Genomic DNA, 1,069,186 nt, shown 5'->3' on the forward strand with positions numbered 1-1,069,186 from the left:
AAAAGGCCATGATTTGTCCACACACACACACACACACATTTGTATAAAAATTTTATCTTGAACAATTTGTTGGCTAAGAGCTCGTTACTGACTGACTGAGGTAATCATGGGTTTATCTGGCAGAACTTTCCATTAAAAAGAGGGCGTACGACTCATCTGTAGGATTGTAAAAGGGCTTAAAGTTGGCAAAACTGTTCAGATAATTCCTGGAATTAAAAACAGCACTGAATATATGGTCCAGGATTAATGTTTTGCAGAGATTTCATGAGAGAACTTTATTTATTGCGCCATATAAAAAGCTTTGTGGCATGGTGATCATCCTACTGAAGGAGGCCACAGCCACCAGGGAATACCGTTTCCATGAAAGGGTGTACATGGTTTGCAACAATGCTTAGGTAGGTGGTACTTGTCAAAGTAACATCCATATGGATGGCAGGACCCAAGGTTTCCCAGCAGAACATTGCCCAAAGCAACACACTGCCTCTGCCAGCTTGCCTTTTTTCCATAGTGCATCTTGGTGCCATGTGTTCCCCAGGTAACACGCACCCGGCCATCCACGTGATGTAGAAGAAAATGTGATTCATCAGACCAGGCCACCTTCTTCCATTGCTTCATGGTCCAGTTCTGATGCTCACGTGCCCACTGTTGGCGCTTTCGGTGGTGGACAGGGGTCAGCATGGGCACTCTGACAGGTCTGCAGCTATGCAGCCCCATACGCAACAAACTGTGATGCACTGTGTATTCTGACACCTTTCTATCAGAACCAGCATTAACCTCTTGAGCAATTTGAGCTACTTTGAGCTACCCCACGTGCATCATTGAGCCTTGGCCGCCCATGACCCTGTCGCCGATTCATCACTGTTCATTCTTTGTATTTCTCCTGCTCTTTGTCCAGCAAAAAAATCACTCATCACTAAATGAAAGCTTAAAATTAAGGCCTGATTATTACAGGGGCCTTGTCGCAAGTCCGTTGTTTTTAAATTTCTGTGTTACTTTTGCTATATTTTCACACTTAAAACAATGATTTGGTAATCCTCTTGTACCACTGTCCTCTTTTGTGCTAAGAAATAAGTCTACAGTTCTCTCCCAAGTCCATTGTTGTCAGAATTAAGTCTGAGAATGATTCAGTGGGCTATAACACTTTTAATTGTGAAGAATTTACTTTAGTTGAACATACTTAACTGTTGATCAAAAATTGCCTTAAACTTATACCAGAAAAAAAAAAAGATTTAGTTTTATTTAGTAATTTTAAGGAGGGTGTACTCATTTGTGAAACACAACATTTTATCACTTTGATAAGAAAACCCTGAATATTTTCCTGAATAATTTCGACACGCTTCTTTGGAAACTGATCAAGCAGGCTACATTATAATTTACAAATCTTATTAATTTTATAAACTATAGCCTATATTTACACATAGCTACTTATTGATTAAAAAATTACAAAATGAAAATGAGAATCATCATTGAGAGAAATGAGGATTGATATTTTATCCCTTTTGAGTTTGGGATAAAATATGATGCATACGCGTTTTTATGAAATTAACCCTCTATATTAGACTAAGCTCTTCTCTTTATTCTTTATTTCTCTCAGGTCACGCGCATCATGATAACACTGCGCGCACTGCAGCCAATATCTATTATTAGTCCATTGGTTACAAGCACATCTTGCCACAAATAAAAACATAGAGGCGAGCTGTCTAATTTTGATGTAGCTCGGGTCATGTGAAGAACTACAAACAGACTCAAACGAATAACGAATTATTATTATTTATTTTTTTACAGTAACATTTTTATTTCGTGTCCGATTTACAAAAAGCAGCCGTAAACACATTCGCAGGTCTGTAACTGTTTCAAGGACACGTGCAGAGAGCTTCGAGTACTTTCCTCGATATTCACGACAAAAATAACGGTGAGTCGGAGTAGGTTAAACCTTAATCAAGGGAGTATTGTAGACTCATTATTCATGTTTAAGAGCTTTCGTGTGTGTCAGTCAAACACATGCCTGTGTTTCAGCGGGGTCACCTCTGATGTAATGATCACGAGAGCAAGACTGAGGGAAGTTCAGCCCTATAACAATGACAATGAAGAAAGCCACCTCGTTTTTTTTCTTTTCTTTTTAAAATTATTGCCAAGAGACATTACTTATTAACTTGGTAAAAGATAAAGTATGTTGGGCCACATGTGCTCAGAAATATGCAACTGTAAATACAAGAAATAGACATATTTTGACCCCTTACCAATTCATTTGACTTAACTATTAATTATACACTGAAATTTTGTTGTATTTCAAATCACTGTAACTAACTTTAATTCTGAAATGAAACGTTTTCAGAAAAAAGAACAATCTTAAAAAAATAAAAAATATATGTGATATAATGCAATATATAGTGTTTGTGTGTCACTGTTTTCATGACCTTTTTTGCTTAAATTATCTTTTACAACAAATTATATATACACATAATTTGTTGTAAAAGATAATTTAAGCAAAAAAGGTCATGAAATATATATATATATATATATATATATACACACACACACTATATTGCCAAAAGTATTGGGACACCACTCCAAATCATTGAATTCAGGTGTTCCAATCACTTCCATGGCCACAGGTGTATAAAATCAAGCACCTAGGCATGTAGACTGCTTCTACAAGCATTTGTGAAAGAATGGGTCACTCTCAGGAGCTCAGTGAATTCAAGTGTGGTACCGTGATAGGTTGCCACCTGTGCAATAAGTCCATTCGTGAAAATTCCTCACTACTAAATATTCCACGGTCAACTGTTAGTGGGATCATAACAAAGTGGAAGCAATTGGGAGCAACAGCAACTCAGCCACGAAGTGGTAGGCCACGTAAAATCACAGAGCGGGGTCAGCGCTCAGTACTCAGAACAGTACTTACCTGACTGCATTGTGCCAAGTGTAAAGTTTGGTGGAGGGGGATTATGTTGTGGGGTTGTTTTTCAGGGGTTGGGCTTGGCCCTTAGTTCCAGTGAAAGGAACTCTTAATGCTTCAGCATACCAAGACATTTTGGACAATTTCATGCTCCCAACTTTGTGGGAACAGTTTGGGGATGGCCCCTTCCTGTTCCAACATGACTGCGCACCAGTGCACAAAGCAAGGTCCATAAAGAGTTTGGTGTGGAGGAACTTGCCTGGCCTGCACAGAGTCCTGACCTCAACCCGATAGAACACCTTTGGGATGAATTAGAGCAGAGACTGCGAGCCAGGCCTTCTCGCCAACATCACTGCCTGACCTCACAAATGCGCTTCTAGAAGAATGGTCAAAAATTCCCATAAACACACTCCTAAACCTTATGGAAAGCCTTCCCAGAAGAGTTGAGGCTGGTATAGTTGGAAAGGGTGGGCCAACTCTATATTAAACCCTACGGATTAAGAATGGGATGTCATTAAAGTTAATGTGCACATAAAGGCAGGTGTCCCAAAACTTTTGGCAATATAATTTACAGTTGCACATATATATATATGTATGTACATACATATATATATGTATGTATGTACATATGTACAAATCGATCTTACATAAGTTTGAAAATGTATACATAGCCTATTTTGTATAGTTTGTAAATATATGTGTGTGTGTTTGTGTGTATATATACACTGTTAGACATTTTATTGTATTTTTGCGGTAACATACTGGCAGCACTATTGCCAGAAAGTTACTGTAACTGCCTCTTTACAGTAGCTTACCTGTACATGTGTTTACAGTATGATACCCTTACTGCATTTTCATTTTACAGTATGATGCCCTTACCACATTTTCTTTTTACAGTACAATACCCTTACTGCAACTTATTTTACAAAATCATTATTTTGAATATTTTATGAATGCTATTAAATTTAATGAATTCAAAATAAGTGACTTGAGTCCATTTACATAAGTATATTTTTCATTCACTGTCACTATCAATTACATCCATTTTATTAAAAAATAAAATAAAATAAAAAATAGACAACTGAGTTCATAACAACAAATCAAAGCAGAGATCATGACAAAATGGCAACAAAAAGCATGAACAAAACATCGCAGTTGGTCTTGGATGGCCTCCATACTGGTACACCACTGTTTGCTGATCTGAAACAAAACTGATGTCTGCGACCCACTGGATGGTCAGCATTGAGGGGAAGGTCTTCTATGAAGCTAACCAGATGCATGACTTTACCAGTGCTATCGTTGGCTTACATAGATAGATAGATAGATAGATAGATAGGTAGATAAATATAACTAATAACTAAGAATAACTGCTGTTGCACAAGTTGTTACTTTATCTGTCCATGAGCAAATTTAGATAAGAAACTCATGACCATTTCTCACATATTTTCCCTCTGTTTTGTTTCAGAAAATGTGTGAGAAATGGTCACGAGTTTCTTATCTAAATTTGCTCATCAGGCTGTCCTCTTAGTAATAGCCTATAATTACATCTTATTTACTTTCTTCATATATTTCGCTGTATTTAGTTGCCATCCCCAAACTGTTCCCACAAAGTTGGGAGCATGAAATTGTCCAAGATTTCTTGGTATGCTGAAGCATTAAGAGCACCTTTCAATGGAACTAAGGGGCCAAGCCCAACCCCTGAAAAACAACCCCACACCATAATCCCCCCTCCACCAAACTTTACACTTGGCACAATGCAGTCAGGTAAGTACTGTTCTCATAAGCAACCGCCAAACCCAGACTCATCCATCGGATTGCCAGACAGAGAAGCGTGATTCATCACTCCAGAGAACACGTCTCCACTGCTCTAGAGTCCAGTGGCGGCGTGCTTTACATCACTGCATCCGACGCTTTGCATTGCACTTGGTGATGTAAGGCTTGGATGCAGCTGCTCGGCCATGGAAACCCATTCCATGAAGCTCTCTACGCACTGTTCTTGAGCTAATCTGAAGGCCACACAAAGTTTGGAGGTCTGTAGCTATTGACTCTGCAGAAAGTTGGCGAAATCTGCACACTGTGCGCCTCAGCATGCGCTGACCCCGCTCTGTGATTTTACGTGGCCTACCACTTCGTGGCTGAGTTGCTGTTGTTCCCAATTGCTTCCACTTTGTTATGATCCCACTAACAGTTGACCGTGAAATATTTAGTAGTGAGGAAATTTCACGAATGGACTTATTGCACAGGTGGCAACCTATCACGGTACCACACTTGAATTCACTGAGCTCCTGAGAGTGACCCATTCTTTCACAAATGTTTGTAGAAACAGGTGCTTGATTTTATACACCTGTGGCCATGGAAGTGATTGGAACACCTGAATTCAATGATTTGGAGGGGTGTCCCAATTAGATAGATAGATAGATAGATAGATAGATATATTATAATTAATTTGACAGCAGTAATATTATAGGCCTCTATAACAGAGCCAACATTGGCCAATACTATAGGATTGTTTTACTTAGAAATGCCATTTATTAAGCTTTTTCAGATAATAGTTCATTATCTAAATGATTTCACCCTTTTAAAAGGTTACTAATGTCCCAGCACAAAACCAGAGGGAATTTAGAGAAAAAGGAGGCAAATATGTCCATTCATCTCCAGTCTGGTTCTTCTGTGAAAGGCAGACGTGCAGGTGAAGAAAGAAGAGAAAAGGAAGCTGGAAGTCGCATTGCATCCTCAAGTCTAAAAGGAGATGTTAGAGAAAAAAAGTCAATCATCCTTTCTCCTCCCACTTCAACATTTTCCCCGCCCACTTTCAGAAAACATCCTCCTATAGAACCCTTTGTTGACCCAGAGCTTCGCCCCTTTGTGTTTTCCACACACTGCGACACCCTCTTCGCCTCGCTTCAAGGTCTCAAGGAGGAGGGGCTTCTACTGGACTGCAGTTTAAAGCTCCAAGGCAAATCCTACAAAGCTCACCGACTGATGCTCGCTGCTGTCAGTCAAAAGGCAGAGGCATGGCTGTTATCTGGAGAGGCGGGGCTTAAGGAAGTGGAACTGGATGGAGGACGGATGACTCCTACAGGACTGAAGGCTGTACTGGACTTCAGCTACAGTGGAGAAGTGGATAGAGGAGAAACGGATGAAGTGCTGGAAGCCTGTAGGGGTTTAGGGGCCGAAAGACTCGAGCAACTGTGTGGTGGAGACGTTCTGGTCATCGGGAGCAGAGAGAGGGAAAGAAGCCTGCAGATCATACAAACACTGTGGGAGGGAAACATTGGCTGTGATATCATCATACAAGCAGACAGTGGAGACCGTTTCCCTGGTAACTATATCTCAGGGTCTTTACATTTCATTAGTTAAAGGCACAATATGTAAGATTTTTGGATTAAAATATCTAAAAACTACTAGAACAATGTTATATACTTGTGTACTTACATTATCCCAAATGTTTCCATGAATGTTTAAATCCAGAGAAATAAGCAATTTTAACCAGAACAAGAACCGTGTCTGTGTGTCGCCTATTAATTACATCATACCCACATTAACCTCGTTTTCCGGTTTTATTTTGTAGAAACCATGGAAACACCAAAGATGCTTTAATATATTATGTGTTTTAGGCAAGTAAGCAACTGTTTGGAAACATTAATTGACAGAAAACTAATCATTGTTAAATAGCTCAACACAGCAAGTCTTATTGTTTAAATCTCGTTTTCTTGATTTATCTTGAGTACCATGTTTTACCATGCCTAATATCGATGTAGCTTACTGCAGTGTGCAACAAGTGTCTCATAGCAGCCGCCGAGCGAACGCAGAGTAGCATTATAACAACTTTCAACACACAAATGTATCTAATATGATACCAACATATGCTTGACCGGAAGAAGAGGAAGCAGTTTCTGCTCACAAATCACTCGGCCCTGCTCTGCTTCATACTACAGTAATGTTAATAATCTCATCCATGAACATGATTTCTGCCAGAGTCCCATCCCAATTCTTTTCCACTGACTGTAGACGTGAAGACAACACCTCCCATGATTCCACAAAATCAAGGCGTCATCAAGCTACGCCTTTGTTTTGAATAAGTGACCTCTAGCGGCAAAAATTTACATAGTGTGCCTTTAACATTAGTTAACTACATTACTTAACATGAACTAAGAATGAACAATACTTCTAGAGCATTTATTAATCTTAATTAATTTCAACATTTACTAATACATTATTAAAATCAAATGTTGTATTTGGATTAGCTGGATTTTTATTAACTGATATTAACAAAGATTAAGAAATACTGTTACAAATGCATTGCTCATTGTTAGTTCCTGTTAGTTAATACTGTACATTAACTATTGTTAACAAATGAGACCTTATTGTAAAGTGTTACACTAAAATGACTAAAACTGAAAGAAAGCTAAATAGAAATATTTAAAAGACAATGACAAACAAAGCACATGACAAAATTACTATAACTTAAACTAAAATTAGAATTAAAAACGGAAATATATAAATAAATAAAAGCTAATTCAAAATGTTATGCTTATGTTAGCCAAGTAAAAATAGGTTTTGGAACAACACGAAGGTGATTTTTGGTTGAACTATTGTTTTGAGTTTTGTCTGCAGCAATTATGAATGTGCATAAAGTCATCTTTCATATTTGTGTTGTATACTTTATCTTGAAAACTCTCTTTTAGCCCATCGTGTCATATTAGCAGCGGGTGCGGACTACTTTCGGGCTCTCTTCTGCGGAGGGTTACGTGAATCCGGTGAGGATGTGGTGTTACTGCGCGGCGTGGCGTCCTGGGTGCTGCGCAACCTACTGGACTTCATTTACTCTGGCCGACTGAAACTGAGCTGCAGGACCGTGTGGGATCTGACAGAAGCCGCTTCACAGTTTCAGCTGCAGGGGGCGCTGTCATTGTGTTTAAACTTCCTACAGGACAACATGGATGAAACGTCTTGCCTGGATGTTTTGGCCTTGGCTGAAGCCCACAGTCTGGAGGATCTGCGCAGAAGGGCAGAGGACTATGTTTTAGCCCACTTTCAGAGGGTGGCGGAGGGGGAGAAGTTCAGGGATCTGCCTTGCGTCCAGCTGCAGCGTCTGCTGGAGAGAGATGCGCTGAATGCAGATAGTGAGGTAAGATCAGATGGACGATAAAACAAGTGAAACAATCTCACAGATACACATTTGAAGGAGAAACCCGAGAGACCAGAATATCACAGAGACTGAGAAACCACCTGGGCAACTACCAGGAATAACCATAGGAACCACATGGCAACACCCTGGCAACCACTCACAACACTGCAGTATTGTGTTGCCAAGTTTTGCACAGACAGGTGCCACTTACAATTTCTTTATAAAATATAAAAGTCTACTTTTAAATGAAAGTTAAAATTGCATCAGAGGAAATGGTTACTAGTGGGAGTGCTTAAGAAGATTATTTTAGGACATATAGGCAGAAACCAACCAACCAAATATATATATATATATATATATAAATTCCTCAAACATGTTAAACTAGATGTTACAAAACTATATGATTATGAGGTATAACTATTGTTAAGATTATGGGTTATCTGGTTAAGCACTTTCTATGCACTCAAAAACCCGTCTTTTTTGACTGTATCACAATGCAAAGAGCAGCAGGGGGCAGCATTAGCATATTCAGACTCTCCCTCTTTCCTGACAGCTGGACGTGTTCAGAGCCGTGGTCAACTGGGTCGAGGATGATAAAGACCAGAGGCTGTGTCATCTCTCCCGACTGATGCAGGGCGTTCGTTTCCGTCTCATGAGACCGGAGGAGCTGCTGGAGGTACATTACTGTTGCCAGAAGAACGAACCTGACAATCCACAGCTTTCTTCACAGCTTCATAAGGACCACTTTTGCCTCTTCTTTTCAGGTGCAGGACTGTAAACTGCTGGTCAGGAGTTCAGGAGGGAAAACGGCTCTAGAAATTGTGAATAATCTCTTACATGGTGATAAGAGAACGTCAGACTGCAAGCCGCGCACTCCAAACCAGGTACAACCTACTGAAAAAGAAAATGATTACATAAATATAATCAATAAAAAGGCAAAAGAAATTTCTTCAGAACAGCGTTATTATAATTAACTAAAACTAAAAGCATAAAAATACATTTGTTACCCTAACATAAAAAAAACTAGTTGCCAAAGCAACATTTCTCATTTTTGTTTAGTTTAACTTGATGCACTAAAATAACTAAAAATAAAATTAAAACAATACATTTATTTTTAAAAAAAAACTAAAACACACACCAAAATGACTAAAATTAACGTAATTAGTAGTATATAAAAAAATAATAGTATACATCAATTATGCTAAAATAACTGTTTTTGTCTTTTTTGTTGTCTTACTGTTTTTAAGAATATGTCTATGTAGTTATCAATTTTAAAGTTATTTTAGTACATCAAGTTAAATGAAAATGAGAAATGTTGCTTTGGCAACTAGTTTTAGTTAACTTTACTGTAACTATCTATAATACTGTACTGTATAAATATAATGTTTTAACAGATCCTCCTTTTTTGCAGTTTCAGCAATACACTGATGCAACAAATATTATTCACTCAGGGAGTGTACACAAAGAAATTAAGTTGAGATCAAAGTTCAAAAGAATTGTTTCAGTTTCAATTCAGTTTCAATTTTAATGTTGGAATTTCTTCCAAAAATTGCCTTACATCCCACAGTTTTTATGGTCTCACATCAATACACATCAGTTCTACATAAATACATACAAATAACAATACATGAATACATAAGTAAATAAGTGGCTGCAGTGCATCAATTTAATCATTTCTATTCTTCCAGTAATAATTGTGTTGCATTAGTTCATTTTGATTAAGTAAATTGAAGAGCAGTAAAAACCATGAATGTCATTTTTAAGAGGTCTGAATTAATTTGAACAATTTATTGCAACATGATCATGTCACTTTTGATGACTGTTGAATTTTACTTAGACTTTATATAATATAATAACATACATAATATAATTATGTTCTCATCTCAAACATAAATGCATTAAGTTGATTGTAAGTGCATTATTTTAGTATTTTCAATAAGGCAGATTTCCCTTTTTTCAGTGTAAGCCTGTCTACAACTAAAACTGACTTGACTTAAAGGTACACTATGTAACTTTGGTCCTTTAGCGGTTAAAAAACAAAACTGCATGCATTTTGCGGAAGAACATTGTTTTGGTTGTGCTTCGGCTCTGCGTGACTGTGCGGATGAATATGGTTATCCTACTGCTCATAAAACGTTAAGAGATATAACCAGTTTAGATGGAAAAGATCTCAAGCTGAGCTGAAGACGTAACTGTAGTTATACCATTAATAGACACAGTACTTCCTTGAAAATAAATTTCAGCACAGCGCTACAACAACCATAATGAAATGACCCTTCATAATAGATAATACTTTACAATGAACTCTGTTAGAGAGCTACATATGACAATTTACCTGTTCAATAAAATACCTTACTCACCTGTTGACTAATAAAAACGCCATCTCTGTGTTTTCGCTATTTCAGCTCTGTCACATTCTCTTTTTGTCAGCACTCTCCTCTGTTCGTCGTTTGTTTAAAACAGGTGATTCCGGAGGTTGGAGATTTAGCTGCTCCATGTTAACTAACCTATGCCACTCCCACACCATACACACATCAAAGTAGCCAGAGCAACTTTTCTCTATTTACGGATATGACGAGACACCCATGGACGAGTGATGTATATATGCAACTTCCTGCGAAATCCATCGTGTCAGGTCTAAAATATAAACACTTAAAATAGGCTTACCATAGTGAATCAGAGTAAGACAAAAACACATTTTGGAAGAAGGATTGATAATGTAATGTAAAAAATTTGTTAATTTTGAACAAAAAAGTTACATATTGTACTTAATGTAGTAGTGTTGCTTTAATCATTGTACTTCTCTTAAATCTGCATAGGTGTTGGTTCTTGTAGGTGGAGATTGTGTGAATGAGAATTTCGAGCGTCGAGAGCCGAACCTGTGCTTGTGGTTTGCCCATCGCTTCATGCGCGGAGAGGGACTTATCCGTACGATCGAGTGGAGACCTCTGGCCCGCCTCCCCGAGCCGCCACGCTTCCGCCACTGCGTGTGCGTCCTCAATAACACGCTCTATATCCTGGGAGGCCGGAAGTACTACGGTGCCCTGGACATACTGAAGACTGCGCTGAGGTGGGTCTCTTTGGATCATCTTGTGTTCAGTGATTGGAGAAACAAAGCTTTTTGAATCAACAGAACTAATTGCTTAACTAAATGATTCGCTGGTTTAAACCGCTTGAAACCCCATTGGTGATGCCTGCTAGTCAGAACGGTGTAAATGCAATAAAAACTCAGACATACAAGCATAAAACACCTTTTACAAAACAATTGCAAATGTTTAATTGAAAGTGTAATCTATTAAATCCAATTAACAAATAATTTAATACCATTAAATATGAAATGTCTTTATAATATATGTTATTTTATTAAACTGTAGGGCTTGTTTTGTTTGTTTTATGGAAAACTTGGTTAATTAGGCCAATTATTAGACTTTTAACTACAACTCTTCTTTTTTAATATACAAACCTGATTCCAAAAAAGTTGGGACACTGTACAAATTGTGAATAAAAAAGGAATGCAATTGTCACGATCACTGTCTGTTCCTGTCAGTTCCTGGACTCCATTTCCCATAATCCTCCTTGCCAATCACATGCACACTCCACACCAATCACCAGCTGCCACATACAGCTTAGCACACTACCTGGACTATAAAGGACTCACACACACACCACCTCATTGCGAAGTCTTGATTTGCCCCGGTGATCAACTCTGAGCGTTTTCTTGTGGACTGTTTACCCTGTTACCGTTGGATTGTTTATTCTCTGTGACCCTTGCTGCCTGCCCTGATCTTTGCCTGTTTCCTGGACTGTGATTGTTTGCTGCCTGCCCTGATCCTTGCCTGTACCCTGATTCTGTTTGTCTGCCGCCTGCCTCGACCATTGCCTGTCCTTGTTTATGTTCCTGCCTTTGCCCCTGTCTACCTGTGTAAATACTGTTCTTAATAAAGCTTGCAAATGGATCCCCGCTCTGCCGACCCATCATTACAGCAATGATGTGGAAGTTTTAAAATTTCAATATTTTATTCAGAATACAACATAGATGACATATCAAATGTTTAAACTGAGAAAATGTATCATTTTAAGGGAAAAATAAGTTGATTTTAAATTTCATGGCATCAACACATCTCAAAAAAGTTGGGACAAGGCCATGTTTACCACTGTGTGGCATCCCCTCTTCTTTTTATAACAGTCTGCAAACGTCTGGGGACTGAGGAGACAAGTTGCTCAAGTTTAGGAATAGGAATGTTGTCCCATTCTTGTCTAATACAGGCTTCTAGCTGCTCAACTGTCTTAGGTCTTCTTTGTCGCATCTTCCTCTTTATGATGCGCCAAATGTTTTCTATGGGTGAAAGATCTGGACTGCAGGCTGGCCATTTCAGTACCCGGATCCTTTTTCTACGCAGCCATGATGTTGTAATTGATGCAGTATGTGGTCTGGCATTGTCATGTTGGAAAATGCAAGGTCTTCCCTGAAAGAGACGACGTCTGGATGGGAGCATATGTTGTTCTAGAACTTGGATATACCTTTCAGCATTGATGGTGCCTTTCCAGATTTGTAAGCTGCCCATGCCACATGCACTCATGCAACCCCATACCATCAGAGATGCAGGCTTCTGAACTGAGCGCTGATAACAACTTGGGTTGTCCTTGTCCTCTTTAGTCCAGATGACATGGCGTCCCAGTTTTCCAAAAAGAACTTCAAATTTTGATTCGTCTGATCACAGAACAGTTTTCCACTTTGCCACAGTCCATTTTAAATGAGCCTTGGCCCAGAGAAAACGCCTGCGCTTCTGGATCATGTTTAGATATGGCTTCTTTTTTGACCTATAGAGTTTTAGCCGGCAACGGCGACTGGCACGGTGGATTGTGTTCACCGACAATGTTTTATGGAAGTATTCCTGAGCCCATGTTGTGAATTCCATTACAGTAGCATTCCTGTATGTGATGCAGGGGCCCCTAAGGGCCCAAAAATCACGGGCATCCAGTATGGTTTTCCGGCCTTGACCCTTACGCACAGAGATTGTTCCAGATTCTCTGAATCTTTGGATGATATTATGCACTGTAGATGATGATAACTTTAAACTCTTTGCAATTTTTCTCTGAGAAACTCCTTTCTGATATTGCTCCACTATTTTTCGTCGCACCATTGGGGGAATTGGTGATCCTCTGCCCATCTTGACTTCTGAGAGACACTGCCACTCTGAGAGACTCTTTTTATACCCAATCATGTTGCCAATTGACCTAATAAGTTGCAAATTGGTCCTCCAGCTGTTCCTTATATGTACATTTAACTTTTCTGGCCTCTTATTGCTACCTGTCCCAACTTTTTTGGAATGTGTAGCTCTCATGAAATCCAAAATGAGCCAATATTTGGCATGACATTTCAAAATGTCTCTGATATGTTATCTATATTCTATTGTGAATAAAATATAAGTTTATGAGATTTGTAAATTATTGCATTCCTTTTTTATTCACAATTTGTACAGTGTCCCAACTTTTTTGGAATCGGGTTTGTACAAATGTGTCATTAAATGTTTACAAATTCATAAAAACTGATCCAAGATCAGGTAAAAACCACATAGGACACTGGTTCACAGAGACCATAGTGGCAATCCATTGAAATTTTGAAACATTTCGAAACAGTTATGATATAACAAAGCCTGGTTTACTGAAATCATGCTACTTTGGCGTTATTATGTGTGCCAAATCACTGGTTTTAAACAAATTATATGCAAAGGTTTCGAAGCTTCACGAACCAGTGTTTTGAAAGCGCCCATCACTACTTGTTTGCATGCAGCCGTTTGAGAAAATAATCATCCTGTGTGTCTGTGTGCAGATTTGATCCAGCTCAGGGCAGATGGGAATGTCTTCCTGACATGTCCAGCCCCAGGGATTACTTCGCCGCTGTGTGTCACAGAGGGAAGGTGTTTGTCCTGGGTGGAAACAGCGATGACATGAACTGTCTGGACTCAGTGGAGTGTTACACACCTGACGACAACACCTGGAGGTCCACGCCAAACCTGTGCAAGTGGGGCTCACCTCATCCTGCAGTGGACATCCAACCTGGCCCACATCTAAGTGTGACGTCAGAAGCCACAAGCATGTTCAAATACGTCACCTCGTGACTCCCCATTCTGCCCTGGAAAGTAAATTTGTTGTATGTAGGTTTCTGAATGAAAAGGTTTTTAGGTGTAAGGGTAGGTTTTGAGTGGGTTTCAGGTGTAAGGGTAGATTTTAGGTGGGTTTCAGTATGTAGGTTCCAGATTAAAAGGGTTTTTAGGCATAAGTATAACGAAGGTAGGCCAGTAAGGGCTGTGTGTGTAAACCTCATTCCCCTGATCTCAAGAGGCTCAGTCCTGCCTCCTTGTTAGAGCGCCCGACTCCCATGCTGGCAGACCTGGGTTGGAGTCCTGCTTAGAGCGGGCGGTTCGAACAGGAGGGGTTACATTGGTGCCGTGACCCAGATGGGAGTGAGGTTTAGGGGGGGTGAGCGTAACGGACGTAGGCCAGCAAGAGCTGTGCATATAAACCTCACTCTCCTGATCTTAAGAGGCGCTCTAGAGACTGTGGTCTTTAGCCTTCTTGTTAGAGCGCCTGACTCCCATGCCGGCAGACCCAGGTCTGAGTCCCGCTTAGAGCGGGCGGTTTGAACAGGAGGGGTTAGATAAGGAAGTGTGACCCCCAAACCCCCCCTGCAGCTAATTTCATTGGTTAAGGTTACAGTGACGTGTAGGTTTAGGGATCAGTGTTTGGTGTAGGCAGTTGGTACTGTGATTGACATGACCAATAAAATCTTAAGAATAGGCTGCACGGCGGAGTGTCTGCTGAACTGGTTTGGGGGGAAAAAATCACTCTAATGAGAATGTAACGTACTTGAACATGATTGTGGCTTCTGACATCACACTTGGATGTGGGCCAGGTGGATGTCCACCGCAGGCTGCAGCGAGACGCTTCTCAACTTGTGTATCGCTTATTGATGTTTGATTGACTATAATAGAAACAGATTGGGTGTTTTCCGTACACTGGCTTATAAATGAAAGAATTTGATAGTAAAATTAACAAAATATCAATGCAAGTGTTTGTGCGGTATTTGCATGTCTCAAATGCTGCAGGTCATTTCACTAATGTCATTTCTGACTTGAATCAGTTGGTGTTTTGGTGATTTTTAGTGGTTGTGTGAAGTCAGTTCACCTCAAGTTCACAAAGGTGAACTAGCAAATGGACCACAGGTGTAGTTCATCACAAGGCCGTAACCCTGTTTTGATTTTTTGAGCGGACCAAACTCATTTTTTGACCAAGATATGTTGAAAACAGCTCGGTTAATGTTTTGTATCTCATCACTATCAATTATGAATCACATGATTCACTAAATGATAGCCTATATTTGTCATTCAAAAAAAAAAAAAAAAAAGAGTAGTATGCATCAGTGGATTTTGTCAGTCATTTTCATTTCTGTCAGAAATATGAAATATTTAGCTACTGAATTCACACTCGGCTTGTGCCTTCTTTGATTTGATTGGCCATCTCAACCTTTTTCACAATGACGAGAAAGGAAGTACATCCTAAAAATGTAACTTTCTTCTTTTAATCTGAACTTGCAGACAAGCAGCACAAAGAACATCAAATATAACCACTAACCAACAAAGACAAACACAATACTGCCTACAATTTCACATCAGATCTATTGTTTTAGCATTTCAAACCTAACAAACTTCATTTAGTCAACTGTTCTGCTGGAGAAATAGGGTCTCTGATTAAAATAAATGGCATTTGCTTTGATATTTTGTATCTGCAGTGACATTTCAAGTAACCAAATACTATTTGGGAACAAACCTGAAAAGTCTATTTTCCTTTGTCTGTTTACACACAGGTTGTCTCATCCTCTGGACGTGGCTCTCTGCGGTCACGCTGCAGCCGTGTTGAATGGAGAGATGTTTGTGTCTGGCGGTTGTGACTCTCGTCTGCGCTGCTATCCGTGTCTGTGGCTCTACGACCCGGTGCGTGGCTGCTCGAAACGTGCACCCATGACGGTAGGAGCAGGACGGGCTGGTCATGTGATGCTGGTTGCGGGACACCGATTGGTCGTGGCTGGGGGCTTGCAGCCAATGTTGGCTGGGTTTGGAGACCAGCTGCAGTGTGAGTCGTATGATCCCGTTCATGACTCCTGGTCGTCTTTCCCCTTTCTGCCCCGACCGCACCTCTCACCCGCAGCGGTCACTCTTGATGGACAGCTGTATGTTTTGGGAGGGTCTTCAGCCGATTCAGCCCGTGATACGTCCTGGGTGCACCGTTACGATCCTCAGGCAAAGTGCTGGGATAAACTAGGAGCGATGCCACGACCTTACGCCGATCTCGCCGCATGCGCTTTACAGCTGCCTGTCAGCCTGAAGAGCTGAGAGCAATGTCATTTTTATGAATACTGTGTCTATTAGGTTCTGGTAATGTTATATATTACTTCTATTACTCTCACTATCGACTTTGGCTTGCTTAGTTGGGTTTCTATCCAGTAACTATTATTGGTTTGACTGCAAGCAGTGATTAAAGGGCCCTCGCACCCGTGCCATCACCACCCGGTGGCTTTAGGAAAACAACACAGTGGCCAATAAGTACATAAATATAGGAGGACAATGTCAGTCATTTGTATTTGCCACACTTCCTGCTACCAGCTGGTGGCGCTATGACTATAACCAAATTTTGGTGTGTAGATGTCTTCAGGCCAGGGCACTTATCAAATATGTGAAGTTTGAGGCAGATTGGACATTGTATGCTTGAGTTACAACAACTTCCTGTTTCATGACGAAAATAGCATGATTTAGCACTCAACTAAGTGTTGCTTAAAGCAATAAGCCCCTTGAAGTCGTGGTTTACAGTGAATTTATAACAGCTAAGGGGCGTAGGCATGATGCAGAGTGGAGTGCCTAAAACCCCCTTAGCTGTTATAATTCACGGTTACCACACAATACAAATATTAAAGCCAAAAAATATATATCAATGCAACTTTCATGAAGTAAAACATTAAAAGCCTTCCTTCCGCCGGAAAAAATAGTGCCTGACCATGAACAGCAACAGAAATTACACTATTACTCCATTAGATGGCGGCAAAGATTGTCTTTATGAGCGAGTCACTCAGTCGCAAAGACTTTTATATTGAAACTTGTTGTGAACACGGAACGCAAATGACAAATGCTTTGAGTAGTGCTGTCAGTGTCAGCAGGGCACAGGAAACCCCATTAAATGTTAAAAGGACAAGATCGCAGCGGACATTCATAAACAGGTTTTTTATTATGAACATAGGACTAACCTGAAGGAAAATGCTAAATCTGAATGCAGGTAATACACTCGGCCACTCAATATCTCTCTCACAATACTCTTCTACATAATGAACAAAATCAATTGCGAACAAACATGTTTACGTTGCTAAGAGTAGTTGCTAAGACAGACGCAGCAACACACTCAGTGGCACAGCGATACTTATGTAATGCGGTCAGCTGAAATAAATAAATAACACAATAAATAAGGATAGACAGACAGACAGACAGACAGATAGACAGATAGATAGATAGACAGATAGACTATATTGCCAAAAGTATTGGGGCACCCTTCTAAATAATTGAATTCAGGTGTTCCAATCACTTCCATGGCCACAGGTGTATAAAATCAAGCACCTAGGCATGCAGACTGCTTCTACAAACATTTGTGAAAGAATGGCTCGCTCTCAAGAGCTCAGTGAATTCAAGCGTGGTACCGTGATAGGTTGCCACCTGTGCAATAAGTGCATTCGTGAAATTTCCTCACTACTAAATATTCCACGGTCAACTGTTAGTGGGATCATAACAAAGTGGAAGCAATAATTGGGAACAACAGCAACTCAGCCACAAAGTGGTAGGCCGCGTAAAATCACAGAGTGGGGTCAGCGCATGCTGAGGCGCACAGTGCGCAGAAGTCGCCAAATTTCTGCAGAGTCAATAGCTACAAACCTCCAAACTTCGTGTGGCCTTCAGATTAGCTCAAGAACAGTGCATAGAGAGCTTCATGGAATGGGTTTCCATGGCCGAGCAGCTGCATCCAAGCCTTACATCACCAAGTGCAATGCAAAGCGTTTGATGTAGTGGTGTAAAGCACGCCGCCACTGGACTCTAGAGCAGTGGAGATGTGTTCTCTGGAGTCATGAATCACGCTTCTCTGTCTGGCAATCTGATGGACGAGTCTGGGTTTGGCAGTTGCTAGGAGAACAGTACTTGCCTGACTTGCATTTTGCCAAGTGTAAAGTTTGGTGGAGGGGCGATTATGGTGTGGGGTTGTTTTTCAGGGGTTGGGCTTGGCCCTTAGTTCCAGTGAAAAGAACTCTTAATGCTTCAGCATACCAAGACATTTTGGACAATTTCATGCTCCCAACTTTGTGGGAACAGTTTGGGGATGGCCCCTTCCTGTTTCAACATGACTGCGCACCAGTGCACAAAGCAAGGTCCATAAAGACATGGATGAGCGAGTTTGGTGTGGAGGAACTTGACTGGCCTGCACAGAGTCCTGACCTCAACCTGATAGAACACCTTTGGGATGAATTAGAGCGGAGACTGTGAGCCAGGCCTTCTTGCCAACATCACTGCCTGACCTTACAAATGCACTTCTAGAAGAATGGTCAAAAATTCCCATAAACACACTCCTAAACCTTGTGGAAAGCCTTCCCAGAAGAGTTGAAGCTGTTATAACGGTGGGCCAACTCCATATTAAACCCTATGGATTAAGAATGGGATGTCATTAAAGTTCATGTGCACGTAAAGGCAGGTGTCCCAAAACTTTTGGCAATATAGTGTAGACAGACAGACAGACCACCAAGGATCAAGTAAATCCAAAACTTGACTTACGGTCAGTCTGAAAGAGAGTTTATAAGAATAACATATAGGGAACATAGACTCCCTGTGTTATACCACCGGTCACAATTGTAACCGTTTTCATTTATCTGCAGTCTGACAACAGAAGAAACCATGTATTAATATAATTTAAATATGTATGTATAGATAACCCTTTCATGATGATGTGTGCAAAAAATTATGAGCTATTCAAAAATTAACTTAGGAAACTTAACTGTCATTTCTGAGCTTTAATGTCATCATTTTTAAGATGGCAGTACCAGGAAATAAATGTGTGTGGTCACATGGCCAAACTACCCTATGTTAGACCTGCCCAGAACTCATGCAGACATCTTAAATTTGCATTATAAATGAACATGTGCTTCATAATAAGAGTTGCTTTTTAATACCACACCAAAATATGTTATGAAAAATTGTGGTCACAATTGACCAGTGGGATTAAACGGGCTAATAACTAATTCAAAATAACTAAAATAACATTACTGTGATGTCAAAGACGAGAGAGGACAAATAATCCATTTCATTTCTGTCTTGTTTTGCAGTGTAAAAAGGGCATAGGTGAATATGAACATGAGTTTTAGTATGAGAGGACCTTTTTTTTTTTTTTATACCTAATTTGACCCCATTTCATGTCTAATCGTAGTCACTGCAGGCCTGGAGGACTTCATATGCATGATGATAGAAGAACATCTGCAAAAAAAGAGAGAAAGAGGTTAGAAAGAGAAAAAGGTAAAAAGTAGCGCTGAAATTAAATGCAAGAATGTTTTGTAACAGCAGTGAAGGAAAGTTACTGTGATACAGTGTTGACTGTGAGTTGGCATCATATCAAGAGTGAGTGATGTCTTCTACATAGTGAAATAATGCAAACGCTCTCTGTGCTACTGATTTCCATGATTAAAGATGCTGCTGTTGTCTCTGCTTTGCACATGTCCGTTGTTGGCCTTTACATTGTGTGCATATAGTGCTCAGTGCTCAATGACAGTACTGAAGCTGAAAGACCTTTGAAAACAAATGATAAGAATAGAAAATGCAAACACTGAGGTGGATTTTTCCTGTGAAGCTGCTGTGGAAATACACTATACATACAGATCTAATACATTCAAATGAACATGTTTCCACAGAATTACAGCAACAATGACCAACACAGAAAAAGATGCTTTTTTTTTTTTTTTTTTTTAGAGAAATACACAAATTATGTGCTGAATAAGGGATGAGAGCAGATATAATAATAATCACGTATTTTAAAACTGCAGACAGACTCAGGACAGAAACACACGACCTCTAAAGTAAGAACAACTTCACATATTCATTCTTCAACTACAGTTAGACTTTGAGATGTTAATACTGTCTGAATAATTGTGAATCAAGTTATGCTTATGATTGATTTAATATAAGATGAATATGAGAGTATTTCAGTTTTTCAGTGTGTTTCTTCCTCAGAAATGGACCAAACTCGATGTTCCATTCTTCTTCTCATTGGTGAGTGTGTTTGGTTTGTTTTATATATGGTTTATAGTTTCATCAGGTTTGACCCTGTTATGAAACTCATTAAAGCAAACGCTCTCTTTCACAGCTCTCTGCTCTGTATCTGAATGTGTTCAGCGTCAGTATCACTTTATAAACGTGAACAAGACCTGGACTGAAGCTCAGAGATACTGCAGAGAGAATTACACAGATCTGGCCACCGTTGACAACATGAACGACATGAATGAGCTGAAGAAGAGTGTGAATGATGAAGGTGTTCAGAATGTCTGGATTGGGCTGCAGAAGACGGGTCGTGATGAATGGCAGTGGCCTTCAGGTGAACCTGCGCTCTATCTGAACTGGGCTGAAAAACAACCTGAAGGCAGAGATGATTGTGCTATGATGATGAATGGAAAATTTCGTGATTTGCCATGTAATGATACTCGTCATTTCATCTGCAACAACAGTGAGTGCAGCTGTTTAATATTACAACAACCATTCATTTATAGATGCAGAATATACCAAAAGTATTACTTTTTAATTTGATTGTGAATATAGAGTAGACTGTGGATATTTGTCACAATGTTGAGTCAATTTCTGTATAGTCACAATATTTTCCAGAAAAAAAGACTATTCATCTTTTGTTGTCATAATCCTGCCAATAGAGAGGGGAAACACACACACACACACACACACACACACACACACACTCAGTCTCACCTGGTAAAAACCATAGTAGGCCTAATATTCAATCCCAAATTCAAATAGTGGTATCTATTACTAGGTCCTAAAATAACTGCTTGCAGTTGGTTTTACTATCATAAGTGATGCAAAAACAATGCTATTGAGATTCAGATGTGATAGAACATTTGTATAAAATAAATATAGACTAATTTTTCAAATACAGAGGCTGTGTGTTGTTGCTGGTTCTTGCAACATTTTAAAGCGTTAGTTCATCCAGAAATGAAAATTCTGTCTTTAATTACTCACCCTCATGACATTCCACACCTCTAAGACCTTCATTCATCTTCAAATTAAGATATTTTTGATAAAATCCGACGGCTCAGTGAGGTCTGCATTGCCAGCAAGACAATTAACACTTTCAGATGCCCAGAAAGCTACTAAAGACATATTTAAAACAGTTCATGTGACTACAGTGGTTCAACTTTAATGTTATGAAGCGTCGAGAATACTTTTTGTGTGCCAGAAAAACAAAATAGCAACTTTATTCAACAATGTCTAGTGATGGGCGATTTCAAAACACTGCTTCATGAAGCTTTAATGCTTTACAAATCTTTTGTTTCAAATCAGTGGTTCGGAGCATGTATCAAACTGCCAAAGTCATGTAATTTCAGTAAACGAGGCATTGTTATGTGATAAGTGTTTCGAAATTTCAGTGGTTCACCACTGGGTCACTCCTCACTCCTCAAGGTCCACTTTCTGCAGTTTACTCCAACCCTAGTTGAGAACCCCTGGTTTAGAATTTGATGTTCTCCTATTGAGCATCAGAAATTCATACATCTAATATAATTGTATTTTTTTGTATTATAACCCCTGCTAAATGGAATAAATGAAAATAAATGGAAATAAATGCATTGATTGATCTAATTCATTTGTGTAACTATTGTGTACTGACAGTATAGTTTTATATAATTAATTTTCTTATAAATTTGTGAAATGCAAATCACTAATATTTGATGGAGGAAAAATATTTACATCATCGTTTGTGGTTGAGCTGCAGGTCGGGAAGCAGGCTAGAGCAGACTGCGGGTGAAATATCCAAGGCTATTTTTTAAATATCAAATAATGTTTATAATATTTATAATATTTTATTTACATAATTTCTGCATTTTAAATGACTGTTGTTGCTAGCTGCTAAGGCTGATGAGATGTGTTATCTTACCTGTGAATCATTCATCCTTATTTTTGTAATTTTTTTATTCATTAATTTATTATTTATTTTTAATTTCCTAATGTTTTATTTAACAGGCGGTGATTTCAATAAATCTGAGAGTGCTATTGCTTTGAAAATAACAAATCAAATCACTATTTTTGTTACTCATGTTGGAATATTAAATATTGTTTAACAATGAGTGTCTATTTTGTATGTTTTCCAAGTCTTCATAGTAAACGTTTGATAGCCTACAAAAATCCAGCACTTTACTACAAGACAAACAACAAAACACAAAACAGTTATTCAGGTGAAGGAAAATCTTGCAAATGACAAAAGGTAAGTAAGAAGTAAAGTCTTCTGTCCTATTTCTTTTTAGTAATAATTAGAAATTTAAGAAATAAGTTAGTGTAGTGTAGTGCATCCACTTCAGTTTGATAGTCTGAGTCACTGTTTTCCTAAACCTAAAAAAGTAAAAGCAAAGAATGACATTCCAGAATATTATGTTTATAGATTTTAATTACTGAATTTGTGTTCATCTTTAAAGTGGTTGTTAATAATTGTGAAAATAAATATTACAGTAAATATTATAATAATATAGTGAAATAAAATTGCAACTCTGATGGTGTATTATTTGCACATAGTCCTTAATCTCCATTAGAAAGTGAGTGAATATTTTTAATACATTTTTTTATTTTTTTTATTATGCTTGTAAACCGTAAATGGCATTAATAACATACAACTTTGTATACAATAGCTACACAATATGTATCAAGAATATATTCAATGTCAACAGAACACAGGAAAGTAAAATAAAAAAGTGAACAATTGTTGATAAGAAATATAACAAAGGAAAGATAATAAAAGCCCCAAAAAAACAAACAAACATGAGAGTAAGATACATTTTTTTGTGGTGGCGATGTACTTCTCAGACGTTGGTGTCACGCGTCTGTGGTGCGACATACCCCTTCTCTCACGTAAAAGTACACGACTGTCTCCTTCGGTAGGTTATCCATGCAAGGCACGATTGACTCGCTATAGTCCTTTGACTATGATCTCTGAACCCATGAACCAGTGTCTGTATAACTTTACCTGATCCCGCATCAGTTTTATACATTTCTAGACATTTTAATGGCACATTTGTATAATAAAAAGGAAGAGTTGTAGTTAAAAGTAGGCTATTTCACTGGCCTGATTAACCAAGCTCTCCATAAACAAAACAAGCCCTACAATTTAATAAAATGACATATATTATAAATTCTCTTTATATTTAATGATATTAGATATTAGGCATAATATTAGATATTAGATATTAAATTGCATTTAATAGATGACACTGTCAATAAAGCATTTGTAATTGGTAAATCGTGAGCTGTAATTGTGAAAGATATTTATGCACGTTTTTGTTGCATTTACACTGTTCTGACCAGCAGGAGTCAGTAGTGTGTGGCGTTTCGAGTGTTTCGAAACAGCGAATCATTTTGCGAATGTCAATTGGTTCAGTTGATTCAAAGTTTCAAAAAGATATCTCCCATCACTACTTGAGGGTTAAAAAGACGAAAATCTTTTGCTTTTGTGTTTGTTTAAATAGTTCATTCATCAGTAAAATATTATTGAGGTGTAAATTTTCTAAATTATTCTTCTGAGGGTCTGTTTTCCTGATTCATCAGTGTGATTCCTGTGGTTCTGTTTGCTTTGCTCCATTTTAAGAGCCAGAACGGCTAGAATCGCTGTTTCTGTTTTTGTGTACTAAATTCAGAATTTGTTGAATTTTGTGAGGGGTCAAAGGGCATCATTATATAGCCTATACATTAAACTTAATGTAACTAAACTGATGTTTTTTTTTTTTTTTTTTTTTTTAATTCCTCATTTGTGTTTTAGGGATGCTCTGTATGCTGTTGTTGCTACTTCTCTCTTTTATTGGGTCACACTTGCTAAATCTGATCGGATTTCAATCGGATATGCACAAAAATCAGATTTGGAATGACAGTCTGAACATAGCCTAAATGTGGTGTGGACATAAGCAAGCGAATGATGAGGATGCATTTACATGCAAATATATTCATGCTTTATAAACAAACAAAAAACAAACAGTAAACAGCAAGAGTATTAAGAAAGAATTTTCAAAAAAAAAAAAAATTTCTAAAAAAATTCTAAAAAAATATAACAACCCAGATAGCAAATCAACCATCAAAACAACATCAAAGTCTTAACCACCCTGCTCTGAGTCGGTCTCGAATTCCGGCCCGTCCTCTACTGGCATGCGAGGCGAATGCGCTATCAAAGCACCACATTCTCTAACGGTTGTCAGCTTGCAGTGGTTTACCTGCAAAACTCTCGCTATCTGGCCACTGTTACACACGCAATGCGAGTGGATGTTTGTTTATCACAGCTGACAAGCAACAAAATGCTTCACGAAAAACATTCAGTCATTCAGTTGATGAACGAACGACAAGGAAGCACAAAAAAATTAACGCACAGTACACAAGAGTAAATATAAAATGTTCGTTGTTAGTTGCAAACAGCACAGCGGCTCCAGACAATCAAAACCCAGTGTACTCACATGAGAAGCGGGATCAAAGCAGCCTCCGCGTCTGTTTTCAGGCCTTCCCACTTAGCTCTCTCCAGCGCTGGAAAACTTTTCTAATATAAAAGTGGGTCCTAAAGCGTTTTGCCTAGGCATAAACCTTCATTCCAGTGATATTCTTTGGAGCTCTTTTGTATTATGTCGCATTTCTCGTTCTGCAGTTTTTTATTTTATTTTCAAATCTCCCTCTTGCTTGTTCTCTCTCCTCGACCGTCATACGCCCCTAATACTGATTGGTTAGATTTTTGTTGTTGTTATCGGCCGGACTAACTTACAAACAGTGTATTTAAAATACTACTGAGTCCACCTGTGACTGCATTGAATCAACATCATGCTTGCACTCTCAGAAAATGAAACTACAACTGACTTAAAGCCACACAGCCTGAAGATAAAAGAAGACTAAATATCTGAAGATCTCAGCAGAGGAGGATAAAACAACTCCACAAATAGCATTACCGGCTTCAGTTATTACTAACCAGATTTACTTTGCATTTGTCTACAGTTAATTTTTGAGAATTAACATTGGTTTAGATGTTGATGTGTTGATCAGTATCTCCTTTAGTTGGGCAGGTTGACGCTTGGCTTTTTATGTGAGTTTGTGGTGTTTGTAACTGTGGTTACCAAAACACATAATTTGTTGCAAAGAAACTCAGAAACAAAGATGATCAGATAATACAGTTTGCAGCATCATGAATTAGAATAATCTTATTCCTGACCAAAAGTGGTTATTTGTTGTTAATAGATTATATTCATTGGCAATATTTTCTTTCAAAAGATCAGACATTCTTAATTTTGATTTTTAAATACATTGTAGGGTTTTTTTAGGCACACAGACATTAAAAAATCAGCATATGAATATCAACAATGGTGACATGCTTCATGCCGCAATGCATGCTGGGAGCCATGAGTTTTATACTCTGGTGCAGTGATGAGAATAATGACTTATTCTACTTTATGATGCTGAAAACTATATCACCTGATCATCTTTGTTTCTGGCTGTCTTTGCAACAAATTATGTGTTTGGGTAAATGCTGTTACAAAGACCACAAACTCACATAAAAAGCCAAGATTCAAACTGCCCAACTAAAGGAAACACTGATCACCACAATGGTGATAAAACATTTTCAATAAAACATCAACATCTAAACCTCTGTTAATTCTCAAAAAGAACTTCTGCTGAGATCTTGAGAGATTGTGTGTCTTTTATTTACAGTTGATTTCAGGCTGTGTGGCTTTAAGTCAGTTGTAGTCAGGGCTTGACATTAACACCCACCAACCTGCCAAATGTGGGTAGATTTCAGCTGTGAATGATACACCACAGAAGCGCTCTCTCGCGTGTGCACTCTCTCTCTGTCTCGCGTGCAATCAGTTCTCCTTTCGCCTGAAAAGTCAAATACATGCACACACAGATGTCAAAATGCCCATCATGTGGAGTATCTCGCGTGAATACAGGTCAGTTATGGCTTAAGTGGACGTAAACAGGTGGGTAATAACTGGATATGTCAGTATATTACGTCCATGCATTCAGCAGCCCAATTAAATACCTGTCTGTCATTAACGTTAATCAAACAACAAAAAATGTTAAATAAATGTATACATGTTAAATAAACCTACTGTATCTGAAAAAAGTTTTTTTTTTAATTTGCTATTGTTTTTGTTCTCCTTTGTTCTTTGTTCTCTTTTGTTCTTCTTTGTTCTTTTATATAGCCTAACAAAAATAACTATCATATTAGCCAATGCTCATATTGCCCACCCCTCTGCATTTGAAATCAAGTAAATCAAGTAAAATTACTCAAAATCAAGTAATTTAAGCATGCCAAAAGTCAACTTTAATCATATAAAATGTAATTTCCCAACAGCAAAATTGTGGCCAGTGAAAATGCTGAGTGGCTAGTAACTTTGGAAAACCACTAGCCACAGTGGCTGGTGAGCAAAAAAGTTAATGTCAAGCCCTGGTTGTAGCTGTTGTGTTTCATTTTTTTCATTTTCTGAGAGTGCAAGCATTATGTTAAACCAACATCACATTGTAACATTGATTCAATGCCATTACCATTGATTTTTTCAACATTAATTGCAGGTGCAAACAAATGCAGTTTTCACTGACACACTGACATTGATTTGACGTTGTTTCGATGGTTGCTTGCTATCTGGGAATGTTTTAATGTCCGCATTCCAGCCAATTACAATCAAGTATTTAGACAGAGGAAATAAAAACACGTTTATTCTGAAACAGCAGCAGCAGAAGATGGTGTTATTATTTCAGTGGGATAATGGGAGTCCAACAACCTGAACTAACATTATAAATGGACTTCAGGGAAATGAAAGAATGATGTGAGCACTTTAATGCAGGGTAGTCAGAGTCTTCATCTCATCTCTGTTGTTCAAATCTGCCATGGTCTCCTCATGGGGGTCAGCTCCTGCCCCGTCCCCTTTACGATTCAGCTTGACAGACATCTTGGTAAAAACAGAGATCTCTGCATTAGATCCACGGCTGGACCTGGTGCGGGTGGAGCCAGACTCTGAGTTGGTTCCTTCAAAGAGTTTGGCCATGAAGCCCAGACCAGCTTGACGGATGTGAGAACTGCCGGCAAACACATACAGGACAGGGTTTACGCTGCTGCTCATGAATGCAAACGCTGTCACGTTGGGACGGGCCACTTTTGCCACTTTTAAAACAGAAGTGGAGTTCTGCATCAGACCAATCACCTGTGAGAACAGACAACAAGAAAGAGAAATGGGACATAAAATGTGAAAAAATTGACCCTTCTTGTACATACTTAAAAAAGACGTCACATTAGCCACAGGCCCCGCCCACGAAAGTTCTGAGCGAGTTCACCGCCCTGAGCGAGTTCACAGTGAGTTTACACAGTCCACCATTGCTGCACTGACGAGAATGTCTCCAAAGCGTTTTAGGTGTTCTGTAGCTGGATGGATTAATCCACATAGCTCTCTCCATTTACTCCCTAAATCTGAGCCGCTGAAGACGAGGTGGATTAATTTTGTTTTCAAAGAAAATGATCCTCAACTCTACCGAAATTTGCGTGAATCATTTCACACCGGACTGCTTTGTGAACAAATGTCAATACAAAGGGACAATATAAAACAGAGGTTGTGCTAAAAAGTTGTTACTCAAGGATAGATCAGTACTGTTCGTGATCCAGCTTACAGCCTCCAGAGTGATACTGGATACAGCAGTAATAAAGGTGAGAGCACTTTATTACAGTTCATCGGAGCTGATTTATGGATGTAAAGTTTACCAGTTTATTAAGCACCACCCGAAAAAGCATAAGGTCTTTATATATTTGTTTACTGTTAGTTGTAACGAGTGTTTCTGTGTACTTCACTGTGTATGTTGATGATAATGCAAGGGAGAGAGAGAGAGTTTATGGATAATATTTTAATGCACACTTGCACTGTGTTTTATTAAGGTCTTACAGAGATTTTCTAGAGTGAAAATGGACGCTTCATCTATTGCGTGAAGCACAATAAATATCATAAAACTCATCTGTAAAGTTTTGGCCATCATTCGGATGGGGTCCGGTACAACAGGCTTGTACTAATATAGTGGAAGAAGACAATATAAGTTATAACCGTAATTAAACTAAACTATACCTGTTCTATCTCCATGCAGCATATATTTGCAGTTTCTGACATTATAGTGGATCCTGACTGAATCCTGACACCAGAGAATGAGCTCTTGATACTCTGCCCTCTTAGGTCGAGCGCAGCAGCTCATTTGCATTTAAAGGGCACACACTAAAACGACACGTTTTTCCTCAACCCCAAAAAGTGGCAATTTTAACATGCTATAAAAAATTATCCGTGGGGTATTTTGAGCTAAAACTTCACATACACTCTCTGGGGACATCAGAGACTTTTTTTACATGTTGTAAAATGGGGCACAATAGGTCCCCTTTAAAGTGACAGCAGCCTAATATTTCTGCTGTCTGTGTTTTTAATGTTAATCAAACAACAGAAGACAAGGAAATTACTCACTGCTCTTGATTGAATAGCTTTTGTAACTTTAATAAGGATTAATATTTAATTTATACAGTCAAATATGCTATGTTATTTTACATTTGATTACTTTATTCAATTTCTGTTTCTGAAAAATAATGTTAGATCTACCTGAAAAAAAACTGAAAAGCACTGTTTACTTTAATTGTATCTTTGCTCTATTGTATTTATTTGTGCTGTTGCTTGTAGTTTGATTATTTGTTTTTATTTTCTTTATTTTTATTTGACAGTAGTCCTTTTCTCCCTGAAAATAGCACATACCGAACTGTACCGAAACCGTGACCCTAAAACCGTGATACAAACAAACAGTGAGTAATTTGAACCGTTACACCCCCAGCATAAAACATACAATATGCTTCAAATTATTTTTCATATATGCAAATATGCGCTATTTTAACAACAATACAAGGTGATTCACACAAAGAGCAGCCTAGGGGCCCCTGACCACCTTAATTCGCCCCTAGTGGGGTGTTACTCACCTGTAGAATGTTGATTAGGTGATACGGCAGCCAGAAGACGGTAAAAGCAGCGATGATGAGGAGAATGAGGAAGTTTCCCCTTCCTTTGCGCTGGAACATAGCGGTACGCAGCCGACAGATCACAGAGATATAGCAAAACAGGATGAAGGTGAAGGGCAGCAGGAAACCCAGCACAGTCTCCCACATGTACTGAAAGATTTCATGATTGCTGTCTTTCCAGTGGTATGGTATACACACATAAAAATTTGGACTGACCATCAGCGAGGAACTGTTGGTGCAAAGAAGATGAAAGATGATGAAAGAAATTAATATTTAAAGAGAGACAGAGAGAGAGAGAAGTCAGAGGAGACGATTTAAATTACAATTATTTATAAACTGATATTAAAGATGAAACCCTCTGCTCACATTTCTCAGTATATCGGACATGCACGAAAGATTATTCTCAGTTCAGTGTACTGTTGGACTAACTGGAAAGCTGAATGAGTTGGCAAAAATAACCGGCATCATAGGATCATATACTCCTGGATATTGGCTCATTTAGAAGGGACTTTCAGGCACGTCAGAAAGTGAGTTTTGATTGAGTAACTTGGTTCTCATGCAATTTGGGGAGGAAGAAAGTTCTTTCTGAAGATGAAAAGCATGAAATGGTGCAATGTTATGATGCAAAAGGTATGAAAACAACTAATACGTTTACAGTGGGTGTAGAAATACATTTTCAAACAGTTGTGTTGTTGTGGGATAGTACATTGTCCTGAATGAAAAACCTTTTATTTCAGAAGGCACTATCCTTCTTTTTATACCATAGCAGAAAATGGTCACTTATAAACTAAAAGCCTGCCAGCATGGAGAGGTTCTTGAGACTCCTGAGACACCAGCAGCGTCAAATACCTGTTTTCTGATCAAAAGTGGCGTTTTTTATATCTGTCCTTTTATTACAATAAGTTTTTTTGACAGAAACTTTCCTTAATAATAAGCCTTTATCTGACTGAGCTCTCTTGTGCTGTAAATTACTCAAATCTTATGATAGTTTGATAATCTTCATTCAGTTTTCACACAATATTAGTTGTTTTCATTACTGTTACATCCTAGAATGTAATATCTTTTATTTCTTTTACTTTTTGTATGTTTTGTGGGCCTTAGTCCACTGGGTGGCAGTGGTGGTCGTTTTCTTTCCCCCTTCTTATTCTTCTCCTTTGTCTGAGCATGGGCACATTCAAGCTCAAACCGGTGTGCAACGTTTTGCTACGATTTCCGGGTTGAACGACATGTTTCCTGGAAACGGTGTGCAACAGTATGCAATGGGGTTTGAGATACGTTTTCTCTTGTTTGGTGGGTGTGTCAAAAATGTCAGCCCAATCAGCAGCAACATGTATGTAAACCACGCGGTATTAAAGAGACAGCTCGCACAATGGGTCCAAGTAAAGTCGTTTACAAATGTGTCCGCTACAACTGAAGATATTAGAAGACATGTCGTAAGAGTTTTATAGTAAAAACAAAGCATATAAATTCTTCAAAAATAACACAAAGAATGGCCTTCTCAGCTGCCATAGTTGCAACTCTTGCGTCATCAGAACAGGGTGTTCAATCAAAGTCCCTTTAAGACAAGTCATTTCACTCGGCGGCCATCTTTGAAACGTCTCTTGGGCATGCAAGAGCAGCTCCTATCTCTTTGAATGGGGAAACATCAAATTCTCCAAAGCTGTTTGCCAAGCTTTCGATTAAATTTCATATTTGAAATCACCAATAAAATCTGACAACAACTGTCTCATAAATTTTGTTTCTAAATGCTCGAATCATGATAAAAAAACTGTATTTTTCAGGCTGGATCAAGCTAATGCGCAGTCCTAAATGCGCGTCTCATGTGTCTCATTTCGGGGGTGCGCGTCTGACTGTTTCTATAGGAACCGGAGCTTCTAACTGCCGCTGCAGTGACGCGATGACTTTACCAATCGGCGATTGGCTCTTATTTAGAAGGCGGGACTTATTCCGCCATATTGCGCGATGCACTTTCTCCCATTTAAAACAACACGAGTGACGCGTCTTGTATTATTCTATAGTCTTTGGTTCAATGCACCACCGTTTCCATTTAAAAAACGTTTTGCAACGTTTTGTTGGGGCTGAACACAGCCCAGGTGAGAGTGCTTATCATCTGCTGATTGGTCCTCAATGAAAGGAAGTGTGTATAAATCCTGGCTGGTCTCTAGAGGTCCGTTCTTCGTACGCCGCTAACTCAGTTAGCTGAACTTGATTGATGACGATTTGGCATGATCTCAGATTGTACGGTTCTTCGACGCTCATCCTGGACTTGCTGTCATAGCAACAGGTCTGTAAGCTCAGACCTGCTCTGGAGCAGCTTATTTCATGTAAACAGGATTAGATCTTTTTAAGCGGAGGTGATACGTAAAATCTGTCCCAGCCACTGCTACTTTCTTACAAGAGTACACTAATGTGAACCAGGGACAATAATAATGAAAATAAATTTGCAAATAATATTATAAAGTTGTGTAGTCTATCAAAATATAGACACAACCAGTTTTACTCATTGAGAAATTTATTTGTGAGGGAATAATTATCTAATAATTTTATTGGAGTCTTACACAGGATACAGTCTATGCCGTGTGCGCGCATTAATTTGAACCCCGACAGCTAATATGGGAGTGGCTTGATGCGGCGCAGGAGATGATCTTGGAGAACTTGATCTTGACGATCTTGACCCTTAAGGAACTTTAACAAAGTCCCTTTAAGACAAGTCATTTCACTTGGCGGCCATCTTTGAAACACCTCTTGGGCATGCAAGTGCAGCTCCTATGTCTTTGAATGGGGAAACATAAAATTCTCCAAAGCTGTTTGCCAAGCTTTTGATTAAATTTCATATTTGAAATCACCAGTGAAATCTGACAACAACTGTCTCATAAATTTTGTTTCTAAATGCTCAATTCATGACAAAAAACTGTATTTTCCACGCTGGATCAAGCACATGCGCAATCCTATCATTTCGGAGGCGTGCGTCTGATTGTTTCTATAGGAACCGGAGCTTTTAATGGCCGCTGCAGTGACGCGATGACTTTACCAATCGGTGATTGGCTCTTATTTAGAAGGCGGGACTTATTCCGCCATATTGCGCGTTGCACTTTCTCCCATTTATAATAATACGAGTGATGCGTCTTGTGTTATTCTATAGTCTTTGACTTTAATTAATGCTGTCACGTAACAAATTTGCTTCAAAGGTAAAATTAAATTAATTGCTAATTACAAAATTGAAATAAAAATGTAAAGCCTGTACAAATAGCCTACTAGAAATCGTGAATATAGTCTAAATTGGGAATCATGTAAAAAAAAAAAAAAAAAAAAAAACAGTGCACATTTCATTTATCTATTATAACTTTTATGTCGTTTTTGTTGCTTGGCGGTTTTCTTATAAAAGGTCCAGAAATTTGTCAAGTTTTTCATCAGGTGTTTTTTTTTTAATTATATGGATGTCACTACATTGCTGTCTTGACGCCAGCCAATCGCTGCATTGCTGATCGTGGTTTCAGGTATCTGCCCTTTTTGAGGAACACAAAAACACGCAGTAATTTCAATTTAATTAAGATATTTTAATCCAATCTGCAAAGTCTTTTGAAGAACCAAATTAGCCAGAGTTCAGTTATCACGATTAGAAGATCTGGCATCTGTCAAATAATCTCAGAAGATGTATTAAGCGAGGTACGAAGAACGGACCCCAGAAAAGAGAGAGCTTGTTGACTGTTGGTTTTCTTTGTTGCTGTTGATGTGTATTACTGCTGCTGTTTCTTTGTGATTCATTACAGAGCTTATTTCATTTCCTTTGTCTGTTGTTATTCTATTGGGATCTGTTGTAAGTGACTTTTTTTATTTATTTTTGGTTAAAGCTTGTAAAAAAAAAAAAAAAGTGTTACGTTGATTTAGACACTTTTCTTGCTGAACCACAGTTGTTGTTAAACTGTTGATCTGACATTTCTCTTGTAAATATTGTATATAGACCAAACTTGGAAGTTCTGGGGAGTGGGTGCCATTTTTATTTTATTTGGAAATTGTCTGTTTAAAGTAGAGAGGGAATCAGGGAACTATTTTGTTGTTTATTTCCTTTTCTTTCTTTGAGGTATGTGTAGATTAATTCCCTATAGTTAGAGTTTTTTTTGTTTTGTTTTGTTTTTTTGGCTTTTCCCACTACTGAAGTTATTTTACACTTCCTACATTTTTGTTACACCAATAAACCTGGTTGTAATTTTTTGAGCCAAGTTTTGCTGTTGTTCATGCTTTAGTTTTTGTTAACTTTAATGTTGCTTCCCCTGTCCTAGACTGGGAGGAATGTAACATTATTTTTGCACCATTAAACATTGCACAATTTCTTTCATCTTCAGAAATATCTTTCTTCCTCCCCATATTGCACGAGAACTGTGACTTTCTTAATAATGTGGAACAACCTCTTTTCCATTTACCTAAGAAGACCTGGCAAAATATTAAACAAACCTGTCTTGATACCAGTGATCTAAAAAGATGTGGAGAAATAAAACAAACACTTTCTTTGAAAAAATAAAATCTTAATGTTTATTGTACTGAAATAGGCTACTACTGAGGTCACTTGCATAATAATTTGGAAGTGTATGGGTCATCAGTTTTGAGTAGTTAGGATTAATTATATTTACTGTATATGCCCTTAGGTTTACAGTCTTTGAATTAATTGCCCAGAATTCTTCAGTAAACATGACAAATTTTGGCAACAGAAAAGTTGTTCCTGCCATCCAAACATGCTTTAAACACAGGAAGCAGTTCAATTTGGCTAAGCAATCATTTCTGTGACCTATTTTGTGCATTTCTGACAGCTTAAGCACTTTTGAGGAAGGTTTGAAATCTGTAGATAACAGTTTTTTTTTGTTGTTGTTGTTGTTGTTTTCTGTGTCCCAATTGCATTTTGTCAATGGAGAACAAAGAATGTTTTTTTGGCAGTAACTGTAACAAAACCCCAGACAGGTTGGGCCCGAGGTGACTGCCTGTGTTGCCTGTATGGACCGCCCTGTAGCCTACATTAAAACCTTTTTTGGGGTCAGTTTTTGCAGTAAATCCCTGCAACTGTACTTTTGTTCACCTGTTACATGTTTTATACTGTTGAGAAACGTTTTTTAAATATTTTATTCATTCAGCCAGTGTTGGGGGTAACGCATTACAAGTAACTTGAGTTACGTAATCAGATTACTTTTTCAAGTAACTAGTAAAGTAACCAATACTTTTTCATTTTACAACAAAATATCTAAGTTACTTTTTCACATTTATTGACTGACAGCTCTCCTGTCCCCATGTTGAGAGAAATAAAGTGCAGAAGTGTGTGTGCACATGTGTGAACATGATGGTTATTGTAGTTCTAGACTAAATGTGAACATGCATTTTCTCATCTCACTTGCACGAAAACATTCAGTATTCCTCAAAATGAATAAAAATAGTGAAATGTAATCTCAGAATTTTATGCAAACCTGTAATAATTAAATATATTAAATTACACAAGTATACTTTATGTATTTAATCTCACTTTATTAACTAATGTCTGCTGATCTTCAATGACCTAATTCAACCATACTAATATATTTTTTTGTTTGTTTGAGCTGCGCCCTCTACTGTACAGGCGTAAATATGCATTTCCTTTAGCCTGAGGCTTATTCATTTCACTTTTTGTGTGAAAAGGCCTTTACATTTGTCAAAAATAGAACTTTTTTTTGTTGCTATTTAAAAAACAAACAAGCAAGCCCAGCCCAGGGGAGAAAAAGTAACACAAAAGTAATGCAACACATTACTTTTCATAAAAAGTAACTAATGCAATTATTTACTTTTTTAGGGAGTAACACAATATTGCAATGCATTACTTTTAAAAGAAACTTTCCCCAACACTGTTCATAGCACTTGTATGGAATATAAAATGATTCTGCTTATATAAAAGAGGCAAGCAATTGAAACAGAGTTCCTGGTTTGATGATATAGCAACACCTAGCGTCTTACTAGCGCTTGGCCATGCTTCAGTTTTTAATGCCTTAGAAGTGAGAATGTCAACTTCTGTGTTGGACCAACAGGGCTCTATCATATTATGAACGTGTGTGTTTTATTATGAATCTGCTGTGCTGAGTGACATGCAGCACCCTTTATATTTACAATACCATTGTTATTTCTTAATTCAAAGCATGATTTGTGTTGTAGTGTGACCAGAAATAAATCTCTCAGACTCACCGATAGAACGGCATGGGCAAAGCCATCAGAAAAGCCATCACCCAGATGCCCAACATGACAGACAGGAGCCTTTTCTTGGTCCTCAATCTCTGAGACAGAAACGGCTTTGTGACGGCCAGCCAGCGGTCCATGCTCATCAGGCAAATAAGGTAGATTGAGGAGTACATATTGACGCAACACATGTAATGGACCGTTTTACAGAGGGTGGCGCCAAACTCCCAGCCTCTACCTCCGGCCAGGAACCTGATGAACAGCGGCGCACTCAGGAGCACCAGCGCATCAGCCACAGCCAGATTCAGAATCAGCAGACAGGTGACGGAGCGGCGACGAACTCGACACAGGACCGACCACACCACAAACAGGTTGCCAGGAAAACCAAACACAAATGCGATGACCAGGATCGCAATCCCGATCTGATGGGAGAGGGGTAGTTTGGAAGACGACGCGAGCGTGACGGTAGTTGGAGGTGGTCCATAAAGAACTGGGGTCTCCGTAGGAACAAAAGTAGCCATTTGATTCAAAGTTAATTGTTATTTGCTGTGGAAAGAAAGTAAACCGAGAGAAAGAAATTTTAAAATAAAGACAAAATCACTTTCCCTTTTGCCTAAGAAATGATAAACAAATGTACATTCAGAAAATACATTAGGAGAAATATGCTTATAAATACAGATTTTAAACATGTTTAAACTGGATATGAACTAAAGATAAATGTTTGATTGTCATTGGTTCCATCCATCCCAGATAGCAAAATTGTGTTGGCCCACACCTGGCACACGTGACATCATGATCTGGCCCAAAACCACCACATTGTAACAAAGCACTGTTGGCCAGAGGAGAACTGGCACCCCGACTAAGCCTGGTTTCTCCCAAGGTTTTTTTCTCCATTTTTAACACCAATTTGACACTTGTCTGCCACCTAGTGTCACCTGATGGAGTTTTGGGTTCCTTGCCGCTGTCGCCTCTGGCTTGCTTAGTTGGGGACACTTGACATTTGACTTGACATTTGATATTCAACAGTGCTTTGATCTGCCTGCATTGACACTATTCTTTAAGAGCTGCTGTGCAGCCAAATAATGTACCAGTTATCAATGTAAAGCTGCTTTGACACAATCTACATTGTAAAAAGTGCTATATAAATAAAGGTGACTTGACTTGACTTGACATAGAATGATGGCACTTGGCCAGCCTGCTCCTGTTTTTTATATCTGGACCACAAGCAGGCAATAGCAATGCCATGTGTCACCCAAAAGCAGAGCAAATTAACCAGAACTGAACCTTATCTGAGCCACAAAATCAGTATCATCTCAGCCATTAACAAGCCTGTTAACAAGAAGAATAACTGAAGGAACGAAGAGAGAGAGAAAAAAAAAATGACGAGCAGAACTACAACTTACTTCCAGCCACAGCCTTAGATGAAATTAACTGAAGATAAAAAAAGACATTAAGTCTCTCAAGATCTGTATGAGTAGTCTTTCGCTGTGTTTGCAGTAATGGTGATATTGCCCAACACAAAGAGTAGTTCCTTTTTTCGATTGCCACAAAGCACTTTTCATTGACTTGGAGGCGTTTTTCTTTCTTCAAAAAAACAAAACAAAACACAAATGGGTGCAGCACAAGAGCACATGCAGGGGTTTGGACATGTGTTTTAAAAATTTGTCTTTCTCTTCATTCTCTTCAATGCGACACTCAGGGGCAAACTGGGACTAAAAAGTGGCCTTTCTGCATTGAGCAGCCCATACTGGGTCCGCAATGCAAAACGCACAACCGGCTCACTTTGCAGAGCAATTTTTAACACCGCTTACTAACTTAAAAATATATCAAAATAAAAATTAATAAAAAGTATTTTAATAACTGGCATTCTTCTTTGTTATGATTTGTCCATAGCCCCTGCTCACGATCTCATTTTATGTAATAAAGCTTCAGTTGTGCAACAGAGTGTAAAAGTTCGTTTTATGAATAAATTGTGCCACACAGGGCTGGAATGAGGTAAGGGTGAGTTGCCTACAAAATGAGTTATCACTTTTTTGTGCCTGTCACTTTAATAGTTAACACTGACATGTGTTGTTTTTCAACACCTTTTTTTTTTTCTTTTCTCTCTGCACACCACAATCTGTCGCTGTGCAATTAAATATGCTGATCATTGCAGTTCTTGCATGTTTTGTGATATTTATGGAAATCTACTTGACTGTTTTGTGAATAGGATTTTGGTTAAAGTTAGTGTAGTAGGACATTTGTGTTTTAATCTCAGTTGATATGCTACTCGTCATATTCTGTGAAAGATTTCCTGTTGAAAGGATGTGTTGACCATGTTTTAAACACATTGACTGATAAGATGCTCTGCTCATGTATCAATGCTAAATATAATGTTCTTAAAGAACATTTCAAGCATATGGATGAGAAATGTGACTTTTGGCCATATATTCAAAAAAACAGTCACCAAAATTTACTGTCAAGAAAACAATACTAACATACTTTCTTCTGTACCTTGCCCATTGTAGAAATATAAATAGAAAGATAGATAGACAAAACAGTAGCCTATAGACATGAAAAAGCCTTACCTCAGTGAGAGGACAGATAATCACACGGACTGTCTTGTAGTATGAAAGCCGCAGCTGAGAACATTAGCGTGGCAGTAAATGTATTAGAATCAGTTGAAACCAGTGACAGAAGTTTCCTTATCATAAACATCTTTTAAATAGTTTTTTTTTTTTTTTTTTTTTTTTTTTTTTAAACGTCATCGCTTCCTCTTCACATGTGCTGCTTGAGAAACTACCAGTTGCCTCAGACAGGAAAGAGAAAAGAACACTTAATAATTACAAAATTACATTGCTGTTTCATTTATTATTTTGGTATACCTTTTCTTTCTGTTGTATTTTGTCTTCCAAGTTTCCATCTTTTTTGCTCTATCCCTCTTTGTCTCTATTGTGAGTTGATTTACACAAGGAGTCCTGTGATCACTGATAATTGCAGTGTGTACTTTGATTTCCAAATGACGCACGTTTTCATAAGAGAGAGTGACCGTTTCCACAGACTGTTGTAATCAGGGTAGGACATTCACACGCAACATTAAACAAATGCGGGTGATTTTTGTGCAGTGGATTCATTTTGACTGATCTCCCCATGTTAGAATGATGTTCCTGAAACATTCCTTCAACTTAATTTTTATTAACAACTCAGCTTTCTAAGAACGTTGATTCCAAGAACATAAAAATGTCCAGCTTATGTTAATGTTGATAGAATATCATAGTATGATGTTCCTGAAACATTCTTTCAAACATTCAAACACCTGCTGGTAACAAGCAGAATCACTGATGTAAAGACAAACAACAAGAACAAATGAAGAGTTTGGTTCCAAAACACTATAAATCCATTTTGATTAAAGGGTTAGTTCACCCAAAAATGAAAACAATGTCATTTATTACTCACCCTCATGTCGTTCTACAGCCGTAAGACCTTCGTTCATCTTCCGAACACAAATTAAGATATTGTTGATGAAATCCGATGGCTCAGTGAGGCCTCCATTGAGAGCAAAGGCATTCAAACTCTCAAGGTCCATAAAGGTAATAAAAACATATTTTAAACAGTTCATGTGAGTTCTATCTTAATATTATAAAGTGACAAGAATACTTTTTATGCACCAAAAAAACAAAATAACGACTTTTCAACAATATCTATATTGGCCGATTTCAAAACACTGCTTCATGAAGCTTCTGAGCTTTATGAATCTTTTGTTTCAAATTAGTGATTCGGATCTCCTATCAAACGACTAAACTGCTGAAATCACGTGACTTTGGCGCTCCGATTCACTGATTCGATTCGTAAAGCTCCGAAGCAGTATTTTGAAATCGGTGTTTCAAATATGTTTTTAGTACCTTTATAGACCTTGAGAGTTTGAATGCCTTTGCTCTCAATGGAGGCCTCACTAAGCCATCGGATTTCATCAACAATATCTTAATTTGTGTTCGGAAGATGAACGAAGGTCTTACGGCTGTAGAACGACATGAGGGTGAGTAATTAATGACATTATTTTCATTTTTGGGTTAACTAACCCTTTAATTGTCTGTTTGTCATTACCGATTAAAGAGTATCTGGCGCCACCGCCTGGTTAAAATAAAAACAATACATTTGCCAAGTACATTGGAATTGACTGCAGCTACCCAGGGGCGTCGCTATACTGGTGTGACAAAGTAAAATATAGCTGATAAATCTTTGTCTGACAGTGCAGATTTTAACAATCATGTTATGTTTTTTTTTTTCTATCAGATGTTTAGTATCAAAGCTAGCAATGCCAGATTCGAGAATTAATCATTCTTGGTCAAACAGCTTTCAAAACTGTTCATGATGAAGTTTGATGCTGTCATGGAACAAGCAACAGCCGGCATTTTTCCTCCTCCCGAGTGCCTCATCTTCTTAATCTCCTCACGTTAATGATTAGATTTCGATGGCTTACGTTTCTTCCCCACCGCAGAAGCCACCACATGTTCATCAATGGCATCAAAATTATACATTTTTCTGTTTTTGTTGATTACAAAGTACAGACTAGATAAGGAAAACTTATCTAGTCTGTACTTTGGATGCCGGGTGTCATTATGACCACAAACCACAACAGCCACATCCGTGAGATCATTTAAATTCAGAATTACAATCATAATAAGATAAGTTTTTTTTTCAGGGTTGGAGCTAAATTCTGCAGGACAGCGGCACTACAGGACCAACGTTGCCTATCCCTGTTCTAAGTCCTAAGAGATTTCTTATCTTGTAACGCGAAACCACAAAGCAATGAAAGGGTTAAACTCTAAACCATCAAGAGTGTAAAACAGACATGCACACAACACACACACACACACACACACACAGAGGCAGAGTGAGATCAATGGATTAGTTGCAGACTGTTTCCCAGCTAGTTGAGACAGAAGATTCAACATTTAAAGAAAAAAAGTAAATAAAACCTAAACTGACACAAAGAAGATTTTGATAATGTCTAATATATATCCAAATGCAATACATAATAATAAAGGCAAGTCATTATGTCTGAAAATGCTGTTCTCAGCAACATAGGCCAATTTCAAATGAGTGTGAAGTTATCATTTGCAGCTCTTGGGTTCATGCTGACTGATTTTGGTGGTGATCGGATAAATCCCCTAAGAAGAGCATATCAAATTCCAGAACATGCGTGTTTCAAACAACTTACAATAGTGACTTCCTGCTGGACTGGCATATGACTTAGAGTGTGAAAGTTGTTTGGCCCAATGAGATCTAAAACTGTATGAAGTTTGGTTACTGTAGGTGAAAAGGGGTGCACTACAGAGCCCCTCAAATACAGTCAATACAACCCCCCTCCTCCCCCATGCAACTTGTGCCTGGCCCTAATCACCGACAATTCCAATATGCGTGCAAAGTTTCAAGAGTTTTTGAGCATGTTAACGGCCCCAAAAGTGCCTGAAAGTTTGAATAGGCCCTTATATTGCCCCTTATAGGGCTTGGGCCCTTAACAACTCCAAAAACAGCATTACCAGCTTTATTTATGGAAAAACAAAAGTTCTTTATGACCTGCAGGATTTCATGAATGAAGATTTAAAAGCGAAAGAAAAGACGAGATTCCGCTGTTTTTGTTTTTTGTAAGTTTTAATTTAAAATGTTTGTGATTTTAACATATAGCCTATGTTTAAATGTTTTGCAACTTAATTTAGCAACATATAAATCTAAAGTATTACTTTATATAAATATAAAGTAATGTATTGCTTAAAACGTTTAAATGTAGTGCATTTAAACGTGACATCTATGAAAGAGCCTGTGTACAAAGAGAATCGCAATGCTGACAAACCATGTTCAGTAACAACTTTTGGATTTGAAATAAAAATAATTAGGATAAATGTTGTGTTTATGATATACAGCCATGGGTCAGTTGCACACTGCAAAACGTAGCATGTGTAAAAGCACAATAGCTGGTGCTGCTCCTGCAACATACCTCCTGCAACACAAACCTCAGGCGAAGTATGTGTGAAAAGGGGTGTTATTATTACTAGCTTCATCTCTGTCATGCATCTAAAGAAGTTCTTATTGAAGATTAACAGAGGTTTAGATGTTAGTTCGTTTGAAGTCACCATTATGGTGTAAGACTTGATTTTCCTGCTAGGACAAAAACTGAGATCAAGCACCCTGCAATAAAGCAATAAAACTCATCTGGAGAGAAGATCTCAAAGAAATAGCACAGGACAACGCCTTGCCCTCACACATGTACAGGATGCAATAGCCCTCCCCCCAACACACACACACACACACACACACACCCTCCTTCCTTTCCCCTTGACTCAAGTCACTGAAAGTTCTCCAAGAAGTATAATGTATCTGGTGTATCTATTGTTTATTCCTTTCGTGTTTGGTATCATTTTAAATGTCTCAGTGCGATTGGTAAAACGGTCTCAATTTCACAGCAGTCACTGGTATTATGAAAAAGATTGAAAACTAAGGAGAATTCTGTTCTCCTTTTGGGTGTTGAAAAACCCACTCCTCTCCCCCAAAACAGGTGTTGGTGTAATAAATATTTACAACCCTTTTGTTCTGGTCTGTATATAAGGTAAAGTGCAAAGCAGTCATGCGGGATCATCTGTAGCCAGAAGCCCCCGTGCAGAGATGGGTGAATGTCTGAAGACATTCACACATCACTGTATGTATATGCATTTCTTTGGGTAATTGACGTTATGCATTTATTATTTCTGAATTGGCTTCTAATTGTCTAACTGTAATGTAATTGGCATGATACATTTTTACTTGACAAATAAAATATTATATTTGGTTTATTCTGTATTATTCTTAATTCATTATTTCTAGTAGATTAAAGCGAAGGTATTACCGCAAATCTGTGTTCAGGATTGATCATACGGAAGGTTTAATAGATGGAGCATAGGGCACATCAATTAAGTCCATTTCGATTTCTGGCTATCGCTGCCTTAAATAAGTTGCAGTTTTCGTAAATAAATAAAAACTATGCTTTTTTGTTACGAGTAAGCAAAGCGCGACCGACTTAAAGGTAGATATTTACCCTGCATCCAATGTTTAAGGTCAGAGCTGATGAGTTTGTGTCCGGGAAGAGCACTCAAGTCGGCCTGAAGTGACTTTTCTAAAGCGATACCGGGACTGCAGTGAACGAATAATTGAAGATATAAGATAATCAGAATAATCAAAAATCTAAATTAATGCATAACCAATGATTCATTTCTATTTGGAAACACAACCTAAGAATGAGAATCATTTGAAATTGGAGTCAGATTAAACAAGTGAAATTAAATAAACTTCACAGAGGCGCTGAAAAGACATACACGCGTTAACCTTCACCCAGGCCGTCGGATTCCGTTTTTGGGCCGATGCAGGGTTCCTTACAATGGTGATAAGTGTTTGCTTTAGTTGGCCTTTTGACCCTTGTCTTTTGTTAGTCAATTTTTTAGCAATTGCAGGTATTTTCAGAAAATTATCAACTTGTATGTTTTAATGGCGGTCAAATGGCTGTATTAAAGTGGTTTAAAGTGGCTTTTTCTGTTCTGACTGTTTTAATTATGGAGTTGAATCAGGCCACTTCCTAATGATGTCACCATTAATTAACAGTCAATATCATCTGGTGTTATTCTGTCTCGAAAACTTCTAACACCGTAAATGTGCTTTCTGAACACACTAAGGGGCTGTTTACATGATACCGTTTTCAACAAAAAAACTGAAAACTCATTTCATTTTCAAGACAACGGGCAAGTTTTTGAAAAAGATACCATTCTCATCTCCGTGTAAACTACAAAAACGCGAATCTGTGAAAACGGTGACGGCATGCACATGCGTATTTCATGTTTAGTCTATAGGCATGTGCGTTTGGTGCGAGTGCTCTGAATGCGTATGTGCGCACGCACTTAATCTTTCTTTACAAAGTGACATTGCTAACTACAAGCCTGGCATGCATAATACAGCTTTTTTGGTCATTTTTGCGGATCCATGTGAACGGGGATAGTTTTGATAACGTTGTCATCTGAAAAAACTTTCCTGTTTTTAGTACATCATTGTCATGTAAATGTAGGGGAGCGCGGGGCACAAACTAACGCGGGGTTAGTTGTAACACACGTGGTTAAATACTTCCACACACGCTAGCATGAAGAAACTTAGCGTATTTATTAGTTGCCATATCGACAATATATAGAGAAAAAATTGTGCCAAAATTCAAAAATCTTTGGAAGATATTACTGAATATTTATTTAACATTTATTAAACAGCGCTGTGTTTTTCTGAATGTCTGGATATGTTTCTTCATCTGTTTGGGTGTATTGTTTTGACCAGTGCTGTATAGCTGTGTTTTGCAGAGTGTTCATTGTCAAACTACAAAATTATTTAAATTTGAATTTCTAAAAAATGCTATTATTTTATATGAATAAAATAATTATTGTCTTTTATTGACAAAATATTTTAGTTTGTCATGTATATTTTTTTAATTAAGTCAGATAAAATTTTTAGCTGTCATATGGTCATGTTACAACGTGCCCCATCACAAGTTACAATGTGCCCCACCTATGGGGCATGTTGCCACATTTCACTTCCCTTTTTTTAGGGTAAATAAAGAAAAAAGTATACACTGTATTAATGAAACAAAGCCACATATTTTTACCAGAAATGTGTGAAATTAATGTGGAACAAAAGAAATTCCCTGAACCCTATTAATGTGGAACAAAAGAAATTCCCTGAACCCTAAGTTTTACACAAACTTAGGTCAAAAAGCGTTAGGTTGTGCCCTGATCTCCCCCTACCCTAATACTGCAGCCAGAAAAAATAAACTAAACTAACAAAGCAATTAAGGGTCAACAAAGGGTCAGCCCAACTACAGGAAACACCAATCAACACAACGGTGAATTCAAATGTTTGTTCCTCTTTCCTTCAGCGATTCTATTCATTAAAGTCAGGTGTCATCAGTAATGGTCACACTGAGCAGTGTTCATGATCAGGGGATTTTGCAGTGTAGCGTCCAAGCTTAAGCCATTTTTAAGCCAGAAAGATAGTGATCACTAATATTTAAAGGATGTTCGAAGAATGTTGTTCAAAGAATGATTTCTGCCAACATTATGAGAACATCCATCAAATACTAATGACAATATGTGGTGATTTCATGAACATTGTTTTGAAAGCATTTAATTCTAACACTTGCATAAACTTTACATAAATGTAAGAGAAAAGTTTAACTATGGGACAGGCTATGAAACTTTTCCTACACACAACCTTAATCATTTGAAGTTTGTCGTCATTCTAATGTTTAAAGGATGTTCCAAGAATGTTGTTTTAACCCTTAAATGCCTTTATCGACCCGGGACGTCATTCACTACTCTCCTCCTCATTCATTTTTTAAAGTTAGACATCAACATTCTTAGTGTTCCTCAATCAATTCATTATAAACATACTATCACTAGTGATCATCAAATCCAAACAGTTTATTTTACAGAATTTGTGTTTAAGTCTTCCATTTTTTTCACAAAACCTTTGCTCTCTAGAAACCCAGTCAGTTTGGGTTAAAATTCTTTGAATTTCAAGCATTAGCATTATAAACACTGAATTGATACCAACATATGAAATTAAATTAAGGACATGCATCAGAAAAATTGGGGATGTTGGACAAGAATATAACAGCTTGACAGTAAACTGTTTTTGCAGTGTTGTCTTATATTAATGTCCGTTAAAGTAAAACTATGTAAACAAAAAAAACACAGCCACTGTGTCCAAAAGTGGCAATTATGCATAGGCGTAATTTGCGAGTGGGACGGGTGGGACATGTCCCCACCACATTTTGCCAGGGTCGATATTGTCCCCACCACTTTTTGAAACATCTCGCGGCTGTATACTAATACAAAAGAAACATCTCTAGTTTATTAACAATTCGTTCGTTTGTGTTAAATAATAGGCGATCTGGCACTGGGATGTGTCGTTTTTGAAATCACGTTGAGTGCTCGTTGCCGCTGTTATCAGTGGCGCAACAGTTTTCTCTTTGCACTCGTGCACAGTGCGCAGTCTTCACACGGACGAGCGCTTCAATCTATCGATGTCGCGGCCGCAGACTCTATTCGTTCCGGTGAAATCACAAACAAAATGCACATAAACGTGTCTCTGCTCTTGATAAACAATCACTGATGAACATCTTTGGTTTTAATGAGAAAAAAATAAAATAAATAACAAGAGGGCGGATTAGAACCCACAACCTCTGGCATGCGGAACAAAAGTTCTACCTCTAGTCCATCAGGGCAATCTAATGTATGATGTGGATTTATGTATTTACTGACTAATGTAAATACTTTCGAGACTAACTATATATTGTATTATAGTAGATGTAAGGACGAAACTATCATATTAAACATGAGGTCTATGTCAATATGTCATTTTTGTGCATTTATTATTATAATGATGCACACACATTCCCGACACACACATTCCTGTCCCACCCACTTTTTAAAACAAAGTTACGCCACTGCAATTATGGGATAACAGACACAGCAATGCATCATGTTCTATAAGATCATCATGTTTGTAGCGTGATCCGGGGATTAAAACGTACAATATTTCAGACCTAGTGGAGTAATAGTAGCTAATAGTAAATTACTCCACTAGGTCTTAAATATGATGATCTTAACTTTATTAATTATTAATTTACTATTAATAGTAAATGTGCATAAAATGGAAATACTCAATAAAGTAGGCTATACGTTACCTCAGATGTGTAATGGTTGGATTCCACAACTGATAACATAAAACATATAAGACAATACAACATTTACTGTAGGCGTCATGAAATTTACCAATGACTTAATTTGAGACTTCTGATTTGGCTGTGAGATTCGCCGATTTTGGGTGCGTAAGATGTGATGGATTCTGTTGTCCAGTTGGCATTTTCACCCCAAAATCCAAAAAGTCTCGTCCAGTTGCCATTTTCACCCCAAAATGGCAAACAGAGAGAAAGCGCGGTGCTCGCTTTCTGTCATGAATCACAAGAATAGTTATTGTTTTTCTTAAGATTTTTTGAGTATTTCATACTTCTCATTGACAAAATGTATTTTTAAACCTAGTTATTTTATAATGTTTAATATTTAGCCAAAAACGAAGTGAAAAACGATTAGAGGAAATGGCTGATATATCCGCAAATAAATGCTACTTTGCCGCCACCTGCTGGTTAAAGTGGTAATTATTGTCTTTTTTTATTTTTAAATAAGTGTTTTCTATCAAATGTTGAATTTCCTGCATTTTGAAACGTTCGGTTTTACGATGGGGACAATCTCAGAAGGATGAACAAATAATGTTTGTGGTCATCACATTAAAAATAACATTTGAAGTGCTGGGGGGAAAAAATGCGTGTGCTTGTCTAATTACAGACACGGCGTTTTTAAACGGTCCCAATAGCTTCGTCTTTATTGCAATCAATAAAACTGGTTTATTGGAAAATTAGGTAAATGTGATATATGCATTAAAAAGTCAACCATTGATGGTTTTGTGTTGATGTACAGCGACTACAGAATGAACAGCTAACCTCCTAACTTTCCTCTTGGGGAGGAAAGTTAGGAGGATTCTAAGGGCCCACGCACTTGTGGGGCCACCAGAGATCGGTTTTATTAGTAGTAACAGTCAGTGCTTGAAGTGGGCCTGTACGCACCGGTACTTCTCACATGTTGCCGGTACTCTGAACGCCCACACCGAAACGTAGAATCAGCTGACTATTAATTAATTGTATACATCGCGCGTTCGGAGATTTTATAAGCTCTACAAACTGAACGGATCAATTGTCTGCGCAATATGACTGTGACTGAAGCCCAATTGTTTAATTTTGCATGAGTGGCGCGAGAATCACCATAAGCGCGTTCACCAGCGCGCTCCAAAAGTGTTCAGATTTGCACGACTGTGCGACGCTGATGATAAAATGTGCAACTCATTTGGATTTCTTTTGAAGATAGTAAAACGCTATATGGAGAAAGTCGAACATGATCTAAAACAGCCACTAAAATGACTGACGAAAAGAGGGGAAAACATCATCCTGCAAGCTTTTTAAACTCATTATGACCACATTTACTAGAATTTATTACATTCTGTTGTATTCATTGTGGCAAATTTTGACTAGGTGTAGAATTTATAATAGATAATCTGTTAAGGGAACAGATTTTTCACTTAAGATTTATATTACAACTGTGGCATGTTGTAGCTTCAGTTTCTAACTGTGTTGCTATTTTTCATAACAAATGCTATAAAAAGAAAGAAAAAAAAAATGGTCTTACCTGTAATTATATCCTTATTGTAACAAATGCTATAGTTAACAATTACAAGAACTATGTAAGGCCGAGTACAAGTTAGAAAGATCTTTAAATAAAATACGGACCTTCTTGAATTTTTGACTAAACAAATGGTTTTGTTTAAGAATGTATGAATATGAATATTTGATTACTGTACTGTATTTTTCTACTACATTTACATTTGCATAATAAATCATCTGCTAGTGCTAGCTACAGCCATGGGAGGTTTCTGACCAAATACTGATACCTAGTAATCAAAAGCAATAGCAAAAGTAATAGGTAATTATTAAATTGCAGACAAAGATTTTGGATAGCTATGTTGACTGGTATGTTTGGTGCGGTAGGGGCCCCAGCCTCAAATTCTTTCATAGGGCCCAAAATTGCTAGCGGCGCCCCTGGCTAACGGTTCACCGGAAATGCCCGAGCTGGCTTAACGGCAACCAGGAAGTAACCGTGCATATAGGCCCATTGTACGTTGTAAACACAAACTACTCCAAGTTTCCTTTAAGATGAGATTTACATCAATCCATTCCAATTCTACATAGATGTCATCATTCATATGGCCTCAGAGAAAAACAACGCTGCTTGCGCAAGACTCGTGCTTTTACTCTGTTGCATCATATCATTCCTTTGACACTTTTATTTCCTCTATAAGCTCAAAAAAAAAAAAAAAAAGCCAACAGCTGAAGGCAACCGAACATACTGGACCAAAAATAGAGCCGAGTCCATCTTTAATATAAGTAAATGATTACAAAACGGCCATTTACAAGGATGAAATTATGAATCGGAACACTCTGGATCACATTAAAATAATTGGAAACTTATTAACAAAAACAATGTCATATATGACATTCTGCAGAAAATTGCTGGAAATGATTGATTTATTGAGCATCATTACCTCATTTCTGAACATTGTTCATCATCTTTATGTTACAATCTAGAAATAAAAATCAAATAGTTGATTTGTCAATATGATTTAGAGTTCACGCACACACTAAAGGCTACATCAACATATATAAAAATATATTAAAACCACACGGCTGATATTCACACATCAACAACCAATCATAATTGAAGTTTCTCATTTCATTTTTTTATGCTGGGTACACACCACAATATAATCGGGCTGATTTTGGGCCGATTTCTCCCCTTCCGACAATCCTAGGTAATGTCCCGATTATCTTGATGGTCCTACAGATTATATTATCAGATTTTCCTGTGGTGTGAGGTGTGTTAAGAGTGACTGAATCTGCTCGGAAGAACGCCAGAGCCGCCCCGATGTGCAAATGTTGAATATTTATAATCAGAAAGAAATCTGTGGGGGGAATCCCGAGGACAAATGCTCTGGAGATTATCACGTGAAACGAAACAATATCCAATCAGAAAGCGAGCTGACAGAAGCATAACAAATGCAGTCATGGCGTAGCACAAAGTAAAGAACATGTTCCCGCCTTCTCCGTGACTTCACTGAAACCCTTTTCTTTCTTTTTTTTCTGTGAATTTTCTGTCAAAATCATTCCAAACACTATCATCGCAATTTCTTCCCGCCTATCATCCACCATGTTTATTCTGCAGTCTCGAGAGATTTTGCGAGATTCCCCGTGTTCACAGTCGGGACTCTGGTTGAAAACCTGTTTGTGTGTGTGTGCTGTCTTTGTCACCTCACGGCACACCACACACTATAGGAGCAAAACGGTTAAATCTAGGATTGTTTGTTCTCATGTTTGTGGTCTCTCACATTTTGAAAATCTTTTAGTGTGTACCCAGCATTAAAGGGATAGTTCACCCAAAAATGAAAATTATTCCATGATTTACTCACCCTCAAGCCATCCTAGGTGTTTATGACTATCTTCTTTCAGACGAACACAATCCGAGATATATTTAAAAATATTCTTAGTCCTCCAAGGTTTATAATGGTTGTGAATGGTAGGCCAAATTCTGAAGACAGAAAAAATGCATCCATAAAAAAAAATGAATCCATACGACTCCCGAGGGTTAATAAAGGCTTTTTGAAGCGAAGGGATGCGTTTTTGTAAGAAAAATATCCATATTTAAAACTCTATATATTCAAAGAACTAGCTTCCGGCGAAAGGATTAAGGATATTTTTAAATATATCTCGGATTGTGTTCGTCTTAAAGAAGATAGTCATATACACCTAGGATGGCTTGAGGGTGAGTAAATCGTGGGATAATTTTCATGTTTGGGTGAACTATCCCTTTAACTAAGCTCACAAAACACGCACACTGCACACACATGCAGGCATGCATCAGTGTAAAACATCACATTGAATATGAATGATGGCATTATATACACAAATGAAAATAGTCTAAACATTTGTTCATTGATTCAGACATATTTAAAATACATAAATCCTCAAACTTTGATTTACCTCATTAATTGTTGTCTCAATTAAACCCTAATTTCCTGATTGCACCCTCTTTTGCGGTCATCAGGGTTCAAATGGGCCTGAGAAACCTATCAGGGAATATTAAAAGTTAAGAAACTCTCTCTATATATTTTCTACTAATTCTCCGTTGTGACACATTTCTTTGTACTCTAATGAGTGCAATCTTTGTCATGCAGCACTGCAAATGTTATGGAAAAGTAATGAAAATTAGTTTGAAAGAAAGTAAGAGCTCTGAGTCAGTACTAACAAGCATGGACATCGAGTTCCCTCTCAATTCTCAGTACTCGACCAAGCTTGTCTGATTGGTCAGTCGTGAATCTTCGTTTACAACCATGCAAACCATTGTTAGGGGTGATGAGCAAGCAGGCTCTTTCTGTAATGGTTCATCGGTCTCTCAGTTGTGTGACACCCTCTACTGGAAAAGATCTTTGAAAGCGCTGAAATAAATAAAGCTTTCAGTATTCTGTGGAAATTTACGTGTCTGAACCTGTTCCTTGTTTAGCCCATTAGTTAATGTATAAAGATTAAAGACCCTGTGGCTGCCTCAGTCTTTGTTCAGGTGATAGTTTGAGTTAGGCACCTGTCTACTTGTTCTCTTGTGTTTTTTTTGTTACAGTTGGTACACAGTTTTTATTTTATAAGAAACTTGGATTCACTTTTATCTGTTTTAAAAGCACAAGCTGATTAACTCGCCATGAAACACTGGAACAACGTACAGCGCAACTTTGACTGTAAAATGAATTTCGCAGCCATTCGCTCACTTTCCGTTTTTCTGTTTCACAACTTTAATAATCGAGCTCGCGTTAGGGGTAGTGATGGAATCTGAGTCTTTGAGACTTTCTCCTTCATCGGTTTCCTTCTCTCGGTCTCGGCTGTTCTGATTGCTCCGCCGTCCCTTCCGCGACGACTCCAGCGCCGTTCCCTCGAACATCCGCGCCATGAAAGCCAGGCCCTCTCTCCGGATGTACGACTTTGCAGCGAAGGTGTAGAGGACAGGGTTTATGCAGCTACTGACGAAGGCCACGGTGGAGGTGAGCGCTCGCAGCAACTTCCAGATCGTATCTAGTCTACAGGAGGAAGAACATAAATGAGTCTTTAAATGAGCCGGTGTTACTGAGGTCCCAGTGCAAGTGTTTTCTTAAAGTTACTCACCTTACTTTTCCTGGAGAATTCTCTGGGTGTAACTCAGCTGCCACCTGTGTGAGAAAACACTATTTTTAGGGCGCTTTCAGATTTAAGACACTTCTGATGAAGTGTTTGATGCATAGCACACACCTGCACCGTGTTTATGATGTGGTACGGTAGCCAGAACAGTCCGAAGGAAATGATGATCACCAGAATGAGTTTCTCGCTGCGGATGCGTCTGCGAAAGCGAGTCTTGCGGATTCTGCGCAATATGCACACATAACTGCCTATGATCACAGTGTATGGCAACAAGAAGGCCAGCACCGTTTCCATACAGTACTGCATCACCACCTACAGATGAACAACAACAGTCAGGAGATATCACAGGCGCAGCAGAGAATGAAGACACTACGGATGATATTTGAATTTTGTTCTTGAAATGTACACATATTTAGAGTTAAATTAATTAACACTGCTGTTCATAAGTTTGGGGTCACTAATTTTTTTGTGAATAGGCCCATACTTCTATTCAGCAAGGACACAATACATTGATTAAAAGTGACAGTAAAGACATTTAAAATGATAGAAAGTTTAAAATAAATGCCGTTCTTTTTTAAAGGGTTAGTTCACCCAAAAATTAAAATTATGTCATTAATTACTCATACTCATGTAGTTCCACACCCGTAAGACCTTCGTTCATCTCCGGAACACAAATTAAGATATTTTTTATAAAATCTGATGGCTCAGTGAGGCCTGCATTGCAAGCAAGATAATTAACCCTTTCAATGCCCAGAAAGCTACTAAAGACATATTTAAAACAGCTCATGTGACTATGATGGTTCAACCTTAAATGTTATGAAGCGATGAAAATACTTTTTGTGTGCCAAAAAAACAAAATAACGACTTCATTCAACAATATCTAGCGATGGGCGATTTCAACACAGTCACTGCTTCATGAAGCTTCGAAGCTTAACGAATCATTTGTTTTGAATCAGTGGCTCGGAGCGCATATCAAACTGCCAAAGTCACGCCCCCAGTGGTGAACCATTGACATTTCGATACACTTATGACGCAACAAAGCCTCGTTTACTGAAATCACGTGACTCTGGCAGTTTGATACATGCTCCGAACTACTGATTCAAAACAAATGATTCGTTAAACTTCGAAGCTTCATGAAGCAGTGTGTTGAAATTTCCCATCACTAGATATTGTTGAATAAAGTCGTTATTTGTTTTTTGGTGCACATAATATTAAGGTTGAACCACCGTAGTCACATGAACAGTTTTAAATATCTTTAGTAGCTTTCTGGGCATTGAAAGGGTTAATTGTCTTGCTTGCAATGCAGGCCTCACCGAGCCATCGGATTTTATGAAAAATATCTTAATTTGTGTTCCGGAGATGAACGAAGGTCTTACGGGTGTGGAACGACATGAGAGTGATTAATGACAGAATTTTCATTTTTGGGTGAACTAACCCTTTAACTTTCTATTTATCAAAGAATCCTTCAAAAATTTGAAGCAGCAAAACAGTTTTCAACATTGATAATAATAATAATAATAATAATAATAATAATAATAATGTTTCTTGAGCAGCAGATCAGCATATCAGAATGATTTCTGAAGGATCATGTGACACTGAAGACTGGAGTAATGATGCTGAAAATTCAGCTTTGCATCACAGAAATAAATGACATTTTACAATATATTCACATAGAAAGTGGTTATTTCAAATTGTAATATTTCAAATTTGTAATTTAATAAATTGTAATTTTTTTTAATCAAATAAATGCAGCTTTGGTGAGACTTTCAAAACATAAAAAAAAATGTTACCCATCCCAAACTTTTGAATGGTAATGTATATAAGACTTTATATTGCAGAAAAACAGCACTTGTAGCACTACAATCAAGATAAAATTGTTTTAAATGGTATTTTATCATTTGACTTAAACAACATGACTAGCACAAATGTTTCATTGTTTAAAATAAATTTAAAACATTTGTTTTTATGGTACAAAAAAATAAATAAAAAGTTCCAGTCTGGAACAATATTTCAGCAGGTATTTGGTAAGAGGAAAAAAAAAAAAAAAGTTTGTTGGACACACTACAAACATAAAAATAATTCTCCGCCAAATGTTTTTGGCACAAAACACTATTTGTGGCAGGAACTTCACATAGCATGACAGTGCCATGGTGTGGAGAAGCTCTTCACACGCATGAAGATATAAAAGCAGAAGTTAAACAGTTAAAGCAGTCGCAGTCCCTTCCAATCTGACAGAGCCTGAGCAATTTTACCAAGGAGAACTTCCAGACATTGCAGGATACAGATGTGTAAAACTGATAACATTCACAGAAAGCTGAGCTGTAGCCAAAGATTCTTCTACAAGAACTGATGCATACTTAAAACCAGCAAATGCTTAAGGCTTATTCAACTTTTAGGTTAATTCAAACTGTTTTGCATATTATGCTAATCAAATCCCGACTCATAAATCCAGGTTGTAAAGCTAGAAAATGTGGAACAGTTCAGCAGGGTGAATAATATTTACAAAAGTTACCCTGAAACTGCATAAATCAGCTATGACAAAATACAGCACTATATGTGTGTTTATTATTGTCGCTATGGTAATTGTTATTGGTATTATGAAAAAACAGTTTAAAAAAAGTTTATTTTCACATGAGGAGAAGTGATGTTCAAAGATAGAAGCTTTTCATCATCCTGCCATCTCATATACACTACTGTTCAAAAGTTTGGGGTCGGTGAGATTGTTTAAATGTTTTTTTTTTTTTTTAAAGTCTCTTCTGCTAACCAAGGTTTCATTTATTTGATCAAAAACAGTAATATTGGCAAATATTATTTCAATGTAAAATGATTGTTTTCTATGTGAATACTTTTAAATGTAATTTATTCCTGTAATCAAAGCTGAATTTTCAGCATCATTACTCCAGTCTTCAGTGTCACATGATCCTTCAGAAATCATTCTAATATGCTGATTTGCTGCTCAAGAAATATTTCTTATTATCAGTGTTGAAAACAGTTGTGCTGCTTCATAGTTTTGTTGAAATCATAATACTTTTTATTTTTAACGATTCTTTGATGAATAGAAAGTTTGGATTCTAAAGGCACTTCTTGGATATATCTGTTGTGGTTTGAAATATAAGTGCAGCACAGACTCACATATCGGGGTTGTGGGTGTGTGCAGCCACACACAAAACTCTGAGGCTCTGTGCCGTTCCCAGTTGCGGTGCCGTTCCCAGTTGGGGTAACTTTCCTGTAAACCAAGACAGGCACTGAGAGTCCCAGAGCAAGAACCCAGAGTCCCACCAGCACCCGTGTAAGCGCCTTGCGGTCGGTCACCGCGGCGATGTGTTTCGGCCACACTATTGCCACCAGCCTGTGCAAACTCATCAGCATGATCAGCAATATAGAAGCGTACATGTTGGCGCAGCAGAGATAGAACAACACTTTGCACAGTGCCTCACTGAAAATCCAACTGCGTTTTGCCAAATAAACCATGAAGAAGGGCGTCAGCAGCATGAGGAACCCGTCTGCGAAGGCCAGGTTTAGGATCAGAAGGGTGGTGACGGAGCGCTTGCGAGCTCGGGCCAGGATGCTCCAGATAATGAAGACGTTCCCGGGAACGCCGAGGAGGAACACGAGGCTAAGGATGACTGCACCGGTAAATGCCCCGACGGTGTTGCTCATGATCGTTGCGCTGGGTGTTGACATGTTTAAAGATGGACTGGCAAGGGCAACTGGGATTGAGGACGGGGTAAGGAGTAAGAGAGGAGAGGACAAAAGGAGCTCGCTGTGGCTCAAAGCCACCTTGGCAATCTGAAGAGGAAAAGAAGAGAATTTTATCAGTAATGTCACTGTCTGGCTTGTTTTAAACACTGTTTATACACACCTGCATCACCAAAGTTCATTCAAAAGTATGCAGTCAATAAGTTTTTTTTATGTTTTTGAAAGAAGTCTTCTATGCTTACCAAGGCTGCATTTATTTGACCAGAAATACTGTAAAAATAGTGAAATATTATTAAAATTTCAAATAACCGTATTAATAATATTAATAAAGTCGGCGTTTTGATGTAGAACATGGAAGTGCTGAACGTAAACAGCGTATGAGAATGAACACACAAGAAAAGATATTGTTGAATAAAGTCGTTATTTTTGCACACAAAAAGTATTCTTGTCACTTCATAAAATTAACGTTGAACCACTGCTGTCACATCGACTGTTTTAACGATGTCTTTACTACCTTTCTGTACCTTTGAAAGTGGTGGTTAAATTGCTGTAAGTAAGTATTCACAGCCTTTGCTCAATACTTTGTTGAAGCACCTTTGGCACCAATTACAACCTCAAATCTTTTTGAGTATGATGCTACAAGCTTGGCACACCTATTTTTGGGCAGTTTCTCCCGTTCTTCTTTGCAGGACCTCTCAAGCTCCATCAGGTGCTTGCTATTCAGGCCAAAGAGTTCAACCTTTGTTGATCTCATGGTCTGAGAGTCCTTCAGGTGCCTTGTGGCAAACTCCAGGTGGGCTGTCATGTGCCTTTTACTGAGGAGTGGCTTCCGTCTGGCCACTCTACTATACGGGCCTGATTGGTGGAGTGCTGCAGATTGTTGTTCTTCTGGAAGGTTCTCCTCTCTCCACAGAGAAACACCATTGTGTTCTTGGTCACCTCCCTGACTAAGGCCCTTCTCCCCCGATCGCTCATGTGTCACATGATCCTTCAGAAATCATTCTAATATGATGATTTGCTGCTCAAGAAACATTTATTATTATTATCAATGTTGAAAACAGTTGTGCTGCTTTATATTTTTGGGGAAACAGTAATACATTGTTTTTGTAGGATTCTTTGATAAACAGAAAGAATTTATTTAAAATAAACATCTTTTGTAACATTATAACTGTCTTAACTCTCACTTTTTTTTCATCAATTTATTATGTCTACTGAACAAATGTATTTTCTTTTCTTTTATACATAATAATAAAAAAAAAAATCATACTTTCAAAAACATGAATTATTTAAATTAATTTGACTGGTAGTGTAGCTCATGAATATTAATTAGGTCATGCACAAATAATTAAATTTGATATTTTAACAGTCTATTAGATTTTTTCCATCTAGTAATTTTTGTATATCAAAACAAATAGCAGTACATTTACTCAAAACTGAAATGTCAGACATAACACTATGAGTATCTTTATACAAATGTAGATTTAATAATTGTGAAAATTTAATAGTAAAAGAGTGATATAATATTTAAATATTTCCCAAAACTTTGAAGTTGAAGCTACAATAATATTGTTTCATGAAGGTGTTATCTCCTGCAATAGTTTACAAAATGTCTGGAGCGACACAGTTTTTTGATCAAGTAATATTTTTGTTCCCAGTTCATTTTGCAAATATACATTATAATATACATTAAAATAAGTGACTTTAAAGGGGATCTATTATGCTCCTTTTCACAAGATGTAATATAAGTCTCTGGTGTCCCCAGAATGCGTCTGTGAATTTTCAGCTCAAAATACCCCACAGATCATTTATTATAGCTTGTCAAATTTGCCCCCATTTGACTGTGAACAAAAACATGTAGTTACTGTGTGTCCCTTTAAATGCAAATGAGCTGCTGCTCCCAGCCCCCTTTCCAAAAGAGGGTGAAGCTTTAACAGCTCATGCTTCAAAAAAAAAAAAAAAAAAAAAAAAAAAAAAAAAAAACCTGGAGAATCTTACGCAGCCAAAATATCAGAAATTGTCAATAGCGGCTTTCAGCCTCACATGTTCGAATTAGAGGCAAACATTGACTGAGAGACTCAGGAAGAAGTTAAAACTTTTAGAATACATCTGCATATTTCTGAATGGTTAGTGGATAAATTTATGTTGTTGTTGTGGAGTTAAATTCATTCATTCAACTCATTGACTAGCATGTACTTTCATGTTCATCTTTTGTGCAAATCCAGTGTTGAACTGACCCTCATTTGTGAAGCAGTCTGGCGTATAACGATTTGCGTACATATGTAACACTTCCTTCCTTCTTAAATGAAATTCAAACACGGTGTCCTCAGTGGCTCAGATGCCGGGAGTCTACTGAGACTCTTCATTGGTACATCCAATAACAGAACATTTGTAATGTTAGGCGCAGACATTGTACACCTCCAGCTGCTACAGCGAGGAAACAGAAATGGCGGACTACTGCGGCTCACTCAGGGTGTTATCTATGGTAGTAGGGCAGATCGTCACCAGTCAAGGACGGGGCTTCCCCCTAATCTTACATAAGAGTAGGGGGAAATCTGGAACTGTGTATTTGGAGAGACCGTTTATGATTTATGGGGATTATAACACATTGTGGACACACATCTGTGTTATAAAAGTGAATTTTGCATAATAGGTCCCCTTTAATATCAGTGCTATTCGATTCACCTGTGCTCACATAATAAACACACTGTAAAAAAAAAAAAAAAAAAAAAAAAAATGCCAGGAATTTACAAGATTAAAAAGTATTATTTTACAATAAAAAAAATTACAGTGAAATGAATGCATGCTGGGTCATTTTCTTACATATTATTGTGAATCAACAGCAAAATTATACTTACATCACAGTAATTTACTGCTCTTGTTTTACTGTGAATTCACATGATAAAGTTGTCTTTAATCATGCATGCTATTGTAAGAAATTATATTCTTTACCAATGTAATTGGTAACACTCATTTCAATAGCACACAGTATTTTTTTTTTTTCCTCATCACACAGTAATTTGATGGAGCATCATTTCACTGATCAACTAATATGCTCAAATGAACTTCTAACATGATTAATTTAATTTGATAATGACATCCGTTCAATAGGGCTTAGTAAGTCAGTAGCTATAAAAGCATAGAGCAATGACACTTTTCAGCAGTACTGGTTCTATTTTCCCATTAATTTCTTCCATAGGGATTAAAAAAAACAACAACAACAACAACAACAACAACAACAAAAGACCCTTCAATAAATGAGATCTAAGCCATTAACCAAATCAACCAGCGCTGAGATCAATCATGACAAAAAATATCAGAACATTAGTTAAAAAAAAGAAAGAAAAAAAAAGATAAAAAGTACTTTACGTATTTTCAGGAATGAACAACAATGTGAAGAATGTCACAATATATTATTGAATAAAGAAAAATATAAAAGTTTCAGTCATTGGTTTTTAGTATGGGCTACTATTTTACGTTTCTTGCAGAATATATCATATACAAAAATATAGAAGTAGTTTCAGAGTTTAGTGAGACTGACTTTGGCCATTAAAGTAAATCTTTACAAAATGAAAGTTATTTGGATTATGGATTCAAGAAAAGTACATAATTAATAATCTCAGAGTTCATGGTTGGTCTGTCTTGAAAGGTTTATGGGTCAATTGACGAATAAGGTTTTTAAAAGTGTAAAATAACAAATGGAGAAATAATTAATTTTGAAGTTTTATTACATTGTAAGAAAGAGATTATGTGTTTTTTAATAATCAATTAACACTGCTTTTGTCATTTTTTACAAGATGGACAAAATTTGCCACCAAAAAGTCATTCGGTTTAGCCAAAATTTCAATTTTGGTTATAACGAATGATGATATTTTCAAACAATGCAGGCTGATATCTAGCTAGCTATCTAGCAAAAGGACAATCAAACATTTTATATTTAGTACAAGTTTTTAAAATATTACAACATTTTCCATGTTTTATAGCGGCTGTACCGAATGACCTGATGTTTCGGGGCATGCGTATGAGCAAGTGAAAACATGAATTTTTTTAAATAGTTAAGAGTTAGTTACTTTGCTTCATGACCATGCGGTCCTTTGCAGGTGTCTGAATGATGTCACATCCTGTCACAATATATTGAGTGCAGATGACCAGTAATTTGCTTCTATTAAATTCAGATAAGAATGAGGTATTACTTATTGGACCAAAAACTTGTACACAGAATCTCTTAGACTAGAATTTGCATTTAGAAGGATGTACTGTTACTCCATCCTCGACAGTTAAAGACCTGGGTGTTATATTAGACTGCAACTTGCCCTTTGAAAATCATATTTCATATGTTACAAAAACAGCCTTCTTCCACCTCAGAAACATTGCTAAGATACAGAATATGTTATCTGTTTCTGATGCAGAAAAGTTAGTTCATGCATTCATGATGTCTAGACTAGATAACTGTAATGCATTACTAGCTGGTTGTCCTGCTTCCTCAATAAACAAGCTACAATTAGTACAAAATGCAGCTGCTAGAGTTCTTGACTAAAGTTTTCTTGAGGTCAAGAAAATATGATCATATAACACCAAATCTGTCATCTCTACACTGGTTACCTATTAAGTTCCGTATCGATTATAAAGTATTGCTACTGACCTAAGGCCCTAAGTGGCTTATTTCCTGTGTATTTAACCAATCTTCTATCGCCCTACAATCCATCTTTAAGTTCACAAAACTGGTTGTACCTCGGATATCCAAGTCCACTAAAGGAGGGAGAGCGTTTTCACATTTGGCTCCTAAACTCTGGAATAGCCTTCTCTTTAGCCAAGCGTTCACATAATGCATCTCATATCCATGTACTCTAGTTATATCAGATCAATTGCACATGACTATCTTTGCTTAATGTTATAAACAGCAGCTATGCTAATTCCATTTGCTTTTCTGTTTTTATCTCAGGATGCCCGTCCCGAGGTCACTGGAGTACTTCAGCTTCGGCTTGGATCCAGCCTCTTATGAAGATTTCAGATGACCAACACCTTCAGATGAAGCAAACTCTGGATCAACATGCACCATTCCAAATGTTGCTATATATCCTAATCGTTGTTAATATGTATTCATTACTTCCATGAGCTCATTGTTTCTACCTTAAATGAGTACATTGTTAGCTAACTGCGTGATTTGTATATGTACATTGCTGAAATTACAAAAAAAAAAAAAAATGGACACAGCCATCTCTGATAACAGATTACTCTAAATTGTAATGTTGACATGCATTCTCTGTAAAGCTGCTTTGAAACGATATGTATTGTGAAAAGTGCTATACAAATAAATGTGAATTGATCCAATATTGGTTACTCCGAATGACATCAATGAAAATCATTTTTCTGGACATTCTTTCTCATAACAAAGCAACATCTTCTACACATAATTTTAATACTATTTTGCACTGCGTTGATATACGATGTTATAAAATCATGCCAGAATAAAAAAAAATATATACACATTTATTACATTTTAAGACATTTTAAATGAATTGGCTGTATTGGTCTTTGGACGGTTAAACCGAATGACCTTTTGACACTTCAAAATCTTTAAAATACCTTTATATGTAGCAAAATATAATTAAAACCTTTTGGATTCAATAAAAGAGATCTAGTTGTAATACTTTACATACTTTGGATGTCATATCTTTGTTTTTTATTATTATTTAGGCCTTTGGACAAAAAAAAAAAATGACCCATCATGTCATTGACCCTTATACAGAATCATTAAAAAAATCGGTTTCTCTATGTAGAAAATAAATGGGTTTTTTATTTCCGGTACTCGACTGCTGCATATGACAGATGACTCGTTGGTGAAGTTGTTCCAGGTTCTATCCCACCCTAAAACATTTAATTTTGATAAAATTGCAGCTGAACATCAGTGGATGTATATCGAGAGTAAACACATTTAGATATTAGACACTCATAAAAAAAGGGTGCGAGCCACCGTAAATGACATTTGTAGCCTTTAGATAACAGAGCCGTACACTCAGTGCATCTCAGTGGCGGCCGGTAAAAAAGCCGTCAGAAAAAAATCATTTCCACAGAGCCACTTTACTGTACATTAGTGAACGCATTAGTACACGGCAGACGCCGACAGGCTCCTTGGTGCATTACAAAAACAATATTTTGCTAAAGTGATTACAGGAGTCTGCATAACGTGATCGTTATCTCATCACACCAGAACTACGCATCGCATCTGCCAAATTCAATATGACCACAAACCATCTGTACAAGAGGCACCAGTGCGGTACACCGAGTGAAAGAACACAGATGACCAGAACACAGATAAACTCAATGTCCATTAGAGGCCCTCAGGGAAAGGAAAGAATAGAGATGCAGACCAAGTGAAGGAAAAGTCTAGAAAACTACAAGTGAACCTGACATATAGAATTGACAATGAAAATTGTGCCAACTCAGTCTTCAGCGTGCAAGTGTTTGCATGAAAGACCCACTTACATGCCCACAAACTGTGTGTTCATCACTACAGGAAGTTTATACAGGAAATGATTTGTGAAACATGCACTAGATATTAACAACTGACATTTAATAAGCATAATCTCAAACTTTCAAACTATCTTTGACCATGCTTAACACCATTAGAAGACACTGAATTATGATATTTAGATAATATGCAGTGGTGGAAAGAGTACTGAAAATTTGTACTCAAGTACAAGTACTGTTACATTGCTGAAATAATACTCAATTACAAGTAAAAGTACTCGTGTCAAAAAAGTACTTGTGTAAAAGTACAAATTTCTCTTTTCAAAAACTACTCAAAATTACAAATTACTAATTACTTTTTAGCCAGCGATATTTAATGAATTACCAAACAATATTCAACCAAATCAGATCTAAGTAGAAAATAGCTACTTTCAACAAAGCACTTTCACCTTATTCATGAAGTACTGTACATGAATTAGTGGTCATGATACTGGAATTTCTAACTTCAATACAATACCTTGAAAATGATCAAAATTCAGTATCATTTTAAATACCATGGGGAAAACCACCACATACTGTATACTGCCATATAGATATTTTAATATCTGATTTTTATGTCCATCCATTTTGTCAAGGCAATCATTATTTTCAAGCTTCAAAAAGCACAAGACGCGTGGCAGTAATCAATTTGAATGGAGCGGTTTAATTAAAGTCTTCTGAAGAGACACGTCCGCTTTATACGATGAACAGATTTTAATTTAGGCTTTTGTTTACATATTTAAACATTGATCAATTATCATTACAATAATCTCACTTAAACATTTGCTCACTCTGTGTATTTGTGTCTTTATAATAGGGTAACTTTGTTGCAATAGCTCACACGCAGCACAAGAAAGCTTGATTTCAAACTGAACTGAATTTACAAAAAAGACAAGTAAAGAATTAGTAATAAAATAAGAAGAAATAAACAAATTACCTAAATTCAGTTGAGGTATACGAAATATAACAACACTGAATTTTTATAGGCCGTGTATGTTAAAGGGTTAGTTCACACAAAAATGAAAATTCTGTCATTAATTACTCACTTTCATGTTGTTCCAACACAAATTAAGATATTTTTGATGAAATCCGAGAGCTCTCTGACCCTCCATAGACTGCAAAGTTATTACCTCTTTCAAGGCCCAGAAAGGTAGTAAAAACATTGTTAAAATAGTCCACGTGACTACAGTGGTTCAACCTTAATGTTACGAAACCAGGGGCGCAGAAGACATTTTCAAAGTGGAGGGGACCAAATTGTAAGCAAAAGCCCAGATAGAAAGATTAGATTTCCAGATATCGGACCACCACTTCAGGCTCACTGTCGGACCACCATCATATATTAAACTTGCCTGAACATTAACCTCCTAAGCACTGGGAGCATTTTGGGGATTTCCGCCTGGATTTGGCATACCCACATACAGTGCTTTAAATTCAAAATCTTGGTGTCATTTTACAGGAAGCCCTTTGAAATTACATAAAACACTCCTAAAAGTGATAAAAAAAAATTATAGTATATGTTGTATTTAGTATACCTAAATAAAAAGTCTCCCCATAGCATTTACAGTGGTATAAATCCAATATTGCAGTGTTATTTTACAGAAAACCCTTTGAAAATACATAAACACTGCTGAAAGTGATATATATTATAGTATATTTTGTCTGTGCTATAATAAACAAACAAACAAAAGAGGTGTTTTATGATTTTGATCAGTTTTATTCTTTTAGGAGACATAAAACTCTATTACAATCTAGAACATCTCCCAGATTTGTATAATTCCTTATATGTGCATCATTTTTGTCACCTGTGTTGAGCATCACCTCAGCGTCACCCGTCTGCCTCCTGGCGATGTGATGCCAGCTGTGTCAGCTGCTGCTGCTGCTCACTAATCTTTAACAGAAACTGAAACAAAGAAATTACTGTTTACATACACAGTTTTTGCACTGTAATAATACCCATTTCACAATATCAAAATGTAGATTTACTGAAATGGCAATTCTATTCAAGTTTGCATACTTGCAGACACCTGTGCAGTGTGCAAGTAGCCTTGCCATATCCCAAACGTATAGTTTTGACATTTTTAGTTTATCATATTGGTTGCTGTTCTTTCACATTTTAAAATAATAATAATTCAATCAAAAATGAGTATAAGCATTGTAAATGCAATAATACAGCTTATACATACCAAACGCAGAGTCCTCTCCTCTCGTGCGTCCTCCCCATTGCGTCGCTGGCCGAGGCAATCATCACTTCAGTTTCGCTTTCAAAGATCTCTTTTATCGATGCTTTTCCGTTGCTAGATGTGATTATCGAAATCAAAACAGTCCATAAACTATAAATCCTCACAAAAACTTCGGTCAAGCCAGCTCGCGCGTCAGCCGGAACTGAATGTGAGAGATCAGCCTGTGTCAAATTTCTCGGTTTCTGAATGGACGGTTGACTTGATTGACATGTCCCCACGAATGCTAACTTTCAGACATGATTTATATACCATCGACATGACCTCAGAAAACGTTACCATGCTTTGATCGATGGTTTGGAGATCACATGTTTCTCCGTTCGAGAGAGCGCATTTTCTGTTCTGCACAACCGCGACAAAACAGTTGATTATTTACGAACGAAAGCTCACAGAAACGTGAAAATGGTCTCATTTGAAAGAAAATATCCTAAGCTAGTTTGTAGCTTTTTTTATACTGTTTTAGTTTGATACTGACTTAAGCAGCCCTTATCAAATGTGCGGGGGTCAGTTTCTGTCATTTTAAAACTGCGGGGGTCCTGACCCCCCGTCCCCCGTGTCAAAGGTCGCGCCTGTATGAAACGACGAGAATACTTTTTGTGTGCAAAATAAATAAATAAATAAATAAATAAATAACGACTTTATTCAACAATTTCTTCTCTACTGTGTCAGTCTCTAACACTGTTCACACAGTAAACATAGTGCAGCGCTTCCAGGTTCTATGGCAGAATGCCGGCTCATTATTGGCCGGCTTCTGCATCAGCATCACATGCATGATTCGTGGTGCTCACATGAACAGCATCAGAGAGTAACACGGAAGAGAGGAAATTGTTACATAAAGTCTTTATTTTTGTTTTTTGGTTGCTTCATAACATTAAGGTTGAACCACTGTAGTCACATGGGCTTTTTTAACAATGTCTTTACTATCTTTCTGGGCCTTGAAAGTTGCGATTACATTGCAGTCTGGGATCAGAAAGCTCTCAGATTTCATCAAAAATATCTTCATTTGTGTTCTAAAGATAAACAAAGGTCTTACAGGTTTGGAATGACATGAGGGTGAGTAATTAATGACAGAATTTTCATTTTTGGGTGGACTAACCCTTTAAGAGCCATATAATATGTTGTTTATTTAGATAAAAAGAACATCAGAAGGGTTTGACCTGTAATGTCTGTACAATGTAGTGATGCAGTTAGACAGATATGTACAAATCACACAAATGCCCCATTTTGAAAAAATACATTTACATTGTAAAGAAATTAAAGATCCACATTTGTTTGTTGAAAGACTTTCTGGTGCATTTCACTTATAGCCAATAAGATTTCCTGTAGCATTTTCATCGGTCAGGCATGGAGGTCTATTCTGATTGTTTGATAACTTTTGACAACGTTTAATTTAAGAGCATGCGGAGATACGCGACTGCACACTACACAGAGCGCGCACTCATCTGAGTGAGAGGAGAGGCAGTTCACTTGTATACTGAGTGCTCGCGTCGTTTTCTGCCTTTACAATAATGCGCTCTGGACTTTTGTAATTAAAATACGCCACTGAAACCTGCGGGTATGATTAAAATTACCGCTTGCGGGAAAGTTGTGAAATTTGGCACACAGAGGACAGTCTGAACTGTGTCCATAGCAAATTTGGAGTCTCTAACTCAATCCCTCTAGCGCCACCAGCTGTCCAAAGTTGCACTCATGTTTATGTTAATAACTTTTGAACCGTAAGGGTTAGAAACAAAATTCGTCATTTTCCATCATGAAAATTTTTCCGCCATTTTGAATTTTGGGTCATGCTGAGAACATAGATATCAAATTTGCCATAATCGGCTGAACTTCCTGCCCGCCATATTATTTTCCTTTAAAAACATACTTTTTCCAACTCCGTTGTTCCGATTTTCACAAAAATCGAACCGTATCATCTTCAGACCGTGCCGACAAAAAGTTATGGATTTCAAGTCAATACGTCAAACTGTTTTCGTATACCAGAGCAACGAATTTGAGGCTTGAAGCTGTATCTCTTGAAGCTGTATCTCTGCAATGCTTTGGCATATTGACACTAAACTTTGCATTAGTCACTGTCACCTTACTTTGACCATACCACAACAATTTGGTCACAGCGCCACCTATTGGTTGAAAGTGATGAATCATTAAATCATTATTATTGAAGGTATTTATGATTTCTCTGTCATTTTGCCTAAATATGTCTTTAATTGTTCAATGTTGCAGTAAGTCTGATGCTCCCAGCTGTGCTGGGATGACTTGTTGTGCCTTCTTTGTGCTTGGCCCCGATAATTGCTGCTTGCAGCTATATTTCAAATTGTAAGCGTACTCAGTAACAGAATGTGATTTTACAAGTAGCGAAGTATATTTCTTCGCTTAATTTGTACTAAAGTACAAGTAAAATTACAGATTTAAAAAAGTACGAAAACCCAAAAAAACTAATTACAGTAACGCGAGTAGTTGTAATTCGTTACTTCCACCTCTGATAATATGACATTATACTCAACCTCTACAATAAAAAAGTTTTTTTTTTTCCATTAATACAGTGTACTTTTTTCTTCATTTACCCCAAAAGAATGGAAGTGAAATGTGACAACATGCCCCATAGGTGGCATCGCAAGCAGAGCAACACAGCAAGTGGAATAAACACAAAAAAAAACTGAGATGAAAAATGTATTTCAGTAAGAGATTTACTTTTGCTATGGATAAATAAATGTTTAGGGATATCTTCCAAAGATTTTTGGCGCAATTTTAGTGTTGATATGGCAACTAGTAAATACACTAAGATTTGTCATGCTGACATGTGTAGAAACTTTTAAAACATTTGTGTTACAACTAGCCCTGCGTCAGGTTGTTTCCTGCTGACCCCTACTACAAACTGCCAAGAAATAATATTTCCACATTCTTGTGCAACATTATTAGTAATAGTAAAGTCATCAAAGTTACGAAATAACACAACAAGGAATTATGGGAATGATGGTGACAAACATGTGACACAACTGGAAACTTTTATATTTGAACTTCTTCATCTATACATCAAAATACATTCTTTTGGAAATAATGCTTGTTAAAAAAAGACTTACAAATTTTAAAATCCAAATTTTAATTAAAAGAGATATATTAGAATAAAAAAAAACACCTATTTCAATACGAATGATAAGTTAAAAAAGAATGATATAGAAAAACAAATATTTAACTGTAAAGGACAGCTCAAACATTTAGTAGAGGTTTAAAATAAATTTTAAAAAAATAAAACAAACAAACAAAGGGGCCAGTATAAAAAATTAAATGTACCACAAAATTAATTTCATCTTAACTATTTTATTATTTTTATTTTTTTAAGCACTTTGAATTACCGGAGTGTATGAAATGTGCTATATAATAAACTTGCCTTGCCTACAAAATACAAATAAATAATATTTTTTACATGTTTGCGCAACATTAATAGTAACAGTAAATTCATCAAAGTTATGAAATAACACAAAAAAGAATTATGGGAATGATGTGGTGACTAAAACGTGCAAAACAATTTGAAACTCTCTTATAATTAAGCTTCTTTGTCTAAAGAAGAATTAATTCTGGGTGGGTTTTTTTAACACTACTGAAAAAGGAACATGTGCGATGAGCACTTCCTGGAGCTTTCACACTATGCACTTCAAATTTTCCATTAAATAATAATGAGACTTGATTTGATACATATTGGCCCGGTTTTACAGACAGGGCTTAGCCTAAGCCAAGATTAGACCTTAGTTCAATTAATGCATTTAAGTAGCTTTTATAAACGTTCACCAGAAAAACACATTGCTGGTGTACATCTTGAGACAAAATAATGACACTGACATATTTTAATATATGTCAGTGCAAGTTACTTTCAGTTAAAACAGCTCAAACATGCATTTTAGTCTAGGACTAGCTTAAGCCATGTCTGTGAAACCGGGGGATAGGCTCTGTGTATTTGTCTACAACACTGAACTGAAGCCTGCAAGTGAAAAGGCCTCAAAGATCATGAGAAACAAATTCAGATAAGTTCCAAACGCTCTACAGATGACATTAACATGACCAACCTTATCTCTCCAGAAGACCACATCAGACATTTCAAACAATCACTGCATTCCTGCATGAGAAACTAGTACTCAAATGCATGGGCTTTATTTCTGAAAAACTTTCTCTTTTTTTTTTGCCTGCAGCCATGAGTCTTAGAAATGATGCTTGTGTAAGCAGACTTTATTTCCTCCTGACCTTAATGTGTAGTTTGTCACAAGGGCGTTTATATTTAATCATCTTTCAGGGATGAGCTGTCTAGTCTAGCCATTAATGCTGCAAAGGTTTTGTGGTTAGATTTGATGATAAGAGGTCAGGGAACATTGTCAAAATTAGTCAGTAGTCTTGAGGAGGACAAAGATTTTAATCATCAAAGCGACAGTTCACTCAGAAATGAAACCTGTCATCAGTTACTCACTCTCATGTTGCTTCAAACCTGACTTCAGTAAAAAACACAAGGGGATTGTTAAAAAAAATCTTCATGTGCTTTTAAGCATACAAAACGTTACCCGCTGTGGCTTTCAAATATCATACACATATTTAAACACGGAACATCACAATCAGCTAAATCCAATAATTCAGTCTGTTCCTCACTCAAAACTAATACAGGTGCTGGTCATATAATTAGAATATCATCAAAAAGTTGATTTATTTCACTAATTCCATTCAAAAAGTGAAACTTGTATATTATATTCATTCATTACACACAGACTGATATATTTCAAATGTTTATTTCTTTTAATTTTGATGATTATAACTGACAACTAAGGAAAATCCCAAATTCAGTATCTCAGAAAATTAGAATATTGTGAAAAGGTTCAATATTGAAGACACCTGGTGCCACACTCTAATCAGCTAATTAACTCAAAACACCTGCAAAGGCCTTTAAATGGTCTCTCAGTCTAGTTCTGTAGGTTACACAATCATGGGGAAGACTGCTGACTCGACAGTTGTCCAAAAGACGACCATTGACACCTTGCACAAGGAGGGCAAGACACAAAAGGTCTTTGCAAAAGAAGCTGGCTGTTCACAGAGCTCTGTGTCCAAGCACATTAATAGAGAGGCGAAGGGAAGGAAAAGATGTGGTAGAAAAAAGTGTACAAGCAATAGGGATAACTGCACCCTGGAGAGGATTGTGAAACAAAACCCATTCAAAAATGTGGGGGAGATGGACTGCAGCTGGAGTCAGTGCTTCAAGAACCACTACGCACAGACGTATGCAAGACATGGGTTTCAGCTGTCGCATTCCTTGTGTCAAGCCACTCTTGAACAACAGACAGCGTCAGAAGCGTCTCGCCTGGGCTAAAGACAAAAAGGACTGGACTGCTGCTGAGTGGTCCAAAGTTATGTTCTCTGATGAAAGTAAATTTTGCATTTCCTTTGGAAATCATGGTCCCAGAGTCTGGAGGAAGAGAGGAGAGGCACACAATCCACGTTGCTTGAGGTCCAGTGTAAAGTTTCCACAGTCAGTGATGGTTTGGGGTGCCATGTCATCTGCTGGTGTTGGTCCACTGTGTTTTCTGAGGTCCAAGGTCAACGCAGCCGTATACCAGGAAGATTTAGAGCACTTCATGCTTCCTGCTGCTGACCAACTTTATGGAGATGCAGATTTCATTTTCCAACAGGACTTTCCAACACCTGCACACAGTGCCAAAGCTACCAGTACCTGGTTTAAGGACCATGGTATCCCTGTTCTTAATTGGCCAGCAAACTCGCCTGACCTTAACCCCATAGAAAATCGATGGGGTATTGTGAAGAGGAAGGTGCGATATGCCAGACCCAACAATGCAGAAGAGCTGAAGGCCACTATCAGAGCAACCTGGGCTCTTATAACACCTGAGCAGTGTCACAGACTGATCGACTCCATGCCACGCCGCATTTCTGCAGTAATTCAGGCAAAAGGAGCCCCAACTAAGTATTGAGTGCTGTACATGCTCATACTTTTCATGTTCAAGATTTCAGGTTTCCAAGATTTCTAAAAATCCTTTCTTTGTATTGGTCTTAAGTAATATTCTAATTTTCTGAGATACTGAATTTGGGATTTTCCTTAGTTGTCAGTTATAATCATCAAAATTAAAAGAAATAAACATTTGAAATATATCAGTCTGTGTGTAATGAATGAATATAATATACAAGTTTCACTTTTTGAATGGAATTAGTAAAATAAATCAACTTTTTGATGATATTCTAATTATATGACCAGCACCTGTATATGAATTCAAAAGACTCAGAATATAGCGCTCAAGTCACAAATGAACAGCCAAAACACATAAAAAGTTCTGTTTTTAGTTGAAAACTGTGTCGTGTAAATGGCCCCTAAAGTGTGCTTGATGAGAAGAACCAGGATTGAAAACCAGTGGTGTTTTCACTTTTCAGGAGCTTGACAGCTGCTTTTGTTGTGTGGGGAAACAACTCAGATCAAGATCATAGATTTCCATTGAAAGAAGAAATAAAATCATACGGGTCTGGAAGAACATCATGTGGGTGTGTGAGACACAATTTTGATTTTTTTTTAGTGCACTATTGAGTTAAGGTAAGGGATCATCTGATTATGGGAGACTGGGGATGTAACACTCAACTTAACTAAAAGGGGTGAATCATTATCATAATGCAGCAGTACAAGCCATTAGTCTTTGTATATAAATATAAAGGTTTTTGTGAACTAAAACCAATTTTAAAATGAAAAAAAAAAAAAAAAAAAACAACATTTTTTATATTGGGTTATAATTTATTTGCATGCTAAATGACAATTTGACAACATGTTTCTAAATAAGTAGATTATCTTGGTTAAGATTTTATTATATTGTATTACACTCTTAAAAAAAATGCCGGGTTAAAAACAACCAAAGTTGGGTTGAAAATGGACAAACCCATCAATTGAGTTGTTTTAACCCAGCAGTTGGGTTAAATGTTCACCCAACTTGTTGAGTAGTTTTATTTAACTCAACTATTGTTTGAAAATTATTATAGTGCTTGCTTAAAATGAACCCAAAGTATGTTGGAAATGAACAATAACTAAACAATAAACATTTATTAAATTGCTTACGTTCACCTTTTGATTATTGTTGTTGCCTCTATGTGTCTGATTTTTAATTTCCAAACTATTTTGGGTCCATTTTAAGCCAGAAATACAGTAATTTTTAAACAATAGTTGGGTTAAATAAAACTGCCCAGCATGTTATGGGCAAAAATTTAACACAACCGCTGGGTTTGTCTACTTTCAACCCAACTTGGGTTTTTTTAACCCAGCATTTTTTAGAGTGTAGCTACATTAGGGCTGCACGATTAATCGTAATCGAATCGAAATCGCGATTTGGCTTAGTGCGATTATGACATCGCAAAGGCTGCGATTTTTAATTATATAAATATGTACACAGCCTGTTAAGAGCTGCTCAGTGATCAGTAGTAAATGACGCTCCATCTGAGAGCACTGCATTAGACATATACAAACTTTCCAAACATGAGAAGCCTTTATGAACTTCTTCTCTAACAAAAGACAACATTTACTGTGTTTTTACTCCAAACTCACTTCATAACGTCAGTTGAGTGTTTGAAATAGCATTTTGATTAGCATCGGATTATAAATATACTTTATTATTACGGAAATACCCGAGAAGGCTTGAAGAAAACATATAAACCATGTATTGTTGTAGTCGTCTGTTTATTTTATTAATGTTTAATCAATCAAAGTGTTCCTACCTTCTTTTTATTCAGTCACAGCGGTAGCATGATGCCCATTGGGGATTTCCTGGAACAGCGTTTGTTATATTGTGTATATTTGGAGTATTTGGAGGATCTGCTCAAGGGAGCCCTCCGGCGTCCAGTATTAAACAGACATGTTTAGCGCCAAGTAAAGCTCACTCAATCCTAATCAGTGTAAAAATAGGAAAAATAATTCCTCTCTCTAAAGAACTTTAAGGGGAACATATAATCAATATGTTTTTCTCCAGCGTACGTAAGTGTACAGAGTTTTTTTTCCACAGTGGATGCATAAGAGGCACGTAGTTCATATTAAATACATGGACTCCATTTTTGATTTTGCATACCTCCTGACAAAAATAAAGAAATTATTGAGACAGATTTTTATCATAATAATATAATATTTGATAATAAATCCTTAGACCTTTCTAATGATTTATAGACATACTGCTTGCATGTTAACAGGTAACCCCACATTTTGTCATACAAGTTTTAAATATTATTTTCTAATTATTATAGTTATATTTATAATTAAATACTAATGCTAAATACTTTAATAATGAAAGTTATTACAACAGTAATATTTCTTATTTGGTTTAATATTTTTATTTAGCAATAATGATAATAATAATAAAAATAATAATTAGTCAAAATAATATATTAGCACAAAATTTCGGGCAAAATTGTGCAGCCCTACAAACAAGCAAAACTAGCCTGGTAGTGTTTATAATTTTTTTTTTTTTCATATGTTTTATAAAATCGCATTTTAAATTGCAAATCGCAATTTTAACCTGAAAATTAGATTTTTTCTCCAAATCGTGCAGCCCTAGTGTACATTACTCAAAACTTTCACCTAAATGTAAAAAAAGTTAAAATATCATGTCTCATCAGACAAGGAGGGATGTGACATGACAAAGGCTGAAGAAAATAGAGAAATTTCAGAGAAAAAGCCAATTGTAAAGAGTGACTAAAGACACAGCATCTAAATGGGTACATTCCACCTATAAAACTGCTTTTAAAAAGTAGATTTGACTAACAAATAAATTAATGTACAAATTTTACACTGATGTTTTCTATTAGTGACAATGAGTCAGTTGTACTTAATTTACACAGATTTAAGCTGTAAATTTGAAAATAGAAAAACCAGATAAAAAAAGATAAAAATCAGAAAATCATATCACAGTTTGTTGTTCTATTCATTGAATAACCAACAGGGACAAGTTATTTCTTTGCCGTCAGTTTCATGGGAAAGTGGGACTCAAGCTGGAATTACTGGAAATATTTTTCAACTGTATAACTGCTTCCTGATAGCGAGACCAGACATGAACACTGCTAGTGTAAACATATTCCAGAAAACTTTTACATTTTTTTCCTAATTCCACCAAAACCAAAGGTGATAAGAATAAAGGTGATAACCAAAAACTGTGATAAGAAGAAAGAAAGGTAGGATGATAACGAGATTTGCTCAAGTAAAGTTCAACACACTTGGATTGACTTTATGACGTTCCCATTTGAATGTGGCCAGTATGTAATGTATGCAGTGTTTGTCTAGCATACGTCTCAGAGATTTGACATAGTCTGAGACATACACCTCAAACAGACGTGAAAATCCTCTCACACCCACTATATACACAAACACACCTTTGGTGAGACGCATTTGAGTAATGAGCGGCTGACTACACCTGTACACAGACCTGATTCTGAATCAAATCACAGCATGTACTCAGCACACACACTACACAATTAAACACACATTTGTGGCTTTGTGTAAAACTGCAGACAGATTACTTGAAATTCCAGCTTTTACAAGAATAATTACAGTGTTACTTTTGGTTTTCATCTGACTAAATCAAACACTTCATATTAAGCAGATGTTGTATTGCACAGCACTGGCTTGCACAAAGGAAGTATCATGTCTTAACACGCTTTACGCAGATGACAATATTCAAGTGACGTGCACAGAAAAAAACTGATGATAAATGTGAGATGTGTGCTGGCATGAGCCACACTTTTTTTCTTGGAGTGCTGAAAGTTCTTGCACTAAAAAGAAAAAACAAACCAAAAAAAACAAAAAAAAAACAGCATTGACTGCAACTTTGTCTGTAGCCCAAATATAGCACAGATTGCATACCGTGGCAGTGTGATGCACAAACACACCTGGAACATACAGTGATGGTCATATCATGATACTGTGTGAGAACCATATTTATGTACAGTGGTATTTTTAGGTTATTTCAAAAAGTGACATGGCACATGTCCACAAGAGTTGCATGTACATTATACTGTTTACTATGCATTTTATCATGCATAAGAGTCACATTAGGCTGCAGATCTATATTGGATTGTGTTACTTTTATTATGTTTAATTAAATGCATTTAATTATTACTGTTTATACAAAGTGATGCATTTCTTTATAATGACATATCGTTAAACGTGTTTACAGGCTTTTTACTGCAGCACACAGGGAGTGTAAGTCGAGCTGGTCGCTGGTTCTATGTCAGGATTTCTTAAAGTTTATGGAATTTATTATAAATGATTCATCCGTGCACTTAATTATTGTTTAAAATTCACGTGCCTAATAATCCTTAATTAAAATAACTTCCCCTCCCTCTTGCAGTTACTTCTCTTCTCTGATGATGAGGGCAGGACAACTTTAACTCTGGCCCTTTAAGTTCACTGTCCGGCATAGTTTACCTCCAAACCTGATCAAACTCAAAGTGTTTGATTAGGGTTGAAGCTAACGTCTGTAAGGACCAGAGTTGAGAAACCTCATTGTAGGTTGACCAGTTTCAACACCTTCTTGTTGCTGGTCCAAGATGGACTAACAGAGACCAATCAATCTACAAGCAGTTCATTCAAATCTAATTGGATTCTTCCTCTATAAATTTTACTCTATTGTATTTCTTTCCAAATGAATCTACACATACATTTAAATGTCTTCTGTAAAACATTCAAAAAGTTGCTAAATAAAGTTTTCAGATGGTGGGTGGTGCAAGCAAGATACGAGGTTCGATTCCCAGATAACGAAATGTGTATACTGAATGCTTCTATTAAAGGCAGAAATGTACATTTATATTATGCATAAAACACAGATATGGTACTGATACAGCGAATAAAAATTAAGTAATTTAAGCTAATTGACCAGCTTTCTCAACATCCCTGTCGCTGTAATCACAGTGATAATAATTAACCGTGAACTTCAAACGGAATGACTGACACAGATAAGACTTAAATGACTATTACCTTCTTAGATGTCCAGTGGCTGAAACAGCTACGAGTGAAAGCGAAGTCTATGCGTTTCCTTTTCTTTCTTTCTCAGTTCCTCCGCAGGTAATTCAGTGTTTCCTGGTGCTCTCACTGCGGTCGTCTCTCGTTCCTCTCGATAATCCACATAGTTCTGTGGCTCTTTATACATTCTGTTCAGCCTCATGTCTCGGCGTGTTATCAGTTCCTCTCTCTCTCTCTCCCTATCTGTTTGGCTGTAAGTATGGAGAGGTGGAGTTTTTCTTTCCTGTCTTCGCCTTCATCGTATCTTATCATTTGATCATCTGTGTCCTAAAATATTTCGAAATATACAGCTGTAAATGACACACTTACAAAAAAAATATAACTCGCGTGCACACACACACTCCTGCAATCAAGCCTCCACCTCTTGTCAGGAATTCTAACCTCCTGAATCAGCATCCTGCACTCGTACAGATGCTTGTATAAACTTGTGTTTGCACACACGAGTATACACATTTGCTTGGGTACTAAAGTAAACGAGACCAAGCCATTGACTTTTGTCGTGTAGTACGGTGTACATATTAGGACATCTTCACACCTCAGTCATACAACGAAAAGGCGTCATGCCTCAGACTAAAAGGCTTCAGTCATTGGACAAACCGGCATCGCGCCTCAGATTGAAAGCCTTCAGGTCTCAGGAAAAATGACTTCTTCAGGTGTCAGATCTCGTACAATTAGGCATCAGACGAAACTATCTCAGAAAAAAAAAGCATCAGATAAAAGGGCATCAGTTTTTTTTTTTTTTTTTTTTTTTTTGTATAACTTTCTATTGGCTTTTATCCCATCATAATGCAATGCTTCAGTTATCTTTTTCTTTCTCTCCCTTTTTATATTTATCTGTAACTATTCCCAAATTGATGTAAGGTGTGTGTGTGTGTTAATTTTCACATTGGTCTGCAGAAAAACAGCAATTATCTGAATTAAAATGTAATCGACTCTTTGAACAGCAGAAATAAAGCTGTTTCCTTGGTAACCTCTGTACACAATAGAGTACCTCAAGGATGACGTGTTTTTGTACGCAAAACCCGGAAGCGAGTTAGCATTTTAGGACTTCCGGTTCCATCGCCCCAAAGTCAATGGGTTTTCTGAATGGGTTTTTGCTAAATCGCCTGAAATAAGGTCTGTGGTTAACAAAGCCTCTAAATATTTTCACGTTTTGATCTATGACATAAAACACACCGGTTATAACCCGCTTGTGATTTTTTAAACTGTTATTGTGTCTTAAAAACGGCGGTTGCTAACAAATTGCTAAAAGGGACTACTTCCTTTGGCGTGGACTTTAGACGTCATCATGACAAACAGGACATTTGGACAGCATTTCTCATGAAAAAGTGGATAAGTATTCATACACAGCGCAGATCATAATCAGCGAACATGTTTATAAATAAAGTTGTTTTCTAAATAAAGTTTGAGGAAGCTTGGTGGTGGTGACGTTGATCTGTGACCATGGTGTGCTGTAGTCCGTTTATAGCCTACTGTTAAGTTTTTATATCTGATGACTTTATTTAGGCTTTAAAATGTATAAATGTTGTGTTAACTTGTAAAGATTATCTTGATAGACAAAACGTGTAAGTGTCATAACCCTTTGTTAAACACAGAGCTTATTTTTTGCGATTTTCTAAAAGTCTATGGGAAAAATGCATTGGCTTTCGAACGAGGGAACCCGTGCGCCGCTAACTTCCGGGTTGGCCTACAAAAACACGTCATCCCTGAGGTACTCTATGTAGCTGTGCTTATAACAACACAGTCTAATAGCTTGAAATATTTTTTACTTCCCTTATGAAAATTGTAGTTAACCATGTTAACCACAAATTAACCATGGTTTTGCTACACTACAGTTTATGGTATTTGTAGTAAATATATTGTTATACAAACAGTATCAATCTGACACCTGACTTCGTTTTTCCTGAGACCTGAAGCCTTTAAGTCTGAGGCATGGCGCCTTTTCGTTGTATGACTGAGGTGTGAGGATGTCCTGTAACAGTGATGACACACGGGGCAACTCTTTAAAGGGGTCATATAATGCCACTTTTACAAGATGTAAAATAAGTCTGATGTCCCCAGAGTGTGTATGTGAAGTTTTAGCTCAAAATACCCCACAGAGCATTGTTTATAGCATGTTAAATTTGTCACTTTTTGAGGGTGAGCAAAAACATTTTTGCATTTTTGTGTGTGTCCCTTTAAATGCAAATAAGCTGCTGTTCTCAAGAAGAGGGCGGAGTTTTAAGAGCTCGTGTTAGCAGCGCCGAATACCTAACGTAGACTCACTGAAAATGTCAGAAACTGTTCAGCCTTTTATGTTCAAAACGGAGTTGGACAATGATGGAGAGACTCAAGAAGAAGTGACAAGAATGCAACAGGACTTTTCTGACTGGTTTGTTGATAAATTTATGTAGCTGATGTGGAGTTAACTATCTTAAAGTCAGTGATTAGTATTTTCTGTCATGATAATCTATAAATTGCTCGTGTGGGAACTGTTGTAAGATGCCTACAGAGCCGGAGAATATATGCTGCATGAAGACAGAACAGGTATACGTTAGTTTACTTTAATTAAGGTTATAATTTGTCGTGTTGTCATCTTGCTTTTATGACATGCTATTGTATTTGTGTTACGTACTGTATTGCAATTACATGGCCTCACCCCTTTGTTGCGTGTTCTCGGGGGCAGGGTTTATGTAAATTTTAGGGTTTGTTATGTCACTAACCCAGAAGAAGCTCATTGTAGTCCCTACCAGCCATTTGTTGTAGTCCTTAAACAGAGAATTCTTTAAAAGGAAACATCTCCCTTTGCTTTGAACTTTGAGTGTTGTAACTTTGAAGATGTTGTTTATGCTCTAAGAGCAACATTACACACTAACTAAAGTTAAAAAGGTGAAATGATAATCAACCACCCCTTTAAGCAATGTTGCCGGGTTATAGATCGATTTTGCTTGGGCATTTTCCCACTGAGAATGGGCAACAAAAATGTCCATCTGGATACTTTAGATCAGGGGTGGGGAACGTTGATCCTGGAGGGCCATTGTCCTGCAGAGTTTAGCTCTAACCCTAATTAAACACACCTGAAGCTAATCAAGGTCTTCAGGATCGCTAAAGTTACAGGTTGGTGTGTGTTTTTTTCAGGGTTGGAGCTAAACTCTGCAGGACAATGCCCCTCCAGGATCAACGTTCCCCACCCCTGCTTTAGATCGAAATGTTGCCCGTTCTCAATGGGAAAGTGCCCAAGCAACATCGCTCGGCATGTTTCTAGTGTTTTTTTTCTGCAGGTTACATTACACTCAGGGTTGCCAGGTTTTCACAGCAAAACCCGTCCAATTGCTACTCAAAACTAGCCCAAAACTAAACCCAATCACGTTTCAGGGGGGTCCAGGGGATGCATTTCAGGGGCTAAATATCATGTTATTTGGGGTCTTTCCAACCCGCGGACATGAAATGCAACCTGGGGCAACAGTGTAAAAGTAGCCCAATTCCGCAGGAAAACCACAGACTTGGCAAAACTGATTACACTCGTTATACGTTGGACACTTATAACAAATGGCGATAAGATTTACGAATGAGTCTTTGAATCATTTTTTGTTTAAACCGATTTGTTTAAAATACTAAGGATACCACTGATCTAAATAATCAACATTAGTCATATAGAACAGCGATGCCCTAACTGTTGGTCATGTATCACTAGGGTTTTGAGTTGAAGGAAAGCTAATTGAATTACTTCATAAAATGTAAAATAAAATGAGAACATATTTTTAAAATAAACACAATCAAAATTTAACAATTGCGCAAACCCCCGAAATATTTAATTTGTTTACCTACATGTCATGTGGCCATTAACCAACATCAGAGTACCATAAACATGTGGTTTTATTGTTTGTTTGTTTGTTTGTTTGAAATGTTAGGCTAATTTAAAACCTTCAAGAAAATATTTTAGGGGTGTGGCAGATGGAAAAGTAGGGAATGCTTGATGTGGTGTTTCGAGATGCAAGTTTTGAACTATTTTTGTCTTACGTAGGCAAAGTCTTATGTAAGATGTAAATGTATGATTGATAGTTGTGTTATGTAAGGGTGACTTCAGATTTCAGTGAGATTTCAGGAGCTTTTTTTTTTTTTTTTTTTTTTTTTTTTTTTAATATTTTAAAATATTTCCAGAAAATACATTTAGCATAAATGTAATTCCTTTCCAGTCAGCTGTAGCTTTATGGTCAGGTTTCCTGTCAGGTTTTGTTTACATCAGGGTAAAGCTGCTTTATGAGGGTCTTGACAGGGAAATGATGTGTGGTGGTGTGATACTGTATAAGTATGTCTGAGTGCAGATTTAATGGATGGTATGAAAAAGGTCCTTTTACAATTAAAAGGATCGATGTGAATTGTGAAAGGATGACTCAGTGTGGGTTGTAACATGCCTAGAGAAATTTCATTCTCTTTCTATAGAAATTTATTCTAGTACTTGCTGGAATCTTGTGATTCCACTCACACTTGGAAATTGCTTCTCAATGTCATTGTCTGCTGCTTTGTCAGCCTCTAAATCGAGTATTTCTTAGAGTAAGCCATTTAAAAGAAGAATGGTAGCTTATCTCTCTTACGTGTGTGTGTATTCCTGATCAAAAGCATGTTATTTTATGTAAGCCTGTTTTAATGAATGATATATAGTTATAATTAAATATATTGTATAAATATATTTCATATTGCAAGAAAAAGGGATGAGTTCCCCCTTAATTCAGGTTGCACTGGCGCCATCTGCTGGACAGAAGTTCACCTTACATGGTTATCTGACATACAGTACCTTTAACTCTATTAAAGGGTTAGTTCACCCAAAAATGAAAATTCTGTCATTAATTACTCACCCTCATGTCGTTCCACACCTGTAAGACCTTCGTGCATCTTCGGAACACAAATTTAAGATATTTTAATAAAATCCGATGGCTCAGTGAGGCCTACATTGCCAGCAAGACAGTTGACACTTTCAGATGCCCAGAATGTAACTAAAGATGTATTTAAAACAGTTCATGTGACTACAGTGGTTTAACCTTAATGTTATGAAGCGACAAGAATACTTTTTGTGCACCAAAAAACAAAACAAAATAAAGACTTTTGTCAGCATCCTACCTCCTGTAGTTTGTCTCCGTGCCTCTAGAGGTCCCCTGTGTTCCCCTCTGCCTTAGTTCTTCCACATGGGTCCTTGTTAGCATTATCCAGGTCACCTGTGCCTTGTTTCTCCTAGGGTATTTTAGTTGTGTTTTTTCCCCTTGTTCCTCACTTGGTTTTTGAGTCTTGGCTGCGTGCTTCCTGCTTTGTTTCTCCAAGTTCTTCCAAGCTATCTCAAGTAAGGTGTTCTGAGTTATTTGGTTATTAATGTTCTCTAGTTTTGTTTTCTCCCCTCGTGGAGTTTTTATTTTCCCATGTGGTTTTTCCATTATCTCTTATGTTATTAATACCTCTGTCTGAGAAGAACTTTTGTTGGATTTTTGCTTAAATACTTTTTTTATTAAATCTACATTGCCTGGAGTACTGCCTTGAGTGTTTCGTTTGGGTCTTACATTACAGTCTCTGTGGCCTTGTGGCAGATATCTCAACCACCACACCAGAGACCCGAGTTCTAGCCCAGCTTGTGACAACTTTATTCACCAATATCTAGTGATGGGCGATTTCAAAACACTGCTTCATGAAGCTTCAAAGCTTTATGAATCTTATGTTTCGAATCAGTGGTTCGGAGCGCGTATCAAACGACCAGACTTGACTTGAACAGACTTGACCAGACCAGACTAGACTTGACCAGACCAGACTAGACTTGACCAGAACAGACTTGAACAGACCAGACTAGACCAGACTTGACTTGAACAGACCAGACTTGAACAGAACTGACCAGACTTGACTTGAACAGACTTGACCAGAACAGACTTGACCAGACCAGGCCTGACTTGACTTGACCAGACCAGGCCTGACTTGACTTGACCAGACCAGGCCTGACTTGACTTGACCAGACCAGGCCTGACTTGACTTGACCAGACCAGGCCTGACTTGACTTGACCAGACCAGGCCTGACTTGACTTGACTTGAACAGACTTGACTTGAACAGACTTGACTTGAACAGACTTGACTTGAACAGACTTGACTTGAACAGACTTGACTTGAACAGACTTGACCAGACTAGACTAGACTTGACCAGACCAGACTTGACTTGAACAGACCAGACTAGACTTGACCAGACCAGACTTGACTTGAACAGACCAGACTAGACTTGACTTGACCAGAACAGACTTGACCAGAACAGACTTGACTTGAACAGACCAGACTTGAACAGACTTGACTTGACCAGAACTGACCAGACTTGACCAGACTTGACTTGACCAGACTTGACTTGACCAGACTTGACTTGAACAGACTAGACCAGACTTGACTTGACCAGACCAGACTTGACCAGAACAGACTTGACCAGACTTGAACAGACCAGACTTGACCAGAACTGACCAGACTTGACCAGAACTGACCAGACTTGACCAGAACTGACCAGACTTGACCAGACTAGACCAGACTTGACTTGACCAGACCAGACTTGACCAGACTTGACCAGACTAGACCAGACTTGACTTGACCAGACCAGACTTGACCAGACCAGACCAGACTTGACCAGACTTGACTTGAACAGACCAGACTTGACTTGACCAGAACAGACCAGACTTGACTTGACCAGAACTGACCAGACTTGACTTGACCAGACTTGACCAGAACAGACCAGACTTGACCAGACCAGACCAGACTTGACCAGACTTGACCAGACCAGACCAGACTTGACCAGACTTGACCAGACCAGACTTGACCAGACCAGACCAGACCAGACTTGACCAGACCAGACCAGACCAGAACAGAACAGACCAGAACAGAACAGACCAGAACAGACCAGACTTGACCAGACCAGACCAGACTTGACCAGAACAGACTTGACCAGAACAGACTTGACCAGAACAGACTTGACCAGAACAGACTTGAACAGACTTGACCAGACTTGACTTGAACAGACTTGACCAGACTTGACTTGATTTGAACAGACTTGACCAGACTTAACTTGATTTGAACAGACTTGACCAGACTTGACTTGACCAGACCAGACTTGACCAGAACTGACCAGACTTGACCAGAACTGACCAGACTTGACTTGACCAGACTTGACCAGACTAGACCAGACTTGACTTGACCAGACTTGATTTGAACAGACTTGAACAGACTTGACCAGATTTGAACAGACTTGAACAGATTTGACTTGATTTGAACAGACTTGACCAGACTTGACTTGAACAGACTTGACTTGATCAGACTTGATTTGAACAGACTTGAACAGACCAGACTTGACTTGAACAGACTTGATTTGAACAGACTTGACTTGAACAGACTTGAACAGACTTGACTTGAACAGACCAGACTTGACTTGAACAGACTTGAACAGACTTGACTTGAACAGACTTGACCAGACTAGACCAGACTTGACTTGAACAGACCAGACCAGACCAGACCAGACTTGACCTGACCAGACTTGACCAGACTAGACCAGACTTGACTAGACTTGATTTGAACAGACTTGAACAGACCAGACTTGACTTGAACAGACTTGACTTGACCAGACTTGAACAGACTTGAACAGACCAGACTTGACTTGAACAGACTTGAACAGACTTGACCAGACTTGACTTGAACAGACTTGACTTGACCAGACTTGACTTGAACAGACTTGACCAGACTAGACCAGACTTGACTTGAACAGACCAGACTTGACTTGAACAGACTTGACTTGACCAGACTTGATTTGAACAGACTTGACCAGACTTGAACAGACCAGACTTGACTTGAACAGACTTGACCAGACTTGACTTGACCAGACTTGATTTGAACAGACTTGACCAGACTTGAACAGACCAGACTTGACTTGAACAGACTTGACCAGACTTGACTTGACCAGACTTGATTTGAACAGACTTGACCAGACTTGACTTGATTTGAACAGACTTGACCAGACTTGACTTGACCAGACTTGAAGCAGACTTGACTTGACCAGACCAGACTTGACCAGAGTAGACTTGACCAGACTTGACTTGACTTGACCAGACTTGACTTGACCAGACCTGACCAGACTTGACCAGACTTGACCAGACCAGACTTGACCAGACCAGACCAGACTTGACTTGACTTGACTTGACCAGACTTGACTTGACTTGACCAGACTTGACTTGACTTGACTTGACTTGAACAGACTTGGGACACATACACAGACCAAGGGAGAACATGAGGATCATGGGAAGCATGACACAAACAAGCAACATGAATCAAACTACAAAATAAAAGACATGAAATCATAAACATAAACACAAAACCAAAACATACGTGACAGATCCCCACCTCAAAGGGCGGCTCCCGACGCCCAACAAAACCAAAACATGACAGTCCAGGAGGGTGGTGGAGCAGAGGCAGTCTTGGGAGAGGGATGGTGGGCCAGGCCCGTGCAGGGGGACAGGCCGTGGAGCGTAGGCTCACCTGGACCGAGGAGCGTGGGCAGGCTAGGACCTTGGAGCATAGGGTCCCGGTGTACTGGAGGACCTGGGCCGTGGTGCAGCGGTGGACCAACCTCCACAGCCGCAGGAGCTTGGTACCTATAGCCTCCCCCCAAAAAATCTTTAGGGGAAACTTGGGCAGACGTGAAGTGAGGGGGCTCTGGTGTGGCAGCCTTGGCATGACAAGGCTCTGGCATGGCAGGTGTGGCAGCCGTGGCGTGAAGAGGCTCTGGCATGGTAGCCGTCTCTGGACACTGGTCAGGGGCTGGAGTCCCCTCTGGACGCTGGCCAGGGGTTGGAGTCCCCTCCGGACGCTGGTCTGGGGCTGGAGCAGATGTGTGTGCAGCCCACACACATAAAATAGCCGTGGCCATAATAGGTATGGCGGCCATCTTAGGACAAGTCTCTGATGTGGAGGCCATGTTGAAAACAGGTCCTGGCATGGCAGGCATGGCGGGAGCAGGCCCTGGCGTGGCAGGCATGGCGGGAGCAGGCCCTGGCGTGGCAGGCATGGCAAGCATGGCGTGAACAGTCTGTGGCAGGGCCGGCGTGACGTGAAAAGTCTGTGGCTGGGTAGGACTGACATGAACAGACTGTGGTTGGGCAGGCATGATGCGAACAGACTGTGCTGTGGCTGGTATAACGTGAACAGTACCTGGCGTGGCAGTCGTGACATGAATAACTCCAGACATGACAGCAGGGGAATGAAGACACTCTGATGTGGTGGACGCTGTAGGATTGTGGGGCTCCTCATCCGCAATGTCCACAGTGAAGGATGATCCACTTAACAGAAGGGCATAGTCCATATATTGTGCTAAGGGAAAAGTGAATTTTCCCCCCAGGGTGTTGAGAATGAAGGGGTTCATTTAATCCATGCCAAAAAATATCCTTCAGCGCCACGTCATTGAAGTCTATTGAATTATCCAAAGTGAACAAACAAAGCAACCAGCTGACATGAACAGACTTGACTTGAGCAGACATGAACAGACTTGACTTGGCAAAGAGCAGACTTGACTTGACTATAAGCATGACTATGGGAGAACATGAGGAGCAAGGGAAGCATGACACAAACAAGCAACATGAATCAAACTACAAAATAAAAGACATGAAATCATAAACATGAACACAAAACCAAAACATACGTGACATGGTGATTAAATCTAATGATCACTTAGCTTGGATCACATCAAACCATGCAAATTATTATTATTATTATTATACTTTGTTCTCAAATTGTTAATGTTAACAACATCAACATTGTGTGACTACGTGTATTTAGTGTGTAGCCTTACCTGTAAATTTAAATTTCTGTACAGTCTAATCTCTAATGTTAATTTGTCATACCATAATCCGCCATCAAAATGATAAGTTTAATTATTGCAGCTGCTGTGATATAGCCTACTAGCTGGGACTTGTTCTTTATGTTTACAGACGTGACATAATGACGCAATTAGTTGAATTATAAAACATTATTACAAGTTTACCGTTGTGAATCGAGTTAAGGTAAGGACACTGGCTGGTTATGTTGCTCAAAAATTGATTCTGGATAACTTTTAACCAAAAACAGTTACACCATCCCTGTCAGTGTTCCTACAGTCTTGCGTGACAAATTGGCTATTGGAAGAAGATGCTTATTAGAACTGATAATGTCAGTCATTATACATTTCTTTGTATTTTATACATTACAGCATTATATATTTTAAAGCTTGTTTCAATTATTGAACAATAATCTGGATCACTCAAAATGCAAAGGTTTAGTTTTTTTGTAATTGTTGCAATAAATAGGCTAAATAATCGTTGTAAATAGGTATCTATCTAAATAGGTTGCTATCTGACAATCGCATCAATCACAATATGCATTTTTGGTAGCTTTCACTATGAGATACAACAATATTAATTTACACATATTTACAAAATTCAGTGACCACAGGCTCATTTAATAGGAGATGTTTTACCTCCCATTATCCTTCACTGCTTTTGATGTTGGCCTCTGTAATAAAAGTAATACTGTCATTAAAACATTTATATACTGACTTTTTATTTTGAAGTGCAGCATGTGAGGCAGGAGAACAACATGGAACAGCCAATTAATTCAGAAAAAAATAACCATAAAACAGTTTTGTAATTACCTGCGGTAATGCACCTGTTCTGTTAGGCTGTAGATTATTCACTGAAATAAATAACAATGACATGTAGGCTATATGAGAAAGAAATTATGAAAATGACATTGTACAAATATGAAAGAACTTATGATCAAATATAAACTTTTAGTGACTGATGAAATAAAAATGGATATACATTACTCACATTCACCTGCAAATACTGTCTGTTGAGCTCAGCTGAAATATCAAGTAAGATATGAAGAGTGTGAAGACAGCAAAGAGAGTTTCACATTCTTCAACAATAGGAGTTGTGTAATTGAGTTCCACAAACATGTTGTCCAACCTGAATAAACTGGACCTAATCATCAGACAAGAATCCAAACCACGTGTACATATTTGATCATTTATACATTAATTTATGTATCCGAATTATTTTGTATGAATATATATTTATTTATTTATGATTCTTTTCAATGAAAGACGAGTCATCTTTACACACAAAGGACAAGAAACCAAGCTTCTTATGGCAAACCACTAATCAGCCATTGTATGTCTGTGGCACATTCATAAATGATTGAGATATTAAGAAAGAGAGAACAGAAGAGATAAAACAGATTTAAGGTAAAGTATCTGAGAACAAGGATACCAGCTCAGAGAAACATTTTGTTGCAACACCATCAACAAACCACAAAACTCGAGAGGCTACTTGCTGCAGAGCCATAACCTCCAGCTCCCTCTCTCTTGACCTACTGTGGGCATGATGGGTGGAGCTGCATCCCCCAACCACACCCTAACCCTACCCATAACCCTATCTCTCCACCCATTCAACAGGTTAAGCCAGAGAGGTGGAGCTGGAGGTCATAGATCCTCCCAAATTTTACACATTGCACCTTTAACACCAATGGTAATGCAAAAGAAAATTCTCTCCAATTCTAAAGCCATGGCAAAACATATGGTAAAAACTTATGGTGAAAAGCCATGCCATATCTTGGCCAGATGTACCCGCTATCTCCCACATTTGGCCCAAAAGTTCTTGCTACTTACTGTCCACATGTACTACAGTTCTAAAAGCTGTAGTCTTCAGGGTGACTTTTTTCAATAACATCCTACCAGTAAAACTGAGAATCAATACTTGCAACAGCTGCTGGATCTTCGTATATTAAAGCCACTTCCATGTCAAAAATTACTGGCAACTAAGTTTAACTACAAGACAGTTAATGTACGAGTTGCACGAGCGCCATCTGCTGGACAGACAGCAACATGTATAAAAAGATAAATGAAGAGTTTTTAGTATACCCTGAAATTAAGAGCTTATAAGAAAATAACTAAAATGTGATGAGAGATTTAGCCGTTGTCATGCAGGCCAAGATTATACTGTAAGAATAAAACGAGTCCTTCACAAATAGAAAAGAGAAAAATATTTTATTATTATTATTCATTTTATTATTAGAATTATAATTAATCACAGCAACAAAAAATATATACTTCATAATAAATAATATGTCTGCATGTTCATATAATTAAAGAGAAGAGAGTTAAAAACCACCATGCATTATTTAGATTTAAAAAAAAAAAAAAAAAAAGCACATACAACAACCTAATCTACAATATAATCTCTAATCTTAAAATTAAAACGAAAGAGTATACCACTATAACTGCTCTGTTCCCTCCGTACTGTTGTTCTCCTTTTTTAACAGTTTGTGTTGATGTTTCTTTGCCTTTTTCACTGCACCTTTGGCATTCTCATAGTTGAGTTTGGCTGTGTTCTTTATTGCGTCACACACTGAATCGCCTTCATCTGCCGCCTTGTATCCAGTAATTCCTCCTCCGATCGCTCCGGCAAGAGCTGCAACTCCAAAAGCGACACCTGTAGCTGCAGCGATACCTGAACCAGCTAATCCAACGCCAGCCCCTGCGGCAACAACCCCTGCCTTCACTGCTGCTGCTCCTGCAGCGATTCCCGTGACTCCAGCTGCTCCTGCTACAGTTCCTGCTTCTACCAATCCGGGAACCTTGGCGGCTTTCAGTAAAGTCACAACAGACGCCACTGCGACACCGATACCCAGAAAAGCACCGGTCAGTGTCCCTGTGGTCACTCCCGCAAGCCGAACGAGAAGTCTTTTGTGCACAATCTTTTTTGCTACTTCTCGTTTCTCTTCTGGCAACAAATTGACCTCGTTTATGTTCTTCATCTCCTCTTGAATCTCTTCCTCCACTATCTGAAGAAGCTCATTGGTGTAGCAGCTGTTCTTATTGTCCTTCAGCTTCTGCTCGATGGTCTCCAGCAGATTTTTCACCTGAACCCTGTTGCTCCTGTATCCCATTTGCCGCTTTTTCCAGTATTTACTGTCGATGACATGACAGCGGCCTCCACATTTATCAACAAGCTCCTGTAGCTTTGGACTCATCTTCACAAATTCCTCGATGGTTTGACCTTCTAGCTGTTCTCCGTGAGTGAATAACACCACTGAATGATTAAAAGTATCTTCTCCACAATACTCGACGATTTTATCCACAATCTCCATTTCTTGTCCTGTGTATCTCCCGACCTTCAGGACAATGGTGAACATGTCTGGACCCGGAGAGCTTTCAATCACGGATCTAATGATCTCGGATTTGATGGTCTCTTCATCCAATCCTGTGTCAAAGAGTCCAGGAGTGTCAATAACTGTGATCTTTTTGCCATCGACCTTCCGATCTCCACTGACACATTCAGCCGTCACAGACTCAGGTGAAGCTTTACTCTTGAAGACTTGCTGTTTGAGAATCGTATTCCCAGCGCTGCTCTTACCATCTCCAGTTTTCCCAAGAAGCACAATCCTTTTCTCAGGTTGAGACTCAGAAGCTATTTGAAAAATATGCTGTTGTTAGTAAAGGAATTGACTATTTAGTAATATATTTTAATATAATATATATTTTTTATATTTTTTTTAGTAATAAACTATGAGGTATACAGATCTATTTTATTTCTTGAACATATAGGCCTAACTATAGTATGGAAACCCATTTTCACCACGAAAGAAAGAAAGAAAGAAAGAAAGAAACAAAGAAACAAAGAAAAAAGATAAAAATAAAAAAAAATTAGGATAAAAAATTAAGATAAAAAATAGAAATGATGAGATAAAAAGTAAAATTTATGACATAAATCATATTGATGACATAAAATGTCACAATTATGCATAAAAAGTCAAAATTATGACATACTACGTCATAATAATGACATGAAAAAAAAATTATGAAATGCTACACTGTAAAAAAAATCCTAATTTATGGAAAATAACGGATTTTTTTACGGTAATTTTCTTTTCTTTTAAATTGTACTCAAAACTCTGTAAAATTACAATAAATATCTGTAAATTAACAACTCGGCAGTTTTTTTTAAGTATCTTGACATTAATGATAAAATTACAGAAATTCACATTTTAATACAGAAAATTTACTGTATTTTTTATACAGTATATTTTTCTGTTTTCTTAAATTACATACAAATGTATGTAAAATTATGTTTTTGTGTGTATGTTTTTATAATATAAAAATAATCTGTAACAAAACAGTAACAAAGCAGTTAAATGATAAAATGGTCAAATGACTGTCAGCCAAAAAAAAAAAAAAAACCCTTAAAATTTAAGTAAAATATCCTAATTTAAATAAAAAACAACAAAAAACAGTTATTTTACAGGTATTTCCTGAATTATTAACATCAGACATCTTCATTGTAAAAAAAAAAAAAAAAAAAAAAAAAATGGTAAAATGACTGGCAGCAGCAGCTGCCAAACAAAAACCGTAAAATTAAAGTAAAATTTAAATAAATTGAAAAACACTTATTTTATAGGCATTTCCTAAATTATTACATCTTAATCTGTGTCTGTGTGAGTCTACATGATCCTGTCATAACATTTTCTGCATATGTCTTCATAAAATCTTTTAACAACTCGCATTAAAAATTTAATCAGAGTTTAGGCTCTGGTGTCTGTGAATCAGGCTACTACACCATCACTAATAAGTAACCAACATCGTCAACATTTTTGCCATAACAAATGTGTATCAGAGAGACAATTAAAGCAACCAGAGAAAAGCTAATGTTAAAAAGTCAAGGGTCAAGAGATTAACTAAAGCCAACACTGACCACCATAATGGTGATATTAAACTTTATTATTTTCATTAAAACATTAACATCTAAACATCTGTTAATTCTCAATAAGAACTTTTGTATGACAGAAATAAAGTCTGAATTGTAATAAGTGAAGATGCTGTGTTTAGTGTTTAATTTTCTGTTGGGATTTAAAGGGTTTCTATATTGTCTGTTTTGTGGGTTACCATTGTGCTGAAGAGTCGAGCCTGCACTGTAAAACTGTGATGTAAAAAAAAAAAAAACCCTGCCAAACTCCAATAACATACCGTTTTCCATTAGACCAGAATAGAAAACAAAGCATTCTGGATAGCATTTGTTGTTTTCAATAAAGTAGCCTGCTGCAATATAACTGTGAATTGTCAGTGTTTAGAATCAACACACACAGAGGTCTTGTTCCAAATAATACCCTATACTAGTATCCTGTAGGGCTGGGTGATATGGCAAAAAAATAAAATCTCGATTTTTTCAGAACGACTGACTGATTCACGATTTCGATTTTGATTTTTCTTTTTTTACTGTTTAACTAGTCAACTTAAAAACGTAACTACAATATGATTCAAGTAACATTCTCTTTATTAACAATCTGGTAAAAAAAAAAGTTCCATTCCAAGTGCACCACACATGAAGTGATCAACATGGTGTGAATGTAAAACAATTTGTTAAATATCTTTGCAGAAAATATGCATGAAATATGAAGGCAAATGTTGTACAAACTTATCTTAAACAAATCCTATATACTCAGAAGTAATATAAAATAAGAAAAATGTTAAATATTTCTTAGCCAAAAAGTAATAGCAATAAATAACACCAGTAATAGGCTATTAATAACAGCAAATGCTTTGTAAAAACAGAAAACAACAGCAGCTTTCAGGCTGTCACCATCATGCAAACATGAAATATCAAACATACAGTAGTAGTCCTTTACAGGTTTTTGCATCCCATTGTGCTATTTGTCTTATTGTTTTTATGTTTGGCGGACATGTTTCAATTGGTTGCACTCGTGTCTTGCGTCTTTTGCAGCGTCTCACCCATGAAACACAATCTAAAAACATGGCGGTCAAGTTAAAAAAAAGTTCTATAACTTTGCCTTTTTTTCTCATTCCACTGCCTACGTCTAATTTTTATAACGCAATAATGCATTTTTGAATGAATAGCCGCTTAAGAATAGTGATGTGTTCTATGTTCATAGAGCGTCACATGAGAGCGGTTAATCAGGCGCGCCGACGCCATCATGAGGTTGGATCATTTTCTTCTCCTTATCATTGCTGTATTGTCAACATGTCTAATTGTAACGCTTGCTAACTTTTTTATTCAAAATAGCGATTTCTCGATTTAAAAATTAATAAAATTGAGGCAAAACATTAAATTCGAATTAATCGAAAAAATCTAAGAAAAAAAAAAAACGCCCAGCCCTAGTATCCCGATATAGTCCACTTGACAGAGTGAATCCAGACACTGATGAACACCTGCTGTTAACAAGCAGAATCACTGAAGGAAAGAGAAACAAAAGAACTACAACTGACTGAAGATATCAGGCATTAAATCTCTCAAGATCTCAGCAGAGGATGATTAAACAAGTGCACAAACAGCATTAACAGCTTCTAATTAGTTTTACTTTATTTCTGTCACACATCTAAAGAAGTTCTCATTGAGACTTATCAGAGGTTTAGATGTTGATGTGTTATTGAAAATAATGTATTCATTTGAAGTCACCGTTGTGGTGAACAGTGTTTGATTTTGTTGGGCTCTTGACCCTTGGCTTTTCAACATCACTTTGTCTTTGGCCGATTGTGTGTTTTTAAAACACGTTTATCAAGAAAAGCCAAGAGAAAATGCTGTCAGGTGATGATGGTTATGAGCTGACATTGATATAATCAACATCTAGTGCCCAGATTCACTGATCTCCAGAATCTGGTGTATATGTCGTGTTATTAAGTTTAAATTTTTGACAAACATGTGATTTTACAGCATGAGCTCCAGCAATATAGCAATATACGCACAATCATTTGACTACTCTAGCATTCAGACACACATAAACATCAAGAATCAGCATGTGAATCTCAACAATGGTGACATTAAAAGTTTCATGTTGCAATGCATGCTGGGTACCAGCACAGGACAAAACTCATCCATGACTCCCAGCATGCATTGCAGCATGAATAATTTTATGAAATGAAAATTTCTGTAAAAATGCCGTAACTTGTCAGTCATTGACCTTTTTTTTATGATTTTTTTTTTTACAGTGTATAGTAATAATTATAATAATTATTAATAATTATAGTCATAATTATGAGATAAAAGTCAAAATAATACCATACTAGGTCATAATTGTGAAAAAAATCCATAATTATGCCATAAAATAACAAAATTATGACGTACTATATCACGATTGACACAAAAAGTCAGATAAAAAGTGAAACAGATTAAAATTGAAATGTCATAATTACATAAAAAGTTAGAATTATACCATAAAAGAGATACTAAGTCATAATAAGGCTGTGACATAAAATTGGACATAAAATCTAAATTATGATATCTCATATTTCATAAAAAGTTGTATTTATGACATACTAAGTCATAATTATGAGACAAAAAGTTGAAATGATGACAAATTGAAGAAAAAGTTGAAGAAAAGTTAAAATTGTCAAAAAGTCATAATTATGAGACTCAGCTATGAGAAATATGTTGAATAAAGACAATATAAGTCTGTATATTTTATTAAAATAGTAATTCCCTTTAATAACAAAGTTATATTATGTTATATTATGTCTTTAAAGACATTAAATTATGTTATATTATGTTTTTAAAGCATAACAACACTGAACCCTATTGATTTTCCTTGCAGGGAAATTTCTTTGAGATTTTTGTCAAAATATTGTCTATGTTCAACAGCTGAACTAAAGTCATACAGTTTCAAAACAATGTGCGGGTGAATAAATAATAGCGGAATTTTCATTTTTGGGTGAACTGTCCCTTTAAGAGAGGTAGTGCGATCTGAATTTCAAAAGGTTAAAAAATCTAGCTTTTAATGTTAAATACGGAAACACTTGCAAATGTTCAAAGTCAAAGTTTAAATAAAAATAAAAAAAACTCTTCAAAATCATGTTTTATAATAAGGATTCGAATAAAAGCACATATTTTTTAAAGGTGTAATTTCTTACCTCCCATGTTGTTGTCCCGTCTTCAACTGAGGTGGTTTGATGTATAAAATTATGTTGTATTAATGATGTTTTCATCTAAAATCTTATCCAGTCATGGTTCCTGGTGATCTATCTGATCAATTAACAAAATCTACTATAAACACAAATGCCATTTGATGTCTTATCAGTGAACAGCTTGAAGAGTTTTGCTGCTCAAAACACCCTTAAATGAGTCATTTGACACTACAGACGAGCTACAGGAATTACCAGAGTGACAAGTTCTCTGTACATTTTCCCGCACCTCCTACTTCTGAACGTCACACCCTCATTTTCACAGCAAATTCCTTCAAAATTAAAGCCACAAAACTCTTCCTGTGGGATAAACACATGGTAAACATAATGTCAGCTGAGTTATTAGAAGTAACAGAATACAAAAGATGGAAGTATATATGATTCAGTTTACCTTTACCCTCTGTTTTCATTCTTTAAAAGCAGGAATCATATATAAGATGTAGTTTTCACAGGCACCAACACTAAACTTATAACGTCTATTTGTTGTTATTCAGCGTGTGTTTTTTATTTAACAAACACAACAATTTCACTTTTTTAATAAACTCTGGTTTATATTATGTCTTCAATGTATAAAAACAGTAATCTTCTGTTTTCCATTGGTCAGGAATTGTCTAGAAGATCTAGCCTTGAACTGGTGGGAGTTCAAGGCCTAAGCAAAGTCTTTAAAAGAGGTAGTATGATCTGAATGGCTAAAGGTTAAAAAAAAATAGCTTCTCATGTTAAAGACAGCAACATTTGCTATTGTTCAAAATCTCATGCTTTATGAACATATTTTCCATGACCGGTCTGGATGTTTCTTACACGTCACACATTCATCATTGGTTTCTCTGGAGACTTCATAAATAGGGTGGAGTGAATGTTGCTCTTTCTGATTAACACGCTCAACTGACGTCTCTACATTTAGCCTATAAAGCTTTTTTAAGGATGATCACAAATTAATATAAAATTAAATGTAAGAAAACATTTTAGTTTTCAAAAGAGGGAACTGACATGAGCTTCAAAAGAAGCACATATGAGTGACAGAAAAACCATTATATCTGTGTGCATTTAAAATAATTTAATTGAATAGTTTGCTTTTTCACGAGCAAACCTTTTTATTTATTTTTCCCAATATTTACAGCAATGCAATACAAGAACCATTTTTGGGTTCCCCAAAAAAACCTGCCAGTGAACAGTTCTTAAAAGAAGCCATTTTTTCTTTGAACAATATTTGAATAATCTAAAGAACCTTTTTTTTTTCACGGTAAAGAACTTTTTGTACAATGGAAAGGTTCCATGGATGTTAAAAGTTCTTAATGTAACCATAGATGCTAATAAAGAACCTCACATTTTAAGTGTAAAGACATTATAAAGCCAGATAAACAAGTCTGGTAAGTTACAGTTATGCCCTTCATACATAAATAACTGATATTAGTGACACCAGGATAATGTCAGAAACGGGCCGTATTTACAAAACATTTTATCTTACCCCTAATTCTCCTAAATAGCAGTAAAAGTTCTTAGCTAAGAGTTTTATTTTAAAACCTATTCACAAAGCTGCTGAGACCAACTTTTACTAAGGCATAGAGAGAAGTCTTAAGCTAAGAATAAGGGCGGGGTTGACCTCGTTGCTATGGATGATGTCTCTGTCAGTGATTTATTCATAGAAATATTGTAGAACCAGATATCATGTTGCCATATTCAAATAAAGATATAGTATATGTATATGTTCAGCTAAATGTCAGCCTCTTACATGTCTGCATCTCGAGTGACAAATGACGTTTTATAAACAAAGTTCAGGAGGAGCACGTTCAAATGGTCTATCTAATCAGCTTGAGACAAGGCATATATATACACAGCCGACTTACCTGCAGCTAACGGCGCACACCCCTCCCTTTTGGAGAAGCTACAGTGGCCGTTTGGCTGACACAACAAAACTGTCATCGTCATCTAAGACAGCAGAGAGTAGCCTGTGTGAAGCAATGAGGTTTCTTCTTACTTTAACAAAGAACGGTCTCTGCTTCTAATAAACCAGACGACTACTACTACTACTTTGTGCGTATTCAATGTAGTGACGATGCAAGCTGCCTCTAAAAACACCAATGAACATAGTGGCGAAACGCAATCTGTAGAGCAGTTTGTCCGCTTAGGGTTACTGTAGAAACATGCCGGCGCATAATGGCGACTTGACATGTAAGGGGACCCATGGTGTATGTGATAGAAATGGCTCATTCTAAGGTAATAAAAACATAATGGTTTATTATGTAAGGTCTTTATGCACAACTGAAAACATAGTTCTGTATATTATATTGCATTTCTGTCAATAGATCCTCCCAAATTTTACACATTGTAACTTTAATTTAGTGAAATATTAGGTTTTATACTCTGTCACAATAGTGACCGGTGGGAAACATAGTTATGAAAGAAAAACACAAACATATCCTTCATTCTTCATAATTTCTGCAGATGAAGTTGAGTTTGTTGTTTTCAGGAAGGCTGATCCAGCGCTGATCTCCTCCAGACTGAACTGCTCCAGATCTCACTGCAGACACACAGTCCTCCTCGTCTGTGCCGTTCCCTGGAGCCCAGTTGTGATAGCACACGGTCTCTCCGCTCACCCAGAACCAGAGGCCCACAGTGCAGGAGTGACGTAAACCCAACCACACCGCTGCAGTAGACGCCAGTTTAACCACATTCATCACACGACGCTGCATCTCGTCTGAATGAACCGAGACCAGATCCACATGATTCTGTCTGCAGTATCTCAGAGCTTCAGACCACGTCAGAGTCTCGTTGATCAGAATCAATTTATCTGGACACAAAACAAACCACAAGCAAAAACTAGAGAGAGACTGATCAAAAACAACATGCAGAACAAACACTGATGAATTTGTCATGTCAGACATGTAGCGTGAACTTTAAGATATCTGGAGGTGATGGATGGATTGTGTGTGTGTTGTGAGGATCTGCTCACCTTCATGACAAACAAAAGGATGTTGTTTGTTGCAATAGAAGTCTAGCCATTGTCCCAGAGTGTTCTTATTCTGTTCAACTGCTGTACAGTTTTCATCACCTCCAGCATTATTAGGTTCACCAGACTTCCAGTATCTGAATGAGGAGTCGCTCTGATCTGACCACTGCCATGAGTCTCTGACTCTGAACAGACCCATCCAGACATCATTAGATATGTGATTATCATTGATGATCTTCTGAACCTGTTGATTCTCATTCTGGTTCCTCACACTGACCAGATCAGTTTGATTCTGTCTGCAGTAACTCGGAGCGTCTGTCCAGTTCATCGTCTGATTGACAAAGATGAGTCCTGTGTTCGCTTTAAGAAAAACAAATGAAAACACATCCATGAATGAGTTTGTTTATTATTATTATTATGCTGCTTTATGGTTTGGATATGAATAAGAGCAGCAGTGGATGACACGTCATTCAAAAACTGTTTCTACAGCTGATGATACATTGAATATTCAAAGTATATTCATGAAGTTTTTGCTAATATAACATTAAGTAACATTTGTGAATATTGTGATGATTTTCAAACATTTATTACTCCATTATGTTTCCTTACATGATTCCCTGGAATATGTATTCATTACAATTTATGTTGGCCAAAACAATGGTTTGATATGAATTTGTAATATTCAGTATAAATTTTGATTAAATATCTCTATGCTTTATAATGGCAGATTCCCACTGTTATCCCATGTGACAACAAAAGATCGACATGCATTAAATTAAACTATTTTTTTCCAGTCCAATATCGGTTTGTCTCTATACATAAATGGACTTAAAGTTGTTTCCCCTATGTTTATGAATACATTAAACAGTAGAAGCAATTAGTATTGCATTAAAATTTTGTGGATCTTTTTTTAAATGTTTGTTGTCATTGTAAGGAGCTGCACTTACTGTTGTTAGAGGAATTGCAGATGAAAGTCAGGTTGTTACTACATGAATCATCATGCCATTGTCCATTTTTCATCATAGCACAATCATCTTTGCCTTCAGGTTGTTGAGGTCCCCAGTTCAGATAGAGCGCAGGTTCACCTGAAGGCCACTGCCATTTATCAACACCCGTCTTCTGCAGCCCAATCCAGACATACTGAACACCTTCATCATTCACACTCTTCTTCAGCTTATTCATGTCGTTCATGTTGTCAACGGTGGCCAGATCTGTGTATTTCTCTCTGCAGTATCTCTGAGCTTCAGTCCAGTTCTTGTTCATGTTTATAAAGTGATACTGACGCTGAACACATTCAATATAATATACACATTCAATATAAATGCACTGTACAAAATCATTCAGACAGTATTAACATCTCAAAGTCTAACAGTAGTTGAAGAATGAACATGTGAAGTTGTTCTTACTTTAGAGGTTGTGTGTTTCTGTCCTGAGTCTGATGTTTCTGTCTGCAGCTTTAAACTATTATTATTTCTGCTCTCATCCTTCATTCAGCACATCACATCATTTGTTTATAACCCCTATTTCATATTTTACTTCCTCTGTGTTTTTATTTGTCCAACTTTTTCCCCTTATTTGCATATTGGCATCTGTGTCAGAATTACTCTATATTAATATGGACCTTAATCAGAAAATTATATACTTATGAACATTCATAATTTATATGTTAAAGGTTTCATACACTTTCAAATGAAAATTAGCCCAAGCTTTACTCACCCTCAAGCCATCCTAGATGTATATGACTTTGTTCTTTCTGATGAACACAATTGGAGAAATATTAATAAATATCCTGACGCATCCAAACTTTATGGTGGCAGTGAGCGGGATCAACGAGTATGAAGCTGAAGAAAGTGCTTCCATCCTTCATATACTCCACATGGCTCTGGGTGTGTAATAAAGTCCTTCTGAAGCGAAACGATGCATTTGTGTAAGAAAAATATCCATATTTAACACCTTATGAAGTAAAATATCTAGCTTCCACCAGACCGCCTTCCGTATTCAACTTACGAAGAAAGTGTAAATCTCTCCCAGTTCAAAAAGCACACTATGTCCTTCCCAAATCAACTTACGGAAGAAGCTTAACTGACACGAATCCAGTTCCGTTTCTTTCTCGTAATTTGAATACGGAAGGCGGTCTGACGGAAGCTAGATATTTTACCTCATAACTTGTTAAATATGGATATTTTTTTTTACACAAATGCATCGCTTCACTTCAGAAGGTCTTTATTAACCCCCGCTGGATTATATAACTCGCATTACATCCCTGTTCAATTTGACATGTATGTTTGTGTTTCTCTGTTTTGGGCTACTTTTTATCTGGTTCTGTTTGAACCAAACAACTCACTAATGAGCTGACTGATGAGGGCTGAGTTAATTAGTGAAGGTGATACTGGTTACTGAGAGCCTTTAAAAACCCTCCGTTTGAGGCTCCAGAGATGAAGGAGTGAGTTTAGGGGTTATTTACACAACACTGTTTTTAACTAAAAACAGAAAACTGTTTGTGTTTTGGCAGTTCATTTACACGACAGCTGCGTTTTGGGGGGCTGAAATTTTTGAACACGGGTTTCAAAGTCCAGGTTTTTGAAAACAATACCGTTATTGTCCCCATATTAACTACCCATATAAACACATCCTCATCATTCATTTGCTTATGTCCACACCACATTTAGAAGTTCAGAATGGACAATATTTACATCTCTGACATGAAACAGAAGTATAAACAGTGAGTGTTGTTGTTCTAGTCATATTTCATTAAATTTCAAAGTCTGGATTCTTCAAATTCCACAAAGGTCGAAGCAAATGTTGTTAAATGAGAAAGGCTCTAACCTTCGGAGGATTTCCTGTTTGCTTCACCAGCTGTTCCCACCCACCGCTCATGTCACCTAGCAACTGTGACAGACAGATGCCATCAGGAAACAGCAGAAGCATTTCTAACAGACTTTTAAATACAAATATGGAACCAGAAATATGTCTATTTTTTTTCAGAAGCCAGCACCGTTTGGTGATGCATCTCAGGCTGAGACCATAGACAGTTAAAAGAAGTGTGGTTAAACTGTGTAATGTTAATTTTATCTAGTTTGCAACAATTTAGTTAACCTAGATTATTTCTCATTTTATTTAACTGCAACCATGTGATCCAATGTGGAACAGACGTAAATTTTTTGCTAAACCCAAACATCTGCTTGACGTCAAGCTCCAATGTTAGGCAGACATCAAATTTTGGTTGAAAAATAATATTGATTTGATGTCAAAACCTAATGTTGGCCATGTTGATTGGAATAAATAGGCTACCACACTGTATAAAAAAATGCATGGTGAAATGCATGGCATTGCTAAACGTTTACCATTAATGGAAATAACGGTCAATCTCAAGTCACTATAATAAGATGATTATATCTTTATCATCAGCAAGCAGCCAACATCATCTTATCACATTTTCTTTTGATGTTTTTGCCATCACAAACACAGTATACAGCAGCAGATAAAAAATAGTCATAAGAAGTCAAGAGTCAAACTTCCCAACTAAAGAAATACTGATCACCATAATGGTGACATCCAACCAAACCATAATTTTCAATAAAACATCAACATCTAAACCTCTGTTAATTCTCAATAAGAACTTCTGTAGATGTCTGTCAGAAATAATGTCAATCTGGTTAGTAATAAGTGAAGCTGGTAATGCTGTTTGTGGAGTTGTTTAATCATCCTGAGATCTTGAGAGATTTAATGTCTTCTTTTATCTTCACCTGTTTTCCTCAGGCTATGGCTGGAAGTCAGTTGTAGTTTTTGTGTTTCTGCTCATCTCTTAACTTTTTTTACTCTAAACATGTTACCTCAGTGTTTTTTTTTTTTTTCTCCGCAGTGTGGTGTTTATTCCAACCGAAATTTGACATCTGATCGACGTTAGAGCATTTGGAGTCCGACATCTTCCTGACATTGACATACCATGCCTGCTGGGAACATGATCAGACAAACTGTAACCTTATGTAAAAGATGGTTAAATGGAGATAATGAGTTATTACCTTACATTCAAATGACATTGACTGAATTTCTGGCATCAGTGAATAAATCACATTTTAATCAGTTTTAAATGAGCATCTGCTCTTTTCTCCCTAAAACAATATTTTAATGACATTTGAAGTTTTTAACTAAGGCCCTTGGTTACAAGACGCTTCCAACAATATTTCTTTTCTTAAGTATCGTCTAATATGCTGTCAAATATGTCCCCATTGTTTTATTTTTCTAAGAAAATCATAAAGGGGTTCCAAGCATCTTCTAACGCCTTATATCTGCCTTTAATAATATGCGTTATTTTCTCCAATGACATATTCATTGCCATCTCCTTAAGCCACCTCCCTATACTTGGTGCCTCCAACTTTTTCCAATGAAGTGATATAAGAAGCTTAGCTTGTAAAATACACATAAACAAAAATGTATTCAAATACTTACATTTAAACATGAACCATCAGCCTCCACCAAAGCACAACCTGCCATTTTCTTTGAAAGAATTGTAACCAACGCACCATGAATCCTGGGCTGCGACGGACCCACTAGTTCTATTCTTCAAGGCCCAGGGAAAGAAGGACACATTTGTAGGCTGCAGTTGAAAGACATTCGGACTTGGCAAAATTGAATGCAGTGATTGGCTGGCGTCAAGATAGCATTGACATTATATACAAATAACATAAATGTTCTAATAGATAATTGAAATGTGTAAATGTTTTTTACATGATTCCCAATTTGTACATATTTACATTTATATTTTACTTATTAATTTCCCTGGTTCAATAGAGCAGTCTTGTACGAAAGTAGCAATGGCCGAGACAGACTTTCACCTTTAAAAAGATGCAATCAAATCTTGTTTATGTGAAAAAAGCCTGATCCTGAGTCAAAAGAGCATTGCAACTCTTTAACCCCTATAAACTTTTCAGTCATTTTTGACCAGTCTTTTTTTTTTTATTACGTAAAAATTGTTTCCTGAATCTGAGTGGTTCAAAACTTGCTGTCTTTTTTTTTTTTTAGATATGCCATTTAAACAAACAAAAAATGGACTTTATTCAACGAGTGGACAAGTGGATGAGTCAAAAGCTTAGTAGGGTTAAACATAAAAATAAGGGTTAAAAAAGCAAATCTGAAAAAGTTACTGAATAAAAGTTGGTTATCCTCTTATATTGAACATATAATTTCTTCTATATAAATGCTATATCAATTAAACACATAACTGATATTTCATTCTGGAAGCTTGTGGACAGTTAAGTCATATTAATGTATTTCTTTGGAAGATCATAAGCTGCAAGACAGTATGAAAATAAATAAATAGTTTATTGTCTGATATTTATTTGGGGCCGTATTCACAAAACATCTTTAGGCCAAAAGTAGCTCCTAACTTGCCGTTTTAGGAGAAACTCTTAAAAATAATGGGCATGTCGGTCCTAATTTTAGGACTCCTAAATTTTTGCTCTAAGAGTATTTCACAAAGCATTTTAGTGCTAAAACTAGCTCCTAAATCTGTGAACGTTAGGAGTAGTCAAGAAGACTCCTAAGTCACTAAGACCAAATCATAAACAGTCCTAAAATGATTGTTGCTGCCAATCCACCTTAGCAATCCACCCAAAGACACTGTACACCATTGAGGCAATAGCGATAGGGCCTTGGGTGCTGAGCCTTTTCTTCATATATATATAGGCTATAATAAGCGTATTTGGCGTGCTGTCCAAGGGGATTGAGGGCTCCGAGCTTGGAATTTTGCAAACATGTAAGAGGTGGACAATTAGCTGAACATATACTAGTTTAATAAGAGACACTTAGCCTACATTTTAAAACCTTTAATTGAAAATGGCAACATTTTTATTTTAAAATCTTTATTTGAATGTGGCAACATTTTTATTTTAAAACCTTTATTTGTATATGGCAACATGATACCTCATTCTACAATATTTCTATGATTAAATCGCTGACAGAGACTCAGAGACCCATCGGCCAATCACTGTGGTCATAGCCCATAGCAACGAGGTCAACCCTGCCCTTTCTCTTAACGGAAGACTTCTCTCTATTCCTTAGTAAATGTTGGTCTCAGCAGCTTTGTGAATAGGTTTTAAGAGAAAACTCTTAACTAAGAACTTTTACTGCCATTTAGGAGAACTCTGGTTCTCTGGAAGTGGTAAGATAAAATGTTTTGTGAATACGGCCCCTGATGCCTTAACAGAAACATATGTTCACGAATATGTTAACTTGAAAACCCCAAAGCCAAATAGAATACATACTTGTTTACATATCACAATGAAACTTTATTTGTGTACACGATGCATTTGTGAATAAAAAAAAATATATAAAAATTGGTTGCTCTGGAATTATTCGCTTTCATTGTAACACATGAACTTTGACCTGCTGAAATGCAATTGTGATGCCATGTGTCAATGATAACACAAATATGACAAACATGCACTTCAAGTCACATAAAACAGCACAAAAATCTACAGTAGTTCAACACAGCAACATTAAAGGGTTAGTTCACCCAAAAATTAAAATTCTGTCATTTATTACTCACCCTCATGCCGTTCCACACCCATAAGACCTTCGTTAATCTTCGGAACACAAATTAAGATATTTTTGTTGAAATCCGATGGCTCGGTGAGGCCTGCATAGCCAGCAATGACATTTCCTCTCTCAAGATCCATTAATGTACTAAAAACATATTTAAATCAGTTCATGTGAGTACAGTGGTTCAATATTAATATTATAAAGCGACAAGAATATTTTTGGTGCGCCAAAAAAAAAAAAAAAAATAACGACTTGTATAGTGATGGAGGATTTCAAAACACTGCTTCATGAAGCTTTAGAGCATTACGAATCAGAGTGTCGAGTCATGATTCGGATTGCGTGTCAAACCGCCAAACTGCTGAAATCATGTGACTTTGGTGCTCCGAACCGCTGATTCGACATGCTCCGAAGCTTCATGAAGCAGTGTTTTGAAATCGGCAATCACTATATAAGTCGTTATTTTGTTTTTTTTGGCACACAAAAAATATTCTCGTCGCTTTATAATATTAATACTGAACCACTGTACTGACATGAACTGATTTAAATATGTTTTTAGTACTTTAATGGATCTTGAGAGAGGAAATGTCATTGCTGGCTATGCAGGCCTCACTGAGCCATCGGATTTCAACAAAAATATCTTAATTTGTGTTCCGAAGATTAACGAAGGTCTTATGGGTGTGGAACGGCATGAGGGTGAGTAATAAATGACAGAATTTTAATTTTTGGGTGAACTAACCCTTTAACACAAGACACTCATAACAAGGCAGCCGTGGTACAATCAGAAAATGCACTAATCACATTAAAAAAAATACAATTTTATGGTGTGTTCAAGTCCTCCTGGGAAGTTCGTATTTACGAGTTAGGAAGTTGTAAACACAATGTCAGGTGCGTTTTTTTTTTTTTTTTTACATTTTTCTTCAATCTATGAAGGTGCTGTAAACGGAGTCATTATATATTATATTGTAATTGTTATTTTGTACATGCAAATTAGCTAGTTTTAGTGTGGGGGGGGGGGGGGGGGGGGGTAATTAATTTCAATAAATTTACCATTTACGCTGCATCCATTGCTTATTTTCTGAAACGCCCTCAACTCAGAAACTCTGGGCTCAAAGATAATACTGAATTTCCTTACTAGGATATCAATTTTCCTTCCTAGTATATCAATTATAATAAAATAACACTGTTTCCCACTCGTAACTACGACTTTGTTGTGGCGTTTATATGAATTTAACTCGTAAATACGATCTTTCTAACATGACTTGAACATGCCGTTAATCACTATTTTCCTCCTGCTTCAGAAACCTGAACTCATTGAAGCACTGTATGCAAAATCTTTGGCTTTCAAAGATCAACGTCAAGGAAAAGATGATTATTTGCTCTCTCACGCCGTGACAAACACCAGTCGGGCAGAATACGCCAGATCCGCCAGGTAGATCAAGAAGTTGAGAGCGGTGAGAACAGCCACAGCGACCAATTTATCCCACGGGCACAAACCGTGACTGTTTCGGCAGAATTCTGGTCGGCTTGAGCTTCCCGAATATCGGCTGTCAAACTTGAAGACCGGCCAAATGATAGTGGCAGTGAGGTACATGAGAACTGCCAATAGAGCGTAGGCAGAAAGGAAGCGCGCAAATGGGAAAGGCAGGCACCCGGTGCATTCGCCGACACACAACACCACGATGGCCGCCGATATCACAAAACAGATGCAGTAGACGGCCATGCACCACTTCAGAGCGGAGTGACTTTCGTAAGAAATGGGGTCGCTGATGAACACGAATATGACGCAGGCCACGAAGGTCTCGCAAACCTTCAGCAGTCCCGGAACTGTCGCCATGTATCCGGCAACTTCTCCCGGTCGTGCCCGTGCCAGACTCACCTCCACGAAGTAAGCCACGGTGGCCAGGCAGGAGAACACAGTGGCGGCGATTCGGTGGTCCCGGGCCTCGCCGCGGCTCGAATCACCCTTCAGAAAGTAGAGAGGGAAGATGATGGATGCGGACAGGCAAAGAAGTGTGGCGTAACAGGCGAATGTAATGGGAAAGTTGCTCCAGGACACAGGGGCGCGAGACTGCAGACCCATGAGCTCCACCAGCAGAACCAGCAGGGTTCCTGCGAAGCTAAAAGCCCAGCAGAACACGCTCCAGTCGGCCATGCCACCACTGATTCCTCCTCCATGGGACGCCACACTAAATGCCACACAAGTGAACACTAGAGCTGTCAAACGTGCCCACATTAAACGGGAAGGATTCAAGACCACCAAAGGCATGATGTGTGCTGAGTGATCGAATAACTTTTTAGACGTTGAATGAAGGTGTATGAGGTGTGTCCTTCTGGTGACTCTGCAAAGGACAAAAAGAGAGGCAGATGGAGCATCTGAATCAACAAAGCATGCTACTGGCTGACAGATTTGACAGATATGCTCCGAGACCACATGCTCACTTCAGGCCTGGTTGTGTGAACATGTGGCCCGTTTGGGAGGTTCAACACTTTTAAGTGGAGCTGTGTGGCCTGTTTTCTTCACTGCATTGGCTTTACTAAAGTGTGCATTGAATTGCATTCATGCCTTGGTTACATAACCGTTAAGTACTGATCTAAAAAACAGTACAGATATGCTCTCACTGCACAGAGTGGTTTAAATGTAGCTCAGAGAACAACACAAGAAACCTGTGTGTCACAAAATATTTAACATACTTTTGAAATCTCTGATTTAATGTACATGAACACTCTTAAAGCAATAGTTCAAACAAAAATAAAAATTCTGTCATCAATAGCCACGTTTACATGCACACTTTTTTGTCATTCCGATTAAAATCATTCCGATTGAAAGATTTGGTGGACTGTTTACATGAGACGTTATCTAATCCGATATGGTGTTTACATGTGCCGGCGCTTTCAATCGGAAGGACTTTGTGACATGCGCACATTAGCCCATGTCCTGTTTGCCGCCTTTTATTCCTGTCAACAAGGAGTTCCGTTATTTCGTATGCATGCTATTTTTATGTAAAGCATTGTTCTTAATCAAGCAACAGCGTGAATTTGTAGCATATTACTGCTGGAAGGTATGAGGAAAAGACGGGTGCAGGAAGCTGACATTTTTGGTGTCTGTGCATCTCTAAGGAGCATCTCAATACTACCCCTCCCTCCGAAGAAAAGCAGAAGCGTGTAGATGAAGGTCCAGTTTTACTCCAGTTTGATTTTTCCACCGCCATTTTGCATTCTGACGACCCCTGACCTCTTGACGTGATGACGTAGATGCAAAGTAATCGGTTTAACGCGTTTACATGGCAGAACTTTTATTTTGTTCGGTTTATAGAAAGGTTTATCCCACCCCCCTCTCAAACCGATTACAATTTCATTCGGTTTGGGCATTTTTATTCTGATTGGACTTTTAAACCGATTACAATGCTCCATGTAAACGCATCTAATGACTTAACACAAAAGGAGATACTGTGCAAATGTCCAACCTGCTCTCTTACACACAATGACAGTGAGTGTAACCGGGCTGTACAGCGCCAAAAAAGCATTGTACAAGTTGTCTATATGACTTGTGTTATTATATAACAGATTTTTGAACAGATCGCAAATGTTACTTAAAATATTCCCCTCTGCCACAGCTTTCAAACCTCATTCACACTAAACTGTGTAACACCAAGTTCAGGTGATAACAATTTATATTTAGGTCTACAAAAGAGCAGTCACTCAGGACACTGTGTAAGATCTCCTTTTGTTGAGCAAAGAAAGTCATGACAGATTTTCATTTTTGAGTGTTCCTCAGGTTTAGAGCTAGTATTTTACCTCACGTGACGCATTTTGTCCAAAATTAACTTTTGTGTAAGCAGGCTATATAAACTCAAAGTAAAGACATATCTAACAAGTTAACAAACCCCTTATCAGCAGACGTGACTCAGCTACTGGTCACTTCCTCCACAGTTTACTACCCTTTTTAGACGCTTTATGTGAAACCAGCAAACAAAAATAAATGAAACATTTCTACTAGAGTTTTCAAAGCCGTTGATATTTACTTAAACCATGTATTACATCTCTGATAGTTTACTTAATTACGTAGTCTATATATTGAGCGATTTTTTTGTACTTTCTTTTTCTCTCCATCTTTATAGCAGCTAGCGGATGTGGTGAGGGGTGTGGTTGTTGCGTTTTCTGGTTCGGCTGAGGTTGAAATTATGGCAGTAGTGAACGGGGTTCGTGAGAGATAAACGTTGCGCTTTTAGAGATTTTAGCGATCTCTGAATTGAACGCATAAACAGATTTCTCGCAGAACCAATGCATTAATAAACGCTTAAAATATGCTAAATGTTTAAATACGCACGCACAATATAAATCCAACGCAGACATAAAGCACTTAAGTATATTTCAAAAAGGCGTATTTGTGTAATTGAGGCGCATTCCTCTAGCTGAAAACCGTCTACAAAAACACACCAAGTTTCCGTAAGTAACGTTACTGAATCAAGACCGATGCGAACGCAAATCCCAACAGAAATAAAACAAGTTATATAGTCATACCTTGTACTTATGTAGACAGATTTTTCCCCCTTTATTCCAGTATCACAAAGGAGAAGCGAGACCCTCTTCGTTGACGCTGCCCAGTTCTCTTCCTTAACGGGACTCACTTCATAGCTCCACGCCCATTTCCTTCCAAATTAGGTACCGTTACTGCCTTCTTACCTTTTGACCTCTCCATGCAGACTAGAGAGGGGAATTATATGCTAAAATTAGATATATGTTGGTTTTAGCATTCCATTATGTCATATTTCCCATTCTTTTCTTTACAAACAGAAAAAAAAAAAAAAAAAAAAAAACAGAAAAATCTTATTTTCTTATTTTTCGTTCTATTTTGCCTTGTCTTTTGAGTGGAACTTATTCACTAAATGCTGAGTGGTATCAGTTCTCTGTGATGAATGATCGAAACCCGTTGCTGAGGTTGAGTGCTGAATCTTAAGTAAATAATCTGAAATAAATAATCTGAAATAAATCTGAAGTAAATATTTCGGATAAGACAGTTGCAATAATGGATTGTACAATGAGAATGAGAAAAAAAGTTCAATTAGACAATGATATAGATTTACAACAGTGGATCTGGATATGTTAATTTCATTGCAGTTTGTCTGTGGTTAAACGTGACATCACACATTCACAAGTTCGCCTGCCCATTCAGTCTGAATGGTTAATGGTAAAACAAACGTGACTTGCTGTCCTCGAAGGAGGCTCGAACCCGAGGCTCAGCTCGAGCTCCGAGTTAACCCCCCCATAACAGTACTGCATAGAGGGAGAATAAGAGAAATAGAGGAGGAGATGGGGAGGAGGAGTTATGCTGGAAGAATTGTCGCTTGGATGATGCAGTGACTGCTGCTTATATACGCTCGTAATGTTTAGGGTCCTCCCGAACCTACATTTGGAACTACATTAAATTACGAATGATCACGCGTTCCCAACATGACATGGTGCGATGTCACCCGGTGAAAGTGATTTCTCCAACTACGACATGTTCCTGGATCAACATCTTTGTTGATCCTGGAACAGCATTCCATCAACCAATCAGATTTGAGGGACAAGTTTAAAGTTTATGTCAAGTTTAGGCTTGCAACCAGGGTTAGGTGCTTCTACATCAATGTTATTCACCTATCTTTCCCCTCTGATTTTAGGAATAAGTTATGGGTAGGTTTAGGGGTAGGAATAGGGTTAAGACTAAATTTTCAGACAGGAATGTTGTGTTGATCCAGGAACATGTCTTACTTGGCAAAATCACGGTGACTGACGTCATCCGTAGGTTTCTGAAGAGCATTTTTGAAGCCTAGTGGGCCTTTGCCATCTTGGCAGCGTGTCACCGCAGATAACTGAAAATGGGCAAAGAGGTGGGACGTTCGATAAATTTATTTACATTGTAGGCTATTTCTGATTTATTAAGGGCAGAGTCATGTACTTTTACAAACTTTGTGCACATGTGCAGTAGCCTACCATCTGTGCATTTATGATGCACATGCAAATTCACACATGCATGTTACCTGTATATAGCATACAGACATACACTCAATCACTTGATTATTCACTCCTCTCAAATGGGAAAACACAATCATTCACTTCCTTTTACAAGCAGCTAAACTGTCAGGTTATGTCTTTGCCCCTGTTTCTGTTAAGATGATAGGCCTATTTTCTTCTCAGACCTGGCCGTGACCAGTTTCATCAGAGACCCCTTTAGCCAGGGACACATTCAAGCTCAAACCGGTGCACAGCGTTTTGCTACGGTTTCCGGGTTGAACGACATGTTTCCTGGAAATGGTGTGCAACGGGGTTTGAGATGCGTTTTCTCTTGTTTGGTGGGTGTGTTAGAAATGTCAGCCCAATCAGTATCAACATGCATATAAACCACGCGGTATGAAAGAGACAGCTCGCACAATGGGTATGAATGTAACATAAAAATACATATTTATATATTTTGCTATTGTATTGTGAAGTGACACTTTCATAAACTTTTCTATACTCCTCTGATTATATAGGCTAATTGTAAATATTACAATATCATAGTACAACAACAGTGATCATCAATAATGATAAGCCTAATACTCACAATAAAAATAATAAGGTCATATAGATCATAACACAGAGGCAAGAAGTAAATTATACTTCACCTGAAATGTTTGTCTTTAATTTTTTTTAAATTTTTCATTTTTCTCTTTAACATTGTTTTTTCCCTCGGAAACTGTTATCATAATGATTAAAATATAAAGCAGTATAGTTTCAAAAATGAAGTTCATTCTTCTACTGCAATCACTTTCATTTCACATGAAACATGGTAACATATTTGTTACACAGCTACATAATAAATTGAGTGCAGCAGACAGGCTTTTAAAGTTTTATTATTTTATTTATTTATTTTTATACACCTAGGCTATTGTTTTGCTGTAAGACATTAATTGATCAGGTTGTGCATGCATTACTTTTGGACTTTCCAAATGATTGCAGTCTTTTATTTTCATGGTATGCTCAAATTTCTTTCTAAAAATGTCTGTGTTCTGCTAAAGAAAGGCAGTTGTGCACATCTGGGATAGCATCAGGGTAAATGAATAAAGATAATTTAATTGAACAAATGAACAAATTCTTTAAAGGATCTGTGTTAAAGCAAGTGCTATTTTCCTTTTTCTTAACACACTGTTTATAGTTATGCTGAAATTCAGTTTGGGTCAGTTTCAGCCAATTTGTGCTTTAATAAATAGCAAATTATGTACCACAATCTATTTCTTCTTTATTTATTTTTAGCCCATCTACTGAAAAATAGTTTGATATGTCTGTTTAGCCTACATTATATACTACATAGGCTACTAGAGATGTTAATTATGTATCATTTATGTAATGTATTAATTTTTATATTATAGAATTATAGCTGTAACCATTGCTGCAAATGTAAAACGGTATTGAAATGGTAGAATTATTGGTAAATGGCTTTTGTGTTCTTTCTATTAAACTTTTATCCCAATTTTGAATTTGAATTGTTTTAGTGATTGCATATAATCTGATCCATGTTTACTAATGTACTAATTTACTAATGCTCGGAGCCTCGGACACACTCGGTCTCTCGCGCGCAGGTTCGCTCGCTCTCGGACACACTCGGTTTCTCTCGTGCAGTGTCGCTAGCTCGCGGCGTTCGCTTCGCTTTTGTCCGGCGCCTAATAACAAACCGTCCTCGCGCGGCGCAAGCCAGTGTAATAAATGGGCGTCCTGTCTGAAAGGGCCTTTAGTCAGTCGTAGTCTAGTGATTTAAACTTACTTTTAGCTACAGAAATGTTACTCATGGACTTAAAGACGATAGCTTCAAACCAAAACCAAATATGACAGACTGTAGGCTCACAGCTCCCTGGTGGTCTAGTGGTTAGGATTCGGCGCTCTCACCGCCGCGGCCCGGGTTCGATTCCCGGTCAGGGAACAAATGTTTTATATCATAAATGTTTACAAAAAATCCCCACGTCTTCATAATCACAGGTTACTGAATGATTACATTTGAATGGCGTAATATATATTATTACATTCAGATAATCGCTTTCATTGTGAGAATAACAAATACATAGTCCATGTGTCAGTGTTTAAATGAGAAATTCAGACATTATGCGATTACAAAAACTATTCTACCTACACTAACAAAGAAGTTCTAAATAAAACAAATCAGTAGACAACATTGTATAAGAAAATATTTCATTTATTCAGCTTTAATTTCAACGTTTAATTCGTTACTTGCAGTTTCTTTGTGAAATTTACTAAACATTTCTGCGTGAAAATTCTTTCCACGCCATTTTTTCCAGTGTTAAACCCGTCTTGTTTTTCCAGTAAATGTGACTCGTGGACAAATTTTTTTAATTTTACGCGCAGTACCAGAATCCAACCGATAGAGGACGAGCTCGAGTCTGTTTGGCTTCCCAGTGGCCAAACATAAATCCAAGGATGATTGTATTATTCCGGAATGGCGAACGCTCGAACACTGGGATAACACTACATTTAAAGATATGCAGATCACACATTTTTGGGAAACAATGAGAGGATATCAACTTTAAGCCTCCATACAGCAAGAGACAGATGCAAAAGACGTGACTGGCCAAGATTCAAGACGTTACGGAGCCGTCTACTGATCAAATGAATCTCGCTGGCCACCAAACGAGCGTATGTATGTTGCCAAAATTCGGGCAATAATTGCACCCCAAAACGAAAGCCATCCCAGGCGGGTTTATCGCATCACCAGTGCAGAAGATCGCGTCTGGATCGGGTTATTGCACAACGCGCGCTAGCGTTCTATTGCACGCGCGTGAAGGTGAACGGCAGAGGCCGTCGGAGTCGCGCTCGCGTGCGGCGCCCGTCCGTACGCGGCGGCGGGGATGCTCGCCGTGCGGCCTCGCGTACACTGGAAGCAGCGGGTCGCTAGCGAATTGGATCGAGCCGAGCGCGCGTCCGCGGTGATTATCGAAAAAAACACAGGATTCTATGGGTTTGCGCATTGCACATCATTGTAGTAGGTGTTTAGTTGAGTGCATTGAGCTGCAGATGGTGCATGTGCAAGCAGCTGCAGTAATCTGACTGTCACCACTGTGAACGTTGCTGCTTATATATTAGTTTAGTTTAATGCACTTTATTTTTCTCCTATCACTGTGGGTTATGTGGCTGCATGCATCCTGCTCTCAAGCCTTTGGTTTTGATAAGCTCCACTTGCACTGCATTGAGATCATTCGCTCCAAAGACCAGAATAACCTTGCTAAAAACACTGAGAGCCGTAGGACCAACTGACTGTGAATCACACCGACCCTTTAAACACTGTACTCGAAGACACACAATACAAACAGCAAAGCTTTGACTCTTAGCTGATTCTTCTCATTTGGTTTTGAAGACTGATTGTGTGCAAAGTTGGTGATATCTCCTCAGTCTGTTAATTAATGTTTTTAATGCGGTCCTAAAGTAGAAAGATGATTCAGTCCTCAGGAATCTTTGTTCCGGACACCAACTGGAAGCTTCAGAGATAATACAGAAATGTGGCGTATTGATCCTGCATGTTCTCTTCAAAGAGTCTTGTTGTTTTGACACTACCAAATACGAAGTACTGAAGTTATTTCGCAGGTTTTGACTGGGCTTATGTGGACATTTCGAGTTTGTTTATTAAACGGGACGATGCTGTTGAGGAGGACCACTGTGTTTTCCCAAAAAGAACTTTGACCCTTGAAGTGGCGAAAGGACAAAACTCACTTCAAGGAGTGGAAAGAGGAAATAAAACTAACCCACACTAATGACATGATCTCAAACTGACACAAATCACTACACAAACAAACGGACAAACCTCTGACGGTTTGCAGCCATGAGTGTTCGACATCCGACCTCCACGCTGGACAGGTGGGTTTATTTTTTTTAACGACCTTTAGACCGATACCGATTGTTTTTATCTTAGTGTGTTCAGTGACGTTTTAAATCATTGTTTTATTTCCACTTTATGGAGCACAACTGTATTATTATACAATAACACAACATGCTTTATAGTAATGTTTGCCTATTCCATTCATGATTTCAGCTCTATACATCTTTATACAACTAGGTCCTCGAATATGATTTGTCGAGCGGCGTTTCCAGCGTGCTAACAAACAGTTCAACAAAAGCTAATTGGCCAATAACTGTCTGATTAGCTGGTAACGTGTGTGTCAGTTCTCAAAATCAGATTTGTGACAGTAAATAATTTTAAATCTGTGTAAATATTCTGTAATATAAGTGTTTCCATTTAATCAGTTTCCTGTACATTTGCTCATTCAATTGTTACGAATATATTGCATTATTTTGGTCGTCTTAAATGCTGGGCATTTAAACTTATTGGTTGGCCACCAACTTCAACATCTCACTTTGCAATTGCAATTTTTATTCTTTTTTTTAAAAACCTGACAGATCTGTCGAAATTATTTTCAGTGAAAACTGACATTTCACAAATGCAGTTGAATGGAGCATTAGTAGCGTAATGGTTTTTGTTTACGTTAAAGGGTTAGTTCACCCAAAAATTAAATTTCTGTCATTAATTACTCACCCTAATGTCATTTCAAACTAGCAAGACCTTCGTTCATCTTATTTTTTGATGAAATCCGAGTTTTTTTTAATTTTTTTATTCTCCCATAGAAAGCAATGAAATTACCACATTAAAGGTCCAAAAAAGTAGTAAAGACTTTGTTAAAATAGTCAACGTGACTACAGTGGTTCAACCTTAATGTTATGAAGCGATGATAATACTTTTTGTGCGCATAAACAAAACGATAGCAATAGCAATAACAGTAACGGCTTTATTCAACAATTTCTTCTCTACCCTGTCAGTCTCCTACGCAGTTGACGCAGTGCAGGCTTCCACGTTTACGTCCGAACGGCGGCTCAGTATTGGCTGACACTGTTCACGTGAGCAGCACGACGCATTCGTGTGATGCTGACTCAGGAGCCGGCCAATACTGAGCCGGCGTTCTGACGTAGAACACAGAAGCTCTGCAATGTGTCTTCAATGTAAACTGCGTAAAAGAATGACAGGGTAGAGAGGAAATTGTTGAATAAAGTTATTTTTGTTTTGTTTTGGCACACAAAATGTATTCTTGTCACTTCATAACATTAAGGTTAAAGGGTTAATTCACCCAAAAATGAAAATTCTGTCATTAATTACTCACCCCCATGTAAGACCTTCGTTCATCTTCACAACACAAATTAAGATATTTTTGATGAAATCCAATGGCTCAGTGATGCCTCCATTGCCAGCAAGATAATTACTTTCAGATGCCCAGAAAGCTACTAAAGACATATTTAAAATAGTTCATGTGACTATAGTGGTTCAACCCTAATGTTATGAAGTGACGAGAATACATTTTGTGCACCAAAAAAACAAAATAACGACTTTATTCAACAACATCTAGTGATGGCCGATTTCAAAACACTGCTTCATGAAGCTTCGAAGCCTTACAAATCTTTTGTTTCGAATCAGTGGTTCGGAGCGTATATCAAACTGCCAAAGTCACATGATTTTAGTAAACGAGGCTTCGTTAGGTCATAAGTGTTTCGAAATTTCAGTGGTTCACCACTGGGGGGTGTGACTGGCAGTTTGATACGTGCTCCGAACCACTGATTCGAAACAAAAGATTCATAAAGCTTGAAAGTCATTATTTTAGGGGGGGTTTTGGCACACAAAAAGTATTCTCTTCGCTTCATAACATTAAACTTGAACCACTGTAGTCACATGAACTGTTTTAAATATGTCTTTAGTAGCTTTCTGGGCATCTGAAAGTGTTAATTATCTTGCTGGCAGTGGAGGCCTCACTGAGCCATTGGATTTTATCAAAAATATCTTAATTTGTGTTCTGAAGATGAACGAAGGTCTTACGGGTGTGGAACAACATGAGGGTGAGTAATTAACGACAGAAATTTCATTTTTGGGTGAACTAACCCTTTAAGACGACCAGCAGCGTTGATGCAACGTCACGTAAAAGTGTAAAAATAAACTGCTTTAGGTTTCCAATTGTAGAATCTATTCTATTCTCCGTCAGCCAAGATTATTTTATTCCACTAGTGAAAGTGTTCAATAACAGGTGGGTTGTAATAAGTTAATAGTATTCAGTTGATCATGTGATCTCAACATGATGGCCCCCATGAAGCGACCCGTTTCATGCAAAATAACCCCTTTTTTTTCAAACCGGAATGTAATCTCATGTAAGCGTATGTGGTATTAAATACTGAGTGAACTTGTATTGATCTGAGAACATTAATTTAAGTATGCATGACTAAGTAAAAGTTATTGTTAAACCTAATATGAAGAAAAAATAATTAGAAAAGTCTGATTCTCGATAAACAGTTATCGAACCTCCAGATTCTATTTCCTATTTGCATAAGATTTTACCTGGATTAGCAAACAAGCGAAATCATTGTTTACAGTGAAGACACTGGCTAAATTCAAGGTTTTTGTCGCTCAGAAGGTAACATTAAGTTCAGACAGTCTTTGCTTCCTTCAGATCAGTGTCTCATATGTTCTGTGTAACAGTACAGGTTTTTCCATCCAGTGTGCCTTAGTTTCCTTGTTGCTATTTTTATCCTCTCAGCACATTATTTTCTATTACAGTGTTGTTTGTTGACTGATGAATGATGGAGTTGCTCTTTAACAGATTATTCATCAGACGTTTTGCTTCATATGATTATGACCACATCCACACGTTGTCTGTGTGTATATCTGCCTTTCTGTGCTTCTGTTTTGATGTTTGTCTGTGTGTCTTGTTCTCTGTCTCAAGCTCTTGATTTCTCTTTCCCATTGACTTGTTTTTCCTGTGCGTCAACTTCCTGTTTGTCATGTGACTGCAGGGCAGCCATTAAGAAACAAACACACCTGCCCAGGTATGATGAACCAAAGTGAAACCAAACACATGCCATCTGTCAGTCATTAACCACAGATTTCCTGTGATATGCGGTTGAGTAATGGTCATTATTTAACTGTGTCAAGACAGTTTAGTGCTGATACATGTTATTGAGCCGTCAAACACACAAGACTCTTCCATTATGTGCTTATTTAGGTGGAGTTTCATGGGCCAGAAACTGCTGCTCGTAGCGTTCACACGTCTATCACTTTCTCACTCAGTTTTTCTGTCTGTCTCATGCTGTGTATTTACTCTTTCTTTGCATTTCTCTCTTTCTCTTCTGTAATACCTTCCTTTTCTCTTTCATGCGTACTTTAAGTCCTTTTGCTGCTTGGTGAGTTTTCTGATTTTATTTTTATGTTATGTTATTTTATGTTATAATTAGTGGCAGGCCAGGCTATATATGCCTGTCAGTGAATGAAGCATGTTTTGTTTTTGTTTTTTGCATGACATTTTCCTGTAAATTTTTAGTAAATATTTCAGTGGTTGTTACATCCTTTTTTATATCATTCATCAATCAGTATGCTCTCAAGACATATACAGACAAAATACAGTATTGGTTACCCTTTCTTTATAATGCCAGTAATGGTGTGAAACTATGTGAATATGTCTAACGTCCTTTCACTTTTGGTTCGATGTAATTCTTCTTAAATTCAACAACTTTCAGTTTTATTTTGCATTGTTCTTCGATAATGTCCAATGCTCTTCATTTACTGCTTCGTATTTCCTTGATTTTTTTCAAGTTGTCCCTTTCTCCTGCTCTCTGGTGCCCAAGTTATTTGTTTCCCCTCAAGCTTGCTGTATTAATTTTGGCATCCCATTGTAAATGTTTCTTAGGTTGAGCAGTTTGACACTAGGAGACTCGGAGCGCAGGTCTTCTCCTGGCCAGCAGAGGGAGGCACTGTCTGATCTCCCCTCAGACAACACAGGTAATGCAAGATGAGCATTTACATATGCAAAAGTTAGGCATAATTATATGACATTACTTTTTTTTTTTTTTTTTGAAAATTCCTGTTTGTTTCATAGGGACAGGGTTTAGTCCAAAGATGTGTGGTTGTGCAGAGGGACAATCTGGGGTTTGGCTTCACCGTGTGCGGCGAGAGAATCAAACTAGTGCAAAATGTTCGGCCAGGTAACACATACACTCACGTGCACTAACGTATAAAAGTTTGTAGCCAGTGAGATTTTTTTTTTTTTTTTTTCTAATAAATGCTTTTATTCAGGATGTGTTAAAGTGCCTCTATTATGCTATTTTAAAGGTTCCTAATGTGGTTTTGGAGTCTCCTACAATAGGTTTACATGCATTCAAGGTCAATGAAATGCTTTCGTTTTCTCATAATATACATTGCACCTCACCTAATTTTTAAAAGTCTAAAATCGGTTCGAAGATTCATGCTGTGTTCGAAATCACCCCCCATACCCTCATTCACTATTCCCTACATTACTCCACTGAAGGAGTGAATGAAAACGAGTGAGTGAATTTGGACACCGAGTGCGTACATCAGTTTTACACTCATTATTGTGGTGCATTGTGGGATTGAATGAATGCGCTTAATAAAGTCCACTATGGTTTCGGACACCACTAAAAATGCTGTCCCCTCAAATAGTGCCCTATTTAAGGGTATGGGGGCAATTTCGGACACAGCCTCAGTCTCTCTTCCTTTCCGGCAGTCTACTCTGCTCTGATTGGTCAGATGGTCCAGTTTGTGATTGGTTGACGTGTGTTGGTACCCAAACTCCATTAACATATCTGAAATTCAGCTCTTCCTCAGCACTTGATACACAGTGATAGGTACAGTAATGATGGCGTCGATTTTTAAGTCTCATCCAAAACAGCATCTTCTCAACATGTCAACAACACAAATCACACTCTTCCAATCTCAGCTACAACTACGGTGTTTGAGGGTCAAAGTAGACATCATTCACGGGCAGCCAATGAAGACCATAGGCTGCCATTATGCAAATTTGTTACATTGTTATGTAGGTATGTAACAGGAAGTCAGACTGGAATTGCTGACGGCTCATTTCAGGCAGTTCAGAATCGATTTATTTCTTTTAGGAGACGATAACTTTTTTGTCGTGCACTTTGATCGTCGAAACTTTAGAGACTTTTACATTCACAAACAGCTATATTATACACTATATGAAAGGTAATATTCAAAAAAGCATAATAGGAGCACTTAAAATTTATCAAAAGTGGCAGTAAAGACATATAGTGTTACAAAAGGTTTCTATTTCTAAAAAATGCTGTTGTCTTGAACTTTCTATTCATTGAATCCTAAAAAAATGTATCACGGTTTTCACAAAAATATGAAGCAGAACAACTGTTTTCAAGATTGATAAGAAATGTTTCTTGAGCAGCACATTAGAATGATTTCTGAAGGATCACGTGACACTGAAGACTGGAGTAATGATGTTGAAAAGTCAGCTTTGCCTCAAGGAATAAGTTACATTTTAAAATATATTAGAAAACATAACAGTTAAATGAAATTATAATAATATTTCACTGTTTTTGCTGTATTTTTATTTATTTTTTTGTAAATTCAGCCTTGGTGAACATAAGAGACTTCTTTTCAAATCTCACTGACCTCAAACTTTTGAACAGTAATGTACCTAGATCAACCCTATCGGACAGTAAACAATTATGACAATCAAACCTGCTTCCTTCGGCCTCACAGGTGGAGCAGCGGTCAAAGCTGGGGTTCATGAAGGAGACCGAATCATTAAGGTATTCTCAACTACAACACACTAAAACATAAGTGATAATTTAATTAATAACTAACCTCATATTTGTTGTCTTTTTGCTTTTCAGGTCAATGGTTCGGTGGTTTCATCCATGTCACATCAGGAAGTAGTAAAGATGATCAAATGTGAGTCTGTTAGTTGGGCGTCTTGTTTTTGAAGTTCTGAAGTGTTTCATTGCTGACATGTGTTCTTTTCCTCGGATAGCTGGGACATATGTGGCGTTGACTCTTCAGGGCCCGCCTCCTTCAGCTGCATCCGTCCCGCTTCAGCCCCTCCCTACTGACCTCTTGCCCAATCACAGGACAGCACTGGGTGGCGAAGCCCCACCTCCTCCTCTTACTCCACCCACAGGAAGCAGTACCCCAACTCAGAGAATCACAGGACCCAAACCATTACAGGTGCATCATGCTTTTAAGACATTTGAAGGCTAGAATATATAGATGTAGATGTGGGAAAACTTGAACAGAATAGCAGAATACAGACATAAAAATGGAATTTACAGTATAACGTGGAATGTCATGGAACTTTGCAAATTTTGGATGAATAAATCAAAAGTAGGGCTGTACATTTGCGACTCTGTGAATATTAAAATGCAAATAGACAATCGAAATATGAAGTCTGCATGTTCTGTGTGTCTCTATGTGAATAGAGATCATCACTTGATGATCTAACAACTTGACTAATGTTGTTCTCCATCATTCTCAGGACCCCGAGGTGCAGAAACACGCCACAGAAATCCTCAGAAAGATGTTAGAGCAGGAGGAGGCAGAGCTACAGGTATGAGTTCAGTGTTCCTGTCACATGTGTGTGCTGTCATGCCACATTTAAACCCATCATAAATGATGTTTGCTGCCCTCACTGTGCAGAACCTTCTGGAGGAACAGTCTCGAAATCCATCTCCTTCACTTGAGGAGCGAATAGAAAGTGCCAAACGAAGAGCCAATCAAGTCAGAGTGAAGTTCCAACAGGATGTGGTGAGATTTGTGCTTAACATATTTCATTGTTCCTTGTTTATTTTTCATTTCTCTTATTTTGCTTATTTAAGTGATAAGCCACAATGGACTAGGTCAGCTAGTGTGTGTGTGTGTGTGTGTGTATGTGTATTTAGTGGTTTAGTCCACATTAAATCAAAATTGGCTATGTTTTTACTGTGTATTTGGTAGTGCACTTTACTAGTCTTGTGGTGAACAATTCATCTGCGCAAGTGAAAGGGTTAGTTCACCCATTCTGTCATTAATTACTCACCCTCATGTCGTTCCACACCGTAAGACCTTTGTTCATCTTCGAAACACAGATTAATGATATTTTTGATCAAATCCGATGGCTCAGTGAGGCCTGCATTTACAATTAAAACTTTCAATGCCCAGAAAGCTACTAAAGACGTATTTAAAACAGTTCATGTGACTACAGTGGTTCAACCTTAATGTTATAAAGTGACGAGAATACTTTTTGTGCTCCAAAAAACAAAATAACAACTTTTTTCAACAATATCTTCGAAGCTTAATGAATCTTTTGTTTTTGAATCAGTGGTTCAGAGTGTGTATCAAACTGCCAAAGTCACATGAACCATTGAAATTTCGAAACACTTATGATGTAATGAAGCCTCTTTTACTGAAATCACGTGACTTTGGCAGTTTGATACGTGCTCCGAACCACTGATTTGAAACAAAAGATTTGTAAAGCTTCGAAGCTTCATGAAGCAGTGTTTTGAAATCGCCCATCACTAGATATTGTTGAATAAAGTTGCTATTTTGTTTTTTTGCACACAAAAAGTATTCTTGTTGCTTCATAACATTAATGTTGAACCACTGTAGTCACATGAACTGTTTTAAAATATTTTAATTTGTGTTCTGAAGATGAACGAAGATCTTATGGGAGTGGAACGACATGAGGGTGAGTAATAAATGACAGAATTTTCAGTTCCACAAAAAAAGTGTGTCCGGCATGTTAATTTAAAATTTGAAAAATTTATATTTTAAATTAAAAACGTCTCTGGAATGAAATTCCTTAATTTCAATCTTTGATAGCATGTGGAAAAAAACAAACAGAGATGGCGGGAAGTTGCGTTAAAATCAGTCACCACCCTATATTTTTTATTTATTTTATTTTTTTCAAGCTATTCTTTTTTTACTCACAAATACGGCACAATACTGAAGTTGGTCGCATCTGATGTTTTCCACAATTTTAATTAGCATGCTTTACTTTAGTTAAGGCCAAATACTTTTTTTTGTGTACAGTGCATGTGATGTAAATTTTGTCAGATGGTTTTGGCTATATTATCATTACTCTTACAGATTTTTAGCATTTTGTGTCATGCATGTTGTATTTTAAGGACTGGATAAAAAGGCACACTTGGTTCCCTTGCGTTTAGGTCCGCTCTCATGCGCTTGTGGAGCACAATGTAAACGCTCAGTATAAAACATACTTGTGTTCATGTGAACCCTAGTCCAGCCTAATTATTCAGGGCTTCTTTAAGATAAATTAGTTGATTAGTTGGTTTTGAAAATACGTAGTTTTGCACACGGTCAGTTCATTTGTTTAAACCACTTCTCTTTTTCAGGATGGCACTCGATCTGAAGCTGTTGCTAACTATCTCACAGCTGGAGAAGGTCAGTGGAGTTCAGTATATTGTAAGACTGAGCTAATATGATTCATTCTCATTTTTGACGTTGTACCTGTTGTCTTTCCTGTTGAGCAGGTCGGTTATCGATGGACTCCAGTGAAGGAGACATCGAGGTGAGTTTAATTTGCTTAATTTGAGTTTTATTTGTCTCGGAAGCAAACGTCCCCATCCATTTGCCCAACCGTTTCCCGTCCTCCATCTCCCTGTTTAGGCATGTGAGAGTCCCTTCTCTTCCCCCTCCACCTTCCTCAGGAATCCCCTGCTCCGCCGGCAGGGATCCGACACGCACCCCTCAGACTCGGTGAGACGCACACTTGTTTTTCCGTAGCTCATTTGGTGTTGAGCCTTGAGTCTGACCATCTTGTGTCTCTTCAGGGAGGAAAGATGCAGATCATTGGTCCAGAAGAAGAAGAAGAGGAGGAAGATGGTTATACGATCAATGAGGTGAGAGAGTCAGTACTAGTGTACTCAGTGCATACTTCACAGTATACAGTAGGGTTTCCTAAATTATGGTTTGTACGTTGATAAAAAGGTAGTAATTACGGCGAGAAACATTGTTTGTTCATGCGCTGCTCAATTTTAAGATTTTGGGTTTGAGACGTGCTGATTCAGACTAAAGAAAGAAAACATCCAAAATACACCTTTAAATGTTTATTTTATTGCACTTTGTCTATTTGTAGGTTTCAATTACAACACATATCTTTAAAGGGCATTTTTTGAAAAATAAGTTTTTTTTTCTTCACTTCAGTTGCTTTACATACACCAAACTTAACTGTTTTATTCTCTGCGATATAATCTGAAAGGTTTTACTGAGGGCTTTGTTCATAATCCTGATTTTAGACATTTTTATGACTAAAAACATGGTGAAAATGTATTCTTGTATTTTCTGGCTGCTCCAAATTAGTCCATATTTAATCAGATAATGCCCTCTTTTGCATATTTACACTGAACCTTTCAGAAAACCTGTAATACAAAAAATCTTTGCAATTCTTATTGTAATCAATTAACTGACTGACTATGTATTACAGACATAGTAAGAGTCCGAATTCAGCATTTCATTTTCATTTTAAATTCATATATTAAAGTTTATTTGGTCAAATTTCAGACGTACGCTGGCATATAGAACTCAAAAGTACAGTTATAAAACAATTTTGGCAGTTTAAACAAACAAGTCAAAATGTCAGCCTTTTTCTTCTCTTGTTCAATGATGTCATTCTTAACTAAAACTAGTAAAATTCTTTTTCATTAATTGAAATAAAGCTGAAATAAAATTAAATATTAGATTAAAAAAATTAAAACACTTAAATGTGAAATGTTACTAAGTTGAAGTGCTAAAATGACCAAAAGTGAAATAAAAATACATAAAAAAAACCCCCACCAAAAACTAATACAAATGACAAAAAAAGTATAACAAAATTACTAAAACTTAAACGTTTTAAAAATAAAAGCTAATTAAAAATTTTAATAATATAATCAAATGTAAAATACTGCTTTTGCTTCACTGGGATTGTAGTTTACATGTAGCCATTGACATGAATGGAGTAGATTAATCTTGAACTCTTTCCCACTGTTTATAAGATGGACGGGCCGTTTCAGGACATAGAGCTGCTGAAAAGTCGTCCGGCACACATGACGGTGTTCATGAGATACGTGTTCAGTCAACTACTGGATCCCAACCCATTGGTCAGTGCTGCTTAAAAAATATTTAACGTGTTGTTTGAATAAAACATGAATTCTCATGTGTGCGTTTATGTTGATGCGCATCTAGTTGTTTTACCTGTGTGTGGAGGCATATCTGGGCTCGAGCCCGAAAGACGCCCGTTCGCTCGCCCCTCAGATCTGCTCACACTTCCTGGACCATGATGCTGTGAGTATCTGATTTACAGCAGATTCAGATGCTGATACTGATTTTCTGTATGACTGTCAATTTCTGATTCTTTTCAGCCTCTGAAGATTAAAGTCCGTGAGGAGTTTCTGACTGATATAGGTGAGATTCGGTTCAATTTTTAGAGCTCTTGAACAAAAACCTCAACTAGACTGTCTGCAAACTGATGTTAATGTGATGGAGCTTTAGTTAAAGACGTTTTTGTTTTGGTTCATCTAGAGAATCGTCTCCACGCGCAGGAGGACATTCGAGGGCCGCTCTCTGAACTCCAGCAGCAGGTGCTTCCAGACATTCAAGACCAGCTTCAAGACTACAGGTGTGTCTCCGGCTTTCATGTTTGTTCTCTAATGACTGATTCTCTCATTTCATTTGATCTGTCAAAAATTACAGGTTATTTTAAGTCTGAAATGTCCAGCTGAAACAAACAATAATCTTTTCACAGTGTTGTTGAAGCCATTGCTTGTAGTTATTTCACATCAGTTAAAGAAGTAACACACACACACAAACTGTGTTTTGGACTTTATGGGATATAAAATGTACCATGTTCTGTTATGATTCAGGAATAAGCAGATGATGGGTCTGGGTTCTCTGTTTGGAGAGAGCGACCTGCAGCAGTTAGACGGAGACCCTGTGAAAGAGAGACAGGTGGTGGACAAACAGGTGGTGGCGCTCTGGGAGATCCTGTGAGTTACACTTGAAAATGACCTCAAAGACCACATGAGCTCAACACTGCTGTGTTTTACTTGTGCTAATACATCATTCATCACTGCAGGTTATTCTAAAGACAAAATATCTATTACTTCTGGGGTATAGACAGTCATCAAAATGAGTAATTTTACTGTAATTTTATTGTAATTTTACTGTTGTTCTGTTTAAAAAAAAAAAAAAAAAAAAAAAAAAAGTGGATGATGATGATTATTATTATTATTATTATTATTATTATTAATGAATATACACTTTGTATAGTACAACAGCACAATAGTATTATTACTATAGTAATATATTTATTTTTATGACTAAATAATAATAATTATAAATACTCATTTTTATAGTACATGAGCACTATAGTATTATTAGTTTAATAATACATTTTTTATTGGTCTATTTTTATAAATTAATAATAGTAATTATTATTAGTATTTATTAATAATAATAATAATAATAATAATAACTTTTTAATAGTACAACAGTACAATAGTATTATGTATTATTATTATTGTAATACATTTCTATTTTAATTAATTTTTTTATAACTTAATGATAACAATAGTAATATTTCTATTATTAAATACTCAATTTTTATTGTACAACAGTACAGTAGTATCACTATTAATAATATAACTAATGCTGTACTATAAAATTAATAACATTCTTATTATTTGTTTTAAAAATTTAACAGTTCAATAGTATTATTACTATAGTAATACATTTCTTTGTTGGTTTAATTTTTGTAATTTTATAATAATGATAATAATTAATTATTATTATTATTATTATTATTATTATTATTATTATTTTCCTTGTTTTTATGGAACCAATTCAATGGTTATAAAGCAGCTTTGTGAATGTAGTCTGAGACAGCAGAAGCATATTTTAAATCAATATTTTAAAATATATCTTATAGTTAAGCAGGGAAGAGGAGAGGCGAGGATCTGTTCGCAGCAGTTTTATTGAAGAACACACACAAAGATGATGCAAACGGGGAGTATGTGAACAAAACAAGAAATGTAAATCCAAACAGGGAAGATGATGGTAATCCGAACAGGGAACAGAAACACAGCAACTTTACCAAAAACATTTAAAGACAACGACTGACCACATACTACTGAAAAACAGGGTTATACACTATATAGCCAAAAGTATTTGGACACCCCTCCAAATCATTAAATTCAGGTTTTCCAATCACTTCCATGGCCACAAGTGTATAAAATCAAGCACCTAGGCATGCAGACTGCTTCTACAAACATTTGTGAAAGAATGGGTCGCTCTCAGGAGCTCAGTGAATTCAAGCGTGGTACCGTGATAGGTTGCCACCTGTGCAATAAGTCCATTCGTGAAATTTCCTCACTACTAAATATTCCACGGTCAACTGTTAGTGGGATCATAACAAAGTGGAAGCAATTGGGAACAACAGCAACTCAGCCATGAAGTGGTAGGCCACGTAAAATCACAGAGTGGGGTCAGCGAATGCTAAGGCACAGTGCACAGAAGTCGCCAACTTTCTGCAGAGTCAATAGCTACAGACCTCCAAACTTCATGTGACCTTCAGATTAGCTCAAGAACAGTGCGTAGAGGGCTTCATGGAATGGGTTTCCATGGCCGAGCAGCTGCATCCAAGCCTTACATCACCAAGTGCAATGCAAAGCGTCGGATGCAGTGGTGAAAAGCACGCCGCCACTGGACTCTAGAGCAGTGGAGATGTGTTCTCTGGAGTGACGAATCATGCTTCTCTGTCTGGCAATCCAGTGGACGAGTCTGGGTTTGGTGGTTGCCAGGAGAACGGTACTTGCCTGACTGCATTGTGCCAAGTGTAAAGTTTGGTGGAGGGGGGATTATGGTGTGGGGTTGTTTTTCAGGGGTTGGGCTTGGCCCCTTAGTTCCAGTGAAAGGAACTCTTAATGCTTCAGCATACCAAGACATTTTGGACAATTTCATGCTCCCAACTTTGTGGGAACAGTTTGAGGATGGCCCCTTCCTGTTCCAACATGACTGCGCACCAGTGCACAAAGCAAGGTCCATAAAGAGTTTGGTGTGGAGGAACTTGACTGGCCTGCACAGAGTCCTGACCTCAACCCGATAGAACACCTTTGGGATGAATTAGAGTGGAGACTGCAAGCCAGGCCTTCTCATCCAACATCACTGCCTGACCTTACAAATGCGCTTCTAGAAGAATGGTCAAAAATTCCCATAAACATACTCCTAAACCTGGTGGAAAGCCTTCCCAGAAGAGTTGAGGCTGTTACAGCTGCAAAGGGTGGGCCAACTCTATATTAAACCCTACGGACTAAGAATGGGATATATGTGTATATTTATGTATATATATGTGTGTATATGTGTATATATATATATATATATAATATACTCAGACCAACAAGGGTAACCGGACACACCTGGGGATACAATCAAGGGGAACCGATGAGCAAAAGAACTACAGAGAGACTACAAACAGACACAGGAAACTAAGGCATGAAACACAATAAAAGTCTGCACAAAACACAGGGGAACATTATATTCCTAGGGGACATAAAGAAAAAGGACACCTTTTTGTCACCTTTTTACACTTGATGAGTTTGCATTGCTGGTTAATAGGCACTAGAATCTGTAGGAGAAATGTACTTTAAAGCAGTGGCAAAACTTATATAGAAGCCCACACAATTCAACATGCTCCATATCTGAAGCACCGGCCTCAAGTACAGCAGTCAGGTCAGGTGATACGGAAATATAATTAAAATGATCTAGCAGGAGTTACAAAGGTCCCGCAATCACGACGCCTTGACGTAGACCTGCTCACATGACCCAGACAGACATAGAGCAAAAGGTCACATGACAGCTGTACACACAGCATGAGGCGTCCCTCATGGACGTGTCACGGGACCCTCGCAAATCTCACTGTAAGACGCGCAACTGCTTCGCTTTTATAAATAGAGCTTTTTTTTTTTTTTACAGTTCAGGTGTGTGTGAGTGTAAATATAATTATGCTAAAATGTGTTTTCTTTCTTTACAGATCAAAACATGAGGAGGACAGAAGGTATGATGGTTACTTATATGGCTTGCAGTGATTTATGTGTAAAGATGTGAAATATAAATCAGTATTATATTATGTAATATTTACAGTTATGTTCCTGTGTGTGTGTCTGTCAGTTCTCCGCTAGCATCTGCGGTTCTTCTGTATCTCAGACACTCGGGCATTAAACTCAGAGACTCCAAAGTGTTTCCTGGCTTGATGTCCGAGAAGGAAAAGTGGCTTCCATTCTTTCCCAAAGCTAAAAAGGTAAATGTTTTCAAGTGTTCCTGAAAAATGTAGTAATTAGGCCAAATGAATGTAATGTTTATATTAAAGGGATAGTTCACCTAAAAATGAAAATTCTGTCATCATTTACTCACCCTCAAGTTGTTCCAAACCTGTATGTATTTCTTTGTTCTGCTGAACACAAAAGAGGATATTTTGAAGAATATGGGTAACCAAACAGTTGATTGGTCCCATTGACTTCCATAGTATGGAAAAAAAAAATACTATGGAAGTCAATGGCTACCATCAACTGTTTGGTTACCCATATTCTTCAAAATGTCCTCTTTTGTGTTCAGCAGAAGAAAGAAATTCAAACAGGTTCGGAACAACTTGGAGGTAGGTAAATGATGACAGAATTTTTGGATGAACTATCCCTTTAAATGACGTCCTATAATTATAGTACTTAGAGTTCTTAATGTATTGGCATATGTTCAATGCACAGCTAAGCAGCGCAAAAAGAGAGAAGGATGGAGAAGACAAGAAACGAAATCCCATACTGAAGTACATTGGGAAACCCAGGAGCACATCTCAGTCCAGTAAACAAACACACACACACATACAGTTGTTTCAGTTGTTTCACCTTTTGTTTGAGCCTGTCAGTCATTCAGTGTGTTTATTTTGAACCACATTTTCTTTGACACTTTAGTTGGAAATGCTGTACTTCATATTATTTTCGGTTTGTTTTTCTCATTGTTTGTTTTTTCATGTTGTTTTTTTTATTTCTCCAGCGTTCCATGTTCCGTTGTCCCCCACTGAAGGTAGACACCCTATTCTTTTCCATTTTCATTTACTCGTTTGAGTTACAAACCCGGTGAAATCACTTTTAGTATCTTTTAGTATGTTGTGTAACAGATAAACACATTTGTTATGTAAAACATTCCTGTTGGAGCAGGAATATTGACGACTTGTCTTGCTTTTCGTCCGTAGTTCGTCCCGGCAGCGTGCGAAACATCATTCAGCAGTTTGAGAGTAATTCAGACTCCGTTGAGGACGGAGATGTTGAGGGACAGCGATTGTCTTCCAGCAGCTTTGGAGAGGACAGCATGGATAGGTTTGTGCTTTTATCTACACTGAGAAGGGTTACTATTATAATCTTGTAATCTTGTTTGATCATACATTCTCAAATTGTGACTGTAACCACAACATGCAAATATTTGCAAATATATTCAGTTGTTCAGTCTTGTTATATATATATATATATATATATATATATATATATATATATATATATATATATATATATATATATATATATATATATATATATATATATATGACAGATATATAACATTTGATTTTAATGTTAATATTGAAATGTTTTAACATTAACTGTGATTAATAAATGCATTAGAATTTTGCATTGTTAGTTTATGGTAACTAATGGAAATAGAAAAGTGTTACCATCCAAGAATTAATATTTAATATTATATTGTTACATTGTAACACTTAACATAATTTTCATTATGTTGGGTAGTTGTTGCTTAATATGTTCATAAACTTTTAACAACATCAATATTTCAGATTAAAATTCTACTTAAAATAATTAAAAAACAATTAATATGAGCTTATAAAATATTTAGAATATGCACAATAGTGTTTTAATTTGTAAAAAATTAGTTTAAACTCAAGACATTTTCCTGTCAACTTTAATTATTTGATGTTAAGTGCATTTATTTATTCTTTTTCTCAGTCCAACCATATCGGTGCGTTTGGCTCGCAGCGAGTCTTTGAAAGCTCAGGGGGAGGGGCGTCGACGAGGAGGCGGGACGGGGGTGGAGTCTGTCCCGCGTTCCCGTAGCGACGTTGACATGGAGGACTGTGAGGAGAGGGAGGGGCCGGGACTAAGACCGTTACATCACAGTGCCTCGTCTTCAGCTTCCAGCAGCTCCGCACGGTACGAAACACGTTTACATTTATGTTTATTCATTTTGCAGACACTTTTATCCAAAGTGACTTACAAGTGAGGAATACAGCAAGCGATTCATCGTGAAGAGGCAAATAGACACAAGAAGTGCTCACAATACAAAGTTTCAGACTTTGCTTAGAATAATCCCTCCATATTCTAGCTTATGCTAAAGAAAGTGAAAACATTTTTATTTTTTTTACTCTATTTTTATTATTATTTCAGATCGTTGGAGAACCCGACACCACCGTACACTCCCCGTTCTCAGCGAAGGTGACGTCCCGCAGCACACATTCTCAGCCGCAGTATATGCACTGGTTCCTCTGTTTCTCTCTCTCATTCTCTATGGTCTGTCTGTAGGGTTGTGGACACTCCAGTGGCTCTGTTACCGGACGCTCCAGCTTTAGAAGAGGACGTGATCGACTCTCAGAACTGGCAGGAGACGGTGGAGCCGCATGTACTGATGTCACTCACTTCGCGAGAAATTGACAGACAAGCCGTCATCTATGGTACACACTTGCACATGCACACACAAAAATCAATGCCACATGCACTGATGCATGAGAGGTGTTTGCCTGACTAAAGACAGACCGGTTGGAAACCTGGTTGAAAACAGTATTTTCCAGTTATGTTTGTTGCTGTTTTGGTGCAGAAATGACACGCTTAGCAAAGCATTCATTTTTCCAGGTTCTGAAGCTCTATGTACAGCATCTGTGGCATGATGTTAATTACCACAGACAGTAATTTTAACTCAGTTTTTAGGCAGGGAATGGGTAATTGTAGTAAGCTTTGGATAAAAGCATCTACTAAATGAGTAAATGTAGCAAACATACAGTGTAGCATATCAACAAGTCTAAAACCTGTTCACACCAAGAATGCTAACTTTAATCATAGATATAAAGATAACTATATTAGCATCGACACCAGCGAACAATCTGTTCTGTTCATTATAAGTGCGAGCTGTAGTTTTGTCGTCTAGCTCTAGCATGAATGTGCACATTGTTAGCATTTTTAACCCATTGCATGGATGATTTTGTATGTTGTTAGCATGTTTTAGCCTGCTGCTAGCATGTTTTAACACATTTTTAGCATGATTTAGCATGCTGCTAGCATGTTTTAGGAGTTTGCTAGCATGTTTTAGCATGTTGTGATCATGATTTAGCAAGCTGCTAGGCACATTTCTGCTTTTAAACCCTTGGCTTTTGTTTGTAATTGTTTATTTGCATTGCAAATACATTACTGAAACTACATTGTTTTACTTTAAATAATTAAACACATCACAATTATTCTCTTTGCTAATGGACACTATGCCACAATTACAGTGATAGAGCTGAACTTGTACTGAGCCTGGAACATTTAAATTTTTTATCATGCCTGTGTTCAGCATCATTTTACGTGTGTATGTTTAAAAGGCGGTCAGCAGAAGCGGTGCTGACCTTGAATTACTAAAATGTGACATTTACTTTTTAATAACAAGCAACTAAACCAAATTTGTGCCTCACGTAAATTTTCACCCATTTTGTTGTCGGCATCTGAGTAAAGTAATTCAATCACCGAACAGTCTGACAAAACATAGTTTTCTGAACTTCTTTAATAAATGATATTAAGCCTGCGAATGTCAATAAGTATGCTAGCAGTGTGTTTACAGATGTACAGTGTGAAATCTCAATACCTGACTTCCTAGTATTAATTACCAGCCCAGGGTGAAGCATAAACTGTGGGAAATGCTAGATAACCCAGGGTTACCTTTCACTCGGATTGTCTAAAAATTTTTTGTATCAGATCCATAAGGCGTCTGTCAGGTGTGACTCTGTGGCTGTAATGAGCAGCGGTTTTCCTCAGGCGGGAGAAATGAGCTTTCTGACAGTCCCAGACATGCCCGTCTCATTATTCTGAAGCTGAGACGTAACCGTCTGTGTTTTAAGATGATATGTGTGTATGAAAACGATGCCAATCAAAGTCATTTATGATCTCAGATGACCTTAAGCCTCAGACAGCAGTGTAGCAAATGGAAGCAGCATGTTTTAATTTCAATGTTTTTTAGGAAATTGTAACCCAAATCTGAGACTGTTTTGAGACGTACATGTCATGACAAAACTCTATGCTGACTGTGTTAACAGAATCAAGACAGAATTGAAGAAATTACACTGTCAAAAAAAAAGTCACTGTTTGGATTTGAATAGGCAAATGCTATGAGTTTATGACTGGATCATTATTGCAGTGATTATTATGTTTCTAGCATGTTATATGTTTAGCAACAGTTCTTCCACCCCTAACTGATGGAGTGTGTAGCTTTTCATTTCTTAAACAAACATGTAGGAACCAAGTCCATACTCCAGGATGACAATGTCAAGATTCACTAGGCTCAAACTGTGAAAGAATGGTTCAGAGAGCATGAAGAATCATTTTCACACATGAATAGGCACCTCTGAGTCCAGACCTTAAATTCATTGAAAGTCTTTGGGATGTGCTGGAGTAGACTTTACAGAGTGCTGACCTCTTGCATTGTCAATTCAAGATCTTGACCAAAAATGTATGCACCTCTTGATGGAAATAACATCACAACATTGATTTCCATCAAGAGGTGCATCATTTTTTGGTCAAGATCTTGAATTGACAATGCAAGAGGTGAGCACTCTGTAAAGTCTCCTCCAGCACATCCCAAAAACTTTCAATGAATTTAAGGTCTGGACTCAGAGGTGCCAATTCATGTGTAAAAATGGAAAGATGGAAACACCAAGATGCACATGAAATCCTAAAGTGTGCATAAACTTATGTTCTCAATTTAAACAGATAATTTTTTTTAATCGGATAAAAACTGTCCCAATCTGATCGCAAGAAAAACATGACAACATTTGTTATTGAATTTGCGATATAGCGATTTTGTTCTATTTTGAACACTTATGATGGAAACGGTGCTTTATTTTCAAATGTTTTATGTAATGGCTACTGTTCTGTCCTATTATTGTAAAGAATACCCTAAATTTTAAAACACAAACAGATAAATTACTTTACATATCAAATCAAATGATTTAAGCATGCATTCTCTACACATAAACATAAAAATTACATGTATAGTTTAGCTGTATTATTTTATCATCAGATGGGTTTCTTATCAAGATGTTTGCTCGACCTGACATGCTTTAATTTCTCTTGTTGGTCCTGTAGAGCTGTACACCACGGAGGCGTCTCACCTGCGGACACTGAGGGTTCTGGATCAGGTGTTTTATCAGAAGATGCAGAGCGTCCTCAGTCCGGAGGAGCTATCCTGTATCTTCCTGAACCTGCGTCAGGTCTACGAACTACACGGTCAGTGGTCACGCATTTCTACCTCTGCTTGCGGTGACATATTTGCAGTGTGTTTACAAACGGAGTCATTTTTATAGCAAATCAGCTCAATTTAAAGGGGGGGTATCACACACAGTTTCTGCCAATCTCATGTTAATCTTGAGTACCTATAGAGTAGTAGTGCATGCTTCATATCTCCAAAAAGTCTTTAGTTTTATCATATTTATAAAAGATACATACGCTGTACCGAGTCTTTCCAAAAACAGCCGAGCTCTTGGAGGTGTGACGTGTGAGCGGAGATAGAGTGACGAGCTATAACGAGCACGCGCAGCTTTTGTGTAGTAATCGTCTGCAAGCTGTCAATGGTCAGCTAAACAGATGTATTTAAACACACACAATACACCACCGCATTATCCCTGTATAACTTTTGAATCACTATAATGAATATAGCGTATAGTGCATGATGAATAACGAATTTATGAATTCACTACATTCGTATTGTTTACATTATATGCACTTAGGCGCCTATTGCCAACAAAACAGACATTTGAAGCAGTTTTACTCACCACCTGCGGTTCTGACTCATGACCGGGATCATTACCGCTGTGACCGCTCCATCTTTCAGTTTCAAAGCCACGGAAAAACAAGAGATATTCTCCATTCATTTTAACCAATAAAAACGTGATTGCAACTATCAGTTTCTATGGTTATTTTAATAACAAATGTTGAGAGTGCATCAATGTAATGTGTGAGCACAAAACTCTTAGCTCCACTTAAGGCTGGGTTCTTTGGGAATCAAGGTTATCTTTCCCTCACAACCAAAAACACACTTCTTTGGTGACTTTGTTGATTTCGTGAAGTCCTATGACCTGTGCAGCACTGCCGACGACTTCTGTAAACCCGAACGCGTGTTGATGGGCGTGCACTTGCTCTCTTGCTCTGGTCGACGTGTGCAGGCGCCCTTCCGGGAGAAGTGCCCGTACAGGGAATTCCGCCCCCGTTTACGTCACTCAGGCCCATACTCGGAAAAAAAAACCCTGAATCCTGTAAGGATTTGGAAGAGAATTTTTGGCACAGAAATACCCCGTCATTCATCCAACTCGTGTTTTGAAACTTTGGCCATGTTTAGCATGAGAATCCAACTCTTTAACAGTGTAAATAAGTCAGAATACATGAAATAGCATTATACCCCCCCTTTTTCAAGCACAATATCGACGTTGGATTTGATTTTTCTTCAAAACTTAAGACAAGACACTACATGCAAAAACTTTTTCATGCATTGATCAATTTTAAGATTTTGGGCTTTTCATAACATGTCACTTCAGACTGGTGGAAAGAAAACATGCAAAATACATTTGTAAAGCGATAGTTCACCCAAAAATTAAAATTATCCCAAGCTTTACTCACCCTCAAGCCATCCTAGGTGTATATGACTATCTTCTTTCAGACGGATACATTCGGAGATATATCCTTAGTCCTCTGAGGTTTATAATGGTTGTGAATGGTTTTTTTCTTAAGACAAAAAAAAAAATGCATCCATCTATAAAAAAATGAATCCATACGACTCCAGGGGGTTAATAAGGGCCTTCTGAAGCGAATCGATGCATTTGTGTAAGACAAGTATCCTTAAGGCACAGATGAATCATTTATAATAAGTACTGCAATATTTCTTTAAATAAAAAAACAAGAATTGTCAATTTTGATCTTAAGGTCTGATGTACTATTGTTGTTTTTCTATCCCAGCGAACTTATGTGAGTCCATGAAGAAGCGCAGGGAGACGCCAATCGTTCAGGGAATTGGTGACATCATGCTGGCTAGAGTGAGTGTCTCCTTCCTTAACACTCCTCCTTTTGTTTATGAAGCATATGAGACATGCTATGTTTGTGTGTGTTCGTTAGTTCGAGGGAGAGGCTGGAGATCAGTTTGAGGAGCAGGCGTCTCATCTGTGCAGTCAGCAGAGTCAAGCGCTGGAGCTCATCAAGAACAAACAGCGCAAAGACCCTCGATTCGCCCACCTCATACAGGTAACGCATGCATCGCATCCCTGCCTCGCTTCTCCAAATCACTCATGGATAATGATCAAGCAGTGCAAATGTTCTGGCTGTATCATGTGCTGTGCTGAGACCTGACGCTGTGATGTTTGGCAGGAATGTGAGGCCAGTCCTCACTGCCGCAGGTTACAGCTGAAAGATCTGCTGGTGTCTGAGATGCAGCGCTTGACTAAATACCCACTGCTGCTGGACAACATCATCAAATACACAGAGAGTGAGTGAAACGCGCTCAAATCATTATGATGTGTTGTGTACATGCAATTCTGTCTTAGATTTAGGCTAAAACAAGGTATCGTAGAAAGCATCATTTGTGTGTGTGTGTGTGTGTGTGTGTGTGTGTGTGTGTGTGTGTGTGTGTGTGTGTGTGTGTGTGTGTGTGTGTGTGTGTGTGTGTGTGTAGTGTCCTCTCCTGACCTGCAGCTGCTGCAGAGAGCACAGGCCTGTTGCCGCGGGATTCTGCAGGCTGTTAACGAGGACGTCAGGGAGACGGAGCACCGGCATCGGCTCAGCCAATACCAGCGCAGGCTGGACCTCACGCCTCTGGAGAGACAGGCCAATCCCGCCGCAGCACAGTTCAAGGTACAAGTCTGTTCTGTGTCCTTCACACGTCCCGTACGCCTCATTAACGACTGTAATATCGTTCTTCATGCTGTCGCTTCTCTCTCGTCTTCTCACAGAATCTGGATCTCACCACTAAGAGGATGATCCACGAGGGGCCGCTCACGTGGAAAGTCAGCAAAGACAAAGCCATCGGTAAAAAATGTTCAGTGCAGATGGACGTATCAGAACAGAATCATACTGCTGAAATGAAATAAAAACCACCCTGTTAACCATAGTGTCTGCAGAAATACCTGAGTTAATATAGGTTGTTTTACTATAGTAAACTGTCCTAATGTACATTTTTGTAAAGGCAGTTTCTTTTTAAAGTTGACTTCAATTCAATTGTACAGTTTATATATATATATATATATATATATATATATATATATATAAAATATTCAGGTATGTGATTTTTACATTTTTCTTTTACAATACAATAATGTTATTGCAATAGTAATATTTATTCGGTAATTGAATTTATAGAATTTAAATAAAATTATTATTATTATTATTATTATTATTACTTTATAATTAAATTCAATGGGGAATCTTTTTTAATATTATTGATTATTATATTTATTATGATGTTATTTTACTTTAATATAAAATAAATTATTATATATTTTTGAAACTGTACATTTGAATACATTTTAAAGCAAATGATCTGTAGTAAAAAAAAAAAAAACATAAAATAAAAACATAAAATATGGAAAAATATATGGAAATATATTTCCCCATATTTTATGTTTTTATTTTATGGTAAAATATTACTTCTGCTATATATATATATAGCAGAAGTAATATTTTACAATTTTATATATATATATATATATATATATATATATATATATATATATATATATGGTAAAATATTATTTTTGCTATATATATATAATTTTACTTTTATATTTTAAATAATAAAAAATATATTAAATTATTACTTTATAATCATATTCAATAGGGAAAACTTTAAATATTATTATATTGATTATTATATTGTTTTATTTTAATATAAAATATATTATATATTTTTTGAAACTGTATATTTGAATACATTTTAAAGCAAATGATCTGTAAAAAATTATGCAAAAATATATTTCCATTTTTCCATATTCTGTTTTTATTTTACTGTACAATACTATTCATTTTTACAATATAATTTTTATAATTGAAATAATACAATTATTATTTTGAATTATGATTGTGATCATGATTATGATAATTATTATTTTTATTATTATTATTATTATTATTATATGGTCATATTGAATGAAAAAAAAAAAAAAATCTAAGCTTAAAGACACGGACTGAACACTATTTTTTTTATTTTAAATTGTGTTTTGTGTGTAATTGTTCCAGAGATCCAGGCGCTGTTGCTCTCAGATCTGCTGGTACTGCTTCAGAAGGGTCCAGACGAGCGGCTTGTCCTGCGCTGTCCGTCACGCTCGCTGGGTGGAGTTGGGGGCGGAGCTACAGACCTCAAAACACCATTCTGCCCCGTTGTTCGCCTCGACTCCTCCCTCGTCCGATCAGTCGCGACAGGTGAGAGTTCAAACGCCATACATTTATACTTGCACATATAGACAGATTCAACATTTAATCAAGTGCATTCCAGAGCATTCTTTAAATAAAACACTAAATGATATAGAGATACTTTCAAACATTTCATGAACTTTTATCTTGCAGACAATAAAGCACTGTATGTGATCAGCACATCAGAGAGACAGATCTATGAGCTGGTGGCCGGGACGTCGTCAGAGAAGAATACGTGAGTCTCAGCTGATTGCTCATTGGCTACTTTTGTTTGATTGACAGGATTACAGCTTATCAGGGAGCTTTATTTATTCCTGCTGTCATTATTATGGGTGAAATGGGCAGTTTACATAAGCAGTCTATACTGCATCTAAAACCATTTTAAACAATGCTTTTCTAGTTCTTTTCAGTGTTATTTTATCAATTTTGCATGCAGCTTTTATGAATTCATATTGGTTGAGCAAATACAGGGAATATTTGTAGTTGTAAGTCAATTTTTTCACAACACAATAAGTACAAAAATGTTCAAATAAGTGTTCAAAATCGTGTGTGTTTCATTGCTGTCGTGTGTCAGTTGGAAAGACCAGCTGGAAAAGACAATCGCTTCAGCCACTCTAGGATCAGGATCAACCAAACCAGGATCACCAGCACGGTACGTCAGCACAGCACAGCACAGCATCAGCACAGAAACAATGAAAACAGTCACGGCATCACTCTCTCTGATAAAACTGTGTCTGCTCTGTTTCAGGTCCTCAGGTGTGCCGTCATCTGCCAATCAGTTAGGTAAGTTTGACCGATGAGGGTTTTATATATCGATGTTTGGAGATTATATTTTTAATGTCAGTACATACACTACACTACAGTTCAAAAGTTTGGAGTCAGTAAAATTTTTATACTTCTATTCAGCAGGGATACATTTAATTGATCAAAAGTGAAAGTAAAGACATTTTATAATGTTACAAAAGATTTATATTTCAAATAAATGCTGTTCTATTTACCAAAGAATCCTGAAAAATGAAAAGTATCACAGTTTACACAAAAATATAAAGCAGCACATCTGTTTTCAACATTGATAATATGTTTCTTAAGCACCAAATCAGCATATTAAAATGATTTCTGAAGGATCATTGTGACCGTAAAGACTGGAATAATGATGCTGAAAATTCAGCTTTGATCACAGGAATAAATTACATTTTAACACATATTCACATAGAAAACAGTTATTTTAAATTGTAAAAAATATTTCACCATTTTTACTGGGTTTTTTTTTCTTTTTTTTTCTCAAATTAAATAAATGCAGCTCTGGTGAGCAGAAGAGACTTCTTTAAAAAAAAATTAAAAAACCTTAATGACCCCAAACTTTTGAAAGGTAGTGTTTATAATTTAATGAATATGAATATTTGTCATTTTACACAATATTTACTCCAGTAAGTAGTGTTATTATTTATCAACAAGGCTGTCTGTAGATTTTGGGAAATATGATTTTCTTAATAAAAGTTCATATTGTGAGCATTTCATCAGTACACATTATTCTGAGGAAGTAAAATATTCGTTTTTGTGATCAAAATGAAACTAAGGCCTGGGATTTCCCGGTCAAGAGTAAGAATCTTTATTGTCATTGTATGCATACAGTAGTACACAACAACAAAATGAAGTTCTCAACTCTAAAAGACGCTCAAAACAGTAAATAATAAATAACTAGTAAAATAAAAGTAACAAAAGACAGTATAAATTAAACAATACATTTTTCAATGTACTGTTTTACTCAGAAATGTCACATTATGGAGTTTTAAAGAGCGTGTCGTCATATTTTCCTGCTCTCCTCTAGACGTGTCTCTGTCGGAGTCGTCTGTGTCTCTGGAGAGGGACTCTGCCAGTGATGATGAATGTGCTCTGAGGCCCACCACACCCACAGACCAATCAGAAGCGAGCTGTCGCGAGGATGGGGACGGTTACCTCCAAACTAAAGCTGGTGTCGCAGAAGCTGCTCTTCAAGATGGTGAGCGATCCCTAGTGTTTGTATGGAAAACTTGTACTTAAAAAAAAAAAAAAAAAAAACTTAAAGGAAATATGAAGAGTTGCCTTGGCGTCTAACTTAAATGTAATAAGCTTGTTTAATTACTAAAATTACTAAAACTGGAGAAAAAAAAAAAAAAAAAAAAAAGCTAAATAGAAATCTAATAAAACTAAAAAAAAAAATACTAACACACAAAAAAATGACCAAAACTGAAAATATGAAAATAAAACCTAATTCAAAATATAAATAAATACTATAATAATATATAAATAATACTTCAATAACTCTGACTTGAACTGAAAAAAAGAAGAAATTAGCAAAAATTGCTTTATGAAATAGAAATAGAAATAGAACCGTCTGTCCAAAATAAGTACTAGTTTTGGGTTTGTTTTGCACATATAACTCATAAAACAGAACATATAAGCAGAATTGTGTTGTGAATGTCTTAACTTGCTACTAAGTGACTGAAACAAAACTCTAAAAAATGAATTTTTCTGTTGTTTTCTCAGTGGAAACCCTCCGACAGCTGATCTTCAGAGACCTGGAGGACGGATGGAGTCAAGATTCAGATGACACGCCCACAAATGAGACGGCCAATGAAAGAAGCTCTTTTACAGACAGACCGGGAGCGGAGTTGTCTGAGCCCGCCCCTAGTGAGACTCCCAGCCAATGGGGGGAGGAGCCTGTAGAAGCTCCACCTCTGGAGGTGCTGCAGCCTGCTGTTCAGGTTGTGAGGAAAGGTAAACGCTCAATGGTGATGCTAATCAACAACTGCCACAATATTATATGATGATCAGCAACTTAACATTCGTAGTTCTCTGGAACAACATATAATGTGATTAAAGTCATATTTTATGTTCAGTACAACTAAAGCTCTATGTACTTGCATGTTGTCGATCACCACAGAGGATCATTTCAACTCATCCCTCAGTTTATTAAAAGCAAAAATCACAAAGGTTTATAGAAATGCACTTACAGTAGATGTTTTTGAGCAAAGCCATGTACCAGTAAACATTAAAATACTGGCTAAATTATACTGCACTTATACTAGTCACAAGACTATACATGTCAGCATTATTAGACTAGTGGGATTAAATCGCTTAATAACATTGTCTGCAAAGTTATAACCAGTATTTCAACTCCTGACAAAATGCTCTGGAACCTTCCAGAACACTGCCTACTGTTATTACAAGTGTATTGCTGTACTTTTAGTTTGTTTTTACAAACTGAGGGACAATTTTATTATTTATTTATAAATATTTTCTATTCTAATTTTTATATAATCATAACTGCTCCTATAGCACCTAGCAACCACAGAGCAACTAATTCAGATTTTTAAATATATATTTCTGTTTATTTTATTTTTATTTCAGTTTTAGTATCGCAACTTTTCTCATTTTCACTTAAGGTTTTAATCTAATATATATATTTCATTTTATGTTAGCTTAATTTCAATTAACCAGAATGATTTTTAATAGTTTTAGTTAAAAAGGGATGTTGTGGCTGTGAAATTCTTTAAGTTGTACTTAATTGAACTCTGTATTTTCAAAGAATTGAAGAGTTTGTCTCTCTTTCCCCGCTGTCTCTCTCTGTCTCTCTGCATGTGTTCAGATCTCACTGTGATGAAGCTTATGTGATTTAACACTTTTCTCGTTCTCTCTTTTTGCTACTTTTCCACAACACACACCTTCTCTCTCTCTCTCTCTCTCTCTCTCTCTCTCTCTCTCTCTCTCTCTCTCTCTCTCTCTCTCTCTCTCTCTCTCTCTCTCTCTCTCACATGTATGGTGTTCTGGCTTCTTGTATTTGTCTGTGTCTAACTACATGCACTACATAAATGCACCTCACGCCATTGTTCTGCACACTTCTGTCACTCACACTCTCTCACACACACACACACTCACACACACACACATACTCACACACATACACACCTTCTACCTGTCTTTCACACACAGTCGTGGGTGCGGGCTGTTCTCTTCCTGACAACATCACCGATGATGTCACCGCCAGCCAATCCTCTCAGGACAGAGGTGGGGCTTAATTTATGGTACAATACCTTTGGCAGATGTATTCTGGGCCGGTTTCCTGCGAACAGTTGTGACTCGTCTTAAACTTCATCGGTTGGCTGTGAAATATAATCTAGGATGAGATTTGGTTTCAGTTTTGGAAACCGGTCCTGAATGATCTGGAATCAGTCCATCTCTCTTTCTGTTGTTCTTCTCATGAGCTTCAACGATTCATCATTTCAGCACGTTTCCTTTTGTAATCAACGGTGTGATTATGAGAATATGTGAATATGAGAGAAATGTTATATAAAATCACAGTCAACTGTGATTATTAATAGTCAGGAAGTTACGAAGGCATTCAAAAAGAATTGAATTGAATTTTTTTTTTTTTTTTTTTTTTTGCTAAATAAATGTTTTTAATGTTATTTTAGGTATATTTAATATATTAATCATATTATTTTAGTATTATTAATGTACTATTATAGAATATAAACATTTTGAATTTTTTTCATTTTTATATTTTCAGTTTTTATTTTAACTTGTTTCTTTTAATAATTTTGTTGTTTTCTCATTTTTATTAGTTTTTGCTTTAAATATTTTTTTAGTTTTTATTAGTGCTGTCAATCGATTTAAGAAAATTAACCAATCACACTTTTCTGTAATCGTGATTAATCGCACCTAACATTTAAAGTTTTTTTTTTTTGTTGTTTTTTTTTATGTTGTCATACTTTTACATTGAATCTCCAAATTAATGTAGAAACAACATAGACTACATTTAAAATATTTGTTTAATGGCATCTTTTTATGAATGAAGGCCAGTATCAGTGATATTAATGTCTCTATTAAATTGATTTTATCCATTAATTATAGCCATTCAACATTACAGTATAATTGAAAGCTATCAATTCTAATATTTAATAGGCTTTAAAAAATATAACAACTTTTAATTTAAGTGAACTTAAAATAATCTTTCCCATTGTTATAAATGTCACATTTACTGTGCCTTTAATACATCAGGGCTCAACGCTAAGGGTTTTTTTCTACTGGCCCAGTCAAACGGTTCAGATTTTTAGCTTCCCTGACAAAATGCTCAAAGTTATTGTTTTCATTGTTTTTGACCCTTGTAACCTTGTAAACAGTGCTTTAAGATTTTCAGGTAGGTCTAACTGGTAGGTCACTTTGTGAAGAAACACTACATGCCTATAGACTGAACAGTTCACGTTTTGTAATTTACATGAAGACGATAGTGGCATAGTTTTCAAAAACTTGAACTTTGAAGCCCATTTTCAAAAGTTTGCATTTGCAGGCCCCCCAAACGCCATTGTCATGTAAATGAACAGCCAAAATACATAGTTTTCAGTTTTTAGTTGAAAACCCTTAGACAATGTTTCATTGTTTCATTTTATATATATATATATATATATATATATATAATATATATATATATATAATATAATATATATGCGCTACTTCCAGGAAACATGTTTTATCTGGTCTTGCCCAAAGAGCAATCCAGCGCTCTCACAGACGAGAGCAGCACAGATGAGCTCAAAGACTCGGACGCGTCTCAGAACAGCCATCAGATGAGCAATGTGTTCTCATCGTCCTTCATCAACGAGGAAGAGGAGCAAGAGACGCCCTGCCTCTCTCCAACTGACCAGTCGCTGACTGAGACTCTGAGTCGAAGGGAAGGGCTCGGCCATTCTCAAATGAGCATCCAGCGGCATGTGATCAAGAACGTGGACGAGATCTTTAACACCATGGAGGGGCTGATGAGGAAACTGCAGCACCTGAGGGTAAAACACACAAACACACACACATACATGCATGCCCAGGCCATATTTGACCCAAATACAAAACAAAGAAAATAAAATTATATTTTACATTAAGAAATTGAAGCCTGTATTAAGCACATTTTAAGTTTTTGTTAGTTATTTTATTTTTGCATTGTAACATTATCTTTGACAGGTTTAGTTCACTTCAAATTTTAAAATTTCCTGATAATTTACTCACCCCCATGTCATCCAAGATGTTTCTGTCTTTCTTCAGTCAAAAAGAAATTAAGGTTTTTGAGGAAAACATTCCAGGATTTTTATCCATGTAGTGGACTTCAATGAGGTACAACAGGTTAAAGGTCCAAATTGCAGCTTCAAAGGGCTCTACACGATCCCAGAAGAGGAATAAGGGTGTTATCTAGCGAAACGATCGGTCATTTTCTTAAAAAAATAAATAAAAATTATACACTTTTTAACTACAAATGCTCGTCTTGCACTGCTCTCATTACGTCATGTTGGAAAGGTCACGTGTGACGTAGGCAAAAAACTCTCATTTTCTCCAACATCAAAATTGTCCGACATTGTTGTTTTACTTTTTTTTTTTTTTGTAAAGGGTGTTTGACTTAGCCTTTGAATGTTCACTTTGTAAACACTGGATCGGTACTTATGCGTACGTCACGTGTGACCTTTCCAACGTGATTACGTAAACGTGGTTCATCACAGAGCTACTGCAAGATGAGCATTTGTGGTTAAAAAGTATATAATTTTTTATATTTTTAGAAAATGACCGATCGTTTCACTAGATAAGACCCTTATTCTTCGTCTGGGATCATGTAGAGCCCTTTGAAGCTGCATTTAAATGACAATTTGGACCTTCAGTTCATTGGTAGCCGCTGAAGTCCACGATATGGAGAAAAATCCTGGAATGTTTTCCTCAAAAACCTTAATTTCTTTTTGACTGAAGAAAGAAACACATGAACATCTTGGATGGCATGGGGGTGAGTAAATTATCAGGAAATTTTAATTCTGAAGTGAACTAATCCTTTAAGCATGTTTCCATGCCAAAAAAATAATAATAATATAATGTCAAAAAACTGTGTTATTTAAATGAAGTATTTATACATTATAGTAGTTTAATTTATTATAATATAAACAAAAAAAAAATGTATTAATGCAAAATGAAATAAAATAAGATTTTTTTTTTTGTTTTGTTTTTTTGGCTTTTAAAATCATTTTATTTTGTTTTATTTTATCTTATTTCTGGTGATTTTGCGGTAAAAATGTGACTTGTTTTTAGTGATGTAGTTGCAAACAATATTATACATATATTATTTAAAATGTGCTAAAAAAGTATTATCGTTTTATTTGTTGTACAGCTCTTAATTTATGCTGATTTAATATAAATATAAATAAATGTAAAAAAAAAAAAAAAAAAAAAAATCTATCAATGCAAAGGCTGATTTTAGTGGCTGAATTGTGACCTGTATTTGTTTTTGTGAGATTCAACCTGGTATATAAACACGCTGTTGTAAAACACTAATGTTGATGTTTCTTTTCACCTGTTTTTGTAGGACATTGAAGCAGATCACTACAAACTTCTGAAGAAATTAAGAAAACCACTTCCTGCTGATAAAATGTCAAGTGATCGCGTCTACAAGTGTCCCACAGCGGTCCGAATACCATCACTGGACCGAGGAGCAGGAGATGGTGCGGATATTTCAATCTCAAAAACTGATTCTAATGAGAGTTTAATGCTCTCACCGCTGTTTTGAACACGTGTAAATCCAATTTCAAGTGCAGAAAATGTGTGTAAAGTCTGCAAATACCATGTTATATGTGATAATTAAAGTATGTCTTTGTTGTTCTTTCAGGTAAGGAGGGCGTCTCGACCGAACCAGCCCAGCCAGAAATCCAGTCCACTGGCTTCTGACGGTTTACACTGGACCTACTCGAGGACTTTCATCTCACACACACAGACTCACACAAACACACGCTTTGCACTCTATGATGTAGCCCCTTCCCAGCATGCCTTGTGCCTGGAAGCACCATCCAGGTTGAATTATGTGTTGTTTGTGTCAATTTGTGACTTAAGAAGGGACGGACGACCCTTCGGCCTGCGCTGAGAAAGAAAGGACGGAAAAAGGAAAGTGGTGATTCGACTAGCGCATTCAAGAGAGAAAATGAAATGTTATTGGTTGATTGAAGAACGTAAGTGATGCGTGAAGAACAGGAAGTGAAACGCAAGTGAAGTAGCATGGCTGAAGACATGACTCTGTCCTTCGAAGGAAACCCCAGCACTTTACCTGCTGTACGTCTGTTTCTCCTCCATTCAGCTCATCAGGAAAGTCGGCAATCCAAACGGGCGACGTTTTCCATCGTGAGCCGCGTCAAACCTGAGCCATTTCCGGCATTGACAAATTCAGGTTCTTTTGCACTGGGACCCCTGTGGACATAAACATAGGGCGAATAAGGATGTCTCACGAATATCGTTGTTTGTTAATATAGTAGCTTGTATTTGATTACGTAACACTATGCGAAAGAAGGAAAACAACAAAAGGTGAAGGTTTTGTTTTAAATTTTTCCATGTGCTATGGAAGAAATAAAATATCCAACAAACATTTGTTCTGTTTCTACGCACACTATCGCACAGCGCGTGACTGGACTCCTGTTTATATCGCACAGAAAAAAGGGGCGTGTTTATGAATTCTGACATCATGTCATGTGACTTGCAAGCTGACACATTTGTATTACGTGTAAATACTGTGAACGTTTGTCCCTCACCGTTTGCGGTAGTTAATTCGTAGCTCAACGGGTGCTTGAAACACAAATGAAGGGATCGGGAACTCTAATAAATAAAAACAACGTAACTTTTACGTTTCGAAACGCAAGCGTCTTTATAAGTGTTTAACTCGTCCACCTAACCTGCCAAAGGAGGATTGTTACCTCACCTCCTTTTAAGTTTTTGTTTATTATTCTTATTTTGTATTTTAATGATTGTTTTTGCGAGTTTATGTGCGACTGCAGAAAGTTTCTAACGTGGATTGAATTCAGAGACGTTGCTTGTATGGATAACTACTGTTAACTCAGGTGGAGAAATGTAGACGTGATTTCTCTCATTAGCTTTAACTCTTTTTTTTTTTTTTTTTTTTTTTCATGCATTTTCTTCTCTTCTTTCGTTTCTTGCCTCATTCCTCCATCGTTCCATGTTCATTCATACTCGTCAACGATTTGTAAAAGTATGCTGCACAACGAAGAAACCGTACTCGTGCGAACTACTGTACGTTGTTTGTTTTTATTTTTATTGGCATTCACTCATGTAATATAGTTCACAGCCTGTTTTATATGTTCATTTTCTGTAAAGCTCTAGTCGTTTCTTTAATTTTATTTTTGTAGATATGACAAAAGAAGTGTAAATTATTTTCTCTCCCTCTTTTTAAAAATGGCGAGATTGTTAGATGCACAGAAGGAAAATGAAAACTCATGTTAAAAGAAACCCATTTGTTTTGTGAAATTAAAAATATGTTTAAAAAAAAAAACTTGCAGTGTGTTTTTGGTGGTGAATTTAAGAAACATTTCTGCTGTTCAAAACCTGTCTGAACTGATTTACTTCTCGCATTCCAGTAACTTTATCTCTGATAATGAAAAGCTGCTTTGGAATTGGATACGACCTTTGAAAACAGATTCAAGTGGTGGAATTAATATCTTTCAATATTTTACATACAATTATATAGATTTGGCATTTCAGATACATTTGTCTATTAAGTTGACCATGAGAAAAATAAATGTAAAAAAAAAAAAAAAAAACAGCTTCACAGAAATGGTGACATTTATCTGTTTAGAATAGTTTGCATATGGCGTCAATATAAAAAAATCAGGCAATTGAGATTTGATATATAGTAAATAATTAAAAAGTATAAATTATGTAAATGTATAGCCTAAATGCATATGACAGTCATATACTGTATTTTTTTTAACATTCCAAAATGTATCAATATACAATAAATGAGGCAAAATTTAATACAAACTTGCATATCGGAAATTAGAAAATTTAATTATTTTAAATACAAATAACAAATGGTAAAACTGATACAACAAAATCTAAAATGCATTTATATACAAATCCATATGTACATATACATATATATACACATTTTGTTGGCACTTAATTTTACAGTCCTGTTCCCTATGTCTTTATAATAATTACAATAACTGGGTAATAACTAGGTACTAGACTTGAACCTACCTCTAAGCCTAACCCATGTAGTTACCTTATATTAACCAGTACGTTCTTAGGTAAGTACACTGTAAGTGCACTTACTGTAAAATAAAGTGCAACCCACATTTATATATATATATACACACACACACACACACACACACTATATTGCCAAAAGTACTGGGACACCCCTCCAAATCATTGAATTCAGGTGTTCCAATCACTTCCCTGGCAACAGGTGTATAACTTGAAGCACCTAGGCATGCAGACTGCTTGTACAAACATTTGTGAAAGAATGGGTCGCTCTCAGGAGCTCAGTGAATTCAAGTGTGGTACCGTGATAGGTTGCAATAAGTCCATTCGTGAAATTTCCTCACTACTAAATATTCCACGGTCAACTGTTAGTGGGATCATAACAAAGTGGAAGCAATTGGGAACAACAGCAACTCAGCCACGAAGTGGTAGGCCATGTAAAATCACAGAGCGGGGTCAGCACATGCTGAGGCGCACAGTGTGCAGAAGTCGCCAACTTTCTGCAGACTCAATAGCTACAGACCTCCAAACTTCGTGTGGCCTTCAGATTAGCTCAAGAACAGTGCGTAGAGAGCTTCATGAAATGGGTTTCCATGGCCGAGCAGCTGCATCCAAGCCTTACATCACCAAGTGCAATGCAAAGCGTCGGATGCAGTGATGTAAAGCACGCCGCCACTGGACTCTAGATATATAAAATTTTTAAAAAAAAATTAAATTAAATGACGAATCACGCTTCTCTGTCTGGCAATCAGATGGATGAGTCTGGGTTTGGCGGTTGCTTATGAGAACAGTACTTACCTGACTGCATTGTGCCAAGTGTAAAGTTTGGTGGAGGGGGGATTATGGTGTGGGGTTGTTTTTCAGGGGTTGGGCTTGGCCCCTTAGTTCCAGTGAAAGGAACTCTTAATGCTTCAGCATACCAAGACATTTTGAACAATTTCATGCTCCCAACTTTGTGGGAACAGTTTGGGGATGGCCCCTTCCTGTTCCAACATGACTGCGCACCAGTGCACAAAGCAAGGTCCATAAAGAGTTTGGTGTGGAGGAACTTGCCTGGCCTGCACAGAGTCCTGACCTCAACCCGATAGAACACCTTTGGGATGAATTAGAGTGGAGACTGCAAGCCAGGCCTTCTCATCCAACATCACTGCCTGACCTCATAAATGCGCTTCTAGAAGAATGGTCAAAAATTCCCATAAACACACTCCTAAACCTGGTGGAAAGCCTTCCCAGAAGAGTTGAAGCTGTTATAGCTGCAAAGGGTGGGCCAACTCTATATTAAACCCTACGGATTAAGAATGGGATGTCATTAAAGTTCATGTGCACGTAAAGGCGGGCGTCCCAAAACTTTTGGCAATATAGTGTGTGTGTATATATATATATATATATATATATACCTATACATATACCTATATGTATAAATGTGTATATGCAAATTGGAAAGATTTTAAAAGATATAATCTCAATTCAATAATAAAATAAATCTCAAATAAATAAATAATAAAAATAGTTAAAAATTAGATCCTTCCTGCAGTTTCCAATACATAAATAAATAAACATTATCAAAAAATTGGGTCATTTATTTATTTTCGAATAAAATAATTTTCAAATATTTTTTTACAAAATGAGGTCATATAATTAAATAAAGGTCAAATAAATAAATAAACAAACATGTAACAAAATATAGGTCATCCCTGCAGTTTCGAATAAATTAATAAAATAAATAATTAAATAAACATTAAATATAAGGTCATTCCTGCAGATTCAAGTAAACATAATAATGAACAAAAAATAATAAACAAAAAAATTAGGTCATCATTCCTGCAGTTTCATATATATATATATATATATATATATATTCCAAAATTTAGATCATTCCTGCAGTTCAAACTATTTAATCTAATGGCATTCTCATGACTCGTGTATTGTGTGTGTGTGGAGGGTGTGATGATGGAAGGCGGAGCAGGAACGTGGGGGAGGTCGGGTCGAGTCGGGCTTCCATTCGGGGCGTGTATCAGCTCAGGTTTGAATGGAGACGGAAATATGTGAGTTTCTGTGAAGGGAAAAGAAAAAAAAAAAAAAAAAAAAACACGGACGCAAAGTAGAGCCGCAGGCCAGAGAACATATCACCTTCATTTATCCGGAGCTCTTAAACAACAAGAAGAGGATTTTACTCATCTGCAAACTGTGAGTTTATCAAGAAAAGAGGAATTGGTTTTCTTTTTTGTATCGTGTGGATTATTGTTCTGGTGAGAAGAGATACAAAGACACGAGTGAAAGTGGTTGCTGCATGTTTGTTATTGGGGATGCAGAGAGTATCATACTTCGGTTTTTGAAACAGTTTCTCATTAATGTCTAATTTAGATGGTTTTCTATCCGGACAGTCTATTATATTCAGTGTGGTGTTGCACGATACATTTAAAGTAAAACAGTCGGCCGTAAATCTATCGTGGACTTTGCAATTAAATGCTCTGGAAAGGAACCTCAAGATTCGCTTTCATTGTTTTCTGTAAACTGGGCATTTGAATGAAGGTTTGTTTCAGAGCTTCTTTCGGACTCTTCTTTGTGTTCAGAGATCCACAAAAGCGCACGATCGGAAGAAAAGGTACGCCCAATTATAGCCCAAGACGATGTATGTTTTGAATCTTTTTGTAAGCACAATTGATAGTTTTAAACTGAAAGAAAGTGTTGGTTTTTCTGTTTAGTCGTATCTCGATGTAGTGATATTTAGCGTTATGATTCATTTTAGCGAATCGATTCGTTTCATAAACCGCTTCGTTTGAGTAATCGTTAGAATTCCCTCCCAGAAGCATTGTCTTTTTTAAACTTATATTTAACTCTTTTTAATTGTTATTTTGACATGCTTTCGTGTCTATGAATCCAACATGTCACTCGCCTCACAGTCGAGCTATTTACTGATATGGAGCGAATCGTTTCGACTGATTGATTAAAAGGATCCGGTTCAAAAGAACGATTCGTTGACCAATCGAGCATCGCTAGTGATACTTATTCACTGGATGCTGTTACATTTGATTTTAAGACAATGCAAGTAATGTAAAAGTAATATAAAAATACCCATAAATGTAATTGAGAAATATTTAGTTTATTTTTAATTGTCTGCGATTTCCTCGAAACTGAACTCAAAATGCATACTTTTTTGCGTCTGAGCTTAGTGATTTTAACCTTATACTTGCATAAATTTAATTCAAACTCGTATTTTTCATTCCATGCACGTTTTAAAAGTGATTTGTCATTGTTTTTTTATGTCGCTCTCAAGCGCAGCAAGACCTCACTAAGTAATGCTCGTACTAGATACTCTTTTATTTAAGTTTTTGTTGTATAAACCTTTTCTACTTGCATGCAGAACGTATAAAAAAAAATCGATATTTTTTCTTTATTTTGTTCGTTCACGTTGTATTTAGTTTACTGTATCACGTCGAGTGCGGTTGCATGAAGGCCCGAAAGCCTCGGACTCTCGTAGGCGCGGGCGGCGTAGGTGTCGCGCATGTCACGCGGCGGTGATTGACGCCGCCAGTCCGAGGCTTTGAGGCCCGTGCGGTTCAATGAGCTCAGATGTCTCCTGTGCCGTCTCCTAGGAGACTGTAACCCGAGAATGTGATTGAAACACTCAATGAACGCACATTTAAAACATTTTGACGTTACAATATGTTTTTGAACCTTCATAAACGAAAGTGCAGTGTAGTTGATTTTTTTTAGGCTTCAATTAGTGCCTGTAATGTGTCTTGTGACACTTGAGCATGTGTGTTTGTTCAACTGTGTTGTTGTTTAAATAGGTCAGATGAGACCTGGAATAATGGGTAACTGTATATCCAGGCAGAATACACACCTGGGACCGGTGTCTTCGTTCATAAATCACAGCTGCCACGCCTAACCTTCACACACATTACTGCAGCTGCTGAACGCACTGAATACCAGATGAACTTGGTGCAAAACCTAGTCATGCTGTCCTGGATTTATATTCAGTTGCTATGTTGTAGGATGTGGACCCTTATGTTGGTATCATGGACTTGGTCTTGAGGTCTGTCTACTTATTTTAATGATGTCTCATGTAGCTGTGCAGATGTAGTTTTTATTTAGTTTAATAATTATCAGGTATTAATCTTTACTTTTGTATATTATATTGTTGTGACGTCCATTTTCTCTTCTAAAACTGGAATATTCACTATATTGTCCATCCTTTTTGTTAGGCTATTGGTCATGACATTAAAAATAATACTCAATATCAGCCAAGTTGAGCCAACATTTCTACATTTATTTATACAACCAATAAGTTTTTTTTTGTTTGTTTTTTCAGATTCTTTCACTCATCACACCTGTAGCTGAAGTGTTTACGAGCATTTCCCACATAAACACGAAAGTGTTTGCAGCTGTGTCCCAGGTGTGGTCACATTAGTGAAATTAAAATGGTCCATTGTCTATAGTCAATAGTGTAGGGATGTATGAAGCACAGCTTGCACAAAATTCACTTTTGAACCAAGCAGCTTTCTGTTTGGTTAATATGGTGAATCCGCTCGACCAACTTGAACCGTTGCGAAATCTGCATGGGAATCTTTTGCCCTCACACGAAATATGTATTGTGGATAGTCACAGTATGTATTGTGTAGTAGGCTGTAGTTCACCCAAAATGAAAATTACTATATATAATGTTGAAAACTACTATATATAATGTTGAATATAATGTGTAATAATGCAGTGGGCGAATATTTGAATCCTGATAATGATAAATGTCTTATACCTCCTGAATCCTGATAATGCTAAATGTCTTATACCACCAGTAAAAAGGGGCCTACATTATTTAAAAATATATCTAGTCAGTGACGGAGTGCAAGCTTATTCTTCTAAAATAATTCTGTATTTTCAGCTTCAGAATCATGAATATTTTTATTCTGGTGTCAACATTGTCATGTGCACTGGGTTACCAGCACCAAGTCAAAGCCCCCAGTATAATACTAAATTTAGCGTTTTAATCAACAGTATGTTTTTTTGTTAACCTTTTACCATATGTCTTGGAGTATCGCAATAATATCATATCGTGAGTTTAGTAGCATGATATGTATCGAATCATGACATGAGGGTATTGTTACACCCCTATTCTTTCTTAAGATAGTCCTAGATTAAAATGCATGTTTTTTGAGTTGTTTTAACTGAAAGCAACTTGTACTGACAGATCTTAAAATATGTCAGTGCCATTGTTTTGTCTCAAGATGAACACCAGTAAAGTGTACGTTTATAAAAGATACTTAAATATCCTAATTGAACTAAGGCCTAATCCTGGCTTAGTCTAAGCCCTGTCTGTGAAACCGGGCCTTTATAGGAAAAAAGTCGCATCAGAATACAAGTCGTACTGGGTCAAATTTGCGTTGTTGAGAGAAAAAAGAAATGCAGTCACATTGGTATTCTATTTTAGTTCCCCTCACTCCACAAAATAAACAAAAAAAATATTTAAATTCAATATAGGCTACAGAACAAAAATGAAAAATAGAAGTATACAATAAACATACATTTTAGTGGTATTCCTTATAAACAACATTTGATAAAAAAATTTTTTAAATTAAATTACTGGTATGTGGGAAATGCGCTTTATACTGTAAATAAACTTGCCAATGATTGGCTTGTTGCATTAACCAATATTTACCGTCATTAACTGAATTAAAAAAACAAAAAAAAGGTTAGTTTGTGATTTCTGTTAGCAATGCAAGAATTGATATGTTGTGTGTGTGAATATTTAGTGTTAATTCGCTTTTGGAATATAAGCAGTTTGTTTCAGTTCAATTCCCAGCTCTACTTGATTCACAGTTTGGTCCTGAAGGACTGTGGTCTAAAGAAGAGCAGTATCCCTCCTCAGACTGATGGGTGACACATGTTCTGAATCCGTCCTGGACAAATGGTGTCTTATCAGCTCTGTAAACAACTCCTGACGGCCCACACACACTCAGCATGTGTGTTTGTGCTTGAAGAAACGCTGTCTGTCTCGTTCCGTCTCACATGAGTCTTGTTAGGAGACAGAAATGTGAGCGAGAAGAGCAAAAATAGATGTCACAGTGTCGGCTCTTATTTAGATAATCGAATTGAGTCGTTACTTTAGAACGAGCAAAACACATTGACTCATTTGTTGCAACCATGCAAAAATAGACTGTTATTTCCTAATACTGGTTTAAATTTCATACTTTCATATATGGGTGTACGAGTAAAGGTCAGGCGGCCATAGAAACGGAGCCCTTCACCCCTCTTCTGACCCATCACACATACCCCCACATTCATTCCCATAGTAACAGCCAAGCTCAGTTGCTGTGGAGATGACAGGCGATGGCTGGGGAATGTGTGTGTGTGTGTGTTATTGAGTAATGGGGTTTTTATGGAGATGCTGAGCTCCTTGTGCAGGACGCTTGGCGGAGCTTAGTTACAAAGTGTTTTTGTTGTTCTTCAAGCATTACAGAGTGTTTTAATGTCACCTGTTTATCTCAGTAACATACTTGAAGTCATTTTGAAATGATTAGGAATGCTATTATGTATGTATATATATATATATATATATTCCTCTGAGATGTTTGAGTACAATGGTATCATTCATGACATGAGCAGAACGAATTTCTGTGTAAAATCGTTGTTGCGTTTAATTGAAATGAGACAATTTGGGTGAGAATGATTTAAGAACAATTTCCACAGCCCTTGTTTGACGAATGAGGCCAAGTGTTTTTACATGAAGGTCAAATGTGGGCTTTTGTGTTTAAATATATGTAAATTAGGGCTGTGTGACATTGATGAAAATATACGATAACTTACTAAATAATATGTGTGTAAAATCAATTTAGATTATATTTGTAAGAGTGTTTCCTCTTTGCCGCTCGCGATTTACGTGTTTTACATATAACTTGAGTCTGTTAGAAACCAAAATACAAATATAATTGAGGTGCTTCATTGTTTTGGCAGTAAATTGTCAACTAACTGTCTAATACCATCACTTTCTGGGAAATTGGCTCCAATCGGGGAAGAAACTGTGGCTCTTTTTTTTCCTACTTCATAAAAGACTTGCGTCTCAGAGCGGCAGATGAAATGCAATGAACGCTGCTGTGTTCTCTTGCATTCGGATGCTTGGTGTTTGGGAATGCAATTGTGTGAGACGCTTCTAGGAAGGAATTAAATCAAATCATTTTGATGACAGACTTTGGTTCAGGCATTTCAGAAAGACCAAAACAACATTTGAGATGCTGTGTGATGGGATTGGTCCGCTGGTTAGTCCAGTTATCCATTCAAATCCTCTGAGTCTGAGAGTTTTTTTGTTGCGTATCGAGGGATTTATTCTATAAATGTGTTTCTATTGTATTTATGTGCATGTTTTCTTATTCTTATTTTTTTTTTTTATGTAATAACCCAAAATGAGTCAACCCAAAACTTTGACTTTTTTTAACTTGAGTATTAAAATCATATTAAAATTTAATGCAAGCTGTTGCGATTTATACATATTGTGTTTTTTTTTTTTTTGCATTTTCAATATTTTTAAAATTGCAATCCTTGTATTAAATATACTGTTGATAACCTAAACACAGTGTTTCGGGTTTAAAATTAACTTATGTGAGCATTTCAAGTGTTCTGTGTTGTGACGCCACTGTCAAAGATTTCGTAAAGAGCTAATTTTTCACCGTTTTCCTCGCAGGTCTGTCCTCTCCTCTCCGTCAGCCTCCAAGATAGATTCTCTCAGGAGTAAGGTGGAACTGCTGAAGTTGCCATTGACTCTGTCATCCAAATCCATCTCGGAGCGCAAGACTCAGCTGGGCGGAACCACAGAACGCTCCAGGGGCGGAGCTGGGGCCCACAAACCCCGCCCACCAGCCCCAGACATGGACAACGAGTCGCAGTACTCGGGATATTCCTACAAGTCTTCCCATTCACGCAGCTCTCGCAAGCACAGGTACATGCAAATCCCATATTCATTTCAAATGTATGTCAAATAGGGGTGGGTAATATACCGGTAGATGCGATTAATCCTACATTTTGGACTAACGTCTCTATCGCAGTTACGCTCATGTGACATTGCTGTGCTCCGCGGTCACTAAAGCTTATCGTTTGCATACGCTTTTTAGCATTGTAGTTTAAAAACAAGTGATTTTAAACAGCTGAAACACAATAAGCAGTGAAAGAGAACTCATTTTGCTATATGCGCACACTGTTTCTGAGCGCTGTCTGAGAGACGCTGGCACATTGTCGTGGAGACATGTCTTCCCTTTCTTGCCAATGAAGCTCAAGAGGCAGAGTTCCAGAAATCAAAATAAGGCTTTATTGGACAAAGCAACAAATCCAAGATGCCTGCAGGACATCTGAATTTGTCTCTGGCCAGGGTGGCCATAAGATTATCTGTTGCCTTTCTCTCTGATTGTGTAATCCTGACAGTTGATAATCAACCCTTTCTCAGAGGCAAGATGCCTCAATCTTTAATTTTAACATTTTCCAAGGACAATTTAACTCTTTCCCAAAGGCAAGATGCCTCCAAGTGACATTTATTTCACAGTCGCACCTCTTGATAATGGTTTTAAAGTATCTCCCTTGGTCTTTCACAGCCATCTTTTGTTTGATGGAAATTTGCAAAAACTGCTCAGTGGGCCACAAGACTTTCTCAGAGACTCAAATGCGTCTGACCTTTGTAATAATTATTCTCACTGCTTCATAATACTTCTGCTATAATTGTTTATTATGTATTGAATAAAAATTCTCCGACAACATGAAGCCACTCCTCATAGAGCACTGAACTGAGTTCTTTTTGCCGTATAATTGGGCCTCAGTGGTTAAATACACACACTTGCCAAAATGTCCATCTTTGCAAGTATCCTTGTAAACAGTCATTATGTCTTAAGTGAACATAAACAGTTGAGAAAGAAAACGCATATACGAAATGCAGTATATTGGATCCGTACATTTGGGACAACAGCCTAATAAACCTGCTGTTGTCTGTGTCAATGTTGATCAAACAAAAGAGAGAACATCTCTCACTGCTCTTGACTGAATCACTTTTGTCTCACTTTAAAATGTATATTTAATTTACACAGTGAAGATATACAGTGTTTTTTTTTTTTTTGTTTTGTTTTTTTTAATATACATTTGATTAGCTACTTTATACAGTTTATTTAAGCTAGTATTTTTTTATTTCTAGTGCCTTGTATTTCTAGTTTCTTGGGACTTTATAACTCACAATTGCAAGTTTATATCTTACAATTCTAAGATAAAGATTCAGAATTGTGAGATGTAACCAGTAAACTTGTAATTGTGAGAAATGAAGTTCGAATTGCAAGTTATGCTCCTGGTTTCACAGGCAGGGCCTAAGCCTAATCCTAGACTAAAATGCATGTTTTAGTTGTTTTAACTGAAAGCAACTTGCACTGGCATATCTTAAAATATGTCAGTGCCATTGTTTTGTTCCAAGATGCACACCAGTAATGTTTTTTTTTCTTTCTCTAAGGCACATTTATAAAAGCTAATGTCCTAAATAAACTAAGGCCTAACCCTGACTTGTCTGTGAAACCAGGCCATTGTGAAACTTGCAATTGCAAGAAAAAGGTCAGAATTGTAAGATAACTCACAATTACCTCTTTTATATATATATATATATATTTTTTTATTCAGTGGTGGAAACAAGCTTCCATAGTTTTTTGTGATAATGAAAATGGTGACAAGCATTATGAAATGTAAATGTTATCAGTGAAAAGACGGCTTTAGTGGCTTTTCCTCTTAAAGCTCAGTTTATTTGCTGATTGTGAAGGACAGTGCTGTATTATGTAACTTTTTTTTTTTTTTTTCCTCCTCCCCCATGGTGTTTAGGGACAGGAGAGACAGACATCGCTCTAAGAGCAGAGACAGCAGCAGTCGAGGAGACAAGTCTGTCACCATCCAGGCACCTGGAGAACCACTGCTGGACGCAGAGTCCACACGCGGAGATGACCGGGTCAGTACATACAAAACCTTGGGAAAACTAGAGATGAATGAAAATTATAAAAAAACCAAACCAAAAAAAAAACTTTAGGACACATTAAATCTAAATTAAAAACTTTCTTTGGATTTGGCTTTTTGACCAGCCATAGAGTTTAAAATTGTTCTAACATGTTAATTTCTACTCTCATTTATTATTTATTTTTATTTAATTTGCTATTATTTATTTTTGTACAGCGCTTTTGTCGTTTTGTTTTTAATGGTGCAAAAAAGTCTATATTTTTGTACATATGGGCTTTGGAAATGGCTATCTGACTTTATTGTGCTTTGGCTACAGTAGGTAGTTCCAGTGAGAACAATAACCATGCACGTCATTTCTGCAGGCTGCATCTTACTCTGTGAGATAAACAGTCACTCTTTTCATAGCTTTTGCTGGCTCTGAGACACTTGCTTGGTATTTCTCCTGCTCTTTGTCTAACAAAAAAATCCCTCATCACTGAATGAAAGCTTAAAATGAAGGCCTGATTATTTCAGGGGCCTTGTCACAAGTCCATTGTTTTTGAATTTCTGTGTTACTCTTGCTATATTTTCACACTTAAAACAATGATTTGTTAATCCTCTTGTACCACTGTCCTCTTTTGTGGTAAGAAATAAGTCTCCTGACAGTTCTCTCCCAAGTGCTTCCATTGTTGTCAGCATTAAGTCTGAGAATGATTCAGTGGGCTATATAACACTTTTAATTGTCAAGAAATTACTTCTCTTTAAATGTTTTGGTTCAACATACTTACCTGTATGTTGAACCATATTTCAGTTTATTGCCAAGGCAACATTTCTCATTTTTGTTTAGTTTTGGTTTTTCAACTAATATTTGTCTTATTTTATTTCAGCTGTATTTCAGATAGAAGAAATGTTGTTTTCTTTTTTTTTTCTTTTTTTTCTTTTTTTTTATAGTTGATGATAATATCCTTGACTCGTGCTCTATTCCAAGTCTTCTGAAATCATGCAATAGTTTTGTGCGAGTAACAGACTCATATTTAAGATGTTCCCATTCTTCTCAGTGTCTTATTGTCACTCACAGACTCTCTCTTGATTTCCTGTCAGGATGATAACTGGGGCGAGACCACCACCGTTGTGACCGGGACGTCCGAGCACAGCGTCTCTAATGAGGACCTCACACGGGCGTCTAAAGAGCTCGAGGACTCTTCACCCCTGGAGTGCCGTCGATTCGCCGGGCCCGTTCTGAGCGGCATTTTGGGCCTGTTTGCCCTCCTGACGCCTCTGGCCTTCCTCCTGCTGCCTCAGCTGCTGTGGCGTGACTCTCTGGAGCCCTGCGGTACACCGTGCGAAGGCCTTTATGTCTCTCTGGCCTTCAAGCTCCTCGTCCTCCTCATCTCGTCCTGGGCTCTGTTCTTCCGCCCTCCACGCGCCACGCTCCCGCGCTTCTTCGTCTTCCGCTGCCTCTTGATGGCGCTGGTCTTCCTCTTTGTGGCATCCTACTGGCTGTTCTATGGCGTGAGGGTGCTGGAGCCCAGAGAGCGTGACTACAGGGGCATCGTGGGATACGCCGTCTCGCTGGTGGACGCGCTGCTGTTCATTCAGTATTTGGCGCTTGTGCTACTGGAGGTGAGGCACCTCAGGCCGGCCTTCTGCCTCAAAGTGGTTCGCACCACTGATGGAGCCAGTCGCTTCTACAACGTTGGACACCTCAGGTGAGAGCGCTAACTGAGTACAGCTCACAACTACATTAACTTTTAAGGGGAAGGATTGCCATTTAAAATGAGCAAAAAAAAAAAAAAAAAGCTCCAGGTCTGCTGTGCTAGTTTGTTGGACTGCAAAATTTAGCCAAAAATATTATTTATATATCAATATGACTATATAATAATAATAATTATAATAATAGTGAATACTATTACTAAATAAAAATAATTTCTCTTGTATTATTTCATTCTAAATTTGATTTTACCATTATACTGGCTGTCTTAATTTCTTCACTTTGAAATGGCAAATCATTATATTTTGGCGGAAAACTGCAGGGAGCCCTTAAAGGGTTAGTTCACCCAAAAATAAAAAAAATCTGTCATTTATTACTCACCCTCATGTTGTTCCTCACCCGTAAGACCTTCATTCATCTTCGGAACACAAATTAAGATATTTTTGATGAAATCCGATGGTTACGTGAGGTCTCCATTGCCAGCAAGATAATTAACACTTTCAGATGTCCAAAAAGGTACTAAAAACATATTTAAAACAGTTCATGTGACTACAGTGGTTCATACTTAATATTATAAATCGACGAGAATACTTTTTGTGTGCCAAAAAAACAAAATAACGACTTTTCAACAATATCTTTTAATGGCCGATTTCAAAACACTGCTTCATGAAGCTTTACGAATCTTTTGTTTCTAATCAGTGGTTCGGGGCGCGTATCAAACTGCCAAAGTCACGCCACCCCAGTGGTGAACCACTGAAATTTTGAAACACTTATGACGTAACGAAGCCTCGTTTACTGAAATCACGTGACTTTGGCGCTCCGAACCACTGATTCGAAGCAAAAGATTCTTAAAGCTTTAAAGCAGTGTTTTGAAATCGGCCATCATTAGATATTGTTAAAGTCGTTATTTTGTTTTTTTTGGCGCACAAAGTATTCTCATCGCTTTATAATATTAAGGTTGAACCACTGTAGTCACATGAACTGTTTTAAATATGTTCTTAGTACCTTTTTGGACATCTTTACTAATTGTTAATTATCTTGCTGGCAATGAAGGCCTCACTGAGCCATTGGATTTCATCAAAAATATCTTAATTTGTGTTCCGAAGATGAACGAAGGTCTTATGGGTGTGGAATGACATGAGGGTGAGTAATAAATGACATAGCTCAAATGAAAATTAATTATCTCTTTAAGGCTTCTCTTTTGTTGATGTAATGTGGGGTTGACATGTTGTTTTCCCAAACGTGTGTTAAAGCGACACAAACTCAGAGCAGATGCAGAGATGGACACACATTATTTAATTAATAGTCTTTGTGGTTTGATAATCGCACTAAGCCATATCGCAGTATTGGTTTTATTCCAAGTAATCATGTAGCACTAGAATATAGCAGTAATAATGTGAAGAATCGATGTTGTAAAGGGTGTGTGTTTGTTCTCAGTATCCAGCGAGCAGCGGTGTGGGTCCTGGATCACTACTACACTGATTTCCCAGTGTACAACCCTGCTTTACTCAATCTACCCAAGTCCATCCTGTCTAAAAAGATGTCTGGATTTAAAGTGTACTCCCTGGGAGAAGGTACACAACACCTTTGTCATTTTTCTTTCTCCATTTTGCGTGCATTTTTCTTATCCTGACCTTTTTCCTCTGTTTTACTTCCCAAAGTGTCTGTTTCACTTTTAATCGATGAAACAATTGAGTAGTAAATTTAATTTGTTTGTATTTCCATTGATTCTGACTTGTTTTTCATTTTTCCTCCCCAGAGAACAGCACCAATAACTCAACCGGTCAGTCTCGTGCGATGATTGCCGCCGCCGCACGCAGAAGAGACAACTCTCATAACGAATACTACTATGAGGAGGCAGAGATGGACCGCAGGATCCGAAAGCGCAAGGCCAGGTCAGAGTCTTGGAAAACACTTCAAAAGACGTAGTTCTTGATAAAGTCACACATATCTGAGTGAATCTCACAAAAAAAGAAGAAAAAATTTAATACAATAATGAATATATAAACCTATATGAATCAGTCAGAATGTAGACGGAAAGTGTTTAAATATTATGAAAATAATCAATGTAAGTGTGTGTTTATATAAATTTATTTATTTATTCCTTTGATTTTTGGAGTTAAATGTGACCTGAGCATGGTTTTATGAGGTTCCTTCATGTAACTGCATGTTGTTCTGAGGTTCCTGTCTCTTAAATTGAAACTTTTGTCTGTGGAGAACATTTGCTCATAGTTGCGTTTTCTCCTCCCAGACTGGTGGTGGCAGTAGAGGAAGCGTTCACTCATATCAAAAGACTTCAGGACGATGAGGCCGCGACGTCGCCCAAGCACCCCCGTGAGGTGATGGACCCTCGAGAGGCGGCCCAGGCCATCTTCGCCCCAATGGCACGAGCCATGCAGAAGTACCTGCGTACGACACGCCAGCAGCCCTACCACAGCATGGAGAGCATCATCGCTCACTTGCAGTTCTGCATCACTCACAACATGACGCCCAAGGTGATTTAAACAAAGCAAATACACCTTTCTGCTACTGGGATACTTCCTAACTGCAACTGCACTATAGCTCACTGTTTCTACATGATGTGCAGTGAAGATGCATGCAATACCCAGCGTCTTATTACATTTCCCAATATTTGCAACATATAAGCAGACTTCACTGAGCAATATATCCCACAAAGCAACTGTCTCAACATCACTTTCCAATGCTAGAATGAACCGAAAGTTACATTAATATGATTTTTCTGTATCTCTTTCTTGACTCCTCCTTATTTTAGTTTTAATTTAAACTGCCAAAACTTTAGACATTAACAAAATTGGATTAAAATGTGAAATAGCTGATAATTATGTATGTAGTATAATACGGAGAAAAAAAAAAAAAAAAACTATTTTAAATTTTAATATATTGTTCAGCATTGCATAGGAAACGGATTTATTTATTTATCAACAGATTCAGTTTTAAGAGTTTTTATCAAAAACACTGTAAAATGATTTAAAAATTTTAAAAATAAATTTAAAGAAAATATTAAATATTAAAATAAAAATGTTTTTAATCAAATTAAAATGTTTTAAACTAATCATCTTGATAAATTTAAAGGGTTAGTTCACCCAAAAATGAAAATTATCCCATGATTTACTCACCCTCGAGCCATCCTATGTGTATATGACTATCTTCTTTCAGACGAACACAATCAGAGATATATTTAAAAATATTCTTGTTCCTCCAAGGTTTATAATGGTTGTGAAAGGGAACCCAAATTTAAAAAAAATAAAATAATGCATCCATCTGCCGGAAGCTAGTTATTTGAATTTATAAAGTTTTAAATATGGATATTTTGCTTACAAAAATGCATCCCTTCGCTTCAAAAGGCCTTTATTAACCCCCTGGAGTTGTATGGATTCATTTTTTTTTTTTTTTTTTTTTTTTTCCTTTGGTTCCCATTAACACCCATTATAAACCTTGGAGGACTAAGGATATTTTTAGATATTTCTGATTGTGTTCGTCTGAAAGAAGATAGTCATATACACCTAGGACGGCTTGAGGGTGAGTAAATCGTGGGATAATTTTCATTTTTGGGTGAACTAACCCTTTATAATGAACAAATTCATATTTTTCAAATTTCTGTATTTATATTATTTATTATTATTTTAATGAGTGTTTTGCCAGTGCACAAACTTTACTTGCATAGACAAATGATCCTTTTCCTAATTAAATTAATTTCATCATATTTTTTTTTTTTTTGTTTAAATATACTTGTGTATACGGACAGTCAATGTTTTTTTATTTTTTTTATTTTTTTTTTTTTTAATGTATTATTATATGATTGTATAATATATGTATAATATGGTCAGTGTTTTCACCTTTTTTTTTATTCAGCTTTTTCCATCACTAGTTTATTTTAAATATGGTGTGGGAAATGAATTTTTAAAAACATTTTTACAAGTATTCCAGTATAAAGAATTGGCAAAATGCTGTTTAAAGCACATTTAGTTGAAGTATAGCATGCGAATAAACATGCATTTTGATTGGTGATGTTCTTGCTCCACTGGTCTTTAATCTCTTCGTCTGACCATCAGGCTTTTCTGGAGCGGTACCTGACCCCGGGCCCCACCATGCAGTACCAGCGTGAGAACGGCAGGGGGCGGCAGTGGACTCTGGTGAGCGAGGAGCCCGTGACGTCAGCACTGCGTCAAGGACTGGTGTTCTCCCTGCGCCGCCTCGATTTCGCCCTGGTCGTCACAGTGACGCCCCTCCCCTTCCTCAACCTAGGAGAGGAGTTTATTGACCCCAAGAGCCACAAGTTTGTGATGCGGCTTCAGTCAGAAACCTCTGTGTAAGAGGAAAGTGAGACTGAGACAAGGGCAGTACAACAGGACAGAGGGACAGAACCACTCGTTTTTCTTTTAGATATCACTTTTACACAACTGTTTGTATGTCTTTTTTAAACACTACATGAACTACTTGGATCTAGAGACTGTCAGGATGACTCTAGACTGACTAACTCTTACGCATTTCAGCTGTGAATAATGATGTGTCATGATCAAATACAGTTTCACAAAACAGTCTCTGCGAGATGTACAATCCGGACCATTCTCCAGCAATTCCAGGTACCATAATATGGCTGCCCTTATCAACTCTACGCCCACGTTTATGCTTCAGAACCCATGAGAAGTGATAGAAACACTATAAGATTGTAGCTGATCAATGCAGAGCAATCAAGTGCTTTACTATTTTATGATTGTGGATCAAAAGCACATGAGAAGCATGTTTGTAACTCTACTCGGCCTTGAGCTCTGTATCTGTTGTGAATGTTTTTAAGATGTCGTATGCGTCACGTTTGCAGTACTTTATTCTTTATCCTAAATAATCGAGGGGCCTTTTATATCATTCGTTCACATTGTTCTGTACACCAGCAAACTCATTGTCCATACAGCGCGGTTTTCTTCGAAACACAGTCATGGTTTTGTTGTGTTTGGTATGTACGTCTGTCAATCAAATGTGACCTTTACATAAAAATGCAAAAACATGAACGTGTGCCAAATGTCATAACTGTGCCTGGTTCGTGCTGTGACTACAGAGCTATGCAGACATACAGAGCTGGCCGTATCTGAACCGGCCTTGGATTTCTAGTGGTTTGAGGAAACTAATGATCTCGTCCAACCCATGACTCAATCGACCTCACTGTTTACCCCCCTCTTTCACATCCTGTACATAACTCAATCTCTTTTTATACACGCGTGGACGTCAGTGAAAGGGGAATTTGACTTGATGTAGGTGGTTGATTTTCAGAACTGACCGTTTCATTATTAGGCCTGATGCATGGATATAGGCGATGCAGTTTTGTACTTTGGTTTTTTACTTTTTATCATTTTGTATGAAAGTTAAGCTAATCTTTTAACATTTTCCCTTTAAAAAAAATGGTTTGTTGTAAAGAGATTTGTAGATTTTTGGTTATTGTGTGAAAACCTTTTTGGCAATGGATAATTTTAGAACTAAAAATGTTGCAGCCTTTTTTTTTTTTTAAATAAAAGATCAACTCGACTCTAAGGAGTTTGGCTCATGTTTTGATTTTTTTTTTATGAAGCTTAATGTCTGATTACAGAATCTGTATTTAAAGTGTATTTTCAGCAGTGGTTCTCAGTGTGTAGTAGTTTTCGAAAGTTCTCGAGCCTTAATTTTGTTTTCAAAGCTTATTTTAGTCCATATCTCCTAGGCTCGCTGCAGTACTCGTTGTTACGTGGTGTTTGGCAGTACATTGATTATACTTGCCCACCGCGGCACTGCCCCTACTGTCATTTTGCTTTTTTATAAGAATAAAAACCATTTAGTTCAGTTGGAAAATGGAAGCTACAGCTATAAATTGAAAGCGTCTGCTCCACTCCATACAGCACGAGCTGCAGCAGGAGTCAGATTTCACTTATTACATGTCATGATGACAGGACTATGGTGGAGGATTTGGTTCACAACAGATTCTGAGCATCACATAATGTCTGGTCAGCACCTCTGCTCTCTTGTACGCATTATAGTGAATATGAAAGTGAAAATAAAGTGCGTATTCAAAAGTCATTTCAATACCCCGCATATTAATAGCAGTTTCCAGATGCCTGCAAATTATAGGCTATACACAAAGAGTACACCTGATGGAAAATTTAAAAGTGATTTCAATGTTTATTGATAGATATAGCCTACTTGTGTGCAAATCTCCTCTCTATGACATCCCTGTTATCTCCTTTTTCTGTATATTAAAAAAGTAACAATTATTCAAAAAAAAAAAAAAAAAACTTTGATTCCAGAAGATTTAGGAGCTAATCCATGAATTTACTTCAGTAGTTTATTTACTTGGTAAGGATTTTTAAAATATGTTTAAAACTCTTTCCCGCCCGTGTTTTTTTTTTTTTTTTTTTTTTAAGTTGTCAGCCACCGACAGCATTTTTTTTTTAACATTTTCTCACAAGTTTCATGGCCCCCAGAATATTGTTGTATGAATATCTGAACATGCATGTGAGGGACAGAGAAGTCAGGAACAAGGAACACCAGCTTTTTACTAGACAAAAATGAGTCTTTATTTGAACCCAAGAAAAAAATCAACTTTACAAACTCATAATCTTTTACAACACAAAAAAAAACAAAAAGTAACAAAACAAAAAGAAAATAAAGTCAAACCAATTCAGACAAGGAAACCAACAAACTAAAGCTGACCACCTCAAATGAACAACGCAACAGCTTATAAAGGAAAGGATGGGCCCATTACAAATTAAGAAGGAAACAAATGAAACTTTACATTTAACATATAACATCAAATAAATCAAAATAGAATCAAACAGAGAAATATATTAAATCAAAATAAAGAAAAGCAAAATGTAATTAAATACCACAAATGTAACTACATAATTAATAAAAGACATCAACTTTTCCTTCTCCCCCGGGCAACCTCAGCGAATGGAATGTCTGGGCAGAACCAATAATGCTTAAATGCTCTGTTCCGGCCAGACTCTTTTCGTGACACCAGGATGCGGCTGCAATGGACCATTTACTAGGCTTTTCCCCTCGACATTGATTGCACTGTGCCTACTTCAGAGATCACTGTTCCAAAAAAAAAAGGTGTCCAAAAGAAACATTCTGCGACTGTGTAAACAAACTTGTAAAAAGCTTTGGGTCAACAACAATCTTGTAATACTATTATGTCATAGCCCTGCTGTTCCTAACAGGACCTGTATTGTACATACATCCACTAAGTAACTAATGATTATCCCAAATATAATCATAATATTGTCATATCTTACAGGTGAAAGGTGATCCCACAGGCTCTCGTTTTGAGACTACGGCGACTGGAGCATCCGTAGGCTGCACAAAAGTCTGGCATCTTCTCCTATAAAGCCAGCAATTTCCTGTATCATAATGTAAGATGTTTTTAACAAACCAAACCAATTGGAAATCGTGTGCAACTTAAGTTATATTGAAAAGAAAGAGCAATTCTGCCTCTCCCACTGATGTAAAATTGCTGGGTAGCAGCTAAACTGTAACTACTAAGTCTCACACAAAGCTTCTTGTTATTAGCCAGCTAATAACTACAACCACATCCACAAAGATTGTAATTTAGACAAAAGATTAGTTGTCATAAAATCGTTATTGGTGTCAGTAAAACCTATATAATTGAACAGCTCTATTGTGGTCTCAGCCTTGATAACTTGCGCAAGTAGCCGTGATACACAACTATGCTGCACGATTAAGTCGTTTTTCGAAAAGAAAAGCTGCAATTTCAACATGTTCAAGCATTCAGAATTATAGCCACGTTAATAACGTTTCTAAGAAACCAAACCATTTGTAAATCCGTCAAGATTTCAGCGAGATAAGAGTATTTGTGTTCGTGCAGATCACTCACCTTACATCAGGTACCACAGAGCCCGCTAGAAAGCTTGCCTGTGACAAGATGGCCGCCGGTGATGACGTTAGAGACTCCGCCGTAAGACATCTAGCCTTTATTATGTATATCTATGGAATTTCTACCCAATAAAATATTTTAGGGGCCGTTAACACGACACCATTTTTAACTAAAACGGAAAACTTTGTGTTTTGGCCGTTGATTTACACAATGCCGTTTTGGTGGCCTAAAAGCATTTCAATGTGAAAGTTTTTAAAAAAAAAAAATAATACCATTATTGTCTCTGTGTAAACAACAAAAACACGAATCTGTGAAAACGGCGACATGCGCATGCGTATTACGTGTTCAATCTAGGTAGGGTTTTTTTTTTGTTGTTGTTGTTTTTTAAACAAAGTGACATCACCAACTACCGGCCATCTGTATGCGAAAAATTGAAAGGAAAAAAATTTCCGTTTTTTGTACATTGTAGTTGTGTAAACATACTCTTAGAGCTTTGCATATCTTGTAAAATTCATTTTCAAAATGCATGTCATTTTAAGATTGTAATAATTGACATGAGTTTTCCAGGTCTAGAAATCTCACTTTTAAAATGAGGCTTCTTCATATATTCAGGTTTATATATTTTATATATTTTGTATATATATACAGGTGCTGGTCATATAATTAGAATATCATCAAAAAGTTGATTTATTTCACTAATTCCATTCAAAAAGTGAAACTTGTATATTATATTCATTCATTACACACAGACTGATATATTTCAAATGTTTATTTCTTTTAATTTTGATGATTATAACTGACAACTAAGGAAAATCCCAAATTCAGTATCTCAGAAAATTAGAATATTACTTAAGACCAATACAAAGAAAGGATTTTTAGAAATCTTGGCCAACTGAAAAGTATGAACATGAAAAGTATGAGCATGTACAGCACTCAATACTTAGTTGGGGCTCCTTTTGCCTGAATTACTGCAGCAATGCGGCGTGGCATGGAGTCGATCAGTCTGTGGCACTGCTCAGGTATTATAAGAGCCCAGGTTGCTCTGATAGTGGCCTTCAGCTCTTCTGCATTGTTGGGTCTGGCATATCGCATCTTCCTCTTCACAATACCCCATCGATTTTCTATGGGGTTAAGGTCAGGCGAGTTTGCTGGCCAATTAAGAACAGGGATACCATGGTCCTTAAACCAGGTACTGGTAGCTTTGGCACTGTGTGCAGGTGCCAAGTCCTGTTGGAAAATGAAATCTGCATCTCCATAAAGTTGGTCAGCAGCAGGAAGCATGAAGTGCTCTAAAACTTCCTGGTATACGGCTGCATTGACCTTGGACCTCAGAAAACACAGTGGACCAACACCAGCAGAGGACATGGCACCCCAAACCATCACTGACTGTGGAAACTTTACACTGGACCTCAAGCAACGTGGATTGTGTGCCTCTCCTCTCTTCCTCCAGACTCTGGGACCCTGATTTCCAAAGGAAATGCAAAATTTACTTTCATCAGAGAACATAACTTTGGACCACTCAGCAGCAGTCCAGTCCTTTTTGTCTTTAGCCCAGGCGAGACGCTTCTGACGCTGTCTGTTGTTCAAGAGTGGCTTGACACAAGGAATGCGACGGCTGAAACCCATGTCTTGCATACGTCTGTGCGTAGTGGTTCTTGAAGCCCTGACTCCAGCTGCAGTCCACTCTTTGTGAATCTCCCCCACATTTTTGAATGGGTTTTGTTTCACAATCCTCTCCAGGGTGCGGTTATCCCTATTGCTTGTACACTTTTTTCTACCACATCTTTTCCTTCCCTTCGCCTCTCTATTAATGTGCTTGGACACAGAGCTCTGTGAACAGCCAGCCTCTTTTGCAATGACCTTTTGTGTCTTGCCCTCCTTGTGCAAGGTGTCAATGGTCGTCTTTTGGACAACTGTCAAGTCAGCAGTCTTCCCCATGATTGTGTAGCCTACAGAACTAGACTGAGAGACCCTTTAAAGGCCTTTGCAGGTGTTTTGAGTTAATTAGCTGATTAGAGTGTGGCACCAGGTGTCTTCAATATTGAACCTTTTCACAATATTCTAATTTTCTGAGATACTTAATTTGGGATTTTCCTTAGTTGTCAGTTATAATCATCAAAATTAAAAGAAATAAACATTTGAAATATATCAGTCTGTGTGTAATGAAAGAATATAATATACAAGTTTCACTTTTTGAATGGAATTAGTGAAATAAATCAACTTTTTGATGATATTCTAATTATATGACCAGCACCTGTATATATTTTTATATTTTTTCATGAAATCCTGGAGGAAGAAAAAAAAAAATGTTGAGGTTGAATTAAAATAAGAAATATATTTTTAACACTGTTGTACAGCTTGTTTGGTCTTATTTTAAATAATTTTAAGTTACCCTTTCTTAAAATGTCTAAGAACCGTCTGCTTTAAAGAAACAACTAAAAATGCCATTTACTTGCCCTCGTGTTGTTCCAAATCTGTTGTGGTTGGGTTAGTGCTACAAACTATGACTCATGTTCTATATTCCAATTCAAAGGTCATATGGTAGTGTTTGATGTTTTGAGAAACATCCATGTTCGAACAAGCCATTATTCACTGAAAATCTTACATTTTGCCACAGTTATTGTTTGCCTGCATTCAAATATGGTGCCTCAAATCAGAGCCTCATTGGATGACAATGACCTTAAAAATATCATTGGTTTTCTTTACTGGCCTTAAATCTGGCATTATGCAGCATGAACATACAAATTTGAGTTGTGTGGGTTTTTTTTTTTTTTTTTTTTTTTAATAAGCACAACAGATATCATTTACAGACAATGTATGGCAAACATGTTCTGCAAAACATCTTTTGTGCTCCACAGGTTTGGAACGACATGAGGGTGAGTTCTGCCAAATTCTGCCAATTCCTTTAAACTGCTGTTGTAAAACAGATGAAGTTGTTGTTCTTGACCTTTATCCATTGAAGGTCAAGTTCAAAGTTTCAGTTGCCAATGCACAGCAAAAACATTTAAGTTGTGAATAATGTGGGTGATGAAGAGGAAGTGTCTCGGTTCGGGGATTTTTTTTTAGGCCTGCTTTTAATGCTAATTCACATGCTAATTCTTGGAGTCATGACTGATTTCAAAATGCTGTGATGACCATTACACATTGAAGGGATGATCTCTGTTTTCTTCCCTAAGACTGTCCTTCAAAACACTGGCTTATTCGTAACGCTGCTTTTTTTGTACTTTCCATCAGTTATCATGAGATAAGCAGTGAGGAAGCACGTGTTTTTCACTTCCCCATTTCCTTCGAGTGGTGCGTTGTTGGAGGACTCTGAAGATCTCAGTCGACTGTGTTTTGAATAAGGACTACTACTCTCAGTGGCAGTGGTGTGAAGGAAATCCAACGGCTTCGATGTCAAGGACCTGTTGATTTACGTCGACAAGCCAACGAGCAATGAGTCTATGGAGAATTTTGCTATTCTGTATCGTGTGTATTCATCAAGGTGGGTTTACAGGATTTCACTCTCATATTGTTGTATCGTGTAGAGTTTGTTGTGTTAATGACATATAGTTTGGTTCTTTGGGCAAGATTGTTAAAGATTTATTGTGAAGAAATTGTTCTGTCAATGAGAAATAAAGTGAGTCTGAATTCTGGTGTTAATGATATCTACAGTTAAACCAAAATTTATTCAGACACCTTGAACATTTCATTCATTAATACAGTTTATTCACTATAGTTAAAAATAGTAATAAAATATGACAAGACCTCGGAGTTAAACTGTCAGAAAAAAATTATCTTAATTATGTCAGATAACACTTAAGCAAAACATGGTCAGGTCAAAGTGTCTGAATAATTTTTGGATCCAAGTTTTTATCAATTTTACTGGTAGTCCACTGTATGAAGAATTTTTGGGTATAATATGACACAGTTTACTTTATTTTGCTATCCTCACTCACATAAATGAACTATAGTGTCCTGCACCCACTAGTAAAAAAATATAAAAAAATTAAATCTAGTGTCTGAATAATTTTTGGTTTGACTGTAGTTTGGTCCTTTAGGCAAGAGTGTTGAAGATTTATTGTGAAGAAATTGATTGAGAAATAAAGTGAGTCTGAATTCTGCTTCACTGGAAACCAGGCGTTTCCCTTTTCTGCGAAGCAACAAAATGCTTTTATGACATGTTAGTGTGTTAACACAAATTGACTGATCTGTGTTTTTTGCAGTGTGCTGTAGTGAGGAACATATTACTGGTTACCTTGGCCAATCAGTTGTCCTAAAATCTGGAGCAGACAGAGCATGGAACCTCAGTAAAGTTCAATGGTCCATTTATCAGAACACAACATACATTGCAAGTCTAAAGGATGGCATAGTGACTATATTCAAGTTTTGGAGACATCAGGGTCGACTTGAGCTCAACTCCAAAACGGGAGATTTAACAATCAACAATGTGAAAATGGACGACAGCATGACATACACTGTGGCCCTGGTCAACTCAGAAGATACTAGGAGAAAAGTTAAAGTTCATCTCATAGTCCAAGGTAAGGAAGAGTTATTTTAAACAGTCTTCAGTGTAGTAAACCCACTCTTAAAAATAAAGGTTCCAAAAAGTGATGCCACAGAAGAACCATTTCTTCTGCAAAAAACCTTTCAGGCAAGAACTATTTATTTGTAGTGCATTTTAAAAATCTAAAGAACCTTTGTCCACTATAAAGAACCTTTTTTGCATTGGAAAGGTTCCATGGATGGTAAATGTTCTTCATGGAACCATAGGTACTAATGAAGAACTTTTATTTTTAAAAGTGTAATGACTTTCAGCCAGATTGAATAACTGATACGATGTTTGTCCTAACTCCAGAAAAACTCAAGAAACCAAACATCCAGAAAATGTTCGATTCCCACAAAGACGGCCAATGCCACGTGGCCCTTAATTGCACTGCATTTGGCCAAAATGTGAATCTGTCCTGGACACCTAGCGGCGAGTTCAACGGATCGTATATTTCTGGAAATGCTGTCGACTCTTCGTTGGTTCTTTTCATGTCATTCAGTGGCAACAGAAATGTGACACTCAACTGCACTGCCTCCAGTGGTCAACAGACAGAGACCAAACAAATGACAGTGGGATGTTCAGGTGGGTCTCATTACCAAAACGAAACACTTTGAGGAGGTTTTAAATTGTTTAAAATGCTGCATACTATGGCTGAATCCCAAATAGCACCCTAAACCCTCATGGTCTTCCTCTGAATCCACACTTTCGTGACGTAACGTCGCTTTGACTGCCGGGTAAAGTCCTCTGCGTAGCTCGCGAACTTGCGGGCTCAGCCGAAGTGCGCATAGTGGCTGCAAAGGGGGCGTTCGCGAGCATCCTTCTGAAACCTAAAATGATGAATGGGACACCCTACTGTCTCGTGGACTTAACGGACAGGCGCACACGGCAGCCATTGTATCCACAAGTGTATAGAAGTGTGCCATTATGTATGCTTAGGGTCAGGGCTTCAAAACCCAAGCACATGCACCAAATTGACCTACACATGATACCATCACAGAAGGCATGATAGGTTGCAAGAAAGTTTAAAAATTTTATTAACCAAAGTATACTTTGGTTTTTACGTGTATGCTAGGGTACGCTTACAATGTGCTTGAGGTAAATATTATTAGCATAGTATGTGCGCAGCTGTGGTTTTTGCACATAAAGTGTGTGTGACACATATCGTCACCAGCATTAAACACATTTTTCTGAAGCCAAAGTGGACTTAGAGGCTGTTTACACGACACCGTTTTCAACTAAAAACGGAAAACTTATTATGGGTTTTGGCCATTCATTTACACGACAATGGCCTGAAAACGCAAACTTTTGAAAATGTGTTTCAAAGTACAAGGTACAAGTACGTTTTTGAAAACGCTACCGTTGGCATCTCTGTGTAAACTGCAAAAACGCAAATGAAAACCGTGACATCAAGCGTATTAGGTACTTAGTCTTATTTTTCAACGTTTTCTGTGAATGTGCGAGACTTCTGATTTATTAGCCGTTATATGGAAATAATGAGAAGAATATCAAAGTGCAGTAAACTGTAAAAATAAGGCGCGTAGATGCGCGATTGGTGCGAGAGCCCTGTAAAAGAACGCGTATGTGCGACGTGCGCAGGTGTGCAGTCTTTCTTTACAAAGCGACATTACCAACTACTTGTCTGGCATGCGTAATACAGCGGGGTTTTTTTTAGTCATTTTTGCGGATCCGTGTGAACGGGGGTTTTGATAACATTGTCATCTGTACAAAGAAAGAACTTTTCCACTTTTAGTACATCATTGTCGTGTAAACGTACCCTTAGTTTTTAATGCATATTCTAACGTTGGCTACATCTAAAGTGCATGACGTAAATGTCATCATCAGCACAGTACACATGTACACTGTATGCTCAGCTCACATGTACAACTTGACAATTTGTTTTTGGTCCACAACATGGCAACACTGACCCAGGCCTTTCTCCTAATCGACACTCAATAATATCTCGGTCAACGTCTTGACCCTCAAAAAGTGTTCCCTAACCTGACTTGCTGCGCAGCAATAACCAGAGACTCCAGTTTTTGTCCTTCAAAGCTTTAATCACGGCCGGGAGAGTTCCCATCAATCCCAGAGAATCTCTCTCCGAACAAAGGAATACAGCAGGTTTTATAGGATTTCAGGTACATTTCACAGTCAGTATGGCATAATCTATTACACATTATCATCAGTCTTAATATGATTGGTTCAGATTTAAGAAAAACATCTCAGATCCTCTGCCCCGCTTACTGGCAGAGTAAATTTAGATTAGAACAACTGAATCACAAGATCATCAAAAAATATCACCGGGTTAATAGTTCAGATTACTCAACAAACAATTTTTCAAAGACTATTTTTATCCTTAGAAGGATGCTGTCTAGCCAGCACAGCAGAATTTTTCCACTTGTTACAACTCTCAGTTCTAGTGACTATTTCTCTATTTCAAAGTTAGCTTATTAGCCTGTAGAAGAAAAGAAATGTTAGTTCATTATTAAATTAGTTCAAAATTTCCATCACAGTGCTTTGAAAGGCTGTGAGTTCCGGCTGTATGCACTAAGCGTTCGTGTCAAAACTGAAGTGTAGTTTGGACTTAAGGTGTGCAAACATAAACAGTGAAAATAATGAATGTAATGAGGTGACATCTGTTTGACTTTAAAACACGTTAAAGCCTAGCAACTGCTTTAAAATTGGAATTTGAATTTTCTATGTAGTGATATGCTTTTTTGCGATACATTATTCACACAGAATTTTAGTCTCTTCCATCTTTATTTGATATTCGCCCATGTATCGATAAAAGTCAAAGTTAAAATGTTGAGCATCACATAAGAACATTTAAAGCCAGCATTAAACGCAAGTTGCACTAGTCTTTTCTTACTTATTGTGACATATCTAAGTGAAATGTCTTCTGGAACAAGAACAAAGGTAGGGCGTGTAGGGTGTCAGTAAACACTTCATCAAAGAAGTCGCTGCAAGAGGGAGGGGAAGTTATTTTGATTAAAGACTACAAGGGACATGAATAAAAAAAAAAATGATGTGCATGGATAGATCATTTAGAAAAAATATTGCGATATTACAAAGAATTTTCAATTTTCATTTCATGCTGACTAACGTATGTGCAGTGAAGTAGTAAATACAGTTCAATGCACTGAAGAATCATATGAAAAGGACTTTTAGAGCGAAAAAAGAGACATTATTGTTCCTGACAGAAGCAGTTTTACAGCCTTTAACTTTACAGCGCTGATGTTTCCACAGGGCAGGTTCAGTGAAAAGTGAGTCTACATAAATGTAAATGAAGAATTCTTTTGTTCTTTTCTTTCTAGAGGAGAAGCAGGGGTGTGAAGTCTGCACCATTTGCAGTTCCTGCAGTTCATGTGCTTCATCTGTGACATGGGCTGTGGTTTTGGTTATAGCTGGGGTTTTTGCTTTAGCATGTGCATTTACACAGAAAGGTAACTAACACATCTTATAATCAGCTTTACAATACAACATTTGCATGACTAATATTGTTTTTATGAACTATAATTTATCTTTCCTAGAAAGAATTAAAAATGCCTTCACTGCCTTCCTCAATTTCATCCGGAGTCTATGGTAATATACCACAGAGATCACAGATGTAATGGACTCAGTGGTTTGTAGCATTACTTATCCTCGGTATTTATTTTTCCACTGGTACCAGTGACAGTCCTGAATCCTGTGGTGATGAGATGCGACCAACTGGGAAAAGACACGAAGGAGGACAAACAAACTTCTTTTGCATAAGATTCAGCTAAACAGTGACCAGCATGCATGTTAATTCATAGAAAGGAGCAGATCAGACATTGTGTTCCACGAGAAAATAGTCATACAAGTTGGGAGCATCATGAAGCACAGGCTTCAGTTTACAGCAAATTATGTACGGAAGTCGTGACTGTTGGTTTGACCTCATTAGATTCTGTGAGTGGAATGCACCTGTGTGAATGATGATTTCTGTACTTAAGACAACCTTTTTAGCCACAGTAGTTATGAATCTATCAAAGACAGAAAAAAAAAAAAATGTATGATGTCTTCAAAATCCATTTGACACAAATATCTGAAGGCTTGTGCTCATTCAGTTTAAATTGACGTGATGCTTCTGGTACTAATTGCCTTTCTGTCTTTACTTGAATTAAACAATGGCAGGTTTTTTTTTTTTTACAATTTTTAAATTGTCAAGCTTCTTTCTTCAAAAATGCTTGTTTTTTTTGTAAGTTGGAAACAAGGAATGTTCTGATGAATTGTAGCAGTGAAACGTCCTGTATTTAGTTCTTGTTTTACTTTTTTCCCCATAGTTTCCCTTAGTTAGTTTCCATAGTGATCATTAACCACACCTGTTCCTTGTTAGCCTTTTCTTTTCCTGTGTATTTCTACCCCAGTGTTTCCCTTGTTGTTTTTAGTTCTGCCTTGACCAGTGTCTGGATTTATTCTGTTTTTGTCTACATCTCCCTTAGCCTGGATTTACTATTATGTTTGTTAAATGTTTTTGATGCAATTTGATCCTATTCTGTCTTTCTGAAACACCCATGTTACACAGGTGCTTCGTAGAATATTTTAGGGGTCCCATTATGGGATAATTTTATGGATTTAGGGTATGTTTACACAACAACAATTGGCGCTTTTCCACCGTTGGGTCGAACGGTTCTTAGAATGGTAAGGAACGGTTCCAGTTGTGTTTCCACTGGAGCCTGGTACGCAGGGCCGACGCGTGCCTATAGGCGAACTAGGCAGCCGCCTAGGGCGGCAAGAACAAGAGGGATTTAGTTTTTAATTTAATGTATTTTTTTTTTGAACATTCCTTTGGAATTATTTCACTTACATCAAAATGTTATCACCCGATTAGTTATTCTAAATCTAAATTATCTTTCCATTCTACCAAGTAGCTACCAATACCCGCCCGCCCCAACCAAGAGCGGCATATGGGTCTATCTGTTGATTTCGCAATGGCCAATCAGAGGTGTTTAAAGTAGCACTGAACAAAAACTATGGCGTTTTGAGCGGTGAGTGGACTCTGTGGACGCTCACAAATCCTCTCATAATAACAAACAAACTGTAGACATTATGTAAATAAGAGATTCGTTGTGCAAACAGATTCATTTATTATAACAGAACTTTGTGAGATCGCGATGAAGTAGCCTATATGACAACTTTTTAGTGATTATAGAGGGAGTGCTCTTTGCGTGCTTTCTGACATGCCAAATCCCTTAACAGTATGATTATTTTTCTGTTAAAATTAACAGTGGTTTGTGAACGTAGACGCTTTAATAACAAATGATTTATCAGGAGTGTTTATGCTGGGCTGTGTAGGTTGTGTGACGACATGTAAATTTAAACTATTAAAAGGAAATGTATGTTTTTAACCTCTATTTATAACGAAGAGCTGTGCATGCACAAGTGACCGGATTTTGAGTGTGACAGAGGTGGGTAGAGTATCCAAAAACTGTACTCAAGTACAAGTACTTGTAGAAATTTTTACTCAAAGTAAAAGTGAAAGTAATAATCTTTATAGTTACTTGAGTAAGAGTAAAAAAGTATCCAATGAAAAAACTACAAGTAGCTAGTTACTTATATATATATATATATATATATATACACACACACACAACATGTGTAACGGAGGGCAGCTAGCAAGCCTCACTCCTCTGATCTCAAGAGATGCTCTAGCAACTGACACTAGGGGTTGCAACCTTTAGCCTCCTTGATAGAGCGTCCGGCTCCCATGCCGGAGACCCAGGTTTGAGGCCCGCACAGTCTTTCACATGCATCTCAAAGATCGAGTTTAATTGTGAGTGTGAAGTGGGGGCGGGGCGGCACGACAGTGTTTTCCCTAGAGCGGCAGTTGAGCAAATGAGCAAATTCATGTTTTTGTAGTTTACACAGAGACAATAACTGAGTCGTTTTCAAAAACTTGCACTTTGAAACTCGGTTTCAAAAGTTACCATTTTCATTTTTATGCTGTTTGCAGTGCTTCGTGGGATTGTAGTTCTTTCCCCTCACTAAAGCTGTTAAGTTCACAGTCTTGTACCTTTGTGTTTTTGTCTGATTTTCAAATACTTTTTTGCTTCAAAACAAAGTTTGCAATGTTATGATTCACCTCATCGCTGGTTGGCTTGGTTCATAGCTTAAAATGCTTTAATGTAGATATTTTTGAAATCCCTATGGGAGAAATTAATGGAAAAAGTACTTCAGGAACCAGCACCTCTGAAAAAGTAAGCGGCCATACACTCTATAGAACCCCACTAAACCCTAGAACCGTAAGAGTATTTATGTGCACAGTGTCAAAGTATTCAGTACTGACACGTCTATTTTAGGTCATTGTGAGTGCTGTGTCTGTCTTCTAAATGGGAAGTGGTCAACTTTGGCCAGAAATGGAGACATTATCTCAGCAGATCTGCATATGAGTAAATTCTTCAGAAATATGGCTCCTAAAAAAGGACATTCCACTGAAACATTTACACTTCAACAAACTTCCCAGTGACGTTATTTCATTATTTTTATGTTTTATTTACATTGTGCTTCTCTTAGCCTCAATGTCGCTTTACAGAGCATAAGCAGACAAAGACCTCGCACTCGTGGGCTGTACTGGCGAGTCTCGTAAACTAGATAAGGTTTGTTTCTGAAAAGTCCCTAAATCAAGCGAAGTTGAGTTTTGGAGTGACAGTGTCAAAGATTAGAGAAGTGATCAAGTGGAATATGAGTGATAGAGCACAGACGAGGTAGGAGGCAGGAGACAAGTTGTGAAAGAGAAGTAATGGTGCTAAAGGATAAAGCAATGTTATTTTGAGCAATTAAGTGACTAACCTGTAAATGTCTGACAGTGACGTTAATATATGGAGGGGAAGTGACTGACTCTTTGCTGACCGATAGCAAAGGCTACATACTCCTACACTATTAAAAATAAAGTTTCTTTATAGAGTGCAGTAGTGCACATCCACTTTTTCAGTGGTGTTGGTTCCGGAAGGTTAAAGCGTTATAAGCCATGAACCAAACCAACTACTTGCAAAGTGAATCACAACATTATGAACTTTTTGTATTTAAAAATTGGACACAAACACAAAGGTACAAGACTGTGATCTTAATGGCTTTAGTGAGGGAAAGAACTACAATCGCATGAAGCACTGTGAACAGCATAATCAAATGAAAAATGGAGAATTATAAAACTGGTGCTTCAGGGGAACAGGCAGAGTTAGGCTGAATCCCAAATGGCACCCTAAACCCTCATGGTCTTCCTCTGAAACCGCACTTTCGTGACGTAAAGTCGGGTAAAGTCCTCTGCATGGTTCGCAAACTTGCGGGCTCAGCAGATGTGTGCATCGAGGGCGCATAGTGGCCGCAAAGGGGCCGCTCGCGAGCACCCTTCTGAAACCTAAAATGATGAATGGGACACCCTACGGTCTCGTGGACTTAACGGACACGTGCATGCGGCAGCCATTATAAGTCCACAAGACCGAAAATGCATAGAAGTGTGCCATTTGGGATTCAGCATTAGAGCTCTTCTGCCGCATTTTGCTTGTTTTGAGCCTGATTGGTGGAATTTTCTGTGCAGCATCATGGGTAATTGTGATTATTTTAAAAATACACTGAAATAATGCAGCCTAGCGCCTTCAACAGAAGCAAATACTATCGATTAACAACCTTGTAGCCCACAGTAGGGCTGTCTTTTAATGGTGTAATGAGTTTTTACGACCGGAACCGACTGTTGCACTCTATTAGCATTGATGGAACCCTTTCCATTCCTCAAAAGCTGCTTTACAGTGGAAATATGTTCTTTAGATTTTTTTTTTTTTAATGTTAAAAAAAATGGTTCTTTTAAAGGTACTAGTGGTTGAAATGGGTTCTGCAGTCCCAATTCAAAATATTGGAGGGAGTTGTTTTCCCTGCCCCCCGCCTCTGCAGACTCAACACTCGCGCGGGTTGCCAGATTGAGGACACACAACAGGAACAACTGCAATTGACAATGGAAAGCGATGAACCTTACACTGTAAGTTGTTCAGCTAATGTATCTGCGTTTTAAGAGCCTTTTAGATGGATGCCGAGGCTTTTTAGGTCGGGTAGAATCTGTGATCTCTGACCCAATTTGTTTGCTGATTTCCATGGCTGCAATATGCAGTGTTTTCTGCCAAATGGCAACCCCGGGTGTCGGAATACGCGCATTTCAAAGTAGAATAACTGTCTGTAGCATTGATTTTTGGAGAACTTCCTAAATATTTGCAAACATATTATGGTATTTTTATGCTTTAGTACAGTCAAAATTACATACAGCACCGAACTGTTCAATGGAATGTTATTTGAGGAAGCAAAACCGCTTCTTCCAAGGCATCGCTACGAAAACCCCCTATTGGAACCTTATTTTTAAGACTACATTTTAAGCAATTAAGTGACCATTCTGTAAATATCTGACAGTTAATTCTACACTGTATCTTCAATCTGACTCTTTGCTTTGCATCATAGGAGAGCAGGCAGCTGATCGACACTTGAACTAGAATTACATGATAACATGAATCTTTCTCCCAAACCAGGACACACAAAGGATCCTGCTGAGCAGCTAACTGGATCAATTACAAATGCCATGAAATACCATAAAGACATGCAGAAACAATACATATTTATTCTTGTTACAGTGCTGATTCACTTGAATTGTAGAAATGACAACTGTCGAGTGTGACGGTATGATCTGTTATTTTAAGAAAAAAAAAACCGGCAAAAATAAAGCAGTAAGCAGAGTCGCGTAAAAAAAAAAAAAATCATTCACACATCTGTGAGGTTTGATGATTTCAATCATCACTGAACTGTTATTGGTCCATTTTGTCTTTGATCTTAATATCATTGCTTTACTTATGATTTTAATGCCTATCAATAGCTGAAACTAACCAAATTAGAGTATTTATCATATTTAGAAAATGCAGAAAGTCTTTGGTTATGGTGAGCTTGCAACTTTATTATACGAAAGAAAAGTGAATGAAATTCCACTTTAAGTTAAATTAATTAGATATTACATATAATTTGGTAGTAAAACAAATTGTTGCACATTTTATTGGTGCAAATATGGGTAGGGTATGTGTATTTTGTACAACATTTGCAACTGCTTTATCACTTAATTAGAATCACCACTATTTTAAAATTGTGTCATCTGTTAGTTACATAGCAACTACTGAACAGACATTTATTTTAAAATGCAAAGTATTGGAAATAATAAAGCTCTGTAAACTGTGTCCCATCGAGTAATCAAAAGTTCTTGACACTTGTGGTCTTTACGCCTTTCACTAAATATATGCACAATATTAGCTTATAGGCATTATATTTACTTTAACTGATAGTAATGTCTTAATTATTTAATGTTTAAATAAATTTGTCATGAAAACAAATTATGACAGTAACTATGTAAATGATTATATTTCAGAAATATTTTGGAGTAATAATTTTACAATTATATTTAGAAGTTAATGCAAAACCTGCCTTGTGTGCAATTTACATGTTTTTTTATTTATTTATTTTTTTATTTGAGTGTTTATTATTATTATTATTATATCTAAAAATAAATGGCAAATGAATTTAATAGTTTGGGCTCTGTTGTTAATTGTAACCTTTAATATTATAGTAATGTACAAGAAAGTGCTCCCTCTATATAGGCTACTTTACAGCATTAGCTGAGATAGATTTTTTTTTTCTATCCTTAAGAAAATGTTAATTATAACTGAATATATTTAAATAGAGAGACATAATTTGTTCAATAAACCAAGGTTTCATAAAAAAAAATAAAAAAAAGAAAAGAAGAAAAAAGAAGCAATTTTATGTTTAGTTATCTCCCCCTTGCTGTACGGAACTTGTACCAAACCGCGATTTCAATACCGAGGTACGTACCTAACCGTCATGTTTGTGTACAGTTACACCCCTAACACATACCATTCAAAAGTTTGGGATCAACAATATTTTTTGAAATATTGACATATTAAATGGATAAAAAAAAGCATTTATATTGTTGCAAAAGAGTACTAATTCAAATAAAAGCTGTTCTTTTGAACTTTATGTTCATTTAAGAATCCTGAAAAATAAAATGTAGCACGGTTTTCACAAAAATAGGAAGAAGCGCAATTGTTTTCAACATTGATAATAATCAGAAATGTTTCTTGAGCAGCAAATCAGCATTTATGCATTTATTTCGAAAGATTTCTGAAGGATCATGCGACACTAGGGGTGGGCGATATGAGCTAAAATTCATATCACGATATTTTCCACTGTCCAGACGATATCGATATTTTATCGTGATATGAGAAAAAAAAAATTGGAATCACATTTTAGTAGACCTTAGTTATATATATATATATCTTATCTAGAGGGTGGAAATGGAATCTTTAGGCACCTCACAATCCAATCCAATTCCGATTCTAGGAGTCACGATCCGATTCCCAAAGGATTCTTGATACTTTTTTTTTCTTATTAATTAATTTGCTTATTAATTGCTTTTAATTACATATGGAATTATAAGTAGCTTACTTTGGAAATAATTAAAAGTTAAAAAATACAGTAATACACCTGTATGTTAAGAATTTTATATAGGGACATATATAAAGTTTCAAAACAAGCGAGTCGCCTAGTAGGCCTAAATAATAAAGAGGAACAACGAAACATTACAAGCAATAAACAAAGAGTGATTTCAGAACATTTACTTTCAAGAGCTGTGAGTGATTTTTCACTTTCTCAGCTTTACGGTTGTTTGATTATTACTGATGCCATAGCGGGAGGTCTAACAAGCTGCATCCAGACTATGCACAGATCTCTTTTGAAATATAAGAAGTTTCTGTCCTGTCTTTAAGACATACTGTGTTTATATCAATTTCGCGTCATAAAAGCATTTTGAGAAGCAAGTACATTTAAGCACTAGTCGCACACAGCCGCATGGACGCTTCACAAAGCGAACGTGAGAATTTAAAATCGAAAGCAGCCTTCTGTCAGTGAATTTCATATTTTAATATATAAGCCCACAGCATTCCAAACAACATAAATGATGCTTTTGTAGAGCATTAGTAAGGAAAATAGGCCTACCGGCGGGCGAGACCACAAACTGCAACCGTAACATCAAGCGAAGTGCGCGTTTCTCACAGCTCTCTCATACCTTGTGCGTGCAATGAATCCCGCGAATGTAATTTGCTTCAGCTTTTCCGAACTTCAGCAGGACTTAAAGGGTTAGTTCACCCAAAAATGAAAATAATGTCATTAATTACTCACCCTCATGCCGTTCCACACCCGTAAGACCTTCGTTAATCTTCGGAACGCAAAGATCTTACGGGTGTGGAACGACATGAGGGTGAGTAATTAATGACAGAATTTTCATTTTTGGGTGAACTAACCCTTTAATTAAAACGCTCGCTCTGCTCCATGCCATGGACACGCACCAAGCACACGCAGCGTCATTGCGCATCGGTTAAAAACTGAGCTCATAATCAATCCAGAATCGTTGCATCTATGCATCGATTTTTTTTCTCCCACCCCTATTGTCTATATGCATGCTTATTTGTTGCTGTTGTGTTTTTGAGTAGGCAGTTTGTGCTCTATTAATTTGGACTGTTTCAATGCTCTCTGCGTTTGATTACTAATGCCTGTGTAGTGAGGCGTTGGACACGGTAGCGGACAAAAAGTTAAACGTTCAGCCTCGACTCTGTATCGTCATGTTAAAAGTTGTAAAGAGTACAAAATTAAACAAAACAATACAAATGCAAAATTAGAATTCATGAATATTTAAGGGTATCCATGGTATAGCAAAATCCATATCATGGCACAACATCATACCGGTAGTCACTTTCATACCAGTATAGCACCCACCCTTATGCGACACTAGCTCTATGTTTCCAAAATTTTAATACCGTATAAAGCATTTGAGAATAAAGCAGCGTTTCCATCACATGTGTTCAAGCGAACAAAAGTGTCACTTCCTGGGAAAATGGCAAAAAATATCTGTAATAAAAATGTAAGTTTCTGCAATTGGGGAAGAAACTGTGGCTCTTTTTTCCTCTATCATAAATGACTTGCATCTCAGAGCAGCAGAAGAAATGCAATAAATGCTTTCATGTTCTCTTAAGTTCAGATGCTAGGTGTTTGAGAACACAATCGTGTGAGATGCTTCTGGGAGGGAATTAAACCAAATCATTCTAATGACAGACTTTGGCTCAGGCGTTTCAGAATAGCTAAACCAACATTTGAGATGCTGTGTTGCGAATGGTCTTAACGTTGGTTATTCCAGTTATCCAATCACATCATCTGTTCAGGGAAATTCACCTGAGTTTTTTGTTGTGCGTCGAGGGATTTATTTGGTAAGTGTGTTTCCATCGTAGTTTATGTGCACAAAAAAAAGGTGGTTGGAAACATATCTACTGAATACTGGAGTAATGATGCTTTGATCACAGAATGAATTACTTTAACATATATCATTACAATAGAAAAAAATTAAATTTGAATATTTCACAAGTACAGTTTTTACTGTATTGTTAAGCGTGAGAGACTTCTTTCAAAAACAAAAAAAATCATACTGACCCCAAACTTTTGAATGGTAGTGTGTACAGTGTATAATGTAATATCTTGGCCCAGACAGCAACATAGTGTGGCCCAGATCCGGCCCACATCTGGTACATGTGGATTACACATGTGGGCTGGATCTGGGCCGACAATATGTTGCTGTCAGGGGGTGCATTGTGAAATATGCTTTTTACAAAGACAAGTGTCCTTCATACAAAAAGTGTTTCAACATGAAATATTTAACAGTCCATTTAATGCAAGACTATAGGAGAATGGGTAACCAGATCCAGAGATGACAAAACAATACATGAACTGTCTGTCTGTCTGCCTCACTCACAGGACTTCCTGGTAAGGGGAGGAAGTGTTGGCGCTGACCGCAGGGTGACGCTGGTAGTTGATTTTGTCATACAGGGTTTGAGGCTGCAGAGGGAGTAAGAGAGTGACATTACAACAGATTCCAAAGAAATGCTTTGCAACAGTGCGGTCAACTTCTCTAAACATGCAGCAAAGCTCTTTGTGATTACCATATTCGTTTTGTCTACTGTTGGTTTTTGCATGATGCTCTATGCTACTTCAAAGAACAACATGAATCTATTGTGTTGTAAAGCATTTTTTTTCTTTTTTGGCAGTAAATACTATGAACCCATTTTATAAGCAAAAAAGATGACAACAATATTAGATGCATTCATGTTGCATGCAAGTACTCACCAAGTTTTGCGTGCCTTTCATGTCGTCCACCGTTTCATAAATGGTCATCCCGTTTACAACACTTTCAGTTCGTTTCTGTAATATAGGCCTAGATTAAATCTTATTAGCTGCTGAAAGTGTATCCTCATTTCAATGCCATTTCTATGGTTTGTATGCATGTAAAATAGATGTGCCTAGCATGTAGTGTCCTAAAAAGGTAATTTAAAATCATTGTGCACATCCACAGGAACCCGAAAAGGCGGATATCTAAATCATAAGGGCAGAAATGAGATGCTCACCTTTGCAATGCCATCAGTGTTCACGTCTTCATAGACCGTATTACCACCTTCACTTTGTTCTTTCCCTGAAAGTGTGTGAAAACATCTGTGAGACCATGAATAAAATGCTATAAAACTTCTGTTCTGTGCGTGCATGTTCACACTTGATCAACACACCGGTATGCTTCCTCCACCTGCAGCACGCGGCAACGGTTCCACTGAATATGACAACAGCGATGATACCGACGCCTCCTGCGATCAGTAAATACATCTGAAGAAAACCTGCAACACCTAAAACTGTAAGATCAATACCACCAAAATTAAGATTTAACAGTTATTCCTAAGCATCCATGATAAAGAGAGATCATCAGAGATAATTATAAAAAAAAATCTGCAAATAATCTGTGACAGCATTTTCTGCGGTGTTCTCGCTGTAATCACTTTTATATTTTTCCTTTTGGCTTTGATGCTTTCAAAATATCAGATTCAATGTTGAATGTTTCCTAGTGGTCTATATTTTATTTATTTATTTTTAAGTTTAAAATTTTAATCATATAATTGGAACACTTTACACTACGGTCCCATTATTTACTGTCAACTAACAGTCAACAAGAAATACATTTTTGTTACAGTGCTCATTAATATTTGTTAACATTAGTTAAAAACACAACTGTTCATTGTAAGTTCATGTCATCTCAAGTCCATTAAATTAATGTTAACTGATACAACTTTTGATTTTAATAATACAGGCACAGTACATTAATGTAATGTCAGGATTCTCAGGAAGACTTTGGACTCCAATGTCGGTCTGACGTTAAATTTTGGTTGAAAATGAAAATCAGGTTGACATCTAAACCCAATGTCTGTTTGACGTCAAGCTTCAACGTCAGACAGACGTAAAATCTTGGTTGGAATAAACACCACACTGTAGTTAAAAAAAAAAAAAAAAAAACCCAAAAAACTGAATTGCATGGCAGCACATTAACGGAAATAACAAAGACCACCAACTGAAGTAACATGTTTAAAGTGCGAAAAAGAGATGAGCAGAAACCCAAGAACTACAACAGTCTTCTGGCCACAGCCTTAAATGAAATCAACTATAGATAAAAGATGACATTAAATCTCTCAAGATCTCAGCAGAGTATTAAACATCTCCACAAACAGTATTACCAGCTTCACTTATTACTAACCAGTTTGACTTTATTTCTGTCATCAATGCACAAAAGTAACTGAGAATCAATAACTTTAGATGTTGATGTTTTATTGAAAATAATAGTTTGGTATCACCATTATGGTGAACAGTGTTTGCTTTAGTCAGGCTCTTGACCCTTGACTTTTTAATGTTAGTTTTTCTCTGGCTGCTGTAACTGTTTGTTTGTTATGGCAAAATTAAGAGAAAATGCAATCAAATGATACTTGATAAAGATATAATCATCATATAGTGGTCTGATTCACTGATTTCTTTCAGAGTCTAATTTACAGATCAGATTCATTTCACACTATTGATTGTAAGTCTGATTCTACAGCATAAGATCCAGCAGTGTTTTAATCAGATAATCTGAAAATTTAAAAAAAAAAAGACATTGTACACTAAACATGTTTAACCCCTGAGTCTTTTAGAGAAACAGAATCAGTGTATGAATCTCAACAGTGACATGCTCCATACTGAAATGCATTCTGGGAGCAATAGATCAGTTATGTATGATACACCCAGAATGCATTGCAAGCATGTCACAGTTACTGAGATTCAGTATTCTTAATGTTGACTTTTTTTTTTTTTTTTTTTTTATAAATCCTTCAGATTATGATTAAAACAATGCGGGATTACTTTCACAGGACTATTATAATCAATAATATGAAAATAATAATATAACCAAACAGATTCACAGAAACCAGACCACTACATGATTATATCATTAACATCAAGTAGCCAACATCATCTGATCACATTTTCTCTTGCTGTTCTTACCATAACAAACAGTTACAGCAGCCAGAGAAAAACTAATATTCGAAAGTCAAGTTTATAGTCTTTTTTACAGTGTGGCGTTTACTCCAATCAAAAATGCCCAACACTGGAGTTTGATGTAAAGACAACATTAGGTTTTTACATTAAATCAATATGAATTTTCAACCAAAATTTTACATCTGCCCAACAGTGGAGCTTGACGTCAAAATAAACGCCTCATTTAGACGTCAACCTGATTTTCATTTTCAACCAAAATTTGATGTCTGTCCGACGTTGGAGTTCATGTCATAGTTCCTGCTGGGAAGATTAATAAATGCATTTGAAGTTATTTATTTATTGTTATTTCATGTTAACTAATGTAGTTAACTAATGTTAACATATGGAACCTTATTGTGAAGTGTTACCACGACTATACTGATAATTTAAGCTATTCAGTATTTTAACAGACCTGTACCAGATGGCTCTCTGCACTCTACAGTCTTAGTAGTATGCTTGACGCTGATGGTGTTGTTGGCGGTGCAGTTGAGTGTAGCGCTCTCTGCTAGATGGAGGCTGATATTCAGGTTCTGTCCAGTCTTGACCGTATAGCCGCTCCAGCTGTAGGAGGAATTCGGATCGCCGGACGCCTGACACCAAAGATGAAACATGCAGATGTTTTTTGACGACAGCCAGGAATCATTGGACTCAATCTGTACATCTCTGATTAGATCTGTAGGAGAATAATATGCATAAGTTAATTATATTTACATTTTAAAAACAAAGGTTATTTTTTGGCATCATTGGCTCCATGAAGAATTTTTCACATCCATTGAACTTTTTTTTTTTTTTTTTTTTTTTTTAGTGGAAAAAAATTCTTCTCTTCTCCTATGACATCACTGTGAAAATTCACTTTTGGAATCATTATTTTTATGGGTGTAGTTTCCTTCATAAATGAACTATTTAACTTACAGGGTTAGTTCACCCAAAAATGAAAATTCTGTCATTAATTACTCACCCTCATGTCCTTTCAAACCCTTAAGACTTTCGTTCATCTTAGTAACACAAATGAAGATCTATTTGATGAAATCTGAGAGCTTTATGTCTCACAGACAGCTAGCTACGCAACTGACACTTTGATGCTTACAGTTCATAAAAAGATCGTAAAACTATACCATATGAAATTAGTTGTTTAGTCCAAATTTTCTGAAGAAACAAGATCACTTTATATGATGAACAGATTGAATTTAGGCTTTTTTTCCACATATAAACATTGACCAACTCACACATCAGTTGTGGTAAACAGAAGCTCAAGCATGTTTGCTTGACATGCACAAACCAATGGGGTTCATTCTTGTGTGTTACGCAGCACGTTTGAGCTTCAGCAAGAACCAACGAGGTTCATTTTCGTGTTATGCAACACATTTGAGCTTCCGCAAGAGGTTTGTTTTCATGCATCAAGCAGGTTTGGTTGAGCTTCTGTTTATGTTCGCTGGTCAATGTTTATATGTGAGTAAAAGCCTAAATTAAATCCGTTAATCATAAAAAGCGACCAAGTCTCTTCAGAAAATTTGGACTAACCACTCTAACCACTAAATAAGATTTACAGTCTACAGTCTCTTTATGAACTTTTTGAAGCATCAAAGTGCCAGCTGCATAGCTGTCTATGGAGGGACAGAAAGCTCTCAGATTTCATCAAAAAGATCGTCATTTGTGTTTCAAAGATGAACGAAAGTCTTAAGGATTGGGAACGACATAAGGGTAATTAGAACTGTCATTTTTGGGTGTACTATCCATTTAAGGTGAATGACTATGGTCTATGGACTTATTTAACTCAAGTTCTTGAATGTTTGTGTGTGTTGTTTTAGAATTTGCCATTTACATCCTAACAGCATTGATAGGATAAATATCAAGAAATTAAACTCACCATGAACATGTAGGTTTATGAATTTTGTTGGATGTTGAGTAGAGTTTGTTTTTGCAACAATAGAGAAGAGTACAGAATCCTGGAGTTTCAGATCTTTAACTGTTATACTAATATTGTCCGCATTCATCTCTAACCTTTCATAATATTGAGATTTCAGCTTTTTGATCTCATTTTTATCATACTCAGCAATTTCAATATCCTTATATTTCCACTGTACTTCAAGATTTTCTTTTGGGTAATCAGCAATTAAATCCAGCGAGTCTCCGACAGCTTTGTGCACCTCAACAACTTGATCAGTACATGACCCTACAATACACAACAAATAACTTTGGTTACATATTAATAGAAAATCATGTCATATTTTTCACATTCAACATAAGATTCATTAAACACCAGTTTGACAACAACATCATAAGAACCAATGAGAAAAGGAGCAGAGAAAGATGACAAATAAATAAACCATCAAAGGAACCTCACACCATTTGAGTTTAGAGTTTTCTGTCAGCACAGACCATCTCACACTTCTCACTAATTCACTCTTATCTTCTTGAGAACAGCACCACAGCACATGGCTGAAGAATAACTTTATTCCCACCAGATATCTGAATTTCAGACTCTAGTGCATGGCCTGTAATGGTTTGTAACATATATTTGCACAATGACTCCTGATCTGTGTCTGTATTTTCGGCTCATCAACCCCGTGACCATTCGTGCTCTGCAAAGGAAGTGTTTCACACCTCCTCCTCTGCCCACCACACTGCACATTGCTCTTTTATTTTATTTATTTACCCTGCACCACATCACCACAACAGCTGCCTATTGTTTTATAAATGTTGCACGTTTGAAATACTGTTTTTCTTCCATAGCACTAAAACCCTGAAATAACATACTTTTTTAAATCATTGATACTGGTTGCAACAGAATAACGGTCTGTTACATTTGGCCACATTCTCTAAAGATAAGGCTTGAGGTTTCCTGAGCTGAACTTTCCTCTTTTCTCGCAGATGAAACATGGATAAGACTTAAACATAACATGCATGATCATTTGCCTCAAAAATAAAGGTAAAAATACATTTCAATTTAAATATAATCATTTTAAACATGCACTGCATTAAACATATTTAGTTACATATTTAATAAACATATACCCCCAGTTTAACAGACAAAGCTTAAGCTAGTCCTAGACTAAAATTTATGTTTGAGCTGTTTTAACGGAAAGCAACTTGTACTAACATATCTTAAAATATGTCAGTGCCATTGTTTTGTCTCAAGATGCACACCAGTAATGTTTTTTTCAGGGGTAAGTTTATAAAAGTTACTTAAATATCCTAATTGGACTAAGGCCTAATCCTGGCTTAGTCTAAGCCCTGTCTGTGAAACCAGTCCTTAATGTAATTTACTTCAAGTTACTATGTCACACACACACACACACACACACAAACAAACGTATATACAAACTCATAAATATACATCTACATGTAACCAAGATATGTGCCTGTAAATATGGAACCAAGAGCAGTTTTTCAGATGCATATTAATTCCCTATACATAACAAATACAAATAAGGCAGTGTCTTACAACCTTTAACCGAGATATTTTTTTAAGGTACTCACCCTGGAGAAAGAAAACCAGGAGAACTCCTAAAATGGAGAGGCAGGACGGTTGAAAAATGTTCATGTCCGGACGTTTAGACGACAGACTGAGGCTTCTGAGACAGCAGATATCGCTAAACAGAAGAGAGAAAACGACTTCCTCACACCGACTGCTTCGAGTCTCTCAGTTTGTGTACATCTGCCCACTCTTTTATGGCTGTTCTGACACTTAACAAGTGTCTAACACAAATAACAAACACACAAACAGACCTTTGAGAGACGTCTCCTAAAAGATGCGCTTGAGGTTAAGGGGCTTTCTGGTCTCTAATTCGGTTTGCACCTCCCACCATGTTTAGTGCAAGAGCACAACTGTTTCATCAACCATCACTGCTGCAGGACATGAAATGGAGATGAAGCGTTTAGATGCGTGTTACTGTAACTTAAGTGATCAAAAGTACTGGCACCTCAACAGGGAGCGAAAGTGAAGTGAAATTCCAGTCGGAATAAGGAAGTCAACTTAAAAAAAAAGAGACTTAATGTCAAAGGTGATTAGCGTCCCTGTATATCTGTTTGCGTATACAGCAAGCTTGCTTATGTGTCAGTGAAATAATAATATTAGTTTGCACATGACTAGATACATCAAGCTGGTAAACCACAAATTAACCTTAACCACACCATTAACCACAGACAACTTGTCATTTCTCAGCGTCTTTTCCAAACGAGAATACAAAATGTACATTTGTTCAATGCATAGCCAAGACGCAAACTTTGTTGTTTACACATCAGAATAAATAATTTTAGGCAGTGTAGGATATTACAGAGTAAAACAGAGGAAGTGAAACTCACATCGACAGAGGTTTTAGTTCTAATGGAAAGTATTACTCAGATGATGGTCAGCAGAAGAGCTGGGCCTTGCCAGGAAAACTTACGGAAACGGTTTCAGCACAAAAACCTGAAAAGACATTACAACACACTGAGCAGTTTATTCTGACTTTCCATTAAGGCTTTTGTTCGTAAGAATTAAAAACTACTAATACTTAAGGAAAGAAGAAGCCAAAAGCGTGCACCTGATGTGGCCACTGCGCCACCATGTGATTTGATAATGTACAACATCATTCAGCAGTTAGCAGCAGTCTCCAAGTAGGGCTCGCTGCAGCCTGAGGTGGACATCCAACTCCGCCCACATCTATCTTGACGTCAAAAGCCACGCCCGTAATGGGAAGTTCGGATCATTTTACTGACTCGGATCTTTGAATCTCGTTCATCCAAATGAACGAGTCTTTTTCAAATAATTTCGTTAATTTCAGCAGAATATAATCAAAATGTTACATGATAATGGCCAATTTCCCATCACATCAACTTATGCGACGTTTATCACATTTAAAATAATAATAAAAAAAACTGCAATGCAAGGACAAATAATGAGAAACAGCAACAATTAATTCATTACTTTACTGGGTCTGTTAGTTCAGTTTAGCAGTCTGTTAGTTTACCTCACCATCCTTCTGCGTACCCCCTCTCTTCCACTTAGATTGCAGTCACACCTTTACCATTAAGGGGCAATATTTGCCCCCTAAATTGATTTTCCAGTGCATATCTTTACCTTTATGAATAACTTTATAAAATAATGTTTTAAATAAAAATAGAGAAATATGCAATGATGGTAAAACGAAGTGATACTTTTAAATATTAAACTAAAACCGCCAGTAGGTGGCAGCAGGTCACTGTTTTTATGAATGAGTCATCGAGTCATTTATTCAGTAACGAAGCGAGTGGTTGTAATGAATCGTTGACTCTCACGATTCGTTCAAAGCCGCAGATTTGTTCGTGAAAAACCGACGTGTGTTGTAGTTCTGCTGTGGTTTTGTTAGTACTATTATTTCGTTGCAAAATAGAGTAGATACTGACAGTACCGTGTTTAAAATGTACGTTTTGTTTTTTGACCTGTTGTATAATAATGTCATGTTTGCAGTCGTGGATATTTGGGAACATTCTTGCTCGTTATCAACATTAAATACAAGAACTCACACAAGGTATGTTTTTGTATCGAAGAAAGTTTGAGTCTTAAATCGATATCAATCCACTATCTGTGTCTATATTTGTTCTTCGTGTGAGTATGTCCTAAATCCCCACTTTTTCAAAGATGCATTGTCGAGAACGGCAGTAGCCTAACTTAGCGCGATTTAAGGCAGCAGACTGCACGCAATCTATGCGTGCTGCTTCTGTGAACGCAGTCATTTTTGACTGCAAAATTTTGGCATTTATGGCATTTTGCCAGTTAGAAATACATGATCGGTTTTAATATTATTTTAAGGTAGGGTATAATTAAATGAACTACTCAGCATTTTGTTCGCGCACCCCCTTTTGTCACCTCACGTAGGCTACCGTACAGGTACAGGTACCCCAGTTTGGGAACCACTGGTGTAGGGAAGAGGATAGAATGAAATACAATCAAATAAAATCAGTATCAACAAAATCCATCTTTGTATTTACACTTACGGTTTAATGCAGCTCAGATGCGGCATGAATGGATTTACACTGCAATTGCATAATCAGTGGATAGGGTGTAATGTATTACTAAAAGTAAAGTAAGGGATTACTCTTAAATTCTCTGTAATATAATTACAGTTAATTCTGAAGTGATTCCATTAAAAACTGTATAGACTATGCAACAATTCTATATAAAACAATAGAGGATTTAACATCAAAATTTTACATCTTATGGTAAAGTGTAATGTAACCTCCCTTTAAACGCTTTGGTCAGTTCAAGAATAATTTATGCAATTTTATATTATTTATTTGAAAGAATTAAAAGAGCAGTTTCATGTCTATCCTTATATTGTCCAACTGGTACTTTAGAAAGTAATTAGTAATAAATAATGGAATAGTTTTTAATTAGTAAAGTAACCTAATTACAATGTTGAAGACGCAATTAGTAGATAGTAATTAATTACTATTTTTTTTAAAGAATAATTTAACCAGCACTGTGCATAAATTGTTAGGAGATTAATGTTTTAAATATAACAGCTTAAATGTAGAAATATGAATTGATTGAAAAAAGGCTACTAAAACCGCCAGGTGGCAAGCCACTGTATTAATGAGTGAGTTAAATCCTTCAATCCTGTTCAAAGTGCTAATTTATTTAACTTGAATGGACAGCCTAATTTAATCATTTACTCATCTGATTCTTTATGTTCTTTCTTTGATAGAGCAAAAACAGAATGTGTCGAAAGTTACCTGTTGTTTATTGAACTGTTATATTAATGTCACATTTGTGACAGTGCAGACATTGTCCAGCTCCTGTGTCAGCATCACGCATGCGTCTTGGTGCTCACGTGAACTGTATTGGCCAATACTGAGTCGGCGTTCTGACATAAAACCTGGAAGCACCCCTGCAAACAAGCCTGCACTGGCACTTTACGGTTTTATGTCAGAACGCCGACTCAGTATTGGCCAATACAGTTCACGTGAGCACCAAGACGCATGCGTGATGCTGACACAGGAGCTGGACAATAATGAGCCAGGCTTTTTTTTTTTTTTTTGCTGTTTCTGCACAGTCACAAACTTAGGGCTAGCGTAAGGGCCCCAACAGGCTGCCAGCGCAGGGCCCCTGAGAATTTGCTCATTGGCAAAACGTTGGCCCCTTAGCGCTGGCCCTGCATGGGCAGCCCTCACTTAGCCCCCAGGAAGCCCTCACTAGGCCCACACAGAGCCCGCACTATTAATCTACAACAATAAATCTGGCAGCACAGGGTGCCAAACGTTTACCATTAATGAAAATAACGGTTAAAGATCGTTAAAAAAAGAAATGGTCTGCCAAACAAAAACTGTAAACAACACTTTGTCTGAATAACACCATAGTTAATAACTTCTTGATCATCATTCTTCAGAATATCTGATTGTCACAAAAGTGCTGGATGTCACTCTGTAATCACATGGTCATTAGCTCAATATTTAAATGTATTACTGATAAAGCCCACTTCTGATCAGTGATTAGATTTCAGATGTGATCATTGAGTCAGACCAATTCATGATGATGTCACCTGATTTTATTATGTGAAAAATATCTCCCTAAGTGTTTTCTGAACAGACCGTTAAACAGCCAAAGAAAGAAGGAAAAACTGATCACTATGATGGTGACTTCAAATGTTTCTTCCTCTGTCTTTCCTTCATCGACCTTACTCATTTACATTAGTAGCCATATGCATAAAACTTCTCATAAATGCTCTTAAGAATAGTGACTTATGAGTCAAATTTTATTAGCAAAAAGTAAGACTTGTCTAAGAATAGAAGCTTTTTATAAAGAAGCTAAAAGCAACTTCCAGCAAAGTCTAAGACAGACTCTTAAATGCTGACTAAGATCACAAGTGTTGTGGAATAAGAACAACAGTGATGAATAGACAAAATGGCCACCCTCAACCACTGATTTAACCAATAGTGAGTCTGCAAAAGTATGATGTAATAGCATCATATGATAACATTCATTCATGACTTATTACAGCACATAAAATATTATTTTAGTAACATTTTAAAGGTGAATAGCTATTTGATGAAAGAAATGAGAAGGCCATTTTCTGTATTTATGAATATTCTTGCAGAATGTTGTCCTGTAAACAATGTACATATTGAAAACTACAAAGTCTAAATGTAAATGTATGCATCGTGTCAAAAAGGTGCGATATCACAAAAACAAAGCAAAAAACAAACAAACAAAAACAAACGTGAATAATACACTGTGTAAAAGGCCTATTTCAAGCAAAGTAAAGTTTTTATATTACATTTTTATTATTTGTAGAATTATTATAAGCACTTAGAACTTGTAATAAAGTTGCTCTTTCTTTCTTTGTTAATTGAAATGGCAACTTTGAAATATTTTATTTTACAGACATAGCCTAAATAAAAGATTACTTATGAGCTGTGGTTAAATATCTCTTCAGCACATTAAACAGCAGATGGAAACTCTCAAAGCGCGACATGAAGCTTTTAGATGCATGTTACTGTAAGTGATCAAAAGTACTGGCACCTCATCAGGGAACAAAAGTGAAGTCAAAGGTCAAAGTCAAAGGTGCTTACCGTTCCTGTATCTGTTTGTGTAAACAAAGCTTAATTTGCTTATGTGTCAGTGAAAGAATAATATTACTTTGCACATGGGGAGCTGGTGAACTACAAAGTAACCTTAACCACACCATTGCATGCCAGAGACAACTACTTGTGCCATTTTCTCAGCATCTTTATCTTTTCCAAAAGAAAAGGTATACATAATGTACATTTTGTTCAATGTATGCAAAGACACATCCTTTGTTGTTTACACGTCAGAATCAGTTATTTTAGGCTGTGCCGGACATTGCAGTGCAACTGAACAAAGGAAGTGAAACTCACATCAAGTTTAGTTCTAATAGAAAGTATTACTCAGATGGTCAGCAGAAGAGTTAGCAGAAGAAGTCCTGTCAGGAAAAAGGTTTCAGCACAAAAACCTTAAAAGCCATGGCAACACACTGAGCAGTTCATTCTATCCAGGCTTTTGTTCATAAGAATTGAATATTACCAATACTTAGGTAAAATAGAAAGAAGAAGAAGAAGAAGAAAGCGTGCACCTGATGTGGCCACTGCGCCATCTTGTGATTTGATAATGTGCAACAGCTAACAACTAACTGGTGTGTGGTACTTTTGTAGATACCAGCACACTTGGGGTTAAAGGAAATGAAATGGAATGTAAAATAGCAAAGGAAGTTGCTAAAAGTAATCACATTGATTTTACAATTAGCATCAGCAGGGCAGAAACCAAGAGCATTATTAAACAGAGATTGAAGGAAAGATTGCAAAGGCAATGGGAAAAAACAAGAAAAGGGCAATGGTTTCACAGGATTTAAAGGAAAGTGGGAGAAATGAGGTACACAGGAAGGAATAAGAGAGACGAGATAATATCGCGGCTTATAGGTTTGGATACACTGGACTTAAAGGTGCTCTAAGCGATGTCACGCGTTGGCCAAAACATTTTTTGTCACATACAGCAAACATGTCCTCACTATCCGCTAGCTGCCTGTCCCCTGAACACACTGTAAAAAAACGCGGTCTCTGTAGTCGCCCCAAGCTCCAAAAACGGCAATAAAAACAAAGTGGTGCAGCCTGGACCACAAAACATAAAAAACATGCTCCAGCCAATAACCGACAAGAATGATTTTAAATGCGCGTTCATGACTGTTTCAGGAAGCACGGAGGGGAGGGGGAGGAGGAGAAAGAATCATTAAACAGAGATTGAAGGAAAGATTGCAAAGGCAATGGGCTAGCATCTAGCTAGCCTCTGTTTCGTTTGACAACACTTCGAACGTCAACAGAAAGTTACTCCGCCCAGGATCGCTAAGAGCACCTTTAACGGAACACTGTTCAAAATAGGTAAACATAACACAGGGAATAGGTTGTTTGCACATGACGTCATTGCAGCAGCGCGAATGAGCCTGGAGGGCAAGGAGTGATTTTTCTATATAGGAATCCTATCAAAAACTCAAACTTTTTTGCGTCGTTTATGGTTGCTCAAATCGTTAAAATCGAGAACCCAGAAGGTGTTTATATCGTTTACATAACATACCGTTTTGTATAAATTATTTCATTTTTTAACTTTAAAAGTTGTCGCCTTTTATAGCGTTTTGCGTCTGCTGATACTGAAATGAATATGGATACCTGCTTACCTTTTGTTTTTGACTTGGTTAAATGTTCACATTCTTCATGCTATCGTTTGCAGACACAATTTTTTCACAATTTAACAAATAACTTTTGATTATTTAAAAAGTTTTATTAAAGGAGATTTTCAAATAATGATTTTTGGCACAATGGTGCCCCCCTCTCGTGAAGCGGCCCTATGGATTGCGTACTGGATACCCCAAACCCTGGGGGAGTAATAACAATCAACAAAACAAGAGACAGGCTGTCAGGGCTGGTTGCCAACGAAGAGAGGATGCAAGATCTAGTTGAGCAGCAAAGGTTTATTGACAATAACTATAACACAAAACACTCAGGAGCAGGAAAAAAACAACAACAACTAAACATTGATGAGGACAGACAAGGGAGTGCAGGAGGACTGAGTCTTTAAAGGGAGTGCTGATGAGGATGTGCAGGTGCAGGGAATCCATGTGATGAGCTGACTGGGTGTAGGTGTGGAATCAGAGGGATGCTGGGAAATGGAGTCCGGGGGAGGTGAGACAGACGGTGACTGACACAGGCAAAGTAATAGGCCTATATATATGGGCTGTTGTTATGTTGTCTTCCTCTTTAAATGTCTCTTGTGTTGTTATTTGTCTTACACAATTGTTAGTGTCAGAACAGCCATAGAGCTGTGGACAAAAGTGCACCAACTGAGAGACACAAATAACTGCGTGAGAATTAAGGACGTCCCTTTCTCTCTTCAGTCACAGAAGCCTCAGTCTGTTGTCTAAACGTCTGGACATGAACATCTTTCAAGAGTCCTGCCGCTTCATTTTAGGTGTTCTCCTGGTTTTCTTTCTCCAGGGTGAGTACCTTGAGAAACATCTCAGTTAAAGTCTCAACAGGCTGTAAAATATTTATTTTTTAAAAAATGTTTTTTTTATTTTTTTTTATACATATAAACCTATGCATATACATATATGAAACCAAGATTCATATTTGGAACCAAGAAGAGTTTTCGGATGCATGTTAATTCCCTATATACATCAATGGGAATTAACATGCATCTGAAAATCTCCTCTTGGTTCCAAATATACATCTTAGTTGAATGTATATGCATAGGTCTATATGCGTCATATGACATAGTACCTTTAAATAAATGAAATATGTAAATATGTTTCTGTTTATTAAATAGGCCTGTGTGACTAAATTTTTAATGGAATGCTTTTTTTTTTTTTTTTTGATTTTATTTACTTTTTTAAACTTTATTTAGAGGCAAATGATCATGCATGTTGTCTTTAAATCTTATCAGTGTTTCATCTGTGAGAAAAGAGAAAAGCTCAGCTCAGGAAACCTCAAGCCTTTAGAGAATTTGGCCAATTGCAACAGACTGTTATTCTGTTGCAACCACCCTCAAACACAAGTAAGAGCACCCTCAATTGATACTGTAATAATGTATTGGCAAAACAGACTGGTAAATGCTCCAGTGCATATTTGTGTTTGCGCTCTGGAAAACATCAAATGTATTTGTATCTATAATGGCCAATCAAAGGTGTTTAAGTTAACTAAACTTAAACACCGCTCAAAACAGTTTTATTCAGTGGTAATGCAGGCTCGCAAAACCTTTCATTAACAAACAAAGTGTAGACACGATGAAAGTAAGAGATTTATTGTGCATTGTTGGCAGCTTCATTGATTAAAAAGGAAAATTGTGAGATTGCGATGAACAGGAAAAGTGAATCTACCTTTTAGTTCTTGTAAAGGGAGCTTGTTTGTAAAAGGAAGTGGTCTTGGCTCGCTTTTGAGGTTACATCCTACACTGCAAAAACAGATATGTTAAAAATGACACATGTTGAGAGTGTGCTCAGGGACTACACGTTGTGTCAAATTTAACACAGTAGATGTGCGATCCATCTTAACACACAAATTGTGTAAGGTAATTTTAACACACAAATGTGTCATTTAAACACAATAAGTGTAACTGAAAATTATCATTGCTAATTAATGTTCATACAACAATATTAAGCATTACCATCCATTTGTAATTCTACAAAATTGAAATAAAACAGACAAGATGTAAAAATGTTATTAATTTAATTTATAGTCAAATTTTGTCAGGGTAGAGAAAAATGCATTCACAGAGGCACAACAAAATGCTCTAAATCTCAATTTCATAAACTTAATTTAGATGATTAGATGACACAAATGCTTTGTAATGCTATTATCTACAATACAGTATACATTAAAGTGTTACCAACAACTACACCTTGATTGATTGACACAATCATACACAGTCAAGACTAGCAAATAACATTTCTCATAACATAAGATCAACTTATAAAATGTCAGATACAAGATAAAACTTTCCAAATCAGACAAATAAACAATTTTAAATCTGTCATAACAGTCAATTTTCAAAATCTATGGAATGCTGGTTTTCTTCATGAGACAAATGCATTTGTAATGCACTAGCCATTAAAGGGTTAGTTCACCCAAAAATGAAAATTCTGTAATTTATTACTCACCCTTATGTCGTTCCACACCCGTGAGACCTTCGTTAATCTTCGGAACACAAATTAAGATATTTTGTTGAAATCCGTTGGCTCTGTGAGGCCTGCATGGGAGCAATGACATTTCCTCTTTGCTTCAGAAGGCCTTTATTAACCCATTGGAGCCGTATGGATTACTTTTATTATGGATGGATGCATCCAATTTTTTTTTTTTGCTTCAAAATGTGGCCTCCCATTCACAACCATTATAAATCTTGGAGGACTAAGGATATTTTTCAATATATCTTCGATTGTGTTCGTCTGAAAGAAGACAGTCATATACAGGATGGCTTTAGGGTGAGTAAATCATGGGATAATTTTCATTTTTGGGTAAGCTAACCCTTTAAGTGGACTGATGTAGTGTTGTAGTCAAGACCACCAAAACCGAGACCAAGTCAAGACCAAGACCAGGGCCCATATGTATAAAACTTCTCAGAAATGCTCTTAAGAATAGTCTTAAGTTTTGACTTAAGTGTCAAAAAAGTCTTAGTAAAGAGTATAGGACTTTTTTAAGAGTAAGAGACTTTTATAAAGAAGCTAAAAGCAACTTTTAGTAAAGTATAAGACTGATTCTTAAGTGTTGTGAACTAAGGTCTACAATGATGTCAACTCAAAATGGCTGCCCTCAACCTCGGAATCAGCCAATAGTGAGCCTGCAAGGGTGAAGTCACAGCAGCACAACACCAATAATTTAATGTTATTATATAAAAAAAAAAATCATTTAAAAAGACACTGAAACGTTTGAATATTTTAATTTATTTTTAAAAATAGCTATATGTCCAGCCATATGAAAATTGACATCTTCAACCTTCAACCTTAATTCAAATATTTTTTAAAATGTGTTAAAAGATGTAAGCATATTGTGTAGCTGTGCTTGTCAATTGTTTCATGTGTGATAATGAAATGAAATTTCAAATTATTTTTGGCCAGGCTGTTATGCAAAGAAATTATGAACACATGCAAAAACAAGAGAGAACCATTGAAATATTCTTTTCAATCACCAAAAAAGGTAATTACTATTTCATTTCTACCGTTAGAGCATTGATTTGTAGAGTAGGAAAAGTTGTTACATTTAAAGTTATAAAAAGTTTATTCAAAGTCATTAAATGTATTAAAATGCATTAAACATATTAATTATTGTTTAAGTAATATTTATTAAATGTATTACATTTATATAAAGTTTTTACATTTCTTATTAGGTCAGTTACAAAAAGAATTGACAATCAAGTTCATATAATTTTATCAACTCCATGTCATCATTTAACTCCAATACATCATATCTTCATTGGAAAGCATGTCTCCTCTTCTTTGCTGCTATCTTGTTACTCCTAGGAGACCTCTCCTGCTCTCCTAAATAATTTAGGAGCTAAGACCTAGTCTTGACATTTAGGAACCTTTATGAATCATATTTATTCTTAAGTCTAGGAATAAAAGTAAAATTACATCATTCTTAGAATTTCGACACACTTAAGACTAAAATTTTACTCTGAGCGGCTTTATACGTACGGGCCCAGACTAGCACTCCTCAAATTCATCTGAAAGATCCACATTTACTGCCTAAGAAATGTCTTATTTTTAATCAATAATTACAATTAGAATAATAAGACACTATATAGAGCAGTTACCAATCAATTGAAATCACTAACAACAAAGTTCATCTTTACACTGCAGATGTGGAACAGAAGTTGCATCTGAATTGGTACAATTTACAAATGCATAAATAAATGTTAAGATTAATGTTTTAAAAATTTAATTTTGTTTATTGAACATTTGTAAAAAAAAAAAAAAAAATCACGTTTGCAATTGTGCTCATATTTGTGAAAACAGCCCTCTTTCTTGTGATATTGCTTAACTGCTAATTATATCATGTTATAATATAAATATCAAGATCTTATACAAGTACTTTTTTTGCAATCATATCTTGAATTTTGTGGGCATTTGCATTAATTTGGGTGACATTTTTGACACGATCCCTTGTTGATTTCTGACCTGGCACAATAGTAACAAAATAAATGAAATTAGAAATAAGTTATTGATTGGATTTGAAGCAGGAAGTTTTACATCCAATCAAATTAATGATGCTAACAAAGAAATCAGACAATGCAATGGCAAATTAGCGATATCCCCGCAGTTGTGGTCTTGACCAGTCTTGAAATAAAATGCTGAGTCCTTTTAGTCTGAGACCAAGACAAGACCAAGACCTTCAAAAAATGGTCTTAAGACCAGTCCTGAGACCAAGACTGGTCTCGAGTACTACAACACTAGACTGACGGCCAATTGCATATACTGCGAAGTTTCGGAAGTGACATTTACATATAAATGCTGGATTCACTTTGCACGGGACAGAAAATTACATGTTAAAATAGTAATGGATTAAAGCAATGTAAGGCAGAATAATAGATTAATAGAAAATATTTGTAGCAAAATATATATTTTTTTTCTAATTGGTAAAAGTGTTGACTTGTAAATATCTCACTGTACACTAGTGGAGCCGTTTGCTTTGCCTACGTCTGCACTTTATTAGAGCACCTTCGGTAATTTCAGAAGCACCCTCAGTGATTTCATTCTGGAACCAGGCCTGCTGCAACCAACATTGGTCAAAGACATGTGGGTTTGAAGTTCACTTCTCATTCAGTGCTATGGAATAATTTTTTTTTTTTTTTCAAACATGCAACAAGCTGTTGAGGTGATGTGGTGGAGAGTTAATAATTAAAATTAAAATGGCAAGAGTGCATTGTGGTGAAGGAGAGCACAGATGGACACAGGGTGATGAGAATAATAATACAGTGATGAGAAAATACAGACACAGATCAGGAGTCATTGTGCAAATATACATTATAAACCATTACAGGCCATAAAATTCAGATATCTGGTGGGAATAAAGTTATTCTTCAGCCTGACTGTGTGGTGCCATCCTCAAGAAGATAAGAGTGAATTAGTAAGAAGTGAGATGGTCTGTGGTGATAAACTCACAACTCAAATGCTGTGAGGTTCTTTTGATGCTTTATTTATTTGTCACCCTTATCTGTTCCCTTTTTCTCATTGGTTCTGCTGATGTTGTCGTCAAAATGGTGTTTAATGAATCTTATGTTGAATGTGAAAAATAAGACATTTTCTATTAATATGTAACCAAATTATTTGTTGTGTATTGTAGGGTCATGTACTGATCAAGTTGTTGAGGTGCACAAAGCTGTCGGAGACTCGCTGGATTTAATTGCTGGTTACCCAAAAGAAAATCTTGAAGTACAGTGGAAATATAAGGATATTGAAATTGCTGAGTATGATAAAAATGAGATCAAAAAACTGAAATCTCAATATTATGAAAGGTTAGAGATGAATGCGGACAATATTAGTATAACAGTTAAAGATCTGAAACTCCAGGATTCTGGACTCTTCTCTATTGTTGCAAAAACAAACTCTACTCAACATCCATCAAAATTCATAAACCTACATGTTCATGGTGAGTTTAATTTCTTGATATTTATCCTCCTGTCAATGCTGTTAGAATGTAAATGACAAATTCTAAAACAACACACAATCAAGAACTGGAGTTAAATAAATCTATAGTCGTTCACATTAAGTTAAATAGTTCCTTTATGAAGAAAACATGTTAATATAGATATTAACTTTTGCATATTGTATACAGATCTCATCAGAGATGTACAGATTGAGTCCAATGATTCCTGGCTGTCGTCAAAAAACATCTGCATGTTTCATCTTTGGTGTCAGGCATCCGGCGATCCGAATCCCTCCTACAGCTGGAGCGGCGATCCGGTCAAGACTGGACCAAACCTGAATATCAGCCTCCATCTAGCAGAGAGCGCTACACTCAACTGCACCGCCAACAACACCGTCAGCGTCAAGCATACTACTAAGACTGTAGAGTGTAGAGGGGAACATGAGTATTCAAGGTTCTGTGTAAGAATGCTGAATTCTTAAATTGTCTAAGGATTATATAATGTTATATTTTAAAATAAAGACCACTAAGAAACATTGCCCTAAAATGTTGCAGAAAATCCCTAAAATCACTTGCAGAATCTGTGAAAATGTTAATAATTTTAACAAAATAAGGGAGATAACACAAAATGCATGTTATTTTTTTAGTACTGTCCTGAGTAAGATATTTCACATAAAAGATGTTTACATATAATCCACAAGACAAAACAAAAAAATAGCTGAATTTATTAAAATAACCCCATTCATAAGTATGTGAACCATGGATTCTTAATACTGTGTGTGGTTACCTGGATGATCTGTTTTTTTTGTTTTGTGATGGTTGTTCATGAGTCCCTTGTTTGTTCTGAGCAGTTAAACTGAGCTCTGTTCTTCAGAAAAAATCTCCTGGTCCTGCAGATTCTTCAGTTTTCCAGCACTTTTTGCATATTTGAACCCTTTCCAGCAGTGACTGAATAATTTTGAGATCCGTCTTTTCACACTGAGGACAACTGAGGGACTCAAACACAACTATTAAAAAAGGTTCAAACATTCACTGATGCTCCAGAAAAAAACATGATGCATTAATAGATGGGGGGTGAAAACATTTGGAATTTGAAGATCAAGGTAAATTGTACTTAATTTGTCTTCCGGGAAACATGCAAATATTTTCTGTTGCTTCCGAAGGGCAGTATGAAAAAAAATAATATTCAAGCAAAATAAGAAAAATTTGGACCTCTTCATCTTGTTCAAAAGTTTTCACCCCCCGACTCTTAATGCATCGTGTTTCCTTCTGGAGCATCAGTGAATGTTTGAACCTTTTTTAATATTTCTGTTTGAGTCCCTCAGTTGTCCTCCATGTGAAAAGATGGATCTCAAAATCATTCAGTCACTGTTGTAAAGGGTTCAAATATGCAAAAGATGCTGGAAAACTGAAGAATCTGCAGGACCTGGAGATTTTTTCTGAAGAACAGAGCTCAGTTTAACTGCTCAGAATAAACAAGGGACTCATGAACAACCATCACACAACAAAAAAAACAGTCGTAGATCATCAGGTAACCACACACAGTATTAAGAATCAATGGTTCATAAACTTTTGAACTGGGTCATTTTAATAAATTCTGCTATTTTTTTGTCTTATGGATTATATGTAAACATCTTTTATGTAAAATATCTTACTCAGGACAGTACTAAATAAAAAATAACATGCATTTTGTATGATCTCTCTTATTTTGTTAAAATTTTACACATTTTCACAGATTCTGCAAGTGGTTCACATACTTTTTCTTGCAACTGTATATACACTGCCCTCCAAAAGTTTGGAAACGCCCTAGAAAAGTGGGGTTTTGGACAATATTGGCATGAATCCTTTTTAATTTGTGATAATTTGCACTGATAAGGGACAACACAAACTACGAAAACATATTTTATTACATAAACATACATAGAACAAACATAGAACATAATTTAAGTTTTTTTTTCTTTCGATTCATCAAAATATCCACCATTAGCAGCTATCTGACCTAACTGGGTTCTAATTGGTTCATTGTATTCTAAACTCAATTGGCAATCAATTGTTGAAGCTATTAAGGTGTGCTGACCCAAAAATCTTTTACAAACCTGGGCCAAGTTTAAAGTAACCAGTAACCAGGCATTACAGCTGGCAAAGGGGCATGTCTGACTTTGACATGTATATATTGCCATATGTAATCAAAATGAAAATTATTATTGTTGGTCTTCAATGATAATGTCAAGTTACTTTAATGTATTTGCACCAAAAAACGATAAGGATTTATGCTGATATCGTCCAAAACCACACTTAGCCAGGGGTGTTTCCAAACTTTTGCAGGGCAATATATATATTATATATATATATATATATATATATATATATATAAATTTTTTTTTGTTGCAAGTTTTGCATGCAGATTTTTAAAGTAAATTTCACATAGGCCTATGGAATTGAATAAAATCTACTTAACCAAGTTAAGTAAACTTAACAATGAAAATAAGTAACTAACTTGGCCAGTAAACGTTTGTTGAGTAATTTCTACTTGGTTGAAATTTACTTTGCAATATTCTGTTTAAAGTACATTTTACTTAAACATTTTACTCCAGGAACATGGTTGGGAACCCCTGGTCTTTTAGTTTTTTTTTTTTTTTTGGTTTTGTTTTTATTGCAGAATTTGAATATATACATACAGGAGGGAAGTGTGGTTGTGTTTGTTACAATGAATAATCATACATTAAAAGAACAGAAAACAAATATCCTGAGTTTACATACATCAATATGAAATAATAAAGAAAAGAAAAGGAAAAAAGAAAAGAAAAGACAGTAATTAGGTTAAATCACATCTTTAAATAAATCGTCTTAATGCATAAAATGTTGCACTTTTTTGTTATTTATAAGTCTGAAGAAACCCCTGGTCTTTTAGTACCACCTCGGATGAGGTAGATGTGATGTGTAAACACTGCAGATCACGGATTGGTCAGAGAGATTCGTCACTACCAGCGTCATTGGATTTGCGACACAAGACACCAAACCCGCTAGATTAAATAGTCAACAACAGCCACAGCCGTATCATTTGTTTGCACAACTTATTTAAACGATTGTCGCACATAACTTGACAAAAAGAAATGGCTGTGTTATGGTCAGTAGACAAGGTGGCGGCACAACTAAAATCAGTCTATAATCCCACCCACTTTGAAGCGGGACTAAACTGCAGTGGAAAAGGAAACCGAGCCAAAGTAAAGGGAGCGTGCCGAGCCATACCACGCAGTAGAAAAGCGCCTTAAGTGTCTATTACCTGATCTCTGATGAGTTTTTGTAGACCTTTTAATGAGGTATTTGTATAAGTAAAAAGGAGTAATAGTAGTTAATAGTCTCTGTTTAGCTGACCCATCCATAGAACAAAACAAGCTCTAAGTATTGATAAAATAATACATTTCATACAGACACTTAATATTTAATGGTATTAGATGATTAGTTAATTGCATCTGATAGATTATACTTTCAATAAAACATTTGCAGTGGGTTTGTAAATGCTATTTTGTGCGTGCTTGGCATAAGTTTTTGTTGCATTTACACGGTTTTGACCAGCAGGTGTCACCAGTGTGTGGTGTTTCACCGGATTTTATTGTGAAAAAACAACTTTATGTTTATGGCGTGTTCCAAACGAAAGTGAACAACTGGATCCCTTCACGAATTAAGGGCCCTTCCACAAGGCTGTTATTAAAGGGTATGTGCAATGGTAATTTTATCATTTATGGTCATGTGACCCAGCAAATACTCCTGATTCATTTCAAAGCTAGATGGTGGGAGAGTTTGAGTTATCTTACAAAAAGAGCAATTTAAGTTGTTTTGTTTGTGATATATTTCACACATTTTTTTCCATGTTAAAATAAGTTTCATATAGCCTAGGTAAGAAATGTGTTAGGTAATGCAGGGTAGCGGAGCAGAGAACTACTCACACACATATATAATGCATATTTTAAGAACTTTTTTTATATAAAATGTATATTTGCAACAGTTATGTTAGCAATAAGACATTTCTGTAATAAGAACAGCAATTAGCTGATGGACACCATGTTGTGCTGTGATGATGGGAACATCCCAGGTGAAGATAATGAGGAAATTATGTTGTCTTTCATTGCTCCCGTCACAAAGTGCATTCCAAACGGCTACATAATGGCACGCAAGTTGCCCTGCTCACTCCAAAGTCCCCACTTCAAGGGCTCTGCCCTTCGAAGGGAGTGGGGCATAGGGATGCTCTCTTCCATTTGGAATTTGCCCTGAGTGGTGTTCAAAACAAAGGATTCACTTCATGTCATGGCCACATTACTGTCGGGTGTGGCCTGTTAATTATTCCTATAGGATGTGCACAACAGAGTTGAGATGAGCAACTAAATGCCAATGACATGTAAAGATGTAAAAAGACAAACATGTAAAAACATGTAAAAGAGTCATGCTGGTCTATGTCTGGAAAGCCAGACATACATGGGACGCTTGAGGAGACCTGCTGCATAAGCCAGCAGCGATCAACCTGAAGCTTTCTCCTGCACACACTGAAGCTAAGCAGGGTTGAGCCTGGTCAGTACCTGGATGGAAGTCCTCCTGGAAAGACTAGGGCTGCTGCTGTAAGAGATGTTAGTGAGTGGGTCCTAACGCCCCAGTAGCCGCAAAAATGTACTGTAAAAAGGCACCTGTGTGGTTAATATAAACCCCAAAGTCTGGGTATAAGATAGGGGTGTAACCCTGGTGTAAAATAGTCCCCACCAAATGAATACATATGGTGAATATAGCATGAACACTTCCATAAACGATAATCAGCATTCACATGTAAATATACAAACACAATCACTACTATGTGAAGTGTCTTTTAAACAACAAATATCAAATATGCAAAGCATGATATAAATTCAGGACGCTCATACATCAATTGATCATACATTTCTTAACCAAACAATTAACATAACTAAAGTGCATAAATCCACTTACTTGGTTCATATACGCACACAACACCATTCGTGAAAAAAGAATCAAGTCTGTTTGGTTTTCACCCGCTCCATGCATGCTGAGCAATTTTCTACAAACGCTAATCAACGCCACCTGCTGGAAAAAGGCGTAGCCGAGCGTCATAACGCTGCAGCGTTGACAGCGCGCTCTAATTGGCTGGCCGCCAGTACTCTTGTCATGAGGACACAAGTGAAAATGCGTTCATAATAGGCATTTATAACACTTAATAATTTACATAATACATGCATCTTGTCTCAACAAGCTCAATAAAAAAAGGTCATACGTGTAAAACTTGAGTAATGAAGTTCAGCTAATGTGGTCTCACACCAGTGGTGTAAACAGAATTTAAGAATATTTTAAGAATATTTAAAAATATTTTTGGCTACTTTGTAATTTGACTAAGGGTATCCAATATATTAGCAACTGTTACTCTATACTCGACTACTTTTTTGAATAATATGCACTCTTTAGTCCAATACATTTGTAATGAGTTGCCTAATGCAAATACTTGTTACATTTTGCATGGCACCAAACTTTTCTACAGCAGTTTATTTTTGCTACAAAATAAGCAACATCGCCATCTACAGGGCTTTGAATGTACTATATTTTGCCGTTACTAATACTCACCCGAACTTGTCAACAAGGCTACTTTAGGTGAATGCGAGCATATAGCAGCAAGTGAATCACAGGTATGATATGAGGACATGACTGCAGCCGGTGAAGTGCAACGCAAGTAATTTAATTTTAATATTTAAGGTGGGAAATGAACTGGTACTTTTAGTATTGGGGAAAACAATGCAGGTAATGTGGCTGTTGTGCCATTTTGTGGTTAAAATGTAGTTTGTGGTTTAAAGGGTTAGTTCATCCAAAAATGAAATTTCTGTCATACTCACCCACATGTTGTTCCAATCTTCAGAACACAAATTAAGATATTTTTGATGAAATCTGTTACGACCCTGGTCTAGGTCAGGGAAGCAGCATAAATAAAATGTTCAGGAAAAATCAGTTTCAACAATTTCTTTCTCTCTTTTGTTTTTTATTTTTCGTTTAGTTTCGTCACAAAACAAAAGTAAATGAAGAAATTTCTTCAGGGCTGGGCAAGGCCAAAACAATAAACAAAACTAAACCCGAATTATTCCTAACTAAACCCTGTAAAAAAAGAAAAAGAAAATACAGTGGTCTTTACCTAAACTTCCTGGCTAACTCAACACAGGAGAAAAGATGTACACAAAAGAAAAAGGCACCCAACCCCTACCTGTTTCAATAATCAAGGAAAAATATTATATATACAATATTTACAGAGAATGGCAACACACTGCCACAATAAAGAAACGAAAAGAATTATAAACATATGAAGACAATATGATCAAAAATCAAAATGAGAGTGCTTTACAGAGGTGAATAAGAATTGGTGACAACCTTAAAGGAACACTCCACTTTTTTTGAAAATAGGCTAATTTTCCAACTCCCCCAGAGTTAAACAGTTGAGTTTTACCGTTTTCGAATCCATTCAGCCGATCTCCGGGTCTGGTGGTATCACTTTTAGCATAGCTTAGCATAGTTAATTGAATCTGATTAGACCGTTAGCATCTCGCTCAAAAACGACCAAAGAGTTTCGATATTTTTCCTATTTAAAACTTGACTCTTCTGTAGTTACATCGTGTAGTAAGACCGACGGAAAATGAAAAGTTGCGATTTTCTAGGCCAATTTGGCTAGGAACTATACTCTCATTCCGGCGTAATAATCAAGGAACTTTGCTGCTGTACCATGGCTGCAGCAGGTGCAATGATATTAAGCAGCGCCTGTGACCCCCTGCTTGCGCAGGGAGCGTGCCTTGCAACCATGGAGACATTTGTGAGAGACATTTTATAATTCATTGGAGAATAATAATTTTCAATGGGGGGGAAATCTCATTATGAAATAAATGTTTTTCTCTAATACACATTGCTCACAATGAATCATACCCTTTTATTCAATACTTTTTGCAACCTCCTTTTCCCAAGATAACAGCTCTGAGTCATCACCTATAATGCCCGATGAGTTTGGAGATCACCTGACATGAGATCAGAGACCATTCCTTCATGCAGAATCTCTCCAGATCCTTCAGATTCCCAGCTCCATGTTGGTGGTGCTTCTCTTCGGTTCACTCCACTCATTTTCTTTAGGATTCAGGTCAGGGGACTGGGACGGCCATGGCAGAAGCTTGGTTTTGTGCTCAGTGACCCATTTTTGTGTTGATTTTGATGTTTGTTTTGGATCATTGTCCTGTTGGAAGATCCAACCACAGCCCATTATGACTTCTAACAGGGACAGTCAGGTTTTGATTTTTTTCAGGGTTCCCACTCTTTTTCAGAGATCATTTTCCAGGACTTTTCCAGGACATTTTAAATTTCATGATGATGGGAATAAAATATAAGGATCACATATTCACAGCCTAAAGTAATATATTCCTCTCTCCTCTCTTTAAAAACATACATTTTATGGCTATAACCTAACTATAAAATCAGAAATACACCAAATACACACACACATCTGGTTCACTATCCTGCTAGAGAATCTCCTTAGACATAATGGTTTTTATACTGTACAAACTGTATATTCTATCCCCTTCACTATCACAGAAAACTTTTGACATTTTTACATTTAGTAAACATACATTTAGTATGTTTATTAATCCATTTCCCCCATGGGGACTGCTGGCTGGTAGATGATCTCAGGTTTTACGATCCTTGTGGGGACCATTTGGTCACACACACACACACACACACACACACAGACAGACAGACAGAGCTTCTGAAGGTAAACTCTTCACTTTATTTTAATGAACACATTATAACGACTGCCTAGGCCCTTCTTGTTAACCCAACTGCAGTCTCCAAAAAAATAAAAGGCATTATAAAAAAAATAGTTTGCAAAAAGCATCTGTCCCAAACAGACTAAACAACAAATAAATGTCCAAAATATGTACTGCATTAAGCTCCACAGTATCCTTGTGAATTTTTTTACTGTTTGAGTTGGCTCAAACTGTCTTGCAACTTTTCCAAGCTTTGTTTTAGAGCCATTTCATCTGCCTCTTTCTGCATAGTTTCAATGCTATGCATTATTTTTTGTCTTTTTGCATTGACATTTGCAATTTCTTGGTGCAGGTCTTTTCTTTTCCTCTCATTGGCAGTTTGGTCTTTCTTTTTCTTTTCATCCTCCAAGTACGGCACATATCTCATCCTTGCTCCTTTGCAGTGTGCGACAAGATTTCTTGGCAGGACTTCATGTAGTGGCTGTCCAGCCACTGCATCCTGAACCATGCGCAGTGCTACGAGAGACCTCTCTTGAAGGTTTTCAACAAGCATGTCTTTGTTGATAGAGTATCCTCGTTCCACTGCCCCTTGTCCATGAGAGAGTGTGAGCAGATGTTTAATCAGGTCCCACAAGGCTGTATATTCTGTTCTGCCACTGACAAGATTTCCAAGAAACTTGTCCAGCCTGGAAGTGTAAGCAAAATTTTGGAATTCTGCTTTATGGTGTGTGTAGACGTGTATTAAAAACATTTTGTACTGTGCAAGAACCTCATCACACTGAGGTGCAGTGTACCAACCAGCATTGAGCAAAACTTGCAAGAGTTTTTGAAACATTTCTCTTGAATTATCTCTGTTTGCGACCACGATCACAAGGTCAAGGGAGCTCAAGTGCCGCACAGCTGGGTACATTAGGGGACTTCTCTCCATCATTTTCTTGCAAGTCATGGAAAGGAAGGAGATGCATTCTTTTTTGAACAGCTGAATTTTTACAGGATGTTCCTTGAGGTTTTCAGATGCTTTTTCTAAAGCTTGCTTTGTACCAAATCCAGTGTCAAGCTGTTTGAGTGGTACATGGTTTGCTTTGTCTTGAGGATCTAGTTTCAGCAGCTGGAGAGGTGTCTTTAACTTTTCCAGTTCTTCCCTTTTGATATAGCATGATAGCAAGTCTCTCGTGGTTGACTGGAGCTCCTTTGCTAAAAAAGGGACCATTGGGGCATCGGTCTGAAATTTTTCCAAAAATGGCTTCAGCTGTCTAGCAACAAATGCAAAAAAATGGAGCTTGGCCACAAAAAGAGGGTCTGCAGTAGCCTCCTTTACTGTGCAGTATGATGCTGATGATGGAACTTTGCTTTTCGGAAGTTTCCTGTGGCTGTTGATGTACGTCTGCACTGCGGGCCAAATTTCGATTGCTCTCTCTGCAACTGCCAAGTCTTCTACCCATCGATGAGCACAGAACTTCAAAGGAAATGTTGATGTTTTGGTCATCTCAATGAAATCCTCACGTCTGGCTGGTGAGTCATGGAACAACTACCAAAGAGCCCTCCGTACATCTCCCACCTTCCAACCCGTTTCTTTCTCTCCACTTTGAAAGCTTCCATGCACAACATGCAAAGAACAGCTTCCCAAATTTAGCAACTTTGATGCATCAGGGTCTGATTGGCTCTTGTCTTCTTGGAACAGCTTCAAGAATTTCCAATTGACCATAGGGCCATCCATTGAGATCTGCAGGAGCTTCTTGGGATCAAGTGGTGAGAGAGTTTTCTTAATTTTCTCCAAAAGCTTCTCTGCCTGAGTATGTCCCATAAACTCTGAATCAAAATAGTGCACAGCTACTTTCTCTTCACGATCACACCAGTAACGGACAATAATATCCATCTGTTCCTTCTGTGTCACTTTATTCAAGCATTCATCAAATGACACAACATAGCATTGTGCCTTCCTGACATCTTTGATCAACTCCTCTTTGAAATATGGGCACAAGCCAAAGGATAAAAGGTAAGCAGATTTTGTTGCACCACATGCAAACCGTTTGGCAATTTCACTGTCTGGGAACATTTGACTAAAAATGACTGACACATCAGAGCTGGAGTTGAATGAGTAGTGTGACCTGACCATTTTGATTACCCAACGAATCTCAGCTTCAAGCACAGCTTGGCTTGAAAAGAACTTTGACAGTGTTGAGCTCCCTTGTTGGCCTCAGCATGTTGCCTCTTCATTTGTATTGGACACTTGAAAAGCTATGCTTCCCTGACAGCCACTTTCTACATCTACAGTGGTTGCCTGTAGGTCTTTGCTTTGTCTGCAAATGTCCTGTCCTCCGCCTTCAGAAGTCATTTCCCTGAGAAAATGTGTAATTTTTGTCTCCTTTTTCATTTGTGTAGCAACTTTTTACATGGCCTTGTCCTCGTTCATGACTCTTGAGTGCCGAGAGACCCATGTTACCAACATCAAAGGATTTCTTGCAAAACTTGCAATACGCCCTTTGCACATCTCCTGATACTTCCCCTAGCCAGTCCCTGAACTGGGGATCTTCTTTCCATTCCTTCTTAAACTTGCACTGCCTCCCTGACATTTGTCTTGCTTATTTCTGTAATTTAAGATCAGAAGTGTTACAGATGCAATGAAGGGTATAAAGCACCTTTACATGTTCTATAGCTTTATTTTTATTACCATCTCTTTTTGCATCATATCCTGTTCTAATTTTGTATCCGGTCATTGTACTTCATTGTCTTTTCTTTTTTGGAAAGCACACATTCTATATTTATTTTAAGTTATGTTATATATTCATATTATATTAACCAACTATTTAATAAAATGACACCAAAAATCACTAGTAATAATCTAGTGTTTTAATAAAATATCAACAAACAGTATGTCACAATTGTATAAATAATGCAACAAGTTTAATGTTTTAAAATATATACAATGTAGAATAGAAAGACCACCAGCAGGTGGCAGCAAATAACAGTCTTAATGAGTGAATCATTGGAGTCACTCTATCAAACGATTCATTCAAAACGCTTATTCATTTAGGAATGATTTTTTTTTTCTTTCTTCCTTTTAATTAAACAATACAAAACATCACAGCATTAAATCAATACAGATACATGTAAAACACAAAAAAAGAAAAATACATAAACACAGATAAGTTGCCAGGGTAATAAAACAACAACAATGCAATATAGGCTATGTAAACCTTAAGAGGACAAAAAGGATGAATAAAGAGAAACAGTTTTCATAGCTTTGGGATTAATAGAGCATTGGATGGTTTCGATATACCTGTCTAGATCATCTCTGAATATTCATTTAGGAATGAAGAAAAGACGGTCTTCATGAATGGGTCATGAATCGTTTCTCAAACGACTCGTTCAAAAACGAAGATATGAATCAAAAACGCAGATTCATTCGGCAAAGAAACGCCACTGTACTGCATGTTGCTAAGAGAAACGTTCTGCTCCGGCATTGTTTGGAACTACTATGGTTGGTGAAACAGAGCAAACAGACAATAGTTTGTCTAAAAGGGAAGTCACTTATATTGACGTCTTGTTTAGTGAACGGTTGCAGAAAATCAGTATCACGTTTGCAAACGTGCCTTTATTACATTTATATAAGTACTATTATATTACCGGCCTCCGCCTCATGTTGCAAGTCTGTGCTGCACTATGAACATGCAATTATCGCTGTGCATCGTGTCAGCATCTCATTTTCACTTCCTATATCGTTCATAAAACAGGTTTGGGAAGTTTGGGTCTGATTTGTCATGGAGATGCAAGACGTTCCAACGATTCTAAATAAAATAGACTTAACAAATCGATAACCTATTCTCAGACAAATGACGTCACGCATGCTGTAATTCGCCGTGCAGACCCCTTGCACATGCGTATCAAAATAATTACTTTACAATAATATTAACAAGGTAATTAAATATTACCTGCGTAGTGAACATTTGCTGCAAACATTCGAGCATTTAATTCCTAGCACCTGAAACCCGCCAACACGAGACAAAACTCAGCATCCCTGAACAGAGCGCTTTCTGTTACTAACGTTAATTGTTCCAATTCTTTAATGAAGAACATTTAAAAATAATAATTTTCCAGGACAAGATTTTTTTCCAGGACAATCTATGTTTTCTCTCATTTTCCATGTGTTTTCCAGGACTGGAAAATTGGTCATTAATATTCCAGGATTTCCAGGTTTTCCAGGGCGCGTGGGAACCCTGTTTTTTATCTGTTGGTATTTGATAGAATCCATTATTCCATGTATCTGATCAAGATGTTCAGGACCTCCGGCAGAAAAATAGGCTCACAACATTAAAGATACAGCCGTATATTTCATTGTACACATGGGGTACTTTTTACCCCTGTGTGCACCAAACCCATCTTAAGTGTTTGCTGCTAAAAAAGCTAATTTTTTGTTTCATCTGACCATAGAACATTTGAAAAGTAACTGACACTACTGGAACTTTAAACGGGATGGGTTCTGTTGCCACAAAACTCACATATCTGAAAATCAAAAAAACAGAAAATCGACATCAACAATTTTTACAAAGAAATGAAACGAGTAAATTTTAGTTTTAATACAAAAAATATGAAAAAATATTACATATACCGTAATTGAATTATTGTCCCAAAATGATGAGGTTTCTGAAATAGTAAAGATGACATACACTTTATTATTATTATTATTATTATTATTATTTAATAAAATTGACTCAGGTTGAAAAGAACACGACTTGTTTTAACATCCTATACATTTTTAGTTTATGTATGATTGAATGACACACTCTGTGCATTGTGTTGGCATATTTTCAAACTATATTTCAAGCAAAGTAAAATGCACATTGAAGCAGTTATACTCACAGATCTGTCCAAACATGCAAAAATACACAGTCAGTTGAACACATATCTTGAAATGATCAAATTTACCAATATTTGTGGACAGACATTTTAATGTGAAATCCTATAAATTTTTACAATGTAGATAACGTATATATTTAATGAAGTGTGTTAGCATATAATGCTAGCAAAGATCGCTGAAATGATGAATCTGTTATTAAAAATAATAATAATAATAATATGCGTAATCTGCCTAAATGCAAACATGATGCACAGTCAAGTCGACAGCATAGCGTTATATCTTACAATGATCAACGTTATAAATATTACTCTTTTTATAACTGAGAAGAACTAAAATATAAGTTCCCTTTCGTGGGAACTATCGACGCTACGTCGAATGACGTGATGGGAACCCTCTGCGTGATTGCGTCGTGAAGCACTTCTGTATCCAACCAATGATGAGACGAGACGTCAGAGGCGGGTGACGTCACGGACCAGGAAACTATAAAGCATACCCAGAACAAAGAACGCTAGCTTCTGTTGTCTTCAGCAAGCGCTCTCTGTATCTTGTGTGTCTTATTTAGTGTTGTCTGTCCCGTTTTTCTGCTCACAGTGATCTCTTCGTCTGAGGACAAGAGTTTCAAAAGCACTCACAAGACACGATATATATATATATATATATATATAATGGCGGAAAAAATGAATAAGCAGCAGTTCATCAAGTGTGTGCCTCCCTGCACGCGATTCATCTCGGGTGGGGACACACACGAGATGTGTGTTGTTTGCCTGGGAGTCGAGCATGCACAGGCAGCTCTCGAGGGGGCTGTCTGTGTACACTGCGAGCGGCTCACTCTCAGAGTATTAAGATCACGCCGCGCGCTCTTTGAGGAGGGTGCCGCGGCGAGTGTTCCCCGCGGATCTGGTCCCGCTGCTGCTGAGGCACAGCGGAGGCTGCATTCGTGGGGATCACAAATGGATCTGGTAGAGGGGGGAGAGACGGGCTCTGCCTTATCTCTCCCCTTACCTGCCAGACCCAGTGTCTCTCCTTTGGCGGTGGAAGCACGCGCTGCGGTTTCTTCCCCCCGGAGGGAGACACCGACGCTTAACATATCTTCCTCTGAGGAGGTTGACGTGGTGAGCGTCGAGGCTGGAGATGAGGACCCGCCATCCTCGTCTCCAGCTTATGAGGAGCTGCTGGAGGTAGTAACCAGGGCAGTCGATAAGCTAAAAATAGACTGGCCCGCGGAGAGAAGCGAAACGAAACCAAAAAGCAAGCTTGATGAGCGCTTTCTCCCCGCACGGTCACTACCCCAGCGTCGGGGTCTGCCGTTCTTTCCCGACCTCCACACCGAGGTGTCGAGGTCGTGGAATAGACCTGTGCAATATCGTGTGTTCAGCCCCCAAACATCCACATATAGTAACATCGTGGGGCTGAAACACCACGGCTATGGGGCGATGCCTCGGGTCGAAGAGACGCTTGCGAGCTATCTCTCGCCCGAGTCTGCATCGTCCCTTAAGACCCCGACATTGCCCACTAAGCCATTAAAGACAACATCGGGCTTGGTGGGCAAGGCTTATTCGGCAGCAGGTCAGGCTGCAGCTTGCCTTCATACAATGTCCATTCTGCAAGCTTACCAGGCTGATCTGCTGGGGGAAATAGATGAAAGCGGGGAAGCGACATTTGAGACCATACAGGAGCTCAGGAGGGCGACAGATCTAGCTCTCCGGGCCACCAAGGAGACGGCCAAATCAATTGGCCGCTCTATGGCAGCCTTGGTGGCCACAGAGAGGCACTTATGGCTCAATTTGTCAGATATAAAGGAGAAAGATAAGAACATCCTCATGGATGCGCCGCTGTCTCCTGTGGGCCTATTCGGCGACGCAGTGTCATCTGTCGTCGATAGGTTCCAGGAGACACGTAAACAATCAGCGGCCTTCCAGAGATTCCTTCCCCGCCGTATTCATCCCCCTGGGGCTGCTGAGCGGGAGCAGCCTCAGCCGATAGCTGGCTCCTCGGCGCACAGAGCGCAACAGAAGGCCAGTGTGGCCACCCGTGCTCCCCCGCAGAGAGCTTGGGGACCGGGGCGGCCAGCACAGGCGAAGTCTTCCGGGGGTAGGGCGGATCTGAGGACCGTCATTATTTCCCGGAAGGCTTCAAAAAAGAAGTCCTGACGCCAGCTGTCCGGGACTTACGAGGGCAGCCCCTCCCGGAGAGGTTCGGGTATTAAAAAATCTGGTACCTGTTCCCCTTCGGCGCCCTCAGGGGGCCGTTCTGCCAACCCTGCCACCCAGTGTGCGTCAGGGCGCAGCGGCCTCCACCGATCCTCCGAGGAGGGTCGGTCATCACTTGATTCGTTTGTCTGCCGGTGCGCCGTGTCAGACCAACGAGCCAAGTGCTCAAAAAACATCAGAGGCCAGTCTCGAGAGACTGGTTCCCTTAGTAGAATTTATGGAAGAATGGAAACGTCTCCCGAACATTTCGAAATGGGTGCTGCTCATTGTAGAACAGGGTTACAAAATACAGTTTGGCTCTCGGCCGCCCGGGTTCAACGGGGTTCTTCCAACAGTGGTGACCCCAGAGCAGTCTCTGATTATGGAACAAGAGGTTATGACACTCTTGCAAAAAGGAGCTATAGAAAGGGTTCCTCCTCCCAGCAAGCTGTCAGGGTTCTACAGCCGCTACTTCATTGTTCCAAAGAAGGATGGAGGATTACGTCCGATCATAGATTTACGTGTGCTAAATCGATCTGTACAAAAGTTAAAGTTCAAAATGCTTACACTCAAACAGATTATCCCACAGATCAGGTCCGAGGACTGGTTTGTGGCGATAGACCTGAAAGACACATACTTTCATGTATCCATCCATCCTCATCACAGGAAGTTCCTCAGGTTTGCTTTCGGGGGCGAAGCTTACCAATACAAGGTTCTTCCCTTCGGCCTATCTTTATCACCCCGCACGTTCACGAAGTGCGTGGATGCAGCTCTGGCTCCGTTGAGACTCCAGGGCATCCGCGTGCTGAACTATATCGACGATTGGTTGATATTAGCTCAAACAGAACGATTGGCAGTTCAACATCGAGATGTTGTTCTGTCGCACATGAAGAAGCTTGGGCTGAGGCTCAACGCCAAGAAAAGTGTGCTGGTCCCGAATCAAATTACCAACTACTTAGGGGTAGTGTGGGACTCTACCACGATGCAGGCATATCTATCCCCTGCTCGTGTGAGTTCCATTCTCGGGGCCGTGAAAGGGGTGAAGTTAGGCCAGTCACTCACTGTAAAACAGTTTCAGAGACTGTTGGGTCTTATGGCAGCTGCGTCCAACGTGGTAACTTTTGGCCTTCTGCACATGAGGCCCTTACAGTGGTGGCTCAGGACCAGGGGGTTTTCTCCGAGGGGAAATCCTTTTCGCATGATCAAAGTCACGCGGCGATGCCTTCGTGCTCTGGTCATGTGGAAAAAGCCTTGGTTCCTGTCCCAGGGACCTGTGTTGGGGACTTCTCGTCGTCGTGTAATGCTTACGACGGATGCTTCCCTCACGGGCTGGGGGGCGATCATGAGTGGTCGCTCGGCTCAGGGTTTATGGGAGGACCATCAGCTCTCCTGGCACATAAATCGGCTGGAGATGATGGCGGTATTTCTTGCATTGAAACACTTCCTCCCAGACCTGAGGGACCATCACGTGTTGGTCCGCACGGACAACACGACGGTGGTCTCATATATCAACCATCAGGGGGGTCTGCGGTCTCGCCGACTTTGCAACTTGGCCCGTCGGATCCTCCTGTGGGCCCAGGGAAAGCTCCTCTCATTGAAAGCAGCATATATTCCAGGGCATCAAAATGTGGGAGCGGACGCCCTGTCGAGGCAGGCGCCGACGCCCGGGGAATGGAGACTCCACACCGAGGTGGTGGAGCTCATCTGGAAAAGATTTGGTCAAGCGGAAGTAGACCTATTTGCTTCGGGAGAGTCAACCCAGTGCCCACTGTGGTACTCCCTAACGTACCCAGCACCTCTGGGGCTGGACGCTATGCTACAGACGTGGCCGAGGCTACGTCTGTATGCATTTCCCCCGGTCGCTCTGCTCCCGGGAGTTCTGGAAAAAGTACGCCAGGAAGGGGTCAGCCTAATACTGGTGGCTCCGTACTGGCCGACCAGGATATGGTTTGCGGACCTAATGTCCCTGTTAGACGGCTCTCCATTGGAGCTTCCTCTCAGGCAGGATCTCCTGTCTCAGGCGGGCGGCACAATACTCCATCCCCGCCCAGAACTATGGAAACTGTGGGCCTGGCCTCTGAGGGGGCAAGGCTCATAGAGGCTGGTCTCCCAACCGAGGTTGTGGAGACCATCCTTCACTCCAGAGCTCCCTCCACAAGGAAGCTATATGCATATAAATGGAAGTTGTTTTCTACTTGGTGTAGCCAACGAAATACGGACCCTGTCCAGTCATCTGTTAGCCTTGTGCTTCAGTTCCTTCAAGAAAAATTCTCGGAAGGATTATCTACTTCAACATTGAAGGTTTACGTAGCAGCTATCTCGGCTTATCATGCTCCGGTAGGGGGTTGCTCGGTGGGTCGAGACCCTCTTGTCATACGCTTCCTCCGTGGCACGCTGAGGCTGAGGCCTGCAGTGCGCACAAGAACTCCAGCCTGGGACTTGGCTATAGTGCTAGAGGGGCTAGCTGAGGCTCCCTTCGAACCACTAGAAAAGGTGTCAGGGAAATTCCTCACTCTAAAAACGATATTTCTTCTGGCAATCTCGTCTCTTAAAAGAATAGGAGATTTACAAGCACTGTCAGTTGCTCCTTCGTGTCTGGAATTTGCGCCTGGTATGGTTAAGGCTTTCCTACACACTAGACCTGGCTACGTGCCAAAGGTCCCCACCAACGTCCCAGGTCCTATTGTGCTCCAGGCTTTTTGTCCTCCTCCTTTTGTAGATCCGGATCAGGAGAAACGCAATCTGCTTTGCCCCGTCAGGGCCTTAGATACATATGTCCACAGAGCTGCCCTGTGGCGAAAAACAGACCAGCTGTTCGTATGTTATGGGTCCCCTAAGAAAGGGGGCCCAGCATCTAAGCAGAGGATGAGTAAGTGGGTGGTCGAGGCCATCTCACTTGCCTATGAAACGGCCGGACAGCCATGTCCTCTAGATGTCCGTGCTCACTCCACCAGGGGTATGGCGGCCTCCAAGGCATTAATGTCAGGAGTATCATTGAATGATATATGTGATGCAGCTGGTTGGTCGTCCCAGCACACATTCATCAGGTTTTACAACCTAGACATGAGCGCTACTCCGGGTTCCTCGGTTCTGTCCACAAGATCGCAGACAGGCACTCGGTGATACGGCGTAGTTGGGACAGCGTTCCCATCACGTCATTCGACGTAGCGTCGATAGTTCCCACGAAAGGGAACGTCTCGGGTTACTGGTGTAACCCTTGTTCCCTGAGTAAGGGAACGAGACGCTACGTCACGTTGCCGTACCCCCAGCGTACCTGGGAGCGTCTTGCTTCAGCCATAATTCAGAAGCTAGCGTTCTTTGTTCTGGGTATGCTTTATAGTTTCCTGGTCCGTGACGTCACCCGCCTCTGACGTCTCGTCTCATCATTGGTTGGATACAGAAGTGCTTCACGACGCAATCACGCAGAGGGTTCCCATCACGTCATTCGACGTAGCGTCTCGTTCCCTTACTCAGGGAACAAGGGTTACACCAGTAACCCGAGACGTTAATTCGCCTTAGAAAAAATGTGCCTTCATGCTAAAACTAAAAAAACAAGATCGAATAAACATAAAAATGGTTGTTGAAGTTTAATAATTCGTTAATAAACATATCTTACCTTGAAAACATCCACATCTATGCATCCAAATCCTCCTTTTCACCGAGTCAGACAGTAGATCGATTACATGAAGAAACAGATGACACTGAGACAAACTAAATCCAGAAGAACTGTGGCCGTGTCTCCAAGATGCTTGAAGAAATCGACCTGCAAAGCTACAGTACTGTGAGAAGTTTTAGGCACTTGTGTAAAAATGTTGTAAAGTGAGGATGCTTTCAAAAATACTGTCATAAATAGATTTTATTTATCAATTAACTTCTGTTAACCAAATCAAATCAGTATTTGGTGTGATCACCCTTTGCATTTAAAACAGCTTTTGTCCAGGTACACTTGCGCACCATTTTTCAGGTAGCTTTGCAGGTCGTTTTTTTCGAGCGTCTTGGAGACACAGCCACAGTTCTTCTGGATTTAGTTTGTCTAAGTATCATCTGTTTCTTCATGTAATCAGACGGATTTGATGATGGTGAGATCAGAGCAGTGTGGATCATACCGGCTGTTGTCAGACTCCTTGTGCAATACAGCTTGTTTTACTTTTATACAATGATTGATAGAATAAACAGGGAATCCAATGGATCTGTCATTAAATACTGGCAAATTCTGGATTTTGTCCATCCATTTTTAGTTGACTGAAAACATACTGTCTATAATATGATCAGATAATAATCTTAAACTGCTTTGCTGTCACAAAAGTGTTTTTGTATGCATTACCATATTCCACGTGTAAGACTTTGTAGCAATTTGTCAACATTTAAAGTCCAATGTGATTTATTAACATCAACAAATATTAATAAATACTAGAAAATGTATTGCTCATTGCTAGTTCATGTTAGTAAAATAACTAATGTTAACAAATGAGACCTTATTGTAAAGTGTACCCATAAAATATACAGATGGCATTATGATGCTTTGTTCTGTTAAATGTGTAAAATATTTATTAATAAATTTATAAATAACAAAAATGACATGAATTTTCTAACCCTAACAATCACTTTCATAATACATCTAAAGCTGTTCAAAACTGCAATCAATCCAGAATAATGTATTGAGTTATACTTTAGGCCATAACACACTGGTATAAGCATAATTTATCCGCTCACATAACACGACTACAAAATCAAGGCTTTGTTTGTATATTCAACTATTATTTGAATAGACACACAAAGATATATATAAAGTCAAATGTTATCAGACAATAAAATAAAACATGGACAAAACTCACATTTACCCAGTATCAGGGTGCAAAACCTGTTACTGAAAGTTAAAACCTTTGGGTAAAGTATCCTGCAACCATAAAGCATTTAACATGTGAGAATCAGCAGTGACCGAAGAGTAGTTACACAGACAGATGTGGCGTGTGCTTCAATCAGCCCAAAACAACTTCTGAATGAAACACTTCACAAATCCCTCCGCGATCTTCCTTTCATTAAAGCCACTGTCAAAGTGTTAATTCAACACATGGGGGGAAAGCCAAGTCGTTTACCACTATTACTTTACATAAACCACGTGAAATGTATAAGCAACCTTCTCCTTTACCGCGTATACGCTGTGGATTTGATCTGACGGTGCTAAAATAAAGGTTAACTCGTTACGTGTTTTGGGCTCCAAGTAAAATTCAATACCTCTGCTCGATGTATATGTTGTTTTTACTTCCCAAAACTATTTTACCACTTCAGTTTTTGCTTCAAACGTGAACGGAGAAAACACAAGCACCGTCTGCTTCTGAAGGAGCTCAGAGAGAGCAGGGAAAGTTGAGTCTACGTGGTTCTCATGCTGTGGTTAAATGCGTAGCTCTGACCAGCAGCGGCTCATTGTTGATCACAGTCAGTTTGTGAGAGTCCAGATTTGTTCCGAGAAATCATGGCAGAAGAAACCGCTTCAGCAGCTGCGGCAACCAAAGCGGCCAAGAAGAAATCAGCAGCTAAACGCAAGAGAACAGGCCCAAGCGTCGGCGAGCTCATCGTCAAGGCTGTGTCCGCATCTAAGGAGAGGAGCGGTGTGTCCCTCGCTGCCCTGAAGAAAGCGCTCGCTGCCGGTGGCTACGATGTGGAGAAGAACAACTCCCGCGTCAAGATCGCCGTTAAGAATCTGGTGACTAAAGGTACCCTGGTCCAGACCAAAGGGACCGGCGCCTCCGGCTCATTCAAGCTCAACAAGAAACAGGCCGAGACCAAGACAAAACCCGCAAAGAAAGCTGCTTCTAAAGCCAAGAAACCCGCAGCCAAGAAACCTGCTGTCGCTAAGAAGCCCAAAACTGCAGCAACAAAGAAACCCAAAACTCCAGCAGCAAAGAAGCCCACCGCTAAGAAATCACCTAAGAAGGTGAAGAAACCAGCCGTTAAAAAGGCAACAAAGAGCCCCAAGAAGGCAAAGAAACCAGCAACTCCTAAGAAAGCAGCAACTCCTAAAAAACCAACCAAGAGCCCAAAAAAGGCAAAGGCAGCCAAACCCAAAACGGCGAAACCTAAAACATCCAAGCCTAAAAAGACAGCAGCCAAAAAGAAATAAACTCAGCCCTTTCCCCCATGTGTTTTATCAAAAAGGCTCTTTTAAGAGCCACCCACTAATTCATAGTAAAGAGCATTATTTCATCGGTCGTCTGTTCAATGAAAGTGTAATTGTCTTTCCTTTGTTACAAGTGAAAACAAATTAATGGGCCTGGGATGTTCATGTTGTGCAAATACATTTGGACCTTAATATTGATAAGTTGATGTTATTGATAAAGTCTGAAGTATCTCTAGTATGTTTTAAATTGTATACCAGTAAAATATTAAATTATTCTGCTTCATGACCGACGTGTTTAACTTTTAATCACACTATTATTTAATTAAAACTACACATTAAGGTAATGGACAAGAAATAAAAAATGAATGAAAAAAAAGTTTGAATAAAATACATTAAAAGGAAGCTAAGCTTAGCGGCATTATATACTATTTATAATATATAATACCGTTTTAATGTGACATGAGGGATATCAGTAACAAAAACGGGGTTGGGTTTGGTGTTTGGAAGTAAGTTCACTGATTGGCTGGGAATATGTTCAGACATCAGCCAATAGGAGACTGGCACGCTTTCTTTTAAAAGTCATCTCACAACGGTCAACAGCATTATCTTTGTTACTTTTGGTGGTCGAAAAACAAACTGTAAGCAGCAATGAGTGGACGAGGAAAAACCGGTGGAAAGGCTCGTGCCAAGGCCAAGAGTCGCTCTTCCAGGGCGGGACTGCAGTTCCCTGTTGGCCGTGTTCACAGGCTTCTCCGCAAAGGCAACTATGCCCAGCGCGTTGGTGCTGGTGCTCCGGTTTATTTGGCCGCTGTGCTCGAGTATCTCACTGCTGAGATCCTGGAGTTGGCTGGAAACGCCGCTCGCGACAACAAGAAGACCCGTATCATTCCTCGTCACCTGCAGCTGGCGGTGCGCAACGACGAGGAGTTGAACAAGCTTCTGGGTGGCGTGACCATCGCTCAGGGTGGTGTGCTGCCCAACATTCAGGCCGTGCTGCTGCCCAAGAAAACCGAGAAGCCCGCGAAGACCAAGTAAACTGACAAGAAGTTCTCTTCAAACCAAAGGCTCTTTTAAGAGCCACCAAATTTCTCCCCGCGAGAGTAATTTCATTCATTGAATCTTTATTTGAATTTTTATTTAATCTAGTCTAGAAAAAAAAAAAATCAGATGGCTGTTCACGAACCTACATTTCTTGTACTCATCAGCCTTAACAATTTTTTTTTTTTTTTTTTTTTGCCAGATAGTTTATGTAAACAAAGACTTTATTTGACGTTCCATTCATAAATAAGTTTCAGTTGTTATTTTTATCTTACAAGACTTCACTGAAAATACATATGATCCATGCTGTTTAAGTAAGCTATTTTATTTTTTGTATTTAGGTTTGTATTTAGGTTTTGAAAAATGTGTATAGATTTACTAGCATGGCTAAAAATAACTATCTTTAACTTGGTGATATAAAAGAATCTTTAACGTGGTGATATAAGTATCTATATGAGAAACAAGAACGTTTGGGCGGGAAACAAAAACTGTCGTGTCTTGTTTGAAAACAGGTGGCGCACAGCCATTGGCCAGCTACTATAGGCAATAACCAATCGAATGCCTCTGAAGTAAGCCGTCCAATGAGCGCATGGCAGCCCTGTGCTTTAAATATATGCACTGTGCTCCAATGAACTATTCATTCGTTCGTTTTGTTCTAAGCAGCGGAGATCATTTAAAACAATGGCGAGAACCAAGCAGACCGCTCGTAAGTCTACTGGAGGAAAAGCCCCGAGAAAGCAGCTGGCTACTAAAGCTGCTCGTAAGAGCGCACCAGCTACCGGTGGTGTTAAGAAGCCTCATCGTTACAGGCCCGGTACTGTGGCGCTGAGAGAGATTCGCCGTTATCAGAAATCCACTGAATTGCTGATTCGCAAACTACCTTTCCAGCGTCTGGTGAGAGAAATCGCTCAAGATTTCAAGACGGATCTTCGCTTCCAGAGCTCAGCTGTAATGGCCCTGCAGGAGGCTAGCGAGGCCTATTTGGTCGGTCTGTTTGAAGACACCAACTTGTGCGCCATCCACGCCAAAAGGGTCACCATCATGCCCAAAGACATTCAGCTGGCCCGCCGCATTCGCGGAGAGCGCGCTTAAATCCACAGCTGCATCAGTCATACAAACCCCAAAGGCTCTTTTAAGAGCCACCTCAAAATATAAAAGATGATTTCCATTTTAAAAAAAAAAAAAAAAAAAATTCATGGAGCTCTTTTGAATAACTTTTCTTTTTTTTCTATTAATCTAATTTAAAAGCAAATTAACGGAAGTAAATGATTTAAGTATTCAGAAGTGTTTAGCATTATACTTCAGTTATTTGCATATCTATCTATCTTACCAATGTTACTTAAACCCAATTTATTTCCACAATCTAGACTGAACTGGACTTGGAAAGACGTAACAAGTGACGACAACTGGAACCGCCCATGAATGTAGTTTCAACTAGGTCCGCTAGCTGACTATAAATAACTCTTCTGCAACGTTTTTCTATATTCGGTTGTTGTGGTTTGAAGAACAGTATCTGCAGACATGTCTGGAAGAGGAAAAGGTGGTAAAGGACTGGGAAAAGGAGGCGCTAAGCGTCACCGAAAGGTTCTTCGCGATAATATCCAGGGAATCACTAAACCCGCTATTCGTCGTCTTGCTCGCCGTGGCGGAGTCAAGCGTATTTCTGGCCTGATCTATGAAGAGACTCGCGGTGTGTTGAAGGTGTTTCTGGAGAACGTCATTCGTGATGCTGTTACTTACACTGAACACGCCAAAAGAAAGACCGTCACCGCCATGGATGTTGTGTACGCTCTGAAACGACAGGGACGCACCCTGTACGGATTCGGAGGTTAAATCCTTCGTGAAGAAGGAAAATCCAACGGCTCTTTTAAGAGCCACCCACTTTCCCCCGTAAAAAAGCAAGTTTCTATGTGGTTAAGTAATTAGTCTTACTAAGATTTTAATAAGTTCATGGTGATTAAATTAGCATTGCATTTAATACGGAGTCTTGTGGGGTTGTGCAGTTTTGTCATTTTATCAGTTTATTTTATTTATATATATATATATATATATATATATATATATATATATATATATATAAAATGTATATGTGTCTCTTTCAACGTATGCAGTATAATCTACAAAATTATAGTGAAATCGTGTTTTTTACATTGAGAAATAAGCACTTTCTGCTTCTAAATAAACGCTATATAATACAGAATCCTCAGCGTACGTAGTCAAAGAGCTATGAAATTATTTACACTATTTCGCTTATTCTGAAAAATGCAGCAAAATGAAACAAAGGAATGGAGTTGGATGTGGGGGATAGTAGTTGTCGATGGGCGTGGTTTACATTTTAAAGCTTCTGATTGGCTCACCTACAAGTCAAGCAACGTTTAATGTGGCCAATGAAATCATTCTGTGGGTTGGTCCACGAAGACTCACAATCACACAGGTCCTTACTTCCCTTTTGAAATTAGCATGGGCAGTGTATAAAAACCCGCGTGTAGTAAAACAACGTTATTGTTCTTTGTGTGTCTCTGAGTGAAGTATCATGCCTGAACCAGCGAAGTCCGCACCCAAGAAAGGCTCGAAGAAGGCCGTCACTAAAACGGCCGGCAAGAGTGGAAAGAAGCGCAAGAGGTCCAGGAAGGAGAGTTACGCTATCTACGTGTATAAAGTCCTGAAGCAGGTTCATCCCGACACCGGAATCTCCTCCAAGGCGATGGGAATCATGAACTCTTTCGTCAACGACATCTTCGAGCGCATCGCCGGTGAAGCGTCTCGTCTCGCTCACTACAACAAGCGCTCCACCATCACATCGAGAGAGATCCAGACCGCCGTGCGTCTGCTGCTGCCCGGTGAACTGGCCAAACACGCCGTGTCTGAGGGCACAAAGGCTGTGACCAAATACACCAGCTCAAAATAAAGCGATGTGATCTGATCAGCGAACCCAAAGGCTCTTTTAAGAGCCACCCATTTTGTCTCTTAAAAGAGCTTAGAAACGCCGCTTTTGGGGCAGCAAAACAACCAATTTGTCGTGTTTTGCTGTAGATATTTTGAAGGTTCTAAACTATCTGATGTTTTACGTAAGAGGTATGCTTCTATCCACCGTTTCACAAAGCTTGAACTAGACCTAGACTAAAATGCATGTTTGGGTTGTTTTAACTGAAAGCAACTTCTACTGAAATATTTTAATGTCATTTTGTCTAAAGCTGTACACCATAATGTTATTAGTGTACGTTTATAAAAGCTACTTAAATATCTTAATTGAACTAAGGCCTAATCCCGGCTTAGGCTAAGACCTGTCTGTGAAACCGGGCCTAAAAGATTTAATTTTAATGCAAAATTGTTCTTTATTCAGCACTGAATTATATTCATCAGCTGACTCAACAAAACAGCCATGTAATTACAAACAGGAGGCAGATGAAGTGAAGCCTGTTGAAACATTTAAAGAGAAACTTGCTCTCCTAAAAACAGTTTTTTGGACAACTTTAAAGCCCCCTTTTGTAGCTTTGTTTAGAAACAGACTGACTGGACCAGCCAGGGAACAGTAATACAAACGTCAAAGACATACAAGTTTAAAAGTTTGTGTGAGCAGATTCACAAATGTTTAGATGTTTTTGTTAATCTGAAGTATTTGAGGGCCCTCTTTACAGCCAAGCTCTTGTGGAATATAAGTCCTATGGTGGAAAGGATTCCTTTGAATATTTTATATTATTATTATTATTATTAGCTACCACTGTTGCTGTTGGAAGTCTCTTTTACTGTTAAAATGTCAAAGAACCATGGTGTTCCTCACATTAAATGAATTTCAAGATATTTATGACGTCTTTGTCTCAGCTTTACTGAAAATTATTTTGAACTTAATCATGTTTGTGAGTAGAAACATCTCTGCTGAAATCTCATCACTCTGTCAAAAATGTTCTTTAAAGAACATTTTTATACTAAGGCCTGGTATAAAATTGCTGTCAAATGTATACAGACCTATAGTTTTAACAGTGAGTTTTGTGGCACTAAAGGACAAATTTCATTATCTTACAATGAAATGGCATGAAAATATGACATAAGAAATTGTTTTAGGCTTAGATGATGGTTTACAAATGAGGATACAAATGTAAGACAACATTTATTTCACACTTATTGGCATATGATATATGACAAAACTTTGGTCTGTATGTTTACAAATTACTCAAACAAGTGAAACAGAACAGGCAACTGGTAACCAAAACCAATAAAACTGAAGAACAGAATCATTGTCATGCTTTCACTATTGGAAGAACAAACATCACAAAGTCATGATTAAGTCATTGAAGCTTGTTCTTTTAAGGATATGACAAATCTAAATAATAACAACAACATGGTCGGTTACCAAATAAAAGCAGAACAACACTAAAATATTTCTCAAGCTTAATGACAAATGATATAAGGTCAATCAAATATGCTGACAGAAATAAAAGTATGTAAAATGAATATTCTGAATCTTTTAAAACATGTTAATATCAGATTGAAGTTTCTTCCTCTGTTACGGCGTACTGATTTTGGTCTTCAGCAGATGGGACTGTGAAATACACAAAAAACATTTATTTCCAACTCAGAAAAAGACAGCGAGAGAGAGAGAAAACAGACAGAAGTTTTACCTCTTGCTCTGTAACATTTGTAAAGCAGCACGACTGTCGCTATCAGATACTGACAAGCTGCCAGAAGAAAACTGAGGACTTTGAAGACAGAAATCTGACCTGAACGTGACACTGAAAAAGAGAAACACAAGCACATTACTGAGCAACATTGCTCTGTATTAAAGGCCCACTAGAGATTAATAGATTTTTTCTACCAACTAAACTTGCTTTGGATTACTTCTACACACTTCTACATACGTCTATTATTTCGATTACTTCATTATCAGTGATGGGTTTAACACATTACAAGTAACTTGAGTTATGTAATCAGATTACTTTTTCAAGTAACTAGTAAAGTAACGCATTACTTTTTCAGTTTACAAAATATGTAAGTTACTTTTTCAAATAAGTTTCACATTTATTGACTGACAGCTCTCCTGTCCCCATGTTGAGAGAAATAAAGTGCAGAGGCGTTGTGTGCGCTGTGTGAACATGATGGTTATTGTAGTTCTAGACTAAATGTGAACATGCATTTACTCATCTCACTTGCATGAAATCATTCAGTATTCCTCATAATTAATAAAAACTGTGAAATGCAATCTCAGAATTTTACGCAAACATACCTATATTAAATTACGCAAATACTTTATGTATTTAATCTCAGTGTCTTTGCTGCTGACCTTCAATGATCTAATTCAACCATACTAATAAGCAAAAATTACTTTAAAATTGATTTAGAAATAAGAGTGTTGAATGTTCTCCTGTATCCTATTCTTCTTTAATCCAGAATAGCAGCACAGCTGAAAGGTTTGTTTGAGCTGCGCCCTCTACTGTACAGGCGTAAATATGCATTTCCTTCAGCCTGGGGCTTACTCATTTCACTTTTGGTGTGAAAGGGCCTTAACATTTGCCAAAAAATATAACTTTGTTGTTGTTGTTGTTGTTGTTGTTATTAAAAAACAAAAAAGCAAGCCCAGCCCAGGTGAGAAAAAGTAACACTAAAGTAATGTAACATTACTTTTAATACAAAGTAACAAAGTAATGCAATTAGTTACTTTTTTAGAGAGTAACGCATTATTGTAATGCATTACTTTTAAAAGTAACTTTCCCCAACACTGTTCATTATACATCAATATTATTGTTTATGTGCTGTAATCAAAACATTAACTCTCATTCATGTCCTTAATGAGCAAACAAGGCTTAGAGATGAAATGTAGGCCAGAATTCTTAAAAACGAGACTGTTATGCAACTTTTGTATATTAACCCTGTATATTGATTGATGGTCATTTATTTTAATGTTTATATAAACTCCTCCTCACCCCCGAGAAGGGCTGACACTGACCACCCATAAGCACATTTACCCCTGGTTTCACAGACAAGGCTTAAGCTAGTCTAAAATGCATGATTGAGCAGTTTGAACTGAAAGTAAGATGCACTGGCAGATCTTAAAATACATCATTGCCATTGTTTTGTCTGCACACCAGTAATGTTTTTTTTTCTTTTTCTAGTGAACATTTATGAAAGCTGCCCTAATTCAGGGGTTCCCAAACACATTCCTGGAGCCTCCCCAACACTGCACATTTTGCATGTCTCCTTAGTCTGACACACCCATTTCAGGTCTTGGAGTCTCAACTAATGAGCTGATGATCTGAATCAGATGTGTTTGATTAAGGAGACATGGAAAACATGCAGTGTTGGGAAGGCTCCAGGAATGTGTTTGGGAAACCCTGCCCTAATTGAACTAAGTGAAACTGGGCCTTAGATTCCTTCCTTGCAGATTTCAAATGAAAAAACAAACAAACAAAAACACATTTAATCTATGGACAGTCACATTCTGGCAGGAATATCATTTAACTATAGGATGTTGGTTATGAGGTCTTGAAGATTTCACTTGTAATCCATTACAAAAACAGCACAGTATTTAGTTTATTTTGTATGATTTGATTCGATAGATACTTTTGTTTATGTGAGTTATGTGAAACAATAAACACTGATGTCAATAATTGATTGTTCTCCAGCAGAAATAAGAGCCAGAGACTCTCATCGAATCTCATCAGATGCTCATGAATCAAATCAAATCAAATCAAATCCAGTGACTCTCACCTCTGACTGAGATCCAGCTGTGGAGTGACTGTCCTCTCTCTGTTTTACAGTAGTAGAAACCCTCATGTGACTTTGAGACAGTAGTGATGCTCATCTCTCCTGTCGTCTGATTCTGGACCAGTGATCCGTCTTTATAGAAATCAGCGCTGAGGATCGAGGAGTTTGTAGATCGATGTAAACAGTGTAGAGTCAGAGTCTCTCCCTCAATCACAGGATCAACAGAACTCACCAGAATCACTTCACCATCTACAAACACAAGAAATGTGTGCTTAATACTGTAAATAGTGAGAATCAAGCAAAACAATTCATACTCAAAATACTGATATTATGAACTGATTATGCTTCCTGTGCTTTAGTCTTGAGTAGTCTATCCCGATCTCATGAGAAAACGCAACTATTTTACGAGGTGACAATTTTGTATTAATTCATACAATGTTTTTTATGGAAACGCATGTTTTGATTTTTAGAAAAAAGCAAGCATGGTCATCCTCTAAACTTAACCATCAGTGGGGCGCAAGAAGATCGTATGAAAATGTACAAATGAGACTGTACCAATTCACACTCATTAGCCATCATGTTGCCAAAATGTGAAATGGTTACAATTTTTAATGTTAACCACTAGCATAAAAATTGTGTGGACTTTGTATTTAGAATTTAGATTAGAATGAGTGCAGTTGTTGATTAGAAACAGGACTCACCATGTACAGTGATGTTTTGAGGATGACGTTTCTCTCCAGATTCAGACTGACACCAGTACACTCCAGTGTCAGATGTGCTGAGAGACTCGATTACACATGCAGATCCTGTTTGTGTTGAACAAGTTTTTGTGTCTTTGTCTGTGTATCTTCTCACTGTCCATCCAGCAGAGTTACTCTGATCCTCACAGCTCAGAGAGAGAGAGTCAGATGAGAAGTGTTGACTTCTGCTGGGATTGATGACTAGAGACACTGAAGAAGAAACACCTGAAAAGAGAGTTAATTCAGTGAAATATATGATGTTTGTGTCATTTGAGATTCACTTACAGGGACACAAATATTAAATGAATATTTATAACAATCTGTTGTAAAATAATATTCTAAAATATATCAATTAAAAATGTCTATTATATTATATTTTAAAATGTAATTTATTCATGTGATCAAAGCTGAATTTTTAGTATCATTACTCCAGTATTTAGTGTCACATGATCCTTCAGAAATCATTCTAATATGCTGATTTGCTGCTCAAGAAACATTTCTCAGCATTATCACTCAACTGTGATAATTTTTTTTTCAGGATTCTTTGATCAATAGAAAGTTCAAAAGAACCACATTTATTAGAGACAGAAATCTTTTGTAACATTATAAATGTATTTACTGTCACTTTTGATCAATTTAATGCATCCTTGCTGTATAAAAATATTAATTTCTTCCAAAAATAACTAAATTTTTGAACAGTAGTACATTACATTTAATGTCAAATTAATGTATGCATTACTGCAAAAAAAAGTTTTCAATATCAAAAATTAATTTGCTTCTGGTCTAAAGATTATGAGAAATTTGGTGAAGAAAAAATACAAAATAAATTGACCTGTTGCTGGTGCTAAAGAAGCAATATGTTTCTATGAGACAAACAAACAAACAAACAAAAAAACACTTTATTCAACAATTTCTTCTTTACCCTGTCAGTCTCCTATATAAAGTCCTTATTTTTGTTTTGTTTTTGCATACAAAAAGTATTCTTAGCGCTTCATAACATTAAGGTTAAACCACTGTAGTCACGTTGACTATTTGTCTTTATGTCTTTACTACTTTTTTGGACCTTGAATGTGGTAATTTAGTTGCTTTCTATAGGAGATAAAAAAAAAAAAAAAACCTGAGGGTGAGTACTTAATGACAGAAATTTCATTTTTTGGGTAAAGTAAGTATTTAATTTTCTAGGTGTCTGGTCACTGGATATTCTCAGACATTGGCTGTCATGAAAACATGTTCAGATGATTGTTGACTGGTAACTTAATACATCAAATGAATGTTGAAAGATGTTTTGACTCACCAGTGACCCACAGTGGCTGTGTGCTGCTGTTGTGTGTGTAATAGGCTGGTCGTCCTCTCTCTGCTCTGCACGTATAAACTCCTGTGTGCTGTAGAGCAGCAGGACTGAGAGTGTAAGATCCTCCAGCTCCTCTGCTGCTGTCTGACAGATGATCATGATCTCTGAACCAGCTGAACGTCCAGCCTGTAGAGGAGCCTGAAACCTCACAGATCAGAGTCACTGATTCTCCTTCAGTCAGCCACGGCTGTGGAGACACTCGCACTGCTGCCTGAGCTTCAGCTGAACAAAACATCATGAGTTACAGAGCCATAGAGAAACTGATGGAGAAGCTGATCACAACAAACACAAACTCACCTGATACAGTCAGTGTAACAGCATCACTGCGCTGAGAGCTTTGAGTGTTTATCTGTCCTGTACAGGTGTATTTACCACTGTGAAAGTGATCAACACTGCTGATGTTCAACTCTTGTGTTGAGATTTGGTTGAGAGTGTTTTTATATTGGTTGTTGGTTCCCCCTATTTCCCATCTGTATGTCCACTCAGTGTCTCCTCCCCACTTTATATCACATCTGAGAGTGACTGTTTCTCCTCTGAACACTCGTTCATCAGGTCGTACCGTCAACACAGCTTTAGGACTCTCTGGACAAACACAGATTATTACATTTATATTTGATTCTAAGTTTTAGACGTTCTGCAGATATTGTCTCTGATCTGTATATTGAATCACATGTTCTCTCTCTCACCTGTAACATTGACCCACAGTGCATCACTGTAGTTTGTGTAATAAACTGGTTTCCCTCTTCCAGCTCTACACCAGTACTGGCCTCCATCAGACACTGAATCAATCTTCAGTCTGTAGGAGTTTGTTTGTGTCTTCTCTGTCTCAGGGTTCAGTGTGTGTTTGTACCAGTAAAAGTCCCAGTATCCAGTGGACGGATCCATGCGACAGGTCAAAGTCACTGTGTTTCCTGTCAGTGCAGCTCCTGCAGGATCTGATGTGAGTTCAGGCTTTGGCTTTAGACCTGCAGGAGAACAAGAACAGATTCAGATCCTCAAGAGTCAGAGTTCACCTGTGTTTGACAAATCATTGAGTATTTGTCTGGAACAGTTGAAAAACAGTCTAAAGAGAGTAAGTGTTGAAACAAGGATTTTACAGCATTACACGGATCTATTTAAATTCAGATTCATTATATAAAGATCTAGTTTGCTTGTAGTTTGCGTTGATTAGATGAAATGTTTACAATTATTAATATAACTTTTAGTTAAACATTGATATTCATATCCAGTCTACATGTATGTGTCATGGTTTAAGTGTAACAATAATCCAAACAAAGATGCGTGACGCAAAAAGACGATGAAATAACATTAAACAAACACCAGAAACTATGAAGCAATTCACACTAGAACATAACGTAAACACAAGACCAGGAACTAAGGGGCCGTTTACACAATACCATTTTCAATAAGAAACTAAAAACTTTTTGTGTTTTGGCCGTTCATTTACACGACAAGGTCATTTTGGGGGATGCAAACTTGAAAACACAATTCAAAGTGCAAGTTTTTGAAAATGATACAGTTATCGTCTCTGTTTTTACAAATTCACCTTTTTGTAGTTTACACAGTGACGTCATGTGCATGCGTATTAGGCCTACATGTTCAGTCTATAGGCATATAGTGTTTCTTTACTAAGTGACATCGTCAACAACTGGCCTGTGTGGGATTACACATTTAAGATCTGTTTAAGATCTGCTGATACATCCTGACATAACTTCACATGAAAAACTAAAGTGGGCATTCAAGGTGAACACAATCTGTTTACTGATTAGATTAAATATAGTTTCCGGTGAGGGGATTCTGCAAGTCTCTGATCTTCCTACTCACTGTAAAACATTTTCAGCTGGTTAAACTTAGAAATGTAAGTTCACCTGCTGCCTTAAAAATATGAGTTAACTCAACTTGAAAATAAGCTTTGTTTCAACTCAAAAATAGTCAAGACAACGCATTAAGTTAAAATTTAAACTTAAAATAATGCATTGTCTTGACTATTTGTGAGTTGAAACAAAGATCTTCAAGTTGAGTTAACTCACATTTTTAAGGCAGCAGGTGAACTTTCATTTCTAAGTTTAACCAGCTAAAAATGTTTTACAGTGAGAGCCAAACTATGAATGTTGACATAGTCTTAGTTCTCGTGACCAGGTGCTGTTTATACCATTTGGGGGTCACAGTCAGGGGTAATTTCCTGTATTGTCTTTAGACGGTTTTATTTTAGTAGTCACTAAGGCTGTGTGTAAGGTCAACACTTTTAAGGACTGCCCACTGAATGCCTATAAAATACAATGTCAGACTTGACAACTGCAGCAACCAACAGCATGTTCTCTATAAAGAATCCTGCTGAAGATACACTGAGTCTCCTGGTCTTCGCTGCCAAGTTTTCCGTATAAATAATACAGCATTTTAGTTGTTTTATGGATCTGGAACGTTGAATTTGAAATGTGATGAGGTCATGTGACAGTTGGAATTGTTTATTGTTGAATATTGGGATCCGTCTTTTTAGGAGGACAATGATGTTCAACTCACCCTTCACAGAGAGAGAAACAGAGCTTGAATGTGATGAGTTTGGTCTTCCATCTCTCTGTCCTCTACACCAGTACTGATCCTGATCAGACTCAGTAGCTCCTCTGATAGTGAGAGTGTCTCTGTTTACAGTATAACGCTCAAATGGGTTTAACATTACACTGTATCTGCTGCCTTTATACCACTCATATCTCCAGTTACTGTAATAAGGTTTTATCTCACACTTCAGATTGACTGTCTCTCCAGTGAACACAGATCTGTCTGGTGTCACAGTCAGTGCAGGTGTGGGTAAATCTGTGAAGAAACACAAAAGTGTTCATATTTTGTTTATATCAACTAAATGAGAATTCTGCTGATCACTTTAAAATCTTGTAGATTCTGTATAAATTCACTTTATTTCCACTAGTAAAGGTAGTGACTAGTTCATCTGTTCCTTTGTGTTTGATGAGTGATTTCTTTTGAACATCTGGAGTTTATTTTCCGCTGTAATACTCAGTAAAACGATCTGAGCTTTTATGTCTTTTTCTGGTCACGTACAAAGCGCAGAGTTTTGACTTGTATGTTTCTGTGAATTGTTCTGTTTATTTATTTGTTTTGTTTTTTTCATAACATTAGTGATCAGAGATGACAGTAAACTGTCAGTAAATCTTCGAGAGGTTTCATGTTTTGTTTGTAAAGCGTGTTTGTCTCTGGACAGTAATGTTTGTGTTGTGCTCAGATCTAGTTACTCGTGATCATCTCAGGTTCATGCTGCTCAGAAAGACTGATGTGCTGTGATGTCATGATGATGCAGACTAAAATACTCTTCTTAGTCATGTGACTTCATTCATATAAAATCATAGGACTCTTTTTATGATACATTTATGGTGCTTTTGTGTCCTTTTTGAATAGCGATCAGTGCATTATTAAAAAATATTGTTTTGTTCATAAGGAAGAAAGACATATAGATCTGGAACAACATGATGGTGATTAAACGATGACAGTATTTTAATTTTCAGGTGTTGAGCTGATGATGAAACTTTGGTGTGAGTGTCGGATAAAATAAATCTTTATTCTAATGTTTGATGAACTGTAAATCATAATCAGGAACAAAACAATGACAAGATCTTCTTATCAAATCACAGCTGTATTTGTATAAAGACTCACAGATTTCCGTAAGTTCAAACAGCAATTAAGTAATTAAATACAAAAATATTTTTATGGAAATAATAATATAACAACAACAACAACAACAACAACAACCCTTTAATGTTATTGAATAGATGGAATTGAAGTGTAATTAGCAACCATTAACACAGAAGTATTTTTAGCTGTTGTTCAGGTCTGTGTTCACATGCGTCAGACAGACGTCTTTATCTGTTATATCATGTTTCTCTGTTTTATCAGCACTGAGTGTTTTTAAGATCACACTTCATGTAAAAATACTTCAGCTTTAAAATGCTTTTTCAGATCTCCATTCAGTTTCATTCTGTTTTGCTCCTTCAAATGGTTTTGAACACAAGATCAGAGAGAACTAGGCATACATTTCCTGAAGAAAATGTGAGCGGTGCTTACCATTGGCAAAACTCAGCACTCAGTTGCTAGTGTGGCATGGATGGTTGCTAGGGTGCTGCTAGGCTGTTGCTAGGGTATCCTGGATGGGTGCTAGGATGTTGCTAGGCAGTTGCTAAGGTATTCTGAGTTGTTGATAGGGTGTTCTGGGTGGTTGCTATGGTGTTTCTAGGTGGTTGTTAGGGTATCTTGGGTGGTTGCTAGGGTGTTGCTATGCAGTTGCTAAGGTATTTGTGGTGGTTCCTATAGTGTTGCTAGGTGGTTGTTAGGGTATCTTGGTTGGTTGGTAGAATGTTGCTATGCAGTTGCTAAGGTATTTCTTGTGGTTCCTATGGTGTTGCTAGGCAGTTGTTAGGGTGTTGCTAGGTGGTTGCTGAGGTGTTCTTGGTGGTTGCTAGGGTATGGCTAGGGTAACTTAGGTGGTTGCTAGGGTGTTGCTATGCAGTTGCTAGTTGTCACAGATGGTTACTATGGAGTTTTATAAAGTTCTTAGCATGTTATTAGCATGCTTTAACACTTAGTTAATGGTTATTAGCATGTAGCTATTCACTGCTAGCATGTTGGAAGTCCTGTTTGGAGCCGACCTCTATCTCTATACGATGTTCTGATGCAGAGATACAGGTATTGCTAGATGGTTGCTAGGGTACTCTATTTGGTTGCTAGGGAGTGGCTTAGCAGCTGCCAGTGGTGATACTCCAAAGGCTGCTTGTCAGTATGAATGATATAAACCAAACCTCATGCCTCTCTGACACTGTGATCCAGAGTTATGTTCAGTATAACATTCCTAAGTAATTTACCATAGTAGGAAAAACAAGAATGTGCAATCCCTGTTTCATGGGCCGTCTCTTCACCATAGTGTGCCTGTGGGTCAATTTTGAAATCCTCGCTCTGATCGATGACCCGTCAAAATTTGTAACAATGCAAAGTCTATGGGACTTTTTTGCCCCCTTTTTTGCCGCTGTGTGAACATCGTACACCAGATCATTTATAAAAGATACAGCACACACACCTCTCCTCAATAATCCACATGATTTGACGCCTCATTCATGGGTCGATGACAAACGGTGCGGGACGAGTTACGAGCCGAAGTTTTGTGTGGAAGAATAATAATAAGTACTCGAGAACAATGAACAAACTTACAGGTAAGAACCACTAATGAAACAAAATTAAGCCCTCAAAAGAGGAGTGACAACTGTATTTATCATCAGTGTGAATGAAACATCTGAGAGTGAAAGACTCTTGACTGGTTGTGATCATGATCATGTAGAGAGAGTTTATGAGGACAATGATGTTCAACTCACCCTTCACAGAGAGAGAAACAGATCTTGATCGTGATGAAACTGATCTTCCATCTATGTGTCCTTTACACGTGTACCGACCCTGATCAGACACCACAGCTTTCACAATACTGAGAGTGTCTCTGTTTACAGTGTAACGCTCAGACCTCTGTAACATTGAACTGTCTTTATTCCACTCATATCTCCAGTCACTGTGATCAGACTTTATCTCACACTTCAGATTGACTGTCTCTCCAGTGAATACAGATCTGTCTGGTGTCACAGTCAGTGTAGATGTGGGTAAATCTGTGAAGAAACACAAAAACACAAAGTGAATCAAGCAGCTCTTTCAAGTTTATACATTATTTTATCTCATATTTCATATCATATATTCTGGTTTGCTGTTGTACTGTCATTAGTTTTCTCATGTGTTTTGAAGAGGCTCCGGCTCCATCACGTCCTCAGACAAACACTGATCAGACACACCAGCTGTGAAACTGAACTGTGTTTCCATCTCTAAACCAGCTGTATCTACTGAATGTTTCCTCCTCCCTGTATGTCACATGTGAGAGTGACTGTCTCTCCTCTGAACACACGCTGATCTGGCGTCACTTTTATTATAGTATTCTAGTCTGAATATTTTAGTCTGAAAAACTGCTCCAATGACACTCTCAGGCCATGAGAACTCTGTAACATCGTGACCCCAGTCTGACTGAGGACAAATGATCAAGTGTCCAAGCTTGTTTGCTGACAGTTACATTTATCTGCAGATGATCTGAAGGGCAGCAGATCACTGGAATGAACTGAACATGTCTGGAGGATATAGATGATGTACTATGAAAGATCTGTGATCCTAATCAGCCTTGTATTCTCTGTCACTCACACCTGTTTGTAAACTCTCAACATAATCTGACTGGAATTATGATAGGTGAGACCAACTAAACTCAAATTCACCAGGTTGTCTAATAAATCTCCTTGGGTTAAAGTGATGTGATGAAATGATGAACAGACTCACCTGATACTGTCAGTGTAACTCCATCACTGAACTCTGAGTACTGTGGGGCTTTAGGCTGGGTTCCTCTACAGCTGTACACACCAGCATGAGACCAATCCACAGATGTGATTTTATAGTTCTTGTCTTGTCCTGCGCTGTAATAGATCTGGTCTTGTCCTCTGCTGTAATGATCTTTATACCAGATGTACCGCCAGACTCCTGTCTCCTGTATGTCACATGTGAGAGTGACCGTCTCTCCTCTGAACACACGACCATCAGGCTGAACACGCACTACAGGTTTGGGTCTCTCTGTGCAAAGAGCAAACAACACACTTCATGTTTGAATGATTTTAAACTCAAAATTAGCTTTCACTAAAAAAAATCTACAAAGCGAAAGAGCACTTACCTCTCACTGTTATCTTAATTGTATCACTGAGCTCTGTGTAGTAGTTTCCTCTCTCTGCTCTGCACTGGTATGTTCCTCCATCAGAGACTCTCACAGAACTGATTGTTTTAGTTGAATGATCAATGGATTCAGGGTTTGAATCTTTCCTCCAGAGAAACGTCCATCCAGTTGACTGTCCCACGTCACAGCTGAGAGTAACTGTGTCTCCAGTGAACACTGAACTCTGGGGCTTTACAGTCAGAAATGGCTTCGGTTTATCTGTAAGTGTACAGTGATTCAGTGTTGAATTCTTTTTAGGTGTTATTAGTCATATTTTTTCTTTTTTGTACAGTAAACTATGTAATTTATTTTAAATTTAAAGGGATGTTTTTTCCCCCTTCTGCTCCCTCTAGTGGCAACAAACAGAACAGCAAAAATATAGATTTGGAGAAGGAAATCCCAGTGCTTTCAATGTAGCCAAAGAATAATGTTTCAGTCTCAGGTAAGTTCAGGTGAGTATTAACAGGTCATGTGACAGACAAGTTTACGGATAAGTAAACAGATAACCTTTACTTTTAGTTCTAAAACCTGAGGTAACTTTCGGGGTCAGTAACCAAAGCAACTTTTCTGAAAATAACCTGCTCTGGTTATGTTATATATGCAATTTAATTATAAATTACTATTTTCATATAATGCAATGTTTGTTTTATTTTACCAGGTTATTTTATTTTAATCTGACACATCAAGGATCTGCAACTTTAATCAGTCTTTCTTTTTTAATTTATACATTTAGCATTGGAAAATATATAATTCTTGTTTACAGTAATAAATATTTAATAAAAACAAATTAAAGTTTAAAACATAAGTTTAAAAAATAATGACTGCAAATATGCTTCTGTCACTGCCATATATAGAGTGTTTTTTCCCCCAGCTTGATGAAAGACAAAAACACTGACAACCAATCAGAATCCATCTGTCTTTAAAGAGCTCAAAGCATTAAAGTAGCAGACGACAAAACTGCAATGCAGGGATAAGAAACGAGTTGAGCTACAACTATTGATTTTAAATGATCATTAAACAGATCTGAATATGAACAATCACATTATACAATCAATGTAACAACATCACTGATGTCTGATCTCTGTGAGTCTGATCTCTCTCCACTACAGCTGTATTCACCACTGTAAAACACATCAGCTGTGAAACTGAACTCTGCTCTTGTTGTTGTGTATGGATAGAAAAGGTTTCCATCTTTAAACCATATGTATGTCCACTGCATGTTTCCTCCTCTCTGTAAGTCACATGTGAGAGTGACTCTCTCTCCTCTGAACACACGCTGATCTGGCTTCACCTTCACTGCAGGTTTTGGTCTCTCTGTATTAATACACATTTGAGTAATGTAGGAATTGAGGATGAACCAGACAAATTAATCTTCCAGATGATTCATTCAAACATAACTCCATACAAAACTCATCTCAACACTCCAGATCCCAAATCAACACGCAGAACACAAAATCAGAGAATCTGTCATTTGCAGCTCCATTCAGTCTACAAAACCCCCAGCTAAGTATGTTTATGGCCACACATGCTTCCTAGCTAAGGAAGAACGTTGTCAACTTGGGACAATAAACTCCAAGACTAACTGTCGAAAGACAGCACAATTTGGGCCACAACAAGATAATGGCAGAGGTTGTTTGATCCCTGAGACGGAGATAATACAGGTCTTCTTCTTCTGAGTGACCTCTGAGTGACACAGAATTGAAATCCACAGAAAGCCCCACAGAGACTCTTTTATAAATAAACTGCATCAAATTGTTACAAAAACAATTCTAAACGGACTTGTAATCAAACATTGTTCAACTGCATAATTCTATATTATGTCTGAAACCTATACTTGTGACTATTATGCTCAGATCACTCACAATTCATGTAATTGTTATAACTATTGAATGGTTGATTGAAAGTGTGATTGGTATGAGTGTAAATCTCTGTTCATAACTTAAATTTTGGCTTGAATGAAATCTGTGTAAAATGTATCATATTATTTTTAGAGAAATCATGTCTAAACTGTGCTCTCTGTACTCTCTGAAAGTTAAGAGACTACAGATAACATTTAATGTAGGATCAGGGGAGGAGAAAAGCCACCTCTGAAACAAAGATGACACCTAATTGGTCAGAAATCCTCAAAGAGGTTGGACAAACACCTCAGTTTGAATATTAAGTACACAAAGACAATTTAGATGAGACAGACAATGGAAAATAACAATGACGAGCAGACGATGAAGACAAGACAAAGGCAGATCAAGACGATAAGAAAAATAAGAACAAGCAGCTTCATTCAATCCATCCAACTACTCTCGTCTCACTCACTTTCCTTTCTTTTACTTAGTTTCCTTTCTTTTCCGTTGAGAGTCTTGTGTTTTAAGTTAAGTTTTGCCCCAAAATTTAATCAACGACTCTACAGTCTTTGCCTGCCTCAAAACTTCAAACTTCAGACTCCACTCCTCTGCCAGCACACCAAAACGTGATTGGCTTCTCACGACATCAATCCAGACCCGAAAAGACCTGCAGCGGATCCTGGTTCATTAACTGCATTCTCTCTCTCTGCAGATGAACAACTCAAGATCATTTACAAGATGACAAGATCATCTGACCAAAGCAAAACTACATTTGGGCAAAGACTGTCAGATTTTGACTAAAGGCAAACATTAAAAGACAATTCCATCAAAATGTTAGTAAAGAATGACATTTAAGTGTAGCATCCGTTCACACATGACATGTTCTTGATTTCCATCTGTGTTTGTTCAGGTCTGTGTTCACAAGCTTCAGACAGATGTCTTTAGCTGTCATGTCTCTCTGCTTTATCTGCGCCATTTATAGTGCCATGAGCACTGTGTTTGTAAGATGCTTTTAAAAAATACTTTCACTTTAAAATGTGTTTTGGGATCCCTGTATTCAGTTTCATTGCTTTGTCTAATTGATTTGAAAATAAGAACATACTATCCTGTGTGAACGGCCCCATATAAAGGAGATTTTTGAAAACATGCAGTTTGATGACTGTAATGAGACTTTATCTCACATGTCTGACTAGCTGTCTCTCCAGTGAATGCAGTGGAACCTGATGTCATGGGCACTGAAGATGTGTATAAATCTGTAAAGAAAGAAGGCAGAGTTCTTTTACTGAACTAGTCAGAAAACATGATCTGATGATCCGATTTCCTATAATTGTGTAACACTGATGTTAAAGAGGAGAGGTGTGGAGAGGACTCCCAGTTTGCTCCTATTGGATAGGCTTGATCACCAACTTGCTTGACTAGAAAATACTTCTTAGCAAACTTTTAGTCACAATGGTGCCAACCTGCATTGTTCCAGATTCAAGAATTTAAAGAGTATATGTTTAACAGGAGTTAGTTATGTTCAGTTTCCAGTGAAGGATCCAGCACGTTGTAGGCAATGGCTAAAAGCTGCAAAGAATCATAAATATAATGGAGAGATCACTGTTATTGAAAATCTGAAAAACCTCTTTGTTTGCAGTCTCCATTTTTTAAAACTGAATGACAACAAAAAGAGTTTTAGGTTAAATGGAGTGCAAAAAATGAAAGAAACTGCCATTCCGTGAGGTAATTTAGAAGAAGAAGAACGGCCCAGTTCCCCGAAGTAAAATGCCATCTTGTACAGACAGAAAGGCTGTTGCCATAGGCTGTTCCATTTTACCATGTTTAAGTAGTTTACAAAGTATACAATTTACAGTGACAATACAATAACTATTTTGTTAATAACCCTCTGTTGATCCAATTGTCTGTGGGCGGCGATACAAAAATGCAGAAGTACAATCTGTAGTTCAGGAGTTTACACGCACATGTAATGAGATATGGTAAAGTATGCATATTTGGAGTGCTGTCCGAGAGGAGGGCTCCAAGCTTGTTATTTGGCCTGAACCCAGAGTACTCTTCCCATCCTTGACTGAGATAGGAACCAGCCAAAAGTGTGGCGCTGGGGTGGTGGAGGGATGCTGCAAAACTGTCACTGGACAGAGGTGAGAGACGGCTATATATATTCAGGCCTCTTCTCGCACTGTTTGGTTGGATTACCCGAATGTGCTCCTTCCAAACTTTGTTAAATAAACTTCAATTTTCATCAAATGTAACGTTCAACGTTTGGACACAGGCGAGGATTGTACTGCGGACCCGTTCGCCACCTTGGTCAACGCAGTGCGATCCTCACTCCCACAGCCTGCCACAAGCACTGCTCCCACAGTCCCGGCTGATCTCCTTTACGCCATTCGCCTTGCACTCCAGCACCTGCTGCTTCTTCTCCAGCTGCCTCTGTCAGTCCCATGTCCCGACCAGCGACATTCACCGGTGCAGCGGAGGATTGCAGCGGGTTTCTTCTACAATGCTCCCTCTATCTGGAAGCCCAGTCTCAGTTGTTCACTACCGAACGAGCCCGGGTGGCATTCGTCATTTCACTGCTCGTCGGACGAGCGCTACAGTGGGCACAACCTCTCTGGGAATCCAATGCTCAAGTTACAGCATCCATTAACTCCTTCTTCGCCCACTTCAGGGAGGTATTCGGACAATGCATAGCTGAACTTTCTGTACACAACCAACTTTTCAATCTACGCCGAAGCGATGAATCTGTGAGTATGTATGCCCTCCGTTTCCGCACTCTGGTGACCGCTAGCGGCTGGAATGAAACGGCTCTGATAACCGCCTTTCGCCAAGGCTTGAATCCAAAAGTCAAACATCTCATGGTTGTGTACGATGATACTATGGGCTTGGAGAACTTGATCCAGAAAACCTTCCGTGTTGCCCAGCGCTTTTCTGCATGTGCACTCAACACACCCGCTGCCAATCCTTTGCCCACCACACCATCTGTCGCCCTTCCAGCACCTGAATCCATGCAGGTTGATACTAATCGCCTGACCCGTGCGGAGCGTCAGAGAAGAATCCACCAACATCTCTGTCTATATTGTGGGGGAGAGGACCATGTGAACTTGACCTGTCCCGTCCGACCACCGCGCCCAGTGGTGAGTACTATCCAACTGCCCGCTCGTATTGCACCTCTCACAAAAACGCCTATACACATCCTTAACTCTCATATCTGTGTTTCAGCGCAAGCCCTCATCGATTCCGGCTCCTCAGGGAACTTCTTCAGCAACCAGATTCTCCAGAAGTTAAATGTACGTCGCAAGCGTTGCCAACAGGATCTCCGTATCCACACCATTCAAGGAAACCTGCTGGGCTGTGGTCACGTTCGACATTTCTCCCCCACACTGATGCTCCGCATTGGCTGTCTACACTCTTAGGAAATCACATTCATGGTACTGGAAGGTTCCACCGCGGACATCATCCTGGGATGCCCCTGGCTCACTCAACACCAACTCTTACATCCAATGGAACACCGGTGAGATCCTCAAGTGGAGTGACGAATGTCTTCAAAAGTGTTTATCTCCTATTAGAAAATCTTCCTCGATGCTACAACCATCTTCTTCCAATTCAAACGTCCTTCCTGTCCTCTCTACCTCCATCGAAAGTCCTGAAACAGACCTCAAAGTGGAAATTCCTCCTGAATACCAGGCGTTCTAAGATGTGTTCAGCAAGCGGTTGGCAACGCAACTACCACCTCACTGGCCATGGGACTGCGCCATCGTCCTGCTGCCTGGGGCTACCCTACTCAAGGGTAGGGTTTACCCTTTGTCCATCCCGGAACAGAAGGCCATGGAGGAGTACATCCAGGAGGCACTTAAACAACGATTCATCCGACCCTCAACATCCCCTGCCGCTTCAAGCTTCTTCTTTGTGGCCAAGAAGGACGGAGGCTTGAGGCCGTGCATTGATTACCGACACCTGAACTCCCAGATAGTCAAGTTCAGTTATCCCCTTCCTCTGGTCCCGGCGGCTCTGGAGCAGCTACGTGGAGCTCGCATCTTCTCCAAGCTGGACCTGGAGAGAGGTCCTCAAGAAGCTCCGCCAACACCATCTCTACCTGAAGCTGGAGAAGTGCGAGTTCCACACCACCTCCGTTCACTTCCTGGGCTACATCATTGACCTACATGGCATCCAGATGGACCAGAGGAAGGTGGAATCCATCCGCAACTGGCCTTTACCCACTACCATCAAGGAGCTACAACGGTTCCCGGGGTTTGCAAATTTCTACTGTCACTTCATCCGTAACTACAGTCTCCTCAGTGCACCCCTCACCTCGCTCCTCAAAGGCCGGCCCAAGTCTCTGTCCTGGACTCCATCTGCATTCCGCCAGCTCCAAGAGGCCTTCCTCACCGCTCCGATCCTGGTCCATCCGAACCCTGATCTTCCGTTCACCGTCGAGGTCGACGCATCCTCGACCGGGGTAGGGGCGGTGTTGTCACAGCGGCAGGGTGACCCACCACGACTCCATCCATGTGCCTTCTTCTCCAAGAAGCTATCCCCGGCGGAGCAAAATTACGACATCGGAAACAGAGAGCTTCTCGCCACCAAGTTAGCTTTGGAGGAGTGGAGACACTGGCTGGAGGGAGCGAAACATCCATTTGAGGTAATCACCTACCATCGCAACCTGGAATATCTACGTGATGCCAAATGGCTAAACCCTCGTCAGGCCCGCTGGGCCCTCTTCTTCACTAGATTCAACTTTACAGTCTCCTACCGCCCAGGAACCAAGAACTGCAAAGCCAATGCCCCATCCCGGCTGTATCAACCTGATCCAGATAATCCCGATCCTGAACCTATCCTCCCTCCAGCCATAATCGTCAGCCCGATTCAGTGGTCCATCAACCAAAGCATCTTGAACCAGCTCTGCCGGGAGGTCCTGAGGGGCTTCTCTACGTCCCACCGGTCCACCGTCAGCCCCTCATGGACTTAGCTCACACATCTCCGGGCTCTGGACACCCAGGCAGTGCACGTACCCTCTCGCTTCTGCGGCAACACTACTGGTGGCTCTCCATGTCTCAGGATATCTCCCGCTACATCAGAGGTTGCTTAGTCTGTGCCGTTGCCGACACTCCTAGGAGGCTCCCTGAGGGAAAACTGGTTCCACTGCCTATACCCCGTAGACCTTGGACACATCTGGGCATAGACTTCATGACAGACCTACCCTCCTCAAACGGCTTCACCTGTGTGCTTGTAGTAGTGGACAGATTCTCCAAGCCTTGCAAACTCATACCCCTCAAGGGCCTTCCCACTGCATTCGAAGCCGCCGAAGCATTGTTCCATAATGTCTTCCGTCATTTCGGCATCCCCGAAGACATTGTTTCCGACCGAGGACCTCAGTTTATATCCAGAGTGTGGCAAGCCTTCTTCAAGCTCCTAGGAGTGTCCATCAGCCTGTCTTCCGGTTACCATCCACAGACCAACGGCCAGACTGAGTGCAAGATCCAGAAGGTCAGGAGATACCTGAGAGTCTACTGCCACCGGAACCAGGACAGCTGGAGCCAATTCCTACCCGGGGCAGAGTACGCCCAAAATTCCCTTCGGCAGACCACCACCGGGCTCACCCTGTTCCAATGTGTCCTAGGCTACCAACTTCCTCTCTTCTCCTGGTCGGGTGAGCCCTCGGAGGTTCCAGCTGTCAACCACTGGTTCCAGCAGAGCGAGAGAGTGTGGGACTCAGCTCATGTCCATCTCCAGCAGGCAGTCTGAAGACACAAGAGACACGCTGACGCCAGAAGAGGCCCCACTCCTCAATACCAACCTGGCCAGAAGGTGTGGCTCTCGACGCGGGACATCAGTCTCCGGCTGCCCTGCCGCAAGCTAAGTCCCCGGTACATAGGTCCCTTCACCATACAGAGGCAGCTCAACGAAGTCACTTACCGGCTTAACCTCCCAGCACAGTATCGTATCTCACCTTCATTTCATGTGTCCCTGTTAAAACCCCACACTGATCCCATGCCTTCTCCATCCACAGATTCTGGTGACGATGCGGTACCTCCTCCTCCCGACATCGCTGAAGAGGAAGCCATCTACCGGGTGCGGGCGATCCTCGACTCCTGACGATGGGGTCCCCAGCCGGAGTACCTCGTTGACTGGGAGGACTATGGCCCAGAGGAACGTTCCTGGGTCAACCGTCACGACATCCTCGACCCCTCTCTCCTCACTCAGTTCCACGCTGATCACCCCGACCGCCCTGCCCCCCGGGGTCGAGGGAGCATCCGGTCGTCGCCGCATCCGGTTGTCAGGAGCCGCCCTTGGAGGAGGGGGTACTGTCATGGAGTCACAGCAGGAACCATCGTCACCAGATCTTCACGCTCCACCTGCTCGTTCACGATCCCCTGAGTTTTGATCACCTGCACCTGCACCTCATCACCAGACACACTTAAAAGACGCTCACTCCCTGCACTGTGTCTGGTCTCGTCAGACTTACATGGACTGCTTACCTGATACTTACCAGCGTCTTCCCGCGTCTTCCTCTCATCGTCTTCTGTCTCCAGTCGTCTGCCCCTCACTGTATTCCAAATCTGCAAAAGAGTTCTCTCATTATCTTCAGCTAAGTGACAGTTTCAAAGTGCTTGTTCATCTACTCACCTGCATTCAACTATCCCTGTGTTCATGCCGCTGTCTTAATAAACATCTGTGTACACTTACCCATCTGCCTCCATCTGTGTCCTGACAAATACATTGAACAAGTATTTTTTGTGTTTCTGTATAAACAGAAATACAATCTGACGTGCTGTGATGTCAGACTGATGTCGACTAAAATAATCTCGTCACTTTAGTCTGTTCTTCATATACTTTGATATGAATTTGACCTGGAATATATCACACCAGTCATTTGGACTTCATGATATCAAGATAATACTATTCATAACAATTCATTATAAGAATGATCAGCACATTATTGAAAAAAAAAAATAAAAAATCTTTCTTTGTTCTACAGAATTAATAAAGTCGTACACGTTTGAAGCAACATGAGGGAATACAACTGATGATAGAATTTATATCTTTGGGTGAACTAACATTGGAGCTCAGTTCCAATGTTAGGTAAAGTATATGTTCATGTTGGGTAAAGTATAATTTTAATGTTTGGTAGATGGTTCATTCTCTCTCTGCAGATGAAGAACTCAAAATTATTTACAAGATGATCTGACAAAATCAAAACTACATTTGTGCAAAGACTGTTAGATTCTGACTAAAGGCAAACAGACATTAAAAGACAATTCCATTAAATTTGTATAAAATGTTAGTAAAATATGATATTAAAGTGCAGGGTCCATTCACACATGACATGTTCTTGATTTGTTTGTTCAGGTCTGTGTTCACAAGCGTCAGACAGATGTCTTTAGCTGTCATGTCTCTGTGCTTTATCTGCACCTTTTATAGTGCCATGAGTGCAGTGCTTGTAAGATGGTTTGTCAATTTAAAAAGTACTTTCACTTTAAAATGTATTTAGAGATCTCTGTATTCAGTTTCATAGCTTTGTCTAATTGATTTGAACACAAGAACATACTATCCTGTGTGAACGGCCCCATATGAAGGAGATTTTTGAAAATGTGGTTTGATGACTGTGATGAGACTTTATCTCACATGTCTGACTAGCTGTCTTTCTTGTGAATGCAGGGGAAACTGATGTCATAATCACTGAAGATGTGGATAAATCTGTAAAGAAAGAAGAAGGCAGAGTTCTTTTACTGAACTAGTCAGAAAACATGATCGGATCATCTGAGTTCCTGTAATTGTATAACTGATGTTAAAGAGGAGAGATGTGGAGAGGAGAGTGATGGTCTCTCCTCCATCAGAACACTCACTACAGGTTTAATATCATTCAACTTTAGATAATATCTAATATTATATTAATATTGAAAATGTGAGTTAAAGTTTTTGCCAGGAAAATATTAACTAAATTTGCTGACAGAAAATGTTTTCGTTGAAAAATAAATGAGTTGTTTTTTCCCTTTGACCCAGTTTCCCAGTGTGTCTGATTATTGATTACATTCACCTGTTCAGTTAATTATCTTATTAACTCTCCTTGTTATTTAAGTCCAGTGTTTCCTGTGTTCTTTGTCTGGTGTTGTCTATTGTATGTGGATGCTTCTTACCTTTTCCTACATTTTTCCTCTGTGGATTTATTAAAGTGGATTTATTCCTGAACTCACCCTTGTTGTACGCTTTCCTGTTAGCAGCCACCCGTGACATATAGATTTTAAATAAGCATTCAAATAAAGAGTAGCATTAGTTCTGGCAGGTCATATCAGTCAAGCTTGCATCAGCAGACTTTCAGCTAATCTATGTCTATAGGAATACGATGCCTATCACAGCGTCCCTATTTATAAGGTCCATTTAGTATTATGAGCAGCTTTATCGTGTTGCGCAGGAGCAAATTATCCTCCTTTATCCCCAGCTCCTCCTATTGACCAGTCAGGACTTGGCCTTCTTATATTACTCTTCGAATAAGACTCATTTTTCTTAAATTATGCTGTACATTAAGTTACTGAACATTAATGATATCTGCAATATTTTTATGTTGGTTCTGGGTTATTGCTGCTCTCACTCTCTGCTCTTATCCATGCTATAGGCTGCATGGATGGGGAGGGATTTCTTGCCCAGAACCATATCACCAGTCCAAACTGTATGAATATGAACACTCACCTGTTACAGTCAGGGAAACAGCAGCACTAAATTCTGATCTCTTTGCTTCACAGCTGTAATTACCACTATCAGACACAGCAGATGTGATGTTGTAGACTCTCTCAGTGCTGTTTGGGATTAATAAACCATCTTTAAACCAGCTGTATGTCCACTGAGTGTCTCTTCCTCCTCCCTGTAAGTCACAAGTGAGAGTGACTCTCTCTCCTCTGAACACACGCTGATCTGGCGTCACCTTCACTACAGGTTTTGCTTTCACTGAGTTAACAAATACAAGCAAATACTGATAGATTAAAAATCAAGCAATATAATCTGTTTTTAGTTGTTTTTGCAGTGTGTGGTTGGATACAGACAGATGTCAGTGTTAATCTTTGGTCATTCAAGGCTAATTCAAACTGCACTGACAGATACAGACCAATGGCAACAGACGTTTGTCATGTTTTAAGGGATCAGAGTGTTACCCCTGTCGGTGTCTGTTGACAGTCTTTGCTTGTTTTGATATGTTCAGTTTGCAATTGGGTTGTAGAATGTCTAAAAAATGACATGTTGTATACTGGTGATTGTCTGCATTGGTAAGTGTCTGTCGGTGCAGTGTGAATTAGCCTTTAGAAATAAGGTTATTTGTCTTAGACATATTCATATTTATTTTTTGTTAAAACAGAGATTTGATAATATATGAAGGAATGATGACATTATTTACCTTGAGTGCGTCCAGAGTGCCTGAATAACAGCATCAAGACTAAACATAGAAAAAATACAGAAAGGAAGCATTTATTATATTAAAACAATGGGAGTATTTAGACACAGGGAGTATTTACAAAACCTGATGAACTGAATGAAAACTTTGACATTTATGTGATTTAGCTCTGTTCATAGCCATTTATGATAGTCCCAATGGCAGTTCTTGACTTCTGAGAAACAGAGGACGACATTGCACTTTCTGCAAAGTTTCTGTTCTCCCTGTGTCTAAATGGGTTTTAGACACAGGGAGAACAGAAACTTTCTGTAAATACTCCCTGTGTCTAAATGGGTTTCCTCCAGGTTCTCTAGTTTCCCCGACAATCCAAAAAACATGCAGTATAGGTGAATTGGAGACGCCAAATTACGCTAAATACGCGCGTGTGTGTTTGATTCCCAAGCCATGTAATTGATAGGTTTGGAGAAAGACCTGGCAACCCAGAAAAATCATTGTCAGAAAATTCATGGTGTATGGCCACAGAATCGGGTGTCGAGTCGGATACGACTGAAATAGTGATAGATATATAAGCTGTTTTTCACATGGGGACCAAAAAAATTCCCCACAAGATCAAAACTTTCTGCTATCCTTGTGGAGACACTTGGTCCCCTCGACGTTGTTTACCAGGACCACACATGCTCCACTTTTCATTTAAACCAAAGAGTCCCATGGAAGCTGCACAGATCTTGGCCTGGATGACAGACATCTCAGTATGATTGACAGAACACCACCCTAACTCAACATAGCGAAGACAAAACCACTTAACCATAACCACATCGCAAAGACGGCACAGTCATGCAGGTTTGCATTTTACAACATCAGGAAAATCAGGCCCTTCCTAACTGAGCTGCACAAGTCTTTATCCAGGCCCTTTCAATCTCTATATTATTGTAAAGCTCTTGTGTGCATGTAAACATTTGAAACTATCTGTCTCTTATCATTTATAAAATATAACTGATCCTGTTTTCTTTTGGGCTTTGCTTGTTTGCCCTAATATCTACTTGCTGCATGAGGGACAGGTGACAATGTTCTGGAATGTGGGGGCTTTAAATGCTATTAGCATGATAAGTAGAGAGTAGAGAAAGCTAGCGAGATATTGCATGAATTCTGTGAAATGTGTGAATTCTTTAAAATGTGTAATATGACTGGGATATGGAAAATAACCAGGTTTTTTTTTTTGTTTTTTTCATTTCAGAATACCACCAGCCAGGAAAGACTGTAATATCTACAAAGTGTATGTCACTGATAAGTGTATGATGTCATCAGAAAAGGAAACCCAGTGACCATCCATCTGATGATTATGTTGACATGCATAATGTCATTCAAGAACACAGACAATGCCCTGTGACAGATATCGATGGCTGACTAAGGATTTTGTCAGTCCCCAGTTCCCAACACTGATTTTTAAGGTCAGGATATCACTAATGGTATAAAGACACTGTGGTAAAGGACACACCAACACACTTTGCAGAAAGTGCAATGTCCTCTGTTTCTCAGAAGTCAAGAACTGCCTTCAGGACTATCATAATTGAAAAGGGCTATTAACAGAGCTAAATCACATAAATGTCAAAGTTTTCATTCAGTTCAACAGGTTTTGTAAATACAATCTGAACATATTTTTTATACAGTTGCAAGAAAAAGTTTGTCAACCCCTTGCAGAATCTGTGAAAATGTGCAAAATTTTAACAAAATAAGAGAGATCATACAAAATGCATGTTATTTTTTATTTAGTACTGTCCTGAGTAAGATATTTTACATAAAAGATGTTTACATATAATCCACAAGACAAAAAAATATCTGAATTTATTAAAATGACCCAGTTCAAAAGTTTGTGAACCATTGATTCTTAATACTGTGTGTGGTTACCTGATGATCTACGACTGTTTTTTTGTTTTGTGATGGTTGTTCATGAGTCCCTTGTTTGTCCTGCAGATTCTTCAGTTTTCCACCATCTTTTGCATATTTGAACCCTTTACAACAGTGACTGAATGATTTTGAGATCCATCTTTTCACATGGAGGACAACTGAGGGACTCAAACACAACTAATAAAAAAGGTTCAAACATTCACTGATGCTCCAGAAGGAAACACGATGCATTAAGTGAAAATGCATGATGCATTAAGGGGGTGAAAACTTTTGAACAGGATGAAGAGGTCTACATTTTTCTTATTTCGCTTGAATATCATTTTTTTTTTTTCATTTAGTACTGCCCTTCGGAAGCAACAGAAAATACTTGCATGTTTCCCGGAAGACAAATTAAATACAATTTACCTTGATCTTCAAATTCCAAATGTTTTCACCCCTCATCTATTAATGCATCATGTTTTTTTCTGGAGCATCAGTGAATGTTTGAATCTTTTTTAAAAGTTGTGTTTGAGTCCCTCAGTTGTCCTCAGTGTGAAAAGACGGATCTCAAAATCATTCAGTCACTGTTGTAAAGTGTTCAAATATGCAAAAAATGCTGGAAAACTGAAGAATCGGCAGGACCTGGAGATTTTTTCTGAAGAACAGAGCTCAGTTTAACTGCTCAGAACAAACAAGGGACTCATGAACAACCATCACAAAACAAAAAAAAAACAGTCATAGATCATCCAGATAACCACACACAGTATTAAGAATCAATGGTTCACATACTTATGAATGGGGTTATTTTAATAAATTCAGCTATTTTTTTTTGTCTTGTGTATTATATGTAAACATCTTTTATGTAAAATATCTTACTCAGGGCAGTACTAAATAAAAAATAACATGCATTTTGTATTATCTCCCTTATTTTGTTAAAATTATTAACATTTTCACAGATTCTTCAAGTGGTTCACATACTTTTTCTTGCAACTGTATATATATTTTTTTCATACAAATATGACTTGTCCAATTATGAATATTTTGTGATTATTAGTATAAGGCTACTTTTATGGGGCTACATAAGCAGTACAACCTGCAAAATGAACCTTTAGATGTTCTCTACATTTGCTCATAGTGAGTGAAATCACTGAAATTCTGCTGCCCAACAGGCCCAAAGTTGCAATATTACATTTCCCTAAAAACTTACTAAAATGTAAAAAATGTAAAATCCCATTTATTTCTGCATTTCAGGTCTCAACAAGTAAAAGGTGATTTTTTTTATTTTTTATATTTGGGTCTTTGAGGGTTAAATGAATCCTGCTAAATAACATTTAGGAAAAAAAGAAATGTTATATGCTATATTTCCTTCCCTGTTACAGCCTTCACTCTTCTAGACCAGGGGTTCTCAAAGTGAGGTCCGTCCCATACCTGTCCCATAAATATAGGGCACTGTGATTCCGCAATTCGGAAAACTCACGGACGGAATCGCGGAATCCGGTCATAAAAGTGGAATTGACAGTGTAACGTGGAATGCCACACAATTTGTTAATTTTGGATAAATAAATCAAAAGTAGGACTGTACACTTAATTAAGTTGCGATATGTACTAGCATCTGTGAATATTAAAGCTCAAAAAGAATTCTGCGCGTCTCTGTGTGAATGAGCAGTTTCATCACATAGCCTACTCAAGCACGCAGATTGCTCGTGGTTTTTAGCTTCTGTCTTCTTACTATATAAGGACATGAACACCTTAATCTCCAGACCTGCTTTGAGAGTTAATTCACTTCACTTGATAAAACGATCATCAAAAACTCAAAAGTTTTTATGACAAACCGTCAAAATAAAAGTTCAGTTAAACTTGAAGAAATTATAACTGAAATATATTACTATTGTACAGTAGAATGCACTTCTCACAGTAATAATAATAATACAATTATTAAAACTTTATTTTTAAGGAATAGTCACAATTTTCTTCCATGTTTGAATTTTAACAGTAAAAATCAGTGGTTCCCAAACCTGTCCTGGAGGACCCCCACCCCTTCACATTTTGTATGTCTCCCTATTTCTGACACACCCGTTTCAGGTCTTGCAGTCTAATGAGCTCATGAGTTGAATCAGGTGTGATAGATGAGGGAGACATACAAAATGTGCAGAGCCGGGGGTCCTCCAGGAAAGGTTTGGGAACCACTAAACCTCTGTTGTGCAACACTTTTTTTTTTTTTTTTGCTAAAAGAAAGAAAGAAAAGAATTTGCTAAATTTTCATTTGATTATATTTTTAAAAGATTGGTCTTCATTTCATTACTTCCTTTTTTGATAATAAATTTGTATTAAAACAAAAAATTTAAATTTAATTAAACATTTCGTAGGGCCCTGTTTTTGCAAACATTTTAAAAATTAAGTTGCTAAAGTTTTATGAATTCAATTGATTTTCAATTGACATATTCAACTTTGTATTTTTAGCACTTCTCTTATTGCTTCCTTAGGATAAATGAATATTTGTATGTTGCTTTAAAGATTCTAAAGAATAAATGTAAAAATAACTAGAAAATACAATCAAATACTCACAGAGGATGAGGGACAGCACACTGGACCCCATACTGCCACAATACTGTGTTCAAAACCAGATGCTTCCTTTATTTAACAGTCATTTCATACTTCAAGGAAGAGGGAGGGTCTTGAGAGGTAGAAAAAGACCTATTTTAATAGAGATATTTAACTTCTCTTTTAGTGCATTCATGTACTAAAAGAGACCAGAAATCCACAACATTTTGATCTGACTGGCATACCTGCTTGCAGTCCTGACCTCTGAGAATGTGTGGTGCACGATGAAGCACAAAACATGGCAACGAAGGCCCTGTACAATCGCACAGCTGAAGACCTGCATAATGGATGAATGGGGAAAGATTCCAATTGCTAAATAACCAACTTGTGTCTTCAATGCCCAAACACTTAATAAGTGTTATCAAAATATATAGTGATGTTACAGTGGTTTATATTTAAAAAAAACAAATAATGTGTTGTTGTACTTTCAATATAAAACAGGGTGAATAGAATTTATTAGTATTTATTAGTCTTTTTGTTTTTATCGCTATTTTGCACTATCCCAGCTTTTTTGGAATTGGGGTAGAGGAGGGGCAGCATATCTATATTCTCTATTAGACTGAATTTGAATGCAGTCCATGAATCACCTTTACCTTGTGAATGGATGTGATGTGCATCTGTCCCTTGATCAGCGCTTGTCATAGAAAGCTTATGTCCAGAATTCAGAGAAAAGTGAATTATTTAACATTTAGTTTAGGTCTTCTCTTTCCTGTGAAAGCTTGCGGTTGTTTAATGGATTTCACAAACTTACTATTAAATAGCAAATAAACACAATATATATTTGTATTAAATTTAAATAAAAATATCAAAATTTAACAACAAAAATAATAGTAAAACAATTATGACCAGACATGTCCATCACATTTATTCAAACTGTCTGAATTGAGGCTTAACTACAACAAGATATAAAACAAGTTAATTTGTATTCCATTCATGTATTATTAATGAAGTGAGAAGCGTATTATATAAATAAAAAAACGCATTGTAAATAAAAAATGTATTCTATGAAAACAAAACTTGATACCCAAACAATGAAGTTGCTCGCTCAGACTGTCAAAGCTACAGAGCTGGAGCCATAATCACTCAACTCTATTCTCATGCTTCTGATACTCTGGGTCCTGTTGAATATTGGTGCTGTGAGGACATAACTTTCAATATTTATACGCACACCTGAACATTGGAATCATCTGCCTGACTCCTGATCACATTGTGCTCTTGAGATGAAGTCCCCAGCGGCTTTGGACAAACAGACCTGTATCACAGATACCTCATCCAGAGCATGTGAAAAGCATGTAACTATTTTGGCACCCATAATAACCGTTTACAGCATTCAGTCAACAATCACGTTTATAATAACTCTCAATGGCCCACTCTAAATTTTATATCCATTTTATAATATTTGGTACTTATCAAAGTAAATATCCAATGTTCTAAACATAAATCACGTATGGTGTTGGTTACTTATTTAAAATATATTTAAGTTAGAATTTAATTTGTGTAGAACTGCAGCTATATTGAACAGTGCATTTTCTGGGTGAAAATAACATGAGCTGGCAGTTGCATTGCACCACTGATGCATGATGTGTGAAATAATAATGTCTGACATTTAGTAGCTGTAGAAGACTAAACAGTTTTTTTTGTATGTTTTAAACTCTTTATATTCTCTTTGCAGCTCATTTTAAAAAGTGGAACTGAGAGAGCATGTGTACACTAAAGGTTCCCAAATAGAGATCCAAATGTAAGAGAAGAGATGATGCAGTTACTGACTGAGCTCTTAAACATTCTCAGTATCCAAGTTTTAAACCCCGGAGTTAAATATACAGAAATGCTGACCATCTAACAACCAGATCTACACATACTGTGTGATCCTGTGAACAAAACATTTAAAAACAGAAAAGCTGTGACAACAGTTCGAAAATGTGTGATGTGAAAAAAAAAAAAAAAAAAAAAAAATATATATATATATATATATATAACCAGACTAACTGGCTGACTGGTCTTAGCTGGCCTCCCAGTGTGGTTTACAGTTATCAGAAGTGAAGATCAGTCAGTCAGACACGTGTGCGTCAAGCTGCTCAAAACCACTTCCGAATGAAGTGCTCCACAAGACCCTCAGCGAATGTTCCTTATTGAAATCATTGTCAAAACATTTATTCAAAACACAGAGCTAATTTACCACCAATTAGCCTGCTACATAAAAGAACATGAAAGGTGATCTGACGGTGTTAAAATGAAAGTCACCTGTTTTAGTCTCCAAAATAAAGTACCTCTACTTGATGTGAAGGTTATACGGAGCCCCAGACATGACATGCAGGAAAAAAATAGTAGGCTAAAAATCGTGCACACGATTTACTAATTCATTCCCTCAATTTACTAAATCGTGCGCACAATTTACTATTTCTTGCATGTCATGTGCAGGGCTCCATAAGGTTATGTTTACTCCAAAAAACTATTATACCATTCCAGTTTTTCTTCTTCTTCTTCTTCTCTTGGTTAATGGTGGATTGCAAACAACTTTTAGGTGCATTCTACCCCCTACTGTACAGGAGTAATGTAATTTAAAGTGTTCTCATATTCTGCTCATCAACCCTGTGTCTTTAAGAAATTTAAATTGTGCCTTCCTGGTAATTCTTATCCCCTCTCCCTCTCCTTCTGTTTCCAGTATTCCCATCAGATTCCACTCCCGCCCTGCCTCCTGAACCCTATCTTGAAACACCCATCTTTCCACCTCATATAATATACAGTGCAAAATGACATGTTCAGCATTTTCTTTAACCCCACAGTTTTCACTATTCCTTTTCCCCATTAAAAACAAGGTGCCATTCAGTCGTGATCCTCTCTCAGTCTTGTCATTATAATTTCCTCCTATCATTTTTAATACTGACAGACTTTTGTATTTTATGATAACCCCTTCCATTCCTGCACTGTAAAACATTTTCAGCTGGTTAAACTTAGAAATGTAAGTTCACCTGCTGCCTTAAAAATGTGAGTTAACTCAACTTGAAGATAATCTTTGTTTCAACTCACAAATAGTCAAGACAATGCATTATTTTAAGTTTAAATTTTAACTTAAAGTAATGCGTTGTCTTGACTATTTTTGAGTTGAAACAAAGCTTATTTTCAAGTTGAGTTAATTCACATTTTTCAGGCAGCAGGTGAACTTACATTTCTAAGTTTAACCAGCTGAAAATGTTTTACAGTGTGTCTTCCTCCCACCATTTCTGCCATATTTCAATACCTATCTTTACTGCTTTTCCTTATCCTTTCCCAAGTGGAATTGGAACTGTTATTTCCTTTTTGTAATGCCTCTTTTTCTATTTTGTCTGCATTCTCGTGTCCTTTCACTCCCTCATGTGCTGGCACCCAACAAAAATGAACATATGCCACCCTGATGTAATCTTAACAAACTGTGATGAAGTTCTATAAATAGGTCTTCTCGGACAGATGCCATTGACTGTATGCTTTTTATGACAGATAAGGAGTCTGTGCATAACACCATCCTGTCAGATGACCTCTTCAAACCACTGTAATGCAATGATGGCTGCCACGATTTCCGCTGTATACAGTTAACTGGTTAGTCTAATTCTTGGTTAAAACTCATTACATCAGATCTATGTGAAGATGAGTGTTAAAGATACTGCTTCCCACCTTAAAGATCATCAAATCTAACACCAAACCAAACCATACATGATTTGAAAAGATTTAAAACTTTTATAAAAATCCAGATGCTTATTTGTTTAGTTTGTTCTTCATTGTAAAATGACCCAGCTCTCTGTGCCCCACCTCCATTTGCGTCTAGATGAAATGCGCAGATGACACCACAATTGCTTACCTTGTTCATGATGCAGATGAGTCTGCATACGGGAGGTTGAACATTTGGCTGTCTGGTCATAACAGCCTGAAGCTGGACATGCTCAAAACAGTGAAGATGAGAGTGGACTTCAGGAGGAACCTGTCTATTCCCCTTCATAAAATGCACAGTGGCAGCAGTGGAGCTCTTTAGGTTTCTTTCTCCCAGGACCTGAAGTGGGACACTTTTCTAGAAAAAGGCCTAGCAGAGGTTGTAGGCCTATACCTCCTGCCCCAACTGAGGAAGTTTAACCTGAACTGCTGATTCAGTTCTACTCAGCTGTCATTGAGTCTGTCCTATGCCCCTTAATTACTGTCTGGTATGGTTCATGGTTCAGCTCCCAAACTCGATGAAAATACATTACAACAAATACTCAGGACGGCTGACAGAATCATTGGTTCATCATCTTAAACTTGTATGCTTCCAGAATGAGCAAACGGAGAGACAGCAAACTCATTGAGCAGTCTTTTTAACCTCTTCAGGTCGTAAACCCGGTACCAGGTCTGGAATTATGCAATTCTGATCATCCTTTCATATTTAAAGTCTTGATGGAACATTGAAACTATCATATTAGCAGACATTTACAGTCAACAGACGTGAATGAAGAGACACCAGAACTCCTGATTGATTTAAATATACACTTGTGTAAAGCAGGTGTGATTTTTTAATTTTTTAAATGTTTTATTTATTTACTTCACTGTGGGTAAGGGGCTGCTTCAAATTTTGTCATGTCAATTTCAGGTGGAAAATAAGGTTAAGAGTTTAAGAGATTAAACTTACAGAGCATTGTCCACCAAAGCTATAAGACACAAGAAAAAAAAATTACACTCAATTACGAACACCTATTTGTCACCCATAGAATCTCTATGAGTACATTATATAATTCATATTAATTTATACCAGCCATTGCACAGCCCCCATGAGCATTGCCTTATTTTTTTGTCCTTATAATTACCAACACATTCATTATTTCTATACCTTTTTTTGGGAACACAGCTTGACTCAGGCAAGAGAGTCAATGATGGGTTACAGTCAGCTGACAAATTTATTTGAAGATAAGTTTTATAACAGGCATATGAATGAGAAACTGTTCTTTCTACTGACACATAGTGATGAGATTGCAGCACAGATATTTTTTTCTCAGGATTTGATTGTTGAGACAGAGACGTCACTATTATCTGATAAATTTAAAATATTGAATGTGTGAAACACTAGTTTTATTGTATTTTAAACTAACAGATCTCCACTGGCAATATTTCTATAAAATGACAATGTCCAATTTTTTATTTAAAAATAATAATAATAGTACTAATATATGATAAAAATGCCAGAACCCTTTGTTTATGATGCTCATTTCAGATGGAATATCTTTAATAAGACAAAACAGATCAAGTCAGTTTCCAAACTTTTGTGAGCATCTGTTGTCACCTTTCTGTTATTAATCTCAGTTAAAACAATAGAATCATCCACGTATGTACAGTTTTGCCCTCAACCTTCTAAGATTAAGAAGCAGAACATTTATGAATCTGCTCATTTTAAATAAATGAAAAGACACTAGTGGACAAACTCAGACTTGTATGAATGTTACTGTGCTTTATTGTATTCTGGCTGCCCGTCCGTTTCTAAATAATGAAAATGTGGCAAGGTGCTTTATATTTGTGCCAAAGTCGTGTTAATATTTAGCACGCCAAATAACTTAATCCACGCTCAAAAGTAACTACAGGATGTTTAGTTTCATTAGCCAGCTTAAAATAAAACAAGAGTACCTTAGAACACTACTTAACTAGTACAAAAAAAAAAAAAAAAAAAAAAAAAAAAAAAAAAAAAAAAAAAAAGTGCAGAAAAACAAACCCTTTTAAAAGAGAACATAGGTGGCTCTTAAAAGAGCCTTTGGGTTCGCTGATCAGATCAGACATCGCTTTACTTTGAGCTGGTGTATTTGGTCACAGCCTTTGTACCCTCAGACACGGCGTGTTTGGCCAGTTCACCGGGCAGCAGCAGACGCACGGCGGTCTGGATCTCTCTCGATGTGATGGTGGAGCGCTTGTTGTAGTGAGCGAGACGAGACGCTTCACCGGCGATGCGCTCGAAGATGTCGTTGACGAAAGAGTTCATGATTCCCATCGCCTTGGAGGAGATTCCGGTGTCGGGATGAACCTGCTTCAGGACTTTGTACACGTAGATAGCGTAACTCTCCTTCCTGGACCTCTTGCGCTTCTTTCCACTCTTGCCGGCGGTTTTAGTGACGGCCTTCTTTGAACCCTTCTTGGGTGCGGACTTCGCTGGTTCAGGCATGATATTTTGTTCACAAAATTGAGCTGAATAAGTTTACGTTCTTACAGGCGGTTTTATATACACTGCCCTATGCTAATTTCACACGGGAAGAAAGGCCCTCTGTGATTGTGAGTCTTCGTGGACCAACCCATAAAATGATTTCATTGGCCACCTTAAACGTTCCTTGACTTGTAGGCGAGCCAATCAGAAGCTTTAAAATGTTAATCACGCCCATCGACAACTACCATCCCCCACATCCTACACCATTCCTTTGTTTCATTTTCTCGCAATTTTTCGGAATGAATATATAGTTGAATGTTAAATATAGTTCTTTGACTACAAACGCCAAGGATTATGTTATTTTAATATAATTTAAAAGCAATATAAACACCTCAAATTCACTATAATTTCATAGACTATGATGTATATATATATATATTAAGACATGCATACACAAATGCAGGAAAAAAAATCCACTGCTTGATTGTGGGAATAAATGTGGTTTAAATAAACGATGAAGTAAATTTATAAAACATACTCACACAATAGTAGTTTAATACTAAAAACAGGGCTACTTCTGAACACTTAAACCATCAATCACTTACCTTAACATGAGCCAACAACCACTGATATTAGGAATTGTTTGGATATTATGTACGTATTTGTCTTCCTTTTCAAGCTTAATTTTTAGAGGATTAAATTTAAACCATTTTGGCTTACATTCACCGATGTATAAAATAAACCACCCTCGTATTGCTTTTAGTTTTGAATTATAGAAAACAAAGCATTTTACTTCAGCAAACTTCCTTGTAAAATGCACTTATACATTTGTGTAAAAAAAAAAAAAGGAAACTCCTTCAGAGTTAATGAGGTGGCTCTTAAAAGAGCCTTTGGGTTCGCATGACTGATGCAGCTGTGGATTTAAGCGCGCTCTCCGCGAATGCGGCGGGCCAGCTGAATGTCTTTGGGCATGATGGTGACCCTCTTGGCGTGGATGGCGCACAAGTTGGTGTCTTCAAACAGACCGACCAAGTAAGCCTCGCTAGCCTCCTGCAGGGCCATTACAGCTGAGCTCTGGAAACGAAGATCCGTCTTGAAATCTTGAGCGATTTCTCTCACCAGACGCTGGAAAGGCAGTTTGCGAATCAGCAATTCAGTGGATTTCTGATAACGGCGAATCTCTCTCAGCGCCACAGTACCGGGCCTGTAACGATGAGGCTTCTTAACACCACCGGTAGCTGGTGCGCTCTTACGAGCAGCTTTAGTAGCCAGCTGCTTTCTCGGGGCTTTTCCTCCAGTAGACTTACGAGCGGTCTGCTTGGTTCTCGCCATTGTTTCAAATAACTCGACTAAGTACTTCTTTCAACAACAATACAAATGAATAAAAACTTCACTAGAACACAGCGCATATATAATGCTGCCCACTGGACGACGTAACTTCAGAGGCATTTGATTGGTTATTGTCTGTCTATAAATGTCAGTTGGCCAATGGATGTGCGCCTCGTGTTTTCAAACAGGAAGAGACAGTTTGTGGTTCCCGCGCAAACGTGCTTTATTGTTTCTGTTTGTATATGAATAGGCGAAATCAGTTTAAAATTTGTTAATCAGAAACTGATTGTTTCTTTAAATCTTATTGAATGTGCAGAACTGGACTTGTGGAACTAACTGAAAAAAGCTGTTACTATTACCATATTAAATATTTTACATATTTGTGCGTATACATCAATATACCAGTTGGAATCTTTTTAACCATGCTAATAGCTACATGCATTTAATACGTTCGTAAAACAAGTGCAGTGTCACTGTATAAGAATAAAATGTTTTCTTTTGAATCAACAGCCTGATTTTCCTGTTGTCACTGTAAGCTGCTTTGAAATCTGTATTATATAAAGTGCTATATAAAGGTGATTTGGAGTAAAAGAACTGTCAATTGACGAACCCATCTGAAACGTTCAAAACGCTTTATTTTAAATATATGGTTTATAATCAGACAGGTTTAAATACAAATAAAAAAATGGGACAAATAAAATCACTCTTCCAGGGACAAATTAGGTGGCTCTTAAAAGAGCCTTTGGTTTGAAGAGAATCTCCAGTCGGTTTACTTGGTCTTCGCTGGCTTCTCGGTTTTCTTGGGCAGCAGTACGGCCTGAATGTTGGGCAGCACACCACCCTGAGCGATGGTCACGCCACCCAGAAGCTTGTTCAACTCCTCGTCGTTGCGCACCGCCAGCTGCAGGTGACGAGGAATGATACGGGTCTTTTTGTTGTCGCGAGCGGCGTTTCCAGCCAACTCCAGGATCTCAGCAGTGAGATACTCGAGCACAGCGGCCAAATAAACCGGAGCACCAGCACCAACGCGCTGAGCATAGTTGCCTTTGCGGAGAAGCCTGTGAACACGACCGACGGGGAACTGCAATCCCGCCCTGGAAGAGCGACTCTTGGCCTTGGCGCGAGCTTTTCCACCGGTTTTGCCTCTTCCACTCATTGTAATTTACAGCTGTTATCCTTTTACTAAACAAAGTAACAGTGATACTTCCGACGGCTGCGTTCTGACTTATAAAAGAAAGCGCGCCTGTCTCCTATTGGCTGAAGTCTGAGCACATCATCAAGCCAATCAGTGAACTTCCCTCCAAACCAATCCAATCATCTTTCTGCTACTTACAAAGCCATAAGCACACGTCACGTAGTAGTACTACTCTCAGCTACTATTCAACCATTTTATGAATATCCATCAATGTCCAGTTCCGTTTAAAGAATTTAATTCTGTTATAAAGGCGATTCCTGATGGATTAATATGTCTGATGAAAGCTTCCCTTACCTATGATTCATGCTCAAAACAACTTTCACAGTTATGTTTGGGAGGTGTTTCGCTTTTAAGTAAAGAATGTAATAATAAATTTATTGGTCAACTTTCTCAATCTCGAAACTCAGTTTCTCCAAAAGGGGGGGGGGTCTAAAATAGATAACATTCAATGGAGGAAAACATGGTTATTACCATATAAATACTGTATACCCAATAAAGTGAAAGAAGTGCATTTTAAAATTTTGCGTAATATATAATGCTTTTGTGTCGACATTTTGGGATGTAGCTGATATATGCACCTTCTGTAAAAACGAAAATGAAGATGTCATTTATTTTTCTCATGTAATGTTTCATCACTTTTCTGGAAAGATTTGAGTTCCTATTGTTTTTCTAAAGTTATTATGAACTGCAATTTACACATTAAGGATGTTGTTTGCTTTTTTGAAAACCAAAACAAATCTTTAGAATCTGTTAACTTTCTTATCCTTGTGGCAAAATTCTATTTTCACAAACAAAGGTTTCTTAAGAAAATACCTACTTTCATAGATTTCTTATGTGAAGTAGACCATTTAATCAAATCACTAAGAATAATTAATAACAAAAATTGTATTTATTTTTTGAAGCGATATAATGAGATCTTTCATGTACCATGATTAATACTTTCTTTTAAATCCATTTTTCATTATTTGTTCTTTTCCTGCCTTTCTCTGTTCTTAAAAAAGCTATGTAAATGCTTCTTTATCTTTTAATAGTCATTGTCAACTTTTTTTTCTTCTCTTCCATGTTCAGATGACATTGGTTGTATTGTTGATACATTCTGTGTAATCTATGCAAAGTTGTATTTTATTAATGTCATCTTTGAATTGTTTGCAATAAAAAAAAGCTGCTATTCAACCATGAGGCATGGTTGAATAGTAGAGAGTAGTACTACTACATTAGCTTCCTTTAACGTATTTCATTATTTAAATACTTAATTTCTTCAGTTTTTATTTCTTAATTTTCATTGTTTTTCGATATATTGTTTTAATCAGTAGGCCCTATGTCCAATTTATGACTGTAAAGCACGTTGAATTGCCATTTTTTTCCATTTTATTGTCTGGTTCGAAACATAAATTAAAGTCGGTCTTGAAGCAGTGTAGTTTCAGAATTTACTGGTATTTAAAATGTAAATGTCTACACACATACTCAAGATATTCACATTCTCATCAAATTTAATGTCTAAATGTATTTGCACGTGAACAAAAAGGCCATATTTTGATCTAACACTAACTTGATAGTGTAAAGCTAATGGCACGATCACTGGAGAAGACCGATGAAATAATGCTCTTTATTATGAATTAGTGGGTGGCTCTTAAAAGAGCCTTTTTGATAAAACAAGGAAAAAAGAATTATGTTATTTATTTTTTGCTGCTGCCTTTTTAGGCTTGGCTGCTTTAGGTTTCGCCGTTTTGGGTTTGGCTGCCTTTGCCTTTTTTGGGCTCTTGGCTGCTTTCTTAGGAGTTGCTGGTTTCTTTGCCTTCTTGGGACTCTTTGTTGCCTTTTTAGCGGCTGGTTTCTTGACCTTCTTCGGCGATTTCTTAGCGGCAGGTTTCTTTGCTGCTGCAGTTTTGGGTTTCTTTGCTGCTGCAGTTTTGGGCTTCTTAGCGGCAGCAGGTTTCTTGGCTGCGGGCTTCTTGGCTTTAGGAGCAGCTTTCTTGGCGGGTTTTGTCTCGGTGTGTTTCTTGTTGAGCTTGAAGGAGCCGGAAGCGCCGGTCCCTTTGGGCTGGACCAGGATGCCATTAGTCACCAAACTCTTAACGGAAATCTTGACGCGGGAGTTGTTCTTCTCCACATCGTAGCCACCGGCAGCGAGCGCTTTCTTCAGGGCAGCGAGGGACACACCGCTCCTCTCCTTAGATGCGGACACAGCCTTGACAATGAGCTCGCGGACGTTTGGGCCTGTTCTCTTGCGTTTGGCTACTGATTTCTTCTTGGCCGCTTTGGTCGCAGCAGCTGCTGAAACGGTTTCTTCTGCCATGATTTCTCGGAGCAAATCTGGACTCTACAATGAACCGTTGCTGGGCAGAGCTGCGCATTTAACCACAGCATGAGAACCGTGTAGATTCAACCTGCTCTGTTCAGTGTCTGTGCTCCTCCACTAACTCCTTTCTCTTGTGTTTTCTTCTTTCATATGTGGAATAAAACTGGAGTTGTAAGATTGTTTTTACTCTACTAAATTATGTACACATCAAGTAGAGGTCTTGAACTCTATTTGAAGACTAAAACACGCGACAAATTAAGATTTATTTTAGCATCGTCGTATCAAATCCAAAGCGTGCACCGGTAATGAAAAAGGCTGCGTGCATATTTCATGTAATTTTGTGTATTAACAGTAGTAAACGATTGAGTGTGTCATCTTGGTTTTGAACTAGCAATTTGACAATGGCTTTAATGAAAGGAAGATCGCTGAGGGACTTGTGGAGTGTTTCATTCAGAAGTGGTTTTGGGCCACATCTGTCGGTGTGTGGATCATGTATTTTCATCTGCAGTTACTACTGCCCCTCACATCTATCGCTGCTTTATGGCTTCAGAATACCAGAACGAAGCTCAAACTCAGCACAGACACTGATGAATCATTACCTAAACAAACAAAACTAATGAAATTACTGATTCACTTTGTAAGACTTAAAGTTTTGTATTTGGATGGAGTAATTGTAATTTTTAAAAAATACATTTACATTATTATTACAACAGAACTATCAAGACCAGTTTTAAATAACATTGTTTTAAGGCTGTTGGGCAAGCTCAGACACTTTAGTAAGTTTTGATTGAAGCATAAAAATACCATAATATGTTTGCAGATATTTATTAAACATGCTGAGTTCACATACTCGTTTCTCTGAAAACCATTGCTACAGTCAGTTATTTTACTTTGAAATTTGCGTTCCGTGTCGGAATTTCTGTTTTTGTTTCCGTCTGTGCAAGACCGCACGTTGCCAATTTACCCAATAGTATTTCGCCACCCCGGGTTGCCAGTTGGCGGAAAACACATGCAGCGAATTGCAGCCATGGAAGCCAGCGAACAAGCTGGGTCAGAGATCACAGATTCTACCCGACCTAAAAAGCCTCAGCATCCATCTAAAAATCTCTATGAACGAGCATATTAAGCATATTAAAACGCGATATCAACTCATCCTAAATCAGTAAATCAACTAATTATCTTACAGTGTGCAAGTCTCCTTGCCTTCCAATGCCTTCCTGTTGCGTGTCTTCAAACTGGCAACCCGCGAGAGTGTCGAGTCTGAGCCAAGTACAGGTCTCTGCGGAAAAAAAGAGGGGCGTCTCCCAATTTTGTGGCGTTTTCTAACTGGGAGAGGTGTTTTTAATCATAGATATACATAATAAAGGCTAGATGTCTTACGGCGGAGTCTCTAGCGTCATCACCGGCGGCCATCTTGTCACAGGCAAGCTTTCTGGCGGGCTCTGTGGTACCTGATGTAAGGTGAGTGATCTGCACGAACACAAATACTCTTATCTCGATAAAATCTTGACGGATTTACAAATGGTTTGGTTTCTTACAAATGTTATTAACGTGGCTATAATTCTGGATGCTTGAACATGTTGAAATTGCAGCTTTTCTTTTCGAAAAACGACTTAATCGTGCAGCATAGTTGTGTATCACGGCTACTTGCGCAAGTTATCAAGGCTGAGACCACAATCGAGCTGTTAAATTATACAGGTTTTACTGACACCAATAACGATTTTATGACAACTAATCTTTTGTATAAATTACAATCTTTGTGGATGTGGTTGTAGTTATTAGCTGGCTAATAACAAGAAGCTTTGAGTGAGACCTAGTAGTTACAGTTTAGCTGCTACCCACAGGTCCGTAGCCAGCCTATTGAAAGTGGACCTTTTTGCAGTTTTTCTCCTCCTTTTGTATTTAATTATGAGGTTCAAATACTTCATTTTGGTGACCTTTTATGCACTAATTTGTGCTGGATTAGCTTGTCTGCTGGTATCTTAACGAGCACGCTTTTTGATGCACCTAAAATATTTACTGCATTGTTGTCAAATTGCTTCCTCATGTACCACCTTTGTCAGTCCATACACAGTTCATAAGTTTAAAGACCACACTAACAACAGAACAGATTTAATGAACTTTACTGAAATATTAATAATAATTCTTCTCATCATCATTTCTTGACTCTCTGTCAATGCCTCTTTGCTGTATAACGCTACAGACATAACACTCTCACACAGGCATCGTAAATCAATTAATATACTGATCATTCCAGATAATTTACCTCAAGCGGTCTGCTTTGAAGTTCTCAGAGGAATAAGACGCGCACCGAAGGAGAAGCATTTCCATTGGCGCCAGTCTGCCGGTATTGGCCAATCACAAAAGTCGATATTGCACAGCCAATATCACTGAATATCCCACTATAGGCGTTTCTCAATGTCAAGGATACTTCCTTGGCAGGACTGGTCCTTCCAAGTCACTTCCTTCAGAGGCTAGGCGAGGCTCATCTTTAGCATTCGGAGAACACGTAAATGGAACAGACTAGCAAGTGCACGTCATTGCGTCATTACGTCAGTGAAAAGGCAACCAAGCTAACAATTGTTAAATGACGGTCCAGTTCAGTTAGCCATCAATAACGTAATTTGTATTTGTATAATTTATAATATCAATACGGTAGTAATTTGTACTGGCATTTAAACGTTAAACTTTATTTATCTGACATATTTACTACAGTTATGTTTGGTAACGTAAATATACTTACATTTGAAAGCATATTGCCCGCTAATGTCCGACATTTAAAAAAAATTTTTTTTGAACAAGATCGCAAAGCTAAGCGCATAGGATTGTGGGTGATTTGAGAGCGCGAAGAGCGCGAAGGCTACACATATGCATCCCTTCCTGTATATGGGATATTTTTCGAACGAAGGACTCAGTCCTTGTTTGAAATTCCGAGGATCCTCGACATTGGAACAGTCCTTCGACGGATGTCGATGACGTAGCATCCTCGAAATTCTGGCTTCCGAGGATCCTTCCTTGACATTGAGAAACGCCTACAATGTGTTTTATTATTATAATTACGCTACGTTTATATGGTTATTATATTGTAGACTATTGAGTGGATAAAATATAGAAATCCTTTTAATTAAAAAAAATATATATATATAACCCCTCCCCCCCCATCATTCAGAGGCGATGCTTCTTCACCGTTGCTTTGAAAAGTGTATTGCGAGAACTCTCTCTGAACTGCACGCGCGGCGCGCGCACACACACACACACACACGTCCCCCCCTGCCTACGGGCATGACCCAGCAATTTTACATCAGTGGGAGAGGCAGAATTGCTCTTTCTTTTCAATATAACTTAAGTTGCACATGATTTCCAATCGGTTTGGGTTGTTTTAAAAATCTTACATTATGATACAGGAAATTGCTGGCTTTATTGGAGAAGATGCCAGACTTTTGTGCAGCCTACGGATGCTCCAATCGCCGTAGTCTCAAAACGAGAGCCCGTGGGATCACCTTTCACCTGTAAGATATGACAATATTATGATTATATTTGGGATAATCGTTAGTTACTTAGTGGATGTATGTACAATACAGGTCCTGTTACACAGGAACAGCGGGGCTATGACATAACAGTATTACAAGATTGTTGTTGACCCAAAGCTTTTTACAAGTTAGGGTTTACACACACAATCGCAGAATGTTTATTTTGGACACCTTTTTTTTTTTTTTTGGAATAGTGATCTCTGAAGTAGGCACAGTGCAATGTCGAGTGGAAAAGCCTAGTAATTGGCCCAACCCTGAAGAAGTTGAAGAAGAATGTTTAAATCACGAGAAACAACTTATGTCGAGATAAAGAGAAATGCCTGCCTGGATAGCCTATATGGAAACATTTTACTATAATATATTCACATATTTTGAAGAGTATCAACTATTATACAAGACCTGTAGCTTATAGCTCAAGAAGGCGAAATATATGATTTATGCAAGTTTTTCTACTCCATTTTTTTGTTTGCTTAATTATTTTTTTATTATTATTATTTTGCATAAACTACGAATTATAATGACATGGGATGTAATTTTGTCACAATACGGCTACTGTATTTTACATAGGCTATACATTTTCGTCATTTGTCTGAGCTTATCCAATCGGCATCATTTGAGGTTGGACATGGCCCAGGTGAAAATATACTATAGTAATTGATAGTAAATACTATAGTGTTTTTGAACCATACTATAGTAAATTGTAACTGTATATATTATAGTATTTACAACACTTTGTTAATGAATGCTACAGCATAGGCTACTGTAGTATAGTTTTTACTACAGTAAACTGTAGTGTATTGTAGTATAATATACCCTATAGATTAAAGAAAACTTATTACAGTATTGGGTAACGTAATTTGTTTATATTACTATAGTTGTTATATTACCACAGCAACTAGCCTAATAGTATTACCACAATAAATTAATTCAAGTACTTTACTATAGTATGGTTCAAAAACACTATAGTATTTACTATGAATTACTGTAGTATTTTTTAACCTGGAGGGCTACAAGAATTATCATTAGTCAAATAGTTTCTTAAGGCTAGATATTTCGCCTTCTTGTGCTACAAGTCTTGTATAATAATTGATGCTCTTCGATATGAATAACGCAGAAGAACACAACCAATGGCACGCAATCAACAGCCTATTTTATTTAAATCTCTCGCATGCCAAATTTCATGTGCATAGTGTAAATCTTCGTCATAAAAGCTATTAAAGTGACAAAACTACTGCACTATAGTCAACAGACGAGCAGAGAGAGCCGAATACGTAGGCTAGACAGTGCTTTACATTTGGTGATTTATAATTAACTTTAATTCTAAGTGTAATTGTTTTTTATAGACTATCAACCACACAGAAACACATGACTGCCTCAGCGTATATTGTATAAGTATGATCTTTATATGCATTAATGAGACTATTTACAAGCATTAAAATAAAGAAAACGAGTTAACCTGAAATGATGACTTGGAAAACTTTAAACTTGATAATCATTTTATTGACCACAGACACTGTAGCCACAACCTGATGGCAAAACTAAAACAAATCAAGTGACCAACAGATTCATCAAATAGAATAGCGAATATTAGCTAATAATAGTTATCGCTAGAAGTGAGTGGAAGTACATTGCTTGGATCTTTTTACAACGGGCTAGCAAGCATATTCACACAAAAGAAATGTTAAACATCTGCTAGTTTACAACAATACACTTACATTCATATACAAGACATATCTCTTATTGTTTTTCCGGAAATCTCCCACTTGATTTGAGCAAATCAGGTAAAGAGGTTGAAAAACACCTATTTCCACGTAAAAACACCCCAAAATTGGGAAACGCCCCTTTTTGTTCCGCAGAGACCTCCTCAGTCTGAGGAGGAGGGGGAGGGGCAAACAATATTTTGAATATGAACTGCAGTACCCATTTCAACCACTAGCTGTCATTCTTACATAGAGCATCTTTAAGGAATTATTATTCTCTCTGCTAAAACTGTATGACTGTTGGATTCATACATTGGGAATACAAGGATGATTTCATTCAGAGTGGGTTTAGAGGTTCTTATTTGAGTTTGGATAGTGCATTTTCATATAAATACTCAAAAAGAGGGGCGCTTGTTAAGGGGTTAAATAATTTAGGGCAAAAAAAAAAAAGTATGTTAAAAAAAAACGCTTAGATGTGCATTGCAGTGCTGAAAATGGCAAGATGACATTGAAATTCCCACATGACATTCTCGTGGACTGTTTGTCTCTGATATTGCACAAAAAGGCAACAGCTCCATCTAGATCTTCCAACTAAAGTTTAGAATGGTTTTAAAAGATATGATGCAATAGTTTAACTGAATTACTGAACAAAGATCTGCTACATGAGTTAAACTGATCGTCTCCTAAAGACACCTTATTAAGCATGGTTTGAAAGGGTTCTCAGATCAAGTTAGATGCATGGCCTTCCAGCTATTATACCAAAGCTGCTGTTTTTGACAATTCCAAATTGAGAGGCATTTACTGTGTGTATGCACAACATACCGATAAAAATGTGCTTCAGCAAACTGAACAGCAGTCAAGAACAGTTATATGGCTAGCAGGAAACACCTTTGTGCTGTATTATATATATTTTTAATTTTGTAGCTCAAACAGAAGGCTTACAGTATTACTCTAGCAACAGCAAGATCATTGGTTTGATTCCCAGTTAATGCATGATCTGATAATAAATGTATACCTTTGTAGCAAATTAGCTCAAAACAAATATGATAATTAATCATAACTAGTTACAATTAATTATAAATATTTGGATCAGTTAATAAAATTAACTTAATGTAATAAAATTAATATTACAATCAATTAACCTGTTTGGCCAATGAACAATGTTTATTAATTCTTAGAAATATTCATTTCCAGGTTATGGGAAATAACAATCTTATGTACAGTACTACTCAGAGCCTGTAGTCAGGATCGGCATAATTAGGGACTCCAGTATATGAGCATGAAACACAGACAACTTTACGTGTGACATGAAAAATACTTTATTAACTAGACTAAACACTTAACTACTCTAACATTCACACACATACATGCATAGTTTAGCAAGAGAAAGAGAGAGCTGAAGCACAATACAGGAAAGCAAGAAGTTACAGCATTGTTTGAAATTCAGCAGATCAACAGCTTTGAGCAAACCATCAGTTTAGTTTTAACATGCCCTTCTTTAAAAGGAGTAAGGATACTTAATGTATCAAATAATGAGACTAAGTTTGATACTTGCATGTCTCGCCCATTTGAATTAAAACTGTCCTGATGCAATTTGTGGAGGCTCCAGTTGAACTACTGTCTTGATGAAAGAGAACCATTTGAATTCAAAGATCTTTAGTGAATGGAAGGTCTAGGCCGGAGCCTGGCACAAGCTTGAGGCAGTTGTAGCCTAATGGTTAGTGAGTCTGACTGGTAACCCAAAGGTTGCTGGTTATTCCAGCACCGTTAGGAAATGACTGAGGTGCTCTTGAGCAAGGCACCAAACCCAATTACTCCCTGGGTGCCAAAGCATAAAGGCTGCCCACTGTTCTGGGTGCATATCAAGGTTTGCTCTGTGTGTGTGTGTGTGTGTGTTAGTTTTCACTACTCTGCTCCTAATGTGTGTGCACTCACCTGGATGGGTTAAATGCAGAGGACAAATTCCAAGTATGGGTTACTTTCACCTTTCACTTAGAAGCTTCTAGCTCCTTAGCATCGTCTTCACATCAGCATTTTTTCAGTACAGGAAAAGAGAGACTGTGAAAAAAAAACAGCCTTTTCTCAGAGTCACAGAGAATTCGCGACCCCTGATATATGGGCTTCGGTTAATTTCGGTAGTGCAGTACAAACCCTGAGAATTGTATTGAATGTAGAATGGCATGTATATTACTAATATGTATGTATATTGTAATTATTTATTGTAATATGTTATTCATCTCTTTATTGCAGACCACACAGACAAATACAAAGTAAAGATGAGAAATTCTGAATCCTGTGATGTGTTTTTGCTGACACCCTGGGGTGAGCACAATCTCCTGATCAGCCCATAGTTTCAAACTCCTCTACACCAATCCTTTCTGCTACTGACAACCCTCAAGCACACGTCACGCAGTAGTACTACTTATCCTCTTAGACTTATTTTAATGTATAATTTCATTATGTTTTAATTTATTTTTTAATTATTTTATTTCTTAATCCCCCGGTTATACAGACAATGTTTAAGTTAGTCCTAAACTAAAATGCATTTTGAGCTGTTTTAAATGAAAGCAACTTGTACTGAAGATCATAAAATATGTCACTGTCATTGTTTTGTGTCAAGATGCAAACCAGTAATTTTTTTTTTTTCTTTTCTAGAGTACATTTATAAAATCTACTTAAACAAGGCCTAATCCTGGCTTAGCCTAAGTATTATGTAGAACACTTTGAATGACCATTGTGTATATACTGTGCTATATAAATAAACTTTGACTATTCATCACTTTATTCTGTTTTTAAGCAATACTAATACTACTACTATTAATCATAATGATGTGTGACTAAAAGTTAAACAAGTCAGGCTTGAAGCAGAATAATTTTATAGTTTACTGCATAAACATCTACACAGACAGATACTTCGGATTTCATCAATAAAACATTCTCATTCTCATATCAATATTAACATAGAAATGTATTTGCACAATAACATAAATGGGCCATTATTGTGCTGTTATGGCAACATTTTGGAAAGCCAATGACAATCGGTTATAGAGCCCATCATTCTATGGATGTGAGGTCTGGGGCCACTCACAAACCAAGAGTTCAATGGGACCAACACCCAATAGAGACTCTGCAGGCAGAATTCCACAAAAATATACTGAGTACAATGGAAAACTCCAAATAATGTCTGCAGAGTGTCACGATCCCAGTTCTGTTTTGTATGGACTCTTGCACCACACTAACTTTTGCACTTCACCCTGGACTACATTTCCCATCATCCATTGCACTGATTACACACACACACACACACACACACACACACACACACACACACACACACACACACACACACACACACACACACACACAGCTGCAGCCAATCACACCCTACATAAGCCATGCACTTCCTCTCTCTCTGTGCTGAGTATTGTTTAGTGTTTATGCTGTTTAGCGTAGGTACTTTATGGAGCCAGTTCCCAGTCCTTGTTTTGAGTTTCTAGTTCTAGTCTCATCTTGTTTTCTGATTGCTTGTTTCTTGATTACCTGCCTGTCTTGGACTTCTCTCTCGCCTTGCCTTTCAGACTCTGTTTGTGCCTCTCTTGGACTATTGCCTGTTTCCCCTGGATTATTCTTTAGCCTAGCCCTCCTGGATATTGTTTGCCACAGAATGACCACGCTTCTCCCTGGATTACTCTTCTGTCTTGCCCTCTATATACCTGTATGCCATTGTCAGACCCTTGCCTGTTTTGACCATGTTTTGGAATAAAGCCTCCCATTGCAGTCCCTCCATAACACAGAGCAGTACTCACTTATAATTAAAATGAAAAAAATTGCATGCCCATCTAAAAAGTAGCAAGACATCACGAAGCCCTATCTGACCCCAGAGAGAAGCCCCCTTAATCACAACTTAACACGTCTAGCTAAAACCCAAAACAAAACCCGCACAAAAACATATCTAAAACACTGAGCAGAAGCAACAACTCAGAGTAAATTATGTTTTCTGTCCCTAAACAGAGAGTAATTTGTGAGTTTAAGTTTGTAGACCCATCTGCTTGTTTAACTCTTTTGATATTTTTCAGCTGATGTTTAGCTCTGCTGAAGCTGTTGCTGTCTCATCGCATGTGGTTTTACACGTCCAAGGCCTGTTGTCACTTTGCTGTTTTTTTTTTCCAGAAACACTTTGGTAAATGAACCATCGTGAACAGATCTGTCTCTTATAAGTTATTACATTTTGGCAATGAGGATGAAAACAAGGAAAAGATGTTTTTGAAGAGGAAAGAAGTTTTTGAAAGATGAAGAAGCTGAATCGGTACAAGTTGGAAAGGAATATGGCCAACATGGTAGGAAGTTGGAACAGTCACACCATTTGATATTCAATCTCAGTCTTGGGAAGAATATTGTGAAATATTGCAACATTCAAGGCAAATGGTATTACAGAAGCAGCCAAGCAAAAAGCTATATTGTTGAGCACTGTAGGAAGTCAAACATACAGTGTGCTGACGAACTTATTGGGCCCAGTTAAACCAGGAACAAAGAATTTTTGGTGAATTAGTGGAATTACTGAAAGACCATTTCAACCCAAAACCCAGTGAAATTGTACAGCAGTTTAAATTCAATTCAAGATCAAGAGAAGAGGGGGAAACTACTTGAGTTAGTGGCAGTATTGAGGAAATTGGCTTATGATTATAAAAATGGAAAACAATTGACAGAGATGCTTCGGGACAGACTGTTACTGTATGTGGCATTAATGATGACCTTATTCAATGTAGACTTTTGGCAGAAGCAGATTTAACATTTGAAAATGCATTGAAAGTAGCTTAAGCAATGGAAACGCCCAATAAGGATGTGAAGTATTTGCAAGCTCAACGCTCAGAAACATCCATTTCAATGAGAGTGAATAAAACTTAAGTAAAGCAAGAAGATAGTCAAAGTAGAGCATGTTACAGATGTGGGAGTTTGCAACATTTGGCCAATGAGTGCAGATTTATTTCTGAGAAATGTCACAAACTTGGGAAACAAGGACATACAGTATCTCACAGAAGTGAGTACACCCCTCAACATTTTTGTAAATATTTTATTATATCTTTTCATGTGACAACACTGAAGAAATGACACTTTGCTACAATGTAAAGTAGTGAGTGTACAGCTTGTATAACAGTGTAAATTTGCTGTCTCCTCAAAATAACTCAACACACAGCCATTAATGTCTAAACCGCTGGCCACAAAAGTGAGTACACCCCTAAGTGAAAATGTCCACATTGGGTCCAATTAGCCATTTTCTCTCCCTGGTGTCATGTGACTCGTTAGTGTTACAAGGTCTCATGTGTGAATGGGGAGCAGGTGTGTTAAATTTGGTGTTATCGCTCTCACTCTCTCATACTGGTCACTGGAAGTTCAACATGGCAAAGAACTCTCTGAGGATCTGAAAAAAAAAAAGAATTGTTGCTCTACATAAAGATGGCGTAGGCTATAAGAAGATTGCCAAGACCCTGAAACTGAGCTGCTGCACGGTGGCCAAGACCATACAGCGGTTTAACAGGACAGGTTCCACTCAGAACAGGCCTCACCATGGTCGACGTGCTCAGCGTCATATCCAGAGGTTGTGTTTGGGAAATAGACGTATGAGTGCTGCCAGCATTGCTGCAGAGGTTGAAGGGGTGGGGGGTCAGCCTGTCAGTGCTCAGACCATACGCCACACACTGCATCAAATTGATCTGCATGGCTGTCGTGCCAGAAGGAAGCCTCTTCTAAAGATGATGCGCAAGAAAGCACACAAACAGTTTGCTGAAGACAAGCAGACTAAGGACATGGATTACTGGAACCATGTCCTATGGTCTGATGAGAGCAAGATAAACATAGTGCTGGAAAAAAATGGTGGCCACACAAAATATTGACACTTTGGGCCCAATTTGGACATTTTCACTTAGGGGTGTACTCACTTTATATGACAGTATGCAGGGTAAAAAGTTCCACCAGAGAAACAAACTTTCAAGGGGGAGAAAGACGCCAGAGGAGGACAGAGATTGCATTATTTGAGCAGAGATGAAAAATTTGCATCTGATGAAGAAGGTATTTTTACAGTCCCAAAGTTTGTTCCACTGACTATCATATTGGCTGTTAATGAGTCAAATTTACCTTTTGAAGTGGATACAGGCTATGGTGTGACTATGGGTCAAATGTTTGGAAAAAACCTAAAATTCCAGAAATAAAGACCTGTTGTTTGAATTTAAAAACATATACTGGCCAAGCTTTAACAGTGTTAGGTTCTGCGCAGGTGGAAGTCAGACAAAATGGAACAGTTACCGGTAGTGGTGCCCAAAACAGAACCCAGTTTATTGGGCACGGATATTCGGATATATGTGCCTGCTTCGCGATCTTACACAATATATAAAGTATCCCCTCTAGCCAGCGGGAGCCAGAACAGTCGACACAGGTCAATATTCACCATTAACCAAACGTTTTTCACCTGCCTTCGCTACCAGACAAGTCCGACTGATGCACATGATCAAACAGACATGTTTCTCGCGGTTACTCCTACTTGTATTTAGCCTACCTATTTACCATTATCGTATATTTTATTCTGCCATTTAAATCCGGAGCACGAGTCTCTCACTGTTTTCATCTACCAGACACTCAGTTTGATGCATGAGAGCAAACAGATAGTGCAACCATTTACTTATTTGCCTATCTACGTGCCATTTTATCTTATATTTTATTTGCTATTTTGTCCACAATGGAGAGTGTCTTGTGGCTCCTACTAAGCGTCGCGCCAGCCACAGCTATAGGGTATATGTCGAACGTTACATGACCAAAGCGGAAAACTGATCTCATTGCATCCGCTTGTCAGAGAAAGTGTTAACAGCAGTATGAACTGATGGCATATCCATGGACTTTTAAGGTAATCAGCGAAAACTACCTAGTTCACACTGTTATAGGTGTTTTATTCTATTAAATATCTAAACGTTAGAGTGAAGAAGAAAAATTAAAGAAGCTTTTAAATATCAATCTGCATATGCGGGGGACATCAGTTCATCTTTGCTTGCTCCTTTTAAGTTATCTTGAATATAACAGCTAATTTTTTCATGAAGCACATACAAAAGACCTAAACCGGAAGCGATCCGATCTGTTTTACAGAATATGGAAGTTAGATTGCGTATTACCCCTGTTGCTCCTGCCACAAGATCTCTCACTGTTTACATCTACTAAACACTCCAATTGATGCACGTGTGCAAACAGGCAGTGCAATCCTGCTCTTATTTACCAATTTGTCATCTTATCTTATATTTTATTCGCTCTTTTGTCCATAATGGAGCACACGTCCCATCACCCAAGCGTTGCGCCAGCCACAAATTATTATTACTAATTTAAGTAAATGGTTGCACAACGCTAAGCTGTGGCTGGCATGACGCTTAGTAGGAGCCACAAGACTCGCTCCATTGTGGACAAAATGAGCGAAGAAAATACAAGATAAAATAGCACATAGGAAAAATATTAAATGGTTGCAGTTTGGATGCTTTCATTGTGATTATCCTGGCTGGGTTTATAAAATTGACAGGATATCTTTACTTGGGGCATTTGGAAACGAAGCTTGCCTATTTCCAAATGTAATCACGTGCATCTCTGATGATTATATTGTCCATGTGTTGAAAAAAACATAGATTAAACACACTTGCTACAGAGTACAGACACACCCCAAAACCGGAGGCATTATAGCGTCGTCAGCGGCACTGAGCGGAGTTTTGATGGTGTAATGGACACTCACCGTAACGCGCCCTTTAAATAACAAAAACAAACAAACAAACAAAAAAATCCTGCACCATTAGGCTTGTTCTACTTCATGCAGCACCGCAAAGATTGGCTGCCGCCTGACAAAAGCAATGCATTCTGGTTAGAAAATTTGTCCGACTTTGATCGGCGCTGCAGCCGCCTTACAATCACGTGCCATCAAAGTACCGTGAGAGCAAAATGAGACCAGCCGCCTAGGTCAGGCGCTGCAGTTTCTCAAACTTGGCTGGGAAAGCCTTGATGATGACACACTTTATTCTCATTGGTCAGATTCTGTGATGACAAGGATGACGTGTGTTGCATGTTTTTTCTTAGACAAGTTCCTGTATCTTGATATTGGATATCTGATATTCAAACAAAACACACAAAACATTAACAAAAATTAAGATTACGCTATCTAGTAAATATATATTCTTATTTCAATCACATCCACTTTTTTGGCTACAATCAATGCAAAAATTGCGTGCATGGTCTGCCATGAATGACGTTGGTTCAGCACACTACTTAAAGCACAAAGTGTCAGACCTGACGGCCGTCTCTGTACTCCTCCCCCGCCTGCAACCAGCAGATCTCGCCAGCCGGTGGCAGGCTGGTGTAGTTCATCTTGAACAAGCCTATCGACTTTAGACCAGGTTTTTGTTGGTCAATGGCACAGTCGTTTTTAGTTGCCTCAAAATAGCAACATGCCAACAATGCGGCTGAACACACCTCGTTTTCAGACCAACACACCCATGGCCGCGTGCGCGCTGGACGTGAAAATGATAACAGTGTCGGGCTGAAACTAGCAAAAAACACTTGCATCACACCTGGAGTCGCATTGCGCCGTGTGTATGATAGGGCCCATGTTTAAACAAAAAAGAAGAAAGATGCACTCACATAAAATCATTTATGAACAGGTGCTAGAGCAAAGCATAAAGTGTAAAAAGACAATGTACAGTCGTGGTAATCAATGCGTAATCAATGCTTGGAGTTTGTCAGAATTTGTGGGTTTTTGTTTGTCCACCCGCCTCTTGAGGATTGACCACGAGTTCTCAATGGGATTAATGTCTGGGGAATTTCCTGGCCATGGACACAAGATTTCAATGTTTTGTTCCCCGAGCCACTTAGTTATCACTTTTGCCTTATGGCAAGGTGCTCTATCATGCTGGAAAAGGCATTGTTTGTCACCAAACTGTTCTTGGATGGTTGGGAGAAGTTCCTCTGGGAGGATGTTTTTGAACCAGTCTTTATTCATGGCTGTGTTCTTAGGCAAAATTGTGAGTGAGTCCACTTCCTTGGCTGAGAAGCAACCCACACATGAATGGTCTCAGGATGCTTTACTGTTGGCATGACACAGGATTGATGGTAGCGCTCACCTTTTCTTCTCCGGAAAAAGCTTTTTTTTGGATGCCCAGAACAATTGGAAAGGGGATTCATCAGAGAAAATGACTTTTCCCCAGTCCTCAGCAGAAACTCCTGATATGATTGTAAAGGGTGTACAGTAGTCCATAACATTTACATTTACTCATTTGGCAGACGCTTTTTTCCAAAGCGACTTACAAGTGAGGAATACAACAAGCGAGTCGTCATGACGAGGCAAATAGACACAAAAAGTGCTCACAATACAAGTCTTAGGCAATGCTCAGAGTATCATAAGCTACAATAGAGAGGGATTAGAGGAAGTGAAAGGATAGGTATAAGAATTTTTTTTTATTTTTAAGCTGAGGTTAAGTGCTCACGAAAGAGATGAGTTTTCAGTTGTCTTTTGAATATTGCCAGGGATTCTGCATTCCGGATAAAGGCAGGAAGATCGTTCCACCAGCAAGGAACAGTGAACGAGAATGTCCTGGAGAGTGATTTCGTGCCTCTCTGTGATGGTACCACAAGCCTTCGCTCCTTTAATGAGCGTAGGCTTCTGGTAGGAATAAGGCATTTATATAAGAAAGTGCTATATAAATGCCTTATTTGTTTTATTTATTGCTTTAGTGAGAAAATGACAGAGATCGTCTTTAGTTTAAGAGGCCTGAATAAAGAGTTGAGCTCATCGTTGTGGTTTAACTTCTGCTCTATTTCTGCTCTGTGGTTTTAAGCAGAGTAGAGGAAATATTTATGCTTTTTTCCACATCCTTACTTTCATAAGCTTAAAATACTCTAAGAGCAAAAGATTCATAGCAACATGTACAAGGAACATGCCTGGAAGTTTCTAGTATGCCTAATTAGACCTTGATTAGCTGGTTCAGGTGTGTTTAATTGGGGTTGGAGCTAAACTCTGCAGGACAGTGGCCCTCCAGGACTGAGTTTGGAGACCCCTGGCCTAGATGAACAGAGCTCTACTTGCATGCATTACATAACAGAGATTAATATTTTAAAATGGATCTCGTTTTCTCTTTCTTCATGCATTTCTGTGTAGTTTTGTCTCCTCCTCCCTCGTCTCTTCTTGAAGTGTTAATGACTGTTTAACAGGAAGTGTATGTTTTAGCACACAGCTCTGTTAAAACAGTCCATTAATGTGACAGTATGGGGTCCAGTGCACTGCCTCTCATACTCTGTGAGTATTTTAATCATATTCTATACTATGTTTCTGTTTTCTGCACAATGCTTTTAGCTAAAGATAAAATAATGGTTGTGCTCAGGGAGTATATTTTATATATATATGCTATATTTCTTTAAAATGCCATTTTTAATATGTAATGCAAATAAGTTTTGTATTTTTAAATTTAAAGGTGTTTTCAAAAACTCCAGTGGTGTCTCGGCCCAATATAACACGCATGTCCACACCCTAAATGATCAGACGCCATAAAAGAACTATACTAAGACCTTTGTTGTTCCCTTTCTGGTTCACTTTAAAGGAACTGGGGTTGGTTCATTTAAGTTGTACAAAATACTAATAATTTGGTACCTAAATGTCCAAATTATTTTTGGGGCCACTATAAAGGCACAATTAATTTGATGTCAAAACAGTCAAACAGGAAGTGATGTTGTGTGTCTCAAACACTTTGACCTAATTTGGTTTGGGCTTCTGTAGCTTGTTTTGTTCCAGTGAAGAATCAGTGGTGTGAAACGTTAATCACATTAATGTTAATATTTGCTTGTAACGTGTGTATGCGAGTGTCTTTACAAAGAGAATTTTTATGTATTGTGATTTAATAATGTCATAGAGGTGTGAAAGGTTCTATATATTATTAAATGAGCAGAACACAAACAGGGGAAGCAAACAGAGGGAATGATACAAAGTAGATATGGATCATAAATAGAAATAGAAAAGCAAAATACAAGAAGAGGGACCAAAACACCTGAACTTCAGAAACAAACAAAACAAGTGAAGGACTACATTGCAGAAGCACTACTGAAACCAGTCTGACAAGACATTAGTTGATGAGAATAACATCATATGTTGAATGTTGTGAAGCTCAGTGATTCAAACTGCTTCTCTGTTGTTGAGCATCAGTGAATCATCAGTGAATCGACTCTCGTATCAGTTCACGAGTCCTGTGATGTCATTGTGTGTGATGATGTTAAATGCTGGAGAATAAACCATCAGTTCTCACCTGGATGAGCATCAAAACAGAAAAACACTTTACATTGTGATTTACATTGTGTTGAATGAATGGAAATGCTTCATATCTGTGTTTCTTCTGCTTTTAGTGCTGATGTCCTTCGTCCACTCTGGACTTAATCAAGATGCTCAAGGTACTGTGCAGTACCTTTTTTAATTAATGTAAATTGTGTTGTTGTATTTATTTGTCTACATGGATACCTCAAGATCCCACATTTGTCTCTGTTGTTTTATGTTCATATTTTGCTGTCATATCCACAGAATCTGTCTGTGTAGGAGGTCCTCGGGCTGCTAAAACAAACAAACAAAAAAAATCAGTCAGACCAGTGGTTCAGTACTGAATCTCATCTTTGTCTGAGAGGCTGAGAACAAACACTTATAGAAGTTAGACACAAATTCTCAATTTTGCTGAATTATTATTACCTCATCAGCTCTTTAAAATAAGTGATGATTTATTCTTTTTGAAACCTCCGACTGAAAACAGCCCCACCTGCCGGTCAGAACAGGAACTGTTCAACAGCTTTATAAACACAAACCACACAAAACAAGGGCTTTAAACACAGACTTATCAGATAATTTCACACAGATTATATCTCTTATTAGTTGACTTTACTAGAAAATTGTGTGGTAACCCGTTGCACTAATCCATTTTAGTTTTTACACAGGATAAAACTACACAGGTTATTTTATATGAACATTCAATCTTAAGTGGTGCAGTAGACAAATCAAGTTTACATTAGTAGTCTTTACTGAAATTCATTAGTTCACATTATTAATGTTTTTGAGCATAAGTTTTATAAAATAACTATTAGGTTAAAGAAATTATTTTAAGTAGAAATAAATGTTATATTTAAGTAATGTCTTATAATTTTATAAAATTATACTAAAATTTAGATTTTTTTGTATTAATTTGAAGAAATTAAACAATAAAATTTCAATGTTTTTTTCTTTTTTATTGTTGACCAAACAACAACAACAGGAAATACTTCAATGTACTCAACTTGTCAACCAAAAAGACAAGTAAAACATTTTTGCATAAGCAAATCTTTTTGCTTAACAATTAGGGATGCACCAATACCATTTTTTGAGTATGAGTACCGATATTTTTTTTCTGGTACTCACTGATACCGATGCCTATACGTTTATTAATTTCTCTTTTTTTTGGTGATGTTGCAATTTTCCAAGCACAGTATGTAGGACAGCTTATTTATTATTACTCTAATTAAAAAAGTAATACATTTTTATTATTTTATATATATATATATATATATATATATATATATATACAATTTTTATATAAAAAGAAATTTACAAACATATTACAAACAATACAACAAATACTATAGAGATACAAATTAAATAAACTTGTTTTCCAGATACAGTAGGTTTATATACCATGTATACATTTATTTACTATCTTTTGTTGTTTTATTAACATTATTGACAAATATTTAATTAGGCTAAGGTCCCTTTAAGACCGAATCCATGGATAGGCCTACTGACACATATCCTGTTTTCACCCAAATGTTTACGTCCGCTTAAGCCATAACCGACTGCATGAGATACTCCACATGATGGACATTTTGACAACTGTGTGTGCATTTGACCATTCAGGCGCAAGGAGAACCGATCGCGCGCAACAAAGAGAGAGCGCACGCGAGAGAGAGAACACTTCTGGTCTGTGTCATTCAGCGCGATTCCGCCTATCCCGCCTTCACAAATCGATAACGAATTGTGATTGAAAGCATGCAGTTCGCAATGTGTGTGTTGTCATCATTAATTTTGAAGTATTTCCACACCTCTGAGGCTGACATTGTGGCACGGAAAATTCTGTCAGTTACGTCACGTGAGGTATCGGTCGTTGGTATCGGGGGTATTTTTACGAGTACGAGTACAAGTACATGAGCTTGGTATCTTCCCGATACCGATACTGGTATCGGTATCGGTGCATCCATGAACACACAGTATTCAACAATATGCAGACAAGCATTAAACAATGAAAATTAGGGAAAAAGACCGCACGCACACACTCCAACTGGTGACAACTTTTGAGTTGACAACTTAACTTGTATCAATAGAGCAACAATATGCCGTTTTAAACATACAGTACACTTTTAGCGCAGAACACTAGTAAACTTTAGAGCACTTACTGCAGTGACTGGACCATCTGAACAAGAATCCGTTCAAAGATTCACATTGTGCTTCTTGAGAACAAAAACAGTCAAGGTAGCTTCTCACAATTCCTTTGTGAAAATCAAATTGTAAGTTGATTTTTTAATGTTTGTAAGCTGGGTTTTAGTTCACTGTGGCCCAACATGAGAAGTACTTGTTGGATGAACTGGAATGTGTTCTTCATTGATTTGGGGTAGTTGAGATACAGTGCATATGAAAGTCCAAAGAGAATGCACACAGCTTTTGGCAAGACTTTAATACCTTCCATCACAACTTCTCCCTCAATGATGATCTTAATTGAAGCTGGTTTGAGATGAAGGGAAGATGGGAGCACAGCACCTTCATGCTCAACAAGGGGGATCCCAAAGTCAAGGTGGCGAATTGAGTGATCATCATTGGAGTCCTAGCAACAGAGCACATTCATGACATTTATTACATACATTACATAACCATCAATAATGTTAAACAATATAGTATTGTAATGAGACGACATGAGGGAATGTGTGAAGTGGTTGAAGAATATGACTGCTGTAGTACATTAAAGGGTTAGTTCATCCAAAAATTAACTGTCATTTACTTATTTACCCTCATGTAATTTTAAACCCATAAGACTTACGTTCATCTTCAAATCAGAAATAAAGATTATATATATATATATATATATATATATATACACAGTGGGTACGGAAAGTATTCAGACCCCCTTAAATTTTTCACTCTTTGTTATATTGCAGCCATTTGCTAAAATCATTTGTTCATTTTTTTCCTCATTAATGTACACACAGCACCCCATATTGACAGAAAAACACAGAATTGTTGACATTTTTGCAGATTTATTAAAAAAGGAAAACTGAAATATCACATGGTCCTAAGTATTCAGACCCTTTGCTGTGACACTAACTCAGGTGCTGTCCATTTCTTCTGATCATCCTTGAGATGGTTCTACACCTTCATTTGAGTCCAGCTGTGTTTGATTATACTGATTGGACTTGATTAGGAAAGCCACACACCTGTCTATATAAGACCTTACAGCTCACAGTGCATGTCAGAGCAAATGAGAATCATGAGGTCAAAGGAACTGCCTGAAGAGCTCAGAGACAGAATTGTGGCAAGGCACAGATCTGGCCAAGGTTACAAAAAAAATTCTGCTGCACTTAAGGTTCCTAAGAGCACAGTGGCCTAAAATAACGAAGGAGTGGCTTCACAACAACTCCGTGACTGTTCTTGAATGGCCCAGCCAGAGCCCTGACTTAAACCCAATTGAGCATCTCTGGAGAGACCTAGAAATGGCTGTCCACCAACGTTTACCATCCAACCTGACAGAACTGGAGAGGATCTGCAAGGAGGAATGGCAGAGGATCCCCAAATCCAGGTGTGAAAAACTTGTTGCATCTTTCCCAAAAAGACTCATGGCTGTATTAGATCAAAAGGGTGCTTCTACTAAATACTGAGCAAAGGGTCTGAATACTTAGGACCATGTGATATTTCAGTTTTTCTTTTTTAATAAATCTGCAAAAATGTCAACAATTCTGTGTTTTTCTGTCAATATGGGGTGCTGTGTGTACATTAATGAGGAAAAAAAATTAACTTAAATGATTTTAGCAAATGGCTGCAATATAACAAAGAGTGAAAAATTTAAGGGGGTCTGAATACTTTCTGTACCCACTGATATATATATATATATATATATATATATATATATATATATATATATATACACATATATATATATATATATATATATATATATATATATATATATATATATATATATATATATATATATATATATATATATATACACAGTGGCAAGAAAAAGTATGTGAACCAGAATCTGTGAAAATGTGCAAAATTTTAACAAAATAAGGGAGATAATACAAAATGCATGTTATTTTTTATTTAGTACTGTCCTGAGTAAGATATTTTACATAAAAGATGTTCACATATAATCCATAAGACAAAAAAATAGCTGAATTTATTAAAATGACCCAGTTCAAAAGTTTGTGAACCATTGATTTTTACCTGGATGATCTACGACTGTTTTTTTGTTTTGTGATGGTTGTTCATGAGTCCCTTGTTTATTCTGAGCAGTTAAACTGAGCTCTGTTCTTCAAAAAAAATCTTCAGGTCCCAAAAATTCTTCAGTTTTCCACCATCTTTTGCATATTTGAACCCTTTACAACAGTGACTGAATGATTTTGAGATCCATCTTTTCACATGGAGGACAACTGTGGGACTCAAACACAACTATTAAGAAAGGTTCAAACATTCACTGATGCTCCAGAAGGAAACACGATGCATTAAGAGTCAGGGGGTGAAAACTTTTGAACAGGATGAAGAGGTCCAAATTTTTCTTATTTCGCTTGAATATCATTTTTTTTTTTTCATTTAGTACTGCCCTTCGGAAGCAACAGAAAATACTTACATGTTTCCCAGAAGACAAATTAAATACAATTTACCTTGATCTTCAAATTCCAAATGTTTTCACCCCCGGCTCTTAATGCATCATGTTTTTTCTGGAGCATCAGTGAATGTTTGAACCTTTTTTAAAAGTTGTGTTTGAGTCCCTCAGTTGTCCTCAGTGTGAAAAGACGGATCTTAAATTCATTCAGTCACTGCAAAAATATGCAAAAAATGCTGGAAAACTGAAGAATCTGCAAGACCTGGAGATTTTTTTCTGAAGAACAGAGCTCAATTTAACTGCTCAGAACAGACAAGGGACTCGTGAACAAACATCACAAAACAAAAAAACAGTCGTAGATCATCCAGGTAACCACACACAGTATTAAGAATCAATGGTTCACAAACTTATGAATGGGTTATTTTAATAAATTCAGCTATTTTTTTTTTGTCTTGTGGATTATATGTAAACATCTTTTATGTACTAAATAAAAAATAACATGCATATTGTATTATCTCCCTTATTTTGTTAAAATTATTAACATTTTCACAGATTCTGCAAGTGGTTCACATACTTTTTCTTGCCACTGTATATATATATATATATATATATATATAAAACAAAAAACAAACAAAAAAAAAACAAAAAAAAAATGATTCATATGGATTTATGTTGCCTTTATGACATTTTTAATGGAGGGACAGAAATGTCTCCAGTTTTATTATAGATACCTTAAATTGTGTTCTTAAGATGAACAAAAGTCTTATGGGTTTGGAAAGACATGAGGGTGAGTAAATGACAATGTCAGAAGGAGGTTAGAAAGACCAAGTTTCAATGGTTTAAAGGGTTAGTTAACCAAAAATTTAATTTCTGTCATTAATTACTCACCCTCATGTCGTTCCAAACCCGTAAGACCGTTGTTCATCTTCGGAACACAAATTAAGATATTTTTGATGAAATACGAGGGTATCTGATCCAAACATAGGCAGCAACGTCATTGCACCTTTTTAGGTCCAGAAAGGTATTAAAGACATTGTTAAAATAGTCAACGTGCCTGCAGTGGTTCAACTTTAATGTTATCAAGCGACCAGAATACTTTTTGTGTGCACAAGCAAAACAAAAATAATGACTTTATTCAACAATTTCTTCTCTTCTATGTCAGTCTCCTGCGCAGTTGACATAGTGAATCACTGTCAAGTGGACTATTTTAACAATGTCTTTAATACCTTTCTGGACATCAAAAGGTGCAATGACGTTGCCGTCTGGTTCAGAAACCCTCGGATTTCACCAAAAATACCTTAATTTGTGTTCCGAAGATGAATGAAGGTCTTACGGGTTTGGGAGGACATGAGGTGAGTAATTAATGACAGAAATTTCATTTTTGGGTGAACTAACCCTTTAAGCTCTATCCACACATTTTATCAAACACAAGGACTATCAGTTAAAGGATTATGTTGTCATGGTCCTTTGAGAAAATAAGTTACTTACAAAGCATGGTTTGAAGAAGTTCATGGGGTTGTCACCAAAGACATTCAGAGGGATCCCTCTGAGCACCAGTGATGAAATAACAGTTGGCTCTTGAGTCTGTTGGGTAATAAAATAAAAAACAAAGTTACATAGCTAGAATAACAAGAAATGATCTACAAGAAAGCTGAACCAATAAAACACAATTTTGATTGTATTGGACAACCAATACAGTATCACTTATTGTGACGTTTTCATTACTGTAAAAAACAAAACAAAAAAACAATGCAACAATGCAGTGTATAATGGATATGGACTAACCCTGGTTTGTTGTGAAAGCGGTGTCAACAGCTGTCCAACATTCCCTCTCTTAGATCGAAATATATCAATTAGATGAAGACTGTGTCGATCAATGTTTTCACAGAATTCCTGCTTGAGGTTCTTTCCCACAATCCTGTTAAACTCCATGAACACCTGCAAAATAGAAAAAAATACAGAGCAGTACATTTAAAAACTAAATTATACTGTGGTCGAAGGTACCCATGTTGTGTGTGAGAAAGATTAAAGGGATACTTCACCCAAACATGAAAATTTGCTCATCATTTACACACCCTTATGCTGTCCCAGGTGTATATGAATTTCTGTCTTTCTTTGGATGAACACTAAGAAAGATTTTCATAAATCATTTCTGTGAGCTTATGTAATGCAAGTGTACGGGACAGTAGTTGATGCTTCAAAAACCACACAAAGTAAACACAATGGTAATTCATACAAACGGATTCAGAGGTTAAATATTTTCTAGAAAATGTTTTGTTTGTGTTCATCTGAAGAAAGAAAGTCATACATCTGGGAAAGCATGAGGGTGTGTAAATGACACTGAACAATAACATCAAATAATAGAAAGATAGAACCGATATAAAGTTGGTTTGACGTTGGACGTTCGAGATTCGTCAGAGATTCAGCTTCGAAAACACTTCAATAGATCAATAACGATTCAGTATAAGTACAAAAAACAAGTTGTGTTCGAATTGTTTTAAAATGTAGAAGAGAACACACAATGTAGTTTATGTGTTTAATCTGCTTTGCTGTATTAGAAACCTATACATTTTGTGATGTAAAATAGCAGATAGGGACCGTCTACAAAGCACAAAACGAAGAGGAAAAATGCTCAATTTTTCCATCCATATGCTTTACTCTTAAAAAAAGACAATTAAACTGTGCACACAAAGCTTTGAAACATACACACACACTCACGTGGTAAAAACACTGTAAATGTTACATATTAGAAAGAATAAAAGTAGTGGTAATAGTAATGTTATTAAGAAATAGAAGTTTTACATTGAGTAAAAATATATTTCAATCCCAAATTCATATAGTGTGATCTATTAAAAAAACTGCTTTCAGTTGGTTTTACTATCATAAGTGATGCAAAAACAATGCTATTGAGATTCAGATGTGATAATAAATTTGTATAAAATACATATAGACTAATTTTTCAAATATAGAGGCTGTGTGTTGTTGCTGGCTCCTAGAAGAGCAGTTTAAGGTTGGTTTTATTCACAGAACTGTAGCACAAGGTGCTATTGATATTCAAAGAAAGACATAAACTCATTGAAAATAAACAAGTGTTTATTACAACTTCTAAAGCCTCCTAAAGACTGAGCGGTATTACTGCCCCCTAAAGGAACATGTTGCAGTTGTTTTGACTGAGTTTGATATTCAAAATTTAAATAAATTTATTTAAAAATCATACAGTGTTCAATCTCAATTTCACAGGGTGTGTCTTGTTACTTGGACCAAAAAGAACATTTCTATTCATATATTTATGTGATTTGTAATTCAGGATAAATGCTATTGAATTAAATTCAAGCATGTTGATAAATTCACTTTAACCAAAATTAACAAAGCTTATTAGCTATTTAAAACATGCTATAATCCAACAACGGCAAACAGGCTTTCCAAATAATCTAAATAAATATTTACATAGTATAATTGTAGTAAAAATATATCTCTTACATGTGTCCCGCAAACTCACATCTATGTCCTGTGACAGAGCAATAACCAGGTGTTCACCTTGCTGCAATTGTTAGGTAAAAGAGCTATTTACCTCATCCCAAACATAGTTTATTTGTTGGTGTAATTTAATGATTTTTAAATGTTAAATAACATTTTTATTTCTGTACAATCAATTAATTTGAGATGTAACCACATGAAGCACATTATTTAGGTTACCATTTTTGCAGTGTGCCAATCAGCGTTACGTGTGATTGTGTGTGAACATTATATATATATATATATATATATATATATATATATATACTGAAAAAAATTGTGTGGGGAACCATACCATAGGCGATTATTTAATTGGATAATAACATTGTTTGTTTTTTTGTTTTGTTTTGTTTTTCGTTTTTTTAAATAACATGTTTTCTGCTATAGTTCTGTGACTTAAAACAAAAAACTTTTTTCTGTGACTTTTTTTTTTTTTTCCGTCGCTGGAATATTATCACCAACAGCACACACTTTGGAATTTAGATGAAAAACTGTGTGTATTTTAAATGAATTTATTAACAGGCTTGAATTTAATTCAATAGCATTTATCCTGAATTACAAATGACATATATGAACAGAACTCAAATTGAGATATTTTTGTTTAAATCCGATGGCTCCGTGAGGCCTGCATAGCCAGCAATGACATTTCCTCTCTCAAGATCCATTAATGTACTAAAAACATATTTAAATCAGTTCATGTGAGTACAGTGGTTCAATATTAATATTATAAAGCAATGAGAATATTTTTGGTGCCCCAAAACAACAAAATAATGAATTATAGAGTGATGGCCGATTTCAAAACACTGCTTCATTAAGCTTCGGAGCGTTATGAATCAGCGTGTCGAATCAGCGGTTCGGAGCGCCAAAATCACGTGATTTCAGCAGTTTGGCGGTTTGACACGCGATCCGAATCATGATTCAACATGCTGATTCATGATGCTCCGAAGCTTAATGAAGCAGTGTTTTGAAATCGGCCATCACTATATAAGTCGTTATTTTGTTTTTTTGGCGAACCAAAAATATTCTCGTCGCTTTATAATATTAATATCTTAATTTGCGTTCCGAAGATTAACGAAGGTCTTACGGGTGTGTAACAGCATGAGGGTAGGGTGACCACCATCAAACAAACCAAATGTGGGATGATTACTAAGTTTGTGTGGGACAATGTGGGTCATGTTACACTAAAACACAAGCTGAAGCTGTTATATAATGTCTAACTTAATAAAAACATTTGTATTCTGCCTTTCAGCTGATAAAAATACTTTGTTCTGTAGTCCCTTCCAGAAAACACCATTACATCACAATGTAACATAACGTCTTTATTTTACATGATTCAGATTCAGTTGCTCCTCATATGAAGTTGTAGTTGGAGGTCTTCATCTCTCCTTCACCAGGAGCTTCATTCTGCTTTCTATGGCGAGTCTGAGGTGTTTGTCTGAGGATGTAACAGAGCCAGAGCTTCCTCAAAACAACTGACATGACAAAACTAATAAACAGCAAAACAAAACAAATACTATGAAATATGATATAACAGTGTATAAACTGTATAGTTTTGTGACACATTTACAAAATATGATTCTTTTAAATTCTACTTTTCGAGTCACTTTATGTTTTCGTCTTTTTTCACAGATTTACCCACACCTACACTGACTGTGACACCAGACAGATCTGTATTCACTGGAGAGACAGTCAATCTGAAGTGTGTGATAAACTCTGATCACAGTAACTGGAGATATGAGTGGAATAAAGACAGTTCAAAGTTACAGACGTCTGAGCGTTACACTGTAAACAGAGACACTCTCAGTATTGTTGAAGCTGTTAAGTCTGATCAGGGTCAGTACCGGTGTAAAGGACACATAGAAGGAAGATCAGTTTCATCACAATCAAGCTCTGTTTCTCTCTCTGTGAAGGGTGAGTTGAACATCATTATTCTCATAAACTCACATGTACAAAAAATCCCCAGTGTTAAATTAACACTGCTCAGTGTACAAATGTCCACAATACAGTTAAAATAACACTGAAGCAGTGTTATAGTTAATGAGATAATTAAGTAATTCAATTAGGTGATGATTGACCATTATTGTAGACAGCTGATGTTATTAAGCAGAATCACTGAAGGAAAGAGAAACAACAGCAGAAAAAAAGAGACGAGCAGAAACACAAGAACAACAAATTACATTCCAGCATTAACAGCTTCACTTATTACTAACCAGATTGACTTTCTGTCACACATCTACAGAGGTTCTTTTTGAGAATTAACAGAGGTTTAGATTCTTAATTATTTAAGGGCACCTATTATGCCCATTTCTACAAGATGTAATTTAAGTCTCTTGTGTGCCCAGAATATGTCTGTGAAGTTTCAGCTTAAAACACTTCACAGATCATTTATAAATGTTGCAAATACCCATTTCTGACTACAGTCAACAATAGGCATGTGCCTTTATATCCAAATGAGCTGATGTGCCCCGCCCCTTCTCCACGATCACAGTTCCTGCCTTAAAGGATTAGTCCACTTTCAAATAAACTTTTCCTGATAATTTACTCACCCCCATGTCATCCAAGATGTTCATGTTACGGAAAAAATTTAACTGTCGCTGCGTTCATTCCGTAAGTTGAATAGGGAAGGCGTAGGACATACAGTGTAAGCTTTTTGAAGAATACAGAAATGCGGTTTTGGTGGAGGCACTTAGAAGGCGAACGTTTGTTTATATAGAGCATATGCAGTTGTATTTTTTTCGAAAATGACCGATCGTTTCGCTAGATAAGACCCTTATTCCTAGTCTGGTATCGTTTAAAGCCCTTTGAAGCGGCACTGAAACTGTCATTTTGACCTTCAACCGTTTGGAGGCCATTGAAGTCCACTATAAGGAGAATAATCCTGGAATATTTTCATCAAAAACCTTAATTTCTTTTCTACTGACGAAAGAAAGACATGAACATCTTGGATGACATGGGGGTGAGTAAATTATCAGCAAATTTTCTTTCAGAAGTGAACTAATCCTTTAATCGGATACTCTGCCAAATACTAACAAGACATCTGCTTGGTTTTGATTATCATCTGTATCGCGATCACTCTCACGAATAGCATAGTTCTTCTTTCATCATTAAAGTTTATTATGTTGATGCGTTTTAAAGCTGTATCAGTTTAAACTTCTAATGGATCGTTTTCTGAGCGCACTTATCTGAAGCACATGCACACAGACAGCTGGCTGTCATACGTCAAGTCTCGTGAGTAACTTCTCTTTCACATTTTTTTTTTTTTTTTTTTTTTTTTTTTTGTGTCAATCACCTTTACACACTGCCTCCGTAACTTTCATCCGTCATACAAAAAAAAAAAAAAAAGTATCGGGTTCAATTTTCTGCGTTTTTTGACAATTCAGAGCCACCGTACAAGCAAACGCCAAAATTCAGAATGGTGTCTGACAAGTTGATCCACTTCGTCTAGGAGCACAAAGCACTGTATAACAAACAAAGTGCGCAATACAAAAAAGACGTAATATAACAACAGATTGTGCCAGTATTGCTAGCAAAGCATCAAACTGAGCCACTAACACACTGAAGTAAATTTTGAATCGCTCGGGATAATCCCGCAGCTCCTTGATAAGGAGGTGGAACTATCCTTCATCTCTACGCAATCTCAGGATTGAATTGTAACGGCTCCTGAAGGTTTTCTTTTGATTAAAAGAATCACGCTTCAACTGATGTCTGAACGTTTAATGTCTTTGCAAAAGTCAGCATTACGCCATCTTGGCCTTATTTCGACACCATTTGAACATCGTGACACCCTTTGGATATCGTTCGACATCTTGACATCTTTACATCATGACACCGTGTAAAACTGAAACAAATAAAATTATATTTAGATACATAATGTGTGAGTGTATTTCTGTCCATTTCACAGTTTACAAGTTTGTAGCTTATTAAAATAGTATCAACACACAAAGCACATTAACTTGCGAATTAATAGATGAAATCCAAAAAAATAAACAAACATACCGTGTGCGCCTTTAATCAGAAATCCAGGAGACAATTTTTCCGAACTAATATTCTTCTCTATCAGACACCTCTAGTTCGTGTACATCCCCTCGTGGTTCTGATATTATGGAGATAGAATCGTTCCAAAATTCCAGATAAATAGATTATGATCCACAAATAAATGTAAAGAGATTCACAAATAAATAACCATATGCACAAATAAATAGAATGAGATCCACAAATATATGTCAGGAATTTCACAAAAATGAGTTAAATTCACAAATAAATAAAACGAGATTTGCTAATAAAAAACATTTACAAATATGTTTTTATGTCACAAGCACAATTCTGCCTGGCATTCATTTATGAATCACCACCTGTACATTTGTAAATCAGTTTCTGCACATTTGTGGATCTCTGCATGCATTTGTGGATTCTTAAAACCGTTCTAGCATTATGGAGATAAAATCGTTCCATTATTCCAGATAAATAGATTATGATCCACAAATAAATGTAAAGAGATTCACAAAAAATAATCGTATGCACAAATGAATAGAATGAGATCCACAAATATATGTTAGGAGTTTCACAAAAATGTATTAAATTAACAAATATATAAAATGAGATTTGCTAATAAAAAAACATATTCACAAATATGATGCACAACTCTGCCTGCATTTATTTCTGAATCGCTTTCTGCGCATTTGTGAATTGCTTTCTGTGCATTTGTGGATCTCTGCACGCATTTGTGGATTTTGAAACATTTCTGGTGTCAGGACCGCAGACAAATCGACAAATAGGTCGACTCCACCCACCGACTACTTCAGCCAATCAGATAATGGCCACATTGCGCTGGCCAATCGCAGCACACTCTCGCTACAACCAATCACGTTTTGCTTTACAATTGTGGGCGGTCACGTTCATTATATCTATGGTCTGGTCAAGTCACCTTTATTTCTATAGCGCTTTACAATGCAGATTGTGTCAAAGCAGCTTTACAGTGATAACTGGTATAGAATTTTTGGCTGCACAGCAGCTCTTAAAGAAAATGGTGTCATTGTCCAGCTTAAGTAAATTCAGTATTGATTCATTCTGTTGTAAGAATCAATAGTTATTATTTTAGTTAATTTATCTATATCAGCACTGGAGTAAACAGTGATGTCATCATCCAGCTCAGTTCAGTTCTCATACAAGGGTGTCGATGCAGGCAGATCAAAACACTGCTGAATATCAAATGTCAAGTGGTGGTCTCGTTGGCTTAGAAAGGAAGTATAGGGTTCTTAAACAATGGTACTCTCTCTACAACCAATCACATTTGGCTTTACAATCGGGGCGGGAACAGACTCTGAAAGGAGCTCCCTCAGCTCCTACTATTCCACCATGGGCGCTTCGTCATTTTGGTCATACAGATAAGAAAACTGTAAAGGGTCTACTTTTATTTCTGTAAACTCACAATAACAGAAAACTTTGTGCATTTGTAAAATGAAAACAACCAGGATGTGCATTCTGTCGTCTCTGTGATCTTGAGCACGTAACAAACATGAACCGTACTTCCCTCACAGACATGAGAAATATATCTAGAAAGCTTGAAATGTCAAACCAATTCAAATGGAAAATATATATTCTCAGATTATGTTATCTGTATGAAACCTGCATTGCGTCCACTACTGCGGATATGACGAATCAGCATCGTAGTCTTCATCTTTGCAGCTGAAAACAGAAAACATTAACAATAAATTATTAAAATGTTTAGAAAGTCTCCTTGCTGTTTTTTCACTAGACACACATAATCATTACGTTTGTCGGTGCGCTGTGGCAAGTTTTATGCGTGCGCTTGAGCGCTGATTAGGCCATGTATTATATATTGGTTTATTATATGATTTATTATGATTTTCAGTTTCCCATTTTACCTATGTGGTGTGGTGGTAATTTTCTTACTGTGGTGGTCCACCAGTTAAAGGAATGTAGAAGAAACACTGTAGTATTGGCTGTCTCAATGTGTGTGTGTATGCCAGTTAACCTTACTATTTGCGTGTGGACCATGTATGGCGCTAAATACATTTTTCCAGTAAAGCATAATGATTAAGGGGGGCCTCACACAAAGAGCAGTCTTGGGGCCACTGACCACCGTAATCCGTAACACCACTTAATATTAGTTGTTAATTTCACATGCCAATACTATTGTAGTGCTGTGATACTATAAACAATTTTATTAAATCATTATGCAGAAAATGTTTTAAGTTCATGCAGACTCACACAGACATCAAGAATCAGCGTATGAATCTCAACAATGGTGATAATAAAAAAAAAATTCAGATCAACTCTGAACGTCACAAAACAAGCTACTAAAGCTCTGTGCTCTGGCTGAAAACATTCTCTGCATAATGACTTAAAATCAGAATACCAGGTTATCATATTTTGATTCCACAGTGTTTCAAGGTTACAAAAAATCATATGAAATTAACAGTTAATATATGCAGAAATTTGACATTGTGATATCACTGAATCAGGCCACTTTATGATAACTATATCATCAATAAGCAGCCAAAATCATCTGATCAGAGATTCACCTGCACTTTTTGCTATAACAAACATGCATTAGAAACAAACAGTTAAAGCTGTCAGAGAAAAACTAACATGAAAAGGTTAAGGATCTTGAGAGATCTTGTTGCTGCCAGTCATTTAAATCAAATCAGGAAATACCTGTAAAATAACAGTATTTTTTTCTAATTTAAAGACAATTTATGTTAAAGTTTTTTGCACTTTATTTAAATTAGGATATTTTACTTTAATTTTATGGTTTTTGTTTGGCAGCCGCTGCTGCCAGTCATTGACTATTTTTTATGATATTTTTTTTAAAGTGAAGGTATTTTGATTATAATAATTCAGGAAATACCTGTAAAATAACAGTGTATTTCAGTTTATTTAAATTAGGATTTTTTACTTTAATTCAATTTAATTTACCTTCATTTGACCGTTTTATCATTTAACTGTTTTGTTACAGTTTAATTACTGATTATTTTTTTTAATTTTACATACATTTGTTTGTAATTTAAGAAAACAAAAAAATACAGTACATTTTTTGTAAAAAAAAGTGAATTACTGTAATTTTTCATTAATGTCATAATACTTAAAATAACAGTCGAGTTGTTAATTTACAGATATTGATTGTAATTTTACAGAGTTTTGAGTATAATTTAAAATAAAAGAAAATGACTCTAAAAAAATCAGTTATTTTCCATATATATATATATATATATTGTTTTTTTTTTTTTTTTACAGTGTATATGATGATAGACTACGCAACATTATAATATTATTTGCAAATTTATTTTTAAATCATTATTAATGTCCCTGGTTCACATTAGAGTGCGCTTGTAAGAAAGTAGCAGTGGCTGAGACAGACTTTAAAAACCTCCGCTTAAAAAGATGCGGTATAATCCTGTTTACATGAAATAAGCTGCTCCCGAGCAGGTTTGAGCTTACAGAACTGTTACTATTGTAGGAGAATTTTACAGTTAAAGACCCAAAAGGCCAGATATGATGAATGAAGACCTGGAGTCAAAGTTGATCATTGCAAATTCAACGTTTCAGATCCGTGAAAACAACTAGAAATGCTGTATTATTATTACCAGGTGTAGAAACTCAGAAGTGAAGACCAGGAGACTCAGTGTATCTTCAGCAGGATTCTTTATTGAGAACATGCTGTTGGTCTCTGCAGTCGTCAAGTCTGACTAAGGGTTGTGCATTGTATTTTATAGGCATTCAGTGGGCAATCCTTAAAGGTGTTGACCTTACACACAGCCTTAGTAGTGACCACTAAAACAAAAGCACCTAAAGACAATACAGGAAATTACCCCTGACTGTGACCCCCAAATGGTATAAACAGCAGCTGGTCACGAGAACTAAGACTATGTTAACATTCATACATAGTTTGGCTCTCAGTAGGAAGATCAGAGACTTGCAGAATCCCCTCACTGGAAACTATATTTAATCTAATCAGTAAACAGATTGTGTTCACCTTGAATGCCCACCTTAGTTTTTCATGTGAAGTTATGTCAGGATGTATCAGCAGATCTTAAACAGATCTTAAATGTGTAATCCCACACAGGCCAGTAGTTGGCAATGTCTATACGCCTACAGACTGATCATATAATACACATGCGCATGACATCACCATTTTCACAAATTCATGTTTTTGTAGTTTACACAGAGACGATAACAGTATCATTTTCAGAAACTTGCACTTTGAATCGCGTTTTCAAGTTTGCGTTGTCGTGTAAATGAACGGCCAAAACATAAAAAGTTTTTAGTTTCTTATTGAAAACGGTGTCGTGTAAACGGCTCCTTAGTTCCTGGTCTTGTGTTTATGTTACATTCTAGTGTGAACTGATTTATAGTTTCCGGTGTTTATTTAATGTTATTTCATCGTCTTTTTGCGTCACGCATCTTTGTTTACATTATTGTTACAGTTAAACCATGACACATACATGTAGACTGGATATGAATATCACTGTTTGTAGTTAGTTATATTAATAATTGCAAACATTTCATTTAATCAACACAAACTACAAGCAAACTAGATCTTTAAATAATTAATCTGAATTTAAATAGATCTGTGTAATGCTCATGTAAAATACATATTTTTCAACACTTATTTTCTTCTGTATCCACTGTTGCAGACAAATACTCAATGATTTGTCAAACACAGGTGAACTCTGACTCTTGAGGATCTGAATCTGTTCTTGTTCTCCTGCAGGTCTAAAGCCAAAGCCTGAACTCACATCAGATCCTGCAGGAGCTGCACTGACAGGAAACACAGTGACTTTGACCTGTCGCATGGATCCGTCCACTGGATACTGGGACTTTTACTGGTACAAACACACACTGAACCCTGAGACAGAGAAGAGAGAAACAAACCCCTACAGACTGAAGATTGATTCAGTGTCTGATGGAGGGCAGTACTGGTGTAGAGCTGGAAGAGGGAAACCAGTTTATTACACAAACTACAGTGATGCACTGTGGGTCAATGTTACAGGTGAGAGAGAGAAAACTGTGTGATTCAACATACAGATCAGAGACAATATTTACAGACTATCTAAAACTTCAAATAAATGTAATAATCTGTTTGTACAGAGAGTCCTAAAGCTGTGCTGACGGTACGAGCTGATGAACGAGTGTTCAGAGGAGAAACAGTCACTCTTAGATGTGAGATAACGTGGGGAGGAGACACTGAGTGGACATACAGATGGGAAATAAATGGAACCAACAACTTGAATATAAACTCTGCCAATCGATGTACAAAACAAGAGTGCTGCACCAGTGGAGTCAATAAATGGAAACACAGAGATGCTGTCAGTCTGTGCTCAACACAAGAGTTGAACATCAGCAGTGTTAAATACTTTCACAGTGGTAAATACACCTGTACAGGACAGATAGACACTCAGATCTCTCAGCGCAGTGATGCTGTTACACTGACTGTATCAGGTGAGTTTGTGTTTGTTGTGATCAGCTTCTCCATCAGTTTCTCTATGGCTCTGTAACTCATGATGTTTTGTTCAGATGAAGCTCAGGCAGCAGTGCGAGTGTCTCCACAGCCGTGGCTGACTGAAGGAGAATCAGTGACTCTGATCTGTGAGGTTTCAGGCTCCTCTACAGGCTGGACGTTCAGCTGGTTCAGAGATCATGATCATCTGTCAGACAGCAGCAGAGGAGCTGGAGGATCTTACACTCTCAGTCCTGCTGCTCTACAGCACACAGGAGTTTATACGTGCAGAGCAGAGAGAGGACGACCAGCCTATTACACACACAACAGCAGCACACAGCCACTGTGGGTCACTGGTGAGTGTTTATGTTTGTACTCATCCATATTTGTATTTCATTGCTGTCTCTATATTCATATTCTGGCACAAAGTGTAAAAACAATCCTAAACCAATGACAACCTCAAAAACCTGCTCTCACTTTTTTCCAAATCTCAGTCTAAACCAGATAAGACACACTATCAAATACACACTCATAATAATGTCCTTCTTATTTCAAACTGTATTACAAAATAAAGTTTTGTGCTTATGATGAATCATTTTGTCGTATTCATCTTTTAGGGACAAAAGCATCTGCTGAATGAATAAATTTAACCAGAAAGGTCATCTAACCAAAGAGATCATCTGTGATTCAACACTTGTGATATGAAGCTTGCAACTGATGTTAACAGATTCACTGTTTGGCTACTATCAATTCTGCTTAGTGCTAATATTCATCTTAATTGTACTTTATTACCTGTTAGAGATTATTTTATTACACAAACACACGTGTGCTGTCAGTTTTTAATGAGATTTTCTTCTTTTCAGGTGTTTCTTCTTCAGTGTCTCTGGTCATCAATCCCAGCAGAAGTCAACACTTCTCATCTGACTCTGTCTCTCTGAGCTGTGAGGATCAGAGTAACTCTGCTGGATGGACAGTGAGAAGATACACAGACAAAGACACAAAAACTTGTTCAAATCAAACAGGATCTGCATGTGTAATCGAGTCTCTCAGCACATCTGACACTGGAGTGTACTGGTGTCAGTCTGAATCTGGAGAGAAACGTCATCCTCGAAACATCACTGTACATGGTGAGTCCAATCACACTTACAACTAGATGAAACATAATAAAAAAAAACAATCTGTCCAAGATTAAAATTAGAATAGAATTAAGAATTCAGTCATGAGATTATGTATTAAAGGAGCTCCTAATATGCCCCTTAGTATTTTTTTCCCTACTATGGTAGTCAATGGGGGGCAAGATCTGCTTGGTTACAAACATTCTTCCAAATATCTTCCTTTGTGTTCAGCAGAACAAAGACATTTATACAGGTTTGGAACGACTTGAGGGGGAGTAAATGATGACAGAATTTTCATTTTGGGGTGAACTATCCCTTTCAACTAACTGAAAATAACAGAATTATTATTATTTTTATTTTTTTTTCTGCACAGTGCATATCGAGATTTTAACTCTGTAATAAAATAAAATACACTATTATTCAGAAGTTTGGGATTTATTTTTTATTTTATTTTGGAAAGATGTTTGTTCACCAAGGCTGCATATATTTGATAAAAAATACATAAAACACTGACATATTATTACAATATTATAAAAATAACAATTTTCTATGTTTTTATTCCTGTATTTATTCCTGTGATTCAAATCTGAATTTTCAGCATCATTACTCCAGTCTTCAGTGTCACATGATCCTTCAGAAGCTGCACTGCTTCATATTTTTGTTGAAACTATGATCATTTTTTTTTTCTTTGATTTTTTTTTCTTTTTTTTTCTTTTCTTTAGAAAGTTTGAATAACAGCATTTATTTGAAAAAGAAATCTTTTGTAACAAAAAAAATTTTGGTCAATGCATCACATTTGATAATGCATCCTTGCTGAATAAAATAATCAATTTCTCAGATTAATGGTTGGTAACATTTTGTCCCTCCACATCTTAATAATAATTGAAGTATGGCTGATTAAGTACAGCCTGTATCATCACTAGCATCTGCTGATGTATTTCTTGTGTTTGTAGATGGTGAAGTGATTCTGGTGAGTTCTGTTGATCCTGTGATTGAGGGAGAGACTCTGACTCTACACTGTTTACATCGATCTACAAACTCCCCGATCCTCAGCGCTGATTTCTATAAAGACGGATCACTGGTCCAGAATCAGACGACAGGAGAGATGAGCATCACTACTGTCTCAAAGTCACATGAGGGTTTCTACTACTGTAAAACAGAGAGAGGACAGTCACTCCACAGCTGGATCTCAGTCAGAGGTGAGAGTCACTGGAGTCTGTAACTGTGAGATGATTTGATTTGATTCATGAGCATCTGATGAGATCATCTTATAAACAAAATCCCACAATTCAGTGAAATCAAGCGTTTTTTTAGCTACAGCATTTAAATAAAATCGGATCAAACATGTTAGTGACTTTCCTGTCAAAATATGACTTTTCATAAATTATTATAATTTTTTATTATTATTATTATTATTTGAAAGCCAAAAGAAATGAATCTGATTTTTTGAATGTTGCTCAATAATGTTCTTGTGTTTCTGTTTTTCAGTGTCACGTTCAGGTCAGATTTCTGTCTTCAACATCCTCAGTTTTCTTCTGGCAGCTTGTCCGTATGTGGTAGCGACAGTCGTGATGCTTTACAAATGTTACAGAGCGAGAGGTAAAACTTCTGTCTCTCTCTCTCTCTCTCTCTCTCTCTCTCTCTATTTCAGTTTCTATTTCTATTTTCAGCTTTATAAGCATGACTGTACTGTATATCATGTTATAAGCATAGCTCACAGTGTTGCCAAAGCATGAATATATATATAGATAGATAGATAATTTAAAAAGACTAGATCATGTTGCATGTAGCATAGTAAATAAATAAACAAAATGAATAAAATAAATCTAAATGAATGAATAAATACAGTGGATCTCTCTAGAGAGTTAACCGTCTCTAACATTGCGAATGGCTAACACATATTTAGCAGCTGTGCTGTCATCTTCTCCAAGTATGAAGGGCATTTTCTCAGTATCACTAAGTTCAATGAATGATGGAATCAGTGCTTCAAATCTGGGGAGAAATGTTTCTCTAACATTGTGATATTTAATACAGATGAGTAGAAAGAGTTTCTCATCCTCTAATTGCTGTAGGTCACAGTGTCTACAGATCCTCTCTCTCTCTCTGTCCATGTGTGTTTACATCTCCCTCTCTCTATTTCTAGATCATGCTCACTTAATCTGTATTTGAAGAGAATTTGTCTTTTTTTAAATTGTTTAATTAGGAGATAATTTGCCAATTTAGTGGTTCTATTTAGGTTCAAGTAACATGGAGTTTATTTTTTTGGGTCAAAAAGTGCTTTTAGTGATTCATCATGAGTGTCTTTCAAATTTTTGTCAGTTTCTTTAATAATAGTTTTGGGGTTGCAGCTGTAGTCAGTCAGGAATTGAGTTTCATGGACTAGTTGAAGAGGGAGTGTGTTTAGAGGACGAGGTTCTGGTGAGGTTTCATAGGTGATTAGGGCTTTATATGGACTGAATCAGGATCAGACTGATGCAGGTGATGCCAGAACTGAACACATCTCTTCTGGATCTCAATGTTCAGCAGGTACCAAGCCTAATTCAGCCCTGCAGGCATCATTGGAAGTGCTTCTATGGACCCCTAAAATGTTTTTAGCCATTTTTAATTGTACTTTATCTTTTTCTGAAGTTTTATTCCAATTTTTAAAATTTAGTACTGATCCCAAAATTTCACATCCATATAAAATAAGTGCTGTGCTGTAGGACTGTCCTTTATACTGTAAGTCAACTGGTGTTTGTTTCCCTGAGATCTGGCTTTCTTCTGGAACAATATGACTCTGGTTTTGTCCAGATTGACTGTCAGAACTACTTGTGACAGAACTGTTCCAACTGAAGCCCCTCAGCTGTGCGGGGCAGCAGGACCAGATCATCTGCATACAGCTGACCTCTGACCTCTGTGTGGTGTAGAGTGAGACTGGGGACAATAGAGTGCTCCAGTGCTGATGCCAGATCATTTAGAGTATGTAAAAGTTAAATCGGACTCAGACTGCAGCTCTGTCTCACTCCACGTCACTGCCGGAAAAACGCTGTTCTGTGATTATTGATTTTCACCGCACATTTACTGTCAGTGTAGAGAGATTGTATAAGATCGAAAGTGCCAAATTGTAGGAGTTTGTACAGTAAACCATCATGCCAAATTGAGTCAAATGCTTGTTTTAAATCTTTAAAACATGCAAATATTTTCCTTTGTTTGTCCTTGATGTTTTTGTTCATTAGAGTATGAACAGAGTAGATGTGTTCGAATGTGTGCTGTTTTGGTAAAAAGCCAATTTGTGCTTTAACTATTTAAAATGTTGTGTGTTGAGATATATGTGACAATGATACTGCAGAACAGTTTTCCTAAAGCACTGCCCACACTGATGCCACAATAATTATTGGGGTCAAATCTATCACCTTTTTAAATATGGGGGTGATCAGTCCTTCAGACCAGATCTCAGGGAAGTTACCGGACCATAATTTGAAGATTAAATAATTTGGCTAGAGCTTGTTATCTTGTCCAAAAGATTTCTTTAATTTAAGATTTTTAATATGTTCTATAATTTCAGACATTGTTATACAAGGATCATTTTTAATTGTTTTCTTTAAGTCTTCTATCTTTCCCTTTATTTTACTCGGAGGATGGTTACGGTCAGTTGGATCAATTTTTTTGATAAAGAATTTCAAAGTAAGATTTCCAAATTGTGCCATTCTGGAGCGATATCTCTTAGTTTTTTTATATAGGTTCCAGAAAGTGTTTCATCAACTTTGGTTTTTAACACTTTGACGCGTACGATCACACCGGTGTGATTAGAACGTTCACTGCATCACGTGATCAACTGCCAAATTCAAATGTGCTTGCGCGCTTTGGCTGGCCTAAACAGAGACAGAGGCGCGCAGCACTTATATCACAATTGTGCAGTGTTTTCAACCACATAATGTTTATTTTAAAATACACATAAGTACTGACAAAACAATATATTTAGAGTTTGTAAAATACACACTGATGTCTATGGAAGCGGCAATAACAATCATTTCCATAATAATTAGACGACACATTTTATTCATATCAGATACACACTGTGTATGTAACTTAAAGTTTACTCTATTCTTCCCCCAGTTCACCGGCTCACTTACTTTCATGTACTTCGGGAGAAGTGGATGAATTCACGTGTTGTAAATCCAACAGATCCGATTCTCTGCGCGGCGCAAACTAACATGGCGGCGCCTATGGCTCAACTAACGCGATCGTATTTGTCAATCGGAATATCAGATCTTTCATGCTATCGTTAACAAATTTGTGAATATTTCGAATAAAAAAGGAAAAATGTAATAAAAGCAGATCATCAGTCATACAGCGCTATTGTGACTGCTGTGTGTCATGTAACAAGCAATGACGCGTCACCATGGAAACAATAAAGCGATACGTTCTAAATAACGGTCGCCTTGAAAAACTCACGCTGGGGGCTCAGCCAGAATATTTTAAACTTATGTGTGAAAGGGTTATTTTTTTATTTTTCAAATTAGACTTGTAATTTTTCAGACAGTCTGAGTAAGTAAGCCGTGTTTGACTGGATGGATCTTTGTGCTTTTAGTTAGAAAGTCTCTTTAGTTGTTTTCTGAGACCTGCACATTCATTATCAAACCAAACATCCTTTCTTATTTTCTGTTGATTTGTTTTATGTTTGCTTTGCCGTTTAATGTTTGGTAGAGTTGCCCATGTTTTGAATGTGTAATTAAAATGTTTTGTTGCTGAATTTATTCCTTTAACGTCTAAGGTGAAATCAGTGGACATAAAGTCATCCAGCATTTTTAATATCGTTGGACTGTTCATGTGTTCTTTGAATTGTTCCATTTGAGTTTGAGTTTTTCAGATTCGAGTGGAGAAGTTTTGGTCCTTTCACATGGTGGTTTCAGATAAAGCACTGTTTGGCAGTGATCAGAAATCAGGAGTTGAAGTCTGACTGTGAATACATTAATAAAGTTTGGATCAATATCTGTTATTGAATAATCAAACACACTGGTTCCTAATCTGGAGCAATAACTGAATCTACCTAATGTATCTCCTCTATTCTGCCATTAATGATTTATCGCTCTAAACCTGTACAGAGTTTTAACATTTGCTTTCCGTTCATGTTGACTGAACTATCACAGCTGTTTCTTGGTGTGAAACTTGACGAGGAATGAAATCTGATGTCATTGAGTATGTGGCCATTATCTACAATATTTACATAATCACTTTCTCTCCCTGTGCTGGCGTTTAAGTCTCCGCATATGAGGATATTTCCTCTGGACTGAAAGTGAAAGATGTCCGTCTGTAACTTTGGAAAACTTTGCTCTTTATAATAGTGAGAGTCATGAGGTGGAATATAGACAGACAGAGGTAAAGTTTACACTGTGATATGACTGATTTCATTTCAAGCCAAATAGATTAATTTTCAAATGTTTCAAATTGTCTTGTGCCATGTAGGGTAAACATAAGCTATTGATTTCAGTACAAGAAGTTATGTTAAAATAAAATATTAATCTCTCACACAGTAATATTTAATTTTATTTTAAATGACAAAAGCATTATAATTAAGATGTACATCATTAAATGCAAAAAGTCTGGCTGTGCTTAATGGGTACATTGTTACCCTTTAAGCACACCCCTGTTGCCATTAAGCTCACAACGTGTTTTATTAAAAATTCTTGTTTATTTTAAACAACCTTTTTAAACAATTGAAGGTACACAGTCAATCACAAAAAAACAAACAAACAGAACACTAAAATCTAGCAACAAGGCATTCAATTTGATCAGTTATATATTCTAATTCATGACCGGTGTTTTGCTTTGCTCTATCCTCTGCGCTTCCGCGTTCATCATTACGTCATGCGTCAAGTCAAGAGTTCACTCTTTCACCGTAAATCGATGTGTACGGCCGTCTGTCGGAAGCTAGTTATTTTAGTTTTTAAAGACTTAAATATGGATATTTTTCTTACACAAATGCATCGCTTTGCTTCAGAAGGCGCTTATTAACCCCCGGAGCTATGTGGATATCTTTTATTATGGATGGTTGCACTTTTTTGGGCTTCAAAATCTCATCCTCTATTTACTGTCATTATAAAGCTTGGAAGAGCCAGGATATTATTTAATACCAAAAATGTTAATATATCTCCGATTGTACTAGTCTGAGGATACACCTAGGATAGCTTGATGGTGAGTAAATCATGGGCTAATTTTTATTTTTGGGTAAACCAACCCTTTAAGGCTGTGAAAATAAGTTATTAATCATTTTATAAAGATTAACTTAAAGTGACAACCATCAGTTAATATTTAAAGTCTGTTTATAAAGTATTTACATAGACGTTTAATGTGGATGAGCTTAAAGGGAGCACACTGAGATTAAATTGGAGCAGCAACAATTTTTAATTAACAAATATTACATTAAATTTAGAGGACACGATTTTGATAAATAATCTAGGTCATGTATTAAGTTTATACATATTTTAATATGAACAACTATCATTGACAATATCTATGAAATTATACTTTTTCTTATTGATGTCACACTGAAGCTGTGTGATTTTCATAGTAGTGCACCCTTTAAGCTCACCTAAAAATAATATGAAGTCTTTAAAAATTGCAGCAGTTTAAAACCACAGACCATCAATAAACTGTAAATGTATAATATTATGGATTTAAAAGTACAAGCCAGTAATGCCTGAAAAGTAATATATTAGTGTAGCAACAATCTTAGTAAGCTAACTATGTTCTGTAGCATCTGCGCTATGTTGCTAAAACTATCTTTTGGATCTAACTGTAATAATTTTCCACATGCAGGTTCCAGGTTATACTATGCAAAAGTCTAAACATTAATCTCTTAACTTTGCAGTAAGTAGTTACAACTACCCCCCAAAAAAGGCTTAACCACATTAAAAATGCACATTTAAGAGGCTCCTCTTTTGGTGAAAGTTTTCAGACAGCTTTCAAAATGGCTGCCAGACAGTGTGAACACATGGACACCCATATCTCAGTGTGCAATGGTCTGATTTTCTTGAAATTACAGGAGGTATGTAGTAACAAACACATCAATTGGTTAAGACATCAAGTAGGATAATACATAATTTTTTCTTTTTATAATCTGAGCTCAAAGATGGTAGTGTGCTTAATGGGTACTTGAGCTTAATAGGTACGTTTACCCTAGTATTCACAGCCACATTTTATTTTAGATTTTTTTTTTTTTTTTAATGAAGGAACAACAATTTCATTGTATCCTATTGGACAATGTAAAGTCTCATTACGACAGCACGTCTCATGAAAGATACTGATGTCCATATCTGTTACACTGCTGAGTAAGTCTTGGTCTGCAGTCTTGTTACCAAAAGTAGAAGAGTGCAGACCCCCTGTAATCCAACAACTGATTTTAAATGACTTCATGGATAGATTTTTCTGTAATGTGTGTTTGTGTGTGTATATATACATGTGTATAAATGTGTGTGAGTTATGCAGGCTATGTCATCAGTCTGGAGCAGATGATGTTCAGTAGATGTTCAGCAGCTCCAGGGTTTTGTGGTTGTTGAACTGCCGCTGCGTAGCTCTTGTGTTGTGATGGAGGTCCTGTGGCCGATCTGGACTCCTCCTAGATCAAGGTCTCTAGCTCTTGGTGGCCGAGAGCTTCTCTTGTCATTGGATTTTCTGCTGTTTCTTGTTGTGTTTCCAAGGTCACTCATGGATACTTTTGCTCCTTGCATGTTGAGATGGTCATACATATGATGAGGCTTTATGTGTTTGTGATGGGCGAGATGAACATTAGGAATAAGTGTGCAACTTCTGGTGAGTTCCTCATTGTTTCCATGAATCACGTGGACTGGTACATCAGTGTGTGGCAGTAGTGAAGACAAAGATATTTTAGCCTCTGGGAAACGTTGTGTGGCTCTGATGCACCTCTCTGGTCACAGGAGCACATCTCTCTCTCTCTCTCTCTCTCTCTCTCTCTCTCTCTCTCTCTGTGTGTATTTTTCTGAGTGGGACATTCATGTTTTTTGCATATTTCACAGTTCCATCTGATGAAGATCAAAGTAAGTACGCCGTAACAGAGGAAGAAACTTCAATCTGATATTAATCTCTTTAAAAAGGCTCATCATACAGGTAATTCTGTCAACATGTTTGAAGGTTTTGTCAGCATTTATTTGTCCTTAAAAATGGTTTGAAAATATTTAAGTTTGTTCTTTTATAAGCTTCATATTTTTTTTTTTTTGTAATATGTATTTGTCATAACCTTTTTGCCTGAAAAGAGAAACGGTTTTTCATGCTTTTATGGAGTGCGATAGTCCGAAGCCTTTATTATTGGTTTTGCAAAACCTGTTTAATTCCTTTAACAAAGTGTTTTGTATGATATAACTTTTATTTTTGGTTTTAAATTTCTTAAAAAAGAGGAGTTGACTGAATTTTAAAACTAGATGGCCAAACTAGCCATCTGAGCAGGACAAATAAATTTGAAAGGTTGTCAGGGGAAGATGTAGTGTTTGTTCTTAAATATGCTTAAAGCAAGAGTATTAATTGATTTTCATTTTTATAAAAAGTTCTGTTAGCGTTTGAGATGAAATGGAGATTAAATGGAGTGTTGTGTTGTTGATGACAAGCTATTTTTTTCTTTTTACTAATTTGTTGTCATTTATTTTTTCTTTTGATGGTTTCCTTTGTGCTTATAATTAAGTTTTGGGGAAAAAAAGTGTATCCATGAAGTGTGAATTGTAATAAAATCACTTTTAAAATTCAAATTCTCTTTCTTTCTCTCTCTGAGTGTTTTTTCCCCAATCAATTCACATATTCTCTCACTGCATGACAGACATGTCTACCGGTCTTATATTATATAGGCTAAATCAATATTAACAGATGATGGTCATTAAGGGAAGCAATAACTGCAGTGAAAAACAATAAATAACAAATAACACAAGACATGTCCATTTAAATGTTGAAAATGTGTGTGTGTCTGTATGTGTGTGTGCGGTGCATTTCACAGTTCCATCTGTTGAAGTTCAAAGTCAGTACGCTGTAAAGAAGAAACTTCAATCTGATAATACGTTTAAAAAGACACAAACCGTTACCTCTGTCAACATGTTTAAATGCTCTGTCAAGATATGGTTTGAAAATATTGTAGTTTGTCCAACTTTTATAGACTTCAACAGTGTAATATAATTGCAGGGGAGCGGGAAGATGATTTGGGTTGGGGGTATACAGAAATGTTATATAGAATAAAGAAATATTATATAAAACACGTCAACGCCACGAAGAACAACAAACAATCCCTGAGTACACTGGTTTAAATGGAGCATACAGTAGGCCTACATTTTTGACAGAACAAACTTACAGTAATGAAACCAGGAATGTATTTGTGATAGACTGTTACAAACAAGGGCTATTGAGGCAATAAACGACCCTGCACGGTGACAGGAAATAAACGGTGATGAATATACCGTTGTGAATATACCTATACCTTACACACAGACTTGTGCTCCAGAGTGGAGTGCAGTGGGAATCGGCCAGTAGGTGGCGACAAGTCACTGTCTTAATGAGTGAGTCACTGAACAATTCATTTAAATCAATTTGTTCAGAGATTCTTTCAGGAATGAAACATGTTGCTCCAACCAGTAACAGAACTTATGTGGCTTTGTTTAGAACTATTTTTATTGAAGTAGCAAAAACAGACAATATGTGTCTGTAAGTTACTTAGGCTACTTAATATTAACTTGTTTATTCCGTTCTCTCATATCAATATCACGTTTGCAAAATTCTTTTTCCAGGGAAAAACAGCACTCTTGCTCTTTACTTTTATTGTTTAATGTATCATTAGGATTATGTATCATTACAAATATAAAAATCAGGAACTCATGCATCCCCCCCATCCCCCCCAACTTAATTTTTAGGTGCATTTTTGTTCATTTTGATGGCATTTTGCCACAGGCCCTGTTAATTTCAGTCCTTGTGCATCAATCAAGGTCCAGAAGAAATAAAATAATAGACTAATCTCGTTTTGAGAAAGTAAACTATAAGATTAAAACTATAAGATTTAAAGGGTTGTAGCCCACTAACAATTTACAGTTAAATTCCTCACTGGGGTAATTATTATTATTTTTAATTAAATTAAAGGTGGACTCAGTGTTATTTCAAACACACTGTTTGGAAGTTAGTCGGCCGATACCAACAACAAACGTCTAACCAATCAGCATTAGGGGGCGTATGACAGTGGAGGAGAGAGAACGAGCAAGAGGGAGATTTGAAAATAAAAAAAAACTGCAGAACGAGAGATGGGACACAATACAAAAGAGCTCAAAAGAATATCACTGGAATGAAGGTTTATGACTGGGCAAGTGCTTTAGGACCCGCGTTTTTCTTCAATACAATATTTTTTCCATCATGTAAATGAAATGTTTTTACATTAAATTAAATCGTACTATACATTACTTAAAGTACTTTTTAAAGCTAATTACAACAGAACGTAGGTTTAACATCAGAAAAACAACATAACATTTTCAATTAACAGTATATAAAACAACAAAACATTTTTTTATACACTTTCATTCGGCTGATCAGGGAGACCCTGGTGGAGCTGCTGGACCTGGATGCGCTCCACATTAGAGACCCTGGTTTTGTTTTGTTTTGTTTTGTTTATTAAGATCCCCATTAGCCACTGAAACAACAGTAGCTATTCTTCCTGGGGTCTTCTCAATATTCATTACGTGTTTTACTTATATTTTTTACACCATTCACACAACTGCACACACAATAACAGTATACAAGACATACAAGAGTTCACAGCAGCTCAATGTCAAAGAAAAGAAAAACTCAAAAACAGCTCATTTTCTGGTATCATTATACACTACAATACATATTCTATAATTACAAACAAAACTAAATCATTAGGTTCAACATCAATCTTCCTAAAAATCAAAATACACAATTATCAGTAATCACTGTGTGAACAAGAAAAGTTTTAACTTCTTTTGAAAGCATTTTTTATTATTTTCCAGCAACAAAAATCTTGGTAATGAGTTCCATGCCACCATAGTACGATAAAACACTGACCGCTGTATTTGGTGAGTTCTGCATAAAGGCAGCACACATCGCATCTCACCTGTTTGTCTAGTGCAATAATTATGTGTATCATGCATAGCAGTCACTCTGGTTCTATATGGACAGCTCAAAACAATTCGGGCTGCTTTATTTTGAGCAACCTGAAGTCTGTGTAAATTATTTTCACTTGTATTTGACCAAACAACTGAGGCATAATCCAAATGAGAAAGCACTAATGACTGAACCAGTTGTTTTGTTGTCCAACAAGGAATGAACTTCCTACAATGTGTAATAATGGCCATACTTCTACCCATTTTTTGTAAAATTTGGTTTATTTGACTGTTCCAAGACAGCTTACTATCAACAATTACACCTAATAATTTAGTTTCTTCTACTTGTTCAATCAAAGTATCTCCAGATAACAAATGTAATGTGGGTGTCATTTTTAGAAAATATTTTGACCCAGCTGCCATACATTTTGTCTTTTTTATATTGATGACTAATCTATTAGCACTAATCCATTGTGTAACTAAGGTCAATTCTTTATTTAAGATATTATTAAGTTGATCTACTGTTCTTGCAGATGCATATAGTGTAATGTCATCTGCATATATTGCCATGGTGGCATGTTCCATCACCAAGGGAAAATCATTAGTAAAGATAGAAAATAAAAGGGCCCTAAGCAACTACCTTGGGGCACTCCACAACTCATCTCTTCAACCTCAGAATAACTGCCATTAAAATACACAGTGTACTCTCAGTTACTGAGATAACTCTCTATCCATTTAATAGCGGTTGGTTCAAATCCATAACAACATAATTTTTTAAGTAATATACTATGATCTAAAACATCAAACGCTGCACTTAAATCCAAAAAAACTGTACCAACCAAATTTTTGTTATCAATTTCCTGCAACCAATGATCGGTAATCTGAGTCAATGCTGTAGTCGTGGAGTGACCCATTTTATATGCATGCTGATAAATTGTATTTAACCCATTTACTGCAAAATACTCCTGTATTTGATCATATACTACTTTTTCCATAATTTTACTTATTGCAGGTAACAAACTAATTGGTCGACTATTTTGACCTGAAAATGGTTCTTTATTATTTTTTATTAAAGGTATAATTTTTGCTGTCTTCCACTGTGATGGAAATACACATTTCAATAAACTTAAATTGATTATATGAGTAACAGGCAAAACAATTAAATCTGCCACCAACTTTAACAACTTGACCTCAAGGTTATCAAAACCCGAGGGTTTATCTTTACTTGCCCGTAGTAATTTTATAACGTTGTCTTCTGTTACTGTCTTAAATCTGAAATTACATATTTTAGACTTCATTATAATATTTCTTATTAATCTATATGAAATATTCCTATCTTGTCCAAACTCCATGGCCTGTCTCAATCTTTTTATTTTGTTTTTAAAAAATTGGCCCAAGTAATTAGCAATATCATATGGTTTAGTGAGACAAATCCCATCAGCCTCCAAACCCTGGTAAGGCCTCTGCCAGCGGGACATCATCTGGGATGAGTGCATATTTCCACTGTCCACTGCGTTGTCTACCAACAGGTTTGTTGCTCAATCGACGGCTGCCATGTCACCGAGATATTTTCAGAAAGAGGGAAGAATAAAAGAAATGAACTCAAATCAAACAATAAAATATTTCAACATGCAAAACAGATCTATGGTTCATTCAAATTTTGTCTTGGGCATCGTAGCTTTATAATTGTGTTGCCTGTTACAAATAGTCATGGTCAGCAGGTATATTTTAAGATATGTCAGTGCAAGTTTCTTTTAGTTAAAACAACTGAAACATGCATTTTAGTCTGGGAATAGCTTAAGCCTTCTCAGTGAAACCGGGGGCATAACATTTTTACTGTTTCTATTATATAGTGTACATATTTTTTTCAACAATATGTAATATCTAAATCAAACTGTAATATCCATGATGTCCAAAACGTCAGTTTTTCATAAATACAGTGTTTGTCTCTGAGATGGAGTGGAGTTGAATAAAATCCTAAAATACTGTACTTTAAATTTAGACTTAAATACAGAGTAAATGTATAAATGTGAAAATATATTTTCACAGTTAACATTACATTTAACATAAGAAATAAACAAGGTTTACTAATAGTTGCTAACGATATAAAACTGACATTACACAGTTTAACCATACATATTTTACCTGTTCATATGGTCCAGTGTCCAGGCGTTGGCATTGAAGCATGTTAAAATCTAATAGAAAGTCATAAAACTTTTCTGCATCCATTTCCCTTTTTAAACTCAAAAACTTCCTCTGTCACACAACTGCTAGGCCATGTAATGATGCTCGGCTCATTGTTGCCAAGTCTGAAATTGGGCTACTATTACACTGTTGCCGTGATTACGCTACTTTTGGTATGGTTTTGTTGTGCAGACCTGGCAACCCTGCAACTCAGTGAGACCTTCCTCCACTCCAAACCCTCACCCCTTTCACGCACTTCGAAGCTGGGACACAGCTTCGGAGTGTGAGTTTTGGAGGTGGAGCAATGAAGAGAGGGGTGGGTTTGTTTGGGTTGATTTCAAATATCAACAGTGTTCAACAACGAATTTGAGAAATTGCATACAGCACCTTTAATGGGTTTGCTGATTTAAAATGTATTGATTTCTTTATAAAAAAGAATATTGCGTTGATAAACCTGTGTACTTCCTGTGCCCTGTATATTTGTTATAACCATAGACTGTTCAGTGACGTTATCATGTCTTTGTGTTGTATATTTCTAGAAGATCTTGATTGGCTTGTTCAGGCATTTCATTAGCAGGCATGCAAACACATCATAGATGAAAAAGATGAGAAAGATGCGAGACATCCCATACTTGACTCTTGACTCTTTCTTAGCGTTACAAATAAAAGTGAAGCAAAATTATAACAAGATGGGTGAGCACATTTATCATCTACTATGGTTCTCATCACACAGTCATGTACTTCTTCTACGTCATCACTGCATAAAGCGTGTTGAGTGAAGTGATCAGTCTCTTAAAGGGCACAACACACAATAATGTGATGCATGTAAATAGTTTTGACTGTTACAGATTCCCCACCAGAAGGAAAAAGGCTGTCCCCAGCCATACACAACATAAGGACAACATTTAAATCTAGCCCCATACATGGAAACTTGGAAATCCATCAACCCATATTATGTTTCACACACAGAAGGCAATAACTGGCATACATGTCAGTACGAGCTACACATTACAGTACGCTCTTCAAAGACACATCACATAGAAAAGGAAAGCTTGTGAAACCAAACCATACATGTAAAATAACAATTTTCCTTTTTTTTTTTTTTTTTTTTCCAACAAGATAACATGAAAACACTTGAAGACCATACTTTACAGGTCCTATTCCTATGCCAGAAAAGAACATCTCAATAGTAACATTTAAACACATAAGACATTCAGACCATTAAACACATTCCTACTTTAGGTCCAAACTGTCAGTATGATACTCATTAGTCCATTTCTTATCTGACCACCCTGAGGTGATTCTAGGGACCAATATAGGTCTGAGATTGAAGCGATGGGCCTGTAGGTCAATGTCAAAGTCAAGAAGTTGCGCATATCATGTAGATTTGTTAATGTCAGTGTCATTCAGTGGTGGATAAAGTACTCAAAAGCCATACTTGAGTAAAAGTATATTGAATTAGCGCAAAGCAGATTTGTGGGATATATCGGTCCCAGGTGGTGTGTTAATCATCCACGTATGCTCGAATTGCGGGTGATATGCAGTTGTGAGGCGATGTTGAGTTCCCAGGGCAGCGAGCACCCGTTCAAATAGGTCGCTCACAAAAGGGGAACCCCTGTCTGAAATGAGGTAAGCGGGCCCCGTGACGAGAAAACACTTGGCATTTTTACTCATAACTTCATGAAACATGCACAGATCGTAGAAAATCATTATTTAATGCAGATTCTCATGATTAAAATGAGTCCATAATCTCTTGCGTCGATCACAAAATATTCCTCATGGAAGAACAATTTTAAAAATGCCCATTAGGGGGCGTCAAAGGCTAAACAAAAAGGCTACCTTGGTTCCAAATGCTGTAACTTTCGATTACTTTATGCTATCACCACAAAATTTGACCCAGATGCAGCTCATATGTAGTAGAGCTTCATCAAAAAAGATTTTCCTCTTATCTTATTTCCTTACTGAATTACTGCATGTCAAATAAGAAAGATATGTAAAATTCTAATAAAGGTCGCTGGTGCATTGCACAGACCAAATGGAAGCACACAAAACTGAAACAGCCCACAATGTGAGACAAAAGCCATCTTTGGTCTTGAGTCCTCCACCATGGAGACTTGCCAGTATCCCAGAGCAAGGTCGATTGTGGCCTACTGGCATAACAATGCAATACGATCATTTTTTGAAGCGTAACATTAGTTTCAAAGGTCATTTACTCATTTTGATCACTGCTGCAAAATCAGTGTTTATATCTGGCCAGGGTCTGCTAAAATTTTCCAGATGTGGTTCATTGTTTCGAGGTGGTTCTTTCCTTTTTACACTGGGGTTCACTGTTTCTTGGGTCTGCGCTTTTCCCTTCAAAGCAATTTGTTTCTTAGTGACGGTTGTGTTGTTCAAGCCCGAAATGCCCGATCATGTTTGTAGCGTGATCCATTAAAACGTACAATATATATATTTCAATTCAGACCTAGATACTATTATTACTATTACTCCACTAGGTCTGAAATATATTGTTCGCTGCAAACATGATGATCTTAAATTTATTCATTATTAATTTACTATTAATAAATGTGTAAAGTTGCATAAAATGGAAATACTCAATAAAGTAGGCTAACTACGTTACCTCAGATGGTTGAATGGTTGGATTCCACAACTGGTAAAATAAAACATAGCCTATATAAGACAATACAACATTTACTGTGGGACCCATACAATTTACTGGTGACTTAATTTAAAAACCTGTTCTATTGCGATTCTGAATTGGCAGTGAAATTCGCCGATTTTGGGTGCGTAAGATGTGAAGGATTCTATGGTCCAGTTAGTATTTTCACCCCATAAAGGCAGCCGCGCTACCGGAGCGCCATCTAGTGGCTGTTACCCAAAAAGTATCAAAGTGTCGCCTCTTGGGTTCTAAGCTCTTTGATGAATCATTGAATCACGAACAATTCGTTCAAAGCCGCAGATTCGTTGCTGTGTGTTGTAGTTCTGCTGTGGCTTTCGTTTGAGCTATTATTTCATTGCAAAATAGAGCAAATACTGACAATATTGTGAAGAACATCACTTAATATTACCCTTTTGTTTGTTGAAATGTTGTATAAAATCAATATCATATTTCCAATCGTGTGGATATTTGGAGTTGCATTTTTGCTCGTATAATATTATCAACATTAAAAACAAGAACTCACAAAAGGTATGTTTTGTATCAAGAGTTTGAATCTTAAATTGATCTCTATGCACCTTTTGTGCCAGGATATTTGTTCAAGTGCTAAATAATCTACAGGTACATTGTCGAGAACGGCAGTAATGTAGCGCGATTTGCTCAGGCAGCAGACTCTGCACACAACCTGCACCCATTTGCACGCTGCTTATGTGGAAATGGACGCTGTCAGATTTGGTAAAGATGCGGCATTTTGATTGGATGTATTTATGTATTCATGTAGTCATGCATTTATGACATTGTGCCTGTTAGAATATATATGGTCGGTTTTAATGTAATTTTAAGGTGGGGAAGAATTAAATGAACGGCAACATTCGGCATTTTGTTCGCGTACCCCCTCTGTCACCTCACGTACCTCCAGGGGTACGCGTACCCCAGTTTGGGAACAGCTGCTTTAATAAATGTCAGAAAAGCATACATTTCCATAAAATACAAAGTCCCATAAAACAAAGTAAAAATAATCATAACCAATAGAATATATTACATTTACAGTATTTAGAATGGGTCACAATAAACTTATCACAACACAGGTCTATGTAATACATGTCAGGAAATGGAAACGATAGAATATGTATTGATTAAATGTATCACATATAAACAGGAAAGAATTTAAATAAATTTATAAGAGAATCACAAGCTTTGGGAAGCACAGAAGTAGCCTCTATTAAAAAAAATAAAAAATAAAAATAAATAAATAAATAAATAAATACTGGACCAGAACCTGGTAGAATAATAAGTACAATAATGAGGTTCCTATAGTAAATAATAATAGTAATACTTTTATAATACTATACAATCGTCATAAATAAAGCAAATAAAGCTAAATTACATTTAAACTGAATTGGATTTTCCAGTCATGTCTGGTTTTGATGAACACACCTAAATAATAATAATAATAAAAATAATAATAATAAACATTTATTTGTATAGCACTTTTCATACATAAAATGGCACTCAAAGTGCTTCACAAGCATAAAATCAAATAATACAATCACACAATGTCAATATAAAAATATTAGAAAATAAATATAAAAGGTTATAAAGCAATTGGCAATACACTTTGACCTCAATATCAATATAAAATAATATAAATAAAACAACTATAAGAGAATCAGAAGGTAAAATAAAACATAAAACAGATCTAACACACAACTTATTGTTAACGATAAGCAACTTTAAAAATATATACTTAACTCACTTTTTGAAAATATGATTGCTGGTAGCCTCTTTTACTCTTTTACATTTGGTAGACAATTCCAAATTTTTGGAGCATAGTGGCTAAAAGAAGTACCACCAGATCGTTTATGATTTACTGTATAATGTGCCAGAATATCTTATATCAGCAGACCTTGTACATTTTTTTATGTTCAAAACAAACAGAAACAATTAGTTGGAAATGGACTTTCACAGAGTTATTGAGATGGCTCTTAAAAAAAAATAATAATAATAAAAATAATAATAATAATAATAATAATATTAAGCTTAACAAGATAACGAGTTAACAAGTGGGCATGGTCCAATGAGTGTCCATGGTAACTAAGAAGGGGAGCAGCAAGGGAACATGAGGTGCACAAACAGAGATCATGACACATTGCACGTAGAAGCACAGTTTCAAAGAAATTTTCTTTGAAAAAGTGAGATAATGTTGTCATAGAATTGTTTTAAATAATACAATTTTGTTAAATGCCTGACATAGTTTAAAAGAATTTGGGTCTTCTTGGGTCCATTCGGAAAAAGCACATTTATCTTAAATTACCCGAGACCCAAGGCCACTGATACCAAACCCGACTCAGCAGGACCAGATCTTCTGCATACAGCTGACCTCTGACCTCTGTGTGGTGTAGAGTGAGGCTGGGGACATTAGAGCGCTCCAGTGCTGATCCCAGATCATTTAGAGTATGTAGATGTTAAATAGAGTTGGACTCAGACTGCAGCTCTGTCTCACTCCACGTCCCTGCCGGAAAAACGCTGTTCTGTGATTATTGATTTTCACGCACATTTACTGTTGGTGTACAGAGATTGTATAAGATCAAAAGTTTTTCCGCCGATACCAATTTGTAGGAGTTTGTACAGTAAACCATCATGCCAAATTGAGTCAAATAATTTTTTTTTTTTACTTTTCAAAACATGCAAATATTTTCATTTGTTTGTCCTTGATGTTTTTGTTCATTAGAGTGTGAAGAGAGATGTGTGCTGTTTTGGTAAAAAGCCAATTTGTGCTTTATTTAAAATGTTGTGTGTTGAGATATATGTGACAATGATCTCCACATGCTTTCTTTAATATAAGATTTTTAATATGTTCTATAATTTCAGACATTGTTATAAATTTCTCCAATGGATTTTGATAATTTTTAATTGTTTTCTTTCATCAATTTTTTGATAAAGATTTTCAAAGTAAGATTTACATTTGGAGTGATATCTCTAATTTGGGTTTTTCAGGTTTTTTATATAGGTTCCTGAAAGTGTTTTGATCTACTGATTCATCAATTTCATCAATTTTAGTTTTGAATATTTTTCTCTTTTGTTCCACAATAGTCTTTTGAAAATTTTCATATTATAAAGCGACGAGAATACTTTTTGTGCACCAAAAAAAAAAAAAAAATAAAGACTTTTCAACAATATCTAGTGAAGGCCGATTTCAAAACACTGCTTTGAATCTTTTGTTTCGAATCAGTGATTCAGATCGCGTGTCAAACTGCCAAACTGCTGAAATAATGTGACTTTGGCAGTCCGAACCATTGATTCAAAACAAAAGATTCGAAGCAGTGTTTTGAAATCGCCCATGAGTATGTGCCCATTATCTACAATATTTACATAATCGCTTTTTCTCCCTGTCCTGGCGTTTAAGTCTCAGCATATGAAGATATTTCCTCTGGACTGAAAGTGTAAGCTGTCAGTCTGTAACTTTGGAAAACTTTGCTTTTCAAAATAGTGAGGTGGAATATAGACAGACAGAGGTAAAGATTACACTGTGATATGACTGATTTCATTTCAAACCAAATAGATTAATTTTCAGTTTTAACAATTATAATTGAATGTTTCAAATTGTCTTTGTGCCATATAAGTATTCCACCTGAGTCTCGGCCACATTTTATTTTAGATTTTTTTTCAATGAAGGACAACAATTTTATTGTATCCTGTTGGACAATGTAAAGTCTCATTGCAACACCACATTTCATGAAACTGATGTCCATATCTGTTACACTGCTGAGTAAGTCTTGGTCTGCAGTCTTGTTACCAAAAGTAGAAGAGTGCAGACCCCCTGTAATCCAACAACTGATTTTAAATGATTTCATGGATAGATTTTTCTGTAATGTGTGTTTGTGTGTGTATATATATATGTGTATAAATGTATGTGAGTTATGCAGGTTATGTCATCAGTCTGGAGCAGATGATGTTCAGTAGATGTTCAGCAGCTCCAGGGTTTTTTGAACTGTCGCTGCGTAGCTCTTGTGTTGTGATGGAGGTCCTGTGGTCATTCTGGACTCTGCTGGAGGATGGAGGGATCTTAGTGACTGAGAGCTTCTCTTGTCATTGGAATTACTGCTGTTTCTTGGTGTGTGTTGTGGGCTGTGCGTTTCAGCACTCTGGTGAAGACTTTCACTCCATGCTTGTTGAGATGTACATGGTGTTACATGATGAGGCCGTATGTCTTTGTGATGGGTGAGATAAACATTAGGAATAAGTGTGCAACTTCTGGCGAGTTCCACATTATTTCCATGAATCACGTGGACTGGTACATCCAACGATTTTATATGTTTTTTTGCTAAATCGTATGTATTTTATGAGTTGCCAAATTCGTATGAATTCATACGAATGTCCTACCCCTAACCCCGCCCCTAAACCTACCCATCACTGGGGTTTAGACAAATCTTATGAATTCGTACGACCTAACTCGTACGAATTAGCCACCTCGTAAAAATACGTACGAATTGGTCGTGAGATATAGCAACAATCACACTATGCTTTGATTCTGGGTTATTGTTGACAAATTGCAAATTTTTCCACAGATTTTTAACTGGTCCTAGGCTTTTACAGAAGTCACGTTTTTAACAAATGGAAAATAGATGGAAAATATGCAGACATTGCCGAAATGTAATATGCTAACAGATACACTGGATCATGTGTTCGTTATATCAATCATCTTGGCTCAAACCCCCTTGCCTTCGGCCGCCTACTGTCGTCTACATTAAAGGCAAGGCTTTCGGCATCTCAAACTAGCCTAATAACAATGGCAGAAATGGAGCGATACTGAAACCAGAGAGCAACTCACAATCTGTGCAAATGCCGAAATGAACCACCAGCAACTGCCGCCAGGGATCAGGCGCTGCAACTGTTTATGAGAGAATAACTCAAATAAGAGCAGTCGAGCGGTACATGAAAATAAGCCTACATTAGATGTCTCGTCGTGGTTTCACTTTGTATTCACTGGACTGTCCATAATGTGTGTGGCAGTGTGAGAGAACGCAGTGTGAGAACAATTACCGGAAGAACTTGAAGTCATTTCAAGAAGGCCTAGATCAGGGGTCTCCAAACTTGGTCCTGGAGGGCCACTGTCCTGCAGAGTTTAGCTCCAACTTGCCTCAACACACATGCCTGGAAGTTTCTAGTATGCCTAATTAGACCTTGATTAGCTGGTTCAGGTGTGTTTAATTGGGGTTGGAGCTAAACTCTGCAGGACAGTGGCCCTCCAGGACTGAGTTTGGAGACCCCTGGCCTAGATGAACAGAGCTCTACTTGCATGCATTACATAACAGAGATTAATATTTTAAAATGGATCTCGTTTTCTCTTTCTTCATGCATTTCTGTGTAGTTTTGTCTCCTCCTCCCTCGTCTCTTCTTGAAGTGTTAATGACTGTTTAACAGGAAGTGTATGTTTTAGCACACAGCTCTGTTAAAACAGTCCATTAATGTGACAGTATGGGGTCCAGTGCACTGCCTCTCATACTCTGTGAGTATTTTAATCATATTCTATACTATGTTTCTGTTTTCTGCACAATGCTTTTAGCTAAAGATAAAATAATGGTTGTGCTCAGGGAGTGTCTGAATTCATAGTTTCACTGTTTATTGTTTAAATTCAGTGTGATGTTACATGTTGATCAGATAAAGAGTTTTAGAAAGCATGCATTTATCTGTGCTGCATGTGAAATGTTGTTTGTTGTAATTCTCTTTCATCCTATTTCAAGTAGTTCAGATAAATCAGATGTATTTGTTAATATGCATTTGTGTTGTATGTTGCTCTTTAAAAACTCTCCATCAGAGGCTGAGAGAGATTGAGAACAGTAATCGAACACACAATCAGCTTCTCTATCATGTTTTATTATCACACTTTAAGTGTCACCAGCCAAGAAATGATGCTCAGTTTTTTCTCAGAACTAACTTCTTTTTATGAGACACTTTTTCAGTTACTTTTAACCAGTTGATCTTAATGTCATATTTAGTGGATGTAGGAAATCAGGTCTTCTCAAGATCATTCAGGAGTCAGAATAACCACAGGTTTACATCAACATATGAGCCTGTTCCACTAACACTTGACAGCCAAAAAGTGTCTAAGACAACATGTTTCCATAAATTATTTTGATAAATGTTTTGATTGAACTTTGCTTGTGCTATATTTCTTTAAAATGCCATTTTTAATAATGCAAATAAGTTTTGGATTTTTAAATTTAAAGGTGTTTTCAAAAACTCCAGTGGTGTCTCGGCCCAATATAACACGCATGTCCACACCCTAAATGATCAGACGCCATAAAAGAACTATACTAAGACCTTTGTTTTGGGTCCTTTTGTTGTTCCCTTTCTGGTTCACTTTAAAGGAACTGGGGTTGGTTCATTTAAGTTGTACAAAATACTTAGGTACCTAAATGTCCAAATTATTTTTGGGGCCACTATAAAGTCACAATTAATTTGATGTCAAAACAGTCAAACAGGAAGTGATGTTGTGTGTCTCAAACACTTTGACCTAATTTGGTTTGGGCTTCTGTAGCTTGTTTTGTTCCAGTGAAGAACCAGTGGTGTGAAACGTTAATCACATTAATGTTAATATTTGCTTGTAACGTGTGTATGCGAGTGTCTTTATAAAGAGAATTTTTATGTATTGTGATTTAATAATGTCATAGAGGTGTGAAAGGTTCTATATATTATTAAATGAGCAGAACACAAACAGGGGAAGCAAACAGAGCCTATCGACTTTAGACCAGGTTTTTATTGGTCAATGGCACAGTCGTTTTTAGTTGCCTCAAAATAGCAACATGCCAACAATGCGGCTGAAAACACTTCATTTTCAGACCAACACACCCATGGGCAAACAGGTGGCCGCGTGCGCGCTGGACGTGAAAATGATAACAGTGTCGGGCTGAAACTAGCAAAAAACACTTGCATCGCACCTGGAGTCGCATTGCGCCGTGTGTATGATAGGGCCCATGTTTAAACAAAAAAGAAGAAAGATGCACTCACATAAAATCATTTATGAACAGGTGCTAGAGCAAAGCATAAAGTGTAAAAACACAATGTACAGTCGTGGCCAAAAGTTTTAAGAATGACACAAATATTAATTTTCCCAAAGTCTGCTGCTTCAGTGTTTTTAGATCTTTTTTAATCAGATGTTACTATGGTATACTGAAGTATAATTCAAAGCATTTCATAAGTGTCAAAGGCTTTTATTGACAATTACATTAAGTTTATGCAAAGAGTCAATATTTACAGTGTTGACCCTTCTTTTTCAAGACCTCTGCAATTCGCCCTTGAATGCTGTCAATCAACTTCTGGGCCACATCCTAAATGATGGCAGATCATTCTTGCATAATCAATGCTTGGAGTTTGTCAGAATTTGTGGGTTTTTGTTTGTCCACCCGCCTCTTGAGGATTGACCACGAGTTCTCAGTGGGATTAATGTCTGGGGAATTTCCTGGCCATGGACACAAGATTTCGATGTTTTGTTCCCCGAGCCACTTAGTTATCACTTTTGCCTTATGGCAAGGTGCTCTATCATGCTGGAAAAGGCATTGTTTGTCACCAAACTGTTCTTGGATGGTTGGGAGAAGTTCCTCTGGGAGGATGTTTTTGAACCAGTCTTTATTCATGGCTGTGTTCTTAGGCAAAATTGTGAGTGAGTCCAGGAAGTGTATGTTTTAGCACACACAGCACTGTTAAAACAGTCCATTAATTTGACAGTATGGGGTCCAGTGCACTGCCTCTCATACTCTGTGAGTATTTTAATCATATTCTATACTATGTTTCTGTTTTCTGCACAATGCTTTTAGCTAAAGATAAAATAATGGTTGTGCTCAGGGAGTGTCTGAATTCATAGTTTCACTGTTTATTGTTTAAATTCAGTGTGATGTTACATGTTGATCAGATAAAGAGTTTTAGAAAGCATGCATTTATCTGTGCTGCATGTGAAATGTTGTTTTGTTGTAATTCTCTTTCATCCTATTTCAAGTAGTTCAGATAAATCAGATGTATTTGTTACTATGCATTTGTGTTGTATGTTGCTCTTTAAAAACTCTCCATCAGAGGCTCAGAGAGATTGAGAACAGTAATCGAACACACAGTCAGCTTCTCTATCATGTTTTATTATCACACTTTAAGTGTCACCAGCCAAGAAATGATGCTCAGTTTTTTCTCAGAACTAACTTAACCAGTTGATCTTAGTGTCATATTTAGTGGATGTAGGAAATCAGGTCTTCTCAAGATCATTCAGGAGTCAGAATAACCACAGGTTTACATCAACATATGAGCCTGTTCCACTAACACTTGACAGCCAAAAAGTGTCTAAGGCAACATGTTTCCATAAATTATTTTGAGAAATGTTTTGATTGAACTTTGCTTGTGCTATATTTCTTTAAAATGCCATTTTTAATATGTAATGCAAATAAGTTTTGGATTTTTAAATTTAAAGGTGTTTTCAAAAACTCCAGTGGTGTCTCGGCCCAATATAACACGCATGTCCACACCCTAAATGATCAGACGCCATAAAAGAACTATACTAAGACCTTTGTTTTGGGTCCTTTTGTTGTTCCCTTTCTGGTTCACTTTAAAGGAACTGGGGTTGGTTCATTTAAGTTGTACAAAATACTTAGGTACCTAAATGTCCAAATTATTTTTGGGGCCACTATAAAGTCACAATTAATTTGATGTCAAAACAGTCAAACAGAAAGTGATGTTGTGTGTCTCAAACACTTTGACCTAATTTGGTTTGGGCTTCTGTAGCTTGTTTTGTTTCAGTGAAGAATCAGTGGTGTGAAACGTTAATCACATTAATGTTAATATTTGCTTGTAACGTGTGTATGCGAGTGTCTTTATAAAGAGAATTTTTATGTATTGTGATTTAATAATGTCATAGAGGTGTGAAAGGTTCTATATATTATTAAATGAGCAGAACACAAACAGGGGAAGCAAACAGAGGGAATGATACAAAGAAGATATGGATCATAAATAGAAATAGAAAAGCAAAATACAAGAAGAGGGACCAAAACACCTGAACTTCAGAAACAAACAAAACAAGCGAAGGACTACATTGCAGAAGCACTACTGAAACCAGTCTGACATTACATTAGTTGATGAGAATAACATCATATGTTGAATGTGAATGTTACATTGTGTTGAATGAATGGAAATGCTTCATATCTGTGTTTCTTCTGCTTTTAGTGCTGATGTCCTTCATCCACTCTGGACTTAATCAAGATGCTCAAGGTACTGTGCAGTACCTTTTTTAATTAATGTAAATTGTGTTGTTGTATTTATTTGTCTACATGGATACATCAAGATCCCACGTTTGTCTCTGTTGTTTTATGTTCATATTTTGCTGTCATATCCACAGAATCTGTCTATGTAGGAGGTCCTCGGGCTGCTAAAAAAAAAAAAAAAAAAAAAAAAAAAAATTAGTCAGACATCAGTCAGACCAGTGGTTCAGTACTGAATCTCATCTTTGTCTGAGAGGCTGAGAACAAACACTTATAGAAGTTAGACCTAAATTCTCAATTTCGCTGAAGAGTTGTATTATTATTACCTCATCAGCTCTTTAAAATAAGTGATGATTTATTCTTTTCGAAACCTCCGACTGAAAACAGCCCCACCTGCCGGTCAGAACAGGAACTGTTCAACAGCTTTATAAACACAAACCACACAAAACAAGGGCTTTAAACACAGACTTATCAGATAATTTCACACAGATTATATCTCTTATTAGTTGACTTTACTAGAAAATTGCGTGGTAACCCGTTGCACTAATCCATTTTAGTTTTTACACAGGATGAAACTACACAGGTTACGTTATATGAACATTCAATCTTAAGTGGTGCAGTAGACAAATCAAGTTTACATTAGTAGTCTTTACTGAAATTCATTAGTTCACATTATTAATGTTTTTGAGCATAAGTTTTATAAAATAACTATTAGGTTAAACAAATGATTTTAAGTAGAAATAAATGTTATATTTAAGTAATGTCTTATAATTTTATAAAATTATACTAAAATTTAGATTTTTTTTTGTATTAATTTGAAGAAATTAAACAATAAAATTTCAATGTTTTTTTTCTTTTTTATTGTTGACCAAACAACAACAACAGGAAATACTTCAATGTACTCAACTTGTCAACCAAAAAGACAAGTAAAAAATTTTTGCATAAGCAAATCTTTTTGCTTAACAATTAGGGATGCACCAACACCAATTTTTAAGTACGAGTACCGATATTTTTTTTCTGGTACTCACCGATACCGATGCCTATACGTTTATTAATTTCTCTCTCTTTTTTTTTTTTTTTTTTGGTGATGTTGCAATTTTCCAAGCACAGTATGTAGGACAGCTTATTTATTATTACTCTAATTAAAAAAGTAATACATTTTTATGTGCTTGTCACAAACTTAAAGAACAAAAATTAAATAAACTTGTTTTCAAGATACAGTAGGTTTATATACCATGTATACATTTATTTATTATCTTTTGTTGTTTTATTAACATTATTGACAAATATTTAATTAGGCTAAGGTCCCTTTAAGACCGAATCCATGGATGAGCCTACTGACACATATCCTGTTTTCACCCAAATGTTTACGTCCGCTTAAGCCATAACCGACTGTATGAGATACTCCACATGATGGACATTTTGACAACTGTGTGTGCATTTGACCATTCAGGCGCAAGGAGAACCGATCGCGCGCAAGAAAGAGAGAGAGCACACGCGAGAGAGAGAGAGCACTTCTGGTCTGTGTCATTCAGCGCGATTCCGCCTATCCCGCCTTCACTAATCGATAACGAATTGTGATTGAAAGCATGCAGTTCGCAATGTGTGTGTTGTCATCATTAATTTTGAAGTATTTCCACACCTCTGAGGCTGACATTGTGGCACGGAAAATTCTGTCAGTTACGTCACGTGAGGTATCGGTCGTTGGTATCGGGGGTATTTTTACGAGTACGAGTACAAGTACATGAGCTTGGTATCGGTATCGGTGCATCCATGAACACACAGTATTCAACAATATGCAGACAAGCATTAAACAATGAAAATTAGGGAAAAAGACCGCACGCACACACTCCAACTGGTGACAACTTTTGAGTTGACAACTTAACTTGTATCAATAGAGCAACAATATGCCGTTTTAAACATACAGTACACTTTTAGCGCAGAACACTAGTAAACTTTAGAGCACTTACTGCAGTGACTGGACCATCTGAACAAGAATCCGTTCAAAGATTCACATTGTGCTTCTTGAGAACAAAAACAGTCAAGGTAGCTTCTCACAATTCCTTTGTGAAAATCAAATTGTAAGTTGATTTTTTAATGTTTGTAAGCTGGGTTTTAGTTCACTGTGGCCCAACATGAGAAGTACTTGTTGGATGAACTGGAATGTGTTCTTCATTGATTTGGGGTAGTTGAGATACAGTTGTAGAGCCCTTCTAAATTTAAGGTATTATTTTTATAAAAAAAATCTTTATGGGAGTTTTTATTAAAAAGAGAAAAAGTGTTATAAAAGTTATTTGCTTTTGTGATTATGAGTATTTGAATATTGGAATGTGAATTCACATTTGGGATTGCAACCATTATTTTTTTTCATCATCTTTTTTCTTTTGAGGGTGAAGTTATTTGCAAAGTAATTCATATCTTGTTAGCGTACAAAGTTTTAATGCGGTTGAAATTTAGGGGAAAATGACAGAAAACGTATTTTTATTTTATTGGATATCTGTTTAACCAATGAGGTGCTCTCATGGTGACCCCTGGAGTTCGAGGGGCGGAGAAAAAAGAATACAGCCTGATGTCGTCGGTAGAGAGTTAAGTGAGGATTAGTAACAAAAAAAAGACTGAGCTTAACGATTTTAAAAGTTAAGAGACTGTAAGAACTGAATATCCAAAAGATTGAGTTCAGAAAGGGATTTAACTTTGCTTTTGAAAAGCCGATTGAACTGAAAAAGTGATCGAAAGTGTCTGAGAAGTGTGCACTGATGACGGAGTGATCGGAAGGAGAGATCAAAGGTGCTGTGTTGCTGAGGCAAATCGGGATTCGTTCGTGGATGGAGGAGTTCGTCTGGACATGTTGATCATCGTCGCTGGATGTATCCAGTTTGTGGCTGTTCTTTCCTTTGTGCTTCCTGATTTGGGGTCGGTAACGATTTCCTGGAATCGCGTTTTCTCTGGACCTGTGAGTACTCCGTGTGGTGTCAAATTACAACGAGCTCCAACATAGCGCGCCAACGAACAAACTAAAATCCCAGCTGGGTAGAGTACATTACTTTGGGTTTATTGTGGTTTAATGTGATTTTCTGGACTTGTGTGAGTGTGAATTGTGATTTCATTGATTGAACTTCATTTGAAGAGAAAGGAAAAAAACAACGAATCAAAAGAGTTCCAGTTTAATAAATGCATGTTTATTGTTCAGTTCACATTCTGGTGTTTTTGCTGTGGAGAAAGGAAAAAACGTATGGTCCTGGTTATTTACATTTGGTAATGTTGGACCACAGTAACTGAAACTTTAGTCTGTAGTTACTTCCACGGTCTAATTATAAAACACTAAACTGACACTAATAGTGGTATCTGAATATCTGGGGGTTTTTTTTGTACATTAAGTAAATTTAGAAATGTGCCTCTCACCAGGTTATTGTTAATTTAGAAGTTCCCCTAGATAAAATTCTTACATTTGAGCCATAATTATTGATGAGAGGGCTACATTTTTGTGGGGGCTCGTCCGGGATCATACAGATTATTCAGATTGTGTTTTAAAAACCAGTGAACTTGTATGTTCTAAAAAAATTAAGAGTGAATCATTTGCATACTGTGTTTCTTTGAGATTTTTGTCTAAAGAGCTTTAATGCTAAACAGCCATTACCTGTTTTTCTGAGCACGTATTGTAAATGACACAAGTGAACAAAATGGAGGTTAGCGAGATTATTGATTGGTGCAGAGAGAAAGATGTTGAGCTGGATAGAGTTCTTATTCTGAGCAATGTATCTGCAGATTGTGAAGACAGAATAATCTATAGTGTGCTGGATGCTGTTCTGGGAATTGGAAAATGCAAAGTGCTTGATCGTCGCTCTGATAAAACTAAGCGACTGCAGTTTGTCTTGCTTGAAACAGCTGATAGCATTTTCAAGATGTCTATCCCTGCAGAATTTGGAGGACCTGAAGTAGGCTGCTGGTGCTGGTTCGAGAAGACTGGCAACCCATCTGCTACTTTCAGTGACTATCTTAGTGCACTAGAGTCTGCGTTTGGCACTACTGAGGATGCTTCAGATTTGATGTTAAAGTTTCGGAGCACGTATCAGAGTGAAGGAGAAAAGCTCTCAGCCTACATACTGAGGTTGGACAGAATGCTGCATAGTATGCTGAGGAAGAAAGGTATCGAGTACTCTGCCATGAATCATCTTCGAATGCAACAAATAGTCAGAGGTGCCCTTTCCAGTGACCTAGTGGCTATGCGCTTGAGAATGACCCATAAGCTGTGTGCCCCTCCTTCCTTCAATGAATTAATGAAGGAAGTAAGAGAAGAAGAATCTCTGTTGAAAAACAGGAGTTCAGCACAGTCCAATGTAGCTGTCTCTGTGGTATCCCCTTCAAGAAATGGGTCATCTACTAGCCCTAACATGGGCGATTCAGAGGTAGAAAAGCTAAAGAGGGAGATAAGAGGACTTAAGAACGAGGTATCTCGTTTGGCAGCAGCAGCAAAGGAACCTATAACTCATGATCGTCCTGCCCTGCACAGTCTAGCTGTGACTGCAGAGAGTAAAACACCAACCAGACCAGTTAATAAAGCCAATGTCTTCTGTTACAGATGTGGAGAAGATGGGCATCTAAAGCGTGACTGTACAAAGGATGAAAATCTCAGGAGAGTTAACCAGCGACTCATCAAAATGAGACAGTCGTCGGGAAACTTCTCCGGGGCTCAGTAGAGGAACGGCCTGAAGCTCCGGGAAAGACACGTTCCACAAAGTGCAAAAGAGTCAAAGTTGAGCCAGCAGTTCTTCCGAGCGGGTTAGTGGGACCTAGCTCTGTTCTTCCTATCCAGGTGGAAGGGATCTATGCTAAGGCTTTGCTGGATAGTGGATCACAAGTCACTCTGCTATACAGATCTTTCTATGAGAAATACTTGAAACATCTGCCATTGACACCAATAGAAAATTTGGAAGTATGGGGATTGAGCATGCAGCGGTACCCATATGATGGCTGTTTGTCTTTAAGGCTGGAGTTTCCAGGATCTGTGGCAGGAGTGACGAAATCCATAGATGCACTTGTGCTGGTCTGTCCCGATCCTGTCATGAAAGGAGATGTAAATATTCTGGTGGGAACAAATACATCTGTGGTGAAGAAGCTGGTAGAAGCATGCAGAGAGAGAGTAGGACATGAGTTTCTTCACACCTTGACTGTCCATCCTGAGATGAAGAATGCTTATGCACAGATCATTGCTATTGAAAAGTGTGACGATGACGACAGTAGAGGGACTGTCTGGTATCTTCGCTCTAAACCGGTGAAATTGCCTCCAGGGGAGAGTACTAGGGTTTATGGGATGCTGAAATATCCTGCTGCTCCTCCTGGTAAGACCCTGTTAGTAGATAAGCCGGAGGAATCACGATTTCCTGAGGAACTGCTAGTAGCGGCGGAAGTGCAGTCTACTACTGTTGTCCAGTCAAAAAGGATTGGAGTTACAATCAGAAATGTCTCCTCTCGTCCAGTGATGATTAAAAGAGGAATGCCCATCGCTCATGTGTTTCCAGTCGAAGTCGTGTCTACAGTCTCTAAACCCAGAGAGAATAGTGGTCAGACTAAGCTGAACAAGCATTCATTTAACTTTGGCGATTCCCCTGTCTCTGAAGAATGGAAACAGCGGTTGGCCAAAAAGATGTTGGAGAGGAAGGATGTCTTCTCATGCGATGAATTTGATGTGGGATGTTCGAAGAGTACCCAACACCACATTAGACTGACAGAGGATAAGCCTTTTCGTGAGAGGTCTCGACGGCTTGCACCTGCCGACATTGAGGATGTTAGACAGCACTTGGAGAAGTTGAAGGAGGCTGGAATTATTGCAGACTCCAGAAGTCCTTGCGCTTCACCTATCGTCGTAGTCCGGAAAAAGAACGGCCAGATAAGGATGTGTGTGGACTACAGAACGCTGAATCGTCGAACAATCCCTGACCAATACACCGTTCCCCGCATTGAAGATGCTTTTGCCTGCTTAAATGGAAGTCAGTGGTTCAGTGTATTGGACCTTAGGAGTGGATATTACCAGATCCCACTGAGTGAAGAAGATCAAGAGAAGACTGCTTTCATTTGCCCAGTGGGGTTTTACCAATTCCAACGGATGTCACAAGGGATTTGTGGGACTCCCTCGACCTTCCAGCGAGTGATGGAAAAGACGGTGGGAGATATGAACCTTTTGGAAGTGTTGGTCTACTTGGATGACCTCATTATCTTTGGACGGACTTTGGAGGAGCACGAGGAGAGGCTACTCAAGGTGTTGGATCGGTTACAGAGCGAAGGACTGAAGCTATCCTTGGACAAGTGCACTTTTTGCCAGACGTCTGTCAGCTATGTTGGACACATTGTGTCTCAAGATGGTGTCTCAACAGACCCCTCAAAGATAGAAGCTGTAAAATCTTGGCCTCGACCGCAAAATGTGTCAGAGCTCCGTTCTTTCTTGGGTTTCTGTGGATACTACAGAAGATTCGTGAAAGACTATTCTAAAGTGTCCTACCCTCTAAATCAGTTGTTGCAAGGGTGTCTGCCTGCTGCAAGCTTGAAAAAGATCAAAGCTGGACCCGACCCAGAACGAGTAGTGTACAGAGCCTCTGATCCATTTGGGAGTAGATGGTCTGATGCTTGTGAAGCTGCTTTTAATGAGTTGAAGGTGAGGCTTACCCAGGCTCCTGTGTTAGTTTTTGCCAACCCCCAGCTTCCGTACGTCCTACATGTTGATGCTTGCTGTGAAGGGTTGGGCGGCGTTCTGTACCAGGACCAAGGACAAGGGTTAAGGCCTGTGGCTTTTGTCAGCAGAAGTTTGACGCCTTCTGAGAAGAACTATCCAGTCCATAAACTTGAGTTCTTGGCGCTAAAGTGGGCGGTCGTTGACAAACTACACGATTACCTGTACGGAGCTAAGTTTGAGGTTCAGACAGACAACAACCCGTTAACTTATGTTCTGACTACAGCCAAGCTGGATGCTGTAGGACATAGGTGGCTGGCAGCCCTCTCAGCATACGATTTCAGTCTCAAGTACAGGCCTGGGAGACAAAATATCGATGCTGACGCCTTGTCTCGTCGTTCGCAGAGGAGAGTGAAGGACCAGGAGTGGACTAATATATCATCATCTGGAGTGAGATCCCTGTGTATGCTGCCAGGGCAGGACAAGTCCAACTGCTTTGCAACTGCCAGCAGGATTGTCACGTCATTGGGAGGATCTCCTAAATCAGTCCCCAGAGCTTACTGTAACTTAGCCACTCTGCATACTTCTATGATTCCAAAACTGAGTTCTGCGGATCTGTCACATGCTCAGCAGGAGGATCCTTGTCTTGGAGAGATATGGAGAGCACTTAAAGGAGGAGATCTGTCCAAGATCAGGAAGGAAGCTCACAAGGACCTTTCCTTGATCATGAGGGAGTGGGACAGATTAGTAATGGAGAATGGCGTGATGTTTAGGTGCACTCAAGCCCCAGACAAACCTCGTCGTAAGCAGTTGTGCCTGCCCAGGAAGTTCCATGAAGTAGTTCTCAGGTCGCTTCATGATGATTCTGGACATCTGGGTTTTGACAAGACCTATGGCTTGGTAAGAGAGAGATTCTACTGGCCACGGATGAAGGTTGAGGTAGAGAAGTACTGCCAGACATGTGCCAGATGTGTCCAGAGGAAGACTCTGCCAAAGAGAGCAGCGCCACTGTCACACTTATCCAGTGATGGACCTATGGATCTTGTATGTATGGATTTTTTATCCATAGAGCCAGACTCTCAGAACATCTGTAATGTCCTCGTCATCACAGACCACTACACGAGGTATGCGCTGGCGTTTCCGACTAAGGACCAGAAGGCGTCCACAGTTGCAAAGGTTCTGTGGGAGAAATACTTCATTCACTATGGTCTGCCTAGACGGATGCACTCGGATCAGGGAAGGGATTTCGAGAGCAGGCTCATCCATGAGTTGTTTGACCTGTTAGGAGTGGAGAAATCCCGGACAACACCGTACCATCCCCAGGGTGATCCACAACCTGAACGGTTCAACCGGACACTCTTGGACATGTTGGGGACCCTGGATCCAAGGCAGAAACAGCAGTGGAGCCGTCACATTGGACATCTTGTACACGTGTACAATAGCAGCCTGAATGAAGCCACGGGATACTCGCCTTACTTCCTTATGTTCGGAGCCAGATTGCCCATAGATCTGAGTTTTGGTGTGTCTAGTGATGGTACTTCCACTAAGTCTTACCAGCGCTTTGTCAAGACCATGCAGCGGGAGCTGAAGTCTGCATACGAGCTGGCGGAGGAAAAAGCTGGAAAGAAAAATGCAGGAAATAAGAGAAGATATGATCAGAGACTGCATTACTCTCACCTGGTTCCTGGAGATAGAGTCCTGATTAGGAATCTTGGATTGCAAGGGAAACACAAGTTGGCGGACAGATGGAGTGCTGAGCCCTACATTGTCCAAAGTCAAATGCCGAATTTACCTGTGTTTCGTCTTAAGCCAGAGAGTGGAACTGGACTTGTCAAGATTCTGCATAGGAATCACATTCTTCCTGTTGGACAAGGGTTGAGACAGCGTCAAGTTCCTGACAGTGTCTCGAAACCCAGGAACAGAGTTCTGAGGCGAAGGAAGAATGTTAAACAGAGTCAGAATCCAGGGCAGAAAGCGAAGGATGCACCTGTAATACAGGAAGCAGAAACCAGGGTTGATCAGAATGCTGATGAGAGTTCTGATAGTGAGAATGAAATGTGTGGAGTGTGGTTTCCTTTACCGGAGAACCGGCAGTTGACTCCTAAGAGAATAGAAACCTCTCAGAAGAATGCAGTAGTTTCTGAGAATGTCACAGAGAATGTGGAACACTCTGATGCACGAGTTGAGATTCCTCAAAGAGTTGAAACAGATGAATCTATAGAGTCTGGTTCGAGACTTCTATCAGAAACTGATTCTGTCAATTTGCAAGATGTGAGTCTTGTGTCAGATCTCTGTGATACTGTTACAAGTCCTGTGCGAGACCTAGTGAGTGTGGATCAGAGTGATGTAAATCAGACTATCTCTGATAATGTATCTGAAACTGGTAGGAGGTCTCAAAGAGAGAGAATTGTGCCTAAGAGGTTTACATATGATACTCTTGGGGTGCCTAAATTTGAGCCTGTCCTCGCTCAAACAAAAGCTGTAAACCCTGTTAGATACTGTTCTACTGCATACTTGTGGATGAATGTGCCCTCAAAAAGGTTGAGTACCTGTGCAGTTACTTTAAGCCCAAATTAAGTCATTGCTGTTCAAAGGTTGACTCATAAGTGATTTTAACTTGCTCGTTTACTTTGGGAAATATGTGCTGTGCATATGTAGTTGTTCAATATATTGAATGGTAACTGTACAAAAGGGGGTTCCTATGGTGATACAAATTTCTTTATTGTGCAAATGGATATGTTTTCTTTTATGTTTTCCCTCGTTATGAGGACATAACGATTCTTGGTGGGGGGAGAATGTAGAGCCCTTCTAAATTTAAGGTATTATTTTTATAAAAAAATCTTTATGGGAGTTTTTATTAAAAAGAGAAAAAGTGTTATAAAAGTTATTTGCTTTTGTGATTATGAGTATTTGAATATTGGAATGTGAATTCACATTTGGGATCGCAACCATTATTTTTTTTCATCATCTTTTTTCTTTTGAGGGTGAAGTTATTTGCAAAGTAATTCATATCTTGTTAGCGTACAAAGTTTTAATGCGGTTGAAATTTAGGGGAAAATGACAGAAAACGTATTTTTATTTTATTGGAAATCTGTTTAACCAATGAGGTGCTCTCATGGTGACCCCTGGAGTTCGAGGGGCGGAGAAAAAAGAATACAGCCTGATGTCGTCGGTAGAGAGTTAAGTGAGGATTAGTAACAAAAAAAAGACTGAGCTTAACGATTTTAAAAGTTAAGAGACTGTAAGAACTGAATATCCAAAAGATTGAGTTCAGAAAGGGATTTAACTTTGCTTTTGAAAAGCCGATTGAACTGAAAAAGTGATCGAAAGTGTCTGAGAAGTGTGCACTGATGACGGAGTGATCGGAAGGAGAGATCAAAGGTGCTGTGTTGCTGAGGCAAATCGGGATTCGTTCGTGGATGGAGGAGTTCGTCTGGACATGCTGATCATCGTCGCTGGATGTATCCAGTTTGTGGCTGTTCTTTCCTTAGTGCTTCCTGATTTGGGGTCGGTAACGATTTCCTGGAATCGCGTTTTCTCTGGACCTGTGAGTACTCCGTGTGGTGTCAAATTACAACGAGCTCCAACATAGCGCGCCAACGAACAAACTAAAATCCCAGCTGGGTAGAGTACATTACTTTGGGTTTATTGTGGTTTAATGTGATTTTCTGGACTTGTGTGAGTGTGAATTGTGATTTCATTGATTGAACTTCATTTGAAGAGAAAGGAAAAAAACAACGTTTTCAGTTTAATAAATGCATGTTTATTGTTCAGTTCACATTCTGGTGTTTTTGCTGTGGAGAAAGGAAAAAACGTATGGTCCTGGTTATTTACATTTGGTAATGTTGGACCACAGTAACTGAAACTTTAGTCTGTAGTTACTTCAACGGTCTAATTATAAAACACTAAACTGACACTAATAGTGGTATCTGAATATCTGGGGTTTTTTTTGTACATTAAGTAAATTTAGAAATGTGCCTCTCACCAGGTTATTGTTAATTTAGAAGTTCCCCTAGATAAAATTCTTACATTTGAGCCATAATTATTGATGAGAGGGCTACACAGTGCATATGAAAGTCCAAAGAGAATGCACACAGCTTTTGGCAAGACTTTAATACCTTCCATTACAACTTCTCCCTCAATGATGATCTTAATTGAAGCTGGTTTGAGATGAAGGGAAGATGGGAGCACAGCACCTTCATGCTCAACAAGGGGGATCCCAAAGTCAAGGTGGCGAAATGAGTGATCATCATTGGAGTCCTAGCAATAGAGCACATTCATGACATTTCTCATTACATAACCATCAATAATGTTAAACAATATAGTCTTGTAATGAGATAGACACATGAGGGAATGTGTGAAGTGGTTGAAGAATATGACTGCTGTAGTACATTAAAGGGTTAGTTCATCCAAAAATTAACTGTCATTTACTTATTTACCCTCATGTCATTTTAAACCCATAAGACTTACGTTCATCTTTAAATCAGAAAAAGATTATATATATATATATATATATATATATACAGTGGGTACGGAAAGTATTCAGACCCCCTTAAATTTTTAACTCTTTGTTATATTGCAGCCATTTGCTAAAATCATTTAAGTTCATTTTTTTTCTTCATTAATGTACACACAGCACCCCATATTGACAGAAAAACACAGAATTGTTGACATTTTTGCAGATTTATTAAAAAAGGAAAACTGAAATATCACATGGTCCTAAGTATTCAGACCCTTTGCTGTGACACTAATATATTTAACTCAGGTGCTGTCCATTTCTTCTGATCATCCTTGAGATGGTTCTACACCTTCATTTGAGTCCAGCTGTGTTTGATTATACTGATTGGACTTGATTAGGAAAGCCACACACCTGTCTATATAAGACCTTACAGCTCACAGTGCATGTCAGAGCAAATGAGAATCATGAGGTCAAAGGAACTGCCTGAAGAGCTCAGAGACAGAATTGTGGCAAGGCACAGATCTGGCCAAGGTTACAAAAAAATTTCTGCTGCACTTAAGGTTCCTAAGAGCACAGTGGCCTCCATAATCCTTAAATGGAAGACGTTTGGGACGACCAGAACCCTTCCTAGAGCTGGCCGTCCGGCCAAACTGAGCTATCGGGGGAGAAGAGCCTTGGTGAGAGAGGTAAAGAAGAACCCAAAGATCACTGTGGCTGAGCTCCAGAGATGCAGTCGGGAGATGGGAGAAAGTTGTAGAAAGCAACCATCACTGCAGCCCTCCACCAATCGGGGCTTTATGGCAGAGTGGCCCGACGGAAGCCTCTCCTCAGTGCAAGACACATGAAAGCCTGCATGGAGTTTGCTAAGATGGTGAGAAATAAGATTCTCTGGTCTGATGAGACCAAGATAGAACTTTTTGGCCTTAATTCTAAGCGGTATGTGTGGAGAAAACCAGGCACTGCTCATCACCTGTCCAATACAGTCCCAACAGTGAAGCATGGTGGTGGCAGCATCATGCTGTGGGGGTGTTTTTCAGCTGCAGGGACAGGACGACCGGTTGCAATCGAGGGAAAGATGAATGCGGCCAAGTACAGGGATATCCTGGACGAAAACCTTCTCCAGAGTTCTCAGGACTTCAGACTGGGCCGAAGGTTTACCTTCCAACAAGACAATGACCCTAAGCACACAGCTAAAATAACGAAGGAGTGGCTTCACAACAACTCCGTGACTGTTCTTGAATGGCCCAGCCAGAGCCCTGACTTAAACCCAATTGAGCATCTCTGGAGAGACCTAAAAATGGCTGTCCACCAACGTTTACCATCCAACCTGACAGAACTGGAGAGGATCTGCAAGGAGGAATGGCAGAGGATCCCCAAATCCAGGTGTGAAAAACTTGTTGCATCTTTCCCAAAAAGACTCATGGCTGTATTACATCAAAAGGGTGCTTCTACTAAATACTGAGCAAAGGGTCTGAATACTTAGGACCATGTGATATTTCAGTTTTTCTTTTTTAATAAATCTGCAAAAATGTCAACAATTCTGTGTTTTTCTGTCAATATGGGGTGCTGTGTGTACATTAATGAGGAATAAAAATGAACTTAAATGATTTTAGCAAATGGCTGCAATATAACAAAGAGTGAAAAATTTAAGGGGGTCTGAATACTTTCTGTACCCACTGTATATATATATATATACAGTGGCAAGAAAAAGTATGTGAACCACTTGCAGAATCTGTGAAAATGTGCAAAATTTTAACAAAATAAGGGAGATAATACAAAATGCATGTTATTTTTTATTTAGTACTGTCCTGAGTAAGATATTTTACATAAAAGATGTTTACATATAATCCATAAGACAAAAAAATAGCTGAATTTATTAAAATGACCCAGTTCAAAAGTTTGTGAACCATTGATTCTTACCTGGATGATCTACGACTGTTTTTTTGTTTTGTGATGGTTGTTCATGAGTCCCTTGTTTATTCTGAGCAGTTAAACTGAACTCTGTTCTTCAGAAAAAATCTCCAGGTCCCAAAAATTCTTCAGTTTTCCACCATCTTTTGCATATTTGAACCCTTTACAGCAGTGACTGAATGATTTTGAGATCCATCTTTTCACATGGAGGACAACTGTGGGACTCAAACACAACTATTAAGAAAGGTTCAAACATTCACTGATGCTCCAGAAGGAAACACAATGCATTAAGAGTCGGGGGGTGAAAGCTTTTGAACAGGATGAAGAGGTCCAAATTTTTCTTATTTCGCTTGAATATCTTTTTTTTTTTTTTTTTCATTTAGTACTGCCCTTCGGAAGCAACAGAAAATACTTAAATGTTTCCTGGAAGACAAATGAAATACAATTTACCTTGATCTTCAAATTCCAAATGTTTTCACCCCCGGCTCTTAATGCATCATGTTTTTTTCTGGAGCATCAGTGAATGTTTGAACCTTTTTTAAAAGTTGTGTTTGAGTCCCTCAGTTGTCCTCAGTGTGAAAAGACGGATCTCAAATTCATTCAGTCACTGCAAAATATGCAAAAAATGCTGGAAAACTGAAGAATCTGCAGGACCTGGAGATTTTTTCTGAAGAACAGAGCTCAATTTAACTGCTCAGGACAAACAAGGGACTCATGAACAAACATCACAAAACAAAAAAACAGTCATAGATCATCCGGGTAACCACACACAGTATTAAGAATCAATGGTTAACAAACTTATGAATGGGGTTATTTTAATAAATTCAGCTATTTTTTTTGTCTTGTGGATTATATGTAAACATCTTTTATGTACTAAATAAAAAATAACATGCATTTTGTATTATCTCCCTTATTTTGTTAAAATTATTAACATTTTCACAGATTCTGCAAGTGGTTCACATACTTTTTTTGCCACTGTGTATATATATATATATATTTATATATATTAACAAAAAAAAAAAAAAAAAGATTCATATGGATTTATTTTGTTGCCTTTATGACATTTTTAATGGAGGGACAGAAATGTCTCCAGTTTTATTATAGATACCTTAAATTGTGTTCTTAAGATGAACAAAAGTCTTATGGGTTTGGAAAGACATGAGGGTGAGTAAATGACAATGTTAGAAGGAGGTTAGAAAGACCAAGTTTCAATGGTTTAAAGGGTTAGTTCACCCAAAAATTAAATTTCTGTCATTAATTACTCACCCTCATGTCGTTCCAAACCCGTAAGACCGTTGCTCATCTTCGGAACACAAATTAAGATATTTTTGATGAAATACGAGGGTATCTGATCCAAACATAGGCAGCAACGTCATTGCACCTTTTTAGGTCCAGAAAGGTATTAAAGACATTGTTAAAATAGTCAACGTGCCTGCAGTGGTTCAACTTTAATGTTATCAAGCGACCAGAATACTTTTTGTGTGCACAAACAAAACAAAAATAATGACTTTATTCAACAATTTCTTCTCTTCTATGTCAGTCTCCTGCGCAGTTGACGTAGTGAACCACTGTCAAGTGGACTATTTTAACAATGTCTTTAATACCTTTCTGGACATCAAAAGGTGCAATGACGTTGCCGTCTGGTTCAGAAACCCTCGGATTTCACCAAAAATACCTTAACTTGTGTTCTGAAGATGAATGAAGGTCTTACAGGTTTGGGAGGACATGAGGTGAGTAATTAATGACAGAAATTTCATTTTTGGGTGAACTAACCCTTTAAGCTCTATCCACACATTTTATCAAACACAAGGACTATCAGTTAAAGGATTATGTTGTCATGGTCCTTTGAGAAAATAAGTTACTTACAAAGCATGGTTTGAAGAAGTTCATGGGGTTGTCACCAAGGACATTCAGAGGGATCCCTCTGAGCACCAGTGATGAAATAACAGTTGGCTCTTGAGTCTGTTGGGTAATAAAATAAAAAACAAAGTTACATAGCTAGAATAACAAGAAATGATCTACAAGAAAGCTGAACCAACAAAACACAATTTTGACTGTATTGGACAACCAATACAGTATCACTTATTGTGACGTTTTCATTACTGTAAAAAAAACAAACAAAAAAAAACAATGCAACAATGCAGTGTATAATGGATATGGACTAACCCTGGTTTGTTGTGAAAGCGGTGTCAACAGCTGTCCAACATTCCCTCTCTTAGATCGAAAGATATCAATTAGATGAAGACTGTGTCGATCAATGTTTTCATAGAATTCCTGCTTGAGGTTCTTTCCCACAATCCTGTTAAACTCCATGAACACCTGCAAAATAGAAAAAAATACAGAGCAGTACATTTAAAAACTAAATTATACTGTGGTCGAAGGTACCCATGTTGTGTGTGAGAAAGATTAAAGGGATACTTCACCCAAACATGAAAATTTGCTCATCATTTACACACCCTTATGCTGTCCCAGGTGTATATGAATTTCTGTCTTTGGATGAACACTAAGAAAGATTTTCATAAATCATTTCTGTGAGCTTATGTAATGCAAGTATACGGGACGGTAGTTGATGCTTCAAAAACCACACAAAGTAAACACAATGGTAATTCATACAAATGGATTCAGAGGTTAAATATTTTCTAGAAAATGTTTTGTTTGTGTTCATCTGAAGAAAGAAAGTCATACATCTGGGAAAGCATGAGGGTGTGTAAATGACACTGAACAATAACATCAAATAATAGAAAGATAGAACCGATATAAAGTTGGTTTGACGTTGGACGTTCGACATTCGTCAGAGATTCAGCTTCGAAAACACTTCAATAAATCAATAACGATTCAGTATAAGAACAAAAAAACAAGTTGTGTTCGAATTGTTTTAAAATGTAGAAGAGAACACACAATGTAGTTTATGTGTTTAATCTGCTTTGCTGTATTAGAAACCTATACATTTTGTGATGTAAAATAGCAGATAGGGACCGTCTACAAAGCACAAAACGAAGAGGAAAAATGCTCAATTTTTCCATCCATATGCTTTACTCTTGAAAAAAGCCAATTAAACTGTGCACACAAAGCTTTGAAACATACACACACACTCACGTGGTAAAAACACTGTAAATGTTACATATTAGAAAGAATAAAAGTAGTGGTAATAGTAATGTTATTAAGAAAAAGAAGTTTTACATTGAGTAAAAATATATTTCAATCCCAAATTCATATAGTGTGATCTATTAAAAAAACTGCTTTCAGTTGGTTTTACTATCATAAGTGATGCAAAAACAATGCTATTGAGATTCAGATGTGATAATAAATTTGTATAAAATACATATAGACTATTTTTTCAAATATAGAGGCTGTGTGTTGTTGCTGGCTCCTAGAAGAGCATTTTAAGGTTGGTTTTATTCACAGAACTGTAGCACAAGGTGCTATTGATATTCAAAGAAAGACATAAACTCATTGAAAATAAACAAGTGTTCTAACTAAACTTTAAATGCTGTGTGTTGTTACTGATTCCTAGAAGAAAAATTTAAGGCTGGTTTCATTCAAAAAACAATAGCATAACGTGTTATTGAAAGCAACAATTACGAAAAATCATGCAAAGCCTCCTAAAGACTGAGCGGTATTACTGCCCCCTAAAGGAACATGTTGCAGTTGTTTTGACTGAGTTTGATATTCAAAATTTAAATAAATTTATTTAAAAATCATACAGTGTTCAATCTCAACTTCACAGGGTGTGTCTTGTTACTTGGACCAAAAAGAACATTTCTATTCATATATTTATGTGATTTGTAATTCAGGATAAATGCTATTGAATTAAATTCAAGCATGTTGATAAATTCATTTTAACCAAAATTAACAAAGCTTATTAGCTATTTAAAACATGCTATAATCCAACAACGGCAAACAGGCTTTCCAAATAATCTAAATCAACATTTACATAGTATAATTGTAGTAAAAATATATCTCTTACATGTGTCCCGCAAACTCACATCTATGTCCTGTGACAGAGCAATAACCAGGTGTTCACCTTGCTGCAATTGTTAGGTAAAAGAGCTATTTACCTCATCCCAAACATAGTTTATTTGTTAGTGTAATTTAATGATTTTTAAATGTTAAATAACATTTTTATTTCTTTACAATCAATTAATTTTAGATGTAACCACATGAAGCACATTATTTAGGTTACCATTTTTGCAGTGTGCCAATCAGCGTTATGTGTGTTTGTGTGTGAACATACAGGTGCTGGTCATATAATTAGAATATCATCAAAAAGTTGATTTATTCCACTAATTCCATTCAAAAAGTGAAACTCTGTGAACAGCCAGCCTCTTTTGCAATGACCTTTTGTGTCTTGCTCTCCTTGTGCAAGGTGTCAATGGTTGTCTTTTGGACAACTGTCAAGTCAGCAGTCTTCTCCATGATTGTGTAGCCTACAGAACTAGACTGAGAGACCATTTAAAGGCCTTTGCAGGTGTTTTGAGTTAATTAGCTGATTAGAGTGTGGCACCAGGTGTCTTCAATATTGAACCTTTTTCACAATATTCTAATTTTCTGAGATACTGAATTTGGGATTTTCCTTAGTTGTCAGTTATAATCATCAGAATTAAAAGAAATAAACATTTGAAATATATCAGTCTGTGTGTAATGAATGAATATAATATACAAGTTTTACTTTTTGAATGGAATTAGTGAAATAAATCAACTTTTTGATGATATTCTAATTATATGACCAGCACCTGTATATATTTAAGGGCACCTATTATGCCCATTTCTACAAGATGTAATTTAAGTCTCTTGTGTCCCCAGAATATGTCTGTGAAGTTTCAGCTTAAAACACTTCACAGATCATTTATAAATGTTGTTGACTACAGTCAACAACAGGCATGTGCCTTTATATCCAGATGAGCTGCTTTGCCCCGCCTCCTCTCCACAATCACAGTTCCTGCTTAATCGGATAGTCTGCCAAATACTATCAAGACATCTGCTTGGTTTTGATTATCATCTGTATCGCGATCACTCTCACGAATAGCATAGTTCTTTCATCATTAAAGTTTATTATGTCGACGCGTTTTAAAGCTGTAATGGATCGTTTTCTGAGCGCGCTTATCTGAAGCACGTGCACACACACAGCTGGCTGTCATACGTCAAGTCTCGTGAGTAACTTCTCTTTCACATATTTTTTTTTTTTTTTTTTTTTTTGTCAATCACGTTTACGCACTGCCTCCGTTACTTTCATCCGTCATACACAAAAAAAAAAAAAAAAAAAAAAAAAAAAAAAGTAAAAATGTATTGGACAGATTGTGCCAGTATCGCTAGCAAAGGATCAAACTGAGCCACTAACATCCTGAAGGGAACTTTGAATCGCTCGGGATAATCCCGCAGCTCCTTGATAAGGTGGTGGAACTGTCCTTCATCTCTACGAATTGAATTGTAACGGCTCCTGAAGGTTTTCTTCTGATTAAAAGAATCGCTTCAGCTGATGTCTGAACGTTTAATGTCTTCTTTGCAAAAGTCAGCATTACGCCATCTTGGCCTTATTTCGACACCATTTGAACATCGTGACACCGTTTGGATATCGTTCGACATCTTTACATCATGACACCGTGTAAAACTGAAATAAATAAATAAATAAAATTATATTTAGATACATAATGTGTGAGTGTATTTCTGTCCATATCACAGTTTACAAGTTTGTAGCTTATTAAAATAGTATCAACACACAAAGCACATTAACTTGCGAATTAATAGATGAAATCCAAAAAAATAAACAAACATACCGTGTGCGTAATATTCTTCTCTATCAGACACCTCTAGTTCGTGTACATCCCCTCGTGGTTCTGATATTATGGAGATAGAATCGTTCCAATATTCCAGATAAATAGATTATGATCCACAAATAAATGTAAAGAGATTCACAAAAAAATAACCATATGCACAAATAAATAGAACAAGATCCACAAATATATGTCAGGAATTTCACAAAAATGAGTTAAATTCACAAATAAATAAAACGAGATTTGCTAATAAAAAACATTCACAAATATGTTTTTATGTCACAAGCACAATTCTGCCTGGCATTCATTTATGAATCACCACCTGTACATTTGTGAATCGGTTTCTACACATTTGTGGATCTCTGCATGCATTTGTGGATCTCTTGCTGCACATTTGTGGATCACCTCACGCATTTGTGGATTCTGAAACAGTTCTAGCGTTATGGAGATAAAATCGTTCCATTATTCCAGATAAATAGATTATGATCCACAAATAAATGTAAAGAGATTCACAAAAAATAATCGTATGCACAAATGAATAGTATGAGATCCACAAATATATGTTAGGAGTTTCACAAAAATTTATTAAATTCACAAATATATAAAATGAGATTTGCTAATAAAAAACATATTCACAAATATGTTGCACAACTCTGCCTGCATTTATTTCTGAATCGCTTTCTGCGCATTTGTGGATCTCTGCACGCATTTGTGGATTTTGAAACATTTCTAGTGTCAGGACCGCAGACAAATCGACAAATAGGTCGACTCCACCCACTGACTACTTAACCCTTTGAGCGGTACGGTCCCAAAAAAAAGGAAAAACAAAATAATAGCGATCCATCTGTCATACAGTGTTATTGTGGCTGCGTTCAGCGCTCGTGACACGCAAGACGCGTCGCCATGGAAACAATAAGGGCAAACGTTCTAAAATAACGGTCGCCTTAAAAAAACTCACTCTGGGGGGTCAGTTAGAATAGAAAGGGTTAAGCCAATCAGATAATGGCCACATTGCGCTGGCCAATCGCAGCACACTCTCTACAACCAATCACGTTTTGCTTTACAATTGTGGGCGGTCACGTTCATTATATCTATGGTCTGGTCAAGTCACCTTTATTTCTATAGCGCTTTACAATGCAGATTGTGTCAAAGCAGCTTTACAGTGATAACTGGTATAGAATTTTTGGCTGCACAGCAGCTCTTAAAGAAAATGGTGTCATTGTCCAGCTTAAGTAAATTCAGTATTGATTCATTCTGTTGTAAGAATCAATAGTTATTAATTTAGTTAATTTATCTATATCAGCACTGGAGTAAACAGTGATGTCATCATCCAGCTCAGTTCAGTTCTCATACAAGGGTGTCGATGCAGGCAGATCAAAACACTGCTGAATATCAAATGTCAAGTGGTGGTCTCGTTGGCTTAGAAAGGAAGTATAGGGTTCTTAAACAATGGTACTCTCTCTACAACCAATCACATTTGGCTTTACAATCGGGGCGGGAACAGACTCTGAAAGGAGCTCCCTCAGCTCCTACTATTCCACCATGGGCGCTTCGTCATTTTGGTCATACAGATAAGAAAACTGTAAAGGGTCTACTTTTATTTCTGTAAACTCACAATAACAGAAAACTTTGTGCTTTTGTAAAATGAAAACAACCAGGATGTGCATTCTGTCGTCTCTGTGATCTTGAGCACGTAACAAACATGAACCGTACTTCCCTCACAGACATGAGAAATGTATCTATAGAAAGCTTGAAATGTCTACTTTTAATCCAACCAATTCAAATGGAAAATACATAATCTCAGATTATGTAATCCGTATGAAACCTGCATATAGGCACATCCACTACTGCGGATATGACGAATTAGCATCATAGTCTTCATCTTTGCAGCCGAAAACAGAAAACATTAACAATAAATTATTAAAATGTTTAGAAAGTCTCCTTGCTGTTTTTTCACTAGACACTCATAATCATTACATTTGCCGGTGCGCTGTATCAAGTTTTATGCGTGCGCTTGAGCGCTGATTAGGCCATGTATTATATATTGGTTTATTATATGATTTATTATGATTTTCAGTTTCCCATTTTACCTATGTGGTGTGGTAGTAATTTTCTTACTGTGGTGGTCCACCAGTTAAAGGAATGTAGAAGAAACACTGTAGTATTGGCTGTCTCAATGTGTGTGTATATGCCAGTTAACCTTACTATTTGCGTGTGGACCATGTATGGCGCTAAATACATTTTTCCAGTAAAATGATTAAGGGGGGGCCTCACACAAAGAGCAGTCTAGGGGCCCCTGACCACCTTAATCCGCCCCTGCATATGTGGGACCGTACTCTCAGGGGCACAGAAATGAAAGTCACATATGTGGTACCGCTCAAAAGGTTAATAGAGATGAGCACAAAAATGACCAAATTTCCTCCCGTTTGTTGCGCACCACTTGTCATGTCCCTATTCCCCACCAGTGGGGCGTGCCCCACACTTTGAGAAACGCTGGATTAAATTGTTTAATATTAGTTGTTAATTTCACATGCCAATACTATTGTAGTGCTGTGATACTATAAACAATTTTATTAAATCATTATGCAGAAAATGTTTTAAGTTCATGCAGACTCACACAGACATCAAGAATCAGCGTGTGAATCTCAACAATGGTGATTATAAAAAAAAAATTCAGATCAACTCTGAACGTCACAAAACAAGCTACTAAAGCTCTGTGCTCCGGCTGAAAACATTCTCTGCATAATGACTTAAAATCAGAATACCAGGTTATCATATTTTGATTCCACAGTGTTTCAAGTTTACAGAAAATCATATGAAATTAACAGTTAATATATTCAGAAATTTGACATTGTGATATCAGTGAATCAGGCCACTTCATGATAACTATATCATCAATAAGCAGCCAAAATCATCTGATCAGATTTTCTCCTGCATTTTTTGCTATAACAAACATGCATTAGAAACAAACAGTTAAAGCTGTCAGAGAAAAACTAACATGAAAAAGTCAAGGGTCAAGAGCCCAACTAAAGCAAACGCTTACCTCCATAACGGTGACATCAAACTTTTTTTTTTTTTTCAATAAGACATCAGCATCTAAATCTTTGTTAATTCTCAATAAGAACATTTGTATAAAAGAAATAAGTGAAGATGAGAGATCTTGTTGTTGCCATAATCAGGAAATACCTGTAAAATAACAGTATTTTTTTATCATTTAAAGAAAATTTATGTTAAAGTTTTTTGCACTTTATTTAAATTTTACGTTTTTTGTCTGGCAGCCGCTGCTGCCAGTCATTGACCATTTTTTAGGATTTTTTTAAAGTGAAGATATTTGATCGTAATAATTCAGGAAATACCTGTAAAATAACAGCTTTTTGGTTTATTTAAATTAGGATATTTTACTTTAATTCTACGGGTTTTTTTGGCTGCCATTCATTTGACTGTTTTATCATTTAACTGTTTTGTTACTGTTTAATTACTGATTATTTTTGTAATTTTGTTTGTAATTTAATTTTTGCAGCATTTGTTTGTAATTTAAGAAAACAAAAAAATACTGTAAAAAAATACAGTAAATTTTCTGTAAAAAATATGTGAATTACTGTAATCATAATACTTAAAATAACAGCCAAGTTGTTAATTTACAGATATTGATTGTAATTTTACAGAGTTTTGAGTATAATTTAAAATAAAACAAAATGACTGTAAAAAAAAAAAAATCAGTTATTTTCTGCAAAATTAGGATTTTTTTTTTTTTTTACATTGTATATTATGATAGACTACACAACATTATAATATTATTTGCAAATTTATTTTTAAATCATTATTATTGTCCCAGGTTCACATTAGGGTACGTTTGTAAGAAAGTAGCAGTGGCTGAGACAGACTTTAAAAACCTCAGCTTAAAAAGATGAGGTATAATCCTGTTTACATGAAATAAGCTGCTCCCGAGCAGGTTTGAACTTACGGAACTGTTACTATTGTAGGAGAATTTTACAGTTAAAGACCCAAAAGACCAGGGGCCGTATTCACAAAACATCTTAAGGCTAAAAGTATCTCCTAACTTACCGATTTAGGAGAAACTCTTAAAAATAATGGGTGTGTCAGTCCTAATTTTAGGACTCCTAAATTTTAGGATTTTAGGACTCCTAAAACTAGCTCCTAAATCTGTGAAACATTAGGACTCCTAAGTCACTAAGACCAAATCACAAACAATCCTAATGGCCATTGCTGCCAATCCGCCTCAGCAATCCACCCAAAGACACTGTACACCATTGAGACAATAGCGATAGAGCCTTGAGTAATGGACCTTTTCTTCGTAAATGCAATAAATATTTTGATTTATAGATTTGATAGAAGTGTATTTAGCGTGTTATCCAAGGCGATCAAGGGCTCCAAGCTTGGAATTTATTTAGCCCAAATCCAGAGTTCTCCCCTGTAACCCCAGCCGAGAGTGAGGAACGGGGTGGTGGAGGGATGCAGAAAACTGTTGAGTTAAACAAGGTGAGTCAGCTCTCGTCTGTGTATAGGGTGAATTAAGGTTGATTGGGACATTTTTTCCAATTCATCTCAATGGCAAAAAGTGTCCCAATCACCCTGAATTTACCCTACATACCTCCTCTCAAGCTGATTAGATAGACCGTTTGAATGTGCTCCTCCCAAACTTTGTTTATAAAACATCATTTGTCGCTTGAATTCTGCAATCTCTTCAGATGCAGACATGTAAGAGGCTGACAATTAGCTGAACATATACTAGTTTAATTAGTGACACTTAGTGTACATTTTAAAACCGTTATTTGAATATGGCAACATGTTACCTCATTCTAAATATTTCTATGATTAAATCACTGACAGAGACTCCTCCCCCATCAGCTAATCACTGTAGTTCGTAAGCCTGTTGACATCATCCATAGTAACGAGGTCAACCCCGCCCTTACTCCTAGCTTAAGACTTCCTCTATTACTTATAGTAAAAGTTGGTCTCAGCAGCTTAGGTTTTAAGAGAAAACTCTTAACTAAGAACTTTTACTGCCATTTAGGAGAACTCTTAGGGGTAAGATAAAATGTTTTGTGAATACGGCCCCAGATATGATGAATGAAGACCCGGACTCAGAGTTTAAAAAATAAATGGAAGAAAATTTTACTGAAGAATAGTTTGCAGTTTCATCAGCGGAAGCCAGCTTCAAGTCTCACAAGGAGTTCGTAGGAATTCACATTTCCACAACAATTACTCTAACAGAGTCTACTAACTACGTCATTACTTCAGGTTAAACAATTTTTTTTTTTGTTTTTGTCCATGTGTGGAATTTTCCACACATGGACAGATAGTCAGAAGCATATCTCCATTCATCACGATGCTGGCGCTCGGATTCTGGATTTAGGCACAGGATGTCCTTCTAGGTCAGTTGTCCACTAGCACCCATAAAGGACCTGCACAGAACACTTACTGTAGCGCACATACAAAGATACACATGATTCACAGCTTCTTCGAAGCTGAAGTTGGCCCAGGCTCCAACTCTAAACAGGAAAGTTTCTCAAAATATACTGATAAGTTGTACTTTGCTCTCAGTGAAAGGTACAAATGAAAAGGAAAATAAATGCTTTAACATTAGTTGAAGAAGTCATTCACATAATTTAATATTTAGGGAGATAAATGTTGATTAATAACTTGATTATAAATCACTCAAAATATATATATTGAAGCGGCAATGGATTCCAGAATCCACCCCCTTCACTATGACAGCAAGTCCAGGATAAGTGTCGACGAACGTTCCATTCGGAAGGGCTCATCCCTACACCCTAATCCCTTCAAAGGGTTTACCCTCCGGAGTAAGAACTTCGAAGGGATGAAGGGTGTAGGGGTCAAAAAAACAATTTTTTTGGAACGCACTTCTGCGTCATCTTAATGAGACATTCAAGGAGGCGCCTTCGTTGCACATTTTGTACGCTGGTTGACCCCCCCAAAAAAACGCTCTGAACGATGAATAGATTGTGCAAGCTGCATCTTTTGTTTGACGTTAGTTTATTTATTTTTGGTTTATCGCACCCTATTATATATTGTGTCTGTGTATTTGAAACATTTGAATAGACTGATAAGGGTAGCTGTAAAGTGCAGCGTCGTTTTGACCATAATATTGTTCCAAATCTAACTTGTATAAATGTTACAGTAGTATAGAAAAATACTATACATATTTATTAGGTAAAATCGAACTCTGAGCCTCCTGTACCCATTCTGTGATGCCCTGTGCAAAGGATCATGGGGGCCCGAAGTGTTCATCAGTTGTACACTTCAAAATCCTTCATTCTGAAGGGCCCTTCGAAGTAGCCAGTTTTGAGCACTTCGGTTTGGAACGATCCTTCAATATGGCGGCCATGATTGTTTTCCCTCCGAAGTACCCTTCGGGGGGCAATATATCCCGTTTGGAACACACCGAATGTCACAGCTCACTCAGGGCGGGTCTATGCTAGAACAGCAGTGTCCGTCAACAATCGTGGGAGGGGCCTGTTCAATTAAGTGACGTCACTTTGCCCAGAATCTGCGAACGGCTTGTTCTGAGGCAGAGCTTATGATTTATGGGGATTTAAAAACAAGCACTGGATGGATTTTTATCATTATAGGGTGGTTTTGTACATACACTGCCAACACATATTTATGTTCAAACACCATGTAAAAGTGAATTTTGCATAATAGGTGCCCTTTAATTTCTAATTAACTGCAACACTGCTTCAGTGTTATTTTAACACTCTGTAGTGTGGACACATATGAACACTGAGGGGTGTTAATTTAACACTGGGGATTTTGCTGTATGGCCATTTATTCAGATGAACTTACACTGAATTACTCATTTATCTGGATTTTACTGTTAATGATTTGACATGATCCAGGATTGTTAGGTTCTTCGAAGCTCGTCCTGGAGTTGCTGTCATAGCAACAGGTCTGTAAGCTCAAACCTGCTATGGAGCAGCTTATTTCATGTAAACAGGATTAGATTTCATCTTAAGCGAAGGTGATACTTAAAGTTTGTCCCAGGACTCCCAGCCACTGCTACTTCCTTACAAGAGTACACTAATGAACTAGAGACAATAATAATTTAGAAAAGTGCCATTAGAAAAATGTTCTTCACCTATAAGAAACTTTGATTGATGCTGTCATGTAACAAATCTGCTTCACAGGTAAAATTAAATGAATTGCTAATTACAACATTGAAATAAAATGTAAAGCCTGTACAAATCCTAGAAATCATGAAATAATGGAAATAATTGAGAATCATGTAACAAACTGTACACATTTCATTTACCTATTATAGTTTTGTTTTGCTTTAGTCGCTTAGCTGTTTCCTTATAAAGGTCCAGAAATTCATCAAGTTTTTCGTCAGGAGTGTGATGTTCTTAATGATGTCATTACTTTGCTGTCTTGCCGCCAGCCAATCGCTGCATTGCTGATCATGTTTTTGAGTATCGATATATCTGCCCTTTCTGATGAACACAAGAACACACAGTAATCTCAGACAACTTAATGCAGATATTTTAATCAAATCTGCAAATTCGTTTGAAGAACCAAATCAGCCAGAGATCAGTTATCAGGATTAGAAGATCTGGTGTCTGTGAAATCATCTCAGGTGTATTAAGCAAGATATGAAGAACGGACCCCAGGAACTCAGACGATCAGATCATGTTTTCTGATTAGTTCACTGAAAGAGCTCTCTCTTCTTCTTTCTTCACAGATTTGCCCACACCTACACTGACTGTGACACCAGACGGTCCTGTATTCACTGGAGAGACAGTCAATCTGAAGTGTGAAATAAACTCTGATCACAGTGACTGGAGATATGAGTGGTATAAAGACAGTAAAGACAATAATGTGATGTTAGAGAAGCCTGAGCGTTACACTGTAAATGGAGACACTCTCAGTATTCAACGAACTGCTACATCTGATCAGGGTCAGTACTGGTGTAAAGGACTCATAGATGGAAGATCAGTTTCATCACAATCAAGCTCTGCTGTTTCTCTCTCTGTGAAGGGTGAGTTGAACATCATTGTCCTCATAAACTCTCTCTTATGATCACACATCCGATCGAGAAACTGTGGTTTTGTTCAGAATGGAGCTGCTTACTAAATTCAGTACAGTATATTCTCTGTCTGTCCGTTTCTTAATAGTATGTGTGAAACAGATCACATTATGCAACAATAAATGTTTTAAATTGTCACATGACTGTATTGCAAGTTTAAATCAGCACTCCTTTTCACACTCTTGACTTTAGTAAATACAATCTGCAGTTATATGTGAATACAAAAGAATGTACATGTAGGCTAGATATGAATATCAGTGTTTCATTTAGTTTTTACTAATAATTACAAACATTTTGATGTAATTAATACAAACTGAGATTTGTTTTACATAGAAAATAGATGTTTTGTCTGCATTAATGTGCACATTGAAGCTCCAATAGCAATTGGTTATTCTTTTGATGATAATTTCAGCTTTATGTGTGTCAGACACATTTTCAGAAGCACAGCAAAATCACCAGTGTTAAATTACCAACCCTGGTGTATATATGTCACAGACATGCCAGGCTCTACACTCACCCAATCACATCGCACTCCCTCTCCTGAGTACTGACAAGCTACACCTGACGCTCATTCACACTCATCACCACAGCCACAATAAAGACACGCCAGTTCACTCAGTCACTGTCCGGTCTCGTTTACACATTCCAGTGTTTACTTACCTCCAGGACTCCCTTTGCTCGATTACTTACCTGTCTCCAGCGTCTTCAGTGATCCCTTGTGTCTCCTCGTCTCCTGTGCATCTCCTGTGTGTTCGTCTGTTCCACGTCTCCCGGCATCCACGCTTCCTAGAACACACAGACAAGTATCAGTTCCAGTTCATCGGCTCATCGACCTTATCATCTGCCATTACTCACCTGCACTCTGCTCACGCTCTGCTTTACCAGAAATAAACCTGTTAACCCTTACCTGTGTCTCCGGTCCCTTCTGTATGTAACAATATATGAGTCTCATCCACAGGTGTTAAAAACTAACACTGAAGCAGTGTAGGATCTACGCTTTGTAGTGTCAGCTGTTGAATTGTTCATGCAGTTCATTAAATGGTTCACTTTACAAGTGATGATTGACCATTAGTGATGAACACCTGCTGTTAAAGGGGTGGTTCACTGTTTTTTGTCTAGGCTTGATTGTGTTTATGGGGCACATTTTAACATGTCTTAATGCTTCATTTTTTTAAAAATGCTGTATTTTTCATATATTTTACCTTTATTCTACACCGCTGTTTCCATTGTCATTTGAACGGCCGGTTTGACTTCCTGGTTCTATGATACCACTCCCTCCGAAATAGCAATGGGCTCAGATTGGTTAGCTGGCCCAGTGTATTGTGATTTGCTGAAGCGTCTGGAAACGCCACGCCCCTTACCATTAGTTGTTACATGTGCTTTGGTGGAAATATAAATAATGGCGTCTATATTGCCGTATCAAATTGAGCCCAAATCAGACCCAGATAGCAGTAATGATGAAGAGGGTCAAGCAGAACCTCTGCAAGCACGTTTTTTAAAGGACGTTTCTGAATGGTAAGTATTTCCGTTTGTATTTGTGTCAAAGTGTTTAGATATGCTGTCACTTGTAAATGTTACTGCTGTTTATGTTAGCTTTTAATATACGGTTTTATCCTGATTAAAGCTTTACTGTAGCTGAATACATGACTGAGTAGCAACTATACCTTTGTAAATCTATAGTTTAATTTATAGATGATCTAATGTTGAATCACATTAAACCTGTAGTGAGTTTTCAGATGGAGGAGAGACCATCACTCTCCTCTCCACATGGGGTCCGTTATATGTATATGGATTACTCATTTATCTGTAAGTAAGTAACACGTGAAGGCCAAGTATGGTAACCCATACTTGGAATTTGTCCTCTGCATTTAACCCAGTGCACACACATTAGGAGCAGAGTAGTGAGTAGTGAACACACACACGCACACACACACGCACGCACACACACACACACACACACACACACACGCACACACACACACACACACACTGCAAACCATGATACACACCCAGAGCAGTGGGCAGCCTTTTTTATGCTTTGGTGCCCGGAGAGCGATTGGGGGTTAGGTGTTTTGCTCAAGGGCACCTCAGTCATTTCCTGCCGGTGCTGGAATCGAACCAGCAACCTTTGGGTTACCAGTAGGACTCACCAGATAAGGGGCTACGACTGCCCCTTATCTGGATTTTACTGTTGATGATTTGACATGATCCAGGATTTTTAGGTTCTTCGAAGCTCATTCTGGAGTTGCTGTCATATCAACAGGTCTGTAAGCTCAACCCTGCTGTGGAGCAGCTTATTTCATGTAAACAGAATTAGATTGCATCTTTATATAAGGTGATACTTAAAGTCTGTCCCAGCCGTTACTTTCTTACAAGAGTACACTAATGAACCAGAGACAATAATAACTTAGAAAAGTGCTATTAGAAAAATGTTCTTGACCCATAAGAGACTTTAATTGATGCTGTCAGGTAACAAATCTGCTTCACAGGTAAAATTAAATGAATTGCTAATTACAACATTGAAATAAAATGTAAAGCCTGTACAAATACTAAAAATCATGAAATAATGGAAATAGTTGGGAATCATGTAATAAAAGAGTACACATTTCATTTATCTGTTATAGTTTTATGACGTTTTAGACGCTTGGCTGTTATAAAGGTCCAGAAATTCAAGTTTTTCATCGGGAGTGTGATGTTCTTAATGATGTCATTTGCTGTCTTGCCGCCAGCCAATCACTGCATTGCTGATCATGGTTTTGAGTATCGATATATCTGCCCTTTCTGATTGACACAAGAACACACAGTAATCTCAGACAACTTAATCCAGATATTTTAATCAAATCCGCAAATTCGTTTGAAGAACCAAATCAGCCAGAGATCAGTTATCAGGATTAGAAGATCTGGCGTCTGTGAAATCATCTCAGGTGTATTAAGCGAGATATGAAGAACGGACCACAGGAACTCAGACGATCAGATCATGTTTTCTGATTAGTTCACTGAAAGAGCTCTCTCTTCTTCTTTCTTCACAGATTTACCCACACCTACACTGACTGTGACACCAGACGGTCCTGTATTCACTGGAGAGACAGTCAATCTGAAGTGTGAGATAAACTCTGATCACAGTGACTGGAGATATGAGTGGTATAAAGACAGTAAAGACAATAATGTGATGTTAGAGAAGCCTGAGCGTTACACTGTAAATGGAGACACTCTCAGTATTCAACGAACTGCTACATCTGATCAGGGTCAGTACACGTGTAAAGGACTCATAGATGGAAGATCAGTTTCATCACAATCAAGCTCTGCTGTTTCTCTCTCTGTGGAGGGTGAGTTGAACATCATTGTCCTCATAAACTCTCTCTTATGATCACACATCCGATCGAGAAACAGTGGTTTTGTTCAGAATGGAGCTGCTTACTAAATTCAGTACAGTATATACTGTATCTGCCCGTTTCTTAATAGTATGTGTGAAACAGATCACATTATGCAACAATAAATGTTTTAAATTGTCACATGACTGTATTGCAAGTTTAAATCAGCACTCTTTTTCACACTCTTGACTTTAGTAAATACAATCTGCAGTTATATGTGAATACAAAAGAACGTACATGTAGGCTAGATTTGAATATCAGTGTTTAATTTAGTTTTTACCAATAATTACAAACATTTTGATGTAATTAATACAAACTGAGATGTGTTTTACATAGAAAATAGATGTTTTGCATTAATGTGCACATTGAAGCTCCAATAGCAATTGGTTACTCTTTTGATGATAATTTCAGCTTTATGTGTGTCAGACACATTTTTAGAAGCACAGCAAAATCACCAGTGTTAAATTACCAACCCTGGAGTATATATGAGTCTCATCCACAGGTGTTAAAAACTAACACTGAAGCAGTGTAGGATCTACTCTTTGTAGTGTCAGCTGTTGAATTGTTCATGCAGGTCATTAAATGGTTCACTTTACAAGTGATGATTGACCATTAGTGATGAACACCTGCTGTTAATGAACAGTTTAGATACACAACTGATGTAAAGCCAACACACACACAATACAGCAGCTTTGGATATAATTCAACCTCTTAATACCTCATGACAGGACGATTAAAACAACTTGTTCCCATAATCACTTATAAAAGTTTGTGTGTAAAAGTTGTTCATTCAGATTTAGTGGTTTAGCTCTAGTTAAAGTCAGTTTGAAATGTTTAAAATGTGAACAGTGTTTTAACAAACTCATTTGCATAGAAGAAGAGTGATGCATACATACCATTACAGAACAAAAATATATGGGAATATACTGCAAAATATAATGCGATATATTACATAATACATTTCCATATATGGGAACCTAGTGCTTATATTTTCCAATATACTGCAATATGTGCATTGACCATGTATGGCTATATATTGATACATAAAAATATTGAGAAATTGTTACGACCCTGGTCTAGGTCAGGGAAGCAGCATAAATAAATAAAAATCAGTTTCAACAATTTCTTTCTTTTTTATTTATTTTCTGTTTAGTTTCGTCACAAAGCCAAGAAAATAAATGAAGCAACTTCTTTAGGGCTGGGCAAGGCCAAAACAATAAACAAAACGGCCACTAAACTAAACCCGAATTATTTCTAACTAAACCCTGTAAAAAAAAAAAAAAAAAAAAGTAAAAAAAAAAAAATACAGAGGTCCTTACCTAACTTTCCTGGCTAATTCAACACAGGAGAAAAGATGTACGCAAAAGAAAAAGGCACCCAACCCCTACCGCTTCAGTAATCAAAGAAAATATTATACAGGTGCTGGTCATATAATTAGAATATCATCAAAAAGTTGATTTATTTCACTAATTCCATTCAAAAAGTGAAACTTGAATATTATATTCATTAATTACACACAGACTGATATATTTCAAATGTTTATTTCTTTTAATTTTGATGATTATAACTGACAACTAAGGAAAATCCCAAATTCAGTATCTCAGAAAATTAGAATAGTACTTAAGACCAATACAAAGAAAGGATTTTTAGAAATCTTGGCCAACTGAAAAGTATGAACATTAAAAGTATGAGCATGTACAGCACTCAATACTTAGTTGGGGCTCCTTTTGCCTGAATTACTGCAGCAATGCGGTGTGGCATGGAGTCGATCAGTCTGTGGCACTGCTCAGGTGTTATAAGAGCCCAGGGTGCTCTGATAGTGGCCTTCAGCTCTTCTGCATTGTTGGGTCTGGCATATCGCATCTTCCTCTTCACAATACCCCATAGATTTTCTATGGGGTTAAGGTCAGGCGAGTTTTTTTGCCAATTAAGAACAGGGATACTATGGTCCTTAAACCAGGTACTGGTAGCTTTGGCACTGTGTGCAGGTGCCAAGTCCTGTTGGAAAATGAAATCTGCATCTCCATAAAGTTGGTCAGCAGCAGGAAGCATGAAGTGCTCTAAAACTTCCTGGTATACGGCTGCGTTGACCTTGGACCTCAGAAAACACAGTGGACCAACACCAGCAGATGACATGGCACCCCAAACCATCACTGACTGTGGAAACTTTACACTGGACCTCAAGCAACGTGGATTGTGTGCCTCTCCTCTCTTCCTCCAGACTCTGGGACCCTGATTTCCTAAGGAAATGCAAAATTTACTTTCATCAGAGAACATAACTTTGGACCACTCAGCAGCAGTCCAGTCCTTTTTGTCTTTAGCTCAGGCGAGACGCTTCTGACGCTATCTGTTGTTTAAGAGTGGCTTGACACAAGGAGTGCGACAGCTGAAACCCATGTCTTGCATACGTCTGTGCGTAGTGGTTCTTGAAGCACTGACTCCAGCTGCAGTCCACTCTTTGTGAATCTCCCCCACATTTTGGAATGGGTTTTGTTTCACAATCCTCTCCAGAGTGTGGTTATCACTATTGCTTGTACACTTTTTTCTACCACATCTTTTCCTTCCCTTCGCCTCTCTATTAATGTGCTTGGACACAGAGCTCTGTGAACAGCCAGCCTCTTTTGCAATGACCTTTTGTGTCTTGCCCTCCTTGTGCAAGGTGTCAATAGTCGTCTTTTGGACAACTGTCAAGTCAGCAGTCTTCCCCATGATTGTGTAGCCTACAGAACTTTACTGAGAGACCATTTAAAGGCCTTTGCAGGTGTTTTGAGTTAATTAGCTGATTAGAGTGTGGCACCAGGTGTCTTCAATATTGAACCTTTTCACAATATTCTAATTTTCTGAGATACTGAATTTGGGATTTTCCTTAGTTGTCAGTTATAATCATCAAAATTAAAAGAAATAAACATTTGAAATATATCAGTCTGTGTGTAATGAATGAATATAATATACAAGTTTCATTTTTTGAATGGAATTAGTGAAATAAATCAACTTTTTGATGATATTCTAATTATATGACCAGCACCTGTATATACAATATTCACAAAAAAAAAAATGGCGATACAACTGCCACAATAAAGAAACGAAAAGAATTATAATGGAATGAAAACAATATGGTCAAGAATCAAAAGTGAGAGTGCTTTACAGAAGTGAATAAGAATTGGTGACAGCTTAAAACAATGTACACGATTTAGATCTCACTGATCACAAGTCAACTATGTCAATAACACCTCAGTAGCTACAACACGCCAACACCACTCTCCCCTCTGCCACGTCTGCATCCCGGGCGTTTTTTAAAAGGAACGTTCCACTCGAGTCCACCAATCCGTCTCGCCTACGTCCAATCAAGGCGGAGCTACCTGAGAGCGAGCGAGAGAAAGAGAGCGAGAGAGAGCGAGAGAAAGAGAGAGAGAGAGAGAGAGAGAGAGAGAGAGAGAGAGAGACGAGCACACACGTCTCCACACACAGGGAAAAAAAGGGGGAGGAAAAACAACAATACGTCTTCTGACGTAACAAAATGAAGACAAAAATAGCATTAGTTTTATCCTTTATTATGTACATATTTTGCACATACATGTTCCCATATAAATGTAAATGTATATACACACATATACACACATTCATGGAAAGAGTTATAGCAGATTTTTAGTTCCCAGCATGCTTTGCATCTGACTGTTAAAGAAGAGTAAATGTTTAAATTTAGTATTATATTAATATAGTGAGAGATCTGTTAGTATTTAATGTTTTATTATTTTGGAATTTAAAAAGTTTTCTGGTATATCTGAGTTTTTGGGGTTACCATTGTGCTGAAGAGTAGAGCCTGTGATGAGGTTGATGATTGGCCGAACTCTAATAAGAATATAATTACTTTATTTAAAAAGTAGTAGCTGTGCGTTCTTTATACAGTGATAGTCTCTTTACTAAATACTTTAGTACATGCAGGAGTGCTTGTTATTGTCAACTAGCTTGAAATTATGAAATGTTTATCATGTAACTAATAATAAAATATAAGAAATATATTTTATATTTGTGTTTGTTTATACGGAGCCCCTAAAGGGACCTTTGCAAAAATAAAAAATATACAGAGTTTCGCGTGTGCACGAGAAACTTATGGCGTGCACGCGTTACAATTTCCAGTTTGTGTATACTAAAACCTATTTCATTTGTGTGTCACTGCCTATGAAGAAATCAAGAGTATGCATGCACATGAACTAATAAAGATCAATTTGCTTAAAATTATGAAGAAAATGCGAGTAGCCTATGGATGAATTAATAATGATCTATTTGCTCAAAATTATAAAGAAAAAGAGAGTATGGACGCGCATGAATTATTAAAGGTCTGTTTGCTCAAAATTATGCAGAAAATGTGAGTATGGATGAATTAATAATGATCTATTTGCTCAAATTATGTAGAAAATATGAGTATGGATGTGCATAAATTAATAAAGATCTATTTGCTCAAAATTATAAAGAAAATGAGAGTATGGATGTATGAATTAATAACGATCTATTTGCTGAAATAAGGCTTTCGTAGGGCCTCATGTCTGCTTTAAATCCGGGAAACCGCGACATGAATAGCTGTGTGCATTGTTCTTTTTGCCAAGTTTTTTTTTTTTTTTTTTTTTTTAAAGGCTGATACAGTAAAAAAGTGCTCAAAATGTGGCTTTCGTTAGGGAAGTGTGTCATATTTCAAGGACTTATGTCCATTTTAACGTATTTACTTCTGTGGCATCCAAGAAATCGCGCTGGGAAACGGTCTCAGTGTGCATTGTCATAATGCACGTTTAATGGTTCATGAAAAAACATTGGTACAGTAAAAATGATAAAACTTTGCATTTCGTTAGGGCAGTAGGCCATATTTATATTATCCCATATAAAAATACTGGAACTGTAAAATGTAAGTCTACTAAAATTTCGTATTTCACAAGATCAAACGCCCCTTTATTAAACCACTTTGTCGGATTTGACGCATCCTTACAGGTGGCAGAGAAATGCTTATTTTCTTCATTCAGTTCTAACAGCGCTTATTGCGAGCAGAGCCATAGACATAAAGGACTTTAGATATAAAGGAAGGAACATGTTCAAAAAAATTAAAACGAATAATTAGCTGGATTCATCCTAGACGATCTGGTCTAATAGAGCCAGATTTTGAGCAAATACAGCTTTATTAGTTCATGTGCATCCATACTCTCATTTTCTTCATAATTTTCATGATCTTTATTAGTTCATGTTCATCCATACTCTGGCTTTCTTCATAGGCAGTGACGCACAAATGACATAGGTTATAGTATACACAAACCGGAAATTGTAGCGCGTGCGCGCGCGAAACTCTGTCAATTTTTTATTTTTGCAAAGGTCCCTTTGGGGGCTCCGTATGTTTGTACTGCATATAATGTAAATGTGCAATATATTTATACACGTCCTACCATATCTGATCACATGTGCATCTATATGCTATGAAGTGTAGCCTATTACTGAATATAAAATTACATACATTATGATATATTAGTAAATATACTGTCACATATTTTTCAATATATGAAAAGTGGCAATTCCTTATGTATTATTCAGTATATTGTAATATACTAACACAATATATTATTCTGTATTTTTCAAATATACTGTTAAATAATATATATTGATCATTCATATAAGTATAAGGAGGAAATATTTTCTTTGCGTAAGAGTATAGACTTTACCTGAAATCACCTGATTTGATATTGAGATGTTGTAAAGTATAAAAGATTTCAGAAGAGGCTCTTAGTCAAGTAATCATGAGCTGTTGTTAAATAACAGTGTTGTGGAAAGATAAGCAGATATTGTCTCTGAAAACGATTTTGCATGGGAATAGTTGAACTGTCACATGTGCATGTGGGTACCAGTGCCAAACACAACAATGGCACCCAGCATGCATTGCAGCATGGATCTTTTGATTTAGAAATGTTTGAGTACCTCCATTGTTGAATTTTGTATGATGACTGCTGAGGTCTAAGCCTGTAAGAGACTAAACATCTGGCTAAGTGTTTTTCATCACCTCATGACAACAGTATTTCATCACTGTAGTTCCACTATATTATATATTTTAGGAGAACTGTAAGGTTCAAATCTCACATTAACTTTAGCATTCAAAATGCAAATGACCACTTTCCTTATTTATTTTATTTATCTGCATACTGAATTGTGATTGGTTGGTCCTTTTTGCAAATATTTAACATTCTATAACTATCATGGCAAAGTGACAGAATTTGCAATCATTAATTTTTCAAACTTGTGTTTTAATCTTTAAACTTTAATTACTTTCATTAAACTTGACTCCTCAAAACACATGAGAAAACTAACGACAGTACAACAGCAAAACAGAATATATGATATGAAATATGAGATAAAATATAAACTAGTTTTGTAAAACATTTACAAAATAGTTTTCTTTGAAAGAGCTGTTTGAGTCACTTTGTGTTTTTGTGTTTCTTCACAGATTTACCCACATCTACACTGACTGTGACTCCAGACAGATCTGTGTTCACTGGAGAGACAGTCAATGTGAAGTGTGTGATAAACTCTGATCACAGTGACTGGAGATATGAGTGGAATAAAGACAGTTCAATGTTACAGAGGTCTGAGCGTTACACTGTAACCAGAGACACTCTCAGTATTGTTGAAGCTGTTAAGTCTGATAAGGGTCAGTACTGGTGTAAAGGACACATAGATGGAAGATCAGTTTCATCACGATCAAGCTCTGTTTCTCTCTCTGTGGAGGGTGAGTTGAACATCATTGTCCTCATAAACTCTCTCTACATGATCATGATCACAACCAGTCAAGAGTCTTTCACTCTCAGATGTTTCATTCACACTGATGATAAATACAGTTGTCACTCCTCTTTTGAGGGCTTGATTTTGTTTAATTAGTGGTTCTTATCTATAAGGAAAAGCATCACTATTGTTCTCTTGAATACTTATTATTCTTCTTCCACACAAATATCTTTTATAAGCGATCGGGTGTACGATGTCAAATGTCAAAGAGGGGCGGGCTCATTTTACTCAGGCAACCAATCAATCTCTCAGGATCACTGTTGAAGCTATCAAGCCACGCCCTAGCAACCACATAGAGCGCCCTAGCAACCATATAGAGCGCCCTAGCAACAAGTGTCATAGACTTCCATTCAAAGAGATCAAAGGAATATCTTTGGATTGAAGTGTCATAGAATCATGAGGGTGAGCTCGTTTGACCCGGGGCAGCAAACAGCCAATCACCAATCACCTTCAACACTTCCTAGCCATGCCCTAGTAACCATTGACGAGCACCCTAGCAACCCAAACCCAAAGAGGGATATCTTTAAATCCGAATGTCATAGAGACATGGGGTTTGGTTTATATCATTCATACTGACAAGCAGCTTATTGAGTATCATCATTGTCAGCTGCCAAGCCTCTCCCTAGCAACCAAACAGAGTACCCTAGCAACCGTTCAGCAATACCTGTATCTCTGCATCAGAACATTGTAGAGAGATGAAGGTCGTCTCTTTTGACTCATTCTAGCAAACAGACTTCCAACATGCTACACATGCTAGCAGTGAATAGCTAAGTTATAAATCAGGCTAAGAACTCTATAAAACTTCATAGTAACCATCTGTGACACCTAACAACTCCATAGCAACACCCTAACAACCACACAGGATACCCTAGCAACCACCAAGCACACCTTGTCAACTGCCTAACAACACCCTAACAAGCACCCTGGATACCTTTGCAACTGCCTAAAAACACCATAGCAACCACCCAGAACACCCTAACAATCACCTAGCAATGTCCTAGCAACCACCCAAAAATATCATAGTAACCGCCTAGCAAAGCCTAGCAACCACCTAGAATGCTTTAAGTACCACCTAGCAATGCCTTGGCAACCACACAGAACACCTAGCAACTGCCTAACAACACCCTAGCAACCACCCCAAGTACCTTAGCAACTGCATAGCAACACCCTAGTAACCACCCAGAATACTCTAGCAACTGCATAGGAACACCATAGCAACCACCCAGAACACCCTATCAACCGCCTTGCAACAACTCAGAATACCTTAGCAAAACCCTAGAAACAGCCTAGCAACATCAACAAGAATTACATAATTTTTTATGCTAAATGTACACATTACAACAGAAAGATTGGCTGAACTAGAAGATCCACGATGTGTCAGAGAAATAAGTAAAATAAGTTAAAAAAAAAAATAAAAAAAAATATATTGTTTTATATGAAAATAGTACTTTACAGTTAAATTACATATATAACATAACCAGAACAGGTTATGTTCAGAAAATAAGTTGCTTTCTGCTGCTTACCCTGAAAGTTACCTCATGTTTAGAACTGAAAGTAAAGGTTATTTGTTTACTTATCCGTAAACTTACCTGGATCTGTCACATGACCTGTTAATACTCACCTGAGACTGAAACATTATTCTTTGGCTACATTGAAAGCACTGATTTCCTTCTCCAAATTTATATTTTTCATGTTCTGTTTGGTGACACTAGAGGGAGCATCCCTTCAAATCAAAATAAATGACATAGTTTAATGTACAAAATATAAATAAATAAAAAGACTGAAGAATATGCCCAATAACACCTATAAATGAATTCAACGCTGCATCACTGTACACTTACAGATAAACCGAAGCCATTTCTGACTGTAAAGCCCCAGAGTTCAGTGTTCACTGGAGACACAGTTACTCTCAGCTGTGACGTGGGACAGTCAACTGGATGGACGTTTCTCTGGAGGAAAGACTCAAACCCTGAATCCATTGATCATTCAACTATATCAGTCAGTTCTGTGAGAGTCTCTGATGGAGGAACATACCAGTGCAGAGCAGAGAGAGGAAAATACTACACAGAGCTCAGTGATACAATTAAGATAACAGTGAGAGGTAAGTGCTCTTTCAGTTTGTAGATTTTTTAGTGAAAAATAATTTTGAGTTTAAAATCATTCAAACATGAAGTGTGTTGTTTGCTCTTTTCACAGAGAGACCCAAACCTGTAGTGCGTGTTCAGCCTGATGTTCGTGTGTTCAGAGGAGAGACGGTCACTCTCACATGTGACATACAGGAGACAGGAGTCTGGCGGTACAACTGGTATAAAGATCATTACAGCAGAAGACAAGACCAGATCTATAAAATCACATCTGTGGATCGGTCTCATGCTGGTGTGTACAGCTGTAGAGGAACCCAGACTGAAGCCCCACAGTACTCAGAGAAGAGTGATGAAGTTACACTGACAGTATCAGGTGAGTGTGTTCATCTTTCATCACAGTCACTCTCACATGTGACATACAGGCAGGAGGAAACATTCAGTGGAGATTCAGCTGGTTTAGAGATGGAAACACTCACAGTTCAGTTTCACAGCTGGTGTGTCTGATCAGTGTTTGTCTGAGGACGTGACGGAGCCGGAGCCTCCTCAAAACACATGAGAAAACTAATGACAGTACAACAGCAAAACAGAATATATGATATGAAATATGAGATAAAATAATGTATAAACTAGTTTTGTAAAACATTTACAAAATAGTTTTCTCTGAAAGAGCTGTTTGAGTCACTGTGTTTTTGTGTTTCTTCACAGATTTACCCACACCTACACTGACTGTGACTCCAGACAGATCTGTATTCACTGGAGAGACAGTCAATCTGAAGTGTGTGATAAACTCTGATCACAGTGACTGGAGATATGAGTGGAATAAAGACAGTTCAATGTTACAGAAGTCTGAGCGTTACACTGTAAACAGAGACACTCTCAGTATTGTTGAAGCTGTTAAGTCTGATCAGGGTTGGTACACGTGTAAAGGACACATAGATGGAAGATCAGTTTCATCACAATCAAGCTCTAATTATTTCTCTGTGTCTGTGGAGGGTGAGTTGAACATCATTGTCCTCATAAACTCTCTCTACATGATCATGATCACAACCAATCAGGGGGACTTCAATTTTATGTTGAACAAAACTCTGGTTCACAATGTCAAAGAGAAAAGGAGGTGGGCTTATTTTACTCAGGCAACCAATCAGTCTTTCAGGATCACCATTGAAGCTATCAAGCCATGCCATAGCAACCATATAGAGCACCCTAGCAACAAGTTTCATAGACTTACATTCAAAGAGATCAGAGGGAATATCTTCAAATCCGAATGTCATAGAGGTATGGGTGTTGGTTTATATCATTCATACTGACAAGCAGCCTATTGAGTATCACCACTGACAGCTGCCATCCACTCCCTAGCAACCGTTCAGCAATACCTGTATCTCTGCATCAGAACATTGTAGAGAGATGGAGGTCGGCTCTTTTGACTCATGCTAAACAAGACTTCCAACACATGCTAGCAGTGAATAGCTACATTCTAATAACCATTAGCTAAGTCATAAATCAGGTTAAAAACATACTAAGAACTCTATAAAAACTGCATGGTAACCATCTGTGACAACTAGCAACTGCATAGCAACACCCTAACAACCACCCAGGATACCCTAGCAACGCCATAGCAACCACCAAGAACACCTCAGCAACCGCCTATCAACACCCTAACAACCACCCTGGATACCTTAGCAGCTACCTAGCAACACCATAGCAACCACCCAGAACACCCCAACAACTGCCTAGCAATGTCCTAGCAACCACCTAACAAAGTCCTAGCAACCACCCATAATGCTATAGGAACCACCTATCAATGCCTTGGCAACCACACAGAACACCCTAGCAACCGCCTAGCAACCACCCCAAGTACCTTAGCAACTGCATAGCAACACCCTAGTAACCACCCAGAATATCTTAGCAACTGCATAGCAACACCATAGAAACCACCCAGAACACCTTAGCAACCACCTAGCAACATCCTAGCAACCAACCAATGCCACCCTCTCAACCGAGTGCCGAGTTTTGCCATGGCAAGCACCGCTCTAGTTCTCTCTGTTCTCGTGTTCAAAACCATTTGAAGGAGCAAAACAGAATGAAACTGTACACAGAGATCTCAACATGTTTTGTATTTAATTACTTAATTGCTGCTTGAACTTACTGGAAATCTGTGAGTCTTTATACAAATGAAGCTTTGCTTTGAGTTTCAGACGATCTTGTCATCGTTTTGTTCCTGATTATGATTTACAGTTCATTTGACCAAACATTAGATTTAAGATTTATTTTATCCGACACTCACACCAACGTTTCATCATCAGCTCACCTGAAAATTACAATTCTGTCATCGTTTAATCACCATCATGTTGTTCCAAATCTATATGCCTTTCTTCCTCAGAACAAAAATATTTTTTAATAATGCACTGATCACTATTATAATGAATGACATGATGAACTTTGAGTTCAAAAAGGACACAAAAGCACCATAAATGTATCATAAAAAGAGTCCTATGATTTTATATGAATGAAGTCACATGACTAAGAAGAGTATTTTAGTCTGCATCATCATGACATCACAGCACATCAGTCTTTCTGAGCAGCATGAACCTGAGATGATCACGAGTAACTAGATCTGAGCACAACACAAACATTACTGTCCAGAGACAAACACGCTTTACAAACAAAACATGAAACCTCTCGAAGATTTACTGACAGTTTACAGTAGGGGTGTAACAATATATCGTGTCACAGTATATCGCAATACAAAAATGCAACAATATTTATTGTGGATAGTCACAATGTGTATTGTATATAGCTCACCCAAAATGAAAATTACTGTGTGAGGAAAATATTCAAGTTTACAGAGTTTTAGTGTCAGCACTACATTGAACTACAATGTATAATGTTGAATATAATGTATAATAATGCAATGGGGGAATATTTGTGGGTTCTGATAATGCCAAATATCTTTTGTTACCAGTAAAAAAGTGGCCTACGTTATTTTAAATATAGTCAGTGATGGAGTGCAAGCATATTCGTCTAAAATAGTTTTGTATTTTCAGATTCAGAATCATGAATATTTTTATTCTGGTGTCACCATTGTCCTGTGCGTTGGGTTACCAGCACCAAATTCTATTTCCACCTCAAATGTAATACCAAATTTAGCATTTTAATCAACAGTACATTTTTGATATTATCGCAATAATATCGTATCGTGAATTCAGTATCATGATATGTATCATATCGTGACATGAGAGTATCGTTACACCCCTAGTTTACAGTCATCTCTGATCACTAATGTTATGAATCAAACAAACAAAATGAAAACAGAAACAATTCACAGAAACACACCTCTGTCAAAACTCTGCGCTTTGTACGTGACCAGAAAAAGACATTAAAGCTCAGACAAAGTTCATACTGTCCAGATATTTCACAGCATAGGATATTTGGGACATATGGATAGGATTTATGTATGGGATCCAACATATAAGATCATTTTTACAGAATCTATAAGATTTTAAAGTGATCAGCAGAATAAGCATGAAACCATTTAGTTGATTTAAACAAAATATGAACACATTTGTGTTTCTTCTCAGATTCACCCACATCTACACTGACTGTGACACCAGACAGATCTGTATTCACTGGAGAGACAGTCAATCTGAAGTGTGTGATAGAGACTTACAGTAACTGGATCTGGAGAAATGGTCTGACATATGACTGGAGAAATGACTGGACACATGAGTGGACACATAAGTGGAGATATGAGTGGTATAAAGGCAGCAGATATAGTGTGTTACAGACGTCTGAGCATTACAGAGACACTCTCACTATCAGTGGAGCTACTGAGTCTGATCAGGGTCAGTACTGGTGTAGAGGACAGAGAGGTGGAAGACCAAACTCATCACAATCAAGCTCTGTTTCTCTCTCTGTGAAGGGTGAGTTGAACATCATTGTCCTCCTAAAAAGACGGATCACAATATTCAACAATAAACAATTCCAACTGTCACATGTCCTCATCACATTGCAAATTCAACGTTTCAGATCCGTGAAAACAACTAGAAATGCTGTATTATTATTACCAGGTGTAGAAACTCAGAAGTGAAGACCAGGAGACTCAGTGTATCTTCAGCAGGATTCTTTATTGAGAACATGCTGTTGGTCTCTGCAGTCGTCAAGTCTGACTAAGGGTTGTGCATTGTATTTTATAGGCATTCAGTGGGCAATCCTTAAAGGTGTTGACCTTACACACAGCCTTAGTAGTGACCACTAAAACAAAAGCACCTAAAGACAATACAGGAAATTACCCCTGACTGTGACCCCCAAATGGTATAAACAGCAGCTGGTCACGAGAACTAAGACTATGTTAACATTCATACATAGTTTGGCTCTCAGTAGGAAGATCAGAGACTTGCAGAATCCCCTCACTGGAAACTATATTTAATCTAATCAGTAAACAGATTGTGTTCACCTTGAATGCCCACCTTAGTTTTTCATGTGAAGTTATGTCAGGATGTATCAGCAGATCTTAAACAGATCTTAAATGTGTAATCCCACACAGGCCAGTAGTTGGCAATGTCTATACGCCTACAGACTGATCATATAATACACATGCGCATGACATCACCATTTTCACAAATTCATGTTTTTGTAGTTTACACAGAGACGATAACAGTATCATTTTCAGAAACTTGCACTTTGAATCGCGTTTTCAAGTTTGCGTTGTCGTGTAAATGAACGGCCAAAACATAAAAAGTTTTTAGTTTCTTATTGAAAACGGTGTCGTGTAAACGGCTCCTTAGTTCCTGGTCTTGTGTTTATGTTACATTCTAGTGTGAACTGATTTATAGTTTCCGGTGTTTATTTAATGTTATTTCATCGTCTTTTTGCGTCACGCATCTTTGTTTACATTATTGTTACAGTTAAACCATGACACATACATGTAGACTGGATATGAATATCACTGTTTGTAGTTAGTTATATTAATAATTGCAAACATTTCATTTAATCAACACAAACTACAAGCAAACTAGATCTTTAAATAATTAATCTGAATTTAAATAGATCTGTGTAATGCTCATGTAAAATACATATTTTTCAACACTTATTTTCTTCTGTATCCACTGTTGCAGACAAATACTCAATGATTTGTCAAACACAGGTGAACTCTGACTCTTGAGGATCTGAATCTGTTCTTGTTCTCCTGCAGGTCTAAAGCCAAAGCCTGAACTCACATCAGATCCTGCAGGAGCTGCACTGACAGGAAACACAGTGACTTTGACCTGTCGCATGGATCCGTCCACTGGATACTGGGACTTTTACTGGTACAAACACACACTGAACCCTGAGACAGAGAAGAGAGAAACAAACCCCTACAGACTGAAGATTGATTCAGTGTCTGATGGAGGGCAGTACTGGTGTAGAGCTGGAAGAGGGAAACCAGTTTATTACACAAACTACAGTGATGCACTGTGGGTCAATGTTACAGGTGAGAGAGAGAAAACTGTGTGATTCAACATACAGATCAGAGACAATATTTACAGACTATCTAAAACTTCAAATAAATGTAATAATCTGTTTGTACAGAGAGTCCTAAAGCTGTGCTGACGGTACGAGCTGATGAACGAGTGTTCAGAGGAGAAACAGTCACTCTTAGATGTGAGATAACGTGGGGAGGAGACACTGAGTGGACATACAGATGGGAAATAAATGGAACCAACAACTTGAATATAAACTCTGCCAATCGATGTACAAAACAAGAGTGCTGCACCAGTGGAGTCAATAAATGGAAACACAGAGATGCTGTCAGTCTGTGCTCAACACAAGAGTTGAACATCAGCAGTGTTAAATACTTTCACAGTGGTAAATACACCTGTACAGGACAGATAGACACTCAGATCTCTCAGCGCAGTGATGCTGTTACACTGACTGTATCAGGTGAGTTTGTGTTTGTTGTGATCAGCTTCTCCATCAGTTTCTCTATGGCTCTGTAACTCATGATGTTTTGTTCAGATGAAGCTCAGGCAGCAGTGCGAGTGTCTCCACAGCCGTGGCTGACTGAAGGAGAATCAGTGACTCTGATCTGTGAGGTTTCAGGCTCCTCTACAGGCTGGACGTTCAGCTGGTTCAGAGATCATGATCATCTGTCAGACAGCAGCAGAGGAGCTGGAGGATCTTACACTCTCAGTCCTGCTGCTCTACAGCACACAGGAGTTTATACGTGCAGAGCAGAGAGAGGACGACCAGCCTATTACACACACAACAGCAGCACACAGCCACTGTGGGTCACTGGTGAGTGTTTATGTTTGTACTCATCCATATTTGTATTTCATTGCTGTCTCTATATTCATATTCTGGCACAAAGTGTAAAAACAATCCTAAACCAATGACAACCTCAAAAACCTGCTCTCACTTTTTTCCAAATCTCAGTCTAAACCAGATAAGACACACTATCAAATACACACTCATAATAATGTCCTTCTTATTTCAAACTGTATTACAAAATAAAGTTTTGTGCTTATGATGAATCATTTTGTCGTATTCATCTTTTAGGGACAAAAGCATCTGCTGAATGAATAAATTTAACCAGAAAGGTCATCTAACCAAAGAGATCATCTGTGATTCAACACTTGTGATATGAAGCTTGCAACTGATGTTAACAGATTCACTGTTTGGCTACTATCAATTCTGCTTAGTGCTAATATTCATCTTAATTGTACTTTATTACCTGTTAGAGATTATTTTATTACACAAACACACGTGTGCTGTCAGTTTTTAATGAGATTTTCTTCTTTTCAGGTGTTTCTTCTTCAGTGTCTCTGGTCATCAATCCCAGCAGAAGTCAACACTTCTCATCTGACTCTGTCTCTCTGAGCTGTGAGGATCAGAGTAACTCTGCTGGATGGACAGTGAGAAGATACACAGACAAAGACACAAAAACTTGTTCAAATCAAACAGGATCTGCATGTGTAATCGAGTCTCTCAGCACATCTGACACTGGAGTGTACTGGTGTCAGTCTGAATCTGGAGAGAAACGTCATCCTCGAAACATCACTGTACATGGTGAGTCCAATCACACTTACAACTAGATGAAACATAATAAAAAAAAACAATCTGTCCAAGATTAAAATTAGAATAGAATTAAGAATTCAGTCATGAGATTATGTATTAAAGGAGCTCCTAATATGCCCCTTAGTATTTTTTTCCCTACTATGGTAGTCAATGGGGGGCAAGATCTGCTTGGTTACAAACATTCTTCCAAATATCTTCCTTTGTGTTCAGCAGAACAAAGACATTTATACAGGTTTGGAACGACTTGAGGGGGAGTAAATGATGACAGAATTTTCATTTTGGGGTGAACTATCCCTTTCAACTAACTGAAAATAACAGAATTATTATTATTTTTATTTTTTTTTCTGCACAGTGCATATCGAGATTTTAACTCTGTAATAAAATAAAATACACTATTATTCAGAAGTTTGGGATTTATTTTTTATTTTATTTTGGAAAGATGTTTGTTCACCAAGGCTGCATATATTTGATAAAAAATACATAAAACACTGACATATTATTACAATATTATAAAAATAACAATTTTCTATGTTTTTATTCCTGTATTTATTCCTGTGATTCAAATCTGAATTTTCAGCATCATTACTCCAGTCTTCAGTGTCACATGATCCTTCAGAAGCTGCACTGCTTCATATTTTTGTTGAAACTATGATCATTTTTTTTTTCTTTGATTTTTTTTTCTTTTTTTTTCTTTTCTTTAGAAAGTTTGAATAACAGCATTTATTTGAAAAAGAAATCTTTTGTAACAAAAAAAATTTTGGTCAATGCATCACATTTGATAATGCATCCTTGCTGAATAAAATAATCAATTTCTCAGATTAATGGTTGGTAACATTTTGTCCCTCCACATCTTAATAATAATTGAAGTATGGCTGATTAAGTACAGCCTGTATCATCACTAGCATCTGCTGATGTATTTCTTGTGTTTGTAGATGGTGAAGTGATTCTGGTGAGTTCTGTTGATCCTGTGATTGAGGGAGAGACTCTGACTCTACACTGTTTACATCGATCTACAAACTCCCCGATCCTCAGCGCTGATTTCTATAAAGACGGATCACTGGTCCAGAATCAGACGACAGGAGAGATGAGCATCACTACTGTCTCAAAGTCACATGAGGGTTTCTACTACTGTAAAACAGAGAGAGGACAGTCACTCCACAGCTGGATCTCAGTCAGAGGTGAGAGTCACTGGAGTCTGTAACTGTGAGATGATTTGATTTGATTCATGAGCATCTGATGAGATCATCTTATAAACAAAATCCCACAATTCAGTGAAATCAAGCGTTTTTTTAGCTACAGCATTTAAATAAAATCGGATCAAACATGTTAGTGACTTTCCTGTCAAAATATGACTTTTCATAAATTATTATAATTTTTTATTATTATTATTATTATTTGAAAGCCAAAAGAAATGAATCTGATTTTTTGAATGTTGCTCAATAATGTTCTTGTGTTTCTGTTTTTCAGTGTCACGTTCAGGTCAGATTTCTGTCTTCAACATCCTCAGTTTTCTTCTGGCAGCTTGTCCGTATGTGGTAGCGACAGTCGTGATGCTTTACAAATGTTACAGAGCGAGAGGTAAAACTTCTGTCTCTCTCTCTCTCTCTCTCTCTCTCTCTCTCTATTTCAGTTTCTATTTCTATTTTCAGCTTTATAAGCATGACTGTACTGTATATCATGTTATAAGCATAGCTCACAGTGTTGCCAAAGCATGAATATATATATAGATAGATAGATAATTTAAAAAGACTAGATCATGTTGCATGTAGCATAGTAAATAAATAAACAAAATGAATAAAATAAATCTAAATGAATGAATAAATACAGTGGATCTCTCTAGAGAGTTAACCGTCTCTAACATTGCGAATGGCTAACACATATTTAGCAGCTGTGCTGTCATCTTCTCCAAGTATGAAGGGCATTTTCTCAGTATCACTAAGTTCAATGAATGATGGAATCAGTGCTTCAAATCTGGGGAGAAATGTTTCTCTAACATTGTGATATTTAATACAGATGAGTAGAAAGAGTTTCTCATCCTCTAATTGCTGTAGGTCACAGTGTCTACAGATCCTCTCTCTCTCTCTGTCCATGTGTGTTTACATCTCCCTCTCTCTATTTCTAGATCATGCTCACTTAATCTGTATTTGAAGAGAATTTGTCTTTTTTTAAATTGTTTAATTAGGAGATAATTTGCCAATTTAGTGGTTCTATTTAGGTTCAAGTAACATGGAGTTTATTTTTTTGGGTCAAAAAGTGCTTTTAGTGATTCATCATGAGTGTCTTTCAAATTTTTGTCAGTTTCTTTAATAATAGTTTTGGGGTTGCAGCTGTAGTCAGTCAGGAATTGAGTTTCATGGACTAGTTGAAGAGGGAGTGTGTTTAGAGGACGAGGTTCTGGTGAGGTTTCATAGGTGATTAGGGCTTTATATGGACTGAATCAGGATCAGACTGATGCAGGTGATGCCAGAACTGAACACATCTCTTCTGGATCTCAATGTTCAGCAGGTACCAAGCCTAATTCAGCCCTGCAGGCATCATTGGAAGTGCTTCTATGGACCCCTAAAATGTTTTTAGCCATTTTTAATTGTACTTTATCTTTTTCTGAAGTTTTATTCCAATTTTTAAAATTTAGTACTGATCCCAAAATTTCACATCCATATAAAATAAGTGCTGTGCTGTAGGACTGTCCTTTATACTGTAAGTCAACTGGTGTTTGTTTCCCTGAGATCTGGCTTTCTTCTGGAACAATATGACTCTGGTTTTGTCCAGATTGACTGTCAGAACTACTTGTGACAGAACTGTTCCAACTGAAGCCCCTCAGCTGTGCGGGGCAGCAGGACCAGATCATCTGCATACAGCTGACCTCTGACCTCTGTGTGGTGTAGAGTGAGACTGGGGACAATAGAGTGCTCCAGTGCTGATGCCAGATCATTTAGAGTATGTAAAAGTTAAATCGGACTCAGACTGCAGCTCTGTCTCACTCCACGTCACTGCCGGAAAAACGCTGTTCTGTGATTATTGATTTTCACCGCACATTTACTGTCAGTGTAGAGAGATTGTATAAGATCGAAAGTGCCAAATTGTAGGAGTTTGTACAGTAAACCATCATGCCAAATTGAGTCAAATGCTTGTTTTAAATCTTTAAAACATGCAAATATTTTCCTTTGTTTGTCCTTGATGTTTTTGTTCATTAGAGTATGAACAGAGTAGATGTGTTCGAATGTGTGCTGTTTTGGTAAAAAGCCAATTTGTGCTTTAACTATTTAAAATGTTGTGTGTTGAGATATATGTGACAATGATACTGCAGAACAGTTTTCCTAAAGCACTGCCCACACTGATGCCACAATAATTATTGGGGTCAAATCTATCACCTTTTTAAATATGGGGGTGATCAGTCCTTCAGACCAGATCTCAGGGAAGTTACCGGACCATAATTTGAAGATTAAATAATTTGGCTAGAGCTTGTTATCTTGTCCAAAAGATTTCTTTAATTTAAGATTTTTAATATGTTCTATAATTTCAGACATTGTTATACAAGGATCATTTTTAATTGTTTTCTTTAAGTCTTCTATCTTTCCCTTTATTTTACTCGGAGGATGGTTACGGTCAGTTGGATCAATTTTTTTGATAAAGAATTTCAAAGTAAGATTTCCAAATTGTGCCATTCTGGAGCGATATCTCTTAGTTTTTTTATATAGGTTCCAGAAAGTGTTTCATCAACTTTGGTTTTTAACACTTTGACGCGTACGATCACACCGGTGTGATTAGAACGTTCACTGCATCACGTGATCAACTGCCAAATTCAAATGTGCTTGCGCGCTTTGGCTGGCCTAAACAGAGACAGAGGCGCGCAGCACTTATATCACAATTGTGCAGTGTTTTCAACCACATAATGTTTATTTTAAAATACACATAAGTACTGACAAAACAATATATTTAGAGTTTGTAAAATACACACTGATGTCTATGGAAGCGGCAATAACAATCATTTCCATAATAATTAGACGACACATTTTATTCATATCAGATACACACTGTGTATGTAACTTAAAGTTTACTCTATTCTTCCCCCAGTTCACCGGCTCACTTACTTTCATGTACTTCGGGAGAAGTGGATGAATTCACGTGTTGTAAATCCAACAGATCCGATTCTCTGCGCGGCGCAAACTAACATGGCGGCGCCTATGGCTCAACTAACGCGATCGTATTTGTCAATCGGAATATCAGATCTTTCATGCTATCGTTAACAAATTTGTGAATATTTCGAATAAAAAAGGAAAAATGTAATAAAAGCAGATCATCAGTCATACAGCGCTATTGTGACTGCTGTGTGTCATGTAACAAGCAATGACGCGTCACCATGGAAACAATAAAGCGATACGTTCTAAATAACGGTCGCCTTGAAAAACTCACGCTGGGGGCTCAGCCAGAATATTTTAAACTTATGTGTGAAAGGGTTATTTTTTTATTTTTCAAATTAGACTTGTAATTTTTCAGACAGTCTGAGTAAGTAAGCCGTGTTTGACTGGATGGATCTTTGTGCTTTTAGTTAGAAAGTCTCTTTAGTTGTTTTCTGAGACCTGCACATTCATTATCAAACCAAACATCCTTTCTTATTTTCTGTTGATTTGTTTTATGTTTGCTTTGCCGTTTAATGTTTGGTAGAGTTGCCCATGTTTTGAATGTGTAATTAAAATGTTTTGTTGCTGAATTTATTCCTTTAACGTCTAAGGTGAAATCAGTGGACATAAAGTCATCCAGCATTTTTAATATCGTTGGACTGTTCATGTGTTCTTTGAATTGTTCCATTTGAGTTTGAGTTTTTCAGATTCGAGTGGAGAAGTTTTGGTCCTTTCACATGGTGGTTTCAGATAAAGCACTGTTTGGCAGTGATCAGAAATCAGGAGTTGAAGTCTGACTGTGAATACATTAATAAAGTTTGGATCAATATCTGTTATTGAATAATCAAACACACTGGTTCCTAATCTGGAGCAATAACTGAATCTACCTAATGTATCTCCTCTATTCTGCCATTAATGATTTATCGCTCTAAACCTGTACAGAGTTTTAACATTTGCTTTCCGTTCATGTTGACTGAACTATCACAGCTGTTTCTTGGTGTGAAACTTGATGAGGAATGAAATCTGATGTCATTGAGTATGTGGCCATTATCTACAATATTTACATAATCACTTTCTCTCCCTGTGCTGGCGTTTAAGTCTCCGCATATGAGGATATTTCCTCTGGACTGAAAGTGAAAGATGTCCGTCTGTAACTTTGGAAAACTTTGCTCTTTATAATAGTGAGAGTCATGAGGTGGAATATAGACAGACAGAGGTAAAGTTTACACTGTGATATGACTGATTTCATTTCAAGCCAAATAGATTAATTTTCAAATGTTTCAAATTGTCTTGTGCCATGTAGGGTAAACATAAGCTATTGATTTCAGTACAAGAAGTTATGTTAAAATAAAATATTAATCTCTCACACAGTAATATTTAATTTTATTTTAAATGACAAAAGCATTATAATTAAGATGTACATCATTAAATGCAAAAAGTCTGGCTGTGCTTAATGGGTACATTGTTACCCTTTAAGCACACCCCTGTTGCCATTAAGCTCACAACGTGTTTTATTAAAAATTCTTGTTTATTTTAAACAACCTTTTTAAACAATTGAAGGTACACAGTCAATCACAAAAAAACAAACAAACAGAACACTAAAATCTAGCAACAAGGCATTCAATTTGATCAGTTATATATTCTAATTCATGACCGGTGTTTTGCTTTGCTCTATCCTCTGCGCTTCCGCGTTCATCATTACGTCATGCGTCAAGTCAAGAGTTCACTCTTTCACCGTAAATCGATGTGTACGGCCGTCTGTCGGAAGCTAGTTATTTTAGTTTTTAAAGACTTAAATATGGATATTTTTCTTACACAAATGCATCGCTTTGCTTCAGAAGGCGCTTATTAACCCCCGGAGCTATGTGGATATCTTTTATTATGGATGGTTGCACTTTTTTGGGCTTCAAAATCTCATCCTCTATTTACTGTCATTATAAAGCTTGGAAGAGCCAGGATATTATTTAATACCAAAAATGTTAATATATCTCCGATTGTACTAGTCTGAGGATACACCTAGGATAGCTTGATGGTGAGTAAATCATGGGCTAATTTTTATTTTTGGGTAAACCAACCCTTTAAGGCTGTGAAAATAAGTTATTAATCATTTTATAAAGATTAACTTAAAGTGACAACCATCAGTTAATATTTAAAGTCTGTTTATAAAGTATTTACATAGACGTTTAATGTGGATGAGCTTAAAGGGAGCACACTGAGATTAAATTGGAGCAGCAACAATTTTTAATTAACAAATATTACATTAAATTTAGAGGACACGATTTTGATAAATAATCTAGGTCATGTATTAAGTTTATACATATTTTAATATGAACAACTATCATTGACAATATCTATGAAATTATACTTTTTCTTATTGATGTCACACTGAAGCTGTGTGATTTTCATAGTAGTGCACCCTTTAAGCTCACCTAAAAATAATATGAAGTCTTTAAAAATTGCAGCAGTTTAAAACCACAGACCATCAATAAACTGTAAATGTATAATATTATGGATTTAAAAGTACAAGCCAGTAATGCCTGAAAAGTAATATATTAGTGTAGCAACAATCTTAGTAAGCTAACTATGTTCTGTAGCATCTGCGCTATGTTGCTAAAACTATCTTTTGGATCTAACTGTAATAATTTTCCACATGCAGGTTCCAGGTTATACTATGCAAAAGTCTAAACATTAATCTCTTAACTTTGCAGTAAGTAGTTACAACTACCCCCCAAAAAAGGCTTAACCACATTAAAAATGCACATTTAAGAGGCTCCTCTTTTGGTGAAAGTTTTCAGACAGCTTTCAAAATGGCTGCCAGACAGTGTGAACACATGGACACCCATATCTCAGTGTGCAATGGTCTGATTTTCTTGAAATTACAGGAGGTATGTAGTAACAAACACATCAATTGGTTAAGACATCAAGTAGGATAATACATAATTTTTTCTTTTTATAATCTGAGCTCAAAGATGGTAGTGTGCTTAATGGGTACTTGAGCTTAATAGGTACGTTTACCCTAGTATTCACAGCCACATTTTATTTTAGATTTTTTTTTTTTTTTTAATGAAGGAACAACAATTTCATTGTATCCTATTGGACAATGTAAAGTCTCATTACGACAGCACGTCTCATGAAAGATACTGATGTCCATATCTGTTACACTGCTGAGTAAGTCTTGGTCTGCAGTCTTGTTACCAAAAGTAGAAGAGTGCAGACCCCCTGTAATCCAACAACTGATTTTAAATGACTTCATGGATAGATTTTTCTGTAATGTGTGTTTGTGTGTGTATATATACATGTGTATAAATGTGTGTGAGTTATGCAGGCTATGTCATCAGTCTGGAGCAGATGATGTTCAGTAGATGTTCAGCAGCTCCAGGGTTTTGTGGTTGTTGAACTGCCGCTGCGTAGCTCTTGTGTTGTGATGGAGGTCCTGTGGCCGATCTGGACTCCTCCTAGATCAAGGTCTCTAGCTCTTGGTGGCCGAGAGCTTCTCTTGTCATTGGATTTTCTGCTGTTTCTTGTTGTGTTTCCAAGGTCACTCATGGATACTTTTGCTCCTTGCATGTTGAGATGGTCATACATATGATGAGGCTTTATGTGTTTGTGATGGGCGAGATGAACATTAGGAATAAGTGTGCAACTTCTGGTGAGTTCCTCATTGTTTCCATGAATCACGTGGACTGGTACATCAGTGTGTGGCAGTAGTGAAGACAAAGATATTTTAGCCTCTGGGAAACGTTGTGTGGCTCTGATGCACCTCTCTGGTCACAGGAGCACATCTCTCTCTCTCTCTCTCTCTCTCTCTCTCTCTCTCTCTCTCTCTCTCTCTGTGTGTATTTTTCTGAGTGGGACATTCATGTTTTTTGCATATTTCACAGTTCCATCTGATGAAGATCAAAGTAAGTACGCCGTAACAGAGGAAGAAACTTCAATCTGATATTAATCTCTTTAAAAAGGCTCATCATACAGGTAATTCTGTCAACATGTTTGAAGGTTTTGTCAGCATTTATTTGTCCTTAAAAATGGTTTGAAAATATTTAAGTTTGTTCTTTTATAAGCTTCATATTTTTTTTTTTTTGTAATATGTATTTGTCATAACCTTTTTGCCTGAAAAGAGAAACGGTTTTTCATGCTTTTATGGAGTGCGATAGTCCGAAGCCTTTATTATTGGTTTTGCAAAACCTGTTTAATTCCTTTAACAAAGTGTTTTGTATGATATAACTTTTATTTTTGGTTTTAAATTTCTTAAAAAAGAGGAGTTGACTGAATTTTAAAACTAGATGGCCAAACTAGCCATCTGAGCAGGACAAATAAATTTGAAAGGTTGTCAGGGGAAGATGTAGTGTTTGTTCTTAAATATGCTTAAAGCAAGAGTATTAATTGATTTTCATTTTTATAAAAAGTTCTGTTAGCGTTTGAGATGAAATGGAGATTAAATGGAGTGTTGTGTTGTTGATGACAAGCTATTTTTTTCTTTTTACTAATTTGTTGTCATTTATTTTTTCTTTTGATGGTTTCCTTTGTGCTTATAATTAAGTTTTGGGGAAAAAAAGTGTATCCATGAAGTGTGAATTGTAATAAAATCACTTTTAAAATTCAAATTCTCTTTCTTTCTCTCTCTGAGTGTTTTTTCCCCAATCAATTCACATATTCTCTCACTGCATGACAGACATGTCTACCGGTCTTATATTATATAGGCTAAATCAATATTAACAGATGATGGTCATTAAGGGAAGCAATAACTGCAGTGAAAAACAATAAATAACAAATAACACAAGACATGTCCATTTAAATGTTGAAAATGTGTGTGTGTCTGTATGTGTGTGTGCGGTGCATTTCACAGTTCCATCTGTTGAAGTTCAAAGTCAGTACGCTGTAAAGAAGAAACTTCAATCTGATAATACGTTTAAAAAGACACAAACCGTTACCTCTGTCAACATGTTTAAATGCTCTGTCAAGATATGGTTTGAAAATATTGTAGTTTGTCCAACTTTTATAGACTTCAACAGTGTAATATAATTGCAGGGGAGCGGGAAGATGATTTGGGTTGGGGGTATACAGAAATGTTATCTAGAATAAAGAAATATTATATAAAACACGTCAACGCCACGAAGAACAACAAACAATCCCTGAGTACACTGGTTTAAATGGAGCATACAGTAGGCCTACATTTTTGACAGAACAAACTTACAGTAATGAAACCAGGAATGTATTTGTGATAGACTGTTACAAACAAGGGCTATTGAGGCAATAAACGACCCTGCACGGTGACAGGAAATAAACGGTGATGAATATACCGTTGTGAATATACCTATACCTTACACACAGACTTGTGCTCCAGAGTGGAGTGCAGTGGGAATCGGCCAGTAGGTGGCGACAAGTCACTGTCTTAATGAGTGAGTCACTGAACAATTCATTTAAATCAATTTGTTCAGAGATTCTTTCAGGAATGAAACATGTTGCTCCAACCAGTAACAGAACTTATGTGGCTTTGTTTAGAACTATTTTTATTGAAGTAGCAAAAACAGACAATATGTGTCTGTAAGTTACTTAGGCTACTTAATATTAACTTGTTTATTCCGTTCTCTCATATCAATATCACGTTTGCAAAATTCTTTTTCCAGGGAAAAACAGCACTCTTGCTCTTTACTTTTATTGTTTAATGTATCATTAGGATTATGTATCATTACAAATATAAAAATCAGGAACTCATGCATCCCCCCCATCCCCCCCAACTTAATTTTTAGGTGCATTTTTGTTCATTTTGATGGCATTTTGCCACAGGCCCTGTTAATTTCAGTCCTTGTGCATCAATCAAGGTCCAGAAGAAATAAAATAATAGACTAATCTCGTTTTGAGAAAGTAAACTATAAGATTAAAACTATAAGATTTAAAGGGTTGTAGCCCACTAACAATTTACAGTTAAATTCCTCACTGGGGTAATTATTATTATTTTTAATTAAATTAAAGGTGGACTCAGTGTTATTTCAAACACACTGTTTGGAAGTTAGTCGGCCGATACCAACAACAAACGTCTAACCAATCAGCATTAGGGGGCGTATGACAGTGGAGGAGAGAGAACGAGCAAGAGGGAGATTTGAAAATAAAAAAAAACTGCAGAACGAGAGATGGGACACAATACAAAAGAGCTCAAAAGAATATCACTGGAATGAAGGTTTATGACTGGGCAAGTGCTTTAGGACCCGCGTTTTTCTTCAATACAATATTTTTTCCATCATGTAAATGAAATGTTTTTACATTAAATTAAATCGTACTATACATTACTTAAAGTACTTTTTAAAGCTAATTACAACAGAACGTAGGTTTAACATCAGAAAAACAACATAACATTTTCAATTAACAGTATATAAAACAACAAAACATTTTTTTATACACTTTCATTCGGCTGATCAGGGAGACCCTGGTGGAGCTGCTGGACCTGGATGCGCTCCACATTAGAGACCCTGGTTTTGTTTTGTTTTGTTTTGTTTATTAAGATCCCCATTAGCCACTGAAACAACAGTAGCTATTCTTCCTGGGGTCTTCTCAATATTCATTACGTGTTTTACTTATATTTTTTACACCATTCACACAACTGCACACACAATAACAGTATACAAGACATACAAGAGTTCACAGCAGCTCAATGTCAAAGAAAAGAAAAACTCAAAAACAGCTCATTTTCTGGTATCATTATACACTACAATACATATTCTATAATTACAAACAAAACTAAATCATTAGGTTCAACATCAATCTTCCTAAAAATCAAAATACACAATTATCAGTAATCACTGTGTGAACAAGAAAAGTTTTAACTTCTTTTGAAAGCATTTTTTATTATTTTCCAGCAACAAAAATCTTGGTAATGAGTTCCATGCCACCATAGTACGATAAAACACTGACCGCTGTATTTGGTGAGTTCTGCATAAAGGCAGCACACATCGCATCTCACCTGTTTGTCTAGTGCAATAATTATGTGTATCATGCATAGCAGTCACTCTGGTTCTATATGGACAGCTCAAAACAATTCGGGCTGCTTTATTTTGAGCAACCTGAAGTCTGTGTAAATTATTTTCACTTGTATTTGACCAAACAACTGAGGCATAATCCAAATGAGAAAGCACTAATGACTGAACCAGTTGTTTTGTTGTCCAACAAGGAATGAACTTCCTACAATGTGTAATAATGGCCATACTTCTACCCATTTTTTGTAAAATTTGGTTTATTTGACTGTTCCAAGACAGCTTACTATCAACAATTACACCTAATAATTTAGTTTCTTCTACTTGTTCAATCAAAGTATCTCCAGATAACAAATGTAATGTGGGTGTCATTTTTAGAAAATATTTTGACCCAGCTGCCATACATTTTGTCTTTTTTATATTGATGACTAATCTATTAGCACTAATCCATTGTGTAACTAAGGTCAATTCTTTATTTAAGATATTATTAAGTTGATCTACTGTTCTTGCAGATGCATATAGTGTAATGTCATCTGCATATATTGCCATGGTGGCATGTTCCATCACCAAGGGAAAATCATTAGTAAAGATAGAAAATAAAAGGGCCCTAAGCAACTACCTTGGGGCACTCCACAACTCATCTCTTCAACCTCAGAATAACTGCCATTAAAATACACAGTGTACTCTCAGTTACTGAGATAACTCTCTATCCATTTAATAGCGGTTGGTTCAAATCCATAACAACATAATTTTTTAAGTAATATACTATGATCTAAAACATCAAACGCTGCACTTAAATCCAAAAAAACTGTACCAACCAAATTTTTGTTATCAATTTCCTGCAACCAATGATCGGTAATCTGAGTCAATGCTGTAGTCGTGGAGTGACCCATTTTATATGCATGCTGATAAATTGTATTTAACCCATTTACTGCAAAATACTCCTGTATTTGATCATATACTACTTTTTCCATAATTTTACTTATTGCAGGTAACAAACTAATTGGTCGACTATTTTGACCTGAAAATGGTTCTTTATTATTTTTTATTAAAAGTATAATTTTTGCTGTCTTCCACTGTGATGGAAATACACATTTCAATAAACTTAAATTGATTATATGAGTAACAGGCAAAACAATTAAATCTGCCACCAACTTTAACAACTTGACCTCAAGGTTATCAAAACCCGAGGGTTTATCTTTACTTGCCCGTAGTAATTTTATAACGTTGTCTTCTGTTACTGTCTTAAATCTGAAATTACATATTTTAGACTTCATTATAATATTTCTTATTAATCTATATGAAATATTCCTATCTTGTCCAAACTCCATGGCCTGTCTCAATCTTTTTATTTTGTTTTTAAAAAATTGGCCCAAGTAATTAGCAATATCATATGGTTTAGTGAGACAAATCCCATCAGCCTCCAAACCCTGGTAAGGCCTCTGCCAGCGGGACATCATCTGGGATGAGTGCATATTTCCACTGTCCACTGCGTTGTCTACCAACAGGTTTGTTGCTCAATCGACGGCTGCCATGTCACCGAGATATTTTCAGAAAGAGGGAAGAATAAAAGAAATGAACTCAAATCAAACAATAAAATATTTCAACATGCAAAACAGATCTATGGTTCATTCAAATTTTGTCTTGGGCATCGTAGCTTTATAATTGTGTTGCCTGTTACAAATAGTCATGGTCAGCAGGTATATTTTAAGATATGTCAGTGCAAGTTTCTTTTAGTTAAAACAACTGAAACATGCATTTTAGTCTGGGAATAGCTTAAGCCTTCTCAGTGAAACCGGGGGCATAACATTTTTACTGTTTCTATTATATAGTGTACATATTTTTTTCAACAATATGTAATATCTAAATCAAACTGTAATATCCATGATGTCCAAAACGTCAGTTTTTCATAAATACAGTGTTTGTCTCTGAGATGGAGTGGAGTTGAATAAAATCCTAAAATACTGTACTTTAAATTTAGACTTAAATACAGAGTAAATGTATAAATGTGAAAATATATTTTCACAGTTAACATTACATTTAACATAAGAAATAAACAAGGTTTACTAATAGTTGCTAACGATATAAAACTGACATTACACAGTTTAACCATACATATTTTACCTGTTCATATGGTCCAGTGTCCAGGCGTTGGCATTGAAGCATGTTAAAATCTAATAGAAAGTCATAAAACTTTTCTGCATCCATTTCCCTTTTTAAACTCAAAAACTTCCTCTGTCACACAACTGCTAGGCCATGTAATGATGCTCGGCTCATTGTTGCCAAGTCTGAAATTGGGCTACTATTACACTGTTGCCGTGATTACGCTACTTTTGGTATGGTTTTGTTGTGCAGACCTGGCAACCCTGCAACTCAGTGAGACCTTCCTCCACTCCAAACCCTCACCCCTTTCACGCACTTCGAAGCTGGGACACAGCTTCGGAGTGTGAGTTTTGGAGGTGGAGCAATGAAGAGAGGGGTGGGTTTGTTTGGGTTGATTTCAAATATCAACAGTGTTCAACAACGAATTTGAGAAATTGCATACAGCACCTTTAATGGGTTTGCTGATTTAAAATGTATTGATTTCTTTATAAAAAAGAATATTGCGTTGATAAACCTGTGTACTTCCTGTGCCCTGTATATTTGTTATAACCATAGACTGTTCAGTGACGTTATCATGTCTTTGTGTTGTATATTTCTAGAAGATCTTGATTGGCTTGTTCAGGCATTTCATTAGCAGGCATGCAAACACATCATAGATGAAAAAGATGAGAAAGATGCGAGACATCCCATACTTGACTCTTGACTCTTTCTTAGCGTTACAAATAAAAGTGAAGCAAAATTATAACAAGATGGGTGAGCACATTTATCATCTACTATGGTTCTCATCACACAGTCATGTACTTCTTCTACGTCATCACTGCATAAAGCGTGTTGAGTGAAGTGATCAGTCTCTTAAAGGGCACAACACACAATAATGTGATGCATGTAAATAGTTTTGACTGTTACAGATTCCCCACCAGAAGGAAAAAGGCTGTCCCCAGCCATACACAACATAAGGACAACATTTAAATCTAGCCCCATACATGGAAACTTGGAAATCCATCAACCCATATTATGTTTCACACACAGAAGGCAATAACTGGCATACATGTCAGTACGAGCTACACATTACAGTACGCTCTTCAAAGACACATCACATAGAAAAGGAAAGCTTGTGAAACCAAACCATACATGTAAAATAACAATTTTCCTTTTTTTTTTTTTTTTTTTTCCAACAAGATAACATGAAAACACTTGAAGACCATACTTTACAGGTCCTATTCCTATGCCAGAAAAGAACATCTCAATAGTAACATTTAAACACATAAGACATTCAGACCATTAAACACATTCCTACTTTAGGTCCAAACTGTCAGTATGATACTCATTAGTCCATTTCTTATCTGACCACCCTGAGGTGATTCTAGGGACCAATATAGGTCTGAGATTGAAGCGATGGGCCTGTAGGTCAATGTCAAAGTCAAGAAGTTGCGCATATCATGTAGATTTGTTAATGTCAGTGTCATTCAGTGGTGGATAAAGTACTCAAAAGCCATACTTGAGTAAAAGTATATTGAATTAGCGCAAAGCAGATTTGTGGGATATATCGGTCCCAGGTGGTGTGTTAATCATCCACGTATGCTCGAATTGCGGGTGATATGCAGTTGTGAGGCGATGTTGAGTTCCCAGGGCAGCGAGCACCCGTTCAAATAGGTCGCTCACAAAAGGGGAACCCCTGTCTGAAATGAGGTAAGCGGGCCCCGTGACGAGAAAACACTTGGCATTTTTACTCATAACTTCATGAAACATGCACAGATCGTAGAAAATCATTATTTAATGCAGATTCTCATGATTAAAATGAGTCCATAATCTCTTGCGTCGATCACAAAATATTCCTCATGGAAGAACAATTTTAAAAATGCCCATTAGGGGGCGTCAAAGGCTAAACAAAAAGGCTACCTTGGTTCCAAATGCTGTAACTTTCGATTACTTTATGCTATCACCACAAAATTTGACCCAGATGCAGCTCATATGTAGTAGAGCTTCATCAAAAAAGATTTTCCTCTTATCTTATTTCCTTACTGAATTACTGCATGTCAAATAAGAAAGATATGTAAAATTCTAATAAAGGTCGCTGGTGCATTGCACAGACCAAATGGAAGCACACAAAACTGAAACAGCCCACAATGTGAGACAAAAGCCATCTTTGGTCTTGAGTCCTCCACCATGGAGACTTGCCAGTATCCCAGAGCAAGGTCGATTGTGGCCTACTGGCATAACAATGCAATACGATCATTTTTTGAAGCGTAACATTAGTTTCAAAGGTCATTTACTCATTTTGATCACTGCTGCAAAATCAGTGTTTATATCTGGCCAGGGTCTGCTAAAATTTTCCAGATGTGGTTCATTGTTTCGAGGTGGTTCTTTCCTTTTTACACTGGGGTTCACTGTTTCTTGGGTCTGCGCTTTTCCCTTCAAAGCAATTTGTTTCTTAGTGACGGTTGTGTTGTTCAAGCCCGAAATGCCCGATCATGTTTGTAGCGTGATCCATTAAAACGTACAATATATATATTTCAATTCAGACCTAGATACTATTATTACTATTACTCCACTAGGTCTGAAATATATTGTTCGCTGCAAACATGATGATCTTAAATTTATTCATTATTAATTTACTATTAATAAATGTGTAAAGTTGCATAAAATGGAAATACTCAATAAAGTAGGCTAACTACGTTACCTCAGATGGTTGAATGGTTGGATTCCACAACTGGTAAAATAAAACATAGCCTATATAAGACAATACAACATTTACTGTGGGACCCATACAATTTACTGGTGACTTAATTTAAAAACCTGTTCTATTGCGATTCTGAATTGGCAGTGAAATTCGCCGATTTTGGGTGCGTAAGATGTGAAGGATTCTATGGTCCAGTTAGTATTTTCACCCCATAAAGGCAGCCGCGCTACCGGAGCGCCATCTAGTGGCTGTTACCCAAAAAGTATCAAAGTGTCGCCTCTTGGGTTCTAAGCTCTTTGATGAATCATTGAATCACGAACAATTCGTTCAAAGCCGCAGATTCGTTGCTGTGTGTTGTAGTTCTGCTGTGGCTTTCGTTTGAGCTATTATTTCATTGCAAAATAGAGCAAATACTGACAATATTGTGAAGAACATCACTTAATATTACCCTTTTGTTTGTTGAAATGTTGTATAAAATCAATATCATATTTCCAATCGTGTGGATATTTGGAGTTGCATTTTTGCTCGTATAATATTATCAACATTAAAAACAAGAACTCACAAAAGGTATGTTTTGTATCAAGAGTTTGAATCTTAAATTGATCTCTATGCACCTTTTGTGCCAGGATATTTGTTCAAGTGCTAAATAATCTACAGGTACATTGTCGAGAACGGCAGTAATGTAGCGCGATTTGCTCAGGCAGCAGACTCTGCACACAACCTGCACCCATTTGCACGCTGCTTATGTGGAAATGGACGCTGTCAGATTTGGTAAAGATGCGGCATTTTGATTGGATGTATTTATGTATTCATGTAGTCATGCATTTATGACATTGTGCCTGTTAGAATATATATGGTCGGTTTTAATGTAATTTTAAGGTGGGGAAGAATTAAATGAACGGCAACATTCGGCATTTTGTTCGCGTACCCCCTCTGTCACCTCACGTACCTCCAGGGGTACGCGTACCCCAGTTTGGGAACAGCTGCTTTAATAAATGTCAGAAAAGCATACATTTCCATAAAATACAAAGTCCCATAAAACAAAGTAAAAATAATCATAACCAATAGAATATATTACATTTACAGTATTTAGAATGGGTCACAATAAACTTATCACAACACAGGTCTATGTAATACATGTCAGGAAATGGAAACGATAGAATATGTATTGATTAAATGTATCACATATAAACAGGAAAGAATTTAAATAAATTTATAAGAGAATCACAAGCTTTGGGAAGCACAGAAGTAGCCTCTATTAAAAAAAATAAAAAATAAAAATAAATAAATAAATAAATAAATACTGGACCAGAACCTGGTAGAATAATAAGTACAATAATGAGGTTCCTATAGTAAATAATAATAGTAATACTTTTATAATACTATACAATCGTCATAAATAAAGCAAATAAAGCTAAATTACATTTAAACTGAATTGGATTTTCCAGTCATGTCTGGTTTTGATGAACACACCTAAATAATAATAATAATAAAAATAATAATAATAAACATTTATTTGTATAGCACTTTTCATACATAAAATGGCACTCAAAGTGCTTCACAAGCATAAAATCAAATAATACAATCACACAATGTCAATATAAAAATATTAGAAAATAAATATAAAAGGTTATAAAGCAATTGGCAATACACTTTGACCTCAATATCAATATAAAATAATATAAATAAAACAACTATAAGAGAATCAGAAGGTAAAATAAAACATAAAACAGATCTAACACACAACTTATTGTTAACGATAAGCAACTTTAAAAATATATACTTAACTCACTTTTTGAAAATATGATTGCTGGTAGCCTCTTTTACTCTTTTACATTTGGTAGACAATTCCAAATTTTTGGAGCATAGTGGCTAAAAGAAGTACCACCAGATCGTTTATGATTTACTGTATAATGTGCCAGAATATCTTATATCAGCAGACCTTGTACATTTTTTTATGTTCAAAACAAACAGAAACAATTAGTTGGAAATGGACTTTCACAGAGTTATTGAGATGGCTCTTAAAAAAAAAAAATAATAATAAAAATAATAATAATAATAATAATAATAATATTAAGCTTAACAAGATAACGAGTTAACAAGTGGGCATGGTCCAATGAGTGTCCATGGTAACTAAGAAGGGGAGCAGCAAGGGAACATGAGGTGCACAAACAGAGATCATGACACATTGCACGTAGAAGCACAGTTTCAAAGAAATTTTCTTTGAAAAAGTGAGATAATGTTGTCATAGAATTGTTTTAAATAATACAATTTTGTTAAATGCCTGACATAGTTTAAAAGAATTTGGGTCTTCTTGGGTCCATTCGGAAAAAGCACATTTATCTTAAATTACCCGAGACCCAAGGCCACTGATACCAAACCCGACTCAGCAGGACCAGATCTTCTGCATACAGCTGACCTCTGACCTCTGTGTGGTGTAGAGTGAGGCTGGGGACATTAGAGCGCTCCAGTGCTGATCCCAGATCATTTAGAGTATGTAGATGTTAAATAGAGTTGGACTCAGACTGCAGCTCTGTCTCACTCCACGTCCCTGCCGGAAAAACGCTGTTCTGTGATTATTGATTTTCACACATTTACTGTTGGTGTACAGAGATTGTATAAGATCAAAAGTTTTTCCGCCGATACCAATTTGTAGGAGTTTGTACAGTAAACCATCATGCCAAATTGAGTCAAATAATTTTTTTTTTTTACTTTTCAAAACATGCAAATATTTTCATTTGTTTGTCCTTGATGTTTTTGTTCATTAGAGTGTGAAGAGAGATGTGTGCTGTTTTGGTAAAAAGCCAATTTGTGCTTTATTTAAAATGTTGTGTGTTGAGATATATGTGACAATGATCTCCACATGCTTTCTTTAATATAAGATTTTTAATATGTTCTATAATTTCAGACATTGTTATAAATTTCTCCAATGGATTTTGATAATTTTTAATTGTTTTCTTTCATCAATTTTTTGATAAAGATTTTCAAAGTAAGATTTACATTTGGAGTGATATCTCTAATTTGGGTTTTTCAGGTTTTTTATATAGGTTCCTGAAAGTGTTTTGATCTACTGATTCATCAATTTCATCAATTTTAGTTTTGAATATTTTTCTCTTTTGTTCCACAATAGTCTTTTGAAAATTTTCATATTATAAAGCGACGAGAATACTTTTTGTGCACCAAAAAAAATAAAAAAAATAAAGACTTTTCAACAATATCTAGTGAAGGCCGATTTCAAAACACTGCTTTGAATCTTTTGTTTCGAATCAGTGATTCAGATCGCGTGTCAAACTGCCAAACTGCTGAAATAATGTGACTTTGGCAGTCCGAACCATTGATTCAAAACAAAAGATTCGAAGCAGTGTTTTGAAATCGCCCATGAGTATGTGCCCATTATCTACAATATTTACATAATCGCTTTTTCTCCCTGTCCTGGCGTTTAAGTCTCAGCATATGAAGATATTTCCTCTGGACTGAAAGTGTAAGCTGTCAGTCTGTAACTTTGGAAAACTTTGCTTTTCAAAATAGTGAGGTGGAATATAGACAGACAGAGGTAAAGATTACACTGTGATATGACTGATTTCATTTCAAACCAAATAGATTAATTTTCAGTTTTAACAATTATAATTGAATGTTTCAAATTGTCTTTGTGCCATATAAGTATTCCACCTGAGTCTCGGCCACATTTTATTTTAGATTTTTTTTCAATGAAGGACAACAATTTTATTGTATCCTGTTGGACAATGTAAAGTCTCATTGCAACACCACATTTCATGAAACTGATGTCCATATCTGTTACACTGCTGAGTAAGTCTTGGTCTGCAGTCTTGTTACCAAAAGTAGAAGAGTGCAGACCCCCTGTAATCCAACAACTGATTTTAAATGATTTCATGGATAGATTTTTCTGTAATGTGTGTTTGTGTGTGTATATATATATGTGTATAAATGTATGTGAGTTATGCAGGTTATGTCATCAGTCTGGAGCAGATGATGTTCAGTAGATGCTCAGCAGCTCCAGGGTTTTTTGAACTGTCGCTGCGTAGCTCTTGTGTTGTGATGGAGGTCCTGTGGTCATTCTGGACTCTGCTGGAGGATGGAGGAGAGCTTCTCTTGTCATTGGAGTTTCTGCTGTTTCTTGGTGTGTGTTGTGGGCTGTGTGTTTCAGCACTCTGGTGAAGACTTTCACTCCATGCTTGTTGAGATGTACATGGTCTTACATGATGAGGCCGTATGTCTTTGTGATGGGTGAGATAAACAGGAATGAGTGCGCAACTTCTGGCTAGTTCCACATTATTTCCATGAATCACGTGGACTGGTACATCCAACGATTTTATGCGTTTTTTTGCTAAATCGTATGTATTTTACGAGTTGCCAAATTCGTATGAATTCATACAAATGTCCTACCCCTAACCCCGCCCCTAAACCTACCCATCACTGGGGTTTAGACAAATCTTATGAATTCGTACGACCTAACTCGTACGAATTAGCCACCTCATAAAATACGTACGAATTGGTTGTGAGATAGCATTGGTACATCAGTGTGTGGCAGTAGTGAAGACAAAGTTATTTTAGCATTGTGACATTGTGTGGCTCTGATGCACCTCTCTGGTCACAGGAGCACATCTCTCTCTCTCTATCTCTCTCTCTCAGTGTCTTTTTCTAAGTGGGACATTAATGTTTTTATGTGTATTTCACAGTTTCATCTGATGAAGATCAAAGTCAGTACGCCGTAACAGAGGAAGAAACTTCAATCTGATATTAACCTCTTTAAAAAGACTCATCATACTGGTAATTCTGTCAGCATTTATTTGTCCATAAAAATGGTTTGAAAATATTGTAGTTTGTTCTTTTATAAGATTCATATTTTTATAATATATATATGTATTTGTCATAACATTTTTGCCTAAAAAGAGAAATGGTTTTTCATGCTTTTATGGAGTGTGATAGACTGCAAAAACTTTTTGCAAAAACTGTCCAATTATTTAAATGATACAACTTTTATTTTTGGTTTTAAATTTGAAATTATTAAAGGGGTCATTAACTGCATTTTTGATTATATCAAACAAACTGTAATAACAGACAAAGCAATAGTGACCACGTAATACAACAGTTACTCACATTACTGTCGCATCCAATATAGTTAACACAGCATTGTCTTTTAGTTTCAATCTTGCTGGAAATCCTGCGTCAAATTGTGCCTTGTTTGCAAACAAATCTGCGGTAAAATGAAGTGAACGAAGGACCAAGTTCTTATTGACGCGGTCTGGAACTTCATCAAAAATAAAGTTCATCCACTTTTTCCTATTGTTGGGATCAGAAGAAAGGCAATGCAAAGACTCTATTACGTCATAAAGTGTCACACTCCAGAACCTGTTGTTTTGGCAGACTGGCTTCAATATAAGCTTTCAATATAAGTTTTTAGACTAACAAGAAAGTTTTGAGTTCTGAAACTTACAGCATTTTGTTATAGTACAGTGACTTATTATGTCAAAAGATCAAGATTTCCTTGGTAGCCTACTAATGTGGTAATTTGAATTTTTTTGGGGGAAAAAAATGTGTATCAATGAAGTGTGATTTATTGTAATAAAATCGTTTTTAAAACTCAAATTCTCTTTCTTTCTCTGAGTGTCTTTTCCCCAATCGATTCACATACTGTATTCTCTCACTGCATGACAGACATGCCTTTACTGCCTGTCTTATATATTACATAAATCAATGTTTTCAACAGATGATGGTCATTCAAGCAATAACTGCAGTGAAAAAACAATAAATAAAAAATAACAAGACATGTCCATTTAAATGGTGAAAGTGTGTGTGTGTGTGTGTGTTTGTCTATTTCACAGTTCCTGTAGTGTCTTTCCATTAAGTCGCTGTTATTGGTAATAGGAGTGAGAAGGTGTCTGACGCGAACAAACAGTGTCCATGCAGATGGATGTAAAATGCAAACAGTGTCTTTCTTTATTGTGCTCCAATGAATAAACATTGCTTCCAGTTAGCTTCCTGTGGTGTCATTCTTTTAAGTTCACAGCATACAAATATCAAGTCCATACCTTGTAGAACCATAATCCACACTGCACGCTATTCTGCAGTGCGGTCAAAAACATCTCAGGTTACGTATGTAACCATGGTTCCCTGAGAACAGGGAACGAGACACTGCGTTTGAAATGCATATGGGGAACGTCATCATGTGAACCAGTGTCTGAAAGCAATATCAAATCTCACCAATCCTATTGGCCGGCGACAGCCTATGACGTCATCATAGACGCGACCCGGAAGTATAAAAGGAGCGCCTAGAAGCAGTCAGTACCTTATCGTCTGAAGGGACTGTTCAGCAGGCAGCCCTGATGCATGGCAGGTAACGCAGTGTCTCGTTCCCTGTTCTCAGGGAACCATGGTTACATACGTAACCTGAGACGTTCCCTTTCGAAAGGGAACTCTACACTGCATTTGAAACGCATATGGGGAACGATATACCCACGCCGCCATGTTTGAGGGGAGTGCATGCCAAAGATGGCTAGACAGACGTCAGAACTAGCAATTTCAACTGAAATGCCAGAACCACTCCCCCTACGGGTCATACATAGGCTGTCAGTGACTGCATTCCCTATGGCCAGCAGCCCAAGCTATAAGCCTCAATGAGGCCTTCCACAGAAGGCCTACCAAGGCTCAAAGGTTTCTGGGACCAAACTTCTTTTCAGAGAAAAGAGGGTACCTCTAAGGGAATGTGGCCAGGGGGCCCAAAGGAACCCTAGCCAGTCACTTATCAGGGGAACAAAGTCAACCCTGAATGCCACCAGGGAGGCACAAAATCATGGAGGCCCAGGAAGGGGCCTGCAACATGACATAATTCTATATCGTGTAGAAATATATCACTGCAGCCTACGGCCAAACATGTGAAACTACATGCTTAAAGGGTGGCCTGTGAAGGCCACACACCTAAAGCAGCTCACTTGCTGATAAAGCAAGATCCCACAAACATGGGAACTCGTTCAGATTGAAACTGAGTTAAACTAGCAGATAAGACTGTAGAGCGCCCACATAACAGTCTACCTCAACACATTCCGACAAGCAGTGTACTCAGTAAAAACACTTTTTACTCTTTAAGCAAGAGGAGTACAAACTTATGCCATCATGCTCTGAAGGAGGCCCAAAAAAGGGCCTACGACTCCAGAAAGACACGTAGCGTCAGCTCGTGGCAGTGTCTAAGCTCTAAGGGAGCCAATATGATAACCAAACTCTCCAGTGAGGTTAACTAATTTAACTTGACCTGAGCTAATTTAATTCACACATTCCACCAGGCAATGTACCCAGTAAAAACACTTTTTACTCTTTAAGCAAGAGGAGTACAAACCTACGCCATCATGTTCTTGAAGGAGGCCCGAACAGGGCCTGCAACTCCAGAGGGACACATTGCGTCAGCTAGTGGCAGTGTCTAAGCTACACATAAGCATAGATCTGCCTGGGGCTTAAACTCAGCCTCTAAAACTCTCAATAGAGAGGAGGCAACTCTGAAATAAACTCTATAAAACAAGAGCTCAGAGGAGCGATGCTCAACCCAAGCCAAACAATGTCAGGCGTCCCCGAAGGCCGACGCTTAACATAGATCTATCTGAAGCAAAGAGTGCCAATCTCTAATATAAACTCTAGCTATGACCAGAGGAGAATAGCTACTCTATCATATGGTGGTTGTAAAGATGGCCATATAGCCAACACAAAGATAACCAACCTAATGGGAACTTCAGGGCCTTAATTTTCCCCTTCTATTTCTTTTTACACACCCAGGAAGAAACTATACAGGAAAACTAAGGTCAATATATTTAAATATATAAATATAGACCAAGCTTACTCCCTGCGGCTCGAAGAACGTAGACTTACCATCATAGAAGGATGGAATCTATGGTTTATTCAAGCCTGAAAGAGCCCCTTCACTATCAAGCCAAAAACATTTTTATCATGGCCCCATCCCTCGGCCTGATTGTAAAAAGTGCCTAGGTAAAATATCATTACTCAAGAGGTGGAAGAAGAAAGGAGAGGGTAGATGTAACTACCCTCATGGAGAGGAAATCAATCACTGACGCTGCTGGCGTCTGTAATTGATTACCTCCCTCAAATCTTTCTTCTTCCTAGAGTCCCGCCTTCTCTGGGACCTACTCCGAGGAGGAGAAGGTGCCCGAGAGGCGATACTGGACTTCTGGCCCTGTCTCCTATCCTCTGATCGGGATGGGCCAGGACCTCCTGTCTGTCTGGGCCCAGAAACGTATCTAGGCGGTATGCAGGTTTTAAACGCTGCCGTTGATCCAGATCCTTCAGCAGATCAGCCTGGTAAGCCTATAACACTGCCATCGTGTGTAAGGCAGCACCAGTCTGACCCGCTGCCGCATATGCCCTACCATTCAAGCGAGATGTAATCTTAAGGAGCTTTGAAGGCAGGACCGGAGCTTTTAATGTCTGTGAACTTGAAAAGTTCAAAGCACAAAGTGAAGATATATTGATGCATATTGTATTACCGGTATCGTTGTCTACAGATGAAGTATAATAATAGTAACATTGATTCATCTTGGAGAGAGTTTCATTGTGTTGACTGTCGTAACCGAACGCGACACGCAGTCTGAATGCTGAATGGAGAATGACTGACAGCCGCAGCGGAGGGAGGCATTTACGTGAACTTTAACTTAACGACTTAAATATTTATCTGTACCTCAAATTAAACTATGGAATGGCTTCAGAACACTTGGAATATAGTGCACGGAAACTTTATGCTGCTTTTTAAATGTTTTTGTGCCTTTTGTGGAGCTTAACAATATCACAGAATAGTACAAGCACAATATCGGATTTGGATCAGTCCCATGCGGCCGATACCCGATCCGGCAAAAATGGCAGTATCGGAGCCGATACCCGATCTGAGTATCGGATCGGTGCATCCCTACTTGTAAGTATCTGTGTTTTTCATTTTGACATGCGTTCATTATTTATGTACATCATGTGTTATCATGTGTAGGAGCTGTGACATTTTAACGGGACTCAGAGTAAGCCATTTTGTGGTTAGATTAACATGCTACATGCACATGTACAGTATGTTTACTTGTGCCCTAAAGCTCTCTAATTATCTACATACAAGTGGGTAAACATGAAACCTGTGCACCCTATTATTATTTGTTATGGAAGCCTTGTATATCTTTTAATCTTTTGATCATTATGATATGAAAATATGAGTTTTTGATTTGGCAAGGCAAGTTTATTTTTTATAGCACATTTCAACAACAATTTTCAAGGTAATTCAAAGTGCTTTACATAAAACATGGAATTTATGAAAATTAATCAGGTTGTTTTATAAACCAAAAAACATTGTTAACCTTTTTTATTTAACTTTTTTTGTCAATTTTTTATTATTTTAAGTTGTAAAATGTTCCATATATATATATATATATATATATATATATATATATATATATATATTTTTTTTTTTTTAATTGTTTATTTGTATTGTATTTGTAAAATTTAATTTTCATTATTTTTTATCATTTTGTATTATCTTGAGTTCTTTTTCTAAATAAAACTTTTATATTTAATTTGTTTGGATGGATTGTCATTTATGAGAACCTGTTATGTTTAAGTGAAAACAATCCTTTAACCATTATTTTGTTGTCTATTACATGTATAGATGTAGTCATTCATTAGCTGTATATTTGATGACTAGTCTACTCGGGTTATGGTTAGACGTCTATTAGATTTTCACTGACAGCCCAAATTCAGCCTTGTTTTAGCCTAGACCCATATTCACCGTCTATTAGACATAAATATGTAGTCGTCTAATAGCCGTGTAATTGAGGAATAGTCTATTCTTGGGTTATGGTTAGACGTCTGTTAGATTTTCACTGACAGCCCAAATTTTGCCTCGTTTTAGCCAAGACGGCCGGGCTATGTTTTGACGGCTATTAGACGTCTATTAGACATAAAATTGCTTGCTGGGTAGTGTTGGCAGTGAGCGAACAATCTGTGATTGATTGGTTCTGACTTGCAGTATTTGCGTGTTCAGATGAGCAGGAAAATACTTCTGCTACAAATTATTTGCTAACATATGTTATTTGTCCAATTCAGTGTATATTGTATGCATTAAATTTATTGTTAAATAAACAAAATAACTGGTAAAAAACAAAACAAAAAAAAAACACTTTAGTATCGATATTTTAATTTGAGTATCGATACTTTCAATACTCAACGTCAGTGTCGATATTTCGATACTTAATATCGATCTGTCCATCCCTAGTCAATATCGCTCTTGGAAAAGGGAACGAATAATTGCCAGAACGCCAGCTCAGCCGCTGCCAGGTATCAGGCACTGCAACAGTTTATAAGAGAATAAGCAAAATAAGAGTTTCACTTTCTATTCACTGGACTGTCCGTAATGTGTGTGGCAGTGTGAGAGAACACAGTGCGAGAACAATTACCGGACGAACTTAAAAGTTATTTCAAGAAGGCCTAGATGAACAGAGCTCTACTTGCATGCAATAACAGAGTTTAATATTGAAACATGTTCAAAATGTTGTGTTGCGGATAACAGTGAGTTTAATGCTAATGTTGCACTTTATTCATTTTTGTGTTGGAAACTGTTATGGGATGTTCGGGTTGAATATGGGAAGAGGCTCCTCCCCTGTTGTGTGTGTAAGGATAAGCAGAGAGGAGGGGGTCAGAAGAGTGCCTCGTTGGTTCAAGTGCGGTTCTCTTTTCTAGTCGGGGTGTGTACGGCTTGGGTTGTGGCCGACAACAGCTCAAATAAACACCCATTTTCACCAGAACGCCTCGTTCTTGTCTAAAAACGCTATAATATTTTAAAATGGATCTCGTTTTCTCTTTCTTCGTGTATTTCTGTGTAGTTTTGTCTGTGTAGTTTTGCGTCTATTCTTTAAGTGCAATGACTGTTTAACAGGAAGTGTCTGTTTTAGCACACTCAGCACTGTTAAAACAGTCCATTAATGTGACAATATGGGGTCCAGTGCACTGCCTCTCATACTCTGTGAGTATTTTATTTTTTTTATTTTTTATCATATTCTATACTATGTTTCTGTTTTCTGCATTTAGCTAAAGATAAAATAATGGTTGTGCTCAGGGAGTGTCTGAATTCACAGTTTCGTGTGATATTACATGTTGATCAGATAAATAGTTTTAGAAAGCATGCATTTATCTGTGCTGCATGTGAAAGATGGAAGCGCCCTGTACAAACTGCTACTTCCATGTACTTTTTGTTGTAATTCTCTTTCTTCCTATTTCAAGTAGTTTAGATAAATCAGATGTATTTGTGTTTGAATGAATAAACTCTCCATCAGAGGCTCAGAGAGATTGAGAAGTGACCGAACACACAATCAGCTTCTCTTATCACTTTTTATTATCACACTTCAAGTGCCAAGAAATGATGCTCAAGATTTTCTCAAAACTAACTTCTCTTTTTTTTATGAGACACTTTTTCAGTTACTTTTAACCAGTTGATCTTAGTGTCATATTTAGTTGATGTATGAAGTCAGGTTCTCAAGATCATTCAGGTGTCAGAATAACCACAGGTTTACATCAACATATGAGCGTGTTCCACTAACACTTGACAGCCAGAAAGTGTTCCATTATGACATTTCCATAAATTATTTTGAAATGGTTTAATTGAAAACTTTGATTCTGCTATATTTCTTCAAGATGCCACTTTTGATATATAATGCAAATATATTAATACATTTTTAAATTTAAAGGTGTTTCCCTCCAGTCGGTTATCAGTCCAATATCATGCATGTCAACAAATGATCTCAGACCCCATAAAAGAACTCATAAATGAAATATACTTAGACCTTGTTTTGAATCCTTTTGTGGTTCCAATGAGTCCCTTTTAGGGATCATGAATTGAGAAATCAACTTTTCCTTGAGCTTTTGATATATAAGAGTATATATATCATATATAAATAACATTACCTTTAAAAGGATCCTTATGCTAGGAATATGGTTATATATTTTCAACAATGTGAACGTCTCAGTTGAGCATTATTTATTTGCACATTTCACTGTGGATTCTTTGGTAAATCAATCGCATTTCAGTGCCGGCTTTGCAAACAGACTTTTACGATATGCACTCGACAGTAATGAAACAACATGTAAGTAACATGTTAATTCTAATGCCTGATCTGATATGTAATGATTCATGTACAGTCAGATGTTCTTTGTCTATGTGTCAGTCAATTAAACCAGTGACAAAATGGTCAACTTCACGTTGTTTCTCTTAGTAGGATGAAAATAATCTGTTATTAAACAGTGATTAAATTATATATAGAAAGCAATCAAAGAACGCTCCCTTTACAATCGCTGGAGCTGTCAATCAAACATCGCAAGTTTAACAGTGACTGAATCCACGACTTCACGTTTACAAATAATTAAATAGAGTAAAGTTATGCATATTTGGCGTGCTCCAAGCTCGGAATTTTGTCCCGAACCCATTCTTACCCCAGTTGTGGTAAGAATAGATAGAACTAGAAGTGAGGAGAAGGGGTGGAGAAGGGATGCTGATAAACTGTCAAACGAACGGAGGTAAGTCTGCAGTATATATACCTCTTGTCGTTTGAGTTGATTAAATGAATGCTCTCTACTTGTGCTAATTAGGTTAATTATTCAAACCTGCTCCTCCCGAACTTTGTTAATAAAACATCATTTCTGGACTCGCGCCAAAACTCACGTTTTATTCAACAAATCTCTTAGTTACATCACGTTATAATGCCATAGATCTGAATATAATGCTATAATCAGCACTGTTCACAATTAGTTAACCTTGAGAGCTGTAATAGTAAAAATGTGCTGAAAGTTTTTCACTTGCAGCTGCTTCCCTTTCTGGTTCACTTTAAAGGAATTGGGGTTGGTTCATTTTAGTTGTACAAAATCACCCTAAAAGTCCAAATTATTTTCGGGGCCACTATTGTAATGCTCAGTTCAAGGAAGACAAAGATGATAAGAAATAACACAAGGTTTATTTAAATAAATCAGGATAGACAGCCAACTTGCGAGATAATGTATAAACATGAACAATACCGGACAAATGAAGAGTGCACAAGGAGGAACTTAAACACACAGTAATAATGCCAAAATAACAAACATCTGTGATGATCATCAGTGTCCATAGTAACTAATGAGTGGGAAACAAATACAAAGAAGCACAAGTGACTAAAGAAAGCAAACTAGAAGTCCACGAAAGCAAACTGAACAGAACTGTAACAACTATAAAGTCACAATTAATTTGATGGTTCCAACGTCAAACAGGAAGTGATGTTGTGTGTCTTAAACACTTTGACTTAATTTGGTTTGGACTTCTGTAGCTTGTTTGATTCCAGTGAAGAATCAGTGGTGTGAAACTTTAATCATATTAACATTAACATTTGCTTGTAATATGTGTAAGCGAGTGTCTTTACAAAGAGAATTTTATATAATAATGTCATAGGGGCATGAAAGGTGCCTCATATTTATACACTTTTTAGTAGTATCTTTCATGTTTTGCAAAAAGTCAGCAAAACACAAACAGGGGAAGCAAACAGAGGAAATGATACAAAGTATATGGATCATAAATAGAAATAGAAAAGCAAAATACAAGGAGAGGAAGCAAAACGCATATGAAACTTCATAAACAAACAAAACAAGCGAAGGACTACATTGCAGAAGCACTACTGAAACCACAGTCTGACATTACATTAGTTGATGAGAATAACATCATATGTTGAATGTTGTGAAGCTCAGTGGTTCAAACTGCTTCTCTGTTGTTGAGCATCAGTGAATCATCAGTGAATCGACTCTCGTATCAGTTCATGAGTCCTGTGATGTCATTGTGTGTGGTGATGTTAAATGCTGGAGAATAAACCATCAGTTCTCACCTGGATGAGCATCAGAACAGAAAAACACTTTACATTGTGATTTACATTGTGTTGAATGAATGGAAATGTTTCATATCTGTGTTTCTTCTGCTTTTAGTGCTGATGTCCTTCATCCACTCTGGACTCAATCAAGATGCTCAAGGTACTGTGCATTACTATTTTTTTTTTAATGTGAATTGTGTTGTTGTATGTGTTTGTCTACATGGATACATCAAGATCCCATTTGTCTCTGTTGTTTTATGTTCATATTTTGCTGTCATATTCACTGCATCTGTTTGTATAGGAGGTCCTTGGGCTGCTAAAACACTGAAAATCTCTGAAATCTCCTGTTTAATTCCATCCATCCATCCATCCATCCATCCATCCATCAGTTCCTGGAGCCTCCCAATGCTGAATCTAATCTTTGTCTGACACACCAATTTAGTTAATTTTTTTTTTTATTCTTATACGATTCTTCCATGATCCACATATTTTTATGTGAATTTTGAGATATTGCATAAAAAACTCTGGATGGAAACATCAAGATGCGCATAAATTATGTGTACAAAAAACTTCTGTGTTCAATTATGGCAGATCATTTGTGTTCAATCATGGCAGACGTGCATAAACTACTATGGAAACACATTTACTGAATAAATCCCTTGATATGCAAAAAAAAAAAAAAATACTCATGTGATTGAAGTTAGCATAAATACAAAGTATCAAATTAAACTAGACAATCATATACTTCAGGTCATGTAAGTAAAATAATTGTATCTACTATTGAATTTAATGATTGCTAGGCAAAAAATTATTTTGATGAAAAATGTTACTTTTTTTTGCTCAAATTTTCTCACAATCACACAAATTTGCTCACAATCACACAAAAAGAAGATGGGAGTGTATGATACTGATGACATTACATGGCTCTTTTCTGACCTGTCAAACTTACAGTGTTACATCTAACCCCGTGTTACAACACTCACCGCTCTCCCTAACATATTGAAGCATTTTAAAATGTTATATTATATTATATTATATTATATTATATTATATTATATCAGTTTAAATACTTAAATTAGTTGTAATAATGTATTATATAAAGACTTGAACTGTTCTGTGTGAGATTTTTGTAACATTTTTTTTTTTTTTTTTTTTAATAAAGGTGAGGTGAGACAAATTAGGTGACCCAGTGAGATATAGATTTTCTTGGTAAATGTGCTTAATTTAGTGACTTCTGAATTAAGTGCTTGTTTTCAAAAATATGATTTAATATCACTAAGTTACATCAAGGGTCAAATCAAATACACTGTTAAAATTTTAGTGTGAAATTACAGTATATTCCAGGTTAATTAATATTACTTTTCTTGTATCTAGTGCACTCTTGGAAATTTCTTGTAAAATCTACAGTACTTTACTACTATGCAACTTTAGTCAAGTTTTTACAATTGTACAGTAAAAAAGCTTGGCTTTACTGTGAGTTTACAGTATTGTAAAACAAAAATTACTGTAAACAATATTATACTGTTTTTCTACAGTACATATGTACAGGTACCCAGCATGCAATGCAGCATCAATAAATTATACTGTAGAGTTTTTTGATACTTGCTGGTTTTATCTGTTCAGCTAAACTTATTTTTGTTTCACTTTTATCTTTATTATTATTATTTGTTGAGTGTCACCATTGTTGTGTTTTGTATGCCGAGTATTAATGTCTGTGTATCATTAGGTAATGGAAGAAAAAAAATCTTGTGATGCAAGATGATGTCACATCTTTCAATGATGAATGTCAGCAGCTGCTTCACTGTCGTGAAATATCCATCTACAAACAATTATGAATTAGAAGTAATTGGTAAATCTTCATGCTGATAATAGTATAATTTGACTAACTTATAATCAGCAAATTAGTTTATTTTATATTATAGCTTGTTACTGTTTTAACAGTTTTCATTTGTCACATTTCTGCCTTGGCTAGATCACAAGTTTGAATATATAATGTCCAAGATCCCAATGGAACACTAATCACCATTATAGTGACTTCAAAACAATTTCAGTGGTAAACAATATAATTTCTTAAAGTGACATGATTAAAGACAACTTTATCATGTGAATTTAATCCTGTAAATTACTACCATTTTACGGTGTAGAAATAGCACTTTCATTTCCCACGCTCTGTTTGGCTGCTTTTTAAAATTTAATATGAAATAGAATAAGACCTTCCATTTATAACTCTGTACAGAAGGAATAAAAATTAATGACAAATTACAGTAATTCACATTTTTTATACAGAAAGATTACTGTATTTTTATACAGTATTTTTCTGTTATTTACATACAAATTTATGTAAAATTACAAAAATAATCTGTTATTAATACACTAACAAAACAGTTAGATGATAAAGCGGTCAAATGACTGGCAGCAACGGCAAACCATAAAATTAAAGTAAAATCTCATTTAAATAAACTGAAAACACTGTCACATGACTGACAGCAACAGAACATTAAACACTAACAGATCTCTCAGCATCCTCACTTATTACAATTCAGTTTGACTATTTCTTTCATACAAAACTTTTAGATGTTGATGTTTTATTGAAAATAATAAAGTTTGAAGTCATGGAGGTACCGTTATGGAGGTAATTGTTTGCTTTAGTTGGGCTCTTGACCCTTGACCTTTCTGCTGTAACTGTGTGTTTCTGAAGCACATTTGTTGTAGCAAAAGTTGTGAGAGAAAAAAAAAAAGATCAAATGGTGGTGGTTATTTATTGATGATTCAGTCATCATGTAGTGGCCTGATTCACTGTTCTCACCCAGAGTCTGATCTCTGAGTAAATTAGCTGTTAGTTTTGTAGCTTTACAGCAGCCTTGTGATATAAAATTATCAGATAAAAAAAAAAAAAATCAGATATTCTGAGTTTTTTTATTCATTATATATAAAGTGTTTTCAGCTTTGTCTTTTAGATTCACACAAACATCAAGAATCAGCGTATGAACTTCAACAATGGTGACAATCAACAAAAAGCTTTTTTGTGATGTTCAGAGTTGATCTGTTGAGCTGAAAATGTCACTATTGTTGAGGTTCATATGCTGAACCTTGATGTCTGTGTGTCTACATGATCCTGTCTAAATCATTTCTGCATAATGATTTAAGACTTTATGGTATGCAATATGATATCACTGAGGAAAAAATTGGACACTTTAACTGCTTAAAATTGGACACTTTAACAATATCAATAAACATTTTCATTCATTTTTAATTTATTTTTTAAAAGTTTGTTTTTTCAAACTTTATTATTTTCAATAAAACAAAAACATCTAAACCTCAGTTAATTGTTAGTAAGAAGTTTTGAATGAAAGAAATAAAGTCATACTGGTTTGTAATAAGTGAGGTTACCATTTTTTGAGGTTACCATTGTGCTGAAGATTAGAGCCTGTACTTCAGTCAATAATGAACACTTTAAGCAAATGTTTTCACTTACTGTAACACTGTTTTGCACGCTGATACTGAGTTTGAGAGTTTTGAGTCAGTGGCTGCATCAGCTCCTCCCCTGACAACAACAGAGTGTAAACATAGGTTTAAATTCAATTCAAAATCAAGAGAAGAGGAGGAAACTGTACTTGAGTATGTGGCAGTTTTGAGGAAATTGGCTTATGATTGTAATTATGGAGAAAAATTGACAGAGATGCTTCGGGATAGACTGGTATGTGGCATAAATGATGAATGTATTCAACGAAGACTGTTGGCAGAAGCAGATTTATCATTTGAAAAGACATTGAAAGTATTGCCCGATTCTGTTCACGTGATGATGACACAGGAGCTGTCCAATAATGAGTCAGCATTCTGATGTAAAGTAATAATAGTAATAAATATAAATAAATAATAAATAATAAATAATAACATTACAGATTGATCTGAATAAACAGGGTATGTGCAACTTTGGTGTATAAGACAGCAGGCTAACTGTAGCTGTATTTTGTGCGAATGATATAAATTATAATGTGATTTTGTAGAAATTGTAATCAGGTGCTAAAAAAAGAGTACCCATTAAAATGTCTTTACATTTAGACCTGATCATGGAACAATGCACAGTACAAGCGCAGCGTTGAGCTTCTTGAGTCTGTTTAGTAAGGAGCGTTTGGATTGGTGGATTAAAAGCTCACAGAGATTGGCTAAACAGAACATCTTCCAAAAAAAAAAAAAAAAATTATGAATCTTAACCTGCCAGGAAGGTCTCAAAAATACTGCACACAAATTCAAAGCAGTCCATGCAAGTGTGACGATTTGCAAATGCAGATTCAAGAACTTGATATATACATATTTGTGTAAATATTTTAAATTTATTTAGGTAAGATGAATTTGTGTGAGCATTTGGACAAATGTTTAAGCTTGTACTTATGAATTTGTTTTGAATTTACGAATCTGATTTTGAAAATGTGAATTGTGGTGTGCATTTATGAATTTTGTTTTGTAAATATATTATTTTTTAGGCTGATCTGGCTTGATACTTTAAATACAGACTTATCAGATCATTTCACACAGATTATTTTTCTTCTGATCAGTTAAATAATGTTTGAATTGTGTTCTCTCTCCTTTGAGATACTTATATTGTTTATGATGTTTGTCAGTGGATAGTTTTCCATCGACACTGATGTCAAATTTTACTTTTAAATCTGCTGTTTTAATCTATTTCAGTAATATAGGGACATTTAGCCCTCCTAAAATGTTCATTAGCCACCCTTCCCATAAATAAATTAAAATATCATCAATATCAGCTACTTACACTGTGATTTTTTTCTTTTGTGTCAACTGTTGCATTGCTTCTTAACGTCAACATGAAACGGAAGTTGTGATCGTTTTTCTTCCCTGTTGTGCCGTATATCCGAGTGAAACGGCTTCTGGAACAAGAACAAATGGGGCGGGACATGATTTTGTTCATGGAGAATTGATTGGTTGTGGTTTGCTATTGGTGGATCTCATTTGGTTGTCCTGCCCTTGAGCCAGAAAACACATCATCAGAGAAAAGAAGAGATGTCGCTGCAAGAGGGAGGGGAAGTTATTCTGATTAAAGATTATGAGGCACATGAATTAAAAATAAAATGAAAATAAAATGATGTGCATGAATAAATCTTTTATCATGAATACTTAAAAAATATTCATCACTTTTGATTTCATGGTGGCTATAGTGAGAGTGACAGCTGCATTTTATAGCTGAAGTAACTTAAAACTCTCAGGACTCACATCAGCATTAAACAGTATCTGTGAGTGAACAGAAACAGACTGGAAAACTAGTTCAGTGTGAGTTCATGCAGTGAGAGTCACTCACACTCATGTCTTGTGTGTGTTTGCATGTTTTTGTGGAGGTTTTGGTTTATTATAAAGTCATGTCAATTGTAACAAGACTGTCCAGTGTTATGGATGTCTCCATCTTTGATATTTACTTTAGTCACCATCATGATGGTTAAAGAGTTTTAAGTCACTTTATGTTTTCGTCTCTCTTCTCAGATTCACCCACACCTACACTGACTGTGACTCCAGACAGATCTGTATTCACTGGAGAGACAGTCGATCTGAAGTGTAAGATAAACTCTGATTACAGTGACTGGAGATATGAGTGGTATAAAGGCACAAACAGTGAAATGTTAAAGGTTCCTCCTTACACTGTAAATGGAGACACTCTCAGTATTCAACAAATTAAAACATCTGATCAGGATCAGTACTGGTGTAAAGGAGAGAGAGATGGAAAATCATCACAATCAAACTCTGTTTCTCTCTCTGTGATGGGTGAGTTGAACATCATTTCCCTCTAAAACTTACTCGACTATGTATGATCAGGTGTGTAATTGTGAGACTGTGGTTTTTTTCAGATTGTAAAATCTTATACTGATTATTAAATACAGCACATTACTGTATATTCTACCACCTGTTTCTCAAAAGTACATGAAATACATTATTCAAGGATAAACTAACTGTAACATGCATTGGTGTCACATGACCTCATAACACTTGTTTTTAATTCAGTGATTAATGTCCAGTTATCAGCTCAAAAATTTAACCCCATCCATCAAATGAGCTTTACATAAACCGGCAAACTTACTAAGAGTACTTGACTAGTATTGAATGTTAAACATTACCAGGTGAAAAAATAAAACATATGCATGGATCATCAATCATTCACGATAGGATCAATAATATGCGTTTAGTAAATAGACTGACAAAGTTTTTTATGGTGTGATACAGCAAGACAGTAACTTTGCACTGCGATTTGTGGAGGTTCTGTTTTTTATTATAACAATTTGTAAATTGTGGTTTTCCAGTATTATAGATATCTCCATCTATTCTCTATCTAATGATGTTAATAAGTTCATGATGTAGTTCATGAAGTCTTCAGACAGTCTGTTGAAGATTTTGTGATTCAGATTCAGTTGTTCCTCATATGAGCTTTTACCCAGCTAACAGGGTAACAAGGAATGTTCTGGCAAGGTTTTTTCAAAGATATGAACAAATGTTCTTCCAGTAACATTAATAGAACATTTGTTCAACATTATCTGGTCTTTAATTATGTTCTCAAAGGTTAGTATAAAAACATTATTTATGAATTTTTTGTAGAAGGTTTTTTTTTTTTTTTAAATGTACTCAATGTTGAGAGAAAGGGTGCTTGTAACATCCTTTAAACATTTAGGCAAGACAATTTTATTTATATAGCACATACGCAACGGTATTAAAAGTGCTTTACATAAAAAGGAATTAAAATAATCATAAAATAATCACAACCGATGCATAAGAAATAAAAATAACAATAAAAGCAGAGAATATATATATATATATATATATATATATATATATATATATGGTAATACTTTACAATAAGGTTCATTAGTTAACATGAACTAATAATGAACTGCATTTCCACAGCACTTATTAATCTTTGTTAATGTTAATTTCAACATTTACTAATACATTAAAAATCTAGGAGTTTTATTTGTTATCATTAGTTAATGCACTGTCAACTAACATGAACAAACAATGAACAGCTGTATTTTTATTAACGTTAATAATCCTGTAACAAACATATTGCTCATAGTTAGTTAATGTTAGTTAATACATTAACTAATTTTAACCAATTAACCTTATTGTAAAGTGTTACCAAAATGATTAAAATGATTACTAAATTCAGGACGTCCCTATCTGAATGGAGTAGCAACACACTAGTAGCAACACACTGGCTTTCCCAGTGTCTCTTCACCCCTGATGGAGTGCAAAAAGTTATACACCTGCTTTACACAAGTGTATGTTTACACCATCCACAACTCAGAGTCCTGGTGTCTCTTCACTCATGTCTGAGTGCACAACCAGAGCTATCACTCTCCAATTCTCTCAAACTTTCCCACCAGACAAAAAACAAACAAACAAACAAAACCTTTTAAGAATAAAAATGAAGATACATAAAATAAAATAAAATAAAATAAAATAAAATAAAATAAAATAAAATAAAATAAAATAAAATAAAATAAAATAAAATAAAATAAAATAAAATAAAATAAAATACAACAAAATGAATCAAGGAAAGGCTCTAGTGAAAGTGGAAAAAAAGAATAAATGATTTAAAATGAGATGAGGTTCTGCATTAAAATGAATATAAGGGACAAAAAGTACAGCACAGAAACAGTGCTCAATCCGGAAATGCAGTTAAACAGTTTTGAATTTACCCTAGGTGTTGATCTGAAAGCTCTGTTTGGTTTGTATTCTACCAACATATTTGCAATGTATTTTGGTCCGAGGCCATTATGGGATTTGTTTACAATTAAAAGTACTTTAAAATGAATTCTGAATAAAACTGGAAGCCATACTGTAAGTGTTCAGACACTCTTTGTAGATGTTATAATGGATTTCTAGCATTGTTTTTCGCTACATACATTCAGTTTTCCTGCATTTTCTTTTCATGCATTGCACTACTGTTGTGTTTCTCCATGTTGTCTTATGCTTGCTTTTAATTTTCCTGATCACAATTTTATCAAATGTTGTATTGATTTTAGAATTAAAGTTGTTAAAGAGAATATCAACAGATTTGACATGTAGATTTGGTGTCATGGAAGTAGTGTTCATACAGAGAATGTTAAGGTTCTCATTTATGTACTGCTTTTTGACTGTTGCATATCTGGTTTCAGTCATATCGAATGCTGACATAAAGACAATGCAGAAGTGATCAGACAGTGCTACAGCCTTTATAACTGTAACGGATGGGAGCGGGACAACGGAGTTGAAGTTCCACGTGCAGGCTTTAATAAACAGAATGAGCGTAGTCGTACAGGCAGAGGGTCAAACACCAGCAAACAGATACAGAAAGGCAAGGCAAAAGAGTAATCCAAACACAGGCAAAGGTCAAGACAGGCAGCAAACGTCCATCAAACAAGGAAACAGTCCAGAGTCAAAACACAGGCAAGGCTAGACAAGGACAAGGAACACGGAGACAAGGTAGAATACAAGGAAAAATCAATACTCAGCCCTTTGTGTCTGTGTCTTTGTGTGTGTGTGTGTGTGTCTGTGTCTGTGTGTGTGTCTGTCGGTGTGTTCCAAACGGGATATATCGCCCTCCGAAGGGCACTTCGGAGTGAAAATAATCATGGCCGCCATATTGAAGGGTCGTTTCAAACCAAAGTGCTCAAAACTGGCCACTTCAAAGGGCCCTTCGGAATGAAGGATTTCAAAGGGTACAACGGATGGACACTTCAGGCCCCCATGATCCTTTGCACAGGGAAGTTGTTTGTCATCACAGAATGGGTACAGGAGGCTCGGAGTTCGATTTTACCTATAAATGTATGTATAGTATTTTTCTGTACTACTGTAATATTTATACGAGTTAGATTTGGTACAATATTATGGTCAAAACGACATTGTACTTCAACAAAAATACTTTATACCTCCCTTTATCAGTCCATTCAAATGTTTCAATTACATAGACACAATATAAAATATGGTGCGATAAACCAAAAATAAATAAATAAATAAACTAACGTTACACAAAAGGAGCAGCTTGCACGATCTACTCCTTGATTGTCTCATTAAGATGACGCAGAAGTGCGTTCCAAAAAAAGAGTTTTTTTGACCCCTACACCCTTCATCCCTTCGAAGCTCTCACTCCGGAGAATAAAGCCTTTGAAGGGATTAGGGCATAGGAATGATCCCTTCCGAATGGAACGCAGGGACAGTGTGTGTCTGTGTGAGTGCAGCTTATAAAGGGTCACTGATGGGAAACAGGTGTGAGTGCATGATTGGTTCCAAGGTGGGGAATTGTGGGAAATGAATTGTGGGAAATGAACGAATATTTAAAATAGCTAACAGTATAGAAACATTATTTGTTTCTGGGTCTACATCAAGGTTGCAGTGAGGTCTAATAGGTTGTAGATTGAATGCATTTGCCCTACGATTTACACAGGTCGTAGTCTCTTAGTTATCAGAATAGAAGTAGGAAGAGCTACTGGCACTTTGGGTTCCCACTTACTCTGGAATATTACTGCCATTGTAGTGGGAACCCGACACACATATCACTCAGTTTAAGTTGTTTTTTCCGGGACTCACAGAACTTGTTGTTTTTTTCCTCGGCTGGAACAGATGAAGGGGGTTCAGGGCTTGTCGCTGTGGCAGAGGCCGGAGGACTCTGTTACGGGGAGAAGGTGGAGGGGGTGAGCCGGGTGGGCTGGCTTTGGTGGTTGTGGGGCCCGCCGTTTTTTCAGTGGAATCTGACAACTAACTTCAAATGAATAAGGTTGTGTTTGCTGTTTTAAAAGAACATCCTTGGAACATGGGACAGTTTTGTTAGCCTGTCCCACAGTTATTGTTCCTAACTTTTCTCTTAAATTATGTAAAGTTTAGTGCTAGAATTAAACACTTTCAAAACAGTGTTCATGAAATCACCACATATTGTCATTAGTATTTGATAAATGTTCTCATAATGTTGGCAGAAAACATTTCTTTGAACATCATTCTTCGAATGTCCTTTAAATATAAAGGCCCACTAACTTTAATTTTGGATTCTAGACAGCAAAATCCCCTGTGTTTAATGAACACTCAGTGTGACCATTACTGATGACACCTGATGTTATTGAGTAAAATCACTGAAGTAAAGAGGAACAAACATTTGAAGTCACCATCGTGGTGATTATGTACTGATTTTAAGGACGCAAAGTAATGTAGTGATTGATACAGTACTCATGTCACCGCTGACATTGTGATTTTTGGATCACACGTCAATTAAGGTGTAGTTATGAGTACATCAGATGACCACCTTCCCCCTCTCTTATAATGGGGCACCAGTCAATGTCTTTTACCAAGGCAGTATGAGAACACTTCCAACTGGAGGCTGTTCAATCATTTTTGAATTAATGTAAAGTGGTGGGTGTTGGTCAGCTGATTGTCTGAAATATTGGTGAGATTTCTAACTTGTACAGCTTCTTCTGTATTATCAGCACAAGGAAGACACAATTGACCCTTTGCTGGGAGTTTGACTGACAGGCGATCTAACCAATCATAACGCCGAATCTGCCATTTTGTCTGACAAAGCAGGCAGGAGTTAGAAGATTAACCTCTGTGGCCTTGAACTTGAAAAATTGTGTGTACTTACGTCTTTTCACATTTGAAACAACATTCCTTCTCATGTTCATTCATGTTTATTTGATGCTATAAATTAACTAGTAAGAAGAGATAATCGGTTCACGAGCCACTTGAGCTGAGGCACTACAACAATCTGTCACGACACATTAAAGAGCCACAAAATTTCGAATTTCTTCAAAAATTACACAGTTTGAAAGCTAGAACTTTGTTTAATATCATAAGTAACCTGCTCTGTCTTGTGTTGTCAGTGTCGTCTTTGCTTTGCGATGTATTTTTCACTCTGTGTGGTGTGACCACGGCTTGTTGGACAAAGCAGCGGGTCTTTGCGAAGGGTCAATTGTAATAAAATAAATTTTATTAACAAAAGATAAACAAGAATAACTAACACAACTACTAAATGAATACCATGAATGATAAAAGAATAAAGTGCATAAGATCCATAAAATGCAAGTGATTAAGTTGGATGTGGCTATGGAAGAGTTACATTATCTTATGGAAAGATAAACTGTTGTTTCTCTTAAACTAATGGAGTGAAGAACCTTATTATGCATCAAACAAAGTTTATTTGTTATTAACTAGCATCAGCTATATTACCTCTAATGTTAAATAGAAAATCATATACTGATAATAAACAACAATGCCAAGGTCTCAGCAAAGAGGTTTGGTAAAGTGATATTTATGTTCCACGTAGTTGAGTGAGCAGTCTGATGACGATGATGTTTTCCACTGGTTGCGCTGGGTGACAATGCAGTGGGGAAAGGAGCCAAAAAACATTTCAACAGCCTTGAACACGAAGCTCTGTGGGATGTGGATCTCCTGGAGCACCAAAGGATCTTAAAATCTGGAATGTGCAGATGAGGCCCTGGAGTAGGTGCAGAAGGTCCTTAACAATCTAGAACACTCAGACGGTGGTACAGTTGTAGCGTCTGGACCAATCAGACACACAATTATTCATTATATTTAATGAATTACCCAGAAACTCACTCTCTCACAAGTCCTGTTAATTCCATCCCCCACAACTGCAACACAGAGACAGAATATGTGTCCTGTTGAGAGAAAGGGTTCTTGTAACATCTTTTAAACATTTAGGCAAGACAATTTTATTTATATAGCACATACACAACATCTTATGCTAATATCTTGCTACAGAACAAAGACTCGTAAAAGTTTCCCTCTGAAGGGAAAACTCCTTATTGACTCACACACCTCAAGAGGGTGTGACATCTTCAGCCTTTAAAATCACTGATCACAAGATCACACTCTCTTTTCCTGTACTGAAAAATGCTGATGCGAAGATGATGCTAAGAAGCTAGAAGCTTCTAAGGAACCCCAAGCTTGTGCCAGGCTTCGGCTTAGACCTTCCATTCACCAAAGATCCTCTGAATCCAACTGGTTCTCTTTCATCAAGACAATATCAGCAAAGATTCAACGGGGGCTTCCACAAATTGCATCAGGACAGTTTTATATTCAAATGGGCGAGACATGCAAGTATCAAACTTAGTCTCATTACTTGATACACTGAGTATCCTTAAACTAAACTGATGGTTTGCTCAAGGCTGTTGATCTGCTGAATTGAAAACAATGTTGTAACTTCTTGCTTTCCTGTATTGTGCTTCAGCTCTCTCTTTCTCTTGGTAAACTATGCATGTATGTGTGTGAATGTTAGAGTAGTTAAGTGTTTAGTCTAGTTAATAAAGTCTTGTTCATGTCACACGTAAAGTTGTCCGTGTTTCATGCTCATACTGGAGTCCCTATTCATGCCGATCCTGACTACATGCTCTGAGTAGTACTGTACATAAGATTGTTATTTCCCATAACCTGGAAATGAACATTTCTTAGAATTAATAAGCAGTTAACACTGAGTGTTCATTGGCCAAACAGGTTAATTAATATAATAAAATTAATATTACAATCAAGTTAATTTTAGCTGTAACAGCTGTTAACCAATGATATTACAGCTATTTTTTTTATAAGTTTAGCCACACGTTTTCCACGATTAACTCCCACTCCCCTTGTCTTTTGTCTAATTATGGAATCCTGCCAATTGACCATATGCATGGTTACTTCCTGGTTTTCGTTAAGCCAGCTTGGGCATTTCCAGTGAACTGTTAGCTGTCATTCTCTACTCGCTGTACATTGACATAGGGCCATTGCAAGAACATAATAGAATGGTGGGCATTTCTTTTTCATAGGGGGGCACACATTTTTATGATCTGAGAAACAGACCAAAACAAACACCAAAACAATAACATCCCATATTTATTATTACTGAAATAGACAAAGTTCACACAAGATAGTCTATAATTAGACCAAACTACACCAAAAATGAAACCTTTTTGCATTATGCCTATATATTTTGCAAACACAAGGCACAAAAGCATTCAATTCCTCAAACAACACAATAATAAAAACGTTACCAAATAGCAATAAAAATATACAGCATTTGTAGCATACTGATGTGTAACCATAGCATACTGATGTGTAACCAAGACATTTATAAATGGAGCCTAATTATGTTTCAAGTTCCGTAATTGTGCATTAAATATGAATTTTCTGATCATAGGCGGAGGGTGAACCAACTCAACGGAAAGTCTTAGGAGATGTGCTTCCCATTTAAAAACACATTTAAATAGATTTCCTTGAAATAGTTTCAAGTTTCTTGCCACTGCACAACCTACTTATCTCAACATAAACACTGATCAATTATTTATTAATAAAGCATCTACGTTCACAAACCACTGTTAACAGATTACGTACGCGGGATTTTGCATGACAGAAAGCGTGCAAAGGGCGCTCCCTTTATAACCACTAAAAATCTCACTCATTTTATTTCATCGCAATCTCAAGAAGTTCTATAACAATAAATGAAACTGACTGCACAATGAATCTCTTATTTACATAATTATTTGTTATAATGAGGGGATATTTGCCAGCGTGCAGAACTCTGAATCCACTTGCCGCTCAAAATGCTAGAGTTTTTGTTCAGTGCTAATGTAGTTGTGTCCTGTGTAAGTCTGTGTACAACACCCAGAACCATGTGTTCCCATGTTTATTACTGTATAGAATGTGATTGTCACAGGTGTTAAAAGAATAATTCATTGCATATATAATAATGCATATACATCCTGTAAGGCATAGGGTTAGGAGAAGGTAAGCCTCGCCCAGCCACTCTGCCTAATTTCTGATTCATATTTCTGAAGAAAATGTGTTGTTTAAAGTTACCGTTGGAGAGATTAGTGTTCCTGTGAGCTAAACGCTGCAGAAGACATTTGGTTATGGAATACATGAATTGCCAAATCCACAGAAATAAGGATTTTGCTTTCAATCATAAGTATGCCGAATGACCATACAATTAGGGAGGCACGTTCTGTCATCTGGGGGGGCATCCCCTTCACTCAGTTTCACTTTTGAATAAATATTAAACTTTATCAAATCTAGCTTCAAACAAAGTCCAATAGAAGAGAGCGCATCTTAAGGTCCTGATATACTCACGGCAAAGTTGTTTTTCATTCTTCAGTTAGGGGTAAAATGTGTAATAAAGATGTATGTACATCAGGGGTCTACAAATGGTCACACCTTTAGTACAGTGGGGGAAGTTTTAATCTTCTGATTGGTCAGTTTGAATGTCTCACATTTGGGTTTCAGTCACGTGGTCAAAGAAGGGATAAAAGAAGATTGTTGCTCTGTCTCTTTTTATTCTCTGCCTCTTTTCTCTGCCTCTCACTCTCTGGCCCTCTCTCTCTCTATTTCACTCTCTCTATCTATCTCTCAGGTAACTTTTTATATACACGCTGGGTACGATTAATGGTAAATGATTTTATCATCTCATACATCTATTTTCAGATAATCAGATATTGTCATTAAACCCTTTCAATTACAAATGATGTGCTAACTAGTTTTAATTTTTAGCATTAACATTAATGTGCTCCCTATTGCAATACAATATTGTCACACTATAGCAATGCTCTCCCACATATTTTGCTATTATAACTGCACTTATTTCCGTCATTGGTATAATAGCAGTAGGGTGGTAATAGACAAGAAATCTGTGTCAGTGCCTCATTTCATCAGAAGCACAACTTTATTTTATAGTATAAATTGGCTACTCAGTGTGTTCATGTTTTCAACCACAGAGATCTCTTGACTCAACACATGAAAAAATTAGTCTTTCCACGTGAAAGGCAGAGCCTCAGCGCAAACTTCCTATTATGCTATTGTCACAGACCAATAGAGACAGAATGCATTTATGCCACGCCCACACCGTGAAGCTGCCTCTTTGTCATTTCTTGCTTCTAAGACAGAACAATGCCTAAAAGCTGCTGTGTGACAAGGTGTACAGCAAACAAGCTAAGGGACAAAAACATGTTTTTATAAGCTATACTGAACAGTAAAAGCCAGCCTTTAAAGAGACAAAAGTTGATACAGGCAATACGACGTGAAGCATCAGCAGGAAGAATGGGTAAACTGTGGGAACCTGACACTCAGTATGCCTCAGTATGCCTACATGTACAGTAAACATTTTGTCACTGGTAAGTCAAATATCCAAATGTCAGTTTTATATATTATATTTCCTGTCGCGGATTAGTGGGCGTTCCTCTCCAGTGGGTGTAGTTCTCAGAGCAATATGACATGTTGCACTCTGTCTCAATTGTCTGTATCCACTTTTGTGTCCTTAAACGCTCATTTTTTTGGGGTCGACAGCTTATAAAAACTTAGTTCTGGGTTTTTGCTGTACACCCTGTTACATAGCAGCTTTTAGACATTGTTCTGTTTTTTGTTATAAGTCAGAAATGACAAGGAGGCAGCTTTACACAATACAAAGTCAATGGAGAGGGTTGGATTGTTTTCCTCCCCCGGTGAGCGTGGTTGTCAGATTATGATGCATGTCGCTCTGTCTCTATGGTAGTACGAAGGTGTTTTGCAGCTGGAGCGAACTTTTCCTGAGAGTTTGCTTTGGCAAGCCATTTTGAACTCACAAAACAAACACATAATAAACTTTGTTTTGGCCTGATTTTGTTCTAAATGATGTCACATCAGTTCGTTCTTCAATTTCGTTTGAAGTATATGGGTGCCTTAAGGGAAAAGTATACAGTCAAGGTGCTCTATGGTCTAGAGTTTGTATAGTCCATCAAAGAAAACCTGACCATGGCCTTCTTTCAAATTAAAAAGCCAAAATCTAAAAACTCTCGAACACATTTCGGCCCATGTCTTCCTCAGGGAGAGCAACACAACAAACTAAGCAACAGGTGAAACCAGTATCATTCATTAAGTCATCTGATTAGTTAACAGTTGTCATGTGACCAACATCTCTTTACAGCATTTAACATTCACCAATACGTATTATTTCCAACACTGAAATAAAAATGTAAAGCCTGTACAAATACTATCATGAAATCATGAAATAATGGAAATCATGTAACAAACTGTACACATTTCATTTATCTATTATAGTTTTATGTTGTTTTGGTTGCTTGGTTGTTTCCTTATAAAGGTCCAGAAGTTCGTCAAGTTATTCATCAGGTGTGTGATGTTTTTAATGATGTCATTACGTTGCTGTCTTGCAGCCAGCCAATCGCTGCATTTTGATCATGGTTTTGAGTATCGATATATATGCCCTTTCCAATGAGCACAAGAACGTGTAGTAATCTCAAACAACTTAATCCAGATATTTTAATCAAATCCGCAAATTTGTTTGAAGAACCAAATCAGCCAGAGATCAGTTATCAGGATTAGAAGATCTGGCATCTGTGAAATCATCTCAGGTGGATTAAGCGAGGTACGAAGAATGGACCCCAGGATCAGATCATGTTTTCTGATTAGTTCACTGACAGAGCTCTCTCTTCTTCTTTCTTCACAGATTTACCCACACCTAAACTGACTGTGTCACCAGACGGTCCTGTATTCACTGGAGAGACAGTCAATCTGAAGTGTGAAATAAACTCTGATCACAGTGACTGGAGATATGAGTGGAATAAAGGCTACAGTGTGTTACAGACGTCTGAGCATTACACTGTAAACAGAGACACTCTCAGTATTGTTGAAGCTGTTAAGTCTGATGAGGGTCAGTACTGGTGTAAAGGACACATAGATGGAAGATCAGTTTCATCACAATCAAGCTCTGCTGTTTCTCTCTCTGTGAAGGGTGAGTTGAACATCATTGTCCTCATAAACTCTCTATGATCACATGTCCAATCTAGAAACTGGTTTTGTTCAGAATGAAGCTGCTTACTGAATTCAGTGCAGTATATACTCTATCTTCCCGTTTCTTAATAGTATGTGTGAAACAGATCACATTATGCAACAATAAATGGTTTAAATTGTCACATGACTGTATTGCAATTTTAATAACACAACTGCAGATTGTATTTACACCATAAAAACAAATTTGTTCAGTTTACTTAATTCAATTGTGTAAACTTGTTGCCTTAATTCAATTAAGTAAGCTTAACTTAATTGTATCAAGTTGCATCTTACTTAAACCATTTAAGTTTTGTCAACTTAATTCTATCTGTGATCTGAGGAAGTGTACTCCCAGAGTGCATTGCGGCATGAATAAAGTAATTGCTTTGTTTTACTGTTTGTGGCTTTATTTTACAATTTTATTTGCTGTCTTGTGTCAGTATTACCCCAACAATGACAGCAAATAAAATTGTAATGGTCTTATTAATTAAAAAAAAAAGTTACCATTGTTGTGTTTTGCATGCTAAATGTTGATGTCTGTGTGTGACTCGAGTAAGGTTGATTGCAAGACACTAGTACAACTAGAGAAGAATCATCCTCTTAAAAGTTTGATGTTTCACAATATATACTGTATGTTAGCTATACAATATAATAAACCAAAATTCTACATGAAGTCTGAATCAGTTATTGGTTTAGTGCCAAATTAGGTCACTTTTTAAAAGAAATCTATTTAATGTTTCTCTTTCTTTGAAACCACAAATAACTGTAATTTCCTGTTTGGAAATCAATTGGAATCAATTGGAAGAGAATTATAATAATATAAATAAAGTGCACAACTAAAGAAAACACTAAATGATGTTTTATTAACAAGATTCGGGAGGAGCAGGTTCAGATAATTAACCTAATTAGCACAGGTGGAGAGCATTCAGTTAATCAACTCAACCAATAACAAGAGGTATAAATATAGCAGACTTCTGTTCATCCAGCCTGGTCTCATTGTTAATACGTAGGTATTAATACGTAACTTTCAAAGACACAAAACGTACATTTTTGTACGTTTAGAAAGGTGCTAAAACGTACAATATTGACGTAATTATGGCACTAAAACGTAAAAATACTTACGTTTTTACAGCGAAAAAACGTAAAATATTTACGAATCTTATCATGTCTTAAAGATATATGTATAATTTCCCTTTTATCGTTTTGTAGATAAATGTAAGATCCCTAAACCCCATCCCGAACCTAAACCTACCCATTTTATACAGAATGTTAAAAGAATAAAACATAATGTGCAGAAATGTGTAGGAAAATGACAATTTTAGTAAAAATATAACATTAAAACGATATTTTGAGCCACTAATCCTACACCTACCCATAACCATTTCTTTAAACTACCTACTAATATAAATAAAATAATGACAGACAAACAAGCGTAATCACAATAATTTATTTTTTGACGAAAATGTCAAAAGTGGTACCAAAAGTACTTCAAATGATGATGAGTTCCAGACACAGTCCTCTCTGGCGGTAATAGTTTTTTATAGGGTACAGAGCAGAATTTAATTTATTAATCCATGAAAATATGATGAATCCGGCTTCTCTCCGTGAAGGCGCGCACTCATTTCAAATGTCAATCCACTGAAACACGGCATGTCGTAATCTGTGACGAAGCAGGGTAGAACCAATGAGCGTTCGATATCAGTGCCGTAAACCATGTCGTAACGCTTCTCGAGGGTGGCGCTTCTTTCAAATTTGAATCATAACGAGCGCGAGCTTTGACTGTGACGATCGCTGTTCCTGAGAATCAAAATGAAGATCGATGGATAAAGGGCTGAATTTGGATCTGTTCCTTACAAACATATGGATTCTAAAGATTGGGAGTACAGCGAACAAATACAATTGATGTGATTTGTGAATTTATGTTGTGTTTTGGTGTATCTTATGGTTGTATTGTCAGTCGCTGCATAGGAGAAAACGCCTTCTGTGTCGCACAGCAAACAAACTAAATATTACAAAATGGTTAAACTATTACAGAAAATTTATTCATAAGGTTTTAAATTGTAGTCTTGTTTAACATTATGCAATCCTCCGAGCAGCACAAGTCACGAACAGAAATGTTATTTCATATTAAGTAGATGAGTAAACTGCTTTCAATAAATTCGACTAAAAACAACATTAAATCATTAAAGCCACGATTTTAATATTAATACATGGGAATTCATATACATGCATTTTACGTTACATGATTTACGTTTTTATTGCTGTTAATACGTAAGTATTTTTACGTTTTAGTGATATAAATACGTCAATGTTGTACGTTTTTGTGTGTATGAAAACGTAAGTAAATGTACGTGTGGTAGAACCACAATTTACGTAAAAATACACACGTATTCTTATGAGATCACGTTGGTTCATCTGAGACTTTATCAGCATCCCTCCTCCACCCCATCTCCTCACTTCTAGTTCTATCTATTATTACCACACTGGGTGGAGGACTCTGGGTTCGGGTCAATATTCAGTGCTCAGAACCCTCCCCCCGGACAGCACGCTAAATACGCATAACTTTTATTCTATTGAATTATATGTACATGTGAACTCGTGAATCACTAAAATGGTGAGAAAAAGTTTAGGAAATCAACATGAATTTATGGTCAACTTACCTGATGTTCTCCCAAAAGTTTTAGTTGTATTGATAATTTAAAGGGTAGGTAACACACACAGTTTCTGCCAATCTCATGTTAATCTGGAGTACCTGTAGAGTATTGCATCCTTCATATTGGCAAAAAGTCTTTAGTTTTATCACATTTATAAAAGATAGATATGCTGTACCGAGTTTTTCCGAAAAAAGCCGAGGTCCTGGAGGCGTGCCTGCCGTGGGCAGAGCTAAAGAGTCACGAGCTTGCGCAGCTTTTGCATAGAGATTGTCTGCAAGTTGCGACATCATTATAAATAAAAAGGGAACAAAAGCGTTCATGTTGTTTACATTTCATGCACTTGCGCGCCGATTGCCAACAAAACACAGACATTTGATGCAGTTTTACTCACCGTCCGTGATCTGCAAATCCAGTATTGAACTGGGACTTGTTTACAAATCATTCATCACTGAATTTCCGAGAACAAACAAACATACGTGCACAACTCCATTGCTGCCCCGGAAAAACAAACTTCATCCACTGTTCCCTTAACGCTGGGTTCTTTGGGAAGCTGAAAAAGCTATTCAAGTTATTCATCAGGTGTGTGATGTTTTTAATGATGCCATTACGTTGTTGTCTTGCCGCCAGGCAGTCGCTGCATTGCTGATCATGGTTTTGAGTATCTGATATATCTGTATTAGCTTAAAATACCCTACAGTTCATTTTTTATAGCATGTTAAATTTGTCATTTTTTTGAGGGTGAGTAAAAACGCTCCGTTTGTGTGTGTCCCTTTAAATGCAAATGAGCTGCTGCTCTAAAAAGGGGGCGGAGTTTCAGGAGCTCTTGTTAAGGGGGCGGTAATGCACCAAAACACTGGATGCCAACCGCTGTAAAACAAGAAGAAGAAGAAGAAGGAGCTCCTGTTAACACTTAGCAGCGCCTCAAATTACCTCACGCAGTTGCAGACACACTGAAAATGTTGACATGCATCCTCTGTAAAGCTGCTTTGAAACGATATGTATCGTGAAAAGTGCTATACAAATAAATGTGAATTGAATGGAATTGAAATAGAAGGACAAAGGATCGTAAACTTTCCTTCCGAAAGCTTAAGTGACCATTGGCTCACTGACCGGTGGAGGTGGGACCTCCACATAGAGTTAAAGGCAAATTCACAGTGATCTCTTCTCTTCTTGCTTCTACTGCTGTTTTTTCTGGTTAATGTGCGTGTGGTACTTTTTATCCCTTTGTGCACCAAAGCAGGTGGGTTTGCTGCCAAAATACTATTTTTTTTAGTTTCATCTGACTATAGAACCAGGTCCCATTTGAAGTTCCAGTTGTGTCTGACAACTGAATACGCTAGACTCGAGATTGTTTATGGATGAGCAAGGAGGATTTTTCTTGAAACCCTCCCAAACAACTTGTGGTGATGTAGGTGCAGTTTGATCATTTTTTTAGGCTTTCTGACCCCAAGACTCATCTATTTTCTACAATTCTCCAGCTGTGATCAGTGGAGAGTCTTTGTCCAGTCAAATTCTTCTCCTCACCATGCATGGGGACAATATAGACACACATCCTCTTCCAGGCAGAGTTGTAACATCTTTCATTGATTGGAACTTCTTAATTATTGCCCTGATGGTGGAAATGGGAATTTCAATGCTTTAGCTATTTTCTTACAGCCTTATAGACTTTCTATTTTGTGAAGCTCAACAATCTTTTGCTGCACATCAGAACTATATTCTTTGGTTTTACTCCTTGTGATGAATGATTAAGGGATTTTGGCATTTGTGTTTCCTGATATTTATACTCCCGTGCAAAAGAAGTCATGGCTGGACAATTTCATGCTCCTAGTCACCCTGGTGTGCTTAAAAAAAACATGTAAATATTAATGGGAATATATTTAGATATTTTTATTCCATAATTTTGGCTAACATGTTTTGGAGAAAAAACATTTATTTCATAATGTGATTCCCACCCACACGCCCACTTTCAATTCTTTTACTTCAATGAAAGGTTATATTTTTGCAAATTTTTTGAATGAAAGATCAAAAGGATAAACAATGAAGATTTATTTTCACAGCCATCTGCGATCATATTTACCAAGGGTGCCAATAATTTAGACCACACATGTATGTTACATTTTATATACAGTATATATATATATATATATATATATATATATATATATATATATGTGTGTGTGTGTGTGTGTGTGTGTATTATTGTAATATATTAACAAAATATATTAATCTGTATACTGTTAAATCATTTAATATATTGATCAATTAAATGACGTTCATATATAAGGAAATATATTTTCTTTTCATAAAGGCCTTCATCTGAAATCACCTGATTTGATACTGAGATGATGTAAAATTTCAGAAGAGACTCCTAGTCAAGTAATCATGATCTGTTGTTAGTCAATAGTGTTGTGGAAAGAAAAGCAGATATTAGCATGCAGTGGTGTAATGTAACGAAGTAATAATACTTCGTTACAGTACTTAAGTATTTTTTGGGAGAGTCTGTACTTTACTTGAGTACCTATATTTCTGACAACTTTTACCTTTACTCCACTACATTTCCTAAATAAAATGTATACTTTTACTCCGATACATTTTCCCAAAGCATTTTCGTTACTTACTACAAAATAAAGTCGGAAGAACACAGACTGCAAGCAAGCATGTGCAAACAAGTGCTTGACATAGTCTGATCAGTGTTTGTCTGAGGACGTGACGGAGCCGGAGCCTCCTCAAAACACATGAGAAAACTAATGACCGTACAACAGCAAAACAGAATATATGATATGAAATATGAGATAAAATATAAACTAGTTTTGTAAAACATTTATAAAATAGTTTTCTCTGAAAGAGCTGCTTGATTCACTTCATGTTTTTGTTTCTTCACAGGTTTACCCACATCTACACTGACTGTGACTCCAGACAGATCTGTATTCACTGGAGAGACAGTCAATCTGAAGTGTGTGATAAACTCTGATCACAGTAACTGGAGATATGAGTGGTATAAAGGCAGTTTAAAGTTACAGACGTCTGAGCGTCACACTGTAAACAGAGACACTCTCAGTATTGTTGGAGCTGTTAAGTCTGATCAGGGTCAGTACTGGTGTAAAGGACACATAGATGGAAGATCAGTTTCATCACGATCAAGATCTGTTTCTCTCTCTGTGAAGGGTGAGTTGAACATCATTGTCCTCATAAACTCTCTTTAATCACACAACCAGTCAAGAGTCTTTCACTCTCAGATGTTTCATTCACACTGATGATAAATACAGTTGTCACTGCTCTTTTGAGGGCTTGATTTTGGTTAATTAGTGGTGCTTGCCTTTGGAGTATCACTACTGGCTGCTGACAAGCCACTCCCTAGCTACCAAATAGAGTACCCTAGCAACCGTTCAGCAATACCTTTATCTCTGCATCAGAACATCATATAGACATTGAGGTCGGCTCTTGTGACTCATTATCAAACAGGACTTCCAACATGGTAGCAGTGAATAGCTACATGCTAATAACCGTTAGCTAAGTGTTAAAGCATGCTAATAACATGCTAAGAACTCTACAAAAATTCCATAGCCACCATCTGTGACAACTAGCTACTGCATAGCAACACCCTAGCAACCACACAGGATACCCTAGCAACCACCTAGCAATGCCCTTGCAACCACCAAGAACACCTCAGCAACCACCAGCAACACCCTAACAACTACCCTGTTTACACTAACAACTGCCTAGCAAAGTCCTAGCAACTACCCAAAATATTATAGCGACCACCTAGCAATGCCTTAGCAACCACGCAGAACACCATAGCAACCGCCTAGCAATGCCCTAGCAACCACCCAGAAAACCTAGCTAACACCTAGAAACAGCCTAGCACCCACCTCAAGTACCTTAGCAATTGCATAGGAACACCCTAACAACCACCGAAGATACCCTAGCAACCACCTAGCAACACTATAGCAACTACCCAGAACATCCTAGCAACCGACTATCAACATCATAGCAACCACCCAGAACACCCTAGCAACTGCCTAGGACCCTAGAAACAACTCAGAATACCTTAACAGCACCCTATCAACACCATAGCAACCATCCAGGATACCCTAGCAACCACCTGGCAACACCCTAGCAACCACCAATGCCACCCTAGCAACCGAGTGCTGAGTTTTGAGACATGACAACATGAAATACTTAATGGCTGCTAATTACAGTTCAGTTCCATTTATTCAATAGCATTAAAGTTTTATTATTATTATTATTATTATTATTATTATTTCCATAAAGATATTTTTGTATTTAATTATTTAACTGCTGTTTGAACTTACTGGAAATCTGTGAGTCTTTATACAAATGAAGCTTTGCTTTGATTTTCAGATGATCTTGTCATCGTTTTGTTCCTGATTATGATTTACAGTTCAAACATTAGATTTAACCACAACAAATTCCTTGTGTGTTTGTGCACACTTGGTGAATAAAGCTCATTCTGATTTATTTTATCTGACACTCACACCAAAGTTTCAACATCAGCTCACCTGAAAATTACAATTGTCAGTGTTTAATCATCATCATGTTGTTTTAAATCTATATGCCCTTTTTCTTTATTCAAAATAAATGACATAGTTTACTGTACAAAAAGAAGACAGAAGACTAGTGAATATGACCAGTAACACCTATAAATGAACTCAGCACTGAATCACTGTACACTTACAGATAAACCAAAGCCAATTCTGACTGTACGTCCCCAGAGTTCAGTGTTCACTGGAGACACAGTTTCTCTCAGCTGTGACGTGGGACAGTCAACTGGATGGATGTTTCTCTGGAGGAAAGACGCAAACCCTGAATCCACTGATGAAGCAACTAAAACAATCAGTTCTGTGAGAGTCTCTGATGGAGGAACATACCAGTGCAGAGCAGAGAGAGGAAAATACTACACAGAGATCAGTGATACAATTAACATAACAGTGAGAGGTAAGTGCTCTTTCAGTTTGTAGATTTTTTAGTGAACACTAACTTTGAGTTTTAAAAAAATCAAATATGAAGTGTGTTGTTTGCTCTTTTCACAGAGAGACCCAAACCTGTAGTGCGTGTTCAGCCTGATGTTCGTGTGTTCAGAGGAGAGACGGTCACTCTCACATGTGACATACAGGAGGCAGGAGTCTGGTGGTACAGCTGGTATAAAGATCAAGATTACAGCACAGGACAAGACCAGATCTATTACAGTACAGGACAAGACCAGATCTATAAAATCACATCTGTGGATCAGTCTCATGCTGGTGTGTACAGCTGTAGAGGAACCCAGATTAAAGCCCCACAGTACTCAGAGAAGAGTGATGGAGTTACACTGACAGTATCAGGTGAGTGTGTTCATCTTTTCATCACGTCAAATGATCAAGGAGATTTATTATAACCAGGTAAATTTGAGTTTAGTTTGTCTCACCTATCATAATCCCAGTCAGATTATGTTGAGAGTTTGAGTGACAGAGAATACAAGGCTGATTAGGATCACAGATCTTTCAGAGTACATCATCTATATCCTCCAGACATGTTCAGTTCATTCCAGTGATCTGCTGCCCTTCAGATCATCTGCAGATGAATGAAACTGTCAGTGTAGCAAACAAGCTTGGAGACTTGATCATTTGTCTTCAGTCAGACCGAGGTCAGGATAGAAATTATGTTATAGAGCCACAGTTTATCTGTTCTCATGGTCTGAGAGTGTCATCAGAGCAGTTTTTCAGACTAGAATACTGTAGTAAAAGTGACGCCAAATCAGCCTGTGTTCAGAGGAGAGACAGTCACTCTCACATGTGACATACAGGGAGGAGGAAACATTCAGTGGAGATTCAGCTGGTTTAGAGATGGAAACACAATTCAGTTTCACAGCTGGTGTGTCTGATCAGTGTTTTTCTGAGGATGTGATGGAGCCGGAGCCTCCTCAAAACACATGAGAAAACTAATGACCGTACAACAGCAAAACAGAATATATGATATGAAATATGAGATAAAATATAAACTAGTTTTGTAAAACATTTATAAAATAGTTTTCTCTGAAAGAGCTGCTTGATTCACTTCATGTTTTTGTTTCTTCAGAGATCTGTTCACCAGACAGATCTGTATTCACTGGAGAGACAGTCAATCTGAAGTGTGTGATAAACTCTGATCACAGTGACTGGAGATATGAGTGGAATAAATACAGTTCAATGTTACAGATGTCTGAGCGTTACACTGTAAACAGAGACACTCTCAGTATTGTTGAAGCTGTTAAGTCTGATCAGGGTCAGTACTGGTGTAAAGGACACATAGATAGAAGATCAGTTTCATCACAATCAAGCCATTGACATCATTGTCCTCCTAAAGAGACGGATCCCAGTATTCAACAATAAACAATTCCATCTGTCACTTGACCTCATCACCAAATTTGAACACAAAAGAACATACATGTAGAGTGGATATGAATATATCAATGTTTTTACTAGTTTTGACTAATACTCACAAACATTTTTGATGTAATTCTACAAAAACTACAATCAAAGTAGATCTTTAAATAATGAACTGTTTGAGTTGATAATGAAGGATGTTTTGAGTTGATAACAGTGATCATGATACTATGCGTATTAATACAGAGAGACCAAAACCTGTAGTGAAGGTGAAACCAGATCAGTGTGTGTTCAGAGGAGAGAGAGTCACTCTCACATGTGACACACAGGGAGGAAGAAACATTCAGTGGACATACAGCTGGTTTAAAAATAGATCAGTGATGTCTAATGATAATTTAAAATCAACATTTTAACACCCATTCTGTTCTGTATCCACCGTTTCAGACAAATACTCAATGATTTGTCAAACACAGGTGAACTCTGACTCTCGAGGATCTGAATCTGTTCTTGTTCTCCTGCAGGTCTAAAGCCAAAGCCTGAACTCACATCAGATCCTGCAGGAGCTGCACTGACAGGAAACACAGTGACTTTGACCTGTCGCATGGATCCGTCCACTGGATACTGGGACTTTTACTGGTACAAACACACACTGAACCCTGAGACAGAGAAGACACAAACAAACTCCTACAGACTGAAGATTGATTCAGTGTCTGATGGAGGCCAGTACTGGTGTAGAGCTGGAAGAGGGAAACCAGTCTATTACACAAACTACAGTGATGCACTGTGGGTCAATGTTACAGGTGAGAGAGAGAACATGTGATTCAACATACAGATCAGAGACAATATCTACAGAACATCTAAAACTTTAAATCAAAAATAAATGTAATAATCTGTGTTTGTCCAGAGAGTCCTAAAGCTGTGCTGACGGTACGACCTGATGAACGAGTGTTCAGAGGAGAAACAGTCACTCTCAGATGTGATATAAAGTGGGGAGGAAACACTGAGTGGACATACAAATGGGGAAGAGAGGGAACCAACAACAAATATAATAACACTGTCAACCAAATCTCAACACAAGAGTTGAACATCAGCAGTGTTGATCACTTTCACAGTGGTAAATACACCTGTACAGGACAGATGAACACTCAGATCTCTCAGCGCAGTGATGCTGTTACACTGACTGTATCAGGTGAGTTTGTGTTTGTTGTGATCAGCTTCTCCATCAGTTTCTCTATGGCTCTGTAACTCATGATGTTTTGTTCAGCTGAAGCTCAGGCAGCAGTGCGAGTGTCTCCACAGCCGTGGCTGACTGAAGGAGAATCAGTGACTCTGATCTGTGAGGTTTCAGGCTCCTCTACAGGCTGGACGTTCAGCTGGTTCAGAGATCATGATCATCTGTCAGACAGCAGCAGAGGAGCTGGAGGATCTTACACTCTCAGTCCTGCTGCTCTACAGCACACAGGAGTTTATACGTGCAGAGCAGAGAGAGGACGACCAGCCTATTACACACGACACAGCAGCACACAGCCACTGTGGGTCACTGGTGAGTGTTTATGTTTGTGCTCATCCATATTTGTATTTCATTGCTCTCTATATTCGTATTCTGGCACAAAGTGTAAAAACAATCCTAAACCAATGACAACCTCAAAAACCTGCTCTCACTTTCAACCAAATCTCAGTCTAAATCAGATCAGACACACTATCAAATACACACTCATAATTCTTTTTTCAAAATTTAGTTCAAAATAACGTTTTGTGCTTATGATGAATCACATTGTTGTATTCATTATTTGAAAAGATAAAAGCGTCTGTTAAAAAAAAAAAAAATGAATAAGGTAAGAGATCTTTGAACTCTGTGATTTAACACTTGTGATATGAAGCTTACAAATGATGTTAACAGATTGTTTGGCTACTATCACTTCTGCTTAGTGCTAATATTCATCTTAATTGTACTTCATTACCTGTTAGAGATGATTTTATTACACAAACATGTGCTGTCAGTTTTTAATGAGATTTTCCTCTTTTCAGGTGTTTCTTCTTCAGTGTCTCTGGTCATCAATCCCAGCAGAAGTCAACACTTCTCATCTGACTCTCTCTCTCTGAGCTGTGAGGATCAGAGTAACTCTGCTGGATGGACAGTGAGAAGATACACAGACATAGACACAAAAACTTGTTCAACACAAACAGGATCTGCATGTGTAATCGAGTCTCTCAGCACATCTGACACTGGAGTGTACTGGTGTCAGTCTGAATCTGGAGAGAAACGTCATCCTCGAAACATCACTGTACATGGTGAGTCCAATCACACTTACAACTAGATGAAACATAATAAATAACAATCTGTTCAAGATTAAAAATTAATAGAATTAAGAATTCAGCCATGTGATTATGTTTTATAGGGCACCTAATATGCCACTTTTTACAAGATGTAACTGAAAGTCTCTGGTGTCCCCAGAATGTGTCTGTGAAGTTTCAGCTTAAAATACCTCACAGATCATTTATAAATCTGTGTTGTAAATACCAGTTTCTGACTACAGTCAACAACAGGCAGTTTTCATGCATGTGCCTTTAAGTGCAAATGTGCTGCTGCATGCCCCGCCCCCTCTCCACGATCATAGTTCCTTCCTCTTAAACATGGAAAAAGTCAGATTTTCATGGTATGTCCCCAGAAGATATATATCAGAATTATTTTTTTTCCCCCCACACTGAATATCAAGATTTCAACTCTGGAATAAAATATACTACATTACCATTCAGAAATTTGGGATCAGTGTGTGTATATATATATATATATATATATATATATATATAAATAATTTTTTTTTTTTTTTTAATGTAATTACATAAACATGTACAATTAATTTAAAGATTTTATAAACTGTTAAACTTGTGCAATTTTGCTAATACAATTGGGAAACTTTGTTTTCAGTTGACAAGCAATATTACCCCAACAAGCAAATGTAAACATCTCAATTGCATTATCTGTAAATTTGCAACAAACAAATGTATAGAAGTCTCATTTTTGATTACAAGCCTAGAGAACATTTCCAACTCAGCCTCGTTAAGAAGTGCTTATTTAAAAAATAGTTGTTCCATATGGCATTACAATAAATCCACATCCACATATTACCATGAAAAATACTATTTTTAAAAAATGTATGAGAACATAATTAAGTGCATACATTTCTGTCATTCATTTGGCAAAAAATGGTTTTGTTGACTATGCATTTTACCTTTGAAATCTAAGACAAGGATGGGTGACCACCCGTCCCGCTTTGCGCTGTACCGCACAGCATTTTCACCTCTTGTCCCGCACGTCGCATATTGAGAAAATGTCCCACATTTTCATCAGTCTGTTGGTTTTTAATTATCATATTAAGAAAACATGCGTGCGTTCTTTTGCTTTTTTAAGAAAGCATTTTATTTTATTTTTGCTGCGTAGTTTTTCACCTATATTTAACAGCGCTTCGACAGACGTCACATCCCACCTTGCACAAATACAACAGCCATTTTTTAAAGGGTTAGTTCACCCAAAAATGAAAATTCTGTCATTTATTACTCACCCTCATGCCGTTCCACACCCTTAAGACCTTCGTTAATCTTCGGAACGCAAATTGAGATATTTTTGTTGAAATCCGATGGCTCTGTGAGGCCTGCATAGGGAGCAATGACATTTCCTCTCTCAAGATCCATAAAGGTACTAAAAACATATTTAAATCAGTTCATGTGAGTACAGTGGTTCAATATTAATATTATAAAGCGACAAGAATATTTTTGGTGCGCCAAAAAAAACAATGTAACAACTTATATAGTGATGGCCGATTTCAAAACACTGCTTCAGGAAGATTCGGAGCGTTATGAATCAGCGTGTCGAATCATGATTCGGATCGCCTGTCAAACCAATGCCACTGGAAGGCAAGCCTGCAACGTTTAGCCAAAAAATAATGTAATAAAATAATGTAATGGCTACCGCTGGGAAGGAGACCAGAAGCTGTTTTTGAATGGATGTCAATGGATGAGAGGCTTCACTATGCTGATTAAACAGCTTTTGTGGGAAAATAGCTAATCATTTAATTAATCGACAGCCTGTTTGCTAATCTTCAGCATGTTTTACAATAAAAAATACTTTCGTTGGGAACTATATGTAGATTTCAGCTTGATAAAAATGTATTTTTTCAAGAGAAAGCAGACTGTTGCGACTGATGTCACTGCCATTACACGATAGGCTGAGAGGTGCCGTTACGCTTTCTCCAATGGTAAGAGATACAGACCCTCTTATCTCCCTATAATAATACGATCTCTGTGTCAAACCACCAAACTGCTGAAATCACGTGACTTTGGCTCTCCGAACCCGCTGATTCGACACGCTGATTCATAACTCTCCGAAGCTTCCTGAAGCAGTGTTTTGAAATCAGCCATCACTATATAAGTCGTTATTTTGTTTTTTTGGCCCACCAAAAATATTCTTGTCACTTTATAATATTAATATTAAACCGCTGTACATGAACTGATTTAAATATGTTTTTAGTACATTAATGGATCTTGAGAGAGGAAATGTCATTGCTGGCTATGGAGGCCTCACTGAGCCATCAGATTTCAACAAAAATATCTTAATTTGCGTTCCGAAGATTAACGAAGGTTTTACGGGTGTGGAACACCATGAGGGTGAGTTATTAATGACATTATTTTCATTTTTGGGTGAACTAACCCTTTAATATGGGGATCGGCTGGAAATAGTGACCTCTTCTGGATTGATTTAGTATTAACATTATAATCTGAACGCAATCTTTACATTATTTGCTTTTCAAATGTCCAGTGGGCCACATTTAAAGACATTGCGGGCCGTATGCGGCCCATCCCTGCTCTACAGCCTTCAATGTCACAAGATCCTTCAGAAATCATTCTAATATGCTGATTTGCTGCTCAAGAAACATTTCTGATTGTTATCAATGTTGATAAAACAGTTGTGCTGCTTCATATTTTTGTGGTAAATTTTTGGTCAACGCGTCACATTTGATAATGCATCCTTGCTGAATAAAATAATAAATTTCTCAGATTAACGGTTGGTAACATTTTGTCCCTCTACATCTTAATAATAATTTAAGTATGGCTCTGATTATATATATATATATATATATATATATATATATATATATATATACAGCCTGTATCATCACTAGCATCTGCTGATGTATTTCTTGTGTTTGTAGATGGTGAAGTGATTCTGGTGAGTTCTGTTTATCCTGTGATTGAGGGAGAGACTCTGACTCTACACTGTTTACATCGATCTACAAACTCCTCGATCCTCAGCGCTGATTTCTATAAAGACGGATCACTGGTCCAGAATCAGACGACAGGAGAGATGAGCATCACTACTGTCTCAAAGTCACATGAGGGTTTCTACTACTGTAAAACAGAGAGAGGACAGTCACTCCACAGCTGGATCTCAGTCAGAGGTGAGAGTCACTGGAGTCTGTAACTGTGAGATGATTTGATTTGATTCATGAGCATCTGATGAGATTCGCCATACGATTATTATATACGAGTCTCTGACTCTTATTTCTGCTGGAGAACAATCAATTATTGACATCAGTGTTTATTGTTTCACAAAACTCACATGAACGAAAGTGACTATCAAATCACACACAAAATATACACCTTATAAACAACACAATTCAATGAAATCAAGACTGTTTTTTAGCTACAGCATTAGAATAAAATCAAATTAAACAAGTTAGTGACTTTCCTGTCAAAATATGACTTTTCATAAATTATTATTATTATTTTCATTTAAAAGTAGAAAGAAATGAATCTGATATGCTCATATGTGCTCATATGTAGTCAGTGTCAAACATACATTTTGATTCTTTTTTTTTTTCTTTTTTTTCTTTTTTATCTTACATTAAAATGAATAACTTATATTAATATACTATTCTGTCATCATTTACTCACCCTCATGACTTTCTTTCTTCTGTGGAACATAAAAGAAGAAATTTGGAATATCTATCTGTGTTTTTGTCCATATAATGAAAGTGAAAAATCCTTCAAAATATCTGTCATGTTCCACACAAGAAAGAAATTCTTACAAGTTTGAACAACAAGAGGGTGAGTACATTTTAGCAGAATATTAATTTTTGAATAAATTCCTTTAATACAGAGTTTCAAAAGGGACATGATGGTGGAATAATATGAGACAGGAGGAAAAATATTTCAAAGCTTTTGTATTCGCTCGCAGAACTGTTGTTTTGAAGCCCTTAAGAGCTGTGTAGTGTTGCTCAGTATGTACTTGTGTTTCTGTTTTTCAGTGTCAAGTTCAGGTCAGATTTCTGTCTTCATCATCCTCAGTTTTCTTCTGGCAGCTTTTCTTCTAGTAGCGACAGTCGTGCTGCTTTACAAATGTTACAGAGCGAGAGGTAAAACTTCTGTCTGATCTGTCTCTCTCTCTCAATTTCAATTTCTATTTTCAATTTCAGCTTTATTAGCATGACTGTATATCATGCTATTAAGCATGGCTCACAATGTTGCCGAAGCATTAACATATTCGATTAATTAATAAATGTATAGATCATGTCGCATGTAGCATAGTAAATAAATGAACAAAATACATCTAAATAAATGAATAAATACAGTGGATCTCTCTAGAGAGTTAACCGTCTCTAACATTGCGAATGGCTAACACATATTTAGCAGCTGTGCTGTCATCTTCTCCAAGTATGAAGGGCATTTTCTCAGTATCACTAAGTTCAATGAATGATGGAATCAGTGCTTCAAATCTGGGGAGAAATGTTTCTCTAACATTGTGATATTTAATACAGATGAGTAGAAAGAGTTTCTCATCCTCTAATTGCTGTAGGTCACAGTGTCTACAGATCCTCTCTCTCTCTCTGTCCATGTGTGTTTACATCTCCCTCTCTCTATTTCTAGATCATGCTCACTTAATCTGTATTTGAAGAGGATTTGTCTTTCTTTAAATGTTTAATTAATAGATAATTTGCCAATTTAGTGCTTCTATTTAGAACATTGGATTTTATTTTGGAGGTCAAAATGTGTTTTTAGTGATTCATCATGAATGTCTTTTAGGGTTTTGTCAATTTCTTTAATAATAGTTTTGGGGTTGCAGTTGTAGTCAGTCAGGAATTGAGTTTCATGGACTAGTTGAAGAGGGAGTGTGTTTAGAGGACGAGGTTCTGGTGAGGTTTCATTGGTGATTAGGGCTTTATATGGACTGAATCAGGATCAGACTGATGCAGATGATGCCAGAACTGAACACATCTCTTCTGGATCTCAATGTTCAGCCCTGCAGGTGTCATTGGATGTGCTTCTGTGAAAACCTAAAATGTTTTTGGCCATTTGTGGTTTTTCTACTTAAGCTTTATTCCAATTTTTAAAATTTAGTACTAATCCACAAATTTCACATCTATATAAAGAATTTTTTTTTTTATTATTGAATTATATAATTTTATCCAAGTTTTAATGGGTAATTTTAATTGACCGCATCGTAACTTTATAGCATAAAAAGCCCTCCGAGCCATTTTGCTCAGTGTTTTGAGGTCAGTGTTTCACTCAGCAGGACCAGATCATCTGTATACAGCTGACCTCTGACCTCTGTGTGGTGTAGAGTGAGCGCTCCAGCACTGATGCCAGATCATTTAGAGTATGTAGATGTTAAATAGAGTCGGACTCAGACTGCAGCTCTGTCTCACTCCACGTCACTGCCGGAAAAACGCTGTTCTGTGATTATTGATTTTCACCGCACATTTACTGTCAGTGTACAGAGATTGTATTTCCTTTGTTTGTCCTTGATGTTTTTGTTCATTAGAGTATGAACAGAGTAGCTGTGTTCGAATGTGTGCTGTTTTGGTAAAAAGCCAATTTGTGCTTTAACTATTTAAAATGTTGTGTGTTGAGATATATGTGACAATGATACTGCAGAACAGTTTTCCTAAAGCACTGCCCACACTGATGCCACAATAATTATTGGGGTCAAATCTATCACCTTTTTAAATATGAGGGTGATCAGTCCTTCAGACCAGATTTCAGGGAAGTTACCAGACCATAATTTGAAGATTGAATAATTTGGCTAGAGCTTTAATCATTCTGGAACTGCCGAGTTTAAGCATGTCATTACTAATGTTATCTTCTCCACATGCCTTCTTTAATTTAAGATTTTTAATATGTTCTATAATTTCATACATTGTTATACATTTCTCCAGAGGATTTTGATAATTTTTAATTGTTTTCTTTAAGTCTTCTAGTTTTCCCTTTATTTTACTCTGAGGATGGTTAAGGTCAGTTGGATAAATTTTTTTGATAAAGAATTTCAAAGTAAGATTTCCCAGTTGTGTTATTCTGGAGTGATATCTCTAATTTGTTTTTGTTTGTTTTTTTTCAAGTTTTTTTATATAGGGTCCAGAAAGTGTTTTGATCTACCGATTCATCAATTTCATCAGGTTTGGTTTTTAAATATTGCTCTTTTTCCCACAAATTAGACTTGTAATTTGTCTGAATAAGTAAGCCATAATATTTGACTGGATGGATCTTTGTGCTTTTTGTTAGAAAGTCTCTTTAGTTGTTTTCTGAGACCTGCACATTCATTATCAAACCAAACATCCTTTCTTATTTTCTGTTGATTTGTTTTATGTTTGCTTTGCCATTCAGTGTTAGATAGAGTCGCCAAAGTTTTGAATGTGTAATTTTTTTGTTGTTGTTGTTACTAAATTTATTCCATTAACATCTAAGGTGAAATCAGTGGACATAAAGTCATCCAGTATTTTTAATATCGTTGGACTGTTCATGTGTTCTTTGAATTGTTCCATTTGAGTTTGAGTTTTTCAGATTCGAGTGGAGAAGTTTTGGTCCTTTCACATGGTGGTTTCAGATAAAGCACTGTTTGGCAGTGATCAGAAATCAGGAGTTGAAGTCTGACTGTGAACACATTAATAAAGTTTGGATCAATATCTGTTATTGAATAATCAAACACACTGGTTCCTAATCTGGAGCAATAACTGAATCTACCTAATGTATCTCCTCTAGTTCTGCCATTAATGATGTATCGCTCTAAACCTGTACAGAGTTTTAACATTTGCTTTCCGTTCATGTTGACTGAACTATCACAGCTGTTTCTTGGTGTGAAACTTGACGAGGAATGAAATCTGATGTCATTGAGTATGTGGCCATTATCTACAATATTTACATAATCACTTTCTCTCCCTGTGCTGGCGTTTAAGTCTCCGCATGAGGATATTTCCTCTGGACTGAAAGTGAAAGATGCCCGTTTGTAACTTTGGAAAACTTTGCTCTTTGTAATAGTGAGTCATTAGATGGAATATAGACACACAGAGGTAAAGTTTACACTGTGATACACTGTAAAAAATGAATGTGATTTTAATGGTAAAATATTGTAAAAACGCTATGAAGAAAAAAAAAAATGTAAATAGGTTAACAGTTCCCATACTACATACAAGGAAAAACTGTAAAAGCTTTTTTTAGACATTTTATTTAATTTTCACAGTAAAATGCTGTAAATTTTTACAATTTTTAGAAGTAAAAAAGAACAAATCAATGTATAATTTACAGTCAAAAACTGTAAACTGATATTCCCACAATTCCCTGTGTGACACTTCACATTTGAAAGTATTTTGTTTAAAAAATCATGTTTCTTAATAGTTTTTATCAGTTATGTACATTAGGTTTTTATGTTACATCTTCTGTTGTTTAATGAATGTTTATTGCATTATGTAAGTGTTGTGGGTTACCATGATGGTGTTTTGTGTTTGCATGAATGACTCTTTGCACCTTCTTTATATTAGTATATACTTCAGCTCGTGGAAAAGCTATCTGTGATTAACTCTGATTCTTCATGTGGCTTTCTCTTTTACCACCTGCATTATTATGGTGGTTGTCAGTATATGTTAAAGGTACAAAACAGATTTTAGTAGTAGTGTGGATTGTTCAATTTACTGGTTTACATTCAAATTTTCTTGTTTACAAATTACAGTTTTATACTGTAAAATTTACAGTTTATCCTGTAAATGTGTTTAGAGTTTTTCTGTATTTTTTTTTTTTTTTTTACAAAATTATTCTGGCAACCACAGCTGCCAAAATTATTTTGTAAAAACTATGGAATAATTTTTAGTGTATGACTGATTTCATTTCAAGCCAAATAGGTGAATTTTCAGTTTTAACCATTTTAATCAAATGTTTCAAATTGTCTTTGTGCCATATATCATATATAAGTATTTCTCAGTCTCAGCCACATTTTATTTTAGGTTTTTTTTTTTTTTTTTTTTTAATGAAGGAACAACAATTTCCTTGTATCCTATTGGACAAAGTAAAGTCTCATTACTACGACAGCACGTCTCATGAAAGATACTGATGTCCATATCTGTTACACTGCTGAGTAAGTCTTGGTCTGCAGTCTTGTTACCAAAAGTAGAAGAGTGCAGACCCCGTATAATCTAACAACTGATTTTAAATGATTTCATGAATAGGTTTTTCTGTAATGTGTGTTTGTGCGTGCGTGTGTGTGTGTGTGTGTGTGTATTTGTATAAATGTGTGTGAGTTATGCAGGTTATGTCATCAGTCTGGAGCAGATGATGTTCAGTAGATGAGGTTTTGTGGTTGTTGAACTGTCACTGCGTAGCTCTTGTGTTGTGATGGAGGTCCTGTGGCCGGTCTGGACTCTGCTGGAGGATGGAGGACTCTTGGTGACTGAGAGCTTCTCTTGTTATTGGAGTTTCTGTTGTTTCTTGGTGTGTTTTCAAGGGCTGTGCTTTTCAGCACTCTGGTGAAGTCTTTCACTCCTTGCTTCTTGAGATGTACATGGTCATTCATACGATGAGGCCGTATGTCTTTGTGATGGGCGAGATGAACATTAGGAATGAGTGCGCAACTTCTGGCGAGTTCCTCATTGTTTCCATGGATTGGTACATCAGTGTGTGGCAGTAAAGACAAAGTTATTTTAGCCTCTGGGAAATTTTGTGTGGCTCTGATCCACCTCTCTGATCACAGGAGCACCTCTCTCTCTCTCTCTCTCTCTCTCTCTCTCTCTCTCTCTCTCTGTCTCTCTCTCTCTCTGTCTTTTTCTGAGTGGGACATTAATGTTTTTATGTGTATTTCACAGTTCCATCTGATGAAGATCAAAGTAAGTACGCCGTAACAGAGGAAGAAACTTCAATCTGATATTAACCTCTTTAAAAAGACTCATCATACTGGTAATTCTGTCAGCATTTATTTGTCCTTAAAAATGGTTTGAAAATATTGTAGTTTGTTCTTTTATAAGATTCATATTTTTATAATATATGTATTTGTCATAACCTTTTTGCCATGAAATGAGAAATGGTTTTTCATGCTTTTATGGAGTGCGATTGAAGCCTTTATTTTTGTTTTTGCAAAAACTGTTCAATTCCTTTAACAAAGTGTTTTCTATGATATATCTTTTATTTTTGGTTTTAACTTAGTTAAAAAGGAGTTCACTGAATTTTATTTTAGGAAAGGCCAAACTAGCCATCTATGTGCAGGACAAATAAGGTTGAAAGGTTGTCAGGGGAAGATGTAGTGTTTATATTCTTAAATATGCTTAAAGCAAGAGTATTAATTAATTTTCATTTTTATAAAAAAAGAACTGTTAACGTTTGAGATGAAATGGAGTGTAAATGGAGTGTTGTGCTGTTGATGACAAGCTATTTTTTTACTACTTTGTTGTCTTTTTTTGGGGGGGGGGGGCGGGGGGGATTTAGCCTATATTTTATATAGGCTAAATCAATATTTTCAACAGATGATGGTCATTCAGGGAAGCAATAACTGCAGTGAAAAAACAAAACAAAAAAACAAATAGAAATAACACAAGACATTTAAATCCTGAGTGTGTGTGTGTGTGTATGACATATCAGGACACAAATTTGTACTATGACATGGGTATTACAAGGAGAGGGTGACTTATGAGGACATAACCCCATGTCCCCATTTTTCAAAAGGCTTATAAATCATACAGAATGAGTTTTTGTGAGAAAGTAAAAATGTGCACAGTTTTCTGTGATGGGTAGGTTTAGGGGTAGGGGGATAAAAAATACGGTTTGTACAGTATAAAAACCATTACGCCCATGGAATGTACCCACAATTCACAAAAACAAACCTCTGTGTGTGTCTATTTCACAGTTCCATCTGTTGAAGTTCAAAGTCAGTACGCTGTAAAGAAGAAACTTCAATCTGATAATACGTTTAAAAAGACACAAACCGTTACCTCTGTCAACATGTTTAAATGTTCTGTCAACATATGGTTTGAAAATATTGTAGTTTGTTCTACTTTTGTAGACTTTAACTGTGTAATATAATTGTAGGGGAGCGGGAAGATGATTTGGGTTGGGGGTATACAGAAATGTTATGAATAAAGAAATATTATATAAAACACGTCAACGCCACGAAGAACAACAAACAATCCCTGAGTACACTGGTTTAAATGGAGCATACAGTAGGCCTACATTTTTGACAGAACAAACTTACAGTAAAGAAACCAGGAATTTGTGATAGACTGTTACAAACAAGGGCTATTGAGGCAATAAACGACCCTGCATGGTGACAGGAAATAAACAGGATGAATATACCGTTGTGAATATACCTATACCTTACACACAGACCTGTGCTCCAGAGTGGAGTGCAGTGGGAATCGGCCAGTCATGGCAAGTCACTGTTTTACAGTTTTTCTCAGTCGCTTTGGCACATTTCTCAGAACAGAACTGAAATTCTCAAAACTACTTGTTCAACATTCACATCATCTAGTCACTTGTGCACATCATAAAAGCAGTGTCTCATTCTTTTGAACAGTTACAAATTGCAAATGCATTGGTACATTCATACAATTGATTATGTACAATTTTCTGCTATTTCCTACATTATCAATTGTCAATGTCAAGTTGCTCAAAATGTATTATATGGTTCTCTGTTGAATAGTCCTACCCCTCAAAACATCTAGACATTAGTTCATTGCATAAGTCATTAAATGCTAATTAGATGCTGTTTGTATGAATTGTTTTGAGAAATGAACATAGTGTTTTGCAAATTTTAAGGCTGATCTGAGAAATGTGCCAAAGCAACTGAGAAAAACTGTAATCAGTAAGTCACTGAACAATTCATTTAAATCAATTTGTTCAGAGATTCTTTCAGGAAGGAAACATGTTGCTCAGACAAGTAACGGCACTTATGTGGCTTTCCATATGTGTCTAAACTGTAAGTTATTAACTCTTTGTTTATTCCGTTCTCTAATATTGATATCACATTTGCAAAATGTTTCAAACCTATTTAAATTCTGCACAGAAAGCTATATTTTAAAGCGATATGGAGAAGATTAAGAGGAGAAACAGTTAGAGATTAGGAGGAAACTGTGGTTTTACCGAGCTTAATGGCTCTGGCCGAGCTGTGATATAAACAAAACACTACTGGCTTTTTTTTTAAAAATTAAAAGAGGAGAGGAGCTGTTCAATATGTCCTGCCTCGTCTTCCTGTTTCAGTGGAAATTACATCAACACACTGAATAACGCTGAGCGTTTCAAGGCACTTCAGTGGGCCTTTACAAAAAGGTGTGCCAGTCTCCTATTGGCTGAAGTCTGAACATATTACCAAGCCAATCAGTGAACATCCCTCCAAACTCCAAACCCAACCCTTTCTGCTACTGACAACGCTCAAGCACACGTCACGCAGTAGTATTATCATTCTCATATCAATATTAACATAGAAATGTATTACAGAGAGTAAATTGTGAGTTTGAGTCTGTAGACCCATCTGCTTGTTTAACTCTTTTGATATTTTTCAGCTGATGTTTAGCTCTGCTGAAGCTGTTGCTGTCTCATCACATGTGGTTTTACATGTCCAAGGCCTGTTGACACTTTGCTGTTTGTTTTTGTTTCCAGGAAAACTTTCAGCAAATGTTTTCACTTACTGTAGCACTGTTTTGCACCCTGATACTGAGTTTGAGAGTTTTGAGTCAGTGGCTGCATCAGCTCCATCCCTGACAACAACAGAGTGTAAACATAGGTTTAAATTCAATTCAAAATCAAGAGAAGAGGAGGAAACTGTACTTGAGTATGTGGCAGTATTGAGGAAATTGGCTTATGATTGTAATTATGGAGAAAACTTGACAGAGATGCTTCGGAATAGACTGGTATGTGGCATAAATGATGACCATATTCAGCATAGACTGTTGGCAGAAGCAGATTTAACATTTGAAAAGACATTGAAAGTATTGGCCGATGCTGTTCACGTGAGCAGCATGACGCACGCGTGTGATGATGACGCAGGAGCTGTCCAATAACGAGTCGGCGTTCTGACATACACGATCTCACCATGAACTCTGCAGCATTCGACAGCCAATATGATGGACACAACCAGAAACATGAACAGCATGCCAGCAGAAAACTGAGAAGTTTGTGGAAAAACTAACCGACAAATTTATACACAAGCAACAAAACATGTAAACGTTGCACTCTTATGCATTTACAAATATGTGCTGATGCATCTTCACCTCTGACTGAGATCCAGCTGTGGAGTGACTGTCCCTTCTCTGTTTTACAGTAGTAGAAACCCTCATGTGACTTTGAGACAGTAGTGATGCTCATCTCTCCTGTCGTCTGATTCTGGACCAGTGATCCGTCTTTATAGAAATCAGCGCTGAGGATCGGGCACCAGAATCACTTCACCATCTACAAACACAAGAAATGTGTGTTAATTATATGCTGACAAAAAAACAAGACAAGACAACAAACAAACAAATGCATTATTTTTTAAATTCTGTTTTAACAAAAAAAGAAGAAAGATGCACTCACATAAAATTCTTTATGAACAGGTGCTGGAGCAGATCATAAAGTGTAAAAAGTATACATAAAAAAACACTCTTTATAAAATGGATAGTTCCTGTCCTTGATTCTGATTGGTTGATTGGTTCAAAGCCATTGTAAATGACCTACTCTACAAACCAAAACCTAAATTCATGGTTTCATGTTGCTTCCCAGCTAACAGAATTTTGTTATAAGAACATTCTCCAAATATTCAGTGTTGGTTCTGTGAATGCAAAATATGTCCAGTTTTCTTGACGTTAGGGGAACGTGTTTTAAAAGGTATGACATTCCTCAAACGTTCTTTCAACTTAATTTTGATTTAAAATTCAACATTCTAGGAACGTTGATTTGTAACATTCCAAGAACATAAAAATGTCCAGTTTCCTTAATGTTAGTAGAATGTTATTTAAAGGTTAGTATGATGTTCCTGAAACATTCTTTCAATCATTCAAACACCTGCTGTGAACAAGCACTGAAAGAAAGAGAAAGAAGACAAACTATGACTTTCTTCAGTCACAGCCTTAGATGAACTGAGGATAAAAGACTCTCAAGATCTGATTAAACAACTCCAGAAACAGCATTACCAGCTTCACTTATTACTAACCAGACTGACTTTATTTCTGTCACACGTCTACAGAAGTTCTTATTGAGAATTAACAGAGGCTTAGATGTTGGTGTTTTATTGAAAATGTTTCATTTGAGGTCACCATCATGGTGATCAGTGGTTGCTTTAGTTGGGCTCTTGACCCTTGACTTTTGTTGAGTTGCTTCTGTTTCAGCAATTGCACAGGTTCATGGATAATGTTTCTGCATTGATCAAGCAGATCAACATGTCTGTTGTTTTAATGACAGACAAATGACTGCTTTTTTTGTAATTGTTGACTTAAGAAATTGAGGCATTATTGAAGAGTATAAAACTTAACCAATGTAAAAAAAAAAAAAAAAAGAAAAATTGTAACATCACTGTTGCATTTCAGATGCTGAATGTTGGATGTCTATGAGTGTATAAATAACACTGTCATTGTTAACTTTTTGTTTAAAACATGATTTGTGCCATTTATACACTCACAGACATCAACATTGGCATATGAAACACAACAATGGTGACATTGTCACATCCACGCCTTCCCGGACTCCGTTTCCCAGAATCCTCCTGTTCCGCACTCCTGTTTGCACTTCCCTCATCAGTCTTCCCGCCATCTCCCCGGATTCCCAGCACCTGTTGTCCTCGTCAGCACTCCCTTTAAGTTGGACTCACTCCCTGCACTCCTGGTCCGTTATATTGTTTGCTACATGTGTGTAAAGCTGTCGTTTCTGTCCTTCTATGATATTAAAGCCCTGATATTGTGGATTTCCGTATTTCGCCTCATCCATACAGCATACACCGTAACAGAATAACGGACCCAACCGCTGGAAATCTACATCTCAAGATGGGCTTATTCTTCATCTCCGAGATCCCTGTGTCTCCCGTGCCTCCAAAGCCAGCTACAGCATCGGATCGCCTTTGTGGGTGCCGGCAGGACGGTCGCCCGCTGGAGAGGTATGTGGAGGAGTTTGTCGAGCTTGCTTATTTGGCGAATTGGCCAGATGCCTGTTTGAACGCCTGTTTTCTGGCGGGGCTGGACGAGGACACGATCCGTTTTAAAGAACCTGCCTGCTATTTTTCCCTAGTTGAAGCAATTAATCTGATTTTGTTCCTAAATTGTTCTGATTTTGTCATTGAGGAGGTTCTTGATAAGTCGTGTGATCCTCGTCCAGTTCCTCAGAAACACCGGCGGCCTGGCCAGTTCGCCAATCGCCGCTTCCCTCCGCCTGCTCCTCCAGTGGGCATTCCCCTGGTGTCCTGCCGGACCCAAAACCCCGGAAGGCCGAAGAAAGATCCTCTGCGGGGCCGAAACGGCCAAGAAGAAAAAGGAAGAAGGCCGCCAAGCAGCCCCAGTCTCCTGAGTTTTCTGTCTCCGCGCAGTCCCAGTTTCCTGAGTTTTCTGCCTCCGTGCAACCCCAGATTCCTGAGTTTTCTGCTTCCAAGCAGCCCAAGTCTCCTGAGTTTTCTGCCTTTGCACAGCCCATTCCAGTGTCAGTGGGTCTTTTGGTGGAGTATGAGGGGATGGACTGGACCCCGTTTTCAGATCCCTCGCCAGCCCTCGCTGCCCCAGAGCCCCCCCCGGCTCCTGCCGCCGCCGAGCCAGCCGCTCCAGCCGCCGCCGCCGCCGCTGCCGAGCCAGCCGCTCCAGCCGCCGCCGCCGCCGCTGCCGAGCCAGCCGCTCCAGCCGCCGCCGCCGAGCCAGCCCCAGAGCCCGCCCCGGCTCCTGCCGCCGCCGAGCCCGCCCCAATAGCCGCTGAACCCCCTCCAGTAGCCCACGAGCCCTTTGAACCCCTGAATCTCCCAAAATATTTTTTTTTTTGGGGGAAGGGTATCTGTGGGTGGGAAAGATGGGGGTGGGCTAGGAGACCCTCCGTGGCCTGCCAAGGCTCCTGACCCGCCGTGGCCTTCCCTGGCTCCTGACCCGCCGTGGCCTTCCCTGGCTCCTGACCCGCCGTGGCCTTCCCTGGCTCCTGACCCGCCGTGGCCTGCCAAGGCTCCTGACCCGCCGTGGCCTGCCAAGGCTCCTGACCCGCCGTGGCCTGCCAAGGCTCCTGACCCGCCGTGGCCTGCCCTGGCTCCGGACCCGCCCTGGACCCGCCTGCACACCCCGCACCTGCCTGTAGGTCTCCAGGGCGCCCACCCCCCCTCCCCGCTGTTTCATCTGAGGCGTGAGGACACGCCTTCCGGGGAGGGAGAGGTAATGTCACATCCACGCCTTCCCGGACTCCGTTTCCCAGAATCCTCCTGTTCCGCACTCCTGTTTGCACTTCCCTCATCAGTCTTCCCGCCATCTCCCCGGATTCCCAGCACCTGTTGTCCTCGTCAGCACTCCCTTTAAGTTGGACTCACTCCCTGCACTCCTGGTCCGTTATATTGTTTGCTACATGTGTGTAAAGCTGTCGTTTCTGTCCTTCTATGATATTAAAGCCCTGATATTGTGGATTTCCATATTTCGCCTCATCCATACAGCATACACCGTAACAGACATGCTTCATACCAGCATACAAAACACATTCATGGTTCCCAACATGCATTGCAGCATGAATAAATTATGCAGCTGAATTATGTTTATTATTTTTTTTGGATTGTCACCATTGTTGAGGTTTGTGTGATGAGTGCTGATGTCTAAGTGTGTTGTATTTGACTTTTAAATGGTTTTGGACAATCTTACATAAATCACTTCAGTGTCACAAATGATTTTTTTAATCACATCATTTGAGTTTATTACTTTCTTCTCAAATAACGTTTCAATTCCAAAAATAAGCAAAACTACAGAAAAAGCAGTTGTTTAACTAACCTTTTAAATTACATTCTACTAACATTAAGGAAACGGAACATTTATGTTCTTGGAATGTTACAAATCAACATTCCTAGAATGTTGAATTTTAAATCAAAATTAAGTTGAAAGAACGTTTGAGGAACATCATACCTTTTAAAACACATTCCCCTAAAACTGGACATTTTTTACGTTCCCAGAACCAGCACTGACTGTTTGGAGAATGTTCTTATAACAAAATTAGCTGTTAGCTGGGTTATTGCTTTACATTCGGTCTTCCGTTTGATTGAGCATGCTGTAACGTTTTGGTTGCTGCTCCCAGATGCTGAAATGTAACAGTGAACTCCGTGAACACTGATCAGTGTTTATGAGTCCAATCTACAGAGTGATGAAAGAAACACAAGCAATGCTGGAGTCAAAAGAACACATTTAGGGTGTTTACACGACAATTATCTAAAATAGAAAAGTCTTTCCTTTGTGTTTTGTACATACAGATAACAACGTTGTCAAAACAATCTTTATGGAGGGCATGGGTGGGAGAAAATGAAATATTCACTGTTACAGCACAGCCTGGTCTCATTGTTAATACGTAGGTATTAATACGTAACTTTCAAAGACACAAAACGTACATTTTTGTACGTTTAGAAAGGTGCTAAAACGTACAATATTGACGTAATTATGGCACTAAAACGTAAAACAGCGAAAAAACATAAAATATTTACGAATCTTATCATGTCTTAAAGATATATGTACAATTTCCCTTTTATCGTTTTGTAGATAAATGTAAGATCCCTGAACCCCATCCCGAACCTAAACCTACCCATTTTATACAGAATGTTAAAAGAATAAAACATAATGGGCAGAAATGTGTAGGAAAAGGACAATTTTAGTAAAAATATAACAACAAAATGATATTTTGAGCCACTAATCCTACACCTACCCATAACCATTTCTTTAAACTACCTACTAATATAAATAAAAGAATGACAGACAAACAAGCGTAATCACAATAATTTTTTTTTTTTTTTTTTGCGAAAATGTCAAAAGTGGTACCAAAAGTAGTTCAAATGATGATGAGTTCCAGTCACAGTCCTCTCTGGCGGTAATAGTTTTTATAGGGTACAGAGCAGAATTTAATTTATTGATCCATGAAAATATGATAAATCCGGCTTCTCTCCGTGAAGGCGCGCACTCATTTCAAATGTCAATCCACTGAAACACGGCATGTCGTAATCTGTGACGAAGGTGAGAACCAATGAGCGTTCGATATCAGTGCCGTAAACCATGTCGTAACGCTTCTCGAGGGTGGCGCTACTTTCAAATTTGAATCATAACGAGCGCGAGCTTTGACTGTGACGGGCGCTGTTGCTGAGAATCAAAATGAAGATCGATGGATAAAGGGCTGAAATTGGATCTGTTCCTTACAAACATATGGATTCTAAAGATTGGGAGTACAGCGAACAAATACAATTGATGTGATTTGTGAATTTATGTTGTGTTTTGGTGTATCTTATGGTTGTATTGTCAGTCGCTGCATAGGAGAAAACGCCTTCTGTGTCGCACAGCAAACAAACTAAATATTACAAAATGGTTAAACTATTACAGAAAATTTATTCATAAGGTTTTAAATTGTAGTCTTGTTTAACATTATGCAATCCTCCGAGCAGCACAAGTCACGAACAGAAATGTTATTTAAGTAGATGAGTAAACTGCTTTCAATAAATTCGACTAAAAACATTAAATCATTAAAGCCACGATTTTAATATTAATACATGGGAATTCATATACATTCACACTTTACATGATTTACGTTTTTATTGCTGTTAATACGTAAGTATTTTTACGTTTTAGTCCTCTAAATACGTCAATGTTGTTTTTGTGTGTATGAAAACGTAAGTAAATGTACGTGTGGCAGAACCACAATTTACGTAAAAATACACACGTATTCTCATGAGATCACGTTGCACAGCAACACTATCTTGCACCGGACTCTTTCAGCTCATCATTTAAGATGCATTGTGCATTGGAGGTGGTGGATGAGGAGAGAACCCTAATATGATTGTAAAGTGCTTTGGGTATACAGTAGTACGTAAGAAAGCGCTATACAAATGTCTCATTTATTTGATTTACTGCTTTAGTGAGAAAATGACAGAGGTCGTCTTTAGTTTAAGAGGCCTGAATAAAGAGTTGAGCTCATAGTTGTGGTTTGACTTCTGGTCTGTTTCTGCTCTGTGGTTTTAAGCAGAGTAGAGGAAATGTTTATGCTTTTTTCCGCATCCTTACTTTCATAAGCTTAAAATACTCTAAGAGCAAAAGATTCACAGCAACATGTGCATGTCATTTTCATTAACTTCCCCTTCTTAGCAAACCATCTGTGTTCAGGAAGGCCTGAATGAAGCACTTCTCACTTCTGAATGTAACTGCTGTCATGTTCTACTCTCCTTTTAAAAAAGAAATAAACATTTTACATTTTGTTGTAGTGAATCATCAGTCCATCCAATCTGAATCACTTTAGATCTTGTGTGTGAGAGTATGCAATTCACTTTCAGTCATTTCTATGTGTTGGTGTTCATATTGAGCCTCTGGCAGTTTGAATGTACTAAAAGAGAAGTGAAATATGATCCCTGTTTGTTTTCTTCATATTTCTATAGCAACAGTCACACTGTTGACAAATTGCAAAGTCTTCCACGTGAAACATGGTGATGCAATACTTTAACGACAGAAAAGTGGTTGCAGATTTTTAACTGATCCTAGGCTATTACAGATGTAAAGTTTTTAACAAACGTAAAATAGATGGGAAATATGCAGACATTGCCGAAATGTAATATGATAACAGATTGGATCACGTGTCCGTAATATCAATAATCTTGGCTCTTCTCAAAAAGGGGGGGGGGGGGGGGGGGGGGTTGTGGGTTTCTCCCTCAGCCGAAATCGCATTCCGGGGGGCAGAAATGGGAACGCGGGGGCACCGCGATGCGACCGCAAAGGGCACTTTCACTTTCACGATCAAAGGGGCAGAGGCTGTCATCATCCGTTTCAGCCTGTGAAAGTTGAAGAAGAGCTTTTTCCTGGTCTTCCTCTTTTAATATCAGAAAGCAGAGCTCTTCCACTAAACCCTTTGAAGACTTTTGGTTGTTGTGCAGCCATTCAAGTGCAGTGCAGAGGTCTTCTGCGATCTTTGGCTCCTTCATGAGAGAAGGGTACAAACAAATGGGATGAAATGTTAGAAGTGTATTTAACAATACTTTGTGTTGTAGTCAGGATGTAGCACAGCATGCATAATAAAGTTTTGACATTCTGTTTTTCTCATGTTTATATATTGAAGACATAAATCATACCTGTCACTAATGAAATTAATCAATTATGTTCAGTTTTAATTTTTTTTTTTTAATAAAAAAAAGGCAAGCAATTCACGTGGCTTTTCACGCTGCACTTAACCCTGCGTTATCGTCGTCCTAAACACAACTTTTAAGCGTGGGTAAAGTAACGCTCCACATATTGCTTGTATATTTACATGCTTTTGACAGTCACAGAAACATTGTGCATTGTATATAAATAGAAAATTCAGCACTGGAAAGAAAAAAAACAATAAATGCTGACAGAAAATGCAAGAATTGCAGTGCAGAAAATACTGTTTAATTATTTTATTGTCTGAAATGTCCATTCAGGATAAACTTGATAGTGAAGTTGACTATATGTATATGAGGATGTGCAATGCCTAAGCATTTATGTAAACATATTGTGTGCTTTGTTCATCCAATCAGTGAAACTGACACTGTAAATATGCAAATAAGGACGTTAACCCAGGGTTTAGTAATGTACAGTGTGAAACGCTGCGTATGAATACTCAGAATTAATTGTTAACCTCAGGTAAATGATGATCAGTGTGAAACGTGAATCATGATGACCCAGGATTCTGTTTACCTGGGGTTTACAATCACACAGGGTTAACTATTTCAAGTATGAAAAGCCCTCATTTTTGTTTTTCATTCTAATGAAAAGAGAAGTTCACACATTTTTTTTTAAAACTTTTAACTTTCCCTTCTTTTTCTTACCATTAACATGAAGATCCCACAGTCAATACAGCAGGTCAATGGAACATTCTAAAACAATACAAAAGCATTAAAGGGTTAGTTCACCCAAAAATGAAAATTCTGTCATTAATTACTCACCCTCGTGCCGTTTTACACCCGTAAGACCTTCGTTGATCTTCGGAACACAAATTAAGATATTTTTGTTTAAATCCGATGGCTCAGTGAGGCCTACATAGGGAGCAATGACATTTCCTCTCTCAAGATCCATAAAGGTACTAAAAACCAGGGGTGATTCTAGGGTCAAAGCTTTAGGGGTGCTGAGCACCCAATGAGCCCCACTGCCACCACCCACCCTCTTTTCACACAAAAACAAAAAATATGTTACAAAAAGTAAATGTAATATAGGCTACTTAATGCCAATAAGTTAGTATAGGAGTATGAGTAGTTACTGTTTTGCTTGCCACTATTCACTATATGTCAATTTATTGTTGTTGTTTCCTCACCTGGTTCTTCCTGCATGCTCTCCCTTTCCCTTTCTCCTTCTCCATCTCCCTCTCTTTCCCTTGGCACTGACAATCATACACAAATATATTGTAGGCAGGAGAGTTGAAGTCAGTTTGTCATGTCACAAAAATGTTATGGAGACCATTTACAGATTCTAAGGATATGATCAAAAGGCACACAGAGGCGTGTCATTTTAAATGTCTTTATTATTATTATTGGGCTTAGAAACTTTTTTTTAAATGACAAATTCCTTTCACAAGAGAAGCTGTATTCTCCATTGTGGGTTTGAAATAAAAAAAAATAAAAGCAGGGGACCATTGCCTAGATAAGTAATTTGATACAACAACAGCTGGTTTGCATTATCTGTTACTTTAGCTTGCTTAACACTTTTCAGAAGAACAAAAAAAACAAAAAAACAAAAAAAAAACAAGACAGAGGTCATTATGGACTGTCCCTAGTCTCTCACCTGAATCTGTCTTTTTTTTTTTTTTAAAGAACTGTCGTATGTCCATTGCTCACTGGCAGGCCACACACACACACACACACACACACACACACACACACACACACAGAGAATGAGAGAGAGTAATGCTAGGAGTTCAGGAGTTAAGTCTGGTTCAGGTTAAATCCTCTGTGTGTGAGGAATGAATAAATACAGCAAAAGAAAAACATTAAACTTTCTTTTATTGTCTAGTTTGATAGTCAGCCACAACTGAAAAATAACAGATATAAATCTAGGAATGAATAACAATTCATTTAAAAAGCCACAGTGAGTGTTTTCACACATACTGGTGTTATACAGTGATATGTCGTTTGTTTTCACTCTGGTCCAAACGCCAGGGCTTCATGTTTCCATTACGACTGACCAGAAAAGACGCACGTGACGTCATGTTTACATGACTCCCGATTGTTAAAATGAGTATCAAATTAACGATAAACTTTAACAACAGAGACACACGTACGCACTACACAGGTACGCAGTTTATTTGTCCCGCTGCTGTTTTTGTTTCACGCTCTAGCAGTTAATAAACAGAACTGCATGCGTCTTGCGGAAGAACATTGTAACCGGCGCTACTTCTCTCCGTTTATGACTATGGACGAGTCACTCAGGTCCTGTGCTACTCCACAGCGGCGGCGACCCGCTGGACTAAAATAGTCCGAAAATAAACACTTATTATAGGTGTACCATGGTGATTCAGGATACTGACTCCAGTACTCACCGATATGGTTTCGGAATCGGAACAACTCTAGGTAAAAGGAAAGAAGTGTGAGACACAGTTTTGGAGCAACTTAGTTGATTCACAACACTACAAAACGGGTTCTCCCTCTGCGTGTGTTTCGCGCTGGATGACGGTCGTGCTGAGCGGTGCAGGTACAGAGGAGAAGTAGAAGAAGAGAAGAGGGGGGCACCATTTGCTAAGGGTGATGTTTTCATTTTCATCCTTAACACATATATTTTAAACCAAACTACGGAGTATGTTTTGGACATTATTTAACCTTGTAAAAGACGAACAAAAGTTTTAGAATAACAACACTTCTTACTCCAAGTTTTAGGTGTGGCTGAGCTCCTTTTTAGGGGTGCTGGGCTAGCCTCGCCCATGCTAAAAACATATTTAAATCAGTTCATGTGAGTACAGTGGTTCAATATTAATATTATAAAGCGACGAGAATATTTTTGGTGCGCCAAAAAAAAAAAAAAAGGAAATAACGACTTATTTAGTGATGGCCGATTTCAAAACACTGCTTCAGGAAGATTCGGAGCATAATGAATCAGCGTGTCGAATCATGATTCGGGTCGTGTGTCAAACCGCCCAAACTGCTGAAATCACGTGACTTTGGCGCTCCGCACTGTGGATTTAAATAACCATAACTTGCTCAGTTTTCTACCGATTTTCAAACTGTTTGGTTTGTTATAAACGTCAGAGATGTACTTATGACACTGCATACTTATGAATAATTATAACCATGGACTTCCAAATGAAAATAACATTGAACAGAACAGATACGTGCAATGAATATACACACGCACAAGGTATTTATGTTAAATCAATATATAGGCTACTAAAACTCAGTGTACAGAATGGCAACATGAGATAGTAATATTCATATTATAAATGTGTACATATATATATATATATATATATACACACATTTATAATATGAATATTACTATTATAATAAAATAATTTGAATTATTACATGTTTATTTTAACTTCTTCAGGGTTGGGCTATTTACTAGGCATTGCACTGTGCTGACTTCAGAGATCACTGTTCCAAACAAAAAAAAAGTGTCCAAAAGAAACATTCTGCGATTGTTTAAAAAAGTTGTAAAAAGTTTTGGGTCAACAACAATCTTGTAATACTATTATGTCATAGCCCCTACAGGACCTGTATTGTACATACATCCACTAAGTGACTAACGATTATCCCAAATATAATCATAATATTGTCATATCTTACAGGTGAAAGGTGATCCCACGGGCTCTCGTTTTGAGACTACGGCGACTGGAGCATCTGTAGGCTGCACAAAAGTCTGGCATCTTCTCCTATAAAGCCAGCAATTTCCTGTATCATAATGTAAGATTTTTTAAACAAACCAAACCGATTGGAAATCATGTGCAACTTAAGTTATATTGAAAAGAAAGAGCAATTCTGCCTCTCCCACTGATGTAAAATTGCTGGGTAGCAGCTAAACTGTAACTACTAGGTCTCACACAAAGCTTCTTGTTATTAGCCAGCTAATACAACCACATCCACAAAGATTGTAATTTAGACAAAAGATTAGTTGTCGTAAAATCGTTATTGGTGTCAGTAAAACCTATATAATTGAACAGCTCTATTGTGGTCTCAGCCTTGATAAGTTGCGCAAGTAGCCGTGATACACAACTATGCTGCACGATTAAGTCATTTTTCAAAAAGAAAAGCTGCAATTTCAACATGTTCAAGCATCCAGAATTATAGCCACGTTAATAACATTTGTAAGAAACCTAACCATTTGTAAATCCGTAAAGATTTCAGCGAGATAAGAGTATTGTTTTCGTGCAGATCACTCACCTTACATCAGGTACCACAGAGCCCGCCAGAAAGCTTGCCTGTGACAAGATGGCCGCCGGTGATAACGTTAGAGACTCTGCCGTAAGACATCTAGCCTTTATTATGTATATCTATGGTTAGTCTGGCGCTGTCGTCCTCAGACTGTCATGACGTGTGTTACAAATCCTCATGTTTCTGTGCTTCCCCTGTGACCTAGTTTTCCCCATTCTGTTTCATTAGTTCATTTGATTCACCTGTGTCTTATTATCTCTCTAAGTTCCCTTTGTTTGCTTCTTGTATTTAAGCCCTGTGTTCATCCTCATTCCTTGTCCGTTTTCGTCCTTGTATGGTTGTGTTATTCCTACGTGTTATCATTAAAGCCTGTATTCATCTACTCTTCTTTGTTTCGCCTGGTGTTTGAGACCTACTGTAACAGAAGAACGGACCTATACCGAAATGGATTTACCGGCTGTCCAGCTGCTATACATCGACCAGGAGCAGCAGTCCCTCGAGACCCACACCCAAAGGTTTTTAGATCTGGCGTGCCTTACCTACATCCCGGACGCAACGCTGAGTGTTTTTTTCTACATAAGCCTCAGCGCGAAAGCAAGAGCTCGTCTGCCTGGTGTGGGTCCTCGGGGGAATTTTGCCGAGTACGTGGAGTGGGTGCTGGTGAACTGTGATTCTCCATTTACCATCGACATCGCTGATAAAGTCACCAGCCCCGCTCCCCATCCAGAGTTCAGCCTGCCTTCACCCAGCGACACGGACAACAAGCCAGAGCCCACTGCAGATGGAGGTAATCAGCCTGCCGCGAGAAACGAGCCGGAGCTGACAAGTGGGACCGAGCTTCACATCGCCTCAGAACTGGAGTCAACGTGGGCCAACGTGGGAGTCCTCGTGGAGTTCGAGGGGATGGAGTGGAGCCCCGCCCACATTCCCACCACAGAGGGTGAGCAAGCGCTGGACAATTTGTTTTCTTTTTACGATGACTGTATTGTAGAGGAGGATTCCCTGAGTCTCCTTTCCCCGCTGGTTCCATCCCGCCCAGAACTGTCCGTCTCCCCGCTGGTTCTGTCCAGCCCAGAACTGTCCGTCTCCCCGCTGGTTCCGTCCAGCCTAGAACTGTCCGTCTCCCCGCTGGTTCCGTCCAGCCCTGTGTCTCCGGTGTTCCCTCCCAACCTCCCTCTCCCGCCTCCTCTCCTGCTGCCGTTCAGTTCCTCTGCCCAGTCGCCGCTGTCTCACGCTGGCACCTCAGTTTCTCCTTTACCAGCCCTCTGTGGTGTGGATCCACCTCGGGCCAGCCGTTCAACAGCGCCGTCTGGATGCCTGGACCCCTTAGCTCCGCCTCTTGCCTCCGATCCAGTCTCTCCACCTCGGCTCGTCGTCCAGACTCCTCCGCCATGGCTCCTTCCCCCCTCGGCTCCGCCTGGGACCATCGACCATTCGGCTACACCGGGCTCCCTCGAACCTCCGGCTACACCTTGGTCAGACGTCGCCACGCCTTCGCCACGGACTTACAAGTCGTCTGCTGCGCGACGCCTCTCCACCCCTACGGCTCCGTCTGGCTCCGCCCTCCCTCCGGTTCCGCCTCAGTCCTCTGTCGCTCCAGTTCCACCTCAGACCTCTGGCACCCCGGCTCCTCCTCAAGGGGTCGTCGCCACGTCTCCCTCGTGGCCTCCGAAGCCTGCGGTGTCGTGCCTGGTCGTCGGCCATCCATCTGCGCTCTGGGCTCCTTCTCCATCGGCTCCGTCTCCATCAGTCATCCCCACGGTTTCGTTGAGGAGGTTAACACCATGGCTCCTCCCTCCCTCGACTCCGCCGTGGATCATTATCCTGGCTGAACTCTGGAATTTCCATCTGCTCATCCTGCTCCTGGTCTTCCCCTGGCTCCTCCCACCCTCCACGCCCCCTTGGACTGTGTTTTCTGTTCCCTGGACTCTTTTCTTGTTTTTTGTTTTACTCCGCCCTCCTCCAGAACCCCCACCCTCCCTCCTTAGTTGGACTCTTACGGCGCGAGGACGTGCCTATCCGGGAGGGGGCGAACTGTTACAAATCCTCATGTTTCTGTGCTTCCCCTGTGACCTAGTTTTCCCCATTCTATTTCATTAGTTCATTTGATTCACCTGTGTCTTATTATCTCTCTAAGTTCCCTTTGTTTGCTTCATGTATTTAAGCCCTGTGTTCATCCTCATTCCTTGTCCGTTCTCGTCCTTGTATGGTTGTGTTATTCCTACGTGTTATCATTAAAGCCTGTATTCATCTACTCTTCTTTGTTTCGCCTGGTATTTGAGACCTACTGTGACAACGTGTGGTTCTGCGGTTCTGCAGTTGGTTATTTTTGGAATGAACCACCAGCAGCCGCCGCCAGGTATCAGTAACTCAAATAAGAGCAGTCGAGCGGAACATGAATAGGCCTACATTAGATGCCTCATCGTGGTTTCACTTTGTATTCACTGGACCGTCCGTAATGTGTGTGGCAGTGTGAGAGAACGCAGTGTGAGAACAATTACCGGAAGAACTTGAAGTCATTTCAAGAAGGCCTAGATGAACAGAGCTCTACTTGCATACATTATAACAGAGTTTAATATTTTACAATGGATCTTGTTTTCTCTTTCTTCATGTATTTCTGTGTAGTTTTGTCTCCTCCTCCCCCCCCCTTCTTGAAGTGCTAATGACTGTTTAACAGGAAGTGTATGTTTTAGCACACAGCACTGTTAAAACAGTCCATTAATGTGACAGTATGGGGTCCAGTGCACTGCCTCTCATACTCTGTGAGTATCATATTCTATACTATGTTTATGTTTTCTGTACAATGCATTTAGCTAAAGACAAAATGATGTTTGTGCTCAGGGAGTGTCTGGATTCACAATCTCGCTGTTTATTGTTGTCTGTTTTTCGAATTCAGTATGATGTTACATGTTGATCAGATAAAGAGTTTTAGAAAGCATGCATTTATCTGTGCTGCATGTGAAAGATGGAGGTGCTCTGTACAAGCTGCTACTTTCATGTACTTTGGCTTGTTTTTGTTGTAATTCTCGTTCTTCCAATTTCAAGTAGTTCAGATAAAGTTAATATGTTAATATGCATTTGTGTTGTATGTTGCTTTATCTTTAATTAAACTCTCCATCAGAGGCTCAGAGAGATTGAGAACAGTGATTGAACACACAATCAGCTTCTCTATCACTTTTTATTCTCTCTGCCTGATTAGGGTTAGAATATATATATATATATATATACACACACAGAAGTATTTGGACACTTAAATCACTCTGAATTGCATTGCATTAGACATAATATATCAAACCAAGTGGCTTCTGCCAAGAAATGATGCTCAATCTCTTCTCAGAACTAACTTCTCTTTTTTTATGAGACACTTTTTCAGTTATTTTTAACCAGTTGATCTTAGTGTCATATTTAGTTGATGTATGAAGTCAGGTCTTCTCCAGATCATACAGGTGTCAGAATAACCACAGGTTTACATCAACATATGAGCAATGCAATCGATCTGTGTGAAAACACCCTTAGACTTTGTTTTGGGTCCTTTTGTTGTACCCGTTCTGGTTCACTTTAAAAGGAACTGGCATTTGATTCATTCAGTTGTAGCCTACAAAATCACAAATGTCCAAATTATTTTTGGGGCCACTATAAAGTCACAATTAATTTGATGGTTCCACTGTCAAACAGGAAGTGATGATGTGTGTCTCAAAGACTTTGACCTAATTTGGTTTGGACTTGAAAACCAGTGAATAGTCAGAGATGTGAAACGTTAATCATTTTAATGTTAATATTTGCTTGTAACGTGTGTACGCGAGTGTCTTTACAAAGATAATTTTTATGTATCGTGATATAATAATGTCATAGAGGCATGAAAGTTGCCTCATTCTATATATTATTAAATGAGCAAAACACAAATAGGGGAAGCAAAGAGAGGGAATGATACAAAGTAGATATGGATCATAAATAGATATAGAAAAGCAAAATACAAGAAGAGGGAGCAAAACATACAAAACTTCAGAAAAAAAAAAAAAAGAAACAGCAAAGGACTACATTGCAGAAGCACTACTAAAAACCACAGTCTGACATTACATTAGTTGAAGAGAATAACTTCCTATGTTGTCTGTTGTGAAGCTCAGTGGTTCAAACTACTTCTCTGTTGTTGAGCATAGGGATGCGCGGTATACCGGTACTGGAAAAATACATGGTATTTCAAACGGTACGATATTATGATTTTGCTCATTTCGGTATATGCTGCTGTTCCGAAGTTCACCGCTAGGTGGCAGTGTGCTACCCAAACTGACGCGAAACCGGCAAATGTGACAACATAGAGGAATAAAATGGATAAAGCAGTTGAATCTCCCTCAACACGCCCAAAACTAATAATGAGAGCAGTAGACACATAATTTGAAATTACTTTGCTTATAAAAATGATGAAGAACCATCAAACTTTGCCAAGCACCTGTCACTTGCTCATCCTGACTTACAAGACGAGATCGACAGGTCAGTGCGTCATTCAAACGATCAAATTTAGACATTTATATCAACGCAAGTTACATAAGATCATATCGTTAAGATAACACGAAAGCTCCAGCGTGCGTTTGAACCAATGATGTTTAGATCTCATAATATTTGTACTTAAGTTTAGGTAGTTCTAACAGTAGTATTCAGGTACAGAGATGCTAGTTAAAGAAATTAAGTAAAGTAAACAAATGTAAAATAACACTGAATAGTCACTGTTAATACATTAAATAGGTAAATCCATACAATTAATGTAAAGTCACAAACGTTATTTAGTGACAGACAGCAGCATGTATTTTTGGCTTCACAGATTCGATAATAGGCTACTACACATGCGATGATACCAGACACGTGCACACATATACATAAAAGGGGGCTTGAGCACCTGAGAGAAACTGCCCTTTTTTCTAGGGTGCTTTTTTTTTTTTTTTTTTAACAAATGAATATATATTCCTGTTTGCGCACAGCTTCTCTGTCAAACAAATATATTTACTGAATAAAAAATACTATATATATATAGTATTTTATATATATATAGTTCGGCTATATATCAGTTCGAGTTCACGTCATTCATTCCCCCATGCACGCGCGCCCCGCCCCACTCGTGTTTGCTGCTGGCTGATAACTTGTGACAACTATGCTCGGGAAAAGACAGCAGCTGTCTGGCGATGAGAAGCGAAAAAGAAAAAAACCCTAGAATCCCATGCATCTCTTTCAGGTAGCCTATGTATGTTCACAAACATGTGAAAGTTTTGGCTATTTAAGGGTGAGATTATTTATACGTTTAACGCCGCGTTAATAATTTGACCACCAGCAACGCATCTGCTTGATTTGATACTAATGCAATTTGTCATATTATAATTTCAATTATTTTAATGTGCTATGCACTGCGTTTTGAACTTTGGTAAAGATATCTGTAGGGCTGTCAATACCGGAAGAGGAGCATTCCACGGGCGCGAATCCATGAACCGCATTATTAGACAGTTTTCTAAGCATGCACGATTTATTAAAACCATTTAAAAATCATAATACAGCATTGCATAATGCTATCATTCCTAAATCTACGCTTAGTTACACAGGAGAATATGTTACATCAATAAAAAGTTTAAACCCTTGCTCTGAGTGTGCATGTTTGATGTCCACATATTCTTGTTGAAGAAATGACAGTGGATGTAGCATTTCTATAATAAAGTGGCCGATTATTATTATTTTTATTATTTAACTAATGTTATATTTTTAATTATGCTGGTTGGCCAAAAACAAGGATTTGATCGTGCTGTGTAAGAACAACAATCACCAGGCTTTTGGCGCCCTCTGCAGGCATTTGTTATAATACATATTGTGCACTTATAACATTTCAGGGAGAAAAAAACTCTTAGGCCCAGTTTCACAGACAGGGCTTAGCCTAAACCAGGATTAGACCTTAGTTCAATTAGGATATTTAAGTAGCTTTTATAAACATACACTAGAAAAAAAAAAAACATTACTGGTGTGCATCTTAAGACAAAACAATGGCTCTGACATATTTTAAGATCTGTCAGTACAAGTTACTTTCAGTTAAAACAGATCAAACATGCATTTTAGACTAGGAATAGCTTAAGCCTTGTCTGTTAAACCGGGGGTCAATGTGTTTAAATATGCAGATTAGCTTGTTTTGGTTAATTTAGAAGAAATCTACAGATGCAAACAGACGGGGGGTAGTAGGTTTAAAACAAACACCATCTAAATGTGTATTTTGGAAGTTTTCTTTCCATTAGAGTAAAAGAAGACTTGGAAGCAAAAATAGACCAAAATCTTAAAATTGTCCACAACATGAAAGAAGTATTCCAATAACACCAAAAGAATTAAAACGATTTATTGATTTGTGCAAAATAAACAAATTATCAGTGAAACTACATCCTTCTCCTTATGCAGTTATTATTCTAAATATATATAGCTACTTGAAAATAGTAGCGTAGAAAACACACACTGTGGCAGAGTTTCCTTTGCTGTTTCCTGCTCTTGTGATAAACCTAGTGAATACTAAAGAAGACCATGGTCTCTGTGTGAACTGATTATTTTGTAGAAATCTGTGGGTAACACTTTAGAATAACTCACGCTATGAAGCATTAGTTAAGCATTAGTAAGTAGTTCATCATTTATAAAGCATTAATAGAGATTAGTAAGCAGTTTATAAATACACCTATAAATGCTTTGTTCTTGATTTATAAGCATATCTGTAATGTGTTTAATAAATGTATTTTCATATTTTATTAATGATCAATTTATCATTTCTAAATTAAGTATTACATTATTTACAAACCATTTCTTTAGTTGTCGTCAGTGTTTCATAAGATCATTTATAAAGTGTAAGTAAATTATTAATAAACAATTTAAATGTACATTTATGCATCTTATTATTTAGACATATAGTAATACTTACTCCGTGTGTTAATAAATGCTTTATTGACACATATTTCTACTGCAATTCATGATTAATTCAGGTAGTTATAAAACATTTAGTAGTTGTCAGTTAACTATTTTTGTGAGCTCATCTAAAGTGAGCACTATTCGTGCCTCGTAAAGCTTTTATAAAGGAGATTTAAGAGATACAGAACATAGACACATTTATTTCAAGGAAAAAAAATAAATCTTTATGATAGGTAACTTGATTAAAAGTAAACCTCTGCAATTTCAAAGAAAATAAAAATCCCTGTACTCTTCCAGAAAGCATAACTGTGCAGTAAAATGAAACTAAGCTTTTGCAATCTGATATAAAAATAAATTTCTGTAAAGTGTAAACATTGCTGAATAAAAATTTACCAGTGCCAACACTGGATTACAGGAGTGCCAAAATACAATAATAATGTAATAAAATATTTCATAGTGTCAAAACTACCTCAGTACTAACTTTAAAACATTAGAGAACAGCAGTGCAGAAGATCACTGAGCCTTTAAATCTCCTTTGTAAAGCTTTACGAGGCATGAATAGTCCTCACTTTAGATGAGCTCACAAAAATAGTTAACTGACCACTTCTAAATGTTTTATAACTACCTGAATTAATCATGAATTACAGTAGGAATATGTATTAATAAAGCATTTATTAACACACTGAGTAACTATTACTATAGGTCTAAATAATAAGATGTATAAATGTACGTTTAAATAGTTTATTAATCATTTACGTACATTTCCTAAATAATCTTATGAACCACTGTCAACTCCTAACTGGTTTGTAAATAATGTTATACTTAATTTAGAAATGATAAATTGATCATTAATAAAGTATGAAAATACAATTACTAAACACATGCTTATTAATCAAGAACAAAACATTTATAGGTGTATTTATAAACTGCTTATTAATGTCTATTAATGTTTTATAAATGATGAATTGACTGTTTACTAATGCTTAACTAATTCTTCATAGTGTGCAGTTATTATAAAGTGTTACCAACTTTTTAAATTCACAGACATAACCAACTGTGTTTATGTGAATACTTACTAAGATGGACGTTTTTTAACAATTTTGTGTGTATTTGACCGTTTAAGGTAAAACAACTCAATTTGGAATGCGCAAGCTCTATACAGGCGGCTTGTGTGTGTGTGTGTGTGTGTTGTTTGTTGTATAAGCGCAAAGAAGCTCTCTCAAAGAGCTCCCAAGTACGTTACTACTGAATGATAAAATCGCTTGGATGTTCAAAATGGGCAAGGTTTAAAAAGGCGTGGGCAAGTGATTTCCGTCAGCGCATATGTACTTAAAGTGCTCTATTTTCGTGCACTAATTTTGTACTAAATATACTAAAGATTCTTCTTTAGTACTTCTTAAGATAATCTTAAGAACATGTAAGTGTACTCAACTGTGCTATTTTGAAACACCATGAAATATGAACTAAAATGTGCTTTTAATATGCTATCTCTGTATTTAAAAAATGTATTTAGTTAACACTTGTAGTACACTATGGGTTCAAGTATACTATAAGTGGTAGCCAATTAGTGATTTGATGTGATAATCTGTGTTGATTAATTTGCTAATAAACATTTGTGGTAATTTCCCGCTTTGTAAATGCGAAACCTGTGAGAATGAGCAAAATTATGTGCAATACTCCAGCCAAAATTTAGACCCTGTATGGTATCGATTTAATACTGATATACCAGTATTAGATTGTGGTACCGTACCGGAGCCAAAATTGTGGTATCGGATCATCCCTAGTTGAGCATCAGTGAATCATCAGTGAATTGACTCTCATATCAGTTCACGAGTCCTGTGACAACATTGTGTGTGATGATGTTAAATGCTGGAGAATAAACCGTCAGTTCTCATCTGGATGAGCATCAGAACAGAAAAACACTTTCAGTTCATGTAGAATAAACTCTAGACATGTTTCAGTGTGTGATTTACATTGTGCTGAATGAATGGAAATGCTTCATATCTTTGTTTCTTCTGCTTTTAGTGCTGATGTCCCTCATCCACTCTAGACTCACTGAAGAAAAGGATTCTGGATCCATTCAGGAAACAGCTTCTGAAAGGACTTCTGAACCCAATCAACAAACAGAATCTGGAAATATATCTTCTGAAGGTACTGTGCATTGCTACAGTATTTTTTATTTTTTTAACTAATATGAACTGTGTTGTTCTATTTATTTGTCTACATGGATACATCAGGGGCCGTATTCACAAAACATTTTATCTTCAATTCAATTCAATTCTTCTCTTATTGTCATTGTAACATACATACAACGAAATTATAAACTTTCCAATGTATACGTAAACAAAGTGCTTATGCTATTGCACATAAGTGATAAATATAAAGTGCATAGATGTTATTGTCATGAATGCATGCTCTTGAATGTCAGGAATGTGTTGTAGTTGGGCATTGTTTTTTCATTTCAGAGTTCAGTAAGGTAACAGCTTTTGGATAAAAACTGTTCATGAATCTTGTGGTGCGTGTTTTAATAGACCTGTAGCGTTTTCCAGATGGTAACAGTTCAAACAGATGATGGGCAGGGTGATGTGAATCCTTCAGAATGTTGTGTGTTTTCTTCAGGCAACGTGTGATGAATATGTCTTCCAGGGCAGGTAACTGTTGGTTTGTGATGATGTTCTCTGCAGTCTTTGTGACTCTCTGCAGAGACTTTTCGTCAGCTGCAGAGCTGCTTCCATACCACACCAGCATGCCATGTGTGAGTACACTGTTCAATGGAACAGCGATAGAATGACACCAGAAGCTGCTGTGACAGGTTAATCTTCCTAAGCGTTCTTAGGAAGTACAGTCGCTTTTGTGCCTTCTTGACTAGCACCATGATGTTTGTAGTCCATGAGAGGTCCTCTGAGATGTATGTTCCCAGAAATTTAAAGCTTGACACTCTTTCCACCTTCTCCCCATTGATGTACAGTGGTGTGTGAACATACTGTTTCTTTCTGAAGTCAATGATGAGTTCTTTTGTTTTCTTGATGTTTAGAGACAGATTATTCTCTGTGCACCACACCATTAACCTCTGTGCCTCCTCTCTTACCACTAAGAGTTCTCCTAAATATCAGTAAAAGTTCTTAGCAAAAGTAAAAGTTTCTCTTAAAACCTATTCACAAAGCTGCTGAGACCAACTTTTGCTAAGGAATAGAGAGAAATCTTAAGTTAAGAGAAAGGGCAGGGTTGACCTCGTTTCTATGGATGATGTCAGCACACTTACTAACTATGACCACAGCGATTGGCTGATAGGGGAGGAGTTTCTGTCAGCAATTTAATCATAGAAATGTTGTAGAATGAGGTATCATGTTTCCATATTCAAATAAAGGTTTTAAAATACAAATGTTTACATATTCAAATAAAGGTTTTAAAATACAAATGTTTACATATTCAAATAAAGATATTTTTTTTAAATACAAATATTTTCATATTAAAGGTTATAAACATTAAACATTCAATTAAATTCAATCTAAGTGTCATTAATAAAACTAGTATATTGTCAGCCTCTTACATGTCTGCGTCTCGAGAGATTGCAGAATTCAAGCGACAATTTATATTTTATAAACAAAGTTTGGGAGGAGCGCGTTCAAATGGTCTATCTAATCTGCTCGAGAGGAGGTATATATACACAGACGAGAGGCGAGAGGCGACTCACCTATAGTTACCTCGACAGTTTTCTGCATCCCTCCGCCACACCATTCCTTACTCTCGGCTGGGGATACGGGGGAGAACTCTGGGTTTGGGCTAAATTCCAAGCTCTGAGCCCTCGATCCCCTTGGACAGCACGTCAAATACACTTATTATATTTTATTTTTACTCTATTCGATCATTTGTAAGTGTGAACTCATGAAAACAACTGCCACATGTAATCGGATATTATTTATTTATTTATTAAAGATTTATTTTTGGCGTCTTACCGTAGATTCAAATCTATAAATCAAAAAATATATTGCATTTATAAAGAAAAGGTTCAGCACCCAAGGCTCTATCGCTATTGCCTCATTGGTGTACAGTGTCTTTAGGTGGATTAGGATTGTTTGTGATTTGGTCTTAGTGACTTAGGAGTCCTAATTGTCTACTCCTAAACTTTCACAGATTTTAGCACTAAAATGCTTTGTGAAATACTCTTAGAGCAAAAATTTAGGCGTCTTAAAATAAGGACTGACACGCCCATTATTTTTAAGAGTTTCTCCTAAATCAGCAAGTTAGGAGCTACTTTTAGCCTTAAGATGTTTTGTGAATACGGTCCCAGGATCCCACATTTGTCTCTGCTGTTTTATGTTTATATTTTGCTGTCATATTAACAGCATCTGTTTGTGTAGGAGGTCCTCAGGCTGCTAAAACACTGAAAATCTCTGAAATCTCCTGTTTAATTAAATCAATTAATTAATCAATCAATCAATCAATCAATCAATCAGACCAGTGGTTCAATACTGAATCTCATCTTTGTCTGAAAGGCTGAGAACAAACACCTATAGAGGTTAGACATAAGTTCTCATTTTCGCTGAAAAAAAATAAGTGATGATTTATTCTTATTAAAATCTCTGACTGAAAACAGCCCCACCTGCCGGTCAGAACAGGAACTGTTCAACAGCTTTATAAACACAAACCACATAAAACAAGGGCTTCAAACACAGACTTATCAGATCACTTCACACAGATTATTTGTCTTCTGATCCGTTAAATAATGTTTGAATTGTGTTCTCTCTCCTTTGAGATACTTATGTAACCCGTTGTATCACTCAATGGGCACAGTAGCATGACAGTATAGTTAATGTCTAAGTTCTTAAGGAGGATTTGAGACAGCAGTTTCACTACAAATTGTGAAAGAAGAAAATGGTTTGTATCAGTACCATTAATTGAAAATAGTTTAAAGTTTGCAAACATAATCAACAGAACTAAAGGAAATACAATCAGGCCTGTTTGGTATGACCAATAAAAGAAATGTTTCCCCAAACAAAGTTCAGAAAGTCTTTTCCTTGTGTTGTTATTTGTCCTCTGATGGTATGGGTTTGGCGTTTGCTATACTGAACAGCCAATCAGAGTTCTCTCTCTCTCCGACGGCCCGACGCCGATTCAACATGTCGAATCGGCTGAAAAAAGCCGACGAGGACCAACTTAACCGACGGTGCGGAACACACTAAGAAAAATTAGTCAGCCGACGCACAAAAACTGCCTGACGGCCGACCGTCGGCTTGGTGTGTTCCGGGCTATACATTTAATAAGGTTGCCCCTGGACATCAGTTTACGGGGGTAGGCTAAAGGCTATCACTGCTTAATAGAAAAAAAGTTTGTTTCTGTTGCTGTCAGTATTGTTTTTGGAAGTTACATTAAAATGCAGTTAGCAAAAAAAAATGAGTGCACGCAACAGGTGCTGCTTGAAAGAGCATGATGTATCTGTGTATGTTTAATGCATGGCGTGTGGGTTTCACTAGCTCCATTTTCACACATTTTCACACATTTTGATTGATATAATTCTGGATATTTCCAGTTGAAAACTTAGCCTAAGACGTGATTAATAATAAGACCACACCGAGAGAACCCATTATAATCAGTGATGCTGTGACTGTCACTTCTTGTATTTCGGGCACACCACAAGGTGTCACTGTTTCCTCAATGCTTTGCCCTTGCCTACTCTGAGCTCGGCTGCTATGTCTGAGGTAAACCACGCCCTCCTCATTACCCTACGGACAAAGAAATTTAAAAATATATAAATGTAAAAATAAAGAAATGTGGCAATAAAGAAATGTTGAAATGAATAAATGTGGAAATTAACAAATATGGAAATAAATAAATAAATAAATATGGAAATAAATACTAATCGAAATGAATAAATGTATAAATAAACAAAAGAAGAAATAAATAACTGAAAAAAATAAATATGAACATAAATATAGGTTAATAAATATATACATTTTATTTTTGTTTTTTGCTTTTCTATGTACATTTATATATTTATTTATCTATTTATTTTTAATTTATTTTAATCCATATTCACGGGGGTTAAACAACATGTGATGCAGTTGATTTTAACAACCCATCTGATTTATCTCCAAATGGTTTTTGTGACAAAACTATCCTTTATATCTTTGTCACAACATGCATATTTCAATATTGTCTCATCAGTTAGTTAGGCCTATCAATCATATTTCTTACCGTAAACCATTAATTGAACACATATGACTGATTACAGAGCAGCAACGGAGGAATAAAACACTCACCGGAGTTCCTCGAAATAAAAGTACAAAAAGATGTCTCCTCCCCTGGATTCCACAAAAAAAAAAAAACTTAAACTCTTTTTCTTCACACTCCATTACTCTCTTTTAAAATATCCGCACTCTGAATCAACAGTCTTTTATTTCCGCTCTTTCTCATTTGTAAAATGGCTCCTTCCTTAATTATTTCACTCATCATGGAGAAGCACCCTCCAGTGGAGAACAGCACTCACTACAACAGTCCTAAGACTAAGGCTGTGTCTGAAATCTCCCCCTAGACCCTTAAAGGAACACTCCACTTTTTTTGAAAATAGGCTCATTTTCCAACTCCCCTAGAGTTAAACAGTTGAGTTTTACAGTTTTCGAATCCATTCAGCTGATCTCCGGGTCTGGCGGTACCACTTTTAGCATAGCTTAGCATAGATAATTGAATCTGATTAGACCGTTAGAATCTCGCTCAAATGACCAAAGAGTTTCAATATTTTTCATATTTAAAACTTGACTCTTCTATAGTTACATCGTGTACTAAGACCGACGGAAAATGAAAAGCTGCGATTTTCTAGGCTGATATGGCTAGGAACTATACTCTCATTCTGGCGTAATAATCAAGGAACTTTGCTGCCGTACCATGGGTGCAGCAGGCGCAATGATATTACGCAGCGTGTCTCACAAATGTCTCCATGGTTGCAAGGGACACTCCCTGTGCAAGCAGGGGTCACATGCGCTGCGTAATATCATTGCGCCTGCTGCACTCATGGTACGGCAGGCTAAGCTATGCTAAAAGTGGTACCGCCAGACCCGGAGATAGGCTGAATGGATTCGAAAATGGTAAAACTCAACTGTTTAACTCTAGGGGAGTTGGAAAATGAGCCTATTTTCAAAAAAAGTGGAGTGTTCCTTTAAATAGGGCACTATTTGAGGGGACAGCCATTTGTAGTGGTGTCTGAAACCCTAGTGGACGATGTTGAGTGCACTCATTCAATCCCACAATGCACCACAATAACAAGTGTACAACCGATGCACGCTCAACAGCTAGAGAATACCCATAATGCACTGTGAGAGTCGCGCACGGAATGAATTTCCACGGCTCGCCAGGAGATGGCTCCCGCAACTGAATCAATCATCCATTCATTTTCCAAACCGCGCTGGTCCAGTATATTATCATACAGGTCTAAATTCCTTTTTAATTGATCATTAAATCATTTAAAAGGTTTGAACATGCTAGTTCAACATAAATATTCATTACTACTGGAGCTGCCAGTTTGCTACATTTCAAAAGATTATTAAACAACAGCACAAACTATGTGAAATCGGCAGCCCTTCCAGTGCACTCATTGTCCGAATTCACTCACTCCTTTCATTCACTCCTTCAAGTGGACTATATTAGTGGAGTAATGTAAGGAATAGTGAATGAGGGAATAGGGGGCGATTTCGAACACAGCATTAGGGTCCTGGCCTAAAGACATCTATATGCCAATATTCAGTTAGTCATAGCGCCACCTGCTGGCAACAGGAAATAGCATGCTTCACACTGTAATTTACTCCCAGAAACACGTTTGTATATGCCACAAAGTATCAAACATACTACAATAAAGAGTTTTCTACTGACGCTTCAGACCATGATGTCAAATTTTACTTTTAAATCTGCTGTTTTAATCTATTTCAGTAATATAGGGACATTTAGCCCTCCTAAAATGTTCATTAGCCGCCCTTTCCATAAATAAATTAAAATATCTGTCAATATCGGCTACTTACTGTGATTTTTTTTTTTTTTTTTTCAATATAACTTTTCCATTGCATTTTAACGTTGACATGAAACGGAAGCTGCGATTGTTTTTCTTCCCTGTTGTGCCGTATATCCGAGTGAAATGGCTTCTGGAACAAATGTAGGGCGGGACTTGATTTTGTCCATGGAGAAATGATTGTGTGGTTGTGGTTTGCTATTGGTGGATCTCATTTGAGTGACAGGTTGTCCCACCCTCGAGCCAGTAAACACATCGTCAGAGAAGAGAAGGGATGTCGCTGCAAGAGGGAGGGGAAGTTATTCTGATTAAAGATTATGAGGCATGTGAATTAATAAAATAAAAATAAAGTGATGTGCATGAATAAATCACTTATAATGAATATTGCAATATTCTATTAAAAAAGGATTTGTCACTTTTGATTTCATGGTGGCTATAGTGAGAGTGACAGCTGCATTTTATAGCTGAAGTAACTCAAAACTCTCAGGACTCACATCAGCATTAAACAGTATCTGTGAGTGAACAGAAACGGACTGGAAAACTAGTTCAGTGTGAGTTCATGCAGTGAGAGTCACTCACACTCATGTCTTGTGTGTGTTTGCATGTTTTTGTGGAGGTTTTGGTTTATTATAAAGTCATGTCAATTGTGACAAGACTGTCCAATGTTATGGACGTCTCCATCTTTGCTATTTACTTTAGATAACATCATAATGATTAAAGAGTTTTAAGTCACTTTATGTTTTTGTGTTTCTTCACAGATTTACCCACACCTACACTGACTGTGACACCAAACACAACTGTATTCACTGGAGAGAGAGTCAGTCTGAAGTGTGAGATAAACTCTGATCACAGTGACTGGAGATATGAGTGGTATAAAGGCACAAACAGTGAAATGTTAAAGGATCCTCCTTACACTGTAAATGGAGACACTCTCAGTATTCAACAAATTAAAACATCTGATCAGGATCAGTACTGGTGTAAAGGAGAGAGAGATGGAAAATCATCACAATTAAACTCTGTTTCTCTCTCTGTGATGGGTGAGTTGAACATTATTTTCCTCTGAAACTCACTCGACTAAATGTATGATCAGGCGTGTAATTGTGAGACTGTGGTTTTGTTTCTGGTTTTGTTTTTGTTTCCACCTGTTTCTCAAAAGAATGTGAAACATTATAAACAAACTGTTACGTGCATTGGTGTCACATGACCTCATAACACTTTATGTTTAATTCAGCGATTAGTGTCCAGTTATCAGCTCAAATTAAACCCTATCTATCAAATGAGCTCTACATAAACTGGCAAACTTACTAAGAATACTTGGCTAGTATTGAATATTAAACATTACCAGGTGAAAAAATAAAACATATGCATCGATGAATCATTCACAATAGGATCAATAATATGCAGTAAATATACTGGCAAAGTTTTTTTATGGTGTGTCGTGATACAGCAATACAGTAACTTTGCCCTGCACCCGACTTGTGTTTGTTGCATGTATTTGTGGAGGTTCTGGTTTATTATAACAAAAACTGTGTGAACTGTGATAAACTGTAACTTGTAAACTGTGATTTTCCAGTGTTATAGATATATCTCCATCTATTATATTTACTTTAGTCACTGTCACTATATGGTTATGGGTGATATTAATTGATTAGAATAGAATTGATGAGAATAGAAGGACCTGAGTGAGAGAGTTCAATACAGACGAGTTTTGTACTGAAGTCAGAGAATAATGTGACTTACAGACAATGATGTTAAATGAGTTCATGAAGTCTTCAGATAGTCTGTTGAAGTTGATTCAGATTCAGTTGCTCCTCACATGAGCTTTTACCAGCTAACAGCGAATGTTCTGGCAAGGTTCGCTCAAAGATATGAACAAATGTTCTTCCAGTAATGATAATAGAACGTTTGATTAATGTTATCTGGACTTTAATTATGTTCTCAAAAGGTTAGCACAGAAACGTTATTTATACATTGTTTGAAGAATTTTTTTTTTTTTTAAATGTAAAGTTGGAAGAAAATGTTCTTGTAACATTTTTTAAACATTTAGGCAAGACAATTTTACATACACAACGGTAATTCAAAGTTCTTTACATAAAAAAGGAATTAAATAGATGCATTAGAAATGAAAGTAACAATAAAAGCAGAATAAAAAAATGATTAAAACGATTACTAAATTCGGGACATCCCTATCTGAATGGAAGTGTTTCGGTTTGTGATTTTACGCTAGTAGCAACACACTGGCTTTTCCAGTGTCTCTTCACCCCTGACGGAGTGTGAAAACTTATACACCTGCTTTACACAAGTGTATATTTACACCATCCACAACTCAGAGTCCTGGTGTCTGGACTTAAAGGTTCCAGCTGCAGGTGGCATAATAGCTAAACACCAACTCACCATGTTTTGAATTTACCCTAGGTGTTATCAACAGGTATGATCATTTGGATCTGAGAGCTCTGTTTGGTTTCTATTCTATCAACATATCTGCAATGTATTTTGGTCTGAGGCCATTATTGGATTTGTTTACAATTAAAAGTAATTTAAAATTGATTCTGAATAAAACTGGAAGCCATACTGTAAGTGTTTAGACACTCTTTGTAGATGTTACAATGGATTTCTAGCTTTGTTTTCTGCCACATACGTTCAGCTTTCCATTTACTGCATTTTCTTTTCATGTGTTTCCCCATGGTGCCGTACGCTTGCTATTAATTTTCCTGATCATAGCAGGTGCAATTTCATCACATGTTGTATTGATTTTAGAATTAAAGTTGTCAAAGAGAATATCAACAGATGTAGATTTGGTGTCATGGAAATAGCGATCATACAGAGAATGTTAGGGTTCTCATTTATGTACTGCTTTTTGACTGTTGCATATCTGGTTTCAGTCATATCGAATGCTGACATAAAGAAAATGCAGAAGTGAGCAGACACAGCCTTTGTCGTGCCTGTCAACATGATTCCCAGATACTTAAAAGACAACTCTCCAACTTAAGTGATACTTGTTTACACTGAAAAACATCTATTCCACCACCTTTCTTTCTAGATCTGCAAACACCCATGAAGGTGAAGTTTGAAGGGGCTGACTCATTTAAAATTGTTGCACTGCAGTTGTTGTCTAGCCAAGTTTCATTTTTAAAACATAAAATCTAGGTTGTATGTATTAGATCATTGACTAAAAATGAGTGAACGAATATTTAAAATAGCTAACTTTAGAGTATTTGTTTCTGGCTCCACATCAAGGTTGCAGTGATGTTTAATAGATCATAGATTAAATGCATTTGCCCTACGATTCACACAGGCCTTAGTCTGTCTCTTACTTAGAAGTAGGAAGAGGTACTGGCACTTTGGGTTTCCATTTACTCTGGAAACCTCTGTGAATATTACTGCTGTTGTAGCAGGGACTCAACACACATATCACTCAGTTTGAGTTGTTTTTTCCGGGACTCACAGAACTTGTTGTTTTTTTCCTCGGCTGGAACAGATGAAGGGGGTTCAGGGCTTGTCGCTGTGGCAGAGGCCGGAGGACTCTGTTACGGGGAGAAGGTGGAGGGGGCGAGCCGGGTGGGCTGGCTTTGGTGGTTGTGGGGCCCGCCATTTTTTCAGTGGAATCTGACAACTAACTTCAAATGAATAAGGTTGTGATTGCTGTTTTAAAAGAACATCCTTGGAACATGGGAAAGTTTTTTTTTTTTTTTAGCCTGTCCCGCAGTTATTGTTCCTAACTTTTCTCTTAAATTATGTAAAATTTAGTGCTAGAATTAAACACTTTCAAAACAGTGTTAATGAAATCACCACATATTGTCATTAGTATTTGATGAATGTTCTCATAATGTTGGCAGATGTTATTGAGCAAAATCACTAAAGGTAAGAGGAACAAACATTTGCAAATGTTGTGATTAGTCTGTAGTAATTTTACTTTCGCCCATCTAAGGACACTAAGTAATGTAGTAATTGGTACTCATGTCACCGCTGATGTTGTGATTTTTGGATCACACGTCACTTAAGGTGTGGTTATGAGTACATCAGATGACCACCTTCCCCCTCTCTTAGTATGGGGTATAGTCAAGGTCTTTTACCTATGAGAACACTCCCAACTGGAGGCTGTTCAATCATTTTTCAAATAATGTAAAGCGGAGGGAGTCAGATAATTTGTCTGAAATATTGGTGAGATTTCTAACTTGTAGAGCCTCTTCTGTATTATCAGCACAAGGAAGACACAAATGTAATAAAATTCATTTTATTAACAAAAGATAAACAAGAATAACTAACACAACTACTAAATGAATACCATGAATGATAAAAGAATAAAGTGCATAAGATACATAAAATGCAAGTGATTAAGTTGGATGTGGCTATGGAAGAGTTATGTTATCTTATGGAAAGATAAACTGTTGTTTCTCTGAAACTAATAAGCTGAAGAACCTTATTATGCATCAAACAAAATTTATTTGTTATTAGCATCAGCTATATTACCTCTAGTGTAAAATAGAAAATCATATACTGATAATATATATTTAGAACTTGGTCAGTCTGCATTTGTCTCTGGCATGGAGACTCGGGACAGGCTGTAATCACAGACCAAGACCTTACAGGAATGAGTCTCTAGATGGGTGAAGGGCAGAAACTGCATGTGGACCAAATTCCTGTCCTTCCCGGGCTTGGTACCAGGTCTACTTCTTGCCCTCTAAGAGGTGTCTAGCTGTTGTTCTAGCATCTTTATCTGTTGGCGATGTACAGTTTGTTTGTGTTCTCTGCCAAGATCCATTTAAAATGTAGCAGGAGAGGGGCTCGGCCATAAACTGTGCCCTGGAATGTGCTGTTCACCACAAGTGTTTCCTGTAGTTGGGCTCGTGACCCTTGATTGAGTTTAGTTTTTCTCCGGCTGTGTTGTGGAGAAAAGTCTTCTCTTTCTTGTAAATTAAAAAAATAAAATAAGACTTTATTGGACAAAGCAACAAAGCAGAGATGCCTGCGGGACATCTAATCTGTCTCTGACCAGGTCTCCACCTTTATACACTCTTCTTATCAGCTGTTAACCAATGGGATTACAGCTTCAAAGTTTCACCACACCTGTTTCCCACAATTAACTCCCATTCCCCTTGTCTTTCATATAATTATGGAATCCTGCCAATTGACCATATGCATGGTTACTTCCTGCACTCTAAAAATGCTGGTTTAAAAACAACCCAAGTTGGGTTGAAAATGAACAAACCCAGTGGTTGGGTTAAATGTTTGCCCAATATGCTGGTCAGTTTTATTTAACCCAACTATTGTTTAAAAATTACTATATGGTTGGCTTAAAATGAACCCAAAAGTTTGGAAATTAAAAATCAGACACATATTTACTAGAGGCAACAATAATAATGAAACTGTGAACGTTTATTAATAAGCAATTTAATAAATGTTTATTGTTTAAAATTTTCATTTTAAAGTGAAGTAATCCTTTAACAGTTGTCATGTGACCAACATCTCTTTAACGCATTTAACATTCACCAATACATTTTATTTCCAAACTCAAAAACACCACTTCAAATATCACTGACAAAAATAAATAAATAAACAAATAAATACATTAAAAAATAAAATAAAATAAAAAAAATCACAAGAAAGGAGTAAAATTAAGTCCTCAGTCAATCATGAATATATATTAGCCTTTAGTTTATAATTCCAAAACGTCTCTCTTTGATTCAAGTTCTCTATTCCCTTTCATAATAGTACTATTCACATGATCAGTACCTAGTATTATAAGGATAGATGGGTTACTATTATGCATTAGTTTAAAATGTTTTGCCATAAGATATTCTTCATTACTCCTCCTGATGGCATATTTATGTTCAGCCAATCAATCCAGTAATCGTCTTTTTGTTCTCCCAGTATAAAACACCTTACTTTGAGGACATTCCAGTCTATAAGTAACATGAGTAGTTTGACAATTAAATAAATGTTTAATAGAATAGATATTGCATGTTTGTACATTTAAAAAATTCTTTACTTTAAAAAATTCCCTACATTTCCTAAAGTACTTATTTAAATTTTTTCAGCAATTATACTGTATTTTGTCACAAAATAGACTTTATTAGAACGATTTTAATTTTGTTTTTTTTTTAAATATCATAATTTGTATATAACAGATAGGATTATTTATTATGTATGTTTATGATTAATATGAATGATATATCAACATTAATCTGTCTTGTAATGTCTAAAAATATATAATGGTTATCTGCCTAACCAGCTCGGATAGTGTATGGAATATTATTTTAATAGGTTACCCAAATTTTATAAGCATGGATGTGTCTGCCACCACATGCTGCTTTAAAGGTGCATTTTGCCTTGCGTTCATCATAACCCAGCTAACAGTATTTGTTATAAGAATGTTCTCCAAATATTCAGTGTTCGTTCTGGGAACGTAAAAAATTTCCAGTTTTCTTGACGTTAGATATAAAATTCAACAGAACGTTGATTTGTAACATTCCAAGAACATAAAAATGTCCAGTTTTCTTAATATTAGTAAAATGTTATTTAAAGGTTAGTATGATGTTCCTAAAACATTCTTTCAATCATTCAAACACCTGCTGTAAACAAGCACTGAAAGAAAGAGAAAGAACACAAACTACGATTTTCTTCAGCCACAGCCTTAGATGATGTTACATGTAATATGTATGTGTATTTATTAATTATTTGCCTGCCTTTTAGGGGCAGGAAAGGTGATTACTTTTGTCTTGTCTAGCAGATTCCTTACAGCTGCGGACCATTATCATGTGCTTAAAGGAAGCCAAGTTGCCACACTTCAACGGCGGAACTTGAGATGCCGTCCAGACATGGAGTTGCGCTCTCTTGTGTTTTTCCCTTTTTTATTGTCTTGACTAATTTCTCCCACACTTTGTTTATATTCATTCTTATTTAAACTCCCCTATTTGACCGAGAGTTGTGTTATCCCTCTTTTGTGTTATGGCAGTGGCTGTAACAGATGAACTGAAGATAAAAGACATCAAAGGGGACCTATTATGCAAAATTCACTTTTGCATGGTGTTTGGATATAAATGTGTGTTGGCAGTGTGTGTACACAACCACCCTATAGTGATAAAAATCCACCCACTCCTTTTTTTTTGTTTTAATCCACATAAATCATAAGCAGTGTCTCAGAAGAAGCCGTTTGCAGGTTCCTGGCATTGTGATGTCACATTAGCCACAGGCCCCGCCCACGAATGTTGACAGACACTGCCGTTTTAACATAGAACTGCCCTGAGCGAGTTTACACAGTCCGCCATTGCTGCGCTGACGAGAATGTCTCCAAAGCGTTTTAGGTGTTCTGTAGCTGGATGGATTAATCCACATAGCTCTCTCCATTTACTCCCTAAATCTGAGCCGCTGAAGACGAGGTGGATAAATTTTGTTTTCGAAGAAAATGCTCCCTCAATTCTACCGAAATTTGTTTATGTCTATACATGTATATACATATATATTATGTATATACAAAGGGACAATACAAAACAGAGGTTGTGCTAAAAAGTTGTTACTCAAGGATAGATTAATAAACTGATCGTGATGCAGCTTACAGCCTCCAGAGTGATACTGGATACAGCAGTAATAAAGGTGAGAGCACTTTATTACAGTTCATCGGAGCTGATTTACAGATATAAAGTTCACCAGTTTATTAAGCACCACCCGAAAAGGCATAAATTCTTTTTATATTTGTTTACTGTTAGTTGTAATGAGTGTTTCTGTGTACTTCGCTGTGTATGTTGATGATAATGCAAGGGAGAGAGAGAGAGTTTATGGATAATATTTTAATGCACACTTGCACTGTGTTTTATTAAGCTCTTACAGTGATTTTCTAGAGTGAAAATCTTATGTGTGAAGTACAATAAATGTCATAATACTCATCTGTAACATTTTGGCCATCATTCGGACGGGGTCTGGTACAACAGGCTTGTACTAATATAGTGGATAAAAACAAGAAGACAGTATAAGTTATAACCGTAATTAAACTATACCTATCTCCATGCAGCATATATTCAGAGTTTCAGACATTATAGTGCGTTTGACTGACTCCTGAAACCGGAGAATGAGCTCTTGAAGCTCTGCCCTCTTAGGCCGAGCGCAGCAGCTCATTTGCATTTAAAGGGCACACACTAACACACTCTGGGGACATCAGAGACTTATTTTACATCTTGTAAAATGGGGCAAAATAGGTCCCCTTTAAATCTCTCAATATCTGATTAAACAACTCCACAGCATTACTAGCTTCACTTATTACTAACCAGTAGGGGTGGGAGAAAAAATCGATCCATTGTGATTCTCTTTCCAACAATTCTGGAGTTCTGAGCTTAGTTTTTATTCAGATGTGTGATGCTGCTGAGTGTGCTTTAGAAATACTCGGATTCTGCTTGCTTCCTCACACACATACACCACTCGAACCTTCCGTAAAATAATCTTTCATAAAGTTCGGAAAGGTTGAAGCGAATTACGACAATCGCGGGCTTCACTGCACAGGATGTGAGAGACACGCACTTTGTGTGATGTTACTGAGCGCGGTCTCACCCGTTGGTACTTTCCTTACAAATGCTCTACGAAGGCATGTCGTTTGGAATGCAGTGGACTTATACATTTAAAATATGAAACTCACTTACAGAAGGCTGCTTTCAATTTTAAATGCTGACTCTTTGTTTGTGAAGAGTGCTTGCCCATGCGGCTGTGTGCGAGTCCGTGCAAGTAGTTTAATTTACTTGCGTCTCAAAATGGTTATATGACGCAAAATTAATGAAAACACAGCCAGTTTTGTCTTAAGGGATTAAATGGATAGGACAAACCACATTACTTATTATATTTCAAAAGAGATCCGTGCATGAATGCAACTTATTAGATCTCCCGCTGTCTGAGATGTAACAATCCAACGACAGTAAACATGAGAAAGAAAACGTTCAGATAATCTTAAATACTGAAAGCACTCTTTGTTTATTGCTTGTAATATGTTCTGTTGCTCCTCTTTATTATTTGCTACTTTCTTGTATGTTTTGAAGTTATATTAGTTTAAAATTCTTAACACAATTGTTTTAATTTTTTTCAATTTGTAATTATCTTAAAAAGTAGGTCTACTTATAATTACTTATGTAAGGATATGTAAATGTAAGGATTTTAAGGTTTTTAAGTTGGTAAACTAATTATTTAATAATAAAAAAAAAAGTAGATCAAGAATCGTTTTGGAATCGGACCGTGACTCCCAGAATCGGAATCGGATCCGATCATGAGGTGACTAAAGATTCCCACCCTTACTAAACAGACTGACTTTATTTCTCACACATCTACAGAAGTTCTTCTTGAGAATTAACAGAAGTTTAAATGTTGATGATTTGTTGAAAATGTTTTGTTTGAGGTCACTATCATGGTGATCAGCGTTTGCTTTAGTTGGGCTCTTGACCCTTGACTTTTGTTGAGTTGCTGCTTTATCAGCAAGTGCACAGGTTTATGGAAAATGTTTCTTCATTGATAAAGTTGATCAACATGTTTGCTTTAACAGTCAAGTGACTACATAAAAGTGGTTTAAAAAAACTACTTTTTCAGAGGTTTTGCTTACTTTTGGAATTGAAACTTTATTTGAGAAGAACGTAATACATTTGTAACACTGAAGTGATTTATGTAAGATTGTCTGAAACTATTTAAAAGTTAAATACAACATACTTAGACATCAGCACTCATCATACAAAACTCAACAATGGTGACAATAAAAAAAATAAAAAAAATTCAGCTGCATAATTTATTCATGCTGCAGTGCATGCTGGGAGCCATAAATGTGTTTTGTATGCTGGCATGAAGCATGTCACCATTGTTGTGTTTCATATGCCAAATGTTGATGTCTGTGAGTGTATAAATGGCACAAATCATGTTTTAAACAAAAAGTTAATGACAACATTAATTATACACTCAAGGGAATCAACATTCACCATCTGAAATGCAACAATGGTGTTACAAATTATTGTTTTCACATTGGTCGAGTTTTATACTTCTCAATAACACTTCAATGCATAAATGTTTTCCATAAACCTCCGCAATTGCTGAAAAAGAAGCAACTCAACAAAAGTCTAGGGTCAAGAGCCCAACTAAAGCAAACACCAATCACCATGATGGTGACCTCAAACAAAACATTTTCAATAAAACACCAACATCTAAACCTCTGTTAATTCTCAATAAGAACTGTAGACGTGTGAACATCGTTTTAAATCAAAATTAAGTTGAAAGAATGTTTGAGGAACATCATACCTTTCAAAAAAAAATTCTCTAACGTCAAGAAAACAGGACATTTTTTATGTTCCCAGAACGAATACTGAATATTTAGAGAACGTTCTTGTAACAAAATTCTGTTAGCTGGGAAGTTACTGAAAGACCCAAGTGATAACTTTTTACCCATTCAGCCCTATATCCGGAGAGTGTCTTGCGTTCAGAAGGTGGACGTGAGCTCGAGTTATTGTTGTTGTTTTTTTTTTGTTTTTTTTTAATGCAGATTTAAGGTGCATGTTCTCAAGATTCTATTGCTATAGAAACAAAGAGCTAAGATGCAATCCGTGCAAATATGCTATTTCTTGTGAAATGTATTTCATTATTATTGCTATTAGTATTATCCACACTGCAAAATGCTTGTTTGTTTAATTATTGAAGTATGTATGGGCCTACATAAAAAATACGGGACAAATTGTGCCCTGTATTGATTTGATATGGGACGCATCATTTAATCTTTAAACAGGACGGGTGGCATTGTGGCAACCCTACGATAGCAGCAATCCATTACTGAGGATGCTCAGGGTTTGTGGGGATATTGTAAAATGTTAATCCATTTCTTTGTGATTTGCTGTTATCACAGCCCACAGCACAGCAGATACGGCATGTTGCAACTCGGTCCTACAAATGGCGCCCGTACCACTGTGTGACGTCACATGAAATCATGAATAAGGGGCTTTCGCACCGGAGGAACCTTTTCATAGTTCCTAGAACTATTGGCTGAAGTACCCGGAAAAAGCTCTGTAAACATATTTACTTGAACATGAAAAACATCGATAATGGCATTAACCAAAAATGTTCATTAACTGAGTGATATTTAAAAGTGATTTCAATCATTTTGACAGACAATAAATATTGTATTTGCCTGCTTTATAAATATTCCAGTAAATTTTGCTAGGGATTAAAAGTGAAAAGGGGAGACAATTACATTTTAAATCATTCTTGTGAAAACAAACCTGGAAATAGACGTGAGGATTTGGGGAGAAAAGTTAGAGATTATTAGTGCATTCCAGTCATTATGTGATATACAGGTGCATCTCAATAAATTAGAATGTCGTGGAAAAGTTCATTTATTTCAGTAATTCAACTCAAATTGTGGAACTCGTGTATTAAATAAATTCCATGCACACAGACTGAAGTACTTTAAGTCTTTGGTTCTTTTAATTGTGATGGTTTTGGCTCACATTTAACAAAAACCCAACCAATTCACTATCTCAACAAATTAGAATACTTCATAAGAGCAAAAAAAAAAAAAAAAAAAACATTTTTAGTGAATTGTTGGCCTTCTGGAAAGTATGTTCATTTACTGTATATGTACTCAATACTTGGTAGGGACTCCTTTTGCTTTAATTACTGCCTCAAAGCCCAGGTTTCTTTTCTTTGCAACACTGCTTCAGTGTTATTTTAACACTCTGTAGTGTGGACACATATGAACACTGAGGGGTGTTAATTTAACACTGGGGATTTTGCTGTATGGCCATTTAATCAGATGAACTTACACTGAATTACTCATTTATCTGGATTTTACTGTTGACGATTTGACAAGATCCAGGATTTTTAGGTTCTTCGAAGCTCGTCCTGGAGTTGCTGTCATAGCAACAGGTCTGTAAGCTCAACCCTGCTGCGGAGCAGCTTATTTCATGTAAACAGGATTAGATTTCATCTTAAGTGAAGGTGATACTTAAAGTTTGTCCCAGGACTCCCAGCCACTGCTACTTCCTTACAAGAGTACACTAATGAACTAGAGACAATAATAATTTAGAAAAATGCCATTAGAAAAATGTTCTTCACCTATAAGAAACTTTGATTGATGCTGTCATGTAACAAATCTGCTTCACAGGTAAAATCAAATGAACTGCCAATTACAACATTGGAATAAAATGTAGAGTCTGTACAAATACTAGAAATCATGTAATAATGGAAATAATTGGGAATCATGTAACAAACTGTACACATTTCATTTACCTGTTATAGTTTTATGTCGTTTTAGACGCTTAGCTGTTTTCTTATAAAGGTCCAGAAATTCATCAAGTTTTTCGTCAGGAGTGTGATGTTCTTAATGATGTCATTACTTTGCTGTCTTGCCGCCAGCCAATCGCTGCATTGCTGATCATGTTTTTGAGTATCGATATATCTGCCCTTTCTGATGAACACAAGAACACACAGTAATCTCAGACAACTTAATGCAGATATTTTAATCAAATCCGCAAATTCGTTTGAAGAACCAAATCAGCCAGAGATCAGTTATCAGGATTAGAAGATCTGGCGTCTGTGAAATCATCTCAGGTGTATTAAGCAAGATATGAAGAACGGACCACAGGAACTCAGACGATCAGATCATGTTTTCTGATTAGTTCACTGAAAGAGCTCTCTCTTCTTCTTTCTTCACAGATTTACCCACACCTACACTGACTGTGACACCAGACGGTCCTGTATTCACTGGAGAGACAGTCAATCTGAAGTGTGAAATAAAGTCTAATCACAGTAACTGGAGATATGAGTGGTATAAAGACAGTAAAGACAATAATGTGATTTTAGAGAAGCCTGAGCATCACACTGGAGACACTCTCAGTATTCAACTAACTGCTACGTCTGATCAGGGTCAGTACACGTGTAAAGGACTCATAGATGGAAGATCAGTTTCATCACAATCAAGCTCTGCTGTTTCTCTCTCTGTGGAGGGTGAGTTGAACATCATTGTCCTCATAAACTCTCTCTTATGATCACACATCTGATCGAGAAACTGTGGTTTTGTTCAGAATGGAGCTGCTTACTAAATTCAGTACAGTATATACTCTATCTGCCTATTTCTTAATAGTATGTGTGAAACAGATCACATTATGCAACAATAAATGGTTTAAATTGTCACATGACTGTATTGCATGTTTAAATCAGCACTCTTTTTCACACTCTTGACTTTAGTAAATACAATCTGCAGTTATATGTGAATACAAAAGAACATACATGTAGGCTAGATATGAATATCAGTGTTTTATTTAGTTTTTACCAATAATTACAAACATTTTGATGTAATTAATACAAATTGAGATGTGTTTTACATAGAAAATAGATGTTTTGTCTGCATTAATGTGCACATTGAAGCTCCAATAGCAATTGGTTACTCTTTTGATAATAATTTCAGCTTTCTGTGTGTCAGACACATTTTTAGAAGCACAGCAAAATCACCAGTGTTAAATTACCAACCCTGGAGTATATATGAGTCTCATCCACAGGTGTTAAAAACTAACACTGAAGCAGTGTAGGATCTACTCTTTGTAGTGTCAGCTGTTGAATTGTTCATGCAGTTCATTAAATGGTTCACTTTACAAGTGATGATTGACCATTAGTGATGAACACCTGCTGTTAATGAACAGTTTAGATACACAACTGATGTAAAGCCAACACACACACAATACAGCTTTGGATATAATTCAACCTCTTAATACCTCATGACAGGATGATTAAAACAACTTGTTCCCATAATAACTTAATAAAAGCAAGTTTATGTCTAAAAGCTGTTTATTCAGATTCAGAGGTTTAGCTCTTGTCAGTTTGAAATGTTTAAAATGTGAAGTCACCATTGTGATCAGTGTTCCCTTTTGTAGGGCACTTGAACCTTGGTTTATGATAAATTATTTTAAGGTCAGCCATTGCAACAGTGTTTTAACAAACTCATTTGCACAGAAGAAGAGTGATGCATATAGACTTCACCTGAAATCGCCTGATTTGATATTGAGATAATGTAAAGTGGAAAATTCACTGGTTTCATCTGTTTGGTAACACTTTAGAATACTGATCCTTCATTAATGAATAACTGCACAGGAACAAATGAGTAATGCATTATTAACATTCTACTGCCTATCATTAACTAACAAGAAACTCTGATTAATGAGTTAGTAAGTAATAGTGCTCAGTTGAAGGTGGTAGTTCATTATTAGCTAATCAGTAACTACTATTTTTTTCATACCTCCCAGAGAACTACTAAAAACTACTATATACAGGTTCATAATTAATGTGAATAATGCATAATGTATAATTAATTATAAAGTAAAGATCATGGTAACCCTTTAGTAATGAGTGAAGTATTACCAAATCCTTACCCATCTAGATTTCAGAAGAGACTGCTAGTCAAGTAATCATGAGGAGCTGTTGTTAATCAATACTAGCCCGTTTACATACACACTTTTTTGCCATTCTGATTGATGGATTCCAGTTGACTGTTTACATGGGATGCTATCTAAACTGATCTGGTGTTTACATGTGCTGACGCTTTCAGTCGGAATCATTTTGTGACATGACACACACAGCTTGTCGGATCAAACTAGTACTTTTATCATTATGAACTTTTAGTAAAGTAGCATTTCCTGGAATACTTTCACTTGTAATTCAGAAGTAGTACATCGCTGTATTGATAGTTTAGGTTAACTGACTTAATTCTTTCCCTGATGCTAGTAAAGAGGCCATGAAGTGATGCTAAAGAAACTTACCAGAAACGCTAACATTAGCCTCATCTGAGGTCTCCACATCAGGGGCTTCTTGAAAGCCCACATCCACTCTGTTCTTTTAACATACTGATTAATATGTATGTCTCCATTGCACTCCAGTTTGATTTCGCCACCACTGCCTTTTTGTATTCTGACGACTCACTCCCGATACATCTAAACTAGGCATGCGCAGAAGGATGTACACTTAAAGTAATCGGATCAGCTCATTTGTATTGTGGAATATTTCATTTGATCGGTTCATGAAAAGGTTTATGAAAAGGTTCTCAGCTTAACATATAAAACATAAAGGAGAACAAAAATAACACACTTGTTCACTGTAAGTCTCATGATTGTTTCAGATGGTCTAATGTTGAATCACATTAAACCTGTAGTGAGTTTTCAGATGGAGGAGAGACCATCACTCTCCTCTCCACATGGGGTCCGTTCTGCATACATGGGTTACTCATTTATCTGGATTCTACTGTTGATGATTTGACATGATACAGGGTCTGTAAGCTCAAACCTGCTCATAAGCAGCTTATTTCATGTAAACAGGATTAGATGGCATCTTTTTAAACAAAGGTGATACTTAAAGTTTGTCCCAGTCACTGCTACTTTCTTACAAGAGTACCCCTAATTACCCAGGGACAATAATAATTTAGAAAAATGCCATTAGAAAAATGTTCTTGACCCATAAGAAACTTTTATTGCTGCTGTCATGTAACAAATCTGCTTCACAGGTAAAATGAAATGAACTGCTAATTACAACATTGGAATAAAATGTAAAGTCTGTACAAATCCTAGAAATCATGAAATAATGGAAATAATTGAGAATCATGTAACAAACTGTACACATTTCATTTACCTATTATAGTTTTGTTTTGCTTTAGTCGCTTAGCTGTTTCCTTATAAAGGTCCAGAAATTCATCAAGTTTTTCGTCAGGAGTGTGATGTTCATAATGATGTCATTACTTTGCTGTCTTGCCGCCAGCCAATCGCTGCATTGCTGATCATGTTTTTGAGTATCGATTTATCTGCCCTTTCTGATGAACACAAGAACACACAGTAATCTCAGACAACTTAATGCAGATATTTTAATCAAATCTGCAAATTCGTTTGAAGAACCAAATCAGCCAGAGATCAGTTATCAGGATTAGAAGATCTGGTGTCTGTGAAATCATCTCAGATGTATTAAGCAAGATATGAAGAACGGACCACAGGAACTCAGATGATCAGATCATGTTTTCTGATTAGTTCACTGAAAGAGCTCTCTCTTCTTCTTTCTTCACAGATTTACCCACACCTACACTGACTGTGACACCAGACGGTCCTGTATTCACTGGAGAGACAGTCAATCTGAAGTGTGAAATAAAGTCTAATCACAGTAACTGGAGATATGAGTGGTATAAAGACAATAATGTGACGTTAAAGAAGCCTAAGCGTTACACTGTAAATGGAGACACTCTCAGTATTCAACGAACTGCTACATCTGATCAGGGTCAGTACTGGTGTAAAGGACACATAAATGGAAGATCAGTTTCATCACAATCAAGCTCTGCTGTTTCTCTCTCTGTGGAGGGTGAGTTGAACATCATTGTCCTCATAAACTCTCTCTTATGATCACACATCTGATTGAGAAACTGTGGTTTTGTTCAGAATGGGGCTACTTACTAAATTCAGTACAGTATATACTGTATCTGCCCGTTTCTTAATAGTATGTGTGAAACAGATCACGTTATGCAACAATAAATGGTTTAAATTGTCACATGACTGTATTGCAAGTTTAAATCAGCACTCCTTTTCACACTCTTGACTTTAGTAAATACAATCTGCAGTTATATGTGAATACAAAAGAACGTACATGTAGGCTAGATATGAATATCAGTGTTTCATTTAGTTTTTACCAATAATTACAAAGATTTTGATGTAATTAATACAAATTGAGATGTGTTTTACATAGAAAATAGATGTTTTGTCTGCATTAATGTGCACATTGAAGCTCCAATAGCAATTGGTTACTCTTTTGATAATAATTTCAGCTTTATGTGTGTCAGACACATTTTTAGAAGCACAGCAAAATCACCAGTGTTAAATTAACAACCCTGGAGTATATATGAGTCTCATCCACAGGTATTAAAAACTAACACTGAAGCAGTGTAGGATCTACTCTTTGTAGCGTCAGCTGTTGAATTGTTCATGCAGTTCATTAAATGGTTCACTTTACAAGTGATGATTGACCATTAGTGATGAACACCTGCTGTTAATGAACAGTTTAGATACACAACTGATGTAAAGCCAACACACACACATACAGCAGCTTTGGATATAATTCAACCTCTTAATACCTCATGACAGGATGATTAAAACAACTTGTTCCCATAATCACTTAATAAAAGCAAGTTTATGTCTAAAAGCTGTTTATTCAGATTCAGAGGTTTAGCTCTTGTCAGTTTGAAATGTTTAAAATGTGAAGTCACCATTGTGATCAGTGTTCCCTTTTGTAGGGCACTTGAACCTTGGTTTATGATAAATTATTTTAAGGTCAGCCATTGCAACAGTGTTTTAACAAACTCATTTGCATAGAAGAAGCGTGATGCATGCATACCATTACAGAACAAAAATATATGGGAATATACTGCAAAATATAATGCGATATATTACATAATACATTTCCATATATGGGAATCTAGTGCTTATATTTTCCAATATACTGCAATATGTGCATTGACCATGTATGGCTATATATTGATACATAAAAATATTAAGAAATGAAGACAAAAATAGCATTAGTTTTATCCTTTATTATGTACATATTTTGCACATACATGTTCCCATATAAATGTGAATGTATGTACACACATATATACACACATTCACGGAATGAGTTATAGCAGATTTTTAGTTCCCAGCATGCTTTGCATCTGACTGTTAAAGGAGAGTAAATGTTTAAATTAAGTATTATTTCATGTGTTTTTCTCAATATTAATATAGGGAAGATCTGTTAGAGTTTAATGTTCTATTATTTTGAAATTTAAAAAGTTTTACAAACTTTAAGTAGTTTTATTAACTTGACAATATTACTGTGAACAAGAATTACATAATTTTTTATGCTAAATGTACACATTACAAAAGAAAGATTGGCTGAACTAGAAGATCCACGATGTGTCAGATGAGAATAAAATAAGTAAAAAAACAAAAACAAATATTGTTTTATATGAACACATATTTTATATACACACATATATACACACACTCACGGAATGAGTTATAGCAGATTTTTAGTTCCCAGCATGCTTTGCATCTGACTGTTAAAGGAGAGTAAATGTTTAAATTAAGTGTTATTTCATGTGTTTTTCTCAATATTAATATAGTGAGAGATCTGTTAGTATTTAATGTTCTATTATTTTGGAATTGAAAAAGTTTTCTGGTATATCTGAGTTTTTGGGGTTACCATTGTGCTGAAGAGTATAGCCTGTGATGAGGTTGATGATTGGCCGAACTCTAATAAGAATATAATTACTTTATTTAAAAAGAAGTAGTTGTGTAGTATTTAAAAGTAGTATTTAACTCTGTGGCATCCAAGAAATCGCGCTGGGAAATGGGCTCAGTGTGCATTGTCATAATGCACGTTTAATGGTTCATGAAAAAACATTGGTACAGTAAAAATGATAAAACTTTGCATTTCGTTAGGGCAGTAGGCCATATTTATATTGTCCCATATAAAAATACTGGAACTGTAAAATGTAATTCTACTAAAATTTCGTATTTCACAAGATCAAACGCCCCTTTATTAAACCACTTTGTCGGATTTAACGCATCCTTACAGGTGGCAGAGATAAGCAGATATTGTCTCTGAAAACGATTTTGCATGGGAATAGTTGAACTGTCACATGTGCATGTGGGTACCAGTGCCAAACTCAACAATGGCACCCAGCATGCATTGCAGCATGGATCTTTTGATTTGGAAATGTTTGAGTACCTCCATTGTTGAATTTTGTATGATGACTGATCAACCTGATCAACCTTGTGATCATGATCATGATACATGATCATGATCACAACCAGTCAAGAGTCTTTCACTCTCAGATGTTTCATTCACACTGATGATAAATACAGTTGTCACTCCTCTTCTGAAGGCTTGATTTTGTTTAATTAGTGGTTCTTATCTATAAGGAAAAGCATCACTATTGTTCTCTTGAATACTTATTATTCTTCTTCCACACAAAACTTCGGCTCATAACTCGTCCCGCACCGTTTGTCATCGACCCATGAATGAGGCGTCAAATCATGTGGATTATTGAGGAGAGGTGTGTGTGCTGTATCTTTTATAAGCGATCGGGTGTACGATGTTCACACAGAGGGCAAAAAATGGGTGAAAAACTTTGCATTATGACAAATTTTGACGGGTCATCGATCAGAGCGAGGATTTCAAAACTGCCCCACAGACACACTATGGTGAAGAGACGGCCCATGAAACAGGGATTGTGCAAATCATTTTACACTGAACATAACTCTGGATCACAATGTCAAAGAGGGGCGGGCTCATTTTACTCAGGCAACCAATCAATCTCTCAGGATCACTGTTGAAGCTATCAAGCCACGCCCTAGCAACCACATAGAGCGCGCTAGCAACCATATAGAGCACCCTAGCAACAAGTTTCATAGACTTCCATTCAAAGAGATCAAAGGAATATCTTTGGATTGAAGTGTCATAGAATCATGAGGGTGAGCTCGTTTGACTCGGGGCAGCAAACAGTCAATCACCAATCACCTTCAACACTTCCTAGCCATGCCCTAGCAACCATTGACGAGCACCCTAGCAACCCAAAGAGGGATATCTTTAAATCCGAATGTCATAGAGACATGGGGTTTGGTTTATATCATTCATACTGACAAGCAGCTTATTGAGTATCATCATTGTCAGCTGCCAAGCCTCTCCCTAGCAACCAAACAGAGTACCCTAGCAACCGTTCAGCAATACCTGTATCTCTGCATCAGAACATTGTAGAGAGATGAAGGTCGTCTCTTTTGACTCATTCTAGCAAACAGACTTCCAACATGCTACTCATGCTAGCAGTGAATAGCTACATGTTAATAACCATTAGCTAAGTTATAAATCAGGCTAAAAACATACTAAGAACTCTATAAAAACTTCATAGTAACCAACTGTGACACCTAACAACTCCATAGCAACACCCTAACAACCACACAGCATACCCTAGCAACCACCAAGCACACCTCGTCAACTGCCTAACAACACCCTAACAACCACCCTGGATACCTTTGCAACTGCCTAAAAACACCATAGCAACCACCCAGAACACCCTAACAACCACCTAGCAACGTCCTAGCAACCACCCAAAAATATCATAGTAACCACCTAGCAAAGCCTAGCAACAACCCAGAATGCTTTAAGAACCACCTAGCAATGCCTTGGCAACCACACAGAACACCTAACAACTGCCTAGCAACACCCTAGCAACCACCCCAAATACCTTAGCAACTGCATAGCAACACCCTAGTAACCACCCAGAATACTCTAGCAACTGCATAGCAACACCATAGCAACCACCCAGAACACCCTAGCAACCGCCTTGCAACAACTCAGAATACCTTAGCAAAACCCTAGAAACAGCCTAGCAACATCCTAGCAACCATCCATGCCACCCTAGCAACCCAAGTACCTTAGCAACTGCATAGCAACACCCTAGTAACCACCCAGAATACCCTAGCAACTGCAAGACCATAGCAACCACCCAGAACACCCTAGCAACCGCCTTGCAACAACTTAGAATACGTTAGCAAAACCCTAGAAACAGCCTAGCAATCATCCATGCCACCCTAGCAACCGAGTGCCGAGTTTTGCCATGGCAAGCACCGCTCTAGTTCTCTCTGTTCTCGTGTTCAAAACCGTTTGAAGGAGCAAAACAGAATGAAACTGTACACAGAGATCTCAACATGTTTTGTATTTAATTACTTAATTGCTGCTTGAACTTACTGGAAATCCGTGAGTCTTTATACAAATGAAGCTTTGCTTTGAGTTTCAGACGATCTTGTCATCGTTTTGTTCCTGATTATGATTTACAGTTCATTTGACCAAACATTAGATTTAAGATTTATTTTATCCGACACTCACACCAAAGTTTCATCATCAGCTCACCTGAAAATTACAATTCTGTCATCGTTTAATCACCATCATGTTGTTCCAAATCTATATGCCTTTCTTCCTCAGAACAAAAATATTTTTTAATAATATTTATCGTGGATAGTCACAATGTGTATTGTATATAGTTCACCCAAAATGAAAATTACTGTGTGAGGAAAATATTCAATTTTACAGAGTTTTAGTGTCAGCACTACATTGAACTACAATGTATAATGTTGAATATAATGTTTAATAATGCAATGAGTATTTGTGAATATTTGTGGGTTCTGATAATGTCAAATATCTTATTCATCTAAAATAGTTCTGTATTTCCAGCTTCAGAATCATGAATATTTTTATTCTGGTGTCACCATTGTCCTGTACGTTGGGTTACCAGCACCAAATCCAAGCCTATGCATTTCCACTCTCAATGTTATACCAAATTTAGCATTTTAATCAACAGTACATTTTTTGTTATCCTTTTACCATATGTCTTGGAGTATCGCAATAATATTGTATCGTGAGTTCAGTATCGTGGCATGTATCGAATCGTGACATGAGGGTATTGTTACACCCCTGGTGTAAACAAAGACACTCTCAGTATTCAGCAAACTGCTACACCCTCCTACATCCATGGAGGGTGAGTTGAACATCATTGTCCTCATAAACTCTCTCTTATGATCACACATCCGATCGAGAAACTGTGGTTGTGTTCAGAATGGAGCTGCTTACTAAATTCAGTACAGTATATACTGTATCTGCCCGTTTCTTAATAGTATGTGTGAAACAGATCACGTTATGCAACAATAAATGGTTTAAACTGTCACATGACTGTATTGCATGTTTAAATCAGCACTCCTTTTCACACTCTTGACTTTAGTAAATACAATCTGCAGTTATATGTGAATACAAAAGAACGTACATGTAGGCTAGATATGAATATCAGTGTTTCATTTAGTTTTTACCAATAATTACAAACATTTTGATTTAATTAATACAAAATGAAATATAGAAAATAGATGTTTTGCATTAATGTGCACATTGAAGCTCCAATAGCAATTGGTTACACTTTTGATAATAATTTCAGCTTTTTGTGTGTCAGACACATTTTCAGAAGCACAGCAAAATCATCAGTGTTAAATTACCAACCCTGGTGTATATATGAGTCTCATCCACAGGTGTTAAAAACTAACACTGAAGCAGTGTAGGATCTACTCTTTGTAGCGTCAGCTGTTGAATTGTTCATGCAGTTCATTAAATGGTTCACTTTACAAGTGATGATTGACCATTAGTGATGAACACCTGCTGTTAATGAACAGTTTAGATACACAACTGATGTAAAGCCAACACACACACAATACAGCTTTGGATATAATTCAACCTCTTAATACCTCATGACAGGACGATTAAAACAACTTGTTCCCATAATCACTTATAAAAGTTTGTGTGTAAAAGCTGTTTATTCAGATTCAGAGGTTTAGCTCTAGTCAGTTTGAAATGTTTAAAATGTGAAGTCACCATTGTGATCAGTGTTCCCTTTTGTAGGGCACTTGAATCTTGGTTAATGTTAAATTATTTTAAGGTCAGCCATTGCAACAGTGTTTTAACAAACTCATTTGCATACAAGAAGAGTGACGATGGGAATATACTGCAAAATATAATGCGATATATTACATAATACATTTCCATATATGGGAATGTAGTGCTTATATTTTCCAATATACTGCAATATATGCATTGACCATGTATGGCTATATATTGATAAAAATATTGAGAAATGAAGACAAAAATAGCATTAGTTTTATCCTTTATTATGTACATATTTTGCACATACAGGTGCTGGTCATATAATTAGAATATACTCAAAAAGTTGATTTATTTCACTAATTCCATTCAAAAAGTGAAACTTGTATATTATATTCATTCATTACACACAGACTGATATATTTCAAATGTTTATTTCTTTTAATTTTGATGATTATAACTGACAACTAAGGAAAATCCCAAATTCAGTATCTCAGAAAATTAGAATATTACTTAAGACCAATACAAAGAAAGGATTTTTAGAAATCTTGGCCAACTGAAAAGTATGAACATGAAAACTATGAGCATGTACAGCACTCAATACTTAGTTGGGGCTCCTTTTGCCTGAATTACTGCAGCAATGCGGCGTGGCATGGAGTCGATCAGTCTGTGCCACTGCTCAGGTGTTATAAGAGCCCAGGTTGCTCTGATAGTGGCCTTCAGCTCTTCTGCATTGTTGGGTCTGGCATATCGCATCTTCCTCTTCACAATACCCCGTAGATTTTCTATGGGCTTAAGGTCAGGCGAGTTTGCTGGCCAATTAAGAACAGGGATACCATTGTCCTTAAACCAGGTACTGGTAGCTTTGGCACTGTGTGCAGGTGCCAAGTCCTGTTGGAAAATGAAATCTGCATCTCCATAAAATTGGTCAGCAGCAGGAAGCATGAAGAGCTCTAAAACTTCCTGGTATATGGCTGCGTTGACCTTGGACCTCAGAAAACACAGTGGACCAATACCAGCAGATGACATGGCACCCCGAACCATCACTGACTGTGGAAACTTTACACTGGACCTCAAGCAACGTGGATTGTGTGCCTCTCCTCTCTTCCTCCAGACTCTGGGACCCTGATTTCCAAAGGAAATGCAAAATTTACTTTCATCAGAGAACATAACTTTGGAGCACTCAGCAGCAGTCCAGTCCTTTTTGTCTTTAGCCCAGGTGAGACGCTTCTGACGCTGTCTGTTGTTCAAGAGTGGCTTGACACAAGGAATGCGACAGCTGAAACCCATGTCTTGCATACGTCTGTGCGTAGTGGTTCTTGAAGCACTGACTCCAGCTGCAGTCCACTCTTTGTGAATCTCCCCCACATTTTTGAATGGGTTTTGTTTCACAATCGTCTCCAGGGTGCGGTTATCCCTATTGCTTGTACACTTTTTTCTACCACATCTTTTCCTTCCCTTCGCCTCTCTATTAATGTGCTTGGACACAGAGCTCTGTGAACAGCCAGCCTCTTTTGCAATGACCTTTTGTGTCTTGCCCTCCTTGTGCAAGGTGTCAATGGTCGTCTTTTGGACAACTGTCAAGTCAGCAGTCTTCCCCATGATTGTGTAGCCTACAGAACTAGACTGAGAGACCATTTAAAGGCCTTTGCAGGTGTTTTGAGTTAATTAGCTGATTAGAGTGTGGCACCAGGTGTCTTCAATATTGAACCTTCTCACAATATTCTAATTTTCTGAGATACTGAATTTGGGATTTTCCTTAGTTGTCAGTTATAATCATCAAAATTAAAAGAAAAAAACATTTGAAATATATCAGTCTGTGTGTAATGAATGAATATAATATACAAGTTTCACTTTTTGAATGGAATTAGTGAAATAAATCAACTTTTTGATGATATTCTAATTATATGACATATAAATCAGGGTCCCAGAGTCTGGAGGAAGAGAGGAGAGGCACACAATTCACGTTGCTTGAGGTCCAGTGTAAAGTTTCCACAGTCAGTGATGGTTTGGGGTGCCATGTCATCTGCTGGTGTTGGTCCACTGTGTTTTCTGAGGTCCAAGGTCAACGCAGCCGTATACCAGGAAGTTTTAGAGCACTTCATGCTTCCTGCTGCTGACCAACTTTATGGAGACGCAGATTTCATTTTCCAACAGGACTTGGCACCTGCACACAGTGCCAAAGCTACCAGTACCTGGTTTAAGGACCATGGTATCCCTGTTCTTAATTGGCCAGCAAACTCGCCTGACCTTAACTCCATAGAAAACCTATAGGGTATTGTGAAGAGGAAGATGCGATATGCCAGACCCAACAATGCAGAAGAGCTGAAGGCCACTATCAGAGCAACCTGGGCTCTTATAACACCTGAGCAGTGGCACAGACTGATCGACTCCATGCCATGCCGCATTGCTGCAGTAATTCAGGCAAAAGGAGCCCCAACTAAGTATTGAGTGCTGTACATGCTCATAGTTTTCATGTTCATACTTTTCAGTTGGCCAAGATTTCTAAAAATCCTTTCTTTGTATTGGTCTTAAGTAATATTCTAATTTTCTGAGATACTGAATTTGGGATTTTCCTTAGTTGTCAGTTATAATCATCAAAATTAAAAGAAATAAACATTTGAAATATATCAGTCTGTGTGTAATGAATGAATATAATATACAAGTTTCACTTTTTGAATGGAATTAGTGAAATAAATCAACTTTTTGATGATATTCTAATTATATGACCAGCACCTGTATAACATAAACAGAACAGGTTATGTTCAGAAAATAAGTTGCTTTCTGCTGCAACTGAAAGTAAAGGTTATTTGTTTACTTATCCGTAAACTTACCTGGATCTGTCACATGACCTGTTAATACTCACCTGAGACAGAAACATTATTCTTTGGCTACATTGAAAGCACTGGGATTTCCTTCTCAAAATCTATATTTTTGCTGTTCTGTTTGGTGCCACTAGAGGGAGCATCCCTTCAAATCAAAATAAATGACATAGTTTAATGTACAAAAAATAAATAAATAAAAAGACTGAAGAATATGCCCAGTAACACCTATAAATGAACTCAACACTGAATCACTGTACACTTACAGATAAACCGAAGCCATTTCTGACTGTAAAGCCCCAGAGTTCAGTGTTCACTGGAGACACAGTTACTCTCAGCTGTGACGTGGGACAGTCAACTGGATGGACGTTTCTCTGGAGGAAAGACGCAAAGTCTGAATCCACTGATGAAGCAACTAAAACAATCAGTTCTGTGAGAGTCTCTGATGGAGGAACATACCAGTGCAGAGCAGAGAGAGGAAAATACTACACAGAGATCAGTGATACAATTAAGATAACAGTAAGCAGTAAGTGCTCTTTCAGTTTGTAGATTTTTTCAGTGAAAGCTAATTCTGAGTTTTAAAAAATTCAAATATGAAGTGTGTTGTTTGCTCTTTTCACAGAGAGACCCAAACCTGTAGTGCGTGTTCAGCCTGATGTTCGTGTGTTCAGAGGAGAGACGGTCACTCTCACATGTGACATACAGGAGGCAGGAGACTGGCGGTACATCTGGTATAAAGATCATTACAGCAGAGGACAAGACCAGATCTATTACAGCGCAGGACAAGACCAGATCTATAAAATCACATCTGTGGATCGGTCTCATGCTGGTGTGTACAGCTGTGGAGGAAACCAGACTAAAGCCCCACAGTACTCAGAGTTCAGTGATGGAGTTACACTGACAGTATCAGGTGAGTCTGTTCATCATTCATCACAGTCACTCTCACATGTGATATACAGGCAGGAGGAAACATTCAGTGGAGATTCAGCTGGTTTAGAGATGGAAACACTCACAGTTCAGTTTCAAAGCTGGTGTGTCTGATCAGTGTTTGTCTGAGGATGTGACGGAGCCGGAGCCTCCTCAAAACACATGAGAAAACTAACGACAGTACAACAGCAAACCAGAATATATGATATGAAAAATGAGATAAAATAATTAATAAACTAGTTTTGGAAAACATTTACAAAATAGTTTTCCCAGAAAGAGCTGTTTGAGTCACTGTGTTTTTGTGTTTCTTCACAGATTTACCCACATCTACACTGACTGTGACTCCAGACAGATCTGTATTCACTGGAGAGAGAGTCAATCTGAAGTGTGAGATAAACTCTGACCACAGTAACTGGAGATATGAGTGGAATAAAGGCAGTTCAATGTTACAGAGGTCTGAGCGTTACACTGTAAACAGAGACACTCTCAGTATTGTTGAAGCTGTTAAGTCTGATGAGGATTGGTACACGTGTGAAGGACACATAGATGGAAGATCAGTTTCATCACGATCAAGCTCTGTTTCTCTCTCTGTGAAGGGTGAGTTGAACATCATTGTCCTCATAAACTCTCTCTACATGATCATGATCACAACCAGTCAAGAGTCTTTCACTCTCAGATGTTTCATTCACACTGATGATAAATACAGTTGTCACTCCTCTTCTGAAGGCTTGATTTTGTTTAATTAGTGGTTCTTATCTATAAGGAAAAGCATCACTATTGTTCTCTTGAATACTTATTATTCTTCTTCCACAAAAAACTTCGGCTCGTAACTCGTCCCGCACCGTTTGTCATCGACCCATGAATGAGGCGTCAAATCATGTGGATTATTGAGGAGAGGTGTGTGTGCTGTATCTTTTATAAGCGATCGGGTGTACGATGTTCACACAGAGGGCAAAATAGTGGGCGAAAAGTCCCATAGATGTTGCATTATGACAAATTTTGACGGGTCATCGATCAGAGCGAGGATTTCAGAACTGCCCCACAGACACACTATGGTGAAGAGACGGCCCATGAAACAGGGATTGCGCAAATCATTTTATACTGAACATAACTCTGGATCACAATGTCAAAGAGGGGCGGACTCATTTTACTCAGGCAACCAATCAATCTCTCAGGATCACTGTTGAAGCTATCAAGCCACGCCCTAGCAACCATATAGAGCACCTTAGCAACAAGTTTCATAGACTTCCATTCAAAGAGATCAAAGGAATATCTTTGGATTGAAGTGTCATAGAATCATGAGGGTGAGCTCGTTTGACTCGGGGCAGCAAACAGTCAATCACCAATCACCTTCAACACTTCCTAGCCATGCCCTAGTAACCACTGAAGAGCACCCTAGCAACCCAAACCCAAAGAGGGATATCTTATAATCTGAATGTCATAGAGACATGGGGTTTGGTTTATATCATTCATACTGACAAGCAGCCTATTGAGTATCACCATTGGCAGCTGCCAGGGCCACTCCCTAGCAACCAAACAGAGTACCCTAGCAACCGTTCAGCAATACCTGTATCTCTGAATCAGAATACAATCTGCAGTTATATGTGAATACAAAAGAACGTACATGTAGGCTAGATATGAATATCAGTATTTCATTTAGTTTTTACCAATAATTACAAACATTTTTGATGTAATTAATACAAAATGAGATGTGTGTTACATAGAAAATAGATGTTTTGTCTGCATTAATGTGCACATTGAAGCTCCAATAGCAATTGGTTACTCTTTTGATAATAATTTCAGCTTTTTGTGTGTCAGACGCATTTTTAGAAGCACAGCAAAATCACCAGTGTTAAATTAACAACCCTGGAGTATATATGAGTCTCATCCACAGGTGTTAAAAACTAACACTGAAGCAGTGTAGGATCTACTCTTTGTAGTGTCAGCTGTTGAATTGTTCATGCAGTTCATTAAATGGTTCACTTTACAAGTGATAATTGACGATTAGTGATGAACACCTGCTGTTAATGAACAGTTTAGATACACAACTGATGTAAAGCCAACACACACACATACAGCAGCTTTGGATATAATTCAACCTCTTAATACCTCATGACAGGATGATTAAAACAACTTGTTCCCATAACTACTTGTAAAAGTTGTTCATTCAGATTTAGAGATTTAGCTCTAGTTAAAGTTAGTTTGAAATGTTTAAAATGTGAAGTCACCATTGTGTTCAGTGTTCCTTTTTGTAGGGCACTTGAACCTTGGTTATATTATATTTTCCAATATACTGCAATATATGCATTGACCATGTATGGCTATATATTGATACATAAAAATATTGAGAAATTAAGACAATAATAGCATTAGTTTTATCCTGTAGTGATTTTGGATAAGTCTCACATGAGGGCACCACAAATGTAGTTATTTATGGTCTTAAATATTAATATTAATATTGAGTCAGATGATTCCTTCCAATATTTCGGGGCAGCAGTCAGGATTCTCACTTTAACAATAAAGAACAATCATGACAGATTGTTGACTGAATTAGAATTTTATAAATTGGAGGAAGTTTATCATCTGACCAATCTGAAGGATTTAGTGAGATTCGGGCGAGCTTGTAGAGCCTCTGATTATCAACACAAAAATGACACAGTTTGCAATAAAATGAATTTATTAACAAAAAGATATACAAGAGTGAAATATCACACTCACTAAATACTACGAAGGAAAATGACTAAACTACTAAGAAAATTGAATCAATAATCAAACAGAAACTACAACACAAATGGATGTTAACAAAACTGAATGCCAAGTAGATGAGCAACGGATTGGACGAAGCAATGAATGGGTAATTAGCAGTCTATGAGGGAGTCAATTGTGGTCTTTCTGGATGCTGGTATTAAAAATAGTAAATAAGCATTTACTATGACTACAGATAACGTGTCTAATGTATCTATCTGTGCACGCTGACCCTAGATAAACAGTCTCTACACAAATAGCAATCTCATTTAGCAACAACCTAATGCCAAGGCCTTTGGGAAAAGGTTTGGTTATCTTATATTTACGTTTCACTTGGTCGGGTGATCAGTCCGGGAATGGGAAACGTTGTCCACTGGTATCCTTCCGTGTGCAGTGGGAGACTGGATTGCTTTCCAACAGCTGCAGAGCTGCACTGAGTGCTGGAGGTCTTTGTGTAATCCAGAGAACCGTAGGTCAGATGGTGGTCGGTCCGTAGGATCTTCTGTAGGTTGGAGGTACTTGAGTTATGCAGGTCGGGAGTCAAAGTCCTCTGCAGAAGCACTCGGGCTGCTTGAAGATCCGTGCTGTGAAAGGTTTACTCGCAAGAGTCTCACCTTGGTCGTGCTGTTGTTCTTTCCTCGTCAGGTCAGAAACTCAGAACGAGGGTTTGTTCAATTGGGGAAACTTTTATTCCTTCCTGTTGGGGAGGGGATTACAAATCCCCACCTTTCGTGATGTGGTGATGTGATTGGGTCACAGCATTCCAGGTGTCCGTCCCTTAACATGCCCACCTTTCATCTTGTGAAACTTGTTGTATGTCCCAAAATACACAGTTAAATAAAACAATGTCTTTAGGACCTTGGAAATTCTTTTTCTTTTTCAAACCTTTCTCAAAGTCCTTGTGGCAGTGTTCTGAACTCGTAGAGTCCAAACTTGATGTGAATTGGTTGGGGTATCACACTTCTGTCTCAGTGGGTGCAGTTGCATTTGGCTTTTATTCCATGTGTGGTTTCCACTGTGTATGCACAGCTTCCTGGATGAGTAAAAGGATGTATAGGACATGTTGCTTACAGTTTTCCTGTCCATTTTTGGTGACTTCAAGCCAATATGTTTAGAAAATGTCTTTCTTTCTGAGCATTTCTTTGTTCTTGCTGTGCTCTAGCCAGAACCAGTTTGGCAGCCCTAAGAGTCCATGGTCATTCACACCTTGAACTCAGGCATGGACGCCTGAGGTGAACAAAGGCAGCTCGTGATGAGATTAGCCTATCATCAATGGGCCGTTGATGTCATCTTTCCTGTCCTCCACCTTTGGCAGTTCTGATTACAATAGTCATTTAGTTGAGGGTGTTGAGGGTCCTATCAGACTCTTTTGTATTAATCAAAGTGGGACAAAAGAATGTCTGTTGTGAAGCTCTGGTGCCATCACGTCTGTTGTTCACTACAATCCTTTTTTGTGTACATATATTGCACATACATGTTCCCATATAAATGTGAATGTATTTGCACACATATATACGCACATTTACTGAATTAGTTACAGCAGATTTTTATTTCCCAGCATGCTTTGCTTCTGACTGTTAACAAAGAGTAAATGTTTAAATTAAGTGTTATTTCATGTGTTTTGCTCAATATTAATATAGGGGGAGATCTGTTAGTATTTAATGTAGGGTTGTCAATAGATTTTTTTTTTTAATCGCCCTTAATCGCGATTAATCGCACACTTATTGTGAAATTAAGCATACACCATTTATCTTGTTTAACATGTCCATTTTGCCATCATTGCCTATATCCAGCAAACCATCAGACTGAAGTGTGATTTTCACAAAACTGTATTTTTCAGCTTTTTTCAAGGTAAATTTTTTTGTCTTTCCAAAAAAAGGACACCGAATTATATGATTTCATATAATTCATTTATGTAGGCTACACCAAAGCACCCATAAAAAAAAAATCAGAGCAAAAAAAAAAAAAAAAAGTTTCAGAATTCAGTGTATAGTATGTGCAACAGCAAAGAGCTTGTTTACATTTAAGACAAGTCAAGTTGCGAAACTGAACAGGACCACATGGAGATGCCAAAAACCCTAAACCAACCGCCTTGACCTGCATATATACTAAAAGTACACAGCGACATGCACAGGACAAATCCAAACATTATCCTGAATTTGTGTGAAAACAACATGAATGTAATGAAATGTGTCTGTGCATAAATACAATGTGCAATCAGTGCGTCGAAACCTCATACATGATTTGTTTGCGCATCAATATAACGAACTTACACGTGCCTCTGTACGTCACCGCAACCATCTTTGCTTTGATTGCAATCCTCATCCATCAAAATTTTACTATCGAAATGCTTTATCCAGTTGAGAAATCATCTGGCCATACAGCGGTGGGATGTTTCGACGTTCTGTTCAGTGAGGAACAGCGCGATGCGGGAGAGATAGGACTAACTGCAGAACCACAGAACCATACGTCATGACTGTCTGAGGACGACAGCGCCAGACTAACAGCCTGAGGCCGGAAGTGGGTGGAGCAAATTTATCTTCGTAGGCATTGCTCCATTTGGAGCTTTTTAAAGTTTAAAACCATGTTAAAGTCCCCGTGAACCGGAAGTTGCAAACGACTTTTCTCCAGTGTTGTGACGTATTTCCAAGTGAAACGGAATATTGAATAGAGGGCAAGGTTTTATTTTAGCGCTCCTCCTCTCCATCTCTCGCTCATAGCAGACTGATGGTCGGAGGGGAGTGGTTTAAGCGTTTTCAACCCAAGCCTTCAAACTGATGTTATTAGAGAAGGGGCACCGTTGGAGAGGGGAGAAGCATTTTCAGATTTTGATTAAATATTACGAAGCCAAACAATTTTTTTGTGTGGATTGACTTGCACGGATGAATTGTTCACCACAAAACTAGCAATTTGAGCTAACAAAATAAATAAGGTCAATTTTGATTTCATGTGTACTTCAATGTCAAATATTTTATTAAAACGATATAAATGAAATGATAGATACTCGCATTGTGTTAATAGCTTAATCATATACACACAAACACATAAAAGTTACGAGATATACAGTGGGTACGGAAAGTATTCAGACCCCCTTAAATTCTTCACTCTTTGTTATATTGCAGCCATTTGCTAAAATCATTTAAGTTCATTTTTTTCCTCATTAATGTACACACAGCACCCCATATTGACAGAAAAACACAGAATTGTTGACATTTTTGCAGATTTATTAAAAAAGAAAAACTGAAATATCACATGGTCCTAAGTATTCAGACCCTTTGCTGTGACACTCATATATTTAACTCAGGTGCTGTCCATTTCTTCTGATCATTCTTGAGATGGTTCTACACCTTCATTTGAGTCCAGCTGTGTTTGATTATACTGATTGGACTTGATTAGGAAAGCCACACACCTGTCTATATAAGACCTTACAGCTCACAGTGCATGTCAGAGCAAATGAGAATCATGAGGTCAAAGGAACTGCCTGAAGAGCTCAGAGACAGAATTGTGGCAAGGCACAGATCTGGCCAAGGGTACAAAAAAATTTCTGCTGCACTTAAGGTTCCTAAGAGCACAGTGGCCTCCATAATCCTTAAATGGAAGACGTTTGGGACGACCAGAACCCTTCCTAGAGCTGGCCGTCCGGCCAAACTGAGCTATCGGGGGAGAAGAGCCTTGGTGAGAGAGGTAAAGAAGAACCCAAAGATCACTGTGGCTGAGCTCCAGAGATGCAGTCGGGAGATGGGAGAAAGTTGTAGAAAGTCAACCATCACTGCAGTCCTCCACCAGTCGGGGCTTTATGGCAGAGTGGCCCGACGGAAGCCTCTCCTCAGTGCAAGACACATGAAAAAACACCTGAAGGACTCCAAGATGGTGAGAAATAAGATTCTCTGGTCTGATGAGACCAAGATAGAACTTTTTGGCCTTAATTCTAAGCGGTATGTGTGGAGAAAACCAGGCACTGCTCATCACCTGTCCAATACAGTCCCAACAGTGAAGCATGGTGGTGGCAGCATCATGCTGTGGGGGTGTTTTTCAGCTGCAGGGACAGGACGACTGGTTGCAATCGAGGGAAAGATGAATGCGGCCAAGTACAGGGATATCCTGGACGAAAACCTTCTCCAGAGTTCTCAGGACCTCAGACTGGGCCGAAGGTTTACCTTCCAACAAGACAATGACCCTAAGCACACAGCTAAAATAACGAAGGAGTGGCTTCACAACAACTCCGTGACTGTTCTTGAATGGCCCAGCCAGAGCCCTGACTTAAACCCAATTGAGCATCTCTGGAGAGACCTAAAAATGGCTGTCCACCAACGTTTACCATCCAACCTGACAGAACTGGAGAGGATCTGCAAGGAGGAATGGCAGAGGATCCCCAAATCCAGGTGTGAAAAACTTGTTGCATCTTTCCAAAAAAGACTCATGGCTGTATTAGATCAAAAGGGTGCTTCTACTAAAGACTGAGCAAAGGGTCTGAATACTTAGGACCATGTGATATTTCAGTTTTTTTTTTTTAATAAATCTGCAAAAATGTCAACAATTCTGTGTTTTTCTGTCAATATGGGATGCTGTGTGTACATTAATGAGGAAAAAAAAATGAACTTAAATGATTTTAGCAAATGGCTGCAATATAACAAAGAGTGAAAAATTTAAGGGGGTCTGAATACTTTCCGTACCCACTGTATATATATATATATATATATATATATATATATATATAGCCTATGTGTGTGTATTAAAACCCCCTTGTAACCTTATATTTTAAAAGTTTATCAATTTGTTTTGTCTTAAATGATTAACTGAATATAAATTGAACACTAAAAATTATAAACATTTATTAATTTGTCATAAAATGTATATTTTACTCAAGCATTTCAGAATGAACCATTGTTTTTCATAATATATAATACACATTACACAGTTGTACACTAGATTGCATGAATTAAGCAAATTCAGATCCATCAAACCCAAAAACAAAACACAAAAGTTTATTTAATTTTAATAAAATGTACTTTTCCCCCTAAGTAGCAAAAGCATTATATAGCTACTAGCTGTGCTTTGCTCTAAAAAATTACAAAATCAAACCAAAGAGTGTAAATTGAACAGCAGGTACATGATGACAAATTAAACCTTTTAAAAAAAAAAGAATCAAATCTCCATAAACATGCAATTAATTACAAGACTCTTTTTGTCCAGACACTCATTAAGAAAAATGTCAATATCATCCTTAATTTGGAAGCAAAACACTAAAGGCTCTTTGGCCAGTTGTCTGTCATCATCCGTTTCAGCCTGTGAAAGTTGAAGAAGGGCTTTTTCCTGGTCTTCCCCTTTCAATATCAGAAAGCAGAGCTCTTCCACTAAACCCTTTGAAGACGTTTGGTTGTTGTGCAGCTATTCAAGTGCAGCGCAGAGGTCTTCTGCGATCTTTGGCTCCTTCATGAGAGAAGGGTACAAACAAATGGGATGAAATGTTAGAAGTGTATTTAACAATACTTTGTGTTGTAGTCAGGATGTAGCACAGCATGCATAATAAAGTTTTGACATTCTGTTTTTCTCATGTTTATATATTGAAGACATAAATCATACCCTGTCACTAATAAAATTAATAATAATAATAATTATTATTATTATTCACGTGGCTTTTCACACTGCACTTAACCCTGCGTTATCGTCGTCCTAAACACAACTTTTAAGCGTGGGTAAAGTAACGCTCCACATATTGCTTGTATATTTACATGCTTTTGACAGTCACAGAAACACTGTGCATTGTATATAAATAGAAAATTCAGCGTTGGAAAGAAAAATACAACAAATGCTGACAGAAAATGCAAGAATTGCAGTGCAGAAAATACTGTTTAATTATTTTATCGTCTGAAATGTCCATTCAGGATAAACTTGATAGTGAAGTTGACTATATGTATATAAGGATGTGCAATGCCTAAGCATTTATGTAAACATATTGTGTGCTTTGTTCATCCAATCAGTGACACTGACACTGCAAATATGCAAATAAGGACGTTAACCCAGGGTTTAGTAATGTACAGTATGAAACGCTGCGTATGAATACTCAGAATTAATTGTTAACCTCAGGTAAATAATGATCAGTGTGAAACGTGAATCATGATGACCCAGGATTCTGTTTACCTGGGGTTTACAATCACACAGGGTTAACTATTTCAATTATGAAAAGCCCTCATTTTTGTTTTTCATTCTAATGAAAAGAGAAGTTCATACATTTTTTAAAACTTTTAACTTTCCCTTCTTTTTCTTACCATTAACATGAAGATCCCACAGTCAATAGAGCCGGTCAACGGAACATTCTAAAACAATACAAAAGTATTAAGTTATTCCTGAAAAGATTTGACAGATATAACAACACACCATCTGTATAAGTAGCTTATGTGTTTATGAAAGTCTTATGAAACTAACCTTGTTTTTGATCAGCTTCCACTGTCCTGGGGTGATTCTGCTTGTCAGTTTACTGCATTGCAAAATCAAAACAGAAAAACTTAAATATATAACCATAAAAATTTTATAAAAGAGACAAGTTTCGTTGTTCTGAAGTCAAAATTGCTACTTACTGCGTTGCAAAAACAACATTTTAAATTCAGAATACAAAAAAAACGTTCATACCTCCATGGACAACAGCCTTTTTGAAGTGAAATTGAAGGTGTGCATTCAACTTGTGCCGTCTGGTTGGTTTAAGAACACTGGGCAGTGGAAATGTTGCAGCACATCTTGCATCGCTGTAAATGAAGTGAAGCGGAGCATCGCCCAATACTAATATGCCTCTAAAAATCCACAAAAACATTGGTCAGTATTGTAAAATGTAACCAATGAAATGAAATACAGCACCAACAACAAAGTAAAATCACAAACCATGAATATGTAACCACCCAGGTGAAAAAATACTACAGTGAATACTATAGTGTTTTTGAACCATACTATAGTAAATTGTAGTATACTGTATATATTATAGTATGTACAACACTTTCTTAATGAATGCTACAGAATACTGTAGTATTAACTATAGTGAACTGATAAACTGTTATAAATACTGTAGTATACTTTATATTATTATTATTATTTTTTTTTTTTTCAGTAAACTGTATAATATACCCTAAAGTTGTAGAAAACTTAGTACAATATTGGGTAAAGTAATTTGTTTATATTACTATAGTTGCTATATTATCACAGCAACTATAGAATTGCCACAATAAATTAAATCAAGTACTTATAATACTATAGTATGGTTCAAAAACACTATTGTATTTACTATAAATTACTATAGTATTTTTTCACCTGGGCGCAAGCAACCTGAGACGATTTGTGAAATATCAAAAGACGCGATAAAGTGACTTTGAAGCCCATTTACAAAAAATTTGAGTCGTGTTAAGTGTTAACGGTCGATTAAATACACAGCAAATAAACGTGATCGATTAAAAACACAACACAAAGAAACTTTTTACCGTGTTCTCTTCTTCCGCCATTGTTTGTCGCTAACTCCGCCCACATCCGGCGTGAGACTATTACTCCGCCCACATCCGGCGTGAGACTATTACTCCGCCCACTTCCGGCCTCAGGCTGTTAGTCTGGCGCTGTCGTCCTCAGACTGTCATGACGTATGGTTCTGCGGTTCTGCAGTTGGTTATTGTTGATGCGGGAGGGCTCGCGCTCTTCACATACAATGACACAATATGAATAGAGAATGAATAATTCTCTGTTCTCTCTGTCATCTCTGATATAATCGGCATGGACTTTTAAGATCGTCTAACTGCGTGACGTAAAATTGCGTTAATGACGCAGTTTCACATGCTTGAGTTAAATTACATTTAACGCGTTAAGGATTTTGAATTAATCGCATGCGTTAACGTTTACGTTTAGCGTTAAGATTGACAGCCCTAGTTTAATGTTCTACTATTTTGGAATTTAAAAAGTTTTACAAACTTTAATTAGTTTTTATTAAACTTGACAATATTACTGTGAACAAGAATTACATATCTTTTGATACTAAATGTATAAATTGAAAAAGAAAGATTGACTGAACTTGCAGATCCACTATGTGTCAGATGAGAATAAAATAAGTAAAATAAACCAAATATTGTTTTATATGAAAATAGTACTTTATAGTTAAATTACACACACACACACACACACACATGTATATATATATATATATATAAAACATAAACAGAACAGGTTATGTTCAGAAAATAAGTTGCTTTCTGCTGCTTACCCTGAAAGTTACCGCAGGTTTAGAACTGAAAGTAAAGGTTATTTGTTTATTTATCCGTAAACTTATCTGGATCTGTCACATTGGCTACATCTCTTTCTCAAAATCTATATTTTTGCTATTCTGTTTGGTGCTACTAGAGGGAGCAGAAAAAACATCCCTTCAAATCAAAATAAATGACATAGTTTACTGTACAAAAAAACAAACAAACAAAGACAGAAGAATACTGAAGAATATGCCCAGTAACACCTATAAATGAACTCAACACTGAATCACTGTACACTTACAGATAAACCGAAGCCAATTCTGACTGTAAGTCCCCAGAGTTCAGTGTTCACTGGAGACACAGTTACTCTCAGCTGTGACGTGGGACAGTCAACTGGATGGACGTTTCTCTGGAGGAAAGACTCAAACCCTGAATCCACTGATCATTCAACTAAAACAATCAGTTCTGTGAGAGTCTCTGATGGAGGAACATACCAGTGCAGAGCAGAGAGAGGAAAATACTACACAGAGCTCAGTGATAAAATTAAGATAACAGTGAGAGGTAAGTGCTCTTTCAGTTTGTAGATTTTTTTAGTGAAAGCTAACTGAATTTAAAATCATTCAAACATGAAGTGTGTTGTTTGCTCTTTTCACAGAGAGACCCAAACCTGTAGTGCGTGTTCAGCCTGATGTTCGTGTGTTCAGAGGAGAGACGGTCACTCTCACATGTGACATACAGGAGGCAGGAGTCTGGCGGTACAACTGGTATAAAGATCATTACAGCAGAGGGCAAGACAAGAACTATAAAATCACATATGTGGATCAGTCTCATGCTGGTGTGTACAGCTGTAGAGGAACCCAGACTGAAGCCCCACAGTACTCAGAGATCAGTGATGGAGTTACACTGACAGTATCAGGTGAGTCTGTTCATCATTCATCACAGTCACTCTCACATGTGACATACAGGCAGGAGGAAACATTCAGTGGAGATTCAGCTGGTTTAGAGATGGAAACACTCACAGTTCAGTTTCACAGCTGGTGTGTCTGATCAGTGTTTGTCTGAGGATGTGACGGAGCCGGAGCCTCCTCAAAACACATGAGAAAACTAATGACAGTACAACAGCAAACCAGAATATATGATATGAAATATGAGATAAAATAATTAATAAACTAGTTTTGGAAAACATTTACAAAATAGTTTTCCCAGAAAGAGCTGTTTGAGTCACTGTTTTTGTGTTTCTTCACAGATTCACCCACACCTACACTGACTGTGACACCAGACAGATCTGTGTTCACTGGAGAGACAGTCAATCTGAAGTGTGAGATAAACTCTGATCACACTGACTGGAGATATGAGTGGAATAAATACAGTTCAATATTACAGACATCTGAGCGTTACACTGTAAACAGAGACACTCTCAGTATTGTTGGAGCTGATAAGTCTGATGAGGATTGGTACACGTGTGAAGGACACATAGATGGAAGATCAGTTTCATCACGATCAAGCTCTTATGTTTCTTTCTCTGTGTCTGTGAAGGGTGAGTTGAACATCATTGTCCTCATAAACTCTCTCTACATGATCATGATCACAACCAGTCAAGAGTCTTTCACTCTCAGATGTTTCATTCACACTCAGTGGCGCAAAAATGGGGTATGCAGTATATGCAGTGCATAGGGGAGCCGCGCGGAGGGGGGCGCCATTGTGCCAAAACTTCTTTGAAAATCTTTTTGAATAAAACGTTTAAAATAAACTTAAAACTTATGTTTGTTGAAAAATAATGTTTGTTTAGCATTTTAAGTTTGTAAAAATATATATATATATATATTATTATATTAAGTGATATCAACTGCTCACCATTTCGACAAGAGCCGTTGCTCTGTTACGGACAGTCACATGTCCAAAATGGACAGAGGAGGGAAGCGGTTTGGGACACAGAACAGAAAACGTAAAAAAGAAATTGAAAAACAGTGTCTTAAAATGAGGACATCGATGTCCATGTGGATAACAAGAAATTGGTAAGCGTAACCTATATCACTGTAAGTCTTTGATGTCATACCATGTCATACGATCTGTCTGCGTGTAGCGCCGCTTCAAATCTTTTATGAATGGTTCGCTGAATCACTTTTTTTACGTTCAAAACGCAGATTCAGAAATGAAACACTGCCGTGTGTTGCGTGAAGACGAACAGTTCTGCTTTGTCTTTATAGTTTCATTGGCAAATTTGAACAAAACAGTCAATATGTTGTCTAAAATAACACAATATAAACTTATTTTAAACACGTATAAAATAAGTATTGCATTTTGCACTCATTTTATTTGGGACAAAAACAGCACTCGTGTAATATTGAAATCCGTTACTTTTGTGATACTGCTTAACTCATATGATAAATATGAGACAAAAACTCAATAAGGGGCATTTTTGCTCCAATATCTTGAGTTTTATAGACATTCTAACTGCATTCTGTAAGCTCTATTCATCGCATAGTGAGTTGTTGCCCTGCGTTATATTCCTTATATTCCATCAGATGACCTACATAGGTTTGGGGCGGGGCAAGACAGGGGATATAGAGTGGCAAGAATATTGAAAAATGTGAGAAAATGTGAATCCTTTGGATTTTCTGGATTAACTGATCATATCAATTGATCAATGTCATATTCATTAAAGTCACAAATAGACAAAACACAATGTAGTTAACATAACATACAAAAATAAAATTATGTCTTTATTTAAAATCCCATTAATCTTTTGAAAAAAGTAGGCCTAAGTGAAAAGTTTAGATTGGGCAGTTTAACTGCTCAAGACAAACAAGGACTCATGAACAACATCCACAACACTAAAAAAAAAACATGTGGGTCATCCTGGTAAAAAAAAAAAAAAAAAGTCACAAGTTCTGTTCAATAAAGGCATTAAAGAAAATTATTGTTTGTGTTGTAGTGTGTCACATTGTGTTTCGTCTATATATGTGGTGTGACTTTGATGAAGATCAGATAACAATTTTATGATAAATTAATGCAAATTAATATGTTTTCTTGCCACTGTACTACAGAATATATATATTGTGTGTGTGTGTATGCTAGTGCCTGGTAATATTATATAATATGTAATATAATTAGGCTAATATATACGATTATATACCTTTGGTTCTTTTGTTGTTGTTGTTGTTGTTGTTGTTGTTTTTTTTTTTTGGGGGGGGGGGGGGGGGGGGGGGGGGGCAACCATGATCTTGCATAACCTTCAGCAAATGTGCAGTTGCGCCCCTGTTCACACTGATGATAAATACAGTTGTCACTTCTCTTTTGAGGGCTTGATTTTAGTTAATTAGTGATTCTCACCTATAAGGTAAAGCATCACTATTGTTCTCTTGAATACTTATTATTCTTCTTCCACACAAAACTTCGGCTCGTAACTCGTCCCGCACCGTTTGTCATCGACCCATGAATGAGGCGTCAAATCATGTGGATTATTGAGGAGAGGTGTGTGTGCTGTATCTTTTATAAGCGATCGGGTGTACGATGTTCACACAGAGGGAAAAAAATGGGTGAAAAACTTTGCATTATGACAAATTTTGACGGGTCATTGATCAGAGCGAGGATTTCAAAACTGCCCCACAGACACACTATGGTGAAGAGACGGCCCATGAAACAGGGATTGCGCAAATCATTTTATACTGAACATAACTCTGGATCACAATGTCAAGGAGGGGCGGACTCATTTTACTCAGGCAACCAATCGATCTCTCAGGATCACTGTTGAAGCTATCAAGCCACACCCTAGCAACCGCCTAGCAACACCCTAGCAACCACTAAGAACACCTCATCAACTGCCTAACAACACCCTAACAACCACCCAGGATACCCTAGCAACCACCTAGCAACGCCATAGCAACCACTAAGAACACCTCAACAACCGCCTAACAACACCCTAACAACCACCCAGGATACCTTAGCAGCTACCTAGCAACACCATAGCAACCGACCAGAACACCCTAACAACCACCTAGCAACATCCTAGCAACCACCCTAAGTACCTTAGCAGCTGCATATCAACTCCCTAGTAGCCACCCAGAACACCTATCAACTGCCTAGCAACACCCTAGCAACCACCCAAAGTACCTTAGCAACACCATAGCAACCACCCAGAACACCCTAGCACCCACCTAGCAACATCCTAGCAACCATCCATGTCACCCTAGCAACCGAGTGCCGAGTTTTGCCATGGCAAGCACCGCTCTAGTTCTCTCTGTTCTCGTGTTCAAAACCATTTGAAGGAGCAAAACAGAATGAAACTGTACACAGAGATCTCAACATGTTTTGTATTTAATTACTTAATTGCTGCTTGAACTTACTGGAAATCTGTGAGTCTTTATACAAATGAAGCTTTGCTTTGAGTTTCAGACGATCTTGTCATCGTTTTGTTCCTGATTATGATTTACAGTTCATTTGACCAAACATTAGATTTAAGATTTATTTTATCCGACACTCACACCAAAGTTTCATCATCAGCTCACCTGAAAATTACAATTCTGTCATCGTTTAATCACCATCATGTTGTTCCAAATCTATATGCCTTTCTTCCTCAGAACAAAAATATTTTTTAATAATGCACTGATCACTATTATAATGAATGACATGATGAACTTTGAGTTCAAAAAGGACAAAAAAGCACCATAAATGTATCATAAAAAGAGTCCTATGATTTTATATGAATGAAGTCACATGACTAAGAAGAGTATTTTAGTCTGCATCATCATGACATCACAGCACATCAGTCTTTCTGAGCAGCATGAACCTGAGATGATCACGAGTAACTAGATCTGAGCACAACACAAACATTACTGTCCAGAGACAAACACGCTTTACAAACAAAACATGAAACCTCTCGAAGATTTACTGACAGTTTACAGTAGGGGTGTAACTATATATCGTGTCACAATATATAACAATACAAAAATGCAACAATATTTATCGTGGATAGTCACAATGTGTATTGTATATAGTTCACCCAAAATGAAAATTACTGTGTGAGGAAAATATTCAATTTTACAGAGTTTTAGTGTCAGCACTACATTGAACTACAATGTATAATGTTGAGTATAATGTATAATAATGCAATGGGGGAAAATTTGTGGGTTCTGATAATGTCAAATATCTTTTGTTACCAGTAAAAAAGTGGCCTACATTATTTTAAATATAGTCAGTGATGGAGTGCAAGCATATTCGTCTAAAATAGTTTTGTATTTTCAGATTCAGAATCATGAATATTTTTATTCTGGTGTCACCATTGTCCTGTGCGTTGGGTTACCAGCACCAAATCCTATTTCCACATCAAATGTAATACCAAATTTAGCATTTTAATCAACAGTACATTTTTGATATTATCGCAATAATATCGTATCGTGAGTTCAGTATCATGATATGTATCATATCGTGACATGAGAGTATCGTTACACCCCTAGTTTACAGTCATCTCTGATCACTAATGTTATGAATCAAACAAACAAAATGAAAACAGAAACAATTCACAGAAACACACCTTTGTCAAAACTCTGCGCTTTGTACAAGACCAGAAAAAGACATTAAAGCTCAGACAGAAGTTCATACTGTCCAGTTATTTCACAGCGTAGGATATATGGGACATATGGATAGGATTTATGTATGGGATCCAACATATAAGATCATTTTTACAGAATCTACAAGATTTTAAAGTGATCAGCAGAATAAGCATGAAACCATTTAGTTGATTTAAACAAAATATTAACACATTTGTGTTTCTTCTCAGATTCACCCACTTCTACACTGACTGTGACACCAGACAGATCTGTATTCACTGGAGAGACAGTCAATCTGACGTGTGAGATAGAGACTTACAGTAACTGGAGGCAGAGAAATTATCTGACACATGACTGGAGATATTACAATACACATGAGTGGAGATATGAGTGGAGATATGAGTGGTATAAAGGCAGCAGATACAGTGTGTTACAGACGTCTGAGCGTTACACTGTAAATGGAGACACTCTCACTATCAGAGGAGCTACTGAGTCTGATCAGGGTCAGTACTGGTGTAGAGGACAGACAGATGGAAGACCAAACTCATCACAATCAAGCTCTGTTTCTCTCTCTGTGAAGGGTGAGTTGAACATCATTGTCCTCCTAAAAAGATGGATCGCAATATTCAACAATAAACAATTCCAGCTGTCACATGTCCTCATCACATTGCAAATTCAACGTTTCAGATCCGTGAAAACAACTAGAAATGCTGTATTATTATTACCAGGTGTAGAAACTCAGAAGTGAAGACCAGGAGACTCAGTGTATCTTCAGCAGGATTCTTTATTGAGAACATGCTGTTGGTCTCTGCAGTCGTCAAGTCTGACTAAGGGTTGTGCATTGTATTCTATAGGCATTCAGTGGGCAATCTTTAAAGGTGTTGACCTTACACACAGCCTTAGTAGTGACCACTAAAACAAAAGCACCTAAAGACAATACAGGAAATTACCCCTGACTGTGACCCCCAAATGGTATAAACAGCAGCTGGTCACGAGAACTAAGACTATGTCAACATTCATACATAGTTTGGCTCTCAGTAGGAAGATCAGAGACTTGCAGAATCCCTCACCGGAAACTATATTTAATCTAATCAGTAAATGGATTGTGTTCACCTTGAATGCCCACCTTAGTTTTTCATGTAAAGTTATGTCAGGATGTATCAGCAGATCTTAAACAGTATCTTAAATGTGTAATCCCACACAGGCCAGTAGTTGGCAATGTCTATACGCCTATAGACTGATCATATAATACGCATGCGCATGACATCACCATTTTCACAAATTCATGTTTTTGTAGTTTACACAGAGACGATAACAGTATCATTTTCAGAAACTTGCACTTTGAATCGCGTTTTCAAGTTTGCGTTGTCGTGTAAATGAACGGCCAAAACATAAAAAGTTTTTAGTTTTTTATTGAAAAAAAGTTTTTTATTTTTATTTTTGTCGTGTAAACGGCCCCTTAGTTCCTGGTCTTGTGTTTATGTTACATTCTAGTGTGAATTGCTTTATAGTTTCTGGTGTTTATTTAATGTTATTTCATCGTCTTTTTGCGTCACGCGTCTTTGTTTACATTATTGTTACAGTTAAACCATGACACATACATGTAGACTGGATATGAATATCACTGTTTGTAGTTAGTTATATTAATAATTGCAAACATTTCATTTAATCAACACAAACTACAAGCAAACTAGATCTTTAAATAATTAATCTGAATTTAAATAGATCTGTGTAATGCTCATGTAAAATACATATTTTTCAACACTTATTCTCTTCTGTATCCACTGTTGCAGACAAATGCTCAATGATTTGTCAAACACAGGTGAACTCTGACTCTTGAGGATCTGAATCTGTTCTTGTTCTCCTGCAGGTCTAAAGCCAAAGCCTGAACTCACATCAGATCCTGCAGGAGCTGCACTGACAGGAAACACAGTGACTTTGACCTGTCGCATGGATCCGTCCACTGGATACTGGGACTTTTACTGGTACAAACACACACTGAACCCTGAGACAGAGAAGAGAGAAACAAACTCCTACAGACTGAAGATTGATTCAGTGTCTGATGGAGGCCAGTACTGGTGTAGAGCTGGAAGAGGGAAACCAGTCTACTACACAAACTACAGTGATGCACTGTGGGTCAATGTTACAGGTGAGAGAGAGAAAACTGTGTGATTCAATATACAGATCAGAGACAATATTTACAGACTATCTAAAACTTCAAATAAATGTAATAATCTGTTTGTACAGAGAGTCCTAAAGCTGTGCTGACGGTACGACCTGATGAACGAGTGTTCAGAGGAGAAACAGTCACTCTCAGATGTGAAATAAAGTTGGGAGGAGACACTGAGTGGACATACAGATGGGAAATAAATGGAACCAACAACTTCAATAAAAACTCTGCCAATCGATGTACAAAACAAGAGTGCTTCACCAGTGGAGTCAATGAACAGAAACACAGAGAAGCTGTCAGTCTGTGCTCAACACAAGAGTTGAACATCAGCAGTGTTGATCACATTCACAGTGGTAAATACACCTGTACAGGACTGATGAACACTCAAAGCTGTCAGCGCAGTGATGCTGTTACACTGACTGTATCAGGTGAGTTTGTGTTTGTTGTGATCAGCTTCTCCATCAGTTTCTCTATGGCTCTGTAACTCATGATGTTTTGTTCAGATGAAGCTCAGGCAGCAGTGCGAGTGTCTCCACAGCCGTGGCTGACTGAAGGAGAATCAGTGACTCTGATCTGTGAGGTTTCAGGCTCCTCTACAGGCTGGACGTTCAGCTGGTTCAGAGATCATGATCATCTGTCAGACAGCAGCAGAGGAGCTGGAGGATCTTACACTCTCAGTCCTGCTGCTCTACAGCACACAGGAGTTTATACGTGCAGAGCAGAGAGAGGACGACCAGCCTATTACACACGACACAGCAGCACACAGACACTGTGGGTCACTGGTGAGTGTTTATGTTTGTGCTCATCCATATTTGTATTTCATTGCAGTCTCTACATCCATATTCTGGTACATGGTGGAAAAACCATCTTAAACCAATGACAACCTCAAAACCCTGCTCTCACTTTCCTCCAAATCTCAGTCTAAACCAGGGGTCCGTTCATCGTACCTCGCTTAATACACCTGAGATGATTTGACAGAATCCAGATCTTCTCATCCTGATAACTGATCTCTGGATAATTTGGTTCTTTAAATGAATTTACGAATTTTATTAAAATATCTGGATTAAGTTTGAGTAAGTAAGTAAGTCTGAGATTACTGTGCGTTCTTGTGTTGTATTGATACTTGAAACTATTATCAGTAATGCAGCAATTGGCTGGCAGTAAGACAGCAATGTAATGACATTATAAAGAACATCACACACCTGACAAGGTTTTCATGGACCTTTATTAAGGAAACAGCCAAGTAATCAAAACGACATAAAATATATATTACATAAATGAAATGTGTACAGTTTGTTACATGATTCCCAATTATTTCCATTATTTCATGATTTCTATATTTGTAAAGGCTTTACATTTTTAAATTTCAATGTTGTAATTAGCAGTTCATTTAATTTTAGCAGTGAAGCAGATTTGTTACCTGACATAATTAATTTTAAAGGTCAAGAACATTTTTCTAATGGCACAGTAAACAGCATTTTTTAAGTTATCTGTATCTCCTATGCTGCATGGAGCAACTCGCGTAATAGCTGTTCAAATTAATTCACGGCATCGTGTGTAAGACTTCAGTAAAATTATTAGGTAATTATTCCCTCACGAATAAATCTCTTAGTGAGTAAAAATGGCTGTCTATATTATGACAGACTACACAACATAATAATATTATTTTTAAATTAATTTGCAAATGATTATTATTATTATTTAAATTATTATTGTCCCTGGTTCAACAGGGTACTCTTGTAAGAAAGTAATGGCTGGGACATACTTTAAGTATCACCTCTGCTTAAAAAGATGTGATCTAATCCTGTTTACATGAAATAAGCTGCTCCCGAGCAGGTTTGAGCTTATGGATCTGTTACTATGACAGCAACTCCAGGATGAGCTTATAAGGACCTCACAATCCTGGATCAATTTTATTATCAACAGTAAAATCCAGATAACTGAGAAATTCATGTACGAAGAACGGGCCCCAGATCAGAAACACTATCAAATACACATTCATAATAATAAGGCCTGTCTTATTTTAAACTTTAGTGCAAAATAATGTTTTGTGCTTACGATGAATCACTTTGTTGTGTTTATCATTTGTAAGGACATAAGCATCTGCTAAATGATTACATTGAGCTGAATAAGGTCAAAAGATCTGTGATTCAACACTTGTAGCTTCCAACTGATGTTAAAGGTTTAGTTCACCCAAAAAAGAAAATTCTGTTATTTATTACTCATCCTCATGTTGTTCCACACCTGTAAGACCTTTGTTCATCTTTGAAACACAAATTAAGATGTCTTTACTACTTCTCTGGACCTAGAATGTGGTAATTCTGTTGCTTTCTATGTGAGATAAAATCAAAAATATCTTAATTTGTGTTCTGAAGATGAACGAAGGTCTTACGTTTGGAACAACATGAGGGTAATTAATGACAGAAATTTCATTTTTGGGTGAACTAACCCTTTAACAGATTCTCAAGACAGACTCTCAGACTATCACTTCTGCTTAGTGCTAATATTCATCTTAATTGTACTTCATTACCTGTTAGAGATGATTTTATTACACAAACGTGTGCTGTTAGTTTTGAATGAGATTTTGCTCTTTTCAGGTATTACTTCTTCAGTGTCTCTGGTCATCAATCCCAGCAGAAGTCAACACTTCTCATCTCACTCTCTCTCTCTGAGCTGTGAGGATCAGAGTAACTCTGCTGGATGGACAGTGAGAAGATACACAGACAAAGACACAAAAAATTGTTCAAGACAAACAGGATCTGCATGTGTAATCGAGTCTCTCAGCACATCTGACACTGGAGTGTACTGGTGTCAGTCTGAATCTGGAGAGAAACGTCATCCTCGAAACATCACTGTACATGGTGAGTCCTGTTTCTAATCACATCATCTACTAATGTAATAATCTATATTCAGTCCCACTTTATATTAGGTGGCCTTAACTACTATGTACTTACATTTAAATTAATAATTTCATACAATGCACTTATTGTGTACATACATGTTTTTTAAAAATACTTGCATGTAATTGCATCTGTTATTAATTTCTGTAATTACGTTTATAATTAAATTCTTGACCCATCCCTCACAGCTTAACCCACCCTTAAACCTACCCTTAACACCAAGCCTGTCCCTAACCTTACCCATGTCCCACCTCAATAGCAGCAAAAGTGTTTTGCAATACAATATGAATGCAATAAGTACATTGTACTTATTTTTTGATGTAAGTACATAGTAGTTTAGGCCATATAAACCAGGATCCTAAATTCTAATTACAGTCTACACACATTTTCCACTAATTGTTTTCTATACAGCTGATCACAGACTTCTATACAATTTTTAAGGTTTTTCTACACGTCTATTATAGTGATGTTATATTAACCTGCTCTTAAAGGCGGGGTAGACAATTTGTTTTATTAACACTTTTTGTTAAAACTCTTCACATCCTGATAGCAATCAATAATAGAAGTGGTCTAAATATTAAAACATGTACATATATCTTCAGTGGAAGTCTCAGAATCAAAAATTGTTTGTCCAGTCATTGCATTCGGTCCATCAACCTGCCTGTCAACATATGAATTTCCATACCAGACATCATACGTCATCGTGTTGTACATTAAGGCAATGCAGAGTTCTAGACAGACAGCCACCGAGCGCCTAAACAAACAGCAGCCTTCTTTTCCGATTCCTCCTGAGGAACTTTTCATGTTCATCAGGCAGTCTCTTCCCATATAAATTGGCAGATTAAGCTGCAAAATGGACCTGATTTTATGCCAGTTGTTAAAAATCTGATACACAACCAACAAACTGTCATGGAAATTTGTAACTATTTTGCATTTTGGCAAACTGGTGGCTAATGCGTATTAATTTGTACAATCACATTAATATGATCTTATTGCACGCCACTGACGGTTAAGTTCAAGGATGGACCCTCATGCTTATTTTTTAATTTTTATTTTTTAATTAAATAAAATTCATACAAAACAATCATGAGCTCATAAAACAGTTCTCATGAGATCGGGTTGGAGTACACAACACTAGTATAAAAAGCACAGGAAGTATAAAAGTACAATTCACAATATCAGTATTTTGCTAATGTATTGTTTTGCTATTCTTATTTTTTACAGTATTAAGCACACATTTCTTGTGTTTGTAGATGGTGAAGTGATTCTGGTGAGTTCTGTTGATCCTGTGATTGAGGGAAAGACTCTGACTCTACACTGTTTACATCGATCTACAAACTCCCCGATCCTCAGCGCTGATTTCTATAAAGACGGATCACTGGTCCAGAATCAGACGACAGGAGAGATGAGCATCACTACTGTCTCAAAGTCACATGAGGGTTTCTACTACTGTAAAACAGAGAGAGGACAGTCACTCCACAGCTGGATCTCAGTCAGAGGTCTCTGAAGAATCAGTGATTTTATGTATTTTTGTAAAATGATCATACAGTATCATATGTTACTCACTAATAGATCTGTGTGTTTGTCACGTTCTCCTCAACAGCTCCTCAATCATCTTCTCTTCTGGTCATTGGTGTTTCTGTAGGATTGAGTTTTTTCTTGTTGTTCCTCATCTCACTGGTTCTGCTGTGGAGACACAAAAACAACAAAGGTTTGGAGCAGTTCATGACATGTTATGATACTAAACCACCAACAAGTGAAGTTATTAAACCTAATTTCGGGAGGAGTACGCCGGCTACGCCAATCTAATCTTCTAATTAATACCATTGAGACAAATTCTTTCGCCATCCCTCCTCTTCCCCTTCTTGTATATTTTTGCCTATGTAATGGGGGGCAATCGGAGCTAGAGTAGAATATCCTCTCTGAGCCCCTCTAGCAGACAGTAAGCCAAATCTGTTTACCACTTACACTAAGATTATATGGGCACACATGAAATGGAAGATACAGTTTCTGAAGCCTAGACAGTCACTGCATGTTTATTAATAAAAAGAGCATTTAATGCATTTAATCTAGAAAATATGTGAGTGAAAATACTCTTAAAGTCAACATAATGATCTTTGTCTCTATTATAGATCATCACCGTAACACTCAACACACATCAGTCCCAACTCGATCTGGAGAATCTCATATGGAAAACTCTCCTCTGCAGCCTGGTCAGACTTTATTTCTGACCAGACTTTATTTCTGACCCGACCCCCCCCCCCCCCCCCCCCCCCCCCCCACCCCTTACTGCCTTGCTTTTCATCTTTTTTCTTCAAATACTTGTTTTCTGTCCTGCAGGTTCTGATCACATTTATGATGACGTGACTGCAGTGAATAAGAGAGATAAAGGTTGAGCCTTAAACCTTATTATAAAACTCAATAACAAGTGATTTAAAGGGATAATTCACACACACAAAATGAATTCTGTCATCATTTACTCACTCTCATGTCGTTACAAACCTGTATGACTTTCTTTATGCTGTGGAACACAAAAGAAGATATTTGGAAAAATGTCTCACTGTGTTTTCCATACAAAGTGGTCCAATGTTGTTTGGAACCCAATATTATTCAAAATATCATGTTGAACTATCCCTTTAAGCTTTTATATGTGTATATTTATTTTTTTCTGTTCGACTGGTTTTTATCTTTTGTCCTCAAAATGCCTGTTTGTTGTCCAGCAGGTTCTGATCACATTTATAATAATGCGACTCCACTGAATAAGAGAGACAAAGGTTGAGCCTTAAACTTTATATAAACACTTATATAAGTTTAAGTTTATAAGTTTATAAGTTTATATCATTTAATTCAACATATATCATTCATGTTGGCTTGTCTTGTTTGTTTTAGAGCCACTGGAAGACGTCACATATTCAGAGGTCACTGTTAAGAAAAACATACCTGTGGATAAAGGTTAAAACCCTCTTCACTACACCTGGACAATAAAGTCATCAGTCATTAACCAATTATATTGATGGTGTCTGTATTTATATAACATAAAATATGAATAGATATTTTCATGATTTAACTATTTTTTCCAGATGATACCACAGCAGATCCAAATAATGTGATGTACTCAGAAGTCGGAACAAAAGTAAAGAAATTCAAAAGCAAAGGTGAGATCCTGTTTCTCTTGAAGTACAATATTATTTTTCGAGCATGTTCTGCATAATCTGATTGATTTTCTGTTCTGAATTAGATATTAATACTGCAGGACCCAGTGATTTGACTTACGCACAGATCAATATACAGGACAAAAAGAAAAGCAAAGGCAAAGGTAAACGCACAACAAACTGCTTCTAAACACAACGGTCCGAATGAATCACATTTAACTAGATATAATATATAATGCTTCTATAATATCAGGAAACCTTTTTACAGTCATAAACAGAACTGATAAAGCCAACTTCAGTTTGGAAATGTAACAACAGCCAGAAAAATCACATGTGTTTGTGATTGACATGTGTCTGTGTTTACTGAAATGAATGAAACAGAGCATTTCAAAATTAATATCAGAGATGATCAAAACAGGCCTGTACTGAGAGTCAGATAATCAAGCTGCTGTTTTTCCATGACAGGCGCTGGACTTGGTGATGTTTTGATTGAAATGAAATCTAAGGAGAAATACAAAGGTAAATAAAGAGATGCTCTGAAATATATAGCAGGTTAGAGATCATGTGAAAACAAAATATGTAAAAAATATATATATATATTCTTTAATATACAGAACCTGCTAACATGAATTAAAATAAAGTCTAAGATCTACACAGACCAGCGTATCTCAATTCTGAAAATGATATTAACAATTTTAATCAATATATTACTTATGTGGTTTAATTGTGGTTTGACAGGTTCTGTTTTCTCTTCATATTATCATGGATTATCAGTTATTAGTGTAGTTGCAGATGTATAGCGTTATGTTTATTCGCTCTGTTTCTGTTCTGTTGTTCACTATCAGGAAAGAGCAGCGAGTCTGGAGACACTTTATACTCTGAATTGAACCACAACACAGATAGAGGTGAGAGAAACACAAAGTCAAACATCATCACAGTTAAGGTTAATGTTTTGACGTTAACAATTACACATCAACAGATCAGAATGATTCAAAAAGTCATGTGGCTCATTGAGGAAATGTAAAAAAAAAATTGTGTTCTTCAGGTGCTGATGCTGAAGTCAGTGATGCAACTTATGCTCAAGTTTTAAAGAAGAAAGGTCACAAAAACAAATAAAATGTAAGAATTGTTACAACTGTACAATGATTTTACAATAACTGACAATTAGTTCACAATTTGCACTTTCATGTAGAATGTAAATATGCTTTAAGTGATTCAGTTCAGTTATTTGTGAGGATCAGCGGTTCATCGTGATCTTAAAACTGTAAATCATCAACAGCATGAGCTCAAATCAGAGGTTTGCATTATCCACATTACTTGAATAATTCATCAAACTGGATTCTCTTTTTAAAGGTCCCAGAGATCAGGGAAGAGAACAGATGCCAGAAGAGAAACACCAGCAGAAGAAATGATTTCATTCAAGTACAGGTGCTGGTCATATAATTAGAATATCGTGAAAAAGTTCATTTTTTTATTGTAAATTATTTTAAAAAATGAAACTTTCATATATTCTAGATTCCCTACATGTAAAGTAAAACATTTCAAAAGTTTTTTTTTGTAAATTTGTTGATTAGAGCGTACAGCTAATGAAAGTCCAAAATCCAGTATCTCAAAATATTAGAATATTTACATTTGAGTTTCATTAAATGACCATCCCTACAGTATAAAATCCGGGTATCTTTTGTTTTTTGAAACCACACTAATGGGGAAGACTGCTGACTTGGCAATGGTCCAGGAGACAATCATTGACACCCTCCACAAAGAGAGTAAGTCACAGAAGGTCATTACTGAATGGGGTGGCTGTTTACAGAGTGAAATATCAAAGCATATTAAATGCAAAGTTGACTGGAAGGAAGAAATTGGGTAGGCAAAGGTGCACAAGCAACAGGGATGACCGCAAGCTTGACAATACTGTCAAGTAAAGCCGATTCAAACACTTGGGAGAGCTTCACAATGAGTAGAATGAAGCCGGAGTCAGCGCATCAAGAGTCACCACACTCAGACATCTTCAGGAAAAGGACTACCAAGCCACTTCTGAACCAGAGACAATGTCAGAAGCATCTTACCTGGGCTAAGGAGAAAAAGAACTGGACAGTGAACAGTGGTCGAAAGTCCTCTTTTCAGATAAAAGTAAATTTTGCATTTCATGTTGAAATCATGGTCCCAGAGTCTGAAGGAAGACTGGAGAGGCACAGAATCCAAGCTGCTTGAAGTCTAGTGTGAAGTTTCTGAAGTCAGTAATGATTTGGGGGGGCCGTGACGTCTGCTGGTGTTGGTCCATTGTGTTTTATCAAGTGCAAAGTCAATGCAGCCATCTTCCAGGAGATTTTGAAGCACTTTATGCTTCCATCTGCTGACAAGCTTTATGGAGATGCTGATTTCCTTTTCCAGCAGGACTTTAGCACCTGCCCACAGTGCAAAAACCACTTCCAAGTGGTTTGCTGACCATGATATTACTGTGCTTTATTGGCCAGCCAATATGCCTGACCTGAATCTATGGGATATTTTCAAGAGAAAGATGAGAAACAGTCGATCCAACAATATACAGATGATCTGAAGGCTCAATAGTGCCTCAGCAGTGCCACAGGCTGATCACTTCCATGCCACACTTCACTGATGCAGTAATTTGTGCTAGGAGCAAGTCATTTGCTGTAATATGTCCTGCCGATCAAGTATTGAGTGCACAAAAGAACATACTTTAAAGAACTTGAACTTTTCTGTTTTGCAAATCCATTTTTTGATTGATTTTAGGAAATATTCTAATATTTTGAAATACTGGATTTTGGACTTTCATGAGCTGTACGCTCTAATCATCAAAATTTAAAAAAAAAACTTTTGAAATGTTTTACTTTACATGTAGGGAATCTAGAATATATGAAAGTTTCATTTTTAAAAATAATTTATAATAAAAAAATGAACTTTTTGATGATATTCTAATTATATGACCAGCACCTGTACATGCTTGAATGAAAGAGAATTGCACTGTATACTGTATTATCTGTAAAAAAAAAAAAAAAAAAAAAAAACCTTATGTAAGCAAATATATCCATGTATAATATATAGTAAAACATTTTCTAGTGAGCATTCATGTTTAATATGTTACCTGTCTTATCAAATATAGCCTGTGTTTTTGCAAAGATTTTTCTTATAGCATATACTGTTATCTAATTTTCATTTTTTTTCATACATGTTTTTGCTGCAGTTAATGAAGTGGGAGATTTCTATTTGATAAATAAAGACATTTAAACATTTTTAATAAAGACATTAAATGATTTTTTTTGCATGAGTTTTCACATTTGTTAATCTAAGGTCACAAGGGTTAAAAATGTTATTAGATTGTTGTTATTCTTATGAACAAAAGTAATGACTGAACGATTGAACCAATCAGATTAGGTTTTGGGTTTTGGGTCATGTGACGTACTCTGATTGGTTCAATCGCATTTCATTCATGATAGAAAATGTGTTCGTAGTTGGTATATGCCATTTAAAAAACTAGAAAAGCTGTGCAGTTTCACAAAGCCTTCATTATAATGCACAGAAATGGAAAAAAAAACATAAGCCTGTAACTCGCATGTCCCTGAAATGATTGTTTTGCTAAATTAAGCTGGTCTTTAGGCTAGCGCACGAGCGACCCCACAACATTTCAAAAAATTAATTGGTTGATTATCCAAAGCAGGAGGGTCAGGTCTTCAGGTAGAGGAATGAATTATGAATTAAATGTTTTATGATATTTTGATTATTTCATATCATATAGTATGAGAAAGGAAATAAAAAAAGAATGTATCAGTATTGTTATCAGTGGAGACACACTTATTATAGTTGCAGAAGGTGTTACTGGTCATGCAGTTGTATGATAAATGACACCGCATTAGGCTAATGTGTCTGCCGTGTTATTTTTATGCGTGTGAGTGTATGAAGCTTTCATTTTCTTCACTACATTGCAAAGCATCCCAGACAGCAACATAGTGTGGCCTAGATCCGGCCCACATCTGGTACATGTGAATTACATTCGAACCAGATGTGGGCCGGATCTGGGCCGACACTACGTTGCTGTCAGTGATCAGACTTTATTTCAGAGAAACAATCTGTTCCTCGTTATTTTAAAGAGACGAAATTGAGATCTTTTTATATGCACCTGCTATGATTCTGAAAGAACGCGCCTCGAGTCTGTTGCTATAGTAATGAACGCAACTTTCACAACTGACTGACAGATAAGCGTGTTTTTATTTCAGTGCTGTTGTTTAATGTTGTGGTTATTTCAGCAAACAGTTTCATAAATTCAGCTTAACAGCATTCAATAAATTCACATCCTTGAATAAATGTGTGTTTTACTTCTGTTTCAGTTTCAGGTGCGGCCAAAATTAGGAAAACACATTTCGACTGAATCTTTTGAACCGATTCTTTTAAATCAACTGGTTCGCAATAAATACTGAAACAATAAATGTTTATTTTTGAATTCGACTGATTTATTCTAGAATATTTAACTTGCAGTAGCTAACAACTCAGTGATTCAATGATACGGACATAGCGAGTTAAATTAAAAAACAGCTGAATTTGTCTCAGATTCTTAGATTAAGTGTGCTAGATTTTATTTGTGCTGCACACCTCTCTTTTAGAGTTTTGTAACTGGATTGATGACATTCGCTCATCAATCAATGCACTGCTCTGACCTTCACCAACTATGAACACATTTTCTATCATGTATGCATTGCATATGAAAAACGATTGAACCAATCAGAGTGAGTGTGCAGCCAGGTGTACCTGAAACAGCCCACCCGTGGAAAAAAGACAAGAGTCCTGATCAAATACACTGGGTGGAAAAAAATACCATCATGCTACACTTTTAAAAAAAAAAAAAAAAAAGATGCAAAGCAGCTTGCTTGGTTTTGATTTTCAATATGAACATGGACTGTAAAAATAAGGGCCTCATGATCATGGTTTTAAGGAGGAGGTGTCAAATTTTCCATAGACTGACTGTCCTGTAACATGCATGTGTGTCTCTCAAATGTGTACCGTTCAGTTAATTCCATTCCTTCAGGATTGTTCAATCCTATATTTTGTTTTGTTGTATTTTGTTTAGCATTGTAGTAGCTCGAACTAGAGTGTGGTGCTCGCAACACCAAGGTCATGGGTTGCATGAACAGATGTAATTGAATGCAATGCAAGTCACTTTGGATAAAAGCATCTGCCATACATGTAATATTATAATTGGTAAACCAACATATTGTTAAACATTTAAAATTTGTTTTTTGTGCATAATTTTTCCTATAGGTTATGGCAAAGGTATAAACATGTTTTATCCCCTGAACCTGTTGTTGATAGTATAACCATAAGTCTGATGATCAGGAAGGAAAGTTTTCTGTCAAGAGGGGGACGAACACCAGCTGTTGTACCATAGTAAAATACAATGGCAGAGTTGTTGAGGAACAAAAAAATATCTTCATCCTCAAGAGTTGTTCACACTGGCAAAAGTTATGAATCGGTGCTCTGGATAAACCTCTCAAATGGATATACAGGCCAAAAGGCAGAACAGGCAACATGCTAAACTATGTACAGCCCCCAAATGGCAAGAAAAGCAAGACACTAGCCAGAAACCGTCCAAAAACAAATCCCAGATGCTGCCATGAGACGTCCTGGGCCAGAGGGAATGCAAATGTGGTGTTAGAAGCAAGATTGACTCAAATCAACCAAGTGAGGTGGGAGAAACCAGAGCGTGGGGGTTACAAATGAGACAACTGAAAATGTACAACAAAGTCTTACCACAAAACAAATGGCTTCCCAAATGTGACAACTCCAGTGAGTGTACTGTCCTGTGCATTTACGACAGCTGGTACTTCCTCCTGTTTAAGAAACATGAACATTATAAGATAATGCTGCTGTGTTTCAAATGTTCCTGAATTAATTACCAGTTAATTGGTAATTAATCTGTTCATGCAACCAACCTCCCAACCAACCATCATGAACTGCTGTCTATGTCTTTCATGTGGTGTTAGCAGTGCAACTCTATTCTTTTTCCTCAATATTATGATGAAATGTTTTGAAACCTGCTGTCCGTTTCTATTTGACCCTGGCTTCTCTCTGCTCTCTGAAGATCATCATACATCAAGAAAAGGAAACACTTCTTGAAACATTTTTCAAAAAAGGGAAATTTCTTCCTGAAGCTGTCTTGTAAAGTCTTTACACCATTTCTAGCTACAATCTTTGAAGAACACAACCACTAAACAGTGGAATATTAAAGAAGTTGGGTAAAGGCTGTTACTGCATCTCTTTCCAGGTTAGTCTTTCAAATAACACTGTAACAAACACGAGAAGTGCTGCTCACTCGAAGTCAAAGTTTATTGAGCTCGCTGTAACTTTTAAATAGCAAAAGTCTAGGGCGTTAAGCCAATATAAAACAAAGGAAAGCTAAATTCATGTATTGTCTCATCCAGATCAAAGAAGCATTAAGGAGTGAATAACTCCTTATAGGCAAGAATAGAACAGTGTGGCTCTTATAGGAAATAACAAGGCACTCCTTAAAAGGTGTATGTGACTACAACAAATTAAAAACAGGAAAAGAAGAACTTAAACAGGATGAGAGATCAAGGAGAAACAAAGCAAAACACTTTCTTCTTAACACACACCTTGCACAAATCTAAACCTAGTGTACACGGACATGCACAACAAAACACTACCAAACATGGTTCAATTATAATATGCAAAACATTATATTTTGTTTAAAGAAAAGCAAACCAGAACAGAGTGGTGCAGCATATAATCACTTCCGTCAATCTCCCTACAAAATGCAAGGCTCAGGGAAACACAGACCATTACATATTGTGCTTGTCCAGATTTGGGGTTCATAACCTGCAGCAACACACAAAATTCTGTACTTTTACCCACCATTCAGGATCAACGGGAACATAAGTCAGAGCAGCGGCCGTGTCTATAAAGACATGATGCTGTTTTAGTCAAGCATTTTATCGTACATCATGCACATTTTAAATGCTTTATTAAATAGAATCCAGTATTAAAATATTTAATACACAGCAGAAAAGATGGATTAGCATTTAATACTTGTAAACCTGACAGAATAAGCTCTGATTTTGTACAGGATGTGTCTCCTGAGACTCTGGATGGGAAGATCCGTTGGGTGTGGAAGAACTGTTGAAGCTGGGAGAGGGTTTCGTCCCTTTAACTACTGTTGGAAGAAATATTAATACTAAGATTGATCTATTATTCATACAATTTACCTGCTTTAATACAGAAATATGAATTTTACAGCATTTAACCAGTCAAATCAAGCAGAAAGTAGAAAAGATGGAGAACTGCTTTATCTCTTACTTGTCTCCTGGGTCACACAGTCAACAGCTCAAACTCTTTTTTTTTTCTGAGAATCCATTACCTGCAGATGAGGAGAGGAACCATCTCCAACTTCTGCTGTGAAGACATAATAATGCAGATTTTACTGGGGCCATAAACATTTAAATCTGGCCACGTTTTTTCAAGCTTCAAGAAGTATATACTAAACAATCAGACACTTAAAAGATTGTTATACACCAGCTGTCTCCAACCCTGATTCTGGATGTCTACCTTCCCGCAGACTTCAGCTCCAACCCTGCCTGTGATTTTCAGGTAGCTCTGAACACCATGATTATCTGCTTCAGGTGTGTTTGATCAGGGTAGGATCTGAACTCTGCTGGATGGTAGCTCTCCAGGGGCAGGGTTGGAGTTCCTTGTTTTACACAGTATAGAAAACTCGACACAATGTTTAAGTTAGGAAACATTAAACCCTTCATTGGCTGATTTTTAGTGAAGGTTAGAAGGCTGTGGAAAGCTTCATATTCTCTAACCTGGTTGCTTATTTCTCCTGGGTTGCTCTTTTTTGGTCTTTTTATCCATTTTCTCATCTGCCTGGTTAACGTTGCTTACCATTTTTAAGAGAGATACACAAATAGGAAACACAAATCAGGATTAATACTTATGTATTAATACTAATGAAATTAATGCTTGGTAATCTGTGAATTAATGGACGTCGGGGCTAATTGTCACAGTGGAAGTCAGTCAGATGTTTTTCTCTGGCAGTGTTTTTTCAAAAATTTTGCCTTTTTGTGAATGTATATATATAGAATTCCAATATTTTTTATTGCTTTTTTGTAATATGTGTTTGATAACAAGCAAAAAGAACAAAAACACATAGACAATGAGAGGGTAAGAGTCAAAATGAACAGGGTACAAAGGGGCTAAAGTCACACCTTAATAAAAATGTGCTTTTTACTACTCCCATATTTATAGAAAAATATATATGTTTTTATTGAACATTAATGGAGCAACAGATTTTGTGTGAAATTAAATCATAAAAGTAATTTGTTTGTTTAAAAACCTTATAAATGTATGAGGTGGCAAGGTGAGTCTTTTACCCCACACACGGGGTTAAACCAGTATGGGCCAAAGGCACAAATTTACTAAAATACATTAGCTAAAGTAATATGTTTCGCATAATGTCTAAGGTAATACATGTTCAAAACAACCACTTAAACAAAGTTTGTACTATTTTCTGTTTATTTTGATTAATTTATTTTTTGTTCATTAAATATTGTCATTAAAATATGCTAATTTTAAAAATAAAAGATTAGAAAAAAATATTTCAAAAAATAAAGATTCTGAAAGCATTGAATGAGATCCCATAATAATTTAATATAGCTTTACAACAGGGTGCCAGTAACAAAAAAATATATTTTATTATATAACATGATTAATATCATATTTTTAAATATGATGGTTTCATTATAAATATGGTGGACACCCAATTTAATATATAATATTTACCATCTGAATCTAACTGTCAACAAATGAAAAAGTCAGACAGCTATTTATTATGTTAATTATTGTGCCTTTAGCCCCAGCAGCAGGGGCACCTTTTACCCCAAATACCTTCTTCCGTTATTAAAAAAGAAATAACGGAATAATGTTGCTTTAATTAGCTTGAACAAATCTAAAAAGACCTTTGGCTCAAAATACAGTCAATAATTTTATCGATTCTCATTTGCTACATAAATCGACAACATTTTAAGAACATTAAATATCAGATCAATTTAACAGCGAATCAACTTGGCAAGTGGCCAAATTTCAAGGATCAGCCAAATTTCCATGTGCGTCACCAAAAGTGGTTGTTAAGAAAAGTGCTGAGCTGAAATTTTGTGCCATCTAATGGTTTAAAAGAGAATAAATGCGCCTTTTACCCTGATGTGCCTTTAGCCTCGTTGTGCCCGATGTGTTTTTACAAGACAAATGAAAATAGAAATACAAGGTGTTGTTTTGACACTTTTAAGAGAATATCACAGATCTTACATTATCTAATATCTGCAGAGATGGAAATAGACATATTAAAAGTGCATCACCTAATCAAATCTGATGGACCTGATTAGGTGGGATACACCCACTCGATCTTACAGCACAGAAGAGAAACCAAAGGTTGGAAATAATCAAATAAATGACTAAAGAAGTCAATAACATCAATGGCTAGAATTAATAAAGAAGAGATTAATAAGATTCATAAAAAGGAATAGTTAATAAAATAAATAAATCAAAAGAATAAATTGAATAAATTTGAATACAAATTATTTTGCACTCACTAGTGTTAAATTATACTAAAAGAAAAGATAAAATGTATGCTTTTATCTCAGAAATAAAAATATATCTTACATTTCATAATAAACTCAACCAAGCTCAGTGATGACTCGTTTTCTATCATCTCTCTCTTTTTTCTTTTCTTTTTTTATTTATGAATTGGAATTTGTGCAAAGGATTGTTGGTAATTGAAGGATGCAAAAGATACACTTGATGCATTGTTCAAAATGAGCTGAATGAAGGACGCAAAACTAAGGCTGTCTTCAAAGGATCCTTTAAATTTAGATGTTCTTTGATGAAGTTTAATGGCAGCTGAAATATACCGCCTTACTATGCACCCTATTCCACCACTGGTGCCCCTTCATGAAGCCCCTGCAAGATTCGCTGGACTGACACCAGAAGTTAATCTCAAACATGTGAACAGGCCTTCATGGTTCATGGTTTTCTCGTATAGATTTCAATGAATTTTGATTGCTACCAGTTTTCATATTCATTACTGTATTTTCTCTTTGTAGGTCAGATTAGTCACAGCATCAGAAAATCAGAAAATACACTGAAAACACCCGTGACCTGACCTGAACTGTTCAAAATACAGTCATTACTTTTGTTCGTAAGAATAACAACAATGTAAGAACAATATTTTTAACATTTTAAACCCTTATGACCTTAGGTTAACAAATTGAAACATGAAAAACTCATGCAAAGATAATGTTATGTTTTTATTTATCAAATAGAAATCTCACACTTCATTAATTGCAGCATAAAAAAAAAAAAAAGAAAGAAAACAATATATATGCTATAAGAAAAATTATCTTATCTTGGCAAAAACACAGGCTCTATTTGATAAGACAGGTAATGTGTTAAACATAAATGCTCACTAGAAAATGTTTTACTATATATTAGTTTTAATTGTTTACACAATATGTGTACAGATAATATAGTGCAATTCTCTTTCATTCAAGCATGTACATAAGCATTTGACTCAGATTCATTTCTTCTGCTGGTGTTTCTCTTCTGGCGTCTGTTCTCTTCGCTGATCTCAGGGACCTTTAAAAAGAGAATCCAGTTTGATGAATTATTCAGGTAATGTGGATAATGCAAACCTCTGATTTGAGCTCATGCTGTTGATGATTACCGTTTTAAAATCACGATGAACCGCTGATCCTCACAAATAACTGAACTGAATCACTTAAAGCAGATTTGCATTCTACATGAAAGTGCAAATTGTGAACTAATTGTCAGTTATTGTAAAATCATTGTACAGTTGTAACAAAATTCTTACGTGTTTTATTCTTTTTGTGACCTTTCTTCTTAAAGACTTGAGCACAAGTTGCATCACCGACTTCAGCATCAACACCTGAAGAACATAAATGTCATGATAAAGTGCAAGATTTTTACACTTCCTCAATGAGCCACATGATTGAATCATTCTGATCTGTTGATGTGTAATAGTTAAGATTAATGGTTTTGACGTTTAACAGTGATGATGTTTGACTTTGTGTTTCTCTCACCTCTATCTGTGTTGTGGTTCAATTCAGAGTATAAAGTGTCTCCAGACTCGCTGCTCTTTCCTGATAGTGAACAACAGAACAGAAACAGAGCGAAGAAACATAACGCTATACATCTGCAACTACACTAATAACCAATAATAATTACACTTTATTTTGATGGTGGCCTTTAGACATTCTGTTGACCATAAGTAACGCTGCACCTACATGTCAACTAACTTTCATTAGAGTATTAGTAGACTGTAGTAGACTGTAGTTAGGTGTTAGGGTTCGGGTTAGTAGAATAAGTTGACATTCACTTGCAAAGTTACTTCTAGTCAGAATGTCTGTTGAGGATCATCAAAATAAAGTGTTAGCAGATATTAAGCAGACAGTCTTCTAATACTCCAATGAAACTTAGTTGACATGTAGTTGCAATGTTACTTATAGTCAACAGAATGTCTAAAGGGGACCATCAAAATAAAAGTGTTACCCTGATAATAATATGAAGAGAGAACAGATCATCTCAAACCACAATGAAACTTTATTATCAGGTTCTGTTAAAATATTATATATTTTACATAATTTTATTATAACCTGCTATATATTTCAGAGCATCTCTTTATTTACCTTTGTATTTCTCCTTAGATTTCATTTTAATCAGAACATCAGCAAGTCCAGCGCCTGTCATGGAAAAACAGCAGCTTGATTATCTGACTCTCAGTACAGGCCTGTTTTGATCATCTCCGATATTAATTTTGAAATGCTCTGTTTCATTCATTTCAGTAAACACAGACAGATGTGATTTTTGTGGCTGTTGTTACATTTTCAAACTGAAGTTGGCTTTATCAGTTCTGTTTATGATTGTAAAAAGGTTTCCTGATATTATAGAAGCATTATATATTATATCTAGTTAAATGTGATTTATTCGGACAGTTGTGTTTAGAAGCAGTTTGTTGTGCGTTTACCTTTGCCCTTGCTTTTCTTTTTGTCCTGTATATTGATCTGTGCATAAGTCAAATCACTGGTTCCTGAAGTATTAATATCTAATACAGAACAGAAAATCAATCAGATTATGCAGAACATGCTGGAAATATTGTACTTCAGGAAAAACAGGATCTCACCTTTGCTTTTGAACTTCTTTACTTTAGTTCCGACTTCTGAGTACATCACAATATTTGACTCTGCCGTAGTATTGTCTGGAAAAAAACAGATATTCCTGAAAATATCTATTTATATTTTATGCAATATAAATACAGATACATACAGACAGATAAATACAGATTTGTTCTCTCAACTTAATTTTTTTGCGTTATCTTTTTACATTGACTCAGTTAAGTTGTATTACTTAGAGTATTTCAACTTAAGGAATTTGCAGTGAAGATTTTTAAAAAAAACCTTTATCCACGGATCTCTTTTTCTCAACAGTGACCTCTGAATATGTAATGTCTGAAGATGGCACTGGATCTGGAAAGAGTCAATCAAGGATTTAATTATTTTTTATGATACATGTGTAGATTTTTTATAATAAGTTTTAAGGCTCAACCTTTATCGCCATTATTCACTGCAGCCACGTCATCATAAATGTGATCTGAACCTGCAGGACGGCAAACAAGTATTTGAGGAAAAAGATGAAAACCAAGGTAATTATAAAGGGAAAAAATAAATTAATAAATAAATATAAATTATTTGTTATTGAGTCTGACCAGGCTGCAGAGGAGAGTTTTCCATATGAGATTCTCCAGATCGAGTTGAGTCTGATGTCTGTTGAGTGTTACGGTGATGATCTATAATAGAGACAAAGATCATTAGGGTCACTAAAAGAGTATTTTCACATATTTTGTTTACATGCATTAAATGCTCATTTTGTTAATAAACATGCAGTGATTCAGAAACTGTATCTTCCATTTGTTGCTGTTCATGTGGTTTAGTCATTCATAACATGAACTGCTCCAAACCTTTGTTGTTTTTGTGTCTCCACAGCAGAACCAGTGAGACGAGGAACAACAAGAAAAAACTCAATCTTACAGACACACCAATGACCAGAAGAGAAGATGATTGAGGAGCTGTTGAGGAGAATGTGACAAACACACAGATCTATTAGTGAGTAACATATGATACTGTATGATCATTTTACAAAAATACATAAAATCACTGATTCTTCAGAGACCTCTGACTGAGATCCAGCTGTGGAGTGACTGTCCTCTCTCTGTTTTACAGTAGTAGAAACCCTCATGTGACTTTGAGACAGTAGTGATGTTCATCTCTCCTGTCGTCTGATTCTGGACCAGTGATCCGTCTTTATAGAAATCAGCGCTGAGGATCGGGGAGTTTGTAGATCGATGTAAACAGTGTAGAGTCAGAGTCTCTCCCTCAATCACAGGATCAACAGAACTCACCAGAATCACTTCACCATCTACAAACACAAGAAATGTGTGCTTCATACTGTAAATAGTAAGAACAGCAAAACAATACATTAGCAAAATACTAATATTATTAATTGCATTGTACTTTATGCTTCCTGCACTTTTAAAGTCATACAATGTTTTGTAAGGAAATATGCAAATTTTTAGAAAAAAGCAAACAATGAAGGTCTACCCCTGCATCAGTGGGGCAAAAGATCGTAAAAACACAAATAAGACTGTATAAATTCATACGCATTATAGCCACCAATCTTCCAAAATATAAAATAGTTACAAATTGCCATGAGAGTGTTGATTGTGTATCAGATTTTTAACCACAGGCATAAAATCAGGTCCATTTTGCAGCTTAATCTGCCAGTTTATATTAGAAGAGACTGCCTGATGAACATGAAAAGTGACCAATCACATTTTGCTTTGCTTTTATGTACTATTTAGTGGCGTGCTCATCTAACATAATAATAATAGATATACGTGGAAAAACTCAAATAATTCAAATAATTGTGCAGGAGTCAGCCTGTGATCAGCTGTACAGAAAACAATTAGTGGAAAATGTGTGTAGACTGTAATTAGAATTTAGTTTATTACATTAGTAGATGATGTGATTAGAAACAGGACTCACCATGTACAGTGATGTTTTGAGGATGACGTTTCTCTCCAGATTCAGACTGACACCAGTACACTCCAGTGTCAGATGTGCTGAGAGACTCGATTACACATGGAGATCCTGTTTGATTTGAACAAGTTTTTGTGTCTTTGTCTGTGTATCTTCTCACTGTCCATCCAGCAGAGTTACTCTGATCCTCACAGCTCAGAGAGAGAGAGTCAGATGAGAAGTGTTGACTTCTGCTGGGATTGATGACCAGAGACACTGAAGAAGAAACACCTGAAAAGAGGAAAATCTCATTAAAAACTGACAGCACACGTTTGTGTAATAAAATCATCTCTAACAGGTAATGAAGTACAATTAAGATGAATATTAGCACTAAGCAGAAGTGATAGTAGCCAAACAATCTGTTAACATCATTTGCAAGCTTCATATCACAAGTGTTAAATCACAGAGTTCAAAGATCTCTTACCTTATTCATTATTTTTTTTTTTTTTTTAACAGACGCTTTTATCTTTTCAAATAATGAATACAACAATGTGATTCATCATAAGCACAAAACGTTATTTTGAACTAAATTTTGAAAAAAGAATTATGAGTGTGTATTTGATAGTGTGTCTGATCTGATTTAGACTGAGATTTGGTTGAAAGTGAGAGCAGGTTTTTGAGGTTGTCATTGGTTTAGGATTGTTTTTACACTTTGTGCCAGAATACGAATATAGAGAGCAATGAAATACAAATATGGATGAGCACAAACATAAACACTCACCAGTGACCCACAGTGGCTGTGTGCTGCTGTGTCGTGTGTAATAGGCTGGTCGTCCTCTCTCTGCTCTGCACGTATAAACTCCTGCGTGCTGTAGAGCAGCAGGACTGAGAGTGTAAGATCCTCCAGCTCCTCTGCTGCTGTCTGACAGATGATCATGATCTCTGAACCAGCTGAACGTCCAGCCTGTAGAGGAGCCTGAAACCTCACAGATCAGAGTCACTGATTCTCCTTCAGTCAGCCACGGCTGTGGAGACACTCGCACTGCTGCCTGAGCTTCAGCTGAACAAAACATCATGAGTTACAGAGCCATAGAGAAACTGATGGAGAAGCTGATCACAACAAACACAAACTCACCTGATACAGTCAGTGTAACAGCATCACTGCGCTGAGAGATCTGAGTGTTCATCAGTCCTGTACAGGTGTATTTACCGCTGTGAAAGTGATCAACACTGCTGATGTTCAACTCTTGTGTTGAGCACAGACTGACAGCTTCTCTGTGTTTCTGTTTATTGACTCCACTGGTGCAGCACTCTTGTTTTGTACATCGATTGGCAGAGTTTTTATTGAAGTTGTTGGTTCCATTTATTTCCCATCTGTATGTCCACTCAGTGTCTCCTCCCCAATTCATATCACATCTGAGAGTGACTGTTTCTCTTTTGAACACATTTTTATCAGGTTGAACCATCAGCACAGCTTTAGGACTCACTGTACAAACACAGATTATTGCATTTATTTAAAGTTTTAGACATTCTGCAGATATTGTCTCTGATCTGTATGTTGCATCACACTATTCTCTCTGGCCTTGTTTCCACCTGGTATTAAAATGCGGTTTGGTCGATCGGATCACAAGTGGACAATGCTAAATACAGGAGCAAACAGGGTGTAAAAATGCTTTGAGCTTGTCCACTTTCGACCACTCCCAGAGGCAGTCCAAAACACATTAGACTGGATTGCTTTCGTAGTGGAAACGCTCATTTATTTGAAGTTTTACATGTTCTGCAGATATTGTCTCTGATCTGTATGTTGAATCACATGTTCTCTCTCACCTGTAACATTGACCCACAGTGCATCACTGTAGTTTGTGTAATAAACTGGTTTCCCTCTTCCAGCTCTACACCAGTACTGGCCTCCATCAGACACTGAATCAATCTTCAGTCTGTAGGAGTTTGTTTCTCTCTTCTCTGTCTCAGGGTTCAGTGTGTGTTTGTACCAGTAAAGGTCCCAGTATCCAGTGGACGGATCCATGCGACAGGTCAAAGTCACTGTGTTTCCTGTCAGTGCAGCTCCTGCAGGATCTGATGTGAGTTCAGGCTTTGGCTTTAGACCTGCAGGAGAACAAGAACAGATTCAGATCCTCGAGAGTCAGAGTTCACCTGTGTTTGACAAATCATTGAGTATTTGTCTGAAACAGTGGATACAGAAGACAAAAACTGCTGAAATACAGATATTAGATTATAGCATTAAACAGATCTAAATATGAACTACATCAAAAATGTTTGTAATTATTAGTAAAAACTAAATAAAATGTTGACATTCATATCTGCTGTGATGTCATGATGCAGACTAAAATACTCTTCTTAGTCGTTTTTGTTTCAACAATTGTGTGTCTTTTTTGAGCCATTTTTGACCATTTCCTTCATTATAATAGTGATCAGCACATAACTAAAAAACAAAAACAAGCAAAAAAAAAAAAAAAAACCCAACAACAACAACGTTTTGTTCTAATGAAGAAAGACGTACAGATTTTGAAGAAAGAAAGGGTGAAGGAGATTAAATGATGACTGAATTTTCATTGTGTCGGATAAAATAAATCTTAAATCTAATGTTTGATGAACTGTAAACTATAATCAGGTACAAAATGATGACAAGATCGTCTGAAAAGCAAAGCAAAGCTGCATTTGTATAAAGACTCACAGATTCTCAGAAAGTGCGAGCAGCAAAAAAGTAATTACGCATGAAAAGATGTTTTATGTTTATTAAAAAAAAAAAATACTGAATGGATGGAATAGTGTAATTAGCAGCCATTAACACATTTTTAGCTGTTGTTCAGATCTGTGTTCACATGTGTGAGACGAATTTAGCTGTTTTGTCGTGTCTCAGTTTTATCAGCACTCTTGTCATGAATGTTGTATTTTTAAGGTCACACTTCAAGTAAAAAATGCTTCAGCTTTAAAATGCATTTTCAGATCTGCATTCATTTTCATTGTTTTGCTCCGTCAAGTTGTTTTGAACACAAGAACAGAGAATTATTTAAAATCAAGCCCTCAAAATAGGAGTGAAAACTGTATTTATCAGCAGTGTGAATGAAAAAAAGACTCTTGATTGGTTGTGTGATCATAATCATGTAGAGAGAGTTTATGAGGACAATGATGTTCAACTCACCCTCCACAGAGAGAGAAACAGCAGAGCTTGATTGTGATGAAACTGATCTTCCATCTATGTGTCCTTTACACGTGTACTGACCCTGATCAGACTTAACAGCTTCAACAATACTGAGAGTGTCTCTGTTTACAGTGTAACGCTCAGACCTCTGTAACATTGAACTGTATTTATTCCACTCATATCTCCAGTCACTGTGATCAGAGTTTATCTCACACTTCAGATTGACTGTCTCTCCAGTGAATACAGATCTGTCTGGTGTCACAGTCAGTGTAGGTGTGGGTAAATCTGCGAAGAAACACAAAAACACAAAGTGACTCAAACAGCTCTTTCAGGGAAACTATTCTGTAAATGTTTTACAAAACTATGTAGTTTATACATTATTTTCTCTTATATTTAATATTATATGTTCTTGTTTGCTTTTGTACTGTCATTAGTTTTCTCATGTGTTTTGAGGAGGCTCCAGCTCCGTCACGTCCTCAGTATTCTAGTCTGAAAAACTGCTTCGACGACACTCAACAACAGATAAACTGTGGCTCCATAACATTTCTATCCTGACATTGTTCCCTCTGACCGTTTCATTCAGCTGCAGATAATCATTAATGAAGTTAACCAAGATTTTCAGACTTGAACCTTACATTTCTCTTAAAACACTTCTAAAAATATATCACACACACACAAGGCTGAAATTATCAGCAAAAGAATACTGATGTTGGAGCATAATGCAGACAAAACTTCCGTTTTCTATGCATTTTTGTTTTAATTACACCAAACATGTTTGTGATTATTGGTAAAAAATAAAAATGATACACTGATATTCATTTCTAGTCTGCTATAGTCTTTTGTATTCACACAACTGCAGGTTGTACAATATTTATATAATTTAAGACAGTAAAAAAGAGTGCCAAATTAAACTTGTAATGTGATGAGGTCGTGTGAGAGTTTGAATCATTGTGGCATAAAATGATCTGTTTCACATACTATTAAGAAATAGGTATAATACAGTATAATATGCTGAATTCAGTAAGCAGTAAGATATTTTCCATTGTGAACAAAACCAGTCTCTCGATTGGATGTGTGTTCACAGTAGAGAGAATTTAGGAGGACAATGATGTTCAACTCACCCTTCACAGAGAGAGAAACAGATCTTGATTGTGATGAGTTTGGTCTTCCATCTCTCAGTCCTCTACACCAGTACTGATCCTGATCAGATGTAACAGCTCCAACAATACTGAGAGTGTCTCTGTTTACAGTGTAACGCTCAGACTTCTGTAACACACTGTATCTGCTGCCTTTATACCACTCATATCTCCACTCATGTGTCCAGTCATTTCTCCAGTCATGTGTCAGACCATTTCTCCTTTTCCAGTCACTGTAAGTCTCTATTTCACACTTCAGATTGACTGTCTCTCCAGTGAATACAGATCTGTCTGGTGTCACAGTCAATGTATATATGGGTGAATCTGTGAAGAAACACATATGTGTTAATATTTTGTTCAACTAAATGGTTTCATGCAAATTCTGCTGAAAACATTTAAATCTTGTAGATTCTGTATAAACTGACTTTATTTCCACTAGTAAAGGTATTGACGACTAGTCAAAACCTGCTTCGACAACACTCCACAACAGATAAAAATTGTGGCTCCATAACATCATTTCTATCCTGACTCGTTCTGACTGAGGTGATCAAGTCTCCCACTGACAGTTTCATTCATCTGCAGATGATCTGAAGGGCAGCAGATCACTGGAATGAACTGAACATGTCTGGAGGATATAGATGATGTACTCTGAAAAGATCTGTGATCTTAATCAGCCTTGTAATCTCTGTCACTCACAGCTGTTTGCAAACGCTTAACTATAACATAATCTGACTATGATAGGTGTAAGTAAAGTAAGCTAAAATTTGCCTGGTTTTCTACTCAATGTCTTAGGGTTAAAGTGATGTAATGAAAAGATGAACACACTCGCCTGATACTGTCAGTGTAACTCCATCACTGAACTCTGAGTACTGTGGGGCTTTAGGCTGGGTTCCTCTACAGCTGTACACACCAGCATGAGACCAATCCACAGATGTGATTTTATAGTTCTTGTCTTGTCCTGCACTGTAATGATCTTTATACCAGATGTACCGCCAGACTCCTGTCTCCTGTATGTCACATGTGAGAGTGACCGTCTCTCCTCTGAACACACGAACATCAGGCTGAACACGCACTACAGGTTTGGGTCTCTCTATGAAAAGAGCAAACAACACACTTCATATTTGAATTTTTTAAAACTCAAAATTAGCTTTCATTGAAAAATCTACAAACTGAAAGAGCACTTACTGCTTACTGTTATGTTAATTGTATCACTGAGCTCTGTGTAGTATTTTCCTCTCTCTGCTCTGCACTGGTATGTTCCTCCATCAGAGACTCTCACAGAACTGATTGTTTTAGTTGAATGATCAGTGGATTCAGGGTTTGAGTCTTTCCTCCAGAGAAACGTCCATCCAGTTGACTGTCCCACGTCACAGCTGAGAGTAACTGTGTCTCCAGTGAACACTGAACTCTGGGGCTTTACAGTCAGAATTGGCTTCGGTTTATCTGTAAGTGTACAGTGATTCAGTGTTGAGTTCATTTATAGGTGTTATTGGTCATATTCTTCAGTATTCTTCTGTTTTTATACACTAATCTATGTAATTTATTTTTAATTAAAGGGAAGTGTGTCTTTTCTGCTCCCACTAGTGACAAGAAACAGAATAGCAAAAATATAGTCTAGAATTTGAGAAGGAAATTCCAGTGCTTTCAAAGAATAATGCTAAAGTTTTGGGTAAGTTCAGGGAATATTAGTTATAGTTCAGAGTATTAAGCAGGTTATGTGACAGACTTGAGGTAAGTTTATGGATAATTAAGCGGATAATCTCAACGTTTTAGCTTTTTTTATTAAAATTATAAATATCAACAAATGTTGAAGCAAGAAGGCTAAATTTAAAAAAAACCTTATTCAGCCATATTATCTTTGCAAGCACAGACTGTTTTTTTTAGTTCAGTAAATTTTTCTTTTTTAATTTATTGAAAACATCAAAAACAATATAATTTGTGTGCACAGTAATATAATATAGTTTAATCAGTAATAAAAAATATAATGATTGCACAACTGTCCACTAGGCAACAATCTGCACTAAGGATGTAAATTGCAGATTGAAAAGAGAAGTACGACACGCTGCTTCTTAGCATCTGTTTCCATGGAGATGTGTCTCATTTCGAAGGCTGCGTCATCTGGAGGATGCAGTAACCGTTATAAAATTGACTGTTATTCCTAGTGAAGTGTAAATTGCTGTAGCTTCCTTATTTGGAATGTAGCGGTCAGTTTACTGAAATGAAAATGACTTTCAAAATGAGACACAGCTGACTCCAGGATTTGGTGCTCTGTTGAGATCAAGAATGTCTTTGTGTGTTCGACATGAGCTCTGAGTTGACTGAACTTACTCCCAGCGGGAATTCTGGAACCGATAACCACGAGTGAGAAAGGTTTAGGTTAATCAACACAGTTCAGGGTTTATGGGACGGTAAATTAATCCTGCTTTCTGGAACCGTCTGTGCTTCTGTCACTTTACTGTTACTGGTTAAAGGTTAAATATTTGCAAAAAGGACTAAGCAATCACAATTCTGTATGCAGATATGCAAAACAATCACAATTCTGTATGAAGAATAATAAGATCAGAAGGAAAGTGGTCATCTATTTTGAATGCTGAAGTTAATTGTGATTTTCAGACTTGAACCTTACATTTCTGCTAAAACACTTAAAATATATCTAAAAATATCATACACATAAGGCTGAAATTATCAGCAAAATAATATTGCTGTTGGAGCTTCAATGTGCACATAATGCAGACAAAACATCTGTTTTCTATGCAAGACATTTTATTTTTGTATTAATTACATCAAAATATTTGTAATTATTGATAAAAACTAAATGAAACTCTCATATCTAGTTTATTATTTTGTATTCACACAACTGCAGGTTGTACAATATTTATATAATTTAAGACAGTAAAAAATAGTGCCAAATTAAACTTGTAATGTGATGAGGTCATGTGACAGTTTGAATCATCGTGGCATAAAATGATCTGTTTCACATATTAAAAAACAGGTATAATACAGTATAATATGCTGAATTCAGTAAGCAGTAAGATAGTTTTACATTCTGAACAAAACCACAGTCTCTCGATTGGATGTGTGATCACAGTAGAGAGAATTTAGGAGGACAATGATGTTCAACTCACCCTTCACAGAGAGAGAAACAGCAGAGCTTGAATGTGATGAGTTTGGTCTTCCATCTCTCAGTCCTCTACACCAGTACTGATCCTGATCAGATGTAACAGCTCCAACAATACTGAGAGTGTCTCTGTATACAGTGTAACGCTCAGACGTCTGTAACACACTGTATCTGCTGCCTTTATACCACTCATATCTCCACTCATGTGTCCAGTCTCTCCAGTCATCTCTCTGGTAATTTCTCCAGATCCAGTATCTGTAAGTCTCTATCACACACTTCAGATTGACTCTCTCTCCAGTGAATACAGATCTGTCTGGAGTCACAGTCAGTGTAGATGTAGGTAAATCTGTGAAGAAACACAAATGTGTTCATATATATATTTTTTTTTTTTCAACTAAATGGTTTCATGCAAATTCCACTTGAGAACTTTAAAATCTTGTGGATTCTGTATAAACTGACTTTATTTCCACTAGTAAAGGTAAAGTTAACCTCCTCCTTTGTTTTTGATGAGTGATTTTTTTTTTTCTTTAAACATCTGAAGTTTATTTTCTTCTGTAATACTCAGTAAAATGATCCAGTATGTCTGCTGAAATAACTGGACAGTCTGAACTTTCTCTATCTTTCTAGTCATAATGTGAAGAGTTTAGACAGTGACAGCCTTTTTCCCCCTTTTTTTCTCTTTCTGCAGAATATCAGTGATCAGAGATGTCTGTAAACTGTCAGTAAACAGAGGCTGCATGTTTTGTTTCTAAACTGTGTCTCTGGACAGGATGATGGAGACTAAAATTATCTTCATGATTTCTGTCATATAGAGTCATTAGACTTATTTTATGATACATTTATGGTGCTTTTGTTTTCTTTTTGAACTCTGAAAGCTCAGAATCTCACCCATTATAATAGCAATCAGCACACTGTTAAAAAACGTTTTAAAGAAAAACATACAGATTTGGAGGACATGAGGGAGATTAAATGAGGACAGAATGTTTATTTTCAGGTGAGCTAATGTTGAAACTTTGAGTGTGGGATGAAATAAATATTAATTCTAATGTCTAATGATTGACAGTTGATAAACTTTCAGTCATAATCAGGGAGAAAACGATGACAGGATCATCTGAAAAGTAACACAAAGCTGCATTTGTATAAATACTAATAGATTTCAGAAGTCCAAGCAGCAATAAAAAGATGTTTAATGTTATTGAATGGACTTAAAGTGTAATTAGTGACCATTAAAGGAACACTCCACTTTTTTTGAAAATAGGCTCCTTTTCCAACTCCCCTAGAGTTAAACAGTTGAGTTTTACCGTTTTCGAATCCATTCAGCTGATCTCCGGGTCTGACGGTACCACTTTTAGAATAGCTTAGCATAGTTCATTGAATAAGACCGTTAGCATCTCGTTAAAAAATGACTAAAGAGTTTCAATATTTTTCATATTTAAAACTTGACTCTTCTGTAGTTACATCGTGTAGTAAGACCGAAGGAAAATTAAAAGTTGCGATTTTCTAGGCCGATATGACTTGGAACTATACTCTCATTCCGGCGTAATAATCAAGGAAATTTGCTGTCGTACCATGGGTGCAGCAGGCGCAATGAAATATTGTTTTGAACACAAGAACAGAGAGAACTAGAATGTACATTTCCGGCACTGAGCAGATGCTTCAGTGTTTTTACGATTGCAGAAGAGCCAACCACCACGTCTGAACCATGTTCTGGTGCTGAGATATGGGTTATTTATGTGTTTGTACAGTTGCTAGGTTACTCTTAAAGGTTTCTAGGGTGTGTTTATACCGTTTATTGGGTGATATTTAAAGACTGCTTGCCAGTCTGAGTCAAAAAAAAGGAAAAAAAAATTCTACAATATTCTGGTGCTGAGATATGGCTTTCTATTTTTGTTATACAGTGGGCGTGTGTAACGGTGTGTAAAAGTGTTAGATTGATGCATAAATGGGGACAGCGCCATCTGTCTGCTGCTTGATGGCATATAGCACGTGAAATAGGGACCGCCCACAGCAGAGATAATGAGACATGCTGTGGGTAAGTCGCACGTTTTCAGCAGCCGGAGAATTATAAGTTAAAATGATTAAAAACACATAACTAACTGCTTTATTGCTGATTTATCCTGCAATGAACTTCTTGTAGAACTGTTGATATGTGTTTGGCGTCGAATGTGGTGTTTTATGTTGAGTTATTTTTAGTTTGTATTACGAGGCCTAGTCGTAATTAATTTGTGCGTTGTCTTTGTTTTATGTAGAAGTGATTTTAATTCTCCGTGCAGTTTCCCTTATTTCTACGTGTTCTCCATTGTGCAGGTATGTTGTAAGATGTGTGTTTTCGTGTTTAATGTATTAATTAATTGTTCAAATGGAATTGTATATGTTCGCCGCTAGGTGGGGATGTTTACCCTTCGAATTGAACTTAATTGAATTGAAATGTTCAGTTTTTCATTTATTTGTGATCAATTCATTGAAATATCTATTTAAGTTGTCAAATTGAAAAATTGTTAACACGATACGATCACAACGCATAAAGATTTAATTTATTTGAAAAGACTAAAAAAGAAAGAACTGTTTTAAATAAACAGCAGAGATGAGACATGCTGTGGAAGTGATTTTAATTCTCCGTGCAGTTTCCCTTATTTCTACGTGTTCTCCATTGTGGAGCTTAGCAGTAAGACCACCCAGGCAAGACCGTCACACGTGGCTATGAAGTTATGTCATGTCACTACTTATTAGCTGCTTATAGGGTGTTCTGGGTGGTTACTAGGGTGTTGCTGTGTGGTTGCTAAGGTGTTCTGTGTGGTTGCTAGGGTGTTATGCAGTTGCTAAGGTGTTCTGAGTTGTTGCTAGGCAGTTGCTATGGTGTTGCTAGGTGGTTGCTAGAGTATCCCAGGTGGTTGCTAGGGTATTCTGGGTGGTTGCTATGGTGTTGCTAGGCAGTTTCTAATGTACTCAGGGTGGTTGCTGGGGTGTTGCTAGGCAGTTGCTAAGGTACTCAAGGTGGTTGCTAGGCGGTTGCTTGTGTGTTGTGGGTGGTTGCTAAGATAATCAGATAGTTGCTAGGGTGTTGCTATGGTGTTCTAGGTGGTTACTAAAGCTTTGCTAGTCGTTTGCTAAGGTATTCTGATGGTTGCTAGGGTGTTCTAGGTGGTTGCTAGAGCATTGCTAGGTGGTTGCTTGAGTGTTGCTATGGTGTTTTGGGTGGATTCTATGTTGTCGCTAGGCTGTTGGTAGTTGTCACAGTTGGTTACTATGGAGTTTCTGTAGAGTTCTTAGCATGTTATTAGCATGCTTTAACACTTAGCTAATGGTTATTAGCATGTAGCTATTCACTGCTAGTTTGTGTAGCATGCTGGAAGTCCTGTTTGCTAGAATGAGTCAAAAGAGCCAAACCTCCGTCTCTCAGCGATATTCTGATACAGGTATTGCTGAACGGTTGCTAGGGTACTCTGTTTGGTTGCTAGGAAGCAGCTGCCAGTGATTATACTCCTAAGGCTGCTTGTCAGTATGAATGGTATAAACCAACCCCCATGCTTCTAAGATATCCCTCTTTGGGTTTGGGTTGCTAGGGTGCTCATCAATGGTTACTAGGGCATGGCTAGGAAGTGTTGAAGGTGATTGGTGATTGGCTGTTTGCTGCCCCGAGTCAAACGAGCTCACCCTCATGATTCTATGACACTTCAATCCAAAGATATTCCTTTGATCTCTTTGAATGGAAGTCTATGAAACTTGTTGCTAGGGTGCTCTAAATGGTTGCTAGGGCATGGCTTGATAGCCTGTGCAAAATGAGCCCGTCCCCTTGTATCTATGACACTGTGATCCAGAGTTATGTTCAACATAAAATTTCTATGCCATTTACCATAGTAGGAAAAACGTGTGCACAATCTCTGTTTCAAGGGCCGTCCCTTCACCAGTATGTCAATGGGGCATTTTCGGGTGGCTCTTACGCCTCATGGGTACAACTTATACACCATTGCGAGGTATATATTATATCGCTTATAAAAGATACAGCACATCTCTCTTCAATAATCCACATGATTTGACGCCTCATTCATGGGTCGATGACAAACAGTGCGGGACGAGTTACGAGCTGAAGTTTTAATCAGATGAAGAAGAATAACTAGTTTGCAAGAGAACAATAGTGATGCTTTACTTTATAGGGAAGAATCACTAATTAAACAGAATAAAGCCCCCAAAAGAGAGATGGACTGTAACGCTCAGTCAGGAAGAAAAATGACAACAAGATTCAAGCTGTTCAAAGCACAGCTGCATTTGTGCAAAGATTTCCAGTAAGTGCAGGCAACAATAAATTAAATACAAACAAATATGTTTTTGTAAGTATTTTAGCTGTTGTTTAATGCTTCACTGTTTTACAGCACACATGCAGGAGCGAAGTGTTTTTATGAAACAAATCCACAGCAGAACCCAGCTGAAAAAAAGTACATTTCTATAACGTACTTAAAGTGCTCTATTTTCGTGCACTAATTTTGTACTTAATATACTAAAGATTCTTCTTTAGTACTTCTTAAGAACATCTAAGTGTACTCAACTGTGCTATTTTGAAACACCATGAAATATGAACTAAATTGTGCTTTTAATATACTATCCCTGTATTTAAAAAATGTATTTAGTTAACGCTTATAGCATACTTGAACCCATAGTGTACTACAACTAAATACATTTTTTTAAATACAGGGATAGTATATATATATATATATATATATATAGTTCATATTTCATACTGTCTCAAAATAACACAGTTGAGTACACTTAGATGTTCTTAAGATTAGAAGTACTAAAGAAGAATTTTTAGTATATTAAGTACAAAATTAGCGTGCAAAAATAGGACACTTTAAGTACATTATGGAAGTATACTTTTTTTCACCTGGGAACTGTTGTGAGCTTCAGAGCAACTGTGTTTCATTACTGAATGAATCAGCTGCTTTGAACAAACAGGTTGAATAAATGATTCTGTGATTCACTCATTAAGTGATTTGCTGCCACTCACCTACAGATACACATATTTATGCAGTTGTAATTGTAGCAATTCAGATGCAACTTCTGTGCCACATCTGCAGTGCAAAGATTTATTTTGTTGTTAGTGATTTCATTTTATTTGTAACTGCTCTATATAGTGTCTTATTATTCTAATTGTATTTATTGATTAAATATAAGACATTTCTCAGGCATTATATGTGGATCTTTTAGATGAATTTGAGGTGTGCAGGTCTCATGCTTGACTGGGTTTCAACCCCTCAAAGTCTTGGTCTTATCTTGGTCTCAACAGGGAACGTTCTCATAACTTTGGCTAATGTTCTTGCAAAGTTCTCTCAAAGTTATGAACAAATGTTCTTCTCAAAAGGTTAGCATAAAAACGTTATTTATACATCATTTGTAGATGGTTTTTTAAATGTCCCTTTGTGAAATCGACATATTATCATTAGTATTTGATGAATGTTCTCATAATGTTGGCAGAAAACATTCTTTGAACAACATTCTTTAAACGTGTATTAAAAATTAACGATCACTAACTTTTTGGCTTAAGTCTTTCATGCATGAATTATTAATTCACAAAGTAATATTTTTTTAATGTTTGTTTTTATTTTTAAACAAGTGAAAGTGCCAAAACTTTTTGTTTTCAATATAGTTCATTTTGAGGGAGTTACATATCTGTCCACTGCAGTGGATACCACACATCAGCGGTATAAAAACTGATTCAACAGAACTCAATGTTTGGTCTGAAAAAAAAACAAAAAAACAACAACAACAACATTTACTAAGAGCAAATGGTGTGAATACACATGAGAACATTAACAACAACAATAGAGAGGGGTGGGGGGGGGAGCATTCTGTCTCTCGAAATTGTATTAATTTAAAAATGGCCAACTGTTATTTAAAACAATTAACCAGTATCATACTTATTTGATTTGCCTTCTTCCATCAATAAAACTATTAATAAAATAGGTATTATTCATTATAAAATTTACACTTTTATATGACTTAATAAATAAATACTGTAAGCATTGAAATAAATTATAAAATCTGAAGACTATTTAAAATAGTTTTTAATAAAACTATTCAAGTGTAAATTATATAATAATTTTAACTAAAACATACAAAATAAGGCAGAATCTAAATATAGGCCCAATCGGCACAATATACCCTTTGGCACATAACGTTCGGAGTGGACAGATGTATTTTCTGTTAAAGAAAAAAAATAAATAATATTATTTCGCTAAAAAAACAGTTTTGTACCTGTCTTTCTAAGAATAAAAGGATTTAACACTTATTCCTGAGGTACTTGGTGCATCTCCTCTTCTCTTCGCTATTTTGAATGTATGATGCAATATCTCAAAACAACAAAGAGATACAAAGACAATATTTAAATGGAATTAATGCTTTGGGGGTTCACCACTTGGTGGTTGGGACATGGTACAACAACTTAAACGGTTCAGAATGGCTTCCAAATATCTGTCCACTCTAGTGGACTCCATGCATGAAAGGGGTTTTAAACAATGGCTTAATGTTGGATGTTACAGCAAAATCCCCCGTGTTTAATGAACAGAGATCAGTGTGACAATTACTGATGAAAGACAAATTAACAAGGGTCAAGAGCCCGACTAAAGCAAACACATTTAAATGAAATCTTCAACATTTAAACCTCTGTTAGTACTTCTGATGAATGACAGAAATACAGTCAAACTTTAATCACTTAATTATCTCATTAACTGCAGTTGCTTCAGTGTTACTTTGACACTCTTGGCCTCATATAGACATCGATGTTCATTTAACACTGAGGATTTTGCTGTGTATCACGTCACTATAACATTCTCCATTGTAATAATTAGTAAAGTTTTCGAGGAGGACTTTACTGTGAAGAATGTTGAGTTGTTAATAAAAAAATAAAAAAAGTTGAAATAATGTTTCAGGAACATCAAACATTTAAATGACATTCAAAATTAAGGAAACTGGACATTTGAACGTTTCCAAAACCAAAACAGAATGTTTGGAAAACCTTCTTAGAACAAAACAAAAATTCTAAGAACAAATAATGTGCTGGGAACACATTCTGGTCTTGGTCTCAGTTTGTGGTCTCGACTACAACACTAATTATCTGTAAGTCACGTCATTCTCTCTGACTTCAGTACAAAACTCATCTGTATTGAACTCTCTCGCTCAAGTCCTTTTCTATTCTCACCATATTGTGACTATAACCGTTATCCATAGTGACAGTGACTAAAATAAATATGAAAGATTGAGATGCCCATAACACTGCAAAATCACAATTTACATGATTTTATAATAAACCAGAACCTCCACAAAACACGCAACACAAGATGTGTGCAGTGACAGAATAATGACTAAAAGTGAATTTCTTCAGTCCTCTTATAGCAACAGATGTGGATAAGTGTTGAAATATTAATTTTAAACGATCATTAAACAGATCTGAATATGAACACTCACGTGATACAGTCAGTGTAACAGCAGCACTGATGTCTGTCTGTGAGTCTGATCTCTCTCCTCTACATCTGTATTCACCACTGTGAGACACTTGAGCTGTGAAACTGAACTCTGCTGTTGTTATGGAAACCCTTTCTATCCATACACATTTAAACCACTGAATGTTTCGTCCTCCCTGTAAGTCACATGTGAGAGTGACTCTCTCTCCTCTGAACACAGGCTGATCTGGCGTCACCTTCACTACAGGTTTTACTGATAAACATAGAAGTAAATATTGAAAAGCATTGCAGTATCAAGATCACTATCATGAACTCAGAACTTCCTTATAAGAAAAACACTATTAAATAAAAAAATTATAGTCCGTGTAAATTGTAATAATTACATCAAAACTGTATGTATTGGTAAAAACTAAATGAAACTGATATATTTATCCAGTCTGTCCTTTGTATTATTTTTCTACCTGTTCTGACCAGTAGATGGTGCTGTTTACAGTCAGAATGTTTTAAAATATCTGAAAAGAAATTGGGAATCTCTGTCTTTTCTCAAGCCTTTATCTCTCCCAGCCCTTCAAACCAAACCATACTGAATGAATAAAGCTAAGCATAGTTGGTGCACAAGATCTTAATGACACAGTCATTGATTACAGTGAACATTACAACTGCAGCACCTCAGAGACTTGAACAAAACTCTCACTGTGCAGAACTCATTTCTGTTTTATACAGTGGATTATGATCTTTTGAAATCAATGTCTGACTGAACTATGTTACAACTGCAAGACTGTTTGATTGATTGAATAAATATCCGATTTCTGTAATGTTTTTGCAGAATAAGGAACTACAGTTAGATGATTCTGTGAAATGTGCAAAACATGGACATAAAACATCAGCAAAGAGGGAGAACAATTGTGGGATCTTGATGTATCCATGTAGACAAATAAACAACTATAACACAATTCACATTAGTTTAAAAAAAATCAATTTTACTGTAGTACTGCACAGTACCTTCAGCATCTTGATTGAGTCCAGAGTGGATGAAGGACATCAGCACTAAAAGCAGAAGAAACAAAGATATGAAGCATTTCCATTCATTCAACACAATGTAAATCACACACTGAAACATGTCTAGAGTTTATTCTACATGAACTGAAAGTGTTTTTCTGTTCTGATTAGGGCTGGGCGACACAGCTAAAAAAATTATCACGATATAATGTTTCATATTGATCGGTATCGATAATTATTGAAAAAATTTTAATAGAAAAAAAAATGTTTGAATTTAACCAATGCATTTTTAATTAAGGCAAACAACAAATAATTTTTAAACAAAACTAAATAAAATGTAAACAAATCTTTCTTACATTTTATATGAAGATTAAATAAATAAGTGTTAAAGAAACTTAGAGCTGCACAATTCTGGATAAATTGAGAATTTTTTGTTTTGTTTGTTTGTTTCAAACCGAGATCACAATTCTGAATGTCAACTAAACGTCAACTAATGTCAACTAATAATGTAATTTACTAGAGGTTCTGACAAAATATTAATTGCTGCAGTCTTTTTTAAAAATTTAAATATATTTGAATTAATTATTTAAAAAAATCTGTTTGGATGTATGATTCAATTACACGCCCATAAATACTCTTGTTTCATTACTGGATGAATCAGTGTATTTGAAAGAATCTGTTGAATGAAGATTCAACGTCAAATACATTTTTAACAGTCACTTATCGCCACCTGGTGGTGAAACAATGTAATCGATTAATGCGTCATTTTCAGCGCTTCAAGTTTCTTTCAAAAGCTGATTTGCTCTATTTTGATCGATAACATAGACATTAGTGTTTATAAATGAACTATAAACTTTTCTCTCAGTATTTCTGTGATAATTTGAATATTTGTAACACAGAAATAAAGATACTATGTGGTTAAAAACACTGTTTGTGCAGCTGTTTATACCGACATGACAACTGCTCTCTCAAGACGAACTTTGAAGCAGATCAACTGTAAGACGTAAGGAAACCATGAAACTGCCTCAGACGAGCTGACATGTCCTTTTGTATTCACAATCCCCTCGTCGCCGGCAGGTACAGCACTCATTTTCATGTGTCTCTGTGTTCTGATCTCACATGGCGATTGCGCAGCTGAACTCCACAGCAAGGGATGGAGCGAGCTTGAGAGTTGTTCATGCAACCGAACTTCATGTCTGTTTACATTTTAATGCATTTAAGTGAAACTATAGCGAGAGTTATATCGAACATTTTTTTCTATCGTTATCGAATAAGACGTACCGTCGATAAATATCGATACCGTTTTAATGCCCAGGCCTAGTTCTGATGCTCATCCAGGTGAGAAGTGATGGTTTATTCTCCAGCATTTAACATCACCACACACAATGACTTCACAGGACTCATGAACTGATACGAGAGTCGATTCACTGATGATTCACTGATGCTCAACAACAGAGAAGCAGTTTGAACCACTGAGCTTCACAACATTCAACATATGATGTTATTCTCATCAACTAATGTAATGTCAGACTGTGGTTTCAGTAGTGCTTCTGCAATGAAGTCCTTCGCTTGTTTTGTTTGTTTCTGAAGTTTCATATGCGTTTTGCTCCCTCTTCTTGTATTTTGCTTTTCTATTTTTATTTATCAATTTTATATAATTCTGTTTGCTTCCCCTGTTTGTGTTTGCTCATTTAAAAACAAACAAACAAAACAAACAAACATGAAAGACACTATAAAAAAAGTATATAGAATGATGCATTTACATACATGTTAAAAGCAAATATTAACATTAATATTTCACACCACCGGTTCTTCACTGGAACAAAACAAGCTACAGAAGTCCAAACCAAATTAGGTCAAAGTGTTTGAGACACACAACATCACTTCCTGTTTGACTTTGACACCATCAAATTCATTGTGACTTTACAGCAGCTGCAAAAATTATTTGGACACTTAGACACTGGTTTCACAGACAGGGCTTAGATTAAGCCAGGATTACCCCTTATTTCAATTAGGACATTTAAGTAGCTTTTATAAACGTGCCTTAGAAAATCACATATGCATCTTGAGACAAAACAATGACACTGACATATTTTAAGATATGTTGGTGCAAGTTGCTTTTAGTTCAAACAAGTCTGGGACTAGCTTAAACCTTGTCTGTGAAACCAGAGGAGAGTGTTTTTATAGAACAGCTCAGATTAAATGAACCAAACCCAGTTCAGTAAAGTGAACCAGAAAGAGAAGCAGCTGCAAGTGACCTCAATGCTTTTGATGTTCACAATGTAAATGGACTTAAAAAAGGACTCAATCGAATCACAAAAGTAGACTTGTTTTGATATATTTTGCAGATTTAATTATATATATTTTAAATGTGGCCTAAGAGCATTTTCACACCTAGTTTATTTGAGCGCTCCAAGTGCTCTCGCCTCGGTTAGAAATAATTCATACGTCAACACAATAGATGATCTCAGTTCCCACTAAAATGACACAAAAACAAACCATATTCAGAACACATTATTTTAATGTGGGTGTGGATTGCTTGGGGTGCTCAAACATTTGTGTTGACGTATGAATTATTTCTAACTGAGGCGAGAGCACTTGGAGCGCTCAAATAAACTAGGTGTGAAAATGATCTTAAACCACATTTAAAAATGTATCAATATATTTGCAATGTATCAAAACAAGTAACATTTAAATAAATATAACACAAACAGTTTTCAATCAAGACATTTCTCAAAATAGTTTATTAGCTTTTCAAAATATGAATGAACAAATATGTTTAATATGAAGACAAAAGTCTGACTGTAAAGCACTGGTGGAACATGAAACCTGTGGTTATTCTGTTTGACACCCGTCTGAACCGACTTCATACAACCACTAAAAATGAAGTTCAGACCAAGTGGTTAAAAATAACTGAAAAGTGTCTCAGAAAAGAGAAGTTTGTTCTGAGAAAAGCTTGAGCATTATTTGTTGGTTGATGCCACTTGGTTTGATAAACTGGTTTGACAATAAGTGGCCAAATACTTTTTTTGCAAATCATTTTCTATAAGAAGAGCAGAGAGAATGAAAAGTGTTAGAAATTGTGTGTTCAGTAGGGTTATAACTTTTTGACTATTTTTCAAATAAAAGATTTCCTGTATCATAAATCGATGACCTTTTGCTTAATAATAATAAGGCCCTAATTTCTCTAAGTTAAAAAAAGGGACAGATAAAAAATTGGAACAAACATATAACAAACATTACTGCTTATAAGTAGCACTTTTAAAACTTTCTAGAACTTTCTGGAACTTTTTTCTTTTTCTTGGTCTACATATCTATATATCTATATCTATCTATCTATCTATATATATATAAATATATATATATATATATATATATGAGAGAAGGAGAGAGAGAGAGAGAGAGAGAGAGATTTGAATTTTAACAATCCTTTATTACAAAAATGAATCACAATACAATTAATTTACAATATTACAAAAAGTGTGTAAAAGACAAATCTCCTTCAAAAACAGCACAAAGCTTCATTGCAACACCAAATACCTTCAAAGGTAACAAGATCGTCCATATATTTATAATAATTAAAATCAACCAATATTCTAGCCTTCACCATATTTAAAAACAGCACAACAATATTCTGCTCCACATTTTGATCAACTTTCTTTTTTCTACTTAAATAAATAGCCAATTTTGCTTGGCCCAAAACAAAGTTCAGTAACTGACAAACAGATCTGTTTTTCAACACATATTTAAAACCCAAAATAAATAAATCCATGGAAAAAGTCTCATTACAGCTAATAAAAATATTCCTTAAAACCAAAAACAAAGGTTCTAATCTATTCCAGTTCACAAAAGCATGGAAGATGGTTTCTCTTACATTGCAAAAAGGACATTCAGCACTAACTTCAGGATTTAAGATTGAAATAAAAGAACTGACAGCAACAGAGCCATGAAGAATGAAGTCACCCGTCTTCTTGATCAACGGTGGTTTATATAGTGCTCTCCACTCAGGCTTTCTGCCCTTGTTTAACTTAAAAAAAATTGCACCATGGAGTATCAATTTTCATATTCAACATATTTTTTATTAAAAATAATCACACAATACAAAGCCTTTCCAGTGCTTGAAAAAAAGTCTATACACACGGATCCAACAGTTTCTAGAAAAATTCCAGAAAATCCTTCAAGGTTCATTGAATAAAACAAGCAAGGAAAAGAGTCTTCAGGATTTGGTTTACAGACCGTCACAATACTCAGTCAACAAAGTCTTTTCCGTTGGTTTAAGAGCTGCCCACCATTTCATCAATAGCTGTGCAACTACACGTGTTGACCTGATTCTCCAATGTTGAGCAATCGCTTCTTCATTCTTGAAATCGAGTCCTGATATTTCCAGTAACTGGCCCAAAGTTATTACTTACTGCTACCAATGAGCATCTTGTTAAGTCCTGGGAAAAGTCCATTTGCAGACACATCCAGGCATGCTCCACAAATGAAGGGCTCCTCTAAAAGCCAGTGAAGAGACTGTGGACCTTCTGCTTGTTTAAAAACAAAAAGACTCCAAACCTTAAAAATATTTCTGTAAAACACTGGCAGGCCAGAAGTGTTCAATTTCATTGGGTCCATAAGAAAAAGAGTCTTATCTAAACCCAGACTCCCAGGATTATGTAAAATGACATGCGCAGCAGCACACCATTTAAAATCAGTTGAGCCAACTAGTAGTCTTTGTACAAATTGCAAATGAAAGGTTGCTATTCTACTTTGAAGGTGTATTAAACCGTGTCCACCCTCCTCCTTTGGCAAATAACACATTCTGTGGGACCCAATGAAATTTTTCCCAAAAAAAAATATCTACTAAGAATTACTGAATTTTTGTTAACAGATATAGAGGAGGATCAACACAAGCAAACTTGTGCCACAATGAAGATGCAACCAAGTTGTTTATAATTAAAATATGCCCTCTATATGACATCTTTGGCACTAAGCATTTCCATTTGTCCAGATGACCTTTAACCTTTTCAATGACTCTTTCCTAATTTTTCTGTACTGTTAACTCGTCACCCAGAAACACTCCTTAAATATTTAAAACCAAATTTAACCCAACTTAAACCTTCAGGAAGTTTTGGTTTCCCATCCGCCCATTTACCCAATAATAAAGCTTCACTTTTACTCCAGTTTACACTTGCAGAAGATAGACCTTTAAAAGTTAAGTAAATTTAAAAGAACCTGAATGTCACTTTACATGCTAATCATAATTATAACATCATCTGCGTATGCTGATAAAATAAAATTACTTTTACAGTTTGGCAAACATATACCGTAAAGTTTGCCCCTAATTTGTTGTAAAAGAGGCTCTATAGCCAAAGAGTAAAGCATACCAGACAAAGAACACCCCTGCCTAACACCTCTTTGAGCTTTAAAAGGAGCACATAAACCACCGTTCACCTTAAGAATACTCTCAACGTCACTATAAAGAAATTTAATATAATTAATAAAACTCTGACAAAACCCAAAAGCTTCTATAACTCTCCACAAATAACAATGCTCGACACGGTCAAAAGCTTTCTCCTGGTCTAAAGAGATTAACCCACAATCTAAATCTAACATCTTGGAGACTTCTAAAACATCACGGACCAATGAAATATTATCAAATATTGATCTACTGGGAACATAGTAACAGATAACACCATCCATCACTCCTGCTAGCCTATTAGCCAGGCTTTTAGAAAGCAGTTTATAATCACTACAGAGTAGTGATACAGGTCGCCAACACTTAACGTTTGTAAGGTCGCCTTTCTTAGGCAGGAGGGTTAACACTGCTCTACAGCAGATCATTGGCAACTGACCTTCAGCCAGGCTTTCATTCAACACCTCCAGCAGGTCCTCTCCCAACTCTGACCAGAAAGACTTATAAAAGTCAACAGGCAGGCCGTCGATTCCGGGTGCTTTTCCGGACACCATTGCTTGGAGGGCTTTGTATAGCTCCCCCGTGCTCAAGGTGCCTGAGATCTCAGCATTGGCTTTTTCTGATACCTGGGGCAAATCGTTGAAAAATTCACTGTCACTCCTGTAATCCACCCCAAGTTCATTTTTATACAATTTCTCATAAAAACAAACTGCTTTCTTACGAATGTCAGCAGGGTTTGTTAGTAGTCCTCCAGACTCAGAGCGCAAGGCATGGATGGCCCTACTCTGACCATTCTTTTTCTCTAAATTGAAAAAGAATTGAAAAACTTGGATGAAGCATCCATTTGGTCCACACTCTGGAACCAACACCTCACCAGAGCCCCCCGTGTTTTAACACCCAGTAAATCAGCCAACTGTGTCCTTTTACTTAATAAAGAATCCAAAAAACTATGGGCACCAGTTGACTCAGCCAATTCTTGAAGTTTTAAAATGTCAGCCTCCAAGATGTTCATATTTAGAGACGCATCCCTAGTGACGTTTCGAGTATATTGTAAACAGAATTGTTTTATTTGGACTTTCCCAAAATCCCACCACTGTCTTAAGGATTTAAAGGAATTCCTTGTGGTTCTAAACTCATCCCAAAACAATTTAAGCATTTTTAAAATACTTGTCACTTAACAAATTGGTATTCAACTGCCAATATGCACTCCTTGTCTTAATGGAAATTAAAAACACAGAACACTGCACCATACTGTGATCAGAGAAACTCACTGGGGTAAATAAACCCTTCTTACAATATTACAGTGATGCTTAAAAACATAAAAATCGATCTAATCTTGCCAGAGAAATCACACTGTCACGAATATGAGTCCAGGTATACTGTCTTTGTTTCTCATACAACGGTCTCCAAATATCACATAAATCATGCATCTTAACAAGCTGAATTAACCGATTATGAAAGGTCAAGTAGGGTTCAACATGATTCCTATCCAAGTTTGATACCGTACAGTTAAAATCACCACCCAAGAATAAATATTCTTCCACAGAACATTTTTGCAAAGCAGAACACAAAGTATTTAAAAATAGCATTCTTTCTACTGATGAAGTTGGAATGTACACACACATAAAAACAAAAACAAAATGCTCTTACTTTTAAAAATCTACCTTTGACTACTTCTTCAACCTGGTAAGAATGTGGACTGAAACTTTTCCCAAAAAGGATGGCAACCCCTCCGCTAAGTGAGGTGTTATGACTCAATACAGAGACTCCATCCCACTCCCCTGATCGATCAGCAGCATTCTTTAAGTCACTATGCGTTTCTTGCAACATAACAACATCTATCTTCTTCTGTTTAACTACCTCAAATATTTCAGCTCTTTCTCATTTCTCTTGCCCCATTTACATTCAAAATCGCAATATTCACTTCACTCACGTTTAAAGAAAAAGAAAGAGAGAAGAAACACAGCAGCACTCCACACACACACACACACACACACACACCACTAGCCAAGCTATTATGCTTTCTCGCTAACTTCGTTTGCATTGTCAGAAGTGAGTTTTTTTTTTTAAACGATATACTTCCTTGTTTGTAAACAAGCCCTCCGACATAAAAGACCTAGTTTTGTCCACAAACTGTTTTGTGTCGGGAAAATACTCATCAACACACACCCTTCTCTTATTTTTTGTAGCTCTGAGAAAGAGCTTAATATCGTCCAATTCATAACTGCGACCAGTGAAGTCACTCTGAGAAACTGACGCTAGAATCAGAAGACTCACTGCCACTTTCCATTCCGTCCTCACCAAAAACATCTTCCACGTCTGCTTTCTTAGCTCTAACAGCATGAAGGTCACTAGATTTCTTCCTTTTAGAAGGGATTTTAAATTCACTCTGCTCTGCCTCCATTTCAATGCCATCACTGAACAAATTAGGCTGCAAAGCTTGCTGACTTTCTTGTCCGTCTTCGTAACGGATTTACAAGACTGAGTATTTAAGATTTCACAATTTACCGATCTGTTTTCATCATTCATATTGTTGGGGTCAGTCACCTGAATTGCCTGAAATGTGGAGCAGAATATTGTTGTGCTGTTTTTAAATATGGTGAAGGCTAGAATATTGGTTGATTTTAATTATTATAAATATATGGACGATCTTGTTACCTTTGAAGGTATTTGGTGTTGCAATGAAGCTTTGTGCTGTTTTTGACGGAGATTTGTCTTTTATACACTTTTTGTAATATTGTAAATTAATTGTATTGTGATTCATTTTTGTAAGAAAGGATTGTTAAAATTCATATCGGGACATAATTCTCATCAAAGTTTCATCACTTATGAAAGGCGGAACGCTGGACAGCAGCACCTTTTTGGATGGCATGGAAAGTGGGAGATCAGGAGTAAAGAGATTGTCAACAACTATTCCAGTCTCAACCAACTCATTTGCTTTTTCAACAGAGCTAAGAAAAATGACAATGGCACTGTTCATTCTAGAGGCTGATATGTTTTCATGCCCCACAACTTCTCCGACAGCTAAACAGCAATCCTCCACACTCACCGCGGACGCCACTTTCACACCATGACGCCGCGTGAGTTTATTTAAAACCTGCGACCGTGGGGCCGTCATGCTGCCCGCAAAAAAGACGGTAGCACACGGCCCAACCAAACAAATAAATAAACCAACACTTGATAGCAGTAACCCAAGCAGAAGGAAAGAGAAGAAAAAAAGGCTCACTCACAAAACTCCGACCATCACTCACGCCACTCACGCTCAGTCACACCGGAAGTGAGAAGTGAGAGAGAGAGAGAGAGAGAGAGAGAGAGAGAGAGAGAGATAGATAGATACTACCTTACAGAAGAGCAAGGCTATCTGGACCAAGTGAGATTTCAGCAATCACATTAAAGAAGAGGAAGTGTGGCTTTAGAAGAATCTTCATTAGAAGAAAAGTGCAGAATGCCACTCCAAATGCAAATTATTGGACAGTACCAGTTTCTTGGAGCAGAAATCAATAGAAGAAAGGAAGAATAAATTAAAATTATGGAAGAATAAATTGAATGTGTCGGATCAAGTGATACAAACAAAGCTTTTAAATTAATTAAAAGATTAATGATGAATGTGTCAGGAGGGGAAATATGATGTCCTGAAAATTTTTGATATCACAAAAGTAAACGGCCAATGGTGCGATCAAAGTGATGGAGGAAATGTATGCTGTCTGCAGAAACACAGACTAACTGTTCAATCGCTGTTCTCAAGCTCTCTGAGCCTCTGATGGAGAGTTTATTTAAAGATACAGAAACACACAACACTAACTCATATTAACACAAATACATCTAATAACTACTTGAAATAGGAAGAAAGAGTATTACAACAAAAACAACCAAAAAATGTGCTTACAGGGCTAACATTTTCACATGCATTATCACACAGATAACTGAAACAATGTATTAAAACAGGGTGAAACAATGTATTAAAAAACTAAACAGAAGATATTATAGAATATGATCAAATACTCACAGATGAGAAGCAATGCACTGGACCCCATACTGTCACATTATCGACTGTTTTCTGTTGTGAAAACAGACACTTCCTGTGTTTGAAAGAAGTGATGAGGGAGGAGGAGACAAAACTCTACTCAGAAACGCAGGGAGAAAGAAAAGAGAGATTCATTCTAAGATATTTAGCTACTAATGTAGTGTGTTCAAGTAGTTACAGCTCTGTTCATCTTGAAAATCCTATTTTAGAGAAGTTCTAACAGTGACTGTTCTCACACTGCGTTATTTTGTTCATTCACCCTGCCACAGTCACACCACAGACAGACAGTGATTAACTGAAATCACCACATGATATCTAATGTCTACTCATTTAAGGCCCGCTCTACATCATTATCTACATTATCAGTTAATGAAATATATCATTTTTTAACCATAAATTTAAGTTCAGTTTCATAAAACCTAAAATGTTGCTTTTTTTTTTTTTTTTACTGTAAAGTGCTGCCAGTTTTTTTTATTTATTTATTTATTTTTTTTATGTATTTATTACTTGTTTATTTTTTATAGTGTGGGCACCTGAAAAAAAAAAAAAAATGTCACTAAGTTGTATTTTCTCAATGTGACATTATTATTTTGGGAACTCGTCAAAGGCATTTTCTGTTCCCCAGCACCTCCGTATGGCCCTCAATATAACAGGCCTAGACTTGATGGACCTAAACAAATGGTTGGAGTAATGAAAGCTACTAACCCTAACATAGAGGAGCTATGACTTTTTGTGTTAAAAAAAGAAAAAAAAAGAAAAAAGTTGACAGGGCCCTGGAAAAATGAGTCCTGACCTTTTAAAAAGTTCACTTAATGTGTGTTAACAGACCCTGGAACATACATGCTCCCGTTGACCAGCGATCTGCAGAGTCAAGCAGCACGATTGTGTTCCTTGCTGCTAATAAAGTGGATGAATTTGAAATAGCTTGTTTGTTTAAAGCTTGTTTTACATGAGGATTGATAGAATAAACAAATAATCCAGTGTATCTGTCATTAAATTCTGGCAAAATTCAACTGCTTTGCTGTCACCAAAGTGATTTTGTATGCATCACCATATTACACCTTGAAGACTTTGCAGTAATCTGTCAACATTTGAAGCCCAGTGTGATTGTATCTATAGAAATACTAAGGTAAACAAAGAAATTCATTATAGAATATTTCACTTCTCACTACTACATTCAAACTATCAGAGCCTCAATATGAACTCGTATGTACAAATGAACATGAGTAACTTATTGATCTGTGGGTGTGAACATTCACTACGAGGCACTTCAATCTCTTAATAAATATTATTTTAACACCACATGCTTTTTAAAACCCTGTTTAAAAAATGAAATGAAATGTGGAGGATTTTAACTGTGACAATATTGACAGGCCAGTTTACGGTCAGTATGCGACAGAGAGCAACCATTAAAGACGCAATTGTATGTCGTGATAGTATGTCCCAAAGTTGTGTACTCTTTTGCTACACACTCAAAATTATGTACTTTTTTTTTTTTCATAAAAAGAGTACACACTTTTAGGGCATAGTATAAGCAAGCGAATTGGCTACGTGCACAAGCGTAGTGACGAACTTCCGCTGGCGCCAGAAGTCGGCATACCGGTTTCCGGTTTACTTCCTGTCTTCATCTGCAATAGTAAACAAGCAAGATTGAGTGCTGCTGTTGTACGGAAAAAGAGATATAATGTGCGTGACTCATCTAAGTTTCAAAGAACTGAGGGTGGATCTACGGAGCACTGCTGTGCTGTGTGCCACTTTGCTCTGCTTCAGGTCAGTATAAAGGCCAATTCACACCGCACTGACAAACGCCAACGAAGAAGTTGGCCTTTGGATTTAGAATTCTATGAGAAAAAAACTGTCATGTTCAAACTGCCCCAACAAACACCGACAAACGAGTCAAGTCTGACTGGGAAAATTCCACAACTACATAGCCTATGTGTAACCATGTTGACAATATTGGCAGGCCAGTTTATAATATTAATAATATAGTATCATATATATATTCATTGTATTAAAGTATTGAGGCAAAATAAAAATACTAACCTGAAATCCGAAGCGCTATAGCCATTGATCTGATCGCAACCTGTTGCGTTGCGGTTGGTATACACCGGTTTTTAAACTTTTTTATTTATGTGACCCATAACATAATTTGAAACTAAACTGAAGGTAAACCTGCTTTGCTCTCATGGTGGTTATACCTCTCTCTGTCGGTGAAGTCAAGCAGTGCTTTTGCTGAATGGCACGGATTGACCAACGCCAACAGGGGTATCACACCTATCCAACAAACGAGTTTGTTGGCGTTTGTCGGTGCGGTGTGAATTGGCCTTAACAGCCATTTGAGCTTCCACCGCTTCCCGAAGGACACCAACCTTCGTGCGCGCTGGCTGCACAAAATAAGGAGAGTAGCGTGCAATGACAATGTTTATTGGAGTATAAATAAAGATGTTTGTTTTAATTGTATCTACATCAGTCTGCATGCTGTTACAGTCAAAAACTGTGCTTCACTGGCTGGATTCGTCGTGGAAATTATTTCTACGTTAATCGTTGGATTCGTTTGGACTTGCTTGGACTTTTTCTTCTCACTTGCTGCATTTGTTGCTGGATTTACACTGTACGCTCGTCTTGCCAGGACTGATCAACTGGAATATGTTTGTTGTTGCAACATTACAATGGCCATATGAAAGTATGTGTGCACACAATGGGGTAAAACGTAATTCCAGTGCATTGGTTGCAAAAGACTGAGTGATGTTTTTTTCACAATTGTTTGCAAAATGTAAAATGAAGAGTGTTCGAATTCTGATAGGGTTACTGAGTCAAAGCAAAGTTTGCCTAGTGTTGAAAATGAGTATGAAAGAGAAAAGACCAGTTAAATTAACAGCTAAAGCTTTATGGACTATGATCATATGCTGTGTCTTCAAGATATGGACTTTGTTTATACATGTATGTGAAGAAGGAAAACTTACAAGAAGTCATTTTGAGACAATGTTTATTGGAGCATAAATAAAGACATTTGTTTTAATTGCATCTACATCAGTCTGCATGGACTCTTGACAGTGCCCTGATCTTTATTAGAAACTGAGGAGTTAATACAATTGATATTACAATTATCACCAAAAAACGAACAGACTGCCTTTAAAAATAGCTTCTATACTAACGTTACACTAAAAATGAACACGTCGCTAACTAGCTTAGCCGCTATCTGACGGCACACCACATTAGATTAAACCACTTACCCTCGTAGTTATGCAAATAGCTAGATATGTAGAGTTTAAAACCTTTGTCCCGCTTGCTTGTTGGGAGCAGGGGACCAGGCATCAGCGATGCGATAAACATCGCTGATGCTTATTTTAGGCAAATCCTGGAGACATCACGTAAAAACAGACATTTTGAGCGTCGCGCAAGTAAACCGGAAACCGATATGCCGACTTCTGGCGCCAACGGAAGTTCGTCACTACGCTTGTGCACACAGGCAATTGGGACGCAGCTCCAGTGCCGAATTTGTGTTTGGTGCATCACTTAAATTGTTCCGTGTATGTGTCTCTTAAATATCCGCATAGTTCCTTAACCAGAGCTCAATCCCATATTGTCACACAAAGTCGATAACGTGATTTTGATTCATATTGGATAGATCATTGGTAATTGGCCACAACAAGATTTAAAACATGTTCATTTCCTTTCTAAAATGAGGGTAGTTTAGAAGTGAGAAGTGGTGCTTCGTCCAGGCCTTCCTGAACACAGACAAGATTACTAAAAAAAGGGAAGTCAATGAAAATTACACAGACATTCTGTGAATCTTTGCTTTTGTGATAGCATTTTGAGGTTTATGAAACTAAAGATGCAGAAAAAGCATAAATGTTTCCTGTACTATGGTTAAGCAGAAACAGAACAGAAGTCAAACCACAGCTGTGTTCAACTCTTAAACTAAAGATGCTCTCTGTCATTTTCTTACTAAAGCAGCTAAAGTTAACAATGCACAAATGACAATATACATCTTCAATGATGAGCTAAACGAAGCACCTGCAACACGTGAAATTGTAAATTATGTGTTTTGCTGTAAGAATTTTTCATTTTTTACAACAGTGGCCTCTGAAAAGTTAAACCCACTATATAAGAACAGCTGCTTTTAGAAACAACCCGCAAAATGCTTTGACTTCCGCTACAAGGTACTATTGCTAAACCACCAGAGAGAAACATCTGAACTCGCAATGATGACATTATTTATAGGGCTGCCGACGTTTTTATTTTCATTTGTATGGTTATTAAACCTCTCTCTTTCTCTCTCTCTAGGCTATAGGCTATATAGGCTCTCTCTATATATACAGTGGGTACGGAAAGTATTCAGACCCCCTTAAATTTTTCACTCTTTGTTATATTGCAGCCATTTGCTAAAATCATTTAAGTTCATTTTTTTCCTCATTAATGTACACACAGCACCCCATATTGACAGAAAAACACAGGATTGTTGACATTTTTGCAGATTTATTAAAAAAGAAAAACTGAAATATCACATGGTCCTAAGTATTCAGACCCTTTGCTCAGTATTTAGTAGAAGCACCCTTTTGATCTAATACAGCCATAAGTCTTTTTGGGAAAGATGCAACAAGTTTTTCACACCTGGATTTGGGGATCCTCTGCCATTCCTCCTTGCAGATCCTCTTCAGTTCTGTCAGGTTGGATGGTAAACGTTGGTGGACAGCCATTTTTAGGTCTCTCCAGAGATGCTCAATTGGGTTTAAGTCAGGGCTCTGGCTGGGCCATTCAAGAACAGTCACGGAGTTGTTGTGAAGCCACTCCTTCATTATTTTAGCTGTGTGCTTAGGGTCATTGTCTTGTTGGAAGGTAAACCTTCAGCCCAGTCTGAGGTCCTGAGCACTCTGGAGAAGGTTTTCGTCCAGGATATCCCTGTACTTGGCCGCATTCATCTTTCCCTCGATTGCAACCGGTCGTCCTGTCCCTGCAGCTGAAAAACACCCCCACAGCATGATGCTGCCACCACCATGCTTCACTGTTGGGACTGTATTGGACAGGTGATGAGCAGTGCCTGGTTTTCTCCACACATACCGCTTAGAATTAAGGCCAAAAAGTTCTATCTTGGTCTCATCAGACCAGAGAATCTTATTTCTCACCATCTTGGAGTCCTTGATGCGTTTTTTCATGTGTCTTGCACTGAGGAGAGGCTTCCGTCGGGCCACTCTGCCATAAAGCCCCGACTGGTGGAGGGCTGCAGTGATGGTTGACTTTCTACAACTTTCTCCCATCTCCCGACTGCATCTCTGGAGCTCAGCCACAGTGATCTTTGGGTTCTTCTTTACCTCTCTCACCAAGGCTCTTGTCCCCCGATAGCTCAGTTTGGCCAGACGGCCAGCTCTAGGAAGGGTTCTGGTCGTCCCAAACGTCTTCCATTTAAGGATTATGGAGGCCACTGTGCTCTTAGGAACCTTAAGTGCAGCAGAAATTTTTTTGTAACCTTGGCCAGATCTGTGCCTTGCCACAATTCTGTCTCTGAGCTCTTCAGGCAGTTTCTTTGACCTTAATGATTCTCATTTGCTCTGACATGCACTGTGAGCTGTAAGGTCTTATATAGACAGGTGTGTGGCTTTCCTAATCAAGTCCAATCAGTATAATCAAACACAGCTGGACTCAAATGAAGGTGTAGAACCATCTCAAGGATGATCAGAAGAAATGGACAGCACCTGAGTTAAATATATGAGTGTCACAGCAAAGGGTCTGAATACTTAGGACCATGTGATATTTCAGTTTTTCTTTTTTAATAAATCTGCAAAAATGTCAACAATTCTGTGTTTTTCTGTCAATATGGGGTGCTGTGTGTACATTAATGAGGGAAAAAAATGAACTTAAATGATTTTAGCAAATGGCTGCAATATAACAAAGAGTGAAAAATTTAAGGGGGTCTGAATACTTTCCGTACCAACTGTATATATATGTGTGTGTGTGTGTGTGTGTGTATACACTGTATATAAAGGTAAAACAACATAATACAGTCCTAAAAGAGGCAAAATCTTATGGCCTTGGTGGAAACAGTGTGTCATTTTGAACTGAGTTATAAAACATTTGCATCTTAGGAAGATACACAGACAGATGTGGCATGTGCTTCAAGCTGCCCAAAACAAATTCTGAATGAAACACTCCACAAGTCCCTCAGCGATCTTCCTTTTATTAAAGCCACTGTCAAAGTGCTAATTCAACACATGGAGGAAAAACTTGTGTATGAGTATGATGTGTATATTGTCTACCACTTCACTTTTGCTCCAAACATGAGCAGAGAAAACACGCAAGTGACGCGACCAAATCGGCCAAGAAGAAATTAATAAATTAATTAATAAATAAAAACTTTTTTATTTATTATAAGGAACTAATCCTACCTGGACACTTCCCTCACATCTGTCACGGTTCGCAGGTCTGTGGATTCCTGTTCTGTTGTTTTGTGTGTGTGTGTGTGTCTTGGCTGTCACGTGTGTTGCTGGGCAACTCACGAGCACTGATTAGCGATCAGCTGCAGCTGCGGCTCGTCAGCGCTGCTATTTAGTGTCTCTGTGTTTGTTCGTTCATTGTCGGATTGTTCTGTTTGCTCACGCTGTGTTCCTTGCAGTTCTCTACCTTTCGTCTCCTGGGTTCCAGTCGCTCGGTTCAGAGTGGATGTTTATTTCGTCTTGGAGTTCCTGCCTCTGTTCGGAGTGGATGTTCATCTGTCAGAGTGTTCTTCGTTGGATTGCGTTTGGAGATCTACCCATTGTAGTCCCTGTGCTGCCAAGGACCAGCTGCACCACGACTTTCCTGACCATTCACGTTGTACATTCTCTTTGAGAGTTTTGTACTTAATAAAGGAGTCTTTCACTTGCAATTGAATCTCGCGTTATCCTTCCTGACCTAACAATCCGACCAAGATGGATTCAGCAAGTGGTGAGTGGAGAAATGTCATTGCTAATAACAATGTTCATATGGATCAACAGGATGAACAAATATTGGCTACGGGTCGTGCGGTGCAAGCCTTGGTGGCACAGGTGTCGGAGGTTACTGCCCAGCTCCAACGTTTAAGATCTGACATCAACGGAGCGCCCACTGTGCCTACCTTGCCGTCTGTTTCCCCTTCCGTGGCGCGATCGGATCATCACGTCGAGCCTCGTCTTCCACCTCCTGCTCAGTATGCTGGTGAGCCACATTTATGCCGAGCTTTTGTCTTTTGTGCTTGTTGTTTTTCACTCTTCAACCCACGTCTTTTCCTACGGAGCAGTCCAGGGTGGCGTTGATGATCAGACTGCTTTCGGGACGTGCTGCGCTCTGGGGAACAGCGGTGTGGGAGAGTCAATCACCATGTTGCGCCTCGTTCCAGTCCTTCACTGGGGAGTTAAAAAGAGTGTTTGATCAATCCGTTTCGGGACGTGAAGCGGCTCGGAAACTGACGGATCTGCAACAGGGTAATCGATCAGTTACTGACTATTCCATTGATTTCCGCACCCTAGCGGCAGAGACCAAATGGAACGAGGAGGCACAGTAGGACAACTTCCTGCATGGGTTGGCTGACCGTGTCCAGCGGGAGATTGTCGGGTTGGATTTGCCCACAACTCTGGATGGACTGATCGAGTTGGCGATTAGAGTGGACAGTCGTCTGCAACGTCGTGATCAACAAAGACATTCATGTTCTTACCCGGAGGTGGAGTTCGCCGGTGACACGGTCAGTCCCATTTTAGATCTTGAACCCATGCAGGTGGGCAGAACCCGGCTAACCAGGGAGGAGAGGGATCATCGACGGACCAATGGTTTATGTTTATACTGCGGAGCAAGCGGGCATTTTGTTACAAGCTGTCCGGTAAAAGCCAGAGCCCGTCAGTAGACTTGAGGTTATTGACGGGTGGAGTTTCCTTCGAGAAATCCTCTACAGCTACTCTCCTTCCGGTCAGACTACAATGGGCCAACGCCTTCCATACCTGCCAGGCTTTAGTGGACTCAGGAGTGGAGGGCAGTTTCATTGACGCTTCGCTGGCGGCTCAGCTGTTTATTCCGGTGGTTTCGCCTACCTCCTTTCAAGCACTCAGCGGGCAGGTTATGCCGTCAGTCACCCAGAGCACCGTGCCCATCAAACTCATCACCTCCGGTAACCATACGGAGGAGATTAGACTACTTTTAATCAATTCCCCTCTGGCTCCTGTGGTGTTGGGTCATCCCTGGTTGTCACTTCACAATCCCCACATTGACTGGCAACAGAACACTGTTTGTGCTTGGAGCAGTTTTTGTCATGCGTCTTGTTTGGTGTCTGCCTGTTCTTCCGTGTTGTGTTCTGTGTTTCAGGAGGAATCCATGGACCTGTCTAACGTGCCCAAGGAGTACCTGAACCTGAAGGAAGTGTTCAGTAAGTCTCGAGCTGCCTCTCTTCCTCCGCATCGTCCCTATGACTGTGCCATAGACTTATTGCCAGGTACATCTCCGCCTAAGGGCAGGTTATACTCGCTTTCCGTTCCGGAAAGGGAGGCCATGGAGAAATATATTTCTGATTCTTTGACAGCCAAGATCATCCGCCCTTCCTCATCTCCTGCGGGCGCGGGGTTTTTCTTCGTGGGTAAGAAGGATGGTTCCCTGCGACCTTCACGGCAAAGAATACGTATCCTTTGCCGCTGATGTCTTCAGCTTTCGAGCAGTTGCAGGGAGCTTCCTTTTTTACTAAAATAGGTCTGATACACCTATAATAGCAGTTCTGTATGTAAAATTATGCATTACATTCTATCTGCATGGACAGATTGAGTATTTAGGGGGGTATTATTTTGGCAGACACATTTTGACCCACCTGCCAGGATTTTACCCCCTTATTTCTTCTGTCTGAATACCCAAAGAGTCAGAGTTCTTCACACTGTGGTTCAGTTTTCCCTTATATAACAAGTCTGTCTGTGATCATGGGCATGATTGCATGTATAAAACAAGTACTACAGCAAAAAATATTATATATATATATAAAGCAGTCAAAACATCCTTTTTTCAAGCTCTGGAAAGATTGTTTGAATTCCATTTCTACCACAACTTCACTTTAATCTCTCTATCATTTATTAATTTCAAATATTTTAAAAATAGCATTAATGTGTAACATGGCTTTATTTTGAGAGACTATTCAGAGAGGCAATATTAAGTGTCTGAACTGTCTGAATCTGAACTGTAACAAGAAAGGTTTTTTTTTTTTTTTTTTTTACCAAAAATGATAAAGAACACAGAGTTTGTTGTGCCTGTTTGTAGGGCTGCACAATTTGGCCAAAATGTTGTTTTTATCCATATGACTAATTCTGATATTGTTATTACTAAATAAAAACATTAAACAAAACAGTAATTATTGTTAATGGTTATCAATATATATTTACATAAAACTGCAACATGACCTGTTAACATGCAGGAGGGCTAACTGTAAATGTTTAGAAAGGAATAAGGATTTATTATGAAATTATGATTATGATCTTTGACAAAAAAATAAAAATTGTCAGAAAATGGAATGCATTCACTGAGAAAGAGAGAAAAACTCAGAGAGAAGTATTATTATTCCTATTTTTACCCAGAATATTTTAACAGAAAGGTGTTGTGAGATTAGTGAGTGCATACATGTAATATAATGTTTCATTCATACAGGAAATCCCTATTATGAACAAAGGTATACACTTTCGCGTAGCTGAATAAAACACAGATAGAGACATATCTGTACGATTGCGGCTAAATGGTTTATTGTTCTTCAAGCTATATTTGGTATTTTTATATGAATAAACTATAGATGCAATGCAATGCTAATCAAAAGCCTTTATCACTTTATAGAATACTATATAAGAATGATTTTGCCTCATTCTGTGATGTGAAACCACATCAGTATATATATATATAAAGAGGGCTTGTTCCCCACAATTAAATGACAACAGTGTGATGTATGACATACAATGCTGGATAGATTCACAGAAGAGAACATAATCAGAGCAGTGAGACCCAAGATTTGAGATGTGTGCAGTTACATATCTCGGCTTTTGCCAATAAAATCTAATTTTGACACCTGGAACCCCAGCTTAGAGAGACTTCTTTAACAAGAGAGAAACAGTGCATGCCACAACACAAGCTCCTTGTGAGTATTAATGCTGATATCTGCTGAGTAAAAAAAAAAAAAAAAAAAAAATCTAATAAAAATTCTTCAGTTAACTGCATCTCTGACTCCTGGTCTTCAGTCAGTGGTTCTTGAGTCTTAACTGTAATTCCCCTACTCTACACTATGCATTGCAATAGAAAATGTATCCTATTTAAATTCAATTTACAGGAGAAATTCTGCTAATTCTGTAAATACACCAAATAACCGTTTAACTAATTAAATTGAAGGCTTCTCTGAAATACTTTGCAAACACAGTACCAGTCTGGGAACATTACTAGTTTTAACATTTTCAAATAAGTCTTTTATGCTTAATGCATGCATGCATTTATTTGATCAAAAATAAAAAGGTAATATTGAGAAATATATAACATATATTTAAAATTATGCTTTTCTATTTTAATATATATTAAAATAGGCAGGCACGGTGATTTGTGAATGGCGATTGTTGTGGTGCTTATTTTGGAACCTGCTATACTTTTTTTTTTTTTTTTTAGAATTCATAGATTAATTTACATTTAGAAAGAACATAATTTATTAAAAATTTTTTCTAACAATATAAGTCTTTACTTATGTCTATACTTTTATCAAATTAACACATCCATGCTAAATAAAAGTATTAATTTCTTTCATAACAAAAAGAAAGAAAAAAAATCTGACCACAACTTTTGAACAGTACTGTTGTAACACCCCTGTGACTGTCTGTTTGGTTTCTCCCGTTTGTCTGCCCTTATTTGGAGTTCCTGTCATTATCGTCATTCCCGTCACCTGTGTGTAATTCATTAGTGTCCTTTATAGTTTGGTTCTGTTCATGTCTTTGTCAGTCTACAAGGTTACTTTGATGTGTTCCTGCCTTCTCTCTGTGGATTACCCTCATGTGGATTACAATTAAAGACTCTTTACTTTGAAGCTCGTCGTATTGCGCCTTCTCTATTACGTACACCGTGACAATTGTATATTGTTTCAAAGGTTTACATTTTAAGTAAATACTGTTTTATTGTTTGTTTTGTTTTTTAAAATCAATGAATCCTTAAAAGTATAAAAGCGGTTATACAAAATATTAAGCAGCACAATTGTTTCCAATATTGATAATAAAACAGCAAATTAGAGTGATTTCTGAAGGATCATCTGACACTGAAGACTCGAGTAATGGCTGATGAAAATTCAGCTTTGCATTACAGAAATAAATTATATTTTATAAAACAGGTAGTTCTGGTCCTTGATTCTGATTGGCTGAGCCATGTTCTAAGCTGTTGTAAATTACACTACAAACCTACACCTTTGTTTACGCTGGTCAGCAATCACTTTGTTGGAACCATAACTGTTTCTGAGGAACTACATTGTTTGGTGGAAGAATACTGTTTTTATTTATATCATTACACTTTATTTTCTCTGTTTTTGTTGTGAAACCTTACTACGTATATGGAATAAATGTTTAATAAAAGCAGTAAGCCCCGTGAAGCCATGGTTTGCAGTGAATTTATAACAGCTAAGGAGCATTGTTAGCCACGTCGCAAGCGGAGGCTTATTGATTGGGGCTTATTGCTTTATTATAGTATATTAAAATAGAATTTTTTTTTTTTAAAGGTTTTTTATTTTCAATTGTAATATATCACAATATTACTGTTTTTTTCTGTATTTAATTCTCTATATTTTTGTTCAAATAAATGCAGGTGTTGTGTGTAATTATGACTTCTTTCAAAACACATTACAAATTGTTATTTTTCCCAACTTTTGACCAGTTCTGTACATTACACATACCGCTGTTCTGAAGAAGAGTGACAGCTATCGCTTTCGTCAGTTCTTCCACTCCTTCTGGTGTGTTAAGGAAATCAATTGGCTCCTCTCTAAGTATAAATTCAGCAAACTGAAAAAGGAAAATAATAAAAGAAGCAATTTTATTTTAAAGGAAAATAAAACATAAATTTGACTTTAGCAGACCATGTACACCACAATTAGGAACTTAATTGTGTTTCCCGAGATCATACTTTAGGGCATTGACAGTTTAGGACAACGACAAAGTTTGCTATTTAAAACCACTTACTTTTAATGCAAAGACACCGCAGGATGTGCCATCTTGTTGTTTTGGGTGAGGCAGCTTACCACAGGACCACCTTGAAAAATTGCATCCCTTTTGTCGCATAAAAGCCCTTAACAAATGCAAATCATTTATATTGTGATACCAGACCAAATCTTTTTTTTCTTTTTTTTAATAGAAATACTGTAGAGATCAGTTTTGCACATCAGAAGCACATTTTTGTGATGAACATCTTCAAATACCTTGTTACATCCTGGCATTTTTTCAGTTTTGCTGGACTTTCTCCCAGAGGATCAAGGAACAAAGCCTTCATTTGAGATGGCAGCATAACCTATAAAGATTTTAAACAGTGATAATGTAGATAAGAGAAAACAAGACATGTTATTTTCATGGTTTAAAAAAAAATCTGTCTAAGAAAGAACGCTGCTTGGAGTCAAAGTCCCTTTAAGACAAGTCATTTCACTCGGCGGCCATCTTTGAAACGCCTCTCGGGCATCCTGGGCATCATGCCGCTCCTATCTCTTTGAATGGGGAAACATCAAATTCTCCAAAGCTGTTTGCCAAGCTTTCGATTAAATTTCATATTTGAAATCACCAATGAAATCTGACAACAACTGTCTCATAATTTTTTTTTCCAAACGCTCAAATCATGACAAAAAAACAGTATTTAGGCTGGATCAAGCTAATGCGCAGACCTAAATGCGCGTCTCTTGTGCCTCATTTCGGAGGCGTGTGTCTGACTGTTTCTATAGAAACCGGTGCTTCTAACGGCCGCTGCAGTGACATGATGACTTTACAGGTCGGCAATTGGCTCTTATTTTGAAGGCGGGACTTATTCCGCCATATTGAGCGTTACACTTTCTCCCATTCAAAACAATACGAGTGACATGTCTTGTGTTATTCTATAGTCTTTGTTGGAGTAGCTTGAGCTGCTTGGAGTAATATCATAGTCTACAGATGTTTTCAATAAACATTTGCTGGCTGAGTGCTGGCCAGACATCTCAAAGAGATTCTTTCATTAATTCCCCAAACATGTTAACAGACCATTTAACTATTATATCAGATCCTAGTACATTATAAATATTGCAGTAATACCTGCATAACACATGCAAATTGAAATTTTTCATTTGTTTACCACAAGTGTCCAATGGTGGTGGTCATTCACAATACCTATGAGAGACTTGTACATTTTGGGATCAACCTGAAATAATAAAAAAAGAGAACTGAAATGTGTTCTGAATTTCATTTTTCATATTGGTACATAAATAAAACAGTGCAAACCAACCTTTAATTTAGATTTTTTTCCATTCCAAATGCTGGTCATCTCGAATGTGTCGATTTGGAAGGTTTGTTCTTTTGACTGTTCATTGTGACGCCTCACAAGAAGTCTCATGTATGCATTAATAACCTTAAACAAGGAATCAAAACAGTGTGGGATTAGCAGTGGAAGTTAAAATTTGATATGTACTATTTCAATCGCAGAATATCTTACCTCGCTTTCAAGCTCATTATTTGGAGCAGTTTTATTAATGTCTGCAAAAAATATTTTATATGGCCCAATTTTGGAAAGCAACACATACATTTTTTCCTGCCCATGCCTCTTGAACAACTGTATTGATAGAAAAAAATAGTAAATGTGAAAAAAACATGACTTAACTTTCATTAGTTTACATCTTTACTTTAGTTCTGATGCTGACTTACTGCTGACACGATTCTGCTGTACTGCTGTTGTTGTGGTGGTAGGTGATAATGTCACAGATTCAGCAGCGGAGTCAGGTGAGGCAGCCACTTTGGAGACGGAAGGTGATGATGGTAAAGATGCAGCTACAATGACAGGAGATGTAGCAGTTAGACAAGTTTTTTGTGATGCAGTTGCTGCTGTTGATCTTCCGGCCACAATCTTGTGTGGAATGCGTGGCTTCTGCTCAGTATACAATCTCAAGTGGTCAATATTGATTTTTGGCAAAATGGCCCCTCTCTCATCTATCAGATCAGCATTCTTGCCTTCAATGTTTTTAATTGTGTATGGACCTAGAAAATTTGTATCCAATTTTCTGCCTTTTCTCTGCTGACTCCGAACTTTACACCTCCATACTTTGTCACCCACAGTCAATTTTACTTTCTTTGCTTTCTGTTCTTTCCTTGTCATTCATTTTTGAACCTGAGCAGTGTGGGTAAGAGCAGTCTGAAGAACTTCATCAAGTTTCAGGACACCCTCAGTTGCTTCTAGTTAAAAATAACTAATCATCTCAAATTCATGTAGGCATAGTGAAAAATAAATATAATAAAAAGAATTTAAAATACATTTATTTCATGCTTAGTATACTACGAATACATGTACATATTATGTACTTAATAAAAATATGCTGCAATATGCTGTGTACTAAACAGGTATATTTAAAGTCTGCTAAATTAGAACAACTAATTTTGTACTTACTGCACTTTAATTGTTTGGAAGTAGTGCTGAATTCCAACTAAATATATACTTAAGTATATTTAATTGTACTAAATTGGAACTATTCCAAGTATTCTTTAGGCACACTTTAAATATTTTGAATTTAAAGAGTGATATTATGTAAAGATCATACAATCCTCATCAATAGTGACATTAGAACATATCTTAGGCTTAATTTTAAGGGAAAGTAATACCCCAAATAAAGTTTCATTACAATTTTTATATCAGTAAATCTCCAGTGATATGTCAGTAATTATGTTAATAGACTTGATCTATACTTAGTATAAATTAAATGCATTTTAAATCTATTACTTTTTTACTAGGGCAAGTTCATACTGAATGCAATACATACACATAAAAAAGAAACAAATCACTGAAAACAATGAACACCCACCTGATATTCTTCAGGGATCTCAGAGGGGTATCATGCCTCGCGACCAAACATCATATAAAATGGAGATAGTTTGGTTGGCATCTGTTTTTTGGTCCTTAGACCAAACATAACTGCATCTAGGTGTTGGTCCCACTGCTGTGGTTTTTTGGAGACCAATTTGCTGAGAGCCCTTAAACATTTATTTCACATTAAAATAGTTTTAGCAGAAGATATTTATAAATATCTGTGCATTCCACATTTGGTTTATAACAATTTTTACAAATGCTATTCTAACTTTAAAATTGTTACGTATACAGAAGGGGACAGCGACACAGGAATACAGGTATTGAAGTTTATTAAACAACAAGAATGATGACAGAGTGCAGGTGAGTGAAGACAGGTTAATGCGTTGGCAGGTATTGATGAAGAACTGATACTTGTCTTGGTTTTGCAGGATTGGCAGACGGATGACAGACTTGGAGCTTGAGCAGACACAGATGAACTCACGAGAGACGAGGAGTCGAGGGAACACACAGGAGACAGGTAAGTATCTTCGGAGGAGTCCTTGAGGTAAGCAGAGTGGTAAGTACCATGTGCAAACGAGACCGGACAGTGACTGAGTGAGAGCGTGAGCCGTTTGTGCTGCTGGTGATGAGGGTGCTGATGAGCTGCAGGTGTGAGTGATTAATATTTTTGGTGATGACGTGCGCTGTGTCTGTGAGAGTGTAGAGCCTGGCGTGTCTGTGACAAAAATAACAAAATAAATAAATAAAAATCTTATAGGCTGATGTAAATAATAATAATAATAATAATAATAATAATAATAATAATAATAATTAAAGGATCTTTGTACAAAAAAAAAAAAAAAAAAAATGTACATTTAGTACCTCTGTATGGTCCCATTCATTTTTTCGACCAAACTATTAGTCTGGGGATGGTACGGTGAGCACAAACGGCTCTTGATTCCAAGTATTTTGGACACATTTTTGTTGATCTGATAATAGAACAAAAACATTAATTTTTAATTACAATCAATTTAAGTAAACATTTTTCAAAACTATATTTTAGCACTGTATGATATCGAACAGCTTTAATTTACCTGATTAACAAACTCTCTTCTTTGGTCCGTAAGTATGCGTTTTGGGGCCTCAAACTGGTAAAAAACTTAATTATGCAGTTTGTGACCTCCACTGCAGACTTACTTTTAAGGGGATAAGCCTGTGGCCATTTGGTCATGTAATCAATCATGACACATATATATTGATGACCACTGTCTGTGCAAGTAAGTTTGCCAATTAAATCCATCCCCAAAAGTTCAAATGGTTGTGTGACCTTGAAATGTAAAAGAAATGTAATAAAAAAGGACAATTTATAAAAATAAAAAATAAAAATATTCAGTAAATTATGTAAATATTCTGTTGCGTACATGTGCAATTAAAAATAATATAGTGAGGGTGGCAGGGATAGACAGACAGATGATAGATACCCCTCAGATCTGATTTGTGCCACCTCAGATTCAATTTGACCCACTAAAAAAACCCACAAAACTTGTTGATTTTAACCATTCGATTTGGACGATCACCAGTGTAAATTTTCACTGCTAAATTTAAATGTCCTTTTATGCCTGTTTTTTTTTCTGTCCACAGTGTGAACCAATGCTGCTGGCATGAAAAAAAAAAAAAAAAAAAAAAAAACTTTTATTAAAATTCTGAATGCATTACAGATCTCCTAGAATGCGTGCAAAGTGTGCTCCCTTTATAATTTCAAATGCACTGAGCCTGTCACTCATCTCAGTTCATCGGTTGAACAGACAATTGTGATTGGCTACACAGCTCAACAACGCTGCAAACGTTGTAAATAGAATCACCTGATGCTCTCCAGAGCGCAAATGCAAATAAGTACAGAAAAGTTTACCAAATATGATAATAATACAGCTTTAACTAAGGGTGCTCTTGGTTTTTTTTTTTTTTTTTTGTGAGTGTTTAGCTAGGCCTACCTAAACTGGGCATGACACAATAAACTGCTTTCCTTATGGATTTAGTATGGAATGTTATTTAAATACGGGAACAGTTGGCAGTCCTACTTTGCATGTTTTAAACACTTAGATTATGTTCTTACTTTGGCCATGCATTAATTGCACGTCCTTGAAAGAGTTCAGTTTGCTTCTCATGTAATGTCCGTGGCACGATGACAACGACGGTGGTCAAATAAATATATTTCGATTGTTTGATCAAAATTATTGCTAGGAACAATTCAGTTGTCCCCTACTAAATTCTGCATTCTTGAATTGAATATAAGCTGTTTCAACCAGGGAAATCATCAGTAGGCTATAACAGCCTGTAAAGATTGTGTCAGTTATGTGACATTTACCTCAGGAAGATAAAAGCTTATCTATAGAAAATCATATCGCAAAACATACATTTTATTACAGTAGTAAATACTTATTACATTATGTGCAGTTATTACATTATGAGGTGCTACTACTGATCTATAATAAATAAGTATAAGAAGTCATTTTATAGATCAGTGGGTGCTACACACTGAGTATTAACATTTTACACACTAATTTCTTGAAATGAAATTAGTGTAATGCTAATGAAATTAACCATGTCATATAATATCTGTCATTCAAGACTGTATCCTAATTACACATGTAACACTCCTACCGTTTTACGCCTCCTCTTCGACACACAGCATCATCTCACCAGAGGCCGAGTCCTGTTTGGTCGATTCTTCACGTGATCATGTGGTGGACGAAACATGACGCTTTCATGTTGTACAGCAAGAAGCTCAATAACGAAATAATGAAGGGCACAATTTTAATAGTGTTTCATTTGTATTTATTTGTTATTTAGTGCTAATTGTATAGTTTTTTTTAGCTTATTGACAATGGTAAACTAAGTTTTAATATATTCAACAAATTATAGAGCAATTGCAGGTAAAGTGGGCCACTTTTTGTAAAATGCAATTTAGATATCCAGATGTTTTTTCTTTTCTTTTCTTTATTACTTTAGTTAACTTTAATGTCCAGCTATAATATTTCAATCTGAATATGGTTCATATAAAGTGTTATTTGTATAGGCTGGTTTATTGGAGAAAGTGATGCAGTATATAGGCTATAGTAAATTTAGGGAAGTAAATTATTGAGCTGTCAGCAGAAATATGGAAAAGCACAAGACATACTTATAAGGAAACAGACAGAACAGACAGTATGCCCCATGATTTGTCATTACATCATGGCTAGATCCCAAAACATAAGAGGTAACATAAAGACACTATGTTAAGAGACATATTACAAGGGACACACAATGTTATAGAATCTTACAGGTATAAACATTTTTAGATCATGCACTCCAGAAAAAAAAATATTTTCAGTTAAAGTGGTATTTAACAAATCCAAAAATATATAACATACAGGTTATGAATAAAATAAATCATGTAAATCCTCATCTCAATTCATGTGTGAAATTCCAAAGAACTGATGTTGTTTTCAAATTAAATTTGATTAAATCTGAATATCAGAATTTTCATAAATCAGAATATTAACAAAATGAACTCAACAATATGTTAAAAATGCGACTATAACACAAGAAACAACAAATTCTAAAAAAATAATATGAACATTTGAAATGGTAACTATATGTAAACATGTTTTTCTATGTACTCTAAACACTTTAAATGAACTTTAATTGTGTCCATATTTTAAAACTTTATATTCTGCATCTACATTTTGCTCCTCACATCCTTTTTCATTCCACAGATTGAACTGAATGCCTCAAAATCTTTTCTCTCTTTCCTTTCTTCCAACTCTGACTTGAATTTCCTGACTGCAGACTCATTTTTGTTTTTTAAAAATATAAATTTTACATGTCAGCTATAAAATAACCAGTGAATGTCAATTTATTTAATGAATTTGTGTGTATTAACTGAAGGTTAAAGGTCAGCCCGCTTTACCTGATTCCCACTGGCCCACTTTATCTAACACATTCAGCCAAAGTGGGACAGCAATATTTAAACACCTTACATTTTACAATTTACAGAATCACAAAGTCAAGTGTAATTTGCAAACTACAACAGCACACAAATAAAAAGTCAAATAAAGTCCAGGATAAAGAGCTTTGGCTATTGACTCTGATACATTTACAATATTTGTATAACACAAACCTCATTTAATTACTTAAAGGGATGCTGAGGGGGATTGATATACAAGGGATACATGAAAACTAACAAACACACTGCACAGGAACACATAGCGCACTTTTATTAAAATATAACCAAATTTATTTATTAATTTATTTACATAAAACATAAGCAATTGGCCATTTACGAGATGGTCTTCAGTGCAGGTTGGATCCAGATCCAACTCCTCCCACCTTATATATCCCTAGACTGCAGTGAGGGGCTACTGGAATTTACGGGCATCCAGTCAGACGAATGAGGGAGGGGGGTTGTCAGAAATATATCATTTCACACAAAGTATTGTTGTGGTGTAGGTGTATCAGACCCATTTTAGTGACTCTTTAAGTATTCAGACAGAAGAAATAATGGGGTTAAAATCCTGGCAGGTGGGTCAAAATGGGCCTGCCAAAATAATACCACCCTAAATACTCAATCTGTCCATGCAGATAGAATTAAATGTTTCACTTTACATACAGTACTGCTATTATAGGTGTATCAGACCCATTTTAGTGACTCTTTGGGTATTCAGACATAAGAAATAAGGGGGTAAAATCATACTCAATCTGTCCATGTAGATAGAATGAAATGTATAATTTTACATACAGTACTGCTATTATAGGTGTATCAGACCCATTTTAGGAACTCTTAAAATCCAGGCATGTGGGTGAAAATGTCCCTTTCCAAATAAAACCCCTAATGCAACATATGCATTATTTTAGTGCATAATTTTATTGGAATATCATACATGTTTCAGTGGAAATTAACCCATTATTTGAATTTACTTTGGAACATAATATTACATTAAGGCTCATACTGAATACAGTAGGCTAATGTGTAATTTTTTTCATCATTACACAAAAAAAGGTTCGTATTGATAAATTAAATTTCTTTTGTAAAGCATAACACGTTAATGTAAAATTCAACCAGTACATAGGTTGTCTAAGGAGACAAAGAAAGAAAAAAAAGAAAGAAAAATGGGAGAAACTCTATCGAAGCGTCAACAAAATATATGCAACGTACATTCTCCTGTCTCGTTAATGATTCAGTTTGAAAAGCAATGAATCACATTTCTGAGTTTACACTGCCATCTACAGGAAACTGCATAAGTGTTCATCAAATTGAACGTTTGGAGTTTGGATCAGTGAAACATTTACCTAAATTTCCGTGTTTTAACTGCCATCTACAGGAAACACAACGGTACTGTCCGCGTGCACGCGAAGAGGGGGTAGTCTGCAGCCGGTGGGTCGGAATTGGGCACAACACCTGTTCTCCGGTTTATTTGGCCGCTGTGCTCGAGTATCTCACTGCTGAGATCCTGGAGTTGGCTGGAAACGCCGCTCGAGACAACAAAAAGACCCGTATCATTCCTCGTCACCTGCAGCTGGCGGTGCGCAACGACGAGGAGTTGAACAAGCTTCTGGGTGGCGTGACCATCGCTCAGGGTGGTGTGCTGCCCAACATTCAGGCCGTGCTGCTGCCCAAGAAAACCGAGAAGCCAGCGAAGACCAAGTAAACTGACAAGAAGTTCTCTTCAAACCAAAGGCTCTTTTAAGAGTCACCCAATTTTTCCGTGAGAGACTGATTTCTTTAATCCAATCACTATTTAAGTTGATATCAACCCAAAATACAATTAAATACGTCGTTGTACTTTTTTCGTTACGCATAAAGGCTTTATTAACGTCATTAGATTTGCAAGTTCCAAGTATATGGGTCATTCCTGGGATTTTTTTTATTTTTATTTTTTTTAAATAAAATACATAGGTTCTTTAGAAAATTTATTATAGACTAACATCCTTAGACACAACCTCCAAAAAATATTTTCCCACCTCAGGCATTAAAGACCTTTTTATTAATAATAATAAAATCAGATGGAAATGCCTTTATTCTCAACCCTGTAGGGACAAAAGGGAATTGGTTTTAAAAAGGTTTTACACAAAACTTGTTATAGAACAAACATCTACTTACTGCTCATAAGTGTCCCTCATAACAGTTTAGTAACTACAAATGTATCATGATGATTTTTACATTTTCCCCCCAAAAGAATAGATGAGAATGTTACAGGGTTGAAGATTGTAACTGGTTTGAAGGGAGGCATTGCCTTCACTTTTATATTTTTAATTTAGTCTCTTTCTCATATTGTGCTCTTCTTTCTGGTTCAACATATCTGCTCATGTTGCTGTCATTTCTGACAGGGTGCTAGTCAGTGTTTAAGTGGACACATTACATCAAATATTCTATTTATAACAAAATTATGAGTTGTCATGATATGTAAGTATATCTTTACTGAAACCATGACTATTTTATATATATTTTAATTAAAATTATCCAGAAGTGAAAAACTCAACCCTGCCAAACCCGAAACAATTATAGATGTGAATTTATTTTAAGCACAAAATGGCCACTGCTCCTCATGCAGTGTACAAGAGTAGACTGTATATGGCAGCAATGAAATACTTATGGATTAAAATAAAATTTTGAAAAATTATGATTTTCCATCTTTATTTTATGTGATGTGGTTGAGTTGTTAAGCGTGACAGCGGTGAGACGTTATATCAACGCATTGTTTTGGATTATATGTGCTATGAAACAACAATCAATGGAATTTAAACTGATCCCTTTACTTAAATATGTCTATATTTTTTAATTCTTACAATTTTGCTAAGGATTTTTAAATTTTCATTTTATATAGTTAGTTATGACATATTTTTCCTCAGTAAGAAGACTTGGAAAGATGTAACGGGTAACGTAAACTGGAACCGCCCATAAATGTGGTTTCAACTAGGTCCGCTAGCTGACTATAAACCCCTCTTCTGCAGAGATCTTCATTTTCTTGTTGTGGATTGAAGAACATTATTTGCAGTCATGTCTGGAAGAGGAAAAGGTGGTAAAGGACTCGGAAAAGGAGGCGCTAAGCGTCACCGAAAGGTTCTTCGCGATAATATCCAGGGAATCACTAAACCCGCTATTCGTCGTCTTGCTCGCCGTGGCGGAGTCAAGCGTATTTCTGGCCTGATCTATGAAGAGACTCGCGGTGTGTTGAAGGTGTTTCTGGAGAACGTCATTCGTGATGCTGTTACTTACACTGAACACGCCAAAAGAAAGACCGTCACCGCCATGGATGTTGTGTACGCTCTGAAACGACAGGGACGCACCCTGTACGGATTCGGAGGTTAAATCCTTCGTGAAGAAGAGGAAAAAAAGCCAACGGCTCTTTTAAGAGCCACCTACGTTTTTGCATAAAGAACGTTTTTTTTTTTTTTTTTTTTTTTTAATGGTGAAATTAATTAAGCTTTCAAATTTTATAATAGCTTCATGGTTGTTTGTTTTTTGTAAATTGTAAAGAAATTGAAACTAAGAAATTCAATATTCTATTCTATGTTTCTTCTATGATTGTGCTTTGCAGTCAAATAAACTACAATTTAACAGGTTGAGCGTGTGGTTATAGTGCAGTGTTTTTTTGTTTTTTTTCTTTAATGTAGTTAATTAACGCTTGTTCTTGCATTCATATATGCATGTCTTTTAATGTAAGTATAGTGTATTCTTGATCACATTCACGTTAAGTAATAAGTTGTTTCTGCTTCTAAATAAACGTTAAAATACAGAAACTCCAGCGTGCGTAGATAAAAAGCTTATTAAATTACTCACAATATTTCAGTGGGGGATGGTAGTTGTCGATGGGTGTGATTAACATTTCAAGCTTCTGATTGGCTCGCCTACAAGTCAAGGAACGTTTAAAGTGGCCAATGAAATCGTTCTATGGGTTGGGCCACAAAGACTCAAATCACAGAAGGCCGTTCTTCCCTTTTGAAATTAGCATAGAGTAGTGTACAAAAACCCGCCTCTAACACTACAGTTTTATTGTTTTTTGTGTGTCTCTGAACGAAGCATTATGCCTGAACCAGCGAAATCCGCCCCCAAGAAGGGTTCAAAGAAGGCCGTCACTAAAACTGCCGGCAAGGGAGGAAAGAAGCGCAAGAGGTCCAGGAAGGAGAGTTACGCTATCTACGTGTACAAAGTCCTGAAACAGGTTCATCCCGACACCGGAATCTCCTCCAAGGCGATGGGAATCATGAACTCTTTCGTCAACGACATCTTCGAGCGCATCGCCGGTGAAGCGTCTCGTCTCGCTCACTACAACAAGCGCTCCACCATCACATCGAGAGAGATCCAGACCGCCGTGCGTCTGCTGCTGCCCGGTGAACTGGCCAAACACGCCGTGTCTGAGGGCACAAAGGCTGTGACCAAATACACCAGCTCAAAATAAAGCGATGTCTGATCTGATCAGCGAACTCAAAGGCTCTTTTAAGAGCCACCCATGTTGTCTTTCAAAAGAGCCTTGATCTTACACTGTTGTCAAATAAAAGTGAAGGAACTGTTATCAGTTCCTCACTGTTTATTGCTGTTAAGCATCAGTCTGGTTTAGTAAATGAATTAGAATATATGGTTGCACTTTTTTACAGTACGTGTTTATAGTGTACTTACCAAAAAAAAAAAAAAAAAAAAAAAAAAGACTGGGTAATATGAGGTAACTATGTAGCTGGTTCATTATAAAATGTAATTAATATAGTTAACTAACTTAATTTATTTTTTTGTGATCTCATATTTGTGTTTTGAGTTACAATATGACACAATGTACATAATTCTAGTGGGAACCATTCATGCAGAATATTGTTTTATATGGGGCACATATTGGTGACTCACGTGATGCCTCGTGAGATATGCGAACAGCGCCATCTTTAGAAGCACATTTGCCACTGACGGGGTCGGTTGTGCTTTCTTTCGCTCTTCAAACGAGAGTGCTGCTTTCTCCGTGCTGTGTGGGCAGACTGAAGGGGAAGACGTGTGTGTGTGTGTGTATCCCCCCAAAAATAATCATTGTGCTTTGTGTTTCTGCAAGCCTGTTTCTTCAGAATAAACATCCTGAGACGTCTTCCATCATTGTTGTCTTGCCATTGAGAATAACAAAACACAACCAGAGTAAAACTGCTACAACTAGTTAGGGGTAGGTTCAGGGGGACCTAGTTATTACCCAGTTATTGTAATTACTGTAATAATTACATTGTATGTACATGGGGAACAGGACTGTAAAATAAAGTGCTACTGAATATATAGATGTTTTATGACTGATGGGAGGAATTTTAGAACAGATAGTAGAAAAACTAAATTTTGATTGATTGTCCGTGTTATTCCAAGTAATCGTTTTATTTATTTTAAAAAGAGTAAGATGAAATGTATTGATTCTAACAACATTTGGTATTCAGCAAATGTGGTTTTAAAATGCAAAACATTTTCAACATTTAGCTTTGAATATTGTTTTTCTTCTGCACAATCAGCTCTTTAGAAAGCCCTTATGAGACAGCAGCGATTCTCATCTGATTCTGAAGCTCTGATTCTGAAGCTCTGATCCATCTGCTCCTGAAAATCCTCTCAGCACTACTGTTGAACTTGCAGCTGTAGAGGATGATGATGATGATGATGATGATGATGTGAAACTTGTGCTCCAGTAGTGCTGGGATTTACAGACATGATCATGTCAACATTCACATCTTCCCCCTCATGAATCACAAACCACAGATCAGATTTCCACTGAGAGTAACGTGTGTTGTACGAGACATTAGTGTTCATTAGTTTAGAAGAAGTTTACTGAAGTGAGAAGCCTTGACCATGATGTTCCATGAGAGAACATTCTAGTGTATACTATTTGATAATTGTTATTTTATCTTAGAAATCTGTTCATGCTTTTGCATGTATTTTCTTTCAATCATGTTTGGGTCATTAAAAACCCCTGGACTATTCAGACATTTCAAATAATCAGTCAAGTGACTGAAAAACAAACAGTTCTTCCAAGGTCCAAGTTCAGAGTAAAATAAATAAAAAATCATGTGGTTTATTTGAACATGGTCAATATTTGTGTGAAATGTTTTCAATAAACATTAAACAAATGTTAATTTAAGTAATTTATTGATTAGTCTGATAGTTTAAGCCTTGTCATATTTATAGAACAGTTGTTGAAGTTCTGCTCTCTTAAAATGACACAATGAACCTGCTGTTCTTCATATTTAATACAGTTTTAATCTATCAGATATTAGTGACGTCTCTGCTCCGCTTTTACTGACAATCAAGTTCATGTTTGTGAGAAACATCTGAAATCTCATCACAGTGGAAAAAACATTTCTCATGCTGTTATAACGGCTGTCAAATATGTTTTATTTAGTAGTTTTGTTCGTCCCTGAGAGTCTTTAAAGGGAAACTATCAACAAAGAATATGAATGATGAAATGCTTTCAAAATATTTAATTTCAAAAATTGCAAAAAAAAAAAAAATAATAATAATAATAATTTCAGCAGTTATTTGTTTATACAGAACATACAGAATAAAACATTTTTACTAATTACTCAAACAATGATCTAGAACAGGCATCAGTATCACTGTCAAGCTTTCACTATTGGAAGAAAAGAATAACAACACAAACATGACAAATATATTACAAATTACAAACCGCAAAATTTTCAAACCGTGTTTAAGGAAAAATAAATGCTGACAGAACATTCAAACATGTTGACAGAATTAACAGTATTTTTAAACATGTTAATATCAGATTCAATTTTCTTCTTCTGTTACGGCGTACTGACTTTGGTCTTCAGCAGATGAAACTGTGAAATAAATTATTGCTTCAATGAATGACCATCATCTGTTGAAAATATTGATCTATATAAAAAGACAAACAATATGGTATGTCTGTCCATGAGGGAATATGTGCATTGATTGGGGAAAAGACAAAGAGAGCGTGGAAAATGTATGTGTGTATTATATTTGCTTTATTTTATTTATATATTTCTTTTAAAAGATATTCTTAAATACATCATACTATTTAATATATTCTTCTTGATCTGTCATTTCAACATATAATGTTTGTCTTATATGAAATAACAAAAGTGATTAATTAATCGGCTCATATTCCTTAAAAATCACATGTTGGATTATTTAAGGCTGAGGTCCTCCATTTCTGGTATTAAGAGCAAACAGACTTCAAAACAGAAATTCAGAATTCTGACATTATAATAATAACAAGAAACATGGAATGTAAGAGCTTTGTCCACTGGCTGCTCAACTGGATTCAGAGAAATTGTTCTTTCAACCAAACTAAAAGGAGTGACTCAGGGCAGAGATTCACAGGCACAATCAAATCTATAAAAATCAGGAAAGTTTACATTTGGTTAAAAATCCAAAAAGATATGGTCTCTCCACAGACCGTCACATACAGGTGCTGGTCATATAATTAGAATATCATCAAAAAGTTCATTTTTTTTATTATAAATATTTTTAAAAATGAAACTTTCATATATTCTAGATTCCCTACATGTAAAGTAAAACATTTCAAAAGTTTTTTTTTAAATTTTGATGATTAGAGCATACAGCTCATGAAAGTCCAAAATCCAGTATTTCAAAATATTAGAATATTTCCTAAGATCAATTAAAAAATGGATTTGCAAAACAGAAAAGTTCAAGTTCTTTAAAGTATGTTCTTTTGTGCACTCAATACTTGATCGGCAGGACATATTACAGCAAATGACTTGCTCCTAGCACAAATTACTGCATCAGTGAAGTGTGGCATGGAAGTGATCAGCCTGTGGCACTGCTGAGGCACTATTGAGCCTTCAGATCATCTGTATATTGTTGGATCGACTGTTTCTCATCTTTCTCTTGAAAATATCCCATAGATTCAGGTCAGGCATATTGGCTGGCCAATAAAGCACAATAATATCATGGTCAGCAAACCACTTGGAAGTGGTTTTTGCACTGTGGGCAGATGCTAAAGTCCTGCTGGAAAAGGAAATCAGCATCTCCATAAAGCTTGTCAGCAGATGGAAGCATAAAGTGCTCCAAAATCTCCTGGAAGATGGCTGCATTGACTTTGCACTTGATAAAATACAATGGACCAACACCAGCAGATGTCACAGCCCCCCCAAATCATTATTGACTTCAGAAACTTCACACTAGACTTCAAGCAGCTTGGATTCTGTGCCTCTCCAGTCTTCCTTCAGACTCTGGGACCATGATTTCAACATGAAATGCAAAATTTACTTTTATCTGAAAAGAGGACTTTCGACCACTGTTCACTGTCCAGTTCTTTTTCTCCTTAGCCCAGGTAAGATGCTTCTGATGTTGTCTCTGGTTCAGAAGTGGCTTGGTAGTCCTTTTCCTGAAGATGTCTGAGTGTGGTGACTCTTGATGCGCTGACTCCGGCTTCATTCTACTCATTGTGAAGCTCTCCCAAGTGTTTGAATCGGCTTTACTTGACAGTATTCTCAAGCTTGCGGTCATCCCTGTTGCTTGTGCACCTTTGCCTACCCAATTTCTTCCTTCCAGTCAACTTTGCATTTAATATGCTTTGATACATCACTCTGTAAACAGCCACCCCATTCAGTAATGACCTTCCGTGACCTCCTCTCTTTGTGGAGGGTGTCAATGATTGTCTCCTGGACCATTGCCAAGTCAGCAGTCTTCCCCATTAGTGTGGTTTCAAAGAACAAAAGATACCCAGAATTTATACTGTAGGGATGGTCATATAATGAAACTCAAATGTAAATATTCTAATATTTTGAGATACTGGATTTTTGACTTTCATTAGCTGTACGCTCTAATCAACAAATTAAAAAAAAAAAAACTTTTGAAATGTTTTACTTTACATGTAGGGAATCTAGAATATATGAAAGTTTCATTTTTTAAAATAATTTGCAATAAAAAAATGAACTTTTTCACGATATTCTAATTATATGACCAGCACCTGTATTCTTGTGTGATACATATTTACCCCTGCGGCTGAATCTCCCTATTACAATGAAGAAACCTTTTCCATCCTGCAAGATGAGATCTTCCATTTCCAGACAAAAGGAAATGTGTTAAATCAAAGAGAGATCAGACAGAAGTTTTACCTCTCGCTCTGTAACATTTGTAAAGCATCACGACTGTCGCTAACAGATACGGACAAGCTGCCAGAAGAAAACTGAGGATGTTGAAGACAGAAATCTGACCTGAACGTGACACTGAAAAACAGAAACACAAGAACATTATTGAGCAACATTACGGAGCTCTTATGGGCTTCAAAAAGTTTCTTGAGGAAGTTGTGAGCGAATACAAAAGCTTTGAAATATTTCTACTCCAATCTCATATTATTCCACCACCATGGCGCTCTGTATTAAAGAGATAGTTCATTCAAAAAATAATATTCTGTCAAAATTTACTGCAACTTTATGTTGTTCAAGCCTGTATGAATTTCTTTCTTCTTTTTTCACTTTCATTCTATGGACAAAAACACAGATACATTTTTCCCAAATATCTTCTTTTATGTTCCACAGAAGAAAGAAAGTCATGAGGGTGAGTAAATGATGACAGAATAGTATATTAATATAAGTTATTCATTTTAATGTTTAAGGGGTAAGAAAAAAAAAAGATTCTCCTCTTCTGATCAAAAATGACACTGACCACATATGAGCACAATCAAAATCATTCTTTTTCAAATGAAGAAAAAAAATAAAACACTCTTGATTTCATTGAATTGTGAGATGTTGTTGTTTATAAGGTGTTGATTTCACTATTTAGTATATTTTGCAAATGATTTTTGAGTTTTGTAAAACAATAAACACTGATGTCAATAATTGATTGTTTTCCAGCAGAAATAAGAGTCAGAGACTCGTATATAATAATTGTGTGGCAAATCTCATCAGATGCTCATGAATCAAATCAAATCATCTCACAGTTACAGACTCCAGTGACTCTCACCTCTGACTGAGATCCAGCTGTGGAGTGACTGTCCTCTCTCTGTTTTACAGTAGTAGAAACCCTCATGTGACTTTGAGACAGTAGTGATGCTCATCTCTCCTGTCGTCTGATTCTGGACCAGTGATCCGTCTTTATAGAAATCAGCGCTGAGGATCGGGGAGTTTGTAGATCGATGTAAACAGTGTAGAGTCAGAGTCTCTCCCTCAATCACAGGATCACCAGAATTCACCAGAATCACTTCACCATCTACAAACACAAGAAATGTGTGCTTAACACTGTAAATAGTAAGAATAGCAAAACAATACATTAGCAAAATACTAATATTATTAATTGCATTGTACTTTATGTTTCCTGCACTTTTAAAGTCATACAATATTTTGTAAGGAAATGTGCAAATTTTTAGAAAAAAGCAAACAATGAAGGTCTACCCCTGCATCAGTGGGGCAAAAGATCGTAAAAACACAAATAAGATTGTACAAATTCATACGCATTATAGCCACCAATCTTCCAAAATATAAAATAGTTACAAATTGCCATGAGAGTGTTGGTTGTGTATCAGATTTTTAACCAGAATTTTTTCAAGATTTTTTCAGAAATTCAAAAGACATAAATGAATTTAATGAATACTTTGCTAATGTTAATAATTATATGTTAATAAGTTAGCAAATTACATAAAAGAGTCTAATTACAAGAATAATGGAGTTAATAAATATGTTTTCAATGTTTGTATCAGAAGTGAACAAAAAAGAAATATTGCAAATTGTGAAAGGTTTTAGAAATAAAAGGTCAAAAGATTGGACAGATATGTTATTAGTTAAAAACACTATTGAGTGTATTGCTTTACCATTAACTTATGTATTCAACCAATCTTTTAAAACAGGTGTATTCCCAAATAATATGAAAATGGCAAAAATTATACCAATTTTCAAAAGTGGAGACCGTCATTTATTTTGTAATTATAGGCCTATCTCACTGCTGTTACAATACCACCGGTGTATAAAGCACACGAACGAGGAGATAAGGATAAAGTAAGTTTTTACTTGAAAATCCAACAGGAGAATACAGGAACGACACCCGACAACATACTGAACAGAAACAGGAACTTAAATACACTGATTGATGAACTCAAATGACGAACAGCTGTGATGAAAGTGATTAGTGTCCAAGGTTACAGATAGTGGCGGGAAACTAGAACAAAGGAACACGTGACCGATGAAAACAGACAAACTGAAAGTCCATGTGACTGTGACATTACGCCCCCTCCCGGAAAGGTGCGTCCTCGCGCCGTAGAGAGAGGGGAAGATGAAGATAGGATGCTGAAGACGATGTAGGAGGCGGCTCAGGAGGCGGGCGGCTAACCGGGAGGAGGCGGAATACAGGAGTCCAGGGTGGTGCAGGTGGAGGTGAAGTCCGGGAGATGGCCTTGAACAGGGGCTGCAGGATGTTGTGCCAGGCACCAGCCAGGGTAGTGCCCCACAGCGGCGTTGATGGAGGGAGGAGCCATGGAAGGTTGTTGATGACCGCCATGGGGAGGACCGCAATCAACGACGGCGAGGATGTAGCCCACCGCGTAGCCGACGAGCTGAGGTGGTGGAGAGATGGTGATGATCCAAGCGGCCGCGACGGAGCTGCAGTGACGACCTCCTGAGATCGAGGAGTGGATCCGGAGGTCTGAGGACGCGTTGGAGCGACCGAGGGCGGAGACAGAGCCTGAGGTAGGGTGGAGCAAGCCGTAGTGGAAGGGGTGGAGGACCAGAGAGCAGCGGACGGTCCGTAAGTCCGCAGCGGAGGCGAAGCGATGTCTGACCCAGGTGGAGCCGACGTGCCGAGGGAGTCCGGTGTGGCCGAAAGGCCGATGGTCCACTCCGAGGTCGAGGGCGGAAGGAGCGCAGGTGCAGGAGTCAGGGCGATGGAACGAGGCAGCTCGAAACCTTCCGAGGCTGGAGGCGGAGCTTCGGGCTCCTCGTGCCCAGGAGGAGACGGATCCCGGCAGGCCCGAGATGGTACCACGCTACTGAGAGGAGGTGGTATCGAGGGACTGAAGGGAGACGGAGATGACTGGATGGCACTGATGGCTGTGGACTGGGAAACAGGCTGGAGTTCCATGTAAAAATCCAAGAGCAGTGGTGAGTCACAGGAAGGTTGGTGATAAGGTGGGAGAGGCACGCTGGACGGGACCAGCTGGACAGGAGACAGTACAGGGGCAAGAAAAATGTCCTCTCCACACCTTAAATCCAGCAGTGTTTCAGCACAAAACTCACTCAGTAGCGGAGGGGTGGGCGGGGCTCACTTCCGGACCCTCGAGGTCCACCAACACTCCCTCGGCGATGGATGGTTCGGCTGGCTCACACACCTGGTCAGGTACACACTGCTCGGGCTCCGTGGCGATGTGACCCCCGATCGCTCTTGTGTGCGTGGGCGGCTCAATCGCGGCGTTCTCCGTCGTTCTACCTGCAGTGGGCTCAGGTTGTATATCTTCGCCGTCTGGGTGGTTCTGGCTGTGCACTGGCTGGGGAGTGGGGCTGGCGGCAACTTCAACGGTGAATAGTGATCCGCAGGATGTCAGCACCCACTCCACATAGGACGCGAAGCTCCCTCGAGGACCCTCCCCGGACAGCTGTGCACGTGTGGTGTTGTTTAGTCCGACGTACAGGAACGTGCACAGGCAGTAGTCCGGGAAGGTGGTCTGATGGGCGAGATCCAAAAACAGTTGTAAATGTCTCTCGAGGGAGCTTTCTCCCTGCTCAAGGCACATAAGTCTCACAGGTGCGTCCATGGTGAAAGCAGGGGATAGAAACGGAAACAAAACACTGAACACAAAAACAACAAAAAAAAATTCCTACAGACAAACACGTCGCTTACTGTTTCGGTCGGGTGTTCTGTTACAATACCACCGGGGTATAAAGCACACGAACGAGGAGATAAGGATAAAGTAAGTCTTTACTTGAAAATCCAACAGGAGACTACAGGAACAGACAGGAATGTACACCACGTAGACACTAACGACACCCGACAACATACTGAACAGAAACAGGAACTTAAATACACTGATTGATGAATTCAAATGACGAACAGCTGTGATGAAAGTGATTAGTGTCCAAGGTTACAGACAGTGGTGGGAAACTAGAACAAAGGAACACGTGACCGATGAAAACAAACAAACTGAAAGTCCATGTGACTGTGACAACTGCTATCTCAATTTTCTAAGATATTAGAAAAACTTTTTGTTAAAAGAATGGATAATTTTATAGAAAAATATAACTTACTGCAGGAGGAACAATATGGTTTTAGGGCAGGCAGACCTCAATGGCAGTAACGCAATTAGATGATGATATTACTTCTTCAATAGACAATAAAAAATATGCAGTGGGTGTTTTTGTCGATTTAAAAAAAGCTTTCGACACTATTAATCATAAAATATTGTTGAATAAGTTGGAAAAGTATGGCTTTAGAGGGCCCGCTTATTCTTGGTTAGAGAGTTATCTTGACAATCGGTACCAGTATGTACACTTTAATAATGAAAACTTTGAAATGTGTAGGGTGACATGTGGGGTGCCCCAGGGGTCGTTGATGGGTCCTAAATTGTTTATTTTATATATAAATGACTTTTGTAAAGTGTCTGATTTGCTAAAGTGTGTCTTATATGCGGACAACACAACTTTATACTGTTCTGATGACAATTTGCACCAGCTTCTCACAAATGTATCGAGAGAACTATTTCAAATTAAACTGTGGTTTGATGCAAACAAACTATCTTTAAATATTACCAAAACCAAATATACTATATTTGGTAATCGACATATACATAATATTACAAACTTAAAGATTGATGATGTGGTTTTGGAAAGAGTAATGGAAATTAAATTTCTAGGAGTAATAATAGATCACAAATTATCCTGGAAACCACACATAACACATGTATTGTCAAAAATGTCAAAAACTATTGCTATATTACATAAAATCAAGTATTTCCTGAACAAATTTACATTGTATATTTTGTATTGTTCTCTCTTAGTACCATATATGACCTATTGCATTGAAATTTGGGGGCATAGCTATAAGTCAAATACTAAATATTTACTTTGCAAAAAAAAAGCAATTAGGATTGTTAATTATTCCTCATTTAATGAATCAACTAAACTAATATTTCTTAAATTTAAAGCACTAAAATTTTACAACTTAGTTAGTTTTAACACAGCTTTGTTCATGTACAAAGTTAAAAAACAAATTATGCCAGCAAATATATTGTGTTTGTTTAAAATTAAGGAAGGTAAATATGATTTAAGAGGAAAGGATATGTTTAAAAACCAGTGGTCAGAACTAATGTAAAAAAGAATTGTATTTCTGTTCAAGGGGTTGATTGGTGGAACGGTCTAAATGACGAACTTAAGAGAAGTAATATTATTTTACAGTTTAAAAAAATGTTCAAATCCAAAATAAATATGAATTATAAGATGGAAGCTTAAGTTGTGTATTGTAATGTGTAAAAAATTTTTGTAAACTGTAATGATGGAATTGTACATCTAATATCAGTTGGAGGGTATGTGACGCTGTAATAAGGGTAGGTGTAATAAGCCATGGCTTCAGCCTACACCTTTACGGTTGATTCTGTTTATATTTTTATGTAAGTAAATCATACATTCATATGTTATGCAACTGAAATAAACATTTTTTTCATTCAACCACAGGCATAAAATCAGGTCCATTTTGCAGCTTAATCTGCCAAATTATATTAAAAGAGACTGTCTGACGAACATGAAAAGTGACCAATCACATTTTGCTTTGCTTTTATGTACTATTTAGTGGCGTGCTCATCTAACATAATAATAATAGATATATGTGGAAAAACTAAAATAAAAAAATTTAAATAATTGTGCAGAAGTCAGCCTGTGATCAGCTGTACAGAAAACAATTAGTGGAAAATGTGTGTAGACTGTAATTAGAATTTAGATTATTACATTAGTAGATGATGTGTATATATTTAGAAATATATCTAGATATATATTTAAAAACAGGACTCACCATGTACAGTGATGTTTCGAGGATGACGTTTCTCTCCAGATTCAGACTGACACCAGTACACTCCAGTGTCAGATGTGCTGAGAGACTCGATTACACATGCAGATCCTGTTTGTGTTGAACAAGTTTTTGTGTCTTTGTCTGTGTATCTTCTCACTGTCCATCCAGCAGAGTTACTCTGATCCTCACAGCTCAGAGAGAGAGAGTCAGATGAGAAGTGTTGACTTCTGCTGAGATTGATGACCAGAGACACTGAAGAAGAAACACCTGAAAAGAGGAAAATCTCATTCAAAACTGACAGCACAGAGACTGCAATGAAATACAAATATGGATGAGCACAAACATAAACACTCACCAGTGACCCACAGTGGCTGTGTGCTGCTGTGTCGTGTGTAATAGGCTGGTCGTCCTCTCTCTGCTCTGCACGTATAAACTCCTGTGTGCTGTAGAGCAGCAGGACTGAGAGTGTAAGATCCTCCAGCTCCTCTGCTGCTGTCTGACAGATGATCATGATCTCTGAACCAGCTGAACGTCCAGCTTGTAGAGGAGCCTGAAACCTCACAGATCAGAGTCACTGATTCTCCTTCAGTCAGCCACGGCTGTGGAGACACTCGCACTGCTGCCTGAGCTTCAGCTGAACAAAACATCATGAGTTACAGAGCCATAGAGAAACTGATGGAGAAGCTGATCACAACAAACACAAACTCACCTGATACAGTCAGTGTAACAGCATCACTGCGCTGAGAGATCTGAGTGTTTATCTGTCCTGTACAGGTGTATTTACCACTGTGAAAGTGATCAACACTGCTGATGTTCAACTCTTGTGTTGAGCACAGACTGACAGCATCTCTGTGTTTCTGTTTATTGACTCCACTGGTGCAGCACTCTTGTTTTGTACATCGATTGGCAGAGTTTGTATTCAAGTTGTTGGTTCCATTTATTTCCCATCTGTATGTCCACTCAGTGTCTCCTCCCCACTTTATATCACATCTGAGAGTGACTGTTTCTCCTCTGAACACTCGTTCATCAGGTCGTACCGTCAGCACAGCTTTAGGACTCACTGTACAAACAGATTATTACATTTATTTAAAGTTTTAGATGTTCTGCAGATATTGTCTCTGATCTGTATGTTGCATCACACTATTCTCTCTGGCCTTGTTTCCACCTGGTATTAAAATGTGTTTTGGTCGATCGAATCACAAGTGGACGACCCGAAATACAGGAGCAAACGGGGTGTAAAAATGCTTTGAGCTTGTCCACTTTCGACCAATTCCAGAGGCAGTCCAAAACACATTAGACTAGATTGCTTTCATAGTGGAAACGCTCATTTATTTAAAGTTTTACACGTTCTGTAGATATTGTCTCTGATCAGTATGTTGAATCACATGTTCTCTCTCACCTGTAACATTGACCCACAGTGCATCACTGTAGTTTGTGTAATAGACTGGTTTCCCTCTTCCAGCTCTACACCAGTACTGGCCTCCATCAGACACTGAATCAATCTTCAGTCTGTAGGAGTTTGTTTCTCTCTTCTCTGTCTCAGGGTTCAGTATGTGTTTGTACCAGTAAAAGTCCCAGTATCCAGTGGACGGATCCATGCGACAGGTCAAAGTCACTGTGTTTCCTGTCAGTGCAGCTCCTGCAGGATCTGATGTGAGTTCAGGCTTTGGCTTTAGACCTGCAGGAGAACAAGAACAGATTCAGATCCTCGAGAGTCAGAGTTCACCTGTGTTTGACAAATCATTGAGTATTTGTCTGAAACAGTGGATACAGAAGAGAAAAACTGCTGAAATACAGATATTAGATTATAGCATTAAACAGATCTAAATATAAACTACATCAAAATGTTTGTAATTATTAGTGAAAACTAAATAAAATGTTGACATTCATATCCAGTCTATAAGTATGTTCTTTTACATTCACATATCACACAAATGTGGATTATACATTTACATCAATAAAAGGCATTTAAAATCTTGTAGATTCTGTATAAATTCACTTTTTTCAATTAGTAAAGGTAATGACTAGGTAACCTGTTTCTTTGTGTTTGATGAGTGATTTTCTTTTGAACATCTGGAGTTCATTTATTCTGTAATACTCAGTAAAATGATCCTGTATGTCTGCTGTGAAATAACTGGACAGTCTGAATTTCTGTCTGAGCTACAATGTGTTTTTGTCCTTTTTGAGCTCTGAATGTTTCAGTCACTGTTTCCTTCATTATAACAGCGATCAGCACATTACTAAAAATAGATTAAAAAAATAAACAGTTTTGTTCTAAGAAAGACATACAGATTTTGAACAAAGAGGGTGAAAGAGATTAAAATGATGACTGAACTTTCAGGTGAGCGTCGGATAAAATAAATCTTAAATCTAATGTTTGATGAACTGTAAATCATAATCAGGTACAAAACAATGACAAGATCGTCTGAAAAGCAAAATAAACCTGCATTTGTATAAAGACTCACAGATTCTCAGAAAGTGCGAGCAGCAAAAAAGTAATTACACATGAAAAGATGTTTTATGTTTATTAAAAAAATGTTAATGTTATGGATGGAACTGAAGTGTAATTAGCAGCCATTAACACATTTTTAGCTGTTGTTTAAATCTGTGTTCACATGTGTCAGATGGATTTAGCTGTTTCACAAAAAAGTATTCAGCTATATTGCAAGCAGACTACTTTTTAGTTCCTTTTTTATTTATTAAAACATCAAACAATATAATAGTTTAATCAGCAATAAAAAATATATTAAAGTTTAAAGATTAAAATATAAGTTTAAAAAATTATGATTGCAGATGCGTCCAGTAGGCGACAATATGAAATAAGGATGTAAATTGCAAATTGAAAGAAGTACGACACGCTGCTTCTTAGTGTCCGTTTCCATGGAGATGTGTCTATTTCGAAGGCTGCTTCATCCGGAGGATGCGTTTGTCGGCTGCATACGTCATTAAGGATGTCTTATTTCAGGACAGTAACCATTATAAAATTGACCGTTATTCCTAGTGAAGTGTAGATTGCTGTAGCTTCCTTATTTGGATTGTAGTGGTCAGTTTACTGAAATGAAGCAGCCTCATGACGTTCAACTTTAGAAATGAGACACAGCTGATCGAGAACAGCCTGTGCTTCTGTCACTTTACTCTTACTGGTTATAGGTTAAATATTTGCAAAAAGGACTAAGCAATCACAATTCTGTATGCAGATAAATGAAAGAATAAAAAGATCAGAAGGAAAGTGGTAATTTGATTGCTGAAGTTAATCGATATTTTCAGACATTTCTCCTAAAACACTTCTAAAAATATACATAAGGCTGAAATTATCAGCAAAATAATATTGCTGTTGGAGCTTCAATGTGCACATAATGCAGACAAAACATCTGTTTTCATTTCATTTTTGTACTAATTACATCAAAAGTGTTTGTAATTATTGGTAAAAACTAAATGAATCACTGATATTCATATCTAGTCTGCATGTTTATTCTTTTGTATTCACACAACTGCAGGTTGTACAATATTTATATATTTTAAGAAAGTAAAAAAAGAGTGGCAAATTAAACTTGCAATGTGATGAGGTCATGTGATAATTTGAATAATTTATTGTGTTATAATATGATCTGTTTCACATATTAAGAGATTAGTATACAGTTACAGTATATAATATGCTGAATTCAGTAAGCAGTAAGATAGTTTTACATTTTGAACAAAACCACAGTCTCTCGATTGGATGTGTGATCACAGTAGAGAGAGTTTATGAGGACAATGATGTTCAACTCACCCTTCACAGAGAGAGAAACAGAGCTTGATTGTGATGAGTTTGGTCTTCCATCTCTCAGTCCTCTACACCAGTACTGATCCTGATCAGATGTAACAGCTCCAACAATACTGAGAGTGTCTCTGTTTACAGTGTAATGCTCAGACGTCTGTAACACACTGTCTCTGCTGCCTTTATACCACTCATATCTCCACTCATGTGTCCAGTCTCTCCAGTCATATGTCAGATAATTTCTCTGCCTCCAGTTACTGTAAGTCTCTATCTCACACTTCAGATTGACTGTCTCTCCAGTGAATACAGATCTGTCTGGTGTCACAGTCAGTGTAGATGTGGGTGAATCTGTGAAGAAACAAATGTGTTCATATTTTGTTTATATCAACTAAATGGTTTTATGCAAATTCCGCTGAAAACTTTATAATCTTGTAGATTCTGTATAAACTGACTTTATTTCCACTAGTAAAGGTAAAGTTAACCTGCTCCTTTTTTTTCTTTTTTGATGAGTTATTTCTTTTGAACATCTGAAGTTTTTTTCTTTTGTAAAACTGTAAAATGATCCAGTATGTCTGCTGTGAAATAACTGGACAGTCTGAACTTTCTCTGTCTTTCTGGTCACATGCAATGGAGTTTAGACAGTGACAGCCTTTTTTCTCTTTTCTTTCTCTTTCTGCAGAATATCAGTGATCAGAGATGTCTGTAAACTGTCAGTAAACAGAGGCTGCATGTTTTGTTTCTAAACTGTGTCTCTGGACAGGATGATGGAGACTAAATTATCTTCATGATTTCTGTCATATAGAGTCATTGGACTTATTTTATTATTCATTTATGATGCTTTTGTGTTCGTTTTGAACTCTGAAAGCTCACCATCTCATCCTTTAATAGCAATCAGCACACTGTTAAAAAAAATGTCCTAAAGAAGAAATACATACAGATTTGGAGGACATGAGGGAGATTAAATTAATTTTTATTTTCAGGTGAGCTAATATTGTAACTTTGAGTGTTGGATGAAATAAATATTTAATGTTTGATAGACAGTTGATGAACTTTCAGTCATAATCAGAGACAAACGATGACAGGATCATCTGAAAAGTAACACAAAGCTGCATTTGTATAAAAACTCAAAGATTTCAGTAAGTCCAAGCAGCAATAAAAAGATGTTTAATGTTATTGAATGGAATTGAAGTGTAATTAGTGGCCATTAACACAGAAGTGTTTTTAGCTGTTGTTCAGGTCTGTGTTCACATGCGTCAGACAGACGTCTTTATCTGTCGTGTCTCTGTTTCATCAGCACTTCATGAGTGTTGTGTTTTTAAGATTACACTTAAAGTTAAAAATACTTCAGCTTTAAAATGCATTTAAAGCATCTCAGATCTCCATTCAGTTTCATTCTGTTTTGCTCCTTCAAAAATGGTTTTGAACACAAGAACAGAGAGAACTAGAATGTACATTTCCTGAAGAAAATGTGAGTTGTGTTTGCAGTGGCAAAACTCGGCACTGAGCAGATGCTACAGTGTTCTTCACGATTGCAGGAGAGCCAACCACCATGTCTGTACGATGTTGTGGAGCTGAGATATGGCTTCTTGATGTTGCAATTTGGTTGTTAGGGTGCTCTAAACTGTTGCTAGGGTGTGGCTACACAGTTACCATGGTGATATTTACAGACTGTTTTCTCACCCAAAACAAAAGACCCCCATACCCTCATGTCTGTACCAAGTTCCGGTGCTGAGATATGGGTTATTTATGTGTTTGTACGGTTGCTAGGGTACTCTAAATGGTTTCTAGGGTGAGGTTATACAGTATATGGGGTGATATTTAAAGAAGACTGTTTGCCAGTCTGCCAGCCATGTTTCTACAATATGCTGGTGCTGAAATACGGCTTGTTATTTTTGTTATGCGGTTGCTAGGGTGCTTTAAGTGGTTTCTAGGGTGTGGCTATGAAGTTATGTCATGTCACTACTTATTTGCTGCTTGATAGGGTGTTCTGAGTGGCTGCTTAGGGAGTTGCAAGGCAGTTGCTAGGGTGTTCTGGGCAGTTGCTAGGGTGTTGTTATGAAGTTGCTAAGGTGTTCTGAGTTATTGCTAGGTGGTTGCTAGGGCATTCTGGGTGGTTGCAATGGTGTTGCTAGGGTGTTCTGGTGGGTTACTAAGGTGTTGCTAGGCGGTTGCTAGGGTGTTCTGGGTGGTTGCTATGGTGTTGCTAGGGTGTTCTGGTGGGTTACTAAGGTGTTGCTAGGCAATTGCTAGGGTGTTCTGGGCAGTTGCTAAGGTGTTCTAAGTTATTGCTAGGTGGTTGCTAGGGCATTCTGGGTGGTTGCTATGGTGTTGCTAGGGTGTTCTGGTGGGTTACTACGGTGTTGCTAGGGTGTTCTGGGTGGTTGCTATGGTGTTGCTAGGCAGTTGCTAGAGTGTTCTGGGTGGTTGCTAAGGTATTGCTAGGCGAATGCTAGGATATCCTGGGTGAGAAACAGCACACCTCTCCTCAATAATCTGCATGATTTGACGCCTCATTCATGGGTCTATGACAAATGGAGCAGGACGAGTGGCACGCCAAAGTTTTGTCCCGATGAAGAAGAAGAATAAGTTTGCAAGAGAACAATATGCTTTGCCTTTGGCAAGGACCACTAATAAAACAGAATCACCACTAATTAAACAACCCTCAAAAGAGAGATGGACTGTAACACTGTCAATGTCAACAAGATGGTCTGTCCAAAGCACAAGCCCTTCAAAAGAAGAGTGAGAACCGTATCATCAGTGTGAATGTAACACCTGAGAGTGAAAGACTCTCGATTGGTTGTGTGATTATAGTAAAGAGAGTTTAAGAGGACAATGATGTTCAACTCACACTTCACAGAGAGATAAACAGCAGAGCTTGATTGTGATGAGTTTGGTCTTCCATCTCTCAGTCCTCTACACCAGTACTGACCCTGATCAGACTTAACAGCTCCAACAATACTGAGAGTGTCTCTGTTTACAGTGTAACGCTCAGACGTCTGTAACACACTGTAGCCTTTATTCCACTCATATCTCCAGTCACTGTGATCAGAGTTTATCACACACTTCAGACTGACTGTCTCTCCAGTGAATGCAGGACTGTCTGGTGTCACAGTCAGTGTAGATGTGGGTAAATCTGTGAAGAAACACAGAGTCAAACAGCTCTTTCAGAGATAATATTTTTAAGATGTTTTGGAAAGCTATGCAGTTTATACTTTATTTTATGCCGTATTTCATAGTATTTGATCTGTTTTGCTCATTTTCACCAATAACATTTGAGCACGATTCTGAACGTGATATTGATTTAATACAAATGTTCAATAAACAAGAAGTTAAAATTAAGTGACTTACATTTTAGAAACAATTTTAAACAGAAGGTTTTTTTTTTGCTATTTCAGCAAAGGAAAAAGTTCCAAACAAATCCACAGCAGAACTGTTGTGTGTTTCGGAGCAACTGTGTTTCATTACTGAATGAATCAGCTGCTTTGAACAAACAGGTTGAATAAATGATTCTGTGATTCACTCATTAAGTGATTTGCTGCCACTCACCTACAGATACACATATTTATGCAGTTGTAATTGTAGTAATTCAGATGCAACTTCTGTGCCACATCTGCAGTGCAAAGATTCATTTTGTTGTTAGTGATTTCATTTTATTGGTAACTGCTCTATATAGTGTCTTATTATTCTAATTGTATTTGTTGATTATATATATAAGACATTTCTCAGGCAGTATATAAGGATCTTTTAGATGAATTTGAGGTGTGCAGGTCTAGCCTTGCTTCACTCGGTTTCAACCCCTCAAAGTCTTGGTCTTATCTTGGTCTCAGGGAACGTTCTCATAACTTTGGCTAACGTTCCTGCAAAGTTCTCTCAAAGTTATGAACAAATGTTCTTCCAGTAATGTTAACATTGAACAAACATTCTGTTATCTGGTCTTTAATAATGTTCTCAAAGGTTTAGCACAAAAATGTTATTTATACATCATTTGTAGAAGTTTTTTTTAAATGTCCCCATAATGTTGGGAGAAAACGTTCTTAGAACAACATTCTTGGAACATCCTTTAAACATTTAGAATGAAAACTAACTTCAAATGAATAATGTTGTGTTTGCTGTTTTAAAAAACATCCTTGGAATGTGGGAAAGTTTTGTAGCCTGTCCCACAGTTATTGTTCCTAACTTTTCTCTTTTATCTAAAGGTTATGCAGGTATTAATGTTTAAACACTTTCAAAACAATGTTCATGAAATCGACACATATTGTCATTAGTATTTGATGAATGTTCTCATAATGTTGGCAGAAAACATTCTTTGAACAACATTCTTCAAACGTGTATTAAAAATGAACAATCACTAACTTTTTGGCTTAAGCCTTTCATGCATGAATTATTAATTCACAAAGTAATATTTTTTAATGTTTGTTTTTATTTTTAAACAAGTGAAAGTGCCAAAACTTTTTTTTCAAGATATTTTATTTTGAGGGAGTTACATATCTGTCCACTGCAGTGGATACCACACATCAACGGTATAAAAAGTGATTCAACAGAACTCATTGTTTGGTCTGAAAAAACAAAAAAACAAAACAAAACAAAAACAACACTCTTAAAATAGATGTGCAAAAAAATGTACAAGAAAAAATATGATTAAAATCTGGATAAAATCTTATTCCACTGAAAAACAGTTTTGTACCTGTCTTTCTAAGAATAAAAGGATTTAACACTTATTCCTGAGGTACTTGGTGCATCTCCTCTTCTCTTCGCTATTTTGAATGTATGATGCAATATCTCAAAACAACAAAGAGATACAAAGACAATATTTAAATGTTATTGTAATGCTTTGGGGGTTCACCACTTGGAGGTTGGGACATGGTACAACAACTTAAATGGTTCAAAATGGCTTCCAAATATCTGTCCACTCTAGTGGACTCCATGCATGAAAGGGGTTTTAAACAATGGCTTAATGTTGGATGTTACAGCAAAATCCCCCGTGTTTAATGAACAGAGATCAGTGTGACAGTTACAGATGAAAGACAAATTAATTAACAAAAATCAAGGGTTAAGAGCCCGACTAAAGCAAACACATTTAAATGAAATCTTCAACATCTAAACCTCTGTTAGTACTTCTGATGAATGACAGAAATACAGTCAAACTTTAATCACTTAATTATCTCATTAACTGCAGTTGCTTCAGTGTTACTTTGACACTCTTGGCCTCATATAGACATCGATGTTCATTTAACACTGAGGATTTTGCTGTGTTTCACGTCACTATAACGTTCTCCATTGTAATAATTAGTAACATTTTCGAGGAGGACTTTACTGTGAAGAATGTTGAGTTGTTAATAAAAATAAAAAAAAAGTTGAAATAATGTTTCAGGAACATCAAACATTTAAATGACATTCAAAATTAAGGAAACTGGACATTTGAACGTTTCCAAAACCAAAACCTTCTAAGAACAAATATTTGTTATCTGGAAACACATCCTGGTCTTGGTCTCAGTTTGTGGTCTCGACTACAACAACAATTATCTGTAAGTCACATCATTCTCTCTGACTTCAGTACAAAACTCATCTGTATTGAACTCTCTCGCTCAAGTCCTTCTATTCTCATCATATTGTGACTATAACCGTTATCCATAGTGACAGTGACTAAAGTAAATATCAAAGACTCCCATAACACAGAAAATCACAATTTACATGATTTTATAATAAACCAGAACCTCCACAAAACACATGTGTAGTAACTGAATAATGACTAAAAATTAATTTCTTCAGTTCCTTATAACAACAGATGTGGTTGAAATATTAATTTTAAGTGATCATTAAACAGATCTGAATATGAACACTCACCTGATACAGTCAGTGTAACAGCAGCACTGATGTCTGTCTGTGAGTGTGATCTCTCTCCTCTACAGATGTATTCACCACTGTCAGACACTTCAGCTGTGAAACTGAACTCTGCTGTTGTTGTTTTGTATGGATAGAAAGGGTTTCTATCTTTAAACCATCTGTATGTCCACTGAATGTTTCGTCCTCCCTGTAAGTCACATGTGAGAGTGACTCTCTCTCCTCTGAACACACGCTGATCTGGCGTCACCTTCACTACAGGTTTTACTGATGAACATAGAAGTAAATATTGAAAAGCATTGCAGTATCAAGATCACAGTCATGAACTCAAAACATCCTTAGGAGAAAAACACTATTAAATTAAAAATCTAGTTTGCTTGTAAATTGTAATAATTACATCAAAACTGTATGTAAGTATTGGTAAAAACTAAATGAAACTGATATATTTATCCAGTCTGTCCTTTGTATTATTTTTCTACCTGCTCTGACCAGTAGATGGTGCTGTTTACAGTCAGAATGTTTTAAAAGATCTGAAAAGAAATTGGGAACTTCTAGTGTCTTTTCTCAAGCCTTTATCTCTCCCAGCCCTTCAAACCAAACCATACTGAATGAATAAAGCTAAGCAGAGTTGGTGCACAAGATCTTAATGACACAGTCATTGATTACAGTGAACATTACAACTGCAGCACCTCAGAGACTTGAACAAAACTCTCACTGTGCAGAACTCATTTCTGTTTTATACAGTGGATTATGATCTTTTGAAATCAATGTCTGACTGAACTATGTTACAACTGCAAGACTGTTTGATTGAATAAATATCAGATTTCTGTAATGTTTTTTGCAGCATAAGGAACTACAGTCAGATGATTCTGTGAAATGTGCAAAACATGGACATAAAACATCAGCAAAGAGGGAGAACAATTGTCTTGATGTATCCATGTAGACAAAAAAAAAAACAACAACTATAACACAATTCATATTAGTTTTAAAAAGAAAATCAATTTTACTGTAGTACTGCACAGTACCTTCAGCATCTTGATTGAGTCCAGAGTGGATGAAGGACATCAGCACTAAAAGCAGAAGAAACAAAGATATGAAGCATTTCCATCACCTCAACACAATGTAAATCACACACTGAAACATGTCTAGAGTTTATTGAACTGAACTAAACATGAAAGTGTTTTTCTGTTCTGATTAGGGCTGGGCGATACAGCTAAAAAAAAAAATTATCACGATATAATGTTTCATATTGATCGGTATCGATAATTATTGAAAAAATTTTAGTAGAAAAAAAAAATGTTTGAATTTAACCAATGCATTTTTAATTAAGGCAAACAACAAATAATTTCTAAACAAAACTAAATAAAATGTAAACAAATCCTTCTTATATTTTATATGAAGATTAAATAAATAAGTGTTAAGGGGAGACACTACAGGCAAAAACACTGTTTTTTCAGGCACCTGTCAATTTTGAGATTTTGCACTTTTTGGCTTTTCATAAAGTGTTTTTTCAGACTGGTGGAAAGAAAACATCCAAAATACATTTTTAAGTCTATATCTTATAGCACTTTATCTATTTGCGTCTATAGATTTCAATTACAGTAAATATCTTTAAAGGCCGTTTTCTCAAAATGAGTTTTTTCTCCTGCTCTGAGTCAGAAATCTCCACTTCAGCAGAACTTATATGCACCAAACTTTACAGTTTTATTCCTAAGGCTTTTACAGAGGGATTTGTTGATATATCATTCCTATCCTGAGTTATAGGTCCTTTTACTCAAAAAAACATGGCGAAAATAGATTTTTTAAGGCTATTGTCAGCATTCTCTAATTTACTAAAGCACAAAATAAGATATCCAGAATCCCCTCTGTAAAAGCTCTTTCATCTAATATGTCAACAAATAGAACCAAGAATTTTAAACCTGGACCTTTCCAATTTCCAGATTTTGTTTTTGGAAATGTATGCAAATTAGCATATATTTAAGTATATAAGGCCTCATTTGCATATTAAAACATAAATTTATTCAAAACTTGTAATACATTTTTTTCTTATGTTTATGCCAGTAATAAACTGGAGAAGTTTCACAGTGATATCTTCTAATTTAAAAAAAATCCCTATTCACCTGTAGTGTCTCGCCTTAAAGAAACTTAGAGCTGCACAATTCTGGATAAATTGAGAATTTTTTTTGTTTGTTTGTTTCAAACCGAGATCACAATTCTGAATGTCAACTAAACAAAATAACGTAATTTACTAGAGGTTCTGACAAAATATTAATTGCTGCAGTCTTTTTTAAAAATTTAAATATATTTGTTTGGATGTATGATTCAATGACACGCCCATAAATACTCTTGTTTCATTACTGGATGAATCAGTGTATTTGAAAGAATCTGTTGAATGAAGATTCAACGTCAAATACATTTTTTAACAGTCACTTATCGCCACCTGGTGGTGAAACAATGTAATCGATTAACGCGTCATTTTCAGCGCTTCAAGTTTCTTTCAAAAGCTGATTTGCTCTATTTTGATCGATAACATAGACATTAGTATTTATATCTGAACTATAAACTTTTCTCTCAGTACTTCTGTGATAATTTGAATATTTGTAACACAGAAATAAAGATACTGTGTGGTTAAAAACACTGTTTGTGCAGCTGTTCATACCGACATGACAACTGCTCTCTCAAGACGAACTTTGAAGCAGATCAACTGTAAGACGTAAGGAAACCATGAAACTGCCTCAGACGAGCTGACATGTCCTTTTGTATTCACAATCTCCTCGTCGCCGGCAGGTACAGCACTCATTTTCATGTGTCTCTGTGTTCTGATCTCACAACTGAACTCCACAGCAAGGGACGGAGCGAGCTTGAGAGTTGTTCATGCAACCGAACTTCATGTCTGTTTACATTTTAATGCATTTAAGTGAAACTATATCGAGAGTTATATCGAACATCTTTTCTATCGTTATCGAATAAGACGTACCGTCGATAAATATCGATACCGTTTTAATGCCCAGGCCTAGTTCTGATGCTCATCCAGGTGAGAACTGATGGTTTATTCTCCAGCATTTAACATCACCACACACAATGACTTCACAGGACTCGTGAACTGATACGAGAGTCGATTCACTGATGATTCACTGATGCTCAACAACAGAAGCAGTTTGAACCACTGAGCTTCACAACATTCAACATATATTATGTACTAATGTAACTAATGTAATGTCAGACTGTGGTTTCAGTAGTGCTTCTGCAATGTAGTCCTTCGCTTGTTTTGTTTGTTTCTGAAGTTTCATATGCGTTTTGCTCCCTCTTCTTGTAGGCCTATTTTGCTTTTCTATTTCTATTTATCAATTTTATATAATTCCCTGTTTGCTTCCCCTGTTTGTGTTTGCTCATTTAAAACAAACAAACAAACAAACAAACAAACATGAAAGACACTATAAAAATGTATATAGAATGATGCATTTACATACAGTGGGTACGGAAAGTATTCAGACCCCCTTAAATTTCACTCTTTGTTATATTGCAGCCATTTGCTAAAATCATTTAAGTTCATTTTTTTCCTCATTAATGTACACACAGCACCCCATATTGACAGAAAAACACAGAATTGTTGACATTTTTGCACATTTATTAAAAAAAGAAAAACTGAAATATCACATGGTCCTAAGTATTCAGACCCTTTGCTGTGACACTCATATATTTAACTCAGGTGCTGTCCATTTCTTCTGATCATCCTTGAGATGGTTCTACACCTTCATTTGAGTCCAGCTGTGTTTGATTATACTGATTGGACTTGATTAGGAAAGCCACACACCTGTCTATATAAGACCTTACAGCTCACAGTGCATGTCAGAGCAAATGAGAATCATGAGGTCAAAGGAACTGCCTGAAGAGCTCAGAGACAGAATTGTGGCAAGGCACAGATCTGGCCAAGGTTACAAAAAAATTTCTGCTGCACTTAAGGTTCCTAAGAGCACAGTGGCCTCCATAATCCTTAAATGGAAGACGTTTGGGACGACCAGAACCCTTCCTAGAGCTGGCCGTCCAGCCAAACTGAGCTATCGGGGGAGAAGAGCCTTGGTGAGAGAGGTAAAGAAGAACCCAAAGATCACTGTGGCTGAGCTCCAGAGATGCAGTCGGGAGATGGGAGAAAGTTGTAGAAAGTCAACCATCACTGCAGCCCTCCACCAGTCGGGGCTTTATGGCAGAGTGGCCCGACGGAAGCCTCTCCTCAGTGCGAGACACATGAAAAACCGCATCAAGGACTCCAAGATGGTGAGAAATAAGATTCTCTGGTCTGATGAGACCAAGATAGAACTTTTTGGCCTTAATTCTAAGCGGTATGTGTGGAGAAAACCAGGCACTGCTCATCACCTGTCCAATACAGTCCCAACAGTGAAGCATGGTGGTGGCAGCATCATGCTGTGGGGGTGTTTTTCAGCTGCAGGGACAGGACGACTGGTTGCATTCGAGGGAAAGATGAATGCGGCCAAGTACAGGGATATCCTGGACGAAAACCTTCTCCAGAGTGCTCAGGACCTCAGACTGGGCCGAAGGTTTACCTTCCAACAAGACAATGACCCTAAGCACACAGCTAAAATAACGAAGGAGTGGCTTCACAACAACTCCGTGACTGTTCTTGAATGGCCCAGCCAGAGCCCTGACTTAAACCCAATTGAGCATCTCTGGAGAGACCTAAAAATGGCTGTCCACCAACGTTTACCATCCAACCTGACAGAGCTGGAGAGGATCTGCAAGGAGGAATGGCAGAGGATCCCCAAATCCAGGTGTGAAAAACTTGTTGCATCTTTCCCAAAAAGACTCATGGCTGTATTAGATCAAAAGGGTGCTTCTACTAAATACTGAGCAAAGGGTCTGAATACTTAGGACCATGTGATATTTCAGTTTTTCTTTTTTAATAAATCTGCAAAAATGTCAACAATTCTTTCTGTCAATATGGGGTGCTGTGTGTACATTAATGAGGAAAAAAAATGAACTTAAATGATTTTATCAAATGGCTGCAATATAACAGAGTGAAAAATTTAAGGAGGTCTGAATACTTTCCGTACCCACTGTACATGTTAAAAGCAAATATTAACATGAATGTTTCACACCACCGGTTCTTCACTGGAACAAAACAAGCTACAGAAGTCCAAACCAAATTAGGTCAAAGTGTTTGAGACACAACATCACTTCCTGTTTGACTTTGACACCATCAAATTCATTGTGACTTTACAAAAATTATTTGGACACTTAGACACTGGTTTCACGGACAGGGCTTAGATTAAGCCAGAATTACCCCTTATTTCAATTAGGACATTTAAGTAGCTTTTATAAATGTGCCTTAGAAAATCACATATGCATCTTGAGACAAAACAATGACACTGACATATTTTAAGATATGTTGGTGCAAGTTGCTTTTAGTTCAAACATCTTAAACATGCATTTTAGTCTGGGACTAGCTTAAACCTTGTCTGTGAAACCAGAGGAGAGTGTTTTTATAGAACAGCTCAGATTAAATGAAGCAAACCCAGTTCAGTAAAGTGAACCAGAAAGAGAAGCAGCTGCAAGTGACCCTTAATGCTTTTGATGTTCACAATGTAAATGGACTTAAAAAAAGGACTCAATCGAATCACAAAAGTAAACTTGTTTTGATATATTTTGCAGATTTATTTATATATATTTTAAATGTGGCCTAAGAGCATTTTCACACCTAGTTTATTTGAGTGCCCCAAGTGCTCTCGCCTCGGTTAGAAATAATTCATACGTCAACACAATAGATGATCTCAGTTCCCCCCTAAAATGACACAAAAACAAACCATATTCAGACATCATTTAATGTGGGTGTTGATTGCTTGGGGTGCTCAAACATTTGCGTTGACGTATGAATTATTTTTAACCGAGGCGAGAGCACTTGGAGCGCTCAAAAAAACTAGGTGTGAAAATGATCTTAAACCACATTTAAAAATGTATCAATATATTTGCAATGTATCAAAACAAGTAACATTTAAATAAATATATAACAAACAGTGTTCAATCAAGACATTTTGAGATATAGTTTATTAGCTTTTCAAAATATGAATGAACAAATATGTTTAATATGAAGACAAAAGTCTGACTGTCAAGCATTGGTGGAACATGAAACCTGTGGTTATTCTGTTTGACACCCGTCTGAACTGACTTCATACAACCACTAAAAATGAAGTTCAGACCAAGTGGTTAAAAATAACTGAAAAGTGTCTCAGAAAAGAGAAGTTTGTTCTGAGAAAAGCTCGAGCATCATTTGTTGGTTGATGCCACTTGGTTTGATAAACTGTGTCCATATGACAATAAGTGACCAAATACTTTTTTGCAAATCATTTTCTATAAGAAGAGCAGAGAGAATGAAAAGTGTTAGAAAAGCTGATTGTGTGTTCAGTAGGGTTATAACTTTGACTATTTTTCAAATAAAAGATTTCCTGTATCATAAATTGATGACCTTTTGCTTAATAATAATAATAATAATAATAATAATAATAATGATAATAATGATGATAATAAGGCCCTAATTTCTCTAAGTTAAAAAAGGGACACCCCAGATAAAAAAAAAAAAAAAAAAAAATTGGACTTTCTAGAACTTTTTTCTTTTTCTTGGAATACACACACACACATATACATTATATATATATATATATAATATATATGTATGAGAGAGAGAGAGAGAGAGAGAGAGTCATTGAGTTCCATGAGAGATGGTCACACTTGAGTTGAGCTCCAGATAAATTGCGAGAAAAATGAGAAAATTTTGCTAATAACCTAGAGAAAATAGAAGATTCAACATAAAACATTATCTAGACAACATCTAGACAAAGCTTTTGTTGAATTAGGACAGTTTTTTTTTTTTTTTTTTTTTAAACACTGTCACCTGAATCTGAGGAAAATTCAAGAGGAGATAATCACAGGACAACCCTCTGCAGAAGAGGATATTCATGTTTGAAAGGATAACATCAAGCAACAACAACAACAACAACAACTACTAAGAAGAAAACTTACAGGAAAAGAGAGGTAAAGACATTTGAAAAGACAGTGCTATTTATCTCTCATTGGATATTTGCTTGAAAGAACAGCACAGAAAAACATTTTGGACACAACAGGAATTTTGCAGAAAGGAATTTCTTTTTTTTTCTTTTTTTTCTCTCCATCTTCACAAAATCAGTGAAAAGTCATATTTTGGCTTATTTATTATTTTTTATTATTATTATCTTCACTGAGAGAAAAACAAAAAACTGGCAGTTATTTCAGTTGATTCCGTTTACATTCTAAATCAACTATGGCCAGTACATCATCTTGGCCCCGCCCCTTCTGCCCTCAGAAGAGTTCTGAAGCCTCCAGAGCGTTAGGCCTAAACAACACCCATATGTGGAGGTCATCGCACTGCACTATCCCAAAGATGTCACAAATGAAACAGCACGTAAAGTCTACAAAAACAAAACACTGACTGACAACCCAGAAACACTTTTTGCAGACCTACATAAAGATGGCAGCATAAGTAACCTGATATTCTATACCAACAAGCCCTATGCATGGCACAAGGCCATCATTACACATTACCCCTCTGCTGGAAGAAAAGGCATCTGTGGGGGTTTCCAGCTAACAATAAGAAACGAGGAAGACACAACTACTGCCAACGTTAATATCTACAAAACGGGTATAGTGGTGATAAAGAGCATCAATGGGCTCTTCGAACAAGACTTCCTCTGCATCAAAGACAGAGCACAGAAAGAGACCATTACCAGCGACCAACTAATCACTCCTTAGGAGTCAGTCTCCCACACCATCCACACAGATGAGGATCAGACAGAACAGAGAGACCCTTCGAGCATAAACCAGACCAAAGACCCCCATTCACACTGCTATTGCACTGACATGAGGGAGAGGTTCACAGAGCTAGAGGGAGAAATGGTACAGCTCAAGGAGATGATCTTTTCCTTGCAAAAAGTTCAGACAACAGACCAGACCAGCAACAGCCCCACAGCCAAGCACAGAGAAAAGGACAGCCTCAGGAGAGAGCTGTCTACACTGCAGACTGAAGTGAAGGAACTCCAGCAGGAGAGAGAGGGGCTAAGGGCCCAGCTGGAGACACTGGAAACACTGTTCTTACAACAGACTGAGATACACAGGGCACAACTAACAGCAATGAAGATGGAAATAAGAGAACTGAAGCAGGACAGAGGAGCACAGCACAGCGAGTTCAGCTCATCAGAGGAACCGGTGGAGCAGGACACCCCTCACCCTGATCACAGCTCCCAAACAACAGAGATTCAGCACAGCCAGAATCCTCCTCTCCCATCAGACACTTCCCTCACATCACACTCAGACAACCTCTCCACACAAAGAGAAGTAACGCTAAAACCAGAGGTTGCTCTTAATTGATTCAAATGAGAAATTTATTGATGAAAAGAAGCTCTTTCCCAAACACAGAGTGGCCAAACTCTGGTGTCCGAACACTCAGAGTGCACTCAAATCGCTAAGTGTGGACAAACTGGGATCCCCAAACCATGTAATAATCCACACCGGCACAAACGACCTGAGAGCCCAACAGGAGAGGGTGGCTACATCACTACAAACAGTGATTGAAAAGGCCTCAACCACCTTCCCACATGCTAAAATTACCATCTCCACACTGCTGACCCGAAAACACTTCCACCCTGACACTATCCAGTGGGTAAACGCCAACCTCTCCCGTGCCTGTGCACTTAAACCCAATGTGCACCTGGCACACCACACGCCTCTACGACCATGTCCATCTGTACAAAACAGCTGTTCCTGTCTTCGCCAAGACCCTAAAAGATGTGGCCCTGAATCGGAACCGTAACAGCACCCACAGGAGCAACAGAGTCCAACAACCTCCACCCAGACCTGTAAGAAAGCACAGTGTACCCCCAGAGAGAACATCCAGAAGACTTCCGTCACGACAACAGCACTCTCACATGCTGAGACCATACCAGCCAGCACCTGAGCATCTTCTCCCAGCCCTCACATCCTCACATTCAGTGAATCAGGCCAGACCAAAGCCTCTCCTACCTACCCCCTACCCCCTTCATACACAGCAGGCCCCTGGCAGCCACAGCTATGCTCAGATAGTGAGCAGAAAACCAACAACAGGACCAGTGTAAGCCACAACAACAGAGCTAAGAGACATCTGTCAGATGCTCAACCTCATCTGCTCACACCTACTGTCATAGGTCAAAACTTATCAACAAAACTAAGACCCTATGGACAGCAACGCATTTATAATATCATGTTGGAATATTCAAGGCCTGAGATCATCTACCTTTGGCCTCAAAAGCAGAAACACAGATTTCAACTTAGAAATAAAAAATTCAGACATCATCATCCTGCAGGAGACATGGAGCAGAGATGGACCCACCGGCTGCCCCAAAGACTACAGAGAATTCATCATCCCATCCATTAAACTGCCTGGAGTGACACAAGGAAGAGACTCAGGAGGCATGCTTATTTGGTACAGATCAAATCTTGCCCATGCCATCAAAGTAGCTAAAAAAAGGACAATTCTATACATGGTTAGAAATTAATAGGACAGTCACCGCAACAGAGAAAAACATCTTGCTTAAATCCTTCCAGCAGAGTCTCTGTATTTTAATGAAGATAGTTTCTCCATTCTTGAAGTAGACATTAATTACTACCAGTCACAGGGAAGCGTACTGGTCTGTGGAGACCTAAATGCCAAAACAGGTGAAGAACTGGACACACTTAACTCTCAGGAGGACAAACACCTGCCTGGAGGTGACGTCCTCCCCCCACCTATACACACACGAAGACACAACTATGATAAAACAACAAACAAAAGCGGAACACATCTTCTTCATCTGTGTCGCACACTAGGTATGTACATAGTCAATGGCAGACTAAGAGGAGATTCCTACGGTAGATATACCTACAGCTCACCATTTGGTAGCAGTACAGAAAACAAAACTGGAAACAAAATGGAAACAAAACTGTAAAGATACATATCCAAGTACAATTAGTCAACCAAAAATTCAAGTCCTATTAGATCAATTCCTTGCCACTCCTTTCCTGCATAACAGTGAAGGTACAAACCTAGCAGTAGACAAGCTGAACAGAATATTTGAGGTCTCAGCAACATTATCAAACTTAAAAACCACAAAAAGAAAAGCAAAAAGACCACATGCCACTGAGAAATGGTTTGACAATGACTGCAAAATACTTAGGAAAGTAGTAAGAATCCTATCAAACCAGAAACATAGAGATGCTGACAATGAGAACATCTGTCATCTCTATCATGAAAAACTTAAACAATATAGGAATACTTAAGAAAGAAAAAAGAACAAAAACACAAAAAGTCAACTCAGAGAAACTGAAGAATCCTTAGAATCCAACCACTTTTGGAAACATTGGAACACACTAAACAAATCTTACCATCAAGAACTAGCCATCCAGAATGGAGATGTTTAGATAAACCACTCCTCCAACCTTTTTAGTAATATAGACAACAATCAGGAACAAAATGCAATGTACGAAAAACTAAGGGTTTTAGAGTCAACCACCAAAGACTACCAGAACCCCTTAGACTCTCCAATTACACTAGCTGAACTATTAGACAAAATGCAAACCCTGAAAACCCAAAAAGCCTGTGGTGTTGATGGCAACCTAAATGAAATGATAAAATATACAGACCACAAATTCAAATTAGCCATCCTTAAGCTCTTCAATATCATCCTTAGTTCAGGTATATTCCCCAACATTTGGAACAAAGGCCTAATTATCCCAATCCATAAAAACAGAGACAGATTTGACCCTAATAACTACCGTGGCATGTGTGTAAACAGCAACCTAGGTAAACTTTTCTGCAACATCCTAAACAGCAGACTAACCCATTTTCTCAGAGACAGAAATGTCCTGAGCAAGTGTCAAATTGGCTTCCAACCAAAATATCGCACATCAGACCATATATACACTCTCCATACCTTAATCGATAAGCAAATCAACCAAAACAAAAGCACAATTTTCTCATGCTTTGTTGACTTCAAAAAAGCTTTTGACTCCATTTGGCATGAAGGTCTTTTTCTTCAGTTAATCCAGTGTGGCATCGGAGGAAAAACATCTGACATCATCAAATCAATGTACACAAACAACAAATTTGCTGTTAAAATTGGTAACAAACACACAGAATTCCTCCCTCAGTGTCGTGGAGTGAGACAGGGCTGTAGCTTAAGTCCTGCACTGTTCAATATATACATAAACGAGTTAGCGAGGGCTCTGGATCGGTCTGCAGCACCTGGTCTTACTCTACTAGATACTGAAGTCAAATGCCTCCTGTTTGCTGATGATCTGGTGCTGCTGTCTCCCACTAAAGAGGGTCTACAGCAGCATCTACACCTCCTGCACAGCTTCTGTCAGTCATGGGCCCTGTCAGTTAACCCCAAAAAGACAAAAATAATGATTTTCCGAAAAAGACCCAGCCGACAAGACCAACATCATAGTTTTAAATTAGACAACATGCTCCTTGAGCACACGCAGAACTACACTTACCTTGGCATAAATATTAGCAACACAGGGAATTTTAACAAAGCTGTGAACGACCTGAGAGACAAGGCACAGAGAGCTTTTTACGCTATTAAGAGAAATATCAAAATTGACATCCCAGTCAGAATCTGGATAAAAATAATCAAATCAGTAATAGAACCCATCACGCTCTACGGGTGTGAAGTCTGGGGCCCACTCACAAACCAAGAGTTCACTAAATGGGACAAACACCCAATAGAGACTCTGCAGACCGAACTATGCAAAGTTTTGCTACGAGTACAGCGCAAAACCCCAAATAACGCCTGCAGAGCAGAATTAGGATTTTACCCACTTATAATCACAATTCAAAAAAGGGCCATTAAATTCCATACCCACCTAAAAAATAGTGATAAACAGACCCTCCATCACAAAGCCCTGAACTACCAAGAGCTGACACCAGGAAGAAACGCCCTCGGCCAGTTGGTTTTAGAGCTGACTACACAAACCAAAGCATATCTGACTGAAAATAAAAACTTAGCCAGACCAAACCAAATAATCAAAACACAAAAAGAAAAATACCTAAAACATTGGACAGACGCAACAGCCCTACAAAGTAAATTGGAATGCTATTTGGCCCTAAATAGAGAATATGAATTGGCAAGATACCTGAGTACAGTGAGCGACGCTAAACTGAGAAAAGTCCTGAACATGTACAGACTCAGTGAACACAATCTCACCATAGAGACAGGCAGACACAGACAGACCTGGCTACCAAAGGAAGACCGGCTGTGTCCCCACTGCACAGAGAATGAAGTGGAAACAGAACTACACTTTCTGACATCCTGCCCTAAATATGCACAAATTAGGGACACTTTCTATCCCCATTTCACAACTCACCACAAAGACTTCCAACAGAAACCAAATATGGACAAACTCCCATACCTGCTAGGAGAAAGCCCAGCAAGCTCAAACCTGGCTGCCAGGTATGTGAGGTCCTGTCACGACGAAAGAGCCTCCAGCGGGACAGAACTACCAACACACTCACTATATGCCCAGAGACACTTCTATAAATATTATAAGATTGAACATTTTTATTGCAATTTTTTTATTTCTATTTTATTGCTAGATTTTTTTTTTTTTTTTTTTTTTTCTCTTATTTTCTTTTCTTCATCATTATTACATATATTTATTTATTTTTATTGTACAGTGTTATTAATGCTTTGGCAATGTAAAGATTTCTTTTACCATGCCAATAAAGCTATTTGAATCAGAGAGAGAGAGAGAGAGAGAGAGAGAGAGAGGATACTTTTTGATATTTGCTTCGGTAGCAATATATAATGTCGCACAAGATAAGTGATACTACCTTACAGAAGAACAAGGCTATCTGGACCAAGTGATATTTCAGCAATCACATTAAAGAAGAGGAAGTGTGGCTTTAGAAGAATCTTCATTAGAAGAAAAGTGCAGAATGCCACTCCAAATGCAAATTATTGGACAGTTCCAGTTTCTTGGAGCAGAAATCAAAGGAAGAAAGGAAGAATAAATTAAAATTATGGAAGAATAAATTAAATGTTTCGGATCAAGTGATACAAACAAAGCTTTTTAAGGTGCTGAAGATTAATGATGAATGTGTCAGGAGGGGAAATATGATGTCCTGAATGAAATTTGATATCATAAAAGTAAACGGCCAATGGTGCGATCAAAGTGATGGAGGAAATGCTGTCTGCAGAAACACAGACTAACTACATCTTCGATTTATTCTGAGCAATAAGCAGTGATGTTCAGTACACTGTACAAGTATTAGGACATTTGTGAGCTCTTTCTTGTCATAATATGTGCAATATGCATATTAAATAAAGTTCCAAATGCCAAAAACATATTTTTTTTTTTATTTTTTTTTTTTTTTTAATTTCGGGGTCACCTTTTCTAAAAGGATATTGAAATGAAAGTTAATTTCTTTGTTTTTAGGCAAAAGTTCGAAATAAAGAACAGGAAAACAAAGTTGTATTAAAGTTATAACTCTAGCGTTCAATCGCTGTTCTCAAGCTCTCTGAGCCTCTGATGAAGAGTTCATTTAAAGATACAGAAACACACAACACTAACTCATATTAACACAAATACATCTAATAACTACTTGAAATAGGAAGAAAGAGTATTACAACAAAAACAAGCAAAAAATGTGTGCGTACAGGGCTAACATTTTCACATGCATTATCACACAGATAACTGAAACAATGTATTAAAAAAGGGTGAAACAATGTATTAAAAAACTAAACATAAGATATTATAGAATATGATCAAATACTCACAGATGAGAAGCAATGCACTGGACCCCATACTGTCACATTATCGACTGTTTTCTGCTGCGAAAACAGACGCTTCCTGTGTTTGAAAGAAGTGATGAGGGAGGAGGAGACAAAACTCTACTCAGAAATGCAGGGAGAAAGAAAAGAGATTCATTCTAAGATATTTAGCTACTAATGTAGTGTGTTCAAGTAGTTACAGCTCTGTTCATCTTGAAAATCATATTTTAGAGAAGTTCTAACGGTGACTGTTCTCACACTGCGTTATTTTGTTCGATGTCGATAACGTGATTTTGATTCATACTGGATAGACCAGTGGTTCCCAACCTTTTTTAAGCCAAGGCCCCCCTCCTCTCCAAATCAATACTGCATGGCCCACCCCCCAATTTTTTTTTAATTCACCAAAAAAAAAAAAAAAAAAACATTTGTATTGTGTTATTTTTTTAAAGAAGAAATTCAAAATATATAAACCTTCAATGTTCTGTTTTGCAAACATACTTTGCAGACATTCTTTACAACTTAAAAGTATTTACTCTGCTCAGTTATACAGTAACTTAAATAAGCTCAAGTCAATGAAAATTACACATTCTGTGAATCTTTGCTTTTGTGATAGTATTTTGAGGTTTATGAAACTAAAAATGCAGAAAAAGCATAAATGTTTCCTCTACTATGGTTAAGCAGAAACAGAAGTCAAACCACAACTGAGTTCAACTCTTAAACTAAAGATGCTCTCTGTCATTTCCTTAGTAAAGCAGCTAAAAATAACAATGCACAAATGACAATATACATCTTCAATGATGAGATAAACGAAGCCCCTGCAACACGTGAAAATGTACGTGATGTGTTTTGCTGTAAGAATTTTTCATTTTTTACCACAGTGGCCTCTGAAAAGTTAAACCCACTATATAAGAACAGCTGCTTTTAGAAACAACCCGCAAAATGCTTTGACTTCCGCTACAAGGTACTACTGCTAAACCACCAGAGAGAAACATCTGAACTCGCAATGACGACATTATTTATAGGGCTGCTGACGCTTTTATTTTCATTTCTATGGTTATTAAACCTCTCTCTCTCTCTCTAGGCTATACAAAGGTTAATATATACAAAGGTAAAACGACATAATACAGCGCTAAAAGAGGCAACATCTTATGGCCTTGGTGGAAAGTGTCGTTTTTAACTGAGTTATAAAACGCCTCTGTAAGCTGTCTCAGGAAGTTACACAGACAGGTGAGGCGTGTGCTTCAAGCAGCCCAAAACAATTACTTCTGAATGAAACACTCCACAAGTCCCTCAGAGATCTTCCTTTTATTAAAGCCACTGTCAAATGGCTTGTTTCCACTGAACGGTTCGGTTCGGTTCAGTACGGTACGCAATTTTTTCCGTTTCCATTGTCAGAAGTTGTGAATGGTACCCTAATTCCGTACCGTACCACTTCTTTTGGGACCCTTCCATTGTATGGAGTGCCAAGGGCCTTCGCCAGAACAAACGGAGTGTGGGGGGGATTTCGCTTTCTTAGGGGGGCACATATTTTTATGATCCGAGAAACAGACTCACCAAAACAATATCCCGTATTTATTATTAATGAAATAGACTATATTAACACCAAAACACAAGATAGTCCATCCTAATTTGACCAAACTACACCAAAAACTAGAGAATGACTCTGATTTTATTACATTTGGTGTAAATGGGGATCGATAGTGGATAGGCCTTGCACTGTTGAGGCTCGTGCAGCTCATCTCGAGCAGAAATGGAAACAAATGAGAACAGCACACACAAAGAAACTCAGTTAACATGTGGTAAAAATTCAAAATGTGGAGTTTTTATATTTATAACATATGATACAGTTAAGCAACATCACACGACCAATGTCCTCTCGATTACGTTATCATCACGATTTAAAATGCGACATTGATTTCACGACAGTCAAATAAACATGTAGTTAATACTTATTATATAAGACGCAATAATGACTATTTTTGCTCTATTTCAGCAGCGAAACAGTTCCAAACAAAGATAACAACAGAACCATTGCGCACGCACCGCACAGCAACACTCAGCCGTCTTTCTTTACTGAATGATTCAGCGTTTTGAACGAATCGGTTGAATCAAAACGGTTCAATGACCCATACATATACAACTGCCTCATTCTTGAATCAATCGGCCGTTTGAACGAATCGTTTGAATGAATGACTCAATGACTCAATCATTAAGGCGGTCAAATGCCGCCACCTACTGGCGTTTTAGTTTCATGTCATTTTCTCCCCAATGTTTCTTAATTGTATTTTCAAAAAATATTTAAAACAATCTCTTATTCAAAGCAGCTGTCATTTATAAGTGTCATTGATCTGATTAATAATAGCTCTGTGTCTAATTATTCAAATTGAATTTATTGATCAAGTAAAAAAAATAAAATAAAAGGAAAGATACAGCATACATTTAATAAGGTTTTGGGAAAATACCCTTTATAAAGGTTTAAAAAAAAAAAAAAAAAAAAAAAAAAGCCATCGGTGTAAATATTACAAAAATGCAGATTTAAATGAGATATTGCTTCAGAATAAGTTATATTTACACCACACACACAAAAAAAGTCCTGCATTTGTAGCATATTGATGTGCAACAAAGACTTAGAGTGTAGGCTGCTCACCATTAAAATAGTTGAAGGTGACAGTCTCAAGTGATAGTCATTTATAAATATAGCCTAATTATGTTTCAAGTTCCGTTTTGTGTAATAATGCGTTTTCTGATGATAGGCGGAGGGTGAACCAACTCCAGGGTAAGGAGATGCGATTCCCATTTAAAAACACATTCAAATAGATTTCCTTGAAATAGTTTTAATTTACTTGCCACTGCACAACCTACATATCCCAACATAAACACTGTTGATAAATAATTTGTTAATAAAGCGTTTACGTTCACAAACCACTGTTAATTTGATTGCGCGCTTTCTGCCAAATCCCGCGTACGTAAAGAGCACTCCCTAAATCTCACTCATTTTAGTTCTTCGCGATCTCGGATAATGTGTTATTTAAAGATACCGTTGTAGAGACAGTGTTCCTGTTGTCACGAATGTGGCTCCCTCGGCCCTTCCTCCGGACCGCCGATTTGCCTTGGTGATCATTTCTGAGCGTTTTTCTGTGGACTGCTACCTGTTATCGATTGGACTGTTTATTCTCTGTGACCCTTTGCTGCCTGCCCTGATCTTTGCCTGTTTCCTGGACTGTGATTGTTTTGCTGCCTGCCCTGATCCTTGCCTGTACCCTGATTCTGTTTGTCTGCCGCCTGCCTCGACCTTTGCCTGTCCCTGTTTATGCCTCTGCCTTCGCCCTGTCTGCTCTGTAAGTCCTTTTAATAAAATAGCTGCAAATGGATCCACATTCTGTCGACCCATCATTACACCTGTGAGATAAATGCTGCTGAAGGCATTTCTTTATGGAATACAGCACTGCCCCCTAATGCCAGAGTCTGCCAATATTAAAAATAAATAAATACATAAATAATTATACAAAGAAATGTAAAAAAGCAAAAATAAATAAATGTATAAATAAATATACATAGAAAAGCAAATAATCAAATAAAAAAAAAATTATACATTTCCTTATTTATGCATTTATTTTTTTGCTAATTTATTTATTTTTGATTTATTTATACATTTATTCATTTCGATTTTTATTTATTTCCAGATTTATTTATTTATTCATGTATTTATTTCCATATTTGTTAATTTCCACATTTATGTATTTTTACATTTCTTTGTCTGTAGGGTAATGAGGAGGGCGTGGTTTACCTCAGACATAGCAATCGAGCTCAGAGTAGGCGAGGGCGAAGCGTTGAGGCCACAGTGACACCTTGTGGTGTGCCCGAAATACAAGTGTAGCCTGTTGATAATGGAATGAATGACTTGGATAGGTATATGGCCAAAATCTTATATCACGGGTTAAGTCATATAATATCACCCTAACTGTACTGTGTGACAAGGATAGGCTACTCTTTATTCTGGACATGGCCACAGAACATCATCTGGTCTGGAAATGTCCTGGGCTGGCAAACATGAACAGCAACATCTTCAACAGATCTGATAACAGGGAGTCTGAAATGGAAGCGCTTAATATTTTCCATTATTAAACATTTGGTGACGTGAATGAATGCTGATAAGAGCTCGTGTTTGATTGAGATTCAGACACCGGTCAGAACATGGAAAGGAACCAGCGCACATGTAGGCTACAGTGAAGTCGACGCAAGCATATTGATCAATGCATTTGAAACGAGACCACAGAATCACTTCATATTCATATTTCCTATTTGTACATGCACCACATGTGATAAACGCTTAAAATACTACGCATATTTCACGTCGGTTACAGTAGAACATTGTCGCGTCACTTCCCGTGTGGACAGTCACAGCATCACTGATTAATATGGGGTTTTCTTGGTGTGGTCTTATTAATCTCACGACTTAGGCTAAGTTATCAACTGGAAATATCCAGAATTAAGCACAGAGACATCAATAATCAACATATGAATCTCAACAATGGTGACAATTAACAAAGCTTTTTTGTGACTTTAGTAGCTTGTTTTGTGACGTTCAGAGTTAATCTGATTTTTTTTTTTAATTTTATTGTCACTATTGTTGAGATTCATACGCTAATTCTTGATGTCTGTGTGAGTCTGCATGACCTTGACAAAACATTTTCTGCATAATGATTTAATAAAATTGTTTATAGTATCACAGCACTGCAGTAGTATTGGCATGTTAAATTACAACTAATATTAAACAATTTAGTCAGAGACCAGACTCTGGTATCAGTGAATCAGACCACTTTATGATGACTACGCCGTCACTTAAAAAGTGACCAACATCATCTGATCTGAGTTTTTCTTGCTTTTTTTGCTATAACAAACATGTATCAGAAACACACAGTTAAAGCAGCCAGAAAAATAATAATGTTAAAGGGTCAAGGGCCCAACTAAAGCAAGCACTGACCACCATGGTGACTTCAAACTTTATTGTTTTATTTAATAAAACATCTACATCTAAACCTCTGTTTATTTCATACTTAAGTTCTTATTGAGAATTAAGTCTAGATTGTAATAAGTGAAGATGCTGAGATCTTGAGAGATCTGTTAGTGTTTCATGTTCTGTTGAGATTTAAAGGGTTTCTGTATCGTCTGTTTTGTGGGTCATCATTGTGCTGGAGAGTAGAGCCTGTGCTTCAGTCCAGGATGAGCCAGAAAACATTGGTCTTGTGCTGCATGTTGCTTTATTTCAGAGGCAATAACATATAGTTACATTCATTCATTCATGTGTGCTCTTTCTGATTAAGTGCAAGAGATTCACATTTTACAGTGTGTGTTTTGTTAGTAACAATTCAGGATATACCTGTAAAACAACAGCGTTTTTTTTCCCTCTAAGAGTGTTTTGCACTTTATTTAATTTAGGATATTTTACATTTATTTTTCAGACTTTGATTGGCATTTTTTTTTTAAGATTATGTTTTGCAGTGAAGGTGTTTTATTGTAATAATTCATGGAATACCTGTAAAGTAACAATGTTTTTCTGTAAAAAAAAAAAAAAAAAAAAAATTAACGAAAATTTCTGTTAAAGTTTTTTACACTTTCTTTAAATTAGAATATTTTACTCAAATTTTAAGGTTTTTGTTTGGCAGCCAATAATCAGTCATTGACCATTTTTTTACAATTTATTTTTTTACAGTGATGCTGTGACTGTCCACACGGGAAGTGACGCGACGCGACAAAATAACCGATGCCTCGTTCTATTTTGGATCTTTGAAATATGCGTAGTATTTTAAGCGTTTATCACATGTGGTGCATGTACAAATAGGAAATATGAATATATATGAATATAGCCTTTAAAAGCTTTAAAATTATTTAATGTTTAAAATGATCTAACCTGTTTGACGGTAAAGATCTTGCTTCCTCTGCCTGATGCTCACATAAAGAGTCTCAATTGTCTGCTGGAGTCCCTGTTGACTGCTTGCATTCTCCTTACTTGTTGCTAAATATTGATAAGATATGCTTTTACAATAGAAATAAGCATGTACATTATGATTACATCAGAGGTATAAGGATGAGGCTTAATTTAAAAAAAAAAAAAAAAAAAAGTAGAAACAGAAAAGTCATAGACAACACTACAGTCAAAGTTCTGTTACTGAAAGGGTTAAAACAATAAGTACAGTGCTAAAGTAATCTAAAATATGCCTACCTGTATCAGCCCACTGCTGGATTTCACTGGTCCAGTCTGTAAGCGTGTCATCTGTTACTGCAAACTCTGTCTTTAGTGCATCAAGGTTTAAGGACTCCTCCTGAATTTGTGCTTTTGTCTAATGAACAATACCATAAAGTGCATTTGTTAAAAGATAAAAACTAATGACAGATGCATACATGATTAATGACCCTTTTCAAACTGAAAAACAAGATATAAATTTTTTTATTAATACATAAACTTGGTCTTGGAATTCACAGTTTTGACTTTATAGTTGCCACTTGTCTACTGAACCACAGCAAATACTACAGCAAAATTAAACACTAAAAGACTACAGCTGTCACCTGTAAAAGAGAAAAGCAATTTAGAAACATACCTTTATTAATCTTCGGGACAGCACGTTTGCAAGGTTGTCAATTTTGCGTTGATTCCATGCCATGGCCTGGATAGTAATAATGTCTGTCCTAGCTAAACAATGTAAAATAATATAAATAATCGATAGCTCCCATTAATGTTGCATACTATTTTTTCCATTTTGGTTTGTTTAGAAGACTGATATGAAAATGATGTTGGACTTGCATTAACACCGCTAGGGATGATCAAGTGTCAGGTAAAAGTTTAATACTAATGCCATTCAAAAATGAACGGATTTTTTGAGGCCCATTTGGTAACTTTGCATTGTATATGTTTGTAGTTATGCACTTACCTCCTTTGGTCATGCATTTACTGCATATAGCAGTTCTCGACAAGAAGCTGTTTACTTGTTCCACCTCTTCACCCAAGGTGGTGCCTGCTCCTTCTTGGTTTCGACCACCCCACTTAATCTTGTGCATGGAGATCAAATATTTAACAAATAAAACAACCGTATCTTTTAGAATATACACACAATTTCACAATTACTGATCATAAATACACAAGTCACAAATTGGTACCCTCATGTTCTGGAAAACAGTTTACCTCACATTTCCAAGAGTGGGCCTTTGCATGCATCACTGACAGGAATGGCTTCATGTGCAGGAGAGGAGAAAGCTCTGGACAATCATTAACAACTCTCTGCAGGTATGGCCAGTACTTGCATATTACATCAGTGCACATGAACTGAACATTCCTTGGAGTCAGCTCCTTTTGGAGAAACAAAGGATATGCAAATATTTCCCCCCTCATCATGTTCAGACTTCTCAGCAGCACACCATGCCGACAGACAGCCACCTCCATCCCCTCCTCATCCAGCTTGTTGATTTTCTTTGGGATGGACTCCCATGCTGCAGTCCACTGACTCGATCCACAGACACCTTTTCCAGGGGACTATCAAGAGGAGAAAGAAATGTGATGATCCAACAACATTGTATTAAATGATGTATGTGGATAAATGTCTAAGGAAATATGTGGGGAGAAAAATGCCAACAGACAGACATTTCAAATGACCACACGTTGAATTTTTGCTTTACTGCAAGCCATGCGAGATAGAAAGATATGACAACTCAATGCATTGGTCTTAATTTTGCTATTGTGTTTACATGAATATGTCCATTGCTATTTTTTGTTCAGGTTACACAATTTTAGAAAGCACTATGACAAAACAATACAACCTACGTGCTTTGTCTTCTTATTAATGTAGTCCACGAACTTGGAAACATCTTCATCCTCACAGACAAAGACACCCTTGAACAGAGCATGATCTTCAGCCTTGAATATAATTACATATTTATTTAATGAATAGCTAATTGGCATTAAATATTATTTTAATGCTTTTCACACTGATATAGAATTTCTCCTACCCTCTTTTGAAGCGATACAATTTCCTGTTACCATCTACTGACACAGCAAGCATAAATGGAGAACAGGCTGGACAGTCAAACACTTTCAGTCCACAGAGCTGATCAATTTCGAACTGGCAGTATCTCCATTCGAAAAAACTTCTTTGAAAAGCATCTGTGCAGATCTTTCCATCCTGTAAAATAACACACACACAAAAAAACATAAACCTTGTAAGAAATGGCTCACTCCCAAACATGAAAAGATGAAAAAAGGAAATGATTCAGTAGTTCATTCAATTAATACTCGGCCAAAGAACTCCGTCCGCTGTTCCAATAAACTGATGAAGGACTGTCTAGAAAGTCCAGGAGCAGTCAATTTCATGTGGTCATATGACACAAACACATAAATTTTATACAGTGTTTCACAGCTTGCTGTGGCAGGCCAGTAACCTGACTTGATCAGTTGTGGGATGCTGGTCGTTCTGCTCATATGGCATGTTGAGCATGTGAAGGTTGGCAAGCTGACATTGTAGCGACCTATTGAAATAATGTATAGTATAAAAACAAAATAATCAATAAAATAATGTTGTTGTTTTTTTTATACACTGGACACCATCAATTCCAATGAGAATAGCCTTTTTACCTCCTGACACCACAATGGTATCAGTGGCACAGCTGCAAATTTGATCAGGTGTCTCTAGAGGCAAAAGGCAATCTGGAAAAAAAGTAAGGCTAGAAAATTCAACCTTTACCAAAAATACCATAGCTGCGTTATTATTATGATTACATGGAAATTCACATGATAGATTCACATGAAGGTATTATAAATTCTAAAACAACTGAATTACATGCCTTTTTCCTCAAAATGGAATTGGCCTTCAATATCCACCTTCACCAAAGCTGACGGGGATATGGCCCGAAAGAATCCTTCTACATCTGTCTCTCGGTTGTGCAGTTTCCTTTCATGGGCCAAAATATCGCAGTCTGCACAGTACAGCTGTTTAGGAACACAGTCTTTACAGCGGATAACAGATCGCTTCAGTTGGCAGTGCTGGCACTGTCTGATCTCCGTGTACTCAGCTGTTAATAAAGATTCCACCATCTCTGGCCTCAAAGCTGCCCACTTCTTTTTAGTCTGGGCCATGCGAACTGACCATGTGTTTCAGGAAGTCGGATTTGAGCACTGAATGTCTCCAGTATCAGCCAACAGATCCTCTACCTCTTGATGAAGAGTTTCTGAATTAGAAAAAAACTAAAGTAATTATAGTGTTCATGGCAGTTGGTTAGACCGATCATTACAAAGCAGTGATTATACTGAGAACTCTTTAAACAATACAAATATACACACCTATATCTTCAACTGCTGGCCATACAGTGTGAGAAGGCAGTGATGGAATTTCACTTAAGAACAATGAAACAACAAAAAGTCACTAATAACTCTGCATGACTAGTTATTTTGAGTGTTGATGTCATTACTCACCATGATCAATGTCTACTTGCCCAGACTCCAAAGATGACGACATAGCTGGACTGTTAATCGTTGTAGCTAAAAAACAGATTAAGATTAATAGAAACATACAGAATAGACAAATTATGATGCTACTCATTATGAGAGGAGAAACATGTATAAGCTGCAAGAATACATTGTGCAAAATATAACAAACGTACCTTTGGAAATGTTTGCCTTGGTAAGTTTTGGACTTCTTCGTTTTGGCACAAGCAGCCCAAACTCATCCCTCTCTACAAAAGAGACTGGTTTGAGACGAGTGCTACAGGCTTGTTTGGTCTTTTTTTTCAACTAGAAAAAAAAAAAAAAAAAAAAGGACTTTTTTTTTTCTCTTTTGGAAATTCATGTTGAAACAAAATGCTAAGATGATCGTAAGCTAGGTCTTTGAAATACATTAACAGATAAAAATACAGCAAATTAATTTGAATCAAAAAGTAGTTAAATGAAAACAAAACAAAAAATTGAAATGAAATGCATTCAACATTACTGGTGGAGGGTTGAAAGTTTGTAGAAAAGACGTTGGGTTAATATGTTGTAGGAAGTCTATATGGGAGGAGTAGTGTGGGATCTGAAGTAACTGCAAGATAGAAAAAGAAATGCTGAATTACAATTTTTGCATATTAAATAAAAGGTATTAACAGCATGGCAAGTACTGCAATAACTGTGCTTTTACTACACATATCAAGGTAGAACTACAGTTACTGAGCTAAACTACAAAATAGTAATAGAAGTACAGTGGTGGTCACTACTTCTATAATTCCACCAATATGAACATAATAAACTGATCGAAGCTAGCTAACGCTAACTCTAGCGTTTACCCTAGCTAGCGATATATGTTCAACTTTTTGGAACAAAACTTAGTAAGAGATGGCAGATAAAATCCAGCGAGCATTATGGAGCCGATCTGATTAATAAATAACATATAATGGACTTTATAGAACATTAAATAAGGACAGCATATGACAGACTACTTACTGAGATGTGGCACGTGTAACTGCTGTTTAATATCGCGATACTTTCCAATCGAGAGTTGGGTCACGCTTATTCAACGCGAACAAGAAATCGTACTATACAGTACGATTTAAACACGTAGTAAGTCGTGCGATTTAGTACGAATTCGCCTTGACGAGGTTGTTTTAAATGCAGTGAACAAATCGTATGACCCAGCTCGTACGATTTAGCCACTTGGTTAATTTGTACGAATTCGCCGTGAGATAGGGTTGGAAATAACAAGGCACTCCTTAAAAGGTGTACGTGACAACAACAAATTAAAAACAGGAAAAGAAGAACTTAAACAGGATAAGAGATCAAGGAGAAACAAAGCAAAACACTTAACACACACCTTGCACAAATCTAAACCTAGTGTACACGGACATGCACAACAAAACACTACCAAACATGGTTCAATTATAATATGCTAAACAATGAAAACACCTTGACATCAAAACACAATCAAACATTTTGCAGTGACCACTGTAAAATTGTGCATGTAAACGCACCCATTTACATAATGAACAGTGGCTGTTCTCTAAATGGCCATTCCATAAATGTTTTATTAACAGCAGCCATACCTACAATGAAGGACCGTGTGAAAATCCTCAAGAATCTCAAAGGCATTCATCAGACAATCAGAATGTGATGGAAATGACATGCTCCGGTTCATGATATACAGTGGGTACACACACACACACACACACACATACACACACATATATATACAGTTGGTACGGAAAGTATTCAGACCCCCTTAAATTCTTCACTCTTTGTTATATTGCAGCCATTTGCTAAAATCATTTAAGTTCATTTTTTTCCTCATTAATGTACACACAGCACCCCATATTGACAGAAAAACACAGAATTGTTGACATTTTTGCAGATTTATTAAAAAAGAAAAACTGAAATATCACATGGTCCTAAGTATTCAGACCCTTTGCTGTGACACTAATATATTTAACTCAGGTGCTGTCCATTTCTTCTGATCATCCTTGAGATGGTTCTACACCTTCATTTGAGTCCAGCTGTGTTTGATTATACTGATTGGACTTGATTAGGAAAGCCACACACCTGTCTATATAAGACCTTACAGCTCACAGTGCATGTCAGAGCAAATGAGAATCATGAGGTCAAAGGAACTGCCTGAAGAGCTCAGAGACAGAATTGTGGCAAGGCACAGATCTGGCCAAGGTTACAAAAAAATTTCTGCTGCACTTAAGGTTCCTAAGAGCACAGTGGCCTCCATAATCCTTAAATGGAAGACGTTTGAGACGACCAGAACCCTTCCTAGAGCTGGCCGTCCGGCCAAACTGAGCTATCGGGGGAGAAGAGCCTTGGTGAGAGAGGTAAAGAAGAACCCAAAGATCACTGTGGCTGAGCTCCAGAGATGCAGTCGGGAGATGGGAGAAAGTTGTAGAAAGTCAACCATCACTGCAGCCCTCCACCAGTCGGGGCTTTATGGCAGAGTGGCCCGACGGAAGCCTCTCCTCAGTGCGAGACACATGAAAGCCCGCATGGAAGGACTCCAAGATGGTGAGAAATAAGATTCTCTGGTCTGATGAGACCAAGATAGAACTTTTTGGCCTGAATTCTAAGCGGTATGTGTGGAGAAAACCAGGCACTGCTCATCACCTGTCCAATACAGTCCCAACAGTGAAGCATGGTGGTGGCAGCATCATGCTGTGGGGGTGTTTTTCAGCTGCAGGGACAGGACGACTGGTTGCAATCGAAGGAAAGATGAATGCGGCCAAGTACAGGGATATCCTGGACGAAAACCTTCTCCAGAGTGCTCAGGACCTCAGACTGGGCCAAAGGTTTACCTTCCAACAAGACAATGACCCTAAGCACACAGCTAAAATAACGAAGGAGTGGCTTCACAACAACTCCGTGACTGTTCTTGAATGGCCCAGCCAGAGCCCTGACTTAAACCCAATTGAGCATCTCTGGAGAGAAGTAAAAATGGCTGTCCACCAACGTTTACCATCCAACCTGACAGAACTGAAGAGGATCTGCAAGAAGGAATGGCAGAGGATCCCCAAATCCAGGTGTGAAAAACTTGTTGCATCTTTCCCAAAAAGACTCATGGCTGTATTACATCAAAAGGGTGCTTCTACTAAATACTGAGCAAAGGGTCTGAATACTTAGGACCATGTGATATTTCAGTTTTCCTTTTTTAATCAGCAAAAATGTCAACAATTCTGTGTTTTTCTGTCAATATGGGGTGCTGTGTGTACATTAATGAGGAAAAAAAATGAACTTAAATGATTTTAGCAAATGGCTGCAATATAACAAAGAGTGAAATTTAAGGGGGTCTGAATACTTTCCGTACCCACTGTATAATCACTTTAGCGCTGACACTCACGTTCAAGTACTGCTGCAGGCTGTCTGTTAGACAAGCTTGAGGGAGGATGACCAGCGAAAGGTAGTTGGATTCCTCCGTAAAACTTTTCTGAAAACCACAGCTAAAATAAAAGAACGAGCATAAACACTTAAATGCTACACATCTTTTGAATGAGCATGTGCAGGTGGGGCTGTGTGATGTCATTACCTGTCGCAGGCTTATGCACTTGATCTCTGCCCACAGGGCAAGTGTATGTGGGCCAATACGTCTTCAGAGTCTCACTCTCCTCTTTTAGACAGGACAGAAAAGTCACAAGGAACTCATGTGCATCCTGAGAGGGGAAAAAGAAGGACAGTTGAAAAGCTGCAAAGTTAAATCCAACTCATGAACACATCAACATATGTTTGCAAGACATAAAAATACATATTTAAATTGTTCACTGCTGAAAAGATCAACATGAATTTTGCCAGGTGCAAATTTGTGATTTAAAGCGGTCCACTAACCAAACCTGTCTGGTTTCTCTCACAGGCTTCCGAATTTAGGGAGCACATGCTATATGAACTCTGTCTTGCAGTGCCTCCTCCTCGCTGTCCAACAAAGTACTGACCCACCGCAGTGCTGAACCCTGCGTATATTCAACGGACTGGATTCCAAGACTGGCCATCATTTCTTGAAGGCTAAGAAAACCATCATACATTGTAACCTATAGTGCATTGTAAATGATCCACATGACACAGGTTTCCGTTAAAGATTGTATTTTGTTTAAAGAAAAGCAAACCAGAACAGAGTGGTGCAGCATATATTCACCTCCGTCATTCTCCCTACAAAATGCAAGGCTCAGGGAAACACAGACCATTACATATTGTGCTTGTCCAGATTTGGGGTTCATAACCTGCAGCAACACACAAAATTCTGTACTTTTACCCACCATTCAGGATCAACGGGAACATAAGTCAGAGCAGCGGCCGTGTCTATAAAGACATGATGCTGTTTTAGTCAAGCATTTTATCGTACATCATGCACATTTTAAATGTTTTATTAAATAGAATCCAGTATTCAAATATTTAATACACAGCAGAAAAGATGGATTAGCATTTAATACTTGTAAACCTGACAGAATAAGCTTTTGTACAGGATGTGTCTCCTGAGACTCTTGACGGGAAGATCCGTTGGGTGTGGAAGAACTGTTGAAGCTGGGAGAGGGTTTCGTCCCTTTAACTACTGTTGGAAGAAATATTAATACTAAGATTGATCTATTGTTCATACGATTTACCTGCTTTAATACAGAAATATGAATTTTACAGCATTTAACCAGTCAAATGAAGCCTTGTGCATTAGGAGTACAGTAGAAAAGATGGAGAACTGCTTTATCTCTTACTTGTCTCCTGGGTCACACACAGTCAACAGCTCAAACTCTTTTTTCTGAGAATCCATTACCTGCAGATGAGGAGAGGAACCGTCTCCAACTTCTGCTGTGAAGACATAATAATGCAGATTTTACTGGGGCCATAAACATGTAAATCTGGACACGTTTTTTTCAAGCTTCAAGAAGTACTAAACAATCAGACACTTAAAAGATTGTTATACACCAGCTGTCTCCAACCCTGATCCTGGATGTCTACCTTCCTGCAGACTTCAGCTCCAACCCTGCCTGTGATTTTCAGGTAGCTCTGAACACCATGATTATCTGCTTCAGGTGTGTTTGATCAGGGTTGGATCTGAACTCTGCTGGATGGTAGCTCTCCAGGGGCAGGGTTGGAGTTCCTTGTTTTACACAGTATAGAAAACTTGACACAATGTTTAAGTTAGGAAACATTAAACCCTTCATTGGCTGATTTTTAGTGAAGGTTACAAGGCTGTGGAAAGCTTCATATTCTCTAACCTGGTTGCTTATTTCTCCTGGGTTGCTCTTTTTTGGTCTTTTTATCCATTTTCTCATCTGCCTGGTTAACGTTGCTTACCATTTTTAAGAGAGATACACAAATAGGAAACACAAATCAGGATTAATACTTATGCATTAATACTAATGAAATTAATGCTTGGTAATCTGTGAATTAATGGACGTCGGGGCTAATTGTCACAGTGGAAGTCATTCAGATGTTTTTCTCTGGCAGTGTTTTTTTCAAAATGTTTGTCTTTTTGTGAATGTATTTATATAGAATTCCAATATTTTTTTTTTTTAAATGCTTTTTTTGTGATATGTGTTTGATAACAAGCAAAAATAACTAAAACACATAGACAATGAGAGGGCAAGAGTCAAAATGAACAGGGTACAACGGGACTAAAGTCACACCTTAATAAAAATGTGCTTTTTACTACTCCCATATGATTTATAGAAAAATATATATGTTTTTATTGAACATTAATGGAGCAACATATTTTGTGTGAAAATAAATCATAAAAGTGATTGGTTTGTTTGTTTTTGTTTAAAAACCTTATAAATGTATGAGGTGGCAAGGTGAGTCTTTTACCCCACACACGGGGTTAAACCAGCATGGGCCAAAGGCACAAAGTATTTACTAAAATACATTAGCTAAAGTAATATGTTTCACATAATGTCTAAGGTAATACATGTTCAAAGCAACCATTTAAGCAAAGTTTGTACTATTTTCTGTTTATTTTGATAAATTATTATTATTTTGTTCATTAAATATTGTCATTAAAATATGCTAATTTTAAAAATAAAAGATTAGAAAAAATGATTTAAAAAAGTAAAGATTCTGAAAGCATTGAATGAGATCCCATAATAATTTAATATAGCTTTACAGCAGGGTGCCAGTAACAAAAAAATATATTTTATTATATGACATGATTAATATCATATTTTTAAATATGGTGGTTTCATTATAAATATGGTGGACACCCAATTTAATATATAATATTTACCATCTGAATCTAACTGTCAACAAATGAAAAAGTCAGACAGCTATTTATTATGTTAATTATTGTGCCTTTAGCCCCAGCAGCAGGGGCACCTTTTACCCCAAATATACCATAGTCTTCTTTTACTTATTCTTCTGCTATTAAAAAACAACAACAACAAAAAACTGTTGCTTTAATTAGCTTGAACAAATCTAAAAATACCTTTATCTCAAAATACAGTCAATAATTTTATCGATTCTCATTTGCTACATAAATCAACATTTTAAAAAACATTAAATATCAGATCAATTTAACAGAGAATCAACTTGCTGTCCGCAAATGGCCAAATTTCAAGGATCAGCCAAAGTTCCATGTGCATCACCAAAAGTGGTTGTTAAGAAAAGTGCTGAGCTGAAATTTTGTGCCATCTAATGGTTTAAAAGAGAATAAATGCACCTTTTACCCTGATGTGCCTTTAGCCTGATGTGTTTTTACAAGATAAATGAAAACAGAAATACGAGGTGTTGTTTTGATACCTTTAAAACTTCTAAGAGAATATCACAGATCTTACATTATCTAATGTCTGCAGAGATGGAAATAAACATATTAAAAATGCATCACCTAATCAAATCTGATGGAAAATACACCCACTCGATCTTACAGCACAGAAGAGAAACCAAAGGTTGGAAAAATTCAAATAAATGACTAAAGAAGTCAATAACACCAATGGCTAGAATTAATAAAGAAGAGATTAATAAGATCCATAAAAAGGAAAAGATAATAAAATAAATAAATAAAATAAATTAATTAATCAAAAGAATAAATTTGAATAAAAATAATTTCGCACACACCAGCAGTTTAGTGTTAAATGATTCAATTACACTAAAACAAAAGATAAAATGTATGATTTTATGTTAGAAAATATATATAATGAACTCAACCAAGCTCAGTGATGACTCGTTTTCCATCATCTGTCTCTTTTTCTTTCTTTTTTTTTTTTTTTGGTGAATTGGAATGTGTGCAAAGGTTTGTGGGTGATTGAAGGACGCAAAGGATACACTTGATGCATCCTTCAAAATGAGCTGAATGAAGGACGCAAGGACTGCCTTCAAAGGATCCTTTAAATTTAGATGTTCTTTGATGAAGTTTAATGGCAGCTGAAATATACCGCCTTACTATGCACCCTATTCCACCACTGGTGCCCCTTCATGAATCCCCTGCAAGATTCGCTGGACTGACACCAGAAGTTAATCTCAAACATGTGAACAGGCCTTCATGGTTCATGGTTTTCTCGTATAGATTTCAATGAATTTTGATTGCTACCAGTTTTCATATTCATTACTGTATTTTCTCTTTGTAGGTCAGATTAGTCACAGCATCAGAAAATCAGAAAATACACTGAAAACACCCGTGACCTGAACTGAACTGTTCAAAATACGGTCATTACTTTTGTTCGTAAGAATAACAACAATGTAAGAACAATATTTTTAACATTTTAAACCCTTATGACCTTAGGTTAACAAATTAAAACATGAAAAACTCATGCAAAGATAATGTTATATTTTTATTTATTAAATAGAAATCTCACACTTCATTAATTGCAGCATAAAAAAAAACATAAAAGTAAAAACAATATATATGATATAAGAAAAATCATCTTGGCAAAAACACAGGCTCTATTTGATAAGACAGGTAACATGTTAAACATAAATGCTCACTGGAAAATGTTTTACTATATATTAGATTCAATTGTTTACACAATATGTGTACAGATAATACAGTGCAATTCTCTTTCATTCAAGCATGTACATAAGCATTTGACTCAGATTCATTTCTTCTGCTGGTGTTTCTCTCTTCTGGCGTCTGTTCTCTTCGCTGATCTCAGGGACCTTTAAAAAGAGAATCCAGTTTGATGAATTATTCAGGTAATGTGGATAATGCAAACCTCTGATTTGAGCTCATGCTGTTGATGATTTACAGTTTTAAGATCACGATGAACCGCTGATCCTCACAAATAACTGAACTGAATCACTTAAAGCAGATTTACATTCTACATGAAAGTGCAAATTGTGAACTAATTGTCAGTTATTGTAAAATCATTGTACAGTTGTAACAAAATTCTTACGTGTTTTATTCTTTTTGTGACCTTTCTTCTTAAAAACTTGAGCATAAGTTGCATCACCGACTTCAGTATCAACACCTGAAGAACATAAATGTCAGGATAAAATGCAAGATTTTTACACTTCCTCAATGAGCCACATGATTGAATCATTCTGATCTGTTGATGTGTAATAGTTAAGATTAATGGTTTTGACGTTAACAGCGATGATGTTTGACTTTGTGTTTCTCTCACCTCTATCTGTGTTGTGGTTCAATTCAGAGTATAAAGTGTCTCCAGACTCGCTGCTCTTTCCTGATAGTGAACAACAGAACAGAAACAGAGCGAATAAACATAACACTATACATCTGCAACTACACTAATAACCAATAATAATTACACTTTATTTTGATTGTCGCCTTTAGACATTCTGTTGACCATAAGTAACGTTGCACCTACATGTCAACTAACTTTCATTAGAGTATTAGTAGACTGTAGTAGACTGTAGTTAGGTGTTAGGGTTCGGGTTAGTAGAATAAGTTGACATTCACCTGCAAAGTTACTTCAGGTCAGAATGTCTGTTGAGGATCATCAAAATAAAGTGTTAGCAGATATTAAGCAGACAGTCTTCTAATACGCCAATGAAACTTAGTTGACATGTAGTTGCAATGTTACTTATAGTTAACATAATGTCTAAAGGGGACCATCAAAATAAAGTGTTGAAAATTTATTATCAGGTTCTGTTAAAATATTGTATATTATTTTACATAATTTTGTTTTCACATGATCTCTAACCTGCTATATATTTCAGAGCATCTCTTTATTTACCTTTGTATTTCTCCTTAGATTTCATTTTAATCAGAACATCAGCAAGTCCAGCGCCTGTCATGGAAAAACAGCAGCTTGATTATCTGACTCTCAGCACAGGCCTGTTTTGATCATCTCTGATATTAATTTTGAAATGCTCTGTTTCATTCATTTCAGTAAACACAGACAGTTGTGATTGTTGTGGCTGTTGTTACATTTTCAAACTGAAGTTGGCTTTATCAGTTCTGTTTATGATTGTAAAAAGGTTTCCTGATATTATAGAAGCATTAATTATTATATCTAGTTAAATGTGATTCATTCGGACAGTTGTGTTTAGATGCAGTTTGTTGTGCGTTTACCTTTGCCCTTGCTTTTCTTTTTGTCCTGTATATTGATCTGTGCGTAAGTCAAATCACTGGGTCCTGCAGTATTAATATCTAATACAGAACAGAAAATCAATCAGATTATGCAGAACATGCTGGAAATATTGTACTTCAGGAAAAACAGGATCTCACCTTTGCTTTTGAACTTCTTTACTTTTGTTCCAACTTCTGAGTACATCACAATATTTGACTCTGCCGTAGTATCGTCTGGAAAAAATAGTAAATTCCTGAAAATATCTATTCATATTTTATGCAATCTAAATACAGACACATACAGACAGATGAATATAGATTTGTTCTCTCAACTTAATTTTTTGAGTTATCTTTTTACATTGACTCAGTTAAGTTGTATTTTTTGTGAAGAGTTTTTAAAAAAAAAAAAAAAAAAAAAAACTTTATCCACGGATCTCTTTTTCTTAACAGTGACCTCTGAATATGTAATGTCTGAAGATGGCGTTGGATCTGGAAAGAGTCAATCAAGGATTTAATTATTTTTTATGATACATGTGTAGATTTTTTATAATAAGTTTTAAGGCTCAACCTTTATCGCCATTATTCACTGCAGCCACGTCATCATAAATGTGATCTGAACCTGCAGGACAGCAAACAAGTATTTGAGGAAAAAGATGAAAAGGGAAAAAATTAATTAATAAATAAATATAAAATATTTGTTATTGAGTCTGACCAGGCTGCAGAGGAGAGTTTTCCACATGAGATTCTCCAGATCGATTTGAGTCTGATGTCTGTTGAGTGTTACGGTGATGATCTATAATAGAGACAAAGATCATTAGGGTCACTTAAAGAGTATTTTCACATATTTTGCTTACATGCATTAAATGCTCATTTTGTTAATAAACATGCAGTGATTCAGAAACTGTATCTTCCATTTGTTGCTGTTCATGTGGTTTAGTCATTCATAACATGAACTGCTCCAAACCTTTGTTGTTTTTGTGTCTCCACAGCAGAACCAGTGAGACGAGGAACAACAAGAAAAAACTCAATCCTACAGAAACACCAATGACCAGAAGAGAAGATGATTGAGAAGATGATTGAGAAGCTGTTGAGGAGAATGTGACAAACACACAGATCTATTAGTGAGTGAAAAATATGATACTGTATGATAATATTACAAAAGTATATAAAATCACTGATTATTCAGAGACCTCTGACTGAGATCCAGCTGTGGAGTGACTGTCCTCTCTCTGTTTTACAGTAGTAGAAACCCTCATGTGACTTTGAGACAGTAGTGATGCTCATCTCTCCTGTCGTCTGATTCTGGACCAGTGATCTGTCTTTATAGAAATCAGCGCTGAGGATCGGGGAGTTTGTAGATCGATGTAAACAGTGTAGAGTCAGAGTCTTTCCCTCAATCACAGGATCAACAGAACTCACCAGAATCACTTCACCATCTACAAACACAAGAAATGTGTGCTTAATACTGTAAATAGTAAGAATAGCAAAACAATACATAAGCAAAATACTGAAATTGTGAATTGCATTGTACTTTATGTTTCCTGCACTTTTAGAGTCATACAATATTTTGTAAGGAAATGTGCAAATTTTTAGAAAAAAGCAAACAATGAAGGTCTACCCCTGCATCAGTGGGGCACAAGAAGATCATAAAAACACAAATAAGACTGTACAAGTTCATACGCATTATAGCCACCAGTCTTCCAAAATAGTTACAAATTGCCATGAGAGTGTTGATTGTGTATCAGATTTTTAACCACAGGCATAAAATCAGGTCCATTTTGCAGCTTCATCTGCAAATTTATATTGGAAGAGACTGCCTGATGAACATGAAAAGTGACCAATCACATTTTGCTTTGCTTTTATGTACTATTTAGTGGTGCGCTTAGCTAACATAATATTAATAATAATAATAATAATAATAATAATAATAATATATGTGGAAAAACTCATTCAGATAATTGTGCAGAAGTCAGCCTGTGATCAGCTGTACAGAAAACAATTAGTGGAAAATGTGTGTAGACTGTAATTAGAATTTAGTTTATTACATTAGTAGATGATGTGATTAGAAACAGGACTCACCATGTACAGTGATGTTTCGAGGATGACGTTTCTCTCCAGATTCAGACTGACACCAGTACACTCCAGTGTCAGATGTGCTGAGAGACTCGATTACACATGCAGATCCTGTTTGTGTTGAACAAGTTTTTGTGTCTTTGTCTGTGTATCTTCTCACTGTCCATCCAGCAGAGTTACTCTGATCCTCACAGCTCAGAGAGAGAGAGTCAGATGAGAAGTGTTGACTTCTGCTGGGATTGATGACCAGAGACACTGAAGCAGAAAGACCTGAAAAGAAGAAAATCTCATTCAAAACTGACAGCACAGAGACTGCAATGAAATACAAATATGGATGAGCACAAACATAAACACTCACCAGTGACCCACAGTGGCTGTGTGCTGCTGTGTCGTGTGTAATAGGCTGGTCGTCCTCTCTCTGCTCTGCACGTATAAACTCCTGTGTGCTGTAGAGCAGCAGGACTGAGAGTGTAAGATCCTCCAGCTCCTCTGCTGCTGTCTGACAGATGATCATGATCTCTGAACCAGCTGAACGTCCAGCCTGTAGAGGAGCCTGAAACCTCACAGATCAGAGTCACTGATTCTCCTTCAGTCAGCCACGGCTGTGGAGACACTCGCACTGCTGCCTGAGCTTCATCTGAACAAAACATCATGAGTTACAGAGCCATAGAGAAACTGATGGAGAAGCTGATCACAACAAACACAAACTCACCTGATACAGTCAGTGTAACAGCATCACTGCGCTGACAGCTTTGAGTGTTCATCAGTCCTGTACAGGTGTATTTACCACTGTGAAAGTGATCAACACTGCTGATGTTCAACTCTTGTGTTGAGCACAGACTGACAGCTTCTCTGTGTTTCTGTTTATTGACTCCACTGGTGCAGCACTCTTGTTTTGTACATCGATTGGCAGAGTTTATATTCAAGTTGTTGGTTCCCTCTATTTCCCATCTGTATGTCCACTCAGTGTCTCCTCCCCACGTTATTTCACATCTGAGAGTGACTGTTTCTCCTCTGAACACTCGTTCATCAGGTCGTACCGTCAGCACAGCTTTAGGACTCACTGTACAAACAGATTATTACATTTATTTAAAGTTTTAGATGTTCTGCAGATATTGTCTCTGATCTGTATGTTGCATCACACTATTCTCTCTGGCCTTGTTTCCACCTGGTATTAAAATGCGTTTTGGTCGATCGAATCACAAGTGGACGTCCCTAAATACAGGAGCAAACGGGGTGTAAAAATGCTTTGAGCTTGTCCACTTTCGACCAATTCCAGAGGCAGTCCAAAACACATTCAACTAGATTGCTTTCATAGTGGAAACTGAACTGTATGTTGAATCACATGTTCTCTCTCACCTGTAACATTGACCCACAGTGCATCACTGTAGTTTGTGTAATAGACTGGTTTCCCTCTTCCAGCTCTACACCAGTACTGGCCTCCATCAGACACTGAATCAATCTTCAGTCTGTAGGAGTTTGTTTCTCTCTTCTCTGTCTCAGGGTTCAGTGTGTGTTTGTACCAGTAAAAGTCCCAGTATCCAGTGGACGGATCCATGCGACAGGTCAAATTCACTGTGTTTCCTGTCAGTGCAGCTCCTGCAGGATCTGATGTGAGTTCAGGCTTTGGCTTTAGATCTGCAGGAGAACAAGAACAGATTCAGATCCTCGAGAGTCAGAGTTCACCTGTGTTTGACAAATCATTGAGTATTTGTCTGAAACAGTGGATACAGAAGAGAAAAACTGCTGAAATACAGATATTAGATTATAGCATTAAACAGATCTAAATATAAACTACATCAAAATGTTTGTAATTATTAGTGAAAACTAAATAAAATGTTGACATTCATATCCAGTCTATAAGTATGTTCTTTTACATTCACATATCACACAAATGTGGATTATACATTTACATCAATAAAAGGCATTTAAAATCTTGTAGATTCTGTATAAATTCACTTTTTTCAATTAGTAAAGGTAATGACTAGGTAACCTGTTTCTTTGTGTTTGATGAGTGATTTTCTTTTGAACATCTGGAGTTCATTTATTCTGTAATACTCAGTAAAATGATCCTGTATGTCTGCTGTGAAATAACTGGACAGTCTGAATTTCTGTCTGAGCTACAATGTGTTTTTGTCCTTTTTGAGCTCTGAATGTTTCAGTCACTGTTTCCTTCATTATAATCGTGATCAGCACATTACTAAAAATAGATTAAAAAAATAAACAGTTTTGTTCTAAGAAAGACATACAGATTTTGAACAAAGAGGGTGAAAGAGATTAAATGACGACTGAATTTTCGGATAAAATAAATCTTAAATCTAATGTTTGATGAACTGTAAATCATAATCAGGTACAAAACGATGACAAGATCGTCTGAAAAGCAAAATAAAGCTGCATTTGTATAAAGACTCAGATTCTCAGAAAGTGCGAGCAGCAAAAAAGTAATTACACATGAAAAGATGTTTTATGTTTATTAAAAAAATGTTAATGTTATGGATGGAACTGAAGTGTAATTAGCAGCCATTAACACATTTTTAGCTGTTGTTCAGATCTGTGTTCACATGTGTCAGATGGATTTAGCTGTTGTCTAATACAAAAAAGTATTCAGCCATATTGCAAGCAGACTACTTTTTAGTTCTTTTTTATTTATTAAAACATCAAACAATATAATTCGTGTTCACAGTAATATAATAGTTTAATCAGCAATAAAAAATATATTAAAGTTTAAAGATTAAAAGATAAGTTTAAAACATTATGATTGCAGATGCGTCCAGTAGGCGACAATATGAAATAAGAATGTAAATTGCAAATTGAAAGAAGTACGACACGCTGCTTCTTAGTGTCCGTTTCCATGGAGATGTGTCTCATTTCGAAGGCTGCTTCATCCGGAGGATGTGTTTGTCGGCTGCATACGTCATTAAGGATGTCTTATTTCAGGACAGTAACCGTTATAAAATTGACCGTTATTCCTAGTGAAGTGTAGATTGCTGTAGCTTCCTTATTTGGATTGTAGTGGTCAGTTTACTGAAATGAAGCAGCCTCATGACGTTCAACTTTAGAAATGAGACACAGCTGATCGAGAACAGCCTGTGCTTCTGTCACTTTACTCTTACTGGTTATAGGTTAAATATTTGCAAAAAGGACTAAGCAATCACAATTCTGTATGCAGATAAATGAAAGAATAAAAAGATCAGAAGGAAAGTGGTAATTTGATTGCTGAAGTTAATCGATATTTTCAGACATTTCTCCTAAAACACTTCTAAAAATATACATAAGGCTGAAATTATCAGCAAAATAATATTGCTGTTGGAGCTTCAATGTGCACATAATGCAGACAAAACATCTGTTTTCATTTCATTTTTGTACTAATTACATCAAAAGTGTTTGTAATTATTGGTAAAAACTAAATGAATCACTGATATTCATATCTAGTCTGCATGTTTATTCTTTTGTATTCACACAACTGCAGGTTGTACAATATTTATATATTTTAAGAAAGTAAAAAAAGAGTGGCAAATTAAACTTGCAATGTGATGAGGTCATGTGATAATTTGAATAATTTATTGTGTTATAATATGATCTGTTTCACATATTAAGAGATTAGTATACAGTTACAGTATATAATATGCTGAATTCAGTAAGCAGTAAGATAGTTTTACATTTTGAACAAAACCACAGTCTCTCGATTGGATGTGTGATCACAGTAGAGAGAGTTTATGAGGACAATGATGTTCAACTCACCCTTCACAGAGAGAGAAACAGAGCTTGATTGTGATGAGTTTGGTCTTCCATCTCTCAGTCCTCTACACCAGTACTGATCCTGATCAGATGTAACAGCTCCAACAATACTGAGAGTGTCTCTGTTTACAGTGTAATGCTCAGACGTCTGTAACACACTGTCTCTGCTGCCTTTATACCACTCATATCTCCACTCATGTGTCCAGTCTCTCCAGTCATATGTCAGATAATTTCTCTGCCTCCAGTTACTGTAAGTCTCTATCTCACACTTCAGATTGACTGTCTCTCCAGTGAATACAGATCTGTCTGGTGTCACAGTCAGTGTAGATGTGGGTGAATCTGTGAAGAAACAAATGTGTTCATATTTTGTTTATATCAACTAAATGGTTTTATGCAAATTCCGCTGAAAACTTTATAATCTTGTAGATTCTGTATAAACTGACTTTATTTCCACTAGTAAAGGTAAAGTTAACCTGCTCCTTTTTTTTCTTTTTTGATGAGTTATTTCTTTTGAACATCTGAAGTTTTTTTCTTTTGTAAAACTGTAAAATGATCCAGTATGTCTGCTGTGAAATAACTGGACAGTCTGAACTTTCTCTGTCTTTCTGGTCACATGCAATGGAGTTTAGACAGTGACAGCCTTTTTTCTCTTTTCTTTCTCTTTCTGCAGAATATCAGTGATCAGAGATGTCTGTAAACTGTCAGTAAACAGAGGCTGCATGTTTTGTTTCTAAACTGTGTCTCTGGACAGGATGATGGAGACTAAATTATCTTCATGATTTCTGTCATATAGAGTCATTGGACTTATTTTATTATTCATTTATGATGCTTTTGTGTTCGTTTTGAACTCTGAAAGCTCACCATCTCATCCTTTAATAGCAATCAGCACACTGTTAAAAAAAATGTCCTAAAGAAGAAATACATACAGATTTGGAGGACATGAGGGAGATTAAATTAATTTTTATTTTCAGGTGAGCTAATATTGTAACTTTGAGTGTTGGATGAAATAAATATTTAATGTTTGATAGACAGTTGATGAACTTTCAGTCATAATCAGAGACAAACGATGACAGGATCATCTGAAAAGTAACACAAAGCTGCATTTGTATAAAAACTCAAAGATTTCAGTAAGTCCAAGCAGCAATAAAAAGATGTTTAATGTTATTGAATGGAATTGAAGTGTAATTAGTGGCCATTAACACAGAAGTGTTTTTAGCTGTTGTTCAGGTCTGTGTTCACATGCGTCAGACAGACGTCTTTATCTGTCGTGTCTCTGTTTCATCAGCACTTCATGAGTGTTGTGTTTTTAAGATTACACTTAAAGTTAAAAATACTTCAGCTTTAAAATGCATTTAAAGCATCTCAGATCTCCATTCAGTTTCATTCTGTTTTGCTCCTTCAAAAATGGTTTTGAACACAAGAACAGAGAGAACTAGAATGTACATTTCCTGAAGAAAATGTGAGTTGTGTTTGCAGTGGCAAAACTCGGCACTGAGCAGATGCTACAGTGTTCTTCACGATTGCAGGAGAGCCAACCACCATGTCTGTACGATGTTGTGGAGCTGAGATATGGCTTCTTGATGTTGCAATTTGGTTGTTAGGGTGCTCTAAACTGTTGCTAGGGTGTGGCTACACAGTTACCATGGTGATATTTACAGACTGTTTTCTCACCCAAAACAAAAGACCCCCATACCCTCATGTCTGTACCAAGTTCCGGTGCTGAGATATGGGTTATTTATGTGTTTGTACGGTTGCTAGGGTACTCTAAATGGTTTCTAGGGTGAGGTTATACAGTATATGGGGTGATATTTAAAGAAGACTGTTTGCCAGTCTGCCAGCCATGTTTCTACAATATGCTGGTGCTGAAATACGGCTTGTTATTTTTGTTATGCGGTTGCTAGGGTGCTTTAAGTGGTTTCTAGGGTGTGGCTATGAAGTTATGTCATGTCACTACTTATTTGCTGCTTGATAGGGTGTTCTGAGTGGCTGCTTAGGGAGTTGCAAGGCAGTTGCTAGGGTGTTCTGGGCAGTTGCTAGGGTGTTGTTATGAAGTTGCTAAGGTGTTCTGAGTTATTGCTAGGTGGTTGCTAGGGCATTCTGGGTGGTTGCAATGGTGTTGCTAGGGTGTTCTGGTGGGTTACTAAGGTGTTGCTAGGCGGTTGCTAGGGTGTTCTGGGTGGTTGCTATGGTGTTGCTAGGGTGTTCTGGTGGGTTACTAAGGTGTTGCTAGGCAATTGCTAGGGTGTTCTGGGCAGTTGCTAAGGTGTTCTAAGTTATTGCTAGGTGGTTGCTAGGGCATTCTGGGTGGTTGCTATGGTGTTGCTAGGGTGTTCTGGTGGGTTACTACGGTGTTGCTAGGGTGTTCTGGGTGGTTGCTATGGTGTTGCTAGGCAGTTGCTAGAGTGTTCTGGGTGGTTGCTAAGGTATTGCTAGGCGAATGCTAGGATATCCTGGGTGAGAAACAGCACACCTCTCCTCAATAATCTGCATGATTTGACGCCTCATTCATGGGTCTATGACAAATGGAGCAGGACGAGTGGCACGCCAAAGTTTTGTCCCGATGAAGAAGAAGAATAAGTTTGCAAGAGAACAATATGCTTTGCCTTTGGCAAGGACCACTAATAAAACAGAATCACCACTAATTAAACAACCCTCAAAAGAGAGATGGACTGTAACACTGTCAATGTCAACAAGATGGTCTGTCCAAAGCACAAGCCCTTCAAAAGAAGAGTGAGAACCGTATCATCAGTGTGAATGTAACACCTGAGAGTGAAAGACTCTCGATTGGTTGTGTGATTATAGTAAAGAGAGTTTAAGAGGACAATGATGTTCAACTCACACTTCACAGAGAGATAAACAGCAGAGCTTGATTGTGATGAGTTTGGTCTTCCATCTCTCAGTCCTCTACACCAGTACTGACCCTGATCAGACTTAACAGCTCCAACAATACTGAGAGTGTCTCTGTTTACAGTGTAACGCTCAGACGTCTGTAACACACTGTAGCCTTTATTCCACTCATATCTCCAGTCACTGTGATCAGAGTTTATCACACACTTCAGACTGACTGTCTCTCCAGTGAATGCAGGACTGTCTGGTGTCACAGTCAGTGTAGATGTGGGTAAATCTGTGAAGAAACACAGAGTCAAACAGCTCTTTCAGAGATAATATTTTTAAGATGTTTTGGAAAGCTATGCAGTTTATACTTTATTTTATGCCGTATTTCATAGTATTTGATCTGTTTTGCTCATTTTCACCAATAACATTTGAGCACGATTCTGAACGTGATATTGATTTAATACAAATGTTCAATAAACAAGAAGTTAAAATTAAGTGACTTACATTTTAGAAACAATTTTAAACAGAAGGTTTTTTTTTTGCTATTTCAGCAAAGGAAAAAGTTCCAAACAAATCCACAGCAGAACTGTTGTGTGTTTCGGAGCAACTGTGTTTCATTACTGAATGAATCAGCTGCTTTGAACAAACAGGTTGAATAAATGATTCTGTGATTCACTCATTAAGTGATTTGCTGCCACTCACCTACAGATACACATATTTATGCAGTTGTAATTGTAGTAATTCAGATGCAACTTCTGTGCCACATCTGCAGTGCAAAGATTCATTTTGTTGTTAGTGATTTCATTTTATTGGTAACTGCTCTATATAGTGTCTTATTATTCTAATTGTATTTGTTGATTATATATATAAGACATTTCTCAGGCAGTATATAAGGATCTTTTAGATGAATTTGAGGTGTGCAGGTCTAGCCTTGCTTCACTCGGTTTCAACCCCTCAAAGTCTTGGTCTTATCTTGGTCTCAGGGAACGTTCTCATAACTTTGGCTAACGTTCCTGCAAAGTTCTCTCAAAGTTATGAACAAATGTTCTTCCAGTAATGTTAACATTGAACAAACATTCTGTTATCTGGTCTTTAATAATGTTCTCAAAGGTTTAGCACAAAAATGTTATTTATACATCATTTGTAGAAGTTTTTTTTAAATGTCCCCATAATGTTGGGAGAAAACGTTCTTAGAACAACATTCTTGGAACATCCTTTAAACATTTAGAATGAAAACTAACTTCAAATGAATAATGTTGTGTTTGCTGTTTTAAAAAACATCCTTGGAATGTGGGAAAGTTTTGTAGCCTGTCCCACAGTTATTGTTCCTAACTTTTCTCTTTTATCTAAAGGTTATGCAGGTATTAATGTTTAAACACTTTCAAAACAATGTTCATGAAATCGACACATATTGTCATTAGTATTTGATGAATGTTCTCATAATGTTGGCAGAAAACATTCTTTGAACAACATTCTTCAAACGTGTATTAAAAATGAACAATCACTAACTTTTTGGCTTAAGCCTTTCATGCATGAATTATTAATTCACAAAGTAATATTTTTTAATGTTTGTTTTTATTTTTAAACAAGTGAAAGTGCCAAAACTTTTTTTTCAAGATATTTTATTTTGAGGGAGTTACATATCTGTCCACTGCAGTGGATACCACACATCAACGGTATAAAAAGTGATTCAACAGAACTCATTGTTTGGTCTGAAAAAACAAAAAAACAAAACAAAACAAAAACAACACTCTTAAAATAGATGTGCAAAAAAATGTACAAGAAAAAATATGATTAAAATCTGGATAAAATCTTATTCCACTGAAAAACAGTTTTGTACCTGTCTTTCTAAGAATAAAAGGATTTAACACTTATTCCTGAGGTACTTGGTGCATCTCCTCTTCTCTTCGCTATTTTGAATGTATGATGCAATATCTCAAAACAACAAAGAGATACAAAGACAATATTTAAATGTTATTGTAATGCTTTGGGGGTTCACCACTTGGAGGTTGGGACATGGTACAACAACTTAAATGGTTCAAAATGGCTTCCAAATATCTGTCCACTCTAGTGGACTCCATGCATGAAAGGGGTTTTAAACAATGGCTTAATGTTGGATGTTACAGCAAAATCCCCCGTGTTTAATGAACAGAGATCAGTGTGACAGTTACAGATGAAAGACAAATTAATTAACAAAAATCAAGGGTTAAGAGCCCGACTAAAGCAAACACATTTAAATGAAATCTTCAACATCTAAACCTCTGTTAGTACTTCTGATGAATGACAGAAATACAGTCAAACTTTAATCACTTAATTATCTCATTAACTGCAGTTGCTTCAGTGTTACTTTGACACTCTTGGCCTCATATAGACATCGATGTTCATTTAACACTGAGGATTTTGCTGTGTTTCACGTCACTATAACGTTCTCCATTGTAATAATTAGTAACATTTTCGAGGAGGACTTTACTGTGAAGAATGTTGAGTTGTTAATAAAAATAAAAAAAAAGTTGAAATAATGTTTCAGGAACATCAAACATTTAAATGACATTCAAAATTAAGGAAACTGGACATTTGAACGTTTCCAAAACCAAAACCTTCTAAGAACAAATATTTGTTATCTGGAAACACATCCTGGTCTTGGTCTCAGTTTGTGGTCTCGACTACAACAACAATTATCTGTAAGTCACATCATTCTCTCTGACTTCAGTACAAAACTCATCTGTATTGAACTCTCTCGCTCAAGTCCTTCTATTCTCATCATATTGTGACTATAACCGTTATCCATAGTGACAGTGACTAAAGTAAATATCAAAGACTCCCATAACACAGAAAATCACAATTTACATGATTTTATAATAAACCAGAACCTCCACAAAACACATGTGTAGTAACTGAATAATGACTAAAAATTAATTTCTTCAGTTCCTTATAACAACAGATGTGGTTGAAATATTAATTTTAAGTGATCATTAAACAGATCTGAATATGAACACTCACCTGATACAGTCAGTGTAACAGCAGCACTGATGTCTGTCTGTGAGTGTGATCTCTCTCCTCTACAGATGTATTCACCACTGTCAGACACTTCAGCTGTGAAACTGAACTCTGCTGTTGTTGTTTTGTATGGATAGAAAGGGTTTCTATCTTTAAACCATCTGTATGTCCACTGAATGTTTCGTCCTCCCTGTAAGTCACATGTGAGAGTGACTCTCTCTCCTCTGAACACACGCTGATCTGGCGTCACCTTCACTACAGGTTTTACTGATGAACATAGAAGTAAATATTGAAAAGCATTGCAGTATCAAGATCACAGTCATGAACTCAAAACATCCTTAGGAGAAAAACACTATTAAATTAAAAATCTAGTTTGCTTGTAAATTGTAATAATTACATCAAAACTGTATGTAAGTATTGGTAAAAACTAAATGAAACTGATATATTTATCCAGTCTGTCCTTTGTATTATTTTTCTACCTGCTCTGACCAGTAGATGGTGCTGTTTACAGTCAGAATGTTTTAAAAGATCTGAAAAGAAATTGGGAACTTCTAGTGTCTTTTCTCAAGCCTTTATCTCTCCCAGCCCTTCAAACCAAACCATACTGAATGAATAAAGCTAAGCAGAGTTGGTGCACAAGATCTTAATGACACAGTCATTGATTACAGTGAACATTACAACTGCAGCACCTCAGAGACTTGAACAAAACTCTCACTGTGCAGAACTCATTTCTGTTTTATACAGTGGATTATGATCTTTTGAAATCAATGTCTGACTGAACTATGTTACAACTGCAAGACTGTTTGATTGAATAAATATCAGATTTCTGTAATGTTTTTTGCAGCATAAGGAACTACAGTCAGATGATTCTGTGAAATGTGCAAAACATGGACATAAAACATCAGCAAAGAGGGAGAACAATTGTCTTGATGTATCCATGTAGACAAAAAAAAAAACAACAACTATAACACAATTCATATTAGTTTTAAAAAGAAAATCAATTTTACTGTAGTACTGCACAGTACCTTCAGCATCTTGATTGAGTCCAGAGTGGATGAAGGACATCAGCACTAAAAGCAGAAGAAACAAAGATATGAAGCATTTCCATCACCTCAACACAATGTAAATCACACACTGAAACATGTCTAGAGTTTATTGAACTGAACTAAACATGAAAGTGTTTTTCTGTTCTGATTAGGGCTGGGCGATACAGCTAAAAAAAAAAATTATCACGATATAATGTTTCATATTGATCGGTATCGATAATTATTGAAAAAATTTTAGTAGAAAAAAAATGTTTGAATTTAACCAATGCATTTTTAATTAAGGCAAACAACAAATAATTTCTAAACAAAACTAAATAAAATGTAAACAAATCCTTCTTATATTTTATATGAAGATTAAATAAATAAGTGTTAAAGAAACTTAGAGCTGCACAATTCTGGATAAATTGAGAATTTTTTTTGTTTGTTTGTTTCAAACCGAGATCACAATTCTGAATGTCAACTAAACAAAATAACGTAATTTACTAGAGGTTCTGACAAAATATTAATTGCTGCAGTCTTTTTTAAAAATTTAAATATATTTGTTTGGATGTATGATTCAATGACACGCCCATAAATACTCTTGTTTCATTACTGGATGAATCAGTGTATTTGAAAGAATCTGTTGAATGAAGATTCAACGTCAAATACATTTTTTAACAGTCACTTATCGCCACCTGGTGGTGAAACAATGTAATCGATTAACGCGTCATTTTCAGCGCTTCAAGTTTCTTTCAAAAGCTGATTTGCTCTATTTTGATCGATAACATAGACATTAGTATTTATATCTGAACTATAAACTTTTCTCTCAGTACTTCTGTGATAATTTGAATATTTGTAACACAGAAATAAAGATACTGTGTGGTTAAAAACACTGTTTGTGCAGCTGTTCATACCGACATGACAACTGCTCTCTCAAGACGAACTTTGAAGCAGATCAACTGTAAGACGTAAGGAAACCATGAAACTGCCTCAGACGAGCTGACATGTCCTTTTGTATTCACAATCTCCTCGTCGCCGGCAGGTACAGCACTCATTTTCATGTGTCTCTGTGTTCTGATCTCACAACTGAACTCCACAGCAAGGGACGGAGCGAGCTTGAGAGTTGTTCATGCAACCGAACTTCATGTCTGTTTACATTTTAATGCATTTAAGTGAAACTATATCGAGAGTTATATCGAACATCTTTTCTATCGTTATCGAATAAGACGTACCGTCGATAAATATCGATACCGTTTTAATGCCCAGGCCTAGTTCTGATGCTCATCCAGGTGAGAACTGATGGTTTATTCTCCAGCATTTAACATCACCACACACAATGACTTCACAGGACTCGTGAACTGATACGAGAGTCGATTCACTGATGATTCACTGATGCTCAACAACAGAAGCAGTTTGAACCACTGAGCTTCACAACATTCAACATATATTATGTACTAATGTAACTAATGTAATGTCAGACTGTGGTTTCAGTAGTGCTTCTGCAATGTAGTCCTTCGCTTGTTTTGTTTGTTTCTGAAGTTTCAAATGCGTTTTGCTTCCTCTTCTTGTAGGCCTATTTTGCTTTTCTATTTCTATTTATCAATTTTATATAATTCCCTGTTTGCTTCCCCTGTTTGTGTTTGCTCATTTAAAAACAAACAAAAAAACATGAAAGACACTATAAAAATGTATATAGAATGATGCATTTACATACATGTTAAAAGCAAATATTAACATTAATGTGATTAAAGTTTCACACCACCGGTTTTTCACTGGAACAAAACAAGCTACAGAAGTCCCAACCAAATTAGGTCAAAGTGTTTGAGACACACAACATCACTTCCTGTTTGACTTTGACACCATCAAATTCATTGTGACTTTACAGCGGCTGCAAAAATTATTTGGACACTTAGACACTGGTTTCACAGACAGGGCTTAGATTAAGCCAGGATTACCCCTTATTTCAATTAGGACATTTAAGTAGCTTTTATAAACGTGCCTTAGAAAATCACATATGCATCTTGAGACAAAACAATGACATTGACATATTTTAAGATATGTTGGTGCAAGTTGCTTTTAGTTCAAACAGCTCAAACATGCATTTTAGTCTGGGACTAGCTTAAACCTTGTCTGTGAAACCAGAGGAGAGTGTTTTTATAGAACAGCTCAGATTAAATGAACCAAACCCAGTTCAGTAAAGTGAACCAGAAAGAGAAGCAGCTGCAAGTGACCTCAATGCTTTTGATGTTCACGATGTAAATGGACTTAAAAAAAGGACTCAATCAAATCACAAAAGTAAACTTGTTTTTGATATATTTTGCAGATTTAATTATATTTTAAATGTGGCCTAAGAGCATTTTCACACCTAGTTTATTTGAGCGCTCCAAGTGCTCTCGCCTCGGTTAGAAATAATTCATACGTCAACACAATAGATGATCTCAGTTCCCCCTAAAATGACACAAAAACAAACCATATTCAGAACACATTATTTTAATGTGGGTGTGGATTGCTTGGTGTGCTCAAACATTTGTGTTGACGTATGAATTATTTCTAACCGAGGCGAGAGCACTTGGAGCGCTCAAAAAAACTAGGTGTGAAAATGATCTTAAACCACATTTAAAAATGTATCAATATATTTGCAATGTATCAAAACAAGTAACATTTAAATAAATATAACAAACAGTGTTCAATCAAGACATTTTGAGAAATAGTTTATTAGCTTTTCAAAATATGAATGAACAAATATGTTTAATATGAAAACAAAAGTCTGACTTTCAAGCATTGGTGGAACATGAAACCTGTGGTTATTCTGTTTGACATCCGTCTGAACTGACTTCATACAACCACTAAAAATGAAGTTCAGACCAAGTGGTTAAAAATAACTGAAAAGTGTCTCAGAAAAGAGAAGTTTGTTCTGAGAAAAGCTCGAGCATCATTTGTTGGTTGATGCCACTTGGTTTGATAAACTGTGTCCATATGACAATAAGTGGCCAAATATTTTTTTGCAAATCATTTTCTATAAGAAGAGCAAAGAGAATGAAAAGTGTTAGAAAAGCTGATTGTGTGTTCAGTAGGGTTATAACTTTGACTATTTTTCAAATAAAAAGATTTCCTGTATCATAAATCGATGACCTTTTTCTTAATGATAATAAGGCCCTAATTTCTCTAAGTTAAAAAAGGGACACCCCTTTTTAAAAAAAAAATAATAAAAAAAATGGAACAAACATACAACAAACATTACTGCTTATAAGTAGCACTTTTAAAACTTTCTGGAACTTTTTTCGTGGTATATATATATATATATATATATATATATACCATATATATATATATATATGAGAAGGACAGAGAGAGAGAGAGAGAGAGAGAGAGAGTTTGACTGAATCAGAAATTAAATGTCTCCTCTTTGCAGATGATTTAGTCATTCTGTCAAAAACAAAAGAGGGACTACAACAACTCCTCGACATCATAGAGACATTTAGTCAAACATGGGCTCTTAAAATTAACCTAGTAAAGACAAAAATAATGATTTTTCAAAACAGATCCAGGTGTAGGGAAAATAGATACACCTTTGGAGCAGGAAACCAGGTCCTCCAACACGCCTACGAATACACCTGTCTGGATCTAAAACTGAGTTCAACAGGGAATTTCAATCTGGCTGTGAAAGAGCTGAGAGCAAAAGCAATGAGAGTTTTCTACATGATTAAAAATACAATTCGACATGAAATTCCAATCCAAACCTGGCTGAAAATCCTAAAAGCAATAATTGAACCAATTGCTCTATATGGCAGTGAGGTATGGGGACCCCTAAAAACCCAAGATTTCCCAAAATGGGAAAAAGAAGAAATTGAAACTCTGCATACTCAAATTTGTAAAAGCATATTAAAAGTAAACAGAGCGACACCAAACAACTCATGCAGAGCTGAATTAGGACAATACCCTTTATTGATAACCTTCCAAAAAAGAGCTCTAAAATTCTACCAACACCTTAAATACAGTGATCCAAACTCATACCAGGCAGAAGCTCTACAGTGTCAGGAGCAAAACCTGATCAGGAGCGCCTTATCACAGCTGGTGCTGAAACTACTGCCAAACCTACACAGCACAATCCGGCCCAAACAAATTGTTCAATTGCAGGAACAAAATTACATCAACTATTGGAAAGATGCCACTAAATTACAAAAAAAGATGGAACTCTATTTACAACTAAAAAGAGACTACAAACCAGCAGAATATCTTAGCTGTGTTAAAGAACATAAAGTTAGAAAGACCCTAACCAGATACAGGCTGAGTGATCATAGCCTAGCTATAGAGAGAGGACGGCACAGGCAGAGATGGCAGCCGCGAGAGCAGAGACTGTGTTCACTGTGCTCTCAGAGAGAGGTGGAGACAGAAGAACACTTCCTGCTGCACTGTGACCACTATCTCAGCATTCGATCGGACTATTTTACTAAATTCCAGCTACTAGAACCAAAATTTATGGCATCTTCAAATACAGAAAAAATAAATCAAATTCTGGGAGAAAACAGCAAATTGATTGCAACAGCAGCAAAATACGTAACAGCTTGCCACAATCTAAGAGAGACAGCAACCAGTGGACAAAACTAGAATCAGAAATATTCTTAATGTTTGTACAGTTTTTTTTTTTTTTTTACATTGTCTTATTCTTTTTTTGTTGTTGTTGTTATTTCTTGTATGTATATTTATATGTTTATGCATTATATAATCATTATTTGTTCATTGTAATGGCCACTGCTTTGGCAATACTGTGTAAGTCATGCCAATAAAGCGAATTTGAATTTGAATTTGAGAGAGAGAGAGAGAGAGAGAGAGAGAGAGAGAGAGAGAGAATTTTTTTTGAATTTTAACAATCCTTTATTATAAAAATGAATCACAATACAATTAATTTACAATATTACAAAAAGTGTGTAAAAGACAAATCTCCTTCAAAAACAGCACAAACACCAAATACCTTCAAAGGTAACAAGATCGTCCATATATTTATAATAATTAAAATCACCATATTTTAAAACAGCACAACAATATTCTGTTCCACATTTTGATCAACTTTCTTTTTTCTACTTAAATAAATAGCCAATTTTGCTTGGCCCAAAACAAAGTTCGGTAACTGACAAACAGATCTTTTTTTTCCAACACATATTTAAAACCCAAAATAAATAAATCCATGGAAAAAGTCTCATTACAACTACTAAAAATATTCCTTAAAACCAAAAACAAAGGTTCTAATCTATTACAGTTCACAAAAGCATGGAAGATGGTTTCTCTTACATTGCAAAACAGACATTCAGCACTAACTTCAGGATTTAAGATTGAAATAAAAGAATTGACAGCAACAGAGCCATGAAGAATGAAGTCACCCGTCTTCTTGATCAACGGTGGTTTATATAGTGCTCTCCACTCAGGCTTTCTACACTCGTTTAACTTAAAAAAAATTGCACCATGGAGTATCAATTTTCATATTCAACATATTTTTATTAAAACTAATCACACAATACTTACACAAAGCCTTTCCAGTGCTTGAAAAAAAAAGTCTATACACACGGATCCAACAGTTTCTAGAAAAAAATCCAGAAAATCCTTCAAGGTTCAGTGAATAAAAGAGCAAGGAAAAGAGTCTTCAGGATTTGGTTTACAAAGACCGTCACAATACTCAGTCAACAAAGTCTTTTCCGTTGGTTTAAGAGCTGCCCGCCATTTCATTAATAGCTGTGCAACTACACGTGTTGACCTGATTCTCCAATGTTGAGCAATCGCTTCTTCATTCTTGAAATCGAGTCCTGATATTTCCAGTAACTGGCCCAAAGTTATTACTTACTGCTACCAATGAGCATCTTGTTAAGTCCTGGGAAAAGTCCATTTGCAGACACATCCACACATGCTCCACAAATGAAGGGCTCCTCTAAAAGCCAGTGAAGAGACTGTGGACCTTCTGCTTGTTTAAAAACAAAAAGACTCCATACCTTAAAAATATTTCTGTAAAACACTGGCAGGCCAGAAGTGTTCAATTTCATTGGGTCCATAAGAAAAAGAGTCTTATCTAAACCCAGACTCCCAGGATTATGTAAAATGACATGCGCAGCAGCACACCATTTAAAATCAGTTGAGCCAACTTTGTACAAATTGCAAACGAAAGGTTGCTATTCTACTTTGAAGGTGTATTAAACCGTGTCCACCCTCCTCCTTTGGCAAATATAACACATTCTGTGGGACCCAATGAAATTTATCCCACAAAAAATCTACTAAGATAGCCTGAATTTTTGTTAACAGATATAGAGGAGGATCAACACAAGCAAACTTGTGCCACAATGAAGATGCAACCAAGTTGTTTATAATTAAAATACGCCCTCTATATGACATCTTTGGCACTAAGCATTTCCATTTGTCCAGACGACCTTTAACCTTTTCAATGACTCCTTCCCAATTTTTCTGTACTGTTAACTCGTCACCCAGAAACACTCCTAAATATTTAAAACCAAATTTACCCCAACTTAAACCTTCAGGAAGTTTTGGTTTCCCATCTGCCCATTTACCCAATAATAAAGCTTCACTTTTACTACAGTTTACACTTGCAGAAGATAGACCTTTAAAAGTTTTAATTAAATTTAAAAGAACCTGAATGTCACTTTGCCTGCTAATCATAACATCTGCGTATGCTGACAAAATAAAATTACTTTTACAGTTTGGCAAACATATAAAGTGAAGTTTGCCCCTAATTTGTTGTAAAAGAGGCTCTATAGCCAAAGAGTAAAGCATACCAGACAAAGAACACCCCTGCCTAACACCTCTTTGAGCTTTAAAAGGAGCACATAAACCACCGTTCACCTTAAGAATACTCTCAACGTCACTAGAAAGAACTTTAATATAATTAATAAAACTCTGACAAAACCCAAAAGCTTCTAAAACTCTCCACAAATAACAATGCTCGACACGGTCAAAAGCTTTCTCCTGGTCTAAAGAGATTAACCCACAATCTAAATCTAACATCTTGGAGACTTCTAAAACATCACGGACCAATGAAACATTATCAAATACTGATCTACTGGGAACACAGTAAGTCTGGTCAGGATGGATAACACCATCCATCACTCCTGCTATTAGCCAGGCTTTTAGAGAGCAGTTTATAATGACTACAGAGTAGTGATACGGGTCGCCAACACTTAATGTCTGTAAGGTCGCCTTTCTTAGGCAGGAGGGTTAACACTGCTCTACGGCAGCTCATGGGCAACTGACCTTCAGCCAGGCTTTCATTCAACACCTCCAGCAGGTCCTCTCCCAACTCTGACCAGAAAGACTTTTAAAAGTCAACAGGCAGACCGTCGATTCCGGGTGCTTTTCCGGACTCCCTGGATGGCCCTACTCTGACCATTCTTTTTCTCTAAATTGAAAAAGAACTTGGATGGAGCATCCATTTGGTCCACACTCTGGAACCGACACCTGACCAGAGCCCCCCGTGTTTTAACACCCAGTAAATCAGCCAATTGTGTCCTTTTACTTAATAAAGAATCCAAAAAACTATGGGCACCAGTTGACTCAGCCAATTCTTGAAGTTTTAAAATGTCAGCCTCCAAGATATTCATATTCAGAGACGCATCCCTAGTGACGTTTCGAGTATATTGTAAACAGAATTGTTTTATTTGGACTTTCCCAAAATCCCACCACTGTCTCAAGGATTTAAAGGAATTCCTTGTGGTTCTAAACTCATCCCAAAACAATTTAAACATATTTTTAAAATACTTGTCACTTAACAAATTGGTATTCAACTGCCAATATGCACTCCTTGTCTTAATGGAAATTAAAAACACAGAACACTGCACCATACTGTGATCAGAGAAACTCACTGGGGTAAATAAACCCTTCTTACAATATTACAGTGATGCTTAAAAACATAAAATCGATCTAATCTTGCCAGAGAAATCACACTGTCACGAATATGAGTCCAGGTATACGGTCTTTGTTTCTCATACAACGGTCTCCAAATATCACATAAATCATGCATCTTAACAAGCTGAATTAACCGATTACGAGAGGCCAAGTAGGGTTCAACATGATTCCTATCCAAGTTTGATACCATACAGTTAAAATCACCACCCAAGAATAAATATTCTTCCACAGAACATTTTTGCAAAGCAGAACACAAAGTATTTAAAAATAACATTCTTTCTACTGATGAAGTTGGAATGTACACACACATAAAAACAAAAACAAAATGCTCCTACTTTTAAAAATCTACCTTTGACTACTTCCTCAACCTGGTAAGAATGTGGACTGAAACTTTTCACAAAAAGGATGGCAACCCCTCCGCTAAGTGAGGTGTTATGACTCAATACAGAGACTCCATCCCACTCCCCTGCCCAATCAGCAGCATTCTTTAAGTCACTGTGTGTTTCTTGCAACATAACAACATCTATCTTCTTCTGTTTAATACCTCAAATATTTCAGCTCTTTCTCATTTCTCTTGCCCCATTTACATTCAAAGTCGCAATATTCACTTCACTCATGTTTAAAGAAAAAGAGAGAAGAAACACAGCAGCACTCCACACACACACACACAGACACACACACACACACACACACACACACACACACATCACTAGCCAAACTATTATGCTTTCTTGCTAACTTCGTTTGCATTGTCAGAAGTGAGTTTTTTTTTTTTAAACGATATACTTCCTTGTTTGTAAACAAGCCCTCCGACATAAAAGACCTAGTTTTGTCCACAAACTGTTTTGTGTCGGGAAAATACTCATCAACACACACCCTTCTCTTATTTTTTATAGCTCTGAGAAAGAGCTTAATATCGTCCAATTCATAACTGCGACCAGTGAAGTCACTCTGAGAAACTGACGCTAGAATCAGAAGACTCACTGCCACTTTCCATTCCGTCCTCACCAAAAACATCTTCCATGTCTGCTTTCTTAGCTCTAACAGCTTGAAGGTCACTAGATTTCTTCCTTTTAGAAGGGATTTTAAATTCACTCTGCTCTGCCTCCATTTCAATGCCATCACTAAACAAATTAGGCTGCAAAGCTTGCTGACTTTCTTGTCCGTCTTTGTAACGGATTTACAAGACTGAGTATTCAAGATTTCACAATTTACCGATCTGTTTTCATCATTCATATTGTTGGGGTCAGTCACCTGAATTGCCGCGGACTCTCAGCGGCTCCCTCTTCCACTGCACCTGTCTCTGCCACAGGTGGAAACACGTTTGACGGTCCAGCCTTAACCGACTCGCCATCACTGCCAATGTCATTAATCGGCAAGTTATTTTCTTTATTTTTACCAGGACAGGCACGGATTAAATGTCCCACTTCACCGCAGTTAAAACATTTCATCTTTTCCGTTGTAGCATAAATAACAGTCAAAATCATCAAGTTTGATATGCAGAGACAGATCTAAGTCCTCATCATCCTTTATGATCATATAAACGAATCGTCTAAATGAAACCACATGCTGTAAGAGAGGCGAAGCACTACCGATTGGTATCATTTTAATGGGCGAGACCACTTTACCATATCGAGACATAATTCTCATCAAAGTTTCATCACTTATGAAAGGCGGAACGCTGGACAGCAGCACCTTTTTGGATGGCATGGAAAGTGGGAGATCAGGAGTAAAGAGATTGTCAACAACTATTCCAGTCTCAACCAACTCATTTGCTTTTTCAACAGAGCTAAGAAAAATGACAATGGCACTGTTCATTCTAGAGGCTGATATGTTTTCATGCCCCACAACTTCTCCGACAGCTGAACAGCAATCCTCCACGCTCACCGCGGACGCCACTTTCACACCATGACGCCGCGTGAGTTTATTTAAAGGGATCTCCTGGTGTTAAGACTTGTATGGCTTAATATAATGTAAATGATGTCTCTTACTGAAATATGTAGTAGAAAACCCATGAAAGATTTACGTTATTTAAAAAATCCATTACATATTTGGACAATGGGCGGCGCCATTTTGTTTGCGTTCTATGTCCATGACATTAAATGGTTGCACAATGTCAGCTTCTTACATTACTCTATGGCTATTTTTACTGCAACACAACTCGGAATATAATATACGATGCCACATTGTGCAGCTTTTGGTTGTAATTTTCAGTCGATGAGCCACAAGAGAAGCGATGTAAGTGTTTACTGCTTTACTAGAGATAAGAAGAGGAGAAAAGAATGGCAAGTTGTGAAGAATGTGGACGAATAAAACTTCCTAAAGATCCGCGTCTTTGGGTCCGTTTACACTTGGTCACTTCATACGTTTTCTCTGATCGGATAGCTATCCGATCGTGAAAACACCAGGTCTAAATGCCTCCCGAAACGCACTCGAGACGGATATAAATCCGATCGCTCAGACCACTTCAGGAGGTGGTGTGTAAATTTAACTCCTCCCAAAAATACAATAAATAAATAAATAAATAAAAATATAATAATAATAAATGTGTGAGAGCGTGTTATAGGTTAAATAATGCTGCCCGCAAAAAAAAAAAAAAAAAAAAGACAGTCAAGGTCAAGGTACATAGCACACGGCCCAACCAAACAAATAAACCAACACTTGATAGCAGTAACCCCAGCAGAAAGAAAGAAAAAAAAGGCTCACTCACAAAACTCCAACCACTACTCACGCTCAGTCACACCGAATGTGAGTGAGTGAGTGCGCGAGTGCGCTCTGAGCAGATAACTCAACTTGATACTTTTTGATATTTGTTTCAGTAGCAATATATAGCTAATGTCGCACAAGATAAGTGATACTACCTTACAGAAGAACAAGGCTATCTGGACCAAGTGATATTTCAGCAATCACATTAAAGAAGAGGAAGTGTGGCTTTAGAAGAATCTTCACTAGAAGAAAAGTGCAGAATGCCACTCCAAATGCAAATTATTGGACAGCACCAGTTTCTTGGAGCAGAAATCAATGGAGAAAAAAAAGGAAGAATAAATTAAAATTATGGAAGAATATATTGAATGTGTCGGATCAAGTGATACAAACAAAGCTTTTTAAGGTGCTGAAGATTAATGATGAATGTGTCAGGAGGGGAAATATGATGTCCTGAATGAAATTTGATATCATAAAAGTAAACGGCCAATGGTGCGATCAAAGTGATGGAGGAAATGTATGCTGTCTGCAGAAACACAGACTAACTGCATCTTCGATTTATTCTGAGCAATAAGCAGTGATGTTCATTACACTGTACAAGTATTAGGACATTTGTGAGCTCTTTCTTGTCATAATATGTGCAATATGCATATTAAATAAAGTTCCAAATGCCAATTTTTTTATTTATTTTTTTTATTTTATTTTATTTTTTTATTTCGGGGTCACCTTTTCTAAAAGGATATTGAAATGAAAGTTAATTTCTTTGTTTTTAGGCAAAAGTTCATCGAAATAAAGAACAGGAAAACAAAGTTGTATTAAAGTTATAACTCTAGTGTTCAATCGCTGTTCTCAAGCTCTCTGAGCCTCTGATAAAGAGTTCATTTAAAGATACAGAAACACACAACACTAACTCATATTAACACAAATACATCTAATAACTACTTGAAATATGAAGAAAGAGTATTACAACAAAAACAAGCAAAAAATGTGTGCGTACAGGGCTAACATTTTCACATGCATTATCACACAGATAACTGAAACAATGTATTAAAAAAGGGTGAAACAATGTATTAAAAAACTATATAGAAGATATTATAGAATATGATCAAATACTCACAGATGAGAAGCAATGCACTGGACCCCATACTGTCACATTATCGACTGTTTTCTGTTGTGAAAACAGACACTTCCTGTGTTTGAAAGAAGTGATGAGGGAGGAGGAGACAAAACTCTACTCAGAAACGCAGGGAGAAAGAAAAGAGAGATTCATTCTAAGATATTTAGCTACTAATGTAGTGTGTTCAAGTAGTTACAGCTCTGTTCATCTTGAAAATCCTATTTTAGAGAAGTTCTAACGGTGACTGTTCTCACACTGCGTTATTTTGTTCATTCACCCTGCCACAGTCACACCACAGACAGACAGTGATTAACTGAAATCACCACATGACATCTAATGTCTACTCATGTAAGGCCCGCTCTACATCATTATCTACATTATCAGTTAATGAAATATATCATTTTTTAACCATAAATTTAAGTTCAGTTTCATAAAACCTAAAATGTTTTTTGTTTTGTTTTTTGCTGTAAAGTGCTGCCAGTTTTTTTTTTTTTTTTTTTTTTTTTTTTTTAAATGTATTTATTACTTGTTTATTTTTTATAGTGTGGGCACCTGAAAAAAAAAAAAAAAAAAAAAAAAGTCACCAAGTTCTGTATTTTCTCAGTGTGACATTATTATTTTGGGAACTTGTCAAAGGCATTTTCTGTTCCCCAGCACCTCCGTATGGCCCTCAATATAACAGGCCTAGACTTGATGGACCTAAACAAATGGTTGGAGTAATGAAAGCTACTAACCCTAACATGAAGGAGCTATAACTTTGTGTTAAAAAAAAGACAAAAGAAAAAAGAAAAGAAAAAAGTTGACAGGGCCCTGGAAAAATGAGTCCTGACCTTTTAAAAAAGTTTACTTAATGTGTGTTAACAGACCCTGGAACATACACGCTCCCGTTGACCAGCGATCTGCAAAGTCGAGTAGCACGATTGTGTTCCTTGTTGCTGCAAAATTCAACTGCTTTGCTGTCACCAAAGTGATTTTGTATGCATCACCATATTACACCTTGAAGACTTTGCAGTAATCTGTCAACATGTGAAGCCCAGTGTGATTGTATCTATAGAAATACTAAGGTAAACAAAGAAATTCATTATAGGATATTTCACTTCTCACTACTACATTCAAACTATCAGAGCCTCAATATGAACTCGTATGTACAAATGAACATGAATAACTTATTGATATGTGGGTGTGAACATTCACTACGAGGCACTTCAATCTCTTAATAAATATTATTTTAACACCACATGCTTTTTAAAACCCTGTTTAAAAAAAATGAAATGGAGGATTTTAACTGTGACAATATGATTGACAGGCCAGTTTACGGTCAGTATGCGACAGAGAGCAACCATTAAAGACGCAATTGTATGTCGTGATAGTATGTCCCAAAGTTGTGTACTCTTTTGCTACACACTCAAAATTATGCACTTTTTTTTTTTTTTTTTTCTTCACAAAAAGAGTACACACTTTTAGGGCGTAGTATAAGCAAGCAAATTGGGACGCAGCTCCAGTGCCAAATTTGTGTTTGGTGCATCACTTAAATTGTTCCGTGTATGTGTCTCTTAAATATCCACATAGTTCCTTAACCAGAGCTCAATCCCATACTGTCACACAATGTCGATAACGTGATTTTGATTCATACTGGATAGACCAGTGGTTCCCAACCTTTAAGCCAAAGCCCCCCTCCTCTCCAAATCAATACTGCATGGCCCACCCCCCAATTTTTTTTAATTCACAACAAAAAAACACGTTTGTATTGTAGTGTTATTATTTTTTAAAGAAGAAATTCAAAATATATAAACCTTCAGTGTTCTGTTTTGCAAACATACTTTGCAGACATTCTTTACAACTTAAAAGTATTTACTCTGCTCAGTTATACAGTAACTTAAATAAGCTCAAGTGAACCTGCCAAGTCAATGAAAATTACACATTCTGTGAATCTTTGCTCTTGTGATAGTATTTTGAGGTTTATGAAACTAAAGATGCAGAAAAAGCATAAATGTTTCCTCTACTATTGTTAAGCAGAAACAGAGCAGAAGTCAAACCACAACTGAGTTCAACTCTTAAACTAAAGATGCTCTCTGTCATTTCCTTAGTAAAGCAGCTAAAAATAACAATGCACAAATGACAATATACATCTTCAATGATGAGATAAACGAAGCCCCTGCAACACGTGAAATTGTAAATAATGTGTTTTGCTGTAAGAATTTTTAATTTTTTACCACAGTGGCCTCTGAAAAGTTAAACCCACTATATAAGAACAGCTGCTTTAGAAACAACCCACAAAATGCTTTGACTTCCGCTACAAGGTACTACTGCTAAACCACCAGAGAGAAACATCTGAACTCGCAATGACGACATTATTTATAGGGCTGCCGACGCTTTTATTTTCATTTGTATGGTTATTAAACCTCTCTCTCTCTCTCTCTCTCTCTCTCCCTCTCTTTCTCAAATTCAAATTCAAATTCAAATTTGCTTTATTGGCATGACTTACACAGTATTGCCAAAGCAGTGGCCATTACAATGAACAAATAATGATTATATAATGCATAAACATATAAATATACATACAAGAAATAACAACAACAACAAAAAAAGAATAAGACAATGTAAAAAAAACAAACAAAAAAAAAAAACTGTACAAACATTAAGAATATTTCTGATTCTAGTTTTGTCCACTGGTTGCTGTCTCTCTTAGCTTGTGGCAAGCTGTTACGTATTTTGCTGCTGTTGCAATCAATTTGCTGTTTTCTCCCAGAATATGATTTATTTTTTCTGTATTTGAAGATGCCATAAATTTTGGTTCTAGTAGCTGGAATTTAGTGAAATAGTCCGATCGAATGCTGAGATAGTGGTCACAGTGCAGCAGGAAGTGTTCTTCCGTCTCCACCTCTCTCTGAGAGCACAGTGAACACAGTCTCTGCTCTCGCGGCTGCCATCTCTGCCTGTGCCGTCCTCTCTCTATAGCTAGGCTGTATCTGGTTAGGGTCTTTCTAACTTTATGTTCTTTAACACAGCTAAGATATTCTGCTGGTTTGTAGTCTCATTTTAGTTGTAAATAGAGTTCCATCTTTTTTTGTAATTTAGTGGCATCTTTCCAATAGTTTATGTAATTTTGCTTTTGCAATTGAACAATTTGGGCCGGATTGTGCTGTGTAGGTTTGGCAGTAGTTTCAGCACCAGCTGTGATAAGGCGCTCCTGATCAGGTTTTGCTCCTGACACTGTAGAGCTTCTGCCTGGTATGAGTTTGGATCACTGTATTTAAGGTGTTGGTAGAATTTCAGAGCTCTTTTTTGGAAGGTTATCAATAAAGGGTATTGTCCTAATTCAGCTCTGCATAAGTTGTTTGGTGTCGCTCTGTTTACTTTTAATATGCTTTTACAAATTTGAGTATGCAGAGTTTCAATTTCTTCTTTTTCCCATTTTGAGAAATCTTGGGTTTTTAGGGGTCCCCATACCTCACTGCCATATAGAGCAATTGGTTCAATTATTGCTTTTAGGATTTTCAGCCAGGTTTGGATTGGAATTTCATGTCGAATTGTATTTTTAATCATGTAGAAGACTCTCATTGCTTTTGCTCTCAGCTCTTTCACAGCCAGATTGAAATTCCCTGTTGAACTCAGTTTTAGATCCAGACAGGTGTATTCGTAGGCGTGTTGGAGGACCTGGTTTCCTGCTCTAAAGGTGTATCTATTTTCCCTACACCTGGATCTGTTTTGAAAAATCATTATTTTTGTCTTTACTAGGTTAATTTTAAGAGCCCATGTTTGACTAAATGTTTCTATGATGTCGAGGAGTTGTTGTAGTCCCTCTTTTGTTTTTGACAGAATGACTAAATCATCTGCAAAGAGGAGACATTTAATTTCTGATTCAGTCAGGGTTGGGCCGGGGGCAGTCGAATTATTTAATGCTTTGGCTAATTCGTTTATATAAATGTTAAATAGTGTGGGGCTCAATGGGCAACCTTGACGGACTCCTCGTTGTTGGGAGAAAAATTCTGTCCGTTTATTCCCTATTTTTACAGCACATGTATTGTTTTTATACATAGTGCTGATCAAATCAAATGTTTTCCCTCCAATCCCATTTTCCAGTAGTTTTAGGAAGAGTCCTTCATGCCAGATTGAATCGAAAGCCTGTTCAAAGTCAACAAAGCAAGCAAAGACTTTGGTTTTGTTTTGGTATACATGTTTATCAATGATGGTGTGGAGGGTGTAAATATGGTCAGATGTTCTGTGCTTGGGCAGGAATCCAATTTGACTTTTATCCAGGATTTTGTGGGTTTTGAGAAAGTTCTGCAATCTCATATTAATAATCGAACAGAATATTTTCCCCAGGTTGCTATTGACACATATGCCTCTGTAATTGTTTGGCTCAAATCTGTCTCCTTGTTTAAGGATTGGTGTAATCAGGCCTTGATTCCAGGTGTCGGGGAAATATCCTACACTCAAAACAATGTTGAATAATTTGATTATTGCGGTCTTGAATTTGTCATTGGTATATTTGATCATTTCATTTAATATTCCATCAATGCCACATGCCTTGTTGGGTTTTAATGCATGTAGTCTATCTGTTAGCTCGTTTATTGTAATTGGGAAGTCCAGGGGATTCTGATTGTCTTTAATTTTTTCTTTCAGGATTTCTAATTTGGTTTTTATTTCATTTTGAGCAGGATTTGTTTTGGTTGTTTTGTACAGATTTTCAAAGTGTGTCCTCCATATGTTCCCGTTTTGAATGGCCAATTCTTCCTGTTGTGGTCTATAGAAAGTGTTCCAATTGTTCCAGAAGTTACTGGTATTTATTGACTCCTCCATTGCTTGAAATAATTGCTCTGTATGCTCTTCCTTTTTTGCTCTTAGAGTTTGTTTGTAGACTTTAAGAGCTTCATGATATTGATGGCGGAGTTCTTGATTGTCTGGGTCTCTGTGTTTTCGATTGGAAAGATTTCGTACTGTTGTTCTAATACTTTTACACTCACTGTCAAACCACTTTTCGTTGGTGTTTTTTGGTTTAATTTTTGATGATTTTTTCAAATTGCACATGGATGCTGATTGGTGGAATATGTTGGTGATGTCATGTAGTGCCAGATTTATGCCTATTTTATTTTGTGGATATGTGTTAATTATAAATTTGTCCAATAATAATTTGATAGTTTGACTTTCTATTGCACTTTGATAATTTTCTGTGCTGTTTTTTGTCCACTTGTATGATTGTTTCAGCTTTAGTAAATGAGAGGGCTGTCTGTGTGATTCATTAGTTTGAGTTCGTTTTAGATATAATGTAATTTTACAGTGGTCTGACAGAGGTGTTTGAGGGCTGACTGTGAATGCTCTGAGATGCACTGGGTCAATGTCTGTAATGAAATAATCTACAGTACTGTTGCCCAGAAATGAATTAAAGGTATAACAGCCAAAAGAGTCTCCCCGAATGCGACCGTTTATTATATATAGACCCAGTGATTGACAGAGTTCTAGTAGGCTTTTTCCACTTTTGTTTGTGAATTTGTCATAGTTATTTCTGAGGTGGTATGGGGGAAGAGGGTGGCTGGAGTTTGTAATATATTTGTCTCCCTGTGTGTTGACAAAGTCTGGTTCAATTCCAGTTCTAGCATTTAAATCGCCACATATTAACACATTTCCTTTTGTCTGGAAATGGCAGATCTCATCTTGTAGAATGGAGAAGGTTTCTTCATTGTAATAGGGAGATTCAGTCGGGGGTAAATATGTAGCACACAAGAATATGTGACGGTCTGTGGAGACAGTGTCTTTTTGGATTTTTAACCAAATGTAAAATTGTCTGGTTTTTACAGATTTGATTGAGTCTATGAGTTCTGTTCGGTACCATATCAGCATTCCCCCCGAGTCTCTGCCCTGAGTCACCCCTCTTAGTTTGGATGATGGTAGGACTATTTCTCTAAATCCAGTTGGGCAGCCAGTGGACAAATCTTTTATATTCCATGTTTCTTGTAGTATTATAATGTCAGAGTTCTGGATTCCTTTTTTGAAGTCTGAATGTTGGCTCTTAATACCAAAAATGGAGGACCTTAGTCCTTGAATATTCCAACATGTGATTTTTAAGGAATACGAGTCCATTATTTAACTGTTTTTGTTATTTCAAAACAAGACAAACATCAGTATATTGTTGAATTGACATATCAAGAAGAATATATTAAATATTATGATGCATCTAAGAATATATTTAAAACAAATTGAGAATTAAAGTAAAATACATAAAATAAATATCATATTCTTATTATATTTTTCCCAAGAATATATTAAATAAAATGAGATTTCTAAGAATCCCTTTTAAAATAAATATATAAATAAAAGAAACATAATGCGCACACACACACACACGCACACACGCACAGAGTACATTTCTTTCTTTCTTTTTTTTTTTTTTTTCCTTCCTCTTCTGAGTCACTAACCCATGAGGTGAGAGCACAACAGAGTCAGCATGTGCTGGATGTTTCTGAGGTCTCTGGATGAAGATGAGGCCTGCTGGCTGTCGACTGTGCTGGTGTTGGATTGGATCAGTGATCGGCTGACTGCTTCAGCGTAGCTCTGGCTGTCCGAGTGCTGTTCCTGCTGATGTTCATGTGAATGAGAAGGCGAGGAGGCTGCAGGCCTGGTTATGTGAGGTTTTCCAGGGGGAAACATAGAGCCTCTCATTGGGATTCTCTGCTCAGAGTTGAAGTGGTGCTCATCTCTCTCTCTCTCTCTCCCTCTCTCTCTTTCTCTGGCCCTCTCTCTCTCTCTCTCTGGCCCTCTCTCTCTCTCTCTCTCTCTGGCCCTCTCTCTCTCTCTCTCTCTCTCTCTGGCCCTCTCTCTCTCTCTCTCTCTCTCTCTCTCTGGCCCTCTCTCTCTCTCTCTCTGGCCCTCTCTCTCTCTCTCTCTCTCTGGCCCTCTCTCTCTCAGATTCAGATTCAGATTCAAATAGCTTTATTGGCATGGTAAAAGAAATCTTTACATTGCCAAAGCATTAATAACACTGTACAATAAAAATAAATAAATATATGTAATAATGATGAAGAAAAGAAAATAAGAGAAAAAAAAAAAAAAATCTAGCAATAAAATAGAAATAAAAAAATTGCAATAAAAATGTTCAATCTTATAATATTTATAGAAGTGTCTCTGGGCATATAGTGAGTGTGTTGGTAGTTCTGTCCCGCTGGAGGCTCTTTCGTCGTGACAGGACCTCACATACCTGGCGGCCAGGTTTGAGCTTGCTGGGCTTTCTCCTAGCAGGTATGGGAGTTTGTCCATATTTGGTTTCTGTTGGAAGTCTTTGTGGTGAGTTGTGAAATGGGGATAGAAAGTGTCCCTAATTTGTGCATATTTAGGGCAGGATGTCAGAAAGTGTGGTTCTGTTTCCACTTCATTCTCTGTGCAGTGGGGACACAGCCGGTCTTCCTTTGGTAGCCAGGTCTGTCTGTGTCTGCCTGTCTCTATGGTGAGATTGTGTTCACTGAGTCTGTACATGCTCGGGACTTTTCTCAGTTTAGGGTCGCTCACTGTACTCAGGTATCCTGCCAATTCATATTCTCTATTTAGGGCCAAATAGCATTCCAATTTACTTTGTAGGGCTGTTGCGTCTGTCCAATGTTTTAGGTATTTTTCTTTTTGTGTTTTGATTATTTGGTTTGGTCTGGCTAAGTTTTTATTTTCAGTCAGACATGTTTTGGTTTGTGTAGTCAGCTCTAAGACCAATTGGCCGAGGGTGTTTCTTCCTGGTGTCAGCTCTTGGTAGTTCAGGGCTTTGTGATGGAGGGTCTGTTTATCACTATTTTTTAGGTGGGTATGGAATTTAATGGCCCTTTTTTGAATTGTGATTATAAGTGGGTAAAATCCTAATTCTGCTCTGCAGGCATTATTTGGGGTTTTGCGCTGTACTCGTAGCAAAACTTTGCATAGTTCGGTCTGCAGAGTCTCTATTGGGTGTTTGTCCCATTTAGTGAACTCTTGGTTTGTGAGTGGGCCCCAGACTTCACACCCGTAGAGCGCGATGGGTTCTATTACTGATTTGATTATTTTTATCCAGATTCTGACTGGGATGTCAATTTTGATATTTCTCTTAATAGCGTAAAAAGCTCTCTGTGCCTTGTCTCTCAGGTCGTTCACAGCTTTGTTAAAATTCCCTGTGTTGCTAATATTTATGCCAAGGTAAGTGTAGTTCTGCGTGTGCTCAAGGAGCATGTTGTCTAATTTACAACTATGATGTTGGTCTTGTCGGCTGGGTCTTTTTCGGAAAATCATTATTTTTGTCTTTTTGGGGTTAACTGACAGGGCCCATGACTGACAGAAGCTGTGCAGGAGGTCTAGATGCTGCTGTAGACCCTCTTTAGTGGGAGACAGCAGCACCAGATCATCAGCAAACAGGAGGCATTTGACTTCAGTATCTAGTAGAGTAAGACCAGGTGCTGCAGACCGATCCAGAGCCCTCGCTAACTCGTTTATGTATATATTGAACAGTGCAGGACTTAAGCTACAGCCCTGTCTCACTCCACGACACTGAGGGAGGAATTCTGTGTGTTTGTTACCAATTTTAACAGCAAATTTGTTGTTTGTGTACATTGATTTGATGATGTCATATGTTTTTCCTCCGATGCCACACTGGATTAACTGAAGAAAAAGACCTTCCTGGACTGTGATTGTTTTGCTGCCTGCCCTGATCTTTGCCTGTTTCCTGGACTGAGATTGTTTTGCTGCCTGCCCTGATCCTTGCCTGTAGCCTGATTCTGTTTGTCTGCCGCCTGCCTCGACCTTTGCCTGTCCCTGTTTATGCCTCTGCCTTCGCCCTGTCTGCTCTGTAAGTCCTTTTAATAAAATAGCTGCAAATGGATCCACATTCTGTCGACCCATCATTACACCTGTGAGATAAATGCTGCTGAAGGCATTTCTTTATGGAATACAGCACTGCCCCCTAATGCCAGAGTCTGCCAATATTAAAAATAAATAAATACATAAATAATTATACAAAGAAATGTAAAAAAGCAAAAATAAATAAATATATAAATAAATATACATAGAAAAGCAAATAATCAAAAATAAAAAAATATTTATACATTTCCTTATTTATGCATTTATTTTTTTTTTTTGCTAATTTATTTTTGTTTTATTTATTTATACATTTATTCATTTCGATTTTTATTTATTTCCACATTTATTTATTTATTCATGTATTTATTTCCATATTTGTTAATTTCCACATTTATGTATTTTTACATTTCTTTGTCTGTAGGGTAATGAGGAGGGCGTGGTTTACCTCAGACATAGCAATCGAGCTCAGAGTAGGCGAGGGCGAAGCGTTGAGGCCACAGTGACACCTTGTGGTGTGCCCGAAATACAAGTGTAGCCTGTTGATAATGGAATGAATGACTTGGATAGGTATATGGCCAAAATCTTATATCACGGGTTAAGTCATATAATATCACCCTAACTGTACTGTGTGACAAGGATAGGCTACTCTTTATTCTGGACATGGCCACAGAACATCATCTGCTCTGGAAATGTCCTGGGCTGGCAAACATGAACAGCAACATCTTCAACAGATCTGATAACAGGGAGTCTGAAATGGAAGCGCTTAATATTTTCCATTATTAATCATTTGGTGACGTGAATGAATGCTGATAAGAGCTCGTGTTTGATTGAGATTCGGACACCGGTCAGAACATGGAAAGGAACCAGCGCACATGTAGGCTACAGTGAAGTCGACGCAAGCATATTGATCAATGCATTTGAAACGAGACCACAGATTCACTTCACATTCATATTTCCTATTTGTACATGCACCACATGTGATAAACACTTAAAATACTACGCATATTTCAAAGATCCAAAATAGAACGAGACGTCGGTTACAGTAGAACATTGTCGCGTCATTTCCCGTGTGGACAGTCACAGCATCACTGATTAATATGGGGTTTTCTTGGTGTGGTCTTATTATTAATCTCACGACTTAGGCTAAGTTATCAACTGGAAATATCCAGAATTAAGCACAGAGACATCAATAATCAACATATGAATCTCAACAATGGTGACAATTAACAAAGCTTTTTTGTGACTTTAGTAGCTTGTTTTGTGACGTTCAGAGTTAATCTGATTTTTTTTTTTTACATTTATTGTCACTATTGTTGAGATTCATACGCTGATTCTTGATGTCTGTGTGAGTCTGCATGACCTTGTAAGAATTGAAAATATCTAAAGATATTTTAAAATGAACAAAGACATTTGCTTTACTGTCTCAACCCCCTCTCTCTTGCTACAAGGGCCATTTGGAAGGCTCAAAGGTGTTGACAGTGATCAAGCCCTGTAGGCCAAGATGTGTGTACATCGGGGGTCTACAAATGGTCACACCTTTAGTACAGTGGGGGATCTTCTGATTGGTCAGTTTGAATGTCTCACATTTGGGTTTCAGTCACATGGTCAAGGAAGGGATAAAAGAATATTGTAACTGTTGCTCTGCTCTCTTTTATTCTGTCTCTTTGATTCTTGGCTTTTCTTGGGCACTCTCTCTGGCCCTCTCTCTCTCTCTCGCTCTCTCTTTCTCTTTCACTCTCTCTCTCTCTCTATCTCTCAGGTAACTTTTGACATACATGCTGGGTACGATTAATGGTATATGATTTTATCATCTCATACATCTATTTTGTAATTATTTTAAGTGTAACCATAATCAGATATTGTCATTAAACCCTTTATATTACAAATGATGTGCTAACTAGTTTTGATTTAGTGTTATCATTAATGTGCTCCCTATGGCAATACAATATTGTCACACTGTAGCAACGCTCTCCCACATATTTTGCTATTATAACTGCGCTTATTTCCGTCGTTGGTATAAGTTGCAGTGGGTGGTTATAGACAAGAAATGTACAGTTTTCTGCCATCTTGCTGATAACGTTTCTTTAGTCGCTCGGCAACCCTACAGCCTGAACCCCTGTAGGAGGTCCACCCTTACAACTGCGTTATTTTGTTCGTTCACACTGCCACAGTCACACCACAGACAGACAGTGATTAACTGAAATCACCACATGACATCTAATGTAGGTCTACTCATGTAAGGCCCGCTCTACATCATTATCTACGTTATCAGTTAATAAAATATATATTTTTTATACCATAAATTTATGTTCAGTTTCATAAGACCTAAAATGTTGCTACCATTTATTTATTTATTTATTTATTATTATTTTTTATTTCTTTCTTTTTTTTTTTACTGTAAAGTGCTGCCAGGTTGTTGTTTTTTTTTAAATATATTTATTACTTGTTATTACTAGTGTGGGCACCTGGAAAAAAAAAAAAATGTCACCAAGTTCTTCAAATCTTTAAAAAATTCCAGTCTGGTTTCAGAACACGACACAGCACTGAATCCGCTCTGCTGAAAGTACAGAACGATATTCTCTTGTCCCTTGATGCGAAAAAGCCTGTGCTGCTGGTAATGTTGGACCTTACTGCAGCATTTGACACCGTGGACCATTCAGTCCTACTGAGACGTCTGGCCCAACAGGTTGGCCTTCAGGGAACTGTGCTGCAGTGGTTTAGGTCATATTTAACAGATAGGACATTCTCTGTTATGATTGATGACCTTTCCTCCTCTTCAGTTCCTATGACCTCTGGTGTGCCACAGGGATCCATTTTGGGCCCTGTTCTATTCTCTCTGTATATGCTGCCTTTAGGTTCAATTATTTCAAATCACAATGTCCTTCCATCTGTATGCAGATGATTTACAAATCTATCTGCCAGTTGTCCCCAATTCTTCTGACAGTCTTGAATCCATAAACAGATGTTTAGATGACATCAAATTGTGGCTGTCTCAGAACTTTCTTTGTTTGAATGAAGACAAAACAGAATGTATTGTTTTTGGCACATCCGACCTGCCCAGCGTCTCAGCTCCTGGTCTTGTTGCGTTGACCCCCCATTTTAATCACGTTGTGAAAAATTTGGGGGTGAAATTAGACAGCAGTCTAAAATTTGATAAGCAAATTGATTCTGTGGTCAGGGCAAGCTTCTTTCAGCTCCGCCTCCTAGCAAAGGTTAAACCCTTCTTGAGCCGTTGTGACTTGGAGAAAGCTATCCATGCTTTTGTTAGTTCCCGCATAGACTACTGTAATGCGCTCTATGTGGGAGTGAACCAAGCTGGTCTTCACCGTTTGCAGCTTGTGCAAAATGCTGCGGCCCGCCTGCTCACTAACAGTCGGAAACACGAGCACATCACACCTGTCCTATGCTCCCTGCACTGGCTTCCTGTCCAGTTCAGAATTCATTTTAAAATTTTGACATTTGTTTTTAATGTAGTCAATGGCCTTGCACCTTCCTATTTGTGTGAGATTTTGAGCCCTAACGATCTACGATCTGCTGGGCAACATCTGCTAGAGGTCCCCCGGTTTGTTCAAAGCCAAACTTAAAACCCACTTATTTGGAATGGCTTTTAACAATTAGTGGCCTTGTGACACTTCTCTTTATTTTAATGTTGTAATGTGCTCTGCTGACCTATTTGTAACTATTATTTGTTATTATCATTATTTTTTTTTGTTTTGTTTTGTTTTTAATGTTGTACAGCACTTTGGTCAGCTTTGGTTGTTGGAAGGTGCTATAGAAATAAAGTTTGATTGATTGATTGATTGATTGATTGAAGTTCTGAATTTTCTTAATGTGACATTATTATTTTGGGAACTCGTCAAAGGCATTTTCTGTTTCCCAGCACCTCTGTATGGCCCTCAATATAACAGGCCTAGACTTGATGGACCTAAACAAATGGTTGGAGTAATGGAAGCTACTAACCCTAACATAAGGGAGCCATGACTTTTTGTGTTAAAAAAAAGAAAGTTGACAGGACCCTGGAAAAATGAGTCCTGACCTTTTAAAAAAGTTTACTTAATATGTGTTAACAGACCCTGGAACATACATGCTCCCGTTGACCAGCGATCTGCAAAGTCGAGTAGCACGATTGTGTTCCTTGCTGCTAATAAAGTGGATGCATTTGAAATAGCTTGTTTGTTTAAAGCTTGTTTTACATGAAGATTGATAGAATAAACAAATAATTGTATCTATCATTATTAAATCTATCATTAACTAAATCTATCTATCTATCATTCCTGTCCTTGATTCTGATTGGTCAATAGTTGTGTTTTATTCACAATAAAACACGGCTATGACGCTTTACCCAACTGTTCTGTGTATCACTACACAACACCCTTAAAGACAGTCTTTGCCGCCATCTAATGGCGTAATAATGTAACCTCTGTTGCTGTTCACGGTCAGGGACTATTTTTTCCGGCAGAAGGAAGGCTCATAGTAAGAGTTTACTTCATGAAAGTTGCATTGTGACATACTTTTGGTTTTAATATTTGTATTGTGTGGTAACCGTTTTATAAAAGCAATACTCAAGGCTAGTGCTGTATCGTGAATAAGTCACTCCGCTTCGCATCGTGCCTACAACGCCCTTCAGCCGTGACTTATTCACGATACAGCACTAGCCTTGAGTACTTTATTGCTTACTTAAATTCCGGCAAACTTCAACTGCTTTGCTGTCACCAAAGTGATTTTGTATGCATCACCATATTACACCTTGAAGACTTTGCAGCAGTTTGTCAACATTTGAAGCCCAGTGTGATTGTATCTATAGAAATATATAAGGAAAGTAAACAAAGAAATTCATTATAGGATATTTCACTTCTCTTTTACTACATTCAAACTATCAGAGCCTCAATATGAACTCACATGAGTAACTTATTTTTTTGTGGGTGTGAACATTCACTCAAAATGAAATGAAATGTTGAGGATTTTAACTGTGACAATATGATTGACAGGCCAGTTTACGGTCAGGATGTGACAGAGAGCAACCATTAAAGACGCAATTGTATGACGAGATAGTATGTCCCAAAGTTGTGTACTCTTTTGCTACACTCAAAATGATGTACTTTTTCTTCACAAAAAGAAGACACAATTGGGACGCAGCTCCAGTGCCGAATTTGTGTGTTCCTTAACCAGAGCTCAATCCCATATTGTCACACAATGTCGATAATGTGATTTTGATTTTGAAATGTAAGATTTGATTTATATTGGATAGATCATTGATAATTGGCCACAACAAGATTTGAAACATGTTTATTTTCTTTCTAAAATGAGGGTAGTTTAGAAGTGAGAAGTGGTGCTTCGTCCAGGCCTTCCTGAACACAGACAAGATTACTAAAAAAGGGAAGTCAATGAAAATTACACAGACATTCTGTGAATCTTTGCTCTTGTGGTAGCATTTTGAGGTTTATGAAACTAAAGATGCAGAAAAAGCATAAATGTTTCCTCTACTATGGTTAAGCAGAAACAGAACAGAAGACAAACCACAACTGAGTTCAACTCTTAAACTAAAGATCCTCTCTGTCATGTAATAATAATAATAATAATAATAAAACAGCTAAACGCAAGAGAACAGGCCCAAGCATCGGAGAGCTCATCGTCAAGGCTGTGTCCACATCTAAGGAGAGGAGCGGTGTATCCCTCACCGCCCTGAATTTCTACATACATGTTTGTTTGCTCATACCAGTAAACTAAAACTATTCTGTTGCTGAAAATATACTATTATTCAAGACAAAATAAAGCCACCCATTAAAAGTAGGCCTAGCGGCATTAAATAATACTACGTGACATGAGGGTTGTCAGTAGCAGAAAGGGGGTTGGGTTTGGAGTATGGAGGGAAGATCACTGATTGGCTGGGAATGTTTTCAGACTTCAGCCAATAGGAGACTGGCACGCTTTCTTTTAAAAGTCATCTCACAACGGTTAACAGCATTGTTTTTGTTACTTTTGATAGTCAAAAATAAACTATAACCACAATGAGTGGACGAGGAAAAACCGGTGGAAAGGCTCGTGCCAAAGCCAAGAGTCGCTCTTCCAGGGCGGGACTGCAGTTCCCCGTCGGCCGTGTTCACAGGCTTCTCCGCAAAGGCAACTATGCTCAGCGCGTTGGTGCCGGTGCTCCAGTTTATTTGGCCGCTGTGCTCGAGTATCTCACTGCTGAGATCCTGGAGTTGGCTGGAAACGCCGCTCGCGACAACAAGAAGACCCGTATCATTCCTCGTCACCTGCAGCTGGCGGTGCGCAACGACGAGGAGTTGAACAAGCTTCTGGGTGGCGTGACCATCGCTCAGGGTGGTGTGCTGCCCAACATTCAGGCCGTACTGCTGCCCAAGAAAACCGAGAAGACCGCGAAGGCCAAGTAAACTGACAAGAGGTTCTCTTCAAACCAAAGGCTCTTTTAAGAGCCACCCAATTTTTCCGTGAGAGACTGATTTCTTTAATCCAATCACTATTTTGATATCAGTTGATATCAGCCCAGTATACAATTAAATACGTTGTACTTTTTCCATTTTGTATAAATGGCTTTATTAACTTCATTAGATTTGCAAGTTCCAAGTATATGGGTCATTCCTGGGATTTGGTAATATTTCATCCTGGAATTAAAAAAAAAAAAAAAAAAAATATATATATATATATATATATATTTTTTTTTTTTTTTTTTTTTTAATAGGTTCTATAGGACATAAGTTCTTTAGAAACTTAAAGGGTTAGTTCACTCAAAAATGAAAATTCTGTCATTTATTACTCACCCTCGTGCCGTTTTACACCCGTAAGACCTTCATCTTCGGAACACAAATTAAGATATTTTTGTTTAAATCCGATGGCTCCGTGAGGCCTACATAGGGAGCAATGACATTTCCTCTCTCAAGATCCATAAAGGTACTAAAAACATATTTAAATCAGTTCATGTGAGTACAGTGGTTCAATATTAATATTATAAAGCGACGAGAATACTTTTGTGCACCAAAAACACAAAATAACGACTTGAACTGATTTAACGGCATGAGTGTGAGTAATAAATGACAGAATTTTCATTTTTGGGTGAACTAACCCTTTAATTGTAGACTAACATCCTCAGACACAACCTCCATAAAATAATATTTTCCCATCTCAGGCATTAAAGACCTTTTTATTAGTAGTAATAATATCAGATGTAAATGCCTTTATTCTCAACCCTGTAGGGACAAAAAGGAATTGGTTTTAAAAAGGTTTTACACAAAACTTGTTATAGAACAAACATCTACTTACTGCTCATAAGTGTCCCTCATAACAGTTTAGTAACTACAAATGTATCATGATGATTTTTACATTTTCCCCCCAAAAGAATAGATGAGAATGTTACAGGGTTGAAGATTGTAACTGGTTTGAAGGGAGACATTGCCTTCACTTTTATATTTTTAATTTTGTCTCTTTCTCATATTGTGCTCTTCTTTCTGGTTCAACATATCTGCTCATGTTGCTGTCATTTCTGACAGGGTGCTAGTCAGTGTTTAAGTGGACACATTACATCAAATATTCTATTTATAACAAAATTATGAGTTGTCATGATATGTAAGTATATTTTTACTGAAACCATGACTATTTTATATATATTTTAATTAAAATTATCAAGAAGTGAAAAACTCAACCCTGCCAAACCCGAAACAATTACAGATGTGAATTTATTTTAAGCACAAAATGGCCACTGCTCCTCATGCAGTGTAGAAGAGTAGACTGTATATGGCAGCAGTGAAATACTTATGGATTAAAATAATTTTGAAAAATTATGATTTTCCATCTTTATTTTATGTGATGTGGTTGAGTTGTTAAGCGTGGCAGCGGTGAGACGCAAAACATCACTTTCACCAAGATATGTCCATTTATATATGCTTGCTCTCTACATTTTCACAAAGGTAAGTTACAGATTTCTGTTTTCTAAAGTAGCAAACATAATATCAATGCATTGTTTTGGATTATATGTGCTATGAAACAACACTCAATTAATGGAATTTAAACTGATCCCTTTACTTAAAAATGTCTATATTTTTTTAGTTCTTACAATTTTGCTAAGGATTTTTAAATTTTCATTTTATATAGTTATGACATTTTTCCTCAGTATCCATACTGGATTAAAAATTTCTGACTACTTTTTACAGCGGTGGTCCTATGTTATTTAGCTAAAAACCTTTTCAGGTCATTGCAGGTCACCCTGCTTAAAGATTATGGAGATGACCCCAACTGGACACCATCCCTACATCAGGGCCACACCAGCAGCTCCATCAGTCACACAAACCCCAAAGGATCTTTTAAGAGCCTCCTCAATAATTTTTTTTTTTTTTTTTTTTGAAGGTCTTGTGAATAAAATAGTCTCTTTGTTTATTTTTATTTTTTCCTATTAATCAAATCTAAAAGCAAATTAATGGAAGTGAATAATGGTTTAAGTGTCTTTCTATTTAGTTAAATGTATGTGTGTGTGTGTGTATATATATCACTTAATTAAACACTATATATTTCCTCTATCAAGCATCGGAAGACTGACCTCGACTTAGAAAGATGTAACGGGTAACGTAAACTGGAACCGCCCATAAATGTGGTTTCAACTAGGTCCGCTAGCTGACTATAAACCCCTCTTCTGCAGATTTCTTTACTCTTTTGTTGTGGATTGAAGAACGTTACTTACAGACATGTCTGGAAGAGGAAAAGGTGGTAAAGGACTCGGGAAAGGAGGCGCTAAGCGTCACCGAAAGGTTCTTCGCGATAATATCCAGGGAATCACTAAACCCGCTATTCGTCGTCTTGCTCGCCGTGGCGGAGTCAAGCGTATTTCTGGCCTGATCTATGAAGAGACTCGCGGTGTGTTGAAGGTGTTTCTGGAGAACGTCATTCGTGATGCTGTTACTTACACTGAACACGCCAAAAGAAAGACCGTCACCGCCATGGATGTTGTGTACGCTCTGAAACGACAGGGACGCACCCTGTACGGATTCGGAGGTTAAATCATTCGTGAAGAAGAGAGAAAAACCAACGGCTCTTTTAAGAGCCACCTACGTTTTTGCAGAAAGAACAAGTTTTTTGGTGGTGAAATTAATTAGGCTTTATAATTTTATAGTAGCTTCATGATTGTTTTATGTAAATTGTAAAGCAATTAAAACTGAGGAATTCAATATTCTATTCCATGTTTTTTTTTTTTTTCTATGATTGTGCTTTACAGTTAAACTAAAATTTAATAGGTTCTTAGACGCGTTATTGTGCAGTTTTTGTTTTTCTTTAATGTAGTGTATTAACGCTTGTTCTTACATTCATATATGCATGTCTTTTAATGTAAGTATAGTGTGTTCTTGATCACATTCACGTTGATTAATAAACAAGTTGTTTCTGCTTCTAAATAAACGTTAAAATACAGAAACTCCAGCGTGCGTAGATAAAAAGCTTATTAAATTATTCACACAATATTTCAGTGGGGGATGGTATTTGTCGATGGGTGTGATTAACATTTCAAGCTTCTGATTGGCTCGCCTACAAGTCAAGGAACGTTTAAGGTGGCCAATGAAACCGTTCTATGGGTGGGGCCACAAAGACTCACAATCACAGAAGGCCGTTCTTCCCTTTTGAAATTAGCATAGGGCAGTGTATAATACCCCGCCTCTAACATTAAAGTGTTATTGTTGTTTGTGTGTGTCTGACCGAAGCACTATGCCTGAACCAGCGAAATCTGCGCCCAAAAAGGGATCGAAGAAGGCCGTCACTAAAACTGCCGGTAAGGGTGGAAAGAAGCGCAAGAGGTCCAGGAAGGAGAGTTACGCTATCTACGTGTACAAAGTCCTGAAACAGGTTCATCCCGACACCGGAATCTCCTCCAAGGCGATGGGAATCATGAACTCTTTCGTCAACGACATCTTCGAGCGCATCGCCGGTGAAGCGTCTCGTCTCGCTCACTACAACAAGCGCTCCACCATCACATCGAGAGAGATCCAGACCGCCGTGCGTCTGCTTCTGCCCGGTGAACTGGCCAAACACGCCGTGTCTGAGGGCACAAAGGCTGTGACCAAATACACCAGCTCAAAGTAAAGCGATGTCTGATCTGATCAGAGAACCCAAAGGCTCTTTTAAGAGCCACCCATATTGTCTTTAAAAAGAGCCTTGATCTTAACAGTTCTTTAACTTTTTTTTTTTTTTTTTTTTTTGAAAACCGTATACGAGTCCGTCACTGTTTACTGCTGTTAAGCATCAGTCTGGTTTAGCAGATGAACTTGAATATATGGTTGCACTTTATTTTACAGTACATGTACTGTATTACATGTATTATTTTATAGTGTACTTAAGAAAATACTAGGTAATGTAAGGTAACTATTTAGCATTTCTACATCTTACCATCTTGAATTCTCCATATTCTTCATCTTGCCACCTGTTTGCCACCTGTTGGAGTTTGGGTTCCTTGCCGCTGTCGCCTTTGGCTTGCTTAGTTGGGGACATTTGATATTCAACAGTGCTTTGCATCTGCCTACATTGACAGCATTTTCTTTAAGAGCTGCTGTGCAGCCAAAATTATATACCATTTATCACTGTAAAGCTGCTTGACACAATCTGCATTGTAAAAAGCGCTATATAAATAAAGGTGACTTGACTATTACATAAATACGCCAGCAGGTGGCGAAAAAGAGTGTCTTGTGTGTTATGTCTTAATTTAACGAACGTATTTACTTGTTACAAAAAAAGACTGTGCCTAATATAGACCCAACTCATTAAATAAATAAAATAAGTGGTTTAGATCACCAAAGCACAAGGTTTTCTTGCATAATTAACATTTTAATTGTTTGGTGAGACATTTACACATTCATAAATCTGGGATTATGTTAAACGTGGAGTTCTGTAAGTTAAATATGAATATATTAACAAGTGTATGTGCACGGTACTATAACTGCGCTTTGCATCCGCTTTCTGCTGATTTCTGAACGATATTGACTCATATGCTAAATAGGCTATACAGTTACTTCCTGGTTGTCGTTAAGCCAGCTCGGGCATTTCCGGTGAACTGTTCATTCTGTAGTCACTGTACACCGTCAATGGTTGACCCCCAAAACCATCAATGATTGACTTTTTAATGTTGTATTCATATTTTAATGCGGTTATCACATTTACCTAATTTGCCTGTGTTTCTGCAGGCAAGCGATTCTCATCTGATTCTGAAGCTCTGATCCATCTGCTCCTGAAAATCATCTCAGCACTACTGTTGATCTTGCAGCTGTAGAGGATGATGATGATGATGTGAAACTTGTGCTCCAGTAGTGCTGGGATTTACAGACATGATCATGTCAACATTCACATCTTCCCCCTCATGAATCACAAACCACAGATCAGATTTCCACTGAGAGTAACGTGTGTTGTACGAGACATTAGTGTTCATTAGTTTAGAAGAAAATAACTGAAGTGAGAAGCCTTGACCATGATGTTCCATGAGAGAACATTCTAGTGTATACTATTTAATAAGTGTTATTTTATCTTAGAAATCTGTTCATGCTTTTGCATGTATTTTCCTTCAATCATGTTTGGGTCATTAAAAACCCCTGGACTATTCAGACATTTCAAATAATCAGTCAAGTGACTGAAAAACAAACAATTCTTCCAAGGTCCAAGTTCAGAGTAAAAAAAAAAAAAAAAAATCATGTTTATTTCACATGGTCAATATTTGTGCAAAATGTTTTCAATAAACAAATTATTTAAAGTTAATTTAAGTAATTTATTGATTAGTCTGATAGTATAAGTCTTGTCATATTTAACAGTATTTAACATATTTTGTTGAAGTTCTGCTCTCTTAAAATGACACAATGAACCTGCTGTTCTTCATATTTAATACAGTTTTAAGATATTAGTGACGTCTCTGCTCCGCTTTTACTGACAATCAAGTTCATGTTTGTGAGAAACATCTGAAATCTCATCACAGTGGAAAAAACATTTCTCATGCTGTTATAACAGCTGTCAAATATATGTTTTATTTAGTAGTTTTGTTCGTCCCTGAGAGTCTTTAAAGGGAAACTATCAACAAAGAATAGGAATGATGAAATGCTTTCAAAATATATTTAATTTCAAAAATTGCAAAAGAATATTAATTTCAGCAGTTATTTGTTTATACAGAACATACAGAATAAAACACAAACATATCTGAACCTTGGATTTTTAAGGTTATGACAAATATATTACAAATTTCAAACCGCAATATTTTCAAACCGTGTTCATGGAAAATAACTAAAGTGAGAAGCCCATGATGTTCCATGAGAGAACATTACTGTATTTGATAAGTGTTATTTTATCTTAGAAATCTGTTCATGCTTTTGCATGTATTTTCCTTCAATCATTTTTGGATCATTAAAAACCCCTGGACTATTCAGACATTTCAAATAATCAGCCAAGTGAAAAATAGTTCTTCCAAGGTCCAAGTTCAGACTAAAATAAAAAAAATAAATCATGTGGTTTATTTCACATGGTAAATATATTTGTGTAAAATGTTTAAAAAAATATTAATTTCAGCAGTTAATTGTTTATACAGAACATACAGAATAAAACATCTTTACTAATTACTCAAACAACTGATCTAGAACAGGCATCAGTATCATTGTCAAGCTTTCACTATTGGAAGAACAGAATAACAACACAAACATCCCTGAACCTTGATTTTTAAGGTTATGACAAATATATTACAAATTTCAAACCGCAATATTTTCAAACCGTGTTCAATGAAAAATAAATGTTGACAGAACATTCAAACATGTTAACAGAATTAACAGTATATTTAAACATGTTAATATCAGATTCAATTTTCTTCTTCTGTTATGGCGTACTGACTTTGGTCTTCAGCAGATGAAACTGTGAAATAAAGCATTGCTTCCATGAATGACCATCATCTGTTGAAAATATTGATCTATATAAAAAGACAAACATGGCATGTCTGTCCATGAGGGAATATGTGAATTGATTAGGGAAAGACACTCAGAGAGAGAGAGAGAGAGTGGAAAATGTATGTGTATTATATTTATTTGGTAACACTTTACAATAAGGTTAATGTATTAGTTAATGTATTAACTAACATGAACCATGAGGAAATTTGTTACTGAATTTACTAATATTCAGTGACGTTAGTTAATGAACTGTTCATTGTTTGTTCATGTTAGTTCACAGTGCATTAACTAATGCACAAGATTAATGTATAAGTAAATGTTGAAATTAACATTAACAAAGATTAATAAATGCTGTAGAAGTGGTTCATTATTAGTCCATGTTAATTAATGTAGTTAACTAATGAACCTTATTGTAAAGTGTTACCATTTATTTTATTTTATTTATATATTTCTTTTAAAAGATATTCTTAGATACATCATACTATTTAACATATTCTTCTTGATCTGTCATTTCAACATAATGTTTGTCTTATATGAAATAACAAAAGTGATTAATTAATGGGCTCATATTCCTTAAAAATAACATGTTGGAATATTTAAGGACTGAGGTCCTCCATTTCTGGTATTAAGAGCAAACAGACTTCAAAACAGAAATTCAGAATTCTGACATTATAATAATAACAAGAAACATGGAATGTAAGAGATTTGTCCACTGGCTGCTCAACTGGATTTAGAGAAATTGTTTTTTTAACCAAACTAAAGATTCATAGACACGATCAAATCTATAAAAATCAGGAAAGTTTACATTTGGTTAAAAATCCAAAAAAATATGGTCTCTCCACAGACCGTCACATATTCTTGTGTGATACATATTTACCTCTGTGGCTGAATTTCCCTATTACAATGAAGAAACCTTTTCCATCCTGCAAGATGAGATCTTCCATTTCCAGACAAAAGGAAATAATGGGTGGCGATTTAAAGGCCAGAACTGGAAATAAACCAGACTTTGTTGAACACAGGGAGACAAATATATTACAAACACCAGCTGCCCTCTGCTCTCATACCACCTGAGAAATAATTATGACAAATTCACAAACAAAAGAGAAAAGCCTACTAGACCTCTGTCATTCTTTGGGCCTGTAAATAGTGAACGGTCACATACAGGGAGAGTCTTTTCACTGTTATACCTTTAATTCTTGTCTGGGTAACAATACAGTACATTATTTCATTACAGACATTGACCCAGTGCATCTCAGATCATTCACAGACAGTCCTCAAACACCTCTGTAAAATTACACTATATCTAAAACGAAGTTACAAACCCAAAAAAAAAAACACCAACGAAAAGTGGTTTAACAGTGAGTGTAAAAGTATTAGAACAACAGTACGAAATCTTTCCAATCAAAAACACAGAGATTCTGACAATCAAGAACTCCAGCATCAATATCATGAAGCTCTTAATGTGTACAAACAAACTCTAAGAGCAAAAAAGGAACAGCATACAGAACAATTAAATATTCTGTTCAATAATTAATATAAGATCGCAGAACTTTCTCAAAATGCTCCAAATCCTGGAGAAAAGTCTAATTGGATTTCTGCCCAAACACAGAACATCTGACCACATTTACACTCTCCACACCGTCATTGATAAACACGTACACCAAAACAAAAGTCTTTGCTTGCTTTTTTGACTTTGAGAAGGTGTTTGATTTAATCTGGCACAAAGGACTCTTCCTAAAACTCATGGGATTGGAGGAAAAACATTTGATTTAATCAGCACCATGTATAAAAACAATGCATGTGTTGTAAAAATAGGGAACAAACAAACAGAATTTTTCTCTCAACAACGAGGAGTTAGACAAGGTTGCTCAATGAGCCCCACTCTATTTAACATTTATATAAACAAATTAGCCAAAGCATTAAATAAATCGACTGCCCCGGCCAACCCTGACTGAATCAGAAATCAAACGTCTTCTCTTTGCAGATGATTTAGTCATTCTGTCAAAAACAAAACAGGAGCAGCTCATTGACATCATAGAGAAATTCAGTCAAATGTGGACTCTTAAAATTAACGTAGCAAAAACAAGAATAAGCAGAACAGATCCAGGTGAAGGGAAAATAAATACACCTTTAGAGCCGGGAAACCAGGTCATCCAACACACCCACGAATGCACCTATCTGGGACTCAAACTAAGTTCAACAGGAAACTTCAATCTGGCTGTGAAAGAACTGAAATCAAAAGCAATGAGGGTCTTCCACGTGATTAAAAATACAATTCAATATGAAATTCAAAACTTTAAAAAAATTACAAAAACAATATTAAAGCTGCAAGCAGCGATAAAAGGGCCCTCGCACCTGGGCTCACCGCCACCCATTGGCCTTAGGAAAACAGTGAAAAGTGGGTGACATGCATGTAAGCGAGTAAATACAGGAGAATTATGGTAAAATCATTTAAAAGTGCCACACTTCCTACTGCCAACAGGTGGCGCTTTGACCATAACTGAATATTGCAATGTAGATGTCATCAGGCCAGGACTATTATCAAACGTGAAGTTTGGAGCAGATCGGACATTGTATGCCTGAGTTACTACAACTTCCTGTTTCATGCCGTTAATCGCATACATTAGCACTTAACTAAGTGTTGCATGATTTAACGTGTTTCTAGCATGTTTGGTACTTCGTGGCATATTGAAATGAGTTCCTGGGATTGAATTACAGTGCGAATCATGTCATTTCCTGTTGCCAGCAGGTGGCGCTACGACTAACTGAATATTGTAATATAGATGTCTTTAGGCCAGGACTCTTATCACACATGTGAAGTTTGAGGCACATCAGACATAGTATGCCTGAGTTACAACAGCTTCCTCTTTCATGGTGAAACATCAGACTTTGTCAGGCTGCCACGGACACGCCCTCCAACGAAAACTCAAGATCTTTGATATTTATCATCACTAAGGTCTTAAGATTAGACTGACAACATATGATGTTGATCTGGTTAAATCTCTATGAGGAGTTAATCACAGTGTAAAACATGTCATTTCCTGTTGCCCGCAGGTGGCGCTATGACTGTAACTGTATATTGTCATGAAGATGTCTTCAGGTCACTACTCTAATAAAACATGTGAAGTTTGGGGCAGATCGGACATTGTATACCCGAGTTACAAGAACTGCCTGTTTCATTGCGAAACATCGAACTTTGTCAGGCCGCCACGGACACGCCCTTCAGTGAAAAGTCTAGATCTTCGCAATTTAACGTCGCAAAGGCCTTTAGATTAGACTGACCAAATATGACATTGATTTGATTAAAGCTCTAGGAGGAGTTTGTTAAAGTACAACATCTGGAAATGGCAAAAAATGGCAAGTTAATTCAAAATATCTGACTTCCTGTTCAGTTTCAGATTTTGTTCCAAGAGACTTTTTTGTAGGTATTGGGCTGTTAAACGTGTGTACCGAATGTCAAAATCTATGTGAAATGTAGCACGAGGGGCACTTCATTAGGTGGCGCTATCGAGCCATTTTGCCCCGCCCAATTCTGAAACCCACAACAGACGTAAATTTTCACCACTTCTGATGCGTGTGCAAAGTTTCATGAGTTCGAGCATGTTCAGGCCCTCAAAAAATGCGATTCACTTTGGAGAAGAATAATAATAAACGGAGCAATTCCAATAGGGTCCTCACACCATCGGTGCTCGGGCCCTAATTACATTGCCTATTGGAAAGATGCCACTAAATAAAAAAAAAAAAAAAAAAAAAAAGATGGAACTCTATTTACACGTGAAAAGAGATTATAAACCTGAGCTGTGTGAAAGAGCTCAAACTGAGAAAGACACTGAACAAATACAGTGTGATCAGTATCTGGCTATTCATAGTTTTCAGTCACGTGACTGTTGTGGAGCAGCCATGTAACTGCAGCACAAGCCTGTCAATTTTCCATCTTAAAAACAAAAATATGTGAACAAGATGCAAGTTTTGGGCTCTTGTGATCCATATACAGCACCTGCAGTGATTTCAATCACTAAAAACAGCGGGACGATTTTTTTAAAAAGCTAACGTGAAAAACACAAGGGTGGTTATTTGCACCAATAAGGATTAAATTAAGCAAAGTTTAACACTAATCAAGGATTTGTTGATCTGGGTTTTATTTTAAATTGAGTTGTGTTGCACCACTTCATTTTAAACACAGATTAACTACGCAGAAAGACCGTTAGAATGAAAGGGCTGATCAAGCAGCATTAGGCGGAGGGTGAACCGACGCCAGGCTAAAGAATCCTTAGTGTAACCCACCCGTAAAGTGCCTTAATGTACTAAAACAGTGATATTAAAAGATCAAATTTGTTTGCCTGAACAAAGTATGCATAATCAATAAGGTGTATACTGAATTTGGTCTTTTAATATCACTGTCTTACTACATTAGATCTTACTACAAACCTGGTAAAAATGACTGGCGTGCAATGGAGGAAAACCTTGATTTGCCCGCCAGGGGGGCGTTCCCCTCAGGACGTGACGTCCTGTGAAAACTATCAATAGAGAGAGGACGACACAGACAGAGACGGCAGCCGTGAGAGCAGAGACTGTGTTCACTGTGCTCTCAGAGAGAGGTGGAGACAGAAGAACACTTCCTGATATATTGTGATTACTATCACAACATTAGATCTGCCTGGCTCACAAAATGTCAATAAATAGCAAAAATAAAGTCAGAAATATTCTTATCATGTCTGAATGTATGTACAGTTTATATATAATGAATCATTTTCTTGTTATCTCTTGTTTATAAAGAATGTATTTGTGTATTTATTTATTTATTATTTTTTTATGAATTATATAATCATTATTTTGTTCATTGCTCACTGTACAAGTAATGCCAATAAGGCTCATTTGAACTGAAATTGAATTGCGAGAGAGAGAGAGCGAGAGAGAGAGAGAGAGAGAGAGAGAGAGAGAGAGAGAGAGAGAGATCAGACAGAAGTTTTACCTCTCGCTCTGTAACATTTGTAAAGCATCACGACTGTCGCTACCAGATACGGACAAGCTGCCAGAAGAAAACCGAGGATGTTGAAGACAGAAATCTGACCTGAACGTGACACTGAAAAACAGAAACACAAGAACATTATTGAGCAACATTACGGAGCTCTTAAGGGCTTCAAAAAGTTTCTTGAGGAACCCAAAGTTTTGTGAGTGAATTCAAAAGCTTTCAATATTTCTACTCCAATCTCATAATATTCCACCAACACAGAGCTCTGTATTCAAACCTGTATGAATCTTTTTTTTTTTTCTTTTTTTTTTTTTTCACTTTCATTGTATGGACAAAAACACAGATATATTTTTTCCAAATATCTTCTTTTATGTTGCACAGAAGAAAGAAAGTCATGAGGGTGAGTAAATGATGACAGAATAGTATATTAATATAAGTTATTCATTTTAATGTTTAACTTTAAGGGGTAAGAAAAAATATATATTCTCCTCTTCAGACCAAAAATGACACTGACCACATATGAGCACAATCAGATTCATTCTTTGCTACTTTTCAAATGAAGAAAAAAATAAAACATTGGACATTGTTTATAAGGTGTTGATTTCATTATATTTCAGTATATTTTGTGTGTGATTTGATAGTCACTTTCATTCATGTGAGTTATGTAAAACAATAAACACTGATGTCAATAATTGATTGTTCTCCAGCAGAAATAAGAGTCAGAGACTCGTATATAATAATCGTGTGGCGAATCTCATCAGATGCTCATGAATCAAATCAAATCATCTCACAGTTACAGACTCCAGTGACTCTCACCTCTGACTGAGATCCAGCTGTGGAGTGACTGTCCTCTCTCTGTTTTACAGTAGTAGAAACCCTCATGTGACTTTGAGACAGTAGTGATGCTCATCTCTCCTGTCGTCTGATTCTGAACCAGTGATCCGTCTTTATAGAAATCAGCGCTGAGGATTGAGGAGTTTGTAGATCGATGTAAACAGTGTAGAGTCAGAGTCTCTCCCTCAATCACAGGATCAACAGAACTCACCAGAATCACTTCACCATCTACAAACACAAGAAATACATCAACAGATGCTAGTGATGATACAGGCTGTACTTAATTAGAGCCATACTTCAATTTGTTTAAAATTTAAGTTTAAAGTTTGTTTATATTTTTTTTAAGTATTTGTTTTTTTTATTTATTTTTCAAATAAATGCTGTTCTTCAAACTTTCTATTCAGCAAAAAAAAATGTATCACATTTTCCAAAAAAATATGAAGCATCACAACTGTTTTCAACATTTATAATAATCAGAAAAGTTTATTGAGCAGCAAATCAGCATATTAGAATGATTTCTGAAGGATCGTGTGACACTGAAGACTGGAGTAATCATGCTGAAAATTCAGATTTGATCACAGGAATAAATTACATTTTACAATATATTCCCATAGAAATTGTAATAATATTTCAGAATATTACTGTTTTTTACTGTAATTGTAATCAAATAAATGCAGCCTTGATGAACAAACATCTTTCCAAAACATTTTTTTTTTTAAATTGCTGATCTCAAAAATATTCTGATATTTTCAGTTTACCAAACACATGACAGAATTCTTAATTATATATATATATATATATATATATATATATATATATATATATATATATATATATATATATATATATATTATTCTTGAACAGATTGTTATTTATTATGTTTCATCTAGTTGTAAGTGTGATTGGACTCACCATGTACAGTGATGTTTCGAGGATGACGTTTCTCTCCAGATTCAGACTGACACCAGTACACTCCAGTGTCAGATGTGCTGAGAGACTCGATTACACATGCAGATCCTGTTTGTGTTGAACAAGTTTTTGTGTCTTTGTCTGTGTATCTTCTCACTGTCCATCCAGCAGAGTTACTCTGATCCTCACAGCTCAGAGAGAGAGAGTCAGATGAGAAGTGTTGACTTCTGCTGGGATTGATGACCAGAGACACTGAAGAAGAAACACCTGAAAAGAAGAAATTCTCATTCAAAACTGACAGCACAGAGACTGCAATGAAATACAAATATGGATGAGCACAAACATAAACACTCACCAGTGACCCACAGTGGCTGTGTGCTGCTGTGTCGTGTGTAATAGGCTGGTCGTCCTCTCTCTGCTCTGCACGTATAAACTCCTGTGTGCTGTAGAGCAGCAGGACTGAGAGTGTAAGATCCTCCAGCTCCTCTGCTGCTGTCTGACAGATGATCATGATCTCTGAACCAGCTGAACGTCCAGCCTGTAGAGGAGCCTGAAACCTCACAGATCAGAGTCACTGATTCTCCTTCAGTCAGCCACGGCTGTAGAGACACTCGCACTGCTGCCTGAGCTTCATCTGAACAAAACATCATGAGTTACAGAGCCATAGAGAAACTGATGGAGAAGCTGATCACAACAAACACAAACTCACCTGATACAGTCAGTGTAACAGCATCACTGCGCTGAGAGATCTGAGTGTTTATCAGTCCTGTACAGGTGTATTTACCACTGTGAATGTATTTAACACTGCTGATGTTCAACTCTTGTGTTGAGCACAGACTGACAGCTTCTCTGTGTTTCCATTTATTAACTCCACTGGTGCAGCACTCTTGTTTTGTACATCGATTGGCAGAGTTTATATTCAAGTTGTTGGTTCCCTCTATTTCCCATCTGTATGTCCACTCAGTGTCTCCTCCCCACTTTATATCACATCTGAGAGTGACTGTTTCTCCTCTAAACACTCGTTCATCAGGTCGTACCGTCAGCACAGCTTTAGGACTCACTGTACAAAACATATTATTACATTTATTTAAAGTTTTAGACATTCTGAAGATATTGTCTCTGATCTGTATGTTGAATCACACAGTTTTCTCTCTCACCTGTAACATTGACCCACAGTGCATCACTGTAGTTTGTGTAATAGACTGGTTTCCCTCTTCCAGCTCTACACCAGTACTGGCCTCCATCAGACACTGAATCAATCTTCAGTCTGTAGGAGTTTGTTTGTGTCTTCTCTGTCTCAGGGTTCAGTGTGTGTTTGTACCAGTAAAAGTCCCAGTATCCAGTGGACGGATCCATGCGACAGGTCAAAGTCACTGTGTTTCCTGTCAGTGCAGCTCCTGCAGGATCTGATGTGAGTTCAGGCTTTGGCTTTAGACCTGCAGGAGAACAAGAACAGATTCAGATCCTCAAGAGTCAGAGTTCACCTGTGTTTGACAAATCATTAGTATTTGTCTGCAACAGTGGATACAGAAGAGTATAAGTGTTGAAATACGGATAACATTAAACAGATCTGAATATGAACTACATTAAAAATGTTTGTAATTATTAGTAAAAACTAAATAAAATGTTGATATTCATAACCAGTCTGTAAGTATGTTCTTTTAAGTTCACGTTTCACACAAATGTGGATTATATAATATTTGCATCATTTAAAAGTGTTCTTGTAGATTGTATAAATTATTTTTTTCCCCATTAATAAAGGTAATGACTAGTTAACCTGTGTGATTTTCTTTTGAACATCTGGAGTTCATTTATTCTGTAATACTCAGTGAAATGATCCTGTATGTCTGCTGTGAAATAACTGGACAGTCTGAACTTTCTGTGTCTGAGCTAAAATGTATTTTTCTGGTCACATACAAAGTGCAGAGTTTTGACAGCGACAGCCATATTGTTTTAGCAGAGGTTCGACTCTGTGAATCATTCTGAGTAAGTCTTTCTTCCTTTATTTCATAACATTAGTGATCAGAGATGTCAGACAACTGTCAGTAAATCTTCGAGAGATTGAATGTTTTGTTTGTAAAGCATGTTTGTCTCTGGACACCACAGTAATGTTTGGGTACTCGTGACCACCATAGGTTCATGCTGGTTAGAAAGACGTGCTGACATGCTGTGATGTTGAATGAAAAAAAGACACTCTTGACTGGTTGTGATCATGATCATGTAGTAGAGGGAGTTTATGAGGACAATGATGTTCAACTCACCCTCCACAGAGAGAGAAACAGAGCTTGATTGTGATGAAACTGATCTTCCATCTATGTGTCCTTTACACCAGTACTGACCCTGATCAGACTTAACAGCTTCAACAATACTGAGAGTGTCTCTGGTTACAGTGTAACGCTCAGACGTCTGTAACACACTGTAGCCTTTATACCACTCATATTTCCAGTCACTGTGATCAGAGTTTATCTCACACTTCAGATTGACTGTCTCTCCAGTGAATACAGATCTGTCTGGAGTCACAGTCAGTGTAGGTGTGGGTAAACCTGTGAAGAAAGACAAAAACATAAAGTGACTCAAACAGCTCTTTTAGAGGAATCTATTTTGTAAATGTTTAAAAAAAAAAACTATGTAGTTTATCCATTATTTTATCTCATATTTAATATCATATGTTCTGGTTTGCTTCATTAGTTTTCTCATGTGTTTTGAGGAGGCTCCGGCTCCGTCACGTCTTCGGTATTCTAGTCTGAATATTCTAGCCTGAAAAACTGCTTCGATGTCACTTGACAACAAATAAACTGTGGCTCCATAACATTTCTATCCTGACCTTGTTCTGATTATGCTGATAAAGTCTTCCACTGATGGTTTCATTCATCTGCAGATAATCTGAAGGGCAGCAGATCACTGGAATGAACTGAATGTGTCTGGAGGATACAGATGATGTACTATGAAAGATCTGTGATCCTAATCAGCCTGTCATTGTACTTGCAGATTTTAAATTGTAGATTTGGCTGCGGTTTATCTGTAAGTGTACAGTTATTCAGTGTTGAGTTCATTTATTTTAGGTGTTATTGGCCATATTATTCAGTATTCTTCTGTTTTTATCATTACTTTTTATACACTAATATGTAATGTATTTTGAATTAAAGGGAAGTGTGTCTTTTCTACTCCCACCAGTGACACAAAACAGAACAGCAAAAATATACTGTAGATTTTGAGAAGGAAATTCCAGTACTTTCAAAGAATAATGTTAAAGTCTTGGGTATATTCAGGAAATATTAGTTATAGTTCAGAGTATTAAGCAGGTTCTGCAACAGATCTGAGATAAGTTTATGGATAATTAAGTGGATAATCTCAACTTTAGCTTTTTTTTTATAAACAATATATAATATTATCAGGGTTTCTGCAAGTTTCATCAAATCTAATTTAATGCTTTTTAATGCCTTTTTAATGCCAATGCCAATTTTTTTTACATTTTTTAATGCCATATTGTTACATATATGTATGACGCTAAATGTCGATAGATGATGTCATATGGCAATTAGAATATTCATGTCATTGTTGCATTCGCATTCTGCCAAGTGTCAGCCCTTTACATTTGTTTGCTTCTCTGCTGCTACCCTTTTTACTCACATAATATATTTTAATACAGCCAAATTCTAAATAAAGTTGTCAGACAACATGAAATGATGACTGAAATGTGGCCCATTAAGACTACATACAGGGCTCGACATTAAGCCTTGTCATTCACTTGTACGAGTAAATTAGTTGCTTGTCCGAAAAAAAAAGGATTTTTTGTGTGGTGTAAATATAAATTTAAAATTTCTGAAGCAATATCCTTTCAGAATATTGCAGCTTTGACATTTTTAAATCTTGTACGATTCATGTAAAATGTATGATTCATCGTTCATTTTAAATTCTTAAATTCGATCAGTAAATTTAATTGGAATAAGACACTAAGGGCTGTTACCAATCAAATTAAATCATTTACAAATTTACAATAAAAAAAATAAATTACATCTGTATTAAAGGTGCAATATGTAAGAATTTTGCACTAAAATATCCAAAAACCACTAGGCCAGTGTTATATATTTTGTTCACTTGAGTACTTACAATATCCCAAATGTTTCCAACTATTTGTAAATCGTGAGAAAATTGCAATTTTAACCAAGGCTCCGGGACGTGTGAGAAGTCGCCTGTCAATTGCGTCATACCCGCATTACCCTCGGTTTCCGGTTTTATTTTGTAAAAACCATGGAAACACCAAAGACGCTTTAAAATATCACGTGTTTTAATAGACAAGGGAACAACTGTTTGGTTACATGTATAGACAGAAAACTAATTATTTTTATATAGCTCAACACGTTTAGTCTTACTGTTATTTTTTGAGAGTACCATGCTTTACCATGCCTCAGAGAAAAACACTATTTTGTCAAGTAGCTAACATAGCATAATCAGATGAAGCTTTATTTTTAGTAACAGTAATACAGAATTTTATCCATCATACAATACGTTTTAAAATTCATTGAATGCCATTTATCAACACAAGCCATCCAGCATTTAATATGATATTCTAAAATCGATCTATCTTACTGCAGTGTGTCTCAAACAAGTGTCTCACAGCAGCCAAGAGCGAACGCACAGAGTAATGTTATAACATAATTTTCAACACACTCAAATGTATCTAATATGATAAATAGGGCTGCATTACCTCATACTCATGACCAGAAAAGCGGAAGTGGCACCGGCGACTGTGGCATAATAAAAGTTCCGCTGCTCGTGAGGCGTGTGTTGCGCAATCGCTCCAGCGGCCTCGTTCAGCTCCCACAACACTCGGTCCTGCTCTGCCTCATACTACAGTAACGTTGATAATCGCATCCATGAACATGATTTCTTCCTGAGTCCCATCCTGACTGTTTCCACCGTCAAGTTGAGGTGAAGACCACATGTCCCAAGATTCCGCGCTCAGACTTGCCATCATCAAGCTATGCCTTTGTTTTGAATAGGCCTCTAGCGACCTCTAGCGGACAAAATTTTTACATATTGCACCTTTAAATAATGTTATGGGATTGTAAGAAATGTTGGGGGGGAAATGATTCTTTAAAAAATTTAATTAAACCACCAGTAGGTGGCGTCAAGTAACCGTCTTAATAAGTGAGTCATTCATTCAAACGATTCATTCCAATGGCTGATTCATTCAAGAATGAGGCAGCTGTTTATGAATGGGTCATTGAATCTTTGACTCAACCGGTTCATTCAAAACGTTGAATCATTCATTCATAACGAAAACAAGGCTGAGCCTGAGTCTCAATGTGCATTCTATCCATCCTAAATAGTATGTGACATTAGTAATATTCAATACTATTTAGGCGGATAGGGTGGATAGTATACACATTGGGATGCAGGGTGAGTGTTGCTACGCTATGGTTCTGCTGTGATTTTTGTTTGAAACTATTTTTGCTGCTAAAATAGAACAAAAACAGTCAATGTTCCTTCTAAAATGTAAGTGACTTAATATGAACTATTTGTTAACTGAACTGTTGTATGAAATCAGTGTCACGTTTTTAATCGTGATGGTAGCCTGTTTAGGAAAACAGCATTTTTGGTCATGTGATTTTGCTTAACTGTATCAAGTTATAAAAACTCCACATTTTTAATTTTTACCGCAGTATGTTTAACTGAGTTTCTTTTTGTGTGTGCTTCGCTCATGTTTCCATTTCTCCTCGAGATGGTGCGCGAGCCTCAACAGCGCAACCTTGTTATCGTCAATAGGCTAGCCTTCATTATACAGCCTATTATCATCCACTATCGATCGCCACTTACACTAAATGTAATAAAATCAGTCATTCTCGCGTTTTTTTTTTTTTTTTAATTGATGTTTTAATCAGGTCCTTGTCCAGCCAGGCAAGTAAAATTCTCTTTCACTTGCCCCTTCAAAAAATCCACTTAACCCGGACTATTTGACAAGCGTTACTTTCGAACCCTGACATGTTAAACCAGAGCTAAAATCCTGATTTATAATCGAGACGTTGTCTGACAAAATCACAATACACATAAGATAAAGACATTTGCTGTAATTTTGGCTATACGTACACGTAAAATGATCACTAAGGTTAGAAGCAATAGTATATATTTTATTTGTTCTCTGGCAGAGCGCACAGCCTCAACTGAATGCGCAGCTCCTCTCAGCCACTCACTGAATAGCAGACACAGAGAGAGAGTGAAAGCAAGGAAAACCTCGCGCTCGTGCGGCAGTACCGGGGGGTCTCGGAAGCTAGATCAGGTTAACAAGTATATTCGTCACAATGCGCTTTCTTGGAAAAAAGTCGCTAAGTTGGCAACACTGATGCAGCCTTCCGTTTCCAGGTCCCAGCCCGCCGCCGTCCAAAACGGCGTTACGGCAATGTTGCACCGACCGGAGGCAATTACCAAACGCGTTCCACGTGTGTATCACACCAATGTACATTTTTTTTTTTTTGTACACACACACACACACACATATATATATATATATATATATATATATATATATATATATATATATACACACACAACAGTTCTTTCTGGTTCTCGAATCTGATAGCCGTGCGATATTTTAGTGACAACAACACTCCTACCTTTTCACCGTTTGTATCACTCCGCTAGAATAGTGATGGGAAGTTCGGTTCTTTTCCGCGAACCGGTTCTTTCGGACAGTTCGTTTTAATAAACCGGTTGAAAAAACCGGTTCACCGGTTCTTTTACGTTCCGACGTAATGACGTCATTCGCGATGACGTCATCTATCGCGGGCCGGGATGAATAAACACTTAACACATGATATTTCCCCATTTATTTATTTATTTTTATTTATTTATTGTTTATTATTATTTATTATTATTCATTATTTATTTTTCTTTATCATGTTCAATGTGTTGGCCATCCCTGAACCCCTGGCTCTTTTCTCTTGCTATTTCTCACTTTTGTACTTTGTAAGCAAATGTGTAATATTAATTAAAAAAAAAAAAAAAACACAACACATTCAAATATATAAAGTCAGTAATCATAACATCAGTCAACTGAAACATCATTATAATCTACAACGTTTCTTACAATTTAGTTTTGCATCTAAAGCATCCAAACACATATACAGGCAGTGATGTGCAGACTTCAGGCAGTGAAGTTTTACAGTTATAAAGTTAATAAATTAGTCTTCATCAGCGCAGAAACCATGATCCTCTTACATTACGATTTATTTGTAATTAAATAAACTTACGTTTCGCCAGATTGGCCCCTCATTCGAGTCCTCTCATAGCATCAGTTGTCCTACTAGTTAACCGGTGCTGTGACAGTCATTACTGTTTGGTAGCTTCAGAGCACACGCTGAATCACGCATGCGCAGTATCATCAGCTCATCGATTCTCAAATCGGACATGTCCGAAAGAAGCAGTTCTCGGTTGTGTACTGGTGATCCGAAAACCGTTGCAACCGATTCTTCTCGAGATTGAGATTCGAGAACCGCGAGAGCGATACAAAAGGAGTCGCTTGTTTGCTCTCGCTGTAGTTTGATTACGTCATTTTTATCTTTATATCACCTTGTTTAGAAATTAAATAAGCTGTCCATGGATTATTTATTATTTATGAAACAAATAAATGTTTAGTTTGATAGTTTTGTTTCCAATCTTTAAAAACAAATTTAACATGAAAGCACAACTGCACAACTTTTACTATAATGCTTTTTAAATAACATTAATATAGAAAAAGAAATTTGTAGAACTATTTCTGAACATTAGTTTGATCTGTGTACAAAATATTTATGTTCATGTTGGCATGTAGTTTCTTATGTACAGTATTATGTACAGTATTTTGTATGCTTGTACTGTGTCGTCATTGGACAATCACGTGACTGTTTTGATGGGATACACACACCTGAGGAGGAGCACACAAAGGGACACTTTAAAAGTGGCGGGGAGGAGAAAGGACGGTGGCTTAGGCGGTGACTAATGGGGTACGTTTGGTTGTCTCTCGGGGGCAATAGGCCCTCCGGAGATGAAGATAGGTAGTTAGTTAGCTGTCTTTATGTTAGAGAGTGGAGTTAGAAGGGGGGAATTGACTTAGTGTCACCTGCCTTGGCACACTGATTGCTGGCGCCACATGTTGCCCAACTCAGATACGATTGATGAGAAGGATTTTTGCCCGGCTCTTGTAAATGCAGCATAAGGACGAGACTGCTGCGGAAAACAAATTGACTGTTTTATGAATGGACTTGTGACTCAAGCGCCGCCTCTTTATCGTGAAGGGACGCTCCCTGGCGGACGCCGCGAGTTGTCTGTGCTCTGCTTTACCCCCTATGGATGGGTCTCCTCGGCCTTGGGAGAGGGAAGTGTTTTTAATATATTCATTCCTCTATGTATTTATGAATTGTTGTTGTATGACGGGCAACGGGCAAGGGAGAGAAGTTGGGGGTTAAATGAACGGAGAAACACGCCCTCTGTGTGTTCACGGTGTGCTGTGTAAGCGTGCTGTTGGAGTGCTAAATACTTGATGAATTGAGCGTGAAATTCACTGTGTGTAGATTAAGTGAGGTGGTGAATTGCGGGCGGCCCCATGTTTGTTTTCCCCCTTCGCTGTATCTCCCCGTGCCTGTGCCATGAGTTATATTTTTTGTATACGTTAAATAAAGTGATTTCCCTGTGATTAAAATCTGTAGCCGTTGTATGAGAATTATTTTGACAGACGTGTTTGGGCTTTCAACGAGGTTCATTACATGCTGTTATGGTGTATTTGGAAAAGCACAATACACGTTTTGTATTTTGAATTAAGTCAAACATATTTCCAGTATGTTTTATATTATCACATACATAGGTTAGGTCAGTGTACTGTTGGAGTAACTGAATAACTCCGGGATGTTGGTTTATTTCGAGAGGTAGTGTCAGGCACGTCAAAAAGTGAGTAACTTTAGTAACTTGTGGATTAGTGTTTGCTTACTGGAGATGCGAACTGTTTCGAACGATTCAGTCCGATTTGGTGAACTGGTTCGACCAGTTCACTAAAAAGAACCGGATCAAAAGAACGATTAGTTCTCGAACCGGACATCACTACGCTAGAAGGGACCGTCATGGCGGCCGAGCAAATCCAACGTAATTTTTGCGAATACTATGAGGGGTGATTTCTACAAAATTTGATGATTGCTTAGCAAACTGAGAGGAGAACTAACGTGTATACGCTCGCCAGCCGTCTGGCCAAAATCCCATAGTATTCAGGCGTGAACGTAAGATATGAGACGTTAGACGTCACGGTCACGTGTTGGAGCTGCGCTCAAAGTGCGCAGCGGTGATGGCGGCGATGTAGTTGAGAAAGTATATTTTTTTTTACTTTGCGTCTGAATAACGTACATGTGGATAAACGTCTGGATAACGTTCATGAAGTGACGTTTTAGAATTAGTAACGGAGCGGAGGCTTGTTCCAACTGTCAACTTGAGATCTGAATCCGTGGCGGAAGGAAGTAGTGCTGCACAAAAAGAGGTTTTTAAAGACACTCCGTTATTATTTCTTATTTTTTACACACTCGATCGTGCCGTCGAACTGTTGTATAAACGCAATATCACACTCGTAGCCGTGCGATATGGCTGTATATCAGCACGCTGTGATTACCTACGTTGTATAAACGCAATATCACACTGGTAGGAATCACACAAGTACGGACGAATCACAGCCGTGCTGATATACAACCATATCGCACGGCTACGAGTGTGATATTGCTCATATATATATAATATCTTTGTAGGCACAGACTGTTTTGTAGTTCAATCTTTCTTTTTTAATTAATTGAAAACATAAAAATAATATAATTTGTGTTCACACTAATATAATAGTTTAATCATTAATAAGAAAAAAACTGATTAAAGTTTAAAGATTAAAATATAAGTTTTAAAAAAAAAATGAATGCAGAAGCGTTCAGTAGGTGACAAAATGCACTAAGAATGTAAAAAAGGAGAAGTAAGACACGCTGCTTCTTAGCGTCCATTTCCATGGAGATGTGTCTCATTTCGAAGGCTGCATCCTCTGAAGAATGCATTTTGTTGGCTGCATATAGGGCTGCAAAAGGGCGGAAAGTTTCCGGTAAATTTATGGGAATTAATTGGAAATTTTGGGAAATTTATATAAATGTATAATATTTATATAAAATGTATCATATGCAAACATAAATATAAACATTTTGTTTGGTCATAACATGAAATTTCTTTTTCGCATTCAATTAATTCTAATTTAGTAAATATGTAAAATAAATATTTTTATTGCAGCAATTGTTAGGTTATTTATTTCAGTGTCACATGATCCTTCAGAAATCATTCTAATATGCTGAGTTGATACTCAGTTATTGTCAATGTTGGAAACAGTTGTGCTGCTTAATTTTTTTTTTTTTTTTTTTTTTTTTGGAACCTGTAATACTTTTTTCAGGATTCATTGATGAATAAAAAGTTAAAAAGAACAGCATTTATTCAAAATAGCATTTTTTTCTAACAATATCACTTTAATATCACTTTTTATTAATTTCACACATCCTTGCTGAATAAAAGTATTAATTTCTTTCAAAAAAAAAAAAGAAAAAATTACTGACCCCAAAATTTTGACCGGTAGTGTATATTGTTACAAAAGATTTCTATTTTAAATAAATGCTGTTCTTTAAATTTTTATTCATCAAAGAATCCTGAAAAAAAAAGTATCACAGGTTATAAAAAATGTTAAGCAGCACAACTGTTTCCAACATTGATAACTGAGTATCAAATTAGCATATTAGAATGATTGCTGAAGGATCATGTGACACTGAAGACTGGAGTAATGATGCTGAAAATTCAGCTTTGCATCACAGAAATAAATTATATTTTAATGTTTATTAAAATAAAAAAACATTATTTTAAATTGTGGTTATATTTCACAATATTACTGTTTTTTCTGAATTTTTGATCAAATGTGTATGTTATGCACTGGGGGAATGCACAGTGCATGCAGGGGGTGTGGCCTCAATATCCCTGCAGTAAGTAGTGTGCTGTGTGAATGTCAGGGTAAAAATTCAACTGAAATTGCATTAAATCTGGTTGTTTTAACCAAAATTATGTTGCAAGATGTTTTTTTTTTTTTTCAAGTACATTTAAGTACCCTGTTATAGGCTAATCTGCAATTTTGCAAATTCCCTGTTTATTCCCATTAATTCCCATTAATTCCAATATATTCCCGTTAATTCCCATGGAAAGTTTCCGGAATTTTGCAACCCTAGCTGCATAGTTCATAAAGGATGTCTTATTTCAGGACAGTAACCGTTATAAAATTGACCGTTAAATTTCTGTAGCTTCCTTATTTGGAATGTAGTGGTCAGTTTACTGAAATGAAACAGCCTCATGGCATGAGAAAATGAGACACAGATGACTCCAGGATTTGGTGCTCTGTTGAGATCAAGAATGTCTTTGTGTGTTCAACATGAGCTCTGAGTTGACTGAACTTACTCCCATTGGGAATTTTGAAACCGATAACCACGAGTGAGAAAGGTTTGGGTTAATCAACAGAGTTCAGGGTTTATGGGACGGTAAATTAATCCTGCTTTCTGGAACAGCCTGTGCTTCTGTCACTTTACTGTTACTGGTTAAAGGTTAAATATTTGCAAAAAGGACTAAGCAATCACAATTCTGTATGCAGATAAATAAAAGAATAGAAAGATCAGAAGGAAAGTGGTCATTTGTAATTTGAACGCTGAAGTTAATCAAGATTTTCAGACCTGGACGTTACATTTCTCCTAAAACACTTCTACACCTATCACACACATACAGCTGAAATTATCAGCAAAATAATATTGCTGTTGGAGCTTCAATGTGCACATAATGCAGACAAAACATCTGTTTTCTATGCAACACATTTAATTTTTGTATTAAATCAAAAATGTTTGTAATTATTGGTAAAAACGAAATGAAACACTGATATTTATTTCTAGTCTGCATGTATATTTTTTTTGTATTCACACAACTGACAATATTTATATAATTTAAGACAGTAAAAAAAGAGTGCCAAATTAAACTTGCAATGTGATGAGGTCATGTCACAGAACTTTCTCTCTCTTTCTGGTCAGATACAAAGTGCAGAGTTTTGACAGTGACAGCATTTTTTCCCTTTCTTTTTCTGCAGAATATCAGTGATCAGAGATGTCTGTAAACTGTCAGTAAACAGAGGCTGCATGTTTTGTTTCTAAACTGTGTCTCTGGACAGGATGATGGAGACTAAAATTCTCTTCATGATTTCATATAGAGTCATTGGACTTATGATACACTTAATGCAGTTCCAAACATAGGTTCGGGAGGAGCCTAAACATTCAATCCTGTCAATCATCATTACGAGCGTATATAAGCAGCAGTCACTGTGTCATCCCAGCGACAATTCTTCCAGCATCACTCCTCCTCTATTTCTCTTATTCTCCCTCTATGCAGTACTATTATAGGGGGGTTTAACTCGGAGCTCGAGCCGGGCCTCAGGTTCGAGCCTCCTTCGAGGACAGCAAGCCAAGTTTGTTCTACCATTAACCATTCAGACTGAATGGGCAGGCGAACTTGTGAATTGTGCTTTTGTGTTCTTTTTGAACTCTGAAAACTCACCATCTCATCATTATTATAGCAATCAGCACATTGTTAAAAAAATGTTCTAAAGAAGAAAAACATACAGATTTGGAGGACATGAGGGAGATTAAATGAAGACAGAATTTTTATGTTCAGGTGAGCTAATGTTGATGAAATAAATCTTAATTCTAATGTTTGATGGACAGTTAATGAACTTTCAGTCATAATCAGGGACAAAATGACGACAGGATCATCTGAAAAGCAACGCAAAGCTGCATTTGTATAAAAAAATAAAGATTTCACTAAGTGAAATCCATCACTCAAAGTTTTAACATTAGCTCACCTGAAAAAAAAAATTCTGTCTTCATTTAATCTCCCTCATGTACAAGCCCAATTCCAAAAAAGTTGGGACACTGTACAAATTGTGAATAAAAAAGGAATGCAATGATGTGGAAGTTTCAAATTTCAATATTTTATTCAGAATACAACATAGATGACATATCAAATGTTTAAACTGAGAAAATGTATCATTTTAAGGGAAAAATAAGTTGATTTTAAATTTCATGGCATCAACACATCTCAAAAAAGTTGGGACAAGGCCATGTTTACCACTGTGTGGCATCCCCTCTTCTTTTTATAACAGTCTGCAAACGTCTGGGTACTGAGGAGACAAGTTGCTCAAGATTAGGAATAGGAATGTTGTCCCATTCTTGTCTAATACAGGTTTCTAGTTGCTCAACTGTCTTAGGTCTTCTTTGTTGCATCTTCCTCTTTATGATGCGCCAAATGATTTGGATTGTGTTCACCGCCAATGTTTTCTGGAAGTATTCCTGAGCCCATGTTGTGATTTCCATTACAGTAGCATTCCTGTATGTGATGCAGTGCCGTCTAAGGGCCTGAAGATCACGGGCATCCAGTATGGTTTTCCGGCCTTGGCCCTTACGCACAGAGATCGTTCCAGATTCTCTGAATCTTTGGATGATATTATGCACTGTAGATGATGATAACTTCAAACTCTTCGCAATTTTTCTCTGAGAAACTCCTTTCTGATATTGCTCCACTATTTTTCGCCGCACCATTGGGGGAATTGGTGATCCTCTGCCCATCTTGACTTCTGAGAGACACTGCCACTCTGAGAGGCTCTTTTTATACCCAATCATGTTGCCAATTGACCTAAGTTGCAAATTGGTCCTCCAGCTGTTCCTTATATGTACATTTAACTTTTCCTGCCTCTTATTGCTACCTGTCCCAACTTTTTTGGAATGTGTAGCTCTCATGAAATCCAAAATGAGCCAATATTTGGCATGACATTTCAAAATGTCTCACTTTCAACATTTGATATGTTATCTATATTCTATTGTGAATAAAATATAAGTTTATGAGATTTGTAAATTATTGCATTCCTTTTTTATTCACAATTTGTACAGTGTCCCAACTTTTTTGGAATCAAGTTTGTACAAAAGGATGTTTAATGTTATTGAATGGATGGAATTGAAGTATAATTAGCAGCCATTAACAGACGTCTTTATCTGTTGTGTCTCTGTTTTATCAGCACTTCATGAGTGTTGGGTTTTTAAGATTACACTTAATGTTAAAGGATTAGTTCATTACCCTAAGCTTTACTCACCCTCAGGCCATCCTAGGTGAATCCCTATATGAATTTCTTCTTTCTGATAAACACAATCGGAGTTATATTAATAAATATCCTCATGCACCTAAGCTTTATAATGGACGTGAATGGGACCAGGCAGCAAGTATAAAGCTCAAGAAAGTGCATCCATCTAAAGCATAAAGCTCCAGAGGGTTAATGGATATTTTTCTTCACACAAACGCATCGCTTCGCTTCAGAAGCCCTTTATTAACCCCCCGGAGCCATGTGGAGTACGTTTTGCTTTGGATTGATGCACTTTCTTCAGCTTCGTATTCGTTGATCCCGCTCACTGCCATTATAAAGCTCGGATGCGTCAGGATATTTATTAATATATCTCAGATTGTGTTCATCTGAAAGAAGAAAGTCATATACATCTAAGATGGCTTGAGGGTAAGTAAAGTTTGGAGTAATTTTCATTTTAAAGTGAACTTATCCTTTAAAAATTCTTCAGCTTTAAAATGCATTTTTAGATCTGCATTCAGTTTCATTCTGTTTTGCTCCTTCAAATTGTATTGAACAAAAGAACAGAGAGAATTAAACACAATCAAGCCCTCAAAAGAGAGATGGACTGTAACGCTCAGTCAAAAAGAAAAAAATGAGAAGATCGGTTGTGCAAAGATTCACAGATTTCCAGTAAGTGCAGGCAGCAATAAATTAATTAAATACAAAAATAATATATGTTTTTGGAGTATTTTAGCTGTTGTTTAATGTTTCACTGTTGTATAGCACACATGCCAGGAGGGCAGTGTTTTATGGTGGTGTTTAAGTAGGCCTACTTGAACTTTTAAAATAGGTTTGAAGACCCCTGCATTCAGTTCTGTCTTGCTCAAACTGTTTTGAACAAGAACAAATCATCTGTGAGAGAATTAAACAGAATTAACCCTTCAAAAGCGGTGTGAGAACCGTGTCAGTGTGAATGTAACACCTGAGAGTGAAAGACTCTCGATTGGTTGCATGATTATAAAGTGAGTTTAGGAGGACAATGATGTTCAACTCACCCTTCACAGAGAGATAAACAGAGCTTGAATGTGATGACTTTGGTCTTTTATCTCTCAGTCCTCTACACCAGTACTGATCCTGATAAGACTCAGTAACTCCTCTGATAGTGAGAGTGTCTCCATTTACAGTGTGATGCTCAGATGTTTGTAACACTGAACGGCCTTTATACCACTCATATCTCCAGTCACTGTGATCAGAGTTTATCTCACATTTCAGATTGACTGCCTCTCCAGTGAATACAGATCTGTCTGGTGTCACAGTCAGTGTAGATGTAGATAAATCTGTGAAGAAAGACAAAAACATAAAGTGAGTCAAACAGCTCTTTCAGAGATAATATTTTTTTAATGTTTTGGAAAGCTATGCAGTTTATACTTTCTTTTATGACATATTTCATAGTATTTGTTCTGTTTTGCTCGTTTTTACCAATAGCATCCCTTACAGAACAAAAATATATGGGAATATACTGCAAAATATAATGTGATATATTGATACATATAAAATATTTAGAAATAAAGACAAAAAATAGCATTACATGTAATATTCATAAAATTGTATCCTTTATTGTGTACATATATTGCACATATGTAACAGAGTTGTACATATACATTGTGTGTCTCCACTTGCTGAATATAAATAATAAGAAGTTAAATAATCACACTGGAAGATCATTGGACAGAATAAGGGATAACAGGGCTTCCTATTGGCTGGCTGGATCTTTTTACTGTGTGCGCCCTCTATTGCACTTACCAGTTTGTGTGTGTGTAAGGCCAGCGGTAAGTCATGTCATTGAAAGCTCTGTAATTGTCAATTAAATGTGTGATGTATTAGCGGCAACAACATATATATTTAATATTGAGAAAAGTATTGGATGCTGAAGAGTGTGAAAAATGTGTTTTATTGTAGCGCCAGCACGAGTCGTCGTATATGCTGGAATGGGCCTATATGAACTCACTCTGTTACTTCTGTTTTCTCAGGTACATGTTTTGATTTTGTAAGAATACATTATTTTGAACCATGGGTTGTATATTTTGAATTTGTTCAACTCGATTGCACTTACCAGTTTGTGTGTGTGTGTAAGGCCAGCGCGCCAGCACGAGTCGTCGTATATGCTGGAATGGGCCTATATGAACTCACTCTGTTACTTCTGTTTTCTCAGTAAATAAATTGATTGGGGCACTATAATTTGAAGAACGAGCTTTATTGAAACACAACGCAAGGAGGAAAAAGTGACCAGTTTTGGTGCCGTGATCGGTCTTCTGAGCATCCGTGTCGGACGTGTGACGCGAGGAGGAATTCTGCGTTGGCGCGAAGCGGACGTCCGAGCGGCGGTGCGCGTCGGACTTCGGTGGGTCGACGCGAGGCGGACATCCGGGCGGCGGTGCGCGACGGACTTCGGTGGATCGACGCGAGGCGGACATCCGAGTATCGGTGCACGACGGACTTCAGTGGATCGACGCGAGGCGGACATCCGAGCGGCGGTGCGCGACGGACTTCGGTGGATCGACGCGAGGCGGACATCCGAGCATCGGTGCGCGGCGGACTTCGGAAGATCGACGCGAGGCGGACATCCGAGCAGCGGTGCACGACGGACTTGGGTGGATTGGCGCGAGGCGGATGTCGGAGGACTAGCGCGAGGCAAAACTTGAGCCATCGACGCAGAGCGGAGCTTGGAAGTGAAGGTGGTTGCGTACACTACTGCACACGCATATATGAACATAGAACTGAGTATAATTAATGGATTGGGACCTTGACTATTCAAAATTTGATTTATATGCATATTATCTGAAATATTTACTGTTTTGGATACATTAGTTTATCGTAGTGGGTTGTTTAATTTTGGGTTCAGTAGAGTGTGAAAAGATGGAGAAATTTAACACGCCAGGTCTGGGTAGAGGGAGAGGCGTGTATCAAACTGATGTAACATTTTCTGTGGGTAGGGGGTTTTCTGGCTACCCACTAACTTCCACGCCACGGGTAAACTTATCAAAATTGTGGGGAAACACATCCAATTGATCAGCCTGTGGTTAATGAATTAAGGGCTGCAACGACAGAGGGCAGTATTTCTATGGATATGTTGGCCACTGTTGTGAAACAAATAGGTCAATCCATCAGTGAGAACATCGTATCTTGTCTGGAGTCGAGAGCGGGACATGCTGGAAGCAGTGTGCCCTCTGAAATGCAAAATTTGAAGCTGGTATTACAATCTGATATTAAAGAGCCAGCATACTACCATGGGGATGGTTCTGATAAATGCACAATATATGAATGGGTGGAATTGATGTCAGTATACTTGCGTAAACGTGAGTATAACCAAGAATGTCAGGCGGAAGAAGTTCTGAGCCAATTAATGGGGCGGGCACGTGATGTTGTTAAAATAGCCCTATGCAATTATGCAAAAACTGACTTGAGTAATGGTCCTGGACCTATTTTTGACATCCTGAAACAACATTTCGGTGACACAGTGTACTCTGCTATGCCCTTGGCTGATTTTTATGCTACCTTGCCCCTAAAAGGGGAGAGCCCATTTGACTATTGGATAAGGTTAAATAGGGCAATGGATGTAGCAGAGGACTGTTTGAAAAGACAAGGGAAGAAACTTGATCATCCAGCTCAGGAGGTGACAGTCATTGCCCAGACCCTCATTTGCAGCTGATTTTTAGATGTAAACCTCAGCAGCACTGGACAGCTGCTGAAGTGCAAGAAGGGCTGGATGAATTTCAAAGAGAAACCAAACATGCCCGAAATCAGTTGTCATGCTTAGCTCAACAACAAGAAACTGTTATGCAAACCTTACCTTCGGTTCATGATGAGGTTAGCGATTATGAAGCTGCAGCAGCCAAAAGTAATGCTCCTCAAGTTCAGCAGTCCTTTGCTTGCAGCTCCGTTGAATCTTTGGAGTGTTTGATTACACGATTGGAACATGTGTTGGAAAGGGTTCCAAGTGGTCCGACAACCTACAGAAAAACCTTTTCGACCAAGACCCAAAAATAGAGGGGATGGACGGGGGGCTTGTAAGGTTTGTGGGGACTTTAATCATTCCACTTTATATCACTGTCGGGCAAATGGGCTCTGTTTTGTATGCTATGCCCCAAATCACACACGTTTTGAGTGCCCAAATGCTGCTGCTGATAGACGTGCTGGAGCCTCACCGGCAGCATGCCCCCCTGGTCAGCAGGGAAACTAAAAGGCCCGCATGTGGTGGGGGGGGATGCTGGGCCTTGTGAAGCTCCCCAAGTATTTGATGTCGATCTAGAATCATTATACTCTACTGTGCGTGAGGAAATTGACCAAAACGTGACTGTGATATTGCAAAATACACAAAAACTGTCAATGCATGAGGGATTGTTTTATACTGATGTCTTGATAGAGAACACATTGACTGTTAAAGGTATGATTGATTGTGGTTTCATGGCTTGCACTTTGAGTCCTGTGGTTGTGTCTAAATTACAGGATGCTGGCGTAACCTTGAATGGTCCGGTGACTCCATCTGACATAGTACTGGTCGGCTGTGGGGGGTCAAAAACAAAACCAGTCGGTATGTGTGACATAAACATGACTGTTTATGGGTGTACTGTTCAGGTTCCAACCTTAATCGTAGTCGGCCAAGTTGATGAACTCATTGTGGGCAGTAACGTGATAAAACACCTGATCAAAGAGTTGAAAAAGCAAGGAAAAGTGATGGGAAAAAATGACATCCCATGTGAATATAAATTCTGAAGATGGCAAACTTATTCAGTTACTGGCTAATGTTGAGAGATGGAACGGAACGGTTGTCCCAGAAAAGGTTGGAGAATTCAGTAACACTTGAACCCCTACAGGAGCATTTAGTCTGGGCAAAACTTTCTAATTTAAACAATTTGTCAGCTGGCAGTGCCATCATTGCAGAGCCATGCAGAGCCCGCTCAAGACCCAGAAATGTCCTAATTGGTCGTACAGTGGCAAGGTTGTGGGCCGCCTATTGGATGGGTGCCTATTAAAGTAATCAACCCCTCACCAGTGTCTGTTACTCTCAGACGTAATGCAAAGTTGGCTGACATTTATCCATGTTTGGCACTGGAAGATTTTGACCCTGATGCATGTGTTACAGATGTAGGGTTGTCATGCTCAATCAGACAACATGTCAACAATGTAGAGTTTCCTGACAATTCAAGTGCTGGCAGTTTGTCTGATATCAGTGTGCCCAAGAAAGACTGCGAGTTTCATGACAGGTTAAGGAAACTGGGGCTTGCAGATATCGATTTAAGCTCCTGTCAGTTATCTTCAGAATGGAAAGAAAGACTTGTTGATCTAATTGCCAAGTACGAATGTATCTTTTCTAGACACAGACTTGAATGTGGCAAGGCTGAGGGCTATGTACATCGAATAAGGCTAAGTGATGAGCATCCTTTTAGGCTTCCATACAGACGGCTTCCACCTAATCAGTACGATAAGCTCAGGCAGGCTTTGGATGAAATGGAGGAGAGGGAACTTATCAGGAGATCCAGTAGTGAGTATGCTTCCCCTCTTGTTATTGTTTGGAAGAGAAATAGAGATTTAAGACTTTGCACAGATTTTAGGTGGCTCAATGCTCGAACTGTAAAGGATGCTCATCCACTGCCACATCAAGCCGATGCTTTAGCTGCGCTGGGTGGCAATGTTTTTTTTCCACTATGGATCTGACATCCGGTTACTACAATGTTGAAGTACATGAGGAAGACCGCAAATTCACTGCTTTCACATCCCCTTTTGGGTTATATGAGTATAACCGCCTTCCTCAGGGACTTTGTAACAGTCCGGCGACTTTTATGAGAATGATGCTCGGAATTTTTGGAGATCAAAATTTCCTGAGCCTTCTCTGCTATTTAGACAATGTGCTTGTCTTTGCTCCGAATGAAGAGTTGGGTTTAAAGAGATTGGAGTTGGTCTTTGAGCGCCTGAAATCTCATAATTTGAAATTAGCTCCACGGAAATGTCATTTTATGCAAAGGTCTGTGAAGTTCCTTGGTCATGTGGTCAGCGAGGCGGGTGTGGCCTCAGACCCTGATAAAATCAAGGTAATTATTGAAATGACTGAGTCAGACCTTATGGATGAGAAAACTGGCGCCCCATCTCAACAGAAGATACGTTCTTTTCTTGGGATGGTTGTATATTACCAGCAATTTATAGAACAGTGTTCAGTAATTGCAAGGCCACTTTTCCAGTTGATTGCTGGTCCTAAGGGTCAGAAATGGAAAAAAGGTAAGAAGGCCATGATGAAAAGATCACTCTCTGCAGGGGATTGGACTGATGATTGCAGGCAGGCATTTAGTCGTCTTAAGCAAACCGTAATTGACTGTGTTTTGTTGGCTCATCCGGATTTTAACAGGCCATTTTTAGTTTCAGTGGATGCCTCCAGTAGTGGCCTGGGTGCTGTGCTTTCACAAGTGCCAGAGAATGGGGATACTGCAAGGCCAGTTTACTTTGCCAGTAAGTCACTTTCGTTCACCCAGTCGAAATATCCAGCACATTGGCTTGAATTTTATGCATTGAAGTGGGCTGTTTGTGACAAATTTAGTCACTGGTTGAGGGGTCGGCCCTTCACAGTATGGACCGATAACAACCCATTGACATATATTTTGACAAAGCCGAAACTGGATGCTTGTGAGCATAGGTGAGTTGCCAAGTTGGCTCCATATCAGTTTGATATTCGATACATAGCTGGTTCAAGGAATGTTGTTGCAGATGCCCTTAGCAGAGAGCCTTTCGTGAAGCAGAGTGCCTTGCATCGCCTTACTAGGGTACCTTATAACTCACTGTTGAAGGAAGCATCGGCAGTCCAGGGGGAACAAGTGCAGGAAGTTTTCAGATGGTCTGCACACCCTTTTGAGCCTGACACTGAGTCTGTTATTGAGCCTACTCATGGTATGCTGGCAGTAAATTCACAAACACCTGTTAGTGGGCCATCTGGTTCTTGGTCTGTGATGGAAGTGTCTGCAGTCATGGAGGCGAAGAGGTCTAATGTAGTTACCCCACATTTTGACCTTTTGTTACCACAGTTGATTAACCATATTGTACCCACAGATCAACCAAAACTGAAGGGCCTGTCCCACGAGGAGTTGGCAGAAAAGCAGCAGAGTGACGGCATCTTGGCTAGAGTGATTTCTTATGTGGAGAGGGGTAAGAAACCGTCTAGTCGTGAGTGTAAACGGGAGCCAGTGGAAGTTGTAAGGCTGCTCAGATCCTGGAATAAGTTAGTAATGAGAGCAGGGATACTTTACAGAGTTCGAAGGATGTAGTGTCAAAGAAAAAGACATTCCAGTATGTTGTCCCAAAACTGTTGGTGGGGACCGTGTTGAGGGGGGTTCATGATGATGCTGGTCATCAGGGCCAGCAAAGGACATTGTATCTGGTGAGACAACGTTTTTTTTGGCATAAACTTGAGAAGGATGTGAGAGATTATGTCAAATGTTGCAAGAGGTGTGTGTATGGTAAATCTCCTGAGCCAGAGGCTAGAGCTCCTCTTAAAAACATTGTCACATCTGAACCCTTGGAGCTTGTGTGTGTTGACTTTTGGTCAGCAGAGGACAGCAAGAATAAGTCAGTGGATGTTCTTGTTGTCACTGATCATTTTACAAAGTTGGCACATGCTTTTCATTGCCCAAATCAGTCAGCCAAAGCTGTTGCCAAACAGTTATGGAACAACTTTTTTTGTATATATGGTTTCCCCAAACGAATCCACTCCGATCAAGGGGCAAGTTTTGAAAGTGCATTAATTTCCGAGCTGTTGTCTGTTGCAGGTGTGAAAAAGTCACACACCACTCCGTATCACCCAATGGGCAATGGGGGGGGGGGTGGAAAGATTTAATAGGACTCTCGGAAACATGATTCGTGCACTGCCCCCTGCAGCAAAGCAAAGGTGGCCCCGAATGTTCAAATCACTGACATTTGCATACAATTGTACAATCCACGAAACTACTGGATATGCACCTTTTCAAATAATGTTTGGCAGGACTCCAAGACTCCCTGTTGATGTGCTGTTTGGGTCAGTCTTGCGAGACAATGATGTTGTCGACTATGATGTGTATGTCAGGAATTTACTAAAAGACCTCAAACAAGCGGTGACAATTGCAAGGATGACTGCTGGAAAACAACTGAAAAGACACTGCTCTTTATAACAGAAAGCTTAAAGGTGCTCCAGTAGATGTTGGAGACAGGGTTCTGTTAGCAAATAAGGGAGAGCGGGGGAAACGAAAAATGTCCGACCGCTGGGAGAACAGTCTGTACATTGTAGTTGACAAAAATGCGGAAACCAATACTTTCAAAATAGAGAATTCTTCCACGGGCCAAGTGAAGATTGTTCATCGTAATTTGATCATGCCTGTAAACTTTCTGCCTTTTCCCGATGATGTTGCAGAGGGACCACTGAGTGTGGAAGAGTGTGTTAGGGGTGAAGAAACCCAAACTTTGGAGCACTTACCTCAGCCTGTAGCTGATGAGAGAACTGTAGCGTGGGTCTCAGAGCTTGTATGTTCAAGAGGTATGTTCAAAAAAGTGGGCGAGGCCATGTCGCATGCATGCAAGTCTTCTTCCTAGGGATGCTGGACTACGGGAACTATGTTTATATTTTTTTTAATTCTGTTCCTGACAATTATAATGCTAATTTAGCTGTCTGTGCTGCACATTTTACAGAAGACAGCTTCCAGAATCTACATGAGTTTAATGCTGGATTTACACAAAGGCTATTACTGAAAGATGAAGCAGTTCCCACTTTAAAAGCAGAAGCTGCTGTTTATGGGCCCCAACCTGTAAGTATGTTTTATTTTTTTATAAAGTTATATAGTTTCTGGGACGTAAACAAAGACCAACGCGGCTTCGCTAGCCTGTTAGCTAAATTCTATTTCATACTTCGCCCACAAACACCAACAAACTTACATGTAATCACACCAGCAAACTTTTGTTGGTGTTTCTGTTATCAGTGTACAGCATTGTTTCATTAAGGCTTTTATGTTGTTTACCCACATGCTCGTTCATGCTATAAATTAAACAATACTTTACAAAAATGCTACTACTCAGTCATGTATTCAGCTACAGTAAAGCTTTAATCAGAACACTATGGGGCAGCAGTAACATTTACAAGTGACATTATATCTAACCACTTTGACACAAATACAAACAAAAATACTTAACATTCATAAACGTGCATTAAAAGCCGTGCTGGCAGAGGTTCTGCTTGACCCTCTTCATCATTACTGCTATCTGGGTCTGATTCGGGCTCAAAGCGATACAGCAATATTGACGCCATTATTTACATTTCCACCGAAGCAAAGACTGGACTTTGACCAAAGCACATGCGAAGTTTGCCCGTAATAGTAAGAGGCATGGCGTTGATCGCAACAACGTATTCCGGACAGCGAATCACAATACACAGGGCTAGCTAACCAATCTCAGTCCACTGCGTATTTCTGAGGGAGGGGCTTCATAGAACCAGAAACTCAACAGAGCGTTTTTAGGAGAAGAGAAAAAGCAGGGTAGAATAAAGGTAAAATAAATGAAAAATATGGCGTTTTTTTTTTTTTTTTAAAACGAAGCATTAAGACATGTTAAACTGCGCCCCATAAATGCAGTCAAGCCTAGAAAAAAAACAGTGAACCACCCCTTTAAGTAGCTTGACATTACGAACCATTTATAATGTAAATAATTATAAAAAATATGTTACATTATATATTTCTCTATGTATGCGTTTATACTGCATGAGTAAATAAATCTGCAATATATTTATACACATGCAGTACTATCTGATCACTTATACATCTAAATATTATGAAGTGTATTACTGAAAATAAAATTACATACATTATGATATATTAGTAAATATATTGTTACATTTTTCAATATATGAAAAATGGCAATTCCTTATGTATTATTCAATATATTGTAATATATTAACACAGTATATTATTCTGTATATTTTCAAATATACCGTTAAATCATTTAATATATTGATCATATATAGGGAAATATATTTTCTTTGTGTAAGGGATATGAGCACGATTGCAAACATGATATTGATTTAATACAAACGTTGAATAAACAAGAAGTTAAAATTAAGTGACTTACATTTTAGACACAATTTTAAACAAAAGTTTTTTGATATTTCAGCATAAGAAAAAGTTTCAAACAAATCCACAGCAGAACTGTTGTGCTTCGGGGCAACACACATTACTGAATTAAGATATATAATACTTGAAATAAGACACAAAAACTCAGTAAGAAAAGCATTTTTGCAGCGTGAATGAATGAAGTATTTAAACATTGCCTAGGCAATGCTTTAAAAAGGGAGGAGGCCGAAAGAAACTCTGGGTTTACTGAAGAAAAATAGAAAATATCATAGAAACTGACCCTGAGTATAAGTTACCTCCCTTTCAGAAATGGGAAGAAAGAGAGAGAATAAATTACTCAGCTTTTACTGTTTAGATTTGAATATTTTTTTTGATTGCCACCGTTGTTGAGGTTTGTATGATGAGTGTTGATGTCTAACTGTCTCAGCTTTTATTTAAAAGATGTTACAGCATTTATTGAATATCTTACACAGATCTCATCTTCTCTGCTACATTACAGTTATCTTTCTATCACAATGGCTGAATTTATTTTTTTTCTATCCATTAATGCTTAAACTCAATGCACCACTTTAATGCAGGGTTTTTTTTTTTTTTTTTTTACTGTCACTTAAGCAGATATGTTGAACTGCTTTCTCAATCTTTATCAATACATTAATGTTCTCTGAAACATTGCAGTTGTTGGAAGACAAGGAACAAGAGCCCGACTAAAGCAAACACATTTAAATGAAAGCTTCAACATCTAAACCTCTGTGAATTCTCAGTAAGAAATTCTGTAATTTTACAACAGAAATACAGTCAAACTTTAATCACTTAATTATCTCATTAACTGCATTTGCTTCAGTTACTTTAACACACTTGGACTCAAATAGACAGAGTATTAATTTAACACTGAGGATTTTGCTGTGCATCACATCACTATAACATTCTCCATTGTAATAATTAGTAAAGTTTTTGAGGAGGACTTTACTGTGAAGAATGTTGAGTTGTTAATAAAAAAAAAGAGTTAGTTGAAATAATGTTTCAGGAACATCAAACATTTAAATGACATTCAAAATTAAGGAAACTGGACATTTGAACATTTCCAAAACCAAAACAGAATGATTGATAAACCTTCTTATAGAAGAAAAATTTGTTAGCTGGGAACACATTCATGGTCTTGGTCTCAGTTTGTGGTTTTGACTACAACAATTATGTGAGTCACGTTATTCTCTCTGACTTCAGTACAAAACTCATCTGTATTGAACTCTCTCGCTCAAGTCCTTTTCTATTCTCGTCACAGCAGTGTCTATAACCATTATCCATAGTGACAGTGACTAAAGTAAATATAAAAAATGTTAATGTAAAAATCCCATAACACTGAAAAGTCACAATTTACATGATTTTATAATAAGCCAGAACATCAACAAATCACGCAATACACATAAGACATGTGCAGTGACAGAATAATGACTAAAAGTGAATTTCTTCAGTTCCTTATAACAACAGATGTGGTTGATAAGTGTTGAAATATTAATTTTAAGTGATCATTAAACAGATCTGAATATGAACACTCACCTGATACAGTCAGTGTAACAGCAGCACTGATGTTTGTCTGTGAGTCTGATCTCTCTCTTCTACAGCTGTATTCACCACTGTGAGACACTTCAGCTGTGAAACTGAACTCTGCTGTTGTTGTTGTATAATAAGGGTTTCCATCTGTAAACCATCTGTATGTCCACTGAATGTTTCCTCCTCCCCTTAAGTCACATGTGAGAGTGACTCTCTCTCCTCTGAACACACGCTGATCTGGCGTCACCTTCACTACAGGTTTTACTGATAAACATAGAAGTAAATATTGAAAAGCACTGCAGTATCAAGATCACGGTCATGAACTCAAAACTTCTAGGAAAAAAACACTATTAACTATTATTTATCCAGTCTACATGTCCTTTGTATTATTTTTCTACCTGTTCTGACCAGTAGATGGTGCTGTTTACAATCAGAATGTTTTAAAAGATCTTAAAAGAAATTGGGAACTTCTAGTGTCTTTTCTCAAGCCTTTATCTCTCCCAGCCCTTCAAACCAAACCATAATGAATGAATAAAGCTAAGCATAGTTGGTGCACAAGATCTTAATGACACAGTCATTGATTACAGTGAACATTACAACTGCAGCACCTCAGAGACTTGAACAACTCTCACTGTGCAGAACTCATTTCTGTTTTATACAGTGGATTATGATCTTTTGAAATCAATGTCTGACTGAACTATGTTACAACTGCAAGACTGTTTGATTAATTGAATAAATAGCAGATTTCTGTTTTTGCAGCATAAGGAACTACAGTCAGATGATTCTGTGAAATGTGCAAAACATGGACATAAAACATCAGCAAAGAGACAAATGCGGGATCCTGATGTATCCATGATATGAAGACAAATAAACAACTATAACACAATTCACATTAGTTTAAAAAAATCAATTTTACTGTAGTACTGCACAGTACCTTCAGCATATTGATTGAGTCCAGAGTGGATGAAGGACATCAGCACTAAAAGCAGAAGAAACAAAGATATGAAGCATTTCCATTCATTCAACACAATGTAAATCACACACTGAAACATGTCTAGAGTTTATTCTACATGAACTGAAAGTGTTTTTCTGTTCTGATGCTCATCCAGGTGAGAACTGATGGTTTATTCTCCAGCATTTAACATCATCACACACAATGACGTCACAGGACTCGTGAACTGATGCGAGAGTCGATTCACTGATGATTCACTGATGCTCAACAACAGAAGCAGTTTGAACCACTGAGCTTCACAACATTCAACATATGATGTTATTCTCATCAACTAATGTTATCAATCAGTGAATCTCTGTAACTCTGTCTCCTTCGCTCTTCTTTGGTTTGCTTCCTTTTTTTTTTTTTTTTTTTTGCTTGTAAAGTAGTTTGTAACTACTGATCTATTGATGTGCCATATTTTATATAACTCAGTTTACGTAGTGGACTGGACTACGATCATTTTCACACCTAGTTTATTTGAGCGCTCCAAGTGCTCTCTCCTTGGATAGAAATAATTCATACGTCAACACAAAAGATGATCTCAGTTCCCCCTAAGATGACACAAAAACAAACCATATTCAGAACACATTATTTTAATGTGGGTGTTGATTGCTTGGTGTGCTCAAACATTTGTGTTGACGTATGAATTATTTCTAACCGAGGCGAGAGCACTTGGAGCGCTCAAAAAAAACTAGGTGTGAAAATGATCTTAAACCACATTTAAAAATGAATCAATATATTTGCAATGTATCAAAACAAGTAACACTTAAATACATATAGCACAAACACTTTTCAAACAAGACATTTCTCAAAATAAAGTTTATTAGCTTTTCAAAATACAAATAAATATGTTTAAAATGAAGACAAAAGTCTGACTGTCAAGCATTGGTGGAACATGAAACCTGTGGTTATTCTGTTTGACACCCGTCTGAAATGACTTCATACAACCACTAAAAATAAAGTTAAGATTAAGTGGTTAAAAATAACTGAAAAGTGTCTCAGAAAAGAGAAGTTGGTTCTGAGAAAAGCTCGAGCATCATTTGTTGGTTGATGCCACTTGGTTTGATAAACTGTGTCCATATGACAATAAGTGACCAAATACTTTTTGCAAATCATTTTCTATAAGAAGAGCAGAGAGAATGAAAAGTGTTAGAAAAGCTGATTGTGTGTTCAGTAGGGTTATAACTTTTTGACTATTTTTCAAATAAAAAGATTTCCTGTCATAAAGTTTTTTGACTTTTAGTCTCTCTTTATTTTAACAATTATAACATTGCCAATTAATCAAAATATATAAATATACACATACACACTCAAAAAAGAGAGAGAAAAAAATACATTAAAAATAACATTAGTCTACATACACAAAGAATGGCTTTCACCATAGCAGCCTGCATTGAATGAGAGTTCAAAATTTTCATAGGTAATGCAGGATTATAAAGAAGAGGTTCCTCTTTAATCCATGATCCACTTACCTTGTTCACAAACAATTCTCAAAACATTCCATGATTTTAGAACAGTCTTATAAAAAGGAGTTATTCCAACTAAAGGCACGTCATTTAAATTCATTAAAAAACAATTGTCGGTCTAGTCCCTGTGGTCCTCCTCTCCTCAAAAGACCACAAGCCACATCAGCCTAACAGACATCTTTCCCATACAAAAGTCTCTGGGCAGCTTGTAGTCTAAAAGCAGCAATCCTACATGCTATATCAATTAGACTTTGCCCCCCTTCATGAAGAGGTAGGTAAAGTACAGCAGGGCTCAACCAATGCTGACCTGTCCAAAACAAATCAACAAGACATTTCTGAATGTCCTTAATGATAGCAGCAGGGGGGTCCATCCAACACAGTCATTATATGCCACAAAGTCGAAGCAACAAGATTATTGACTATTAAGACCCTTCTCCTGTAGGACAGCTGAGGAATTAGCCATTTCCAGTTAGATAACCGGAGACACACTTTTCCAATAGTCCTTCCCAGTTCTTTTTCTTGTATGGCTCAGAAACTAAAAACACTCCTAAGAACTTAAAACCATCTTTTTGCCATAAGACATTATTAGGTAGCTGTGGAACATTCGACCTCTCTGAACCACACCATAAGACCTCGCTTTTTGTCCAATTTATTTTTGCTGATGATGCTCTTCCATAACATTTAAGATTTTCTAAAACCACTTTAATAGCATTACTGTTCCTGATTATTACAGTTACATCATCAGCATAGGCGGATAATTTCACATCATTTGAAATATTTGATCCATCAATATGCAAACCAGTCAACTGTTCTCTTAATGTGCACAGTAGAGGTTCAATTGTAAGACTATAAAGTTGCCCTGAAAGAGGGCATCCTTGTCTTATTCCCCTCTGTACTTTCATAAGAACAAATAAACTTCCAGCTACTTTGACCATACATTCAGCTTCATTAACCCATGAAATAAAACCATCTCCAAAACCAAAAGCCTTCAGTAACTCAAACAAATAAGCGTGGTCAACTCTGTCAAACTCTTTCTTGATCAAGAGATATTAATCCCAAATCGTTATCATTATACATTGCATAATCTATTATATGTCTCATTAAAAATAAATTTTCCCTAATACATCACCCCTTTACACAATATGATTGTGCTTCTTTCATGATTAATACACTCATATAATTATTTAATCTACTAGCAATACATTTTGAAAAAAAATTATAATCCATACACTAAAGCAACAGGTCGCCAATTCTTCAAACAATACAAATCACCTTTCTTCGGTAACAAAGGCAACACTGCTCTATTACAACTCTTAGGTAAAGACCCAGTCTGTATTGAATTTAAAAGAATTTCAAAATAGTCCTTTCCAGTTGTCACACAGCATGGTTGTGGGAAACACACGCAGGCAATGGAGCTCCAGTCACAAAGACTTTAATGAATGTACGCAGGAGATCAACATACATGGCACAACAGAGACGCGAAATAATGACAACAACCGACAAAGACTGAGGGAGAACACAGGGAATATATACAGGTCAGACAAAGGGGCAAACAAGGCTAATAAACAAGACACAGCTGGGACTAATAGAACTCAATCAGGGTAACCGAGGGAACAAACTAGTGGCGGGAGAACCGAACAAAAGAGCATGTGACACAGGGAAACAAACACAGAACACTGACACCAATAACATGCCAGAAATGTTTATAAAATTCAGATGGAAGACCATATAGACCAGGAGCCTTCTCTGATGAAAGATCTTTTACAGATTTTGTCACTTCTTGAAAAGTAATTGGTGACTTAATAACCTCCTGTTGCTCAGGCATCAAACTCTTAAGACATGAAAATAATTAATCTTTACATTTAGGATCTGTGACATTGGCTGTGTATAAGTCAGAATAAAAGTCAACAGCAATTATTTTTATTTCACAAGAGTCATAACTTAAGTAACAACACCATCATTTTTAAACCCACCATCAATTTCTTGATTAGTCTTTCATTCTAAATTAAAATATAATTTTGTCGGTCCATCAATGTCTTTATTTTGCACTTTATCATGCAATAAAGAATTTAACTGAAGCTTTTTCTCTGAAAGAACAGTTTCCAAATTAAGTTAAAGGGTTGTATTCTGAAATTCACTGCTGCTTCAATACATATCTTTTGAGTAATTTATAATAAAGTTATTAATCAACATTTATATTTAGAAGAATCTTCACTAGACGAAAAGTGCAGAATGCCACTCCAAATACAAATTATTGGACAGTACCAGTTTCTTGGAGCAGAAATCAAAGGAAGAAAGGAGAGAATAGTGGAAATTTCCAAAGAAATCACAAAATTATGGAAGAATAAATTGAATTTTCCACATGTGTCGGATCAAGTACAAACAAAGCTCATCGAGGTGCTGAATGATGAATGTGTCAGGAGGGGAAATATGATGCCCTGAATGAACTTTTTAATATCACAATGTAACGCCACGCCAGCAGAGGGACCCCTCTCCCGAGTACTGACTGTATGCCGCTCCCTCTGCTTCACTGGTTACTTCCTGTTTGGTGGACATTTAAGCATGGCCTTGCTCTTTGTACATCGCGAAGTATTGCCAGCCTGTCTGCCTTACCGAGCGGTTTCCCATTGCCATTGTTTTGCCTTTTTGTGTATGATCATTGCCTGTTTCACCCGTTTTCTGCCTTTTGGATTGCCCACTGTTCTGTTGCCTGGATTGGACTGCCTTACTGTGTTTGTACCTCTGCCTGCTTCACGTTTACGATTATTTGCCTGCTGTTTTGGATTTGTTTGCTGTGGATGTCATTAAACACTGCACATGGATTCTAATGCCGCCTCAGCGTCTTTACATAATACTTCGCCACCGAAGAATCCAGCAGATGTTACGAATCTACAGGCCGCGTTCGCTTATCAGAGCGACGTTCTCAAAGAGTACCGTGATCAACTGGCTAAAGCACAAGTGGCTAATGACTACCTCACTCAGTATTTGCGATCGCTACCACCGCCTATGCCTAGAAAGGTAAGCTTTGCATTACCTGACAAGTTTAATGGTTCTGCTGAGCAATGTAAAGGTTTCATACGCCAAGTAGAAATCTTTTTCATGCATCAGGGAAGTGACTTTGATTCTGAAGAGAAGAAGTGTGCATTCCTCATGTCATTGCTAACGGGCAAAGCGATCGAGTGGGCCGCTGCAGTTTGGGAAACTGATTGCTTGTTCCAAACATCCTACTCATACTTAATAAAACAACTTAGAGATGTGTTTGAATACCCAGCAGGGGGCAAGGATGTTTCCACTCGTTTAATGCAGCTAACTTAAGGCCGCAGATCCGCCGCTGAATATGCTATTGAGTTCAGAACGCTTGCTGCTCAGAGTGGTTGGAACGATGTGTCACTCAAAGCCCTGTTTCGTCGCAGTTTGAATATGGAGTAACAGGCAGAGTTTGCATGTAAGGGTGAAGATCACTCCTTTTCTGAGTATGTCACGTTAGCCATCAAGATTGACAATCTCATGCGTACTCATCGCTCTCAAAGCAAGTCAACGAGACCCATGCATACCCCGCAAGCTACACAGATTTGCGACTCAAGCCACACCAATGATCATGCCAGTCCTGAGCCCATGCAGCTAGGGGTCACGAGATTATCTACTGATAAGAGATCAAGACGATTGATTCAGAATCTATGTTTCTACTGCGGTAATGCAGGCCACAGCAACGCAGTCTGTCCACTCAAAGCCCGGAGAAACTACGCTGACAACAGCCAAGTAAGTGTTGACAATATTTCAGTTACCAACTCCAAATCTCTCACTACTACTGTCACGATTACTGCTGAAAATGACTCCTTTGAATTCACAGCGCTGATTGACTCTGGCTCAGCATTAAACCTAATTCATCAGGACCTCATTACAACATTCAACATTCCCGTCCAACACTGTGATCCTCCCCTCAGGGTAAACACCGTTAACAACAAACCCATTGGAGATGGCATCACTCAACTAACTCTGCCCATGAAAATGCAAGTAGGACTATTTCACCAAGAAACCATCACCTTCTACGTCCTTGACTCTGCCATGAAATCATCCTCAGATATCCATGGCTATCTGTTCACGACCCAGTCATCTCTTGGCAACATGGTGAGATCATACATTGGTCACAATTCTGTTTTTCTAATTGCCTGAGTAACACCATTACCAAGTCTTGTTTTACCACCAGCATAGAGAGTCCAGAATGTAAGCCAGTCACCATACCATCATGCTATCAAGAACTTCAGGAAGTCTTCAGCAAAACCAAAGCCACTCAACTGCCACCTCATCGTCCATGGGACTGTGCCATTGATCTCCTACCAAATGCCATACCACCGAAAAGTAAAGTATATCCTCTGTCACATCCAGAAAGTCAAGTTATGGAAGAATACATCGAGGAAGCTCTCAATTCCAGTTTCATTTGTCCATCCACTTCCCCAGCAGCAGCAGGCCTCTTTTTCGTCGAGAAGAAGGATGGAGGACTTCGTCCATGCATTGATTATCAAGGTTTGAACAATGTCACAGTTAAGTTTCGCTATCCTCTACCACTAGTTCCTGCAGCACTTGAACAACTCAGAGAAGCTAAAATATACACCAAGCTAGATCTTAGGAGTGCTTATAACCTCATTAGAATAAAGGAAGGTAACGAGTGGAAGACTGCATTTTTGACCACTAGGGGGCACTATGAATACCAGGTCATGCCGTATGGGCTAGCCAATGCACCTGCGGTCTTCCAGTCCTTCATTAACGAGATCTTCAAGGACATTTTAAACATATATGTTGTGGCTGACATAGACGATATCTTGATTTATTCCAAGTCTGAGGAAGAACACAAGGGTCATGTCAGAACTGTACTCACCAAACTGTTAGAGAATCAACTCTATGTCAAGGCAGAAAAATGTGAGTTCCATGTCCAATGAACATCTTTCCTAGGGTACAACGTCAGCCATCAAGGTGTGGAAATGGACAACTCCAAGATCACGGCAGTCACTGAATGGCCCCAACCCACTACAGTCAAGGAGCTCCAGCGCTTTCTGGGGTTTGCCAATTTCTACCGACGCTTTATACGCAACTACAGCATCACAGCAGCACCACTAACATCCCTACTGAAAGGTAAACCGTCAAAGTTGAAATGGACAGATCACGCTACACAAGCATTCACCAACCTCAAGCACAGCTTTACGACTGCACCAATCCTAAAACATCCCGATCCCAATTTACCATTCGTGCTGGAAGTTGACGCATCCGATTGCGGAATAGGTGCAGTGCTCTCCCAACGCCACGGACAACCAGGCAAGCTTTTCCCTTGTGCTTACTTTTCTAGAAAACTCACGGATGCTGAGCGAAACTACGATGTTGGCAACAAGGGGCTTCTAGCTATAAAGGCAGCCATCGAAGAATGGAGACATTGGTTGGAAGGTTCCACTCACCCCTTCCATGTAATCACAGATCACAAAAACCTTGAATACATAAAAAGTGCAAAAAGATTAAATCCTCGCCAGGCTCGTTGGTCCTTGTTCTTTACCAGATTTCAGTTCACTGTGACCTACCGTCCTGGTAGTAAGAACAGCAAAGCTGACGCTCTCTCCAGGAGACATGATCACCCACAGGCGGAGAACCAACCTGAATCCATCTTGCCACCATCCATCATCATCGCACCAATCACTTGGGATCTGATGGATGAAATCCAAAGAGAACATAGCAATGAACCCAAACCACAAGGCTGTCCTGCTAACAAACATTATGTTCCTTCCAGGCTTCGACTCCGAGTCATGTAACGGGTCCACACGTCACTTTGCTCTGGGCATCCAGGTATCTCACGAACACTACACCTCACGCAAAATTCCTTCTGGTGGCCATCTATGGTTAAGGATATAACAAATTACGTCAAGTCATGTTCAGTGTGTGCACAGTCTAAAACCCCCAAAGAACTTCCATCTGGTCTATTACAACCATTGCCCATACCTCAAAGACCTTGGTCACACCTTTCAGTAGACTTTGTCACTGACCTGCCCCCATCTAATGGGTTTACCACGATCCTAGTAATCATTGACCGCTTCTCTAAAGCTTGCAGACTCATTCCTTTAAAGGGTCTTCCCACAGCTATGGAAACCGCTCAAGCGATGTTCCACCACGTCTTCAGGGTTTACGGTATCCCCGAGGATATTGTTTCTGATCGAGGAACCCAGTTCACGTCTCAGGTATGGAAAGCATTCTGCAAACAACTTGATATTAATGTCAGTTTAACTTCAGGCTACCATCCGGAATCCAACGGGCAAGTGGAGAGACTGAACCAAGAGATCGGCAGATACCTCAGGTCATACTGTGGGCGTGAACAGCATCGGTGGTCAGAGTTTCTACCATGGGCAGAGTATGCACAGAACTCATTGAGGCATTCATCCACTGGTCTTACACCGTTCCAATGTGTGCTAGGATACCAACCCCCTATGTTCCCGTGGTCTGGAGAACCGTCCCTTGTACCTGCAGTCGATGACTGGATTCGCCGTAGCGAGAGGGTGTGGGACAGTGCTCACGTACGTCTACAAAGAGCTGTCAGGAATCAGGAGATTCAAGCCAATCGACGACGTCGCCCACATCCTCCCTACCAACCTGAACAAAGGGGGGGGGGGGGGGGGGGGGGGGTGTTCTGTAACGCCACGCCAGCAGAAGGACCCCTCTCCCGAGTACTGACTGTATGCTGCTCCCTCTGCTTTACTGGTTACTTCCTGTTTGGTGGACATTTAAGCATGGCCTTGTTCTTTGTACATCGCGAAGTATTGCCAGCCTGTCTGCCTTACTGAGCGTTTTCCCATTGCCATTGTTTTGCCTTTTTGTGTATGATCATTGCCTGTTTCACCCGTTTTCTGCCTTTTGGATTGCCCACTGTTCTGTTGCCTGGATTGGACTGCCTTACTGTGTTTGTACCTCTGCCTGCTTCACGTTTACGATTATTTGCCTGCTGTTTTGGATTTGTTTTCTGTGGATATCATTAAACACTGCACATGGATTCTTATGCCGCCTCAGCATCCTTACACACAAAAGTAAACGGCCAATGGTGCGATCAAACTGATGGAGGAAATGTATGCTGTCTGCAGAAACAAAGACAAACTGCATCTTCGATTTATTCTAAGCAATCAGCAGTGATGTTCAGTACACTGTACTAGTATTAAAACATTTGTGAGCTATTTCTTATCACAATACGTGCAATATGCATATTATATATAAAGTTCCAAATGCCAAATATTTTTTTTTTTTTCTCAGGGTGACCTTTTTAGGCAAAAGTTCATCAAATTAAAGAGCAGGAAAACAAAGTTGTATTAAAGTTATAACCTTAATGTTCAATCGCTGTTCTCAAGCTCTCTGAACCTCTGATGGAAAGTTTATTTAAAGATACAGCAACATAACTAACTCATATTGACACAAAGACATCTAATAACTACTTGAAATAGGAAGAAAGAGTATTACAACAAAAACAAGCAAAAAAAAAACAGGGCTAACATTTTCACATGCATTATCACACAGATAAATGAAAACAATACACTAAAGGAGAAAAACTAAACAGAAGATATTATAGAATAAGATCAAATACTCACAGAGAAGCAATGCACTGGACCCCATACTGTCACATTATCGACTGTTTTCTGTGTCTGTGTCTAAAACAGACATTTCCTGTGTTTAAAATAAGAGATGAGGGAGGAGGAGACTACTCAGAAACACAGGGAGAAAGAAAAGAGATGAATGCATGATGAATATAGGCCTATATTTAGCTACTAATTTAGTGTGTTCAAGTACAAACCCGATTCCAAAAAAGTTGGGACACTGTACAAATTGTGAATAAAAAAGGAATGCAATAATTTACAAATCTCATAAACTTATATTTTATTCACAATAGAATATAGATAACATATCAAATGTTGAAAGTGAGAAATTTTGAAATGTCATGCCAAATATTGGCTCATTTTGGATTTCATGAGAGCTACACATTCCAAAAAAGTTGGGACAGGTAGCAATAAGAGGCCGGAAAAGTTAAATGTACATATAAGGAACAGCTGGAGGACCAATTTGCAACTTATTAGCTCAATTGGCAACATGATTGGGTATAAAAAGAGCCTCCCAGAGTGGCAGTGTCTCTCAGAAGTCAAGATGGGCAGAGGATCACCAATTCACCCAATGCTGCAGCGAAAAAAAGTGGAGCAATATCAGAAAGGAGTTTCCAGAGAAAAATTGCAAAGAGTTTGAAGTTATCATCATCTACAGTGCATAATATCATTTAAAGATTCAGAGAATCTGGAACAATCTCTGTGCGTAAGGGTCAAGGCCGGAAAACCATTCTGGATGCCCGTGATCTTCAGGCCCTTAGACGGCACTGCATCACATGCAGGAATGCTACTGTAATGGAAATCACAACATGGGCTCAGGAATACTTCCAGAAAACATTGGCGGTGAACACAATCCACCGTGCCATTCGCCGTTGCCGGCTAAAACTCTATAGATCAAAAAAGAAGCCATATCTAAACATGATCTAGAAGCGCAGGCGTTTTCTCTGGGCCAAGGCTCATTTAAAATGGACTGTGGCAAAGTGGAAAACTGTTCTGTGGTCAGATGAATCTAAATTTTTTTTTTCTTCTTTTAGGAAAACTGGGACGCCATGTCATCCGGACTAAAGAGGACAAGGACAACCCAAGTTGTTATCAGCGCTCAGTTCAGAAGCTTGCATATCTGATGGTATGGGGTTGCATGAGTGCGTGTGGCATGGGCAGCTTACACATCTGGAAAGGCACCATCAATGCTGAAAGGTATATCCAAGTTCTAGAACAACATATGCTCCCATCCAGACATCGTCTCTTTCAGGGAAGACCTTGCATTTTCCAACATGACAATGCCAGACCACATACTGCATCAATTACAACATCATGGCTGCGTAGAAGAAGCATCCGGGTACTGAAATGGCCAGCCTGCAGTCCAGATCTTTCACCCATAGAAAACATTTGGTGCATCATAAAGAGGAAGATGCGACAAAGAAGACCTAAGACAGTTGAGCCTATATTAGACAAGAATGGGACAACATTCCTATTCCTAAACTTGAGCAACTTGTCTCCTCAGTCCCCAGACGTTTGCAGACTGTTATAAAAAGAAGAGGGGATGCCACACAGTGGTAAACATGGCCTTGTCCCGACTTTTTTGAGATGTGTTGATGCCATGAAATTTAAAATCAACTTATTTTTCCCTTAAAATGATACATTTTCTCAGTTTAAACATTTGATATGTCATCTATGTTGTATTCTGAATAAAATATTTAAATTTGAAACTTCCACATCATTGCATTCCTTTTTTATTCACAATTTGTACAGTGTCCCAACTTTTTTGGAATCGGGTTTGTAATTCATTAATCAGAGTTTCTTGATAGTTAATAGTAGTTACAGAGTGTTAATAATGCTTTACTCATCTGTTCCTGTGTAGTTATTCATTAATGAAGGATCAGTATTCTAAAGTGTTACCAAGATCCTTGTACAATATCTCTATAAAAACTGATTGTATTGTGTATTGACTAATAACACTGTTTTTTGTTTCTCCTTCAATGAAGACTCACTCATTGAAGAATTGTAGCATATCCTTAATGACGAAAGTGTTCAGCCTGAAGAGGTGTCTTTGGCCACAACCTGGCAAAAGAGGCAATCCCTAAGCCATGAAAGATGGCACATTGCAAGGGAGGCCATGGTTAAGAATCTTTTGGCAGCTGAATATGTTCAGAAACGCATCTGCCAACACTGTCTTACTACAGAGGCCACTGTACGGTGCAGGGATGTAGATAAAATGGTCTGGAAGAAACCAAGAGGGAGCTGGTCTTACAATTGGAGAAGAGGTGGAGCAAGTCAACTCCTTCTTGTCGAGAGCTGCAATTTGCACTAAATACATGTCCAAAGCTGGTGAACATATTAGATAAACACTACTTTTAACATATAGTTATTTCTAGGTATCAATGAATCATGACTATAACTTTTTTAAATATATTTTCTTTGACCAACTATCTAATAATAGCATGTTCAGACATGCTCACTGTTCTTGCTTCTGCATGGAACAAACGGAAGTCTGAAAATCTGGCCAAATGTTTGTCTCAAAGATACATTAAGGTATTTTACTGATGCAAAAGTCAACCTTGTTCTTATCGTACAAAAAGTACATTTAAAGGGTTAGTTCACCCAAAAATGAAAACTCTATCATTTATTACTCACCCTCATACCGTTCCACACCCGTAAGACCTTCATTCATCTTCAGAACACAAATTAAGATATTTTTGATGACAGAATGGTGTCAGATTTCCTGAGCTTTGAAAGTCTGCAGGCTGAGCTTAATGTCAGTGATGATGACATTCAGCAGTGGGTCAGTGATGTCCAGCAGTGGGCCACAGGTAATACATTTTGAAGGGCCTGTTTTAGTTTTTTTATGTAATAACATTTTCCATTATAAATGTTGTGCACAGAAGGCAGAATATATCAGATTTGTAAGGCTAATTCATTTGTTTGGGATTGTCACGATTCCTGTCAGTTCCTGGACTACACTTCCCATTATCCTCCCTGCCTGTCACATGCACACTCCACACCAATCATCATTTGCCACATACACCTGTAGCCTATTATCTGGACTATTCAAGACTCACTCACACACCACCTCTTTGCGAAGTCTTGTTAACTGTTGTTGCATTTCTGAGCGTTTATTATCCTGTCTGCCTGTCTGTTCCGGTTCCTGCCTGTTACCCGTGATCGACCCGTCGCTGCCTGCCTTTGATCCTTGCCTGGTATTCTGTTCTGTGAGTGATATCTGCCTGTCCTGACTATTGCCTGTATCCTGACTACTATTCTGCCTGTCCCTTGCTGTTCCTGTTTGTTCCCGTTTGGCCCTGCCTGCCTGAGTCCAGCTTCGTTACAGGGATGTAGTATCAAGTGCAAAAGATGACAATGGACTTGAGGGCCTTTGTCAGCATAAAGCTGAGAAACATTAATCTGTTCCATCAGAAAGGTCAGATAAGATGATGATGATAAAAAATAATTCGTATAGCTAAGGAATGAACTGCTGTTATAATAATATATGTTGTTGATTTATTAGATAGCAACAAGAAAAGGCACAAAATAAGGAGGAAAATTAATGAAGACAAGTCAGTCCTGGCAGCTGCCATTAAGGACTTCAATGAACAGTCAGTCCACCAGCTTCCTTCCGTGGATGAACTGCTCACAGCTGATCATTTCCAATGGCCATGGGAATGCCCTGACACTAGTAATTAACTTTAAAAAAATATTCAGTGTATTTGATAAACATTGTTTGATGTTAATACAGTCCTCCTCAGTGTTTAAAAGATGGTAATTTAGGACCTTCATTAATTGCAGGTAATGGCAACCTCTCAACTAAGAAGATGGTCTTTGACCGGTTCATGATGCTTTCCCGACTGAAAGAGGAGGAGCAGATCATAGTGATGGAGGTGAAGCAACACTGGCAATCATTGAAGGAAGCTGAATGTTCCCTGAGGGATCTTTCAGTTCAAATACAAACTAACAGTGAGTATCCGTAACAAATTCAATAACCAATGCATTGCTGGAATTAAAACATTAGGGATTGATTTTATTTATCCTCAATGTTTTCATTCCTTTTTTGTGTAGACAGTGACTTTGGACTTTCAGAGGAGAGCCCCAATTGACTACTGTGCCTTCTCAAGACAAAACTGGAAGACCTTCAGTTTCTGCAAGATAATGCTAGGATGTTATACCGACAATGTGTTCTGGGACAGGCTTCGGACAGCATTCTATTTGATAACATTTCCGATGAAGAAACTGAGGCAGTAAACTACAGCTCTGATGAAACAGACCGTGATGAGGACTAAACCTGAGTATATAGAATAGACAGATACTGAAGAACTATTTTAATAAGCTGTTTTTTTTTTTGTTTTTTTTTCCACTGTGAGAAACATTTTAGCATATTAACAGAATCTATTTAATATTTTTCCATCATAATGGAAATGAGATTAAGGTTCAGCAGTACAAGTTTTGACTATTATTTTTGAATCTTTAAATGTGTTTGTGTATGTAAGACAGGTGTTTCACTCCACGCATTTTTATAGTCTTATTAACAGCCATACAACCTCCATCCCTATTAATTATATTCTATTATTTCCATTTTCCTTAGCTCTCATGGGACCATACAATGTTTATCTGTGAGGGGTGTTTTGCAGTGTGTACATATCTTACATTGATAGAAAGTATATAAGGATACATAATGTTTTCACCTAATAATTTTTTTTTTTCCTTACTGTAAGCAAAATAAAATACTTGTACAGTGATCTACAAAAACAGTCTTGTCTTTTTATCTCCTCTCTGTTCAGGCAGGTTTTGCATGTGATGTGCAGATAATTCTGCAGTATATTCTCTTTTGACTAATACATACTGTTCTGATACTATGACATAGTCAGTGCAGTTCTTACAAATTGTAGTCTGTTACTAACTCCAAATTACATGACAAATTGTATCCATTACATTACACATTTAAGGTAACAGACTATGATTTGTATTTGATATGTTTATCTGCATGTCATGTGACCATTAATGGACATCAGAGAATAAAACTATTATTATTTTATTGTTGACCTAACTTAACTAAAAACCTCAGGGCTTATTTCATGTAAAATTATTAGTAGGTCAAAGAGGTTCATCGGAGAAAAATTGTGGAGAAACACTGCATTGCATGTTAATATGAAATGACGTGAATTTGTACATTTTAGTGTGTTTAAAAGACAAAAGCTTTCCAAGGACAGTGATACATGGTTAAATGACTCAGTCAGTGTTATTCAATTAATAATGCTTACATCAGAAGTCGATTAGATATGCAATGTTGAGCACTTAAAACACTTAAAATGATTTCTGTAAATCCAGTGATCAAGTGCTGTGTTTGGCATGAGTTTTTTAGAGATAGACACATGACTAGTGGTTAAACTGTGAGTGCTATTCCACAAATGTATTTTTTTAGAAAGGAATTTTAACAGATAAAAAAGAAGTAGGGAGAATGTTATATATATATATATATATATATATATATATATATATATATATATATATGTGTGTGTGTGTTTACTGCCATTGTGAGATTAACATGTAATCATGTAATCAATAAAACAAAAACAAAAAACCTATAATCTGATTATGAGTATTTAAAATGTAACAATCTAATAACAAGTACTTTTTTTGGAATCTGATTACATAATCCAGATTACATGTAATTAGTTACTACCCAGCAATCAACAATGATTATATAATGTAGAATTGCATTTTAGGTAATAGTCTGAATATAGTTGTCTTATGCCACAATTCAGAATCTTGAATTAGCATTTTATTAATAATGTCTTGGGTTTGGGTTAGGGTTAGAGCTGTCCTAATGCAAGTAACCAAGAAAATGTAAATTCACCCAGAATGTGGACTATTTTATCAGTGTTTTTAAATACATCAACCCACCTGATTTTCATGTTGTATGCTAATGTAATCAATCAATGCTAAATTTAGTACTAAATCAACCTGTCAAGACCAGTTGTGTACACTTGAAGTATTACTGATTATATTACAGTGATTGGTTATTAAATTATAAAGTACAATGACACTCTTTTGTTGGTCCTTTTGACGTGAAGAATGAGAAAGCATGAGTTAAGTATTACAAGCAAGGCCCAACACTGGATAAGGATGTGTAATAGTGCAATGAAGTGTCACAATATGTATTGGTTGTTTAAATTGGTGTCTTTGTTTACTGTCAACACTGTATTCTTGTTCTTGATCTAATTAAATAAACGGAAGCCCATTCCAAATGGGCATTTATGATGATTTGTGGGGGTCTGTTCTTGTTCTGTTCTGTTACCTATGACTGGATGAACTTGCAACAATTTACATAATGGCAAGTTGTTGAAAAGACAATGTAATTGTAATTCAACACACTTTGTTGTCCATGATGAGAATAATGTTGGACACAGTTTTCAAATAGGCTATATATGAAAAGGTGGCACAAAAGTGTTTTAAAAAGTGTTCATAGTAAAATACCAAATTTCATCCTGCCTTTCAAATATGTCATAGAGGTATGAACAATAAACATGATTAAATATCCCTTTGTTTAAAGATAGTATTTTTTTTACCAGTTTGTTATTAAATGTTTTAAACTACATTACCCATAAGCCTCTGTCATTATATCGAAGGAATGCAAAAAATATGGCGCTGTTATTTGTAGTTCAGTGAAGATATGCTAGGGTTAGGATATCGTTAACGGGGTAATACCTCACAACACAGCAACACCGCATTGTTAACTAAATGCATTACTGACGTAATAATAACAGCAAAACGTACTTTGCAACATTAAATGTTTTTTTATATGGGTAAAAAAGGTTATCCAATCACAGCAAATCCCGCATGTGCCAAGGGAAGATCAGAGCCAATGACAACCCATTTGAGCAGAAGCGTCACACGTACTTGTATATATATGGTCATTTTTGACAGCATCTTCCAGGCTCTTGTGGTGAATGGACAGATTATGATTTAAACATTTATTTGCCCCCCATTATATCAAACTAAAACAACAGATTGGATTGTGGGGTTAACCCGATGCAGCAATAGATTTGTTGATTACAGTGAAACATTTTTTTTTTTTTTCAAGCAAGGGCCTAATGGTTTCCATTATATGCATTCATATACACACATGTATATACATATATATGTATGTATATGTATGTGTGTGTGTATATATTATATCATCTCAAGGATGATCAGAAGAAATGGAGAGCACCTGAGTTAAATATATGAGTGTCACAGCAAAGGGTCTGAATACTTAGGACCATGTGATATTTCAGTTTTTCTTTTTTAATAAATCTGCAAAAATGTCAACAATTCTGTGTTTTTTCTGTCAATATGGGGTGCTGTGTGTACATTAATGAGGAAAAAAAATGAACTTAAATGATTTTAGCAAATGGCTGCAATATAACAAAGAGTGAAAAATGTAAGGGGGTCTGAATACTTTCCGTACCCACTGTACATGTTTTATGACTGATGGGAGGAATTTTAGAACAAATAGTAGAAAAACTAAATTTTGACTCATTGTCCGTGTTATTCCAAATAGTCCAAGTAATTGTTTTATTTATTTTAAAAAGATTAAGATGAAATTTATTCATTCTAACAACATTTCATATTCAGCAAATGTGGTTTTGAAATGCAAAACATTTTCAACATTTAGCTTTGAATATTGTTTTTCTTCTGCAGAATCAGCTCTTTAGAAAGCCCTTATGAGACAGCAGCGATTCTCATCTGATTCTGAAGCTCTGATCCGTCCGCTCCTGAAAATGCATGTATTTTCCTTCAATCATGTTTGGGTCATTAAAAACCCCTGGACTATTCAGACATTTCAAATAATCAGTCAAGTGACTGAAAAACAAATAGTTCTTCCAAGTTCAGAGTAAAATAAATAAATAAATAATCATGTGGTTTATTTTAACATGGTCAATATTTGTGTGAAATGTATTCAATAAACTAAACAAATGTTAATTTAAGTAATTTATTGATTAGTCTGATAGGCAAGTCTTGTCATATTTATAGAACAGTTGTTGAAGTTCTGCTCTCTTAAAATGACACAATGAACCTGCTGTTCTTCATATTTAATACAGCGGAAAAAACATTTCTCATGCTGTTATAACGGCTGTAAAATATGTTTTTAGTAGTTTTGTTTGTCCTTGAGAGTATTTAAAGGGAAACTATCAACAAAGAATATGAATGATGAAATGCTTTCAAAATATTTAATTTCAAAAATTGCAAAAAAAAAAAAAAAAAAAAAAATAAAAATAAAATAAAATAAATAAATAAAATTAACAGTTATTTGTTTATACAGAACATACAGAATAAAACATCAGTAACACTTTAGTATAGGGAACACAAACTTTTAACTACGACTTTTCCCTCAATAAACTCCTAATTTACGGCTTATTAATAGTTAGTAAGGTAGTTGTTAAGTTTAGATATTGGGTAGGATTAAGAATGTAGAATAAGCTCATGCAGAATAAGGCATTAATATGTGCTTAGCAAGTACTAATAAATAGCCAATATTCTAGTAATATGCATGCTAATAAGCAACTAGTTAAAATACTCTAAAATAAAGTGTTACCAAAACATCTTTACTAATTACTCAAACAACTGATCTAGAACAGGCATCAGTATCATTGTCAAGCTTTCACTATTGGAAGAACAGAATAACAACACAAACATGACAAATATATTACAAATTACAAACCAAAAAAATTTTGAAACCGTGTTTAAGGAAAAATAAATGCTGACAGAACATTCAAACATGTTAACAGAATTAACAGTATTTTTAAACATGTTAATATCAGATTCAGTTTTCTTCTTCTGTTATGGCGTACTGACTTTGGGCTTCAGCAGATGAAACTGTGAAATAAATTATTGCTTCAATGAATGACCATTATCTGTTGAAAATATTGATCTATATAAAAAGGCAAACATGGCATGTCTGTCCATGAGGGAATATGTGACTTGATTAGGGAAAAGACATTTAGAGAGAGAGAGAGAGAGAGAGAGAGAGAGAGAGAGAGAGAGAGAGAGAGAGAGGAAAATGTATGTGTATTATATGTATTTTATTTTATTTATATATTTATTTTAAAAGACATTCTTAGATACATCATACTAATATATTCTAATATATTCTTCTTGATCTGTCATTTCAACATATAATGTTTGTCTTATATGAAATAACAAAAGTGATTAATTAATGGGCTCATATTCCTTAAAAATAACATGTTGTAATATTTAAGGACTGAGGTCCTCCATTTCTGGTATTAAGAGCAAACAGACTTCAAAACAGAAATTCAGAATTCTGACATTATAATAATAACAAGAATCATGGAATGTAAGAGATTTGTCCACTGGCTGCTCAACTGGATTCAGAGAAATTGTTCTTTCAACCAAACTAGAGATTCATAGACACAATCAAATCTATAAAAATCAGAAAAGTTTACATTTGGTTAAAAATCCAAAAAGATATGGTCTCTCCACAGACCGTCACATATTCTTGTGTGATACATATTTACCTCTGCGGCTGAATCTCCCTATTACAATGAAGAAACCTTTTCCATCCTGCAAGATGAGATCTTCCATTTCCAGACAAAAGGAAATAATGTGTGGAGATTTAAAGGCCAGAACTGTAAATAAACCAGACTTTGTTGAACACAGGGAGACAAATATATTACAAACACCAGCCGCCCTCTGCTCTCATACCACCTGAGAAATAATTATGACAAATTCACAAACAAAAGGGAAAAGCCTACTAGACCTCTGTCATTCTTTGGGCCTGTAAATAGTGAACGGTCACATACGAGGAGAGTCTTTTCACTGTTATACCTTTAATTCTTGTCTGGGTAACAATACAGTAGATTATTTCATTACAGACATTGACCCAGTGCATCTCAGATCATTCACAGACAGTCCTCAAACACCTCTGTAAAATTACACTATATCTAAAATGAAGTTACAAACTCAAACCAATGAATCATGCAGACAGACCTCTCAATTACAAAGGCTGCAACAATCCTACAAGTGGACAAAAAATTAAATATTTTGTTCGATAATTAATATAAGATCGCAGAACTTTCTCAAAACCCTCCAAATCCTGGAGAAAAGTCGAATTGGATTTCTGCCCAAACACAGAACATCTGACCACATTTACACTCTCCACACCATCATTGATAAACACGTACACCAAAACAAAACCAAAGTCTTTGCTTGCTTTTTTGACATTGAGAAGGCATTTAATTCAGTCTGGCACAAAGGACTCTTCCTAAAACTACTGGAAAATGGGATTAGAAGGGAAAACATTTGATTTAATCAGCACCATGATTAAAAACAATACATTTTTTGTAAAAATAGGGAACAAATGAACAGAATTTTTCTCTCAACAATGAGGAGTTGGACAAGTTTGCCCATTGACCCCCACTCTATTTAACTCCTCTTTGCAGATGATTTAGTCATTCTGTCAAAAACAAAAGAGGAGCAGCTCATTGACATCATAGAGAAATTCAGTCAAACGTGGACTCTTAAAATTAACCTAGCAAAATCAAAAATAATCAGAACAGATCCAGGTGAAGGGAAAATAAAACACCTTTAGAGCAGGAAACCAGGTCATCCAACACATCCACGAATGCACCTATCTGGGACTAAAACTAAGTTCAACAGGAAACTTCAATCTGGCTGTGAAAGAACTGAAATCAAAAGCAATGAGGGTCTTCTACATGATTAAAAATACAATTCAATATGAAATTCCAATTCAAACCTGGCTAAAAATAAAAATAAATAAAGAAATAAAGAAATAAAGAAATAAATAATCAAACCAATTGCGCTGTATGGGCAGCAAGATATGGTGACCCCTAAAAAACCCTTTTTTTTTTTTCTAAATGGGAAAAAGAGGAAATCGAAACTCTGCATACCCAAATTCATAAAAAGCATCCTAAAAGTTAACAGAGTGACACCAAACAACTCGTGCAGAGCTGAATTAGGACAATACCCCTTATTAATCAGTATCCAAAAATGATCTCTGAAATTCTATCAGCACCTAAAATGCAGTGGACCGAGCTCATACAGACTGAACCCTGCAGTACCAGGAGCAGAACCTGCACACGAGCCCCTGAAACTACACCTAAACCAGCACAGCACAATCCGACCCAATCAATAAATACTAAATAAAAATAAATAAATACTAAATAAATAAATATATAAATAAAAAAGATGGAACTCTATTTACACCTGAAAAGAGATTATAAACCAGCAGAAAACCTGAGCTGTGTGAAAGAGCTCAAACTGAGAAAGACACTGAACAAATACAGTGTGATCAGTATCTGGCTATAGAGAGAGGACGGCACAGGCAGAGACAGCAGCCGCGAGAGCAGAGACTGTGTTCACTGTGCTCTCAGAGAGAGGTGGAGACAGAAGAACACTTCCTGATATATTGTGATTACTATCACAACATTAGATCTGCCTGTCTCACAAAATGTCAATAAATAGCACCAAATTTGATGGCATTATCAAATTCAGAAAAATTAAGACATATTTTGGGAGAAAACAGCTTGATCACAACAGCAGCAAAATATGTAGCAGCCTGTCACAAACCAAGAGAGTCAGCCAGCGGACAAAAATAAAGTCAGAAATATTCTTATCATGTCTGAATGTATGTTCAGTTTTGTTTGTTTGTTTTTTTATATTATGAATCATTGTCTTATTTCTTGTTTATAAAAAATGTATTTGTGTATTTATTTATTTATTATTTTTTTATGAATTATATAATCATTATTTTGTTCATTGCTCACTGTACAAGTAATGCCAATAAAGCTCATTTGAACTGAAATTGAATTGCGAGAGAGAGAGAGAGAGAGAGAGAGAGAGAGAGAGAGAGAGAGAGAGAGAGAGAGATCAGACAGAAGTTTTACCTCTCGCTCTGTAACATTTGTAAAGCATCACGATTGTCGCTAACAGATACGGACAAGCTGCCAGAAGAAACCAGAGGATGTTGAAGACAGAAATCTGACCTGAACGTGACACTGAAAAACAGAAACACAAGAACATTATTGAGCAACATTACGGAGCTCTTAAGGGCTTCAAAAAGTTTCTTGAGGAACCCAAAGTTTTGTGAGCGAATACAAAAGCTTTCAATATTTCTACTCCAATCTCATATTATTCCACCACCATAGAGCTCTGTATTATAGAGATAGTTCATTCAAAAAATTATATTCTATCAAAATTTACTCGCCCTCATATTGTTCAAACCTATATGAATTTCTTAATATAATTCTTAATATAAGTTATTCATTTTAATGTTTAAGGGTGACTGTTTCTCCTCTGAACACTCGTTCATCAGGTCGTACCGTCAGTACAGCTTTAGGACTCTCTACAAACACAAATTATTACATTTATTTAAAGTTTTAGATGTTCTGCAGATATTGTCTCTGATTTCACACACAGTTTTCTCTCTCACCTGTAACATTGACCCACAGTGCATCACTGTAGTTTGTGTAATAGACTGGTTTCCCTCTTCCAGCTCTACACCAGTACTGGCCTCCATCAGACACTGAATCAATCTTCAGTCTGTAGGAGTTTGTTTCTCTCTTCTCTGTCTCAGGGTTCAGTGTGTGTTTGTACCAGTAAAAGTCCCAGTATCCAGTGGACGGATCCATGCGACAGGTCAAAGTCACTGTGTTTCCTGTCAGTGCAGCTCCTGCAGGATCTGATGTGAGTTCAGGCTTTGGCTTTAGACCTGCAGGAGAACAAGAACAGATTCAGATCCTCGAGAGTCAGAGTTCACCTGTGTTTGACAAATCATTGAGTATTTGTCTGCAACAGTTGAAACAGAAGACAGTAAGTGTTGAAATACGGATCTTAGATGCATTAAACAGATCTGAATATCAACTACATCAAAAATGTTTGCAATTATTAGTAAAAACTAAATAAAAGTTGATATTTATATTCGGTCTATAAGTATCTTCTTTTACATTCACACAAATGTGGATTATACAGTATTTACATCATTTAAAAGTGTTAAAAAAAATTCACTTTTTTCAATTAGTAAAAGTAATGACTAGGTAACCTGTTCCTTTGTGTTTGATGAGTGATTTTCTTTTGAACATCTGGAGTTCATTTATTCTGTAATACTCAGTAAAATGATCCTGTATGTCTGCTGTGAAATAACTGGACAGTCTGAACTTTCTGTGTCTGAGCTACAATGTATTTTTCTGGTCACGTACGAAGTGCAGAGTTTTGACAGCAACAGCCATATTGTTTTTGCAGAGGTTCGTCTCTGTGAATCATTCTGTGTTAGTCTTTTTTCCTTTATTTCATAACATTAGTGATCAGAGATGTGTGGCAGCTGTCAGTAAATCTTCAAGAGATTGCATGTTTTGTTTATAAAGCGTGTTTGTCTCTGGACAGTAATGTTTGGGTTGTGCTCAGAACTAGTTACTCATGAATGCTGGTTAGAAAGTCTGTCTGATGTGCTGTGATGTCAGGATAATGTAGACTAAAATACTTGTCATTTTTGATGTAACAGTTTTTCTGTTCTTTTTGAGCTCTAAATGTTCCAGTCACCATGTCCTTCATTATAACAGCGATCAGCACATTTAAATATAGTTTAAAAAAATAAACAGTTTTGTTCTAAGCAAAAAAGACATACAGATTTTGAACAAAGAGGGTGAAAGAGATTGAAATGACTGAATTTTCATTTTCAAGTGAGTTAATTTTGAAACTTTGGTGTGAGTGTCGGATAAAATAAATCTTAAATCTAATGTTTGATGAACTGTAAATCATAATAAGATACAAAACAATGACAAGATCGTCTGAAAAGCAAAACAAAGCTGCATTCGTATAAAGACTCACAGATTCTCAGAAAGTGCGAGCAGCAAAAAAGTAATCACATATGGAAAGATGTTTTAACTATTAAAAAACTAACGTTACTGAATGGAAGTATATTTAGCTGTTGCTCAGGTTTGTGTTCACATGCGTCAGACAGACGTCTTCAGCTGTTGTGTCGTGTCTCAGTTTTATCAGCACTCTTGCCATGAGAGTTGTGTTTTTAAGATCACACTTCAGGTAAAATACTTCAGCTTTAAAATGCATTTTCAGATCTGCATTCAGTTTCATTGTTTTGTTCCTTCTAATTGTTTTGGACACGAGAACAGAGAGAAATAAATAAAATCAAGCCCTCAAAAGATGAGTGACAACTGTATCTATCAGCAGTGTGAATGAAACATCTGAGAGCGAAAGACTCTTGATTGCTTGTGTGATCATGATCATGTAGAGAGAGTTTATGAGGACAATGATGTTCAACTCACCCTTCACTGTGAGAGAAACAGAAGAGCTTGATCGTGTAAAAACTGATCTTCCATCTATTTGTCCTTTACACGTGTACCAACCCTGATCAGACTTAACAGCTTCAACAATACTGAGAGTGTCTCTGTTTACAGTGTAACGCTCAGACGTCTGTAACTTTGAACTTCCTTTGTATTTATTTAATGATAGGTGAGACAAAGTAAGCTCAAATTTACCTTGTTTTCTACTCAATGTCTTCAGGTTAAAGTGATGAGATGAAAAGATGAACACTCACCTGATACTGTCAGCATAACTCTGTCACTGATCTCTGAGTACTGTGGGGCTTTAGTCTGGGTTCCTCTACAGCTGTACACACCAGCATGAGACCAATCCACAGATGTGATTATATAGCTCTTGTCTTGTCCTGCGGTGTAATAGATCTGGACTTGTCTTCTGCTGTAATAATCTTTATACCAGTTGTACCGCCAGACTCCTGCCTCCTGTATGTCACATGTGAGAGTGACCGTCTCTCCTCTGAACACACGAACATCAGGCTGAACACGCACTACAGGTTTGGGTCTCTCTGTGAAAAGAGCAAACAACACACTTCATATTTGAATGATTTTAAACTCAAAATTAATTTTCACTAAAAAAATCTCCAAACTGAAAGAGCACTTACCTCTCACTGTTATCTTAATTGTATCACTGAGCTCTGTGTAGTAGTTTCCTCTCTCTGCTCTGCACTGGTATGTTCCTCCATCAGAGACTCTCACAGAACTGATTGTTTTAGTTGAATGATCAATGGATTCACGGTTTGAGTCTTTCCTCCAGAGAAACGTCCATCCAGTTGACTGTCCCACGTCACAGCTGAGAGTAACTGTGTCTCCAGTGAACACTGATCTCTGAGGCTTTACAGTCAGAATTGGCTTCGGTTTATCTGTAAGTGTACAGTGATTCAGTGTTGAGTTCATTTATAGGTGTTATTTGTCATACTTTTCAGTATTCTTCTGTTTTTATCATTCTTTTTTTATAGAGTAATCTATGTAATTTATTTTGATTTAAAGGGAAGTGTGTTTTTTTCTGCTCCTACAATAGTGACCAAACAGAACAGCAAAAATATACCGTAGATTTTGAGAAGGAAATTCTAGTGCTTTCAAACAATAATGTTAAAGTCTTGGGTAAGTTCAGGGAATATTAGTTCAAAGCAGGTTATGTGACAGACCTAAGGCAAGTTTATGAATAATTAAGTGGATAATCTCAACTTTTTAGCTTATTTATAATAAAAATAAATATGATAAATATCAGCCATATCATCTTTGCAAGCAGACTGCAATTCATCAAACAATTAGTGTTTATATGAATATAATAGTATAATCAGTAATAAAAAACTGATTAAAGTTTAAAGATTAAAAGATAAGTTTAAAAAATAATGATTGCACAACCGCCCAGGCAACAATCTGCACTAAGGATGTAAATTGCAAATTGAAAGGAGAAGTGTGACACGCTGCTTCCGTCTCCATGGAGATGGGTCTCATTTCGAAGGCTGCATCATCCGGAAGATGCATTTGTCGGCTGCATACGTCATTAAGGATGTCTTATTTCAGGACAGTAACCATTATAAAATTGATTGTTATTCCTAAAGTGTGATTTCTTTTGAACATCTGGAGTTTATCTTCCTCTGTATTACTCAGTAAATTGATCCTGTATGTCTGCTGTGAAATAACTGGACAGTCTGAACTTTCTGTGTCTGAGCTACAATGTATTTTTCTGGTCAAAATACTTGTCATTTTTGATGTAACAGTTTTTCTGTTCTTTTTGAGCTCTAAATGTTCCAGTCACCATGTCCTTCATTATAACAGCAATCAGCACATTTAAAAATAGTTAAAAGAATAAACAATTTTCTTCTAAGGAAAAAAGACATACAGAATTTGAACAAAGAGGGTGAAAGAGATTAAATGATGACTGAATTTTCATTTTCAAGTGAGTTAATTTTGAAACTTTGGTGTGAGTGTCGAACAAAATAAATCTTAAATCTAATGTTTGATGAACTGTAAATCATAATAAGATACAAAACAATGACAAGATCGTCTGAAAAGCAAAACAAAGCTGCATTCGTATAAAGACTCAGATTCTCAGAAAGTGCGAGCAGCAAAAAAGTAATTACATATGGAAAGATGTTTTAACTTTATTAAAAACTTTAACGTTACTGAATGGAAGGAACTGTGTAAAATATAATTAGCAGCCATTAACACAGAAGTATATTTAACTGTTGCTCAGGTTTGTGTTCACATGCGTCAGACAGACGTCTTCAGCTTTTATGTCGTGTCTCGGTTTTATCAGCACTCTTGCCATGAGAGTTGTGTTTTTAAGATCACACTTCAGGTAAAATACTTCAGCTTTAAAATGCATTTTCAGATCTGCATTCAGTTTCATTGTTTTGTTCCTTCTAATTGTTTTGGACACGAGAACAGAGAGAAATAAATAAAATCAAGCCCTGAAAAGAGGAGTGACAACTGTATCTATCAGCAGTGTGAATGAAACATCTGAGAGCGAAAGACTCTTGATTGCTTGTGTGATCATGATCATGTAGAGAGAGTTTATGAGGACAATGATGTTCAACTCACCCTTCACTGTGAGAGAAACAGAAGAGCTTGATCGTGTAAAAACTGATCTTCCATCTATTTGTCCTTTACACGTGTACCAACCCTGATCAGACTTAACAGCTTTAACAATACTGAGAGTGTCTCTGGTTACAGTGTAACGCTCAGACGTCTGTAACTTTGAACTTCCTTTATATTTATTTAATGATAGGTGAGACAAAGTAAGCTCAAATTTACCTTGTTTTCTACTCAATGTCTTCAGGTTAAAGTGATGAGATGAAAAGATGAACACTCACCTGATACTGTCAGCATAACTCTGTCACTGATCTCTGAGTACTGTGGGGCTTTAGTCTGGGTTCCTCTACAGCTGTACACACCAGCATGAGACCAATCCACAGATGTGATTATATAGCTCTTGTCTTGTCCTGCGGTGTAATAGATCTGGACTTGTCTTCTGCTGTAATAATCTTTATACCAGTTGTACCGCCAGACTCCTGCCTCCTGTATGTCACATGTGAGAGTGACCGTCTCTCCTCTGAACACACGAACATCAGGCTGAACACGCACTACAGGTTTGGGTCTCTCTGTGAAAAGAGCAAACAACACACTTCATATTTGAATGATTTTAAACTCAAAATTAATTTTCACTAAAAAAATCTCCAAACTGAAAGAGCACTTACCTCTCACTGTTATCTTAATTGTATCACTGAGCTCTGTGTAGTAGTTTCCTCTCTCTGCTCTGCACTGGTATGTTCCTCCATCAGAGACTCTCACAGAACTGATTGTTTTAGTTGAATGATCAATGGATTCACGGTTTGAGTCTTTCCTCCAGAGAAACGTCCATCCAGTTGACTGTCCCACGTCACAGCTGAGAGTAACTGTGTCTCCAGTGAACACTGAACTCTGAGGCTTTACAGTCAGATTTGGCTTCGGTTTATCTGTAAGTGTACAGTGATTCAGTGTTGAGTTCATTTATAGGTGTTATTTGTCATACTTTTCAGTATTCTTCTGTTTTTATCATTCTTTTTTATAGAGTAATCTATGTAATTTATTTTGATTTAAAGGGAAGTGTGTTTTTTTCTGCTCCTACAATAGTGACCAAACAGAACAGCAAAAATATACCGTAGATTTTGAGAAGGAAATTCTAGTGCTTTCAAACAATAATGTTAAAGTCTTGGGTAAGTTCAGGGAATATTAGTTCAAAGCAGGTTATGTGACAGACCTAAGGCAAGTTTATGAATAATTAAGTGGATAATCTCAACTTTTTAGCTTATTTATAATAAAAATAAATATGATAAATATCAGCCATATCATCTTTGCAAGCAGACTGCAATTCATCAAACAATTAGTGTTTATATGAATATAATAGTATAATCAGTAATAAAAAACTGATTAAAGTTTAAAGATTAAAAGATAAGTTTAAAAAATAATGATTGCACAACCGCCCAGGCAACAATCTGCACTAAGGATGTAAATTGCAAATTGAAAGGAGAAGTGTGACACGCTGCTTCCGTTTCCATGGAGATGTGTCTCATTTCGAAGGCTGCGTCATCCGGAAGATGCATTTGTCGGCTGCATACGTCATTAAGGATGTCTTATTTCAGGACAGTAACCATTATAAAATTGATTGTTATTCCTAAAGTGTGATTTCTTTTGAACATCTGGAGTTTATCTTCCTCTGTATTACTCAGTAAATTGATCCTGTATGTCTGCTGTGAAATAACTGGACAGTCTGAACTTTCTGTGTCTGAGCTACAATGTATTTTTCTGGTCAAAATACTTGTCATTTTTGATGTAACAGTTTTTCTGTTCTTTTTGAGCTCTAAATGTTCCAGTCACCATGTCCTTCATTATAACAGCGACCAGCACATTTAAAAATAGTTAAAAGAATAAACAATTTTCTTCTAAGGATGACTGAATTTTCATTTTCAAGTGAGTTAATTTTGAAACTTTGGTGTGAGTGTCGAACAAAATAAATCTTAAATCTAATGTTTGATGAACTGTAAATCATAATAAGACACAAAACTTTGACAAGATCGTCTGAAAAGCAAAACAAAGCTGCATTCGTATAAAGACTCAGATTCTCAGAAAGTGCGAGCAGCAAAAAAGTAATTACATATGGAAAGATGTTTTAACTTTATTAAAAACTTTAACGTTACTGAATGGAAGGAACTGTGTAAAATATAATTAGCAGTCATTAACACAGAAGTATATTTAACTGTTGCTCAGGTTTGTGATCACATGCGTCAGACAGACGTCTTCAGCTTTTATGTCGTGTCTCGGTTTTATCAGCACTCTTGCCATGAGAGTTGTGTTTTTAAGATCACACTTCAGGTAAAATACTTCAGCTTTAAAATGCATTTTCAGATCTGCATTCAGTTTCATTGTTTTGTTCCTTCTAATTGTTTTGGACACGAGAACAGAGAGAAATAAATAAAATCAAGCCCTGAAAAGAGGAGTGACAACTGTATCTATCAGCAGTGTGAATGAAACATCTGAGAGCGAAAGACTCTTGATTGCTTGTGTGATCATGATCATGTAGAGAGAGTTTATGAGGACAATGATGTTCAACTCACCCTTCACTGTGAGAGAAACAGAAGAGCTTGATCGTGTAAAAACTGATCTTCCATCTATTTGTCCTTTACACGTGTACCAACCCTGATCAGACTTAACAGCTTCAACAATACTGAGAGTGTCTCTGTTTACAGTGTAACGCTCAGACGTCTGTAACTTTGAACTTCCTTTGTATTTATTTAATGATAGGTGAGACAAAGTAAGCTCAAATTTACCTTGTTTTCTACTCAATGTCTTCAGGTTAAAGTGATGAGATGAAAAGATGAACACTCACCTGATACTGTCAGCATAACTCTGTCACTGATCTCTGAGTACTGTGGGGCTTTAGTCTGGGTTCCTCTACAGCTGTACACACCAGCATGAGACCAATCCACAGATGTGATTATATAGCTCTTGTCTTGTCCTGCGGTGTAATAGATCTGGACTTGTCTTCTGCTGTAATAATCTTTATACCAGTTGTACCGCCAGACTCCTGCCTCCTGTATGTCACATGTGAGAGTGACCGTCTCTCCTCTGAACACACGAACATCAGGCTGAACACGCACTACAGGTTTGGGTCTCTCTGTTAAAAGAGCAAACAACACACTTCATATTTGAATGATTTTAAACTCAAAATTAATTTTCACTAAAAAAATCTCCAAACTGAAAGAGCACTTACCTCTCACTGTTATCTTAATTGTATCACTGAGCTCTGTGTAGTAGTTTCCTCTCTCTGCTCTGCACTGGTATGTTCCTCCATCAGAGACTCTCACAGAACTGATTGTTTTAGTTGAATGATCAATGGATTCACGGTTTGAGTCTTTCCTCCAGAGAAACGTCCATCCAGTTGACTGTCCCACGTCACAGCTGAGAGAAACTGTGTCTCCAGTGAACACTGATCTCTGAGGCTTTACAGTCAGAATTGGCTTCGGTTTATCTGTAAGTGTACAGTGATTCAGTGTTGAGTTCATTTATAGGTGTTATTTGTCATACTTTTCAGTATTCTTCTGTTTTTATCATTCTTTTTTATAGAGTAATCTATGTAATTTATTTTGATTTAAAGGGAAGTGTGTTTTTTTCTGCTCCTACAATAGTGACCAAACAGAACAGCAAAAATATACCGTAGATTTTGAGAAGGAAATTCTAGTGCTTTCAAACAATAATGTTAAAGTCTTGGGTAAGTTCAGGGAATATTAGTTCAAAGCAGGTTATGTGACAGACCTAAGGCAAGTTTATGAATAATTAAGTGGATAATCTCAACTTTTCAGCTTATTTATAATAAAAATAAATATGATAAATATCAGCCATATCATCTTTGCAAGCAGACTGCAATTCATCAAACAATTAGTGTTTATATGAATATAATAGTATAATCAGTAATAAAAAACTGATTAAAGTTTAAAGATTAAAAGATAAGTTTAAAAAATAATGATTGGACAACCGCCCAGGCAACAATCTGCACTAAGGATGTAAATTGCAAATTGAAAGGAGAAGTGTGACACGCTGCTTCCGTTTCCATGGAGATGTGTCTCATTTCGAAGGCTGCGTCATCCGGAAGATGCATTTGTCGGCTGCATACGTTATTAAGGATGTCTTATTTCAGGACAGTAACCATTATAAAATTGATTGTTATTCCTAGTGAAGTGTAAATTGCTGTAGCTTCCTTATTTGGATTGTAGTGGTCAGTTTACATTCAACTTTTAAAACGAGACACAGATGACTCCAGGATTTGGTGCTCTGCTGAGATCGAGGATGTCTTTGTGTGTTCAACATGAGCTCTGAGTTGACTGAACTTACTCCCATTGGGAATTTTGAAACCGATAACCACGAGAGGTTTAGGTTAATCAACGGAGTTCAGGGTTGATAGGATGGTAAGTAAAACCTGCTTTCTGGAACAGCCTGTGCTTTTGTCACTTTACTGTTACTGGTTATAGTTTAAACATCTGCAAAAAGGACTAAGCAATCACAATTCTGTATGCAGATAAATTAAAGAATGAAAAGATCAGAAGGAAAATGGTCATTTGTATTTTGATCGCTGAAGTTAATCGAGATTTTCAGACTTGAACATTACATTTCTCCTAAAACACTTCTAAAAATATAATCACACACACAAGGCTGAAATTATCAGCAAAAGAATATTGATGTTGGAGCTTCAACATAATACGGGCAAAACATCTGTGTCCTATGCAAGACATTTCTTTTTTTGTACTAATTACATCAAAAATGTTTTAATTATGGGTAAAAACTAAATGAATAACTGATATTCATATCTATGTATATTCTTTTGCACAACTGCAGGTTGTACAATATAATTCAAGAAAGTAAAAAAGAGTGCCAATATAAACTTGCAATGTGATGATGTGTGTCAGTTTGAATCATTTATTGTGGCATAATATGATCTGTTTCACATTAAGAGATAGGTATAATACAGTATATAATATGCTGAATTCAGTAAGCAGTAAGATAGTTTTACATTCTGAGCAAAACCTCAGTCTCTTGATTGGATGTGTGATCACAGTAGAGAGTTTATGAGGACAATGATGTTCAACTCACCCTTCACAGAGAGAGAAACAGAGCTTGAATGTGATGAGTTTGGTCTGCCATCTCTCAGTCCTCTACACCAGTACTGACCCTGATCAGATGTAACAGCTCCAACAATACTGAGAGTGTCTCTGTTTACAGTGTGACGCTCAGACGCCTGTAACATTGAACTGCCTTTATACCACTCATATCTCCACTCATGTGTCCAGTATCTCCTGTCATCTCTCTGGTAATTTCTCCAGGTCCAGTCACTGTAAGTCTCTATCACACACTTCAGATTGACTGTCTCTCCAGTGAATACAGATCTGTCTGGTGTCACAGTCAGTGTAGATGTGGGTGAATCTGTGAAGAAACACAAATGTGTTCATATTTTGTTCATATCAACTAAATGGTTTTATGCAAATTTCGCTGAGAACATTAAAATCTTGTAGATTCTGTATAAACTGACTTTATTTCCACTAGTAAAGGTATTGACCTGCTCCTTTGTTTTTGATGAGTGATTTGAGGAGTGATTCATCTGAAGTTTGCTTTCTTCTGTAAAACTGTAAAATGATCCAGTATGTCTGCTGAAATAACTGGACAGTCTGAACTTTCTCTGTCTTTCTGGTCACATGCAATGGAGTTTAGACAGTGACAGCCTTTTTTCTCTTTTCTTTCTCTTTCTGCAGAATATCAGTGATCAGAGATGTCTGTAAACTGTCAGTAAACAGAGGCTTCATGTTTTGTTTCTAAACTGTCTCTGGACAGGATGATGGAGACTAAAATTATCTTCATGATTTCTGTCATATAGAGTCATTAGACTTATTTTATGATTCATTTATTGTGCTTTTGTTTTCTTTTTGAACTCTGAAAGCTCAGAATCTTACCCATTATAATAGCAATCAGCACATTATTAAAAAATGTTCTGAAGAAAAACATACAGATTTGGAGGACATGAGGGAGATTAAATTAATTTTTATTTTCATGTGAGCTAATGTTGTAACTTTGAGTGTTGGATGAAATAAATATTAATTCTAATGTCTAATGATAGACAGTTGATGAACTTTCAGTCATAATCAGGGACAAAACGATGACAGGATCATCTGAAAAGTAACACAAAGCTGCATTTGTATACAAACAAAGATTTCAGTAAGTCCAAGCAGCAATAAAAAGATGTTTAATGTTATTGAATGGAGTGTAATTATTGACCATTAACACAGAAGTATTTTTATCTGTCGTCTCTCTGTTTTATCAGCACTTCATGAGTGTTGTGTTTTTAATGTCACTTAATGTTAAAAATACTTCAGCTTTAAAATGCATTTAAAGCATCTCAGATCTCCATTCAGTTTCATTCTGTTTTGCTCCTTCAAAAATGGTTTTGAACACGAGAACAGAGAAAACTAGAATGTACATTTCCTGAAGAAAATGTGAGTTGTGTTTGCAGTGGCAAAACTTGGCACTGAGCAGATGCTACAGTGTTCTTCACGATTGCAGGAGAGCCAACCACCATGTCTGTACGATGTTGTGGAGCTGAGATATGGCTTCTTGATGTTGCAATATGATTGCTAGGGTGCTCTAAACTGTTGCTAGGGTGTGGCTACACAGTTACCATGGTGATATTTACAGACTGTTTTCTCACCCAAAACAAAAGACCCCCATACCCCCCCCCATGTCTGTACCAAGTTCTGGTGCTGAGATATGGGTTATTTATGTGTTTGTACGGTTGCTAGGGTACTCTAAATGGTTTCTAGGGTGAGGTTATACAGTATATGGGGTGATATTTAAAGAAGACTGTTTGCCAGTCTGCCAGCCGTGTTTCTACAATATTCTGGTGCTGAAATATGGCTTGTTATTTTTGTTATGCAGATGCTAGGGTGCTTTAAGTGGTTTCTAGGGCGTGGCTATGAAGTTATGTCATGTCACTACTTATTGGCTGCTTCAGAGGGTGTTCTGAGTGGCTGCTTAGGGAGTTGCAAGGCAGTTGCTAGGGTGTTGTTATGCAGTTGCTAAGGTGTTCTGAGTTGTTGCTAGGTGGTTGCTAGGGCATTCTGGCTCGTTGCTATGGTGTTGCTAGGGTGTTCTGGTGGGTTGCTAAGGTGTTGCTAGGCAGTTGCTAGGGTGTTCTGGGTGGTTGTTATGGTGTTGCTAGGCAGTTGCTAGAGTGTTCTGGGTGGTTGCTAAGGTATTGCTAGGCGGATGCTAGGATATCCTGGGTGAGAAACAGCACACCTCTCCTCAATAATCTGCATGATTTGACGCCACATTCATGGGTCTATGACAAACGGAGCGGGACGAGTAGCGCACCAAAGTTTTGTCCCGATGAAGAAGAATAATAAGTTTGCAAAAGAACAATATGCTTTGCCTTTGGCAAGCACCACTAATAAAACAGAATCACCACTAATTAAACAACCCTCAAAAGAGAGATGGACTGTAACACTGTCAATGTCAACAAGATGGTCTGTCCAAAGCACAAGCCCTTCAAAAGAAGAGTGAGAACCGTATCATCAGTGTGAATGTAACACCTGAGAGTGAAAGACTCTCGATTGGTTGTGTGATTAAAGAGAGTTTAGGAGGACAATGATGTTCAACTCACCCTTCACAGAGAGAGAAACAACAGAGCTTGATTGTGATGAGTTTGGTCTTCCATCTCTCAGTCCTCTACACCAGTACTGACCCTGATCAGATGTAACAGCTTCAACAATACTGAGAGTGTCTCTGGTTACAGTGTGACACTCAGACTTCTGTAACTTTGAACTGCCTTTATACCACTCATATCTCCACTCATGTGTCCAGTCTCTCCAGTCATCTCTATGGTAATTTCTCCAGATCCAGTATCTGTAAGTCTCTATCACACACTTCAGATTGACTGTCTCTCCAGTGAATACAGATCTGTCTGGAGTCACAGTCAGTGTAGATGTGGGTGAATCTGTGAAAAAACACAAAAACATATGTGAGTCAATCAGCTCTTTCAGAGATAATATTTTTAAGATGTTTTGGAAAGCTATGCAGTTTATACTTTATTTTATGCCGTATTTCATAGTATTTGATCTGTTTTGCTCATTTTCACCAATATCATTTGAGAACGAATCTAAACATGATATTGATTTAATACAAACGTTCATTAAACAAGAAGTTAAAATTAAGTGACTTACATTTTAGAAACAATTTTAAACAGAAGTTTTTTTTTTTTTTGCTATTTCAGCAAAGATTTATTTTGTTGTTAGTGATTTCATTTTATCGGTAACTGCTCTATATAGTGTCTTATTATTCTAATTGTATTTATTGATTAAATATAAGACATTTCTCAGGCATTATATGTGGATCTTTTAGATGAATTTGAGGTGTGCAGGTCTAGCCTTGCTTCACTCAGTTTCAACCCCTCAAAATCTTGGTCTTATCTTGGTCTCAACAGGGAACGTTCTCATAACTTTGGCTAACGTTCCTGCAAAGTTCTCTCAAAGTTATGAACAAATGTTCTTCCAGTAATGTTAACAGAATGTTTGTTCAATGTTATCTGGTCTTTAATAATGTTCTCAAAATGTTAACATTATTTATACATCCTTTGTAGTTTTTTTTTTTTTAAATGTCCCCATAATGTTGGGAGAAAACGTTCTTGAAACATCCTTTAAACATTTAGAATGAAAACAAACTTCAAATGAATAATGTTGTGTTTTCTGTTTTAAAAGAGTGAAAACATGTTTTTAAAACATTTACTAAGAGCAAATGTTATGAATACACATAAGAACATTAAATACCAACAACAATAGAGAGGGAAAAAAAACATTCTATGTCTCGAAACTCATTTTATTAATTTAAAAATGGCCAACTTTTATTTAAAACAATTAAAACCAGTATATACTTAGTATAATTTGATTTACCTTCTTCCACCAATAAAGCTATTAATAAAATAGGTATTATTCATTTAAAAATGTACACTTTTATATGACCTAATAAATAAATACTGTAAGCATTGAAATAAATTATAAAATCTGAAGACTATTTAAAATAGTTTTTAATAAAACTATTCAAGTGTAAATTGTATAATAATTTTAACTAAAACATACAAAATAAGGCAGAATTTAAATATAGGCCCAATCGGCACAATATACCCTTTGGCACATAACGTTCGGAGTGGACAGATGTATTTTCGGTCACAGAAAAAAAAAAAATGTACTAGAAAAAAATATGATTAAAATCTGGATAAAATCTTATTTCACTGAAAAACAGTTTTGTACCTGTCTTTCTAAGAATAAAAGGATTTAACACTTATTCCTGAGGTACTTGGTGCATCTCCTCTTCTCTTCGCTATTTTGAATGTATGATGCAATATCTCAAAACAACAAAGAGATACAAAGACAATATTTAAATGTAATTAATGCTTTGGGGGTTCACCACTTGGAGGTTGGGACATGGTACAACAACTTAAATGGTTCAAAATGGCTTCCAAATATCTGTCCACTCTAGTGGACTCCATGCATGAAAGGGGTTTTAAACAATGGCTTAATGTTGGATGTTACAGCAAAATCCCCCGTGTTTAATGAACAGAGATCAGTGTGACAGTTACTGATGAAAGACAAATAAACTAACAAAAGTCAAGGGCCCGACTAAAGCAAACACATTTAAATGAAATCTTCAACATTTAAACCTCTGTTAGTACTTCTGATGAATGACAGAAATACAGTCAAACTTTAATCACTTAATTATCTCATTAACTGCAGTTGCTTCAGTGTTACTTTGACACTCTTGGCCTCATATAGACATCGATGTTCATTTAACACTGAGGATTTTGCTGTGCATCACGTCACTATGACATTCTCCATTGTAGTAATTAGTAAAGTTTTCGAGGAGGACTTTACTGTGAAGAATGTTGAGTTATTAATAAAAAAGTTGAAATAATGTTTCAGGAACATCAAACATTTAAATGACATTCAAAATTAAGGAAACTGGACATTTAAACGTTTCCAAAACCAAAACAGAATGTTTGGAAAACCTTTTAAGAACAAATATTTGTTAGCTGGGAACACATTCTGGTCTCGGTCTCAGTTTGTGGTCTCGACTACAACAACAATTATCTGTAAGTCACGTCATTCTCTCTGACTTCAGTACAAAACTCATCTGTATTGAACTCTCTTGCTCAAGTCCTTCTATTCTCATCATATTGTGACTATAACCGTTATCCATAGTGACAGTGACTAAAGTAAATATCAAAGATGGAGACTCCCATAACACAGAAAATCACAATTTACATAATTTTATAATAAACCAGAACCTCCACAAAACACGTGTGTAGTAACTGAATAATGACTAAAAATAAAATTCTTCAGTTCCTTATAACAACAGATGTGGTGGAAATATTAATTTTAAGTGATCATTAAACAGATCTGAATATGAACACTCACCTGATACAGTCAGTGTAACAGCAGCACTGATGTCTGTCTGTGAGTCTGATCTCTCTCCTCTACAGCTGTATTTACCACTGTGAGACACTTGAGCTGTGAAACTGAACTCTGCTGTTGTTGTATAATAAGGGTTTTCATCTTTAAACCATCTGTATGTCCACTGAATGTTTCCTCCTCCCTGTAAGTCACATGTGAGAGTGACTGTCTCTTCTCTGAACACACGCTGATCTGGCGTCACCTTCACTACAGGTTTTACTGATAAACATAGAAGTAAATATTGAAAAGCATTGCAGTATCAAGATCACGGTCATGAACTCAAAACATCCTTAGGAGAAAAACACTATTAAATTAAAAATCTAGTTTGCTTGTAAATTGTAATAATTACATCAAAACTGTATGTAAGTATTGGTAAAAACTAAATGAAACTGATATATTTATCCAGTCTGTCCTTTGAATTATTTTTCTACCTATTCTGACCAGTAGATGGTGCTGTTTACAGTCAGAATGTTTTAAAAGATCTGAAAAGAAATTGGGAACTTCTTTTCTCGAGCCTTTATCTCTCCCAGCCCTTCAAACCAAACCATACTGAATGAATAAAGCTAAGCATAGTTGGTGCACAAGATCTTAATGACACAGTCATTGATTACAGTGAACATTACAACTGCAGCACCTCAGAGACTTGAACAACTCTCACTGTGCAGAACTCATTTCTGTTTTATACAGTGGATTATGATCTTTTGAAATCAATGTCTGACTGAACTATGTTACAACTGCAAGACTGTTTGATTAATTGAATAAATATCAGATTTCTGTAATGTTTTTTGTAGCATAAGGAACTACAGTCAGATGATTCTGTGAAATGTGCAAAACATGGACATAAAACATCAGCAAAGAGGGAGAACAATTGTGGGATCTGGATGTATCCATGTAGACAAATAAACAACTATAACACAATTCACATTAGTTTTAAAAAGAAAATCAATTTTACTGTAGTACTGCACAGTACCTTCAGCACATTGATTGAGTCCAGAGTGGATGAAGGACATCAGCACTAAAAGTAGAAGAAACAAAGATATGAAGCATTTCCATCACTTCAACACAATGTAAATCACACACTGAAACATGTCTAGAGTTTATTCTACATGAACTGAAAGTGTTTTTCTGTTCTGATTAGGGCTGGGCGATACAGCTAAAAAAATTATCACGATATAATGTTTCATATTGATCGGTATCGAAAATTATTGAAAAAATTTTAGTAGAAAAAAAATGTTTGAATTTAACCAATGCATATTTAATTAAGGCAAACAACATAATTTTTAAACAAAACTAAATAAAATGTAAACAAATCTTTCTTACATTTTATATGAAGATTAAATAAATAAGTGTTAAAGAAACTTAGAGCTGCACAATTCTGGATAAATTGAGAATTTTTTTTTTTTTTTTTTTTTTTTCAAACCGAGATCACAATTCTGAATGTCAACTAAACAAAATAACGTAAATTACTAGAGGTTCTGACAAAATATTAATTGCTGCAGTCTTTTATAAAAATTTAAATATATTTGAATTAATTATTTTAAAAAATCTGTTTGGATGTATGATTCAATGACGCCCATAAATACTCTTGTTTCATTACTGGATGAATCAGTGTATTTGAAAGAATCTGTTGAATGAAGGTTCAACGTCAAATACATTTTTTAACAGTCACTTATCGCCACCTGGTGGTGAAACAATGTAATCGATTAACGCGTCATTTTCAGCGCTTCAAGTTTCTTTCAAAAGCTGATTTGCTCTATTTTGATCGATAACATAGACATTAGTATTTATATCTGAACTATAAACTTTTCTCTCAGTACTTCTGTGATAATTTGAATATTTGTAACACAGAAATAAAGATACTATGTGGTTAAAAACACTGTTTGTGCAGCTGTTCATACCGACATGACAACTGCTCTCTCTTAAGACGAACTTTGAAGCAGATCAACTGTAAGACGTAAGGAAACCATGAAACTGCCTCAGACGAGCTGACATGTCCTTTTGTATTCACAATCTCCTCGTCGCCGGCAGGTACAGCACTCATTTTCATGTGTCTCTGTGTTCTGATCTCACAACTGAACTCCACAGCAAGGGACGGAGCGAGCTTGAGAGTTGTTCATGCAACCGAACTTCATGTCTGTTTACATTTTAATGCATTTAAGTGAAACTATATCGAGAGTTTATCGAACATATTTTCTATCGTTATCGAATAAGACGTACCGTCGATAAATATCGATACCGTTTTAATGCCCAGGCCTAGTTCTGATGCTCATCCAGGTGAGAACTGATGGTTTATTCTCCAGCATTTAACATCACCACACACAATGACTTCACAGGACTCATGAACTGATACGAGAGTCGATTCACTGATGATTCACTGATGATTCACTGATGCTCAACAACAGAAGCAGTTTGAACCACTGAGCTTCACAACATTCAACATATGATGTTATTCTCATCAGCTAATGTAATGTCAGACTGTGGTTTCAGTAGTGCTTCTGCAATGTAGTCCTTCACTTGTTTTGTGTTTCTGAAGTTTCATATGCGTTTTGCTCCCTCTTCTTGTAGGCCTATTTTGCTTTTCTATTTCTATTTATCAATTTTATATAATTCCCTGTTTGCTTCCCCTGTTTGTGTTTGCTCATTTAAAAAAACAAAAAAACAAACAAAACAAACATGAAAGACACTATAAAAATGTATATAGAATGATGCATTTACATACAGTGGGTACGGAAAGTATTCAGACCCCCTTAATTTTTTTCACTCTTTGTTATATTGCAGCCATTTGCTAAAATCATTTAAGTTCATTTTTTCCCTTCATTAATGTACACACAGCACCCCATATTGACAGAAAAAAAACACAGAATTGTTGACATTTTTGCACATTTATTAAAAAAAGAAAAACTGAAATATCACATGGTCCTAAGTATTCAGACCCTTTGCTGTGACACTCATATTTAACTCAGGTGCTGTCCATTTCTTCTGATCATCCTTGAGATGGTTCTACACCTTCATTTGAGTCCAGCCGTGTTTGATTATACTGATTGGACTTGATTAGGGAAGCCACACACCTGTCTATATAAGACCTTACAGCTCACAGTGCATGTCAGAGCAAATGAGAATCATGAGGTCAAAGGAACTGCCTGAAGAGCTCAGAGACAGAATTGTGGCAAGGCACAGATCTGGCCAAGGTTACAAAAAAAATTCTGCTGCACTTAAGGTTCCTAAGAGCACAGTGGCCTCCATAATCCTTAAATGGAAGACGTTTGGGACGACCAGAACCCTTCCTAGAGCTGGCCGTCCGGCCAAACTGAGCTATCGGGGGAGAAGAGCCTTGGTGAGAGAGGTAAAGAAGAACCCAAAGATCACTGTGGCTGAGCTCCAGAGATGCAGTCGGGAGATGGGAGAAAGTTGTAGAAAGTCAACCATCACTGCAGCCCTCCACCAGTCGGGGCTTTATGGCAGAGTGGCCCGACGGAAGCCTCTCCTCAGTGCGAGACACATGAAAAAACACCTGAAGGACTCCAAGATGGTGAGAAATAAGATTCTCTGGTCTGATGAGACCAAGATAGAACTTTTTGGCCTTAATTCTAAGCGGTATGTGTGGCGAAAACCAGGCACTGCTCATCACCTGTCCAATACAGTCCCAACAGTGAAGCATGGTGGTGGCAGCATCATGCTGTGGGGGTGTTTTTCAGCTGCAGGGACAGGACGACCGGTTGCAATCGAGGGAAAGATGAATGCGGCCAAGTACAGGGATATCCTGGACGAAAACCTTCTCCAGAGTGCTCAGGACCTCAGACTGGGCCGAAGGTTTACCTTCCAACAAGACAATGGCCCTAAGCACACAGCTAAAATAACGAAGGAGTGGCTTCACAACAACTCCGTGACTGTTCTTGAATGGCCCAGCCAGAGCCCTGACTTAAACCCAATTGAGCATCTCTGGAGAGACCTAAAAATGGCTGTCCACCAACGTTTACCATCCAACCTGACAGAACTGGAGAGGATCTGCAAGGAGGAATGGCAGAGGATCCCCAAATCCAGGTGTGAAAAACTTGTTGCATCTTTGCCAAAAAGACTCATGGCTGTATTAGATCAAAAGGGTGCTTCTACTAAATACTGAGCAAAGGGTCTGAATACTTAGGACCATGTGATATTTCAGTTTTTCTTTTTTAATAAATCTGCAAAAATGTCAACAATTCTTTGTCAATATGGGGTGCTGTGTGTACATTAATGAGGAAAAAAAATGAACTTAAATGATTTTATCAAATGGCTGCAATATAACAAAGAGTGAAAAATTTAAGGAGGTCTGAATACTTTCCGTACCCACTGTACATGTTAAAAGCAAATATTAACATGAATGTGATTAAAGTTTCACACCACCGGTTCTTCACTGGAACAAAACAAGCTACAGAAGTCCAAACCAAATTAGGTCAAAGTGTTTGAGACACAACATCACTTCCTGTTTGACTTTGACACCATCAAATTCATTGTGACTTTACAGCGGCTGCAAAAATTATTTGGACACTTAGACACTGGTTTCACAGACAGGGCTTAGATTAAGCCAGAATTACCCCTTATTTCAATTAGGACATTTAAGTAGCTTTTATAAACGTGCCTTAGAAAATCACATATGCATCTTGAGACAAAACAATGACACCGACATATTTTAAGATATGTTGGTGCAAGTTGCTTTTAGTTCAAACAGCTCAAACATGCATTTTAGTCTGGGACTAGCTTAAACCTTGTCTGTGAAACCAGAGGAGAGTGTTTTTATAGAACAGCTCAGATTAAATGAACCAAACCCAGTTCAGTAAAGTGAACCAGAAAGAGAAGCAGCTGCAAGTGACCTCAATGCTTTTGATGTTCACAATGTAAATGGACTTAAAAAAAGGACTCAATCGAATCACAAAAGTAAACATGTTTTGATATATTTTGCAGATTTAATTATATATATTTTAAATGTGGCCTAAGAGCATTTTCACACCTAGTTTATTTGAGCGCTCCAAGTGCTCTCGCCTCGTTTAGAAATAATTCATACGTCAACACAATAGATGATCTCAGTTCCCCCTAAAATGACACAAAAACAAACCATATTCAGAACACATTATTTTAATGTGGGTGTGGATTGCTTGGGGTGCTCAAACATTTGTGTTGACGTATGAATTATTTCTAACCGAGGTGAGAGCACTTGGAGCGCTCAAAAAAAACTAGGTGTGAAAATGATCTTAAACCACATTTAAAAATGTATCAATATATTTGCAATGTATCAAAACAAGTAACATTTAAATAAATATAACACAAACTGTGTTCAATCAAGACACTGAAAAATAGTTTATTAGCTTTTCAAAATATGAATGAACAAATATGTTTAATATGAAGACAAAAGTCTGACTGTCAAGCATTGGTGGAACATGAAACCTGTGGTTATTCTGTTTGACACCCGTCTGAACTGACTTCATACAACCACTAAAAATGAAGTTCAGACCAAGTGGTTAAAAATAACTGAAAAGTGTCTCAGAAAAGAGAAGTTTGTTCTGAGAAAAGCTTGAGCATCATTTGTTGGTTGATGCCACTTGGTTTAATAAACTGTGTCCATATGACAATAAGTGGCCAAATACTTTTTTGCAAATCATTTTCTATAAGAAGAGCAGAGAGAATGAAAAGTGTTAGAAAAGATGATTGTGTGTTCAGTAGGGTTAGACTATTTTTCAAATAAAAGATTTCCTGTATCATAAATCGATGACCTTTTGCTTAATAATAATAATAATAATAATAATAATAATAAATAATAATAATAATAAGGCCCTAATTTCTCTAAGTTAAAAAAAGTGACACCCCAGATAAAAAAAAAAAAAAAAAAAAAAAAGGACTTTCTAAAACTTTTTTCTTGGAATACATACAATATATATATATTTTAGAGAGAGAGAGAGAGAGAGAGAGAGAGAGAGTCATTGAGTTCCATGAGAGATGGTCACACTTGAGTTGAGCTCCAGATAAATTGCGAGAAAAATGAGAAAATTTTGCTAATAACCTAAAGAAAATAGAAGATTCAACATAAACATTATCTAGACAACATCTAGACAAAGCTTTTGTTGAATTAGGACAGTTTTGTTTTTTTTTGTTTTTTTTTTTTTAAACACTGTCACCTGAATCTGAGGAAAATTCAAGAGGAGATAATCACAGGACAACCCTCTGCAGAAGAGGATATTCATGTTTGAAAGGATAACATCAAGCAACATAAAACAACAACAACTAAGAAGAAAACTTACAGGAAAAGAGAGGTAAAGACATTTGAAAAGACAGTGCTATTTATCTCTCATTGGATATTTGCTTGAAAGAACAGCACAGAAAAACATTTTGGACACAACAGGAATTTTGGAGAAAAGAATTTCTTTCTTTTTTTCCTTTTTTTTTCTCTCCATCTTCACAAAATCAGTGAAAAGTCATATTTTGGCTTATTTATTATTTTTTATTATTATTATTATTATCTTCACTGAGAGAAAATAAACAAAAAACTGGCAGTTATTTCAGTTGATTCCGTTTACCTTCTAAATCAACTATGGCCAGTACATCATCTTGGCCCCGCCCCTTCTGCCCTCAGAAGAGTTCTGAAGCCTCCAGAGCGTTAGGCCTAAACAACACCCATATGTGGAGGTCATCGCACTGCACTATCCCAAAGATGTCACAAATGAAACAGCACGTAAAGTCTACAAAAACAAAACACTGACTGACAACCCAGAAACACTTTTTGCAGACCTACATAAAGATGGCAGCATAAGTAACCTGATATTCTACACCAACAAGCCCTATGCATGGCACAAGGCCATCATTACACATTACCCCTCTGCTGGAAGAAAAGGCATCTGTGGGGGTTTCCAGCTAACAATAAGAAACGAGGAAGACACAACTACTGCCAACGTTAATATCTACAAAACAACAGGTATAGTGGTGATAAAGAGCATCAATGGGCTCTTCGAACAAGACTTCCTCTGCATCAAAGACAGAGCACAGAAAGAGACCATTACCAGCGACCAACTAATCACTCCTGAGGAGTCAGTCTCCCACACCATCCACACAGATGAGGATCAGACAGAACAGAGAGACCCTTCGAGCATAAACCAGACCAAAGACCCCCATTCACACTGCTATTGCACTGACATGAGGGAGAGGTTCACAGAGCTAGAGGGAGAAATGGTACAGCTCAAGGAGATGATCTTTTCCTTGCAAAAAGTTCAGACAACAGACCAGACCAGCAACAGCCGCACAGCCAAGCACAGAGAAAAGGACAGCCTCAGGAGAGAGCCGTCTACACTGCAGACTGAAGTGAAGGAACTCCAGCAGGAGAGAGAGGGCCTAAGGGCCCAGCTGGAGACACTGGAAACACTGTTCTTACAACAGACTGAGATACACAGGGCGCAACTAACAGCAATGAAGATGGAAATAAGAGAACTGAAGCAGGACAGAGGAGCACAGCACAGTGAGTTCAGCTCATCAGAGGAACCGGTGGAGCAGGACACCCCTCACCCTGATCACAGCTCCCAAACAACAGAGATTCAGCACAGCCAGAATCCTCCTCTCCCATCAGACACTTCCCTCACATCACACTCAGACGACCTCTCCACACGAAGAGAAGTAACGCTAAAACCAGAGGTTGCTCTTTTAATTGATTCAAATGAGAAATTTATTGATGAAAAGAAGCTCTTTCCCAAACACAGAGTGGCCAAACTCTGGTGTCCGAACACTCAGAGTGCACTCAAATCGCTAAGGGTGGACGAACTGGGATCCCCAAACCATGTAATAATCCACACCGGCACAAACGACCAGAGAGCCCAACAGGAGAGGGTGGCTACATCACTACAAACAGTGATTGAAAAGGCCTCAACCACCTTCCCACATGCTAAAATTACCATCTCCACACTGCTGCCCCGAAAACACTTCCACCCTGACACTATCCAGCGGGTGAACGCCAACCTCTCCCGTGCCTGTGCACTTAAACCCAATGTGCACCTGGCACACCACACCACCCTGGACTTCACATGCCTCTACGACCATGTCCATCTGTACAAAACAGCTGTTCCTGTCTTCGCCAAGACCCTAAAAGATGTGGCCCTGAATCAGAACCGCAACAGCACCCACAGGAGCAACAGAGTCCAACAACCTATAAGAAAGCACAGTGTACCCCCAGAGAGAACATCCAGAAGACTTCCGTCATGACAACAGCACTCTCACATGCTGAGACCGTCCCAGCCAGCACCTGAGCATCTTCTCCCAGCCCTCACATCCTCACATTCAGTGAATCAGGCCAGACCAAAGCCTCTCCTACCTACCCCCTTCATACACAGCAGGCCCCTGGCAGCCACAGCTATGCTCAGATAGTGAGCAGAAAAACCAACAACAGGGCCAGTGCAAGCCACAACAACAGAGCTAAGAGACATCCGTCAGATGATCAACCTCATCTGCTCACACCTACTGTCATAGGTCAAACTTATCAACAAAACTAAGACCCTATGGACAGCAACACATTTATAATATCATGTTGGAATATTCAAGGCCTGAGATCATCTACCTTTGGCCTCAAAAGCAGAAACACAGATTTCAACTTAGAAATAAAAAATTCAGACATCATCATCCTGCAGGAGACATGGAGCAGAGATGGACCCACCGGCTGCCCCAAAGACTACAGAGAATTCATCATCCCATCCATTAAACTGCCTGGAGTGACACAAGGAAGAGACTCAGGAGGCATGCTTATTTGGTACAGATCAAATCTTGCCCATGCCATCAATATAGCTAAAACAGGACAATTCTATACATGGTTAGAAATTAATAGGACAGTCACCGCAACAGAGAAAAACATCTTCCTTATATCCCTCCAGCGGAGTCTCCGTATTTTAATGAAGATAGTTTCTCTATTCTTGAAGTAGACATTAATTACTACCAGTCACAGGGAAGCGTACTGGTCTGTGGAGACCTAAATGCCAAAACAGGTGAAGAACTGGACACACTTAACTCTCAGGGGGACAAAGACCTGCCTGGAGGTGACGTCCTCCCCCCACCTATACACACACAAAGACACAACTATGATAAAACAACAAACAAAAGCGGAACACATCTTCTTCATCTGTGTCGCACACTAGGTATGTACATAGTGAATGGCAGACTAAGAGGAGATTCCTACGGTAGATACACCTACAGCTCACCATTTGGTAGCAGTACAGTCGACTATTTTCTTACAGACCTTAACCCAAACTCCCTCAGAGCGTTCACAGTCAGCCGACTAAACCCACTATCAGACCACAGTAAAATAACGCTCTTAACCAGAGCAATGCCCAACCAAGAAGCATCTAAACAAATCCAGCTCCACTCACTTAGAAACACGTATAAATGGAAACAAAACTGTAAAGATACATATCCAAGTACAATTAGTCAACCAAAAATTCAAGTCCTATTAGATCAATTCCTTGCCACTCCTTTCCTGCATAACAGTGAAGGTACAAACCTAGCACTAGACAAGCTGAACAGAATATTTGAGGTCTCAGCAACATTATCAAACTTAAAAACCACAAAAAAAAAAAAAAAAAAAAAAAAAAAAAGCTAAAAGACCACATGCCACTGAGAAATGGTTTGACAATGACTGCAAAATACTTAGGAAAGAAGTGAGAATCCTATCAAACCAGAAACATAGAGTTGCTGACAATGAGAACATCCGTCATCTCTATCATGAAAAACTTAAACAATATAGGAATACTTTAAGAAAGAAAAAAGAACAAAAACACAAAAAGTCAACTCAGAGAAACTGAAGAATCCTTAGAATCCAACCACTTTTGGAAACACTGGAACACACTAAACAAATCAAGAACTAGCCATCCAGAATGGAGATGTTTGGATAAACCACTCCTCCAACCTTTTTAGTAATATAGTCAACAATCGGAAACAAAACGCAATGTACAAAAAACTTAGGGTTTTAGAGTCAACCATCAAAGACTACCAAAACCCCTTAGACTCTCCAATTACACTAGCTGATCTATTAGACAAAATACAAACCCTGAAAACCCAAAAAGCCTGTGGTGTTAATGGCATCCTAAATGAAATAATAAAATATACAGACCGCAAATTCAAATTAGCCATCCTTAAGCTCTTCAATATCATCCTTAGTTCAGGCATATTCCCCAACATTTGGAACAAAGGCCTAATTATCCCAATCCATAAAAACAGAGACAGATTTGACCCTAATAACTACCGTGGCATATGTGTAAACAGCAACCTAGGTAAACTTTTCTGCAACATCCTAAACAGCAGACTAACCCATTTTCTCAGAGACAGAAATGTCCTGAGCAAGTGTCAAATTGGCTTCCAACCAAAATATCACACATCAGACCATATATACACACTCTCCATACCTTAATCGATAAGCAAATCAACCAAAATAAAAGCACAATTTTCTCATGCTTTGTTGACTTCAAAAAAAGCTTTCGACTCCATTTGGCATGAAGGTCTTTTTCTTCAGTTAATCCAGAAAGAAAGAAAGAAAGAAAGAGAGAGAGGCAAATAACTCAACTTGATACTTTGATATTTCAGTAGCAATATATAGCTAATGTCGCACAAGATAAGTGATACTACCTTACAGAAGAACAAGGCTATCTGGACCAAGTGATATTTCAGCAATCACATTAAAGAAGAGGAAGTGTGGCTTTAGAAGAAAAGTGCAGAATGCCACTCCAAATGCAAATTATTGGACAGTACCAGTTTCTTGGAGCAGAAATCAATGGAAGAAAGGAAGAATAAATTAAAATTATGGAAGAATAAATTGAATGTGTCGGATCAAGTGATACAAACAAAGCTTTTTAAGGTGCTGAAGATTAATGATGAATGTGTCAGGAGGGGAAATATGATGTCCTGAATGAAATTTTTGATATCATAAAAGTAAACGGCCGATGGTGCGATCAAAGTGATGGAGGAAATGCTGTCTGCAGAAACACAGACTAACTGCATCTTCGATTTATTCTGAGCAATAAGCAGTGATGTTCAGTACACTGTACAAGTATTAGGACATTTGTGAGCTCTTTCTTGTCATAATATGTGAAATATGCATATTAAATAAAGTTCCAAATGCCAATTTTTTTTTTTTTTTTTTTTTTTTTTTTTTTTTTTTTTTATTTAGGGGTCACCTTTTCTAAAAGGATATTGAAATGAAAGTTAATTTCTTTGTTTTTAGGCAAAAGTTCATCGAAATAAATAACAGGAAAACAAAGTTGTATTAAAGTTATAACTCTAGTGTTCAATCGCTGTTCTCAAGCTCTCTGAGCCTCTGATGGAGAGTTTATTTAAAGATACAGAAACACACAACACTAACTCATATTAACACAAATACATCTAATAACTACTTGAAATATGAAGAAAGAGTATTAAAACAAAAACAAGCAAAAAATATGTGCGTACAGGGCTAACATTTTCACATGCATTATCACACAGATAACTGAAACAATGTATTAAAAAAAAGAGAAAAAAAACTAAACAGAAGATATTATAGAATATGATCAAATACTCACAGATTAGAAGCAATGCACTGGACCCCATACTGTCACATTATCAACTGTTTTCTGTGTGCGAAACCAGACGCTTCCTGTGTTTGAAAGAAGTGATGAGGGAGGAGGAGACAAAACTCTACTCAAAAACGCAGGGAGAAAGAAAAGAGAGATTCATTCTAAGATATTTAGCTACTAATGTAGTGTGTTCAAGTAGTTACAGCTCTGTTCATCTTGAAAATCATATTTTAGAGAAGTTGTAAGGATGACTGTTCTCACACTGCGTTATTTTGTTCATTCACCCTGCCACAGTCACACCACAGACAGCTCTACATCATTATCTACATTATCAGTTAATGAAATATATCATTTAACCATAAATTTAAGTTGTTTCATGAAACCTAAAATGTTTTTTTTTTTTTTTACTGTAAAGTGCTGCCAGTTTTTTTTTTTTTTTTTTTTTTTTAAATGTATTTATTACTTGTTTATTTTTTTTATAGTGTGGGCACCTGAAAAAAAAAAAAAAAAAAAAAAAAAAGTTGACAGGGCCCTCGAAAAATGAGTCCTGACCTTTTAAAAAGTTTACTTAATGTGTGTTAACAGACCCTGGAACATACACGCTCCCGTTGACCAGCGATCTGCAAAGTCGAGTAGCACGATTGTGTTCCTTGCTGCTAATAAAGTGGATGCATTTGAAATAGCTTGTTTGTTTAAAGCTTGTTTTACATGAGGATTGATAGAATAAATAATCCAGTGTATCTGTCATTAAATTCTGGCAAAATTCAACTGCTTTGCTGTCACCAAAGTGTTTTTGTATGCATCACCATATTACACCTTGAAGACTTTGCAGTAATCTGTCAACATGTGAAGCCCAGTGTGATTGTATCTATAGAAATACTAAGGTAAACAAAGAAATTCATTACAGGATATTTCACTTCTCACTACTACATTCAAACTATCAGAGCCTCAATATGAACTCATATGTACAAATGAACATGAATAACTTATTGATATGTGGGTGTGAACATTCACTACGAGGCACTTCAATCTCTTAATAAATATTATTTTAACACCACATGCTTTTTAAAACCCTGTTTAAAAAAATTAAATGAAATGGAGGATTTTAACTGTGACAATATGATTGACAGGCCAGTTTACGGTCAGTATGCGACAGAGAGCAACCATTAAAGACAATTGTATGTCGTGATAGTATGTCCCAAAGTTGTGTACTCTTTTGCTACACTCAAAATTAAAAAAAAAAAAAACAAAAAAAAAAAAAAAAAAACACAACCATTTGTATTGTAGTGTTATTTTTTTTTTAAAGAAATTCAAAATATATAAACCTTCAGTGTTCTGTTTTGCAAACATACTTTGCAGACATTCTTTACAACTTAAAAGTATTTACTCTGCTCAGTTATACAGTAACTTAAATAAGCTCAAGTCAACCTGCCAAGTCAATGAAAATTACACATTCTGTGAATCTTTGCTCTTGTGATAGTATTTTGAGGTTTATGAAACTAAAGATGCAGAAAAAGCATAAATGTTTCCTCTACTATTGTTAAGCAGAAACAGAGCAGAAGTCAAACCACAACTGAGTTCAACTCTTAAACTAAAGATGCTCTCTGTCATTTCCTTAGTAAAGCAGCTAAAAATAACAATGCACAAATGACAATATACATCTTCAATGATGAGATAAACGAAGCCCCTGCAACACGTGAAATTGTAAATAATGTGTTTTGCTGTAAGAATTTTTAATTTTTTACCACAGTGGCCTCTGAAAAGTTAAACCCACTATATAAGAACAGCTGCTTTTAGAAACAACCCGCAAAATGCTTTGACTTCCGCTACAAGGTACTATTGCTAAACCACCAGAGAGAAACATCTGAACTCGCAATGACGACATTATTTATAGGGCTGCTGACGCTTTTATTTTCATTTGTATGGTTATTAAACCTCTCTCTCTCTCTCTCTCTCCCTCTCTTTCTCAAATTCAAATTCAAATTCTCTTTATTGGCATGACTTACACAGTATTGCCAAAGCAGTGGCCATTACAATGAACAAATAATGATTATATAATGCATAAACATATAAATATACATACAAGAAATAACAACAACAACAAAAAAAGAATAAGACAATGTAAAAAAAACAAACAAAAAAAAAAAACTGTACAAACATTAAGAATATTTCTGATTCTAGTTTTGTCCACTGGTTGCTGTCTCTCTTAGCTTGTGGCAAGCTGTTACGTATTTTGCTGCTGTTGCAATCAATTTGCTGTTTTCTCCCAGAATATGATTTATTTTTTCTGTATTTGAAGATGCCATAAATTTTGGTTCTAGTAGCTGGAATTTAGTGAAATAGTCCGATCGAATGCTGAGATAGTGGTCACAGTGCAGCAGGAAGTGTTCCTCCGTCTCCACCTCTCTCTGAGAGCACAGTGAACACAGTCTCTGCTCTCGCGGCTGCCATCTCTGCCTGTGCCGTCCTCTCTCTATAGCTAGGCTGTATCTGGTTAGGGTCTTTCTAACTTTATGTTCTTTAACACAGCTAAGATATTCTGCTGGTTTGTAGTCTCTTTTTAGTTGTAAATAGAGTTCCATCTTTTTTTGTAATTTAGTGGCATCTTTCCAATAGTTGATGTAATTTTGCTTTTGCAATTGAACAATTTGGGCCGGATTGTGCTGTGTAGGTTTGGCAGTAGTTTCAGCACCAGCTGTGATAAGGCGCTCCTGATCAGGTTTTGCTCCTGACACTGTAGAGCTTCTGCCTGGTATGAGTTTGGATCACTGTATTTAAGGTGTTGGTAGAATTTCAGAGCTCTTTTTTGGAAGGTTATCAATAAAGGGTATTGTCCTAATTCAGCTCTGCATGAGTTGTTTGGTGTCGCTCTGTTTACTTTTAATATGCTTTTAAAAATTTGAGTATGCAGAGTTTCAATTTCTTCTTTTTCCCATTTTGAGAAATCTTGGGTTTTTAGGGGTCCCCATACCTCACTGCCATATAGAGCAATTGGTTCAATTATTGCTTTTAGGATTTTCAGCCAGGTTTGGATTGGAATTTCATGTCGAATTGTATTTTTAATCATGTAGAAGACTCTCATTGCTTTTGCTCTCAGCTCTTTCACAGCCAGATTGAAATTCCCTGTTGAACTCAGTTTTAGATCCAGATAGGTGTATTCGTAGGCGTGTTGGAGGACCTGGTTTCCTGCTCTAAAGGTGTATCTATTTTCCCTACACCTGGATCTGTTTTGAAAAATCATTATTTTTGTCTTTACTAGGTTAATTTTAAGAGCCCATGTTTGACTAAATGTTTCTATGATGTCGAGGAGTTGTTGTAGTCCCTCTTTTGTTTTTGACAGAATGACTAAATCATCTGCAAAGAGGAGACATTTAATTTCTGATTCAGTCAGGGTTGGGCCGGGGGCAGTCGAATTATTTAATGCTTTGGCTAATTCGTTTATATAAATGTTAAATAGTGTGGGGCTCAATGGGCAACCTTGACGGACTCCTCGTTGTTGGGAGAAAAATTCTGTCCGTTTATTCCCTATTTTTACAGCACATGTATTGTTTTTATACATAGTGCTGATCAAATCAAATGTTTTCCCTCCAATCCCATTTTCCAGTAGTTTTAGGAAGAGTCCTTCATGCCAGATTGAATCGAAAGCCTTTTCAAAGTCAACAAAGCAAGCAAAGACTTTGGTTTTGTTTTGGTATACATGTTTATCAATGATGGTGTTTAGGGTGTAAATATGGTCAGATGTTCTGTGCTTGGGCAGGAATCCAATTTGACTTTTATCCAGGATTTTGTGGGTTTTGAGAAAGTTCTGCAATCTCATATTAATAATCGAACAGAATATTTTCCCCAGGTTGCTATTGACACATATGCCTCTGTAATTGTTTGGCTCAAATCTGTCTCCTTGTTTAAGGATTGGTGTAATCAGGCCTTGATTCCAGGTGTCGGGGAAATATCCTACACTCAAAACAATGTTGAATAATTTGATTATTGCGGTCTTGAATTTGTCATTGGTATATTTGATCATTTCATTTAATATTCCATCAATGCCACATGCCTTGTTGGGTTTTAATGCATGTAGTCTATCTGTTAGCTCGTTTATTGTAATTGGGAAGTCCAGGGGATTCTGATTGTCTTTAATTTTTTCTTTCAGGATTTCTAATTTGTTTTTTATTTCATTTTGAGCAGGATTTGTTTTGGTTGTTTTGTACAGATTTTCAAAGTGTGTCCTCCATATGTTCCCGTTTTGAATGGCCAATTCTTCCTGTTGTGGTCTATAGAGAGTGTTCCAATTGTTCCAGAAGTTACTGGTATTTATTGACTCCTCCATTGCTTGAAATAATTGTTCTGTATGCTCTTCCTTTTTTGCTCTTAGAGTTTGTTTGTAGACTTTAAGAGTTTCATGATATTGATGGCGGAGTTCTTGATTGTCTGGGTCTCTGTGTTTTCGATTGGAAAGATTTCGTACTGTTGTTCTAATACTTTTACACTCACTGTCAAACCACTTTTCATTGGTGTTTTTTGGTTTAATTTTTGATGATTTTTTCAAATTGCACATGGATGCTGATTGGTGGAATATGTTGGTGATGTCATGTAGTGCCAGATTTATGCCTATTTTATTTTGTGGATATGTGTTAATTATAAATTTGTCCAATAATAATTTGATAGTTTGACTTTCTATTGCACTTTGATAATTTTCTGTGCTGTTTTTTGTCCACTTGTATGATTGTTTCAGCTTTAGTAAATGAGAGGGCTGTCTGTGTGATTCATTAGTTTGAGTTCGTTTTAGATATAATGTAATTTTACAGTGGTCTGACAGAGGTGTTTGAGGGCTGACTGTGAATGCTCTGAGATGCACTGGGTCAATGTCTGTAATGAAATAATCTACAGTACTGTTGCCCAGAAATGAATTAAAGGTATAACAGCCAAAAGAGTCTCCCCGAATGCGACCGTTTATTATATATAGACCCAGTGATTGACAGAGTTCTAGTAGGCTTTTTCCACTTTTGTTTGTGAATTTGTCATAGTTATTTCTGAGGTGGTATGAGGGCAGAGGGTGGCTGGAGTTTGTAATATATTTGTCTCCCTGTGTGTTGACAAAGTCTGGTTCAATTCCAGTTCTAGCATTTAAATCGCCACATATTAACACATTTCCTTTTGTCTGGAAATGGCAGATCTCATCTTGTAGAATGGAGAAGGTTTCTTCATTGTAATAGGGAGATTCAGTCGGGGGTAAATATGTAGCACACAAGAATATGTGACGGTCTGTGGAGACAGTGTCTTTTTGGATTTTTAACCAAATGTAAAATTGTCCGGTTTTTATAGATTTGATTGAGTCTATGAGTTCTGTTCGGTACCATATCAGCATTCCCCCCGAGTCTCTGCCCTGAGTCACCCCTCTTAGTTTGGATGATGATAGGACTATTTCTCTAAATCCAGTTGGGCAGCCAGTGGACAAATCTTTTATATTCCATGTTTCTTGTAGTATTATAATGTCAGAGTTCTGGATTCCTTTTTTGAAGTCTGAATGTTGGCTCTTAATACCAAAAATGGAGGACCTTAGTCCTTGAATATTCCAACATGTGATTTTTAAGGAATACGAGTCCATTATTTAACTGTTTTTGTTATTTCAAAACAAGAGAAACATCAGTATATTGTTGAATTGACATATCAAGAAGAATATATTAAATATTATGATGCATCTAAGAATATATTTAAAACAAATTGAGAATTAAAGTAAAATACATAAAATAAAAATCATATTCTTATTATATTTTTTCCCAAGAATATATTAAATAAAATGAGATTTCTAAGAATCCCTTTTAAAATAAATATATAAATAAAAGAAATATAATGCACACACATTCACGCATGCACACACACACACACACACACACACACACACACACACACACACACACAGTACATTTCTTTCTTTCTTTTTTTTTTTCTTCCTCTTCTGAGTCACTAACCCATGAGGTGAGAGCACAACAGAGTCAGCATGTGCTGGATGTTTCTGAGGTCTCTGGATGAAGATGAGGCCTGCTGGCTGTCGCCTGTGCTGGTGTTGGAGTGGATCAGTGATCGGCTGACTGCTTCAGCGTAGCTCTGGCTGTCCGAGTGCTGTTCCTGCTGATGTTCATGTGAATGAGAAGGCGAGGAGGCTGCAGGCCTGGTTATGTGAGGTTTTCCAGGGGGAAACATAGAGCCTCTCATTGGGATTCTCTGCTCAGAGTTGAAGTGGTGGAGGGGGCGGTGATTTGAAGGGTGTCCCTGTAGTGGCTCTATGGGGTGTCCATGTGATCGCTGTTGTGTGTTGGAGTTGCGGTTCAGTGTGATGTCCTTCAGGGTCTTTGTAAAGATGGGGACTGCCCTTCTGTGGAGATGGACATGGTCATAAAGACTGCTGAGATTCAGAGTGGGGTGCTGAGCCAGGTATACGTTGGGCTTTAGGGCACAGTCTCTGGATACTCTTGCATTTATATGCCTGATGGTGTCTGGGTGGAAATCAGAGCGCAGTAACAGGGTGGAGAGGATAATTTTGGAGTTGGGGAAGTTGGAGTATGCCTTCTCTGTTACATTTATGAGAGCTGTAGCTACTCTCTCTTGTTGAGCTCTCAGGTCATTGGTGCCAGTGTGGATGATAATACGGCTGGGGGAACCCAGCTGTTCTTCACACAAGAGCTCCAGGGCCTTCTGTGTGTTTGGGCACCATATAATTTCTTGACATTTCTTCTCGGGAACAGTTTATTTTCATCGACAAACTTGCCATTCGAGTCTATGAGGAGTACAATCTGAGACTGTGTTTGACTGTAGGAGTCAGATGGAGGAGGGCTGCTGGGGTTGATGGCTGTGGTGGGAGGAGAAGGAGAAGGGGTCTCCTCTAAGTTCTGCTGTTCTCCTCTCTGTGTCAGCTGCTTCTCCAAAGCTGGCAGTTGTTTTCTGTAGGACTCTCTGTCCTCTCTCAGTCCTCTCATCTCTTCTCTCATTACAGACACTTGTTTGTTGTATTCTTCTGTTTTTTCAGTTCCTGAATGTCTTTCTTTAGCATTGCTATTTCTTTCCTGTAATCCTCTTTTCTTTCTATTCGATCAGTCTCCTGCGCTCTCTCTCTCTCTCTCTCTCTCTCTCTGGCCCTCTCTCTCTCTCTCTCTCTCTCTCTCTCTCTCTCAAGATTCAAGATTCAAGATTCAAATAGCTTTATTGGCATGGTAAAAGAAACTTTTACATTGCCAAAGCATTAATAACACTGTACAATAAAAATAAATAAATATATGTAATAATGATGAAGAAAAGAAAATAAGAAAAAAAAAATCTAGCAATAAAATAGAAATAAAAAAATAAAAAAATTGCAATAAAAATGTTCAATCTTATAATATTTATTGAAGTGTCTCTGGGCATATAGTGAGTGTGTTGGTAGTTCTGTCCCGCTGGAGGCTCTTTCGTCGTGACAGGACCTCACATACCTGGCGGCCAGGTTTGAGCTTGCTGGGCTTTCTCCTAGCAGGTATGGGAGTTTGTCCATATTTGGTTTCTGTTGGAAGTCTTTGTGGTGAGTTGAGAAATGGGGATAGAAAGTGTCCCTAATTTGTGCATATTTAGGGCAGGATGTCAGAAAGTGTAGTTCTGTTTCCACTTCATTCTCTGTGCAGTGGGGACACAGCCGGTCTTCCTTTGGTAGCCAGGTCTGTCTGTGTCTGCCTGTCTCTATGGTGAGATTGTGTTCACTGAGTCTGTACATGCTCAGGACTTTTCTCAGTTTAGGGTTGCTCACTGTACTCAGGTATCCTGCCAATTCATATTCTCTATTTAGGGCCAAATAGCATTCCAATTTACTTTGTAGGGCTGTTGCGTCTGTCCAATGTTTTAGGTATTTTTCTTTTTGTGTTTTGATTATTTGGTTTGGTCTGGCTAAGTTTTTATTTTCAGTCAGATATGCTTTGGTTTGTGTAGTCAGCTCTAAAACCAATTGGCCGAGGGCGTTTCTTCCTGGTGTCAGCTCTTGGTAGTTCAGGGCTTTGTAATGGAGGGTCTGTTTATCATTATTTTTTAGGTGGGTATGGAATTTAATGGCCCTTTTTTGAATTGTGATTATAAGTGGGTAAAATCCTAATTCTGCTCTGCAGGCGTTATTTGGGGTTTTGCACTGTACTCGTAGCAAAACTTTGCATAGTTCGGTCTGCAGAGTCTCTATTGGGTGTTTGTCCCATTTAGTGAACTCTTGGTTTGTGAGTGGGCCCCAGACTTCACACCCGTAGAGCGCGATGGGTTCTATTACTGATTTGATTATTTTTATCCAGATTCTGACTGGGATGTCAATTTTGATATTTCTCTTAATAGCGTAAAAAGCTCTCCGTGCCTTGTCTCTCAGGTCGTTCACAGCTTTGTTAAAATTCCCTGTATTGCTAATATTTATGTCAAGGTAAGTGTAGTTCTGCGTGTGCTCAAGGAGCATGTTGTCTAATTTACAACTATGATGTTGGTCTTGTCGGCTGGGTCTTTTTCGGAAAATCATTATTTTTGTCTTTTTGGGGTTAACTGACAGGGCCCATGACTGACAGAAGCTGTGCAGGAGGTCTAGATGCTGCTGTAGACCCTCTTTAGTGGGAGACAGCAGCACCAGATCATCAGCAAACAGGAGGCATTTGACTTCAGTATCTAGTAGAGTAAGACCAGGTGCTGCAGACCGATCCAGAGCCCTCGCTAACTCGTTTATGTATATATTGAACAGTGCAGGACTTAAGCTACAGCCCTGTCTCACTCCACGACACTGAGGGAGGAATTCTGTGTGTTTGTTACCAATTTTAACAGCAAATTTGTTGTTTGTGTACATTGATTTGATGATGTCATATGTTTTTCCTCCGATGCCACACTGGATTAACTGAAGAAAAAGACCTTCCTGGACTGTGATTGTTTTGCTGCCTGCCCTGATCCTTGCCTGTACCCTGATTCTGTTTGTCTGCCGCCTGCCTCGACCTTTGCCTGTCCCTGTTTATGCCTCTGCCTTTGCCCTGTCTGCTCTGTAAGTCCTTTTAATAAAATAGCTGCAAATGGATCCACCTTCTGTCGACCCATCATTACACCTGTGAGATAAATGCTGCTGAAGGCATTTCTTTATGGAACACAGCACTGCCCCCTAATGCCTGAGTCTGCCAATATTAAAAATAAATAAATACATAAATAATTATACAAAGAAATGTAAAAAAGCAAAAATAAATAAATATATAAATAAATATACATAGAAAAGCAAATAATCAAAAATAAAAAAATATTTATACATTTCCTTATTTATGCATTTATTTTTTTTTTGCTAATTTATTTTTGTTTTATTTATTTATACATTTATTCATTTCGATTTTTATTTATTTCCACATTTATTTATTTATTCATGTATTTATTTCCATATTTGTTAATTTCCACATTTATGTATTTTTACATTTCTTTGTCTGTAGGGTAATGAAGAGGGCGTGGTTTACCTCAGACATAGCAATCGAGCTCAGAGTAGGCGAGGGCGAAGCGTTGAGGCCACAGTGACACCTTGTGGTGTGCCCGAAATACAAGTGTAGCCTGTTGATAATGGAATGAATGACTTGGATAGGTATATGGCCAAAATCTTATATCACGGGTTAAGTCATATAATATCACCCTAACTGTACTGTGTGACAAGGATAGGCTACTCTTTATTCCGGACATGGCCACAGATCATCATCTGCTCTGGAAATGTCCTGGGCTGGCAAACATGAACAGCAACATCTTCAACAGATCTGATAACAGGGAGTCTGAAATGGAAGCGCTTAATATTTTCCATTATTAATCATTTGGTGACGTGAATGAATGCTGATAAGAGCTCGTGTTTGATTGAGATTCGGACACCGGTCAGAACATGGAAAGGAACCAGCGCACATGTAGGCTACAGTGAAGCCGACGCAAGCATATTGATCAATGCATTTGAAACGAGACCACAGATTCACTTCACATTCATATTTCCTATTTGTACATGCACCACATGTGATAAACACTTAAAATACTACTCATATTTCAAAGATCCAAAATAGAATGAGACGTCGGTTACAGTAGAACATTGTCGCGTCACTTCCCGTGTGGACAGTCACAGCATCACTGATTAATATGGGGTTTTCTTGGTGTGGTCTTATTATTAATCTCACGACTTAGGCTAAGTTATCAACTGGAAATATCCAGAATTAAGCACAGAGACATCAATAATCAACATATGAATCTCAACAATGGTGACAATTAACAAAGCTTTTTTGTGACTTTAGTAGCTTGTTTTGTGACATTCAGAGTTAATCTGATTTTTTTTTTTTAAATTTATTGTCACTATTGTTGAGATTCATACGCTGATTCTTGATGTCTGTGTGAGTCTGCATGACCTTGACAAAACATTTTCTGCATAATGATTTAATAAAATTGTTTATAGTATCACAGCACTGCAGTAGTATTGGCATGTTAAATTACAACTAATATTAAACAATTTAGTCAGAGACCAGACTCTGGTATCAGTGAATCAGACCACTTTATGATGACTATGCCGTCACTTAAAAAGTGACCAACATCATCTGATCCGAGTTTTTCTTGCTTTTTTTGCTATAACAAACATGTATCAGAAACACACAGTTAAAGCAGCCAGAAAAATAATAATGTTAAAGGGTCAAGGGCCCAACTAAAGCAAGCACTGACCACCATGGTGACTTCAAACTTTATTATTTTATTCAATAAAACATCTACATCTAAAGTTCTTATTGAGAATTAACAGAGGTTAAGTATGAAATAAAGTCTGGATTGTAATAAGTGAAGATGCTGAGATCTTGAGAGATCTGTTAGTGTTTCATGTTCTGTTGAGATTTAAAGGGTTTCTGTATCGTCTGTTTTGTGGGTCATCATTGTGCTGGAGAGTAGAGCCTGTGCTTCAGTCCAGGATGAGCCAGAAAACATTGGTCTTGTGCTGCATGTTGCTTTATTTCAGAGGCGATAACATATAGTTACATTCATTCATTCATGTGTGCTCTTTCTGATTAAGTGCAAGAGATTCACATTTTACAGTGTGTGTTTTGTTAGTAACAATTCAGGATATACCTGTAAAACAACAGTGTTTTTTTCTCTAAGAGTGTTTTGCACTTTATTTAATTTAGGATATTTTACATTTATTTTTCAGACTTTGATTGGCATTTTTTTTTTTTTAAGATTGTTTTGCAGTGAAGGTGTTTTATTGTAATAATTCATGGAATACCTGTAAAGTAACAATGTTTTTCTGTAGAAAAAGTTTTTTACACTTTCTTTAAATTAGCATATTTTACTTTAATTTTAAGGTTTTTGTTTGGCAGCCGTAGCTGACAGTCATTGACCATTTTTTTCCGATTTATTTTTTTTTTTACAGTGATGCTGTGACTGTCCACACGGGAAGTGACGCGACAAAATAACCGATGCCTCGTTCTATTTTGGATCTTTGAAATATGCGTAGTATTTTAATTGTTTATCACATGTGGTGCATGTACAAATAGGAAATATGAATATATATGAATATAGCCTTTAAAAGCTTTAAAATTATTTAATGTTTAAAATGATCTAACCTGTTTGACGGTAAAGATCTTGCTTCCTCTGCCTGATGCTCACATAAAGAGTCTCAGTTGTCTGCTGGAGTCCCTGTTGACTGCTTGCATTCTCCTTACTTGTTGCTAAATTATTGATAAGATATGCTTTTACAATAGAAATAAACATGTTCATTATGATTACATCAGACGTATAAGGATGAGGCTTAATTTAAAAAAAAAAAAAAAAGTAGAAACAGAAAAGTCATAGACAACACTACAGTCAAAGTTCTGTTACTGAAAGGGTTAAAACAATAAGTACAGTGCTAAAGTAATCTAAAATATGCCTACCTGTATCAGCCCACTGCTGGATTTCACTGGTCCAGTCTTTAAGCGTGTCATCTGTTACTGCAAACTCTGTCTTTAGTGCATCAAGGTTTAAGGACTCCTCCTGAATTTGTGCTTTTGTCTAATGAACAATACCATAAAGTGCATTTGTTAAAAGATAAAAACTAATGACAGATGCATACATGATTAATGACCCTTTTCAAAATGAAAAACAAGATATACATTTTTTTATTAATACATAAACTTGGTCTTGGAATTCACAGTTTTGACTTTATAGTTGCCACTTGCCTACTGAACCACAGCAAATACTACAGCAAAATTAAACACTAAAAGATTACAGCTGTCAAAGCAATTTAGAAACATACCTTTATTAATCTTTGGGACAGCACGTTTGCAAAGTTGTCAATTTTGCGTTGATTCCATGCCATGGCCTGGATAGTAATAATGTCTGTCCTAGCTAAACAATGTAAAATAATATAAATAAATCGATAGCTCCCATTAATGTTGCATACTATTTTTTCCATTTTGGCTTGTTTAGAAGACGGATATGAAAATGATGTTGGACTTGCATTAACACCTCTAGGGATGATCAAGTGTCAGGTAAAAGTTTAATACTAATACCATTCAAAAATGAACAGATTTTTTGAGGCCCATTTGGTAACTTTGCATTGTATATGTTTGTAGTTATGCACTTACCTCCTTTGGTCATGTATTTACTGCATATAGCAGTTCTCGACAAGAAGCTGTTTACTTGTTCCACCTCTTCACCCAAGGTGGTGCCTGCTCCTTCTTGGTTTCGACCACCCCACTTAATCTTGTGCATGGAGATCAAATATTTAACAAATAAAACAACCACATCTTTTAGAATTTGCACACAATTTCACAATTACTGATCATAAATACACAAATTGGTACCCTCATGTTCTGGAAAACAGTTTACCTCACATTTCCAAGAGTGGGCCTTTGCATGCATCACTGACAGGAATGGCTTCATGTGCAGGAGAGAAAGCTCTGGACAATCATTAACAACTCTCTGCAGGTATGGCCAGTACTTGCATATTACATCAGTGCACATGAACTGAACATTCCTTGGAGTCAGCTCCTTTTGGAGAAACAAAGGATATGCAAATATTTCCCCCCTCATCATGTTCAGACTTCTCAGCATCACACCATGCCGACAGACAGCCACCTCCATCCCCTCCTCATCCAGCTTGTTGATTTTCTTTGGGATGGACTCCCGTGCTGCAGTCCACTGACTCGATCCACAGACACCTTTTCCAGCGGACTATCAAGAGGAGAAAGAAATGTGACGATCCAACAACATTGTATTAAATGATGTATGTGGATAAATGTCTAAGGAAATATGTGGGGAGAAAAATGCCAACAGACAGACATTTCAAATGACCACACGTTGAATTTTTGCTTTACTGCAAGCCATGCGAGATAGAAAGATATGACAATTCAATGCATTGGTCTTAATTTTGCGATTGTGTTTACATGAATATGTCCATTGCTATTTTTTGTTCAGGTTACACAATTTTAGAAAGCACTATGACAAAACAATACAACCTACGTGCTTTGTCTTCTTATTAATGTAGTCCACGAACTTGGAAACATCTTCATCCTCACAGACAAAGACACCCTTGAACAGAGCATGATCTTCAGCCTTGAATATAATTACATAATTATTTAATGAATAGCTAATTGGCATTAAATATTATTTTAATGCTTTTCACACTGATATAGAATTTCTCCTACCCTCTTTTGAAGCGATACAATTTCCTGTTACCATCTACTGACACAGCAAGCATAAATGGAGAACAGGCTGGACAGTCAAACACTTTCAGTCCACAGAGCTGATCAATTTCGAACTGGCAGTATCTCAATTCGAAAAAACTTCTTTGAAAAGCATCTGTGCAGATCTTTCCATCCTGTAAAATAACACACACACACGAAAAAAAACATAAACCTTGTAAGAAATAGCTCACTCCCAAACATGAAAAGATGAAAAAAGGAAATGATTCAGTAGTTCATTCAATTAATACTCGGCCAAAGAACTCCGTCCGCTGTTCCAATAAACTGATGAAGGACTGTCTAGAAAGTCCAGGAGCAGTCAATTTCATGTGGTCATATGACACAAACACATCAATTTTTATACAGCGTTTCACAGCTTGCTGTGGCAGGCCAGTAACCAGACTTGATCAGTTGTGGGATGCTGGTCGTTCTGCTCATATGGCATGTTGAGCATGTGAAGGTTGGCAAGCTGACATTGTAGCGACCTATTGAAATAATGTATAGTATAAAAACAAAATAAAATAATGTTTTTTTTTTGTTTTGTTTTTTTAAATACACTGGACTCACCATCAATTCCAATGAGAATAGCCTTTTTACCTCCTGACACCACAATGGTATCAGTGGCACAGCTGCAAATTTGATCAGGTGTCTCTAGAGGCAAAAGGCAATCTGGAAAAAAAGTAAGGCTAGAAAATTCAACCTTTACCAAAAATACCATAGCTGCGTTATTATTATGATTACATGGAAATTCACATGATAGATTCACATGAAGGTATTATAAATTCTAAAACAACTGAATTACATGCCTTTTTCCTCAAAATGGAATTGGCCTTCAATATCCACCTTCACCAAAGCTGACGGGGATATGGCCCGAAAGAATCCTTCTACATCTGTCTCTCGGTTGTGCAGTTTCCTTTCATGGGCCAAAATATCGCAGTCTGCACAGTACAGCTGTTTAGGAACACAGTCTTTACAGCGGATAACAGATCGCTTCAGTTGGCAGTGCTGGCACTGTCTGATCTCCGTGTACTCAGCTGTTAATAAAGATTCCACCATCTCTGGCCTCAAAGCTGCCCACTTCTTTTTAGTCTGGGCCATGCGAACTGACCATGTGTTTCAGGAAGTCGGATTTGAGCACTGAATGTCTCCAGTATCAGCCAACAGATCCTCTACCTCTTGATGAAGAGTTTCTGAATTAGAAAAAAACTAAAGTAATTATAGTGTTCATGGCAGTTGGTTAGACCGATCATTACAAAGTAGTGATTATACTGAGAACTCTTTAAACAATACAAATATACACACCTATATCTTCAACTGCTGGCCATACAGTGTGAGAAGGCAGTGATGGAATTTCACCTAAGAACAATGAAACAACAAAAAGTCACTAATAACTCTGCATGACTAGTTATTTTGAGTGTTGATGTCATTACTCACCATGATCAGTGTCTACTTGCCCAGACTCCAAAGATGATGACATAGCTGGACTGTTAATCGTTGTAGCTAAAAAACAGATTAAGATTAATAGAAACATACAGAATAGACAAATTATGATGCTACTCATTATGAGAGGAGAAACATGTATAAGCTGCAAGAATACATTGTGCAAAATATAACAAACGTACCTTTGGAAATGTTTGCCTTGGTAAGTTTTGGACTTCTTCGTTTTGGCACAAGAAGCCCAAACTCATCCCTCTCTACAAAAGAGACTGGTTTGAGACGAGTGCTACAGGCTTGTTTGGTCTTTTTTTTCCAACTAGAAAAAAAAAAAAAAAAAAAGGGACTTTTTTTTTTCTCTTTTGGAAATTCATGTTGAAACAAAATGCTAAGATGATCGTAAGCTAGGTCTTTGAAATACATTAACAGATAAAAATACAGCAAATTAATTTGAATCAAAAAGTAGTTAAATGAAAACAAAACAAAAAATTGAAATGAAATGCATTCAACATTACTGGTGGAGGGTTGAAGGTTTGTAGAAAAGACGTTGGGTTAATATGTTGTAGGAAGTCTATATGGGAGGAGTAGTGTGGGATCTGAAGTAACTGCAAGATAGAAAAAGAAATGCTGAATTACAATTTTTGCATATTAAATAAAAGGTATTAACAGCATGGCAAGTACTGCAATAACTGTGCTTTTACTACACATATCAAGGTAGAACTACAGTTACTGAGCTAAACTACAAAATAGTAATAGAAGTACAGTGGTGGTCACTACTTCTATAATTCCACCAATATGAACATAATAAACTGATCGAAGCTAGCTAACGCTAACTCTAGCGTTTACCCTAGCTAGCGATATATGTTCAACTTTTTGGAACAAAACTTAGTAAGAGATGGCAGATAAAATCCAGCGAGCATTATGGAGCCGATCTGATTAATAAATAACATATAATGGACTTTATAGAACATTAAATAAGGACAGCATATGACAGACTACTTACCGAGATGTGGCACGTGTAACTGCTGTTTAATATCGCGATACTTTCCAATAGAGAGTTGGGTCACGCTTATTCAACGCGAACAAGAAATCGTACTATACAGTACGATTTAAACACGTAGTAAGTCGTGCGATTTAGTACGAATTCGCCTTGACGAGGTTGTTTTAAATGCAATGAACAAATCGTATGACCCAGCTCGTACGATTTAGCCACTTGGTTAATTTGTACGAATTCGCCGTGAGATAGGGTTGGAAATAACAAGGCACTCCTTAAAAGGTGTACGTGACAACAACAAATTAAAAACAGGAAAAGAAGAACTTACACAGGATAAGAGATCAAGGAGAAACAAAGCAAAACACTTTCTTCTTAACACACACCTTGCACAAATCTAAACCTAGTGTACACGGACATGCACAACAAAACACTACCAAACATGGTTCAATTATAATATGCTAAACAATGAAAACACCTTGACATCAAAACACAATCAAACATTTTGCAGTGACCACTGTAAAATTGTGCATGTAAACGCACCCATTTACATAATGAACAGTGGCTGTTCTCTAAATGGCCATTCCATAAATGTTTTATTAACAGCAGCCATACCTACAATGAAGGACTGTGTGAAAATCCTCAAGAATCTCAAAGGCATTCATCAGACAATCAGAATGTGATGGAAATGACATGCTCCGGTTCATGATATACAGTGGGTACGGAAAGTATTCAGACCCCCTTAAATTCTTCACTCTTTGTTATATTGCAGCCATTTGCTAAAATCATTTAAGTTCATTTTTTTCCTCATTAATGTACACACAGCACCCCATATTGACAGAAAAACACAGAATTGTTGACATTTTTGCAGATTTATTAAAAAAGAAAAACTGAAATATCACATGGTCCTAAGTATTCAGACCCTTTGCTGTGACACTCATATATTTAACTCAGGTGCTGTCCATTTCTTCTGATCATCCTTGAGATGGTTCTACACCTTCATTTGAGTCCAGCTGTGTTTGATTATACTGATTGGACTTGATTAGGAAAGCCACACACCTGTCTATATAAGACCTTACAGCTCACAGTGCATGTCAGAGCAAATGAGAATCATGAGGTCAAAGGAACTGCCTGAAGAGCTCAGAGACAGAATTGTGGCAAGGCACAGATCTGGCCAAGGTTACAAAAAAAATTTCTGCTGCACTTAAGGTTCCTAAGAGCACCGTGGCCTCCATAATCCTTAAATGGAAGACGTTTGGGACGACCAGAACCCTTCCTAGAGCTGGCCGTCCGGCCAAACTGAGCTATCGGGGGAGAAGAGCCTTGGTGAGAGAGGTAAAGAAGAACCCAAAGATCACTGTGGCTGAGCTCCAGAGATGCAGTCGGGAGATGGGAGAAAGTTGTAGAAAGTCAACCATCACTGCAGCCCTCCACCAATCGGGGCTTTATGGCAGAGTGGCCCGACGGAAGCCTCTCCTCAGTGCGAGACACATGAAAAAACACCTGAAGGACTCCAAGATGGTGAGAAATAAGATTCTCTGGTCTGATGAGACCAAGATAGAACTTTTTGGCCTTAATTCTAAGCGGTATGTGTGGAGAAAACCAGGCACTGCTCATCACCTGTCCAATACAGTCCCAACAGTGAAGCATGGTGGTGGCAGCATCATGCTGTGGGGGTGTTTTTCAGCTGCAGGGACAGGACGACTGGTTGCAATCGAGGGAAAGATGAATGCGGCCAAGTACAGGGATATCCTGGACGAAAACCTTCTCCAGAGTGCTCAGGACCTCAGACTGGGCCAAAGGTTTACCTTCCAACAAGACAATGACCCTAAGCACACAGCTAAAATAACGAAGGAGTGGCTTCACAACAACTCCGTGACTGTTCTTGAATGGCCCAGTCAGAGCCCTGACTTAAACCCAATTGAGCATCTCTGGAGAGAAGTAAAAATGGCTGTCCACCAACGTTTACCATCCAACCTGATAGAACTGAAGAGGATCTGCAAGAAGGAATGGCAGAGGATCCCCAAATCCAGGTGTGAAAAACTTGTTGCATCTTTCCCAAAAAGACTCATGGCTGTATTAGATCAAAAGGGTGCTTCTACTAAATACTGAGCAAAGGGTCTGAATACTTAGGACCATGTGATATTTCAGTTTTTCTTTTTTAATAAATCTACAAAAATGTCAACAATTCTGTGTTTTTCTGTCAATATGGGGTGCTGTGTGTACATTAATGAGGAAAAAAAATGAACTTAAATGATTTTAGCAAATGGCTGCAATATAACAAAGAGTGAAATTTAAGGGGGTCTGAATACTTTCCGTACCCACTGTATAATCACTTTAGCGCTGACACTCACGTTCAAGTACTGCTGCAGGCTGTCTGTTAGACAAGCTTGAGGGAGGATGACCAGCGAAAGGTAGTTGGATTCCTCCGTAAAACTTTTCTGAAAACCACAGCTAAAATAAAAGAACGAGCATAAACACTTAAATGCTACACATCTTTTGAATGAGCATGTGCAGATGGGGCTGTGTGATGTCATTACCTGTCGCAGGCTTATGCACTTGATCTCTGCCCACAGGGCAAGTGTATGTGGGCCAATACGTCTTCAGAGTCTCACTCTCCTCTTTTAGACAGGACAGAAAAGTCACAAGGAACTCATGTGCATCCTGAGAGGGGAAAAAGAAGGACAGTTGAAAAGCTGTAAAGTTAAATCCAACTCATGAACACATCAACATTTGTTTGCAAGACATAAAAATACATATTTAAATTGTTCACTGCTGAAAAGATCAACATGAATTTTGCCAGGTGCAAATTTGTGATTTAAAGCGGTCCACTAACCAAACCTGTCTGGTTTCTCTCACAGGCTTCCGAATTTAGGGAGCACATGCTATATGAACTCTGTCTTGCAGTGCCTCCTCCTCGCTGTCCAACAAAGTACTGACCCACCGCAGTGCTGAACCCTGCGTATATTCAACGGACTGGATTCCAAGACTGGCCATCATTTCTTGAAGGCTAAGAAAACCATCATACATATTGTAACCTATAGTGCATTGTAAATGATCCACATGACACAGGTTTCCGTTAAAGATTGTATTTTGTTTAAAGAAAAGCAAACCAGAACAGAGTGGTGCAGCATATATTCACCTCTGTCATTCTCCCTACAAAATGCAAGGCTCAGGGAAACACAGACCATTACATATTGTGCTTGTCCAGATTTGGGGTTCATAACCTGCAGCAACACACAAAATTCTGTACTTTTACCCACCATTCAGGATCAACGGGAACATAAGTCAGAGCAGCGGCCATGTCTATAAAGACATGATGCTGTTTTAGTCAAGCATTTTATCGTACATCATGCACATTTTAAATGTTTTATTAAATAGAATCCAGTATTAAAATATTTAATACACAGCAGAAAAGATGGATTAGCATTTAATACTTGTAAACCTGACAGAATAAGCTCTGATTTTGTACAGGATGTGTCTCCTGAGACTCTTGACGGGAAGATCCGTTGGGTGTGGAAGAACTGTTGAAGCTGGGAGAGGGTTTCGTCCCTTTAACTACTGTTGGAAGAAATATTAATACTAAGATTGATCTATTGTTCATACGATTTACCTGCTTTAATACAGAAATATGAATTTTACAGCATTTAACCAGTCAAATGAAGCCTTGTACATTAGGAGTACAGTAGAAAAGATGGAGAACTGCTTTATCTCTTACTTGTCTCCTGGGTCACACAGTCAACAGCTCAAACTCTTTTTTCTGAGAATCCATTACCTGCAGATGAGGAGAGGAACCGTCTCCAACTTCTGCTGTGAAGACATAATAATTCAGATTTTACTGGGGCCATAAACATTTAAATCTGGACACGTTTTTTTCAAGCTTCAAGAAGTACTAAACAATCAGACACTTAAAAGATTGTTATACACCAGCTGTCTCCAACCCTGATCCTGGATGTCTACCTTCCTGCAGACTTCAGCTCCAACCCTGCCTGTGATTTTCAGGTAGCTCTGAACACCATGATTATCTGCTTCAGGTGTGTTTGATCAGGGTTGGATCTGAACTCTGCTGGATGGTAGCTCTCCAGGGGCAGGGTTGGAGTTCCTTGTTTTACACAGTATAGAAAACTCGACACAATGTTTAAGTTAGGAAACATTAAACCCTTCATTGGCTGATTTTTAGTGAAGGTTACAAGGCTGTGGAAAGCTTCATATTCTCTAACCTGGTTACTTATTTCTCCTGGGTTGCTCTTTTTTGGTCTTTTTATCCATTTTCTCATCTGCCTGGTTAACGTTGCTTACCATTTTTAAGAGAGATACACAAATAGGAAACACAAATCAGGATTAATACTTATGCATTAATACTAATGAAATTAATGCTTGGTAATCTGTGAATTAATGGACGTCGGGGCTAATTGTCACAGTGGAAGTCATTCAGATGTTTTTCTCTGGCAGTGTTTTTTTCAAAATGTTTGTCTTTTTGTGAATGTATTTCTATAGAATTCCAATATTTCTTTTTTTAAATGCTTTTTTTGTGATATGTGTTTGATAACAAGCAAAAAGAACTAAAACACATAGACAATGAGAGGGCAAGAGTCAAAATGAACAGGGTACAACGGGACTAAAGTCACACCTTAATAAAAATGTGCTTTTTACTACTCCCATATGATTTATAGAAAAATATACATGTTTTTATTGAACATTAATGGAGCAACATATTTTGTGTGAAAATAAATCATAAAAGTGATTTGTTTGTTTTTGTTTAAAAACCTTATAAATGTATGAGGTGGCAAGGTGAGTCTTTTACCCCACACACGGGGTTAAACCAGCATGGGCCAAAGGCACAAAGTATTTACTAAAATACATTAGCTAAAGTAATATGTTTCACATAATGTCTAAGGTAATACATGTTCAAAACAACCATTTAAGCAAAGTTTGTACTATTTTCTGTTTATTTTGATAAATTATTATTTTTTTTGTTCATTAAATATTGTCATTAAAATATGCTAATTTTAAAAATAAAAGATTAGAAAAAATGATTTAAAAAAGTAAAGATTCTGAAAGCATTGAATGAGATCCCATAATAATGATTAATATCATATTTTTAAATGTGGTGGTTTCATTATAAATATGGTGGACACCCAATTTAATTTATAATATTTACCATCTGAATCTAACTGTCAACAAATGAAAAAGTCAGACAGCTATTTATTATGTTAATTATTGTGCCTTTAGCCCCAGCAGCAGGGGCTCCTTTTACCCCAAATATACCATAGTCTTCTTTTACTTATTCTTCTGCTATTAAAAACAACAACAACAACAAAAAACTGTTGCTTTAATTAGCTTGAACAAATCTGAAAAGACCTTTGTCTCAAAATACAGTCAATAATTTTATCGATTCTCATTTGCTACATAAATCGACATTTTAAAAAACATTAAATATCAGATCAATTTAACAGAAAATCAACTTGCTGTCCGCAAATGGCCAAATTTCAAGGATCAGCCAAATTTCCATGTGCATCACCAAAAGTGGTTGTTAAGAAAAGTGCTGAGCTGAATTTTTGTGCCATCTAATGGTTTAAAAGAGAATAAATGCGCCTTTTACCCTGATGTGCCTTTAGACCTGTTGTACCCGATGTGTTTTTACAAGATAAATGAAAACAGAAATACGAGGTGTTGTTTTGATACCATTAAAACTTCTAAGAGAATATGGCAGATCTTACATTATCTAATGTCTGCAGAGATGGAAATAGACATATTAAAAGTGCATCACCTAATCAAATCTGATGGAAAATACACCCACTCGATCTTACAGCACAGAAGAGAAACCAAGGGTTGGAAAAATTCAAATAAATGACTAAAGAAGTCAATAACACCAATGGCTAGAATTAATAAAGAAGAGATTAATAAGATTCATAAAAAGGAAAAGATAATAAAATAAATAAATATAATAAATTAATTAATCAAAAGAATAAATTTGAATAAAAATAATTTCGCACACACCAGCAGTTTAGTGTTAAATGATTCAATTACACTAAAACAAAAGATAAAATGTATGATTTTATATTAGAAAATATATATAATGAACTCAACCAAGCTCAGTGATGACTCGTTTTCCATCATCTGTCTCTTTTTCTTTCTTTCTTTTTTTTTTGGTGAATTGGAATGTGTGCAAAGGTTTGTGGGTGATTGAAGGACACAAAGGATACACTTGATGCATCCTTCAAAATGAGCTGAATGAAGGACGCAAGGACTGCCTTCAAAGGATCCTTTAAATTTAGATGTTCTTTGATGAAGTTTAATGGCAGCTGAAATATGCCGCCTTACTATGCACCCTATTCCACCACTGGTGCCCCTTCATGAATCCCCTGCAAGATTCGCTGGACTGACACCAGAAGTTAATCTCAAATATGTGAACAGGCCTTCATGGTTCATGGTTTTCTCGTATAGATTTCAATGAATTTTGATTGCTACCAGTTTTCATATTCATTACTGTATTTTCTCTTTGTAGGTCAGATTAGTCACAGCATCAGAAAATCAGAAAATACACTGAAAACACCCGTGACCTGAACTGAACTGTTCAAAATACGGTCATTACTTTTGTTCGTAAGAATAACAACAATGTAAGAACAATATTTTTAACATTTTAAACCCTTATGACCTTAGGTTAACAAATTAAAACATGAAAAACTCATGCAAAGATAATGTTATATTTTTATTTATTAAATAGAAATCTCACACTTCATTAATTGCAGCATAAAAAAAAAACATAAAAGTAAAAACAATATATATGATATAAGAAAAATCATCTTGGCAAAAACACAGGCTCTATTTGATAAGACAGGTAACATGTTAAACATAAATGCTCACTGGAAAATGTTTTACTATATATTAGATTCAATTGTTTACACAATATGTGTACAGATAATACAGTGCAATTCTCTTTCATTCAAGCATGTACATAAGCATTTGACTCAGAATCATTTCTTCTGCTGGTGTTTCTCTTCTGGCGTCTGTTCTCTTCGCTGATCTCAGGGACCTTTAAAAAGAGAATCCAGTTTGATGAATTATTCAGGTAATGTGGATAATGCAAACCTCTGATTTGAGCTCATGCTGTTGATGATTTACAGTTTTAAGATCACGATGAACCGCTGATCCTCACAAATAACTGAACTGAATCATTTAAAGCAGATTTACATTCTACATGAAAGTGCAAATTGTGAACTAATTGTCAGTTATTGTAAAATCATTGTACAGTTGTAACAAAATTCTTACGTGTTTTATTCTTTTTGTGACCTTTCTTCTTAAAGACTTGAGCATAAGTTGCATCACCGACTTCAGCATCAACACCTGAAGAACATAAATGTCATGATAAAGTGCAAGATTTTTACACTTCCTCAATGAGCCACATGAATCATTCTGATCTGTTGATGTGTAATAGTTAAGATTAATGGTTTTGGCATTAACAGCGATGATGTTTGACTTTGTGTTTCTCTCACCTCTATCTGTGTTGTGGTTCAATTCAGAGTATAAAGTGTCTCCAGACTCGCTGCTCTTTCCTGATAGTGAACAACAGAACAGAAACAGAGCGAAGAAACATAACACTATACATCTGCAACTACACTAATAACCAATAATAATTACACTTTATTTTGATTGTCGCCTTTAGACATTCTGTTGACCATAAGTAACGCTGCACCTACATGTCAACTAACTTTCATTAGAGTATTAGTAGACTGTAGTAGACTGTAGTTAGGTGTTAGGGTTCGGGTTAGTAGATTAAGTTGACATTCACTTGCAAAGTTACTTCAGGTCAGAATGTCTGTTGAGGATCATCAAAATAAAGTGTTAGCAGATATTAAGCAGACAGTCTTCTAATACGCCAATGAAACTTAGTTGACATGTAGTTGCAATGTTACTTATAGTCAACAGAATGTCTAAAGGGGACCATCAAAATAAAGTGTTGAAAATTTATTATCAGGTTCTGTTAAAATATTGTATATTATTTTACATAATTTTGTTTTCACATGATCTCTAACCTGCTATATATTTCAGAGCATCTCTTTATTTACCTCTGTATTTCTCCTTAGATTTCATTTTAATCAGAACATCAGCAAGTCCAGCGCCTGTCATGGAAAAACAGCAGCTTGATTATCCGACTCTCAGTACAGGCCTGTTTTGATCATCTCTGATATTAATTTTGAAATGCTCTGTTTCATTCATTTCAGTAAACACAGACAGATGTGATTGTTGTGGCTGTTGTTACATTTTCAAACTGAAGTTGGCTTTATCAGTTCTGTTTATGATTGTAAAAAGGTTTCCTGATATTATAGAAGCTTTAATTATTATATCTAGTTAAATGTGATTCATTCGGACAGTTGTGTTTAGATGCAGTTTGTTGTGCGTTTACCTTTGCCCTTGCTTTTCTTTTTGTCCTGTATATTGATCTGTGCGTAAGTCAAATCACTGGGTCCTGCAGTATTAATATCTAATACAGAACAGAAAATCAATCAGATTATGCAGAACATGCTGGAAATATTGTACTTCAGGAAAAACAGGATCTCACCTTTGCTTTTGAACTTCTTTACTTTTGTTCCAACTTCTGAGTACATCACAATATTTGGCTCTGCCGTGGTATCGTCTGGAAAAAATAGTAAATTCCTGAAAATATCTATTCATATTTTATGCAATCTAAATACAGACACATACAGACAGATGAATACAGATTTGTTCTCTCAACTTAATTTTTTGAGTTATCTTTTTACATTGACTCAGTTAAGTTGTATTTTTTGTGAAGAGTTTTTTAAAAAAAAAAACTTTATCCACGGATCTCTTTTTCTCAACAGTGACCTCTGAATATGTAATGTCTGAAGATGGCACTGGATCTGGAAAGAGTCAATCAAGGATTTAATTATTTTTTATGATACATGTGTAGATTTTTTATAATAAGTTTTAAGGCTCAACCTTTATCGCCATTATTCACTGCAGCCACGTCATCATAAATGTGATCTGAACCTGCAGGACAGCAAACAAGTATTTGAGGAAAAAGATGAAAAGCAAGGTAATCTTAAAGGGAAAAAATATTAATAAATAAATGTAAATGATTTGTTATTGAGTCTGACCAGGCTGCAGAGGAGAGTTTTCCACATGAGATTCTCCAGATCGATTTGAGTCTGATGTCTGTTGAGTGTTACGGTGATGATCTATAATAGAGACAAAGATCATTAGGGTCACTTAAAGAGTATTTTCACATATTTTGTTTACATGCATTAAATGCTCATTTTGTTAATAAACATGCAGTGATTCAGAAACTGTATCTTCCATTTGTTGCTGTTCATGTGGTTTAGTCATTCATAACATGAACTGCTCCAAACCTTTGTTGTTTTTGTGTCTCCACAGCAGAACCAGTGAGACGAGGAACAACAAGAAAAAACTCAATCCTACAGAAACACCAATGACCAGAAGAGAAGATGACTGAGAAGCTGTTGAGGAGAATGTGACGAACACACAGATCTATTAGTGAGTGAAAAATATGATACTGTATGATAATATTACAAAAGTATATAAAATCACTGATTATTCAGAGACCTCTGACTGAGATCCAGCTGTGGAGTGACTGTCCTCTCTCTGTTTTACAGTAGTAGAAACCCTCATGTGACTTTGAGACAGTAGTGATGCTCATCTCTCCTGTCGTCTGATTCTGGACCAGTGATCCGTCTTTATAGAAATCAGCGCTGAGGATCGGGGAGTTTGTAGATCGATGTAAACAGTGTAGAGTCAGAGTCTCTCCCTCAATCACAGGATCAACAGAACTCACCAGAATCACTTCACCATCTACAAACACAAGAAATGTGTGCTTAATACTGTAAATAGTAAGAATAGCAAAACAATACATTAGCAAAATACTGATATTGTGAATTGCATTGTACTTTATGTTTCCTGCACTTTTAGAGTCATACAATATTTTGTAAGGAAATGTGCAAATTTTTAGAAAAAAGCAAACAATGAAGGTCTACCCCTGCATCAGTGGGGCAAAAGATCGTAAAAACACAAATAAGACTGTACAAGTTCATACGCATTATAGCCACCAGTCTTCCAAAATAGTTACAAATTGCCATGAGAGTGTTGGTTGTGTATCAGATTTTTAACCACAGGCATAAAATCAGGTCCATTTTGCAGCTTCATCTGCAAATTTATATTGGAAGAGACTGCCTGATGAACATGAAAAGTGACCAATCACATTTTGCTTTGCTTTTATGTACTATTTAGTGGTGTGCTTATCTAACATAATATTAATAATAATAATAATAATATATGTGGAAAAACTCATTCAAATAATTGTGCAGAAGTCAGCCTGTGATCAGCTGTACAGAAAACAATTAGTGGAAAATGTGTGTAGACTGTCATTAGAATTTAGATTATTACATTAGTAGATGATGTGATTAGAAACAGGACTCACCATGTACAGTGATGTTTCGAGGATGACGTTTCTCTCCAGATTCAGACTGACACCAGTACACTCCAGTGTCAGATGTGCTGAGAGACTCGATTACACATGCAGATCCTGTTTGTGTTGAACAAGTTTTTGTGTCTTTGTCTGTGTATCTTCTCACTGTCCATCCAGCAGAGTTACTCTGATCCTCACAGCTCAGAGAGAGAGAGTCAGATGAGAAGTGTTGACTTCTGCTGGGATTGATGACCAGAGACACTGAAGAAGAAACACCTGAAAAGAGGAAAATCTCATTCAAAATTGACAGCACAGAGACTGCAATGAAATACAAATATGGATGAGCACAAACATAAACACTCACCAGTGACCCACAGTGGCTGTGTGCTGCTGTTGTGTGTGTAATAGGCTGGTCGTCCTCTCTCTGCTCTGCACGTATAAACTCCTGTGTGCTGTAGAGCAGCAGGACTGAGAGTGTAAGATCCTCCAGCTCCTCTGCTGCTGTCTGACTGATGATCATGATCTCTGAACCAGCTGAACGTCCAGCCTGTAGAGGAGCCTGAAACCTCACAGATCAGAGTCACTGATTCTCCTTCAGTCAGCCACGGCTGTGGAGACACTCGCACTGCTGCCTGAGCTTCAGCTGAACAAAACATCATGAGTTACAGAGCCATAGAGAAACTGATGGAGAAACTGATCACAACAAACACAAACTCACCTGATACAGTCAGTGTAACAGCATCACTGCGCTGAGAGCTTTGAGTGTTCATCTGTCCTGTACAGGTGTATTTACCACTGTGAAAGTGATCAACACTGCTGATGTTCAACTCTTGTGTTGAGCACAGACTGACAGCTTCTCTGTGTTTCTGTTCATTGACTCCACTGGTGCAGCACTCTTGTTTTGTACATCGATTGGCAGAGTTTATATTCAAGTTGTTGGTTCCCTCTATTTCCCATCTGTATGTCCACTCAGTGTCTCCTCCCCACGTTATATCACATCTGAGAGTGACTGTTTCTCCTCTGAACACTCGTTCATCAGGTCGTACCGTCAGCACAGCTTTAGGACTCACTGTACAAACACAAATTATTACATTTATTTAAAGTTTTAGATGTTCTGCAGATATTGTCTCTGATCTGTATGTTGCATCACACTATTCTCTCTGGCCTTGTTTCCACCTGGTATTAAAATGTGTTTTGGTCGATCGAATCACAAGTGGACGTCCCTAAATACAGGAGCAAACGGGGTGTAAAAATGCTTTGAGCTTGTCCACTTTCGACCAATTCCAGAGGCAGTCCAAAACACATTCAGCTAGATTGCTTTCATAGTGGAAACGCTCATTTATTTAAAGTTTTACACGTCGTGCAGATATTGTCTCTGATCTGTATGTTGAATCACATGTTCTCTCTCACCTGTAACATTGACCCACAGTGCATCACTGTAGTTTGTGTAATAGACTGGTTTCCCTCTTCCAGCTCTACACCAGTAATGGCCTCCATCAGACACTGAATCAATCTTCAGTCTGTAGGAGTTTGTTTCTCTCTTCTCTGTCTCAGGGTTCAGTGTGTGGTTGTACCAGTAAAAGTCCCAGTATCCAGTGGACGGATCCATGCGACAGGTCAAAGTCACTGTGTTTCCTGTCAGTGCAGCTCCTGCAGGATCTGATGTGAGTTCAGGCTTTGGCTTTAGACCTGCAGGAGAACAAGAACAGATTCAGATCCTCGAGAGTCAAAGTTCACCTGTGTTTGACAAATCATTGAGTATTTGTCTGAAACAGTGGATACAGATGAGAAAAACTGCTGAAATACAGATATTAGATTATAGCATTAAACAGATCTAAATATGAACTACATCAAAATGTTTGTAATTATTAGTGAAAACTAAATAAAATGTCGATAATCATATCCAGTCTATAAGTATGTTCTTTTATATTCACATATCACACAAATGTGGATTATACATTTACATCAATAAAAGGCATTTAAAATCTTGTAGATTCTGTATAAATTCACTTTTTTCAATTAGTAAAGGTAATGACTAGGTAACCTGTTTCTTTGTGTTTGATGAGTGATTTTCTTTTGAACATCTAGAGTTCATTTATTCTGTAATACTCAGTAAAATGATCCTGTATGTCTGCTGTGAAATAACTGGACAGTCTGAATTTCTGTCTGAGCCACAATGTGTTTTTGTCCTTTTTGAGCTCTGAATGTTTCAGTCACTGTTTCCTTCATTATAACAGCGATCAGCACATTACTAAAAATAGATTAAAAAAATAAACAGTTTTGTTCTAAGAAAGACATACAGATTTTGAACAAAGAGGGTGAAAGAGATTAAAATGATGACTGAACTTTCAGGTGAGCGTCGGATAAAATAAATCTTAAATCTAATGTTTGATGAACTGTAAATCATAATCAGGTACAAAACGATGACAAGATCGTCTGAAAAGCAAAATAAAGCTGCATTTGTATAAAGACTCACAGATTCTCAGAAAGTGCGAGCAGCAAAAAAGTAATTACACATGAAAAGATGTTTTATGTTTATTAAAAAAATGTTAATGTTATGGATGGAACTGAAGTGTAATTAGCAGCCATTAACACATTTTTAGCTGTTGTTTAAATCTGTGTTCACATGTGTCAGATGGATTTAGCTGTTTCACAAAAAAGTATTCAGCTATATTGCAAGCAGACTACTTTTTAGTTCCTTTTTTATTTATTAAAACATCAAACAATATAATAGTTTAATCAGCAATAAAAAATATATTAAAGTTTAAAGATTAAAAGATAAGTTAAAAAAATTATGATTGCAGATGCGTCCAGTAGGCGACAATATGAAATAAGAATGTAAATTGCAAATTGAAAGAAGTACGACACGCTGCTTCTTAGTGTCCGTTTCCATGGAGATGTGTCTATTTCGAAGGCTGCTTCTTCCGGAGGATGCGTTTGTCGGCTGCATACGTCATTAAGGATGTCTTATTTCAGGACAGTAACCATTATAAAATTGACCGTTATTCCTAGTGAAGTGTAGATTGCTGTAGCTTCCTTATTTGGATTGTAGTGGTCAGTTTACTGAAATGAAGCAGCCTCATGACGTTCAACTTTAGAAATGAGACACAGCTGATCGAGAACAGCCTGTGCTTCTGTCACTTTACTCTTACTGGTTATAGGTTAAATATTTGCAAAAAGGACTAAGCAATCACAATTCTGTATGCAGATAAATGAAAGAATAAAAAGATCAGAAGGAAAGTGGTAATTTGATCGCTGAAGTTAATCGATATTTTCAGACATTTCTCCTAAAACACTTCTAAAAATATACATAAGGCTGAAATTATCAGCAAAATAATACTGCTGTTGGAGCTTCAATGTGCACATAATGCAGACAAAACATCTGTTTTCATTTAATTTTTGTATTAATTACATCAAAAGTGTTTGTAATTATTGGTAAAAACGAAATGAATCACTGATATTCATTTCTAGTCTGCATGTATATTCTTTTGTATTCACACAACTGCAGGTTGTACAATATTTATATATTTTAAGAAAGTAAAAAAAGAGTGGCAAATTAAACTTGCAATGTGATGAGGTCATGTGATAATTTGAATAATTTATTGTGTTATAATATGATCTGTTTCACATATTAAGAGATTAGTATACAGTTACAGTATATAATATGCTGAATTCAGTAAGCAGTGAGATAGTTTTACATTCTGAACAAAACCAGTCTCTCGATTGGATGTGTGATCACAGTAGAGAGAGTTTATGAGGACAATGATGTTCAACTCACCCTTCACAGAGAGAGAAACAGAGCTTGATTGTGATGAGTTTGGTCTGCCATCTCTCTGTCCTCTACACCAGTACTGACCCTGATCAGATGTAAGAGCTTTAACAATACTGAGAGTGTCTCCATTTACAGAGTGACGCTCAGACGTCTGTAACACACTGTCTCTGCTGCCTTTATACCACTCATATCTCCACTCATGTGTCAGACCATTTCTCCTTTTCCAGTCACTGTAAGTCTCTATCTCACACTTCAGATTGACTGTCTCTCCAGTGAATACAGGACTGTCTGGTGTCACAGTCAGTGTAGATGTGGGTGAATCTGTGAAGAAACACAAATGTGTTCATATTTTGTTCAACTAAATGGTTTCATGCAAATTCTGCTGAAAACATTAAAATCTTGTAGATTCTGTATAAACTGACTTTATTTCCACTGTAAAGGTAAAGTTAACCTGCTCCTTTTTTTTTTTTTTTTTTTTTGATGAGTGATTTCTTTTGAACATCTGAAGTTTTTCTTCTTTTGTAAAACTGTAAAATGATCCAGTATGTCTGCTGAAATAACTGGACAGTCTGAACTTTCTCTCTCTTTCTGGTCACATGCAATGGAGTTTACACAGTGACAGCCTTTTTTCTCTTTTCTTTCTTTTTCTGCAGAATATCAGTGATCAGAGATGTCTGTAAACTGTCAGTAAACAGAGGCTGCATGTTTTGTTTCTAAACTGTGTCTCTGGACAGGATGATGGAGACTAAAATTATCTTCATGATTTCTGTCATATAGAGTCACTGGACTTATTTTATGATTCATTTATGATGCTTTTGTGTTCGTTTTGAACTCTGAAAGCTCATCATCTCATCCTTTAATAGCAATCAGCACACTGTTAAAAAAATGTCCTAAAGAAGAAATACATACAGATTTGGAGGACATGAGGGAGATTAAATTAATTTTTATTTTCAGGTGAGCTAATGTTGTAACTTTGAGTGTTGGATGAAATAAATATTTAATGTTTGATAGACAGTTGATGAACTTTCAGTCATAATCAGAGACAAACGATGACAGGATCATCTGAAAAGTAACACAAAGCTGCATTTGTATAAAAACTCAAAGATTTCAGTAAGTCCAAGCAGCAATAAAAAGATGTTTGATGTTATTGAATGGAATTGAAGTGTAATTAGTGACCATTAACACAGAAGTGTTTTTAGCTGTTGTTCAGGTCTGTGTTCACATGCGTCAGACAGACATCTTTATCTGTCGTGTCTCTGTTTTATCAGCACTTCATGAGTGTTGTGTTTTTAAGATTACACTTAAAGTTAAAAATACTTCAGCTTTAAAATGCATTTAAAGCATCTCAGATCTCCATTCAGTTTCATTCTGTTTTGCTCCTTCAAAAATGGTTTTGAACACAAGAACAGAGAGAACTAGAATGTACATTTCCTGAAGAAAATGTGAGTTGTGTTTGCAGTGGCAAAACTCGGCACTGAGCAGATGCTACAGTGTTCTTCACGATTGCAGGAGAGCCAACCACCATGTCTGTACGATGTTGTGGAGCTGAGATATAGCTTCTTGATGTTGCAATATGGTTGCTAGGGTGCTCTAAACTGTTGCTAGGGTGTGGCTACACAGTTACCATGGTGATATTTACAGACTGTTTTCTCACCCAAAACAAAAGACCCCCATACCCCCATGTCTGTACCAAGTTCTGGTGCTGAGATATGGGTTATTTATGTGTTTGTACGGTTGCTAGAGTACTCTAAATGGTTTCTAGGGTGAGGTTATACAGTATATGGGGTGATATTTAAAGAAGACTGTTTGCCAGTCTGCCAGCCGTGTTTCTACAATATTCTGGTGCTGAAATACGGCTTGTTATTGTTGTTATGCGGATGCTAGGGTGCTTTAAGTGGTTTCTAGGGCGTGGCTATGAAGTTATGTCATGTCACTACTTATTGGCTGCTTGATAGGGTGTTCTGAGTGGCTGCTAGGGTGTTGTTATGAAGTTGCTAAGGTGTTTTGAGTTATTGCTAGGTGGTTGCTATGGTGTTGCTAGGCAGTTGCTAGAGTGTTCTGGGTGGTTGCTAAGGTATTGCTAGGTGGATGCTAGGATATCCTGGGTGAGAAACAGCACACCTCTCCTCAATAATCTGCATGATTTGACGCCACATTCATGGGTCTATGACAAACAGAGCGGGACGAGTAGCGCGGCAAAGTTTTGTCCCGATGAAGAAGAATAATAAGTTTGCAAGAGAACAATATGCTTTGCCTTTGGCAAGGACCACTAATAAAACAGAATCACCACTAATTAAACAACCCTCAAAAGAGAGATGGACTGTAACACTGTCAATGTCAACAAGATGGTCTGTCCAAAGCACAAGCCCTTCAAAAGAAGAGTGAGAACCGTATCATCAGTGTGAATGTAACACCTGAGAGTGAAAGACTCTCGACTGGCTGTGTGATCACAGTAGAGAGAGTTTATGAGGACAATGATGTTCAACTCACCCTTCACAGAGAGAGAAACAGAGCTTGAATGTGATGAGTTTGGTCTTCCATCTCTCAGTCCTCTACACCAGTACTGACCCTGATCAGATGTAACAGCTCCAACAATACTGAGAGTGTCTCTGTTTACAGTGTAACGCTCAGACGTCTGTAACTTTGAACTGTCTTTATACCACTCATATCTCCACTCATGTGTCCAGTCTCCCCACTCATATGTCTGATAATTTCTCTGCCTCCAGTTACTGTAAGTCTCTATCTCACACTTCAGATTGACTGTCTCTCCAGTGAATACAGGACTGTCTGGTGTCACAGTCAGTGTAGATGTGGGTGAATCTGTGAAGAAACACAAATGTGTTAATATTTTGTTCAACTAAATGGTTTTATCCAAATTCCGCTGAAAACTTTATAATCTTGTAGATTCTGTATAAACTGACTTTATTTCCACTAGTAAAGGTAAAGTTAACCTGCTCCTTTTTTTTCTTTTTTAATGAGTGATTTCTTTTGAACCTCTGAAGTTTTTTTCTTTTGTAAAACTGTAAAATGATCCAGTATGTCTGCTGAAATAACTGGACAGTCTGAACTTTCTCTCTCTTTCTGGTCACATGCAATGGAGTTTACACAGTGACAGCCTTTTTTCTCTTTTCTTTCTCTTTCTGCAGAATATCAGTGATCAGAGATGTCTGTAAACTGTCAGTAAACAGAGGCTGCATGTTTTGTTTCTAAACTGTCTCTGGACAGGATGATGGAGACTAAAATTCTCTTCATGATTTCTGTCATATAGAGTCATTAGACTTATTTTATGATTCATTTATTGTGCTTTTGTGTTCGTTTTGAACTCTGAAAGCTCATCATCTCATCCTTTAATAGCAATCAGCACATTGTTAAAAAAAATGTCCTAAAGAAGAAATACATACAGATTTGGAGGACATGAGGGAGATTAAATTAATTTTTATTTTCAGGTGAGCTAATGTTGTAACTTTGAGTGTTGGATGAAATAAATATTTAATGTTTGATAGACAGTTGATGAACTTTCAGTCATAATCAGAGACAAACGATGACAGGATCATCTGAAAAGTAACACAAAGCTGCATTTGTATAAAAACTCAAAGATTTCAGTAAGTCCAAGCAGCAATAAAAAGATGTTTAATGTTATTGAATGGAATTGAAGTGTAATTAGTGACCATTAACACAGAAGTGTTTTTAGCTGTTGTTCAGGTCTGTGTTCAGATGCGTCAGACAGACATCTTTATCTGTCGTGTCTGTTTTATCAGCACTTCATGAGTGTTGTGTTTTTAATGTCACTTAATGTTAAAATACTTCAGCTTTAAAATGCATTTAAAGCATCTCAGATCTCCATTCAGTTTCATTCTGTTTTGCTCCTTCTAAAATGGTTTTGAACACAAGAACAGAGAAAACTAGAATGTACATTTCCTGAAGAAAATGTGAGTTGTGTTTGCAGTGGTAAAACTCGGCACTGAGCAGATGCTACAGTGTTCTTCACGATTGCAGGAGAGCCAACCACCATGTCTGTACGATGTTGTGGAGCTGAGATATGGCTTCTTGATGTTGCAATTTGGTTGTTAGGGTGCTATAAACTGTTGCTAGGGTGTGGCTACACAGTTACCATGGTGATATTTACAGACTGTTTTCTCACCCAAAACAAAAGCCCCCCCTACCCCCATGTCTGTACCAAGTTCTGGTGCTGAGATATGGGTTATTTATGTGTTTGTACGGTTGCTAGGGTACTCTAAATGGTTTCTAGGGTGAGGTTATACAGTATATGGGGTGATATTTAAAGACGACTGTTTGCCAGTCTGCCAGCCGTGTTTCTACAATATTCTGGTGCTGAAATACAGCTTGTTATTTTTGTTATGCGGTTGCTAGGGTGCTGTAAGTGGTTTCTAGGGCGTGGCTTTGAAGTTATGTCATGTCACTACTTATTGGCTGCTTCAGAGGGTGTTCTGAGTGGTTGTTAGTGAGTTGCTAGGCATTTGCAAAGGTGTTCTGAGTTGTTGCTAGGTGGTTGCTGGGGTGTTCTGGGCAGTTGCTAGGATATCCTGGGTGAGAAACAGCACACCTCTCCTCAATAATGCGCATGATTTGACGCCTCATTCATGGGTCTATCTAAGTATTTTAGCTGTTGTTTAAGGTTTCACTGTTGTACAGCACACATGCAGGAGCGCAGTGTTTTTATGATGGTGTTTAAGTACTTTAACTTTTAAAACAGGTTTGAAGACCCCTGCATTCAGCTCTGTCTTGCTCAAACTGTTTTGAACAAGAACAAATCATCTGTGAGAGAATTAAACAGAATTAACCCTTCAAAAGAGGAGAGAGAACCGTATCATCAGTGTGAATGTAACACCTGAGAGTGAAAGACTCTTGACTGGTTGTGTGATTAAAGTGAGTTTAGGAGGACAATGATGTTCAACTCACCCGTCACAGACACAGAGAGATAAACAGATCTTGATTGTGTTGAAACTGATCTTCCATCTATGTGTCCTTTACACGTGTACCAACCCTGATCAGATGTAACAGCTTCAACAATACTGAGAGTGTCTCTGGTTACAGTGTAACGCTCAGATGTCTGTAACACACTGTAGTCTTTATTCCACTCATATCTCCAGTCACTGTGATCAGAGTTTATCTCACACTTCAGATTGACTCTCTCTCCAGTGAATACAGATCTGTCTGGAGTCACAGTCAGTGTAGATGTAGGCAAATCTGTGAAGAAAGACAAAAATGAATCAAACCGCACGTTCAGAGATAATATTTTTATGATGTTTTGGAAAACTATACGGAAGCCCTAAACGGCCATGGATTATTATTTTCTATCTTGTTTTGTCGTGATCACGACTTAATTTTCTCGTCATCTCGACATGAAAGTTCTTTTTACAGTGATTGATTCTGAAACACACTGTACCCGGATTCTACTGTTGCTATAGTAACGAACACAACTTTCACGCGCATCTGATCGACGGATAAATCATGCGCTCTTATATCTTGTGGATATTTCAGCAAAATGTTTACTTCACTTAATAATTCAGTTTACAATAAATAAATACATATAGGCTAATCAATCACTGTTCAATAAATGTACGCTAAACATTTTTATTTGTGTAATTAACATGTTTAATGATCAACAGAGCATTCAACATCTCAAGCGCAGCCAGAGTGCCTTCAGAAAGATGCCAGATTATTCTATAATTCTATAAATTATTCGATTAAACCCACTTTATTTTTCGCATTCGTTTGAAATAAAATTATATTACATAATGTGTTTGTTATTTTTATTCGTCATGTAGGATAGGCTGTGATATCATTAAACTGTCTTCCTCCAGTTTCCATTAAAAAGAGGTGCAATACTCCAGATTTCCAAAAAAACAAAACTTGAATCCAGTTGATACAGGCTAAAACAATCTTGGGATGCTGTTTGAGAAGAGTGTTTATGTATGTGTGTTTTCAACAAAGAAATGCAGAAAATAGGTTACACACTATCACTGAATTAAATCATATTTCTTATCGAGTGAGTGAAACGAACACTGAAACTGCGATGATTAAAATGGCGTCTTAAAGATACACAATAAGGTACAAACAGAACACTATACAGTGACATCAAATTAGTTTAATAAGCAATAAGTTTAGTATCAGACCGAACTATTGCGGTCGTGAAACTGTGGTGAGTCCTGCACTAGTCAGAACGAAAACAGATACACTTTCAAGCAAAATAATCATATTCAAGCATTTAACAGTGAAGTTAATTACTTAACGCACACAATACTGCACAAAATAAAGCGATCACGAAGACTCTCTCTGTCCGAAGCTCGTACAATCTGGGCCAATATGAACTAATACAGTAAAGTGGAAATTTACCGTACATCATCAGTTATATTTGGTAATATACTGACACCTGTTGGCACATTTGTGTAATTTACAGCAGAGATTAAGTCGTGATCACGAGAAAACAACTTTTGTTATCTCGAGATCACGAGAAAGTAAGTCGTGATCACGACAAAACAAGATAGAAAAAAATAATAATCCATGGCCGTTTAGGGCTTCCGTAAAACTATGCAGTTTATACTTTATTTCATGCCATATTTCATAGTATTTCATCTATTTTGCTCATTTTCACCAATAGCATATGAGCATGATTGCAAACGCGATATTGATTGTAAACGTTCAATAAACAAGAAGTTAAAATTAAGTGACTTACATTTTACACACAATTTTAAACAGAAGTTTTTTTGTTTTGTTTTGTTTTTTGTTTTTTGCTATATCGGCAAAGAAAAAAGTTCCAAACAAATCCACAGCAGAACTGTTACAACAACTTAAATGAAATCTTCAACATCTAAGCCTCTATTAATTCTCAATAAGAATTTCTGAATGACAGAAATACAGTCAAACTTTAATCACTTTATTATCTCATTAACTGCAGTTGTTTCAGTGTTACTTTGACACTCTTGGCCTCATATAGACATCGATGTTCATTTAACACTGAGGATTTTGCTGTGCATCACATCACTATAACGTTCTCCACTGTAATAATTAGTAAAGTTTTCGAGGAGGACTTTACTGTGAAGAATGTTGAGTTGTTATAAAAAAAAAAGTTTCAGGAACATCACATTTAAATGACATTCAAAATTAAGGAAACTGGACATTTGAACGTTTCCAAAACCAAAACAGAATGTTTGGAAAACCAAACTTAGAACAAAACAAAACTAATTCTAAGAACAAAAATTTGTTAGCTGGAAACACATTCTGGTCTTGGTCTCAGTTTGTGGTCTCGACTACAACAACAATTATCTGTAAGTCACGTCATTCTCTCTGACTTCAGTACAAAACTCATCTGTATTGAACTCTCTCACTCAAGTCCTTTTCTATTCTCATCATAGCTGTGACTATAACCGTTATCCATAGTGACAGTGACTAAAATATATTTTAAATATCAAAAATGGAGACTCCCATAACACTGCAAAGTCACAATTTACATGATTTTATAACAAACCAGAACCTCCACAAAACACGCAACACACATAAGACGTGTGCAGTGACAGAATAATGACTAAAAGTGAATTTCTTCAGTCCTCTTATAGCAACAGATGTGGATAAGTGTTGAAATATTAATTTTAAATGATCATTAAACAGATCTGAATATGAACACTCACCTGATACAGTCAGTGTAACAGCAGCACTGATGTCTGTCTGTGAGTGTGATCTCTCTCCTCTACAGATGTATTCACCACTGTCAGACACTTGAGCTGTGAAACTGAACTCTGTTGTTGGTGTATAGAAAGGGTTTCTATCTTTAAACCAGCTGTATGTCCACTGAATGTTTCCTCCTCCCTGTAAGTCACATGTGAGAGTGACTCTCTCTCCTCTGAACACACGCTGATCTGGCGTCACCTTCACTACAGGTTTTACTGATAAACATAAAAGTAAATATTGAAAAGCATTGCAGTATCAAGATCACTATCATGAACTCAGAACTTCCTTATAGGAGAAAAACACTATTAAATAAAAATCTATAGTTTGCTTGTAAATTGTAATAATTACATCAAAAATGTATGAAAGTATTGGTAAAAACTAAATGAAACTGATATATTCATCCAGTCTGTCCTTTGTATTATTTTTCTACCTGCTCTGACCAGTAGATGGTGCTGTTTACAGTCAGAATGTTTTAAAAGATCTGAAAAGAAATTGGGAACTTCTAGTGTCTTTTCTCAAGCCTTTATCTCTCCCAGCCCTTCAAACCAAACCATACTGAATGAATAAAGCTAAGCATAGTTGGTGCACAAGATCTTAATGACACAGTCATTGATTACAGTGAACATTACAACTGCAGCACCTCAGAGACTTGAACAAAACTCTCACTGTGCAGAACTCATTCTGTTTTATACAGTGGATTATGATCTTTTGAAATAAATGTCTGACTGAACTATGTTACAACTGCAAGACTGTTTGTTTGATTGATTGAATAAATATCAGATTTCTGTTTTTGCAGCATAAGGAACTACAGTCAGATGATTCTGTGAAATATGCAAAACATGGACATAAAACATCAGCAAAGAGGGAGAACAATTGTGGGATCTTGATGTATCCATGTAGACAAATAAACAACTATAACACAATTCACATTAGTTTTAAAAAGAAAATCAATTTTACTGTAGTAATGCACAGTACCTCCAGCACCTTGATTGAGTCCAGAGTGGATGAAGGACATCAGCACTAAAAGCAGAAGAAACAAAGATATGAAGCATTTCCATTCATTCAACACAATGTAAATCACACACTGAAACATGTCTAGAGTTTATTCTACATGAACTGAAAGTGTTTTTCTGTTCTGATTAGGGCTGGGCGATACAGCTAAAAAAATTATCACAATATAATGTTTCATATTGATCGGTATCGATAATTATTTAAAAAAATTTAGTATAAAAAAATGTTTGAGTTTAACCAATGCATTTTTAATTATTTTAATTAATTTTTAAACAAAACTAAATAAAATGTAAACAAATATTTCTTATATTTTATATGAAGATTAAATAAATAAGTGTTAAAGAAACTTAGAGCTGCACAATTCTGGATAAATTGAGAATTTATTTATTTATTTTTTTTGTTTGTTTGTTTGTTTCAAACCGAGATCACAATTCTGAATGTCAACTAAACGAAATAACGTAATTTACTAGAGGTTCTGACAAAATATTAATTGCTGCAGTCTTTTTTAAAAATTTAAATATATTTGAATTAATTATTTAAAAAAATCTGTTTGGATGTATGATTCAATGACACGCCCATAAATACTCTTGTTTCATTACTGGATGAATCAGTGTATTTGAAAGAATCTGTTGAATGAAGATTCAACGTCAAATACATTTTTTAACAGTCACTTATCGCCACCTGGTGGTGAAACAATGTAATCGATTAACGCGTCATTTTCAGCGCTTCAAGTTTCTTTCAAAAGCTGATTTGCTCTATTTTGATCGATAACATAGACATTAGTGTTTATATCTGAACTATAAACTTTTCTCTCAGTACTTCTGTGATCATTTGAATATTTGTAACACAGAAATAAAGATACTGTGTGGTTAAAAACACTGTTTGTGCAGCTGTTCATACCGACATGACAACTGCTCTCTCAAGACGAACTTTGAAGCAGATCAACTGTAAGACGTAAGGAAACCATGAAACTGCCTCAGACGAGCTGACATGTCCTTTTGTATTCACAATCTCCTCGTCGCCGGCAGGTACAGCACTCATTTTCATGTGTCTCTGTGTTCTGATCTCACAACTGAACTCCACAGCAAGGGACGGAGCGAGCTTGAGAGTTGTTCATGCAACCGAACTTCATGTCTGTTTACATTTTAATGCATTTAAGTGAAACTATATCGAGAGTTTTATCGAACATCTTTTCTATCGTTATCGAATAAGACGTACCGTCGATAAATATCGATACCGTTTTAATGCCCAGGCCTAGTTCTGATGCTCATCCAGGTGAGAACTGATGGTTTATTCTCCAGCATTTAACATCACCACACACAATGACTTCACAGGACTCATGAACTGATACGAGAGTCGATTCACTGATGATTCACTGATGATTCACTGATGCTCAACAACAGAGAAGCAGTTTGAACCACTGAGCTTCACAACATTCAACATATGATGTTATTCTCATCAACTAATGTAATGTCAGACTGTGGTTTCAGTAGTGCTTCTGCAATGTAGTCCTTCGCTTGTTTTGTTCGTTTCTGAAGTTTCAAATGCGTTTTGCTTCCTCTTCTTGTAGGCCTATTTTGCTTTTCTATTTCTATTTATCAATTTTATATAATTCCCTGTTTGCTTCCCCTGTTTGTGTTTGCTCATTTAAAAACAAAAAAAAAAACATGAAAGACACTATAAAAATGTATATAGAATGATGCATTTACATACATGTTAAAAGCAAATATTAACATTAATGTGATTAAAGTTTCACACCACTGGTTCTTCACTGGAACAAAACAAGCTACAGAAGTCCAAACCAAATTAGGTCAAAGTGTTTGAGACACACAACATCACTTCCTGTTTGACTTTGACACCATCAAATTCATTGTGACTTTACAGCGGCTGCAAAAATTATTTGGACACTTAGACACTGGTTTCACAGACAGGGCTTAGATTAAGCCAGAATTACCCCTTATTTCAATTAGGACGTTTAAGTAGCTTTTATAAACGTGCCTTAGAAAATCACATATGCATCTTGAGACAAAACAATGACATTGACATATTTTAAGATATGTTGGTGCAAGTTGCTTTTAGTTCAAACAGCTCAAACATGCATTTTAGTCTGGGACTAGCTTAAACCTTGTCTGTGAAACCAGAGGAGAGTGTTTTTATAGAACAGCTCAGATTAAATGAACCAAACCCAGTTCAGTAAAGTGAACCAGAAAGAGAAGCAGCTGCAAGTGACCTCAATGCTTTTGATGTTCACAATGTAAATGGACTTAAAAAAAGGACTCAATCAAATCACAAAAGTAAACTTGTTTTTGATATATTTTGCAGATTTAATTATATTTTAAATGTGGCCTAAGAGCATTTTCACACCTAGTTTATTTGAGCGCTCCAAGTGCTCTCGCCTCGGTTAGAAATAATTCATACGTCAACACAATAGATGATCTCAGTTCCCCCTAAAATGACACAAAAACAAACCATATTCAGAACACATTATTTTAATGTGGGTGTTGATTGCTTGGTGTGCTCAAACATTTGTGTTGACGTATGAATTATTTCTAACCGAGGCGAGAGCACTTGGAGCGCTCAAAAAAACTAGGTGTGAAAATGATCTTAAACCACATTTAAAAATGTATCAATATATTTGCAATGTATCAAAACAAGTAACATTTAAATAAATATAACAAACAGTGTTCAATCAAGACATTTTGAGAAATAGTTTATTAGCTTTTCAAAATATGAATGAACAAATATGTTTAATATGAAGACAAAAGTCTGACTGTCAAGCATTGGTGGAACATGAAACCTGTGGTTATTCTGTTTGACACCCGTCTGAACTGACTTCATACAACCACTAAAAATGAAGTTCAGACCAAGTGGTTAAAAATAACTGAAAAGTGTCTCAGAAAAGAGAAGTTTGTTCTGAGAAAAGCTCGAGCATCATTTGTTGGTTGATGCCACTTGGTTTGATAAACTGTGTCCATATGACAATAAGTGACCAAATACTTTTTTGCAAATCATTTTCTATAAGAAGAGCAAAGAGAATGAAAAGTGTTAGAAAAGCTGATTGTGTGTTCAGTAGGGTTATAACTTTGACTATTTTTCAAATAAAAAGATTTCCTGTATCATAAATCGATGACCTTTTTCTTAATGATAATAAGGCCCTAATTTCTCTAAGTTAAAAAAGGGACACCCCAGATAAAAAAAAAAAAAAATAAAATAAAAAAAAAATGGAACAAACATACAACAAACATTACTGCTTATAAGTAGCACTTTTAAAACTTTCTGGAACTTTTTTCTTGGTGTATATATATATATATATATATATATATATGAGAAGGACAGAGAGAGAGAGAGAGAGAGAGTTTGACTGAATCAGAAATTAAATGTCTCCTCTTTGCAGATGATTTAGTCATTCTGTCAAAAACAAAAGAGGGACTACAACAACTCCTCGACATCATAGAGACATTTAGTCAAACATGGGCTCTTAAAATTAACCTAGTAAAGACAAAAATAATGATTTTTCAAAACAGATCCAGGTGTAGGGAAAATAGATACACCTTTAGAGCAGGAAACCAGGTCCTCCAACACGCCTACGAATACACCTATCTGGATCTAAAACTGAGTTCAACAGGGAATTTCAATCTGGCTGTGAAGGAGCTGAGAGCAAAAGCAATGAGAGTTTTCTACATGATTAAAAATACAATTCGACATGAAATTCCAATCCAAACCTGGCTGAAAATCCTAAAAGCAATAATTGAACCAATTGCTCTATATGGCAGTGAGGTATGGGGACCCCTAAAAACCCAAGATTTCCCAAAATGGGAAAAAGAAGAAATTGAAACTCTGCATACTCAAATTTGTAAAAGCATATTAAAAGTAAACAGAGCGACACCAAACAACTCATGCAGAGCTGAATTAGGACAATACCCTTTATTGATAACCTTCCAAAAAAGAGCTCTAAAATTCTACCAACACCTTAAATACAGTGATCCAAACTCATACCAGGCAGAAGCTCTACAGTGTCAGGAGCAAAACCTGATCAGGAGCGCCTTATCACAGCTGGTGCTGAAACTACTGCCAAACCTACACAGCACAATCCGGCCCAAACAAATTGTTCAATTGCAGGAACAAAATTACATCAACTATTGGAAAGATGCCACTAAATTACAAAAAAAGATGGAACTCTATTTACAACTAAAAAGAGACTACAAACCAGCAGAATATCTTAGCTGTGTTAAAGAACATAATGTTAGAAAGACCCTAACCAGATACAGGCTGAGTGATCATAGCCTAGCTATAGAGAGAGGACGGCACAGGCAGAGACGGCAGCCGCGAGAGCAGAGACTGTGTTCACTGTGCTCTCAGAGAGAGGTGGAGACGGAGGAACACTTCCTGCTGCACTGTGACCACTATCTCAGCATTCGATCGGACTATTTCACTAAATTCCAGCTACTAGAACCAAAATTTATGGCATCTTCAAATACAGAAAAAATAAATCAAATTCTGGGAGAAAACAGCAAATTGATTGCAACAGCAGCAAAATACGTAACAGCTTGCCACAATCTAAGAGAGACAGCAACCAGTGGACAAAACTAGAATCAGAAATATTCTTAATGTTTGTACAGTTTTTTTTTTTTTTTTTTTTTTTTACATTGTCTTATTCTTTTTTTTGTTGTTGTTGTTATTTCTTGTATGTATATTTATATGTTTATGCATTATATAATCATTATTTGTTCATTGTAATGGCCACTGCTTTGGCAATACTGTGTAAGTCATGCCAATAAAGCGAATTTGAATTTGAATTTGAGAGAGAGAGAGAGAGAGAGAGAGAGAGAGAGAGAGAGAGAGAATTTTTTTTGAATTTTAACAATCCTTTATTATAAAAATGAATCACAATACAATTAATTTACAATATTACAAAAAGTGTGTAAAAGACAAATCTCCTTCAAAAACAGCACAAACACCAAATACCTTCAAAGGTAACAAGATCGTCCATATATTTATAATAATTAAAATCACCATATTTTAAAACAGCACAACAATATTCTGTTCCACATTTTGATCAACTTTCTTTTTTCTACTTAAATAAATAGCCAATTTTGCTTGGCCCAAAACAAAGTTCAATAACTGACAAACAGATCTCTTTTTTCCAACACATATTTAAAACCCAAAATAAATAAATCCATGGGAAAAGTCTCATTACAACTACTAAAAATATTCCTTAAAACCAAAAACAAAGGTTCTAATCTATTACAGTTCACAAAAGCATGGAAGATGGTTTCTCTTACATTGCAAAACAGACATTCAGCACTAACTTCAGGATTTAAGATTGAAATAAAAGAATTGACAGCAACAGAGCCATGAAGAATGAAGTCACCCGTCTTCTTGATCAACGGTGGTTTATATAGTGCTCTCCACTCAGGCTTTCTACACTCGTTTAACTTAAAAAAAATTGCACCATGGAGTATCAATTTTCATATTCAACATATTTTTATTAAAACTAATCACACAATACTTACACAAAGCCTTTCCAGTGCTTGAAAAAAAAAGTCTATACACACGGATCCAACAGTTTCTAGAAAAAAATCCAGAAAATCCTTCAAGGTTCAGTGAATAAAAAAAGCAAGGAAAAGAGTCTTCAGGATTTGGTTTACAAAGACCGTCACAATACTCAGTCAACAAAGTCTTTTCCGTTGGTTTAAGATCTGCCCGCCATTTCATTAATAGCTGTGCAACTACACGTGTTGACCTGATTCTCCAATGTTGAGCAATCGCTTCTTCATTCTTGAAATCGAGTCCTGATATTTCCAGTAACTGGCCCAAAGTTATTACTTACTGCTACCAATGAGCATCTTGTTAAGTCCTGGGAAAAGTCCATTTGCAGACACATCCAGGCATGCTCCACAAATGAAGGGCTCCTCTAAAAGCCAGTGAAGAGACTGTGGACCTTCTGCTTGTTTAAAAACAAAAATACTCCAAACCTTAAAAATATTTCTGTAAAACACTGGCAGGCCAGAAGTGTTCAATTTCATTGGGTCCATAAGAAAAAGAGTCTTATCTAAACCCAGACTCCCAGGATTATGTAAAATGACATGCGCAGCAGCACACCATTTAAAATCAGTTGAGCCAACTTTGTACAAATTGCAAATGAAAGGTTGCTATTCTACTTTGAAGGTGTATTAAACCGTGTCCACCCTCCTCCTTTGGCAAATATAACACATTCTGTGGGACCCAATGAAATTTATCCCAAAAAAAAATCTACTAAGATAGCCTGAATTTTTGTTAACAGATATAGAGGAGGATCAACACAAGCAAACTTGTGCCACAATGAAGATGCAACCAAGTTGTTTATAATTAAAATATGCCCTCTATATGACATCTTTGGCACTAAGCATTTCCATTTGTCCAGACGACCTTTAACCTTTTCAATGACTCCTTCCCAATTTTTCTGTACTGTTAACTCGTCACCCAGAAACACTCCTAAATATTTAAAACCAAATTTACCCCAACTTAAACCTTCAGGAAGTTTTGGTTTCCCATCTGCCCATTTACCCAATAATAAAGCTTCACTTTTACTACAGTTTACACTTGCAGAAGACAGACCTTTAAAAGTTTTAAGTAAATTTAAAAGAACCTGAATGACACTTTGCCTGCTAATCATAACATCTGCGTATGCTGACAAAATAAAATTACTTTTACAGTTTGGCAAACATATAAAGTGAAGTTTGCCCCTAATTTGTTGTAAAAGAGGCTCTATAGCCAAAGAGTAAAGCATACCAGACAAAGAACACCCCTGCCTAACACCTCTTTGAGCTTTAAAAGGAGCACATAAACCACTGTTCACCTTAAGAATACTCTCAACGTCACTAGAAAGAACTTTAATATAATTAATAAAACTCTGACAAAACCCAAAAGCTTCTAAAACTCTCCACAAATAACAATGCTCGACACGGTCAAAAGCTTTCTCCTGGTCTAAAGAGATTAACCCACAATCTAAATCTAACATCTTGGAGACTTCTAAAACATCACGGACCAATGAAACATTATCAAATATTGATCTACTGGGAACACAGTAAGTCTGGTCAGGATGGATAACACCATCCATCACTCCTGCTATTAGCCAGGCTTTTAGAGAGCAGTTTATAATGACTACAGAGTAGTGATACGGGTCGCCAACACTTAATGTCTGTAAGGTCGCCTTTCTTAGGCAGGAGGGTTAACACTGCTCTACGGCAGCTCATGGGCAACTGACCTTCAGCCAGGCTTTCATTCAACACCTCCAGCAGGTCCTCTCCCAACTCTGACCAGAAAGACTTTTAAAAGTCAACAGGCAGACCGTCGATTCCGGGTGCTTTTCCGGACTCCCTGGATGGCCCTACTCTGACCATTCTTTTTCTCTAAATTGAAAAAGAACTTGGATGGAGCATCCATTTGGTCCACACTCTGGAACCGACACCTGACCAGAGCCCCCCGTGTTTTAACACCCAGTAAATCAGCCAATTGTGTCCTTTTACTTAATAAAGAATCCAAAAAACTATGGGCACCAGTTGACTCAGCCAATTCTTGAAGTTTTAAAATGTCAGCCTCCAAGATGTTCATATTCAGAGACGCATCCCTAGTGACGTTTCGAGTATATTGTAAACAGAATTGTTTTATTTGGACTTTCCCAAAATCCCACCACTGTCTCAAGGATTTAAAGGAATTCCTTGTGGTTCTAAACTCATCCCAAAACAATTTAAACATATTTTTAAAATACTTGTCACTTAACAAATTGGTATTCAACTGCCAATATGCACTCCTTGTCTTAATGGAAATTAAAAACACAGAACACTGCACCATACTGTGATCAGAGAAACTCACTGGGGTAAATAAACCCTTCTTACAATATTACAGTGATGCTTAAAAACATAAAATCGATCTAATCTTGCCAGAGAAATCACACTGTCACGAATATGAGTCCAGGTATACGGTCTTTGTTTCTCATACAACGGTCTCCAAATATCACATAAATCATGCATCTTAACAAGCTGAATTAACCGATTACGAGAGGCCAAGTGGGGTTCAACATGATTCCTATCCAAGTTTGATACCGTACAGTTAAAATCACCACCCAAGAATAAATATTCTTCCACAGAACATTTTTGCAAAGCAGAACACAAAGTATTTAAAAATAGCATTCTTTCTACTGATGAAGTTGGAATGTACACACACATAAAAACAAAAACAAAATGCTCCTACTTTTAAAAATATACAACATAAATTCACAAATCACATCAATTTTATTTGTTCGCTGTACTCCCAATCTTTAGAATCCATATGTTTGTAAGGAACAGATCCAAATTCAGCCCTTTATCCATCGATCTTCATTTTCATTCTCAGCAACAGCGACCGCCACAGTCAAAGCTCGCGCTCGTTATGATTCAAATTTGAAAGTGGCGCCACCCTCGAGAAGCGTTACGACATGGTTTACGGCACTGATATCGAACGCTCATTGGTTCTCACCTTCGTCACAGATTGCGACATGCCGTGTTTCAGTGGATTGACATTTGAAATGAGTGCGCGCCTTCACGGAGAGAAGCCGGATTCATCATATTTTCATGGATTAATAAGTTAAATTCTGCTCTGTACCCTATAAAAAACTATTACCGCCAGAGAGGACTGTGACTGGAACTCATCATCATTTGAACTACTTTTGGTACCACTTTTGACATTTTCGCAAAAAAAAAAAAAAAAAAAAAAAAAATATTGTGATTACGCTTGTTTGTCTGTCACTCTTTTATTTATATTAGTAGGTAGTTTAAAGAAATGGTTATGGGTAGGTTTAGGGATAGGTGTAGGATTAGTTGCTCAAAATATCGTTTTAATGTTATATTTTTACTAAAATTGTCATTTTCCTACACATTTCTGCCCATTATGTTTTATTCTTTTAACATTCTGTATAAAATGGGTAGGTTTTTAGGTTCGGGATGGGGTTCAGGGATCTTACATTTATCTACAAAACGATAAAAGGGAAATTATACATATATCTTTAAGACATGATAAGATTCGTAAATATTTTACGTTTTTTTCGCTGTAAAAACGTAAGTGTTTTTACGTTTTAGTGCCATAATTACGTCAATATTGTACGTTTTAGCACCTTTCTAAACGTACAAAAATGTACGTTTTGTGTCTTTGAAAGTTACGTATTAATACCTACGTATTAACAATGAGACCAGGCTGAACATAACAACATCTATCTTCTTCTGTTTAATACCTCAAATATTTCAGCTCTCTTTCTCATTTCTCTTGCCCCATTTACATTCAAAGTCGCAATATTCACTTCACTCATGTTTAAAGAAAAAGAGAAGAAACACAGCAGCACTCCACACACACACACACACACAGACACACACACACACATCACTAGCCAAACTATTATGCTTTCTTGCTAACTTCGTTTGCATTGTCAGAAGTGAGTTTTTTTTTTTTTTTAAACGATATACTTCCTTGTTTGTAAACAAGCCCTCCGACATAAAAGACCTAGTTTTGTCCACAAACTGTTTTGTGTCGGGAAAATACTCATCAACACACACCCTTCTCTTATTTTTTGTAGCTCTGAGAAAGAGCTTAATATCGTCCAATTCATAACTGCGACCAGTGAAGTCACTCTGAGAGAAACTGACGCTAGAATCAGAAGACTCACTGCCACTTTCCATTCCGTCCTCACCAAAAACACCTTCCACGTCTGCTTTCTTAGCCCTAACAGCTTGAAGGTCACTAGATTTCTTCCTTTTAGAAGGGATTTTAAATTCACTCTGCTCTGCCTCCATTTCAATGCCATCACTAAACAAATTAGGCTGCAAAGCTTGCTGACTTTCTTGTCCGTCTTTGTAACGGATTTACAAGACTGAGTATTCAAGATTTCACAATTTACCGATCTGTTTTCATCATTCATATTGTTGGGGTCAGTCACCTGAATTGCCGCGGACTCTCAGCGGCTCCCTCTTCCACTGCACCTGTCTCTGCCACAGGTGGAAACACGTTTGACGGTCCAGCCTTAACCGACTCGCCATCACTGCCAATGTCATTAATCGGCAAGTTATTTTCTTTATTTTTACCAGGACAGGCACGGATTAAATGTCCCACTTCACCGCAATTAAAACCTTTCATCTTTTCCGTTGTAGCATAAATAACAGTCAAAATCATCAAGTTTGATATGCAGAGACAGATCTAAGTCCTCATCATCCTTTATGATCATATAAACGAATCGTCTAAATGAAACCACATGCTGTAAGAGAGGCGAAGCACTACCGATTGGTATCATTTTAATGGGCAAGACCACTTTACCATATCGGGACATAATTCTCACCAAAGTTTCACTTATGAAAGGCGGAACGTTGGACAGCAGCACCTTTTTGGATGGCATGGAAAGTGGGAGAACAGGAGTAAAGAGATTGTCAACAACTATTCCAGTCTCAACCAACTCATTTGCTTTTTCAACAGAGCTAAGAAAAATGACAATGGCACTGTTCATTCTAGAGGCTGATATGTTTTCATGCCCCACAACTTCTCCGACAGCTGAACAGCAATCCTCCACGCTCACCGCGGACGCCACTTTCACACCATGACGCCTTGTGAGTTTATTTAAAGGGATCTCCTGGTGTTAAGACTTGTATGGCTTAATATAATGTAAATGATGTCTCTTACTGAATTATGTAGTAGAAAACCCATGAAAGATTTACGTTATTTAAAAAATCCATTACATATTTGGACAATGGGCGGCGCCATTTTGTTTGCGTTCTATGTCCATGACATTAAATGGTTGCACAATGTCAGCTTCTTACATTACTCTATGGCTATTTTTACTGCAACACAACTCGGAATATAATATATGATGCCACATTGTGCAGCTTTTGGTTGTAATTTTCAGTCGATGAGCCACAAGAGAAGCGATGTAAGTGTTTACTGCTTTACTAGAGATAAGAAGAGGAGAAAAGAATGGCAAGTTGTGAAGAATGTGGACGAATAAAACTTCCTAAAGATCCGCGTCTTTGGGTCCGTTTACACTTGGTCACTTCATACGTTTTCTCTGATCGGATAGCTATCCGATCGTGAAAAAACCAGGTCTAAATGCCTCCCGAAACGCACTCGAGACGGATATAAATCCGATCGCTCAGACCACTTCAGGAGGTGGTGTGTAAATTTAACTCCTCCCAAAAAAACAATAAATAAATAAATAAATAAATAAAAATATAATAATAATAAATGTGTGAGAGCGTGTTATAGGTTAAATAATGCTGCCCGCAAAAAAAAAAAAAAAAAGACAGTCAAGGTCAAGGTACATAGCACACGGCCCAACCAAACAAATAAACCAACACTTGATAGCAGTAACCCCAGCAGAAAAAAAGAAAAAAAAGGCTCACTCACAAAACTCCAACCACCACTCACGCTCAGTCACACCGAATGTGAGTGAGTGAGTGCGCGAGTGCGCTCTGAGCAGATAACTCAACTTGATACTTTTTGATATTTGTTTCAGTAGCAATATATAGCTAATGTCGCACAAGATAAGTGATACTACCTTACAGAAGAACAAGGCTATCTGGACCAAGTGAGATTTCAGCAATCACATTAAAGAAGAGGAAGTGTGGCTTTAGAAGAATCTTCACTAGAAGAAAAGTGCAGAATGCCACTCCAAATGCAAATTATTGGACAGTACCAGTTTCTTGGAGCAGAAATCAATGGAAAAAAAGGAAGAATAAATTAAAATTATGGAAGAATATATTGAATGTGTCGGATCAAGTGATACAAACAAAGCTTTTTAAGGTGCTGAAGATTAATGATGAATGTGTCAGGAGGGGAAATATGATGTCCTGAATGAAATTTGATATCATAAAAGTAAACGGCCAATGGTGCGATCAAAGTGATGGAGGAAATGCTGTCTGCAGAAACACAGACTAACTGCATCTTCGATTTATTCTGAGCAATAAGCAGTGATGTTCAGTACACTGTACAAGTATTAGGACATTTGTGAGCTCTTTCTTGTCATAATATGTGCAATATGCATATTAAATAAAGTTCCAAATGCCAATTTTTTTATTTATTTTTTTTTTTTATTTTTTTTTATTTTTTTATTTCGGGGTCACCTTTTCTAAAAGGATATTGAAATGAAAGTTAATTTCTTTGTTTTTAGGCAAAAGTTCATCGAAATAAAGAACAGGAAAACAAAGTTGTATTAAAGTTATAACTCTAGTGTTCAATCGCTGTTCTCAAGCTCTCTGAGCCTCTGATGAAGAGTTAATTTAAAGATACAGAAACACACAACACTAACTCATATTAACACAAATACATCTAATAACTACTTGAAATATGAAGAAAGAGTATTACAACAAAAACAAGCAAAAAATGTGTGTGTACAGGGCTAACATTTTCACATGCATTATCACACAGATAACTGAAACAATGTATTAAAAAAGGGTGAAACAATGTATTAAAAAACTAAACATAAGATATTATAGAATATGATCAAATACTCACAGATGAGAAGCAATGCACTGGACCCCATACTGTCACATTATCGACTGTTTTCTGTGTGCTAAAACAGACACTTCCTGTGTTTGAAAGAAGTGATGAGGGAGGAGGAGACAAAACTCTACTCAGAAACGCAGGGAGAAAGAAAAGAGATTCATTCTAAGATATTTAGCTACTAATGTAGTGTGTTCAAGTAGTTACAGCTCTGTTCATCTTGAAAATCCTATTTTAGAGAAGTTCTAACGGTGACTGTTCTCACACTGCGTTATTTTGTTCATTCACAGTCACACCACAGACAGACAGTGATTAACTGAAATCACCACATGACATCTAATGTAGGTCTACTCATGTAAGGCCCGCTCTACATCATTATCTACATTATCAGTTAATGAAATATATCGTTTTTAACCATAAATTTAAGTTCAGTTTCATAAAACCTAAAATGTTTTTTGTTTTGTTTTTTGCTGTAAAGTGCTGCCAGTTTTTTTTTTTTTTTTTTTTTAAATGTATTTATTACTTGTTTATTTTTTATAGTGTGGGCACCTGAAAAAAAAAAAAAAAGTCACCAAGTTCTGTATTTTCTCAGTGTGACATTATTATTTTGGGAACTTGTCAAAGGCATTTTCTGTTCCTCAGCACCTCCGTATGGCCCTCAATATAACAGGCCTAGACTTGATGGACCTAAACAAATGGTTGGAGTAATGAAAGCTACTAACCCTAACATGAAGGAGCTATAACTTTGTGTTAAAAAAAAGACAAAAGAAAAAAGAAAAGAAAAAAGTTGACAGGGCCCTGGAAAAATGAGTCCTGACCTTTTAAAAAAGTTTACTTAATGTGTGTTAACAGACCCTGGAACATACACGCTCCCGTTGACCAGCGATCTGCAAAGTCGAGTAGCACGATTGTGTTCCTTGTTGCTGCAAAATTCAACTGCTTTGCTGTCACCAAAGTGATTTTGTATGCATCACCATATTACACCTTGAAGACTTTGCAGTAATCTATCAACATGTGAAGCCCAGTGTGATTGTATCTATAGAAATACTAAGGTAAACAAAGAAATTCATTATAGGATATTTCACTTCTCACTACTACATTCAAACTATCAGAGCCTCAATATGAACTCGTATGTACAAATGAACATGAATAACTTATTGATATGTGGGTGTGAACATTCACTACGAGGCACTTCAATCTCTTAATAAATATTATTTTAACACCACATGCTTTTTAAAACCCTGTTTAAAAAAAATGAAATGGAGGATTTTAACTGTGACAATATGATTGACAGGCCAGTTTACGGTCAGGATGCGACAGAGAGCAACCATTAAAGACGCAATTGTATGTCGTGATAGTATGTCCCAAAGTTGTGTACTCTTTTGCTACACACTCAAAATTATGCACTTTTTTTTTTTTTTTTTTCACAAAAAGAGTACACGCTTTTAGGGCGTAGTATAAGCAAGCAAATTGGGACGCAGCTCAAGTGCCGAATTTGTGTTTGGTGCATCACTTAAATTGTTCCGTGTATGTGTCTCTTAAATATCCACATAGTTCCTTAACCAGAGCTCAATCCCATACTGTCACACAATGTCGATAACGTGATTTTGATTCATACTGGATAGACCAGTGGTTCCCAACCTTTAAGCCAAGGCCCCCCTCCTCTCCAAATCAATACTGCATGGCCCACCCCCCAATTTTTTTTAATTCACAACAAAAAAACACATTTGTATTGTAGTGTTATTTTTTAAAGAAGAAATTCAAAATATATAAACCTTCAGTGTTCTGTTTTGCAAACATACTTTGCAGACATTCTTTACAACTTAAAAGTATTTACTCTGCTCAGTTATACAGTAACTTAAATAAGCTCAAGTGAACCTGCCAAGTCAATGAAAATTACACATTCTGTGAATCTTTGCTCTTGTGATAGTATTTTGAGGTTTATGAAACTAAAGATGCAGAAAAAGCATAAATGTTTCCTCTACTATTGTTAAGCAGAAACAGAGCAGAAGTCAAACCACAACTGAGTTCAACTCTTAAACTAAAGATGCTCTCTGTCATTTCCTTAGTAAAGCAGCTAAAGTTAACAATGCACAAATGACAATATACATCTTCAATGATGAGATAAACGAAGCCCCTGCAACACGTGAAATTGTAAATAATGTGTTTTGCTGTAAGAATTTTTAATTTTTTACCACAGTGGCCTCTGAAAAGTTAAACCCACTATATAAGAACAGCTGCTTTTAGAAACAACCCGCAAAATGCTTTGACTTCCGCTACAAGGTACTACTGCTAAACCACCAGAGAGAAACATCTGAACTCGCAATGACGACATTATTTATAGGGCTGCCGACGCTTTTATTTTCATTTGTATGGTTATTAAACCTCTCTCTCTCTCTCTCTCCCTCTCTTTCTCAAATTCAAATTCAAATTCGCTTTATTGGCATCACTTACACAGTATTGCCAAAGCAGTGGCCATTACAATGAACAAATAATGATTATATAATGCATAAACATATAAATATACATACAAGAAATAACAACAACAACAACAAAAAAAGACAATGTAAAAAAAAAAAAAAAAAAAAAAAAAAAAAACTGTACAAACATTAAGAATATTTCTGATTCTAGTTTTGTCCACTGGTTGCTGTCTCTCTTAGATTGTGGCAAGCTGTTACGTATTTTGCTGCTGTTGCAATCAATTTGCTGTTTTCTCCCAGAATATGATTTATTTTTTCTGTATTTGAAGATGCCATACATTTTGGTTCTAGTAGCTGGAATTTAGTGAAATAGTCCGATCGAATGCTGAGATAGTGGTCACAGTGCAGCAGGAAGTGTTCCTCCGTCTCCACCTCTCTCTGAGAGCACAGTGAACACAGTCTCTGCTCTCGCGGCTGCCGTCTCTGCCTGTGCCGTCCTCTCTCTATAGCTAGGCTATGATCACTCAGCCTGTATCTGGTTAGGGTCTTTCTAACTTTATGTTCTTTAACACAGCTAAGATATTCTGCTGGTTTGTAGTCTCTTTTTAGTTGTAAATAGAGTTCCATCTTTTTTTGTAATTTAGTGGCATCTTTCCAATAGTTGATGTAATTTTGCTTTTGCAATTGAACAATTTGGGCCGGATTGTGCTGTGTAGGTTTGGCAGTAGTTTCAGCACCAGCTGTGATAAGGCGCTCCTGATCAGGTTTTGCTCCTGACACTGTAGAGCTTCTGCCTGGTATGAGTTTGGATCACTGTATTTAAGGTGTTGGTAGAATTTCAGAGCTCTTTTTTGGATGGTTATCAATAAAGGGTATTGTCCTAATTCAGCTCTGCATGAGTTGTTTGTTGTCGCTCTGTTTACTTTTAATATGCTTTTACAAATTTGAGTATGCAGAGTTTCAATTTCTTCTTTTTCCCATTTTGGGAAATCTTGGGTTTTTAGGGGTCCCCATACCTCACTGCCATATAGAGCAATTGGTTCAATTATTGCTTTTAGGATTTTCAGCCAGGTTTGGATTGGAATTTCATGTCGAATTGTATTTTTAATCATGTAGAAAACTCTCATTGCTTTTGCTCTCAGCTCCTTCACAGCCAGATTGAAATTCCCTGTTGAACTCAGTTTTAGACCCAGATAGGTGTATTCATAGGCGTGTTGGAGGACCTGGTTTCCTGCTCTAAAGGTGTATCTATTTTCCCTACACCTGGATCTGTTTTGAAAAATCATTATTTTTGTCTTTACTAGGTTAATTTTAAGAGCCCATGTTTGACTAAATGTTTCTATGATGTCGAGGAGTTGTTGTAGTCCCTCTTTTGTTTTTGACAGAATGACTAAATCATCTGCAAAGAGGAGACATTTAATTTCTGATTCAGTCAGGGTTGGGCCGGGGGCAGTCGAATTATTTAATGCTTTGGCTAATTCGTTTATATAAATGTTAAATAGTGTGGGGCTCAATGGGCAACCTTGACGGACTCCTCGTTGTTGGGAGAAAAATTCTGTTCGTTTATTCCCTATTTTTACAGCACATGTATTGTTTTTATACATAGTGCTGAACAAATCAAATGTTTTCCCTCCAATCCCATTTTCCAGTAGTTTTAGGAAGAGTCCTTCATGCCAGATTGAATCGAAAGCCTTTTCAAAGTCAACAAAGCAAGCAAAGACTTTGGTTTTGTTTTGGTATACATGTTTATCAATGATGGTGTGGAGGGTGTAAATATGGTCAGATGTTCTGTGCTTGGGCAGGAATCCAATTTGACTTTTATCCAGGATTTTGTGGGTTTTGAGAAAGTTCTGCAATCTCATATTAATAATCGAACAGAATATTTTCCCCAGGTTGCTATTGACACATATGCCTCTGTAATTGTTTGGCTCAAATCTGTCTCCTTGTTTAAGGATTGGTGTAATCAGGCCTTGATTCCAGGTGTCGGGGAAATATCCTACACTCAAAACAATGTTGAATAATTTGATTATTGTGGTCTTGAATTTGTCATTGGTATATTTGATCATTTCATTTAATATTCCATCAATGCCACATGCCTTGTTGGGTTTTAATGCATGTAGTCTATCTGTTAGCTCGTTTATTGTAATTGGGAAGTCCAGGGGATTCTGATTGTCTTTAATATTTTCTTTCAGGATTTCTAATTTGGTTTTTATTTCATTTTGAGCAGGATTTGTTTTGGTTGTTTTGTACAGATTTTCAAAGTGTGTCCTCCATATGTTCCCATTTTGAATGGCCAATTCTTCCTGTTGTGGTCTATAGAGAGTGTTCCAATTGTTCCAGAAGTTACTGGTATTTATTGACTCCTCCATTGCTTGAAATAATTGTTCTGTATGCTCTTCCTTTTTTGCTCCTAGAGTTTGTTTGTAGACTTTAAGAGCTTCATGATATTGATGGCGGAGTTCTTGATTGTCTGGGTCTCTGTGTTTTCGATTGGAAAGATTTTGTACTGTTGTTCTAATACTTTTACACTCACTGTCAAACCACTTTTCGTTGGTGTTGTTTGGTTTAATTGTTGATGATTTTTTCAAATTGCACATGGATGCTGATTGGTGGAATATGTTGGTGATGTCATGTAGTGCCAGATTTATGCCTATTTTATTTTGTGGATATGTGTTAATTATAAATTTGTCCAATAATAATTTGATAGTTTGACTTTCTATTGCACTTTGATAATTTTCTGTGCTGTTTTTTGTCCACTTGTATGATTGTTTCAGCTTTAGTAAATGAGAGGGCTGTCTGTGTGATTCATTAGTTTGAGTTCGTTTTAGATATAATGTAATTTTACAGTGGTCTGACAGAGGTGTTTGAGGGCTGACTGTGAATGCTCTTAGATGCACTGGGTCAATGTCTGTAATGAAATAATCTACAGTACTGTTGCCCAGAAATGAATTAAAGGTATAACAGCCAAAAGAGTCTCCTCGAATGCGACCGTTTATTATATATAGACCCAGTGATTGACAGAGTTCTAGTAGGCTTTTTCCACTTTTGTTTGTGAATTTGTCATAGTTATTTCTGAGGTGGTATGAGGGAAGAGGGTGGCTGGAGTTTGTAATATATTTGTCTCCCTGTGTGTTGACAAAGTCTGGTTCAATTCCAGTTCTAGCATTTAAATCGCCACATATTAACACATTTCCTTTTGTCTGGAAATGGCAGATCTCATCTTGTAGAATGGAGAAGGTTTCTTCATTGTAATAGGGAGATTCAGCCGGGGGTAAATATGTAGCACACAAGAATATGTGACGGTCTGTGGAGACAGTGTTTTTTTGGATTTTTAACCAAATGTAAAATTGTCCGGTTTTATAGATTTGATTGAGTCTATGAGTTCTGTTCGGTACCATATCAGCATTCCCCCCGAGTCTCTGCCCTGAGTCACCCCTCTTAGTTTGGATGATGGTAGGACTATTTCTCTAAATCCAGTTGGGCAGCCAGTGGACAAATCTTTTATATTCCGTGTTTCTTGTAGTATTATAATGTCAGAGTTCTGGATTTCTTTTTTGAAGTCTGAATGTTGGCTCTTAATACCAAAAATGGAGGACCTTAGTCCTTGAATATTCCAACATGTGATTTTTAAGGAATACGAGTCCATTATTTAACTGTTTCTGTTATTTCAAAACAAGACAAACATCAGTATATTGTTGAATTGACATATCAAGAAGAATATATTAAATATTATGATGCATCTAAGAATATATTTAAAACAAATTGAGAATTAAATTAAAATACATAAAATAAAAATCATATTCTTATTATATTTTTCCCAAGAATATATTAAATAAAATGAGATTTCTAAGAATCCCTTTTAAAATAAATATATAAATAAAAGAAATATAATGCACACACATTCACGCATGCACACACACACACACACAGAGTACATTTCTTTCTTTTTTTTTTTTTTTCTTCCTCTTCTGAGTCACTAACCCATGAGGTGAGAGCACAACAGAGTCAGCATGTGCTGGATGTTTCTGAGGTCTCTGGATGAAGATGAGGCCTGCTGGCTGTCGACTGTGCTGGTGTTGGAGTGGATCAGTGATCGGCTGACTGCTTCAGCGTAGCTCTGGCTGTCCGAGTGCTGTTCCTGCTGATGTTCATGTGAATGAGAAGGCGAGGAGGCTGCAGGCCTGGTTATGTGAGGTTTTCCAGGGGGAAACATAGAGCCTCTCATTGGGATTCTCTGCTCAGAGTTGAAGTGGTGGAGGGGGCGGTGATTTGAAGGGTGTCCCTGTAGTGGCTCTATGGGGTGTCCATGTGATCGCTGTTGTGTGTTGGAGTTGCGGTTCAGTGTGATGTCCTTCAGGGTCTTTGTAAAGATGGGGACTGCCCTTCTGTGGAGATGGACATGGTCGTAAAGACTGCTGAGATTCAGAGTGGGGTGCTGAGCCAGGTATACGTTGGGCTTTAGGGCACAGTCTCTGGATACTCTTGCATTTATATGCCTGATGGTGTCTGGGTGGAAATCAGAGCGCAGTAACAGGGTGGAGAGGATCATTTTGGAGTTGGGGAAGTTGGAGGATGCCTTCTCTGTTACATTTATGAGAGCTGTAGCTACTCTCTCTTGTTGAGCTCTCAGGTCATTGGTGCCAGTGTGGATGATAATATGGCTGGGGGAACCCAGCTGTTCTTCACACAAGAGCTTCAGGGCCTTCTGTGTGTTTGGGCACCATATTTTCTTGACATTTTTTCTCGGGAACAGTTTATTTTCATCGACAAACTTGCCATTCGAGTCCATGAGGAGTACAATCTGAGACTGTGTTTGACTGTAGGAGTCAGATGGAGGAGGGCTGCTGGGGTTGATGGCTGTGGTGGGAGGAGAAGGAGAAGGGGTCTCCTCTAAGTTCTGCTGTTCTCCTCTCTGTGTCAGCTGCTTCTCCAAAGCTGGCAGTTGTTTTCTGTAGGACTCTCTGTCCTCTCTCAGTCCTCTCATCTCTTCTCTCATTACAGACACTTGTTTGTTGTATTCTTCTCTCTGTTTTTTCAGTTCCTGAATGTCTTTCTTTAGCATTGCTATTTCTTTCCTGTAATCCTCTTTTCTTTCTATTCGATCAGTCTCCTGCGCTACTCCATGCACCTCCTCTCTTAGCTGCACCAGTTCCAGTTCCATCTCTCTGAACTTCTCTTTCATGTCGTTGATGATGCTGTGTAGAAGGGAGATCTCCTCACTGTCATCCCTGTACTGCTCATTTGTGGATTGATGGGTGGAGGTGGAGGTGTCTTCTGCCTGTTTCAGTGTATTAGGGCTGATCTTGTTCAGCTGAGCTTTTCCTTTAATTTGGAGGAAGTCCTTTTCAAATTGTTTCAGATTGCCCTGAATCATTACAGTCCCATTTTTGTATAAATTAACTGTTATCATGACATCTGAATCTGAATCCTCCTCCTTGATCTGCAGTTTCCATCCCTTACTGATGCCCTTTCTGATTACTGTGGGGTAATGATGTCTGATCGCTGAGTGCCAGGCTTCTGGGTCTTCTGTATAAAATATGATGTTACTGACCCCTCCGTTCTTGTATAAGTCTGAGTACAGTGTTTCTGGTTTGTCCTTGAGGAGCTTTTCTTTATGTCTTTTCTTTAAGATCTCATTGGTAGCTTTAGATGGGTATGTTATGGGGATTGATTCTGTCATTGTTCAAATATTCTGACAGTTGCTGACAGTTTGTTGTTGTTGTTTTATGAATATGCAGATATCCACTGGAGTTTCTAGGCAAATATTTTCCCAAAATATAGCAGTTGATTGCAGATCTCATGTAGTATATCTGTACTCACTCTGAGAGCTCTTCTTTTCTCTCTGTGGCAGCTGCAAGACCCCCCGGCCTACTGTCAGCTAGTTGTCTTCTTTGTCTTCTGCTGATTTTTCTTGATTAATTTAAACTTTTTTTTTTGTAGTTGATAAGTTGTAGAAGTCTTGTATTCTTGAAATGTATCAAAACTGAATGTCTGTCTTATCTTAAAAGAACATTAAAACTAAAAAATCAGGAGCTCATTTTCTTGCTGCTGCTCAGCGGAATCTCTCTCTCTCTCTCTCTCTCTCAAGATTCAAATAGCTTTATTGGCATGGTAAAAGAAATCTTTACATTGCCAAAGCATTAATAACACTGTACAATAAAAATAAATAAATATAAGTAATAATGATGAAGAAGAGAAAAAAATAAAAAAATAAAAAAATAAATAAATAAAATTGCAATAAAAATGTTCAATCTTATAATATTTATAGAAGTGTCTCTGGGCATATAGTGAGTGTGTTGGTAGTTCTGTCCCGCTGGAGGCTCTTTCGTCGTGACAGGACCTCACATACCTGGCGGCCAGGTTTGAGCTTGCTGGGCTTTCTCCTAGCAGGTATGGGAGTTTGTCCATATTTGGTTTCTGTTGGAAGTCTTTGTGGTGAGTTGTGAAATGGGGACAGAAAGTGTCCCTAATTTGTGCATATTTAGGGCAGGATGTCAGAAAGTGTAGTTCTGTTTCCACTTCATTCTCTGTGCAGTGGGGACACAGCCGGTCTTCCTTTGGTAGCCAGGTCTGTCTGTGTCTGCCTGTCTCTATGGTGAGATTGTGTTCACTGAGTCTGTACATGCTCAGGACTTTTCTCAGTTTAGGGTTGCTCACTGTACTCAGGTATCCTGCCACTTCATATTCTCTATTTAGGGCCAAATAGCATTCCAATTTACTTTGTAGGGCTGTTGCGTCTGTCCAATGTTTTAGGTATTTTTCTTTTTGTGTTTTGATTATTTGGTTTGGTCTGGCTAAGTTTTTATTTTCAGTCAGACATGTTTTGGTTTGTGTAGTCAGCTCTAAGACCAATTGGCCGAGGGCGTTTCTTCCTGGTGTCAGCTCTTGGTAGTTCAGGGCTTTGTGATGGAGGGTCTGTTTATCACTATTTTTTAGGCGGGTATGGAATTTAATGGCACTTTTTTGAATTGTGATTATAAGTGGGTAAAATCCTAATTCTGCTCTGCAGGCGTTATTTGGGGTTTTGCGCTGTACTCGTAGCAAAACTTTGCATAGTTCGGTCTGCAGAGTCTCTATTGGGTGTTTGTCCCATTTAGTGAACTCTTGGTTTGTGAGTGGGCCCCAGACTTCACACCCGTAGAGCGCGATTTGTTCTATTACTGATTTGATTATTTTTATCCAGATTCTGACTGGGATGTCAATTTTGATATTTATCTTAATAACGTAAAAAGCTCTCCGTGCCTTGTCTCTCAGGTCGTTCACAGCTTTGTTAAAATTCCCTGTGTTGCTAATATTTATGCCAAGGTAAGTGTAGTTCTGCATGTGCTCAAGGAGCATGTTGTCTAATTTAAAACTATGATGTTGGTCTTGTCGGCTGGGTCTTTTTCGGAAAATCATTATTTTTGTCTTTTTGGGGTTAACTGACAGGGCCCATGACTGACAGAAGCTGTGCAGGAGGTCTAGATGCTGCTGTAGACCCTCTTTAGTGGGAGACAGCAGCACCAGATCATCAGCAAACAGGAGGCATTTGACTTCAGTATCTAGTAGAGTAAGACCAGGTGCTGCAGACCGATCCAGAGCCCTCGCTAACTCGTTTATGTATATATTGAACAGTGCAGGACTTAAGCTACAGCCCTGTCTCACTCCACGACACTGAGGGAGGAATTCTGTGTGTTTGTTACCAATTTTAACAGCAAATTTGTTGTTTGTGTACATTGATTTGATTATGTCAGATGTTTTTCCTCCGATGCCACACTGGATTAACTGAAGAAAAAGACCTTCCTGGACTGTGATTGTTTTGCTGCCTGTCCTGATCCTTGCCTGTACCCTGATTCTGTTTGTCTGCCGCCTGCCTCGACCATTGCCTGTCCCTGTTTATGCCTCTGCCTTTGCCCTGTCTGCTCTGTAAGTCCTTTTAAAAAAATAGCTGCAAATAGATCCACATTCTGTCGACTCATCATTACACCTGTGAGATAAATGCTGCTGAAGCCATTTCTTTATGGAACACAGCACTGCCCCCTAATGCCTGAGTCTGCCAATATTAAAAATAAATAAATACATGAATAATTATACAAAGAAATGTAAAAAAGCAAAAAATAAATAAATGAATATATAAATAAATATACATAGAAAAGCAAATAATCAAAAATAAAAAAATATTTATACATTTCCTTATTTATGCATTTATTTTTTTGCTAATTTATTTTTGTTTTATTTATTTATACATTTATTCATTTCGATTTTTATTTATTTCCACATTTATTTATTTATTCATGTATTTATTTCCATATTTGTTAATTTCCACATTTATGTATTTTTACATTTCTTTGTCCGTAGGGTAATGAGGAGGGCGTGGTTTACCTCAGACATAGCAATCGAGCTCAGAGTAGGCGAGGGCGAAGCGTTGAGGCCACAGTGACACCTTGTGGTGTGCCCGAAATACAAGTGTAGCCTGTTGATAATGGAATGAATGACTTGGATAGGTATATGGCCAAAATCTTATAATCACGGGTTAAGTCATATAATATCACTCTAACTGTACTGTGTGACAAGGATAGGCTACTCTTTATTCCAGACATGGCCACAGAACATCATCTGGTCTGGAAATGTCCTGGGCTGGCATGAACAGCAACATCTTCAACAGATCTGATAACAGGGAGTCTGAAATGGAAGCGCTTAATATTTTCCATTATTAATCATTTGGTGACGTGAATGAATGCTGATAAGAGCTCGTGTTTGATTGAGATTCGGACACCGGTCAGAACATGGAAAGGAACCAGCGCACATGTAGGCTACAGTGAAGTCGACGCAAGCATATTGTTCAATGCATTTGAAACGAGACCACAGATTCACTTCACATTCATATTTCCTATTTGTACATGCACCACATGTGATAAACACTTAAAATACTACTCATATTTCAAAGATCCAAAATAGAACGAGACGTCGGTTACAGTAGAACATTGTCGCGTCACTTCCCGTGTGGACAGTCACAGCATCACTGATTAATATGGGGTTTTCTTGGTGTGGTCTTATTAATCTCACGACTTAGGCTAAGTTATCAACTGGAAATATCCAGAATTAGGCACAGAGACATCAATAATCAACATATGAATCTCAACAATGGTGACAATTAACAAAGCTTTTTTGTGACTTTAGTAGCTTGTTTTGTGACGTTCAGAGTTAATCTGATTTTTTATTTTTTATTGTCACTATTGTTGAGATTCATACGCTGATTCTTGATGTCTGTGTGAGTCTGCATGACCTTGACAAAACATTTTCTGCATAATGATTTAAAAAAATTGTTTATAGTATCACAGCACTGCAGTAGTATTGGCATGTTAAATTAAACTAATATTACACAATTTAGTCAGAGACTAGACTCTGGTATCAGTGAATCAGACCACTTTATGATGACTATGCCGTCACTTAAAAAGTGACCAACAGCACTGACCACCATGGTGACTTCAAACTTTATTATTTTATTCAATAAAACATCTACATCTAAAGTTCTTATTGAGAATTAACAGAGGTTAAGTATGAAATAAAGTCTGGATTGTAATAAGTGAAGATGCTGAGATCTTGAGAGATCTGTTAGTGTTTCATGTTCTGTTGAGATTTAAAGGGTTTCTGTATCGTCTGTTTTGTGGGTCATCATTGTGCTGGAGAGTAGAGCCTGTGCTTCAGTCCAGGATGAGCCAGAAAACATTGGTCTTGTGCTGCATGTTGCTTTATTTCAGAGGCAATAACATATAGTTACATTCATTCATTCATGTGTGCTCTTTCTGATTAAGTGCAAGAGATTCACATTTTACAGTGTGTGTTTTGTTAGTAACAATTCAGGATATACCTGTAAAACAGTGATTTTTTCTCTAAGAGTGTTTTGCACTTTATTTAAATTAGAATATTTTACATTTATTTTTCAGACTTTGATTGGCATTTTTTTTTTTTTAAGATTATGTTTTGCAGTGAAGGTGTTTTATTGTAATAATTCATGGAATACCTGTAAAATAACAATGTTTTTCTGTAGAAAAGTTAACGAAAATTTCTGTTAAAGTTTTTTTACACTTTCTTTAAATTAGAATATTTTACTTTAATTTTAAGGTTTTTGTTTGGCAGCCGTAGCTGACAGTCATTGACCATTTTTTTACGATTTTTTTTTTTTTTTACAGTGATGCTGTGACTGTCCACACGGGAAGTGACGCAACGCGACAAAATAACCGATGCCTCGTTCTATTTTGGATCTTTGAAATATACGTAGTATTTTAATCGTTTATCACATGTGGTGCATGTACAAATAGGAAATATGAATATATATGAATATAGCCTTTAAAAGCTTTAAAATTATTTAATGTTTAAAATGATCTAACCTGTTTGACAGTAAAGATCTCGCTTCCTCTGCCTGATGCTCACATAAAGAGTCTCAATTGTCTGCTGGAGTCCCTGTTGACTGCTTGCATTCTCCTTACTTGTTGCTAAATATTGATAAGATATGCTTTTACAATAGAAATAAACATGTACATTATGATTACATCAGAGGTATAAGGATGAGGCTTAATTTAAAAAAAAAAAAAAAAAAAAACCTAGTAGAAGTAGAAACAGAAAAGTCATACACAACACTACAGTCAAAGTTCTGTTACTGAAAGGGTTAAAACAATAAGTACAGTGCTAAAGTAATCTAAAATATGCCTACCTGTATCAGCCCACTGCTGGATTTCACTGGTCCAGTCTTTAAGCGTGTCATCTGTTACTGCAAACTCTGTCTTTAGTGCATCAAGGTTTAAGGACTCCTCCTGAATTTGTGCTTTTGTCTAATGAACAATACCATAAAGTGCATTTGTTAAAAGATAAAAACTAATGACAGATGCATACATGATTAATGACCCTTTTCAAATTGAAAAACAAGATATACATTTTTTTATTATTACATAAACTTGGTCTTGGAATTCACAGTTTTGACTTTATAGTTGCCACTGGCCTACTGAACCACAGCAAATACTACAGCAAAATTAAACACTAAAAGACTACAGCTGTCACCTGTAAAAGAGAAAAGCAATTTAGAAACATACCTTTATTAATCTTCGGGACAGCACGTTTGCAAGGTTGTCAATTTTGCGTTGATTCCATGTCATGGCCTGGATAGTAATAATGTCTGTCCTAGCTAAACAATGTTAAATAATATAAATAATCGATAGCTCCCATTAATGTTGCATACTATTTTTTCCATTTTGGCTTGTTTAGAAGACTGATATGAAAATGATGTTGGACTTGCATTAACACCTCTAGGGATGATCAAGTGTCAGGTAAAAGTTTAATACTAATGCCATTCAAAAATGAAAGGATTTTTTGAGTCCCATTTGGTAACTTTGCATTGTATATGTTTGTAGTTATGCACTTACCTTACCTTATTAACTGCTGTTTAATATCGCGATACTTTCCAATAGAGAGTTGGGTCACGCTTATTCAACGCGAACAAGAAAATCGTACTATACAGTAGGATTTAACCTCGTAATTAAGTCATGCGATTTAGTACGAATTCGCCTTGACGAGGTTGTTTTAAATGCAGTGAACAAATCGTACGAATTCATACGACCCAGCTCGTACGATTTAGCCACTTGGTTAATTTGTACGAATTATTACGAATTCGCCGTGAGATAGGGTTGGAAATAACAAGGCACTCCTTAAAAGGTGCACGTGACAACAACAAATTAAAAACAGGAAAAGAAGAACTTAAACAGGATAAGAGATCAAGGAGAAACAAAGCAAAACACTTTCTTCTTAACACACACCTTGCACAAATCTAAACCTAGTGTACACGGACATGCACAACAAAACACTACCAAACATGGTTTAATTATAATATGCTAAACAATGAAAACATCTTGACATCAAAACACAATCAAACATTTTGCAGTGATCACTGTAAAATTGTGCATGTAAACGCACCCATTTACATAATAAACAGTGGCTGTTCTCTAAATGGCCATTCCATAAATGTTTTATTAACAGCAGCCATACCTACAATGAAGAACCGTGTGAAAATCCTCAAGAATCTCCAAGGCATTCATCAGACAATCAGACAATCAGAATGTGATGGAAATGACATGCTCCTGTTCATGATATATAATCACGTTCAAGTACTGCTGCAGGCTGTCTGTTAGACAAGCTTGAGGGAGGATGACCAGCGAAAGTTAGTTGGATTCCTCCGTAAAACTCTTCTGGAAACCACAGCTAAAATAAAAGAACGAGCTTAAACACTTAAATGCTACACATCTTTTGAATGAGCATGTGCAGGTGGGGCTGTGTGATGTCATTACCTGTCGCAGGCTTATGCACTTGATCTCTGCCCACAGGGCAAGTGTATGTGGGCCAACACGTCTTCAGAGTCTCACTCTCCTCTTTTAGACAGGACAGAAAAGTCACAAGGAACTCATGTGCATCCTGAGAGGGGAAAAAGAAGGACAGTTGAAAAGCTGCAAAGATAAATCCAACTCATGAACACATCAACATTTGTTTGCAAGACATAAAATTACATATTTAAATTGTTCACTGCTGAAAAGATCATCATGAATTTTGCCAGGTGCAAATTTGTGATTTAAAGCGGTCCACTAACCAAACCTGTCTGGTTTCTTTCACAGGCTTCCGAATTTAGGGAACACACATGCTATATGAACTCTGTCTTGCAGTGCTTCCTCCTCACTGTCCAACAAAGTACTGACCCACCGCAGTGCTGAACCCTGCGTATATTCAGCGGACTGGATTCCAAGACTGGCCATCATTTCTTGAAGGCTAAGAAAACCATCATACATTGTAACCTATAGTGCATTGTAAATGATCCACATGACACAGGTTTCCGTTAAAGATTGTATTTTGTTTAAAGAAAAGCAAACCAGAACAGAGTGGTGCAGCATATATTCACCTCCGTCATTCTCCCTACAAAATGCAAGGCTCAGGGAAACACAGACCATTACATATTGTGCTTGTCCAGATTTGGGGTTCATAACCTGCAGCAACACACAAAATTCTGTACTTTTACCCACCATTCAGGATCAACGGGAACATAAGTCAGAGCAGCGGCCGTGTCTATAAAGACATGATGCTGTTTTAATCAAGCATTTTATCGTACATCATGCACATTTTAAATGCTTTATTAAATAGAATCCAGTATTAAAATATTTAATACACAGCAGAAAAGATGGATTAGCATTTAATACTTGTAAACCTGACAGAATAAGCTCTGATTTTGTACAGGATGTGTCTCCTGAGACTCTGGATGGGAAGATCCGTTGGGTGTGGAAGAACTGTTGAAGCTGGGAGAGGGTTTCGTCCCTTTAACTACTGTTGGAAGAAATATTAATACTAAGATTGATCTATTGTTCATACAATTTACCTGCTTTAATACAGAAATATGAATTTTACAGCATTTAACCAGTCAAATCAAGCCTTGTGCATTAGGAGTACAGTAGAAAAGATGGAGAACTGCTTTATCTCTTACTTGTCTCCTGGGTCACACAGTCAACAGCTCAAACTCTTTTTTCTGAAAATCCATTACCTGCAGATGAGGAGAGGAACCCTCTCCAACTTCTGCTGTGAAGACATAATAATGCAGATTTTACTGAGGCCATAAACATGTAAATCTGGCCACGTTTTTTTCAAGCTTCAAGAAGTACTAAACAATCAGACACTTAAAAGTTTGTTATACACCAGCTGTCTCCAACCCTGATCCTGGATGTCTACCTTCCTGCAGACTTCAGCTCCAACCCTGCCTGTGATTTTCAGGTAGCTCTGAACACCATGATTATCTGCTTCAGGTGTGTTTGATCAGGGTTGGATCTGAACTCTGCTGGATGGTAGCTCTCCAGGGGCAGGGTTGGAGTTCCTTGTTTTACACAGTATAGAAAACTCGACACAATGTTTAAGTTAGGAAACATTAAACCCTTCATTGGCTGATTTTTAGTGAAGGTTACAAGGCTGTGGAAAGCTTCATATTCTCTAACCTGGTTGCTTATTTCTCCTGGGTTGCTCTTTTTTGGTCTTTTTATCCATTTTCTCATCTGCCTGGTTAACGTTGCTTACCATTTTTAAGAGAGATACACAAATAGGAAACACAAATCAGGATTAATACTTATGCATTAATACTAATGAAATTAATGCTTGGTAATCTGTGAATTAATGGACGTCGGGGCGAATTGTCACAGTGGAAGTCAGTCAGATGTTTTTCTCTGGCAGTGTTTTTTTCAAAATGTTTGTCTTTTTGTGAATGTATGTATATAGAATTCCAATATATATATATATTTTTTTAAATGCTTTTTTTGTGATATGTGTTTGATAACAAGCAAAAAGAACTAAAACACATAGACAATGAGAGGGTAAGAGTCAAAATGAACAGGGTACAACGGGACTAAAGTCACACCTTAATAAAAATGTGCTTTTTACTACTCCCATATTTATAGAAAAATATATATGTTTTTATTGAACATTAATGGAGCAACATATTTTGTGTGAAAATAAATCTTAAAAGTGATTGGTTTGTTTGTTTGTTTAAAAACCTTATAAATGTATGAGGTGGCAAGGTGAGTCTTTTACCCCACACACGGGGTTAAACCAGCATGGGCCAAAGGCACAAAGTATTTACTAAAATACATTAGCTAAAGTAATATGTTTCGCATAATGTCTAAGGTAATACATGTTCAAAACAACCATTTAAGCAAAGTTTGTACTATTTTCTGTTTATTTTGATAAATTATTATTTTTTTGTTCATTAAATATTGTCATTAAAATATGCTAATTTTAAAAATAAAAGATTAGAAAAAATGGTTTAAAAAAGTAAAGATTCTGAAAGCATTGAATGAGATCCCATAATAATGATTAATATCATATTTTTAAATATGGTGGACACCCAATTTAATATATAATATTTACCATCTGAATCTAACTGTCAACAAATGAAAAAGTCAGACAGCTATTTATTATGTTAATTATTGTGCCTTTAGCCGGGGCTCCTTTTACCCCAAATATACCATAGCCTTCTTTTACTTATTCTTCTGCTATTAAAAACAACAACAACAACAAAAAACTGTTGCTTTAATTAGCTTGAACAAATCTGAAAAGACCTTTGTCTCAAAATACAGTCAATAATTTTATCGATTCTCATTTGCTACATAAATCGACAACATTTTAAAAAACATTAAATATCAGATCAATTTAACAGAGAATCAACTTGCTGTCCGCAAATGGCCAAATTTCAAGGATCAGCCAAATTTCCATGTGCATCACCAAAAGTGGTTGTTAAGAAAAGTGCTGAGCTGAATTTTTGTGCCATCTAATGGTTTAAAAGAGAATAAATGTGCCTTTTACCCTGATGTGCCTTTATCCCTGTTGTACCCGATGTGTTTTTACAAGATAAATGAAAACAGAAATACGAGGTGTAGTTTTGATACCTTTAAAACTTCTAAGAGAATATCGCAGATCTTACATTATCTAATGTCTGCAGAGATGGAAATAGACATATTAAAAGTGCATCACCTAATCAAATCTGATGGAAAATACACCCACTCGATCTTACAGCACAGAAGAGAAACCAAAGGTTGGAAATAATCAAATAAATGACTAAAGAAGTCAATAACACCAATGGCTAGAATTAATAAAGAACAGATTAATAAGATCCATAAAAAGGAAAAGATAATAAAAGAAATAAATACAATAAATTAATTAATCAAAAGAATAAATTTGAATAAAAATAATTTCGCACACACCAGCAGTTTAGTGTTAAATGATTCAATTACACTAAAACAAAAGATAAAATGCATGATTTTACGTTAGAAAATATATATAATGAACTCAACCAAGCTCAGTGATGACTCGTTTTCCATCATCTGTCTCTTTTTCTTTCTTTTTTATTTTTTGGTGAATTGGAATGTGTGCAAAAAATTGTGGGTGATTGAAGGACGCAAAGGATACACTTGATGCATCCTTCAAAATGAGCTGAATGAAGGACGCAAAACTAAGGCTACCTTCAAAGGATCCTTTAAATTTAGATGTTCTTTGATGAAGTTTAATGGCAGCTGAAATATGCCGCCTTACTATGCACCCTATTCCACCACTGGTGCCCCTTCATGAAGCCCCTGCAAGATTCGCTGGACTGACACCAGAAGTTAATCTCAAATATGTGAACAGGCCTTCATGGTTCATGGTTTTCTCATATAGATTTCAATGAATTTTGATTGTTACCAGTTTTCATATTCATTACTGTATTTTCTCTTTGTAGGTCAGATTAGTCACAGCATCAGAAAATCAGAAAATACACTGAAAACACCCGTGACCTGAACTGAACTGTTCAAAATACGGTCATTACTTTTGTTCGTAAGAATAACAACAATGTAAGAACAATATTTTTAACATTTTAAACCCTTATGACCTTAGGTTAACAAATTAAAACATGAAAAACTTATGCAAAGATAATGTTATGTTTTTATTTATCAAATAGAAATCTCACACTTCATTAATTGCAGCATAAAAAACAAACAAAAAAAAAAACAAAAGAAAAAACAATATATATGATATAAGAAAAATCATCTTATCTTGGCAAAAACACAGGCTCTATTTGATAAGACAGGTAACGTGTTAAACATAAATGCTCACTAGAAAATGTTTTACTATATATTAGATTTAATTGTTTACAGAATATGTGTACAGATAATATAGTGCAATTCTCTTTCATTCAAGCATGTACATAAGCATTTGACTCAGAATCATTTCTTCAGCTGGTGTTTCTCTTCTGGCGTCTGTTCTCTTCGCTGATCTCAGGGACCTTTAAAAAGAGAATCCAGTTTGATGAATTATTCAGGTAATGTGGATAATGCAAACCTCTGATTTGAGCTCATGCTGTTGATGATTTACAGTTTTAAGATCACGATGAACCGCTGATCCTCACAAATAACTGAACTGAATCACTTAAAGCAGATTTACATTCTACATGAAAGTGCAAATTGTGAACTAATTGTCAGTTATTGTAAAATCATTGTACAGTTGTAACAATTTTTTTTACGTGTTTTATTCTTTTTGTGACCTTTCTTCTTAAAAACTTGAGCATAAGTTGCATCACCGACTTCAGTATCAACACCTGAAGAACATAAATGTCAGGATAAAATGCAAGATTTTTACACTTCCTCAATGAGCCATATGATTGAATCATTCTGATCTATTAATGTGTAATAGTTAAGATTAATGGTTTTGGCATTAACAGCGATGATGTTTGACTTGTTTGAGGGGTTTCTCTCACCTCTATCTGTGTTGTGGTTCAATTCAGAGTATAAAGTGTCTCCAGACTCGCTGCTCTTTCCTGATAGTGAACAACAGAACAGAAACAGAGCAAAGAAACATAACGCTATACATCTGCAACTACACTTATAACCAATAATAATTGGTAATAAATAATAATAATAATAAATAAATTAAAAAAATATTTTGATGGTGGCCTTTAGACATTCTGTTGACCATAAGTAACGCTGCAGCTACATGTCAACTAACTTTCATTAGAGTATTAGTAGACTGTAGTAGACTGTAGTTAGGTGTTAGGGTTCGGGTTAGTAGATTAAGTTGACATTCACTTGCAAAGTTACTTATAGTCAGAATGTCTGTTGGGGATCATCAAAATAAAGTGTTAGCAGATATTAAGCAGACAGTCTTCTAATACTCCAATGAAACTTAGTTGTCATGTAGTTGCAATGTTACTTATAGTCAACAGAATGTCTAAAGGGGACCATCAAAATAAAAGTGTTACCCTGATAATAATACGAAGAGAGAACAGATCATCTCAAACCACAATGAAACTTTATTATCAGGTTCTGTTAAAATATTGTATATTATTTTACATAATTTTGTTTTCACATGATCTCTAACCTGCTATATATTTCAGAGCATCTCTTTATTTACCTCTGTATTTCTCCTTAGATTTCATTTTAATCAGAACATCAGCAAGTCCAGCGCCTGTCATGGAAAAACAGCAGCTTGATTATCTGACTCTCAGTACAGGCCTGTTTTGATCATCTCTGATATTAGTTTCATTCATTTCAGTAAACACAGATGTGATTGTTGTGGCTGTTGTTACATTTTCAAACTGAAGTTGGCTTTATCAGTTCTGTTTATGACTGTAAAAAGGTTTCCTGATATTATAATAGCATTAGATATTATATCTAGTTAAATGTGATTCATTCGGACAGTTGTGTTTAGAAGCAGTTTGTTGTGCGTTTACCTTTGCCTTTGCTTTTCTTTTTGTCCTGTATATTGATCTGTGCGTAAGTCAAATCACTGGGTCCTGAAATATTAATATCTAATACAGAACAGAAAATCAATCAGATTATGCAGAACATGCTGGAAATGTACTTCAGGAAAAACAGGATCTCACCTTTGCTTTTGAACTTCTTTACTTTAGTTCCAACTTCTGAGTACATCACAATATTTGACTCTGCCGTAGTATTGTCTGGAAAAAAAATAGTAAATTCCTGAAAATATCTATTTATATTTTATGCAATATAAATACAGACACATACAGACAGATAAATACAGATTTGTTCTCTCAACTTAATTTTTTGAGTTATCTTTTTACATTGACTCAGTTAAGTTGTATTGCTTATGCTGCGTTCACACCGAACGCGTCTGTGCGTCTGATTTATATGTTAAGTCAATGTAAACGCGCGTCTAGATGTCCTGCGGCGCGAATCGGCCGTTGACGTGCGAATGGCGCGGCGCGAATTGAGCGTTTACGCGTCTGACGGGCGAATCGAGCGTCTGACGCCCTAGACGCCGAGTTGAAAAATCTGAACTTTGGCGAATATTCGCGCCGCGTTAACCAATCAGGGAACCTGATCTGCCAGGGATCTGCTTTGGTAGTCACGTGTTTACGATGTGATCAGCGGTGGAGACCAGAACAAAGATGGAGGACAAATTAATAGTCGCTGTGTGTGACCACCCTGAGGTCTATGATGTGTCATCATATTTTTATCGAGACAGGAATAAAAAGGACCTTGCCTGGAAGAGGATAAGCGAGGAAATTGGACAATCTGGTAAGTTGTAAATCATCTGGGCTTTGCATGATTTAGCCGTTGATACTAGAAAGCCTGCTAACTAGCAAAAGCCGGCCGGCATAACCGAGCTAAATTGCCGCTACTACTCAGCAACATCCATATCCACCATTATCTAGCAAGGAGGCCGGCAAATACACTGAGTAGCACAGGTAGCACGCCATGCAGAGGCCCCTCCCATGACGCAAATTCGCGTCTGAACACACTTTGTTTAGACGCGCGAATAGAGCGAATTTGACGCGCGTCTGAAGCGTCTGACTTCAAAATGTCTGACGCGAATTTGACAAGCGATTCGCGTTCGGTGTGAACGCAGCATTAGAGTATTTCAACTTAAGGAATTTTCAGTGAAGATTTTTAAAAAAAAAACCTTTATCCATGGATCTCTTTTTCTTAACAGTGACCTCTGAATATGTAATGTCTGAAGATGGCACTGGATCTGGAAAAAAGTCAATCAAGGATTTAATTATTTTTTTATGATACATGTGTAGATTTTTTATAATAAGTTTTAAGGCTCAACCTTTATCTCCATTATTCACTGCAGCCACGTCATCATAAATGTGATCTGAACCTGCAGGACAGCAAACAAGTATTTGAGGAAAAAGATGAAAAGCAAGGTAATCTTAAAGGGAAAAAATATTATTAAATAAATATAAATTATTTGTTATTGAGTCTGACCAGGCTGCAGAGGAGAGTTTTCCACATGAGATTCTCCAGATCGATTTGAGTCTGATGTCTGTTGAGTGTTACGGTGATGATCTATAATAGAGACAAAGATCATTAGGGTCACTTAAAGAGTATTTTCACATATTTTGTTTACATGCATTAAATGGTCATTTTGTTAATAAACATGCAGTGATTCAGAAACTCTATCTTCCATTTGTTGCTGTTCATGTGGTTTAGTCATTCATAACATGAACTGCTCCAAACCTTTGTTGTTTTTGTGTCTCCACAGCAGAACCAGTGAGACGAGGAACAACAAGAAAAAACTCAATCCTACAGAAACACCAATGACCAGAAGAGAAGATGACTGAGAAGATGATTGAGGAGCTGTTGAGGAGAATGTGACAAACACACAGATCTATTAGTGAGTGAAAAATATGATACTGTATGATAATATCACAAAACACAGCACAGCTTTAGGACTCTCTGTACAAACACAGATTATTACATTTATTTAAAGTTTTAGATGTTCTGTAGATATTGTCTCTGATCTCACACACAGTTTTCTCTCTCACCTGTAACATTGACCCACAGTGCATCACTGTAGTTTGTGTAATAGACTGGTTTCCCTCTTCCAGCTCTACACCAGTACTGGCCTCCATCAGACACTGAATCAATCTTCAGTCTGTAGGAGTTTGTTTGTGTCTTCTCTGTCTCAGGGTTCAGTGTGTGTTTGTTCCAGTAAAAGTCCCAGTATCCAGTAGACGGATCCATGCGACAGGTCAAAGTCACTGTGTTTCCTGTCAGTGCAGCTCCTGCAGGATCTGATGTGAGTTCAGGCTTTGGCTTTAGACCTGCAGGAGAACAAGAACAGATTCAGATCCTCAAGAGTCAGAGTTCACCTGTGTTTGACAAATCATTGAGTATTTGTCTGCAACAGTTGAAACAGAAGACAGTAAGTGTTGAAATACGGATCTTAGATGCATTAAACAGATCTGAATATCAACTACATCAAAAATGTTTGTAATTATTAGTAAAAACTAAATAAAAGGTTGATATTTATATTCGGTCTATAAGTATCTTCTTTTACATTCACACAAATGTGGATTATACAGTATTTACATCATTTAAAAGTGTTTAAAATTCACTTTTTTTTCAATTAGTAAAGGTAATGACTAGGTAACCTGTTCCTTTGTGTTTGATGAGTGATTTTCTTTTGAACATCTGGAGTTTATTTTCCTCTGTATTACTCAGTAAAATGATCCTGTATGTCTGCTGTGAAATAACTGGACAGTCTGAACTTTCTGTGTCTGAGCTACAATGTATTTTTCTGGTCACGTACGAAGTGCAGAGTTTTGACAGACACAGCCATATTGTTTTTGCAGAGGTTCGTCTCTGTGAATCATTCTGTGTAAGTCTTTTTTCCTTCATTTCATAACATTAGTGATCAGAGATGTCTGGCAGCTGTCAGTAAATCTTCAAGAGATTGCATGTTTTGTTTATAAAGCGTGTTTGTCTCTGGACAGTAATGTTTGGGTTGTGCTCAGAACTAGTTACTCATGAATGCTGGTTAGAAAGTCTGTCTGATGTGCTGTGATGTCAGGATAATGTAGACTAAAATACTTGTCATTTTTGATGTAATAGTTTTGTGTTCTTTTTGAGCTCTAAATGTTCCAGTCACCATGTCCTTCATTATAACAGCGACCTGCACATTTAAATATAGTTTAAAAAAATAAACAGTTTTGTTCTAAGGAAAAAAGACATACAGATTAAAATGACTGAATTTTCATTTTCAAGTGAGTTAATTTTGAAACTTTGGTGTGAGTGTCGGATAAAATAAATCTTAAATCTATTGTTTGATGAACTGTAAATCATAATAAGATACAAAACAATGACAAGATCGTCTGAAAAGCAAAACAAAGCTGCATTCGTATAAAGACTCACAGATTCTCAGAAAGTGCGAGCAGCAAAAAAGTAATTACACATGAAAAGATGTTTTAACTTTATTAAAAAAATAACGTTACTGAATGGAAGTATATTTAGCTGTTGCTCAGGTTTGTGTTCACATGCGTCAGACAGACGTTTTCAGCTGTTGTGTCGTGTCTCGGTTTTATCAGCACTCTTGCCATGAGAGTTGTGTTTTTAAGATCACACTTCAGGTAAAATATTTCAGCTTTAAAATGCATTTTCAGATCTGCATTCAGTTTCATTGTTTTGTTCCTTCTAATTGTTTTGGACACGAGAACAGAGAGAAATAAATCAAATCAAGCCCTCAAAAGATGAGTGACAACTGTATCTATCATCAGTGTGAATGAAACATCTGAGAGCGAAAGACTCTTGATTGCTTGTGTGATCATGATCATGTAGAGAGAGTTTAGGAGGACAATTCAACTCACCCTTCACAGAGAGAGAAACAGAGCTTGATTGTGTAAAAACTGATCTTCCATCTATTTGTCCTTTACACGTGTACCAACCCTGATCAGACTTAACAGCTTTAACAATACTGAGAGTGTCTCTGTTTACAGTGTAACGCTCAGACGTCTGTAACTTTGAACTTCCTTTATATTTATTTAATGATAGGTGAGACAAAGTAAGCTCAAATTTACCTTGTTTTCTACTCAATGTCTTCAGGTTAAAGTGATGAGATGAAAAAATAAACACTCACCTGATACTGTCAGCATAACTCTGTCACTGATCTCTGAGTACTGTGGGGCTTCAGTCTGGGTTCCTCTACAGCTGTACACACCAGCATGAGACTGATTTACAGATGTGATTTTATAGTTCTTGTCTTGTCCTGCGGTGTAATAGATCTGGACTTGTCTTCTGCTGTAATCTTGATCTTTATACCAGTTGTACCGCCAGTCTCCTGCCTCCTGTATGTCACATGTGAGAGTGACCGTCTCTCCTCTGAACACACGAACATCAGGCTGAACACGCACTACAGGTTTGGGTCTCTCTGTGAAAAGAGCAAACAACACACTTCATATTTGAATGATTTTAAACTCAAAATTAATTTTCACTAAAAAACAAAGTGAAAGAGCACTTACCTTTCATTGTTATCTTAATTTTATCACTGAGCTCTGTGTAGTATTTTCCTCTCTCTGCTCTGCACTGGTATGTTCCTCCATCAGAGACTCTCACAGAACTGATTGTTTTAGTTGAATGATCAATGAATTCACGGTTTGAGTCTTTCCTCCAGAGAAACGTCCATCCAGTTGACTGTCCCACGTCACAGCTGAGAGAAACTGTGTCTCCAGTGAACACTGATCTCTGAGGCTTTACAGTCAGAATTGGCTTCGGTTTATCTGTAAGTGTACAGTGATTCAGTGTTGAGTTCATTTATAGGTGTTATTTGTCATACTTTTCAGTATTCTTCTGTTTTTATCATTCTTTTTTATAGAGTAATCTATGTAATTTATTTTGATTTAAAGGGAAGTGTGTTTTTTTCTGCTCCTACAATAGTGACCAAACAGAACAGCAAAAATATACCGTAGATTTTGAGAAGGAAATTCTAGTGCTTTCAAACAATAATGTTAAAGTCTTGGGTAAGTTCAGGGAATATTAGTTCAAAGCAGGTTATGTGACAGACCTAAGGCAAGTTTATGAATAATTAAGTGGATAATCTCAACTTTTTAGCTTATTTATAATAAAAAAAATATGATAAATATCAGCCATATCATCTTTGCAAGCAGACTGGAATTCATCAAACAATTAGTGTTTATATGAATATAATAGTATAATCAGTAATAAAAAACTGATTAAAGTTTAAAGATTAAAAGATAAGTTTAAAAAATAATGATTGGACAACCGCCCAGGCAACAATCTGCACTAAGGATGTAAATTGCAAATTGAAAGGAGAAGTGTGACATGCTGCTTCCGTTTCCATGGAGATGGGTCTCATTTCGAAGGCTGCGTCATCCGGAGGATGCATTTGTCGGCTACATACGTCATTAAGGATGTCTTATTTCAGGACAGTAACCATTATAAAATTGATTGTTATTCCTAGTGAAGTGTAAATTGCTTTAGCTTCCTTATTTGGATTGTAGTGGTCAGTTTACGTTCAACTTTCAAAACGAGACACAGATGACTCCAGGATTTGGTGCTCTGCTGAGATCGAGAATGTCTTTGTGTGTTCAACATGAGCTCTGAGTTGACTGAACTTACTCCCATTGGGAATTTTGAAACCGATAACCACGAGTGAGAAAGGTTTAGGTTAATCAACGGAGTTCAGGGTTGATAGGATGGTAAGTTAAACCTGCTTTCTGGAACAGCCTGTGCTTTTGTCACTTTACTGTTACTGGTTATAGTTTAAATATCTGCAAAAAGGACTAAGCAATCACAATTCTGTATGCAGATAAATGAAAGAATGAAAAGATCAGAAGGAAAATGGTCATTTGTATTTTGAACGCTGAAGTTAATCGAGATTTTCAGACTTGAACAATACATTTCTCCTAAAACACTTCTAAAAATATAATCACACACACAAGGCTGAAATTATCAGCAAAAGAATACTGATGTTGGAGCTTCAACATAATACAGGCAAAACATCTGTTTCCTTTGCAAGACATTTCTTTTTTGTACTAATTACATCAAAAATGTTTGTAATTATGGGTAAAAACTAAATGAATAACTGATATTCTTATCTATGTATATTCTTTTGCACAACTGCAGGTTGTACAATATAATTCAAGAAAGTAAAAAAGAGTGCCAAACTAAACTTGCAATGTGATGATGTGTGTCAGTTTGAATAATTTATTGTGTTATAATATGATCTGTTTCACATTAAGAGATAGGTATAATACAGTATATAATATGCTGAATTCAGTAAGCAGTAAGATTTACATTCTGAACAAAACCACAGTCTCTTGATTGGATGTGTGATCACAGTAGAGAAAGTTTAGGAGGACAATCATGTTCAACTCACCCTTCACAGAGAGAGAAACAGAGCTTGATTGTGATGAGTTTGGTCTTTCACCTCTCTGTCCTCTACACCAGTACTGACCCTGATCAGACTCAGTAACTCCTCTGATAGTGAGAGTGTCTCCGTATACTGTGTAACGCTCAGACGTCTGTAACATTGAACTGTCTTTATACCACTCATATCTCCACTCATGTGTCCAGTCTCTCCAGTCATCTCTCTGGTAATTTCTCCAGATCCAGTATCTGTAAGTCTCTATCTTACACTTCAGATTGACTGTCTCTCCAGTGAACACAGATCTGTCTGGTGTCACAGTCAGTGTAGATGTGGGTAAATCTGTGAAAAAACACAAAAACATATGTGAGTCAAACAGCTCTTTCAGAGATAATATTTTTAAGATGTTTTAGAAAGCTATGCAATTTATACTTTATTTTATGCCGTATTTCACAGTATTTGATCTGTTTTGCTCATTTTCACCAATATCATTTGAGCACGATTCTAAACATGATATTGATTTAATACAAACGTTCAATAAACAAGAAGTTAAAATTAAGTGACTTACATTTTAGACACAATTTTATACAGAAGTTTTTTTTTGCTATTTCGGCAAAGGAAAAAGTTCCAAACAAATCCACAGCAGAACTGTTGTGCGCTTCAGAGCAACTGTGTTTCATTACTGAATGAATCAGCTGCTTTGAACAAACAGGTTGAATAAATGATTCTGTGATTCACTCATTAAGTGATTTGCTGCCACTCACCTACAGATACACATATTTATGCAGTTGTAATTGTAGCAATTCAGATGCAACTTCTGTGCCACATCTGCAGTGCAAAGATTTATGTTGTTGTTAGTGATTTCATTTTATTGGTAACTGCTCTATATAGTGTCTTATTATTCTAATTGTATTTGTTGATTATATATAAGACATTTCTCAGGCATTATATGTGGATCTTTTAGATGAATTTGAGGTGTGCAGGTCTAGCCTTGCTTCACTCGGTTTCAACCCCTCAAAGTCTTGATCTTATCTTGGTCTCAGGGAACGTTCTCATAACTTTGGCTAACGTTCCTGCAAAGTTCTCTCAAAGTTATGAACAAATGTTCTTCCAGTAATGTTAACAGAATGTTTGTTCAATGTTATCTGGTCTTTAATAATGTTCTCAAAAGGTTAGCACAAAAATGTTATTTATACATCATTTTTTTAGTTTTTTTAAATGTCCCCATAATGTTGGGAGAAAACGTTCTTAGAACAACATTCTTGGAACATCCTTTAAACATTTAGAATGAAAACTAACTTCAAATGAATAATGTTGTGTTTGCTGTTTTAAAAGAACATCCTTGGAAAGTGGGAAAGTTTTGTAGCCTGTCCCACAGTTATTGTTCCTAACTTTTCTCTTTTATCTAAAGGTTATGCAGGTATTAATGTTTAAACACTTTCAAAACAATGTTCATGAAATAGACACATATTGTCATTAGTATTTGATGAATGTTCTCATAATGTTGGCAGAAAACATTCTTTGAACAACATTCTTCAAACGTGTATTAAAAATGAACAATCACTAACTTTTTGGTTTAAGCCTTTCATGCATGAATTATTAATTCACAAAGTAATATTTTTTAATGTTTGTTTTTATTTTTAAACAAGTGAAAGTGCCAACATTTTTTTTCAATATATTTTATTTTGAGGGAGTTACATATCTGTCCACTGCAGTGGATACCACACATCAGCGGTATAAAAAGTGATTCAACAGAACTCATTGTTTGGTCTGAAAAAACAAAAAAACAAAACAAAACAAAAACAACACTCTTAAAATAGATGTGTTAAAAACAACACAACCTGTGTTATATCTTAACACACCCGTGTTTCTAGTTAAGGACAACACATTTTGTGTTACTTTTAACTCAATCATGTGTTATTCCTGCTCATTTTCTACACACTAATGTGTTATATTTACACAATTTGTGTCAATTATGTACACAAAATGACACAAAACGTGTCACAAAAAAGAAGTGTTATTAATTAACATCCTTTTTGAGAGTGAAAACATGTTTTTAAAACATTTACTAAGAGCAAATGGTATGAATACACATTAAATACCAACAACAATAGAGAAGAAAAAAAACATATTCTATGTCTCGAAAATCATTTTATTAATTTAAAAATGGCCAACTTTTATTTAAAACAATTAAAACCAGTATATACTTAGTATAATTTGATTTACCTTCTTCCACCAATAAAACTATTAATAAAATAGGTATTATTCATTTAAAAATGTACACTTTTATATGACCTAATAAATAAATACTGTAAGCATTGAAATAAATTATAAAATCTGAAGACTATTTAAAATAGTTTTTAATAAAACTATTCAAGTGTAAATTATATAATAATTTTAACTAAAACATACAAAATAAGGCAGAATCTAAATATAGGCCCAATCGGCACAATATACCCTTTGGCACATAACGTTCGGAGTGGACAGATGTATTTTCTGTTAAAGAAAAAAAATAAATAATATTATTTCGCTAAAAAAACAGTTTTGTACCTGTCTTTCTAAGAATAAAAGGATTTAACACTTATTCCTGAGGTACTTGGTGCATCTCCTCTTCTCTTCGCTATTTTGAATGTATGATGCAATATCTCAAAACAACAAAGAGATACAAAGACAATATTTAAATGGAATTAATGCTTTGGGGGTTCACCACTTGGTGGTTGGGACATGGTACAACAACTTAAATGGTTCAAAATGGCTTCCAAATATCTGTCCACTCTAGTGGACTCCATGCATGAAAGGGTTTTTAAACAATGGCTTAATGTTGGATGTTACAGCAAAATCCCCCGTATTGAATGATCAGAGATCAGTGTGACAGTTACTGATGAAAGACAAACTAACAAAAATCAAGGGTTAAGAGCCTGACTAAAGCAAACACATTTAAATGAAATCTTCAACATCTAAACCTCTGTTAGTACTTCTGATGAATGACAGAAAGAAATACAATCAAACTTTAATCACTTAATTATCTCATTAACTGCAGTTGCTTCAGTGTTACTTTGACACTCTTGGCCTCATATAGACATCGATGTTCATTTAACACTGAGGATTTTGCTGTGCATCACGTCACTATGACATTCTCCATTGTAATAAATAGTAACGTTTTCGAGGAGGACTTTACTGTGAAGAATGTTGAGTTGTTAATAAAAAAAGTTGAAATAATGTTTCAGGAAAATCAAACATTTAAATGACATTCAAAATTAAGGAAACTGGACATTTGAACGTTTCCAAAACCAAAACAGAATGTTTGGAAAACCTTCTAAGAACAAATATTTGTTAGCTGGGAACACATCCTGGTCTTGGTCTCGGTTTGTGGTCTCGACTACAACAACAATTATCTGTAAGTCACGTCATTCTCACTGACTTCAGTACAAAACTCATCTGTATTGAACTCTCTCACTCAAGTCCTTTTCTATTCTCATCATATTGTGACTATAACCGTTATCCATAGTGACAGTGACTAAAGTAAATATCAAAGACCCCCATAACACAGAAAATCACAATTTACATGATTTTATAATAAACCAGAACCTCCACAAAACACATGTATAGTAACTGAATAATGACTAAAAATTAATTTCTTCAGTTCCTTATAACAACAGATGTGGTTGATAAGTGTTGAAATATTAATTTTAAATGATCATTAAACAGATCTGAATATGAACACTCATCTGATACAGTCAGTGTAACAGCAGCACTGATGTCTGTCTGTGAGTCTGATCTCTCTCTTCTACAGCTGTATTCACCACTGTGAGACACTTCAGCTGTGAAACTGAACTCTGCTGTTGTTGTGTATGGATAGAAAGGGTTTCCAAATTTAAACCACTGAATGTTTCCTCCTCCCTGTAAGTCACATGTGAGAGTGACTCTCTTTCCTCTGAACACACGCTGATCTGGCGTCACCTTCACTACAGGTTTCACTGATAAACATAGAAGTAAATATTGAAAAGCATTGCAGTATCAAGATCACGGTCATGAACTCAAAACATCCTTAGGAGAAAAACAGTATTAAATTAAAAATCTAGTTTGCTTGTAAATTGTAATAATTACATCAAAAATGTATGTAAGTATTGGTAAAAACTAAATGAAACTGATATATTTATCCAGTCTGTCCTTTGTATTATTTTTCTACCTGTTCTGACCAGTAGATGGTGCTGTTTACAGTCAGAATGTTTTAAAAGATCTGAAAAGAAATTAGGAACTTCTAGTGTCTGTTCTCAAGCCTTTATCTCTCCCAGCCCTTCAAACCAAACCATACTGAATGAATAAAGCTAAGCATAGTTGGTGCACAAGATCTTAAGGACACAGTCATTGATTACAGTGAACATTACAACTGCAGCACCTCAGAGACTTGAACAAAACTCTCACTGTGCAGAACTCATTTCTGTTTTATACAGTGGATTATGATCTTTTGAAATCAATGTCTGACTGAACTATGTTACAACTGCAAGACTGTTTGATTGAATAAATATCAGATTTCTGTAATGTTTTTTGCAGCATAAGGAACTACAGTCAGATGATTCTGTGAAATGTGCAAAACATGGACATAAAACATCAGCAAAGAGGGAGAACAATTGTCTTGATGTATGTAGACAAATAAACAACTATAACACAATTCACATTAGTTTAAAAAAAAAAAAAATCAATTTTACTATAGTACTGCACAGTACCTTGATTGAGTCCAGAGTGGATGAAGGACATCAGCACTAAAAGCAGAAGAAACAAAGATATGAAGCATTTCCATTCATTCAACACAATGTAAATCACACACTGAAACAGTCTAGAGTTTATTCTACATGAACTGAAAGTGTTTTTCTATTCTGATGCTCATCCAGGTGAGAACTGATGGTTTATTCTCCAGCATTTAACATCACCACACACAATGACGTCACAGGACTCGTGAACTGATACGAGAGTCGATTCACTGATGATTCACTGATGCTCAACAACAGAGAAGTAGTTTGAACCACTGAGCTTCACAACATTCAACATATGATGTTATTCTCATCAACTAATGTTAATGTCAGACTGGTTTCAGTAGTGCTTCTGCAATGTAGTCCTTTGCTTGTTTTGTGTTTCTGAAGTTTCATATGCGTTTTGCTTCTTGTATTTTGCTTTTTATTTCTATTTATCAATTTTATATAATTCCCTGTTTGCTTCCCCATTTGTGTTTGCTCATTTAAAAACAAACAAACAAAACAAACAAACATGAAAGACACTATAAAAAATGTATATAGAAGGATGCATTTACATACATGTTAAAAGCAAATATTAACATTAATGTGATTAAAGTTTCACACCACCGGTTCTTCACTGGAACAAAACAAGCTACAGAAGTCCAAACCAAATTAGGTCAAAGTATTTGAGACACAACATCACTTCCTGTTTGACTTTGACACCATCAAATTCATTGTGACTTTACAGCGGCTGCAAAAATTATTTGGACACTTAGACACTGGTTTCACAGACAGGGCTTAGATTAAGCCAGGATTACCCCTTATTTCAATTAGGACGTTTAAGTAGCTTTTATAAACGTGCCTTAGAAAATCATATATGCATCTTGAGACAAAACAATGACATTGACATATTTTAAGATATGTTGGTGCAAGTTGCTTTTAGTTCAAACAGTTCAAACATGCATTTTAGTCTGGGACTAGCTTAAACCTTGTCTGTGAAACCAGAGGAGAGTGTTTTTATAGAACAGCTCAGATTAAATGAACCAAACCCAGTTCAGTAAAATGAACCAGAAAGAGAAGCAGCTGCAAGTGACCTCAATGCTTTTGATGTTCACAATGTAAATGGACTTAAAAAAAAAGGACTCAATCGAATCACAAAAGTAAACTTGTTTCAATATTGTAGATTTAATTATATATATTTTAAATGTGGCCTAAGAGCATTTTCACACCTAGTTTATTGGAGCGCCTCGGTTAGAAATAATTCATACGTCAACACAATAGATGATCTCAGTTCCCCCTAAAATGACACAAAAACAAACCATATTCAGAACACATCATTTTAATGTGGGTGTTGATTGCTTGGTGTGCTCAAACATTTGTGTTGACGTATGAATTATTTCTAACCGAGGCGAGAGCACTTGGAGCGCTCAAAAAAACTAGGTGTGAAAATGATCTTAAACCACATTTAAAAATATATCAATTTGCAATGTATCAAAACAAGTAACATTTAAATAAAAAAAACACAAACAGTTTTCAATCAAGATATTTCTCAAAATAGTTTATTAGCTTTTCAAAATATGAATGAACAAATATGTTTAATATGAAGACAAAAGTCTGACTGTCAATCATTGGTGGAACATGAAACCTGTGGTTATTCTGTTTGACACCCGTCTGAACTGACTTCATACAACCACTAAAAATGAAGTTCAGACCAAGTGGTTAAAAATAACTGAAAAGTGTCTCAGAAAAGAGAAGTTTGTTCTGAGAAAAGCTCGAGCATCATTGGTTGGTTGATGCCACTTGGTTTAATAAACTGTGTCCATATGACAATAAGTGACCAAATACTTTTTTGCAAATCATTTTCTATAAGAAGAGCAGAGAGAATGAAAAGTGTTAGAAAAGCTGATTGTGTGTTCAGTAGGGTTATAACTTTTTGACTATTTTTCAAATAAAAGATTTCCTGTATCATAAATCGATGGCCTTTTTATCTTAATAATAATAATAATAAGGCCCTAATTTCTCTAAGTTAAAAAAAGGGACAGCCCAGATAAAAAAATTGGAACAAACATATAACAAACAACTTTTAAAACTTTCTAGAACTTTCTGGGACTTTTTTCTTTTTCTTGGTGTATATATGTATATATGTGTATATATAATATATGAGAGAAGGACAGAGAGAGAGAGAGAGAGAGAGAGAGAGAGAGCTTTATGAGCAAATAACTCAACTTGATACTTTTTAATATTTGTTTCAGTAGCAATATATAATGTCGCACAAGATAAGTGATACTACCACCAAGTGAGATTTCAGCAATCACATTAAAGAAGAGGAAGTGTGTGTTTAGAAGAAAAGTGCAGAATGCCACTCCATATACAAATTATTGGACAGTACCAGTTTCTTGGAGCAGAAATCAATGGAAGAATAAATTAAAATTATGGAAGAATAAATTGAATGTGTCGGATCAAGTGATACAAACAAAGCTTTTTAAGGTGTTGAAGATTAATGATGAGTGTGTCAGGAGGGGAAATATGATGTCCTGAATGAAATTTTTGATATCATAAAAGTAAACGGCCAATGGTGCGATCAAAGTGATGGAGGAAATGTATGCTGTCTGCAGAAACACAGACTAACTGCATCTTCGATTTATTCTGAGCAATAAGCAGTGATGTTCAGTACACAGTACAAGTATTATGACATTTGTGAGCTCTTTCTTGTCATAATATGTGCAATATGCATATTAAATAAAGCTCCAAATGCCAAAAACTTTTTTATTTATTTTTTATTTTTATTTTTTTTATTTAGGGGTCACCTTTTCTAAAAGGATATTGAAATAAAAGTTAATTTCTTTGTTTTTAGGCAAAAGTTCATCGAAATAAAGAACAGGAAAACAAAGTTGTATTAAAGTTATAACTCTAGTGTTCAATCGCTGTTCTCAAGCTCTCTGAGCCTCTGATGAAGAGTTCATTTAAAGATACAGAAACACACAACACTAACTCATATTAACACAAATACATCTAGTAACTACTTGAAATAGGAAGAAAGAGTATTACAACAAAAACAAGAAGAAAATATGTGCATACAGGGCTAACATTTTCACATGCATTATCATACAGATAACTGAAACAATGTATTAAAAAAGTAAAAAAAAAAAAAAAAAACTAAACAGAAGATATTATAGAATATGATCAAATACTCACAGATGAAAAGCAATGCACTGGACCCCATACTGTCACATTATCGACTGTTTTCTGTTGCGAAACCAGACACTTCCTGTGTTTGAAAGAAGTGATGAGGGAGGAGGAGACAAAACTCTACTCAGAAACGCAGGGAGAAAGAAAAGAGAGATTCATTCTAAGATATTTAGCTACTAATGTAGTGTGTTCAAGTAGTTACAGCTCTGTTCATCTTGAAAATCATATTTTAGAGAAGTTCTAACAGTGACTGTTCTCACACTGCGTTATTTTGTTCGTTCACACTGCCACAGTCACACCACAGACAGACAGTCATTAACTGAAATCACCACATGACATCTAATGTAGGTCTACTCATGTAAGGCCCGCTCTACATCATTATCTACGTTATCAGTTAATAAAATATATATTTTTTATACCATAAATTTATGTTCAGTTTCATAAGACCTAAAATGTTGCTACCATTTATTTATTTATTTATTATTATTTTTTATTTCTTTCTTTTTTTTTTTACTGTAAAGTGCTGCCAGGTTGTTGTTTTTTTTTAAATATATTTATTACTTGTTATTACTAGTGTGGGCACCTGGAAAAAAAAAAAAAAATGTCACCAAGTTCTTCAAATCTTTAAAAAATTCCAGTCTGGTTTCAGAACACGACACAGCACTGAATCCGCTCTGCTGAAAGTACAGAACGATATTCTCTTGTCCCTTGATGCGAAAAAGCCTGTGCTGCTGGTAATGTTGGACCTTACTGCAGCGTTTGACACCGTGGACCATTCAGTCCTACTGAGACGTCTGGCCCAACAGGTTGGCCTTCAGGGAACTGTGCTGCAGTGGTTTAGGTCATATTTAACAGATAGGACATTCTCTGTTATGATTGATGACCTTTCCTCCTCTTCATGACCTCTGGTGTGCCACAGGGATCCATTTTGGGCCCTGTTCTATTCTCTCTGTATATGCTGCCTTTAGGTTCAATTATTTCAAATCACAATGTCCTTCCATCTGTATGCAGATGATTTACAAATCTATCTGCCAGTTGTCCCCAATTCTTCTGACAGTCTTGAATCCATAAACAGATGTTTAGATGACATCAAATTGTGGCTGTCTCAGAACTTTCTTTGTTTGAATGAAGACAAAACAGAATGTATTGTTTTTGGCACATCCGACCTGCCCAGCGTCTCAGCTCCTGGTCTTGTTGCGTTGACCCCCCATTTTAATCACGTTGTGAAAAATTTGGGGGTGAAATTAGACAGCAGTCTAAAATTTGATAAGCAAATTGATTCTGTGGTCAGGGCAAGCTTCTTTCAGCTCCGCCTCCTAGCAAAGGTTAAACCCTTCTTGAGCCGTTGTGACTTGGAGAAAGCTATCCATGCTTTTGTTAGTTCCCGCATAGACTACTGTAATGCGCTCTATGTGGGAGTGAACCAAGCTGGTCTTCACCGTTTGCAGCTTGTGCAAAATGCTGCGGCCCGCCTGCTCACTAACAGTCGGAAACACGAGCACATCACACCTGTCCTATGCTCCCTGCACTGGCTTCCTGTCCAGTTCAGAATTCATTTTAAAATTTTGACATTTGTTTTTAATGTAGTCAATGGCCTTGCACCTTCCTATTTGTGTGAGATTTTGAGCCCTAACGATCTACGATCTGCTGGGCAACATCTGCTGGAGGTCCCCCGGTTTGTTCAAAGCCAAACTTAAAACCCACTTATTTGGAATGGCTTTTAACAATTAGTGGCCTTGTGACACTTCTCTTTATTTTAATGTTGTAATGTGCTCTGCTGACCTATTTGTAACTATTATTTGTTATTATCATTATTTTTTTTTTGTTTTGTTTTGTTTTTAATGTTGTACAGCACTTTGGTCAGCTTTGGTTGTTGGAAGGTGCTATAGAAATAAAGTTTGATTGATTGATTGATTGATTGATTGATTGAAGTTCTGAATTTTCTTAATGTGATATTATTATTTTGGGAACTTGTCAAAGGCATTTTCTGTTTCCCAGCACCTCCGTATGGCCCTCAATATAACAGGCCTAGACTTGATGGACCTAAACAAATGGTTGGAGTAATGGAAGCTACTAACCCTAACATAAGGGAGCCATGACTTTTTGTGTTAAAAAAAAAAGAAAGTTGACAGGACCCTGGAAAAATGAGTCCTGACCTTTTAAAAAAGTTTACTTAATATGTGTTAACATACCCTGGAACATACATGCTCCCGTTGACCAGCGATCTGCAAAGTCGAGTAGCACGATTGTGTTCCTTGCTGCTAATAAAGTGGATGCATTTGAAATAGCTTGTTTGTTTAAAGCTTGTTTTACATGAAGATTGATAGAATAAACAAATAATTGTATCTATCATTATTAAATCTATCATTAACTAAATCTATCTATCTATCATTCCTGTCCTTGATTCTGATTGGTCAATAGTTGTGTTTTATTCACAATAAAACACGGCTATGACGCTTTACCCAACTGTTCTGTGTATCACTACACAACACCCTTAAAGACAGTCTTTGCCGCCATCTAATGGCGTAATAATGTAACCTCTGTTGCTGTTCACGGTCAGGGACTATTTTTTCCGGCAGAAGGAAGGCTCATAGTAAGAGTTTACTTCATGAAAGTTGCATTGTGACATACTTTTGGTTTTAATATTTGTATTGTGTGGTAACCGTTTTATAAAAGCAATACTCAAGGCTAGTGCTGTATCGTGAATAAGTCACTCCGCTTCGCATCGTGCCTACAACGCCCTTCAGCCGTGACTTATTCACGATACAGCACTAGTCTTGAGTACTTTATTGCTTACTTAAATTCTGGCAAAATTCAACTGCTTTGCTGTCACCAAAGTGATTTTGTATGCATCACCATATTACACCTTGAAGACTTTGCAGCAGTTTGTCAACATTTGAAGCCCAGTGTGATTGTATCTATAGAAATATATAAGGAAAGTAAACAAAGAAATTCATTATAGGATATTTCACTTCTCTTTTACTACATTCAAACTATCAGAGCCTCAATATGAACTCACATGAGTAACTTATTTTTTTGTGGGTGTGAACATTCACTCAAAATGAAATGAAATGTCGAGGATTTTAACTGTGACAATATGATTGACAGGCCAGTTTACGGTCAGGATGTGACAGAGAGCAACCATTAAAGACGCAATTGTATGACGAGATAGTATGTCCCAAAGTTGTGTACTCTTTTGCTACACTCAAAATTATGTACTTTTTCTTCACAAAAAGAAGACACACTTTTAGGGTGTAGTATAAGCAGGTGAATTGGGACGCAGCTCCAGTGCCGAATTTGTGTGTTCCTTAACCAGAGCTCAATCCCATATTGTCACACAATGTCGATAATGTGATTTTGATTTTGAAATGTAAGATTTGATTTATATTGGATAGATCATTGATAATTGGCCACAACAAGATTTGAAACATGTTAATTTCCTTTCTAAAATGAGTGTAGTTTAGAAGTGAGAAGTGGTGCTTCATCCAGGCCTTCCTGAACACAGACAAGATTACTAAAAAAGGGAAGTCAATGAAAATTAGACAGACATTCTGTGAATCTTTGCTCTTGTGATAGCATTTTGAGGTTTATGAAACTAAAGATGCAGAAAAAGCATAAATGTTTCCTCTACTATGGTTAAGCAGAAACAGAGCAGAAGTCAAACCACAACTGAGTTCAACTCTTAAACTAAAGATGCTCTCTGTCATTTCCTTAGTAAAGCAGCTAAAAATAACAATGCACAAATGACAATATACATCTTCAATGATGAGATAAACGAAGCCCCTGCAACACGTGAAAATGTACGTGATGTGTTTTGCTGTAACTATGAATTTTTTTTTTTTTTTTGAAAAGTTAAACCCACTATATAAGAGCAGCTGCTTTGAGAAACAACCCGCAAAATGCTTTGACTTCCGCTACAAGGTACTACTGCTAAACCACCAGAGAGAAACATTTTCATTTGTATGGTTGTATCTCTCTTTCTCTCTCTCTAGGCTATATATATATAATGTGTGTGTGTGTGTGTGTGTGTGTGTGTGTGTGTGTGTGTGTGTGTGTGTGTGTGTGTGTGCGCGCGTGTGTATATATATATATATATATACACACTGTATATAAAGGTAAAACAACATAATACAGCGCTAAAAGAGGCAAAATCTTATGGCCTTGGTGGAAACAGTGTGTCGTTCTGAACTGAGTTATAAAACGTTTGCATCTTAGGAAGATACACAGACAGATGTGGCATGTGCTTCAAGCAGCCCAAAACAACTTCTAAATGAAACACTCCACAAGTCCCTCAGCGATCTTTCTTTTATTAAAGCCACTGTCAAAGTGCTAATTCAACACATGGAGAAAACTTGTGTATGAATATGATGTGTATGTTGTACCACTTCACTTTTGCTCCAAACATGAGCAGAGAAAACACGCGAGTGACGCGACCAAATCGGCCAAGAAGAAATCAGCAGCTAAACGCAACTTTTTTATTTATTATAAGGAACTAATTGTAAGGACACTTCCCTTACATCCAGCAACTCCAAAGCCCTTAAAACTCTCATTGTGTCATTTGTATGATATTTTCCTGATTTTGTAACCTGCAATTGTACTCTCAGTTGTATTTACCCCTGGCATTCATTATGTATGTTCTTAGCAATGCAATGCAATAATAATAATAAAACAGCTAAACGCAAGAGAACAGGGCCGGAGAGCTCATCGTCAAGGCTGTGTCCGCATCTAAGGAGAGGAGCGGTGTGTCCCTCGCCGCCCTGAATTTCTACATACATGTTTGTTTGCTCATACCAGTAAACTAAAACTATTCTGTTGCTGAAAATATACTATTATTCAAGACAAAATAAAGCCACCCATTAAAAGTAGGCCTAGCGGCATTAAATAATACTACGTGACATGAGGGTTGTCAGTAGCAGAAACTTCAGCCAATAGGAGACTGGCACGCTTTATTTTAAAAGTCATCTCACAACGGTTAACAGCATTGTTTTTTTTTACTTTTGATAGTCGAAAATAAACTATAACCACAATGAGTGGACGAGGAAAAACCGGTGGAAAGGCTCGTGCCAAAGCTAAGAGTCGCTCTTCCAGGGCAGGACTGCAGTTCCCTGTTGGCCGTGTTCACAGGCTTCTCCGCAAAGGCAACTATGCCCAGCGCGTTGGTGCTGGTGCTCCGGTTTATTTGGCCGCTGTGCTCGAGTATCTCACTGCTGAGATCCTGGAGTTGGCTGGAAACGCCGCTCGCGACAACAAGAAGACCCGTATCATTCCTCGTCACCTGCAGCTGGCGGTGCGCAACGACGAGGAGTTGAACAAGCTTCTGGGTGGCGTGACCATCGCTCAGGGTGGTGTGCTGCCCAACATTCAGGCCGTACTGCTGCCCAAGAAAACCGAGAAGACCGCGAAGGCCAAGTAAACCGACTGGAGATTCTTTTTAAACCAAAGGCTCTTTTAAGAGCCACCCAATTTTTCCGTGACAGACTGATTTCTTTAATCCAATCACTATTTAAGTTGATGTCAGCCCAGCATACAATTAAATGCGTTGTTGTACTTTTTTCATTTTGTATAAATGGCTTTATTAACTTAATTAGATTTGCAAGTTCCAAGTATATGGGCCATTCCTGGGATTTGGTAATATTTCATCCTGGAATATTATTATTATTATTATTATTTTATTATTATTTTTGTTGTTGTTGTTGTTGTTTTTTTTGTATATATAATTTTTTTTTTTTATTTATTTTTTTTTTATTTTTTTTTTTAAATGACATAGGTTCTTTAGAAACTTAAAGGATTAGTTCACCCAAAAATAAAATTGTCATTTATTACTCTCTCATTTCGTTTTACACCTGTAAGACCTTCGCTCATCTTCGGAACACAAATTAAGATATTTTTGTTTAAATCCGATGGCTCTGTGAGGCCTCCATAGGGAGCAATGACATTTCCTCTCAAGATCCATAAAGGTACTAAAAACATATTTAAATCAGTTCATGTGAGTACAGTGGTTCAATATTAATATTATAAAACGACGAGAATACTTGTTGTGCACCAAAAACACAAAATAAGGACTTGAACTGATTTAAATATGTTTTTAGTACCTTTATGGATTTTGAGAGAGGAAATGTCATTGCTCCCTATGGAGGCCTCACAGAGCCATCGGATTTAAACAAAAATATCTTAATTTGTGTTCCGAAGATGAGCGAAGGTCTTACGGGTGTGGAACGGCATGAGCGTGAGTAATAAATGACAGAATTTTCATTTTTGGGTGAACTAACCCTTTAATTGTAGACTAACATCCTCAGACTCAACCTCCATAAAATAATATTTTCCCACCTCAGGCATTAAAGACCTTTTTATTAATAATAATAATAATAATAATAATATCAGATGTAAATGCCTTTATTCTCAATCCTGTAGGGACAAAAAGGAATTGGTTTTAAAAAGGTTTTACACAAAACTTGTTATAGAACAAACATCTATTTACTGCTCATAAGTGTCCCTCATAACAGTTTAGTAACTACAAATGTATCATGATGATTTTTACATTTCCCCCCCAAAAGAATAGATGAGAATGTTACGGGGTTGAAGATTGTAACTGGTTTGAAGGGAGACATTGCCTTCACTTTTATATTTTTAATTTTGTCTCTTTCTCATATTGTGCTCTTCTTTCTGGTTCAACATATCTGCTCATGTTGCTGTCATTTCTGACAGGGTGCTAGTCAGTGTTTAAGTGGACACATTACATCAAATATTCTATTTATAACAAAATTATGAGTTGTCATGATATGTAAGTATATCTTTACTGAAACCATGACTATTTTATATACATTTTAATTAAAATTATCCAGAAGTGAAAAACTCAACCCTGCCAAACCTGAAACAATTACAGATGTGAATTTATTTTAAGCACAAAATGGCCACTGCTCCTCATGCAGTGTAGAAGAGTAGACTGTATATGGCAGCAGTGAAATACTTATGGATTAAAATAAAATTTTGAAAAATTATGATTTTCCATCTTTATTTTATGTGATGTGGTGGAGTTGTTAAGCGTGATAGCGGTGAGACGCAAAACATCACTTTCACCAAGATATGTCCATTTATGTATGCTTGCTCTCTACATTTTCACAAAGGTAAGTTAGAGATTTCTGTTTTCTAAAGTAGCAAACATTATATCAACGCATTGTTTTGGATTATATGTGCTATGAAACAACAATCAATTAATGGAATTTAAACTGATCCCTTTACTTAAATATGTCTATATTTTTTAATTCTTACAATTTTGCTAAGGATTTTTAAATTTTCATTTTATATAGTTAGTTATATAGTATGACATTTTTCCTCAGTATCCATACTGGACTAAAAATTTCTGACTACTTTTTACAGCAGTGGTCCTGTGTTATTTAGCTAAAAACCTTTTCAGGTCATTGCAGGTCACCCTGCTTAAAGATTATGGTGATGACCCCAACTGGACACCATCCCTACATCAGGGCCACACCAGCAGCTCCATCAGTCACACAAACCCCAAAGGATCTTTTAAGAGCCTCCTCAATAATTTTTTTTTTTTTTTTTTGAAGGTCTTGTGAATAAAATAGTCTCTTTGTTTATTTTTATTTTTTCCTATTAATCAAATCTAAAAGCAAATTAATGGAAGTGAATAATGGTTTAATAATGGGTTTAGAGTCTTTCTATTTAGTTATATATATGTGTGTGTGTGTGTGTGTGTGTGTGTGTGTGTGTGTGTGTGTGTGTGTGTGTACTTACACTGAACACGCCAAAAGAAAGACCGTCACCGCCATGGATGTTGTGTACGCTCTGAAACGACAGGGACGCACCCTGTACGGATTCGGAGGTTAAATCATTCGTGAAGAAGGGAGGAAAAAAAAGCCAACGGCTCTTTTAAGAGCCACCTACGTTTTTGCATAAAGAAGTTTTTTGGTGGTGAAATTAATTAGGCTTTATAATTTTATAGTAGCTTCATGATTGTTTTTTGTAAATTGTAAAGCAATTAAAACAGAGAAATTCGATATTTTATTCCATGTTTCTTCTATGTGCTTTGCAGTTAAACTACAATTTAATAGGTTCTTGAGCGCGTGGTTATTGTGCAGTTTTTGTTTTTCTTTAATGTAGTTTATTAACGCTTGTTCTTGCATTCATATATGCATGTCTTTTAATGTAAGTATAGTGAAGTAAACAAGTTGTTTATGCTTCTAAATAAACGTTAAAATACAGAAACTCCAGCGTGCGTAGATAAAAAGCTTATTAAATTATTCACAATATTTCACTTATTCGTTCCGAAAAATGCGGGAAAATGAAACAGTCGGATGTGGGGGATGGTAGTTGTCGATGGGTGTGATTAACATTTAAAGCTTCTGATTGGCTCGCCTACAAGTCAAGGAACGTTTAAGGTGGCCAATGAAATCGTTCTATGGGTTGGGCCACAAAGACTCACAATCACAGAAGGCCGTTTTTCCCTTTTGAAATTAGCATAGGGCAGTGTATAATAACCCGCCTCTAACACTAAAGTTTTGTTGTTTTTTGTGTATCTTTGAGCGAAGCGTCATGCCTGAACCAGCGAAGTCCGCCCCCAAAAAGGGATCGAAGAAAGCTGTCACTAAAACTGCTGGCAAGGGTGGAAAGAAGCGCAAGAGATCCAGGAAGGAGAGTTATGCTATCTACGTGTACAAAGTCCTGAAGCAGGTTCATCCCGACACCGGAATCTCCTCCAAGGCGATGGGAATCATGAACTCTTTCGTCAACGACATCTTCGAGCGCATCGCCGGTGAAGCGTCTCGTCTCGCTCACTACAACAAGCGCTCCACCATCACATCGAGAGAGATCCAGACCGCCGTGCGTCTGCTGCTGCCCGGTGAACTGGCCAAACACGCCGTGTCTGAGGGCACAAAGGCTGTGACCAAATACACCAGCTCAAAGTAAAGCGATGTCTGATCTGATCAGCGAACCCAAAGGCTCTTTTAAGAGCCACCCATGTTTTTCAAAAGAGCCTTGATCTTACACTGTTGTCTAATAAAAGTGAAGGAACTGATATCAGTTCCTCAGTGTTTATTGCTGTTAATCATCAGTCTGGTTTAGCAAATAAATTACAATATATGGTTGCACTTTTTTACAGTACGAGTTTATAGTGTACTTACCTAAGAAAATACTGGGTAATATAAAGTAACCATGTAGGTGGTTCATTATAAAATGTAATATTGTTAATGAACTTATTTTTTGTGGTCTCATATTTGTGTTTTGAGTTTACAATAGGACACAATGTACATAATTCTAGTGGGAACCATTCATGCTGAATATTGTTTTATATGGGGCACATATTGGTGACTCACGTGATACCTCGTGAGATATGCGAACAGCGCCATCTTTAGAAGCACATTTGCCACTGACGGGGTCGGTTGTGCTTTCTTTCGCTCTTCAAACGAGAGTGCTGTGTGGGCAGACTGAAGGGGAAGACATGTGTATCCCAAAAAAATCATTGTGCTCTGTGTTTCTTCAGGCCTGTTTCTTCAGAATAAACATTCTGAGACGTTTTCCATCATTGTCTTCATTGAGAATAACAAAACACAACCAGAGTAAAACTGCTACAACTAGTTAGGGGTTGATTCAGGGGGACCTAGTCATTACCCAATTATTGTAATTACAATTTACTGTAATAATTACATTGTATGTACATGGGGAACAGGACTGTAAAATAAAGTGCTACTGAATATATAGATGTTTTATGACTGATGGGAGGAATTTTAGAACAGATAGTAGAAAAACTAAATTTTGACTGATTGTCCGTGTTATTCCAAGTAATTGTTTTATTTATTTTAAAAAGAGTAAGATGAAATGTATTGATTCTAACAACATTTGATATTCAGCAAATGTGGTTTTGACATGCAAAACATTTTCAACATTTAGCTTTGAATATTGTTTTTCTTCTGCAGAATCAGCTCTTTAGAAAGCCCTTATGAGACAGCAGCGATTCTCGTCTGATTCTGAAGCTCTGATCCATCCGCTCCTGAAAATCCTCTCAGCACTACTGTTGATCTTGCAGCTGTAGAGGATGATGATGATCAATATTTGTGTGAAATATTTTCAATAAACAAATTATTTAAAGTTAAAGTAATTTATTGATTAGTCTGATAGTATAAGTCTTGTCATATTTATAGAACAGTTGTTGAAGTTCTGCTCTCTTAAAATGACACAATGAACCTGCTGTTCTTCATATTTAATACAGTTTTAATCTATCAGATATTAATGACGTCTCTGCTCCGCTTTTACTGACAATCAAGTTCATGTTTGTGAGAAACATCTGATAGATTAAATCATCACAGCGGAAAAAACATTTCTCATGCTGTTATAACGGCTGTAAAATATGTTTTATTTAGTAGTTTTGTTTGTCCTTGAGAGTATTTAAAGGGAAACTATCAACAAAGAATATGAATGATGAAATGCTTTCAAAATATTTAATTTAAAAAATTGCAAAAAAATAAATAAAATAAGCAGTTATTTGTTTATACAGAACATAAAGAATAAAACAACGGTAACACTTTATTATAGGGAACACAAACTTTTAACTACGACTTTTCCCTCAATAAATTCCTAATTTAGTTAATTTAGTATTAATAGTTAGTAAGGTAGTTGTTAAGTTTAGATATTGGATATGATTAAGAATGTAGAATAAGGTCATGCAGAATAAGGCATTAATATGTGCTTAATAAGTATAAATAGCCAATATTCTAGTAATATGCATGCTAATAAGCAACTAGTTAAAATACCCTAAAATAAAGTGTTACCAAAACATCTTTACTAATTACTCAAACAACTGATGTAGAACAGGCATCAGTATCATTGTCAAGCTTTCACTATTGGAAGAACAATAACAACACAAACATCCCTGAACCTTGATTTTTAAGGTTATGACAAATATATTACAAATTTCAAACCGCAATATTTTCAAACCGTGTTCAAGGAAAAATAAATGCTGACAGAACATTCAAACATGTTGACAGAATTAACAGTATTTTTAACATGTTGACATCAGATTCAATTTTCTTCTTCTGTTACGGCGTACTGACTTTGGTCTTCAGCAGATGAAACTGTGAAATAAAGCATTGCTTCCATGAATGACCATCATCTGTTGAAAATATTGATCTATATAAAAAGACAAACATGGCATGTCTGTCCATGAGGGATTATGTGAATTTATTAGGGAAAAGACATTTAGAGAGAGAGAGAGAGAGAGGGGGGGGGGGGGGGGGGGGGGGGGGGATGTATGTGTGTATTATATGTATTTTATTTTATTTATATATTTATTTTAAAAGATATTCTTAGATACAGCATACTAACATATTCTAATATATTCTTCTTGATCTGTCATTTCAATATATAATGTTTGTCTTATATGAAATAACAAAAGTGATTAATTAATCGGCTCATATTCCTTAAAAATAACATGTTGGATTATTTAAGGCTGAGGTCCTCCATTTCTGGTATTAAGAGCAAACAGACTTCAAAACAGAAATTCAGAATTCTGACATTATAATAATAACAACAAGAATCATGGAATGTAAGAGATTTGTCCACTGGCTGCTCAATTGGATTTAGAGAAATCGTTCTTTCAACCAAACTAGAGATTCATAGACACGATCAAATCTATAAAAACCAGGAAAGTTTAAATTTGGTTAAAAATCCAAAAAGATATGGTCTCTCCAAAGACCGTCACATATTCTTGTGTGATACATATTTACCTCTGAGGCTGAATCTCCCTATTACAATGAAGAAAACTTTTCCATCCTGCAAGATGAGATCTTCCGTTTCCAGACAAAAAGAAATGTGTTAATGTGTGGTGATTTAAAGGCCAGAACTGGAAATAAACCAGACTTTGTTGAACACAGGGAGACAAATATATTACAAACACCAGCCGCCCTCTGCTCTCATACAAACAAAAGGGAAAAGCCTACTAGACCTCTGTCATTCTTTGGGCCTGTATATAGTGAACAGTCACATACGGGGAGAGTCTTTTCGCTGTTACACCTTTAATTCTTGTCTGGGTAACAATACAGTAGATTATTTCATTACAGACATTGACCCAGTGCATCTCAGATCATTCACAGACAGTCCTCAAACACCTCTGTAAAATTATACTATATCTAAAGTTACAAACTCAAACCAATGAATCATGCAGACAGACCTCTCAATTACAAAGGCTGCAACAATCCTACAAGTGGACAAAAAGTTAAATATTCTGTTCGATAATTGATATAAGATCGCAGAACTTTCTCAAAACGCTCCAAATCTTGGAGAAAAGTCGAACTGGATTTCTGCCCAAACACAGAACATCTGACCACATTTACACTCTCCACACCATCATTGATAAACACGTACACCAAAACCAAAGTCTTTGCTTGCTTTTTTGACATTGAGAAGGCATTTGATTCAGTCTGGCACAAAGGACTCTTCCTAAAACTACTGGAAAAAGGGATTAGCAGGGAAAACATTTGATTTAATCAGCACCATGATTAAAAACAATGCATTTGTTGTAAAAATAGGGAACAAATGAACAGAATTTTTCTCTCAACAATGAGGAGTTGGACAAGTTTGCCCATTGACCCCCACTCTATTTAACTCCTCTTTGCAGATGATTTAGTCATTCTGTCAAAAACAAAAGAGGAGCAGCTCATTGACATCATAGAGAAATTCAGTCAAACGTGGACTCTTAAAATTAACCTAGCAAAAACAAAAATAATCAGAACAGATCCAGGTGAAGGGAAAATAAATACACCTTTAGAGCAGGAAACCAGGTCATCCAACACATCCACAAATGCACCTATCTGGGACTCAAACTAAGTTCAACAGGAAACTTCAATCTGGCTGTGAAAGAACTGAATGCAAAAGCAATGAGGGTCTTCTACATGATTAAAAATACAATTCAATATGAAATTCCAATTAAAACCTGGCTAAAAATAATTAAAATAAATAAATAAATAAATAAATAAATAAATAAATAAATAATCAAACCAATTGCTCTGTATGGGCAGCAAGATATGGTGACCCCTAAAAACCCAATTTTTTTTCTAAATGGGAAAAAGAGGAAATCGAAACTCTGCATACCCAATTTCATAAAAAGCATCCTAAAAGTAAACAGAGTGACACCAAACAAATCATGCAGAGCTGAATTAGGACAATACCCCTTATTAATCAGTATCCAAAAATGATCTCTGAAATTCTATCAGCACCTAAAATGCAGTGGACCGAGCTCATACAGACTGAACCCTGCAGTACCAGGAGCAGAACCTGCACACGAGCCCCTGAAACTACACCTAAACCAGCACAGCACAATCTGACCCAATCAAATGATACAATTACAAAAACAATATTGCATTGCCTACTGGAAAGATGCCACTAAATAAATAAATATATAAATAAAAAAAGATGGAACTCTATTTACATGTGAAAAGAGATTATAAACCAGCAGAAAACCTGAGCTGTGTGAAAGAGCTCAAACTGAGAAAGACACTGAGCAAATACAGTGTGATCAGTATCTGGCTATAGAGAGAGGACGACACAGACAGAGACGGCAGCCGCGAGAGCAGAGACTGTGTTCACTGTGCTCTCAGAGAGAGGTGGAGACAGAAGAACACTTCCTGATATATTGTGATTACTATCACAACATTAGATCTGCCTGGCTCACAAAATGTCAATAAATAGCACCAAATTTTATGGCATTACCAAATTCAGAAAAAAATAAGACATATTTTGGGAGAAAACAGCTTGATCACAACAGCAGCAAAATATGTAGCAGCCTGTCACAAACCAAGAGAGTCAGCCAGCGGACAAAAATAAAGTCAGAAATATTCTTATCATGTCTGAATGTATGTTTAGTTTTTTTTTGTTTGTTTGTTTGTTTTTTTATATTATGAATCACTGTCTTGTTATTTCTTGTTTATAAAAAATTTGTGTATTTGTATTTGTGTATTTATTTATTTATTATTTTTTTATGAATTATATAATCATTATTTTGTTCATTGCTCACTGTACAAGTAATGCCAATAAAGCTCATTTGAACTGAAATTGAATTGCGAGAGAGAGAGAGAGAGAGAGAGAGAGAGAGAGAGAGAGAGAAAGAGAGAGAGAGAGAGAGAGAGAGAGAGAGAGAGAGAGAGAGAGAGAGAGAGAGAGAGAGAAGTATTACCTTTTGCTCTGTAACATTTGTAAAGCAGCACGACTGTTGCTAGCAGATACGGACAAGCTGCCAGAAGAAAACTGAGGATGTTGAAGACAGAAAACTGACCAGAACGTGACACTGAAAAACAGAAACACAAGAACATTATTGAGCAATATTACTGAGCTCTAACAGGCTTCAAAAAGTTTCTTGAGGAACCCAAGGTTTTGTGAGTGAATACAAAAGCTTTGAAATATTTCTACTCCAATCTCATAATATTCCACCACCATAGAGCTCTGTATTAAAGAGATAGTTCATTCAAAAAATTATATTCTGTCAAAATTTACTCACCCTCATATTGTTCAAACCTATATGAATTTCTTTCTTCTATTTTCACTTTCATTGTATGGACAAAAACACTGATACATTTTTTCCAAATATCTTCTTTTATGTTCCACAGAAGAAAGAAAGTCATGAGGGTGAGTAAATGATGACAGAATAGTATATTAATATAAGTTATTCATTTTAATGTTTAAGGGGTAAGAAAAAAAAAAATTCTCCTCTTCAGACCAAAAATGACACTGACCACATATGAGCACAATCAGATTCATTCTTTGCTGCTTTTCAAATGAAGAAAAAAATAAAACACTCTTGATTTCATTGAATTGGACATTGTTTATAAGGTGTTGATTTCATTATATTTCAGTATATTTTGTGTGTGATTTGATAGTCACTTTCATTCATGTGAGTTTTGTGAAACAATAAACACTGATGTCAATAATTGATTGTTCTCCAGCAGAAATAAGAGTCAGAGACTCGTATATAATAATCATGTGGCGAATCTCATCAGATGCTCATGAATCAAATCAAATCATCTCACAGTTACAGACTCCAGTGACTCTCACCTCTGACTGAGATCCAGCTGTGGAGTGACTGTCCTCTCTCTGTTTTACAGTAGTAGAAACCATCATGTGACTTTGAGACAGTAGTGATGCTCATCTCTCCTGTCGTCTGATTCTGGACCAGTGATCCGTCTTTATAGAAATCAGCGCTGAGGATCGGGGAGTTTGTAGATCGATGTAAACAGTGTAGAGTCAGAGTCTCTCCCTCAATCACAGGATCAACAGAACTCACCAGAATCACTTCACCATCTACAGACACAAGAAATGTGTGCTGTAGTTAGTAAGAACAGCAAAACAATACATTAGCAAAATACTAATATTATTAATTGCATTGTACTTTATGCTTCCTGCACTTTTAAAGTCATACAATGTTTTGTAAGGAAATATGCAAATTTTTAGAAAAAAGCAAACAATGAAGGTCTACCCCTGCATCAGTGGGGCAAAAGATCATAAAAACACAAATAAGACTGTATAAATTCATACGCATTATAGCCACCAATCTTCCAAAATATAAAATAGTTACAAATTGCCATGAGAGTGTTGATTGTGTATCAGATTTTTAACCACAGGCATAAAATCAGGTCCATTTTGCAGCTTAATCTGCCAGTTTATATTAGAAGAGACTGTCTGATGAACATGAAAAGTGACCAATCACATTTTGCTTTGCTTTTATGTACTATTTAGTGGTGCACTTATAATAATAATAATAATAATAGATATATGTGGAAAAACTCATTCAAATAATTGTGCAGAAGTCAGCCTGTGATCAGCTGTACAGAAAACAATTAGTGGAAAATGTGTGTAGACTGTAATTAGAATTTAGATTATTACATTAGTAGATGATGTGATTAGAAACAGGACTCACCATGTACAGTGATGTTTTGAGGATGACGTTTCTCTCCAGATTCAGACTGACACCAGTACACTCCAGTGTCAGATGTGCTGAGAGACTCGATTACACATGCAGATCCTGTTTGTGTTGAACAACTTTTTGTGTCTTTGTCTGTGTATCTTCTCACTGTCCATCCAGCAGAGTTACTCTGATCCTCACAGCTCAGAGAGAGAGAGTCAGATGAGAAGTGTTGACTTCTGCTGGGATTGATGACCAGAGACACTGAAGAAGAAACACCTGAAAAGAGGAAAATCTCATTCAAAACTGACAGCACAGAGACTGCAATGAAATACAAATATGGATGAGCACAAACATAAACACTCACCAGTGACCCACAGTGGCTGTGTGCTGCTGTTGTGTGTGTAATAGGCTGGTCGTCCTCTCTCTGCTCTGCACGTATAAACTCCTGTGTGCTGTAGAGCAGCAGGACTGAGAGTGTAAGATCCTCCAGCTCCTCTGCTGCTGTCTGACAGATGATCATGATCTCTGAACCAGCTGAACGTCCAGCCTGTAGAGGAGCCTGAAACCTCACAGATCAGAGTCACTGATTCTCCTTCAGTCAGCCACGGCTGTGGAGACACTCGCACTGCTGCCTGAGCTTCAGCTGAACAAAACATCATGAGTTACAGAGCCATAGAGAAACTGATGGAGAAGCTGATCACAACAAACACAAACTCACCTGATACAGTCAGTGTAACAGCATCACTGCGCTGAGAGCTTTGAGTGTTCATCTGTCCTGTACAGGTGTATTTACCACTGTGAATGTATTTAACACTGCTGATGTTCAACTCTTGTGTTGAGCACAGACTGACAGCTTCTCTGTGTTTCCATTTATTGACTCCACTGGTGCAGCACTCTTGTTTTGTACATCGATTGGCAGAGTTTATATTCAAGTTGTTGGTTCCCTCTATTTCCCATCTGTATGTCCACTCAGTGTTTCCTTCCCACGTTATTTCACATCTGAGAGTGACTGTTTCTCCTCTGAACACTCGTTCATCAGGTCGTACCGTCAGCACAGCTTTAGGACTCACTGTACAAACACAAATTATTACATTTATTTAAAGTTTTAGATGTTCTGCAGATATTGTCTCTGATCTGTATGTTGCATCACACTATTCTCTCTGGCCTTGTTTCCACCTGGTATTAAAATGCGTTTTGGTCGATCGAATCACAAGTGGACGACCCTAAATACAGGAGCAAACGGGGTGTAAAAATGCTTTGAGCTTGTCCACTTTCGACCACTTCCAGAGGCAGTCCAAAACACATTCGACCGGAATGCTTTCGTAGTGGAAACGCTCATTTATTTAAAGTTTTACACGTTCTGTAGATATTGTCTCTGATCTGTATGTTGAATCATACAGTTTTCTCTCTCACCTGTAACATTGACCCACAGTGCATCACTGTAGTTTGTGTAATAGACTGGTTTCCCTCTTCCAGCTCTACACCAGTAATGGCCTCCATCAGACACTGAATCAATCTTCAGTCTGTAGGGGTTTGTTTCTCTCTTCTCTGTCTCAGGGTTCAGTATGTTTTTGTACCAGTAAAAGTCCCAGTATCCAGTAGACGGATCCATGCGACAGGTCAAAGTCACTGTGTTTCCTGTCAGTGCAGCTCCTGCAGGATCTGATGTGAGTTCAGGCTTTGGCTTTAGATCTGCAGGAGAACAAGAACAGATTCAGATCCTCAAGAGTCAGAGTTCACCTGTGTTTGACAAATCATTGAGTATTTGTCTGAAACAGTGGATACAGAAGAGAAAAACTGCTGAAATACAGATATTAGATTATAGCATTAAACAGATCTAAATATAAACTACATCAAAATGTTTGTAATTATTAGTGAAAACTAAATAAAATGTTGATATTCATATCCACTCTATGTTCTTTTACATTCACATATCACACAAATGTGGATTATACATTTACATCAATAAAAGGCATTTAAAATCTTGTAGATTCTGTATAAATTCACTTTTTTCAATTAGTAAAGGTAATGACTAGGTAACCTGTTTCTTTGTGTTTGATGAGTGATTTTCTTTTGAACATCTGGAGTTCATTTATTCTGTAATACTCAGTAAAATGATCCTGTATGTCTGCTGTGAAATAACTGGACAGTCTGAATTTCTGTCTGAGCTACAATGTGTTTTTGTCCTTTTTGAGCTCTGAATGTTTCAGTCACTGTTTCCTTCATTATAACAGTGATCAGCACATTACTAAAAATAGATTAAAAAAATAAACAGTTTTGTTCTAAGAAAGACATACAGATTTTGAACAAAGAGGGTGAAAGAGATTAAATGATGACTGAATTTTCGGATAAAATAAATCTTAAATCTAATGTTTGATGAACTGTAAATCATAATCAGGAACAAAACGATGACAAGATCGTCTGAAAAGCAAAATAAAGCTGCATTTGTATAAAGACTCACAGATTCTCAGAAAGTGCGAGCAGCAAAAAAGTAATTACACATGAAAAGATGTTTTATGTTTATTAATAAAATGTTAATGTTATGGATGGAACTGAAGTGTAATTAGCAGCCATTAACACATTTTTAGCTGTTGTTCAGATCTGTGTTCACATGTGTCAGATGGATTTAGCTGTTGTCTAATACAAAAAAGTATTCAGCCATATTGCAAGCAGACTATTTTTTAGTTCCTTTTTTATTTATTAAAACATCAAACAATATAATTCGTGTTCACAGTAATATAATAGTTTAATCAGCAATAAAAAATATATTAAAGTTTAAAGATAAGTTTAAAAAATTATGATTGCAGATGCGTCCAGTAGGCGACAATATGAAATAAGAATGTAAATTGCAAATTGAAAGAAGTACGACACGCTGCTTCTTAGTGTCCGTTTCCATGGAGATGTGTCTCATTTCGAAGGCTGCGTCCTGTGGAGGATGTGTTTGTCGGCTGCATACGTCATTAAGGATGTCTTTTTTCAGGACAGTAACCGTTATAAAATTGATTGTTATTCCTAGTGAAGTGTAAATTGCTGTAGCTTCCTTATTTGGATTGTAGTGGCCAGTTTACTGAAATGAAGCAGCCTCATGACGTTCAACTTTAGAAATGAGACACAGCTGATCGAGAACAGCCTGTGCTTCTGTCACTTTAATCTTACTGGTTATAGGTTAAATATTTGCAAAAAGGACTAAGCAATAACAATTCTGTATGCAGATAAATGAAAGAATAAAAAGATCAGAAGGAAAGTGGTAATTTGATCGCTGAAGTTAATCGATATTTTCAGACATTTCTCCTAAAACACTTCTAAAAATATACATAAGGCTGAAATTATCAGCAAAATAATATTGCTGTTGGAGCTTCAATGTGCACATAATGCAGACAAAACATCTGTTTTCATTTCATTTTTGTATTAATTACATCAAAAGTGTTTGTAATTATTGGTAAAAACGAAATGAATCACTGATATTCATATCTAGTCTGCATGTATATTCTTTTGTATTCACACAACTGCAGGTTGTACAATATTTATATATTTTAAGAAAGTAAAAAAAGAGTGGCAAATTAAACTTGCAATGTGATGAGGTCATGTGATAATTTGAATAATTTATTGTGTTATAATATGATCTGTTTCACATATTAAGAGATTAGTATACAGTTACAGTATATAATATGCTGAATTCAGTAAGCAGTAAGATAGTTTTACATTCTGAACAAAACCACAGTCTCTCCATTGGATGTGTGTTCACAGTAGAGAGAGTTTATGAGGACAATGATGTTCAACTCACCCTTCACAGAGAGAGAAACAGAGCTTGATTGTGATGAGTTTGGTCTGCCATCTCTCTGTCCTCTACACCAGTACTGACCCTGATCAGATGTAACAGCTTTAACAATACTGAGAGTGTCTCCATTTACAGAGTGACGCTCAGTTGTCTGTAACACACTGTCTCTGCTGTCTTTATACCACTCATATCTCCACTCATGTGTCAGACCATTTCTCCTTTTCCAGTCACTGTAAGTCTCTATCTCACACTTCAGATTGACTGTCTCTCCAGTGAACACAGATCTGTCTGGTGTCACAGTCAATGTATATATGGGTGAATCTGTGAAGAAACACAAATGTGTTCATATTTTGTTCAACTAAATGGTTTCATGCAAATTCTGCTGAAAACATTAAAATCTTGTAGATTCTGTATAAACTGACTTTATTTCCACTGTAAAGGTAAAGTTAACCTGCTCCTTTTTTTTTTTTTTTTTGATGAGTGATTTCTTTTGAACATCTGAAGTTTTTCTTCTTTTGTAAAACTGTAAAATGATCCAGTATGTCTGCTGAAATAACTGGACAGTCTAAACTTTCTCTCTCTTTCTGGTCACATGCAATGGAGTTTACACAGTGACAGCCTTTTTTCTCTTTTCTTTCTTTTTCTGCAGAATATCAGTGATCAGAGATGTCTGTAAACTGTCAGTAAACAGAGGCTGCATGTTTTGTTTCTAAACTGTGTCTCTGGACAGGATGATGGAGACTAAAATTATCTTCATGATTTCTGTCATATAGAGTCACTGGACTTATTTTATGATTCATTTATGATGCTTTTGTGTTCGTTTTGAACTCTGAAAGCTCATCATCTCATCCTTTAATAGCAATCAGCACATTGTTAAAAAAATGTCCTAAAGAAGAAATACATACAGATTTGGAGGACATGAGGGAGATTAAATTAATTTTTATTTTCAGGTGAGCTAATGTTGTAACTTTGAGTGTTGGATGAAATAAATATTTAATGTTTGATAGACAGTTGATGAACTTTCAGTCATAATCAGAGACAAACGATGACAGGATCATCTGAAAAGTAACACAAAGCTGCATTTGTATAAAAACTCAAAGATTTCAGTAAGTCCAAGCAGCAATAAAAAGATGTTTGATGTTATTGAATGGAATTGAAGTGTAATTAGTGACCATTAACACAGAAGTGTTTTTAGCTGTTGTTCAGGTCTGTGTTCACATGCGTCAGACAGACGTCTTTATCTGTCGTGTCTCTGTTTTATCAGCACTTCATGAGTGTTGTGTTTTTAAGATTACACTTAAAGTTAAAAATACTTCAGCTTTAAAATGCATTTAAAGCATCTCAGATCTCCATTCAGTTTCATTCTGTTTTGCTCCTTCAAAAATGGTTTTGAACACAAGAACAGAGAGAACTAGAATGTACATTTCCTGAAGAAAATGTGAGTTGTGTTTGCAGTGGCAAAACTCGGCACTGAGCAGATGCTACAGTGTTCTTCACGATTGCAGGAGAGCCAACCACCATGTCTGTACGATGTTGTGGAGCTGAGATATAGCTTCTTGATGTTGCAATATGGTTGCTAGGGTGCTCTAAACTGTTGCTAGGGTGTGGCTACACAGTTACCATGGTGATATTTACAGACTGTTTTCTCACCCAAAACAAAAGACCCCCATACCCCCATGTCTGTACCAAGTTCTGGTGCTGAGATATGGGTTATTTATGTGTTTGTACGGTTGCTAGAGTACTCTAAATGGTTTCTAGGGTGAGGTTATACAGTATATGGGGTGATATTTAAAGAAGACTGTTTGCCAGTCTGCCAGCCGTGTTTCTACAATATTCTGGTGCTGAAATTCGGCTTGTTATTGTTGTTATGCGGATGCTAGGGTGCTTTAAGTGGTTTCTAGGGCGTGGCTATGAAGTTATGTCATGTCACTACTTATTGGCTGCTTGATAGGGTGTTCTGGGCAGTTGCTAGGGTGTTGTTATGAAGTTGCTAAGGTGTTTTGAGTTATTGCTAGGTGGTTGCTATGGTCTTGCTAGGCAGTTGCTAGAGTGTTCTGGGTGGTTGCTAAGGTATTGCTAGGTGGATGCTAGGATATCCTGGGTGAGAAACAGCACACCTCTCCTCAATAATCTGCATGATTTGACGCCTCATTCATGGGTCTATGACAAACAGAGCGGGACGAGTAGCGCGGCAAAGTTTTATCCCGATGAAGAAGAATAATAAGTTTGCAAGAGAACAATATGCTTTGCCTTTGGCAAGGACCACTAATAAAACAGAATCACCACTAATTAAACAACCCTCAAAAGAGAGATGGACTGTAACACTGTCAATGTCAACAAGATGGTCTGTCCAAAGCACAAGCCCTTCAAAAGAAGAGTAAGAACCGTATCATCAGTGTGAATGTAACACCTGAGAGTGAAAGACTCTCGACTGGCTGTGTGATTATAGTAGAGAGAGTTTAGGAGGACAATGATGTTCAACTCACACTTCACAGAGAGAGAAACAGAGCTTGAATGTGATGAGTTTGGTCTTCCATCTCTCTGTCCTCTACACCAGTACTGACCCTGATCAGATGTAACAGCTCCAACAATACTGAGAGTGTCTCTGTTTACAGTGTAACGCTCAGACGTCTGTAACTTTGAACTGTCTTTATACCACTCATATCTCCACTCAGGTGTCCAGTCTCCCCACTCATATGTCAGATAATTTCTCTGCCTCCAGTTACTGTAAGTCTCTATCTCACACTTCAGATTGACTGTCTCTCCAGTGAATACAGGACTGTCTGGTGTCACAGTCAGTGTAGATGTGGGTGAATCTGTGAAGAAACACAAATGTGTTCATATTTTGTTCAACTAAATGGTTTTATCCTAATTCCGCTGAAAACTTTATAATCTTGTAGATTCTGTATAAACTGACTTTATTTCCACTAGTAAAGGTAAAGTTAACCTGCTCCTTTTTTTTCTTTTTTAATGAGTGATTTCTTTTGAACCTCTGAAGTTTTTTTCTTTTGTAAAACTGTAAAATGATCCAGTATGTCTGCTGTGAAATAACTGGACAGTCTGAACTTTCTCTCTCTTTCTGGTCACATGCAATGGAGTTTAGACAGTGACAGCCTTTTTTCTCTTTTCTTTCTCTTTCTGCAGAATATCAGTGATCAGAGATGTCTGTAAACTGTCAGTAAACAGAGGCTGCATGTTTTGTTTCTAAACTGTCTCTGGACAGGATGATGGAGACTAAAATTCTCTTCATGATTTCTGTCATATAGAGTCATTAGACTTATTTTATGATTCATTTATTGTGCTTTTGTGTTTGTTTTGAACTCTGAAAGCTCATCATCTCATCCTTTAATAGCAATCAGCACATTGTTAAAAAAAATGTCCTAAAGAAGAAATACATACAGATTTGGAGGACATGAGGGAGATTAAATTAATTTTTATTTTCAGGTGAGCTAATGTTGTAACTTTGAGTGTTGGATGAAATAAATATTTAATGTTTGATAGACAGTTGATGAACTTTCAGTTATAATCAGAGACAAACGATGACAGGATCATCTGAAAAGTAACACAAAGCTGCATTTGTATAAAAACTCAAAGATTTCAGTAAGTCCAAGCAGCAATAAAAAGATGTTTGATGTTATTGAATGGAATTAAAGTGTAATTAGTGGCCATTAACACAGAAGTGTTTTTAGCTGTTGTTCAGGTCTGTGTTCACATGCGTCAGACAGACATCTTTATCTGTCGTCTCTCTGTTTTATCAGCACTTCATGAGTGTTGTGTTTTTAATGTCACTTAATGTTAAAATACTTCAGCTTTAAAATGCATTTAAAGCATCTCAGATCTCTATTCAGTTTCATTCTGTTTTGCTCCTTCTAAAATGGTTTTGAACACAAGAACAGAGAAAACTAGAATGTACATTTCCTGAAGAAAATGTGAGTTGTGTTTGCAGTGGCAAAACTCGGCACTGAGCAGATGCTACAGTGTTCTTCACGATTGCAGGAGAGCCAACCACCATGTCTGTACGATGTTGTGGAGCTGAGATATGGCTTCTTGATGTTGAAATTTGGTTGTTAGGGTGCTATAAACTGTTGCTAGGGTGTGGCTACACAGTTACCATGGTGATATTTACAGACTGTTTTCTCACCCAAAACAAAAGACCCCCCTACCCCCATGTCTGTACCAAGTTCTGGTGCTGAGATATGGGTTATTTATGTGTTTGTACGGTTGCTAGGGTACTCTAAATGGTTTCTAGGGTGAGGTTATACAGTATATGGGGTGATATTTAAAGACGACTGTCTTATTTTTGTTATGCGGTTGCTAGGGTGCTGTAAGTGGTTTCTAGGGCGTGGCTTTGAAGTTATGTCATGTCACTACTTATTGGCTGCTTCAGAGGGTGTTCTGAGTGGTTGTTAGTGAGTTGCTAGGCATTTGCAAAGGTGTTCTGAGTTGTTGCTAGGTGGTTGCTGGGGTGTTCTGGGCAGTTGCTAGGATATCCTGGGTGAGAAACAACACACCTCTCCTCAATGCGTACGATTTGACGCCACATTCATGGGTCTATCTAAGTATTTTAGCTGTTGTTTAAGGTTTCACTGTTGTACAGCACACATGCAGGAGCGCAGTGTTTTTATGATGGTGTTCAAGTACTTTAACTTTTAAAACAGGTTTGAAGACCCCTGCATTCAGCTCTGTCTTGCTCAAACTGTTTTGAACAAGAACAAATCATCTGTGAGAGAATTAAACAGAATTAACCCTTCAAAAGAGGAGAGAGAACCGTATCATCAGTGTGAATGTAACACCTTAGAGTGAAAGACTCTTGACTGGTTGTGTGATTAAAGAGAGTTTATGAGGACAATGATGTTCAACTCACCCTTCACAGACACAGAGAGATAAACAGATCTTGATTGTGTTGAAACTGATCTTCCATCTATGTGTCCTTTACACCAGTACTGACCCTGATCAGACTCAACAGCTTCAACAATACTGAGAGTGTCTCTGGTTACAGTGTAACGCACAGACCTCTGTAACTTTGAACTGTATTTATTCCACTCATATCTCCAGTTACTGTGATATGAGTTTATCACACACTTCAGATTGACTGTCTCTCCAGTGAATACAGGACTGTCTGGAGTCACAGTCAGTGTAGATGTAGGCAAATCTGTGAAGAAAGACAAAAATGAATCAAACCGCACGTTCAGAGATAATATTTTTATGATGTTTTGGAAAACTATACGGAAGCCCTAAACGGCCATGGATTATTATTTTTTTCTATCTTGTTTTGTCGTGATCACGACTTAATTTTCTCGTGATCTCGAGATAACAAGTTGTTTTGTCGTGATCACGACTTAATTTTCTCGTCATCTCGACATGAAAGTTCTTTTTACAGTGATTGATTCTGAAACACACTGTACCCGGATTCTACTGTTGCTATAGTAACGAACACAACTTTCACGCGCATCTGATCGACGGATAAATCATGCGCTCTTATATCTTGTGGATATTTCAGCAAAATGTTTACTTCACTTAATAATAAAGTTTACAATAAATAAATACATATAGGCTAATCAATCACTGTTCAATAAATGTACGCTAAACATTTTATTTGTGTAATTAACATGTTTAATGATCAACAGAGCATTCAACATCTCAAGCGCAGCCAGAGTGCCTTCAGAAAGATGCCAGATTATTCTATAATTCTATAAATTATTCGATTAAACCCACTTTATTTTCCTCATTCGTTTGAAATAAAATTATATTACATAATGTGTTTGTTATTTTTATTCGTCATGTAGGATAGGCTGTGATATCATTAAACTGTCTTCCTCCAGTTTCCATTAAAAAGAGGTGCAATACTCCAGATTTCCAAAAAACAAAACTTTAATCCAGTTGATATAGGCTAAAACAATCTTGGGATGCTGTTTGAGAAGAGTGTTTATGTATGTGTGTTTTCAACAAAGAAATGCAGAAAATAGGTTACACACTATCACTGAATTAAATGGCATAGGCTATAAATCATAATCATCTTATCAATATTGAGTGAGTGAAACGAACACTGAAACTGCGATGATTAAAATGGCGTCTTAAAGATACACAATAAGGTACAAACAGAATACTATACAGTGACATCAAAATTAGTTTAATAGGCAATAAGTTTAGTATCACACCGAACTACTGCGGTCGTGAAACTGTGGTGAGTCCTGCACTAGTCAGAACGAAAACAGATACACTTTCAAGCAAAATAATCATATTCAAGCATTTAACAGTGAAGTTAATTACTTAACGCACACAATACTGCACAAAATAAATCGATCACGAAGACTCTCTCTGTCCGAAGCTCGTACAATCTGGGCCAATATGAACTAATACAGTAAAGTAGAAATTTACCGCACATCATCAGTTATATTTGGTAATATACTGACACCTGTTGGCACATTTGTGTAATTTACAGCAGAGATTAAGTCGTGATCACGAGAAAACAAGATAGAAAAAAATAATAATCCATGGCCGTTTAGGGCTTCCGTAAAACTATGCAGTTTATACTTTATTTCATGCCATATTTCATAGTATTTCATCTATTTTGCTCATTTTCACCAATAGCATATGAGCATGATTGCAAACGCGATATTGATTGAAAACGTTCAATAAACAAGAAGTTAAAATTAAGTGACTTACATTTTACACACAATTTTAAATGGAAGTTTTTTTTTGTTTTTTTGTTTTTTGCTATATCGGCAAAGAAAAAAGTTCCAAACAAATCCACAGCAGAACTGTTACAACAACTTAAATGGTTCAAAATGGCTTCCAAATATCTGTCCACTCTAGTGGACTCCATGCATGAAAGGGGTTTTAAACAATGGCTTAATGTTGGATGTTACAGCAAAATCCCCCGTGTTTAATGAACAGAGATCAGTGTGACAGTTACAGATGAAAGACAAATTAACTAACAAAAATCAAGGGTTAAGAGCCCGACTAAAGCAAACACATTTAAATGAAATCTTCAATATCTAAACCTCTGTTAGTACTTCTGATGAATGACAGAAATACAGTCAAACTTTAATCACTTAATTATCTCATTAACTGCAGTTGCTTCAGTGTTACTTTGACACTCTTGGCCTCATATAGACATCGATGTTCATTTAACACTGAGGATTTTGCTGTGTATCACGTCACTATAACGTTCTCCATTGTATTAATTAGTAAAGTTTTCGAGGAGGACTTTACTGTGAAGAATGTTGAGTTGTTATAAAAAAAAAAGTTTCAGGAACATCACATTTAAATGACATTCAAAATTAAGGAAACTGGACATTTGAACGTTTCCAAAACCAAAACAGAATGTTTGGAAAACCAAACTTAGAACAAAACAAATTCTAAGAACAAATATTTGTTATCTGGGAACACATCCTGGTCTTGGTCTCGGTTTGTGGTCTCGACTACAACAATTATCTGTAAGTCACGTCATTCTCTCTGACTTCAGTACAAAACTCATCTGTATTGAACTCTCTCGCTCAAGTCCTTTTCTATTCTCATCATAGCTGTGACTATAACCGTTATCCATAGTGACAGTGACTAAAATATATTTTAAATATCAAAGATGGAGACTCCCATAACACTGCAAAGTCACAATTTACATGATTTTATAATAAACCAGAACCTCCACAAAACACGCAACACACATAAGACGTGTGCAGTGACAGAATAATGACTAAAAGTGAATTTCTTCAGTCCTCTTATAGCAACAGATGTGGATAAGTGTTGAAATATTAATTTTAAATGATCATTAAACAGATCTGAATATGAACACTCACCTGATACAGTCAGTGTAACAGCAGCACTGATGTCTGTCTGTGAGTGTGATCTCTCTCTTCTACAGATGTATTCACCACTGTCAGACACTTGAGCTGTGAAACTGAACTCTGCTGTTGTTGTGTATGGATACACAGAAAAATCAAGGTACAGGAATGTACCTAAAAGAGTACAAATGCTTTGTCGCCCCAGCTGTACCCTAGCAGGGTACAGCAATGTACCTCTGAACACTGGTACATTTTTGTACCTTTTTGTTTGTACCTCTAAAAAAACAATTTTGTACCCCTAGTGATAGAAATGTACCTTTAGGTTATGGTTTAAAATTACATCCTGGTATTCTCCCAGAGCCTTTCAATAATATCCAGCCGAACTGATTTGTCCTAAAAATTATTATTATTATTATTATTATTATTATTATTATAAATAATAGTTTTTTTTTTTTTTTTTTTTTTTTTTAAAAAGGACACTTGCATGGGAGGGACTCAATTCCTTCAGAAGCATTAGGCTTTGTGAGCATTTTGTTACCAGTTTTAAATACAAAACAGAGGCAGTGCATTTTTTTTTTTTTTTTTACAATTTCTTTTAATCACAAAAGTAACAATTCTAAGTATAAAGCACAGAACATTCTCAATTCAGTTTTATAACTCTTATACTGGATATTCTGTACCCAACATTAACAAAATTCAATTAACATGTAGAATGTTTCAATTCCTTCACAACAGGAAATATATAAATAGTATAAAATACAGAACATTAGCAACTCAAGTGTAATTCATATACTGGATATTCTGTATTAAACCTGTTAAAAAAAAAATATTTCAAATGAACATGTACAATGCATTTCAATTCCTTGTAAATACAAAACTGAAAGCATCGGGCCCAATGAGCAGTTCATTAATCAGTTTTAAATACTAAACTCTCAAACATTTTAACACATCCTATCACCTTTTTTTTATTATTATTATTTTCTTAAACTTGTCCCATATGACAAAAATCTGCACAGAAGACTTGCATTAAACACAGTTCACCCAAAAACTTGAAATTCTGTAATTTACTCACCCTCATGTTGTTCCAAACCTACATGAATTCTTTCTTCAGTTGAACACAGAAGATATTTTGAAGAATGTTGGTAAACAGACAGTTGATGGTAGCCATTGACTTCCATATTAGAAAAAAAAAAAAGCAAGTCAATGGCTACCGTCAACTGTCTGTTTACCAACATTCTTCAAAGTATCTTCTGTGTTCAACTGAAGAAAGAATTCATGTAGGTTTGGAACAACATGAGGGTGAGTAAATGACAAGTTTCATTTTTGGTTTAAGTATGACTGTAATGGCAGGTATAAAGGGGGGGGCAACAATTCTCTCTATTAATACTTGTACACTAAGCATCCTGTTCATATGACCTTGCCAAAAACCTGCAAGCATTTATATAAAATCTCAATCCAACATACAGTTTATCAACTGTATATGTGTCAAGCGATGTGTGGTCCAACTCATCTCCAGGTTTGAGCAAAATCCAGTCACTGTCTACTCTAACACGATATGCATGAAAATGTGAATCAAAGGACAAGATCTTACTGCAAAGCATCCATGTGGTATCAATGTTAAGAACGTACTTGATCTGTCCAAACAGTCACTTTGCTAGTGAAACTCACTCTGCTTCCTTGTAACATTCAGGCGTTTTCAATACTCACTCCATCAGGCGTTCTTAAGTATGGGTACTTTTTGACTACATCCTCCACAGACATTCCATTCATGATTTCTCGACGTCTCCAGGAGAATGTTCGTGCCATGCATTCTTTGACAGTCGAGATGTCTGGATGCGTCTTCCGATACTCACTTTGTAGAACGTTCACATGGGCCTGGACAGACGTTGAATTCTCCCCAATATAAGTCTCCTTTGTCAGAACAACAGAAACAGATAGTGTTTAGACTTTGACAGATAATGACAGAGACAGATATGTGAAAAGTCTGCACACTCATTGAACAAGGTGTTTTAGATTTAAAAAAAAAAAAAAAAAAAAAAAAATAATTACACTGAACTGCATGAACAATGAACCTAATGTTCAGTCAGTGAAAGAGTGAAGTGTATGCAAAAAATATTTAAATGTCTAATATCTGCCTTACATTGTCCTGCACTAAATGAAACAAAAGTGATTAAAAGTTGAAAAATAAATTATGCATATATCAGTGGGCTTACATATGCTACGCTGACAAGTGGTGCCATTCTGCTTTAAATTTCCACTTTAGAAACGTGTGCCAGGTGTGCTAGTAAAAAAACAAACAAAAAATTGACTATTTGGCATATTCCAGCAAGTAAAGGTAAAATAATATCTTGTGCAATTATGTAGACAGAGATTAATCAATGGCTTAAAAACAATGCAACTTACATAGCCATTTCCCTCCTTATCTCTCAGGAAAGGGTTATTTCACAATCAGTGCCTTGACTTGAATAAACTCTGCATTAGTTGGATACCTAGTACAAAGGCAGAAAAACTCTAAATCAATCTCTTGGTTTTGTCCAACAGTCTTCATAGATTGGGAATTGATCTTAAGTAGTACAGTTGTAGTAGCAAAGGTGGTAATAATGGTTATACTTACAGGGTGTATTATGCCATCATTTCATACATCGCTCTTATTTCGTTGCATACTATTGGCACTGTGTAACACGGTTCCTTGATGTCAAGGCTTGCCTGGACATCTTTGGGAAAGGTTGGAATGACAGTCACAACAGGTTGTCCCCTGTGAGCTGCTTCAACACTGCAATACAAAATTATATCAGTAACCAATTGCGGGTTGACCCTATTGCATAAAAATAAACAATTCACCTCCAAGGTGCTCACACAGATTCTCATTTAAATAGCCTTTATTGTAGGGCAGTGCTACATATTAAAAAAAAAACACCCATCATTACATCAGTGTTTCCTTATTATGGGCTCTTGAACAATGGACAGCATCAATATATTGCATAAATAAATGTATATATTTTTATGAAATAATCAGACAATCTCTAGTATTTTTTCACCGTTTTCAAAAAACAAAAAACAAACAAACAAACAAACAAACAAAAAACCCACATATACAAATGAGCAGACAAACTCTTATAATAACATTAAAATGTATACAATTTTATGTTTTTGAACATTTACCAAAACGGCACCGTCATAATACTGCCCTTACCTTGGATCAGTGGAAGGATGAGGCTGGAGTTCTGCCGTAGACTGAGTGACTTCAACAATGGTTTCACTCTCCTTTTATTGGCATACAAACTGTTTAAATTTTAGTTGCTTTTTGGAGGAACCATCAAACAGGTAGCCAACCATTCACTGTCATTTTCTGAAAACACGGAAAATTACAACAGTTATAGACGAATAACTGTAAAACACAGACAGACTTCAGTGTGCCCAAATGTGTGGGAAATTAAAGTTTAGCTTAACTCTATGAACGCCTACTAGCTAAACGAAGATAAGCCCAAGACGGTGCGCTTATATTACTTATGAATGGGAGAAAGAGCAACGCGCAATAAGGCAGACAAGCCCAAACTTCTAAATAAAAACCAATCCCTGACTAATGAAGTTATCATTCACTGCAGCTGCCACTGACAACAGTCAGTGTCATGCGCGCTGCTTCTATAGCAAATGGAGCTCGTCGCACTCAATTTTTAATTTGAGAGTGTGTTCATGACCAATAGTATTTAACCAGTTACTAATATTGACCATAACTCCGATAGCATGTGAAGGCAGCATAAAAACGCTGAGCAAGACGTGATGGTCTAGCCTGAAAAAATATTTTTAAACGCTGTTTGAGCATAAGAAAAAACATTTATGGGACAGGTCAAGTAAGATTTTGTTGCTGAATTTAAAAATGTTGTTTAATTTGAGCAGATATCGATAATCCACAGCAGACGGCGCGAAGCGGGAAAATTGGGTTGCACTGCCCAAATCTGCAGCTAAATAGGCTAACGTTAAACGGCGATGGCAAGTGGAAGCATTTTACACGACTTACTTAACTAAATGAACAAAATAACTAAAATAACTGTGTGTAACCCAACTAGCAACAAGCCATAACGTCCTTAGTTTAGTTAACGATAGTTTAAGTTATGCTTGTAAACGTTATCAATAGCTAACAGTAGCATGCCATGAACACAAAAATCAAGATTCGGTTACTTACCCCTGAATTTCCTTGCCTCTTCTTCTTTAATCTGTATTCCAGCTCATTATTTTCTGAATTGGTTCATCCGTGGACAAACTCGACAAAGATGGGCAATTAACCGAAATTTTCGCTCATTTCACACATGGGAGAAAGAACGTGCACTGTGCAACGCAATGGCAAGTAGATATCGCGCCTTCTAAATAGAAGAGCCAATGGCTGATTGGTAAAGTCATTGCGTCATCTAAGCAGCCGTTAAAAGCTCTGGTTGCTATGAAACAATGTTCTTTCAAAATAATGACGTGAGAGTGATAAACCCTTTCCACAAAGTAATACAGTCAACGACTTTATTTTTTTAATTTTTTTATTTTATTTTATTTTATTTTTTTGGTAAATGTGCTGTTCACACAAAATAAATGTTACCAGTATTTTTGAAAAGGCCCTGTTCACAAGCAATTTACCAGTGTGTAAAAGAGGCCATATTCTTGGTATCTGAATAGACCTGGATATCATCATCCTACACTGATATGATATTGTAAATATCTCCAGTTATAATTTGCATAAAAACAATGCAATATAAAGACTAGCTGAAATCCCAGCTGAGTTATTAATGAAACTTGTCTGTAGACATTCACAATTGGATGGAAATTTACCAGCCTTTTTTTCTTTAATAAACATCTCTCTGAAATGAAGATTTTGTGATCTCTGATTTGCTGCAAAATTTGCCTGTACCTTAAGCTTGTTAAAAGTACAATTGTGTACCTTTTGCTGTCAGAACTAATTTTGTACCTTTAAATTAAAACAAAGGTTCAAATTTGTCACCTTAAGGATCATTTTCTGTACCTTACAGGGTACTTTCGTGGCATATGTACCTTTAGGTACGGAAACGATACCCCTATTTTTCTGTGTGTAGAAAGGGTTTCTATTTTTAAACCATCTGTATGTCCACTGAATGTTTCCTCCTCCCTGTAAGTCACATGTGAGAGTGACTCTCTCTCCTCTGAACACACGCTGATCTGGCGTCACCTTCACTACAGGTTTTACTGATAAACATAGAAGTAAATATTGAAAAGCATTGCAGTATCAAGATCACAGTCATGAACTCAGAACTTCCTTATAGGAGAAAAACACTATTAAATAAAAATCTATAGTTTGCTTGTAAATTGTAATAATTACATCAAAAATGTATGTAAGTATTGGTAAAAACTAAATGAAACATATATTCATCCAGTCTGTCCTTTGTATTATTTTTCTACCTGCTCTGACCAGTAGATGGTGCTGTTTACAGTCAGAATGTTTTAAAAGATCTGAAAAGAAATTGGGAACTTCTAGTGTCTTTTCTCAAGCCTTTATCTCTCCCAGCCCTTCAAACCAAACCATACTGAATTAATAAAGCTAAGCAGAGTTGGTGCACAAGATCTTAAGGACACAGTCATTGATTACAGTGAACATTACAACTGCAGCACCTCAGAGACTTGAACAAAACTCTCACTGTGCAGAACTAATTTCTGTTTTATACAGTGGATTATGATCTTTTGAAATCAATGTCTGACTAAACTATGTTACAACTGCAAGACTGTTTGATTGAATAAATATCAGATTTCTGTAATGTTTTTTGCAGCATAAGCAACTACAGTCAGATGATTCTGTGAAATGTGCAAAACATGGACATAAAACATCAGCAAAGAGGGAGAACAATTGTCTTGATGTATCCATGTAGACAAATAAACAACTATAACACATTTCACATTAGTTTAAAAAAAAAAAAAAATCAAATTTACTGTAGTACTGCACAGTACCTTCAGCATATTGATTGAGTCCAGAGTGGATGAAGGACATCAGCACTAAAAGCAGAAGAAACAAAGATATGAAGCATTTCCATTCATTCAACACAATGTAAATCACACACTGAAACATGTCTAGAGTTTATTCTACATGAACTGAAAGTAGACATTAGTGTTTATATCTGAACTATAAACTTTTCTCTCAGTACTTCTGTGATAATTTGAATATTTGTAACACAGAAATAAAGATACTGTGTGGTTAAAAACACTGTTTGTGCAGCTGTTCATACCGACATGACAACTGCTCTCCCAAGACGAACTTTGAAGCAGATCAACTGTAAGACGTAAGGAAACCATGAAACTGCCTCAGACGAGCTGACATGTCCTTTTGTATTCACAATCTCCTCGTCGCCGGCAGGTACAGCACTCATTTTCATGTGTCTGTTCTGATCTCACAACTGAACTCCACAGCAAGGGACGGAGCGAGCTTGAGAGTTGTTCATGCAACCGAACTTCATGTCTGTTTACATTTTAATGCATTTAAGTGAAACTATATCGAGAGTTTATCGAACATTTTTTTCTATCGTTATCGAATAAGACGTACCGTCGATAAATATCGATACCGTTTTAATGCCCAGGCCTAGTTCTGATGCTCATCCAGGTGAGAACTGATGGTTTATTCTCCAGCATTTAACATCACCACACAATGACTTCACAGGACTCATGAACTGATACGAGAGTCGATTCACTGATGATTCACTGATGCTCAACAACAGAAGCAGTTTGAACCACTGAGCTTCACAACATTCAACATATGATGTTATTCTCATCAACTAATGTAATGTCAGACTGTGGTTTCAGTAGTGCTTCTGCAATGTAGTCCTTCGCTTGTTTTGTTTGTTTCTGAAGTTTCAAATGCGTTTTGCTTCCTCTTCTTGTAGGCCTATTTTGCTTTTCTATTTCTATTTATCAATTTTATATAATTCCCTGTTTGCTTCCCCTGTTTGTGTTTGCTCATTTAAAAACAAACAAAAAAACATGAAAGACACTATAAAAATGTATATAGAATGATGCATTTACATACATGTTAAAAGCAAATATTAACATTAATGTGATTAAAGTTTCACACCACCGGTTCTTCACTGGAACAAAACAAGCTACAGAAGTCCAAACCAAATTAGGTCAAAGTGTTTGAGACACACAACATCACTTCCTGTTTGACTTTGACACCATCAAATTCATTGTGACTTTAGAGCGGCTGCAAAAATTATTTGGACACTTAGACACTGGTTTCACAGACAGGGCTTAGATTAAGCCAGAATTACCCCTTATTTCAATTAGGACATTTAAGTAGCTTTTATAAACGTGCCTTAGAAAATCACATATGCATCTTGAGACAAAACAATGACACTGACATATTTTAAGATATGTTGGTGCAAGTTGCTTTTAGTTCAAACAGCTCAAACATGCATTTTAGTCTGGGACTAGCTTAAACCTTGTCTGTGAAACCAGAGGAGAGTGTTTTTATAGAACAGCTCAGATTAAATGAACCAAACCCAGTTCAGTAAAGTGAACCAGAAAGAGAAGCAGCTGCAAGTGACCTCAATGCTTTTGATGTTCACGATGTAAATGGACTTAAAAAAAGGACTCAATCAAATCACAAAAGTAAACTTGTTTTTGATATATTTTGCAGATTTAATTATATTTTAAATGTGGCCTAAGAGCATTTTCACACCTAGTTTATTTGAGCGCTCCAAGTGCTCTCGCCTCGGTTAGAAATAATTCATACGTCAACACAATAGATGATCTCAGTTCCCCCTAAAATGACACAAAAACAAACCATATTCAGAACACATTATTTTAATGTGGGTGTTGATTGCTTGGTGTGCTCAAACATTTGTGTTGACGTATGAATTATTTCTAACCGAGGCGAGAGCACTTGGAGCGCCCAAAAAAACTAGGTGTGAAAATGATCTTAAACCACATTTAAAAATGTATCAATATATTTGCAATGTATCAAAACAAGTAACATTTAAATAAATATAACAAACAGTGTTCAATCAAGACATTTTGAGAAATAGTTTATTAGCTTTTCAAAATATGAATGAACAAATATGTTTAACATGAAGACAAAAGTCTGACTGTCAAGCATTGGTGGAACATGAAACCTGTGGTTATTCTGTTTGACACCCGTCTGAACTGACTTCATACAACCACTAAAAATGAAGTTCAGACCAAGTGGTTAAAAATAACTGAAAAGTGTCTCAGAAAAGAGAAGTTTGTTCTGAGAAAAGCTCGAGCATCATTTGTTGGTTGATGCCACTTGGTTTGATAAACTGTGTCCATATGACAATAAGTGGCCAAATACTTTTTTGCAAATCATTTTCTATAAGAAGAGCAAAGAGATTGAAAAGTGTTAGAAAAGCTGATTGTGTGTTCAGTAGGGTTATAACTTTGACTATTTTTCAAATAAAAAGATTTCCTGTATCATAAATCGATGACCTTTTTCTTAATGATAATAAGGCCCTAATTTCTCTAAGTTAAAAAAGGGACACCCCAGATAAAAAAAAAAAAAAAAAAAAAATGGAACAAACATACAACAAACATTACTGCTTATAAGTAGCACTTTTAAAACTTTCTGGAACTTTTTTCTTGGTATATATATATATATATATATATACACCATATATATATATATATATATATATATATATGAGAAGGACAGAGAGAGAGAGAGAGAGTTTGACTGAATCAGAAATTAAATGTCTCCTCTTTGCAGATGATTTAGTCATTCTGTCAAAAACAAAAGAGGGACTACAACAACTCCTCGACATCATAGAGACATTTAGTCAAACATGGGCTCTTAAAATTAACCTAGTAAAGACAAAAATAATGATTTTTCAAAACAGATCCAGGTGTAGGGAAAATAGATACACCTTTAGAGCAGGAAACCAGGTCCTCCAACACGCCTACGAATACACCTATCTGGGTCTAAAACTGAGTTCAACAGGGAATTTCAATCTGGCTGTGAAGGAGCTGAGAGCAAAAGCAATGAGAGTTTTCTACATGATTAAAAATACAATTCGACATGAAATTCCAATCCAAACCTGGCTGAAAATCCTAAAAGCAATAATTGAACCAATTGCTCTATATGGCAGTGAGGTATGGGGACCCCTAAAAACCCAAGATTTCCCAAAATGGGAAAAAGAAGAAATTGAAACTCTGCATACTCAAATTTGTAAAAGCATATTAAAAGTAAACAGAGCGACACCAAACAACTCATGCAGAGCTGAATTAGGACAATACCCTTTATTGATAACCTTCCAAAAAAGAGCTCTAAAATTCTACCAACACCTTAAATACAGTGATCCAAACTCATACCAGGCAGAAGCTCTACAGTGTCAGGAGCAAAACCTGATCAGGAGCGCCTTATCACAGCTGGTGCTGAAACTACTGCCAAACCTACACAGCACAATCCGGCCCAAACAAATTGTTCAATTGCAGGAACAAAATTACATCAACTATTGGAAAGATGCCACTAAATTACAAAAAAAGATGGAACTCTATTTACAACTAAAAAGAGACTACAAACCAGCAGAATATCTTAGCTGTGTTAAAGAACATAAAGTTAGAAAGACCCTAACCAGATACAGGCTGAGTGATCATAGCCTAGCTATAGAGAGAGGACGGCACAGGCAGAGACGGCAGCTGCGAGAGCAGAGACTGTGTTCACTGTGCTCTCAGAGAGAGGTGGAGACGGAGGAACACTTCCTGCTGCACTGTGACCACTATCTCAGCATTCGATCGGACTATTTCACTAAATTCCAGCTACTAGAACCAAAATTTATGGCATCTTCAAATACAGAAAAAATAAATCAAATTCTGGGAGAAAACAGCAAATTGATTGCAACAGCAGCAAAATACGTAACAGCTTGCCACAATCTAAGAGAGACAGCAACCAGTGGACAAAACTAGAATCAGAAATATTCTTAATGTTTGTACAGTTTTTTTTTTTTTTTTTTTTTTTACATTGTCTTATTCTTTTTTTTGTTGTTGTTGTTATTTCTTGTATGTATATTTATGTTTATGCATTATATAATCATTATTTGTTCATTGTAATGGCCACTGCTTTGGCAATACTGTGTAAGTCATGCCAATAAAGCGAATTTGAATTTGAATTTGAGAGAGAGAGAGAGAGAGAGAGAGAGAGAGAGAGAGAGAGAGAGAGAGAGAGAGAATTTTTTTTGAATTTTAACAATCCTTTATTATAAAAATGAATCACAATACAATTAATTTACAATATTACAAAAAGTGTGTAAAAGACAAATCTCCTTCAAAAACAGCACAAACACCAAATACCTTCAAAGGTAACAAGATCGTCCATATATTTATAATAATTAAAATCACCATATTTTAAAACAGCACAACAATATTCTGTTCCACATTTTGATCAACTTTCTTTTTTCTACTTAAATAAATAGCCAATTTTGCTTGGCCCAAAACAAAGTTCAATAACTGACAAACAGATCTCTTTTTTCCAACACATATTTAAAACCCAAAATAAATAAATCCATGGGAAAAGTCTCATTACAACTACTAAAAATATTCCTTAAAACCAAAAACAAAGGTTCTAATCTATTACAGTTCACAAAAGCATGGAAGATGGTTTCTCTTACATTGCAAAACAGACATTCAGCACTAACTTCAGGATTTAAGATTGAAATAAAAGAATTGACAGCAACAGAGCCATGAAGAATGAAGTCACCCGTCTTCTTGATCAACGGTGGTTTATATAGTGCTCTCCACTCAGGCTTTCTACACTCGTTTAACTTAAAAAAAATTGCACCATGGAGTATCAATTTTCATATTCAACATATTTTTATTAAAACTAATCACACAATACTTACACAAAGCCTTTCCAGTGCTTGAAAAAAAAAGTCTATACACACGGATCCAACAGTTTCTAGAAAAAAATCCAGAAAATCCTTCAAGGTTCAGTGAATAAAAAAAGCAAGGAAAAGAGTCTTCAGGATTTGGTTTACAAAGACCGTCACAATACTCAGTCAACAAAGTCTTTTCCGTTGGTTTAAGATCTGCCCGCCATTTCATTAATAGCTGTGCAACTACACGTGTTGACCTGATTCTCCAATGTTGAGCAATCGCTTCTTCATTCTTGAAATCGAGTCCTGATATTTCCAGTAACTGGCCCAAAGTTATTACTTACTGCTACCAATGAGCATCTTGTTAAGTCCTGGGAAAAGTCCATTTGCAGACACATCCAGGCATGCTCCACAAATGAAGGGCTCCTCTAAAAGCCAGTGAAGAGACTGTGGACCTTCTGCTTGTTTAAAAACAAAAATACTCCAAACCTTAAAAATATTTCTGTAAAACACTGGCAGGCCAGAAGTGTTCAATTTCATTGGGTCCATAAGAAAAAGAGTCTTATCTAAACCCAGACTCCCAGGATTATGTAAATGACATGCGCAGCAGCACACCATTTAAAATCAGTTGAGCCAACTTTGTACAAATTGCAAATGAAAGGTTGCTATTCTACTTTGAAGGTGTATTAAACCGTGTCCACCCTCCTCCTTTGGCAAATATAACACATTCTGTGGGACCCAATGAAATTTATCCCAAAAAAAAATCTACTAAGATAGCCTGAATTTTTGTTAACAGATATAGAGGAGGATCAACACAAGCAAACTTGTGCCACAATGAAGATGCAACCAAGTTGTTTATAATTAAAATATGCCCTCTATATGACATCTTTGGCACTAAGCATTTCCATTTGTCCAGACGACCTTTAACCTTTTCAATGACTCCTTCCCAATTTTTCTGTACTGTTAACTCGTCACCCAGAAACACTCCTAAATATTTAAAACCAAATTTACCCCAACTTAAACCTTCAGGAAGTTTTGGTTTCCCATCTGCCCATTTACCCAATAATAAAGCTTCACTTTTACTACAGTTTACACTTGCAGAAGACAGACCTTTAAAAGTTTTAAGTAAATTTAAAAGAACCTGAATGACACTTTGCCTGCTAATCATAACATCTGCGTATGCTGACAAAATAAAATTACTTTTACAGTTTGGCAAACATATAAAGTGAAGTTTGCCCCTAATTTGTTGTAAAAGAGGCTCTATAGCCAAAGAGTAAAGCATACCAGACAAAGAACACCCCTGCCTAACACCTCTTTGAGCTTTAAAAGGAGCACATAAACCACTGTTCACCTTAAGAATACTCTCAACGTCACTAGAAAGAACTTTAATATAATTAATAAAACTCTGACAAAACCCAAAAGCTTCTAAAACTCTCCACAAATAACAATGCTCGACACGGTCAAAAGCTTTCTCCTGGTCTAAAGAGATTAACCCACAATCTAAATCTAACATCTTGGAGACTTCTAAAACATCACGGACCAATGAAACATTATCAAATATTGATCTACTGGGAACACAGTAAGTCTGGTCAGGATGGATAACACCATCCATCACTCCTGCTATTAGCCAGGCTTTTAGAGAGCAGTTTATAATGACTACAGAGTAGTGATACGGGTCGCCAACACTTAATGTCTGTAAGGTCGCCTTTCTTAGGCAGGAGGGTTAACACTGCTCTACGGCAGCTCATGGGCAACTGACCTTCAGCCAGGCTTTCATTCAACACCTCCAGCAGGTCCTCTCCCAACTCTGACCAGAAAGACTTTTAAAAGTCAACAGGCAGACCGTCGATTCCGGGTGCTTTTCCGGACTCCCTGGATGGCCCTACTCTGACCATTCTTTTTCTCTAAATTGAAAAAGAACTTGGATGGAGCATCCATTTGGTCCACACTCTGGAACCGACACCTGACCAGAGCCCCCCGTGTTTTAACACCCAGTAAATCAGCCAATTGTGTCCTTTTACTTAATAAAGAATCCAAAAAACTATGGGCACCAGTTGACTCAGCCAATTCTTGAAGTTTTAAAATGTCAGCCTCCAAGATGTTCATATTCAGAGACGCATCCCTAGTGACGTTTCGAGTATATTGTAAACAGAATTGTTTTATTTGGACTTTCCCAAAATCCCACCACTGTCTCAAGGATTTAAAGGAATTCCTTGTGGTTCTAAACTCATCCCAAAACAATTTAAACATATTTTTAAAATACTTGTCACTTAACAAATTGGTATTCAACTGCCAATATGCACTCCTTGTCTTAATGGAAATTAAAAACACAGAACACTGCACCATACTGTGATCAGAGAAACTCACTGGGGTAAATAAACCCTTCTTACAATATTACAGTGATGCTTAAAAACATAAAATCGATCTAATCTTGCCAGAGAAATCACACTGTCACGAATATGAGTCCAGGTATACTGTCTTTGTTTCTCATACAACGGTCTCCAAATATCACATAAATCATGCATCTTAACAAGCTGAATTAACCGATTACGAGAGGCCAAGTGGGGTTCAACATGATTCCTATCCAAGTTTGATACCGTACAGTTAAAATCACCACCCAAGAATAAATATTCTTCCACAGAACATTTTTGCAAAGCAGAACACAAAGTATTTAAAAATAGCATTCTTTCTACTGATGAAGTTGGAATGTACACACACATAAAAACAAAAACAAAATGCTCCTACTTTTAAAAATATACAACATAAATTCACAAATCACATCAATTTTATTTGTTCGCTGTACTCCCAATCTTTAGAATCCATATGTTTGTAAGGAACAGATCCAAATTCAGCCCTTTATCCATCGATCTTCATTTTCATTCTCAGCAACAGCGACCGCCACAGTCAAAGCTCGCGCTCGTTATGATTCAAATTTGAAAGTGGCGCCACCCTCGAGAAGCGTTACGACATGGTTTACGGCACTGATATCGAACGCTCATTGGTTCTCACCTTCGTCACAGATTGCGACATGCCGTGTTTCAGTGGATTGACATTTGAAATGAGTGCGCGCCTTCACGGAGAGAAGCCGGATTCATCATATTTTCATGGATTAATAAGTTAAATTCTGCTCTGTACCCTATAAAAAACTATTACCGCCAGAGAGGACTGTGACTGGAACTCATCATCATTTGAACTACTTTTGGTAACACTTTTGACATTTTCGCAAAAAAAAAAAAAAAAAAAAAAAAAAATATTGTGATTACGCTTGTTTGTCTGTCACTCTTTTATTTATATTAGTAGGTAGTTTAAAGAAATGGTTATGGGTAGGTTTAGGGATAGGTGTAGGATTAGTTGCTCAAAATATCGTTTTAATGTTATATTTTTACTAAAATTGTCATTTTCCTACACATTTCTGCCCATTATGTTTTATTCTTTTAACATTCTGTATAAAATGGGTAGGTTTTTAGGTTCGGGATGGGGTTCAGGGATCTTACATTTATCTACAAAACGATAAAAGGGAAATTATACATATATCTTTAAGACATGATAAGATTCGTAAATATTTTACGTTTTTTTCGCTGTAAAAACGTAAGTGTTTTTACGTTTTAGTGCCATAATTACGTCAATATTGTACGTTTTAGCACCTTTCTAAACGTACAAAAATGTACGTTTTGTGTCTTTGAAAGTTACGTATTAATACCTACGTATTAACAATGAGACCAGGCTGAACATAACAACATCTATCTTCTTCTGTTTAATACCTCAAATATTTCAGCTCTCTTTCTCATTTCTCTTGCCCCATTTACATTCAAAGTCGCAATATTCACTTCACTCATGTTTAAAGAAAAAGAGAAGAAACACAGCAGCACTCCACGCACTCCACACACACACACACACAGACACACACACACACATCACTAGCCAAACTATTATGCTTTCTTGCTAACTTCGTTTGCATTGTCAGAAGTGAGTTTTTTTTTTTTTTTAAACGATATACTTCCTTGTTTGTAAACAAGCCCTCCGACATAAAAGACCTAGTTTTGTCCACAAACTGTTTTGTGTCGGGAAAATACTCATCAACACACACCTTTCTCTTATTTTTTATAGCTCTGAGAAAGAGCTTAATATCGTCCAATTCATGCTGCGACCAGTGAAGTCACTCTGAGAAACTGACGCTAGAATCAGAAGACTCACTGCCACTTTCCATTCCGTCCTCACCAAAAACACCTTCCACGTCTGCTTTCTTAGCCCTAACAGCTTGAAGGTCACTAGATTTCTTCCTTTTAGAAGGGATTTTAAATTCACTCTGCTCTGCCTCCATTTCAATGCCATCACTAAACAAATTAGGCTGCAAAGCTTGCTGACTTTCTTGTCCGTCTTTGTAACGGATTTACAAGACTGAGTATTCAAGATTTCACAATTTACCGATCTGTTTTCATCATTCATATTGTTGGGGTCAGTCACCTGAATTGCCGCGGACTCTCAGCGGCTCCCTCTTCCACTGCACCTGTCTCTGCCACAGGTGGAAACACGTTTGACGGTCCAGCCTTAACCGACTCGCCATCACTGCCAATGTCATTAATCGGCAAGTTATTTTCTTTATTTTTACCAGGACAGGCACGGATTAAATGTCCCACTTCACCGCAGTTAAAACATTTCATCTTTTCCGTTGTAGCATAAATAACAGTCAAAATCATCAAGTTTGATATGCAGAGACAGATCTAAGTCCTCATCATCCTTTATGATCATATAAACGAATCGTCTAAATGAAACCACATGCTTTAAGAGAGGCGAAGCACTACCGATTGGTATCATTTTAATGGGCGAGACCACTTTACCATATCGGGACATAATTCTCACCAAAGTTTCATCACTTATGAAAGGCGGAACGTTGGACAGCAGCACCTTTTTGGATGGCATGGAAAGTGGGAGATCAGGAGTAAAGAGATTGTCAACAACTATTCCAGTCTCAACCAACTCATTTGCTTTTTCAACAGAGCTAAGAAAAATGACAATGGCACTGTTCATTCTAGAGGCTGATATGTTTTCATGCCCCACAACTTCTCCGACAGCTGAACAGCAATCCTCCACGCTCACCGCGGACGCCACTTTCACACCATGACGCCGTGTGAGTTTATTTAAAGGGATCTCCTGGTGTTAAGACTTGTATGGCTTAATATAATGTAAATGATGTCTCTTACTGAAATATGTAGTAGAAAACCCATGAAAGATTTACGTTATTTAAAAAATCCATTACATATTTGGACAATGGGCGGCGCCATTTTGTTTGCGTTCTATGTCCATGACATTAAATGGTTGCACAATGTCAGCTTCTTACATTACTCTATGGCTATTTTTACTGCAACACAACTCGGAATATAATATACGATGCCACATTGTGCAGCTTTTGGTTGTAATTTTCAGTCGATGAGCCACAAGAGAAGCGATGTAAGTGTTTACTGCTTTACTAGAGATAAGAAGAGGAGAAAAGAATGGCAAGTTGTGAAGAATGTGGACGAATAAAACTTCCTAAAGATCCGCGTCTTTGGGTCCGTTTACACTTGGTCACTTCATACGTTTTCTCTGATCGGATAGCTATCCGATCGTGAAAACACCAGGTCTAAATGCCTCCCGAAACGCACTCGAGACGGATATAAATCCGATCGCTCAGACCACTTCAGGAGGTGGTGTGTAAATTTAACTCCTCCCAAAAATACAATAAATAAATAAATAAATAAATAAAAATATAATAATAATAAATGTGTGAGAGCGTGTTATAGGTTAAATAATGCTGCCCGCAAAAAAAAAAAAAAAGACAGTCAAGGTCAAGGTACATAGCACACGGCCCAACCAAACAAATAAACCAACACTTGATAGCAGTAACCCCAGCAGAAAAAAAGAAAAAAAAGGCTCACTCACAAAACTCCAACCACCACTCACGCTCAGTCACACCGAATGTGAGTGAGTGAGTGCGCGAGTGCGCTCTGAGCAGATAACTCAACTTGATACTTTTTGATATTTGTTTCAGTAGCAATATATAGCTAATGTCGCACAAGATAAGTGATACTACCTTACAGAAGAACAAGGCTATCTGGACCAAGTGATATTTCAGCAATCACATTAAAGAAGAGGAAGTGTGGCTTTAGAAGAATCTTCACTAGAAGAAAAGTGCAGAATGCCACTCCAAATGCAAATTATTGGACAGTACCAGTTTCTTGGAGCAGAAATCAATGGAAAAAAAGGAAGAATAAATTAAAATTATGGAAGAATATATTGAATGTGTCGGATCAAGTGATACAAACAAAGCTTTTTAAGGTGCTGAAGATTAATGATGAATGTGTCAGGAGGGGAAATATGATGTCCTGAATGAAATTTGATATCATAAAAGTAAACGGCCAATGGTGCGATCAAAGTGATGGAGGAAATGCTGTCTGCAGAAACACAGACTAACTGCATCTTCGATTTATTCTGAGCAATAAGCAGTGATGTTCAGTACACTGTACAAGTATTAGGACATTTGTGAGCTCTTTCTTGTCATAATATGTGCAATATGCATATTAAATAAAGTTCCAAATGCCAATTTTTTTATTTATTTATTTTTTATTTTATTTTATTTTTTTATTTCGGGGTCACCTTTTCTAAAAGGATATTGAAATGAAAGTTAATTTCTTTGTTTTTAGGCAAAAGTTCATCGAAATAAAGAACAGGAAAACAAAGTTGTATTAAAGTTATAACTCTAGTGTTCAATCGCTGTTCTCAAGCTCTCTGAGCCTCTGATGGAGAGTTTATTTAAAGATACAGAAACACACAACACTAACTCATATTAACACAAATACATCTAGTAACTACTTGAAATATGAAGAAAGAGTATTACAACAAAAACAAGCAAAAAATGTGTGCATACAGGGCTAACATTTTCACATGCATTATCACACAGATAACTGAAACAATGTATTAAAAAAGGGTGAAACAATGTATTAAAAAACTAAACAGAAGATATTATAGAATATGATCAAATACTCACAGATGAGAAGCAATGCACTGGACCCCATACTGTCTCATTATCGACTGTTTTCTGTGTGCTAAAACAGACACTTCCTGTGTTTGAAAGAAGTGATGAGGGAGGAGGAGACAAAACTCTACTCAGAAACGCAGGGAGAAAGAAAAGAGAGATTCATTCTAAGATATTTAGCTACTAATGTAGTATGTTCAAGTAAAAAAAAAAAAAAAGTCACCAAGTTCTGTATTTTCTCAGTGTGACATTATTATTTTGGGAACTTGTCAAAGGCATTTTCTGTTCCTCAGCACCTCCGTATGGCCCTCAATATAACAGGCCTAGACTTGATGGACCTAAACAAATGGTTGGAGTAATGGAAGCTACTAACCCTAACATGAAGGAGCTATAACTTTGTGTTAAAAAAAAGACAAAAGAAAAAAGTTGACAGGGCCCTGGAAAAATGAGTCCTGACCTTTTAAAAAAGTTTACTTAATGTGTGTTAACAGACCCTGGAACATACACGCTCCCGTTGACCAGCGATCTGCAAAGTCGAGTAGCACGATTGTGTTCCTTGCTGCTGCAAAATTCAACTGCTTTGCTGTCACCAAAGTGATTTTGTATGCATCACCATATTACACCTTGAAGACTTTGCAGTAATCTGTCAACATGTGAAGCCCAGTGTGATTGTATCTATAGAAATACTAAGGTAAACAAAGAAATTCATTATAGGATATTTCACTTCTCACTACTACATTCAAACTATCAGAGCCTCAATATGAACTCGTATGTACAAATGAACATGAATAACTTATTGATCTGTGGGTGTGAACATTCACTACGAGGCACTTCAATCTCTTAATAAATATTATTTTAACACCACATGCTTTTTAAAACCCTGTTTAAAAAAAATGAAATGGAGGATTTTAACTGTGACAATATGATTGACAGGCCAGTTTACGGTCAGTATGCGACAGAGAGCAACCATTAAAGACGCAATTGTATGTCGTGATAGTATGTCCCAAAGTTGTGTACTCTTTTGCTACACACTCAAAATTATGCACTTTTTTTTTTTTTTTTTTTTTTCACAAAAAGAGTACACACTTTTAGGGCGTAGTATAAGCAAGCAAATTGGGATGCAGCTCCAGTGCCAAATTTGTGTTTGGTGCATCACTTAAATTGTTCCGTGTATGTGTCTCTTAAATATCCACATAGTTCCTTAACCAGAGCTCAATCCCATACTGTCACACAATGTCGATAACGTGATTTTGATTCATACTGGATAGACCAGTGCCTCCCAACCTTTAAGCCAAAGCCCCCCTCCTCTCCAAATCAATACTGCATGGCCCACCCCCCAATTTTTTTTTAATTCACAACAAAAAAACACATTTGTATTGTAGTGTTATTTTTTAAAGAAGAAATTCAAAATATATAAACCTTCAGTGTTCTGTTTTGCAAACATACTTTGCAGACATTCTTTACAACTTAAAAGTATTTACTCTGCTCAGTTATACAGTAACTTAAATAAGCTCAAGTCAATGAAAATTACACATTCTGTGAATCTTTGCTCTTGTGATAGTATTTTGAGGTTTATGAAACTAAAGATGCAGAAAAAGCATAAATGTTTCCTCTACTATTGTTAAGCAGAAACAGAGCAGAAGTCAAACCACAACTGAGTTCAACTCTTAAACTAAAGATGCTCTCTGTCATTTCCTTAGTAAAGCAGCTAAAAATAACAATGCACAAATGACAATATACATCTTCAATGATGAGATAAACGAAGCCCCTGCAACACGTGAAATTGTAAATAATGTGTTTTGCTGTAAGAATTTTTTATTTTTTACCACAGTGGCCTCTGAAAAGTTAAACCCACTATATAAGAACAGCTGCTTTTAGAAACAACCTGCAAAATGCTTTGACTTCCGCTACAAGGTACTACTGCTAAACCACTAGAGAGAAACATCTGACCTCGCAATGACGACATTATTTATAGGGCTGCTGACGCTTTTATTTTCATTTGTATGGTTATTAAACCTCTCTCTCTCTCTCTCTCTCTCCCTCTCTTTCTCAAATTCAAATTCAAATTCGCTTTATTGGCATGACTTACACAGTATTGCCAAAGCAATGGCCATTACAATGAACAAATAATGATTATATAATGCATAAACATATAAATATACATACAAGAAATAACAACAACAACAAAAAAAGACAATGTAAAAAAAAAAAATTAAAAAAAAAACTGTACAAACATTAAGAATATTTCTGATTCTAGTTTTGTCCACTGGTTGCTGTCTCTCTTAGATTGTGGCAAGCTGTTACGTATTTTGCTGCTGTTGCAATCAATTTGCTGTTTTCTCCCAGAATATGATTTATTTTTTCTGTATTTGAAGATGCCATAAATTTTGGTTCTAGTAGCTGGAATTTAGTGAAATAGTCCGATCGAATGCTGAGATAGTGGTCACAGTGCAGCAGGAAGTGTTCCTCCGTCTCCACCTCTCTCTGAGAGCACAGTGAACACAGTCTCTGCTCTCGCGGCTGCCGTCTCTGCCTGTGCCGTCCTCTCTCTATAGCTAGGCTATGATCACTCAGCCTGTATCTGGTTAGGGTCTTTCTAACTTTATGTTCTTTAACACAGCTAAGATATTCTGCTGGTTTGTAGTCTCTTTTTAGTTGTAAATAGAGTTCCATCTTTTTTTGTAATTTAGTGGCATCTTTCCAATAGTTGATGTAATTTTGTTTTTGCAATTGAACAATTTGTTTGGGCCGGATTGTGCTGTGTAGGTTTGGCAGTAGTTTCAGCACCAGCTGTGATAAGGCGCTCCTGATCAGGTTTTGCTCCTGACACTGTAGAGCTTCTGCCTGGTATGAGTTTGGATCACTGTATTTAAGGTGTTGGTAGAATTTTAGAGCTCTTTTTTGGAAGGTTATCAATAAAGGGTATTGTCCTAATTCAGCTCTGCATGAATTGTTTGGTGTCGCTCTGTTTACTTTTAATATGCTTTTACAAATTTGAGTATGCAGAGTTTCAATTTCTTCTTTTTCCCATTTTGAGAAATTTTGGGTTTTTAGGGGTCCCCATACCTCACTGCCATAGAGCAATTGGTTCAATTATTGCTTTTAGGATTTTCAGCCAGGTTTGGATTGGAATTTCATGTCGAATTGTATTTTTAATCATGTAGAAAACTCTCATTGCTTTTGCTCTCAGCTCTTTCACAGCCAGATTGAAATTCCCTGTTGAAGTTTTAGACCCAGATAGGTGTATTCGTAGGCATGTTGGAGGACCTGGTTTCCTGCTCTAAAGGTGTATCTATTTTCCCTACACCTGGATCTGTTTTGAAAAATCATTATTTTTGTCTTTACTAGGTTAATTTTAAGAGCCCATGTTTGACTAAATGTTTCTATGATGTCGAGGAGTTGTTGTAGTCCCCCTTTTGTTTTTGACAGAATGACTAAATCATCTGCAAAGAGGAGACATTTAATTTCTGATTCAGTCAGGTTTGGGCCGGGGGCAGTCGAATTATTTAATGCTTTGGCTAATTCGTTTATATACAGGTGCTGGTCATATAATTAGAATATTGTGAAAAAGTTCATTTTTTTATTGTAAATTATTTTAAAAAATGAAACTTTCATATATTCTAGATTCCCTACATGTAAAGTAAAACATTTCAAAAGTTTTTTTTTTTTAAATTTGTTGATTAGAGCGTACAGCTAATGAAAGTCCAAAATCCAGTATCTCAAAATATTAGAATATTTACATTTGAGTTTCATTAAATGACCATCCCTACAGTATAAATTCCGGGTATCTTTTGTTCTTTGAAACCACACTAATGGGGAAGACTGCTGACTTGGCAATGGTCCAGGAGACAATCACTGACACCCTCCACAAAGAGAGTAAGTCACAGAAGGTCATTACTGAATGGGGTGGCTGTTTACAGAGTGATGTATCAAAGCATATTAAATGCAAAGTTGACTGGAAGGAAGAAATTGGGTAGGCAAAGGTGCACAAGCAACAGGGATGACCGCAAGCTTGAGAATACTGTCAAGTAAAGCCGATTCAAACACTTGGGAGAGCTTCACAATGAGTAGAATGAAGCCGGAGTCAGCGCATCAAGAGTCACCACACTCAGACATCTTCAGGAAAAGGACTACCAAGCCACTTCTGAACCAGAGACAACGTCAGAAGCATCTTACCTGGGCTAAGGAGAAAAAGAACTGGACAGTGAACAGTGGTCGAAAGTCCTCTTTTCAGATAAAAGTAAATTTTGCATTTCATGTTGAAATCATGGTCCCAGAGTCTGAAGGAAGATTGGAGAGGCACAGAATCCAAGCTGCTTGAAGTCTAGTGTGAAGTTTCTGAAGTCAATAATGATTTGGGGGGGCCGTGACGTCTGCTGGTGTTGGTCCATTGTGTTTTATCAAGTGCAAAGTCAATGCAGCCATCTTCCAGGAGATTTTGGAGCACTTTATGCTTCCATCTGCTGACAAGCTTTATGGAGATGCTGATTTCCTTTTCCAGCAGGACTTTAGCACCTGCCCACAGTGCAAAAACCACTTCCAAGTGGTTTGCTGACCATGATATTACTGTGCTTTATTGGCCAGCCAACATGCCTGACCTGAATCTATGGGATATTTTCAAGAGAAAGATGAGAAACAGTCGATCCAACAATATACAGATGATCTGAAGGCTCAATAGTGCCTCAGCAGTGCCACAGGCTGATCACTTCCATGCCACACTTCACTGATGCAGTAATTTGGGCTAGGAGCAAGTCATTTGCTGTAATATGTCCTGCCGATCAAGTATTAAGTGCACAAAAGAACATACTTTAAAGAACTTGAACTTTTCTGTTTTGCAAATCCATTTTTTGATTGATCTTAGGAAATATTCTAATATTTTGAAATACTGGATTTTGGACTTTCATGAGCTGTACGCTCTAATCATCAATATTTAAAAAAAAAACTTTTGAAATGTTTTACTTTACATGTAGGGAATCTAGAATATATGAAAGTTTCATTTTTAAAAATAATTTATAATAAAAAAATGAACTTTTTGATGATATTCTAATTATATGACCAGCACCTGTAAATGTTAAATAGTGTGGGGCTCAATGGGCAACCTTGACGGACTCCTCGTTGTTGGGAGAAAAATTCTGTCCGTGTATTCCCTATTTTTACAGCACATGTATTGTTTTTATACATAGTGCTGATCAAATCAAATGTTTTCCCTCCAATCCCATTTTCCAGTAGTTTTAGGAAGAGTCCTTCATGCCAGATTGAATCGAAAGCCTTTTCAAAGTCAACAAAGCAAGCAAAGACTTTGGTTTTGTTTTGGTATACATGTTTATCAATGATGGTGTTTAGGGTGTAAATATGGTCAGATGTTCTGTGCTTGGGCAGGAATCCAATTTGACTTTTATCCAGGATTTTGTGGGTTTTGAGAAAGTTCTGCAATCTCATATTAATAATCGAACAGAATATTTTCCCCAGGTTGCTATTGACACATATGCCTCTGTAATTGTTTGGCTCAAATCTGTCTCCTTGTTTAAGGATTGGTGTAATCAGGCCTTGATTCCAGGTGTCGGGGAAATATCCTACACTCAAAACAATGTTGAATAATTTGATTATTGCGGTCTTGAATTTGTCATTGGTATATTTGATCATTTCATTTAATATTCCATCAATGCCACATGCCTTGTTGGGTTTTAATGCATGTAGTCTATCTGTTAGCTCGTTTATTGTAATTGGGAAGTCCAGGGGATTCTGATTGTCTTTAATTTTTTCTTTCAGGATTTCTAATTTGGTTTTTATTTCATTTTGAGCAGGATTTGTTTTGGTTGTTTTGTACAGATTTTCAAAGTGTGTCCTCCATATGTTCCCGTTTTGAATGGCCAATTCTTCCTGTTGTGGTCTATAGAGAGTGTTCCAATTGTTCCAGAAGTTACTGGTATTTATTGACTCCTCCATTGCTTGAAATAATTGTTCTGTATGCTCTTCCTTTTTTGCTCTTAGAGTTTGTTTGTAGACTTTAAGAGTTTCATGATATTGATGGCGGAGTTCTTGATTGTCTGGGTCTCTGTGTTTTCGATTGGAAAGATTTCGTACTGTTGTTCTAATACTTTTACACTCACTGTCAAACCACTTTTCGTTGGTGTTTTTTGGTTTAATTTTTGATGATTTTTTCAAATTGCACATGGATGCTGATTGGTGGAATATGTTGGTGATGTCATGTAGTGCCAGATTTATGCCTATGTTATTTTGTGGATATGTGTTAATTATAAATTTGTCCAATAATAATTTGATAGTTTGACTTTCTATTGCACTTTGATAATTTTCTGTGCTGTTTTTTGTCCACTTGTATGATTGTTTCAGCTTTAGTAAATGAGAGGGCTGTCTGTGTGATTCATTAGTTTGAGTTCGTTTTAGATATAATGTAATTTTACAGTGGTCTGACAGAGGTGTTTGAGGGCTGACTGTGAATGCTCTGAGATGCACTGGGTCAATGTCTGTAATGAAATAATCTACAGTACTGTTGCCCAGAAATGAATTAAAGGTATAACAGCCAAAAGAGTCTCCTCGAATGTGACCGTTTATTATATAGACCCAGTGATTGACAGAGTTCTAGTAGGCTTTTTCCACTTTTGTTTGTGAATTTGTCATAGTTATTTCTGAGGTGGTATGAGGGAAGAGGGTGGCTGGAGTTTGTAATATATTTGTCTCCCTGTGTGTTGACAAGGTCTGGTTCAATTCCAGTTCTAGCATTTAAATCGCCACATATTAACACATTTCCTTTTGTCTGGAAATGGCAGATCCCATCTTGTAGAATGGAGAAGGTTTCTTCATTGTAATAGGGAGATTCAGCCGGGGGTAAATATGTAGCACACAAGAATATGTGACGGTCTGTGGAGACAGTGTTTTTTTGGATTTTTAACCAAATGTAAAATTGTCCGGTTTTATAGATTTGATTGAGTCTATGAGTTCTGTTCGGTACCATATCAGCATTCCCCCCGAGTCTCTGCCCTGAGTCACCCCTCTTAGTTTGGATGATGGTAGGACTATTTCTCTAAATCCAGTTGGGCAGCCAGTGGACAAATCTTTTATATTCCATGTTTCTTGTAGTATTATAATGTCAGAGTTCTGGATTTCTTTTTTGAAGTCTGAATGTTGGCTCTTAATACCAAAAATGGAGGACCTTAGTCCTTGAATATTCCAACATGTGATTTTTATTTAACTGTCCATTATTTAACTGTTTCTGTTATTTCAAAACAAGACAAACATCAGTATATTGTTGAATTGACATATCAAGAAGAATATATTAAATATTATGATGCATCTAAGAATATATTTAAAACAAATTGAGAATTAAAATACATAAAATAAAAATCATATTCTTATTATATTTTTCCCAAGAATATATTAAATAAAATGAGATTTCTAAGAATCCCTTTTAAAATAAATATATAAATAAAAGAAATATAATGCACACACATTCACGCATGCACACACACACACACACACACACACACACGCGCACACACACGCGCGCACACACGCACGAACACACGCACGAACACACACACACACACACACACACACACACACAGAGTACATTTCTTTCTTTCTTTTTTTTTCTTTTTTTTTTTTTTTTCTTCCTCTTCTGAGTCACTAACCCATGAGGTGAGAGCACAACAGAGTCAGCATGTGCTGGATGTTTCTGAGGTCTCTGGATGAAGATGAGGCCTGCTGGCTGTCGCCTGTGCTGGTGTTGGAGTGGATCAGTGATCGGCTGACTGCTTCAGCGTAGCTCTGGCTGTCCGAGTGCTGCTCCTGCTGATGTTCATGTGAATGAGAAGGCGAGGAGGCTGCAGGCCTGGTCATGTGAGGTTTTCCAGGGGGAAACATAGAGCCTCTCATTGGGATTCTCTGCTCAGAGTTGAAGTGGTGGAGGGGGCGGTGATTTGAAGGGTGTCCCTGTAGTGGCTCTATGGGGTGTCCATGTGATCGCTGTTGTGTGTTGGAGTTGCGGTTCAGTGTGATGTCCTTCAGGGTCTTTGTAAAGATGGGGACTGCCCTTCTGTGGAGATGGACATGGTTGTAAAGACTGCTGAGATTCAGAGTGGGGTGCTGAGCCAGGTATACGTTGGGCTTTAGGGCACAGTCTCTGGATACTCTTGCATTTATATGCCTGATGGTGTCTGGGTGGAAATCAGAGCGCAGTAACAGGGTGGAGAGGATAATTTTGGAGTTGGGGAAGTTGGAGGATGCCTTCTCTGTTACATTTATGAGAGCTGTAGCTACTCTCTCTTGTTGAGCTCTCAGGTCATTGGTGCCAGTGTGGATGATAATATGGCTGGGGGAACCCAGCTGTTCTTCACACAAGAGCTCCAGAGCCTTCTGTGTGTTTGGGCACCATATTTTCTTGACATTTTTTCTCGGGAACAGTTTATTTTCATCGACAAACTTGCCATTCGAGTCCATGAGGAGTACAATCTGAGACTGTGTTTGACTGTAGGAGTCAGATGGAGGAGGGCTGCTGGGGTTGATGGCTGTGGTGGGAGGAGAAGGAGAAGGGGTCTCCTCTAAGTTCTGCTGTTCTCCTCTCTGTGTCAGCTGCTTCTCCAAAGCTGGCAGTTGTTTTCTGTAGGACTCTCTGTCCTCTCTCAGTCCTCTCATCTCTTCTCTCATTACAGACACTTGTTTGTTGTATTCTTCTCTCTGTTTTTTCAGTTCCTGAATGTCTTTCTTTAGCATTGCTATTTCTTTCCTGTAATCTTTCCATGCACCTCTTCTCTTAGCTGCACCAGTTCCAGTTCCATCTCTATGAACTTCTCTTTCATGTCGTTGATGATGCTGTGTAGAAGGGAGATCTCCTCACTGTCATCCCTGGACTGCTCATTTGTGGATTGATGGGTGGAGGTGGAGGTGTCTTCTGCCTGTTTCAGTGTATTAGGGCTGATCTTGTTCAGCTGAGCTTTTCCTTTAATTTGGAGGAAGTCCTTTTCAAATTGTTTCAGATTGCCCTGAATCATTACAGTCCCATTTTTGTATAAATTAACTGTTATCATGACATCTGAATCTGAATCCTCCTCCTTGATCTGCAGTTTCCATCCATTACTGATGCCCTTTCTGATTACTGTGGGGTAATGATGTCTGATCGCTGAGTGCCAGGCTTCTGGGTCTTCTGTATAAAATATGATGTTACTGACCCCTCCGTTCTTGTATAAGTCTGAGTACAGCGTTTCTGGTTTGTCCTTGAGGAGCTTTTCTTTATGTCTTTTCTTTAAGATCTCATTGGTAGCTTTAGATGGGTATGTTATGGGGATTGATTCTGTCATTGTTCAAATATTCTGACAGTTGCTGACAGTTTGTTGTTGTTGTTTTATGAATATGCAGATATCCACTGGAGTTAGGCCTTATATTGTAGCTTAATTTGTTCAAAAAACAGTTTCTAGGCAAATATTTTCCCAAAATATAGCAGTTGATTGCAGATCTCATGTAGTATATCTGTACTCACTCTGAGAGCTCTTCTTTTCTCTCTGTGGCAGTTGTAAGACCTTTTGGCCTACTGTCAGCTGGTTGTCTTCTTTGTCTTCTGCTGATTTTTCTTGATTAATTTAAACTTTTTTTTTGTAGTTAAGTTGTAGAAGTCTTGTATTCTTGAAATGTATCAAAACTGAATGTCTGTCTTATCTTAAAACAACATTAAAACTAAAAAATCAGGAGCTCATTTTCTTGCTGCTGCTCAGCTGCTCAGCGGAACTCTCTCTCTCTCTCTTTTTCAGGTAACTTTTGACATACATGCTGGGTACGATTAATGGTATATGATTTTATCATCTCATACATCTATTTTGTAATTATTTTAAGTGTAACCATAATCAGATATTGCAGATGCTCCCTATTGCAATACAATATTGTCACACTGTAGCAACGCTCTCCCACATATTTTGCTATTATAACTGCGCTTATTTCCGTCGTTGGTATAAGTTGCAGTGGGTGGTTATAGACAAGAAATGTACAGTTTTCTGCCATCTTGCTGATAACGTTTCTTTAGTCGCTCGGCAACCTTACAGCCTGAACCCCTGTAGGAGGTCCACCCTTACAAAGGTTAGGGGGGAAATACCCTTTATAAAAGGTTTAAAAAAAAAAAAAAAAAAAAAGCCATCGGTGTAAATTACAAAAATGCAGATTTAAATGAGATGAGATATTGCTTCAGAATAAGTTATATTTACACCACACACAAAAAACGTCCTGCATTTGTAGCATATTGATGTGCAACAAAGACTTAGAGTGTAGGCCGCTCACCATTAAAATAGTTGAAGGTGACAGTCTCAAGTGATAGTCATTTATAAATATAGCCTAATTATGTTTCAAGTTCCGTTTTGTGTAATAATGCGTTTTCTGATGATAGGCCCTTCCTCCGGACCGCCGATTTGCCTTGGTGATCATTTCTGAGCGTTTTTCTGTGGACTGCTACCTGTTATCGATTGGACTGTTTATTCCCTGTGACCCTTTGCTGCCTGCCCTGATCTTTGCCTGTTTCCTGGACTGTGATTGTTTTGCTGCCTGCCCTGATCTTTGCCTGTACCCTGATTCTGTTTGTCTGCCGCCTGCCTCGACCTTTGCCTGTCCCTGTTTATGCCTCTGCCTTTGCCCTGTCTGCTCTGTAAGTCCTTTTAATAAAATGGCTGCAAATGGATCCACATTCTGTCGACCCATCATTACACCTGTGAGATAAATGCTGCTGAAGACATTTCTTTATGGAATACAGCACTGCCCCCTAATGCCTGAGTCTGCCAATATTAAAAATAAATACATGAATAATTATACAAAGAAATGTAAAAAAGCAAAAATAAATAAATGAATATATAAATATACATAGAAAAGCAAATAATCATACATTTCCTTATTTATGCATTTATTTTTTTGCTAATTTATTTTTGTTTTATTTATTTATACATTTCGATTTTTATTTATTTCCACATTTATTTATTTATTCATGTATTTATTTCCATATTTGTTAATTTCCACATTTATGTATTTTTACATTTCTTTGTCTGTAGGGTAATGAGGAGGGCGTGGTTTACCTCAGACATAGCAATCGAGCTCAGAGTAGGCGAGGGCGAAGCGTTGAGGCCACAGTGACACCTTGTGGTGTGCCCGAAATACAAGTGTAGCCTGTTGATAATGGAATGAATGACTTGGATAGGTATATGGCCAAAATCTTATATCACGGGTTAAGTCATATAATATCACCCTAACTGTACTGTGTGACAAGGATAGGCTACTCTTTATTCCGGACATGGCCACAGAACATCATCTGCTCTGGAAATGTCCTGGGCTGGCAAACATGAACAGCAACATCTTCAACAGATCTGATAACAGGGAGTCTGAAATGGAAGCGCTTAATATTTTCCATTATTAATCATTTGGTGACGTGAATGAATGCTGATAAGAGCTTGTGTCTGATTGAGATTCGGACACCGGTCAGAACATGGAAAGGAACCAGCACACATGTAGGCTACAGTGAAGCCGACGCAAGCATATTGATCAATGCATTTGAAACGAGACCACAGATTCACTTCACATTCATATTTCCTATTTGTACATGCACCACATGTGATAAACGCTTAAAATACTACTCATATTTCAAAGATCCAAAATAGAACGAGACGTCGGTTACAGTAGAACATTGTTGCGTCACTTCCTGTGTGGACAGTCACAGCATCACTGATTAATATGGGGTTTTCTTGGTGTGGTCTTATTATTAAATCTCACGACTTAGGCTAAGTTATCAACTGGAAATATCCAGAATTAAGCACAGAGACATCAATAATCAACATATAAATCTCAACAATGGTGACAATTAACAAAGCTTTTTTGTGACTTTAGTAGCTTGTTTTGTGACATTCAGAGTTAATCTGATTTTTTAAAATTTTTTATTGTCACTATTGTTGAGATTCATACGCTGATTCTTGATGTCTGTGTGAGTCTGCATGACCTTGACAAAACATTTTCTGCATAATGATTTAATAAAATTGTTTATAGTATCACAGCACTGCAGTAGTATTGGCATGTTAAATTACAACTAATATTAAACAATTTAGTCAGAGACTAGACTCTGGTATCAGTGAATCAGACCACTTTATGATGACTACGCCGTCACTTAAAAAGTGACCAACATCATCTGATCTGAGTTTTTCTTGCTTTTTTTGCTATAACAAACATGTATCAGAAACACAGTTAAAGCAGCCAGAAAAATATTAATGTTAAAGGGTCAAGGGCCCAACTAAAGCAAGCACTGACCACCATGGTGACTTCAAACTTTATTATTTTATTCAATAAAACATCTACATCTAAACCTCTGTTAATTCTCAATAAGAACTTAAGTATGAAATAAAGTCTAGATTGTAATAAGTGGAGATGCTGAGATCTTGAGAGATCTGTTAGTGTTTCATGTTCTGTTGAGATTTAAAGGGTTTCTGTATCGTCTGTTTTGTGGGTCATCATTGTGCTGGAGAGTAGAGCCTGTGCTTCAGTCCAGGATGAGCCAGAAAACATTGGTCTTGTGCTGCATGTTGCTTTATTTCAGAGGCAATAACATATAGTTACATTCATTCATTCATGTGTGCTCTTTCTGATTAAGTGCAAGAGATTCACATTTTACAGTGTGTGTGTTTTGTTAGTAACAATTCAGGATATACCTGTAAAACAACAGCGTTTTTTTCCTCTAAGAGTGTTTTGCACTTTATTTAATTTAGGATATTTTACATTTATTTTTCAGACTTTGATTGGCTTTTTTTTTTTAAGATTATGTTTTGCAGTGAAGGTGTTTTATTATAATAATTCATGGTGTAGCGAATCTGTACAGGTATTTAATTTATGGGTGAAATATATGAATATAATAAATCATAAAGCTTTATGATTAATTATAATACATATACCGACCCGAGAGGGAATTATACATATATTGTGAATTAATTACAACGAATTATAATCAATTACATATATGATTAGTTCTGGTTTGATAATAATTTAGAGAAGCTATTGGTTTGTCCAGCAAACCGTTAGCTCTTCATAGCCAATTATAAAAGGAAGGTTTTTCTCTGGCCACGAGAAAGACTTCCTATTCTAGCATCAATGCGTAAAGCAAGGATACTGGATCGAAACGTTAAAGTGACCTGGGTTTGTTGCATGAGCCAAAAAAACAATCGAGCATGAATATAATGTATTTAATATATGAAACTACGGATACAGAGACTATACTACTAAACATACACAAACAATACACATATATAGAAAGCGAAAGTAAAGTCAAGAAAACAGAGGTGATCAAAGGAATGGCAACTTACTAACAGTTAAAACCTTTGAGAGCCAGCAAGGAAACTCAGCTTACACATCGAGCTTAAAACGCTTTGGAAAGAATGGTTCTATACTTGCATAGGTTCAGGTGCTGTGGTCGTTTCGTGTTTCTGCAGGAGTTTCGGTGCGTGCGGCTGAAGCGATTGGTCCTTTTCCGAGAAGGTGTTCTTCGGCGGGATTTTCAAACAAGGGTTTAACTTAAGAGTAAGATAACCGGAAAATAAAGAAAAAGAGTCCGTCTCCTAGGCGATGAAGAGTGAAGACTTAGGGCGACGGATGAAGAGGGTTTGACAAAGAAACTTGTTGCCAAAAGATGGTCGTCCCGAAGAGAGGGGGCGCGTGATGGAAGCGCGGTCGCCGAGACGTCCGGGAGAGACGTGTGTGAAATGGCCAGAGACAAACGAGAGACAAATGAGAGACGCGTGTCAATGTGTTTTAAGGACAACAGGCCAGAACGCCTCCTGGAATACATCAGCCAATGATGAGGGTGCGATTTTGGCGGGCAAACTCTTTCTTTGTCTCCATTTATGACCTAATTTGCATGGTTTATGAAGTGTCCAATCTGAGTACATTTTCTTCAAAGTACCATTAAAAATAGAAGAATGCATTTTACAGTCATGTGACATACATTTTCAATTAGAGCATAACGAAAGCTTTACAATGAGACCAAACTTGTCAGATGGCAAAGACATAAAAGGTGAGATACAGTTTATACTTGAGTTTTATCGTTTAGAAGAAAACTAATACAACTACAGTCATAGCTAAGCTTATATACTAGGGATAAATACATGCACCTTTAAATACAGCGACGGGTACATATTGGCACAGTCATATTTGGAGGATAAATGTACATTCACAATCTCCATGCGTGTTTGTGAGTGTCTGTATGTGTGTGTGTATTGGGGTTGTGGCCAGTGTCTGTGACCATATGTCCTTTAGTCCCACCAGGGTGACTCTTTGAAGTCTCTGGAGCTGGTGAGAATATGTTCTGTTTTTCTTTACTGGGGTAACAAAGGTGCCAATGGGGCAATTGGTCCCGGACTTGCCGGAGCCGATTCGTGATTTACATGCACAGTTCAGGAGGCTAAAAGCATTCTGAAGATTCTAAACTTGACGGGCAGATCCGATTTTGAACAGACACTACAATGGAATACCTGTAAAGTAACAATGTTTTTCTGTAAAAAAAAAAATTAACGAAAATTTCTGTTAAAGTTTTTTACACTTTCTTTAAATTAGAATATTTTACTCAAATTTTAAGGTTTTTGTTTGGCAGCCAATAATCAGTCATTGACCATTTTTTTACGATTTATTTTTTTACAGTGATGCTGTGACTGTCCACACGGGAAGTGACGCGACGCTAGGGCTGGGCGATAAAACGATATGTATCGCGATAGACACGTGACCGATATCAATAAAAAAATGTGTTCGATAAAACGTTCGATATTTTTTATTCTTCGTCGGAAGAAAACAGAGGTTGCGAAGCAAGTTTGGTCGCTCTCTGGTAACCTAGCAACGTAGGGAGTAACACGCTAACAGCCAATCATGTAACAGTATCAGTTTAGTTGCGCCATATCGTTGTCTCGTGCTGGTCTGCTGGATTCCTCTTCAGTAACCGGCGACTGATAAGCAGAAAATGAGTGCCGCAGCGAGCGAGGAAATTGTAAATAAAAGAGGAAAAGTCAGCTCGCCAGTATGGCAGTTTTTTGGATATTATAAGTCTGACCGTAGTGTAATGCGGTGGTTACGGAGCAAACAGGGATAGCTCACTATTAGACAGACTTCACAGAGGCGATTGTATCACATAACCGGCGCTTTATTCCCCATGGAACTTTGGTGACTGTCTGTCACAAATGTTGTGCCGTCCACAGCATTACTTGATAAATAAAACAAACAAAGGAGCAACAGAAAAAGACTGAAAATAACCCGCATACATGCGGTGCTCTGATCACACATACCATGCAGATCATCAACAGTTTAACACGAGCGCGCAGTTCTTAAAGGGGCCACACTATATTTCTACTCGTTACAGTAGTCAGACCAATGTCGTCTGCAAATTATGCAAGACCGTCGTCCCCGCCAAGACTGGTAATACCACGAACTTGATGTACCACCTTAGCTGCGCTCACCCTTTGGAGCACAGCCGTATTCAACCAACAACATCTGTAGCTGCAACACCGCGCAACATTTTAATTATTTGAGTTTTCCATGGTTGTTGACATTTCTGTCTTAATAACTGAGGGGATTATGATCAGAGGAAGGTTAAGTTTAAAATAAAAATGTTTAAATGTAATATATTTTTCTCCTGGTCCTTATTTTAAATGGGTCATAAAAAATATCAATAATTATCGATATCGACCGATATGAAACACTGATATCGTGATACAGTTTTCAGCCATATCGCCCAGCCCTACGCGACGCGACAAAATAACCAACGTCTCGTTCTATTTTGGATCTTTTAAATATGCGTAGTATTTTAAGCGTTTATCACATGTGGTGCATGTACAAATAGGAAATATGAATATATATGAATATAGCCTTTAAAAGCTTTAAAATGATTTAATGTTTAAAATGATCTAACCTGTTTGACGGTAAAGATCTTGCTTCCTCTGCCTGATGCTCACATAAAGAGTCTCAATTGTCTGCTGGAGTCTCTGTTGACTGCTTGCATTCTCCTTACTTGTTGCTAAATATTGATCAGATATGCTTTTACAACAGAAATAAACATGTACATTATGATTACATCAGAGGTATAAGGATGAGGCTTAATTTAAAAAAAAAAAAAAAAAAAAAAGTAGAAACAGAAAAGTCATACACAACACTACAGTCAAAGTTCTGTTACTGAAAGGGTTAAAACAATAAGTACAGTGCTAAAGTAATCTAAAATATGCCTACCTGTATCAGCCCACTGCTGGATTTCACTGGTCCAGTCTGTAAGCGTGTCATCTGTTACTGCAAACTCTGTCTTTAGTGCATCAAGGTTTAAGGACTCCTCCTGAATTTGTGCTTTTGTCTAATGAACAATACCATAAAGTGCATTTGTTAAAAGATAAAAACTAATGACAGATGCATACATGAATAATGACCCTTTTCAAACTGAAAAACAAGATATAAATTTTTTTATTAATACATAAACTTGGTCTTGGAATTCACAGTTTTGACTTTATAGTTGCCACTTGCCTACTGAACCACAGCAAATACTACAGCAAAATTAAACACTAAAAGACTACAGCTGTCACCTGTAAAAGAGAAAAGCAATTTAGAAACATAACTTTATTAATCTTCGGGACAGCACGTTTGCAAGGTTGTCAATTTTGCGTTGATTCCATGCCATGGCCTGGATAGTAATAATGTCTGTCCTAGCTAAACAATGTTAAATAATATAAATAATCGATAGCTCCCATTAATGTTGCATACTATTTTTTTCCATTTTGGCTTGTTTAGAAGACTGATATGAAAATGATGTTGGACTTGCATTAACACCTCTAGGGATGATCAAGTGTCAGGTAAAAGTTTAATACTAATGCCATTCAAAAATGAAAGGATTTTTTTAGTCCCATTTGGTAACTTTGCATTGTATATGTTTGTAGTTATGCACATACCTCCTTTGGTCATGTATTTACTGCATATAGCAGTTCTCGACAAGAAGCCGTTTACTTGTTCCACCTCTTCACCCAAGGTGGTGCCTGCTCCTTCTTGGTTTCGACCACCCCACTTAATCTTATGCATGGAGATCAAATATTTAACAAATAAAACAACCACATCTTTTAGAATTTACACACAATTTCACAATTACTGATCATAAATACACAAGTCACAAATTGGTACCCTCATGTTCTGGAAAACAGTTTACCTCACATTTCCAAGAGTGGGCCTTTGCATGCATCACTGACAGGAATGGCTTCATGTGCAGGAGAGAAAGCTCTGGACAATCATTAATAACTCTCTGCAGGTATGGCCAGTACTTGCATATTACATCAGTGCACATGAACTGAACATTCCTTGGAGTCAGCTCCTTTTGGAGAAACAAAGGATATGCAAATATTTCCCCCCTCATCATGTTCAGACTTCTCAGCATCACACCATGCCGACAGACAGCCACCTCCATCCCCTCCTCATCCAGCTTGTTGATTTTCTTTGGCATGGACTCCCGTGCTGCAGTCCACTGACTTGATCCACAGACACCTTTTCCAGCGGACTATCAAGAGGAGAAAGAAATGTGATGATCCAACAACATTGTATTAAATGATGTATGTGGATAAATGTCTAAGGAAATATGTGGCGAGAAAAATGCCAACAGACAGACATTTCAAATGACCACACGTTGAATTTTTGCTTTACTGCAAGCCATGCGAGATAGAAAGATATGACAACTCAATGCATTGGTCTTAATTTTGCTATTGTGTTTACATGAATATGTCCATTGCTATTTTTTGTTCAGGTTACACAATTTTAGAAAGCACTATGACAAAAAAATACAACCTACATGCTTTGTCTTCTTATTAATGTAGTCCACAAACTTGGAAACATCTTCATCCTCACAGACAAAGACACCCTTGAACAGAGCATGATCTTCAGCCTTGAATATAATTACATATTTATTTAATGAATAGCTAATTGGCATTAAATATTATTTTAATGCTTTTCACACTGATATAGAATTTCTCCTACCCTCTTTTGAAGCGATACAATTTCCTGTTACCATCTACTGACACAAGCATAAATGGAGAACAGGCTGGACAGTCAAACACTTTCAGTCCACAGAGCTGATCAATTTCAAACTGGCAGTATCTCATTTCGACAAAAACTTCTTTGAAAAGCATCTGTGCAGATCTTTCCATCCTGTAAAATAAAAAATAAAAAAAAAACACATAAACCTTGTAAGAAATAGCTCACTCCCAAACATGAAAAGATGAAAAAAGGAAATGATTCAGTAGTTCATTCAATTAATACTCGGCCAAAGAACTCCGTCCGCTGTTCCAATAAACTGATGAAGGACTGTCTAGAAAGTCCAGGAGCAGTCAATTTCATGTGGTCATATGACACAAACACATCAATTTTATACAGTGTTTCACAGCTTGCTGTGGCAGGCCAGTAACCAGACTTGATCAGTTGTGGGATGCTGGTCGTTCTGCTCATATGGCATGTTGAGCATGTGAAGGTTGGCAAGCTGACATTGTAGCGACCTATTGAAATAATGTATAGTATAAAAACAAAATAATCAACAAAATAATGTTTTTTTTTTATTTTTTTTTTTTTTATATACACTGAACACCATCAATTCCAATGAGAATAGCCTTTTTACCTCCTGACACCACAATGGTATCAGTGGCACAGCTGCAAATTTGATCAGGTGTCTTCTAGAGGCAAAAGGCAATCTGGAAAAAAAAAAAAAAGTAAGGTTAGAAAATTTAACCTTTACCAAAAATACCATAGCTGCGTTATTATTATGATTACATGGAAATTCACATGATAGATTCACATGAAGGTATTATAAATTCTAAAACAACTGAATTACATGCCTTTTTCCTCAAAATGGAATTGGCCTTCAATATCCACCTTCACCAAAGCTGACAGGGATATGGCCCAAAAGAATCCTTCTACATCTGTCTCTCGGTTGTGCAGTTTCCTTTCATGGGCCAAAATATCGCAGTCTGCACAGTACAGCTGTTTAGGAACACAGTCTTTACAGCGGATAACAGATCGCTTCAGTTGGCAGTGCTGGCACTGTCTGATCTCCGTGTACTCAGCTGTTAATAAAGATTCCACCATCTCTGGCCTCAAAGCTGCCCACTTCTTTTTAGTCTGGGCCATGCGAACTGACCATGTGTTTCAGGAAGTCGGATTTGAGCACTGAATGTCTCCAGTATCAGCCAACAGATCCTCTACCTCTTGATGAAGAGTTTCTGAATTAGAAAAAACTAAAGTAATTATAGTGTTCATGGCAGTTGGTTAGACTGATCATTACAAAGCAGTGATTATACTGAGAACTCTTTAAACAATACAAATATACACACCTATATCTTCAACTGCTGGCCATACAGTGTGAGGAGGCAGTGATGGAATTTCACCTAAGAACAATGAAACAAAAAGTCACTAATAACTCTGCATGACTAGTTATTTTGAGTGTTGATGTCATTACTCACCATGATCAATGTCTACTTGCCCAGACTCCAAAGATGATGACATAGCTGGACTGTTAATCGTTGTAGCTAAAAAACAGATTAAGATTAATAGAAACATACAGAATAGACAAATTATGATGCTACTCATTATGAGAGGAGAAACATGTATAAGCTGCAAGAATACATTGTGCAAAATATAACAAATGTACCTTTGGAGATGTTTGCCTTGGTAAGTTTTGGCCTTCTCCGTTTTGGCACAAGATGCCCAAACTCATACCTCTCTACAAAAGAGACTGGTCTGAGACGAGTGCTACAGGCTTGTTTGGTCTTCTTTTTCAACTAGAAAAAAAAGGAGTTATTTTTTCTTTTGTAAATTCATGTTGAAACAAAATGCTAAGATGATCATAAGCTAGGTCTTTTAAATATATTAACAGCTAAAAATACAGCAAATTAATTTGAATTAAAAAGTAGTTCAATGAAAACAAAACAAAAAATTGAAATGAAATGCATTCAACATTACTGGTGGAGGGTTGAAGGTTAGTAGAATTTCTTCAGCCTCCTTGGTAGCTGCTTCAAGTGCAGCACTGGCAGCTTTGAGTTCAAGTTCCCTTGTAATAATTGCAGCTTCCTGACATAATTGGTCAAAACCTGAGTTTTGGCAAGATGCCATATTGAAGAAGAGAAAGAAAGAGAAATAATCAAAGAAAAGTCGAAAGACAAAGAGACGAAGGAAGAGAAGAGGGGTGGAGGGGGAAAGAGTCGCTGTGTATGTCTGTGTGTGTGTGAGAGAGAGAGAGAGTGAGAGTGAGAGTGTGTGTGTGTGTGTCAGAGAGACAAGAGATTTGCAAGAGATGGCTCTTAAAAGAGCCGTTGGGTTAATATGTTGTAGGAAGTCTATATGGAGGAGTAGTGTAGGATCTGAAGTAACTGCAAGGTAGAAAAAGAAATGCTGAATTACAGTTTTTGCATGTTAAATAAAAGGTATTAACAGCATGGCAACTACTGCAATAACTGTGCTTTTACTACACATATCAAGGTAGAACTACAGTTACTGTACTTAAACTAAAATTACCACAGTAACTATGGTAAAAGCATAGTAAGCATTGCCGTTATTGAGCTAAAACTTCAAAATAGTAATAGAAGTACAGTGGTGGTCACTACTTCTATAATTCCACCAATATGAACATAATAAACTGATCGAAGCTAGCTAACGATAACTCTAGCGTTTAATCACCCTAGCTAGCGATATATGTTTAACTTTTTGGAACAAAACATAGTAAGAGATGGCAGATAAAATCCAGCGAGCATTATGGAGCCGATCTGATTAATAAATAACATATAATGGACTTTATAGAACAGTAAATAAGGACAGCATATGACAAACTACTTACCGAGATGTGGCACGTGTAACTGCTGTTTAATATCGCGATACTTTCCAATCGAGAGTTGGGTCACGCTTATTTAACGCGAACAAGAAATCGTACTATACAGTACGATTTAACCTCGTAATTAAGTCGTGCGAATTAGTACGAATTCGCCTTGACGAGGTTTTTTAAATGCAATGAACAAATCGTACGAATTCGTATGACCCAGCTTGTACGATTTAGCCACTTGGTTAATTTGTACGAATTAGTACGAATTCGCCGTGAGATTGGGTTGCATAATTGGTCAAAACCTGAGTTTTGACAAGATGCCATATTGAAGAAGAGAAAGAAAGTAATCAAAGAAAAGTCAAAAGACAGAGAGACGAAGGAAGAGAAGAGGGATGGAGGGGGAAAGAGTCGCTGTCTGTCTGTGTGTCTGTGAGTGAGTGAGTGAAGGTGTCAGAGAGAGAGAGAGCTTTTGCAAGAGATGGCTCTTAAAAGAGCCGTTGGGTTAATATGTTGTAGGAAGTGAGAAAGTTTCACTTTCTCAAATCTACTTTGCACAAATCTAAACTGTTCACTGCTGAAAAGATCAACATGAATTTTGCCAGGTGCAAATTTGTGATTTAAAGCGGTCCACTAACCAAACCTGTCTGGTTTCTTTCACAGGCTTCCGAATTTAGGGAACACACATGCTATATGAACTCTGTCTTGCAGTGCCTCCTCCTCACGGTCCAACAAAGTACTGACCCACCGCAGTGCTGAACCCTGCGTATATTCAACGGACTGGATTCCAAGACTGGCCGTCATTTCTTGAAGGCTAAGAAAACCATCATACATATTGTAACCTATAGTGCATTGTAAATGATCCACATGACACAGGTTTCCGTTAAAGATTGTATTTTGTTTAAAGAAAAACAAACCAGAACAGAGTGGTGCAGCATATATTCACCTCCGTCATTCTCCCTACAAAATGCAAGGCTCAGGGAAACACACCCAGACCATTACATATTGTGCTTGTCCAGATTTGGGGTTCATAACCTGCAGCAACACACACAATTCTGTACTTTTACCCACCATTCAGGATCAACGGGAACATAAGTCAGAGCAGCGGCCGTGTCTATAAAGACATGATGCTGTTTTAGTCAAGCATTTTATCGTACATCATGCACATTTTAAATGCTTTATTAAATACAATCCAGTATTAAAATATTTAATACACAGCAGAAAAGATGGATTAGCATTTAATACTTATAAACCTGACAGAATAAGCTTTTGTACAGGATGTGTCTCCTGAGACTCTTGACGGGAAGATCCGTTGGGTGTGGAAGAACTGTTGAAGCTGGGAGAGGGTTTCGTCCCTTTAACTACTGTTGGAAGAAATACACAAATAGGAAACACAAATCAGAATTAATACTTATGCATTAATACTAATGAAATTAATGCTTGGTAATCTGTGAATTAATGGACATTGGGGCTAATTGTCACAGTGGAAGTCATTCAGATGTTTTTCTCTGGCAGTGTTTTTTCAAAAATTTTGCCGTTTTGTGAATGTATATATATAGAATTCCATTTTTTAATGCTTTTTTGTAATATGTGTTTGATAACAAGCAAAAAGAACAAAAACAGACAATGAGAGGGTAGGAATCAAAATGAAAAGAGTACAAAGGGGCTAAAGTCACACCTTAATAAAAATGTGCTTTTTACTACTCCCATATTTATAGAAAAATATATATGTTTTTATTGAACATTAATGGAGCAACAGATTTTGTGTGAAAATAAATCATAAAAGTGGTTTGTTTGTTTGTTTGTTTGTTTGTTTAAAAACCTTATAAATGTATGAGGTGGCAAGGTGAGTCTTTTACCCCACACACGGGGTTAAACCAGCATGGGCCAAAGGCACAAAGTATTTACTAAAATACATTAGCTAAAGTAATATGTTTCACATAATGTCTAAGGTAATACATGTTCAAAACAACCATTTAAGCAAAGTTTGTACTATTTTCTGTTTATTTTGATAAATTATTATTTTTTGTTCATTAAATATTGTCATTAAAATATGCTAATTTTAAAAATAAAAGATTAGAAAAAATGATTTAAAAAAGTAAAGATTCTGAAAGCATTGAATGAGATCCCATAATAATTTAATATAGCTTTACAGCAGGGTGCCAGTAACAAAAAAATATATTTTATTATATGACATGATTAATATCATATTTTTAAATATGGTGGTTTCATTATAAATATGGTGGACACCCAATTTAATATATAATATTTACCATCTGAATCTAACTGTCAACAAATGAAAAAGTCAGACAGCTATTTATTATGTTAATTATTGTGCCTTTAGCCCCAGCAGCAGGGGCACCTTTTACCCCAAATATACCATAGCCTTCTTTTACTTATTCTTCTGCTATTAAAAAACAACAACAACAAAAAAACTGTTGCTTTAATTAGCTTGAACAAATCTAAAAAGACCTTTATCTCAAAATACAGTCAATAATTTTATCGATTCTCATTTGCTACATAAATCAACATTTTAAAAAACATTAAATATCAGATCAATTTAACAGAGAATCAACTTGCTGTCCGCAAATGGCCAAATTTCAAGGATCAGCCAAAGTTCCATGTGCATCACCAAAAGTGGTTGTTAAGAAAAGTGCTGAGCTGAAATTTTGTGCCATCTAATGGTTTAAAAGAGAATAAATGCACCTTTTACCCTGATGTGCCTTTAGCCCGATGTGTTTTTACAAGATAAATGAAAACAGAAATACGAGGTGTTGTTTTGATACCTTTAAAACTTCTAAGAGATTATCACAGATCTTACATTATCTAATGTCTGCAGAGATGGAAATAGACATATTAAAAGTGCATCACCTAATCAAATCTGATGGAAAATACACCCACTCGATCTTACAGCACAGAAGAGAAACCAAAGGTTGGAAATAATCAAATAAATGACGAAAGAAGTCAATAACATCAATGGCTAGAATTAATAAAGAACAGATTAATAAGATCCATAAAAAGGAAAAGATAATAAAATAAATAAATAAAATAATTAATCAAAAGAATAAATTTGAATAAAAATGACACACCAGCAGTTTAGTGTTAAATGATTCAATTACACTAAAACAAAAGATAAAATGTATTTTATATTAGAAAATATATATAATGAACTCAACCAAGCTCAGTGATGACTCGTTTTCCATCATCTGTCTCTTTTTCTTTCTTTTTTTTGTTGAATTGGAATGTGTGCAAAGGTTTGTGGGTGACTGAAGGACGCAAAGGATACACTTGATGCATCCTTCAAAATGAGCTGAATGAAGGACGCAAAACTAAGGCTGCCTTCAAAGGATCCTTTAAATTTAGATGTTCTTTGATGAAGTTTAATGGCAGCTGAAATATGCCGCCTTACTATGCACCCTATTCCACCACTGGTGCCCCTTCATGAATCCCCTGCAAGATTCGCTGGACTGACACCAGAAGTTAATCTCAAACATGTGAACAGGCCTTCATGGTTCATGGTTTTCTCGTATAGATTTCAATGAATTTTGATTGCTACCAGTTTTCATATTCATTACTGTATTTTCTCTTTGTAGGTCAGATTAGTCACAGCATCAGAAAATCAGAAAATACACTGAAAACACCCGTGACCTGAACTGAACTGTTCAAAATACGGTCATTGGTTTTGTTTGTAAGAATTACAACAATGTAAGAACAATATTTTTAACATTTTAAACCCTTATGACCTTAGGTTAACAAATTAAAACATGAAAAACTCATGCAAAGATAATGTTATGTTTTTATTTATTAAATAGAAATCTCACACTTCATTAATTGCAGCATAAAAAAACAAAACAAAAGAAAAAACAAAATATATGATATAAGAAAAATTATCTTATCTTCGCAAAAACACAGGCTCTATTTGATAAGACAGGTAATGTGTTAAACATAAATGCTCACTAGAAAATGTTTTACTATATATTAGATTCAGTTGTTTACACAATATGTGTACAGATAATATAGTGCAATTCTCTTTCATTCAAGCATGTACATAAGCATTTGACTCAGAATAATTTCTTCTGCTGGTGTTTCTCTTCTGTCGTCTGTTCTCTTCGCTGATCTCAGGGACCTTTAAAAAGAGAATCCAGTTTGATGAATTATTCAGGTAATGTGGATAATGCAAACCTCTGATTTGAGCTCATGCTGTTGATGATTTACAGTTTTAAGATCACGATGAACCGCTGATCCTCACAAATAACTGAACTGAATCACTTAAAGCAGATTTACATTCTACATGAAAGTGCAAATTGTGAACTAATTGTCAGTTATTGTAAAATCATTGTACAGTTGTAACAAAATTCTTACGTGTTTTATTCTTTTTGTGACCTTTCTTCTTTAAAACTTGAGCATAAGTTGCATCACCGACTTCAGCATCAACACCTGAAGAACATAAATGTCAGGATAAAATGCAAGATTTTTACACTTCCTCAATGAGCCACATGATTGAATCATTCTGATCTGTTAATGTGTAATAGTTAAGATTAATGGTTTTGACGTTTAACAGCGATGATGTTTGACTTTGTGTTTCTCTCACCTCTATCTGTGTTGTGGTTCAATTCAGAGTATAAAGTGTCTCCAGACTCGCTGCTCTTCCCTGATAGTGAACAACAGAACAGAAACAGAGCGAAGAAACATAACGCTATACATCTGCAACTACACTTATAACCAATAATAATTACACTTTATTTTGATGGTGGCTTTTAGACATTCTGTTGACCATAAGTAACGCTGCACCTACATGTCAACTAACTTTCATTAGAGTATTAGTAGACTGTAGTAGACTGTAGTTAGGTGTTAGGGTTCGGGTTAGTAGAATAAGTTGACATGTACTTGCAAAGTTACTTCAGGTCAGAATGTCTGTTGGGGATCATCAAAATAAAGTGTTAGCAGATATAAAGCAGACAGACTACTAATACTCTAATGAAACTTAGTTGACATGTAGTTGCAATGTTACTTATAGTCAACAGAATGTCTAAAGGGGACCATCAAAATAAAGTGTTACCCTGATAATAATATGAAGAGAGAACAGATCATCTCAAACCACAATGAAAATTTATTATCAGGTTCTGTTTAAATATTATATATTATTTTACATAATTTTATTTTCCCATGATCTGTAACCTGCTATATATTTCAGAGCATCTCTTTATTTACCTTTGTATTTCTCCTTAGATTTCATTTTAATCAGAACATCAGCAAGTCCAGCGCCTGTCATGGAAAAACAGCAGCTTGATTATCTGACTCTCAGCACAGGCCTGTTTTGATCATCTCTGATATTAATTTTGAAATGCTCTGTTTCATTCATTTCAGTAAACACAGACAGATGTGATTTTTGTGGCTGTTGTTACATTTTCAAACTGAAGTTGGCTTTATCAGTTCTGTTTATGATTGTAAAAAGGTTTCCTGATATTATAGAAGCTTTAATTATTATATCTAGTTAAATGTGATTCATTCGGACAGTTGTGTTTAGATGCAGTTTGTTGTGCGTTTACCTTTGCCCTTGCTTTTCTTTTTGTCCTGTATATTGATCTGTGCGTAAGTCAAATCACTGGGTCCTGCAGTATTAATATCTAATACAGAACAGAAAATCAATCAGATTATGCAGAACATGCTGGAAAAAATAGTACTTCAGGAAAAACAGGATCTCACCTTTGCTTTTGAATTTCTTTACTTTAGTTCTGACTTCTGAGTACATCACAATATTTGACTCTGCCATAGTATTGTCTGGAAAAAACAGTAAATTCCTGAAAATATCTATTTATATTTTATGCAATCTAAATACAGACACATACAGACAGATAAATACAGATTTGTTCTCTCAACTTAATTTTTTGAGTTATCTTTTTACATTGACTCAGTTGTATTACTTAGAGTATTTCAACTTAAGGAATTTTCAGTGAAGGTTTTTTAAAAAAACCTTTATCCACGGATCTCTTTTTCTCAACAGTGACCTCTGAATATGTAATGTCTGAAGATGGCATTGGATCTGGAAAGAGTCAAGCAAGGATTTAATTATTTTTTATGATACATGCGTAGATTTTTTTATAATAAGTTTTAAGGCTCAACCTTTATCTCCACTATTCACTGCAGTCACGTCATCATAAATGTGATCTGAACCTGCAGGACAGCAAACAAGTATTTGAGGAAAAAGATGAAAAGCAAGGTAATTATAAAGGGAAAAAATAAATTAATAAATAAATATAAATTATTTGTTATTGAGTCTGACCAGGCTGCAGAGGAGAGTTTTCCACATGAGATTCTCCAGATCGATTTGAGTCTGATGTCTGTTGAGTGTTACGGTGATGATCTATAATAGAGACAAAGATCATTAGGGTCACTTAAAGAGTATTTTCACATATTTTGTTTACATGCATTAAATGGTCATTTTGTTAATAAACATGCAGTGATTCAGAAACTGTATCTTCCATTTGTTGCTGTTCATGTGGTTTAGTCATTCATAACATGAACTGCTCCAAACCTTTGTTGTTTTTGTGTCTCCACAGCAGAACCAGTGAGACGAGGAACAACAAGAAAAAACTCAGTCCTACAGAAACACCAATGACCAGAAGAGAAGATGATTGAGAAGATGATTGAGGAGCTGTTGAGGAGAACATGACGAACACACAGATCTATTAGTGAGTGAAAAATATGATACTGTATGATAATATCACAAAACACAGCACAGCTTTAGGACTCTCTGTACAAACACAGATTATTACATTTATTTAAAGTTTTAGATGTTCTGTAGATATTGTCTCTGATCTCACACACAGTTTTCTCTCTCACCTGTAACATTGACCCACAGTGCATCACTGTAGTTTGTGTAATAGACTGGTTTCCCTCTTCCAGCTCTACACCAGTACTGCCCTCCATCAGACACTGAATCAATCTTCAGTCTGTAGGAGTTTGTTTCTCTCTTCTCTGTCTCAGGGTTCAGTGTGTGTTTGTACCAGTAAAAGTCCCAGTATCCAGTGGACGGATCCATGCGACAGGTCAAAGTCACTGTGTTTCCTGTCAGTGCTGCTCCTGCAGGATCTGATGTGAGTTCAGGCTTTGGCTTTAGACCTGCAGGAGAACAAGAACAGATTCAGATCCTCAAGAGTCAGAGTTCACCTGTGTTTGACAAATCATTGAGTAATTGTCTGAAACAGTTGAAACAGAAGACAGTAAGTGTTGAAATACGGATCTTAGATGCATTAAACAGATCTGAATATCAACTACATCAAAAATGTTTGTAATTATTAGTAAAAACTAAATAAAAGGTTGATATTTATATTCGGTCTATAAGTATCTTCTTTTACATTCACACAAATGTGGATTATACAGTATTTATATCATTTAAAAGTGTTTGAAACTCACTTTGTTTCAATTAGTAAAGGTAATGACTAGGTAACCTGTTCCTTTGTGTTTGATGAGTGATTTTCTTTTGAACATCTGGAGTTTATTTTCCTCTGTAATACTCAGTAAAATGATCCTGTATGTCTGCTGTGAAATAACTGGACAGTCTGAACTTTCTGTGTCTGAGCTACAATGTGTTTTTCTGGTCACATACAAAGTGCAGAGTTTTGACAGCAACAGCCATATTGTTTTTGCAGAGGTTCGTCTCTGTGAATCATTCTGTGTAAGTCTTTTTTCCTTTATTTCATAACATTAGTGATCAGAGATGTGTGGCAACTGTCAGTAAATCTTCAAGAGATTGCATGTTTTGTTTATAAAGCGTGTTTGTCTCTGGACAGTAATGTTTGGGTTGTGCTCAGAACTAGTTACTCATGAATGCTGGTTAGAAAGTCTGTCTGATGTGCTGTGATGTCAGGATAATGTAGACTAAAATACTTGTCATTTTTGATGTAACAGTTTTTCTGTTCTTTTTGAGCTCTAAATGTTCCAGTCACCATGTCCTTCATTATAACAGCGACCAGCACATTTAAATATAGTTTAAAAAAATAAACAGTTTTGTTCTAAGGAAAAAAGACATACAGATTTTAAACAAAGAGGGTGAAAGAGATTAAAATGATTGAATTTTCATTTTCAAGTGAGTTAATTTTGAAACTTTGGTGTGAGTGTCGGATAAAATAAATCTTAAATCTAATGTTTGATGAACTGTAAATCATAATAAGATACAAAACAATGACAAGATCGTCTGAAAAGCAAAACAAAGCTTCATTCGTATAAAGACTCAGATTCTCAGAAAGTGCGAGCAGCAAAAAAGTAATTACATATGGAAAGATGTTTTAACTTTATTAAAAAACTAACGTTACTGAATGGAAAGAACTGTGTAAAATATAATTAGCAGCCATTAACACAGAAGTATATTTAGCTGTTGCTCAGGTTTGTGTTCACATGCGTCAGACAGACGTCTTTAGCTGTTGTGTCGTGTCTCAGTTCTATCAGCACTCTTGCCATGAGAGTTGTGTTTTTAAGATCACACTTCAGGTAAAATACTTCAGCTTTAAAATGCATTTTCAGATCTGCATTCAGTTTCATTGTTTTGTTCCTTCTAATTGTTTTGGACACGAGAACAGAGAGAAAGAAAGAAAATCAAGCCCTCAAAAGATGAGTGACAACTGTATCAGCAGTGTGAATGAAACATCTGAGAGCGAAAGACTCTTGATTGCTTGTGTGATCATGATCATGTAGAGAGAGTTTATGAGGACAATTCAACTCACCCTTCACTGTGAGAGAAACAGAAGAGCTTGATCGTGTAAAAACTGATCTTCCATCTATTTGTCCTTTACACGTGTACCAACCCTGATCAGACTCAACAGCTTTAACAATACTGAGAGTGTCTCTGTTTAAAGTGTAACGCTCAGACGTCTGTAACTTTGAACTTCCTTTATATTTATTTAATGATAGGTGAGACAAAGTAAGCTCAAATTTACCTTGTTTTCTACTCAATGTCTTCAGGTTAAAGTGATGAGATGAAAAAATAAACACTCACCTGATACTGTCAGCATAACTCTGTCACTGATCTCTGAGTACTGTGGGGCTTTAGTCTGGGTTCCTCTACAGCTGTACACACCAGCATGAGACCGATCCACAGATGTGATTATATAGTTCTTGTCTTGTCCTGCGCTGTAATAGATCTGGTCTTGTCCTCTGCTGTAATCTTGATCTTTATACCAGCTGTACCACCAGACTCCTGTCTCCTGTATGTCACATGTGAGAGTGACCGTCTCTCCTCTGAACACACGAACATCAGGCTGAACACGCACTACAGGTTTGGGTCTCTCTGTGAAAAGAGCAAACAACACACTTCATGTTTGAATGATTTTAAACTCAAAATTAATTTTCACTAAAAAAATCTACAAAGTGAAAGAGCACTTACCTCTCACTGTTATCTTAATTGTATCACTGAGCTCTGTGTAGTATTTTCCTCTCTCTGCTCTGCACTGGTATGTTCCTCCATCAGAGACTCTCACAGAACTGATTGTTTTAGTTGAATGATCAGTGGATTCAGGGTTTGAGTCTTTCCTCCAGAGAAACGTCCATCCAGTTGACTGTCCCACGTCACAGCTGAGAGAAACTGTGTCTCCAGTGAACACTGAACTCTGAGGCTTTACAGTCAGAATTGGCTTCGGTTTATCTGTAAGTGTACAGTGATTCAGTGTTGAGTTCATTTATAGGTGTTATTTGTCATACTTTTCAGTATTCTTCTGTTTTTATCATTCTTTTTTATAGAGTAATCTATGTAATTTATTTTGATTTAAAGGGAAGTGTGTTTTTTTCTGCTCCTACAATAGTGACCAAACAGAACAGCAAAAATATACCGTAGATTTTGAGAAGGAAATTCTAGTGCTTTCAAACAATAATGTTAAAGTCTTGGGTAAGTTCAGGGAATATTAGTTCAAAGCAGGTTATGTGACAGACCTAAGGCAAGTTTACGGATAATTAAGTGGATAATCTCAACTTTTTAGCTTATTTATAATAAAAATAAATATGATAAATATCAGCCATATCATCTTTGCAAGCAGACTGCAATTCATCAAACAATTAGTGTTTATATGAATATAATAGTATAATCAGTAATAAAAAACTGATTAAAGTTTAAAGATTAAAAGATAAGTTTAAAAAATAATGAATGGACAACCGCCCAGGCAACAATCTGCACTAAGGATGTAAATTGCAAATTGAAAGGAGAAGTGTGACATGCTGCCTCCGTTTCCATGGAGATGTGTCTCATTTCGAAGGCTGCGTCATCCGGAGGATGCATTTGTCAGCTGCATACATCATTAAGGATGTCTTATTTTAGGACAGTAACCATTATAAAATTGATTGTTATTCCTAGTGAAGTGTAAATTGCTGTAGCTTCCTTATTTGGATTGTAGTGGTCAGTTTACGTTCAACTTTCAAAACGAGACACAGATGACTCCAGGATTTGGTGCTCTGTTGAGATCGAGAATGTCTTTGTGTGTTCAACATGAGCTCTGAGTTGACTGAACTTACTCCCATTGGGAATTTTGAAACCGATAACCACGAGTGAGAAAGGTTTAGGTTAATCAACGGAGTTCAGGGTTGATAGGATGGTAAGTTAAACCTGCTTTCTGGAACAGCCTGTGCTTTTGTCACTTTACTGTTACTGGTTATAGTTTAAACATCTGCAAAAAGGACTAAGCAATCACAATTCTGTATGCAGATAAATTAAAGAATGAAAAGATCACAAGGAAAATGGTAATTTGTATTTTGAACGCTGAAGTTAATCAAGATTTTCAGACTTGAACATTTCTCCTAAATCACTTCTAAAAATATAATCACACACACAAGGCTGAAATTATCAGCAAAAGAATACTGATGTTGGAGCTTCAACATAATACAGGCAAAACATCTGTTTCCTTTGCAAGACATTTCTTTTTTGTACTAATTACATCAAAAATGTTTGTAATTATTGGTAAAAGCTAAATGAATCACTGATATTCATATCTATGTATATTCTTTTGCACAACTGCAGGTTGTACAATATAATTCAAGAAAGTAAAAAAGAGTGCCAAACTAAACTTGCAATGTGATGATGTGTGTCAGTTTGAATCATTTATTGTGGCATATTATGATCTGTTTCACATATTAAAAAATAGGTATAATACAGTATATAATATGCTGAATTCAGTAAGCAGTAAGATAGTTTTCCATTCTGAACAAAACCACAGTCTCTCGATTGGATGTGTGATCACAGTAGAGAGAGTTTATGAGGACAATGATGTTCAACTCACCCTTCACAGAGAGAGAAACAGAGCTTGATTGTGATGAGTTTGGTCTTCCATCTCTCTGTACTCTACACCAGTACTGACCCTGATCAGATGTAACAGCTTTAACAATACTGAGAGTGTCTCTGTATACAGTGTAACGCTCAAACGTCTGTAACTTTGAACTGTCTTTATACCACTCATATCTCCACTCATGTGTCCAGTATCTCCTGTCATCTCTCTGGTAATTTCTCCAGATCCAGTCACTGTAAGTCTCTATCTCACACTTCAGATTGACTGTCTCTCCAGAGAATACAGATCTGTCTGGTGTCACAGTCAGTGTAGATGTGGGTGAATCTGTGAAGAAACACAAATGTGTTCATATTTTGTTCATATCAACTAAATGGTTTTATGCAAATTCCACTGAAAACTTTATAATCTTGTAGATTCTGTATAAACTGACTTTATGTCCACTAGTAAAGGTAAAGTTAACCTGCTCCTTTTTTTTCTTTTTCTTTTTTTTTTTTTTTTGATGAGTGATTTCTTTTGAACATCTGAAGTTTTTTTCTTTTGTAAAACTGTAAAATGATCCAGTCTGTCTGCTGTGAAATAACTGGACAGTCTGAACTTTCTCTCTCTTTCTATTCATAATGTGAAGAGTTTAGACAGTGACAGCCTTTTTTTTCTCTTTTCTTTCTCTTTCTGCAGAATATCAGTGATCAGAGATGTCTGTAAACTGTCAGTAAACAGAGGCTGCATGTTTTGTTTCTAAACTGTGTCTCTGGACAGGATGATGGAGACTAAAATTATCTTCATGATTTCTGTCATATAGAGTCACTGGACTTATTTTATGATTCATTTATTGTGCTTTTGTGTTTGTTTTGAACTCTGAAAGCTCAGAATCTCACCCATTATAATAGCAATCAGCACATTGTTAAAAAAAAATGTCCTAAAGAAGAAATACATACAGATTTGGAGGACATGAGGGAGATTAAATTAATTTTTATTTTCAGGTGAGCTAATGTTGTAACTTTGAGTGTTTGATGAAATAAATATTTAATGTTTGATAGACAGTTGATGAACTTTCAGTGATAATCAGAGACAAACGATGACAGGATCATCTGAAAAGTAACACAAAGCTGCATTTGTATAAAAACTCAAAGATTTCAGTAAGTCCAAGCAGCAATAAAAAGATGTTTAATGTTATTGAATGGAATTGAAGTGTAATTAGTGACCATTAACACAGAAGTGTTTTTAGCTGTTGTTCAGGTCTGTGTTCACATGCGTCAGACAGACGTCTTTATCTGTTGTGTGTTTCATCAGCACTTCATGAGTGTTGTGTATTTAATGTCACTTAATGTTAAAATACTTCAGCTTTAAAATGCATTTAAAGCATCTCAGATCTCCATTCAGTTTCATTCTGTTTTGCTCCTTCAAAAATGGTTTTGAACACAAGAACAGAGAGAACTAGAATGTACATTTCCTGAAGAAAATGTGAGTTGTGTTTGCAGTGGCAAAACTCGGCACTGAGCAGATGCTACAGTGTTCTTCACGATTGCAGGAGAGCCAACCACCATGTCTGTACGATGTTGTGGAGCTGAGATATGGCTTCTTGATGTTGCAATATGGTTGCTAGGGTGCTCTAAACTGTTGCTAGGGTGTAGCTTCACAGTTACCATGGTGATATTTACAGACTGTTTTCTCACCCAAAACAAAAGACCCACATACCCCCATGTCTGTACCAAGTTCTGGTGCTGAGATATGGGTTATTTATGTGTTTGTACGGTTGCTAGGGTACTCTAAATGGTTTCTAGGGTGAGGTTATACAGTATATGGGGTGATATTTAAAGAAGACTGTTTGCCAGTCTGCCAGCCGTGTTTCTACAATATTCTGGTGCTGAAATACGGCTTGTTATTTTTGTTATGCAGATGCTAGGGTGCTTTAAGTGGTTTCTAGGGCGTGGCTATGAAGTTATGTCATGTCACTACTTATTGGCTGCTTGATAGGGTGTTCTGAGTGGCTGCTTAGGGAGTTGCAAGGCAGTTGCTAAGGTGTTCTGGGCAGTTGCTAGGGTGTTGTTATGAAGTTGCTAAGGTGTTCTGAGTTATTGCTAGGTGGTTGCTAGGGCATTCTGGGTGGTTGCTAGGGTGTTGCTAGGGTGTTCTGGTGGGTTACGAAGGTGTTGCTAGGCGGTTGCTAGGGTGTTTTGGGTGGTTGCTAGGGTGTTGTTATGCAGTTGCTAAGGTGTTCTGAGTTGTTGCTAGGGCATTCTGGGTGGTTGCTATGGTGTTGCTAGGGTGTTCTGGTGGGTTGCTAAGGTGTTGCTAGGCAGTTGCTAGGGTGTTCTGGGTGGTTGTTATGGTGTTGCTAGGCAGTTGCTAGAGTGTTCTGGGTGGTTGTTATGGTGTTGCTAGGCAGTTGCTAGAGTGTTCTGGGTGGTTGCTAAGGTATTGCTAGGCGGATGCTAGGATATCCTGGGTGAGAAACAGCACACCTCTCCTCAATAATCCGCATGATTTGACGCCTCATTCATGGGTCTATGACAAACGGAGCGGGACGAGTAGCGTGCCAAAGTTTTGTCCCGATGAAGAAGAAGAATAAGTTTGCAAGAGAACAATATGCTTTGCCTTTGGCAAGGACCACTAATAAAACAGAATCACCACTAATTAAACAACCCTCAAAAGAGAGATGGACTGTAACACTGTCAGTGTCAACAAGATGGTCTGTCCAAAGCACAAGCCCTTCAAAAGAAGAGTGAGAACCGTATCATCAGTGTGAATGTAACACCTGAGAGTGAAAGACTCTCGATTGGTTGTGTGATTATAGTAAAGTGAGTTTAAGAGGACAATGATGTTCAACTCACCCGTCACAGACACAGAGAGATAAACAGCAGAGCTTGAATGTGATGAGTTTGGTCTTCCATCTCTCAGTCCTCTACACATGTACCAACCCTGATCAGATGTAACAGCTCCAACAATACTGAGAGTGTCTTCATTTACAGTGTAACGCTCAGACGTCTGTAACTTTGAACTGTCTTTATACCACTCATATCTCCACTCATTTGTCCAGTATCTCCACTCATATGTCAGATAATTTCTCTGTCTCCATTTACTGTAAGTCTCTATCACACACTTCAGATTGACTGTCTCTCCAGTGAATACAGGATTGTCTGGAGTCACAGTCAGTGTAGATGTGGGTAAATCTGTGAAAAAACACAAAAACATATGTGAGTCAAACAGCTCTTTCAGAGATAATATTTTTAAGATGTTTAGGAAAGCTATGCAGTTTATACTTTATTTTATGCCATATTTCATAGTATTTGATCTGTTTTGCTCATTTTCTCCAATATCATTTGAGCACGATTCTAAACGTGATATTGATTTAATACAAACGTTCAATAAACAAGAAGTTAAAATTAAGTGACGTACATTTTAGAAACAATTTTAAACAGAAGTTTTTTTTTTTTTTTTTTTCTATTTCAGCAAAGGAAAAAGTTCCAAACAAATCCACAGCAGAACTGTTGTGTGTTTCAGAGCAACTGTGTTTCATTACTGAATGAATCAGCTGCTTTGAACAAACAGGTTGAATAAATGATTCTGTGATTCACTCATTAAGTGATTTGCTGCCACTCACCTACAGATACACATATTTATGCAGTTGTAATTGTAGCAATTCAGATGCAACTTCTGTGCCACATCTGCAGTGCAAAGATTTATTTTGTTGTTAGTGATTTCATTTTATTGGTAACTGCTCTATATAGTGTCTTATTATTCTAATTGTATTTGTTGATTATATATATAAGACATTTCTCAGGCATTATATGTGGATCTTTTAGATGAATTTGAGGTGTGCAGGTCTAGCCTTGCTTCACTCGGTTTCAACCCCTCAAAGTCTTGGTCTTATCTTGGTCTCAGGGAACGTTCTCATAACTTTGGCTAACGTTCCTGCAAAGTTCTCTCAAAGTTATGAACAAATGTTCTTCCAGTAATGTTAACAGAATATTTGTTCAATGTTATCTGGTCTTTAATAATGTTCTCAAAAGTTTAGCACAAAAATGTTGTTATTTATACATCATTTTTTTTGTTTTTTTTAAATGTCCCCATAATGTTGGGAGAAAACGTTCTTAGAACAACATTCTTGGAACATCCTTTAAACATTTAGAATGAAAACTAACTTCAAATGAATAATGTTGTGTTTGCTGTTTTAAAAGAACATCCTTGGAAAGTGGGAAAGTTTTGTAGCCTGTCCCACAGTTATTGTTCCTAACTTTTCTCTTTTATCTAAAGGTTATGCAGGTATTAATGTTTAAACACTTTCAAAACAATGTTCATGAAATTGACACATATTGTCATTAGTATTTGATGAATGTTCTCATAATGTTGGCAGAAAACATTCTTTGAACAACATTCTTCAAACGTGTATTAAAAATGAACGATCACTAACTTTTTGGCTTAAGCCTTTCATGCATGAATTATTAATTCACAAAGTAATGTTTTTTAATGTTTGTTTTTATTTTTAAACAAGTGAAAGTGCCAAAACTTTTTTTTCAATATATTTTATTTTGAGGGAGTTACATATCTGTCCACTGCAGTGGATACCACACATCAGCGGTATAAAAAGTGATTCAACAGAACTCATTGTTTGGTCTGAAAAAAAACGAAAACAAAACAAAAACAACACTCTTAAAACAGATGTGTTAAAAACAACACAACCTGTGTTATATCTTAACACACCCGTGTGTCTAGTTAAGGACAACACATTTTGTGTTACTTTTAACTCAACCATGTGTTATTCCTGCTCATTTTCTACACACTAATGTGTTATATTTAGACAATTTGTGTCAATTATGTACACAAAATGACACAAAACGTGTCACAAAAAAAAGTGTTATTAATTAACATCCTTTTTGAGAGTGAAAACATGTTTTTAAAACATTTACTAAGAGCAAATGTTATGAATACACATAAGAACATTAAATACCAACAACAATAGAGAGGAAAAAAAAACATATTCTATGTCTCGAAAATCATTTTATTAATTTAAAAATGGCCAACTTTTATTTAAAACAATTAAAACCAGTATATACTTAGTATAATTTGATTTGCCTTCTTCCACCAATAAAACTATTAATAAAATAGGTATTATTCATTTAAAAATGTCCACTTTTATATGACCTAATAAATAAATACTGTAAGCATTGAAATAAATTATAAAATCTGAAGACTATTTAAAATAGTTTTTAATAAAACTATTCAAGTGTAAATTATATAATAATTTTAACTAAAACATACAAAATAAGGCAGAATCTAAATATAGGCCCAATCGGCACAATATACCCTTTGGCACATAACGTTCGGAGTGGACAGATGTATTTTCGGTCACAGAAAAAAAAATGTACAAGAAAAAAATATGATTAAAATCTGGATAAAATCTTATTTCACTGAAAAACAGTTTTGTACCTGTCTTTCTAAGAATAAAAGGATTTAACACTTATTCCTGAGGTACTTGGTGCATCTCCTCTTCTCTTCGCTATTTTGAATGTATGATGCAATATCTCAAAACAACAAAGAGATACAAAGACAATATTTAAATGGAATTAATGCTTTGGGGGTTCACCACTTGGTGGTTGGGACATGGTACAACAACTTAAATGGTTCAAAATGGCTTCCAAATATCTGTCCACTCTAGTGGACTCCATGCATGAAAGGGGTTTTAAACAATGGCTTAATGTTGGATGTTACAGCAAAATCCCCCGTGTTGAATGAACAGAGATCAGTGTGACAGTTACTGATGAAAGACAAACTAACAAAAATCAAGGGTTAAGAGCCCGACTAAAGCAAACACATTTAAATGAAATCTTCAACATCTAAACCTCTGTGATTTCTCAATAAGAACTTCTGTAGATGAAGACAGAAATACAGTCAAACTTTAATCACTTAATTATCTCATTAACTGCAGTTGCTTCAGTGTTACTTTGACACTCTTGGCCTCATATAGACATCGATGTTCATTTAACACTGAGGATTTTGCTGTGCATCACGTCACTATAAGGTTCTCCATTGTAATAATTAGTAAAGTTTCCGAGGAGGACTTTACTGTGAAGAATGTTGAGTTGTTAATAAAAAAAGTTGAAATAATGTTTCAGGAAAATCAAACATTTAAATGACATTCAAAATTAAGGAAACTGGACATTTGAACGTTTCCAAAACCAAAACAGAATGTTTGGAAAACCTTCTAAGAACAAATATTTGTTATCTGGGAACACATTCTGGTCTCGGTCTCAGTTTGTGGTCTCGACTACAACAACAATTATCTGTAAGTCACGTCATTCTCTCTGACTTCAGTACAAAACTCATCTGTATTGAACTCTCTCACTCAAGTCCTTTTCTATTCTCATCATATTGTGACTATAACCGTTATCCATAGTGACAGTGACTAAAGTAAATATCAAAGACCCCCATAACACAGAAAATCACAATTTACATGATTTTATAATAAACCAGAACCTCCACAAAACACATGTATAGTAACTGAATAATGACTAAAAATTAATTTCTTCAGTTCCTTATAACAACAGATGTGGTTGATAAGTGTTAAAATATTAATTTTAAGTGATCATTCAACAGATCTGAATATGAACACTCACCTGATACAGTCAGTGTAACAGCAGCACTGATGTCTGTCTGTGAGTCTGATCTCACTCCTCTACAGCTGTATTCACCACTGTGAGACACTTCAGCTGTGAAACTGAACTCTGCTGTTGTTGTGTATGGATAGAAAGGGTTTCCATATTTAAACCACTGAATGTTTCGTCCTCCCTGTAAGTCACATGTGAGAGTGACTGTCTCTCCTCTGAACACACGCTGATCTGGCGTCACCTTCACTACAGGTTTTACTGATAAACATAGAAGTAAATATTGAAAAGCATTGCAGTATCAAGATCACAGTCATGAACTCAAAACATCCTTAGGAGAAAAACACTATTAAATTAAAAATCTAGTTTGCTTGTAAATTGTAATAATTACATCAAAACTGTATGTAAGTATTGGTAAAAACTAAATGAAACTGATATATTTATACAGTCTGTCCTTTGTATTATTTTTCTACCTGCTCTGACCAGTAGATGGTGCTGTTTATAGTCAGAATGTTTTAAAAGATATGAAAAGAAATTGGGAACTTCTAGTGTCTGTTCTCAAGCCTTTATCTCTCCCAGCCCTTCAAACCAAACCATACTGAATGAATAAAGCTAAGCATAGTTGGTGCACAAGATCTTAATGACACAGTCATTGATTACAGTGAACATTACAACTGCAGCACCTCAGAGACTTGAACAAAACTCTCACTGTGCAGAACTCATTTCTGTTTTATACAGTGGATTATGATCTTTTGAAATCAATGTCTGACTGAACTATGTTACAACTGCAAGACTGTTTGAATAAATATCAGATTTCTGTAATGTTTTTTGCAGCATAAGGAACTACAGTCAGATGATTCTGTGAAATGTGCAAAACATGGACATAAAACATCAGCAAAGAGGGAGAACAATTGTCTTGATGTATCCATGTAGACAAATAAACAACTATAACACAATTCACATTAGTTTAAAAAAAAAAAAAAATCAATTTTACTATAGTACTGCACAGTACCTTGATTGAGTCCAGAGTGGATGAAGGACATCAGCACTAAAAGCAGAAGAAACAAAGATATGAAGCATTTCCATTCATTCAACACAATGTAAATCACACACTGAAACATGTCTAGAGTTTATTCTACATGAACTGAAAGTGTTTTTCTATTCTGATGCTCATCCAGGTGAGAACTGATGGTTTATTCTCCAGCATTTAACATCACCACACACAATGACTTCACAGGACTCATGAACTGATACGAGAGTCGATTCACTGATGATTCACTGATGATTCACTGATGCTCAACAACAGAGAAGCAGTTTGAACCACTGAGCTTCACAACATTCAACATATGATGTTATTCTCATCAACTAATGCTTCTGCAATGTAGTCCTTTGCTTGTTTTGTGTTTCTGAAGTTTCATATGCGTTTTGCTTCTTGTATTTTGCTTTTTATTTCTATTTATCAATTTTATATAATTCCCTGTTTGCTCATTTAAAAACAAACAAACAAAACAAACAAACATGAAAGACACTATAAAAAATGTATATAGAAGGATGCATTTACATACATGTTAAAAGCAAATATTAACATTAATGTTTCACACCACCGGTTCTTCACTGGAACAAAACAAGCTACAGAAGTCAACACCAAATTAGCTCAAAGTGTTTGAGACACACAACATCACTTCCTGTTTGACTTTGACACCATCAAATTCATTGTGACTTTACAGCGGCTGCAAAAATTATTTGGACACTTAGACACTGGTTTCACGGACAGGGCTTAGATTAAGCCAGAATTACCCCTTATTTCAATTAGGACCTTTAAGTAGCTTTTATAAACGTGCCTTAGAAAATCATATATGCATCTTGAGACAAAACAATGACACTGACATATTTTAAGATATGTTGGTGCAAGTTGCTTTTAGTTCAAACAGCTCAAACATGCATTTTAGTCTGGGACTAGCTTAAACCTTGTCTGTGAAACCAGAGGAGAGTGTTTTTATAGAACAGCTCAGATTAAATGAAGCAAACCCAGTTCAGTAAAGTGAACCAGAAAGAGAAGCAGCTGCAAGTGACCTCAATGCTTTTGATGTTCACAATGTAAATGGACTTAAAAAAAGGACTCAATCGAATCACAAAAGTAAACTTGTTTCAATATTGTAGATTTAATTATATATATTTTAAATGTGGCCTAAGAGCATTTTCACACCTAGTTTATTGGAGCGCCTCGGTTAGAAATAATTCATACGTCAACACAATAGATGATCTCAGTTCACCCTAAAATGACACAAAAACAAGCCATATTCAGAACACATTATTTTAATGTGGGTGTTGATTGCTTGGGGTGCTCAAACATTTGTGTTGACGTATGAATTATTTCTAACCGAGGCGAGAGCACTTGGAGCGCTCAAAAAAACTAGGTGTGAAAATGATCTTAAACCACATTTAAAAATATATCAATTTGCAATGTATCAAAACAAGTAACATTTAAATAAATATAACACAAACAGAATATGAATGAACAAATATGTTTAATATGAAGACAAAAGTCTGACTGTCAATCATTGGTGGAACATGAAACCTGTGGTTATTCTGTTTGACACCCGTCTGAACTGACTTCATACAACCACTAAAAATGAAGTTCAGACCAAGTGGTTAAAAATAACTGAAAAGTGTCTCAGAAAAGAGAAGTTTGTTCTGAGAAAAGCTTGAGCATCATTTGTTGGTTGATGCCACTTGGTTTGATAAACTGTGTCCATATGACAATAAGTGGCCAAATACTTTTTTGCAAATCATTTTCTATAAGAAAGAATAGAGAGAATGAAAAGTGTTAGAAAAGCTGATTGTGTGTTTAGTAGGGTTATAACTTTTTGACTATTTTTCAAATAAAAGATTTCCTGTATCATAAATCGATGGCATTTTTATCTTAATAATAATAATAATAATAATAAGGCCCTAATTTCTCTAAGTTAAAAAAAGGGACAGCCCAGATAAAAAAAATTGGAACAAACATATAACAAACAACTTTTAAAACTTTCTAGAACTTTCTGGGACTTTTTTTCTTTTTCTTGGTGTATATATGTATATATGTGTATATATAATATATGAGAGAAGGACAGAGAGAGAGAGAGAGAGAGAGAGAGAGAGAGAGAGAGAGAGAGAGAGAGAGAGCTTTATGAGCAAATAACTCAACTTGATACTTTTTAATATTTGTTTCAGTAGCAATATATAATGTCGCACAAGATAAGTGATACTACCACCAAGTGAGATTTCAGCAATCACATTAAAGAAGAGGAAGTGTGTGTTTAGAAGAAAAGTGCAGAATGCCACTCTAAATACAAATTATTGGACAGTACCAGTTTCTTGGAGCAGAAATCAATGGAAGAATAAATTAAAATTATGGAAGAATAAATTGAATGTGTCGGATCAAGTGATACAAACAAAGCTTTTTTAAGGTGCTGAAGATTAATGATGAGTGTGTCAGGAGGGGAAATATGATGTCCTGAATGAAATTTTTGATATCATAAAAGTAAACGGCCGATGGTGCGATCAAAGTGATGGAGGAAATGTATGCTGTCTGCAGAAACACAGACTAACTGCATCTTCGATTTATTCTGAGCAATAAGCAGTGATGTTCAGTACACTGTACAAGTATTAGGACATTTGTCAGCTCTTTCTTGTCATAATATGTGCAATATGCATATTAAATAAAGCTCCAAATGCCAAAAACTTTTTTTTTTTTTTTTTATTTAGGGGTCACCTTTTCTAAAAGGATATTGAAATGAAAGTTAATTTCTTTGTTTTTAGGCAAAAGTTCATCGAAATAAAGAACAGGAAAACAAAGTTGTATTAAAGTTATAACTCTAGTGTTCAATCGCTGTTCTCAAGCTCTCTGAGCCTCTGATGGAGAGTTTATTTAAAGATACAGAAACACACAACACTAACTCATATTAACACAAATACATCTAATAACTACTTGAAATATGAAGAAAGAGTATTACAACAAAAACAAGCAAAAAATGTGTGCGTACAGGGCTAACATTTTCACATGCATTATCACACAGATAACTGAAACAATGTATTAAAAAAGGGTGAAACAATGTATTAAAAAACTATATAGAAGATATTATAGAATATGATCAAATACTCACAGATGAGAAGCAATGCACTGGACCCCATACTGTCACATTATCGACTGTTTTCTGTGTGCTAAAACAGACACTTCCTGTGTTTGAAAGAAGTGATGAGGGAGGAGGAGACAAAACTCTACTCAGAAACGCAGGGAGAAAGAAAAGAGAGATTCATTCTAAGATATTTAGCTACTAATGTAGTGTGTTCAAGTAGTTACAGCTCTGTTCATCTTGAAAATCCTATTTTAGAGAAGTTCTAACAGTGACTGTTCTCACACTGCGTTATTTTGTTCATTCACACTGCCACAGTCACACCACAGACAGACAGTGATAAAGGGAAATCACCACATGACATCTAATGTAGGTCTACTCATGTAAGGCCCGCTCTACATCATTATCTACATTATCAGTTAATGAAATATATATTTTTTATACCATAAATTTATGTTCAGTTTCATAAGACCTAAAATGTTGCTACCATTTATTTATTTATTTATTTATTTATTTATTTATTTATTTATTTATTATTTTTTATTTATTTATTTATTTTACTGTAAAGTGCTGCCAGGTTGTTGTTTTTTTTAAATATATTTATTACTTGTTATTACTAGTGTGGGCACCTGAAAAAAAAAAAAAAATGTCACCAAGTTCTTCAAATCTTTAAAAAATTCCAGTCTGGTTTCAGAACACGACACAGCACTGAATCCGCTCTGCTGAAAGTACAGAACGATATTCTCTTGTCCCTTGATGCGAAAAAGCCTGTGCTGCTGGTAATGTTGGACCTTACTGCAGCATTTGACACCGTGGACCATTCAGTCCTACTGAGACGTCTGGCCCAACAGGTTGGCCTTCAGGGAACTGTGCTGCAGTGGTTTAGGTCATATTTAACAGATAGGACATTCTCTGTTATGATTGATGACCTTTCCCCCTCTTCAGTTCCTATGACCTCTGGTGTGCCACAGGGATCCATTTTGGGCCCTGTTCTATTCTCTCTGTATATGCTGCCTTTAGGTTCAATTATTTCAAATCACAATGTGTCCTTCCATCTGTATGCAGATGATTTACAAATCTATCTGCCAGTTGTCCCCAATTCTTCTGACAGTCTTGAATCCATAAACAGATGTTTAGATGACATCAAATTGTGGCTGTCTCAGAACTTTCTTTGTTTGAATGAAGACAAAACAGAATGTATTGTTTTTGGCACATCCGACCTGCCCAGCGTCTCAGCTCCTGGTCTTGTCACGTTGTGAAAAATTTGGGGGTGAAATTAGACAGCAGTCTAAAATTTGATAAGCAAATTGATTCTGTGGTCAGGGCAAGCTTCTTTCAGCTCCGCCTCCTAGCAAAGGTTAAACCCTTCTTGAGCCGTTGTGACTTGGAGAAAGCTATCCATGCTTTTGTTAGTTCCCGCATAGACTACTGTAATGCGCTCTATGTGGGAGTTAACCAAGCTGGTCTTCACCGTTTGCAGCTTGTGCAAAATGCTGCGGCCCGCCTGCTCACTAACAGTCGGAAACACGAGCACATCACACCTGTCCTATGCTCCCTGCACTGGCTTCCTGTCCAGTTCAGAATTCATTTTAAAATTTTGACATTTGTTTTTAATGTAGTCAATGGCCTTGCACCTTCCTATTTGTGTGAGATTTTGAGCCCTAACGATCTACGATCTGCTGGGCAACATCTGCTGGAGGTCCCCCGGTTTGTTCAAAGCCAAACTTAAAACCCCCTTATTTGGAATGGCTTTTAACAATTAGTGGCCTTGTGACACTTCTCTTTATTTTAATGTTGTAATGTGCTCTGCTGACCTATTTGTACTATTATTTGTTATTATCATTATTTTTTTGTTGTTGTTTTGTTTTTAATGTTGTACAGCACTTTGGTCAGCTTTGGTTGTTGGAAGGTGCTATAGAAATAAAGTTTGATTGATTGATTGATTGATTGAAGTTCTGAATTTTCTTAATGTGACATTATTATTTTGGGAACTCGTCAAAGGCATTTCTGTTCCCCAGCACCTCCGTATGGCCCTCAATATAACAGGCCTAGATTTGATGGACCTAAACAAATGGTTGGAGTAATGGAAGCTACTAACCCTAAAATAAGGGAGCCATGACTTTTTGTGGTAAAAAAAGAAAGTTGACAGGACCCTGGAAAAATGAGTCCTGACCTTTTAAAAAAGTTTACTTAATGTGTGTTAACAGACCCTGGAACATACATGCTCCCGTTGACCAGCGATCTGCAAAGTCGAGTAGCACGATTGTGTTCCTTGCTGCTAATAAAGTGGATGCATTTGAAATAGCTTGTTTGTTTAAAGCTTGTTTTACATGAAGATTGATAGAATAAACAAATAATTGTATCTATCATTATTAAATCTATCATTAACTAAATCTATCTATCTATCATTCCTGTCCTTGATTCTGATTGGTCAATAGTTGTCACAATAAAACACGGCTATGACGCTTTACCCAACTGTTCTGTGTATCACTACACAACACCCTTAAAGACAGTCTTAGCCGCCATCTAATGGCGTAATAATGTAACCTCTGTTGCTGTTCACGGTCAGGGACTATTTTTTCCGGCAGAAGGAAGGCTCATAGTAAGAGTTTACTTCATGAAAGTTGCATTGTGACATACTTTTGGTTTTAATATTTGTATTGTGTGGTAACCGTTTTATAAAAGCAATACTCAAGGCTAGTGCTGTATCGTGAATAAGTCACTCCGCTTCGCATCGTGCCTACAACGCCCTTCAGCCGTGACTTATTCACGATACAGCACTAGCCTTGAGTACTTTATTGCTTACTTAAATTCCGGCAAAATTCAACTGCTTTGCTGTCACCAAAGTGATTTTGTATGCATCACCATATTACACCTTGAAGACTTTGCAGCAGTTTGTCAACATTTGAAGCCCAGTCTGATTGTTTCTATAGAAATATATAAGGAAAGTAAACAAAGAAATTCATTATAGGATATTTCACTTCTCTTTTACTACATTCAAACTATCAGAGCCTCAATATGAACTCACATGAATAACTTATTTTTTTGTGGGTGTGAACATTCACTCAAAATGAAATGAAATGTCGAGGATTTTAACTGTGACAATATGATTGACAGGCCAGTTTACGGTCAGGATGTGACAAGGAGCAACCATTAAAGACGCAATTGTATGACGAGATAGTATGTCCCAAAGTTGTGTACTCTTTTGCTACACTCAAAATTATGTACTTTTTCTTCACAAAAAGAAGACACACTTTTAGGGTGTAGTATAAGCAGGTGAATTGGGACGCAGCTCCAGTGCCGAATTTGTGTGTTCCTTAACCAGAGCTCAATCCCATATTGTCACACAATGTCGATAATGTGATTTTGATTTTGAAATGTAAGATTTGATTTATATTGGATAGATCATTGATAATTGGCCACAACAAGATTTGAAACATGTTAATTTCCTTTCTAAAAAGAGTGTAGTTTACAAGTGAGAAGTGGTGCTTCATCCAGGCCTTCCTGAACACAGACAAGATTACTAAAAAAGGGAAGTAAATGAAAATTAGACAGACATTCTGTGAATCTTTGCTCTTGTGATAGCATTTTGAGGTTTATGAAACTAAAGATGCAGAAAAAGCATAAATGTTTCCTCTACTATGGTTAAGCAGAAACAGAGCAGAAGTCAAACCACAACTGAGTTCAACTCTTAAACTAAAGATGCTCTCTGTCATTTCCTTAGTAAAGCAGCTAAAAATAACAATGCACAAATGACAATATACATCTTCAATGATGAGATAAACGAAGCCCCTGCAACACGTGAAAATGTACGTGATGTGTTTTGCTGTAACTATGAATTTTTATTTTTTTTTAAAAAGTTAAACCCACTATATAAGAGCAGCTGCTTTGAGAAACAACCTGCGAAATGCTTTGACTTCCGCTACAAGGTACTATTGCTAAACCACCAGAGAGAAACATTTTCATTTGTATGGTTGTATCTCTCTTTCTCTCTCTCTAGGCTATATATATATAATGTGTGTGTGTGTGTGTGTGTGTGTGTGTGTATATATATATATATATATATATATATACACACTGTATATAAAGGTAAAACAACATAATACAGCGCTAAAAGAAGCAAAATCTTATGGCCTTGGTGGAAACAGTGTGTCGTTCTGAACTGAGTTATAAAACGTTTGCATCTTAGGAAGATACACAGACAGATGTGGCATGTGCTTCAAGCAGCCCAAAACAACTTCTAAATGAAACACTCCACAAGTCCCTCAGCGATCTTTCTTTTATTAAAGCCACTGTCAAAGTGCTAATTCAACACATGGAGAAAACTTGTGTATGAATATGATGTGTATGTTGTACCACTTCACTTTTGCTCCAAACATGAGCAGAGAAAACACGCGAGTGACGCGACCAAATCGGCCAAGAAGAAATCGGCAGCTAAACGCAACTTTTTTATTTATTATAAGGAACTAATTATAAGGACACTTCCCTTACATCCAGCAACTCCAAAGCCCTTAAAACTCTCATTGTGTCATTTGTATGATATTTTCCTGATTTTGTAGCCTGCAATTGTACTCTCAGTTGTATTTACTCCTGGCATTCATTATGTATGTTCTTAGCAATGCAATGCAATAATAATAATAAAACAGCTAAACGCAAGAGAACAGCGTCGGAGAGCTCATCGTCAAGGCTGTGTCCGCATCTAAGGAGAGGAGCGGTGTGTCCCTCGCCGCCCTGAATTTCTACATACATGTTTGTTTGCTCATACCAGTAAACTAAAACTATTCTGTTGCTGAAAATATACTATTATTCAAGACAAAATAAAGCCACCCATTAAAAGTAGGCCTAGCGGCATTAAATAATACTACGTAACATGAGGGTTGTCAGTAGCAGAAAGGGGGTTGGGTTTGGAGTGTGGAGGGAAGATCACTGATTGGCTGGGAATGTTTTCAGACTTCAGCCAATAGGAGACTGGCACGCTTTCTTTTAAAAGTCATCTCGCAACGGTTAACATCATTGTTTTTGTTACTTTTGATAGTCGGAAATAAACTATAACCACAATGAGTGGACGAGGAAAAACCGGTGGAAAGGCTCGTGCCAAAGCTAAGAGTCGCTCTTCCAGGGCGGGACTGCAGTTCCCCGTCGGCCGTGTTCACAGGCTTCTCCGCAAAGGCAACTATGCTCAGCGCGTTGGTGCCGGTGCTCCAGTTTATTTGGCCGCTGTGCTCGAGTATCTCACTGCTGAGATCCTGGAGTTGGCTGGAAACGCCGCTCGCGACAACAAAAAGACCCGTATCATTCCTCGTCACCTGCAGCTGGCGGTGCGCAACGACGAGGAGTTGAACAAGCTTCTGGGTGGCGTGACCATCGCTCAGGGTGGTGTGCTGCCCAACATTCAGGCCGTACTGCTGCCCAAGAAAACCGAGAAGACCGCGAAGACCAAGTAAACCGACTGGAGATTCTCTTCAAACCAAAGGCTCTTTTAAGAGCCACCCAATTTTTCCGTGAGAGACTGATTTCTTTAATCCAATCACTATTTAAGTTGATATCAGCCCAGCATACAATTAAATGCGTTGTTGTACTTTTTTCATTTTGTATAAATGGCTTTATTAACTTAATTAGATTTGCAAGTTCCAAGTATATGGGCCATTCCTGGGATTTGGTAATATTTCATCCTGGAATATTATAATAATAATAATAATAATAATTTTTGTTGTTGTTTTTTTGTATATATAATTATTTTTATTTATTTATTTATTTATTTTTTTTTTTTAAACGACATAGGTTCTTTAGAAACTTAAAGGATTAGTTCACCCAAAAATAAAATTGTCATTTATTACTCTCTCATTTCGTTTTACACCTGTAAGACCTTCGCTCATCTTCGGAACACAAATTAAGATATTTTGGTTTAAATCCGATGGCTCTGTGAGGCCTCCATAGGGAGCAATGACATTTCTTCTCAAGATCCATAAAGGTACTAAAAACATATTTAAATCAGTTCATGTGAGTACAGTGGTTCAATATTAATATTATAAAACGACGAGAATACTTGTTGTGCACCAAAAACACAAAATAAGGACTTGAACTGATTTAAATATGTTTTTAGTACCTTTATGGATTTTGAGAGAGGAAATGTCATTGCTCCCTATGGAGGCCTCACAGAGCCATCGGATTTAAACAAAAATATCTTAATTTGTGTTCCGAAGATGAACGAAGGTCTTATGGGTGTGGAACGGCATGAGCGTGAGTAATAAATGACAGAATTTTCATTTTTGGGTGAACTAACCCTTTAATTGTAGACTAACATCCTCAGACTCAACCTCCATAAAATAATATTTTCCCACCTCAGGCATTAAAGACCTTTTTATTAATAATAATAATATCAGATGTAAATGCCTTTATTCTCAACCCTGTAGGGACAAAAAGGAATTGGTTTTAAAAAGGTTTTACACAAAACTTGTTATAGAACAAACATCTATTTACTGCTCATATGTGTCCCTCATAACAGTTTAGTAACTACAAATGTATCATGATGATTTTTACATTTCCCCCCCAAAAGAATAGATGAGATTGTTACAGGGTTGAAGATTGTAATCGGTTTGAAGGGAGACATTGCCTTCACTTTTATGTTTTTAATTTTGTCTCTTTCTCATATTGTGCTCTTCTTTCTGGTTCAACATATCTGCTTATGTTGCTGTAATTTCTGACAGGGTGCTAGTCAGTGTTTAAGTGGACACATTACATCAAATATTCTATTTATAACAAAATTATGAGTTGTCATGATATGTAAGTATATCTTTACTGAAACCATGACTATTTTATATATATTTCAATTAAAATTATCCAGAAGTGAAAAACTCAACCCTGCCAAACCTGAAACTATTATAGATGTGAATTTATTTTAAGCACAAAATGGCCACTGCTCCTCATGCAGTGTAGAAGAGTAGACTGTATATGGCAGCAGTGAAATACTTATGGATTAAAATAATTTTGAAAAATTATGATTTTCCATCTTTATTTTATGTGATGTGGTGGAGTTGTTAAGCGTGATAGCGGTGAGACGCAAAACATCACTTTCACCAAGATATGTCCATTTATGTATGCTTGCTCTCTACATTTTCACAAAGGTAAGTTAGAGATTTCTGTTTTCTAAAGTAGCAAACATTATATCAACGCATTGTTTTGGATTATATGTGCTATGAAACAACAATCAATTAATGGAATTTAAACTGATCCCTTTACTTAAATATGTCTATATTTTTTAATTCTTACAATTTTGCTAAGGATTTTTAAATTTTCATTTTATATAGTTAGTTATATAGTATGACATTTTTCCTCAGTATCCATACTGGACTAAAAATTTCTGACTACTTTTTACAGCAGTGGTCCTGTGTTATTTAGCTAAAAACCTTTTCAGGTCATTGCAGGTCACCCTGCTTAAAGATTATGGAGATGACCCCAACTGGACACCATCCCTACATCAGGGCCACACCAGCAGCTCCATCAGTCACACAAACCCCAAAGGATCTTTTAAGAGCCTCCTCAATAATTTTTTTTTTTTTTTTTTTTTGAAGGTCTTGTGAATAAAATAGTCTCTTTGTTTATTTTTATTTTTTCCTATTAATCAAATCTAAAAGCAAATTAATGGAAGTGAATAATGGTTTAATAATGGGTTTAGTGTCTTTCTATTTAGTTATATATATGTGTGTGTGTGTGTGTGTGTGTGTGTGTACTTACACTGAACACGCCAAAAGAAAGACCGTCACCGCCATGGATGTTGTGTACGCTCTGAAACGACAGGGACGCACCCTGTACGGATTCGGAGGTTAAATCATTCGTGAAGAAGGGAGAAAAAAAAGCCAACGGCTCTTTTAAGAGCCACCTACGTTTTTGCATAAAGAAGTTTTTTGGTGGTGAAATTAATTAGGCTTTATAATTTTATAGTAGCTTCATGATTGTTTTTTGTAAATTGTAAAGCAATTAAAACAGAGAAATTCGATATTTTATTCCATGTTTCTTCTATGTGCTTTGCAGTTAAACTACAATTTAATAGGTTCTTGAGCGCGTGGTTATTGTGCAGTTTTTGTTTTTCTTTAATGTAGTTTATTAACGCTTGTTCTTGCATTCATATATGCATGTCTTTTAATGTAAGTATAGTGTGTTCTTGATCACATTCACGTTGATTAATAAACAAGTTGTTTATGCTTCTAAATAAACGTTAAAATACAGAAACTCCAGCGTGCGTAGATAAAAAGCTTATTAAATTATTCACAATATTTCACTTATTCGTTCCGAAAAATGCGGGAAAATGAAACAGTCGGATGTGGGGGATGGTAGTTGTCGATGGGTGTGATTAACATTTAAAGCTTCTGATTGGCTCGCCTACAAGTCAAGGAACGTTTAAGGTGGCCAATGAAATCGTTCTATGGGTGGGGCCACAAAGACTCACAATCACAGAAGGCCGTTTTTCCATTTTGAAATTAGCATAGGGCAGTGTATAATAACCCGCCTCTAACACTGTTGTTTTTTTTTGTGTATCTTTAAGCGAAGCGTCATGCCTGAACCAGCGAAGTCCGCCCCCAAAAAGGGATCGAAGAAGGCTGTCACTAAAACTGCTGGCAAGGGAGGAAAGAAGCGCAAGAGATCCAGGAAGGAGAGCTACGCTATCTACGTGTACAAAGTCCTGAAGCAGGTTCATCCCGACACCGGAATCTCTTCCAAGGCGATGGGAATCATGAACTCTTTCGTCAACGACATCTTCGAGCGCATCGCCGGTGAAGCGTCTCGTCTCGCTCACTACAACAAGCGCTCCACCATCACATCGAGAGAGATCCAGACCGCCGTGCGTCTGCTGCTGCCCGGTGAACTGGCCAAACACGCCGTGTCTGAGGGCACAAAGGCTGTGACCAAATACACCAGCTCAAAATAAAGCGATGTCTGATCTGATCAGCGAACCCAAAGGCTCTTTTAAGAGCCACCCATGTTGTTTTTCAAAAGAGCCTTGATCTTACACTGTTGTCAAATCAAATAAAAGTGAAGGAACTGATATCAGTTCCTCAGTGTTTATTGCTGTTAATCATCAGTCTGGTTTAGCAAATGAATTACAATATATGGTTGCACTTTATTTTACAGTACGATTTTATAGTGTACTTCCCTAAGAAAATACTGGGTAATATAAAGTAACTATGTAGGTGGTTCATTATAAAATGTAATATTGTTAATGAACTTATTTTTTGTGGTCTCATATTTGTGTTTTGAGTTTACAATATGACACAATGTACATAATACTAGTGGGAACCATTCATGCAGAATATTGTTTTATGTGGGGCACATATTGGTGACTCACGTGATGCCTCGTGAGATATGCGAACAGCGCCATCTTTAGAAGCACATTTGCCACTGACGGGGTCGGTTGTGCTTTCTTTCGCTCTTCAAACGAGAGTGCTGTGTGGGCAGACTGAAGGGGAAGACATGTGTATCCCAAAAAAATCATTGTGCTTTGTGTTTCTACAGGCCTGTTTCTTCAGAATAAACATTCTGGGACGTTTTCCATCATTGTCTTCATTGAGAATAACAAAACACAACCAGAGTAAAACTGCTACAACTAGTTAGGGGTTGATTCAGGGGGACCTAGTCATTACCCAATTATTGTAATTACAATTTACTGTAATAATTACATTGTATGTACATGGGGATAGGGACTGTAAAATAAAGTGCTACTGAATATATAGATGTTTTATGACTGATGGGAGGAATTTTAGAACAGATAGTAGAAAAACTAAATTTTGATTGATTGTCTGTGTTATTCCAAGTAATTGTTTTATTTATTTTAAAACGAGTAAGATGAAATGTATTCATTCTAACAACATTTGATATTCAGCAAATGTGGTTTTGACATGCAAAACATTTTCAACATTTAGCTTTGAATATTGTTTTTCTTCTGCACAATCAGCTCTTTAGAAAGCCCTTATGAGACAGCAGCGATTCTCATCTGATTCTGAAGCTCTGATCCATCCGCTCCTGAAAATCCTCTCAGCACTACTGTTGAACTTGCAGCTGTAGAGGATGATGATGATGATGATGATCAATATTTGTGTGAAATATTTTCAATAAACAAATTATTTAAAGTTAAAGTAATTTATTGATTAGTCTGATAGTATAAGTCTTGTCATATTTATAGAACAGTTGTTGAAGTTCTGCTCTCTTAAAATGACACAATGAACCTGCTGTTCTTCATATTTAATACAGTTTTAATCTATCAGATATTAATGACGTCTCTGCTCCGCTTTTACTGACAATCAAGTTCATGTTTGTGAGAAACATCTGATAGATTAAATCATCACAGCGGAAAAAACATTTCTCATGCTGTTATAACGGCTGTAAAATATGTTTTATTTAGTAGTTTTGTTTGTCCTTGAGAGTATTTAAAGGGAAACTATCAACAAAGAATATGAATGATGAAATGCTTTCAAAATATTTAATTTCAAAAATTGCAAAAAAAAATAAAAAATAAATAAATAAATAAAATAAGCAGTTATTTGTTTATACAGAACATAAAGAATAAAACAACGGTAACACTTTATTATAGGGAACACAAACTTTTAACTACGACTTTTCCCTCAATAAACTCCTAATTTAGTTAATTTAGTATTAATAGTTAGTAAGGTAGTTGTTAAGTTTAGATATTGGATATGATTAAGAATGTAGAATAAGGTCATGCAGAATAAGGCATTAATATGTGCTTAATAAGTATAAATAGCCAATATTCTAGTAATATGCATGCTAATAAGCAACTAGTTAAAATACCCTAAAATAAAGTGTTACCAAAACATCTTTACTAATTACTCAAACAACTGATGTAGAACAGGCATCAGTATCATTGTCAAGCTTTCACTATTGGAAGAACAATAACAGCACAAACATCCCTGAACCTTGATTTTTAAGGTTATGACAAATATATTACAAATTTCAAACCGCAATATTTTCAAACCGTGTTCAAGGAAAAATAAATGCTGACAGAACATTCAAACATGTTGACAGAATTAACAGTATTTTTAAACATGTTGACATCAGATTCAATTTTCTTCTTCTGTTACGGCGTACTGACTTTGGTCTTAAGCAGATGAAACTGAAATAAAGCATTGCTTCCATGAATGACCATCATCTGTTGAAAATATTGATCTATATAAAAAGACAAACATGGCATGTCTGTCCATGAGGGATTATGTGAATTTATTAGGGAAAAGACATTTAGAGAGAGAGAGAGAGAGAGAGAGACAGAGGGGGGAAAATGTATGTGTGTATTATATGTATTTTATTTTATTTATATATTTATTTTAAAAGATATTCTTAGATACAGCATACTAACATATTCTAATATATTCTTCTTGATCTGTCATTTCAATATATAATGTTTGTCTTATATGAAATAACAAAAGTGATTAATTAATGGGCTCATATTCCTTAAAAACAACATGTTGGAATATTTAAGGACTGAGGTCCTCCATTTCTGGTATTAAGAGCAAACAGACTTCAAAACAGAAATTCAGAATTCTGACATTATAATAATAACAAGAAACATGGAATGTAAGAGATTTGTCCACTGGCTGCTCAATTGGATTTAGAGAAATTGTTCTTTCAACCAAACTAGAGATTCATAGACACGATCAAATCTATAAAAACCAGGAAAGTTTAAATTTGGTTAAAAATCCAAAAAGATATGGTCTCTCCACAGACCGTCACATATTCTTGTGTGATACATATTTACCCCTGCGGCTGAATCTCCCTATTACAATGAAGAAACCTTTTCCATCCTGCAAGATGAGGTCTTCCGTTTCCAGACAAAAAGAAATGTGTTAATGTGTGGTGATTTAAAGGCCAGAACTGGAAATAAACCAGACTTTGTTGAACACAGGGAGACAAATATATTACAAACACCAGCCACCCTCTGCTCTCATACCACCTGAGAAATAATTATGACAAATTCACAAGCAAAAGGGAAAAGCCTACTAGACCTCTGTCATTCTTTGGGCCTGTATATAGTGAACAGTCACATACGGGGAGAGTCTTTTCGCTGTTACACCTTTAATTCTTGTCTGGCTAACAGTACAGTAGATTATTTCATTACAGACATTGACCCAGTGCATCTCAGAGCATTCACAGACAGTCCTCAAACACCTCTGTAAAATTATACTATATCTAAAGTTATAAACTCAAACCAATGAATCATGCAGACAGACCTCTCAATTACAAAGGCTGCAACAATCCTACAAGTGGACAAAAAGTTAAATATTCTGTTCGATAATTGATATAAGATCGCAGAACTTTCTCAAAACGCACCAAATCCTGGAGAAAAGTCGAACTGGATTTCTGCCCAAACACAGAACATCTGACCACATTTACACTCTCCACACCATCATTGATAAACACGTACACCAAAACCAAAGTCTTTGCTTGCTTTTTTGACATTGAGAAGGCATTTGATTCAGTCTGGCACAAAGGACTCTTCCTAAAACTACTGGAAAAAGGGATTAGCAGGGAAAACATTTGATTTAATCAGCACCATGATTAAAAACAATACATTTGTTGTAAAAATAGGGAACAAATGAACAGAATTTTTCTCTCAACAATGAGGAGTTGGACAAGTTTGCCCATTGACCCCCACTCTATTTAACTCCTCTTTGCAGATGATTTAGTCATTCTGTCAAAAACAAAAGAGGAGCAGCTCATTGACATCATAGAGAAATTCAGTCAAATGTGGACTCTTAAAATTAACCTAGCAAAATCAAAAATAATCAGAACAGATCCAGGTGAAGGGAAAATAAATACACCTTTAGAGCAGGAAACCAGGTCATCCAAAACATCCACAAATGCACCTATCTGGGACTCAAACTAAGTTCAACAGGAAACTTCAATCTGGCTGTGAAAGAACTGAATGCAAAAGCAATGAGGGTCTTCTACATGATTAAAAATACAATTCAATATGAAATTCCAATTAAAACCTGGCTAAAAATAATTTAAAAAATAAATAAATAAATAATCAAACCAATTGCTCTGTATGGGCAGCAAGATATGGTGACCCCTAAAAACCCAATTTTTTTTCTAAATGGGAAAAAGAGGAAATCGAAACTCTGCATACCCAAATTCATAAAAAGCATCCTAAAAGTAAACAGAGTGACACCAAACAAATCATGCAGAGCTGAATTAGGACAATACCCCTTATTAATCAGTATCCAAAAATGATCTCTGAAATTCTATCAGCACCTAAAATGCAGTGGACCGAGCTCATACAGACTGAACCCTGCAGTACCAGGAGCAGAACCTGCACACGAGCCCCTGAAACTACACCTAAACCAGCACAGCACAATCTGACCCAATCAAATTATACAATTACAAAAACAATATTACATTGCCTACTGGAAAGATGCCACTAAATAAATAAATATATAAATAAAAAAAGATGGAACTCTATTTACATGTGAAAAGAGATTATAAACCAGCAGAAAACCTGAGCTGTGTGAAAGAGCTCAAACTGAGAAAGACACTGAGCAAATACAGTGTGATCAGTATCTGGCTATAGAGAGAGGACGACACAGACAGAGACTACAGCCGCGAGAGCAGAGACTGTGTTCACTGTGCTCTCAGAGAGAGGTGGAGACAGAAGAACACTTCCTGATATATTGTGATTACTATCACAACATTAGATCTGCCTGTCTCACAAAATGTCAATAAATAGCACCAAATTTTATGGCATTACCAAATTTAGAAAAAATAAGACATATTTTGGGAGAAAACAGCTTGATCACAACAGCAGCAAAATATGTAGCAGCCAAGATGTCACAAACCAAGAGAGTCAGCCAGCGGACAAAAATAAAGTCAGAAATATTCTTATCATGTCTGAATGTATGTTTAGTTTTTTTTTTTATATATTATGAATCACTGTCTTGTTATTTCTTGTTTATAAAAAATTTGTGTATTTGTATTTGTGTATTTATTTATTTATTATTTTTTTATGAATTATATAATCATTATTTTGTTCATTGCTCACTGTACAAGTAATGCCAATAAAGCTCATTTGAACTGAAATTGAATTGCGAGAGAGAGAGAGAGAGAGAGAGAGAGAGAGAGAGAGAGAGAGAGAGAGAGAGAGAGATCAGACAGAAGTTTTACCTCTTGCTCTGTAACATTTGTAAAGCAGCACGACTGTCGCTAACAGATACGGACAAGCTGCCAGAAGAAAACTGAGGATGTTGAAGACAGAAAACTGACCAGAACGTGACACTGAAAAACAGAAACACAAGAACATTATTGAGCAATATTACTGAGCTCTAACAGGCTTCAAAAAGTTTCTTGAGGAACCCAAGGTTTTGTGAGTGAATACAAAAGCTTTGAAATATTTCTACTCCAATCTCATATTATTCCACCACCATAGAGCTCTGTATTAAAGAGATAGTTCATTCAAAAAATTATATTCTGTCAAAATTTACTCACCCTCATATTGTTCAAACCTATATGAATTTCTTTCTTCTATTTTCACTTTCATTGTATGGACAAAAACACTGATACATTTTTTCCAAATATCTTCTTTTATGTTCCACAGAAGAAAGAAAGTCATGAGGGTGAGTAAATGATGACAGAATAGTATATTAATATAAGTTATTCATTTTAATGTTTAAGGGGTAAGAAAAAAAAAAAATTCTCCTCTTCAGACCAAAAATGACACTGACCACATATGAGCACAATCAGATTCATTCTTTGCTGCTTTTCAAATGAAGAAAAAAATAAAACACTCTTGATTTCATTGAATTGGACATTGTTTATAAGGTGTTGATTTCATTATATTTCAGTATATTTTGTGTGTGATTTGATAGTCACTTTCATTCATGTGAGTTATGTGAAACAATAAACACTGATGTCAATAATTGATTGTTTTCCAGAGACTCGTATATAATAATCATGTGGCGAATCTCATCAGATGCTCATGAATCAAATCAAATCATCTCACAGTTACAGACTCCAGTGACTCTCACCTCTGACTGAGATCCAGCTGTGGAGTGACTGTCCTCTCTCTGTTTTACAGTAGTAGAAACCCTCATGTGACTTTGAGACAGTAGTGATGCTCATCTCGCCTGTCGTCTGATTCTGGACCAGTGATCCGTCTTTATAGAAATCAGCGCTGAGGATCGGGGAGTTTGTAGATCGATGTAAACAGTGTAGAGTCAGAGTCTCTCCCTCAATCACAGGATCAACAGAACTCACCAGAATCACTTCACCATCTACAAACACAAGAAATGTGTGATTAATACTGTAGTTAGTAAGAACAGCAAAACAATACATTAGCAAAATACTAATATTATTAATTGCATTGTACTTTATGCTTCCTGCACTTTTAAAGTCATACAATGTTTTGTAAGGAAATATGCAAATTTTTAGAAAAAAGCAAACAATGAAGGTCTACCCCTGCATCAGTGGGGCAAAAGATCATAAAAACACAAATAAGACTGTATAAATTCATACGCATTATAGCCACCAATCTTCCAAAATATAAAATAGTTACAAATTGCCATGAGAGTGTTGATTGTGTATCAGATTTTTAACCACAGGCATAAAATCAGGTCCATTTTGCAGCTTAATCTGCCAGTTTATATTAGAAGAGACTGTCTGATGAACATGAAAAGTGACCAATCACATTTTGCTTTGCTTTTATGGACTATTTAGTGGTGCGCTTATAATAATAATAATAATAATAATAATAATAATAATAATAGATATATGTGGAAAAACTCATTCAAATAATTGTGCAGAAGTCAGCCTGTGATCAGCTGTACAGAAAACAATTAGTGGAAAATGTGTGTAGACTGTAATTAGAATTTAGATTATTACATTAGTAGATGATGTGATTAGAAACAGGACTCACCATGTACAGTGATGTTTCGAGGATGACGTTTCTCTCCAGATTCAGACTGACACCAGTACACTCCAGTGTCAGATGTGCTGAGAGACTCGATTACACATGCAGATCCTGATTGTGTTGAACAAGTTTTTATGTCTTTGTCTGTGTATCTTCTCACTGTCCATCCAGCAGAGTTACTCTGATCCTCACAGCTCAGAGAGAGAGAGTCAGATGAGAAGTGTTGACTTCTGCTGGGATTGATGACCAGAGACACTGAAGAAGAAACACCTGAAAAGAAGAAATTCTCATTCAAAACTGACAGCACAGAGACTGCAATGAAATACAAATATGGATGAGTACAAACATAAACACTCACCAGTGACCCACAGTGGCTGTGTGCTGCTGTTGTGTGTGTAATAGGCTGGTCGTCCTCTCTCTGCTCTGCACGTATAAACTCCTGTGTGCTGTAGAGCAGCAGGACTGAGAGTGTAAGATCCTCCAGCTCCTCTGCTGCTGTCTGACAGATGATCATGATCTCTGAACCAGCTGAACGTCCAGCCTGTAGAGGAGCCTGAAACCTCACAGATCAGAGTCACTGATTCTCCTTCAGTCAGCCACGGCTGTGGAGACACTCGCACTGCTGCCTGAGCTTCAGCTGAACAAAACATCATGAGTTACAGAGCCATAGAGAAACTGATGGAGAAGCTGAACACAACAAACACAAACTCACCTGATACAGTCAGTGTAACAGCATCACTGCGCGGAGAGATCTGAGTGTTTATCTGTCCTGTACAGGTGTATTTACCACTGTGAAAGTGATCAACACTGCTGATGTTCAACTCTTGTGTTGAGCACAGACTGACAGCTTCACTGTGTTTCTGTTTATTGACTCCACTGGTGCAGCACTCTTGTTTTGTACATCGATTGGCAGAGTTTATATTCAAGTTGTTGGTTCCCTCTATTTCCCATCTGTATGTCCACTCAGTGTTTCCTCCCCACGTTATTTCACATCTGAGAGTGACTGTTTCTCCTCTGAACACTCGTTCATCAGGTCGTACCGTCAGCACAGCTTTAGGACTGTCTGCAACAGTGGATACAGAAGAGAAAAACTGCTGAAATACATATATTAGATTATAGCATTAAACAGATCTGAATATGAACTACATCAAAATGTTTGTAATTATTAGTGAAAACTAAAAACTAAAAACTTCAAATGTTGACATTCATATCCAGTCTATAAGTATGTTCTTTTACATTCACATATCACACAAATGTGGATTATACATTTACATCAATAAAAGGCATTTAAAATCTTGTAGATTCTGTATAAATTCACTTTTTTCAATTAGTAAAGGTAATGACTAGGTAACCTGTTCCTTTGTGTTTGATGAGTGATTTTCTTTTGAACATCTGGAGTTCATTTATTCTGTAATACTCAGTAAAATGATCCTGTATGTCTGCTGTGAAATAACTGGACAGTCTGAATTTCTGTCTGAGCTACAATGTGTTTTTGTCCTTTTTGAGCTCTGAATGTTTCAGTCACTGTTTCCTTCATTATAACAGCGATCAGCACATTACTAAAAATAGATTAAAAAAATAAACAGTTTTGTTCTAAGAAAGACATACAGATTTTGAACAAAGAGGGTGAAAGAGATTAAATGACGACTGAATCTTCGGATAAAATAAATCTTAAATCTAATGTTTGATGAACTGTAAATCATAATCAAGTACAAAACGATGACAAGATCGTCTGAAAAGCAAAATAAAGCTGCATTCGTATAAAGACTCACAGATTCTCAGAAAGTGCGAGCAGCAAAAAAGTAATTACACATGAAAAGATGTTTTATGTTTATTAAAAAAATGTTAATGTTATGGATGGAACTGAAGTGTAATTAGCAGCCATTAACACATTTTTAGCTGTTGTTCAGATCTGTGTTCACATGTGTCAGATGGATTTAGCTGTTGTCTAATACAAAAAAGTATTCAGCCATATTGCAAGCAGACTACTTTTTAGTTGCTTTTTTATTTATTAAAACATCAAAAACAATATAATTCGTGTTCACAGTAATATAATAGTTTAATCAGCAATAAAAAATATATTAAAGTTTAAAGATTAAAATATAAGTTTAAAAAATTATGATTGCAGATGCGTCCAGTATGCGACAATATGAAATAAGAATGTAAATTGCAAATTGAAAGAAGTACGACACGCTGCTTCTTAGTGTCCGTTTCCATGGAGATGTGTCTCATTTCGAAGGCTGCGTCATCAGGAGGATGCGTTTGTCGGCTGCATAAGTCATTAAGGATGTCTTATTTCAGGACAGTAACGTTATAAAATTGATTGTTATTCCTAGTGAAGTGTAGATTGCTGTAGCTTCCTTATTTGGATTGTAGTGGTCAGTTTACTGAAATGAAGCAGCCTCATGACGTTCAACTTTAGAAATGAGACACAGCTGATCGAGAACAGCCTGTGCTTCTGTCACTTTACTCTTACTGGTTATAGGTTAAATATTTGCAAAAAGGACTAAGCAATAACAATTCTGTATGCAGATAAATGAAAGAATAAAAAGATCATAAGGAAAGTGGTAATTTGATCGCTTAAGTTAATCGATATTTTCAGATATTTCTCCTAAAATACTTCTAAAAATATACATAAGGCTGAAATTATCAGCAAAATAATATTGCTGTTGGAGCTTCAATGTGCACATAATGCAGACAAAACATCTGTTTTCATTTCATTTTTGTACTAATTACATCAAAAGTGTTTGTAATTATTGGTAAAAACTAAATGAATCACTGATATTCATATCTAGTCTGCATGTATATTCTTTTGTATTCACACAACTGCAGGTTGTACAATATTTATATATTTTAAGAAAGTAAAAAAAGAGTGGCAAATTAAACTTGCAATGTGATGAGGTCTTGTGATAATTTGAATAATTTACTGTGTTATAATATGATCTGTTTCACATATTAAGAGATTAGTATACAGTTACAGTATATAATATGCTGAATTCAGTAAGCAGTAAGATAGTTTCCATTCTGAACAAAACCACAGTCTCTCGATTGGATGTGTGTTCAGAGTAGAGAGAGTTTAGGAGGACAATGATGTTCAACTCACCATTCACAGAGAGAGAAACAGCAGAGCTTAATTGTGATGAGTTTGGTCTTCCATCTCTCAGTCCTCTACACCAGTACTGACCCTGATCAGATGTAACAGCTCCAACAATACTGAGAGTGTCTCTGGTTACAGTGTAACGCTCAGACTTCTGTAACTTCACACTGGATCTGCTGCCTTTATACCACTCATATCTCCACTCATTTGTCCAGTATCTCCAGTCATATGTCAGATAATTTCTCTGCCTCCAGTCACTGTAAGTCTCTATCTCACACTTCAGATTGACTGTCTCTCCAGTGAATACAGATCTGTCTGGTGTCACAGTCAGTGTAGATGTGGGTGAATCTGTGAAGAAACACAAATGTGTTCATATTTTGTTTATATCAACTAAATGGTTTTATGCAAATTCAGCTGAAAACTTTATAATCTTGTAGATTCTGTATAAACTGACTTTATTTCCACTAGTAAAGGTAAAGTTAACCTGCTCCTTTTTTTTTTTTTTTTTTTTGAGTGATTTCTTTTGAACATCTGAAGTTTTTCTTCTTTTGTAAAACTGTAAAATGATCCAGTATGTCTGCTGTGAAATAACTGGACAGTCTGAACTTTCTCTCTCTTTCTGGTCACATGCAATGGAGTTTAGACAGTGACAGCCTTTTTTCTCTTCTTTCTCTTTCTGCAGAATATCAGTGATCAGAGATGTCTGTAAACTGTCAGTAAACAGAGGCTGCATGTTTTGTTTCTAAACTGTGTCTCTGGACAGGATGATGGAGACTAAATTATCTTCATGATTTCTGTCATATAGAGTCACTGGACTTATTTTATGATACATTTATGATGCTTTTGTGTTCGTTTTGAACTCTGAAAGCTCACCACCTCATCCTTTAATAGCAATCAGCACATTGTTAAAAAAAATGTCCTAAAGAAGAAATACATACAGATTTGGAGGACATGAGGGAGATTAAATTAATTTTTATTTTCAGGTGAGCTAATGTTGTAACTTTGAGTGTTGGATGAAATAAATATTTAATGTTTGATAGACAGTTGATGAACTTTCAGTCATAATCAGAGACAAACGATGACAGGATCATCTGAAAAGTAACACAAAGCTGCATTTGTATAAAAACTCAAAGATTTCAGTAAGTCCAAGCAGCAATAAAAAGATGTTTGATGTTATTGAATGGAATTGAAGTGTAATTAGTGACCATTAACACAGAAGTGTTTTTAGCTGTTGTTCAGGTCTGTGTTCACATGCGTCAGACAGACATCTTTATCTGTCGTCTCTCTGTTTTATCAGCACTTCATGAGTGTTGTGTTTTTAATGTCACTTATGTTAAAATACTTCAGCTTTAAAATGCATTTAAAGCATCTCAGATCTCCATTCAGTTTCATTCTGTTTTGCTCCTTCAAAAATGGTTTTGAACACAAGAACAGAGAGAACTAGAATGTAAATTCCTGAAGAAAATGTGAGTTGTGTTTGCAGTGGCAAAACTCGGCACTGAGCAGATGCTACAGTGTTCTTCACGATTGCAGGAGAGCCAACCCCCATGTCTGTACGATGTTGTGGAGGTGAGATATGGCTTCTTGATGTTGCAATTTGGTTGTTAGGGTGCTCTAAACTGTTGCTAGGGTGTGGCTACACAGTTACCATGGTGATATTTACAGACTGTTTTCTCACCCAAAACAAAAGGCCCCCATACCCCCATGTCTGTACCAAGTTCTGGTGCTGAGATATGGGTTATTTATGTGTTTGTACGGTTGCTAGGGTACTCTAAATGGTTTCTAGGGTGAGGTTATACAGTATATGGGGTGATATTTAAAGACGACTGTTTGCCAGTCTGCCAGCCGTGTTTCTACAATATTCTGGTGCTGAAATACGGCTTGTTATTTTTGTTATGCGGTTGCTAGGGTGCTTTAAGTGGTTTCTAGGGCGTGGCTATGAAGTTATGTCATGTCACTACTTATTGGCTGCTTCAGAGGGTGTTCTGAGTGGTTGTTAGTGAGTTGCTAGGCATTTGCAAAGGTGTTCTGAGTTGTTGCTAGGTGGTTGCTGGGGTGTTCTGGGCAGTTGCTAGGATATCCTGGGTGAGAAACAACACACCTCTCCTCAATAATGCGCACGATTTGACGCCTCATTCATGGGTCTATCTAAGTATTTTAGCTGTTGTTTAAGGTTTCACTGTTGTACAGCACACATGCAGGAGCGCAGTGTTTTTATGATGGTGTTCAAGTACTTTAACTTTTAAAACAGGTTTGAAGACCCCTGCATTCAGCTCTGTCTTGCTCAAACTGTTTTGAACAAGAACAAATCATCTGTGAGAGAATTAAACAGAATTAACCCTTCAAAAGAGGAGAGAGAACCGTATCATCAGTGTGAATGTAACACCTGAGAGTGAAAGACTCTTGACTGGTTGTGTGATTAAAGAGAGTTTAGGAGGACAATGATGTTCAACTCACCCGTCACATACACAGAGAGAGAAACAGATCTTGATCGTGATGAAACTGATCTTCCATCTATGTGTCCTTTACACGTGTACCAACCCTCATCAGACTTATCAGCTCCAACAATACTGAGAGTGTTTCTGGTTACAGTGTAACGCTCAGACCTCTGTAACTTTGAACTGTCTTTGTTCCACTCATATCTCCAGTCACTGTGATCAGAGTTTATCACACACTTCAGATTGACTCTCTCTCCAGTGAATACAGGACTGTCTGGAGTCACAGTCAGTGTAGATGTAGGCAAATCTGTGAAGAAAGACAAAAATGAATCAAACCGCACGTTCAGAGATAATATTTTTATGATGTTTTGGAAAACTATACGGAAGCCCTAAACGGCCATGGATTATTATTTTCTATCTTGTTTTGTCGTGATCACGACTTAATTTTCTCGTCATCTCGACATAAAAGTTCTTTTTACAGTGATTGATTCTGAAACACACTGTACCCGGATTCTACTGTTGCTATAGTAACGAACACAACTTTCACGCGCATCTGATCGACGGATAAATCATGCGCTCTTATATCTTGTGGATATTTCAGCAAAATGTTTACTTCACTTAATAATAAAGTTTACAATAAATAAATACATATAGGCTAATCAATCACTGTTCAATAAATGTACGCTAAACATTTTATTTGTGTAATTAACATGTTTAATGATCAACAGAGCATTCAACATCTCAAGCGCAGCCAGAGTATACCTTCAGAAAGATGCCAGATTATTCTATAATTCTATAAATTATTCGATTAAACCCACTTTATTTTCCGCATTCGTTTGAAATAAAATTATATTACATAATGTGTTTGTTATTTTTATTCGTCATGTAGGATAGGCTGTGATATCATTAAACTGTCTTCCTCCAGTTTCCATTAAAAAGAGGTGCAATACTCCAGATTTCCAAAAAACAAAACTTTAATCCAGTTGATATAGGCTAAAACAATCTTGGGATGCTGTTTGAGAAGAGTGTTTATGTATGTGTGTTTTCAACAAAGAAATGTAGAAAATAGGTTACACACTATCACTGAATTAAATGACATAGGCTATAAATCATATTTCTTATCAATATTGAGTGAGTGAAACGAACACTGAAACTGCGATGATTAAAATGGCATCTTAAAGATACACAATAAGGTACAAACAGAATACTATACAGTGACATCAAAATTAGTTTAATAAGCAATAAGTTTAGTATCAGACCGAACTATTGCGGTCGTGAAACTGTGGTGAGTCCTGCACTAGTCAGAACGAAAACAGATACACTTTCAAGCAAAATAATCATATTCAAGCATTTAACAGTGAAGTTAATTACTTAACGCACACAATACTGCACAAAATAAAGCGATCACGAAGACTCTCTCTGTCCGAAACTCGTACAATCTGGGCCAATATTAACTAATACAGTAAAGTGGAAATTTACCGCACATCATCAGTTATATTTGGTAATATACTGACACCTGTTGGCACATTTGTGTAATTTACAGCAGAGATTAAGTCGTGATCACGAGAAAACATTCTTTGAACAACATTCTTCAAACGTGTATTAAAAATGAACGATCACTAACTTTTTGGCTTAACCCTTTCATGCATGAATTATTAATTCACAAAGTAATATTAATGTTTGTTAATGTTTGTTTTTACTTTTAAACAAATGAAAAATCATGCCAATAACTTTTTCCAATATATTTTATTTTGAGGGAGTTACATATCTGTCCACTGCAGTGGATACCACACATCAGCGGTATAAAAAGTGATTCAATAGAACTCATTGTTTGGTCTGAAAAACAAACAAACATGTTTCTAAAACAGAAGAGCAAATGGTATGAATACACATAAGAACATTAAATAACAGCAACAATAGAGAGGGAAAAACAGCATTCTACGTCTCGAAACTCATTTTATTAATTTAAAAATGGCCAACTTTTATTTAAAACAATTAAAACCAGTATATACTTAGTATAATTTGATTTACCTTCTTCCACCAATAAAACTATTATTAAAATAAGTATTATTCATTTAAAAATGTACACTTTTGTATGACCTAATAAATAAATACTGTAAGCATTGAAATAAATTATAAAATCTGAAGACTATTGAATAGTTTTATTAAACAGCAATATTAAAGTGTAAATTATATAATAATTTTAACTAAAATAAGGCAGAATCTAAATATAGGCCCAATCGGCACAATATACCCTTTAGCACATAACGTCCGGAGTGGACAGATGTATTTTCACAGGGGGAAAAAAAAAAATGATTAAAATCTGGATAAAACCTTATTTAGCTGAAAAATATTTTTCTACCTGTCTTTTCTGAGAATAAAATTATTTAACACTTTAACATCCTGAGGTACTTGGTGCATCTCCTCTTCTCTTCGCTATTTTGAATGTATGATGCAATATCTCAAAACAACAAAGAGATACAAAGACAATATTTAAATGGAATTAATGCTTTGGGGGTTCACCACTTGGTGGTTGGGACATGGTACAACAACTTAAATGGTTCAAAATGGCTTCGAAATATCTGTCCACTCAAGTGGACTCCATGCATGAAAGGGTTTTTAAGCAATGGCTTAATGTTGGATGCAAAAATCCCCCGTGTTTAATGAACAGAGATCAGTGTGACAATTACTGATGAAAGACAAATTAACTAACAAAAATCAAGGGTTAAGAGCCTGACTAAAGCAAACACATTTAAATGAAATCTTCAACATCTAAGCCTCTATTAATTCTTAATAAGTACTTCTGAATGACAGAAATACAGTCAAACTTTAATCACTTAATTATCTCATTAACTGCAGTTGCTTCAGTGTTACTTTGACACTCTTGGCCTCATATAGACATCGATGTTCATTTGACACTGAGGATTTTGCTGTGTATCACGTCACTATAACTTTCTCCATTGTAATAATTAGTAAAGTTTTCAAAGAGGACTTTACTGTGAAGAATGTTGAGTTGTTATTAAAAAAAAAAGGTTTCAGGAACATCACATTTAAATGACATTCAAAATTAAGGAAACTGGACATTTGAACGTTTCCAAAACCAAAACAGAATGTTTGGAAAACCAAACTTAGAACAAAACAAAACAAATTCTAAGAACAAATATTTGTTAGCTGGAAACACATTCTGGTCTTGGTCTCGGTTTGTGGTCTCGACTACAACAACAATTATCTGTAAGTCACGTCATTCTCTCTGACTTCAGTAGAAAACTCATCTGTATTGAACTCTCTCACTCAAGTCCTTTTCTATTCTCATCATAGCTGTGACTATAACCGTTATCCATAGTGACAGTGACTAAAATATAATATTTTAAATATCAAAGATGGAGACTCCCATAACACTGCAAAGTCACAATTTACATGATTTATAATAAACCAGAACCTCCACAAAACACGCAACACACATAAGATGTGTGCAGTGACAGAATAATGACTAAAAGTGAATTTCTTCAGTCCTCTTATAACAACAGATGTGGTTGATAAGTGTTGAAATATTAATTTTAAGTGATCATTAAACAGATCTGAATATGAACACTCACCTGATACAGTCAGTGTAACAGCAGCACTGATGTCTGTCTGTGAGTGTGATCTCTCTCCTCTACAGCTGTATTCACCACTGTGAGACACTTCAGCTGTGAAACTGAACTCTGCTGTTGTTGTGTATGGATAGAAAGGGTTTCCATATTTAAACCACTGAATGTTTCCTCCTCCCTGTAAGTCACATGTGAGAGTGACTCTCTCTCCTCTGAACACAGGCTGATCTGGCGTCACCTTCACTACAGGTTTTACTGATAAACATAGAAGTAAATATTGAAAAGCATTGCAGTATCAAGATCACAGTCATGAACTCAGAACTTCCTTATAGGAGAAAAACACTATTAAATAAAAATATATAGTTTGCTTGTAAATTGTAATAATTACATCAAAAATGTATGTAAGTATTGGTAAAAACTAAATGAAACTGATATATTTATCTAGTCTCTGCTTTGTATTATTTTTCTACCTGTTCTGACCAGTAGATGGTGCTGTTTACAGTCAGAATGTTTTAAAAGATCTGAAAATAAATTGGGAACTTCTAGTGTCTTTTCTCAAGCCTTTATCTCTCCCAGCCCTTCAAACCAAACCATACTGAATGAATAAAGCTAAGCAGAGTTGGTGCACAAGATCTTAATGACACAGTCATTGATTACAGTGAACATTACAACTGCAGCACCTCAGAGACTTGAACAAAACTCTCACTGTGCAGAACTCATTTCTGTTTTATACAGTGGATTATGATCTTTTGAAATCAATGTCTGACTGAACTACTTTACAGCTGCAAGACTGTTTGATTAATTGAATAAATAGCAAATTTCTGTTTTTGCAGCATAAGGAACTACAGTCAGATGATTCTGTGAAATGTGCAAAACATGGACATAAAACATCAGCAAAGAGACAAATGTGGGATCCTGATGTATCCATGATATGAAGACAAATAAACAACTATAACACATTTCACATTAGTTAAAAAATAAATAAAATTTACTGTAGTAATGCACAGTACCTCCAGCACCTTGATTGAGTCCAGAGTGAATGAAGGACATCAGCACTAAAAGCAGAAGAAACAAAGATATGAAGCATTTCCATTCATTCAACACAATGTAAATCACACACTGAAACAGTCTAGAGTTTATTCTACATGAACTGAAAGTGTTTTTCTATTCTGATGCTCATCCAGGTGAGAACTGATGGTTTATTCTCCAGCATTTAACATCATCACACACAATGACGTCACAGGACTCGTGAACTGATACGAGAGTCGATTCACTGATGATTCACTGATGCTCAACAACAGAGAAGCAGTTTGAATCACTGAGCTTCACAACATTAAAGGGATAGTTCACCCAAAAATGAAAATTTGATGTTTATCTGCTTACCCCCAGGGCATCCAAGATGTAGGTGACTTTGTTTCTTCAGTAGAACACAAATGATTTTTAACTTCAACCGTTGCAGTCTGTCAGTCGTATAATACATGTCAATGGCAACACTATCTATAAGAGTCAAAAAAAAAAACATGCACAGACAAATCCAAATTAAACCCTGCGGCTCGTGATGACACATTGATGTCCTAAGATACGAAACGATCAGTTTGTGCGAGAAAGCGAACAGTATTTATATCATTTTTTACCTCTAAAACACCACTATGTCCAACTGCCTTGCACATCCGGCTAGTGAGGTCTGAACGCGCTCTGATGACGGAACTGATGTCTCGCACTCATTGAAGTATAAGCACGAGACATCACTTCCGTCATCAGAACGTGTTTTCAGACCTCACACACCAGATGCTGAACGCAGTTGGACATAGTGGTGTTTTAGAGGTAAACAATTATATAAATACTGTTCGGTTTCTCGCACAAACATATCGTTTCGTGTCTTAGGACATCAATGTGTCGTCACGAGCCGCAGGGTTTAATTTGGATTTGTCTGTGAATGTTTTTTTTACTCTTATAGATAGTGTTGCCATTGACATGTATTATACGACTGACAGACTGCAACGGTTGGAGTTAAAAATCATCATTTGTGTTCTACTGAAGAAACAAAGTCACCTACATCTTGGATGCCCTGGGGGTAAGCAGATAAACATCAAATTTTTATTTTTGGGTGAACTATCCCTTTAACTCCTTAAGCCCGAAGTGTCCCGCTTCCCGCAAAAAAATTCATAATCAAATTACTAAGCAAGCACTGATGGGGGTGCAAAAAAAATTGGTGCCTCCTGATGGGAAAAAAAAAATGTTCCCATCAGGGGGCACCAATGGCTAAACAAAAAGGCTACCTTGGTTCCAAATGCTCTATCTTTTGATTTCTTTATGTGATCGCCAAAAAATTTGATCCAGATACACCTCACATATAGAGGAATATCACCAAAAAAGAACTGTCCTCCTACTTTATTTCCTTTCTGAGTTATTGCATGTCAAATATGAAATATATGTAAAATTTCCCTTGAGCAAACTTTTATTTTTTGCCTTTATCAGCAGTTTCTCAGCATGAAAATGTCCAAATGTAATTTATTTAATTTTTTTTTTTTAAATGTAAAAAGTTTTCTTTCAAACGATACCAACCTTTTGACTCTCCTTGCTAGAGATTTGGAGTTATGTGTCATTATTTTTGTGCATGTCACTCAGAAAACAATATATATATATATATATATATATATATATATATAAATGCCTACCTTTGTTCCAAATACTAACTTTTGATTTCTTTATGCAATCACTGCAAAATTTGATCCAGATACAGCTTACATATAGAGGAACATCACCAAAAAAGAGTGATCCCGCTACCTTCTTTTCTTCATGAGATATTCCATTTTAAATTAGAAAGATATGTAAATTTTTCCTTTTTTTCCACTTTTTTTGTTTTTGGTTTTTTGTTTGTTTGTTTTTTTTTGTTGCTGTTTATTTGCAGTTTCTCAACATTAGAATGTCCTTTTTTTTTTTTATTAAAAAAGTTTCCTTTCAAACGATATCAACCTTTTGACTCTCCTTGCTACAGTTTTGGAGTTACGAGTCTTTACTTTTTTGTGTGTCACTCAGAAAAAAAAACTCTGAAAATACCCTCAGGGCTTAACCCTCTATGGTACAGAGTTGCCATATGGCAACAATTAATTTCTACTCATTTCTTTGTTATTCAGAAAAAAATACAATATATTGCACTATGGGAATTAAAAGGCTAGGCCTTAAGGTTGCCAATGATGTGCTGTTTTTTAATCCCATGACATTTGAATGTCCCTCAAAAACTCTCTTTCAAACTGTCACCCTCACACAGAAGACACCTGTAGAAGTGCTCCAGAAAATGCTCTATTTACCTCATTTCTAAACATCTCTTCTCAAGGGGGATTTTTTGCAGCATCGTTGATAAGTATATTTCATAAGTTGCTTTTATAAACGTGCCTTAGAAAATCACATATGCATCTTGAGACAAAACAATGACACTGACATATTTTAAGATATGTTGGTGCAAGTTGCTTTTAGTTCAAACAGCTCAAACATGCATTTTAGTCTGGGACTATTAAACCTTGTCTGTGAAACCAGAGGAGAGTGTTTTTATAGAACAGCTCAGATTAAATGAACCAAACCAGTTCAGTAAAGTGAACCAGAAAAAGAAGCAGCTGCAAGTGACCTCAATGCTTTTGATGTTCACAATGTAAATGGACTTAAAAAAAGGACTCAATCGAATCACAAAAGTAAACTTGTTTCGATATTGTAGATTTAATCATATATATTTTAAATGTGGCCAAAGAGCATTTTCACACCTAGTTTATTTGAGCGCTCCAAGTGCTCTCGCCTCGGTTAGAAATAATTCATACGTCAACACAATAGATGATCTCAGTTCCCCCTAAAATGACACAAAAACAAACCATATTCAGAACACATTATTTTAATGTGGGTGTGGATTGCTTGGGGTGCTCAAACATTTGTGTTGACGTATGAATTATTTCTAACTGAGGCGAGAGCACTTGGAGCGCTCAAAAAAACTAGGTGTGAAAATGATCTTAAACCACATTTAAAAATGTATCAATTTGCAATGTATCAAAACAAGTAACATTTAAATAAATATAACACAAACAGTTTTCAATCAAGACATTTCTCAAAATAGTTTATTAGCTTTTCAAAATATGAATGAACAAATATGTTTAATATGAAGACAAAAGTCTGACTGTCAAGCATTGGTGGAACATGAAACCTGTGGTTATTCTGTTTGACACCCGTCTGAACCGACTTCATACAACCACTAAAAATGAAGTTCAGACCAAGTGGTTAAAAATAACTGAAAAGTGTCTCAGAAAAGAGAAGTTGGTTCTGAGAAAAGCTTGAGCATCATTTGTTGGTTGATGACACTTGGTTTGATAAACTGTGTCCATATGACAATAAGTGACCAAATACTTTTTTGCAAATCATTTTCTATAAGAAGAGCAGAGAGAATGAAAAGTGTTAGAAAAGCTGATTGTGTGTTCAGTAGGGTTAAACTTTTTGACTATTTTTCAAATAAAAGATTTCCTGTATCATAAATCGATGGCCTTTTTCTTAATAATAATAATAATAATAATAATAATAATAAGGCCCTAATTTCTCTAAGTTAAAAAAGGGACACCACAGATAAAAAAATTTGGAACAAACATATAACAAACAACTTTTAAAACTTTCTAGAACTTTCTGGAACTTTTTTCTTTTTCTTGGTGTATATATGTATATATGTGTATATATAATATATGAGAGAAGGACAGAGAGAGAGAGAGAGAGAGAGAGAGAGAGAGCTTTATGAGCAAATAACTCAACTTGAGACTTTTTGATATTTGTTTCAGTAGCAATATATAATGTCGCACAAGATAAGTGATACTACCACCAAGTGAGATTTCAGCAATCACATTAAAGAAGAGGAAGTGTGTGTTTAGAAAAAAAGTGCAGAATGCCACTCCAAATACAAATTATTGGACAGTACCAGTTTCTTGGAGCAGAAATCAATGGAAGAAAGGAAGAATAAATTAAAATTATGGAAGAATAAATTGAATGTGTCGGATCAAGTGATACAAACAAAGCTTTTTAAGGTGCTGAAGATTAATGATGAATGTGTCAGGAGGGGAAATATGATGTCCTGAATGAAATTTTTGATATCATAAAAGTAAACGGCCAATGGTGCGATCAAAGTGATGGAGGAAATGCTGTCTGCAGAAACACAGACTAACTGCATCTTTGATTTATTCTGAGCAATAAGCAGTGATGTTCAGTACACTGTACAAGTATTAAGACATTTGTGAGCTCTTTCTTGTCATAATATGTGCAATATGCATATTAAATAAAGTTCCAAATGCCAAAAACTTTTTTTTTTATTTTTTTTTTTTTATTTTTTTATTTAGGGGTCACCTTTTCTAAAAGGATATTGAAATGAAAGTTAATTTCTTTGTTTTTAGGCAAAAGTTCATCAAAATAAAGAACAGGAAAACAAAGTTGTATTAAAGTTATAACTCTAGCGTTCAATCGCTGTTCTCAAGCTCTCTGAGCCTCTGATGGAGAGTTTATTTAAAGATACAGAAACACACAACACTAACTCATATTAACACAAATACATCTAGTAACTACTTGAAATAGGAAGAAAGAGTATTACAACAAAAACAAGCAGAAAATATGTGCGTACAGGGCTAACATTTTCACATGCATTATCACACAGATAACTGAAACAATGTATTAAAAAAGTAAAAAAAAAAAAAAAACTAAACAGAAGATATTATAGAATATGATCAAATACTCACAGATGAGAAGCAATGCACTGGACCCCATACTGTCACATTCTCGACTGTTTTCTGTGTGCTAAAACAGACACTTCCTGTGTTTAAAAGAAGTGATGAGGGAGGAGGAGACAAAACTCTACTCAGAAACGCAGGGAGAAAGAAAAGAGAGATTCATTCTAAGATATTTAGCTACTAATGTAGTGTGTTCAAATAGTTACAGCTCTGTTCATCTTGAAAATCCTATTTTAGAGAAGTTCTAACAGTGACTGTTCTCACACTGCGTTATTTTGTTCATTCACACTGCCACAGTCACACCACAGACAGACAGTGATTAACTGAAATCACCACATGACATCTAATGTAGGTCTACTCATGTAAGGCCCGCTCTACATCATTATCTACATTATCAGTTAATGAAATATATCGTTTTTAAACCATAAATTTATGTTCAGTTTCATAAGACCTAAAATGTTGCTACCATTTATTTATTTATTTATTACTGTAAAGTGCTGCCAGGTTGTTGTTTTTTTTTAAATATATTTATTACTTGTTATTACTAGTGTGGGCACCTGAAAAAAAAAAAAAATGTCACCAAGTTCTTCAAATCTTTAAAAAATTCCAGTCTGGTTTCAGAACACGACACAGCACTGAATCCACACTGCTAAAAGTACAGAATGATATTCTCTTGTCCCTTGATGCGAAAAAGCCTGTGCTGCTGGTAATGTTGGACCTTACTGCAGCGTTTGACACCGTGGACCATTCAGTCCTTCTGAGACGTCAGGTTGGCCTTCAGGGAACTGTGCTGCAGTGGTTTAGGTCATATTTAACAGATAGGGCATTCTCTGTTATGATTGATGACCTTTCCTCCTCTTCAGTTCCTATGACCTCTGGTGTACCACAGGGATCCATTTTGGGCCCTGTTCTCTTTAGGTTCAATTATTTCAAATCACAATGTGTCCTTCCATCTGTATGCAGATGATTTACAAATCTATCTGCCGGTTGTCCCCAATTTTTCTGACAGTCTTGAATCCATAAACAGATGTTTAGATGACATCAAATTGTGGCTGTCTCAGAACTTTCTTTGTTTGAATGAAGACAAAACAGAATGTACTGTTTTTGGTACATCCGACCTGCCCAGCGTCTCAGCTCCTGGTCTTGTTGCGTTGACCCCCCATTTTAATCACGTTGTGAAAAATTTGGGGGTGAAATTAGACAGCAGTCTAAAATTTGATAAGCAAATTGATTCTGTGGTCAGGGCAAGCTTCTTTCAGCTCCGCCTCCTAGCAAAGGTTAAACCCTTCTTGAGCCGTTGTGACCTGGAGAAAGCTATCCATGCTTTTGTTAGTTCCCGCATAGACTACTGTAATGCGCTCTATGTGGGAGTTAACCAAGCTGGTCTTCACCGTTTGCAGCTTGTGCAAAATGCTGCGGCCCGCCTGCTCACTAACAGTCGGAAACACGAGCACATCACACCTGTCCTATGCTCCCTGCACTGGCTTCCTGTCCAGTTCAGAATTCATTTTAAAATTTTGACATTTGTTTTTAATGTAGTCAATGGCCTTGCACCTTCCTATTTGTGTGAGATTTTGAGCCCTCACGATCTACGATCTGCTGGGCAACATGTGCTGGAGGTCCCCCGGTCCCGGTGCAAACAGTGGGGCGATCGTTCTTTTGCAGTGGCCGGTCCAAAACTCTGGAACTCTCTGCCCATTGACTTACGTTCCATCACTGACCTGCCTTTGTTCAAAGCCAAACTTAAAACCCACTAATTTCGAATGGCTTTTAACAATTAGTGGCCTTGTGACACTTCTCTTTATTTTAATGTTGTAATGTTAATTGTGTGCTGTGTATTCTTATGCTTCTTGGCTCCTCCTAACTCGATTGCTCCTGTCTGCCTCGCTGCTCAGATTGGTTTGCGTCTGTAACTCCGTATAGCTTTGTTTTGAATCTCTTACTTTTTATTCATTGTTGCTTATTTTTTTATTACCTTATATGTAATATTGCCTACCACACTAATCTGACGTCGCTAGCTTGTAATATTTGAATCTAAATCGCTGTTACAACGCATTTGCATTTGCAGCGCTAGCTTGTTAACCTGCTAACAGTCGCTTGCGCGCTCCTTTTTCAACGCGTTCTTCAAACAGCTGTGGTAAGTCGGATCAGTCTACAAACACGGTGAGTCATGTCATCCTCTCCCAGCATTGCTACCTGTTCCATTTGCCACATGTTTACCATAGCTCTCTCTGTCAGCGACGAGGGATTTACATGTCATAAATGTAGGGAAATAGTCAGGCTGACAGAGAGAATCTCAGAATTAGAGACACGCATCCAAACTTTAATCGAGGATAGTAAGAATGCAAGGGCTTCAGATACTGTTTTGGATGCGACTAGCTTAGTGAACTCTGTACATTGTTCGGTTCCGGCTGTAGAGCCCGCGCAGCAGGGCACTTGGGTAACGGTGAGGCGGCCTAGCCGCGGAAAACACCACTCTTCCGTTCCAATAAGAACATCAAACAGGTTCTCCCCACTCAGTGATACACCCACTGAGAATCCTGTTGAAAGTGCCCTAGTTATTGGCGATTCTATTACACGGAACGTGAAAATAGAGACACCAGCCACCATAGTCACATGTTTGCCGGGAGCCAGAGCACCTGACATCAAAGCAAATTTAAAAGTGCTGGCTAATGCTAATCGTAAATACTCTAAGATTATTATTCACGTCGGCACTAATGATGTTCGACTTCGCCAGTCGGAGATCACTAAAATTAACATTAAAGAGGTGTGTGAACTCGCAAGTACAATGTCAGGAGAAGTAATTTGCTCTGGCCCCCTTCCTGTTCGTCGGAGTGATGAGATAGTTAGCAGATTATCATCACTCAATGGCTGGCTGTCTAAGTGGTGTCCGCAAAATAATATAGGTTTCATAGATAATTGGAAAAGTTTTTGGGGCAGACCTGACCTGTTAAAAAGAGATGGTATTCATCCCTCCCGGGATGGTGCTGCTCTTCTCTCTAGTAATATGGCACATAGTCTTAGAACTGAAACATGACAAACTGGGGCCCAGGTCAGAAAGCAGACAGACTGGCTAAACCGACCGTCTGCTAGCTGCCTCACGTTACAGAAGTCAGAAAATTCAGATAACTCTCAACACATAGAAACTCTTACACCTAGATATTTTCAAATAGAGACTGTGTCTGTACCCCGAATTAGTAAAAACAAAAAACTTCCAAACCCATTTAATGGTAAAAATTTAATTGATGTTCAACAAATAAAAAATAGAGATAATAATGCTAAACAAATGATAAAACTCGGGTTGTTAAATATTAGATCCCTTTCTTCAAAATCACTTATTGTTAATGATATTATCAAAGATAATAATCTAGATGTGCTGTGTTTGACAGAAACTTGGCTAAAACCGGACGATTACATTACTTTAAATGAGTCTAGTCCTCAAGGTTATGATTATCGACACAATGCCCGTCAGAAAGGCAAAGGGGGAGGTGTTGCTGTAATCTATAGTAATATTTACAGTATTAGTCAGAAGTCTTTCAAATATAATTCCTTCGAAACTATGGTACTTTACGTAACATTATGTAAGTTGACATTTGTGCTGGCTACTGTATACAGGCCACCAGGACACAATACAGACTTTATCAAAGAATTTGCTGACTTTCTATCAGAGTTAGTACTAGCTGCAGATAAAGTCCTTGTTGTTGGTGATTTTAATATTCATGTAGATAATAAAAAAGACGCATTAGGATTGGCATTTGCAGATATTCTAAACTCTATTGGTGTTAGACAACATGTGTCAGGACCCACTCATTGTCGTAATCATACTTTAGATCTAATATTGTCACATGGAATCGATATTGATGCTGTTGAAATTCTGCAGCAGAGTGACGACATCTCAGATCATTATCTAGTCTCGTGTATACTACATTTAGTCAAGGCGGCTAAACTGCCTCCATGCCATAAATATGGTAGAACCATCACTTCTACCACTAAAGATTGCTTTATAAATAATCTTCCTGATCATTTTCATCGCCTTAGCATACCAGACAGCTTAGAAGACCTCGATGTTGCAACAGAAACTATTGCCTCTGTCTTTTCCAGCACATTAGACTCAGTTGCTCCTTTGCGTTTAAAAAAGATTAAGGAAATTAATCCAATGCCATGGTACAATGACCACACTCGGGCCCTAAAGCTAGCAGCCAGAAAAATGGAGCGCAGCTGGAAGAAATCAAAACTAGAAGTATTTCGTATTTCGTGGAGAGAGAGAATGATTGAGTACAGAAAGGCCTTAAAATCTGCTAGATCTGCCTATTTTTCTAAACTCTTAGAAGAAAATAAACACAACCCTAGGTATTTATTTGATACAGTGGCTAAATTAACAAGAAATAAAGCTTCAACTTCTGATGTTTCCAAAGAGCACAGCAGTAATGACTTTATGAACTTCTTTACTTGCAAGATTGATAATATTAGAGAAAAAATAATAACCATGCAACCGTCTACTACAGTATCGTGTCAGATAGTGCATTGTAGTGTCCCTGAGGAAAAATTCAATTCATTTACTGCTTTAGGAGAGGAAGAATTGTCTAAACTTGTTAAATCATCAAAATCAACAACATGTATGTTAGACCCTATACCGACTAAGCTATTGAAAGAAATGCTTCCAGAGGTCATAGACCCTCTTCTCAATATCGTCAATTCATCTTTATCATTAGGATACGTACCAAAAACTTTTAAGCTGGCTATTATTAAACCTCTTATTAAAAAACCACAACTTGATCCTAGAGAATTAGTCAATTACAGGCCGATCTCAAATCTCACTTTTCTGTCAAAAATACTAGAAAAGGCAGTATCATCACAGCTATGTTCCTTTTTAGAAAGAAATGGTATCTGTGAGGATTTCCAGTCAGGATTTAGACCGTACCATAGTACTGAGACTGCTCTCATTAGAGTTACTAATGATTTGCTCTTATCATCAGATCGTGGTTGTATCTCTCTATTAGTGTTACTGGATCTTAGTGCAGCATTTGACACTATTGATCACAATATTCTTTTAAATAGACTCGAAAATTATGTTGGCATTAGTGGAATTGCATTGTCATGGTTCAAATCATACTTATCTGACCGTTATCAGTTTGTAGTAGTAAACGAAGACATGTCATATCGATCACAAGTTCAATATGGAGTACCACAAGGCTCAGTACTAGGACCGTTACTGTTCACTCTGTACATGCTACCCTTGGGAGATATCATTAGGAAGCATGGCGTTAGTTTTCACTGTTACGCTGATGATACTCAGCTCTATATTTCTTCGCGCCCTGACGAAACTTACCAATTCACAAAATTAACGGAATGCATAGCTGATATAAAAAATTGGATGACCAGTAATTTCCTACTACTAAATTCAGAAAAAACAGAGATTCTAATTTTTGGACCAAAAACTTCTTCACGTAATAACCTAGAATATTGTCTAACACTTGATGGCTGCTCTGTTAAGTCTTCGTCGTCAGTTAGGAACCTGGGTGTGCTCTTTGATACCAATCTTTCATTTGAAGGCCATGTTACTAGCATCTGTAAAACCGCATTCTTCCATCTTAAAAATATATCTAAACTACGACATATGCTCTCAATGAAAAATGCAGAACAGTTAGTTCATGCGTTCATGACCTCAAGGCTAGATTACTGTAACGCTCTACTGGGTGGTTGTTCTGCTCGCCTGATAAATAAACTACAGCTCGTACAAAATGCAGCAGCTAGAGTTCTTACTAGAACCAGGAAGTATGACCATATTAGCCCAGTTCTGTCAACACTGCATTGGCTTCCTGTTAAACATCGTATAGATTTTAAAATCTTGCTAATTACTTACAAAGCACTAAATGGTTTAGCTCCCCAGTACCTGAGCGAGCTCCTAATTCATTATAGTCCTTCACGTCTATTGCGATCTCAGAATTCAGGCCAGCTGATAATACCTAGAATATCAAAATCAACTGCAGGTGGTAGATCCTTCTCCTATTTGGCACCTAAACTCTGGAACAATCTTCCTAGCATTGTTCGGGAAGCAGACACACTCTGTCAGTTTAAATCTAGACTAAAAACGCATCTCTTTAACCTGGCATACACATAACACATTACCAATTTATATTTCCAAATCCGTTAAAGGATTATTAGGCTGCATAAATTAGGTCAGCCGGAACCGGGAACACTTCCTATAACACCTGATGTACTCGTTACATCAGAAGAAGAATGGCATCTACGCTAATATTAGTCTTTCTGTTTATCCCGAGGTTCACCGTAGTCAACCGGATCCGGGCCGTATCCAGGTGAGACCAAGGACCTGCACCTTGACACGACCACAACGCAGCCCTGAAGTATCAGCAGAGATTGAGTCAACTAGATCATCCCCTGTGAAGGCCTCATCGACACGACAGCCACGACACAGTTCCTCAACAACCGTCCATACCGGCGTGATGAATACGATCCTCAATTGGATGGAACTGAAATAAATACTTTTAATGTTGCGATCCTATTGGACTTATGATAGCAACCTGAATTGTAACAAAGCACTGTTGGCCAGAGGAGAACTGGCACCCCGACTAAGCCTGGTTTCTCCCAAGGTTTTTTTCTCCATTTTAACACCAATTTGCCACTTGTCTGCCACCTGATGTCACCTGATGGAGTTTGGGTTCCTTGCCGCTGTCGCCTCTGGCTTGCTTAGTTGGGGACACTTGACTTGACATTTGATATTCAACAGTGCTTTTGATCTGCCTGCATTGACACTATTCTTTAAGAGCTGCTGTGCAGCCAAACAATGTACCAGTTATCAATGTAAAGCTGCTTTGACACAATCTACATTGTAAAAAGCGCTATATAAATAAAGGTGACTTGACTTGACTTGACTAATGTGCTCTGCTGACCTATTTGTACTATTATTTGTTATTATCATTATTTTTTTTTTTTTTTTTTTTTTTTAATGTTGTACAGCACTTTGGTCAGCTTTGGTTGTTGGAAGGTGCTATAGAAATAAAGTTTGATTGATTGATTGATTGAAGTTCTGAATTTTCTTAATGTGACATATATTATTTTGGGAACTCGTCAAAGGCATTTTCTGTTCCCCAGCACCTCCGTATGGCCCTCAATGTAACAGGCCTAGACGTGATGGACCTAAACAAATGGTTGGAGTAATGGAAGCTACTAACCCTAACATAAGGGAGCCATGAATTTTGTGTTAAAAAAAAGAAAGTTGACAGGACCTGGAAAAATGAGTCCTGACCTTTTAAAAAAGTTTACTTAATGTGTGTTAACAGACCCTGGAACATACATGCTCCCGTTGACCAGCGATCTGCAAAGTCGAGGTAGCACGATTGTGTTCCTTGCTGCTAATAAAGTGGATGCATTTGAAATAGCTTGTTTGTTTAAAGCTTGTTTTACATGAAGATTGATAGAATAAACAAATAATTGTATCTATCATTATAAAATCTATCATTAACTAAATCTATCTATCTATCATTCCTGTCGTTGATTCTAATTGGTCAATAGTTGTGTTTTATTCACAATAAAACACGGCTATGACGCTTTACCCAACTGTTCTGTGTATCACTACACAACACCCTTAAAGACCGTCTTTGCCGCCATCTAATGGCGTAATAATGTAAACCTCTGCTGCTGTTCACGGTCAGGGACTATTTTTTCCGGCAGAAGGAAGGCTCATAGTAAGAGTTTACTTCGATGAAAGTTGCATTGTGACATACTTTTGGTTTTAATATTTGTATTGTGTGGTAACCGTTTTATAAAAGCAATACTCAAGGCTAGTGCTGTATCGTGAATTAAGTCACTCCGCTTCACATCGTGCCTACAACGCCTTCAGCCGTGACTTATTCACGATACAGCACTAGCCTTGAGTACTTTACTGCTTACTTAAATTCCGGCAAAATTCAACTGCTTTGCTGTCACCAAAGTGATTTTGTATGCATCACATATTACACCTGAAGACTTTGCAGCAGTTTGTCAACATTTGAAGCACAGTCTGATTGTTTCAATAGAAATATATAAGGAAAGGTAAACAAAGAAATTCATTATAGGATATTTCACTTCTCTTTTACTACATTCAAACTATCAGAGCCTCAATATGAACTCACATGAATAACTTATTTTTTTGTGGGTGTGAACATTCACTCAAAATGAAATGAAATGTCGAGGATTTTAACTGTGACAATATGATTGACAGGCCAGTTTACGGTCAGGATGTGACAGAGAGCAACCATTAAAGACGCAATTGTATGACGAGATAGTATGTCCCAAAGTTGTGTACTCTTTTTGCTACACTCAAAATGATGTACTTTTTCTTCACAAAAGAAGACACACTTTTAGGGTGTAGTATAAGCAGGTGAATTGGGACGCAGCTCCAGTGCCGAATTTGTGTGTTCCTCAACCAGAGCTCAATCCCATATTGTCCACACATGTCGAAAATGTGATTTTGATTTGAAATGTAAGATTTGATTTATATTGGATAGATCATTGATAATTGGCCACAACAAGATTTGAAACATGTTTATTTTCTTTTCTAAAAAGAGGGTAGTTTCGAAGTGAGAAGTGGTGCTTCATCCAGGCCTTCCTGAACACAGACAAGATTACTAAAAAAGGGAAGTCAATGAAAATTACACAGACATTCTGTGATCTTTGCTCTTGTGATAGTATTTTGAGGTTATGAAACTAAAGATGCAGAAAAAGCATAAATGTTTTCCTCTACTATGGTTAAGCAGAAACAGAGCAGAAGTCAAACCACAACTGAGTTCAACTCTTAAACTAAAGATGCTCTCTGTCATTTCCTTAGTAAAGCAGCTAAAAATAACAATGCACAAATGACAATATACATCTTCAATGATGAGATAAACGAAGCCCCTGCAACACGTGAAAATGTACGTGATGTGTTTTGCTGTAACTATGAATTTTTATTTTTTTTGAAAAGTTAAACCCACTATATAAGAGCAGCTGCTTTGAGAAACAACCCGCAAAATGCTTTGACTTCCGCTACAAGGGTACTATGCTAAACCACCAGAGAGAAACATTTTCATTTGTATGGTTGTATCTCTCTTTCTCTCTCTCTAGGCTATATATATATAATGTGTGTGTGTGTGTGTGTGTGGTGTGTATATATATATATATATATATATATACACACTGTATATAAAGGTAAAACAACATAATACAGCGCTAAAAGAAGCAAAATCTTATGGCCTTGGTGGAAACAGTGTGTCGTTCTGAACTGAGTTATAAAACGTTTGCATCTTAGGAAGATACACAGACAGATGTGGCATGTGCTTCAAGCAGCCCAAAACAACTTCTAAATGAAACACTCCACAAGTCCCTCAGCGATCTTTCTTTTATTAAAGCCACTGTCAAAGTGCTAATTCAACACATGGAGAAAACTTGTGTATGAATATGATGTGTATGTTGTACCACTTCACTTTTGCTCCAAACATGAGCAGAGAAAACACGCGAGTGACGCGACCAAATCGGCCAAGAAGAAATCGCAGCTAAACGCAACTTTTTTATTTATTATAAGGAACTAATTATAAGGACACTTCCCTTACATCCAGCAACTCCAAAGCCCTTAAAACTCTCATTGTGTCATTTGTATGATATTTTCCTGATTTTGTAGCCTGCAATTGTACTCTCAGTTGTATTTACTCCTGGCATTCATTATGTATGTTCTTAGCAATGCAATGCAATAATAATAATAAAACAGCTAAACGCAAGAGAACAGCGTCGGAGAGCTCATCGTCAAGGCTGTGTCCGCATCTAAGGAGAGGAGCGGTGTGTCCCTCGCCGCCCTGAATTTCTACATACATGTTTGTTTGCTCATACCAGTAAACTAAAACTATTCTGTTGCTGAAAATATACTATTATTCAAGACAAAATAAAGCCACCCATTAAAAGTAGGCCTAGCGGCATTAAATAATACTACGTAACATGAGGGTTGTCAGTAGCAGAAAGGGGGTTGGGTTTGGAGTGTGGAGGGAAGATCACTGATTGGCTGGGAATGTTTCAGACTTCAGCAATAGGAGACTGGGCACGCTTTCTTTTAAAAAGTCATCTCGCAACGGTTAACATCATTGTTTTTGTTACTTTTGATAGTCGGAAATAAACTATAACCACAATGAGTGACGAGGAAAAACCGGTGGAAAGGCTCGTGCCAAAGCTAAGAGTCGCTCTTCCAGGGCGGGACTGCAGTTCCCCGTCGGCCGTGTTCACAGGCTTCTCCGCAAAGGCAACTATGCTCAGCGCGTTGGTGCCGGTGCTCCAGTTTATTTGGCCGCTGTGCTCGAGTATCTCACTGCTGAGATCCTGGAGTTGGCTGGAAACGCCGCTCGCGACAACAAAAAGACCCGTATCATTCCTCGTCACCTGCAGCTGGCGGTGCGCAACGACGAGGAGTTGAACAAGCTTCTGGGTGGCGTGACCATCCGCTCAGGGGTGGTGTGCTGCCCAACATTCAGGCCGTACTGCTGCCCAAGAAAACCGAGAAGACCGCGAAGACCAAGTAAACCGACTGGAGATTCTCTTCAAACCAAGGCTCTTTTAAGAGCCACCCAGATTTTTCCGTGAGAGACTGATTTCTTTAATCCAATCACTATTTAAGTTGATATCAGCCCAGCATACAATTAAATGCGTTGTTGTACTTTTTTCATTTTGTATAAATGGCTTTATTAACTTAATTAGATTTGCAAGTTCCAAGTATGATGGGCCATTCCTGGATTTGGTAATATTTCATCCTGGAATATTATAATAATAATAATAAGATAATTTTTGGTTGTTGTTTTTTGGTATATATAATTATTTTTATTTATTTATTTATTTATTTTTTTTTTTTAAACACATAGGTTCTTTAGAAACTTAAAGGATTAGTTCACCCAAAAATAAAATTGTCATTTATTACGTCTCTCATTTCGTTTTACACCTGTAAGACCTTCGCTCATCTTCGAACACAAATTAAGATATTTTGGTTTAATCCGATGGCTCTGTGAGGCCTCCATAGGAGCAATGAACATTTCTTCTCAAGATCCATAAAGGTACTAAAAACATATTTAAATCAGTTCATGTGAGTACAGTGTGTTCAATATTAATAGTATAAAACGACGAGAATACTTGTTGTGCACCAAAAACACAAAATAAGGGACTTGAACTGATTTAAATATGTTTTTAGTACCTTTATGGATTTTGAGAGAGGAAATGTCATTGCTCCCTATGGAGGCCTCACAGAGCCATCGGATTTTAACAAAAATATCTTAATTTGTGTTCCGAAGATGAACGGAAGGTCTTTTGGGTGTGAACGCATGAGCGTGAGAATAAATGACAGAAATTTTCATTTTTGGGTGAACTAACCCTTAATTGTAACTAACATCCTCAGACTCAACCTCCAGAAAATAATATTTTCCCACCTCAGGCATTAAAGGACCTTTTTATTAATAATAATAATATCAGAGTAAATGCCTTTATTCTCAACCCTGTAGGACAAAAAGGAATTGGGTTTTAAAAAGGTTTTTACACAAAACTTGTTATAGATACAAACTCTATTTACTGCTCATATGTGTCCCTCATAACAGTTAGTAACTACAAATGTATCATGATGATTTTTACATTTCCCCCCCCAAAAGAATAGATGAGATTGTTTACAGGGGGTTGAAGATTGTAATCGGTTTTGAAGGGAGACATTGCCTTCACTTTTATGTTTTAATTTTGTCTCTTTCTCATATTGTGCTCTTCTTTCTGGTTCAACATATCTGCTTATGTTGCTGTAATTTCTGACAGGGTGCTAGTCAGTGTTTAAGTGACACATTACATCAAATATTCTATTATAACAAAATTATGAGTTGTCATGATATGTAAGTATATCTTTACTGAAACCATGACTATTTTATATATATTTTCAATTAAAATTATCCAGAAGTGAAAAACTCAACCCTGCCAAACCTGAAACTATTATAGATGTGAATTATTTTAAGCACAAAAATGGCCACTGCTCCTCATGCAGTGTAGAAGAGTAGACTGTAGTATGGCAGCAGTGAAATACTTATGGATTAAAATAATTTTGAAAAATTATGATTTTCCATCTTTATTTTATGTGATGTGGTGGAGTTGTTAAGCGTGATAGCGGGTGAGACGCAAAACATCACTTTCACCAAGATATGTCCATTTATGTATGCTTGCTCTCTACATTTTCACAAAGGTAAGTTAGAGATTTCTGTTTTCTAAAGTAGCAAACATTATATCAACGCAGTTGTTTTGGATTATATGTGCTATGAAACAACAATCAATTAATGGAATTTAAACTGATCCCTTTACTTAAATATGTCTATATTTTTTAATTCTTACAATTTTGCTAAGGATTTTTAAATTTTCATTTTATATAGTTAGTTATATAGTATGACATTTTTCCTCAGTATCCATACTGGACTAAAAATTTCTGACTACTTTTTACAGCAGTGGTCCTGTGTTATTTAGCTAAAAACCTTTCAGGTCATTGCAGGTCACCCTGCTTAAAGATTATGGAGATGACCCCAACTGGACACCATCCCTACATCAGGGCCACACCAGCAGCTCCTTCAGTCACACAAACCCCAAAGGATCTTTTAAGAGCCTCCTCAATAATTTTTTTTTTTTTTTTTTTTGAAGGTCTTGTGAATAAAATAGTCTCTTTGTTTATTTTATTTTTTCCTATTAATCAAATCTAAAAGCAAATTAATGGAAGTGAATAATGGTTTAATAATGGGTTTAGTGTCTTTCTATTTAGTTATATATATGTGTGTGTGTGTGTGGTGTGTGTGTGTGTGTACTTACACTGAACACGCCAAAGAAAGACCGTCACCGCCATGGATGTTGTGTACGCTCTGAAACGACAGGACGCACCCTGTACGGATTCGGAGGTTAAATCATTCGTGAAGAAGGGAGAAAAAAAAGCCAACGGCTCTTTTAAGAGCCACCTACGTTTTTGCCATAAAGAAGTTTTTTGGTGGTGAAATTAATTAGGCTTTATAATTTTATAGTAGCTTCATGATTGTTTTTTGTAAATGTAAAGCAATTAAAACAGAGAAATTCGATATTTTATTCCATGTTTCTTCTATGTGCTTTGCAGTTAAACTACAATTTAATAGGTTCTTGAGCGCGTGGTTATTGTGCAGTTTTTGTTTTTCTTTAATGTAGGTTTATTAACGCTTGTTCTTGCATTCATATATGCATGTCTTTTAATGTAAGTATAGTGTTTCTTGATCACATTCACGTTGATTAATAAACAAGTTGTTTATTGCTTCTAAATAAACGTTATAATACAGAAACTCCAGCGTGCGTAGATAAAAAGCTTATTAAATTATTCACAATATTTCACTTATTCGTTCCGAAAAATGCGGGAAAATGTAACAGTCGGATGTGGGGGATGGTAGTTGTCGATGGGTGTGATTAACATTTAAAGCTTCTGATTGGCTCGCCTACAAGTCAAGGAACGTTTAAGGTGGCCAATGAAATCGTTCTATGGGTGGGCCACAAAGACTCACAATCACAGAAGGCCGTTTTTTCCATTTTGAAATTAGCATAGGGCAGTGTATAATAACCCGCCTCTAACACTGTTGTTTTTTTTTGTGTATCTTTAAGGCGAAGCGTCATGCCTGAACCAGCGAAGTCCGCCCCCAAAAAGGGATCGAAGAAGGCTGTCACTAAAACTGCTGGCAAGGGAGGAAGAAGCGCAAGAGATCCAGGAAGGAGAGCTACGCTATCTACGTGTACAAAGTCCTGAAGCAGGTTCATCCCGACACCGGAAATCTCTTCCAAGGCGATGGGAATCATGAACTCTTTCGTCAACGACATCTTCGAGCGCATCGCGCGGTGAAGCGTCTCGTCTCGCTCACTACAACAAGCGCTCCACCATCACATCGAGAGAGATCCAGACCGCCGTGCGTCTGCCTGCTGCCCGGTGAACTGGCCAAACACGCCGTGTCTGAGGGCACAAAGGCTGTGACCAAATACACCAGCTCAAAATAAAGCGATGTCTGATCTGATCAGCGAACCCAAAGGCTCTTTTAAGAGCCACCCATGTTGTTTTTCAAAAGAGCCTTGATCTTACACTGTTGTCAAATCAAATAAAAGTGAAGGAACTGATATCAGTTCCTCAGTGTTTATTGCTGTTAATCATCAGTCTGGTTTAGCAAATGAATTACAATATATGGTTGCACTTTATTTTACAGTACGATTTTATAGTGTACTTCCCTAAGAAAATACTGGGTAATATAAAGTAACTATGTAGGTGGTTCATTATAAAATGTAATATTGTTATGAACTTATTTTTTGTGGTCTCATATTTGTGTTTTGAGTTTACAATATGACACAATGTACATAATACTAGTGGGAACCATTCATGCAGAATATTGTTTTATGTGGGCACATATTGGTGACTCACGTGATGCCTCGTGAGATATGCGAACAGCGCCATCTTTAGAAGCACATTTGCCACTGACGGGGTCGGTTGTGCTTTCTTTCGCTCTTCAAACGAGAGTGCTGTGTGGGCGACTGAAGGGGAAGACATGTGTATCCCAAAAAAATCATTGTGCTTTGTGTTTCTACAGGCCTGTTTCTTCAGAATAAACATTCTGGGACGTTTTCCATCATTGTCTTCATTGAGAATAACAAAACACAACCAGAGTAAAACTGCTACAACTAGTTAGGGGTTGATTCAGGGGGACCTAGTCATTACCCAATTATTGTAATTACAATTTACTGTAATAATTACATTGTATGTACATGGGGATAGGGACTGTAAAATAAAGTGCTACTGAATATATAGATGTTTTATGACTGATGGGAGGAATTTTTAGAACAGATAGTAGAAAAACTAAATTTTGATTGATTGTCTGTGTTATTCCAAGTAATTGTTTTATTTATTTTAAAACGAGTAAGATGAAATGTATTCATTCTAACAACATTTGATATTCAGCAAATGTGGTTTTGACATGCAAAACATTTTCAACATTTAGCTTTGAATATTGTTTTCTTCTGCACAATCAGCTCTTTAGAAAGCCCTTATGAGACAGCAGCGATTCTCATCTGATTCTGAAGCTCTGATCCATCCGCTCCTGAAAATCCTCTCAGCACTACTGTTGAACTTGCAGCTGTAGAGGATGATGATGATGATGATCAATATTTGTGTGAAATATTTTCAATAAACAAATTATTTAAAGTTAAAGTAATTTATTGATTAGTCTGATAGTATAAGTCTTGTCATATTTATAGAACAGTTGTTGAAGTTCTGCTCTCTTAAAATGACACAATGAACCTGCTGTTCTTCATATTTAATACAGTTTTAATCTATCAGATATTAATGACGTCTCTGCTCCGCTTTTACTGACAATCAAGTTCATGTTTGTGAGAAACATCTGATAGATTAAATCATCACAGCGGAAAAAACATTTCTCATGCTGTTATAACGGCTGTAAAATATGTTTTATTTAGTAGTTTTGTTTGTCCTTGAGAGTATTTAAAGGGAAACTATCAACAAAGAATATGAATGATGAAATGCTTTCAAAATATTTAATTTCAAAAATTGCAAAAAAAAATAAAAAATAAATAAATAAATAAAATAAGCAGTTATTTGTTTATACAGAACATAAAGAATAAAACAACGTAACACTTTATTATAGGGAACACAAACTTTTAACTACGACTTTTCCCTCAATAAACTCCTAATTTAGTTAATTTAGTATTAATAGTTAGTAAGGTAGTTGTTAAGTTTAGATATTGGATATGATTAAGAATGTAGAATAAGGTCATGCAGAATAAGGCATTAATATGTGCTTAATAAGTATAAATAGCCAATATTCTAGTAATATGCATGCTAATAAGCAACTAGTTAAAATACCCTAAAATAAAGTGTTACCAAAACATCTTTACTAATTACTCAAACAACTGATGTAGAACAGGCATCAGTATCATTGTCAAGCTTTCACTATTGGAAGAACAATAACAGCACAAACATCCCTGAACCTTGATTTTTAAGGTTATGACAAATATATTACAAATTTCAAACCGCAATATTTTCAAACCGTGTTCAAGGAAAAATAAATGCTGACAGAACATTCAAACATGTTGACAGAATTAACAGTATTTTTAAACATGTTGACATCAGATTCAATTTTTCTTCTTCTGTTACGGCGTACTGACTTTGGTCTTAAGCAGATGAAACTGAAATAAAGCATTGCTTCCATGAATGACCATCATCTGTTGAAAATATTGATCTATATAAAAAGACAAACATGGCATGTCTGTCCATGAGGGATTATGTGAATTTATTAGGGAAAAGACATTTAGAGAGAGAGAGAGAGAGAGAGGAGTCGAGGGGGGGGAAAATGTATGTGTGTATTATATGTATTTTATTTTATTTATATATTTATTTTAAAAGATATTCTTAGATACAGCATACTAACATATTCTAATATATTCTTCTTGATCTGTCATTTTCAATATATAATGTTTGTCTTATATGAAATAACAAAAGTGATTAATTAATCGGGCTCATATTCCTTAAAAACAACATGTTGGAATATTTAAGGACTGAGGTCCTCCATTTCTGGTATAAGAGCAAACAGACTTCAAAACAGAAATTCAGAATTCTGACATTATAATAATAACACAAGAATCATGGAATGTAAGAGATTTGTCCACTGGCCTGCTCAATTGATTTAGAGAAATCTGTTCTTTCAACCAAACTAGAGATTCATAGACACGATCAAATCTATAAAAACCAGGAAAGTTTAAATTTGGTTAAAAATCCAAAAAGATATGGTCTCTCCACAGACCGTCACATATTCTTGTGTGATACATATTTACCTCTGAGGCTGAATCTCCCTAATTACAATGAAGAAACCTTTTCCATCCTGCAAGATGAGATGTCTTCCGTTTCCAGACAAAAAGAAATGTGTTAATGTGTGGTGATTTAAAGGCCAGAAACTGGAAATAAACCAGACTTTGTTGAACACAGGGAGACAAATATATTACAAAACACCAGCCACCCTCCTGCTCTCATACCCACCTGAGAAATAATTATGACAAATACACAAGCAAAGGAAAAGCCTAATAGACCTCTGTCATTCTTTGGGCCTGTATATAGTGAACAGTCACATACGGGGGAGAGTCTTTTCGCTGTTACACCTTTAATTCTTGTCTGGCTAACATACAGTAGATTATTTCATTACAGACATTGACCAGTGCATCTCAGGAGCATTCACAGACAGTCCTCAAACACACTCTGTAAAATTATACATATCTAAAGGTTCTAACTCAAACCAATGAATCAGCAGACAGACCTCTCAATTACAAGGCTGCAGACAATCCTACAATGTGGACATAAAGTTTAAATATTCTGTTCGATAATTGATATAAGATCGCAGAACTTTCTCAAAACGCACCAAATCCTGGAGAAAAGTCCGAACTGGATTTCTGCCCAAACACAGAAACATCTGACCACATTTAGCACTCTCCACACCATCATTGATAAACACGTACACCAAAACCAAGTCTTTGCTTGCTTTTTTGACATTGAGAAGGCATTTGATTCAGTCTGGCACAAAGGGACTCTTCTAAAACTACTGGAAAAAGGGATTAGCAGGGGGGAAAACATTTGATTTAATCAGCACCATGATTAAAAACAATACATTTGTTTGTAAAAATAGGAACAAATGAACAGAATTTTTCTCTCATCAACAATGAGGAGTTGGACAAGTTTGCCCATTGACCCCCACTCCTATTTAACTCCTCTTGCAGATGATTTAGTCATTTCTGTCAAAAACAAAAGAGGAGCAGCTCATTGACATCATAGAGAAATTCAGTCAAATGTGGACTCTTAAAATAAACCTAGCAAAATCAAAAATAATCAGAACAGATCCAGGTGAAGGGAAAATAAATACACCTTTAGAGCAGGAAACCAGGTCATCCAAAACATCCACAAATGCACCTATCTGGGACTCAAAACTAAGTTCAACAGGAAACTTCAATCTGGCTGTGAAAGAACTGAATGCAAAAGCAATGAGGGTCTCTCTACATGATTAAAAATACAATTCAATATGAAATTCCAATTAAAACCTGGCTAAAAATAATTTAAAAAATAAATAAATAAATAATCAAACCAATTGCTCTGTATGGGCAGCAAGATATGGTGACCCCTAAAAACCCAATTTTTTTTCTAAATGGGAAAAAGAGGAAATCGAAACTCTGCATACCCAAATTCATAAAAAGCATCCTAAAAGTAAACAGAGTGACACCAAACAAATCATGCAGAGCTGAATTAGGACAATACCCCTTATTAATCAGTATCAAAAATGATCTATGAAATTCTATCAGCACCTAAAATGCAGTGGACCGAGCTCATACAGACTGAACCCTGCAGTACCAGGAGCAGAACCTGCACACGAGCCCCTGAAACTACACCTAAACCAGCACAGCACAATCTGACCCAATCAAATTATACAATTACAAAAACAATATTACATTGCCTACTGGAAAGATGCCACTAAATAAATAAATATATAAAATAAAAAAAGATGGAACTCTATTTACATGTTGAAAAGAGATTATAAACCAGCAGAAAACCTGAGCTGTGTGAAAGAGCTCAAACTGAGAAAGACACTGAGCAAATACAGTGTGATCAGTATCTGGCTATAGAGAGAGGACGACACAGACAGAGACTACAGCCGCGAGAGCAGAGACTGTGTTCACTGTGCTCTCCAGAGAGAGTGGAGACAGAAGAACACTTCCTGATATATTGTGATTACTATCACAACATTAGATCTGCCTGGTCTCACAAAATGTCAATAAATAGCACCAAATTTTTATGGCAAGTTACCAATTTAGAAAAAATAAGACATATTTTGGGAGAAACAGCTTGATCACAAACAGCAGCAAAATATGTAGCAGCCAAGTGTCACAAACCAAGAGAGTCAGCCAGCGGACAAAAAAAAAGTAAGAAATATTCTTATCATGTCTGAATGTATGTTTAGTTTTTTTATTATCTTTAGTATGAACTCACTGTCTTGTTATTATCTTGTTTATAAAAAATTTGTGTATTTGTATTTGTGTATTTATTTATATATATTTTTTATGAATTATATAATCATTATTTTGTTCATTGCTCACGGTTCAAGTAATGCCAATAAAGCTCATTTGAACTGAAATTGAATTGCGAGAGAGGAGAGAGAGAGAGAGAGAGAGAGAGAGAGAGAGAGAGGAGAGAGAGAGAGATCAGACAGAAGTTTTACCTCTTGCTCTGTAACATTGTAAAGCAGCACGACTGTCGCTAACAGATACGGACAAGCTGCAGAAGAAAACTGAGGATGTTGAAGACAGAAAACTGACCAGAACGTGACACTGAAAAACAGAACACAAGACCATTATTGAGCAATATTACTGAGCTCTAAACAGGCTTCAAAAAGTTTCTTGAGGAACCCAAGGTTTTGTGAGTGAATACAAAAGCTTTGAAATATTTCTACTCCAATCTCATATTATTCCACCACCATAGAGCTCTGTATTAAAGAGATAGTTCATTCAAAAAATTATATTCTGTCAAAATTTACTCACCCTCATATTGTTCAAACCTATATGAATTTCTTTCTTCTATTTTCACTTTCATTGTATGGACAAAAACACTGATACATTTTTTCCAAATATCTTCTTTTTATGTTCCACAGAAGAAAGAAAGTCATGAGGGTGAGTAAATGAATGACAGAATAGTATATTAATATAAGTTATTCATTTTAATGTTTAAGGGGTAAGAAAAAAAAAAAAATTCTCCTCTTCAGACCAAAAATGACACTGACCACATATGAGCTCAATCAGATTCAATCTTTGCTGCTTTTCAAATGAAGAAAAAAATAAAACACTCTTGATTTCATTGAATTGGACATTGTTTATAAGGTGTTGATTTCATTATTTCAGTATATTTTGTGTGTGATTTGATAGTCACTTTCATTCATGTGCGTTATGTGAAACAATAAACACTGATGTCAATAATTGATTGTTTTCCAGAGACTCGTATATAATAATCATGTGCGAATCTCATCAGATGCTCATGAATCAAATCAAATCATCTCACAGTTACAGACTCCAGTGACTCTCACCTCTGACTGAGATCCAGCTGTGGAGTGACTGTCCTCTCTCTGTTTTACAGTAGTAGAAACCCGCATGTGACTTTGAGACAGTAGTGATGCTCATCTCGCCTGTCGTCTGATTCTGGACCAGTGATCCGTCTTTATAGAAATCAGCGCTGAGGATCGGGGAGTTTGTAGATCGATGTAAACAGTGTAGAGTCAGAGTCTCTCCCTCAATCACAGGATCAACAGAACTCACCAGAATCACTTCACCATCTACAAACACAAGAAATGTGTGATTAATACTGTAGTTAGTAAGAACAGCAAAACAATACATTAGCAAAAATACTAATATTATTAATTGCATTGTACTTTATGCTTCCTGCACTTTTAAAGTCATACAATGTTTTGTAAGGAAATATGCAAATTTTTAGAAAAAAGCAAACAATGAAGGTCTACCCCTGCATCAGTGGGGCAAAAGATCATAAAAACACAAATAAGACTGTATAAATTCATACGCATTATAGCCACCAATCTTCCAAAATATAAAATAGTTACAAATTGCCATGAGAGTGTTGATTGTGTTCAGATTTTTTAACCACAGGCATAAAATCAGGTCCATTTTGCAGCTTAATCTGCCAGTTTATATTAGAAGAGACTGTCTGATGAACATGAAAAGTGACAATCACATTTTGCTTTGCTTTTTATGGACTATTAAGTGGTGCGCTTATAGATAATAATAATAATAATAATAATAATAATAATAATAGATTATGTGGAAAAACTCATTCAAATAATTGTGCAGAGTCAGCCTGTGATCATCTGTACAGAAAACAATTAGTGGAAAATGTGTGTAGACTGTAATTAGAATTTAGATTATTACATTAGGGAGATGATGTGATTAGAAACAGGACTCACCATGTACAGTGATGTTTCGAGGATGACGTTTCTCTCCAGATTCAGACTGACACAGTACACTCCAGTGTCAGATGTGCTGAGGAGACTCGATTACACATGCCAGATCCTGATTGTGTTGAACAAGTTTTTTGTCTTTGTCTGTGTATCTTCTCACTGTCCATCCAGCAGAGTTACTCTGATCCTCACAGCTCAGAGAGAGAGAGTCAGATGAGAAGTGTTGACTTCTGCTGGGATTGATGACCAGAGACACTGAAGAAGAAACACCTGAAAAGAAGAAATCTCATTCAAAACTGACAGCACAGAGACTGCAATGAAATACAAATATGGATGAGTACAAACATAAACACACACCAGTGACCCACAGTGGCTGTGTGCTGCTGTTGTGTGTGTAATAGGCTGGTCGTCCTCTCTCTGCTCTGCACGTATAAACTCCTGTGTGCTGTAGAGCAGCAGGACTGAGAGTGTAAGATCCTCCAGCTCCTCTGCTGCTGTCTGACAGATGATCATGATCTCTGAACCAGCTGAACGTCCAGCCTGTAGAGGAGCCTGAAACCTCACAGATCAGAGTCACTGATTCTCCTTCAGTCAGCCACGGCTGTGGAGACACTCGCACTGCTGCCTGAGCTTCAGCTGAACAAAACATCATGAGTTACAGAGCCATAGAGAAACTGATGGAGAAGCTGAACACAACAAACACAAACTCACCTGATACAGTCAGTGTAACAGCATCACTGCGCGAGTGAGAGATCTGAGTGTTTATCTGTCCTGTACAGGTGTATTTACCACTGTGAAAGTGATCAACACTGCTGATGTTCAACTCTTGTGTTGAGCACAGACTGACAGCTTCACTGTGTTTCTGTTTATTGACTCCACTGGTGCAGCACTCTTGTTTTGTACATCGATTGGCAGAGTTTATATTCAAGTTGTTGGTTCCCTCTATTTCCCATCTGTATGTCCACTCAGTGTTTCCTCCCCACGTTATTTCACATCTGAGAGTGACTGTTTCTCCTCTGAACACTCGTTCATCAGGTCGTACCGTCAGCACAGCTTTAGGACTGTCTGCAACAGTGGATACAGAAGAGAAAAACTGCTGAAATACATATATTAGATTATAGCATTAAACAGATCTAAATATAACTACATCAAAATGTTTGTAATTATTAGTGAAAACTAAATAAAATTCAAATGTTGACATTCATATCCAGTCTATAAGTATGTTCTTTTACATTCACATATCACACAAATGTGGATTATACATTTACATCAATAAAAGGCATTTAAAATCTTGTAGATTCTGTATAAATTCACTTTTTTCAATTAGTAAAGGTAATGACTAGGTAACCTGTTCTTTGTGTTTGATGAGTGATTTTCTTTTGAACATCTGGAGTTCATTTATTCTGTAATACTCAGTAAAATGATCCTGTATGTCTGCTGTGAAATAACTGGACAGTCTGAATTTCTGTCTGAGCTACAATGTGTTTTTGTCCTTTTTGAGCTCTGAATGTTTCAGTCACTGTTTCCTTCATTATAACAGCGATCAGCACATTACTAAAAATAGATTAAAAAAATAAACAGTTTTGTTCTAAGAAAGACATACAGATTTTGAACAAAGAGGGTGAAAGAGATTAAATGACGACTGAATTTCGGATAAAATAAATCTTAAATCTAATGTTTGATGAACTGTAAATCATAATCAGTACAAAACGATGACAAGATCGTCTGAAAAGCAAAATAAAGCTGCATTTGTATAAAGACTCACAGATTCTCAGAAAGTGCGAGCAGCAAAAAAGTAATTACACATGAAAAGATGTTTTATGTTTATTAAAAAAATGTTAATGTTATGGATGGAACTGAAGTGTAATTAGCAGCCATTAACACATTTTTAGCTGTTGTTCAGATCTGTGTTCACATGTGTCAGATGGATTTAGCTGTTGTCTAATACAAAAAAGTATTCAGCCATATTGCAAGCAGACTACTTTTTAGTTCTTTTTTATTTATTAAAACATCAAACAATATAATTCGTGTTCACAGTAATATAATAGTTTAATCAGCAATAAAAAATAATTAAAGTTTAAAGATTAAAATAAAGTTTAAAAAATTATGATTGCAGATGCGTCCAGTAGCGACAATATGAAATAAGAATGTAAATTGCAAATTGAAAGAAGTACGACACGCTGCTTCTTAGTGTCCGTTTCCATGGAGATGTGTCTCATTTCGAAGGCTGCTCATCAGGAGGATGCGTTTGTCGGCTGCATAAGTCATTAAGGATGTCTTATTTCAGGACAGTAACGTTATAAAATTGATTGTTATTCCTAGTGAAGTGTAGATTGCTGTAGCTTCCTTATTTGGATTGTAGTGGTCAGTTTACTGAAATGAAGCAGCCTCATGACGTTCAACTTTAGAAATGAGACACAGCTGATCGAGAACAGCCTGTGCTTCTGTCACTTTACTCTTACTGGTTATAGGTTAAATATTTGCAAAAAGGACTAAGCAATAACAATTCTGTATGCAGATAAATGAAAGAATAAAAAGATCAGAAGGAAAGTGGTAATTTGATCGCTGAAGTTAATCGATATTTTCAGATATTTCTCCTAAAACTTCTAAAAATATACATAAGGCTGAAATTATCAGCAAAATAATATTGCTGTTGGAGCTTCAATGTGCACATAATGCAGACAAAACATCTGTTTTCATTTCATTTTTGTACTAATTACATCAAAAGTGTTTGTAATTATTGGTAAAAACTAAATGAATCACTGATATTCATATCTAGTCTGCATGTATATTCTTTTGTATTCACACAACTGCAGGTTGTACAATATTTATATATTTTAAGAAAGTAAAAAAAGAGTGGCAAATTAAACTTGCAATGTGATGAGGTCTTGATAATTTGAATAATTTATGTGTTATAATATGATCTGTTTCACATATTAAGAGATTAGTATACAGTTACAGTATAAATATGCTGAATTCAGTAAGCAGTAAGATAGTTTCATTCTGAACAAAACCACAGTCTCTCGATTGGATGTGTGTCAGAGTAGAGAGAGTTTAGAGGACAATGATGTTCAACTCACCCTTCACAGAGAGAGAAACAGAGCTTATTGTGATGAGTTTGGTCTTCCATCTCTCAGTCCTCTACACCAGTACTGACCCTGATCAGATGTAACAGCTCCAACAATACTGAGAGTGTCTCTGTTACAGTGTAACGCTCAGACTTCTGTAACTTCACACTGTCTGCTGCCTTTATACCACTCATATCTCCACTCATTGTCCAGTATCTCCAGTCATATGTCAGATAATTCTCTGCCTCCAGTCTGTAAGTCTCTATCTCACACTTCAGATTGACTGTCTCTCCAGTGAATACAGATCTGTCTGGTGTCACAGTCAGTGTAGATGTGGGTGAATCTGTGAAGAAACACAAATGTGTTCATATTTTGTTTATATCAACTAAATGGTTTTATGCAAATTCAGCTGAAAACTTTATAATCTTGTAGATTCTGTATAAACTGACTTTATTTCCACTAGTAAAGGTAAAGTTAACCTGCTCCTTTTTTTTTTTTTTTTTTTGATGAGTGATTTCTTTTGAACATCTGAAGTTTTTCTTCTTTTGTAAAACTGTAAAATGATCCAGTATGTCTGCTGTGAAATAACTGGACAGTCTGAACTTTCTCTCTCTTTCTGGTCACATGCAATGGAGTTTAGACAGTGACAGCCTTTTTTCTCTTCTTTCTCTTTCTGCAGAATATCAGTGATCAGAGATGTCTGTAAACTGTCAGTAAACAGAGGCTGCATGTTTTGTTTCTAAACTGTGTCTCTGGACAGGATGATGGAGACTAAATTATCTTCATGATTTCTGTCATATAGAGTCACTGGACTTATTTTATGATACATTTATGATGCTTTTGTGTTCGTTTTGAACTCTGAAAGCTCACCACTCATCCTTTAATAGCAATCAGCACATTGTTAAAAAAAATGTCCTAAAGAAGAAATACATACAGATTTGGAGGACATGAGGGAGATTAAATTAATTTTTATTTTCAGGTGAGCTAATGTTGTAACTTTGAGTGTTGGATGAAATAAATATTTAATGTTTGATAGACAGTTGATGAACTTTCAGTCATAATCAGAGACAAACGATGACAGGATCATCTGAAAAGTAACACAAAGCTGCATTTGTATAAAAACTCAAAGATTTCAGTAAGTCCAAGCAGCAATAAAAAGATGTTTGATGTTATTGAATGGAATTGAAGTGTAATTAGTGACCATTAACACAGAAGTGTTTTTAGCTGTTGTTCAGGTCTGTGTTCACATGCGTCAGACAGACATCTTTATCTGTCGTCTCTCTGTTTTATCAGCACTTCATGAGTGTTGTGTTTTTAATGTCACTTATGTTAAAATACTTCAGCTTTAAAATGCATTTAAAGCATCTCAGATCTCCATTCAGTTTCATTCTGTTTTGCTCCTTCAAAAATGGTTTTGAACACAAGAACAGAGAGAACTAGAATGTAATTCCTGAAGAAAATGTGAGTTGTGTTTGCAGTGGCAAAACTCGGCACTGAGCAGATGCTACAGTGTTCTTCACGATTGCAGGAGAGCCAACCCCATGTCTGTACGATGTTGTGGAGGTGAGATATGGCTTCTTGATGTTGCAATTTGGTTGTTAGGGTGCTCTAAACTGTTGCTAGGGTGTGGCTACACAGTTACCATGGTGATATTTACAGACTGTTTTCTCACCCAAAACAAAAGGCCCCCATACCCCCATGTCTGTACCAAGTTCTGGTGCTGAGATATGGGTTATTTATGTGTTTGTACGGTTGCTAGGGTACTCTAAATGGTTTCTAGGGTGAGGTTATACAGTATATGGGGTGATATTTAAAGACGACTGTTTGCCAGTCTGCCAGCCGTGTTTCTACAATATTCTGGTGCTGAAATACGGCTTGTTATTTTTGTTATGCGGTTGCTAGGGTGCTTTAAGTGGTTTCTAGGGCGTGGCTATGAAGTTATGTCATGTCACTACTTATTGGCTGCTTCAGAGGGTGTTCTGAGTGGTTGTTAGTGAGTTGCTAGGCATTTGCAAAGGTGTTCTGAGTTGTTGCTAGGTGGTTGCTGGGGTGTTCTGGGCAGTTTGCTAGGATAGTCCTGGGTGAGAAACAACACACCTCTCCTCAATTATGCGCACGATTTGACGCCTCATTCATGGGTCTATCTAAGTATTTTAGCTGTTGTTAAGGTTTCACTGTTGTACAGCACACATGCAGGAGCGCAGTGTTGTTATGATGGTGTTCAAGTACTTTAACTTTTAAAACAGGTTTGAAGACCCCTGCATTCAGCTCTGTCTTGCTCAAACTGTTTGAACAAGTAACAAAATCATCTGTGAGAGAATTAAACAGAATTAACCCTTCAAAAGAGGAGAGAGAACCGATCATCAGTGGGAATGTAACACCTGAAGTGAAAGACTCTTGACTGGTTGTGTGATTAAAGAGAGTTTAGGAGGACAATGATGTTCAAGCTCACCCGTCCACATACACAGAGAGAGAAACAGATCTTGATCGTGATGAAAACTGATCTTCCATCTATGGGTCCTTTACGACGTGTACCAACCCTCATCAGACTTATCAGCTCAACAATACTGAGAGTGTTTTCTGTTACAGTGTAACGCTCAGACCTCTGTAACTTTGAACTGTCTTTGTTCCACTCATATCTCCCAGTCACTGTGATCAGAGTTTATCACACACTTCAGATTGACTCTCTCTCCAGTGAATACAGGACTGTCTGGAGTCACAGTCAGTGTAGATGTAGGCAAATCTGTGAAGAAAGACAAAAATGAATCAAACCGCACGTTCAGAGATAATATTTTTATGATGTTTTGGAAAAACTATAGACGGAAGGCCCTAAACGGCCATGGATTATTATTTTCTATCTTGTTTTGGTCGTGATCACGACTTAATTTTCTCGTCATCTCGACATAAAAGTTCTTTTTTACAGGGATTGATTCTGAAAACACACTGTACCCCGGATTCTACTGTTGCTATAGTAACGAACACAACTTTCACGCGCATCTGATCGACGGATAAATCATGCGCTCTTATATCTTGTGGATATTTCAGCAAAATGTTTACTTCACTTAATAATAAAGTTTACAATAAATAAATACATATAGGCTAATCAATCACTGTTCAATAAATGTACGCTAAACATTTTATTTGTGTAATTAACATGTTTAATGATCAACAGAGCATTCAACATCTCAAGCGCAGCCAGAGTATACCTTCAGAAAGATGCCAGATTATTCTATAATTCTATAAATTATTCGATTAAACCCACTTTATTTTCCGCATTCGTTTGAAATAAAATTATATTACATAATGTGTTTGTTATTTTTATTCGTCATGTAGGATAGGCTGTGATATCATTAAACTGTCTTCCTCCAGTTTCCATTAAAAAGAGGTGCAATACTCCAGATTTCCAAAAAACAAAACTTTAATCCAGTTGATATAGGCTAAAACAATCTTGGGATGCTGTTTGAGAAGAGTGTTTATGTATGTGTGTTTTCAACAAAGAAATGTAGAAAATAGGTTACACACTATCACTGAATTAAATGACATAGGCTATAAATCATATTTCTTATCAATATTGAGTGAGTGAAACGAACACTGAAACTGCGATGATTAAAATGGCATCTTAAAGATACACAATAAGGTACAAACAGAATACTATACAGTGACATCAAAATTAGTTTAATAAGCAATAAGTTTAGTATCAGACCGAACTATTGCGGTCGTGAAACTGTGGTGAGTCCTGCACTAGTCAGAACGAAAACAGATACACTTTCAAGCAAAATAATCATATTCAAGCATTTAACAGTGAAGTTAATTACTTAACGCACACAATACTGCACAAAATAAAGCGATCACGAAGACTCTCTCTGTCCGAAACTCGTACAATCTGGGCCAATATTAACTAATACAGTAAAGTGGAAATTTACCGCACATCATCAGTTATATTTGGTAATATACTGACACCTGTTGGCACATTTGTGTAATTTACAGCAGAGATTAAGTCGTGATCACGAGAAAACATTCTTTGAACAACATTCTTCAAACGTGTATTAAAAATGAACGATCACTAACTTTTTGGCTTAAACCCTTTCATGCATGAATTATTAATTCACAAAGTAATATTAATGTTTGTTAATGTTTGTTTTTACTTTTAAACAAATGAAAAATCATGCCAATAACTTTTTCCAATATATTTTATTTTGAGGGAGTTACATATCTGTCCACTGCAGTGGATACCACACATCAGCGGTATAAAAAGTGATTCAATAGAACTCATTGTTTGGTCTGAAAAACAAACAAACATGTTTCTAAAACAGAAGAGCAAATGGTATGAATACACATAAGAACATTAAATAACAGCAACAATAGAGAGGGAAAAACAGCATTCTACGTCTCGAAACTCATTTATTAATTTAAAAATGGCCAACTTTTATTTAAAACAATTAAAACCAGTATATACTTAGTATAATTTGATTTACCTTCTTCCACCAATAAAACTATTATTAAAATAAGTATTATTCATTTAAAAATGTACACTTTTGTATGACCTAATAAATAAATACTGTAAGCATTGAAATAAATTATAAAATCTGAAGACTATTGAATAGTTTTATTAAACAGCAATATTAAAGTGTAAATTATATAATAATTTTAACTAAAATAAGGCAGAATCTAAATATAGGCCCAATCGGCACAATATACCCTTTAGCACATAACGTCCGGAGTGGACAGATGTATTTTCACAGGGGGAAAAAAAAAAATGATTAAAATCTGGATAAAACCTTATTTAGCTGAAAAATATTTTTCTACCTGTCTTTTCTGAGAATAAAATTATTTAACACTTTAACATCCTGAGGTACTTGGTGCATCTCCTCTTCTCTTCGCTATTTTGAATGTATGATGCAATATCTCAAAACAACAAAGAGATACAAAGACAATATTTAAATGGAATTAATGCTTTGGGGGTTCACCACTTGGTGGTTGGGACATGGTACAACAACTTAAATGGTTCAAAATGGCTTCGAAATATCTGTCCACTCAAGTGGACTCCATGCATGAAAGGGTTTTTAAGCAATGGCTTAATGTTGGATGCAAAAATCCCCCGTGTTTAATGAACAGAGATCAGTGTGACAATTACTGATGAAAGACAAATTAACTAACAAAAATCAAGGGTTAAGAGCCTGACTAAAGCAAACACATTTAAATGAAATCTTCAACATCTAAGCCTCTATTAATTCTTAATAAGTACTTCTGAATGACAGAAATACAGTCAAACTTTAATCACTTAATTATCTCATTAACTGCAGTTGCTTCAGTGTTACTTTGACACTCTTGGCCTCATATAGACATCGATGTTCATTTGACACTGAGGATTTTGCTGTGTATCACGTCACTATAACTTTCTCCATTGTAATAATTAGTAAAGTTTTCAAAGAGGACTTTACTGTGAAGAATGTTGAGTTGTTATTAAAAAAAAAAGGTTTCAGGAACATCACATTTAAATGACATTCAAAATTAAGGAAACTGGACATTTGAACGTTTCCAAAACCAAAACAGAATGTTTGGAAAACCAAACTTAGAACAAAACAAAACAAATTCTAAGAACAAATATTTGTTAGCTGGAAACACATTCTGGTCTTGGTCTCGGTTTGTGGTCTCGACTACAACAACAATTATCTGTAAGTCACGTCATTCTCTCTGACTTCAGTAGAAAACTCATCTGTATTGAACTCTCTCACTCAAGTCCTTTTCTATTCTCATCATAGCTGTGACTATAACCGTTATCCATAGTGACAGTGACTAAAATATAATATTTTAAATATCAAAGATGGAGACTCCCATAACACTGCAAAGTCACAATTTACATGATTTATAATAAACCAGAACCTCCACAAAACACGCAACACACATAAGATGTGTGCAGTGACAGAATAATGACTAAAAGTGAATTTCTTCAGTCCTCTTATAACAACAGATGTGGTTGATAAGTGTTGAAATATTAATTTTAAGTGATCATTAAACAGATCTGAATATGAACACTCACCTGATACAGTCAGTGTAACAGCAGCACTGATGTCTGTCTGTGAGTGTGATCTCTCTCCTCTACAGCTGTATTCACCACTGTGAGACACTTCAGCTGTGAAACTGAACTCTGCTGTTGTTGTGTATGGATAGAAAGGGTTTCCATATTTAAACCACTGAATGTTTCCTCCTCCCTGTAAGTCACATGTGAGAGTGACTCTCTCTCCTCTGAACACAGGCTGATCTGGCGTCACCTTCACTACAGGTTTTACTGATAAACATAGAAGTAAATATTGAAAAGCATTGCAGTATCAAGATCACAGTCATGAACTCAGAACTTCCTTATAGGAGAAAAACACTATTAAATAAAAATATATAGTTTGCTTGTAAATTGTAATAATTACATCAAAAATGTATGTAAGTATTGGTAAAAACTAAATGAAACTGATATATTTATCTAGTCTCTGCTTTGTATTATTTTTCTACCTGTTCTGACCAGTAGATGGTGCTGTTTACAGTCAGAATGTTTTAAAAGATCTGAAAATAAATTGGGAACTTCTAGTGTCTTTTCTCAAGCCTTTATCTCTCCCAGCCCTTCAAACCAAACCATACTGAATGAATAAAGCTAAGCAGAGTTGGTGCACAAGATCTTAATGACACAGTCATTGATTACAGTGAACATTACAACTGCAGCACCTCAGAGACTTGAACAAAACTCTCACTGTGCAGAACTCATTTCTGTTTTATACAGTGGATTATGATCTTTTGAAATCAATGTCTGACTGAACTACTTTACAGCTGCAAGACTGTTTGATTAATTGAATAAATAGCAAATTTCTGTTTTTGCAGCATAAGGAACTACAGTCAGATGATTCTGTGAAATGTGCAAAACATGGACATAAAACATCAGCAAAGAGACAAATGTGGGATCCTGATGTATCCATGATATGAAGACAAATAAACAACTATAACACATTTCACATTAGTTAAAAAATAAATAAAATTTACTGTAGTAATGCACAGTACCTCCAGCACCTTGATTGAGTCCAGAGTGAATGAAGGACATCAGCACTAAAAGCAGAAGAAACAAAGATATGAAGCATTTCCATTCATTCAACACAATGTAAATCACACACTGAAACAGTCTAGAGTTTATTCTACATGAACTGAAAGTGTTTTTCTATTCTGATGCTCATCCAGGTGAGAACTGATGGTTTATTCTCCAGCATTTAACATCATCACACACAATGACGTCACAGGACTCGTGAACTGATACGAGAGTCGATTCACTGATGATTCACTGATGCTCAACAACAGAGAAGCAGTTTGAATCACTGAGCTTCACAACATTAAAGGGATAGTTCACCCAAAAATGAAAATTTGATGTTTATCTGCTTACCCCCAGGGCATCCAAGATGTAGGTGACTTTGTTTCTTCAGTAGAACACAAATGATTTTTAACTTCAACCGTTGCAGTCTGTCAGTCGTATAATACATGTCAATGGCAACACTATCTATAAGAGTCAAAAAAAAAAACATGCACAGACAAATCCAAATTAAACCCTGCGGCTCGTGATGACACATTGATGTCCTAAGATACGAAACGATCAGTTTGTGCGAGAAAGCGAACAGTATTTATATCATTTTTTACCTCTAAAACACCACTATGTCCAACTGCCTTGCACATCCGGCTAGTGAGGTCTGAACGCGCTCTGATGACGGAACTGATGTCTCGCACTCATTGAAGTATAAGCACGAGACATCACTTCCGTCATCAGAACGTGTTTTCAGACCTCACACACCAGATGCTGAACGCAGTTGGACATAGTGGTGTTTTAGAGGTAAACAATTATATAAATACTGTTCGGTTTCTCGCACAAACATATCGTTTCGTGTCTTAGGACATCAATGTGTCGTCACGAGCCGCAGGGTTTAATTTGGATTTGTCTGTGAATGTTTTTTTTACTCTTATAGATAGTGTTGCCATTGACATGTATTATACGACTGACAGACTGCAACGGTTGGAGTTAAAAATCATCATTTGTGTTCTACTGAAGAAACAAAGTCACCTACATCTTGGATGCCCTGGGGGTAAGCAGATAAACATCAAATTTTTATTTTTGGGTGAACTATCCCTTTAACTCCTTAAGCCCGAAGTGTCCCGCTTCCCGCAAAAAAATTCATAATCAAATTACTAAGCAAGCACTGATGGGGGTGCAAAAAAAATTGGTGCCTCCTGATGGGAAAAAAAAATGTTCCCATCAGGGGGCACCAATGGCTAAACAAAAAGGCTACCTTGGTTCCAAATGCTCTATCTTTTGATTTCTTTATGTGATCGCCAAAAAATTTGATCCAGATACACCTCACATATAGAGGAATATCACCAAAAAAGAACTGTCCTCCTACTTTATTTCCTTTCTGAGTTATTGCATGTCAAATATGAAATATATGTAAAATTTCCCTTGAGCAAACTTTTATTTTTTGCCTTTATCAGCAGTTTCTCAGCATGAAAATGTCCAAATGTAATTTATTTAATTTTTTTTTTTTAAATGTAAAAAGTTTTCTTTCAAACGATACCAACCTTTTGACTCTCCTTGCTAGAGATTTGGAGTTATGTGTCATTATTTTTGTGCATGTCACTCAGAAAACAATATATATATATATATATATATATATATATATATAAATGCCTACCTTTGTTCCAAATACTAACTTTTGATTTCTTTATGCAATCACTGCAAAATTTGATCCAGATACAGCTTACATATAGAGGAACATCACCAAAAAAGAGTGATCCCGCTACCTTCTTTTCTTCATGAGATATTCCATTTTAAATTAGAAAGATATGTAAATTTTTCCTTTTTTTCCACTTTTTTTGTTTTTGGTTTTTTGTTTGTTTGTTTTTTTTTGTTGCTGTTTATTTGCAGTTTCTCAACATTAGAATGTCCTTTTTTTTTTTTATTAAAAAAGTTTCCTTTCAAACGATATCAACCTTTTGACTCTCCTTGCTACAGTTTTGGAGTTACGAGTCTTTACTTTTTTGTGTGTCACTCAGAAAAAAAAACTCTGAAAATACCCTCAGGGCTTAACCCTCTATGGTACAGAGTTGCCATATGGCAACAATTAATTTCTACTCATTTCTTTGTTATTCAGAAAAAAATACAATATATTGCACTATGGGAATTAAAAGGCTAGGCCTTAAGGTTGCCAATGATGTGCTGTTTTTTAATCCCATGACATTTGAATGTCCCTCAAAAACTCTCTTTCAAACTGTCACCCTCACACAGAAGACACCTGTAGAAGTGCTCCAGAAAATGCTCTATTTACCTCATTTCTAAACATCTCTTCTCAAGGGGGATTTTTTGCAGCATCGTTGATAAGTATATTTCATAAGTTGCTTTTATAAACGTGCCTTAGAAAATCACATATGCATCTTGAGACAAAACAATGACACTGACATATTTTAAGATATGTTGGTGCAAGTTGCTTTTAGTTCAAACAGCTCAAACATGCATTTTAGTCTGGGACTATTAAACCTTGTCTGTGAAACCAGAGGAGAGTGTTTTTATAGAACAGCTCAGATTAAATGAACCAAACCAGTTCAGTAAAGTGAACCAGAAAAAGAAGCAGCTGCAAGTGACCTCAATGCTTTTGATGTTCACAATGTAAATGGACTTAAAAAAAGGACTCAATCGAATCACAAAAGTAAACTTGTTTCGATATTGTAGATTTAATCATATATATTTTAAATGTGGCCAAAGAGCATTTTCACACCTAGTTTATTTGAGCGCTCCAAGTGCTCTCGCCTCGGTTAGAAATAATTCATACGTCAACACAATAGATGATCTCAGTTCCCCCTAAAATGACACAAAAACAAACCATATTCAGAACACATTATTTTAATGTGGGTGTGGATTGCTTGGGGTGCTCAAACATTTGTGTTGACGTATGAATTATTTCTAACTGAGGCGAGAGCACTTGGAGCGCTCAAAAAAACTAGGTGTGAAAATGATCTTAAACCACATTTAAAAATGTATCAATTTGCAATGTATCAAAACAAGTAACATTTAAATAAATATAACACAAACAGTTTTCAATCAAGACATTTCTCAAAATAGTTTATTAGCTTTTCAAAATATGAATGAACAAATATGTTTAATATGAAGACAAAAGTCTGACTGTCAAGCATTGGTGGAACATGAAACCTGTGGTTATTCTGTTTGACACCCGTCTGAACCGACTTCATACAACCACTAAAAATGAAGTTCAGACCAAGTGGTTAAAAATAACTGAAAAGTGTCTCAGAAAAGAGAAGTTGGTTCTGAGAAAAGCTTGAGCATCATTTGTTGGTTGATGACACTTGGTTTGATAAACTGTGTCCATATGACAATAAGTGACCAAATACTTTTTTGCAAATCATTTTCTATAAGAAGAGCAGAGAGAATGAAAAGTGTTAGAAAAGCTGATTGTGTGTTCAGTAGGGTTAAACTTTTTGACTATTTTTCAAATAAAAGATTTCCTGTATCATAAATCGATGGCCTTTTTCTTAATAATAATAATAATAATAATAATAATAATAAGGCCCTAATTTCTCTAAGTTAAAAAAGGGACACCACAGATAAAAAAATTTGGAACAAACATATAACAAACAACTTTTAAAACTTTCTAGAACTTTCTGGAACTTTTTTCTTTTTCTTGGTGTATATATGTATATATGTGTATATATAATATATGAGAGAAGGACAGAGAGAGAGAGAGAGAGAGAGAGAGAGAGAGCTTTATGAGCAAATAACTCAACTTGAGACTTTTTGATATTTGTTTCAGTAGCAATATATAATGTCGCACAAGATAAGTGATACTACCACCAAGTGAGATTTCAGCAATCACATTAAAGAAGAGGAAGTGTGTGTTTAGAAAAAAAGTGCAGAATGCCACTCCAAATACAAATTATTGGACAGTACCAGTTTCTTGGAGCAGAAATCAATGGAAGAAAGGAAGAATAAATTAAAATTATGGAAGAATAAATTGAATGTGTCGGATCAAGTGATACAAACAAAGCTTTTTAAGGTGCTGAAGATTAATGATGAATGTGTCAGGAGGGGAAATATGATGTCCTGAATGAAATTTTTGATATCATAAAAGTAAACGGCCAATGGTGCGATCAAAGTGATGGAGGAAATGCTGTCTGCAGAAACACAGACTAACTGCATCTTTGATTTATTCTGAGCAATAAGCAGTGATGTTCAGTACACTGTACAAGTATTAAGACATTTGTGAGCTCTTTCTTGTCATAATATGTGCAATATGCATATTAAATAAAGTTCCAAATGCCAAAAACTTTTTTTTTTATTTTTTTTTTTTTATTTTTTTATTTAGGGGTCACCTTTTCTAAAAGGATATTGAAATGAAAGTTAATTTCTTTGTTTTTAGGCAAAAGTTCATCAAAATAAAGAACAGGAAAACAAAGTTGTATTAAAGTTATAACTCTAGCGTTCAATCGCTGTTCTCAAGCTCTCTGAGCCTCTGATGGAGAGTTTATTTAAAGATACAGAAACACACAACACTAACTCATATTAACACAAATACATCTAGTAACTACTTGAAATAGGAAGAAAGAGTATTACAACAAAAACAAGCAGAAAATATGTGCGTACAGGGCTAACATTTTCACATGCATTATCACACAGATAACTGAAACAATGTATTAAAAAAGTAAAAAAAAAAAAAAAAACTAAACAGAAGATATTATAGAATATGATCAAATACTCACAGATGAGAAGCAATGCACTGGACCCCATACTGTCACATTCTCGACTGTTTTCTGTGTGCTAAAACAGACACTTCCTGTGTTTAAAAGAAGTGATGAGGGAGGAGGAGACAAAACTCTACTCAGAAACGCAGGGAGAAAGAAAAGAGAGATTCATTCTAAGATATTTAGCTACTAATGTAGTGTGTTCAAATAGTTACAGCTCTGTTCATCTTGAAAATCCTATTTTAGAGAAGTTCTAACAGTGACTGTTCTCACACTGCGTTATTTTGTTCATTCACACTGCCACAGTCACACCACAGACAGACAGTGATTAACTGAAATCACCACATGACATCTAATGTAGGTCTACTCATGTAAGGCCCGCTCTACATCATTATCTACATTATCAGTTAATGAAATATATCGTTTTTAAACCATAAATTTATGTTCAGTTTCATAAGACCTAAAATGTTGCTACCATTTATTTATTTATTTATTACTGTAAAGTGCTGCCAGGTTGTTGTTTTTTTTTAAATATATTTATTACTTGTTATTACTAGTGTGGGCACCTGAAAAAAAAAAAAAATGTCACCAAGTTCTTCAAATCTTTAAAAAATTCCAGTCTGGTTTCAGAACACGACACAGCACTGAATCCACACTGCTAAAAGTACAGAATGATATTCTCTTGTCCCTTGATGCGAAAAAGCCTGTGCTGCTGGTAATGTTGGACCTTACTGCAGCGTTTGACACCGTGGACCATTCAGTCCTTCTGAGACGTCAGGTTGGCCTTCAGGGAACTGTGCTGCAGTGGTTTAGGTCATATTTAACAGATAGGGCATTCTCTGTTATGATTGATGACCTTTCCTCCTCTTCAGTTCCTATGACCTCTGGTGTACCACAGGGATCCATTTTGGGCCCTGTTCTCTTTAGGTTCAATTATTTCAAATCACAATGTGTCCTTCCATCTGTATGCAGATGATTTACAAATCTATCTGCCGGTTGTCCCCAATTTTTCTGACAGTCTTGAATCCATAAACAGATGTTTAGATGACATCAAATTGTGGCTGTCTCAGAACTTTCTTTGTTTGAATGAAGACAAAACAGAATGTACTGTTTTTGGTACATCCGACCTGCCCAGCGTCTCAGCTCCTGGTCTTGTTGCGTTGACCCCCCATTTTAATCACGTTGTGAAAAATTTGGGGGTGAAATTAGACAGCAGTCTAAAATTTGATAAGCAAATTGATTCTGTGGTCAGGGCAAGCTTCTTTCAGCTCCGCCTCCTAGCAAAGGTTAAACCCTTCTTGAGCCGTTGTGACCTGGAGAAAGCTATCCATGCTTTTGTTAGTTCCCGCATAGACTACTGTAATGCGCTCTATGTGGGAGTTAACCAAGCTGGTCTTCACCGTTTGCAGCTTGTGCAAAATGCTGCGGCCCGCCTGCTCACTAACAGTCGGAAACACGAGCACATCACACCTGTCCTATGCTCCCTGCACTGGCTTCCTGTCCAGTTCAGAATTCATTTTAAAATTTTGACATTTGTTTTTAATGTAGTCAATGGCCTTGCACCTTCCTATTTGTGTGAGATTTTGAGCCCTCACGATCTACGATCTGCTGGGCAACATGTGCTGGAGGTCCCCCGGTCCCGGTGCAAACAGTGGGGCGATCGTTCTTTTGCAGTGGCCGGTCCAAAACTCTGGAACTCTCTGCCCATTGACTTACGTTCCATCACTGACCTGCCTTTGTTCAAAGCCAAACTTAAAACCCACTAATTTCGAATGGCTTTTAACAATTAGTGGCCTTGTGACACTTCTCTTTATTTTAATGTTGTAATGTTAATTGTGTGCTGTGTATTCTTATGCTTCTTGGCTCCTCCTAACTCGATTGCTCCTGTCTGCCTCGCTGCTCAGATTGGTTTGCGTCTGTAACTCCGTATAGCTTTGTTTTGAATCTCTTACTTTTTATTCATTGTTGCTTATTTTTTTATTACCTTATATGTAATATTGCCTACCACACTAATCTGACGTCGCTAGCTTGTAATATTTGAATCTAAATCGCTGTTACAACGCATTTGCATTTGCAGCGCTAGCTTGTTAACCTGCTAACAGTCGCTTGCGCGCTCCTTTTTCAACGCGTTCTTCAAACAGCTGTGGTAAGTCGGATCAGTCTACAAACACGGTGAGTCATGTCATCCTCTCCCAGCATTGCTACCTGTTCCATTTGCCACATGTTTACCATAGCTCTCTCTGTCAGCGACGAGGGATTTACATGTCATAAATGTAGGGAAATAGTCAGGCTGACAGAGAGAATCTCAGAATTAGAGACACGCATCCAAACTTTAATCGAGGATAGTAAGAATGCAAGGGCTTCAGATACTGTTTTGGATGCGACTAGCTTAGTGAACTCTGTACATTGTTCGGTTCCGGCTGTAGAGCCCGCGCAGCAGGGCACTTGGGTAACGGTGAGGCGGCCTAGCCGCGGAAAACACCACTCTTCCGTTCCAATAAGAACATCAAACAGGTTCTCCCCACTCAGTGATACACCCACTGAGAATCCTGTTGAAAGTGCCCTAGTTATTGGCGATTCTATTACACGGAACGTGAAAATAGAGACACCAGCCACCATAGTCACATGTTTGCCGGGAGCCAGAGCACCTGACATCAAAGCAAATTTAAAAGTGCTGGCTAATGCTAATCGTAAATACTCTAAGATTATTATTCACGTCGGCACTAATGATGTTCGACTTCGCCAGTCGGAGATCACTAAAATTAACATTAAAGAGGTGTGTGAACTCGCAAGTACAATGTCAGGAGAAGTAATTTGCTCTGGCCCCCTTCCTGTTCGTCGGAGTGATGAGATAGTTAGCAGATTATCATCACTCAATGGCTGGCTGTCTAAGTGGTGTCCGCAAAATAATATAGGTTTCATAGATAATTGGAAAAGTTTTTGGGGCAGACCTGACCTGTTAAAAAGAGATGGTATTCATCCCTCCCGGGATGGTGCTGCTCTTCTCTCTAGTAATATGGCACATAGTCTTAGAACTGAAACATGACAAACTGGGGCCCAGGTCAGAAAGCAGACAGACTGGCTAAACCGACCGTCTGCTAGCTGCCTCACGTTACAGAAGTCAGAAAATTCAGATAACTCTCAACACATAGAAACTCTTACACCTAGATATTTTCAAATAGAGACTGTGTCTGTACCCCGAATTAGTAAAAACAAAAAACTTCCAAACCCATTTAATGGTAAAAATTTAATTGATGTTCAACAAATAAAAAATAGAGATAATAATGCTAAACAAATGATAAAACTCGGGTTGTTAAATATTAGATCCCTTTCTTCAAAATCACTTATTGTTAATGATATTATCAAAGATAATAATCTAGATGTGCTGTGTTTGACAGAAACTTGGCTAAAACTGGACGATTACATTACTTTAAATGAGTCTAGTCCTCAAGGTTATGATTATCGACACAATGCCCGTCAGAAAGGCAAAGGGGGAGGTGTTGCTGTAATCTATAGTAATATTTACAGTATTAGTCAGAAGTCTTTCAAATATAATTCCTTCGAAACTATGGTACTTTACGTAACATTATGTAAGTTGACATTTGTGCTGGCTACTGTATACAGGCCACCAGGACACAATACAGACTTTATCAAAGAATTTGCTGACTTTCTATCAGAGTTAGTACTAGCTGCAGATAAAGTCCTTGTTGTTGGTGATTTTAATATTCATGTAGATAATAAAAAAGACGCATTAGGATTGGCATTTGCAGATATTCTAAACTCTATTGGTGTTAGACAACATGTGTCAGGACCCACTCATTGTCGTAATCATACTTTAGATCTAATATTGTCACATGGAATCGATATTGATGCTGTTGAAATTCTGCAGCAGAGTGACGACATCTCAGATCATTATCTAGTCTCGTGTATACTACATTTAGTCAAGGCGGCTAAACTGCCTCCATGCCATAAATATGGTAGAACCATCACTTCTACCACTAAAGATTGCTTTATAAATAATCTTCCTGATCATTTTCATCGCCTTAGCATACCAGACAGCTTAGAAGACCTCGATGTTGCAACAGAAACTATTGCCTCTGTCTTTTCCAGCACATTAGACTCAGTTGCTCCTTTGCGTTTAAAAAAGATTAAGGAAATTAATCCAATGCCATGGTACAATGACCACACTCGGGCCCTAAAGCTAGCAGCCAGAAAAATGGAGCGCAGCTGGAAGAAATCAAAACTAGAAGTATTTCGTATTTCGTGGAGAGAGAGAATGATTGAGTACAGAAAGGCCTTAAAATCTGCTAGATCTGCCTATTTTTCTAAACTCTTAGAAGAAAATAAACACAACCCTAGGTATTTATTTGATACAGTGGCTAAATTAACAAGAAATAAAGCTTCAACTTCTGATGTTTCCAAAGAGCACAGCAGTAATGACTTTATGAACTTCTTTACTTGCAAGATTGATAATATTAGAGAAAAAATAATAACCATGCAACCGTCTACTACAGTATCGTGTCAGATAGTGCATTGTAGTGTCCCTGAGGAAAAATTCAATTCATTTACTGCTTTAGGAGAGGAAGAATTGTCTAAACTTGTTAAATCATCAAAATCAACAACATGTATGTTAGACCCTATACCGACTAAGCTATTGAAAGAAATGCTTCCAGAGGTCATAGACCCTCTTCTCAATATCGTCAATTCATCTTTATCATTAGGATACGTACCAAAAACTTTTAAGCTGGCTATTATTAAACCTCTTATTAAAAAACCACAACTTGATCCTAGAGAATTAGTCAATTACAGGCCGATCTCAAATCTCACTTTTCTGTCAAAAATACTAGAAAAGGCAGTATCATCACAGCTATGTTCCTTTTTAGAAAGAAATGGTATCTGTGAGGATTTCCAGTCAGGATTTAGACCGTACCATAGTACTGAGACTGCTCTCATTAGAGTTACTAATGATTTGCTCTTATCATCAGATCGTGGTTGTATCTCTCTATTAGTGTTACTGGATCTTAGTGCAGCATTTGACACTATTGATCACAATATTCTTTTAAATAGACTCGAAAATTATGTTGGCATTAGTGGAATTGCATTGTCATGGTTCAAATCATACTTATCTGACCGTTATCAGTTTGTAGTAGTAAACGAAGACATGTCATATCGATCACAAGTTCAATATGGAGTACCACAAGGCTCAGTACTAGGACCGTTACTGTTCACTCTGTACATGCTACCCTTTGGAGATATCATTAGGAAGCATGGCGTTAGTTTTCACTGTTACGCTGATGATACTCAGCTCTATATTTCTTCGCGCCCTGGCGAAACTTACCAATTCGGAATGCATAGCTGATATAAAAAATTGGATGACCAGTAATTTCCTACTACTAAATTCAGAAAAAACAGAGATTCTAATTTTTGGACCAAAAACTTCTTCACGTAATAACCTAGAATATTGTCTAACACTTGATGGCTGCTCTGTTAAGTCTTCGTCGTCAGTTAGGAACCTGGGTGTGCTTTTTGATACCAATCTTTCATTTGAAGGCCATGTTACTAGCATCTGTAAAACCGCATTCTTCCATCTTAAAAATATATCTAAACTACGACATATGCTCTCAATGAAAAATGCAGAACAGTTAGTTCATGCGTTCATGACCTCAAGGCTAGATTACTGTAACGCTCTACTGGGTGGTTGTTCTGCTCGCCTGATAAATAAACTACAGCTCGTACAAAATGCAGCAGCTAGAGTTCTTACTAGAACCAGGAAGTATGACCATATTAGCCCAGTTCTGTCAACACTGCATTGGCTTCCTGTTAAACATCGTATAGATTTTAAAATCTTGCTAATTACTTACAAAGCACTAAATGGTTTAGCTCCCCAGTACCTGAGCGAGCTCCTAATTCATTATAGTCCTTCACGTCTATTGCGATCTCAGAATTCAGGCCAGCTGATAATACCTAGAATATCAAAATCAACTGCAGGTGGTAGATCCTTCTCCTATTTGGCACCTAAACTCTGGAACAATCTTCCTAGCATTGTTCGGGAAGCAGACACACTCTGTCAGTTTAAATCTAGACTAAAAACGCATCTCTTTAACCTGGCATACACATAACACATTACCAATTTATATTTCCAAATCCGTTAAAGGATTATTAGGCTGCATAAATTAGGTCAGCCGGAACCGGGAACACTTCCTATAACACCTGATGTACTCGTTACATCAGAAGAAGAATGGCATCTACGCTAATATTAGTCTTTCTGTTTATCCCGAGGTTCACCGTAGTCAACCGGATCCGGGCCGTATCCAGGTGAGACCAAGGACCTGCACCTTGACACGACCACAACGCAGCCCTGAAGTATCAGCAGAGATTGAGTCAACTAGATCATCCCCTGTGAAGGCCTCATCGACACGACAGCCACGACACAGTTCCTCAACAACCGTCCATACCGGCGTGATGAATACGATCCTCAATTGGATGGAACTGAAATAAATACTTTTAATGTTGCGATCCTATTGGACTTATGATAGCAACCTGAATTGTAACAAAGCACTGTTGGCCAGAGGAGAACTGGCACCCCGACTAAGCCTGGTTTCTCCCAAGGTTTTTTTCTCCATTTTAACACCAATTTGCCACTTGTCTGCCACCTGATGTCACCTGATGGAGTTTGGGTTCCTTGCCGCTGTCGCCTCTGGCTTGCTTAGTTGGGGACACTTGACTTGACATTTGATATTCAACAGTGCTTTTGATCTGCCTGCATTGACACTATTCTTTAAGAGCTGCTGTGCAGCCAAACAATGTACCAGTTATCAATGTAAAGCTGCTTTGACACAATCTACATTGTAAAAAGCGCTATATAAATAAAGGTGACTTGACTTGACTTGACTAATGTGCTCTGCTGACCTATTTGTACTATTATTTGTTATTATCATTATTTTTTTTTTTTTTTTTTTTTTTAATGTTGTACAGCACTTTGGTCAGCTTTGGTTGTTGGAAGGTGCTATAGAAATAAAGTTTGATTGATTGATTGATTGAAGTTCTGAATTTTCTTAATGTGACATTATTATTTTGGGAACTCGTCAAAGGCATTTTCTGTTCCCCAGCACCTCCGTATGGCCCTCAATGTAACAGGCCTAGACGTGATGGACCTAAACAAATGGTTGGAGTAATGGAAGCTACTAACCCTAACATAAGGGAGCCATGAATTTTGTGTTAAAAAAAAGAAAGTTGACAGGACCCTGGAAAAATGAGTCCTGACCTTTTAAAAAAGTTTACTTAATGTGTGTTAACAGACCCTGGAACATACATGCTCCCGTTGACCAGCGATCTGCAAAGTCGAGTAGCACGATTGTGTTCCTTGCTGCTAATAAAGTGGATGCATTTGAAATAGCTTGTTTGTTTAAAGCTTGTTTTACATGAAGATTGATAGAATAAACAAATAATTGTATCTATCATTATAAAATCTATCATTAACTAAATCTATCTATCTATCATTCCTGTCGTTGATTCTAATTGGTCAATAGTTGTGTTTTATTCACAATAAAACACGGCTATGACGCTTTACCCAACTGTTCTGTGTATCACTACACAACACCCTTAAAGACCGTCTTTGCCGCCATCTAATGGCGTAATAATGTAACCTCTGCTGCTGTTCACGGTCAGGGACTATTTTTTCCGGCAGAAGGAAGGCTCATAGTAAGAGTTTACTTCATGAAAGTTGCATTGTGACATACTTTTGGTTTTAATATTTGTATTGTGTGGTAACCGTTTTATAAAAGCAATACTCAAGGCTAGTGCTGTATCGTGAATAAGTCACTCCGCTTCACATCGTGCCTACAACGCCCTTCAGCCGTGACTTATTCACGATACAGCACTAGCCTTGAGTACTTTACTGCTTACTTAAATTCCGGCAAAATTCAACTGCTTTGCTGTCACCAAAGTGATTTTGTATGCATCACCATATTACACCTTGAAGACTTTGCAGCAGTTTGTCAACATTTGAAGCACAGTCTGATTGTTTCAATAGAAATATATAAGGAAAGTAAACAAAGAAATTCATTATAGGATATTTCACTTCTCTTTTACTACATTCAAACTATCAGAGCCTCAATATGAACTCACATGAATAACTTATTTTTTTGTGGGTGTGAACATTCACTCAAAATGAAATGAAATGTCGAGGATTTTAACTGTGACAATATGATTGACAGGCCAGTTTACGGTCAGGATGTGACAGAGAGCAACCATTAAAGACGCAATTGTATGACGAGATAGTATGTCCCAAAGTTGTGTACTCTTTTGCTACACTCAAAATGATGTACTTTTTCTTCACAAAAAGAAGACACACTTTTAGGGTGTAGTATAAGCAGGTGAATTGGGACGCAGCTCCAGTGCCGAATTTGTGTGTTCCTCAACCAGAGCTCAATCCCATATTGTCACACAATGTCGAAAATGTGATTTTGATTTTGAAATGTAAGATTTGATTTATATTGGATAGATCATTGATAATTGGCCACAACAAGATTTGAAACATGTTTATTTTCTTTCTAAAAAGAGGGTAGTTTAGAAGTGAGAAGTGGTGCTTCATCCAGGCCTTCCTGAACACAGACAAGATTACTAAAAAAGGGAAGTCAATGAAAATTACACAGACATTCTGTGAATCTTTGCTCTTGTGATAGTATTTTGAGGTTTATGAAACTAAAGATGCAGAAAAAGCATAAATGTTTCCTCTACTATGGTTAAGCAGAAACAGAGCAGAAGTCAAACCACAACTGAGTTCAACTCTTAAACTAAAGATGCTCTCTGTCATTTCCTTAGTAAAGCAGCTAAAAATAACAATGCACAAATGACAATATACATCTTCAATGATGAGATAAACGAAGCCCCTGCAACACGTGAAAATGTACGTGATGTGTTTTGCTGTAACTATGAATTTTTATTTTTTTTTGAAAAGTTAAACCCACTATATAAGAGCAGCTGCTTTGAGAAACAACCCGCAAAATGCTTTGACTTCCGCTACAAGGTACTACTGCTAAACCACCAGAGAGAAACATTTTCATTTGTATGGTTGTATCTCTCTTTCTCTCTCTCTAGGCTATATATATATAATGTGTGTGTGTGTGTGTGCGTGTGTATATATATATATATATATATATATATATATATATATATATATATATACACACACTGTATATAAAGGTAAAACAACATAATACAGCGCTAAAAGAGGCAAAATCTTATGGCCTTGGTGGAAACAGTGTGTCGTTCTGAACTGAGTTATAAAACGTTTGCATCTTAGGAAGATACACAGACAGATGTGGCATGTGCTTCAAGCAGCCCAAAACAACTTCTAAATGAAACACTCCACAAGTCCCTCAGCGATCTTTCTTTTATTAAAGCCACTGTCAAAGTGCTAATTCAACACATGGAGAAAACTTGTGTATGAATATGATGTGTATGTTGTACCACTTCACTTTTGCTCCAAACATGAGCAGAGAAAACACGCGAGTGACGCGACCAAATCGGCCAAGAAGAAATCAGCAGCTAAACGCAACTTTTTTATTTATTATAAGGAACTAATTATAAGGACACTTCCCTTACATCCAGCAACTCCAAAGCCCTTAAAACTGTCTCATTGTGTCATTTGTATGATATTTTCCTGATTTTGTAACCTGCAATTGTACTCTCAGTTGTATTTACCCCTGGCATTCATTATGTATGTTCTTAGCAATGCAATGCAATAATAATAATAAAACAGCTAAACGCAAGAGAACAGGGCCGGAGAGCTCATCGTCAAGGCTGTGTCCGCATCTAAGGAGAGGAGCGGTGTGTCCCTCGCCGCCCTGAATTTCTACATACATGTTTGTTTGCTCATACCAGTAAACTAAAACTATTCTGTTGCTGAAAATATACTATTATTCAAGACAAAATAAAGCCACCCATTAAAAGTAGGCCTAGCGGCATTAAATAATACTACGTAACATGAGGGTTGTCAGTAGCAGAAAGGGGGTTGGGAGTGTGGAGGGAAGATCACTGATTGGCTGGGAATGTTTTCAGACTTCAGCCAATAGGAGACTGGCACGCTTTCTTTTAAAAGTCATCTCGCAACGGTTAACATCATTGTTTTTGTTACTTTTGATAGTCTGAAATAAACTATAACCACAATGAGTGGACGAGGAAAAACCGGTGGAAAGGCTCGTGCCAAAGCCAAGAGTCGCTCTTCCAGGGCGGGACTGCAGTTCCCCGTCGGCCGTGTTCACAGGCTTCTCCGCAAAGGCAACTATGCTCAGCGCGTTGGTGCCGGTGCTCCAGTTTATTTGGCCGCTGTGCTCGAGTATCTCACTGCTGAGATCCTGGAGTTGGCTGGAAACGCCGCTCGCGACAACAAGAAGACCCGTATCATTCCTCGTCACCTGCAGCTGGCGGTGCGCAACGACGAGGAGTTGAACAAGCTTCTGGGTGGCGTGACCATCGCTCAGGGTGGTGTGCTGCCCAACATTCAGGCCGTACTGCTGCCCAAGAAAACCGAGAAGACCGCGAAGGCCAAGTAAACTGACAAGAGGTTCTCTTCAAACCAAAGGCTCTTTTAAGAGCCACCCAATTTTTCCGTGAGAGACTGACTTCTTTAATCCAATCACTATTTAAGTTGATATCAGCCCAGCATACAATTAAATACGTCGTTGTACTTTTTTCATTTTGTATAAATGGCTTTACTAACTTAATTAGATTTGCAAGTTCCAAGTATATGGGTCATTCCTGGGATTTGGTAATATTTCATCCTGGAATATTATATATATATATATATATAAAAAAATAATATAAACGACATAGGTTCTTTAGAAACTTAAAGGGTTAGTTCACCCAAATATGAAAATTCTGTCATTTATTACTCACCCTCGTTTCGTTTTACACCCGTAAGACCTTCGCTCATCTTCGGAACACAAATTAAGATATTTTTGTTTAAATCCGATGGCTCCGTGAGGCCTACATAGGGAGCAATGACATTTCCTCTCTCAAGATCCATAAAGGTACTAAAAACATATTTAAATCAGTTCATGTGACTACAGTGGTTCAATATTAATGTTATAAAGCGACGAGGATACTTTTTGTGCACCAAACACACAAAATAAGGACTTGAACTGATTTAAATGTTTTTAGTACCTTTATGGATCTTGAGAGAGGAAATGTCATTGCTCCCTATGGAGGCCTCACAGAGCCATCGGATTTAAACAAAAATATCTCCATTTGTGTTCCGAAGATGAACGAAGGTCTTACGGGTGTGGAACGGCATGAGCGTGAGTAATAAATGACAGAATTTTCATTTTTGGGTGAACTAACCCTTTAATTGTAGACTAACATCCTCATACACAACCTCCATAAAATAATATTTTCCCACCTCAGGCATTAAAGACCTTTTTATTATTAATAATAATATCAGATGTAAATGCTTTTATTCTCAATCCTGTAGGGACAAAAGGGAATTGGTTTTAAAAAGGTTTTACACAAAACTTCTTATAGAACAAACATCTACTTACTGCTCATAAGTGTCCCTCATAACAGTTTAGTAACTACAAATGTATCATGACGATTTTTACATTTTCCCCCCAAAAGAATAGATGAGAATGTTACAGGGTTGAAGATTGTAATCGGTTTGAAGGGAGACATTGCCTTCACTTTTATATTTTTAATTTTGTCTCTTTCTCATATTGTGCTCTTCTTTCTGGTTCAACATATCTGCTCATGTTGCTGTCATTTCTGACAGGGTGCTAGTCAGTGTTGAAGTGGACACATTACATCAAATATTCTATTTATAACAAAATTATGAGTTGTCATGATATGTAAGTATATCTTTACTGAAACCATGACTATTTTATATATATTTCAATTAAAATTATCCAGAAGTGAAAAACTCAACCCTGCCAAACCTGAAACTATTATAGATGTGAATTTATTTTAAGCACAAAATGGCCACTGCTCCTCATGCAGTGTAGAAGAGTAGACTGTATATGGCAGCAATGAAATACTTATGGATTAAAATAAAATTTTGAAAAATTATGATTTTCCATCTTTATTTTATGTGATGTGGTTGAGTTAAGTTGTTAAGCGTGACAGCGGTGAGACGCAAAACATCACTTTCACCAAGATATGTCCATTTATGTATGCTTGCTCTCTACATTTTCACAAAGGTAAGTTAGAGATTTCTGTTTTCTAAAGTAGCAAACATAATATCAATGCATTGTTTTGGATTATATGTGCTATGAAACAACACTCAATTAATGGAATTTAAACTGATCCCTTTACTTAAAAATGTCTATATTTTTTTAGTTCTTACAATTTTTGCTAAGGATTTTTAAATTTTCATTTTATATAGTTATGACATTTTTCCTCAGTATCCATACTGGACTAAAAATTTCTACTACTTTTTACAGCAGTGGTCCTATGTTATTTAGCTAAAAACCTTTTCAGGTCATTGCAGGTCACCCTGCTTAAAGATTATGGAGATGACCCCAACTGGACACCATCCCTACATCAGGGCCACACCAGCAGCTCCATCAGTCACACAAACCCCAAAGGATCTTTTAAGAGCCTCCTCAATGTTTTTTTTTTTTTTTTTTTTTTGAAGGTCTTCTGAATAAAATAGTCTCTTTGTTTATTTATTTTTTTCCTATTAATCAAATCTAAAAGCAAATTAATGGAAGTGAATAATGGTTTAAGTGTCTTTCTATTTAGTTAAATGTATGTGTGTGTGTGTGTGTGTGTGTGTATATATCACTTAATTAAACCCTATATATTTCCTCTATCAAGCATCGGAAGACTGACCTCGACTTGGAAAGATGTAACGGGTAACATAAACTGGAACCGCCCATAAATGTGGTTTCAACTAGGTCCGCTAGCTGACTATAAACCCCTCTTCTGCAGCGTTCTTCATTTTTTTTTTTGCTGTGGATTGAAAAACATTATTTGCAGTCACGTCTGGAAGAGGAAAAGGTGGTAAAGGACTTGGAAAAGGAGGCGCTAAGCGTCACCGAAAGGTTCTTCGCGATAATATCCAGGGAATCACTAAACCCGCTATTCGTCGTCTTGCTCGCCGTGGCGGAGTCAAGCGTATTTCTGGCCTGATCTATGAAGAGACTCGCGGTGTGTTGAAGGTGTTTCTGGAGAACGTCATTCGTGATGCTGTTACTTACACTGAACACGCCAAAAGAAAGACCGTCACCGCCATGGATGTTGTGTACGCTCTGAAACGACAGGGACGCACCCTGTACGGATTCGGAGGTTAAATCCTTCGTGAAGAAGAGGAAAAAAAGCCAACGGCTCTTTTAAGAGCCACGTACGTTTTTACACAAAGAACAAGTTTCTTGGTGGTGAAATTAATTAGGCTTTATAATTTCATAGTAGCTTCATGATTGTTTGTTTTATGTAAATTGTAAAGCAATTAAAACTGAGGAATTCAATATTCTATTCCATGTTTTTTTCTATGATTGTGCTTTACAGTTAAATAAACTAAAATTTAATAGGTTCTTAGACGCGTTATTGTGCAGTTTTTGTTTTTCTTTAATGTAGTGTATTAACGCTTGTTCTTACATTCATATATGCATGTCTTTTAATGTAAGTATAGTGTGTTCTTGATCACATTCACGTTGATTAATAAACAAGTTGTTTCTGCTTCTAAATAAACGTTAAAATACAGAAACTCCAGCGTGCGTAGATAAAAAGCTTATTAAATTATTCACACAATATTTCAGTGGGGGATGGTATTTGTCGATGGGTGTGATTAACATTTCAAGCTTCTGATTGGCTCGCCTACAAGTCAAGGAACGTTTAAGGTGGCCAATGAAACCGTTCTATGGGTTGGGCCACAAAGACTCACAATCACAGAAGGCCGTTCTTCCCTTTTGAAATTAGCATAGGGCAGTGTATAATACCCCGCCTCTAATATTAAAGTGTTATTGTTCTTTGTGTGTCTGTCTGACCGAAGCACCATGCCTGAACCAGCGAAATCTGCGCCCAAAAAGGGATCGAAGAAGGCCGTCACTAAAACCGCCGGCAAGGGTGGAAAGAAGCGCAAGAGATCCAGGAAGGAGAGTTACGCTATCTACGTGTACAAAGTCCTGAAGCAGGTTCATCCCGACACCGGAATCTCTTCCAAGGCGATGGGAATCATGAACTCTTTCGTCAACGACATCTTCGAGCGCATCGCCGGTGAAGCGTCTCGTCTCGCTCACTACAACAAGCGCTCCACCATCACATCGAGAGAGATCCAGACCGCCGTGCGTCTGCTGCTGCCCGGTGAACTGGCCAAACACGCCGTGTCTGAGGGCACAAAGGCTGTGACCAAATACACCAGCTCAAAGTAAAGCGATGTCTGATCTGATCAGAGAACCCAAAGGCTCTTTTAAGAGCCACCCATGTTGTCTTTAAAAAGAGCCTTGATCTTAACAGTTCTTTAACTTTTTTTTTTTATTTGAAAACCGTGTACGAGTCCGTCACTGTTTACTGCTGTTAAGCATCAGTCTGGTTTAGCAGATGAACTAGAATATATGGTTGCACTTTGTTTTACAGTACGAGTTTATAGTGTACTTAAGAAAATACTAGGTAATGTAAGGTAACTATTTAGCATTTCTACATCTTGCCATCTTGAATTCTCCATATTCTTCATCTTGCCACCTGTTTGCCACCTGATGTCACCTGTTGGAGTTTGGGTTCCTTGCCGCTGTCGCCTTTGGCTTGCTTAGTTGGGGACATTTGATATTCAACAGTGCTTTGCATCTGCCTACATTGACAGCATTTTCTTTAAGAGCTGCTGTGCAGCCAAAATTATATACCATTTATCACTGTAAAGCTGCTTGACACAATCTGCATTGTAAAAAGCGCTATAAATAAAGGTGACTTGACTATTACATAAATACGCCAGCAGGTGGCGAAAAAGAGTGTCTTGTGTGTTATGTCTTAATTTAACGAACGTATTTACTTGATACAAAAAAAGACTGTGCCTAATATAGACCCAACTCATTAAATAAATAAAATAAGTGTTTTAGATCACCAAAGCACAAGGTTTTCTTGCATAATTAAAATTTTAATTGTTTGGTCAGACATTTTGGCTACACATTCATAAATCTGGGATTATGTTAAACGTGGAGTTCTGTAAGTTAAATATGAATATATTAGCAAGCGTATGTGCACGGTACTATAACTGCGCTTTGCATCCGCTTTCTGCTGATTTCTGAACGAGATTGACTCATATGCTAAATAGGCTATACAGTTACTTCCTGGTTGTCGTTAAGCCAGCTCGGGCATTTCCGGTGAACTGTTCATTCTGTAGTCACTGTACACCGTCAATGGTTGACTTTTTAATGTTGTATTTATATTTTAATGCAGTTATCACATTTACCTAATTTGCCTGTGTTTCTGCAGGCCTGTTTCTTCAGAATCAACATCCTGAGACGTCTTCCATCAGTGTTGTCTTCATGGAGAATAACAAAACACAACCAGAGTAAAACTGCTACAACTAGTTAGGGGTAGGTTCAGGGGTACCTAGTTATTACCCAATTATTGTAATTACTGTAATAATTGCATTGTATGTACATGTATGTACATTAAGATGAAATGTATTCATTCTAACAACATTTGGTATTCAGCAAATGTGGTTTTGAAATGTGAAACATTTTCAACATTTAGCTTTGAATATTGTTTTTCTTCTGCAGAATCAGCTCTTTAGAAAGCCCTTATGAGACAGCAGCGATTCTCATCTGATTCTGAAGCTCTGATCCATCCGCTCCTGAAAATCCTCTCAGCACTACTGTTGAACTTGCAGCTGTAGAGGATGATGATGATGATGATGATGATGATGTGAAACTTGTGCTCCAGTAGTGCTGGGATTTACAGACAGGATCATGTCAACATTCACATCTTCCCCCTCATGAATCACAAACCACAGATCAGATTTCCACTGAGAGTAACGTGTGTTGTACGAGACATTAGTGTTCATTAGTTTAGAAGAAAATAACTGAAGTGAGAAGCCTTGACCATGATGTTCCATGAGAGAACATTCTAGTGTATACTATTTAAGTGTTATTTTATCTTAGAAATCTGTTCATGCTTTTGCATGTATTTTCCTTCAATCATGTTTGGGTCATTAAAAACCCCTGGACTATTCAGACATTTCAAATAATCAGTCAAGTGAAAAATAGTTCTTCCAAGGTCCAAGTTCAGAGTAAAAAAAAAAAAAAAAAAAAAAAAAAATCATGTGGTTTATTTCACATGGTCAATATTTGTGTAAAATGTTTCAAAAAATATTAATTTCAGCAGTTAATTGTTCATACAGACCATACAGAATAAAACATCTTTACTAATTACTCAACAACTGATCTAGAACAGGCATCAGTATCATTGTCAAGCTTTCACTATTGGAAGAACAGAATAACAACACAAACATGACAAATATATTACAAATTTCAAACCGCAATATTTTCAAACCGTGTTCAAGGAAAAATAAATGCTGACAGAACATTCAAACATGTTGACAGAATTAACAGTATTTTTAAACATGTTAATATCAGATTCAATTTTCTTCTTCTGTTACGGCGTACTGACTTTGGTCTTCAGCAGATGAAACTGTGAAATAAATTATTGCTTCAATGAATGACCATCATCTGTTGAAAATATTGATCTATATAAAAAGACAAACAGTATGGCATGTCTGTCCATGAGGGAATATGTGAATTGATTGGGGGAAAGACACTCAGAGAGAGAGAGAGAGAGTGGAAAATGTATGTGTATTATATTTATTTGGTAACACTTTACAATAAGGTTCATTAGTTAAACATTAGTTAATGTATTAACTAACATGAACCATGAGCAATTTGTTACTGTATTTACTAATATTCAGTAAGGTTAGTTAATGAACTGTTCATTGTTTGCTCATGTTAGTTCACAATACATTAACTAATGCACAAGATTATAATAATGTATTAGTAAATGTTGAAATTAACATTAACAAAGATTAATAAATGCTGTAGAAGTGGTTCATTATTGTTCATTAATTTCCATGTTAATTAATGTAGTTAACTAATGAACCTTATTGTAAAGTGTTACCATTTATTTTATTTTATTTATATGTTTCTTTTAAAAGATATTCTTAGATACATCATATTATTTAACATATTCTTCTTGATCTGTCATTTCAACATATAATGTTTGTCTTATATGAAATAACAAAAGTGATTAATTAATGGGCTCATATTCCTTAAAAATAACATGTTGGATTATTTAAGGCTGAGGTCCTCCATTTCTGGTATTAAGAGCAAACAGACTTCAAAACAGAAATTCAGAATTCTGACATTATAATAATAACAAGAAACATGGAATGTAAGAGATTTGTCCACTGGCTGCTCAACTGGATTCAGAGAAATTGTTCTTTCAACCAAACTAGAGATTCATAGACACAATCAAATCTATAAAAATCAGGAAAGTTTACATTTGGTTAAAAATCCAAAAAGATATGGTCTCTCCACAGACCGTCACATATTCTTGTGTGATACATATTTACCCCTGCGGCTGAATCTCCCTATTACAATGAAGAAACCTTTTACATCCTGCAAGATGAGATCTTCCATTTCCAGACAAAAGGAAATAATGTGTGGAGATTTAAAGGCCAGAACTGTAAATAAACCAGACTTTGTTGAACACAGGGAGACAAATATATTACAAACACCAGCCGCCCTCTGCTCTCATACCACCTGAGAAATAATTATGACAAATTCACAAACAAAAGGGAAAAGCCTACTAGACCTCTGTCATTCTTTGGGCCTGTCTATAGTGAACGGTCACATACGGGGAGAGTCTTTTTACTGTTATACCTTTAATTCTTGTCTGGGTAACAATACAGTAGATTATTTCATTACAGACATTGACCCAGTGCATCTCAGATCAATCACAGACAGTCCTCAAACACCTCTGTAAAATTACACTATATCTAAAACGAATTTACAAACTCAAACCAATGAATCATGCAGACAGACCTCTCAATTACAAAGGCTGCAACAATCCTACAAGTGGACAAAAAATCAAATATTTTGTTCGATAATTAATATAAGATCGCAGAACTTTCTCAAAACTCTCCAAATCCTGGAGAAAAGTCGAACTGGATTTCTGCCCAAACACAGAACATCTGACAAACACGTACACCGAAACAAAACCAAAGTCTTCGCTTGCTTTTTTGACATTGAGAAGGCATTTAATTCAGTCTGGCACAAAGGACTCTTCCTAAAACTACTGGAAAATGGGATTAGAAGGGAAAACATTTGATTTAATCAGCACCATGATTAAAAACAATACATTTGTTGTAAAAATAGGGAACAAATGAACAGAATTTTTCTCTCAACAATGAGGAGTTGGACAAGTTTGCCCATTGACCCCCACTCTATTTAACTCCTCTTTGCAGATGATTTAGTCATTCTGTCAAAAACAAAAGAGGAGCAGCTCATTGACATCATAGAGAAATTCAGTCAAATGTGGACTCTTAAAATTAACCTAGCAAAATCAAAAATAATCAGAACAGATCCAGGTGAAGGGAAAATAAATACACCTTTAGAGCAGGAAACCAGGTCATCCAACACACCCACGAATGCACCTATCTGGGACTCAAACTAAGTTCAACAGGAAACTTCAATCTGGCTGTGAAAGAACTGAATGCAAAAGCAATGAGGGTCTTCTACATGATTAAAAATACAATTCAATATGAAATTCCAATTAAAACCTGGCTAAAAATAATTTAAAAAATAAATAAATAAATAAATAAATATATAAATAAATAATCAAACCAATTGCTCTGTATGGGCAGCAAGATATGGTGACCCCTAAAAACCCAATTTTTTTTTCTAAATGGGAAAAAGAGGAAATCGAAACTCTGCATACCCAAATTCGTAAAAAAGCATCCTAAAAGTAAACAGAGTGACACCAAACAAATCATGCAGAGCTGAATTAGGACAATACCCCTTATTAATCAGTATCCAAAAATGATCTCTGAAATTCTATCAGCACCTAAAATGCAGTGGACCGAGCTCATACAGACTGAACCCTGCAGTACCAGGAGCAGAACCTGCACACGAGCCCCTGAAACTCTACCTAAACCAGCACAGCACAATCTGACCCAATCAAATTATACAATTACAAAAACAATATTAAAGCTGCAAGCAGCGATAAAAGGGCCCTCGCACCTGGGCTCACCGCCACCCATTGGCCTTAGGAAAACAGTGAAAAGTGGGTGACATGCATGTAAGCGAGTAAATACAGGAGAATTATGGTAAAATCATTTAAAAGTGCCACACTTCCTGCTGCCAACAGGTGGAGCTTTGACCATAACTGAATATTGCAATGTAGATGTCATCAGGCCAGGACTATTATCAAACATGTGAAGTTTGGAGCAGATCGGACATTGTATGCCTGAGTTACTACAACTTCCTGTTTCATGCCGTTAATCGCATACATTAGCACTTAGCTAAGTGTTGCATGATTTAACGTGTTTCTAGCATGTTTGGTACTTCGTGGCATATTGAAATGAGTTCCTGGGATTGAATTACAGTGCGAATCATGTCATTTCCTGTTGCCAGCAGGTGGCACTATGACTAAATGAATATTGTCATATAGATGTCTTTAGGCCAGGACTCTTATCACACATGTGAAGTTTGAGGCACATCAGACATAGTATGCCTGAGTTACAACAGCTTCCTCTTTCATGGTGAAACATCAGACTTTGTCAGGCTGCCACGGACACGCCCTCCAACGAAAACTCAAGATCTTTGATATTTATCATCACTAAGGTCTTAAGATTAGACTGACAACATATGATGTTGATCTGGTTAAATCTCTATGAGGAGTTAATCACAGTGTAAAACATGTCATTTCCTGTTGCCCGCAGGTGGCGCTATGACTGTAACTGTATATTGTCATGAAGATGTCTTCAGGTCACTACTCTAATAAAACATGTGATGTTTGGGGCAGATCAGACATTGTATACCCGAGTTACAACAACTTCCTGTTTCAAGGCGAAACATCGAACTTTGTCAGGCCGCCACGGACACGCCCTTCAGTGTAAAGTCTAGATCTTCGCAATTTAACGTCGCAAAGGCCTTTAGATTAGACTGACCAAATATGACATTGATTTGATTAAAGCTCTAGGAGGAGTTTGTTAAAGTACAACATCTGGAAATGGCAAAAAATGGCAAGTTAATTCAAAATATCTGACTTCCTGTTCAGTTTCAGATTTTGTTCCAAGAGACTTTTTTGTAGGTATTGGGTTGTTAAATGTGTGTACCGAATTTCAAAATCTACGTGAAATGTAGCGCGAGGGGCACTTCATTAGGTGGCGCTATCGAGCCATTTTGCCCTGCCCAATTCTGAAACCCATAACAGACGTAAATTTTCACCACTTCTGATGCGTGTGCAAAGTTTCATGAGTTTTCGAGCATGTTCAGGCCCTCAAAAAAATGTGATTCACTTTGGAGAAGAATAATAATAAACGGAGCAATTCCAATAGGGTCCTCACACCATCGGTGCTCGGGCCCTAATTACACTGCCTATTGGAAAGATGCCACTAAATAAAAAAAAAAAACTCTATTTACACGTGAAAAGAGATTATAAACCAGCAGAAAACCTGAGCTGTGTGAAAGAGCTCAAACTGAGAAAGACACTGAACAAATACAGTGTGATCAGTATCTGGCTATTCATAGTTTTCAGTCACGTGACTGTCGCGGAGCAGCCATGTAACTGCAGCACAAGCCTGTCAATTTTCCATCTTAAAAACAAAAATATGTGAATAAGATGCAAGTTTTGGGCTCTTGTGATCCATATACAGCACCTGCAGTGATTTCAATCACTAAAAACAGCGGGACGATTTTTTAAAAAGCTAACGTGAAAAACACAAGGGTGGTTATTTGCACCAATAAGGATTAAATTAAGTAAATAAGTTTAACACTAATCAAGGATTTGTTGATCTGGGTTTTATTTTAAATTGAGTTGTGTTGCACCACTTCATTTTAAACACAGATTAACTACGCAGAAAGACCGTTAGAATGAAAGGGCTGATCAAGCAGCATTAGGCGGAGGGTGAACCGACGCCAGGCTAAAGAATCCTTAGTGTAACCCACCCGTAAAGTGCCTTAATGTACTAAAACATATTAAAAGATCAAATTTGTTTGCCTGAACAAAGTATGCATAATCAATAAGGTGTATACTGAATTTGGTCTTTTAATATCACTGTCTTACTACATTAGATCTTACTACAAACCTGGTAAAAATGACTGGCGTGCAATGGAGGAAAACCTTGTTTTGCCCGCCAGGGGGGCGTTCCCCTCAGGACGTGACGTCCTGTGAAAACTATCAATAGAGAGAGGACGACACAGACAGAGACGGCAGCCGTGAGAGCAGAGACTGTGTTCACTGTGCTCTCAGAGAGAGGTGGAGACAGAAGAACACTTCCTGATATATTGTGATTACTATCACAACATTAGATCTGCCTGTCTCACAAAATGTCAACAAATAGCACCAAATTTTATGGCATTACCAAATTCAAAAAAATTAAGACATATTTTGGGAGAAAACAGCTTGATCACAACAGCAGCAAAATATGTAGCAGCCTGTCACAAACCAAGAGAGTCAGCCAGCGGACAAAAATAAAGTCAGAAATATTCTTATCATGTCTGAATGTATGTACAGTTTATATATAATGAATCATTTTCTTGTTATCTCTTGTTTATAAAAAATGTATTTGTGTATTTATTTATTTATTATTTTTTATGAATTATATAATCATTATTTTGTTCATTGCTCACTGTACAAGTAATGCCAATAAAGCTCATTTGAACTGAAATTGAATTGCGAGAGATAGAGAGAGAGAGAGAGAGAGAGAGAGATCAGACAGAAGTTTTACCTCTTGCTCTGTAACATTTGTAAAGCAGCACGACTGTCGCTAACAGATACGGACAAGCTGCCAGAAGAAAACCAAGGATGTTGAAGACAGAAATCTGACCTGAACGTGACACTGAAAAACAGAAACACAAGAACATTATTGAGCAACATTACGGAGCTCTTAAGGGCTTCAAAAAGTTTCTTGAGGAACCCAAAGTTTTGTGAGTGAATTCAAAAGCTTTCAATATTTCTACTCCAATCTCATAATATTCCACCAACATAGAGCTCTGTATTCAAACCTGTATGAATCTTTTTTTTTTTTTTCACTTTCATTGTATGGACAAAAACACAGATATATTTATATCTTCTTTTATGCTCCACAGAAGAAAGAAAGTCATGAGGGTGAGTAAATGATGACAGAATAGTATATTAATATAAGTTATTCATTTTAATGTTTAACTTTAAGGGGTAAGAAAAAAATATATATTCTCCTCTTCAGACCAAAAATGACACTGACCACATATGAGCACAATCAGATTCATTCTTTGCTACTTTTCAAATGAAGAAAAAAAATAAAACACTCTTGATTTCATTGAATTGGACATTGTTTATAAGGTGTTGATTTCATTATATTTCAGTATATTTTGTGTGTGATTTGATAGTCACTTTCATTCATGTGAGTTATGTGAAACAATAAACACTGATGTCAATAATTGATTGTTCTCCAGCAGAAATAAGAGTCAGAGACTCATATATAATAATCGTGTGGTGAATCTCATCAGATGCTCATGAATCAAATCAAATCATCTCACAGTTACAGACTCCAGTGACTCTCACCTCTGACTGAGATCCAGCTGTGGAGTGACTGTCCTCTCTCTGTTTTACAGTAGTAGAAACCCTCATGTGACTTTGAGACAGCAGTGATGCTCATCTCTCCTGTCGTCTGATTCTGGACCAGTGATCCGTCTTTATAGAAATCAGCGCTGAGGATCGGGGAGTTTGTAGATCGATGTAAACAGTGTAGAGTCAGAGTCTCTCCCTCAATCACAGGATCAACAGAACTCACCAGAATCACTTCACCATCTACAAACACAAGAAATACATCAACAGATGGTTGTGATGATACAGGCTGTACTTAATCAGCCATATTTAAATCTGTTTCAAATTTAAGTTTAAATTTTGTTTAAATTTGTTTAAGTATTTGATTTTTGATTTATTTTTTTTATTTTTTTAAATAAATGCTGATTTGATCACAGGAATAAATTACATTTTACAATATATTCCCATAGAAATTGTAATAATATTTCAGAATATTACTGTTTTTTACTGTAATTTTGATCAAATAAATGCAGCCTCGATGAACAAACAACAAACATCTTTCCAAAACATTAAAAAAAAAAAAAAAATTGCTGATCTCAAAAAATACATTTTTAGTTAAACAAACTGATTTTTTAATATATATATATATATGTTTTTATTATGTTTCATCTAGTTGTAAGCATGATTATACTCACCATGTACAGTGATGTTTCGAGGATGACGTTTCTCTCCAGATTCAGACTGACACCAGTACACTCCAGTGTCAGATGTGCTGAGAGACTCAATTACACATGCAGATCCTGTTTGTGTTGAACAAGTTTTTGTGTCTTTGTCTGTGTATCTTCTCACTGTCCATCCAGCAGAGTTACTCTGATCCTCACAGCTCAGAGAGAGAGAGTCAGATGAGAAGTGTTGACTTCTGCTGGGATTGATGACCAGAGACACTGAAGAAGAAACACCTGAAAAGAGGAAAATCTCATTCAAAATTGACAGCACAGAGACTGCAATGAAATACAAATATGGATGAGCACAAACATAAACACTCACCAGTGACCCACAGTGGCTGTGTGCTGCTGTGTCGTGTGTAATAGGCTGGTCGTCCTCTCTCTGCTCTGCACGTATAAACTCCTGTGTGCTGTAGAGCAGCAGGACTGAGAGTGTAAGATCCTCCAGCTCCTCTGCTGCTGTCTGACAGATGATCATGATCTCTGAACCAGCTGAACGTCCAGCCTGTAGAGGAGCCTGAAACCTCACAGATCAGAGTCACTGATTCTCCTTCAGTCAGCCACGGCTGTGGAGACACTCGCACTGCTGCCTGAGCTTCAGCTGAACAAAACATCATGAGTTACAGAGCCATAGAGAAACTGATGGAGAAGCTGATCACAACAAACACAAACTCACCTGATACAGTCAGTGTAACAGCATCACTGCGCTGAGAGATCTGAGTGTCTATCTGTCCTGTACAGGTGTATTTACCACTGTGAAAGTGATCAACACTGCTGATGTTCAACTCTTGTGTTGAGCACAGACTGACAGCTTCTCTGTGTTTCCATTTATTAACTCCACTGGTGCAGCACTCTTGTTTTGTACATCGATTGGCAGAGTTTATATTCAAGTTGTTGGTTCCCTCTCTTCCCCATCTGTATGTCCACTCAGTGTCTCCTCCCCACTTTATATCACATCTGAGAGTGACTGTTTCTCCTCTGAACACTCGTTCATCAGGTCGTACCGTCAGCACAGCTTTAGGACTCACTGTACAAAACACAGATTATTACATTTATTTAAAGTTTTACACATTCTGAACAGGGGCGGAGCCAGGGGTGGCCATGGCCACCCTTGGCTTAAGCTTGGCCACCCCTTTGGCCACCCCGCTCACAACTGCTGTTTCTGTATCCTCTTTAATTGACAAGAATTGCGTTTATTTAAACGCAGAACCGTCTCTTTAAGACCACAAAAAACGGGAGACTTTTCAGACACACACTCCAACTTCGCCTCAGCGCCAGGTGCAAATCAAACGCGTGCGGAAAGGATACAGGTGCCGAATGAGCTTCAGTAGAACAACAGTGAGCGGCGAACATTATAGCTTACTTTTTTTTTTTTTTTTTTGGGTTGCAAGACCGTTTTGAGTGGGTCGCAATGTGTGCAGTCAAAGAAACAACAACACCAAACGTAAAATCCTTTTTTTATGATGGCACTTTTATTTTGAAAGACGTGTGTGAAAGCCGGTGACACTCTTGTCAGATGCTGAGAAAAAAGCGTCCTTCTGCGGTCAGATCTATGTCAGTAAAACTCAGAAAAAACTTAGCCTACTTTCCTGTCGTGTCAGCCGGTATACTGTGCTCGCGGCGTGCACTTTTCAATCACGCGCAAATACGGCACACTGTGTATTAGGCTTACTTCACTATAAATAAAGCGCAAAAGAAAGTACAAGCATGCAATGTCGTAGTTCTGTCATCAATTAAGTCATGGAACAACCAAAAAGGCGATTAAAGCTGCGTTAAAACTATGCATGCATGAATGCGTGTATGTATAACCTCTCCACCCAGGTCCTACTCGCCCTGCTCTGCACGGGCTTCGAACCTGGGTCTCCGGCGTGGGAGTCGGACACTCTAACAAGGAGACTAAAGGCTGAAACCCCGAGCATCTCTTGAGATCAGAGGAGTGAGGTTTACTTGCACAGCAACTACTAGCTGGCCTCCGTTACATATGTATTTGTTATATATAGCTATGCGTAACATGTCTCTGGACTAAAATATTCTGCTATATATGTGAGATCACAATATAAGGCACAATGCTGATATGTAATTTTTTAATGCATAAATAAATGTGAGAACTGCGCATTTGTACTAAAAGATGCTAATTTTGAGTTAATTTATAAAGTACAAACAAAAATGTATTACATTTAAATGCATACAATAATTAATTTTACATTCTGGCATTTATGTGCTGTTGATTTCTGCCCGTATTCACATTCTTGCAAATGGGAATTCAAAAGAGAACACATTTTCTTTTTGTACTGAGTTTAATTGATGTATGATAAAACTGTAGCAATTATTTATTTTGACAATATAGAAAGTTAAACATTTAGTGTTTACTTTTTCGGTTAGTTTTTGAAACAGACAAACTCAGAATTGTTGAAGAGTTCATTGATTATACATAAAATTCAATGAAGGTTGAATAATCTTTGAACTACACTACAGTATGTAGTTATCTGGATGTCTCATCCATGAAGATGCAACAATGGAGAACAAACTCTTGGCAAGTTGAAATGTAGCTATGTGTGAGCCCCTTTATTAATATGCCTGCAGGTGAGGAATATTTTTTTTTTAAATGGTCATATTCACTCAGCATTCCATGATCTAATTCACTATCTCAATTACAATTAAGTACAAATTAATTGTATTCAGTTGTGTTGTAGGCACCGTCCAGTAAATTATAGTCAGACTCATTTTTATGTTGAAATAATGAAGATTTCTGTGCCACCCCAGACTGGTTGCTGACCCCTGCCTGGCCACCCCTATGAAAAAATCCTGGCTCCGCCTCTGATTGAAGATATTGTCTCTGATCTATATGTTGCCTCACACACAGTTTTCTCTCTCACCTGTAACATTGACCCACAGTGCATCACTGTAGTTTGTGTAATAGACTGGTTTCCCTCTTCCAGCTCTACACCAGTACTGGCCTCCATCAGACACTGAATCAATCTTCAGTCTGTAGGAGTTTGTTTCTCTCTTCTCTGTCTCAGGGTTCAGTGTGTGTTTGTACCAGTAAAGGTCCCAGTATCCAGTAGACGGATCCATGCGACAGGTCAAAGTCACTGTGTTTCCTGTCAGTGCAGCTCCTGCAGGATCTGATGTGAGTTCAGGCTTTGGCTTTAGACCTGCAGGAGAACAAGAACAGATTCAGATCCTCGAGAGTCAGAGTTCACCTGTGTTTGACAAATCATTGAGTATTTGTCTGCAACAGTGGATACAGAAGAGAATAACTGCTGAAATATGGATTTTAGATTATAGCATTAAACAGATCTGAATATGAACTACATCAAAAATGTTTGTAATTATTAGTAAAAACAAAATAAAATGTTGACATTCATATCCAGTCTATGTTCTTTTACATTCACATATCACACAAATGTGGATTATACAATCAACTTTTACTACAACAATACAATTTTTTTTCAATTAGTAAAGGTAATGACTAGGTAACCTGTTCCTTTGTGTTTGATGAGTGATTTTCTTTTGAACATCTGGAGTTCATTTATTCTGTAATGCTCAGTAAAATGATCCTGTATGTCTGCTGTGAAATAACTGGACAGTCTGAACTTTCTGTCTGAGCTACAATGTATTTTTCTGGTCACGTACAAAGCACAGAGTTTTGACATTGAAATACTCTTCTTAGTCATTTTTGTTATAACAATTTTGTGTCCTTTTTGAGCTCTGAATGTTCCAGTCACTATGTCCTTCATTATAACAGCGATCAGCACATTACTAAAAATAGATTAAAAAAATAAATAATTTTGTTCTAATGAAGAAAGACACAGATTTTGAACAAAGAGGGTGAAGGAGATTAAATGATGACTGAATTTTCATTTTCAGGTGAGCTCATTTTGAAACATTTTTTGTGAGTGTTGAATAAAATAAATCTTAAATCTAATGTTTGATGAACTGTAAATCATAATCAGGAACAAAACAATGACAAGATTGTCTGAGAAGCAAAGCACAGCTGCGTTTGTATAAAGACTCAGATTCCCAAAGTGTGAGCAGCAAAAAAGTAATTACACATGAAAAAATGTTTTATGTTTATTAAAAAAAAAAAAGTTATTGAATGGATGAAATAGTGTAATTAGCAGCCATTAACACATTTTTAGCTGTTGTTCAGATCTGTGTTCACATGTGTCAGATGGATTTAGCTGTTTTGTCAGGTCTGTTTTTTTTTCTTGTTTTTTTTTCACCTATTCAACAATATTACTGATCTGCCTGCATTGACACCATTGTATGTGAACTGAACTGAGCTCTGTTTTCTCCAGAGCTGCTGTATAGATAAATGAACTAAATTAATAACTAATGATTATTACACCGGAAATGAATCAATACAGAACTTACTAGTTAGACAATGACACTGTTTTCTTCTAGAGCTGCTATACAGCTAAAACAAACTTAATTACATTATTTTCCTGATACCACTGTAAAGCTGCTTTGAAACGACTTGACTTTTATCAGCACTCTTGCCATAAATGTTGTTTTTAAGATACACTTCAAGTAAAAATACTTCAGCTTTAGAATTCATTTTCAGATCTGCATTCAGTTTCATTGTTTTGCTCCTTCAAATAGTTTTGAACACAAGAAGAGAGAGAATTAAATAAAAAGCGAAAACTGTATTTATCAGCAGGGTGAATGAAGCATCTGAGAGTGAAAGACTCTTGACTGGTTGTGATCATGATCATGTAGAGAGAGTTTATGAGGACAATGATGTTCAACTCACCCTTCACAGAGAGAGAAACAGATCTTGATTGTGATGAAACTGATCTTCCATCTCTCAGTCCTCTACACCAGTACTGACCCTGATCAGACTTATCAGCTTCAACAATACTGAGAGTGTCTCTGTTTACAGTGTAACGCACAGACGTCTGTAATATTGAACTGCCTTTATTCCACTCATATCTCCAGTCACTGTGATCAGAGTCTATCACACATTTCAGATTAACTGTCTCTCCAGTGAATACAGATCTGTCTGGTGTCACAGTCAGTGTAGGTGTGGGTAAATCTGTGAAGAAACACAAAAACACAAAGTGAATCTTTCAGGGAAAACTATTTTGTAAATGTTTTACAAAACTCTATTTATCCATTATTTTATCTCATATTTAATATCATATGTTCTAGTTTGCTGTTGTACTGTCATTAGTTTTCTCATGTGTTTTGAGGAGGCTCCATCACGTCCTCAGTATTCTAGTCTGAAAAACTGCTTCAACGACACTTGACAGCAGATAAACCGTGACTCTATAACATAATTTCTATCCTGACCTTGATCAAGTCTCCCACTGGCCATTTCATTCATCTGCAGATGATCTGAAGGGCAGCAGATCACTTGAATGAACTGAACATGTCTGGAGGATATAGATGATGTACTCTGAGAAGATCTGTGATCCTAATCAGCCTTGTATTCTCTGTCACTCACAGCTGTAAACTCTCAACTAACACAACTGTTTTCTATCTTTGGGTTAAAGTGATGTGATGAAAGATGAACACACTCACCTGATACTGTCAGTGTAACTCCATCACTGAACTCTGAGTGCTGTGGGGCTTCAGTCTGGTTTCCTCTACAGCTGTACACACCAGCATGAGACTGATCCACAGATGTGATTATATAGTTCTTGTCTTGTCCTGTACTGTAATAGATCTGGTCTTGTCCTCTGCTGTAATGATCTTTATACCAGTTGTACCGCCAGACTCCTGCCTCCTGTATGTCACATGTGAGAGTGACCGTCTCTCCTCTGAACACACGAACATCAGGCTGAACACGCAGTTTGGGTCTCTCTGTGAAAAGAGCAAACAACACACTTCATGTTTGAATGATTTTAAACTCAAAATTAGCTTTCACTAAAAAACTCTACAAAGTAAAAGAGCACTTACCTCTTACTGTTATCTTAATTGTATCACTGATCTCTGTGTAGTATTTTCCTCTCTCTGCTCTGCACTGGTATGTTCCTCCATCAGAGACTCTCACAGAACTGATTGTTTTAGTTGAATGATCAATGAATTCAGGGTTTGAGTCTTTCCTCCAGAGAAACGTCCATCCAGTTGACTGTCCCACGTCACAGCTGAGAGTAACTGTGTCTCCAGTTAACATTGAACTCTGGGGCTTTACAGTCAGATTTGGCTTCGGTTTATCTGTAAGTGTACAGTGATGCAGCGTTGAGTTCATTTATAGGTGTTATTGGTCATATTTTTCAGTATTCTTCTGTTTTTATCATTCTTTTTGTATACACTAATCTGATGCAGTTCAAAAGTTTGCGATCAGTAAGATTTTTAATGCTTTTGAAAGAAGTCTCTTGCTCACCAAGACTGAATTTATGTTGTCAAAAAAATACAGTAAAAACAGTAATGTTTGGGGTCAGTAAGTTGTTTTTTGTTTGTTTGTTTGTTTTTTTTTGGAAAGAAATGAAAGAATTTTTTTTTTTTATTCAGCAAGGATGCATTAAATTGATCAAAAGTAATAGTAAAGACATTTATAATGTTACAAAAGATTCTATTTCAGATAAATGCTGTTCTTTTGAACTTTCTATTCATCAAAGAATCATGAAAAAATGTACACAACTGTTTTCAGCATTAATAATAATAATAATAAATGTTTCTTGAACATCAAATCAGCATATTATGATCCATCGCAGGAATAAATGACATCTTAAAATATATTCAATATTACTGTTTATAAATACATATATATATATATATATATATATATATATATATATATATATATATATATGTAGGGAAGGTGTAATGTGCTCTCCCTGCCATTGGGGGGAGCTGTCTGTTGTGCTTCTTTGGGGGAGTTTCCCCTTCCTTACCTCCATAGTCTTATTTCCTTTATGAAAAGGTAAGGAAGGCTATCACTGTTGTTCCATGATATCTGTTTAGTTTTTCTAATTATATTAGCCATCCATATTATTAAAGGAAATATATTGATGTTAATAAATTTACTAAAGCGTATGTTAGATTATTTTTAAAAAACTGTTTTGCATTTCTGATATTATTGCACGTTTACTGTGTTCCATGTGGCTGAGTACATTTTTTGTATTTTATGTTGTGTTTAAGGTTTATTTGTGTATTTTATGGTTTTATTGTTCCTATTTTGAATACATCTAGCATTTATTTTTTGTCTGTCACATGGTGTAGTTTATCTTTTCTGCCTTTTTCTGAGTTTGCGAGCAATGAGCTTACTATTGAGTTAGCTGTGGTTCTAACTTTGTTGTTTCCCACTATGGATTATTGTGTATTGTAATTCTGAAGTTAATTTGAAATGAACACAGTCTTATTTCCTTTATGAAAAGGCTGTCATCGTACTGTTTTCCTTTGAGAGTGGCTGAACTGGAAAAGAAGCCTAATAAGAAAGCTGCTCAGCATTGACTCTATTGAACCTTACATTTCTCCTAAAACACTTCTAAAAATATATCACACACATAAAGCTGAAATTATCAGCAAAAGAATATTGCTGTTGGAGCTTCAATGTGCACATAATGCAGACAAAACATTTGTTTTCTGTGCAACACATTTCATTTTTATATTATATCAAAAATATTTGTAATAATTGGATACAACTAAATGAAACCCTGATATTCATTTCTAGTCTGCATGTATATTCTTTTGTATTCACACAACTGCAGGTTGTACGACATTTATATGATTTTAGACAGTAAAAAAGAGTGCCAAATTAAACTTGCAATGTGATTAGGTCATGTGTCAGTTTTCAATCATTTATTGTGGCAACTCACCCTTCACAGAGAGAGAAAGAGAGCTTGATTGTGATGAGTTTGGTCTTCCATCTCTCTGTCCTCTACACCAGTACTGATCCTGATCAGATGTAACAGCTCCAACAATACTGAGAGTGTCTCCGTTTACAGTGTAATGCTCAGACGTCTGTAACACACTGTCTCTGTTGCCTTTATACCACTCATATCTCCAGTCATTTCTCCAGTCATATGTCAGATAATTTCTCTGTCTCCAGTTACTGTAAGTCTCTATCTCACACTTAATACTGACTGTCTCTCCAGTGAATACAGATCTGTCTGGTGTCACAGTCAGTGTAGATGTGGGTGGATCTGAAGAAACACAAATGTGTTCATATTTTGTTTATCAACTAAATGGTTTCATGCAAATTCTGTATAAATTTACTTTTTTCCACTAGTAAAGGTAATGACTAGTTAACCTGTTCCTTTGTGTTTGATGAGTGATTTCTTTCGAACATCTAAAGTTTGTTTTCTTCTGTAAAACTGTAAAATGAACCAGTATGTCTGCTGTGAAATAACTGGACAGTCTGGTCACATACAATGTGTAGAGTTTTGACAGTGACAGCCTTTTTTCCCCTTTCTTTCTTTCTTTCTTTCTTTTTTTCTGCAGAATATCAGTGATCAGAGATGTCTGTAAACTGTCAGTAAACAGAGGCTGCATGTTTTGTTTCTAAACTGTGTCTCTGGACAGGATTCTCTTCATGATTTTCTGTCATTAGACTTATTTTATGATTCATTTATTGTGCTTTTGTTTTCTTTTTGAACTCTGAAAGCTCACCATCTCATCCATTATAATAGCAATCAGCACATTATTAAAAACAAAAATCATCTAAGGAAGAAAAACAGATTTGGAGGACATGAGGGAGATTAAATGAAGACAGAATTTTTTATTTTCAGGTGAGCTAATGTTGAAACTTTGAGTGTTGGATGAAATAAATCTTAATTCTAATGTTTGATAGACAGTTGATGAACTTTCAGTCATAATCAGGGACAAAACGACAACAAGATAATCTGAAAAGCAGCACAAGGCTGCATTTGTATAAATACTCAGATTTCAGTAAGTGCAAGCAGCAATAAAAAGATGCATAATGTATGCATATTGAATAGAATTGAAGTATAATTAGCAACCATTAACACTAAAGTATTTTTAATTGTTGTTAGGTCTGTGTTTACATCCATCAGACAGACGTCTTTAGCTGTCGTGTCTCTTTTTTTATCAGCACTCTTGCCATGAGTGTTGTGTTTTTAAGATCACACTTTAAGTTAAAAATATTTCAGCTTTAAAATGCATTTTCAGATCTGCATTCAGTTTCTTTGTTTTGAACAAAAGAACAGAGAAAATTAAACAGATTTCCAGTGGTGCAGGCAGCAATAAATTAATACAAATACAAAAAAATATATGTTTTTGGAGTATTTTAGCTGTTTAGCTTAATGTTTCACTGTTGTATAGCACACATGCAGGAGCGCAGTGTTTTTATGATGTTGTTCAAGTACTTTTACTTTTAAAACAGGTTTGAAGACCCCTGCATTCAGTTCTGTCTTGCTCAAACTGTTTTGAACAAGAACAAATCATCTGTGAGAGAATTAAACAGAGTTAACTCTTCAAAAGAGGAGAGAGAACTGGTTGTGTGATTAAAGTAAGTTTAGAAGGACAATGATGTTCAACTCACCCATCACAGAGAGATAAATAGAGCTTGATCGTGATGAAACTGATCTTCCTTCTATGTGTCCTTCACACCTGTACTGACCCTGATCAGACTTAACAGCTCCAACAATACTGAGAGTGTCTCTGTTTACAGTGTAACGCTCAGACGTCTGTAACACACTGTAGTCTTTATTCCACTCATATCTCCAGTCACTGTGATCAGAGTTTATCACACACTTCAGATTGACTCTCTCTCCAGTGAACACAGATCTGTCTGGTGTCACAGTCAGTGTAGGTGTGGGTAAATCTGTGAAGAGAGACGAAAACATAAAGTGAGTCAAACAGCTCTTTCAGAGATATTTTTTAAATGTTTTTGGAAACTATGCAGTTTATACTTTATTTTATGCCATATTTCATAGTATTTGTTTTGCTCTTGTTTTCACCAATTGCAAACGTGATATTGATTTAATACAAACGTTCAATAAACGAGTTACAATTAAGTGACTTACATTTTAGACAATTTTAAACAGAAGTTTTTTTTTTTGCTATTTCAGCAAAGGAAAAATTTCCAAACAAATCCACAGCAGAACTGTTGTGTGTTTCGGAGCAACTGTGTTTCATTACTGAATGAATCAGCTGCTTTGAACAAACAGGTTGAATAAATGATTCTGTGATTCACTCATTAAGTGATTTGCTGCCACTCACCTACAGATACACATATTTATGCAGTTGTAATTGTAGCAATTCAGATGCAACTTCTGTGCCACATCTGCAGTGCAAAGATTTATTTTGTTGTTACTGATTTCATTTTATTGGTAACTGCTCTATAGTGTCTTATTATTCTAATTGTATTTATTGACTAAAAATAAGACATTTCTCAGGCATTATATGTGGATCTTTTAGATGAATTTGAGGTGTGCAGGTCTCATGCCTCAATCGGTTTCAACCCCTCAAAGTCTTGGTCTTATCTTGGTCTCAGGGAACGTTCTCATAACTTTGGCTAACGTTCCCGCAAGGTTCTCTCAAAGTTATGAACAAACATTTTTCCAGTAACATCAATAGAATGTTTTTTCAATGTTATCTGTTCTTTAATTATGTTCTCAAAAATTTAGCACAAAAACATTATTTGTACATCATTTGTAGAAGGTTTTTTAAATGTTCTTAAATGTTTGCTGTTTTAAAAGAACATCCTTGGAATGTTTATGCAAGTGTTATAATTAAACTCTCAAAATGATGTTCATGAAATCACCATATATTGTCATTAGTATTTGATGAATGTTCTTATCATGTTGGCAGAAAACATTCTTTAAACAGCATTCTTCAAACCTGCATAAAAAATTACCAATCACTAACTTTTTGGCTTAAACAATGGCTTAAGGTTAGATGTTCCACGGCAAAATCCCCTGTCTTTTCCCACATAGTCTAAAGATCTTTTCACATAATTAAATGTTCTCAATTCAACCTATTACATTTCTTAATTAGGGTAATGAAATTAACATTTGACTTCTACTCAGCCAACAGCAAGAAGGCAGTGGTCGTAAAATGGGGGGAGGACCTGTACCATCAACACTGACAGATGAAAAGGAGATGACCACAATACAAGTATTGGGAGAATATTAAAATCTAAAAGGAAAAAGAATAACTGCTGCTTTTGTATTTGTAGAAAATAAAGATGACCATATAAATTACGAATAATTAGTGTTTATTCAAGAGCTGTGGTAGTGGTTACAGCATATAATATTTTGGATTACCCTTCCATATGGCATCCTTACATTCCATACAGTAATCAGTTTAATTTTTGGAAGGTGCGATGACGGGAATATGCGTGTCATAAATACATCCAACTACATTAGAAATCTTCTCAAAATTCTCAATAAGAACTTGAATGAGATGAATGACAGAAATACAGTCAAACTTTAATCACTTAATTATCTAATTAACTTGAGTTGCTTCAGTGTTTCTTTAACACTCTTGGCCTCATATAGACATCAAGTAATGTTCAAGGGGTTCAAGGGGTAATTCTGGCTTATTCAAAATATTAAAGCAAATATTAGTAGCCCACCACTTGTGAAGTGGTGGGCTACTAATGTGAAATTATTAAGTCTAAATAATGTCCTCAGAGATCAGACTCTAGATGAGATCAGTTTTTATTCTCACAACTTTTGCTATAACAAATGTGCTTCAGAAACACACAGTTGCAGCAACCAGAGAACAATTAAAGTTAAGAGTCAAGACCCAAATAAAGCAAACACTTACTTCCATAACAGTGACTTCAAACTTATTTCAATAAAACAAAAACATCTAAACCTCTATTAATTCTTAATAAGAAGCTATGAATGAAAGAAATAAAGTCAAACTAGTTTGTAATAAGTGAAGATGCAGAGATCTATAGAGATCTATTAGTGTTTAATGTTCTGTTTCTGTTGTCTGAGTTTTATGAGGTTGTGCTAAAGAGTGGAGCCTGTGCTTCAGTCAATGATGAGTCCAGAAACACTGATGTTATGCTGCATTTTGCTTTATTTAAAGGTAATAACTGTGTAGCTGCTGATGGAGTGATAGTTATATCAGCTCATGCGTGTGAGCCAAAAATTATTTATAGTGAGACAGATTTATTGTTGTAGATTAGATTAATAGTGCAGGCCCTGTGTGGTCCTGAGGGATTCCTGGGGGCTAAGCTATAGCCCTAAGTGGGCCCGTAAAGGGCCGGTGCAGGCTTGTTTGTTTATCTGTAAGTCACGTCATTCTCTCTGACTTCAGTACAAAACTCATCTGTATTGAACTCTCTCACTCAAGTCCTTTTCTATTCTCATCACAGCTGTGACTATAACCTGTAGTGACAGTAACTAAAGTAAATATGAAAGATTGAGATGCCCATTAACACTGGAAAGTCACAATTTACATGATTTTATAGTAAACCAGCACATTCACAAAACACACAACACACCTAAGATGTGTGCAGTGACAGAATAATGACTAAAAGTGGATTTCTTGAGTCCTCTTATAACAGATGTGGTTGATAAGTGTTGAAATATTAATTTTAAATGATCATTAAACAGATCTGAATATGAACACTCACCTGATACAGTCAGTGTAACAGCAGCACTGATGTTTGTCTGTGAGTCTGATCTCACTCCTCTACAGCTGTATTTACCACTGTTATATGTGTAACTGAACTCTGCTGTTGTTGTTTTGTATGGATAGAAAGGGTTTCCATCTTTAAACCAGCTGTATGTCCATTGAGTGTTTCCTCCTCCCTGTAAGTCACATGTGAGAGTGACTGTCTCTCCTCTGAACACACGCTGATCTGGCGTCACCTTCATTACAGGTTTCACTGATAAACATAGAAGTAAATATTGAAAACCATTGCAGTATCAAGATCACAGTCATGAACTCAAAACGTCTCTAATTTCTAATTTAATAGAAAAACACTATTAAATTAAAAATCTAGTTTGGTTGCAAATTGTAATATTTACATCAAAAATGTATGTAAGTATTAGTAAAAACTAAATGAAAGTCTGCATGTCCTTTGTATTATTTTGCTACCTGCTCTGACCAGTAGATGGTGCTGTTTACAGCCAGAATGTTTTAAAAGATCTGAAAAGAAATTGTGAACTTCTAGCTGTCTGTTCTCAAGCTTTTATCTCTCCCAGTCCTTCAAACCAAACCATACTGAATGAATAAAGCTAAGCATAGTTGGTGCACAAGATCTTAATGACACAGTCATTGATTACAGTGAACATTACAACTGCAGCACCTCAGAGACTTGAACAAAACTCTCACTGTGCAGAACTCATTCTGTTTTATACAGTGGATTATGATCTTTTGAAATAAATGTCTGACTGAACTACTTTACAACTGCAAGACTGTTTGATTGATTGAATAAATATCAGATTTCTGTTTTTGCAGCATAAGGAACTACAGTCAGATGATTCTGTGAAATGTGCAAAACATTGACATAAAACATCAGCAAAGAGACAAATGTGGGATCCTGATGTATCCATGTAGACAAATAAACAACTATAACACAATTCACACACACAAAGAAATCTAATTTACTGTAGTACTGCACAGTACCTCCAGCATCTTGATTGAGTCCAGAGTGGATGAAGGACATCAGCACTAAAAGCAGAAGACACAAAGATATGAAGCATTTCCATCACCTCAACACAATGCAAATCACACACTGAAACATGTCTAGAGTTTATTCTACATGAACTGAAAGTGCTTTTCTGTTCTGATGCTCATCCAGGTGAGAACTGATGGTTTATTCTCCAGCATTTAACATCACCACACACAATGACGTCACAGGACTCGTGAACTGATACAAGAGTCGATTCACTGATGATTCACTGATGCTCAACAACAGAGAAGAAGTTTGAACCACTGAGCTTCACAACATTCAACATATGTTATTCTCATCAACTAATGTGATCAAACAGTGAATCGCTGTAACTCTGTCTCCATCACTCTTATTTGTTTTGCTTCCTTTTGTATTTTGCATGTAAAATAGTAGTTTGTGTATAAAGACACTCAAATACATGTTAAAAGCAAATCTTCACTGGAACAAAACAAGCTACAGAAGTCAAAACCAAATTAGGTCAAAGTGTTTGAGACACACAACATCACTTCCTGTTTGACTTTGACACCATCAAATTCATTGTGACTTTACAGCGGCTGCAAAAATTATTTGGACACTTAGACACTGGTTTCACGGACAGGGCTTAGATTAAGCCAGAATTACCCCTTATTTCAATTAGGACATTTAAGTAGCTTTTATAAACGTGCCTTAGAAAATAACATGTGCATTGACAGCAAATTAGCTCAAAAGAAATATGAATAATTAATTTGAACTAGTTGTAATTAATTATAAATATTTGGATCAGGTAATCGAATTAACTTAATGTAGTAAAATTAATATTACAATCAATTAACCTGTTTGTCCAGTGAACACTCAGTGTTAATTGTTTATTAATTCTAAGAAATGTTCATTTCCGGGGTATGAGAAATAATTTCTTACTGTACAGTACTACTCAGAGCATGCAGCCAAAATCTGCATGATTAGGGACTCCAGTGTATGAGCATGAACCTCAAACAACTTTACACTTGACACAAACAAGACTTTATTAAAGGGTTACTTCACCCAAAAAATGAAATTTCTGTCATTAATTACTCACCCTCATGTCGTTCCACACCCGTAAAACCTTCGTTCATATTCGGAACACAAAATTAAGATATTTTTGATAAAATCTGATGGCTCAGAAAGGCCTCCATTGCCAACAATGTCACTGAACCTCTCAAAATCCAGAAAGGTACTAAAGACGTTGTTAAAACAGTTGACGTGACTGCAATAGTTCTACAATAATTTTATGAAGCGACGAGAGCAAAAAAATGCAGTGTTTTGAAATCGGGCCATATATTGTTGAAATGTCTTTATTTTGTTTCTCAAAATAAAGTTTATTAGCTTTGCAAAATATGAATAAACAAATATGTTTAAAATGAAGACAAAAGTCTGACTGTCAAGCATTGGTGGAACATGAAACTTGTGGTTATTCTGCTGGACATCCGTCTGAACTGACTTCATACAACCACTAAAAATAAAGTTCAGACCAAGTGATTAAAAATAACTGAAAAGTGTCTCAGAAAAGGGAAGTTGGTTTTAAGAAAAGCTTGAGCATCATTTGTTGGTAGATGCCACTTGGTTTGGTAAACTGTGTCCATATGACAATTTAACTGGCCAAATACTTTTTGCAAAAAATTTTCAATAAGAAGGGCAGAGAGAATGAAAAGTGTTAGAAAAGAACGGTACTAAAGACATTGTTAAAACAGTGCAAAAAATAAGAGCAAAAAATGCAGTGTTTTGTGTTTTGAAATCCGCCCATGTAGATATTGTTGAAAAGTCTTTATTTTGTTTTTTTGGCGCACAAAAAGTATTCTCGTCACTTCATAATATTAAGATAGATCCACTGAACTCACATGAACTGTTTCAAATATGTTTTTAGTACCTTTATGGACCTTGAGAGTTTGAATGGCTTTGCTCTCAATAGAGGCCTCACTGAGCCATTGGATTTCATCAACAATATCTTAATTTGTGTTTGGATGATGAACGGCTGTAGAACGACATGAGGGTGAGTAATAAATGACATTATTTTTGGGTGAACTAACCCTTTAAAACACATTTAAAAATGTATCAACATATTTGCAATGTATCAAAACAAGTAACATTTAAATAAATACAGCACAAACACAGTTTTCCATCAAGACATTTCTCAAAATAAAGTTTATTAGCTTTGCAAAATATGAATAAACAAATATGTTTAAAAAAGAAGACAAAAGTCTGACTGTCAAGCATTGGTGGAACATGAAACTTGTGGTTATTCTGCTGGATATCCGTTTGAAATGACTTCATACAACCACTAAAAATAAAGTTCAGACCAAGTGATTAAAAATAACTGAAAAGTGAAGTTAGTTCTGAGAAAAGCTCGAGCATCATTTGTTAATATCAATGGAAGAAAGAAGCGAATAGTGGAAATTTCCAAAGAAGTCACATAATTATTTAAGAATAAATAAAATTTTCCACATGTGTAGGATTAAGTACACACACACACACACACACAAAAAAAAGCTTTTCAAGGTGCTGAAGATTAATGATGAATGTGTCAGGAGGGGAAATGTGATGTCCTGAATGAACTTTTTGATATCACCAAGTGGCATCTATAGATAGAAGTTAGTTCTGAGAAAAGCTCGAGCATCATTTGTTAATATATTAACAAATGATGCTCGAGCTTTTCTCAGAACTAACTTCTATCTATAGATGCCACTTGGTTTGATAAACTGTGTCCATATGACAATTTTAATGGCCAAATACTTTTTGCAAATAATTTTCAATAAGAAGGGCAGAGAGAATGAAAAGTGTTAGAAAAGAACAGTTTAGAACTTTCTGGAACTTTCTAGAAATGTTTTTTTCTTTTTTCTTTTTTTCTTGGTATACATATATATGAGAGAAGGACAGAGAGGAGAGAGCTTTATGAGCAAACAACTCAACTTCATACTTTTGGATATTTGTTTCAGTAGATATATATAATATCACACAAGTGATACTACCTTACAGAAGAACAAGGCTATCTGGACCAAGTGAGATTTCAGCAATCACATTAAAGAAGAGGAAGTGTGGCTTTAGAAGAATCTTCACTAGAAGAAAAGTGCAGAATGCCACTCCAAATGCAAATTATTGGACAGTTCCAGTTTCTTGGAGCAGAAATCAATGGAAGAAAGAAGCGAATAGTGGAAATTTCCAAAGAAGTCACAAAATTATGGAAGAATAAATAAAATTTTCCATGAGTCGGATTAAGTAATACAAAAAAAAAGGGGAGGGGAAATATGATGCCCTGAATGAACTTTTTGATATCACAAAAGTAAACGGCCAATGTAACACGTAATATATCAGCACATTAAATTTGTATATATATATAAAGAAGATATAGAATATGATCAAATACTCACAGATGAGAAGCAATGCACTGGATCCCATACTGTCTCATTATCGACTGTTTTATGTGTGCGAAACCAGACGCTTCCTGTGTTTGAAAGAAGTGATGAGGGAGGAGGAGACAAAACTCTACTCAGAAATACAGGGAGAAAGAAAAGAGAGATTCATTCTAAGATATTTAGCTACTAATGTAGTGTGTTCAAGTAGTTACAGCTCTGTTCATCTTGAAAATCATATTTTAGAGAAGTTCTAACAGTGACTGTTTTCACACTGCGTTATTTTGTTCATTCACCCTGCCACAGTCACACCACAGACAGACAGTGATTAACTGAAATAACCACATGATATCTAATGTCTACTCATGTAAGGCCCGCTCTACATCATTATCTACATTATCAGTTAATGAAATATACAGTTTTTTTAACCATAAATTTAAGTTCAGTTCCATAAAACCTAAAATGTTGCTACCATTTTTTTTTTTTACTGTAAAGTGCTGCCAGGTTTTTAATGTATTTATTACAGGTTTATTTTTTTATAGTGTAGCTATGGCCTTTTGTGTTTAAAAAAAAAAAAAAAACTAAATAAAGAATAAGTTGATAGGGCCCTGGGAATAAAAAGTTTACTTAATATGTGTTAACAAATCTATCTGCAAAGTCGAGTAGCACGATTGTGTTCCTTGCTGCTAATAAAGTGGATGTATTTGAAATAGTTTGTTTGTTTAAAGCTTGTTTTACATGAGGATTGATAGAATAAACAAGTAATCCAATGTATGTCATTAAATTCTGGCAAAATTCAATTGCTTTGCTGTCACAAAAGTGCTTTTGTATGCATCATTATATTTCACGTAGAAGATTTTGCAGTATGAACATTTTTCTAAAAAAGGGAAGTCAATGAAAATTACACAGACATTCTGTGAATCTTTGCTCTTGTATTAGTTTTTTGAGGTTTGTGAAACTAAAGATGAAGAAAAAGCAGAAATATTTGGTATTTAATACCAGCATAAATATATGGTTAAGACCACAGAGCAGAAACAGAGCAGAAGTCAAACCACAACTATGGGTTTAACTCTTAAACTAAAGAAGCTCTCTGTCATTTTCTTACTAAAACAGCTGCTAAAGTTAACAATGCACAAATGACAGTACATCTTCAATGATGAGCAAAAAGAAGCGTGAAATTGTAAGTGATGTGTTTTGCTATAACTCTGAATTTTTGAGTTAATGTCACTTTGTTAGAACTCTGTGAAGCCTTGGAGAGTAAGGCTCATCATGTAACCTTAGAATTAGTTCAAGAAGCTTTCTGACTGTCATGCGAATGTAAAATTCTGAGGGTAGTGTTCAGAGTGTCCAAGTTGGGAGCTTGAGCCAGATAAGAAGTGAAGGCGTAAAAAAAATTTTGAGTCCTGTCTAGGTTAGGAATCCAGCAGGCCTGTATACGGTGCTCAGTTGACCCACTGTGCCAACAGTTTGACTCAGGGAGGAGTAGTTACACTCCTAGTCTTTTCAATTGAGGAAACACATGGGAAACAGAGAGCTGACCCCATCGTCAGTCGTGTGATATCCTTTGTTGACAGAAGAAGGAGACCATCACGAAGAGAGAGGGATAATAAGCCCGCCCTGGGATTGAGACTGCTGAAACACTGGGAAAAGTTGGAAGTCAAGGACAGTGTTCTCTACAGCAGATCCAAGGATAGCGTGGGTAAAATCAGATACCAGCTTGTACTTCCTCATTCTCTGCTGCCCTGAGAGGGACTCATGATGATGCAGGTCATCAAGGACAAAGTAGAACTCTCCACCTTTTGTTCTGGTATGGATGTGGATGTCAAAAGAACTGACTGTAAGAACTGCGTAGTCAGGAAGACTCAGGAACCTGAGGATAGAGCATCTCTCGAACCTACACTCTAATTTACACGTTTTGTGTTAATTTTAACTAAAAATGTGTTGAAAAAAATAACCTCTTTTACACATATCAATGTGTAGTTTAAAAATTTAAACAAAAAAGGGGATTTACTCACAGCATTTAACACAATATGTGTAGACTGATATGCTTAACACACTTTGTGTATTTTATAACGTGTCCGTTATTTAAATTAGCTAATTAAAATGAACCAATAGCAGCAAGGGTCTTTGAATGAATAGAATCCAGCAGAGCTGTTGGAATCCAGTCAGTCCATCCATTCTAGTCTTTTATTGACAGCGACCATTTCGTTTTTACATCTATATTGTTGAAAATAAAATATTTATACCATATCACTTCATTATGTTAATCGACTACCCCTCGTGTCACAACTACTCGTGAAAAACACCTTTTATACCACGGAGGATATGATGTGCGCCGCATCAAGCCGATGACTGCTAGCAAGATTCTTGAGGTAAGCTGTACTTAATCATATTTTACTTATATTTATTTACAAAAAAAAACAATATTTTCTGCTGCTGTTATTTTAATGCTGATTTAAAAGCGCGGTCAAGACAAAGTTTTGCGGGCAAAAAACGTCCATTGTCAATAGTGTAAGGTTAGCTGAAGCACGGCTAAACCAAGCAGCTTTATGTTGGTCAACGCGGCGAATTTGCGTGGAAAACTTGATTCATATATCGAATAATGAAGTTACCTTAAGCAATTTATGTATTTCGCATGCAAAAATTCGCCAAGCAATGGTAACGTTAAATGTGACCGCTCCTCTAGACTGTGTATTGTACTCGGTTTACACAATGTCACCAGTAGGCCTAATGGCGTATTGAAAATGGTCTACTCCTTAGTGATTGTCTTAGTAGTTGTAGTGGATTTTTTAAAGTTTGCTGAAATCATTGGCAATATGTGATAAGTGCTTTGGGGCCACTGGTGCGGTGCAGGCTAGGTAACGTTAGCATACAATATATAAATATGCTAACTTTATAAGTGACTTTTGCATTATGTCTACAGCAAATGAACTAATCAGAAGATGGACCATTTTCTGTTCAGTGAGTCTCACCAGTTGAATTTATTTAGGTAAGCATTGCAGTAAAACTCACTAGTCATTAATTCAAATCAAGTTATTCTAAACAACTGTAGTTTTTATTTTTGAATTATTTTGATATTTTATTAGGTTCAAGAGTCCCACCTGACCAGGAAGATGCCTAATATGATTTCAGCATATCAGCACACAGGTGGGTTAACTACTGAGGGAAAGAAAAATCATCACATAGTGACTTCTTGCATGTGTCTTACTGTGCATTTATCTTAAACAGATATCCCTTCACTGCAGACAAGCTGAAATGGGCTAAATCCTTGATTGCAGTCTTTACATCTCTGAATCATTTGGAGAGAATTAAAGCGATGTAAGTATTAAAATGTAATCTGGCATAATTTAGTTTACAATTCAACAGAAATGTTTGAATATGCTGACAAAAGTTTGTTACTTACAAATATATATTCTAAAATATAGTATGTTGGAGATTAAAAACAATTTGACACTCTCTTTCCCTCTTATATTTTTATATAGTGTTGGATCAGCGATCTTCTCTGAAGAACTGAGCACATTTGTGTTTGCGGACATGCATGCATCCAGGGAAAATTGTGGACAGGAACCAATCTTTGGAGAAGTTCATTTATTCCCAAAGGTGGACAAAAACATTGTGTTGGCTTTTTAAAGACTTTTGTTATCACTTTTACTATGCTGTGGAGAAGATGGAGGAGTACAGACATTGATAATTATCAGAAATGTTTCTTGAGCAGCAAATCCTAGAATGATTTCTGAAGGATCATGTGACACTGAAGATTGGAGTAATGATGCTAAAATTTCAGCTTTGGTCACAGGAATAAATAACATTTTAACATATATTCACAAAAGTTATTTTTAATTGTTATATTTCATAATATTACTGGTTTTGCTGTATTTTCTGCATCAAATTAAAGCTTTGGTGAGCAAACTGTATTTTCCAAACTTTTGGCTGCCAATGTACATCAATCCAACAATGTTTGGAAATAAGTAAAACTATTTAGGAGGTAGGGACGGGTTATGTGTCATGTTGCCTAATGAGATTGAAAAGAACTGTTTTGTCCTTTGTTGGACATATCCTTTTTGACTGCTTAAAATTGCATTGTTATATTCTGCATTGAATTTAATTATTGATATTTTATTGTAATAAATTGACAATAAGAAAAACAACCAATGACTTTACATTCATTTTTTCAAATGCTAACATTTTGTTTAGGATTTTAGATACCTTTTTAACACAATGTGTGAAGCCAAGGATAACACAATGTTACACATCTTTTACACGTTTACACATCTTTGTGTTAACCTTTCAGACACATTTACTGTGTTAAAATCCTTAACACAGTGACTGTGTAGAAATCAACACAAAAAAACGTTGTCCCTAAACTCACCCATTGATGTGTAAGAATTTAACACAGTTTGAGTCAGTTTAACACATCCTTTCTAAGAGTGTATCAAGACAAGTGTGCCACAGGAACACATATAGATTTATGGTCTGCAAAAGAGAGACATTGGGAAAATGTTGACGTTCTTGTGATAACAGACCACTTTACAAAGTTAGACCGTGCATTTTTCCTCTGCAAGCTCTTTTGATGTGGCCAGTTTTCCCACAATCATTTTGCATCTTTGAAATGACATACAGTACCTGAGGGCTGTGATTTTTGCCATGACATTGTAGGGGAATTATACAGTTAAAGACCCAAAAGACCAGATATAATGAATAAAGACTTGGACTCAGAGTTTAAAAAAATAATACTTTGAAGAAAATTTTACTGAAGAATAGTTTCCAGTTTCATCAGCAGAAGCCAGCTTCAAGTCTCACAAGGAGTTCATAGGCTGCTCTGCGTACATTCACATTTCCACAACAATTATACTCTAACAGAGTCTACTAACTACATCATTACTTCAGGTTGAATGATTCTGATTGGCTAAGAAAAATAGACAAATTAGGTAATCTTCCACACATGACATAGTCAGAAGCATATCTCCATTCGTCAGGATGCTGACGAGGGGAGTCTGGATTTAGGATGTCCTTTTGGGTTCATGACATGGTGTCTCTGCTGGTCTCAAGCAGAGTGCCAGTTGTCCACCAGTACAAAGGACCTGCACAGAACACTTAGCGCACATACACAAATACACATGATTCACAGCTTCTTCAAGGTTGAAGTTGATCTGAACTCTGCTCTGAGCAGGAAACTTTCCTAAAACATACTGATAACATGTTCTTTTCTCTCAGTGAGAGGTACAGACAATATTAAAAATTTATTTTCTAGTGTTTGAAAAGGAAAATAAATGCTTTAACATTCATTGAAGAAGTTATTCAAATAATTTAACAAAGATAAATGTTGATTAACTTAGAAGATATATATTGAAGCGGCAGTGGATTCCAGAATCCACCCCTTCAACATCTATAGCACTTCCTTTCCTCTCTGATCGGAATGTGAACTTCCGAGTGTGAATTAGCACTGTCTATTAGCAACAACTTTACTCTGTTTTACTTCCACCAGCTGCGGGCCCAAACCAGTCTCCTGCTACTGCGTATCTATACTACGAGTTTGCATTTTCATTCGGCGTAGTATTTACACGCCAAAGTCACATTTGGCGTATATATGGTACGCAAAACCCTCCCGTTAAACTTCCATTGATAGAAAATGCGTATGTATTGCACGCAGAAATTTATTATAGTCAACGTCATCATCATCGTCCCGCCCCTTCAATCGAACGAAGATTCACGATTTCATCTCGTGCAGGTGCCGAAGCAGCATATGCAGAAATATTGATTTAGAATGCTTATTTAGAATATATATATATTTTTTTACAGAAACTTATTGTAGGCTATATAACTTACTCATCATCTCTAGTGGGGACGAATGTTGCTACTACATAATACAGTTTAATTCTAAACAATCCCCGACGGGGAAAGAAAAATGCTTGCAGAAGCATCATTAATTCAATGTGAATTAATTATATGTCTGCTTTATTTAATCTGCTCTCTGCTTTTCTTTCTTTTTTTCTTTTTTTGCTTGTTTAATGTTACACGAATTTTTGTTTCTTTGTTTGTGATTGTATTTGTAATAGTAAAAGTATTAATAATAAATAAATAAATAAATATAAAAAGTGTATTGCCATGATTTTTAGTCCTTCGCTGTTTCAGGAACCACCCACTCCCGCTTGGAAACCAATCAAATGTTTGACATTATTTTAGCGCCATCATCAATGTCCCGCCTCCTCATCGTGCGACCTACGGGCATCATCATCAAAGTCGTCAATCATCAGAATACCCAAGTAAGTAATTAGCAAAAACATATATATAATATATATATTATATATATATTAGCAAAAAAGTATCAGTTCTTGATAACTCAAATTATTGTAAATACAATAATTCAAACTTTATTTTCTTAAGTGAGCATGCACATGTCGGCCTACAGTTGTCAGGCGGTTAATATCAGTTTAAAATCATTTCTCATTTAATGTTTTAGGGATAAAATTTAGTGAGGGTCAACTGTGCGCATCATGTTTTTTGGTTACGTTATGATGAGATCACACTAATTTATGTCCATGCAGGCATTACGTGTAGATCACAGATGTGTGGATTAACAACCCTGCACAATCACATACTTTTTAGGGTGTTTATCTTGGCCATCCCTGAAATACTTTTCATGATAATGAAAATAAATTAGTCTGTATTATTCTTTAATAAGTATGTCGTTTTTGAGAGGTAGACTTTTAAGGTTTTTAAAAGAAGTTTCTTCTGCTAACCAAGGCTGCGTTTATTTAATTAAAAATACGGTAAAAAGAGTAATATAGTGAAATATTACTACAATTTAAAATAACGGTTTTCTATTTGAATATATTTTACAAAGTAATTTATACTTTGTGATCAAAGCTGAATTTTCAGCATCGTTACTCCAGTCTTCAGTGTCACATGATCCTTCAGAAATCATTCTAACATGATGATTTGCTGCTCAAGAAACATTTATTGTGTACTATTGGGCAAAATATTTGTGTACAATATTTTTTTCTCAGGATTCTTTGATAATTAGAAAGTTCAAAAGAACATTTATTTGAAATATAATCTTTTGTAACATTCTAAATGTCTTTACTGTTCACTTGATCGATTTAATGCATCCTTGCTGAATAAAAGTATTAATTTCTTTCATTTCTTTTCAAAAAATAAAAATTGTGAATCCTGAAAAAAAAGTACACAACTGTTTTCAGCATTGATAATAATCATAAATGTTTCTTTAGCATCAAATCATCATGTTAGAATGATTTCTGAAGGATCATGTGACACTGAAGACTGGAGTAATGATGCTGAAAATTCAGCTTTGATCACAGGAATAAATTACTTTGTAAAATATATTCAAATAGAAAACAGATATTTTAAATTGCAATAATATTTCACAATATTACTGTTTTTACTGTATTTTTAATTATATAACAGCCTTGGTGAGCAGACGAAACTTCTTTTAAAAACATTAAAAATCTTACCGTTTCCAAACTTTTGAATGGTGGTGTGTGTGTGTGTGTGTGTGTGTGTGTGTGTATATATATATATATATATATATATATATATATATATAAACTCTCAAAAACTATATACTTATCAAAGATTAATTTATCTTTAAGTTTTGTATGTGATGTCTGTCTGTTATGCTATGTCAAATTTACACATTTTGTTTTGTTTTTGTATAGTCCAAATGCCAGGTTCAACTTTACGCCAGTGTCCACATTGCCGGATCAAGATGAACTGCCGACACCGGTCCTGTGTTAAGGTGATTGTGCATAACTAACACTGTTTATTTATATGGCATTGCATTTGTTTTAATACTCAATGTAATTCTGTTTCTCTTTTTGTAGTGTGGAAAATTGCTTGATTTTAAATATAAGCAATCAGTGCGTTTGGCAAAATTTCGTGACCAGGCCCATCAGTGGGCTAAAACAACAGTTAAGTCACGGAATCAATCAAAAGTCTTTGACAATTTAGCCATCATGGTAAGCAAAGTTCAGCATCCTAATTTCATTACCTCACACTTTGTTCTAAACTAAAACATTTATGTAAGAGACTATATAATATAAAGTTGTTTTACATACAAGTACATTACATGCATACATAATACATTAATACAAGTACATGAATAAATTGTAATTCCTGTTAACTGACAGTTCAAATAAAAAGTAATTCATATTATTTTCACTAATGGGCAGAACTCTTATAAATAAAAGAGCTAATAAGCAGTCAGACATCAATGCAGCTGCCATTAGAAGCTCTGGTTCCCAGAGAAAGTAGAACTTCTGCACATGCACAATGACTCAATCAAAACAAAATCTACAGGTTTAAGTCTATTTGATCTTATCACACCATTCATGTCTGATTCATTGCTAATTTTACAATATGTTTTGAGATTTCAGGAGTTCCCCATTCAAGTAAATAAGTAATAAAAAAAAAAGCTGCCTGGAGGCATTGCAAATATGGCCACCAAGTGAACTGACGTTCCTTAAAAGGAACTTTAGCAGAAGCCATGATTTGTTTTTGTTGTTGGTAGTTGTTGTTTTCTGAAATAAGACTTGCATGCATTTATGGATCACAAGTTCTGTTTTTGGATATTGTTGAAAGTTGACAGTCTGAATAGCCTTTCAAAATGTATGTATGGTAAAATATAGATAGTAAGCCTGGACATTTTTTAAAAAATCTGTTTTTGTGTTCAAGCAAGAAAAAACACATGTTGGCTTAGAGTGACATCAGGCTAAGCAGATTTCTTTAAACTTTTTTTTTTTTTTTTTTCAGAATTATGAACCATTTTTGAAAGCTGTACTGTTTGACATTCTATTTTAGATGGAAAAACTTAAAGTGCTGGGATACGTTCCTCTTCTGCTACTGGGGAAGTGTTCAAAGGCCCATAGGTGGACAGCGGAGGTCCAGTGTCCCTTTGAGTTCCCACCTGAGGGACATAAGGTGATGGAAAAAATGCTCATACTCTTTGAGCATATTTTACAAGGTAAATCATATTTGCAAGCACTGATACTTAAATGTTTGTCTCATATTTTATGTGTACAGTAAGTTCTGTAGCTATACAAGTTTCTAAACTGTTTTTTTTTTTTTTTTTTTTTAATGTATTTTAATATGACTTTAATTGTACTTTTTAAGGTTTTGGTCCAGAAAAAGAACAAGAGGTCACAGAAGGTAATGAAGCAGAAAGGCAGGACTTGAAAGAGACTGTAGAAGATGAAGAGGACATTACACTGGAGAACAATGTAGAAGTGGAAAGACTGGAGGATGAAGAGCAGATCGAAGAACAACAGATAGAAAGTGGGGAGGAAGAACCAGAGAGGCCTGTTGAGGAACAGAGTTTCAAAAGTCCAGAAAAAGAACAAGAGGACACAGAGGGTGATAGGACAGAGAGTCAGGACATAAACGAGGCTGTAGAAGATGAAGAGAACATTTTATCAGAGAACAATGTAGAATTGAGGATGAAGGAAAGATTGGAGGATGAAGAGCAGATCGAAGAACAACAGACAGAAAGTGGGGGGGAAGAACCAGATAGGCCTGTTAATGAAGAAGGGGAAATGAAAGTGACAAAAAAGACTAAACAGGCAAAGGAAATGAAGAAACAGGCAGAGAAACAAAAGATTAGTGCACTTAAGATGGATGAAATGGATGAAAGAAAAGAGATAGAGGGAGTCGTATTAAAACCAGATGGGTGAGTGGAAGAAGATGGGGTGAAACAAAGACTCTAGATATAGGAAAACATTACATTCCTATTATTCATTAATGGGAGAAAGTGTTATGCACAACATGGCAAATTAATCCCACGTTCTAAATAATAGAACCAATCGTTGATTAGAAAAAGTCACCACTTCATCCCAGCTGCCTTTAGAAGCTCCGGTTGCTATCAGAATTGAGATACGCGTGTATGACTGCACATGCGCATTGGCTACTGCAGTCTGAAAAGTTTTTTAAAAATGCTTTATGAACATTTTATTGGTGATTTTCAAATTGGAAATTTAATCATAATCATTTGGAGAATTTGATTTTTCCCCATTCAGAGAGATAGGAGCTGCATTTGGATGCCCAAGAGGCATTTCAAAGATGATCACAGTGTGAAATTACTTGTCTTAAAGGGACCTTTGGGTAAAGCCTATACAATGAGCAAGGAACAATGTGAACTCAGGCTCAATGAAAACTGTTCTTTGACATGTACTTGAACAAAGCTAAAACTTTTTTTTTTTTTACTTTACAGCAAATCAGCTGTCAACATGGCAGCCAAAAGAAAGCGCCAAAAAAATACAGACACAGGTATGAAATGTTATACAATTCAGTTTTCAGTGGTCTTAAACTGAAAGGACCACAGCCTTGCACAGTTTAGCTACAACTAGTTCCAACTCACACCTGCTAGTAACGCTGAAGACCTGGGCTGCGTTCAGCCCCGACAAAACATTGCAAAACGTTTTTTAAATGGAAACGGTGGTACGTTGAACACCCTGTTCTGATGACACAAGAGATGCAACTATGGCAGCTGAGAAGGCCATTCTTTGTGTTCTTTTTGAAGAATTGATATGCTATATTTTTACTATAAAACTCTTATGACAAACACGTCTTCTAATATCTTCAATTGTTGCGTATGCTGAGCTCCAGCGGACACATTTGTAAACGACTTTACTTGGACCCACTGTGTGAGCTGTCTCTTTAATACCGCGTGGTTTATATACATGTTGCTGCTGATTGGGCATTTTGACACACCCACCAAACAAGAGAAAACGTATCTCAAACCTTGTTGCACACCATTTCCAGGAAACATGTCTATTTTGTTTAATATGGTGTTCAACCCGGAAACCGTAGCAAAACGTTGTGCACCGGTTTAAGCTTGAACGTGCCCCTTGATTAGCTGGATCAGGTGTGTTTGATTAGGGTTGGAGCAAAACTGTTCAGAGCTGTGGCCCTCTAGGAACTGAGTTTCAGACCAGTGTTTTAGCTCTTTGCATAGCTAGTCTATTACACATTGTCATCCATTTGGAAAGTTCTCAAAATATTGATGTTTATATTTGTTGTTTCAGTGCTGTTTAGATTTTTAGATGTTTAAAAATTGTTCTGCTTTTTAACTTTTAGACATTCTCTGTTCTAGTTATTAAGTAATTAATACATTTCTAACCAAATTACATTTGTACAGAATGTCCATTCCATGCGTCTCTGGATGTATTTCCAGTGGAATTTGTATCTAAGACACGTCTCAGAAAGGTTGGTATTAATCTGTATCTACAATCTGTCAATGTTGTGTTCCATAATACCGTGACCTTTTCATGTACAGTAAATTAATTTAAATAATTTATTAAATGTATTAAATTAAGTAATTAATGTATGTTTTTGTTCAAACTATGAATGGATCAGTATCCCAAAATATTTAGCTCTGTTGTAATGTTAATAACTTCACATTGAATATATGCTAATGTGAAGGGTACTTTATTGCTAAAAAATAAACATATGGAATGGAATTCTTATTTGCTTTCTGACTATAGTATGAGTACAGGCAGTGTAGAATATTACAGATCAGTACACAAACAATAAATAAGGTGAAGAACAGTGAATTCATATATTAATATAAAATGTTCTGTACAGTACTACAGTGTTGGCTTCTACAGTTTAATATGAATATAACTTATCTAACTATATAGCATGTACAGTTTAGATGTGTTTTTCCATTGCTTTTGAATATGTTAACAGCAGTTGTTGAAGTTGCTCTTCAGTCTGTTAGGCTTTGTTTGGGTCGCATTTATGGGTCAGTTTTGGTTAAGATGATAAGAATCCTAAATTATGAATTGAAATTCAAATTTCACATTGCATGCTTTGATGACAAAACCTACTTTAGTGTGTTTTTGCAGGTGTGGGTCATGCCATGTTGGAGCATTGGGTGTGGAGAAAGGTTGGGGCATGTTAAAAGTTGGAGAAAGGTCTTTATAATTGGTAGTGAAAGCTGTCTGTTAAGGTTAGGGATAGGGTTAAGGGATAGTTTCTGTTGTAGCATTCACCTTTCAGCACGCCACCTTTCGGTACACCCATTACTCCGACCTGCAGCTACCCCTGTCTCTGTTTTTGTGCTGGTGTGTTGCTGTACCACAGTAATACCACATGAGGATGGTGGGATGGTGGCTTTCAATGGTGCTTTGTTTAAAGTTTTTGAGTTACATTAAATGCTTTAAAAATGTAGTAAGTGATGTAATGATGTGTAAAGATGGAAATGTAATGATTTGTTTTGTAATTGGCTCTTTTTTCTTACTTAATTCACAGGGACGTAAGGAAGTGCTGGTGCATTGGTTGCCATGTCCATCCTGGTAAGTAAACCTACATGGCAACTTAATTCACCACTGTAATTTTCTCATTTATTAGTTGTTGTTTTGACTTTTTTCCAGTAGGAAGACATGGCCACCCACCTGGCAGCCTGAAGATCATGTCCAAATTACACTTACTCAATGCTAATTACATTACTGGTACATTATGACCGTTTTTTTGTTTGTTTGTTTTTGAGCCACTGTTATAGTGGACAAATAAAGGTTTGTGTTTTCATTACGTCTATTTATATCTTTTTACCTTTTATAAAAAAATTAAATATATATATATATATATATATAATATATATATATATATATATATATATATATAATTTCTGAAATATCCAGGGGCTGGAGCTTATTCAAGCTACCACAGGCCAAAGGTTGAAAGTCACCCTGACCAGTCTGTCACAGAGATTACATTTGATATTCAACAGTGTTTTGATCTGCCTGCATCTACACCATTGTATGCGAACTGAACTGAGCTGGACGATGACATCACTGTTCACTTCAGTGCTGATATAGATAAATTAACTGAATTAATAACTATTGTTTCTTACATCGGAGTGAATCAATACTGAATTTACTTAAGATGGACAATGACACCATTTTGTTTAAGAGCTGCTGTGCAGCCAAAATTACATACCAGTTATCACTGTAAAGCTGCTTTGACACAATCTGCATTGTAAAAAGCGCTATATAAATAAAGGTGACTTGACTTGACTTGACTTGACTTGACACACACAATATAGCCTCTAGTTCCTGATTAACTATACCTACATGTTTTTGGAGTGTGGAGGACACTGGTGCACCCAGAGGAAACCGACAGCAACACTGGGAAAACTATCAATCAGGAAGGGCTCATGGAAATATGAAGTCATTTGTAGTCTTACATAGTCGTTTTTGAGTATAAGCCCATTGTGTGTGTGTGTGTGTGTGTGTGTACAGTATCATATATACTTGTCTACTCAGTTAATATATGGATATGAACAACCATATTCTCACTAGACTAGAGGCTAGATGTACAAGGTATATTATAGTGTCATATATTAGTAGATAGACACAGATTGCTCCAAATGGGACCAGTGAGTTGAGTCTAGAGAAAGTGAAGTACCACTACTGCATTAATGCATAAGATATTTAGTAAATACCATAGTAGAATTATTACAATTTTACCCTTGTATAGTTAAACAATGCTTTTAATAATACAAAATATAGTACAATAGTACAAATAGTGCTTACACATCCCTTCTGAGCAAAATAAATTGGGTTACAAAAAGTTACAGCTGAGAAAGAAATTGTGGGAGGAAAAAACTTTTGTAAAAATCTTTATATATATATATATACACACACACACACACACATATATATATATATATATATATATATATATACACACATACATATACACACATGTATATACATATATATGTATGTATATGAATGCATACAAATCTATTGCTGCATCGGGTTAACCCCACAATCCAATCTGTCGGTTTAGTTTGATATAATGGGGGGCAAATAAATGTTTAAATCATAATCTGTCCATTCACCACAAGAGCCTGGAAGATGCTGTCAAAAATGACCATATATGGACAAGTACGTGTGACGCTTCTGCTCAAATGGGTTGTCATTGGCTCTGATCTTCCCTTGGCACACGCGGGATTCGCTGTGATTGGATAATCTTTTTTACCCATATAAAAAACGTTTAATATTGCAAAGTACATTTTGCTGTTATTATTACGTCAGTAATACATTTAGTTAACAATACGGTGTTGCTGTGTTGTGAGGTATTACCCCGTTAACGATATCCTAACCCTAACCCTAGCATATCTTCACTGAACTACAAATAACAGCGCCATATTTTTTTGCGTTCCTTCGATATAATGACAGAGGCTTATGGGTAATGTAGTTTAAAACGTTTAATAACAAACTGGAAAAAAGTACTATCTTTAATAAACAAAGGGATATTTAATCATGTTTATTGTGCAAACCTCTATGACATATTTGAAAGGCAGGATGAAATTTGGTATTTTACTATGAACACTTTTAAAACACCTTTGTGCCATCTTTTCATATATAGCCTATTTGAAAACTGTGTCCAACATTATTCTTATCATGGACAACAAAGTGTGTTGAATCACAATTACATTGTCTTTTCAACAACTTGCCATTATGTAAATTGTTGCAAGTTCATCCAGTCATAGTTAACAGAACAGAACAAGAACAGACCCCCAAAAATCATCATAAATGCCCATTTGGAATGGGCTTCCGTTTATTTAATTAGATCAAGAACAAGAATACAGTGTTTACAGTAAACAAAGACACCAATTTAAACAACCAATACATATTGTGACACTTCATTGCACTATTACACATCCTTATCCAGTGTTGGGCCTTACTTGTAATACTTAACTCATGCTTTCTCATTCTTCATGTCAAAAGGACCAACAAAAGAGTGTCATTGTACTTTATAATTTAATAACCAATCACTGTAATATAATCAGTAATACTTCAAATGAACACAACTGGTCTTGACATGCTGATTTAGTACTAATTTTAGCATTGATTGATTACATTATAGCATACAACATGAAAATCAGGTGGGTTGATGTATTTAAAAACACTGATAAAATAGTCCACATTCTGGGTGAATTTTTACATTTTCTTGGTTACTTGCATTAGGACAGCTCTAACCCTAACCCTAACCCTAACCCAAGACATTATTAATAAAATGCTAATTCAAGATTCTGAATTGTGGCATAAGACAACTATATTCAGACTATTACCTAAAATGCAATTCTACATTGTATAATCATTGTTGATTGTTGGGTAGTAACTAATTACATGTAATCTGGATTATGTAATCAGATTCCAAAAATGAAGTACTTGTAATTAGATTGTTACATTTTAAATACTCATAATCAGACTATAGGTTTTTTTGTTTTGTTTTATTGATTACATGATTACATGTTAATCTCACAATGGCAGTAAATATATATATATAAAACATTCTCCCTACTTCTTTTTTATCTTTTAAAATTCCTTTCTAAAAAAAATTAATTTGTGGAATAGCACTCACAGTTTAACCACTAGTCATGTGTCTATCTCTAAAAAACTCATGCCAAACACAGCATTTGATCACTGGATTTACAGAAATCATTTTAAGTGTTTGTTAATTGAATAACACTGAGTCAGTTAACCATGTATCACTGTCCTTGGAAGGCTTTTGTCTTTTAAACACACTAAAATGTACAAATTCACGTCATTTCATATTAACATGCAATGCAGTGTTTCTCCACAATTTTTGTCAGATGAACCTCTTTGACCTACTAATAATTTTACTTGAAGTAAGCCCTGAGATTTTTAGTTGTTAGGTCAAAAATAAAATAATAATAAGTTTTATTCTCTGATGTACATTAATGGTCACATGACATGCAGATAAACATATCAAATACAAATCATAGTCTATTACCTTAAATGTGTAATGTAATGGATACAATTTGTCATGTAATTTGGAGTTAGTAACAGAATACAATTTGTAAGAACTGCACTGACTATGTCATAGTATTTATCAGAACAGTATGTATTAGTCAAAAGAGAATATACTGCAGAATTATCTGCACATCACATGCAAAACCTGCCTGAACAGAGAGGAGATAAAAAGACAAGACTGTTTTTGTAGATCACTGTACAAGTATTTTATTTTGCTTACAGTAAGGAAAAAAAATTATTAGGTGAAAACGTTATGTATCCTTATATACTTTCTATCAATATAAGATATGTACACACTGCAAAACACCCCTCACAGATATACACTGTATGATCCCATGAGAGCTAAGGAAAATGGAAATAATAGAATATAATTAATAGGGATGGAGGTTGTATGGCTGTTTATAAGACTATAAAAATGCGTGGAGTGAAACACCTGTCTTACATACACATTTAAAGATTCAAAAATAATAGTCAAAACTTGTACTGCTGAACCTTAATCTCATTTCCATTAGGATGGGAAAATATTAAATAGATTCTGTTAATATGCTAAAATGTTTCTCACAGTGAAAAAAAAAAAAAAGAAATACAGCTTATTAAAATAGTTCTTCAGTATCTGTCTATTCTATATACTCAGGTTTAGTCCTCATCACTGTCTGTTTCATCAGAGCTGTAGTTTATTGCCTCAGTTTCTTCATCGGAAATGTTATCAAATAGAATGCTGTCCGAAGCCTGTCCCAGAACACATTGTCGGTATAACATCCTAGCATTATTTTGCAGAAACTGAAGGTCTTCCAGTTTTCTCTTGAGAAGGCACAGTAGTCCATTGGCACTCTCCTCTGAAAGCTCAAAGTCACTGTCTACACAAAAAAGGAATGAAAAGAGGATAAATAAAGGATAAATAAAATCAATCCCTAATGTTTTAATTCCAGCAATGCATTGGTTTTGAATTTGTTATGGATACTCACTGTTAGTTTGTATTTGAACTGAGAGATCCCTCAGGGAACATTCAGCTTCCTTCAATGATCGCCAGTGTTGCTTCACCTCCGTCACTATGATCTGCTCCTCCTCCTTCAGTCGGGAAAGCATCATGAACCGGTCAAAGACCATCTTCTTAGTTGAGAGGTTGCCATTACCTGCAATTAATGAAGGTCCTAAATTACCATCTTTTAAACACTGAGGAGGACTGTATTAACATCAAACAATGTTTATCAAATACACTGAATATTTTTTTAAAGTTAATTACTAGTGTCAGGGCATTCCCATGGCCATTGGAAATGATCAGCTGTGAGCAGTTCATCCACGGAAGGAAGCTGGTGGACTGACTGTTCATTGAAGTCCTTAATGGCAGCTGCCAAGGTTGACTTGTCTTCATTAATTTTCCTCCTTATTTTGTGCCTTCTCTTGTTGCTATCTAATAAATCAACAACATATATTATTATTACAGCACTCAAGTTCATTCCTTAGCTATATGAATTATTTTTTATCATCATCATCTTATCTGACCTGTCTGACGGTATAGATTCATTTTTCTCAGCTTTATGCTGACATAAAGGCCTCGAATTCTGCCCTCAAGTCCAGTGTCCTCCTTTGCACTTGATACTACATCCCAAACAAATGAATTAGCCTTACAAATTTGATATATTCTGCCTTCTGTGCACAACATTTATAAATGGAAAAAAATGTTATTACATAAAAAAACTAAAACAGGCCCTTCAAAATGTATTACCTGTGGCCCACTGCTGGACATCACTGACCCACTGCTGAATGTCATCATCACTGACATTAAGCTCAGCCTGCAGACTTTCAAAGCTCTCTCTTTCCACTTTCAGCCTTTCGGTTGTCTAAATACATATCAAAACACTATAAAATTAATTTGATCATAAAGGTTTATAGTTCAACAATGTATGCAATAGACGTAATTGCTCAAATTATGTTAAAGGGTTAGTTCACCCAAACATGAAAAGTCTGTCATTAATTACTCACCCTCATGTCGTTCTACACCCGTAAGACCTTCGTTCATCTTCAGAACACAAATTAAGATATTTCTGATGACAGAATGCTGTCAGATTTCCTTCCACAGACTGAATTTTGCAACTACCACTTTGACACTTTGAAAAGTTCATAAAGACATCGTAAAATTAATCCATATGAATCAAGCGGTTTAGTCCACATTTTTCTGAAGAGAATCGATCACTTGTTATGATGAACAGATGAAGAATGAACCTCATTGTTTATACAGCACGTTTGAGCCTCCAAGAGAGGTTTGCTCTTGTGCATTATTCAAGTTTGGTTGAGCTTCTGCTTATGTTTGCTGATCAAAGTTTACATGCGAGTAAAAGCCTAAATTAAATCTGTTCGTCATAACAACCAATCGATTTTCTTCAGAAAATTTGGAATAAACTACTCAATTCATATGGATTAGTTTTCCAGTCTCTTTATGGAGTTTTTGAAGCATCAATGTTTCAGTAACAAAGGCAGTCTATGGATGGAAATCTGACACCATTCTGTCATCAAAAATATCTCAATTTGTGTTCTGAAGATGAATGAAGGTCTTACAGGTGTGGAACGGCATGAGGGTGAGTAATTAATGACAGAATTTTCATTTTTGGGTGAACTAACCCTTTAAATGTACTTTTTGTACGATAAGAACAAGGTTGACTTTTGCATCAGTAAAATACCTTAATGTATCTTTGAGACAAACATTTGGCCAGATTTTCAGACTTCCGTTTGTTCCATGCAGAAGCAAGAACAGTGAGCATGTCTGAACGTGCTATTATTAGATAGTTGGTCAAAGAAAATATATTAAAAAAAGTTATAGTCATGATTCATTGATACTTAGAAATAACTATATGTTAAAAGTAGTGTTTATCTAATATATTCACCAGCTTTGGACATGTATTTAGTGCAAATTGCAGCTCTCGACAAGAAGGAGTTGACTTGCTCCACCTCTTCTCCAATTGTAAGACCAGCTCCCTCTTGGTTTCTTCCAGACCATTTTATCTACAAAAAATAAAAACAAAAAAAAACAATGGCTGTTCAAATAAAAGTACATGTCCATACCACAAAAATATCATTAATATAATTTAATGTAAAGAAAGAATCTTACCTCACAACTCCACTCATGTGCTTTGGCATGCATAACTGATAATAGTGGGCGCATATTTAATAAAGGCCTTAGCTCTGGACAGTGTCCCACCACTCTCTTTAAGTATGGCCAGTACTTGCAGGCGACATCTGAGCAGAAGAATGACACATTTTCTTTTGAGAGGGTGTTTTGAAGGAACAGGGGATAAGCAAATATTTCCCCTCTGAACATATTTAGGCCTTTTAAAAGTCCTCCATGTTGGCACACAGCAATCTCAAGGCCTTCCTCATCAATCTTTGATGTCGACTTTTTTGCAGACTCCTTGGCTGCTGTCCATTGAGAAGAGCCACACACCCCTTTACCTGTGGCCTACAAGACATTACAATAAAATTATTATTAATATTTCAATAATGGTAGCTGGACTGGAATAAACAATATGACAATAAGTTAAGGGTTATTACATGCTTGGTCTTTTCATGAACATATCCCACAAAGGATGAAACATCTTCATCCTTCATTATAAATGTCCCATCGAAGTAGCCCTTCTCTGTGCTTAATTTTATTGGGAAAGAGAAACATGATATAGACAGTTAAGTAGTACAATAAAAAAATAAAGAAAAAAAACATACCCATGTGCATTATGGAACCTGTACAGCTTCCTGTTACCATCCACTGAGATGGCATGCATGGAAGGACTGCAAGCAGGACATTTAAATGGCTGTACACCACAAAGCCTCTCAACCTCATGCTGGGCAAAGGTCCACTCCAGCAAGGCTTTCTGGAATGTGTCTCCACATATTTTACCACTCTGTTGAAATAACCAAACCAATCAATCGCTTTAAAGAACAAACATCATGTTAACAATATACACTGAATAACAATATTTACCCTGCCATTGTACTCTGTTCTCCGGTCAAGCATTCCAAGGAACGCTTGACGTGAAAGACCTGGAGCAAAAAGTTTTAAATCCAGAAAAGACCTAAAAAGGCCAGCCTCATACACGGTCTCAAAATGTATAGAGGCTGGCCAGTACCCAGACTTGAGGAGATCACTGAGCCCCACTGACCATGTTTTCCCACAGCATGAGGTCTCCAGTGATGGAAGGGTGAGATTGTACCGTCCTATAATAAAAAAGTTCACATGCATCACAACAGCTTTAAAAATTCCTAATCACAGATATTACATGCAAGCATTGAGTTCTTATATTAACCTTAATTTGTGTTGTTTTCATAAAGAGAAAAAACTACATCTTACCATTAAAATTTATTACAATAATGGGCTTGCCACTGATCAACCTGCAGGAACTTTCTGAACAGGCACAAATTTTCTCTGGCAAAAGTAGTGGAAGATATCGAACTAAAAATTCAAAAGCAAAACAATGATAATAAACTCCTTAGCAAAGGATTCATAAACAAGGTAAAATGAAATATAATCTAATATATTTATTAAATATATGATAATATATCATAACTATTTTAAATATATATTATAATTATATACTAATGAACAGCCATTTAAAATGTACAGACTGAAAAGTATGATGGGACACATGAAAAGCATACCCTGTTCAGAGAACTCAATGGCCTCGGAATGTCTCTTCACTGCAGTGGTTGGACACAATGGCTTGAAGAACCCATGGGCCATAGAGTCTCTGTTATGGAGAGGTAGGTGCTGATGAACATCTCCATCACACACGGTGCATAGAAACTGCCTAGGTAGACAGTCCCTGCACCGTACAATGGCCTCTGCAGTAAGACAGTGTTGGCAGATGCGTTCCTGAACATATTCAGCTGCCAAAAGATTCTTAACCATGGCCTCCCTTGCAATGTGCCATCTTTCATGGCTTAGGGATTGCCTCTTTTGCCAGGATGTTGCCAAAGACACCTCTTCAGGCTGAACACATTCGTCATTAAGGATATGCTCCAATTCTTCAATGAGTGAGGCTTCATTGAAGGAGAAACAAAAAACAGTGTTATTAGTCAATACACAATACAATCAGTTTTTATAGAGATACAATACAAGGATCTCGGTAACACTTTAGAATACTGATCCCTCATTAATGAATAACTACACAGGAACAGATGAGTAAAGCATTATTAACACTCTATAACTACTATTAACTATCAAGAAACTCTGATTAATGAATTAGTAAGTAACAGTACTCAGTTGAAGATGGTAGTTCACTATTAGCTAATCAGTAACTACTGTTTTTTCATACCTCCCAGAGAACTATTAAGAACTACTATATACAGGTTCATAATTAATGTGAATGATGCATAATATATAATTAATTCTAAAGTGAAGATCATGGTAACACACTAGTGATGACTGAAGTATTACCAAATCCTTCAGAAGGAATTACTAATTATTTGGATCAGTATTCTAAAGTGAGAAACATGATAACTCTCTAGTAACTACTGGAGTCATTGTAAACTTTTGAGGTTTTTGTACAGTTTTGTACAGTAATTCCTTCTGATGTATTTGGTAACACTTAAGTAATTACTAGTGGGTTACCATGATCTTCACTTTAGAATACTGATCCAAATAATTAGTAGTTCCTTCTGAAGGATTTGATAATACTTCAGTCATTACTAGTGGGTTAACGTGACCTTTACTTTAGAATTAATTATACATTATGCATCATTCACATTAATTATGAACCTGTATATAGTAGTTCTTAGTAGTTCTCTGGGAGGTATGAAAAAAAAAAAACAGTAGTTACTGATTAGCTAATAGTGAACTACCACCTTCAACTGAGCACTATTACTTACTAATTCATTAAACAGAGTTTCTTGTTAGTTAATAGAAGTTATAGAGTGTTAATAATGCATTACTCATTTGTTCCTGTGTAGTTATTCATTAATGAAGGATCAGTTTTCTAAAGTGTTACCAGGATCTCATTTATAAAAAAATATGCAATTATGTAGGTTGCAGCTGGCAGAATATTACTTAAACTCTATTAACCAGATGCCATTCCATATAACCATAGTGTACAGTTACCAGTTTCTGCTCGATAAACAAATTCCTCTTGGATGGGCACACTGGTGGGACCTTTAAACAAAATAAAATTAATACATTATGCTTTGGGGTTCTATATATCTGGTTCTACATGTAATTAAGTGCACTTAAAGATTAAAACAGACTGCATAAATCTAAACATTTACTGAATATGGAGAAACCCACAGGAAAAAAATACTATAGTAATTTATAATAAATACTATAGTGTTTTTGAACCATACTATAGTAAATAGTATAATGTATATATTATAGTATTTACAACACTTGTGCTACAGCTTGTGCTGCTGTGCTGCTACAGTATACTGTAGTATTAACTATAGTGAACTAATAAACTAATAAATACTGTAGTATACTTTAGTTTTTACAAGAGTAAACTGTAATGTATATTGTAGTATAATATACCCTATAGTTGTAGAAAACTTAGTACAGTATTGGGTAAAGTAATTTGTTTATATTACTATAGTTGTTATATTACCACAGCAACTATAGAATTACCACAACAAATTAATTCAAGTATTTTACAATAGTATGGTTCAAAAACACTATAGTATTTACTATAATGTACTAGTATTTTTTCATGTGGGAAATATAAATCACAACTGAAAATAACAGTACATTTAAACAATAACTGTAAATTTACAACTGTCTCACCGTGGTTAGGAGCCTTTCTTTTCAGTTTTTGTTTTATTGAGGTTTTTTTTCGAAGCGGCCGTATAACATTCCCATTTCTGTCCCTTTGCCTCCACTTCACAGTCGTAGGATGTGGCTTAGACCTCTTGGCTTGCTTTTTTTCTTCTTTCTAAATTGCAAATAGTATATATTTAACAGGTTTTAAAGTAGTTTATACTTACCTTACATGAATAATATATTAGCCTATATAATTATTCATTTGTAGTTTTCTTTAAAATTATTTGACAGAGAAAAAGAAGTCAAAATAAAAAAACAATTAAGATACAATTTCTAAAGTTACCTGTATCTGATCAAGAAACACATCTCCAAGAACAAGTGCTGCTTCTAAAGAGCCTGTGGACATTCTGCTTGAACAAATGTAAAATAGGGGAAAAATTACAAAATAAAAAAGAAGTTGGGTTAAGTCAGGTTTACAGTGAATTGATTAATCCACACATCTGTGATCTACACGTAATGCCTGGCATGGACATAAAGTAGTGTGATCTCATCATAACGTAACCAAAAAAACATATAATGCATCAATAAAAAGTAATCGTTGCGCACAGTTGACCCTCACTAAATTTTATCCCTAAAACATTAAATGAGAAATGATTTTAAACTGATATTAACCGCCTGACAACTGTAGGCCGACATGTGCATGCTCACTTAAGAAAATAAAGTTTGAATTATTGTATTTACAATAATTTGAGTTATCAAGAACTGATACTTTTTTGCTAATATATATATATATATATATATATATATGTTTTTGCTAATTACTTACTTGGGTATTCTGATGATTGACGACTTTGATGATGATGCACGAGGTCGCACGATGAGGAGGCGGGACATTGATGATGGCGCTAAAAAATGTTCAAACATTTGATTGGTTTCCAAGCGGGAGTGGGTGGTTCCTGAAACAGCGAAGGACTAAAAATCATGGCAATACACTTTTTATATTTATTTATTTATTTATTTATTTATTATTAATACTTTTACTATTACAAATACAATCACAAACAAAGAAACAAAAATTCGTGTAACATTAAACAAGCAAAAAAAGAAAAAAAGAAAGAAAAGCAGAGAGCAGATTAAATAAAGCAGACATATAATTAATTCACATTGAATTAATGATGCTTCTGCAAGCATTTTTCTTTCCCCGTCGGGGATTGTTTAGAATTAAACTGTATTATGTAGTAGCAACATTCGTCCCCACTAGAGATGATGAGTAAGTTATATAGCCTACAATAAGTTTCTGTAAAAAAATATATATATATTCTAAATAAGCATTCTAAATCAATATTTCTGCATATGCTGCTTCGGCACCTGCACGAGATGAAATCGTGAATCTTCGTTCGATTGAAGGGGCGGGACGATGATGATGACGTTGACTATAATAAATTTCTGCGTGCAATACATACGCATTTTCTATCAATGGAAGTTTAACGGGAGGGTTTTGCGTACCATATATACGCCAAATGTGACTTTGGCGTGTAAATACTACGCCGAATGAAAATGCAAACTCGTAGTATAGATACGCAGTAGCAGGAGACTGGGTTGGAATAGGACACAAAGGAGCAGGAGGAATAATCTGATTCGGCTTTCCAACAAGCTGGCACACATGACAGGAGCGGCAATATTTCACTACATCTGATTTTAAACCAGGCCAGAAAAAATGTCTTAGGATGCGCTTATATGTCTTCGTAATACCCAAATGACCAGAAAAATTATGATCCTCATCCCACACAGTCCAGACCACATTCACTCACCGCTCTATCCTGGGTTTGGGTGTTATTATGGATCATCAGTGAAACTGTGTTGAAGAATTTACAAACAAATTATTAAATGATAAAAAAAATGAATAAATGTAAGCTGAACAAACAATTGAGTTGCATTTACTGACCTGTGAAAACAGCAGCTTCCCCAGAAACACTGACTGATGGGGTGAGAATTGTCATGGTTACAAACACAGTTACTATGGAAATGGATAAAACAGGAAGCAGGAACTAAACCACAGTAACTGAAAAACAGACACGACAAGACAAAGGGAAATTCATATAAGCGT

The 1,069,186-nt window shown here is 36.9% G+C and overlaps 38 protein-coding genes, 2 long non-coding RNA genes, 1 other non-coding gene and 1 pseudogene across 82 annotated transcripts in view; 25 read left to right on the forward strand and 17 right to left on the reverse strand.

The window, feature by feature from the left end:
- Window positions 1–1,678: 1,678 nt before the first annotated feature.
- On the forward strand, window positions 1,679–19,823 carry LOC127516435 (kelch-like protein 33). Of its 3 annotated transcripts, none has more exons than XM_051901036.1 (8): window positions 1,679–1,912; window positions 5,485–6,221; window positions 7,588–8,030; window positions 8,584–8,706; window positions 8,795–8,914; window positions 10,850–11,100; window positions 13,864–14,055; window positions 15,898–19,823. In XM_051901036.1, exons 2-8 carry the CDS (start codon window positions 5,492–5,494, stop codon window positions 16,421–16,423), a joined length of 2,385 nt encoding a protein of 794 aa, XP_051756996.1. In that variant the 5' UTR covers window positions 1,679–1,912; window positions 5,485–5,491; the 3' UTR covers window positions 16,424–19,823. The 3 variants fall into 3 exon arrangements, with proteins under 3 accessions (XP_051756996.1, XP_051756997.1, XP_051756998.1); XM_051901037.1 differs by having other exon boundaries at window positions 13,864–14,034; XM_051901038.1 differs by lacking the exons at window positions 1,679–1,912; window positions 5,485–6,221 and having other exon boundaries at window positions 6,267–8,030.
- A 3,103-nt stretch (window positions 19,824–22,926) lies between these two features.
- On the reverse strand, window positions 22,927–38,469 carry ltb4r (leukotriene B4 receptor). 2 transcript variants are annotated; one of them, XM_051901041.1, is made up of 5 exons: window positions 38,129–38,469; window positions 36,965–37,145; window positions 35,571–36,107; window positions 29,337–29,604; window positions 22,927–27,546 (listed from the first exon to the last, which is right to left on the reverse strand). In XM_051901041.1, the coding sequence occupies exons 3-5, from the start codon at window positions 36,080–36,082 to the stop codon at window positions 27,181–27,183; spliced, it is 1,146 nt and encodes a 381-aa protein (XP_051757001.1). In that variant the 5' UTR covers window positions 36,083–36,107; window positions 36,965–37,145; window positions 38,129–38,469; the 3' UTR covers window positions 22,927–27,180. The 2 variants fall into 2 exon arrangements, with proteins under 2 accessions (XP_051757001.1, XP_051757000.1); XM_051901040.1 differs by lacking the exon at window positions 36,965–37,145 and having other exon boundaries at window positions 38,129–38,458.
- A 10,254-nt stretch (window positions 38,470–48,723) lies between these two features.
- On the reverse strand, window positions 48,724–75,443 carry ltb4r2a (leukotriene B4 receptor 2a). 2 transcript variants are annotated; one of them, XM_051901043.1, is made up of 6 exons: window positions 63,822–64,409; window positions 63,441–63,538; window positions 54,565–55,221; window positions 51,544–51,744; window positions 51,421–51,464; window positions 48,724–51,335 (listed from the first exon to the last, which is right to left on the reverse strand). In XM_051901043.1, the coding sequence occupies exons 3-6, from the start codon at window positions 55,114–55,116 to the stop codon at window positions 51,026–51,028; spliced, it is 1,107 nt and encodes a 368-aa protein (XP_051757003.1). In that variant the 5' UTR covers window positions 55,117–55,221; window positions 63,441–63,538; window positions 63,822–64,409; the 3' UTR covers window positions 48,724–51,025. The 2 variants fall into 2 exon arrangements, with proteins under 2 accessions (XP_051757003.1, XP_051757002.1); XM_051901042.1 differs by lacking the exons at window positions 63,441–63,538; window positions 63,822–64,409 and adding an exon at window positions 74,854–75,443.
- An 11,147-nt stretch (window positions 75,444–86,590) lies between these two features.
- Window positions 86,591–93,030, reverse strand: LOC127516436 (GTPase IMAP family member 7-like). Its single transcript, XM_051901039.1, has 2 exons — window positions 92,825–93,030; window positions 86,591–88,376 (listed from the first exon to the last, which is right to left on the reverse strand). Exons 1-2 carry the CDS (start codon window positions 92,829–92,831, stop codon window positions 87,181–87,183), a joined length of 1,203 nt encoding a protein of 400 aa, XP_051756999.1. The 5' UTR covers window positions 92,832–93,030; the 3' UTR covers window positions 86,591–87,180.
- Window positions 93,031–95,096: 2,066 nt separating this feature from the next.
- LOC127516442 (C-type mannose receptor 2-like) lies at window positions 95,097–96,983 on the reverse strand. The gene is made up of 3 exons (XM_051901046.1): window positions 96,773–96,983; window positions 95,829–96,185; window positions 95,097–95,666 (listed from the first exon to the last, which is right to left on the reverse strand). The coding sequence occupies exons 1-3, from the start codon at window positions 96,846–96,848 to the stop codon at window positions 95,299–95,301; spliced, it is 801 nt and encodes a 266-aa protein (XP_051757006.1). The 5' UTR covers window positions 96,849–96,983; the 3' UTR covers window positions 95,097–95,298.
- Window positions 96,984–103,370: 6,387 nt separating this feature from the next.
- Window positions 103,371–107,042, reverse strand: myadma (myeloid associated differentiation marker a). The gene is made up of 2 exons (XM_051901045.1): window positions 106,887–107,042; window positions 103,371–104,704 (listed from the first exon to the last, which is right to left on the reverse strand). The coding sequence occupies exon 2, from the start codon at window positions 104,629–104,631 to the stop codon at window positions 103,747–103,749; it is 885 nt and encodes a 294-aa protein (XP_051757005.1). The 5' UTR covers window positions 104,632–104,704; window positions 106,887–107,042; the 3' UTR covers window positions 103,371–103,746.
- A 3,187-nt stretch (window positions 107,043–110,229) lies between these two features.
- On the forward strand, window positions 110,230–110,301 carry trnae-cuc (transfer RNA glutamic acid (anticodon CUC)). The gene has a single exon. It is a non-coding gene; the product is annotated as a tRNA-Glu (tRNA).
- Window positions 110,302–110,772: 471 nt separating this feature from the next.
- Window positions 110,773–145,239, forward strand: arhgef11 (Rho guanine nucleotide exchange factor (GEF) 11). 6 transcript variants are annotated; one of them, XM_051901035.1, is made up of 40 exons: window positions 110,773–112,244; window positions 116,105–116,196; window positions 116,292–116,399; window positions 117,946–117,995; window positions 118,080–118,137; window positions 118,217–118,410; window positions 118,718–118,789; window positions 118,879–118,986; window positions 120,573–120,621; window positions 120,711–120,748; window positions 120,847–120,936; window positions 121,011–121,079; window positions 122,214–122,318; window positions 122,404–122,502; window positions 122,580–122,622; window positions 122,740–122,836; window positions 123,081–123,203; window positions 126,245–126,268; window positions 126,382–126,511; window positions 126,972–127,065; window positions 127,457–127,580; window positions 128,220–128,423; window positions 128,658–128,705; window positions 128,793–128,941; window positions 131,601–131,741; window positions 133,464–133,540; window positions 133,620–133,745; window positions 133,869–133,986; window positions 134,173–134,351; window positions 134,450–134,525; window positions 135,732–135,914; window positions 136,059–136,140; window positions 136,480–136,557; window positions 136,654–136,688; window positions 137,734–137,904; window positions 138,432–138,662; window positions 139,878–139,952; window positions 141,405–141,724; window positions 143,275–143,410; window positions 143,575–145,239. In XM_051901035.1, the coding sequence occupies exons 1-40, from the start codon at window positions 112,210–112,212 to the stop codon at window positions 143,631–143,633; spliced, it is 4,290 nt and encodes a 1,429-aa protein (XP_051756995.1). In that variant the 5' UTR covers window positions 110,773–112,209; the 3' UTR covers window positions 143,634–145,239. The 6 variants fall into 6 exon arrangements, with proteins under 6 accessions (XP_051756995.1, XP_051756990.1, XP_051756991.1 ...); XM_051901030.1 differs by lacking the exons at window positions 110,773–112,244; window positions 116,105–116,196 and adding an exon at window positions 127,258–127,287 and having other exon boundaries at window positions 116,250–116,399; XM_051901031.1 differs by lacking the exons at window positions 110,773–112,244; window positions 116,105–116,196 and adding an exon at window positions 127,258–127,287 and having other exon boundaries at window positions 116,250–116,399; window positions 141,435–141,724.
- Window positions 145,240–147,887: 2,648 nt separating this feature from the next.
- Window positions 147,888–163,140, forward strand: vangl2 (VANGL planar cell polarity protein 2). Of its 2 annotated transcripts, none has more exons than XM_051898802.1 (8): window positions 147,888–148,139; window positions 153,628–153,882; window positions 155,784–155,907; window positions 156,993–157,600; window positions 159,040–159,176; window positions 159,362–159,497; window positions 159,854–160,097; window positions 161,676–163,140. In XM_051898802.1, exons 2-8 carry the CDS (start codon window positions 153,812–153,814, stop codon window positions 161,934–161,936), a joined length of 1,581 nt encoding a protein of 526 aa, XP_051754762.1. In that variant the 5' UTR covers window positions 147,888–148,139; window positions 153,628–153,811; the 3' UTR covers window positions 161,937–163,140. The 2 variants fall into 2 exon arrangements, with proteins under 2 accessions (XP_051754762.1, XP_051754764.1); XM_051898804.1 differs by lacking the exon at window positions 147,888–148,139 and adding an exon at window positions 148,541–148,557.
- Window positions 163,141–168,630: 5,490 nt separating this feature from the next.
- si:cabz01074946.1 (T-lymphocyte surface antigen Ly-9) lies at window positions 168,631–174,512 on the forward strand. Of its 4 annotated transcripts, none has more exons than XM_051898819.1 (6): window positions 168,631–168,965; window positions 169,687–170,001; window positions 170,319–170,591; window positions 173,321–173,449; window positions 173,541–173,588; window positions 173,677–174,512. In XM_051898819.1, the coding sequence occupies exons 1-6, from the start codon at window positions 168,917–168,919 to the stop codon at window positions 173,757–173,759; spliced, it is 897 nt and encodes a 298-aa protein (XP_051754779.1). In that variant the 5' UTR covers window positions 168,631–168,916; the 3' UTR covers window positions 173,760–174,512. The 4 variants fall into 4 exon arrangements, with proteins under 4 accessions (XP_051754779.1, XP_051754780.1, XP_051754778.1 ...); XM_051898818.1 differs by having other exon boundaries at window positions 168,636–168,965; window positions 173,537–173,588; XM_051898820.1 differs by having other exon boundaries at window positions 168,633–168,965; window positions 173,541–174,512.
- A 4,088-nt stretch (window positions 174,513–178,600) lies between these two features.
- si:cabz01074944.1 (SLAM family member 5) lies at window positions 178,601–190,108 on the reverse strand. Of its 6 annotated transcripts, XM_051898811.1 has the most exons (10): window positions 190,016–190,108; window positions 189,795–189,900; window positions 189,219–189,338; window positions 188,970–189,082; window positions 187,357–187,662; window positions 185,902–186,162; window positions 183,665–183,784; window positions 183,509–183,573; window positions 183,231–183,305; window positions 178,601–182,942 (listed from the first exon to the last, which is right to left on the reverse strand). In XM_051898811.1, the coding sequence occupies exons 4-10, from the start codon at window positions 189,031–189,033 to the stop codon at window positions 182,856–182,858; spliced, it is 978 nt and encodes a 325-aa protein (XP_051754771.1). In that variant the 5' UTR covers window positions 189,034–189,082; window positions 189,219–189,338; window positions 189,795–189,900; window positions 190,016–190,108; the 3' UTR covers window positions 178,601–182,855. The 6 variants fall into 6 exon arrangements, with proteins under 6 accessions (XP_051754771.1, XP_051754772.1, XP_051754769.1 ...); XM_051898812.1 differs by lacking the exon at window positions 189,219–189,338 and having other exon boundaries at window positions 188,970–189,188; window positions 190,016–190,033; XM_051898809.1 differs by lacking the exon at window positions 190,016–190,108 and adding an exon at window positions 189,986–190,001 and having other exon boundaries at window positions 188,970–189,338.
- A 4,474-nt stretch (window positions 190,109–194,582) lies between these two features.
- LOC127515302 (uncharacterized) lies at window positions 194,583–202,205 on the forward strand. The gene is made up of 3 exons (XM_051898822.1): window positions 194,583–196,452; window positions 201,291–201,596; window positions 201,783–202,205. Exons 1-3 carry the CDS (start codon window positions 196,389–196,391, stop codon window positions 202,073–202,075), a joined length of 663 nt encoding a protein of 220 aa, XP_051754782.1. The 5' UTR covers window positions 194,583–196,388; the 3' UTR covers window positions 202,076–202,205.
- Window positions 202,206–221,080: 18,875 nt separating this feature from the next.
- Window positions 221,081–222,831, forward strand: LOC127515303 (histone H1-like). Its single transcript, XM_051898823.1, has one exon. The coding sequence runs from the start codon at window positions 221,901–221,903 to the stop codon at window positions 222,546–222,548; it is 648 nt and encodes a 215-aa protein (XP_051754783.1). The 5' UTR covers window positions 221,081–221,900; the 3' UTR covers window positions 222,549–222,831.
- A 134-nt stretch (window positions 222,832–222,965) lies between these two features.
- On the forward strand, window positions 222,966–223,725 carry LOC127515320 (histone H2A-like). Its single transcript, XM_051898840.1, has one exon. It carries the CDS (start codon window positions 223,194–223,196, stop codon window positions 223,578–223,580), a length of 387 nt encoding a protein of 128 aa, XP_051754800.1. The 5' UTR covers window positions 222,966–223,193; the 3' UTR covers window positions 223,581–223,725.
- Window positions 223,726–224,076: 351 nt separating this feature from the next.
- Window positions 224,077–224,746, forward strand: LOC127515312 (histone H3). Its single transcript, XM_051898831.1, has one exon. The coding sequence runs from the start codon at window positions 224,265–224,267 to the stop codon at window positions 224,673–224,675; it is 411 nt and encodes a 136-aa protein (XP_051754791.1). The 5' UTR covers window positions 224,077–224,264; the 3' UTR covers window positions 224,676–224,746.
- A 131-nt stretch (window positions 224,747–224,877) lies between these two features.
- Window positions 224,878–225,462, forward strand: LOC127515334 (histone H4). The gene has a single exon (XM_051898853.1). The coding sequence runs from the start codon at window positions 225,105–225,107 to the stop codon at window positions 225,414–225,416; it is 312 nt and encodes a 103-aa protein (XP_051754813.1). The 5' UTR covers window positions 224,878–225,104; the 3' UTR covers window positions 225,417–225,462.
- Window positions 225,463–225,664: 202 nt separating this feature from the next.
- Window positions 225,665–227,384, forward strand: LOC127515330 (histone H2B-like). Its single transcript, XM_051898850.1, has one exon. The coding sequence runs from the start codon at window positions 226,117–226,119 to the stop codon at window positions 226,489–226,491; it is 375 nt and encodes a 124-aa protein (XP_051754810.1). The 5' UTR covers window positions 225,665–226,116; the 3' UTR covers window positions 226,492–227,384.
- A 294-nt stretch (window positions 227,385–227,678) lies between these two features.
- Window positions 227,679–715,034, reverse strand: LOC127515292 (Fc receptor-like protein 5). The gene is made up of 18 exons (XM_051898789.1): window positions 714,842–715,034; window positions 602,469–602,732; window positions 599,473–599,757; window positions 596,637–596,972; window positions 539,093–539,350; window positions 538,737–538,997; window positions 537,893–538,231; window positions 536,772–537,056; window positions 239,119–239,376; window positions 238,734–239,021; window positions 237,743–238,024; window positions 233,060–233,338; window positions 232,671–232,955; window positions 232,317–232,595; window positions 230,984–231,247; window positions 230,286–230,531; window positions 228,203–228,313; window positions 227,679–228,123 (listed from the first exon to the last, which is right to left on the reverse strand). Exons 1-18 carry the CDS (start codon window positions 714,957–714,959, stop codon window positions 228,065–228,067), a joined length of 4,497 nt encoding a protein of 1,498 aa, XP_051754749.1. The 5' UTR covers window positions 714,960–715,034; the 3' UTR covers window positions 227,679–228,064.
- Window positions 259,733–261,097, reverse strand: LOC127515331 (histone H2B-like). The gene has a single exon (XM_051898851.1). It carries the CDS (start codon window positions 260,999–261,001, stop codon window positions 260,627–260,629), a length of 375 nt encoding a protein of 124 aa, XP_051754811.1. The 5' UTR covers window positions 261,002–261,097; the 3' UTR covers window positions 259,733–260,626.
- On the reverse strand, window positions 261,829–262,473 carry LOC127515313 (histone H3). Its single transcript, XM_051898832.1, has one exon. It carries the CDS (start codon window positions 262,310–262,312, stop codon window positions 261,902–261,904), a length of 411 nt encoding a protein of 136 aa, XP_051754792.1. The 5' UTR covers window positions 262,313–262,473; the 3' UTR covers window positions 261,829–261,901.
- Window positions 262,925–263,517, reverse strand: LOC127515317 (histone H2A-like). The gene has a single exon (XM_051898836.1). It carries the CDS (start codon window positions 263,463–263,465, stop codon window positions 263,079–263,081), a length of 387 nt encoding a protein of 128 aa, XP_051754796.1. The 5' UTR covers window positions 263,466–263,517; the 3' UTR covers window positions 262,925–263,078.
- LOC127515307 (histone H1-like) lies at window positions 265,177–265,903 on the reverse strand. The gene has a single exon (XM_051898826.1). It carries the CDS (start codon window positions 265,798–265,800, stop codon window positions 265,177–265,179), a length of 624 nt encoding a protein of 207 aa, XP_051754786.1. The 5' UTR covers window positions 265,801–265,903.
- Window positions 281,256–522,771, forward strand: LOC127515290 (Fc receptor-like protein 5). 11 transcript variants are annotated; one of them, XM_051898773.1, is made up of 30 exons: window positions 281,256–281,342; window positions 282,440–282,484; window positions 292,069–292,350; window positions 352,700–352,996; window positions 356,074–356,370; window positions 469,350–469,628; window positions 481,255–481,545; window positions 484,639–484,926; window positions 494,461–494,748; window positions 495,081–495,362; window positions 506,030–506,287; window positions 506,382–506,642; window positions 506,973–507,263; window positions 511,506–511,856; window positions 513,146–513,424; window positions 513,523–513,873; window positions 513,949–514,227; window positions 516,043–516,306; window positions 517,599–517,844; window positions 517,949–518,056; window positions 518,478–518,558; window positions 518,686–518,736; window positions 519,066–519,119; window positions 519,235–519,297; window positions 519,426–519,500; window positions 519,584–519,661; window positions 519,963–520,016; window positions 520,343–520,402; window positions 520,543–520,616; window positions 520,851–522,771. In XM_051898773.1, the coding sequence occupies exons 1-29, from the start codon at window positions 281,312–281,314 to the stop codon at window positions 520,611–520,613; spliced, it is 5,655 nt and encodes a 1,884-aa protein (XP_051754733.1). In that variant the 5' UTR covers window positions 281,256–281,311; the 3' UTR covers window positions 520,614–520,616; window positions 520,851–522,771. The 11 variants fall into 11 exon arrangements, with proteins under 11 accessions (XP_051754733.1, XP_051754736.1, XP_051754735.1 ...); XM_051898777.1 differs by lacking the exons at window positions 281,256–281,342; window positions 282,440–282,484; window positions 292,069–292,350; window positions 352,700–352,996; window positions 356,074–356,370 and adding exons at window positions 451,528–452,057; window positions 453,098–453,212; window positions 456,306–456,442; window positions 462,621–462,746; window positions 494,107–494,364; XM_051898778.1 differs by lacking the exons at window positions 281,256–281,342; window positions 282,440–282,484; window positions 292,069–292,350; window positions 352,700–352,996; window positions 356,074–356,370 and adding exons at window positions 451,528–452,057; window positions 453,098–453,212; window positions 456,374–456,442; window positions 462,621–462,746; window positions 494,107–494,364.
- LOC127515291 (titin-like) lies at window positions 529,807–968,362 on the reverse strand. 3 transcript variants are annotated; one of them, XM_051898786.1, is made up of 29 exons: window positions 968,329–968,362; window positions 963,586–963,630; window positions 962,582–962,830; window positions 929,655–929,993; window positions 871,591–871,920; window positions 795,716–796,045; window positions 748,518–748,850; window positions 745,958–746,287; window positions 744,084–744,341; window positions 743,700–743,987; window positions 741,532–741,789; window positions 741,148–741,435; window positions 738,931–739,188; window positions 738,547–738,834; window positions 736,426–736,704; window positions 638,024–638,374; window positions 593,223–593,501; window positions 533,636–533,899; window positions 532,764–533,009; window positions 532,552–532,659; window positions 532,300–532,380; window positions 532,140–532,190; window positions 531,992–532,060; window positions 531,718–531,792; window positions 531,562–531,639; window positions 531,224–531,277; window positions 530,618–530,677; window positions 530,389–530,463; window positions 529,807–530,153 (listed from the first exon to the last, which is right to left on the reverse strand). In XM_051898786.1, the coding sequence occupies exons 1-29, from the start codon at window positions 968,354–968,356 to the stop codon at window positions 530,146–530,148; spliced, it is 5,700 nt and encodes a 1,899-aa protein (XP_051754746.1). In that variant the 5' UTR covers window positions 968,357–968,362; the 3' UTR covers window positions 529,807–530,145. The 3 variants fall into 3 exon arrangements, with proteins under 3 accessions (XP_051754746.1, XP_051754748.1, XP_051754747.1); XM_051898788.1 differs by lacking the exons at window positions 529,807–530,153; window positions 530,389–530,463; window positions 530,618–530,677; ... (8 more) ...; window positions 533,636–533,899; window positions 593,223–593,501 and adding exons at window positions 633,523–633,866; window positions 634,103–634,177; window positions 634,331–634,390; ... (7 more) ...; window positions 637,318–637,581; window positions 637,670–637,948; XM_051898787.1 differs by lacking the exons at window positions 529,807–530,153; window positions 530,389–530,463; window positions 530,618–530,677; ... (8 more) ...; window positions 533,636–533,899; window positions 593,223–593,501 and adding exons at window positions 633,523–633,866; window positions 634,103–634,177; window positions 634,331–634,390; ... (7 more) ...; window positions 637,318–637,581; window positions 637,670–637,948.
- Window positions 580,876–581,496, forward strand: LOC127515333 (histone H4). The gene has a single exon (XM_051898852.1). It carries the CDS (start codon window positions 580,928–580,930, stop codon window positions 581,237–581,239), a length of 312 nt encoding a protein of 103 aa, XP_051754812.1. The 5' UTR covers window positions 580,876–580,927; the 3' UTR covers window positions 581,240–581,496.
- LOC127515328 (histone H2B-like) lies at window positions 581,926–582,356 on the forward strand. Its single transcript, XM_051898847.1, has one exon. It carries the CDS (start codon window positions 581,955–581,957, stop codon window positions 582,327–582,329), a length of 375 nt encoding a protein of 124 aa, XP_051754807.1. The 5' UTR covers window positions 581,926–581,954; the 3' UTR covers window positions 582,330–582,356.
- LOC127515322 (histone H2A-like) lies at window positions 674,361–675,072 on the forward strand. The gene has a single exon (XM_051898842.1). The coding sequence runs from the start codon at window positions 674,445–674,447 to the stop codon at window positions 674,829–674,831; it is 387 nt and encodes a 128-aa protein (XP_051754802.1). The 5' UTR covers window positions 674,361–674,444; the 3' UTR covers window positions 674,832–675,072.
- LOC127515324 (histone H2B-like) lies at window positions 677,457–679,124 on the forward strand. Its single transcript, XM_051898844.1, has one exon. It carries the CDS (start codon window positions 678,142–678,144, stop codon window positions 678,514–678,516), a length of 375 nt encoding a protein of 124 aa, XP_051754804.1. The 5' UTR covers window positions 677,457–678,141; the 3' UTR covers window positions 678,517–679,124.
- LOC127515314 (histone H2A-like) lies at window positions 854,443–855,378 on the forward strand. Of its 2 annotated transcripts, XM_051898834.1 has the most exons (2): window positions 854,443–854,523; window positions 854,629–855,378. In XM_051898834.1, exons 1-2 carry the CDS (start codon window positions 854,443–854,445, stop codon window positions 854,827–854,829), a joined length of 282 nt encoding a protein of 93 aa, XP_051754794.1. In that variant the 3' UTR covers window positions 854,830–855,378. The 2 variants fall into 2 exon arrangements, with proteins under 2 accessions (XP_051754794.1, XP_051754793.1); XM_051898833.1 differs by having other exon boundaries at window positions 854,443–855,378.
- LOC127515325 (histone H2B-like) lies at window positions 857,660–858,953 on the forward strand. Its single transcript, XM_051898845.1, has one exon. It carries the CDS (start codon window positions 857,970–857,972, stop codon window positions 858,342–858,344), a length of 375 nt encoding a protein of 124 aa, XP_051754805.1. The 5' UTR covers window positions 857,660–857,969; the 3' UTR covers window positions 858,345–858,953.
- LOC127515338 (uncharacterized) lies at window positions 920,780–921,520 on the reverse strand. The gene is made up of 3 exons (XR_007930810.1): window positions 921,263–921,520; window positions 921,106–921,183; window positions 920,780–920,821 (listed from the first exon to the last, which is right to left on the reverse strand). It is a non-coding gene; the product is annotated as an uncharacterized LOC127515338 (long non-coding RNA).
- Window positions 942,524–943,476, forward strand: LOC127515321 (histone H2A-like). Its single transcript, XM_051898841.1, has one exon. The coding sequence runs from the start codon at window positions 942,601–942,603 to the stop codon at window positions 942,985–942,987; it is 387 nt and encodes a 128-aa protein (XP_051754801.1). The 5' UTR covers window positions 942,524–942,600; the 3' UTR covers window positions 942,988–943,476.
- On the forward strand, window positions 945,659–947,188 carry LOC127515329 (histone H2B-like). The gene has a single exon (XM_051898848.1). The coding sequence runs from the start codon at window positions 946,095–946,097 to the stop codon at window positions 946,467–946,469; it is 375 nt and encodes a 124-aa protein (XP_051754808.1). The 5' UTR covers window positions 945,659–946,094; the 3' UTR covers window positions 946,470–947,188.
- Window positions 968,363–977,174: 8,812 nt separating the features above from the next.
- On the forward strand, window positions 977,175–978,921 carry LOC127515631 (histone H2A-beta, sperm-like). Its single transcript, XM_051899513.1, has 2 exons — window positions 977,175–977,231; window positions 978,502–978,921. Exons 1-2 carry the CDS (start codon window positions 977,175–977,177, stop codon window positions 978,919–978,921), a joined length of 477 nt encoding a protein of 158 aa, XP_051755473.1.
- A 3,049-nt stretch (window positions 978,922–981,970) lies between these two features.
- LOC127515332 (histone H2B-like) lies at window positions 981,971–982,408 on the forward strand (annotated as a pseudogene).
- A 7,013-nt stretch (window positions 982,409–989,421) lies between these two features.
- LOC127515632 (uncharacterized) lies at window positions 989,422–1,004,237 on the reverse strand. The gene is made up of 7 exons (XM_051899514.1): window positions 1,004,204–1,004,237; window positions 999,461–999,505; window positions 998,457–998,705; window positions 995,067–995,159; window positions 990,060–990,413; window positions 989,913–989,984; window positions 989,422–989,603 (listed from the first exon to the last, which is right to left on the reverse strand). Exons 1-7 carry the CDS (start codon window positions 1,004,229–1,004,231, stop codon window positions 989,422–989,424), a joined length of 1,023 nt encoding a protein of 340 aa, XP_051755474.1. The 5' UTR covers window positions 1,004,232–1,004,237.
- Window positions 1,004,238–1,014,318: 10,081 nt separating this feature from the next.
- LOC127515316 (histone H2A-like) overlaps window positions 1,014,319–1,069,186 on the forward strand; it is a 123,105-nt gene continuing 68,237 nt past the window's right edge. Inside the window, exon 1 of the mRNA XM_051898835.1 lies at window positions 1,014,319–1,014,752. Within this exon, the coding sequence (XP_051754795.1) occupies window positions 1,014,355–1,014,741 (387 nt within the window). The 5' untranslated portion in view covers window positions 1,014,319–1,014,354 and the 3' untranslated portion in view covers window positions 1,014,742–1,014,752. The remainder of the gene's footprint in view (window positions 1,014,753–1,069,186) is intronic.
- On the forward strand, window positions 1,016,650–1,020,746 carry LOC127515327 (histone H2B-like). The gene is made up of 2 exons (XM_051898846.1): window positions 1,016,650–1,019,709; window positions 1,019,896–1,020,746. The coding sequence occupies exon 1, from the start codon at window positions 1,018,174–1,018,176 to the stop codon at window positions 1,018,546–1,018,548; it is 375 nt and encodes a 124-aa protein (XP_051754806.1). The 5' UTR covers window positions 1,016,650–1,018,173; the 3' UTR covers window positions 1,018,549–1,019,709; window positions 1,019,896–1,020,746.
- LOC127515633 (immunoglobulin superfamily member 1-like) lies at window positions 1,027,169–1,035,762 on the reverse strand (the record flags this gene model as incomplete). The annotated part of the gene is made up of 8 exons (XM_051899515.1): window positions 1,027,169–1,027,180; window positions 1,027,612–1,027,688; window positions 1,027,786–1,027,860; window positions 1,027,964–1,028,242; window positions 1,030,518–1,030,796; window positions 1,033,168–1,033,449; window positions 1,033,546–1,033,803; window positions 1,035,408–1,035,762. Coding segments are annotated over 8 exons (1,617 nt in total), but the record flags the coding sequence as incomplete, so codon positions are not given.
- Window positions 1,040,150–1,044,605, reverse strand: LOC127515339 (uncharacterized). The gene is made up of 3 exons (XR_007930811.1): window positions 1,044,568–1,044,605; window positions 1,041,142–1,041,186; window positions 1,040,150–1,040,398 (listed from the first exon to the last, which is right to left on the reverse strand). It is a non-coding gene; the product is annotated as an uncharacterized LOC127515339 (long non-coding RNA).
- On the forward strand, window positions 1,050,795–1,057,089 carry LOC127515296 (ABC transporter F family member 4-like). Its single transcript, XM_051898807.1, has 9 exons — window positions 1,050,795–1,050,812; window positions 1,052,226–1,052,305; window positions 1,052,391–1,052,525; window positions 1,053,367–1,053,529; window positions 1,053,679–1,054,231; window positions 1,054,772–1,054,827; window positions 1,055,699–1,055,766; window positions 1,056,814–1,056,857; window positions 1,056,939–1,057,089. The coding sequence occupies exons 2-9, from the start codon at window positions 1,052,231–1,052,233 to the stop codon at window positions 1,057,000–1,057,002; spliced, it is 1,158 nt and encodes a 385-aa protein (XP_051754767.1). The 5' UTR covers window positions 1,050,795–1,050,812; window positions 1,052,226–1,052,230; the 3' UTR covers window positions 1,057,003–1,057,089.
- Window positions 1,059,096–1,068,682, reverse strand: LOC127515293 (uncharacterized). Of its 11 annotated transcripts, XM_051898791.1 has the most exons (18): window positions 1,068,448–1,068,682; window positions 1,067,906–1,068,035; window positions 1,067,423–1,067,489; window positions 1,067,104–1,067,251; window positions 1,066,435–1,066,485; window positions 1,064,997–1,065,377; window positions 1,064,689–1,064,790; window positions 1,064,323–1,064,555; window positions 1,064,064–1,064,242; window positions 1,063,896–1,063,986; window positions 1,063,456–1,063,803; window positions 1,063,232–1,063,349; window positions 1,063,028–1,063,119; window positions 1,062,076–1,062,190; window positions 1,061,853–1,061,948; window positions 1,061,593–1,061,760; window positions 1,061,315–1,061,482; window positions 1,059,096–1,061,206 (listed from the first exon to the last, which is right to left on the reverse strand). In XM_051898791.1, exons 2-18 carry the CDS (start codon window positions 1,068,001–1,068,003, stop codon window positions 1,060,986–1,060,988), a joined length of 2,676 nt encoding a protein of 891 aa, XP_051754751.1. In that variant the 5' UTR covers window positions 1,068,004–1,068,035; window positions 1,068,448–1,068,682; the 3' UTR covers window positions 1,059,096–1,060,985. The 11 variants fall into 11 exon arrangements, with proteins under 11 accessions (XP_051754751.1, XP_051754757.1, XP_051754752.1 ...); XM_051898797.1 differs by having other exon boundaries at window positions 1,064,101–1,064,242; window positions 1,067,423–1,067,486; window positions 1,067,906–1,068,682; XM_051898792.1 differs by having other exon boundaries at window positions 1,067,423–1,067,486; window positions 1,067,906–1,068,682.

The sequence above is a fragment of the Ctenopharyngodon idella genome, chromosome 7, assembly GCF_019924925.1.
Source record: "Ctenopharyngodon idella isolate HZGC_01 chromosome 7, HZGC01, whole genome shotgun sequence".
Taxonomy (NCBI): domain Eukaryota; kingdom Metazoa; phylum Chordata; class Actinopteri; order Cypriniformes; family Xenocyprididae; genus Ctenopharyngodon; species Ctenopharyngodon idella.

What these genes read in the sequence shown, in the direction of transcription:
- LOC127515329 (XM_051898848.1), top strand. Translation starts at nt 946,095, where the DNA reads ATGCCTGAACCAGCGAAGTCCGCCCCCAAAAAGGGATCGAAGAAGGCT.
- ltb4r (XM_051901041.1), bottom strand. Translation starts at nt 36,082, where the DNA reads ATGGCTACTTTTGTTCCTACGGAGACCCCAGTTCTTTATGGACCACCT. An exon ending in TTGCCCATGCCGTTCTATCG is followed by an intron (nt 29,605 to 35,570) that starts GTGAGTCTGAGA and finishes TTGCACCAACAG; the next exon opens with TTCCTCGCTGATGGTCAGTC. An exon ending in ACCTAATCAACATTCTACAG is followed by an intron (nt 27,547 to 29,336) that starts GTGAGTAACACC and finishes CTGTTCTCACAG; the next exon opens with GTGATTGGTCTGATGCAGAA.
- LOC127515296 (XM_051898807.1), top strand. Translation starts at nt 1,052,231, where the DNA reads ATGCCAGGTTCAACTTTACGCCAGTGTCCACATTGCCGGATCAAGATG. An exon ending in GACACCGGTCCTGTGTTAAG is followed by an intron (nt 1,052,306 to 1,052,390) that starts GTGATTGTGCAT and finishes CTCTTTTTGTAG; the next exon opens with TGTGGAAAATTGCTTGATTT. An exon ending in TGGTTGCCATGTCCATCCTG is followed by an intron (nt 1,056,858 to 1,056,938) that starts GTAAGTAAACCT and finishes TTTTTCCAGTAG; the next exon opens with GAAGACATGGCCACCCACCT.
- myadma (XM_051901045.1), bottom strand. Translation starts at nt 104,631, where the DNA reads ATGCCTTTGGTGGTCTTGAATCCTTCCCGTTTAATGTGGGCACGTTTG.
- LOC127515325 (XM_051898845.1), top strand. Translation starts at nt 857,970, where the DNA reads ATGCCTGAACCAGCGAAGTCCGCCCCCAAAAAGGGATCGAAGAAAGCT.
- ltb4r2a (XM_051901042.1), bottom strand. Translation starts at nt 55,116, where the DNA reads ATGTCAACACCCAGCGCAACGATCATGAGCAACACCGTCGGGGCATTT. An exon ending in ACATCATAAACACGGTGCAG is followed by an intron (nt 51,465 to 51,543) that starts GTGTGTGCTATG and finishes TTTCTCACACAG; the next exon opens with GTGGCAGCTGAGTTACACCC. An exon ending in AATTCTCCAGGAAAAGTAAG is followed by an intron (nt 51,336 to 51,420) that starts GTGAGTAACTTT and finishes TTCCTCCTGTAG; the next exon opens with ACTAGATACGATCTGGAAGT.
- LOC127515328 (XM_051898847.1), top strand. Translation starts at nt 581,955, where the DNA reads ATGCCTGAACCAGCGAAATCCGCCCCCAAGAAGGGTTCAAAGAAGGCC.
- LOC127515324 (XM_051898844.1), top strand. Translation starts at nt 678,142, where the DNA reads ATGCCTGAACCAGCGAAATCTGCGCCCAAAAAGGGATCGAAGAAGGCC.
- LOC127515314 (XM_051898833.1), top strand. Translation starts at nt 854,443, where the DNA reads ATGAGTGGACGAGGAAAAACCGGTGGAAAGGCTCGTGCCAAAGCTAAG.
- LOC127515313 (XM_051898832.1), bottom strand. Translation starts at nt 262,312, where the DNA reads ATGGCGAGAACCAAGCAGACCGCTCGTAAGTCTACTGGAGGAAAAGCC.
- LOC127515320 (XM_051898840.1), top strand. Translation starts at nt 223,194, where the DNA reads ATGAGTGGACGAGGAAAAACCGGTGGAAAGGCTCGTGCCAAGGCCAAG.
- LOC127516435 (XM_051901036.1), top strand. Translation starts at nt 5,492, where the DNA reads ATGTCCCAGCACAAAACCAGAGGGAATTTAGAGAAAAAGGAGGCAAAT. An exon ending in CAGTGGAGACCGTTTCCCTG is followed by an intron (nt 6,222 to 7,587) that starts GTAACTATATCT and finishes ACTCTCTTTTAG; the next exon opens with CCCATCGTGTCATATTAGCA. An exon ending in CGCTGAATGCAGATAGTGAG is followed by an intron (nt 8,031 to 8,583) that starts GTAAGATCAGAT and finishes CTTTCCTGACAG; the next exon opens with CTGGACGTGTTCAGAGCCGT.
- LOC127515631 (XM_051899513.1), top strand. Translation starts at nt 977,175, where the DNA reads ATGACAATATACATCTTCAATGATGAGATAAACGAAGCCCCTGCAACA. An exon ending in CCCCTGCAACACGTGAAAAT is followed by an intron (nt 977,232 to 978,501) that starts GTACGTGATGTG and finishes ACCGGTGGAAAG; the next exon opens with GCTCGTGCCAAAGCTAAGAG.
- LOC127515333 (XM_051898852.1), top strand. Translation starts at nt 580,928, where the DNA reads ATGTCTGGAAGAGGAAAAGGTGGTAAAGGACTCGGAAAAGGAGGCGCT.
- LOC127515303 (XM_051898823.1), top strand. Translation starts at nt 221,901, where the DNA reads ATGGCAGAAGAAACCGCTTCAGCAGCTGCGGCAACCAAAGCGGCCAAG.
- LOC127515322 (XM_051898842.1), top strand. Translation starts at nt 674,445, where the DNA reads ATGAGTGGACGAGGAAAAACCGGTGGAAAGGCTCGTGCCAAAGCCAAG.
- LOC127515632 (XM_051899514.1), bottom strand. Translation starts at nt 1,004,231, where the DNA reads ATGGGGTCCAGTGCATTGCTTCTCATCT. An exon ending in TGTTACACTGACTGTATCAG is followed by an intron (nt 989,985 to 990,059) that starts GTGAGTTTGTGT and finishes TGTTTTGTTCAG; the next exon opens with CTGAAGCTCAGGCAGCAGTG. An exon ending in AGAATCAGTGACTCTGATCT is followed by an intron (nt 989,604 to 989,912) that starts GTGAGGTTTCAG and finishes TTTCTTCTTCAG; the next exon opens with TGTCTCTGGTCATCAATCCC.
- LOC127515291 (XM_051898786.1), bottom strand. Translation starts at nt 968,356, where the DNA reads ATGGGGTCCAGTGCATTGCTTCTCATCT. An exon ending in TGTTTCTCTCTCTGTGAAGG is followed by an intron (nt 744,342 to 745,957) that starts GTGAGTTGAACA and finishes GTACACTTACAG; the next exon opens with ATAAACCGAAGCCAATTCTG. An exon ending in AGTTATGCTGACAGTATCAG is followed by an intron (nt 741,790 to 743,699) that starts GTGAGTGTTCAT and finishes GTACACTTACAG; the next exon opens with ATAAACCGAAGCCAAATCTG.
- LOC127515327 (XM_051898846.1), top strand. Translation starts at nt 1,018,174, where the DNA reads ATGCCTGAACCAGCGAAATCTGCGCCCAAAAAGGGATCGAAGAAGGCC.
- si:cabz01074946.1 (XM_051898818.1), top strand. Translation starts at nt 168,917, where the DNA reads ATGAGTCTATGGAGAATTTTGCTATTCTGTATCGTGTGTATTCATCAA. An exon ending in AGTTCATCTCATAGTCCAAG is followed by an intron (nt 170,002 to 170,318) that starts GTAAGGAAGAGT and finishes TCCTAACTCCAG; the next exon opens with AAAAACTCAAGAAACCAAAC. An exon ending in AATGACAGTGGGATGTTCAG is followed by an intron (nt 170,592 to 173,320) that starts GTGGGTCTCATT and finishes TTTTCTTTCTAG; the next exon opens with AGGAGAAGCAGGGGTGTGAA.
- LOC127515317 (XM_051898836.1), bottom strand. Translation starts at nt 263,465, where the DNA reads ATGAGTGGAAGAGGCAAAACCGGTGGAAAAGCTCGCGCCAAGGCCAAG.
- LOC127515321 (XM_051898841.1), top strand. Translation starts at nt 942,601, where the DNA reads ATGAGTGGACGAGGAAAAACCGGTGGAAAGGCTCGTGCCAAAGCTAAG.
- LOC127515292 (XM_051898789.1), bottom strand. Translation starts at nt 714,959, where the DNA reads ATGTTTCAGTGTGTGATTTACATTGTGTTGAATGAATGGAAATGCTTC. An exon ending in TGTTTCTCTCTCTGTGAAGG is followed by an intron (nt 233,339 to 237,742) that starts GTGAGTTGAACA and finishes GTTCTCCTGCAG; the next exon opens with GTCTAAAGCCAAAGCCTGAA. An exon ending in ACAGCCACTGTGGGTCACTG is followed by an intron (nt 231,248 to 232,316) that starts GTGAGTCAAAAC and finishes CTCTCTTTTCAG; the next exon opens with GTGTTTCTTCTTCAGTGTCT.
- LOC127515302 (XM_051898822.1), top strand. Translation starts at nt 196,389, where the DNA reads ATGAACATCTTTCAAGAGTCCTGCCGCTTCATTTTAGGTGTTCTCCTG. An exon ending in CCTGGTTTTCTTTCTCCAGG is followed by an intron (nt 196,453 to 201,290) that starts GTGAGTACCTTG and finishes TGTGTATTGTAG; the next exon opens with GGTCATGTACTGATCAAGTT. An exon ending in CATAAACCTACATGTTCATG is followed by an intron (nt 201,597 to 201,782) that starts GTGAGTTTAATT and finishes TATTGTATACAG; the next exon opens with ATCTCATCAGAGATGTACAG.
- vangl2 (XM_051898802.1), top strand. Translation starts at nt 153,812, where the DNA reads ATGGACAACGAGTCGCAGTACTCGGGATATTCCTACAAGTCTTCCCAT. An exon ending in CGCAGCTCTCGCAAGCACAG is followed by an intron (nt 153,883 to 155,783) that starts GTACATGCAAAT and finishes CATGGTGTTTAG; the next exon opens with GGACAGGAGAGACAGACATC. An exon ending in CTCACAACATGACGCCCAAG is followed by an intron (nt 160,098 to 161,675) that starts GTGATTTAAACA and finishes TCTGACCATCAG; the next exon opens with GCTTTTCTGGAGCGGTACCT.
- LOC127515290 (XM_051898773.1), top strand. Translation starts at nt 281,312, where the DNA reads ATGGGGTCCAGTGCACTGCCTCTCATACTCT. An exon ending in TGTTTCTCTCTCTGTGAAGG is followed by an intron (nt 352,997 to 356,073) that starts GTGAGTTGAACA and finishes CTTTCTTCACAG; the next exon opens with ATTTACCCACACCTACACTG. An exon ending in CAGCTGGATCTCAGTCAGAG is followed by an intron (nt 517,845 to 517,948) that starts GTCTCTGAAGAA and finishes TCTCCTCAACAG; the next exon opens with CTCCTCAATCATCTTCTCTT.
- LOC127515312 (XM_051898831.1), top strand. Translation starts at nt 224,265, where the DNA reads ATGGCGAGAACCAAGCAGACCGCTCGTAAGTCTACTGGAGGAAAAGCC.
- LOC127515334 (XM_051898853.1), top strand. Translation starts at nt 225,105, where the DNA reads ATGTCTGGAAGAGGAAAAGGTGGTAAAGGACTGGGAAAAGGAGGCGCT.
- LOC127515293 (XM_051898791.1), bottom strand. Translation starts at nt 1,068,003, where the DNA reads ATGTTTGAACATTTTTTAGCGCCATCATCAATGTCCCGCCTCCTCATC. An exon ending in TCAATCATCAGAATACCCAA is followed by an intron (nt 1,067,490 to 1,067,905) that starts GTAAGTAATTAG and finishes CATTTGTTCAAG; the next exon opens with CAGAATGTCCACAGGCTCTT. An exon ending in AGGTTCCATAATGCACATGG is followed by an intron (nt 1,063,987 to 1,064,063) that starts GTATGTTTTTTT and finishes AATAAAATTAAG; the next exon opens with CACAGAGAAGGGCTACTTCG.
- LOC127515331 (XM_051898851.1), bottom strand. Translation starts at nt 261,001, where the DNA reads ATGCCTGAACCAGCGAAGTCCGCACCCAAGAAGGGTTCAAAGAAGGCC.
- LOC127515307 (XM_051898826.1), bottom strand. Translation starts at nt 265,800, where the DNA reads ATGGCAGAAGAAACCGTTTCAGCAGCTGCTGCGACCAAAGCGGCCAAG.
- LOC127516442 (XM_051901046.1), bottom strand. Translation starts at nt 96,848, where the DNA reads ATGATGAAAAATGGACAATGGCATGATGATTCATGTAGTAACAACCTG. An exon ending in CTGCAATTCCTCTAACAACA is followed by an intron (nt 96,186 to 96,772) that starts GTAAGTGCAGCT and finishes TTTTTCTTAAAG; the next exon opens with CGAACACAGGACTCATCTTT. An exon ending in TCCTTTTGTTTGTCATGAAG is followed by an intron (nt 95,667 to 95,828) that starts GTGAGCAGATCC and finishes TTTTGTGTCCAG; the next exon opens with ATAAATTGATTCTGATCAAC.
- LOC127515330 (XM_051898850.1), top strand. Translation starts at nt 226,117, where the DNA reads ATGCCTGAACCAGCGAAGTCCGCACCCAAGAAAGGCTCGAAGAAGGCC.
- si:cabz01074944.1 (XM_051898811.1), bottom strand. Translation starts at nt 189,033, where the DNA reads ATGAACATTTTTCAACCGTCCTGCCTCTCCATTTTAGGAGTTCTCCTG. An exon ending in CCTGGTTTTCTTTCTCCAGG is followed by an intron (nt 187,663 to 188,969) that starts GTGAGTACCTTA and finishes TGTGTATTGTAG; the next exon opens with GGTCATGTACTGATCAAGTT. An exon ending in TGAAAGGCACGCAAAACTTG is followed by an intron (nt 182,943 to 183,230) that starts GTGAGTACTTGC and finishes CTCCCTCTGCAG; the next exon opens with CCTCAAACCCTGTATGACAA.
- arhgef11 (XM_051901035.1), top strand. Translation starts at nt 112,210, where the DNA reads ATGAGTGTTCGACATCCGACCTCCACGCTGGACAG. An exon ending in TACTGGATCCCAACCCATTG is followed by an intron (nt 122,319 to 122,403) that starts GTCAGTGCTGCT and finishes ATGCGCATCTAG; the next exon opens with TTGTTTTACCTGTGTGTGGA. An exon ending in GATTCGCCCACCTCATACAG is followed by an intron (nt 133,746 to 133,868) that starts GTAACGCATGCA and finishes GATGTTTGGCAG; the next exon opens with GAATGTGAGGCCAGTCCTCA.